The sequence below is a fragment of the Castor canadensis genome, chromosome 10, assembly GCF_047511655.1.
Source record: "Castor canadensis chromosome 10, mCasCan1.hap1v2, whole genome shotgun sequence".
Classification (NCBI taxonomy): Eukaryota; Metazoa; Chordata; class Mammalia; order Rodentia; family Castoridae; genus Castor; species Castor canadensis.
In genome coordinates this window covers 140,282,047-141,285,952 of record NC_133395.1, presented here as the reverse complement: position 1 = coordinate 141,285,952, position 1,003,906 = coordinate 140,282,047, and the positions used below count along the sequence as shown (strand labels likewise).

Genomic DNA, 1,003,906 nt, shown 5'->3' with positions numbered 1-1,003,906 from the left:
CACCTATTATGGCTGTCCTGGGTGCACCTTTCATCCGCCCCTGTCCAGACGGGAAAAAAAAAGTCTCCCCAGATTCAAGGCCAGGAGAGCCAGCTAGTGCAGCTAGTCTTTTTCTGACTTTTGGTTACTGTATTTTGTTTGGTTTTGGGAAGGGGGTTCACCACACCTCTTGTTCTTTAACTCAGAATTTCAGCACTTTTGGAATGCAGACATTCCTTGCTGGATGTTCTCAGCACTCCTAGTCCCTTCATCCCTTGCTCTACCTACAGGAGGCTGCTAGCAAACCTCCTGCCCAAATCTCTCAGTTGCAGCATCTGAAACCCACTCTTAGAGCATCTGGCAGGAGGGGCCACTTCTTGAAGTCTTTGGTGCCTTCCAGAGCCAAGGTCACAATCACACAACAGGAAGTCCCCAGGTCTTTTCCAAGATTGAAATAAAGCCCTCATGATTTTAATATAGAGACCCCACCCACCCAAGGTGTGTGGGGTGGGGTCCCAGGTCCTGGACAGCTCCCCTTTCTCCCTTCTCCAAAAACAAGAGATTCAAGGCTGTTTTGGGTCACCCTCCAGCCCCTAAGTCTGTTTTGTAATGTCTGTGGTGCTCTCCCTCCCGGGCCTTTCCTCTCGGGGGTCGTCACACTTTGCTAACCCCTGTGTGCACATCTTTTATAATAGAGTAGTGAGGGAATGGTACCGCCTCCAGCTTCCACAAGCTGCCCAGGCTCTGGGGGTCTCTGGGACAATCAGAGCTGGGAAGCGACTGTGCTCTTATTGTACACCCTTTATTTCTCTGTATCCTGGCTTGTGCTCTTTGTAACTAATGGGATTTGTCTGCCTTTTCAACACTATACTGAGCAATAACAATAAATGCACACGTGGAAACTCAGGCACAGTACCCATCACAAGGCCTTTTTCCGCAAGAGCTGGGTGGTGGATTTGAACTCGGGGGAAGTTGAGTCCTTGGTTGGGAAAGGCACTTCACTCCCCTTCCACAGGTCACACCTTTTGAGCACCCATCACCTGAGGGAGGCAAGCTTAACTTCCATATGAGTCATTAGCCCATCAGGAATGGCTGGTCATCTCATAGAAGAAGGCTTTGAGGGGAAGGGAAAAGGAGAGTGGCAAGGTGGCTGGGAGATGGAAGGCACAAACTGGGGAAAGCTAAGAATGGCCTGATTTGAAGCCTGGGATAACCAGGAGATGGGAAATTTGAACACAGGGCATCCCATACTGGGGAGAAGGAATGTAGAGTGGAGCCTAGCACCCTAGAAGTTTGATCCTTGCAAGCCTCCACAAAGCGTCCACTGAAAAAGAGAATATGGGGCTGGCAGAGTGGCTCAAGTGGTAAGAGCGCCTGCCTAGCAAACATGAAGCCCTGAGTTCAAACCCTAGTACTGCCAAATAAAAAAAGTGTACAGTGAAAAGGAGAATATGCCAGACCAAGAAAAATTTCTCAATGTTGGTTCAAAAGTTGAGGGTTATGTGCACACAATCCCAGTTCCTCTCATGTTGAACTGATCTCCAGATCAAGCACCAACTTCCAAACACAGTTTCACATCTGAGGCTCATTTAATCCCAACAGCAACTTTCAGAGGATGTATTACAGGGTGAGCATCCCTAATCTGAACACCTAGAACGGAGGGCCAACATGCTGCCTCAAGTGGAAAATTCCACACCACCACTTTGTTTTATACACAAAGGTATTTAAAATGTTTTCTAAATTACGGTCAGGTTATGTGTATTAGATGCAAATAAAACATAAATGATTTTTTTGCTTGGATTTGGATACCATCAGAAGATATCCCATCATTGATATACAAATATTCCAAAATATGAAACACTTCTGGTCCCAAGCATTTCAATGAAGAGACACTCAACCTATATTACACTCCCCACTTAGCAGAGGGGAGAACACCTCAATGAATAATAAGTAGGAAATGCAGTATTGATACCTCACCATTTTGCAGCCACAGTTGGTAATCTAAACCACTATAAAACTATGCCTTTCAGCCCCACCTGCAAGTATCTTAGTGAGATACAGTTCCATTTTTTGTCCCAAAGCCTCATTTTCTTTAACTTCAATGTTTACTTGAGGAAATTCCTTTAATTCCACTTATGCCTCAGGCATCATGTTTAGATTATCTAATATGTTCTTTCTCCCCATTTTCCACTGAAGGAAAGTGAGGCTCAGAGAGAAGTGACTTGACTTTAACACCCAGAAGATCAATGGCACAGCTATGGGTCCAAGGCCAGAACCTGCCCTGTGAAGAACAGGATGCCAGGAGGTCCCCCTCAGCTTTCTTACCTGCTCTACCCTAAGCACCACCCCCTCACACCTCTGAAATTTCTCCATTGGGCGGGGAGGAAGAAATCTCAAAAACTGAGGTGGGTGGAAGGCTGGGTTGCCACCTGAGGCCTGGTCCTTCACTTTGTTAAGACACCACTCCCTTGACCCCTCTTCAAAGTCCCTTCAAGTATGGGCCCATCACACTCTGCGTCTTAATATCTTCAGGGTGGCTATCTCCAGCTAGGTTCTAACCCCTAGTTTCAACAGAGGACCCTGAAGGATTGGAGCTGAGGCTCCACCCCAAGGCAGACTCTCTAACATCTCCAGGATCCCAGGGTGGGACCATATGTAATGGAGGATCCGTCCTGCAGCACAGAATTCTCCCTGTGCTTGTGGGGACACCTCAGCTGCACTCCCTTGGGGAGCCAGGGTACTGGGATTGGGAACACTGGGGTTTGGGTGCTGGGCTCCAGCCAGCCTGACAGAGACCCCATCCTTACCTGATGGGTCAGATTCACAGGATCCCAGGGGATCCGTTTGGAAGGGGCAGTTTGGAGTTTCTAAAGTCAGTGGCCCTGTGGTTTAGGGCAGGATGGTCCAAGGAAAGACCTTAGTAAACACTAAGTCCACTCATCCCCAACAAAATTAATCACCTACAGCGTTCATCATAAGGCTGCACAGAGGTGGGTGAAAATGTAGTTACTAATTCTTTCATCTATGGATCTCAGGAAAAGGGAAGGCGTAGTCAGGATAGGAGAGTCACTAGAAGTTCAGATTCCAAAGCACTGGCCCTCAGCTCCCACCTTGTCTCCGGGTCGCCATGGCAACCAGAACCCCAGCGCATGGGTCTCGCGAGTTTTGCAAATACAGGGGTGGGGCCACGGGAGGGCGTGGCGCGGCCTCTGGAAGACATGGAACCTTCGTGCGAGCAGAGGGTGTTGCTGCCCGGAAACTCCTGAACGATTGTCCGTCGGCTTGCCCTCCCGGTGCCGGAAGTGAGCCGTTCTTAGGCGCCTCCGGCAGCTGCCACGTCCGAGACTAGGAGTCACCGCTAACGCAGCTATGGTGAGTGTTGGGGCTGGAATACCCTGCACGGTTTGGGCCACACTCGCAGCCCTTGTTCCGTGCTGAGGCCGTTCAGCCCGCTTCGAGGTTTGGGTGCCCTGTCCCTGCGGACCTTTTGGAGCGCGAGGCCAGGTGAGGCCGCGAAAGCTCCGGGAACTCTGCGGGCCTGGCCTCCCTCTCCTGTCCTTCTCTTCCCAGTGCAATTGAAAAGAAAACCAACCCCCTCCCCCATAGGAGCTAGTGCATGGCGAGTGCTTCGCATGTTCCAAATTTTGCTTATAATCTCAGCCTGGTGAAGTAGGCTGTGTGGTCATAAACACTTCGCGGATGAGAAACCCTACGTGCAGAGAGGCGAAGCCTCTTTCACTGCCGCTGAGCAGAGCGGGGGTTTGAGCCACTTGCAACCTCTCCCAACAGAAATGGTCAAACAGTTCATTGCTTGGCACAGGGTCCCCAGGTGGAAGGGCTGAATGACTCTCGGTTAGGGGCAGGGCCTAGGGTTTTTCGGTTTTGTTTTGGTTTTTTTTTTTTAATTCTTTTATATCTCTGGTTTATAATCCCCGCGCACTTCCTCAGTGAGTGAGTGAGAAGTCAGGGCTGGAAGTCCCCAGACTGAGCTTGGCACAATCCAGTAAATGCATGCTTTTTGTTGTTGCTGGACAGGGGCTTGGTGTTAAATCGTGCTCTTTTGGCCTCTGATTCTGCTGCTTAATAGAGTTGGGACCTCTTGTGCTCAGTGTTCAGCTCATTATAAATTAATTTGTAATTCATTATGAGACTGAAGAGGTGAGGGGTTTTGAGAGCTGCTTCTCCCTACTTAATGACCAGATAAACTTGAGATGCCCAGGAGGACGAACTTTAAGAGCCTTTAAAATAGGAACACCTGTTCAAAAGCGTGATTCACCAACCCTGGCTGGTGGGTAAGAGTGTTGAGAGAACAATGCTGGGTCTAAGGTCTTTTGCAACCCAGTATGAAGCTACCTCTCACAGAACTTTCTTCTGCATCTACTTAGCCCTCGGCCACTGGGTTTAGGAATTTAGTGTAACAACTACTTTATATCCCAGGTAGGCACTCAGGAGAAACCTGAATCAGGTCTCCAAGTGTCAGGTATTAACACTGTTAGGTATAAACTGGGACATCAGAGGCTCTATCCTCTCGAAAAGGAACATTGGCCCTAGGTCCCATCACTCTGAGGGAAGCCTGGCCTATTTGCCATTCCCGAGCTCATATAAAGCTCTTGGAATCTCTCTCTCTCTCTCTTTGCTCGTGGTTCCCTTCGGCTTGGACTGTACTTTTTCCTTGTGCTACTTGACAAATTTTCATCTAAGGCACAATGCATGTCTACCACTCCCATCCACCTCAGGCTTCTGTAGTACATGAAACCATGTGAAAGGATGGATCTTTCATGGGATAGTTATCTATGTGCAAGCTTCTCAAAGGCAAGAACTGCTTGTTCTTGTCTGTCTGCAGTCTTTGGCCCCGTGCTCAATAAAAAGAAGGCACTTAGAGTGAAGGAGGGAGGGAAAGAGTGAACAAATGCCCTCAAGTTTAGGAACAGTTGTATGATTGTGTTCTAAGTGCCATCATTTAATTTACCAATGCTGTCTTTGGTTCTAGGTGTCAGTAATTAACACCGTGGACACCTCCCATGAAGACATGATTGTAAGTATTCATTTAGCTCTCCCTCCTGGGCTTTGGGCATAGACATTTCTGTGGTTTGGACTATTCATCACTCCTTTTCTATTGATCATTCACTGTGTGACTTTGCAGTAGTTGACAATGAGGCTATAGCCTCAAGGGTATGGACCCTGTGTAGTGTCCTTTGAATTGGCAAGACTTTTGACATTCTGGTCACTCTCTGGGAGAACCTGGGAATGGTTTGTAGCTCAGAGAGCCCTCAGTCTGGCCAACACGGTAAATAACCTGCTTTGGAATTGAGGCTGAGTGGGTGCAGAGAGTTGACAGTCATTTTCCTCCCTATCTTCCTCCTCCTGTCACTTCTTAGCTCCATTGGAAAGGGGTTAATCAGAGAGTGAGAAGACGCTCAGTATAATGTCAGAGGGCAGCCACAGAGATAGAACCACCACAGATAGCAGACCAGGCTCTTTGAACCTGAAGTCATTACATAAGGGTATTTCTTGAGAGGCAAACACGGAGCTCAGTCTACTAGGTCAGGGCTACAGGGACGGTCCAGAGGTTAAAATCTCCAATAGGAAGAACTCAACCTGCTTTCTGTAGAGCCAGACGGTCTAGGCAGATTTTGAGTAGGACCCAGGTCCATCAGTACAGTGTTTCATGCAGAATTCCTGTCCTCCAGCCTTGTTACCAACAGTTGCTTTTAGGTTTCTAAAAAGTTGCTTGGCTGCAGAGTTGTATGTGTTGCTAGGTTTCAGTTATAATTGGTTCAGCTGTGAGACTGTACCTCCTTGGAGATGGCATGGCCCTGTGGGTAAAAGATCCAATCTGGGACTCCCTCCTCAATGTCTTGTCTTTTGTGAGCCAGCCTCGGGTTTCCTCATGGGAAAACTAATGGATGTGCTACCTGCTTGCATGGTTTGTTTTGAGGAACAGATAAGACAAAATAATAGTGAACTTTTGCGTGCTGTCTAAGTGTCAGGCCCTATACATACTTTTCATCTAATAGTTCCACCTTCATAATGCCCCTTGGAGCAGATGTAGTCATTAGCCCCATTTAAAGATAGGGAAACTGAAAGTCAAAGGTTGCAAGGTAGATAAGCTAAGGAGCTAGACCTTAGGTCTCAAGTACTCTGCCCTACTTCCTCCCACAGTGTGTTGGCGCTCTGCTTTGCTGTGCAGGAGGAGAACTCTGGAATACATCTGCACTGTCTGCTTTCCAGGAAAGCAGACCTTATACAGTAGAAGAACTGACTTTTAAGAAGAATCAGTGTGTTTTCCTTGGGTAGGAAGTAAGAAAGGAATGTCGAGGTAGACACAGTGTTTCCTTTGAAAGGACATAATTGCTTCTGGTAACCACAGGAGCGACAACTAATCTTTCCTGAAACCCCGTCAAGGAGGGACAGCTGGGAAAGTAGTGTCTATTCAGGATAGGCAACACCCACCAGCAGGAGGAGTGGAGGCCATTGGGGGACAGCAGGCATGGTACCTCAGAGACACCTTCGACCTGATGGATACAAACTGTGGGCAGGAGCCACTCAGCACCAAGGAATTCAGTTCCTGAATGGTGGGGCCACAGTGACACCGAAGGCATGGCTTCCTTGGCTGGGGAGTCTGGGGTTCTATGAACAATGTTCACAAAGCACACGGGGCCTTTGTAAAAGGAGGAACTCAACTATCTGAATGGAACCCTATGTCCAGGCCCATGGTGCATCAGAGAGGATGTGATTGGGGACCACTTCAGTCTGTGGACTGGTCTCAAGCACTACTCTTGGATTCTGAGGCTGAGCTGAGCCTCAGGATATCTTCCCCCCAATAGCCCACTGAGCCTAGGATCTGGGTGGGGCCTGGGAAAAAGGAGAAAAAGGGAGCTAGGTCAGCTTTTCCCTTCCCAGCCAGGGCTTGAAGGAGCATGTGAAAGGTCTGTAAAACTAGCTGGGTCTGGCTTTTTTTGTCCCTTTCAGAAAGACAGTGCCTGGCAGAGAAGAGAGAACATTGACATACTAGCTTCTTTCAGGTGATGATTCTTCGAGATTAATTTCAGGTAGATTCTGATCCAAACTAGGCTCTGTCTGGTGACTTCCCCCTCCACTCACCCACCAGCCTGCAGGCCCCCTGAGCTGTTCTCCCTTTGCAGCATGATGCCCAAATGGACTACTATGGCACCCGCCTAGCCACCTGCTCCTCGGACAGGTCCGTCAAAATCTTTGATGTACGCAATGGAGGGCAGATCCTCATCGCAGACCTCAGGGGGTAAGTGTGAGCAACCCTCAGTAGGGCTCCAGGAGTGGCTGGGCACCCCAGGCTGCCTGGCAAGAAGGGATGAGAACCTGGACTCAGAGCAACCCCACAGTGCATTCAGCATGAGGATGTCAGTGCAGTGTCCCCTAGGATCAATGTAATTAAGGAGAGCCAATTCTGTCACCCATGTTCCACTAGAAGACCTGCAGGCAAGTACAGCTGTAGACCTGGAGCCTTGCTACACACATCACACACACACCACACACATCAAACACACACCACACACACCACACACACACCACACACACCACACACATCACACACATATCACACACACACCACACACATCACACACACACACCACACATCACACACACACCACACACACACCACACACATCACACACACACCACACACATCACACACACATCACACACACACCACACACATCTCACACACACCACACACATCACACACACACCACACACACACCACACACATCACATACACACACCACACACATCACATACACCACACACATCACACACACACCACACACATCACACACACACCACACACATCACACACACACACATCACACACACACCACACATCACACACACACCGCACACATCACACACACACACCACACATCACACACACACCGCACACATCACACACACACCGCACACATCACACACACACCGCACACATCACACACACACCGCACACATCACACACACACCACACACATCACACACACATCACACACACACCACACATCACACACACACCGCACACATCACACACACACCGCACACATCACACACACACACCGCACACATCACACACACACCACACACATCTCTCACACACATCACACACACACCACACACATCACATACACACACCACAAACACACACACCCCCACACACACACACCATACACACACGCACACACAAACACACACACCCTCCACACCCACACACACACACACCCGCCTCCTTCCCAAGGAGTGCGCGTAGGTCCTGACCCAGCACCCATTCTCAGTAAGCTTCAGTGTGGGCGGCTACCACCACATTTAAAAGAGGTGACGCTACCCTGTCCACATTTAGTCAGTGTGATAGGAAGTGCACCTTGAGAGCAGTTCTGTAAGTGGCGTGTGAGAAGTTTATGAATCCCCCGTTCTGCCTGTTTGCCCAAGGCAGGTGTTCAGCAAGTATGTATGGATGTTTGATTTTTTTCCCTTTTCCCTCCTAAGATCTTGAGGAGGTCCTGGCTCATTATCGTAGTTACATCTCTCTCGCTTCCCCTCAGTCTGCTGCCTTTCTCATAGCTGTGGGCTCTTAACATGGTTGCACAGTATTCCAAGGGTTTTGGGGGAGATTTCAGAATTCAGGATTTGGTGGACTGGAGCATGGGAACAACATTACCTGTTTAGTTTCTGTGACTTTGGTATAGGAATCCTTCAGTTTGGGATATGGGTGAGAAATTACAGTAGTATTTGTAGTGCCTGTTACTTTGTCACCAACAGAGTTCATAGGTATTTTCACTTTACGTTACAGTTGCTTAGCTATCTCAGAATATTATTTATGCTCATCACAACTTTGAAATTACAGAAGTTATTAGTCCTGCCACTGGAGTTAATTACGTCATGTGGTATGCTTTATACATTGTTTTGTTTTTAAACATTTTGGAGCTACATTTAAAGACAATGGGATTTTCTTTGTAAGCTTGTTGTATGTCTTGTGCATTGTTCAAAGAAGGGGTCATGACCTTCATCAGACTGTACGAGAGAGTAAGAACCCAGACCGAAGGTGGTGCATACCTGTAATCCTAGCACTTGGGAGGCTGAGACAGGAGAATCATGAGTTCCAGGTCAGCCAAGGCTATATAGCAAGATGATGCTTCAAAAAAAAAAACAAAACAAAACAAAACACAAAGAACCCAGTAAAGTAGGTGCTTAGTGTGTGTTCAGATGAACTAAAGAAAACAGAAACCAAGTCACCATATACCATATTTGGAGAAGTGGGCCTGGAAGTTTCCCTCTTCCTGAGTGCCTAGGATCAAATGAGGAGCCCAATGCCTGTGTCCCTGTGCAGGCGCCCACGCTGCACAGAGCCTCTGGGTGAGGCTGGTTGCCTGGACTGGCGGGGCTGATCCTTCTGCTGTCTGTCTTCTTAAGCTCAGAGGATGCAAAATACTGGGGGGATTTTAAAAAAAAGGTCACACCTCCATTTTTTTTGGCCATTATTTATTTTTGCAAGTGCTGGGGTTTGAACTCAGGACCTACATCTTGACACCTTGAGCTATTCCACCAGCCCTTTTTTGTGATTTTTTTTTTTTTTTGAGATAGGGTCTTTGGAACTATTTGCCATGGCTGGCTTCAAACCGTGATCCTCCTGATAGGCATGAGCCACTGGTGCCTACCTGTAAAGTTTAAACTTTTCAGTGGTACTGGGGCTTGAACTCAGGGCCTCACGCTTGCTAGGTAGGCACTCTATCACTTGAGCCATTCCACCAGCCCTATAATTTGCTTTTTGTTTTTTTGTGTCACTGGGGTTTGCCGCTTGAGCCATTCTGCCAGCCATTCCTTTTTTTTTTTGTCTTAGTTAAAATTGTTGGTTGTCAAGAGTTTTAGTCTACTTAGTCATCAATCAGCAGTTCCTCTGTAGGCACTTAGAATGCACTCATCCCACCAGAGACCAGTGACTGCAGCCCTGCCCGGGATGGACGAGTGACCAAGGGGCAGCATTGACAGCTAGCAGGGATTAGGTTTTCTTGTTTTTTTTTCTTTCTTTCTTTCTTGTACCAAGCACTTTTCTAAGCTCTGTATGGGAGTTATCACCCTATGAAAGAAGTCTTACTGATATCTCCATTTTCAGATAAAGAGGTAGAGAGGATATGACCCTGGCCTAAACTCATGAGCTACTGAATGGGGGAGTGGGTTTGAAGGAACCATGTGCCTCTTGTGTACTGAGGCATGCAGCCTTCCCTGCCCAGAGAAATGGTCTCCATATAAGGCCTGGCATGGAGGATGTGCTCAGACAGAATCTGTCATCAGGTGAGCAGCTACAATTAGAGACAAGGAAAGGATATGCCATTTGAACAAGTGAGTAGTAAAACAATGAAACAATGCTGCCTTGGAAGGTAAGCCATCAGGAAAGAGGGCTTATGACTCAATTTACAAGCATTTACTGAGCACTGTGGGTGCAGGTGGCCTGATGAACATTTATGCTGATGACATTAGGTGCAGGTTGTTCTGGCTGCAGTTGAGCAAGTGAGCTTTCTGCCTGACTGGCATGGGGAAGTGGACTTAGTTCTGATTCTTTTAAGGACTCCATGACCACAGATTGCTTAACCTCCCTGTGCCTTACCATCCAGTAAGAGTGTCCTTGGGCAGTGACATTCTGTAGCTCTTCCTTTTGAACTTCGTAGGCAGATGTTGTCTTCTTGCCAAGGAAGCCACTTAGTTCTGCTCCATGGTCTCTGGCAGAAGCACTGTGGGTCCCTGGCCCATCTGAGCAATCTCTGACTCCCTTTCTTTGTAGTCATGAGGGTCCAGTGTGGCAAGTGGCCTGGGCCCATCCTATGTATGGCAATATCTTGGCATCCTGCTCCTATGACCGGAAAGTCATTATCTGGAAAGAGGAAAATGGCACATGGGAGAAGACTCACGAGCACTCGGGACACGATTCCTCAGGTATGCAGAGTAGATGGGTCAGCAGGCCCCAAGAGCAAGAAAGAGCCTCTATCCTGGCTAAAGCCTAGCCCCTTCCCCATGCAGCATTTCTTGTGTGTGGGTGGGCTTTGACTGGCTTTTCTGCAAGTCTGTCCACAGCTGAGGTTAGACCCAAGACATAAAAGCCAGTCCATGGAACATGAGAAAAGTAAACACAGCACAGCAAGGTTCTTAGGTTTATTCATTTAAGTTGTCCTTCCTACTTTCTTGGTAAGACAAACTTTATGAAATGATATTAGTAGCAATGGATGTTACTTCAGTGTCTTTAATTGGCAAAATGACACCTGCCCCAGTGATCCCTGCGGTTCTCTTAGGAATTTAGTAAATTTAGATCTGGGAAAGAAAGTCTATTCACTGTGCCTCCACCTTCCCTCCTTCCCACAGTGAACTCTGTGTGCTGGGCCCCCCATGACTATGGCTTGATCCTGGCGTGTGGAAGCTCTGATGGGGCCATCTCCCTACTGACCTACACTGGGGAAGGCCAGTGGGAAGTGAAGAAGATCAACAATGCCCACACCGTAAGTTCAACCCCTGCCTTCTGCTCCTGGGTGCTGTCTCCTGTGGCTCCCTAGAGAGGCAAGGTTGTGTCCCTGCTGGGCAGTGGGCCAGGGAGGGGCTGCAGGTCAGACATGCTGAAACTTCCTCATTCTGAAGGACAGCAGCTAGAGCCTCCCTCAGCCCAGGACAGTGGGAGCACAGCAGCAGCCCACCCACCTGCCACCTTGCTGTTGATGCCCTGGGGTGACGTGCCGCGGTAGTCACTGGGACCTTCCAGAACTGAGTGGAGTTATAAAATCATCCTAGGGATTGAGTTCCTTGTGCTCCTGGTTCCTGGATCTTAATGTTGAAAAAGTCCAAAAGCATTGTGGGCAGCAGGACAAGCTCATACTTCCTGAGTTCCTCCCATATGTCTTGTCATTTCACCAATACTTGTGAGTGAAAGAAGGAACTGGCAGATGTCCAGGTTTTCAACACTCATCCGTGTCATAGCATGTGTCAGCCCTCATTCCTTTTTCTGGTGGGTTACTGTCCACCTTGAATGTGCACATATCATTTATCTGCCCATCAGCTCATGGGCATTTTCAGTTTTTATGAGAAAATGCTATGAACGTTCGTGGGTAAGTTTTTGCATTTAATTTTTGGGTATATACCTATCTATGAAATGCTGAGTCACCTGGCTAGTATGTTTAACTTTTTAAGGAACTACTGAAACTTTTTTTTTGCAAAGTCCCTGCACCATTTAACACTCCCACAAGCAGCGTGTGAGGTTCTGATTTCTCCACATCCTTGCCAACACTTGTCTTTTTGGTTATGGTTGTCCTAGTAGGTGGGCAGGTGTATCTTATTGTTTGATTTGCATTTTCTTAAAAGATGATGTTGGGTATCTTTTTATGTGCTTTTGGCCATTTGAATGTCTTCTTTAGAGAAATGACTGGGGTGGGGGGGTGGCACTTTCTTGTATGGAGTGAAGGCAAAGGGCCACAGTGAGGGAGACTAAAGAAACCTGACCCATGACCCTCCATGGCTTGCGCCTCAGGAGAAACTGCTAGAAGCGAAATCAAAATCGAACTAGATAGGAAAACAGAGGGACAGAAGAGAATGCTAAAACAATATGGGAGGCAACACAGCAAGAAAGTCCTAGAACAAGCTGCCAGGACCCAAATGTCAGTTCTGAACTTAGAAAGGCTTTTCTGACCTTACTTTACCAGGAAAACAATATCAAAAATATTTGAGAAATAGGTTAGGGGTGTACCTCACTGGTAGAGTGCTTGCCTAGCAAGCTTAAGGCTCAGGGTTCCATCCCCAGCAACACACACACACGAAAAAGAGAAAAGTATTTGGAGTGAAATCACATACAAAGTTATTGTAAAAACTGGGCATGGTGGAAAATGCCTATAATCCCCGCACACTTAAGAGACTGAGACAGGAGGATTGCAAGTTCAAGGCCAGCCAGGGCTACACAGTTAGACCCTGTCGTTAAAAAAAAAAGTGATTGTAAGAAAAAAAGAGTGGCTTAGAGTATTGTTCAGTGGGAGAGTGCTTGCTTGTCCTGAGCAACACCCAAAACAAAAAAGAAAATATACAGAATAACATCCCTAGAAAGACATGCCCACATAAAAGAACCAAACTGTAACCTACTATTTCAAGTCAAGCTAAGAGGTATGTTTTGGTGTTTGTTTGTTTTGGGGTTTTTTGGTGGCATTGAGGCTTAAACTGAAGGCCTTCTGCTTGCTAGGCAGGTGCTGTACTGCTTGAGCCACTCTGTCAGTCCCTTTTTTGTGCCGGGGTTTTCGCAAAATAGTCTCTCTGGAACTACTTGCCCAGGCTGGCTTTGAAATGCGATCCTCCTGATCTCTGCCTCCTGAGCAGCTAGGATTACAGATGTCAGCCACCAGCACCCAGATAAGAGGTACATTTAAAGTATAAAACATGAGAGAGCAGTTTAAGTCAAAATTAGAGAAACTCAGAAGAGAGGAGACAATTTTTTTTGAAAAAGACAAGCAAGGACTATCAGATATTTGAATAATAGGAATCCCTGAAGAACAAAATGAGACACCAAAAAGTAATTCCAGAAAACTTTATTAAAATTAAAACAAACTATTCAGGAGGCAGAAGCAGGAAGATCCCAAGTTCAAGGCCAGTCTAGGCTACATAGCAAGTCCCCATCTTGAAAACAAACACAAAAGGGCTTGGGATGCAGCTCAGTGACAGAGCACTTGCCTACCATACACAAGGCCCTGGTTCAATTCCCAACACCACAAAAATTAATTAATGTAAAACAAAAAGATTTGAAACTCAGGATCATACTTCACACTTAAGAATATCAACTCAGAATCTCCAACAAAAAGACATAATTCTTGTAAAATTAGTGGGCTTTAAAGAATTTTAAAAAATCCTCTGGGCAAAAAAAAAAGATTATCAGGCTTTTCAAAAGTAATTCATGAATTAAAAAAGTAGGGCCTAAAGGTGAAGCTCGGTGATAGAGCACATGCTTGACATGGGCAAGGCCCTGGGTTCCAGCTCCATCATCAAAAAATAAAAGGAGTCATGTATTTAAAATAATCAAGGAACCTGTTGAAACTATTCTAAGAATGGGGCAGGGAGAGATAAAAACAGATGGAGGGGGTGAATTTAAGATACATTGTAAGTCCCAGTACAATAATAAAAACAAAAAAATCGAGGAAAGAAAGTGTGAGTGAAGGATTTATATAACCAGGAAAATTGACTTTGCAAGTTCACTCAAAGACATATAAGTTCATAGCAGCTTTGATAGCCTAAAGTGCAAACAATCCAGATATCCATCAACAGGTAACTGGATGAACACATGGTAAAATATCTGTATTTTAGAAATACTACTCAGCAATAAAAAGAAACAACTGTTGGAACATATAAGATGGATGTATTTTAAAATAATTATGTTGAATGAACAAAATCAGTCCAAAAAAGTACATACTATGATTCTAGAAAATGCAGACTATAGTGAGCAGATCCACGATTGCCCACTCTGGGGCTGTAGGGTAGAGATAAATTACAGAGGGACCACAGCAAACTTTTGGGGTGATGGATATGCTCACTATCTTGCCCATGATGATGGTTTTACATGGTACCTATGTCAAAATTCACCAGATCTGCTCTATGTATGCAGTTAGTGTTAATTATATCGTATCAAAACTGTTTGGGGACTTTTTTTTTTTTTTTGGTTTATTTTGGTGGTAATGGGATTTGAACTCAGGGCTTCACACTTGCTAGGCAGGCACTCTTCCACTTGAGCACCTCCAGCTCCTTTTGCTCTGGTTATTTTGGAGATAGGGTCTCACTTTTTGCTCAGGCTGACCTGGACTTCAATCCTCCTATTTTACACTTCACGCCATAGCTGGGGTGACAAACATGCACCACTGTACCCCACTACTGATTGAGATAGAGTCTCATGAACTTGGAACCTCCAGATCTCAGCCTCCCAAGTAGTTAGGATTACAGGTTTGTGCCACCTGCACCCAACTTTCAAAGCTGTTTTAAAATTTTACTTTGGAACATAAAGAATGTAAACAGTTGTGCAAGAGCACAGGGACTGTTGTTTACATGAGCCCTTCCTGAAGTATCTGCAGAGAATAACTTTCAGACACCAAAAATGTCAAGACAAACATTGACACAAATACACCATCCCCTGTGGAAAGGGAAAGAGGCAGAGTGTAATACCATGACCACATGTTCTGCAGAAGTATATCTAACCAGGAACTAGAGAAAAGGTTAGTTCAAGAAGAATTAACCTAGAAAGTAACACACATGCACAGGAAATCAATGTGAGTCAACTCCCTGTATAGCTATCCTTATCTCAACCAGCAAAAACCCTTGTTCCTTCCTGTTATTGCTTATACTCTCTCTTCAACAAAGCTAGAGATAAGGGCAGAATAGTTTCTGCCGGGTAGTGAGGGGATTAGGGGGAGAGGGAGGGGGCGGGGGAAGTGGGGAGAAATGACCCAAACATTGTATGCACATATGAATAAAATAAAAAATTTTTTTAAAGTATATCTAGAACAACTGTTAAAAACAGTAGGCTTGCTGGGCAGGGTGGTGCACACCTATAATCCCTAGCTACAAAGGAAGCTGAGGCAAGAAGATCATGAGTTCGAGGCCAGTGTGGGCTACACAAGTGAGATCCTATCTCAAAAACAAACAAAAGAAAAATGGGGGGTGACGGGGAGGGGCATCAGAAGAGCAGTTTTTGTAAGCATGTTAGTGATAGTATTCTGAGACTTTTGGGTGGAATGAGATAAGTAATTTTTTGGCAGTAAGCATCCCTAGGACCCAGATTATAGTCTTGGGATATAGTTTCTCACCAAAATAAATCAGAGACATGGCTGATCCTAGGTCTGAGGCAGGAAATGTACAAGATGAGCCTGGGACATCTTGTAGCAGAGAGCAAAGAAATGGTCAAACGTGTACTTTGACATTTCAGGATTAAGTCAGAGGAGTCAACGCAAACAGGCTCACACTGTCAAGACAAGCAGCTTAAGTGTTAATAAATAATTGCAATAAACTGAAACCTGAGTAAGTGGTATGTTTAAATCCAGTAGTTTATCATAACATTTAAGAGAGAAGAAGCCCAGTACAGTAGTGCGTATCTGTGGTCCCAGCTATTTGGGAGGCCGAGACTGGAGGGTCACTTGGAACCCAGGAATTTGAAGCTCTGTCTCATTTAAAAATGAGAGATAATTAGTCATCTTTAGAAACCGACAGGACCTACTTCAGAAAGAATCAAGCATTTTTTTTTTTTGGCCTTTGTCTGGTTACCTAAGTAACCAGTTAATGGCAAGGGAATTGTTACCATCTGGACTATTCCATGTAATAAATGACCCAGAAATGATAGTTTCACCATTTGCAACCTCCAGTGACTGAACAGAGGAATAATTTATTGGCAGATACTCACACAGACAATCTGGTGTCCTCCAGATGAGAGGATACACCCCCCACCTATAGTTTTGCCAAAGGGACTGTACCTTAGTTTGATGGTCTTGATTCTAGCTTGACAATTTTCAAGAATTTGAAATTTTCGGCGTGTAAGGCTCCTTTTCTCCACAGCCTTGGCCTCGCTTGTTATTTTTTTCATTTTTGATAATGGCCATCCTCATTGGGGAACATGGCATCTCACTGTAGTTCTGATTCACTTCTCCCTAGTGGGCATTTTTCATATATTTATTGGCTATTTGTATTTCGCTTTTGTCTCCTGAGATCATTTGCTGCCTTTAATTGGGTTACTTGGTTTTTGTTAAGTGTTTTGATTACTGGTGTCTGAAGTCAGGGGCTCACACTTGCTAGGCAGGCACTCTACCACTTGACCCGCTCCACCAGCCCTTGGCTTTTGTAGCTCTTTACATATTCTGGATATTAATAGCTGGAAAATGCTTCTTCCCTCACCCCATAGGTTTTCTTTTCACTCCACTGACCGTTACCCAGAAGTTTTTTGGTTTGATGTAATCCCGTTTGTTGCTTTTGTCTTTTGTTTCCTTTCCTAACCAGGAAAAACACTGTGTGTACCAATAGCTTGAAGTGTTTCCTCTAGTAGTTTTATGGTTTTGAGTCTTTGTTTTGGGTCTTTATCCATTTTGAGTTGATTTTTATACAGGGTAGAGGTAGGGATCAAATTTCAGTCTTCTCCATGTCTACATCCAGTTTTCCCAGCACCATTTGTTGAAGAGGCTGATTTGGAGGATCAGTTGGTGGAGAAGTGAGGATTTGGTTCTGAGTTCTCTGTTCTGTTCCGTTGGTCTTTGTGTCTGTTTTTATGCTAATACTGTGCTGGTTTTGTTACTGTGGCCCTGCAGTGTGTCTTGCAATCAAGTATGGTCATGCCCCAAGCAGTGTTCTTTTTGCTCAGATTGCTTTAGCTATCATTTGTGCTTCCAAATGAAGTTTAGGATTGTTTTTTTCGGTTCTATGAAAAATGCTATTAGTATTTTGATGGGGATTGCACCTGCAGATTGCTTTGGGTAGTATGGACATCTTAGCAGTATTCTTCCAGTCCATGAACATGGAAGGTCTTTCCATCTTTTAGTGTCCTCTTCAATGTCTTTCTGTAGTGTTTTGTAATTTGCATTGTAGAAGTCTCTCATTTCCTTGGTTAAGTTTATTCCTAGATATTTTATATTTTTGCAGCTATTGTGAGTGGGATTGCTTTCCTCACTTTTTTTCCTCAGGAAATTTCCACTACTGATGTATAGAAAAGCTACTGGTTTTTCTATGTTGATTTTGTATCCTGGTACTTTACTTACTTTCAGTTGTAAGAGTCTTTTGGGGAGTCTAGGTTTTTCTGTGCAAAAATGGAAAATTCAGCTTCTTTCCTGTTTGTATGCTTTCTCTTACCTAATTGCTCTAGCTGAAATTTCCTGTACTATATTAAAGTGCTGAAAGTGGACACCCTTGTCTTGTTCCTGATTTAAAGGAAATCTTTGGTGTTGGCTATGGGTTTGGCAAATATAGCATTTATTATGTTATGATACTTCTATAACTAATTTGTTCAGGACTCTTACCACGAAAAGATGTCATATTTTTATCATGCTTTTTCTACATCTGTTGAGATGTTTATCTGATGTACTGAGTCTATTGATTTGTGTATGTTGAACCATCCTTGCATCCCTGGCATGAAACCAACTTGAGGATGTGCATGATCTTACTGATGTGCTGTTGGAATTTGACTTGCATTTTGTGGAAGATCTGTGCATCTCCATTCACCAGGGATATTGGTCTATAGTTTTGTTGTATCCTTGTCAGGTTTTGGTAACTAGTTAATGCTTTATATCCTCTTGGTTTGATTTTGGTAAGTCATATGTGTTCAGAAATTTGTCCATTACTTCTAAATTTTCCAATTTATAAGCCTACAGTTTTTCAAAAACAATCTCTAATGATTCTTTGAATTCCAGTGGTATCAGTTTACAACTGACATGTCCCCTCTTTCATCTCTAATTTTAATTGGGCCTTCTTTCTTTTCTGCCTAGTCTGACTAGATGTCATATTCATTTGATTCTTTCTGGTAGCTTAGCCTCTATTCCACTTACTTATGCTCTTACAATTTTCTTTCCATCTACTGATTTGAGGTTTGGTTTGTTCTTGCTTTTCTAAAGTCTTGAGATATGTCATTAGGTTGAGTTTCATTTTCTTGATGTAGGCACTCATTACTATAAAATTCCCTGTTAATACTGTTTTGGCTGTCTCCCACAGGTTTTAGTATGTTCTATTAACATTTTCTTTAAAGGAATTTTTTTTATTTTGCTGCTGACTTCTTCAGTGACCTACTGTTCAAAAGTGTGTTGTTCAGTCTTTGTATTTATATAATTTCTACAATTTCTCTTGCTGTTAACTTAGTTTCACTCCACTGTAATCAGAAAACATTCAGAATATTAATTTTCACTTTTAAAAATTTGTTAAGATTTTGTGTTCTATTCTGAAAAAGGTTTCATGTGCTCATGAAACGTGTATTCTGCAGTTGTGGAATAAAGCTTATGTAAATGTTACTTCCATTTGATCTATAGTTAATTCGTGTTTCTTTGCTGATCTTTTTGACTGATCTATGTAGGTCATAGTGGTGTACTGAAATTTCAACTATTGTATTGGAGCCTGTCTCTCTCTTGAGGTCTAATAGTATTTGTTTTATAAAATTGGGTGCTCCGACATTTGGTACGTGTAGATTTGTAATAGTTATGGCTCCCTTCATCATTACCTAGTGACCTTTGCCTCTTCTGTTTGTGTCTTAAAGCCTGTTTTGTCAGATTAACTACAGCTGTTCCTCTTGCTTTTGGATTCCATATGCTTGGAACATAATTTTCCATCTTTTCACTTCTACTGTGTCTTTACTGGCGAGATAAGTGTTTTGTAGGGGGCAGGGTTTTTTTGTTTTTAATTCATCTAGTGCATGTCTTCTAATTGGTGAATTAAGACCATTTACAGTGGGAGACTGAGGCAGAAGGATCACAAGTTCCAGGCCTGCCTGAGCTACATAGTGACACAAATACCATTAACCTTCAGTTACTATGGAAAGGGCATGGACTTGTTCCTGTCAATTTTGTTCATCTTCTCAATGTTGTGAATATTCTTTTGATTTACTGTACTGTTGTTTCTTTTCTATTTGGGATTTTTCATATCCTCTCATGGTGGTGGTTACCTTTCTTCCACTTCTGGGTGCAGCTTTGGTAAGACTGGTCAAGTGTCATGAGTTCCCTTAGTCTTGCAAGGTCTGTTTCTCCTTTGATTCTGGGGGATAGCCTTGCTGGACATAGTAATCTTGGTTGGCATTTATTTTCTTTTAGGACCTAAAATCTACCATCCCATGCCCTAGGGTTCTTGCTGATAAATCAGCAGCTGAGTCTAGTGAGTTAGGGGTTTTCATCATTTTAATTCCATAAATGCATACAGTGTGCTTTGAACAAGTCCGTCCCCTCCATTATATTCCCTACCTACCCTCTTTCCATGTTTGGCTATGCTGTGTGTGTTACATACTTCAGTCCTCTCCCCCTCAGAATACTTTCCCCTCTCTCTGATCTACAGCACCCCCCATTCACATCCCATCATTACTATTTTGGGTCTAGATTCAATGAATGAGCAAAAAACATGGTGATACTTGGCTTATCTCACTCAACATGATCTCCAGTTTCATTCATTTTCCTGTAAATGAAAATTTCATTCTTTATTGCTGAGTAGTATTCCATGATTTTGCGTGTGTGTGTGTGCGTGTATACACATCATACTTTCATCATTTGTTGGGCACCTCAGCTGATTCCAGAGTTTGGCTATTGTGAAGACAACTTGAACAAGGGCATGCAGGACTTCTCTCCTGTATATTGAGTTACACTCCTTCAGCTATATGCCCGACAGTATATGAGGGTTTCTTCTACCCTGCATCCTTGCCTGCATTATTTGCTAGATTTTGGTTTGTGTGTGGGTTTGTTTTGTTTTTCATTGTTGTGGGTTCTTTGTGTGTGTGTGTGTGTGTGTGTGTAACTGGGGTTTAAACTTAGGACTTTGTGCTTGCAAAGCAGGTGATCTCCTGCTTGAGCCTTCCATTCTGTTTTACTCTGGTTATTTTGGAAATGAGGTTTCGCAAACTACTTCCCCAGGTGGGCCTTGGACCAAAATCATCCTAGTTTCAGCTTCCCACATAACTAGGAGTACAGGCGTGAGCCACCAGTGCCTACCTCTGTTAGTGTCGTTTTGATTTGCATTTCCTCTTTTGGCCAAGGATGCTGAACATTTCGTAAACTCGGGCCTCGCACTTGCTAGGCAGGCACCCGTCAGGCCTATTTCATATTTGTGATGTATACCACAGACAAGTTTAATTGTACCTCCTTGAAGCATTTTGAGGGCTAATTAATTATTGCTCATTATATCAACTGTCTGTCTGACATAATGCACTCCTGAGAACTAGAAAGAAATCAGTAGCCTTGGGTCTGCAGTGTCACCTTCTTTACAGATTGGCTGCAATGCTGTCAGCTGGGCTCCTGCTGTTGTACCTGGAAGCCTCATAGACCAGCCATCAGGGCAGAAACCCAATTACATCAAGAAATTTGCATCAGGTGGCTGTGATAACCTCATTAAGCTGTGGAGGTGAGTGGGTTGTATAGACTTGTCTTCAAGGGGACACTTCCACCCCACTTAACATGGCTCAGCCATGGTCCACACTTTTGCACTCCTGCCAGGCGCATTTTCTGGAGGGTTTCTGCACAACTGAGTGAATGAAACGGGGAAGGTGGAACCTGTGCAGTGGGGAGTTGCTCCCCAAGGGACTCTCTCCCTCTGTTGTTCTACAGGGAGGAGGAAGATGGCCAGTGGAAGGAGGAGCAGAAACTGGAAGCACACAGCGACTGGGTTCGAGATGTGGCCTGGGCCCCATCCATCGGCCTTCCCACCAGCACCATCGCCAGCTGCTCTCAGGTCAGCCCTGACCCTCGAGTGGGAAAGTCCTAGGTGGCAGGAGAGCAGTGGCACCTTTCACCTATGCAAAGACTGAAAGGAGCAGAGTCAGGTCATTGTGCGGGGACGTGTGGGGTAGAAGTGGTTTGCTGTTCCTAAGAGGAGGGCCGAATTCAAGTCAAGCTTCACTGCCCCTGATGCTGGACTTTTTTCCTAGGATGGTCGCGTGTTCATCTGGACCTGTGATGATGCCTCAGGCAACATGTGGTCACCCAAGTTACTGCACAAGTTCAATGATGTTGTGTGGCATGTGAGCTGGTCCATCACAGCCAACATCCTGGCCGTCTCGGGTGGAGACAATAAGGTACACCCTTTTCCCAGGGGCAGAGTGGACAGGACCCTGTTCTTTCTCACTAGAGGTGCATCGGTTTGAGCATGGCTCCCTTACATTAAATCTCACGCCTCTCGTGCCAGAGCGGACAGTTCTAGAGAACGTTGCACAGCACTAGAACTCAGCTCCTGCTTTTGCCCCCTATGGAAAGAAGAATAGGAGGTTTCTTTGATTTTTTACTCTCCAGAGCTGTGTGTTTTTCTGCAGTTAACATAAAAACTGTACACTGGCTTATCTGGTAAGGTAAATTCCTACCCTGTGGTGTTGGTGTTCGTGAATCACTGGGCTGTGGCCCAGTAACTCATGGTGGTGCACACTGACTTTTGCAGGTGACACTGTGGAAGGAGTCAGTGGACGGGCAGTGGGTGTGCATCAGTGACGTCAACAAAGGCCAGGGTTCCGTGTCAGCTTCCATCACAGAGGGCCAGCAGAATGAGCAATGACGGCACAGGCAAGGCCTGGTTTCTCCACCTGCAGGACTGCCCATTCCTGGGACAAGTGACCAAACAACTGCAGAGAGCTCCTGTGCCCAAGAATAATTACAAATGCCACCAATATGGTTTGTAATTTACAGTCCAGCTGAAAGTACAAATGACTTCACAAATGACTTCATCTATTATTTTAAAATATTTTTTGGCCATTTTTATGTACCTTTGGGTATTCAAAGTAAGTAAATAAAATCATATTGCTTATAAATTCTTCCTATTTTATCCCACAACCAGCTACATTGCAGTTCTATGCTGGATGGGTCCTGCAGTGATGATGCTAGCCCCTGTTCTCCTCTACAGAATGGATGCAAATGAATGACTTTCAACTTTTGAGGCTGGCCAGAAAAGACCAGCTTTTCTAAATTTTTCACACTACCTCATTTAAGAATCACAGCAAGGGGTATGTCTCCACCTCACTGAGAAAACTGGCATGTAATTGGACCCCACTGTAGAACCAGCGATTTGGTCACTCACTTCAGGAAACAATGTGCAAAGGTATGGACCCCTGTTTTTTTGAAATGCCTAGGAAGGCACCTCTCCATCTACTTCCTGTGCACAGACTACTATGAGTTCCAGTTAGCCGTGCTACATGGCTGCCTTCCCTAAGTTCTGTGCTCCACAGGGCCGACTAGGATTCGTGTAGTGCCTGCCATACTCAACAAATGAATGAGAAGGAACTCAGAGGGTCAGTGACTTCCACCACTGAGGATCAGTTCAGATCTTAATGGGCATAAGTGAAAACTCTGCTCAACAGTTTGTGCTTGGAGTGGCAGGTAACGAAGTACACTGAGCGAAGTTCTGACCAAGACTGTTGCTTCAGCAGTCCGTGTTACATTAGCTGTAAAGGCTGCTCTAGACCTTAGGAGTAAACCTCAAGAAGCTCAAACTCTCACTCTAAGGAAGCATCACAAATCCAACACTTGACAACCTAAAATTCACAATGTCTAGCATCCAACCCAAAGTTAAAAGCAGAAAAATGACTCCTAACCAAGAGAAAAAAAAAGTCCATGTGGAATTTCTACAAGTGAGAATGTAAATATCTGAGGTGAACATTAACCCTGGCTGGCAGGGTAGATACTGGTAGTAGGCTGGACACTACTAGGCTGGTAGTAGGTTAGATACTACAGCAGGAAAAATCAGCAAGTTTGAAGACACAGCAGTAGAAACCAGACATACCTGGACTGGAAGAGCACCTGCTTTATAAGCATAAAGCCCCGAGTTCAAACCCCAGCCCCACCAAAAAAAAAGAAACCGGACATACTTAAGTGCAGGAAAAAAAGAGCCAAGCAATTGTGACCTATAGGACAATACTGAGTAGTCTAAATTTTGTGTAAGTTGTCCTGGGCAGGGGAAAAGGACAGAAAAAAAATTTTCCACACTAGATTAAAACTAAAACCTTATAGATCAAGGATAATCAGAAAGTCCCAAACAGAAGAAAACCTAAAATATACATATAAACCTCATAATCAAATTGCTAAAATAAAAAACATAAAAGCTGCCAGCGACACATACTGTATACAGAGAAACGACTATGGCAGCCAACTTTTCATCATAAATCATGAAAACCAAGCAGGGTATTGGGAGCTCACACCTGTCAGATACTTCAGAGGCAGAGATTGGGAGGATTGTTGTTTGAGGCCAGCCTAGGCAAATAGTTCTTGAGACTCCATCTCCAAAATAACCAGAGCACAATAGACTGGAAGTGTGGCTCAAGCAGTAAACACTTGCTTTGCAAGCATCCAGCCCTGAGTTCAAACCCCAATCCCACCAAAAAACATATTCATTTTCCCTTACTATACCACAATACCTAGGATAACTTAAAAACAGACAGGTTTATTTTAGCTCACGGTTTCAGAGCTTCACTCCGTGACTGCTTGAGTCTACAATAAAGCAGGACACCATATGGCAGCAGCACATGGCAGAGGAGGCCTATCCACTTCATGGCAGTCGGGAAGCAAAGAGAAAGAAGGTCCCCAAGTTGGACATGGCAGCTCATGCCACCTAAATATATGGGAGGCTGAAATCAGAAGCATTGAGGTTCAAGACCAGCCCAGGCAAAAAAGTTAGCAATGAAAAAGCTGCATGGTCACACGCACCCATCATCCCAGCTATGTGGGAAACTTAAGTAGGAGGACTGGGCTGGTGGAGTGGCTCAAGTGGTAGAGCACCTATCTAGCAAGAGGCATAGACCCCGAGTCCAAACTCCAATACTGAGAAAGTTTAAAAAAGCCGAGAAGTCAGACACTGTGGCTCATTCCTGTAATCCTAGCTACTCAGGAAACAGATCAGGAGAGTCATGGTTTGAAATCAGCCAGGCCAAATAATTTGAGAGACCCTATCTTGAAAAAACCCATCACAAAAAAACGGGCTAGCAGGGTAGCTCAAGTGGTAAGAGTGCTTGCCTAGCAAGCGTGAGGTCCTCATTTCAAACCCCAGTGCTGGAAGAAGGAAAAAAAGAAAAAAAAAAAAAGCAAGATGGTAGATTTAAACCAAACTAGATGGCTGAGTACAGTGGCATGTGCCTGTCATCGTGGCTCCTCTAAGAAGCTGAGACAGGAGGACTGCTTAGTCTGGGAGTTCAAGACCAGCCTAGGCAGCATAATACCCCTATCTCGAAAAAAAAAAAAAAAATCTCAATGCTTCCCTTAGGGCTGAGGGTTTAGCTCTATGGTAGAGCACTTGCCTAAGATGCATGAGGCCCTAGCTCCGATCCCCAGCACCACAGTAAATATCAGAATGCCAGGTGTTGTAGAACACATCCGTAGTTTCAGATACTCGGAGCCCAGAAGTTTGAGACCATCCTGGGCAAAATAGCCAGATCCTGACTTTTAAAAAGCCATTGCCTGTAATCCCCAGCACTTAGGGAGGTTGAGGCAGGAGGATTGTGAGTTTGAAGTCAGCCTGAGCTTCCAAGAAAGATCCTGTCTAAAAAAAGAAAGAAAAACTTGAACTGTATACTGTTTTCATGAAACCAATCTTAAATATAAACATACATAAGTTAAGCAATGGAAAGTTGAGAAAAAGATACACTAAACATGAATCAAAAGAAAGCTCCAGTTCCTACATCAGTATCAGATAAAAACAATTTACGATCAGAACTACAATCAGATAAAGGAGGATGTAATAATAAAAAGATCAATTCATCAAGAAGCAATTTGCATCTAAATCTGTATGCACCCAATAAGAACTTCAAAACATGCAAAACAAAAACAGAACTGAAGAGAAATACTCTATATTTTAGTTAAAGATCCCAACACTCCTGTTTCAGTGACAGGTTTAGAAGCACATCAACCTTTCCCTCGCCTTGACCTAACTGGCAAGTGCAGAACATTCCACCCAACGATGTGGAGGAAGAGTAGAGGGGATGGTGGCAGGAGCCACACTCTCAATGTCCTTTCGTAACTTTGACTTTGGAGCCATGTAAATGCCTTATAATCAATAAATCAAATGAAATCATAGCATTCCCTAAAACCTGAAGAAAGATTGAAGGTAATTTTAGTCATATCAAGTTCATGACATAACAAAAAAGCCTTAAGTGACTTAAGGCTAAATGCAATGACTCATACCTCTAATCCTGGCTACTCTGGAAGCATAGATTGGGAGAATCACAGTTTGAAACCAGCCCAGGCAAAAAGCTCATGAGACCCCCATCTCAACAAACAAGCAGGTGTATGCCTGTAATCCCAACTACAATGGAGGCATAGGTACGAGGATCACGTTCCCAGCCAGCCAGGACAAAAAGCTAGACCCGCCCTGGCTGAAAAATAACCTAAAACCAAAAGTGCTCAGAGCATTGCTCGAGAGGTGGAGCTGTGCCTGAGCAAGCACAAGGCCCTGAGTTCAAACCCCAGTGTGCAGGGGGAGGTCTGCATGTGTACCTGGCTCATACCTTGCACACATGGGGAAAAACAAAAACGCCTAGAAAATAACAGTGTCAGGGACTAAATGAGTTATTAGTAAAAGTTGAACTGGTGATAGATACTCAGACTCAGCATACTGCCCGGTTTTTTTGTATGTTTGAAACTTTCCAGAACATACACAACATACACCTATGTATACATGTACTACACATGTGCGTGCACACACGTGCATATGTGTGCACGCACAGAGAACCTTTATGCTGTTTTCTGCTGGAAAGCAAGCATCACTTTGCCATCAGGACAGAATGGCCTGGACATGTGTTACACTGCAGATCCTGAACTCAGATGAGACCTCAAAACTGCAGTTTTTCTCAGTTTGCCTCAGCGCCGCTCCCAGCAGTCGGGAGACGCCCTGAAGGCCTCCCCAGCCCTGAGGCCCTGTGTCCTCAGAGGTCCAGGGCCTGAGACAGGATTTTTAGCAACTCTAAGAACGGTTCAAGCTCAGCGGTAGAGAGCAAAGTGACAGAGCAAGGGGCCAGTGCTAGTGAGGAATAGGGGGAAAGGCCTGAGGAGGGCAAGTGAGGGTAAGGTGAGGCTGGAGGGCAGGACTGGGGACCTGGGCTGAGTTTAGGACTGAGAGCACAAGCTGTTGGAAAGAAGACACTGAAGACTGGAAGGAGGCAAACCGGGGCTACAACCCCACGATGGCACAAGGGCAGTGCAGAGACGGCTTGGACAGGAGAGAGGCAGCTGGGCTAAGGAGAAAGAGGACCTAAGAGTGAGTCAGGATCACAGAGAATGGCACTGTCAGCACAGAAGCCAGGGTCACAGCAGACCTGAGAGGCCTGCTCTGAACAGAACGTGCTGGAAGAATAACGTACTCACCAGATCTCAAAGACTCAGTATTTAAAAAGTGAACACTTCAATTTGTTGTACTGATTACACAGTGAGCTGAAAATATTTTGAACATCCTGCTTAAATAAAATACAGCATTAAAACTAATTTCACCTGTTTCTTTTTTGTATTTATTCATTTACTTATTTATTTTGAGGCAGGATCTGCCAGGCTAACCATAAAATTATGATCCTACTGCCTCATCCTCCTGAGTGGCTGGGATTACAAGTGTGCTTCACCATGCTTGGCTTTCTTTTTTTGCATTTTTTAATGTGGCTCTTACAAAATTTAAAATTTCACATGATGCTCTTACTTGAATTTTGTATTATATTTCTATTGGAAACTTTCATCTGGTAGTCACAGGAGCCAGAACCAGAAGTACTGGAAAGCCGCATAAAAAAGCTGTAACTCAAAGAGCAAAATCTCCTTCACGACACCAGACTAAGCCAGAGACTGAAGCACAGCCAAATACAAAACCAATCACAGGGAGGAGCGGGGGAAGACCACATCTCAGATACCTTCACATCTGGCACTCAGCTCCCTAGTGTCCACCATCTGCACAGGACACCAGGGAGCAGTGGCGAAGAAGCCAGCTGAACAACAAGCCCCCGAGAAATCTGGCTTACTAATCCTCCCCCAAGTCCTGGAGGAGAAAGAACAGTTTGCTCCCCACCGTCCAGGAGTCGCCAAAGGCCTTGGCCACTGTCCAGATCTAAAGGAGTCACACAGTCTTCCCCTGAACTCCTCTCTGCTAGGATTTGTGTGGAGTTCCCAACCTGCTTGCCCCCTTCCCCAGCTGTGAGTGGGCAGCAAGGAACTTTCTGGATGTCCACCTGTCCCCACAGACTTTCCTTCCTCTCCCACTGCCTCCTGTGTGGACTCTGTGGTATGCACCCCCGCTGTTCCCCAGATAAGAGAGAACACAGCACCATGTCGCAGTGTTTGCTTATCTAAGATCAACACCACAGCTCCGGCCTCCAGGGACAGCAGTAAGCGGAGCCTCCTGTTTCAGCAGGTGTGTGGTCACCACAGCTAGGGGATTTCTGCTTGAGGGATTTGGGTGATCGAAAAACCCGCAAGTCTCTGAGGACCCTCGGATTTTCTCCACCATCCCCATCTTCAGCCCCTCTGTGCCCCAGGGTCCGGTGTGGTCTAAGCGCAGGACTGTGGCAGGGCTGTTGGGGGTGCCTGGTGACCATTCTCATCCTGCTGGTGGAGGAGGTGCTTTTTCTGGGAGGTCCTTAGTCCCCACATCTACTGAAGGGCTCAGTCCAACCCAGCCTGTGCTTCCACTATCTCTAGAGTTCCCACCAGGGCCTGATAAAACCCCACTCAAGTCTACCTGCAAAGTCTGGGTGATCACTTGGAACTTAATCAAATGGGGGGTTTTTTACAGTACTGGGGTTCGAACTCCAGGTCTAACATTTGCTAGGCATGCTCTCTACTACTTGAGAGTCACATTTTTGCTTAAGTTATTTTTCAGACAGCATCTCAAGTTTTTGTCCAGGTCTGGCTTTGGACCAGAATCCTACCTCTAGCTCCTGATCCTCCTCCCTCTGCCTCCCAAGTAGCTGGGATTACAGATGCTAAACACATCTGGCTTATTTGTTAAGATGGGGTCTAACTTTTTGCCCCGGCTAGCCTCAAACCTCCATCTTCCTGATCTCTGCCTCCTGAGGAGCTAGGATTACAGGCATGAGCCACCACACTTGGCTCTTTCCAACACTTTAACTCTGGTTCTGCTTCTCTCCTGTCCAAAAACCTTCAGTGCCCCAACATATACACACACACACACACACACACACACACACAAAAACACTCTTTGGCCATCCACAACCCTCTTTATGATGCTCACAGCCACCCTTCTCCAAGCCACACAGCCCTCTTCCTGCTGTCCCACACATGCTGCCCCCACACCTGCTCTTGGCCTTCACTCACCCGCTCTCTGCTGCCTCCTGCATGGCCCTACCCCAAACCACACACCGACTTCGTGGAGTCCTTCCTGCTGCCCCAACCTGTGACTTCTTCCTCAAAATGGCTGGCACTTCTGCACATTTGGCCTCAGGAGCCAGTGCTGGATGAACAACTTAGATGAAGCCCAAAACCTGCTAAAGGAAGGTGAGACAAGCTGCCACATTAAACACCAGGCTGGGCCAGGGGCACAGTTCAGTGGTTGGGTGATTGCCTAGAAGTGTTCATTCCCAAAACGGGAAAAATAAAAAAGAAAACAACAAAGCCAAGCACAGAGCAGCTATCTTGTACCACCCAGAGGCATTTCAAAGAAGGGAGCCACTGGTTGAAACCCCCCACACACACCTGCTCCTTGGGAAGGACAGTTTGGAGTGCACACCACAGCCTGTCCCAGCAGCTTCCCCATCTACAAAGTGGGACTGCCCCACTGTGGGGTTGGAGCAGTTTGGTTCATATGTTGTGCAAAGCCAGACCAGACACCAGTGGACTGGAAAGGCCTTGGTACTCTCCTGGTGACACCACCTTCATCTTACCCAGGAGAGACAGAGAAAGTCAAGGTCACAGCATAGCAACGCCAGGCCAGACCTGACAGCCACTGTCCTGCCTCACCTACACCAGGGCCAGGCCCACCTGGGCACCTCCCTTCGCCATTTAAGAGACAGCCGGAACTGATGCCCCACCAAAGTCAACCCAACAGTCTCTCAGGGCACCTGACCTGCACTGTTGATTTTCACATAGAGGACAGGAACATTTTTAGTTCCCAAGGAATGTAACTCAGTCCACGGAAACAAGGCTGCCTCTGAGATGACGTTGCTGGATTAAAACAAACACCAGGCTCCCTATATAAGGACGAGCCAGCCACTGAGCACCACCTCCACCAGGAATCCCAGGTAAGCACTCTCCACTCTGCATGTGTGCATGAGTTGAGTTCACGGGTTTTACTGTATGACTCCTGGCTCACTCCTCTGGGCCTCAGCAGCCCCAGGGGATAGTGGGCAACCTAGGACAGTCTGGCTACTCAGAGACTAAGCTTGCCTTAGGAGCTATCCCAATCTCCCAAGGCTCCTGAGGGTCCTTCTAGGTCAGCTTCATCAGGTCTCACTTAAAAACTTGGCACAAGTTCCTCAGGGCATGAGAGGAACAACACTGGGGTTGACCCCCAATCTTCCAATGTGCCAAGTTCTACTGCCAAACATTCTGTTCACAGTAGTCTGGAAAGTCAGCTTTTCCATCCTCTCCTGCCCAGGGGAGGGGGGAGAGGGATTCCTGCCCTACTCAGGTCCTTATGTCCCCTCCCACTGTCTGCTCAGCTCCTTCCAGAGACTTCTGAGGGACATCAAGGGGTAACATAAGGTGCAGAGACCCTCTCTCCCCAGGGCCATCTGTCCCCACCCAGCTGAGACCATGCTCTCTGCGGGGACCATCTGCAGCTTGCTGCTCCTCAGTGTGTTCTGGGTGGACTTGGCCATGGCAGGCTCCAGCTTCCTGAGCCCCAAACATCAGAAAGTCCAGGTGAGCTCTCTGTCCACCACGCCCCACATTCTGACTGGGGATCGGCTTCCAGTCCTGCCTTTTAGTGCCAGCTGTATGACCTGCAGCAGTGACTCCACCACTCTGGGCTTCAAGCCTTTTCCCAGCACACAAAGTCTGGGTCTGACTGTATCTGCTTCTAAAAGGATAGGTGGGCTTGGACCCTAAAGAGTATACATCTCCTTTCCAGCAGAGAAAGGACTCCAAGAAGCTACCGGCCAAACTCCAGCCTCGGGCTCTGGAAGGCTGGCTCCACCCGGAGGACAGAGGGCAGACAGAAGAGGAAGAGGACGAGCTGGAGATCCGGGTGGGTAGCTCTGCCTTTGTGGCAATGAAGTGGGGGTTAGGGAGGATGTTGGGGAGAGGTGGCATAACAGGGCCTATTTTCAAAGCTACTCAAAAAATTACAAACTAGTCCCCAAAATAGCTGAACTCCGCACTAAGCTCGTAAGGTCTTTTCCAAAGAGAAAAATGTTTGGAATTAGCTTTGCTACAAGAGAATGGGAATGTAAGGAGCCATGGATGGTGGAGAGAAGGGTTAGCAGATTCCAGGTGACCCAAAAAGAGCCAGATAATATGGAGCAGAGATAAAGACTCCCAGGAATGAGCAACTGGCCACAGAATGAAGATGTATGCTGCAGAAAGCTTTATTTTACTCAGGGGCCTCTCAGGCCTGAGGCTGGCCAGTGGAGCATTTTGAGACAGAACCAGGTGAGCAGGCTGCTAGCCCAAGTCGGGGCAGACAACACACGCCAAACCTACCTGTGCACAAGGGTGGTGGGGCCAGGTTATTCTTTCCTACAAATCTTGCATGGAGCAAGGAAAAAGTGGAGACAGCTCAAGGAATGGTGATGGTATTAAAGATATTTTAGGGGTCTCTGTAATCTTCTCGAACAGTTGCTGTGTTCTAGGAATGGTTTTTAGGAGCAACTAGGTGGCCATACCTCCTAGTGGCTAAACCAGGATTCCCTTGGGAGCTAGAGGTACCTCACAAGGCTGCTCTTGTTTGTTTTGCGGTGCTAGTGATGGAGCCCATGGCCTCATGCATGCTAGTTAAGTGTTCCGCCACTGAACCACAACCCTAGTCCTGTTCTACCCTTATTACGTATTTAATCTCTACAGTAAAGTGCAAGGCAAGTAGCACTGACGTTATTATCCCCATTTTGAAGACAGGAAACAGAAGTTCAAAGAGGTGAACTCACATGCCCAAAGCACCACAGCCTGTGTGGCTGAGACGGGACCCAGGTCAAGCTGACTACAGTCCCCAGCTCTCTCCCCTCCACACAGGTCTGGTGACCAGAAGGCATGCACAGTGGCCCAGCAGTGCTCTCTGCCAGTCTGAAAAACAGTGGAAGTGAGCCCTGCCCTCGGCCTCCCTTTACCTATTCCCACCATCCTCTCTGGCCAAAGGACGAACATCACCACTGAGATCCCCAAGACCCTGCTCTCTAACCTCACCAGATCCCAGGCCTCTTATTAGACCTTTGCTCCACATGAAGTGAGTTCCCAACCCACCAGGCTTCCATTCGACTGCCTACAAATCCTTAGGCTTAACCCCAGGAAATGGTCCTGTGAGATGGCCAGCTCCAGCTGGGCAGGCAGCACCCTGGCCACAAGAAGTCTCTTTATCTCACACAAGGAAGAGTTCTTGGTAGCCAGTGACTCAAGACAGAACTAGAGTAAAGGAAGTTTCTGGTTCTGGAAAGTCTGGCATTCCTGGAAGGCATGGCAAGCCCTGGAGGTACCAACTGTCCGCCCTCCCATTCTGGGGCTCTGCCTCTCTCATCTCAGGCTCCTCCACCTCCTCTCCAATGTTTTCCTCCCAAAATCAAGTTTCAGAGCTGGAAGACAAGATCAAGTTCCCCCACACCCTACTGAACAGATGGGCCACTGAAATCAACAGGAAAGGTGCTTTTTCAGGTCACATGAAGATCTCCCAACCACCACCATGCCGCTTCTCAGGGGCCCCTACCTCCCTGGGATGGGAGGGCCATCCCAAGACCTCAGATCTAGTAGTTTCCCTGATAGGCAGATAGTATTCTAAGACATCTTCAGGGGATCTGACCACCCTGTGCTGACCACAGGAGGCAAGAAAAAAAACATTTACTGGAGAGAAGGAACAGAAGAGCAAGTTCCCTAACAATCAGTCTCATTATTTCCACTCATTCCTGGTCATGGTGAGACAGCTATTTCCTGCTGCCCTAACTCCCCCAGCCAGTCTCCCCACCAGTGAGATGGGAACAGTGGGAGTCCCCACCTCACAGGAGCACTGAAGTCTTGGTGCAGCAACGGGTACTGGGTGTACCAGCCCCATTCAACAACTCAAGTATCTGGACTGGATTTCAGGGTCCTGCACCTCCCTCTGGCCGCAAGCAGGTCATCCACCCTCCCTGGGTTTCTGCTGTGAAGACAGGGAAAGGACCGGCCTGGCTAGAGAGCTCCCTTCCAGCACTAAGACTTTTTCCTGGACCTTTTCAGACACCCAGATGATCCAACATAGCTAAGCACTGGGTTTCCACTGGATAATGTTGTAAAGTTTCAGTCCCTGCTGTCCAGGACAGAAAATCTCCGAGGTGCCGGCCACCCCAGGAGCTCTTTCCCATCTCCCCAAAGCTGTGAGCTCCAACTGGCCATCCCAGAGAAGGTCTGGGAAAGGGAGAAGGGAACATACCCCCTAGAGAAGGAAAGAAATGGAGGTGCAGAAAGGAACTAGCCTAGAGCATCTTCCTAGGAAGTCAGCTTCCTGTTTGATGAAACAGAGGAAAGTCTATGTCTGAGAGGAAGAACAGCTGGGGAAGGAAAGGGAAGACAGGAGAGAAGGGCCAAAAATCACCACTCAAGGTGTCTCAGGGAGACACCCTACCCCCAAAAAAACCTCCCTGTTAGGCCAGAAGTTTGACCACTGGCAATTGAATCTTCTGTCTTCCAAAAGTTTAAGGAGGTAAAAATGTGTACTAGAACTCCACAACTTTATCAGCAACCACAAGAGGCTAAGGCCAGGACACAGGAAAGAGACAGGTGAGTAGGCTCCCTAAAGATGACAGGAGGGAAGACACAGGCAAAGGAGGCAGAGAAAACCTCACTCAGAGGCCATTCAGTGGCAAGGCCCAAAGGCCATTCTTCCCATTCCCTGAGAGGAAAAATTCTGAAAACCAAGACTTCCTTTGGGAGAAGGGGTTTGTTTGGGGCAGGGCGAATGTGACACTGACGCCTCCAGATCCTTCCTTGTCTATCTCCTAGTTCAATGCCCCCTTTGACGTTGGCATCAAGCTGTCAGGAGCTCAGTACCAGCAACATGGCCGGGCCCTGGGGAAGTTTCTTCAGGACATACTTTGGGAAGAGGCCAAAGGTGAGTCCATGCCCAGGTCACGTTAATCCTTTTTCCACAAAACTCCAAATAGAAGTTGAGCCTTCTAAGTGATAACAAGACGTTCTCATTCCCAACTCCTGCTTCTTGAAGAGCTTATTTCTTTTTCCCACCTATCTGCAGGATACCTGCAGGACAGGGTGCCAGGCTGGGGCTTGTGAGCTCAAAAGGGGCTGAACACAAAGCCTGTGGCTAAAGAGCACTATGTTCCAAGAACTAGCGTGTTAACCAAACCTCAATTTCCTTAGCTTTGAAATGGTGCTAACACCCCTTGTGAGCATATAAAATCATTACCAAAGCACCTTAACTCTGTAACTCACACAGGGAATAGAAGCTGCATTCAGAACAGGATCCACAACCAGACAGCAGGGGGTTTTTGGTTTGTTTGTTTTTCATGCTGGGGATAGAACCCAGCACTTCATGCATGCTAGGCAAGCAATGTACCATTAATCTACACCTCCAGCTGCTTGATTTTGGCTTGAATTCCCTGATCTCGTTAAAAAAAAGATGCCCAACTTGTCCAATTGAGGAAACAGAAATATGTGACTCTGAAGCATAACATACAATCTTTGCAAAGCACCTCCTTCACAAACATGGCAGCCACGATCACCCACCCCTTGGGAGGTCGGCAGGGGTAGTGCTTGCCTGTGATGCAAATAGGGAAGCCAAACCTCAGAGCTATAAGGGGACTTGTCTGAGGTCACAAAGTCCACACTCAAATGCCACCTTCCAATGCCAAGACCAATGTTTCCCCTCCCCCATCACAATACACCACTTCCGACATCACCAATGTGGAAGAAAACCGTGTCTGATGGTATCGGCAGGGTGCTGAACTGGAAATGACTTGATCTCTTGCCTTTCAGAGGCCCCAGGTGGTAAGTGACCATCTACAGGACTGGCCCCGCTATTTTCCTCCCAAGCTTGGAAGCTCTCATCTGGCTTTAGACTGCTCTGCAACTCCAGTACTACTGTACTAGCTGAAGAATAAATGTTCAAACAAATGTTCAAAATGGGAATTAATTTCACCAAAGTAAATTCTACATTTTACTTAAAAATAAAAAAAATTTTTAAAAATGAAATGAAACAATCCTTAGCCTATGGTCAATGGGAAAATAAGAAAAGACATGTAGCAAGGCAGAAAAGCAAGTAAAACCTGCTCATTCGAGCAGCTCAACTCCCAGAAGAATCTATGACTGAAGGTAGGGGAGAAGACACAGCAGAACTTCCACAAGGCATCAAAAACGAGGAACTCACTAACAACCAGCAAAGAGACTGGAGGTGACCGAGTCAGCATCCACTCAACTTCTGACACTGGGGTGGTAGACCAGGATGGGAATGCCTAAGGGTGAACTTAAGCCAGACAAGTAGGTGTTTTGCAATGCCTCTCACTGTGCCACAGGGCTGGGTAACTGTCTCCTCTGTCCTTACCCACTATGGAGAGATCTAGCAAAGCAGCTGCCCCATGTGGGCAAGGCTGGCCACCACCTAGGTTACTTTATTTCCCAAAGTCCAGCTCACAGCTGAGAGGAGCCTTGGCTCCTAAGTCTTGCACATGAATTCCAGTTAAGGCACCAGTATCCCTAGGGGGTTATCATCTGTCGTGAACACCTTTGTGAGAATCTGCAGGGTGATTTGAGTCTGGGTGATGATAGATGGGACCTGGCAGTAAGGGAAAGGAGATCCCAAAACTAAGCACTGCCCACTTCCCAGTGTGGACAAGTGAGCACTTAGGATCAACATCGAGCACGCCCTCTACAGAGCCAGGTGGATAATGGCCATGCTCAGGAAACCCCACATGCAGCTCCAGGAGCCAAGCCAGGATTTCCTCTGCTTGAGCAAAATCTGGTTGCCCAGCAGCCAAGGCACTAACACTGGTCACATTTGGTGGCACCCTGAAACCCCATCCCTGGTGAAGAGCTGTGTGTGGTCCCCACCACCTAGGAACTTGTTAGAAATGCTGATTTGGCTCTACTCCAAGCCTCAGCATCTACATCTTAACAAAAGCCCCAGGGCCACTAAATGACTTATGTAAAATGGCTTAGAACTGGGCCGCTGGTGGCTCATATCTATAATCCTAGCTATTCAGGAGGCAGAGATCAGGAGGATCATGCATGGTTCAAAGCCAGCCCAAATAGTTTGTGAGATCCTATCTTGAAAAAACCCATCACAAAAAAAGGGCTGGTGGAGTGGCTCAAGGTGCAGGCCCTGAGTTCAAACTCCAATACCACAAAAAAAATAAATCAATATAAAATAAAATGGCTTAGAGGCACCTTGATCCCATCCAGCAGAACTGCATACCACAGGCAGGTGGCTCCCACAGCACAGGAAGGTGTCATCTGTGACTCTTAAGAACATTAAGGACTGACCAGTGGGGTTCTCAACAGCAGGGAACAGACAGAAAGGATGCCCATGTCAACTCCTGTCTATTCTACACCCAGTCTCCAGCCCAGCTCTCACCAACTCTGTTCTTTGAGCAAATTTCTCTTTCTCTCTCTCTGAGCCTTGGCACCAACCACAGGCAGCCAGAATGAGTGAGAAAAATGAATGCAGTACTTTAAGTTAGTGAAGAGCAAGTGACTTGGAGAAAGATGCAACAGGGACAAAAGAAAAGGCCCTTCCTCAGCCACCAGCCAGCCACCTTGCTGCCCAGGCCCTCAACACTTGGTCTAAAACTCATCCACTGACATCTGGCAGTCATGAGGCACCCAAGCCCTCCTCTCACTAGTTAAGGGGATCCAGGACCCCAACCTGGTCCAAGTGGGACCTTGGAAAAGCAGGCACTGACTGGGCATGGAGGGCCCCAAGGACAGGCCCTATCGGCCCTGCTGGTCACCTGCTTCTTCCGCATCAAGAACAAGAAGTCACTTCTCTCTCCCACTGAGCATCCACTCCGATGCAGCTGCTCTGTGCCAGGTCACACGGTGTGGGACAAAGCTGGAGGCTTCCAGTTATGTGATCCAGACCAAGAGGCTGCACTTCCCAGCCTCTGTCCCAGGTCACTGCTCAGTCTTGGCAGTGGCACAGAACAGGATTCAACTACTGTTCTAAGTACCTCTATACATGAGGGTAATTTCAGTTAATTTCACAGCAAACTGACTTACAAGGGAGAAAATGCTAGTTCAGAGAAGGGAAGTAACTTCACAGCACCCTCGCACAGAGCTGCAGCCCTGAGGCACGTGCCCTTCCTGCTCTACCACCTCTCCATCAAGGCTGCTTCCCTCACCATTTACTGAGGACTAGGGATTTTTTTTTTTTTTTTGCATTGCTGGACATGGTATCCAGAGTCTGTGTATGATAGGCAAGTGCCCTGCCACTGAGCTATGCACTCATGTTTCAAATTTTTTTCACTTTACTTCATAATGTACCAGGTAAACCTGCAAGGTGAGGACAATTTCAAATTAACAACTGGCAGAAATAAAATTTATCATACTCCAAATATGTTCCTATGTCAGTTTTTTTTTTTTTTTTCTTTCTTTTCTTTCTTGAGATAGGGTTTCACTATGTTCCAGGCTGGCCTTGAACTCAATATCTTCCTGCCTCAGCATCCCAAGTGGTGTGATTACAGGAGTGCATCATGATACCCAGCTACCTGTGTTAGTTTTTACCGACTCTTTCATGCATTATTTAATGATCCCATTAACTTTTAAGAGTCTTGGAAGTAGGATGCATGTACCCGTGGGATGAACGGACATTTGCTGAAGAAAACAAATTTTCTTATGAAAAAAATTGTTTTTTTAATTAGGAGAGCACGTGTATTTACACACTTAAGTGGTATGTGCTCAGAAATCTTTCTCTTACAACAGTGCTCAGAGGTGAAATGCCTGTACTAGCTGACCTTCCTTAACCTAAACCTACTTGCAACACCGGTGACAAATGAGCAGTAACAGGGAGCAGAGTAGGGACTGACTGGCCACTGGCCATCATCTTTAAAAGTTTGCCTGTTCAATCACAAATGATAGCAAAGCCAAGAGCCAAGAGCAAACAGCCACAACCAGACCATGACTGAGGGGACAGTCAAGCATGTGTGCAACTGGGAAGGAACTGAGACAAGGCCACATGTGCTGATGACACGACCTATGTTTTTGTGTAAAGACAAGGCAGAGCAGAGGCTCCAAGGTGGTCTACACTGGTGGAAGGAAACCTGCCTTCCCACACATAGCTTTACTTTCCAGAACACCTTAGCACACCCTAAGGTGCAGCTCAGGGCAGTGTGTGTACCTAGCATACATAAGGTCCTGAGAATATCCCCAGGTCCACAAAACACAACAACAAAGCCCACACAAAAAAATTCTTAGTACAAAATAAGATGACTGACTGCAAATAGTGAACAATTTCCTCCCAAGTTCACCCGGTAGCAGAGAATTCACAGTCCAAAATCCACAGTCCAAATGACTCATCAACACCTGTGTATACTAGATTTTTCTTCCTCCCACTACATTGCTGTGCAACAGAAAAGACAATGTCTACATACTCTCCCAAGGCTGAGCAGTAGCAGCAGAGCTGAGTTTACAGGTGGTGGCATGAATGGCAGTGCTCCAAGGCATAACTCTTCAGATGGCACTGTGTATTTTTGCAGCCTTACAGCGAGAGCCACAGTACTTGAGGGTATTTCTAGACATTAAGATCCCCAGGTTACAAAAACTGGCCAACAACCAGCCCAGTCCACAGTGTTACTCCAAGAATCCATACAGACATGGCAAGCACAGAGATGGCTAGAGGATCCATTTTTTTATTTTCAGAAAGAGGGAGAGATACAGAGGCATCCTGGCAGCATAGCAAGGACAATCAAATCAACCATCCAAAAAAAAAACACTCAAAAACACTGCCGCCTGGTTCTCATGCCCACACAATGAGATGTGGGCACAGTCTTTGTTCTAAAGAGCAAAGCAAACAGATAGAACCTTGTACTTTTCCTTGGCAGAGGGCTGCATACGCTGGAAGCCACTGTGTAGCCATCACCTGTAATCCCCAAGTGCAAAACCGAGAGTCTCACATGCAGGCAGGACTGACTTACAGGACTTATTGTAGAGGAGGTGTCTACACTGTGAGTCAGCTGAGGGACAATAAAATGTGCTGACATACTTAGCAATCCCCTACATCTTCCAAGCAGATCAAGTCCCCTGGTTTCTCCACACTGGCAAGTTTGAGACACAGACCAAAAACAGCCGACACAGGAAATGGACGGTGATGAAGGCCTATCTCCCAGGCCAGTTACTGTGTCCAGGGGTAAAATGGAAATTCCAGAAAAGAATCAACCTATTTTATCTTAGTTTGTAAGATTTAAATGTGTCTTCCAAAAACACCTAGAAGAATTCATCCTAAGTATTGGGCTTTATAATTTAAGCCTTCAAAAGACACACCAGGGTAGCCTGACTCACTGCAGATCAGGGTGAAGGTTCTATTGGACTAAGTACAGGAGTCTCCTCATACTGAAGCCTTGACCACTGCAACCTTAAGGATCTATAGACACTTGACAAGGAAGCAGAGTGAACTCCCAACTTGAGACAACATAGCTGCACAAAAGCCAAAGGGGAGGCTCTCTCTTCTAAAGCACAGAGACAGGACACAGAAGAGGCCAAGGCCAGGGAGATGCCCGGGAGGGGCAGGAAAGGGTCTGTCACACCAGGCTTGCTTGCTCTGCATAGGAAACAAAACATGGCTGAGCTGCCCTGGCAAGCTGTAGAGAATGTCAACTTGGTGGGACACACAAGAGATGGTTAACACAGGATGAAATGGGAGGATTCGTTCAGGTCCAGTGTTTCAGGAGAAGGGAGAAAAAAATGGAGCCAAGGGATGCTGGAACCCCAATTCCTGACCAGCAAGCAACTTCTGCTGGAGAAGAAACTCATCCGTGTCCCCACTCAACATCAGTGAGCAGGAAGTACCTTCTCCAAGATCCTCATCCCCAAGGCCTCTTTTCTCAGTCCCGGATCTCCACAGACAGGATGTCCCTGGACCACCAGCACCCTTCCGCACACCTCCACCACACTGATGGCAGAACTAATGAGACCAGCAGCTGAAGTTCTCCTGCTTGTGACAACGCTGGGGTGACCCAGGATCAGTGACATAAACACAGGGTTATCCAGGGTAGGAAAAAACAACTGCACTGACTGCAAGAAAACCAACCTCTGCACTGGGTCTGCAGTAGGCTTCCCAGCAGATTGCCCATTGGGAGCTCCTGCTAAGAACTGAGGCAGGAACTGAGTGACACACTCACATGTGCTCAGACAAGGAGGGGACTTTATTCACAGACTGCTCAGAAACAAAGCTAAGAGCAGGGATTTGGACTGGCAAACTTGTCACAGCCTTCTATCCACTCCTTGCTCACTGACTGCCCTGTAGTACTGTGGCCAGCAGGGAAAACCCTGATGCTCTTCCAGGCAATCCCCTATTCCTCACCCCACGTCCACTCCACTGCACCCCCCTCCCAAACCCCCCACTCCCACCCACCCGCCTGAAGCTGAAGTCTGTGACAACGTTCCAAGGACAACATCCTGTCCTGGTTGCTCTGTCCTGACAGGCTCTGCAACACATCCTTGACCTTGGACGTGGGCATTTGGAACTCAGCCTGTGATCTGTCAGGCCGCCGGTCGCCCTGGAGGATTTGGAAGAGAAAAGAAAGTTCTAAGCCAAGTTCACTCAAGACAAAATCAGGCGTAATGCTCACAGTAAGTTTACATTCTCTAGATTAAGAAAACACAAAGCCGTGGAGGTCTGACTTGTAAGAAACACGTAAGTGACTCTTACGACCTTTTCCAGCAGACTCCTGCTCAGAGACTGTAGAGGCGACTGGTGTTCTCTCGAAGGATGGCCAGTGTGTGGGAGAGTGGCTCCTCCTTCACCCTGGCGATCTCTCGAACTGTGTGCAAGGCTAGGCCCGGGTGGGCATACTGGCAAAGGCTTTTGGGAACCTGGAAGACAGCAAGCATTCAGGCCATCGCTGTCTTCTGTGCACACAGCTATATGTAACACAGAAGTCCCCCCATCCCTTCCCCAGCAAGGACCTCTTTGGGGCTGTCCTGTAGAGACCCCTTTACCTGCAGGTGCAGGGAGAGTCCTAGTCATGGGGGGCTCTGGGTGAGCAGGGTCCCACGCTTCCGTGGACTACCCTCTACAGGGTAGGGCTTTGCACTGCCTGGAAGAGAGTGGTTACCCTTCAGCTTCTAGCCCCCTTGACTTTTGGCTCTGCAGAGCAACAACAAGGAGACAACCGCACACCAGGGTGGGTCCTGGAAGATCCTGGGGCTTGGGCCCTGCCAACCTTGCATGGGTGCCCACCCACACCACCCCCTCTACTCAGTGCCTCAACTCAATCTGAAGACACCCCTACCTGGCGAGGGAGGAAGTAGGGAGCATCTGTTTCCACAATGATCCTCTCCAATGGGATCTGTTTCAGTGCATCGCGGGCCTCCCAGGCGGAGGAGTACGTGAGCACTGCCGTGAAGCCCACCGACATGTTGGGAAAGTACTTCAACAGGGGCTCAATGACCGGGTAGCTGCCGGTGAAGCAGTGCCTATGAGAGAGTCCAGGTTAGGACTGTATCAAGTGCCCTCTACAGCAGTCCCCAACAGCCCCCCTTAGTGAGCTCCAGCAATCGGAAGTCTGCATCCAAGGAAAGGACTCCACAGCAAGCACAAATAGTGGTGCCAACACAGCAAGACTTAAACTGGCATGAGGACAGTAGTGCCCCCAGCCTTCCCATAGTATGTAGCATCGTACAGCCACTGGACATGACCACCACGAAGAACACACAGCAACAGCACAAAGATGGAGGGGCACGTAGCAGGAAGCAAGAGCTTAAAACTGGCCCTCCCAAGGTTAACCACAGAACATAAAAATTATGCCTGTGTAATCAAATGCACTGGAGGAAACAAACAAATGAAAATACTGGGAAAAGCCGGTTGTGGTGGTGCATGATTGTACCCCAGCATTCGGGAGGCTGAGGTAGGAGGATCGTGAGTTTTAGTCTGGCCTAGACTACACAGCCAAGACCCTGTCTCAAAATACAAAAAAAAGAATAAAGGAGAGGGAGGGAGGGAAAATGAGAGGAAAAAATATTGGGAAAAGGACTACAGGTGAAATTTTCTTCTTAAATGGCAGCTGTTCATGTTCTTGGGGCAATGTATACTATACTGTCAACCCATCCAGGAACTGAGGGTTCCTCCAGTCACAACACCTTTTTGGGCCATCTTAGCCCTGGTCAAGCTAAAAGTCTGCCCACAGTAAAGCAATGCAAAACTCAGAATTGACAAGTAAATGCACCTCAGATCCAGTGTGTGCGCCTCCACTGTCTGCTTTGTACCCCAAAGACAGCAGCATGGTAACCTGACAGTCACACCCCCTTGCTGCCATCTGATGTCATTTGGGTTCTGGCCTCCCTGCTTTTTTCAGTTAAGCACTCTTGCCCCTCTTTGAGGAGCCAACTCCAGCATCACCTCTGACCCCTCTGGCCCTTTAGTTCTAGCAGGAACTAAAGGGTTCCTGCTGCACATGGAAGCCAACAGCGAACAGTCTGTCCTCCAGGGGAACCCCAGTCAGGCCAAGACCCAGTGCATGCATGTGGTAGGAGTCAAGGAAGCTACCAAACCCCTAGGTGCCACTTAGGTAAAACACATCTAATGCTAACTGGGGTAAAGGAGCTTGCATATTTAAAAAAAAAGAAAATGAAAGCAAGCAAGGACTTTTCAGGTGCTCTCAGGGGTTGTGTGTGTTAATCCACTGGACCCATAGTAGCATCTCCATCAAGACTCATAGTCCTTATTGCTTTCTTTTTTTTTTTTTTGCAGTACTTGGGCTTGAACTCAGCCCACACCTTGAGCCACTCCAACAGCCTTTTTTATGTGATGGGTATTATTGAGATAGGGTCTCATGAACTATTTGCCCAGGCTGATTTCAAATCACGCTCCTCCTGATATGTGCCTCCTGAGTTCCTAGGATTACAGGCGTGAGCTACCAGAGCCTGGCTCATGGTCCTCATTTCTAAGAAGGGAAAGCACCTTCTTGTTCAAACTATGTGCCATATGAAGTCATCACTTTATATACAAATAATGGTCAAGTGCCAGAAGTTTCATATGGTTCTACTTAGTTCTTTACAAAAGACAGTTTATAAAAACATTATAATGAGTGTGAATCCCAGAGAGGCCTCAAGAAAAAAAAAAGACAAGACAAGCTGGCATCCGTGGCTCATGCCTGTAATTCTAGCTACTCAGGGGCAAATAGTTCATGAGCCTCTATCTCAAAAACACCCAACACAAAACAGGGCTGGTGGAGTGGCTCAAGTGGTAGCACACCTGTCTAGCAAGTATGAGTCTAAGTTCAACCCCAGTGCAAAGACAACATCATCGTTCTCCTTACTGCTTTTATGTCTCCAGCTACTATCCTAACATCATTTGCCCACTGAAGAGGCAGCCTCCTAACCTATGGATCTTGTAGTCAGAGGGCACAAATTTTTTCATGATGTCCAGTAGATCTTCATCAGCTTCTCGGCAATGGATGACCAAGGGCTTCTTTAAAGACACAGCCAGCTGCAGCTGTCTCTCAAATACCTGGGAGAAGATAAAAAGGACAACATCAGCTGGCTAGTGGCACTTCAGAATTCTGTTATCTCTGAAATACCCAGTTCAGAAGGCACTCCTGCTATCTCCAATTCTTTCTGTTTAAACTACATAAAGGAGTAATAACCACAGTTTACTGTGTACCCTCTTAAGAAGCAGCCAGTGCAACCACTCAGGCTACCACCCACTGCACCTGCTGGTGTTCAGCGTCCTTCTCCTGTGGCCCCCACAGAGGCAGGAGGTTCTAAGAAATTCTAACACTACCTTTTAATTATTGCCTCTGAAGAAATCATTCCACCCAGTAGTTAATTAAACTAATACAAGGTGGATTATTATACAGCTGTTTAAAATATATACTTATCAAAGTATAGTTAATGGAAAAATTTTTACAAATGGAAAAAAATTCAAACACTATTATTTTTTTAAATTTCCTAGATCCTTTAAAAAAAAAAAAAAAAAACCACATACAGGGTTGAGGAGTAGCTCAGTGATGGCATACTTACCTAGCAGGCCCAAGGCCCTAGGTTCCATCACTAGCTTCAGGGGACTGGGTTGACATACATATAACACACATTTCCTTGATTCTGACAGGTTAATTCTAAAACCCACCAACTGTCTCTTGAAACTTTTGAAGAGACAATATATATAATTGTTTTAAAACACATCCAAATTTTAAAACCATTAAGAAAGGAAGTAAAAGTGCGGCTCAGGCAGCAAAGCACCTGCTTTGCAAGTGTGAAGCCCTGAATTCAAACCCCAGAACCCCCCCAAAAAAAGTTAAGAAAAAATAATTCACTAGCATGTAGGAACTACGGCTATACTAAAGCTATCTACAGAATTTATCCTTTCCAGCTGAAAAGGAACAGCAATGAAGTGCATGTAAGTTATTTACCCAGCATAATTACTCTTGGGCTTGCACAAACTCTGGTTCCCAGATGATCCACTGTATCTAGGGATTCCAGGCTTAATTCATTTCCCCTAGGGGCACACCAGGCATTTCTGCCCTCAATAATTAATTCTAGTCAAACACAAATAGAGACAGATTCAGCCAGAGTTCAATCAGCCAAGGGGGGAAGGACCCACCATTTTTCCTGCCTTTTGAACCAAAGGGATTCTAATTAAACATGTAGTTTGAATAAGTGCAACTTACACAGAGAATATCTAGGACTTAATCCTTGGAAGTTAAATAGTTAAAGTCCACAAACAAGGAAAAAGTTAAGTGGTTTCCTCTGGGTGGCAAGATAAGGAAAACTACTCATTTTCCCCCCGATTTTTTATTCTTTCTCTATTTTCCAATTCTTCTACACAATATTAGGTAACAGAACTGTATTGTTGTTTTTTGTTTTCTCTTTTTACTGTTTTTTCCTGGGGATCAAACTCAGAACCCCAGGGCCTCATGCATGCTAAGCATGTGCTCTACCACTGAGCATGTGCACCACCAATCCTCACGCTCTTTCTCTTATGAGTCAAATATGACCCCTAGAAACATGGCCAGGCATTGTCCTTCCATGGGTTCTTCTTCCCTTCACCAGATAAAACATTCAGCAGAACACATCTAGCTTGCTAATCACTCTACTTTTAAAGGGATGCTGTCCAACAGGGCAGTTGCCAGTCACAACCATTCACTCCACTTGGGTGTCAAACTTTAGATTGTGTCAAGAACACTATTGCCACTGGGCACCAGTGGCTCACGCCTGTAATCCTAGCTATTCAGGAGGCAGAGATCAGGAGGATCTCGGCTAGAAACCAGCCCCAGGCAAATAGTTTGCGAGACCCTGTCTCCAAAATACTCAAAATACAAAACAAGACTGGTAGAATGGCTGAAGTGGTAGATCACCTGCCTACCAAGCCCAAGGCCCCAAATTCAATCCCAGTACCGCCAGGAAGAAGAGAAGAAAGTAGAAGTATTTGTTGGATACTATACAGAGGACCAGGACAAGATCTAAGAAATTTTTATGAATTTTAAATTCTTTAGTTCCAAAAACACAGAAGATTTTAACAACTATAGAAATAAATTTAACCACAAGCAAACTAAGGAAAGTCTCATTCATTACCTTGTGCTGCTCTGGGACAGGTGTGGTGCACTTGTAAGAGTAATCCAGACCCATTTCCCCAAATGCCACAGCCTTGGGATGCCTTAAGGCTTGCAAAAGGTTTCTTTCTTGACTCTCACTATAGTAACGTGCAAAATGAGGGTGACAGCCAAAGGCCCCCCAAACCAGATCTTCTTTCAGGAGCTCCTCCCACAGGCCATCTGTCAGTGTCCGAGGATCACAGAAATCTGAGATGCAGCCCTGAAACTCCTTAGGGAAAGAGCTGCTGTAAATTTTTCTGAACTTTGTAAAGGTCCCTTTGAAAGACAACTTGGAATAGAGCATGTCCAAGTGACAGTGGGTATCAATGAAGCCCTCCTCTAGGCTCAGTTCCCGGTGGCTCCTTGGCAGGGAGCTAGATACATTTACTCCACAGGGGCGAGGTGGTGTCTCCTCTCGGAATGTCCTTTTCTCTTTCACCTCCCCTTCCTCTGAGCTTCTGGAGAAATGAAATGAACGAGAATTCTGTGATCTGCCTTCCTGGGCAGCCTCCAGATCTCTGGAGGTGCTCTGGGAGCTCAATGTGGACTTGGGAGAAAAACCACTCGGGTGGCTCTGGCTGCTCTTCCCAGCCTGTGCTGTATCATGGTTGCTGCTGCCCACAGAGGGATAGCCAGGAGTCTTGGGGCTACTGGTCCAGCAGCTGGCATAGTCACACCAGGGACTACTGTACAGATGAGGAGGATACATAACATAGTCAGTGGGGAAGGAAGAAGGCTCTGGAACTGCCGAGTATTTGAGCGAGACAGGCTCCTCCTGAGAGAATCTCACAGTGGACAGCTCATCGACATCGGACCAATCGCTTCCTGAAGAGGGGTGCTCAATCACCACCTCCCTGTCTTTATGCTGCAGAAAAGAAAAAAATAGCAGTAGTTGAGCCTTCCCATGTGAAAACTACACACCACGCTGTAGTGAGAAAATGGTCTGTCCCCTCCAGAATGTATGCTGGCGCTTAATCCCTAGTATGAGATATTAAGAATGTGCAAACTTGCCAGGCACCCAGGTGACTCACACCTGTAATCCAAGCTACTTGGGAGGCTGAGATATGGAGGATCAATGTTCGCGGCCAGCCCAAGCTAACAGTTCTCAAGACGCCATCCCCAAAATAACAGAGGAAAATGGACTGGAGGTGTGACTCAAGCAGCAGAGCACCTTCTTTCCAAGTGTGAAGACTTTGGAAAGTTCAAACCCCACTCCCGACAACAATAATAAAAAAGGTGCAAACTTAATCTGGGCTTGAAAGTGGGGAGGCAATTAGGATTAGATAAAGGCCTCAGGGTGATCAGGATGGAGCCCTCATGACTAGCATTATGGTTTACTAAGAGGGAAACCAGAATATGGTACACACCCTCAAACTCCCTATCCTCACTGTGTGATGCTGCACCCCACCTCAGGACACTGCCAGCAGTGTCACCAGATTCAGACCCCTGATCTTAGATCAGAAGCATAAGCCAATGTAAACCTCTTTCAACTTGTCCAGAACTGTGTTCTTAGCAACAGGAAACTGGCTAATACACTCAGGCATCAGCAAAACATCAATTCTAGCTTGTTTTTCTGGCCATGCTGAAGGTTTTCCAGTGGCTCATAAGCTCACCTTTCACCTGATTGCCTTACAATTTCCAGAAGCAATCAAGGTTCCAGCTGTAACAGTTCACATTAGGTTCAGTGAATAAACCTGTGGTCACAGTGTCACAATGCCTGAAGGAGACACTATCACTGTGCTCGTCTCTTGAGAGAACAGCTCTCCAGAAGATAGTTCATACTGGGGATTTGAAACAAAAAACCACAACCACTGTTGCAATTGTAAAATGTGTACCCCAATTATTTGACACTACTCTACACTAAGAGGTGGGGTCTGCAACCCCCACCCTCTTTAGTCTGGGTCACTAGTGGCTCACTTGTAACAGACAAAATGCTGAAGTGACAATGTGTCCACTCAAGGCTTGGTCAGAAGAGCCTTGGAGATTCCATCTGGGGCTCTCAGTCTTCTCTCACTGAGAGAAGTCCAGCTCCATGTAGCTAGTCAGAGCACCTAGCCAGGGAGGTCACACACAGGTGTAGGTGGATTGGCCCATAGCCCAGTTGAGCTGACATCAGCATTAGCTGTTGGCCATACTAGTGAGCATTTTAGACATCCAGCCCAGCCCAGCCCAGCCCAGCCCAGCCCAGCCGAGCTGAGCCGAATGACTGCAACCCTCATCAATATCTGAATAAAAGCATGTGACAGTTCTAAGCAAGACTGCCCAGTCCAGACTCTTTCAAATTCCTGACTCACAAAACAGAAAACAAAATAAGAAGTCAGTGTAAGTCACTCTATTACAGTGGTTACCAGAGCCGCCATACCTTACAGGAAAGCCATTTAACCCTGAAAGAACACAAGCTCTGCAGGGACAGGAGTTTTCCTCAGTCTCCCAAACACATGGAACGGGGGCCTGGCAAACGGTAAGTGCTCACAAACACAAATACTTGCTGAACTGTAGAATAAATGGTACAACGGTTTCTGAATGCAACTTCATAGCATCACCAACTGGGGAGCATTTTAAAAGCAGATTTCCAAGACTCACTTCCACCCTAAATTACTGTGACTAACAGGCCCTCAACAGGGCCAAAGAGTCTGTGCTGAAATCTCCATGTAATTTTGATGCAGACAATTTTGAGCACAGTGAACAGACATCAACTGATGCAAAAACTTTACTTCAGTGCCAGCAATTCTTGTTAACAAAGCCATCTACATCCACCAGTGCCACAGATTCAGCAAGAGACCTTACAAAGCTCTTTTAATAATCTATAAGCAAATATAACTCATGTAACAGTCACCAGGAAAGAACATTAAAGATAAATTGGTTACCTTCTTAACATGGAATAGAAAATGTGCTTCTGTTGTCTATACTAATTCTCCACACCTCTATCTAGACTCCAAAAGGAAATAAATACTGACAACAAAAAATTATAGCAATCCCATTTCACACCTGGGATTTGAACCCGAGGCTTCACACTTGCTAGGCAGGCACTTTACCACTTAAGTCAAGCCTCCAGTGCTACTTTCCTGCTACTGTTTTACTGAATAACAGAAAAGGCCAAACAAAACCAGGCATGCTGATGCATGCCTATAACCTCAACACTCACAAGACTGAGGCAGGAGGATGACAAGTTTGAGGCCAGTCTAGGCTACATAGTAAATTTAAAGCCAGCCTAAGCTACACAGTGAGAGCCTGTCTCAATAAAAAAGAAAAAAAAGAAAGAAAGAAAATATCCAAACAAGATCTTTCCTAGGCCTGGGACATAGCTCAGTGGTACAGTACTTGCCTAGCTTGCGTGAGGCCATGGGTTCAATCCAAGACAAAAAATATATATATATATTTTCTAAAATGCAAGACCGGGGCTGGGGGGTATGGCTCAGTAGCAGAGCAAGTACTACGCATGTGAGAGGCCCTGGGTTCCATTCCCAGCACCCAAATAAATAAATAAATAAATAAGCAAAAAAACTTGAATTGCAACATGTTTAAAGTTTGATCTGAATTCCTAAAGCTGGGTTATGGGTACCTGGGAATTCATTACACTATTCTATTTCCTTTGAATATGTTGGAAATTAAAAATATTAACCTATAAGGAAAAACAATGTCAAACAAAAACTAGATTGCACGTAACAGAAAATTTCCATCAACCCAGACAATGAAGAACTATGGTCTTGCCTGAGCTTGACAAGTCTTTCCCGCTGAATTTTTCAGTGAGACATACCATATTCACCAATCTACTTTTATGCAAATACATCTGAAAGCTGAAGTGTCTCTTATATATACTAATACAATTAACATCTTTGCTATACTGCTTTTTATATACATGACATGAAGGTGTTATAAAATGGGCACCAATGGCTCATGCCTATAAACCTAACTACTCGGAGGCTAAAATAGGAGGGTCACAGTGTGAGGCCAGCGTAGACAAAAAAAAAAAAAACAGCTCACAAGATCCCATCTCCACAGAGAAGGCCAGAGGCAGTGGTGCGCCTTTCATCCCAGCTACAGCAGGAAGCCTAAAATAGGAGAATTGAGATCCAGGACAGCCTGGGCAAAAAGCAAGACTCTTATCTCCAAAATAACCAGAGCAAAAAGGGCTGGAGACATGGCTCAAGCAGTATATAGTATTTATCTACGAAGTGACGAGCCCTGAGTTCAAATTCCATACACAGCACCAAAAAAAAAAAAAATATATATATATATATATATAATAGTACATAATATTCTACCATTTGTATTATAAACTTATCATCTTAGAAATGTTCTTAGCTGGGTGACTCATGCCTGTAATCAGGAGGACCACAGTTCGACACAAGCCCACACAAATACTTAATGAGACCCTACCTCAAAAAAAAAAAAAAAAAAAAAATACCATTACAAAAAAGGGCTGGTGGAGTGGCTCAAGGTATAGGCCTGAGTTCAAACCTCAGTACCACAAAAAAAAAAAGAAAAAAACAGATGTTCTTATGTAAAGATATATTTGACTTTTTTTTTTCCCCCCAAAAACAGAAGTTAATCTAATGTAGACTGACTGACAATGCCCAAATACAGGTAGGTCTTTTTTCTTTCACCATATTCTTTCTTATATGCATCAAAATTCATACTGTACAATGAATCCTAGGTTGCAAAAGAGGATTTATTTTTTGCACCTGTCTGTAAGTTAGATAGGAGTTTCTGTCCTGGTTTTTTGAGACTAGGTCTATGTAACATAGCCCAGGCTGTCCTTGAACTCAAAATCCTCCTGCTTCAAGTTCCCAAGTGCTGCGATTACAGGTCTGTACCACCACATCTAGGTGACTAAAGTTTTTGCCCCAAAAATTATTCCTCAGAAAACAAAGCATCACTTTATCTTTAGATCCTTACAAATCAAAAGTAGCCTACAACATGTACGCTTTTGTTTGTGGAAGACAAATGATCCCATTTTGATTCCTAAGTTTATTTTTTTAAAGGGGATAGGGAGATAAAGCAATGTACAAAATTTAATAATCATCCCCAAGGTTATGACCTCACTTCAAAGTGTTGGGTGTCACTTTTAATATACCCTTTTAGGATTGGTTTCTGTTTTCTACAATCACTTTTTAAATTACAATATGGTTAAAGATACACTGGGAAAATACAAGAAACTTCTAACAGTGGTTACCCAGGTGAAAGAACAGGGCAAAACAGAACTGGAAAGCTGCATTTCACTAGATGCCTTTTATTTTTTGAGCTATGGAAATACATTTACTCAAAAAATGGAGGCTCAAGTGGGCACCTGATGTATTTCCATAGCAATAGAGAGGTAGGGAGGAAATGACCTAAAGAATAATTAGAAGTGGTCACATTATGGCCATCCAAAAAGCACTTCCAGGAAAAAAGGAAATTCAGATTGCCTCAAATGTGGTGGGAACAGCTATTTGCAACTTGGGACAAAACCTTCATGAACAACATTCTACAGATTCTAAACATGCTCCCTCTTGTCAGTAAAATCTCAGTTGCAGGAAACTCTACAGGACAAGTGATCCTGATGCTTCCACAAATCACAGCATCTTGGGGGGTGGAGGACTGGGCAAAGGAAGAATCCATACAGACTAAAGTTCTTGCCTTATATAGAAATTACTATACATGGTTTTTATTTGGATCCTGTTTCAAACCAAAATGAAAAAGGAAATTGGTTTCCCTGGATAACTGATGAGATCAAGGACTGTGAGTCTGCGTGTTAAGATTCTGTTTCTGGTTTTGGGGTATTTTGTTGTTGCTGTTATTCCATAGGTTCTATACCTTAATGGATGAAAATGATATGGTCACTAAGATTTGCCTCAAAGTAATTTGTAAAGAGAGAACGGAAACAGACGCCAGTGCATCTACCTAGCAGGGAGTTGATAAGTGAGGGGTCCATGGGTATACTACATACATGTTTTAAATTCACCATTAAAAAAAGTTAAAGAGTAGGAGTTAAACATAAAATTCCAACTCAGATGAAAGGGCAGGTAATGTCACTCTGTATATACCCCAAATATGTCCCATCACCCAGGACATTTCTTTAACAAAAATAACAATAATAATTACCAGGATTCATCCAAAACCTCTCAACTCAGATTCTCTCATTTAGGGACGTTCTAGAAATCACATCAGATGACTCAAAAAGTAACTCTAGCAGGGCAATGGTGGCTCATGCCTGTAATCTTAGGCACTTGGGAGGCTGAGATTGGGAGGATTGCAGCTGGGCAAAAAGTGCACAAGACACCATCTCTGTGGGTGAGGTGGAAGCACCTGTCATCCCAACAATGATTAAAAGCATAAAATAGGAGGATCACAGTCCAGATGGGCCTGGGAGAGAAAAATAAGACTTTGTCTCCAGAATAACCAGCAAGTACAAAAGCCCTGAATCCATACAGCAATACTACCAAAAAAAAAAAAAAAAAAAAAAAAAACTTTAGTGACATATTAAAGATACCTGAAAGAGTCTGGTTAATGAAATATGAAAGTGGGGGGGGGAATGGCAGAGTGAGGTAAAAAAACAATTTCAAAAATGCACATAGCTGGGTGAGGGGGCACACATGTAATCACAGCACTAGGAAGGCTGAGGCAAGAGGATGGTGAATTTGAAGCAAGCCTGGTGGGCTACATAGGGAGACTGTCTCAAAAAACAAACAAACAGAAAAGATTGCCTTTATGTAAAATTTAAAGCCCATATTTAAAATTTAAAGAACCCAATGCACAACCTGTTGGTAAAAATAAAAGTTTTATTAGAGCACACTTTTGTATGTTTCTGTCTACTTTCATGCGGAATTAAACAACTGCAACAGAGCTGGATATAGTCCACAAAACCTAAAATAACCAGATGGCTCTTTACAGAAAATGCCAAGCCCTACATTAATTTTTTTTAACTGTAATAACATCTGAAGAACAATCCCATTTTACATACAGGAAGAAACTGGGCACTCAAGATCTTAATTCTGGTAGTGGGACCAGGATCTGGAAACCAAATGCTTTGACCCCAACACTCACACTAACTCACCATTTACCCAACACAATCTAAATACCCAGTCTGACCAATAGGAGTTGGGCTTAATTTTAGAAAGTTCATCTCTATCTGGAATCCTAGGCAGTCAAACAAGATGATGGTGTACATTAGACAAAGACACACAGCCACTATATATATTTAGTTTAAAAAAAAAAATTACAAAACATTATGTAGGACTTCCAGATATATATAGCACATGTGGTTTTTGTAACCCCCCACAAATAAACCCTTCTAAAATTATAGGAAATGGAATTGAGAAGGCATAAAGCTATAATGAGAAAGCTACAGAGGAAAGAGCAAAGCAAACTAAATAAAAATTGGGTAGTACAAAACAGACAGATGGGGCCAGGCATGGTGGTGCACACCTATAAACCCAGCATTCAGGAAGCTGAGGCAAGAGGACTGTTGAGTTTCAGGTCAGCCTGGGCAACACAGCAAGATCCTGTGTGAGATTAAGAGGGAAGGGGAGAAGGGAAAAAAGAAGGCGGCAGAGGGAGGAGAAAGAAGAGGAGGGAGCAGACAGATGGTCAATTATTGGCTAAACAGATCATAGATGGACAAACTTAAGCTTGCAGTAAGAAAATGCCAGAAACAGACTACAGGACCTGAGAAGACTAGGAGTTAAAAGTGCCACACCCCTCAAAATGAAGGTGAAGTTGAGAGAGATAAATAGGAGAATTAGTTGGCAGACTATGAAGTTAGATCCCTGGGTTCTGACTCTTATCCCATGTAGGTGGGTCTGCCTTTTCTCCACCCAGCAACAGGCAGAAGGTTCAAGTTTGGGAAAGATGGACCACAGGGATCGTGGAATAGTCAGGGACAAGAGATACCTACTGGACCGTGAAATCCAGGTACCTCCTCAGCCTGACTCCCAGAACTGCAGCAGTCAGGTATGGGCCTCCTCAATGAATTCTTTCTCCCAGGAAAAACTGAGCAGCTAAAGATAGAGCTACAGGTTCAGCTGGGGATCCCACAAAATTGCACCATGTCATCACTCCATGGCATAGTCTACCAACTAGTCAGTCCATGCAAGCACACAGCTTTTTAGTGTTTCATCTTGTAAATATGAATGGATATGGATACCCAAGATATCTAAGAAAAGTGCTACCATAAAGACAGAAACAAGCATTTATTATAAAGAAATCAGAAGAAAAGCCGAGCATGGAAGCTGGCCCATAATCCCAGCTAGCAGGGAGGTGGAAAGCAGGAAAATAGAGGTTGGAGAACAGATCTGGGAAAGTTAGCCAAAGATAATAAAAACAAAAGGACTGGGGGTGTGGCTCAAGTGGCAGAGTACTTGCCTACCACATTTAAAGTCCTGGGTTCAATCCCTCATATCACCAAAGGAAAAAAAAAAAAATCAGAAGAAAACTAAGATCAGGAGGACAGAGGTTCAAGGCCAGCCCAGGCAAATAATTCACAAGCCCCCCATCTCTAAAGTAACCAGAGCAAAATGGGCTGGAGGTGTGGCTCAAGCATTAGAAGTACCTGCTTTGCAAACTTGAAGCTGTTAGTTCAAATCCCAGTCTCACCAAAAAAAAAAAAAAAAAAAAAGTAATAATGTAATCACAGTATACTATGCAACTCAGCTATGAATACAATAATAAATCTGAAACAGACTCAACCCCAAATTGTATTAAAATGACATGAGGAGGCTGTAGTGTAGATAACTAGCTACTAAAGGAAGTGTAGAGAACTAAATTCCCATCACCCTGAGCAGGAAATCTATAGATGTCTAAACTGAATAATCAATAAACAGTACAAATTACTTGGAAATATGAAGGTAATTCACAAAAACAAACAAAAGGAACACTGAAGTAAGGTGTATTAATGAACTCTAAAAGGAATAATGGAATAGAACCATGAACCTGTTTCTTTCTTGGTTAAGTAAACTAACTGCTTTTAATTAATAACATTTAGGAGACAGGTATGGCTCAATGGTAGAGCAACTGCCCAGCATGTGTGAGACCCTTATTTGAGTCCAAGCACAGCAAGAAAATAACATCTAAATGATGTTAAATTAGAAAGATCAAATGAAAACACATTTAATCAAGAGAACTAAAACCCCAAATGCTTCATGTGTACTTTACTTACCTTTTGGACATCTAAATGAGAGTCAGAGTCATCGAGAAATTCTAGGAGTGGAGAGGGATTGTCAATAACTGTCCGTCGGTCACCAAGTGGCTCCTCACTGAGTTTCTCCTGAGGTTCTATGACCACTCTTCTGTCGCAGAAGTTGCTCCTGTCTAATTCGGGCTTTTCCTCCTCCACCCTGACCTCTGGAGATGACTCCTTCTCCTCCTGAGGAGCAGTGACAGTGACACTCCTAACTGGTCCTTCAATACTCCTGGCTGGTTCTTCCACACTCTTGACTGGTCCTTCTCTGCTGGGACGCTCTCCTGGGCTTGGCTTCACCCTAGCGTTGGCAGCCTCCCCCTTCCTGTTGGGCATCGACTTCCCCAGAATGCCCTGGATTGCCTTCAGGTAGATCACTGTGGAACCTTGGTCTCGAAGCCTATCCCGCTTCCTTTTCTGAACCTTGTTTGGTTCCTCCATAGCATCATTCTGACCCTCAGCTTCAGCTGCAAATTCAGAGCTTGTGGAGTTACGAGAACTATCTTTGGAATCAACCTGGAAGGAAAAAAAAAATATTTTGAAAAGGTTATTCTACGAACAATTTCACACATGGAGCACCTGGCAAATGACAAATTAGTGACTGTCTCATGAGTACAAGGCAAAGTGTCTGAGACTAAGAAAAGATGTTCTAAGGACAGTGGTTTTATCCTGCACCACTGAAAAGGGCCACCATAAAAGGGACTGAGTTGTTGCCATTTCTTAACATCTTCTCAGGCTCATCACACAGTTCACTTACTTCAGCAGGAAAGGATGATCTGTTACACTAGACCAAAAACTTCCAGAAAGCCAAGACCACCACACACTTCACAACACACAGACAAAATAGCAACTCAAAGTCTTCACAATGGAGGAAACTAGCCCAGTCCCACGAACAAGAGTCAAGCAAACCTAAAGACTCAGTGAAGGGAAGGGTCAGCCCAAGGAATTTCAATCTCCTATAGTCTCCAATCTCCCAAGTCCTAGGTAAATTCTTCCCACTATACTCCCAGCTTCCTTAAAGTTCTCTGCAAAACTTTTCTTTCCCTTTGGATTTGAAAGGATTACTCTCCCAAAAACAGTACCAGGATCCATTAAGACATGCTAGCTACCCTCCTGCCACTCTCCCACATCCTTAGAGACACATCTTCCTTTCTCTTCTGCACCCACTCACTCTAGGCATTCACAGGGGAAAAGCTAGATTACGTGTCTGCAATATTAATTTACTGTGGAACTCAGATCCATTATAGTCCCAGCATGGGGTAAGAACATCCCATAAGAGCTCCCCCTCAAGCCTTTACAAAAGCAGTGGAATTCCAAACCTCCCAGCTGTGATTTGGACTTACTACCCAAGGCATTCTCCACCCCTACAATATGTACTTCTAACTCATTTGTATTAAATTCCTCTCAAAAGTAAATACACTCAGAAAAAGAACTCCACACCAAGCTTAATAACCTTTTTCCTCTACTGAGAAATCTACTCCAAGAATGCCAGTCAATAGGGGACTAGTTAAATAAACAGAGGCTGCAAAACAACAGAGCTTAAAAAAAAGAGAGAGTCCTAGCTACTCAGGAGGATCGAGGTTCGAAGCCAGTCCCAAGCCAGTTCCGGCAAATAGTTCAAGAGATCCTAGGGCAGTAACTGTGTATTTCAAAACCACTAGTAAAGAGGATTTTGAATACACTCAACACAAGGAAATGATTAATGTCTGAGAAATTGGGTATGCTAATTATCCTGATCTGATCATATGTACTGTATATATGCAGTAACTAGGCAGTAACTATGTATTTCAAAACCACTAGTAAAGAGGATTTTGAATACACTCAACACAAGGAAATGATTAATGTCTGAGGCAATGGGTATGCTAATTACCCTGATCTTATCATATGTACTGTATATATGCACTTAAATGTCACATTGTACCCCACAAATATACAAATAAATGTGTCAGTTAAAAAAACTTGGGCTGGGATGTAACTCAGTGGTAGAGCATTTGCCTAGCATGAGCAAGGCCCTGGGTTCAATCCCCAGCACCAAAAAAAGACAAAACAAAAACAAAAAAAACATTTCAGTAAAAAAATAAGGTGGCTGGAGGCATGCCTCAAGTGGTAGAGTGCCTACCTTGCAAAGCATGAGGTCCTGAGTTCAACTCCCGAGACCCTCCCCGCCAACAAAAATAAATAAATAAGTAAACTAAGATAATTAGTTAATACTAGAATTTAAGAAAACCTCTCCAACAACTGTCCTGGAAGTAGCAAGGGAACAAAATGAGGTAGGGCAGCAGGAACTTCTATGATTCTAAAATATCCAGTGGCTGGAGGTGTAGCTCACCAGCTGAGCACTTGCCTCGCATGCCCAGACCCTGGGTTCCATTGCTAACACTGAAAAACTAAATTTGCTCAAGTATCTTCCCTTCTGAATATTCTATGTCCCAGCACTGAGAGCTGTGTTGAAGGTGGAGGCACTCAAAGCCAATGTGCACATGCCGGTCTGCAGTGAAGACACAGAATAGGCAGGTAGGTGACAAGGCAGTGGCTGTCAAGGCCACCTTGGAAGACCCTGGGAGAATATGCTGTTTTTGTCAGGGCCCCTCAGCTTGTTCACAGGACTTGGGACTCACTAGACAAGTTCCTGCACGCTTGCAGAGCAAGCACGCTGAGGGTAAAGAGACATTCTGTAAGTCACCAAAAAGAGACCAGGACAATGCCTTGCTTTCAAACACACTAGGGGAGAAACCTTAGCAGTGCTAAAAGACAAATTGGCAATATCTATATCCTCACACAGCATGCTCATTTCACAGGAGTAACCTTTCTAAACACCAATGTGCCTCTGCTGTGTAGAGAACCCTGTAGAAACTTTCTAATCATTTAGAATATACTCCTAAGTTCCTTACAGTACAAACCAAATTCCCTTAGCTACTAAAATCTTGCTGCAATATGCCCCTAGCTAACTTTCCACCACCTACTTTGGGCTCTGCCCCATCATACCACCACAAAGTCATGTGACTACCTCCCCATCTATTTCACTATATAATACACTTCTTAGAAGCTGTCTAGTGGCTGCAAGATCTCAAAGAATGCTTGGCACACACACACACCCTCAGGTTCTTTTGCAAACTACTAAACTGAGTTGTGCCAAATAAGGTCCCAATGACCTTATTAAGAGAAAGGTGGAATCACATGTGTAATCCTAGCTACCCAGGTGGTAGACATCAGAAGAATCAAGGTTTGAAGCCAGCCTGAGTGAACAGTTCATGAGACCTTATCTCGAAAAAACCCTTCACAAAAAAGAGCAGGTGGAATGGCTCAAGGTGTAGGCCCTGAGTTCAAATCCCACCGCCACAAAAACAAAAAAATTTAAAAGACAAAACAAATCAAAAACAAAAAAAAAAAAAAGAGAGAAAGGTGGGTCCAGGCTAGGATTAGACCCATTCAGATTAGAAGCCACACCCTCAAGTCCTAAATTTCAATTAGCAAAACAGCCTGGACCTGAAATATAGCACTTAAGTAAAACCAAGATAAATGTAATCAACTGATATTTTCTGACACACGGTACCCACGTCCACTTGGACAAGTTAATGACAAGATTAAGTCGTATCAGCAAACACCCATATTTACCTAATTTACACTTGAATCATATTCAGTATTCTTATGCCAGGACAGTTTTCCAATTCACCATTACTTGTGAATTAAAAAAAAAAAATGCACCCACAGGAAATGAGACTGTGAGGTCCACAACAAAAAAACCTGAGGCCCACTTAGTCAAAGGACTCCTCAGGATAAACAGCCAATTGCAGCCTCATGCTTCAGTTCCACATACAAAACCACCAGGAAAGGTTTAAAACAAAAAAGTCTACTTTTCTCTGGGCATGTTTTTTTAATCACTTCAGGAAAATAACTTTCTCTAGAGGGAGCCCATCTCACCCCAGGTAAGACCTTTCCTCCACGCCACACATGCTGGAGCTCCAAAACCCAGAAAGCAAACCCACTAGGAGAATTACTAGAACACTGACTGCCTGGCACCAACTAGGTCCTCAGCAAACAGATGTTCAGGCCTGACTGAACCAGTGGATGAAAAGGACCTACTTTGTGAAGCACTCTTCAGTCTTCCCCACAGATTTAGGAAACACTGTGTTTCCACTGCAGAACTAAACTTAGGTTAACTTCAAAAAAAAAAAAAGTGGGGGGGCAGGCAGGTTAGCCAAGAGCTCAAATGGTAGAAATGCCTGCCTAGTAAGCTAGATACCTTGCATTCAATACCCTGCTACTGCCAAAAACAAACAAAAAACCACTAATGTGCAAGACACTGGTGGCTCATGACTGTAATCTTTGGCTGAGATCAAGAGGATTGGGGGGGTAAACAGTTCATGAGACCTCCATCTCTAAAATAACCAGAGCAAAATGAAATGGAAGTGTGGCTCAGGTGGTAGAGCACCTGCTTTGCAAGCCCAAAACTCTGAGCTCGAACCCCAGCTCCACCAAAAAAAAAAAAAAAAAAAAGCTACAGTTCCTTAAACCGACCAACTAAAATACCTACAATTCCCCCCCGCTGCTGCAGTGGTTCTCCAGCCTCGCTAAAAACTCACAATTACTGGGAAGCAAGTAAAATCTGGAAGTCCCGTCTACAACTCAGCCCACTGAAGTCAGTTTCTCTGGGGTGGGAGGCAGGCACAAGTATTTTAAAGCTTTCCAAGTAACTCCCAAGTGCCACCAAGTGTGAAAATAGCTCTCTACTGAGCTTTAGGCCACCCCCCTTCCAAATGCCTGGACCTACACATTTAGGTGGAGCAGGTAGGGAAGACCCCAGAGACCTACAAAAACACGGTATTTTTCTTAAATCTCCTCCCACCAAAATCCCCACCTCCAACCTCTCAAGCCACGTGCAAAGGGCCTCCCTGATTGCAAGGCTTTGCAGCACCTACCTTAAGGCTGCAGGCTTCCTCCTCTAAAGAAGCCATTTCTTCTAGGGAGGGGTTGGATCCCTTGGACGAAAGAAACCCCCGGGTGCTCCGGATCAGGCAGCCTTGGGAGGCCGCCCCGCCCACACCTGGGCCCGAGGAGTGGGAGGAGGACGACGACGACGAATTTCTGCGGCGGGAGGAGCTCCAGGACAACCTCGGCGTGCAAGCCTCATCGTCCTCCTGCGGGGCATTCAGGCGCTTGGGGCTGCTGGCCCCTGGAGGACGCGACGCAGAGCCACGAGCTGGGCGTTTGGAGGGGGCCACATCACCGGGCTCCCGGGGGCAGCTGCGCTTGCTGGGACACCCTTCCAAAGCGCCGCTCCAGTGGTACTTGACCTTGCGCCGCTCCGACGCCATGGGCACCTGCAAGGTAAAAGGAGCATGGATTTCCACTCCATCCTCCCCCGCCACCCCGGCCTCCGCGAAGCCAGAAGGTCAGAGCCAGGCACTGGCCTCACTGACCTTTCCCTCTTCTTTCCACTGCCCATCACAGTTCTCAGCGTTTCGGAGATGCAAAGCGCTTCGGAGAAATCGCGGCGGTCAGAGATCCACTGACGGCTTCGGGCTGGGCTTCCCCATCCACAGCGTTACTTCCGAGATCACCAAGCGCTTCTCTTTGCACCGCGCTACCTCGGAGACGCCAAAGCGCTTCCGGGACTGCTCAGCGCTTCGATACAGTTTGCAACACAAAGCCCTTCACAGATGTCAACGCGCTTCCAAACACGCCTGAAGGTCCACACATGGCGGCCGGAACCGCAGCCCTTGGCCGGGCGCGCTCCAGAAGCGCGGGCTGCTGAGGGCGGGCCCAAGGGTAGGGCGGGACCCGGACCCCCACCCCCACCCCCACCCCCGCGGTAGCCCGCCCAGCTCCCACGGCGCAGCCGACCCGCCCCGGGTCGAAGGAGGCCCCCGCCGTCCCCCGGGAGCCGGCGGCACCCCGGCCCGCCGCCGCGACACAGCCTCTGCCCCGCCCGCCCCTGCCCTTCCTGCCGCCGCAGCCCAGACGCCGCCCCGTCGTCCCCACGCCAGGCCGTCCCACCCAGCAGCCAGCACGCCGCCCCGTCGTCCCCACGCCGGGCCGTCCCACCCAGCAGCCAGCTCGCCGCCCGCCCTCTTCCACTGGCCAAGCCGGCCTCCGCCTCCGCTGCGCCCGCCCAGCTGAACTAGCCCTGCGGCCCGCGGCCCACGGCCCACAGAGGGCGGAGCCTGCTCCGCACTCAGAGCGCCCATTGCTCGAATCGGCAAGGGGCGGGACTCTGGGTAAGACGGAGCTCGCCTATTGGTTAGGCAACTTGGAGGCCGGTCCCTACGCCATACGAAGCTCGTCCATTGGTTAGAAGCCAGACGGGGCGGAGCCGCTCACGTGGGCCCGAAAAGCGCGAAGCTGCGGTCAGGTGGCAGTTGCTCAAAGCAGACCTCTGTGCTGGTAGGGGGCGTCCGCGGACGGGATTACAAACCCCAAATGGAGACTACCCAAATATGTAGAATATCCATCCGTCTGGCAAAAAATACCAGTGAGGACTGGGGCGTGGCTCAAGTGGTACAGCGCTTGCCTACCCTGTGGTAGGCCATGAGTTCAATCTCCAGTACCGCCAAAATGAACAAAAACAAAAACACCTCACTTCTGCTGGACCAGTAATCACAGGTCCTCAGGAAGCTGAGATCAGGAGGAACAAGGTTCAAGGCCAGCCAGGGAAAAAAGGTTAGCAAGCAAGATCCCATCTCAAGACAGGCATTGGCATCTGTGATCCCAATTGAGGTCTGAGGGCGGCCTGGCAAAAACTTGAGACCCTACCTGAAAAATAACCAAAAAAGGGGCTAGGGATTTGTTCAAGTAGTAGAGCACCTGTCTAGCAAGCACAAAGCTCTGAGTTCAAACCCCAAGACTGAAAGCAAAGAATGAAAACAAGCTCAATATCCATGGAGGAACTGGTTTATCAGTACTCCCCCACTTACAGTGGGGTTACAGCTGATTAAATCCACCCTAAGTTGAGAACATGGTAAATTGAGCACCTTCCCTGAACAAATTCATCTTTATATAGAAGTAATGACAAGATAAATCTGTTGGAATTGGCACTGGTGGCTTACATCTGTAATCTAGCTACTTTGGGAGGCTGAGATCAGGACAATCACAATTGGAGGCCAGGCTCAGCAGACAGTTTTCAAGGCCCCGTTTCCAAAATAACCTAAGCAAAATGGACTGGAGGTGTGGCTCAAGAAGTAGAGCCTCTGCTTTGCAAGCCCCTGCTTTACAAGCACAAAGCCCTGAGTTCAAACCCCAATCCTCAAAAAAAAAAAAAAAAAAAAACTGTTGGCTTTACAGTTTTATTTTTACAGAAAAATCACTAGAGTAGAATTATTTTAAATTTCTCCTAAAGAATTAAAAATAGCATTTGTTTCACAAAAAGATTTGCAACATGATTTTCCAAAAATATAACCATTGCATAAACATTAACTACATGACAAAAATACACATTTAATACCTTTTTTATTTACTTCATAAAGCAGGACAAGTGGATTTTCAAAGTGCTTCTGTAGCCACTGCACCTGTTCCTCCCAACAGTTGTAGCAGGGAGAATGAGCATGGTAATCTTACAAGGAAACTGAAGTCCCAGAAATTAAATTACTGACTTAATTAGCAGAATCAGATTCTTCATCAAGCCATAAATAACACATATTCTCAAAGATTCCATTAAAAACACCAGAACTTGCGGGACGGGAGGAAAAAAGTGCTGAGGAGACAACTAATAAATATCCGTACGTTGCAAGATTAGTGACAGAAGCAGTGGAAAGCCTAAAGAGTCCTGTGCAGGTATATGGCAGTTATAAAGCTTGAGACCTTGAGAGGTAAGCTGAGAACTGCATTGGGACACAAGTTTAAAATCTCAGAGCATGGAATTTTGTAGGTGGCTGTTGGCAGTTATGACACACAGATCTTAACTTTGGAAGATGTCACTGGCGTTGCGGAATTGATCGGTCAGTCGTTCAGGGGTGAGAGCTGCTGGGGCAACAGTACCTCCTTGAGTGTAGTTGTCATCACAGGTTCCCCAGAACCACAAAACCACCCACATCCTGGTCCCAGGTACCAGGCGTTCCATTTCACTCTCTGACTAACAAGTCCCAGACAGGAAGAACACTTCCTGGACTTTTGTGTCTATAACAGCTGAGGTCCCTTCTACCCTAATTCACTCTGGTGTAATGGAACTTTCCTTCCCCTTCATCAAGGAAAGCTCATGTTTGGTTTGTGTGTCTTGCCAGTCCTTGAATTCTGCCTCAGACCTTTTCCTGGATTGTACAGTGTCTTTCCAATTGAGGACAAAGGTCCTCAGCTGTGTTCCAGTCATCAGGGGCCAAAAAGCTCAATGCTGTCCAGTTTCTCCTCTTTGTAGAGCAGGATGTCCTCCATCAATTTCCTTTTGGCTTCATTGATCTCAATTTTCCAAGAAGTTTCTCTAGCTGATGTTCAACAGAAAGTAAAAAGTGCAACTTGAACAAAAGTTACTATCATAATTCTTTGAAAGTCACACTTGGTCAGTCTCACTTAAATGAAGTTTCCAAAGCAGGCCCCAGGTGCAAGAAACAGGTTCTTGGCTTCTGCCTTGGCAGGGAAGCCTACAACTTGTCCTACCTTCCCAGGAGGAGAGGGTGCCCATGCTCCTTCAAAGGCCGGGGAGAACTGGAGTCAGTACTTCCAGCCTTCCTCTCCTCCTTCTCTCCTCTCCATAGGAGTAGGAGTGGTCAGAGCCAAGACCCTCAGTGAGCCAGTTACTAGGGGGCAGGGGCACTCCATTGAAAAGGGCTTCCTTGTGTCAATTTCAGAAGGAAGCCTGGCATATTTGGACCTGAGTGGCAGTGATGAAAAGTCTCTTTAGATAAGTGGCTTGCCAAAAGGAAGAGGCAGACAGGGAAGGACCTCACAGGCCTTATTGGTCTCAGGAAAGAGTTCTCACTCTTCTCTAAGTGCGCAGGGGACTTTAAACAAGGGTGTCATGCATTGTGTTTTTTAAAAAACATTTTCGGCTAGAGTATGGCTCAGTGAGAGATCACTTGGCTAGTATGTGTGAAGCCCTGGGTTCCATCCTCAGCACTGCAAAAAATGCATACACAAATACATAAATAAAAACTACTCTTGCTGGCCCCTGGAGGAAAAACTTATGAGAGAGGGACAAGAGTGACTCAAAGAAGCTAGGGGAGACTGTGCAGTTGTCCCAAAAAAAAAAGGGCAGTAGCCCACACAAGGGGAACAATGCAGAGAAGGAGGTGACAGACTTAGGAGGCAACTGGCTAGGACTGGGTGACCGACTGGACACGAGGGGCAGGGAGGAGAGGCTCGTATCAAGGATGACTCCTTGTTCCTCTTTGTGCAATGGGCTGGTCAGAGAATGGCTGAATAACTACACGAAAAAGTGAATGAGGACGATGAAGGAAGAAATGACAGGTCCACTTTGGGTCACACACATGAGCACCCTTTAAACACCTGGACCTCGAGTGCTTACCATCCTGAGGAGGCTGTGGGCCTGCACAGGCCACAGAGCAAGAATCGGCCTCAACTCCCCACCTGGTCGACAGCCTTCCTGCTTCACTCTCTGTGAGGACAGATGGGGAGGCAGCCTCTATAGAGGGGGCTCCCCTCACAGAGGAGGAAGAAGAGGTGTCCAGACTGGAATTGTCAACATCATCCGTTTCCTCTGGGGTGTTGGAGGATGAGCCTGTGCCCTCAGAAAACCCGCTCCAAGCGAAGAACAGCTGACTTCGGAGTCGCTCATCTACTGCAGCTACAAAGCCACGTGCCTTGGGAAGGAGGGAACAGACAAGACACTGGTCAAGAACTCTTAAGCTGAGCACCAGTGACTCACGCCTGTAATACTAGCTACTTGGGAGGCTGAAATAGAGAGGGTCACAGTTTGAGGCCAGCCCAGACAAATAGTTCTTGAGACTCCCATCTCCAAAATAATCAGAGCCAAAAGGACTGGAGGTGTGGCTTAAGCAGTATAGTACTTGATTCGTAAAAGTGAAGCCCTGAAGTTCAACACCAGTCCCACCAAAAAAAAGAAATTTTCTTAAAGAACCAACATCTGGTCTCCCAGGTCTCTGAAGAGAGACACCAAACCATCAAACACTGTTATTGGGAGAACTGCATTCTCCTTTGAAGAGATCCAAACTTGACCCTAAGTCCAGATAAGCCAATCACTGCACCCCTACTCCTCTGGCCACAGTGATTAGTCCAGCTATGAGCACATGACTCAATTGGAATCCTTCCATGAGTTTTTTTTCCACCCAGGGCTGGAAAGAGTCCCCTTCCTTTGCTTTCTTGTGGCAGAACTTGACTCTTCATCAAACACAGGAAACCATTTTACCATAGGAGAAAATAAAGCCTCAATAGAAAGTAAAGCAGAGGCAAGTGACAGAGAGTAAGGCACAGGCACAGAGACACAGCAGCACTTCTGGTGTTGGAGACCCTGGGTCTGTCTTGAGAGCAGAGTAATACCAGTCCTCTCTGCTACTTGGCTAAATGAGCCAGTAAGTTCATTATTTACTCCTTCATATTCTCCCTTTCTCCTATATCAGTGTGTATCTCTAAGAGCTTGAGAGTCTAACACTCAATAAGAAATGCATTAGAGCTGGGTGCCAGTGGCTCAAGTCTGTAATCCCAGCTACTCAGGAGGCAGAGATCAGGAGGATCGTGGTTCAAAGCCAGCCCGGGCAAATAGTTCACAAGACCCTATCTCAAAAATACCCAACCCAAAAAAGTGCTGGTGGAGTGGCTCAAGGTGTAGGCCTTGAGTTCAAGCTCCAGTACTGCAAAAAAAAAAAGAAAAAGAGAAAGAAAAAGATGCATTAGGTCATACAGATGTTACCTTTGAGGGCTTTTAGGGAGATTAGCAAAATTAGAGGGAATTGGGGAATGAATGCTTGGTTTTTTTTTGCAGTACTGGGGCTTGAACTCCGGGCCTACACCTTGAGCCACTCCACAAGCCCTTTTTTGTGAAGGGTTTTTCGAAATAGGGTCTCTCGAACTATTTTCCTGGGCTGGCTTCAAACCTCATTCTTCCTGATCTCTGCCTCCTGAGTAGCTAGGATTACAGGTGTGAGCCACCGGTGCCCAGCTTTGAAAGCTTGTTCTTAGTACACACACACATACCCTTAATAACAAATCTCATTTCCACAGTGCCTTGTAAAAGAAGTCAATGTGTGAGTTCATATATTTCACACAGGATACACAAGAAACTTCTTTAAATTAAAAAAAAAAGATGAGACAGGTTAAGTTCCCAGTGCAGTGAATGTAGCTAGCAAGTGCAGAGCTGAGCAGTGAATTCACCTCCTCCAGGCTGGCATTACGCCTCCGCAGACAGAGGCAGACTGCTGTGGCCCAGGCCTCGGCACAGTCCTCTGGCAGCGCACCTGCCCTCTTCTCCAGGTGTTTCTGGCAAATCTCCTTTGCCATCACCTTCTCCACACCCATCTTCCTGGAGCAGGGTGAGGTGGTACTGCTTGGAATTTCTTTGAGGAGCAAGTCCTTCTGTGGGAATGAGAGTGGAAAGGCCCTGTGTGAGCTGTAGGATGTGGTGACTGCAGAAGCTTCTCAGAAGACCTACAGGACTTTTTGTTTTAATTCAGACATACCAGAAACAAATAAAACCCCCAGGAATTGTAGAATCACTAGAGGATGCACGGGGCATCCATTCTGCATTCATACCACACTGCAGGGGCTTCACCTTTTCAGGCCTCAGTGGCTTCATCAGGAAAATGGGAATAACAAAATGCCTACCCCTAGGTCTAACACAAACAGTAATAAAATAATGTACCGGAGTCTTTACTCCCATTTCCTGCATGGGGAGCAGGAAATGTTTCTCACTCTTCTCCCATTTCTCCCCACTTTTAACCTGTTATACTAATTTCCTTCCTAAATAAATTTTACTATTTTACTATAAAGAATAAAATAATGTACCTGATCACCTGACACAATAAACATTCCATAGTCTACTAGCGATAAGTGCTACTACTAATAATTATCATTTGTGTAGTCTAATTTTATGCATGTGTGTGTGTGTGATACTAGGGTTTGAACCCAGAGCGTTTGTTTGCGAGGCAGGTGCTCCACCCCGAGCCACGCCCCCAGTCCTCATTTGCATAGTCTATTAGTGATAAATCTACTACCAGTATCATTTATATAGACTTACTGCACGATTAGCACTTTACTCACATTGCTAATTTAATCTTATTAACAATCACATAGATGCTTTCTGCCTTTGATGACCATGGTCCCCAGCAAAAAGCTGCTGATGAACAGGGACAAAAGGTGGCAGCAGGCCCTGAAGGTGACCTCTCACAGCACCCACCCTGCCAAAGATGGCATCAGGGACACTGCCAATTTCTGCAAGAGAGAATTAAACCAAAAGGAAAAGCTGGGAATCTTGGTGGAAGGGGCTGCAACCAACAAAAGGAGCAAGGGCAAGGACTTCCCATTTACCTTTTTCCAAAAGGCAGTTGAAATATCTCAAGATTTTTTTTTTCTTTTGCGGTACTGGGGCTTGAACTCAGGGTCTATACCTTGAGCCACTCCACCAACTCTTTTTTGTGATGGGTTTTTTCGAGATAGGGTCTCACGAACTATTTGCCTGGGCAGGCTTTGAACCATCCTCCTGATCTCTGCTTCCTGAGTAGCTAGGATGAAATATTTGAAGAAGAACAATCTGCATAATTTTTGAACATAGCTAACAGCAAGGAAAGTTACAAACTACATTAATTCCAAATCAATGTGAAGAAGAGAAGGAAATGAAGATTAAAATTCATTTATATGAATATGTTGTACAAGTTCTTGAATAAAAATTGTAAACAAATTGCTGGGCACTGGTGGCTCAAGCCTGTAATCCTAGCTACTCAGGATGCAGAGATCAAGAGGATCGCAGTTTGAAGCCAGCTGGGCAATAGTTCATGACACCCTATCTTCAAAAATTCTTCACAAAAATACAGTTGGTGGAGTGGCTCAAGTGTGAAGGCCCTGAGATCAAACCCCAGGACTGAAAAAAAAAAAAAAAGTAGACAAAAAACTTTCATGGATATGGACAATCTCTTTTATAGTACAAAATAAGTACTTTATTGTTTGTTTTGCAGTCCTGGGGGCTGAACTCAGGGCCTCACGCTTTTGAGGCAGGTGCTCTATCTCTTTAGCCACTCCACCTAAAATAAACACTTTAAAATGCAGAGTCAGGTGTGGTGGTGCATGCCTGTAATCCCAGCACTTGGGAGGCTGAAGCAGGAGGATCCTGAGATTGAGGCCAGTCTGGGCTACATACTGAGTTCATCTCAAAAAAACAAACTAAAACATAGCAAATATAAAATAAGCTCCATTCTGCCTCAATTTCCTTGTCTAGCAAGTGGGTGGTTTGAGGATCCAAGAACACTGCATGCCTGACAGCATCAGGAATTCAGCTCAGCTAAAGCCTCTAGTTGGGCAAGGTTTGCACTCCTGATGCTTTTGCATAACTCTCTTGTGTGAGCTCTGTCTTTAAAAGAAATCCAAGGTCAAGGTGAATAAATCAGTAAGTACAGTCGAAGCCTGTACTTGGTTTACAAAAACAGGTTATCACCACCTGAAACAGAATCAGACATGGTTCACAGTGACTGCCATGAACCACCCCTAGCGGAAAGACAGATCTTATCTTGCAGGCATCGATACGAAGTTACATCCCCATCCCTAATCTTTTGCCAAGAACAGTAGCAAAAAAATGATGGGTCTTCAGGAGTCAGAAGTCAGTCATCCCACCCAAACCTCACACTGGGGTTGTGATGCAATTAGGTAAACCCACCACATCTGAGGAAGCCTTCCTGACAAAGCCATTACCACCAACCTAACTGCCAGGGCACGTGCAGCAAGCAGGAGGATGCAATAGGCAAAACCAGAATGTCAGATGCTCTGTGAGGGACAAATCCACTTTACAAGAGCATGCAATGACAAACTGAAAGAAAAGGGAGGAGGGCCTGTGAGAGCATCAAGGAGTCTTAAGCAGTTGGGGTATGACTCGGTGATGGTACAGGGCTTGCCTAGCATACCTGAGGCCCTGGCTTCTAGCCCCAGCACTGCCTATACTACAAAAACCAAGGAATGAGCCCCTGACACCAGCAACCACCACACGATTGAAGCTCAAAGGCACCATGAGAGGTGATGGATGCCAGCACAAATGGGCATCTAGGCTATGGTTCCAACTACACGACAATCTGAAAAAGAACTATATAGGCAGAAACTAGATCACAATTGCCAGGAGCTGGAAATGGGGTAGAGATCAGCTACAAAGGGGCCTGAGGGAATTTTCTGGAATGAAGGACATATTTCCTATCTCAATTGTGGTGGTATCCATTTGGCAAAACTCACAAAATTTCACCCACCTCAGAAGTGTGAGCTGTACCTCAACAGAGATGAGGGTAATGAATACCCAGAGACTCTCACAGAGATGTTTCTGTTGCCTTTGTTTTTTCTTTTGTTGGTGTTTTGAGATAAGGTCTCACTATGTAGCGCAGAGGGCCTATCCTCCTGCTTCAACCCCCCAAGTACTGGGATTACAGGTATGCATCACTATGCCTGCATGGTGCCTTTTTTTATAATGGTCAAAAACTGGAAACCCCCCAACTACCCATCAACGGATGGATGGAGAGATGCTGGTATCTCCAGTGTGGAGACACTCTGCCACAAAGGGAGTGAGCCATGACACAAAGAGCACGCATGACTCTTGAACGAGCATGCTAAACGAAAAACCAGGTGAAACGAGCACACAATATAGGATTTCATTTATTTGGGACACCAAAAATCTGAGCTCTTATATAGTGACAGGAAGCAGATCAGAGGCTGCTGGCTATGGAGGGGGCAGGAAGGAGTGTACAAAGAGAAGGTAGCAGAGATGTCCATTATCTTGATGTAGTGAGAGTTTCACAAGTGTATATATTAAAATTTGTATTAGAGTTGGGGGTGCGACTCAGCAGTAGAATGCATGTTTAGCGTGCTTGAGGCCCTGGGTTCAATCCTCACCACTGCACACACACAAAAAATTATATCACAGACTTTATTTTCATTATTTATATCTATAAACTTGTTTTTGCATACTTACTCATAAATGACTCCATGGTGTTTTGTGTCATAATTCCGTATTGGTTGGTCTTTCACTTGTCTACTCTGCCTTACTATCATCAGTAATGCTATAACTAACATCCTTGTCACCTATCTTTCCTCACACGTGTGTGTTTCTTTAGTGCCACTGCCACAGCTGAGGGTGCACGCCTTTTTAACTAAGGACATTTAAGGCAATGAACACTCCCCTGAGTGAGCAAGCTGTAAGCCAGTGTGGGGAAGAAGCCAGCTTCCTCCACCCTAACCACAGGAGGTGTCAACAAGCTGTCCTCTCACTGAATCTTGATCACCCATCTATCAGATTACATGTACCACAACAGGACATGATGAAAGCCCATACTTGGGTATAGAGAAAGAAACTAGATTTTTAAAATTATATATATATATATATCCCACATTTATAGAAAGTCTTAACAAAGACTTTCTAGATAAGTTCCTAACAGTGCCTGAAAGCCTCTTCTGTGTGTGACATTCAGCAGGGAGCCCCAGAGGACTGCTGGGAACTATGAACTACGAAAAGTCAGGAGACAGGAAAGGCCTCAAATGGCCCCAAACCACATTTACATCTGTACTGCCCAAACTGACCTCTTCAAATGATCCCTGCAAGACCGGTGGGCTCTTGTGCACAAAAGACAGAACCCATAAAGTTCATCAAAGGGACTTTTATGTAGAGAGGGAGGCCACCAGCCTCCACACCCAGAACCCAGGGGATGTTTCTAGGGCTCCTTCTCAAAAAAAAAACAAAAACAAAAAAAACCTGGTGTTCCACAACACACAAGGTGCTCTGCTCCCACTAATGAAGAGGATTGGCACTTGCAGAACACTTGGAACGGTGCAGGAAATGTAGGTTCAGGCTCCAGCTCCACCCCTGCTCCCCCTGCCACTATGTGGGGGTGATGGTACTGAGTTCATATGCTCAGACTGCATGAGATTGAGTGTTTAGGAGAGTGTCATAGATAAGAACTCAAGATGACCTAGCAGGGTTCTAGCCTTGACACCAGGTCTCAGGTGACTCTCAGACCCTGCTCTCTTCATCTGTTGACCAACCAACGTCATGACCCTCATGGGGAGTTTGAGATGACTTAGAAAGATAACATACGTAAAGTGCCCAACACTGAGCAGAGTCAGGCTGACTTTTGCTTTTGAAATGACACTGTGTGGGGGTAGATGTCAGATCTCCAGCCCACAAAACAGAGGGTTCTGGACTGAAGCCTCAGCAGCAAGTACACAGTGGGCATAGCCTTCTCTTCTCACACAGCAGGATGGCTGTGTGAGACCATTCGACCAGAAGTGACTGGGTCACTTACCAGGTAAACCGGGCTCCGATCCTTATCCACAGCAGGGAAGCCAGTGAGGACCTCAGCTAACACCTGGCCAGAACAGAACACGGAGTTAGCACAGTCCAGACACTCTGCATAAGCTGAACAGGAGATTCTGCCCACAAGAGAGCTTTCTTCTCAGTAGCACTGTCTAAGCTCCAGGCTGGCTCTCCCATCTGCCAGAAGAGATGCTGCCCAAACTCTGGAACATGGAAATATCATGGAATACTTCCAACTAAAGAAGCCAGCTGGCTGCCACTGGAAAGTCTCATTAATTGATAGCAAGACAGGGAGTACAGAATTCAAAAATTTCAAGTGTGTGTGTGTGTGGCCAGACGTGGTGGCTCACACCTATAATCCCAGCTACTCAGGAGGCAGAGATAGGAGGATCTTGGTTTTGGCTGGCCTGGGAAAAAATATTAGCAAAGACCCTATCTCAAAATCAAGCTGGTGGGGGGGTTCTGGAGATGTGGCTCAAGCAGTAGAGCACCTGCCTCATAGGCACAAAGCCCTGAGTTCAAACCCCAGTACCACCAAAAAAAAAAAAATTCAAGTATGGGTGTGCATGTATCTATGTATCAAGTTTTTTTTAATATGTTCATATATATATACATATATATGCATACACACACCACACACACACATACATATATACATACACACACATTTTTTTGTAAAGGTGTTTCATTTTAAAATCCATCAGCAAGAGTTAATAGCATTGCTATGTCAATCTCAGGGAAAGAAAGAATCCATCTGTGGGTGTCTACTCTATACAGAAAAAGTCTCAGCGGCACTGATAGCATGTTTCTACAATAGGGCCTTATTAATATTATTTATTCATTAATTCATCCACTCACAAAGGAGCCCAGTCCCAAACCTGTGTAAACCATTGCAAAATTGACACACCATGATATGTGCCCAAGTGAACAAGAAACCTGCTTTGAACAGGAATTCTCAACAGAGATAAAGGGTTCTAGAGTCACAGAGGTTTGGTCTCCAATTCTGACCCTTCCTTACCAATGCTCAGGTGATATTTTGGCACAAACTAAGAACTGACAGTCTCCTCAGTTGTTAAATGGGCATCGAGCAGTTGTGAATGTTGAAGGATTGAACAGCCCACACTTCATGTCAAATCTCTTTCCCACAACCCCTCCTGAAGCAATTCAAAATAGATGACCCAGGGCCACTGGGATTAACAACAGACTGGAAGTGGCCAGCAGGAGGCAGCAGAGGGCACCACTGCAGCAAGTGGGACTAGAGACAATTGCAAAGGAATTCATGACCAGGTTCTGCCAGGAAGGGAGACTGAATAAGCACTTTCTTCTGCCTCTGCCACACTCTGGAATGGATGAGCGCTTTACCGGGATCATTTAGGGCTCATCAAAAACACTGAAAGGCCGGGGGTGCCGATGGCTCATGCCTGTAATCCTAGCTACTCAGGAGGCAGAGATCAGGAGGACTGTGGTTCAAAGCCAGCCTGGGCAAATAGTGCATGAGACCCTATCTCAAAAAAAAAACCATCACAAAAAGGGCTGGTGGAGTGGCTCTAGGTGAAGGCCCTGAGTTCGAGCCCCACTACTAAAAAAAAAAATGCCCTCGCTCCTGACAAGAGGAACCAACATTCAAGATCATAAAAATCAGTCAGTGGTAGGGCTGAGAAAAGGGGTGGAGAGGGTGGTGAGCATTCAATAAGTGACTGAACAGATGAGTGGATGCACAAAAACTAATAGTTTTGATATATGCAGAATAGAAGGTTCCGTAGTCAAGCGAAGTTGGGAAGCCCTGCATTCCCTACAAAGACCAGACATAGGCTCATTACCATATCAAAAGCTCTAATTAATCTCTTGGTAAAGAAACCTTGTTAAAGTCAGTATTTTCCAAAAAACAAAACCCTTTTAACACTCCTGTCCTATAGAGACATCAAGGAATTGGCGTGTATTCTGCAGATTGCTAAACTCACACCATGAGCTCTTGTGGAGCTTGTGTTTTAGTGACATTTAGCTTTAAGTGCCTGGCACGTGTCAGAAAGGACAGGCTGGAGGTGAGGGTGGAGGGTGCGGGATGGGTAGACGGATACTGAACGGACAGGCGGGTATTGGAGGATGGATGAATGCACGTTGGCTGAATGGCTGGATAGTGGATAAATAAACAAGGACAAACTGACAAGTGGATACATGAATGGGAATCCAGGAAAGTCAAGAGATCTTCAGGGAAGATAGTAAATAATATCTCCAAGGAAAATAATGTCTGTCTAGAATCTGGACAGGCATATATGGCTATACTTCAGAGTTGACAAATATTTTTATAATGAACCACAGAATAAATATTTTAGTCTTTGTGGATTAAATAGAGTCTCTGTCACAGATTCATCCACTCATCCATGCATATACATAAACACACACAAACTGAAAACTAGTCTTGGGCTGGTAGAGTGGCTCAAGTGTAGAGTGAGCAACTCCTAGCAAGTGATGTGAGGCCTTGAGTTCAAACCCCAGTACCTCAAAAAACAAACAAGCAAAAAAATCTACTCAGCTTACAGGCCATCTAAAATAGGCCATGGAAGCTTGTTGGGCATGGCAGCACAAACCTATAGTCCCAGTTACTCGGGAGCCTGTGGTGGAAAGATCACTTGAGCCCATGAGTTCAAACCCTGGACAGTATTGAGACTCCATCTCAAAAAAAAAAAAAGCTGGGTGCCAATGGCTCACACCTGTAATCCTAGCTACTCAGGAGACAGAGATCAGGAGGATTACATCTTGAAGCCAGCCCCAGACAAATAGTTCGTGAGATCCTATCTCGAAAAAACCCATCACAAAAAAGGTCTGGTGAAGTGGCTCAAGGTATAGGCCCTGAGTTCAAACCCCAGTATTGCAAAAACAAACAAACAAACAAGACTTGCTGGATGTAAGGCTCGGTGGTAGAGGTGCTTGCTTAGCATGAGTGAAGCCCTGGGTTACATTCCTAGCACCACAAAAAAAAAAAAAAAAAAAGCCATAGAAGGGATGGGGTATAGTTCAAGCAGTAAAATGCTTGTCTAGCAAGCGTAAAGCCCTGAGTTCAAACCCCAGTACTGGGGGGAAAAAAAAGATAAAATAGAACAGGGAGCAGATCTAGCCTATAGCCCACAGTCTGCCAGCCCCTGCTGCCCTTCCTTGGAACATGCATGCGTGTCTCCACAAGGTCCTGCACTTACTGAGGAGCCACGAGAAGGGTAAATGAGTAAAGACCCAAGTCTGAGCAGAGAAGGAACCCCTTACTATTCCACAGCTGAAAACATCCACTCGCTTTGTCAGCTGCCCCACTCTGATGAAGTCTTCTGGCAGATATGCCGCTGAGGCCTGGAAAAGGCGAGTCTTCATCATGGTGTACTTTGACCTCTTGTCCACAGGACACAAGTGAATCATTGGATGACCCAACTTGGGGATGAAATTTTCATCCAGCAAAATGTTGGAACTGTGGAAAACCAAATACGGAAAATCTCATTCTGAGCAGGAGAGACTGCCATGGAGACCCTTTTGAAAAACAACTTAGCAGTGAGCAACATAAGCCCCTGTAAGTGGGGATCACTGAAGACCCTTGACATGGAGTTTCTGGGCCAGTCCTGACAGGGGAAGGCAGAGAGCACTGGGAACCTACTCCCTCCAGGAAATGGGGATGGAGTTAAGAATGAGTCCAGTTGCCCCAGGAATGTGGCTGAAGAGGTGCAGCCTCCCCACCCCATCTCAGTTTGCCAAGGCCATTGCTTGTGCTTACTAGGTCCTTCCAAGGCCATTCCCACCCCCAGCTCTGGCCTGCTTGGTTCAAGTCTAAACACCAGTATCATTATGACTCAGCTTGCCCAGATTGTAGGGAATAAGAACATTAAAAAAATTACAAAGATCAGTAAAAGGATCCTTTGACTCACTCATGTTACCAGTGGGAGGTAACTCAGAGAAAGTATTCCAGAGGAGGGAAAACAAGAAGCTAAACTACAGGTGTACAACTAATGCCAAACAGAATTTTTAAAAGTGGGCATCAATTCTGATATCCACTATTAAGTAAATTATGAGTAAATTTCTTTAGTGGAAAACTAAGAAATCACTAAAAACATGATAATACACAACGTGGGAAAATTCTATGTCTAAACAAGGCAGAAAAAACAGAAGATGAAAGGATTTGTGTGTGAAGGGGCCAAAATGAGAAACTAAAAATAGGTTGGGATGTGAGTCAGCAGTAGGGCACTTGCCTGCCATGTGCAAAAGCCTTGAGTTTGACCCTCAGCACCACAAAAAACAAAAAACGGTGCCAGGAGAGTAGGTTGGTGATGACCTCTCACCCTTTCATTTCCTTTCTTGAAAGTACAATTGGTATAGTTAAGTAAAAACAAGGAGGGAGAAATGGGGAAAGAACACCCATGTTTACATGTGCCAATGGAGAGAGAACCTTGGGGAGCTGGGAGTTCTATGGCTCTGGGGCTAGTTCTGCCAGATTTTCTGAAATCTCTCCCCATGCTATCCATTCCCAGATGGGAATTTCTTACTCTTGGATGCATGGGCTGAGGTGCTGGGGTACAGGGAGGCTCCCTGACAAGAAACTATCACCAACAGATGCAGAAGCAGGACTTAGGACTCCCAAGAAGAGCCTAAACAGAGAGCTCAAAATCCCAGGGGGCTTGTAGATATGCCCCAGAGCTCAAGGATAGGGTCTAGGATGGCCAGTGAAATGCACAGGGGTGCAGAAAGCTTGTTGGGAAGCAGCAGCTCAGAAAGACAAATGTAGTGACAGGGTAGGCAGTATATAACAAGAGTAGGAAAGGAACACAACAAGAAATAAAAGGAGAGACCAGGGAATGAAAGAAGGTGGGAGGAGAAAAGCAAGGAGAAGAAAGACAGAGAGAGAACCCAAGAATAAGGCCTTGGTGGGGTCCAGCCCAACCCTCTTACCTCTTGACATTGCCATGGATGATGTCCAGGCCATGCAAGTGTTCAACGGCACAAAGCAGCCCTAAGCAGATGCTGGCACGCTGGAGCCAGGGCAATGGGTCTGAAGCACCCTAAAAGAAAGAAGAGAAGGAGGAGGAAGAGTCACCCCAACGCCTTTCTAAAGTGCTAGAATGCTGGCCTAGCAAGCATGAGGCCCTGAGTTCAAACCCCAGTACTGCCAAGAGAAAAAAAAAAAGAAAGAGAAAAAGAAAATATGTAGTGTTGACGGCCAGGTCCTGGGCTCCTGTGCCCATCCCCAGCTATCACATTCATCCTCAGCAACAGGGCTCAGCCAGCATGGCTAACCAGCATGTTTCTATATTTGACATCATATAGATCTATGTGTAAATCCTAGCTCAGACTGTGACCTTGGGAAGGACACCTAAGGTCTCTAAGCCTCAGTTTTTCTGGGTATAAAATGGAAATGTTGGAATATTGCTCATTAGTACAGCACTTGCCTGGCATATGCATAGTCCCAGGTTTGATTCCCAGCTCCGCAAAAAAAAAAAAAAAAAAAAGAAAGAAAGAAAGAAACAAGAAAAAAAAGGAAAAAGTTCATCCCTAGATTCAGGGTTGCTGTAAAGATTCAAGGAAGTGTACATGCTGCCCTAGAATGCATGCTCAAAAAACAGCAGCTGTTTTTATCCTGACTATTACAGAACTCTGGAACTTCTCTAGGAGGGCTGGCTGGGAGAGGAGTTAGAGAGCTCATGTTTGCACACCACACACATGGCCTTATACCAGCTTCATGTGTACTAGGGAAATTCACCTGTGCTAAGGAAACGGTGAGTGCACAGGTACTGCCACTGCTGTGCTAAGACCAAATCTCCCAGGTGAAATCCCCACCTATCACCACCCCTCCGAGTCCATATAGTCTAAGAACTGGCTCAAACAACCCCACCTCATAGATTTCTTTTCAAAAATGCTTACATCTGGATGGAGCCAGATGAAGTCAACTGAAACCCTGGCCTGAAACTTGTTAGCTGTGCTTCCTTGGGAAAGTCAAAAGAGACTCTCTGGGCCAAGGACTGCTCTTGTGGAAAACGAGGGATACCTCTTTCTTTGTAACAGGCCCACAGAAGATGACAGGTATAAAGGTTTATCAAGGTGTCCAGCACACAGAGACCAGGAGAACAGGCAGTCATTAGTGCACCTGAGTGGCAGTTTTCCTGTGGAAGACTACTGCGGGCCTCCTGTAGGTCCTTAACCTTGCTCCCTAACTGGGGACTACCAGCGACTATTTCTGACCGTGGCCCCACCCCTTACCTGATTCAGGAGTTTGTCCTGCAGGGACCCATTTGCCATGTAGGGGTAGATCAGGCTGTAGAACTCTCTTCCAGCACAGAAGCCCAGGAGAGGTAAGACATTGGGGTGGCAGCATCTGAAACCAAGCACCAACACAGGGTGAGGAGGGGAACAGAAAGGAGAGCCAAAGGCTGAGCCTCTCTTCCCTCTCTGCCTGCTGCACTCCTGAGGCCACCAGTAACCTCCCATGTTACTGCCATCTAAGAGTCCCACCCTGCTTTCCTGCTCTGCAGCATGACACAGACTCTACCCCACCTCCAGGAACAGAGGCTTAGAGGATGAAGACTTGCCCAAGGCCACAAGCCAGCAAGCAGTGACACCAGGACCTTCCGCCTTGGTTCTTCCCTGAAATCCTCCTCTGCTGATCTGAGTCGCCATTCCCTCCTGGCTTTCCTTCTACCTCTCGGGTCACTCTAGGCCTTTTTTACAAGAGCCTCCTCTTTTCCCTTCCTCTGAAACAAAGGTGTCCCACAGCCAGCTCTTCATCTTGTTTTAGACACTACTCCTCCAGGTGCCTCCCACTACTATTAGGGACAGTCCCAACCTGTTAGCTCCAGCCCCATTCTTAGGACCACATGGCAGTGTCTAACTGCATCCCACGCTCGGGACATCATGCTAGGCCAACAGTCCCAACTTGCTCATCCACCCTATGTGTGGCAAAGGACATGCCACCCATCCAGCTTCCTGAAAACCTCCTGACTTCCTGCATCCCGTTAGTCACCACTCACTGTCACACACGGCTTTCAAAATGTTTCCTCAATCCCCTCTCCTCTGCCTTGGGTCACACCCCAATCCCATCTCTCCAGGACTATGGCAAATGGCCTGATCCCTCCACCTACCTCCACTCCCTTAAAGCCACCCCACTTCACACTTGTCACACTCCCCACTGGGCTGTAAATGTCTCCAAGGCGGGGTTGTACATACTTCAAGTCTGCGCTTCTTGGAGCCTGGGAAAGGCTGGCCTACTCATGTTACTTGAATCAGGGAATGAGGAGGTGACTGCCAACCACATGAATGCACTATGCCAAAGTGGGAGCAGAATTAGTGGGATGGCAGAGTGGCTCAAGAGCTAGATGCCTGCCTCGCAAGCATGAGGTTCAGAGTTCAAACCCCAGTACTGCAATAAAAAAATTTAAAAAAAAAAACAGAATTAAGAATTATATTTCCAGTTTCCATGAAATGTGTGTATATATGCACATGCATACATGCATGTATGAAAAAAGATTTAAAAATTATAAAGTATTGCTATAGTAGTGCTGTGGAAAATAGGTGATATCTATTTACTTATTTATAATTTTCTCTCTTTTTTTTTTAACAGTACTGGGGTTTGAACTCAGGCCTTCATGCTTGCTAAGCAGGTATGAGCCACACCTCCAGCCTTTTTTTTTTTTTTTTCCAGTGTTGGAAATTAAACCCAGAATGGGATGGAAACAGATTTCTTTTCTCATGGAAGGAAGGAGATGGAGTGAGATAAGTTCCTTCACTCTAACCTATGCATAATTTGCTATCTAGGAAAAGCACAGATTCTGGACACAGACCATGTAGACTCAAATCGGAGCTACACACTAGTTGTGTGATCTTGGACCACAAACTTGACTTCTCTGGGCCTCAACTTACCCATCTGCAAAAAAATGTGGTAACAGTGGTCACATTATAGCACTCTTGTGAGGACTGAGTGAGTTTTTATGTAATATGATTCCAATGTGTCCCTTAAAGTTCATGTGCAGAAAACTTATTCCCTAAATTCATAGCGAATGGTATTTGGAGGTAGAGTGGGTAGAAGGTAATTAGAATTAGGTAAGGTCAGGAGGATGGGGTAGCATTCAAAAGGAGGAAGAGAGGCCAAGCTGGCACGTCCACTGTCTCTCCAAGTGGTGCCCTCCACCAGGTTATGATGCACCACCAGGCCCTTACCAGATGGCAGCAGCATACTGTTAAACTTCCAAGCCTCTGGAACCAGGAGTCAAATAAACCTCTATTCTTTATAAATTACCCACTTGTGGGGTTCACTTATAGCTACAGACCAAGATAATCAATAATAGAGTACAATAGAAGGGCTATTTGTTATCACTGAAGCAAGCGTTCTCCAAAGGGGCGCTTACCTAAGACTAATCTGCACCTCCGCCTGGAAGAATCTTTCCATGGATCCTGGACTTGAGCAGGCCATCTGTGGACAGAGACACTGGAACGTGAAGACCCAGCCTCGGCCACGCAGCCTCCACCTCTCACCAAAAACCCACCAGGTTCACCTCTCTGAGCTTCTTGAATACAAAGGGCACCCCATGCCTTTGCCCTCTGTAGATGTCAGCAAAGGTCCCCTCGCTGATTCTGTGGCTTTGGTCGAAGTCACTGGTTGCCTGGACCACATCTGCCTCACTCCAGAAAAGGCTGTCTCCAGGCCAGCTCAAAGGCTTTTCCTGCTTAGGAATGGAGGTGCTGACATCCTGGAATGAGAAAGAAGAGATGGCAATTATGATGGAGGCTTGCTTTTCTGGCTCCCTCCCGGACCCTAGAATACCATTGCTCAAGGGATGAAGGGGATCTGGGCAGAAAGGAAATGGACAGGCCCAAGCCCAAATCCCAGCTCCACCTCTGACTTGCTCTGTGACCTCAGCTAAGTTGCTCAACCTCTTTGAGCCTTAATTTCCCCATGAGCAAAAATGAAGATAACAGCAGTACCCTGGAGGGTAATTTTGATTTACCAACATCTGCGTATTTCAAGGGATCAAAGAGCTGAGGTAAGGTCACACAGTTGTCAATGGCCCAGCTTGGTGCACTCACGTCCTGTACATAGTGTATATGCCAGGCCTCTGGAGTTCAGGAAAATAAGGTAGGGATTCATATAACCAAGGCAATTCTCTTTCAGAGTTTTGGAGATTTGGTGCATATTAGAAGCCTATTGAAAAAAATTCTGCTTCAGTAACTTCCCTTTTTAAAAACAGGTACACAAAAATTTTAAATTGTTTTAAGTTACAAATGTCCTTATTAATAGTTTTAGAAAATTAGAGGCAGAAAATTCTCTCCAATCCCTTTATCCACTTAACTGCTATTAAAGTTTAGCACATTTCCTGCCAATTAGATACACTAGGCTTGATTTAGCACAAATGAGAATATGCTATATTAATACAGAGTTTGGGTTTCTGTTGTTTTTCACTTGACATTGTGCATACTCATTCTCCCAAGTGATTAAGTCATCCTTGAAAATGATTAACTTTAAAATCAAAAACTCTGCCCCAAAGAGCCTCCTTTATAGAAGATCTTCATTAACCAGACCCTCCAAGAGCTGCCTTCTTCCCCAGGGCCACAAAAACATTTTTAAGTCTTTTAAGATCAGAAGAAAATAGCCAGGTATAGTGGCACATACCTATCGTCCCAGCACTCTGGAGGCTGAGATAGGAGGATAAAGACTTCAAGGCCAGCCTGGGCTACATAGTGAGACTCTCTCTCAAAACAACAATAACACAAAACAAACAAACGAAAAAACACTGAATAAAGGAACTTTTATAGTTGAACAAAGTGTTCTTTCTCTACCTCTCGCTCTCTCCCTACCTCCCTTTCTCCCTTCTTTCTTTTTTTTGTGATTATAAGCTTTTTCCTCCCTTTTTTCCTTCTGTTCTTCCTTCCTTCCTTTTTTTTTTTCTTTTTCCTGTGCTAGGAGCAGAACCCAAAGCTTCGTGCATGTTAGGCAAGCACTCTATCACTGAGTTATATCCTTGGCTCAAAATTCAGGATAAGTGACTAAGTTGTTCAACCCAGTATTGAAAAAATTGTTGGTTGGGGGGTGATAACCAAAACATTTAAAGTGAGGAGGATGTACCAAGAATCAGTGGTCCTAGGTACTTGGGAAGCTGATAGAGGAAGACTGAGGATCAAGACCAGCCTGGGCAAATAGCTCGTAAGACCCTTTCTCCAAAATACCAGAACAAAATAGACTGGAGATGTGGCTCAGTGGTAGAGCGCTTGCTTGCCTAGTGCCTGTGAAGCTTGAGGTAATGTGATGAGTCTCCTGCATTTTTGAGAAGGCCACCAGCCAGGAACCTGGCTGGGGCAGAAGGAGAGGAAGGATTTACCTTCAGATCTGATGAGGCATCCTCCTTGGAAGGAAATGGGTGCGAGGCCTGCTGGGAGGTCCTGGACGCCACAGACCCTGGAAAGGAGGACAGGACTGTGGGTCAGCACACAACCTGAGGGAGGCAGGTAGGGTGTCAGTCTCCTCCACAGACCAGCCTGTCTCTTGTTCAATGCTGACAATTCCTGACACCACACACCAGCCAATACACTCCATGGCTCATTTAAGCCTTGTGACAATTTATGACATAGGTAAGATTTATCACTGACAGGTGGAGAACAGGAAGCACAGGAGGTGCAATGGTACCCGGGACCACAAGGCTGGAGAATATTGAAGTCAGATATCGCCCCCCCCACACTGTCTCTCTACTGGGCGAGCAGCACAGGACCCAAGCCTGTCTTCCAGAAACCACCACAGCTCAGGAGGCAGACACCATACTCCAAGGACAAAGCCCAGGGAAAAGTGAGGTCAGAGGTAGGAGACACAACAGTTTGCTGGAGACAAGGAGGGTTTCACCCAGGAAAGAGCACTTGACCTAAGCCTGAAAGATGGGGAAACATCCAAGAGTGAAGTTTGAGAGACTGAGGGGCAGGGCAAGAAGAGGACCCAGGCTGCAGTCAGGAAATCTCCAGGTGCAGTTAATTAGCAAACCCTTCCATATGGGCCAGGCAGTCTTCTAAATGCTTCCCACATGTAACTCATCTGCACACAACAGTCCCAGAAGATAAAAGACCATTATCACAGAGTGTGCTCTTACTCCTTAGGTGAGAAAAAAGATTCATAAGAGAGAAATCTTCAAGAGAAGTATAAGAGCCAAGCACTGGTGGCTCACACCTGTAATCCTAGCTACTCAGGAGGCAGAGAAGCCAGCCTGGGCAAATAGTTCTCAAGACCTGTCTTGAAAGAAACCATCACAAAAAAAGGGCTGGTAGAATGGCTAAAGGTATAGACCCTGAGTTCAAACTCCAGAAGCACAAAAAACAAAAAAAAAGAGTAGTTTACAGTCAGTTCAAAATCAGACTAAAAGCTGGGCAACCAGTGGCTCACACCACTACTTGGGAGACTGAGATCAGGAAGATCTCGGTTTGAAGCTGTCGTGGGCAAATAGTTTGAGAGAACCTATCTCAAAAAAACCCATCAAAAAAAGGGCTGGTGGAGTGGCTCAAGATGTAGGTCCTTAGTTCAAGCAAAAAAAAAAAAAAAAAAAAAGACAAAAGGCTCTGCATAGGTTACATGCAGCTACACCATTTGATATAAGGGACTAGGGTATCCGCAGATTTGGGTATCCTCAGGGGTGTGGGACCCATCTCCCATGAGTACTGAACAACGACTGTATCAGAACTCTGGTCATCACTGATCATCACTGAAGTCGGATGACAGACACATGAAGGCTGTGTGGAATTTCCCATCTGAAAATGTTTTAAAGCAATCATCTAGAGGAAGAAAAGAGATCAAGACAGTAGATGAAGCAAATGAAGCAAGACACAACGTGCACTTCGCACACACGGCCCCTGTGAGATGGGAGGCAGAGGGCGGGTGTTGTTCCACACTCAGCACGAAACTTTAACTCTGGTGACCATGGAAGGACAGGGAGCAGGGACACTCCTCCATGCCTCACCTATCCAGCAAGGTCAGGGAAGGTTGTTCTACATAAATGTCTCCAAAACACTAAGATTAAGCCTTGGAGCTTCAAAATCTTCACTAAAAACAGAAAAGATTCTTCCGCAACACCTGCTTCCTTAAGCAGAATGCACGGTCTCTCCTGCGCCTGCCCCGCTGCGTAGGAACAGCAGATGCAGGGGGCTGGGTCTAATGCAGTCTCCTGCTGCCGACCTCCAGGCTTTCCCATGCGATCTGATGAAATAAAGGATTCCTCTCCTATTTTCAGTTTGGGCAAATAGAGACAATCAACCTCCTGAATCTGGCTGAGGATTGCAGTGACCATCTCCACCTCCAGGGTACATTTGCTCCCCAGGGACATTCAGAAAGTAAGCTCTGCAAAGGCTGACCACAAAGGTGACACTTGTTTCTACAGTAACCTAGATAAGATAAGGAACGAATGAGAATGAACCACTATGCCTGCTTACCTCTTCCCTCCTGACCTGTGCTCCCTAGAACTCCTGTCTTTTCATTTTTCTGTTTGGCTAATGACCAGTGCAACATTTGCCTAGGGACCATTTCCTTCTATCAGTAATTGCTAATCAAAGGTCTGCACTCTTTTTGAAAATATCTTCAGCTACAGGAAACAAACCAGACTCATTGGCCTATAGTGAACTTTCCAGACTCAACTTTTTGGCGTGTCTGGAGTGTTCCTAATGTCTGCTAATGTTTAATGAGTACTTTCAAGGCAGACAACTAAAGTGTATGACTCTTCACAACAGGATGCAGTAGGTTCTATTCTTTTTTTTTTTTTTGTATGTTTTGTAGTAGGTTCAATTCTTATTCCATTTTACAGATGAAGAAATTGAGGTATAGGGAAGCTGAGAAATTTTCCTAGAAACTGGCAGTGTTGGGATTCTAATACAGGTGGATCTGCCTGAGCTGGAGGTGTGGCTCAAGTGGTAGAGCACCTACCTAGCAAGTGCAAGACCTTGAATTCAAACCCTAGTACCCCTGAAAACAAAACAAAACAGGAGACCTGCTCCTCCTGGCCAGCGCTGACTCTGGCTTCAGGAACTGCCTTAATGAACTCAGATTTCATAGGTTTCGGATCTTTGGTTCCTTGCTCAGAGGCCACAGGACTGGGGAAGTGAGGTTCAGCACCAAGGGAGAGGCAGTAAAAATGAAGACACTGGGTGGAATATCAGTTTCCCTGGGAAAGTCATCCTCAGGCAGAGTCCTCCTGTCATCTGGCAAACTGTCTCACAGCCTGGACTTGGGCACAAAGGTACGACAGCAAATCTGATGTGGTCTGCGAGGCTCTGGGACAGCAAGAGATACAGTGGTTTGGGACATCAGCACTCAAATTCCATGAGTTAGATGCTTCTTCCCCTTCCTGTGGCCTCCAGTCAATGGCCCTCCCTCTCTTCCCTCTCTGCACTTCGGTCCCCTAGGACAGCAGCAGTATAACAGAGGAACGGGGACACACCCGTCAACTGCTTTGGCACAGCTGTGAGGGTCAGACCCTAGACAGAGGTGGCCAGGCACCCAGCCCGGAGCTCCTGAATGGGGCCAATCTGTCTTCAGGCCTGGCAGCATCTTGACCTTAGCTACATGGTTTCTCCCCTCTATGCCTTGGCTTCCTCTGTGTAAAATGGGAGTAAAAACCAATACCTAACTCATACAGACAGCTGAAGATTAAGTCAGTCAACATCTCTGAGCTACTTATAACACAGGGCCTTAACCTTGAGCCACTCCGCCAGCTCTTTATCGTGATGGGTTTTTCAAGATAGGGCCTCTTGAACTATTTGCCTGGGCTGGCTATGAACCTTGATCGTCCTGATGTCTGCCTCCTGAGTAGCTAGGATTACAGTGAGTTATGGGAGCCTGGAAACAATATTCTTTTCTTGCCTAACTTTTTTCACTTTTTGTTTGCTTATATTTTTGTTTTGTTTTAAAACAGGGTCTCACTATATTGTCCCCTAGTCTCAAACTCAAGGGCTCAAATGATCCTCTGACCTCAGCATCCAAGTAGTTGTAACTACAGGCATGTGCCACCTGCCCAATTTTTTTTTTTATCAATTTTCTAACTCACTATCTTGTGAGCATGTGTCCATGTTCAGATACACATCTATGCTACTGTTAACTGCACTTTAACGTCTGTCACTAATTTCACCATCCCTCACTGCTATTTCCAAATTTTGGTCTTGTATATGCTAAGTTGAATATCCTTATAGATATATCTTCATTTCCTTAAATAGATTTGATTTAGGTAAATATAAGTTAAATTAAGAATACCTGGGTCCAGAATGGTGTCCGGCCTTACAGGCTGCTCCTTTTCCTGTTCATCCTGGGTGTTTCTTACAGAAGCTGCCAAAGGCCCTGGCTTCACAGCTCTTGGGAAAGCTGGGAGGGGAGATGTGATCTCAGGAACTGGTTTCCCTGCAAACAAGGTGGAAAGAAGATTACTGTTGTTTTATAACATGGACTAGCTGTGAAGAGACTAAGTCTGAAAGTCAGGGACCTGGGTTCTAATTCTGACTCTGCCACAAATTCACAGTGTACTTTCCCTGTCTGGGCCACAGCCTCCTGTCTATGCAATGTGGTGACTGGACATAACAATCCCCTGTGAGGTCCACCTCTGACATTCCCCATCACACACACCTGACTCCTGACCCTGCTAGCTGTGTGACCTTGGACAAGTCACTCTCCACCTCTAAGCCTCTGCTTTCTCACCTACAAAATGCAGATCATGATAGTATCTACTTGTCTCCCTGCCAGGGATATGAGCATGCAGGTAAGCAAGCTAAAGACAGCCATCCCTGGACTGAGGGTGTAACTTGGTAGTTAAAAAAAAAAACAATCCCTCTAAGTCGACCCGTGAGCCCCTGGCATGAAAGTTTTGGTGTCCCCCAGTTTCCCTGTCACAAGCCACAGACAGGAATTCAAACTACCAGGTCCTACTGAGAAGCAACTATGCCAGGCTCCAGCCCAGCCACACAGCCAGCAAACCCTCAAGCTATCTTTGCATTTCCTCCCTGTTAGCGGTGAGAAAATTGAGGGCTGAGCAGTGAGCTAACTTGCCCAAGATCACACAGCTGAGGCAGGCAGGCTGGCTGCAGAGGTCACCTACCTTTTCAGTCATCAGTGCCCTTGGCACAGATTTAGGGAACCCCAAAGGTGCTGGGAGGGTGGGGTGTGTTGACATGACTCCCATCCAGTTTCTAAAGAGTGGCTCCCTGTGAAACAGTTTCCCCTTCCTCCACCACTGCCTAACTGGTCCTGTCTGGCCTCTGGCTCAGAAAGCCCCACACCCCTCACCATGCTGCACCTTACTGAACTGCAGCTTTGGCCTTGTCACTTCTCTTCTTAAAGGGAAGCACTAGGGCTCTCCATTACCTGTATAATGGTTATGTACCTTAGCCTGAACCCTATCACCCCTCTTCAGATAAAACCCAAATTGTAGGTCTGGGGGTGTAGCTCTGTGGTACAGCGCTTGCTTAACACGTGTGAGGATGTGGGTTCAATTCCCAGAACTGGCGGGAGGGGATTCCACAGTCCTGCATTCAAAGACCTTGGCTCTCTCTCTGGTGGTTTGGGGTAGACCCACGTTTGAGAACCACAGAAACATGGGTACTGAAGGTCCAGGGAAGTTTATCAAGTGGCTGAATCTCATAGCTGCACTTATTCTAAGTAATAAAGTGTATCTCTAAAGGAAGCTAACTGTTACTGTGGAACTAGGTTTTCAAACCTGAGCTTCAGGTCTACAGCAGTATTAATGATACCTAAATTTGTAGAGGGCTGCACTTGTATAGAAACATGCAGATTACCTGAACTGGTGGTTAACAGTTACTTGCTGTTTCAAATTTATTTATTTTTCATTTATTTATTTTTTGGCAGTGGCAGGGATGGGGCCCAGGGCCTCACACATGCCAGGCAAGCGCTTTGTCACTTAACAGCACCTCCAGTCCTCTCCCAAGTACTTTGAACTGCTCTGGATTACATATACTAACACAGTGTAAATGCTATGTATATTGTTTAGGGAGTAATGATATGGAAAAAACGTCTGCATGTGTTCAGTACAGATGCAACTTTTTTGGAACTTTTTTTTTTTTTTTTGCAGTACTGGGGATTGAACTCAGGACCTGCACCTTGAGACACTCCACCAGCCCTTTTCCCTGAAGGTATTTTTCAAGATAGGGTCTCAAGAACTGTTAGCCCGGACTGGCTTCAAACTGACATCCTCCTGATCTCTGCCTCTTGAGTAGCTAGAATTACAGGTGCCCAACTCCAAAAACTTTTATAACAACCTGGGGTTTTTTTTGTTTTGATTTTTTTTACTTTTATGGTAACTAAAAAGATGTATGGTGTGGAAGGTGCTATCAACATTGTTGAATAAAAGAGGAGGAATTTATCATCTGTTACCAGTTTGGGGTAATATGCACATGAAAAGACAGAAGAAATCTCTATTTGGAGAGAAAAGGACCCTGAAGAATACACACCAAAATGTATGACCTCTATTATTTTGGGGTGAAAAGGTTAGCAGGATTCCTACATTGTGGGTTTTTTCTTTTGCTTTATTCCTATCAGAACTTTTCAACAATGTCCATGCATTCCTCACATAATAAAATATATTTGTGAGAAAAAAGAAAAACAAGCCAAAAATAAATTAATTAATTAAATAAAATATATTTGTTACAAAAAAAATCAGTGAGCAAGCTAAGTTAAAATAATGATATCCGCGGAGAAAGGCAGCACTTCAGGGGTACTGAGGCAGGAAGGCAGGAAGGCAGGGGCCCCTCGCAGCGCCTGGGCCTCAGGAACATGCACTTCATCACCCCTAGGTCCTGGACATGTTGGAGGGCAGTTCATGAGCCATGCCACCGAGGTCATCATCCTCAGAGTCTAGAAGCCAGGCCCTCGCCTTGTTGAACCACACCGCCTTCACAGGACCAGGAGGGGAACAGACAGTCCCCTGGACAATTGCCAAGGCAAATGCTGATTCGTGAGTGGGTGTGAATCAGTGTTGCCCTCCCAGGCATATCATGAAAAACGGGCCTGTCCCCAGCAGGCAGGGCAACTCCTGCAGCTATGAGGCTTCATTGTGCCTGGCCTCTGCTCTGTAGCCACCTTCGCTCCACAAAACAACACCGATGGGAATCCCTTTTCCTCAAAGGGCAGCCAGCAGTGTCTGGCTGTGAGTGAGGCAAAAGGGGAGAGGTGGCTCCCCTAGCACTGGCTGGCAAAGGGCCCCAATGGTGACTCCTGTGGAGTCCAGGCCCACACAGCATGAAACAGCACCTTGCACTGCCCATGGCCCCAGCAGGTGAGGCAGTTTCTCAATGTCCGCAACCCCACTGAGCCTCAGTTTCCTTATTGGTAACATGGAGGTGAAGGGGACCGTTCTGGCCTTACTTAACTTCAGTATCCTAATCCCAGTGGGTTTTTTTGTTTTTTGTTTTTTGTTGCTGGGGAGAGAAAAAAAAAGGAGAGCAAGTGCTCAACTACTGAGCGACTCTCCCAGCCCCCGTGACGTTTTTGTTCTACACACATCTGTGCCTGTTTGTCAAGACACTTTTGGCGGGAACATCAAGACCACCAACCATTTGTGGCGGGTCTCTGTGGCTTCACTCATGAGGAATATAAGAGGCTTCCTTCACTGTGTTTTCATGCCAGAAAAAATCCAGCTTTTCCCTTTCTGCTTGCTTTTTCCTCAGTGACATGCAGTGACCTATACCCAGCACTTTGTCACACAGAAGCGCGCGCGCACACGGGCACACTCACACACGCACACGCGCACACTCACACGCACACTCACACACACGTGCACACACACATACGCGCACACTCGCACACGCGCGCACGCACACTCGCACACGCGCACACGCGCACACTCACACACACGTACGCGCGCACACGCGCACACTCACACACGTACGCGCACACACACGTGCACACACACATACGTGCACACTCGCACACGCGCACACACGCACACACGCATGCACACGCGCACACTCACACATACACGCACGCACACGCGCACACTCACACGCGCGCACGCGCACACTCGTGCACACTCACACGCGCGTGCACTCACACACGCCCACTCACACGCGCGCACACCCGCACACTCACACGCGCGCACACTCACACACGCACACTCACGCGCGCACACACACACGCCCACGCGCGCACACTCGCACGCACACGCGCACACACGCACACGGAGAGACTGCGAGGACAGGGTTATGGCCTGCCAGGGAACCTATCAGCACATTTGTGGTGACACTTTTGTGGTGATGCCCACCCTCCCACACAGGAGGCACCTAGCACATTTTCAGGGCCACTCTCAGCCACAGACGTCAGCTGACAGCCCAAGGTCAGGCCCCACAAGAAGTCTCAGCTTCCTGAGAAATCCCCTTCTCGGTGTGCTTTGCGTTTAGATAAAGTCTTTTGAGTACAAACAATAAATAATGTGTATAAACACCAAAGTTTGACTGGGGTGTAGCTTAGTGGTAGAACATTTGCCAAGAATCCACAAGGCCCTGGGTTCCACCCCTAGCAGTGAAAAAAGTAAAATAAGAAATAAATAAGCAAGCTGAGCAAGGTGGCTCACACCTGTAATCCCAAATTTGTGGGAGGCAGAGGTCAGGAGGATCTTGGCTTGAGGCCAGCATAGGCAAAAAGTATATGTAAACAAATAAGCCAGGCACAGTGGTGCACACGTGTAAACCCAGGTACTCTGGGGGCTGTAGCTAGGATCATAGTCCATGACCAGTCCTAAGCAAAAACAAAGACCCTATGTAAACAATAACCAGAAGCAAAAAGGCTGGAAGTGAGGCTCAAGTGGCAGACCCCTTGCCAGGCAAATGTAAGGCTCTGAGTTCAAACCCCAGTACCACCAAAAAAGAAAAAAACACTAACACCATTATTGGTACTCTGCAGGTGCTGACATGCAACCTGAGTTGGGAGGAGTGGGACAGGGCTTTGCCTGTCCACCTCTGAAATAGCTACAGGACAAGGAGAAAATGCGGCTTTCTGTCATTTTTCCTTGGCCAACACACGCCCACTCTTTCAGACTGCCACACCACCGATGCTGGTGAGATAAAAATAGAACACCACAGGCAGGATGAACAAAGGAGGCCTACTAGTATTAAACCTCACCCTGGGCTTCCTGCCTACCAAGGCCACAACCCAGGTGCAGGCTGGTGACAGAATTCCTATCGTTGACACACAGACAGCCTCAAGCTTCCAGGAAATACTCCTTTTTCCCCTCTGGGATAAAGTCCTCAGGAGAACCCAACACTTACAGCTGATTCTGGTCTGTGCCAATGGCTCAGGCCTATAATCCTAGCTACTCAGGAGGCAGAGATCAGGAGGCTTGAGGGTCAAAGCCAGCCCCAGCAAATAGTTCATGAGACCCTATCTCAAAAATACCTAATGTAAAAAAAAAGGAGGGTGGAGTGGCTGAAGGTATAGGCCCTGAGTTCAAGCCCCAGTACTGCCAAGAAAGAACGAGAGAGAGAGAGAGAAGAAAGAAAGAAAAGGAAAGAAAGAAAGACACTGATTCTGCAGTTATGAGATCTAAAAGCATAGGTTGTGATCAGAAAAGAAGAAAGAGAGAGAGAGAGAGAGAGAGAGAGAGAGATGCTGATTCTGCATCTATCCAAAAAGCATAGATTGTGGTCAGAGGGCAGACTGTAGGGTAAGCTCTTCAGTTTCTTCCCTAGTGGGGAGAACCAGACCCAGCTGCCCATTCGACTGTGTGTCCAAGGGCAGCTTTCTCACTCCTCTGAGCCTCCTGCGCCCCGGCAGGAGGGTCGCAATAATGGCATCCCTGGTCCCCCAGCACCATCCCTGGACTCCGTATGAAGAGAAATGGAATGCTACCGGCCACCTACCTGGCCAGGACACTTAACTGTATAAACGACCATCATCTCTTGGTTCACCCCGATGGAAAGGCAGATTAAAAAGAACCTCTGAGCCAGACAGTCCCAGCTACTTGGGAGGGAGGCTGAGGCAGAAGGATTCCTTGAGCCCAGGACTTTGGGGCCAATTTGGGCAACAAAGCAAGACTCCGTCTCAAAAAGAAAAGTTAATGTACTGATCACATAACATGAAAAGAAACTCTGACTTCCAACCAGGATCTCTGGTCTTTAAGTGGAAGGCTATTATCAACTTTAGTATTTTCTTTTTTGAGGTACAGGGGATTGGGCAACACCCCCAACCCTTTTGTTTTTTATTTATTTATTTATTGAATTAATTTTGAGATAAGGTTTCACTAACTTCGCCCAGGTTGGACTCAAACTGTGATCCTCCTGCCTCTGCCTCCTGAGTAGCTGGGATTACGGCAATGGCATCACACTCAGTCAATTTTCAACATTTTTAATGCTCTCATAGAAACTGAATCTAAGTGAGCTGCCACTTGGTGGACACTCTTAAAGGCACAGTGACCACAGGGGAAAGCAGCACAAGAGCCCACTGGCGAGGGCGGGAGAGATAAGGGCCTGCTGTCACCTGCCTGTGTAGTGATCACAGCCAGCCTCATCGCAGGTAACTCAGGACTCTCTGTCCTGCCCAGAACCTCAGGAGGAAAAGAGAAACTGTGACAGGGAGCCCTGTCCATGCCTCTGGGGGCCATGGGCAAGGAGGGTTGATGTGTTGGTTCTCAGAGTCTGGCTGTTTCGACGGTTCCATAGGTGAGGCCAGCCCAGGATGAAGGACGGAGCTCAGGCAGCAGGATGCAGGGCAGGGCAGAAGCGCTGCTCTGGGCCCTTCTCCCTCTCAGGTTGGGTGACAAGCATGGCTTCTCTTTCTTCCTTGTTGTGTATTTTCAGAATGTCTGGTGAATTTTCTAGTGAGCTTGAATAACTTACTGGAAGCCTAACAATGACCTGGCAGCACTCTGGCTTATGTTCCATCAGTAGCAGTCAACTGACTGGCAAGGTGACCAGGCAACCATAAGGCCAGAGAGATAAGGAGCTAGATCCTCTACCGCCCTGAGAGCTGAGGATGAAATAAGTGCTCAAGAAGTGTAAGCCAATGTTACTTACTACTGTTATAACTATCACCATCCCCAGAGCTATTATCAGTGTGATTTACTGCTCTTATTATTATAATTAGGCTTGTTAAATTCAGATAATAGCTCTGGAACAAAGGTCCAATAGCCAGCTCTGTCTTCCACTTGAGAAAAGCAAAACTTCAGTAATTATTTTACTCAGAGTCTGTTTATTTATGCCTCACTTCCTGCAGTGGAGGATTAAGGGAGGTTTATTGTACTGAGGCTTTGGCTGACCCCATGGGGCCTGGGGGGACTTTTAGCACAGTGGCAAACCCAGCCCCTGCTTGTTGGAGCAGAGGGAACTCTGCAGACAAAGTCATTCCTCATGAGCACACTCTGGAAACCCCTTTATCCTTCCTGCTCTCCAAGTTAAACAGTGATGTAATGTTTATATAATTGTTTTAATTTTTAAGCTGACCCGTGGCTGGAATGGATGTCTTCTAGAACAAACGAAAGTAATTCAGCCAAAACTGAAGAACCTTGGTGCCAGCAGCCCACATCAAGGAAAAACACAGCTGTCGAACCCTCTCTCTTTTCCTTTCCCTCCTAATCCCTGGTCCCTGTCCTCTGTATTAGGCGCACACACACACACACACACACACACACACACACACACAGTCTAATTATAAACTGTGGGGGACTCATATGCTTGAGGGAGGCTTAAGGGACAGTTGAGGGAAGGGTACCTGAGAAAGCTTCTGAGAAGAGGTGCCATGTAAGCAGAGACCCAAAAGGTGAAGAGGATCAGACATAAGAAGAATGCAGGGGAGGTGGGGAGGGACCAGTGTTTCAAAGAATGGCATGTGCAAAGGTCCTGAGGTAGAAAACAGTATATCACCTCAGATGAAGACCCTAGTGAAAAAAAAAAAAGACCCTAGTGATTGATCTGAATGAAAGAAGGCAAAAGTGGAAGGTTGGAGACATAGGCAGGAATTACACATGTGGGACCTTGTAGGCCATGGTAAGGCAGAACCTTGTCATAAACCCTGTGAACCACAGTAACCTGTAGCAGAGACAGTCCTTGCTCCCTCTCATATCCCAGACTCCCTTGCAATTACACTACAGCCAATGGACTTTAAGTAAAGATACTATCCATCACTTCCACAAGGAAGCAGTCAAGAGTTAGTAAGCCTCTCCCATGGTGACTTTGGAAGTCCTGTGTTCCAAATGATATACCCCAAAAAAAATGGGCTGGAGGTGTGGTTCAACTGGTAGAGTACCTGATTTGTAAATGTAGAAGCCCTGAGTTCAAACCCAAGTCGTACCAAAAACAAAAACACCTATGGGCCACTCCCAAAAATTGTGGTACTCATACCAAATGATATACCCTGCTTCAAGAATGCAGGAGGTGGCCCGACTCATACCAAGAGTTTACATAAGTGAGAACTCAATCTTTGCTGTGTTGAACAGCTGAGATTTCAGAGTTAAGTAACTGCAGTGTAACCCAGCCTGTCCTCCTGTCCAAAACCTGTAATTCGAGAAGCCTGATGACAGTAGCTCTGCACATGTCAGGAGTCTGTTCCATGACAACTCATTTTGTCCCAGCTCCTACCCTCCCCTGAAAACTTGGAGACCAGTTTAAATGCTCTGCACAGGCCCTTCTGCAATGCCACTCCCAAGAAACCAACAGTGATTAAATTAGGAACTAACATATGGGGCTGAGAACTTTAGATCTAGGACAATACAGCAATGTGGTTGGACCTGGGTCACATGACAAGGGAGAGCACATTCAGGAGGTAGAAAACCCAAAACATGAAAGCCTTTGATGTCCCCACTCCAGAGGAACTAATATAGAAACCTTAAAGCAACAGAGGTCAACACGCGAAGGGGATCAGGAACCAGCCTAAAGATCAGTTAGAGATGAATCAGCCTGGGTTGTAACACATTTGTACATGGAAGCAATGCTAGAAATCGCTCTATATAGCTGTCCTTAACTCAATTAGTAAAAACACTTTGTCTTTCTTATTATGCTTATGTCTTCTCTTCAACAAAATTAGAGATAAGGGCAGAACAGGTTCTGCCTGGAAGAGAGGGGAGTGGGGGGGGGGCAGGGAGCAGGGGGGAGAAATGACCCGAACAATGTATGCACATGTGAATGAATGAATAATAGTAATAAAAAAAATATATGGGGCTGAAAGCATAGCTAAAGCCACAGAGCACCTGCCTAGAAAGCGTGAAATCCTGCGTTCAAAATCCAGTCCTACCAAAAAAAAAAATCATGAGGAAAGATACTTGTTGGCACATGCTAGGTATTAAATACAAGTTAATACTAGGCTCCTCCTGTCCCAACCCAGTGCCAGCTCCAATGGCTAATCTCCTGTAGCCCCAGGGTCTGAAGCTAATCCAGGCTCTGTTGCCTCCTCCAGGTTGGAAAGTACAGGAACCTTCCAAGAGCAACATAGGAGTCTCCCTCCTCATCCCCCTCCTACCTTGCAACAGTCTGGCCTCTTTAAGAGAGGGAGGGTTCATTCTCTGTTGCATTTAGGCAGAAACCCAAATTCCCCTCTTAATGGGAGCCTGCTGCAGGAAGGAAATGACTTTGGCCAAGATGTCAAACCTAATGTTTGAACAGTTGGGCTTGCACAATTAAGAGTGTGTGAAAATTGCAACACTTGACAAGAAAACGGGCTAGGGGTAGAGGTTGGTGACGGAGTGCTGAAGAGGCATGTGTGAGGGTTCCATCCCCAGCACCGGAAAAAAGAGAAGCAGCAGACAAAACGTGAAGCCTTGTCACCTCCCCAATCCCTGTAGCTTCCTGCAGGGTCTTGCTCTCCTGCTCAGTTAACATCTGAGACCTCACAGATACAGTAGTAATACACCTTGTTGTTATTACTTTCAAACATTTTACTACAGAAAATTCCAAATAAGCACAAAAAGAACAAGAATAGTATAATGAACTCACTTGTGTCTGTCACCCAACTCTGCCTTTTCTGAGCAGACAGACAAGGCATTAAGTCTTCATGTAACATATTTTGACAGCAAAACATCACAGACAGCCCCTGTTCACATTACACAGAACAGTGGAGTAGCCCTTCCCAAATGGAAACCCTCCATTATCTTCCTAGGTAAAAGTAAACCCTTTTGTTGTATGTGTGGGTTCTAGGGTTTGAACTCAGAGCTTCACATTTGCTAGACAGGCACTCTACCACTTGAGCTACACCCCTAGCCCAGCAAATCCTTTTTTGTTTTGTTTTTAAAACACTCTTTACAAAATTTTGTATATATATATATACATATTTATTCACTTATTTCTTTATTTTTGTAGGGCTGGAGAATTGAACCCAGGGCCTCATAGGCAAGTGCTCTACCCTTGGTCCATATTCCTAACCCTTAAAACAATCTTAATTGGCTTTATCTTCCATTCTAGAATCAAGTGACACTCCCTTCCACAACAGTAAGTGGATGGTCTGAGCAAAGGAGCTTGGTTTTATAGACAGAGAAAGGCTTAAAGAAAGCAGAAACAAAAACAAAAGGCATATTTGTCTTTTCAAAATCAGAAAACAAACTTTTGTTTTTGGTGGTCCTGGGAATTGAACCCAGGGTCTTGCACATGAAAGCAAGCACTCTACCACATGAGCCAAGTCCACAGCCCAGTAAGCAAACACTTGACCATGGTCTGGTTGGCCCTGGGTGGCCTGAGCCTGCCCTCCTTGGCCTTAGCCTGCCATACTCTCTATTAGGCTGTGGCTAAGGTCTCCACGGCCTCTTAGTCATCAAATATGCCTTTTGCCCTCCACTGGGCCTTTGCACATACTGTGCCCTCTTCCTAGAAATGTGTGCATGGTCACTTCCTTCAACTGGTCCACTCATTCTTCATATGGAGGGTTAAGTTCCATTTGTTGGGAGAAGCCTCCCCTGATAAGATCAAGTTCCCCATCTTCTGCTTTCCTATTTATCTAGGGGCCTTCCCTATTCACACGAGTCTCTGAACACTCACTCTGCTGTTGGTTATGTGTGTCTGTGTTAGCTTGGCACCATCCTCTTCCCACTAGACAAAAGGCCTGAGATCTTATCTGTGCTCTCATTGCTGTGTCCCCAGCACCTGGCACATCATAGGCACTTGGTAAATATCTTCTTTTTTTCTCATTATTAACTTGCTTGTGGAGTTCTGCATCTCTAACTCTCTATGGGAGGGATAATGCAGAATTTCACCACACGGTTTAGGGGCATCTGATTTCCAGCCTCTACCCTCACAGCCAGGGCCACCCGACCCGGGCATGCATGGGCTCAGCTACTAGGCCAGCACTCAGTGGCACAGAACCAACTATGGGGCTCAGCACTGATTACAGACGACTCTCCTTTCACAGGATACTCTAGCCTCTGCCTCAATTTCTGCTCCTGAGCCCAAGAAACTAGTACATCATCAGGTCCCGAGCCTGGCTCAAAACCCCCTCCTCAGCCTGACAATCTGGAAAAGTCCCTCTCAGGAGCAGGACTGTCAACTGTAAGATCCATGGTGATGGATGGCCCTGGCCCCAGAACTACACTTTTTTGATGCTGAATGCTGGCTTGAATGCGTAAGTACTGCCCTGATCCCCTTGGCTCTCTGTTGTGGGGCTCCCTGAGATGCCCAGTAATCCACTGCCACCCTTGCTCCACAGAGCAGGGATCCTCAAAGTGTCTTGGCCTCATGGATATAGTAATAAGTGCAATGAAAAGGGGTCCCATGGTCAGATATAAGTGGGAAGCAATGATCTAAATACAGCTCTTCACTGCAGAACTGATCAGAGCCTTGACATGTGGTATGCACGGTGAAGCCCCAGAGGCAGGGGGCAGAGATAAAGTATGCGGGGCCTTCCTGTTTCCTTCCTATGAACCTTTTGTTTGCAGGTGGCTCCTTGCTAGACCACTCTTCTGAGGCACGTGGTTTGAGAAATGCTACTCCAGACTCTGAGCCTGCACTGAGGATGCCTGGACATCCAGCCTTTTCCCCACCATGGGAAGGCAGCATTCGGCCTTCCCGTCCTGACCAAAGAAATGAGTCTTTTTCATTCGGGAAAGTCAGCTCTTCCCTGCAGGCTCAGTAGATGTGACAACATCCGTACAGAACCACCGTCCCACAGGGCTTTGCCAGGAGTTGAGAGGTGAAAGTGGAGAGGAAAAGGCAACAAAAGACAAGAAAACTGATGTTTTCATCCTACAAAATGGGACCTCAAGAGAGATTATCCTGTAACTGACCAGGAAAGTACTAGAAACGTAAGCATATTTGTTAAAAGTTGCAAAGCAGCGAGGTGCAGTGGTATGCATTTATAATCCCAGCACTTGAGAGGCTGAGGCAGGAGTATTACGACTTTGAGGTTGGCCTACGCTACACGGTGAGACCCTGTCTCACAAAGACAATCAATCAATCAACAAAAGTGGCAAAAGCAACCCACAGAGGGGTTAAGAATAGTTATAATAATGTTTTAGGAAGAAGGGAAAGGGGGAGAAGCATATATAAATTAAATCTTCTTGTACTAATGTGGTAGAAAATATCCATTCTCTTCTGTCTTCCAACATTTTATAAGTTTTAAATTGATATGTGGCTGCCTGGCTTAAAACTACATTTCCCAGCCTCCCTTGCAGCTAATTTATAGTCATGTGACTAAACCATAGAACTCAGTGAAATGTTAAATATATCTTCCATACTATTCCCTTAAAAGGAAAGGAAAGGGCCCTCCTATTCCTGCTGGCTATTACTGGAGATGGCAGAAGGCATTGGAGCAAATACCTCAAATTGCAAAAAAAAAAAAAAAAATTACAGCCCATTGTTTTTGTTTTGGTTTTATTTAGATGGGACTGGGTTTGAACTCAAGACTTTGTGCTTGCAAAGCAGGCCCTCTACCACTTGAGCTACACCTCCAGTGCATTTGGCTCTGGTTATTTTGGAGATGGATTCTCAAGCACTATTTGCTTAGGCTGGCTTCGAACTGTGATCCTCCCAATCTCAGCCTTCCAAGTAGCTAGGATTACAGGTGTAAGCCATAAGCACCTGGCTTAGTCTATTATGTTCCTGCCCGTGGCCCCAGTAGGCCAGGATAAAAAATCAAAATGGAGTCACTCATTCTAAAGGTACTTGTCACCAAGCGGAAATTGAGCTCTTTATCTGGTCTTCTGAGAATTCAGGATTAGAGAGATAACAGCCAAACTTCCCCAACAGACCGGTTTCAATTGGCATGGCCATGAAGTTACCTTTGCTTTAATCCTTACACAAAGGTAATTTGAGTCAGGCATGGTGGCACACACCTCTGATCCCAACACTTGGGAGACTGAGGGAGAAGGATCATGAGTTCAAGGCCAACCTGGGCTACATAGTGAGACACTGTTCCAAAAAAAAAAAAGTGTTAACCGATCAGCTAAAGTGGCTATTTCTTTATTATTCTGTCTCCTAGTTTCCTCTTACAAAGAAAATAACTTTGACTAGCTACTCAGGAGGCAGAGATCAGGAAGATCACATATTGAAGCCAGCCCAGACAAACAGTTAATGAGAGCCTATCTCAAAAAATCCCACCACAAAAAAGGGCTAGTGGAGTGGCTCTAGGTGTAGGCCCTGAGTTCAAGCCCCAGTATCGGAAAAAAAAAAAAAAGAAAGAAAAGAAAAGAACTTCGAAATGACTGATTCATTTCTTGGTTATTTTTCCAGTTATTAAACTCCAAGCCTTGCGTACGCTAGGCAAGTGCCCTACAACTAAACTGTACCTCCAGCCCCTCTTTTCTACTTTCTTTAATCTTTTGTCTTTAAACAACTTCCTCTGCTTTGCTCACTGGAACACTTATTCTATTTATGGAGTGTGGTGTTGCCAATTCTAGAATAAAAAATAAAGCCAGTTAAGATTTTAAACTGAATTATACTTTTATTTTTTGATAGCTACCATTGACTTAGTGTTTCAGGCAGCTTTGAGGGAGGCTCCAGGAGCATCCACAAAGTCAGTAAAGGGAAGGTCAACTGGGCCAGGGAGCAGAACTAAGCCAAGCCTTGGCTGTGATTACCACAGTAGAACTGATTAGAAACCAAGAGACCAGTTTTATGTGAGAACTATATTGACGAAGAAACCACAGGCCTGGTCTGGTAAAAGCATGTGATTATTTGACCTCTATAGCCAGCTCTCAAAGCTCCCAATCCCATACCACCAGGAAGTGGGCTGTGAAACCCATCGAGCCCTCAATAAGGGCAGATTCTCTCCAGCCCTACTTCAGATAAGGAAATGAGAGCAACAAATAGGAAGTTCTCCCCGCCAAAGCCACGCTGGAAATCCAGAGAACCAGGTAGCAGATGTCCTTAGGCCTTAGGCCTCACCCCAGAGTCTCTGAATCAGTACATAAGGTAGGGCCCAATAATGTGTGTGTCCATTTGAGCTGTGTGTAGGGGTGTACTGGGGATAGACCCCATGGCTTGTGCATGCTAGGAAAGTACTCTACCACTGAGCTACATCCTCCACCTGATAATCTGCATTTCTAACAAGTTCCCAGGTGATACTGATGCTTGCTTGGGAATCTTAGAGAATCACAGACCTTCTGAAAGGAACCAAGATTTCCCTAGCAAACAATGGAACTTGAGGTCTTGCAGATTTGTTGACTGCTCTAGACAAGTGACTACACCTGACATTCCATCATGGAATTGTGGGTGTGTTGTGTGTTGGGGGTGCAGATAGCACCTCTTTACTTGAGAGGCGCTGGACAGGGTCAGCAGGGGTGATAGAGGAAGTCATGTACCATCCACTGATCCTGGGCACAAGGACTCTAGGCCTGTCTCCCTTGAGGACAGGATATGTTTCATGTGTGAGGAGACAGATGTGTGTAGATATCCTGGAGGCCAAGTGGGAAGGAGTGTGGCAGGGACTACTGACCATCCTTTGCTATGTATCTTCTCCTCTTCTAGAGCAGTAGGTGTCTTCAATGTGTGCACAACCTCCCAGCTGAAGACTGCCTTTCCCAGCCTCTCCTAAAACCACGAATGACTCTGACTAGGTCTGGCCAGAGGGGAAGGGGAGGTGTTAACTTCCAAGTCATGCCCACCTTTCCCTCTTGTCATCTTTGGTTTTTTTTTTTTTTTTTGGTGGTTCTAGGGTTTGAACTCAGAGCCTCACACTTGATAGCCAGGTATTTTAGCACTTGAGCCACTCTGCCAGCCCTGTTTTGTGTTAGGTATTTTTGAGACAGGGTCTCAAGAACTATTTGCCCAGACTGGCTTTCAACCTCGATCCTTCTGATCTCTGCCTCCTGAGTAGCTAGGCTTACAAGCATGAGCCACCAGCACCCAGCTATTGTCACTTCCTTGCTAGCTGAAGAATACATGTGGTAGCACAGATAGGCACCTTGCATAAAGAATTAGTAGCCACACAACCAATGGGCAGGACAATAAAAAGAAAAGAACCTGGTCTTTGACACCAGGGAGCTACCATATCAGCCCTGGACAGCCTGGACTGACTGGGGGAGAGATGAGTTTGGCTCTTATTTAAGCCACTGCAGTCTGTCCTTCATCAACAGCAGTACCGAGAAGTGATGGAAAGAGTGAAAAAAGGTCAACACTGGCAGCTGGGTGCTGGTGGCTCAAGACTGTAATCCTAGCTACTTGAGAAGCTGAGGTCGGGAGGATCGAAGTTTGAGGCCAGTCCCAATAAATAATTCTTGAGACCCTATTTCCAAAATAACCACAGCAAAATGGACTGGAGGTGTGGCTCAAGCGGTAGAGCACCTAGTTTGCAAGCACAAAATCCTAAGTTCAAGCCCCAGTCCCACCAAATAAAAAGGTAACACTGGCAAGTGGATTTGCTGTACCAGGGAGCAGAAGGCCAAGGAAGGAAGGAGTTACTTCCTATTAAGCCTTCTGTACTAATTAATGTTAATTCTTATAACATCTCATGTTTGACAGATTAAATAACAATGGCCTTGGCAATTAAAGCTGAGAAAATAGGAAAGAACACAAACCCACAAGACCCAGCCCTCCAAGTAAGCAGGGCAGCCACCACAGTCCATGATTTTAAGCGACAAGCCCACGCACTGCCTTTCAGTACAGGCACAACATTTAAAAGGACACTGTTCAATATGACCTGTCACCTGGAGAGTCACACTCCTAGGAAGGCACTGTATATATCTAGGACCTTTCTATTTTTATTTTTTTCTGCAGTACAGAGGTTGGAACCCAGGACCTCACCCGTGCTAGGGAAGTGCTTTACGACTGGGCCACACCCCCTACCCTAGGACTTTTCTTGTGATTTTTTTTTTTTTTTTTTTTTTTGGCAGTACTACTGTTTAACCTGGAGCTTGTTAGGCAGGTGCTTTATCACTTGAGCTGCACTCCCAGCACGTTTTTTGCCTTAGTTATTTTTTAGATAAGGTCTCTCCTATTTTTGCCTGGGCTGGCCTCTGACAGTGATCCTCCTATCTATGCTTCCCACATGGATGGGATTAGGGGAATATACCACCACTTGGGCTTGTTTGTTGAGATAGGGTTTCACTAACTTTTTGCCTGGGCTGACCCCAAATCCCGACCCTACTTTCTCTGCCTCCAGAGTAGCGAGGATGGAGGTATAGCTCCCTGGTAGAACATTTGACTGCAGAGTAGCTGGGTTTACAGGTGTGAGCCACCATACCTGGCTATATCTGTGTGTGATTTTCAAGTACTATTTTATTCAAATCTGTTTTTAAAGTGGTTTCTGAAGTAGTTGAGAGATGGGCTTGGGGATGTAGTTCAGTGTTAGAGCACTTGGAGCAACCAAGAGGCCCATCCCAGCACCAAAAAAAAGAGGCGACGAGGAAGTCTATTTCGAAACTGCTGGGGGCAGCTGAACAAGTAAATAAACAATCTTAAGCAAGTAAATGCAAAATATTTAACTGATGTTACATTTGGAAAGGAGAAAAGCCTTGGACCATTTGGAATACAGAAACAAAATGTTTCACACATGCCCTATGTTTTTACCTCCTAATGAAAAAAAAAAATACAGAAAGGGGAAGTGGTTTGGCTGAAAGATCAAAGAAATAAATAGCAAACACAATCCATTGCAGAACAGCCAGGGACTGGGGACGATGGAGATAGGCCTTAATCTCTCTTCCTCAGGCAGCTTTGATCAGCAGGGCTGAGGGAAAGAGAAATAGGTTTGGGGAGCAGAGAGGATAGGACAGGACAGCGTGGAGCTGAGTAAAGTTCTATGCCAACCGAGGTTAAGAGGGAAGGCACCACTAACTGTTTCTTCACAGACCCGGCTGCTATTCCCTAGCTGCTATCCCCTGCTTAAAATAAGTGGCAAGCTGCTGGAGTGTAGCTCAGTGGCAGAATGGTGACTTAGCATGTGCAAGACCCTGGGTTCCATCCCCAGCACCAAGGAAAAAAAAAAAAAAAGTCTTACAACATCTTTAGTTAGAGGAATTGCTCAAGTGGTAGAGCCCTTTGCCTAGCCAGGGCAAGGCAGGGAGCTTAAACCCCAATACCACCAAAAAAGAAAACAGAAAGGAAGAAAAGAAAAAGTGTGTCAAGCTGCCATGAGCACTAGACTGTTTGTTAACCTCAAATGGTTAAGAATCTTTCCTAGATTAGTCAACAGTCACTTCTGACGTCAATGCCAAGTGGGTGTGCCTCTGCTCTCACACATTATGACAGGCTCCCCTGCCACCTCTCAGGGTTTTGCCTCTCTCTGTCTTCCCCTCCCAATGTGGAACAGATTGGACCCCCATACACACTCCTGACCATATATGAGCCAGCAGCTCTTCCCCTTGCCCTCACCAGCCCTCTCCTTGCCTCCTTGAGGACCCATTAAGAGTTTACCATCAGAGCCTATAGTGGTGATGCATGCCTGTAATCTTAATACTTGAGAGGCTGAGGCAGGAGGATCATGATTTTGAGGCCAACTTGGGCTACATAGTGAGCTCCAAGTCATTCTGGGCTACAACAGTGAGACTCTGTCTCAAAAACCAAAAATCAAAAATCAGCTGGGCACTGATGGCTCTTGCCTGTAATCCTAGCTACTCAGGAGACAGAGATCAGGAGGATCAAGGTTCAAAGTCAACCCAAGTAAACAGTTCAGGAGACTATCTAGAAAACAACCATTAGAAAAAAGGGCTGGTGGAGTGGCTCAAGTGCTTATTTAAGAGCGCCTGCCTAGCAAGCATGAGGTCCTGCTTGCTACAAAAACAAGGGGAGTTTTACCATTAACATTTTAGGGTACATTCACTTGATAATCATACCTCAGCAAGTGCCACGTGCTGGATTCTGGCGATACAGAGAAGCCAAAGCGGGGCTCACAGTCCAGCTGGGCAGGTGTTAGTCACGCTGAGCAAATTAAATGCCCTGTGGTACTAGCAATAATGGGGCCAATGCACCAGGAGATCCAGAGGGCCTCTGCATGTCATCCAGCCCAGGTCCCTCAGTGCCCAAGGTAGCTCCAAGTCTGGAAAAGAGAGACCTACCTGCCAGGGTTGCATAACCAAGGCTGGGCCTGGACTGAAACTCAGGCTGCCACCTCACCATTTCACTGTGGAGCACCCCAGACTATTCTGCCCCACCAGCCTGAGGACCTGGCCTTCAGGGATGATGAGATGAGGAATGGTGGTCTGACAAGGCTCAGGACAAGCCAGAAGAGTTCTGGCGGGTTACAGAGGGCTGGCAGACTGTGAGTTGACACTGGGTGGGAAGGTGGAAACAGAGTGGAGATGGCATGATTGACAGGCCACAGGTGGGGAGTGCATGGTTGAGGGGAGGCGCAGACCTATCCAGAAGCAGCCCAGCTGGAGTCTCTTTCATGGTGGAATGTCACTCCCACTGAGAACAGGATCTTTCCTATTTCTGGACCCACACAGGAAGCCCTAGTGTGCAAAAAAGCCCTTGGTCTTCTGGACACAGTAAGTCCTGAGGAGTTGCCTCGTGACTGAAAGGTAGAGACAGTCCTGCTGCCCCCAGCCTACCTGCCCAGTCTGGTCTGCCCCATGATGCTTTGAAAGCTCCCAAAGGCTGCAACTCAAAATTTTTTTTTTTTTGGTATTGAAGTTCAAACTCAGGGCCGCACGCTTGAAAGGCAAGCCCTCTACCACTTGAGCCACTCCATCAACCCTGTTTTGTGCTGGATATTTTCAAGATAGGATCTCAGGAACTATTTGCCCAGATGGCTTCAAACTGCGATCCTCCTGGATCTCTGTCTCCCAAATAACTATGATTACATGCCAGCTGGCTGCAGCTCCAGGCAGCCTCAGCGCATCTCTGAGGCTGCAGCTCTCTAGGTTCCCACCACTTGGTCCCTTGCTACAGGTCCTTCCTGGAACCCTGTCCTGATTCTAGGAGGCCCAAGGAAGAGTCAAGTGCTGAACCTGGGTCTGCTGGCCCAACCAGGTTATTCCCAGCTCAGGAACCGCAGATAGGACAACTAACTCCAAGGTACAGAGAGGGTCCTGTTTCTCTGAAGCTCTGAATGCCCCGCTGTCTGCCTCCCACCACATCGTCTTGTTTCTAGAGCTTTTTCTATGTCCTAGGCTCCACAGGGCCTCTAACACACTGCCCTCTCCCTGGGCTCTCTTCCCCTGACTCTTTACATGGTTGCCTTCTCTCCACTCCTCTAGTTTCATCTCCTCAGACTGGCCTTCCTTGACTACTCTGTCCTTAGAGGCTCCCCTACCTGGTCATTTTGTCCTGTTTCTTTAACCATATTTATTTTTGCTTCTTTTCCTGTCTTCCATGCACTCTGTGAGGGCAGAAGAACCCCCAGGTCCCCAATTTTTTTTAATTACAAGATTTAAAAGGTTTTATGTTTCTGGCTAGTTCAGGGGTTTTCCTGATAAACCTTGACTGTATGAATGAATTTTAATCTAGAAAGAAAAAATGTATGGCTGGGTGTGTGGCTCAGTGGTAGAGCACTTGCTAGCATGGGTGAGACCTGGGTTCCACCCCTAGCACTGCAAAAAGATGTAAAAAGCTTTCAAGCCAGACAGGGCAGCCCACCGTGAAACTGCACAGGAGCAGATGTGTTACTCACAGCTCAGGACGATCTGGGCAGCGCGGTAGAGCTCCAGGCGGCACAGGAGGTCCACCAGCTGCTGGACGGTAGCCTGTCGCATGCCCCACCACCACAGCAGCTCCCGGGTGATGCTCACTCCCTGCACCCGCTCCATGGATTTGATCTTCCGCAGCTGTGTCAGGTCTGTGATCACGTACGAGGCTGGATGATGAATAAATTCTACTTAGAGATTCAGTCTCTCTATCACAGGGTCCCCACGCTGGCCCAACTTGGTCCAGAACACTGAACCTACCTTCCCCCTCAAGCCTGATCCTACTGAATGCCCATGGGGACTGGCACAAGGACACTCCAACTTAAATCTACCTTGTTGCTGCTGGAGACAGAGAAAAGTGACAGGATGAGGGCTCCAGAGCATTGAGTGTTAGCTGTTTCTTTGCTTGGGACTGTCACTTCACCAGTGGGAGCCTCAGGGGGGCACAGAACTCTCTGCCTGCCCTCTTTCCTGAATGGAAACTTTGTGTTGACATGGTCTTTTATCTGTTTGGTTCCTCAGAACAGAGCACGGAGCTGGGCAGTGCATAGAGCTGGGTACAGTCAGGATGAGGGTGAGGCAAGGGAGGCACCTGAGCACAATGGAAGCTGGCTGCTCCCTGGGCTGCCTCTGTTCTTACAGCCCCTCCTTACATTTTGCCCTGGGTGTCTGGCTAAGTCCCAGGCCTGGTGGGGAAAACTCAGTATATGACTGACGAATGAATAAATGAAGGACTCCAAACCCCACCAGACTCACAGAACTGCTACAAGATTCAAGAGAATCATGGAAGGCTGCCTAGCAAGTGTAATGTCCTGAGTTCAAACCCCAGTACCGCCGAGAGAGAGGGAGAGAGAGGGTAAGGGAGAAGGGGAGAGTCAGTTCATGGATACCAAAGCACTTTGCACTCTCTGAAGTACTGAATAAAATTCCCAGGGAGCTACCATCAGCAATAGTAAAAATCATGCATTCCTTCTTTTCATCTTTTTTACTATACATGGACTTTTTTTACTACGCATTTGTTCACAAAGAAAACATGAAAAATACAAAGGGGAGAAAAAGATGCACTGTATCACACCACCCTCCATTAGGCAAGAGTTTGCATTCTGATCTTATTTATTAACATGACAGCATAAGCTTTCTCTAGGCTATCACAAGCTCTTCATGGATGGCATTTTTAATGGTTATGTACTATTCTGTTGAGTTTATTAACATGAGGGAGGCTTTTTCCCCCTCTTTGGAAATGCTGAGATTTGAATGAAGAGCCTTGCATTAAAAAAAGAAAAAATGTTTAACTGGCTTGGCAGGGAAAGGGAACATGATGTATAGTGTTTGTAGATTTCAATGGTGTGAACACCTTGAAATAAACACTTTTTTGTTGTTGTGGTTTGAGGTACTGGGGATTGAACCTAGGGTCTGGAGCTCTACCATTTGTGCTAAGCCCTGGCCCTCTTATTTTTATTTTGTTTTTGAGATAGGTTGGGTACTGTTTTGCCCAGGCTGGCCTTAAACTCTAAATCCTCCTGCCTCCTGAAATACTTTGGAAGAAAATGATCAAGCTTCAGTGCTAAGATTTCAGAGATCACGGAGCAGGAATCTATGTGAACATGGAGTCATTCCTTCATTCAACAAAATGTCGTTGAGCAGGTACTGTGCCCTAGGCCTGTGACAAGCTCTTGAGATAGTGTGAGGAGTCAGCCCAAGCCCTGCGGAGGTCTTCTGTTTAGAAAATACAAGATCAGGTGGGCTGCGGGGGGAAGGGGGCAGGGAGGCCAGACATGAAGCTGGACTCTCTCTTAAGAGCCATGGGAACCATGGAAGATGTCAGAGCCAGGAATGACATGATTGGATTTCACAGTCATCTCCCCTCTGGATGGATGAGGAAGAGCTGGGACAGCCTCCTGCAGAGAGAAAGACTCCAGGAGAAGTACCCTTTAGGAGCGGAAAGTTCCAGAGTTGCAACTTTAGTCACTGGAAACCCCAGTCCAGGGGGAAGTGATGTCACCAGGGACAGAGGCTGCTTCTAGCCCTAAGAGAAAAAGAGCAGAGAGAAGTGGAAGGAGCCCCTCCCCCGACCACCCTGCCAGAGCACAGAGCTACTGCATGTGCTCACCTCCCCCGCCTCGGGTGTGATGTAATTGGAAAACAAGCCAGCACTGGGCTGGTGGCAATGGGAGCCCAGCTAGCCGCGTGACCCTCCGTGGGTTGCGCTTTCTTCCCAGGAGAAATAGGAAGCAAAGTCTGAGGTGCCCTCCAAGTGTAACATTTTAGTTCTGTGAAAATATCTTAAGGTACTGATCTACACCCTTGAGACAGGGTCCAGACAAGACAGAGATCTTGGCGATGACACACTGAGTTGTCACTGTCTAGGGCTCTTACTACCTCACAGTTCTTTTCTCAACATAGACAAGTAACACCTGATCATTATGGAACACTTAGAAAACAGGAGAAAAAAGTCTCTATGAGTATCCCACCCCAAGGAAACCACTGGTTACACTTGAGTGTTTTGTCCTCTCGATTTTTCCTATAGGTATAAAAGCATTGTGTGAGTACTCTCTAGTTTGGAACATAACTGTGCCACAGGAGGCCCCTGTGTTAAAGGCTTGGTGCTATTGGGAGGTGGTGGAACCACTGAGAGGAAGGAGCCAGTGAGAGGTCTTCCTGTCACTGGGAGGCATGCCCTTGGAGGGGACAGTGGACCTCCACTCCCATGTCTCATTTTTCACTTCCTGGCTGTGGGGTGAGTAGTCTTGCCCCACCATGCACTCTTGCCAATCACCACAAGTCCAAGAGCAACAGGGACAACCAACCATGGACCGAAACCTTTCCTCTCTATGAGTTGATTATCTCAGGTATTTGTCACAGTCATGGAGACTTGACTGACACAGTACCTCAGCAGGACAGCGTAGTGGTGACTGGGAGGTGAAACCCTGGGATTCCGAGGTCTGGTTCAAATCCTATCTCAGCTCCTAACAGCTTCCTCCAACCAGGCCCCACTTCCTACCTCTCAGCACCTCCCAATAATGCTGCATCATACTGTGAATCCATTCATTCGGTCAGAGCCTTCATGACTTAATTGTTTCTGGAAACACAATCCCAGACACACCCAGGGCTACGCTTTACTAATCTCCCAGGCCTTTCTCAATCCCATCACGTTGACAATTAAGATGAGCCTTCACTCAATGTCTGACTCCTGAATCCGGTGGAAAACCTTGCCCACTATCTGAGTCCTCCAGAGCAGAGCTGCCTCCTGAGATGACCTGTCAATGGGTCAAATGCCCTCTCTCCATGCTAGCCAGATTCTTCCCTGGGTGGGGAGACAGGAAAGCTCTAAGGACCTTTGCAGTCATCATATCCCCTCCCCTCTCAGTCACTCTGCAAGAGTGGTTTTACAGATGAGGAAACTAAAGGCTTAGACAGACATAGTCACTTGCCTGAAGTTACTCAGCTGGGCAGAGGCAAAGCTATGCACAAGGCTATGCACAAGGCTGGCACTCACACAAGAGAACGAGACAAAGAGCAGCCAACAAAGGAGCGCCTGTCCATTTCACATGGCATAGATATACTCCAGAATTCTTTTCTCCAAGAGCAAAAATGAACAAACCTGTGTTCACAGGGAAATGATCCAATCAGCCAGATTATCTGCCACAGGGTCAAATCCAAAAGTGTGTGCATATTTGTGGCTGTGGGATTTCCTGAATCACTTTTGAGTTCTTCTCACACCCCCACACCCCCACAAATCCCTACCAGGACCACAATCAGCGCAAGGGAACCACCTTTTTCTAAAATGACTCACAGCAACCAAGACATTTTAGGACTACAGGGACAATCTATCACAATCACTCTCTCATTTGGCTCATGAGGAAACCAGAGAGTCCTAAGATGCAGTGAGAGCAGATGACTGGGCTGCACAGCTGGCTCCCAGGTCAGTGGCCTCTGACCCAAGAAGGAGAGTTGGCTAGCCATGGGCTTGAAGATGGCTCTGCAGGATGAGAAGAGGACATGCCCCATGTCTTTCTCATCCCTGTGCCAATTAGTGCATCGCTCACTCAAGTGGTCATGGAGCACCTGCCCAGGTGCCTGGAGATGTCCTAAGCTGGAGATACAGCAGTGAACTAAGCAGGCAAGGTCACTGCCCTCACACACATCTATGCTACAGAGAGGGACAGACACAAACAAACAAGAGCAAGGTGGTGCTGAGTACACTAAATGGAACAGAGGAAATGAAACCCTGATGGGCTGATGAATTAACAGGAGGGAGAGGCAGAAAAGGTCTCTCAGAGGCTGCATGTGAGCTGACCCGCAGGACTATGGCAGACAATAATACCCACCCCAAAGACATCATGTCCTAACCCTAAGATCCATGAATATGGTACAGTGGCGAGGCAATGAGGACTTTGGAGAAGGGGCTACATAAGGATTTAGAGAGGAAACCATCCTGAATTACCTGGATCAGTCCTTTGAAGAGGGAGGCAAGGGTGTAAACTTCAAAACGTGATGACAGAAGCAAGGTCAGAGAGGGGTGTGAAGATGAGGTGCTGCCAGCTCTGAAGACGGAGGGAGGGGCCATAAGCCAAGGGATGACTTCTAGAACAGGAAGGTAATAAATCTGGGCAATTTTATATCACCACTCAATTTGTGGTAATAAGTCATAGCAGCAAGAGGAAACCAATATAAACTAGAAAGCTAGGCAGGGGGAAGAGCGTCCCACGCAGAGGGAATAGCATGTGTAAAGGCCCAGTCTGGACCAACGAGGCCAGTGAGGCTGAGGCAGGGTTGAGAGAGGGCATGGAAGGAGAACAGGTGAGAGGGCCAGAGCTGGCAGGCCTGGTAAGGAGTCTGTATTACATTCTCAGTCACAGTGGGAAGGACAGAGGGTGATTTTGTGATCTCTCGGACCTGCAAACTCAGGGTATTGTCCAGAAAAGATATACAAATGAACAGTGAGTATGTGAGAAGATGCTCAACAGCATGACCATTAGGGAAATACGAAGCAAAACTACCTCACACCTGCTCAGATAGCTAGAACCGGAAAGGACAAGAATATGCTTTGACAAGGATGGAGACAAATTGTGACCATCTTGCACCTCTGGGGGGTGTGAAACCCCACTTTGGAAAAGAATCTGGCCGTCTGTTCCTCAAACAGGTCAGCAGAGTGACCACCTAGTGAAGATCCCACTCCTAGGTGTACACAAAAGAGAAATGAAATCACACATCCAACACTAACACTTGTACACAAATGTCCACACAGCATTATTCACAACTGCCAAAAAGTGGAAAGAACCCAAATGGCCACCAACTGGTAAATGAATAAATAAAATGTGGCAAATATATACAATGGAATACTATTTAATTATAAAGAGAAATTCAGGGGCTGCAGGCATAGGTCAAGCACTAGAGCATTTGCCTAGCAAGTGCGAGGCCCAGAGTTCAAGGGGCTAGGCGTGGTGGCGTACAACTCTAATCCCAGCTACATAGGAGGCGGAGGTAGGAAAACCGTGGTTTAAGGCCAACCCAGGCAAAAAGTGAGATTCTATCTGAAAAATAAACTAAAGCAAAAGGGCAAAGGACCTTGCCCAAGTGGTAGAGCACCTGCCTAGCAGGTATGAGGCCTTGGTCCATCCCGAGCACTGGAAAAGAAAGGAAGGAAATGAGTACTGATGTATGAAGCAGCACGGACAACCTTTGAGACATGCTAAATCCAAGACATCGAGCACAAAAGAACATACATTGTATGAGTTCATTGATACAGGCAATGCCTACAGCTGGGGAGAAATGGGGGACGGGGCAGGGAGTGACAGTTAAGGGGTACAACTTTGAATATACTAAATGTTATCAACTTGCATATTCTTCAAATAGGTGGATTGTATATTCTGCCTCCTACCTGAGGAACACAAGTTGTTCTGAGTTTGCAATTATGGTCTGGTCTAATATGGAAAAAACAAGAGTCCCACTCACAGTTGGGACTCAAATGTGTGCTGCAAAGGACACATTTAGAGTCAAATCACAGGTCATCCTAGCAATGGATGATTGTTCACAGAACAGCCTGAACAATCAGGTAACAACAGACATTCTCCCAGATGCCCTGGCTTTGGGCAGAGCCTGCAGCAAGGGAGATATGGAGGCTGAGGGTCAGGGAGGACAAAGACACTTACTTCCCTCTCCATGCCAGGTATGTCATCTGCATCATTTGCCCAGTGCATCTATTGCTTTTCACTTAACAATACTTACTAAAAATATGTGCAGAGCTGGACACCAGTGGGTCATACCTGTAATCCTAGCTACTCAGGAGGAAGAAATTAGGAGGATTGTGGTTCAAGGCTAGACTATGCAAATAATTCAACAGACCCTATCTCAAAACACCCATCACAAAACAGGGCTGGTGGAGTGGCTCAAGAGGTAAGTGCACCTGCCTAGCAAGCATGAAGCCCTGAGTTCAAGTCCCATTACTGCCAAAAGAAAAAAAACTAGATGGCATAACACACTGTGGAAACACAGAACAAAGTCAATAAGCTTTAGCTGCTGTTAGTACTGTTATCCCTGGGAGGGAGATCTTGGGCTAATCTTCCTGCTGCTGCTGTTTGTGCTGAGTACCTATTACTTCATACTGAATTTAAAAAAAAGAGTTTCTGAACCTCACTGCTGATACTTTTGGCCAGCTATTCTTTGTGGCAGGGGAATGTCCTGTGCAGGTGGGTCTACCACTGTATCCTCCAAAATGCAACAACCAAAAATGTCTCCAGACATTGTCAAATGTCGCCTCGGGGCAAAATTACCCCTGATTGAGAGCCGCTTTTATTTTCCCCTGCTGGGACTTGAATTCAGGGGCATTTCACATACTGCTAGGTAAGTTTTCTAACACTGAGCTACACCCCTACCCAGTCCTAAAATATATATTTGCTCAAACTGATGGACAACACATACACGTCCATCTTATTGTATTTTATTTGATTTTTATGGGGTTTTTGTGTGTGTGTATGTGACAGGGTCAAGCTATGTAGTCCAGGCTGGCTACAATCCTCCTGCCTCTGCCTCCCTAGTTCTGGGATTACACCACACCTGTATTTTATTTTTTTCAGCTGTAAATATACATTATATACTCTTTTGTATAAATGGTTTATTTTACAATGTAGATTTTTTGTGATATTGGGAATGGAACCTCACGCATACTAGGCAAGCTTTCTACCACTTGAGCCACGCCCCCAGTCCATAATCTAAAAAAGTTTACATAAAAATTTACTAATGCGTTTAAAAAATTAAGTAACATCAATTACACTTACTTAAACCATAAAACTAAGAATGCCAGTTGTTATTACTTCCTTATGGATAACACTAACACTAAGGTGGGATCAGTGGAGAAAAAAATAGAAACAAAGAAAAGAAAGGAAGGAAGAGAGAGAGAGAAAGGGAAGGAGAGAGGGAGGTTGGGTGCTGTTGGCTCAGGCCTGTAATTCTAGGCAGACATCAAGAAGATGGCAGCTGGAAGCCACCCAGGGCAAATAGGTCTAGAGACCCTAGCTGGAGTCTCTAGACAAAAAGAGCTGATAGAGAGCCTCAAGCAGTAAGAGCGCCTGTCTAGCAAGTGTGAGGCTCTGAGTTTAAACTCCTGTACAGCCAAATGAAAGAGAGAGGGAGAGAAGAGAGAGAGAGAAGAGAGAGAAAGAAGAACACCAAGCGGCTCAGGAGACCCCATCTCTAAAACAACCAGAGCACAACGGACTGGAGATGGGGCTCAAGCGGTAGAGCCCCTGCGGTGCCAGCGCAAAGCCCTGAGTTCAAACTCCAGTCTCACAAAAAACAACACAAACACTAACTTACCAGGCTGTGGTAGCAGCCTGGCCTACACGGTAAGACCCCATCTCAAAACACTGAGGCTGGGACGCTGGGTGCTTTCGGTGCTTTTCATTCCTCATAACTTTATAAAGGCGCCACAGTTAATCCTCATCTTCGCTTTACAGATTCAGAAACAAGGAGGTTAAGCCAGTGGCCCAACGGCACACAGACTGTCTTCCTAGAGCCCCTGCCCGCCAGTCATCAGGCAAAACTCGTCAAGGAACAAGGTAGTGAGTCCCGACGGGGCCAGAGTCCCAGGTTCAAATCCCGCCTGCCCTGCCACTCGGCCAGCCGCTCCCCTCTGAGAAGGGGGCGGGTGGGGGGGTCGCTGCTCACGCCGTAACTACTGGTCCTACCGTTACGAGTCTCGCTGGAAACTAACGCAACTTGCCGGCGGGTCGCGCGCCACGACCGGGACCTGGACCGGGACCGCCGGGCACCGGGTCCAGCGCGGGGCCCCGCCGAGCCAGGGTCCCAGAGGGAGCTGGGGTCGGGATGACTCGGGGGGCAGGCGGCCGTCCCGGGCACTCACCGAACTGCATCCAGTCCCACTCGCTAAGCGTGTCCATGTTGCGGCAGAGGTCGTCCAGCACCCAGGAGGGCAGCTGGTAGATGTAGCAGGTCATGACCGGGCTGCGAGCCCCGCGGGCGACTGAGCGGGCGGCGGCGGAACGCGGCTTGTCTAGCGAAGGGCGGGCACCGCAGCGCCGCGGCAAGGAGTGGGCGGGCGGCACAGCGCCCCCCAGCGGCCATGCGCGGCAAAGCGCGCCGCGCCACCCACCCTGGTCCCGGGAATTCCCCGTCCTTCCAACGCCACTTCCAGCGCTTTGGGTGTCCCAGAGCCTCTATGCATTCGCCAGGTACTCTGGCAGTGACCTGGCAACACCTGTTACAGGTGACACGGGTCTTTGCTTTCATGGGACTTTTCAATAGGGACAGGGCGTGCTGCTCAAGTGATAGCTCTAGGTTCAGTCCCAGCACTGAAGAAAAAAAATTAACTAGTGCTCACTTGGGCCGCACATTGGAACAATACAGAGAAGAGGATGACACGCAAATTCGTGAAGTGTTCCATATTAAAATAAAAAAAACTGTTAATTAACTAAATAAAATAAAGTCAGTTAAGGGGAATCAGGAATTCAGAGCCAGCGGTAGTCAAGGCTACGCAAAAGGGCAGCCACCGCAGGCCCAGGGGTAAAAGTCACTAGTAACTTTGTTGTTGTTAAGAACATTTTTGTGCCCCAGCAGCACAGCAACTAAGAGATAGCATAGATAAATGGGACCTCATAAAACTAAAAAGCTTCTGTTCATCAAAAGAAATGGTCTCTAAACTGAAGAGAACACCCACAGAGTGGGAGAAAATATTTGCCAACTATACATCAGACAAAGGACTGATAACCAGAATATACAGGGAACTTAAAAAACTAAATTCTCCCAAAACTAATGAACCAATAAAGAAATGGGCACGTGAACTAAACAGAACTTTCTCAAAAGAAGAAATTCAAATGGCCAGAAAACACATGAAAAAATGCTCACCATCTCTAGCAATAAAGGAAATGCAAATTAAAACCACGCTAAGATTCCACCTCACCCCTGTTAGAATAGCCATCATCAGCAACACCACCAACAACAGGTGTTGGCGAGGATGTGGGGAAAAAGGAACCCTCTTACACTGTTGGTGGGAATGTAGACTAGTACAACCACTCTGGAAAAAAATTTGGAGGCTACTTAAAAAGCTGGACATCGATCTACCATTTGATCCAGCAATACCACTCTTGGGGATATACCCAAAAGACTGTTACTCCAGAGGCACCTGCACACCCATGTTTATTGTGGCACTATTCACAATAGCCAAGTTATGGAAACAGCCAAGATGCCCCACTACTGACGAATGGATTAAGAAAATGTGGTATCTATACACAATGGAATTTTATGCAGCCATGAAGAAGAACGAAATGTTATCATTCGCTGGTAAATGGATGGAATTGGAGAACGTCATTCTGAATGAGGTTAGCCTGGCCCAAAAGACCAAAAATCGTATGTTCTCCCTCATATGTGGACATTAGATCAAGGGCAAACACAACAAGGGGATTGGACTTTGAGCACATGATAAAAGCGAGAGCACACAAGGAAGGGGTGAGGATAGGTAAGACACCTAAAAAATTAACTAGCATTTGTTGCCCTTAACGCAGAGAAACTAAAGCAGATACCTTAAAGCAACTGAGGCCAATAGGAAAAGGGGACCAGGTACTAGAGAAAAGGTGAGATAAAAAAGAATTAACCTAGAAGGTAACACCCACGCACAGGAAATCAATGTGAGTCAATGCCCTATATAGCTATCCTTATCTCAACCAGCAAAAACCCTTGTTCCTTCCTATTATTGCTTATACTCTCTCTACAACAAAATTAGAAATAAGGGCAAAATAGTTTCTGCTGGGTATTGGGGGGGGAGAGGGAGGGGGCGGAGTGGGTGGTAAGGGAGGGGTTGGGGGCGGGGGGAGAAATGAACCAAGCCTTGTATGCACATATGAATAATAAAAGAAAATTTAAAAAAAAAAAGAACATTTTTGTGGTTTATTGTATCATGAGGCATTTGAAACATCTGAACAAGTCAATATCTGGGTGGTGAGGCAGCTGCTTTCACCTTCACTTCTTTGGGTTACTAGAGCAACTTGACAGTAGATTAAAAAAAAAAGGACAACCTTTTGCATTGCTTTAAGTCTTTCCACGGCATGCGCTGGTACAACACAAACTTCTCGTGTCAGATGCAACTAGTCTAGTGTGCAGACGTCACGCATAACACCTTGGAGTAGCAGCGCAGCGCACCCACTCCCGCCTTGGCCCTGCTCATTTGTGGATGACATTTGGAGCATGTGGAGAAGTGGGAGAGCATCAGGAAGAGGAAACAGCATGAGTAAATGGCCACAAGGAGGTCAGCCGAAGTTGTGCAGGGCAAGCCTGAACATGTCATTGGTGCAAACCCAAGCATCATGGACGTTCTTTAATAAGAACATCTGGTGAAATCCCATAATGGGGTCTTCATCAGCCTTGAGCTGGCCCACAACCATGCTGATAATACAGCTGTCTGGTGTGGGCTGATCGTCTTGAGCAGTGATGCTATGCTGGATTTTCTGGAACGGAAGGCTTGACAATTCCACAATGGCAGCTTTTCCCTGGAACTGCTGTCCTTCCCACTTAAGGCATGATGCATCGATATAAATCGCGCCTCGTTGGGTTCTGTCATTATCAAACAACTGGTAGTAATGTTGAATGAAGATAGATCCAATCTGCTCCCAGATTGGCTTGTCTCCCATCCTGGAGTATCACCCAGCCTCGCTGAGACCCGAGGGGCTGGTACGATAGCGGCAGCAACTGCGGCAACCTGGAGCGGTCTGCAACCACCACTAGTAACTTCTGAGCATTCAAAGAACCCAAAAAAGGCCAGAAAGGAACAAGAGATGGCTCAGTTAGTTGGGAGTCTAAAAGATGACGAATATATGGCACAAGATAGACAGGGATCATTGGACCTCCAAGAACAATTTATGAAAACTGAGTATTTACCCTCAAAGTAAAATGTGGACTAAAGCCTGGCGCCTATAATCCTAGCCCTGAGTTCAAACTCCAGTCCCATCACATTAACTAAATAAATATAGTTATAATAAAAATAAATTGTGGAGTTAGCAGTTCTAATGGAGTGGTGGATGCAAGAATCCTATCAGTAGTAGCAAAATGGAGAATTCATACAGCATCAGTTGGAGGGCAAGAGGTTTCAGCTAAATGACGTCTAAAGAAATTACAAAACTCCCTCAGCTGCCTGAAGTGTTATAGGAAACTCACTGGATTTGAGGCAAGGAAGCAAGGCTTTGTTGTGCAGGCACAGACTCAGCAGACTCATGTCCAAAGGTTGAGCCCCGAGAACAAAGGGGTCTCACCTTCTGTACCCCTGCAAGCAGGTTATAGAGGCAATAAAATTTAAAAATAAGGTTTAACCCATATATAGTTATATGCAATTCTATAGGCTACTACTTTTTCACCCTTGTGCTACATAACCTTCTTCATGTTTGGATTCTTTAGGTTTTCTCTCTCTCCTATGCCATCTCCTTCCCCCCTGCTACTTTGTCAGAACACAGGCCTGTTTGTCTTTTGGTCCTCCTCCCTGCTACATCATCCCCTCTTTGATAACCTCTTCACCTAGAGTCAAAGAGCATCATCTTGATTTAGGGATTTGTATCTTTATAGCAACACTACATGGATGTTTTTCTCTCTATAGTGGCCTCTATAATGGTCCTCATGGACCATACCAAGAGGACCAGGCAGGGTAACATCAAACATGCTCCCAAGGTAAGATCCATCGCCCTGCTTTCCATGACAAATGTAGCCTGTATTGCTTTCTTTACTCTGGGACTTTCAGTATCACTTACCAGCAACCTTGCAAACCTGGGAAGTATATGACCCAATGTAACATCTGATCTGTTGGTGGGTGCATGATACAAAGCATGGCTGTGCAGAGGTTCCAACAATGGCTCTCTTAAAACATTTAGTACATGGGGGAAAGCTTGCAAGGGCCAACCTAAAAGGTAAGAGTCCAAGTGTGTAGAGGACAGCAGGGGTGCGTCCCATGTTCAGCTTCCTCCATGCGTAGATTAGTCAGCTTCAGGAGTGACTAGAGCAGGGCTGTCCTCCTGTTGTTCGTGGTCCTGTTATCTCCTGGGAAGCAGGGTCCTGCTGAGGAAGGGCACAGGTGTTCTAGAGGGCAATTTTGCATGGTGAGGCTGGGTCAGGGATGCACTCTCACTCTGGAGAATCTCGCTTTACTGGTTGTGGTGGATCCAGGGAGCAATTTTTGCTACTTCAACTGCAGTGGGGATAGACACTCCAATGGGGTTTTAGTGGTTGGACATTTTATTCTTTTACCCAGACAGTATCTTTTTTTTTTTTTTTTTACTGGGTAGAATTATCATGGTAACAATATACTCTCAGTATATATGTCCAAGAAAATGGGTTGTTTAAAAAAGCTAACACCACCATCTTTTAGTATCAAAGGACATGTTTAGAGGCAGTAAAAATAGTCATTTTGTCTCTAAGTAGAGGACCCTGTCTAAAAATATGAGTTTGTGTCTGGAAGGGCTTTAATGACAGATAAACCATATGAATATAAGAACCATTTCCTCAATCCTCTCCTCATCTCCTCAATCCTTGGTTATTTTTGAAAGGTCTGGCATGGGTGACCCCATTTGAACTTTGATGACATTCCCACCTTGTCTCCAAACTGTTTGTCTCTGAGCAGTCTCCTCTGAAGATATTTTCTCTATCCAAGTACAAACCAGGCTCCATCCTGCTTAGCTTCTGAGACCAGACGAGACTGGGTGCATTCAGGGTGATATGGCTGTAGACTGAAGATTTTTCTTGATTGGTCATTTTTTTCCCTCATCGTGAGGATTTGTTTTTTCCTGGATTTGTTTGTTTCATTGGTTTTGGTTCCACATTGGGGGAGGCGGGTAATAATGACCAGATTAGGTGAGAGTCAGTGCCAACCAGACACTTTTGGTCAAATTTAAGCAACAAAGAGGCTTAGAAGTGGCTCTTAGGCAGTGGACTTTTAGACAAAATCCAATAAAAGCAGACATCTAAAAAGCTAACCTGGCTGACATATAAGCACTTATTAGAGTCATTTTTCATAGACTTGATTCTAAATACCCCAGAAGGATCAGAACTACAAAAACTTAAAAGAGCCATGGTTAAAATTCTGATGGACAACTTAGCAACTAACAGAACAGTATATCTGTACCATTAACTATTTTTTACCGTGCTTATCTAAATTTTGTATTTTAGAAGGCTTGATATACTTGAAAAACATAAATATATTTAGTATACAGGAACCAGCAACAGCACCACGGCTCTATAGAGGATGAGGATATATATATATATATGTATATATATATATATATACATATTAGTTTAGTTGTTGTTCTTGAAGTAAAACCTTAGATTTTCTCATGAGTTGGTGGGGTGGGGGTGGGGGAAGAACAGTGTTAGTGAACCCAAATAGCCTAGTAACAGACACATATAGGGTACCAACTGCATTAGAATACCCAAGACAACAGTTGGTTTAACCATGAGGTCATCCAGAAAATTTCAGATAAAACAACTCTTAAATGAACTTTTATTTAGTTATGACACAGTTACCTTAGTAGTAGAACACAGGTAAATATTTACGGGGACTAAGTGTGGAGTTTGGAAACCTAATGGCCAAGAATCATGGCTCAGATGCTGATAAGGGATCACATCCCAGATTGTTGACATTAACAGATGGCTCATGACCTACAGCAGGATCCCACCAACCTGTAGTCAATGGAGCCCACTAAAATAACAGGCCCAATCTGGACAACCCAGGCCAAAAATTCCCTCTGCCTGCCATGTGGAAGGAGTAGGACTAACATCTCCACTTTGTTGACTCTAATAAAAACTGGAGGTCCTGACCTCCAATGTAGTGCTTCTTTTTGAGGGTTTTTTTTTTTTTTTCTTTATCCTATCTGGAATGTGTACTTTGGCTTTGTTTTCTTTCTTTTTTTTTTTTTTTACTTTGCTTTACATAAGTAAATCTATCTCAATCTTCCTATCAGTGTAGCAGCACTCCCTGTGTTCAGTTGCCTCTTGCCTTTCTGTGTTTTAATAAACTCTTGTTGTCTTGATAAATTTGTAGATTAACTTGCAGCACTAAAAATTTCTGACAGTTATCTTGACAAAACAAAAATTGTTTTTGACAGTTTTTTGTAAATGTTATCAAGAATATAATATTTTTAAGATAGCCTTGTTGTCATGAGCTTAGAGAATTAAGTTAAAACTGAATTTAACATCAGTACATTAAATTTTTTTTTTTTTTTTTTTTTTGGTGGGACTGGGGTTTGAACTCAGGGATTCACACTTGCAAAGCAGGCACTCTTGCACTTGAGCCATACCTCCAATCCAGTACATTAAATTTTGACCTTATAAAATCTTTAATGTAACTGGATTTTAGTCAACTCAATCACTTACATGAGCATTTATAAGCTCCATCTTTTTATGAGAACTTACTCTGTACCTTTATGACAACTTATTTTTTATCTTCTGGGGGAGCTTGTCTTTATCCTATTTTTTTTTTAATTTAAAAGTATTTAACATTTTATTTTTTAAAAACTATCTTTAAACCGTATTTTTTTTTGGTTACTTGTTGAAAAACTCATAAACCTTTTTAACTTAGAGCCTTGTATTTGTATGGAAAAAAAGACAGAAAGAAAGCAACCTCAAAATTATTTTTTGTATAAAAACAATTTATAGAAAGCCCATTTGTTAATAGACCCATGTATCATAACAGAGAATTAAATCCTAGATTTTATTTATGACAGAATGAAACAGGCTAAGGTCAATTTTTAACTACCCAAGTTTTAAGATTCTTACTGTAGGCTATGGCCCCTCCTTTTTTCTCCCTCTGGTATAAGCCAGAGTGTTAACCCCTAAATATGTGCATCCTATTGAAACCTATTGAAATAAGTTTGAAAACTCTTAAAAGTAGTAGTAGAGCAGAATAATTTTTTTGCATTGACTCTATGATAAGAACCATCCTCAAGATGTTTACATATTCATATGTAAAAAGCTTAAGCAGTTTATAACAGAGATCTTTAAAACAAACACCCTGGTTTTTTGTTACCTTGAATATCACACTACCCTTATAACAGCAGTTTAAGCAGCATTTTGAAAATGTTTACACACACTCACACACACACACACACGTTTATAAATTAAGCATGCCAGGAAAAAAATTTTCACCTTAAGCATGCATAAGTTGAGCTGGAATTTCAGGAGTAAATTAAATTTTGCCCAGTGCTTTAAACAAATTGACACATACACACACACAAAATTAGAGTGTGCCCTCAAAAAAACAAAAAAATTATACCCAGAGGGCTACCTGTGGAATGGTAGATGATGCATCTGTTCTCTTGTGAATCTCCCTATTTGGCACTGAATTTTTGTTACCCATTCCTTAACCTCATTGTGGCTATTTCCCGGGAAAAGCTCAACCTCCCTAATTCCCAGAGGTGTCTCATACACTTTTGCCCCACTCCCTTAACCTGAGAGACCTGGTTTCACCTCCAATAGGGTTACTAGGGATCTCTGGGAGATGCTCAGTCTCCCCTTCTGCCTCCCAAAAGCAGGTCTATTATTTGAACCCAGGTTCCTACCAGTCTGACTACTGGTGCTCCCCTCCCCTTGCTGGTTCCTGTGCCTCACAGGTTCTGTTGTGCATCAGAGTCCCTCACCCCCACGCAGGGAGAATGAATCCCTCCTCTGGATCAAGCTGTCCATTGGCACCTGGTGGGATCTTCGCCCAGGGGTCTAAGGCAATGCACCCCAGTGACAAGGGAAGTGAAAAAAAACACTGTCTCCGCAATCCTGGTAGTGAGCCCCCAAGAAATGTTATAGGAAGCTCCAACAGAGACACAGGACTCTGAGGTGAGGAAGCAATGGTTTATTGTGCCAGCACAGACTCAGCCAACTCATGTCCAAAGGCTGGGAACAAAGGGCTCTCACCTTCTGTACCCTTGAAGCAAGCTACAGAGGCAGTAAAATTTTTAAAAACAAGGTTTAACCCATATATGGTTATAAGCAATTCTATAGGCTACTTCACCCTCATGTGACCCCTTCACCTTTGCATTCTTTAGGTTTTATCTCTCTGCTATGCTGTCCCTTTCCCCCTGCTACTTTATCAGAACACAGCCCTGACTGTGTCTGTTCTGGTCCTCCTCCCTGCTACAGAAGGACTGTGTTATAGCCATTATCCAAAAAGAAAAGCCATAGCTGGGCATCAGCGCTCATGCCATTAATGTGAGTAGTGATCCTAGCTATTCAGGAGGCAGTGAAGATCAGGAGCACTGGCTTGGAAGCAGGCCGGGCAAATAGTCCCTTGAGACCCTATCTCAAAAAAAACCTTTCACTAAAAAGGGCTGGTGGAATGGCTCAAGGTGTAGGCCCTGAGTTCAAGCAATACTCAGTATGGCAAAAAACAAAAAAACAAAAAAAAACCCACACTGGACTGGAGGTGTGGCTCAAGTGGTAGAGTGCCTGTCTTGCAAGCCTGAAGGAAGCCCTTAGTTCACATTTCAGTTCCTCAAAACAAATAAAACATTGAAGCCAAAAGGAAAAAAACACAGTCTCCCTCCCCATCACCTCACTGGATTTAAGCAGTCTTCATTCAAATAGTTTGAGAGCCCCTATCTCGAAAAAAACCCATCACAAAAAAGGGCTGGTAGATTCAGTTCAAACCCCAGCATGGGTGGGGAGATCCAACACACAAAAAAAAGGGGGCTAGCAGAGTGGCTCATGTACAGTACTTGCCTAGCAAGCACGAGGCTCTGAGTTCAAACCCCAGGACTGCCAAAAAAAAAAAAAATCTGACCTCCCTCATTTAGTTTTGGAATCACATTCAATCACTCTCCACCAGTCTGGGTTCTGATAATGCAGTCTCAGCTCTGGTTTTGATGAGATAAACAGAGCAACCACCAGGGTGACTATAGCTTGCCAGTGCAGAGTCCTTCCTTAGTAGTTACAACAGAGAAAGGCCACACAGAGACACTTGGAAGCACACATGTTCCTCTGAGTTGTTCCCTTTTCCCGTAATTGCTTTGCTTTTAAAAATTGAAGAAGGGGTTTGGTGGATTGGCTCAAGTGTAGAGGGCCTGCCTACCAAGCTTGAGGCCCTGAGTTCAAGCCCCAGTACCACAAAAAAAGAAAGAAAATAAAAATTAAAGGTCTGAACTCTTGCCAGCCATTGAGGTCTAGTATACAATCTGACAACTGGAACAAGGAGAACGCAACCCAGGCAGACTCTGGTTCTATGCTGCTGGCTCCTCTGATCCTCAGCAGGTCACAGGAGAAGTTTGGTGCGTACGGTAGGTCCCGGAGCAGTGGGCTTGGCCTCCTGGTACACTGCTGTGTTTTCTACATTCTTTATAGGACCACTAATTCTCAAAATATGAATGTATACTGAAATAAAGGCCATTCATTGTGAAAATAAATAAATAAGCAAAGTAAATAAATAAATAAGGTAGTCAGAGCTAGGCATAGTAGAACATGCCTGTAATTCCAGCACTCAGGAGGGCTGCAAGTTCAAAGGCAGCCTGGGTGCAACACTGTCTCAAAACCAACAAAAGGTAGTCAGGATAAACTTTACCATAATAGCTAATATTTATTAAGCAGCTACTAATAGAATCAGTGCCAGTGGCACTGTTACAGGTGTTGTGACAAATTCCTGTCCTAGAGGGAAACAGACCAGGAAGTTATAAAAATACAAAATAAGTAAACAAAGTAGCAATATGTCTATATGGAATAATGATGTTAGATGACAACAGGATGGTTAAAAAAAAAAGGTGGTTTGAAGCCAGCCCCAGGCAAATAGTTTGCAAGACCCTATATTGAAAATACCCAACCCAAGAAAAAGGTCTGGCAGAGTGGTTCATGTGGTAGAGCACCTGCTAACAAGTGTAAGGCCCTGAATTTAAACCCCAGTACTGCAAAAATAAATAAAAAAAAATATTGAGCCAGGCACCGAGGGCTCATACCCGTAATCCTAGCTACTTGGGAGGCTGATCAGGAAGATCATGGCTCAAGGCCAGCCTAGAGACCCCATTTCAAAACTAGAGAAAAATGGATTGCAGGTATGGTTCACATGGTAGATCACCTGCTTTGCAAGTGCGAAGCCCTGAGTTCAAACCCCAATCCCACAAAAAAAAAAAGATGAAAAATAGTACTGGGGAAAAGCAGAGTACAGTATAGAGGATTGCCAGACATAGTGAATTATTACAAGGATAGAAGGAGCGGAATTTATATTAACAATTGCTAGCATTTATTGAGCATTTACTGTATACAGACTTTACCTGGGTTACTTACTCATAATAATGACACTCTGAGGTAGGTGTGATTACCTCCATTGTAAAAATGAGGAAAGTGAGCCACAGAAAGGTTAAATAAACCTATCTACAATCATACAGGTAAGCTAGGGATGGTGGGGACATGCCTGTAATCTCAGCATTCAGGAAGATAGGCAGGAGGACAGTTCCAGTTCTGTCATCAGCAGGCTTTATGGCCCTGGACAACTCATTTCACTGGTCAAGCCTTGTCCACATCTGTAAAGAGGAATTAATCATTCCTACTGCTTAAAGCATGAGTGACGTAAGTGGATTAAACCAAATTACACAACCTGTAGAGAACACCTATGAAAGGCCTTCTTGCACAGAGAATATGCTTGAAAAATGGTAGCTGTCATTGGTATTCTTTTTGTTTACTTTTTTTCTTTTATGCCAGTACTATTCTTGAAGAATGCCCGCCAGCCTTGGAGTCCTAGCAAGACTTGAATACAAGCTCAGTCATGGTCTGGCTTTTTCCTTGACCAAACTCTTGGTTTCCTCTTCCTATAAATTGGACATCCCACCTCACACACTTGGAAGGTTTGTCTTCCACAAGATGCTCACGATCAGTGGCAAAAGTGCTGAGACCTAAGCCCACCTCCTTGGTGCCGGAAGCACCAATGTCCCAGTGTTCTCAGACACTTCGATAGTATAATCCTGTTTCCAGAAGTGGCTGCAGGTGGACTTTGTGGAAGACTCTAGTGACAGTGTGACAGAAGATGAATGGGAAAGCACCTACATTCCAGGCCCAAGGGGACAAAGGAGAATTAAGGTCCTCTTCTTTCTAATTTTCTCTATATGCTGAATATCTCATCTGTTTATCCTTCTTATTTTAAAATGTTTATGTTGCATGTACTTTGTGTGTGTGTGTGTGTGTGTGTGTGTGTGGTGCTGGGGAAGGAACCCAGGGCCTTACTCATGTTAGGCAAGCGCTCTACAACTTGAGCCACTTTACCAGTCCTTTTTTGTGTTGAGTTCTTGCAAACTATTTGCCCAGGATGGGTTCAAACCATGATCCTCCTGCTCTCTGGCTCTTGAGTAGCTAGGATTACAGGCATGAGCCACCAGTGCTTAGCTATATTCTTTTTTTGCTTTAGATTTTTTTAATTAATTTTTTTATTATTATTGTACTGGGGGTGCACTGTGACATTTACAAAAGTTCTTACAATATATCATAGTTGAATTTACCCTCTCCACTATTCTCTATTATCCCCTTTCCCCCCAACCTAGTTTCTTTTTATCTCTTACTTCTGCAAGTGTCATGGAGCCTTTTCCTTCTGATGAGACTTTAAGACTGCAGAAGGCTCAAGTTCAGTCTTGGCCAGGGCAGATAAGCCCTGAGCCTGGCTGCTTCTCTCTCTGCTTCCTACACAGGCCCCTGACACATTTGCTTGTTACCCCAGGGTCAGGACTTAAGTCTGAGTCCTAGGATCCTATCTTCCAGAGGTTTCATTCTCTGGGTCAATCCTGGCCCCCTTCTAGTTAGTTTTTCAAAATAAGGTTTTTGCTATTCCTAATAGATTTGTCACTCACCATTTATCTACCAAGACTCTGGCATAGATCATCTGTAATGCACACAAGAATATGCCAAGTTGGGCACTGGTGGCTCACAACTGTAATCCTAGCTATTTGGGAGGCTAAGATTGGGAGGATCTTGGTTCAAGGCCAGCCCAGGCAAATAGTTCACCAGACCCTCATCTCTCCAAAATAACCAGAGCAAAATGGACTGGAAGTGTGAATCAAGTGGTAGATAGATCACCTGCTTTGCAAGCACAAAGTCCTGAGTTCAAATCTCAGTCCTACCAGAAAAAAAAAAAACAAGGGGGGACCAAAACCAAACTGAGGCCAATCAAGTTGGCCAACATACAGGATTCAACCCAATTTGACTCCAAAGCAAATGTGGCTTCTGCTCTGTATTTTCCCACCACAAAACATTTCCTGTGTTCCTACACAGGTAACTTTCCCTTGAATCATGATTGCCCATGACCAACACTCCCTCTGTGAGGGTCAGGTAGAACAGTCACTGAGGCTGAATGGAATTGCTTACTACTTAGGTCAACTTGAGCTGTTCACATTCAATCTCTTCGGAATTATAATCACTGGTTTGCAGCCCTAGCTGCACAGCAGCGTCTGGGCAGATTTAGAAAGTATAGACCCTCCAGAGATCTAGACTCACATATGCAGGAACCCAGCTCAGGCAAGGTTTTTTCTTTTTTTAAAGCTTCTCAGATAATTCCATTATGTGCAGGCAGAGTTGAGAAATACTGTTATCATAGAAAGATAGGGAATGAAGACTGATGAAAGGGGAACAAGAAATCTCTATGCCCTGTGTACACACATTTTTTCTTTCTTTTTTTTTTTTTTTGAGACAGGATCTTGCTATGTAGCCCAGGCTGACTGGGAACTAAAAATCCTCAGACCTCAGACTCCTGAGTGGTGGGATTACAAGCATGTGCCACCACGTCCCAGCCTTGCACATGTTTTTCAGTGAAAATGTCTACTGGATTTTCTCATAGCATATGATTTATTATCAAGAAAAAGAATGAGCTTCTCAAAGTGTCATGCCTGAGGGAGCAACACTGTTTACAATACAGTTGTTCTTCAGTATCCACAGGGGATTGGTTCCAGGTTCCCCTGTGGATATAAAATTTTTAGATGCTTCTGGGTGCCGGTGGCTCACGCCTGTAATCCTACCTACTCAGGAGGCAGAGATCAGGAGATTGCTGTTTGAAGCCAGCCTGTGCAAATAGTTCTCAGGCAAATAGTTCTCAAGATCCTATCTCCAAAAACCCATCACAAAAAAGAAAAGGGCTAGCAGAGTAACTTAAAATCCTGACTGGCAATCATGAGGCCCTGAGTTCAAAGTCCAGTGCCACCTAAAAAATAAAAAAATACATTAAAAAACTTTCAGATGCTCAAGTTATGTGTATGACAGCACATAGTATTTGCACAGAATCTACAACTTCTACATACTTATATATATATATAACCTCTCCTACATACTTCTAATCACCTGTAGATGACTGGGTTTTTGTTTTTGCCTTTCAAAAAGAGTTTAATAGGACTGGAGGTGTAGTTCAAGTAGCTGCTTTGCAAGTGTGAAGTGGCATCTTCAGCATTGCTTTCTGTTTTTCATCTAGTTTTCAGGCCATTCTTCTTAACTCCATTATTCTCTCTGCCTCTCTGGTGAGGCTATCTGTCTCCTCCTCACCTTCTTTATTTTCCACATCTGTCTCCAGATGTCTGCAGAAGCTACTCATTGGCTCTAGAAAGATGGTAAAAGATGGAAGACTTACTGGGATCCTCTCAAATATGGAGACTGGCTTGAGGTGAACTCTGGACAAGCGTGCTGATGCCCAGACATCACCTTGCACTCCCAATGCTATTATTTTGAGGCATTTACAAAATCCATTGAGCCTAAAAGTTCTCCTCCACTGCTGTGGACTTGGCATCTCTGCAGTTTCCTGAATGTAGAGTTGCTAGAGCTTCTCCAACTTCTCTTCCCTTTGTCTTCACCTGCAACTGACCTCACTGCCAGGTTGGGAAGTTATTCTAGGTATCAGCCTCTTGAAGATACAGCTGCTCACTCTCACAGGGATTACAGAATCTGCACTACCTCTATGCTTGGCCTTGGTGACATGGACTCTTTTCTTCCTCTGTAAAGTCTGGGCTATCATATTTCTATGAAGCTTTCAAAGAATGGTTTGGTTTAGAAGGGTTTTTTGTAGGTTCCCCCATGATTATGGTTTTTCCTGAGATTTAGACAGGCTGAAATTTTTTTTTTTTTTTTTTTTTTTGGTGATACTGGGGCATGAACTCAGGGTCTATACCTTGAGCCACTCCATCAGCTCTTTTTTTTGTGATGAGTTTTTCAAGATAGGGTCTCTTAAACTATTTGCCCAGGCTGGCTTCAAACCGAGATCCTCTTGATCTCTGCCGCCTGAGTAGCTAGGTTTACAGGTGTGAGCCACCAGCACCCAGGAAGTCTGAGATTTTTTTTGCAAATGCCTAGATGACTTATAATACCTAGTACAATGTTAATGCTGTATTAGGTATTCCTGAATGTCAGACGAATATTGGAGCATCAGGTGACCCAGTGACTACTAGAAAGTAGGATTGAGGTGCTAAGAATGGCCTACAGAAATCTAGCACTGAGAATCAAACCCATGGCCTATAAATACTAGGGAAAATGCTCTACCACTGAGCTATATCCTCAACCCAAAATGCAGAAATGTTTTTGTTTTTGAACTCAGAGGCTCACCCTTGCTAGGCAGGCACTCTACCACTTGAGCCACACTCCCCCAGCCCTGCAGTTTTGTTTTGTTTTTTTTTTGGCAATACTGGGGCTTGAACTCAGGGCCTACACTTTGAGTCAATCTGCCAGCCCTTTTTTGTGAAGGGTTTTTTCAAGATAGGGTCTGGAGAACTATTTGCCCAGGCTGGCTTTGAACCATGATCCTCCTCATCTCTGCCTCCTGAGTGGCATGAGTCACCAGCGCTTGGCATTTTTGAAACAGGGTCTCCCTATGTAGCCCAAGCTGGCCTTGAACTTGAGATCCTCTTGCTTCAGCCTTCTGAGTGCTGGGATCACAGGTGTGCAACACCATTCCTGGCTCCTTGCTAACCTAAAAGTATGTGAAAAGTTCCCCACTAATATTCATGTGCCAAGAGGGCAAAGCACTGATATGTATTTCATCTTTTTTTTTTTTTTTTCTGTGAAGCCTGGGGGTTCTCACAGGCCAGGCAAATGCTACCCCTAGTTCATATTTTTTTAGTGTACTGATTCCCAGTCCACTGCCCTCTCCCCTTTGATGCCCCCCCACCCCGCCCCCTGCCAGTATTGGGGTTTGAACTCAGGGCCTCTTGCTTGCTAGGCAGGTGCTCTACCACTTGAGCCACTCTGCCAACCCCCCTTTGATTCTCAGTGTAACTGCTGGTGAAAATATTAACCACATACCTTTTTTGGTTCTATTTTCATAGGGAAAAAACCTTGTTGGCAATGTGAATTGCTTTTCTTCTCAACATTTTTTGCATTGCTTCAATCTTCTAATGGTGATATTTAATTTTTATAAGCAAAACAAAACTAGAACAATGTTGAAAAAAAAAAATCCAGGGTTGGAAAAAGATGACTTACTCACTTATGTTTGCTCCTCCCTCCCCACCCTAAGCCATTGAGCAAACACAGTTTTCAAAACTTTCCAAGAAGAAAGAGCCAGGTTCAAATAATGCAACACACCCTACCTGTTTCCTTTACTCAGCACCATTTAATGTATTAAAGGACAGCTTTTTAAAAAAACTCAGAATAGGAAACATCACAGTCTCTTAAGAATAATACATATTAATACATTCACAAGATTCCAAATGAAAAACAAATATTACTCATGTTACAGATTTCCAATCTTCCTGACCAACAAAAAAACACAGTATGCAAACTGCATATCTTAACAGGTAACTATGAAATCTTATTTTGACAAAGACAGGTTTTTTTGGGTTTTTTTTGTTTTGGGGAGGGAGTTTAGTCAGACTATGTAGCCCACGCTACATAATCTTGCCTCAGCTTCCAGAGTACTAGGAGTGCTACAAAGACAAGTTTTAAAAAAATACAACCAGGCTGGTGGAATGACTCAAAATGGCAGAGCACCTAGCAAGTGTGAGGCCCTGAATTCAATCCCCAGTACTGCCAAAATGACAGTAACAATAATAATAAAAACAATACTGAACTGCAGCACCATGTGACTTCCTTAAATATCCTCAATCCCACTCTAGATGGTTTATGGAACTCATGGCCTCCACATTTCTGTATTCCCACCCAACATTTGAACCAAAAATTAAGTGTTTATACATGTGTCATTGAATGAGAACTACCATGACATGCTTAAAACAAAAAGCCAATGTATTCAACAATGTATTCAATGTTGAATGTTGAAAGAGGAGACTAAGCTTAGGTGACACTTAAGAGGTAGTAGGGAAACTGGACAGCATTTGTTACTTCACTCTGATTTTAGCACATAGGATTATGCCCAAAGGAACTAGGGATAACCTACCATTAACTATAAAAAGAAGACAATACTAATGTTTATGAAAAGCTTATAACATACGAAAATATTTAAGTTATAAAATTAAATGAAAAAGTAGTATTAAAAAACTGTATATACTAGTATAATCTCAACTACGTCAAATCAGCCAATCAAAATATGCCCTTGGAAGGATGAAAGAATAATTCAAAAGGTTAATGGTGGCTGTATTTAAGTGTGAATCTACAGTGATCTCTTTTTTTTTCTTTCTTTCTTTTTGGTGATAGGATCTCACTATGTCACCCAGACTGATCTTGAATTCCAGATCCTCCAAACTCAGCCTCCCAAGTACTGGGATTACAGTTGTGAACCACCATTCCTGACTCAACAATGATCTGTCTTCTTTTCTGTCTTTTCTAAATTTTTCTTTACTAGGGGTAACTGGGGTTTGAACTCAGGGCCTCATGCTTGCTAGAAAACTGCTCTACCACTTGAGTCTCGATCCTAGTCCTTTTTGCTTTTATTTTTCAGAGAGGGCCTTTTGTTCAGAACTGGCCTCAGACACAATCCTCATATCTCTGTCTGCTGGGTAGCGGGGATTATAGAGGTGCACAACCACACCAACTGTTTTTTTTTAAACTAATTAGTTACAAAAAAGAATGATGTAAGTATTAAATTTAATACTTTTAAATCCAGCCTAGAAGAAAGCACATGTACAACTATAAAACTTTAAAACATTCTAGGCTATTCTGTGAACCAGAAATTTAAAGTAACTGGCCTGAGTGTAGAATGCTTCATCATCTTCTCCACCTGGGTAAAAACGTAACCATCCTGCTGATGGAAAATGCTGAAACAGAGAGATTGAGGCAGAAAAATCATTAGTCTGAGGCCACCCTGCGGTTACATTATGAAACCCTGTGTCAAAGAAAAAAAAAGCCAACCAAATGGAAATGCCATGGAGTTATAGAAAGGAACAGAACTACCCACATCTATCTAGCAACAACTTATCTAAAGTACAGGAGCTGTTTCACACTAGAATCAAACATGAGTATGGCTCTTCCCTGCTATTTTCTATGTAGATGTCAAGTTATAAAAATGCTATGATGACAGCAACTAATTTAATATCAGATTTAGAAACAGAAACAAAAGTGTTGCTACAAGAGTGCACCAAGGAAAGTGAAGACTTGGAAAATTAGAAAAAGTGCTTTCTATAAAAATGAAATCTCTTTCAGATGTCTGTTTACTTATATACACTTTAAGGCCTCCCTTCTCTCCTCCAACAAAAGAAGAGGCCAACTCTCCAAACATGTCTGTTTATCCAACAATCATGGAATGAAGGCTTATGTGTTAGGCATTGGCCCTCTAAGAGGAGAAAGGCCTGACCCTGCCTCAAGGACATCTCGCTCTTCCCAAAGCAAGAGGTGGACACCTCACCAACCACAATACCCTCATTAAAAGTGCACACCACTGCTTCTTGTGACTAGAGGACATGCTGCAAATCTCATCATATTACTTACACAAACATCCTTATGCTGAAACTTTCCTGACTTACCAAGAGGCAAAACCACAACTACTTTCTCCTGATGAGTATTTAGAAAGAGCAGGGATTCAGTGACACTTTGCCCTAAACATCACAAAGCCCACTGAAGTCAGTTAACTTTCTTTTAAGCAATACAGCATACATTACTCCATGAATGAGGTCCTTTGAACCCAAGAGTAAGTGACCCAGTCCTATACCTAATTAAGACTCATTAATACCATCAAAAAGTCAGACGCAGAAATGCTAATTTCAATTAAATTCTTTAGTTTCCTCTTCCAGCCTGTTGATTTTCAATGTGCTCCTGCGTCAGCCGCTCCAGGTCTTTCCGTACATTGGGGTGGTCTTCTAAATCTTCATAAAGTGACCTGACGATGTCCAGCCTCCTGTAGTTCTCAGGTTTGACCAGGCTTCGCACAACCTGGAGGCACCGCTCTTTCAGAGTATACACTGCAAGGGTAGGAAACCACATCCTCAGTAGCAGGGTCAGGCCTCAGGACAAGGGATGAGCAAAAGCTCTGCCAACCACAGCAACTACATTACTTTAGCTTAAAAGATAAAAAAGGTGACAGGCGCCAGTGGCCCACGCCTGTAATCCCAGCTACTCAGGAGGGAGCGATCAGGAAGATTGAGGTTTGAAGCCAGCCTGAGCAAATAGTTTTCAAGACCTCATCTTCAAAATACTTAACACAAAAAGGAGTGGTGGAGTGGCTCAAGGTGTAGGCCCTGAGTTTAAGTCAGAGTATTGCAAAAAAAAAAAAAAAAAAAAGATGAGCACATGTACTGTGGCAGTGGTATGTCAACAGGTGCCTCACAGTATTCATGTCCTTGTATAGTAACTTCCCCTTAAAAATGAGCTGGGCCACGGGGTGCTGGCGGCTCACACCTGCAATCCTAGCTATTCAGGAGGCAGAGATCAGGAGGATCTAGGTTCAAAGCCAGTCTGGGCAAATGGTTTTGAAAGACCCTATCTCAAAAAAACCCATCACAAAAAAGGGCTGGTGGAGTGGCTCAAGGTGAAGGCCCTGAGTTCAAACACCAGTACTGCAAAAAAAAAAAGAAAAAGAAAAAGAAGAAGAAAAGAAAGTGAGCTGGGCCTGTGATTTGCTTCAACCACTGAATGTGGATCAAGTGACACTAGCAACTCAGTCTAAGACCTGGCAATTTCTGCTTTTCCACTTTTGGGACCCTTGAACTACGGTACTAGAGAGACCACGCCAAGAGAGACAGTCCCTAAAATGCCTTGAATGACAGACGGCCCAGACCCCAGGCAAACTGCTGCCAGAAGGCAGCCAAACCAGAGACTACAAATCAGCAAAAAAAAAAAAAAAAAAAAAACTTAGCTTAACTCAGCCCAGCCTGCAGAATTGTAACAAGTAAAAATGGGTATTGTTATTTGTTGGGATGGGTATCACATGGCAATAGATAACAAAAACAGTGTGCACTTTGGGTTAATTCCATTCTTATTTCACACTCACTAGGAAACTTTCTCTTTAAACATTCTATAAGGCAAAATTTACCAAATTTAAGCAATGGTCTTCTTTGTATACACACTTCTTTATTTTTGTTTTATACAAAAATAAAAGGGTAGCATTATATTAAAAGGCTAGTCTTAAATTCGTAATCCTCCTGTCTCGGCCTCCTGACTGCTGGGATTACAAATGTGTCCACCATACCCAGCTTATCCACTTTCTTAAAACAGGATCTATGCATACATATTAGTTTGCACTTACAAAGCTACAGGTATTTGAGCTTTTTGTGGAGGGGGAAGAGTGTGAGAAAGGGTTTGGCTATTGTAATCTAGACTGGTCTTTTTTTGTTTTTTTAGACTGGTCTTGAACTCATGATCCTACTGCTTCAGCCTCCTGAGTATCTAAGATTACAAGCAAGCACCACCACACTAGTCTGGGTTTTTTACTCAAAAGAACATCAGTTTCTTAGGGCTCAAGCTAGTAAAATCATTTTAGCTTCAAACAAATAGTGAACTATTTGTTTTTTTTAAACCTCTGACACTGAGCTTAACTGGATTAAATTAAAAATATAACGTCATGGAGATGGAGATGTAGCTCAAGTGGCAGAGCGTCTGCCTTGCAAGCTCAAAGTCCTTTGTTCAAATCCCAGTATTGTCAAAAATACACACACACACCCCTCAACAACAAATAAGCCATGATATCTTATTCTCACACTTTGTCTCTGGGACTCCAGGGCGCAAGACTGTTCTGAGGTCAGGGAACCTCAAGGCATTCACAATTCTATAAGCAGATTCTTCAGACCATCTCTTAGGAGCCCAAAGCAGGTTGGGTGCCAGTAGCTCATGCCTGTAATCCTAATTACTTGGAAGGCTAAGATCAGGACTGTGGTTCAAGGCCAGCCTGGACAAATAGTTCACAAAACCCTGTCTCTGAAATAACCAGAGCAAAATAGACTGGAGAAATGGCTCAAGTGGTAGAGTACCTGCTTTGCAAGTGCGAAGTCCTGAGTTCAAACCCCAGTTCCACCAAAAACAAAACAAGAGCCCAAAGCACTTTTGAAACACCACATTCTTGTTCAACACAGCACATATATAAATAAAATACTCCCACTTTATTTATGGTGGAAAACAGAGCCTTATAAAAAGGCTGGCAAAAATTAGTAAGAACGCTTTCCTTTAAGACTATCCTCTACTCACTACAATAGCCAACCTTAACTTTTTAAGAAGTAAAACTGAAGATCAGTACCTGGCAGTGTGATGTTGGCGAAAATAGGCTGTCCGTCAACATTGAGGGACGGCACAAACAGTTCAGTCTGGTTAACCAGGAGTCCATCATGCGTCCCCGCGTCTCGGAAGAGCCAGAGGTGACCTGTTAACACAGGCAGAGGCTGTTAAGGAGCCGCAGGTCTGAGTCACGCCTCTCTTCTCTATCCCCCATACCACATGAAACACTTGTCTCTCTCTGGTTAAATGTCATACCAAGTCCTTCCAGTTGCATTACAACAGCAATCCTTAGAAAAGATCCATTTACAAATGAGAAAACAGATATGAGGAAAGCAAACTACTTGTTCAAGACAATAGAGACAGAAAGTAAATCTGCAACAATGGTGAAAAAGCAAGGCCTAGGTAAAGTAAGTGATTGCAAATCACAAAGACTGCAATCTGTAAGGGAGAAGACCACTGAGTCCTCAAATCTGTGCTTCTTAAAAACCAGGAGATAGCCAGGCAACAATGTCTCACAAATGAAATCCTAGCTACTTGGTAGGCTGAGCTCAGGAGCATTGTGTTTTGAGGCCAGCCTGGGCAAAGAGCTTGAGAGACCCCCCATCTCCAAAAACTCAAGAGAAAAATGGGCTAGAGGTGTGGCACAGGAGGTAGACTACTGCTTTGCAAGTGCAAAGCCCTGAGTTCAAACCTCCTCCCACCAAAAACCAAAAACAACCAGGAGATGCAAAAGTAGCATGCTGAGAGAGTGGGCAAAGAGAAAAGGGTATATGCTGTATGAATGGGCAAAACTAATGCACGATGAGAAAAGCTTTATTAGAATGGGTAGGTGGTCATGGGAAGGAAGGGGTTGATCAAGAAGGGGCAGGAGGGACCTCAGGGCATCATGGAAATGTTCTAATCTATACTTGATCTAAGTGTTGCTATAACTGCCAAAATTCATCAAGCCCTAAGATCTGTGCCTTTTACTGTGTAAATCATGCATGAATTTTCACATTCCAAAAAAGGAGGGTGGGTAGGGACATGAGGAAGGAGACAAACTGTCAGAACTAAGATTTTATTTAAGGAGAAAAGAAGCTGTCTTAAGATAAATATAGCACTTCTTCCGGAGGTATAAACTTATTTGAAGATTTTGGGGAAAGTTTAGGAAATATAAACTGGTTTAAAAAAAAATGTTTTTCATTTGTTTGTTTTTTGGAACAGGGTCCTGCTATGTAGCTCAGGTTGGCCTCCAACTCTCTATCCTTCTGCCTCAGCCTCCTGAGTGCTGAGATTACAGGAAGATGTGCCACCATGTCCAGCTAGTGAATTTTTTGTTGTGATAAAATATATAACAAAATTTCCATTTAAACTTTTCTTTTCTTTTTTCTTGAGACATAGTCTAGCTATGCTGCCCTCAAATCTCAGACTGACCTCACATTAATGGGCTCAAGTGATATGCCTGCCTCAGCCTTCAAAGTCACTACGACTACAGGTATGTACCACCATGTCTGGCAATTTTAACTATTTTTACACGTACCATTCAGTGGCATTAGCACATCCACATGGTAATTTTTTTTATTTTGGCGGTACTGGGGTTTGAACTCAGGGTGGTATGCTTGGTAGGCAGACACTCTAACACTTGAGCCACACCCCTATCCCTTTCGGCTTTTAGGTATTTTTCCAATAGGGTCTCCATTTTATGCCTGGGCAGGCCTGGACTTCAATCCTCCTATTTATGATTTATGCTTCAGCATAACTGGGATGACAGGTGCACACTACCACACCCAGCTATGGCAGAGATAGGATCTCTTGAGCTTTTTGTCCACAGCCTTGAGCCTCAGTCCTCCAGATCTCCTGCCTCCTAAGTAGTTAGGATTACAGTCCTGACCACTGTGCCCAGACACATGGCAAGTAATTTAAAACATATTTTTATATTAACTCAGGCAAAGATAAATTTTGAATACAAAATTCAAACAATTTCCTACATGCAATAGATTACAAAAATACTGACTTCTGGAAGTATTGTGTTTTTCCTCATCAAATACTACAAGTCTGGTGGAAAAGATTGAGACAGTGTGTCTCATGCAGTACCCTCTGCCTTGTGGTGATGCAGCAAGGCCACCTCACCAGATGCGGAACAGATGTGGTCTCTTGACTTGGATTTTCACACTCCAGAACTCTAAGAAATTTTTCTTATAAATTAAAAAAAAAAAAAAAAGAGATTGAGAAGCATGAGCCTATTAAGTACACCATCCTCAAGGAAGAAAAGACCCCTAAGAAAACCCAGGGCTACTGTGCGTCAAGGCCATGGGAAGATCAGCGCCTCTCCATCTGGTCTCCCCTCACCTGCAGAACTACTCCCAGCCACTCTGCAACCTGGGCATGCTTTTCAGTATGCAACTGGCAATGTCAATCACCTTTTGAGCCCCGGGAACCGTGGCTCACGCCTGTAATCCTAGCTACTTAGGAAACAGAAATCACGAGGATAGCGGTTCAAAGCCAGACCTGCCAAATAGTTCCTAAGGCCCTATCTAGGAAAAACCCATCATAGAAAAGGGCTGCATAGAGCGCCTACCTAGAAAGCGTGAGGCCCTGAGTTCAAAACCCAGTGCCGCACCTTTTGACGTTCCTCTCCCGCCATTCCATATCTACACCCCCGCCCCCTAACCCTCCAGGTCTCAGCACGCGCGGTCCCTCTCTCCCCAACTCAACTCCTTCTGTGGGGTGGCTGAGGCCCACTCACCTGCTCCCCTCCCCAGGGGCAGGCGCATTGCATGGAGCCCCCGTCTGCGGGCGGGGTGCCCGGTTCCCGCTCCCACAGCCCGCGGAGCCCCGTTCCTATCGCTGCAATTGGGGACTGTGGTCTCCAAGAAGGCAGGGACCCCAGGAGGAAGTGGACCACAGGAGGCGTCGGGGCCCGCGTTCGGGACGGACGCGACACTTCTGGGGAGGGGTATGTGCGCCCGGAAGGGAAAGCCCTTCCCAGGCCAGCGGCGTCTGTCCCCACCTCTGCGGCCTCCGCTCCTCGCCCGTAAAACGGGAAGGACTGTCATTCCCGAGTTTTCTAGGACGGGGCGATGGGGAGGCAGGCCGGGATATGGTGGTCGCGGGTACCGAGCCGCGTACCTCGGTAGCTGTGGATGCGGCGGCCCGTGCCCGGCGGCAGCGTCGGGTAGGGCTGCGGCTCGCCGTCAAAGTTGAGCCACACCGGCAGCACGACGCGCGGGCTGCGGTTGCAAAAGATGACCTGGGAGGGCTCGCGTGAGTTCACCGAGCGCAGCACGGGTCGGGGACGCCGGGCCTCCATCTCCTCCTCGACGCCCGACGCCTCCGAGTCCGACTCTTCCGGGCCGGACCCCTCGGCGCTCGAGCTCTCCCGACCGAACTCCTCCGGGCCGTACTCTTCGGCGCCCTCCTCCGCTACTTCGTCTTGGGCCGCCTTCCGGGGCATTTACTTCGGGAGCCAAGACAAGACCGTTCTGCTCGTCTCGGGATTCGCGGGTCGGATGCAGGCGGGGCGGAGCATGCGCGCATGTGTGCGTGCGCGCTCCCGGTAAGGCACGCGTACTCGCCGCGCGCCCTCGACGGGGATAGAAAGCACCAGTAGAAATGGCCCGCAGGAGCCCGCGCGCATGCTCAGTTGGATCCTCGAGTCGGAGGCGGGGCTTGGGCAGAGCCAAGCCCTGACAGAGACCGAGCCGAGGCTCCCCATCATTGCATTTCCACTATAAATTTCTCCCTCCACCCAAAGATATTTTTTCTTATTGGCGTACATTGGATTGTACTTAGTAAGGGGCTTCAGAACATGTCCATAGATGCCTGTAATGTAATTTGATCATATTCACCCCCTGGCCTCTCTCCACCTTTTCCCTTCCCCTTCCACCTGCCTGGTAGTCCCCCTTTTACTTTCATGATCTTAATTGTTAGGTTTCGTTTTATTTTCTCCTAAACGTCACAAAAGAGGGAAACATACAAAACCTGTCTCTGTGGAACTAGTATATTTCACCTCACACGATCTCCAGTTCCATCCATTTTCCAGCAAACGTATTTTTTGACAGTTTACTTTCATTCTCTTAAGACCTTCACGATTTTGCCCTATCTTTCCAACTATCTGTACTGTTGTTTCGGTTTTTTTTTTTTTCGTTTTATGGTTATTTTGGGTGACAGAAGTTGAAATGTTCAGCAGAATACTAAAAAGAAAGTTTCCCTCTCACGTTTGTTCCCAGCTCATCTGAAGGTCCCTGGAGGCAATATGTATTACCAGTTCTTTCTTTTCTTTCTGTCTCCTTCTCCTTCCTCCCTCCCTCCCTTCCAAGATACTTATGCATGTGAAAGCATACATTTAAGGAGGAAATTTTATATTAGTACCATCAGTGGAAGTTCACTATCATTTGCCATAGAACATTACAGTGAAACTAAAAAACAATGAAAAATAATCCAGCTACTCAGGAGGCAGAGATCAGAGGAATTGCGGTTCTAAGCCACTGTGGGGAAAGTAGTTCAAGAGACCCTATCTTAAAAATAACTCATCACAGAAAAAAGGGCTGGTGGAACTCAAGGTGTAGGCCCTGAGTTCAAACCCCATTACTGAAAACAGATAAAAGAAAATAACCAACACAAAAAAGGCTGGCATACTGGCCAGCAGAAACCTTTTTTTTTTTTTTTTTAATTCTAGCCATTCTAACAGTTGTGAGGTGGTATTTCATTGTGGTTTAGATTTTCTTTTTATCTTTTTTTTGAGAGTATAGACAAGAAGTTAATTAAGAGAAAGAACAAAACTCCCATGTGAGGCAGGGAGGGGTCCCCAATAGGTTGCCTTTTTTTTTTTTTTTTCCGAGAGACAGGGTGTTCTGTGTTGCCCAGGCTGGTCTCAAATTTTGTGGCCCAACACATCCTGTCTGGAACTACAGGTATGTATTATACACAGTAATTTATGTTATCTCAGAAATTTCTGTTCAGACCCTTTGCCCATTTTTAAATCAAATTGCTCTATGTTTTTTAAAACTTTCTTTTTGGTGGTACTGGGGTTGAATTTGGGGCCTCACACTTGCTAGGCAGGCATTCTAACCACTTGAGCCACCCTAGGAGTCCTGATTATGTATTTTAAGTATTAGCCTCTTATCAGATGCAAGATTTTCAAATATTTTCTACCAGTCTGTTGATTGTTTCCTCCGTTCTTTTTTTTGGCAGTACTGAGGTTTGAACTCAGGGCTTCACACTTGGTAGGCAGGTACTCTTATCACTTGAGCCACTCTGCTAACCCTTTTTTGTGTTGGGTGTTTTCGAGATAGGGTCTCTCAAACCATTTGCCCAGGGCTGGCTGGGAACTAAGATCCTCCTGATCTCTGTCTCCTGAGTAGCTAGGATTACATAAGTGAGCTGCCAGCACCCTGCACACATCAAGCTTTTTTGTTAAGATGGGCCTCGCTAACTTTTTGCCTGGGCTAGCCTCAAGCCTCAGTCCTCCTGATCTCCACCTCCCAAGTAGCAGGGATTACAGATGTGAGCCGCTGTGCCCAGCTTGAGTAGGTTTTCTTATTGTTGAATTCTGACAGTTCTTTATGTATTTGCACAGGCCACTTTTAACGCTTTTTTTCTTTGTGTGTGTGTGTGTGTGCGTGTGTTTGAGAGACTGGGGTTTGAACTCAGGGCTTCATGCTTGCAAAGCAGGCATTCGTCACACCTCCAGTCTATTTTGCTCTGGTTATTTTTTGGTGGTACTGAGGTTTGAACTCAGGGCCTCACACTTGTTATGCAGGTGCTCTGCCACTGAGTCAGTCCACTAGCTACTCTGATTATTTTGGAGATGGAGCCTTATGAACTGTTTTCTGGGGCTGGCTTGAACCTTGATATTCCTGATCTCAACCTCCCAAGTAGCTAGGATTACAGGCATGAGCCATCGGTGCCCAGCTTCAATGCTTTTCAAATACTTGTGTATTCATAATCTATACTCTTTCACAATGTAAAAATTACAACCAAAAAGTAAAACAACCGGAAACAAATGTTTATTTCCACATCTAATAAAATTTTGGCCTATGATTTCCCATTTTAATAAAGTTGATTCTCCACTCCCCCTGTATGTGGATGTCTTTTGTTTTGTTTTAGATAGGGTCTCACTGTAGCCCAGGCTGGCTTCAAACTCCTGATCTTCCTGCTTTAACATCTGGAGTGCTGGGATTAAGGCATGAACCACCATACCCAGCTCTCCGTTTGTTGTCTGGATTACTTAGAAACATCCATTGAATGACACACCATAAGCTCCATGAAAATAGAAACTGTGTCTTGTCGTCCTATGTCTCCCGCCTATTCCTCGGGGAGTTGGGGTCAAACCTAGTGCCTAGGCAAAGGCTCTACCAATGATCTATACTCCCAGGTGTTTCACATCATTTTATCCATAGTGTCTCACACACAGTGGACATCCAAAGTATTCAATGCTAATAAGTAACTTCTGAGACAAAATGCTTGTCCAAACCAAATGGAATTACTTTACCATTTATTAAACTGGAACATTTTATCTAAAAAATTGTATTACAAAATGTTTCCCCTTATAACTTATTTTCCATGTTTACTCTGGAAAGAAAGTGGATTTGTCACATTGAATAAGTTCAGGTATGGAGAAAATAACCTCAATTTAAAAGTGAACTGTGATGAATACACATTCTTTGTACTATGTCTTGCAACTTTTAAGTCTGAAAATTGCCTCACAAAAAATTACCTTTTAAAAAATGTTATGGCTGGAAGATCAGAGTAAGACACAATACTGATCTCCACTTTACAGCCTTTGTTTTTTTTTTTCCCCTTTTTGGTAGTACTGGCTTGAACTCAGGGCCTCACACTTATTATGCAGGCACTCCAACATTTGAGTCACTCTGCCAGCTCTGTTTTGTGTTGGGTATTTTTGAGATAGGGTCTCCCAAACTAATTTGTCTGGGCTGGCTTCGAACTCCTGATGTTTGCCTTCTGAAAACTGCTTTAATATGAAAACACACGTAATCTATGCCTAAATAGCTCACTGGTTTCAAATTCTTTTTAACTTTTCCGTACATAAGTGAATTAAGCTAAGATACAGGGCAGATGACATTTTCAAGCATAAAGGAATGAGATTTCCTAGAATGTTCTTACAGATGGCTGAAAGATTTAACAAATTTAGTTCATGTCTCACATTAGAAAACAGGAAGATCAGTATTTCTTCAGAAACCATTAAGTTTTCATGAGGAAAGGCAGAAAGGCCTAGTATGGGTTAACTTCTCTCTACCATCTAACCTAGGAAGAAGGAAAAGTACTCATGGTGAGGCAACTGAGAGCAATCTGAATTCACACCACCAATGTCTCTGAAACCCAGTCTCCTTATGATTTAGATAAAAACAACCATCCTGTCAACATCTTAGCTTTGTTTTAAGCCGAGCTTACTAGCTTTTAAACACAGTATTGCTTTAAAACAATAGAAAACAGGAAATAGAACAATTCAGGAAACCTAGATTAAAATGTGAAGAGTAATTTAGTCCTCCTCAGTGAAGGTAACATGTTAGCATTCTAGCAATATAGCTGCATAAGCCAGTGACACCTTGAAGACAAAAGAGCAAGGAGCTGTGAGCCAAGATGTACGTGAGTTGAGAGTAAAATTCCAGTTCTTGGAGCCCAACCAAGGCCTTCTGGAAGGGAGAATGAAGCTGCATCTTTCTCCTCCACAAGCATCTCTATCTCGGAGATAGCTAGAGGAAATGCTAAAGTAGATTAAATTCCTCAGGCAAGACTTTCAGAGAAATTCAACATCCTGGGGCTAAGGCTGTGTGTGGTTCGGTGGTCAAGAGTATGCTTAGCACATTCGGGGCTGTGTTCAATCCCCAGCACACACACGTGCACAGAAAGAATGATGGTGTGAGGAAGTTATAATACATGGTATGTGATTGGCTAAAGTAGCTGAGTACAATGAAAGGGCACTGGACTAGTAACGTAAAAAACCAGTTTCAATATGGTCATGCCACATTCAGAAGTGAAAATGGCTACAGCAGTCTCAGTGAAGTAGGTCTGGGTTCAAATCCCAGCACCTTTCCTTATTTTGTAAGATATGAGCAAATTCCAGCCTCTCTGAACTTGTTCCTTACCTATTACATAGAGTTAAGAATGCCTAACTTAGCCAGGTACCAGTGGCTCACGCCTGTAATCCTAACTACTCAGGAGGCAGAAATTAGGAGGACTATGGTTTGAAGCCAGCCCAAGCAAGTAGTTCGCAAGACCCTATCTTGAAAAACTCTTCACAAAAAAGGGTTGGTGGAGTGGCTCGAGGTGTAGGCACTGAGTTCAAACCCCAGTACTGCCAAAATAAACAAAACAAAAGACACACACACATAAAGAACTGCAACTGTTTGAAATATTTTGAGGCCAGACATGGTGGCAGATGCCTATAATCCAAGTACTCCAGAGGCTGAGGCAGGAGGATCTCAAGTTTGAGGCCAGGCTATGCTACATAGCAAAACCCTGTCTCTAAATAAATAACCCTACTTTATGGGGCTCTTTTGAGTATTAAATGAATTAAAGTGTATAAAGGACTCAGTACATTGTAGCACGCAATAAATTACACATACTAATAAATATATATTTATATATATTTAGAGAGCCTCATGTAAAAAGGGGGTGATAAAACAGGAAAATATTTAAGATACCTTAAAGCACTATGTAAGATGAAGGAATTCCTACTCTAGAGGAGGAGAGGTTCACTAGTTTCCCACAACAAATGTTATTAGTCGCTTCTTCCAGTCAGGTTACCATTAAGCAACATGGTATCATTTGAGGTACTCTCTTAAAAAGTTAATAGCTTTAATAACAGATTAGCATTATACAACATTTGTTTTCACTGTAATCTCAAGCTTTTCTTGCCTATATAGATCACTTTTGCCCCTATAACTATCTCATGTTAGTCCTTACACATAGCCCGAAACCAGTGTCTGTTAAACTGGCCACAGAGCACCAGGTAATACAATATTTGAGCGTTATTTCTTGGTTGGGAGCATGGCTCAAGTGGTAGAGTGCCTGCCTAGTAAGTGAAAACCCCAAATTCAAACTCCAGTACCAACGAAAAAAACTTTTAACTCAAGGCCTCATGCTTGCTAAACAAGTGCATTTACCACTTGAGCCACTCCATCAGCCCTTTTTTATGTTGGGTATTTTCAAGATAGGGTTTCATGAACTATTTGCCCGACTGGCTTCAAACTACGATCCTCCTAATTTCTGCCTCCTGAGTAGCTAGGATTACAGGTGTGAGTCATTAGCACGAGCTCTTTCTTTTCTTTCTATCTTCCTTTTTTGAGATAGGGTTTCAGTATGTAGCCTAGGCTGGCCTCAAACTTGAAATACTCCTGCCTTAGTATTTTGAGTGCTAGGATTACAAGGTGGGCACCATTACCCCCAACTCCTAAGTATTTTTTTTCTTTACCCTGGAAAGGAGAAATCTTAGGAGTAATAAACTGAAAGTGACTTTAAAAGCACTCTACAGACAAGCTCATAATTTTGAAAAGACCACTTATCACAGTATAGATGTCAGGTATTTCCATTCTAAGATGGTATTTTTATTTATTTATTTTTTTTCTTTTCTTTTTTGGTGCTGGGATCGAACCCAGGGCCTCGTGAATGCCAGGCAAGCACTCTACCACTGAGCTACATCCCAGCCCCTAAAATGGTATTTTTAAATGTAAGAACAGGTTAAGTACCCCTTAGGCAATTACCTGGAATCAGAAGTGTTTCAGATTTCTTTTTTTTTGGTACTGGGGCTTGAACTCAGGGTGTCACATTGGCTAGGCTTGCTAGCCAAGTGCTCAATCATTTGAGCCACTCCACCAGTCCCACAATTTTTTTTTTTTTGATTCTGGAATATTTGCACATACATAATGAGATATCTGGGGGATGGGACACAGGTATAAACATGAAATTCATTTGTATTCTATGTATAACTCATGCATAGAGCCTGAAGTTAATTATATGGATGCTGGCAACAGACTGTAAGCATCACGTCTGTACCTTTTATTGGAGTATAAAGCACCTACAAACTAAGTACTTGGTAAGTGTCTGCTGAATGACTAAATGATTCCTAGGATGAATTAAACAGCTGAAGTCCAAACATAGGAGTTCAGGCTGGTAAGCTACCTTGGCTTTGAATCAAACCTACAGATCAAATTTCTGTGGAATCGTAAGCCCATCTTGAGCTCCTCTTCCTGCCATAATCACAGCAGCCAGATAAAGTTGAGAAGTTTTATTAGGGAAATATGAGAAGCATAGACACCCCAAGTGACAGAAAGAAAACTCTGAAAATATCCCTTCAAGCCAAATGGGGGCCTGGCCTTGACCTCCCCAAAACAATAAACTGGTGGGTTTACAAGAACATTCTCTGGCAGCCACACTGCCAGGATGTGAGTGTCTCAGCCAGGATTGCCCTCCACCTCCCACCACAGGTGGAGAGAAGACAAAGACTGTTGACAGAATCAGTGCAGAGGCAATGAGCTGTAAGGAAAGTCTGAGAGAAGAGGACAGTGAGAAGGAGAGAGGACCTTAACAAACAGTCCCAGGCTTTTGGCTCTGAACACCTCAAAAACATTGACAAGTAGTTCCATAAAGTGTTACTCAAAAGGTAAAACACCTAATGTTCTTTCCAAGAGTTCCCCTGTACCTCTCCCCCATGCCAAAATCACACTGGCAGATGTACATGGCAGAGCCCAAAGGCCACACTTTTGAAAAAAAGAAAAACAAGAAAAAGCCCTGTTGCTCTTTAAGGAGAGAAGGAAGAGCAGAAGGCTGCTGGGGCCTTCCCATGTGGCCTGTGTTCTGTACAGCAACTTCCCAGCAGCAGCATGGCACAGTTCTAGGTGAGTGTCTCACCTTTTGTCACCTGTCAAAGGAAAATTGACATTTAGATAAATTCAGAATGACTAAAGGTATCTAAAAACTCTTATTTTAGATTCTACACAGTAAGAAATGGTAGAAAAGATGGCTTTAGAGTCATAGAAAGCCAAATCCACACAAAGTACTTAACTTCTCTAAGCCTGTTTCTGCTTAAGGTTTGTTCAGTAGTAAGTGAAGTATGCATTCTCTCTGGGATAGCTCTTGCCCACCATACTCACCCGGGCTTCAATGTACTCTATTCTCCGCTCAAGAGCTGTCAATTTCTCGTTTAGTGTTGCGAGTCTTGAACGACATGACATATCTAATAAAAGAAGACTGATGTTCAGGATTAATGACATTCTAAACACATGCACACATGCACCGTGAAAAGGAACAACGTCTCATACACTGTACACATAGGAATTGAGGGGAATAAGATGAGAAATATCTTAGCAGCATAGTTGCTTAGACGCTGCTGAACATCCTACAACAAGGGTGGCTTGCAGAGAATAGTGGCCCCCAAAAGATGTTCATGCTTAATCTCTGGAATCTGTGAATATATATTATACACGGCAAAAGGGACTTTGCAGATTATTATAAGGTCAAGAATCTTGAGATCCTGGATTTTTTTCAGGTGGTTCTTACATAACCAGAAACCTATAAACATCCATGAGAAAGGCAGACGAAGGAGATCAGAGATGAGATCAATGAAGATGTTCAAAGCATGAAAGGGATTCAACCTGGTACTGCAGGCTTTGAAGGGGGAAGGAGACCGTAGCCAAGGAATGCAAGGGAACTTTGTTTTGGTGACACTGGGGTTTGAACTCAGGGCCTCATGCTTCCTAGCAGGTGCTCTTATGACTTGAGCCACTCCGCCAACCTGCAAGAGAACTTTAGAAGCTAGGAATAGTCTCAGCAAAGAAACAGATCTCAATTATATAACCATAAGAAAGTGAATTCTGCCAACAACCCACTGAGCAAGAAAATGTGATCTCACAGAATCTTTAAAAAGGAAGGCAGCCCAGCTGACACCTTGATTTTGGCTCGGTGATCAGTGCAGATTTCTGATCTACACATTGGTAAAATAATAAATTTATGTAGTTTAAGCTGTGGAAAATTTTGGGGGGGTTTACTGAGAATTGAACCCAGGGCCTCTCACTTGCTAGGCAAGCAATCTACTGCTTGAGCTATACCTTCAGTCCTAAGCTGTGGAAATTTGTCATGGCAGCAACAGAAAACTAACACACCAAGGATGTACACATGGCCATTTGTCAACCAGCCAACTAAGAGTTTTGAGAGAAAGAAAATACAGATGTTCCTCGACTTAAGATGGGGTTATGTCCAGAAAAACCAATCAGAAGTTAAAACATTTAAGTGGAAAATGCACTGAATACAACTAACAGAATATCATAGCTTACCAACTCAGTACACTGAAGAATATCAGTTGTTTACCATGTTCACATGGCTGCTGAGCTGTGTTTCACTCACATTCCCCCTGGCATTACAAGTGCCATACCACATATTGCTAGAGAAAATATTAAAATTCAAAATCTGAAATAAAGGGCTGGGAGAGTGGCTTAAATGGCTCAAAGCCTAGCAAGCATGAGGCCTTAAGTTCAAACCCCAGCCACCACCAAAAAAAAAAAAAAAGCCAGGCACTGGTGGCTGACATCTGTAACCCTAACTACTTGGGAGGCTGAGATCAGGAGGATTGCAGTTCGAGGTCAGCCTGGCAAATAGCTCATGAGACCTCATCTCCAAAAAATAACCAGAGCAAAATGGACTGGGGGTGTGGCTCAAGTGGTAGAGTGCCTGCTTTGCAAGTGCCAAGCCCTGAGTTCAAACACCAGTACCACAAAAACAAAGAAGCAGTACTTTCTACTGAACATCTATAACTTTATCATCATGAAATTAAAAAATCTTAAGTTGAACCATCACTCACAAGCCACAGACTGTAAGGTTAACAGAAATGTAGAAGCTAAGAAAGCAGTGGAAATTATGGGAAGGAAGATATTAGAGGATTTGAGCTCTTAGAAGCTACGTCCTCAAGGAGGATACTTAACTGATTATTTGCAGAGGCCTTTTAGAACTTGAGAAAATGAAGAACATTAAAAACCCTGCAGAACCTAAATTTCATCTGTGAAAAACGGCCCAAATCCTTTCTCTTCCTCTACTTTTTCCGACCTTCTTTCACCATCTCACCCAATAGGCAACCCAGATTTCCCCTAAAATAACTTTTCCTCTGCAAACTTCTCTAACTGAAACTATTCAACCATTCTTTCTCCAATTATTCTCAACATATGAGAAAAAAAGCACCTGTGCATGGTGATTATTTCCTGTTACTTCCTTCCAACAATTTTGTTCAGTCACCTCTCAATAACCTTCATTTCTTTCTTTCTTTTACTTTTTTTCTGAAGGACTGGGATTTGAATTCAGGGCTTGATACTTGCAAAGCAGGTGCTCTACTGCTTAAACCAAGCCTCCAATTCATTTTCCTATGGTTATTTTGGAGATGGTGGTCTCTTGAACTACTTGCCTGGGCTAGCCTCTAACCTTAATCCTCCCAATCTCAGTTTCCCAAGGAGCTAGGCATGAATCACCTGCACCCAACCAACCTTCACTTCTTTTTTTTGTGGTACTGGGGTTTGAATTCAGGGCCTACACCTTGAGCTACTCCACCAGCCCTTTTTCGTGTTAGGTATTTTCGAGATAGGGTCTCATGGAATTAATTGCCCAGAGCTGGCTTCAAACCATGATCTTCCTAATCTCTGCCTCCTGAGTAGCTAGGATTACAGGCATGAGCCACGGGCGCCTGGCTCAACCTTCACTTCTTAACTCTAAAATATTCACTCTCTGACAGTCTCCCACACAATGATTCAACACTTTCTAACAATTTTCCTTCTCATCTCCTCCCTAGCTATTTTGCAAGTGCTTCAGCATTCATTTTGACAAATCTTCCTACACTCTGATCTTCCCTCAACTTTCACTTCATCCTGTCCAAATCTTACTCATCTTGCCTGCCCAAACACTCTTCATCAAGACTCAGTTCAAATTCTACCTGTGAGATGTCTTGCCATCTATACATTTGTAAGTTATTCATGTACTTGGTCTTTGTCACATCCTCCTTTGGGTAAATATTTAACAAAATGTTCATCACTATTACTTATGATGATGAAAACCCAAAAATGAATGGCCATCATTAGAGGAATGGTTTATAACATGAGGGATTACTAAACAATCAGTCAAAATCACAAAGTATCTGTGTCTAGGGTCATTCCCCACACCTAAAATTTGCTTACAGCCCAACTCTTGCACCTTCTATTCATTTTTTTTCTTTGTTTCCATGTTATTCTTTCTATTTTTTTTTCTTTTTTTTTTGCAGCACTGGAGTTTGAACTCAGGGCCTCACCCTTGCTAGGCAGGTGCTCTACCACCAAAGTCACTCCGCCAGCCACTTTTTTGTGATTTATTTTTTTTTGTGATTTTTTTTTTGAGATATGGTCGCAAGGAACTATTTGCCCAGGCTGGCTTCAAACCACGACCCTCCTGATCTCTGCCTCCTGAGTAGCTAGGATTACAGGTGTGAGCCACTGGCACCACCTCTACTCATCCTTTTTAAAAAACAGCTCTATTGACATGTGATTTATATGCCATAAATTTCACCTGCAAGAAGTATACAATTTAATGGTTTTTAATATATTTGCAGAGTTGTACAAACATTAACATATAATCCAATTTTAGGATACTTAGAATATTCTCATAATCCCGAAAGGAAATCTTATATATATTATTACTGTCACCACCCCGCCTGCCTTCCCTCAGTCTCTAGAAACTATCCTGCTTTGTCCATCTGGACATTTTGTTATTGTTGCTGTCTTTTTTTTTTTTTTTTTTTAATTGAGAAGGTGTTGGGGATCAAACTCAGGCCCCTGCATGCAGGGCAAGTGTTCAACCACTGAGCTATGTCCCTGGCCTCCTTGTTTTTAACCTTGCTTTCTATCTGCTAGTGCCATTCCCTCCAATTCCCAGGTCTAGCTTGCACATGAGTACCTCATCACCCCATGTCTCCTGGAATCACTGCTACTTTCTTTCAGGACTGGCCAAAACAAGACCAAGTTTCTTTTCAGTCTGGATTTTGGAAACTCAAAAGGACACATTATGGATGCTATTCAGTAAGCACATGAATATTTTCTCTGACAACCTCTTATTTTACATGAAAAGAGATACACCAAGATTATGGGGGTAGAGAATGAGAGGGAAGGTTCCTTCCTGGATGGCTGTTCTCGTCTAGCTGTCAATTTGGTGATGATTCAGAATCTAAGAACTATACTATGCTACTAGCCCACACGGAAAAACACTGTTTAGGAATACAAAATGTTCAACTGCAGAAACTTCAGTCGTATTTCAGATTCCATTAAATATACACTGGTTCACGGGCTGGGGGCATAGGTTAGTAGCAGAATGCCTGCCTAGCACACATGAGGTCCTGGGTTCCAACCTAAGCAATGCCAAGGGGGAAAAAAGCGTACACAGATTCAAATAAAAAATGCTGGAAAAACAGTACCTGAAATCAGCGCATCTATATGCACTTTATCACCAGACTTTCAATGAAAATGCCAGCTCCTTCTAGGGTGCTTGATGATGGATACACATCAGCAATGTTGACAAATGTCAGTTGTCAGCTCCTCTTTTATTTATTTATTTATTTTTTTGAGATAAGGTCTTGCTATGTGACCTAGAACTTGTGATCCTCCTGCTTCCACCTCCTGTGTGCTGGGATAACAGGAGTGCTACCATATCCTGACTTCCTTCTCCTAACTCTTTATTTCATATAATCTTAGCACTACAAATTCAACAACGCTTCTCTTGAATTGTTTTACAATTTTCAGTAAGTTGGTTTATTTATCATTTTATTTATTCTTGGCAGCACTGAAGTTCTAAGTATTGAACTTAGAACCTTATGTTTGCTAGGCAGGTGTTCTCCACTTAAGCCACACCTCCAGCCTTTCTTGAATTGTTTTTGCAGGTTAAGTCTTAGTCCTGGGATGAGTTGGGACTGACTGAAAATCAAAGAACTGAGATTTGCAAAGGAGAAATACCCCTCCACCCTTTTCTGGCCAGTACTGGGATTTGAACTCAGGGCCTTGCATTTTCAAGGCAGGTGAATAGCATTTGAGCCATAATACCAAGCCTCCAAATTTTAATTTTAAGAAGCCAAAAGAAATGGCTTCCCTTCTTAGGCTGCTGTGATCCTCTCTTAAAGTGGTAATAATGGTCAAATGTTGGTTTCTGAAAATTGTAAATTGAATTTAAGTGAGGTTACTAGTTACACAGAAAGAAACAGTCGCTCACACCTGTAATCCTAGCTACTTGAGAGGCTGAGATCAGAAGGATCGTGGTTCCAGGTCAGCCCGGGCAAACAGTTCATGAGACTCCCATCTCCAAAAAATAACCAGAGCAAAAGGACTGGAGGTGTGGCTCAAATGGTAGAATACCTGCTTTGCAAACACATAGCTCTGAGTTCAAACCCCAGTTCCACCAAAAAAAAAAAAAAAAAAAGAAATTTAAAAAAATAAATAAAGGAATAAGTAATTAGAAGCAAGGAAGAACAGGACTAGGGTGTGGCTCAAGTGGTAGACTGCCTGCTGAGCAAGTGGGAGGCCAAGTTCAAACCCCTAAAACAAGAAAAAAAAAAAGAACAGGATTATGATGCATTAAAAGATGCAGTCAGGTGTGCCTTCAGGGCAAGTTCCTAAAGACTGGCCATATCACAAACACCAACAGGCTCTCATAAATGAGAAGGATAGACTCGCATACACTGGCTTGGTGTGGATGACTCAGGGTGAATGTGTTAGGATGTATTTTCCCATGCTAAGGCCTCAGCCTGGGCACGAATCCTCAGTTCTGACGTTATCTGTGGGGTCTGTACTGTTTCTGATGATGGATTCAGTGGTACAAAGATCCAGTGGTTTACTTTGAGAAGGCAGTTGCAGTTCTTTGAAAATGGCAGGAATCCTGTAATCCTTACCCTGACACAGGGTAAGTGAGCCATGTGCTTCTGAGAGGTAACTGTTCTGTCAAGATAGCTAATGACTTTCTGAGCAGCTGCTACTCTGTAATTCCAGCTGGTCTGAGTGGAGTCACAATCTGTGGTGTTCTCTTTCAGTGTGGAAGACCACCTGAACCTGAGGACACACAGATGATAGTGTAGCAAAAACATCTAACACTAAACCCACTTCGTACTTTGCAACTGGTCAAGATTCTAAAAAAAGTAGATTATCAGATTTTTTGTGGTACTAGGGATTGAATCCAGGCCCTTATATATGCTAAGCAAGTATTCTACCACTGAGCTACACCCCCAGTTCAAATGTCTTTACCTTTAGACTTTACCCCCAATTCTAAAGCTAGTATGTGCAGAGAAGCAAAGAAAAAAAAAAAAACAGAATATTACTATTTTAAAAATCTGTTTTTTGAAAAGTCTTGTTAATGCCATAAGAAGGGGTTAGTGCATCTTTCATGGGTCACTCTGCCGTGGGGATAAAATAGCTGTTTCACAGTTTAATTTATATATATATTTTTCTTAATATATATATATATTTAAAAAAGGATAAATAATAATAATAAACTTCATTTTAAACTTGAAAAAAAAATCTGTTTTTTTTGCCCCGAGTTTAAACCCCAGTACCACAAAAAAAAGTCTGTTTTGGCTGGAGATGCATCAGAAGCTGTGAAAAAGGAGTAAGAAGGAATAAATAGGACTAGGATGTAGCTCAGTGGTAGAGCACTTGACTACTTGCCAAGCATGCATAAAAGACCAAAACAAAAACAAAGAATAAATGACAGTGGGAGGCTAGCTACTTGGGAGCAGACATCAGAAGAATAGCAGGTCAAGGTTAAGCTAGGCAAAAAGTCCTCGAGACCCCATCTCAACAAATGGCTAGGTGCAGAGGTGCATATCTGCCATCCCAGCTATGAAAGGAATCACAAATAGGAGGGTTGTGGTCCAGGCCAGCAGGGGCATAAAGTGAGACCCTATTTTGAAAATAACCCATGCAAAAAGGGCTAGCAGAGTGGCTCAAGTGGCGTAGCACCTGCCTGGCAAGCACATGTGAATTGTTTATTTTTGGAATAGTATGTCAGAAGGCTGAGTTAGAATTATCATTTGAGCCCACAAATTCAAGACCAACCTAAGCAAGAGACCATTTCTGCCAAAGAGAGAGAGAGAGAGAGAGAGAGAGAGAGAGAGAGAGAGAAGAGAGAAGGAGGGAGAGAGAGAGGGAGGGAGGGTAAAAAGTAGACAAAAAGCCACAGCTAAGAAATTTAGAATTTTGTCAGAAAAATAGGACATACCTTTTTGGGTGTGACACGCCAAGAAGATTTATTATATCTAAATGTACGTGAATTAACTGGGTGCGAGTGGCTCACGCCTGAATCTGAGCTACTTGGGAGGCTGAGATTATAAGAATTGAGGTTTAAGGCCAGTCAAGGCAGACAGACACCATCTCAAAATAACCAGAGCAAAATGGACTGGAGGTGTGGTAAAGCACCAGCTTTACAAGGGCCAAGCCCTGAGTTCAAACCCCAGTTCTATCAAAAAAAAGAAAAAAAAGTACATGAATTAAAAGGTTACTGATTCAGAGGCAGCTCTCATTGAGGCAGCTATCACAAAGCTGAGGAGTGCTGAGTCCAGCCTAGTGAACAATAGTCAGGATGGCTAAAGGTGACCCCAAGAAACCAAAGAGCAACATGACTACTTATTCTCTCTGCAGACATGCAAAGAACAAAAGAAAAACACAAGAGTACCTATCAATTTTGCAGAATTTTCTAAGAAGTGCTTCGAGAGATGGAAGACAATGTCTGAAGAGAAATCTAAATTTGATGAAATGGAAAAGGTGCATAAAGTACATGATAATCAGTACACTATGGACCAGCTGAGGTAAGCAAGAAGAGAAAGGACTCAAATGCCTTCAAAAGACCACGATCTGGATACTTCCTGTTCTGTTCAGAATTCCACCCCAAGAACAAACCCACAAATCTAGCCATCTGTCTTGGAAACCTGGCAAAAAAGCCAAGATGAGGAATAATTTATGTCACACTGAAAAGCAGTCAAACATCACTGAGCTGGTGAAGCTGAAGAAGAATTACGAGAAGTATGTTGCTGACTATAAGTCTGAAGGAAAGTTTGCCCCCAAAAAAGGCGGAAGAGGAAGATGAAAAGGAGGATGACAAGGGATTTATAAAAACAAAAAGCTGTTTATCTGTCTCCTTGAATATCTTAGAACAGAGGACAGCCATGATTGACTCTCTTGAGATGGACCTATTGCCCTCATTTGGTTTAATTACAAAACTTGGTCACAATCATATCAAAAATCTTTCAAAATGCTGTGGAAACTATCAGTGATTTACATGAAGTGGCCATAGGGATCCCGAGCATCGTGAAACTGCATCAAAGGTGCATATATTTCCAAACATTTTTAAAATAAAGAGACACTCTCATGTTCTTATTCTATGCACTTTTGTTTTGGTGTTACAGGAATTTGAAGAATGCTCTGTCACTTTGCTGTAAACTTGTAAGATGGCATTAACTATATGGTTATTGGCTAGAAATCCTGAGTTATCAACAGTACATAGTTACAGTCTGTAAAAAGAACAGGATCGTAGTTCGAAGCCAGCCAGGGCAAATTATTTTTGAGACCCTATCTCAAAAAACCCATCACAAAAAAGGGCTGGTGGAGTGACTCAAGCAGTAAGAGCACCTGCCTATCAAGTGCAAGGCCCTGAGCCTGAGTTCAAACTCCAATACTGCAACAACTGAGACAAACTCTTGAAGCTCTTTACTTGGCATTGAGGCTGGGGGTCATATCCCTTTAGAGGGACCATAGCTCAGGGCATGCACTGTGAGCCTGGACCTATTGACACTACAGTGGATATACATTTTTTTTTTACATAGTGACAAAGTATTCTGCTGCCATTCTCAGCTGTGAGAAAGCTGAAATTAGCTAGCATGAGAAGTGTTTAAAATTATTTTTTTAAGATAGCGCAGAGGATTTTAAACTTTTTATTTTTAAACAAACTATAGAACTCTTCATTGTCACCAAAGCAAATAACCACTGCACCAATTAAAAGTTCAAGAACCTAGCCAGGCACCAGCACCAGTGGCACATACCTGTAATCCTAGCTACTCAGGAGGCAGAGATCAGGAGGATCAGGGTTCAAAGGCAGTCTGGGCACATAGTTCAAGAGATCATATCTTGAAAAAAAAAACTCATCATAAAAAAGGGCTGGTGGAAAGACCTCTACAAGGAAAACTATACACTTCTGAAGAAAGAGATTGAGGAAGACTATAGAAAGTGGAGAGATCTCCCATGCACATGGATTGGTAGAATCAACATAGTAAAAATGTCGATACTCCCAAAAATAATCTACATGTTTAATGCAATTCCCATCAAAATTCCAATGACATTCATTAAAGAGATTGAAAAATCTACTGTGAAATTTATAGGGAAACACAAGAGGCCACAAATAGCCAAGGCAATACTCAGTCAAAAGAACAATGCAGGAGGTATCACAATACCTGATTTCAAACTATATTACAAAGCAATAACAATAAAAACAGCATGGTACTGGCACAAAAACAGACATGAAGACCAGTGGAACAGAATAGAGGATCCAGATATGAAGCCACACAACTATAAGCAACTTATCTTTGACAAAGGAGCTAAAAATATACGATGGAGAAATAGCAGCCTCTTCAACAAAAACTGCTGGGAAAACTGGTTAGCAGTCTGCAAAAAACTGAAACTAGATCCATGTATATCACCCTATACCAAGATTAACTCAAAATGGATCAAGGATCTTAATATCAGACCCCAAACTCTTAAGTTGATACAAGAAAGAGTAGGAAATACTCTGGAGTTAGTAGGTATAGGTAAGAACTTTCTCAATGAAACCCCAGCAGCACAGCAACTAAGAGATAGCATAGATAAATGGGACCTCATAAAACTAAAAAGCTTCTGTTCATCAAAAGAAATGGTCTCTAAACTGAAGAGAACACCCACAGAGTGGGAGAAAATATTTGCCAACTATACATCAGACAAAGGACTGATAACCAGAATATACAGGGAACTTAAAAAACTAAATTCTCCCAAAACTAATGAACCAATAAAGAAATGGGCATGTGAACTAAACAGAACTTTCTCAAAAGAAGAAATCCAAATGGCCAGAAAACACATGAAAAAATGCTCACCATCTCTAGCAATAAAGGAAATGCAAATTAAAACCACACTAAGATTCCACCTCACCCCTGTTAGAATAGCCATCATCAGCAACACCACCAACAACAGGTGTTGGCGAGGATGCGGGGAAAAAGGAACCCTCTTACACTGTTGGTGGGAATGTAGACTAGTACAACCACTCTGGAAAAAAATTTGGAGGCTACTTAAAAAGCTGGACATCGATCTACCATTTGATCCAGCAATACCACTCTTGGGGATATACCCAAAAGACTGTTACTCCAGAGGCACCTGCACATCCATGTTTATTGCGGCACTATTCACAATAGCCAAGTTATGGAAACAGCCAAGATGCCCCAGCACTGACGAATGGATTAAGAAAATGTGGTATCTATACACAATGGAATTTTATGCAGCCATGAAGAAGAACGAAATGTTATCATTCGCTGGTAAATGGATGGAATTGGAGAACATCATTCTGAGTGAGGTCAGCCTGGCTCAAAAAAACCAAAAATCGTATGTTCTCCCTCATATGTGGACATTAGATCAAGGGCAAACACAACAAGGGGATTGGACTATGAGCACATGATAAAAGCGAGAGCACACAAAGGAGGGGTGAGGATAGGTAAGACACCTAAAAAACTAGCTAGCATTTGTTGCCCTTAACGCAGAGAAACTAAAGCAGATACCTTAAAGCAACTGAGGCCAATAGGAAAAGGGGACCAGGTACTAGAGAAAAGGTGAGATCAAAAAGAATTAACCTTAGAAGGTAACACCCACGCACAGGAAATCAATGTGAGTCAATGCCCTGTATAGCTATCCTTATCTCAACCAGCAAAAACCCTTGTTCCTTCCTATTATTGCTTACACTCTCTCTACAACAAAATTAGAAATAAGGGCAAAATAGATTCTGCTGGGTATTGGGGGAGGGGAGAGGGAGGGGGCAGAGTGGGTGGTAAGGGAGGGGGTGGGGGCAGGGGGGAGAAATGAACCAAGCCTTGTATGCACATATGAATAATAAAAGAAAAATGAAAAAAAAAAAGGGCTGGTGGAGTGGCTCAAGGTGTAGGCCTTGAGTACTGAAAAAAGAAAAAATTGCTTAATACAGAGAGGCATGGTGATTCATACCTATAGTCTTAGCTACTTGGGAGTTGAGGCAGGAAAATCATTTGCACCCAGAGGTTTGAGGCCAGTCAGGGCAGCATAGCAAAAATAAAGTTTACTAACACAGTTATTATATTACTGGAATCCAAATGTGGGAGACTTAGATACTAGACCACTTCTAAATCTTGAAATGCAGCCCCAGTTTAACTTATTTTTGATGCTTTCCTTACTGAATTGACACTAATATTTTGGTTTGATGTTATTCTGTATGTGAATGTCAGGTATTAACTCCTACTAGATAAATGAAGTCTTTTAATTTTGCTATTTAAAACTCTCCGTGTGAGTCATTTTTTCCATTTACTTACTTTCTTTTGGGGGGAGGGTAGGGATGGTGAGACTGGGGTTTGAACACTTGCAAAGCAGGCACTCTATCACTTGAGCTATGCCTCCAGCCCATTTTGCTCTGGTTATTTTAGAGATGGGATCTCACAAACTATTTGCCTAGACCGGCCTCAAACTGCTATCCTCCTGCTCTCAACCTCCCATGTAGCTATAATTATAATAGGCATGAGCCAACAGTACCCAGTGTTCCAAATAGCTACTTTCCACTGCCTCTCTATACAAAGCCAAAGTATCAACACATGATCCTATCATTTCATTGTGTTCTCTACTATGGAATTTTTCAGCTTCTTTTATCTTTCTCTGAGGCGATGTTACGAGTAAGGAATGCCATAAAGAACCTCCACCAACCAGGCAGGCGGATCATGGTTGGAAGCCTTATCTTGAAAACACTCAACACAAAAGAGCGGATGGAGTGGCTCAAGTGGTAAGAGCACCTGCCTAGCAAGCATGAGACCGAGTTCAGATTTTTGTACTGCCTAAAAACCCTCTAACATAATTTCAGTTCTCCGGGCATCAGCTCAGGGGGTTCTACCCTCCCACTATATACTTTTCTATCTCAATAAATCCTCCCACTTTACTCACAAAAATAAACTTCAGAGTCAGGCACAGGTGGCTCACATCTGTAATCCTAGCTACTCGGAAGGCAGAGATCAGGAGGATCTCAGTTTGAAGCCAGCCCCAGCAAACAGTTCTGAGAGACCCTATCTCGAAAAAACTCATCACAAAAGTAGGGCTGGTGGAGTGGCTCAAGGTGAAAGCCCTGAGTTCAACCCTAGTACTGCAAAAATAAATAAATAAATAAAACTTCTTGAGAAAAACCAGACTATATGTGTAGCAAGGTAAAGAGATGAGAATTTCTCAAACGTTTTCAGTTCAGTAAAATCAATTACCCAAGCCTCCTGGAGTCTCCTAATTCCAAGCCCACCTATCTTTTCCACTAAACTATATTCCTTCATATAATATTCCTTTACAAAAACATTTTTAAGATACCTGAGCTGTATGATTGCTTGTCTACGATTCCCTACTACTACCCCTCTACAGCAATTTGTATGTGAATATACATCACTGACATATATTAATACTATTCTCTTATTGTCTCTACCTCCATTCCCTGACAAAGAAATCTATTATTATACAATAGTATCAAGATTACTGTCCTATACACATTTGTATATGTTAGTAAAAAAACAATGTTCTGCTTTCTCCTGAAGTTATTATTATTTCATCTTCAAATGCAAGAAATGGTTATTGTGTTACCCCACAGTGCCAAAGAGAGAGAGAGATGTAGAAAGAACTAGTTTCTCCTGCTGATGCTTTTTAGAAAATTCTCTTTTCTTTTGTTTTTCTTCTGACAAAACTCTTCCCCTTTTTGGGGGGTACTGCTGGGGTTGGAACCCATGGCCTTGTTTGTGCATTCTAAGAGGCTCTGTACCTCTGAGCTACACACCCGACCACAGACAAACTTGTTACTTCCTTACCTTTATACTACTTAGAACTCAATTACTAGATACAAAATAATCGACTTCGAATTCTTTTCTTAGTATACTAACAATATAATTTATTAGTATAAATTATATCCTAATAAAATTTTTATAATAATTTAAACTTTCCTTTGACAACAGTTTCTCCTATTTAGTCTTAATTGTTTAATGTTGCTGAATTAATGGAACCAAAATACACAAGCTGAAAAAGATCACTAGATGTCATGTCTGTATTTTGTAATTACACTCAACGAAAGTTTTCTGAAAGAAACACTTGGAGAACACTTGCAGAAGAAGTCCGTTACAAGACTGCTGTGCAGAAGGACACGAACAGTGCAGAAAGAATGGAAGGCTGTCACGATCAGGCCATGGCCAGAAAAGATTTTAGGAAAGCTGTCACTTTGCTGAAAGCACCTGCCCTGGGTTAGCTCCGAGGAAAGGCTAGAAGCTGACAGACGCCTACCATGAACTACCAATGCAGAGAGGACCTCCCCCTCCTACAATGCTCAGCTCGCCCTAACTGGGGACGGCAAGGAATGGCAGGGGAAAGGCTGGGAGGGTGGGGGTAGGCGACTAAACCTCAAGGTGTTAAAGGGTTTCGACTTGATCCTGAAGGACATGAGGAAGGGTCAAAAGTCAAAGGAGGCAGGGAGGCCACGGAAGGTTCAAGCTGCTGCCTGATGAGTCTGAGCCGAAGACGCATTAGTGGGTTGGGGTGGGATGGCAATGAAACCACCAAATTAGGGCAGGACAAAGACTGCCTAGTGGGTTCTGAGGGCAGGTGGAGCCTGCAGGAGGGAACGAAAGCCAGCCCTAGCAGCAGGCTCTCGGGGAGTCCCCCAAAGCTTCTCCTCAGCGCCCCGCGGAGCCGCTCCGAGGTCCCCCTCCTCCCCGAATCCCCTGCTCGCCCGCTGACCGAACGAGTTGAGAAAGTCCGCGATTTTCTTGATGCTGCTGGTGATGACCTCAATGTACTCCCGGTTCGCCCAGTCCTGGTGAATCTCCCGCTGCACTGGATCCTCTTGCCCAGCCATGGCGGCCACCTAAGGGAGAGTTGATTGCGCAGGCGCTCCGACCCCACAGACCCCCAGTGCGCATGCACTTCCGGCCCACGCCCTTCTTCCGGCGCCTGCGAAGGTGCGGCTTGGTGGTGCGCCTGCGCAGTCACGTCCGCAGTCACGTCCTCGCCTGAGTGCTCGCTCCACTCCCCCACCCCACCCCCAGCCAGGGGCTGGCTTCGAACTTTGATCCACCTAATCTCTGCCTCCAGAGAGAGCTAGGATTACAGGCATGAGCCACCACTGCCCAGCTGGGACTTTGATTTTTTTTTTTTTTCCAAACGCTACTGTGCAATAAAAAATATGGTTTCGTTTGCCTTTTTAAATAACAGGTGTCTATTGTTTCTTCTTCAATAGGAGGAAAATAAAAATAAATTGGGGAAAAAAGTTTTGTAATTCCAAGTCATTTGCACCTCTTCCAAGTCCTGTTATTTTGTGCTCCATTCTCCATTTTCTGACTCCCCTCCAAACTTTTCCCCTTACATGGAGCTGGGAGCACAAGCACACACACTGGGCAGAGGCCAATTCATCTTGACTATAGTCTTCCAAACCAGGATACCAGACTGACCCCATCCTCAGGTCCTCAGTTTCTGTTTCACCAAAGAACAGACAACAGGTAACAAACTCTTACTGATGCTCTGTTCTGCAATTGGCAAAATGCAAGAGCAATTCTAGGTGTGCAAGAAAAGGACAGGTGGGCCATTAATTTCCCCCACAAATATTTCCCACTGCCAAGCACTGGGGATAAAGGAGTTGGCTGGGTGCACTCCTGCCACCTAAAGCAGTTGAAGTGATGCTCACAAAGTTGTCAAACCTTTTTTTTTTTCCCGATATAGTAAGAAAGCCATCAGTTTTTCGGTATTGTAAAAGAGAACAGAATCGTCATTTTTGAGGTTGAATTGAAGATAGAGGTTTTCACTCAGGAAGTCAAGGAAAGACCTATCTTTCTCTTGATAGGTGAGAGTATATAATAAATTCTGTCTCCTTCCGCTGTAATCGCTCTAACGCAATCATAAAAGCCTTCAGAACTATGGGTCACTCTGCCTGAAAATGAGCAGAGATTAATTTTTGTTCCAGGACTTATATGTAGGGCTTTTATACCTGAGCACAGATTTTGAAGTGGGGGGTGTCTGTCCTCTGCGCGCTAATCAAAGACGCGCAGGTACGGGGGTGGGGACAGCAGAGGGGTAGGATTCGAACCACCCCTCTGCCATCCTTGAATCCTAGACAAGGCCTTTCGAATAGAGGGGGCCAGGAGGTTCATCCTGGAGTCCCCGCCCCACCCTCGCCCCGGCTCGGGCTCCCCAGCGGTCCTGAATCACAAAGGCGGTTGCCAGGCGCCGGTGGGAAGAAGATGCGGCCGCCACTCTGGAGCGTGCGTCCCGCGCGGTGTTCAGCAGGTGAGCCCCCGGCCCGGATGGTGATGGTGGGCCCGGGGCCGGGCTCCCACCGCCGCCTCCGCCTTGGCCAGGGCCAGGTGGCCCCCGCCCCCGGGGAGGGACCTCCCGGGGGACAAGGCCCTCCTCCAAGCACTCCAGCCCCTCGGGATGTGTTTACAGTTCATGAGGACCTCAGCTGCGCTTTGGCGCTGCCTTCCTCTTTCCCAGGTGGGGAAATGAAGGGACCAGGCTCCTTGGAACGGGCGAAGCCAATGAAGGGGAAGCCTTTTTGTATCCCTGTCTGGAAGCTATTAGAGCAGTTTGGACAGACTTCCTAGGTTCAACCCATCCTGGAATGCATGGTAGTGACACCAGGTGCTGGGGATGCGGGCAGAGTCATTTTTATTTAAGCCTTATGTGAAGAAGTGGAAAGAGCTAGTGAAAAGCCATCTTGTTCCCTGTAGATTTAGGCCAGGCATTTGAGTCTTTTAACCTTTGGCTTCATTTCCTCTTAAATGAGTCAAGTAAAGAATCCTGCGATTAAATACATTTTTTTGGATATGTGTTCAGAGAAGTTAATACCCTCCACCCCACCTTGCCATGGGTGGTGTGTCAAAGCGCCCTGATCTTGGATATAGTCTCTGAAGGTCAAGGTATCAAGCATCAGAAGCCTTTCATAGGCTATTTGGGATAGGTAACTGTCCTTTGTCAGTTTCTCATCCTAAGGCAGTCCAGACATGTGAACACTTACTAATTTCCAAAGGGACTGCATAGATGAGAAACATACCAGGTGGAGGACATCAACAAATCTCCTTAATACTAGCCACTGTCAGGGATATTTCTGGTCTGAAATGTCACCAAAGCTTATTTTTTCATTACTGGGGGTTGAAACCAGGGCCTCACACTTGCTAGGTAGGTACTCTACCACTTGACCCACGACCTCCAGTCCATTTTGGTCTGGTTATTTTGGAGATGGGGTCTCACCTCCTAAGTAGGTAGGATTACAGGTATAAGCCACCAGTGCCTGGCTCAACAGCTTTTTTTTTTTTTTAAATGAAGTCCACAGTCATAAGCTATAGTGGGGATGTCAAGTGCTCAACAGTGGCAATTTCTGGAAGGGATGGGATAAGATCTGCTTTTGTGGGACAAGTGAGAAGGGACAGAGAAATATACTTGGCTGGAAAGAAAAGGGACCTGGCAAGTTCCTCAACATAACAGGTAGGTGCTCAAAAATGTTAAGCATCGCCTGATTTTGGCGATTCTGAAGTAGAATGATGGGAGTCCAATTTCGTCTTGGATAAATTTTGAGTTACCAATATCCTTTCAGTCCTTTATCTTCAAAGATAAAATTTAAGGTATTAAAGAGTGGGTCTCTCACAGATGAAAAAGAAAAATAGCCACCTATACCTTCCCCCTCCTCCCAGGTGTGGAAGCAAATCTTTTTTTCTTTGATTGCTTCATTTATTTTTTAAATTTTAGTTGTCGTTTTTACCTTTACTTACACATGTATACATTATTTGGGCCACCTCCTCCCAAAAATCTTAACAAATTTTAAAGACTTGTCTTGGAAACTTCCCCTTAGTCTGTGTAACTGCTCTGAAGTGGTACATAAGATACATAGGGCTCTTGTAGAGCTACTCTCTTGAATCAGAAAACAGAGAGCCTTTTAGGGCCAACAGGAGACTTTCTCCATACTAGTGAAAGCTGGAGCACCATAAGTTGTTCTCAAACTAAAGTACAACAGAATCCCCTGGAGGGTTTTATAAATGTTGTCTTCTGTACCCCACCCTAGTTTGATTCTATAGGTCTGACATAGGGTCCAAGAATTTGCATTTCTACCAAATTCCCAAATGATGTTAAAGTTGCTAGTCTAGAGGTTGGTCGTACTTTGAGAACCACTGGTGTAAAGTACATGGAGTTAGAGTCACATGGCCCTCCTGAGCTGCTTCTAATCTCAAAGTCAGGTCTCATCATGAAACCCAACAGGCATCGATTCTGTCATTAGCAGTTACCAATTACAGCACAGGTCCCAATAGTGGACTGGGATATTCCATTTCAGACAAATTTATTTCCTCATCTGTAGAATGGGTTAAATCATCTTCAGGGGCTTGTGAAAAGGTTTAACAAAGTTTTAGTATACATAGCAGTTGTCACATCAGTATTTGTTACCATCACTTATTGCCCTGTCACCTACTATAATCTGTTCAGTGGGAACCACAAAGTTTAAATCACTAATGAAAGAGATGAATTTGCACAGCCATACCTCTACAAAAAGCACACCAGGGAAATTCCATGTTTGATTCCTCTCCTTTAGGATTGTCAATGGCAGGATACCAGCTCTGGTCACCATGGACCCCACTGGATGAGAGCTTCCAATGGCTGCGGCATACAACACCTACCCCTTCCTCCAAACACCCATTTAGGGCTTCCCCCTGCTTTGCACACACCCCCTCTGACCTTGAAGTGCAGCTATGCTTTCAAGAGGTCACTCTAGTCTTAGACAGCCCATTCCTGGAACCAGGAGTAAGTCCCAAGTTACCCTGTCACACATCAGACCTCCGAACCATGAACAACAAGAAAGGACTAGTCAGGAAGCCCCAGCCTGTCCGCCTCAGTGGAGTGGATTCTGTCTTTGGCAGGGTCATCACGGCTCAGCCACCCAAGTGGACGGGGACCTTCAGAGTTTCAGACAAGTCAGCATTTTGCAAAATTATCAGCAGGGAGCACCAGTGGCCCACTGGACTTAAGGAGCCTCAGATTCAAATGACAGTGACTATGTGCAAACAGATGCTACGCTCTATCCTCTTGCTGTATGCAACCTACAAGAAGTGCACTTTTGCCTTGCAACACTCCAAGTAAAGGGTCCTGTCTGGCTGACTGATGTGCAGTTGTTCACACCATGCCCTTTGGTATGTACCTGAAGCTCACACAAACCTGTCCTGGTAAATGGAACTGGGCTATCGCTCCAGATATTTTGCTTTTCTGTCAAGCAGTGACAATGCAGGAGCCCCTTTCCTCCTTTTCTGTCCAAAAACAGGACCAGTGATACAGAGCAAGGGAGAACATTTCCATTGTAAAGTTGAACAACAGTTTAAGAGAGTCAAACTAGTATTGACATGTACATGTGATAAAGAACCATTAAATAAACCATATAAACCAACAAGTCTAGTGTGAACTCACTGAAACACCAAAGATTAACAATGAGTTGGGAAAAAAAGGGTATGTCAAGAAAAGCGATGTATGGATTTCTTTGAACCATAGAATAAAGGGGTTGAAAATGCTTTTTCTTGTGTGTGTGTTCCAGGGTTGAAAGATCTTAATGTGGGTCAAGGATTCGTTTAAAAACAGACTTTACCATCAAAACGATGACAAAAAAAAAAAATTCCCTAACCCCACATCATAAAGTACTATTTTAAAGTGGGTAGTAATATTACATTAAACAATCCCTGCAGCCCAGAAGGAATTAATTTCATTGCAACACTGAAGCTACGCTTTCTGGAAGAAGATAGGAGAGTCCCTGTTTTAGCTAAAGTATACTCTTAATGTTCTATTTCTAATAAACTGCAATTAATTTTGTAGCATCTGTTTTAGAAAAAAAGTTGTAGCATTCTTTTAACTAGAATGTAGCTATAACTCTGAATAATGTGGAAATAAACATATGCATATACAAAGTCAGCATAAGTTTGATGATGCATTTTCTTCCTTTGTCTTCTACTAATATAATCACCAAAAAAATTTTAAAAGGTAGCTAAAATATTCCTTTTGACTTTCTTTGGGCATTGACAAGAAGCTTAAATTACTTCTCAGGAAATATCACAGAGCTGGTGCTGTGGCTCAAGTGGTAAGAGTGCCTGCCTAGCAAGCATGAGGCCCTGAGTTCAAACCCCAGTCCCATGAAAAACAAAACAAAACAAACCCCCCTCTCCAAAACCAAACCACAACCAGAAAGATCACAAAGATCTCATCATAAATGAAAATGATCTTTATAATAGGGAACATGACTTTAGGTGATAGATCTATGTTGACACCAGTACATGTGTGTCTCTGTACAAACCTCAGTTCAATTCAACTTAACTTCTGAATAATGAGAGAAATCTAAAAACAGAAATAAGGCCAAACTTAGAATTTATTTGTACAGCATATGTAAACCTAAATTCTAGAACAAACAGTTTCAAAACTAGCTCCCAAAGCTAAGAATCATGACTCCTTTTAATCTGTAGTACACTGCCATGTCTACCCAAACCAGCAAATGCTGCTACACTGGAATCCTGAGCCCAAACTGTGCTGGCATTCAACAACTTAAGTAAATAAAACACCCTCTTAAAGGACAAAACAGGATGCTTCCAATAAGAAAGGCAGACATCAGATTTTAAACCCTGAATAGAGATGAAGGGGGCAAGAGTGAGTATGGGGTCTAATCAGAGTTGTCATCATTCTCCTCACTATCTTGCTCCTTTTTTCCATCACTTTCTTCATTTTCTTCATCATCCTAAGGAGCAAAGGAGAAATGTAAGTATTTTCTGGGTGATCCCATGAATTGCACTATATACCCCAAAGACAAATAACTATATTGTTTTCATTGTTAAAGTCAATAATAGATTTTAAAACACTCATTTGTAAGATGAAGCTCTCCCATTCTCCTTTTTATGAGACAGGGTAAGTAACTCAGGCTGGCATGGAACTTACAATGCTCCTGCCTAGGTCTTGTAATGCCAGCACAAGTGTGCACCACCACAGCCAGAAATCCCATTCTTCTTGAAACCATGAACTATAAGCCAAGACCATGGACGGAGGTCATTTTGGTTTTGTTTTTTTTTTTTTGCAGTACTGGGGTTTGAACTCAGGACTTCATGCTTACTAGGCAGGCGCTCTACCATTTGAGCTACTCCACCAGTCCTTTTTGTGTTGGGTGTTTTTGAGATGGTCTAACGAACTATTTGCCCAGGGCTGGCTTTGAACGGCGATCTTCCTGATCTCTGCCTCCTGAGTAGCTAGAATTACAGGTGTAAGCTACTCATGACCAGGGAGATCATTTTGATACTTATGCCATATTAAATGAATCAGATTTGTGTGATTGTTAGTGTGTGTGTGTGTTTCTAGGGCTCAAACTCAGGGATTTAAACATGGTAAGCAAGTACTCTTCCACTGAACTATATCTCCAGAACTTATTTTTTGTTTTCTGGTTGTGCTGAGGATCAAACCCAAGGCCTTGTCCATGCTAGGCAAGCATACTACCACTGAGCTAAATCCCTAGCCCATGCATGATTTTTTTTTGTGTGTTTTGATAAAGTCTCACTATGTAGCCCATGCCAGCCTCAAACTCATGATCTTCCTGCTTCAGCCTCCCAAGTTTTGGCACATCAGGCATGTGCAACCATGACCAGCCTATGTTTTGTTGAATTTGTTGTTTTCTAAGACAGTGTCTCACAATGTAGCCCAAACTGGCCTGAAATTTGAGGTCCTCCTGCTCCAGCCTCCTGAATGCTAGGATTATAGGCGTGCAATACCATGCCCCACACACGCATGATTTTTAAATAACCTGTTACCCTCTAGCTCTTCTTCATGAATGTGACATAGGAAAAAAGTGACATTATCATTCAATAATATAGAATGAAGTTGGGCAAACCTGTAATCCCAGCATTAAGGAGACTAAGGTAGGAGGATGGAGTTCAAGTCCAGTCTGGGCTACATAGTGAGACTGTGTCCAAAATAAATAATTACAACAAGTACTGGCAATGGGTGGGCAAGTGGCTCAAGTGGTAGAGTGTCTGTCTATCAAGCGTGAGGCCCTGAGTTGAAGCCCCACACTGGAAACAAAACAAAACAAAAAAACCTGGGATATCTCAATAGGAATCATAAAAAATCTGTCTGGTTTGCCACTCTAGTAGGAAAGGTTTGTTTAGGACAAAGTACCAAATTAATAGGATACTGTCTGCCTCAAAATTCATCTTCTCCTGCCTGCCTCCCTCCCTCCCTCCCTTTCTCTCTCTCTCTTTCTTTCTCTCTCTCTCTCTCTCGGTCTCTTTTCCTCCCTCCTTCCCCTTTCTTTTTTGCTTACTTTTTGAAGTACTTGGGAGTTTGAACTCAGGGCCTTGCATTGCTAGTGCTTTACCACTTGAGTCCATCCCTGCCCTCCAGCCCTTTTTGCTTTAGTTATATTTCAAACAGGGTCTCATGTTTATGCCCAGGCCATCTTGGACTGTGATCCTATTTATGCTTCCCACATAGTTGTGAAGATAGGCACGTGCCATTATGTCCAGCTTTTTATTGGTTGAGAGGGGAGGTCTCACAAGTTCCCCCCTCCCCAGCTGGCCTCTAACCACAATTCTCGATCTCTACCTCTCAAGTACCTAGGACTGCCAGTATGGAGTCACCATGCCTGGCAGCTTCAAATTCTTGTTGAGAACCAGGAAGAGGATGTATATTAAATACAAACAAAACAACCATACAAATAAAAGGACTTAGTGAACAATCTTTCTGCCTCAGTTTTAAATTCAATTAGAGACAAACTCCACAGCAGGGGTCTTATATATGAACTTCTTAAACCTACTGTAGCAATTTTTTTTTTTTTGATGGGGTTGGGGTTTGAACTCAAGGCTTTGCTTGCAAAGCAGGTGCTCTAACACTTGAGCCTCACCTCCAGTCTCTTTTGCTCTTGTTATTTTGGAGATGGGGGTCTCTTGAACTATTTGCCCAAGCTGGCCTTGAACTGTGAACCTTCTGATCTCAGCCTCCCAAGTAATTAAGATTACAGGCATGACCCACTGGCACCCAGCTTAATATCTGAAATATTTTTAATTTACTTTTTATTTTTTGATGGTACTGGGGTTTGAACTCAGGACTTTGCACTGGTTAGTGCTTCATCACTTGAGCCATGCCTCCAGTCCAACTGCAACAAAATTTTATAAACACAAACCTATCTTCTTTTCCATCCCTCACTCTCTGCCTCCTTGTTTCCCTCCTCTTTCTCAGGAGAGGTTCTTACATCTGAACTTCTTAGCACCCAGAATCCACCTGAATTATAGCAAAACACACTCTTTTTCTCTCTCTCCCCCTCTCTCTGTACTGAGGATTGAATTCAGAGCCTTGTGCTTATTTAGCTTTCTTTAAATTTACAAAAGCATTTATCCACAGAAGATAATAAGGACCTCTATTATTTTATTCCTCTGTGATAGCAGCCTGACTCCAGGCTTCAGTTTTTACATTTTTATTTTTCTATGTCAAAACATGTTTAAATGGTTTAAAACTCGCTTTCTCAATGCTCCAAGAATATTCTGATGTCTTCTTTTCTCCCTTCTAAAATGGTAAAACCAAGTTCATGGAAAACAGGAGGCAACATAATGGGAGATAAAGTTCTTTTTTTCCTTTCTGTCTTTGTTTTTGGAACTGGGATCAAACCCAAGGACTTCCACATGTTAAGCACATGCTCTACTGTTGAGCGATGTCCTCAGCCCCTTGAAAGGCTGGAAACACATGCCACAGTATAAGGTACTCAAGAGTGATTCTAAGATTGTATAATTGTTTTGTCTGGGCCCCAGATTATTCATATAAGCACAGAGGTTTTCGGGGGAAGGAATGGAGATGGGCATAGAAATATTCAATAACAAATATAAGAAGGGAACGTTCTTCAATCTCTACCGACTCAGAATAGTTAACAAAATGTAACCATCAATGCCAAACTGGTACCCTTTGCACAGATACCTCTGTTGCTTTGCTGTTAGAGACCTGGGATGTCCTGCCATCCTCACTCCCCTCTGCTGTGCTCTCCTGGGAATTCTGTGACATAATCTCTTCACCCTAAATATCGAAGGACCAAGTCAAATGGTGGGCTGTAATGGTCACATCTGTAGTCTTAGGAGAAAGGTTTTGAGTATATAGGCAATAGAGAGAAAGATAATTCTAGCCATTCAAAATACAGATACCAACTTGTGATCCAGAATCTAGAAAAAGGGTATTCAAATACCACAGGTTTCTGAATGACCACAGAGGCATATGGTATTAAAGTAATAATATATATTTCTACAAATGGTCTATCTTGTATATATTATTGCACTAGATTTTACAAGGCCAGGTTGTACTGGTGACTTTCAGATAATAGTGATATGGATCTAAAATTTCCCAATACCTTAAGACATATAAGCACCAGCATACCCTACCACGAACAGCCATGTAGAGGCCAAAGAATAGTGTAGTGAAGTGGTTTAAGAACAACTCCTCTAGAACAGGACTGTTTGAACCTAAACCTTGGCTCCATTCACTTACTGCTAAACGGCCTTATGTAAGTTAATTCTGTGCACTTCTTTTCTCAAGGAAACAACAGAATCTTCCTCATAAGGAAACGAATTCTCTGTGATCTACTCTTTTCACAGATAGCCAATTATAAAATTCAGGTATCATAAACATGAATGAGAAGGCTTGGACCAAAAGTAAAAAATGTTACGACTACAAGGCAGTATTATAAACAACCCAAGATTTCAGCCAATCAGAAATGCTCATTTGTTAAAATTAGCCAGATGCTGGCTTCAGGAATAAGACATACTGGTTTAAGGAAAAAAATTCAAGGTAACAAAACTAAAGTTTGTTCATACAAAAATACTATGAATCTACTCTCAGCAGGGCTTAAAAGTGCTCTTCTAGCAGTAAAGAGAGGTTGTTGTGATCTGGCTCCTCTGTCTCTGAGGACTTGTTTACAACAATAATGGTATATTTTGGTACCTTTGCTGCCTGGGATAAAGGGTATAGCCTGTGAACAGGGCCAATAAGCAATGTACCTTAACTTTATGAACTAAACTATCCAGGCGTTGCTGGGGTTTGAACTCAGGGCCTCATACTTGCTAAGCAGGCACTCTCACTTGAACCATTCCCCCAGCCTTGTTTTGTGTTGGGTATTTTTGAGAAAGGTCTTGAGAACTATTTGCCCAGAATGGCTTTGCACCATGATCTTCCAGATCTCTATTCCTGAGTAGCCAGGATTATAGGTGTGGGCAATAGGCTCCCGGCAAAAAGTAGTCTTAGTAGGAAAACAAAAAGAGAGGTGATTATTACTGATGGTCCCAAGGCTTACCTGCAAGTCCCGGTTTTTGAGATTACCCAGCCAGAAAGCCTCTCTACAGTTGTTAAGGACAAGCATAGCTTTGACTCTGCAAACTAGTAGCTCTAGTGTCTTTTTGAGTAAAGGTACATGTTTGGTGAGCCTTGTATCCTGGTGAATCTGAATGGAAATAAAAATACTCATGAAGGTTTATTGGCAAGCATTCATATTTTCTACACAGAAATGTCTGAATTCCTCATAACCTGAATAGTAAATAAGAACATATAACCTGCCACTATGCCCCAGAGACATGTTTCATCAAACAGCAAAAATTTGGCAAAGTACTCCAAAGAGAATGGCAGCTAAAAAATTTAGTCAAGACAGACAACCAATACCTCCAAATTCCTCTAAGTAACCTCTAAGTGACCACCAGTAAATTTGCTCAAATATTCTTGAGCCAATATTGTAACAATATTAAACAGAAAGTAGCTGTGTTTAGCTTTCAGAGTCCTTAAAGTTCCACTGTTCTACACTTTCTAAACTTAGAACCATAGGAGGAAGTGCGGAGAGGGAAGCAGAGTAATAGGAACTGGCTCAAAGCATTACTTGGTTCTCCAGTTATTGCAGAACTCTAGAGTTCTGTGTTCCTTCAGACAGAGGTGACAATGGCTCATTAACTAAGTGAACTTCAAGTGGAAAAATCAGTGAATGGTTTTCACAAGAGATGGATCTAGTCCTTGACAACTAAGTCGATGCAGTTGAAAAGCTGTAAGATAACTGTGTTAGAAACCCTTGCCTCCAGAGTACTCTCACCCAGAGTACTTTTAGCAGTAGTAACCATCAGCAGCATTCTATATTGCTCAGTCAAAAAGCATTTCTAGAGGAAATGGGGCTATGGACTTTGAGTCAAATCTCAGATGCAGAACTTGCCCACTAGAAAATTGCCCAATCCCAACCAGCAACTAAGGATTTGCCTGCTCTGAATAAACTACCTCTGGACATAGTCTCAGACAGAAAGGCTCAGGAAGAGGTTAAAAGCAGGGCATGGTGGTGCGATACTAGCACTTGGGAGGCTGGAGTAGACGGAGCCCCAATTCTAGGCCAGCCTGGGCTATATAGTGACACCCTGTCTCAAAAAGATGTAATAATAAGGCTGGTGGAGTGGCTCAAGTGGTAGAGTGCCTGCCTAGTAAGCATGAAGCCTTGAGTTCAAAGCCTAGTATTGCCAAAAAAATGAAAGGTAATAATAAATAGAAAAAAAGAAGTGCCACCAAAAGAAAAGAAGTGATAATACCAAAAGAAGAGAATGGATTAAAAAGGAAGAAGTAGCTAGAGCCCATGGACATCCTAACAGCAACTGCAGAGTAAGCCAGCAGTAATGTGACCTGATCCCTTCTTACCTTAGAATGGCCACACAGGTGATGAAGTAGCCTTGTGCTCAATTGGAATGTTTCTAGCAAACTCAGAACATCTTCCTAAAACCAACGAAATTCATAAATGTTATAAGGAAAAGTTCCATTTTCATTTTAGGTGCAGGATGTCCTTGCCAAGGACTCCAAAGAGGATAAACCGCAGGTTCCAACCTGTGTTAACAACCATCTTAATCTGGCCCTCAGATAGGAAAACGCTGGCTAACTGTCACTCTCAAGCCCCCCTTCTGTATTTTGTGTCAACCTGAGAGTCCTAACACCTAGATTGCAGGGTTTTTTTTTTTTTTGAGATAGAATCTTACTATCCCAGGTTGCTTAGAGCTCACTAAGCAGCCGAGACTGACCTCAAACTCATGATTCTTCTGCTTCAGCCTTAGATTTCAGTTTTAAATAGGTTACCATGTCTCAGTTTTCCCATCTGCAAATTAAGATAAAATACCCAGTCTTTTTTAGGGTTATGAGAGATGAGTTAAATATTGTGGGTGTTTTACAAAGCCCAACTTGCTAAATGCATGTGAGAATTCATTTGTTTCTACTTTACTTTGATACTCTAGCACTTGGCTAAAAAAAAAAAACTGTCATTCACTATAACAGTAAAAAGTTTCATGACACACATGAGCTCTATGTTTTTCTTGGTACTAAGGCTTGAACTCAGGGCTTCATGCTTGCTGGGCAGGTACTCTAGCACTTGAGCTACACTGCCAGCCCAAGCTCTCTTTTTATTATTCCTAAGAGTAGACCTAGGTAATCATGTGAGGTTCTGGGAGTGCAGCAGTACAATATAATAAAGCTAAAAGGAACAACTACCCTAAGACAAGGGATAGAAGTAAAAAGATGGGTTTGGCCGGGTGCCAATGGCTCATGTCTATAATCCTAACTACTTGGGAAGGCGATTTCAAGAGGATCGTGGTTTAAAGCCACTCAGGGCAAACAGTTTGTGAGTCCCTCAAATCCAAAATAAACAGAGCAAAATGGACTGGAGGTATGGTTCAAGTGGTAGACCTTGAGTTCAAACACCAGTCCCATCCAAAAAAAAAAAAACGGGTTTGAATCAGAGTGGGTCTGAGTAGTTCAGCCTACTTTGGAGTATTCAGTCCTACTTGAGCAGCTTTGGCTTTAGTTAAAGTGGTGTAAAGTAGAACAGTGGTCCAGAAGATGGGCAAGTAGGACAGCTCCTATTCTCAGTCCCAACCCAGGAATCACCCCAGACATAGCTTTTGTGCAGCTCTTCAGAGCATGGCTTTGCTCTCTGCTCTCAGATCTTACCCGGTGTTTTCTAAAACTGAAGTCTAGGAGCGGCATACACTGCTTCAGAAATGCTTCCACAAAGAGACGTCCATACTGAAGAAAAGAGACACACTGGTGACCTCTAGTTGAGGACTTTCACTTGACAGGCCCCTGGTTGAGGCAGTATACTGCTACCCTGCCCAAGGGTATTATGTTATGAGGCAAACTTACCCACCCCAGACATTATGGACATAGCCAGTGGCCAAAAGCTTTGCTCAGCTTAAGAGTGAGAATACAGAGAAACACGTAGAACTTCAGCTCCCTAAGGATAAGTTACACCCATGAGAGAAACTGCATAGGGCTGAGGAAGCACATAGCTAATTTCCAAACTCCCTAACCAGAGAAATCACTCTTGAATCTCCCCTCTCCCACACAGTGTCAGGGTGGAATTAGGGTCGGGGGGGTGGGGAAGACCAGGAGATAACAAGCATGGGGTGCTCACACTTGGAAGGATACAGACATTGGGAGTGGGAAAAAGCATCCCCCCCATGACAGTCCCTTTGGGTTTACTGTCAAATTCAAGGCCAAATTTGGAAGTTTCCATGAAAGAAAAGTTTGGCAATTATCAGAATATCACATTCATGAGGGCTTTTTGATTTTTTCAGTGCTGAGGATGGAACCCAGGTCTTTGCACAGGCTGGGAAAGCACTCTGAAATTGAGCCACTGACCTAAGTCTGTCCAATAGGTTCATAAAGAGGAATCATGGGTCAGGTTCAGTGCCTCACTTCTGAGATCCCAGCCACTTGGAATGTGTAAGTAAGTAGGGAGATCAAGGTCTGAGGCCAGAAACAGGCAAAAACAGGAGACACTATCAGAAAAATAAAAGGGCTAGGAGCATAGCTAAGTGGTAGAGTGCTTGAGGCCCTGAATTCAATCCTCAGGACCACAAATAAGTAAACAAACAAACAAACAAACAAATGGAGGAATCATCCACTCCCTGTTGCCTATAATGACTATTACTCTTAAATTCAACATTTCCTGAAGCCATTCCTCTTAGTTCTAAGATTCTGACCAAAAATTTACAAACTCGTAAGAAAACTGACTTTTCCAGCCATCCAACTAGGGTGGGAAAACTATTATTGTACTCCCTAAACCACTACCTGTTAGCACAGATTCTGGAGACTCTGGCATGTAGATAAGGTATTAAGCAATTTATCTCACCTGAGGTCCTCTATAGAACCATCCACAGAAAGAAGAAATGGCCCAGAAAATCTCTTACCTTCAAACATACATGCAGAACAGGATGACTATCAAATACCTAGAGAGGCAAAAGATAAGAAACCAAAACTGAGGTCTGCTCCTTCACCCAGTCTCTTTCCTATGTTGCAAATCATAGCTCTGGGTGCTTTGGAGAATTCTAAAATGGAGAAGGCATGGGAACAGTGTAACTAAATGACAGATTTACAGAGTAAAGTAATACCCAGAACTGAAGTCCAAGGAAAGGAACAGAGAAGCAAAGAGGATCAAGAAATTGATTCCAGGCTGGGCTCACTGGCTCATGCATATAATCTTAGCTACTTAGGAGGTAGAGATCAGTAGGATGAAGGTTTAAGGCCAGCCTGGGCAAAAAGTTAGCAAGACCCTCCTCTCATCAAACAAACTGGGTATGGTGGTGCAAACTTGTCATTCCAGTTATGCAGGAGGCATAAGTATGAGGATTGAGGTCTAGGCCATCCCAATCACAAAACATGAGATTCTTATCTGATAAATAATTTCAAGCAAAAAGGACTGGGGGCATATATGGCTCAAGTGGTAGAGCACCTGCCTAGCAAGCACAAGGCCCTGAGCTCAAATCCAAGTACTGCCAAAAACAAAAAGAAAAGAAATTAAAAAAAAAAATGGATTCTATCTTGGGATTTTGAAAAGATGGCATTATTAGAGTGTGAAACCTTGATCTGAAGCCTTAAGACTACAAGAGAGAATGACAGCCTAGGCTGAAAGCCCAGTCTGAGCAAAACCCAGGAGTGGGAGAATGCACATTATGTTTGAAGTATAATGAAGGCACTCAGGGTTGGAAGAGGGAGTGTGTTCAGTTAGATCAGAGGGAGTGTGGCAGAGATGGGAGGCAGGAAGAAAAGGAAAAAGATATCGGCCAGGGGGACAAGGGAAAAAGACAATGAGGGAGGAGAAGACAGATCTCAAAGGAGGGTGAAGAGAGGAGCAAAGAGGGTCAATTTTGGAAACCAGGACCTTTAGCTTCTGTAGTTATCTTGTAAGATGAGTCAGGAATCCCCCATACTCACCTTCATCAAGTTAATGAGGATACTAAAGTCTCGAACAGCCATGTTCCAGTACAGGAGCTTCTCTTCATGAACCTGAGGTCAGTCAAATACAGCGCCTTTAAATCACAGGCAAATAATACTCCCATAATACACGGTTCTTCAACTATTTTCCCAAACAGATGTGGGAACCAGTGAACCTACAAGATGGCTCTGCAGACTGTGATAACATCAGAGTACCTTACAGAGTCTCTTCAGTCATTTCCAAGTAGTTAAAAGTCTCCACAGCATACCCACTGGCCACCAGATCTCTGTGGCTTTTAATTCCCTCTGTTAGCCCTTGCTCTCAACAGTCTACCTTAGATCTGGTCAACAGGCTACCAAGGGCCACAGCATCTCAAACAGGCTGGCTTACCTTCTTCCAGGAGGCAAGTGGCAAACTGGACAAAAGCTAGGGAAAACAGAGCTCAATTCTCACATCTAACTAGAGGGAAAGAAAACCAAACCAGAAGCTCTTTGAAAAAATCCTGTATCTTGGTAACTCAAATGAAATAGCATAGAGAAATGTGGACCCAAGAAATAAAAGAATCAGCAATCCAGAGTCCATTTCTTGGTGGGGGAGCATGTGACCCACCTGCTGCGAGTCTGCTGCTGTGCCAGCCTGAAGACCTTTCACTGTCCTCTCCAGTTCAGCCATCATCACTCGGAAGAAAATGACAAAGGTGTTCCTAGAAGAGGGGAAAGCATGCACACCCACATGATGATATACTACTTAGAAAGAACTTCCTGGGAAGAAAGCTAGGGACCAAAAATACTTTCCTTTCCTACCTCTCTGAATATTCTTTTCACCAGGGTCCATTGAAACAAGGGAGTGGAAAGGATTCAGAAATGAAACAATGACTGAACGTTATGAAAGGAGGTGGTGTGATGAGTGGAAAAAGCAGTTGAAGCATGAGTCCTGGCCTCACATTCATTTTATTGCCTGTGTAAGGTTGCAAAGTTCCCTTTCTAGCCCTAATTTTCCTCAACAGTGAAATACGGGAATGATACCTATCTCACAGAATTACTGGAAGGAGCAAATGAGAAAAGATGTGAAAGTGTTTTATAAATTAGAAAAACTGGAAAGACTAAGCTGGGTTTCAGGCACATGCCTATAATTTCAGCATTCAGGTGCTGAGGCAGGAGGATCACGTGTTCTAGGCCACCCTAAGCTACATAACAAGATCCTGACTTAAAAATGAAACAAGCCAGGCACCAGTGGCTCACGCCTGTAATCCTAGCTACTCAGGAGGCAGAGATCAGGAAGATTGCAGTTTGAAGTCTGCCTGGGCAAATAGTTCATGAGACCCTATCTCAATAATACCCATCACAAAAAGGGCTGGTTGAGTGGCTCAAGGTGAAGGCTCTGAGTTCAAACCCCAGTACTGCAAAAAAAAAAAAGGAAAAAAAGACATGTTATTAAATATAATAATTACTGTGTTCTGTTCCTATTTTTTTCTCATCTTTTTTAGCGGACTGGAGGTTTGAAGTTAGGGCTTCACACTTGCAAAGCAGGCACACTATCACTTACGCCACACCTCTAGTCCATTTTGCTCTGGTTATTTTGGAGATGGGATCTTGCAAACTATTTGCCCAGGCTAGCCGTCAGGATGCTTCAGATCTCAGTCTCCCAATTAGCCAGGATTATAGATATGAGACACTGGCACCCAGCCATCTTGTCCTTCTTCAGGTGGTTAAAAAATTAGAAAAACAATCTCAAGTTTATTTTTATTTTGTGGTGTTGGGGAATGAACTAAGGCCACATACAGGCTAAGCACATGTGTTGCCATTGAGCTATATTCCCCAGTCCTTGTCTCAAGTTTAAAGTTTCATCCTTTCAGTGTAGACAGAAGTTCATTGCTTTCTCTTGGAAGGAATATATAGTAGACTCAGTGCTATGTGAATGAGTGTACCTGCTATCTTCATCATAGCTAAATGAAGAATAATGTGATTATTTGAAAACTACACACATTAGTGTGATTCTATGTTAAGAAGAAAGCGGCAGGCAAGAACTCCCTTACCTGGTCAGTGTTGGGAATGTGGAGGAAGATGCATCTTTTGGAGAGTTGATCAGTTCTGGGACACCAACACCGGCAATCTCCTCTATGGCCGTCAGAACGCTGTCTGTGTGTTCCAGGTAAATGCTACATGGAGAGTAGTACAGAAGAGTATGAACACGTGTCACAGAATTCCTATGTCAAGATTTCTTTCTTGAGATGTTTATCAGGTGTTAAGCTTTAAAACATCTAACTTTGACTTTTAATAACAAAGATTCTAGGTATTTGTGAGGAGGTAAAGTAAATGAAGTTTCAATTAGAAATACAGTTAATAAGTGATGGACATGTCTTAGCTATGGCAGGCAAAATATAATATATTTGACTCACTAACAAGGTAGGGCACAACTGCAGACTTTGCTACTTTCTTTGGGTTTAACAGTAAGAACAATGGCAGAAAGCAGAGGCACAAGATCTTATGATCCAGATTCTAAACTGTGTTCATTTTAAGTGAAGTATGACTACTTTGTTTTGTTTTCTCTCTTTTTTTTCCTTGGTAGTACTGGAGTTTGAACTCCCTAACAGAGGTTAGTTCTTAGAACCTGAAAAGGTGAGGTATCCAAACAGCAGAAAAATGGAAAAGGCTATTGGACTCACTGGAAGAAAATAAACACCTTACCAAAGCAAATCGTGGAGCTGGTCATTAAAGATGGTGCTCTTCTCTTTCTCCCCATGTGGCCACACCCGACAGAGGAATTGTTTGGCCAGGGAAGCTGTTGGAAAATAAGACAAAGGCAATGAATGTATGAGAAAATGATCTCGCTCCTTTTAAAAAATGTATTCTTGATGGAGATGTGGTTCAAGTGACAGAGCACCTACAAGTGTGAAGCCCTAAGTTCAAACCGCAGCTCCACCAAAAAGAAAGAAAAAAGAAAAAAGTATCCTTAAAATTGTTTTTTTCCCCCCTCTCGAAAATTCCCTTTTGCTTTAGCAGTACTAGAGTTTGAACTGAGGGCTTCACACTTGCTAGGCAGGCACTGTACCATTTGAGCGACTCCAACAGCCCCCTTATGTGTTGGTTATTTTTGAGTAGGGTCTCTTGAACTATTTGGGTGGGCTGGCTTTGAACTGAGATCTTCCTGGTCTCTGCCCCACAAGTAGTTAGGACTATAGGCATGAGCCACTGGTGCCCAGCTTGGCTTTCTTTGGTGGTACTGAATTTTGAACTCAGGAGCTTGTGCTTGCTAGGCAGGCCCTCTATTCACTTGAGTCTTGCTCCAGCCCTCCTCTCAAAAATTCTTAATTGTGCATATTAACGGAGTATAGTGTGACATTTCAGTATATGTACATAATGGGTAATGATCAGACAACCTCATTCTTGTCTTTCAGGAATGATTATTGACCAAAAGATAATTGTTTCAAATTTACTAAGAAGCTTCTGGTCAAACAAACAGCTTTTATCTTTATTTATTTATTTATTTTCTGTGGTACTGGGGTTTGAACTCAAGGACTCACACTTGCTAGGCAGGGTGTTCTACCACTGTGAGCCACGACCCCAGCCCTAATAAGAAGTTTTTAGGAGATACCTTTTAAAAATTTTTTTGGTGGGACTAGGGTTTGAACTCAGGGCATCAAGATTGCAAAGCAAATGCTCTACTGCATGAGCCACGGCTTCAGTCCAACAAGATTTTAAAAAGCTGCTATATACCTGTCCCACTGAACCTTCTGCCAGAATTAGACCCACTAATGTAAATACAACATGTCCCACTCCTCATTCCTTCCTGAAACACACAAACATGAGCATACACAGACATATAGAAGGTTGCTGCTGGGCAGTCAATCTTGATCCTCTTGGGTTTGTCAACAGCAGTGAACTTCCCTGTCACACCATACTCCTCCCCACCCACCTTTACTCAATAGGGAATAGTAATGGTTGTTTCACATAAGCCTCTTACTTTCCATTTGTGTTACCAACTAGAACGTACAATCAGCACGTTACATTCCAAGAGTTATGATAAAAGACAGTTAAAGATTATGGAAGGAACCAGAACTTCCTTTACACTGGATCCTAATTTCCATCTCTTCCACTTTATTAACCCCAGGGTTTATGTGTCTTTTTGTCAAATGTCTCAGGTTAAAAAAAGGGGGAGGGGTCTGAAGGTGTGGCTCAAGTGGTACAACATTAAGTACAAGATCCTGATTTCAAACCCCAGTACTGCCAAAAAAATTAAAATAAAAAAAAGGATATGATTAAAACTTAAGCAAAATGGAAAATCATCTAGGGTTTGGGGTGTAACTTGGTGGTAGAACACATGCTTAGCATTCATGAAGTCCTGAGTTCAATCTCCCCATACCAAAAAAAAAAGAAATAATTTGTCCAGTTGACCTAACAAATGTCACCAAAGCATGCCAGAGCTCCTTCTGGGATTATAGCCCTCCTGGTGCAGAAAGAAGGCATTTCCAAGGTTATGTGGGGCTTTACATGTACAAGAAATACAAAATTCTGGGAAGCCCCAAGTTTACAAGCACGAGATATTAATCCTATTCATGACAAAAGAAAAAAAGAGAATCTGGGCCAATTACCAATTTTTTCTTTCTTCTGAGTAGGAGCTATAGATTTCTCTAAAAGGGCCATCAAAATTCTGAGGAGATAAAGACCACACTGGAAACTGGGAATATTGTAATGGAAATTTTGCAAGTAATTGAAGCTCTGGCTGTAAGGAAACAAGAAAAAACCAAAATAGCATCATATGTACTAAAGACAGGTTTAAATCCACATGAGTTACCTAGTGACCTTTAAGTGTTTGATGACATAATCAGAATTCTTCTCACTTTCAGGTACTTTAGTACCAACTGTCTTTTGAGCATCTTGATAGAAAACACTAACTTTGTATGGAGAAAGTCAGAGCAGAAGAGAGACCCACATATGGAATGCTGGCTTTGATGGGTCATGTACTCCAAGAAACCCAAGTGCCATGCAAGTATGTGCAATCCTGGATCAGTTATTTGCTCTTTAAAGCCTTAGGGAACACAATGTGGAAGGAAATTATAAGACAGAAAGCTTACTTGTTTTTAAGGAACATTTTGCAAACAGTCAGTTTTTGATCCAGTGAAATAATGAATAATGGGAGATGGAGAGTTATAATTGGTCCAAAACTACCATTAAAATAAAACTAGAGGGCTGGGGATTATAACTCAGTGGTTGAGTGCTTGCCCAGCATTCACAAGGCCCTGGGTTCCATCCCTAGCACCAAAGGACAAAAAACCCTTCTCTGACACACAGCTGATGCTCTATATAATTTTGCTGGGAGTATAGCTCTGTGGTAGAGCACTAAACTACCATAAGTGAGGCTCTGTGTCAAGTCCCAGTACCACAAAGACAAACAACTAACCACCTCCACCCAAAAAAAAAAAAAAACAAAACCAAAAACCCAGAAGCCAACTCCTGATTGACTAGTAAGAAGGAACTCAAACAAAATAAGTCTTATGTTTATTTTTTTGTTTTGTTTTTGATGGCACTGGAGCTTGAACTCAGGGCATCATGCTTGGTAGGCAGATACTCTACCACATGAGTCACTCCACTAAACCTGTTTTATGTTGAGTATTTTTAAGATATAGCTCAAGAACTATTTGCCCAGGCTGGCTTCAAACCATGATCCTCCTGATCTTTGCCTCCTGAGTAGCTAGGATTACAGGTGGGAGCCACTGGTGCCCAGCTTTCCTCTTTTTGAGTTAAGAGTCTTGCTATGTTGCCCAGGTTGGTCACAAACTGTGATCCTTCTGCTTTAGCTTCCCAAGTAGCTGGGATAATAGGGGTACACCACCACACCTGGCTGAAGTAGTCTATTTAAAATGAAATAAGGTCATATTCTACAGGCAAGGATTGCAAGCAGTGATTGCTACCCAAGATGTCCTAAGCTATAGAGAAGTAAGAGAAAGACCAAGTCATGCTGGTTAAAGCTAGATAAGAGACTGAGACTGGGAGCCTTGCCCCTTACACTGCTTTTTTTTTCTTTTTTTTTTTTTTTTTGGTTATGGCACTGGGGTTTGAACTCAGGGTTTACCCTTGCTAGGCAGGCGCTCTACCACTTGAGCCACTTGGCTAGCCCTTACATATTGTTTCCTTACCTTCTTTTCCCACTGCCTACCCCTCACCATATATGGTCTTCCTCTAAGACTGGTGAAAGGGACTGGTAATCAGTGATAATTAGCTGCTACCTACATATCCAGCTTTGCTGGAAGACAGAGTGGGTCCCTGGATGATCAAGAGTTGACTAAGAGCCAGGATTGATGTTCACAACTGTAATCAACATATTCAAAAGGCTGAGATAGGAGGATTGAGAGTTCGAGTTCAGCTGACACTACATAGTGAGACCCCTCCAAAAAAAAAAAAAAAGGTGTTAACTAAAATGTTAATATTTTTAACATAATTACCTGAAAATATAAAACTTACAGGCTGATGTATGCTTGAATATTTAACATGATTTTTTAATGTTTTAAAATTTATCAGAATATATAGGTGAAAAAACTCAGATAAAACTGCAAATATTAATTTCCTTCATAACTATGGACATACAATATTTTTCAAAGAAATAGCACCAATACAGCCTTAGGAGTTTCTTAGAAACACTCTCAGATACACAGTATGACCTACCTGACCAGTTCCTCCAAGGGCTGTTCGTGTTCTATCTGCTTCATTCGACTGGCAAGGACCTCAAGGGCTGGATATAGGAAATTATGATTTCCAAGGTGAAAAAATCCACTCCTAAAGCAAAGTCAAAGATGGTTTAGCTTAATTTCAGGAAAATTACTTGGGCAGCATTTGAGGATCCTGGCCTCCAGGCTGTACCAGGAACAAGTGAACAGAGTTTGAGGGGAAAAAAAAAAAAAAAAAAGAACTGAAAGTTCTAAGTATCAGATTAGAAGTTGAAGTGTGCCCTATTAGTCTCTCCTTAAAGAGCTAATAGTGCTCACAAGTTTATTTTCAAGGGAAAAAGAACTCATTCCCTACATTTCAGAGATAAGTTTGAGTCTTCTCCAAAAGCAGAAGTAATTTTGCCAAATTGCCAAATCAATGTTCAGGTCACAACAGATGCTGAATAAAGTATCCCTTTATTAATAGGTTAAGTCTTAACAGTTCTGTCCTTCCTTGCCCCATCCTTCTCAAGTCTAGACTACCACTCAAAGCCATGCCCTCATCATCATATGTGTAGTTCATGGCAATTCCTTTTGACCTTTTTTTGTTTGTGTGTATCCCTTTCTGTCTCATACATTCCTGTCCAAAAGATCTTCTTAAAACACAGCCTTCATTCTATCATTGCTGTGATAAATACAAACAAAATCCTTCAAAATTGCTTCTCTTAACATTTAAATTCTTCTGCCTAACCTTCAAGACCCACCAAAATATGACTCCTAGATCTTTTCCTCCAGATATGTTTTCCTTACACCAATAGTAGTTGCCATTCTTTTCAACAGATTTCTTTTTTTTGGTTGGGGGGAGGTGGCAGTAGTAGAGTTTGAACTCAGGGCCTCATACTTGCTAGGCAGGTGCTACCACTTGACCCACTCCGCCAGTTCTTTTTTTGTGTTGAGTATTTTTGAGATAGGGTCTCTCAAACTACTGAACCTTGATCCTCCTGATTTCTGCCTCCTGAGTAGCTAGGATTACAGGTGTGAACCACCGACACCTGTTTTTTTTTTTTTTTTTTTTTGTAGTTCTGGGGTTTGAACTCGGGACTTTTGAGCCATACCTCTGGCACTATATTTTTGGGGGAGGGGGGAGATGGGACAGTACTAAGATTTTGAACTCATGGCCTAGTACTTGCTAGGCAAGTTCTCCTACCACGTGAGTCAAGCCTCCAGCCTACAACAAATGTATTCTTTTTATTTCTCATTTATTTTGTGTTTTGAGTCAGGGTCTTGCTATGTAGCCCAGGCTGGCTTCAAAATCACGATCTTCCTTCCTCAGCCTCGAATTTTCTGGGAATATAGGCAGGTACCACCATGCCTGCCTCAACAAAAATATTTGCAGGGCCTACAATGTGTCAGCTGCACCCTCCAGTCTTGAGGTATACTTGATGTACAATAAATTGTGTATTTAAAATGTTAAATTAGATCAGGTTTCACTTGTAGGCCCAAGAAACCATCACAGAATGAAGATAGTGAACATATTCATTACCCCTACAAAGTTTCCTTATGCTCATTTGTATCCATTCTGCCTCCTAACCCACCACCCATCAGGCGCCACTGATCTGTTTTCCATCACTACATGATTATGTGCTTTTCTTAGAATTTTATAAAACTGGGATCAAATACTATGAACCCTGTAGTCTTGCATAATTCTTTTTTATCCATGTTGCTACATGTAGTATTTCACCATGTAGACATAGCACATTGTTTACATATTTACCCACTGATGGATGTCTGGGTTGTTTCCACTTTGGAGGAGTACAAATTAAGCTGCTATAAACATTCCCATTTCCCTTGGGTAAATACCCCAACCAGTGGAATAGGTCATATGCTAAGTATATGTCTAACTTTTTAAGAAACTTCCAAACTGTTTTCCAAAGTGGTTGTTCCATTTTACAGTCCCACCAGCAGCATGTGAGTGGACCAGTTACTTCACATTCTCTCCAACACTTGGCAGGGTTAGCCTTTTTCACATACCTATGTTAGTGGGTGTGCTTACTAGCTCACTGATTGGGTTTTTTTTGTTGTTGTTGTTATTTTTTCTTTTTTTTATTATTATTGTGCTGGGGGGGGCTTACTAGATCATTGTGCTTTTAATTTCCATTTACTTAATAATACTAATGAACAACCTTTCATATGTTTATCTGCCATCTACAAATCTACTCAATGAAGAGTCTGTTCACATCTTTTGTCAGGCATTGGTATTAGTACTAAAGATGTGTAGGACAGTCCTATATCATACCTCTGTGAATGTAAAATATCTCACATCTGCTTTATGATATGTACTAGCAGCTGCTTTATCAGAGATGTTTTTAATGTTACTCTAGAATGTTTTCTTTCTAGAGGATGATCAAAAAATCTATTAAAAAAATTGGTGCCACCTGCCCACCCATATTTATTGCAGCACTATTCACAATAGCCAAGTTATGGAAACAGCCAAGATGCCCCACTTCTGACAAATGGATCAAGAAAATGTAGTATCTATACACAATGGAATTTTATGAAGCCATGAAGAAGAATGAAATGTTATCATTCGCTGGTAAATGGATGGAATTGGAGAACATCATTCTGAGTGAGGTTAGCCTGGCCCAAAAGACCAAAAATCGTTATGTTCTCCCTCATGTGGACATTAGATCAAGGGCAAACACAACAAGGTGATTGGACTTTGATCACAAGATAAAAGCGAGAGCACACAAGGGAGATATGAGGATAGGTAAGACACCTAAAAAACTAGATAGCATTTGTTGCCCTCAACGCAGAGAAACTAAAGCAGATACCTTAAAAGCAACTGAAGCCAATAGGAGAAGGGGACTAGGAACTAGAGAAAAGGTTAGATCAAGAAGAATTAACCTAGAAGGTAACACACATGCACAGGAAATCAATGTGAGTCAACTCCCTGTATAGCTATCCTTATCTCAACTAGCAAAAACCCTTGTTCCTTCCTATTATTGCTTATACTCTCTCTTCAACAAAATTAGAGATAAAGGCAAAATAGTTTCTGCCGGGTATTGAGGGGGTCGGGGGAGAGGGAGGGAGTGAGGTGGGTAGTAAGGGAGGGGGTGGGGGGAGGAGGGAGAAATGATCCAAACATTGTATGCACATATGAATAATAATAAAAAAAAAACTGGTGCCAGATACCACAATAGAAAAAAAAATTCAAAATAAAAAATAAGTGTAAAGCCTACAAAAATGACTGATATTTGCCTTCATGTACTTTATAGTCCAGCAGGGAAGACAGGTAAAAACAAGTAATAATAAGATATGCTAAGTGTTTTTTCAAGGTACCAGGGCTTTAACTCAGGGCCTCATTCTTGCTAGGTAGGTGCTCAGCTGCTTTAGTACTTGAGCCACTTCACCAGCCCATAAAATGTGATAAGTTCTATTGCAAGAGAATTAATGTGTCAGAAAAGATGACTCTGAAGAAGTGAAGTTTAAGTTCATATCTCAAGGGATTAGATGAAGTGTGGTGACCCTGGTAGAAGGAAGTGTGAAACCTTTCAGATGAAAGGTATGTCGAGTCCCAAAATGAACTCAGTATGTTTGGAGGGAGAGGGGAAGACAATGGCTGAAACATCAGGAGTCAGACAGGAAACCTGAAAAGCTAGCCAAAGAGTTTGCACTCAAGAAAACTCTAACAGCAATAGAGACCAAAACTGGGACAAGATCAGACCCTGGGTTTGTGATGGGAAGATCACTGTGACTCTTGTGTGAAGAATGGACCAAGGCAGAACAACTAGAAGCAGATGGTCCAACTGTGAAACTAATCTAGCGCACATGAGAGATGACAGGAGTCTGAAAGCTGTCGGAGGGTGAGGGGGCAGTGTGCACAGATGGCTACCTAGATGTTATGTAGAAGGAAAAAAAACCACCAGAGTTTGAAGATTCAAGTGGGAGAGAAAGGTGGAGAATAAAGGGAGGGAATAAGAGATAACTCCTGTCTTTTGGCTCAGATAACTGACGATGCCATTTACTAAGCCAGGCAAAGCTGAGGGAAAGTTATGGTACATTCTGTTTTAGATGATGAGTCTGAGGTGCTGATGACACATTCAAGGGGGTGTTGAGTAGGCAGTTGGATATAAATGCCTATAGCTCAGAAGAAAAAATTAAGCATAAATTTAAGCTTGGATAAAGTTGCCCAGAAAATCTGTCCAAGAGGACAGATGGGACAGGGCCTACCTCTGAGGAGCAGAAGTATTTAAGGGACATAATTCCCTTATTTCTACTTTTGCCCATGCTGTGCCTTCCAACTCTTTCCTTGAGTTCCTTAAAGTCCATCTACCCTTGAAATGCCTGATCAAGTCTCACTGCTTCCATGGTGCCCTGAAATACCCAAGCATACACTGTGTTCAGCTCTTACCATTTAATATGAGATGTACTTACAACTTGTTTAAAACAATTTGTCTTCCTTTTGAGTCTCCCTCCTCTCTCTCTCTCTTCTCTTCCCCCCCACCCCTCTTCCGTCTCCCTCTCTATTTCTGGCAGTACTAGCGTTTACCACTTGAGCCATGCCTCCAGCCCTAGAAACAATTCCTCAAGTAACAGCCTCCTTGGTTATTTTTTATTTTATTTTTTGAGAAAGGGTCTCACTATATTACTGAGGCTGGTCTTGACCACATGAGCTTACACAATTCTCCTGCCTCAGCTTCCTAAGTAGCTGGGACTACAGGTGAGTGCTGCTATGCTGTTTCTCCAGTTATTAAAGACTGCTTGCTACAAAAAAACGAGAAAGCATAAGATGGCCAGATTTGTTATTGTTTAGTTCATCAGCAAATCATCAAGTTTGTCAAATAGTGGCTCCATAAGACTCAGGGTGTAAGATCAAATGAAAAAGAATAAAGCACCATGGTTGCATAAGGTTTGGGGCCTTTCCTTCTCTTCTATATCCTAGTGCCCAATAACCAAGTAAAAGCAAGTACACACTCGTTTCTCCCTGCTATCATACTTCTCATATATACTCACCAAGCAAAAAGCCCATGGAAAATCTGCAGCACCCTCTGATAACAGGAAGACATTATGTGGTACTCCTGATCTTTCACTTCTGGCCTGTCAACCACACCATGATTCTCAGCAACTAAAGACTAAAAAGGAAAAGGATTTTAGGATAGATGCTCCAGCATCTATCAGTTGTTCTTAGCCAAAAATGAATGCTTGTATTCACTTAGAGATTTCTAAGTCTCTATAATGACAAAATAGTCTTCTGACCTGAAAATAGTTGTGAATGTTCTCCAGATGGTTACACATTGGAGCCAGCAGTTGAACAACACAATGAACAATTTCTTGAGCGGATTTCTGATGGAGATGTGAAAATCCAATATTCCGGCTTCCTTTATTCTAAAATAAATTGAGAATTATGGGGGAAGAAACTGTTAGACAGATTCTCTGAAATTAAGAGTTTGTTAAAGAATTCAGTCAAACTTGTGGTCCCAGGTAGGAGTAGACAGGAGAAATTAGTTGCTTGCCTAAGAATACATTTTGATAAAGGGACAGATAATCTTGCTCCATTTCTAAATAACCAATAGAATGGCTTTTGTAGAGTAAGAACAGTGTATTGGCCCAGGCTGGGGGCATGGCTCAAGTGGTAGAGCATCTGCCTAGCATGTGTGAGGCCTGAGTTCAAACCCCAGTACCAAAAACAAAACAAAACAAAAACAAACAAGTATTGGCCCATCATAACTACTGTTCACACAAACATTAGGCATCATTTAAGCTAACAGGAATGTCGAGCAAATAATACAAAGAAGAATGAATCAAGTAACTAGATATACTAACATTTGAAAATTGATACCCAAGACTTTCAGTTTACTGTTTCCACCATGCAACTGCTTTCCCATATGCTAGGTACATGTTCATACCTTGTATACACATCTGAGATTCTGGCCTCTCGATGCAGCCAACTGAGGCTTAGGTACAGGCTTAGTTTGGGAGGCTATAAAAACCAAAACCTGAGGGCAGGGTGGTATAACTTAATGGTATAACACTTGTCTAGCATTCATAAGGCCTTGCGGTTCATCTTAAGCACCACAAAAAAAAGAAAAAAAAAAAAAGCCCTGAACAAAGATCAAGATTCAGATTTAGGAATGTTCAGGGCATTCAGAAATAAATTTCTTGTTTTGGGCGTTTTTTTTTTTTCTCTTAGAGGTTTCATTTCAGTTTTTTTAAATTGCTGTTGTTTGGTTTTTGTGGTGCTGGTGATCAAACCTGGGGCCTGGTGCAGGCTAGGCAAAAACTCATATCACCAAGCTACACCCTAGCCCCAGAATTTTTTTTTTTAGTAAGACTGAGATTTGAACTCAGGGCTTTGCACTGGCAAATCAGGCACTCTATCGCTTGAGCCACACCTCTAGTCCATTTTGCTCTTGTTATTTTACTGCTTGAGCCACTCTGCCAGCCTGCTCTTGTTGTTTTAGAGATAGAGTCTTGTGAACTATTTGCCTGGGCTAGCCTTAAACCATAATCTTCTGGATCTCAGCCTTCCAAGTAACTAGGATTACAGGCATAAGCCATTGGCACCCAGCCACAGAGTTATTTTTTAAGGCAAAGTGAGTTTAGTCTAGCAATAGAGCTGCCACTATGTTACCCAGTGATCCAAGCACAATGCCAGAGAAAGTGACAACTTATTCACCACTAAGACCTGCTTGTTTCGAAATCCACTAAGCCTGTGTCTTATGCTTCTATTTCTACTCACCTTGAGGAAGGGGATTCTCTTGGGGAAAGAGGTTGTCAGCATATTCTCTAACTTCTGGGAGAGATCTTCCAGCAAGAAAAGCAGCTCAGGGGGTCCAAGTTGCATAACTTCTGTAGCCTGTCGTATGGAAGAAAAGAGGAAATCATTCCAAGTATGTCATACTCATTGTATTTTTGGTATATTTCACGTTCATTCTTCCCAATGAGTAAAGAATCTGGCTTCTGATTAAAAAAAGGGAAACATTCTCCCCTCATATAAAAAATGGCTATTGTGTTCTATCAACTTATCAGAAAGTGAAAGTAAGCCAGGTGTGGTGGCACATTCCTATAATTCAGCTTCAGGAGGTAGATGACAAGGAGGATGACAAGTTTAAAGCCAGCTCAGGCAAAAAAGTAGTGAGATTCTGTCTCAAAAACAAAATAAGGACAAAAGGGCTTAGGGGCATAGTTCAAGTAATAGAGTGCTTGCCTAGCATGCACAAGGCCCTTAGTTCAATCACCAGAAACAAAAGTCAAAATACAATACATTTGAAAATAAAACAAATTATAAAAATAGGAATCCAAGCCAGTATAGTTTAGAAGACACATTTTTTCTCTAGAAATAAATTCTGTGTATCTTCCCACTTGGGAACCAAGATATACTTCCTAAATATTCAATGATAAAAAGTGACTAATTTGGCTAGGCTCAGTGACTCATGCCTATAACTCTACCTAGTCAGGAGGCAGAAATCAGGAGTAAGGAGGTTCCAGGCCAGCCAAGGCAAAAAGCAAGACAAGACACCATCTCAATAATAATTTAGGCTTGGTGGCATGCACCTGTGACTGAGGCCGTAGGTAGGAGAATTGAAGGCAAAAATGTCAGACCCTACCTGAAAAATGCCTAAAGCAAAAAAGGGCTGCGAGCATGGCTTAAGTGGTAGTCACTGCCTCGCAAGCACAAGCCCCTGAATCCAAACCCCACTACTGCCAATAAATAAAAGTAAATAAATGAATAAATAGAACAAAAGTGACTAATTGAAGGTAATTATACCTTTCAGACTTTCTTTCCCCTAATGTTTTACTACTATTAACTATAGAGAGGATCTTTCAGTAAGTATATTACAGAAGTACAAAGGGTGAAATAGTCTCATTTTAAACTGGTCACTCAACACACATTTATGGAGACTCTCCCATAGGCAAGCTGACAGAAAGATTTAAATATATATGTATCTTGACTCTATTCTCAAGGTGCCTATGCTCCTGTAACTCTTAGGTAAAAACCCATGCTATTTTAATTTTTTTAGTCCGGTGGAATTCTACTGTCCAGTAAAATCCCTTATCAAAATTTATCTTTTAGCAGGCATGATGGCACACATTTGTAGTCCCAGAACTTGGGAGGCTGAGGTAGGAGGATTTTGAGTTCAAGACCAGCCTGGGCTATGTTGTAAGACTCTGCCTCATAAAACCAAAAGTTACTTCCTCTGTGAAAATGTCCTCTACTCTCAACTTCATAAGAAATACTATTTTCTCCCTGGAGTTTTACTGGTATTCAGTTCAGACCATTAATACAGCAAAGACCATGGATACAGCAGGTATTGCTAGGTACCTCTACTTCCTGTGTCCTATTACACTCTAGGCAAACATCATCCTGTATGTACGACTGCAGTGCCAGTGTCTGTATTAGTGGCAAATGCAAAAAAGTCCTCTGAAAGCATCTGTTGGATGCTGAACAAATGTTCTGAAAAAGCAAAAATAGCACTGATGGCTATGAGCCAGAACAGCACTCTGCCATAAAAGTACACTAAGTAGCTTGCTACTAGTAATCTGAAGGTAAGGATTACATCATTAGCACTGCATCTCACAATGTCTAACACACCGTTAAAAATTTACAAATTAAAACATCCGAATGATGAAGATAGCTATGCATCATTACTCTCACAGACTAAGGCCTCTGAAGTCAGAGTCTAACCATCCACCCCCTGCTCTTCCTTTCTTCCTCATCTTTCTCTCACTCAGGCAGGGCCTCATACATGCTAAGCAAGTATTCTAATCACTGAACTGCACCCCAGCCCTCTAACATTTCAGGGTCCTAGAGGTTTTATTTCTTTTGAAATAAGAATGGATCAGAGGAGCTTTCTGGAAGATTAAGTTCTGAGATCCAATCAGTCACTTACTTCAGTGTGCATTTCAGTATCTAAGATGAACTTGGTCACAAGTCCACAATGAAGAATAGAGAAGACATCAATGTCCAGCTCTCGGAAAAAAGCATGGTAATTCCACAGTGACACCGTTGTCTTTCCTTCCTTCCCTGGGAACTCCTGGTGGGAAAGCAGAAGCAACCAAAAGAACAAATAAGTCAAGTCTTCTATATTAATGTAACTTTTAATGAAAACTCTGACGGTTATGCAAAAAATTACTTTCATTGCATCAACACATTCCTTTCCCCAAAGTCCCTAAATTTTCCCAAGCACAGCACTTGGTTGGACATGGGGATGTAAGTAAACACCATCACCTTTGGCTAGCTTCTACTTAGGGCTGAACTATTAGGTAAACCAATGCATTATGGTATGATATAGAAAACTATGAGCTCTGGGAGAGGATGATCTATCTTTAAATCCCACTTTAACACTTATTAACTGTGTGTCCTTGAGCAAGTATGTCACTTTCCTTCTCTGTGTCTTAGTTTCCTAACATAGTAAATGTACATATTAATACCAATCTTGGGTTTTTAGGGAGATTAGAGGAGTTATACATAATAAGTTAAGCAAAAAATGGTAGCTGGAAAACAGAAATATTGGGGATCTGTATAATCCAGGCAGTTTCACAAACCCAGGAAGCAGTCTATTCTGTGAATGGTGGTACAAAGTTACAGGAAGAGGGGACCACTACGAATCAAGGAGCACAGACTTTACAAGCATTTTAGGTTATCTCAGTTCACTAAAGTTGATAATTTGGGTTCAGAAGGGGAAAAAGGCTAAAAGAAGTAAATATAAAAGTAAGTCAAGCATGGTGATACATACCTGTAATCCCAGCTACTTGGGAAGAACAGGCAGGAGGATTACAATTTCCAGGCCAGCCCAGGAAAAGTTAGTAAGACTCTATCTCCAAAAAAAAAAAAAATGCAAAAACAAAAGGACTGGAGGCTTAGCCCAAGTGCTAGAGCTCTTGTCTAACATGGGCAAGGGCCTGGGTTCAATCCCAGGACTGCTTAAAAAACATGGTACTTTACTCATATAATCCTATTACTCAGGAAGCTCCTGATGACAAGAGGATATCTTGGCTATATAAACCTTGTCTCAAAAAAAATTTTTTTAAAGAAAACATTTTTATTTTTGGTAGGTTTGAACTAAGGGCTTCACATGCTTGCGAAGCAGGAATCACACCTCCAGTCCATTTTGGTCTGGTGAGTTTGGAGATGGGGTCTCACGAACTATTTGCCTGGGCTGGCCTCAAACCTCAATCCTTCTGATCTCAGCCTCCTAAGTGGCTAGGATTCCAGGTATGAGCATAGTACTCAGCACAAAAAGTATTTTCTAAGCAGAATTTGATAACTGCTACAAGAAAAGAATTTAAAATACTAATGGGGTATAAAACAAAGGAAGTAAAACACACAAGAAAATGATTTAGTAGCCGGGTGTGGTGGTACACATCTGCAACTCCAATTCCAGCTACTTGTGAGAAGAGGTAGAAGACTGTGAGTTCAAGGCCAGCCCTGGCAAAGTCAGTGAGACCCTATCTCAAAAACAAAATAAAAACAAAAAAGCTGAGGGGGTAGCTCAAGTGGTAGAGCACTTGCCTAGCATATGTAAAGTCCTAGGTCCAATCCTCTGTACTACCAAAAAAAAAAAGGAAATAATAAGAAAAACAGCTAACAGTGTGCAGCAGGGACAAGACCTAAGCATCTAATTTGAACTTTTCTATTAGAGAGATACTCCAAGACCTAGGAGACTTCATTTTCCTCTCTATTCCCTAATTTTTTTCTTCATAAAACACAGGGAATAAGTCCTCTGTAGCTCTCACTGGGATGTCACACACCTTTGCCACACACTCAGTACTCCAATACCTTGTCTAGCTGGCTTCTACCAGATGGCACAGTGTCACATTCTGTGTTATCCTCCTTTGAAAGTGTGTCAGGGGAGGATGCTTTGCTGCCATCTGCTTTTTGTTTTCTTCCTCCTTCTATTGCAAAAAGAGAAAAATGACTCAACTGATTAATAATCATGTTTTGTTAAGTATCATTGCCCTCAGGAAATAACCTTTCGAACAGTACCTAGATGTAGAAGAGATAATTGTAAAGCCTAAATTATAGAACATTTATTAGTCCACTAAAGAAAGGGTTCAATCACACAATCTTTCTGATTACTGATGCCTTGATATATGCAACTTTTTAGGTTAATTCAATGTGGCTCAGATAGTGATAAAGAGAAAAGCGCATACTCACCAATCTTTCCTTTTTTTCTGTTTTTTGACGTGGCAGAACTGCTATGAGGTATCACATCTAAAGTTTCCAAATCAAAGTTTGCAAGAGGAGGAACAAAGTCTGGGGTGACTGAAACAGAGAGCAAAGCTCAATGAAGACCAACCATATACCACTATTACACTTGGAGTGCAATCACCCAAGAGACTAAAAACAGTTTTCTAAAATTATCAATGTCAGCAGTGAATGTTTGTAAGATACATTTAAGTCACCTGACATTGTTTTTGCATAGCAAAATAGAGAACCTAGAGGAACATTGTATTATTTGATCAGTAATATAAAACTATTCCAAATAATCATCAAAAAAAAATCAGAAAAGGAACTAAAAATATACAAACTTACATTTAAAATCTAAAGATAATATATTTGGTAACACAGCAGTTTGTTTTGTACACCACTATTTAATTTTATTTATCTTTTTGGTGATATTGGGGTTTGAATTAGGGCTTTGCTCTAGCTAGGCAGGCGCTGGACCACTTGAGCCATACCACCAGACTTTTTTGCTCTGGTTATTTTGGAGACAGGGTCTCGCTTTTTACCCAGGCTGGCCTAGACTGCAATCCTACTTCATACTCCCATTCATCTCTGGGATGACAGGCATGTACCACTACATTCAGCATTTTTTTCATTGAGATGGGATCTCACAAACTATTTGCCCAGGCTGGCCTTGAACCGTCATCCTTCCAACCTCAGCCTCCCAAATACCAACTAGCACATGGTTGTTTTTTCTTTCTTTCTTTCTTTCTTTCTTTCTTTCTTTATTTTCTTCTTTTTTGGTGGGACTGGGATTTGAACTCAGGAATTCACACTTGCAAAGTAGGCGCTCTACAACTTGAGCCACACCTCCAGCCCATTTTGTTCTGGTTATTTTGGAGACGGATCAGGCCTCCCAAATAACTAGGGTTACAGGTGTGAGCCACAGGCATTCGGCTTCTGTTTTCTTCAGAGTAAAATCTCTTGGCAGTAACAATAGGAGCAAAATGGACGTGCTCATTGTTCAGCACACGTTTCCTTTCCCCCAGAGGTATGTGGGACTGCTATCATTGAGCCAGCTTAAAAGCTAAGTTCTTTATCTCCTCACCAATGACCTAATAGGGTTACCAGTATAGGAATTCCTTACCTGACAAGTACTTTTTCAGGATTTCCTGGAGTTCTACAATGTCCTTTAACCGGGTGAGCACCTTCCCCTTCATCTCAGGTGATGTTTGTCGGCAGAAGGCATTCACAACCTACAAAGTACAAATATATTCTCATAGTTAGACATGTTTAGAGTCTAACCTTATTTGTATTACTCACTCAGAGCTGAGAGATGTCACTTAGTCTGTGCTATAGTTTGGACCTTAAATGTCACCCAATGTCTGATGTGTTAAAGCTTGATCTCCAGTGTAGTACTTTTGGGAGATGGTGGAACCTTTGAGTGGTGGGACCTTGTGGGAGGCCCTCATGTCATTGGGGGCATGCCCTTGAAGGGAATCAGGGGATCCTTATCTCTTCTCTTTTGCTTCCTAGCCATGAGATGAGCAGTTTTGTTCTGCCACATGCTCCCTGTCATTATGTGTAGCCTCACCACAGGCCCAAAGCAATAATGGGGCAAATCCATCATGGACTAGAACCTCCAAAACTGTGACCAAAAATAATCAAGCCCCACCCCTAAAGGTACCTGGATCTTTTTAAGTTATCTTGGGAATTTTGTTATAGTGATGCAAAGTTGAGAATTAAATCTATAATGTAAAAATGTTATCACCAAAGTGATGTAGAGAAAACAAATCCGTGGGCCACAATAAAGAAATCCCAGTTCTACTTATTACTAGGTATGTAACAAGGTGGACCATCTGGACAGCACACATTTGGTGTGTCCTATTCTGCTATGTACTACCTGTGTGACCTTGGCTGTCTTTAACGTTTCTGAGATTTTACTTCCTCAACTATAAAGTGGGGATATACTTGTTACATGAGTTAAATAGTATAAATAAAAAAATTAGGTCAGCACTTGTCATACTGTAAGTGACTCATAAACTTTAATGACTTTGAACCCTCTGTACTTGAAATTCTGTATGTATATAAACAAGGACAACTCCTGTCCACATTATAATAAAACTATGATGAATTCAAGTACACAAACATTCTCTGAGACAAAGTGCAAGAGAAAGGCAGTGAGACAGTAGTAAGATGTTGCTATCACTGTCCTGATTACTGTCTCACACACACATTCTAAAGAAAGGGAAACTTCCACCAACACGTCTCACAGTGAGTGCACACCTGTGGTAGGAGGAACTGTGTTTTTACAGCGGAGGAGGAGAGGAGTCATCCCAGGCAGAAGTAGAACTGTGACAAGGCCTGGAGGAGGTAACCACGAGCCACATGATATAAACTCTGAGGCTTTGATTTGGTGATACTGGGAGGTAACTACAGTCAGGGCGTGGTGGGATTTAACAGAGAAGCATGTATGTGCTTCTATATTAAATATAAATATACTTAATATTTATATTAAATATAAATATTTGGTGGAGACTAAAATATTTTTAGAGCCTTGTGGGAACAAAGAAAATTGTTTTCTTTTGGGAAATACTACAAACAATAAGTGAAACATTTCAGTATTTCTGCTCACCTCTCGAAACCAGTTGAGAGTAAGAAATATGAGTGAACACATGAATGAACGCTCTTTAGCAGACATGGACTCCAGCTGCTCTCCAGGTTCCAGGTCAGTAAGGAATATAGGACAGTCTGAGAGATAAGAACAAGTATTTCCAACTTCCTTTAGTTGAAGTCCAGTAACCCCTGAAGGTACTTATTTTCCCCTTTAATTCATATTTTAGGGTCAAGCTTTGATTACCTCAAAAAATACTTCCATATTATACAGCAATCAACAAATATAATTAGGAAGTTTGTGCAACAAGTATATGGAGAACAACTGGGAAGCAACATGGACCTACAATAACTGATTTACTAACATAATGGGATTCTGTACATACTACTTTGTCTCTTGAATTCCATTATTATTGCTATACTAATCTGTGACATACACCATGTATTAGTCTGGCCCTTGTCTATGTTTATCAATAAGATAACAAGGAAGGAAGGAGCTGAGGACTTCATCCTGTACCTAAGAGACCATCAATCTCTTCCAAATTTCCATTATGTTGTCGTGCCACACAAAGTCTCAGTAACCGGAAATAGGGAGCCAGACACAATGGAGACACCAATCTAGGAAGGAAAAAAATCCATTTCTTGAACTGCACTTCATAGTCATAGTCATATTAGTCCACGTCTACAGGACAATATTATAATGAAATAGTTTTGCCCAAAATAAATGTTTATTTTAAGAACAAGTGGTAAGAAACTCAATTAATGTTAAGCAAACAAACAATGACCTAAATTGCAGAAGGGCAGAGGTACGTGGGGTGAATGTGAAACAGGTAAATGGAGGGAAGGAGTGAGTCAGGAAGAGACAGCCAAGGATGCTCATGGCAGGGAAGGCAAGGGAAAGGACAGGAACAAGAAACAGCCTAGTACAATACCTGCTGGCTGTATTGAGCTATACAAATCTCAACCCCAGGGTCTAGAAAAATCAAGTAGTCTGTTCCTTTCCCTCTAATCCCTTCAAATACCATGTGTCTCAGTAGAAACTCTTTTGATTCAAGTCCATCTAGGTCGATGGAACTATGGAATTCCCTATGAACATTCGAAGCACCAAAGACTTCAGAAAGAAAAACTGCACTGACTTTTGCTGTGATTCCTGTGAAGTCATTTGACCCCCATCGTCTGCAAATTCCTGAGACAACAGTGGCAGGAGGTTGATTGCAATCCCATCATGTGTACTATAATCTTCCAGTCCATACAGAGCTTTCACAGGAAACAGAAAATCACTGTGAAGAGAACACAGAATCTGATGCCTTAGCTCAGGGGTAAGCAAAGATAAGGGGGACACCCTTAAAATAAACCAATTTCAAACACACTATTATGGGGAGAACTCAGAAACAGAAAAAAAGAACAAGAGGGCCACGCACCAGTGGCTCACACCTATAATCCCAGCTACTCAGGAGGCAGAGATCATGAGGACTGTGGTTTGAAGCCAGCCCAGGCAAACGGTTAATGAGACCTTATCTAAAAAATAGCTAACAAGCCAGGCACCAGTGGCTTGCACCTGTAATCAATCCTAGCTCCACAGGAGGTAGAAATCTGGAGGATCGGGATTTGAAGCCAGCCCGGGCAAAATAGTTTGAAAGACCTTATCTCAAAAAACCCTTCACAAAAATAGGGCTGGTGGAGTGGCTCAAGGTTTAGGCCTTGAGTTCAAGCCCCAATACCGAAAAAAACAAAAACAAAAAACAAGAGGGAAACTTTTAGCAATTCTGGAGCTGGGAACACAGGGTTTAAGGGTTGAGAAGAAAGAAGCTATGAGAGTGGGCAAGCTAGACTAAGGTCAAGGGTAGCGTTAAGTTTGTTGAAACCTACTGACAAAACAGACTTAACTTCTTTGGCAGTACAACCAAACAGCACTTACCCTTTGGGAACAACACAAAAGTCCACCACAAAGGCATCTTGGAAATCATTAAAGATGGTCTGACCAGCCCATTCCTTCAAGAAGCAGACAAACAAAAAGTCCATAGTGTACTTGGTCTAGAGTCTTAGATATTTACCATTAGCCTTTCTAAGTATCAGTTTTCTCATTCTGAAAAAGGAAATAACCATACCCAACTATTGTGAAGTAGAAAAGTGCTTAGCTCAGCACCCAGCACAGGATAGGGCTGTCAAACAGATGATGTCTATCAACAATACCCTCTTCCTCTCATTAATATTACTGAATATGTGAAGGAAGCCTCAGAGGAGCACCCTGAGGGGGTGGGGAGGTGTGAAATTTGTGAGAGCTCACGTAATAAGCTATTTTCACAATGCAAAACAGAGAAGGACTGGAAGAGTATGTTGCAAAACAGCTCTCATGCTTCATGGCTTTAAGATGAGCTACTTGGCCTTACCAAGGTCTTGGGAGCCAGTTTTCCTTCTTGAATCAGGTTGGCAAATTCATCATAATAAAGTGCGGAGGCCCGAGGAGACTGCTCACTACAGGAATGAACCAATTGCAGCAAGGCGGTCACCTGGTAGCCAGAGAGAGAGAATGCTGCAGTGGCTGGGCGGGCAGCCCTCCTGGGTGCTGTTTGCCCCGTGCAGTACCAACTTCCCTCTGCAATCTTGCTGGAAAACCTCTGCCTCTCACTTGAGGTTTGCAGAAACCTCGCGTTGTCTGCTTATTTCCAATCACGTTCCATTTCCAAATCCAGAACATGCAGCCAGATTAATTTTTCTAAAACAAAGCTGTAGCTATGCCATTTCCATGCTAAGAAGCCTGAAGGACTACCCCTTCTTAAAGAGTGAAGTAAAAATATCTTACCTGACATTCAAGGCCCTCTAAATAAGCTTTATGTACAATTCACTACTAAATGCTTATTTTTCCCTACACTCTAACCAACCTGTATGTGTTATGCAAGGTCTTTACCACTGAATCACACCCAGTCTAACCTATTTTTAATGACAGTCCATCTGTCTTGCTAAAAATTTAAAATCTAAGTGGAGAGATTACAAACAGATACTAAAATCAATAAAATTCAAGTCAAAGATTCTATGTACCACAGAAATGACTTTAAAAAAAAAAAAACACACAGCTGGGCACAGATGGTTCACACCTGTAATCCTAGCTACTTGGGAAGCTGAGATCAGGATTGTAGTTGGAGGCTAGCCCGGGAAATAGTTTGAGAACCCCCCGACCCATCTCCAAAATAAGCAGAGCATAATGGACTGGAGGCGTCACTCAAGCGGTAAAGGGCACACTTTGCAAGCATGAAGCCTTGAGCTCGAATCCTAGTCCCACCCGCCCCAAAAAACACCCACAAAAGCTGAGTTCAGGGCTGGGATGTGGCTTGGTGGCACAATGCTTGCCTAGCATGATTGAGGTTCTGGGTTCGATCCCAGCACCAAAAAAGAAAAGGACAAAAAAAAAAAGCTGAGTTCAAAACAAAGTATTCTTTCTGGTGAACCAACAATGATAGAAGCAGCTCCTCAGTTATTCATAAACATCTGCCTACATTATATGCAGGTGAGGGAGTGCACTCACCTGTGTGCACTGTTCATCGCTCAGGTCAGCTCTTCCTTGGGTTGAATTAGAAGATCTATTTCTAGAAACAAAAAATTTTAGTTTTGAGAGGGACTAAACTCTGTTATGACAGACAAAACTATAACCCCCTCCCATCTTTGGTATAGATAAGATGAACAAAGCAGCAGGACATGACTCAGACACGATTGCAGGGGAAACGTGCAGGATATGAGCTATGTGCAGGACGTGTTCTGCCTGCCTGCCCAATGCAGATAAACGAAGTATGCTTGTTACTGTTCTGTTGCTCAATAGGCTGAAATGAAGGGGATGTTACAAAATCATTGGTTAAGAAATGTGCGGGTTTTTCATTGTAACGGCTGGAAATGGACTATATAAGCTTTCCCCTAAGAAGACTGGGGGTCGAGCTTTCCTGACTGGACCTGCGTGTCCATACTGGAGCTCGATCCTGGCTAGCCAGTTAAATAAACTCTGCTTTGGCAGTTACCTTCTCAGCTGGCTTTCTGTCTCTCAAGGGAATAGGATTCCCATCCCTTACTTTTGCAGTATTTTACAATGGGTCATAAATTTAAGAATCCTGCCTTCCTTGAGGTAGAAGTAGAGATAAAATTCATGAAGGCATGGAGAAGTACTTATTTTGTCCTACAAAGTACAGATTACAGCAAAGGATTGTGTTCCCCACCCCTCTTTGAACATGGGGTAGCACGATGCCATTCAGGCATATCTCAAAATTCTGGCCTCAAGTGCAGAACTAGAGGGGCATGTCACTGCACCAAGCTTTATATATTGTTAGGAGCACACTGACTCAGTAATAATAAGGGCAAGCACTTCTTTTTTTTTTTTTCCAGGTGGGTCTTAATATGTTACTCAGGCTGTCCTTGAACTCCTAGCTTCAAGTGATCCTCCTGCCCAGTCAAGGAACTGGGACTATGGTGTGTGACACTGTGCTCAGCTTACACTTCTTTAGTATATACTATGTGCTGGGCGTTGTTCTAACCACGAGATGCTCTCAATAACTCTGAAGTAAATTCTACCATTATCCTCATTTCACAGATGTAAGACTACCAACTTGCCTAAGATTAGTAGCCAATGAACAACGGAGCCAGGATTTGACTCCAGGCAAGCAGTAAGACTTCAGAGTGAATACACTCTTAACTGATACACTACAGCCTCTTCAGGTTATTTTTCTTCTTCAGATTATTAATGCTGATTCAAAGGATGTGTACTGAGTTTTCTAATTCCTGACAGATAATTTCAAAGAAGTATGAATAGAACTGTGCTGTCAGTTTGCAATGAAAACATCTTACCAAGTCCCAAACCAGATGCTTCTTTAGATGCTACAACTGGGCATCAAAAATCAAGAGGGGAGAAATCCACAGTGAAGATTTTATTTGTACACAACTCGAAGCTCCAGATAGGATTAACACAGCAATGTAGACACCTGCACTGACTAGTGTTCTAGCTCAGGAGCAGACACAGAAGAATGCATATCAGGAGGATCAAGGTACTCTCCCCTACCCCCTTTTTGATGATACTGGAGTTTGAACTCAGGGTCTCACACTTTCTAGTTACTCTACTACTTGAGCCACTTTGTCAGCCCCGCTTTTTCTGTGTATTGGTTAGTTTTTAAGATACGTTTTTTTTTTTTTTTTTTTTTTGCTCAGGCTGGCCTCAAACCTCAATCCTCCTGATCTCTGCCTCCTGAATAGCTAGGATTACAGGCATGAGCCACCAGCGCCCAACTCAAGGTTCCCGTTTTATGAAAAGATTTCTAGAATTCTTTATCTTGGAAATTCTTGGTTTTATTGTTTTATTTATTTATTATTTGTAATACTGGGGCTTGAACTCAGGGCCTACACCTTGAGCCACTCCACTAGCCCATTTTTGTGTTGGGTTTTTTAGAGATACGGTCTTGCAAACTATTTGCCCAAGGCTGGCTTTGAACCATGATCTTCCTGATCTCTGCCTCCTGAGTAGCTAGGATCACAGGCATGAGCAACCAGCACCTAGCAGAAAATTCCTAGTTTTTAACCATCGAGTTATAATAACTATGATCACAATTCTGTAAAAATTATACATCTTAGAAGTCAAGATTAAAGAGAACACAGAAAAGTAGCAAAACATATGCTCAGTGCTTAAGAGTTTTAATTGTCTACTTTTAAACTATGTCAACACAATGTACTTTTTTTTTTTTTTGGTAAGGCAGAAATTTGATTAATTGATCCTGAGCCACAGAAGTCAGAATCTCCCCATATACCTGTCTCCAGCCATGATGCCAGCCATGGTAACTGCACCAATAATCCCAATGAGTTTGTACTTGAATATGGTGCTAGAGAGCTGCTTTCGTATCACCAGGTGCATGTCATCCTGCAATGAAACAAGGGTGGAGAAAGTGGAAGATTCTGGAATGGCACAGCTAAATAATATATGGATACTGGAACCAACAAAAAAACCCAACTAGATTAAGACTAGGAAGGTTCTATCATTTACTAACTATGTGGCCTTTAGCAAGTCATTCCATTTCTCTGAGTCTCAATATTCTCATCTCTAAGATGGAAAGTGTTGTTTTAAGGTTTAGAGACAAATTATGAAAAATTCGTAGAACATGTACATGTAGACATTCAGTAATAATAACTGTTAGTATTGTCATGTTGGTTGCTTATAGGGATATGAAAACTATCAGAATGCTGGCTGATCAGCTAAAACAATGCAGAATAAATTACTTAGAAATAAATTTAACCAAGGAAGCAAATCTATACATTAAAATCTACAAAACAATGCTGGCCAAGCATGGTGGTGCATGCTTGTAATTCCAGTACTCAGAGGATGAGGCAGACAATCCAGTTTGAGGTTAGTCGGGCTACAGAGCAAATTCAAGACCAGCTGGGTTACATAGTGAGACCCTGTCTCAAAAGAAACAAAACTAAGTTAAGCACCAGTAGCTCACACCTGTAATTCTAGCTACTTGGGAGGCTGAGATTAGGAGGACTGTGGTTTGAGGCCAACCCAGGCAAATAGTTAATGAGACCCCCATCTCCAAAATAAACAGAGTAAAATGGACGGGAGGTTTAGTTCAAGAAGTAGAGCACCTGCTTTCCAAGCATGAAGCTCTGAGTTCAAACCCCAGTCCCACTAAAAAACCTTTACATATAATATATACGCATACTATACTATTCTTAGTTTAAATTTATATATGTATATAAATAACAGTGCTTTGGTCAGGAGTGGAGGTGCATGCCTATAATCTCAGCACTATGGATGCTGAGGCAAAAGGATCACAAGTTGCCAGTCTGGGCTACACAGAGAGACCCTGCCTCAATCAAAACAAAACAAATTTACAAAACATTGCTGGAAGAAATTAAAGATGTAAATAATGAAAAGAAGGCTGGTGGTGGCTCGAGTTCTAGAGCACCTGCCTATCAAGTGTAAGACCCTGAGTTCAAACCCCAACACTGCCAAAATAAACAAATAAATAAATAAAAATGAGAAGATATCTTGTGCTCCTGTATTAGAAGACTTAATATTATTAAGATGACAATACTATTCAAAGACATTCAATGCAATCCTTTTACAAATGTCAGCAATATTTTTTTTTTTGCAAAGACACAAAAATCCATAGTAAGGGGGAGTCAAACTAAGTCATATTGTAAGCACTTTTGTAAATGTCACAATGTACCCACACTACAACTATAATATATTAACAAATAAATAAAAGAAAAAACATAAAGACTTTGCAAGTACGAAGCCCTGACTACAAACCCCAGTCCCACCAAAAGAAAAAGAAAAAAAGAGCCTTCTACTTTAAAATTCATATAGAATTCCAAGGGATCCCAAATAGCCAAAACAATCTTAAAAAAAAAAGAAAGAAAGAAAGAAAGAACAAAGTTGGATACTCCTACTCCTTGATTTCAAAATTACTATATAGCTGTAATACTGGCGTAAGGACAGGTAGATAGGCCAATGGAACAGAAAAGAGTTCAGAAATAAACCTTCACATATGTGGTCAACTGATTTTCAACAAAGGCACTAAGACCATTCAAGGTGGGAAAGGATAGTCTTTTTTGATGAATGGTGCTATAAAAACTGGATATGCAGGACTGGGATGTAGCTCAGTGACGGAGTGCTTATCTACCATGTATGAGGCCTGGGTTTGATTCCCAGCACCAAAAAAGAAAAAAAAAAAAAAAACTTGATATGCGTTAAGTAAAAGAACAAAGTTAAATCCTTACCTTATACAATTAAGGTAATACCAAAAGTTAATTCAAAGTGCATCACAGACTTAAATTTATGAACCCAAATTTTCTTTTAAGAAAATGGAGGAAAATCTTCATGATCTCTCGGATTTGACAATTTTTTTTTGGTTGGGGGAGGGAGCTTGAACTGAGAGCCTTGCACTTGCTAAGATATGTGCTCTAACACTTGAGCCACTCCACCAGCCCTTTTTGCTATTGGTTATTTTGAAATAAGAGTCTCATTTTATACTGGGGTCAGATTGGACAAAATGGAGACCTTCTCCCCTCATTTATACATCCCCAAATAACTGGAATAATAGGTGCATGTCACCACATGGTGGGGTGGTCTCCAGACTTTTTGCCTGGGCTGGCCTTGAACCATGACCATCTCAATCTGTGCCTCCCAAGTAGCTAGGATTACAACATTGGTTTCTTAAGTGTAACACCAAAAGCACAAAGAACAAAAGAAAAAAATAAATTGAACTCCATCAAAACTGAACACTTTTGTGCATCAAAGCACACTATTTCCCCTATACGAAAGATGTTTGCTGTCATTAGTCATAGGGAAGTACATATCAAAACTACAGTGACGCCACTTTATACCCACTAGGATGGTTATTAATTACAAAAAGGAAAACAACAAAACGTAAGGATGAGGAGAAAAGGGAACCGTAACACACTGTTGGCAAAAATTTAAAATAGTGCAGCTGCCCATGGAAATTTTTCTTGGTCCCTTAAAATCACCAAATGACCCAGCAATTCTATTCCTAGGTATATACAAAAAGGAATTAAGAAGTGGGACTCAAACAAATATATGCACACTGAAGTACGTAATAACATTATTCAAATGGACAGAAGTAGAAGCAACCCAAAAACCCATCAATGGATGAATGAACAAAACACAGAATATACATAAAACATAATTCAGCTATATCCTACCACATAGTTTAACACTGAAAACAAGCCAGACAGGACAGGGCAAACAGACGCTTCCACTTGTATGACTTATGTGACATGTTACAGAAAGTAGACTGGAGATTACCAGATTACCAAGTACTAAGGGGAGGAAAATACAGAATTATTGCCAATTACCAAGACAATAAAAATGAAAATGGACAATAGTAATCTTCTTTCTTTTTCCTTCTTCTTTTTTTTTTGGTAGTTCTGGGCACTGAAGCCAGGGTCTTGTGCCTGCTAAGCAAGCACTCTAACCACCTGAGTCACACCCCCAGCCCTTTTATTTTATGCTTTTTTGAGGCTGGCCTCAAGCATGGGATCCTTCTGACTCTACCTAGTAGCTGGATTACAAGTGTTTGTCACCACGCCTGGCTGTGAATATTGTTAATGTCACTGAATTATATACTTAAAACAAGCTAAAACAAAGTTGGAAGTGGTAGTACACACTTGGGAAGCAGAGACAGGAGGATTTTGAGTTTAAGACAAGCCTGGCTTACATGGAGTTTGAAGCCAGTCTGAGCTACAAATCGAAACCCTGTCTCAAAAATTAAAAAAAAAAAAAGTTAAAATGTTAAATTTTATACACAATGCTACAATTCATAAATACAATAGTGAAGTGGGTTTGTATTATTTGTATGACACAATTTACAAAATATTCTGCTAAATGCAAAAAGTGATATATAGAACAAGAGGGGAAGGCACAGAACACTGGTAAATACAAATTTGCAAATGCTCAGAACATCATAGAAAGCTATAAACTAGTGACAATGACTGCCTCTGCAGAGACAAACAGATGTCTAGAGGAATGAAAGGGAGAGAGAATTATTTTTCACTGTATGTGTTTCTATACATTTTGAATTTTGTACCATATATGTATACTACCTAGTAAAAACAAATTTTTTAACTAAAAAAAAAAGTGTTGGATATTCAAAGCCACAGTCTAGTATGGATTTGTGCCACAAGGTGGCACTAAAGATACAAAAGAGTAGGAGTTACAATTCAAACGCAAACTTTGATTTTACACCCTTAGGTTGGCTTTGCTTAGTAATTGGTGCCTACAAGTGAAAGTGAGTCCAGGTGAAGTTCACCTTAACTGTGGATGTTCCGTGAATAACAAAGGAATTCTGTGCTTCCACAGCACTCAATATAGAACCTAACGGCTCTGCTTACTCAGTTTCACGAATAATCAAGGCTGATTACAAATCCATCTCTATCCTAACAGAATAACCCTTTTTTTCTTTTCTTTTCTTTTCTTTTTTTTTGAGACAGTCTCACTATGTAGCCCAGGCTGACATCAAACCACCTATGTTGTCTAGGTTGATCTCAAACTTGTAACCCTCCTTTCTCGGCCTCCCCAGTGCTGTGATTATAGGCATGAGCCACCACACCTGGTTTGTTGAGGGCAGGTCTAATATACCTAGTATGTCAGTGACTGGCACAGAACAGGCACTTAATGTCTATGACAAGAATGAACAAATGCTTGGACTATGGTTATATACTCTATTTCCACTATTATTATACAAACTGGAGCAATTTGTCAAGCAAATTTCAAGAAATAAAGTTTAAAAAAGTCTCAGCCAAGCATCATGGCTCACACCTATAATCCCAGCTACTCCGAAGGCAGAGATCAGAAGGATCAAGGCTTAAGGTCACTCTGGGCAAAAAAGTTAGCAAGACCCTATTTCAAAAAACAAGCCAGTCATGGTGATGCATACCTGTAATCTCAGCTATGCAGGAGGTATAGGTAGGAGTATCAAAGTCCCAAGCCAGCCTAGGTAAAAACTCAAGACCCTATCCAAAATATAACTAAAGGCAAAAATGGATGGAGGTATAGCACAAGCAGAGAGCGCCTGCCTAGTAAGTGCAAGGCCCTGAGTTCAAATCCACAGTACCACCAAAAACAAACAAACAAAAATTCTTTCTTAACACATGTTCTCTTACCTGAATGTGGCTGTTAGTTTCATGCTGTTTACTAAATGCCAGTGTACTGAGAATATAGAAGACTTTTCGTATTTGCTGAGGGGACATGTTCTCCATATAATCTAAAATTCCCTGGAAGGAAAAAAATATCAACAGTGAGGTTAGTAGCTAACATTTTATCTCTTTAAATCCTTCTTACAACTTCAGTATGAAAAAAATGTCCCCTTGGACTCACATACTGGGGGCTTGGATGCCAGCAGATGGCTTTTGGGAAGCAATTAAGTCATGAGGTTCTGACCTAATCAGTGATTAATCCTGATGGATTCCTACTATGATGCACTACTGGAAAGTGGAGAAGAGTAAAAGGTGGTGCCTCATCGGAGAAGTGTGCTCCTGGGGGCATGTTCTGGAAAGATTGCCTCTTGTCCCCTCTGCTTTCTGGCAGCCTCTGCACAAACTCATTACCACGACATTCTGGATCCAGCAGCAGACTATGGACAGAAACCTCTGAAATCAAGGGCTAAAACTGAGCCTCACACCTTTTAAGCTGTCCTCAGGCATTCATCTCAGTGACAAAGTCTATCACAACCCTTAGGATACATACACAGACAGCTTAAGTTATAGAAGCTGTGTTCAGAAGCCAAGTCTGATGTTCTGGAAATACGCTAAGAAGGCTCTTGCAGCTTTCTAAGACTGTCTTATCCGAGACTAGGAACCTCCACTGGGAAAGATGAAGTCATTTGTCCCCTGCATTCCGCACCACAACCCTGGCCTTGACTGGACCCATGTGTGGTCATCCTGTGTACTTCCCCGTCCTCTGTCCTCTTCACCATCACACCTGCAGTATTTCTCAATACAGCCGTGCACCACTGCGCCCAGCCACTGGCTGACATAGGATCTCATAAACTTTTTGCCTGGGTTGGCCTCAGAGTCCTCCTGACCTGCGCCTTCCAAGTAACTACGGATTACAGGCATGAGCCACCAACACCCAGCAAATGCCTCCCTCTTGAACTCTCTTCTTCCTGAGCTTCTGCTACCTGACATCTTTCTAGTTGACATTATTATTTTTTTGTTTTTGTGGTACTAGGGCTTGAACTGAGGGCCTACACCTTGAGCCACTCCACCAGCCCTTTTTTGTGATGGGTGTTCTCAAGATAGGGTCTCACAGAATTATTTGTCTGGGCTGGCTTCGAACTGCAGTCCTCCTGATCTCTGCCTCCTGAGTAGCTAGAATTACAGGCATCAGGCAGTGGCGCCCAGCTTAGTTTACATTATTCACTTCTTGCTTCCTTATTCTTCTTCCAAAAGGCTTTGTTCCAGTCTGCCACTTAGAACTCCAATGCTCTCAAAATTTCTGCACTCCTCTGTGCATCCATGGTCTCTTGCCACACATTGGCTCACACCTGTCTGCTGGATATACAAAACTAAACTTTTCATCGCATGAGCCCCCTGGACTCCACAGTGGAATTTCCTACTACCCACTAACCATGCAAACCGGAGGCTCCCAAACTCAAACCCCTCCAAGCTTCCTCCAGAAGATGCACTATGGAGAACCTGTACCTGGTTTCTGTTTCTCACAGGTATATATTTGTGGTGATCACAATGATCCCAACACCAAATTGTGTCTGAAGCCATCATTTCCTCTTTTTCCTCATGATTCTAATTTTTGTTCTTACTCTCTCACTCCCTGGGGCCATTTCAGTGGCTGTCGCTCAATCCACCACGTGCCCTTAAAGCCCCGACTTGATTAGGTCACTTCCCTGTAAATACCTATGCCAGTTCCCCATGGTTTATAAAATTGATTTAAAATTCTTTAGTATGGGCCTGAAATCCTTCAAAATTTGGCTCTGTCCTATGTCATACCACCCTTACCTTCTACCACTCCCCACCATATATCCTATTCTCCAGCCAGTCCAGTCTATTTGTCATCCCTCAGGCATACGTGGACTCATGCACCAACTCTGCTTTTGTTCAAAATGTTCTCTGGCAAATTGCACTTCTTTCTCTTCTCTCACCAATCATTCCCACTCAAGTGTTGTCTACTGGGATAAGTACAGTGGCTCACATACTTGAGAGGTGGAGAGCAGAACTGTGGTTGAGGCTAGCCCAGGAACAGTTAGTGAGGCTCCATCTCAACAAATAGGCCAGGTGTGGTAGTGCATTTCTGTAATCCCAGCCATAGGGAAACCAAAGGTAGGAGGATCATGGTTTGAAGCCTGCGCAGGCAAATGCAAGCCCCTATCCAAAAAACTACTAAAGCCAAAAAGGGCTGGGGGCATGACTCAAGTGATAGCGCACCTAACCAGTAAGTACAAGTTAGATGAGTTCAAACAGTAGTATCCTCCAAAAACAATAAAAAAAGTCATCTCCTATTTGAAGACTTCTCCAGCTCCTCAGGCCAAATTTAATGATTTCTGCTCTGTTTTGTTTCCTTCATTTTGTTTTGAGACAGGTCAAAGTATGTATCCTACACAGGCCTCAAACTATTGCCTCAGCCTCTCAAAATGTGGGATTACAGACGTGCCCCACCATGCTCAGCTGCCTGCTCTCATGTACCTGTAGCACTTTATTTTTATTACAGAATTCATCAGATTGTATTTTAGTGACTTGTTTGGGTGTCTTCCTCTATTATTAAGAAAAAAGACTGACCTTCAGATACACAGCATTTGGAACAGAGCTTGGCACAGTTAGGTATAAAGATGTATCTTCTGAATGAATTAATACATCAGTAAGTCATTTTTATAACTTGCCTGTAATGGAACCTCCCACTAATCCCTCCCACCACATATAGTGCTCAGTATCTAAAGAGTACAAATATGGGCCGATGGTGTGCCTCAAGTGGTAGAGTGTCTGGCTACCAAGCATGAGAACCTCAGTTCAAGCCCCAGTACGCGCTCCCAAAAAAACAAATAAACGATCACTTACTAACAGATATCAGCTCAAGACACATAAAAGAAAAACAATTCAACTGAGCACCAGTTGCTCACACCTGTAATCCTAGCAACTCAGGAGGCAGCAATCAGGAGGATGTCAGTTTGAAGCCAGCCCAGGCAAACAGTTCTTAAGACCCTATCTTGAAAAAAATCCAATACAAAAAAGGGCAGATGGAGTGGCTCAAGGTGTAGGCCCTGAGTTCAAACCTCAGTATCGCACAAAAAAAAAAAAAAAAAAAAAGATTCAATATATAACAATGCAACCAACAGATAACCTTCACAAAAACGGCGTTCGGCCTCATCGCAGATGGGCTTAGTACTATCAAGTCAAGGAAGACATCCAACGCAGCATCGACTTCAGCTTCATTCCCACTACAGACATGGGTCACCAGGGTGCCAACTACTTCCTATGGGAGCAGGGGGTGACAACAGGACAGTGTGAAGTAAAGTATGGCATGGTTATTCTGAATGCCTTCATTCCTGAGGCCTTTCTAGTCTCTATATTGTTAAAGTCACAACCTTTCTGGTTTTGTGCTCTATTATCTAATTTCATTAATTTTGGCTCAGGATGCCCTAGATCTGTACATTACCTGCTCCCCATAATTCACCAGTGAGCACAATCTAAGCCTTCTTTATTTTGCTCCTTGACATAGTCTTCGTTCTTTTTCCCATATGAACTAAGTTTTAAGGTGTGAATGGACTTAAATCTGTTGACATTTCATGAAAAGACAGTACTCACATAGTCCTTAAATGACACAGGTCAGACTTGCATGGTGTCAAGAGAACCCATCTAATGGTGCACTAAGACATTAAGAGGGCGCAAAAACATCTCTAAAATCCTGCACCCTTTCTTTTATATTACTATTCTATAACAGAGTCACGCAGTTTCTCAATTGCAATACCTAGCTCATGTCAGCTGCATTTCTGTTCTAAACTTTAAAATATTGTTTAGGGGCTGGCAATGTAACTCAGTGGTATAACACTTGGCCTAGTATGTGCCAGACCCTGAGTCTGAGCCTCAGCACTGCAGAGAATGTATTTATTTTACAAATCTGGGTTTGTAAAAGTGCCATTCAAATATGCTTGAACACTGCTGCTCATAGGTACAGTATGAATAACAATATAAAGTAAGACGCTTTATTCTTAGTTGTTTTCCAAGCATATTCTTTCTTCTTGGGTTATTTGTTATTTAAACTTGGTGTCTCACGTTCATGGAAATAGAGTTAGGCCTCAAACATAGCTCTTTTGAATTAGCATACACTAATAATATGAAAAAAGCACTTCTCATTCATCACTTTTTTGCTATATGTTTTTTAAGGAACAACGACAGGACCAGCTGAAAGTTGATTATTTACCACTAAACTTAACTGCCATTTCTGTATTGTAAAAAGTATCTGACAACCCCAACCTATTAGGCCAAGGTTTATTTGAACAACTTGGATTTGGACCTTAATTTTAAAGTTCAGAACAGTTTTAGATCCTCCAGGCCAATCTCTTCACTTTAAGACTGGGACTAGAACTGGGTTTTACATGCCCCAGTTCAAAGTTATTTCGCCTTCAATGTCTTCCAGTCACCAAGAAGAGATGACAGATTACATGCAATTTGCTTAGAACTATCTTTCTTTCCGTTTCCTTGTTCTGAGGTTCAATACACACTACCATCAAAAAAAAAAAAAAATCCCTGTTTTGTCCTTACCCTAATAAATATTTCAACATACCTGCTGGCAATAAGGGTCAAAAAACTTGAAAGCATATTTGTATAGGAGACTGCTAAATGAAAGTATATTCTGGTCTTGAGAGTGAAACAAACTCTGAGCCAACGACAAAATGGATGGACAAATGTCCTTAAGAACCTGGAAAGGGGAAGAGGAAAGAGAAAAGAAGCTGTGAAAAAAACCTTAATTATTACAGAATCTAAGATGTGCTTTGAACCACAAATCTCTCTTAAGAAAATATCCCCTCAGGGATATCAATTCTTCTCCCCAACTTTTTAAATTTTTACATTGCTGGGAATTGAACCTAGCCCGGTGCATGCTAGGCAAGGGCTCTACCAATGCACTACATCCCAAACCTCCAACTCTCACTTTAACATTAAAGGAATGTTAATCTTTTCACTTGACTCCTTCACCATTGTGAATTTTCTTTCTCTATGAGTCAATGACATTCCACAGATGGGTAAAAAATGAACTTAAAGCTCAAAGTTTAATTATAAGCTAAATAATACAGTTCTTATTTTCCCAATTTGGAATTACAAGCTAGACCTTCTAAATCCCAGTTTCAACTGGTAGAGCACCTGCCTGGCAAGTGAAAGCCCCTGAGTTCTACCCTCAGCACAAAAAAAAACTGAACAAACAAAAAACAACTTTTATACTAGGGAATCAGAAGACCTGGATTAAGACATTTGTTAGGATTTGAGTCAAATTAAACTCAACATAAACCGATTTCATGAACCTCTCGGTAAAAAGGTGAAAATCAATCATAGGTTGGTTTACCAACCTCATAATGACTTTACTACGTTTTGAAATATGCTGAGATCCTTATCAAAGATCTAATGCTAGGCAAGGTGTCACTAGGATTGACACAATGGGTAGCAAAGACTGAGGTGACCTTTCTAGACGTTCAGATAATGTTGCTCCACCTCCTTGACACTCACCAAGTGATGAATATAGAAGGTGCTCTCCAGCAGCTGTTCTTCCATGCAGCCTGATCGGACCTTATTTCTTAGAACCTTCTCAATGTACTTTTTGGTCTGAGTGTTGGTGCTATAGATGAGGAGAAGCATCGCCACATCAAAAGTCTATTGTCAAGAAATACACAGCAACAGGAAAACAGTTTAACAAATTAGTGTATCTGCAACAAAACAGGAACTCTCAACTTCCTCCCACTAAAACAGAGTTGATGAAACACATCTGCTCAATATACTCTCAGTACATTTTCACAAAATGCAGAAATATTTTTTAGAGAAATAAAGTGCCACAATTACTAACCAATGGTACCTCTTAAGAAAGTACTGGAATATAAGTGGAAGTGATATTATTGTAGAAATAATTTTGAACATCTTCACATTTTTCAAAAGAAAACATTAATCACTATAGCATATATTTTCATAATTATTATGAAAACTGCTTTGTGAAAAGCTGAAAAGACTATAAATGCTCATCAATATGGGAAGGTTAAATAAAGTACAAAAATCATTTTTGAATATTACGTAGCCACAAAAAAGAATAAGCTAGACTATGTAATGAGGTAAATTGCATTTTGAACAGAGAAAGCCATTTCTGATATATGGTAAAGTGAGAAAAAGGAACCTGCAAAACAATCACAGCAATATTCCACTTTGTAAGAGCAATATACAAAAATAAATATGGGCTGGCAGCTTGGCTCAAGCAGAAGAACACCTGCTTGGCAAGCACATGGCTTCAAGTTCAAACCCCAGTAATACCAAAACAGAAACAAAATAGAGACATGTAGGCATAAAAGTGATTATGCCTATACTTGCACACATATACACCTTACACATGAATACAAAACATTTAATATGAAGAATAGAACAGAACAGAACATATGAAGAATAAAACATAGTGTGGAGGGAATTTTCTTTTTATATGTATAAATTCCTTGTGTTTTTTCCCCAATTACCTTAAATTCTTATGTTTTTAAAAAAATATAATGCCAAGAGAGACAAAAAAGAAAAAAATAAGTGATTTGGGACATCTTTTCACTTAAGGCCCCAATCATTTAGATATCAAAATTGAAAATAGAACAGAACAGAATACAGCCATTTAAAATGACAATGAGCCGGGTGCTGGTGGCAAAGATCAGGAGGATTGCCATTTGAAGCCAATCTGGGCAAATAGTTCATGAGACCCTATATCGAAAAACACCCTTCACAAAAAAGGGCTGGTGGAGTAGCTCGAGGTGTAGATTGTAAATTCAAACCCTAGTCCTGAAAAAAAAAAAAAAAAAAAAAGACACAAGGTGTCTATAATCTAGCTACTTTGGAGGCTGAGATCCGGAAGATTGTGATTCAAGGTCAGCCTGGGCAAATAGTTCGCTAGACCCCCATCTTCCAAATAATCAGAACAAAACAAAATGAACTGGAGGCATGGCTCAAGTAGAGTGTCTGCAAAGGCAAGCAACCTGAGTTCAAACTCAAGTCCCACCAAAAAAAAGAGAGAGAGAGAGAATGAGGGGCTGGGCTCAGTAATACAACATCTGCAAAACATGTGTGAGGCCCTAGTTAGATCTCCAAGGCTAGAAAAACAGAGAACAAAAAACCATGCAAAATGTTTATGACAGAAGAAAAAAATGTAAAGAGAAAAAAATTAGAACAAAAAATTACAGGTGGGCATGATGGTATACACTTATGATCCTAGCAGTAGGGAGGCTGAGGCAGGAGACATGAGTCTTGATATCAGTCTGGCCTACATGAGACCATGTCTCAAAATGAAAAAAAGAGCCATGTGCTAGTGGCTCATGCCTATAATCTCAGCTGCACAGGAGGCAGAGATCAGAAGGATCATGACTCGAAGCCAGCCAATACCACATGAAACCCTATCTCGAAAATATTCAACACTAAAAAGAGCTGATGACTCAAGTGGTATAGCACCTGCCTACCAAGTGTGAGTTCAATCTCCAGTACCACCAAATAAAAAAAAGAATAAAAATTTATATTTATACAGTGCTTGCAAGTCTGTGAACACAGTATATAGACAGCTAAGGAGGGAAATTTATTTTTATTCAAAAATAAGAATTATGCTAGGGTGTGCTGATTATTCCCCTCCAAAATTATTTCCATCATTTTATTCCACATCATAGAAGTTTTTACTTATTCATTTATTCATTCACTCATTTGGTGGTACTGGGACAGGAATGTATGGCTTTGTGTTTGCAAGGCAGGTACTTTTATCCCTTGAGCCATGCCTCTAGCCATATCATAAAAGCTTTTAGGGGATGTTGGCTCACGTGGCAAAGTACTTGCCTAGCAAGCATGAGGTCTTGATTCAAATCCTAGTATCACAAAAAAAAAAAAGAATAAAAATAAAACTTTAAGACAGTCATCCAACAATTGGATACCCAACTAAAATTCCTCAAAACAAAACAGATACTAACTAAAGAAAAGTCTTTAGAAGAAACCAATTATCTGGCTTCTGGATAGAAGGTATTTCTAAAACTAGAAAGATAAATCTAGTACCATTACCTTAACAGTGTAAAGACTGATCTACCTGGTCAGGTCCACATGGGTAAAGTAAAGTAAAACACAAAATACCATCATCTTAACAATTCTGCCAGTTGGAAGGAAGGGTAATTGGACAGACAGACCTGACTCATGCCTCAGTTGGAGATGTTACTTCTTTGATTATGACTTGATGTGTTTGGAATGTTCATGTTTCCCCTTCTGGATACTGCAGGCTTATTTAATTGCCAAAATTATATAGCAGGGGCAGATTATTTGCCAACCACCCACTCACGTCATCTTTCCCAAACAGTCAATATTTATTTTTTTTTCCCCAATAAAACTTTATTTATTTATTTATTTATTTATTTATTTATTTATTTATTTTTTAAACTGCTCCTAAGGTAAGGGAGCCTCTAATCTTTTATTTTTTTTTTTATTTTTTTTCATTCATTTTTTATTTATTTATTTATTTATTTATTTTTCATTTTTCTTTTATTATTCATATGTGCATACAAGGCTTGGTTCATTTCTCCCCCCTGCCCCCACCCCCTCCCTTACCACCCACTCCACCCCCTCCCGCTCCCCCCCCTCAATACCCAGCAGAAACTATTTTGCCCTTATCTCTAATTTTGTTGTAGAGAGAGTATAAGCAATAATAAGAAGGAACAAGGGGTTTTGCTGGTTGAGATAAGGATAGCTATACAGGGCATTGACTCACATTGATTTCCCGTGCGTGGGTGTTACCTTCTAGGTTAATTCTTTTTGATCTAACCTTTTCTCTAGTTCCTGGGCCCCTTTTCCTATTGGCCTCAGTTGCTTTAAGGTATCTGCTTTAGTTTCTCTGCATTAAGGGCAACAAATGCTAGCTAGTTTTTTAGGTGTCTTACCTATCCTCACCCCTCCCTTGTGTGCTCTCGCTTTTATCATGTGCTCATAGTCCAATTCCCTTGTTGTGCCAAACAGTCAATATTTATTAAGAACAGCTATAGAAGGCACAGAAGCAAGACTGAAGAGTAGGGAAGAAAACAGGAACTTAACCTAGCCACAGTACAAGAATATTAATTACCTTGTGTTCAGCATCTTCGGCAATGTTTTCAATTGCCTGGAAAAACAAGGGTTAAAACACTATTACAACACCTCAGTGGAACATGCTATTCATGCCTTATTCCCCATGCCCCATTCTCTTAAATTGACAGCCAATATGCCCATGTGCTAAACATCAATGATTTCTGCTTAAATGATTTAAAGACTTTTATTTCAGCCTATTGTACTTACACAACTGCCACTCACTGATACCTATTTCTTCCTTGATGCTCAAAGTTCCAAAGATATCACTCACCTTAATCCAGGCTTCTGAAATGGTTTTCTCATATTTAACAGCCGAATTTATTACATCAAAGAGGAGAGTAATACAGTCTTTATCGTTGCTTTCTTGATTTCCAGAAGAACTACAAATAGCAGATTGGGAAAATTATTTCTTCTACGTACCAGAGAAAAACTTTTAAGACTCAGGTGCCAGCTTACTAGCCACATATGCAGAGCAAGTCCCAATCTCACATGTAAAATGACTAAAAAACTTATACTGTGGAGCTGGCGTGCGGCTCAAGCAGTTGAATGCCTGCCTAGCAAGCAAAGGTCCTGAGTTCAAATGCCTGAACCACCAAAAATCAAAACCTGGGCCTGATGGCTCATGCCTGTAATCCTAGATATTTGAGAGGCTGAGATTGGGAGGCTCATGGTTCAAGGACACCCAGGGCAAGGAGTTCAAGAAACCCCATCTTCAAAAAATAACCTGAGCAAAACAGACTGGAGGTGTGGCTGAGCCTGCTTGCGAGAAAAAAGTTCAAACCCCACCATCAAACCCCTCTATGACAAAAATGAACAAACAAAAACCCTGGACTTTTGGGGAATAATCTGAATGACAAAGATCTCTCTCACATATAATTACTGCATGTGAATACTACTCCAGTATTTGCAGTTGTAAGTATCAAGCACAAACTATCTTGACTTGAGGATGAACAACAGAAAACTCTGTCTATGGAAGAAAAGAGACGACAACTGTCAAAGAACTCTGTACCTTGCTCGTCCTTTACTTCTCGACTTGATTTGGGAAGCATGAAACCGTGAAGGCAAAATAAAATGCTGTATATCCAAATTCTCCCGAAGCTCAGAAAGTACCTGCAGAAAGTCAGTATCAGCCATGTGCCCTGCACATTCTCAGTGAACTGACATAGCCCACTCACTCAATGAAACTGTAATAACCCCTGAAAGACTGAGGAAGAAAAAATACAAATGCCAGAGAGAGCATTTTTGTAAGATAGTTGTTGAGAATAGTTAATATGCTACACCCCAAATTCCAGAATTTCATGAGGTACTATTACAGAGAAACCTGCAGCAGCTTACATAAAATCATCAATCAGACTAGTAGCTCCAGTCTCCTTCCTGCACATTTTCTGGAATAATCAGCATTACTAGTCTGGGGCCAGAGAAGAGCACTTTAGACTACTGATTTAAATAACTTATCGTGATGAATCTTTATCTAGGTTTGGTGGGAAATAATGGCATACCTCAAGGGCATTGGAGGCTGTTAGAGAATGAAGAATGAACTTGATAATCATGGGTAAATCATGCAATCTGACAGATGACAGCTTACCCATCACCAACTGCCGGATCTAAACATAAAAAGACAAAAGCCTTAGCTACTTCCATGTCAGTACCTTACCCAGACTTGTCTGGTAAAATTAGAAAAATCATTTTTCTCATTTGGTTTTCCTAGCTATAATTTAAGGGAAAAAAACTATGTCATTTTTTTTTTTCCCTGTGAGCTATTGGGAATGAAACACCTCCTTTTATTTTCCCAAATTACAAACTTTCAATTGTTAGTACCAAAGCTTCTTAAAAGAAAGACAATAAATGTGAAAGTGTTATTGTCTTAGATGTTGGAACCTAAATTTCCAAATGGCTCTGTACAGGAGAGCATTAAAAAGCATTACTCCTATGTACAACAATGAGAATCCAGGCAATGCAGACAATTTCCGTTAAAACTTATTACGTGGCTCAGAGGTACAGTGCTTGCCCAGCATTCATGAAGCCCTAAATTCAGTCCTCAGGGCCACAAAAAACAACAACAAAAAAAGACAATGCTTAATTCAGGTGTGACTGTGATCCCAGCAGTGGGTGATTGAGGCAGGAAGACAGAGTTTGAGTACAGCCTGGCCTACAAGGTGAGACCATCTCAACAAACCAAACTCCAAAAGAAAAAGGGCCAGGAATGTTCCTTAGTGGAAGAATGCTTCTCTAGCATGCACAAAGCTGTAAGTACAATTCCCAGCACAGGAGAAAAAAAGAAACAAACTTATTGCTTGAAAATATGTCTGTGAATCTACTATATTATAGCATTTGAAATTCATTGATAAGAAAAAAGTTACCACTGACTACAGATGCAAAATGGAATTTTCATTACACGTATTTCTCCTAAGATGATGACAGACTGACACTGGTAGTAGGAGGTTAGAAAGACAGTTGTGTATATGGACAGCAGTCTTTCCTACCTTAGACAGGAAGTTTGAATCAAGCTGGAGGCTGGAAAGGACATCCAGGATTGGGGAAGTAAGTTCAGTATTTTCTATCAAGAGGTCGCTGTGAATAGCAGAGAAAAGTTGTATAATGGTTTGAACAGAGCTGTGCAGATGATAATCTGAGACAGTCACTTACTAGAGTGTGGGAAGAGAGAACATCCAGTTATTCCTTGGCACGGGCAGCAGACTGATTCCATGGTACCCCATGGATACCAAAATCTTGTATGCTCAAATCCAGTATGTAATATGGTACATCTATTTGCATATAACCTTTATAGCTTGCATATCCCCTTAAACACTTTTAATCATCTCTAGGACACCTATATACCTCATACAATGTAAATTCTATGCAAACAGTTGTACTGGACTGTTGGGTATAACAAGGAAAAAGTCTGTACATGTTGGTATGGATGCAATTTTTTTCTATGTATTTTTGATCTGTATTTGGTTGAAAATGTACTTAGTTCCCAATACCTTATTTGTTTCATTAAAAACTGTCTCCATGGGCTGGAGGCATGACTCAAGTGGTAGAGCTCCTGCCTAGCAAGCAAAAAGCCTTGAGTTCAAACTCCAGTACCACCAAACAAACAACAACAACAAAAAAACCTCTGTTGTCTTCATTATAAAAAATATTAAAATTCAAATGATCTCATAAAGTAGAAAAGAGAAGTTCTTTACCATCCTTACTACTCAGAGTCACTACTATTGAGTTTGATAGGCATCCTTCCTGAAAAAAAATATATGTATGTGCAGTGCACAACAGGAACACAGAAGTGAAAGAACAGTGATGGATTCTAAGAGAAGACTATACAAAAAGTCAAGCTAGATTGGGTGAGCAAAGTGGTTGGTATAGTACTTTAATCAGAGGAAGCAAACTGCCTAAAAGTCTAAAGGCAAGAAATCACTGGATATATTTGGAGGTAGTTTTACAGACAATTATAAAAAAGGAAGTATTATAAACTGATTTTTTTTTTTTGGTACTAGAGTTTGAACTCAGAGCCTCACACTTGCTAGGCAGGTGCTCTAACACTTGAGCCACTCCACCAGCCCTACAAACTGATTTCTTAATGCTACTTTTTAGACAAGCAAAAAGTTATATTAAGATAGAAACTATAAGGTTGAGGATGTAGCTCAGTGCTAGAGCTTGCCTAGCATATCTGAGGCCCTGGGTTCAATCTCCAGTACTTCAAAATTAAAAAAAAACTATGTCCTGATATAATTTTCCTCTTCTTAATTACTATCCACCAATTACAGTACTTGTTTTCACATAAATGGAAATAAGCAATGGGCCTCAACAATAGATGTGATGCAGGGATGTGCATTACAATGAATTATATAGGGATCCAAAGATTGTAGATGCTTAAGAAGCTGCATAAGTTATCTTGATGTACAGTCACGATTGAGGTCCCCTTGGAGGATATGCAAATGAAATAAAGTTCTGCAAAGACCAAATTTATATACCTACTCCTAAACCAAACAGCAACTTCATAATAGGTATATCACTTAAAGTAGATGGTTGTGTCAAATATTTATCAATTAGAAAAACACATTTAAATCCTATGGAAGGTAGGTATATCATGCTGTTTTTATAGAAAGGACCACATTACTACCAAGCTTTTAACACATTACCACCAAGCTTTTCACACTGCCGGGATAAGTTCCCATGATGGATCCTCACTGAGACAGTACCACAGTGCCTGCCCACCTGAGTTCTTTCCCTACATCAGCATGCTGGGCATCCCCTAGGATCTCAGGAAGGCTGGTGATGAAGTCATGTTGTAGGTACACTGGAGCAATACTGATTAGCTGCATGATTTTGGTGGTGAGGTCCTGTGGCGGGGAACATCATTAGAATTGTAGCACATTAGCCAGAATAAACACTACCTACTCATGAAATACAAAGCTGAAGTTTTTGTGAATATGATATGACAACTACAGACTCAAGTTCAAAATGTAACTTAAAGAGGCAAATGGCCACTCCCCAGCAAATTCACACAAGATGTACCTAGAAAAAATGCAGGACAGATAGTCTATTATCTAATAGTTCTAATTAAATAATACATTATTTCATTCAGTCTTCACAACCATGCACTTTGTGTGGTAATTCCCATTTTTAAAATGTGGGAATATGGATTACTTAAGAATACAAAACTAAAGGGCAGACCCCAAAATTCCAGCCCAGATGAGTCTCCAAAACTCACGTTCTTTTAAACCAAATTTAGCATGAAATATCTGCCAAAACTTAAAAGAATGAGTTTAAGAAAAGAAGACATCAAGCACTTAGTTCAAAACAGATTCAACATTACGAAGGTAGTAAACAACAAATCACATAATTAAAAAAACTTCTCGTAATTTTCCTTAATATACAATCAAATCAAAACATTTGCAGTGAAATAAGAAGCTTTGAGATCACTTTTGAGAAATAAACACACTGACCTCTGTATTTTGAAAGCCTAATAAATATCATTCCAGGGCCAGGCGCTGGTGACTCACACCTATAAACCTACCTACTTGGGAGGTTGAGATCAAGAGGATGCAGTACAAGAGCAGCCTGAGCATGAGACCCCCATCTCCAGAAATAACCAGAGCAAAAACAGACTGGAGGTGTGGTTCACATAGTAGAGCACCTGTTTTGCAAATGTGAAGCCCTGAGTTCAAACTCCAGTCTTACCATACACACAAAAGAGATCGTTTCAAATATTTAAATAATAAATGATCTCTAATCTTTGTAATTGGATAAACTTGTTTTTTTGTTGTTGTTTAAATGAGAAAAGGACTCACTATATAGTCTAGGCTGGCCTAGAGCTTCCAGTCGGCATCCCAGGTGCTGGAATTACAGGTGTGCATCACCATGCCTACCCTAAGCTTCTTTGTTGAAGAAATTTAAAGGTGATATATTCATGATTCTCAAATTCTGAAAACTGAAAAACCTAACATAGAAAAAATTTGAATCTTCAGTTTAGAAAGGAAAAGTCTCTACAAATTCTAGAAGTTTGGTCAAGTGTAGAAAACAATCTTTAAATCCAGGTAATAAAGCCCCCAAACCTACCTTGCCATCCACGATTCTCTCAAGCCATTTCAGCTGACTGAAAATGAGACGAGACATGCTGATTCCATCACTGTTCTGCCTGAAATGTTAGAATGAGATAATAAGGGACTTGACTTTACTGGGCTTTTTTCTTTTTGGGGGCAGGGTGGGGTGGGGAGTGCTATGCAGGCACTCTACAACTGAACTCCTTAACTTAGCCATTCTAACTTCTGCACAGTATTAATACTTCTCAAAACATTTCAGCCACTCAATTAACATTTCCTGCACACTTACTACACACTGCACTGTGCTGTATGTACAAGCAACACCAAAAGAAGCAGTATACATACGCTCATATATGTTCAGAAAGAGGTCTGGAAGAAAACACTATTGACAGTGGCTACAGCCAGGGAGGGCTTAGAAAGAAGGGAATACAGGGTGAAATAGCTATTTCTTTAAAGTAATACAGGTAGTTTTTAAAAAGATAATAAAATTAATAAACTTTTTAAACTGAATGAAACAAGTATTTTTAAAAGGTAAAAAACTGCAGGATGCGGGTGGCTCATGCCAGCAATTCTAGCTACTTAAGAGGCAGAGATCAGGAGGACCGCAGTTTGAGACCAGCCAGGGCTCTTCCACTTACGTCACATCTTCAGCTCATAAATACTGATTTATTACACAAGTTTTTAAATTTCCAGTTAATGTGTGGTATTAAATAGTCCTCTTTATGATTTTCATGTCCATATGATATTCTTATTTTTAAACATCTGAGTTTATAACTTCTTCCTATTTCAAATGATAATCATCTTTGTTCTCATTCAGTTAATATTTTATGACAAATTAGAAGATATCACATTAAGAATTAAAAAGTTTGCAAAAACTAGTGTTTTGGAGTGCTGTGGATTAAATCCAGGGCTCTGCATGTGCTTTACCAATGAGTTACATCCTCAACCCCAAATCTGAGGTTTTGATACATATATAACCCATTGCTTTTCAGAATAATTGAGCAGATTTATATGTGCATTAGCAATGTATGAGGATGTCTGTTCATTACACTCAACAAAGAAGACCCTTTGAGAATGGAAAAGTGCATTTATTATTTTACATTTGTGCTTCTGCTAATGAAATCAAACATTTTCATCTCTGATATTCTTGTATTTGTGAATTTTCTGTTCACAATTTTTGTCTATGTTTCTATTAAGCTGTTCAGTTTTTTCCTAACATAGTGATTTTTTAAAATGCATAGTATAGTTGAGTGCCCAGTGGCTCATGCCTAGTCCTAGCTACTCAGGAGGCAGAGATCAGGAGGATCACGGTTCGAAGCCAGTCCAAGCAAACAGTTCAAAAGACCCTATCTCAAAAAAAAAAAAAATCACACACAAAAAAAAGAGGGCTGGTGGAGTGACTCAAGGTGTAGGCCCTGAGTTCAAACCCCAGTACCAAAAAGAAAGTGCATAGTATACATACGTTATAAAAATAAAAGGCAAAGAACAGTGTTAAGAGAATAACTGACTCCAGTCAACTGGCTCCCCTCCCTGGAAACAACCACTATTGCCAGTTTATCATGTATCCTTTGTAGGGATTATCTAAGCATATATATATATAATCATAGGTAATATTACTTTTAACAATCTTGTTAACTTTATGAAGTCATTAATAGATGGAATTTCAAAAACAGGCACCACTGGGCAAGAGTCATGGCTCAAGTGGTAGAGTATCACCCTAGTGAGTACAAGACCCTAAATTCAAAACTGGTACTATCAAAAAACAAATATTCCCCCAAAATGAAATCCTACACAACAACAGCAAAAAAGACCCCCTCCCCCAAATTTTAGTAATCACTTAAGAACCTGGCATCATGATAAAAACATATGATTCTCAAAGAAACCAATGATGCTTCAGAATAAGCTTTTAAGAGAAGTACTTAAGAACACCAATGTACTTTAGGAATTTTAAAGTACCTCCACTTACTTTTCAAAAAGAAATTCTGGTATCTTTTCAAATAAAACTTTAATAATGGCAGGCTAAAAGAGAAGAGACAGGAATTAGGAGACAGTCTCAAATTATACAAGAGTTTTTCTAAGATTATTCTAAGAATGATCACATGAATACTGTCAATATTCTGAATAGACGCTGTTCAAATACAAAGATTTATAAATAATGCTTTCAAAGGTATTAAAAAATGATTGCCAAGAAAAATTACAATAACCAAATAATAAAAACACCACTAAATGTGGTAACTGTTATTCTATCAATGTAGAATTGAAATGATTTTCAATAGAATAGGCCTTCTCTTCAGAGGAACAAGTGAACCTCTAGATTTAAGCTAAGTTATTTTCAAGATTTCCAATGAAAAGGAAGAGATAAAGAGTGTGGGAAGATGGCTGCACATAGTGGCACATGCCTAATGTCCTAGCTACTAAAAGGCAGAGGCAGGAGGATTGCAGTTCAAGGCCAGCCCAGACAAAGTTAGTTTGTGAAACTAAGTGAAAACAAACAAAAAAGCAAAAGGAGTGCCGGAGGTATGGCTGAAGTAGTAGAGTGCTTGCCCAGCAAGAGCAAGGTTCTGAGTTTAAACCCTAGCACCACCAAAATTTTTTAAAATAAGATAAATAAATAAATAAAAAGTACCGTTAAAGCTAATGGGTAGGACTGGCTGAGCAGCTAAGTGGTAGAGTGCCTGCATAGCAAGCGTGAGGACCTGAGTTCAAACCCCAGTACTGCTAAAAAAAAACAAAAAAATCAGTAGCACACTTTAGCTGGGTGCCTGTGGCTCACACCTTGAGTAATCTTAGTTACTCAAGAGGCAGAGATCCAGAGGATCATGGTTCAAAGTCAGCCCAAGCAAATAATTCATGAAACCCTATCTCGAAGAAACCCATCACAATGAAAGGGCTGGTGGAGTGGCTCAAGGTGTATCACCAAAAAAAGAAAAAGAAAAAAAAAAAGAAAAAGTTAAAGGACTAGGGTCATGGCTCAAATGGTAGAGTGTTTGCTGCATGCTTAGCAAGCACAAAGCCCTGAGTACTGGGGTGTAAAAATGGGGGAAGACTGTGGGAAGAGGAAAAGAGAAAAGGAAAAATGGAGGATTGGGTAGGAGAGAGACTTTCACTATACATGCATTTATACAATTTGAGATATTTAAAACATGTCAATGAGCCTGGTGCCAGTGGCTCACGCCTATAAATCCTAGCTACTTGGGAGGCTGAGATTGGGAGGACTGAGGTTCAAGGCCAGCCCAAATAGCTCACAACATTCCATCACCAAAATAACCAGAGCAAAATAGGGTGGAGGTATGGCTCAAGCAGTAGATCGTCTGCTTTGCGAACACAAAGCCGAGAGTTCAAACTTGTCTCACCAAAACTAAAAACATGTCAATGTATCATCCACTCGATAAATCAAAAGAGGAGATGAAGAGCAAAATCAAGTCACATTCAGGTGTGAATGTGACAGAGTACGAGGTTATCACACAGGACGCAGCTTCAACAAAGAGGAGTCAGATGCTGAGGAAATGAATTGGATGGACTGCCAGATGAACTAGGCTAATCACGAGTACAAAGACATAGACATTACTCTAGAAAATGAGCTCAGCAAAAGGGCTTTGATAAAGCTGCTGCAGATCAAACTCTATTTAGCCCTACTCTACCTTGTGCTACAGCTACTTAAATTGGGTATACAACACAAATCAAACTCATCGAATGTCACAGAAAAGTGGCAGTCTCACCTGTAACATGTCAATCCCCAGAAGCAGTTTGATAAGGCTCTTAGAGAAAGATGTATTCATGCTGTAAAAGAGATATTTGGTTCCTATTTTATTTTCCTTGTTTTAATGATTTAAATCATTCTCTATAAAACTGGCTAAATATACAACCTTAAAGATTATATTCACAATCTTTTTTAGACAAGAAACCCAAACCCTTGGGGAAGAGGGAAAGAGCGATACAGGTATACAAGGGAGGGGGTGAAATTATTCAAAGTACATTGTACACCTCTATGGAATTGTCACAATGAAATCTCCTTTACTAGCAATGTATGCTAATTTAAAAGTAAAATAAAATTAAATAAAAACAAGAAACCCTTAACCCTTAGAAAGGGAGAAGCATATTTGAAATTCTATCAATAGAGATAAGACATGTTCTAGAAAACACTCTAGTTCTTAGCCTTATGATAGCAATTTTTTTTTTTTTCCCCAGTGCTGGGTACCGAACTCAGGGCCTTGCACTTGCCAGGAAAGCACTCTTCCAACTGAGCTAAATCCTCAACCCCATGATCACAAATTTTATAATATTAAGGCGAGGTTTAAACTCTGAGGAAAAGAGAGTTATAAGTCAAAAGTGAAATGGCAAAAATGAGTGCATTCTCCCACCCCAATCCAATTACTATAACAGACTGAATTTTAGGGAGCCGTGCGTAGGCTTCCTCTCCATACCTGGCTTCCTCATCCTGTAGACGTTCACAAGACAAAAGGCAGTTCTTGAAACCATCACAGTCCTCAATGTAAGACTCCAGACCATTAACAAATTCTTCTATTACCTTAATAAGATTTTAAATATAAAACCATGAGAACGGTGAGCAGCAAAATGTCATTCTAGCTCATTCAACTGTATGCCAATGTCTTTAAATTCCTAATTCCAGAGTACTCTGGCAAAACCAAAACCACCACAAAGAGAATACATACTTTGGGATAAGAAGGATGTTTCCTCAGAGTCTGAATGAGCTTCTTTTGAAAAACTATTTGATCCACGGCTATGAGGAAAGAAGAATAGCTGGTCACCATGGTCTGTAATATCTGCCACTCTTCTCCCCTGAAGACTTAAGTTACTGATGACACCACTAAAAATATATTCAACTTAATTTCAGAGCCAAAACTTCTAAATCCACAGTAAAAGATTTAGCTTTGATTGAGGATACCCACTAAATGTTCTAAAAAATACCTGTCATAACCTTAGTAAGACAGAATAATCAATCTATGCTCTAGAAATAGGGCCTTATATGGCTTTCTACATTTTCCTCTGAAATTATTCTGAGACATTTATAATTTTTTCCCAGGTATTAATGTATTTTTTTCACAAGGAAGCACAAAAGACTAATAGTAGTAAACATTCTTTTTTCTAAAAAAAGAGAAAAGGATTATTATTAGAAGCATTTTATTTAACATGTAACCTTTAAGTCCTTAATGAGGACTAAAGGCTATAACAATATATATATATATTTTAATTTATATATATTATAAATAAATATATATATATATATATTAAAAAAAAGCATTTTCATTCTTGAACAAGAGAGATAGTAGGTTGGGCATGGTGTAACACAACTGTAATGCCAGCTACTCCAGAGACAGTGTTTTGAAGGATTGCTGTTTGAGGACAGTCTCATCCAGCAAAAATAAAGTTAGCCAGACCACATCTCAACAAGCCAAGCACGGTGGTACATGCCTGTAATTCCAACTACTCAGGAAACAGAGGCAGGAGAATAATATTCCAAGGCTGGCCCCATGCAAAAAGCTCAAGACTCTATCTGAAAACTAAAGCAAAAAGGGCTTGGGGTGTCTCTCAAAGTGGTAGAGCTTGAGTGGTAGGGCCTGCCTACCAAGCATGACACTCTTAAGTTCAAACCCTAATACTGCCAAAAAATAAAATATTACCTAGTTGATTCTGATTTGGTCCAGTTTTAAGAATGAGTCCTGATGTCTTAAGAAGTCTTACAAAGACACTGTCATTTTCTTCAACTTCATTAGGAGCATGAGATTGCCTTGCCTTTTTGGAAAGTGGTTGCTTCCTGGCTTCTGAAACTAAACAGAATTTTCAAGAATATGACAATAAAAAGTAAAGCAAAGATTAAAATGTGAACCCAGGAATAGCATCCTTGAGATGAAAACTGTTATGTTCCTGAAGAATACTACTAGTGAAATAGACTACCCAACCATAGTCAGCAAGTGGCTTCCAAATAAACAAAGCAATCAACAAACAATTATTTTCACCAATTGAGTTTTCATTTGAAGAATACAAAATGTGCCACTTGTAACAAGAATAACCATGGAAATGTTTTCCACCCAAAACCTAAAGCAGCCAGTGTCTCTCTCAAGCAGTGGTTTGCAAACCATTGCATTGCAATTGCTGGAGAAGCTCATTAAAATTCACATTCCAGGCTGCATTCCAGAGCTATGGAGTTGAAATCTTGTGAATGGTACCTACAAGTCTGAGTTTCTGACAAACTCTTCCAGTAATAATGCTGATCCACACCAAATTTTAGAATCAATAATCTATATGCAAAAACAGACAGGATAGGGCAGGTTCTTCTGCATCAGAAGATTAATTTTATCTCAAGGCTTTCATAATAATAAGACAAAAACAATCAAAAACAAACAGGCACAGGCTGGTGGAGTGGCTCCAGAGGTAGAGCATCTGCTTAGCAAGCCCAAAGCTTTGAGTTCAGTACCATCCCCCCTCCAAAAAAAGAAACAGGCACTTGAAGCCAAGAAGGAAATCTACTTTTCTCTTTCAATGACATATTTCTGTTTTTTTTTTTTTCTTTTCTACTTCCTCTCTTTCTCTCTATAAAACCTTAAGCAGAATGAAATAAAGACTACTCAGTCCCTTCCTTAAAGAAATTTAGGCATAACGAGAATAAGACTGTTTGCCCATCACTCAGCAAGGAGCCCCACGTCCCTTTCCACAAACTTAATTCAGAAGTCTCTTCCCTTTGGGAAAATAGTATGACATTTACATTTAGTGACTTTCTAAATCATTCCTCTTTTGGTTTCGAATTTCTTACCAGTTTCTTTATATTATTCAATCATACTAACATTGTTAATAGTGTCAGAACTTCCCTTTCTAAATCAAGCCTTTCCTAGGATTTTGACCTTGAAATTTTATTAATTCTTAATGTTGTTCATCAGAATTCCATCAACATCAGTTATATATAACCATGACTCAGATGTAAATTCTCATAAACTAGTAAGAAATAACTCCTACTGAATGTAGTAGCACATGACTGTAATCACAGCACTACGGAGGCTGAGATAGGAAGATCTTAAGTCCAAGGTAGCCTGAACTACACAGTGAGACCCTAACTTGGAGGGAAAAAATAACTCTTCAATCAACAGTTTAGAATTACTTTAATAGAGTAAATGAGTGCAGCAAACAAAGGACTACCAACTTCTCAGAATGCTTAGGGTCTTTCAATGCCTCACCTATAGGCTAAGCCTGCACTACTTCTTTGTCCTTGGTGTTTGCTTTGCTATCTTTCCTTTATACATCACTATCACAGTATTTATCTATAAAATTTTTTTTAAAGGATAAAAGGGGACCAGAAGCTTTTTTAAAGGGTATGGACTATCTTTTCTTTGTGTCCCAGCACCTACCTAATGTACAGATTAAGTCTCTTAACACTATTTTCTCTTATGAATGTGGGGACTGATGCTCAGAGGCTATCCCAAAACCAAACATGGAATTAGAGGCAGAAACTCAAGCCCAAATCTCCTGATAGAATTTTTGTGCTCTATCCATTAAGATTTGATGACTGCCAGCACATGAAAATTAGGAACTTTTGTGACCACAAATAAAGCAATAAATGGCTAGATACTCACTGTCTTCTTCTGTAAGGGTCTTTTTATCCTCAGATTTTGACAGCCTTCTTTTGGAAACCATTTTGACCAGTCTTCTGTGCTTAAATTACTTCCTAAAGCAAAATCAGAGAGCAGAAGTTACCCTCTAGAAGATAAATTCTGAGAAGTTACAACTATACCTCAGAGAAACTGCTCTATCCAAAACCAGAGGGGCTAGTTTTCACACTAGTATTATCTAAATCCAGGTGCTGGGCACATCTTAACTCCCATATCTAACCAATATTCCCTCTTTTTCAGGACTTGTTTACCTAGTTCTTCTTTCACCAGACCACTTTTCTTTTGCTAAAGAAGAAAATCCACAGTTCTTCATCTGAGATTCAAGATCCTTATCACCTAGCTTCAGTCATCTGTTCTTTACCTTAATGCTCTTACCTGCCTGGAAATTCCTACTTATCCTTAAACATTCATCTTTCTTGAAAAGTGGCATCCGTGTGGGCATCAGTGGCTTAAGTGTATAATTTTAACTATTTGGGAGGCGGAGATTGAGAGAGCCATGGTTCAAGTCCAGCCCAGGCAAATAGTTCTTCGTAGACCCCATCTCCAAAATAACCAAAGTAAAAATGGACTGGTTATTTGGCTCAAGCAGAAGAGTGCCTGCTTTGCAAACACAAAGCACTGAGTTCAACCTCAGTCCCACCAAAAAAAAAAAAAAAAAAAAAAAAAAATTGCTCCAAATTTCCTACTCCAGAGTACAGCTAGGATCTCCTTCCACATCATGCTACACTGGGGGAGCCTTGAGAGCAGGAGCCCAGTCTTATCTCAATGTTCCTGGTGCCACCACAGTATCTGGCATAAGGGAAATTTCCCAACCTGGAGGTGCGGCTCAGTGAGAGCATTTGCCTAGCATGCAGTAGGCCTTGGGTTCCATCCCCACCAAAGCAGAAGAAGAAGAAAAAAAAAACAACTAAGAATATTCACTAAGTAATAGGTGGTAAGCTGGCAGAGAAGCTCAAGGGGTAGGACACCTGCCTAGCAAGCAGGAGGCCCTGAATTCACTCCTTTCACCCCACCCCCATCCCTGTAGCACAAAAGAAAGAAAAAATAAAAGACCAGTAGGTCTAGTAAAATACTGATAGCTAACAAAAACTGTTTTACACTTAATAACTCATTTATTCTTCACAAAACTGTTTGAGATAGGTATTATTATTTGGGGGGAGGAGCATAGTGAATTTAGGGCTTTGCACTGGCAAGGTACTACTGCTTGAGTCTGAAGCCGACCCTCATTATTATTCTCATAATTGGAGGTGGAGTTGGCATTCTAAGTCTGGCTCCAGAATTTGTGCCTTTAATTACCAATTCTTACTTTTGATACTAACAATGGCTTCCAATAAGGTAAGGGCATTTACAATTTGCCCAGCGCTTCGTTAGCTGGGGCGGGGGTGGGGGGGGTGTTTGTTACAGGCAGTTCTGGGGTTTGAACTCAGGACCTCGCGCTTGCTAGACAGGCGCTCTACCACTTAAGCCATGCCTTTTGCTTTTAACTTATTAATTTTATTTATCTATTTTTGGGACAGCACTGGAGCTTGAACTCAAGGCCACACGCTTGTCAGGCGGGCGCTCTTACTACTTGAGCCACCCCACCAGCCCTTTTTCGTGTGTGAAGTTTGTTCCCCCCCGCCCCATCCCCCCTAGATAGGGTCTCGAGAACTCTTTGCCCGGGCTGGCTTGGAATCGCGATCCTCCTGCTCTCTGCCTCCAGAGTAGGGATTTTTGGTTGTGCACCACTACGCCCGGCCCGGCCCTTCGTTACTTCGTCTCATCATTATCAGCCATTTTGCAATTGGAAAAACTAAGGCAAGTCATGGCCGTCTGACTTCAAAGCAAACGCCTTCAACACGTGCAACACCATGTCGTTTCCAGAGAAGCCTAAAAGACTGGGAGGTGAAGCCGGTCACGTGGACCAGACAGGTCCTCCAGTAAAGGGGGGGAAGGGACGAGGAATAAAAGCCCTTCTTATTTTGTCATTTTATCGGCGCGGGGAGGTACCTGGAAGGGGAATTATCCCGATAGGGCAAATGAGGAAGCCGAGGTTTAGAGCGCGGAACCCCAGAGGGAACGGCAAGGCTCGGCCTGCAGCCAGAGTAGCGAAGCCTCGAGAGACAACAGCCGCAATTCCACTCACCAGCCGAGAAGCCGTCCCCACCCCTCACTTTCGACTTTCCCGCCTGACGCTATGCCGCGCTGACGCCACCGACACGCGCCACCGCGTGACGTCAAGTTTCCGCGCCGGAAGTCGGCGGCCCGGCGGCCCAGCTGGAAGTAGTAAGCCGAGGGTCGAGGCTTCCTTAGAGCCCTGGGCCAGCCAGGCTGAGGGCCGTGAGAAGGCCAGGAGGCGAAATCAAAGAGGAACTCGACGACCCCCTGGCTGGCGGCCGGCTTCAGTGAAAATGGCGGGGCCAGAGCTATTGCTTGACTCCAATATCCGCCTCTGGGTGGTCCTGCCCATCGTTATCATCACTTTCTTCGTGGGCATGATCCGCCACTACGTGTCCATCCTGCTGCAGAGTGACAAGAAGCTCACCCAGGAACAAGTGTCTGACAGGTCAGTACCTTCTCCGATCCTGCCGGCCTCACTCCCCCGTGACCTTGGCCAGAAAGTGCAGGGCTTTTGTCAGTTTGACTGAATTTGATCACGCCCGTACTGGTATAGGTTGACCTTGATCCCTCCCTGTGGGTTTCAGTTTTGTCATCTGTAAAATGGAGATGATAACAGTACTAACCTCATCACTGATTAAGTTAGATGATGTCGGTACAGCCCTTAGAGCAGGGCCTGGGACATACAAAGTCCCCCACTAGATGTTGATCTTGTTAGTCTAGTCGCTAACTAGAACGCCTGAGTGCCAGCTGCGCCCCTGCTTTTAGTCTTCCTAACATCCAGTCAAGCGGATTTCATAATCCACGCCCTACCAAACTACTGCCATGGTCAGCTGGGACGCTGAAAAACAGAGTGCTTTGCAAACTGTAAAACTGCCACTAGAGAAGCGAGGAGTTGTAATGATGATTTCCCCTCCTGAAGTGGAGTGCTTCCTTACAGTATTTATCGGCAAGATACAGGAATTTGAGATCATTTTAGGTTGACTGAGACACAGATCCTTCCACATTAAAACAATTTGTGTAACAAATTGTTAACAATTTGCAGTAAATTTTTATTATTTTCAGAGATCATCTCAAGAAAGTGCTACAGTATTTTTAACACCCCAATCTCGCTAGGAAGCCCGGCCTGGTCTGGTACTCACAATCCTCCTGCCTCCATGGAATCTCCCATTTTAACAAGAGAACAGTAGTTAAAATGGGTGACAGTGTCTAGTGTCACCCATTTTAATGTTGGTTTGGTTGTATTGTATTTGTTTTAAAAGTTACTTTCTTTTGTGGCAAGTAACACTGGATTTTCATTTGTTGGTAATTTAACCATTCCTTTAAATTAAAAACAGGTAGAAGAAAAGTTAATATACAAAAATGTGAAGTATGTATTACTACAAGTATAAGTAATGAAAATGACTGAAGCATCACTTTATCACTTTTAGTCGTTTTTCCCAGATATGCTGAGAAGACTGTGCTAACTTTATTAAATACATTTTTATATACCAGGCACTTACATTCATTAGCTTATTTAAAACAGAAAGCAACTCTATGAAACAGATACTGTTGTCCCATTTTATAAAAGGCTTAAAGAAGTTCTGTGGTGGCACATAATGACATTTAGGGATTTGAGTCAAGTCTTCTGGTTCCCAAGCCTTGGGTTCTTTCCACTGCACCACAGTGGTATAGTAATAGCAGTTTCAGAACTTACCAGAGCCAGCCCCCTGGCTCCAACCTTAAAAAGTTAGTTTACCACAAAAAGAAATCCTTATAGAAAGATGCAAAGTGGAGAGAGCTCAGACTGATCTTTTTTTTTTTTTTTTTAACATGCTGGGGCTTGAATTCAGGGCCTACACTTTGAACCACTCCACCAGCCCTTTTTTTGTGATGGGTGTTTTCGAGATAGGGTCTCTTGAACTATTTGACCAGGCTGGCTTCGAACCATGATCCTCCTGATCTCTGCTTCCTGAGTAGCTAGGATTACAGGCATGAGCCAGCTATCAGCTGTTTTTTGTATCCCCAAAATGAAATGAAATTCACAGTTGTTGCTATCTATGTACAAGAACTTAAAATAATAATAATAATGCTGTCCTTGTAATAATCAGGAAGAATAAAAAGGAAAGTAGCTTTTAATAAGATAATTTATATTTCTTAAGTACTACTCTACAAGGTTTAGTGCAGAAGAAATGTGCATGCATCACCATAATTAGGGCAGGTCAGTTGTAGACTAACACAGGTATATATCAAGAAGGTAGTTCTGTCTCTATAAATTCTGAGCTACCCCTCATAAAGTTCTTTTGTTTTTCTTGTAATACTGGGGTTTTGGACTCACCTCTGGCTTGCTAGGCAGGTGCTCTACCACTTGAGCCATGCCCCCAGCCCTATTTGACTTTAGTTATTTTTCAGATAGGGTTTTAGCCCAGGGCTGGCCTCTAACTGTGATCCTCCTATCTATGTCTCCCTTGTAGGTTGGATTTCAGGGACATGCCACCATGCCTGGCTTATTAGATGAGATGAGGTCTCCCTAACATTGTTCCCTAGGCTGGCCTTGGCCATCTCCCAAGTAGCTGTGACTATAACTGTGTACTTACATCATGCCTGGCTTTGTTGTTGTTGTTGTTGAGACAAGGTATCACTATATATCAGGCTGGTCTTGTACTCGTGATCCTCTGCACCACCATGCCCAGCATTTCATAAAGTTACAAACAAAGTCTAATTTTCCCTGTTTTTACTTAGTGCTTGCATACATGGACGTTTAGTAAATATAAAAACAACCACCCTCCCCCGAATAAAAACAAATTAACTTAGGTTTTAGGCTCAGATAATTAAAAACAGTTTATGAGGTATTTAAAAGTAGTGTGGGACGTGGCACAATTTGGTGTTGCATAACTGGCCCCAGCATTGAGGCCATTAGCATCTCCTTAACCCTGGCTTCAAACCGCAATCCTCCTGATCTCTGCCTCCTGAGTCACTAGGATTATAGGCGTGAGCCACCAGCACCCGGCTCAAATTTTTTTCTTTTTAAGAGAAAGCGAAGATGCTATTAGAAGGGGAGACAATGGTAGGTGGCTATGCCAAGGAGCATAGCACCTAAAGTTTTATTCTAAGAAAATGTCTTGCAGTTGTAAATTACCAAAGCCTTACTTTATAACCAGTACAATTATTATTTTTAGACATTCATGATAATGCAAATTAAATTTTTCTCCCTTTTTTTGGTCATACTGGGATTTGAACTCAGGGCCTCACACTTGCTAGGCACTTGAGCCATTCTGCCAGCCCTTTTTCCGTGTTGGGTATTTTCAAGATCAAGTCTCTTGAACTACTTGCCTGGGCTGGATCTAAATCTCAGTACTTCTGACCTCCACCTAGGATTACAGGCTTGAGCTACCGGCACCTGGCTGCATATTAAATTTTTCTTGTACAATTTTTACACTTTGGAGAGTATAGCTATGGATCTCTGCCTAAGAAATTGAGTGTTTACACTGGTCATGGTAGCTCATTCCTGTAATCCTAGCTACTTGAGAGGTGGGAAGGTTGGGGGGATCAAGGTTTGAGGCCATCCTGGGCAAAAAGTGGCAAGACCCCATTTCAACCAATAAAACTGGGTATGGTGTTACAAGCCTGTCACCCCAGCTGTGTGGGAAGTATAAATAGGAGGATCATAGTCCAGGTCAACTGGGATATAAAATCAAGACTCTATTCAGAAAAATAAAGCAAAAAGGGCCTTGACTGCCAAAAAAAAAAAAAAAAGAAAAGAAATTGAGTGTTTGAGTGTTTAGAATATACAGGATATTGTAAACTTGCCTTCATGCATCAGGTCACAATGTATGCATATAGAACATGTAGCTGAATTCTGTATATTATAGTGCCTGGAAAAGTCCTGAATTACCATACAGTGAACAAGTTGTTATGGATGAACCAATCATGTGCCCTGCACCCTGCTGTATGCTGTGGGGTACAAAGTAGAAAATGGTCAAGACTGCTCTCAGAGTTTTGGTCCAAGTGGTAAATCATGCAAAGAGAAAATAATAGGTGCCCTTGATGTATGTGTGCAGGATACAGGAGAAACCACTTTAAGTGAGATAATATATATGACAGTCTCAGCTTAAAACCCTTAAATCATTCACAATTTTACTTATTTATTTATCTGTTTTTTGTGGTACTGGAGGTTGAACTTGGGATCTTGCATTCACTGTTTTACTTTTGTTCCTAAAATTATGATCAAAATACAGTGGGACCCACATGGCCTTGCACAGTCTGGCTCTTGCCTGCCCCAAGGCCTCATTTTCTGCAGTTCTCTTTCTTTTTGCATGTGGCCTTTTCTTACGTCCTTAGAGACACAATTTTTACTCCTGCCACTGTGCTTGTGCCATGACATTCCCTCCAGCACTTTGCCAAAGTAATCCCTCCCATCCTTATGATTCCTACTTAATCCTACATCCCCAGCAAAGTTTTTTCTCAGTCCTTAACTTCCCAGGCTCAGTCAACTCCCCCTCCCCTCACCCCAGTTATATACTCCCATAATATCCATCTCCCTAGGATATGACAGTTGAATGTCACATTACTTCTTTTGTTATTTGATTAATTTCTTTCTCTTCCACTAGACTTTAACCATCATGAAGTATTTGCGTTTTGTTCATTGTTGTTTGTGTCACTCACATAGTACCTAACGCTTAGAAGTTTAAGAAATACTTGTTCAATAAAAGTATAAGTCTGTTATTGTACAGAATGTGTATGGTAGCTTTTAAGTGACTTGCCCACAATCAGATAGCTAGTAAGTGACAGAGACATGAGCAGAACTCATCTGTCCAACTACAGAGCTTAAATTTTTATTAATTGTTCTAAACTATCAGTAGTAAAGGACCTTCCAACCTGTTGCAGATAAATGCTTTTGTAAAGTTTGGATGTGTGACAAATAATTGTAAGTCTCTAAATTCTTACCTTGCATCATCACAGACCAGCATTGGTACATAGCTACTTAGCTCCCAGGGAACAGAACATATTACATGTGCCTTCTGTAGGCCTGGGTCTAGTCAGTTGTATAGTAGTCACAAGGCCAAGAGGAAGAAAAACAGGGGCACCAGGCATTGGGAAGAATTCTGTGCAGAAGGTGGGGCTTGAGGAAAGTGTTAGAGCATGATAGGGTATCCCTGGCATGCAGACACTGCAGCACTCCCAGCATATGGACAGCTGGCATATGTACAGGGTGGCAGGCAAACCCCAAGGGGCCTGACTGCTGAGAGCAGGTGGTTTGTATTGAGCAGTAAAGAATGGGAAAGCTAAACACACGTTTCTTTTTTTTTTTTTTTTTTTTTTTTTGTGCAGTGCTGGGGCTTAAACTCAGGGCCTTTACCTTGAGGCACTCCACCAGCCCTATTTTTGTGAGGGGTTTTTTGAGATAGGGTTTTGTGAACTATTTGCCTGGGCTGGCTTCGAAGTGCAATCCTCCTGTCTCTGCCTCCTGAGTAGCTAGGATTACAGGTGTGAGCCACTGGTAGCAGCCACAGTTTTTTGGGGTTTGTTTCCATCTGCATTTTTTTTTCACTTTTCAAGGATTTCCATTAATTTAAGGGCTTTTTGCCCCCTTTTAACAACTTTTGAAATCCTAGAAAAAAAATAATATTTTAATCTCTATTCTGTTTGTTATTTGTATCTTAGGATACTGACTGTACAGCAATTTATTATCTTTTAATGATTAACTGTGCTCTAATACCACAACATAATTTTATTTATTCAATAAATGTTTATTCAGAGTTTAGTCTGAATCCCAGGTGGAATCTCAAATTGTTGTCTGTCATGTAACAACCTTCTCCAGGCCTGTCCTTGTTTCTCTGTATGAAGACATTCCTTCTTTTATCCACAACCTTCCCCCTCCTCCTGCCCCCAAATCTTCTAAATAATAAAAAGCTGGATATAAAACCTCAAAGGTGCCTTCCTCAGAAATCTTTATTTTTTTCAGAATCACAGTTACTTCTGAAGACTACTTTTTTCAAAACCCAAATGTTAAGTAAAATGTATTGTGTTAGTTTTTAGGATACTTGAATTTTGGAAAATTTCCACACATAGCTGCTGTTGCCAAATAGGTCTTGTGTTTAAATAGGGCATCTCTGCTTTATTCTCTTGTTTTCTTCTAGTGTTTCGCGTTTAAGTATCTCTGTCTTGGTTGTATTTTTCAGTCAAGTCCTAATTCGAAGCAGAGTCCTCAGGGAAAATGGAAAATACATTCCCAAACAGGTACTCGTTTATCTTTTATTAAAAAGCTCTACCATTCACTGTTGAGGCAGTAGATATCCAAATGTTTTATAAGAGGACTTTTTGGGGAAAACTGGAGGTTGGCAACCCGGTAATTAAGCTGTGGTTTGATGGTGTGTGCCGTCATTGTGACCTCACCTTTCTTAGGAAATTGTTTTTAAATGTGACTCAGCTAAAGTGTCAGGTTGGCTGCCAAGGAGGCTGACAGCTCTGAGTGTAACAGCATATTCCAGGACCTTCTGACAAACCTCTGGGGAACCATTTGACAATTTGCTATGTCACAGTTCTTTATACTTTTAAAAAGCTTTTTTTTTTTTTTTCCTCTACAAGTCTTTCTTGACACGAAAATATTACTTCAACAACCCGGAGGATGGATTTTTCAAAAAAACTAAAAGGAAGGTTGTGCCACCTTCTCCTATGACTGGTATGTTTATTCCCTTCTCTCACCGTTAATGATTTATAACTCGGGTAGTTTTTCATATTATGTTATAGGAGATGGTGATGTAAGGGACCTTAGAAATCCCTTTGTGGGGCTCTACAAAAGTGGGATTCTTATTTTCAAGTAAATCTTCTGGGAACCCCAGTGTAGAAGTGGGTTTTACAAAGAGCTCTCAGCTGATGCAGGAGGAGCCCAGAGCCATTGTCCTAGGTCTCTCCTCTTTGCTGTTCCTCAGGACCATTGCTCTGGAGCATAGACAGAATCTTTCCAGCCCCAGCTCCCACCAGAGCCTGCAGCCTCTTGCTGACAGATGGCTGTCCTGCTTCTCCCTGCATGAAACAGATTCCTAAGGCTCACTGTTTCCTAAGACCAGCCGTTTCTTTGCTAGACATGATTGCTCAGTCCACCCTACAATTTCTACCCTAACACATTTCTGACTTCTACCGATCCCTATTTTGTGTAAAATACAACCTATTTAAAGTAAAACAGCCAGGTGCTAGTGGCTCGTGCCTGTAATACTACCTACTCAGGAGACAGAGATCAGGAGGATCATGGTTTGCGGCCAGCTAGGGCAAATATTTCAGGAGACCCTATCTCAAAAATACCCAACACAAAAAAAGGGCTGGTGGAGTGGCTCAAGTGTTAGAGTGCCTGCCTAGCAAGTGTGAAGCCCTGAGTTTAAGCCTCAGTACCAACAAAAATTAAATAAAAAAAAAAACTTAGGAGAAACAAATACTTGACCTCACTGGTAATCCAAGGAATACAAATTAAAACAAGATGTCTTTTTTTTTAGCTCATTAAATTAGCAAAGATTAAAAGATTTACCAAAGTCACTATTGTCAAGATCAAGGGAAGTAAGGTACTCTCACCACTGGTAGGCCTTGTTGAAGGAAAGTCTGAACTCAGGGCCTTTTACTTGCGAGGCAGGTGCTCTACCACCTGAGCCACTGTGGCAGCCCCTTTTTTGAGTTGGGTATTTTTGAGACAGGGTCTTGTGAACTATTTGCCCAGGCTGGCTTCAAACCTCGATCTCCTGATCTCCACTTCCTGAGAAGCTAGCATTATAAGCGTGAGGTACTGGCATCCAGCTTTTTTGAGTGTGTGTGTGTGTGTGTGTGTGTGTGTGATACTGGTTATCAAACTCAGCCTCACGAAAAATATACAAGTATTTTACAACTGAGCTACATCTTCAGCCCCTAATATCTGTCAGTTTTAAATGTTTAAATTGACCTGAAATTTTCCTAAGAATTTCTCTAACAGAAACAAATAAACATGCATGTTTTTATGTAAAATAGCTGTTAGCAGCATTGTTTTTTGGTCCATCCAAAAGTGATCAGTATGACCATATCGTGAAATATGCCCAGTCCTTGAAAATATCAAGAGGTAATTATAATAGCAAGGCAAAGATGCTATTCACAAAATTACTTTCATTTTTTCAAGGTGCTGGGGACTGACCCAGGGCCTCATACATCCTAGGCAAGTGCTCTACGACTGAGCCACATCTGCAGCCCTCACCACATTATTCATTTTGAAAATACTAAGAAGCAGAATAATAAGCACAGCATCCCTTTATATCATGGGTGTAGAAATTAAAAAGAGAAAGGATATGTAAAAAATAGTTCAAAGTATTTAGCTAGTGGACTAAGAAGAACTATCCACATCTTACATTCTTATGTCACTCGAAATTTTTTTACAATGACTATGCCCTAAGTTATCAAATATATTATAAAAATTTATAAAAAAGGGGAGAAAGTCTCTGCCAGCAGATGTAAAGCTTAGTGGTCTCTTGTGCTTTTTTCTTAGATCCCACTATGCTCACAGACATGATGAAAGGGAACGTAACAAATGTCCTCCCTATGATTCTTATTGGTGGATGGATCAACATGACATTTTCAGGCTTTGTCACAAGTAAGTTATACACACAGCAGATTACATGTTTACTTCATCTGTGTTCTTTTCCCATGTACCTATTCAGAGAAATCCAAGTGCCACCGAGACCCTAATATCATGGGGTTTATGTTTTCTTGTGAAAACTGATAACATTCTTTGAACAAAAACATCTAATATGCTGTGGTTTTATGGTTCCTGTTCCAAACTGATCCTGACACAGATGCCCACTGACCAATAGAGACTCAAAAGAGCAACTTGCTCCTTTGCCTCCACAGCTAGTATGGTCTCAGTAAGGAGGATGAGGAGAACCCTACTTCTATTTTGATGTTGTTTGTTGGGTATTGGGGTGAGATTTCAGTCTGTTTGTTTATAGGTTGATTTTATTTGAATCCATTTGGTTTCCTAGTAATGATACTTCTTTTTATGTGTAAATTTCACTTAGGTATTAATGGATCAGTGCAATTTTTTCAAAATTTTAAGTCACAGCTTAGTTTGAGTGCCTGCATCCTCAGCCATCTAGAACCCTGGTATTCAAAGAAACTAGAGCAGAGCGACACTTTGGTTTTTTTTCTTCAGAAACTGCTGTATATTTCCTGTGGAAATCATTTTCCACAGCCATATGGCTCAGAGTTCCCACATCCTCAGGGAAAGAACATGTGCTTTCACACTTCAACTGCTCTAAAAATAAGACAGCTCAAGTGGTTATGAACTTTTTCTTTCTTCTCTACAGCCAAGGTCCCATTTCCACTGACTCTCCGTTTTAAGCCTATGCTACAGCAAGGAATCGAACTTCTCACGTTAGATGCCTCCTGGTAAGAACTTTTTTCAAACAAAAACAGTTCTAAACCTAAAACCATTGTCTCTTAAAGGTCAGGGTTTCCAATGAGCATATGTCACTGGAATAGGATTTTAAAGGGTTTTTATATTTTCATCAAAACTCCACTCAAAATGCCACTGTTGGTTTAAAGCAGTTTTTACATGAGTCTTGGAAAAGGAGAGAATGTGTCAGCCTTTTTTCTTGGGGCTTGGAACTACAGGAGGTACTGACCCAAAAAAAGTTGAAAGGTAAGTCAGAAACTCTGGCCAGGGGCTGGAGGTGTGGCTGACGTGGCAGAGTGCCTACCTAGCAAGCATTAATCTCTGAGTTCAAACCCCAGTACCACCAAAAAAAACCTCTGTCCAGGCAACCCTTTGTATTTTATTATTTTATTTGTAGTGTTAGGAATCATACCCAAGACCTTGCACATGCTAGGCAAGTGCTGTAAGTCTGAGCTACATCTCCAGCCTTTGGTGTTTTGAGACAGGGTCTCACTATGAAGCCCAAGCTGTCCTCTAACCCTTGGTCCTCCAGACTCAGCCTCCTAAGTGCTGAGATTATTATGCACCAGTATACCTGGCGGAGACAAACCTTTTTAGCAATGCCATGTAGCTTATGGGAGTGGATGTTTATGTTAGTCAGCTTTCTATTACTATAACAAATACCTGAGTAACCAGCTTATAAAAAGAAAAGGTTTATTTTGGCTTACAGTTTTGGAGGCCTTGGTCTTAGATCAGTTGGGCCCAGTGCTTTGGGCCTGTAGGGAGTGAGTGCATCATGGCAGCAGCATTCAGTGAAGCCAAGTGCTCACCTCATGGTCAGAATAGGAAAGGGAAAGAGGAAGAATCCAGTCTTCCACAATCGCCTTCAAAGACACACCTCCAGTGACCTTAACCCCCACTTCCTAAAGGCTCCACCTCCTCACAGCACCATAGGCTGGGGACCATGCCTTCAACAAATGGGCCTTTGGGGACATTTTAGATCCAACTATAGTAATGTTTGTATTCTAATTCTCCTTTGTTCCAGTCACTATGCTAGGTATTTTCCATGTATTTGTCCTCACAGCAACCCTTCAAGTCTGTGGAAGAATTAACATTGGAATACATAGTCTGTCCACAGCCAGCACTTAGGACAGACTGTTTACCACTCTATTTTTTTATAACAGAATAATAAACTCCAAATCCAGAAACCTGTTAGGAAATTGATGCAGTACCTGCAACCTAGTAATGCTGGTTCACATTGTCCTTCCACAGTATTTTGTCTATGACTTCTCAAAGATTGGCCTAAAAACAAGGCCAAGTAAGAAGAGGCAGAGGATGGGCAGAGGGGCCATTAGTGGCAATTCTGACCTACCTGGCTTGAGCAGAGTCATCTCTGGTTTATGGGAGGGGCAGGGCAGGGCAGATGGGAGAGTCTCAGCTGTGACAGCTGTTCTAGAGAAGAAATGCTGTACTTCACAGGAGTCACACGATTCTATCAAACCTGCCAGGCTCACTTGGGCTAAGCAAGAGTTTTATGGTTGGAGAAGAATTGTCTTTTTTATCAGCATCTGGGCAGGTGTGTGACTGACATACTCGCCTGATCTCCTGATACAAGCAGGTCATTTACTTACCTGCAGCCTAATGGAGTAACCAGAACAGACTCCTGCTGTTACATGACTCAAGCATCAGAATGAAGTACAGAATCTTTCCATTAATGTTCATTTTTCATACTCCCTCACTTTTATTATATGTGAGTATATTTATTATATGTGAGTATATGTGGGGAAAGGTGGGAAACCTAAGGAGGCCTCGGTGATAAAATTCAAAACTTGGAATGCTTTCCCAGTAGCTGTCACTGAGCATGTACTTCCTGAAAGCCACCTCCAATCCTTTCTGCTAAGTATGAAACACATCAACACCTAACTTCCTCTAGGGAATGGAATTTAGGATAGGAGGCCTAAATTTATTATGCTTTTTATTTAATATGCTTTTTATGTTTCTTTTTTTGGTTGTGCTTTGACTACATAGACCTTATCCTGAGTGATTTTTTTTTTTTTTTTTTTTTTTGATGGGACTAGGGTTTGAACTCAGGCTTCGTACTTGCAAAGCAGGCTACCACTTAAGCCACACCTCCAGTCCATTATGCTCTAGTTATTTTGGAGATTGGGGGATCTCACGAACTTTCCCTGGGCTGGCCTCAAACCACAATCCTTCTGATCCAGCCTCCCAAGTAGCTAGGATTACAGGCATGGGCCACTGGTGCCCGGCTTTGGATAATTTTTTATATATGCTGAGTAACTCTAGATTGTTCAAAAGTGTAAACTACAACAATTTCTGAAATAAATACCTACACTGTTTCCCTTTTGCTTTGCTAGGGTGAGTTCTGCATCCTGGTACTTCCTTAATGTATTTGGGCTTCGGAGCATTTACTCTCTGATTCTGGGCCAAGATAATGGTAAGACGCCTGACAGGTTTAATAAGCAAATACTTCAATATGTTAATTGTCCATGCTAGAACAAGGAAAATCATTGAGTTTGCCATTTATTAGAATAGTTAAACACAGTGATTCATTCCTGAGATTTCTGAGGTACTCTGAAAAGTTCTTAAAAATTCCAAGGCTCAAAATGAAACCGAATTTCTCCCAGTAATTACCAGTACACTATTTGGTTGCCTAGAGCCTACACCTTTTGTGAAGGACCCAGGATAGCATAAACAGAGCCAGAGAAGGCCTGGTTGGATTAGTTTATTAATTAAGAGTCCTTGCTAGTATTAAACTTAACTCTCATTCAGTGGTGAGGACCTCAGACGAGTTATTTACTACTCTGATCCTGTTTATTTTTACGTAGATAGGAAGCTTAGTAATCACCTGCAGGGCTGTTGGGAGAGATGAGGTATGTGCACAAAGCACTGAGTGAAACGCCTGGCATGCAACAGTTGCACAATAACTGGTGGCTCCTGTCCCTGGTGAAATTTAGTTCTGTTTACCATTCTTCAGGAGAAGCAAAGTGACTTTGTCTCAGAGTCACACAGCCAGTGGGCTGCGAGTCCAGTCAGTGTCCAGTTCTTGCACCCCCTAGCAAGCAGCAGTAGGCGCTGTATGGGGGATGCCCATTCTTCCACAAAGGTTTAGGCTGCTTGCTGAGCCTCGGCATTTACTAGGCCTTTCTTATGCTGCAGCTGCTGACCAGTCACGAATGATGCAGGAGCAGATGACTGGAGCAGCCATGGCCATGCCCGCAGACACCAACAAAGCCTTCAAGGTGCGTACCACTCACTCTCCAGACTGCAGGGAGGCTCTGAAGGGTGATATCTGAGAGTTACGGTAGTCCTCTCTTAACCCCCAGTTTCACTCTCTGCAGTTTCAGTTACCCACTGCCAACCGCAGTCCAAAAATACTCAATGGAAACTCCAAAAATAAACAATTCATAGTTTCAAATTGTACACTGTTCGGAGTATTGGGATGAAATCTTGTGCTCCATCCCACCCGGAATATGAACCATCCATTGTCCAGTGCATCCAAACTGTATGTGCCACCCACCTCATGGCAGCTGACAGACCATATTCACATATAGCATATTCTTATATTTTTTCTATTTTATTGCTGGTTATTATTATTAATCTCTTATTGTGCCTAATTTATGAACTAAACTTTAGGGCTGGGATAGAGGGCCTGCCAAGAAAGCATAGAGTTCAAACTCCACTACCACAAAAAATCAAACTAAACTTTATCATCGTATGTATGAATAGGGGAAACAGTATAGAGTTTATAGAGTTTGCTACTATTTTGTAGTTGTAGGTCTTCACCAAGAACTTGGTGTTCTTGGACTATCCCTTCTTGAGGGTAAAGGCACTATTACACTTTAACAATGAATTCTCAAGCCAGACACAGTGTCACATAGCTGTATACATACCAGTAGTCCCAACTGAGGAGGCTGAAGCAGAAGGATCGCTTGAGCCCAAGAATTCAAGACTAGCCTGGGCAACACGGCGAGATCCTTGCCTCAAAAAAAAATGCCAGGCATGGTGGTTCAAGCCTGTGGTCCTAACTATCCGGGAGGATCATGGGCAAAAAATTTAAGAGACTCCACTTCAAGTAATGGCTGGGCATGGTGCCACATGGTTCAAACCCCAGTACCTCCAAACAAGTTGAGGCAGAGGGCTGGTGGAATGGCTTAAGTGGTAGAGCACCTGCCCAGCATGCATGAGTTCAAACTCCAGTACCTCCAAACACACGCACACAAAAAAAAGAGGAAGTTGAAGTAGGATTCTGAGTTCAATGAAGCATGGGCCACAAAGTGAGATCCTGTTTCAAAAAAGAAAATTCATGCTTAGTGGATGGGTATGTAGCTCAGTGGTAGAACATGTGGTTAGCTTATGAGAGGACCTGGGTCCAGTTCCCAGACCATCAATTAATAAATAAACAAAATCAGTATTTAGAGCCTTGTCATGACAGGATTCTGAAATTTATAAAGTCCGGTATTGATTTTTTTTTTTTTTGATACTGAGGGTTGAACTCAGGGCCTCTTTTTGCTAGGCAGGTGCTACCACTTGAGCCATTCCACCAGCATTACACATTGGTCATTTTTGAGATAGAGTCTCACTTTATGTCTGAGTTGGCCTGGACCTCGATCCTATTTGTGCTTCCCCCCCTAACTGGAATGACAGGCACGCCCCACCACACCCATCCATTGCTTGAGATAGGGTCTCATGAACTTTTTGCCCAGGCTGGCCATGAACACACAATCCTCCTGATCTATACCTCTCATACAGGTATGAGCCACTGTTGCCAGGTCCAATATAATTTTTATACAGCAAAATCTCACTAATTTTTCATGATTAAAAACTAAGAACTACTGGGCACAGTGGCTCATGCCTATAATTCTGGCTACTTAGGAGGCAGAGATCAGGAGGATCGAGGTTCAGGGCCAGCCCAGGCAAATAGCTCACCAGACCCTATCTCAAAAAAGCCCTTCATCAGAAAGGGCTGGTGGAGTGGCTCAAGCAGTAAGCACACTTGCCTAGCAAGCGTGAGGCCCTGAGTTAAACTCCTGTGCTGCCAAAAAAAAAGATGAGTCGAAAACTCAAATATGATTCTATTCCATGAAATATGTGCAGTGTGAAAGTCCATAGAGACATAAAGTAGATTGCAGTTGGCAGATGCTGGAAGCAGGGAACACAGAAGGAATTATTGCTCACTGGGTAGTTTCGATTTCAGGGGATAAAAAATTTGGAAGTAATGGAGGTGGCTACACACATTGTGAGTGTGATTAACGCCACTGGAATGTATACCTAAATTGTTTCACTTCCTTTTTTTCTAGATCATTTTAACATACCAAATTTTATGTTATGCTATTTTACCATAATAAAAAATTAAAATTTGGATGGATCAAAGAACTAAATATAAGAGTTTAAGGCTAGAATATTCTTTTTTTTGTGTGTGGTGCTGGGGATTGAACCTATATCGTTGTACATGCTAGGCAAGCGCTCTACCTTGAACACAGCCTTTTTTTTTTTTTTTTTTTAAACAGGGTCTCACTGCTACCTATGCCCAGGCTGGCCTCAAACTCAAGATCCTCCTGTTCTCACCTCCCCAAGTAGCTAAAATTATAGGCATGCATCATCATACCTGGCTATATATATACTTTTTTTTTTTTTTTTTTTTTTTGGTGGTGTTAGTGAGTTTGAACTTAGGTCTTTGCACTTGCTAGGCAGGCACTGTATGGTTTCAGCCACATACCCCAGCCCTAGAATATGCTTTTTTGGGGGCGGGGGCAGTACTGGGTTTTGAACTCAGGGCCTCATGCTTGCTAGGCAAGCACTCTACCACTTGAGCAATTCTGCCAGCCATTTTTTTGTGTGTTAGTTATTTTCAAAATAGAGCCTCTTAAACTATTTGCCAGGCTGGCTTTGAACAGTGATCGTCCTGATCTCTGCCTCCTAAGCTAGGATTACAGCTGTGGCCTACTGGCACCTGGCTAGAATACTCTTCATAGAAAACATTGGCCTAAATCTTTCTGATTTAGACAATTTCTTAAATATGGCATTGGAACCACAAGCCACAAAAAGGGAAAAAATGAAAGTGTGTGAAAAAGAGAACTTTTGCGCCTCAACACTATTGCAAAAGTAAAAGGACAACCATCAGAATCTAAGTGCCTAGCATAGAGAATATATAAAGAACTCTGAGAACCGGCTGCCGGTGGCTCATGCCTGTAATCCTAGCAATTCAGAGATCAAGAGGATTGTCCAGCCCAAGTTCTGCAAGACCCTATCTCAAAAACACCCATCTCAAACAAAGGGCTGCTGGAGTGGCTCAAGGTGTAGGCCCTGAGTTCAAGCCTCCGTACCACAAAAAAAAAAAAAAACCTCTTGGACCTCAACAATAAAGACAGTTTAGCCAGGCCCGTGTTTCACTCCCTGTAATCCCAGCTATTTGGGAGGTGGAGATTTGGGAGGCCAGCCCAGGCAAAAGGTTGCAAAAAGTTAGTAAGACCCCATCTCAACAAAAGAAGCTGCTGGTAGTGACACAGCCTGTAATCCCAGGTGTGAGGAAGGTAGGAGGATCAAGATCTGAGGCTGGTTCCCAGCAAAAAGTATAAGACCTTACCTGAAAAAGAACTAAAAAGAAAGCCCCGTGTGATGGCATGAGCCTGCGATTTTAGCTATGTGGGAAGCTGTTGGTAGGAGGATTGTGGTCTGAGGCTTGCCCTGGGCAAAAGAACTTCAGAGTCTATCTGAAAAATAACAAGTCAAAAAGGGCTGGGAGATCCCTTTTGTAGTAGAGCGCCTGCCTGGCAAGCCCAAGGCTGAGTTAAACGCCAGTACCACTCAAAAAAAGGCAATCCAATTTTTATAAATGGGCAAGGACTTTTGATAGACATTCTCCAAAGAAGGTGTACCCAGTAAGTGTGTGAAAAGAGGCTCGATGTCACTAGCCATCAGAGAATGCACATCAGCATGGGAGTTCCAGTTCACACCCACTCAGACAGCTATAACAGAAAAGATACATGAAAGCATCAGACAGTGCGTGGAGAAACTGGAAGGCCCATACATTGCTAACAAAAGTAGAGTCACTTTGGAAAGCAGTTGTTAGCTGTTCCTCAAAAAATTAAAGAGAGGGGCTGGCGGGGTGGCTCAAATGACAGAGTGCCTGCCTAGCAAGCATGAGGCCCTGAGTTCAATCCCCAGTACAGAGAAAAAAAAAGATGCAAAAGATTAAATCTAACAATCAGAAAGTAGGATTGACCCAAATGTGCATCATCTGATGAGTGGCTAAACAAAATGGGGACATATGCACTGGAGTGCGTCCTGTGGAGGAGCAGCCAGCTGCAAAGAAGAGGCAAGTGCTCAGCATGCTAAACGGTGGTGAGCGTTAAAAACGTGCCACGTGAAAGGTGATGACAAATGGCCCCGCTCAGGAAAGTAAATCAAAAGATTCAGGAAATAAAGGAGTCTTGAGGCCCTGAGTTCAACCCTGAATACCGCCAATATAAAGGAGGAGTTGCTAGTCATTGGGTAATTGAGCCGTCAGTTGTTTGGTATGGAGTTTGTTTTGATGGGTTTTGTGAAAATACTCTGGAATTAGGTAGTGATAATGGTTGCACATGGTTCTGAATATACTAAAAACCACTAAATTGTATCCATTAAAAGGGTAAAATTTAGCTGCATGCCGGTGGCTCACGCCTGTAATCCTAGCTATTCAGGAGGCAGGGATCAGGAGGATTGCAATTCGAAGCCAACCTGTGCAAATAGTTTGTGAGACCCTATCTTGAAAAAAATTCATCACCAAAAAAAGGGCTGGTGGGGTGACTCAAGTGGTAGAGCACCTGCCTAACAAGTGTGATGCCCTGAGTTCAAACACCAGTACTGCCAAAAAAAGGGGATGGGATGAAATTTATGCCAAGTGAATTATAAAAACCACACCCTTAAGCCAACATTTGTATTGCTAACATTGTATTAAGTTTCATAAAACAATTTTTACAAACTCACTAAGGCAAAAGTATTTAGACTAATAGTATATTAGAGAAATGTAATTTCTGAGAACATTCTGCAGATTTGTTTTACTTCACATGCAAATAACTACATTCAATGTAGTTTTATAGTTCACACTTCAAATTCTTCTAATGATGAAATCATCAATACCACATTACTAGATTCCCACGAGTTATAATGAAATACTATTATGTATTTGTACAAAGGGTTGCAGGAAATGTTCTTAGGCCCTTTGAAGATACTTCCTGCCAGATGAGAAGAGTTAAGAATCAAAAGCACTGATTTACCTATTGTACATTCTCAGAGTGGCGTGGGGCACAAAGCAGGTACCCAGTGAGCTGATAGACTGAGTGAGCAGTGAATTTAAATCTCAGCTACATTAGCTACCAGTGCCAGTGACCTTGAACACAGTGAAGCTGCCCTTAGCCTTAGTCTCCTTATCTGTACATTGAGGGGGAGGAGGAAGGACGGCACGCAGCACCTGCCTCACAGGATCCAATGAGCCTATACACGTGAACAACTTAGCTCAGCTTCCAGCCAGGATAGGCTGTTGGTTACAGGTCAGTCCTTGTCAGTAACAAGCCGTTTTCCCCCTGCCCTGCTTCTCTTTTGCAGACAGAGTGGGAAGCTTTGGAGCTGACAGATCACCAGTGGGCACTAGATGATGTCGAAGAAGAGCTCATGGCCAAAGACCTTCACTTCGAAGGCATGTTCAAAAAGGAATTACAGACATCTATTTTTTGAAGATCAAGCAGGGAATAGTTGTGCCAGGAACTCGGAGTAGCGCTTAACCTTGTAACTTTCGTTGGAGCTGGAACCTCTGAGAATAAAAAGGAGGGTGCAAGGGCTGGCGGGCGTGCAGCAAGGCTCGTTCTTGTCTGAGCTGGGTTCCCCTTATGTTGGAAACTAGAGGAAAGAGGAGTATGCTGGGCGACGTGCTATTTAAAACGTGTCTTAAAATTTCCTTCTGGTGACTCTAGTAATGAAAGTCAGAGAAAGGGGAAACCTCAAGCTACTGATAATATATCAAAACTCAACAAAACTTCAGTCTTTGGAAGAAGCATTGTCAATTATTACTAGTAACTGTGTTCAGTCAGCCTGACTTCTAACCACTGTAAACTCCTGTTTTCTTGGGATCCAAACACCCTGCATTTTACCTTTAATTTTTTGTTAGTATTTTTAACTTTCTTTACAAAAATAATACATTTTTGCTACCGAAAATCTAGAAACTGTGGATGAGCAAAATAAATCTCCCTGTACTGTTCATTTTGAGCCTACTGAATGACACAAAACAAATGTGTCAAAACTTTATTGAAATAAACTCTTTTTCCGAGTGAATACCCAGGGCAAGGCCAGACTCAGCAAACCTTTCAGAGCTCTTAACACTGTCCAGTGAATCGGTGACCCTGAGGCACTGCCAGACTCTCAAGTGCCTTTGGGATCATCAAAGACAGGTTACATAATATAAGTTCTTGATCTGGACTTCAGAAAATATCAAATCCATTGTCCAAAATGGTGCTGTACTGTGAATGGCTACTAAGTTGAACAAAAGACCTCATTTCCCAGTTACTCTGGACAGGAACGAATTTACATATCACTGTCAGAGGGAGAGAGGGCAGCTGCTGGCAGATACATCGATCAGGGTGCCCAGGAATACTTCTGCCTAAATTAACGGTCCCAGGGAGGTGGCACGGTGCCATTTCTGTACCAAGAGATGGATGTAATTTGCATGTTGAGCACTGTAATCAAGAACAAACGACTCTTGCCTCTATAAATTAAACCATGCTGTTTTCTGTTCTTTGCCTGTGAAAGTGTTGCCTCTGTGGGTCACTATCAGTCCCTATCAACAATTAGGAGTATTATTTTGGACCAGTACTGGAGAGTCTCAAGATAAAAGAGATCTGACCTTTGCCCTCAAAGAACTCAAGAGAGGCTTGGGAGTGTAGCTCAGTGGTAGAGCATGAGCATAGCGTCACAAGGCCCTAGGTTCCATCTCCAGCAAAAAAAAAAGACATAAGATATGGACACTTGTTTGTGACATGCTCTCACTATGTAGCCCAGGCTGGCCTCAAATTCACTATCCTCCTGCCTCAGCCTCCCGAGTTCTGGGGATTCCAGGTATGCTACACCAGACAATACATTTTTTTGAGGCCACAAAACCTTTAGAGATTCTGAGGGCCAGAAAGCAGATGAGTTTTAAGAGGTCGCAGACTATCCTGCTGGGGAGCCTTTGGGAGGGACTAAGGTGAAGGGACTGCTCTGGGAATTGGCTGGAGGGGCCGATGTGGATATGGAGGGTGGAGGAGAATGAGACAGTCTAGGGGGCGGGGAGTGGCGTTGAGTTCACATAGATGATTAGCACTTGCTCTCATTCATTCATGCATGGCCCTATGTAAGACACTGCACCTCTCTGGGCCTCAGTCTCCCCATCTGTCAAAAGGGGATCAGATGCTGCAACCACTTTGGGAAAGGCTGGCAGTCCTCAAAAACTTAAAAGTTTCCATGTGACCCAGAAATTCCACTAGTAGTCAGGTGAAACCAGCAGGGTGACTGCTATTTAAGTGGCTGGATGGTGAACGAACTCATCTGCTCATTTAGACACATGTACAAGCCCTCAGCCTGAACTATTTTATAGAAGACATTTTTGAGTATGAGTTTTAAATATACAAACTGCAACCGGGACTTACTGTTGCCTCGAACAATGTGCCATTGGAACAACTAGTCACAGATGCTGCCATATAGACATGCTCAGAGGCAGACACTAAGATATTTATTGCCATTTGCTAATGATTATGGAAATAACAAATACAGTAAACGGCAGAAAGTCAGGGAGAAGTAGCTAACAATCTAAATAGCAGTAAGGAACTGGTAATGAAAACATCCAAACTTACACACATATTCATAGCAGCATTACTCAAAGTCACAAAGTATGCAACAACCCAACCATGCAAATAATATGTGGGTAAATAAAATGTGGTGTATCCATGTGGTGGAATATCATTCAGTGGTAAAAGGAATGAGGTAATGATGTTATATCACAATGAACCCACTTTCTGTAGGCCACAATGTCCCTTTTTAAAATTGTTTTGCTGAGGATGCTGGGGATGGAAATCAGAGTCTCACATAGGCAAGGAAATTGCTCTACCCCTGAGCTACACCTCTAGCCCTTTCCATTTTTAATGAGGTGTCCAAAATTAGCAAATCCATGGAGATAAAAGTAGATTGGTGGTTGCTAGAACTTGGAAGGACAATGGGAAGTGATTGCTAATGGGTCTGAATTTCTTCTTCAGGTAATATGTTATCTTTCCATTGTTGTGACAAAATACTTAAGGAAATCAACTTAACCAGGAAAGGTTTATTTTGGTTCACAGTTTCAGAGGTCTCACTCCATGACTGGCTTTGTTGCTTTTGAGCCTGTGGTGAGGCAGCACATCATGGTGGGAGCACGTGGTGGTACAAAGCTGCTCAATTCACAGCTGCTGGGAAGCAGAGAAAGGAGGAGGAAGGGGCTGGGGTCCTGGTATCCACTTTGAGGGCACACTCCCCAAAGACCTGACTTCCTCCACTTAGGCCTCACTCCTCAAAGGTTCTATTACCTGCCACTAAGTGACACAGACTGTGGATCAAACCTTCAACACATGGACCTTTGACTGGCACTCCAGATCCCAAGTATCGTAGGTAATGAAACTGCTCTAAAACTGAATGTGAGCCGGGCACCAGTGGCTCATGCCTGTAACACTAGCTACTTGGAAGACTGAGATTGGGAGGATTGCAGTTCAAGACCAGCCTGGGCAAAGAGTTCACAAGACCCCATCTCCAAAATAACCGGAGTAAAATGGACTAGAGGTGAGGCTCAAACAGTAGAGTGCCTGCTTTGCAAGTTCACAGCCTTAATTTCAAACCCCAGTCCCACCGAAAAAAAACAAAAACAAAACAAAACTGAATGTGATAGGAGCTGGGGATGTGGCTCATTGATCTTGCCTACCATAGGCAAGGTTCTGGATTTGATTCCCAGGACACAAAAAATGAATAGAAAACAAAGCTGAATGTGGTGCTAGGTGCGCACATCTGTGAATGTCCTGCAAACCACTGGATAGTGCACTAAGTAGGTGACACAAGTGGATTAGATCTCAATCTGTCAAAAAGATGGGGACTGGAGGAAGATCTATAACCCCTCAGCAGCTGGCATCAAGGTCTCCTGTGATCACGGCCCTGAGGCTTCAGACTATAGATGGAGAGTAGCAGGGAGACACCTGCAACTGCTGGTGCAGAGAGGTCTCGGGTCAGCCAGCATGTGCCTGGGCCTTTCATGTGCTGACCACCTGTGGACCTGCTCCGACCTGGTCCCCAGCTCACGTCTTCCTCCAGCCTCTCAGCCTCACTGGAGCAGCCTGGGAAGATTAGCAGGTTCAAAAGCCTGTGTCTGCAGGAAATTAATGTGAGTCAACTCCCTGTGTAGCTATCCTTGTCTCAACCAGCAAAAGCCCTGTTCCTTCCTATTATTGCTTATACTCTCTCTACAACAAAATTAGAAATAAGGGCAAAATAGTTTCTGCTGGGTATTGAGGGGGTGGGGGGGAGAGGGAGGGGGTGGAGTGAGTGGTAAGGGAGGGGGTGGGGGCAGGGGGGAGAAATGACCCAAGCCTTGTATGCACATATGAATAATAAAATAATAATAAAAAAAAGAAAATTGAAAAACAAACAAAAAAAACCCTATGTCTATAGCTGTGGATCCCCCCCCACGCGCGCGCGCGCACGCACACGCGCACACACACACACACACACACTTCTTTTTTTTTTTTTTCCAGTATTGGGGCTTGAACTCAGGGCCTTGTGCTTGCAAGACAGGTGCTCTACCGCTTCAGCCATTCTGCCAATCCTTTTAGTCTTGGGTATTTTCAAGATAAGGTCTCATGAACTATTCTTCTAGGGTGGCTTCAAGCCATGACCATCCTAATCTCTACCTCCTGCGTAGCTAGGACCACAAACTCAAACTGGGGTTTTACAAACTTTTTGTTCTGGCTGACCTTGAACCTGCCTCCCAAGTAGCTAGGATTACAGGTGTGAGCCACCACACCTTGCTGCTTATTCCTTCCCCCAGTTGTCTTAAAATGCCTTTTTGCTGTGGGTGGTTTGAATGAGGATGCCAACAAGGCCACGTGGCATTTGGTTGCTATGTTTCTCAAATCTTTTATAACAATTTTCTCTCCTTCCCCCACTTTTTTCTCAAGTCAATCATTTGTTAAAGAAACCATGTTATTTGTATATTCTGTAGATGCTGCATTTTTAAAAGTATTCTTATCTGGATGTGGAAATGAAATATTCAGATTATGTTTCACTTACCTAAAAAGATTAAGCAAATTAGAAATCAAGCAGTACTTACCACAGAAAAACAGGAGGCCTAAGAAATTAATTGTAATCACAGCACACTTCTTGAATCAGCTTCAATAACTGTGTCACAGTTCTAATATGGTACATGCAGATTGCTGATAGAAACAAAAACTACAGGAGAGCCTGGCAAGTAAGATAAAAGCTAAACCTTCATATAGTCTTCACAGAAATCAGTAGACAATATCAAAAAGTGCAAAAACAACTTACATAACAATTTAAGTCTGGGGCTGGTGGTGTGGTTCAAGTGGTAGAGCGCCCACCTAGCAAGTGTGAGGCCCTGAGTTTAAACCACAGCACTGCCTCACACCAGTGGCTCATGCCTTTAATCCTAACTACTCAGGAGGCAGAGATCAGGAGGATTGAGGTTCGAAGCCATCTCCAGGCAAATACTTCACAAGACCTAGCTCAAAAAAACCCATCACAAAAAAAGGGCTGTCAGAGTGGCTCAAGCGGTAAAAGCACCTGCCCAGCAGTGTGAGCCTCTGAGTTCAAACCTCTATACTGCCTATATATGTGTGTGTGTGTGTGTGTGTGTGTACACACACACATATACACACATACATATATATGTCTGATATATATATATATGTATACATAGCAGACATATATGTCTGATGCTTAGGAAATAGATACCAAAAAAATACCAGAGTTAAAAATCATTGCTTCTGAGAAAGGGGGAGTGAGGGGAAGTTTTGGTTTTCAAGTATCAGATTTATTAACTAAAACAGTTTTTTAAAAGATCAGTTTTGTTGGTGTAGGTGAGAACTGAATCCTGAGAACAAATGAGTTAACATTCCAGGTCCCCTTTAGGTTTAATCTGGCCAGGCTCAAGGCAGAGTGCAACTTGCTCAACTCGGAGTTGAGGACAGCTGGCAGAGCCTGGACCAGGTTAACCAGCCTGCCCCATCTCCCACCTGGTCTGCCTTTTGTTTGTCCATTGTGCCTGCCAGTGCAAACTAAGCCAGAGTAGATGCCAGCCATCTGTTCTGGGCATTGTCTGAGCAGAATTCATCCTCACCAGCACCTCGCCCTCACCTTTTCTTCTTTCTCTCCACAGGAGCTTCCAAGGTACTTTCAGTGAGTGTTCCCTACAGCTCCCAGCTGTGCAGGTCTGAAGCCCTTTCAACAGTAATCCCAGGTGGAGGGCTTATTTTCATAGACTAACTCCTAACCGGAAGGCCTGATTTTCATCTTCCCTTTTCTCCTCTCTGAGGTTCTTATGAGGGCCAGAATGTGTCATCACTATGAAGAGAACAGGCTCTAAAGTGACACTCAGGGCCTTTTAGTTGCTGTGTGACCTTTAACAAGTTACTTACACTTTCTGAGCTTCAGCCTGTCAGCTATAAAATGAACATAATACGTAGGTTTGTTGTGAGGACTTAAAAAGAATAATGCACAGCTCTCAGCAGACTAAGTGCTTGATAAATGGAAACTTTGACTGCTACCCACCCCACACTAGGAAACACACACACACACATCACTTCCACCAACCCAGGGTCTCCAGTACGATGCCAAGAGTTCCTCACCTATGTCTGGCACCCAGTGTTCCCCATTTACATTCACCTCTGCCCCTCCCAGCCTCTTCTTTCCCTCCGCTCAGTTTTCACCTTGGCCTCTGGCCAAAGGTATCATAATCTCTCCTGCCTTTGTCTGGAATCTCAGAGCCCCTGTAGTGGGTCACTTGGAAACACGATGAGATTGGGGCCACCAGTGACCAGCCAGTCCTGCAGACAGGATGGACACACACCTGCCCTCCTGGGGGAAACTGAGGAAGGGAACCAGGCCAACCCTGAACCCACTCAGGGGACCCTAACATCTCAAAACAAAGCCTATCTGAGAGTCACGGGCAGTGAGAGAAGGAATCTGGACCCCAGTTTCTGTACTGGCCCCTAGGACTGCCCCCCCCCACCAAGACTGTCCATAGGGAAAAAGGCAGAGGGACTCCCAAAGGACACTAGAATGCTGGCAGGAAGGGGACACCCCCATGCCAATTGTCCTCTACATATACAATTAATATCCAGAAGGGCCAGACATTGTGATGCCCATCCATAACTCCCCCTATGTGGGAGGCAGAGACAGGAGGATTAAGGTCTGAGGCTGGCTCCAGTCAGAAGCATGACACCTTACCTGAAAAATAAACTAAAAGCAAAGGAACTGGGAATGCAGCCCGAGGTAAAGTGCTTAGGCTCTGGGCTCAATCCTAGCATTGCCAAAATAAGAAAACATAACATCCCACAATGCTAGAACAGACTAGCTCTAACAAGATCAAATAAACAATCAAGGTAGACAGCTACCTTGAGGGTCAAGAAGCCAACTGCACACAGAGATGTGGAAATCCAGTATGTCCAAGTGACTGACAAAGTGTTGCAGGGACATCAATTTAGTGTAAGGCAATGTGTGAGTCAGCTTTCTACCACTGTGACAAAGTGCCTGAGATAATCAGTTTATAAGGAGGAAAGGTTTCCTTTGGCCCGTGGGTTTGGATATTTCGGTCTATGGATGCAGAAGCACATGGGGGAGGGGTCTGTTCACCTCATGGCAGCCAGGAAGCAGAGCAAGAGAGGAAGGGGCTAGGGTCCTAATATCCCCCTTCAAGAGCACACCCCCAGTGACTTAACCTCCGTCCACTAGGTCCCATCTCCTGACAGAGCCACAAGCTGGCCACCAAGCCTTTAGCACGTGGGTGGTTGAGGAACAAACCATAACAGACCATATTAATGGAACAGTAGAATCAAGGAAGGGGGAGATGAAAGTTCTGCTTTATTCCCAACTACATTCATTTCCAAAAGTTACACTTTTGTTTTTGTTTTTGTTTTTGGCGGTACTGGGGTTTGAACTCAGAGCCATCGCGCTTGCTAGACAGGTGCTCTACCACTTGAGCCATGCACACAGCCCCCAAGAGTTATGCTTTAATGTTGAGGGGTGCCACAATGGTAAGAGCCCAGAATCCTGTGCTACAAGGGCACGCTGAAAGAAGCCCAGGGAGAAGACTAGAGCACAGGGAAACCGAAGAGCCAGTGAGATGTCACCAAGCATGGAAAGCCCGTAGTGCCAAAACAGGTGTAAGTGGGCATGCCACATCCGTGAGCCTGCTGTCCCAGCCACCGGGAGGCTAAGGCCTTGTGAGTTTGAGACCAGCCTGGACAACACAGGGAGACCTGTGTCAAGAAGAGAGAGAGAGAGACATGCTGGGTGTGTGGCTCAAGTGGGAGAGCCCCCGTCTGGAAATGCCAGCCCTTGAGTTCAAACCCCAGTACCACAAAGGAGAAAAGAAAGAAAACTGCACACAGATTTTCTTAAAGCTACAACATTTTCTTTTTTTGCAATAGGCTGGAGAACACCCAGGCATCCAACCACAAGGAGAAATGAGCAATAGCACAAAGCTAAGAGGGGAGATAGATCTGTGGGCATTTACCCAGAATAAAGTGTACAGTGATGGGGGGACGACAAAGTACAGGAACAACATATCCACTCTGAGATCATTTCGATTTAATATGCGTAAGTAGCCGCACTGAAGACCATCTGAGAGACGCACGTGTAGCTGCAGGTAGGACTTACCCATGGGCGAGTACGGATGCATTATGGGATAGCCACCCCTTAGAGTAGGGCGGGGAGCTCCCTGCCTCAGGGGTATGGAAACGCAGCGGGCGCCCTCCCGCAGGAAAGCTGCCTGCACTTGACTCAGTGCAGCTCTCAGCCTTGGTGTCTGCGAGACGAGCGGTGAGGACCGGGAACAGTCCACCGCCAGGAGAAAGGGTTAAGCCGCCGGCTGTGGTGTGGGCGGGCTCGGCGATCAGATCGGCAGCGCCGGGCTCGGTTGGCCAAGCCTGAGCATCGCATCCCGGAGGATGCGGCGCGCGGGCGGCTGCAGGGACGCGCGCAAGGTGAACGCCGGCCGGGCTGCGGGCGCCGGGCGCGGGGCGCAGCGCGCAGGTGAGGAGCTGGCGCAGGGAGGGGGTGATGGCGGGACCCAGGCAGAGGGCACGGCCTGCAGACCCCTCACGGGCGTGGGCGACAAGCCCACCCCCACCCCCACCCGGGACACTGCGGGAAGGCGCGGAGCCAGGGACAGGAGACCCAGGACGAGGAAGAGAGGTAACCCGAGATGGACCAGCTCCTGCAGGCTGCCCTGCGGCGGCCCTCGCCCTGCCCCCAGGCCATTCTCTCCCAGTCCCTGCGGCGAGGAGATCTCCCCAACCCCCAAATCTGTGCAGCCACCACCACGGGACCCCAAAGCCTGGAGAGCCTCCGCCTTATCTGCAAGTGCCCACATCTCTTGGATCGGGGGTGGTAGGCAGATGGCATGCTATTCTCTGAAGGCCCAGCTTAACCGTCTCCACCTCGGCAAAGCTTTAGGATCTGCAGTGCAAAACGAGTCCTGTGTGCTTCACTACTGCTAGTGTGTGCATTCAGCCGGCTGTGTGACCTTGGGCAAGTCGCTCAACCTCTCTGGACCTGGATTCCCTCCCTGTGCAATGGGTATACTCACACCTCCTTTTGTGGAGAGGATTAGCACAGGAGCCTAACTGGGTAAGACCTCCACACAGGTCAGCATTATTGACCAGTACCTGTCTGTGTCAGGAGCCTCTCCTCCTCAGAGAGCCCTCAGCCCCAACCCTGCCTCTTTATGGTGCCCAGCCCCCAGCCTGGGCCAAGAGCAGAGCACAGCACGGGTTTGAGAAGTGAACTGCCAGGGCTCTAAGGCAGAGTCCAAATTCAGGTTTGAGCGGTGAGCCCAAGAGGTCTTTGAAGCCCCTGAAATTGTCCACAGCCTTTGGTGAGCCTGAGCCCTTTCCTGGAGAGAGGGGACCTGGAGATTTTAGCAGCTTCTCAAGGTGTCTGAGCCACCAAGGGCTAGGAGCCAAGGAGCTCTGGGGACAGCTGAATACCAGAGAAGAAAAGAGCAAGGCCCCTGCCCCAAATACAGCCAGGCCTCAGCTCCTTCAGCCACCATGTCCCTCTGCTGGCCCTGGGCCACTCCTGCCTCCCTGGCCTACTTAGGGAGGGACTCTGGGGAACAGGAACCTTTAGGGAATATCCACCAGGACCGGCTACTTACAGGGGCTGGAGATGTGAGGTGAAAGAAACAGAAGATTACTCAGTGTGACCAGGGGACCAGTGCCCAATGCCCAGGAGGGTCAGGAACAGAAGGCTTCCTGGAGGAGGAACATTTAAGTTGAAATGAGCCACCATTATAGCTTACCTGTGCATTGGCTCTCTCTCCCTTCTTAAAACACTAAAGACAAGTGAGTACTTGTCACTCCCATGCTTCCCAATCCCGACGGCTTCCCGGGGTATGTGGAATAAAATCCAGATGTCCTATGGTGGCCTGGATGGCCCTTTTGACCCAGCCCCTGCCTTCCTGATATCCCCTTCTTTCTGCTACTTCCTCCTTCGCTTGTTGAATTGCATCCATCTGAGTTCTTACACGTATCTCATTCCTGCTCCAGGGCCTTTGCATTTGCTGTTCCTATCAAAAACACTTTTCCCTCAACTCTCAAAATGCCTGGCTCCTTCTTTTCAGCTTACGCATCACCTCGGAGCCCTCCTGGCACCACCTGTGTAAACAGGCTCTTATCCCTCTACCTGCTCACCCTCGTTTTATTTTCTTCATGGCTTACCTTACTTAGAATTATGTGTAGTTAGTCTCTTATCTAGAATGCCAGCTCCATAGGGCAATCTCGTCAATCTTGTTCGCTGCTTTATCCCCAGGGCCAGCCAATATAGCATATGTTCTGTTGATTTGTTGAGTTAGTTAGGGGAATGGGGAGAGAAAGTTCTCTGGCTAAGGAGAAAATTACAAGGGCTATAAAGCCTCCCGGCTCCTTTTGCAGGCCTGTTCCTTACATGCCTTGTTATTTAAGCCTCACAGGACACACACACACCCTGGAGTGAGACACTCTTGTGAGACTCATTTTACAGATGAGAAAGCTGCAGTCCAGAGAACTGAAGTACTTCACCCAGGAAATGGCAAAGCTGGGATTCCAGCTGAGGTCCCTTCTCAGGGCAGGGGCACCTGTGCTCTCCACCTCTCCCATGCTGGAGGTGGCCCTTCAAAAATCAGATTTCAGCAAGGGAAGAAGGACAAGGGAGGTGGCATTCCAAGCTGAGGGAACAGCAGAAGCAAAAACCTGGGGATCAGGACAGTCCCGTGGCTGTTGAAGAACAAGTGAGCAGCCTCGCAAGGCTAGAAAAGGAGCTTATATTCTCTCCTGAGGGCAACAGGGAGCCATGGAAGGTTGAAGCAGGGCAAGTCACATAACCAGAGATGCAAGTTTCAAAACTTTAAAAGCAGGGGAGAAGCTGCCACCTGTGTTTGTCTTCTTTTTGTTGTTGTTGTTGTCTCACATGCTTGAGTTTTATTTTATTTTTTTCCTTTTTCTTTTATTATTCATATGTGCATACAAGGCTTGGTTCATTTCTCCCCCCTGCCCCCACCCCCTCCCTTACCACCCACTCCGCCCCCTCCCTTCCCCCCCCAATACCCAGCAGAAACTATTTTGCCCTTATTTCTAATTTTGTTGTAGAGAGAGTATAAGCAATAATAGGAAGGAACAAGGGTTTTTGCTGGTTGAGATAAGGATAGCTATACAGGGCATTGACTCACATTAATTTCCTGTGCATGTGTGGTACCTTCTAGGTTAATTCTTTTTGATCTCACCTTTTCTCTAGTACCTGGTCCCCTTTTCCTATTGGCCTCAGTTGCTTTTAAGGTATCTGCTTTAGTTTCTCTGCGTTAAGGGCAACAAACGCTAGCTAATTTTTTAGGTGTCTTACCTATTCTCACCCCTCCCTTGTGTGCTCTCGCTTTTATCATAGTCCAATCCCCTTGTTGTGTTTACCCTTGATCTAATGTCCACATATGAGGGAGAACATACGATTTTTGGTCTTTTGGGCCACTGTGTTTGTCTTCTTTCTCTCCTACCAGCCCCCTGGGGAAGTCACAGGAGTTCCCACCCCTCACATGCCATCCCCTCTCCTTTTTTCTAGGTTCGTCCAGTGAGGACTTGAAGTTGAGGACTCTGTGCCAGGGCATCAGAGTAGACCATGGTCCTCAGCCCATGGGGCCACATATGTGGCCTCCTGCTGCTGTTGCTGCTGCCATCTCTAGGGACTGGCCCTGCCCTATGCAGGGGCCTTCCCAGGCCACTTGAGGACTCAGGACCCCACCTGGTACCATCAGAGTCTCAGGCTTTTGACCAGAATCCCAGAGAGGAGAGCCCCTGGCACTCTGATATTCCCCAGGTCCCTGCTGAAGGCCCTGAGAGACCTGCAGATTCTCCTCTAGGCCCAGCCCTGCATGGACCCAAAGCAGCTCACGGGGCCCATCGAGAACAACTCCCCGTAACTGATGACCTTCAGCTGGCTCAAGGGCCCAGCTCCCAGGGCTGGACAGGACCGCCCGACTCACAGGACCTTCTGGAGCAAGAAGCACTGGCCCCACGGCCAGTGGCACCCCCCAACCTTACCTCTATCTCCACAACTCCCAGACTTCAACTAAAGGTGACCACACTTGCCCCCTTCCCACAGGAGCCTGGAGGCCCAGTGGTGCAGCAAATACCTAGAGATGAGGGTCTGAAGGCCAAAGCTAAGACCAGAGTCTCACAGACTTCCCCCTTGGACCACCTTGGCTCTCCCCACACTATCAGGAGGCCGTTGCTGAAAGGACAGGGTGAGCACCAGGAGGACTTCCAGGAGGCAGCCCAAGCTCCCATCTCCACCCAGCAGGATCCAGCGACCCCTCATGTGGGCTCAGCACCCCCACTTGAGATGGTGTCCCCTCAGGAGCCTGGGGCCCAGCCAGACCTGGCATTGGCCAGAAGCCTTCCTCTTCCTGAGGAGCAACCAGTGGAGCCCCTCAAGAAGGCTGGAGCTGGAGAGACCTGGGAACTCAGCTCCCCAGGTCCCCCATCCAAGCAGCCTGACCTTCCTGATGTTAAAGACACCCCAGGACCCCAGCCCACACCTACTCCAGCTTCCCAGACTCCAGACAGGCAGCCACATCCAGGTGGGTATCACAGTGAGGGGGTAAGCAGGGCAGGAAGGGGGAATGGTCCAAGGCAGCTGGGTTCCCTGGCTCTGTGTGACTCTGGATCTCATCTTCCTCATTCTGACGGTAGCCCCGTCCTGAGGGACTGGATCGTGGGGACTGCGTGAGAGTCAGGTGAAGTGGTGACTACTCTTGTCATTTCAGCCATAGCAGCAATGAACGGAGCAGATCCGGTCTCTCCTCAGCGGGTGAGAGGAGCAGTGGAGGCTCCGGGCACCTCCAAGTCCCTCATCCCTCGTCTCTCAGACCCTGGCCCAACTACAAACCGAACAGACAGCCCTGTGGGGGCCCTGCAGCCAGGTGAGGGCATGGCGGGGGGCTTGGGGAAAGAGTACTCTGTCCAATACCAAGAAGGGGGTGGGGGTAGGAAGATGGGTAAATGGAGATAAACGCTGCTTGAGAGACTTGCTAGGTCCTCTGTCAAACAACTGAGGATAATAACCACACTTTCTGGGGGGCTCTGGGAGAAGTCTTTTGCCCTTTAGAGATAGAAATATTTTTTAGATGCTGGGAATTGAACTCAGGGCCTTGCATTTGCTAGGCAAATGCTCTACCACTTAAAACTATGCCCCAGCAGTCCCCAGTCCTTTTGTTTTTGAGGCAGGGTCTTGCACTAACTTTGCCTCAGCTGGCCTCGAATTCACCATCCTCCTGTCTGCTTCCTGAGTAACTGGGATTATAGTTGTTCACCACTATGCCCAATTCAGAATGTTTTTACATTAACGTGGATTATATTTGGTGCCGTGATTGTCCAACTGGCAAATCCCTGGAGGAGTTTTTGTTTTTTGTTTTTAATTCCAATGCCTGGGCCACAAAGCAAGAAATTCTGATTCCTTGGGTGCCAGGCCTGTTGAGAATGGCTGACTTACTTCCCTGATAGTACCAGGAATAACAGTGCTAATTCACTGCCCTCCAGTTCTTGCTGGATGTCGGGCACTATGTTAAATATTCCACCACTCCACAACCCAGTGACTGGCAGGTGATTTAACAGGGGTCCTTGGAAAGTTTGGTAAAACACCAAGGACACTGGAGAGTGACAGAAAATCAAAAGCACTTTTAAGGTCAATTTTAATATTGTTATTATTGCAGATGAAGCTGAGGAGTGGCCAGGACGCCCCCAAAGCCATCCCCCAGCACCCCCAGTGCAGGCCCCCTCAACAACACGCCGAGGCCTCATTCGAGTCACCACTCAACGAGCCCTGGGCCAGCCACCCCCACCGGAACCCTCAGCCAGCTCTGTGGCTTCAGCACCAGCTTCCAGTCCCCCAGCCAATGCCACTGCACCCCCTCTGCTCTGGGGGCCCCTGCGGCAGGTGCTGAGTATTTCCTGGGAGCTGCACGTCTATGGGGTGGGGGTGCTCTTCCTGCTGCCTGCGTTACTGGCACTGGCCACACTGGCAGCTGCCCTGACAGGGCCCCGGCTGGCCCTGGTGGCTGCGGTGCTGGTGCTGGTGGCTTCGGGTCTGCGATCTGCCTACATGCTCACCGACCCTTATGGCTCGCAGGCGCGGCTGGGCACGCACGCCGGCCTGGTGCTCTACAACCTGCCCTTCCCTTTGCTACTCACGGCGCTGGCGGCCCTGACCCTGCTGGGCCTGGGCGTGGGGCTGCCACAGCCGCTGCAGAACCCGCTCCTGCTGGGAGCTGTGGCATTGGTGCACGGCGTGGGATTGCTCGCGACAGACCTGCTCTCCACCAAGCCTGTGGTTAACCTGCTGGCGCAGGGCCTGTCGTGCGCCTGGGGCGCGTCGGTGGCCCTGGGCACGCTGTGCTTATGCCGTCGCCGCCTGCTGGACGGCCCGCGGGGCTGGGATGCCAGCCCGGGCCCGCGGCTGCTGGCCGTGGCGGGCTCTCTGGGGCTGCTGGCCAGCGGCTTGCAGTTGGCGGCTGCGCTCTGGCTGTATCCGGGCCCAGGCCAGGTGGGCCGCTTCTCCTGGGCCTGGTGGGGCGTCCATTTCTGGCTGCGTCTGCTGGAGGTGACATGGGCACTCGCCCTGGCGCTGGCCGCTGTGGCCGCCACGCGTCCCAGGCCGCCCACGGAGCACGCTTGCTGGGCTAAGCTGCTGCGCCTGGCGTGCCCCGCGCCGTCGGGCAAGAGCGAGGTGCCCGAGCGACCCAACAACTGTTATGCGGGACCCAGTGGCATCGGCACAGGCGGTTTGGACATCAGCAAGAGCCTCATCCGCAACCCCGCAGAAGGTGGGCCACCTGCCACGCCCAGTTCAGGCGCCTGGGGCTCAGCTGCGTCGCTGGGTCGCGGCCGGCAGGGTGGCCCGGGACCGTCCCGCAGCAGCGTGGGGCCCGCGCCGTCGCTGAGCGAGCTGGACCTGCGGCCGCCGTCACCGATCAACCTGAGCCGCAGCATCGACGCGGCGCTCTTCCGCGAGCACCTGGTACGAGACAGCGTGTTCCAGCGCTGCGGTCTGCGTGGCCTAGCCTCCCCGCCGCCAGGGGGCGCTCTGCGGCAGCGCCGGGGCAGTCACCCCGACGCCGAGCTCGACGGCGCCGGCTCCTCGCTGCTCCGCGGCCGCTGCCGCTCGCTCAGCGACGTGCGCGTGCGCGTGCCGGCCCCGCAGCCCGCTTCCGACGAGCCCGGCCGAGTGGCCGCTGCGGTGGCCGCCTCCGGCAGCTCCTTGGACAGCTTCTCCAGGGGATCGCTCAAGATCAGTTGGAACCCATGGCGCCACGGGCTGTCGTCGGTCGACAGTCTGCCCCTAGATGAACTGCCCAGCACGGTGCAGCTACTGCCTGCCCCGACCCCAGTGCCCGCGCCCACCCCTGCCCGGCCCGGGGAGCCCCAGGGCGAGGTCCATGCGCGCTGCAAGCCTGGGGACTCCCGCAGCGCCTCCAGTGACACCATTGAGCTCTGAGCACTCTGTCTCGCAGGACCTGGACCCTGCCTTCCATGCGCACACGGCATGGCTGCCTGGGACACTTGAGCAGTTGAACAACTGGCTTTCCTGGACCTGCACCTGACTGTAGCCCTTGGTGACTGACGGGCATGAACGCACCACCTTTTTTTTTTTTTTTTTTTTAAATATCTCTATTTTTTTCAGCAGGTATTTTGCACAGAGGCCGTGACCTATACGGAATACAGGGTGGACGTGCATGGATTTGAGCATGGGGAACAGGGACCAGGTGCCCCAGGCTCCCGGTGTCGACAGATGAATCTCGCTTGCCCAGATTGACTGTCCTTTTTGTGCCAAAGAAATAAACCTATGAGATTTGGCTCATGCCTCCCTCTGGTCAAGCCAGGATCCTGTACCCCACCAGAGAGTCTGGAGGCCCAGCACAGTGACTCCCCAAGTCCGGGGTATAGTGGGGAGTGGAGGCCTCTACTGGAGGGAATGTTGCTCCAGACCTTGGGAATAACTGTTACCAATATCTTATGGAACAGCTAGCTATCTGTTGTGTAATTAAATGATCTCACTTCATTTTCATATTAAGCCTGAGTGGAAAGCGTTCTTAGGAATGAGAGGAGTGAATTTCAGGTGAAAGTCATTTGTCCAGCAGTCTGCCAATGACAGCTGGTCCTGAACCTAGAAAGCTCAACTCCTAAGCTGGTTCCTCTATCTCCCTTCTAACACCACTTCAAGACCAACCCTCCAAAGCTTTGTCCTCTCTCTACGTCATCAGAGTAGGTTTGTTTGTTTTGGAGGGACTGGGGTTTGCACTCAAGGCCTGGCACTTGCAAAGCAGGCACTTTACTGCTTGAGCCACACCTGCAGTCCCAGAGCAGCTCCTAATTTCCCAGGTTTTTAGAAAACGTCCCCAAGATGGTAGTGATGGGGATGGGACAAGGCAGGTAGTGAGAGTGAAGCTTCTCCAGTTTCTAAGACCTTCCTTTATTTCCTGAGATGAATAAATACATCAATGGCTGAGGGGGATGGGGTAAATACAGAAGAGCTGGCAGCATGCAGCTGGCAGAGAGGGCTATGGTGGCCCTGCCCCTGTGGGAATCCCTCTTATCCTGGGAAGGGACCAAAGTTCACTAGCAGCAACCTGAAGGAGAAACTTTCAAAATTCACACACATTGTGAAACCTGACCAGTCTCCTCCAGGCAGAGATCTCATGGCATCCAGCTTCAGGGTTATTTTTTCACCCAAGGGGCCACACCTGCCCAGGCCTGGGTGCCTCTGCTACGTAAGGCAGGTAGGGGGTGCTTGCCCTACTCAAAAAGAAACCAAGCTGCCCTGAGTGTCCAGCAGGAGACAGGCCTGACCTCTAGGGGCAGCCTAGGTGGAAGGAGGTCCCGCAGGTGGCAGCAGGGATTATCTGCCCTTGATGAAGCCCTCCAGCACACGGTCACTGCGCTCTGACAACCAGTACCCAGTCATGGCTGCCACAGCTCCAATGAAGATGGCGGTGAACACCAAGTCACCCTTAGCAGCAAGCGTGGCCAGTGCACAGATGATAACACCAAAAAACATCTGCTGCAGCACCACCAGCTCGTCCTCTGTCATCTCTGAGAAGAAGCCCGCGGACTCTGCAAAGGAGATGTGGCCTGTCACTCCCATCCTCTTCCCCACAACTCCCACACACCTGGTCATTGCTCTGCAAAGCCTCCCCAGTGTGCCAGGCACAGCACTGATCACTGCTTAGAAGGACTCTGCAAGGGCAGTTATCCCTCCTTCCCTAAGTGCAATGAGGCTGAGAGCTGAAAGGCCTACCCAAGGCCACACAGAGGGCTGAGGGCACATCGGAGACAGAGCACATTTTACATGTGCCAGTCCAGCTCCAGGGCCAGACTTGAATCCCAGCTGTGCAACCTGCTTGCCGCATCACCCTGGGCCAGATGCTTCCCACCCCCAATCTCAGCTTCCACATATGTAAAATGGGGATGAGAACACCTACAGCATTGGGTTGTCTCCAGAGGCTAAATGACTGTAAGTGTAACATGCTTGCAACTGTGTGCGGCCCACAGTAAGACTGGAAATGGTTCCTATCATCACCACTGTGATTACCCTTCATCTCACCATACTCGTGACCTACGACAGCTCCTGGGGGCCAGCCCAAGGACTGTCCTTCCTGTTGAACAGTTGAGGAAATAGGCTTAGAGAAGCAGAGTGATTTGATGCCAAGTCTGATTCTCTTTTACTCTGGGAGGTGAGGCTGCCAAAAGCCAACCTGGAGAGAGCAGACATAAGGTCCACAGGGTCTGGGTCTCAGTGCAATCGCTTGGGAGCTGTGTGGCAGTTGGAAAGGGGCAGGGCTGTGAATGCTGGTGCTGCCTGAAGGGGCGTGTCTGCCCTCCCCACTCACCTGGGACCTGCTCCTTCACACAGATGCTCTCCACCTGTTTGTAGCCTTCAGCACAGACACAGCGGTAGGCACCCTCGGTGTTCTCACACTGCTCATTCTCTCCTGGACACACTGTAGTCTCACACTCATCCACATCTGAGGGGATGTGGGAGGGGTCAGAATGCAACACCCCAATTCCATCCTTCTCACATCCTGACATTCCCTCTTCCTTTGCTCAGGCAACATCACACCCTTCCTTCCCCTGCCCCACTCATACTCCACCCCCTCTCAGTTCCTGGTGGGCAAGGCACTCAGGATGCCTGTGCCCATTGGCAGAAGACTCACCAAGACACTTGGAGCCCACCTGCTGGTAGCCAGGGCTGCACTTCTTGCATCGGCCTGGCCCTGCCCCCATGCAGCCCAGGCAGGCCTTGGCACAGTCTGGAGAAGGAAGAGACAAGGGTGAAGACTGCCCCTGGGCCCAGGGAGTCATGCCCAGAAGAAGCCCAGAGAGTTCTGGAGCCTGACAAGGTGGAATTTTGGAGGGAGAGACTGGAGCAACTCCTCCTCCGCCCTCACACCCTCATCCTCTCCCTGTAGAAATGGACACTGACCTCGGCACTCATAGGAGCCTTCTGTGTTCACGCAGAACTCATCAGCTCCACAGTTGGCTCGCTCAGTGCCACATTCATCAATGTCTGCAGAGAGGGATGGGTGGGAATATCAATCCCACTTTAATAAGCAGGGTAGCTGAAGCCAGGATTGTTGGGAGTAAACTTGCCTAGAATCACACACGTGGTAAAGACTATAAGCTGTCCACCAACACCAAGGTGGAGGACCTGGGCTTCCCAGCAGAAACTGCAATCTCCAGCCTGCCTTGAAGCTAAGGGTGGCCCTGGGATGGAGTTCTGCCCAACAGGATGTAGGCAGAAGTGATGTGCTCCACTTTCAGCTTGGCCTTAAAACAGTCTGCCCCTTCTCACTTCCTGAGTGCTGGGATATGGAGCAGGGAGGTGCCCATGACTCAGCATCAGCCATGTAAGTCATGCCCAAAAGGATGACCATGCAATAGACAGAGGGAATCTGAGTGTCTGAGTGACTGTGATAAGCAGAGCTCCCAAGCCACTCTGGACCACTCACTTCAGAAATGTGATACAAAAATAAACAAATCAATCAATCTCTATATTCTTTAAGGCAGAGTCTTTTAGGATCTTTCTGTCACAACAGTAGCCTTTACCCCAACCTATTTGAGTGGTCAGGCAGGGACCAAATCCAGTACTGAACCCAGGTTCCTGACACAAGTTCAGTTAGCCTCTAGCTAACTCTTCCTCAATATTCCAGACTTGGCCAAAGTGACATCTTCTCTAAGAAGCCTTTCCTGATCCCTCATGGTCACCCTCACTGAGCTGAACCCTGGACATTGTTCACTATCTGCAGGTCAGCTTGCTCTAAGTGCCTTCCCAGCCAGGCTGAAATCTCCATGAAGATGGGCCTTCTTGGTGAAGTTCAAGCATGTATGTGCAGAGGGATGAAAGCCAGGCCCCTTTCCATCCCACCTCAAGCCCAGGCAGGGCCACTCACCTACACACTTGAGGTGATGCAGGGCCCAGCCCTTCTTGCATTGCAAACAGTTGGACTCCTCAGGTCCCGAGCAGCGGGCACAGGGGCCAAAACATGCTGGGTGGAAGGGGGCAGTGTTGAGGAGGGGCAGGTGGGCCGGCGTCCCTCCTGCCCCTGCCCTGTACCACACCTCTGGCTACCTACCTGAACATACCAGATGGCTGGCATTGCGCTCTGCCTCAAAGTAGCCGAGGCCACACTGGCTACAGGCCTCACCCCCGTAGCCAGCTTGGCAGTCACAGTGCCCACTGCCCCCTCGTGTTCCTTCTCCTTCACAATGCCCGTAGCCACCACAGGGCTTCTCTGTGCCCCCAGGACAGGCTGTGGACAGACACCAACTGGGTGAGATCTTACACACAACCTTGACATGTAAGAGAATATTTTCCACATATTGATAAATATTTTGGGAGAGGAAAATTAATTTTAATGGTGACATATTTTGTTATAAAAATTATGTGAAATTTACTTAATATCCTATTGTGGAACAATTAGGAGGTTCATAAGTCTTTTTTATCCTTTTTGCTTATTTTGCTGATAGTGGAGTTTGAACTTAGGGCCTTAGGCTCACAGGGTAAGTGCTCTACCACTTGAGCCATGCCTCCACACTTTTTGCTTTTATCTTATTTTAAATAGTCTCCTGCTTTTTGCCTGGGGCTTGCCTCAGACTGAGATCCTCCTCCCTCCTTCCACCTTCTCCAGAGATGGGATTACAGAGGTGAAGCACTGCATCTGGCTTGCTCTTTGAGATAGGGTCTTGCTATCTTTAATTTTTATTTTTTTTCCCAGGCTGGCTTCAAACCAAGACCCTCCTGGGATTATAGAGATGTACCACTAGGCTTGGCCCTTGTGTGTGTGGTGGTGTTGTTGTGGTTTTTTTTAGGGTCTCACTTAGTGATATGTAGTCCAGGCTGGCCTTGAACTTACTACATAGCCCAGGCTGGCCTCAAACTCTCAATCCTCCTACCTCTGCCTCTGAGTGCTGGGAATACAGGTGTGTACCTGTTAAAAAGATTGAAGTGACCATTTCAATAGCTAACCCTTTATCTGTGGCTCTAGAAGAGATTATTCTAAAAAGGGTTAGTGTTAAGCTCAGCTCCTGCCCCTCCCTAGGAAGGTAACAGTCTGGGACAGCATGGTAAATGAAAGGGTGGGGGCAATATTTGACTAATATGACAGTGATCACACCTGCACCTGACTCAGGCCAGCCTCTGTGCCTTTCTCCCCACAAACTTGTTCACCTCAGCCCTGGGATGCAGGAAGAACTGAGGTCTAGACAAGGTATGTGAGTAGCCTATACTTACACAGCCAGGTCGAGCAGAGCCAGAATAGGGCCTCTAGCCTCAGTAGTCCCCACCCATCCCCCAAAAGGAACTTGAAAAACTCACGAAGGCATGAGGGCCCAAAAGTGCCAGAGGGGCAGCAGAGCTTCAGGGAATCAGAGCAGAGCCAGTGGAAGAGGTCCGGGGCTTCTTGCTGCCTGAGGCCAGGGCAGGGTTGGGTAAAGCACTAAGGCAGTGTCAGAGGGGTTTCCCACCCCTGACCTCCCACAGAACCTAGGATTCAGCCCATCTTTGGCATAAATCCCAGACCAAGACCCATTCCCCACTTGGCAAAGAGGTAAAGAGGCTCAGGCTGGGAGCCTGAGTCCAGCAAGTCCTTTAAAGATCTGGGTTTGGACATGTCCCCTGCATCTTGGCCAAGTCAAGGCTCTACCATCAGGCCTTGCCAATGACCCACTCCCAGGGAAGGCCCCATGCCACTCACTTGTGAAACCACCAGCTCTCCACCAGCTCCTCACTCAGCTCCAGCAGGCGGTGGCACTCGAAGTCTGACTTGCTGCACACGCCCTCCAGCACCTCTACCAGGCGGGTCTCACTGACAGAACAGGCAGGAGTAGTAAGGACACATTCCACTCACCCACCCATCCCCACTTCAGGTCTCTCTCCACCTTTCCTCTTGATGTGACAATATCAAAGGAGAGGCCATGAAGCACAAAGGAAGGGGTACTAGTTTTGGGAATCTGACAGATCTGGGTTCAAATCTAACAATGTGACTTAGACAAGTCACTAAACCTCTCTTTTTTTCCTTCTTTTGGTGCGTTGAAACAGGGTTTTGATATAAAGCCTAGGCTGTCCTTGCACTCAAAATCCTCCTGCCTCTGCCAGGCGCTGGTGGCTCATGCCTGTAATCCTAGCAGCTCAGAAGGCAGACATCAGGAAGATCGCAGTCCAAAGCCAGTCCAGGCAAACAGTTCGAGACCCTATTTCAAAAAACCCTATTTCAAAGATACTGGGCTGGTGGAGTGGTTCAAGGTGAAGGGCCCTCAAGGCCCAGTACTGAAAAAAAAAAAAATCCTCCTGCCTCAGACTCCTGCATGCTGGGACTACAGGCATATGCCACAACTCTAGCATACCTGTTTTCTCATCTGTAAAAGAGGGTCAACAATACCTCCCTTGCAGGTTTATAGGGAATCTCAGTTCCTGCATCCAAATATGGAATATATCCTTGCTGGGTAGTTATGACTAAAATAGGTTATAACTAAAAATCATCTCCTAACTAAACAGATCATGACTAAGTATACCATGACTAAAAAATACATCCTAGGGCTGGGGATGCAGCTCAACAGTAGAATGCTTGCCTAACCTGTATAAAGTCCAGCCCCAGACTAGCCAAATATGTACATGTATGTATATGTGTACATGTAACAAGTTTTGACAAAGAAGTGGAGAAACTGGAACCCTCCAACATTCCAAGTGCGAATGTAAAATGGTGCAGTCACCGTGGAAAAGTGGTTTCTCAATAAGTTAAGCAAGGAACCATCATGACTTAGCAAATTCACTCCTGGACATACACCCAAAAGAATGGAAAACAGGTGTTCAAACCAAAACTTGCACACAAATGCTCACAGTAGCAGTACTCATAATAGCCAAAAGGTAGAAAATCCTAATGTCAGCCAATTAATGAATGTTTACATCTTTTTTTTTTTTTTGATAAGACTCAGGGTCTTGTACTTGCTAGGCAGGTACTCTATCACTTGTGCCATACCACCAGCTCTGATGAATATTTAAACAAAATGAGGTATATCATATTCAATGAGATATCATTCAGTCATAAAAAGGAATGAAGTACAGAACTGAAAGTACCATACAACATAGATGAATCTTAAAACATGCTAAATGAAAGAAGCTAGACACAGAAGGCCACATTCTTTATGATTCCAAAGGAAGAATGGATGGGAAGAATGAGAAATGACTGCTTAATGGACAGGGTTTCTTTTTGAGTGATGAAATGTTCTGAAGCTGGACATGGTGGCACATGCCTGTAATTCCCAGCACCTTGGAGACTAAAGCAGGAGGACTACGAGTTCAAAGCCAGGATGGGCTACATACAGAGACCCTGACTCAAAAAACCAAAAAAATGCTGGGTGCCAGTGGCTCATGCCTATAATCCTAGTTACTCAGGAGGCAGAGATCAGGAGGCTAGCTAGCCCAGGCAAACAGTTCATGAGACCTTATCTCAAGAAAATCCATCACAAAAAAAAGGTGCAGTGGCTCAAGGTGTAGGCCTGAGTTCTTGAACTAGATAGTGATGGTTACAACATGTATCAAAATCCTTAATGGAGCCAGGCACCAATGGCTTATGCCTGCAATCCTAGCTACTCAGGAGGCAGAGGAGGATGGTTGGTTAGAAGGCCACCCTGGGCAAATAGTTCATGAGACCCTATCTCAAAAAACCCTATCACAAAAAAGGGCTGGTGGAGAGGCTCAAGGTGTAGCCCCTGAGTTCAAACCCTGGTACTGAAAAGAATATATATATATTATATTATATATTTAAAAGATCTGGAATGGTGCCTGGTGATTTTTAAGAAAAGAAGAAAAGAAAGAATCCAGGAGCTGAGGGTGCCCTTGGAGTTTATCGTGGCCAATCCTCCCATTCGTAAATGAGGAAACTGAGGCCTATCAAAGGGAAAGGAGCATGACCAATGTTACAGAAAAAGAAAAACTTTCATTTCTAGTAGGCATCACAGTCTAATCCTTATCACAGTCCCATGAAATAGGCAAAGCAGGTACTAATATCCCCATCTCACAGGTGGGCACACTGGCTCTGTGAAGCTGAGTGACCTTCCTAAGGTTACAAACAGCAGATCTAACTCCAAGTTTTTGCTGAGCCCCGGAGGGCCTAGGGCTTTGGCTCAGCTTTCTAGGTAATCTCTCTTCCCCACGCTTTCCACACTGACTACATGTTACATATGTACTAGACTGTATGTCCAATTCCTGTTTCCAGTTCCTCCCTCTCCCCTGAGCTCTAGACTTGGAGGTTACCTGGGTATCTAATAGACATCTCAGTCCCACATGTTCCAGCAGTGTCTCTTCAAGGTGTAAATAAGGTTGTATCACTTCTCTGCTCAAAATCTTTACACTCAGGGCAAGATTTCTGTAGCCTTCAAGGAGCAGGTCTCTGCTTTCGCCTTTACCACCCTCCCTCTTGCTCACTCCATTCCATCCACTTCTGAGACACACCAGATCAGTCCCACCCTCTGCCCAAATCTCTTCCCAGCTGTCACACAGCTTGCTTATTCACTTCATGCCTCTGCTCAAATGTCAGACCTTGGACACCTTGCCCTTCCACCCTTGGATAGTCTACCTTGCTTTACTGACATGATGTTAGTTATTTACTTATTCACTGCTTGTCTCCTCTTCTAGAATAGAAGCTCCATGAAGATGGGATTTTGCTTCCTTGTTTACTGCCATATTATACAGTCAGTGATGTTTGTTGAATGAATAAATGCTCCCCAAGAACTCCTAGCTCCCCCCCCACCGCCAGTGAACAGAGATTGAGAGGTGAGATTTACACTGCCCCTGCCATCCTCTCACCTGTCTCTGTATTTGGACAACTTCTCTTCCTCCCAGGCAGTGTTTCCACCTCCGAAATTGTCCCGGATAGTTCTCTCCAGGCCCTGGACAATTGAAAAATTCAGTAATAGCTAAGTACACAGCCTGGCACGTTCCAGCATTTCTCTATTTTACTGACCAGGAAGCGGGCACAGAGAGACGCCTGCTAGTTACAACCTGCAAGTATGCAACCAAGATGGTACCCGAGTCACCCAGACTTGCCCGCGAGAGCTGCGCTCTGCACCGCTATGCTATTAAGTAGCTGCCCCTCCCTCCAGGCTCTCGGCGCACCCACCTTATTGAAGCTGTCCACCAGTGCCCGGCAGGTGTGACATGGATGGGGCTCAGAGGGAGGAGGGTGGGGAGGGGGAGAGGGCTGGAGCCAGGCAGGGTCTAAGAGGCTGAGGAAGAGGCTCAGGCCCCACAGCAGAGCCGGGGCCATCTTTTCCCAGGCCGGGGACCCGCAGCTAGAGGGCGTGGGGAGCGCTCACCGGGGTACTGGAGGGGCAGGGGTGAAGCAGGGTGGGGAAGGAGCTTAATTTGCAGCTCCAGGAGAGAAGTTGTCCCGGTTGCCGAAGGAAACGTGGCACAGATCCCCGTAAAGGGGCAGGAGTCAGCCCATTGTCTTAGGGTCTCACTGAGTTCCTAGGGGCCAGATCAGCAGAACCAGGGAGAAGGGATCAGATTCCAAATGTTAGGGAAGAGAAGGTCAGATGGGCGGCCCTGGGGGAGGAGTCCGGATTCGGACCTGAAGGGGTGAGGTTTCGAACCTCGCAGGCCAAGGCACGGCCCAAAGCCCGCCAGGGAGGATCCAGACCCGCCCAGACCCAGAAGGAGAAAAAACGGCCGCCCCCACCCCCGGCGCCGTCGGCTCCGTCTCCTCGACGCCGCCGTCGCCACCGCCTGCGTAAAACGTACACCCTCCACCCGCGCCGCAGCCCGGGGGCGGGAGGCGCCTTCCAGCCAATGGTGGCGAGCCATGTGCCGTTGCGTCACCCCACAGTAGCCAATCAGAGGCAGCGCCAGGCTGCACCTGTCCAAGCTTTAAAGGGCCCGGGGATTAGAGGGTAAGCTGTTTGCCATTCTAGCGGCTCTGCAGCAAACAGGTGTGGGCAACAGGGATAGTAAAACAGCATCTTCCTTTATTCAAGTCCTGTCCTCCGCCCCATGCCCCGTCCCGCGCCCCTCCCTGGGACTCCCGAGGGACAGGAAGCAGTTGTCCAGGGCGGGCTGAAGGGCTCGGGAAACTTGCTCTGCCCTCTTCCCGAGCAGCCCGGGGCTGGAGGCTCCAGGTCCCTGCAGGGCGCCCAGGAAGTCAGGCAGCTGGGAAGGCAGGGAGAAGACGGGCACGGCGCGGAAAAGGGCGGGCACGGCGTCCGGGTGGAGCAGTCCGTCGAAGCAAGCCCCGATGTAGCGGCCGTGCGCCCGGCCTTGCAAGAAGTCTGGCAGCACGCAGCTGAGCGAGGCAGCGAAGGCGTCGTGCGGGCAGTGAGCCCCGGGCGCCGGCGCTCCGTCCTGCAGCCACTCGTGACACAGCGCCACGGCCCCGGGCGAGAAGAGCAGGACCACTACGCCGCCCTCCTGCAGGGTCTGACGCCGCTGCGCGTGGAACCAGGCCAGGGGCCCCTGCGCGCTCAGCTCACGACGGCTCCACAGATCCACGGCCACGCGCAGTGGCAGCCGGCACAGCGCCGACGCCAGCGCACCCACCAGGCGCTCGAAGCCCGCGCCATCGGCAGAGTGAAGGAGCAGAGCCGAGCGGCCACTGGCTGCCGCTGCGGGAGAGGAGAGAGGGGCGAGCCGGGCATGAGCCGGCCAGGTCCTCCCCTCACCAGCCCCCGGCTCCGCTAGCGCACATCCCGCTTCCCCATGCTCAGCCACCCTGTTGGGGGAAAGGGCCGGAGGCAGCCGCCTCTCTGGGCACTCCCACGCCCGCGCTGGTCTTGCACGGGGAAGTGCTCACCCTTCACGTGGTCCTTTTTGAGGAGGAGGAGGAAGAACAGCATAGCGGCAAAGAGTAGGCAGGCCAGCCACCCAAGGGCCCAGCGCTTGTGGATGTCTGGGAGAGCCAGGGAAGAGGACGTCTAGTTAGAAAACTTACACCTGCACCCCACCTCGCACAGGAGAAAAACAGGCCTAGAGGGATTTGCCCAAAGTCCACACAGTGTCAGAGCTGGAGTATGAACATAGCTCTATCTATTTTGTGCGACCTTGGATACATGACTTCACTTCCTGCCTCCGTTTTCACATCTGTAAAATAGGGATAACTGTTACCAGTGCATAAGGCTGCATATAAAGCACTTACCAAAATGCCACGCGTTATAAGTGCTCAAATGTCAGCTGATATTGTTGTCCCCTAAGCCTTGAGCTCCTGGGCTCTTGTCCTTGCTGTCTTACATGACTGCAACAGCCTCTGTCTGGGATCCCTGCCCTGTCTTTGCCTCTAATACATCTGCTATGTAACAACCCCACAGATGTGTTCAAGTTTTATTATAATTCTTCAGGAAGCTCCTGCTGGCTCTAAATGCAAAACCCCAATTTCTTACCTGACCCCCACATCTTCTTCTCATAACAGGCCTGCCTTCCAAGGTCACGCTGATGACCTTGGAAGTTCTGAAAAAGTACCCCACAATCTTCACAAAAAATGTTCCCTTCACCTAGCTCAGCCTTCTGAAAGCAGCAGGAAACTTTTTCCTAAACTCCATCCTACCTGATTCAGGGTCCCACTATGTGCACTTACAGCACCAAACATTTCACAGTGCTTCAAGAGCTCACACTATTGTAAACTCACACTTTTGTAAGTAGTCAATAGCTCATGCTTAGTAAATGGTTATTTGGCTTATGTCCATTTAGACTTCTGTTAGTGAGAACAGGTTTGTATCTTTTTGGTAATCCTAGGATCCCTACAAACTCTTATCATGAATAAAGGAATGGCCCTCTGATTTATTTGAGGCCAGGGAAGAACAAAGGCCATTGTATGTACTGTCCCAGGAATAATCCCTTCAAGATTCTAGCTCCTGGTACACAGAGGAAGAGCAGTCCTTATAGTACTCACACTTGTCCATGGGGCAGGCCCATAATGCTCCCAGGTCATCATCCCACAACTGTAAGACACAAACAGCAAGTCCACAACACCTACTGGTTTCTAGTCAGCCTAATCTCCAAATTCCCAGCCTTAACTATTTCTATCTATAATATAGCAATAAATATATTGCCATATTTCTGCAGCAGGTTCCTGAAAGCTTCTGTGCCTTTGCTTAAGCTGTGCCTACTGCCTAGGCCTACTTTCTCCACACCAAAATCAGGTCCATGGGAAGAGATCCTTGAGGCTCCCTCTGGAACCCAACACTTAGCACCTGTGGGTATGGTTATCTGTTTCCTGGTCTCTAACCAGCAGTGAGCTTCTTGAGAACAGGAGCTATGGTTCTCTACCCTTAACTTCCTCAAGGCTGGACATGAAATAAGCGCAAATAGTAGGTGAGTGCAGTTTTAGGCCTATTGCCCTTAGGCAATGGGGCAAAGCCCTCTCTGCCACCTACTCACCTGCAGACACTGGCCTGAGTGCAGGTCTTGTAGCAATTGCTGTCCAAGGCGAGCTGCCCTCTGCCAAGCCAAGGAATTGGGGGCGGTCACCTGGGGTAGTACTCTGAGGAGACCACCAGGCTGCAGCTAGGCAGAATTGCTTGGGGAGAGGAGAGCTGGGAGACGGAAGGCCACTGAGCAGGGCTGGGTCTGAATCATGCACACACACACACACACACACACACAACACACACACACACACACACACCACACACACAATCCCCAGAGACCAGCACAGGTCCTGACACAGAGTAGGGGGAAATTGGATGTAGTGAGAATTTAAGGCCAGCTCTGAGATACAGCTGGAGAGAGGTCTGTCTAGGAAGGTTCCCTGGCCCTCACCGTGGAGGCCCTGCTGGGCAATGGAGTACAGCCGCTGGGTTCCAAGGCACAGAGTGATCTGTTATCATGAGGGCCTCGTGTCTCCACCAGCAGCATGTCATCCTTGAAGGACCCAAGGGATTCTGAGAGGAGTGAGAGGCCACTCTGATCAACATTTTGTTGCTGCTCGCCCCCTCCCATGCCCCCAGGAACTAGCATCTCCAGGGTGGTGATGTGTTCCAGATGCTCCAAGCCCCACTCACCAGCCCACAAGCACTCTTGTAGTTGCAGCTTCTCCCCGCTGTTTACCTGCTTGGAAGGGGCCATAGTTAGGAGTACTAGGAAAAGCAGAGCCAGAGCCAGAAAGGGCAGAGAGTGGGCAGGCAAAAGGAAGCTTGTCAGGCTGTCTCTGTATTTAACCTGAGAAGATTCAGGTTACAGGATTAAAAATCACCATAAGTTTCTCAGCCTCAGCCTTGTCAGTTCGCCTGTACTGACAGGCCTTACTGTCTTAAAGCTCTCTTCCAAGCACTTTACTTTGTTAACATTCCCTTCTCAGGTAACCACCTCAAAGAGAAGATTCCCTTCTCTCCTGACAACCCACCTAGAATTGCAACCCCATTCTCCCTTTTCCCTCCACCTTTTACCATTGTGTTTGTATTCATTTTGGACATCAACATTGTAAACAAGTAAATTAACATATTATTTAATTTATCATACTTACTATGGTAGGTTGTTTGTCTTTCTCCATTAGAATATGGGTTCTGTGTGGGGGGGGGCATTTATTGGTTTTGTTCACTGACAGATTTATCACAAGTGCCTGGTGCACATAATAGATGTTCAGGAAATCTTTTTTTTTTTTTTTTTTTTTTTTTTGCAGTACTAGGGTTTGAACTCAGGGCCTTCACCTTAAGTCACTCCACCAGCCCTATTTTTGTGAAGAGTTCTTTTTTAAATAGGGTCTCGCAAACTATTGGCCCAGACTGGCTTTGAACCCTGATTTTCCTGATCTCTGCCTCCTAAGTAGCTGGGATTACAGGCGTGAGCCACTGGGCCTGGCTCCAAAAATCTTGAATGAATGTTTTTGCCCCTAGGACAACCCATTCTACAGGTGGGAGAATAGATAATAGCAATAATAAAAGCAGCTAACACTTATTTAGTGTTTAGTCTGTGCCAGACCCTAAGGCAAATAAAAAACATCTCTCTCCTTCCATCTTCACAGCCATAGTTGCTATTATTATCTGAATCCAACAGAAACTGACATCGACCAGGTGAAGTGGTTTACCTAGGGTCCCATCTACTGCTAAAGTAAATAGAATTCCCAAAGCTAGCAACCACTATGCCTTAGGGGACCCAAGAATAAGGAGGATGCAAAGGACCCTGACTTGTCTATGGGGACTGTGTGGGGTCCCCTCCCTCCAGGCCACTGCTCTGGTGTCCCATTCTGACCTGGACACAGAGGTTGGGGTGGACTTTCAGCAACGGGAACTCCTGGGCCTTCTGTGGAAAGTAAAGAATGGGTCATGAAAGGGGATTCCCAAGGGTTCCCCTCCCTCTTCCCACTCTGGGAAGGCCCTTTGCCTGACTTACGTTCACAGTGACATTCTCCCTGGGCAGCGGAGGGACCAGCGGCTGGCAGGGACCACTGCCCAGTGCCTGCCAACACAGCACCACTTCAGCAGGCAGTGAACATGGTGCATCCAGCTGCCAGCTCTGTGGGGACAGCAGCCGCAGACGGGCTTGGTGCCAGAGATTTTGGTGCGCCCGAGGGTCTGCAGCAGAGGGCCAGGTTCACCATGGGCCAACCTTCTGTCCACCCACCAACCCATTCTTGGATGATCTACTCACCCTCCCTGAAGGGGCAGAAGTTGGTCCTGACAGCGTCAGGCTCCAGGGGCCACACCTGGGAAGAAAAAAGGCTCTCCTAACGTCAGTTCAGTCCAGCCAACCCTCTATGAAAAAGTGTCAGCCCCCAGGGTACATTCATTCAGCCACATTTCACAAGTGTTTGCCTACATCTTCTTGTGCTTTAGGAAGCTCTAGAGATGCAAAATTTATTCTTTCCAGTGCTCACTATGCTGAGCACTAGCAACATCTTCATTCAACCAACTTTTCATGAGTATCTACTGTGTGTCTTAGTATGGTAGATCTGAGGGACATAAGACAATTTTAATTCATTCTACATCACATTCTACACACTTTGCTAGGTGCTAAGGATATATTCATTTATTCTTTTAGTGAGTTTTCTTTTGTTTTTTGTTTTGTTTTGTTTTGCTTTGCAGTACTGGGGTTTGAACTCAGGGCCTACATCTTAAGCCACTCCACCAGCCCTTTTTTGTGATGGATTTTTTCGAGATAGGTTCTAGTGAACTATTTACCCAGGGCTGGCTTTGAACCACTATCCTCCTGATCTCTGCCTCCTGAATAGCTAGGATTACAGGCATAAGCCATCAGTGTCTGACTTTTAGCAAGCTTTTTAAGAGCACCTATTACATGTTTAGCCCTGTGCTAAACACTTGAGATGATAAATTCATTGATTCATCAAATTTTCATTAAGAGCACCTGCTATTTAGTAGGCTCTGTGTGTAGGAATGAGGACAGTTGAACCACAGCAAACATTTCCTGAGTGTCTGCTATGCATCCTCCACTGTGCTTGGCAGCAGAGGATCATTCATCCATTCTTTCATTCAATTCACTATAGGCAAGGCCCTGTGCAAGGCTCTGGCAAAATTATTACACTTGAATTAGATATGATTTTCTTGCCTTCAAGGAAATCACAAACTACAGCTGTAAATAAAATATGTAAATAAAACTGTTTAATTAATCACTCACTTCCAAACATTTATTGAGCAGCTATTGTGATCCCCAAATAGAAAAGGAAGTAATACATGGACAGAGAAGGACAGAAGTATAAGGGGGACTGGAGTTAGGAAAGGCCAGGGAGTTGGGGATAAGCTTTGAGAAAGAGGTGACACAGGAGCTGGGAGGATTTGGTTGTATGGAATAGAGGTGAAGGATTTCAGGTGTTCGGAACTGCCCAAGAAAAGGCAGGTGGCTGTATCTTGGTCTTGTAGCTACATCAGCTACAAAAAAACTCCCGTAAAGGGGAATCTTGAAAAAAAAATACAGTGGGAAAGGTTTAATTAGAAGCAGACTATTCCTTCCTCTGTGGAAGGAATACCTGGAAACCAGAACGGTACCCAGAATACAAAGTGGGAAGGGAAGTAGGGCTGGAGGTTACTGAAACAGCCTAGAGGACAGATGCCAGAACTCAAACTGAACTTAGATGGTAAGGAGGGAGAGAGAATGAGAGACATCAATGTCAGAGGTCATATGAATAGGACCTGATGGCCAATTAAAGGTGCAATCAGAGCGAGAGGAGAGAGTCAATATTTAAGCTCACACTTCCTTACAGTCCTATGAGGCTGGTACTAATGTATTCTTATTTTATAGACAGGAAATGGTCTCTGAGAGGTAGTGACTTGCATAAGATCACACAGATAGCAAAGGGCAAGAAGAAGTATTTAAACCAGTGTGAGTCCATAGTACATGCTCTGTCCTCTACAGGAGCACAAAGTGAGAACGAGAGGAGTAGAGGAAAGCTTCAAGGAGGAGGTGATGTCTAAGTGGGCCATGAGTCACCAGTAGGAGTGTAGATGAAGCATCAAGAAGAACATTCTGGGCACATAGTAGGCAGAAGGCGTGGAACAGCAAGAGTCAAGGGAGAGCCAGCCAGCCAGCCAAAAGAGACCATGATCTCCACCTCAAAGAAGAGAACGCTGAGACCAGGAAAGTAAAAGCCACCCCCTCATCATCTTCCCAGTCCCCTTCCCCTGGCACCCAGCTGGACTCTGCCCCTACCTGAATACAAAGGCAGGGAACCAGGTCTGTATGGTTCAAGGTAATGGTCTGTGGCCCCGTCTATGGATTAAGCAGAAGGAGGAGAGTTGGAGAAGATAAAGTGGAGGAAGAAGGGGAGGCCAAAGTCAAGGAAGCTAGGCAGGTACAAGTTTTCCCATCACACAAGCAAGTTCCCTTGATTTGGATGTGTCCTCTTCAAGGGTCCCCTTTGGTAATGTACACACATCCTTAGCAGGGGCATTAGCCTAGGGTAGAAATGGACTTGGGGAGGGAGAGGTCTCACCAAGTTTCTGTGCCACCGGGGTTTGATGGGACCCTGAACCTGATTCCAGTACAGCAAAAGGCCGAAGTGCTGTTCTTCAGACACATCCAGCACCAGGCACACATCATCCCCATCTGCAGACACATTGAGCCAGGGCAGAGCTGGGGTAGAAGCAGAGAGAGGAAGCAGCTTATATTATATTCACATTTTCTGCACACCCAGGCCTTGGCCACACTCACCAACTGACTCTTTGGTGTCTCCATCAAATCCCTTAGACTAGGAGGTCCTTCGAGGGAGGAGACTGGCACCCCATCTCAGACACCAAGACCAAGGTCATAGAACCTCAATATGTGGTCTTGAGATACCTCTTCTCCCTGCTTCTCCCTCTGCAGCCAGCAGGCTACCATAACCTCCTTACCACAAATCATTCTTTCTCCTTAGAACCCTCATATGGCCCCATAATATTCCCAGTAAAAGCTAGAGTTCTTAATAGCTTGCAAGACCTTTCCCCAGTGAATAGCTGCCGTGACCTTTCTAACCTCATCTCCTTATATTTGTGCCCTTGGTTACTTTGTCATAGACACATTGGCTTCCTTATTCCTTAAACATACCCGACATTCCTGCTGTCAGCCTTGTGCACTGGCTATCCTCTTCCCATGGAACGCTGTTTCTCAAACACATGGCTCCTCTCCCACCTCCTTCATTACAGTGAGGAGCTGCAACTCCCAACCTTCCTATCCCTGTTCCTTGAATTTTTCCTGTTACTCTAATCACCATCTAACTTATTGTATTCTTTATAATTATTATATTCTTTACACCTCCTTACGTTTGTTGTATCCTCCCTCACCTCCATCCCAACCTTGACCCACCCAGTTCCATAAGGGCAGTTTTGTTAATTTATTTATCTCCAGGGTCCACAGCTGTGTCTGGTGCAGAGTAATTTCTCAGTAAATATCTATTGAATGACAGAAGCAGTGTTCACAGAATGAATGAAGAAACAAAGTACACAATGCATATCTGTGTTTTGAACTCAGGGTCCCACACTTGCTTGGCAGGCACTCTTACCACTTGAGCCACTCCACCAGCCCTATCTATGTTTTCAAAATCTGATGTTGAGTGATCTTTATGGATTGCCAAAGAGGCAGGCCAAGTTTAAGGAGCAAAAAAGAAAATGAAGTTGAAAAACTTGAATAGTTCAGAAAACATTATATCTTGACATTGGTGCTAGTTATGCAAGTATATACATACATAAACTAATTGAACTGAGCTGGGTATGGTGGCTCATACCTGTAAATCCCAGCTACTCTGAGACTGAGGCTAGAAGATTCACAGTTAAGGTTCACCCTTAACGCTGAACATACTGAAAAGACCTTGTCTCAAGACAATTAAAAGGCCAAGCATGGTGATTCATATCTATAATCCCAGCTACTCAGGAGGCAGAGGCAGGAAGACTGGGAGTTTGAGGCCAGCCTGGGCAAAGTTAGTGAGACCCTAACAAAATAAAAACAAAAGTACTAAGGGTATAGTTCAAGTAGTAGAGTACATGCCTAGCATGCATCAAGCCCTGGGTTCAATCTCTGGTACTGCAAAAAACAAAAACCAAACAACAAAAAAAAACCCTAAGTGAACTGCATGTTAAAGCCAGTGCACTTTATGCACTTCTCTGTAGGTATGCTAAACAGGCAAAAAAAAAAAAAAAAAAGACGAAAGCAAAAATAAACACAGCCTAGGAAAAAATCAGACCCTCAACTTTCTTAACCCTTATTTCAGGTTTAGTATTGTTTTTGTGTGTGTGCAGTACAGTACTGGGGTTTGAACTCTAGTAGGGCACTCTACTGCTTGAGCCATGCCTCCAGCTGTCATTTTTATTTTGACATGTGAAGGGGGACACCATAATTGTGACAGTGCTTTGGGCCTCTAGGTGTCTCTGGTACTAATGAATACTTGTCGTAAAGAATGAGACATTCATCTCTATATTTCCAATGCTGGCCACAGATTTAGTTAACTATTGTAGTTAAAGTGAATGAATTAACGAATGGGCTCTGTGAGCTTCTGGGATGTGGCAGCCAAGAACTGAAGCCAACTCCAAATGTCCCTCAGGTGATCTCCAGGCCCAACCCCTCCCTCCACCCAACCCGCTGTCCCTAGCCCCTACCCCAGCAGCTCTGGATGGTGTCCCGGACTTCAAGACCCCTGCAGTCTGGGGAGAGATCACAGAAAAGCCTCCAGTGGGGCTGAGGGTCAAGAAAAGATGGGGGTAAACCAACCCAAAGAGGACACTGGGAAGGACTCCCTGTCCTCTAAATACCACCCACATCTACACAGTGCACAAGGCACCTTTTCCAGGGCTGGAAAGCCATGTCACCTGGAGAAAGCAGCAGAGGGATTTGACTGGGGAGAGTCCCAGCTCAGATCTCTGCCAGAGAGTGATAAGACTAAGAAGAGGGTGAATGTAGGAGGGGAATGACCAGAGGGGACAGAGACCTGGGAGGCCAGAAATTGGCACCTCTGAGGCTCTGGAACCACTTACCAGGCAGTTGTTGTGTGAGGTTCAGTTCCTTCTGGTACCTAGGCTGAGTGTAGGACCAGATTCGCACCTCAGCCCCAAGAGCAGCCTCGAAGCAGTCAAATACTACAGAGCCCTGTGGGGAGAAGGTAGTGGAGGGCTGGTGGTAGAGGGCTGAGAATCCAGGCTGAAGAATTTGGGCTCATCTGTATAGACCACTTTGCTCGCCCACTGCCCCCACTCTCCACTAAGGAGCCTTCCCAAGTAGCTAGAATTTCACATATAAACTACCCAAATAGCCAGGCCCCCAATTCTAAAGCACGCATTCTCTGTACCAGTGCTGGCAAGGGCAGGAATAGGCCTACCTATTGAGTCTCTGCCCCACCACTGATGTCCTGGATCACCAGGCCAAAACTAAGCTGATGAAATACCCCAACACAAAGATAGTACACCTCTCCCCACCTTAGTGGTCCTCATGACTGTGAGGACCACTTGTGAGGTGAGCCAAGGAGTTCTCCCAGTTGACAGTTTTCTAGCTGGAGACCAGGGACTGAAGAGGTAGTTAAAGGGTTTGGGTGATTCAGCCCCAATAGAGATAGACCTTCCAACCAAGTAGGCCTTGTGAGACAGGGAGAATCCCCAGCACCCTGATTATTCTCTTAGTGCAAGAGCCCAGAGAAGTGTGCACAGCCCACAAATCACTCCTCTCCAAGCCTCATTTCCTCTATCTGGAAAATGAGGGTGACAAAGCCTGGTTTATGGGGGTAGTTTCCAAGATTACAAAAGAAGGGAAAAATTAAATTTATTGATACCCTTCAGTGCTGGGCATTACACCAAATGTTTTACAGGTATCAGCTTATTTAATTCTCACAACAGCCATAGGAGATAGGACTATTCTCTTTTTTATCCTTTTTTTGAAGGTGGGGGTGGGAATGCGGTTTGAACTTAGGACTTTGTGCTTGCAAAGCAGGTGCTCTACACCTCCTATTTTTTTTAAACCAGTCAAAAACACACCTTTTTTTTTTTTATAGGTGGCACTCAGGGTCTCACACTTGTTAAGCAGGTGCTTGTGCCACCTGAGCCACTCTGTTAGCCTTTTTTTTAATGATGGGTTTTTGAGATAGGATCTCCAGAACTATTTGGCCAGAGCTGGCTTTGAACTAAGATACTCCTGATCTCTACCTCCTGGGTCGCTAGAATTACAGGCGTGAGCCACTGGCGCCCAGCTTAAAGTGGTCTAAAATTTTAACAACCTTTTGCAAAGAAAGTTATACAAATAGCCAATAAACTTGTGAAAAGGTGCTTGACTTCACCAATCATCAGGGATATACAAATTAAAGCCCTAATGAGCATTGTGCCCAGTGGTAAACGTCTACAATCCCAGTACTGAGAAAGCCAAGGAATAAGGATTGTGAGTTTGAGATAGTGTGGGCTAAATAGTAAGACCTTGCCTCAAAAAACGAAGGGCTGGGGATATAGGTCTGTGGTAGAGTACCTTCTCTACCTGGGCAAGGCTTTGTGTTTCACGCCCAACATCTGGAGTTAAAAACAAAACAAAAACGAAACCCGAACACCATCACCACCACCAACAAAAACTCCACAGTGATATGCCTCCACATGCATCATAGAAAGACTAAAATTTTAAATTATAAGACCAAGTACTGGCAAAGATGGGAAGCGTCTGGAACTCCCATTCACTGCTGGTGGAAATGTAAGATAGAACTACCCTGGTAAACTGCTTGGTGTGCCAAATATGAGGTAGGACTAGCCAGACGCAGGTGGTTCACATCTGTAGTTCTAGCTACTTGGGAGGGTGACATTAGGAGGATCATGGTTCAAGGAAAGCTAGGGCAAATAATTTGCAAGACCCCGATCTCTCCAAAATAACCAGAGCAAAATGGAGTGGAGGTGTGGGCCCAAGTAGTAGAGCGGCTACTTTTCAAGTGCCTGCTTTGCAAATGCAAAGCCCCAAGTTCAAACCCCAGTCAACCCTGCTATACCAAAAAAAAAAAAAAAAAGATAAGACTATTATTATACCTATTTTACAGACAGAAAAATGGAGGCACAATGGACTGACAGGTCTTTTTCACTGCTCTGATGAGATCCAGGACTTAAAGAAATAATGCGTATGAAAGTGTGTAAAGGTGGTTAATATTATTAGGAGGAGGATGACTTCACATACCACAGACTGACCAGGCTGCACCAAGACAGCAGGGACTTGCACTTCTAGCAGGACACAGCGGGCAGTGGGGTAGGCCTGGAAGGAGAGCACTACTTGGGCCTGGAGAGAGGCTGTGAGCAACAGGCAGAGGTCAGTTAGGACTAGAGGCCACTGGCAGACCGTGGTGAGGGACATTTGGGCCAGCCGTTTTCCTCACCGTTCCTAAACTCCTCAAGCTCCAGACCAACTGCTCCTGCAGACTCTCCTTCATCTTCATGCTCTTCCCAGTGCCCTGGGAGGACCCGAGAAGAAAGCCTGTCAGGCCCCCTGCTCTGAGCCGGCCTTGGGCTTGCCTTCCTTCCAGAAAGCCCAGTGCTCAGAAACAGGGGCTAGGCCTCGGGAGAACAGGCTGGCCTGGGGGCTCTTTGGCCAGTGTCCTCAACACTGAGGATGTCCTGCACTTAGTGACAAATTCCTGGTCCTCACGCCCGCCCCAGACATGCTTGAGTGCATGCAGGCTGTCACAGGGTGACTCACTCACCATGCACAGCCAAGTGCACAACCACACGCACACAGAGGTCACAGTCAGTCTCCTGGTAGCACCTCAGCACCAGCTCTGTCCGCAGGCGTGTAGGCACCAGCACAGGGCCTGAGGCAGACACGATGCTCCCAGGCAGGCAGAGCACATCACCATCTGTTTGTGAAAGGTGGAGTGGGAACTCAAAACTAAGTTTGGTTGCACATGATATCCTTAGAGGGCCAAAGAACTTGGCTTTTCCTGGACTGAGGGTGAGCAGGGTGGGCATGAATTTAGGACAGCTCTTCTCCTTTTCACCAATCTGGGAAGTTCTCTCTCTAAAAGTAGTGATACTTACCCCAGAGGTGGCAGGAGAGGCCCTGAGGAAAGAAAGGAGAGTCAGAGTTTATACCCCCAAATCTAAGCATCTTCCCCTAGCAGAGACCCCCCTGACTACCTCTTTCTAGGGTTCCTTATTCCAACACTCTCCCAGAAAGAGGATCAGCTCTTTCCCCCACCCCATGAGCACCAGACAGACCAGCCAGGGCGGTTCTGTTGGTAGAGGCAGTGATAGGAGCCAGACTAAGGCATTGATGGGCCACAAGCTGAGCCCTGAGCCTTCTCCAACCTTCCAGGTCCCCAGACTCACCGGAGAGCAGCGGGCAGCGTCCTGGAGCCCCACAAGCCTCTCCAGAGAGACGACCATGGGGCTTCGGCCCAGTGCCAGGGACAGCAAGAACCAGGGCACAGGCATCTTCCAGGTGCTAGGCAGCAACCAGGCCTGAGGCCCTATCCTGCCCCCCCCAAGGGGGGGCAGACACCCCACCCTTGACCCTACCCAGCTCGGTGTCTGTGGGTGACGATGGAGGCTGGAATCCCTCCCCAGCCTCTGGGGTCCGAGCACTGGAGAGCTTCTGGTGTCCTACTCCTGGGAGCCCTGATTTCTGTCCCAGTTCCAGCCTAAGCAACTTTCGTTTTGGCTCCCAGCAGGCAGCCGGCTGTTCCCGCCCCTGCCTGTCCCTCCCACCAACACCAGGCCTGGGAGCCAGAAGCCTCTCCTCCTCTGGGAATGGCTCAAGAAGACAGTATCAGGGTTGAGTCAGTAAGGGAGCTCTTACTCACCGTGGGAGTCCCTAAGGAGGAACTCTCCGACTGAGACTACCCCAGGACCAGGGCAATCCAGGGGCCTTCCACTTCCCATGTGACCTTCCACACAGGTCCTGGGATCCTGGGGCCTGCTGGATCCCCTCTTACTGGACACATTGGGTTCCTTCACACACCTTCAGGGGCCTTGGTGACTCCCTGTGGGACGGATCTCTAAGGGCAGGGCCAAAGGGCACCAGAAAGTGGACTTTTTTACCACTGCCTGGCCTAGGTTCAAGTGTTGTATGGGGGCAGGGGGCAGGACCCAGTTTGGTTGCAGGTAGAGAGGTCTCCTTAAGCTGCTGCCATGGCTGGAGTTGTGAGGACAGCCATGGCACAAAAATTAGCCTGTTTTCCTCTCTACTCTTGGAAAAATCACAGCAAGGATGTAGGAGAAAACAGGCTCCTCTTTTGCCTTTTGCAGGCACTGCTTGTGAGAACAAGAAAGGATGCCGGTGTGCATGGGGAGGATTTGGGTTCATGAGTTGATACAGAACAACCCCCAGGCAGGCTCTGCTGACCCTCTGCCCAACTTGGAATCCCAGCCACACTAGAGAAGCATATTGTGTTCTGTCATTTCTCACATTAGCCTTTATTCATGTTTCTGAATCTTGGCCTCCTGCCCCACCTTTGTCCTGTTCACCCAGGGTCAAAGTTTCTTTTCTTGGGTCAAGAAAATCCTATGTAGAACTGGGTGTGGTGGCATACAGCTGCAATCCCAGTACTCAGAAGGCTGATGCAGGAAGATCAAGAGTTCAAGTCAAGGACTGGAAGTGTGGCCCAAGCAGTAGAGTACCTGCCTTGCAGCTTAAGCTACATAGTGAGCCCCTGCCTCAAAACAAAACAAAACAAAACAAAAATAAAAACAAACAAACAAAAAAACCAAGGCCTAAGGATATAGCTTAGTAGTAGAGTCCAAGGACTTGGACTTGACCTCCAGGATTTGAGGGAGAGGAGGCAGAAAGCCCTCTCTCTCTGGACAAAGCCTAAGTCTGGGAAACAGACTTTTCTAACTCCCCTGAGGGGTTTTTGCTAAACCCCCTTCAGAGCATCCTAGCTCCTTCCTCCTCCACCATTTTCAGCCTGGACTAGAGTGCATGCACTGTTTTTGGAGCTTTAGAGAGGAAGTGGGAAGACAGCCCTCTCTCCATCAGAACACTAACAGAGTAACAGTTAGTAAAGGACAACTTTCTAGAGATTCTGAGAGGCAGCAAGTGTGAGGAGGAAGCTGGGTGCCTGGGGTCTGAGGTAGGCCTCCCAAGGATTCCAGGTTAGAAGGCTCATGCCAGGGTTCCAGCCAGTGCCCCTACAGGCTCTGGCCACAAACGTCCAGGACTATCCTGAACCTCTGCTGAGCCTTGGCGGCCAAGTTTGGTGGCCTCGAGTTCCAGCCTGCGACACAGTTCCAGGCGGCCTCGAAAGCACTGTTGAGCTCTGAGGTGGTTCCAGCTCGTGGCTTGGGTGGAAGGCCGCGTGTCCAGAGCTCGCAGCAGGCGCGGCAGGTCACGCAGAAGGCGGTAGCGCGGCAAAGCGCGCAGCGGCTGGGGAATGTCGCCCTTGGCGCACAGGCGGCTGAAGTAGACGAGCAGCAGCAGCGGGCGTGGGGCAGCGCAGAGCAGGGCACTAAGGGGCACTGCGTGGGTGTAGGGACCGCAGGCCAGGCTGGGACCGGCTCCGCTCCACAGCAGCAGCACGGTACCCTGCTCCCGCACCACGCGCGCTTGTGCAGCCCAGAGCCACGGCAGCGGGCCCACACGTGCCATGCGTGTCCCCTCCCACAGGTCCACTATCACATCACGTCTGCAGCCCAACGCAGTCCGCAGCAATTCAGCCAGTGCTCCCACCAGGCGCCGCTGTGCCTCTGAGTCCGCGGCGTGCAGGAGCAGCACTGGCCGAGCGTGACTGGGACCTAGGGGCGGGAGCAACACCTGAACCGGGTGGGGAAAGTCTGAGGGGCAGCCAGCTCTCTCCCAGACCTCTGGGCTACACTGCAGGGTACCCCCCCCCCACCATTTACCTGATCTGTGCTGGGGAGTCAGTACCCAAAGCAGGCTAGCCTATTGAGGGTTTAGAATAAGGGACCCCGGTGCCAGGCTTGGCAAGAGTGGTCCGGGCTGGATCTCCATCCCACTGGCCTCTTAAACCAGAGTCGTGGTACAGAGACAACCTGAACAGAGGGCCTTTTGGCCTGCCTTAACCATTCCCGCCCATTAGGGGCCTGAGGCTTACCACCTCCAATAGCAGAGATGGAGTGGCAGGACTCTTGGGAAGAGGATGGGGAAACCACCTAGCCTAGGAGTGTAAAGGTCTGAACCCCTGGCTAGGCTAGGTAGGCTTACCTGACAGTAGGCGCCGGCAGGTGAACACCAGAACAATGACCAGTAGGGTGGTGAGGCTCAGCAGTGCCAGGGTCAAGAGCCCCAGACGTCTGTTAGAGACTGAGTAGAGCAGGGTAAGGCCAAACCCAGCTCCTCAGTGCCCAACCTCCCCCTTCCCTCGGGCCCAAAAACTCACCATTGGGACACAACAGGTGCTTCCAAGCAAACTGCACATCCGACCTCCACACCTGAGGACACATAGCCCCCACTCCTGTGAGCCAGAGTACCCCTCCTCCCACAGGGAGGAGGCTTGGGAGTGAAGAAGGGGGGTTCCCTACTAGGTAAAGAATTCTTCCAGCTCAGGCTTTGTATTCCAGGCCCCACCCTGGCACACACCAGCCAAGAATGGCAAAAGCAAGTGTGATAGGGTCAAACTCAAAGGAAGCCCACGGAGTTGGATAGGGCTGTTTGTGAGTACATGGGGAGCACAGGCCAACTATAACAATTCTACTATGCCCCAATGTGGACACAAGAGTGCTAGGTTCTTCTCACTTTTCAGAAGCCAGAAATGTACTTAAAAAAAATAAAAACTATATTCCTATATTATGTAAATGATGACAGCTAATTCCAATTTAAAATACTATGCTGGACAAACCAAACATTTTTGCAGACTATAATTTCTATGTATGTCACCTGTGGAGAAGATACCAGTGGAGTATATGCACAGACAGTAGGATTCCTTACCAGAATACAGCCCCCTGGCCTCAGGAAGGGCATGATGAGGTCTAATGTCACTGGGCCTGAGCCCTGAGTCTGTAGGAACAAATTGGAGAATGACTGTCCTCATAGAGGTACATATGATTGTTTCCAAGCTGTGAGTCTTTGGCACTGTTCCTTCCCACCCACCCCATCCCAGGCTTGAGGCTAAGTGCTACCTTGGACAAGAAGACTTCCCATGATGCTCCAGCCCCCACTGGTCTTTCCCAGATCTCAACAGTTGCGCCAACATATGACACACACTCTTGAGTGTCTACTGTGGGCCACAGACACTATCTCTGTCCTCTAGCAGCTCACAGACCAGGTAGGCTAATCATATGTGCCTCCCTTCACTCTCCTACACAGTTGAGGAGAAATCTTGTCCACAGGAAAGAACGTGATCTGTGGAGTCAGGAGGACTAGGTTCAGGATTAATGACTGCCTTTGTAGCTCCCAGCTATGTGACCTTTGCATGGAGACAGGTATGAATACCTCTCCTCCTTGAGCCTCAGTTTCTTCTTATATGAGGATTGATAATCTTTATTTTAGAATGAAATTAGAATATTCATATGAATGTTCTTTTAATTGAGTGCCTACTCCCAGTACCTGGGCACAGAGTAGGCACTCAATAAATGCATGCTGAATTGGAAAGAATTGATTGCTATCTGTCTACAGATGGGATGTGACTCTACCTTCTGTTCTGGGTGCTAATTAGGGGGTTAGCTGGTCTCCATCCTTCAGGAGCATCCTCTACCAGATATCCCCTTGTCTGCCTCAGACCTTACTCTCTAGCCAGCTTGTGAGTAGATACTCTCAAATCATTGCAGAACTCAAATGAAGGTAGACTTTTCCCAGCTCATAGAACAAAGGAGTCAATAGATTTAGGTCTCAGGTTTAGATTATCCCACATGACTTGGTCTTAAATCTTAAGTGTTTGCTACCACCTGTCAGTGTGGGTGCCCCATAGGATACAAAGCAGATAAAGAAGCTGCGAGAGATCATTTAAGAATGAACTGGAAGGAGCTAGTCCATGCTTAGTCAATTTGGTGCTCCGGTTTTGCGGTTGTATCTGATTGTGTTTTTTATATTAGATAGTGAGAAGAAAGTCTGCTAGCCAACCTGCTTTTAGTCACTGACAAGGTTAAATCTGTAAAGTATTATACAGCTTCTAGGAGGTCCTGCTTCTTGAGAGAGAACTTCTGCCTGGGTAACTTGTGAAGGCAGGAAAGTAGGTCGAGGACAGTGGGTTCAGGGATGGCATTCATATACAGTGTGGCCACAGCCTGGATAGACTAGAGAACAGCTGAATATTTGAGGGTCAGTCCATGGCCTCTGTTATCCCTGTTAACCAAGGAATTAAAAGGCTTAAAAACTGTCCCATCAAGGACCCCACTGACTGACAAACGACCAGCTGAATCAAGGAGCTTGGGGACCATGTTCTGACTGACAGAATCTAGTGGGAGAAAACCCCTGGCTAGACTGTACCTGACTGACACTGTACACAGGGGGCATCAAGGTGTCTGGCCCCAAACCTTGGTGGCTCCAGGCAGCACTGAAGCTGGCATGCATCCTTGAGGAGAAGTGAAGGATCAGCTGCTGGGCCTGGATGTCCATACTTACATTCCAGGATATGAGAGAACCTGTTTGTAGAAATGATTAGAGTAAGTTGTAGTAGACCAGGAAGTAAGAGCTAGACTAAGGTTGGTTTAATCATAGTTAGGTCAAGGTGAAATATGAAGAAGGGGCTCCAGCTGAGGTCATTTACTGGCTTACCATTCTTTTTTTTTTTTTTTTGTGGTGCTGGGGATCAAACTCAGGGCCTTACACATGCCAGATAAACACACCCTACTGCTGAGCTACATCCCCAGCTCTGACTCACTGTTCTTGTGGGGGCATTCAACATGGCTGCTGTTTTCAAAGGAGAACTGAAAACACAAGAACAGCAAGTTAGCAAGCTGCAGGCACTGACCCCTCCCTCTGCTCCTCCCCTCTTGCCCATGGATGTACCTTGAAGCACAGGTAGGGGTGCAAGTCCACCTCCTCCAAAACATACCACTGCGGGGAGATGGGAGTTAGTCAGGGTGAAGGTCTCTGGGCCCCAACCATGCCCACTTCAGTCCTGGAGAGGGCCTATCCTCACTCCTTCTGACTCTCGAGCTGTGGAGTTGGGGAGGTCTTCACAGGGGCTGTGCAGGTCCTGCCTCTGGCAGAGGGAGGCCTCCAGTTTCAGTGGGCAGCGGAGTGTCAGGGCCATGGCCATCTGATTGTGCTGGCTGTAGTCAGTAAAGTGCGCTGACTTCCAGAAGTCTGAGCCATCTGGGCAGGTGGCAGAGTCAAAGGATGAGGCCTAACCCTTGCTCCAGTCCTGTCTTACTGCCCTATCCCCAGGGCACTAGGAGATAATATGAAGGTGCCTGGCACAGTTCCTGGTTTGAATGAGCACTCAGTATATGATCACTTCTCCTCCAGTTCCCTTACCACCTTTCTACCCAACTGTCTCCTTTCCATCCTGGGCCTCCATTCTGCCAGACCCTTGCTGTGCCCTCTATTTGAAATCTGCTTATGCACCTCTCAGAACCTGAAATGCCTTCCCCTCCTGTATCTCCTTTCTAAATCCTGCCCATTTCCTGAGCCCAGCTCTGGTGCTAGCTGGTGTCCTTCTCTGCTTACAACAGCCTTCACAGGTTTCTCCCTTTCCTGAGTTCATGCCCTGCAGTCAACCCTTAATTACAACCCTGTCTGGGTGCTGTATGCTGCTTTGTGCTTCTCACTTGTATCTGAATGCCCTGTCTCTTCTTGAGGACAACAACGTGTGTGCAGACTCCAGAAATCCCCAGCCACTTTTCTATGGGATATTTAATTCAGTCTCATACTTTGAAAATGAAGCAGGAAAAGTGTCATGATTTTACAAATGAGCAAAAGGAGGCTCAGGTCTATGGTCCATCCTGTAGGATACCATTCCCTGGGTCTCATCTTTTTGACCCTCTCCCAGTCCTACAATACTCAGCACTCTGAGGTCTGCCAGCAGGATGACAGGTAGATATGACAGCCCTTTCCCAAATGACTCCAGAAAAAAAATGCCCGCATGCTTTTTGGGAGCTTCCTCCAACCCAGCTGTGAAGTGTGTGTGTGTGTGTGTGTGTGTGTGAAAGAGAGACAGAAACAGAGAGATGGTGTGTATGCACAAGAGAGCATACAAACAACACTCACAGGCCTCAGGCAAGCTGTGGAAGGGACATTTTTTGCGCCTCACAGAGTCTTCTTGCAGGTAGGATGCCTGGAGGAACAAGGAAACTTACAAAAAGGGTATACCATTCAGACTTAAAGTACATTCTGGCTCTAGCTTACTAAGGTGCCCGGGCTGGCAGTTCACTGAGGAGAAGGAACACTGTGGGATGTGGGCAAAGGTAGGGAGGAACTCCAGAGCCTAGGAGAAATCAGCAAGTGAAGTGTTAACTCCTCTTCTCCCCAAAGAAAATTATCCCCAGGAACAGGGAAATCATGAGATACTTTTCCTCAATTTTAGTCTTCCCTGGCCGCCACTCTTGGCCATTCCCATACTGGACTGCCCAGTGCATACCTGGCAGTTTCTTGTTGTACCAGATCTCTGCCTATACCCTCTTTCTGGTCTCCCAAGTGACACAGGTCTTTGCCTTCTGTATAGTCCACAGAAGTCTTTAAGCTAAGTGCCTAGGTTTCTAAGGAAATGTATAGGACTGTAATGGAGGGCCAGAGGGGAGAAGACTTTTGGGGGGACATATTAAAACTTGATATCCCAGAATACACAGTGATGGTGGCTGTCTATTCTGGCTGAGGCCAGGTCTGGATCTGGGAAAGCTACATCTGGGAGGAGCTGAGGTTGGAATCACCCTAAGAAGGTACTGGGTTCAGCTGGACCCTTGCTTCCACCACTAACCATGTTTAGCTCACAGCCAACCTGGCACTAGTATCTCATAGCTCAGTATTTTTTGTTTGTTTGTTTGTTTGGTTGGTTGGTTGGTTGGGAGATTAAACCAGGGCCACAAGTATGGTAGCACAGGCAAGTGCTCTACCACTGAGCTGCATCTCCAGCCCCACCTAGTCCTTTTTAAACTTGACTTATTAAAGGTATGTTTGGGCAAGAAGCCATGGATAATTCACACATTTTCCTCTGCTCACCTCTATGCACAGGCAGGGCAGAAGGAATTCATAAGGCAGGTCTGCAGTGTGGCCCCCAGACACAATTTTCTATTGGTAAAGCAGCAAAGGAAGAAAAGAGACACCTGAGAAAAAACATGGACACTATGGACAGGACAAGAGGAAGCTAGAACCTGGGCTAACACATCCTATTTTTTCCTCTTATATGGGACTTATTTCTCCCACTGAAAAATTTCCTCTGATAGGATCTTTGCTCCAGTCATTTGTTCTAGGTGTTCTATGTGGAGGAACGGGGAATAAGACAGGGAAGGAGCTCCAAATGTATGCCAGGCAGGGTGCTTCTAGCACCAACTCAATTAAATGCTAGCATCACAGTGAAGTTCTGAGTTATCACCACCGTGGTATAAATGAAGACAGCTGAGGGACTCCAGGGTACAGCAACAGTCTTCGCAAATGATACCAACTTTACACAACAGCATCTGTGACAAGTGGAGATCGAGGTGGGCTGTCTGAGCCTGGTCTAAGAAATTAGTGGATATCTCATTCTCTAAAGGGTAAAGCAAAGGGTGGGATAAGGAAGGGTATCAAGACACTTGTGTCCACTTTGTTATGTTCTCATGGGGAACAACATCTTGGTAGAACTGAAAAGGCTTTTTAATGTAACCAGAATCACACTGAGAGTCCTCTCATTGGGAAGACATAAAATATTAATTTCTCTGCTCATCGTTCATGGTTGCTTTAAGACTCTGCCTGCCCCTATCCTCCCAAGTAACAAGGTCCCTTGTCTTTTCTGGTAAGTCTGAAAAAGTCTTAATGCTAGACACCTCACCTTGTAAGGAGGTCTTAGACAATTACCTTCCTCCTTGGGCTTCAGTATCCCCATTTGCTCCAGCACTGTGTAATCTCAGGGTATCTTTTTTTTTTTTTTTCTTTTTCAATATTGGGGTTTGAACTTAGGGCTTACACCCAGGCACTCTATCACTTGAACACTCTGTCAGCCTGTAATCTGACCTTTTATAGGGTCAACACTCCCTACCTGAACAGCAAAGGGAATGCTCAGCTCTTCACACTCCAGGGCCCACTGATGACAAAGACGTATGCTGGCCTCTGGGCCTGGAGGAATAGTCACCCGAATAGCTCTTGCCTTGGGTAGCAAATCAAAGGAGAAGTCCGGTCCTGGGGGAGAAAGGAGACTCAGTGGTCTTGCCTCTTGGCCTGAGCACAGGTGGGACTACTCAACTGAAGCCATCTCCTGTCATATACCATGCCCACCTTCATGACTTTGTAAACTGGGTCTGGGAAGATTTTCCACTCCTAGATCTGAAGGTTGGGTCCTTTTGGAGCGCAGCCCCTTGTGGGAGATGTCTGGGGATGGGATGGAAATGTGCTGGCCCTTCTCAGACAAGGCTACCTAGAAGTCTCTTCTGTAAGAAGAGAACAAGGTTGGCCTTAGGCCAGGAATCAGGATGTCTGGTTTCTATTTCTGCCTCTGGAACTTGAGGAACCACAGGCAAATTGTTCAATCTCCTTTGGCCTCAGTTTCCCTTACTGTATAATCTCCACATTTTCAACTCCTTCATAAAGCTGGAGAATAAAATGAGAGGCCAGAAAGAAAAAGGCTGTGGGGCACAAGGTAAAGCTGGAACTGACAAGAAGAGTACCTGAGAAGATGCTGGCATCCTGTGTCTCTGATAGAACTTGAGCTTGTAAAGCTTTTTGTATTTCTGCATCAGGAAGTGGAACCAGCCCCACTGAAGGCCTGCACAGGGGAGGACACACTTACTATCCAGCCCTTTATGGCACCTACTACCTGGAGAAGTGGCCGAATGCTGGATGGTAAATCATTTTAAATCAAGGACAGTAATGATTTCAAGCTTCTTCCTCTCCTCCTCCTCCCCCTTTTCCTCTTTCCCCTCCTCCTTCTCCTCCTTCTTCTCTTCTTCTTTTTTCCGGCACTAGGGAATGAACTCAGGGCCTTGCATTTGCTAGGTATGTACTCTAGTATTTGAGCCACACCCATGCCCCCAGTCCTCAAACTTCTTTTCGTGCTAAAAATTATGATATAATAAAAAATAATTTTTTTTAGCCAGGCACCAGTGGCTCACACCAGTAATCCTAGGTCATCAGGAGGCAGAGATCAGGAGGAAGCCTGGACAAATAGTTTGCAAGACCCTATCTTGATACACCCTTCATAAAATAGGACTGGTGGAGTGGCTCAAGTTGAATGCCCTGAGTTAAAGTCCCAAAACCAGAAAAAAAAATAATTTTTTAAGTAGAGAAAAAAATAACCCCAGCTCTTCTACACACAAAGGTATTCATTGTAGCATTATTTCTAACAGTAAAAATTTAAAAACTGCTCTTTTTTTCTTTTTTCCCCTGATGGGACTGGAGTTTGAATTCAAGGCTTCACACTTGCAAAGCAGGCACTTTACCACTTGAGCCATACCTCTAGTCCATTTTGCTCTTGTTATTTTGGAGATGGGGGTCTCTCAAACTATAATCCTTCCAATCTCAGCCTCCCAAGTAGCTAAGATTATAGGTGTGAGCCACTGGCACCCAGCTGAACCTGCTAACTCTTAAACGGTATGTTTAGTACATACTAAGTGAGGTAATGTTGAATAAGAAGATCCTACTTTATAAATAGAAAAAAAATTTTTGGTGGAACTAGTGTTTGAATGCAAGGCTTCTCACTTGCAATACAGGGGCTCTACCACTTGAGCCACACCTCCAGTTCATTTTGCTGTGATTATTTTGGAGATGGAGTCTCATGAATTATTTTCTCAGGCTGGCCCCAAACTGTGATCCTCCTGATCTCAGCCTCCAAAGTAGTTAGGATTATAGGAGTGAGTCACTGGCGCCTGGTTAGAATCCAAAAATTTTAGGAATTGGTACCAGTTGAAGAGATTAACACTTTCATAAAGTCATACAGTTGCACCCATGAATATCAGTCATGATATGCTATTTTAGGATACTCTAAGTTCCTCTTGAGGAGATAACAGGACAAAAATTTGTTCTAGTATAACAAGCCCCATTTATCTTACCCCAGAGAACCCCCGCCCACCACCAAATATCCCTAATTCACACTTCCACTGAGAATTCCTGAAAGGCTGTTTCTCATACCTGCAGGATAGGATACCAGATGCAGACACAAACAGCAACGCCAATGCCAGATCTGAGCATACCAAGGCTTTGTGGAGAGAAGGGCCAACTGGGTATGGCATGGAGTTTGGGCAGAACTTCCTGTGTAAAATGGAAAGGAAATTAAAAACAGGGTCTAAGGAGTTCCCTCTTACCTCCAACCAATTGGATTTGAGGCTGAGCTCTGACATCCTGGAAATATAACCTTGGGCAAGTTATTGGATCTAAGTGTCAGATTCTTCATTCATTAAATGGGGTTGTTATACAGATTAAGTAAGACAGTATGGAGGAAAATGCTTGGTAAAGTACAATGTACCATAAAATTTGAAAGATTATTGTATTATGGGTGTGAGTCAAGGACTGCTACAGGGAGGAACCAATTGGAGTACTTGGAGAGTTTCTCATGTTCCTCATTTAATTCTCCCCATAGGTGAGAATCAACACTGTTTTCATCAGACAGTCACTTCTCCTCCACTACTCTACCCCTCAGGGTCAAGTAGAGGCGTAAAACATACTGCCTGAAGCTATTTATGGAGCATGGGGCAGAATGGCATGCAAATACAGACTTGTCCTGTACTTCTTCATTGATTCTATGCTACTTACCAGGTAGGAAACCAAAAATTACAATGGAAGACTGGATGGGGATCTGGATGAGTATGGGTAAAAGAAGGGGCAGGAAATAAGACTCACCAGTGAAACTCTTATCCTGAGGGTACAAGGCCCAGTGGGGAAAAGAAAGGAGAGAGGTGTTGGAATGGATTCCCATAAAGAACATTCTCCTGGGCTCTTTGCCTCAAATTACCCAACTCTGAGGCCCATAGCTTATAAGTAGCCAATCCACTCCAGGTCTTTTCTTCCCAGATTCACCCTGCTCAGGCTCATCAGCACATGAGGACTTCGGCAGTCCCTTAGCAACCATATAGAGGATACACCAAGACTGCCACCAGAGTACAGGGACTGCAAAGGTAGGAAAGAGCAGACAGGGGAAGGGAGAGCTTTACCTTGTGCCAGGAAGGTGTCCCCACCTAGCAGTGGCACCTTACCACATGGGAGAGCAGTAGACAGCGGGTGATCCAGTGCGGCAGGTAAGGGCAGCCAATCCCAGCAGAGATAGAGGGGCAGATGAGCAACAGAAGAAGAGGCAGGAGCAGTGCTGCTGCTTTTGGGCTCCCCATGGGTTTTACAGGATCAGGGCACCTAGAACATAGCTTTGTGACTTGCAAGTGGGCAGCAAGGAGCACACAGTACCAATAAAGGCCTTGCCTTATCCTGCCCTGGTCCCGCCCTGCCCCAAGGCTCCTCCTCTATCCTAACTAGCAGGCCAGGCCACATTCCTTCTGTAAGCATAGGGACAGCTTGTTCCCTAGGAAACCCTCCTAACCCCACCTCAAAGACAGGGGCTCTTGCTATGGCAGAAAAATAACAGGAAAGGGGCCAGCACTAGATTGGGGAGGTGCACCCATTTCTTAACCCCTCCTATTCCTGAAACACCCTACTGATCTGACCCACCCATTAACATGCTCTAGAACTTCAGTCTTGCTAAGAGACAATTCTCACTTAGACCCAATTCTCACTTAACAGAGTTACTAAGCACTGCTCTACTCTGGATGCTGAAGATTCAGCAGTGATTGATGCACCATTTCAAACTGGGCAAAAACAAAAGAAAAATAGTAAAAGGCACTGTAGGACACATAAATAAACCTTACATGACCCCATATGTACCCTGGCTCACCACCTGGCTGACTCTCAGGACCACAGCCCAACTTTCTCTCTCTACCCATTAGCCCATTCTGGCTCTCCTGAGCAAAGGGCTTCAAGCAAAGGAGCCTCCAGTCACTAATCAGTACAGCCTGCTCAGGAAGCCCCAGAGCTCATAGCTGAGCCCTGGAGCAGAGGGAGGGGGCCCCACGAACTGACCTGGTTTCCTGTGGTTTCCGGTGCAGGAGAAAGGCTGACGAAGCTCCAATCTTTGTGGGGACATCCCCCTCATCATCCCACAGCTTCCTCCCCCTCATGGAGCACTTGAGCTTCTTCAGCCTGAACCTTGGTGACACCCACGGTGGGAGGAAAGTATGGGGGCATATCCACCAAGTCATTGCATCTTGAGATTGTTGTTCTCCCTCTGTGACTCAATCCCAACCATCCCATAGCTTTGTTTGGCCATTTCTCCTCTTAAGTCTTCAAGCCCGTGTCCTACCCATTATGCTATAAATATCCTCTAGCTTTTGAATTCATTAAAAGATAGACTTTTTTTATTTTTCCAGTTTCTCCAATGCCTAGCAGCAGATGTCATGAAATGGATATAGTTGAATGAATAAATTATGATACGTTTCATCTAAGTAGCTTATCTGATTCACATTTCACAAAGCACTCACTTCTAACCACCTTGTGAGACAGATAAGTGAGGATTATTGTTTTCATTTCATAAGAGAGAAATAAGGAAGCAGAAGGGAAAGTGATTTGGTTAAGGTCAAAGTCTGTAACCCAGGGAGTTCCACTTCTGCAGTCCCTCGCAACTCAATGCTCTGTCATCCAGTGATTTTTTTCTCTTCCCACTGCCTCACCTTCCTCTGCTCTTAGAACCAACAAGCATCTGCTTAACACATTGCTGTCTCTTAACTTTGGAGCCCACCTCTTCAAACAAATCAGTAAGATCTGAATAGAGGAAAAGGTGGTCTGGCTTTACTAAAATGGTTAGGGAGCCCTTCTCCCCAGTTTTACCTAACTCATCAAGGTTTTGACGTACTTAAGTCATGAGTTTTCTAATGCTGGGGGCATAAAGTGAGGAAGTGGTCTATTCTAGAAGACATGTACTTCTTGACTCCTATACCCTCTAAACTGACCTTCTAATTGAAAATATTTGGTTAATTTCTTCCTGACCCTAGTTAAGTATATGGTAGAAGCAGAAAATAAATGGAGAGAAGAAATAAATGAAGAGAAGAGGGAAAGGAAAGGATAGGAAGGGAAAAAGAGGAAGGAGAGAGGAGAGAAAAGAGAGGGAGAAGGAGGAATGGAGAGGAGGGTAAGAGTAAGAAGGGGGAAAGAAAAGAAAGGGAACACATAGAAAAGCGCATAGAAAAGGAAAAGGAAGGGCTAAGCGCAGTGGCTTGTGCCTGTAATCCCAGCTACTTGCAAAGCAGAGATAGGAGGATTGGGGTTCAAGATGGGCCCAGACAAAAAAGTTAGTGGACCCTATCTGAAAGAACAAGCCAGGGGCTGGCCGGGTGGCTCAAATGTTAGATGGCCTGCCTAGCAAGTGCTAGGCCCTGAGTTCAAGCCCCAGTACCACAAAAAAAAAAAAAAAAAAAAAAAAGAGCAGGTCAGGCATGGAGGGTCACATCTGTAATCCCAGCTAAATGGGAAGTGGAGGTAGGAGGATTTCAGTCTGAGGCAGGCCCAGGCAAAAGCACAAGATTCTATCTGAAAAATAAACTAAAGCAAAAGCATTGGGAGTGGGGCTCAAGTGGTAGCACACTTGCCTAGCAAGCTCAAGGCCCAGAGTTCAAACTGCAGTACTGCTGGGAAAAAGAAAAAGAGGAAAAGGGATAAAGGTGAAGAAAATGTGGGTGGTGGGGAGTTTTGCTAGTTTGCTAAACTCCTGCTATCAGGCTTTGGAGCATGTCCTTTGCTCACTCATCTTATGCTATTAGCACTACAACCCTTGATGTCAGTCTGACTACCCGATTTCACAGAATAGGAAATAACTCAGAAAGACTAGGTGAATTGGAGAGCTGAAACCCACTTCATCCTTGGTTTGTTTGTTTGTTTGTTTTTTATTGTCAGTACACACTGCATGGGGAAATGTATGGGAAGCCAGAGGATTTCTGGACCCTACTAGTTCACAGAAAATACTAGAGTTAGCAGTAGAATATAGTTGGTGGAGTAAACAATGTAGAGAAATTGGAATGGATGGAAGGAACAAAAGAAAGGTTTTATGAAAGTGAGTGATCAGTGGTCATACTTCTTGGAGAGAAGTTTGGCTAATGTCAACAAGGGAGGAGCAAGGAACTAGGTGGCTGGAATAGGATGTGGTCAACTGGAGCAAAAGCAACAGGGGTGTAGTTTAGGAGCACAGAGGCCTTGTGTTCTTAGAAGGTGACTGAGGCTTGTCTCACCTCTGCTTTGTGTCTGAATGAGCTTACCAAGACTTGATTCTCTAATAATCTCTTCTTGGGAACCAAGCTAGGAGCTCAGGAGGTCCCCACAGGCCCTTGAGCATGCTCAAGTAGAGGACACTGTAGGAGCCTCTGGCAACCGTTTTTCTTGTCACCACTATATGGATTAATGGATTCTGGACATACCATGGAACAGCAGCTCCAGGATCTGCCTGTAATACCCAGTTCTAAGACCTGCTGAGGAAACTATTAGGCCATCCTGATACCAATTAGGCCAATATGAACCAAGAGTGAGCAAATGTCCCTTCCTTACTTCTGCTCTTCCAGAAGAGATCAACCTCCAAAATTCCAAGGCAAGAAATTATTCCTAAGATAGAGGCAGACTCTAATTTGAGAGGGGGGGGAGCCAACAGTGCTCATCAGGGCAAGACATTTTGATATTTACTACAGCTCTAGTATGTACTAGACAGTTCATATGCGTTATTTAAGTTTCACTATAACGCTGAGGTAGCTATGGTGCCCATGTGTCAGATCAAAAATAGGTTTAAGTGTCTTGCTCAAGGCAAAAGGTAGTAAAATACCTGGCTAGAATCTCAACCAAGGTCAGCCTAACATTAGAAATTGCTCATTCCACACAGCACACTGCCTCTATTCCACAATAGAGGACAAGATCACCTCTTAAAGGTCCAACTCCTTCACTCTCCAGTCCTACAAAGATCAGGGAATAACCACCATTTTCCACATTTATACAATATTACATAGTCCATAAAGCACTTCCACAATAGTTTACCTTAATTGGCTCTTCAAAACAGTCTGTGAAATAGGAAGAGTTGACTTCGGTCCTATGATTGGTAAGTGCATTGGTACTTACATTCTGATCTTCTAATCCACTGTTCTTCCCACTAAATCAAGACCCCAAAAGGGGACCTTGTTTGCTTCAGGCAATACTGCAACCATAAAGCAGGACAAACTTGATATGAAAAGTCCAGAAAAAAATTCCAACAAGCAGAAAACATAAACCAAATGGTTTTTTTTTCACAATGGATATTCAAGGTACTCTAATGTATATAAAGTACTGTTTATTTATACTCAATGGAATTTTATGCAGCCATAAGAACGAAATGTTATCATTCGCAGGTAAATGGATGGAACTGGAGGACATTATTCTGAGTGAGGTTAGCCTGGCCCAAAAGACCAAAAATCGTATGTTCTCCCTCATATGTGGACATTAGATCAAGGGAAAACACAACAAGGGGATTGGACTTTGATCACATGATAAAGCGAGAGCACATAAGGGAGGTATGAGGATAGGTAAGACACCCAAAAAACTAGATAGCATTTGTTGCCCTCAACACAGAGAAACTAATGCAGATACTTTAAAGCGACAGAGGCCAATAGGAGCAGTGGACCAGGAACTAGAGAAAAGGTTAGTTTGAGAATAATTAATTTAGAAGGTAACACACATGTACAGGAAAGCAATGCGAGTCAACTCCCTGTATAGCTATCCTTATCTCAACTAGCAAAAACCCTTGGTCCTTTCGATTATTGCTTATACTCTCTCTTCAACAAAATTAGAGATTAGGGCAAAATAGTTTCTGCCTGGAAGCAAGGAGGTAGGGGGGAGAGGAAGGGGGTGGGGTAGTTAAGGGAGGGGGCAGGGAGAAGGGGGGAGAAATGACCCAAACATTGTATGTACATATGAATAAAAAAAAACACTAAAAAATATTTTAAAAAAAAGTACTGTTTAGGTGGCCAAGTAAGTTTTTAACTTTTTAGCTAATAATTTGCATCCCATTTTTTTCTTTTTGGCTGTACTGGGGTCTGAACTCAGGGCCTTGTGTGCATCACAATTCTTGCACATAGTAACTCCAATACCAACAGATTTCCATGTTTCTCCCTATTCTCCAAATTCTACCTGCTTCAGTTTAGTTCCATCTTCTGTGATATACACTCTCTTTAGTCTACAAGTTATCTGAATCAATAAATTCAGAGTGAATACTATGCTAGGTACTGATCAAAGGGTATAGAAAAGACATCAAATTAGCAATTCTGTCAATAAAAGCAGTAAAATAAAAAATTCAGAGAAATTGCTTTTGTTCCTTGAACTGATGAACCAGCAGACTCCAAAATTATGATAATTTTAAAAAAGGGCTTGACAATTTCTTTTCCTTCCTTCCTTCCTCCCTTCCTTCCTCAGTTCCTCCCTCCTTCCTTCCTTTCTTTCTTCAGGGCCTTGAGCTTGCTAGGCATTCTTACCACTTGAGCCACTCCATCAACCCTATGATTTGCATTTTAAAGGCTAAGTAAAAAAAGAATGTAAGAATAGAAAAGACATTTTATTTTTCAGGGCTGGGGATCAAACCCAGGGTGTTGCAAATGTTGGACAAATGCTTTACCATTTACTTACAATTCCAGTCTTTTAAAGGGGAGCTTTTAAACAAACTGTGAAACCATGGGACCTATATGGGGATCCATGAGGTGCAGTCCACTAGACAGTGTGCAAGTAGGAATACTGGGAGATAATGAGGCACTCATGGATTGGGATCACTTTGGAAACATTGGAAAGAGATGAAGGCATTTAGGTTGTTTCAAAAATAACAGCAGTTATGGGGACTTAACGTTTACGGAATGGATAATCCACAACTGTGCTTTTGGCATACTCACTGAACACAGAGATGCAGGAACAGTAACACGTAGGAGGCAGAAAACAAGCTACCTTTGAGATGGTAAATAGGACATCTAGAGAAAGAGGTTCTGCAGTTAAACTACTGCTAATACCTAACAGTGACAGTACAAGTATTAAGTTTCTAGAACAAAAGAATGATTACAATTCTGGAGAGGGCAGAGATTTGCAGTTATAGATCTGGCCATTATCCAACAATAATAAAGTCAAGTGCAAAGGGACATATATCCTTTAGGCAATAAATACTGTGTCAGACTTCTAGGTGTGAAAGGAACTTTATTACAACCACAGACCTCTTTCCCACTTCTATTCTTATTTGTTCCACACTGTTAAATACTATGGTTCTTTGGTTGTTTCACATATATGACATATTTACTCTAGATTATAAGCTTCCTGCCACAGTTTAAGTATACCCTAAAGGCCCACGTGTTAAAGACTATGCTATTGGGAGGTGGCAGAACCTTTAGGTCACTGTAAATTAGAGGCCTAGTGTAAATTAGGTCCCTGGCGGTGTGCCCTTGGAGGTGATAATGGGACCCCACTTTCCTTTCTTTTCCACCTCCTGGCTCCCATGAGGTAAGCAGCTTCCTCTCCACATGCTCCCACTATGATTTATTGCCTCACAACAGGCCCAAAAACAGTAGGCCAAGCAACCACAGATTGAAACCTCCAATAGTATATCCCAAAGAAATCTTCTCTCTTATTAAGTTGGTTTCCCCAGCTCTTTGTTAGGGTCATAGAACGCTGAAACACTCCCTGTACTCTGAGATACTTTAAGATTCTTTTGGATACTATCATACAGCTTTAGACACATGAACAACTAATATACACAAATATTTAAATAAAAGAAGAGCTCATAACTCAATGATGAAGATTGACCATTTATGGGTGGAGAGATTAAATGCCTGGCCCACAGTAGTTCTTGCCAATCAACTACCAGGTTGCAACTGTAGGTTGGAACTCAGGTTCATCATGCCCAGTTGATTCTCTATTGCCACTGCCAGTTTCTCAGGGAACTTTTTTTTTTTTTAATATGGAACGCTTCATGAATTTGCGTGTCATCCTTGAGCAGGGACCATGCTAATCTTCTGTATCGTTCCAATTTTTAGTATATGTGCTGCCGAAGCGAGCACTAGGGAACTTCTATTCATCTTCAACTGTTTACAGCCACTCAAGCAACACACCTTTCATACTACCAAATCCCAAACACAAGGCGCAGGGTGTACAGGGCAGTCTTAACTTTATTGAGGTTTTTTAATTAAAACGTTTTGCAGTAGAGAGCACAGCCTGTAGAGGGAGCAGCTTCCCAAATGTTTTCTGCCCTGTGACCTATAGATTGAAGAAGAATTTGATTTATTCCAATCTCCTTCAGTCTTTGTGGTGAAGAATGACGAATGGAAGTGGAGGGAATGACCAAGAGGAGACAAGGCTAAGGCTCAGTCTTAAAGGAAAACACCAAATGGCCTTAACTTCAACTAGCTGAAATTTGTTTCACAGCTGTTGGTCACCCAGTTTTAGCCAACCGGGAATAAATTAAAATGCATTTTTGCCACTTCAGCAGATAGTAACAGGTGAACTCTAGGCCAAAACTGGGCTTAGCCTGGCCCTAGGTATGAACATTACAGCTGCCCAAACCACCAGCTCTTCTACTTCTCACTCTGCTCAATGGGAGGTCCAGGCTTCACCTCACAGAGCAGTCCATCAAACAGGCTTCATTTACGTTTCTTCTCCTGTGTGCTGGTGAACCAAGAGTCTAGGAGTTTCTTGCTGTAGTACAGCTGCCAGGCATGCACTTGGACTACCAGCACCAACACCAGGTACATGACAGAGACGGCAGAAAAACCAAAGATGAAGCGGTAGGCCTTGCCATGGCGGTAGAGTTGTTGTGCAGCAGGAAACATCTCCATGCTGCCGTAAATAAGAGGAGCAATGGAAAAGAGCCCCATGCTGATCATGGAGAGCACCAGGTAGCTTATGTTGTTGCGAGGGAAAGAGAGAAGGCCCAAAAGAGAGGGCACAATGCTCAGCAAATATGGGTATTCCCACTGATATGGCATGGCCACCTGATCATGTGACAAGAGCCTCAGGTGTCCAACACTCATCTTGGCAACCAGCAGCAGCCATACGATCAGATGCACGTAGATCAGCTTCTTGATTTCATACTTGAGGGTCACACTGTGGGGCAAAGCAAAGGGAGAAGCACCTTTCATTCAAATTTTTCTGACCACCAACTATACACCAAGCAACTATACCGGATACAGGGAGACAAATTTGAATGATACAGTCTCTGATAGAGGCCATGCACAAGAAACAAAGGAGGAAAAAGTAACGAGAAAACAAAGTGAAAAAGTTCGAGTAAATATGTTCCAAGATATATGGGAGCATGGGAGGAATCAATTCTGCATGGGAATGAGTATCAGAGAAGGCTACCTAGAGGAGGCAGGTATTTCAGTTAGGTTCTGAGGGATGGGGGGAGATAGGAATTCTATGCAGAGGCAAGAGCATGCAGGCACAAAGACATAAGCACTTGTGTTCCAGGAAATCGAGTGGTTGAATGTGGCAAGAATACATGAGGAGGGGTGGTAGATGGACATAAAGTTGCAAAGATAGGACAATCAGTTTAAAGACATAATAGTGGTGGCACATGGCTATAAAAGCCAAGTGCCTGTAATCCTAGCTACTCAGGAGACAGAGATCAGGAGGATCACGGTTTGAGGCCAGCCAGGCAAATAGTTCCAGAGACCCTATCTCAAAAAAACCCATCACAAAAAAAAGGGTGGTGGAATAGCTCAAGTGGTAGAGTGCCTGCCTAGAAAGTGTGAGGCCCTGAGTTCAAACCCCAGTACCATTAAAAAAAAAAAAAAAGTACAGCCTAGAGGGAGAAGTTATTTAGTTATTTACTGGCAACAAGATAATCAGTTCTGGCTGCCCATACTTCTCCAGCTACGGTTTTCCTAAAGGAAGTACATTATTTTTTAAATTTAAAAAAAATCTTTCAGGTCCCAAATGTATTCTTTCCATACTCCCAAGGACAACACTTGGGAGTATGGAAACACTTGCTTGGGTTGTGAGGCCCCATTATGCAGGGCCTTAAGTTTGAAAAATAAATGAGGACCCAAAGAACTTGTTCATTCTTTAAAACTCTGCAAAGAGAAAGATGCAAAGAACATTCTGGGAGAATTCAGTGAATTTAAGGAAGAAATATCTTTTTTTAAATTTTTAAATAATAGAGAATGTGGAAAAGCAGAAACAACAGTCAATTCTAGACTTAAACTCTATAAAAGCAGGGACTAATTTTGCTTTTCTTTTTAAATACTTTTTTATTGAAAACATAATATTTAAACAAAGACCAGATCTGTTTATGCTATTATATCCCCAGGGCCTAACACAATTGCAGGATAGGTAGAAGTTCATTAAAAATTTATTGAATGAGCTGGGTACCAGTGGCTCACACCTGTAATCCTAGCTACTTGGAAGGTTGACATTGGGAGGACTACAATTGGAAGCCAGGTCAGCACAAGACCTCTTCTCAACCAAAAGCTGGGTAGAGTGGACTCCATCTGTCAGAATCACGGTTGGAAGGGGGGGTGTGGTTGGGATGTTGGTTTGTTTGCAGACTCCATCTCAACAGAAAAAGATGGACCTTGTGGCCCGTGACTGTCATCCCAGCTAGGGCAGGAAGCATAAAATAGGATTGTGGTCCAGGCTGGTTGGGACAAAAAGGGCCACCTCATCTCCAAAATAACCAGAGCAAAAAGAGCTGGAGGCGTGGCTCAAGCGGTAGAGCGCCTGTATAGCAAGCATGAAGCCGGAGTTCAAACCCCTGTACTGTCAGAAAAAAAAGCTGCCATGTACTATTATGTTGTGGGCCCTTATGCTACATCTCTTACATGAAATATGTGCCAACTTTTCATTGAAACCTAAAAGGTGGCTTATTTTCTCCCTCTGAGGATGGGGGAACAGAGGTTTCATTAGAAATGAGATTTCCGGTGATGTAAGCCTGTAATTCCAGCACTCAGGAGGTAGAGGCAGGAGAATCGTGAGTTCAAGGCCGGCCTGGGCTACAAAATAAGATCCTGTGTCAAAAAAAAAATCAAACACACATAACAAAGTAAAAGAAATTAGGTTTCCAAGGTCACCCAGCGTAGCCAACACCGAGGTGACTCAGAGCCCGAGCGGGTCGGTTCCCCTAAAGGCACAGGGCGAGTCAAGGTGTGGACCTCGCGGGGGCGACGGGACTTCCCCCGACCGGGGACAGGCCCGAGGCCGTCACGGGGACTGGCTGGGAAGCAAGAGCCGGAGGCTGGGCCGACGTCGCTTCCCAAGCCCGGGAGGCGTCGGTGCTCACTCATACCTCATCTGGTAGTGCATGGCGACGCGCTCCCGGTGCTGAAAGTCGCTGCCATCGGTGCCGGCCGCTCGCGGGCCTGCCCGAGACGCCATTGTGCCCAACCAGAACCCCCAAAGACCTCACGCCAACCCGCTACCGCAACAAGACAGCCAAACCACCTACGGACTCTATTCCAGCGCCTGGGCTCAGTTACCCAGCAGCCCCGCGGCGCCACGAGGAGAACTTCCGGTCTCTCTGTCCTGGCTGGAGCAACTCTATGGTTACTCCCCGCGCATGCGCCCTCGCTCTCTCGGGCCCACCCCCGGCCCTCAGGGACTGGAGCGTGCAAAAAACTGGTCCTCAGCTTTGGCATCTTTTTGCTGTTTGCCCAAAGATTTGTCCTGAACTGCACTTTTTTTTTTAATTGCAGAGGTCGGAAAGATTTTATTTGTAGATATGAGAAGGGGAATGCGGAGGAAACCGGAAACTGGGGGTCCCCGAACTTGCACTTTTAATTTTTTTATTATTTTTTAAAATTTTTATTTTATTCATATGTGCATGCATACAATGTTTAGGACATTTCTCCCCCCTTCTTCCACCCCCTCCCTTATCCCCCCTCGCCCCCTCCTTCTTCCCCCCGACCCCCTCAATACCCAGCAGAAACTATTTTGCCCTTATCTCTAATTTTGTTGTTGAGAGAGTATAAGCAATAATAGGAACAAATGTTTTTGCTGGTTGAGATAAGGATAGCTATACAGGGCATTGACTCACATTGATTTCCTGTGCGTGGGTGTTACCTTCTAGGTTAATTCTTTTTGATCTCACCTTTTCTCTAGTTCCTGGTCCCCTTCTCCTATTGGCCTCAGTTGCTTTTAAGGTATCTGCTTTAGTTTCTCTGCGTTAAGGGCAACAAATGCTAGCTAATTTTTTAGGTGTCTTACCTATCCTCACCCCTCCCTTGTGTGCTCTCCCTTTTATCACGTGATCAAAGTCCAATCCCCTTGTTGTGTTTGCCCTTGATCTAATGTCCACATATGAGGGAGAACATATGATTTTTGGTCTTTTGGGCCAGGCTGACCTCACTCAGAATGATGCTGAACTTGCACTTTTTAAAGTTGCAGTATTGGTGTTGAACGCGCTGTCCTCATTTCACAGGCGGGGAAACTGATGCCTAGATTTGTCCGGGAATTTTTCCCACTAGCACACATCATTCATACAGTTTCTAAATTTTCTCCCCAGAGATCACTTAAAAACCACAAAGAGAAAATGGTAACTTTACAGTGAGGAAACGTGGCGTGTTGCCTTGACCAATAATGCCACCTTGATACATGGTGACACACTAAGGACCCAGCATACTGAGGGACACTCTACCACAGAGCTGGAGTGTGCTCTTTTGAAATGTCAAGGCCATGAAAGAAACTATTTCCAAATAAAATGTTACATTTTCTGTAGAGGAGAAAAGTAGAATGGTGACTGCCAGGTTCTGGGCTGGGGTGGAGTGGGCAACGGGGAGGAAATGTTTGATGAGTGCTGAGTTTCTGTTTGGGATGATGAAAAATCAGGAAATAAATGGTTATGTTGGTTACACAGCAATATGGGTATGCCTAATACCACTGAACTGTATACTGAGTGATTAAACAGGTAAATTTTTGTTATGTACATTTTATTGCAATAAAAATAAAAGCTGGGTACCAGTGGCTCATGCCTATAATCCTAGCTATTTGAGAGGCTGAGATCAGGAGGATGGAGGCTCAAGGCCAGCCTGGGCAAATAATACCCAAGACCCCATCTCCAACATAACCAGAGCAAAGTAGAATAGAGGAGTGGCTCAAGTGGTAGGGTGCCTGCTTTGCAAGTGTGAAGACCTGGGTTCAAACCTTGTCCCTACAAAAAATAAATAAATAAATAGGGTCTGAGACATAACTCCTAGAGATAGAATACTTGCACTTGAGAAGTCCTGGGTTTGATCTTCAGCATCAATAAGAAAACAAAACAAACAATTTTTTAAATTATGTTGTCTGAAAAAAAAACAGAAAAGAAAAAACAAAACAAACAAACAGCTATGCACTAGGTTGCTATGCTAGATCTGGAGACATAGAAATGAAACAGACCAGGCATGACAGTCTGGTGGGGGGAGAACTTCTACCCCTGAAGCTATGAGTTAGGGTGGTCAGTGCTAGGAAGTGAAAGCACAGGAGGCCAAAGCGGGCAAAGAGGAGGAATCTCAAGGTTAAGAAAGTCTCTCCAGAGTGCCAGCATCTAGGTGGAGACCTGTGTCTGAGCAGGAATTAACTGGAGTAAAGAGATGAGGAGAAAGAACTGAAGGTGTGAAGGCTCAAAACCCAGAGAGGGCCTGACTCTGAGAAACACTGAAAAACTTCAGAGTGACTGGAGCATTTGAAGGCTGCAGCAGACTTAAAACTTTATATCAGGGTTATACCAAGAGTGACATAGTTTTGCCAGTTTTTTTTTTTTCAGTATTTGGATTTGAACTCAGGGCCTTGTGATTGTTAAGCAGGTGCTCTGCCACTTGACCCAAGCCATCAGCCCCAGTTTTGCATTTTCAATAAATAGGTCTAGGGCTGACGGAGTGGGTTATGTGTTAGAGCATCAGCCTAGCAAGCTGAAAAATGGCAGTTAGTGTAGTTTAAAGCTGCATCTACATTTCTGTGAGATCAAACATATTTTCATATGTCAAAGGACCATTTGTATTTCTTTTCTCTGAAGTGTATATATTTTCTCCATATTTTTGTTGTGCTGTTGGTCTTCTTAATTTATATAAATATAGGGGGAGGAGGGAAGGAGGGAGAGAGAAAATGGATTAACTTCTTGTCTATGATGGTACTTGGAATATATATTTTCTTTTTTATTTATTTTTTGCAGTACTGGGGTTTGAACTCAGGGCCTACACCTTGAGCCATTCCACCAGTTCTTTTTTGAGTTGAATATTTTCAAGGTAGGGTCTCATGAATTATTTGCCCAGGCTGGTCTTGAACCATGATCCTCTTGCTCTCTGCTTCCTGTTCCTCTCTCCTGGCTCCAGTTTCCCACAGAACCAGACTTGAGATAATGATCAACCAGACCAGTTGGACCAAGACTGCTTTGCTGTGCGTACTTCTTCCCCCTACTGTTGTTCTTGCTCTATATGATGTTGGAGCTATCATTGGTACCCAAAAGACAGGGTTTAGCACACTGGTCCCCATTCTTCCTGGTATGGCCCACTGGTTAAATTCCTTTCCTGCTTCACCACCATGTGTCACTCTGAACTCTTGAAGTGGCAGATGGCAGAATCTGGTCTGTTGGGACTCCCAGATCAGGCCTCTGGCCTAGGAGTCCACTAACATTACCTGCTATTTATTCAGCTCTGATGACAAAAAGGCTCTGAAATGAGTTATGATCTCTCAATTTTCATGGAAACCTAATGGAACAGGAGTTAATTTTATTCTCATTTGTCAGATCAAACTGAAACTTAGACAGCAGATCACATAGCTAGTGCTAAACCCGTGGTTCTCAAAGCGGGTCCTTGTGCAGCCACAGCTTTACCCTCACCTGGGGATCTGCTAGAAATGTAAATGCCAGGATGTGGGTGCAGCTCAGTGGGAGAGCATGTAATGGAGGCCCTGGGTTTGAGTCTCAGCACCACAAAAGAGAGAGAAAGAGAGAGAGAGGCAGAGAGGAGGAGGAAGAAGGGGAGACAGAAAAACGAAAATTCTTAGATTCCATTCTAGATATTCTGAGTCAGAAACTGCAGGGTATGGCTTGGCAATCCGAATCTCAACAAACCCTCAGCTGTTTCTGATGCACTGGAGTGAAACCCTGTGTTAAAAAAAAAAAGAAAAAGATATTTAAAATCTTTTTTTTGTGTGTGTGTGGTGGTACTGGAATTTGAATTTAAGGGGCTCATGTTTGCTAGGCAGGCACTCTTATCACTTGAGCCACACCTCCAGCTGCTTAAACTCTTTTTAAACATTTTGTTTTGTTTTATTTTGTTTTTGCAGTGTTGAGGATTGAACCCAGGGCCTTGAGCATGCCAAGTGAGTGCTCTACTACTGAGCTACATCCCCAGCCCCTAAACTCTTTTTTAAAACACATTATTAAGGCATAATTCATATACCATACAACTTACCCAAATGTAGAATTTCATGATTTTTTTATACATTTACAGGATTGTGCAACCATTACCAAAATAGATTGTAACATGTAGGGGTGCACGCCTGTAATCCCAGCATTTAGGAGGTGGAGGCAAGAGGATCACAAGTTTGGGACCACCCTGGGCTAAATAGCAAATTCAAGGCCAGCCTAGTGACATAATTAGATCCTAACTAAAAAAAAAAAAAAATGAGGTTTAAGGATACAGCTCAGTGGTAGAGCCCTTGCCTAGCATTCACAAGGCTCCATCTGCATGACAAAGAAAAAAAAAACTGTAGCTAATAGCAGCCTCTCCCATTCTCTCCTCACCTTCCCCTCTCAGCCCTAATCAACCACTAACCTATTTTCTGATTTTACAGACAGTTTGTTCTGGACATTTCATACAAATGGAATCATACAATATGTGGTCTTTTGTGACTGGTTTCTTACACTTTTCGTAATGTTTTCAAGGTTCATTCATATAGTAGTGTCACATAGTCTTTTTATTGACAAATAAATACCCTATTTATAGATATGTTGCATTTTAAAATCCAGTCATCAGTGGATGAGCATTTGTGTTTTTTCTACCTTCTGGCGATCGCGAATAATGCTGTGAACATTTGTGTACCAGTTTTAGTGTGCATACATGGACTTAAACTTAAGTTTTCATTTATCTTAAGGCTGTATATATATGGGTATGTGTGTGTGTGTGTGTGTGTGTGTGTGTGTGTGTGTGTGTCTTAATCTTTGCTGTTATTTTTGTTTGTTTTGTTTTTCATTATTTTTTAATGATTTTGTTAGTATACAATAGTTGTACAGGGGGATACATTGTGATATTTACTTATGTGTTTAAAATATATCTTAGTTGGATTTACCCACTCCATCATATTCCCTTTTGCCCTCTCTCCCCCATTCTTAGAACAATTTCAACAGGTTTTATCCTTTTATTTTCATATATGGATACAAAATACATTCACATATACACTCTTTCCCCCTTTCCTTGTGCCCACCCACCTCCCACTGGTACCTCCCAGAAAAGATTTATGTTTCCCTCTCTTTGCTATTATTTATTAAATGCATTATCAATAATACCAATAATCACTCCTGTCTACTGAGTGCCTAAATTGCACTAATTCATTTTATTTTACTTTTGAATTAGCATACTAGTATCACTAAGTCTTACTACAACTGTATAAAATCATATAGATCCTGATTATACAGATGAGAAAAATAGTAAGGCTCACAGAAGTAAGGCTCAGCTCAAACAGTCAATGTTGGGTAGAGCTGGGACCACAACCCATGCCTGCTGCCCTCTGTGCTCTCTTGCCTCGTAACCGTACCCCTTTCCAAAGCTTTCAAAATATGCCTTCTTCCCTCCTTTCAGGCGTTTCTGGAAGTCAGGCTGGCTTGCAATGCCCACGGGAGAGCTTCAGCCTCATTCCCTATGCTCTTTTCCCCAGCTGGGGCTGAAGGCCAGGGGAGGGGCGTCATTGGAGCTGGAAATAAACTAGAGGGAGGCCTGGGCTGTGCTGGGCCCTGCACTATTGGAAGGAGGCTAAGAGGCTGTGAGGGGAAGGTGAGGAATTTGGGTATTTTTGCTCCTAGACAGCAGACGTGGTGGGGCTTAGGTGGTACTAAGTGGGAAAGAGCGCCTTGTACCTCTGTGGGGGCTGCCCAGAGAGAACCCTGAGCTGAGAGGAGTGATTTTACCTGACTGGAGAGGGGGTTTTTGTTCCATACCAACTTCTTGTGCTCCTTCCTCTGAGCCCAGCCCTCCTTGTACTGAGGGCTGAGAATAGGGCCAAGAGTTCAGGCCAGGCACACCAGGGTTGGGGGGCTAGAGCAGAAGCAGACTGTGAGGCCCTTCTGCAAGGAACAGTAGGACGGAGTGGTCATTCTGTGAATCATCTAAGAAGGCTTTCCAAAGAGTCACAAGCAGTGAAACTGGGCATCACGATGGCAAACCTTGAACTCTGAGTCAGAGAAAGGCACTACGGGTGGAGGGATCCTGTGCAAATGGGCACTGCGGGTGGGGGTGGAGGGATCCTGTGCAAATGCTGGGAGCAGCAAGAATTGGAGCATGGAGATTTAGGAGAAAAAACAGTGGCAGGTGAGTCCAGGGCTACCTGCAATGTCCAGTCTGGCTGCCAGGAGCCCAAAGCCACATTGGCTATTTAAATGTAACAATTTAAAATTTTTAAATTTTAAATTTTAAAATTAATAATCCAGTTCCTTAGTCCTAACAGCCACCGGGCAAGTGCTCAATAGCCACATGTGGCTGTCAGCTTATGGAGTTGGAGAGCACAAACCTAGAATGCCTTCATCCTCACAGAAAGTTCTCCTGGCCAGTGGGAAACCTCAAGGGGACTCAACTGCTCAAAGGTCCATGGGAGAGAAGCAGGCTCAGGCTCAGATGGGATGACTGCCTGTGCAGTGTCTGAACTATAGGTGACCTTCAGGTCTCCAGAAACATGAAGTGGTGTGACTCACCTCCTGCCAGCGTAAAGTGGACTCTACCCCCCAGGGAGAGTAGAAAACCAGGCAGGGCCTCTTCAGCCTGGGTTTGGGATCCCTGCTCAGTGTAACCAGAACCAGGGCCAGAGAAACATGGAGTGAGTGGAGCTAGGGTGAGAGAGCAGCTGCTGAGTGGGGCTGAGCCACGGGATAGGGGTGGGAGGTTCCAGCTTGGCTGTAGTTGGTATAGGGGGGTGGGAGGAGGACAGAAGGGTTGGAGGAGGTGTGTGTGAGTTGGAATGAGATACCAGGGCGGGGGCTTGCTGGATGGAAGTTGGATTGTGCTGTGCTAACCAACTAAAGAGAGGGACACCCTCCCTTCTGACCCTAACCAGTTGCTTTTGCCTCCATTCCAGGTCCAGCACAGTCCAGCTGACAAGGATGGAATATGCCACGAAGTCCCTCAGCCTTCTGTACCCCAAATCCCTGTCCAGGTGAGGAGAGCCAAGGGCAGAAAAGAAGGGGAGCTATCTATGAGCCATGGGTTAGAGTTTCTCAGATTTTATTGGCTAACACGTTATGTGGGGATACTGTTAAATACAGATTCTGATTCAGGAAGTCTAGAGTGGGACTTGAGATTTTTACAATTCCAACAAGTCCCCAGGTGATGTAAATGCATCCCCTCCCCTACTGCCACCATCACCACCCACGGAGCAGAAAGGCATAGGCGGAGTACTTTCATTCCTGATCTCCTTTAAGCTCACAACTTTGGGAAGTGGGTGCTATTATAACAAATTGCTAGATGAGAAAACTGAAGCACAGAGGGGATCCTCACTCACCTAGTAAGTCTGTAACAGACATTTGAACTTGGTCTTGCCTGAATTCAAGATCCAGGTTCTCTCCACTTCTTTGGCTCTATATTGTATACCCCAGAGTCCAAAAATGCCTAACATTGACTCCCACTTCATTCCACTTTATAGGTGAGACAAGAAAGGAAAGTAGTCAGGGAGAATGAGGGGGAGTCACATCACTTTGCTGCTGGTCATGGTCCCAGAACCAGCAATAGTGACATCACTTGGAACTTTTGTTAGACATAGACCCTCAGGCTCCACCCAGATCTACTGAATTGGAATCTGCATTGAAGTCAACCCTTCTCCCCTCCCCTCAAGTGAGTTGCATTCCCGTCCAAATTTGAGACGTGGTACTCTGGGTGGGCTTTGAGTAAGGCGATTTAGAGCAGGTTTGGTGGGTGGGAGGGGAGGAGGCACCAGTCTGGAGAGGTGGGACAAGGGCTGGTGACATCAGTCAGCTCATCCTGATGTTCCAAACTGCCCCCAGGCCTGTGGCAGTGAGCACTACCGCGGTGGTGACCCAGCAGGTTCTGTCTGAGCCCAGTCGGAAGGCCCCCAGGGCCCGGCCCTGCCGTGTAAGCACAGCTGACCGGAAGGTGCGGAAGGGCATCATGGCATACAGTCTTGAGGATCTCCTCCATAAGGTAAACACAGTGTGAGCCCTGGGGCCTCGGCTAAGAGCTGGCCCTTTCAGCTGCCTCTGTCTTCCAGGCCATGAACTGGGATTCTGCAGGGGAGGAGGACAGGTCTTAAAGGGTGACAGGTTTCTTTTCTGTTGTCAACATCAATGGATTGGTAGTACCTACCTGGAGAGCTGTTCCATGGATGAGTAAACTCTGTCTGGGGACGGGACGAGGACAGTACATTGTCAATCTACACACTGACAGTAGGTCACTGGTATTTTGGGGGTATAATTTTCTTGCTAGAAGGACCCTCAGGTTCTTTTTTCTCATAGTTCTTAGACTTGCAGAAGTGCCTAGAAGTTGGAGAAACGAGTAGGATTTTGTGTTATTTTATTTAGTTCGGTGTTGGGGACCGAACTCGGGGCCTTGCCCTTGTCAAGCAAGCGCTCTTCCACTGAGCTAAATCCCCAACCCCATGAGTAAGATTTTAGAGTTTCCTTCCAGTTGTCCAGCCAGTTCTGCTATTCTCCTTAAATCTGTCTCCCATGATGGAATGTCATTGAAAGGCTTTGTTTAATTTATCAATTGGGTAGGCTTCCAAGAGGAAACTGAGGGCACACAGCTTCTGTAGGCTGGTACCTACAGAAGGCAAGAAGAGCTCTGTCATGTCATCCCCTCCCCCTTTCCGTTCTTCACTTTGTTGGGGGTAACTTTTCCTTCTGCTCCTCCTATACCTCTGCTTTATAGACGTCACTTGACCACATGCTTCACTTGCCATTTAGCATATCAGCATCATGGGCTAGGAGCCTCTCACCTGCTGGCCCAGGCACCTGGCACAGGTCAAATGCTTAATTAGGATTCCCACTGCTAAAATCAGCTTAACACATACAAATCATAGCTGACCTAACTCATAGGCTAGGTCTCCTTCTCTGTTCCTCTGAATGAGGTCTCCTCTTCCTGGAGACCATTTGTCTTCTTTTGTGAGGCTCTGGCTGTACCACACTATACTGCTATGCCTTGAATCAGAAAGACTCACCCACACTGTGGTCTGGACTCAGTATTGTTTTTTGCTCTGAACTCTGGGAACACCCTCCTCCATCAGAATGACCTTGTTAACTAGGTGCCAGTGGCTTGCACCCGAAATCCTAGCTACTCAGGAGGTAGAGATCAGGAGGATCATGGATTGAGGTCAACCTGGACAAATAGTTCATTTGCCAGACCCTATTTTGGAAAAACCCATCACACACAAAAAAGGTCTGGTGGAGTGGCACAAGGTATAGGCCCTGAGTTCAAACCCCAGTACTGAAAAAAAAAAGAATGACCTTGTTGTCCTGGCTTCCCAGATGTCCCCCCAGAGACTGACTGGGTCATGGATAAGCCCAGGAATTTTCCTTTTTAGTGGTATTTCAGGAGATTCTTAGAACCACTGAGTTTGGAAATTCCCCAATCAGTGACCTACTGCCAAGGGATGCAGGAGCAACAACAGTGAGAATCCATCTTAAGATGGTAGACAGGTCAGAGAGGATCTGATAGATCAGGGGACATCAGCCTATGCCTGCATTTCCAAGTTTGGCAGCAAAAAGAAGGAAGCAAAGAGTAAAGGAGAGAGCGCAAGGTGATATGGCTGTCAGGGACCAGAGATATGGTGATATGGTTGTCCCTTTCTGGCCACGATAAAGAACAGTTGTGTTTCATTTTAAAAGGTAAAAGGAAATCCAATGAGAATTTTAAAAAACAAAACAAAACAAAACAAAAAACAACTAATGGGCTGGTGGTATGGCTCAAATGATAGAGCACCTGCCTAGCAAATGCAAGGCTCTGAATTCAAATCCCAGTATGCCGAAAAACAAGCAAACAAAAACAAAACAAACCTAACAATTGAAGCAATTGCCAACTAACAAAACTTGCAAGAACATCGGAGAGTAAGTTACCAATCTGCTGCCTATTACTGTTGGATACTTCAGTGAGTATTTTCTAATACAGGAATATTCTCCTATATAGCCATAACTCAACCATAGAAAACAGGAAACATTACAGTATTATAACTTGGTCATAAGACTGCACTGGAGTATTGCCAATTGTCCCAATAATTTCCTTTGTAGCAAAAAGATCCAGGTCAGGATCAAGTGTTTATTTTTGTCTTTTTTATTCTGGAACAGTTCCTCAGTCTTTGCTTGCCTGTCATGGGCTGGATTATTTTAAAGATTATAAGGCATTATTGTGATTCCCTTAGTTTGGTGTTATCCAGTTCCCAATTCAGGTTGTATGTCTGTGGCAGGAATATGATTAAAACTAGATTGTCCTCGCAAAATTACATACAGTTTTCATTTGTACTATTATATTTAACTCTGATTATTTGAATAAGGTGGTTCAGTCAAGCTTCTCAATATAATATTTTTATTTCCCCTTCTAGGGCAGGACTCTTCATTAAGCAAACATCTAATTCTGTATTGAATTTTTAATTTGCTCATTTATTTATATCAAAAGAGACTCAGGCATTCCTATTTTAGTGGGCTATAATGAGAGTAGCAGATTATTTATTGGTGCTAAAATTGTCTCATACTTGACTGATAGGACATTCTTTAACTAGACATCTGTGTGTTTTGCCCAGCAGGGGCAAATCCATAAAAATAGATGGTAGAGTAGAGGCTGCCACTGGATGGAGTACGGGAGGTATGGGAATTGACTGCTAATGGGTACTGAGTTTCTTTCTGGGGAGGCTGAAAATATCCTGAAATTAGATGGTGGTAATGATTGCACAACTTTTTGAATATATTGAAAAACAATGAATTGTACATTTTATTTATTTACTTACTTACTTACTTACTTACTTGGGTGGTACTGGGGTTTGAACGCAGGGCCTTAGGCTTGCTAGGTAGGCACTCTACCACTTGAGCCACTCCCCAGTGAATTGTGCATTTTAAAAGAGCGAAATTTGTAACTCAATAAATAAAAAAACTACACAGATGACTCCTATTATATTTTACTGGACTATTCACAGTTCTAGACTGTTAAGAGATACCAAGGTGTATAGAGTCTTTGGGTAGGAATCTCACAATAGAGAGCCTGGGTGCCAGTGCCATCCCACGTGTCCCAGCCTGATTGTTCTTTCCCTGGCTGCTGAAGTGATGTGAGGTGGGTCTTCCCCGTACCACCACTGTGGCCCCATGGGGACAGCAGAAGCATCACTAATCTTATTCCCCAGGTCCAGGACATCTTGATGCTGAAAGACAAGCCCTTCTCCCTGGTGCTGGAGGAAGATGGCACAATTGTAGAGACAGAAGAGTATTTCCAAGCCCTGGCAGGGGATACAGTGTTCATGGTCCTCCAAAAGGGGCAGAAATGGCAGCCTCCATCAGAACAGGTAAGGTCCTACCTGTGCAGGGTAGAAAATTCAGAGCTCAGGAAAAGTCCTTGAGGGGTACTAACCACATGCTTGTCTTGTGGCAGGGGAATAGGTACCAACTCTTCCTCTCTCACAAGCCTGACAAGAAGATTGATGTGGCCCGTGTAACCTTTCACCTGTACAAGCTGAACCCACAGGACTTCATTGGCTGCCTGAATGTGAAGGCGACTCTCTATGACACATACTCACTTTCCTATGACCTGCACTGCTACCGGGCCAAGCACATTGTGAAGTGAGTAGATTGGGATGAGCTGGAGATGGGGTGCCTATGATGCAAAGACAGGGCGTCTGTCTGTCTACTTGGGGCCCAGCCCTCTCAGGGCCTGGGTCTGGCACTATGCTAACGAAACTCAATAGTCAGCATTTGTACAGAGCTTTGTGGTTTACCTGAGTGCTTTGGGTAACCCTAGGGTGTGCCAAAGGGGCACACTTACTGCTGCTGGGGCCTAGGCACAGCTTCTATGATTATATTCTGTTATGGCAAAGTACACTTTTTCATCTAAAAGAAGTAAAATTTCCAAAATAGTCTCCTAATAACTTTTTTTTTTTTGGCAGTACTAGGGTTCGAAGTCATGCTTGCTAGGTAGGTGCTCTACCACTTGAGCCATTCTGCCAGCCCTGCTAACCAACTTTTTAAAAATAAACATGGGTCAAAGATTTTAATTAACTCAGTAATCACTGACAGAACTAGCAAGAAGTTGCAACTAATTCAAATGACAATTCAAAGTCCCACACATTTATAGGTCCAGTAATAATGATGAATTAAATTTGTAGACACAAATTCGCTTTTTCCATGGTGGTAGAAGGGATAAAACTATTGTCCTGCCATAGGACAGAGTGAACTTGAATGTCTTATGGACAAGAGTCCATTGTCTTATAAGCCTTTGCTTTGAAGGTCTAACCAAGTATCACAGGAAAGTCATAGGACAAGTGCTGTTATGGTTGGTATTCCCCAAATGTAACTGCTCCAGTGTTGTTCTGGAGCACTCCTGCCCATTAGATGGATACAGTCTCTGAGACTGAAGCCATACAGTCAGTCCACAGCCACCAAACTAGGGAGAAGCAGAACACAGACTAGTGAGTTTCTTCTGACAGATTCTGTCCCTCCCTAATGGCTTCATGTGGTGTTTACTGAGTGCCTGCTATGTGCCCTGACCTGTGCTGCAAACTTAAAAGACAGAGATGAACAAGGTTCTAGAACAAGTTCTAAGAGGGCAAGAGTCTCTATTGCCCCTGAAATCTGGTGACTGCTGGCATGTAGTAATTATTTAAATAACTGTAGAGGGCCAGGGTGTGACTCAGAGGTAGACTGCTTACCTAGCATGCAGGAGGCCCTGGGCTCAGTCCCAGCCACACACACACACACACACACACACACACACACACACATACACACAGTAGAATGAATGGAGATTTTATCATCCTGGTTCTCAGGGGACTTCTGAGAAATCCTGTTAAGGGTCCTAAGAGCTCTGCCAGAACATATATAGAGGTATCAGTCTTCTTGTCTCTCTCAGATTATCCTCTGCATACCCAGCTTCAGATGAGAGAACTGAGGCTCCGTGGCTGTTTGCCAGTGACAGCAGCCAAAGGACGGTGGAGCTGGTTCTATGGCACATCCTGCCCTGTTGGTCTGGGCTTGCTGCCAGAATTTGGCAGATTTAAAAATCTAGAACATGAAGTTTCAGTCTTAAAACTCAGTCTGTTTAGGGGAAGTGGGACTCTCAAACCAAAACACAGTAGATACCTCGGTATCAAAAAGCAATGCCAGTTGGGCACAGATGGCTCACGTCTATAATCCTAGCTACTTGGGAGGATGAGATTGAAAGGATCACAGTTTGAGGCCAGCCTGGGCAAATAGTTCACAAGACCCCATCTCCAAAAAGTAAGGAAAGCAAAATGGACTGGAGGTGTGGCTCAAGTGGCAGAGCACTTGCTTTGTAAGCGTGAAGCCCTGAGTTCAAACCCCAGTTCCCCCTCTCCCCCCACAAGAAAAAAGCAATGGCAAACTGGAGCCAGCTTAGTGGCTTACCAGTGTCACTATGATTTTTAAAAAATTGTGGTAAAATAAATGTACCACAAAATGTACCATTTATGTGTCCAATTCAGTGGCATTAAGTGTGCTTTCAGTGTTGCACAACCTCCGTCACTGTTCACTTCCAGAACCTTTTCATCATCCCTAACAGAGACTGTACCTCCCACTAGACCCTGGTAACCTTTATTCTACTTTCTGTCTTTCAGTTTGTCTATCCTAGGTAACTCATACAATACTAGTTCACTCATAGCTAGCTTTTTCCACTTACCGTAATGTTTTTGAGGTTCACCCATGTTGTAGAATATGTCAGAATTTCACTCCTTTTTAAGGCAATTGTCTAGGCTTAAAGTCTTGGTTCTCTAATTTGAGAAACTGCTTCTCAATAAAGCATTTAAACACACACACACACACACACACACACACACTCTCTCTCTTCACACACACTTTATTTTTTGTGGTGCTGGGGATGGAAACCAAGGCCTCATATATGCTAGGAAAATTTAGGTAAAGTTGTCTAGCATTCCAGCTTTTCTTGTCACTGCATTTCCCCTACTTCCTATACATCAGAAACCATACTAATGGCTTTATGTTATTTCAATGTCATAACCCATTTTACATGTGAGGAAGCTGCAGCTCAGAACTAGAACAATTTAGATAAAGAAAAAATACAGTAAGTATAGAATTAAAATATTTTTTAAAAGTGCTAGACTGGATTAGAACTCAGGTCTATCCGGTTCAAGTTGTGTCCTCAGTACATGGTAACAGCAGGCTTGAGGGAGTGTCACGTTTAGCACTCTGAAAATGACCACAAGAGCTGGGTGCTGGTGGCTCATACCTGTAATCCTAGCTCCTCAGGAGGCAGAGATCAGAAGATCAGAAGGATAGTGGTTCAAAGCCAGCCTGGGTGAATAGTTCTCAAGACCCAACCTCAAAAAAAAAAAAATCACAAAAATGGACTTGTGGAGTGGCTCAAGGTATAGGCCCTGAGTTCAAGCCCCAGAATCACAAAAAAAAAAAAAAAAAGAAAAAAAGAAAAGGAAAAGAAAATGACAAGTGACCTGGAAAGACTTCAGAGTCTGGAACAGAGTGCATAAAGGGTAAAACCATGTTATGAATTTAATCTGGTTGGTTCAGAAGTATAGGACCGGTTATGAGCTCAGTGGTAGAACACCTGCTTAGCATAACACAAAGAAAATAAAAGGCCTTATTATTGAGTTTTGCATGAGACACTTAAGGAGGTTCGGGGAATCTCAGTCAAGGTAGGATTGCAAGTGTTGCCTGACCTGGTCCCGTTGGCTGAAGGAAAACAGCCCCATTCCTGTCTGTGCATTGCTGTGGAATATTGTAGTCATCCCACCTCAGTGGTATTCAAATTATATTAATGAAGAAAGCTAATTTGAAAGCAACTCCTCCAAGCCAGCATAGGAATGTAGGGGAGGAGGCTATTGCATGTTTCTGACCTGAGTGCCTTGTCATTCTCCCAGGGAAGTGCTCCGCTGGGCCCTCTTCAGCATGCAGCTCACAGGCCATATGCTGCTTGGCACCTCCAGTTACATGCAGCAGTTTCTGGATGCCACAGAAGAAGGTCAGCCCTCCAAGGCCAAGGCCCCATCCCTCATCCCAGCCTGTCTGAAGATACTGCAATGAAGGCCCAAGTCTTTGGAGGCCTTCTCCAGCCAAGGACTAAATGGGGGACCCCTTGCTTAGTTGGTAGCACCCACACGCCTGGCAATTAGAGAGCTTTTTATCTCCCCATGCCTCCTCACTGCATAGGATCATGAATGAGGAATCAGAAGGAAGGACTTGAAGTAGGGGTGGGCAGTCAGAGGAGAACTTGCATTTCCTAGCCTGACCCAGCAACCTCCTTCCTGCCCTAGGCAGCTTAGCTGGCCCAGACTGGCCACTGGCAAACTATGGCATTAAGTCCACCTCTCCGTAATGTAATCTGTGTTCACTTGCTGTACTTTCATACCTCTCCCTCCTTCTTGCCCTCCATCCCAGAATACTCTTGAGTGAATTTTTTAGCCTACTAATGTATGCTATTAGAAAGTTTGCAATAAATTATTTATGCAGTCACATCTTTGCCTCTGCTCTTCAGGGATGGGACTGGAGGGTTGGGAAGGGATAAGGGAAGAGAAGACTCTGTTGCTAAGTCATTCTCCATGATGCAGTATTACAGGAAACAGCGATTTTTCTATCAAAAAATGTTACAGTTGATTTTGGAAGTCTGCTGAATTCGAGATTTGAGTAGACCATGTAATCAACACAAATGTCAATTTTTAAATGAAATTTGTCCATCTGGGTGGATTAATTCACTCTTCTAACTCCTTGGTGTCACATTTTATAATAACCTTCAAAGTGTTTAGGTGAGAAACACTAGTCAAGCTACAAGGCAATTAATTCTCCACCAATGCCTACCTTAGCTTGCCAGGTACCTTCCCTTCCATGCTCAGAACTTCCAACCTCATGACTGCAAAGTGAGCCACTAGCAGTGGTAGAGTGCTAGCCTAGCATGTAGGAGGCGATGTCAAAACAAGCAAACAAACAAACAAACAGAAAACAAAGTGAGCTCCAAAGAGGACTAGTGTCTCATCAGTGTAAGTTGGCTAGCATTTTTTAATAACAGCCAAGTCACACAGAGGCTAGGCTTGTAGGCGATAGTACTTTGGTCTGTGACTCTCAGTTTCAAAACATCCCATTTCATAACCCTTCTGATAAAGCCTATTTGGATTTAGTAGAGACTAAGACAAAGGGCTGGGTTACCCAAGCTAGTCTGGGAAGCTGTTTCTGGCAGCTGCCCCATGCCTGTAGCCATGTGGCAAGAGTAGCCAAGAGCAGCTGAAGAGCACTTTCTATTCTGGGCTGTTCTGCACTTGCAGTTATGGCTGGAGGCTGGCTCTGTGCAAGTCTGGCTCCATGGGGTTGGCCTTCTAGCCCAGAGGTACAATGTTTGCATTATTCCTCTTCTAGCCTTGCTGAAGCCGTGGCGTCCCTGCTTCTCCTGTAAAGTTATAAGTGAACTGGAGGGAGTAGTGTACGCTAGTATTTATTCCAGTGAGTCTACAGACTCAGTCCAGGGAAAATTTGGTGGACTGAAAGCAGCTGTGGGATGGGAACAGCCTGCCATGATGCGGGGAGGGAAAACTCCAAAGATAAAGGAGCAGGAGCTTCAGGAGGTCCAGAGGTCAGGCCAAGTGGGGGAATGGCCTGTCCTGGGGACAGGAACTACTAGTGGAAAGGTCTGCTGTAGCTAAGGTGGATGGCAAACCAGCCTGCTGGCCAAGTCTTCCCTTAGTCCTTGCTCAAGTTGGTCCTGGGATGCACAGGAGGCCTTGCAGAAGGATTCTAAAATACTGAGGGGCCTGTAACAAAACACAGTCACACACTTAAGGTGGAGCCCTAAATAAGAAAATTACATGCATTTTGCCAAAATTCTCCCCAGCCTGGGCTACATTTGTGACATTATTATTATTATTTGGCAGCAGTGGGATTTGAACTCAGGGCCTCACGCTTGCTAAGCAGGTGCTCTTACTGCCTGAACCACTCCACCAGCCCTTTTCTGTGATGGGTATTTTCGATATAGGATCTCAAGAACTATTTGTCCAGGGCTGGCTTGGAACTGTGATCCTCATGATCTCCGCCTTCTGAGTGGCTAGGATTACAGGTGTGAGCCAGCAGCCCCTGGCTCTTAGTTTGGTTTGGTTTTGCTTTTGTTTTTGTTTTTTGGTTGTACTGGAGTTTGAACTCAGGGCCTCATACCTCATGCTTGTTATGCAAGTGCTCTACCACTTGAGCCGGTGTGCCAGCATGCCCACCCCACCCCCTCCAGTCTGTTTTTTGTTGCTATAATAAAATACCTGGCAATGGGCTGTCATGCCTATTAGAGTACTTGGCCTAGATCCCTGAGGCTCTGGATTCCATTCTCAGCACAGCAACAAGCAAACAAACAAACAACACCTGAAGCTTGCTAATTTATTTTTAAAAATAGCTTGTTTGGGTTGTGGTTCTGGGGGCTGCTCACAATATCCAAGGGCCTGCGTGCTGCAGCACAAGATAGGACGGCATCACAGGACAGAGGAAGAGGATCTCTTTCTTCCCCTTCCTCTAAAGCTGCTACTGCCATCAAGACTGCTGCTAATACCCACTTGCATGACCTCATTTAGTCCTAATTACTTCCAACGGCCTCCAAATACCATTAACATGAATTTGAGGATTAAGTTTTCCACCTGAACTTTGGGGAACCACAGCAGAGGTGATACACAGCTGTTGGCCAAGTGCAGTGGGAGCCTGGAGGAGGCAGCACCTAGCTAACCGTAAGAGAAGGAAGTGAAAGGGAGCATTGCACCCCCTCAATTCCTTCACCAGAAGCAACCGCCATCTCATTTGTGTCCTTTCAGAAATGCAGAAGTATATAATGAACAAATAAATATACATCATACACACATGTACAATCTATTCATACTGTCCTTTGCTTTGCTTTTTTAACATCCTGGAGTTCACTGAAATCTACACATTCTTTAATGACTCCATGTTGTGTGGGACAATTGATTTATCTACTCAGCTGTTGAAAGATACAGGGTTTTTTTTGTTTTGTTTTATTTTGATCTTTGGAGATAGGGGCTCACTATGTAGCCCAGGTTGGCCTTGAATTCAAGGTCCTCCTGCCTTAGTCTCCCAAGTCCTGGGATTGTAGGCATGCACCACCACGGCCAGTGAGGGATATAGTTTTGTTTATAGTCTTTTGCTAATGCGAACAATGAACTGAAAGTTATTGTAATCTACTTGGGAGATGGAGGCAGGAGGATCACCAATTCCAAGCCAGTCCTGACAAAGTTACAGGGGGCATAGGTCAAGTGGTAAAGTGATTGCCTAGAATGGACAAGGCCCTGGTTTCAAGCCTCAGTACACCCTACCACCCTAAAAAAATTATAGTGCTCTTAGTAAATAAATAAAACAAGAGTTTGCCTGTAATCTTTATTTTGCTCTCTGCTGTTCTTTACATAGCATCTCTGTTCTTGTTGCTTTCTCCCTTTGCCTCCCCCAAACACACACCTTCTTCTGGTGAATTTCTGTTAGTTCTTCAGCACCATGGCACACAATGGCCATAGGGAAGCTTTCCCTGATTGCACATTTGTTCCTCCATGGCATTTCACCAGATGGATTATGATGTGTGACACTGTCATTTCCACGAACTTCTGGCGGGTGGTGCCTGAGTCTTGTGGATCTGTATTTCTAGCACAGATGCCAGGGTGTGGCATAGTTAGCATTTTAAAAAATGCTCAACGAGTGATGACAGATGATAGATCTCACAAGATGTGTTTCCCAGTTTTGAGATTTGTTTTCGTATTGGCAAAAAAACCAAAACCAACCAAACAAAAAAACTAATGAACCTCTTTCTGCTTCTGGCTTTTTTCTCTTTTTGGATTAGGCACTAGGTTGTTTTTTCAAAGCAGATTTACTGAACCAAAGGATGTGGAATTTTTACTTTTTCCGTCCTATTTGCCTTACAAAATTGCACACTCTGGTGGCTTTAAGTCAGAAGGCTCTTTTTTTTGGGGGGAGGGGGTATTGGGGTTTAAACTCAAGCCTTCGCGCTTGCTAGGCAGGCTCTCTAACACTTAAGCTCTTTCTGCTGTGATTATCTTGGAGATCTCGCTTTTCGCCCAGGCCGGTTTGCTGGAATGGCAGGAGCACTCCACCATGCCCAGCTTTTTTTCCAATGAGATGGGGTCTCGCTAACTTTTTCGCCCAGCCTGGCCTGGAACTGCCACCCTCAGTTCTCAGCCTCCTCTTTGCTTGGGGATGACAGGCGCATATCACCGCACCTAGCTCTCGGTTGGGGTGAGGTCTCTCGAACTGGCCTGAACCGCGTTCCTCGCGATCGCAGCCTCGGTTTAGTATGGAATGACAGGTGCCCGCCCCTCCACCCAGCTATTGCTGAAATGGGGTCTCAGGAACTATTGGCCCGGGCTGGCCTGAATCGCACTCCTCCCAACCTCAGCCTCCTAAATAGCTAGGATTACAGGCTGAGCCACCACGCCTGGCAGTCAGAAGGCTCTTAAGAATTAGAATGGTATTCCGAAAGCCTGGAGTTTTTGTCCCATTCTTCCTAAGACGGGTCCTGTATCCGGGAGTAAAAACCTCTACGTCGGCGCCTCCATTTCCTCAAACCCACGAGCTCAAATTTGTGCATTTCCTTCCGGGACGGAGGCTAAGCTCCACCTCCCACGGGCCTCTGCCCCGCCTGCTCGATATTCTGATTGACAGTCGACCTGGCCAATCAGCGCGCAGCGGATAGCGCGGCTGTGGACACACGCGCACGGTGCTTGTACTTATGATGGGAGTCTTCCGCGCGTGGGGCCGGGTCTTCGGTGGCTCGCGGCGGGGGTTGGGGACCCACCCACCGCCCGGGGACGCAGGCTTTGGCACCAAGGCCCGGTGATTATGTTCCCTCCCCCCGCCCACCGTACTGTAGGAGGCAGGCTAGGACTCGGGGAGGGCGTGTACGGGATCCCGACTCGGTACTCGTAGGTTCTAATACCGGCGCTGCTGTGTGACCGCCGTAAGCGGTTAACAGGGGACAGTCAAGTTTCAGACGGGACAGCCCGGGCGTTCTGAGTCCTTTTATAGAGGCAGCGGGATTGGGCAGAGCCGGGAGGAGCTGGGGATAGGCGGGACTGCGGGGAACCAATGGCTGCCCTATTGCTTCTCCCACCTGCTCCAGGCGGCAGCTGTCACCTCGAGGCTCCAGCAAACCGTTGGGGCCCCTAGGCGATCGGCCCGTCCCGGGGCTGCTGCGTACAGACAGCCTCAGCCGGGAGGAGCTAGCTGCTGTGCTGAGGGCGGCCGTGGTGGACCAGAAAGGTGAGGGGCGGGAGGGGAGCTTGCTGGGTCCTTGGAGGCAAATCTTCGTCCCGCTCTCAGGGTCACGTGGTGGGGTGAGCCACAGCAGCAAGGGGATGGGGTGAGGAGGAGGGGACAGGGCGCAAATCACTGGACAGCCTTGCCCACCGCAGGCGCAGGCCGGGGAGTTCTTGCAATGCTAAGTTATCGTTTATTGTCAAAACACAAGCTTTGGAGTCAAATCCAGGCTTTGTAAGCAGCTTGCTGTGTGGCTGTAGGACAATAATTTCCCCAAACCTCAGTGTTCACTTAACGATGTGTTCATTTTCTCAACTATTTATTAAACATGCTGTGTTTCAGCCACTGTTTTAGGCAGGCTACGTAGTGCTGAAAGAGGTAAACATGGTTCCTGCCCTCAGGGAGCCAACATTCTAGTGGGAGAAACCAATTAATCGGAAAAATAAGTGAGTTACTAGTGATCATTGCTGTGAATAAACTGAGACAGGGTGTTGTGATGGCAAGGGATTGTAGAAAGTGGGCATACATTGTACTGGGGATTCAGAACTTTCTGTAGTGTGACATTTGAACCAGGATGAGATATTGCCATACCACCCCGAACACGAGAAACAGCAAGTGCAAGGGCCCTGAGGTGGCAGAGAGCTGGGCTTATTTGAGGAACAGAAAATTCAGTTTGGAGAGGGGTTGGTAGTTCCTCAGAGTCATGGGGTTGGTCACAAAGCTAAATGAACAGTAAGTGCTTTCGAAACTCTTACGTGCTGCATAGAGGTTTTGCTGATGTTCACGTGTGTTTCAGGACCCCTAGTGACACTGAACAAGCCACAGGGGCTGCCAGTGACAGGTATGGATGGGGGTCAGGAAAGGTAATGTAGTAAAAAAGGGTTTGACATCTCTGAGGGAGGAAACAGTGGAAGGGGTTGAAGCTTGGCCTCTGGGAGATCTGACCTTTTCCTTATCCAGGAAAACCAGGAGAGCTGACATTGCTGTCAGTGCTGCCAGAACTGAGCCAGTCCCTGGGGCTCAGGGAGCAGGAGCTCCAGCTTGTCCGAGCACCTGGGAAGTAAGTGATGCGGAGGGGGAATTATTTAACAGCTACCATATGTAAAATTCCTAGTTGAGTTCCTGGCATGTGGTACACACTGAGCAGTTGGTGGTCATTGCTATGATATTTGGCTTTGAGCTCCCTGGTAACTAGGGCAAAATGAGAAACACATTAAGCTATGTAGACTTCCAACAAGGGGAAGCCTTGTTTCTCAGGAAGTTTGGGTTATTGTCCTGGTGTTACTGCTTTGCCCTAAATGAGACAGTGTTTCTTCTCTAGGGGTCCCGTGAGCAAGCCCAAGGGACTAACTTGTGATTTGTCCCCTTCCTCCAGGGAGACCTCTGGGCTTGTTCTGCTCTCCAGTTGTCCCCAGACCACAAGCCGCCTCCAGAAGTTCTTTAACCACTCAAGGAGAGCACAGAGACCCACAGCAACCTACTGGTGAGAGATGAGGGGAGGCTGAGGGTGGTGTGGAGGGGGCAGCAGGTCATCCTGTGACCTCCTCCTGCTCTCTCTCAGTGCTGTCACTGATGGCATCCCAGCTCCTCCTGAGGGAAAGATCCATGTGGCTTTGGCACTGGAACACATTGATGGTGTCAGTCTCGTGAGTCGGGGAAGAGGTGTCCCTTTAGATGTATTACTATGTAGTGGACTGTAGGATAGGGAAGAGGGGGTTGGCTGTCTTATCCTGTCATAGATGAGTCACTGCTGCCTGTGCTGTGTCCGTTGGGAGCAGGGAGGTCTAGGTATAGCTCCCAGGTGTGGATCAAAACTTGTTCATGCTTGGCTGGCACCACAGGTAGTTCCCGTGAAGTCCCCATCCCGAAAGAACATCGTGGAAGGTGTCAAGAGGACCCTTAGCCACTTCCGTGTGATGGCCACAGGCTCTGGCTGTGCCCTGGTCCAGCTACAGCCAGTGACAGGTGGGTCAGAGCCCCAGCCAGCTTTTGGAACAGTACTTAGCATAGGGAGCCCAGGGGGTGAGAGGAAGAGGGGACTCACTGGCAGCCTGGGGAGCATCTGATGGACCCTGAGGATGTATGTGACCAGATCCAGCTGGAGGTTGCAACTCCAGGCTTATACTCCACTGTTATTACCAGCAGGAGTGAGTGGTCCTGGTCCCAGTAGCTTCAACCATTTGGGGTTGATTCCCACAGGACAGGTGGATTGCCAGTTCTCATTGTCCTGTTGTGCTCACGTGCCCCTCTCTAGAGGCAGAGACCATCTCACTAATCCACCTAATCCAGGAATGGGGTGGTCTGTCCTCAGGGGAGGAGGCAGGGCAGTACTGGGTAGACAGTAGGAACGGCTGCCCACCATCTCCTATCTCCCTGTCGCCCAGTGTTCCCCAATCAGCTGCAGGTACACATGATGCTCCAGCTCTGCCCTGTGCTTGGGGACAGCACCTATGCTGCTCGCGTGGGCACTGTTCTAGGCCAGCGCTTCCTGTTGCCAGCTGAGAGCCGCAAGCCCCAGAGACAGGTAACCGTGCCCATGTGCCCGTCCAGGGTGGGGTGGGGATGATGAGAGATCAGCATCTCCACATGTAGCTATGTAGGTTGGGACTGGGAGGCATCCTCTTGGCTTCCAGAGAGATCTACCACTAGCTTACTGTGTCGCTTAGGCAAGTGATATCCCCTCTTTTAGGCCTCATTCTGTCCACATGGTCAATAATTTCTAAAAGCCCTTCCAAGTTCACCATCCTTTGAGTCTTTGTGGTACAAGGGGTGCAAGAAGGAGTATGTAAGGATTAGGGTTCCTCTACAACTCTGACAGCCCCAAGTACTGAAGTCTAGCACAGTGATTTCCTCGTGGTAAACCCAATGAATGGGAGTGGAGTAGGAGTGCTTTGTTCCAGGCAGTTACTCGACACCCAAGCTGCTGCTGTCTAGCCAGACGCTTTCATGGGCCAGGTCTGGAAGCAACACACCTACTTCCACTTCCACTCATGCAAAAGGTGCAAACTGCAACGGGCTGGGCATAACAGCTGTATGCAGGAGATGTGAATCCCTGACTAGTCTCAGTGTGTGTGTGTGTGTGTGTGTGTGTGTGTGTGTGTGTGCATATATATATATAGAGAGAGAGAGAGGGAGAGAGAGAGAGAGAGAGAGAGAACAGCAGCTGTGGACCAGGGGAGGAAGAAGAGTGCCTCACTCCCATTCCCCTTCGAGCTGGTGTCCACTGGCTGGAACACAGGTGGTTGAATGCAGCCATGCCTCTCCCACTCCAGGTCCTGGATGAAGTCCTCCTCCGACGCCTGCACTTGACTCCCTCCCAGGCTGCTGAGCTGCCCTTGCACCTTCACCTGCATTGTCTTCTCCTCCCAGGCACTAGGCCCAGGGATGCCCCCACCCAGCTTCTGGCACCTTTGCCCCCTTATTTTTCTAGGACCTTGCAGTGCCTGGGGCTCTGCCCACAGTAGTCCTCCCTCTGTGCCCAAGCTCCCAACTGGAAAGCAGAGGGGAGCACGGGGAAATGGTCTGTGGCTAGTTCTAGGGAGAACGGGCTCCGTAATCAGATCCTGGCTAGGCCACTTTGTGTAGCATTGGGCCAGTGATTTCTCTTGGACTTGAAGTAATAAAACTTACTTCCTCATAGTCTGGTTTTGAGGTTTTGCTGAGAAAGGAGATGTTTACCATGGACTGTATTTTGCTCAATTGAGTATCTTTTATTTGGCAGTTCTCTTGAAATTCTGGACAGGAGGAGATGTTAGGTTTTTTTTTTAAACTGTGGTAAAATAACATAAAATTTACCATCTTACTCATCTTTCTTTCCTTCCTTCCCCTCTCCCTCCTTCCCTCTCTGTTATGGGGTCTCTCTGTGTTGGCCAGCCTGGCTTGTAATTCCTGGGCTCAAGTAACCTTCCTGCCTCACCCTCCTGAGTAGCTGGGACTGCATTTGTACCATCATACCTGGCTGTCCATTTTAACCACTTTATTTTTTTAAATTGTTGTGCTGGGTGGGGGTACATTGTGGCATTTACAAAAGTTCTTACAGTATATCAAATACATCTTAACCACTTTAAACTTACAGTTCTGTGGCATTAAATACATTCAGATTGTTATGTACTTAATAGAATATGCAACCAGCACCACCATCCATCTCTAGAACTATTTTCGTTTTGCAAAATTGACTTGGTGTCCACTAACTTGCTATTTGCCCCACTTAGCCCGGGCAGCAACCATTCTGCTTTCTATCTATGACACTGACTACTCTACGTACATGGTCTAAGTAGAGATGTTAGATCTTTTATGTTAAAACATTGTGAAACAGAGCCAAGTGCTGGTAGCTCATGCCTATAATTCTAGCTACTCAGGAGGCAGAGATCAGGAGGATGGCACTTGAGGGCTACTGGAGTGACTCAAGTAGTAGAGAGCGCCTGCCTAGCAAGTGTGAGGCCCTGAGTAAGCTGTAGTAACACAAACAAACAAACAAATAAATAAAAAGCGTAAAATATCTGGGCACCAGTGGCTAATACCAGGAGGCAAAGGTCAGGAGGATTACAGTTTGAGGCCTGCCTGAGCTAACAGTTCTAGAGATCCCATCTCTAAAATAATCAGAGCAAAATGGACTGGAGGTGTGGTTGAATAGGTAGAGCACCTGCTTTGCAAATGGGAAGCCCTGAATTAAAGCGCGAGGCCGAGGACCACCAAAAAAATCCCAAAAAAACAAAATGGGAGTGCTTCTGGGTATTTAGTGCTTATTTTATTTTAAGGCTGTGTATTTGGTTTTCATAAATTGTTCATGGAGGCTCATGAACATCCTTGTCCAGCTTGTGTCATGTCTTTGTCATCTAGAACCCCAGCTAATTGGACCATCTCCTAATCTTTTCTGGAGTTTATTAGGTTATTCCAACAACTGGAAATTGCCAGGGACTTTTACTCCTGGATGTGTGGTGGTTGTTATTTTGCATTACTTTGACTACCCTATTTATGTTTTTTTTTTTTTGATGTACTGGGTTTGAACTCAGGGCCTCATGCTTGATAGGCAGGTGCTCTACCACTTGAGCCACACTCCCAGTGCTTTTTGTGTTGAGTATTTTCAAGATAGGGTCTTGCAAACTCTTTGCCCAGTCTGGCTTTGAATCAATCCTCCTGAATAGCTAGGATTACAGGTGTGAGCTACTGGCAGCTGGCTTATGTTGGTTATTTTTGAGACAGGGTCTCACTTTATTCCTTTGCTAGCCTAGACCATGATCCTCCTCTCTGTGCTTCCCCACATAGCTGGGATTACAGGTACAATGTACTCAGCCATTGGTTGAGATGAGGTCTCTCTTTGCTGGGGCTGGCCTCGAACCTTGATCAAACTCCTGAGTAGCTAGGATTACAGGCTTGTGCACTGTGCCTGGATTCCTTGCCTTTTTAAGTTGTACAACATTATCATAATTAACATTCCTAAGTAGTATACTTCATTTGGTCTATTTTTGACGTTTCTGTAAGTGGATTCATGCTGTATGTATTCTTTTGTGACCAACTTGACCAATGCATTGGCTTTCTAGAGCTGCCCTAACAAATGGCCATAACCCTAGTGGTGTAAAACTGAAATACATTCTCTCAGTCCTTAGGGGAAAAGTCCAAAACCAAGATGCTGATAGGGTCACCTCCTCCCCTGATCTCATCCCCTGGTTCTGGGTTCCCATTGGTGGCTGCCGCATACCAACCTCTGCCTCTTTTTCTTTTTTTGTTTTTGCCATGCTGGGGATAGAACCCAGGGCCTTGTGCCTGCTGAGTCGTAGCCCCAGCCTCTGCCTTCATGTTCACATGGTCTTTGAAGGAATTAAAACTAGACCACACTGACATATTGACTGTTTAAGATAAAGCTGAAGGCTGGCAGAGTGGCTCAAGTGGTAGAGCACCTAACTAGTAAGCATGAGGCCTTGAGTTCAAACCCCAGTACCTCAAAAAACAAAACAAATGCAGGTACAAGAAAATCACTTTGACCTTTGTGCTGTTTCTTCTCTTTCTCTCTTTGAGGCAGGGTCTTCATATGCACCCCAAGCTGAACTCAAACTCAAGAAGGTCTTGCCTGAGCCTCCTGAATGCTAGAATTATAAGCTGTACTGTTTCTTAAAAGAAAATGAGAGCAAGGCACAGTGGCTCAACACCTCTAATCCCAGCTATTCAGGAGGCAGAGATTGGATGAAGGTTCAAGGACTACTTGGGCAAAGCATTAGCAAGATCCAACCTCAATAAATAAGCTGGGTGTCACACCTATTATCCCAGCTATGCAGGAGGCTGTAGGTAGGAGAATCATGGTCCAAGACTGGCCCTGGACAAAAACTCATGCCTATGCCTGAGAAGTAACTAAAGCAAAAAAGGGCTGGAGGTGTGGCCTAAGTAGTAGGGTACGCCTAGTAAACACAAGGCCCTGAGTTCAACCCCTCAACACCACCAAAACAGAGCAGATGAGATTCCCTGTGAAAGATGCTCTCCCTACACTGACAAAGTACAGCATCCTTCTCAAGGCTGAAAAGTTGCCGGGCTTTGGTGGCTCATGCCTATAATGCTAGCTACTTTGCAAGTGCAAAGCCCTGAGTTCAAACACCAGTCCTACTGCAAAAAAAAGAAAAAAGAAAAAAGAGGGCTGATGGAATGGCTCAAGTGGTAGAGCACCTGACTAGCAAGCATGAGGCCTTGAGTTCAAACCGTAGTACCATCAAAAAAAAAAAAAAAGCCTAAAATGTTAAGCTGTGCACCGGTGGCTCACACCTGTAATCCTAGCTACTCAGAAGGTAGAAATCAGGAGGATCGAAGTTTGAAGGCAGTCCAGGCAGTCCAGGAAAATACTTTGAGAGACCCTATCTTGAGAAAACCCATCAAGAAAAGGGGCTGGTGGAGTGGCTCAAGGTGTAGGCCCTGAGTTCAAATTCTGTCACTGAAAAAAAAGGATGAAAAGGTCAAGGGATAACAGAGTGGGGCTCAAGTGGTAAAGTGCTTGCCTAGCAAGCATGAGACCCTTAATTCAAACCCTAGTACCACCCTTCCCCAAAAGAAAGCCTTTCCACATTATTTTGTTGCAATTGAGTTGCTCCATAACTCTTCTTTGTCCAGTCTAGTATTGCAAGTAACTGACTCTTACTGCCTTTTTTGAGTCTTCATTCATGAGGGCTGCATGTCTTATCAAACTTACATTAAATAAATTTGCATGCTCTTCCATTAATCTATCTAATTTGTCAGATCCAGTTAAAATCCTAGGAGGGTGGAAGTGGAGTTTTTCCCACCTACACCTTCTGTCATCTCTTCTGACACAAGGATATTTGTCAGTGGATTTAGGGTCCACCTAGATAATCTGGGGGGATGATCTCATTTTGAGATGTCAATTTAGTTATATCTGCAAAACTTTTCTTACAAAAGGACACAGTCACAGGGCTTCCATTCAACCCACTACAACTATGAAATGCCATACATCTTCACCTGGGTGAGGCTTATTGGATACCCCATTCTTAGATGGCTTTGGCTCCTGGCTGAGGAGCAGACAGACCCACACCCTGTGGAGAAGGGGTTTAGACAAGGTCATTCTTCCCCGTCTCATCAAATGTTCCTTGGTCATTAGATGGCATTCTGCCGGCCCTGTTTAACTTACAGAGTTAGACTCCTGACGGTCAGCAGTTTTGGTTTTTTTTTTTTCTTTTTGTGGTACTGGGGTTTGAACTTAGGGCCTCATGCTTGCTAGGCAGGTGCTCTGCCACTTGAGAGCCAGCCCTTGGTCAGCAGATGTGACAATGTGTCCCTGCCTTCTACTCAGTGCCACATGATCTTGGGCAACCACATTCCCTTTTTCAGACTCAGTTTCCTCATCTGTATAGTTAAGATTGACACCCCCCCCGCCCCCCACCCTGAGTCCCTGAATAGGAATCCCTGTGTCTGTCACTAGGTAGGAATTCTGGGCCTTGCTGCATGGAAAAGTTGCTAATGGCCTCTAGTTCTTCCCTGGGCCTTGGGGTAGTGGGCCACAGTCTATCTGTTCCAACAGCAGTGGCACCAAGCCCAGAATATGTCATTTACTCCTTTTTATTTGACACTGGAGCCACGACAGAGGCAGTGAGGGTCAAGAGCAGGGGTTTCTCTAGCCTTATATCCTCCATTCCCCCAGCCTATGGAATGCAGAACTAAGGGACTGTAGGGAGCCTCAGCCTCTTCACGGGGCACGCCTCCACCTTAGGTTTGCTGCAGAATCTGCCTTTGGCCTTGACCTTCCTGTGGATGCTAGGCAGAGTTCCAACCTCAAAGGGCGGAGACCACAAGGCACTTCCAAGATGGGGACCCTGAAGGTGCTGGGGAGCAATGGCCTCAGTGTGAAAGGACGGAGAGGGGAAGCGATGATCAGGAACCTGTCTAGGAAGGGGGTTCTGAGGGGACAAGCCCTTCCTTGGAGGCACTGGCTGGCCTGGAAGCTACACTCTGCCTGTGTCCTCCAGCCCTGATCTCAGTGCTAACACTTCCCACAGGGTATGAATCACAGTTTGAGGCCCACCTTTCCCAGCTTCAGGATGCGGGGTGCCAGCGTAAGTTCAGGGTTAGATGGGAGGGCCATCACAACCTTGGCTGTAGGTAGAGTCATCAAGGCCTTGCCTGTGGTCGACAGGGCCGTAGAGCCCACCAGCTTGCTGTACTGCAGTCTGAGGACCTGGCCTTGGGGTCGGAGTTCACAGGAAGAAGGTAGCTGGGTCTTGGTTTGGAGCCTGGGGAAGTGGGAAGGGGCTGTGGGAGCAAGGGAAGCTGTAAGGGCCTGGCGGCAGCAAAGCTGACCAGCTGCCCCACAAGCTATATGAAGAGGGTGGGGAGAAAAGGGGCAGGGCAAAGAAAGATGGAGCCCTCCCATTTCCTCCTCCAGAGGAAGTGGGCAGGACACAAGGTGTAGAGTCCAACAGACCTGGGTCTGCATCTCTGGATGGCCCCTTCTGAGCTGTGCAACATCGGGCAACTTCCTTGAACTTCCTGCTGCCTCGGCTGCAAAGTGGGAACAAATGGCAGCTACCACACTAGGTGCTGTGAGGACTAAGGGAGTTGGTTAGGTAGTGGCACAGTGTAAACAGTTAAGTGCTTTACAGGTATTAGCTCTTTTCCCCCAGAAGCCACTCTGCGTGGAGGCAAAGGCACAATACTTGAGAGAAGCACCCTGGGACTGAGGCCTGGTGTCTTTCAGTATAACTGCCTGGTAGGGTTACTACTTTGGAAGGGACTATGCATTTGGCTGCATATTCAAAAATCCTTTGTGGGCTGGTGGAGTGGCACAAGTGGCAGAGCACCTGCCTAGCAAGTGTGAGGCCCTGAGCTCAAATCCTAGTACCATCAAAAAAAAACCTTTGTGAGCAGTGACTTTTACTTGCTATTGGTGTCCCTTTGGTGGGAGGGCAGATCCAGGTGGTTGGAAAGGGGTTGGAAGAAATTACCTTGGATGCTTGAGGGGAATGGTCTTACCCAGGGCCTGGGGATTTTTCAGACTCAATGCGGGCAGTCTGTTCAGGAGGTGGGATCATCTGTGTCCACTAGCAATGTTCGTGGTGAAAATGTGGCCTGTCCTGGTGCTGGGTTTGGATCTTGCTTCTGGAGGATGGGGCAGACCAGGGATTTGGCACTTTTTGCCTTGCCTTTCTTCCCCTTTCCGGGAACCGAGGTGGTGGCAGTGGAGTTTGGCTTCTCACTGTGCCCCAGGCTTCTGGCCCCAGCAGCTTTCCTAGAAGCTGACCTGTGGGTAGAGGTCCCTGGTTTCTTGCCTTCCCCAGCGCTTCGCTGGGTCAGCAGGTGGGGGAGCGCTGGGCGGACCCCCATCCGCCGATGACTCATTGCCATGGGCTTCTTGATGGTGGAACCCTCCACCAGAAGCTGGATGCCCACATACTGGGGTACCTCCACGGCAGGCTGTGGACAAAAGGAGACAAGGTCCACTCAGACAGTGCAATTAGAGTCACAACCTAGCAGGACTTAGGGCACAAATGGATGGAACCAATTTCTGAAATACCTGATAAAAGAGACATTTCTGGGATCAGAAATGGGAAATCCATCTCTATCCTCTGAGGGGTCCACCCAGCGAGTCAGAGCCCCAGGGATTGCTGACCCAGAGGAGTTGGAATCCAGTCATGCCCACCCTATTGCCCTCCTAGGCTGCTCCCATCGCATGTTGGAATGTGCGTGGCTCTACTCCACAGGCCGCTGAGGAATGACAGCTTCCTGAGCTGAGCCAGTCACATTCTCTGGAGAAAGAATTTAAGTTATGACGCCCACACAGATAAGAGGCTTAGAGCCAGCCTTCAACTTCATGTGAAACCAAGTTCTGGGGGAGCAGAAACGAGCCTTAAAGAAGGCAGGGGAAGTCCGATGAACTGGCATGGGCCATAGTCCCAGCTACTAGGGAAACTGAGGCAAAAAGAAGCACTTGAACCCAGGGGTTCAAAGCCAGGCTGGACAACTCTGTCTTTAAAGAAAAAAAAAAGGAGGGTGGAGGGTGGGAAATGGGAGGGTAGCTCAGTGCTAGAATGATTGCCTACGATATTCGAGGCCCTGGGCACAGTCCTTGGTACCATCAAAAAAGAAAAGGGGGGAAAAATAGCATTCTAGAATCTATCCAAACATCAGAATCACTTGGAGCTTGATAAAATACACCCAGCAGAGCTTCTAGATGGTCACAGTTGACGAGAGAGGGCTCACCTGCAGAAGAACCTCAATTAATATAAAATGAACAGTATAATTAGAAATTGATCATTTTGCAGCTCTAAAACAATAGGGGTATTAAAACAAGCAGAAAGGATGAAAGGAAACTATAATTTGCACACCAAGTGTGACCCTACAAAGTGGCATGGTTCAGCTGTGGTTTGTCCCCAAGGCTTCTTGTATGGAAACATAAGTCCCACTGTGAGGGTAGACACTTAATCCAACCACGGTGTTTAAAGTGGGGCCTTTGAAAAATCGTATGTTCTCCCTCATATGTGGACATTAGATCAAGGGCAAACACAACAAGGGGATTGGACTATGAGCACATGATAAAAGCGAGAGCACACAAGGGAGGGGTGAGGATAGGTAAGACACCTAAAAAACTAGCTAGCATTTGTTGCCCTTAATGCAGAGAAACTAAAGCAGATACCTTAAAGCAACTGAGGCCAATAGGAAAAGGGGACCAGGAACTAGAGAAAAGGTTAGATCAAAAAGAATTAACCTAGAAGGTAATACCCACGCACAGGAAATCAATGTGAGTCAATGCCCTGTATAGCTATCCTTATCTCAACCAGCAAAACCCCTTGTTCCTTCCTATTATTGCTTATACTCTCTCTACAACAAAATTAGAGATAAGGGCAAAATAGTTTCTGCTGGGTATTGAGGGGAGGAGCGGGAGGGGGCGGAGTGGGTGGTAAGGGAGGGGGTGGGGGCAGGGGGGAGAAATGAACCAAGCCTTGTATGCACATATGAATAATAAAAGAAAAATGAAAAAAAAAAAAAATAAAGTGGGGCCTTTGGAACATGATGGTGAGGGTCAGATAAAGGCATCAGGGCGGAGCCCCGTGACTGAAGCCCATAGCTTTGTAAGAGGGACAGAAACCAGACAGCCACCACCATATGCACATGCCTCCTTGTCTGTCTTTATCTGTTTCTGTCTTTTTTTTTTTTCTTGTGGTACTATAGTTTGAATTCAGGGCCTACATCTTGAGCCACTCCACCAACCCTTTTTTTTTTTTTTTTTTTTGATTTTTTTGAGATAGGGTCTTGTACATTATTTGCCTGGGCTGGCTTTGAACCACAACCCTCCTGATCTCTGCCTGCTGAGTAGCTAGGATTACAGGCATGAGCCACTGGTGCTCAGCTCTGTCTCTCTTTTTAATGTAGTGCTAGGGATGGAACCCAGTACCTTGTGCACAAGTTACACAAGCACAAGTTAGCACACCCCCAGTGTCTCCCTGTCTCTTGACAAGTGATGCCTTGTGCCACCTCTGGACTCTGCCACACTTCTGTGGACTATGTCACACTGCAGAACTTTGTCAGCAAGACCAGAAGAAGTAGATGTAGCTCATTGATTTTGTATCTCTACAACTCCCCCCACCGCTTCTTGCCTTCATTTTGGTGGTACTGAGGTTTGAACTCAAGGCCTCATGCTTGCTAGGCAGGCGCTCTACCACTTGAGCCACTCCATCAGCCCTTTTTTGTGTTGAGTATTTTCCAGATGGGGTCTTGTGAACTATTTGCCTGGTCTGGCCTTGAACCGCAATCTTCCTGATCCCTGCGTGCTGAGAAGCTAAGAGACTGGGGTTTGAACTCAAGGTTTCACGCTTGCGAAGCAGGCGCTCTACTACTTGAGCCACACATACAGTCTATTTTGCTCTGGTTATTTTGGAGAGGTGTCTCACAAACTTATTTGGCCAGGCTGGCCTTGAACTGTGATCCTCCTGATCTCAGACCCCCAAGTAGCTGGGATTACTAACTAGGTGTGAATCACTGGTACCTGGTTGAACCTCTTTGCTTTATAACTTACCTAATCTATTGTATTATGTTATTAGCAACAGAAAATGGGCTAATATACAAAGTAATTAATAATTGAAAAGGGAAAGATGAAGCTTCTAATGAAGCTATCTGGCAGCAACCACTTTTATTATTATTATTATTCATTTATTCACATGTTCGTACATTGTTTGGGTCACTTCTCCCCCCTGTCCCCTCCTTCCCCCCTTGCTTCCAGGCAGAACCTGTTCTGCCCTTATGTCTAATTTTGTTGAAGAGAAGATGGCAGCAACCACTTTAGCCCAAAGTCAGATTTAGCATCTCTAACAGTATGTGCCTTGTGCTGTCACATGAGGTATCCAGCATCACCTCTGAAATGTTTTTGCCAAAAATGTTTAACCTGAACCTCATCAAGCTGTTTGACCTAGCTTCTAGTTTATAGGACATTCAGGTAACAGAAGACCAAATTAAACACCACCACAAGGAAACAATCAGATGAATCCAGAATGTGGGACACTTCTACAAAACAAGCAACCTCCTGGTCCCTTCAAACGATCCAAACGATGGGACAAAAGCAGTGGAGCTGTCCTAGATTAAAAGAGATTAAAGAGACAAAACCACCACGGCAGGGCATGAAACTTGATTACATATTGGACTAAAAGGAAACAAAAACAAATCAGCACTAAAAGACAACTGGGGGAAAGAGGAGATTTGACAAATGCAGATGCACAGTCCCCAAGCCAGACATGGTGGCCCAGTCTCCGAAGGCAGGGCCTCCTATGTCCATATGCTTGCAAAACTTTCCAGGGGATTCTGGTCTGAGAACCCCTGCAGTACAACGGCAGCTCTCTCCTTGGCTTTGTCATCATAGATCACTGCAATTATATTTCCTTATTTACATTTTTTGAAGGCTGCCATGTTCAAGGCACTGGGTTCAAGTCCCACCACCAGAAAACAAACCAAAAATCCCCAAAAACATTTTTTTGAAACCAATACACCAACATATTAAAGACATGATCAGTAACTGTAAGAGACACAAGGCCACGTAGGTCATGTGATCAGCACTTTCCTTCCCTGTAGCCAAACCTTGTTAGATGCAGAATCCTCATCAGAAGGCACTAATGGACTGGGGATGTAACTCAGTGGTAAAGTACTTGCCTAGCATTCCAACCACACACATACATACACACACACACAAAGCAATTAAATTGCCATAACAAATTACTTTCACAGCTCAGAAATCCTTAAAATTTACTTTTCAAACTCCTGCAACCAGATTCAAACCTCTGTTTGGAATAAGATGAGTAAAATAATAATAATAATAGCTGCCACTACTTAGTAATTAACTCTTACTGTATGTCAGGCACTTTACAGGCACTGCCAATTTATCATGACACTCCTGACAACTTTACTAGATAATAACAACACAAGCTAAAACTTGTGTATCGTTTTTGGTGTGCCAGGCACTATTCTAAAGTACTTCGCTTACTACATCAACTCCTTTAATTCTCACCACCTGAATTAGGAGCTGTTTTTATTCTTGCTTTACAGATGAGGAAACTGTGACCTCCTAAAGACTGGGAACTTGTCTAAAGTCATGCAGCTCACGGTTCCTGAACAGGAATTTGAACCCAAGGAGGTCCCAGAGACTGAAGATACTTTCCCTACATACAAACTCATTGCAGTGCCTCATCTCAGGAGAAAGACGGTAATATCTTCATTTTACAGATGAGGAAACTGAGGCCCAAGGAGGAGAAATGGCTATACTAAGACACACTGGCAGGGCCAGGCCTTGAACCCACGTCTCAAACTGACTCTGACTGCAGAGTCCTGTGCTTCAGGGTGGGGCTGCCTGCGAGAGGGAGTGGGTCTCCTGGGGTCATGTCTGGGGTCAACCACCTCACCTGCTTATAGATGAGCTCAAAGGCTCCCGTGTCACAGTTGCGATCCAGCCGCCGGTCGATGACCACGCGCAAGGTGTCCGCTTGCACACCAGCACAGAGACGGGCGGTGACTGCTGTGGAGGGTGCCATGGTGGGGCTGGCATTGATCTCGATCAGCCAGGGCTGGAAGTCCTCACCAAACACAAAATCTGCACCATAGAGCTCAAAACTGGCCTTCCGGCACTGCACGGTGTCCTGAGAGGTCTGCAGTGCATGGATCACAGCAGCCTTCATGCCAGGCACAATGACACTGGCCCAGGCGTTCGTAGCACCTGACTCCTGTAGATAGGCCTGAAACTTCTGGCTGGACCACATGTTGTCTGGGGGCAGCATCGGATGTCGATGGCACGAGGTCTCCAGGTGCTTCTGTATGGAATTGTTGCACAGATGCACCGAGCTAGGGCAGAGGGAAAGCTGAGGCTCAACCCTGTATCCCCCACTCAAGCTCAGGGGACAGGCAAGTTCTGGGACCAGCTAGGATGTGAGCTCTTGAGAGCTGGGATCTTGTTTTGTTCCCCACTATATCCCAAGGGCCTAGAACCACCTGGGGCACACTTTTTTTTTTTTTGGGTGGTACTCAGGGCTTGGTGCTTGCTAGCAGGTGCTCTACCACTTGAATCACTCCACCAACCCTGGGGCACAGTCTTGATAAGCTTCTGCAGGATGGAATGATAGGTGGGAGAATGGAGGGCCTGCTCGCCTGCCTGTCAAGTCCATACTTGGAACCATGTTGGTACAGGATTCCACTGCTCTGTAGTTGCCTGTTTGTGTACCAGATCCTCACTAGGCTGGGGGCTCATGAGAGGTGTGTGGGCCGGGGAGGGCGTACTTATCCAGGTTCTTCAGGGAGAAGGGCTGTGTGGAGAAGCGAATGTAGCTGTCACGGTAGAACCACACAGTAAGTGGGTTCCAGTCAGTCACCAGGAACCACTGTCTCAGGTCAAACTTGGTGCCAAAGATGAGCAGGGGCCGCTCGATATACTTCTGCACCACCCACTTGCCATCCTTCATCACCATGGGGTTGCCGTCCACCAGCTTCAGCATCTCCTCCAGGTGATCCATGCATACAATGCCTAGAGGGAGAGGAGCGAGCAGGGACAGGGAGGTCAGGCTTGGGCTGGGAGCAGCACCAGGGGACCAAGGTATAAGACAGGATTGTGTGGGGAAACCTGCCTCCCTCAATCAGAAACTCCCTTGGGAAAGCTGAGAATTTGCTAAGGATTTTGAGTTTTTCCAATTACTAATTTTATTTGATTGAGAAGGAATGTATGAGTGGATAAAAATTAAAATAGTAATGGGCTTTAAAAAAGAAAAAGAAAAAAGATGCAGGTGCATGGTGGCATGCACTTGTCATTCCAGCACTTGGGAGGCTGAGGCAGAAGGACTACAAGTTCAAGGTCAGGCTTGGGCCTGGCTCAAGAAGTAGAGGGCTTGTCTAGCAAATGCAAGGCGCTGAGTTCAAACCCCAGTACTGCCAAAAAAAAAAAAAACCCCAACAAAGTTTGAGGCCAGCCTGGGTTTTATAGGGAGTCCTGCTCTCAAAAAAAAATATGCACATTATTTTGCTCCAATAGCACAATATAAAACAAAAATTAATATAAAAGTATATAAAAATACATCCCAGGCTGGGGGTATAGCTGAAGTGGTAGGGTGCTTGCCTAGCATATTTGAAGTCCTGGTTCAATCCCCAATACCACAAAACAAACAAAAGAAACCTCTCTGCAGAGGCAGCCAATTGCTGCTTCTGAGTCTTTCTGGATATCCTTCCAAATTATATGAAAGTAACGTATGCCTCGGTTCCTCGGTTTCATGCATGAAATTAAAGCATGTCAAGCATTTGGAATAAGCCTTGGCATATAGTAAGCACTCAATAAACGTGAACTGATGTCATTATTATTCAGGATAAATTTCTAGCCAAATATTTGCTGCTCCAAGAGCATGTCATTTTTCATTTGATGCTGGAAATTCTGGCAGACTGAACAAACATATATGTGATTGTGTTGGCCCAAGTCACACCCAACACTCTCAGCTGACTGCTTAGTCGCTCCTAGGTAGAAAATGGCCAGTAAGTATGTGTGTACACATATATTTATTTTTATTTTATGTTTCTTGTATTTTTATATTGCTATTTTATTTTATTTGTTGTTCAAGAAGGTTTAGAACTCCTGAATTCAAGGATTCTCTTGCCTCAGCCCCCTGAGTAGCTGAGAATAGAGGTGTGTGCCAGATGCACACCACTGTGCTTGGACTGTTTTTTTAGGGGGTACTGGGGATTGAATCAGCTTGGACATGCTAAGCATGCACTCTACCACTGAGCCACACCTGCAGTCCTACTTTATCTCTTGTACAATGAGCATACTCATTGTTACTTAACTACTTAACTACTTTTAGTAGTTACTTAAATACTTAACTACTTTTAGTTAAGTATCTTATGCTCATAAGGCATCATTTTAATGCTGGTGAAAATCAGAATTATGAAACACACACTAGGAAATCAATTTCATACCTTTCTTATTTAGGGCTCCAAACAGCCTGATCACCTGCCCATGGCACAGAGACTTGTACCTAGTTCCCAGACCAGATCCATCCTCAAAGGCCAGATTGATCACCAAAACTCCCAAGAATATAATACCTTGTGTAAGAAAAAATTAGGAATGTTCATAGGACCTGACTTGGTGGTACATTCCTATAATCCTGTAATTCCTGCTTCCTGAAGCAGGAAGACCTCGAGTTCCAGGCCAGCCTGGACTACAAAGTGAGACCCTGTCTCAATACCTCTGTCCCCCAAAAATATTTCAGAGAGGCTAGGGACATAATTCAGTGATAGAATGCTTGCTCCTCAGTTTTGCTCCTCACAAACAGAACATACTATTCAGGCCTTTGATACAGACATTTCATTTCTAGGGTTGGGGATGTAGCTCAGTGGTAGAGTACCTTATAAAGCACGTGCAAAGCCCTGGATTCAATCCCCAGCACCAGAACAAAACAAAACAAAACAAAACAAAAAAAGAAATTTCATTTCCAGTAATTTATCCTAAAGAAATAAATGAAAAAGGCCAGAAAGCTATATGCACAGAATGTTCATCACAGTATTGCTTATAGTAGCAAACAATAAAAAAAGGAAAAAAATTAGAGCCTGTCTAAATATCTGTCAGAAAAGGGTTAGATGCATCCAAACTAGACAATGCAGCTAGAAGGCCAAATGAGGTAAAAAAGTACATACTGTACTTTAAAAAAATTCATTCTGGTGCAGGTTGTTCACACCAGTAATCTTAGCTACTTGGGAGGCTGAGATCAGGAGGATGGCAGTAGAAGGCCAGCCTGGGCAAACAGTTTGTGAGACCCTCATTTCCAAAGTAACCATAGCAAAATGAACTGGAGGTGTGGCTCAAATGGTAGAGTGCCTGCTTTAATAAGCATGAACCTCTTGAGTTCAAATCCCCAACCCCCGCAAAATTCAAGAACAGGTAGTAGTAATCTGTGATATTACAATTCAGGATGGGTTACCATTGTGGGGTAGTAGAGATTACCAGGGAGGCATGGCAAGGGGCTGTAAGGTACAGGTAAGTATTGGATTTCTTAATACTGGGTGCTGTTTACACAAGTGTGTTCACTTACCTGTATACATACTCACAATGTATACCCTTTTCAACAAAGTTTATCACTTCAATAAGGGTTTGGTTTTTTTTTTGCGGTACTGGGAGGTTGAACTCAGGGCCTTGTGTTTGCTAGGCAAGCCCTCTGCCACTCTACCAGCCCTTTTTGTGTTGACATCTTTAAGATAGGGTCATCCTTTATGCCTGGACCATGATCTTCCTATTTGTGCTTCCTCACATAGCTGGAGTGACAGGTATGGACCATAGTGCCTAGCCATTGACTAGATAGGGGTCTCACAAATTTTTTGCCAGGGCTGGTCTTAAACTGTGATCCTTCTGATCTCTGCCTCCTGAGTAGCTAGGGAGGCTTCAATAAGGTTTTATAAAAATGGAAATAAAATGTTAAAATTTGGTGCTAGATACATGGAGAGTCACTCTATTAATCTATTTTAGTATATGTTCAAAATTGTCCATAACAGACAGGCATGGTGGAGTGGCACCTATAGTACCAGTTATTTAGGAGACAGAGAAAGAAGTATCACTTGAGCCTAGGAGTTCGAGACCAGGCTGGCCCACACAGTGAGACCCTGACTCAAAGAAAAAGTACCCATAAAATAAGTTAAAAGAAAGAAAAAAGATGGGCTGGCCAAGTGGCTCAAGTGGTAGAGTGCCTGCCAACTAAGTGTAAGGCCCTGAATTTAAACCCAGTACTACCAAAAAGAAAAAAAGATCTGAAGCTGGGAGAGGTGGCACAAGCCTGTGGTTCCAGCACTTAAGAGGCTAAGGCAGGAAGACTGTGAGTTCAAGGTCAGCCTGGGTTACATGATTAGGCCCTGTCTCAAAAACACAAGGAATAAAATAAATAATAATAAAAAAAGGCCTGGTATACTGCAATGCAGTGATCTCCAATATCTAATGTTAAGAAAAAAGTTACAAAACTGAAGAGTTATACTAACAATTGATGATTATAGAAAAATCTAAATGAAAAAATAAGGCCATGGTACAATGTTTTAAATAAAAAACATTCCAAAACAAAAAAATAAATAAATAAATAAATAAAAAACACTCCAAATGCACAGAGAAAAGTGTAGAAAGGCATTAAAAGGCTAATAGCAGGGGGGAGGGGGAATAAAGGAGAATGATGGAGGGGGTAAATTCAACTATGATATATTGTAAGAACTTTTGTAAATGTCACAGTGTACCCCCACTACAACAATAATAATTAAAAAAAGGTTAATAGCAGTATCTCTTAGTGAAATTAAATGTGGCTTTTGTTTAATTTTACTTTTCTGCATTTTTTAAACAATAAACACATTCTCATAATAAAAAAACAACACAAAAAAAATTTTTTTTTTTGGTGGCATTGGGGTTTAAACTCAGGGCCTTATCCTTGCTAGGCAGGCGCTCTTACCACTTGAGCGACTCTGCCATCCCTTTTTGTGTGGTGGGTTTTTTGAGATAAGGTCTCACAAACTATTTGCCTGGGGCTGGCTTCAAACCGCCATCCTCCTGATCTCTGCCTTCTGAGCAGCTAGGATTACAGGTATGGGCCACAGGTGCCCAGCTCCAACACAACCACTTCTAAGGTATAAATAGGAAGGAGGGGCTGAGAGTTTACCTCAATGGCAGGATGTTTGCCTAGCATGCTCAAGGTCCTAAATTCAATCCCCAGCACCACAAAATAAATAAATAAAACCTGGGCTTCATGGTCATGCCTATAATCCAGCGAGTTTAGCAAGTTCCAAATCAGCTTGGGCTACATAGCAAGACCCTGCCTCAAAAAACCAAAATGAATAAATAAAAATAAAGGAATTCAATGCTGGCTTTGAGGTAACATTCCAAGAAAAGCATCACAGTGTTTGGAGCTATAACAGCTTCACCTGGCCATGAATACACTCTGCCCTCAAGGCAGTATTTGGAGAGATCTGGTGCCAAAAGTCTCTTGTCTACTTCTCAGGAGGCTTCAGGAACTCCTGGTGGGACTGAGGTTTGAACTCAGGGCTTCACACTTGCAAAGCAGGTGCTCTACCACTTGAGCCACACCTCCAGTTCATTTTACTCTGGTTATTTTGAAGATGAGGGTCTCACAAGCTATTTGCCTAGACTGGCCTCCTACTGTGATCCTCCCGATTTCAGCCTCCCAAGTAGCTAAGATTACAGGCATGAGTGCCCAGCACCTTCTGCAGTCTTTAAGGTGGACTAAGGCCTCACCCCAGCCTGCTGGCTCTCCTACTCAAATTCCATTCACACTTGGCAGCTAAGTAGCACCTATATGGCAGTCACTCTGCACAGGCCCAGGATCTAAGTGCTGTATATGTCTTATACTCTCAACCCTCTGCGTATGTATTGGATCCAGGAAAGGTTAACTAACCTGCCCCAGTCTTACAGGTAAGTAGGAGGCAGAGCTTGGATTTGAACTCAGGGGGTCTGATTCCCAGCATCCATGTCCTTTACCACTGTGCTACAGCCCATAAGGATGATAAGCAAGTGCTTGTGAGTGTTACCAAACACACCTAAAGCACTAATCCCAACTCGGGGCAGGAAGGAGGGGCTGGCTTCACCATCTCAGCAGTCACATTTGTCCTAGCACCATGCTGAACTTTGAATGCATTCCTGCATTTAATCCCCCTTCATGGGAGGCATTTGCATCATCCCCACTTCAGTTAACTAAGGTTTAGAGAGGTGGTCTGACTTGCTCAAGGCTATATAGATTATTAGTGAAAGCTGGAATCTGAAACCATGCAGTTCAACAGTCTGCACTAAGAATCAGGGCTCCCTGGCTTCTAGTGGGGGATGCAGATCATGGGGTGCTGGTGCAGGAAGCAGGGACTGACCCCCACCTCTTCCACGGGACTTGGCTCCTGGCTTCACGATCCAGATGTTTCGATCCCCCTCCATGTCCATCTGGGGTATCACGGTCCGTAGTTGCTGCAGGATGTCCTCACAGCGCTGGACCTGAGTGTCGAGGTGCTTGAGTTCTGCCCCCTCGCTGTGGGGAGATGGTGGAACTTGGGCAGGGTAGGGCCTGGGGAAAGGTGGGAGGACAGGACAAAGGGAGACATAGGCTCCCCTGGCCATGGTCCAACCAGCCTTGGTCATGCCTTCCCCCCATCCCCATGCTCCTGACCTGCCCAGAGTACAGGAATGGGGAAGGCTGGGAAAATTCCATTTACTTCACACACACCCTATCAATAGTCCACCTGCTGCCACCTTCCTATTAAAACTGCCTTTGGAAAATCATTCCAGCTCCTGGTGGTGGGGCACCACTGTATGCCAGGCATTGTGTCAAGGGACTTCCATATATTATCACTGATCCTTTCTACAGCACTGCTGGGAAGTATTCCTTGTCCCATTTTGGGGAAATGTAAACTGAAGCTTAAAGAGTTAAGGAACTTGCCCAAGACTAGAGTTGAGGGACTGAGCCAGGATCCAAATGCCTGATTGACTCACCTCCTGGTGCTTTTGGGGGTTTCATCCTCTCCTAATCTGGGCCTAACATTCGTTGATGAGTGGGTCCCCTGCCCAGTCTGTATACTTCCCCTAGCTCTGTTGCTCTTCCTATCACACACTCTCCTCTGACATATGCTTATTTGGTTATTGTTGTCTTCCTCCACTAGCACTTGGGTTTGAATCCAGGCCCTCAAGAATGCTAAGTATATGGGCTGGCAGAGTGGCTCGAGTGATAGGGCGCCTGCCTAGCAAGCACGAGGCTTGATGAAGGGCCTCGGCAATGTCTTCAGGAATATTCACACCTACATCCTAACCTTATAAAGTATCTGGTCAGTAAATTTGGGAGGAGGCCCAAGAAAGTATCACCTGGGGGTTGCAGGGGCATGAGTAACTTGAAAGAGAATATTCAATATGATTTTATATTTAGGGAAAACAACGGTATTTTTGTGGAAAGTCAACCTTTCTAAAGGTCTGATAGGTTAAGCATAAATTTGCTTTTAAAAGTGGAGAAGCACAGCAGTAAATAGTTAATGAATTAACGCTAATCACCTGTACTGTACCATCTGCTTTATGATGCAGTAGTTTATGTAATTCTGACTTCTGGAAAGTCCTCACAGTCCACTCTGGAAATAGAAAGGACTCATGTGCTTTGCATCTGATATTCTAACTCAGCTTTGATAATTCTTCATTTAAGAAAGCCGTCTTGCTGGGCACCAGTGGCTCATGCCTGTAATCCTAGCTACACAGGAGGCAAAGATCAGGAGGACTGGGATTTGAAGCCAGCCTAGGCAAACAGTTCTTGAGACCCTACCTCGAAAAAACCTATCACAAAAAAGGAGTGGCTGAAGGAGTAGGTCCCTAGTACCACAAGAAGGGGGGGGGAAGGGAGGAAGAGACAGAGGGGGAGGGAGAGAGAGAGACAGGTGTGGCTTTTCTGATTATGTCGTTCATTCAGTTTGCTCATCAGTTCTTCAGCTTGCCCCACTAGGTACTTAAATCCTTTTATTAACACCACCACTAGCTGAGCCCTTTAGCACTCTCACCTGGCCTGTTGCAAGCCCCCCACCTGGAGCTGTGTTCCCCAACCCCAGAAGAGCAGGGACTGTGCTTTGGTTCTGGAGCCTGCACAATGCTCAGCATACAAGTGATGCTAACAAGTGCTCGCTGTGTGTTCTCCTGCCACCAGGGCCCTGCATGCTCCAGCCTCTCCTGCATGTCTCTGCTCAATGGTTCTCTCTACAGAAGTGCCAGGCTCTTCTTAATCCCTCCACTGCTCAAGAACCTTTTCCCAAAGTGAGTTCTAAAGACACTACCCCTTTGGCAGAGGGGGTGCTGGGGTCACATAAGTACAGATAGATTTGATGCATTCTCTCTCTCCCTCTCCCCCTCCTGCCCCCATGTCTCTGAGGTTCACATCAAGAGGTTCTGGATAGTCCTGCATCAAGAAAGCCTGTTTAATTAACTTTGTTTAACCCGTATCTTTCAAACGCGATTGACCACAAAAGCCCTTTTTCCACCTAGTTTACCTCTTTTACACAGCATCCTGTGCTAATTACCTTTGGGAAATGGACTCCAAGACAAAATCTAAATGGCTTCAATTCCTACTTGAGTGGACACTATGAATCCATGCTGAACTCATAATACAAATTATCCTGTCTCATCTGACCTTCCAGGCAGACATTATTTTTAAATCTGTTTTTGCATTTGAGAAAAGGAAAGTTTTAAAAGATTCATGGTGTCTCCAAGGTCACAGAGCTTGGAAGAGCAAAGCCAGGACTTGAATTCAGGTCAACCTGGCATTCCAGGCCATAATTTTAGTCAGTGCCCATACTAAGTTAAGAGCCAGGAAGTGGGCTGGTGGAGTGGTTCAAGTGGTAGAGTGCCTGCCTAGTGAGACCCTGAGTTCAAATCCCAGTACTTCCCCTCCCCCACAAAAAAAAGAAAAGAAAAAAATCACACACACACACACACACACACACACACACACACAAGCCAAGAAGAGTGGGTTGGACTCCATCATGGAACCAATGGGAGCCCCTGACTGTTGCTGAGCAGGAGAGCAACAGGACAAACAAAAGGAGGAGGAAGAGGCTTAGGGAAGAGATGAGGGCTGTGCTAGATGGATAGAGTCTGATCCTAATCACCTGCTTACACCCCAAAGCCCTGGCTGCAGGGGTACTCACTGGACTACTTGATAGTAGCGCTGGAGGAAGAGGGACCAGCTCGCATGGCTGAGGTAGAGCGGAGCCTCCAGCTCCTTGTCAATATCCGTGTGGGCCAGGTTGCTGAGGTGTTCCTCACATGCACACAGAGCCTCATCCACAAATTCTGAGGACACTGTCACTGGCTTTTTTTCTTGTTTCTTGGGGTGCTTGTCTCCTGTAGATACAGGGCAAGTAATGTGACATACATTCTTTCACCTGAAACATTGCTCTGACTTCACCTTTGGCTTCCACTGTCCCAGGACTCCTTACTCAAGGCTCCACTCTCAATGTCTCTTCAGCACTTACAGCCCCAGCACACATGTGCAATTTCTCTGTCCCTGGGACCTCTCTTGACCACAATGCACCTGAAAACCCTGGCCTAGGTGAACCCAGACATACATAAAACAAAATCTGATAGGGTTTCTAAAAGTCCCAACCCACACAGGAAATCCAGACTCACCCCACAATCCTTAAGCCACAAAGCACTGACCTCCATGTCTAATGCCAGTATGCAGAGGCCCGACACACCCGAAAGTTCTAGACAAGAAACTGACCCCTCAAAGATCCTCAGGCACACCTCCAGCCCTGACTCACCCCTGCACATATGCAATGCTACAAAAACTTTACGTATGGTGGGTGGACATGCCTGTAATCCTAACTGGGAGGTTGAGATCACGAGAGCCACAGCTGAGGCCAGAATGGGCAAAGTTTGTGACACCCCAACTCCAAAATAGCCAGAGCAAAATAGACTGGAGTTGTGGCTCAAGTGATAGAGCACCTGCTTTTTAAGCATGAAGCCCTGAGTTGAAACTCCAGTCCCACCAAAAAAACCCCACCAAAAAAACAAACAAAAAAAACTACATATGAGATCCTAAGCCCCCTGCAGCCTAACCCTCCCCCCAAGCCCACCACCACGGAAGCTTGATTGCAGGGCCCCTGGCCATACAGGGCCCGATGCCCCTGAATCCTAGCACACAAAAGACTTCCTTATACTTGACACACACAGGCCAGGAGACAGCAATGGGGAGCCCTCCTCTGGAAAAGGCAGGGATTTTCCTCCTTCCAATAAAGCTGTCTCTTCCTTTCCACAATTCCCCTGGCTGAGGAGCTCCTGGATTACAGGGCTAGTTTAGGAGCTAAATCTAGAGAGGGGAAGGGCAAGCAATGGATTGCACCCAAATACAGAGGGTTCCTGGGTCCCCTCCACTCTCAATGTTCCTTATGTTTAGATACAAGGGATCCTCAGGCCACCTGTAAGCTGCCAGGTTTCACTGCTTCCTCCTTCATAGAGACCTGAGCTCACTCCCATAAAAGGGATGGACCATGTCTACTTAATTTTCCCTCTCCAGGATGATCATTCACCTGCCAGGCCCATGTGAGGGTTGATCAATTAAAAAATGGAAAGGAAGATAAGTGTGTGGGTGACTGAGACAGAAGAATGGATGAGTGAGTGGACTGGAGGGTAGACAGGATGGAAAAGTAGGTGGAAATATGGATAGATGGATTTGTGGAAGGAAAAATAGAAAGGCGAGAGTGCACAGATGGACACTGTGGACCTGATGGCAGGTAGGTGAATGAGGAGGTCAACAGTAGATGGATGGGTGGATGGATGGATGAATGAGTGTGTGAATGGGTAGATCAGTGAGTAGGCAGGTAGGTAGATTGGAACAGATGGATGAACAGATGAGTAGACAGATATATGGACAGGTTGGTGGGAAGAGGTGCTGGCTGGTCATATGGATGTGGGTTATATATAAGTGTGATAGAATAGCTGGGTGAATGGATGGGAGGAGAATGGGTGGGAAGTTGAAGTAATCACAGCACTCACCTGGGGCCTCTTCTTCCTCTGCCTGGATAGAGTATGACTTCCACTCAGACTTCACCACCAGTTTGAGAACGTTGCGGGCAGCTGTCAGCCAAAAGTCCTCTGCTCCCGAGGCAGGGGATACCCTGCTCAGCCCCTAGGCTAGAGGCCTGTCCTGGTTCCGCAACCTGATCATGACTTGCCCCATTTGGATCCGGAACCTTAATCTACCTTTTCTGATTCTAGAACCTGGCTCCTATCACTACTGTAGAATCAGACCCAGAATGTAGCCAGAGTCAGCGCACACTCGTCCTTAGAGTCTGGCCTTGGACCTGTCTTCTCACCTCTTTCTTCTATTCCTCATCTACTTTTTTTTTTGGCACTACTGGGGTTTGAACTCAGGGCTTCACACTTACTAGGCAGGTGCTCTACTGCTTGAGCCACCCACCAGCCTCATTCACTTTTGATGAAGTTCTAGGCTTTTTGATGGTTCTTAAGCTTTTGATGGTGCTTAGGCTAGAATAGCCTACAAACTAGACCTTGCCCGAGAACTATTTCAGATTTGGAATATAATTTAAAACCTAGCATCTAATCTGGATCCAAATTCTGACCTGAATTTAGAACTCTGACACATTCTGGAGTTGGAACCTATTCTACTTTAGGAACTCACAGCTGCCTTTTTTGGAACCCAGTGCAGCCAATGGAACGCATCTGGATTCCAAACTGAACCAAGTCAACTTTTAGAACCTGCTCTAAGAATATGAGCTAGGCTCCCTAACTTTTTCTGGAAGTCAGGAATGGCAAGCTGGAAGGCTCATTAAGGGAGGGCATTTGAAGGACAGGAAAGGGGATAGGAAAGAAAGCTGCTGGGTAGATGAGGGCAAAAGTAGAGGCCTGTTCTCTCCAGTATAGGCCAGAGCTTTAGCCCTGGTCCTTTTCTCTGGGAGATCCAGGCATGGGGCTGGGGGCTCCTTACCTATGAAGGCTTTTTTCTCATCCTCAGCCCCCAGGCGGTAGCAGCGTGGGAAGAAGGAGTCGGCATCAGCCTCATCAAACCATGGCAAATTCCGGAGGTTGAGACACAGTCCCACCTATGGAGTTAGCTGCTGAAGGGGCAGGGTGGGACTTTCCCAGAGAGCTCTAAGGGGCTCCCCACATGCAGCACATGTCCAGATAGGAAGACCCTGAATCGATGCTTTGACAGCCTGCCTTGATCATATCTATTCCTATGTTTGCCAAGTGGTCCCTCTTTGGCAAACGCCCCATATCCCACTACCCACCCTCTCACATCTGCCTCCTCCAGGAGTCCTTCCAGGCCCACACCAATAATGGCAGACCGCAATTATAAGGCCCTTCATTCTTGTCACAATCTTAGAAAACAGTCATTATTCATATTCTCATTTAAAGATGAGAAAACTGAGGCTCCAAGAAGCCAAAAACTTGCAAAGAAAGTCAAGTAAAACAGAAGGAAACCATTAGGCAGATATGCTCTGCATATAGTCACTTGATTTGGTAGTGTTTTGTTTTGTTTTTTCTGGTTACAGATCCCATTTGAATCCCAGAGCCCATTTAGTCATTATGTCTCCTCACAACAGATATTGTGCAGGGTTAGATTTGAACTCAAGTCTGTCTGATTCCAAGTATCACTGCACTAATCATCTCCTGCTCTCCTGGGAACTCTCTCTTACTGACAAGGAGAGCAAGGAGTAGGACTGCCAGCCCAAGAGTTGGGGTTGGAAGCTGCTCTGCCCACTTCCCTGGGGAGCCCACCTTTGTGGTAAAGGAGCCAGCCCGGGCATAGTGGTTTATCATCTGATCCTTGGAGAGGAAGCGACAGTCCGGCACATCGCGCCGTGTGGTCCAGATGAGGTAGGGAATCTCATTCCGAACCATGCGGGACTAGGGAGGAGAGGAGAGGGAGACAGGATAACATGGGCAGCTTCTTCCTGCCCTGCTGAGCAGGAAGGAGAGGATGCTCCTAAGGTGTCCTCTGGCCCACACACCATCTTTGTGTAGGGCAGGATAAGATATCTCCTCCCCCAGAGCACATGGTTGGTAAACAGAGAACAGGCCAACTTTTCAGCCTCCCTCTGGTTGAGTGTCCCGAAGCAGAGACTAAGCTGTACAACAGAATGCCGCACTCTGGCATGTGGCCATCAGTGACTTGCTCAGTGGCAGGGCAGTGACTCCAAGTTGATGGGCACACAAAGGCTCTCTCATGGGTCCTACCTCACCATCCATCCTATTACTTTAGGAGTAAGGATTATTAATAACAATAATACTATGTGCCAGGCCCTATTTGCTTCTTTCTTTATTTGAGGCAAGTTCTCACTATGTAGCCCAGGCTGACCTTGACTTCATGATTCTCCTGCCTTAGTCTCCTGAGTGCTGAGATCAGAGGTGTGCACCACCAACCCCAGTTCAGGCTCTGTTCTAAGTGCTTTTCATGTCAGTTCATTTAATTCTCACCCAAACCCTATGAGCTAAGGGTTACTGCAATCCCCATTTCACAGATGACAGAACTGAAGCACAAGGAAGGTATATGACCTGCCCATGGGCTCACGGAGTGCAACCACATGAAATTGCTAGTATACAACCTTTTCTGACATAAATAGCAATTTTTGTTTCTTTTCTCCCTCTCTCTCTCTCTCTCTTCAATACTGAGGATTGAACTCAGAGCCTTGAGCTTGCTAGGCAGAGACCAGGAAGATTGTGGTTCAACCCCAAGCCCGGGCTGAGGGGAGGGGAAGAGAATGGGACCCTATCTCAAAAAATACCCAACCCAAAAAGAGGGACTGACAGAGTGGCTCAAGTGGTAGGGCACCCAGTGCTTCCAAAAAAAAAGAAATGTAATAGGGGTTTGAGGTTACATTACATAGCAAGACCTTGTTGGAAGGGAGGGAGGGGGTGGGAGGGAAGGAGGAAGGAAAGAAATTTCACATAGTTCAATTTAGTCCAGTGGTGCAAAGCTCAGAATCCAAGTGTCCTTACCTCAACTCACATTCTCCACACCATCACACCAGCCTCTCTGGAGCTTTTTAAGCCCTTCCTTCAAGCTCTCATTTGCCAAGGTGGAGGAAGGAGATGAATGAAGGAGTTTTTACTTGGAAGGGGAATCACCACACATAGAGAATGCACCAGCCTTGTCTGAGCCCGAGTCCTCTCCACTCTGTGGGTCTATCCAGCTTTTATAGAAGCAATGTTTTTATACAGATGGGAAAACTGAGGACCAGAGGACTTGTCTGAGGTATCCAGCTGGACACCAGTGCTCTCCCTCCCTCTAGGTAGCCTCCAGCCAGCTGCCTCCTTCATCTGGGCCCCCAGTGCCCTCACCATCAAAGCATGAGTTCCATCTAGGTCATCAAATTCCAGAAATCCATCCAAGTCAAGCAGCTGTGGCAGCTGGAACTCCTCATTCTCTTCTTCATCCTCTGTGGATGAGAGTCCAGGCCTGATAAGACCCCAAGACCCTGTCAAAGCACAACAAGCCTATAGGGCTAACCCCTGGGGTCAGTGGGAACCACAGGAAAAGGACTCAGGAGGGGTAGTTTGTGAAAAGTGAGAGACCTGCTCACCATCCTCTGTGGTGTCACTGTCACCCATTGTTGAACTATCCAGGTCCTTCTTAGGTAGAGGAATGATGGTGCCTGTGTGATGGACCATCTTTTTCTCCACCCAGCCCCTCCGGCGCAAGAGACACCGGATTACCGGGTAACGGCCTTGAATCATAAAGATCTTCTTCTGCTATAAAGTGAGAGATGGGACTGGTTCAATAAGTACTGTCTAAATGTCAGGCATAGAGGATAGAACAGTGACCCAGACAGTTACAGTCTGTGCCTTCAGGGAACTTTTATATCCTAGTAGGAGAGACAGTTTATAAACATGGAAAGTAGTAAATATGCATAGCAACAATGTTGATGGTAGTAGCTAATATTTGAATATACACTATGTGGCAAGTACTTACATGCATTTCTAACCACCTGCATTTTATTAGATAGCTATCCCTGTCTTACTAGTTATGAAACAAAGGCACAAAGAAGTTAAGTAGTCAAGAGCAGGGGGATCTCTTCTTTTTTAGTGCTGGAGGGCCTTTCACATGCTAAGCACACACTCTTACCACTGAGCTATACCCCAGCCCCAAGAGCAGGGGTTTAAATCTAGGCAGGCTGATTCTAGGAACTGCATACGGAGACCCAGAAAAACTACATAGAAATACATGGTTAAGGAAGGTTGAAAAGGAGTCATGAACACAGCTGAACAAATGGTAGTTTAAACTGGCAGAGGGAATAGCACATGCAAAGCTTCAGAGACTTAAGACAGAGATCAGAAGGAACTGACAGGAGGCCAGGGTGAGTGGAGTCTGGAGAGTGAGGAGAGCTCCCAAGGAGGTAGGCAGTGTGGCTGGACTGCAGAGGGCACTGAAACTTGGTCTTGGATTTTATACTGTGAGTAGCATAAAGCAATGAACGCTAAGGGAGGGAGTCTGCAGTTGGAGACTTTTTAAGTCTGGGTTGCTGCTGCAGGGAGAATAGATGGCAGGGGACAGGCATGGTGGCAGACCAGTTAGGAGGCTGTTGTGGTTCCTCTAGGATAGTAATCACAATAGCTAGCACGAAGTGGAGATAGGGAGAAAGCACCAGGGTTGGGATTGATTTTGGAGGCAGAGATGATTTTGCTAATGGGATTACATGTGGAGATGAAGGAACAGAAAGATCAGATTCTAGCTTGAGTAACTGAGAGATGAAAAAGACCAAAGGTGAGGAGGACAGGTTTGGACAGGAAAATCAAGAGTACTGGGACATGAGTATGAAATGCTTATGAGCCCTCTGGGAGGAGATGTTGGGTTAAGAGGGCTGGATCTCCTTGGGCATGCAGCAAATGCAGCACACTGACTGGATTCACAAGTCCAAGGAGACAGGCAGGTATGAGGAGGGACCCTGGGATCAACTAGTTTCTGAGGCACCTTCAAAGGCAACTGAAAAGCAGCAGCCACGGAGCTCCCTCCAGGAAAATCAGGAGGGAAGGTGCATGAAGCAGTTGTGCAGAGTGACACACAACGGCGAGGGAAGCAAAGAAAAGGGCTGCTGGACTTGGCTTCTTGGAGGTCACCAGAGACCTGGATGAGAGTGGTGTCTGACAGGAATGGGATAGGAGGGGAGAGGAGTGAATTCAGAACTTTGAAGGGGGAGTGAAAATGCGAAGGTACTCGAAACTTAGTGTGGGGTGGAGGGTTTTTTGTTTTTTAAGGATGTGAGAAAATAGTCCGTTGGGACAGGCAGAACCTTCCCAGGGTCCTTTCTAAGCTCCCACTCCAAATCCCCTCCGACCTTGATAGCTCTCTCCACGTGGATTTTGGCGTTTCTGAGCCGGCCCATGTGAGATGTCTTGGAGAATCCTCGCCAGAGGACAAGGGAACCTGAAGAGAGACGTGATGGAGCAAGGACGGGGTATGCTAGAGGCTGAGCCCAGGGCTTTTCCAGCTCCTTTTTTTTCCTCTTCATCTGAACGCCCACCCTCTGCCGCTCCCAGGTCTTGTCACCGCAGACACCACGGGCCAAGACTGGCAGACCGCCCTGGGCCTCACCGTCCTGCGGTAGCGGGGGATCATCCAGCGCCTGGATGTGCAGGGGGTCGAGGGAGTGGGGATCCGCAGCGCTCTGGGCTTGGGCGAGCATCTCGGGTAGACACGCAGAGGCGGGACTGCGGGTCCAGCGTTTGCAGCCAGTGTGAACCCTCTCGGGCCTGGCGCAGGCGGGCCTCGGCAACTCGGCATTGCGCACCCAAGGCCATGGGGCGGGAGAACTGGTGCGCAGCTGTGGCAGCTGTGGCTTCCGCAGCCAGTGGCAACTTGGACCGCCCTCCCGGTGGTAGCAGGCGGCCGAGCCCTGGCGCGCGAGCCCCACTTCCCTAGTGTTCTGGCATAGCGTGGCGCCCGGGCCCTGCATGCGCCCCACGCCGCGCGCGCCCTCCCAACGTCCAGGAGCCCGCCTCCCCTCTGCGCGCCTGCTCGAAGCTGCGCCCTTCGCTCCCTGGCCCCGCCCTCTGTTTGATGTCACCTGGGCAACCATTCCCCGGGCACAATCGGATGGTGGGTGGGGAGTTCCGGAGCTGTCACAGGTCCTGGGTTAGTGGAGCATGGGCTTCCACAGGGAGCCAGACTCTGGGCCTTTCTACACACCCTTGAAGAGCCGGGCATTAAGGGCGGAGAAGGGGAACACTGGCCCTGCAATCAGTATTAGTCCCAGAGTCTTGGTTCCTTATCCAGCTGTTCCACTGTGCAAAGGCCCCAGGACTTGGCTCATTCCACCATCTAGGGTCTGGGCTAGAAGCTTTTAAGTGGTCCCTGACCTCACGGAGTCACTTGTCTCCCAATGTAGGGAAACAAGCAACAGAAATAAAATAGCTACTGGTATAAAGGAAGTAAACAAGCAGTGACCTGAAACTGGGAAGGGCCACGCAAAAGGAGGCAGTCAAGGATGTCCTCTGAAGGGCTGACATTTATGTGGAAGGTTTAAATGTAAGGAGTCAGGAGGCACTAAGGGAACAGCAAATGGCATTCCAGGCAGAGGGAAGTCTGAGTGACAGCCCTGGGGGGGCGGGGGGAAGCCAGAGCAGATGGAGACAGTAAGGTCTCTAGGGATAAATATGAAAGCCCAGGCTGCTTATGGGCGCAATAGTGAGAATGTGCAAAGTACACTCCCCCTCTCAGTGACTTGGAAAAACAGATCATCATTTTAGCCACTTGCAGAAGAAATGTATCAGAAGTTATGCTCCAGCCCCCAGGCCAAGACCATTAAATTATCATTTTAGAGGCAGTGGCAAAACACCATCCTAAAAAGTCACAGGGGAAATAAGGCTCCAAAACAAGTAATTTGCCTCACATCACAACCAGCACCTAAACACAGATCTCAGAAGACTCACTCTTAAACACTCATCATAGTTGTTATCACTTGGGGGCTTGCCTGTCGGTCATAGAAGCACCAAACAGTAGTAGTTTGAGAAGACTCTAGACATGCCCATTCAAGCAGAATTCAGAGAAGAAAGTATCCTGGTCTAAGAACCCAGCTTAGTCACCAGGCAGATCTGCTCTTACATTGGAGTGGGTCCCCAAGCACTGGTCTAGCTAACTCCAACCTGAGATTACCTTTCCCACCCCATTTGGCTGGGAATTGTACTTCCCAAAAAGCATATTCCCAGGAGAGGACTGGTTAATGGGCAGCCGCCCTCTTGGTTCTGTTTGAAAATCTGGTTTTAGGGACTTTCAGACTCTGGGAAAGAAATCTGTGACAAAGGGTTCTGGCTGGCTCACCCAGGCAAGGCTGTCCTATAAGGGTTGAGTGACCAGCTGCCATACCTTCAAGTCATCCAGCTTTACTGTGAGCACCTCTAAAGGCCACTGCAAAGCTAGAACATAGCCATGTGCCCCAGAGGAGGGCACAGCTAATTCAGCAAGGTAGGTCACAGAGATAGTGTCATAAAGGGGATAATAGCTATTCAACTTGCCCCCACCCCCAGCCCCTTCTTCCTTTAATATTTCCTTATTCTCTTCAAAAAAAGATTCTCATTTTGGCCATATGGAGGAAACCGTACAGCTTGGCTCACAGGCCAATCCTTTCTGAGGCTTTTCATGGTATCTCCTCTTCTGTAAATATGCCCCTCCTGGCTCCCAAACTTCCACAGTGAATGAGATACACCAATGCAACTATTTACACACTTGGCTCTCTTACTGGTTCCAGGTTTTCTCACAGCAGGGATGGATATCATCACTAATGCCTAGCACATTGGAAGATAAACATTCCACATACCGCACTAGTAGAACTACACATTCAGTGCTTGTGTGGCAAGGGACTGTCATATAGTTCACATTACCTCCACTTTACAAATTAAGAAAATGAAGCACAGAATACAACTTGTTTACTCCCAAATATTAGAGAAGGCCTAGCACTATCCTGTTAATTCTCAACATTGCCTGATATGATAGGTCCTAGTTACTTATAGTTAGTGAACACTTGAAATGTCACCAGTAGTACTGAAGAACCAGATTTTAAACTTTACTTACTTGTAATAAGTTAAGTAGCCACATGTAGATAGCGATTACTGTTTCAGCACAAGGAAAAGGCTTACGTTCTTGCTCATAAGCAGGGAGATGTGGAGCTAGCTACTACATCTTGTGGAACCTGTTTCCTCTATCCTCAAAAAGGAATCATTGTTTGTCTTCTGGCCCAAAGGAGAGATGATTATGCTTTGTACAGGCAGGACATTTTCAGAAATGGATAGTACTTAGACTGCAGTGAAGGAGGTTTCTGAGTTGGGGCCCTTGGAAAGGGTAACAATGGGATCAATCACTAGACTGTGTCTATTAGGGAACTGCAGGCCCCAGGAATAGCCCCATGGCCCCCACATCCCTTCTCTTCACATACACACACAGAGCACAGACCTCATGCAGCCCCAAAGGGGCAGGAAGAGACTTTAATTAGGGGAGGGAGGATCCACCGAATCAGAAAAGAGACAGCGAGCACGGGAGCAGAGGAGCCAGAGTAGGCGGGAAAACCGGCCAGGAAGCTCTGGAGGACTCACCTCTCCAACTCTAGCACACAGGCACTGCACTGACAGAAAAGGCGAGATAGTGGTGCCTCTCAGCTGTGGAGGGCACCAAATGGTCCCTGCAGCCAGAAGTTGCCTGGATTTGGGGCCCCAGCTCCTAGGCATGGCTGGTAATCATGGATTCAGCCCTTGTCCCCAACCAGTGCTGGGTGGCCATCTCCAGGCAGAGCTCAGGAACTGGCAGAGGGTCCTTCTACTAGGCCCAAGGAGGCTTGGGAATAAAAGAGCAAGGGAGAGAAACTAGAGTCTGAAGCCTCCCTCTCTCCCCACCTAGGGTGGCGTGGGGGAGAAAAAAATAGTCGCCTTCTGGCTCCAGGCCCGCCCAGACCCACAGCGACCAATAACGTACAATCACTGGGACCAGTCACAGCCACTGGAGGTGGAGGTTATTTGTTTTTAAAAAAAAAAAAAAAAAAAAAAAAAAAGACAAAAGGTTACAGTCTCCTACAAGCACAGAGTTTAAGTTTCAGGACATTAAAAAAAATCTGTCCCGGCCCAGGGGACTGAACATCAGAAGCCAGCCTGACCAGGCACGTGTGGCCTTGGGGAAGGTCCACTGCTGCTTTCTTGCCCAGCTAGCAAGCACACCACCCCCCTCCCGCATCTAGTGCCCACCCAACCCAGTTCCCTGCTGCTGCCGCCGCCGCTCTGGGAAGTGACTCCAGGACGCCTTCGCAGAGACACACACAGGGGAGGCTGAGGGGGAAGGCCACAAGATCCAGCCAGATGGTTTAAAACTGTCAAAGAGAAACAAGAGGCAGGGAATGATGGTTATTACTGTATCCTGGTGGCCTATTCCAGGGAGGTGGATTGACCTGACAGCTGCCATTGTGCTCACATCTAAGGGGTAGGGTTGGGTTCTAGATATGGGCACGCTCTTAAACTCAGCCAGACTTCAGCAGTGACATGTGGGGCACTGGTCCTGATCCTACCACTAGGCAAGGCAGAAAAATTAAGTGTTGAGGGCTTCTTCACAGATCCCCTGACAGTATGTTGTTTGGTGAACTGAAGCTGCCTTCTTCAGACATGGGGACTCACATACAAGCTCACTTGTATGTGAGCTAGCCAAGGGGACAAGGACTTAGAATCTGGTACCATGTGTCACACTCTGGGTGATCTCCAACCAGGACAGGCCTTAGAAATCTTTCTGCCCTCAACTGTCACACATGGTGCCCTTCAAGAACATCAACACTTTATAACCAGAGGCTGTGACCAGTGGCTAACAACTAAGTACCACCCAAAGACTGGTCCACATGGGGTACAAAGATGAAGAATTAGTCGCCAACCTGAAAACACGAGAGGTGCCACTTACAAATCTGGATTTGGGAGTTCTTTTGAAAAGTTGAAAGATGAAACCACAATGGGCTGCAGCTTTAGAGCTCTGTGGTGGCAATCCTCTTCAGATAAGGTGTGAGCTTACCCACTCCACCTCACCTACGTGTGCGACCCGCCTGACCTGTGCATGCACCTGGCTTTGTACCCTGTCAGATGCTCTGCTGCTATATTAGATCCTTCAGTCAGAAAACCTAGCTCCATGGCCTACTTCCTCCACTTACTGGATGAAGGATTCTGGGCAGGTGACTTCACTTCCAGAGCTTCGGTTTACTTTCTATGAAATAGTGGCAGCACCTGACTCATAGACTGTTTTAAGTTTTCTTTTTTGTCTTTAAAAAAAAAAAAAAAAAAAGCGGGCAAAAGAACACATAAAGTTTATTACATGCTCAAGGCATGAGAATATAAAAATTCTGTTTGGAGTAATAAATGAGAATTCTAAACGTGCTTTTTAAATGGTATTAACGCTATTAAAATGTAATTATAAATTAAGTGACTCCTGAATGACAGAACCAATTCATCTTTTTTTGTTTTTGTTTGCTGTACTGGGGCCTACACCTTGTGCCACTCCACCAGCCTTTTTTTGTGATAGGGATTTTTTTTTCGAGATAGGGTCTCCTGAACTATTTGCCTGGGCTGGCTTTTAACCTCGATTCTCCTGATCTCTGCCTCCTGAGTAGCCAGGATTACAGGCGTGAGCCACCGGCACTCACCAAGAAAGCCAAATATCAAACTGAGACAAGAGATATATTTTCTTCACAGCTGAATCTAGAAAATTCCTAGTGCCCTGGCCATAAAATTTTGGTGCCACTGTACTTGGGTAGCTTAGTTTGTACCAGGTACTATGTTTCTGATCTGTGAAATCACTTACTGTTCAACCACTCTGAAAGGTAATTATTAACAGCATCCTTGTTTCACAGCTGAGCAAACTGCCACTTTGTTGAGCTGGCAGGGATATGACTGAGTAGGTCGAGGAGTCAGACAGATAACCAGGTGATATGACAAACAACTTCGTGCACACAGTGCAGCGCCTCTGAGTCCTGGCCACTCTCAGCATAATTAAACCCCAGGGGAAGCGAGTACAATTTCCATTTTTAGGAATCGGAGATCCTCTGGGCTTGGTCTGTATGTACTGGTAGATGTAAACACTAAACCTACCATCTAGGGATCACAGTCAACTCCAAGTGTAACATATCAACAGACCAAAGATTGTTTGAAAGAAGAGAAAAAAACTAAGATAGCATGTCTTGAATATCTAAACAAGAACAACTATGTCATCAGTCCCTCAATGTAAACAATTCCTCCCCTTCAGAGGACTGCAGTCCTTTCAGTTAGCCAGGAATAAACAATTTAAGAGGGATCTGAAAGTCTTAAGCCATGAAAGTGATGGGAAACAGGTTAAAGAAATCATGACTTTAAGTCTGAGAAACAGACGCTGAAGAAAAATATTTAAAGTCTGTTTGAGAAGTGGAATTACAAAATGATTATCTGTTCTATGTTCCCAGAAAATTCATGTTGCACTTGGGGCTTGAACTGTAATAGATAAGGACTTTGTAGACATTTTAAGATGTAAAAATTAATGTCTAATTCCCCTAGAGACTAAGAGGCATCCCAGAAACAGAAGATGCCCTGCAGTGATGAAACCTTGGGCTTTGTAGCTTCAAAGCAGCTGGCTGACCAGAGGTCCTACAAACCTCAGGAAATATGAACATACTGTTGGCACCACTTTCCCACTGGATGTTAGCTTCTACATATAACCTACAGCTTCTTCCACCTCTGGCAGGAAGACAGGAAAGACCCCACTTACATTCTTGAGGAACTCCTCAGCCACTATGCGTGCACGGGCATTGACTGACAGCTTCATCTCACTGATCTCCTTGTCGATCTCCTCCATGAAGTGGATCACAAAGTCCACCAACTTGTGTTTGTACATCTGCTCCGTGTGGAAGTTGGTGATAAGAAAGCTGATGTCATAGCCCTAGGGAAGGAAGACAACGGGGAGGTGGGAGAAGAAACAGGAGAGAATTAACCCTGGGAACACTTGGCTGGCCACATCTTCTACTTCACTTTCAACATGCTTCCAGGTTGCTGCAATTTTCTCCAAAGCTGCATGCCCTTCAGTCAGCAGCCCACTTACTCTGGCAAAGGTGGAGAGAAGGGAAGATCAATGTTGGACCCAAGCAACTGAACCCAGTTGAGAAATCAGTTGTTTCTGGAAGACTAAATGTGGCACAGAGTCAAGGGAGAACGAAGGGATTTGGAATCTTGTTACACGAGAATTCAAACAATAAGGAACAAAGATGATGTGGGGGAGGGAATGGTATCAGGGTCCTTAACTATGGAAAGTTGTGTGATGAAGAGCATGACTTTATTATTTATTCCAGGTGGCCCCAGATGTTAGATCTAGGACCAGAAGAGAGAATTTGGCTCAAGGTGAGCCAAATTTGAATACAGCCACACCTATATTCAAAACTGCCAACATGTCTGGTGTGTCTGATGATGGCTTGAGCTGCTCTGTGTAGGAGTTGCTCAGTTACTGGGAATATTTTAAGTTGACATGGCAGGGAGTTTGCAGAGGATTCAGTTGGTGGCAGAGCTCAAGAAGAATTTCTAACTCATTATGCATTTTCTGTTGCTAGTTCCTAGGCTCTGGGAAGATGATAAATGCATAGACCCAGCTTTTCTTAAATTTCTAATCTTCCTTGCTACCAGTCTAGCTGACAGGAAAGTTGACTCAATGCAGGCAATGGGTGTCCTACAGCTACAGAAGAAGCAATCCTGGTTCAAGAAACAATTCCAGGCCTCTCAGTGATAATCCTAGAAATTATCATAGTGGATCCACAGGGTCTTACCTCCACTGGTTTCCTTCGAAGGATAAAGAAGTTCTCTGCTCGCATCATCATAAAACGCATGAATTTATGGCATAAAATCTTCTCGATCTCATCAGCCTGGTGAGAGCAAAGGGGAAAGATGGCGCAATGAACAGACATCCCTAAGCCAAAAACACCCTGCAGCCTGGTCTTTTGACCTTGTTCCCCCCACTCCCCACCCCAGGCTCAGTAGAGGCAGTCGGGTTGGTACTAGGAGCAATCACTGCCTGGTGAATTGTGGGGACTTGGTTGTCAACTGAAAGCAGATCTACTTTAGAGCCTCTCTAACTTAATGAGGCAGTCTCATTCCCAAGAGGTATTTCTGAGAAATCAGTCTTTTATCAGCTCTTTCAGAGTCTACACCTATATTCAAAACTGCCTTTCCCTTTCTCATTTCACTAGTGCTGCCCTTCTCAAAGTGTGCAGCATATCCCACTTGTGCCACAATCTAGGAAGTCTCTGCCTTAACAACACTGGAAATTAAACAATCCACAAAGTTTCTTTTTTTTTTTTTTTTTAAAAAAAAAAACCTCTTTCAATATTTGTAAAAGAACTCTGCAGCAGAGTACTAGAACGCCCTTAATACCTCCCAACACTGGCACATCTTCCATCTTAACAAGGACAGCAGGCCTCAGGGCTGGAGCTTTCTGAATTAAGTAAGAACGTTTTGTCTTTATTGCATTTATTTTCAGAGTTGCCCTCCATTGTGGCAAGTGATACTGTTTTCCCATTTATGGTATAAAGTATCTTTTCAAATTAAAGTGAAAAGAAATAAGGCAATTTAAAAAAAATTTATTACGTAAATAACATCCAAGTGGTACAAAATGACAAGAATTAAGGGGTGGTAGGAATGACAGACATTTGTGAATCACTGCCTGGGGAAACATGAAAGAAATGGCAATTTGTTGTTTTTAAAGTGGCAGTTTCAAACTATAGGTATCAAATTGGTTCTAGTACTACTTATTTTCCTGAAGTGAATATATTCCTCCTCATTCTGTAGAAATGGTTTTTGACCTGACACCAAACTGGCCCCGTGTTCTTGCCTACTACATTTCCTGTCTTCAACTCTAGAGCAAGGCCTATGAAAAAAGGTTAACATCTTTTCATTCTACTGAACTGCTTTGTTTTTCTTTTTGAAATAGGGTCTCACTATGTACATTAGGCTGGCCTCGAACTTGCAATCTTCCTGCTTCAGCCTCCTGCTAGGATTACAGGCACCTGACTCTACCTGCTTTGTCAAATCGACTCCAGAGAACATTTCAGGAAGCATGTCCTAAGTTTCCTATACCCTGAACCAGGCACTCTGATTTCTCAGCTGTGGACCACTGGCTAAGAAGACAGCTTGTAACTTTGGGCCTTCTTCATGGTGACTCACCTGTTTCACAGCAATGCTGACCCGGACAGAATTGATGGAGCCCTCAATCAGAACCTTTTCCTTCTCATTCCTGCTGATGGTAACGGGTTGTAATAGGAGCTCTTTGCTACTCCTGAAAATAAAGTCACAGAGGTCTCTGTACCATAGAGGAACAAAATTGTCATAGTGACCCAGAGTAGGTTCTGGAATCACTATCTGAGACCAGAGTCTAGGAATAGAAGACTCAGAAGCACAGGTGCTCCAAGATGGAGGCCAGGGAATGTGTTCTCCAGCAGAAAGAGCACAGGCTCTGCAGTCAGGATGAAAAGGTTTTGAAATCCAACCTCCTCTGTTACATTCCTTGGGCAAGTTACCCTGTTGAAATCTCAAATTCCTCATCTGTGAAATGACTCTGAATCCTATTTTACGGGCGAGCACTGAGAGAGATCAAGAAGGGTCAAGTGCCTAATAATATGTCTGGCACATCACAAGAGCTCTACAAAAACAGCTGGTCTTAGTAACTACAGGCATACCAATATACTACCATTTAGGGAAGAAGGACAACACCTGCCTTAGGGATAAGGAGAGGCTAAAATTAGACACAGTTTGGACACTTGTTTTTGGGCAGTATCAGAGTTTGAACTTAGGGCCTCTCACTTCCTAGACAAGCACTCTACCACTTGAGCCACTTCACCAGTCTGTCCTTTAATGTCTTTCTTTCCTTTTTTTTTTTCTGAAGGTTGACCCCCAGGGCTTTTTGGTCTCCATTAATTTCTATCTAGAATGATGCATTTATTTACCACTGACACCCCATCAGGTCAGGTTCTAAGCTAATGCGTCTGAATATCTAGGTTATTTGTCAAGGTTCTTAACTGTGGTGGTCTGAGCTGTTACCATTTTAAAATGGCTAGTAGAAAGCACATATATTAAGTAGCACAACACAGCACATTTCTAACAGCTGGGAGTGTGCTCAGTGATACAGTACTTGTCTAGCATGCTGAGACCCTGAGTTCAATCTACAGCACCAAAAAAACCCAAAGCAACAAAAAAGAAAACCAAAAAAAAACCACATCTGCCTAGCAAGCAGAAGCCCTGAGTTCAAACCCCACTATTGTCAAAAAAAAAATCGTATCACCTAATAGCTTATCCCAAGCTTAAGTTTCTTTTTTCTTTTTGTTTCTCAAAACAGGGTCTCAGCATGTAGCCAGGATGGCCTTGAGTCTGTAATCTTTCTGCCTCAGTCCCCCAGCTACCTCAGGCATGTGCCATTGCAGCTGGCCCTGATTAAATTTCAAAGGGGGGGGGGTGCAACTAGTAGTAGAGAGCTTGCTTAGCAACAACAAGAAGGCCGAGTTCAATCCCCCATACACCAGAAGAATAAATTTCAAAGGGGGAAAATAATTTATCTATGAAATGAAAACTAGATCACTCAAAATATGGAGTATTTGGTGTAAGAGGGTCCAGGAAGATAAGAAAAAAATACTTTGACTCTTAAATTAGTAAAGAATAAAGATAAATTCTTTGACTTGTTTTTAAACTGTCAATGGGTTCAATAATGCTACAGGAGATACTTCATGAATATTTCTGTACTAAGAATTCCTAACTTGTGTCAAGTAATTTTGGTCCAAAGGAGCTTCCCCATGGGTTTTGCCCTGCCAACCCACTGACCCTATTTTCTTAATTCCAAATTGGGAACCATCATTCATCTGGCAGCAAGACAAACTATGTTAATTGAAGCTGCTCTGATGATTCTACAACACAGGTTCACGGCACCCTGTAGACAGCAGTTAATCCCTGTGTGTTACATTCCTCATCCCCCACTCTGACCTTTTCCTTCCATACCTGACTTCCACCTCCGGCTTGTTGTGTCGTTCCACGACCTGGGAGGAAAAGTTCTCCAGGCAGAGGGCAGCCTGCAGCGTGGCCCGCACGGCACTCAGGTAGGGGCGGAGAGTGGCAGTCTAGGAACAAACCCAAGGGGTAGGAAGGATTAGAATCTGTCTCACCAAACCCACAGGTCCCTAGCTCCAAATCCCATGGAGCCAGTCCGTACTGAGGACTCCCAGCTCTCAGACACCACAACGAACAGAACAGCAACACTGAGACATTTGTGATTTTCACGAAATTGGGAGAAGCCTGGCATACTGCTAAACATCCTATGATGCATAACAAAGAATTATCAAGCCCTAAACAACAACAGTGCTAAGAGTGACTAACTGGTTTAAGATACATACAGGTGAACGTCCTCCACTTGTCTTTTATGTCAAAAATGTATAGAGGTCTACTGTTTGCCAGGAACTGAGTGAGGTGGAAATTCATCTTTTTCCTGAAGTAGTTCAACTGGTTGGGGGATATACAGTCTAAGGGAGGAGGATGAAGTATAAAATAATTAGAAGTAATCTATATTGGCAGAAGAAACTGGTTTTGATTAGAAATAGGATCAGGAAGATTTTACAAGAAAAAGTAATAAGGATACTCCCAGAACACAAGACCAGCTTCAGTTACACTAGTCAGATATATTACACTTATATTAGTCAAGTTCTCTCTCACTTCAGGACTCTACACTTAATGAACCATCTATCTGAAGGCTTCCTTTTTCTCTCTGCTTCAGTCAATCCTTCAGAGCTTAGCATATCAGGGAAGGCCTCTTCCTTCTCAAAGAGGCCTTTCTTGACTTCCCCCATTGCATTTATTGTAATTTACAAAGACACATTCCTCATTTGTCTTTTGTAAAGTGATTCTCCTTCACTAGACTGTAAACCTTATGGTCACCAGACCATGTCTATTTTATTCACAGTTGAGTAGCTAGCAACTAGCTTAGTAATAATATATACAGTGTCTTACTAACTTACCATAGAATAAATGAATAAGTGAAGTAATAACCTTAAGTAAGGCTAGAATAACAAAAAGGCATTGAGTTCCAGAAGTAGTAATGAGTACAAGGTTTCTGTATATGTGAAGCATTTTAGATTGCATAAATGAGGCTGCAACGGCAAGTTGGGAGAAGACCTTGGGGAATCTCACAGCCGGTCTACCAGTTAGGTTTTCTTTTAATGTAGAACTAACTGCTGGGGCTTTCTGAGGAGGAAGTGACATGACTGCAGCTGTGTGATGGCTCTCTGGAGAATGGATTGGAGAGGGAAGTGACACATACAATAGAGAGAGTTATTCAAGAAGTGCTGGTGAGCCGAGTACCGGTGGCTCACGTCTGTAATCCTAGCTACTCAAAAGGTAGAGATCAGGAGGATTGCAGTTCAAAGCCAGCCTGGGCAAATAGTTCATGAGACCCTATCTCGAAAAACCCTATCACAAAAAATTGGGCTGGTGGAGTGGCTCAAGGTGTAGGCCCTGAGTTCAAACCTCAGTACTGCAAAAAAAGAAAAAAGAAATGCTGATGATAGCCCGGACTGGACCAGTGAAGAGGACATATGGAGTATCACAAGGGCTTGGGGGGGGGGGAGGCTGATGTTAAATGCACAGGATAATGGAAAAAAACCAAAAAACCAAAAACTCCCCAACAAACTAGTCCAGTCACGTAGCTCAGTGGTAGGAAGCTTGCCTAGCACGTATGAGACCCTACGTTTGATCCTCAGCAATGTAAAAATAAGTCTACAAACCAAAGAATTCCACTTATATGGTGATGAACAAAATTAAAATGGGAAAACATCAGCAGTTTTCTCAAGTGGAGGGGATGAATTACAAAGGAACCTAAGAAAAGTCTGTGGGTGATGGAACATTCTGTATCTTGATTGTGGCAGTGATGACCTGGTTGTTTTCATCAACATTCAGAGACAGTAAACCCAAACGTGAATTCTAGGTGGGCAAGCCTGTGGTGCGGGACCTTTCGGAAATAAGACGAGTCTCAACGAAATAGCTCAATAAACTCAGAAGGTATGTCCTCAATCAGACAAAAAGAAACTCCCAGGTTTCAAGCTGAGATATGAAACCACAAGTCAACTAAGATAAGGAAGACAGAAGAAAATAGAGTTTTGGTTTTTGTTTTTTTTTTCCTTCAAAACAAGAGGTCTAATTTCAAAGTGTCTTCACAACAGCGAAACGAACCATAGAAGAATGCCTGGAGGCTGGAGAGGTATCACCAAGGAAAGCACCAAGGAAAGCAGAAGGTACTGAGCCAAAAACACAACTCCCAGGAACACCCACATACACCAAAGGGGTCCATTCTCCGGAAGAGAAGAACCAGCAGAATCAGAGCGTTCGTACGGTAAGGTCAACACAGGTTAGTTCTGACCAGGAAAGGGCCTGAGAGGGACAACACAAGAGAGCCTTCACGGGGATGGAAGCAAGGCTAGAGGTACCAAGAAGATAAGGAAACGTGGGCACCTGGCTCCGGAATCTGTGGGGTCAAGAAGGCAGAAGAGGGCAAGGGGCGTATTTAGTGAAGTTCTACGCTGGATGGGCAGGCGACCCCACTATATACCTCAGCGGCCCTCCGACGGGCTATGAGGCCTGCTACGTGCCTTCGCGGGCGCTCCCACAAGCCTGGGATGCCCCAATTGCGGCTTCCTCCGCCCTTGAGGACCACGCTAAACCTGCCTGGAAAGCTTGCCTCTTACCGGCCAGTCCCTCTGCTCGCCCCTTCCTTCTCACTTCGGCCCTCGCCCCACCCTCTTCCTCCAACAATCACGGTGCCTCCACATCCCTCGGCACTCCTCGGCCCCCGGCCTCCGGGAAGGCCGCCCGTCCTAGAAACCCACACCCCCAAGGCAAAATAGACAGGGGTCCCCGGCCGGGGGCCCGGCTCTCTCACCATCGCGGGCGCTGGCCGGGCCGGAAAGCGGAAGTACGGAAGTGTCCAGCCCCGCGACTCCTGCCCTTTCGCCAGAAGCGCAGCCGCAGTCTCCGCCCGGACTTCCGGGCGGTTCCATCTATGTTTCGAACAGGGGAGAGCGAGCCTAGGCACCGTTGTCCCTCCAGGAAATTTTCATGCTAGGATTATTTTGGTAATTTTTAAGTCCTAAAGTAGCATGTTTCTACTCGAGATTTTTCAGGTGTCCGTGTATCTCTCGCTCGTGCCTTCTAGTTTTGTAGCCTTTGCCGCATCCTCTCCCCAGCCATGCAATAGTACAGCCTGACCTTAAGTTGAGCACCAAATTAGGACAAGCCGAGGCGGCGGAGCCCTACGTTCCTTCCGGTTGTGCACCACCGTCCTTTCTCCCGGCCCCTCCTACCTGCAGCCCCTGGGGCTCAGCGGGGCTAACCGCCGCGCTGAGATCGCGGCTGCCGAGCCCCGCCCCTAAGCTCCGGCCAGTCCTAGGTTTCTCCTAAGGCCTGTCACCCCAGCCTTCACTGGGCTCGCTCCCGGCCCGCACCCCGGGCCCCCGCTGGCCACAGTGAGCTCGCCGTCTCCCCGCCCCCGCGTCAATTGCGGGGGCCCGCCCATAGCTAGTTCCGGGGCGGTTGCTCTGATCGACCAGAACTCCCCGCCCCGTCCCGCGGCCCCGGGCCGTGGGAGGCCTTGGGGCTAATTTAAGGGCTCCCTAGAGGACGGGGACCCTGGAGGCGGGACATTGAGGCGACCCACGGGTGGGGCCAGCCATTAAGCAGTCCCACTTGTGTGCCAGGCACTGAACTGGGCTCTTGACGAGCATCATCTCTTAATCCTCAGAACGTCCCAGGGAGGTAGGTACTGTTGTTATCCCCATTTTACAGATTCATACTTTTTATGGGGAAACAGACTGAGACATCTTTTGTCCCTAATTTGCATTTGGAAAAACCGAGACTCAGGTTAAATAACATGTTCAGGGCACATAAGAAGCGAATGGACTTGAACCTAGTTCTGTCTAGTGGCCAGCCTGTGTTCCAGACCTCTTACGGACAAAAAGAAGGGTTTTGGAAAGGTGGAGTGGGGTGGGACAAGAGGCTGGGAGGCACAGAGAACTTTGTAAGGATGGGATACTTGAAACTTAAAGGCCCACCAGAACTCGAACGAACAGAAGGGAAAGACATAGAGCCAAGACCAAATACCTTGGTGTTTAGGGCTGTACAGGCAAGACCACCTGAGTTTAAATTGCATCTTGGAAGCCTAGGCGCTTGCCCATCCTTTCAGAGACTCAGTTTCCTTCTTTGTAAAATGGAGATCACGGTGGCCCCCGCTCAAGGGGTTGGGTGAGGAATTCAGTGAGATAAGCTCTGCCCTTAGCTTGGTGCACAGTGGGTGCTCTGTGAGTAGGAGCTTTGGCGTCCACCTTGTCAATATGGTTTCCTTGTTGAGACTGGTCCCCATAGAAGAAGCCCTTGGGCGTTTCTCATGCCACTTTGTCTCCCATCAATGGCCCTCCCCTCTCCAGCTCCACAGGATCTCATCTCCTGGACCATGAGTGAGTTGAAGGACTGCCCGTTGCAGTTCCATGATTTCAAGTCTGTGGACCACCTGAAGGTCTGTCCCCGCTACACGGCAGTGCTGGCCCGCTCCGAAGACGATGGCATCGGCATTGAGGAACTGGACACACTGCAGCTAGAGCTTGAGACCCTGCTGTCCTCTGCCAGCCGACGCCTGCGCGTGCTCGAAGCTGAAACCCAGGTGATATCCCAAAGAGAGGACATCATGAGAGATGGACTGTGTCAAGTTATGGAATGGGTCATCAGTTAGCTCCATCTGCTGAGGCTGAGGGATTGATGGGAAGATAGTCTCAAGTCAGACTCAGGTGACATGCAAAATGCACAGGAATATGCATGGCCTCATAAATTGCAAGAGTTCTCATTCACAAAGCTTTTATTGACCCGACCCCACCATTATATTCTGGGTCCTGTGCTAGTCAGTAGAGAGATGTAAATTAGGATAATTTGGCCATTAGAGAATTTTTTTTTTTTTTGCGGCACTGGGGCTTGAACTCAGGGCCTACACCTTGAGCCACTCCACCAGCCCTATTTTTTTTTGTGAAGGGTTTTGCCAGATAGGATCTCTCAAACTACTTGCCTGGGCTGGCTTTGAACCTCGATCCTCCTGATTTCTGACTCCTGAGTTGCTAGGAGCTGCCGGTGCCTGGCACCATCAGAGAATTTGATAACTAAAGGGAATGGGGAGACCTGGATTTCTATATTGGGCAAGCACTTGTGAGTGCAACTATTTCCTAGTTTTGTGACTTTGAGAAAATTACTTCATAGTTCCTAGCCTCAGTTTCCCTATCTGCAAAATGGGCCTAATAATAGACCTACCTTGTAACTTTTGTGAGGGTTAAAAGAATTTTTTGCAAAGGCTCAGCTCAATATCTGATACTCAGTAAGCAGTTCAAATATATTTATTGCTAATAAATATTTATTATTTACAGTATGCAGAGAATACTCATATTCTCTGCATAAAATTCCCCTGAGCCCTGTGTTCTAGGCTGTATGCTGGATCCTAGGGAACAGAGATAGTTAGGATGAGTTTCTTAGTCTCTAGTAGCTTATAGTTCAGCAGAAGAGACAAGGTGTGCTTTTCATTCCAGTATGACCATACACCATGGGTGGGTCCCAATGTAGGGATCAGACAGGAAGTAGGCACCTGAACCTCAGAGGATGAAACACAGTTAACTTGGGATTCCCTGGGGAATCCATGAAATCTTTCTGAGGAGGACTGTGACATAGTCAGTTTTATTGTAGCACCTAAGAAGCCAGGTAACTGGTGCAAAGAGGACTTCCTAAAATGAAGGTTTGCTGGGACATTTGCTTGCCTTCACCACAAAGTCACCTCCAGCAAAGTTCCTAGTACTGACATGCACTAAGGTCTGATCACTTCTTTGGCCTTTCTGCTGAACAGTGTGTGACTAGTTTGAGTGATACAAAGGCCAACCAGAGTACAAACAAATAAACAGAAAGATGAATTTTTGAGTAAAGTCATGTGAGATAGGGGCTCAGGCAAAGAGCTGGGTTTTGAGAGTGAGTAGGAGTTCTTGAAATAAAAAGAGAATTGGGAAAGACCTGGGAGCCTCCTTAGATTGTAGATCCAAATTTATTTGCTGGGGAAAGAGTTGTCCTGTGTCTTCCCTTCTCCTTCTCAGTGACAGTTTCTGTAAATTTCAGATCCTCACTGACTGGCAGGATAAGAAAGGTGACCGACGATTCCTGAAGCTGGGTCGAGACCATGAGCTTGGAGCTCCTCCCAAACATGGGAAGCCCAAGAAACAGAAACTGGAAGGGAAGGCAGGACATGGGCCAGGCCCTGGCCCTGGGCGACCCAAATCCAAAAATCTTCAGCCCAAGATCCAGGAATATGAATTCACTGATGACCCAATCGATGTGCCACGGATCCCCAAGAACGATGCCCCTAACAGGTCTGGGCCAGAGAACACAAAGGGTTGATAGAGGGAGCCTTGGGATTCTGGCACTGAGGCTTATGGAGGCCCTGAGGGTTCCCACTCAGGATCTGCTTCTTCCCACAGATTCTGGGCCTCTGTGGAGCCTTATTGTGCAGATATCACCAGTGAGGAGGTGCGCACGCTAGAGGAGCTCCTGAAACCCCCTGAAGATGAGGCTGAACATTACAAGGTAGAAACCCTGAGCTTCCACAGACATGGGGGAGAACAAGGGAGTTGAGAGTGGCTCAGAATCAGATAGTAAATCATGCATGATCTGCCTTCCCCCACCCTGACTGCCTCCTGTATGCTCCATTACCCATCCACACACACAGGCTCCAGTGCTCAGTTTTCTGCTTACGCCCCTTCCGTTGACTACAGCCTCAAGCATCTACATCAGTGAAGACTGCCCTTGGCGCCTCATCTCCGTCTCCTCTGCTTTGGTTCAACCCTTCGTCACCTTTTATCCCATAGCCTCTTTAGGGCTGGGAGTGTTTCAAGTGGTAGAGCACCTGCCTAACAAGTGTGAAGCCCTGAGTTCAAACCCCAGTACCACAAAAAGAAAAAAAAAAATACCCTCTTAATACTCTCTTTGCTTTTAGAGCTCCAGAGGCATCTTTCTTTTTCTTTAACATATAAAGTTAATTTTTTTGTTTAAGGGATGGAGTCTTGCAGTGTTACTCAGGCTGGCCTTAAATCCCTGGGCTCAAGTGACCCTCCTGCCTCTACCTCCCAAGTGACTAGAATTACAGGCATGTGCCACTGTGCCTCGCTTAAAAGTTATTACTATTACCACTAGTTTGTAGCACTGGGGATTGAACCCAGTGCCTCAGGAATGCTTGGCAAGTGTTCTACTCTTGAGCCACACTCTCAACCCCCAAAGTTAATTTTTTGTTCTTTACCATGAAAATAAAACATGTTCCGTTAAAGAAAATGTAAAAAACCCAGAGAGTATTGGGAAGGAACTTCTCCGTAGGTCAGCTGCCACAGTCAGATGCACTCACAATGTGGTCTTGCTTCCAGGTCACCCCGGCTCCTCTCACCCACAGGGCTGAGTTCAAGTGTTTTGGTTCTTGGTGGCGCAGCCTCAGTGCCCCTCTCCAGTTTCCTTGCGCACATTCCTCTTCGATGCTACATTTACCTGCCCCACCAAGCACCTCACCCTCACTTCAGGCTCACCCGGGGTCCCTACTGGGCCATTATACAAATCCTTCTGCTCTTGACAGACTACTTCACTCTTCAAGACTCTGATCTCATGTTACTGCCACCAGCATGCCTTTTCAAATTCCCCAGCAGAAAGTGGTCACTTTTGTGCTGCCATAGTACCTTGATCTACCTCTTTACTTTCATTTATCTGAACTTCTAAAAATTTATTTGAGCCGGGTGCTGGTGGCTCTCATTTGTAATCCTAGCTATTTAGGAAGCATAGATCAGGAGGATTGTGGTTCAGAGCCATACCTAGGCAAATAGTCTGCAAACCCCAATCTCAAAAATACCCATCACAAGAAAAAGGGCTGGTGGAGTGGCTCAAGTGATAGGAGTGCCTGCCTAGCAAGTGTGAGGCCCTGAGTTCAAACCTCAGTGCTGAAAAAAAAAACCCAAAAAACATTTACTAGAGGGCTGGCAGAATGGTTCAAGTGGTAGAGCACCGTCTTAGCAAGCATGAGACCTTGATTTCAAATCCCAGTACCGCCAAAAAAAAAAAAAACAAAAAAACTTACTTAAAAAAAATCCACATAGTAAATTCAAGTAACACAAAAAATAAATTCCCTCACATCCCTGACCCAAAGGCCTCTAGTTCTCAGAGACATTAGCTGTGCCTGAGACTACACGTACACACAATATTTTGTACCTCTTGGAAATTGTTCCTTGCTAACTTCTGTGTATGTTTTAGTTTTTTTTTTGCAGTACTGGTGCTTGAACTCAAGGCCTATACCTTGAACCATCACTCCACCAACCCTTTTCTGTGAAGGGGTTTTTTTGAGATAGGGTCTCACAGAACTGTTTGCCCAGGCTGGCTTCAAACTGTGATCCTCCTGATTTCTGCTTCCTGAGTAGCTAGGATTATGGGCATGAACCACTGGTGCCTGGCTTGTTTTGTTTTTGTTTTGAGACAGGATCTCCCTTGTAGCTCAGACTGGCCATGAGTTTGTGATCCTCCTGCCTCAGCTTCTTCAGGGCTGAGATTCCAGGTGTTTCCCCTCGAGCCCAACTTTGTCTTGGTTTTTCTGTACCTCTTACCTGTTTCTCTTACTAGAGTGTGTCTCTTGTCACCCATATGTAGCACCAGCCTTGGCCATCGGCTGGCTACTTAAGCAACAGATAAGTGAATGGAGGAATGAGGGAATGAGTACAAAGAGAGCCCACCACTATCTAGGCATGGCTGACCAGTGTTAACTGCTTAGGGCTGAATGACCTGTTTCCCACAGATCCCACCACTAGGGAGACATTATTCCCAACGCTGGGCCCAGGAGGACCTGCTGGAGGAACAGAAGGATGGTGCTCGGGCAGCAGCTGTGGCTGACAAGAAGAAAGGCCTCATGGGGCCTCTGACCGAGCTGGACACTAAAGGTAGGCCCCTCACCTCCGTGTCCACTCCAGGCCAGGATTTGAGTTCCTTCAGCCCACCTGCCGTCCTCTTCCCTGCCTGCTTCAGATGTGGATGCCTTGCTGAAGAAGTCCGAGGCCCAGCATGAACAGCCCGAAGATGGCTGCCCCTTTGGTGCCCTGACACAGCGCCTCCTGCAGGCCTTGGTGGAGGTGAGTACTCCACCTCCAACTCGAAACAGGAACTGTTTCCTTTCTGGTTTTGTTTTTTTTTTTTTCTGTGGTATTGCTGGGGTTTTAGCTTATGCCTCACACTTGCTAGGCAGGTGCTGTACCATTTGAGCCATGACTTCAGCCCCTCCTTTCCTTTCTGGTTTTTTTCCTTCTTTTTTGGCAGCACTGGGGCTTGAATTCAGGGCCTACATCTTGAGCTACCCCACCAGCCCTTTTTTTGTGGTGGGTTTTTTCAATACAGGGTCTTGCAAACTATTTACCCAAGCTGGCTTCCAATTGCAATCGTCCTGATTTCTGCCTCCTGAGAAGCTAGGGGTGAACCACTGGCGCCTGGTGTCCTTTCTGTTTTAATGCTTTATGTTCATGAGCTTGATAAAGTGTCACAAGTGAGCCTGTACTACCAGGCTGGAGACCACAAAATAAAACATGACCATATCCTAGAAGCTACCCTCACCGCTTTCTCCGTCTCAGCGTCCCCCCCCAAGATAGCTGCTTGCCCAGCTGCTTTAGTTGTTACCATGTATCCTCTCACTAGAGGCAAGAATAGTGGTTAGCTCTGTGTTACATATGAGAAAATAGAGGCTCAGAAAAGAGAACTGTTTGCTTAAGCTCACATAACTAATAAACAAAGATAAGATTCAAACCCTAGCTTCAGGGTCTCTATCTTTATCCTCACTAACTGACCTTAGGCACACCCTCTTACCTCACTGAGCTTCAGTTTCCTCTTTTGGCTCAAACAGAATAGTTTATTTCTCTCTCAGAATAGTCTGGCTCAGACATTTCAGGTTGACTGAATAAGACAAGGGTAGGGGAAGATCTCTGTCTGATGGCATCAGACAGAGACCCCGATGATAAGTGCCTTTTCCATTGGCACCAAGTCATTGCTAGGTATGATCACCACTTCAAGCCCATGAAGTTAAACACGGAGTGCGTGAAGGAAGCTTTTTATCGTGACTAGACATGACTCTTATCTCTAGATCACTTTCCACTGAGAGAATTTGTCCCATGACCTTACCTGCCTGCAGGGGAACCTGGGAAATGTAGTGTAGCCCAGTTGCCATGAAAAAAGGAGAGTCTGATGCCAGGATGGCTAGCAGCCTCTTAAACAACATGCTCACATAGTCCTGGGTGCCTTGCAAATGCTTAACAAACCTTAGCTATTCCCGTCACCATCATTGAATGTTATCATAGCTCTTTTGTATTCCCTCCTTTTGGTATCAGTATAACAAAAAGGGAATTTCTAGAATGATCAGAGCTTTTTGAGAGGGCTTCTTAGAAGAAGGGATGGGAAAGATCAAGGAATATTTCTGGCCTGTGAAAATTGTCCATGTAGGTCAGAGAGGTGCAGAAGAATGGAAACACTGCAGTTTTTTCCCTTCTACCCCATCTCTGTGGTCTTTAGGAAAATATTATTTCCCCTATGGAGGACTCTCCTATTCCTGACATGTCTGGGAAAGAATCAGGGGCCGACGGGGCAAGCACTTCTCCTCGCAATCAGAACAAGCCTTTCAGGTGAGTGACATCCTGTCTATACTTCGCATCCCAGCACCAGCTTGGCTGTTGGCCTCTGAACATCTTAACATGAGGGGGTTTTCATTAATGGAGAGGCTGAGGATAGTCTGATAAAGCTCAGTAGACATCTCACATGTGAATGCCGATCCAGTGTTTGTGCTGACAGGTTTCGTCCAGGCTTGTTCATCACAGCTCTGTTCTTCCTCTAAATAATCTGAATGCCCCACTAAAGGGGATTGGTTGGTTACATTGTCCTAAGTACATATGCTAAAAATAACTGGCAACTATTAATCACATTAGAGAGCTATACTTCATTGACATGAAATAACGAGTTAAGTAATAGGGTGCCAGATAGGGGAAATGTTCATGCTAGCCCAGTAGAGACAGTATGATCCCATTTTTACTTAAAATATACTTCAATATGTACAAAGAGGGGGAAAGTCTGGAATAGATAACAAAAATTGCACTTGTTATGTAACAAAATCTGGAACATATTTACATACGAATATAGAGGGTGCTTCCAAAGGTACTCACTAAGCTTGGGAAGCCCTGGGAACCTCTGGGTGGCTCCTTCACACTGGCCCTTGAACTGAGGGCCATTCTCCGGAGCCTGACAGGCCAGCCTCGCCCTGTAGTGTGCCGCATACCAAGTCCCTGGAGAGCCGCATTAAGGAGGAGCTGATTGCTCAGGGCCTTTTGGAGTCTGAGGACCGACCGGCGGAGGACTCCGAGGATGAGGTCCTTGCTGAGCTGCGCAAACGACAGGCTGAGCTGAAGGCACTCAGCGCCCACAACCGCACCAAGAAGCATGACCTGCTGAGGTGAGTGTGTGCAGGAGGCACTGACTGCTGCGGTCACCTCCCAGGGCTTTAGACAGAATAAAGCTGGCTGTGCCTCTGCATCCTCAGGAGAGCCTTGAACAAACACCAGGCGTCACTCCCCTCGTTAGAGTCTAAGTCTGTAGGCTAGGGTTCCAGCACCTGTGGTTGATTGATTTGAATTCAGTTTTTTAATTGTGGAAAACATAAGATGGATAGTCTTAACCATTTTTAAGTGTACAGCTTGGTAGTGTTAGCCATATTCACATTGTTAGGATTTAATTTTTGTCTTTTCATGCTTATTTTCTTTTTCCTTCAGATTTATTTCATTTTATCAAAAATATACAGAGCCTGGCACAGTGGTTTACGCCTTTAATCACAGTTACTTGGTAGGCAGACAGAAGGATTGCAGTCCAAAGCCAGTCTGAGAAAAAAAACATGAGACCGTATCTGAAAAAGTGCCTACCTAGGAAACACAAGGCCCTGAGTTCAAACCTCAGTACCACCAAAAAAAAAAGGATTTTGTTGGACATCTAAGATTTTTATTGGCCTGTCACCTGAAATTGACCATTGTTTTATGACCAGTTCTTCTTTTTTTTTTCTTTAGTGGGACTGGGGTTTGAACTGAGGGCTTCATGCTTATGAAGCAGGCACTCTACCACTTGAGCCACACCTCAAGTCCATTTTGCTCTGGTTACTTTGGAGATGGGGTCTCACAAACTGTTTGCCACGGCTGGCCTCAGAGCCATGATCCTCCCAATCCCAGCCTCACTAGGACCAGTTCTTTAGAGAATTGTTGATAGTGCCATTCATTCTGTATTAGCTCCCATTTATCTTGGCCTGTTTTGATCACAACAAGGTATAGGATAGGTGACACTTGGAAGAAGACTATGATAGGAGCTACCGTTTTATTGGGGAGATCAAGAAACAACCCCAACAAGACTTCTTGCTTCCCACAGGTCTATGCTGTCTCCCTGACAGGGCAGGACTCGCTCACTTGCCTGACTAGCCCTTCCTTTCTCTGTGAAACTGTACTGGGGGCTAGGAAGAAAAGCAGAGCCAAGGACTCAGTCTACTAGTAGATGGTTGGGAAAGACATGCACCATTCAAAGGAGAGGCAACTGCTGACAAGCTGCTATGGTATTTAAGAATAAGGGAAACTAATGTGTACTGAGTGCCTACTGTGTGCCTACTGTGCCAGGGGCTTTCTGTATACATCCTTTAATCTTGGCAACCCAGGGAGTAGACAGTATTTTTCCTGTTTACCAGATGAGGAAGTAAAGCCTTGGCAAAGTGAAGTGCTTTGTCAAAAGTTACACATCCAATAAACAGTCAAGTTGAGACTGGAGCCAAGGCTAAATCCAACCCTTTTTCTAGATCATGTTCCCTCTCAAGGGCGAAAAGAGGAAAATACAGATGAAAGCAGCACCATGGAAAGGCGAGAGAAATAGAGAAAAGCAGGACTGTGCAATTACAGAAGTAACGGGAAGTGAAGAAATAGCTCAGGGCTATCAAAAAGCCAGAGTGTAGCCTCAGTCCTGCTGTTAACCAGCTTCAGAGCTTTAAGCCAGACACCCCCAACCAAGCAGCAGTTTCCATTTCTAGAAGAGTAACAGGTTGGACTAGAACTGTAAGGGTCTTCAGTTCCATACCAATGGAATTTGTAAGTCAGGTCCAGTTCACAGGGATTGACTTGGCATATACACACCCCCACTATGCATACGTGTCCTATCAGCCTCAGGCTTCCAGACCCTTCGGTTGCTTTGAAATTTGGATGCTGAGATAAGCAGGTCTTTTGTTGACACGAGAACACTTTTCAAGGAATATTGTTTAAAAGCAGTTTGAGGCTGGCTTACTCCAGATCTCCCACTCATTGTAGGATCTTGGAAGCATTCCATGTCCTCCTTGAGACTCAGTTTCCCCACTGATAACATGGGAATAATAGTATTTACTTTATAGAGTCATTATATGGATTAACCAGGTAATTGTGTACATGTGTTTTGTTGTTGTTGTTTTGCAGCACTGGGGTTTGAACTCAGGGACTACACCTTGAGCCATTCCACCAGCACTATTTTTGTGATGGGTTTCTATGAGATAGGGTCTCACGAATTGTTTGTCTGGGCTGGCTTCGAACTGAGATCCTCCTTATCTCTGCCCCTGAGTAGCTGGGATTATAGGTGTGAGCCACCAGTGCCCAGCTACATGTTATTGTTTTGTGTATTTTTTTTTTAAAGATTTTTTATTAGAGCAGTTTTACTTTCACAGCAAAATTGAGAAGGTAGATTTTTTTCCTATATAACTTCTGGCTCCTCCCATGCACAGCTTCTCCCATGATCAACATGAGTTAATTTTCTGTTGTTGGCTGGCCTCAAACTCTCAATCCTCCTGCCTCAGTCTCCTGAGTGCTGGAATTATAGTGCACACCACATCTGGTTTATGTGTTAAATGCTTTTGATGCCCTTAAAATAGCAGCTGGGTACTGGTGGCTCACGCCTGTGATTCTAGCTACTCAGGAGGCAGAGATCAGGAGGATCTCAGTTCAGAGCCACCCTGGGCAAATAGTTCATGAGATCCTATCTCAAAACAACCCATCACAAAAAAGGGCTGGTGGAGTGGCTCAAGGTGTAGGCCCTGAGTTCAAGCCCCCGGTACCACAAAAAAAAAAAAAAAAAAAGTGCATAGCACATAGTACCATATGAACACGAATGGTGGGTAGGCCCAGTATGGAAGAGGGAGGTGTCATACTCTGGTGATGGGATGACCATAGCATTTAGTGGCTGGTCTCCACAGGTTGGCAAAGGAGGAGGTGAGCCGGCAGGAGCTGAGGCAGCGTGTCCGCATGGCAGACAATGAGGTCATGGACGCCTTTCGCAAGATCATGGCTGCCCGGCAGAAGAAGCGGACCCCCACTAAGAAGGAAAAGGACCAGGCCTGGAAGACCCTGAAGGAGCGTGAGAGCATCCTGAAGCTGCTGGATGGGTAGCCCTCACTCCTGCCTCTGGTTGCCTTCTCTGGCGTGGGTGAAGCCCACTTCCTTCTTTGGGTGCCAGAATCCTTGGCCCATGGCTGCCCATCAAATGGTGATGGTCTCTAGAGAGCTGAGGTCCTCCTGTCAGGTCTTTTGGCCCAGATCTGTACAGTCAGGATGTAGGAGGCTCTGGTGGGATGGCTTGGGCTCAGTCTGCCTGGTCCCCAGGATGAGGGAGGCTTCATTTCTGGGTCTTCCTTTTTTCCCTCGCCATCCCCCACTCCTTTACCTCCTACCCTGTTCCCCCTCAGAGACTTCTCCCTTGTGGTTTTGTAAAGTGCAAACTTAAGAATAAAGTGACTGCTGTGGTTTTTAAAAAAAAAAAAACACCCAGAGTTTTTGAGTGTCTGTTACTGTGGGTTAGGAAGATACTTGTGTAGGTGACAAAGGTTTAGGAGACTGTGCTTGGTGGCTCTCAGCCTGTGGCCACTCACCCATGGTATTCTTTTTTGTTTTTTGTTTTGTTTTTATTTTTCATTTTATTTCTTTTACAAACCCTTGTGTCAGGGCTGACTTTTAATAGATCTCAGTGAGGGAGCTGCTCTGCTACCTATGAAACCCTGACCCAGAAGCAGGTCGTCTACAAATGGTTTAGCACCAGTTTCCACACGAATGTGCATTCGGTGATGGGCGTTATATGTTGGCAGTAGCTTGACGGTCCTGGGGCAGGGTTGGCCAACTAGCAAGTCAGGACCATCAAGGACCCAGTTCCTTTGGCTGTGTAGCCCAGGCCAGTCTTGAACTTCTTATCCTTCTCCCTCAGCCTTCCGAGAGCTAGGATTACAGGCATGTGCCACCACACTTGACTTAAGGTCCAGTTCTTTAGGTGTCTCCACAGTGCCCTCTCTAGCATCAGCTTCTATTTAAGGTGCCTCCCCTCTAGCTGCAGGGCGTTAGGCAGGAGCAGTCAAAGCCACATGCCTCCTCATTTATGTCCAGCATTGTATAGAACGGGAGGCATCTGGCTTCCGGGGCACTCCCTAAAGAACATGAAATCCTTTCCCAGATCTCATTATGTCTCACTGGCCTGATGGGGTCTTCCATGCCCCTTCCTGAAACAGTTCCTGTGGCACAGGATGATGAATGGGTTTCAACTAGTTAGAGTGGAGTCTGCTGCCCCACAGGGCCCAAAGTGGCAGGGAGAGAGGGTGGAACACACAAGATCTTAGTAGGGAGGGGGAAATAATTACTGGATAGGCCACCAACAGCCTCCCATAGCCTGGGCAGGAAGCTAGGCCTGAGGGATACAGACAAAATGGATATGCTGTCCTCCCTGCTTCACATTCTCCTCAGACTAGCCTCAGAGCAATTCACAATTTACCTAGGAAGTTGAGGTCCACCCAGCAGAGCGGCGGAGAAGCTGTATATAACTTCTTTATGCCCTGATCCCTAAAGAAGGATGACACCTCTCTTTCTGTTAGATAATTACAATATCCGAATCATGTCATTCTGTGGGACTGCTGCTATCAAACTAGGTGGACAAGTGACCCCAGTTTGGCCAATCATAGCATAGCACCCCGTCCCTCTAACCACAATGATTGGCTCAGGAAATGGCATTTTACAACCTGGGACACTCGGACCTCCTTTAAGACTGCTCTGAGGGAAGCCATGGCTCAGGCCTATAATCCTAGCTACTTGGGAAGCTGAGATCAAATGGATTGAACTTTTGAGGCCAGCCCAGGCAAACAGTTTGTGAGACCCCCCCCATCTCCAAAATAACCAGAGCAAAAGACTGGAGGGGTGGCTCAAGCAGTAGAGCACCTGCTTTGTAAGCGTGAAGTCCTGAGTTCAAACCTCAGCTCCACCAAAAAAACAAACAAACTGACTCATAAAAGAGGATTTTCACAAAAAGAGAAGCAACAGGGTCCTGAGCGAGGGGCAGCACGCTCCCACCAGGTGTGGGACGAGCCACTGCAATTCAACGGCTCATGCCCAGGTTGCTACAGTCTTCTCACAGAGAAAAGACCCCACACATGACAATGAGAAACCAACTGCAGTAAACGTTAGCCAGGTACCAGGTACTGTTCTAAACTTGCTCAAGAACCTAATCTCAATCACCCCAAATGGTAGGTACTTACTGTTAGCATTCTATTCACACAGGAGGAACAGGCTTATGAAGTTACATATCTTGTCTGGTCAAACAGTTGAGTTTTTGAGCCAGGATTCATACTCAGCCCATTTGGCTTGGAGGCAGAGCCTTTTTATTCTAAACTCAGTGGAGTCCCAGTCCTATTACAATTTATGTAATAGGAAATAGTATTTCCTACACTCGGGCAGTGCCCAACTTGTGAAGCCACACATGGCAGCCCTGCCTGCAGACACCTTTCTCTTAACTAATCACTCACTTCCATATTCATTAGGCTGGACCTTAAGTGTAGAAAGGCATTGTCAGTAGAGAGTTGGAGGAAGAGAGTTTTGTGGAGGAAGTGGGATGAGAGCTGAAGCCTCAAAATTGGGTAGAATTGTGAGGGGTGGAAGAGGGATATAAATAGAAGGAAGAATGTTAGAATATTGACTGAGCCTGGTTCATTAGGGAAGAGACTGAACTTTCAAGGATCAGTTGTGAGAACTTTAGTTATTCTCTATTGCATATCCAGGTATGGTGCTGGGCCCTTTACCTAAAGGTCTTATTTGATGCTCACTACCTACCTACAAAGTAGCGTTATTCACAGGTTGCAGAGGACACTGAGGCTCACAGATATACAGTGCCGTTCTGAGCCTACACAGCCTTGATGCAAACATTACTGGTCCCAGGAAGCACCATCTCTGACAGAGTTCTCATGGCCATATCTGTGCATGCCGGAGCCAAAGGAGTCCCCCTTCATGGAGTCTGGAGGAAGCTGGCTTCCCCACGAGAAGGGGAAATTGTTTGGAGGACAGCCTTTTGTGTCTTGGCCCTAGGAGGCATCAGTCAGGTGTAGCATTGTTTCCCCAGAGTTTTAGATGCTTTACAACTGACTTTGAGAAACCAGGGTGAGCAAGAGTAGTGGGTTAAGGCTCAGGAACAGACACTGGGTCCCAGCTGACTGCTACTGAGAAAGATGTGATGGCTGGAACTTTATGAGAATATGGTCAGGGAGTAAAGTCCTTCCCCAGCCTTGGCCCAAGACTCAGTGGAGAGGACCAGGTGCAGATGGCCCATAACGTACTCGCTCATGTACTAACTCACTCACTTGCCTCCGTTTCCAGCTTCACACTTCTACTGACTCATTCAGTGACCCTGTTCCCATGGCTGAGAGCAATGGAGGTGACTAAAATTCCCAAGACAGGTTGATTCTGGATAGGCAAAGAAAGGCAGGTCAGAGTGCACAGAGTCTGCAGGGCCCTGGAGCAGAAAGTTACTTAACAACAACTTAGGGGGTGGTAAAAGGCTCCAGGGAGGTAGTTGCCAGGCAGAAGATGACATTCCAGACAAAACGAACAGCAAGACAGCAAGGCACAAAGGTGTGAACAGCTGGTCTGCTTGGAGAGAGGTGAGAACTTCAGTGTGATTGGAGCCCTGGGTGTGTGGAGGAGGATGGGAAGAATAAGAGACAGGGCTGGAAAGTAGGGTGAGACCAGGCTGGAAGAGACTATGAATGGCAGGCTAAGTAGAACTTTATTCTCTATGCTGATGGTTCTCAAAGTGTGGTCCTTGGACCAGCAGCATCAGTATCACTTAGGAACTTGAAAAAATGCAAATTCTCAGGCCCTAGTTCTACAGAATCAGGAACTCTGTTTTAATGTGCTCTCCAACACAGGTATGATGGCATGTACCTGAAGTTCCAGTTATTCAGGAGGCTGAGACAGAAGCATCACTTGATCCCACTTTGGAGCTGGTCTGGGCAACACAGTGAGACCTCATCTTGAAAACAAAAAATAAAGACAACATGCTTTCCATGTGATTCCTGGTGCACGTTAAAGTTTGAGAATCATTTTTTTAATTTCTTTTTTTTTAATTTTTATTTTATTCATATGTGTATACAATGATTGGGTAATTTCTCTCCCCTTCCCCCCACCCCCTCCTCCCCCCCCACCACCGAGAATCATTTTCCTAGGTAGTAGGGAGCCAGGGGAGGTTCATGAGCAGTGCCATGTTATCACACTGAATTAGAAAGTACTCTGATAGCAGAGAACATAGAGGCTAGACTGCTTGGAGAGGGTGAGAGTGAAGTCAGGCAGATGAAAGCACAACCATGCGCCAAGAAAACCAGTGGAGATGGTGGTTGTGGTAGATGTCCTCCAAACTCTTCTCCTTTTCCTTGATAACAACAGAACTCCTGATTTTAATTGGACATGTGCCTCTGAGTATCCCAGCTGCCCGCACAGTGGTGTGAACATGCAACTAAATTTTGGCCAATGAGCTGTAAGTGGAGCGTGGAGGAGATGCCTGTAGATATCATGGGTCCTGAGGTGTGCCCTCTGTGTTCCCATTTCCCCCTGGATGGAATGAAGCATGGTGGCAAGCACGTTGAAATGAGATAGAAGACAATAGCATAGTAACAGTGTGGACACAGCTAAGATGAAGCTCAGGACTGCTGATGGACAGGTTGTTATACATCCCATTTTATTTAAGTCACAATTATTTTGGATGTCACAATAGGCATGTATCACTCACTCCAACAGGTGTTCAAACTATACCTGCTTCCTTCCTTTTTCCTTTCTTCCTTTCCTTCTCAGCAGGATTTAAGATAGCATATTATCAAAAATATGTACAAGGCTGGGCACTGGTGGTTTATGCCTGTAATACTAGCTACTTCGGAGTCTGGTATCAGGAGGATCTCAGTTCAAGGCCAGTCTGGGAAAATAGTTTGCAAAACCCCATCTTCAAAATAATCAGAGCAAAATGGACTGAAGGTGGGCTCAAGTAGTAGAGTGCCTTCTTTGCAAGTGTGAAGAAGCCCTGAGTTCAAACTCCATTCCCATCAAAATTTTTTTTTAAAGATATACACAATGAGTTTCATAAAATGCCAATACAAAGTTAAGACCATTAGGTTTAATGCAGCTGCTCTCAGTAAGCATTAAATTTTGCTCTAAGCTTCTTGGAAGCCAAGGCAAAAACGGAAATAAAATATGATAAAATGTCAGTCCCAGAACTGGGCAGCTCCCAGTTTTTCTGACAAAAATTTTAATAATTTTTCATGTAGAAACTGGAATCATATATTGAAAATATTCTCCATAAATGTGACAGCAAATGAGGATACAAGTTTCATGGGGTGATTTCTTACTGCAACCTTTGATGAGAGCTCAGGACACATCATTAAAACACAACTCTAGGAGACGATTCTACAAAGGACCCAGCTAGTGCAGTGCCAAGCACTCAATTCATTTGCTCCTGTCAACAACTCTGTCAGCGCAAGCAATACCTTTATCTGACAGGTGAGGAGACCAGGATTCGGAAGGGGGAAGGGCCAGATCAGACAGCTGATAATGAGTCAGTTTTGTAAGCCTGGTCTCAAATGCTAGAGGCCAATTCTACACATCCCTGTCCAGATCTGCTGCCACCAACACATGACAACATTACAGGCAAGAGGATGGAGGGTCAGCAGGAAAGCACAAGAACCTCTGCCCCAGGGTAGGTCTGTGCTGGTCAAGAGAAATGGGTGATAGCTGACAAATAGTGGAGGGACCCATGGGCTTCTCCTGGGATGGGCTGCTCCTGATATATAGAGAAAATAGATAGATACCCCAAAGGCAGCAGGGAGCTTGACAAGAATATGCAGGAATTCAGGAATGGAAATTGGAATAATTTGAAAAGCAGCTCTCCTAGGAAAGAAGAAAATTCTTCCCTCTGACTTATTCTTAACTGAGTACCTACTATGCACTATGTGCTGGGAACCAAAGTGGCTACAAGAGACCTAGCCTAGTGAGTAAAAGAAGCTTCCTAAGTGGTCTCATCCTCAGAATAGTCATGACTATGGCTATAATCATGCCTTGTTATAGATGACAAGACAGGCCCAGAGCCATACAATTGACCTGCTAACCTACAGCTGGTGCCCAGTAGAGGTGGGGTTTGAATCCAGGTCTTCCTGACTTCAAAACTTCTTTCAACATGCCATCACTGTTCAAATAGTAGTAGAAGAAAGATGTGATGGATCTGACATTTAAATGTTTTATTTCTTACAGTGTTTAAATTTTAAAACGAAATTTTAAATAATTGAATACTAGTTTGGTATACAACCACTATTTTTTTGGTATAAATTTTTTGGTGGTGCTGGAGTTTGAACACAGCATCTCATGCACTTGGTGGACAAGCACTCCAGCATGTGAGCAACACCGCCAGCTCTTTTTTTCACTTGGTACTTTTCAGGTAGCGTCAGCTTCAGACCATGATCCTCCTAGAAAATCCTGTGTATCTGGAACTAGCATGCCCTGCTTATCGACTGAGATGGGAGCTCACTAACTTTTTGCCTGGGCTGACCTCAAATTGTGATCTTCATGATTTCTACCTCCTGAGTAGCTGTGATAACAGGCATGAGCCACTCTCTCTCTCTCTCTCTCTCTCTCTCTCTCTCTCTCTCTCTCTATATATATATATATATATATATATATATATATATATATATATACATGTATTTTTTTTTTTTGAGACAAGTGAGTATGTCCCAAGTTGCTCTCAAATTTGTGACCCTCCTGCATTGGCCTGCTAAGTGCTGGGATAATAGGTGTGTACCACCACACTCAACTTGGTGTAATTTTTTTTTGCCGTACTGGGAACTAAAACCAGGACTTTGAGCATGCTAGGCAAGTGCTATACCACTTAAGCCACACACTTTGCCCTTGGCATACTTCTTTTTAAAAGAGACTTTTAGATTATAAACTTAATGTTAACCAACAAAGAAAGTATAGAGAATATAGGCATGTAGAGAGAAGTAAAAGAAACAAAACTAAATAAGATAATTTTTGACAACTATTAACATTTCTGATGCTTCTCTCCACTCTGCTATGAATAATCTTGGGTTTGTATGTTACATTCAAGTTATTGCTTAACCTCAAACAAATCTATTCCTTTTATTGAACAGGTTATGTAACTATTCTACCTGCCAAGTGTACCTTACAATTTTGCTATTATAAAAACATTTCTAAAAAAAACAAAAACAAAAAAACATTTCTCAGGCCAGGGATATAGCTCAGTGGTAGAACACTTACCTAGCATGTGTAAATCCCTGACTTTCCATCCCTAGCACTGAACAAAATAAAGGAATTGATGGAGATGGCAATGTCTGATCTACTTAGTCATATTTTTGAAAACAAAGGAGAGGAAAAAACTATTCCCTCTTTTTGGCATATTTGTTTTTGTTTTTTGGCAGCACTGGGGCTTGAACTCAGGACCTCATGCTTGCTAGACTTTGCTAGGCAGGCACTCTATCACTTGAGCCACTCCACCAGCCCTTTTTTGGCATATTTGAATTTTCCTTGACTCATTGTTTTTATTAGTACCTTGAAATATTCTCACTGAAAGTGGATGCTGCAGGAGGAAGTATGTGTGCCAAAAATATTAACCCTGGTTATCTCTGGCTGGTGGGAGCAGGGGTGAGATGGGTTTGTTGTTTTTGCCTTTCTGGCATCCTATTTCCTTTGGGCAAAGTCCCTCTTCCATCCTTGTGACTTTGGTGTGGATGGCTGTCCATCACAGAACATTTGCCCAATACAGGACCTCATTCCTCTGGCAACATTTTGGGGGACAAGTGGTAGCCATGTCACTCAATCACTCAAGCAGAGTCAATCAGAGTCCTTCTCTGAGAGTGATATGTGAAACTGGGAGCAGCTCCCCTATTGGACTTGGACTCTCAATGTTTCCTGCCAGGTAGAGAATCTTACCTTGCAGAGGAAAAGAAGTCCATATGCAAAGAGAAATCCATACAAGGAGAGGTGAGAGAAAGGACGAAACTCCTATATATCTCTAGTCCCAGTCACTAAGACCTTGGTGCGTGGTGGTTTTCCTTCAATCTTATGCCAGCTTGGTGAACTATAGATTCCTCTTTGATGAAGCCGGTTTAATGCTGTGATTCTGTTACTTGCCACTGGTCAGATTTTTTCACTTGGAAGCAAGTGAAAGAAAGGAGACTTTGTGTTTAATATTTTATGTAATTCTCATGCAGGAACCATGTATTTCTTGTTAAGTCAAAATATTTTATGATAAATTGGGTTTTTTTGTTTGTTTTTTGGTAGTTCAAACTGGAGTTTGAACTCAGGGTCTCACGCTTGCTAGGCAGGTGTTCTACCACTTGAGCACTCTACCAGCCCAAAGTTGAAATATTGAAAAGGTATTTGGGAGTTCAACATCAGCCTAGGCAACATAGTGAGATCTCATCTAAAAAAAAAGAAGAAAGGAACTAAAATGAAAAGAAAGAAAGAAAAAGAAAAGAAGACCACAACTGTGTTTAAAAAAAATTGAGGGAGAAGCATGGTGCCACATGCCTGTAAACCCAGAACTTAGGTGGTACAAAGAGGAGGATCACAAATTCGAGGTCAGCCTGAGCTACACAGCAAGACCCTCTCTCCAAAAACCAAAGGCTGAGGATGTAGCTCAGTGGTAGAGCACTTGCCAAGTCCTGGATCTGATCCCCAGTACCACACAGAGAGAGAGAGAGAGAGAGAGAGAGTGAGTAAGAAGGCCTAAGTGCTCTCAGAGATACTTTAAAGCAGACAAACTGTAAAACAGAACATAAAAGTTGTACAAGTCTTCATCAGGGAGTGTTGTCATAGAGAAAAACAGGATTTTTGTGGTGAAACAACTCCCTGGGTGGGTAGGTGTAAGGGAGAACAGAGGCTGAGCCCTGAGCACGAAGTCTTTTTTTTCATGGGCTACAGTCTGAGATGCTGAGGAGTTTGCAAGAAAATTATCCCTTGGCCCTCTGTCGCTGGCAAAATCAGGTCCACAGTCTCACTCTCATATTTCGAGCTACAGGGTGCTAAGCTCTTCACATCCATTACTTCCTAGAATTCTCAAGAGGATCCTGAGTCAGTTCTTCAACAGTTCCATATTCTAGCCCAGTGGCTCACGCCTGTAATCCTAGCTACTCAGGAGGCAAAGAGCAGGAGGATCAAAGCCAGGCACAGGCAAATAGTTCTGGAGACCCTATCTTGAAAAATAATTATAAAAAAGGGCACAAGTGGTAAGAGTGCCTGCCTAGCAAGCATGAGGCCCCACGTTCAAACCCTAGTGCCGTCAAAAAAAAAAAAAATCCGTATTCTAGAGGAAAAATACTGAGGTTCAGAGAGGCATGTCTCCCATCAGCCTCCTAAGCCCTTCTAGGAACCTTGGTCATCTGCATCTGTCAGTAAAATGAGCATAATAAAGTGGCCACTCCATGATGAGTGAGGACAAAGCAGGTAAAGATGAATTGGGATAAGCACCATCCGCTCCCCATCTCCAGCTGGAAAATGCAGGAATCCTAGAGTGAGAGCAGCACTGGAGGTGAGGGGTGGTGGGAGGGTCCCAAGCAAGTGCCTCTTCAGCTGGCCCAAACGCAGCCCCACCTCCAACTCCTGTGCTTTGCTCCCCGTTCCTAGCCCGCACTGAATTTATTCCCAAGCAGTCTTGCATCAGCTGACCTCGGTCAGATCCCTTGGCCCCTTGCCTGCAGCCCCAGGACTGGACTTCTGCCCCACCCTCCCTAACCTGGCCCTCAGCCATGGGTCCCTTGTGCCTGCCCAGTCACATGGCACCTTGGTCCTCTTTGGCCGGCTCCCTTAGGGATCCGGATTTAACTCCCCCTCCCCCATTTCCTCTCTGCCTCAGTCCTTCTGGTCTCCACCCCGCTCTGAGGGCAAGTGGGATTGCAGTCTCAGCTGTCTCTCTCAGGCATCTCGGCCTCACTTAGCACGCAGGTCAGATGGGGTCTCCACTCTTCATTGCCCACTCTTGCCTTTCCTTTCCCTACTCCCCCACCCCGCTAGGTAGCCTTCTGAGCCCTTCCAAGGGCCTACTTCCCTTTGGGGCTCTAGTGGAGAAAGAAGGGAGGAGAGAAAGCGCCTACCAACCTAAGGGAGGTTCCAGAATTGAACAGAAAGAAAACCCACAGGTTGACAGGGGGAAATTGGCCAGGCTTTGATATAGGCGGACGTGAGTTCGAATTCTGTTTGCCATCTCTCTGGACCTCACTTGTCCCCTTTGACATAAGTCCCTGCAGGAGACCAGTGGCAGGAAACATCTAACAGGGCATCTGACAGACCGGTGGGGTCCCCCTCCTGCTCCCCTTTCTCAGACGAGGAGTAGAGCCTGGCCTTGGCTCCCAATCCCCGGTCCCTCCGCCGCAGGCTCCTCCTCCGTTGACATCAGAGCCGCAGGCGGGCGGAGAGAGCCGGCCGAGCCGAGCCGAGCCGAGCTCCAGCAGCGGAGCGGGCGGGCGGGCAGGGCGCACAGCGGCGGCGGACAGCGGCCGAAGCTCGGCGCCAGCCACCTCGGGCCTCGCAGCCAGCCCCGCGGCGGGGCAGCCGCAGGTACAGCTGGGGGCCGCCCCGCCGGTGCCCCTGGAAGCCTCGGCCGCTGGGGACCCTCGCCCAAGGGTAGAAGGGGTGGCCCGGTCAGGCTGGACCCTAGATGGACAGGTTTGGGCCTTTCCCCACCTCTGCCCCAGGCCGGGCAGGTGCCCCGCAAGCCCAGGCGACACTTGGCGGGTGTTTGGGCAGGGGGCTGGGGGAGGGTCTGAACAGGGAGGGGGTGTCTGCTTGCGCGCGCATTCAGTTGGCCTAATGTGGAAGGGCGTGGGCACTTAGAGATAAACTCGTGTGTGGGGGGTGGGGCACGTTAGGGTGTCCTAATGTCTTAGTGTGGGCATGTGGTTCAGACGCAGGGGTACAGGGTGTTCCGCGTAAGGGTATCCTTATGGGTGGGGATGTCTGGGAATCTGCGTTTTGTTGCAGAGAGATGGATGTCTACTTGTTGTGTGTGTTGGTAACTGGCTCTAAGGGTAGTAAGTCAGAGTTGCAGGGTGTTCAATTGCGTACTGAGGTGTTTTGGAGTGGGGTTTGGGGCTTCTAGAGTGTGTGCAGAGGAGCTGGAGGGTGTAAGGTACAAGTGAATTTAGGATGTCTGGTATATGGGGATGAAAGTGCTTGTGTGTGTTTTGGAGTATAAGTGGGGTCTGAGGGAGGGGTGTTGGGATGGACAGGCAGGTGTTCAGCTGCAAGGATGTCTGGAGGAGGTGTTTGGACATGTGCGTTCATGTCTGGGTATGCATGTATAAGGTGTCATGGGATCTGGATACAGCTGTGCTGGATCCAGGAGGCAGGTGTTTGGGTACAGGGTTTGAATGGGGCTTGGTGTGAGGGTGATATTTGCCAGGTGTCAAGGTGGGCTTCTCACCAAGTCTCCTCTCAGGTTTCTGCCCCTGGGATGGGTGGCCAGGGCCCCCTGGAAACAAAGTCCCATTCACAGAGTGGAATCTCACACCAGGGCTCTGGTCAGGGCACCTTCTCCTCATTCTCTTGCAAAGGAAACAGAGAAGGAAAGCACCCTCGCAGAAGCCACACAGCATGCTAGATTCTGTTTTGGCCTCACCTTATGTGATCCTGGGATGGTTGAGAGCCTATTTTCTGAATGGTATCCAGTCTAGCTTCCTATTGGAAAGACCAACAGAAGATCATCCCTCCATGGCATGCTTAGCAAGGCCCCTGCTAAGTGCCATTTGGCTAACTCTGGACCCAGCCCTACACATCCTCAGTTTCCCCATTTTCCACTGGATAAGATGAGAGCAGAGACAGGGGCCTCAGAGGAGGGAAGGTCTAAGCTGGATCAGAGTGAGATAGGCCATGAGGGGACAGACTGGGTGGGACCATATCTTAGGCTGCTGGGGCCCACATGGGGGAGTCAGGAGGGAGAGGTTTGGGGAGCTCCAGCTGTGGCTGCTGTTGCCTTGGTAACAGTGAGAAGGAGCTATTTAAAAACATGGCTGAGATATTGCTGGAAGCCCAAGCTGCCGGAAACCTGATTTCTGAGAGGCCAGTGGAGGGAGAAGGAGGAGGGAGGGGAGACACCCCAGCCATTCTCAGGGTGAGGCTGGGATATTTATTGCTGTTCCCGGGGACAGAGGATGCTCCAAAGCCCTATGCTTCTACAAGCTGTTTAAGGGTTTTATCTGCTGCCTCCCAACCCCAGGTCAGTGTTTCTCTGGGTGCTTGGATTTGGAGACGGAGAAATTAAGAAGAGAGTAAAGGAATGAAGGAACACATGACTTTGTTGAAGAATTTTGCTGCCACCATGAACGATTTCTCTCCAGGCATAAGAATTTGCTGAATGGATGCTGCTGAATGAACATGAATGAATGAATGAGTGTGGAATGATTGTATCAATGAATGGATCAAGGAATGAATAAATGTAGGCTGAATCACTGAGTGAGGCATGGTAGTAAATTCTCAGAAGGAAGGCTAACCCTACTGAGTCTCCTCCTTTCATTCCCCTTCCAGGAGCCCTGGCTTTGGCCAGGGGGCAGTGGGCCATGCCGGGAGCAGTGGAAGGTCCTAGCTGGAAGCAGGCGGAGGACATTAGGGACATTTATGACTTCCGAGATGTTCTGGGCACGTGAGTCTCAGGGTGGGGGAATGGAGTTCCATCTGGGGGTGGAATTGGGCCTCACTCCTGGGCCTGGACAGTTGGGAGAGGCTGAGTCCAGGGTGGTACTTCCTCTGTTTAGTTGATCAACGCTTCCTGTTTCCTACAGAACAGGCCCTGAGGAAGCCTTGCCATGGCCCAAACTGGCCCCAGCTTTTCATTTCTGCAATGGGTAGGATAGGGGCTGCTCTGGTACAGCCATGGGTTCCCTAATGAAGAGGTAGGGGAGAACAAAAGGGCCATTTAGCCAACTTGCTGCTAAGATCTGGGTGTTTTGGGCTAGGTTTGGAAACTGAGGCTGGGCATGGCTGCTCTTAATGCTGGGAATCCAGACATAACTCAGACCTGGTCTCTCCCCCTCAAGTTGATTCTAGATATGGAGGAAAAGTAGATCCACAAACATGACAAGAGGGTGTGTGTTGTACTCCAGTTAAGGTTGGGAAGCAGGGCTTTGTAGAGTTTTGTAAAGACCAGAGAGAGCTGTGGCTTCTAACTGGGGGAAAACTCTGGGGAAGGGGATTATTAGATCTGGTATCAAAGGACAGGTTGGTGTGCACTTGTGAGGGAGGAAAAAGGCATGCCAAGCAGAAGGAATAGCATAAGCAAAGGCTCAGAGGCATGGCATGTGTAGGAGGTAGAGGCATGGCATGTGTAGGAGGTAGAGGCTACTCTGACTGACTGGGCCTAGGTCACATGACCACCTCTGGAGCCAGGAGAGTGGTTGAGTGTTTAGGGGAGATTCATTCAACCTCCTTCGTCCCAAAGTGGTCCAGAGTGGAAGAGACTGGATGTGGAGTAGAATAGGGTATTCAGGGCCTTGAGAGCCAAGCTGAGGAGGCTGGATGTTATCCTATGGGACACAGTAAGACTTGTTTACAATTCAGGATAGTTATTCTGGCTATAGTGTGGAGGATAAATTGGAGAAGGCCAAGCCTGAAAAGCAGTGATGAGGTGACTCAGTCACTAGTTATCCCTAATGATTGAAATGTCACACTGATGGATGCTTTTCTTTGACTTATGACTTATTCTTCCAGGGAAAGAAAACAGATGTGGAAAGAATGCCCTAGCAAATCCTCATAGCCAGTACACTCAGTGAGAATGAATTTATTTGTTCCTAAGAGCCTAGTCTAAACCTCTGCTCTTTAAACTTTAGTGAGCACACAAATCACCTGAGGACCTTGCTAAAAATACAGATTCTGATTTAGGAAGCTGGGAGTGGAGGCCTAAAATTCTGCATTTCTAAAAAGTTTCCAGGTAATGCCAATGGTTTATCAAGGTTCTAACGGGTATTTACTTAACCGTGGCTTGGATTGGCTTTAGCAGAAAAAAGGGATGAATCAAACCCAATCAAAAAGCAAAGGGGTAGGCTTCAGGCCTGCTTGGATCATTGCTCACAGGATTTTATCAGGAAATTGTCTGTGACCATTTCTCAGGTCTCATTTCCTTCATGTTGGCATTAGTCTCAAGCAGGCTCTCCCCAAGTGATGTCAAAGATGACTGCCATCCATTCTAGGCTCACCTTCTACCAACTGAGCAGGAAAGAGCACCTCATTGTCAGAGCAGCAGTTAGCTGGCTTGCATCACATGATCAAATACTATGACCAGGGAATCAACTACTCTGACTGCCCACATCTGGAGCCAGGGAATGGTTGAGTGTTTTGGGAAAGCGTATTCTACCTTAATTATGTGGTCACATAATTAATTCTCAGGAGACAGGGGAGAGGTTGAAGGGAAGTTGGGATTCTAGTTTCTCACCTGAGAATCCTTTCTTCCTACAGGGGGGCCTTTTCAGAGGTAATCCTGGCAGAAGATAAGAGGACGCAGAAGCTGGTGGCCATCAAATGCATTGCCAAGAAGGCTCTGGAGGGCAAAGAGGGCAGCATGGAGAATGAGATTGCTGTCCTGCACAAGTTCGTGGGCCATAGCCAGACCCTGCCTTGATTCCTCCCACCCTATTCCCCTGCTTTGGAGAAATCGGATGATTAAATCCGAGCCTCAAAGTGCTCACTTGTAAAATGGCAATGAGAACATCCACTTGGCAGAGAGTGGGGAGCACTCGAGGTCCTTTACTTCAAGTGGCTGGTGTACTAGCTAACCTGACAGACCTGACCGAGATGTCAGGATTTATTGACATTAGTTCAACCTGAGGTCTGTTCAATCAGGCCTCATGGTCAATCCTGGAACAGGGCTCGAATCCTCATAGATCAGCTGGTGTTATCTCTGGACCTACTTCAAGTTCTTCCCACACATTAATGCCAAGCAGCAAGTTTAAAACTGCCTGTCTGCTGCGCCCCTGGCTAAATTAACAACCAGTTGGCCTGTGAACTGCTAGTGAACTTCACTCTCACTGGAAAGCTTGTACTGTTCACTTTCAGTCTCTTACCTGAACTTCCCAACCATGCTAGGCGGGGACAAAATGATTTATTTTCCTTATCAGGGGTAACGATGGGTGAATGAAGCCCAGAAAGGGCAAAAGACTTGCCCAAAGTCGCACAGCAAGTTTGTGGGATAGACAAGTCTTCATCATCAAGCCCAATCACCATTAGTTCATTTATTGAGCATTTACTGTATGCCAGGCACCTTGCCTGCATTGTTCATGGAGCTGACCACCTGCTGGAGGAGGCTGACTAACACACGAACAGGGAAACTTTTAGAAGTCACGTGGCCATCCATCAGTGCTCCCAAATAGCATGTGACAGAGGCAGGATTTGGACTCCGGCTTGTCTGATACCAGAGCCCCATGCTAACCCCTCTGCCTTCTTTCTTGCCTTCTAAAGAATTGTAATAAATCATAGTAAATCAGCTTTCTCTGGTGGGGCTCAAGATTCTTGGTGGTTCTGCCTAGATTATAGGTGGTGGGGAGTTGGTTGAGCTGTCCTCAGCAATCAGTCACCTCATTTCTCCTTCTAGGATCAAGCACCCCAACATCGTAGCCCTAGATGACATCTATGAGAGTGGGGGCCACCTCTACCTCATCATGCAGCTGTGAGTGGCCCCTTCCCATCCTTCCTCACACTTCTTGTCACCCCCACTGTCTGGACCAAATCATCCTATCCCCTTGCTGTAGGGTGTCGGGCGGGGAGCTGTTTGACCGTATTGTGGAGAAAGGATTCTACACAGAGCGGGACGCCAGCCGTCTCATCTTCCAGGTGCTGGATGCTGTCAAGTACCTGCATGACCTGGGCATTGTGCACCGGGACCTCAAGGTAGAGTTTGAGGGAGCCTGGTGAGCTAGGACAGCTAGGGGTGAGGCCTCTGCAAATCCTCAGTTTTCCATCTGCAAGAATGACCTGCGACTCCTAATACATCTCTTCCCATTCGAGTTCAAATACTTGAAGGGACATAGAAGTGGAAATGAGGTGGTTTTTTTGTTCGTTTTTTTGTGGTACTGGGGCTTGAACTCAGGGCCTTCATCTTGAGCCACTCTGCCAGCCCTTTTTTTGTGATAGGTATTTTCGAGCTAGGGTCTCGCAAACTGTTTGCCCAGGCTTTGCCTCCTGAGTAGCTAGGATTATAGGCGTGAGCTACCGGTGCCTGGCTGTGCAGTTATTTTATTCCAGTAATGTTTTGTGTCTTTTTCTTATCATAAAAAATTCGCTTGCTCCTTGTAGAGAACTTGGATGGGAGAGCAAAGCTTAAAGGCCAGGAATCCCTGACATCATACTCCTTAAAGATAATGACAAGGCCCACATTGTATAGTACATCTCATTCCATTCTGGGAGAGGAGCTCTGGGGTGAGACATACCTGGGTTTGAATTCTGGCCCTGCGACTAACTGGGCATAGGGCAAGCCACTCTGCCCCTTGATTTCCTTCTCTGTAAAGCAGACTTGTTCAGACTGGCCTGGCAGGGAATATGGTACTCACCAGGACTGGCACCCGGGTGTTGCTCAAAAAGGACTTTTTTGGTGGTAATGGGGTTGGAACTCAGGGCTTCACACTAGCAAATCAGGTGCTCTACTGCTTGAGCCACACCTCTAGTCTATTTTGCTCTGGTTATTTTGGAGATGGAGTCTCATGAACCATTTGCCAAGGCTGGTCTTGAACCAAGACCCTTCAGATCTCAGTCTCTCAAAGTAGCTAGGATTACAGGTGTAGTCCCCAGTGCCTGGGGACTTTTTTTTTTTTTTTTTTTCCAGTACTGCAGATTTCAAAAAGAATTTCTTTAGGGCTTCATAATACACAGTTGAGGTTTACAGAAATTCCTTCCCATACCCCTTGGGTCCCTTTCCTTTCTGGAACTTTTGGCCTTCTTGAGAACTTCCTTGATTATTTTAAGTCTCCAGTTAAGCTGATGGCCATGTGGCAGCCACAATAGCTTTTGGGGGTTACATTATTTCTTAAGTCATGCTTGGGGAGGGAAAAGGTTCTGCCAGCCTCTGGCCATCTCTGACTACCCCTTCCCCTCCTTCCTGCCCACCAAGCCAGAAAATTTGCTGTACTACAGCCTGGATGAAGACTCCAAGATCATGATCTCGGACTTTGGCCTCTCCAAGATGGAGGACCCAGGCAGTGTCCTCTCCACAGCCTGTGGGACCCCGGGATACGTGGGTGCGGAAGGCCCTGGGCTTGGGGCTGTGGGTGGAACCAAGAGCCTCAGGGCAAAAGTTTGTCACCACCATGTCCCCTTTCCTTCACAGCCCCTGAGGTCCTAGCTCAGAAGCCCTACAGCAAGGCTGTGGACTGCTGGTCCATTGGAGTCATTGCCTACATTCTGTAAGTGGGAGAGTGACCATGGTGGGGTGTGACACCAGAGTTGTCCTCTCTTCCTCCCTCTGCTATTTTCTCCTTCATCCCATGGCTGTATCCACCCATTAATTACTAATATCACTTCATTCAATAGGTACTGTTTGAGGCACTGTGCCAAGCAATGAGGATTTAGTAGAGAACAAATCAGACCAAGTGCCTATCCTCAAGGAGTTGACATTGTAGTAGAGGAGACAAAGAATTGACAAGTAAATAAATCTATATATTGGGGGCATGGCTCAAGTGATAGAGTGCCTACCTAGCAAGCACAAGGTCCTGAGTTCAAACCCCATAACCATATATACTTGCAAATGAAAAACAGTAAAAAAAAAAAAAATGCTGTGAAGAAAAGTAAGTCAGGAGTACGGAGGATGCCATTTGGATAAGGTCAGGGACAGGCTCTCTGTGGAAGTGACATTTGAGTAACTTTTTTTTGATGGGACTGAGGTTTGAACTCAGTGCTTCACACTTGCAAAGCAGACACTCTGCTGCTTGAGACACCCCTCCAGTCCATTTTGCTCTGCTTATTTTGGAGATGGGGTCTCGAGAACTATTTGTGCGGGGTGGCCTTGAACCTTTCTGACCTCAGTTTCCCAAATAGCTAGGATTACAGGTGTGAGCAACTGGCACCCGACTTAAATAACATTTTGCAGAATATTTTATTCTCAGTGCTTTCTTTCTTATTTTGGCAGAACTGGGGTTTTTCACTCAGGACCCCATGCTTGCTAGGCAGGCACTCTACCACTTGAGCCACTCCTCCAACCTTGAGTAGCATTTTGAATGAAGACAAGAGAGAGGAAAAAAGGGTTTTGATAGCGAGAATAGCAAGTGCAAAGGCCCTGAGGACAGTAAGGTGATGGCATAGGGAGAAGGCCAGTGTTGCTACTGGAGTGAACAAGGCAGGGAGGGGCAGATTTTACAAAGGGAAAACTCCTTCCTATGGGTCCTACCTGACTCCTAGGACTGCCCCAAAGCTTCACCACAGAGGCAATGAGTGCACTGAAAGTGGAAACAAGGTTGTCTCTCCCTGCCCAGGCTCTGCGGCTACCCCCCCTTCTATGACGAGAATGATGCCAGACTCTTTGAACAGATTCTAAAGGCTGAGTACGAGTTTGACTCTCCTTACTGGGATGACATCTCTGACTCTGGTATTTTGGGGCTTGCTTTCCCCAGGGCACTGCCTCTGGAGATCTCCTCTTCTGCTCTGGGGGGGTGGTCCCCACTGCCTCCCTTCCATCAGAATCCCCAGTCCCAGAATAGGAGCTGAGATGAGACACCCCACCTTGGGCTTCCCTCTGTTTGGCCTAGTCTGAGACTTGTAGGTATTCACTCATTCATTCATTCAGTCTTCAAACACTGTATTTTTGAAAATGCCTTTTCCCTACTGACTTCCTAATGCTTAAGACACTGCCATAAACATTTTAATCTCTTCTTTTGTGCCCCTTGTTAAGCAGCAATCCTGCAAAGGCATTATCAGTTGTGTATATATCGGTGTGTATATGCTGAGAAGATTCTTCTCGAAATATATTTTTAGGAGAGAAAGGAAAAGAGTTGGAAGTCTGGGGTTGAGGATTGGAGGCTTAAAAGAACCTAGGTGGGATGGGGTGGTGCACAGACATGCCTGGCCCCTTTGCCTTGCTTTGCTGCCAGTCCAGACTGAGCGAGTACCGTCTTGGGGTGTCCACAGGCACTACCATGCTGCTTATTCTTTGCTTTTGTCTTGCGGGTTTAGCAAAAGATTTTATCCGGCACTTGATGGAGAAGGATCCAGAGAAGAGGTTTACCTGTGAGCAGGCCTTGCAGCACCCATGGTGAGAGCCCCGCAAAATGAGAACTGGGGTGGGATCTGGGTTCCCAGACTTGCCTCTGCCCTCACAAGCAACCCTCCACACACCCTCATCCTAGGATTGCAGGAGATACGGCTCTTGATAAGAATATCCACCAGTCAGTGAGCGAGCAAATCAAGAAGAATTTTGCCAAGAGCAAGTGGAAGGTGAGCCCACATCTCTAATCTTAGAGTCCAGCCTCCCCAGGACTCTTCCTCACCCCGATCTAGGCTAGGTTTGTACAGCACCAAGTCTGGCCTGCAGTAACTTCTAAAAGCGCAGGGATGCTTTCTGAAGGACCTCAGTTATTCAAATGCTCCCAGACACCTACTGAACTCCAAAGAGTCCCTGACCTCCAAGTCTACAGGGAGTCCACTCTATAATTCTCCAGGAGCCCAACCTGTGGGGCGCAGGAAGGGCCATAAACATTGTGATGGCTGACAAAACCATCACTTGAGTAGGAATTAACCAGATACAAGTGATATGTCTGAGGTAGAGGGAACAGGTGTGCAAAGGTTCTAGGGCACAAGAGAGTGTGGCCACTCTGGAAAGGGCAAGTGAGCAGCCTGGCTGGACTGGAGGGTCTGAGGGAACTAAATGGTAAGAACCCAGGCTGGAGAAGCTAGAAAGGGCTAGGCCACTCTGGGCCTTGTGTGCCACAGTGGACCACCGACCTGACACTGAGGGGGCTAAGAAGACCCAAGAAGATCATAAACAGGAATGTGTCCTGTACAAAGGACTCTCAGGACACCCAGAAGTGAAGACTGGGAAGCCCAGACGTCTATAGTAGAGAAGCTGGCAAGAGATGGTGAGGCAATAGGAATAGAGAAGACTGTTTGAGAACAGGAGTCTGTAGGAGGTAAAATCACAGTAAGTGAAGATGGAAGATGGAACGCATGCTGAGATGATGAGGGAGTAAGGAAATGTTGAAGGCTGGCCCAACCTTCTGGTTGGGGACAGAAAGGAAATGATACCTCCCACTGTGGTGGTATTCCCAGAGGCAAACACATATCTTGCAGGGTGGTTTTAATTTTGGGCACAGTGAATTTGAGGGGTTTGCATGACATCTAGGGAATAAGTTGAATAGAAAATGATGTGCACACACATTACAGGTGCAGGTAAATTATTTAACCATTCTGTGCCTCAATTTCCTCTTTTGAAATTAGAGAGACTAATAAAACTTAGCTCAAGGTTTGTAAGGGTTAAATGAATTACCACACAAAGTGCTTAGAATAGTGCCTGACACAATGCTATATAGTTTGCTATATGAATATAAAATACAGTTATGTGTCTGTATGTGTATATATATATATATATATATGTATATATGTGTGTGTGTATATATATATATATATATATATATATATATATATGGTTTTTGTGTACATATATAAATGTGTAATAGAGACTTGTAGAGATTGGGGGTCTTAGGGGAATCACTAAATAATACCTGCATAGCAATAACAGACCCACCACACGAATCCTACTGCCAACCCTGGCCCTTGAGCTCCCACCTTCTTAGAAGTCCCCTCTCCCTTCTCTCTGCAGCAAGCCTTCAATGCCACGGCTGTAGTACGGCACATGAGGAAGTTGCAGCTGGGCACCAGTCAGGAGGGGCAGGGACAGACGGCAAGCCACGGGGAGATGCTGACACCCACAGCTGGGGGTGAGGACTAGGGTTGTATGAAAGGGCATGGGTGGTCCATGAGGAGGCTCTAGGCTTGAGTGGAGGGTCTGCGTCACACCAGCTCTGTCCTTTACTCCATACAGGACCAGCAACTGGCTGCTGTTGTCGAGACTGCTGCGGGGAGGCAGGTCAAGAACTGGCCCCAACACTGCCACCCCAGCTCTAGGGCCTGGACCTAGCATCAGAGGTTCTTCCATGGGAGGGGTGGGGGGCAGCCTGCTCCCCTTCCCTTCCTGAACTGGGGAGTTATCCTGCCCCATTCCCTGCTCACCCCCTTCCCTCTCATTCCTCACTGCATTTTCCATACAAATGTTTCTATTTTATTGTTCCTTCTTGTAATAAAGGGAAGAAGATAAAACCATAAACAGCTTTGTCTCCTCTAATAGCCCCTGCTCCCCTGAGGTAGTTGCAGGAATCCCTGACAGGAGACTAGGTGGTGATGGGGGAGAGAACAGGGAGACGGAGGAAAAGGTGTTGAGGAATTACTTTGTCCCATGCCCCAGTGTCTAGCCTTTTGGCCCTTTGGACACTTTTCTGCGCTTTGCTGGTGGCTCCTGGACACAGTGGGGCTTGTGCAGATCAGCACTGAACACCACCTGTGGGAGGAGGCAGAAGGAGGGTACACTGGAGTCAAGAGTAAGGAGGTGGAAGAGTCCATGGGGTCAGGACTGCAGTGACTGGAGAGCCCTTCAGGGTCCCCTGGGGCAGTGGTGGTTGTGGGAGGTCAGGGATGAGGAGGAAGGCCTCTGGGGTCTGGGCTAGAGAGGAGGAGAAACCTAGGTACACTCACTGCTTGGGCCCAGCCAGCGTAAGGTCCCCAAAGGCTCCGGAAAAAGTTTCCTAAATCAGAAGCGAGGAGGTCATGTTAATTGGCCCCACCTGCCCCCATTCACGCAGGTGGGAGTTTGAGGGAGAGGTGACTAAGACAACGGTTAAGTTTCCACCATCTCAACACAATGCTCCAGCATCCCACTCTCCTCACCCAGTTCCTTGTTGGCCTGGGGGCTCGGGCCCTTGGCCTGGGACACGGTGGGGTGCCAGCTGTAGTCACGTTGCGCTATCTGCCACACATGAACATCCACGGGCACAGCTTGGGGTTTGTCCAGGGCCATTAGGCAGATGCAGTCAGCCACCTTTGACAGACAAAGAGTGAGTCACTGTGAGGGAATGGCAGGATTCAGCTAGCATCCTGCATCTATCCCCAGAGCCAGCTGCTTCCTCCTCTACTCTGAGGTTACTATTGTTCTGCATTCTCAGTCAATATACATCATCAATTACAGCTCCTAAAAATAGCTCTAAGAAGAGCTGCTACTGAGAAGGTATTACCATACCCATTTTACACACAAGAAAACTAAGGCTCTGAAAGGCAAAGTGCCTTGGCCAAAGTCACACAGCTGGGAATAGCCAGTACCAAGACTTAATATTAGATCAGAATGCATGGTGCATTTAAAAAAATTCTTTAAATGAAAATTATTTTTTAAACTACAGAGAAGTATAAAGAAGAAAAAGACAAGTTCCAAATTCTTAATTATCTTACTGCTGGTTAACCCTATTGACATAAAAAAATTCTGTAAGTATATGCAATTTCAAGAAAAGAAAAAATGAAAAGTAGAAACATTCTTCCCACCTGTCTTTCCAAAGATAACCAGTACTAACTTTCCTACCATTCCATTTGGACATTTCTGCATAAATACAGCAGTGTATCAATGTACCCACACAAATGGCCTTCCTAAAAATTACTCAGAGAAATGTCTTTTATACTCTTTCTGTATTCTGCTTTTTTCTCTAGTAAAACATCTGCTTATATCTTTTTTCCTTCCTATTCCACCTTCAGAAACCAGGCCTCCCTACAGCTCTCAGGCCTGCCTTGTTTCCAACTCTTCTACTTTCACTGTGGGTGGAGGGGGCAGCTCCTGTTTCCCTGGAGCCTCACCTTGGTGCCCACCCCAGGCAGGCCACAGAGGGCCTTGTGGGCCTCCTCGTAGGGAGCCTCTTGAAGTTGCTGCAGCCAGGCCAGTCCACCATGTTCTTCCAGGATGGCTTGGGCACTGGCACACACATAGCGAGCCCGGTACCCCAGGCCCAGCTTCCTGAGGTGGGCCTCTACCCCTGGTCCTGTGGGGGTACAAGAGAAGAGAACAAGGATCAGGAATCTTGAGGCCCTTCCTGTTGTCAGGCAAGTGTGTGAGCCCTCTACCCCATCAGATGTTTTTCCTAAGTATTCCCTCCCTCCTCACACTGTTCTCCAGGAGTCAGTGGACAGTCGTACCGGCAAAGGAAATGGTGCAAGGCCTGTGTTCTGCCTCTCTCCAACTGTTTTCTGAGTACTACTATACAGCGGACTGTAGAACAGGAACTGAGAAGGACTTGCTGCTCTGGAGGGGCTCCCCATTTGCGTTCTTTAACCTTTCCTAAGATTGTTAACACCCATGATTTAAAAAACTGATAATAACAGCAACAACTTCTCTTGTGAAGTGCTGGTGTCATGCACTGGCAAAGTGCTTTAGGGACATTATTATGCTTACTTTTTGAGGATGCTGATGATAGCACTGCTGTTTTTTTTTCTCATTTTATGAATGGAGAAAAGGAAGGCTTAAAAGAGGCTTGTTCAAGAAAGGACATGGTAGGATGGGATCTTACACCTGCTCTTGAGACCCCAGTGCCTGTACTCTTAACCCATCCCATTCCACTGCCACAGTGACTGCTTTATTCACTGCTACCCCCAAACTCTTCTACAAACAAGTTAGGAGAAGCTTGGAGAAATGGAGAAAAGAATGAATTCCTTAAGGTCTTATGACTAATAAGCCAAGAACTGAGACTCAACACCAGGTTTCTAAGCACCAAAAATATTTACTTTTTGAGAATGAGCCTGAAGCAGGCTATTTCCTTTTTTTTTTTTTTTTTTTTTTGCAGTACTGGGGCTTGAACTCAGGAGGGCCTATACCTTGTGCCACTCCACTAGCCCTTTTTTGTGAAGGGTTTTTCAAGATAGGGTCTCTTGAAGTGTTTGCCCAGGCTGGCTTCAAACCATGATCCTCCTGATCACATGAGCCACTGGTGCCTAACTAAGCTGTTTCCTTGCTATGTAGTCCCAAAGGCACCTCACCTAGTGTGGTTCTTCTATCTATATACTTACCTCTAAAAAACACTTGCCTCATAGGGCTGCTGTGAAGAACACCATGTCTTCTTGGGTACAAAACTGTGATAGCAGTTTGAATTTTCCACATACTTCCTGTGTGCGAAACACTGTGCTGGGTACAGAATGTGTGTCCCTTTATTCAACCCACATCACAACTGACAGGTAGGTACTGTTATTGACTCATTTCACAGATGTTGAAACTAAAGCACAGAGATGCTAAATAACACGCTCAAGTGAGAGCTGGGCTTCAAGCTCAGGCAACCTGTCCCCAGAATGCATGCTCTCAACCCCTAAAGTACTGGATATTGTATGTAGATGTTTCTCTGGCAAACATCTCAGAGTAGTAAGGTGCTGACACTTCAGGGACTAATATGGAAGATGAGGTGTAATTGAAGCTGATCAGACCAAGTAGAGTAGTTCTGGATGGGCCAGTTTTTGGTAAGACGGGAAGCTTTGAAACGGGAAATGGTGACAAGGGGAGAGTCAAATAGATTTCCCTGTTCAAAGACTTATGGAAGGCTTGGGAAAGATGCATTACTCACCAGCCAGGGTCTGCAGGCTGGGGAAACCGTGATAGGCTACATCATCAAGCTGGATGAGCCGAGGTCCGAAGGCCTGGCACAGCCGTTCCACCATGCCAGTGATGCGGGCAATGTTGTTATTGGAGGAACAGATGAAGGAGAAAAGGCATTCGGTGGGGTCCTGTCGCAGAAGTCGCACACCTGGAGACCAGAAAGGCAGGGGTTAGAAGCACCTGCTGTTAGGAGGGGCTTTTTCCTACTTATGCATCAGATCTTAGTTTCCAAGACTCCAGAAAAATGAGGAACAGCAATCGTAGGGAAAGCAACACCAGACATCTCATCCCTCATAGCGTCCTGTGAAGTCTGGGTTACCACCCTATTCCACTGATGAAGGCACAATGTATGAACAGCATCATGAGGACAGGGATTTGTATCCATTTTGTTCCTGGCTATATTCCCAGTCACATAGCAGATGCCCTGTATGTATTTACAGGATGAATGAGGTCACCTACTCCAGGTCACCTAGCCAGGATTATGCTTTATATCCTTGTCACTTCACAATGATGATCAGCAGGATAACAATAGCTAATCGCAATGTGTCAAGCACTTTACTGCGCATTTTACATTAGCTCCTTTAATCCTCATTAAAATCCTGTGAAGTAGACATAATCTCCATTTTACAGATGGTAAAACCAAGTCACAGACAGAATCCCAACCTCTGCCCCAGGCCTTGTACTCACCTTGAAATTTCTGAGCCACCTCTTGGAAATGGGAGTCCACGGAACCCCAGTGGCTATACAGTTGAGCCAGGCTGACATCCAACCGGAAGTACTTGTGTACGGTCTCTAGCTCCTCTGGGGTGGGCCTGCCAACGCAGCCCTTGTCACCTCGGTACACGGTGCAGTAGAGCTGCTCTTCAGTCTGAGTCAGTGTCCATACTTGGTCCGCCAGCACGCCACTCCAGTGTGCAGGGCTTTGCTCCCTCCACCTAAGCACCCAGGTGCAGACAGCACAGTTTCCCTTCCTGCACCCTTTGGAGTCCCTTCCAGTCTTACAAGTGCCGCAATCACAAAACAGACTTTCTAAGTAAAGGTGGTATTGTATTTTTCAGCTATTTTATTGCACCTTCCTCACAACACTGCACTTAGTACCCGTATAAAGGAAGTAAGAGGCTCTCCAGCAGTGCTTACTTTCATGCACCACAGGTACATCCTCATCCCTCACTCCCAACATTCCTTTGCACCCCTGGAGAGCAGTACTGAGGAGTCAGAAGCCAGGGCCTCAGGGAAGGGGCCCCCAGGCGCAGTCACTCACCGGAAGGACTGTCCAGAAGCTAAAACCAGGTCCAGGCGCAGCTCAGAGCGTGGACACCGGATGGAGGCAAAGAGGGCCGGGCAGGAGGCTAGAGTACGAAGCCTCATGCTCCCAGGTAGAAAGCAGCGGGCTAACATTTGCACAGCAGTCTCCGCCCCACCATGGTCCCGCCCACTGAGAACCTGCGTGCTCGGGGCCCAAAGCCCCCGCCTACATAATGAGCACGCCCCCGCGGCCCCTCCCCGTTTCATTCGCCAGACTCCAGCAGGCAGCCAAAGCCTTGCTCCTCCCACTCTGTGCCCTCGGTTTCCGGGTAGTGCAAGTCCCTCCTCTTCTTCCTGACGAGTGCTCCCCCCCCAGAAGCCTCCGCGCGCGCAAGCTGCTGCCTAAGCTGCGGGCACTTTGAGAGGCGCGCGAGTCGACTCTTCCGCTTTTCCGCGGCTGACCCCGCTGTCACCGGAAGTAGAGCTCAGGCGCCGCTGCTTTGACCTAGAGGTAGCTAAGAGGCGGAAGTGAGAGGTGCTAAGGACCACCCGGCGGGCTGGCGGTGGGGCGTGCGCTGCGCTCGCTCTCCCTCCCGCTGGATTGTCTGCACTCGGCACGCTACGGTGTCCCGGCCTCTGTGGGCCGGGCGCTCTGGCGGGCAAATCCTCCTGCGCCATCTCCGCAGAAGCACTTCCTTCCCCAGCGCGTCCTCAGCCTTTCTCCACCGTCTCTTCAGATCGTCCTCGGGAGTCTTCGGAATATTCCCTAAGGCGTTGCCCCATAGCCAGTTCCCGCCACCTCCGAGGCCCGTCTTCAGTCCCGGGCCCTGTGGGCTTCCCGGAGCTGGGTCAGGTACGGATGCGTGGCCCTGAGGCACCCGGAACCGGAAAGGATGCAACTTCTAACTTTGTGGAGGAATCGTGGAGCAGGCAGCGGGGAGAAGTCAACTGGACACATCATGGGGAGTTTCGCTTCTAGCAGTCGCTGTGGCTAAGAGATTTAGCTCTGCAGCTGATTTACCTGTGTGTCCTATCCACAGCAGGACACGCCAGCCAGCAGGGCATGCCATGTGGCAATATCAAAGAATGGGATGTTTTGTCTTAATTTCCTTCCTTAGTGAGTGCAAGGCTTTGGGCAACCATGTCTTATTGTGGCCATCTCATCTTGTGGCATGCCACCCACAGCAAGTGGTGTTTGAGCCAGGCACCAGGGGCTCAAGCTTGTAATCCTAGCTAATCAGGAGGCAGAGACCAAGAGGACCACAGTTTGAAGCCAGCCGGGGCAGTTTGAGACCCTATCTTGAAAAAAAAACCCATCACGAAAAAGGTCTGGTTGAGTGGCTCAAGGTGTAGGCCCTGAGTTCAAACCCCAGTACTGCAAAAAAAAAAAAAAAACACGTTTTAATTGGAAAAGTTGCCAAGGTAGGGGAGGGATGAAAGCAACCCTCTACATCCCTGCACAGTTAAGCAGTGGGGTAGGCTTTAGTGACTTAAGTACTTGAGCCATGGTCCTGGCAAAGGACCTCAAAGCCTCTGAAATCCACAAAAAAAAAATAGCAGTGGACTCTTCTGGCAGTACAGCACACCGGTTGAAGACCATCTTTCCAGACAAATAGACCTGAGCTCACGCTCTTGCTCTTGTAACTTCCTAGCTGTGGGACTCTTAGGCAAGTTAATTTTCCTAAACCTCAGTATCTGGGGAGATAACCAGACTACTATTAACCTACCTCATAGGTATGTACAAATTATATGAAACCGTATATAACGGTACTTAATACAGCGCTGGAAGTGTGTCTCAAGTTGTAAAGCATCTGCCTTGCAAGCGCAAAGTCCTGAGCTCAAGCCCCAGTATCACCAAAGTAAATAAAGGTAGTACAGACCTAGTATAGGACCAGCAACTCAGTAAGTACACTGGAAATGGGAGCTTTCATCTTCACTGTTGTGTCTTATAATTAGCAGACACAGCAGTCATCAACCACTTGGGCCCTATTATATACCATCCCTGGGGCACAGAACTCCCTGGGAAACCCTTTGCCCTGGCAGAAGGCAAGAACAAAGAATTCTAAATAGACTTTATTTTCTAAGAATCAATATATTTTCTTCTTTTGAAATAAATACAAACCAGTTTGAAAGGTAGGGGGAGTCTATGGGAAAGAGAAGGGAAGTGAGGACAAGCCCCGGTCTTTTTTTTTTTTCTTTTCTTTTTTTTTTTTTTAGTACCAAATGACTCTGGCGCGACCCGGAAACGCAGTTACAAATGAGAATAATTTAAATTCTCCAATAATTACAGTACTTACAACAGCAGGGGAGGGGTCACCTAGTGCCCCTCTTCTGGGCTGAACAGACATCAATCCCACTGCTAAGCTGGGTAGATGCCTACTCACCTCACCACCTGCAGGGGCCTCAGGCCTCTAGGCAGTTATAGATTCTCCTGGCATGAGCAGGCAGAGGTGGTGGTTAGTGTCCTAACCTTAGCCTGCCACCTTGCCCTGCAATGCTATGAAGTCTCTGGAGCTCTTTCTGACCTGTGGGACCTCCCTTCTCCTTGAACTGAGTCACCATGGGCCCTTGGAGTGTTCTGTACAGTCCAGCTGCACTCAGGGCAGGAGGGACCTCCCCCACCCAGTTTCCCCTGAGACTGGCCCCAAGACCAGGAATGAGTCAGTGCAGAGACTGGTGCCACTCCAGGGCAGTGAGCAAAGGGAAGAAAAAAGGTCACAGGGCACTGTAGGTTGGGTTCTGCTGGGCAGTATCAGTCACTATCGCTGGTCTCACTGCTCTGCTCACCCTGCACCTTGCTGCGATGCTGCAGAGCCCTGTGGTAAGCGATCTGTACTGACTTGCGGATGTTAGACTTGCGGCCCTCCAGCATCTTCTCTTTGTCCAGATCCTGATTCACACCCAGAGGAACAAGCTTAGTCCTGGGTAGCCACTGCCTGTAGTACAAGGTGAAAATTAAATAAACCATCTCAGGGAGGACAACAAGCACCAGCCTTCCTCACTTGATTCACTGAAGAACATCTCCTGAATCCCTATACTGGCTGGACTCTATTGAGCACTAGGGTTACAAAGCCCAAGATACATAGTCCTGGCAAGGTTTGGTGGTACCCATCTGTAGTCTCAGCTAATCTGGTGCTGGGGGCTCATGCCTGTAATCCTAGCTGCTCTGGAGGCAGAGATCAGGAGGATCGTGGTTCAAAGCCAGCCTGGGCAAATACTTTGCAAAAGTCTATCTCAAAAATATCCAAAACAAAAAAAGGGATGTCAGAGTGGGGTTCAAACGGTAGAGTGCCTGCCTAGCAAGCATGAGGCCCTGAATTCAAACCTCAGTACTGATGGAAGAAAAAAAAAATGTAGTCTCAGCTACTTGCGAGATGCAAATAGGGAGGAATGTGGTTTGAAGACAACCTGGACAAAAAGTTAGCACTAACCCATTTCAACAAAACAAGCCAGGAATAATGGTACATGCCTATAATCCTTGCTACAAAGGAGGTATAGGTAAGAGGATTGCAGTTCAAGGCCGACCCTAGGAAAACTGCAAGACCCTATCTTAAAAAAAAAAATAAATAAAATAAAGCATAAAGCCTTGAGTTCAAACCCCAGTGCCACCAAAAAAAAAAAAACCTAAAGCAAAAAAAATGGACTGGGGATGTGGTTAAAGAGGTAGAGGCACTGACTTGGTTAGCAAGCTCTAGCCCTGAGTCCCTACAAACAAAACTAAGCCAAAAAAAAGATTGGGTCCCTGCTGTCAAGGAACTGTTCACGGTGATGAACAGCGCCTGGTCAACAGTTACACTAGGGGGAGGACTGGCAGAATGGCTTAAGGGGTAAAAAGTGCCTGCCTAACAAGAACCCTGAATTCAAACCCCAGTGCCGCCAAAACCCAAACAAACAAAAAACCTCACTAGATACTCAAGAGGGAGGATAGCGGTTTGAAGCCAGTCCAGGCAAATAGTTTTTGAGACTCTATCTAGAAAAAAGTCACAGAAAAGGGCTGATGGAGTGACTCAAGGTATAGGCCCCGAGTTCAAATCCCAGTACTACCAAAAACAAAACAAAACAGTACACTAGGGGGGGATAACCACAGGGTATTTATAGGTGCAAAAGGAGGAGTCCTGACTTAATTAGAAATAGGTATCCTGTCCCAGAGGCTCCAAGCAAAATTCACTGACACTGAGTATCATCTGCAGGCAATTAACGAAGAGTACATGTGAGTTTGACAGAACAGGGATTTAGAGCTTAAATGTTTATGCCTGCTTTATCCTCATCTTGTCACCATGGAGGAAGAGGTGAGAAAAATAAGTCAAGAAGCCATCTGAGTCTGGGTGGGGAGCCACCCCCGTATTTGTTAGAATCACCGATGGTCTTTTGGTTTCTAACAACGGCTGTTTGTCACTTACTGTTCACTCAGGCCTGTTAAGACTCATGGCCAACAAAATCTCTTTGTTAAAAGATGTGTTCTAAAGTTCCTCCTCCAGTGATCTATAATAGCCCAGTCTGTCTGTTGCTTGAGTTTCCTGGCAGTCGGCCCCTACACCACACAGGGTTTGCAACTGTGGTTATGACTCACACCAAATACACCCCTCCTTCCTTACCAGGTTCGTTTGTTATCAAAGAAGAGAACGAGGTAGAGATGCTCTCGGGCTTCCTGGGTCATCTGCTCCCCAAGTTTCAGCACCTCCAGTGGGGGCACAGGGATGGGAACCCCATGGTGGAACATACCTTCTCGGGGCATCTTTGGATCAATGATCTGAGGATGTAATATAAGCCCATTTTATTCACTTCATTTTCTCCCCAAAGCTTGCCCTATCCAAGAATTAGGAGACTATATCTGAAGTGGGGAGAGAAAAAAGTTATGCTATTAGGGTTGCAATGTTGATTTTTGGTTGCTTCCTGTGCTGAATTATTTCAGAGCCCAAAGGGACACGAGAAGGGAAAAGGAGAGATGAGGAACCTGACTAAGGAACCTCTATGGAGTACTCAAGCTGTACCTATCTTACCAATCTGCTAAGGAACCCTGTTCCACAGCTCAGCAGGGAGAAGGGAAAGTCTGGGCATGGAAAGGGAAGCAGAGGCTTACCAGAGCTGGGTATGACGGATACCCTCGGCATTTGGCCCACACGAGGTCCAGGGCGTCCAAGGGGGAGTCCTCATCCTCTGAAATCCAGCCAGTTCCCCGGCCCAGACTCTTCCTCACCACTTTACAGGAATGGGAGAAAGGGAGCGGATCAGCAGCTGGAGGGCTGGCAAGGCCCAGATATTGGGTCCCCAGCATTCCTGGCTTTGAGTGAGAGTACTTACTGCTGTGGCCCACGCCGCGGCCAGTGCCTACGGAGTAGGCCTCATTCTCAGTGCCTGAGGTATCTTCACTGCTGTCCTCTGGGAACGTACCCCGAGAGAAGGAGGGCTTGCCCCGGCCTTGCTTTGAGGGTGTTGTGCTGTGGATAACACAATGGGAATTCAATTCAAAGGAAGGGAAGAATGGGAGATGGCATGGTAGGTGTCCTCTCCTCTTTAAGCCTCCAAAGTTTCCTCTTTTGGAAAACAGGGACTATGAGGAATTCCAAACTCATACTCTCAGGGGCTAGAATGGAGCTCTAACTGATGGGAGCTGGATGAAGTAGCAGGAGGGGTGCATGCCCTGACTCAAGGCAAAACTGACCTATTTGCCAGATCCTTGGATTTTCAAAGAGAATACAGAGTTTAGGAATCTTATGTGGCCTATCTGGATTCACTTTTAAACACAACTTGCTGGCAAGACCAAGTATGTCTGCAGGCCAAATTCAGGCCACAGGCACCAGTTTCTTTTTTGCTCTAAACCAGCAGCTTAACCCAAGATGGTTCCCTCTGTTCCCTCATGCTGACACTCTGATCTGTGTTATTTCTTTTGCAGATACCCTGGGTCTGAACACCTTTAGGCTGAGATGGCTGCCATTCCCACTTCAACAGGGAAACCTGGGAAGGCCTGTGAGCTCTGGAAGGCATCCCCAGAAGCTGGCTTTGATCTGGAGGGCTGGTACCTGGTACGGTCTGAGGCGGCGCTGCTGCTGCTACTGCTGCTGGACTCCGAGTCTGAGCTGCTCCGGGGAAGGTTGCAGTCATTACGGTACACCAGGAAACTCTTCTTCACTGGCTGGTTTCCACTGCTGAAGCCATTGGCTGGTAAGTCTTGGTTGGTGAAGGGGGAGGAAGGAAGAAAACAGTCACGAAGATGTAAATCAGAGCCAACATGGGGGTAAGAGAGCTTGGGTTCTCCTTTTGGGCTGGAAAATTCCTCCAACCTTGGCCAGCAGAGCTAGCTCTGCGCAGTGTTTACCACAGTGCCACAGCTCTGTCCCACCCTTGCTTCCTTAGAAGCTACTGGATCTAGGACACAAATGTTTTAAAAGGGCAGGAGATCCCTGAGGAAGGTGAGAAGAGAAAAGGTGAAGTGATACAATGGAGGGGGCCCTGGATGACAATCTAGTTTGATCACAGATTTCTGGGCCTCACTTTTCCTAACTGAAAAATGAGGGGATGGAATTAAAAGGTTCCTAAGGGCCCTTCTAGCTCTATCTTTTATGGGAAAATGAAGGGATAGCTGAAAGTATGCTAGCAAGAATGGCAGCTTGCTCACTCTCTTGGGGGGCTGGGTGATGGTGAGGCTCACCCATTGGGGGATCTTCTGTGGACTTATCACTGTCGCTGTCTGAACTCGAACTGGGTCGGGGGCTCCTACCCCGCTTGCGCTGACGCAGGGAGCCCATGATGGGGAGCTGGGGGGGCCCCACAGGACTGCCTCCGTGGCTGGGGGTCATCTGGCTCTCCCGGTTTTTGGGGGGCCGGCCCGGCCTCTTGGGCGGTCCAGCTGTCTTCGGGTTCTTTTTGGAGAACAGAACTGAGGTTCTCCTGCCCACCTCATGTGCTGGGGTTGAGGACATGTTGGGACCCAGGCCTGGAGCAGAGAAAGAGAGAAGGAGAGTTGGTGAGGGGCCTGATGTGAGAATGGTAGCTACCCAGGGTCATGCCCTGGGTATACCGAGCTATTACTCCAGCTAGAGTTGGGGAGATATTGGGTGGAATGGAATTTGGAACAGTGACTCATACAAATAGCCAGAGAGGCAGCTAAGTGGCCCCTGATGGGGGAATGAGGGACAGAAGTGCAGCTAAATGTTCAGGAAGGACCTCTGCCCAGGGACAGCAGGGGCTGAGTGTATGCTGCAGAACCAAAGTCTGACTTGCTTTGGGGTCCACCTTGCTATGGGATTCAGACCTTTGCTTGTCTCCTGGCTGCTGCTCTCCTCTGCGGCACTGTCTGTCTGCCCGTCCTTGTCACAGGCTGCTGGATGGGGTGTCAGACTGCCCCGGCTGGAGGGGCCATGCCGCTCAGGCCCATCCCGTCCAGTCTCCCGCTGGTGGGCAAGCTTCCTCCGCAATGCTGTCATTTCTTTCTTGATCATTTTTGCACGCCGGGAGCGGCCCACACTCTGCTTGCTAGCATTGACTTCATCCAATCGCTCGAGTAACAGCTTCAGCTGCTCTTCTACTGGCAGGTGCTTCTGGTTCTCCAGCAGGACCAGCCGCTCTTCCTCAGCTGCTAGGAAGAGTTGAGGGGGAAATGTCAGACTCAGGGCAACCAACTAAGCCCCTTGAACCTGGGCAGGCGGCAAGAAACCCACTATTCCCCCTTGGCTTCTCACCAGGAATAGCTATAAAATAGCAGCACCAAGATGTAGAACAGCAGGCACTGCTGTCCATTCACCCAGTGTGGGGAGCATTCTTCGGGACCGCTTTCTGCCTACACTGCCTGCCTGCTCCCAGGAGGGGACTTCTAGAGAGCTCTCCATCCCTGGCATTGGCCTCTAGGTGTGTATATAATTTATCACCCACCATCTTCAGTGTGGCGTGGGGGCTCATCTCCAGGAAGGCTGTGGGGGATATGCATGCCCGTCTCAAAGTCAATGCCCATTTTTTCTGCCTGGCGCCGAGCCTGACGGAGTACAGCACCACCCTGCTCACGGAGTCGCACTGCTGCCCTGTAGAATATGGTATCCTTGGCGTTATACTTGAGGCAGTTGCTGACGATGAGGTTGAAGTCCTCCTCAAAATCATCAAAGTTCAGGTAGCGGTAAGCCTCCAAGTTCTGCTTCATGGTGAAAAAGTCCATGGGCTTTTTGATGTGGTCTAGGTAGTCAGGTACCTGGGAGAACAGGGTAGGTGCATCTAAATGGGGATATGCTCTCATTCCCTTGAACCCTGCTCCTAACAACCCTCCCCCTGAAATGCATCCAGCAACCTCCTCCCACCAGGCAGAGGTAGGCATGTAGCACAGGGGAAAGGAAAGTTGGATTCTATTCCTAACTTTGCAAGTCACAAAGGCCTTCTTTTCCTCTCCTGAAAAATGATAATGAAAATTCAACAAATTTACCTCCTGGAACCATGGGAAGGTTCAGTAAAAAAATGGCCAGGAGACTCCTTTAGAAATAACACCAACTTGCATTCCTAATGCTTTTTCTTACTTATTATTAAAACTTATAAAGAGGCTGCTGCCTTAGCCCTCTCATTTTATACCTTTCAGAGAGAAGAGCCTGCCGGTCAGGACCTAGAGCTTCAGAGCTGGTTCTTTAGGTACTAAGCCTTCTAAAGTCTCCATTCTAGGATTTAGCACACAAAGTGTATTCCTGCCCTGAGATTATTCATTTGGCAGACTCAGTCCCTGCCTCTGGGGAAGGAGTGCAGATTGCCTCCCATTCTGGGCCTTTGGGGTGGGAGAGGGACAAGACACAGTCCAGACGATACATGTGGCTCCAGTTCATCCTGCCCAGAGCCACCAGACCCTCTTTTCAAGGTCCCCACCTAGTCCCTGGCCCAGACCTGCAGGAGGGGTCCAACTGGGAGAAGAACAGAAAGAAGGTGGAGTGAGGGGAAGGGATTCTTACTTCGTCCAATTCGGTTACCTCAGACAGAGGGACCGGCTCGCTGAAGATGTTGCCTGTGTCCTTCTCTTGGAGCTGCTCCAAGGTTTTGCGAAGCAGGATGAGGAAAGGGGTCAGCTGCATCTCCATGGCGATCTGTTGGACCTTGATCTAACATACAAAAAGGCCTGGTTAGCTAGGCCAGCCCAGTCCCTAGGCAGAAAGGAGATGGTTCCAGCTGTCTTGGGAACTCACTTTTCTTTCCACTCTCACACCTGGGGGTGCTCATCCAGGTCTGTCTACCTTCTGTAAGGCCTCATGTAGCAAAACTCCTCAGCTATTTGGCCTCCCCTTCCTTCAGCTCCAAGCCTGGGCAGCATGGGTCATGTACGTTAAGATTCTATATATACTCTCCAGTGACATTCTGCTTCCCTTAGGCCTGGGAGCGCCAGGACATCTGACCCCAGCATGGACATACACTGTCCTTCCTCCCAGGTCTGTGCTCTGCTCTGAAACCAGGGCTAGCACAGCACTCACCGTCTCCCTCTTTAGTTTCTCCCGCTTGCGGATCAGCTCCACCAGCAGCCGAGCCCGCTCCAGGTCATGCCGGAGCCGCTGCCAGGACTTGAGTTGTTCTTTGAGGGCCCAGTTCTTATCCTCAGAATCTCTCTGTAGAGGCAAAAGTGGGATGAGGAAATGGTAAGATAGACAGAGGAAAGACCAGGGAACAGGAGTACCCAGGGAACTTGGGTCAAGGCAGGTCAAGGAAAAGGAGGGAGCACAGTAATTTATTAGTAGCTCCTCAACCTGTGTGTGTCCAGGGTCTGGCAAAGAGTAAATGTTCAGTATGTGTTTGATGAATGAATGAATAAATGGAACACAAAAGGAATAATGCCTTTCCATCAAGCTGATAAACATGCTAAACCTGGTTTATGGACTAGCTTAAAAGAGGAAACTTCATAAGCCCTCTGACACTGTAAGCTACAGCTGCAAATCTTGGTCCTTGTCCTTTGACACTAGTTCCCACAGCCCACAGGGAATTAGACACGGTACCCCAACTTGGTCACAGTTCCTCTGAGACTGGAGATGTGTCTGCAGTCGGCGTAGCAGTGGAACTCCATTCCGTGACTGTCGCTTCAGTGTCCAGTAGCTGTGTAGCCTCTGCATGAACTGGCTCTTCCTCTGGATGGTCAGGCGGTTGGTGATTTTACTAAGCCTGGGAGCCAGGGAACAAAGAGAATAACCTGTTGGGTCCTGATTCTCTTAAGCAGAACAGGGGTCTTTGGCCAGTGAGAGTTCCTGAATGGGGATGAATGGGAGATACAACTCTTATGAAAAAGGCCTGGGACTTTGGGCTTAAGGCAAAGAATAATGAATGTTGCCATCAAGGCACCACAGCAGACAGAAACCAAGCTGTCAGCATGAAGTCAGACCCTTAACTCTATACACTGGTGGGTTAGGCAGTTCTACCTGTAAGACTGTTCTAGTCATTGTAACCCAGGGCACTATCTGACCTTATTTCAAGTGAAGATAAATTACCACTACAATAGAATCAACTCAATAGCACAAGAGAGTTACAAATTACATGACCAGCAATTTACACTCCACAACTTTTTTTTTTTGGTGGGAATGGAGTTTGAACTCAGGGCTTCATGCTTACAAAATAGCCACTCTCCTGTGTGACTTGCACCTCCGGCCCCCACAACTTTGTTGTTGTTTTTGGTGCAGGGGATTGTATATGCTAAAGATTGGTCTACCACTGGACTATACCCCAACTTAACTTCTTTTTCTTTTGCGGTATTGGGGTTTGAACTCAGAGTTTACACCTTAAGCCAGTCCACCAGTCCTGTTTTGTAATGGGTTTTTTTCAAGATAGAGTCTCAGGAAGTATTTGCCCAGGCTGGCTTCAAACCTTGATCCTCCTGAGTAGCTAGGATTATAGGTGTGACCCACTGGCACCCAGCACTCAACTTCTTGAGCCTTTTCTTCTCCACTTTTCATTGATTCTTTCTTCATGGTCAGACTTTTTTTTTTTCATTGTGGCTGTTTCATTTTCTCTCTTTCTAACTTTATAAACCACATCATTGCCAGGCACCACCGGCTCACTCTTGTAATCTTAGCTACTCAGGAGGCAAGAGATCAAGATTGCAGTTCCAGCCCGGGCAATTAGTTTGGGAGCCCTTATCTCGAAAATACCCAACACAAAACAGGGCTGGCAAAGTGTCATAAGTAGTAGAGTACCTGCCTAGCACATGTGAGGACCTGAGTTCAAACCCCAGTACTGCCAAAACAACCAAAAAATACCATCAAAACGAAGGATAGTTTAAAACACCTGTTAGGTCTGCCAGATAAAGGTTCAAGTTTCTGGCTCCTGATGTAAGGTGACTTACTTAAGATAACCTCTTTTGAGAGGGTTGGGGCAGGGGGGGAGAAATGAACCAAGCCTTGTATGCACATATGAATAATAAAAGAAAAAGGAAAAAAAAAAAAAAAGATAACCTCTTTTGAATGTATTTCATTTTTTACTTTTACATGGTTCCTGGCGGGAAGAAGACTACCCAGCCCTGCCAGTCCATTCAGGGGCCTATCTGTTTCTCTCCAGAGGGATTCTTCCCTCTGTACCTGTCCAACTGCTCTCCACTTACCTGTGTGGTGGGATGCAAGGCACTGACACCACAGGTGCTGCTGCTCGCTTCTCTGCTAAGATCTTTCGTGCCTTCTTCATCTTGATCCGGGACTTGGCTTTGGCCTTCTTGACCTTCTCTGAGCTCCAACCCTTACCCTCATCCTCCTCTTCATCTTCCTCCTCCTCACCCTCGCTGTGGGATAGGGCAGGCAGGCGGCGTGCAGAACCTGGGGGTGTGTGGATGTCGCAGTAGGCCGTCTTGCGGACGCTGAAGGAGGTGCCATTGGCACCTGTCTCCCGCACAGGTTCCATCTTCATGTAAAGGCCAGCCTGTTGGGCGCATGTCACATGAAAGGCTGTGTAGCAGTTGGCCTTGTGGCACTGGATGCAGGCCCCTGAGCCCCGCTGTTTGCAAATGTAGCAGGTAAGCTTCCAGCGGGCTGGTGGGATGTGCTCGATGCTGTCGATAGGCTCTAGGAAGACTGTGTTGGCGAAACAGACCTCTGGTATCCACAGGGCACACACCACGTGGGCCCAGCGTCCATCATCTGTCTGCTTGAAGGCACCACCCTTATTGGGGCATAGAGCACAGTCCACAGCACGGGAAGGTGACTGTAGGCAACGGCGGCACAGCCACTGGCCCTCAGGGATATAGGGGACACCGTAGCACTCCTGGTGCACGGCCAGGTTGCACATGTCACAGAAGAGGATGACATTGCTGTTCTGGCACTCACCATCATTACAGATACAGCAGACAGCATCTTCATCCACTAGTGCATTGGGGTCACCTTTATTGTGACTCTCAAAGTAGGATTCCTTTTCCAGCCGGTCCATAAGGTACTCAAAGATCTCCTGTGGGATGGGACTCACACCCTCTGTCTTCCGCCGCTCGTTCATGATATCCAGCCAGATGTAGTCCTCCTCGTCCATGTCATACTCTACTTCCTCATCCAGTTCCTCAGCAGACTTCTCGATGTACCTGCAGTACACACCAACAGCTCAGCACCACCAGGCTGAGAATTCCCTCCATAGCAGACAATGAGTACTATGTGCCGCCAAGCACTCACGCTCTGCCTGTGACCTTACGTGTATTGTCTCACTCACCCTCACCTTAATCTGAGATTCTACGGATACTATGAGCATTCCTGTCTCGCAGAAAAGAAGATCTAAAGCTGGGGGAAGTTAATGCACCACGTGGCAAAGTAGTAGAGCTAGAGCGTGAACGCAGGCCTCTCTGAACTTGCGTCCTAGCTGCTGCATGACACTGACTCCTTCGGGACGCAGCGGCTCAGTGAGACTTCTAAAGGCCAGAAGGGGGTGGCTGAGGCCCAATGTGGTGGTCTGGACGGTGCAAAGCGTAGGGGAAGGAAGATCCTTGGGGATCATTGGTAATATCAATAATATCATATCATTAATATGATAATTAATTATAGGTAAGTTGTTTAGCACCAGCTGACAGGGCCTTCATTAGAGCTGCCATGAGTTTTTTCTCAGCTAGAGCCAGTATCAGCTCAGGGTTCTCTCATACTCCAGGTACTATGTTCTTTGGATAGCCTTGGGAGATAGCAAACATATGCTAAGATCCACTGAGCATTTACTATGAGCCAGGCATTAAGCTATGGGATCACATTTCTTCTTACCACAGCCACAATGTCAGTATTTTCGGGGGAATGGGCAGTTCTGGGTGTTGAACTGAGGGCCTCATGCTTGCTAAACAGGCACTCTACCACTTGCGCCACTCCACCAGCCCAAATGTTAACTTTATTATTACCTAACCCACCTTGCCTTGTAATATGGTTGTTTACATGTCTAATTACAGAATAGAGGCCAGGAGCTTGTCTGACTCACTACATAGTAAGAGGTGTTCAAAGCTGTGCATTTGAAAGGCAGGGAGGAGAGAGATTAAAATTCTCTGTAGAAAGCACCTTCCTCCTTAGCCCTTCACCTCCTCTCAAGGGTGAATACAACCTGTACATTTTGAACAAGAGTATGACTTGGGGCTGGTGTGAACCATCTGGATTCATCCAGGAATTGAACCAGCTCTCTTGAACACCAGGTTTCACCCTTTCCTTTGCCATGACACACATGACATTGTATGACAATGCCTAACACACTCCCACAAGCTCCCAGATTACAGGATATATGACAGATAAGGTAGACTGCTGTCATGGACAATTCCCGGTACACCAGCTGACATGCCACCCTCTACGTCCCCCTCAAGGAAGCATATCAGAAGGCAACCAATAGAAAGTGATGTTATTGGAGAGATAACCTCAAATCTTCTCAAGTTTACATAAAAAGGTAAATCATTTCCAAAACTTGGGGAAATTTGCTAGCAGTGGTAATTATATACAACATCTCTCCCAACTCACTGTAATGTACAGCTGAGAACTACTCCCCTAGAGTACAGATCTGATCCCCAGGAGGCAAGAGTGAGTCTGAGTAGGACAGTGGGGATGTGGGTGGGGGAGCTGATTATGTTGGCTATATTGTCTGTCAGAGCAGAGAGTGGTCAAGAGCCATTAAAAGGGAATGGAGGCCCAGAGAGGGGTCCATGTTTTGGAGGTGAGCATGAGTATGGCAGTCAAGTGCTAACAGAAGAGAGACAGTGGAACACTAGAAAGGGCTGAACTGGGCTGAACAGATGATGAAAGAACAGAGAGAAAGAGGAAGACTGAAACCTGAACAGGGGAGAGAGCAAAGTGATATACTCTATCACTGTGTTCCCAAAGATTTACTTTTAAAGAACTGAGATTTACTGTAACATCATGTGGATTGCACTTTTGGTAAAAAGTGCTTTTCACATAAGAACTTCTATGACAAATCCTCTTCAGAGGTCAGGTCTTCCGATCAGGTGACAACAAAAAGTGTTCCTTAACTAAATCATCAGAATGCCCTACTGGTCTTGGAGGCCAATGCTCTAAAAAGGCTTAACTTAACACTTGGTTTCTCCATCATCCTTTGGCTAGGATTTCTGCTTGCAGTTTCACTACTACACTGCCCTCCCCACTTTTACTTCACGTTAAAGGAATGTAGCCTTACTATGCCTGAGATTTCAATAGAAGCCACTGTGACTCCCTCTTAGAAGGAATGTGGTACAAAGCCATTGGAGAAGTACAGAATACAGACACTGGAACTGATGCTTAAGCATGCTAAAGGACAACAGTAATAGAATAGCGGGAAAATGACCTCTACAGATTTATGAGCTGCTTTTAGGACGTTATAAAATCAGTGACTACTGATTTCACAGGAATATTGTACCTGCTCTGCAGATGGGGTCTCTAGAACACCAGAAGCTGGCTGTGTTCCCCAAGGTCACATAGTGAGGGAGTGGTCAGGAATCAAAAACAAGATCTTTGGGTACAGTGAAAAAAGTGCAGCTTTGGAGTCAGAGGGGACTGGGTTTGAGTCCAGCTCAGCTATCTACTGGCATGTGACTTTCGACAGGTCTGGCACACTTTCTGGACCATGGCTTCCTCATCTGTGAAATGAGAACAATACTTACCTGAGAGAATTGTGAGAATAAAATAAGGGAGTTACTGAAAAGCACTGAATGCAGGTTCTAACGCGTGGCAGTGCAGGCTGAGTGCCATGATCAGCAGAGGGATAGTTCACTTCACTGTCCCGGCAAATCAGTGTTCTGCTGTCCTTTATCCCTGCCACTTCTCCTATCTACCTGTCACCTCTCTCCAGCTTTAGGGCACTGCTTAACAAGTTCTCCAGAAGTGGGAGGTAGAGGTGGCCTTACCGGTAATAAGAAGTGGGCCGGGGCGGGGCGTCAGGGGTGTCCTGCTCCAGCTCGCGGTATACCACCTCTGGCAGCTTGGGAGCAGCACTGGCAGGAGCACTGTGGTGGTGGTGGTGGTTGGAGTCCTTGCGCTTCTCCTTGCTCTTATGCTTGCCTGACTTGGGTGTAGCTGCAGGTGTCTCTGTGTTCTCCTTGTTGCTGCCATTCTCAGGGACCTCCTCAGGGGCTTCCTCATCCTCTGACACCACATCCAGGTTGTCAAAGATGCTTATGCGGTGGACACGGCCGTGCAGGTCCACCTCTACCATGCGCTGGGCCTGTGCGTAGCTCATCACCTCGCGGCCGGGTGACTGGGATACCTCAGAGGGGCTGGGTGACTGTTTGTTGGCTGGGCGTGACTGGCGTCCCTTCTTCTTGTGCTTGCGGAGTGGAGTCTGCTGTGGGGGCGGCGGGTTGTCGTGGTCATAGTGGTACAGGTGGTACTCAATACCACTGTAACTTTTATAAACCTTGCGGCAGGTTTCCACAGGGCACTCGTATGGTGGCTTAGTTGCCCGTAAGTTGTGGCAGAAAGTCTTCACATCAAAGTCCACCCCCATGCTGTCACATCTGAAATATACAGATCAGTTAGCATAGGCCTGGGAGAATTTCTGGTCACCTGTACCAGAGGTACCACTCTCTCTAGTCTTCCTTCTCCCCAAGGGTCACCAGCTCCTGACCAGCCCACCTTTGAATCACCTCCAAGTGCTATCTCTTCCACCAATACTTTGGTCCGGGCCCTTATAAACTCTTGCCTGGTCATCCTGTCCTGTGTCTCAACTCCTTTAGACCAATCTCACGTAATGGGACTACAGTGATCTTTCTACCAAGTAGCAATGACCACACCAAACTCTTAATAGTCTCTTAATAAACCCCCGTTTCTTCAGAATAATGTCCAAGTTCTCTACAAATGACACCACTATCACTGTCTGATCCTAGTCTTTCCCTAGATTCGTACAGCTTTTTTTTATCTACACAAAGCAGCTATGATTCCTTCAGTGTCACACCCTCTCAAGATAACAAGCTAAACTCTATTATTGCCTCCCTCCTTTGATTGATGGGCTCTTATTCATTTTTCAGAACTCAGCTCAAGTAACACTTCTGTTATAACTTCTTTGACTCTCCCAAGGAGAGCTGTGTTTCCATAGCATTCTAGTCTTGCCACACCAGAAGTTCATCTGTTCCCACTAGACTGAGAGCTGGGCAATAGACACCAGAGCCTATCCACTTCTATATTCCCAGAATCTAGCATGCATTGGACACTCAATTTTTAGGCAAATGAATAAAAAACCTGTTGAATGGAGTTGAGAGGGACAGAAGGATGAAGGCAAATACTAGGCAAGACAGAAGCTTTAACCAGTGGTCAGTGATTTACTCCTGGACTCCAACAACAATCACTGCATCACTGCATTATAGAATTAGTTTATTTCTGAGGTTTTTTTTCTGGGGACCTTCACAGTGGGGCTGGAACTAAGTAGGGGAGTTGTACTGTGGAAGGAAAGGGAAGACTGAGGTCATTTACTTGGGAACAGTGGCATGCATTAGAGTTTCTCATTCACCCATTCCTTCAACATTAACTGAGGGCCTAACCAAGGCCAGGCCCTAAGGGTACAAGCAAGAACATGACAAATCTAGGCAGGACCAGCTCCATGCAGGTTCTCCAGGGCTGGCCCTTCCCCCACTCCAATGTTCCTGGATGAGTAGAGACAGCAGATGGCACCTAACCCCAGGACTCTTAGCTTGGTCAGAGACTGGCCCAATTTCTCTTGGCCTAGTTGAGTTCAACAATTCAGCTAGGAGCTAGGCATCATCCCAGGCAAAGCTATCCTGAGCTCCCTGACAAACACTAAGCCCTCTTAACCTCTCTCCTCTCCTCCTGAAGTGTAACCAGGTAAGTGAGCTGCTCCAATTCTTCTGTCAACGGCCCTTGACTTTCACATAGGTAAAGCTACACGTTCAATTCCAACTCGCTTCTACTTCCTATCAGAAGCTGTGTCTTTAAACACAAACCAACAAGAGGAACAAACAAGCTCTCCTCCTTCCATGTGGGGTCCCAGGTGAACGCTGAAACTCTGGCACAGGGCCCCCGGCAATGTCCCGCTGGGACTCGTCGCAGAGGCACAAGGGTGAGAGCTTAAGATCTGAAAGCCCTCGGGGAGTGCCCAGGGTATGGCGGTTACATTTGCCCGCCCAACCTTAGCTCCAGAGCTCCAGGGGCTGGAGGAAGTAGGGGGCGGGGGCGGAGGGACCAAGCCAAACACTGCGGTGTCCGCAGCCCTGTCTCCCGGATGAGGCACCGCTTCCCCTTTGTCAAAGTGTAACAAGTTAAACAAGGCTCCCCTCCTGCCACTGGCCCAGGCAGCCCCGAAGACTAATACACTGTTGCCGGAACCGGGAATGCCGGTTGCAAGCGAATGCACTGTCAGTTCTCCCAGGTAGAGTGGCCCGAGGGGCACCGGGGCCCGCAGCTCAATAAGCGCACCGCAAAGGCAGCCTACCCCTTTCCCGCTGGTCCTCCCGCCCTGGTCCGAGGCCCGCACTTACCGGCCACCTCCAGTCGGGTCTCATCGCCGGGGGCGCCCGCCGGGGCTCCGCCGGGAGGCCGGCGGGGAAAGACGGGCCGGGAAGGGGGGAGCCCCGCTCCGGAGACCGTAGAGCTCGCCACCCCGGCCCCCTGCCGCCCCCCGCTCTTGTCCCGGCTCCCCGGGATTCCCGCGCTGACCCCTGCCGCTCCCGGTCCCGCCGGCGCCCCAGTGTCTCAACTCCGTCGGCCGCCGCGCGTTTGGCTAGCCTCTAGGCTGCCTGGCCTGGGAACCCGGCGCCGCCGAAACAATGGGGGCTCCCAGAGGCAGCGCAAGGACAGCGGCGGCGGAGACCGTGGCGGCAAAGGCAGTGGCAGCGGCGGCGGCAGCAGCGGCAGCGACGGCGTCGGCGCAAGTAAACGCGACGTCGCGGCGCTGCCGAACCGCACTTTCGCCACGAAACCCCTCCCGCCCGCTGAGTCTCGAGAGGTCATTCTCTGGGACTTGGAGAGATCCATGGACACACCAAAGAGCTCGTCTACCACCTCCATCTTAGAGTTGAGTTTCTGGAGACTGAAGCAGCAATACTTGGGATCTGGGGTCCTCGGGCCGTTTGTGGCGAATCTGCGAACACGGACGGTGAGCGCAGGGCTAAGCGTGAGGAGCCCGCCCTTCTCCCCTCCCCCTCTGACCCCTCCCTCCCGCTCCCTCCCTCCTGCTGGCGGCCGCGGCTGCTGTAGGGACCCGGCCTTGGTCTCGGAGGAAAGCGGCGGGGCGGGGCAGGAGCCATGGGGCGGGGCTAGGGGCAGGGCCTGGAGTCAGAGGAAAGCGGGCTGCAGCCTGAGCGGGCCGGGAGTGATGGTTAGGGCGGGGCGGGGATGGAAGAAGAGATCAGCGCATGGGGCGGGGCTTGCGGGGAAGGGGCGGGGCTGTTTGTAAAGCAGGGCCCTGGCTGGAGAATGTGGGCTGGGGAATAGCGGCGTAAAGAGTAAGCTAAACCGAAGAATGGGCCTCAAGAAAGAAAGGGCGGAGCTTTGGGTTGCCCTGGTAGGTGGAGCTGGACCAAGCATAAAGGATACAGCTGGGAAAAACGACGCGAGGCTGGAGGGAAAGGGCGGGGCTTGGGAAAGGTAAAGGGACCTGGCTGGAGGGAAAAGTCTGGACTGGTTAGGGATAAGGGGCCGTCAGTGAAGAGAAAGAGCCAGGGGGAAGGTATGGATCTGAAGGAGAGGGCCGAGTTTGAGAAGTACTGGCGGGTGTGAAAGACCTTGTACGCATGGCAATGTGGGATTGCCATGGGATTCAGGTGTTGGGATACCTGTGGGCAGAAAGGTTATGGGTTTTTGGTTGAAAGGTGGTGTCAAAAACACACAGAGCCGATGTCATGTGACCATGCTACTTTACAGCTATGTTAACGTGAGCAAGTTAAATTCTTCCTCACGTTCCTTATGGGTAAGACGGAGCTCAAAAAACGATTGTCAGTTCTTAAGGGTTTCCAGATGGATGTCCGGGAGATATCCTTGTTAAATAATCCTTAAACAGTTTTGTCAATAAAGGGGAGTGTGACAGGGTTTTCCAAGGTCCTGGAGCATCTGAAAGTTTTATCTTAATGCACACTTTGCATTTAACACCCTAAAGTGCATATGCTTGCATACACATCCCAGTAAAATTGACGCTCCAGGAAATGTTGTTGGGGTGTGAAGTCGTACTCATAAGTCCTCCTAACAAGGGCTGGGGGAGTGGCTCAAATAATAGAGCACCTGCTTAACAAGCAGGAGGCCCTGAGTTCAAACCTCAGTACTGCCAAAAAGAGAAGTTCTCCTAATGAAATGACTTACTGTCTTTGATCCTTTGTTCATTATAAAATGTGGATAGTATATAGTACCTCTCCTCCCAGAGTTATTGTGAGGATTAAAACAGGTGATGCTTGTGCACTGTGCTACTTTGCATCCCCTTTCAATGGCATCCTAATAAATCTTTATACTTTTTTCCTAAACAAAAAAGACGTGATGCTTGTAAATCACCTAATACACTGATATGTAGTGAATGCTCAAAGAAAATATTAGCTATTATGCTCACTTAAAATTAAGAATTGTTGGAGCAAAAAAAAAAAAAGAATTGCTGGAGCAAAGCAGAATTATAGTCATCTTAAAGTCATCCCTTTCTGAGGTCAGGAACCCCTTTGAGAAATTAATGAAAATTATGGGTTTCTTTCCTGAGGGGAAAAAAAACCATACATACACAAAGTTTTGTTCATTTCTATCTTTTTTTCTCTCTTAAAACCCTGTTTTGTGTTGGGTATTTTTAGGTAGGGTCTCACGAACTATTTAGTCAGGCTAGTTGGCACCTGAGATCCTCCTGATCTCTGCCTCCTGCTCAGCAGTGTGTTGGGGTATTTTCAAGATAGGGTCTTGCGAACTATTTGCCCAAGCTCGCTTCCTGATCTCTGCCTCCTGAGTAGCTGGGATTACAGGTGTGGGCCACTGGCGCCCAGCTCTTGCTCATTTCTTTTTCTGGAGGGGAGGGGAGGTGGGACTAGGGTTTGAACTCAGGGCTTTGAGCTTGTACAGCAGGCACTCTGCTGCTTGAGCCACACCTCCAGTCTGCTCATTTCTTAAAGTCTGAAAATGTTGAAGAAGTGAATGGATGAATGTGTGTTAATGAGAGATTAACCCAGCCGAAGCCAACCTTGCTCTCTCCCTCTTGGTATGGCCCCACATCTTGGGTTCCCTAGCCATCATCTCCAAGACCCATGAGACAGAGGTGGAGTAAGATCAGCTTTATTATTGGCATAAAGGCAGGGATGTGGTAATAGTGCCAGGCGATAGTGCCAGGCCCTTCTGTGGCTGAGGGGAAGCCAGCTTGTCAGCCAGCACCGATCCACCTAGCTGGTCCTCCCGATGAGGTCCAGGGCTCCAGGTGCCTCTGGCTTTCAGCAGTGGGTGAGCAGGCAAGCAGATCGAAAGGCATTGTATATGTGGCCTCCTTATGGCTGTTCTGGACCTGTGGTTGGACTGGGGTTGGCAGGGGGTGGGGGCCGAGGCTGGATGTCCCTGGTACGCATGTAGGATAGCAGCTGCTCTGGGATCTCAGCCAACACATCTTTGGCCAGCCGTGCCATGCTTAGTACCTGATTTCCAGATCTGTCGACATAGTCTCGGAAGGGAACAAACTGGGACAGACATAGACAGGAAGCTGTAGGCCGTGGTCAGAGGAGGGGGCAGGTAGGGAGGCTTCATTTCTGAAGCTCAGTGTCTCTTTAGGAACATCACACTCTTTTTCCTAATCTTGGAATTTTCTACATTTGTTTTCTCTCCACTCACTTTTTTTTTTTTCACTTTATATTCAACCTTGACCCACTCCAATTTGGCTTCATGCAGTCCAGTGAAGCTGCAGTTGCTGATGTCATTGATAGTCACATGCTAATCAATTAGTCTAGTGGGCAATAGTTTTCAGTCTTCATTTTGTTGAACTTCTCTTTAGCTTTCTGTTATGTTTGAACATAATCCTTCTGACTCAGCCCACTCTTGACACTATACTCTTCTGATTTTTTTCCTATCTTTTGGGAAGCTCCTCTCCACCCCGTATTCCTTTGGGTCTAAAATCTAGTCTGTCTGTCTGTCTGTCTTTTTCTCTCTCTCAGCTCTTTCTGTGTGATTTCATGTACTTGCATCACTTTAAGAACTTTCCTGCAGGGAATTACAGTAGGCCAGGCGAAGGGTGGGGAGTTGGACAGGATGAGGGGCCAGAGAAGAGTAGAAGCAGGAGCCAGAAGGAAGGGAGCCTAAAAAGGGGAGGAAGCCCCAGGGATGACATTAGGATAAGCAGTATGAGGAGTCAGAGAGAAGCTGGGAAGGAGAGGAGGCAGTTGGGCCAAGAAGGGGGAGGAACAGGCAGCTAGGGAAGGAAGGGTAATAAAGAGAGGGAGGAGTGGAAAAGAAGAAGAAAACTATTCCCTGGTGAGTCACAAATATTTATCTCGACCCCTAGCCTGTTTATTATTTTTTTGTTTTGTTTTGAGAGAGTCTTCCTGTGTTGCCTAGACTGGTCTCAAACTCCTGGGCTTAAGTTATTCTCCCGAGTAGCTGCGACTACAGCCACTGTGCTGAGCCCTGGCCTCTTTTTTAAGATTCAGAACCACATAGTTAGTTGCCTATATTTTCCATTTAGCTGTCACAGATTCTTCAAACCTAATGAAGTCTAGCTCTTCCCACACACCTCCTCCAGCTCTCCCCTTCCAATCAATGGGACCATCACTCAACTCATGCTTGAGGACTTATCCTTGAAATCCCCCTCACTCCTTATCACCATGTAAACAAATCATTGAGTCTTCTCTTTTTGGTGGTACTGGGGGTTGAACTCAGGACTTTGTGCTTACAAAGTAGATACTTTACCACTTGAGCCACACCTCCAATATATTTTGCTCTGGTTATTTAGTCTCATAAACTATTTGCCCAGGCTAGCCTTGAACCAGAATCTCAATCCTCAGATCTCAACTTTCTCAGCAACTAGAATTACAGGTGTGAGCTGTGAACTGGTTCCTGACTCATAACATCTTAAATATCTTTTTGGTGTTTTTTTTTGCGACAGGGTCTTGCTATATAGCCTAGGCTGGCCTTGAACTTGGGTCCCTCTGGCCTTAGCCTCCTATGTGCTGAGGTACAGGTGTGCACCACCATGCCCAGCTCTCAAATATCCTTTGAACCTACTACTCTCTTCATCCCCACAGCTTCTACCTTCACCCAGATCCTTATCATCTCTGCAGATTACTACTGGATCTACCTGCCTTCTCCTCACCTGCACAGTCCACCCTCTGCGCAGCAGCCAGAGAGATTCTTTTAAAATGCAAGTCTAATCCTTCAAAAGCATTAGAACAAAACCCCAGTTGCTCACCATGCCAGGAAAGGCTCCCTCCTCCTTTTTGTGGATCCTGCCACCCTTGTCTGGGATTCTTGACCTTCTCACTTGCTGCTTCTCTGCTTGTAAGGCTTCTACCTCCTTCAAGCCTCAGCTCAAGTGTCATTTCCTCACAGAAGCCTTCTCTGATTACTAAATCAGCTTCCCTGCTATTGGCTGTTACAGTGGCATTTGCTAGTCCTCTGGAGCACTTATCACAATTGAATCAGGTATTTAGCTGTGTGATTGTTTATAACTGGTTGTCTCCATTAGAGGGCAGGGACCATGGATCCACCAGGGTAGCAGCAACTTTCTGGTTTGTCACATTCAGTGAATGAGAAAGGAAAGAATGAGGGGAGAAAGGCTGGCTACTGAGAAGGCGGTAAGGGAAAGTGGTTACTACTTAGCCTCTCCTTTCCACTGTGCCTCTCGGCATTACCACCACCCCAGGGTCAGGGCTACCTGAACAATGTCCCGCTCTGCATAACGTCCCCTGGAGGACACACGCACATCATCACCGTCCAACTCTTCCATTGCTGTAGAAAAGACACCCTCAGCTGATTGGCCTTTCCAACCCTAACCCAGGCTTCCCCTTCCGTCTTAGCTCCCTTTCAGAGTTATCATGAGAATGCCTAATGGTTGCATTAAAGTCCTTACAAATACTACACACTGTTATAGAATTATTATTACTATGCCTTCCCACACATTCTTTCCACCTAAGAACATCAGAGGGAAAGTATCTCTGTCATGAGTCTCCTTGGTTATGAAGACGAAACAGAGTTGGGAAGGTTTGTGATTTAACCCAAGTCCCACAGGGTTAGCCATCCTATTTTCCTGTGAGGCAGGAGTCCCCTCCTTCTTCTCCCCAGTTCTTCATCCCACTCATGGTTACCCTCCATACTACTTACCCTCAAACATGGCTGGTCCCACACCAACAATAATGATAGACATGGGCAGCGAGGAGGCCTGTGGGGGGGAAAGGGGAATTTTTGGGGGTAATCAGCCATAACAAGGAGGTGACTGTTGGAGAGAATTTTCTCTGCATGTTGTATGCACATCTTGTGAGTACAGTCACCAATTCTCTTTGTTCTAGGCTATTTTTTGAAGGATGTACATACATCAAAAAACCTGGAAATACACAGTGTCATCTTCTAGAGTAGAAGGCAGGTCTGTTTACTATCCAGTATAATAATAATTTTTTTTAGGAGAAAGCAAAGATTTATTGGGACACCATTGAAAAAGATAGAATGGTAGGCAGCTATGCAAAGGAGCACAGCACCCCAGTAAGGTCTCCCACCAGAACAAAGGACATTATGCTTCCTGCCCATTATAAAAGATTTGCCTTCCCTAAACTCAGGGTTCCTATCCTGTAATGCAACCCATAGTGGGTGTCATACAGCACTCCATATACTCCAGGTATTGCTTTTGCTGAGAATAACAAAGTCCTCTGTCTCTGATCCCAGAGTGCTGTGTTTTCTGCCAGCATCCATGAAACTGGCAGAAAAACTTGTTATAAGTAGGATAAAAATCTCAACCCCTTCACAGTTTTGACAATGATCTCCCCCTGCCAAGCCTTCCTTCTCAGACTCACACTGACAATGGCCTCTTTGGTCTGTGTCATGTCAGAGATGACCCCATCAGTGATGATGAGCAGAACATAGTACTGGGAACCATCAGATATCTTGGCTGCAGCCCTGCATAAGAGAACAAGATCAGAATCTAGCTAAAAGTACACAGGCCATGGGAACACTCCCACCCCACAGCTTCCACATCCAGTGTGTGCACAGTGAGCAAGATCTGGGGCTTCTGTAGCCCAGCTTTCTTTACCAGACCTGACTGCCACACCCTGCCTGCCTTCTCTGCAGTAATATTAATTAATGTGTTTATTAATTGGCGGATCTGGGGTTCGAACTCAAGGCTTTGAGTTTGGAAAGTAGATGCTCTTCAACTTGAGCCACACCTCCAGTCCATTTTGCTCTTGTTATTTTGGAGATACGGTCTTGTGAACTATTTGTCCTGGCTGGCCTCAAACCACAATCCTCCTGATCTTGGCCTCCCAAGTAGCTAGGATTTAAAAACAAACAAAAACTCAATAAAGAATAGCTGGGGGTGTACCTCAAGTGGCAGAAAACCTGCCTAGAAAGCATGAGGCTGAGTTCAAACCCCAGTACCATCAAAAAAACCCAACCAACCGACCAACAAACAAACAAGTAGCTAGGATTAGGCATGAATCATTGGTGTTCGGCAAATAATATTTATTGATCACTTTTATGTTAGGCACTAGAGACACGGGGCAGAAAGCAAATCTTTCCACCATCCATCTAAAAGGAGGCAGATATTAACCCAGCGATCACAAAAAGAGGTATAAAACTACATCTGTGATGAGCAATTGATGGATGCTCTGACATGCGCTGTAGGGGATCCAAACCTTGTGCAAGTCAGTGAAGACTTCTCTAAGGAAGTGCTGTTTGAGGATGGAGGAGAGACTAAAGTTGAAGGAGGGATTAATTCCAGGTGGAGGCACAGCATGGACAATGCCCTGAGGTGGGGCTGCAGGAAGCCCACCTTGTCCAGAGGTCAGAAAGTAGACCATGTGGCTGCAGGGACACAGAGACCAGACCACCCCTGGCCTTATCAAACTCTGGGAGGATTCCGACTTACACAAGGGCAGGGGCGAAGTAGCTCTGCAGAATCAAGTAGTTCTGGCTCAGAGTGCACAGGGCCCAGGACAGGAGTGGGATCCTCATCTCCCTTCTTTCACCCACCTCTTCTCTTTCCCATCTCCCCTGATGACCACATCTGTTGTCCACAGTCCCTATCAGCTGCTCTGACAGCTGGTCCATGAGCTGCTTTTCCTTCTTTTACTATCAGTCTTTGGATCCAGGAGTTTTCCATCTGGAAGGACTTCAGAAGTCACTGACTCTGGTCCCCTTATTTTACATATATGAAACAAATAAGACCTAGAGAAGGCACAAGCAGTGGGCACAACACAGGATGGAACTATGCTGCCTAATAAGGTGGCCCTAGATACCTGTGGGTATAGACATTTAAGTTAAATTGAGTTACACCTTCAGTTCCTTGGTGACTCCAGAAATCTCTCATGTACTCAATATCCACATGTGGCTGCTGGATACCATGTTGGACACTACAGATTCAGACCATTTCCATCATTGCAGAAAGTTCCATTTGATGGTGTTGGTATTTAAGCCTGATTTCAGAGGTTGGAGAAGGCATGGAAAAAATGCAGAATTAAGTAGCTCTGGGTCAGAGTGCACAGGGCCCAGGACAGGAGTGGGTCAGGATCCTCATGTTCCTGCTTAACAGCCTCTTCTCCCACTTCCTGAATTATGGCCCCGTCCTCCTAGGCCTAGCCTACAACTATCTCTTGTCATTCACTGATTTCATGTAGAGTCATTGTACATCTGCTATGTGTCAGTGCTGAGCATGCAGCAGGGAATAGGATATTGTTCTAGGGGAGACAGATGCTTGCACACTAGGATGCATTTAAGTTAGGGCTTTGAGGATGTGACAGCTAGTGGAGTCTTGAAAAATGAGTGGGGTTTAGCTAGGTGATGAATGTGTGTGTGTGTGTGTGTGTGTGATTAGAGGGTAAAGTAAAAGGTGTTCCAGAGGGAGAATGGCAAGTGTACAGAGAGAACGTTCTAGGAGTTGCATAAGGAACTACAGAGGAGAGATGAAGCTGGTGCCATGGGATGTGTGAACTTGAGGCAGTGGTGTCATGGAAGGGTCTGGAAATACGGGAGGTTCATCTTAGATTCCCTGTAGCTGCCTTGCATTCCCAAGGCCATTAAGATCTAAGTTGACTGAGAAGATGGTGACTAGCATGGGGAGGTCAATGTGTGCCCTACTTGGCTGTAGGGTGGGGAAACAACAGTCAGTCCTTTGTGATCATTAAAGTCACAACCACACACTTGATGGATGTGGTCTAATTGAGTCCTCACTGCCTTTCTAAGGGGTGGACATGCTCTTTATTCCTATTATAAAATGAGAAAACTGAAGTTCAGAGATAGTAAACAAATGTTAAGGGACAGTGAAACCGGAGTCCAAGCCTGCATTTGACCAGGAGAGCCAAAAGTCCAAGCTCTTGGTCCCGCCAGTCTCCTTCTCTGGCCTGCTCCCTGGACTCTTGTCCATCTGCACCTCCTACTCCAGTCAGATCCAACTGTGTAGTGTCTCCTGAACTTCCCTGTTTGTGCCTTCGTGCTTTTTAAAAGCCTTCTTTCTACTAGGACTCCTTGCTCCCCTTCTTCTGATGAAGTCAACCACTCTAGCCCAGCTGATCAGTCTTCTCTATGGCAGGACTGTGCCCCTCCATCCTCTAGGATACAGCCCTGCCCTCCAACAAGAGCTGTCTGCTTATCCAAGAGGGTTCTCACATTCTTGGGGTACTGAGAGGACCCAAGGATACATCCATCCTGCTTCACAGTCTTGCAGATGATATAAGTGCACTTAAAACACCTTAAAAACTTTTCAGGTAAACATAAATGGAATGTGAGAAGAATATAAAATTTGCATTAATTTGTAGGATGAAATATGGAGACTTCAAAGACATTCTTATCCTGGCTGCTTTTAGTTGGGCCCCAGGTTCCCTCAGGGATGCAGTCTCTTGCCTTTGCCAACAGGCAACTTGCTAGAAAAGTCTGGGAAGCTTTGGACTACAGAAGGTAATGATTTATTTATGTTTCTGTCTTTGTCTCCTGAACCAAGGCAGGAGCTCCCAAGGGTAGGGACTAGATCTGATTCATCTGTGATCTCCAGTGCCCCAGCAGAGAACTGAGCATACAGCAGATGTCCTTTGAATAGTAATAATGATAATATTAGTAACAGTAATAGCTAATGCTTGCATGTGGCAAGTTCTGTTCTAAGTGCTAGATACACGTTAACAAGTCCTCACAACAAACCCATAATGTAGACATCATTATTATCTCCAGTTTACAAATTAAGAAACAGGCACAGAAAGATAAAGAGTCGGACTGGTGGAGTGGCTTAAGTGATAAAAGCACCTGCCTAGCAAGCGAGGCCCTGAGTCCAAACCCCAGTGCTGACAAAAAAAAAAAAAAAAAACTTGAGGAAAGAGTCATAGCTGGGCACCAGTGGCTCATGCCTGTAATCCTAACCACTCAGGAGGCAGAGATCAGGATGGCAGTTCAAAGCCTGACCAGACTTGAAAATAAAGACCCTATCTCGAAAATACCCAACACAAAAAAGGGATGACAGAGTGGCTCAAGTGATAGAGAGCCTGCCTAGCAAGCATGAGGCCCTGAGTTCAAACTCCAAACCAGCAAAAAAAAAAAAAAAAGGAGAAGAAGACACATCCATCATTACACCACCTTGCAGGAATGAAAGAGCCTTGAAGAGGCTGAGTTGCTTAAGGTCACATAGCTAGTGCATAGTAAACCCAGGATCACAGTCACATACGATCCAAAGCTAGTATCTTCACCATTGTACTATGTAGATGCTTGTCTCTCTTTTGTAAACTCAAAGCCACATCTAGGCCTAGGTTTTCATTCCTGGGGAGCAGGTTGGAGTAGTTTATCGACACCTTCTCTAGCCCAGAGTATGCTCTTTGTACCCTAGCCTGGCTAACACTGAACCTTTCCCCTCTCTCCACACCCACGTTCACTTACAGAGGTCTTGACTGTCTTTGGGGAGTCAGTCCCCTGTTTGTGTCTCATAATTTCCCCCAAGTCCCACCCAGTCCCCTTACCTGGCCACCTGATTGATGACGGGAGCAAAGTAGGTAGGCCCGTAGAGCTGCACCGTGCGCAGGCTCTGGAAATAGCTCTCCAGTACACCCTCGATGCCTGCACAGTTGGGGTCTTCATCATTGTTGTTCTGTCAAAGGAGATGTCCTGTCAAGCTAAGCCCATGCAGGGTATGCCCAGGAGTGCTCTGATCCCATCTTTCCCTTTCAAGCTCCCCTCCAAACGCAGCCCTCCCCACCCTGCCACCCTCTCATAGCTTCCTGCTTCCTTCTAGCCTTTGCCCATCAAATAAATGTAAACAGAAGACATTCATCAATTTGGTGGGCCAGAACATACCAGGGGGAACTGGTGGGAGATTCGCCCCTCTGGGGGCAACTTGGCTCCAAAGCCATAGGCTGGAAAGAGCTTGTCACTGTCATAGTCCTGGATGATCTCTCCCACTGCCTTGAGGGCCATGGCATAGGCGCTGAGCTGATAGGGACTCATGTAGTGCAGGGAGGTAGGCTGCAGCGGATTCCCTGTAGGGACATGGGCCCGAGCCTCATGGTCTCCTGGGTCATCCATGAATTCACCTGCTTCTCTTTTTATGCATCCAGCCCCCTATCCATTTATACACCCTCAATCCATGTACTCCTTCTTTTATTCATCTGGACACTCAACTGTCCCTATGTCTATTCATCCATATCTACATTCTGTTATTGAGCTGTTCATCCACCACCCATCCTTTCATACACTTGCATACCAGTCATTTTTCCTTCCTTTCCTTCCAACCATATTATTTTATCCATTCAGCCATCCCTATCCATCCCATTCATTTAGTTGTCTATTCTCATATACCTCCATTCCCGTTTGCTGACTTGTTCCCCTATTTACTTATCTGTTATTTCTTCAGTTTAAAATAGCTGTGTATTTGTCCATCCATATGCCCATCCATGCATCCACTTGTCCAACCTATTGTACTCACTCACCAACCATCTCCCCACTGTCTGTTCATTGATTGACTCACTGGTTAATCAGTAGCCTATTCACTTATCCATCTCTCCTTATACCACTATTCTCTTGCATTCATTTACTTAACTCATGCACTAGTTGAGCTATCTCTCCTTTTGACTTTACTTGCTCTATCTACAAATTTATTTTCCTATGCCTTCTGCCCACTTTGCACCCAATAGTTTCCCTCCACCTCTCCTATCCAAATCATCCTAGTTGGGCTTTACATAAATGTGGGCTTTTGAGTAGGTAAACCCTTCTCCCCTGGCAAGAGTCTAAGCTAATCTCTAAAGACTCTTTTAGGGTCCTTCCAGCCTTTATTCCCGTCCTCACCATTGGAAGCTGTGAAGTCAATAGCTACTGTGAAGTTCAGCTGTGTCCTGTTGGGGAAGTAGATGGGTTGAGTAAGGAGGGACTAATATCTATTACACAAGTTATTTCTAAAACACTAGTGTGCACACAGATGGCTTGGGGACTTATGCTAAACTGCAGATTCTCATCCAGGCAGTCTGGGTGGAGCCAACAAATTCCCAAGTGATGCTGATGTTGCTGGTATATGGACCACACTTTGGGGAGGAGACTTTAATGTCTACTCTGTAACAAGTATATTGTATGTCATTTAATTTAACCATGTTGATAGCCCTGAAGTAATAATTGTGGAGAAAAGTGAGACTCAGAGAAGCAAAGCCCATTTCCCAGGTCTGCCTGCCTCCATTGAACCAAGCAAAATATCACCTGTAGATCTGCTTGGCTTTCTCTCTCTCTTGGTTTCTCCCTCTTGTCTGGCCATAACTTTTTTTTTTGTGTGTGTGTGTGTGTGTGTGTGTGCGCACTAAGGATTGAAATCAGGACCTCATGAGTGCAAAGCACATGCTCTACCACTGAGATGTACCTCCAACCCCTAGCAATAACTTTTAAACCTGGCCCCATTCAGGTTCGTGTGGCCACCATTGGAGACCACTGGTCTGGCAGCCATCTTCCAATGGGAGAGACTGGAAGCTAGGAACGGAAGGCAGCACCGTGAACAGAAGTAGGAGGGGTGATGTTCTGCACTTCAGTACCTTACAGTTTTTGTCCATGATCTCATTGGGCCCTGACCATTCATAAACAAGAAAAGCCATTGCTGGGCTTTCAGACCAGAGCTTGACCTATGACTCACCCTCCCTTGATGTAATCAACAAAAGTGAATTCTGAGTCCACCGAGAAGGAGAGCAGCGTCACCTGTGGGACAGAAGAGGTGGCCCTGCCACTTTGGAAAGGGCAGGTGGGTTAGCAGAAGGGAGAGAAGCATAGCAGAGCTTTGAAGAGGGGCACATGATTCCGCCCCCGTCCCAACTTGTCCCACCCTGTTCATTTTCTGAAAGGAAAAATAGGGAAGCTGTCAAAAACATACTTAGATTTCCAAAAATATATTAAATTTGGAAGTGCAACTTAAGGTTTTTTTTTAATTCTACAAAATGTAAAGATCAAGTTCTTTCCTGGGTGAGATAAAACAAAACCCAAAACAAAAATAATGAAAACTTCAGTGGTGCCGCCTTGTGCCCAGCATTACTATTTCCAGGTAATTTGTGCCCACTGTCTTCCCCAACCCCCAATATTTGTCATGTATGTCAGTGGGGCAGAAACAGAAGGATCTGTGGGGTGGGGTGTCAGAGCTCCAGGGAGCACTCACGGTTCCCGAGTTGACATATTTCTTTTTCTTACATTTCTTCCGAGGATTAAGTACCTAAGTAGAGGAAGATGCCAGTAATGGTGGGAAATGAAGGGAGCTGTAACCAAACATCCAGGGATGAAGGAACTGGGCAACCTGTCAGGGTTAGAGCTCTCACCTCATACACTGTGAACTGGTTCTGGGCTTTGCTCAGCTCCCGGTAGCTGGTGGTGAATTCACCAATGAAATCATGGCTGCAATGAAGCCAGGGGTGGGTAAGCAGCAGCTGCTGCTGGTATGGAGCCACGTTTGAATCCATCATTTATTTCCCCTGTCCTAAGCTCATACCTGGGCTGCAGGGCAGTAAAGCTGGTGCCAGACAGGGAAGAAAAGGAAGGAACTAGTGTTCCAGAGAGATAACTAAGGAGATTAGTTCTACTCAAGACCCTGGCATCTGTCATCATTCTCTGACTCCCGAGACTGTGTTGGGATTCCTATGAATGTCCCACACATTATAGGAAACTGCTTGGGTTAAGTACAGGAGAAAGGGGTGCGGTGCAGTTCTACCTTCCATCTCGGTCCCAGTCATATACGTCAATCTTCACTGTTCTGAAATACACAAGATAAACCATAGGCTGGATGTGGTTGATCAGTCCCAGAGACACTCCCATACACTCAGCCCTACACACGTCCTTTCCACCAATTCTCACAGACCCATCTGTCACTCATCCACAAGTTCATCCATTTGTTAGTCATCCATCATCTGTCTGTCCATTAATCTATCCATCAGTCCAGTTATCCAACTTGTTTCCATTCATCCTCATCCCTCTATGCACTCACCAGTCCTCTTATACGTTCATCCACATACCCATTCAACCATTCACCAGTTTATCTACCTATCTGACTCTTTTTTGTGTATCTGCTCATTCATTGTTCTTCTGTTCTTTCACCACCCCCCAGTCCTTCACTCTGGGGCCCAGGTCCTGGTACCCTCACTCCCCAGCTTATGCTGAAGCAGACCTGTCATAGTCTCCATTGCACAGGGCACGCACAGGGATGCTGAAAGGCTGCCACACAGGATTCAGTGTGTTTTTCACAACCTCTGTCTTGTGGCAGATGGTGAACCTGGAGGGGAGTAGGAGATTGGAATCCACCCTGGCAGTAGAACTGAGTCCAGAGACACAACCCAATACTCTTGGAAGGCCTGAGATTCCCCACTTGTTAAGCACATGCTGCACACTAGCCTAAAAGCCATGATGGCGGTGACTCACGTGCCATCCTCATTGCTCCTGTAGAACACAAGGAAGGGGTCTGATTTCCCAAAGAAGTCCTTCTTGTCAAGCTTGTTTGCACACAGCTGCATGGTGGCGATGTCCTGGGGGTGAATAAGATTAAGCTGCTGAGAGCCAAACTTCCCATAGCCTTCAGACAGTCCACTGAAGGGAGTCGGGGGAGAGAAGGGGGCTCCTGGGTCTAAGCACAGGGCCATTACTGACCCGGCAATTGCTAAGCTCCTCTGCGGTCAGCAGTATGGTCCCACACTTCTTGCCTGGTACACCCCTGGAAGCAGAAAAGGCCTCTTAGTGAGGAGAGAGGGTAGACAACAAGGACTGGGGTGGCCATTCTTGGATTGGGTGGGCCAGGGGATTCAATTTGCCATTTTCTGACAGCCCCCTAAGTATGTCCCCTTCTGTCCTGGGTGGCTCCTGGTGGGGAAAGGCTTGAATTTGACTTGGAAGAGGTCTGCAGTCTGATAGGAAGAAGCTAGACTAGCCTAAGGGGACCTCTTGTAACAGTAGTGTGAGAAAGACATGGGACTTAGAATTGGTGGATGCAGGCTAGATTTTTATGATGTTCAAACTATGAGACCCTCAGCAAGTTATTCCATCTTTTGGGGCCTTACTTTTCCCCTCCTTGAAATGGGATCATGACCACCTGTGAAGGGCTGTGAATAATCTGAATGAGTGCATGGAAGGAGGAGAAATCTCTCATCATTATAGATATGAAATATGTGTTCTTCAAAGCAGACATTGGTACCCACTCTATGCCGAGTGCTATGCTAGATACGAATTGGCCATCTGGCATGCTGCAGCTCTGCTAGCCCTCGGGGAGCTTCTAGAAGGAAGTGCAATGTCAAAGGCAATAGAATAGAATTTCTATCCAGACCCAGGGGAAAAGGGCCGGTTTGCTAAGTCAAGATGCTTTGTTTTTTTTTAAGACAGTGATGAGTGAGATTTTAAAAAAAAAGAAGAAAGAAAAGGGACCTCACGTGGAGGCGCAGACCTAACTCGCAGAACTCTGGAGGCTGAGGCAGAAGGACAGAATGATTAGAAGTTAGGTCAGCCTGGGCTAAATAGTAAGACCCTGTCTCAAAACAAAAATAAGCAAGCAAAAAGGGACACTTCCATGTGCTTAAAGGGTGTGTACAGGAACCCCCACTCCAAATTTGCCTTGGGTCCCCAAGCAGTAAAGGATGTTTTTGATACAGGGCTGTGAACCCGATGCCCCAAGGAATCCAGAGTGTGTTAGAGAGAAAGTGAGTTCAGGAGGGTCCTGGCTTGCAGCCTGCCTCTCACTTGCTATGTGATTTTCCCCATCTTTAAAATGGGTATGTTGAACTATTTCTTTGGCTCCTTCAAATCCTTAACTCCTTGATATTCTCCCTCCCCTCCTCACCCAGTGTGGGGGAAGAGCACTGACTAGTACTCTTGCTGCTGCCTCTTTTCCTGGGCCCTTCTCTCACTGTGATGCACGTATTTTGGAGAACCACAGCCCTAATTAAATTCAACTGTCTGATCTGTATGGGACCCATGCAACTGTATATGGCCAGAGGAAAGCACACAATCATGAGAGCTGGTCTTGCTTTCAAATGTATGGCCCCAAACCTAGAAGGTCGTAAATGCTGTGTGATAATCACACTGTACATCCCATGGCCTTTCACTTTCCAGTTCTGTACATGGCAGTTTTACTCCCCTTCTCTCCTCAAATCCCCAAGGTGCACTTCCCCATCCTCACTCAGTCAGTGACCTTATTTCCTACTCTCTGACAAACTGAAGCAACCAGAAGAGAAAGTCCACCCACCACCACACCTACCTAGTCAGCCAGTGTCTTCATCCACACGTGGTGCCTTCCTACGGCTGCTATAAATGAAATGTCCTCTGCTGTCTACTATATTCCACACCATCTCATCTGCACAAGGCCATAGTGCTAGCAATTCTCTTTTTATTACATCAGAATTCCAGTTTTACTCATTAACATATAAACACAGTATAATTTTTCTCATGTTAAAAAATTACAAACCTAGCTGGGTGTGGTGGTATACATCTGTTATCCCAGCACTTGGGAGCCTGAAGCAGGAGGATCTTGAGTTCAAGGCCATCTTGGGCTATACAGTGAGACCATGTCTCAAAAAGCAGCTGGATGCCAGTAGCTCATGCCTGTAATCTTAACTATTTGGGAGCTGCGATTAGGAATATCGTGGTTCAAGGCCAGTCTGATAACAGTTCTCATAGACCGTGTCTTCAAAATAACCAAAGCAAATTGGACTGGAAGTGTGACTCAAGCAGTAGAGTGCCTGCTTTGCAAGCACAAAGCCTTGCATTCAAACCCCACTCCCACCAAAAAAGAGAAAAAAAAAAACAAAACCAAAGCCAAAACAACAAAACTATTCTGATACCACTTTCTGCTCCTGCCACTTCTTTTTTTCATTTTCAGGAAAACTCTTGAAAGGTTCCTTGACTCCTGTCTCCCTTGTCCAACCTTCAGAGTCACCAGTAATCAACATCTTGCTAAATCCAGTTCACAATACACATTTTATTTGACCTGCGGTTATCTTTCGACAGAGTCTGTTTGGTCAGAGTCTCCTTTTTCTTCTTCTTTTTTTTTTTTTGGCAGTTCTGGGATTGAACCCACAACCTCATACATACTAACCAAGTGCTCTACCTCTGAGCTATACCCCTAGACCCTTCCTTTTTGTTTTTTTGAGACAGGAGCTCATATGTAGCCCAGGCTGGCCTTGAACTTATGATTCTCCTGCTTCTGCCACCTGAGTGCTAAGATTATAGATGTATGCCACCACACCTGGCTACCCACTTCTTATTAAAAAAAAATAAGCCAAATTTTTTTTATTGCAATGTGGCCATTTTTGTGAGAGGGAGAGGGAGCTTAATCTTAAAACAATCTTAAAACAATATTCTACTTAGGGCTCTTTTATATAGCTATTGATGTCATGACCGAGATTTCAAACTACATTTGCTATTATGACTGATATTCAAAATATCCTTAGTGTTGCAAGACTCGTGGTAAACATAACACTCCTAAACTTAGCAGCGTATGTTCAGTGGAAAACAAGAAGGCATTAATAGCAGCTCTTTGTGCTTAGCAAGTGTGAGGCCCTGAGTTCAAACCCCAGTGCCACCAGGAAAAAAAAAAAAACACCCAAAAAACAGCTCTTTCTTTTAAGAAGATATGCAGGTCACAAGAATGAAAAAAATTCTCCTGGCCATAGAAGAACATGTAAGCATCCACGTTTCAAGTACGATATTGTCTGTTTGATGCCTCCACTTGATGTCTAATAGAACATCCAAAACTCAGCAGTCACACTGAACTCCTAATTGGAAAATCCCAACCCCCCCACCTGGCTCTTTTAAGAAACTGTTTTTAAGAAAAACTATTTCAATTGGTAGCACAATTCCATATTTCTTGTTGTTCAAGCCAAAGATATTGACCTCTGATAAACTGCTCTTTTCCTTTCACATCCATATTCAGTCTGTCAGGAATCTATCAGTTTCACCTTCAAAATATATCTAGACTCTGACCACTTCTCCCCTCCTTCACTACTTTTTACCTTGGATAATTTACTTCTTTTTTGCAGTACTGGGGATTCTTTGCAGAACTAAGGGCTTTGTGCTTGCTAGGCAAGTGCTCTACCACTTGAGCCAAGTCCCCAGTCCTTTTGCTTGTAGATTGTCAGATAGGGCCTTGCACTTTTGCCTGGGGCCAGCCTCCAACAGAGATCCATCCTCCTATCTCCGCCTTCTGAATCAGGGGACCACAAGCACTGGCCACCACACCCGGCTGTAAAAGCCTTTCAATTGACTCTGCTTCTGCCTCTGTCCACCCAGGGTTTATTCTCAGCCCAGCAGTCAGCATAGTCAGATCACATCACTCCTCTACTCAGAACCCTCTGGTGACTTCCATCTTAGAGTAAAAGCTCAAGTCCTAAGAGTGGCTACAAGCCCCTAACTGGTAACTCTCCAACCTCACCCCTCCTGCCTTTCCCCACCCCCAACTTGGCTCTAGCCACACTGGCCTCCTGTTGCCCTGGTGGCCTCTGCCTGGGACATTGCTCCTCCACATGTGTGCACAGTTTATTCACTCTCTCACCTCCTTCAGCAGGTTGAATAGTGTACCACCCAGCATTTCCATTCCCCTACTCTGCTCTGCTTTTGTCCCCATTTGTAATGTACTTACTTACTGTGTCTATTTTGTACTGTCTCCCACCCCCACCCCTAACTAGAGTGGAAGCTGCCTGAAAGGAGGGGTCTTTGCTTTTGTCCACCATTGCAACTCTGGCCTCTTGAGAGATGGCTGACATAATAGAGTATGGGCCCAGCATAACTGGTGGAATGGGTGAATCTCTGGTGTCTGCAACAGGGTATGGCATATGAAATGGGTTCATTCGTATTTAGTTATTGAAGGTAAGGGCAATGCCTAAGGATTTTATTTAGTCTGGGAGAACTTCCCGGTGGAGATGGGCTTGGAAGTGACCAAGACTGAAGAAAACGGAAACTAATTTGAGGGAGCCCTAAAGATCCAACTTTCTCACAGGGATTTTAGAAGCTAGTGAAGGCTCCTGACCAGGGGCAGTTCTAACTGGGAGACTTGGAGGAGCCTGTCCCTCCCCTTTGCCCCTTCCCATTCAGCTCACGTGAGAGGTCGCTCCACACGGCTGCCCTGGCCTCCGATCACCTCTCCTAGGGCCAGAAACGCTTGTCCCAGGAAATCCTGCACCAGGACACGGAGTCAGCGGATGGGAAGGGGTATGGAGTCCCATCCCAGCCCTGGTGATGTTGCTCCTTGACCAGGGTAATAAGGAGGTGGCAGACAGTGCCAGAGCCACTGCCCGGCGTGCGCTTTAATTAGCTGGGATGGGGGAGGCGGTGCCTGCACACCAGCTCTGGTTCTTGGTCGGTCATGAGTCCGAGCTTGTTCTCATAATGCCATCCCACCCCTGTCCAGCCCCCGTCAGCCTCACCTTCTGCAGGTCCCAGCGGCAGCCAAGAAGGAAGAGAGCCAGTGAATAGGGGTGCAAGGAAGAGACCTGGGAAGGATCAGGAAGGGCTGAGGAGAGCGGGCTGGGAGCATGAAGAGGATGCGTCGAGGGGTGGGAAGAGCTCTTGGGAGGTGGCTTCATACATCTGAACGCCTTCTGCGTGCTGAGCCAGCCCGCGAGGGGCCCCTCGCTTACCGGTTTGGAGATGTTGGTTTTGGAGTCGACGTTGTACCTAGGAAGAGAGTGGGGCTGGTGGGAGAGAGGCTGGGAAAGGATTGGGCTCTGGGTCTTGGCTAAAATTGTGGGTGGAGGCTGGGGCAGCCTTGGGCCTGTATTCAAGTTGGGACAAAGCCTAGGCAGGAGTCTGCTGGGGGTGAAGTCATATGGGAGGTGGCTACAGCAGAGAGCAGAGTCGTGGGTAGGGCGGGGCTTGGGGAACGAACCGACAGGATGAGGTCTAAAGGCGGGGCCAACCCTGATGTGGGGGCGGGGCTAAGACCAGAGCGGAGCCCTTTGGAGTGGCACCAAGCTGGGCCTGGGGGAGGAGCCAAGCCGCGAGGCGAGGCGGGGGCGGGACCACCTAGAATTGCAGGAGGATTCAGGTCGGGAGGCGGGCCAAGCCAGAATTCTGGGCGGGGCCTCACACATCGAAGCGCAGATTTTGCTTTTCCTCAAAGAAATAGTCGAGGACGAACTTGCGCACGAAGTCTGGGTTCAGCGTGTTGTCAATCACCTCGGTCCGGCCGAACTGGGCGGGGGGGGGGGGGACGGAGGATCAGGGCGGGGTGTGCAGGGGGCAGGAGATTCCCGGGAGCGGCTCTGGGCTGGGAGGAGGCTCTCCACTCACCTCCCGCCACTCCTGGCTGGCCCGGCTCTGAGTGTAAAGCACCACCACTGCGGGTGGGGGCGGGGAAGGGAAGGATGTCAGGTCGGCCGGCACCCCACACTGCCCTCGCCCGCCCCCTTACCGCTATCCCAGTCCCCCCTCCCGCCTCGGAGCCCCGCTTACTGGGGTCAGACTTGGAGAAGGTGTCGAGGTCTAGCAGGTTCCTAGAGAAAAGCAACAGAAAGATAAGAAGGGTGGATCACTATGATGGAGTCCAGCACCTGGACGCTGCCTGCCTTTCCCCAATCACAATCCCCCAGCGTGCGTGCGTGTGTGTGTGTGTGTGTGTGTGTGTGTGTGTAAGGGGGGGGGTCCTAGCTGTCAGCACTCTGGACAGCACCGGAAATTTCTGCCCAGGATCCATACATACCTCTGCGAACTGGATGCATACGTGCCCGCACTGCCTGCAAGGGCCCAGGATGGGGGGGTTCGCTCCAGAACTTTGTCCTCCTGGGGCCCCGCAACCTACCCCTTGAGCCCGTAGACTAAGCCCTCTTTTGTGGGGTGGGGCTGCCCAAGGATACCCTCTCCTCGATCCCTCCAGACATTCCCGTCGCCGGCCGTGAGTCTCAGTCCCCATTCCTCTCCCGGAGTCCAGCCCCTGGACGCACGGCCCTTGGCTGCTTGGGTCTGGGGCAGTGCCAGTGCCTAAGCCCTCCCCAGCGCGGCCCGCTCACCGGCAGGACACGGTAATTTCAATCTTGGTGGCCGGGACGCTGCGCTCGGAGGCTCCGCCGAGAGACATGGCTGGTCGAGTGGCCAAAGCCGCGGGGGGCCAGCGAGAGCCCGGCCGCCTGGGCTAGGGGCAGCGGCAGCGGCGAGGCCGGCCCATGTGCTGCGGCGGCTGCTATCCCCCCTCCAGCCTGCGTGCGCTCCTGCCGCTCGCGCCCTGACTGTGGCCGCCGGCGGCAGCGGCTCCAGATGGCAGCACAGCCCCGCCCGGCCCTGCGGGCGGCCCCCGCCCCATTGGAGCAGCCCGGTGCTGGCCGGCTACCCAGACCCCAACTCCGCCTACACCTTGGGAGACACGACTGCAGTGCTGAAACCCAAGCCCGAAGAACTATCCGTGGTACTGAAGCATCTGGGGTCTTTGTCTCTGAGTCTCTTCCTTAACAATGTTCCCCCCTCTTTCCATTCGTGGCTGCCTATGTCTCTGGATATAAAAAGTTTACATTTGCTCTAAACAACGGTGTGACCTTGGACAAGTTACTCAACATCTCTGGGCTCAGTCTCATTGACAGAAAGGCTATGATAGCAGCTACTTGGGGTACTGTAACATTTTATCTAGGTAACACAAGGGAGGGATTAGTAACAGAGTAAGTGCTTAATAATTGCTCACTGGTATTTGACCTTTGGGCACCTATCCTGATGACTTTTTATTTAGAATCACATTAAGGGGCTGGGAGAGCAGCTCAGTGCAAAGCATGTGGAAAGTTCTGGGTTCCATCCCCAAAACCGCAATAAAAATAAAGGCAATCAGTAAACGGTGGCTGTTTAACAGACAAGCCCCTCTGCTCCTGCCTCAACCCTTTTTTTTTTTTTCCAGCAGTACTGGGGCTTGAACTCAGGGCCTCCTGCTTGCTAGGCAGGCACTCTACCACTTGAGCCACTCCACCAGCCCTCTCTGAACCCTCTTGACACTCATGATGCAGTGTACTCCATGTCACACTGCATGAAAGTGGGTGGTCATCACGTGCACTGACCCCTGCCTCTCAAGCCCAGGTGCCAGGCCCGCCACCACAGGTAGGTTCTGAGGACTCCTGCACCAGGATGGTGCTGCATTGAACCTTGCTAAAGATGAAGTTCCCCAACCTGTGCAAATGAAGATTTCAACAACCCTTAGCAACAACTTCGTGTAGCAGTGGAGCATGCACAAGTAACAGGTGGCTGGGACCTGTTCAGGTTGGGGACCTCACTCCCACCTCAGTGCATGTCTCACCTTCATGGCCCAAGAGTTGAGAGGCATATCCAAGTCTCCAATTCTCTTCATGCTTCACCTCCCCCCTCCACCCCTCCCCTTCATTCAGCACAAAAGACAATGAGAAGTTTCTAAATAGCTGAAGAGAGCAACCAGATGAAGAGAACAGTTGTTCCAAAAGACTTTGATTTTATTTTGTGATTGGTGTCAAGTTGTCTCATTCTCAGTGCAGGTGACCCCTCACTCCAGGGAACAAGAATTGGGGGCTGGGGTCGTTTATGATGTCATGGCTTCCACAAGGCCTCAGGGAAACCCCACATGGTTCTGAAAATTGATGGGAATCCTGTAAAGACCGTGGTGGGTGGGAGGCAGTGACAAGAGTGGGTGGTGGTCACGAGTCAGGAGGTTGGGGATTGGCAAGCCCTGTCCTTGGCCCTGCTCAGCTTTGGGGCTGCTGTGTGCATGTCGGAGAAGAGGGTGTGAGACATCCCCATGGCCTCCAAATACCCCTTTGCCAGGCATGGCTTTGATTCCACTAAGGCTCAGCTGAGAGAGGAGCAGGAACCTGTTGCAGTCTGGTTGCATCACAAGGTGCTGGTGCCCCGGAGACCAACACCACGGACAAACTGTTCCAGCAGGCCCCCAATGGCACCAGAAGGACTGGGGGCTGCTGCCCGGAGCCCCACGGTGCTGCTGTATGCAGCCAAGAAGGCAGAGCGTACCTCCTGCAACCGTGTCTCCCGAGCACTCAGGGCTGCAAGCCTATGAGGAAAGAGGGAGAAAGATGACTGCATTAGCCCAGGACAGGATCTGACATCTTCCTCACTCCACATAGCCCAGCCTTGCACTTCTGACTGCACAAAGCCAGCATCTATCCTGTGGTCATACTATCCTTGCAGTTCAAACTTCAAATATTTGGCCGTTTTCCCTTAAAATAGTTCCTCACAGTTCTCAGGCTCCTCTTTCCACCTTAAAGCAGCAACTTTTGGTGAAGCACTGAACTGGACTTTCTGCTGGGAATATCACTATCCCTGTGATGATGGGGAGGGGAGAAGCTGAGCAGGAGGGAAGCTGCCCCCAACAGCTGTTGGCTTCCATTCCTCAATGAGAACTAAGTGCAGCACAAGTTTTATACCTGCAAAAAGGAAATGCCTAGATCTGGCTGGCAGGCATCAGCTGTTGGAAGGCCTCACCTTTCTTGAGGCCAGGACCTGACACTTCTTTGGAGGAAGCTCTGGCCCTGGAAGACCCATCAACTGCCCTGGGGAGGCCAAGGTCTCCCAGTGGAAACCTCCCAGGTTTTAGCTCCATGTTTACTCCCTATGGTTCCCAGAAACAGCTGAAGGGTGCTGGCTTTTCCAAGTGATTTGTGTTCTGATTATCTTTTTCCTCCCTTAGCCTCTTTGGGCACGGATCACAGGTGAAGATAGGAAGCCCCTTTTCTCTCCTTGCCTGGAATTACAGGTCAAGAAGTGGAACAAGTATACACAAACTCGGACTTATCAAAGTGTGAAGTCCATGTGAGGCTTGCCAAAGGGTCTTTAATAAAAGGCCTAAAATATCAGCTATACCCAACCTGTGTAGTCAGGTGAATTACATGCATGATGTTCCCCCAGGGGGTCTGCTGGAGAGCCCTCTCCATGAGCCACAGGCCTCCATGAGATGAACCTCCACATTCCTACCTACCTTTAACACTAAGACTAGCCAGGGCCACTAACTCATCCCAAATCCCACGCCTTGGGTTATCCCTTCTTGGGAATCTGTCAAGTGGCAGTGGCATTCCTAAACCCAGAGCTTGAGGCAGATGGAAATCTGAGGACAGTGGTTAAGTATGGTGAGGATAGACAGGACCTCAGGGAAGTAGATGGGTGGGGGTAATCTGTGAGAGACAGAGAAGCTGCAGGCTCTGGGAAAGGAAGTCAGACAGCTCCCACAGCAGCATGAACACACACACACACACACACACACACACACACACACACACACACACACACACACACACACACACACACACACACCCCCCCCCCCTGCAGGGAGGTGGGAATGTAGGAGAATGATAGAGTAAATCTAATTAAGATATATTGTAAGCACATATGTAAATATCACAATGTATCCCCCCTGTATAACTATTATATGCTTTTAAAAAAACAAAACAAAACTGATGCAGGACTCCTGCCACATAGGAGCAACTCTGAGGTCTCTGCTGGCATTGGGGAAAACATGTGGCCCCAGACCTTTACTTTCTAATTAGGTTTCACACAGGCTGGAGGCCATGTGTGCTTTCTTCTTCTCACAGCAAAGTAGAAAAATCAACTTGTTTGTATCCACACAAGGGAAATCCACAGGTCCACACACATGCATTCTCACTGCTCTCCACTTCTGGGAAGCAGAAGGTACCCAGACCAAAATAAGCTGAGACAAGAAAACTAAAGCCCAGAAAGGACACACAGACGGTGGAGCTACCAAATGCCATTCTCTCTCAAGAGCTGAGCTAACAGGCTTGGAGAAATGAAGGCTGAGACCTCAAGACACAGCTGGTGAGCAGAGCAGCTAGGATTTGGACTGTTTCCCTGATAACAAAGCCTTGTGACTTCATCAGGAACTGACACCAACCCCAACCCACAATCCTAAAGGTCATGAGATCACACAGGATCTAGCGGTCGTCTGGGAACTTCAAGCTCAGAGTGCAGTCTGAGGCCCAACTAGTAGGTTCTGGACTGGGTGACCTGGAGATGGAGCTGCAGTGGCTAAATAGGTGAGGGATGCTATTGAGCAGGGCAGAGAGGTCTGTGTTGTCTCCAAAGATGGCTCCAAGCCAGTCTGGCTGAAGAGGAAGTCCAGAGAGGTACAAGGACATTTTTTTAATACTTCAAAAATCCAAGAGATCTTGCTTTAGGCCTAGGGGCCTGGCTGCAGAGGCTGGCCCAAGCACAGAGGTCTTGGAAGTGCTATGGTGATTTCCTAGCTGTAGGGCCAGGACCTGCGAGTACCCTCCAGGAATGGTGTGGAGGTGACACAGGCTTGCTGATGGGTCCTTTTGGCAGTCACATCTGAGGAGCAGGCCCTTGGCTCCCAGGACATGGGCAGAAGCCCTGCCTGACATACACGTAAGGAGAGGCAGGAAGGGGGCAGTGGCTTCCCCAGAGGCAGCTGTCATGTCAGGCAGATATACTGTAAGATTTGGAGGCCCAGTTTGGAAACATGGAGGAAGAGGGCTTATAGGCATGTGATCCAATATTGCCATCCAATTCTCTTTCCTGTCAAGAGGCAAAAGTAGAAGACAAGGTGGGGGTGGATGTGAGGCAGGGTGGGGAAATAACCCTTGGTTCTGCTTAGGAGCACAGACCAGGACTAACCAGAACCGATCTGGCTTTCAACATACACCTACCTTCCTACCCTACTGTTCTACTTTCAAAGGATTCTCATGTCAGGCAAAGCCTTGTACAGGAATAGAAACTTTTCAGCTTCCCCTCAGGGTACACCTGACACTTCCATGGATAGGTTTTGGAGGCTGGGAAGAATAGACATGAACCCTAACACACTTCCTGAGTAGCCCAGGGACATCCTTTACACCTCGGAAGAGACCCGGCAGCTGCAAGTAGGGGCCCACGCTGCTCCCTGTGGCTGGCCTTCACCTCATTCCTGACTGCTCACCAGTTTCTGATGGGCAGGGGAGCATCCTGCCTTCTCAAGCAAGACACTTACAGACAACTGTTAGGGAGCTCATCCGGGAAGCTGAAAGGGAGAGAGGAGTCTGTGTGCAGGACAGCCCGTTCCTGAATACTGCCACAGCCCGTTACCATCTGCCAGCTGCCAAAGTCTGTGGAGAGAGAGGATCCGGGCAGGGGATGGTCCACTGATCTGGGGCAGAAAGGAGAGAGAGGGGAAATGATGCACAGTCAGTCACATGCCTGACAGGGGGCTCCTGGGGAACACAGTGGCCCTGGGCTATACTTGTAAGGTTCTGTTGGAGCAGCCGAAAAGTCAACCACTTTCTCCAAAAGTGCAAACAAAGCTGGGGAAGTAGTGACCAAGAAAGAAGAGACCACAAGATGCATCTGGCTGTGCTTTGTGCAGACAACAGAAGCAAAAGAACAAGAGCAAAGCAAGATGACAAGAGACAAGCCAGACTCAAAGCCTGGAGAAAGACATGATGCAGGAAGTACATCTTCAACAGCATGGACAGGGAGGGAGGGAGCCAGGCTGGTGGACCAGGCCCCAGGGCCAGTCACCCACTCTCTCTGACCAGTAGATATGCAGGGTGATCTGATCAGAAGTGAGGGAGGACAGCCCTCTTGGGGACTTGAAGGGTGGTAACTGAAGAGTGGATAAGAGCCCCGAGGTTCCCCTTTCTCTGCAGCACCTTCCAGGACCCCGAATTTGTACTCAGAAGCAGAACTCAGCAAACTCATGGGCCATGCCAGAGGGAAGGGATGAATCAGGCAGGCAACTAGATGGCTTCATCATGCCTTTTTCTGATGGAGGTTTGGGGGCAGCGGAGAAAGCTGTGCTGATTATCTATGGCTGCCGCTTCCTCTCCACTCACAGCCAAACTTTCTTTGCTCTGGGGCAGCAGCCTGGCCAGTGGGGGACAGGGAGGAGACACGGAGACACCAAGCAAGGATCTCCCTATCAACTACCCCAGGTCTCAGAGGTACATCATCTTTGGCTCCAGAAGAGTAGAAGGTGCTCCAGTAGGGACCAAGAAACAGGGCCAAAGCACAAATTGTGGTGGGGGTTGTGGACAGAGAAAACCACTCACTGACCCTGGCCCACCCAGCTGGCTGTCACCAAGGGCTTTCAGAGGTGACAGCCCTCACCAGTCACTGGGCCAGTCTTGTTGTCAAGCAGCTGCCATCTGAGTGCAGCTCTGGCCAGGCACTGCAGCTTTGGTGATCCTTAACTATCCTGTTGCAGATGGGGAAGTGGCAGCCTAAATGAGTGATGACACTTGCCCAAGGTCCCACAGCCAGCAAATATAAGAGATTTTTAAACCCAAGTTTGATTGCAGATTTTTCCTGAAACAGAACCACCTTGAGATGAAGGAAAACAGATGGTTCTGTACATTAAAGCTGCAGTGAACTAGAACCCCGTGACATACAGACTCGCCACATTTCATCATTGTGGCTACACTCTAGAAGGTGTGTGATGGCACCATTAGGGACAAGAACAGGACATGGTCTATTAACCTGATTGGAAGCCCCTAGGACCTGACAAAGCAGGGCTTGTTTCTAGACATAGAAACTTGGCTGGGCTTAGGTGGTCTATAAATCAAAGAGACATCTTCCCAGGACAAGCCTAACCTGGTCGTCTTCCAGGATGCACCAGGCCAGGCTCCTCAGTCTCCCCTGTGGTTCAAACAATAGGGGAGAATCTCTTCTTATGTGAAAAGCAGCTTTTGGGAAAACACTATAGGCCAATATTGAGAGATTCCTGGAGCACGGAATCCCCCACTGTAGATTGAACCCAGGGCCTTGTATTTGGTAGGCTCTACCAAATCAAGTGCTCTATCACTTATCTATGTTCCCTAGTCCTTTGCTTTTGAGACAAAAATGTTGCTAACTTTGCCCAGGTTGGCCTTGAACACACAATCCTCCTGCCTCTACCTTCCAAAAAGCTGGGATTTAGCAGTGTGCCACCACTCTGGCATGGGAAGTTCTTATGCCCCAAACCTACTCCACTAAGGCTATCAATAACCCTGCCCAGAGCAAATCCACACACAATGGTATGCAGTTCCAGCCTGGTTCCCTTTAAGGACTTCTAGTCCCCTAGGCTAGTCACTTCCCTTTGCTTTCCCAGAGTCCCAGCAGTAACACCAGGGAAGAAGTGTATGGTGAGCAGCTCGAGGATAGCTGTTAGATAAATTACGTAGCACTAGTGTCAGGAAAGAATGTGATCCTGTAGGACAGAAAAAAGCTCTCAGAGCAGCTCTTTGATAGACCCTGAAAATAGGTTCCAAATGAATTGTCCTACTTGAGGCTTTTGTCAAAGAACAGGCAGTAAAATGAACAGCTCCTGCACTTGATAGCAAGGGCCATGCTAAGTAAACAGGTGCTCAGAACTAGTGGCCTGGATTAGCTGGCTACAGGGGCCATCTGAAGACACCAAGGAAAGAGTCACCAGAGAAGGGCAGAAACTCGTCAGCCACATACACAGGTTCACCTGAGTGGCTTGAGTGAGATCCCGACTCTTCCACCTGTACTCCTATGTAAGTGCGAACAGATTGCAGAGAGGCCTGAGCCCCACTTCCACTGCTCTTCTGCTACGGGGCAGAAGCAGCCCTCAAACTGCAGAAAACAAAGCTTCAAAAAGGTTTTGTCCACATCTTGCGGCAGTAGGGTTTGAACCTCTGCACAGGAGGGTGAATTCTCAGCAACTCCGCACTCCCTTAGCCTAGCACAGCCCAGGCCCTGCTTCAATGACTCTGAGGCCTGCAACTTCCAGCCTCCCTCTCCAACCAGGCATCCTGCCCAGGATGGACAGAGAGAACACACCTTCTAGCTAGTCCTTTCTGGACAGGGATACCAAAGTACTAACACAAGCAGATCTGGATAAACCCAGGCAAGAATAAGGAGTTCTGGGTTGAGTGCCTGGCCCTATGCCAGTTGCTGGGTGCCTTGAAGCAGCGCACAAGTCCTGAGATAATGACCTGTGGTCTTTAACCACAGCTATAGCTTAGTGAACACTTATGAAAAGGATGAGTATTTACTATGTGCCAGGCATTTCACTCCATTAGCTCATTTAAACCCAAATCCGGTATTTCCCACTTTAAAAATGGGAATGAAAGAAAACTGAGCTCAAAAGGAAAGTGATTTTTTACAAGTCACACAGCTGGGAAGGGAAAAGCTGTGAATGAAACCAGGTCTGGTCAAAGGCTATCCAATAGTGAACAGCTTTTCCTTCTTAATAAGGGGTGGGGACCTCAAGGGCTGGTTCATGAAAGGGCATGTATCCTTAGACCAGAGTAAAGCACAAAGCTTTTAAATTGACTGAAAACATAAGCACTCATATGACCTTTGGATGACAGAAAGGAAGCAGGCTGTTGTCCTAGGAGCTTCTGGCAGCCACTTTGCCATGATGAAGGAAGCTGGTGAGAATCACGTTGGCATGTGGAAGGAACCACAGGCAAATGGAGTTAGAACCTTGATGGGGCTAAAGGTGCACTTTCCACTGGACTCTTCCATATATTTCCCTGATTGTTTAAACTAGTTCAAGAGGTTTCCTGTCCCTTGCATTTGAAATGACAAGTCCTGAAAGACAACTAGGAGGGTCCCGGGAGTTGCCTGTCTTAGGACTCTGATGACACAGATTAGAAAATGAAAACCCAAATCATTGAGTGATACATATAAAGTTATGAAGTGAATTAGTAGATTGTTAGGGGCCTGTTTGACTCATAATCCAAACTAATTTCCCCCAACACCAATCCTCAAACCTCAATGAGATGTTTCCCAATGATGGCTCCCTACATAGCCTCTGCTCAAGTGAACACTACCAGGAATGGAGACTGGCCCTTTAACCATGGCATAGGTGTGCATGTCAACCCACCAAGGACTTCTGCATTCCTATAGCACCCCAAGAAGTATTTGGGGCTCCAAGTTTTCTCCTCCCCATCTCAAGCTGCTTCTGGGCTTCTCAACACTCTAGCCAGATCTGGAGCAGAGGCCCAGGCAACCACAGTCAGATATGGGACAGGAATCATGTGTTACAGAGAGCAGCCTGGCTTCTATGCTTCATAAACACAGCCTGGGATAGAGCTCACTACTTTTAATAAGCACTTAGCAGGTAGCAATGGCTGGGGGAACAGCTAACTGGGCAGCAGAGGATGGTTCCTGGGTTGCTATTTAGCTATTCAACCAGGCTGCTGGATGTCCCTCTTCAGGTGGCCTGGCCTCAAGCTGGGCTCAGTGGGGGCACCATCCCCCTTGGGCACAGATGATGCTGTGCTAGCATCCCCCGCCCCTGACAGACATCCGATTCCAGAGTAGAGACCAAGGCCATGTCAAGTTGGAGTGGGGTGATCTCTAGCCAGGGCTGGGATAGGCATGTGAGCAGAGCACTGGTCCTGTCCTTCCCTACCCCCATCCCTGAGTCTGATGCTGTAGTGGCAGCAAATACTACTAAAAAAGCACCAGTCTTCCCCAGTGAGGAATGTGGAACTGGGACTTGGCAACAATCAGCAATCCACAGAACTTTCCTCCCAACCTGGCAACACCTGGCTTCTGTGAATAAAGCATCATGGATTCCGTTCACAGGGGAGTTCTGCTTGAAGAGATAGGTTTGGAGAATGTGGAGCATAAAAACCCAAAGCACTCATGCTAGGAGGAAAGTTCGGCTGGCACAGCTAGCTTTCCTAAAGGGTTGCTTTCCATACAGCTCCTCCTGCTGCATTAAAAACCTTACTGGCTACTGTTACCTAAGAGGGAGAACAGCTAATGACAAGATCCCTTAGGCACTTTAAGATAAAAGAGATTAAATTAATTTTAACGTTAATGGAAATACATAATTAGACTGTTCCAAATCAGAATACTCTAGTCTTTCAAAACCTCTGGCAAACAGACATCCAGTTGAGAAGAACACTAGCCAGCCTGGACTGGCTCTAGGCAGGGACTCCCAGAAGAGACCAGAAGAGTCATCAAACATCTCAAAGCAGCTGCCCCATCTGTTGTCTGCAAGGTGCTCACTTAGGTCCAGCTATGCAAGTCTACTCCCTGACTATAGGGCTTTGAGGCAGGTGGATCCTCCAACCCTCCTCAGCCTCATGAGGAAGGAATTTGGCCATCCTTGAACAGCCAAAAGTTTGAGTTATCCAAAGCAGGCAAAAAACCACTCATTAGGTTGGAGGATACTATCACAGGATTTGAAAACACAATCTTTTGGCAGGAAGAAGGGACTGATAAAAAGCTGGGGAGTGGTAAAGGCAATAGTGCTGGTCAGCATGGGAGCTTCCTGCACTTGGCAGAGTTAGGAAGGAGTAGGGCTCAGATGGTAAGAGGAATCTTCTCATTTCCTCCCCTACTGTCCCCAGCAACACCTTACAGGCAGAAAAGGAGGTAAGAACCATGAGCAAGAGTTGCAGCCAGAACAGCAAGGGTCCATAGTGCCACTGCAATGCTGGAACAGCCCCAAGGACAGCCAGGTGTGCAGACTAGGGGGTATGGTAGCAGGCTCATGCCAGCCCTCCACACAGGACATGAGCAGGCACTGTCTCTGCCTAGCTGCACCCACCACAACTTCCATGGGGCCAGAAGGCTTGTGGTCTTGGTTTAAAACAACTCAGCTCTGGCACTTGCAGACAGCAGTGGGGTGACAGGCTCACCTGCAGGGATGAGCCACAGGACCCTCTGGCCAGTGCAGTACGGAGCTCCTGCTTACCCTCCCTGTGGAGGATACTCTGTACCCTCTCATCCACTGACTGCTCTTCTCCAGAGAAAGGGGAAGGGGAGATTCCAGAAGTTTTAGAAAGTTTTCCCTTGCAACAGGCCTGTTACCAAGGAGGAAACTGAGTCCTAAAGTTATAGAAACATTACATGGCAGAGCCAGGCTCCAGTCTGGCACCAGTGCTCATGCTCATTCTGCTGAACACCCCATTGCCCTGGAATTCATTAAGAATCTCTTAAGCTTCACACTGCTTTGTTCTATCCAGAAGGACTAGATGTTCTCAAAGCTTTAGAAAGCACAGCAATTCACAGGATCCTGTTCTTAGTGGGTATGAAATGGAAGAAGTGATACTATCAGCTGAATACTTTCTCAAGTGCCAGGCCATCCCTCACTCCCAAGCCAATGCTCAGCTCTTTAACGTCATCCAGCAGGCAGCATCCCTGAATGTGGCCACATCCCAGGCTGAGCTGTAGCTTCTCCAGATGTGCAGGCGTGCTGTGGTGTCTCACAGCCACATATGTCTAGCCCAGCTCCCCAATGCCTGTTCTCCTCACTGCTCCATCAATGAGGACATGGACTACGAAAACCAGAAGGGACCCAGAGCATTTAAATTCATCTCTTCAAATTGTGTGATCCATAGGTGACATATCCAACCACTTTCCGGATTCCCTTGGGCTGGGCAGGTCTCCAGGAAGGTCTAACTTCTCTATAAAATAGCTCCATTTTGTACCCCAACACTAACACATCTCCCAAACAGTGGGCCCATGGGAGATTGTCCATCTCCTCTGGCTTATACGTTTGGTACCCAGCAGGCCATATGCCAAGGAATCTCCCACTGGAGACACCAGCTCAGGTACTGGACCCCCCACTCCCACCACCTTCCCCTTGTCTGGGGGAAGAAGCTAGTCACCTTCCTCAGCAGGGTCCCTGAGGCACCTCACCTGGGTTTCGGGACCTCCAAGGGACTGCTTCCCATCCTGAAAAAGTTGTCAGAATGGTTTGAGGATGAAGAACTGGAGGACCTGGCTTCAGCCAGCCCGGGGTGGGAAGGGAGGCGGTCCTCTGAGGGCTGCGGGCGGTTCCAGAGCACACTCTGTGGGGAGGATGAGCAGCTTTTCCTCCTGCAGAAAAGTAGGGCTGTTGGCTAAGGTCCCCTAGCAGGCCCAATACCTATATGGTGCCCAGAGCCCACTTTCTGTCTACAGAAAGATGTTCCACCTGCAGTGGGCACATACCTGGCATTTCCTTAAACTGAGCTTTACAGAGGGGCTGCAGCATCCAAATCACACAGGCTCACCAGCCTCAGAGGACATGCCAGAAAACAATTTTTTTTTTTTTTTTTGCAGTACTGGGATTTCAACTTAAGGGTCTCATGCATGCTAGGCAGGTGCTGTACCACTAGACAACAACCTTTTTTTTTTGTGGGGCTGGGGTTTAAAGTCAGGGCTTCACACCTGCAAAGCAGGTGTTCTACTGCTGAGACACTCAACCAGTCCATTTTGCTCTGGTAGTTTTTGGAGACGGGGGGGGGGGGGGGGGGGGGGGGGGGGGGGGGGTCTCACAAACTATTTGTCCAGCCAGGGTGGCCAAAAACTGCAATCCTCCTGATCTCAGCCACCCAAGTAGCTAGGACTACAGGCTTGAGGCACTAGCAACCAGCTCAGAAAACAATTCTTAACAGCACAGAAATTGCCTCCCTCCCTACAAATACTATGCAAAATCTGCCATTTATTTAGGAAGACATTATAGCCTTAGATTCCATCATGTACTCAATAGGGGTGGAGTGGTGGTGGGGAGGTGCTCTGACAGGTCCCATTTGCTAATCAAATTTCCTTTCTCTAAATTGACTATCTCCCCAGGCACAGGGTTCAGGAAGCTCCTCCAGAAAGCTCCTCTTTACACCAGACTCCCCCACCCAGGCATTTTTCAGTCCCACAGGGAGTCCCAGCACTTTAAGCTCCTGGACCATCATGCAGTGCTCCTCACCAGCCAGATGGCTGGCCTCCAAGACCTAGTACACACAGCAGGAGGTAAGACCTGGTCCTTCGGTCAGGGTCCCCTTTGTTTCTGTGGTTTGGGCCTGGCTCCCTGTGGCTGGTGGCCCTGGGCCACAGCTCTGAGTGTCTTGTCCCATTCTGGCCTCTCACCAAGCTGCCTGGGTCTGTGCTCCTGCTGGGACCAGCTCCACAGCCTCGTAGGTGAAGCTCCCTGCGGCACCTGGGGAGCTCTCCATGACCAGGGAGAAGTCGCTGCCCAGGCTGGTGGTACTGCCACGGTCTCTTCGTCCTGAAAGAAGTCAATGCCACTGGTAAGCATATTATATTCTCTTCATTACCAGTCACCACCTCTTCCACACCACGCAGATGGTCAAATATTTCTAGAACAGTTCCTGTATGGTCTATACTTGGAAAACTATGCTGAGGAAGGGAAGCAAGCTGGGGTTCAGGACTCACTCAGCATGCAGATATCTTCCACTGTGAAGCCTGCATCCCGGGCTGGCAAACTCTTCCTCCTGGAATGAGAACCCCAAGCAGGGAAATCCCAGCTCTAGCTGGGGTCTCCTGTCTCAAATCTCCCAACTCTGCCCACTTGGAGAATAGCTCCCACTTACTGGGAACTCATCGAGTAGGTGCTACCTACAGAATGCTGCCAATGCCTGGTTCACTTCTGGGTTCAATCCCACCTAATTCTAGCTACCACACCTGTGCAGACTTCTGAAGTCAGCACTCCCTGCCTCCTGGCCCTTGAGGAGAGCTCAAGTCTAGCCCAACCAGCTTAAAGTTTGGAGTAGGAAGGCAAGCAAGCTCCACAAAAAGACCCTGGAGGTCTGGGGTCTTAAAATAACTGCCACTCATGCAAATGGCATGTCCTAGGCTGGAAGTACTTTTGCTCCACTGTGGGAGCTACATGGTGTGCACACAGGTCTTCTGCAGGGCTCCACACCAGTGACCATCAGTTCAGAGGTGTGTGAAGTCCTGTTGGTGGGCTGGCATCTCCCTGCAGCATCATCCTCTGGCACTAGAGACCACTAACCTCTCTCCACTCACGGGCCTTTGGCAAAGATCCCTAGCCTGACCTCAGAGGGAAGGAGGGGAGGACCAGGAGATCAGGAAGGGATGTGACAAGGCTTGCCTGTTGTGCTCAGAGCACCTTGGCCTCTACTTACCTCTGGGTCTTTAGTACAGAGAACTCCTCAGAAGTGATATGCTTCAAAAAATTGAAGCAGAAGAAGAAAATCTGAAGGAGACACAAAAAGCATCACACAATGAGAAGACAGTCTTCCCCAGAGAGGACTGAGGTGGCAGAACTCCCTGGAACGGGCAGCTGGCTGCTCTGGAAAATCCTCTGTTAGAGAGCAACCTGCTTTGGGGACCCCACCAAATATTCTAGTCCATGAATGGTGTGGGTGGTGGAGGAGGTTCAGCAGGGCCTGGAAGATGCCTTTGGGCCTGGCAGGGGCAAAGAAGGAAGGAACACATTTCCTTCCTGGGAAATGTTAGAGCTCAAGTCCAAGTTTTTAAACCCTCTTCAAAATCAACACGTTCTCAACCTGTTAAAAGGATGAAGACAACAGTTTAAGAACCCAGGGGGAAGCCAGGCACCAGTGACTCACGCCTATAATCCTACTCAGGAAGCAGAGGTCAGGAGGATCAAAGTTCGAAGTCAGCACCAGACAAATAGCTCGTGAGACCCTATCTTGAAAAAAAAAAAAAAAAAAACCTATCACAAAGAAGGTCTGGTGAAGTGGCTCAAGCAGTTAAGAGTGCCTGTGTAGCAAGCAGGAAGCCCTGAGTTCAAATTCCAGAACTGTACCCCCCGCCCCCCAAAAAAAAAAAGAACCCAGGAAGAGAAGCTAATAAGGAAGGACAGTTTGGAGGGAAGGGATCTGGGGACAAGGGATTAACAGACATAATAGGTACACAAAGGAAGGAAAGGAAGCCCACATGGGGAGCACCCGGAAACAAGACCAGGAGAACTGGGGTGGCGGCTGCCAACCTTCTGGCTCAGAGTCTACCCTGCTCAAGAGCTGTGAGGTCCAGGTCTTAAGTTTGAGGTAGGTGGCTCTGATCTCTGGCCACATCCCCACCTCCAGGAGCAAATCCTCAGGGTCCCAGACTGGTGACCTCCAGGAAATGTACGTAAGACTTCAGTCTGTGTGGTCTACAAACACTCCAATAATTTCCCAGGGCTGTGGCCTACAAACCCCTCTCTCACAGAAATATTCACCTGGTATCCCACAGGGCCTCAGGAGATTTCCTCAAATAAAGCAGAGGGCTGCTCAGACCAAGCCAGTATGAAAATGTTGTTACATAAAATTAAATAGGTGTTTTTACCACAGACAGTCTTTAATGTGCTAATAGACTCTGAACCTCAAAGGCAGGGGAGCTGGTAAAGATGCATTTAATAGGCCTGGTATTTTGGCTGTTGCTTTACAGGTCAGTGTCTGGGGAAGTCAGAGAAAGGTCTACACCCTGAAGACCAACCCTCCAGCTTCTGAGATTCTTGCATCTGTGAGATGTCAGACGTGGAACTCATTTTATCCCCATCTTTGCTCTGAGTCTCTGAAGGCAGCATCTGGCCTGTTCTGGGGGAGGACGGAGGTGCTATGGAGGACAGAATGTCCTGAAGCACCAGTAAAGTCCCTAAACAAGAGGCTACAAAGAGGCTTTCCGCCCAGACTTCAAGGCCAAAGTCACTGCTTCTGACAGATTCATGGAGGTCTATGAGGCGCAAGCTTCTGAGCTCTGCAGACCTGGCACATTCGATAAGTGCTCAGAAGAAGAGATTTGGAAGAGAGAGGAACAACTGAGCAAGAGGAACAAAAGGAGGTGTGAGATAAGATACCCGGGAAGGAGGCAGGCTCAGGAGGGTGAGAATGGAGAAAGATGCTTCAGGAAGCTGCTGGGTGGTGGGGGGAACAGAGGGGAGCAGAAGAGAAAACAGTTACCACTGTGCATGCTCTCACGCTAAGCACTTAGATCTCTCATGGAGGCATCAGGAGACTCAAGGTTAAAGTGCACTGCCCAAGGTCACCCAGGCAATAGGCAGGATAACTAGAGACACAATCAAGTTTGACTTGCAGATCTGTGTGCTGGGAAAACAAGCACACCAAGCAGGCAAAGATGCAGAAGGAAGGAAGGAGTAGGGAAGCAGAGACAAGAGGATGCTGACCACCCAGAAGCTTCTGGCGTTTGCCTTCAGGAAGGGCCTGGGAGTGTGACATCTTGGACTCAGATGTGTTTCTGTTCTCTGACATCTTGGGCTCAGATGTGTCCAGGTGCTCTGACATCCTGGGCTCAGATGTGTCCGTGTGCTCTGATATCTCAGACTCAGATGTGTCCAGGTGCTCTGACATCCTGGACTCAGATGTGTCCGTGTGCTCTGACATCTTGGGCTCAGATATGTCCTTGTGCTCTGACATCCTGGACTCAGATGTGTTCCTTAGCTCCAGCAGCAGACACATATTCATTGTTAAAAGGGGATTTGTCACGGTATTTCATCTGTGAATATCTTGTATTTTAATGAGATTAACCCCTTTATTACTCTTTTTTACCCCATCCACCCTACCCAGCCTCGGTGAGTTTCATTCTAACTTCACAAACATGGATATAATGTACTTTGAAATATTGCTGTGATTCTAATTTGCAATTCCCTCATTGTTAGAGAATTTGAAGATTGCTCATGTGTGGATTACTAATGTGAATGTGAAATATCCATTTAAATCTGTTAAATAGATTTTCAATCTATTAAAAAAAAAAAAAAAAAAAAGAAAGGATGGGAAGAGGGCCTGGAGGCAGACAAGCAGAGAAGAGCAGGGTAAGACTCTGGGTACATAGGTGGCCCTGGGGCTGAGAAGGGGCTCAGTGGGTCTGATGGGGCAGAGAAAAGAAGTGTTTTTGTGCTTTAGCTTTGAAGATGAGGGACACAGAAAAGAAAAGGACCTGCACATAGATTCCAGAGTGGAGCACAAAACCAGGTCACTGGTAAGAAGCAAAGGGGAAGCCAGGCACTAATGGCTCATGCCTGTAATCCTAGCTCCTCAGGAGGCAGAGAATAGGAGGATCACGGTTTGAAGTCAGCCCGGGGACAATAGTTCCAAGAGACCCCATCTCAAAAAAACCCTTCACAAAAAAGCGCTGGTCGAGTGGCTTGACATGTAGGCTCTGAGTTCAAGCCCCAGTACTGATAAAAAAAAAAAAAAAAAAAACGGACAAGAACTGCCCAAAGGTCCCAGCTGAGGAACTGCTATTTCTAGAGCACTCACCAGGGTGCAGGGAAACCCAGAATGGGGAGCACTGGGCTCCTGCTTTTTCTGTCATGCTGCTGTCAACAACCTGCCCACATAGTGTGGCAACCAGACAGTCCATCATTCTGTTCCTCAAGTCAAGACAGCGCTCACAGCCTGTCAAGGGTACTTACCTCCTCTCCTTTGCTGAGTCGATCTACCAACATGTGCCTGAAAAAGGAAGGTGAGGAGGTCAAAGGGAGCAGCATCAAGATGAGGCTGAGGGAGACCTGGGCACCAGAAAATGACTTGTGTGTCTTTGGCACTAATGCATCAGGTGAGGCCTGTCACCACCTTCTGTCTTTCTCAAGTGATGGGGATTGTTTTTTTACCGCTGACCCCTGGGATGGAGCTATACCACTCACACCTAGCCACCATCCCACACCAAACCTGAAGTTCCTCCAAGGCTTACCCAAAGAGGAACCAGTCATAGGCCACAGTCAGGTAGAGAATCTCAGCAGGCTTCAGGGACATGTGGATGAGCCCATCCTGGAAGAGACCACAGGAGGTGGCAAGATCAGAAAACTGCCTTTCTGATGAACCTTTCTTCTCACCCCAGGAACAAACCACACCCTCAGACCCAGCAATAGCACAGGCTGATGAACAGCCTGAACAATGTTAAGCACACTTGTGAGTGACTCCCTCACCCTGGATTGTCTGTTCCCTGGAGACAGTCCTAAGGCACTGTAACAGTAGAGCTAAGTAGGGTCTTTGAGCACTCCTTGACCCCAGGGCCCAGCCCAGCCCAGCCCATACTCACAGCCCACAAGGAAAGGCGTAGGAGAGAGATGAAGAGGGGGGTCCGATCCCAGCCTGAGATACAGTGTACCAGCAGCCCGCTGTCATCTACTCACACACCACCAGACAGGAGCCCAGGAGAGAACCAGACAGGGGCTGGTAAGAAGGGAGGCACCACTACCCTGGCTCAGGTAAGGGAGCCAGGACACCCTAGCTTCCCTCTCCCCAGAGGCTTCTCCAAGACTCTCTCCCAGTCTAATCCCAAAAATGGGCAGGTGTGAGCATCTGTCTGTAGCGTGTCTTCTCAGTGTGCTTCCAGGGAAGGAATGCAGGAGATTTAGGTGGCAATGACCCCGTGTGCCTGCTCATTGCTCCTCAGACTTGAGGGCCAGGGAGAGACAGACTCACCATCACTGTTTACTATGGAAAGCAGCAATTTCAGGTAGTTTTGTGTTTGTTGCACCAGGTCCCAACTCTGTTGGACAAGACAAAGAAAAGGGTCTAGGAATAAATATTAACTCAAACTTGGAATTAAAAAATACAATGCTAGGTGTGGTCATGCATGCCTGTGATCCCATCACTCAGGAGCCCAAGACAGGAAGATCACCAACTCCAGGCCAGCCTGGGCTACATAATAGACAGCCTGTTAAAAAAACAAAAACAAAAACAAAAACAAAAATAGGACTTGTGGAGTGACGCAAGCCATAGAGCACCTGCCTAGCAAGCATGAGACCCTGAGTTCAAACCCCCAGTACCACAAAACAAAACAAGTAAGCAAGTAAGATGCTAGCTCTAGATGTAGCTCAGAGTATATGCTTAAGCACACATTAGGCCCTGGGTTCCACCCTCAACATCAAACAATAAAAATGCTAAGCATTATTCTGGAGCAACAAGTACACCAAGTTCTTAGTCTCAGGCCATAAGTCTCAAGCCCCAGATAAACTGAGGCACTCACCTTCTCCTTCAGCTCCTCTGCCTCTGCCTGCACCCCTCACCCTACACCCCACCCCCAAGTCAGTGTGCTATATCTAACCTGATGTGAAATGAAGGGCAACTCACAGCCCCAACAGGGGCTTGTAAGCAACCACTGTCTAAGGTGTCATAAAGGTAAACAGAGCCCTAAGCCTGGAGCCACTTTCTCCAAATGGCTAGTCATTCCTTCATCTGCTGTCACATTACAGAAACCAACTAAACTAACCTTCTCAAACATAACATGTTTCACTCACTTTTTACTGCTATTTATTATTCCTTTTTTTTTTGGGGGGGGGGGCAGAGGGAGACATGCTCTTGCCATGTAGCACAGGCTGGCCTTAAACTCAAGATCCTCCTGCCTCAGCCACCTGCATGCTGGGATTACAGATGTGTACCACCATGATCAGCTACATATTTTTTGATGAATAATAAATGCAGTCTGTTTGGCAGACAAAATCCTTATATAAGAGTCATGAGGTGGGAGATAGGAAATAAGCAAAAGCCATCAAAGGAGCACAGCCTGTCTAGACCAGGCACTCTGAAGCAGCCCACTCCGAATCTGGGATTCCACGGAGGGGACTGACCCAATTCTACAGAGCTCTTTTCCCAGGCGGAGACAGCTTCTGCTCTCTAAGGACACAACTGCCTATCAGCATTCTGGGCTGTGCAGAGAGGGCTGAACATGTCAGTAAGAGAGCACTTCCGGGGAGGCGGGTGGAGGGGAAGATGACACCTGTAATTGCAATGGTTTTCCCAGGAATTCAAAGCAGTCTCATTTACCTGACCCTCCCACGCCCCTGGAGAGTTCTGACCCACTTTCAGTAGCTTCAGAGTCCGGCTGCAGCACTGTGCTAATAAAGCCATTATCAGCAGCAGCACAGGGTCTCTCAGTGCATCTGGCTCAATGTGTCAGACACACCACTGCCAAATTTCCTCAGGGCTCAGGGCCGAAGCTGTCCGGAAGACAGGGCCCAAGTCCTGGAGCTCTGCAGAGTGTCAACAACCTGGGCAGCTCTGAAGGAGATGCCTGTATCAGGGAGGGACAGCATATTCCCAAGACTAGGGGCAGGAGCCATAGGCCAAGGACAGCGGTGCTGGGAGGGCCCAAGGTCACAGAGCTGAACTGAGGGAGGAAACAAAGTCCACATTCTCAGTCACATGCTATGCTCTAGGGACTTTTGAGTAAGAAACATAAGTTTGAGATAACTGCTGAATGTGAGGAAGGCCTGGAGATGTGCTAAAACCTAGGCTCACCTCTGCCTCTCATCCTATGTGCTCCACTAAAAAGCCTCTGGGAGCATAGCAGATCAAGTGCTGTTTCTAACCCTGGAGTACTTGTTCTCCTGGCAGACAAACTCCTACCTACCCTTCAAAGGCCCAGCCCAACTACCTTCTCTATGGGTTTTTCTTCTGTGAACACTGGTCAAAAGCCATCATGCAGGCAGGGTTATGTTGCTGCCTCTTTTCCTGGACTAACACCTGACCCCTGGGAGGGTAGAAGCGGTCTTGATATCTGTCTCTAAGGCACCTGTAGAATATTTCTCACTGCCTGTTCATGTTCAGTGATGGCAGCCCCAGAGGGTGGCCAAGAGCATAAAAGTAAGGAGCATACCTGTGGGAACTGAAGCCGCTTACCTTGAGGCAGCAAGATGCATGCATACTTCCACAACCACTCATCCATCTGTCCATCTGCTCGTTCACCCATCCATCCACCCACCCATTCAGGGAGCAGCACACAGTGTGGCTCCTGAGGGCCTGGTGCTAAGGATAAGATGGTGGGGTCACAGAAGAGGAAAGCCAAAGTGACTCATTGCTGGTATGTGACCTCAAGGATATTGAGGCACCGTGTAGCTGGAGAGCCTACTCTGACCCATGGGGACCTTTAGAGAGGGGTTCTTGGAGGTGGCAACATTGGGGAGGATAAGCAGGAGAGAAGGGAGGAGACATGCCAACATAAGGAAAGCATTCCTGCTTTTAGGAGCCAGAAACAGGTTTTTCAGTGTGGTTAAGAAAGGACCAGGCAGTCCCAAAACAGGCCAGAATACACAGAGCTGGGCAGGCCACTGTGTCCCTGAACTGTATGCTGTGGACTGTAAAAAGTCAGTGGTAGGTTTTAAGGCATGGTGACAGGGATGCTGTGTCATCTGAGTATCTGCTATGTGCCAGGCTCTCTTTTGGAGCTTTACATTCCCTATTACCAGTTACTTTCAACGTGGCCCATGCTGACATTCGAGATGCACTGAGGTGGTGGTGGCCTGGACGAGCTAGTACACAAGAGATGGAGGTGAGGACTGGTGAATCTCACCAGGGGCAGAGAACTGATGGGACTTTGTGATGGATAAGGAGTTTCGGGTCTGAGCACCTGGCTAAATGGTGGCCTACACAGACTCCATATTGGACAGCTGGCTCCACAGAGGACACATGTTTGGATCACAAAGAAACCTGGCCCAGAGGCTGGGTGGCCTGGGATGGGCATGTGGAGTGGACAATGGATAAGATCATCCAGGGAGGTTGAGTGTAAGGGAGTCCTGGTACCCCAATGCTGAGGGATAGAAAGAGCAGACTCCACAACTGTTTAAGCACAACAAATTGGCTGGGCAGCACCGAAGAGGCAGCCTCTGGGGAGGAAGCTTGCCTTCGAAATGCCAGCCCTCCTGCCACCATGCCTGGAATTCCAGCAGTACCAATACCTTGGAATCAGCTAGCCATTAGCATGCTCCCTCAGCACCAGGAAACCTTGCCTGGCACTTTCATGCAAAGAACATCTGCAGCCAGGGATCCCATCTGGTTCTAAAATAGATGCTTGCCAACCCCGTTTTCAGGGGAAGTGAGGTCCTCTGCTCATTTACAAAGCCTCTAAAGAAGGGTTGTGCACACTCCAGGGCCTCCCCAAATGCACAGGACTTCTCTCCAGAGAGGCACAGCCTTACAGGACCAATACACGGAGCCCATACAACCACACCTTGTTTGGTAAGTAGCTATCTGATTCAATTTGCACCTGCATAAGGGACAAAAAAAAAATGGTGGAACCAGAAGAAGAGCAGCTTGAAGAGCCTGCCTGAGACCTCTGCACACAACAGACTGAGATTGGAGAGCTTCCTTGGCCACTCATTCTGACTGGGTATAAATGGAACATGAGATGAAGGACAGTTCCCTACAAATCTGTTCTTCTCCAGACTGAAACAAGCCCCCCCATCCTCCCACACAACTTCCCCCGCCCCCCCCAGAAATTCCTGTGTAGGGGAGCTCTGAGCCCTTGTACATTTGCTCAGATAGTTGAGAGGGCTGGATACACAGAGATAAGATAAATACAGCCCCTGTAGTTACAGACCTTCCTGCTATCAGGACAAGAGAACAAGGTGACAAGGAGGCCCCCAGTTGTCTAACATAGGCAAGCTGGACCTCTCTGAGAAAGAGACTTCAAGGCTGGGTGGGAGTTGTCCAGGCTAGGAAAAGAAAACAGTAAGAAGGCAGATGTTTTCCATTGCTCACAGGCTTTGCTTTTAAGCACTGGAGCTTTATGCCTGTTTCTGTGTTGGGGATGCACAAGCTGTGGTTCCCCCATCCTCCTGGAGTTCATAGAAGCAGATCTCTAAATCACTGACTACAGCTCAATGGGAGAAATTCCATAATATATGTGCCCAGGGGGGTTAATGGCAATGTAGATGCATCTAGCTCACCTGGGACGGGTGAGAGGAGGCAAGTTAGGGAAGTCTTCCTGAGGCAGATGCTGAGTCAAATCCTGAAGGGCAGTATATCAGCCAGACAGGAAGAAACTCAGAAGGGGCAGCCAGAGGGAACAGGCCATGGAGAAAGGACAGGGAGAACAAGGCTGCATGTCTTATCTGAAGTGAATGGCAAGCAAAACTATTGGCAGCCTATAGTCTACATGAGCAAAACAGGGTGGAGAGCCAGATCTATCCACTAAGACAGGGCCCTCCCATGGTGGACAGTGACAGAGAACACGATGGAAGTAATTTTCAAGTTTTTATAATCAAATGAGGTCAGACAGCTCTGTATTTCCTCCAGCAGAAAAGACATTTAAAAGGAAAAATGGTAAAAGTCACTGAAGCCCAGTTGTGGAAATGAAGACTCAGGTTGGGCACGGGTGGCTCATGCCTATAATCCTAGCTACTTAGGAGGCAGAGATAAGGAGAATCACAGCTCAAAACCAGCCCCAGCCAAACAGCTCACAAGACCCCATCTCAGCACAAAAATATCCAACACAAAAAAAAGGGCTGGCAATGTGGCTCAAGTGGTAAAATGCCTGCCTAGCAAGTGTGAAGCCCTGAATTCAAATCTCAGTCCCACAAAAAAAAAACAAAACAAAAAATCCCAGACTCTGTGGATGCAAATCTTTGAGTGCATTCAGAAAGCTTTGACTTACTAAAAGCTCTCTCCAAGAGCCAATTAGGAGAAAGAGTTAAACAGATAAGCAGTTCCTCCTTTCCTGAGCCATGAGATATCATAGCACCAGTGTCTGCATGAAGGTCAAGCAGGATAGGCTCCAGGGTCCCCTGGCCACCCACCCCTTTACCCTTATCCTGTCTGCTTGATCAGCCCTCACCTGATACTGGCTCCAGTCAATGTTCAGAGTATGAGTCAGGAAGTCGGGGATACTCAGTGGGGCATCAACATAGTCCTGGGAACAGAAGGACATTTGTGAGATGTGGACTGGCCACCAGAAGAGGCTGTGGTGACAGAAAGTCTTAGCTTTGAAGTTTTGGCTACGACAGCACTTGCCTCTCCTGGACCAGATGCTTTGGTTACTCTGGGACTGACAGCTTAAAAATCAAAGTGACAAGAACAGTGCAGCTAGGTGGAGTTTGTCAGACATTTAAGTGTTTGCAGCTGCAATAAGCAAGACCAATCTATACCCAGCCTCTGACAGCTTTCCTGTACCTGCTGTGTGTAGACTAGAGAACAGAAAGCTGGTCCCAGTCTTTATGCAGAAATCTGAGGAAAAAGAAAGGACCTTTGCTACCTTGAACCTGAAAATTTTCCTTACAGAAAGGCAGATATAGGGCATAGTTCAAGTGGTAAAGCACCTGCCTAGCAAGCATGAGGCCCCAAGTTCAAATCCCATTTTACCACCAAGGGGTAGGGGGGAAGGGAAGAAAGGAAGACAATAAAAGGGGAGAGAAGCAGGGTGTGGTAGTATTACCTATAGCCCCAGCCCTTGGGAGAAAGAGGCAGAAAAATACGAGTTCCATGTCAACCCAGACTAAACAGTGAGACCCTATCTCAAAATAAAACATAACAGCTGGGTGCCAGTGGCTCACGTCTATAGTGCTAGCTACCTGGAAGGCTGAGATCAGGAGAATTGAGGTTCAAGGTCAGCTTGGGCAAATAGTTAGCGGTCCCATCTCCAAAATAACCAGAGCAAAGTGGACTAGAAGTGTGGCTCAACTGGCAGAGCACCTACTTTGCCCTGAGTTCAAACCCTAGTCCTACCAAAGAAAACAAAACAAAAGGCTCAAACAAATGAAACAAAAAGGTGGGAGAAGTACTTATTTTAAGAATGTAACATGTATATACAGGCAGAAGAAGATGAAAAAGAAAAGAGACTAATTCAAGCAAGAAGAGAAAGGAAAATGATAGTTTTTCCCCAAAAGGATTTGACCGTTCTCTTTGGTCTCCCTTTACAAAGAAACACAGCTGAATGTTGTCACTCATACCTGCTTCCAGTTAAAAATGAGCCCTTCGGCCATGTAATCTCGATCCTTATATTCCTTGAAAAATTCACAGCCTGCAAAAGAAGGCAAAGTTATGACACCTCCTGTCCTAGCACAAAGGCTTCTGAGACTTACCCCAGGGCCACAGCCCTGGCTGCTGAATGAGAGGCCACCAGCTCATACACCTTGCCACGTTGGTAGCCCTGATGAGGTCAAGGCTGAAAGGCAGGAATGAGAACAGGAATGGCAGTAAGAGCCAAAGAGCTAGCTCCTGGTGTCCCTCTGGATTTCTAGCTATCCCCTTTCCATGAGGCACTGCCCGATCTCACACTTCTCTCCATCTGTGCTCCCTGGTAACTGGTTGTTTCCCCTCATTGCAGTTCCCTTTGTCCTAAGAGTCTCTGCAGCACCAACCCCAGCAGACAGAAGCATGGCTCACAATGAGAGGCTCTGCAATGCTTTTTGCAGCAGCCTATGAAGTGCAGAGGATCAGTCTTCCTCATCTCTAAAATGAGGGCAGTAATCCCAACCTCACAACTTTCAGTGAGAAATGAGCATTCTAACATGCTGGAGCAGATGTGGACACTGCCTGCAACCCACGTCACAAGACACAGCTATCCCCAGGCAAACGGCAAAGGGTACTTCCTGCACCATTCACTAAAAATCCCTAAGAAACTTCACCAGGGCGACATCTGGGGAACAAGGGGAGGGAAAGCGGAGAGGACTTCACAGCGCCCCCAGCTGCACATCTCAGCTTTTTCACCTTGCCCTGTGCTGAGAACAAGCCATGTAACATTGCTAAGCTTGGCTTTTCTTACTTGTAGGATGTTTGTTTAAGACCACAACAAGACATATAAAATAGCAAGCACGGGCCAGGTACACAAATGGCAGCACACCACTGTCACCATACTGCCACTTTGACAGAAGCCCAGTGCCAGCCCTACAGTTAAGTCAACTGCTGTGGTCAAAGGCCATGGTCAGAGATGAGGCTTACCCTTGCTGGGTGACCACACAACAGCACAAGGAGCAGCCTAAGTCGTTAGCAGGCTCCCTCAGTGTCAAGCCACAGGGTAAGGGAGGCACTTGGGGAGTGGCTTCTCTCAATTACTCTCAGTTCCTCAACTAGGGCCCTTGCAACTTCAGAGGACACGTGGCTTTGGATGCACCAAGCCTGGCAAGGTTCTGGCAGGCAAGAAAAATCACTGTCCCAATTTTGAAAGTGGCCACAGGTCAAAAACATTCACATGGGTAGTGGGTAAATTTGCTTGCCCTCAGGGAAAACAAGGACCGTCCTGTAGAGGGGACCTTCTATCCCATGATTCCAGCACAACTTTCATTCCACAAACCCTTGTACTCTAATCCCTTAGGCCTTGCTTTTAATTGACAAGTCAGAAAATAATCTTGAGTTATAATACTTCAGCCTATTCTAAGGTACCTTACCAGTGGAAAGAAGAATTATAAATATCAGACAGAGGCCTTGAGCTTATGATCCCAGGCTGAGAGGGCACACCAGTGATTTCTCAGGGCTCTGTGAAGTGCTGTTCTCCCAAACCCTGGCTGCACAAATAACTCCACAGGCCCCAGGCTGAGTTCAGACACAGCCAGTGATGCAGAACCTGTCAGAATTAAAATAGACTCGGTACCCAAGGCAGTGCCTGATGCTCACTACCAGAACAGGCATCTGAACCTACCATCAGACAAAAAGGGAGGAATGAAAAGCAGGTGACAGCAGCAAGTCACTCAGAAGGAAACAAATTAAACTGTGGCAGGGTTGGGCCCCATCTATTTTGGCACCCTGAAAGAAGTACTTGGGAGCACTTCCCATTTTGTCTAAGCCCTTAGTAAGAGGAAGAACTGATAGTGTTGCAGTTCCTTTCTGGGCCTCAAACTCCTTACAGGACTCAACTGAGAGTCCCTAAATGGCAAAACAGTCTGTGACTTTGTTTAGGTAATGGCAATTTTATTTCTCTTTTATATAGTAATGCTGGCATAAAAAAAAAAAAAAAAGAAGCCAGAATATGAGTATTATCAAGACTCCTGTCCCCTTATCTGGATACACAATGGGCATCTCTCTGCCCCCAGTTTTTTTTTTTTTTTTTTTTTTTTTTTGCAGTACTGGCGCTTGAACTCAGGGCCTTCACCTTGAGCCACTCCACCAGTCTTATTTTTGTGAAGGGTTTTTCGAGACAGAGTCTCTCAAACTATTTGCCTGGGCTGGCTTTGAACCGTGCTCATCCTGATCTCTCCCTCCCGAGTAGCTAGGATTGGGCCACCAGTGCCTGGCTGCCCCCCAGCTTTTTGATTTTTACATCCCTGTACATTCCTCCTAACATGTACAACCACCAGATAAAATACATAAAAACTAGAGGAAGATCAGGAAAACATGCACAAATCTTAACATTTTAGCATCGTTCCTGCTAACTCTTTTTCATTAAGCACTTTCTCCTTCACGTAATTAGGAATCTACTAAACAATCTTGTATCCTGTTCATCATCTTGAACATTTTTCTATAACTCTGCAATATTTTATTCTGTGGATGGAACTACCGTCATTTCCTTAATCCTTATTCTGATTAATGAAAATATGTCCCTGGTTTTGCTATTATAGACATCACAATGAATGTGTTTAGCCTAAAGTCAGCTGGACTGCAGCCTAATGATGAATATTAGAAAAATAACAGGGTCAAAGGGTGTTAACATTCGAGGAGCCTTATAACAAGTTGCCACACACAGCAGAAGGGACACTACACTACTATTCATATGCAGCAGTGGTACTAAAAGCAAAACTGTTTTCTCTAAGCAAGTCCTACTTGGAACTGAAATATAAACAATGAAAGAGATGCCTGTCTCTTTGGGCAACACACTTCTGGTGCATACATGGCAGCTGAGTCTGTGCCAAATACCCCGTCTCTCCTGGGAGTTGGATGTTAACTCTGAAACCAAGTTTCCCACCCACCCCACAGCTCCAGCACAGCCGCCCTGGGACTGTTACAGTATAGCTCTGACACTGCCATGCCCTCTGCATCATCATTATCAAAACCTGCACCAGCCCAGAATTGCTCTTGGGGAAGAGGAGGTTCCCAAGCCTTTTCCCATCAACTCCTTGTTAGGCCCCTATTTACTGATTCCCTGTTAGGAATGGGTCTTGGCACTTTACTCTGAAATAAACACCATATTCCTTATATCATGAAAGATGCTCAGAAGGATTGAGGAACTTGTTCAAGGACACAGCTCTAAGAGCTGGGAGTCATACCCAGTTCTACAGGGCATCAAACACTAAGATGGTAGAGATGAATGACAAAAAGCTAAGGAGGAGGCCACTGAAAGGGTGTCAGGTTACAGGGGGGTGTGTTGAACACTACCAGCTTATCTTACGAGGACGTATCTCCCACAAGGTGCTAGATAAACTTGGAATTCTAACTTTTTTTTTGAACTTTCATTTCTAAATGATGCTGTCACCAGCCTGCCCTGTATATTGGCTATGTGGCTCTAAGACTGAGGAGACAAAGTTCAGGCCAAGACTGAAGGCAGATGCCAGTGCTGAGAAAAGGGAGTGGTTGTAAAGAAGTACATTCCCTGCTGTGGCTGGCAAAGCCTGGCACTGCTGATCAGCAGGGATGATGGAGTCCTGGAGTACTGTGCACTAAACCAGCACAGCTCCAATACCCAGGGCAGAGAACGCAGCCTGGCCACAGGTTGCATACACTTCTGTGTGCCACAGATAAACAGAACTGTGTGGATACGAAAAGTGATCTGCAACGTGGGGGAGGCACTGTACAGTCACTGAAAACAGAACAGTTAGTTATTCCACCCCCTTGAACAGCCTCTGAGGGTGATGTCCACAAATACCTCCACCACCGCAAGACACACGTGGGAAGGTCCATACAAGGGCCACAGCAGGGTGAACAGCTGTTGACAAGAGAACTAATAATGTCATTTCCATTCACTCAGTACTTTATGTGCATAGAGCACTTGGATACACATGATCTAATCTTCACCACAAAATCCTGAGCTAAACCTTTCCAACTTCCAACTGTCCAGTGAGCAAACATGAGGTTCTGAGAGGTAAAGTAACTTGCTTAAGGTTATAGCTAGTGAATGCCAGTGCCAGGTCTTAATCCCCTGGCCTGAGTGGAAAGCACTTTCCAGGATACCACCTTACCCTCACGGTGAGCACCTAGTGACCTGGGCCCCAAATGTCCATGCTGGTTTACACAAACATCTCCTGGGAAGCTCCCAGGGCACCAGGGCATAGGTGTGCTCCTGGCCTCTAAGGCCCCCAGCCTGGGGAGACTCACTTAACTAGAAAAGAGCTCCCTACCTGGATATGGGATGGAGAGAAGAGTGAAATCAGCATAGCGCTGGGCTTTGTCCACCTTCTCAGAGGAGGTTACACTACAAGACAAAGACACAATGTGTTATGGCATCCCAACAACACACACAAACACATGCCATTCCCCTAATGAGTGTTGTAGTAATTTAAAATGAACCTTCTGCTAAAAAAGTTACCTTTCAGATTTTAGAATGACTTCCCTTAGCAGTGATTACTTTTTTTTTTTTTTGTTTTAAGAGTAGGGGGAGCAGTACTGGGGTTTGAACTCAGGACCTCGCCTTACCAAGGAGGCTCACTACTGCCTGAGTCTTTGAACAACTAGAAAAATCTAAATTTGGGGTGGGGGCAGGGGGAAGAAATGACCCAAGCATTGTATGCACATACGAATAATTAAAAAAAAAAAAAGAAAATCTAAATTCTGACTAGAGAAGTGGCTCAATAGTAGAGTACTTACCTAGCATGTATGAAGGCCTGGGTTTGATTCCCACTACTATATAAAAAAATAAAAAAAAAACCAGGCACGCCACTGTAATCCTAGCTACTCAGGAGGATCGCAGTTCAAAGCCAGCCCCAGGCAAATAGTTCCAGCAAGCCAATCTCGAAGCCGGGGGGGGGGGGGAAAAAAAAAAATCACAGAAGAGGGCTGGTGGAATGGCTCAAGCTATAAAAATTCCTGCCTACCAAGCATGAGGCCCTGAGTTCAAAGTACCACCAAAAACCCCCCCCAAAAAACAAACAAAAAATCTAAATTCCCTGTCCTCTACTCCAACATCTCAAGCAAGAGAGGTCTTTTTCCCTCTAACACCACAGCAAGCCTCAAATGGAATTTGCTCCACAAATGCATGTAATATAGCCACTCCAATCCCAGAGGGTGGAGTGAGACAGAGCCAAATAATGGCATCATCCAAAAAAGGGTCCTGTGGGGGACTTCTCTGTTCTACTGCCTTCTCTAATAATTATGGGGGATACCACTAAACAGAGTAAACAAGCAGCATCTGAAAAGAAGCACTGGGAGCCATTCTGAGAAAGGAAGGAACAGGAATGTTCAAGATATCTGTAGCAGGTAGAGTTGGTCCTTTAGTTCACTATGCCTTATTTTTCTAAGATAACCTTTTAGGAAACTAAAAGATATTTTTAAAAAACAAGGCTAGGTGTAGTGGCTTGTGCCTGTAATCCCAGCCAGTATGCAGACAGAGATAGGAGGATAGAGATTCAAGGCCAACCTAAGGAAAAAGTTCAGGAGACCCCACCTCAATTAATAAAGGCTCGACATGGTGGTGTGCACCTGTCATCCCAGCTATGAGGGAAGCATAAGTAAGAGGATCGTGTTCCAGGTCAGCCTGGGCATACATGAGAGACCTTGTTCAAAAAAACAATTAAAGCTAAAAGGGCTGGGAATGTGGTTCAATTGGTAGAGTGATTGCCTAGCACGTGCAAGGTCCTGAATTCAAGCTCCAGTGTCACCGAAAAAATAATAAAAATCAGTTGGGCATCAGTGGCTCATGCCTGCAATCCTAGCTACTCAGGAAGCAGAGATCAGGAGGACTGTGGTTCGAAACCAGCCCAGGAGAATAGTTTGTGAGACCCATCTCAAAAATACCTAATATAAAACAGGGCTGATGGAGTGGCTCAAGTGGTAGAGCACCTGCAAGCATGTGGTCCCAAGTTCAAATCCCAGTACCGCCAAAAAAAAAAAAAAAAAAAAACTAAAACTAGGATTAAACAAAATTTTGGAAAAAGCTCCTACAATTTCATTACTTTAACCCAGGTTACATTTTAAAGCTTTGCTTTAGTATACATTTGAGCCATGTATGTATTTTTACATAGCAGCAGTCAAAGCAAAAATTGGGTATACACTGAATTTTTGGTTCCATCTTTAAAGAAATTCTAATGTGCTGGGAATGGCATAGAACTTACAGGCAGGGAAAAAACTGAAAGGGTGTCTAACCAAAGGAGGTGGCAAAGCAGTGGATACAGACTGATGACTCCTGCTGTTACTAACATGCAACCTAGAGACAGTTACTTAGCCTATCTGTGCTTTATTTTCTTGTCTTGAAAGAGGACCACCAGGACCATCTGGCAGGCAGCTTGAAGATGCAGGAAAAGATGCACCAACAGCTCTTGCAGCAGCACACAAAACTGGTATGCACTATGGCCATACAAGTTGTGAATACATGGCCTCTATTTCTATTTCAAGGTGGGTGTGTGAGACTTACTTCATGCCAAACTTCACCTTCTTGTTTTCCACCATCAGGTCACAGATGTACTTGACTGACAGGTACCGAAGCAGCCTGATGTCATAGCCTCTGACCTTATCAAAAAGGTGCACATCACCACTTCTGAAACAAAGAGCCACAGGGAGAAGTTACATAGCATGTTCACTCAGAGGAGCCTGGGGTGGGGGACTCTTCAGGAAAGTATGGACATCACTGGCAAGAACTTGTATTCCTCGCTTCAGAAGCTAGGCAGAGTGGGGACCGAAGGTGACTTTCTAAGAGATTATCCTCATCTCTTGGACATGTTTCAAAGAGGAGCAATTTGAAGTAAGAACGGGAAAGGACTTTCTGGTGCTGCTTGACATTAAGCCAGAAGACTCAGATAATCTTGGTTCTAAAAAGCAGCGAGCTGATGGTTGATGGAGTCTTTGAGCTTCCATTAGAATTGATCTCCACCCCCACTTTTCCCCCCTTTATGACAATTTTTAGTCACATCTCTCACTCATAATGTAACAGATTGAAATTCTTGGACAGAAAGACTTTTTAGAGCTATTTTATCAATTGATTGTGAAATACTAGCAAGTAAATTCCTTCTACTTAGCAGGCCTATGAAGCAAGGAAAAAGATAAAACTTTTGTAATCCCCAGGCTACCTTCTAATCAGTCATGCAGATATAGACAGAAGCAGAAAGAGTAAATAGTCTCCATTACATTTTTTTTTTTAAATACCCACTGCTTAGTCATCTCTAGCAGTCCCCTCACCAGTGTATGCTGAAGATGACCTGGCTAAGGCAAAGGTCATTGGATCTTGAAGAAAGAGTATAACTTTCTTGAGCACAAACCAACACCACTGCTTTCAGAGCCAACAGCAGAACCAAGGCACAGCAAGATACCCTTTCCACGCAATGATACATGATTGCGGCGGCTTATCTTACTAGGATGTTTGTGTGCATTGCAGAGATCAGACATGCTCAATGCTGGTTAAGGACACACAAGTTTTTATAATATACCCTATAGTATTTTTTAAAAACCATTTGGAAAAGGGGTAGGAAATGTGGGGATCAGCCCATTTCTCCTTTAAAGGATCTCAAAATTGGGGTGGTGGTGTAGCTCAGTGTTAAAGCTTAGCATGTATGAAGCTCTGGTTTCAACCCCAGCACAAGAAAAAAAAATGAGAGGGGCTCAAAATACTACTTAATATCAAGCTCTTTTTGTGGCACCAATCATGCAGCTGTGGGGATTTCTAGTTGCTACATGTCTTCTAGGCCCTTATGCCTCAGTACCAGGTGCGCTATGTGACACCTTGCAGACTGGCCATTTGTCACTCTCATTACACAATGTGGACACTTTGAAGCCAGTACAGAAAACAGGGGCCCATCTCAGACCTGTAGTATAAGGAACCCCTGGTGTGGGACCTTCTCTCTGAGATACTGATGTTCCTTCATGCTAGCTGCAGAGTGCATGGGTATTCAGTGTTGGGATAAAGCTACTGGATGGACTTCAGCAGCACTAATTCTGGGTCATGAACTTGGGAGATAGGAATAGTCAATCCACTCACCTGCACCAGTAATGAATGCACACTACCAGAATGATGCCAGACACCCATCCCCAGCCCAAGCCCCTACCCACGGAGACCCAGCACTGACCGCAGAGCATAGTCCTCCTCTGTGACGTCCTCCAAATCAGCCCAGGCATCATCTGCACCCCCTGCCAGAGAAACCAGTCTGTCAGCACTGAGGCTGGTGGCATGGGGTTCCACCAGGGTTCCTAATCAGCCACCACCCCAGGGACAACCCTCATGTCTCCTTCAGCACCATATGCCCATGTCTGGCAGTCTTCTTTATCTCCCAAGTGAATTCCTTTTGTCTTCTGGTCCCTACTGAAAGGAATGCCCTGCTCCCACCCAGCCTGCTCGAACACTCTAACTACACCATTGTGGTCATGGGAGGCTTTTCTCTATGACTAGATTTTCCCAGGGAAGGCTGTTCAATATTCACCTGAGAAAAAATAGTTGTAGCCGGAGCGTCCATACAGCTCCCCCCATCCAGCCAGCGTGGCTGACCTGCAAATATGCTGGGAGACAAACAGCATTTTCAGAGTTAGGCAGTGTTTGAAATAGGCAGAGCTGAAGGAACACCTGGAACTCCTGAGGCTTCCAGACCAGCAAAAAGGGTCTGGGTGCACTGAAGTCTTATCAGCACTGAAGCTACTGCACCAGTGTAAAGGGTGCCTAGAGCTTAACCCACAACCTCTATCAAAGGAGTCTCTCCCCAAAATTCAAGACACCACAGTGTTACTAACAGTGACAGACAAGATTTAGTGTTGCGTATGAGAACCATGCACTGGGGACGGTACTTGTCAGTACCATCTTCTCATTAAACTCTCACAAAAAGCCTGTGAGGAAGGTGTGGCAGGCAGCAGGCATTGTTGCCATTTTGCAGAGAGAAAAAGGAAAACTAGACCAGGGACATTAAAGGATATGAACAACCACACAATGAGGGATAAGCTGGCATGTGATCCAAACCCACCTACCTCCTAAGCCAGTGTGCTTACTACTTGGAAATTTTTAGCTTAGAGGGGAGCAATTTTTGCAGTAGGGGAGGCAATTAGAGAAATACTTTGGCACTTTTAAAAAATTATCATGGAAATGTAGTAGCTATTATTGGGGTGGGGAGTTGGCCGTTTGTCTTTGCAGTGCTATGGTTGAACCCAGGGACCTGAACATGCTAAGAAAGTGCTCTATCACTTTCTCCCCCAGCCCCTTGCTTAAATATTCTTTTATTTTCTTCCTCATCATTGAAAGGATCATTGAGTATTAAAATTCTAGAAACCAAGCAATCACCCAAACTTCAATATCTAATTTCAAGGCTACACATTTAAAATAAACTGACTGATGAGATTCAGTAGGATTGGGAAGGGATGGAAGGAGATGCCTGGTGACAAAAAGGCAAACCAGTCTAGACTAGAAGAGCCCCATCAGACAAGACAACAGGGAGCTGTGAGGTGAAGTTCATTTCTGAACAGGTCACACAATCTATTGAAGTAAAATGGGTCTCTGAAAGATTAGAGTTCTCCTCCCCTTTCCTGTAAGGTAAAGGGAAGGAAACAGTTGGCTCCTACAGGAAAAGGGGTATGGCTAAAACAACTAAGTAATCTTCTGGCTGTCCCTGTAGTAACACAAGACAACAGACAAGCCGTTTGGACATCAACTGAGGCAGGCTGGTGCCTTCTTGGTGCTTCAGCCTGTTCATACATCTATCTTTCCCCCCTGCTTGAGCACCAAGGACTACCTGTTCATCTGTCTCCCCTAAACCTAGCATGAAGATCATTACTGCTTTTTCCACAGCAGCACCTACCTACTGAGCATGGGCTTACATGCCAATGCCCCCACGTGGGGGGACACTGTCCCAGAAGCCTACTGGAGAAGAGTTCCCACTGGCCTAAGCAGGATGTACTCTGGTGGGAGCACCTAACCTTTTCTGGGTCTAACAGCATTTTGAAAATCTGACAAAAACTATGTCTCCAGAAAAACACACACAGGCACGCAGCACGCAAACACACACCACAGTTTACCTATATTTCCAGGGATTCCTGGATTCTCCAAAGTTCATCCAGGAGCCCAGTTTCTCTCAAGAACCCTCACCTTAAGGGGATCAGAGAAGTAATTCAGAGCAGTGAAGCTGCACAGAACTTTAGCAAAAAGTCAATCCCAGGCTGAGGATTCTACAAGACTCTCATGATAAAGGGAAGTCTGATTTCTAAGAGCAAGGCAACAGTAGAGTGTGCAGCCATTTCACTGGTATGTGCTCTCCAGTTACCTAATTATTAATGGCCTCCAATTCCACATGTGGAATAGTATTCAGCAGGATCTGCCAATGTAGTAACCAACCTTGGTACACAAGTAAAAATGACTTAGTTGGGATGTAGTTCAGTGGTAGAGCATGTGATTAGTATGTGCAGGGTCCTAAGATCAACCCATAGCAATGCAAAAAAAAAAAAAAAAGGGGGGGGGGCAGGGCAATAAATAAATAAAAGTGACTGGCCTCTATTCTCCACCTCCTGAGGGAGGAAACAAAAAGAAAAATGAACTGTCCCACATTTCAATTGTCTAAAAGTCACACACAAGCACTGGGAGAGAAAATGGTATGGGAGGCTATCTTACCCTTCAGTGATTTAAGTTATTAAATTTTAAAATAATGTATCTTATTTAACCCAACACATCCAAAATATTGTCAACATATAATTGCTTTAAAAATCAGTACTTAGTTGGATGTGGTGGCATACATCTGTGATCCCAGCACTCAGGAGGCTGAGGCAGGAAGACCCTGAATTTGAGGCCATCCTGGGGGACAAAGTGAGACCTTGCCTCAAACAAAACAAATATCATACATATATTTATACAGTTTTCAAAACCTTACATGTATTTTTATTTATTTATGTGTGTCGGGGGTGGGATACTGGGGATTGAACTCAGGGCCTCATGTTTGATAGGTAAGCACTCTACCACTTGAGACACACTCCCAGCCCTTTTTTTTTTTTTTTTTTTTTTTTTGAGAGAGTGTCTCACTATATAGCCGAGGCAGGCCTCAAACTCTATATCGTCCTGCCTCTGCTGCTCAAATACTGGGATTACAGAAATGTACTACATGTCTGACTTTGAAATTTATTTTAGCATATCTCAAGTAAGATTTTAAATTTTCATAATTTAAAGGGAAATGTACCCCTGTATCAAATAAAGTTATTTTTAACAATTAAAAAAATCTTTTTAACTTCTTTGGCTTTAATTTAATTAACTAAAACCAATCCACACTGAACTGAGTTTGGAAGGAAGCAGGAGGCAAGTATTTCTTTTCTTTTCTTTTTCTTCAGTATTTCTGAACATTCCTTTTTCCCTTCCTGGAAGAGGAAGGTGGCACTGAGGAAGTGTTTGTAGTAATACCACTACCCTTGCATGAGGTACAGATGCCTGTTGTGAGCCAAAAATCTGAGAACCAGTCCCCAGATTACAACAGAAGCTATTTTCAGGCCTTCTCCAATCTCCTTCTGAATGCCTTCCCCATTACTCAAGCTTTAAGGACCATCTTGTTCCTGTGTCTCCAGATCCTAGCATGGGGACCCCTTCTGCTTTATCCAGAGCAGCCCTTTCCTGCCAAGCATGCACTCACATGTTGACCAGTCTTCTAGCAGCTGGAAAGACAACAGAACGAAAGACCTCTCCTCCAAAGGGATTATAACAACCAAAATGAAGCATATGCAGCAGGTATTCTCCCCAAGAGCACTGAATGACTCAAGGGAAGCTAAGAGAAATGAGAAGATGCAAAAGGTAAACTCATGGCAAAGCCTCTCAGACTAATCCCTCATAGTAACATAGCCATTTTGCTACAGTTGTTAGCCTTGGGCTCTTTTCTCACAGGCACACTTAAGATGTAGTGCTAACAATTTGTCATACAGTTAGCTCCTCTTCCAGACAAAGCCCCAGAAAGCTGAAGTTGCTTAGTATGACATTTCCCATATGCATTCAGCAAAGTTCCTTACTCATGACCTCCATACAAAGGAGAAACACCAGACTGGACAAAGTTACAAAGGTCCAGACACCTCTGAGAAGGTCTCTGCTAAGCACGACTCAGAATCTGAACTCTGTCAGTGTACACGTATTGAAGTACTTTGTCAATGTGGATGGGTGGTATGCGGTAGTATGTGGTATTTCTCATTCTTATTTGACAGGAATGCTTTCCCCAAGCTTAACTGCTGGTCTGTGAAACACCCTTTGGGAAAACACTGGTTGCAGTATTTCCAGTGCAACTTCTAGTTATGAGGACTGTGCTCCACAGAGCAGCTTTCAGTAAAGTGGAGCTCCATTAACTTCTACAAACACAAAATCTTTTCAAAGTAGTCATGGAAAGTGGTAGGTTTCTAGGACCTGGCTTCCATACATACTTTTGCCAAAAATTTACCAACCTAAGAAAGGCTTCAACAGTCTCCTTTCCTATCTCACCTTTACTGATCACTTTCTAAAAGAAAGGCACACCAGGGACTGAGCCAACACTCAGCTTCTCCATCCTGCCCCTCCACCACCCAGGCTGGGTGACTGCAGCTACAGGCTGCTAAGAAGCACCCCTGCACACCTCCTTTCTCCAGGTTGTCTGCACTTTAGTACACTCCTCCTGGACTAATCTTCCCCCAAATGCTTCTTGCACTCTATTTCCATACTCAAAAAATCTCAACAGCTCTTGTGACCCTAGAGGCATTCAGCCTCCTCAGTTCAATCTCCTCTACCCTCTGTGATGACATGCACCCTCTTTGCTAACTGTAGAGGCTTCCTGGTACCTCTCCTTCATACCACCATCCCTTCTCTACTGCTTCTCAATCACCCCCTGCCAACCCGCTGGCATTCTCAAACCACATCCTGGTTTCTAGAGACCACCAATCAGGCTGTCAGTCCACAAGGCTGCCCTCCATGGTGAGCTACTTTCATGCCATACCATGCCACATTCAACTACAGCATGGTTTGCAGATAGTTTCAAATTCCAGAGTGTGTGTGCATGCATACCACCTCCATTTTTCCCCCTTTTTTTGTAGCCTATGCTGGCCTCAAGTTCACAATCCTCCTGCCTCTGGTTCCCAAGTCCTGGAAAGACAAGCTTCCATGACTGGCTCAAATCCCAGCTCTCTGTCTGTTGCTGTGTAAAATAAACTTGGGCAAGTTATTTAACCACTCAGAAACTTTGCTTCACTTGGTGTTAAGGGAATATTCCTGATGCCAAAAAATAAGATAGATCTATTATTGTGAGTTGTCTGTAGTTAAGCCCAATGAGACATATAGAGAATCCATACATATAGTAAGCAGATCTAGTTGCTTATTTACAGCATGTTTCTTTTGGAGAAACTTGTGGTGGTGGATACAGTTGGATCACATTTATACAGTTACAGATTTTATTTTCTCATTCTCAGAGAAGCCACTAACAGTAGCCTAGAATATAAGCTCTTCATAGGACAGGATTTTTGTCTGTCTTGCATACTGCTATTTCTCAAGGTCTGAAACAGTGGCTGACAGTGCACATTCATTAAATACTTGGTTAATTATACAATTGAAAGAATGAAGAAACAACAATGTATTATCTCATTTGATTTGATCTATTCTATAAACCTTTGATGTAGATGTTATCATTATTCCCATGTTATTCCTCAGTAAACTGTGGCTATGCATAAGCAGGAAGAACTAGAGTCAGGATCTGAAACTGGGCAGTTTACAACTAGAACACAGGGCTAGGCACTATGGTGTGCATATCCCCTTCCCCTCTGAAATCTTCCTTGAATCAGAACTGATCTGTTTCCCATAGCACTAGGTACCCAGTAACCAATCGTGGGCTGGCAGAAAACAAAAAGACCCCATACTTTGCAGGTCAGTCATCCAAAAAAAAAAAAAAAAGAAAAAAAAAAAGGATCTTGTAGCATGAGACTGTGGGGCAGGCCTTACCTTGCCTTTGAACAGGATCACTGGGCAAACGAATCGTCCTCTGCACCTGGCCATCTTGCTGCGGTTGATGAGGTCTTGCAGCTTGCTCACCTGCACAGTGCTCTGAAACCTAACACATAGGCAGGAGAGGTCAGTCTGGCTTCTCAAATGGGCACCTGCATATGTGTGTTTCTTCATACAACCTCACACTAAGTCTGTACACATACAGAAGAATACTCACTGAAGTGGGCAGCAGGGGCTCACACCTGTAATCCTAGCTACTCAGGAGACAGAAATATGGAGGACTGCAGTTCTAGGCCAGCCTAGACAAATAGTTTGCAAGAACCTATCTCAAAAATACTCAACACAAAAAAGGGCTGGCAGAGTGGTTCAAATGGTAGAGTGTCTCCCTAGCAAGCATAAAGCCCCAAGTTCCAACTCGAGCACCACTTAAAAAAAAAAACCCAAAAAACAAAGCAAAAAAAAAAAAAACCAAAAAAATCCCACCTCACTGGAAATTTAATAGATACTATACAGTAGACCCCTGGTATCCAAGGGTATACAGTTCTAAGGAAAATGCCATTAAGGAAAAACTGAATGCTCAGGATGCATCAAGTTCAGTACTGTACTGCAGGTACTACATTCATTTTTCTCGTAACATTGCCCAAATTCTGCTAAAGACCTGCCACATTTCAATAAATTTAAAATTTTCACTTTTATCGCTTCAATTAAGCACATTAACTTTTACTTTGCTTTTGGAGTACCACTTGCCTTTTGGGAGGCATAGTGTATTTTCACAAATTTAAAGGCAGAGAAATACTCAGATCACACAATGAATTAAACACAACTGATGATAATGTGGGATTGACCCAGAGCTTCTCCACATTCACTGAGCTGTGTAATGTGTGTGTGGGAATTTGTATTTTATTTTTGAAATTTATTTTGACTTTTTCAATTTTATTTTTAATCAAAGCCACATGTAATAAATCTAGGAATACAGAGAACTTACTGTAATTCCTAAATTACACTGATACATTAAATTTTTCAGGAAAAGAAAAAGTACTTATCATGGTATTAACATCTATGTCGCCCTGATTTTAGAATCTTTTTGATGGGACTGGGGTTTGAACTCCAGGCCTCCCACTTGCAAAGCAGGCGCTCTATGGTTTGAGCCACACCTCCAGTCCATTTTGCTGTGGTTATTTTGGAGATGGGAGTCTCTTGATCTATTTGCCAGGGCTAATCCCGAACTGCGATTCTCCCAAGTAGCAAGGATTACAGGCGTGATCCAGCAGCGCTCAGATTCAAAATCTTTATGATTTATAAAAAAAAAAAAAAAAAAAGTGAGCTAAACTGAAGACATGGTATGTAAAAGGCAGAAATATACATAAGGAACTGAACATGGGTTATGTGTGGGTGTCCAGCATTTCTCTTCTATGGTAATACCTAGTGCCCCAGGAACCCCCTGTGATCTGTCAGGGAGCAGAATGAGATGAAGGTCATGATCAACATGGGTATAAAATATTCCAACCATCTTTAACAGTCCTAACAACCAACAGGGCAGAGAACACTGGGGACAAGGAGATGAAATAGAAGTTATCCATGGCACTACAAGGTGCAGTAGTGAATAAACGGGGTTTGGAAGAACTCCTGTCAGGTTTAGAAAACTGCTCCAGCAAGCCACACCCACACCAAATCACATTTCCTCACAGACTCACCGACCCTTAGTAAAGGCCTTACCCAGTCAGTCAAAGCTTCTGGCAGCAAGAGAAACAAGAGGCAGAAAAGTTAGAGCGAAAAACCTTCCCAGCTGTGCAGGTAATCACTAAAAGGGAGCAAAACACTCATGCTCACTCCTTAAAAGAGCTGAGCTTTTGGGCCCCGTCCTACAGGGGTTAGTACCTTCCACATCCTAATCCATCTAGTGATTCTGTTACTGCATAGCTCCTCATGGACACGCGCATCCAAATCATGTTTCAGGAAGAGAAAGTTAGCTACTTCCACACATCCATGCTTCCTTTCTAAGTGAATCTAGATATTACTGGGGTTAATAAAAACTCAGTCTTAAAAATTGCTAAGCTGGACATGATGGCATACATCTGTAATGCAGCACTCTGGAGGCTGAGTTCAAGGCCAGCCTGGGCTTCATAGCAAGACCCTGGCCTCAACAAACACACAAAAAAATACATTGCAAATTTGTAGGAAAAATGTAAGTATAAAGGCTCCTAAGTGTGGTGGACACTGTAATTATTACCAAGTGGAGGAGTTTGAAATTCAAGTTAAAAAGGATCTTCGAATAAAAACCAGAGTCAGTCAGGCTGGAGGTGTGGCTCAAGTGGTAGAGTGCCTACTTGTCTGGCGAGAGTAAGGATCTGAGTTAAAAAACAACAACAACAACAACAACAAAGAAGTCAATAGTTTGGTGATCTTGGAAAAAAACAATGGGGTGTAAAAGGGCTTATTCTTCACATGGTGTATTTTTCTGTGAAGTCTGATTTAAAATTTAATTTTGGGGACTGGTGGAGTGGCTCAAGTGGCAGAGTGCCTGCTTTGCATGCGTGAGGCCCTGAGTTCAAGCCTCAGTGCCACAAAAAAAAAAAAAAAAAAGATATAATTTATGTTAAAAATTTTTCTCTGTTGAAGCAAAAAGGAATGATAAACTTGAAGAGGCTGGGGTGCCTTTTCAAAGTGGCTGCAGAGTAGTACTGACCAACCCAACAGCTAGCCCTGAGCAGAGACCCAGGTGCTGCTGCCTTCCCTGCCTCAGTTTCTTTACGAAATGAAAAGGCACCTCAATCTAAGACACTGCCTCATTATTCTTGGATTCCAAGAACAGAGCACACAGAGCACCGTTCTTAGTAGCCTTCTTCCCACCTGCTGGGGCCTCAGACCTTTCTCATGATCTGGTCAGTCCTGTCTGCTGCTGCCGCCTCTTGGCTAGCTCATACCAGCAGTTCCCTCTGGACCCTAAACACCTGAAAACTGCATCTGGAGCCGGGTGTGGTGGTACATGTCTGTAATCCCAGCACTCAAGAGGCTAATACAAGAAGCTGGAACACTCCAGGCCATCCTGGACTATCTCAAAACACAGAAACAAAAAAGACAAAACCACAAAACCCATGCACCTGCATCTTCTACGGAGGATGAATTCTTCCACTTAGTAAACTCTCCTCAAAAACAAGATGAGAACATGCCAGCTTTTCCCTCCAAAGGGCTTTGATCTGTGTGTGTGTGTGTGTGTATGAATGGGGTTTGAACTCAGGGTTTTGTGCTTATTAAGGCAGGAACTCTACCACTTGAGTCACATCTCCAGCCCATTTGAGCTGTCTTAATGTAAAGATAAACTTTTTTTGTTACTGTAGCTGGTGGTTTATTTGTCTGGTTCCCCTAGTCAAAGAACAAATTTTGTTTCTGTTTTCTCACTAGTTCCTATTTTTATTACCATTTGTCCTTAGAATCTTTCCTGCAGCTAAGCAATGAGCTGTATATGGCACATGACACTCATATTTGAATATTGGTTTACAAAGTTATGTCTGCAATACATGCAATGAAATTCCTGGCAAAATGCTACCAGATAGAATGGTTTCTTTTGATATTTATGTAGTTGAATTACTTGACTGGATTTTATTTTTCATGAGCAGCATTTACACACAAATAAAATTACTTTCAAATAGAGAAGAAACGTTGTAACACAACTTCTAAGGGAAGCTTTCCCAAATCAACACCTCCACACTGGGTGTTCTTTCTATGTGCCCCCAAACCTCCTGAGATAAGTGTCATTGCTGCTGTTACTTAATATCTAGAAGGTGAGGCATGATGGCACATGTATGACTATAGTTCCAGCTACTAGGGAGGCTAAAGGCCCTTTAGCGGTCAGCACTTTGGCAACATAGCAAGACTGTCTCAAATCAGATAAGACCCAAAGTATGGTTTACACCCACACTGTCTTAATCCTCATTAGATCCATTTTACAGATGAAGCAAGTTAGTAAGAGGAACTCACTAGCTCAAGGCCACAAAACAAAACTCTGGTGGGTGGCCAGTGAACCCATAGTTTTAACCCCCGCACCTCACCTGTACTTCCCCTAACTCTGGCTCTTTTTTGACTGTTATTGCTTATTTACTGGTCTCTACTACCCACCAGCCCTAGTATAAGGACTTCATCTATCTGGCCTCCCACTGGTTTCCTGTGGATATATCACATAGCAATAGCTCAGTGGTCATTTGCTGACAAACACACCTTAACCATTCAGAAAAACCTGTTGAGGCTTCCATTCCTAGACAGATAATGGGTCTAACCAGGGAGGTTTGTTAACTAGACCAAATCACTTCCCCCATCTAGTTCTACCATGTTTAACTCAGTCACAATACCAAAGCCAAATACATAAAGAAACAAACAAATCTATCCTAGCTACTCAGGAAGCAGAGATCAGGCGGATCGAAGTTTGAAGCCAGCACCGGGCTGACCCTATCTTGAAAACATCCAACACAAAAAAGGGCTGGCAGAGTGGCTCAAGTGGTAGAGTGCCTGCTTAGCAAGTGTGAAGCCTTGAGGTCAAACCCCAGCATCATTTAAAAAAAAAAAAAAAGACAAATACACCCAAACTCTTCTCCCTTCATAGGGAAATAGGAATGCTGATTCAAAATCACTTCGACGCCACTTTGAGGCCTTCCAAGGAATAAAAACTAAAAACAAACTCCAAAGCTGGGTCCAGCAGCACACACCTGTGATCTCAGATATTCAGGAGGCTGAGCTTCTTCCTCAAGACTCCAGTGAGGGCCTGAGGGTGTGTTTCAAATGGTAGAGTATTGCCCAAGGCCTTGGGTTCATTCCCCAGTGGTGCAAAAACTAAACCAAAACTCCAGTAACTCACTAGAGTGAAGGATGTTGCATAGTAGTTCTGGCCTGGCATGTGAAGCCCCACTAGACAAGGTGAGAGTGAAAGAAAGAAAAGGCGGACAGGCAGGCAGAAGGAGTCTGCATGTTGGCCCCACCTCAGAGATACCAAACCAGATTCTGCAATACAAGACTCCCCTGGTAATTTACAAAGTTGAGGTGGAGAGCAGAGTTTAATATTGAAATGTCATTAGGGTATAGAGGTTAAAAAAAAAAAATCAACAGATTGGAAAAGGGAAGAAGAAGAAGAAAAAAAAAAAAGGCCCTTACTCAGAAACCGTATTTTAAAGGATCATAGAAATTAAGATTATCTAGCTCTGGAGGGAGAAGCTAGGAAGAAATAAGAACCATGAATACAGGGCCATAACAAAGCTCGATCCCAATTCTTTAGGCTTGGAGATCCCTAAGGAAGATGTAGTACAATTTCTGAGATCTTCATGAGGGTCCTTAATATATTCATTTCTTAGGGAGCCCCACAACAACCTCATGAGATGGACACTCTTATTTATTTACTTTTGGTGGTACTGGGATTTGAACTCTGGGCCTCACACTTGCTAGACAGGCATTCTACCACTTAAGCCATTCCACTCGTCCTTTTTTGTGTTGAGTATTTTTGAGATTGGGGGGGCGGTCTCAGGAACTATTTGCCTGGGTCTGGCTTCAAACCATGATCCTATCTCTGCCTCCTGGGTAGCTAGGATTACAGGGTCACCAGTGCCTGGTGAGATGGGCAGTGTTACAGACATCCCCACAATACAGATGAGGAAACTCAGGCTTCATCCAACTAGATTGTTCTTCTGCTTATAAATCTTCTCTGCTCCCTATGGCCTATAACAGCAGCAATCAAGGAACAGTATGTAAGACATCAGAGTTGTGACAATGTAGATTCTTGAAACTCTGGTTCAAAAGGCCCAGGAAGTACCCTGGAATCTGAATCTGTAACCTTAACGAGTGCTCAGGGGATACTGATCCAAAATAACTAATACACACAATCCACAAGACCAAACTCCTTGGCCTGATGATTAAGACCTACTCTGAATCGAGCCTGGTCACATGCCTGTAATACCAGTACTTGGGAGGCTGAGGCAAGAGGATCAAGAGTTTGAGGCTAGCCTGGACTACACAGCAAGAACATGTCTAAAAAATAAAAAGATGTCAACCTGGAGCCTCAATGCTCATGTCAAACAACAGCTACTCTTTATTGACTACTTATGGGCCACCTCCTGCACAGGGGCTTTGTGTCTGCTCTGGTATGCACTGTTACACAGTTGATTAAACTCTCAACAAAAGGTAGTTCTTATTTCTAATTCTTACAAAGAACACATTAAGCTTGCATTAGCACCATTTATTGTCAAGGACTGCAAAAGCCACTTTTCTAGAATTCCAGTCAGTCCTTACAAGCACTAATTAAGATGAGGCAGAATTGCCTATGGGAAAACTGAGGACAAAGGAGTTAAATAACTTCCCCAGGGTTAGTTACACAGCCATCAAATGGAACATCCAGGATGTAAACTGAAGCAATCTGACTTTAGATCTTAGGCTCTTAAGGAATATATATGCCAAATGCTCTTAAGCCTGTCCTGACACAGCAAGCTCCCACCTACACACTCTTAAAAGAGTAAATTAAATAATAGGACACTGAGATTGTTTAGAAAGGTGAAGTGTGATGTCATCTGTCTTAGGACAATGAGCTTGAGAGCAAGAATACAAGAGAAATTCAGGGCTGTGACTCCTAACCCCTCATCTTGTGTTGTGCCACCATGACAATCTAACTTGTCAAACCATGAAGAAAGAAAAGATGCCAGTAGCTCTTAACACCTGGGGAAAGTGAGTCCTCCCTGCCCAGCTGCAGACCTCCTGGCCCTCAGAATGAGCTTCCAGGCCCTACCAGGACATGCACCCCATGGTCACATGGTGCTCACGTGTCTTTCTCCTTCTCAGAGCTCTCATACTCCAGGAACACGATGTGCCGGGGGTAATGGCCACAGATATCCCCATTCACATTTGGAATCACGCTGAAACAGTAGTCTCGACCAAACAGTTCCAGACATCTCTTCTCAATGCGCTCAACCTGCATAGAATAGGAGACATGAGTATGCAGAAGATTTCTGGGTTCTGAGCATGAGAATTAAGTAGCCCATTACCTGGAGGTCACTGGGATTGACATGTGCTTCTGTTATTGTATTATTTAACTCTGTTAAGACAATATGGGTCCTTCACATTCATTAACCCATATGTAGTATGCTTTAGGAAGGACCCTGATCCCCCTGGAAACTGAATATGAAGCTGTATGTGTTCACTATTTGAGGGAGATCATAGCTTTCATTAACTTCAAGTTAACACAACCCATAAAATACAAGAACTCTTGCTGGGTGTGGTGGTACACACCTGTAATCCCAGCACTTGGGAGGATAAGGCAGGAGAATCATGAATTTGAGGGCAGCCTGGTCTACACAGTAAGACCCTGTCTCAAAAAAACAACAAAAAGAACCTTGTTCTAAATAACTGTAACTGATACTAATCCATCACCTTCCTTTGACACCAGATTCTTATTCTCAAGTCCCAGTCTAGCACCTTGATGCTCTACTTGGCGTAATTAAAAGCTGCAGACAGAGCTGTCTCTTTACACACCATCTGCTTATAAAATAGAAGGCACAGCTCCCCCTAAAACTGCTCATTTTGTTCATAGTTCAGCGAAAGGCCCACTAGGAAAAAAAAATTTAAGGGACTGGGGTGGGGCTCAAGTGTCAGAGAGCCTGCCAAAGCAAGCATGAGGTCTTGAGTTCAAACGTCATTACACCACAAAAAAAAAAAAAAAAAAAAAAAAAAGGGAAAAAGGCTCATTAAGACCTGTAACATCTCAAGAACGATGCAAGAAAGCCACACATGGTGGTCCACTAGGAAGGCTAAGACAGGAAGATCTCAAGTTCAAGGCCAGTCTGGACTACATAGCAAGGCCCTGCCTCAAAAAAACAACAACAACAAAAAAACAAAAAAAACCTTTGCAGATCAGGAGGGCATTAAAGCTTAAAGCTAGTTGTGAAGCAGGCTAGAGTTAGAGTGAGGGAAAGTTCGGAACTCACAGAAAATATGACTTAATATTTTATGTGCGTGTAGGTTGCCTATGCCCTGGCTCAGAGAAGGTTCCAACCACCCAGACCTTGCCCAGGACCGCCCATGCCCTTCCCCACTCATTGATTATTGGATGGGAATCACCTGGTTCTTCTCTCACCACAGGTTAGTGTAGGTTTTAAAACACCTGGAAAGGGGGAAGCATGTTTTCTGCTTCCAACTTCCACTTGGGTCCACCATGCTCCCTTTTGTACTTCCCTTCCCTTAGTTTTAATAAACCTCAGTTACACCCACGTGTCCTGCCATGGATTCGGAAGTCTTCTGATCACATATTGCACCACTGCCATTAACAGTTGCAGTGAAAGTCAGTTGTAACAACCCTAATCTTCAAGGATGTGTAAAATGGAAAAGGGGTCCACTGTCTTTCTACAGCCACACAAAAGACCCTCTTTGAAGAGTATCCAAAGACCAGTGGGAAGGAAACAAGTCACAAGCAGGGGATCCTCAAATTTCAGGGCAACTATTATTAAAAAGCCCAGCCAGGTGTCAGTGGTTTATGCCTGCAATCCTAGTTACTCAGGAGGAGAGATCAGGAAGATCGAGGTTCGAAGCCAACCCGGACAAATAGTTCATGAACCCTATTTCGAAAAACCCTTCACTGGTGGAGTGGCTCAAGGTAGAGGCCCTGAGTTCAAACTCCAGTGCTTAAGAAAAAAAAAAAAAAGCCTGTCAAAATGCAAATTCCAGGGCTGGGAGTAGTGACACATATCAGCTACTTAGGAGATAGAATCACAGTCCAAGCCTGACCCCAGGCAAAAAACTCTGAGGAAAAATAAACTAAAGCAAAAAGGACTGGGAGTGGGGCTCAAGTGGTAGAGCACCTACCCAGCAAGCTCCAGGCCCTGAGTTCAAGGCCCAGTATCTCACACACACACACACAAAAGCAAATTCTACTTTCCCACACCCAGAAGGTATGACTTAGTCGGACTATGTAGGACCAAGGAGTCTTATTTTTAACAAGTATCCCACATGATGCCAACCACGCTCTGAAAAACACTTGGTGTTTAGCAAATGAGGAAGCCCCAACTTCCCTGGGTCATCTCAGAGACCGGTAATTCCCACCTGCAGCATGTCCCAGCCTAGGTAACCTCTGGAACCAAATCAGTTTTGTGGTTCAGAATGGAAGAGAAGAGAAGAGAATCCTGTTGGAAAACCTGATTAAAATGCCAAACCCACGTGGGGAATGAAAAATGGCAGGGTAAGATTCCCATTCCACCACCAGCCAGTGCTCACGAGGTTTGGCGGTCACTGGAAGCCTTTCAGGTCTGGTGATTAGATAGATGGCCTGAGGGAAATCCCAAGGGGTGGGGGCAAAGAGGAACTGAGAACTTCTGATAAAGTAATGGAGGGGGTGGTTGTCTTCCTGCTCTGTAGGGGAAGGGCTTAATTCACGCAGGGACCTTATAAGGAGGCCTCACGCTCAGTTTCTCTCTTCGCTCCGTTCTGCACCACTACACTTAACCCCTTCATTCTGACCTCTGACCTGGAAAAAGCCTCTCCGTATTTTTACTTAGATTGTGGGTTCGTGTCCTGACACCAACCCCTTCTAGACACCCGAAGCAGGATAACTTTTCTTAGTTTCTCCTCTCTAACCTTTGTGCCTGGCCCCACAGCCCTGACCTCCAACCCCCTTGTCTCAAACCCAAAGGACGTCCTTCCTCTACTACTTCAGACCCTTATTCCTCCTTGTATGGCTTCTAAGCCCGGCCCTTCCCTTCGAGTCCAGCCCCTAGAGAAGCCCCCTCTCTCCAGTTCCTCAGCAGGGAGGTCCCACTCCTATGTTCCTCTGCCCCCTGATCTCAGCATTCCTCTGTAACGCCCCAAACCAGTGCGCTCTGCGCTCACCTTAGAGCCGCTCGACCCGCTGCCGTCCTTGGCCCGGTACTGAGTCCGCGAGAACTCCTCCAGCAACTCCCCGAGCCCCGGCTCCTGCGGCGGTGGGTTGCCTGAAGAGGCAGAGGACCCCGCCGAAGCGGCGGCGGCGGCGGCCCGAGCGCCGGCCATGGCCCCGCCCCACGTCCCTTCAGTGAGCTTCACACCAGCCCATGGCACCCGGAGGCACCGACTCCAACTCCGCAAGCTCCCGAACCTCTTCAGCCGCCGCCTTCTTCTTCCACTTCCGGCCCCGCCCCACCTAACCGGATGTTTACTCCGGATCTAGCCAATCGGAGTCCAGGACTCGCGCCATGCCCCTCACCTCTGACGCGGAGCGATCCAAGTGGTCTCAGGGAGGGGAACGCCGCCGCTCGCAGACTCCGCGTGCTCTTCCCCACGGGGTTTCCCCCGGGGAAGCCGGGCAAAACCATTGGGGCTGCCGGCGGGGGGGGTCAATGCGGGAACTAGTAGGAAGGAACCAGAGGTAAGAACCAGAAGAAGAGTGGAATAAACCATTACAGAGAGAGGAGGAAAGAACGCTGGGAAGCAATCAATTGGCGCTGACAACCAAATTAACAAGAGTAACTAATATTAAAATAGCACTTCATAAGACACTCTTCCACTGCTTCTCACATCGTGCCTGTGAGTATAGTGCATTGTATCATCAACTTTATTTTATTAAGGAAGATGTTTAAAAAGTGCCCTTTTCTCTCTTCCTTTATTCTTTAATAGAGTATTTCAGACGTTCGCAATAGTGGAGATAATAGTGTACTGGTCCTTCGTGTATGTATTAGCTCCTTTCAACAATAACATAAGTAGTCTCTCCTGTTTAATCAGTCCCTCCTCGCCCAGGGAATTATTTTAAAGCAAATTTCAAACACTACATTATTTCATCTGTGAATAGTATTTGTCTATAACAGATTAGTTGGTTTTTTAACAAAAATACATAATCACCAGGCCATTAATATCCTTAACAAAATTCCTTAACATTTCTTAATATGATCTTAATACCAAGTCCTCATTTCACCTCAGACTCACAGTTGTCATTTTTTGGTGGGATTGGGGTTTGAATTTAGGACTGCATGCTTGCAAAGCAAGTGCTCTGCTCTGGTTATGTTGGAGATGGGGGTCTCCCGAACTGTTTGCCCAGGCTGGCCTGGAAACTTGATCCTCCTGATCTCAGCCTTCCAAGCAGCAAAAATTACAAGTGTGAACCACTTGGCCTGGCAGTTGTAATTATTTTTATTGAAGTATGATACACATATTGTTAATGGCAATGGTGCTGTCTGTGATTAGAAGACTTCCAAAAGTCTTTGTGTCCCGAGTGGAAGAAGCCATAGCAGGACATGTGGGTGTAATTGGAGTTTATTAAAACTTAGGGAAGTACAAAAGGGAGCATGGTGGGCCCAGGTGGAAGTTGGAAGCAGAAAACATGCTTCCCCCTTTCCAGGTGTTTTAAAACCTACACTAACCTGTGGAGAGAGAAGAACTAGGTGATTCCCATCCAATAACCAATGAGTGGGGAAGGGCATGGGTGGTCCCTGGGCCAGGTGAGAGTGGTCTGAGTCATCTCTGAGCCTACACACACATGCAATATTAAGTCATATTTTCTATGAGTCCTGAACTTTCCCTGACTCTAGCCTGCCTCAATATCAGCACCCTAGAAGCTCCCTCCTGCTCTGACAATGGACCAGCCAGGTTGGCCCAGTTCCCCAATACCTGGAGAAAATTTCACCTCAAAGATTCTGTTGCCTTGTGTAGGGGATGTTGATTACTTACAATAAAATTCACCCACTTTAATTGTGCATGTTGAGTATTGTCAAATTTAAACTACCACCATAATCAAGATATTGAACATTGGTGTCTCCTGCAGAATGTTCCCCTCCCAGTCCACCCCACCAATCCTGGTCCCCAGGCAACCACTGATTCCCTTTCTGTTACTCGATGCTCCTATAAATGGAATCATACAATGTGCACTCTTCTGCATCTGGCTTCTTAGCAGATTTAATTTTGTTTTTAATTTGCATAACCCTGATTAATGAAGTCAATCACCTTTTCCACATTTATTGCTGGTTTGAATATTTTCTTTTGAGTTGGACTAATGAATGTCTTTTGCCCATCTGTCTACTGACTTGTCTGTGGGTTTTTTGTGGGGGGGAGGGTGTGGCACTGGGGAATGAACTCGGGGCCTCATACTTCCTAGGAGGCAGGTACTGTTTTTTGTTTTGTTTTGTTTTGTTTTTTTGTGGTACTGGGTTTGAGCCACTCCTCCAACCCTTTTTTCTGTGATGTGTTTTTTCGAGATAGGGTCTTGATAACTATTTGCCTGGACTGGCTTTGAACCTCGATCCTCCTCATCTCTGCCTCCAGAATAGCTAGGATTATAGGCACAAGCCACAGGCACCCCACTGCTTTTGTTTTTGGTGAAATATATGTATTGCAAAGACCTTCTGTCATTCTCTGACTTGCCTTTTCACCTTTCTAATGTGCCTTTTGGTAAACAGAAGTAATTAATTACTTTTAATGTAGTACAACTTGCTCACATTTTTCTTTCTTTTTTTTTTTGGTGGCACTGGGATTTGAACTCATGGCTTCAGACTTGCTAGTCAGGTGCTCTTACTGCTTGAGCCACTCAACCAGCTTTCTTTCTTTTTTTTTTTTTATATTGAATAATTTGTGCATCAAGATTAACAAATCTTTGCCAGCTGGTGATGTAGGTTTGTGATAGACACTTAGCATACTTGAGTCCCTGGGTTTGATTTCCAGCACCATATAAAAATAAAATGTTACACATGGACTAATCCTAGCTACTGGGGAGGCTGAGATCTGGAGGACCATGGTTCAAGGCCAGCTCTGGCAAATAGTTCAAGAGATCCCCACCTACAAAATAATCAAATCAAATGGACTAGAGGTGTAGCTCAAGTGGTACAACTCCTGCTTTGCAAACACAAGCCCTGAGTTCAAACCCCAGTTCCACCAAAAAAAAAAAAAATACAAATGGGAAAAAAAAATCTGTTTACTCCTAGGTTCTAAAGATCTTTTCCTAGGGCTGAGGGTACAGATCAGTTGGGAACATGTACCAGGACCTGGGTTCAATCCCCAGCACTCACAATAAAAAAATCCCTATATTTTTCTTGTAGAGGTTTTAGTGTAATTTCACTTATATTAAGGTCTATGATGATGCATCTGTACTTTTTTGTCATCCAAGGAGTTTGTTTTTTGGATGTTTGTTTATTTTTGGAGGGGTTGCTTTTTACTTTTTGAGACAGAGTCTCACAGTATAGCCCAAGCTGGCCTGAAACTCATGATCCTCCTACCTCAGTCTCCCAAGTGGTAGGCATACAATACCACAGTGGTATTGGAGTTTGAACTCAGGGCATTGTGCTTACTTAGACAAGTGCTCTACCACTTGAGCTATATCTCCAGCCCCTTTTGTTCTAGGTTATGTTTTAGATAGGGTCTCTTTTTTTTTTTTTTTTTTTTTTTGGCCAGGGGTAGGCCTCAGACACTTGGCTTGTTTTGTTGAAATGGGGTCTTCCTAAATTTTTGCCTTGGCTGGCCTCGAACCAAAATTCTCCCAATCTTCCGCTCCTGAGTAGCTGATATAGATATGAACCACTGTGCCTGGCAGAGGCCCCCCCAGGTTTTTTTTAAATGGATTTTTGCATTTACTGTTAAGTAGCAGTAAAAAGTAGTTCACTTTGATAAAAGAAAAAATGCTGAGATGTTCTAGAAAAGGAGGGGAGGCGACAAATTAATGGTTCCAGGGCAAAAATGACAAGACTTTTATGTTCATAAATGTATTTGCAGCCTTCACTTGAAACCCTAGGCAGGTGACACCCCAGTCACCGCTGCATCCTGTTCTGAACCCCAACCAGTCCGGCAGCAAATTATTTCTTACAGCTGCCCTCCTATCCCAAAACTCTCCCTGCTTGTGTAATCCTACCTTTGTTTTTGTTTTTTTGACAGTGTGTTGCTTTGTAACCCAGACTGACCTCTAGCTTACATCCTCCTGCTTCAACCTCCTCAGTGCTAAGATTACAGGTGCACACCACACAGTCTGCTGCTCACTCTTCTTATCTATAACCAAAGCAGGTTCAATTTAAACAATTTATGCCTTGCCAGGGTGGTGGCACACAGCTGCAATCTCAGCTACTCCAAGCTACTTGGGAAGCTGAGACAGAAGGATCAAAAGTTCAAAGTCTGCTTGGGCAATTTAGCAAGACCCTGTCTCGACAAAAAACAAAGAATAGCTGGGGATATAGCTCAGTGGTAGAGTGCTTCTGTAACCGGAGTAAAATGGGCTGGAGGTGTGGCTCAAGCAATAGAGTGCCTGCTTTGCAAGCACAAAGCTCTGAGTTTAAACTCCAGTCCTGCCACCCCAAAAATTTGCCCTTTGCTCCAGTCCAGAGGACATTTTCCAACTGCTCATTTTCTCTGATTGCTGGAGGTTGTGAAAACCTGTCCCAAGGCCTGATCTTTTTTTCTGGGTAGTATCTGCAATGGCTCCACAAATCTTTTTATTTCAGAGATCCCTGAGTCTCAAGAGTTTTGGGTTAGCCTTTTTTACAAGGCTATCTAATTTACCCAAGGGCATTTGCTGAAGAGGCCATATTGTCATACTGCAGTGCCACCTTTGACATAAGTGGTCACATGTAAGCGTAAGTGTCATTTCACAGTCATTTCTTCCATTCAAGACCTAAACTGCTGGGTGCTGGTGGCTCACACCTGTAATCCTAACTACTCAGGAGGCAGAGATCTGGAAGATGGAGGTTCAAAGCCAGCCCAGCAGTAGCGTGCCTGCCTCAGAAGCACAAAACCCTGACTTCAAACCCCAGTATTACCTCAAAAAATAAAATAAAAGATGCAAACAAGACTTTCCATTCTAGCCTTGGCCTTGGACCCTGCAGATGCTGTCATGTTAATGTCCAGCAAGAACTAGACTGCAATTCATGAACTCCTTTTTAAGGAGACAGATGGTTGCCAACAAGGCTTCGTACCCCAGAGGTGGCAGGCAAGCATGTTCCAGGAAGGCCCTGATGTCTCTCAAGTCTATGTGTAGACACAGTTTGCCCGGAGACCTTTCTACTGGTACCTTCCTAACAAGGGTAGCCCATTACCTTTACCTGCTCCAGAGATGGTGCCTGGCCCCCTGCACCAAAGGTCTGGAGGGCGGGCCACCTGCAAAGCTCACAAGAAGGGAAGGAACAGAGACACCTAGAGAGGGAGTGCTGTGCCCCCTGGTGTTGACAAGAAGCAAGGCTGGGGCAGGGCAGCAACTGAATTCCAGTTTATAGGTGCATTTGATTATGGACTGACAATCCACAGTGAAAAACCTCTGCCTCTGTCCCCAGGCACAAGCTCAAGAGTAGTTTTTCCTGCCCATGACATGAGTCTGCTTCAAACTGGCACCTGCCACCCGGACCTGTATCTGACAGCTCTGCACTTTGAACAGCTCTGCACCTGTTTGGTAACACTTCTTTCTTATCTGGTCCCCTCCAGAGACTTTTCCTTATGTCTGGATCCTTCACTGTAGCAATTTTTATGGATACAGCCCATGACAAGTGATTGGGGGGGTGACAGGTCAGTACGTCTGCCATGTCTCAGACCTGGGTGTTCCTCCTTTTATAGTCCCAGGTTAGGGGGCTTACATCATATGATGATCTGGTGTGTTTGATAAGCTCATAGCTTGGCTTTCTGATGCATATTTGCAGTGTTGCAGATTGAATTTTGGGCCTCAAACATGCTAGGCAAACACTCCTAACACTTGAGCCTTAGCTGCAGCCCCTTTGTATTTTGTTTTTGAGATAGCGTCTCATTAACTTTGCCCTGACTGGCCTTGAACTATCAGTCCTCCTGCCCTGCCTCCTGAGTAGCTGGGATTACAGATGTATACCACCATGCCCTGCTCTGTTATAGGTTTTTTGTTTGTTTGTTTTTGCAGTACCCGGGTTTGACCTCAGGGTCACTTGAGCCACACTGCCAGCTCTTTTGGCTTTACTTTTTTTTTTTTGCAGTACTGGGGTTTGAACTCGGGGGCCTACACCTTAATCCACTCCACCAGCCATTTTTTTAATGATAGGTTTTTTCAAGATAGGGTCTCTAGAACTATTTGCCTGAGCTGGCTTCGAACCATGATTCTCCTGATCTCTGCCTCCTGAGTAGCTTGGATTGGATTATAGGTGTGAACCCCTCTCTCTTATCTTGACCACTAAAGTCTCATAGCTTTTTTATTTTCTGGAATGACAAGATATCCCAGGTTCATCTTACTCTTTTCCTTTTCTAGATCTGGAATCAGCCAGATTCAAGAAGGCAGAATCTGCATTTCTTTTAGCAGAAAATGTGTAAAGACCACAAGCTGGGTGCTGGGGTGCTCATGATATTGGGTTGGGTTGGTTCTTCTTTCTAGGCCTTCCCAGAGGACAGATCTAAGATATATGTTTTCACTTGATTTTGGTTTTGAAAAAGAAAATTATTTTTGAGTTTATTCTGTTAAATAAAAATTATAGGAGGCCCTTATTTTGGCCTTAGCTCCTGTCCTGGGCCCCAACAGACAAGGCTGACAATCAAAATGGAATCATTCCTGCTATCACCAAACTGAATCTAAGCTGTTTATCTGAACTGAGAAATCAGTAGCTCACACCTGTAATCCTAGCTACTCAGGAGACAGAGATCTGGAGGATCGAGTTCAAAACCAGCCCTGCAAAAATAGTTTGTGAGATCCTATCTCAAAAAAACCCATCAGAAAAAAGTCAGGCAGAGTGGTTCAAGTAGTAGAACACCTGCATAGCAAGTGTAAAGCCCTGAGTTCAAACCTCAGTGCCACCCAAAAAAAAAAAAAGTGAGAAATTAGGATAAGGGAGATAACAGTCAAATATCCCAAATCGACCAGTGTCAACTGAAGTTCCCTTTGCCTTAATTCTTCTTTTTTTTTTTTTTTGTAATGGGTTTACTCAGGCTTTGCCTTAATTCTTAACAAAAGGGTTACTAAAGTAATCTGACATTGACCAATTAATTGGTTATTTTTCTATTGTTCTGACCCTGCTTTGGAAGGAAAGTAGCTTTTTGTCTTTTGTTTCTGCTTTCTGTAGCTCTTCTGTCTATAAACCATACTCCTGTGCTCCACTCAGTGAAACACTAGTTCTTCTTTATGGAAAGAAGATCTTCAATTAAGGACTGTGAATGTGTCTCAAGTGGTAGTACTCAGAGCCCTGAGTTCAAACCCCATACCGCCATGATCAAGAAAAAAGATCTTTAATTTAAATGATTGTAGTTTCTTTCCTTTGACAATATATTAGTATTTTCAATACCAGAATATGTGTTTAGGAACTTCTGATTTTATTTATAGTTATTTCATCCTGCAGATCTCAGAACCTAAGGTACTAAAATAATTACCTACTGGGTTTATCACACTATATATAAATTAGTTCTAAAATATTACCAGAATTATTCCAGGATTAACATATGAATCAGTAATGTAAAGTTTTTTGTTTTGGTGGCACTGGGGTTTGAATTCAGGGCTTCACGCTTGCTAGGCAGGGGCTCTGCACTTGAACCGCACTAGTGGACCTTTTTGCTTTAGTTATTTTTTAGATAGGGTCTTGCTTTTTTGCTTGGCTGGCCTCAGACTGCAATCCTCCTGCCAGTGCCTCCCTAGCATTTAGGATTACAGGCATGAGCCACTGCACCCAGCTTCATTTGCTTAGTATAATTTTCTGTGCTTGAGGTTCTGACAAGCCTTGTAGCGCCCCTACCACCAGATGTTGAGAACTGTAGATGATTTGATTTGTCTGAAATAGCCACAGTCCTCCAAACCAGGAGTAGTAGATACGGTGAAATAGATATTTGACCTTTGTTCTGGAATTTCCAATGCAGGAATGTGTCTCTGTATACTAATGACTGGACTGGTGACTGGCAGCCCTTAAGTAGCTTCAGGATGGGAGCTGGTTACTGGAAAGATGGAGGCAAGACTAGAAGTTTGGGACTTTGAACCCACCTCTCTTCCTCCAGGGAGGGGAGAGGTGCTGAAGGTTAAGTTGCTCTCCAATAGACCAAATGTTTAATCAGTCATGAAGCCTTCCTGAAATTCCAAAAGGGCACAGTTGGGAGAGCTGTATGCGCATGTGAGCTCCATGCCCCTTCCCCCATCCCTGCCCTAGGCACCTCTTCATCTGTATCCTTTGTAATGTTCTTTTTAATAAACTGGTAAATGAAAGTGTCTCCCTGAGCTCTGTGAGCCACCCAGATTTGCAACAGCCCCAGGCTGTCTGGAGCACAGGAGGAACAACCTGTGATTGGAGGTGGAAGTTGGTGCAGGGCACTTTGGGGGACCAAGTCCTCAACTTGGGAGATTTGACACTGTCTCCAGGTAGACAGTGTCAGGAATTGAACCGGAGGACAGCCAGTTGGTGTTTGAGGCTGAACGATTACTTGCCTGGCGTGCATGGAGTAAACCCCACACCCTTGAGGTCATGAAGGTCGTGCTGATTTCAGAAGAAGAGAGTGGGAGAAACTGAGTTTGTTATTTCTAAATTCACTGAGATTTTTAATCTTCAGTTTGAATCAGAACTCAATCAGACACCTGCAGGGCTGGTTAAAACGGGAGATGCCAGGCTACCCTCCCGCTTTCTGGGGTGAGACCCACTTTGCTGCATTTCTAAGATTCCAGGTTGAAAATTGCAGCTATGACATAGCACATGAGGGAGTTATTTGGCTTCATCAATATCCGACTTTGGATAATTTACTTCCCCTGGGTCTGTCTTCTCCCCCACTAGATGGTGTAATAATCTCTGCCTCCCAGAGAGGGGAGGAGGCAGTAATGTGGCCAAAGCTTTTAGCAGGGGCCTACACTGTAATGGGAGGCTGGTGAAACTATCCATAAACGACTCACAACTGCAACAGTGCATGCTTGTGTCTAGAATGCACTAAGATGCTAGGCACTACCTGAAGCGTTTACCATAGGAAAATTAAGTTAAATTAAGTCCTTAATTTAACTGACTCCATTTTGCATTCAAGGTACATCAAGGCAAGGAGCGGATGAAGTCAGGACTCAACAGACTCTGCAACCACGCAGGCTGTTGCCTAAAACCACACTCTTTCCCCACTGCCAAGCTCCCCTGGGGTTCCAGCTAATTTGGAAAGGACCTTGGCTCATTTACTTACTAAACATTCCCGAGTGTCCTGTGATAAGTCTTGTATGGAGCCTGGGATCCAGGAATCAACATGTCTCTCTCTCTCCTCTCAATGAGAAGAAACTAGTACTCAGTAAAGATTTAATGTGTGATGGATGAATGAAAAATGATTTTCTTTCTGAAACATTGTATGAAACTGATAGGAGAGTTTAATTAAATGACAGATTCCTGGTCCTCATTCCAGGCCAATCAATCAGAGCCATCATGGAGGAGACTAATGCACCCTGTTTAACAGGCCCTGTAGGGGATTCTAATGCACCCTGAAGTTTGGAGAACTCACTACTACCACCCACACTGGAGAGTGCCTCATTCCATAAGTATTTAGTGGGCTAAAATATTAATAGGGTAGTCAAAAGGGCAAGGCAAGATTATTGGGTTTTCTAGGCCAAAGACCATGCCAAAATAAAATCCAGATGAACCCCAATTATTTTATTTCAAATATTGAGTTAATCTGCTTTCCATTACTGTAAAAAAAAAGTAATAATAATCAATTTAAAAAGAGGAAAGGTCTGTTTTGGCTCAGTTTGGGAGGTTTCGGTCCCTGATTGGATGGCCCATTGCTTCTGGGCCTGTGGTTAGGCAGCACATCATGGAGAAGTGCATGGCAGAAGTCGTCTTCTGGCAAGGAGCAAAACAAAGAAGAGATAGCATTTGATTTGTTCTTCAAAGAAGAATGCCCCTCAGTGACCTAACTTCCTTCCACCAGGCCCTACCTCTTAGTCTCCACCGCCTTCCAGAACATCAAGCTGAGGACTAAGCCTTTAACACATGGCTTTTGGGGGACACTTCCCCAAAACCATAGCAACTAGGGGTGTGCACCTGCAGGGACTCAGAATCTGGCTCTTTCCCCACTGGCCATGCATGCTCTTTGATGACTCTTCACTCAGCCATTCCTACAACCTCATTCTAAGGTCCTACCTCACTCCCCATTTCCCCCAGATTTTTTTTTTTGACACAGGGTCTCCCTAGGTAGCCCAGGTTGCATGGAACCCTTGATCCTTCTGCCTTAGCCTCCCATGTGCACGGATAACACGTGTGCCACCATAGCTGCCATCGTGGTTAATGTTGTCAATTTGACTGCACTGAAAAACTTGGAGATTAGTAAGGCACATGTCTGATGGTGTCTTTTTTTTGTGGTACTGGGTTTTGAACTCAGGGCCTTTGCCTTGAGCCACTCTGTCAGCCCTTTTTTGTGAAGTGTATTTTTTAAAATTGTTTTATTATTCATATGTGCATTCAATGCTTGGGTCATTTTCCCCTCTGCCCCCACCCCCTCCCTTACAGCCCCACCCCCTCAATACCCAGCAGAAACTATTTTGCCCTTATCTCTAATTTTGTTGTAGAGAGAGTATACGCAATAATAGGAAGGAACAAGGGTTTCTGCTAGTTGAGATAGGGATAGCTATACAGGGAGTTGACTCACATTACTTTCCTGGGCATGTGTGTTACATGAAGGGTATTTTGAGATAGGGTCTTGCGGAACTCTTTGCCCTGGGTGGCTTCAAACCGTGATCCTCCTGATCTCTGCCACCTGAGTCACTAGGATTACACCCGGCTTTTTTTTTTTTTTTTTTTTTTGGTAGTACTTGGGTTTGAACTCAGGGCCTCCCACTTGCTAGGTAAGTGATCTACCACTTGAGCCACGCCACCATCCCTTTAATGTAGTTCTTATTGGACCCAAGTTAGCCTCTGTGAGTGTGGGTTGTTCTAAAAAAGAGCAAGACTGGTCCCTTCCTGATCTGTAGCTTCTTTTTGCTTCCTTCCTTTCTTTCGTTCTTTCTTTCTTTTTATTGTTGTGCTTGGTAGGGGTCTGGCTTCTTTTCTTGCCATGTAGTTCTTTTTCCATATGGCTGGCATATTGTGACCTGGGCAAGTGAGCCCTCCCTAGAGGCTCCAACAGGAGACCAGGTATGATCTTTGAATTTAAACCTCAAAAACTATAAATTAAATAAATCCTTTTTTTGTGGCTGGGCCTTGGGATGCATGTCTGCAATCCCAGCACTTGGGCTAAACCAGGAGGCTCTCAAGCTTGAGGCCAGCCTGGGTTACATAGTGAGTATGAGGCTAGCCTGGACTATGTTATAAAAACAAAACAAAAAAAAAAAAACTTTTTTTTTTTTTTTGCAGTTCTGGGGTTTAAACTCAGGACTTACACCTTGAGACACTCCACCAGTTTTTTCAAGATAAGGTTTTGCAAACTGTTTGCCTAGGCTGACTTTGAACTTCAATTCTCCTGAACTCTGCCTCCTGAGTAGCCAGGACTTTTTTTTTTTATGGTACTGGGGTTTGAACTCAGGGCCTCATGCTAGGTAGGCACTCTATCTCTTGAGCCATTCCACCAGCCCTCAAAAAACTCTTTGTAAAGTTTCCAGCCTTGTGTATTTTGTTATAGCAACATAAAATGGGCTAACACATTCCCTCATTGGGCCTAACTTGACCACTGGCAGCTTTAAACACCCTGAGCATACACACAATTTAATTTGGGGGCAACCAAATGTTGACATTATCAACAGTTATTAATCAATCAACTAATTAGTCAAGGATGTACAGAGTGTTACTGTGTCAGGCAATGCATGGGACCTGGAAGTCAGTGTTGCCCAAGGTTCCCGACCTTTAAGCTTTTCTGCTCACAGTCTTTCAAGGAAGGCAGAGGTGAACAACCAATCCAGGGGCAAAGGGCTGGGGAAGAGAAGTTTGGGTGCCGTGGGGGCTGAGACTCTTCAGGAATCTCATCTGCAGGAAGTCTGAACCAGAAGGCTGAGCTCCCCAGGGGACATCGCTTTCAGAACTGTAGCCTCAAACAAAAAGGGAGCCAGCTCTCTGACCAGACTGATTTATGTCTTCAGTTTAGTACTGCTAAACAGCATCCCCAGAGACTTTTGGAGGGGATGTCACTTGCATCATGAATCAAGTACCTACCTGGTGGAAGACTTAACAACAAGCCACACTCTGTTTACTTCTGACCTCAAGATGACTGTTTTAGGCCCAGGTGACGTCCCAGAAATTGCTTTCCTGATCCTCAGGTCTGATCCTTACAAATGACTGGGATGAGGAGAAAGAGGCAGAATGACACAAAGAAAGCATGGATCGAGGGGTCAGGTAGACCTGGCTGGTTGGGCTTCTCGCCCTTGTGACCTTGAGCAAGGCATCTTGTTCTCTGAGCCTTAGTTTCCTTGTCTGTAAAGTGGGCACATTGGCATCTGTCTCACAGGGTCATCAACAGGATTAAAGGGATTAAAAGCAAGAATGCATGGAAAGGAACCAATACAAGGCAGGTGAAAAGGAATGATAAGTTAGATTTTCCAAGTATGTTGGGTTTCTTGCTAGAAATACTGGCTAGAAAGCTTATTAAAATGGCTGGGATAATTGACATTATTTTTTGAGCAAGGGTTTCCCTGTGTAGCCCAGGCTGGCCTCAAATTTTCAATCCTTTTACCTCTGACTCCTGAATGCTGGGATTGCCACTATCTCTCTGACACTTGTCCTCCATCATGAGATCAGATCACCCAGGAAAGAGCTAGTCTGGGCAACGAGGGGCTTTTTATTAATCAGAATGGTTTAATTGACCAAATCTTCAGAGGACACTGTTCAGAGACAAATAGTTTGGACACAGGGCGGGGAAAGCTGTCAGAATCCAAATGGAGTCACCTGTGCCAAACCTTGTAAAATTTACTAAAGCCAAGAGGTTTTAAAGAAGTGTTCTTTCACAAGGCAACTGTACATTCAAACCCTTGCAGGCACCTCTGGCAAAAGGCAAATTCATGTTTTTGGTCGAGCCCTTCTAGTTAACTAAAAAGAAATGATGACTATTTCTGCTAATGTATCACTGGCCAAGAAACCCTAATTCCCTCAAGATTGAGGAAAGTTCAAACATAAGGAGGAAATTGTAAGAGGCACTCAAACTGGTTTTTGCTGAAAAGCATGTACTCATTACTTGGGCCCACAAATTAACTAAAAGCAGGAGAAAATCATGGCATCAGTCCTCCATTTTGTATCTATCTTTGTTCTGAGCCATTCTCTCTGCGGTCACCTTGTAACCACCTTAACATGTAGGAAGGACAGGAATGATGGATAACATTTTCATGACTAGGGACCCAAATCACCCCCAACAGTGACCCTTCCTTTGGATGGGCCACCTGCCTGGCTCCAGATAACAACTCCAGAACCTTTCCCAGAACAGACTGAGATAGTGACCAACCAGGCTACAACTGTGACAGGGACTCTCTAACTATGCATACCTTTTGTCCCCTGCCCCAGTTCTTTGTCTACTTAAACCTGTAGCTCATGTCTGTACCCTAAAGATGGCTGAAGATGAGCTGAGTCCTTATTCTCCTCTTCCCACAGTGTGTCCTGAACTATGTAATAAACCTCCTTTCTCTGCCTTCGCCATGCCTCTTTATTTGACATCTAGGGGCAGGTGGCCAGACTTGGCCTGTAGAAACCCAGGAGTGTGGACCTTGGGTCCAAAACTTCAGTTTCAGGGTTGCAGGCATATGCCTCCACTTCTGGCAGCCTTATTTTATTGTAATTATAATAGTTGTTGTGAATTCCAGTCAGTATTGTAGACTGAGTTGGTGACAAAAAAATCTTTTGCCTTTGAATCCATACATAGAAATATTTGTAAGTGTTGCCTATAAAAAACTAATTTCCAATTCCTACCTGTTCTTTCCTCACTGTTGAGAGAGCTCAGCTGTCACTCTAGAGACCAGGAAATGCCCCAACTCACTTTTCCAGTGACATTTGTTCTTTCTTTCTTTTTGTTTTTGGTGGCAATGGGGTTTAAACTCTGGGCCTCATGCTTGCTAAGCAGGCACTCTTACTGCTTCAGCAGTCCTTTTTTGTGATGGGGTCTCACAAGATCTTTTTTTCAAGGTAGGGTCTCACAGACTATTTGCCTGGACTGAATCACAAACCTCTTGATCTCTGCCTCCCGAGTAGCTAGGGTTACAGGTGTGAGCCACCAGCACCTGGCTCCCAGTGATTTTTGTGGCTGGTGGAGTGGCTCAAGTAGTAGAGAATCTGCCTAGCAAGCATGAGGTCCTGAGTTCAAGCTCCAGTACTGCCAAAAAAAGAAAAAAAAGTTTAGCCAGTGACTTTTGTGGATAGCATATGGGCAGGTTCCCCAGACCTGGCCAATGAGACACAAGGGAAAGTCACCAAGGAGACCTCTGGGGAAGGTTCCTCCCTGTAATGGAGCTTCATGGGAAGAAATGTCCCCTGTTCTCTTCCCTGGGTGGGCCATGTCTGCAGCAGCCATCTTATGACCATGATATTGAATATTATTGGTAGATTGCAGAGGGGAAGATGGGAAGTTCTGGGGTCCTTGGTGTTATCGTTGAGTCATAAAACTCACTTGAGAATCCTCAGTCTTTACCACACAGGTAAAGATGCAAAGAAGGTCAGAATTCATTACATCCCTACATGATAAGCATTCCAAAGAAGGATAATTTTAAAAGTTGTGGCTAAGTACCTGTGGTCACACTTGTAATCCTAGCTACTTGGGAGACAGATCAGGAGGATTGTGACTGAAGGCCAGCCTGGGCAAATAGTTCACAAGACCCAGCTCCAAAATAATCAGAGCAAAATGGACTGGAGGTGTGGCTTAATGATAAAACACCTGCTTTGCAAGCGCAAAGCCCTGATGAATTCAAACTCCAGTTCTACCAAAAAAAAAAAAAGTTGTACGTGGAGGCTCTGACAAAGAATATGTGGTGCACCTACCTCTGTGCAGAAATGTAGAAGATTTCTGTAATGCAAAGGCACATAAATTCTTGTGGAAAGAAGGCCTACCTGAAGATGATCTCAGGGGTGAAACTGTTAAGTACACATGGAAATGAGGCATACTTGAACACATTCAATAAATACCACACATGAGCTAATTTTTACCCCCAATAACCAGCAATGTAAAAGTCATTAGGACAAACATCCTCACCATGGTCAATGAGTTAAAAAGGAGTAAAAATCATGACACTAAAACAGGGTGACATGAAAGGAAGACAGGTGGGAGACAGAACCAAAGAGAAATTTTAGAAATGAGAAAAGATTATCATTGAAACAAAATTTCACTGGATGTTTTAGACAGATCAAACATAGCTGTCTGATCAGATTCTCCAGAATGCAGCACAAAGAGATGCAGAGAGTGTAAGCAGTTGGAGAACATGCAGACCTGGGTGGAGGCCCACTATGGGTGGAACAGGAGTTCTAGAAAGAGAGGTAAAAAGACTGATGGTGCCACAGAATTTGGATTTTTTTTTTTTGATGGTACTGGGGTATGAACTCAGGGCCTCACACTTGCTGGACAGGCACTCTACCACTGGAACTACTCTGCCAGTCCTTTCTCTCTCTCTCAGAACTCAGGGCCTACACCTTGAGCCACTCCACCAGCCCTTTTCTGTGAAGGGTTTTCTCAAGACCCTTTTTGAGAGACCCTATAAGGGTCTCTCAAACTATTTTCCCAGGCTGGCTTTGAACCATGACCCTCCTGATCTCTGCCTCCTGAGTAGCTAGGATTTCATATGTGAGCCACCTGGTGCCCAGCAATCCTTTCCTGTGTTGAGTATTTTTAGGATAGTATTTGGAAAACTATTTTCCCAGGCTGACCTTGAATTGCAATCCTCCTGATCTCTGCCTCCTTAGTAGCTAGGATTACAGGTGTGAGCCACTAGTTCCTGGCTAGGAAGCTATTTTTCAATGAGCACAGATTTTCTGTTTCTGATGCTTGATGAACAAGTCCTGGAAAAGGAAAGTGGTGGTGGCTGCACATTGTTAATGTACTGAATGCTGCTGAATTGTGTATTTTAAAAGGGTTAAAAGGGTAAATGGTATGTCTTGTATATTTTACCATACACACAGAAGTGAAAGCAAAAAGCATTGTTTCCTAGCCATCAAAAAATGCAGCTGTTAGAAACAGTTTCTTTGCATGCAATATTATCACATTGGAATGTCTTTCCTAGAACCTACTACATCTAAGAGCCACATTTACTTAAATAACTTAAAGGAAACCTTTTTTAAAAAAAAATCTTGAGGTGTGGCTCAAGTGGAAGAACACTTGCCTAACAAGCAGGAAGCCCTGAGCTCAAACCCCAGTACCACAATAAATAATAAATAATAATAAAGAAAGCATGAAGCCTCACAAAGAATCAACACCTCAATGAACTATGTGGCATATAGACACAAGTATTATTCAGCCATAAAGAAGAATGAGCTGGGCACCGGTGGCTCACGTCTGTAATCCTAGCTACTCAGGAAGCAGAGATCAGGAAGATCCCAGTTTGAAGCCCAGCCCCAGGCAAATAATTCGGGAGACCCTATCTTGAAAAAAAAAATTACAAAAAGAGGGCTGGTGGAGTACAAAAAGGGCAAGAGGTAAGGGCTCCTGCCTAGCAGGCATGAGGCCCTGAGTTCAAACCCCAGTACTGCCAAAAAAAAAAAAAAAAAGAGAGATTAGGTTGCATTGGATTAGGGACCGTCCATAGGAACTCATTTCACCTTAATCACCTCTTTAAAGCCTTTATCTCCAAATATAGTCACATTGTGAGGGTCAGAGCTTCTACATAGTGATTTTTGGGGGACACAATTCAGCATATAGCACTATCTTAAAGGGCTGTTGTGAAGATTAAAAGAGAGAACGAATGCACGGCATGATCAGGGGACCTCGAATATAGCAAGAGCTTAATAACTATTAGACCTGTTCATGTACTTGATTTAGACACAGGGTATCAAGCAAGGTGCAAGCCTTTCCTCACTAGGATGGTGGCTGGGTGTACTTCAGGGGCTTCTTACCCACATTCCCTGTCCATTGTCATTCCAGTCTTACATGTGTAGGTCTGTAGTTCCTGTGTGTGTGTGTGTGTGTGTGTGTGTGTGTGTGTGTGTGTGTGTGTGTGTGTGTGTGTGTGTGTATGTGTGTATGAGTGTGTGTGTGTGGTGCTGGGGATAGAACCCAGGGTCTTGTGCATGCAAGGCAAGTGCTCCACCATTGAGCTATACCCCCAGCCACTTTTATTTCACTTTGAGATTTATTTCACTAAGTCTCAAAGACTAAGTCTCACTAAGTCACCCATGCCAGGCTTCAACTCTAGATCCCCCTGCCTTCACCTCCCTGGTTGTGTGCCAACATACCTGGACTGGTAGTTTTCATCTTGATTCTGCGACTTTTTCATCTGCTCTGGCCTCTCTCTGTGGTCATAAGGAATTCTTCCTGTAGAATGTTCTCACATTTTCTTTCTAGAACTGCTCCAAGTTCACTCTTTAAGATGAGGACTCATCCTGTCCCTGCTACTCACAGCTCAGCAAATGCATTTCTGATAATACTGCTATTTCTACTCTCTGGATAAGTCACTTATTAAAATTTAATGATAATCACTTATATTTATAGCCTTTTTCAGTTTACAAAGCTCTTTTCTATCCATTATCTCTTTTAATCCTCACAGCATCTGTGAGAAGGAAATGTGTTGTTTTCCATTTTACAACTGAAGAAAATAAGGCTCTTAAGAGTATCATTGGGCTGGCAGAGTGGCTTAGGTGGTAGACTGCCTAGCAAGTACAGGGCCCTGAGTTCAAACCTCAGTACCTCCACCACCAAAAAAAGAAAAAAAAAGAGCAGCATTAGTGTCCTGGGCCATACATGTTACAGCTAACATGTAACAGAGATGGGCTCAAATGCTGATCTTTTGGTTCCAATATGTCGGGAGTAGTCTGCTATCTTCTTTTTCTTTTTGGAGGAATGTAGGCAAGTTATGTGGGATTATTTCAATTGGCAATAACAAAAGCCTAACTAAAACTTGCTTAAGCAAAAACTAAATTTATGCCTCCTCCTCCTAACAGAACATTCCAGAACTAGGTCTTCATGTGTGCATGGAGCCAAGCGCTCAGACTTTATCATCAGAATTCTCTCTCCATTTCTCAGCTTCCTTCTGTGTTGACCTTACTCTTAGACATGCTGTCTGCTCGGGGTACTGCAGATGACCCCCGTAGGCATGGTTTATGACAAACCCAACATAAAGGGAATACCTTTTCTTCATAGCATGGAAAAACTGGAGCAAATGATATCCAGTTGGATATCATTCTCAACTATTGGGCCTGGGATGAGACCAACCCGTGATCCAATCATTGTGTCCAAAATAATGGAGTATTCTCATTGTCCAGGCCTCCTGACCATTTGCTCCCTCTAGACAGGAAATGAGGGGTGTGTGTGTGTCACCAAAGTCAGGGACTGAATGAGGAGGAAAAGAGGTTCTTTGAAGAAAGAGCGCTGTGTCAGAAGAGGTGTGGGCAGATCTTCCCAGGGTGTCTTTGCTCTGCAGAGAGGAACCGGGGACCTATCTCAGCAAGAACTTTCAGTGGACTTTGTGTACTTTTTTTTCCAGGACTGCCTACTTTGACTCAGCAGATAGAGTAGGGAGCTAAAGAATAAGGAGAAACTTGGTATGTTCAGCTCAAGCCCCAAACCAGGAACTGATGGTAGGAGGTGGGAGATGCTCTTTGAGGATGGTCTTCCCTGCTTCCTCCTCCCTGAGCCATCCATCTCCCCCATGAAGCTGTGAGCTCCATTCACCTGTTTTACTACAGTCTTCTCCTCAGTGCCTAGCATACTGCCTGCACTTGGCATACCACAGGGGCCACACACGTATTTTTTGGAGGGTTGAATAAATTAGTGAGTCAGGTGGATCAGGTTCCTTAGCAGGACATTTCTTCCTCCCTGGATAAATCCATTTCCTTTTCTGGCTTCTGTTCCACATCTGTAATGTGAGAGGGCATGTAGAAGGAGCTCTTCCCAGCCCTTCAGCCAGGATTGCCTGGCCCTCAGGAGAGTCTGGAGGCCCTCTGGGAAGACACTGTGAAACTGGAAACCAAATTTATTGAGCACCCATATACTCAGGCCTAGGTAAAATGAATTCACATGTGTCTGAGGTCCCAAATTGTGGGATTTTATAGACCCGTAATACTGCCTATTTCTTATAAGGACATTAAAAAACAAAACAAAACAAAAAAACTTCTGAGGCTGGGGATGTAGCTCAGTACTTTAGTGTTTGTCTAGCATGCACAAGGCCGTGGGTTTGAGCCACCAAAAAAAAAACCAAACAAACTTGAATTAACTGTCACCTTTTTGTGTGTGTGGTGGTACTGGGGTTTGAACTCAAGTCTTCAAACTTGCCAAAGTTCTACCACTTGAGCCATGACTCCACTCAAATCACCATTTCCTTTTCTTTTTCTTTCTTTCTTTCTTTCTTTTTTTTTTTTTTTTTTTGCAGTACTGGGGCTTGAACTCAGGGCTTACACCTTGAGCCCACAGCACCTGCCCTTTTTTGTAATGGGTTTTTTCAAGATAGGGTCTCCCCAACAATTTCCCTGGGCTGGCCTCAAACTGTGATCCTCACTGGGCACTGGTGTTTCATGCCTGTAATCCTAGCAACTCAGGAGGCAGACATCAGGAGGATGGTAGTTTGAAGCCAGCCTGGAGAAATAGTTCGCAAGACCCTAAAAAAAAAAACACCATCACAAACAAGGGCTGGTGCAGTGGCTCAAGTTATAAGCCCTGGTTCAAGCCCCAGTACCACAAAAAAAGCAAAACAAAAAAACCTGCTGTCTTCCTGATTTCTGCCTCCTGAGTAGCTAAGATTACAGCTGTGAGCCGCTGGTGCCCAGGCCACCATTTCTTAAAGGAAGTAGATTTTTACACTAAGAAAGTAGGAAGTACATAATTTCCCATCCCCTGGAAATAAAAGTCATTTGGCAATCTTACATGATTGTATTTTGCAAGTAAATACAAATTTTGGCAGATTGACCCTTGTGTGGGTCCAGCACACACACACACACACACACACACACACACACACACACACACGAAGTGGTACTAAATTTGACCCCTTTACAGATGGGGAAACAGCTTTAGAGATCTCAAAGGGGTGGTGGAGTAAGTGGCTCAAGTGCTAGAGCACCTGCCTAGCAAGCATGAGGCCCTGCGTTCCACAAAGAAAGCTCAAGTGCAAGGTCACAGAAATAATGTTAGTCACACTTTGTCTTGACAGATCATAAGACGAAGGCTATGTTCTAGCAGGAAAAGAAGTGACCCAAGCTGGCTTCCTTGGAGTGTCCCTAAGGTGTTCTCTGGCTCAACCATGGACCTTGACTTTGATGTCTTGCTCTTTAGCAGGTCTTTATGGTGTGCCCACTTCATGCCAGGCACTGAGGAGGATGTAGAGAAGGAAAACAACTTCCCAGCCCCTTTCTCCCTGTCGCTTGGTACTCACCCTTGGTTCTGTTTCCCCCGGCCCAGCTCCTTGCACTGGCGGCCAAGGAATCCCCCACCGCAGGCGCTGGCTGCTAACAGCTTAGGGGGTTCCCTCTCCCAGGGGTGTTGGCAGTTTCCGAGGAGACTTTGGGAACCTTCAACGCCTCCCAGACCCAAGGGATTGGAAGCATAATGGTGCGACTTCAGGCACTGTAGTAGGTTGTCGATGGTAATTTGGAAACGAGATTCAGTTCAAACCCTATCAAATAACACTCCGGTCCCTCCCCCATTCCCATGGGCTTTTGGGGACCTAAAGCCTCACGACTCAGGTTGGAAGGAGGGAGTCCCAGAAATCAGGGGGTCCTACAGTGAAGGGGACTTGTTACTCTGGCTGGGGGACCCCAGGGACCGTCCCCAGTCCTCCCCCTCTGGCTGGCAGAACCAGGAGCGCCCCTCCCCAGCTCCGCTCTGTTCAGCTTGCTCGCGCGGGAGCGCGCATCTGCTGTGCCGGTGCACGAGAGCGCGCGCCTCAGCGCGGGAGCGCGCCCCGGGGAGAACCCGAGCAAGATGGAGGCCGCGCCGAGGCCGCCGCCTGGGCCGAGGCAGCCGCTGCTTGGAGCGCCGAGCCCCGGCGCCTAGGCCGTGCCACTCCCGGACCTGCTGCCTCGGACCCGGCCAAGGTTGGTCCCCCGCATCCATTCCCTCCGGCCGCAGCCTCTGAGCACATCCGGCCTGGGCGCGGGGCAGCCACCACCCCCACCCCGGCCCTACCCGGGCCCAGCTGCTCCCCAACCTCCGGGGGACAGCCCCTGAGCACCGCTTGCCCCTCAAGGCCCAGGCTGCCTGATGTCCCCAGTCCCTTGTCTCCTTGGCCTGCAAAGCCTCTCTCCCCAGCCCTGGCCCGCCAATCCTAGGCTTCCCAGCCCACATCCAGCCTGGCTTCTGAGGAGCATCCCCAACCCCCGCCCCGTGTCCAGACCCTGCAATCTCAGCCCCCGAGTCGACTCTAGCTTCATCCTAATTCCACCACATTGTCCTATTAGACCCTCATGCCCGCCCCCATTCCCTGCCCCGGCCCCAGTTTAACCTTCCCAGTCCTCCAATACCAGCCCCTTAATCCTACCCCCCATAAAGCACCTACTCAATTCCATAACCCCCTTTTTAAGACACCCAGTACCAGATCTCCTGCCCCTAATACCATCCCCCAAATTCCCTTCGAAGCTCCCTATATTCGGCGTCTCTTCTAATCCTCCTATAATGGTCTCCAGCCTCCATTCCGTCTCCAATCTTACCCCCAGTACCCGTGCCCAAGCTCTCTCTCCAACTCCCCTATGACCACTTCCTAGGTTCCTTCACTTGCAGCTCCCATATCCTCATCCCAGCCACCCCCCAACTTTCACATGGCCCCTTCCTAGGCCCCCCAGTAGGAGATCTTTGCCAGTCCCCCGAGACGCCGCCCCAACACTCTCAAGACCCCCTTCTAGCTCCCCCGTACCAGCCCCCAGATCCTCCAGCTCCGCCCCAGACCCCGCCCTCGCGAGTTCCTTGACTCAGGGCCGCTTCTCGCGTGCGTCCCCAGCTCCCGCCCGGCAGCCCGGCGGTCGGTCCCGGGCCGGCGGCCCCCGCCAGCCGCCGCCGTCGGCCCCGCCCCCGGGCACCATGCTGCCCTCGCAGGAGGCCTCCAAGCTCTACCACGAGCACTACATGCGGAACTCGCGGGCCATCGGCGTGCTGTGGGCCATCTTCACCATCTGCTTCGCCATCATCAACGTGGTGGTCTTCATCCAGCCCTACTGGGTGGGCGACAGCGTGAGCACGCCCAAGCCTGGCTACTTCGGTCTCTTCCACTACTGCGTGGGCAGCGGGCTAGCCGGCCGCGAGCTCACCTGCCGGGGCTCCTTCACCGACTTCAGCACCATCCCGTCCGGCGCCTTTAAGGCGGCCGCCTTCTTCGTGCTGCTCTCCATGGTGCTGATCCTAGGCTGCATCACCTGCTTTGCGCTTTTCTTCTTCTGCAACACCGCCACGGTCTACAAGATCTGCGCCTGGATGCAGCTCTTGGCAGGTAGGGAAGGGGCTGGTGCGGAACCCCCAGAGGATGCGCTAGAGATGGGGGAATCCTTGGGAGAGTCAGAGAAAGATTCTTCTGCTCTGTGTTGGCTCACTTTTTGGCCAACCCTCAGCAGCTTTTGAGGCGGGGATTCAATGACACCTTTGGGAGGGAGCCTTAGAATTTGATATTTGGGTCTCTAGTCTTGGGGGGGACCTGCATTTATTGATGAGTTAGCATTATGTTAGTGCCGCTAAGAGTGTCTGATGGCTGTCTTTGTGGAAATATTTTTCTGAATGAGGGGTTACTTTAAGTGTGAAAGGTTTGTTATGTTGAAAAAAAAAGCATGAGGCAGGGAACCAAGAGATCTGACTTGGATCTTTAACTCACTGACATTATCAGCTTGAGTGTTTTACTTTACTTTTCTCAGGCTTGGTTTCCTCGTCTGTAAAACAGGGGAAAGGATTCCAAGAGGACACATGGAAGTATTTGGTAAACTTTAAAGTCCTGTAATGAGGGTGAAGGAGGCTCTCTATGGCATCCATCTAATATTGGGGATGTGGGTGGATGTCAGCATCTGGCTACAGGGTGTCTGGAGGGAAGGTCTCCATCCTTTCAATGCCCTCTCCCCACATACAGGAAGGGTTCTTTGACCCCCAGAAATGTTTGATTAAGACTTAGTCATCTTTTCCTCAGAATCAGAGAAGTTGCCTTTTGGGAATGAGAAATTCTGAGACAGTTTTCCAGATCCATTAGACTCCTCCCCACCCATTTTTCGATTAAAGAACAATTTTGAAGATGCAGCAACCTGGGCAGTTACCTAATTGCAGGCATGGAGGACAGTTGGGCTGGGGGAGGGTCAAGGGGTGGCAAGATGGGGGAAGAAGACTGGTGGAGGCTATGGAAGAGTTTGGAGCACTTCAGGGATGAGAAAGAGAAGGGAATATGTGATAATCATGCATCAGAGATTTTTTTTTTAATAATAAGTGCCTTGGAACATGCAACAAGTGTCTAGCCCTCCAAAAGATGCCCTGGAGGAGCTGTTATATCACTTGCTGGGAACTCCACCACTCAGAGCTTTGTATAGAACTGGCTTTGTAGCACAGGGTGTATTCTCTTGAATGTCTCCATTGATGGGAAGCATACATCTTTTAAAGGACACATGTGATTTTTGGAAATGACTTGAAGTTACTCAAGGTCATTTGTTGAGAACATGAGGAGTGCTCAAATTTGAGAACTGTCAGTTGGGATGAAAGCCATGGTGTGATCCCAGAGTCATGAGCTGGTTTGCCTCCCCAGGCGGACGTCTACAAATGTAGGGCGAATTCCTGCCTCATTGGAAGAACTGCCCAAAATCCCAAAGGACTACTTTTTACACTTTTGTATTCAGATCTGGACATCCTAATGGCTTATTTTGAATCCATCTCAGCCCACTAACTTAGATGTGGTCTTTTCAAATCTTTGAAGAGTGTGCAGAATGAGAATTGTTGGATGTGGGGCTATGGCTCCATATTTTTCAGTTTTACTACAGAAATGATATCGTGTGTTTCCATTCTATTCCAATTTATTATTCCAATACAATAATAAATATTCAGCTAGAACCCACAGTTCAGTTTTAATTTGGACTGAGTCTGCAGTTGACCTTCAAATTCTCTCCAATCCCTGTGGTGGTTTAATCCTGAGATTTGAGGAACTGTCCAGCCACCTCCATGTAATCACTAAGATTCAAGAATCTTAGACATCAGCTCCTTTAAATTCCACTTCCGCCTCTCCCTGTCTTAGAGAGAGAAAGCTGAGAGCAGAGAAGCAAGGGGCTTGCTCAAAATCACACTGCTTGTGGGGGAAAAATTAGGCTCAACGTCTGGGTTTTCTGACTCCTGGCCCAGAACACTTTCCCTGTGTTACTGCCTCAACACTTAGGGCTGAGGGGGAAGTTGGCAGAGTTGAGAAGTTCATTGCACTTTGCTCAGGGATTTCTGAGTTCTCTGTTTTGCTTTGCTTAATAAGATGACAGACAGAGGCCAGAGCTTTGGACGATGAATCATGGCTGGGGAGTTCTTGACTCTGCCTGTGTCTTACCATACAGTATTAAGTCTTTTTTAATTTAAATCTTAGTTTTCTCATGAGGGGACAGAGGGACAGTCAGAATAGTTGATTTTGAGTCTCTCTGAGCTTTGTGGGACCCCTAGAACAACTCTCTCTTTTTTTTAATTTTTTTATTTTTTAAGGGGACTAGGGTTTGAACTCAGGGCTTTGTGCTTGAATGATACCTCCAGTCCATTTTATTCTGCTTATTTTGGAGATGGGGTCTCGCCAACTATTTGCCCAGGATGGCCTTGAACTGCAATCCTTCCAACCCAAATAGCTGGGATTACAGGCATGAACCACTAGCACCCGGCCCCTAAAACAACTTTTACACTAAGATCATTCTGTTCAGAAAGTGAGCCATCAGTCATCCCTAAAGGGACTACAGAGAAGCTAAGAACCTTGTTTGTGTCATCTAGGAATTAGAGTGCCTGTCATATGATTCTTGTTCCTGTGAATTTTTCTTGCAAAGAGCATTGAGGCACTGGAAAAATACAAAGAGATATTTATATGTGTTTATTTCTCATCTGCTCTGTGACCATCCTTGTGCTAGGTACTATAGTACTGAGGTACACAAGACATCACCCAAACCCAAGGCTCTGAAGTCTATGAAATGCAGTCTCTATACACACAGACCTTACTGTTTAGTTGGGTTGCTATATGCTGGGCTTGAACTCAGGGCTCATGCTTGCTAGGCAGGTACTCTATCTCTTGAGCAACACTGCCAGTTCATAGTATTGCAGTGACAGAAACTTAACTCATACCAGCTTAAATAAGTTAAAATAAAATTAAGAGCATTTGGTTTATTGGCACATATCATTTGAAAGTCAAGAGTATCTGGCTTCAGGCATGCATGGATCCAGATGCTCAAATAATGCCACAAAAAAATCTCTCTCTAGTTCTTGGTTCCTCTGTATTGGCTCATTTTAAGTCCACTTTCCTCTTGAAGATAACAAACAAGCCTACAGACAGCAGTGAATTTATATTGCTTTAGCTTGGCAATGCACATGGAAAAAAGAATGATACCAGTAAAAGTTCCAGGGCTGATTCTTTTATATACCCTTTTTTTTCCAGTGGGGTTTGAATTTGAACTCAGGGATTCTTCCTTGCAAAGCAGGAGCTCTGCTTGAGCCACAGTCCATTTTGTTTTGATTATTTTTTGGAGATGGGGGTCTCACAAACTATTTGCTTAGATTGGCCTTAAACTGTGATGCTCTGAGACACTGGCTCCGGGCTGATTCTTACTGGCCCAGCTACTTGTCAACCTTTTAATTAATCCTGGTGACTTCAAGGCCTGAGCAATGTGCCCATCCTTGGACTAGCACATGGATTGAGAATGGAGAAGGGTCAGTCCCACAGGGGTAAAAGCATGTGTGGTGACTAAGAGGGGAACCATGAGAAGGTGTGAGGCGTGAGAGGGCGTTCTGACCAGAGGGGAGGATTACGGGTGGAGGTGCAGAGGTGAGGAAGCCAGATATAACTTGAGGGTGGCATCCATGTCGAGGAACAGCAAGAGGACAGTCAGGCAGGAATGATGAGGGCCCCAGTGCGTGGGTCAGGGCAGTTGGAAGCTACTGTATTACTACTACTCACAGAAATAGTTAACATATTCTGAGCTTTTTACTATGTTAGACTATGTGCTAAATATTTCACATGCATAACATCATTCAGTCCTCAAAATAACCCTGTGGAGTAGGTAGCATCATTCATATTTTATGGATAAAAAAACTGAGGCTTGAGGAGGAAAAAATCATGGTCAAGGTCAGAAAGGTGGTAATTGCTAGAACCAGGATTGTAACTCAATCTTCTGACTCTGAAAGCCCAAGCTCTTGGCTAATTTAGGAAGATCGATGGTAAGGAGAATGTTAGGACATTTCTGACCGAATGCTGCACAGACAGGCTGGAAGAGCCAGGTGGAATTATGCAGGACTCAGCTTTTGAGGGCTTCTCAAGATATCTCAGCAACTGTTTTACCTGGTCATTTCCATTTACTGAGAGCACACATTGCACTAGCTTCTATGCTAGATGTTTTCACTTTCATTGGGTCATTCAACATTCCTCTGTTAAAATGACTTGCTCAGAGGGTCACACATCTAGTAGAAGGTGAGTCTAAAAGGATCTAGAACTCATTCTTGACACTCAGCTGGAACCTGGGAAATGAATACACAGATTACAAGTTAGAGCTCTAAGCTTCAGGTATGAAATGTTGCCAGTGGGCTGGGTGAAGTTTGCCAAGGGGAGGTTCCTGGCAGGAGTCCTGGCAGGAGAGGGCAATGTGGCCTTGGAAAAGTGGGTTTGCCTCTCTGAATCTCAGCTTCCTTATCTGTAAAATGGAGTTGTTATTGCACCTATTTCAGAGGGCAAGAGAAAAAAAATGAAATAATGTGTATATAATGTTGGGTGTGTTTTTTTTTTCTTTTTTTGGGACAGGGTCTCACTATATAGCTTAGGCTGGCACTGAACTCAAAATCCTCCTGCTTCAGCTTCTCAAGTGCTGGGATTACAGGTGTGAACCACCATGCCGGGCCTGTGTGTGACTCTTGGTGTGGACTAAGAGCTCAGTAGATTGTTGCTGTTATTATGACATCATCTGAGTATAGAGCAATTTGTAAGTGTGCACTTGGTGGGATGACTAAGGGACTTGCGAAGTCACCCACTGTCAGCTGGAAAAGGTCTTACCAATGGACTTGCCCAACTCCTCCACTTGGCAAATGAAGGACCTGTATCCCAGAGAGCAGACAGCTGTGGGGTCACAGAGTGAACTTGAAGATAGGCCCCTCCTTTGGCTATGGAAGGGAGATTTTTCTGACCAGTTTGCTCAATACTGAGTGCTTCCATGTGTCAGTCCTTGCCCTGGTGTGGGGGTCATAGCAGAAGACAGAATGTATGAGATGAGATGGAAGTTGGGGAGACTGAGGCTGGAGGTGGAAGCAGGGTGCTGACTGGCGTGATCCAGAGGTGATCATTTCCAGCCTTCCTGCTGTGTGGCCTTAATCACCAGGGGTCTTGGGATCATCAGCCACAGGAGTTGTCATTACTGTAACTTAGAATATACATCCACGTCGCTCTCCATGTTCTTGGGCTTTGCTTTGGGTTTGGTTTGGGATTTTATTCATCCATTAAAGCTTTGCTGTGTGTGCATTACCCTGCTTAGCACATCTAGGGAATTCCTTTCCTCCCCCCCATCTTCTCTGTTTTCCTTTCTGTCTCCTTCCCTCCTCTGTCTTTCCTCCTCTCCTTCCTTTCCTCCCTCCCTGCCTCCTCTCCCTGCCCCCTTCCTTTCTTTCTCTTGCTAACCCTTTATGAAAGGCCTCCTGGGTGTGTCAAACACCATGTTAAGCTCTGGGAATCCTAAGAGTCTTCACTTCCAGGGAGCTCAAAGTCTAATGGGACAGACAAAAAAGAAAACAGGTCATCACCGGATGGTACAACACATGAAATGACTGAATCACACGCAGGGTGTTCTGGGGGCATGAAGAGGACTTCTAACACTGTTTAAGATAGCCGGGGAAGTCTTCCTAAAAGGGAAACCACGTTTGAGCTGAATTTTAAAGGATGAGTAGGAAAGAGAAATGCAAGCCGGTCAGAGCAGACAGTGTGACTGAGAGCATGGGGAGAGCCTGGTGTTTGGGGAGAGAAGGGAGTGAGTAAGCAGGGACTGGGGAGAGGGCGGCAGACAGTTACCACTGGAGGTTTCATTGCTTTTTTGGGTCAGTAGGTCCGGCTGGCTTGAAACTTGGGACCTTCCTGCTTCAGCCTCCTGAGTGTTGGGATGATTGGCGTACACCGCCACGTCTGGCTTATTGGAAGATTTTAAAAATTGTTTTAAATTTTCCTCCAGACTTTGATTTTCTTTTTGGAAAAGCTAACACATACACATGACAGAAAATACAAAAAGTAAAGGGGTATGCTGTCATCTCCCATTATTTCTCCCAGAGGTGGTCACTTCTTTTCCAGGGAATTCTATAAATAATAGGCATAGGCAAGGAATTTTTAACATAAATGGTTTATTAGTTATCTATTGCTGCCAAACAAATTACCCCAAAACTCAGTGGCCAAAGGCACCAAGCATTTGGTGTCTCCTTGCTGTGAGTCCAAGGATTTGGGTACAGCTTCCACGGGGACGGGTGGTTCTGGTCAGGGTCTCTCACGAATTTGTAACCAAAACCTCAGCTGTGGCTACAGTCATCTGAAGGGTGTCTGGGGCTGAGGAACCACATCTAAGCTGGTTCATGTGAATGTTGGCTGGTGACCTCAGAAAGAGAGAGAGAGAGAGAGAGAGGAGCCACACTGCCAGTTCCTTTTTTTTTTTTTTGCAGTACTGGAGTTTGAACTCAGGGCCTACACCTTGAGCCACTCTGCCAGCCCTTTTACATGGTGGATTTTTTTCAAGATAGGGTCTCTTGAACTATTTGCCCAGGCTGGCTTTGGACTGTGGTCCTTCTAGCCTGCCTCCTGAGTAGTTAGGATTACAGCTGTGTGCTACTTGTGCCCCAGCCAGTCCCCCCATTTTTACTGACAACTTTTTTGAGACATAATTCATATGTCATATAGTTTGCATAAATAAAGTGAACAATTCAGTGTTTGTGTGTGTGTGTCGTGCAGGGCATCAAATCCAGGTCCTCACTAGGCAAGTGCTGTACTACTGAGCACCTGCAGTCCTTCAGTGGTTTTTGGTATATTCACAGAGTTGTTCAATTATTACAAACACAATCAATTTTAGGATACTTGCATCACCTCAAGAAGACACATCATATCTTTTAGCTGTCACCCCCTTATTCTCCCAGCTCTAGACATGGCAAGTTGACTTTTTGTCTTTTTATAGTGCCTATTCTGCACATCCCAGTTAAATGGTTTTGTGTAGTATGTGCTCTTTTGAGACAGGCTTCTCTGACCTAGCAGAATGGTTTCAAGGCTCACTCATGTTATCATCTCATGTATCAGTACTCTCTTCCTCTGTACGTCAAATAATAATCCACAGTCTGGATAGACCTCACTTTGCTTCTCCATCCAGCAGTCTTTGGACATTTGGTTTGTTTCCTCCTTTTGGCTATTATAAATAGTGTTGTGAGAATTTGTGTGCAAGTTTTTGTGTGGATACATGCTTTCATTTCTCATGGGTCTGTGTCTTCGAACGGACTTGCTGGGTCCAATGGCAACTCCATACTTGACGTCTTGAGGATCCGTGAGATTATTTCCAAAGTGGCTGTGACATTTTACATTCCCCTCAGTAGTGTGTGAAGGTTCCAGTCTCTCCAAATCCTCATCAACAGTTATTAATCTGACTTTTTTTTTTTTGGTTGGACTGGGGTTTGAACTCAGGGCTTTGCTCTTGCAAAGCAGGTGCTGTACCACTTGAGCCATACCTCCAGTCCATTTTGCTCTGGTTACTTTGGAGATGGGGGTCTCTCGAACTTTGTGCTCTGGCTGGCTTCAAACCTTGATCCTAGGATTACAGGTGCCTGGCTTGATCTGACTTTGATTGCAGCCATCCTACTGGGTGTGCAGTGTCTCACTGTGGCTGTGATTTGCATTTTCCCTAATGATTAATGATGTTGGAAATCTTCTCCTGCCCTTATTGGCCATCTGTGTATCTTCTTTGCAGAAATATCTATTCAATCCTTTGCCCATTTTTAAATAAAGGTTATTTGTGTTATTATTGAGTTATAAGTGTTTTTATATATTCTGGATGGAGGTCTCTTATCAAATTCATGATTGCAAATACTTTCATTCTTTGCAACAAAGTCTTTTCATTTTCTTGATAGTGTCCTTTGAAACACAATAGTTCTAAGTTTATGCAAAGTCTAATTTATCCATCTTTTCTTTTGTTGCCTGTACCTTTGGTTTGTATCTAGGAATCTATGCCAAACCCAAAGGCACAGAGATTTATTTGTGTTTTCTTCTGAGAGTTTTCTGGTCTCAGCTTTTACATTTAGGTCTTTAGTTCATTTCGAGTTAATTATTTGGGCAGATTGTGTGTGTGTGTGTGTGTGTGTGTGTGTGTGTGTGAGTGCACGTGTGTGTGAAGCCACACTCTCAGCCCCTTGAGTTAATTTCTCTCTCTCTCTTTTTTTTTTTATAGTACTGGGGTTTGAACTCATGGCACTGCACTTGCTAAGCAGACAGATGCTCTACCACTTGAGCCATGCCCCCAGGCTCTCTTGAGTTAATTTTTGAATGTGGAATAAAGTATGGGTACAGTGTGATTTTTTTTTTTTTTTACCATTACTGGGGTTTGAACTCAGAGCCTTGAGCTTGCTAGGCAGGAGCTCTACCACTTGAGTCACAACCCCAGCCCACATCATGGGTTTTTTTTTTTTTTTTGGTGGTGGTACTGGGGTTTGAATTTGGGGCCTCACACTTGCTAGGCAGGAGCTTTGCCACTTCACACTTCACCTCTACCAGCCTTTATGGGGCAGGTGACTGAGGAGGAGCCAGGAAAGGAGACTAGCTCTAGCCCTTTTTTTTTGCTTTATTATTTTTCAGTTATGATCTCTTGCTTTTGCCTAGGGCTGGCCTCAGACTACAAGGCTCCTCTCTTGCTTGTGTAGCTGGGATTATAGGTGTGTATCACCATACCTACTTCTGAACTCTTTATTTTATAAGGAGCCTGGTCTGGGGCTCAGTAGTAGAGTACTTGCCTAGCATGAATAAGTCCCTGGGTTCAATTCCTAGCACTGAAATAAAATAAAATAAAAATGAAATTCTACCCATGCAGTAATGGCACCAATCCATTCCTGAAGGCAGAACCCCTCATGACCTAAACACCTCTTAAAGATCTCACCTCCAGCACTTCCTCATTGGGGATCAAGTTTCCAACCCATGAAATCTGGGGGACACATTCAAGCCATAGCAAATAAGTATGTTATGAAGCTATTAAATAATTGTTCATGAATATGTAGGTACCCTGGCACAAAAGGAACCATCAATAAATGTTCACAATTGTTTTACTTGTCATGTAACCTGAATCAAATCTTTTTGGCTCCAGATTTCCACGGTCAGTCTGTGTTAGAACAAGGAAGGAAAGGTTGAAAAGTGGGAAGAGTTGGGGAATGAGCCTGGAAAAGTAATTAGGTCTGGTTTATGTAGAGTCTTGAGTGTTGGGCATTGGAGCTGGGCATGGTGTTGAACATCTGTAATCCCAGCTACTCATGAGGAGGAGGTAGGAGGATCTTGAGTTTCAGGCCAGCTCAGGCAAAGTCAGTGAGACCTCATCTCAAAAACAAAATAGAAACAAAAGAGCTGAGGGTATGACTTAAGTGAGCGAGCACTTGCCTAGCATGCGTGAGACCTTGAGTTCTATCCCCAGTACTGGAAGAGAGGAGAGGAGAAGAGGGGGAGGAGGATGGGAGGAGAAGAGAAGGGAGGAGAGGAGAGGAAGGAAGTTAGCCCTTGGATCTGGAGTCTTATTCATAGGCAATGGCAATCACTTTCAGCCTGGGAGTAAGCACGACCAGATGTGGGTTTAGGAAGATGGTGGGGGCAGCTGCTGTTATGATGCACTGGACCAAGGCCTGCTGGGAGGCAGGGAACTCTGGAAGATGACTGTGGCAGTGGCTCCTCAGTAGGAGCGCAGTGGGTGTGTTGTGGAGGACTCCAGATTTCCTCCATGGATGAATGGGTCTCTGAAGTGACTTTCACAAAGGATAGAAGAAGACAGTTGCATTTGGGACAGAAAGTGGTAAGGTCTTTTTGGGAAACCTTGAATTTGAGGTACATATAAGATGTACAAGACGAAATGTCCAACTGCAATTGGATCATGGTGTCTGAGCTATCCAGAGAGTTCTGAACTGGAGCTGGAGACCCAAGGCATGAGTGTGGGTGGGACAGCCTGGGGAGAATGTGGAGAAGAACTGGTGACACATCAGGAAACCAGCCTTTATGGGGCAGGTGACTGAGGAGGAGCCAGGAAAGGAGACTAGGAGAGAGAAGCAAGAGTGATCAGAGGCAGAATAGCTACTAACAAATTGAGAAAGATAACATCGAGGGAAGCTACCTGCATGTGGCTGGGAAGGGATGGGGTGGAAGGGAATCACCTGGAATGGAGGAAGAGCAGCAGAGGTTGTGTGTAAAAATCAACTAAGAGCCAAGAACCCTGTCCCTCGGATAAAACTTCCTGGAAGTAATAAGCAATTACAGCAAGATTGCAGGATATAAGGTTAATCACTTCTCTAATGTACCAGTAATGAGTGGAATGTGAAGTGAAAAACATTACCATTTAAATTATTACTCCCAAATGAAAGTTATAAATCTAATAAAATATGTGTAAGATTTATATGAGGAAAACTAAAGCTGAAGAACTAAGAACTGGAGAAATAAACCATGTTCATGGAAAGAAAGTCTCCTTTTCACCAGGATGTCAGTTCTTCCCAACATGATATATAGATTCAGTGCAATAACAATCAAAAATCCTGTAAGTTATTTTGTGGATATTGACAGAATGATTTTAAATTTTACATAGAGAGGCAATATAATAGAAAAGAGTCTTTAACAAATGGTTCTGGAGCAACTGTATACCCACATGCAAGGGGAAAAAAAATCTAGACTTAGACCTTACACTTTCCAAAATGGATAAGACAAAAATGTAAAATGTAAAACTAAATTTCCTAAAAGGTGATATAGAAAAAAATCTAGATGACCTTTGTTTTGGCAATGACATTCTAAATATGACATCATAGGAACAATCCATGAAATAAAAAATAGACTGGGCTTCATTAAAGTTAGTAACTTCCACTCTGTGAGAGACACTTTCAAAAGAATGGAAAGACAAGCCACAGACTGGGAGAAAATATGTGCAAAAGACCTATCTGGAAAAGAATTGTTATCCAAAATATACAAAATAGGACTGGAGGTGTGGCTCAAGTGGTAGAGCTCCTGCCACAAGTGTGAAACCCTGAATTCAAATCCCAGTACCCCCCCAGAAATATCTATCTATATATGTATTGAATACGTACACACACACACACACACACACACACACACACACACACACACACACACAGTACTCTTTGTTTTTCCTCCTGTCTCAGCCTCCCTAGTGCTAGGTTAGAGATGAGCTGCAAAGTACTTTTGTTTCCCCCCAATTGTATCAGTTTTTTTCTTTTCTTTTCTTTTCTTTTTTTACTGTTGTGCTGAGTTGGGGGTACATCGTGGCACTTACAAATGTTCTTAACAATATATAAAATATATCATTTGCATTCACCCTACAAAGTACTCTTAAAAATGAAAAATAAATAAGTAAATGAACCAATAAAAAATTGGGCCCACCTAAAAGAAAGAGAGAGGGGAGAGGAAAGGAGAGGAAAAGAGAGGTAAAAAAAAAAAAAAGAAAAGAAATGAAAAGTCGGGCCAGAGATCTTAACAGACACCTCATCAAAGGAAATATACAGATAGCCAGTAAGCATATGAAAAGATGCCCTACATCCTATGTCATTTGGGAAATGCAAACTCAGACTACAGGGAGGCGACAGTAGGTTCATATAAGAAAGGCCAAAACTCAGCACACTGATAACACCTCATGTGGGTGGGCATGGAACTACAAGAACTCCCGTCCATTGCTGGGATTGGGGGAATGCAACATGGTGCAGCTGCTTTGGAAGGCAGTTTGGCAGTTTCTTTTCTCTCTCTCTCTTTCTCTTTCTCCTTCTCTTCATCCCTTCCTCCCTCTCTCCCTCTCTCTCACTTGATGGGACTGGGTTTTGAACTCAGGGCTTTGTGTTTGCAAAGCTGGTGCTCTACCACTTGACCCACTTTTCCAGTCCAGTTTGATGGCGGCGGGGGGGTGGGAGGGTCTCTTGAACTATTTGCCGGGACTGGCCTCAAACCATGATTTTCTCCATCTCAGCCTCCCAAAAAGTTATGATTACAGGCATGAGCCACCACATCCATCATGGCTTGAGGACAGTCTGGGCAATAAATTAGTAAGACTTCATCTCAAAAAACAAGCCAGGTGTGGTGGCATGCATCTGTAATCCCAGCCATGCTAGAGTTGAAGGTAGGAGATCACGGTCTGGGCTGGCCCTGTACAAAAATGAAAGACTCTGTCTAAAAAATAAAGCAAAAAAAAAAAAAAAGGCAAAGGTGTGCAGAGGGATGTAGCTCAAGTAATAGCACTCCTGCCTGGCAAGTATAGGCCCTAAGTTCAAACCTAAGTACCATCAAAAAAAAAAGAAATTAAATAAATAAGAAATAAAAAAAGCTATGAAGCCGTCATGAATGAAAAGCTGAGGACAAACCTTAAATGTGTATCAGTGCATGGGAAACCCAATTCAATCTGAAAGTGACACATAGAACACAGTTCCAAGTCTGTGACAATCTGAAAAAGGCAGAACTCTGAGGACTTTTAGGGCAGTGAAATTATCAGGAATGACACCATTTCGGTGGCTACCTGCCATTATGCACTTGTCAAAACTCATGGAGTGTACAACAGCAAGAACAAACCCTAGAGTAAACTGTGGGCTTTGGGAGACAGCGGTGTGTCAATGTGGGTTCAACAATTACCACAAATGCCCCACTGTGGCAGGGGATGTTGATCATGGGGGGCTGTGCATAGATGGACATAGGGTGTGAGTGAGAAGTGTCTGAATCATCTGTTCAATTTTCCTATGAACCTAAAACTGCTCTAAGAATAAAGTCTTAAAAAAATAGCTGGTTGCCTAGCCTGCATCGGCTCTGGGTTCCATCACCAGCACCACACACACACACACGCATATGCACACGCACACACACACACACACACGAGATCATTCTATTGTGGTATTCTGTACCTTGATGTCCTTTTTATTTCTTAAAATATCTTAGAAGATTTTCTATGACCACATATGCAGTTGTGCCCTGTCATTTTAATGGTTTGGTAATAAATTCCATGGCATGGACACACCATAACTTGTGTCACCAGTTCCTCCATAAAAGATGTGTTTTCAGTCCTCTGGGTAAAGATGGTGATGCAGCGAGTGCCCCTGTGTGCATGCACAAGTATAACTAGAGGGTAAGTGCATGTACAATAGTGCTGGTGGCTCACACCTGATATCCTAGCTACTCAGGAGGCAGAGATCAGAAGGATTGTGGTTCGAAACCAGCCCAGGCAAACAGTTCATGCGACCGTATCTAGAAAAAACCAATACAAAAATAAGGCTGGTGGAGTGGCTCAAGTGGTAGAGCCCCTGCCTAGGAAGCATGAGGCCCCAAGTTTAAACCCCAGTACCACCAAAGTGAAAAATAAAAAATGAGAGTGTATGTGCCTCCTTCACATCACCTGGTCACCAGCGTGTCCCCCGTTACAGCTGATAATGGTGACCACTCAGCCTATCTTGCATCCTTGAGAAGTAGGTGCCACTCCTTTTGGTTCTATGGCTCTGTGTCAGCCGTGGGCTCTCACTACCACTGGCTTAGCACTTCATTTTTTTCCGGTGCTGGGGATGGAACCCAGGGCCTCACACTTGCCAGGCAAGGGCTCTATCACTGAGCTATGCCCCAGCCCAAACCACCATTCCTGTCATTACAGGACTGAGATGCAGAGAGGTGAAGGGACTGCCCAATGTCACGCAGTTAAATCCCGCCTAGCAACTACACGAGACTTTCTCTCTCTCTCTCTCTCTCTCTCCCTCTCTCTCTCTCTCTCTCTCCCCTAAGTCTCTTATGCAAAACAAATGTCCCAGAGTTGGGCAGCCTTGAACTGATAGCTCCCAAAACCATTGGTGCCACTCCTGGGTGTGGCCCTCATCCTCCTTGCTGAAAATAGCTGTCAGATTCCTAGTCGTGACATCTGCATTCCAGGCAGCAAGATGAAAGAGAGAGAAAAACAAAAAAGGGAAGGAGACAAAAAGTACAGTCTAGCATCCTTATAAACATGTTTATATGAAGTTGTTTCCTTGAAGCCATGGAACACATCTGCATGCATGTGTCCCTTGTTATGTGGCCACACCTAGCTGCAAGGGACACCGGAAGAGCAGTCTTTATTCTCTACAGGCAAGATCTTAGCTAAAAATTGGGGTTTGAATATTAAGGAAGAGGGGACGAATAGGTATTGTGGTAAGCTACTTGTCTCTGTTACGGTTAAATGGATAAAAAACCAATCAGCTTACCTCCTTCTCCAGGCAGCCACTATCTGGACAAGGCATTGTCTGTTTAGTCCATGATTTTTCCCAGTCTGCCAAGAATCACTGTGACCTGCCTCACTTCCCCCTTGAGAATTTGCCCCACTGCTCCTCATCTCATGTAATTCTCATGAAAGCTCTATGAAATGGACAGAGCATTTTACAGGTGAAGAAACTGAGGCCCAGAGAGGTAAACTGACTTTGCCACCTGTGGAGGGGGGACAAGGCAGGATGTGGTTCTCAAAGGTGGTCCCCATGCAGGTTGTTAGTGGTGAGCACACGGGTCCATTTCCTGTTTCTTCCATAACTTCAAGAAGAATGTGTCAGCACCAGCAGCTTAGTGCTAACATGTCTTCTCATGTTAACATGTCTAACATGCAGCCAGGTGCTGGTGGCTCACGCCTGTAATCCCAGCTACTCAGGAGGCAGAGATCAGGAGGATTGTGGTTCGAAGCCAGACTGGGCAAACAGTTCACAAGACCCTATCTCAAAAATACCCATCACAAAAAAGGGCTGGTGGAGTGGCTCGAGGTGTAGGTCCTGAGTTCAAGCCCCAGTACTGCAAATAAATAAATAAATAAGCAACAAAAAACCATGTGTAACATGCTAACATGTCTCTTCCTCACACTTACTAACAGGTCTTTAAAATTTTTTTCTTTTGATGGTACTTGGTTTCAACTCAGGGCCTTTCTTTATTCCTTGACCCACAACTCCCCACTCCAGCCATAATAGGTGTTTAAACAAAGAAAGATCAGCCTCCAGCTCAGCAATGGCAGGTAAAGGTATCTAACTAGAACCTGTAGAATCTGAGAACATTGTTTTGGTTTCTATAGTGTCTTTCTACTTAAGGTGCATGATTCTGGTTTCTTTTTCTTTGAAAGTGATTTTGATTAAAAAAATATTTTTATCTCACTGGTTCACTTAGATATTAATTTGCTTTTTTAAGTAAATGCATCTAAGTTGAAATGGAGTCTATTCAAAGAAAAACATTTAAAAAGTACCTATTTGGCCTTAAGTTAGAACCCACCATTTACTAGCTGAGTGACATTGGATAAGGTACTGAGTAATTCCTCTGAGTCTTAGTTCCTCATCTGTAAATGAAGGTGACATTTTTCTCAGCCTCATAGATTTTTAAAATCTATTTAAAATAGGATTAAATGAGGGCTGGGGCATGGCTCATGTGCTTGCCTAGCAAGTGTGAGACCCTGAGTTCAAATTCTGATACCCCCTTAAAAGAAAAAGGAATAAATGATGATGAACATCAGGAGCTTAGCACTCTGACATGTAGTTAAGCACCCAGTGCTATTTATTTTATTGACACAAGATCTTACTGTGTAACACATGCTGGCCTCAAACTCAGTCCTCCTGCCTCAGCCTCCCAAGTGCTGGGATTACAGGTGTGTAATCCACACCTAACTTCAACGTTATTTTTGAAAACATTATCATAGAAGTTGTAGTTTTAATGGTAGTAGTAGTGCTGTACTGGGGATTGAACACAGGACCTTTTACATATGAGGTAAACACTCTGCCACTGAGCTACGCACCCAGACCAATACTAATAGTACTCATCTGAATTTTGTCATAATGCCTCCTGGCTGCTTGGAGCAGGGAAAGCCAGTGGATTATGGAGAACCTGGATGGGGATGACCCACTCCAGGACCCCAGCTTGACTCCAGTGGTTCTCAATTGGGTGTCACCCCTCAAGGGACATTTGCCAATGTCTGAAAACCTTTTTTTGGATTTTTTTTCTTATGATGATGTGGGGTGCCACTGGAATCTGGTGGGTGGAGGCCCGAGATGCTGCTAAGCATCCCAGATGTACAGGACAGCCCCCCATCAAAATGAATTCTGTCTAAATGTCAAAAACGCTCAGGCTGAGAAACCCTGCTGCATGCTGCACCCTGCATCTGTGTATGTGCCTCAGCAGTAGCTGGCTCTTCAGTCATCTCATGACTTCCAAAAGAGACCTGAGTTTAGAATACAAAGACCTCGGCCTCAGTTTCCTCATTTGGCAAATAGGAACGCTGAAGCCTACCTTGTCTGTGGCATTCCATCCCTGATGGTTGAGCCTCTTGGGCGAGGCTGTCACTTTCTGATTTCCTCCTCTCTTCCCCCAGACCTAAGGAAACCCATTTCTGATTAGCTTTTCTCCATTTGTTTGACTTCTGAGTGTCTTCCAATCCCAGAGTGGTCTTCAGGGCCCCATTGCCACCATCTGAGCCCCTGTAGAGCAGAGGAGGCAGAGGCAATGCCCCAGCCTTCTCTGACTACATGGTTGTTTTGAGTCCCAGCTCCTAGTCTGATTCCTTTGCAGTTGGTGACATGTGTATTGATTCTATTTCTGTGTTTACTTGGTTTTATTCCTCCCTCCCCAAGGACAGACACCACATCTGTGCCCCTAGCACAATGCACAGTTGCAGGACACATAATAGGATCTCAGAAATTTACTTGTGAAATGTACAAATGGAGGAGGGGGAGGGAGAGAGAGGGAGAGGGAGAGAGAGAGAGAGAGAGAGAGAGAGAGAGAGAGAGAGAGAGAGAGAGAGAGAGAGAGAGAAAGAGAATAGGATGAGGAGATACAGAAATGGAAGAAAAGAGAAAAGGAGTGGAGAAGAGGATGAGTGTGAAATGAATGTTCAATGTTGACAGATCTAAGCAGAAAACAAAAGGAGGAAGGTCTAAGCTCAGACTTGAGCACTATGTAGGAGGGAAGGAAGGAGAGAGGAGGGTGGAGAGAGTGAGCTGCAGAACACAGTGAAGAAAGCTTCACTGAGGTCTCAGTGCCCTGGGTTGCAGGGGGTGGGGGAGAATGATGGCCAGGAGTAACCAGGAACCTTGAGGCTGGGAGCACAGGGATACAGGAGTGGTTTCCATGGAGACAGGGATGCTCCAGGCAAGAGCAGAAAACAGATTACAGCAGGGCCAGCCACTCTGGCACACAGGGAGAGGAGGGCCAGAGAGGAGATGGAGGGATGGTGTGCCTTTGTTCCCTGCCCAGCCTTTTCCCCACCCCTGCCTCCACACATACCCCTGGTGCTGTGCCAGACCCTCCAGGATGCGGGGGAAGGAACCCTTCAGAGGGTGGGGGTGGACCCCCGTTCCTCTCTCTTGCCCCCATCCTTGGCGTTTGACCGTCTTGTCCTTCCCAGTTGGGTCCTGGAGCGTGTGGCACGGCATCAGGGGTATGTGGGGAGACGGATGGTCAAGGCTTCTCCGTCCTGGGCGTCTCTTCAGTTTCTACACGGACCTTAGATACCTACAAGTGTCCGAAGTTTCCATCTTTCCATCTTCAGCCCTGGTTGCTTCCCTGGGCTCCGCACTTGCTTCTCCATTCGGGATTCCAACGGGCTTCTTCAGACTCTCAATTCTTTTCATTCAGCCAGCTCGTTTTTGCTGCAGAGTTTTTGTGTTCGCCATTTCCTTCGCCTGGACTTCTTTTTCTGGTCCTTAAGGGGTGGCGAGTTCCACTAGAGCGGAGAACTGTCTTGGAGGAGGCGAGCCCTGGGTGCGAGCGTGACCCCAGTACTGTCGGGGAGCCCTGCATCAGGGCGGGACGCCCCTGGGGCGGCAGCAGCCTGGGGCCTAGGGCTCCCTTGCACTGTGACTGCGGGAAGGAGTGGCAAAGCCGAGCGCCCCTGTCCTACCCGGGGACCTGGTGGGCCACACGGACAGTGGACAGAATTGACCACCACCCACATTTTGTCATCGCTGCCATCTAACACCTAGGCTAAGTACCCTATGGGACTTTGGGATCTTAGATACAGTACCCCAGACGCTGCCGGGACTGACGGACAATAGGAGGACAACATCAAGCCTGTAGACAGTCACAGCTCTGCAGAGAAGACTGGGACTCCACCGCTGCCTACTGAATGCAGTGGCTCTGATTGGCCTGCCGGGGGGAGTGGGCCTGCGCGCCTCTCGGAGCCAATCACTGTTAGCAGAGGGATGCAGTAAGCTGATTGGCTCAGGCTTGTCCCCGCCCATTTGGGGGCGCGGCCTGCCCAAATCATCAAGGCTGGGGCTGAGAGAAGTCGGTGGCTAAGCCGAGCGCAGTGGGTTTCCCCGCAGACAGCCATTCGGCACCCCCTTCTGGTCCGGCCCCTTTATCTCTCCGCCTCCCACGAAACCAACTCCCCGCATTATTTTCTAATTGTGTAATTGTTATGTTTGTCCTTATGACTAGTTTTGATATTAACAGCTGACATTTATCCGGGGATTACCGTGCAAAGCACTTTGCTGCTCCTGTAACCTTTACAGCCACGGGTGACACTCTCACCATCCCCGTTTTACCGATGAGGAAACTGAACGCACAAGGGCGAAGGAACGCATCTAGCAGAGCTAGGATGGAAGCCCCAGCCTTTTGGGCCATTTTGCAGTAATCTAGCTCACCTCCACTACACCTCAAGCTGCAGGAGGTACGAATCCACGTACCCTCCCCCAGCCCCGGTCTAGTGCCTGGCCCTCCAAAAGCATTGCCTGAGCAAGTGCCTGGCACTAGGCTAAGTTCTCACAAGCAGGACTCCATTTAATCCTCATAACCCCCCGTGGGTTCTCACCCTGTGACGGTGAGTACTGTGCATTCCACAGAGCAGACCCCTAAAGTCACACAGCCACAAGAGGAAGGGCAGAGCACGCTGCGGTCTGTTTGCTTAGCCGTGCTCAAGTGCCTCAGTGGGAACGCGAGGTCCAGCATCTTGAATGAAAGGGAAATGGCAACCAAGAGCCGGTGGCTCACGCCTCTAATCTTAGCTGCTCAGGAGGCAGAGATCAGTAGAATGGAGGTTCGAGCCAGCCCAAATAGTTCTTGAGACCTTATCTCGAAAAAAACGCCCCCCAAACAAAAAAACAACCCATCACAAGAAAGGGCTTGGTGGAGTGGCTTAAGTGGTAGAGAGTGCCTGCTTAGCAAGGGTGAGGTTCTGAATTCAAACTCAGTGTCGCCAAAAAAAAACAACAAAAAAAAGGAAATGGTGTTCAACAAACAACTGTTGAACAAACGGCAAAACAACAAATAACACCCCAGAAACAAATAAACAAACAAAAAACAGAACAAGGATGAGGAAGAGAGGTAAGAATTAAGAATGGCCAGGATAGGCTGAGGCCATGGCTCCAGTGGCAGAGCGCCTGCCTAGCAAGCAGGAGGCCATGAGTTCAAACCCCAGTGCTGCCAAAAAAAAAAAAAAAAAGAATGGCCAGGATGAAGGCGGTGGTTTTGGTTTGCTACTTTCTCATTTCCTGGAAGGCTTCCTGGAAGAGGAGGTGACTTGATGGGAGAGGGACAGGGCCTGGAGGGTTGCGGAAGGTCTCTAGCCCCAGGCAGGAGGCGGGGTCCCACACCTTGTGTGAAGGGGGGTCTCTGGCTCTCTGGGGCTGATGGGCGGAGCCGGAGCACAGGACCCAGTCTGAGGATACAGGCCTCTGGTGTCCAGCCCCTAGGGACTAATGATCCCTTCTCTTCCTTCATGACCGTGGTGGTGGTGGTGGGCCTGGCTCGTGCCCTCCAGCTCTGTGCCTAGTCCTGGGCTGCATGATCTTCCCCGACGGCTGGGATGCTGAGACCATCCGGGACATGTGCGGGACCAAGACAGGGAAGTACTCCCTGGGGGACTGTTCGGTGCGCTGGGCGTACATCCTGGCCATCATCGGCATCCTCAACGCCCTCATCCTCTCTTTCCTCGCCTTTGTGCTGGGCAACCGGCAAACAGACCTGCTGCAGGAGGAGCTCAAGCCGGAGAACAAAGGTGAGCGCTCAGGCAGGGCAGGGAGCCTGGCAGGGGTGGGGTGGGAAAGGAAGGCCTGTTGCTTCAGGTTGCGACAGTTTCAGGTAAAAGTAACAAAAGTGATGTAAAAATTAGAAACCTTCAGTGAGGACAACGTCCGTGAAAATGATGTGATGATACTCCCGGAGTATTCGCGTGCCTGTGATCCAGCAAAACGACCTCCGAGTATAAACCATGAGGAACGACCAAGGATGCAGGCACTGGCAGACTCCCCACAACAAAGGGCCGCCATGGACGATGGGCATAGGTCCATGGTGGCCCTCTGGTCAGTTATATGTCATTAAATGGAGGGACTGAAGAAACATAATATTGAGAGGAAAAAAGAATCAAGTATTGTGTAAACATATGCTAACACTTTTTTTTTTGGCGGTACTGGGGTTTAAACTCAGGGTCTCACACTTGCTAGGCAGGTGCTTTATCACTTGAACCACTCCACCAACCCCTTTTTGTGTCCAGTATTTTTCCCCCAGTTGGCCTTGAACCACGATCCTCCTGATCTCTGCCTCCTGACTAGCTAGGATTAGCTACTTAGGCATGAGCCATCGGCGCTTGGCTGGTAACACTATTTTTTATAAAACAAAGAAATGAGGCGGGGTTGGGTGGTAAGGGAGGGGGTGGGGGGAGGGGGGAGAAATGACCCAAGTATTGTATGCACATATGAATAAAAAAAAAAGAAATGATAAATACAAAAGGTAGGATGGTAGTTATTTGTGGCTGGTACAGAAATGGAGGAATTGGGGAGCAGGAGTTGGGAGCACATGCAAATTACTGGTAGAGTTATAGTTTGTTTTTTTTTAAATTTTTTCCTGAGACAGGGTCTTACTGTGTAACCCAGGGTGGCCTCAAACTCAAGATTCTCCTGCCTCAGCCTTCCAAGTGTTGGGATTATAGCTGTGTACCATCAGGTCCAGCTCTGAGTAATAGTTCCTGAATGGTGCCACTCACAAGTGTTTATTATGCTATGTAATTAGTATAGTATATATAAACTTCTGTATATACCAAGTAACAGTAAAATACAATTAAAAAACAATTTAACGTGGTGGTACCCAAGTATAATACCAGCACTCAGGGGGCTGAGGCAGGAGGACCTGGAGTTTGAAGCCAGTCTGGACCACATACTTTGTTTCAAGACAAAAACAAGAAATGCTTTATACCTAAGTCCTAAGACTCTGGAGTAAGTGCTGTTAGTACACTTAGGAGCAAGAGCTGTTGTCAGACTTTTTTCCCTGCATATCTACATACATCGTCATGTAAGCTGAAGAACTATAGTTGATTACTTAACCCTTCTTCCAGGGCCTGTTAGAGAAGTTTCAGGTCTTTACTTCTCATGACGACGCTACAGTGTACATCTTTGTTCATCCTTCTCACACTCACGTGCCAGGGTTTTCCTGAGGTCTCCAGAAGTAGAATTGCGGGCTTCACTTGGAATGACAGTGCCAGATGACTCTCCAAAGGGGGGTTCCAAGCAGGGTCCCCTGACTCAGAGGCCCAGCCTCCCTCCCAGACCCAGGGGAGACTGGCTGGGGATGCAGTCTTTGTTTGGGGATGGGAGTAGTAATTTCATAGTCACACCTCTCAAGTGGGTAGCACGTTTGGCTCTTGGCTCGTTACATTAATCACATTCCATCTCGGGCTCTCCCAGCTTGTGCAATGGGAGTGATGGCCGTGAGGATCAATGAGCTACTGTAGCACTGTGTGGTCTCATTGGCAGGGGGTAACTGTTTTGTGCTTGAGGTCTCAGACTCTGAAGGCAGATGGTATTGGAAGCCAGTCCTTAGAGGTGACTCGACCTCAAGTTTCAGTTCCCTGAACTTTCTAACATTCGGGTGATGTGAAGCGTTCCAGTTCCCAGGGCTGTCATGAGAGGGAAAAAAGACAGACGGTGCCTGCAAAGTGGCCAGCAAGCTCAGTGGGGAAAGGCATGTGGGGAAGACCTAGCCAAAGCTGTGTGTTCCCCAGCAACCCTCAGGCAAGCTCAAGATCACTTGAGAATGCGAATGAAAGCCCAGGGTCACCTCAGTGGTGTAGCAGAATTTGAATGCGGGTCAAAATCCAAAGCCCAAACTCTTTGCCTGGTGTCACACAGCTTGTCTCAGCCCAGGGAGGATGGAGATGTCTTTCCCCCTTTCAGGACCCTTCTGGGACAACAGTCTGCCAGTTTGTCTGGAGAGGCTTCTTGTGATATGAACCCTGAGACCTGGTGGTCTTCTGTGGTCTGGGTGTGAGGTCAGGGCCTTCCCTCTGGTGGCAGCTCCCAGAAGTGCAAGACCATGACTACTATGTGGCCTTTCTGAAGCAACTATGACATGGTGAGCTGGGCCCACTAGCATTCCACTCCTCTCTATAGAGCTCCCTAACAACTCAGTCTCAGTGGGGTTGCCCCCCATACTGGAGTTTGAACTCAGGACCTCTCTCTCTTGCTGGGCAGGAGCACCACCACGCGAGCCACAACTCCAGTCCTTTTTGCTTTAGTTTATTTTTTTTTGCTGTACTGGGGCTTGAACTCAGGGCCAACACCTTGAGCCATTCCACCAGCCCTTTTTTGGTGAAGGGTTTTTTTCGAGATAGTCTTTGGAACTATTTGCCTGGGTGGGATTTAAACTGCAATTCTCCTGATCTCTGTCTCCTGAGTAGCTAGGATTACAGGCATGGGCCACTGGTGCCCAGCTTGCTTTGGTTATTTTTCAGATAGATAGGTTCTCTTGCCTTTTGCTCAGGGCTGGTCTCAGACCATGATCCTCTTACCTATACCTCCCAAGAAACCTGGATTACAGGCATGCGTCACCATTCCCGGCACAACTCAGTGTTCAAAAGTGATGTGCTATCCTTTAGCATCTGGGTATTTCCATCCCTCATTTGGAAGTTCAAGATGAGTGAGCCTTACAGTTTATTTCTGAGTCAAAGCAAAAACCAAAATAAATTATTCCCATTTCCAGCACTTCCTATGTGCTGGGTCCTTAACTGACATCACCTCTTTGACCATTCAGACTCACCCTGTGAGAGGGGGACTAGCCCCATTTTACGGATCAGGAAGTTGGACTCAGAGAGGTTAAAAGACATGCTCAGACCATCCTTCAGCGGCTTGTCTGCAGTCATCCCCAGCCCACTTCTGCCCTGGGAGTAGCCAAGGGGAGCCCTAATCCCTAGCCGTGTCTGATTCTTGATTCTTCAATCCTCTCTCGTTCAGATTTTGTGAGCTCAACAGTAAGCTCTGTGTTGCGGCCTGGAGGTGATGTCTCTGGATGGGGAGTCCTGCCCTGCCCTGGTCCTCACTCACAGGGACCCTGAAGGCCAAGATCACAGCCCGGGAATTGGCCTGACCTCAATGTATCCTGTCTGCTGCCCTCCCACCCCTGCCTTCAGGTTGGAGGGAAGATCCCAATGTCAGATTGACTGCTCACCGACAGCCGGCGTGGACCTCTAGGCTTTGAAGAGAGGATGGGGCCAATCTGCAGTTTTGCAGAGGGGAGAGGCCCTTCAGACCATGGGAAGCTTGATTCTGGCCCTGCCTCAATTTGACCTAAGAGGCGCAGGACCCCTCAGTCCCTTGAGAGCCTCCTCTTCTCTCTAGACTAGCCGGAGGCCTCTGCAGATCCCCAGGGAAAGGAGATGCTGTGGTTCCAGCTACCCAGATCCCTGTCTGGAAGGCTGTGACCTGCTGTGTCATTGCCTCCCCTGTCCCTGTCTCCTACAGAAACTTATTCAAGACACTGCCCTGGATGGGCCAGACTCTTTCCTACTGTTTTTGTTTTTTTGTTTTTGCTCACAGAGAACTCCAGGTGCCACCAGTCCCTCCCGGGGCCTCCTCTGCCCCTGTTCCAGCCTGCTTCCGGCTCTCTCAAAGGAACTTGAGCTGCATCGAGGGGAAAAGCATAGGATCTTCCTGTCAACCGCTGACTGGGGCCATCTGCCCAGCGTCTGAGGAAAGATACAGGCTCTGGAGGCAGCAGAAGGCAGCACTTGACCTCGGCAGCTGGAGCTTACATGGTGCCCAGCTGGGGCTGGTCTAGCCTCCTCTCTGCTGGGATATCTCACCAGTGACTGGACCTTTGACCTGGGCCAGTTTTGTACAGCACAGACTTCTTGGCCCCGTTATCAGGGTTGGGGGCTGGGGAGAGGGGGCACAAAGTGGGGAATTAGGGGATTTGCCATCCCTTCTGCCCTTTCTCATGCCTCCCACACCCGGAGCTTCTGCCAAGGGCAGAGACAGTCTTGCCTCTTTGATACTTTTCTGCATAACTTGAACTTGCAGGTCACCTCTGAACAGGGTACCCCCTGTCCCCATCCCCAGGCCTTGTTACCCTGTCCCTGCCTCTTCCTCCTCCTTGCCCACCTCTCGCCTTGCGATACGCCCAGGGTCTGCAGCCTAATGGGCAGTGCTTGGAGCTGAGGCATGAGTGTGTGTGCGAGGTGTGTGTATGTATGAGCACGCAAGAGAGTGTGTGTGTGTGTGTGTGTGTGTGTGTGTGTGTGTGTGTGTGTGTTGGGGAGGGGCAGATGAGAAGTGTTCTCTCCCCTTCTCCCACTGTGGAGGCTTCTCTCACCCCCTTGGCAGGGAGCCAGTGAGGGAGACTCCTGGTGTTCTTTGAACACCCCTCCTTACCTTGTGGATCTGGTGGCAGAGCCATCTAGCCTTGAGAGTCCCTGACTCTGGGGCCTGGTCAAGCCCTTTCAAGTCAAGGGGTGGCAGACTAGCTTCATCTAGTATGCCATCTTCTCCGGGCCTGGGCCCACTGCCTGGTCCACTGTGAGAAGGAGCTGTTCAGACAGCTCTCTCCCCTGCAGCTCCATGGGGAAGCGTGTTGTTATCATTTTGTTCCATTGGCCTCAGTATGGGGAGAAGAGCAGCTAGTCCATGTATTTGCCATCCTTGTGTTCATTTCCATAGGACTTGGACCTGAGAGTCAGGATTCCCAAGGAAGACCCACCACCTGCCGCCCCCTGTCTGGACCCTAACTGGAATCCTGGTAGGGTTCCTGACATCTGGAACTTACCAAGCCTGGACCCCCATCTCTTAGACTCAATGCTTGAGGGCAAAGATCAGGCCCCTGAACTGTACCCTCCCTCAACCATCCTCCCCTGGGGCCACAGTGCAGAAGCCTTCCCCAGCAGGTGACCCAGAGGTGGGGATGGATGGGAGGGTGAAGGGAGCTTGTGGGAAGGAGTGGGGTTGAGAAGTGAGTTCCTCAGACAAGCCAAAGCCCCTGTTGGAGGGGGTGGGCAGGTGGGGAGGGATTGGGAATCAGAAGAGAGGTGGAAATGGGAGAGGAAGGTGCAGGGACAGTGTAAGAGAGGCAAAGAGGAGACATATGGGTGGAGGTGAGAGGGAGATGGAGAGTGTGGAGGAGGAAGGACCTGGAGGGACAAGTGCAGAGACAGAGAAAGGAGAAGTGAAGAGCCAGAAATGGGACTGTGCTGGAGTGGGGAGAGATGGCTGGAAAGACAAATAGGAGGTGGTGAAGAGGCAAATGGAGATGATTGCAGGGGCAAGACTGCCATGCAGGGGAAGAGCAGAGGAAAGGGAGGATGGTGGGAAGATGCTGGGGAGTAAGGAGAGTGGCCACTGTGTGGGCATCGGGTAAAGGGACACTTGCTACCCTGTGCTCTGGTGGTGAAGTTAGAACTCCCCTTCGTGGAGGAATGGGGTGGGAGGAGCTGTACCAGAAGGGAACTGAGTGCAGGCAACATTAGCGGTGGGTCAGCGCCAGGTGGTAGGGAGGAGGGAATTGAGTTTCCTTTTGGGGTGGTCTGACAACATTCCCATTCACCCTGTACCCGGCTGCTGCTCCTGGGGAGAGCAAGGGGCAGCCTGGGTTTGCACAAAGGAGTTTGGGAGTTAGGAAAACAGAGTTGGGTAGGTGAAGTCTGGGGTAGCCCCAGCATGACATGCCAGAGGTTGGAGTGGGGATCAAACCATAGCCCTGTCCCTGAGGGTTCAGCAGAGGTGGGGACAAAGGGGGGAGGGGGAAAGATGCTTCAGACAAAGTTCCATGAAAGGCCTGGCCAAGTTCAAGCTATGATGGCTCTCCTGGGGCAAGGAAGGTGACATGGGAAGGGCAGGCTTTAGCCTTCAGGAGGTGACAAGCAGTGGAGATCAGTGTCTTTGTTTCTGACCCTGGGAAGGCCTCTTAGGTGTCAACCCAGAGCCTCCTGGCTTTAGGTCTCTGAAAGTTCTTTGCCAACTGTGACTGGATCAGGGGAGATCTGGCACTACCCACTTTTCTCAACCCTTGGCTGGGGACTCTTTCAGGAGGAGAAAGCAGCAATCCTAGAGGTGGCTCGGTCTCTGGCCCATGGCACTCATCTATCAAGTCCTCTGGGCCTCCCCTATGGAGACCAGGGCCTGTGGGGGAAAACTCTCTTGAGGGATAAGGACGTAGGTAGGATAAGGATCCTTTTCAGGCCTGGAACAACCAAGATGAGAGTTGTAGCCAAGGCTCGGGGGAGACTTCCCTGACTTTCTAAGGGTCCTGCTTGGGCATGGGGATTTGCTCTTCCTCAGCTTCTGGTGTCAACTGAGAAAGGGAAATCCTCTCTTTGGAAAAGCTGGGATCTTCCCAGCACAAGAAATTTCTGCAGGCCCCTGCCTGGCTCAGGGTGAGCTTTTGGGTGGGACTGGAGTTTCCTGAGAAGGGAACAAGGAGCCACAGTCCTTCTCCAGGGCTCTGGGGCCTGTGCTGTGCTGTTAAGATAGCTTGGTGTTGTCTATACCCCATTAGTAAGTTCTGTCTGAATATGTCCTTGTTGCTCATCGTCCAATTTGGTAACATTTATTTTGGTCCTGACCCTTTCTGCTGCTGCTGGATTTGAGCTTCAGTGCAGGTGGAATGATGTTCAAATAAAGAAACACTTTATATCACCCATGCTGCCTGTTGCCTCTGTGTCATGCCCCAGAGACTCAAGGGGTGAGATATGACCCAACTCCTTCTATCAGGTTTGGCTGCATATTAACATCGCTCCATACTGTGGCTTAATGAGATAGTTTTTTTTAACCATGGTGCTAAAATAAAGAAAGAAAGAAAGAAGCTGAGAGGCTGAAGCAGGAGGAACTTGAGTTTGAGGACAGCCTGGGCTACATAGTGAGGCTGTGTCTCAAAGGGAAAAAGGAAGTTTGGATGTAGCCAGAGCATGGCCCTCAGTATTACCAGGAACCAAACTCCTATCTCTCTCGACCACATTTTCAGTCCTTGCTTTCTTTCTCAAGAATATCTCACGGCCCAAGATAGTCTGCATTTTATTTGAAGGAGACTTCTGGAAATCCCACTGAACCAAGTCACATTGTACATGTAGCTGTAAGGACGCTGAAAATAATTGGACACATTGCCAACCCAAGTACAATTGGGGCTCTGTCACAAAAGAGAAAGGACAGAATGAATGGAGTAGGCAGTAGTAGTCTCTGCACTCCTGATCGCACAAGCTTGATGGCACTGGGGACTCTGAAAAGAGCAAACGAGGCTCCACTCCTTTCCGCCTTTGTAGAACTGGATAAGTCACATCACCTCTCCAAATCTTCACTGAGAAAATGGGGATAACAACAGCAACTACCTCACAGGGGAGTGGTAATGAGGGGATGTTCATAAACTGCTAAGCATGGTGTACAGCACACTCACGTGCAACTAGAGATCCTGTCTTAATGGCAAGTTTGGTCTTGGAGATGAACATATCAAAATAAGGTTTCCTGTAGGATGAGAAAATGTTAGGCAGGCAGGTGTCAGGAAGGCCATGATGAAAGAGAAGGCAGCTTGAGGAGGGAGAAAAAGAATTGTGCTGCCAGTGGCTCACTCCTGTAATCCTAGCTACTCAGGAAGCAGAGATCAGGAGGATCATGGTTGGAAGCCAGCCTGGGCAAATAGTTCAAGAGACCCTATCTCAACAAAACCCTTCACAAAAAAGGGCTGTTGGAGTAGCTCGAGGTGTAGGCCTGAGTTCAAACCCTAGTATTGCATATAAAACAAAACAAAACAAACAACCCCCGCCCCGCCCCAAAACAGAAGGAGAACTGCATGTCTGGAGAACTAAGAGCAGTGTAGGAGTGTAGAGGGAGTGTACGACAGGTGAGCATGGAGGGTCAGAGAAGGGCCCAGAGAGATCAACAAGGGCCAGACTGTGACACAGCTCAACACCTTGCATGGAAGCTCAGATTTCAGAGCAATGTGGAGCCCCAGGATTTTAAGCAGGAGAGGAGCACAACCAGGTTCACATGTTAGAGAGATCACTCTGGTTATGGTGTTAGGGGGTCAGCTCAGAGGGAGACAATTTCGATGAAAGGGAAATCAGGAGCCTGGAAATGAGAAGGTGGTAGTGGTGGGTCTGAGAGAGGGAAGAAGTCTGATATTTAGGAATAGAATTGAAGGTTCTGATCGTTACCAATAAGGGATAGAGTAGCCTTAAGGAAGATGGAACTTTTTCTTTTGCTTAGAAGCCTTGACAGACTGGCCAAGATGGCAGGAGAGTAAGATGGTCAGTTTGGTTTGAGACATGCCACATTTCTGAAGTGTGTGAGGCACCTGGTGGAGCTGTCCAGAGGCCAGGTGACTTATTTGGAGCTAGCTAGGAGCTGAAGAGAAAGATCTGGGTCAGAAACATCAGCATATATGTCACGGGTGCAGTAAGAAGCGTAAATGAAAACTGCCTGGGAGACTGTAGTGTGAAAAGAGCAGGAGGCTGTAAGATGCTGGAAAATAACTGACATAAAGGACAGCCAGAGGAAGAGATGTCCACAAAAGCCAAGGACAGAAGAGCCAGAGGGTTATGAGGAGAACCTTGAGTGTGGTGCCATGGAAACCAAGGACTAGTTCAAGGAGAAGGTCAACTGGTCACATGGAGCAGAGATCCAGAGTAAGGGACTGAAAACAGTTTCCACTTGGTTTGGGAACAAGGAGGTACTACTGGAACTTGGTCAGAGCATGTTCGGGAATGTGGGAAGAGCCATGTTGAGGTCTATTCTGGCAGACTGGATGGTGACTGAGTGAGAATTCCAAATAGAAGTGCAGATAAGGAGGAGAAATGACTTCAGAAATACCTTCAGAAATGACTGAGTATACACAGTGACCAGCAATAGCATGTTACCCACAGGGGCTGTGGATTCTCTCTTTAAATATGGGAGTGTTCCAAATATTCACAGGCCATGGCCAGTAAGAGGACAAAGACATGACTTAAAGAACAAATCCCACAGGAGGTGGGAGCTAGCCAGCCCAGGGTACAGAGGGTAGACCTGAAGTTAAAAAAAAACATCCTGGCTGGTTATTGTGGCTCACGCCTGTAACCCTAGCTACTTGGGAGGCAGACATGAGTACTTTGGTTTGAGGCCAGCCTAGGCAAAAGTTAGCAAGACCCCATCTCACAAATAAATCAGAGCTGGGCATAGGTGGCTCATGCTTATAATCCTAGCTTTGGATCTCTTGATAGGCAGAGATCAGGAGAATCAAGGTTCAAAGTCAGTCCGGGCTAATAGTTCAAGAGATCCTATCTTGAAAATACCCAATACAAAACAGTGCTGGTAGAGTGGCTCAAGTGGTAGAGCACCTGCTTAGCAAGTATGAGGCCCCGAGTTCAAGCCATCAAAAAAAAAAAAAAAGGTGTGGTGGTTTATGCCTGTAATTCCAGCTACTTAGGAGGCAAAGGTAGAATTAAGTTCTGAGGCCAACCTGGGCAAAAGTGTGAGACCTATCTGGAAAATAAAGCAAAAGACTGGGGGTGTAGATCAAGTAGTACGAGTTCAATCCCCAATACTGCCAAAAGAGAAAAAAGAGGGAGGGAGGGAGACAGAGATATGTGTGTGTGTGTGTGGGATGCTCTACTCCATAACCTGGGGGAAGAGGTGAGGTAACAGATATCATCGTTACCCAAGATCCATAGTGTACATTAGGGTTGTCTTGGTGTATGTTTCATGCATTTTGACAAACATATAGTGACATACATCTACCAGTGTATTTATATAGAAGTTTCACTGCCCTAAAAACCCAGCTTCTCTCTACTCTACTATAACCTCAATTTTTCCTTTCTTTCCTTTTCTTTCTTTTTCAGTATTGGGGTTTGAACTCAAGACCTACACCTTGAGCCACTCCGCTACCCTTTTTTGTGATGGGTTTTTTCGAGATAGGATCTTGTGAACTATTTTGCCCAGGTTGGCCTCAAATCTCAATCCTCTTGATCTCTGCCTCCTAGTAGCTAGAATTACAGGTGTGAGCCAATGGTGGGATTTTGCATTTTTGAGGCAGGTACTCTACAGCTTGTGCCATGCCTCCAGCCCTTTTTGCTCTGGTTATTTTGGAGATAAAGTCTTGCTTTCTGCCCAGGCTGGCCTGGACTCAGATCCTTATACTTCCCACTGTTGTGCACACCACCATACCCACTATTGGGTGAGATGGGCTTGCTAACTTCTGTCTGATCTCGGCCTCCCAAGTATTTAGGATTACAGGTGTGAGTCACTGGTACCAGCGTTTTGGCAACACCTTGATAGGTGGTTGTGTGACAATAGAGTAGTTTTGTTTTTCTTGTCATATCAAAAACAGTACTGCCAAGACCAATGCTGTGCTTTCCCTATATTTATCCCCAGTGCTTGTGTTTTCTTCTAGGAGTTTTATGTTTTTAGTTTTTACATATAAAATTGTTAATTCACGCTGAATTGATTTTTGTGTATGGTAAAAGGATCTTAAGTATTTTTGCAACTGGATAGCCAATTATCCCAGTATTTTATATATTTTGGAGATATGATCTCACTATGTAGCCCAGGCTTTCCTTGAACTCATGATCTTCCTGCCACAGCCCTCCTGAGTGCTGAGATAATAATCTTGTACCATTGGACACGGCTTTGTCATTGCTTTAAGTCTACCCTTTCCCTAACATGCCTTCTTGGTGTCTCTGGCAAAGATTACTTGGCTGTACATGCACAGGTTTATTTCTGGGCTCTCTATTCTGTTCCATTGATCTATGTGTTTGTTTTTATGTCAGTACTCTACTGATTATTATGGCTTAAAATTAATTTGAAGTTAAGAATGCATTTTGCTGGCAGAGTGGCTCAAGTGGTAAAGTGCCTCCCTAGCAAGTGTGAGGCCCTGAATTCAAATCCAGTACCACCAAGGGAAAAAAAAAAGAATGCATTTTGCTAGGTGAGGTTCTATCACTTGAGTCACACTTCAAGCCAGCTTAGAAACAATTTGAAATCAGAAAGTATGATGTCTCCAGTTTCATTCTTCTTGCTGGTAATCCTAGCTACTTGGGAGGCTGTGATTGGGAGGATTGCAGTTCAAGGCCAGTCCAAGCAAATAGTTCGAGAGATCCCATCTCCAAATTAACCAGAGCAAAATGGACTGGATGTGTGGCTTGAGAGGTACAGTGCCTGCTTTGTAAGTGTGAAGACTTGAGTTTGAACCCAGTTCCACTAAGAAAAAACAGGTGCAAACTTAACTTGGAAGTTGGGGTCTTTTGTGGCTCTGTATGAATTTTAGAATTTATCTATTTCTGTGAACAATGCCATTGGAATTTTCACTGGGACTGTATTGAACCTATATGTAATTTTTAGTGGAAAGGACATTTTCTTATTGTTGAGTTTTAAGAATCCTTTATATAGTCACTCCATGACTTGGCAGCGTTGTTTGCAGAGCAAAAGATTTTAATTTTAATAAAGTCCAGCAGCTTACCAGTTACTTTGCATGGATCATGTCTTTGTATTTACAAAGTCATCAGAAACCAAGGTTATTGTCTATTTAGTATATTATATTTAGGCCTATTACCCATGAGTTAATTCTTACGAAGGATGTAAGTCTGTTTGTCTACAATTTTTTTTTTTTTTGGGTGCTGGGGATCAAACCCAGAACCTGTAGATGCTAACACAGTGTACCACTGAAATATACCATTTTTTTTTTTTTTTGGTACAAAGGTGTCATTCATTGTTCTAGCATTATTTGTTGTCAAACAGACTATCTCTATTGCTTTACTTTTGCTCCTTTATTAAAGATCAGACAACCATATTTGGGTGGGTCTATTTCTGCACTCTGTTCTGCTCCAGTTATTTTTTGCTTGTTTTGTTGATACACTCTGTCTTGCTTAGTATAACTTTACAAAAAGTGTTGAGGTCAGGTAGGGTCAGAATTAATTTAAATTTTTTTAATCAGTTTGTTGATACCCACAAATAACTTTCTGGGATTCTGATTGAGAAAAACTGACATCCTCACAACACTGAGTCATTCTATCCCTGAACATAGAACATCTTTTGCAAATATTACAGGTAGTTTTTCTCATATGGATTTTGTATATATTAAGATTCATATATATTCATTTTAAGTGCTAATTTAAATGGTACAATATCCTGCCCCCATATAGGTATTCCAAAACTACCAGTAAATGCTTGAAACTACAGGTAAGTATCAAACACTATACAGATGATCCTTGATTTATGATGCTTTGAGTTAGAATTTTTTGACATTATAATGGGGCAAAATGGCTTAAACAAACATTTGGGTTTTCACTTCCAGTACAGTATTAAATAAATTACATGAACTACTCAGTAATACTTTATTATAAAATAGGCTTTAGGTTAGATGACTCTCTCCAACTATAGTCTAATGTATATATTATGAACATGTTTAAACTAGGTTAGGCTGACTTGTGATAATCAGTAGGTCAAAGTATTAAAAGCATTTCTGACTTACATTGTCTTCAACTTCATCTGTATGTATATTTCTCCCTTATAACTGATAAAGTTTAACTTACAAAATTAACAGTAAAAAGATCAGCAATGATAATAGAATTATATATATAATAGAAATATGTACATATACAGTAATAAAAAGTTGTGAGTATAGTCTCTCAAGAGAGTTAAAATCAATATTACTTCCAGAACAACTCACTGCAGGCAGCTGAAATTTGCAGGTAAAAGCTGCAAGATGGGACTACTATATTACAAATATTATTTTCCTAAGATATTCCATGTGTTTGACATACATTTTATTGTCTGTTGAGATCTTATTCTGGAGTTAAAGGAATTATTCAATATCCTTATATAGTTGCTGTAGTATGAAACATTCTGGATTGTATGTGACAACATTTAATGTGACCCCTCATCTCTACTTCGATTGTCCTGCTCCAATTTGGATTCTATAAGGTGTTTTAATGTGGAGCTCTGTCCTAGAAGGGATCTTTGCAGGACAGAATTAAGTTTATTAGACCTATCCAAGCATCCTCTGGACTTATTGCAAACCCCTTACGGTTTCAACTGCTATTATCAAACTGGAATCCGGGGCTTTCAAGTGAGTACCTGTTAATTTTGGAGTTCTGAGATCCATGAAATAGTCCATTGCCTTCTCTAAAACATGTGGTGATACCATGCAAGTCTTGTGGCTATTGTGGATTTTTTTTGGCGGGGCAGGAGCTGGAAGTATGTAGCTTTGCTGTAAATTTGTCCAAGGTTTTCAGTTTTGCTGCCACAATTGCTCTGTGTGCTTTTATAGGAAGTTTGAGAGTTGAAAACTATGATTTTAGAATCACTGACAAATTTTGAATGTAGGTTAAGGGCAGACAAAAGTTACATCTTCTTCAGTGACTATGTTTTTCTTCAAGCTGTTTATCTGTCTTCAGAATATAGTACCTCCTAAGAAATCTTGACACACTTCTTTATCTTTCTGAGCCTTAGGAGGTTATGAAGGCTGACAGTGCAGGTTAAAAGCAAATGGCCTACTCCACTGGGGCAATTGTGACTTCTGTTAAACAGAGAATCCTGTACTGTCAAACGGATGCCCAGGTCAAAAGGGCCAGACTGCTATTTTTAAGGCAGGAAAGGGTATGACACACCTTTTTACCTACTTAATTAATTTCCAGGAACAGTTTGGTTTCACAGCACCTCTAGTGCTTTCTATTTGCTTCCTGGGTAAATTATAAAGTTTCCAAAATTATTGGTTTGGGTCTGCCTGAACTTGAATTCAAAAAATTATAAAATGGGAATATCTACTTCACACATTATTACATGATGACATAATTGAGAGCCTAAAAAATTGTAACATATAAGGTGCCATTGTTACAAAGACTGACTTTCTTAATATTGTTCAGCTTTTCAGATTTATACCACACCAAGAGCAAAGTGCCTAGCAACACAGTTGGCACTTGTAACAGCAGCAAATATGCTAAGGTAGTTGACTTTTTTACCTTCATATTCCCAGCACCTTGCATATAGCCTAGAATACAGGAGTCCTACAAACAATTATGAAAAAAACCCTTCCAAATATGGCAGAAAGCAGAGAGGTGTATTCAATATCAGAAACCCTGAGGCATGGTTGAACACTGTATAAAGTCTCAAGTCTCATCCTGCAGACTTCTAGCATGAAACATAATATGACAATGAATTTTTTTTTTTTGCGGTACTGGAGTTTGAACTCAAGGCCTACACCTTGAGGTACTCCACCAGCCCTTTTTTATATTGGTTTTTATTGAGACAGGGTCTAGTCAACTATTTGCCCAGGCTGGATTTGAACCACGATCCTGCTGATCTCTGCCTCTTAAATAGCTGGGATTATAGTTGTGAGCCAAATCTCCTAAGCTTCTTAAAGAAAAAAAGTAACATTATCATCTTTGAATACCTTAGGTACTTAGCAAAATGCATTTTCATAAGTAAATATCTGTCAAACAAATGTTAGAGCAAACTACTGCCAGTCCTATTCATTGCCAAGTCCTGCCGTATAACCACAAAACACCCCCCCCCAAAAAAAATCATTTCAACTACTTCTTGTCTGCATTATTACCATTGTAATAGAAGCCACCATTGTATTGTTGCTTGCCGAACAGTTATACCTTCTGAACTGTTTGCCCAGCTTCTCTTACTCTCTTCTAACAGAATCAAAACAATTTAAAACAACAGTAACCAAGTAACCAGCAAACAAACCCATAAGTTAGACTATCACTTCTACTGAAAATCCTGCAAGGATTCCCCGACGTTCTATATTAAGGACCAACCAACTACAACCTGCAGGCCAACTCTAACTTGCCACCTACCTGTTTCTGTAAATGCAGTTCTGCTGGAATACAGCCACATATTGTCTACAGCTGCTTTTGTACTGCAATGGAAGAGTTGAGTGGTTATCAACAGAGCTCATGAGTGCCTAGCCTAATTATTTAATATCTGGCCCTTTACTGTACTGGATCTTTCACCTCCCTTTTCCAACTACATCCCAACCAAACTTCTACTTCAGAGTCTATGTATCCTGAAAATAACCTGCGACATCCATGACTGCCTTATCATTGAGGTTTCAGTTACAATGTTAATACCGTGGAGACTTCCTGATCAATCAATATAGAGCAGCCCTTTCAACCACTCCAAATCGTTGTAAAATAATAATTTTTTAATGATTAAAACGTTAAGTATTTACAATTAATCAGCTTGACTCAGTTTAGATCTCAATTTTGTTGGCAAAATCCAGAGCTTTGGATCAGGCCTGATCACAGTATTGACCTTGGCCACATCAATGTCATAGTGTTTCTTTGAAGCCTGTTTGATCTGATTTGTTGTATTTGACGCTCCCAATGAAGACAAGTATGTTTTAACTATCTTCTTCATCCCATACTCGGTGGTCAAGGAGAACTTGGTAGCACAATGGTCAAGTTTGTTTTTCTGGGGGCATTCTTCAAAAGGTATTTGGGCTGCCTCTGAAGCCACGGTGTTTTGGGCTGCTGGAAAGTATGACACGCAGATCTTCTTTTTCTGGCTCTGGATGCCTTATCTTTCAAAGCCTTTGCTCTGGCTTTGGGAGGGACAGGAACTTCCTTGTTGGGTTTTTGAACCTTCTTGGTGAAAAGGGACCAACAACGTAACTGACTTGAAATTTATGTACTATTTTTGTTTTCTCCTCCAGTAGAATATAAATCTTAGGACAGAGGGATCTTGATTTGCTACCTCAGCCACCATTTCAGTCGGCATAGTAAGCTCAGCTCCATAAACAATACCTGACACTGTTTTTGAATGAAAAAGGCCAACTAATAATTGCTGAATAAATAAGGCCAAAGTCAGTCCCAGTTTAAGTCAGTTGTCACTGGTCAGTTACAATGTTGAAGACTTGCCTTAACACTGGCCTGATCTTAATCATAAAACGTCTGAGGGGAGTCAATGCTCTCATTTCCTGCATGGGGGACAGGAAATGTTCCTCTTTTTCTACCTCCCCCACCTGTCTATACTTTATCCTGTTATACTAAAATAAATCCTTGACCACATTTCAGAAATAAAATGAGTAATTAATATCCTTGGCCCTAGTACCAGCATAACATCTTCACAAAGAGCATATTCTCCTGAATGTGGATCCACTTTACTCTTGGTTAGGTAAAGATAGCATTAGGAAAACCAGGCAAAATAAGGTTATAAAACTGATCAAAGAACTTTTCAACTTTATGATTATTATGGTTAAGAATTTTATTATCAAAATTATTACATCTCTTGTGAAAGTTCAAATGTTACAGCAAGGTGTAAACACTCCACTTGAGAAAGAAGTGATACTTCTTCCCTTCCAAGAGTCCCCCCACCCTCCCGCCCCCACCCCCCCTAGAGGTCTGGTCTTGACAGCACCCTGCCCACACAGAGTAGCTGGGGTCTCTGCACGTGCCAGGCAGGGTGAGGGCCGCCTGCCCGCTGGCTTCTCCCCTTGGCCAATAGCCAAGAGAAGAATGCAAACCCCAGCCCAAATGGAGAGACATTTACATACGTTTTATATAATATACAAAGAAACCGGCATCCCAGGCAACATGATTCTACTCCCAACGCTCTCCCAGACTGATGGATTTGTAGGGGAAGCAACAAAATGAAAAGTTCTCTGCTGAGGTCTCAGCATTAAAATAATAATAATAAAAATCTCCCCTCATTTGAGCAAACACCTGATTTCAATTTTGAAAAGTAAAATTTTGTAACAGTCACACACAAAGAGAGAAGACTGTGCATATGATAGTTGTAGGACAGGATAGAAAAGGGGATGCAAGAGGCTGGGGGGAAAAGGAGAAAAAAAATTAGAGGGAAGGGGGGAGACTCACAGTATTATCTTGTCCAAAAGAAAAGAAGGTCCACTGCAGCACCAGGGATTACACCTGTCATATATTCACTACCCCTACCATGGTTATAACTGAATACAAAATTAGATAAATAAAAACACGCCAGATATTACAGTAAACAAGTGAAAGAAATAAGCTGGCAACCATATGGAATTTAAAAGATTGTGTACCCCACCTGGGCTGGCTCTAGGGCTCCTCCAGGGGTGTACAACAGGCACAATGCACTGATGGGGAGAAGCCAGTCTGCTCTCGTCTCTCATCCAGAACAATGTTAGGGGTATGGTGGCTTGGTAACTCTCTCACTGGCCCACTCTCACATAAGCATTCCCCCAAAGAAACGTGGGGCAGGCCCACACACAATCACAGTCCTGTCGGTGCCACTCCACAAACCTATCTTCCCACTTTTACCCTGCAGTCATGAGTGCGTGCTCCCCAATCACGGAGGCGGTCCTGCTCATGGGATCGTCAACTCCTGATTGACTGGGAGTAGAAAAAATAAAATTCAAAGTATTCCAAGACCACTTGGGATTCTTCCTAATCAAATCTATTCCCCAAAGCTGGTAAGTAGCAATGTAATCGGCCCATCTCACTTCTCATTCCACCCCTCTCTACTTACTTCATGGGTTATTAAGCTGTGAAACAGCCTGGGAAGGAGGAGTGGGATGGTAACAGCTGGGGCTCAATACACAGATAATCTGCTCCCAAACAATCAAGAGCTGATTACCAGGTCTCTTCAGAGAGCCAGGCATCCCTCAGTCAGAGCAAGCTCCAAGCTTTACTATCCTGGCCTATTACCTGGTGATTTTTTTTTTTAAAGACAAAGGTAGGGAGTACTCTTGGTGGACTCAACTTGGACATGTATCTATTTCTGGAATGGAGCCTTAGGGTGAACATTTATATACCTACCTTTTTTCTTAAGTGCATAAAACCGTTAACACTACTCAGATGGCTTGGGGCTTTGAAATTGGCTCTTTTCACTTTTTTTCTTTGAAAAAAAAAAAAAAAATTTTTTTTTATTTAAAAAGATGTCCTCACTGCACAAGTGACTACAGGCTACAGGCAAGGATGGGAGACAGAAGCTTCAACACAACTCATTGCACTTAGAACCGTTACTAACCGGAACACCATTTGTTTGTCAACAATGTACCCTTAACAGCAGGGAGAAACTTCTTTATAGTCTCTGCTTCAGACAAGATTTACATCTTTCTCCAAGGTCAGAGGCCAGTCGAGACCACAAGTCTTGTTTCTTGTTGACCAGACCTAATCCTCTGGCACCTTGTAACCCCCTTCCCCAGCAATAAGCTCGGCCTAGGTTCCAGAGGCAGCTGGAAGGAAGCAGCTATGGGCTTGTTCAGTTCTGTTTGCCCATATCCAGAAGCCCTAGGAAAGTCCTGTCTGAGTCTTGACTCCTGATCCTTGTAGTGGCTGGAGTCGGTACTGGTGCACACCCCCACTCCCACGGTGTGGGAAGTGCTGTGTATTGGAAACTGCAGATACCCTGGAGGCCTGGTAGGCAGCTGACTGCCCAGCACTGGGCAGACTGATAGTCCGTAAGTCTGATGGCAATGACGACCTAGAGTTCTGAAGAAAGGAGGTGGAACTCAGAGTTCCTGTGCTGGACTGAGAAACTGAGTCTGAGGTTGGTGAGTCTGAGGGGCCCTGTGGGGTAGGGCTAGCAGCACTAGAAGGACAGCTCCTCCTTGAAAGATTGCTGCCAGTGCTGTTTCCAGAATGTGGCTGGCTGCTATAATACCCTGGTGTCCCCGTAAAAGGGGCCAAAGAGTCTGTGGACACAGGGTGGGCAGGGCTGGGATAGGACGTAGAGGAGAGGGATGATTCTGAAGAACTGTGAGAGGGGGGGTTTCCAGGTCTCAGTGCAGCAGTTCGATAACTGTATCCTGGAGATTGAGTAGGATGTCCTCTAAAGGGGGAGGAACTCTGTTGAAGGAGGCTTTGTGATTCTGTCCGTGGACTATCACACTGCAGGAGCTAGAAAGAGTTGAGAGGAAAGCATAGGATATGAACAAGTTTTGTCAATAGCTTGTGAATATCTACAATATCCTTCTTTTATTTTTCATGTTTAAAAAACTTTTTTTAAGGCTACTGAAGGCAGTAAAATGGCTATCTGTGATCATTTTATTTGCTGTTCTGATGTGATATACTTGAGAGTGAGCAATGCCAGTATTCTCACCTGCACATGATAACTAGGATCACGAAATATTTACAGCTAGAGGTCAGGAATTTCTCAACTCACCTGGTAGCTGTATCTGGAAGGGCTGTAAACGGTGGCTCCTTTAGAGAGTGCTGAGCTCAATGTCTCTGGGCCTTCTCCATCTGCAGGATCAGGAAGGTATTGTAAAATCAACCTGGCTTCTCAGAACAAGTAAGAAATAGCCACTGTTCATTCAAATCACCAATGCCATCACCAACTCATGCTGCTCTTTGTGACAAATCAACTGAGTGCAGCATGCCAGAAGGGCAAAAGGAGTGGTTAATTATGTGCTAGATTTTTAAATGCCTGATCTCATTCTTGTCTCCTTCTTTCTCTTCATCTTTCATCGAGGTGGAGTTCCAGGACTTTGGAGAGATGAGAATTACAGAAAGGTATCCCTTGGGGAAAAAAAGAGCAGACAAGAGAGCAAGCAATGCTACATCTTATGAATTCTGTAGCCCCAAAGAGCGATTGAATTGGAACCTATCACACAGCAGAGCCCAAGTGTGTCAGAAATTGGCTCACCTCACTGCAGCATTTGATGTGAATTGTGTAGACCTTGGTTTATGTGTCCCTGAACCTGCTTGTCAGTGAAGGCCATAGGCTCACCTGAGTCTTTCTCTGTGATGTTACTGTCCCACGTGGGAGAAGGCTCTCCTTTTTGGGCCACTCTCACACTGCTTCGGAGGGCCTTAGGGATGCTTCCTCCTTCTCGGAGTCGCTCTACTGATGTGGGAACCATCCTAGAGACACCAGGGTACATGTTTAAGCCACAGGGTTTAAGAGCCAAGAGTCTGAAACAAATGAAGCCCTGACAAAGTTTGTGATATATTCTCTTAAGACATCCTTAAACAGTATTTTCATCAGGACCTACTTAAAATATTTCTTCTCTGCCTTAAACTATGTCTCATGTAAAAAAAAAAAAAAAGCCTTTTTTTTTTTTTTTTTTTTGCCTAACTGGGGTTTAAACTCAGGGCCTACACCTTGAGCCACTTCACCTGCCCTTTTTTGTGAAGGGTTTTTGTTGAGACAGGGTCTTGAGAACTATTTGCCCTGGCTGGCTTTGAACTGTGATACTCCTGAGCAGCCAGGCATGAGCCTCGGGCGCCTGGCAAAAATACACTTTTTAAAAAAAATTTTGAGACAGGTTCTTCCTATGTATAACCCAAGCTGGTCTTGAACTTACACTCTACCTTGCTAGTGCTGTTATTAAAAGGTGTGTGCTAACGCATCCATAATCCCATCACTTGAGAAGCTGAGACAGGAGAATCATCGAGTTCCAGGCCAACCTGGGCTGCATTTCAAGACTCTGTTTCAAAACAAATAGACAAAAAGCCAAGTCCCAGTGACCTACCAAGTAGTTAAAATTATCTACTTGGGAGGCTGAAATCAGGAAGATCATGGTTTGAGGCCAGCCTGTGCTAACATGAGATCCCATCTCAACAGAAAAACCTGGGTATTGTGGCATGTACCAGTCATCCCAGTTGTGGGAAGTGGTGGGCTGTGGTGATGTGGCTTTAAGTGGCAGTGTGAGCCTAGCAAGTGTGAAGCTCTTAGTTGAAACCCCAGTACTACCCAACAAAAGAAAAAACAAACAAAAAACTGCGCTAAATTTTCTCTGTGAAGAAGATATGTCTTGACACTTAAGTAGTTAAAGGTTTCTTACACTAATGAATATAATTTGAGTCATGTGTGTTCTTTTCCAGACTTACTCTTTACAGATCAAGATCCCTTCATTCTGTTTTAATCATCTGATACTCAGAACTTGTCACTAGTAATAACTACTTCATTTGTGGTTTCTCTTAAACAAGACCAATCCTTTCACTCTGTATATGTTACTGCATGGAATAGAAACATCTGAAATTAATTCAAGTAGAACTTGGCTGGACTTCTGACTCACCTTTCATGTGAACTGAGAAATTATAAGAGGCAGTTTTAGTACCCATCAAATGTAATAGTTCATGGGAACTCACAAGTCTATATCCAAAGCGCTGCCCTATAGGCTTGCTGGTAATCCTGTCCTTCTGCAAGGCTGGAAGATATGGCTCTATTAAAGCAGGTCAGGCAGCACTAACTACTAGTGCTCTCAAAATTTTCCCATACATTTCAGATAAAATTGGAAATGATCTTAGATGTATACTCCTTCTGAATTTAATTATAAAACATCAAATATAAACTTACCACCTACTGCTGATATTCTCTTGAGGTCTGCAGTGAGATGAAGTGCCTCTGGAATCTGATGGGCTTACCGGCTCCAAATGTGACATAGAGGAATGAGATGGGGAGAATTTTTTGTGAGGGGATGATGGGGTTCGGACTGAGGATCCTTGCACACCATGGGTACCAGTGTCAGAAACAGAATTATTGATGCCTTGCCCAGCTCCTGTAGACTTGCTTTTGCTTTGCGCAGAGTCACCTCCCCCACCAGAATTCTCCTTGGCTTCTTGTTTTCGCTTGCGGTACTCTAGCAGGGATACCTAGAATGGAAAACAGAAAAAGAAATTGGTATCATTAGTAGATCACCAGTAATGGGGAAATAAAAGAAGATGGAACCCCCTAGTATGCATACTAGGGGACTAGTATACTAGTCATGCAACGCAAACAAGGCAGGTATCAACCATGACTTCAGATGTGACAGAAATGTGAGCTACAGATTTAAGATAGTCAGAACTTAGTAAGGGTAAGAGAATATTCTAGGAGGTAACATTTTTGAAAAATGGTGTTCTGTAAACTTTTTCCTTCCTTCAGAAAAACCTGTGAGATTATTACTACTACCTAGTCAGAAAAGCGTGCTGTCGTAATTATTTGCAACAACAGGGACACCAACAAAGAGTGGAGAACTGGAAAGCTTGGGTAGTTGTGATTTTTCCTTTTCCTTTGGTGAGGGTGTTGGTTTTGTTTTTCCTGAGATAGGATCTCACTAAGTAGCCCAGGCTGGCTACTAATTCATAATCTTCCTGCCTAAGCCTCCCAAGGGCTTGGATTATAGAGCCTTGTAGGTCATTTTGATGGCTCTTTTTCACCTCCTAGAAATCCCTAGAGATAAGTATTTTAAAACAGAACACAAAACAAACCACCACCAAAAGCCAAGGTTTCAGGGTTTGTAAGTATGTTCAACTTTTCAAGATATACATAGGGATTTAGTACTGTTTGTCTTACACACAGGTAAACTAGTGAAAAGAAGAAATTATTTCCAGTTTCTACTTTAGCAAATTAGCTTAAGAAAACCTATACATAATTTGCAAACTTTTCTTCAACCCTCATTATCACCTGCATAATCATAATTCATTCTTCTTTCTTCACTGCCACAACTGACCATTTTCCCTGCCTCACTGAGTACTCCTCTCCTCTTTGTTGTTATAGCACATTATGCTTATACTGCCTGTAGAACCTACTACAGACACTGTAATAGGTTTCCTGACTAAACCACCAAGTTGTGTGATGGCAAAGATCAATTCTATTTGGTTTTCTTCTTAACATTCATCACAAAAACTTGGCATACTGAAGGTGCCCAATACATTTTAAAAACGTTTCTGAAATAACAAATCATGATTTCCATCACCTGTGCATATAAAAAATGATACCAGAAATGCAAAGATTATTTTTGTTTTTTGTTTATACTCAAGTATTTAAAACCTTTAATAATAAGGTATTATTCCAAGTTATCTGCCAATGTTTCCTCCTTCTGTCCCCTGAGGGCTCTCATTTCTGTACAAGTATAAAATACACGCCAAAATATGAAAAGATAATTTTGTTCATGCATTTTTACCCATAATCTTGGAAAGAAGTTACTAATAACAAATTCTGACAATATACATCATTGTAAGGGAAACAGAAAAAGCAACTAGGTTACATTTCAGTGAGGATATATCTATTTATTACAGGAGACTGGGACACAGGACATTTAGCATTGTCAACCATGAACAATAAATCTAAGTCACTGTGACATCCCAAAATACTCCTGTGCATTTACAAACGTACCTTGTTGAGAACCACTGATACAAAAAACAAAATGTGGGACTTTCTAATTTCTCGAACAGGCATTACTTACAAGTCTCAACATCATAGCAAGCTCTCTAAGGCCTGGCCCTGTCCATTTCTCTCTGTACTTTCTTCCTGGTCCTCCTGCATTTCACCTGCCACCATAATAATCACATTTAATTATCTGCACCACATTGCATCCTAACTGCCTTCCCAGTGAAGTATCCCAGATTTACCTGTCTGCTCCCTCTCCTGTAATATCCTGACCCTTACTTGTTGTTCTACTTATTAGTCGAAACTCAGTTAAACTAGTAACTTGCCACCTCTCACTCAAAGTCCAGCCCTCAAACAGGCTGAATGCCTTACGTTTGTTCTCACAGTACCTTCTACATATGTGTAAGATTAGGTCATGTTCTCCTGCTAGCAAACTCATACCATGTGTAAACAACTCCTTTGGAGAACCTGTCAGCACTGTAATTAATGACCTATTAATGTAAATTATCTGCTAAAGCTCAGCATCACTTGCTGTAAGCTTCATTAGGGCAGAACTTAGGAGGCAATCTAGCATGGGAGCAACAGGAATCTGGAATCAGACACTATAGTGTCTTGGCTATTCCATATACTAGCTGTGTGGCCTGATCTGCAAATTGGGAAATCACCTACATTACAGAAACACTGTGAGGACTAAACATTTTTTTTTTTTTCTTTTTTTGAGACAGGGTCTCACGCTAGGCGCTGGTGGCTCACTCCTGTAATCCTAGCTATTCAGGAGGCAGAGATCAGGAGGATAGAGGTTTGAAGCCAGCCTGGGGAAACAGTTCACAAAACCCTATCTCGAAAAAAACCCATCACAAAAAAGGGCTGGTGGAGTGGCTCAAGGTGTAGGCCCTGAGTTCAAACCCCAGTACTGAATGCTAGGATTACAGGTGTTTGTCACATGTCTACCTTGATATCTTTTTCATTTTATTTATTTTTTGCAGTGCTGGGAACTGAATCCAAGTCCTCAAGCATGCTCTGCAAGTGCTCTACCAGTGAGCTACACCCCTGCCCTGATGGTATTTACAACACTCACCAAATTATTTTCAAGCAGTTTAAGTCTCACTGGACATGGCAGAAACTAGACCTTACTTATTTGAGAAGAGCGTTGAATATGCAGCTGAAGCTTGAAAAAGTATCTACTGAATTATCTGGTTAATGTTCTTCAAAAGAAAGTCTATGTAAGAAATATGAACACTTACCTTTTTCCTCTGTGGTGGGTTCTGGGGGACAGATTGGACTCCGTCACAGGTCCGTTCACCACCAGGTGACATGGATCCACGAGAGAGGTCTTTCATAAAACCATGTTCGTATCTGCTGGGAAACCCTTCTGCAGGGGAACAATATCCCCCATCCAAATGTAAAGGTTTCCTGTCCCCCACTAGGGGAGACCCTCTATATAATCCATCTGCTCGAGGCATAGCGTTCAAAGGGGAGTAGGCATACATCAAGTTGAACTCTGTCCGAAATGCCTGGTCTGAGTTTCTCAGGAGGGTCTGAGGTCCATCTCCACTCCTGCTTGGGAAGCCAGTCTCTGAGGTGGGCCCGAGAGAGGGATGAGGAGCCAGGTCAGAATGACCTGAGTTGAGCAGGGAAGGTCTGTCAGCACAACTGTTAGTGTTGGAGTCATGGTATCCTACTTTTGTCAAATCCAGGTCTTTTCGGTGACAAAGCTGAAAGAATAAAGATCAACGGAGACATGGGACAGGGGAGAAAGGAAAAAGTCAAAGGGTGGAAAAAGAGGCAAGGGGGGCAAAGGTGAACAAGGAAAGGTAAAAGGGATAGAAGTAGAGGAGAGAAAGCCATTAACATCTGTAAAAGTTCCAGGTAGCAACAGTGTATATAGGGCCAGATTGCTAAAGAATCCTGGCCTTTCCCAAAATGCTTTAAAGTCTTTTCAGATGAGAATACTGGGAGTTAGAATTAGGTAATTGGCCAAATGTGACTATTTTGCCTGCTTAGCCTTTCATCAGGTTGCTGAATCACCTTGTACTACATTAAGGGATTGGCGGTATAATCAGGAATTTATCTGAGCCCCATGCATACTACAGAGGGCTATTAAGATAACTAACTTCTGGTGTTATTTCTAAATTAATATTGATGGAAGGTGGGGGAAGAGAAAATGGAGGAGTAAAGTAGAAGGTAGACGAAAAGATAAGTACTTAAGTTACTGGTTCAGTAAAGAAGAATGGCATTAAAGACATCAACCAACCAGTTCTTCATTCACTTTCACTGTTAAGTAGGTGTTTCTCATACAACTTTCTGGCTATTCAATTCTTCTTTATCTTCTAATGTGTACCAACATAATACAAGACCACTAATGCCCAGCACTGAAGAGCATGTGAAACTGCTAAAAATACCAAAAATAAACCCTGCCTATTATTTGGTTATCATTGCCTCCTCACACCAATATTTTCCACCACTAGATCAACAGTAGCCTGTGTACAAAGAATGGTATCAGAAACCAAAATACCATACCACGTCAGTCTCCAAATTATACTATCTTAGAATCTTTAACAACTGAAAAGGAAGTGAGATATATTTTCCTAATAAGACTGACTCAAGACACCTGGACAATCTATAAAATGGGGACTGACATTTTTTTCAATTTCATAATGACCTATAAAATTCTACTGATTCAGAATTTGATTATCTCCCATGAGTTTAGCCCCACTTTTTGTTCTTTTGGGGGTGAGCCTTGAGTTTGAACTTGAGGCTTCATGCTTGCAAAACTCTACCAATTGAGTCATGCCTTCAGTCCATTTTGCTCTTGTTATTTTGGGGATGGGATCTTGGGAACGATTTGCTGGGGCTGCTGTGGAACTACAATCCTCTCAATCTCAGCCTCATAAGTAGCTCTGATTACAGAAGTAAGCCACTGGCACCTGGCTAGCCTAATTTTTAAATTGGCAGTGGATGGGGTTAAAGCTCAATTAATTTATGAAAGGTTATGAGACTATAACATTTTCTCCAAGAGAAAAAGTTTCCATGCACATTCATAGGGTTAATAATTACTATATATGTCCAAGTGTTAAGATAAAAACTGCAGCACTAAAATCTGAATTTATCATCTCCATAGTAGCAGGGTTTCTGAGAAAAGCACTCAGCTGATAAAACTAAGACGTATCACTTGTACAACAACTATAATATTGCAACCACTGAAGAACAGAGGAAGGCCTGTGACACAGAAGTCATAGACTGATTTAGATTCCTTGTATATTATACTCAGTAAGGAGCTACAGAGAATATATGGGAAAGCTGTGACAAAGAATGACTTTCCATTTCTAAAAAAAGTTGCTAGATCTATCAACCAAAATCCAAACATCAGTTATGCAGAGCTGTCAGATTAACCCTGGGAAAAAGCATGAGTCTCAGCTCAACTCATCCAATGTAAGCTGCCTAACATAATAAATAATAAAAGACAGCTCCTACCAACTTTTGAATCAATCTTCCTTATTTGTCAACAAACAGACTTTGTCCTTAACAAAGCTCCTACCACATACTTGGCATCCTTTAAACTTGACATCTAGATTCTATTCTTTAATAGAACTCTTCAGCCACCCCTCCCCCAAACAACAACAAAAATCAACCCCATACACATAGCTACTTCATTTCCTCCATCTACATCCACAATCCTCTGCAGTCATAGTCACACAGGAAGATTCATTCAACTTGCTGTGACTGATTGGCCGCCCTCCAGCCCATTACCCCATTCACTCAGACCCCCAGCCCTCCCCGCACATTCAGGAACACACTCATGCACACTCACTCTCAGCCTCCAAGTGTGATTGAGATGGTGTGATAACTACCTCGGGTGACAGGGACTCGGGCCTATGCGCAGGGGAACTCTCAGGGGAGGATATGTTCTAGAGGAGGGAAAAGCATCTTGTTATTCATCTACTCCAAGTCAAGAAGCAAAACAAAACAAACAAAAAAAAAATAAATAAAAGCAAGCATAGATGTTAGCCACAATTTTTTTTTTTTTGGTGGGGAGGGATTGGATAAAATGCACAGGGGGAATGTTTAATTGCAAAACTCATCTCAATGGATAGAGACTTGTTAAAATGCTTCCTGTTGTCTTTGAAAGCATTTAAGGATAGATTGGTTATGTTTCATGCTATAAAACATCTCAAGCATAAGTCAGGAAAGAGTTAGGTGAAATTTTAGTGTCATATTTCTTTATATTTTAGATAAAAGTTTAGCAACTTATAGTATTTATTATTGAAGGGTACCCTCATCCCTTATTCTTCCTTAGAAGAACCCTGTTCCTTCACCTCACATCCCCTCTGATCATCACAGATCTTCATTCTTTTACATGCTTCAGGCTTATCTAGAGCATGCTGGGGACTGACAAGGTAAGGGAGATGGCCAGCACATACTGAATCAGTTACAGAAAGTATGACTGATAGAATCACAGGTTGGATGTGATTCTTGGCATAATCTAATTGAATCTGATCACCTCTACCAATTTTCTCTTGGTTAACATCAACTGTACTTTTGGGAAGTCAGAAAAAAAGAAAAAAAGAAAAAAAAAAAAGAAAAGAAAAAAGCATGCATAGTCCTACAAAGGATAGGACTTTTACCTGAGACAACACTTCCCTAACAAATAGGGACTGGGCAGTGAGCTCTAGATGGGTAGATATGAATGACAACAAATGAAGAGAGTGATGGTGGCAGTGCTGTGGATTCAAGGTACAAGGGTTGAAATACGGGGAGGTATGTGTGGAATAGAAAACTATGGCCTGGGTGGCTACCTAAGATTTGGTATGATTAGTGAGGCTGCTTCAGCAGTGTAGGTTATGAATTTTATTCAGTGGGGAAGGTGCCTGATGTACATAAGTACCCTTGTGTATGTGTATAAGACAGAGTGGAGTATGGATCTGAGAGCACGAAGAGAAGAGAAGGGTTATTCTGGTGAAAGCAGAGGCTGAGCCTGCCCTCACAATGGTGCCTTCATTCCTCTTCTAGATGCTTTCTCCTCCTGAAGACCTTTTTCTATTCCACTGTGTACCTCTTTTCCTCAGCATTGGAGGTATGTTAACTTCCCATTGCATTTGTTTTTTTCCCTTTTCAGAAAATATTCTTCCCCAGACTAAGCTGGTTTTTTACTTGTGACACCTTTTGATATTTGTCACAGTTTTTAATGAAAAAAAGGATTTGCTATCTACCTATGTAGAATATTAGAATAAGGGAACGAGTGTGGCTATCAGAATTGTGATAAATTGATCAGGGTAGTGAACTTTTTATTCTTTTAATAAGAAAGGCCAAATTTCCTAAATTAAGTAACAAGTTTACAATAGTAATACCATGTAGTTCTTCCCCTCCTGGTATTCTAACATCATGCTCAGATGATGCTTCACTAAAATACCTTTTTTTTTTCCTTAAATAAAATATCTTGTATTTGCACACTGTTTCATAATCAAAATGCTACAGAGAGATAGGAAATGTGCTGAGTGCTAAACTTGCTTGTTTTAGAGGAAGACTTATCTCCTAACTTCTGAAATTTCACATTAATAATGAAACTTGCTTTGATAAAGTATGCAACTCTATTCCTGTAATTTACTGTCCTCTAGGGAGAATTCCCTCCTATAATCTTATTATAAAACTCTAATTACTTGCTAACTGAAAAGTCAATTGCAAGTAAACAAAGTTAGAACAATGTAAATTAGCTATAATATCTGGCTTAAAAAGAATGTCATAAGGAATTTGACCAAGAGTAAATTTCCTACAAAAATGAAATGTAATCAGGAGCATGTTATTCCACCCAAAAAGAGGTTTGCTCCAAAAGATAGTTTAGTAGTCTAGAGTTAGATATAGAACATATAGCTCTGCTTTCAATGTGTCTAGATACTTCATTCTGAGTCACATAAAAAAATTCCAGTTATTTTTTAATCATCATGCTCTCATAAAGGCTGAACAAGGAGGGTGGACTGGTTAGAACATTCAATGTTATCAAGACCATGTCTAAAAAGTTTAACACTAGGGGCAGAGATGAGTGTTTTTAGTGGGCAGAACAGATTTTCTAAGAGTGTCCATTTAATTACAAATCAAAGCAACATGCAATAGATGGATTTTGTGTTATTTTCTAAACACATACGGGATCTACTCAAACGTGTCACCCACATTTGAATGCTAATGTGATCATTTCTCATCTGATCCAAAGAGTGAGTTTGTCTTTTATAAATGTTGCTAGCCTCTTACCTACTTCCTATTCCTAACATTGTAACAAGGAGGGAAAATAATATAGAGTGGGAAAATAAAAACAAAAACCCCCACACTCACCATAAGTCATACTCCACTGCTTTCTAAATCTCTGCTCCCTGAGGCCGAAATGAAAATACCAAACAATCTGGGAAAGACACTTCACTCATTTAAAGGCCTAGACCCAGAGCACAATCTAACAATATAATCTGAGCTCTACAGCTGGTGTTACTAATGGGTATTACAGATACCTAGAAGCCTCTTTTAACCAAGGTATTCAGTAAAGATAAAGATCTAGCATGCTTACTACCTAAAGTTAAGGAAATGGAGGGACTGCATGCTGAAGACAGATGAATGGGATCTGTGGTAGTACTGTTCCTATTCTGGGGCTGCCAAGATGAGAGGCTACCAGGTAACAGGCCACAGTGACCCTGAAGTTTCCCATTCTCTTGGTGAGATGGGGAAGAAGAAAGTAAAGAAACATTTGAAATGATATTATATTTGAAATGATGATGTACAAATGATGATTTTCTTATCCAGCATTCCCCATAGCCAAACCCAAATCACCTCAAACTGCAGAGGAGTGTTACAGCGACTAGCAGTAGTCAGAGACGTGATTGGTGAGAACATGAGGCTATATCCATTTCGACACTCTTCTTCTCCTGGGTGAGCCTGGCCAGGTGTGGTCAGCTGGGGGCTCTTTGAGCCTGAACTGGGAGGGGGCGGTGTGACTGGAGACAAAGGCTGAAGTAACTTGGTGACATTCTGCTCCATCAGATAGCGTGACTTCCATTTCTTTAATGGGCTCAACAAATCTGTGAAATACAATGCTTGAATGAGAGTTGAAACACACTTACCAGGAGGTTTTGTAGTAAAAACCATTACTCTCTAACCTACAATGGTTCCCAGCTCTGTTTTTGCTGCATCCCATTAAAATATCTCCCCCAATCAAACCAAAAGAAACTCTTAATTCCTACATTGAAAATAATTCTCAAAGCACTCTATATCCCAGAGAAACTACAAGCCTGAGAATTCTAATGACTGATGCAAGGAGATGATACACTCTCTTCCAGAGCAAAATGTAAGTTTCTTTCTAGTACTATGATTTTTTGAAAATCTTAAGCCTGTCTTAGTTTGTTGAAATCACTTTTAACTTCCACGTCACCAACTAAAGCTACTGGGATGCCAAATCCATATTCTCTTATTTATTTGGGCCCTTTTTGAGCAACACTTTCTATAACATCCTGTTTGCATACCAAGGAGTTATATACGATTTCCCATTCCTTATCTAGCCCCTAGAGTTGAGTGATGTAAAGTATGAAATAATCACTTATATAAAAACTACCAAAACAAACAAAAAACCGTAACTCTTTCTCTGATTAGACTAACCTTATTTTTTTTATTTCTTGGTTGACTTAAAAAGATACTAAACTATGTACCTTAGTGACCCTTTGGAACAAAGCACCTATCTCATTTCAGAAGGAAAAATACACTTTTACTCATACACAATTAAAAGGTATTCATTTGCTTAATATTGTGCAAACTATGGAACTAGGTAAGTGTGTGTGGGGAATGGTCATCATACGTTGTATTTTGCAAAGATCCTAACAAATATATGTACAAAATGTTTGATATAAGCTTCATATTAGTATGATCCAAAGAGGTGGTCATATCCTTATTTGTTAAGTAAAATTAGCTAAAGCCAGATTCAGGGATACAAGCCTATAGTACCTGCTACTTTGAGGGTAAGATGAGACTGCTTGAGCTGAGGGGTTCAAGGCTAGCTTGGGTAACATTTCGAGACTATCTCAAGAGAAAAAACTCTACTGTACTATGTGCTTTATGTCTAGTCTTTCAAATTATAGCACTTTATTATTATTATCCTTAAGTTAAAGACTTTACTGTGTAGAAAAGACTAGGTACTTTAGTTTCTGGTCTACATTCTGAATCACTATGCTAAATTATATCCTTAAGGCTTGGTGGAAGGAGTGACCTTTATACCATACTTGCAAGACAGGCACTATTTCCTCTTGAGCCACTCTGCCAGCCCAATTTTCTTCTCCCTGCCCCCCATACTTATTTTTATTTATTTATTTTTAGGACAAATGGCTACACATATAATTTTGAAATACAAAGAACATTTTCACTTTCTTACTAACTTCATATTCTTGTGTGAACTGCACTGCATGCTCACATCCTTCAACCTGAATTCAGTATACTGAACTTTTTCTTGATTTGTAAGGGTCAAATAAGGATGTTAAGCCTTTTTTTTTTTTTTTTTTTACAAATATATTTTCTCATTTTGCTGTGTCTAGCAGACACTTAAATATACTGGGCTTATGTTGGAATGTTAGTTTACTGAATAATATGGAATCAACACTGACATAGTTTCTTTTGGTGTTACTGGATTTGAGCTCAGGGCCTCATACTTGCTAGGCAGGCACTCTACCACTTCAGCAACTCCACCAGCCTTTGTTGTTTTGAGTAGTTTTGAGATAGGGTCTACTATTTTCCTGGGGTTGGCTTCAAACCATGATCCTCCTGAGCAGCTGATTTACAGGTGTGAGCCACCAGTGCCCAGACATAACATACTATTTTAGACCATGTCTCACCATGTAGCCCAGGATGGTCTCCAACTTGCAGTCCTTCCTCAGCCTCTCAAAAGTGCTAGGATAACAGGCATTCAACAGCATGCTTAGCAATACTGAAATAATTTTGCTAAAATTTTTGGGGCAGAGATCAGGAGGATCATGGTTTGAAGCCAGCCCAGAAAAATAGTTCGAGAGACCCTATCTCTAAAAGCCACATAACAAAAAAAGGACTGGTCGAGTGGCTCAAGGTGTAGAACCCTGAGCTCAAACTCCAGTATTACAAAGGAAAAAATAAAAAACCAAAACCAAAAACAAAAAACCAAAAACGAAAAACCAAAACCAAAACAGGAATAATTCAGGAGGGCATTCTCATTAAGGAACATGACATAATCTTTCTATTATTCAAACCTTGACTTATCTATGTCCTTCCTTATTGAGATGCACCACACTTCTAATTAGTTTTACTTTCCAGGATTCTCTAGTTTTTGTTACTACTGAGAACAGGATTTATTTCTCCATTTATGTTATCTTAATGTTATTAACATAAGAAAGTGCTTATATAATTTTGCATCTAGCCAAATTATGGGCATCTACTAGTTTTTCAGCCAAGTATCTTAACTCCTATAGGTAGGGATCATATTATATGTGATAACACATTACTTTGTCATTTTTGGAGATGGGATCTCGCTAGGCAGCCAGTAACTCATGATCCTCCTGCCTCAGTTTTCTTAGTGCTGGTTTTACAAGTGTGCACTACACCAGGCCTAATATAACCCTCTTTTAACCGGACTTATGCTTTTTTTGTAGTCCCACTGGCTGAGAACTCCAGATTATGTTAAGCTACCCCTGAGCTATATCCCCAAAGCAAAAATAAAAATTTTAGTAATACTGTGCACTATTCCATCTAAAGCACATACATGTTGTAGATAAAATTACAAATTTATCACCCATTTATTGGTTGGAATTCAGTTTTTTTAACTGTATATTTTTGTTAATAATTATAATTATTTTTATACATAAAACAGTGGTTTCTCTTTTTGAGCAGGCGCAATACTGCTTGAGCCATTCCACCAGCCCTGTTTTGTGTTGGGTATTTTCAAGATATAGTCTCATGAACTATCTGCATGGGCTGGCTTCGAAACTCGATCGTCCTGATTTCTGCCTACTGAGTAGCTAGGATTACAGGTGTGAGCCCCTGGCCCCCAGCTAGGATTATAGGTATCTTTAATGTACATGATGAATGTTACCAATTGCTAGTAGGAATGTTATTCTGTCATTTTTACTTCAAATACTTTCTTAGTTTGTTAAATTAGAGACAGTATGACCAGAGAAACAAGATTAATATTGTTTGATTACAAAAACTGGGGAGCTGGAGATATGGCTGAAGTTGTTAAAATGCCTGCCTGGCAAGTGTAAGGCCCTGAGTTCAAACCTCAGTACTGGTAGCCGGGCAGCAGTGGCTCAGGCCTGTAACCCTAGTTACTCAGTAGGAGGCACAGATGAGAGGATCAAAGTTTGAAGCTAGCCCCAGCAGATAGTTTGAGACCCTACCTAGAAATTACCCCAAACCAAAACGGGCTAATGGAGTAGCTCAAGTGGTATAGTGCCTGCTTGGCAAGTGTGAGGCCCTGAATTCAAACCCTAGTACTGCCCAAAATAACCCAAAACAAAACTCCAAACAACAGAAAACCCAAAAATCCTCAGTTTGCACTGGCAAAGGATCTAAATTGTGTGGAAACTCTAAAACAATTCACAAAGTTTCTTTTCTTTATTTTTGCGTTACTGGGGCTTGAACTCAGGGCCTTCATCTTGAGTCACTCCACCAGCTCTATTTTTGTGAAGGGTTTTTGAGATAGGGTCTTGCAGAACTATTTGCCCAGGCTGGCTTCGAATGACAATCCTTTGAATTTCTGCCTCCTGAGCAGCGAGGATTATAGGCACGAGCCATGGGTGCCCAGCATCACTAAGTTTTTATGTTAAGGCCTATTTCTAGCTGTTCTGTTCCACATATACATTTGTTCTTTTATCAGTACCATGTTAATTACTGGATTCATATTAGAACCTTGTTATATAATTTCAGGAAAAGTAGTTCATCATTACCTTCCAAGTTTTTCTTAGCTTTTGTTTTTTGGTTGGTAGTACTGGGGTTTGAACTCAAGAGCCTTGCACTTGTTAGCCAGGTGTTTTGTCACTTCAGCCATGCCCCCAGCCCTTTCAGCTTGAGTTATTTTACAAATAAGGGCTCATGTTTATGCCCAGCTGGCCTGAATCAGGATCCTCCTATTAAGCTTCCTATACAGCTGAGATGACAGTTCCCATGCCCAGCTTCTGATTGGTTCAGATGAACTTTTCCCGGGGCTGTCCTTGAATTGAGAACCTAATCTCTCTCACTCCCACTTAACTAGGATTATAGACATAAGCCATTACACCTGTTCCATTTTTTTCTTACTTAAAAATTTTTTTTTCAGTAATGGTTTGCTCCATGTATCCAACTAAGGTCATTCATGCTCAGGTAGTTTCTTTGTTAAGTTTGGAAATAAAAAATTTTTTTCTTCATTCACTTTCTTAGTACATAAATACTTTTCATTTTTGTGTATTTACCTCTTTATCTACAGATTTTACTTAGCTATTATTAATTCTAAGTGTTTCAGTGAATGGTTTAGGTGTTCCTAGGAATATATCCACATTATTTACAAATAATGAACAGTATGCCTCTTACCTATTTCTTTGTACAATTTTAGCTTTTAGGAACTTTTTTCCTTTTCAGACAGGCTCTCATTTGAGGTCAGGGTAACCTCAAATTCGAGATCCTACTGCCTCAGTCTCCCAAGTACTGTGATTATACTTTTTGCCAAGTGATGGGTGAGCTTGCACTATGACGCCTGGCTACAATCTTTAATGTAGTAATTTGGTCTCCAAATTAAGGTTTAATTTTTTTTCTACTGTACCAATGTGTCTCCCATTCTCAATTAACATATCCTTGCTATTCTTAGAAAAAATAATAAAAAAGAAGAAACTCAACAAACAAAAATAATCCTCCAGGATTTAGCAATATAAATCTCTTTTTGCAATGTAAATCATCATGTGACTAGTGCTCAATTTGTTTATAAAATGTTTTCTTTCTGAGGTGGGGTATGGTTGAAGTGATAGAGTTTGCCAAGCGTGTGTGAAGCCTAGAACAAACTCCACTACAAAAAAGTTTTCCTTCTATTTATGTTGATCCTCAAGGGCAAGGTGTGCCCTGTGAATGTCTCATCCTGCTTGCTAGAGACTAGAGCAGAAGCTCAATAAAGATTGGTGACTAACAGTCCTAATTCCATTTCAATCAGGGCATGTAGTAACAAAGGTACTTTCCCTCTAAGTGTTTTCTAGTCGGGACATGAACTGCTACATAATCTCTCTTCTTCAACTTAACTACGTATTACATACACACATACCACATGTGGACACATGATAGTCCAATTCGGCAAAGTTATTTCTGACTACACTTGAGAAGCTGCCAACAAATTAATGGAAATCTGTCATAAGGATTTTTGTTTTTTCTTTTGTGGTGCTGGGGATGAACAGAGGACCTTGTGTAAACCAGGAAAATGTGCTTTACCACTTAGCTATGTCCTCAGTCCAGGATTTCTTTATACTAATCTTGACTGACAAAATCTCCCTAATCTTTGAAGAAGAGAACAAAACATTTTAAATAAATGGTAGCACTGAACTTTATTACTCTGGGGCTGCATATGTATTAATTTATAAGGTATAAGCCAATCTAGAGACAGAAGAATAGTTAAAAATTTTCACAAAAATCCTTAAAAAAAAAAAGGGAAATCAAATATTGAAGCAAAGGCAGAATTTTAATATAAAGGAGATATTACTAAGTAGTGTTTATTTGGTTAAATTCAAGTTCATTATAATTACCTAGAAAGTTGACAAATACAGTGAAGTGGTTTTTAAGAAAATCTAAAAATATTATCATCTAGCTGTAGCCTTATATGAACTTCAGCATTTATTTTGACATTTTAGTAATTTAGAGATACAAACTTAAAGAAATCACAGAGGAGAAATTCCCTGTTAGTGCTACTACATATTATATCATGGGGCATCACAAAAGCTAAAAGTACATGCTCTGTTAATGAGTAACATCCCAGCCTCTGGAACTTTTCAGTTATGCTGATACTAGCAGGAGAAACTTTGGAAAAAAAAGACTTTCCCTAAATAAGACAGGATCACAGTGTGGTAGAGCACACATGTAATTTTAGTATTCAGAAGGCTCAGGCAGGAAGATCAGGACTTCCAGGCCAGTCTGGAATGTATAGAGACCCTGCCTTAAAAAGAGATGGTGTCACAAGAAGTACTTATAATTAGAAACCCTTTAAGAGTCACTGTGAAAGTCATAGCTATTTGGTTCAAAAACTCATGAGGACTTTCAATGATTTCTCATTTATTTCATTCACCTCCTGCCCCCTTAAGCAGGCCCCACCCAACTCAATCACTTAACATTTAAATTCTTTCCTGAACATTTATGTTCCACCACTTTGTCTTACCCCCTTATAAATATGAATATAGATTTCCTAAACTTACTACTTTAAATGTATCTAACCTTTTTTATAACCATTTCTGCTGTTATCTGTACACTGTCTACTTCCTTCTTTGTCGTCCTGGGAAAACTGATCCCTGACTTGAGATCTTTATCTTCCTCTGTAAAGACAGATGTAAAGTAACTATTTAGAAAACAGGCTATTGCTTTTTCATATCAGAGTACCAATACTAAAAAATTTTATGGGACCTCAATGATTGCTCATGTATTCAGAAAGGTTTTAGATACATACCTGCATTGTCTTTACAGATACTAGAAGAATTAGTATTCTCATTACTTTGGTATAGGTGTTGAGTTCTAGTCTCTTGTGGTACAGATGATGTTTGAGTCATCCCTTCTTCCAAGGCTTGCTTTATCCAGCGCTATAATGGGAAAAAAAATCCAGACAATCAATAACCACTTAAAACTATTTAAGATACCTATTTTAAATGTACTAACCAGATCATTATACATCAACTGGTGCAAGGTGCAATTCAGCATATTCATTCAATTCTACAGTCAAATGTATTTCGGCATATGAGAATGTTGCCCCATTAATTCTTTCTTCCAGGGAAAACTAACAAAGTCTGGATTACACATGATGAGATCCCATTAAAAAACCAACACCAATAAAAAATGATTACTATTCAACTTTTCATACTGCACAGGATAGGAAAAATGGGAAGTGACAAGGAAGAAAATTTAACATTTATTTAAGAGAAACTGCTCATATAAAACAAAGCTAATATGTAAATGTACCTACAAGGAAGATAAAAGATCTCTAAGAATTGTGTGCCTTATGTCAGGGAAATCGGAAGTGGTAAAAGATTCACAGGAAGATACTGGATGAGAATAAGTAGCTTTTCACTAAAGGTACCAAAAGACTTTAAAAGGTCTATTCTCAAGGAGAGAAACTGTGAGTTTCTCTTCCCTATCAAGTAGTTTGGTTAAATTATACATGAATAATGCAAATCACCAGAAGAAATGATCTTCTGCAGAAATCAAAACAGGGAAAAAGTAAAAAAGAAGACCCCTCTTAATCCATTATACTTTTGGTAGTGAATACTGGGATCTAAATTGAGAAACCAATTTAGGCCAGTCAGGCTACAAAAATTAGGGTAAGATAATGCATCTTGTGGAAGAGAAAATTTCTTACCTGTAATTTTGTTCTCTTAAGATACAGTTATAGGCTGCTCATCATTCTGTGACTCTCATGGCCTGACATAAGATAGATCAAGTTTTGATAAACATCAATTTCTGAGACAGACCTCTCCACAAAATAGGAAGAGCAAAGCTGAATTATTATAACTTGATTCCTCTACAGAACATGTATTACAGGTAAGTCAATAATTCTCTTCTCCAAAGAAAGCAATTCTAGAAAGATTTTTCCTTAGAATCCTAGGAGGTAACCGAGGGAAACTTTTATGAAGAGAAATCTTATGCAAACATCATTAGCTGCCAAATGAAAAAAAAAGTTGTATACATGAAGAGCTAAGAATGAATGTATACATAAAAAGAGATACCAAGAGTTATCTGAATCACATCAACATTATAGCATACAACCATGTCTCTAAAAAATCAAGATCAAGAATGAACTCTTTTATATACAGAATACAGATACAAAGATGAATTGTTGGAACCATAGATTCTTAAAGCTTAGAAGAGACTTTTGAGATCATCTGGTTGAAAGCACTCATTTCATGGATGGGGAAAACTAGGCTTTCGAGAACAAAATGAATGAAAAACCCTTTTATTAACAGACACCTAGTACAAGATTTTCTTCTCAGAGCAGATGACAGAACTCACTTAGGGTCCCTTTATTTTCTTCCAAAAGAAAATAAATTTTTGTATTTACAGTGTCAAGTAGATGTAACCATAAAAAATTTATATTCTGGATCTAGTGACTACAAAAATGGAACATAAAACCAGAACATGTGCTAATATACTAGGAATAAGATGCTACTATGGTTGGCTATAAGAATAAATACAAGTATGATCAGACTCCTTTCTTCCTTGCTCAACTGCAGCTTTTTATATTTAAGACTCATCAAAAAGTAACACAAATATATCTTTGTATCTAACAAGGTCCAATCATCCCTTTGGATAATAAGTTAATTTTAGATCTCCCTTGCCCTGACCTCCTGCCCAAGTCAGAGTTATTAAAATCATAAGACCATTTCTCCCTTCTCTGAAACTGTATTAGGAGGCACAAAGATGGGTGAAAGAAATGTTTAGAAGGGTATCATTATTAAGGAAGTAATACAGGCTTTGGAGTCCAAAAGACCTGGGTTGAAACCTGGCTCTGTCACTCACTAGTTGCCTTTACTTTGTGTAATTTACGGAACCTTTCTGAGATAAAGCTTTTGAACATGTAAACTGTGGCCAACAATCCCAATTCCATGTGTTCGTCATGAAGGTGAAATGAGATAATGTTTGCAAAGAAAAGTTACAGCATAGAACACCACAACGTTTCACTGAGTGTATTTTCAACCAAGTATAAGTGGTATGTTTAAAGAATCACAGATTAAAAACCCTTTGGTGTACACAATGAAACACCAATAGAAATCACAGTGCTTTACTGTCAGTCCAGCTGGTTTTCTAAGAAATCTGGGAGATCAATGCATTATAAATACTATGTCTACTAGGTAATTTTATACAGAACAATGAGGAGGGGGACATGACTGAAAGGCTTGTTGGCCACTTACAAATGCTTATATTGAAAATTAATTCTTAAAAGTAAGGTACAAAAAAAGACATATAACACTTTATGAGAACTATGACTCAGTTTTATTCAGATACTTTTGGGATATCAACAAATATTTTAACAAATTAATCTGGACAAAACTACAATTTGTCTTATACTGTTTTTAACTTATGAGGCCTACATCCTTTAATGGGACATGAAACAGTGGACCTAAGAATATTTTATTGTTCAATTAATTCCATGGTTGGCTTTCTTCTCTTATTTGCTTAACTTATACTTTGAAAGATTTTTCAGAATTTAATTATAATTCTGTTAACTAATGGAAATGTTCTTACTTTTTTTAAACATTTTATTTTTATTTATTTATTTTTTATTATTCATATGTGCATACAATGCTTGGGTCATTTCTCCCCCCATGTTCTTAGGTTTTGAAGCAGATGAGTCTTTTCTAACAAATCTAAAAACAACACATCTAGATTTCCACCCAGGATATAGTTGACTTCAATTCCTAACTAAAAAATTGATTTTATTTATTTTGCCCATATAAAGCTATGTCTTACAATATAGTCTGGATTTGTTTCCAACAAATATTAGTGCAGTGATTTAAGCTTAAATTAAGAGATTTAAACTTAAAGAATTTTAAGATTCCATTTAAGTAACATATTTTTGCTACGAAAATTCACTGTATATTGCTTTACTTCTTCCTAAAGATCAATCCTGACACATATGAAGAATTTAAGCAGAGCCTGAATAAAATATGGATGAGGACTGGGGACATAGCTCATATTGTGTTTGCCTAGCATGCCAAAGCCCTCGTCTGGATCTGGATCCTCAGCACTGGGGGCAGGGAAGATGACAGCTAAGAACAAGAATGGTCAGATAACATTAGGAGAACATAATATTGATTTGAGTTAAATGGGATTTCCTTCTATCTGTTCCTAATAGAGAATTACAAAGAAGCTACAGATGTAAGACTTAAACTACAACCAGGTAAAAAGAGCTCAAAGAAATGGATTTTCTGCTCAATCTAGTATCACAACTAAAAACATTTTGGTTTTCATAGGTCTCTGCTAATTAGAAAAGCAAGATGGGAGCAAAAAGATTGTAACCCAGCATCAGAATTATCAAGAAAGCATTTTAAGTGGTTAGTTCATATTATTTACAACAAACGTTTTAATGTTAATTCTTATGAACATACTGTCAACCTTTCTTAAAGACCAAAACAGGAGATTCTATTACCTGGCTTGATAGAACACTTCAGCAGTGAATGTCCTTAGAAATCTAGTACTACTATGTTCAGCCAAACACAGAACAAAAGAAAAGTTTCTTTCATATATTAATCCATCTGTCAACCTGCCCTTCCTTCAAAGACAGTATCCATATCCTTTCTAATTTTCAACACTCCTCATACACACTTCAGCTTTTGAGCTACTATTTTTCATGAAAGAGGAAGAACAGTTCTTAGTTTTGCATGCCATACTAGAGATAGGCATACTCCAATTATTATAGAATGTTCTGTTTTGTTTTTTGAGCCAGGGTCTCCTTATGTAGCCCAGACTGAACTTGAATTCTCAATCTTCCTGCCTCAATCCCTGAGTGCTAGGATTATAGGTATGAGCCATCACACTTGTGACAGCATTGTAATTTACTTATACCAAATGTAGTGATTTTTTACATAACAATCCATTTTTCTTTGTTGATATTCTCTAGGACCCAAGATAAACTAGTCAATCTAAGTGACTTGGTATAAGATAGTTCCCCAGGGACCTAACTTTCCTTCATGACTGAAGCAAGTTTCTTATAGAAAACAACTTTTCAGAATTTTTCCCCTAGATTTTTTTTTAATGACAGTTTTCAATGTTATTATTTATGACACCTGAAAAGTTATTCATGCTACTAAATTATCTATAAACCCTTTCGGCAAGGATCTCTTCTACATGGGACTTTCCCCAAACAAACCAACGAATAACTCAAATACTTATGTAAGATGTGCAAATAAGAGAAGACTTTCTGCAGTGTGTGCTGCTGATTCAGCAGCAGTGCCTTTCATTTAAGCAGAGATTCCTGTTGCCCTCCTCCCCTCCATATCCCATACCACTTTGGCTCACCTTTCATGCCTCCCAACCCCCAAGAAATAATTCTGTTCTTTGGGGAAAGAGAAAAGCTTTAAGTTTGGAGGAATCAGGGAAGACCTGCCTGGAGTTGGAGACTTCATCACATCAAATAATCTACATGCAGCATCCTCATGTACGTGATGCCAGTGGAGGAGGGCAATGGCAGACACTGAGGAAGGCAGCCTGAATCCAGATCTGAGGATAAGAGAAAAGGATGTTCCAGGGAACAGAACTCTACCTCAAAAGAAGACCAAACGAAAGGGTGTCCTATACTTCTAAAAATACTGAAAAGATATTACAGGTCTGAGGAAGTGATCTATTCCTGAGGGAAAACTTTGGAAAATATGTAGGACTTCTAAGAATTAAGAAAGTGCATTCCAAATACAAACAACCACCAAACACTACTGCCAGTAGATCCAAAAACCACTAAATAACTACAGAGAAGAAAGAGAAATAGAGAAAAGAGGTAGAGAGTCTTTTACAGTAGGTTCAATATTCTCTAGGGAATAAAAGTCCAACTTGTTGTCATTTGATCGAGGAACAGGAATTATGCCAATTACAATAGGGTTCTTCTTCTAGTATCCTTCAAGTGATAATAATTATGAATTCAAAACACAATTTTATAAAGTTTTACTTATGCAACAGTACTCTAGGGTGCTGGGGCCCAATCTTGTACAATAATCACAAATGGACATATTAATAGCACAAAGAGTACACAAACATATCCCTCCCTACCCTGTCATCAACTACTGTGTGCTCTCACTCAGTAATTTCAAGGGCTTTCAGATAAAACACAGTGAATACTCACAAATTTGAGCACCAAAATGCAGTACACATTCCACCTTGGTCATACTGGCTCCCGATGCAACAATGTGCAAATTGAAAAACTAACTCATCAGAAACTCACAAGGGTATCTAGAGAATGTGTTAAATGTCACAACTACAGGCATCCTAGGTTAAAAAACCCAGAACACCCACACATAACCACAAACATACCTTTTTACAGGAGCTGAATGTACCATCAGGCAGAAGGGGCCTTCGTCGCCTCTCAGGCATAAAGGGTGAGCCAAAGCGAATGTAGTGTTTGGGGGTGGTGCAAATTAATGGGGAATGAATAAGACCCGGTAACATGTTCAGGGTCGTTGCCAACACAGTTGGGTCTGTAGTGATCCGTAAAGGACACTCAACAGGGCACTCTTGCTTCTCTGCTTTGTCATTCAACCATTCTGTAACTAGATACTAAGGTTAAAGAGAGAGAGGGTGGGGGAGGGAGGGGAAGAGAGAGGAAGAGAGAAAGAGTGAGACAGAGTTAGTTAATGCGGCAGATGTAACAGCCAGAGGCAGCAGTGCACTTGACAAAGACAAACCTCATCTAGAAACTAGGACAGAGGCAGCAGCTGCAGTGAGAATGAATTGGGCATTCAGAACGCAAGGATATCTTCCTTTATCTCCTCTATGCCCACTAAGAGAGGAGTAATTTTAGTGATTTAAGCTTTGCCTAAAAATAATGGAGCAAAGGATAGTAGGATGGCTTCAGTCTTCTACATCAAAGCATTTTGTCTACGACTTTCAATCCAGTAATACTGGGCCTCTTATTTTATAGCCCATGGCAGACTGAACTTATTCATGGCTTACCTTTTTAGTTTTGGGGTATTTAGATGTAGTACGGTTGACATGAGATCCAGTAATTGTTACTACGGCTGGGTCAGATCCTGTTAATTGTCTATTTTCTCCTGAACTGTCTATACTTCCAGCTTCAGTAGGAGTTACTGAAGTGTTATTTCCTCCCTCTTCCAAGGCAGCTTGTGACAACTCTGCCTGTTGTGCATTGGCCTGCTTCTGGCGCTTTAGTCTTTGGGCTGAACTGGTCCGGTACCGAGAAATTCGACTCTTCGGTCGGGGCCTAGAAGGCTTTGCTGGAGGTGGTTTGGTGACTGGCTTTTCTACAGCAATATCCTGTAACAATACCAGAGTCAAAATGCTCATGAGAAATTCTTATTTATAAAAATTTCAGAGCTTCCTACCCACTTTAAGTATACTGAATGCCTAATGGTGAAAAGGTAAGGATGTATAAATAGTCATTTAAAATCTAATCTTTAAATACAAAAATTATACTTATATTTAAATCAGCTAGAGACTGTAGACAACTATCTGGGTTATTTCTATTTCTAACAAACATCTACAAAATAGGCCAAAAGTCAGTTAAAGGTAGCCACCTTAATCTTAGGGTTCTTAGCAGGGAAGAGAATTCCTTGTGTTTCTTTCTCAGATACTGAGGCTTTAGTTTAAGACTTCAGATTCATGGCAAGGGCAGGAAAAATAGGTGTATCCTGAGAATTCTATGAAAGGTCAGGTACGTAACTGGGCTATAAGGAGGTCCATGAGAGAAACCATTTTTTTTTTTTTTTAAATGTTGGTGGGGATTGAACCAGGAACTTGTGTATGCTACACATGTACTCTACCACTGAGTACACCATCATCCCAGAGATCAAATCATTTCTATGAGCCCACCACCAACAGTTGGCAAAAACAGTATCAAGTTCCATTCCATCAAGTCTGAAGGGGTCTAGTCATTTAAATTTGGACTGTGTATTTCTCCCTGAATCACACAAATCAGTTGATGAAAACCTTAAATGGCTTTACTTACTGTGATATGGGGCAAAGCCAAAAACAATGATTTTAAATGATTCTAAAAGATAAGTAATTGGCATTATCAAAGACAAGGATATGTGTCTAAGCCCCAGAGTCATTTTATCTCTTACCCCTGCTTGGGAAGACCTCCGGGTATTCACACCAATAGTTTGCGGGGTGCTTGGGATGGAAATGTTTGAAGCCAAGTTGCTATTTTCAGACTCAGTGGCCTCAGTCTTTGTCTCTTCTGTAGGAATCTCTGAAGCGGTGGTAGTAATCTCTATGTCACAATTGCTCTGTTCCAAGGGCTGATCCCGCCGTTTCTTTCTTTTCTCTAAGTTTTCAAAAGCATGCATGATGGCTTCAACTTTCCTATCCTCCCGGGTCTAGAAAGAAATAGAATCAGCATGGGAGGAGGCTTCAGTGGGAGTAGGATACAGCCATTTCAGAAATATTATGAATGGAAATTTGTAGAAACTCATTTAACTGAAATGTCACACAACTCTTTGAGAATGTAAGATAAAAATAGAAGCTAAATATTTCATTTTAAATATTGGTTAACAGTTATATAAAAAAAGCAAGGGCCCTAGACCTTTTTGCTTTAGTTATTTTTCAGATAGATCTCATTTTATGCCTGGGCCTGCCTGGACTGTGATCCTATTTAAGCTTCCAGTTTAGCTGGGATGAAAAGAGTGTAATACCATGCCCAGCCTTTTTTATTCATTAAGATGGAGTCTTGAGAACTCTATGCCTGGCTTAGACCGGAACCATGATCCTCCTGATTGCTGCCTCCCAATTATGGGCTTGTGCCACTGTGGCTTTTTTTTTTTTTTTTTTTTGGTCATAGTGCCACTTAGCCATTCTATCCGCTGTGGCTGCCAAAATTCAGTAAGAAAAATAGTCATCAAAACTGTAGGTTCAAAAACCAAGTAAGTTGTCAGTGAACTTCTCATGAGAACAAGTAAGTATGATTGTTTTCAACATAAAAGTAAACAATTCTAATCTGTATGACTTCAGGGATGCTACGGTTTGGATTTGCAAATTCCTTCAAAGGTTCATGTATGGAACAAAGGCTTGATCCCCGTATGACAGAGGCGGTGGGAAACCATAGGAAGTGGAGCCTATTTAGAAGAAGGAGGTCTCGGGGAGCTTGCCTTTCAAGGTTGTATTTTGCCCCTGGTCCCCAGTCTTTTTCTCTGTTTCCTGATGAGTTTTCCTCCACCATGCCCTCTGCCATATTGTTTCTGCCTTGCCACAGGCCCAAAAGCAATTAAACCAGCCAAAAAAGGACTGAAACCTCTGAAACCGTGAGCCAAAATAAAGCTTTTCTTCATAAATTGTTTTTCTCAATTATTTTGTCACGGTAACAGAAAGCTAACACAAAATATTTATTTATTTGTAAATAAAAACAACCCAAACCAAAGACACTCATAAGTCAGAGCAAAATAGTCCCAACATATTTTGGTTTTGATCAGGCACTTTTGAGAAACTAGATTAGAAAGAAACTAGGTTAGAAAGAAATCACTTAAAGCCTCCAGTCTTCAGACTACTACTACATGTGTATCTATGTGTAGGAAAAGAAAACAAAAATTATAATGAACTCTACTTTATGGAATAACACTGAACTGTAATCTCCACATCAAATCAATGAGATAATACAGAAAGTCAGGAAAAGAGAATGATTCATATACTGTAGGTAGCAGGAATCAAAAGGAACAAAGGAATGTTGGATGGTACATACCCGCCTGCTATGAGCTGGGTTCTCCTGGTCATCTATAACCTCTTCTTTTTCTTCTTCTGTTTTTTCTTCTGGATTGTCTACTTCCTTTAAGACAGACGTAATATTAGGCTGCACTCCTAAAATCTGAGAAAAATCAATCTGCTTTATTCTGGTAGCTTAAACTTCCCTAGTAACAAGTTGTAGTGATTTGAAATGTTACTCATGATAACCCCATTCTCTGGACTGAAATCTGTAAAGTACCTAGAGGGATTTCTTTTTTTTTGGGGGGGGGGGGGCAAGTGCGGGAGTGAGAAACCTGCACTGGAAATTAGAAAACCTAGACCTTTGTGCATGCTAGGCAAGTGTTCTACCACTGAGCTACTGAAAAGATATATTTGACATTAAAAACTAAAAGAAAATGAATGAACACATATGTATGTTGATATAAGGAACATTAACTGTGATTACAGCTTCCCTAAAACATGTGGCAACCTGGAATCTACTTGATTTGGAGGACTGTGACCATACCAGTCTAATTTGACCAGGGGAGATTACCTCATGATCAATGGATACAGTTACTTTTTCTGGAACTTCTTGCCGTTGTTGATCACTATTTTCCTCTGGAGCCTCATGCTGCTGTTCCATCTCTAGCTCTTTTCGCCGTGCTTTTCTACGTCTGGTCTCTGCTCCGATGGTGGGTAGACTTGGAAGGGGTGGGAGTGGCAATTCTGCAGCATTGGGATTCCTTTTCTGTATAGGGCAGTTCCGGTTGCCCTTGTGACAGGCACAGTCCACTTTATAATTACTGCTCCAAAGAAACAATAAAAAGTGCCTGTCTCAGTATCCTTGATAAACATGTGTATCAACCATTCATTCTATTACAACATTGGCACAGGAATTTCCTCTTGTATTATCTTTGAATAAATTAAACCAACACATTAGAGAGTTGCTATGAATATTTTAAATTATCTGTATATCCCCAACTCTAAGCCTACATATGGTCAGAGGAAAGGAAAGCAAGACACTAACTAAATGTAATCATTGATAAAGTCTGAAGTAGCTGTATTTATCTTGTGCCCATCACCACTGACACTGAATCCTCACTTTTACTGGATTCTTTTTTTTTTTTTTTTTCAGTACTGTGGTTTGACCTACCAGTCCTTTTCTGTGATTTTTTTTTTTTTTTGAGATAAAGTCTTGCAAACTATTTGCCCAGGCTGGCTTTGAACAGTGATTCTCTAGATCTTTGCCTCCTGAGTAGCTAGGATTACAGGCATGAGCCACTGGGTCTGGCATTCTTTTTTTTTTTGGTGTGTGTGTGTATGTGCAGCCGAACCAAGGCCACTCACATGCTAGGCAAATGCTCGACATTCAGTTGCATCCCCACCCTAGTAACACACTTTCTTCTTATACCTGGGCTAAACATGACTTTACCACCTAACTTCTAAAAAACCATCAAGAGAGAAAAAGCACGTACTCTATGGAACCCATTATAGATTCATCTATGGCTTGTCATCTCTATTTTTCTATATTGCCATATGCAGCTAGATTATGTGGTATGAGTGAATGAGGTGAATCTTTATAATTTACATTCTTTGTGGCCCCTGGTATAAGTGCTCTGAGCATAACAACACATGGTACTGTGGCTTCCAGTATTTCTCATACCTATCCTTTTTGCTATTCTTGCTAAAGAGCCATAACCATTACCTTTGTTAGGGAACTTGTGAGCAGTACCATAAAAGGTACCTAAATCTCTAAAATAAAAATTTTAAGTTGGTATTTCCCTTCACAATTTCTGGGCAGAAATGCATTACTCATGAAAAGATTAAGGAATGCTTGCAGACTTTAACTAGTTGAAAAGCTTTATATATAAGATGAGACCATTCATGTTAGAAAAGTTTTTATAGTCTTACCAGTTACTATACTCATAATCAAATGCAATGGTGACTTCAGCATCCTTGGTGATGGCAGATACAGCATAGATACACAGGTGAATCATTCCATCTGCAATCATGTGCCTTACCTGTGTGAACAAGGCTTATGGTTAGATTTACCCTAAAAAGTATAAATTTTCCATAAAAGGGAAATAAAACCTTTTACATTTAGAGTTATGGTCTGCAATTTAACTCTATTTTTCATGTGAAATTATTACATAGCAAAGTCCTAAAAACTTATGAGTACTTCTTAAGAAAACTTGAGATTTGGAAAGCAAGGCACAATCATTGACAATTTATTTTATTTATGTTTGCTTATTTTTATTTTGTCCTTTTTTAAAACACACCCTTGCCTGCAATAATTTACATCTTAAAAGTTGTTTCTAACACTACAAGAGAATGAAAATTCCTTATCCTGTAAATAAAACTCTGTGGATTACTTTATTGCATTTGACATCGCTACACTGAGTAATAAAATCTGGAAGTACTGAGAACTTCTCACAGAATACTGTTTCCTAAAACCTGTACAAGTGAAATCAAATAGCTTAGGTTGGGCCCAATGACAATTTCATTAGTATAAGCTCAATCGATTCTTATCCAGTCTAGCTCTTTCTTCTTAGCAAATGTGAGCCTGATCTTTTCTATTTCCTCCTTTCCCAAAGAAAATTAATTCCTTGCTCCCAAGTTAGTGTAAAAGTACCATTATTATTATTTTTCATCTCTTGCTATTGAAAGGCTGTAACTATCAGCCACAGACCTTTATGTGAATGAAATTCTCAGACTGCTTCTTCCATTATCTTGTCCTTTGGAGGTTTCATCGAAATGGAAGTTGCTACAGATTATCTTACCTCTGCATTTGGTGTACATGATCTTCTGATGAACCGAGCATCATTACCGAAAGTACGAGCATCCACACACATCTCTACACCATTGAATTTTGAGTAGAAGAGCACAAAGGGATATGGTCTAGGGATATAATTAAAATTCCTGTAATTCTCGACACAAACAAAAACGCCACCCCATGACTCCAAATATGATGCATATGCTGACAGAAGAAGCAGCAATCCTTTGCAATGCCTAAACTTGGAAAACATCACATGCTTGTCTGTTTTTGATTAAAGATCAAGTACAAAGCAAGGAATGCTGGGCTTGGAAAGGAGTCATTGCCATTTTATATACCAAATAATTTGCAGATTTATTTGCACTTCTCTACAAATAGCTGAGAGGCATAAGCTTATGTGAATTGTTAGCTTTTTCCCAAGAGTAGTCTATCAACCAGGATGACTTTTATAGCAATACTGGTCATTCAGAACTGTGTTAACCCTCAGTGCTCAATGAATGATGCTCTTACTTTTTGAAGAAATGCCCATTGACCTCAAATTGCTGCCGTAACATGACTTTCCCGCGATACTCTATTATAAGAGTATCCAAAGCCAAATCTCTTGCAGCCCTCAGGATTTTACGGTGCTTTTGAACACGAGTGACTCTTCCCAGCTGTAACTGAATAAAACCAGAGTGTTAACATTAAAAGAATAGCAACAGCAGCATAGCAAACATTTAAAATATTTCACAGTTGTTGAAAAGACACCAAAAATTTCAGGCTTTATCTATATATGTTATTTAGCTGATGACCAGAAAAATTTGAAGTTGATAGAAGCTGGGCTTTTTTTTTTTTTCTCCAGGAACTTCATCTACTCAACCTGCCATACCAGAAAAGGTAAGAAAAGATCAAACAGAAGTACAAGATTAGGATTTTTTGTGGTTCTACATCTGATTTAAGAATGAGATTAGCTTTCTATAAAAAGCTCAACATTCTAATTCAGGCTGTATAAAATTTTCCATCCTAAATCAACTACTTTTTTATTTTTATATTTTTTGGGAGTACTAGGGTTTGAACTCAGGGCCTCACATTAGGCAGGTGCTCTACCACTTGAGCCACTCCACCAGCCCTCACCTACTTAGTGATTAATAAAAAGTAGTTAAAATCTATAATCGGACAGTGTTTAGCTAACATAATCTGCTTTTGGCTAAAGATGATCAAGAGTTGGCTAGTCTAGCCTGGCGCCAGTGGCTCATGCCTGTAATCCTAGCTACTCAGGAGGCAGTGATCAGGAGGATCACAGTTTGAAGCCAGCCTAGGCAAACAGTTCTCGAGACCCTATCTCAAAAAGCAAACAAAACCCCCTCCACAAAACAAAACCATCACAAAAATAGGGCTGGTGGAGTGGCTGAAGATATAGACCCTGAGTTCAAGCCCCATTACCAAAAAAAAAAAAAAAAAATCCGCTAGTTTGTTATCCTAAAGCCTCATACATCTAGAAAAAGTTAATTACGTCCTGGATCTAAAAATCACAACTCCTCAGAGCCTTTAACTCTTTAGTCCTTACCTGCATTTGGGAACCAATAACTGTATTATTACAGGCCAATTCAGTCTTATTAATAGTGTCTAAAATAGCAGGTTTGCCCACAAATTCCTTGTTAGAATGTAGATGTTGTTCAAGGGCGTTCTGTACATCTGCACTGTACTGATTAGTGAAAGCTTCTTCATATTGATCAGTCCATAGTCTTATCCGATTTTCCCAGCCCTCAGTTGTATTTTCATCTAAATTCTGTGCTTCAGAGGGAGAATTCTGTAGAGAACAAAGGTCAAGTAGGTTAGCAGAGTCTATGCTTAAAAATGGGGAGGAAGGGATAGGGAAAAACTTTTATTTTCACTTGGCAGTTGGTGTACCATAAAAGAGTAATAGACCAGGAGTCAGGGCATCTGGCTTCTATTAGTTTTATTATCAATGAACTGTGAGGGCTTGGACAACTTTTTAAACTCATCTCATCACTGATTTTCTGACTATTTTTAAGTCATAAAAATCATTTTTGTTTCCATTAAAAGACTTTATCAGCCGGGTACCAGTGGCTCAGGCCTGTAATCCTAGCTACTCAGGAGGCAGAGATCAGGAGGATTGAGGTTTGAAGCCAGCCCAGGCAAACAGTTCCTAGAAAAAAACCCTTCACAAAGAAGGAATGACGGAGTAGCTCAAGGTGTAGGCCCTGAGTTCAAGCCCCAGTACTGCAAAACAAATACATAAATAAGAAAATAAAAGACTCGCACTCATCAAATTTGTAAGAAAATTTTTATAAAAAGTAACAATACCGGTATCTCAAATTCTCATATTATTTTTTCCCTTCCTTTCTTTTTGGTTGTGGTACTGGAGTTTGAACTCAGAACCTCCTCCTTGCTAGGAAGGCACTTTTACAACTTGAACAATGCCCCCAGCTCCATACTTATCAATACTTATTGTTTATCTGTGTTAGTGTGACAGTCCAAACTCGTTTTAGTACTCTTCAGAATGATTTTGTTTTCGTGGCACTTATTATTTTCCTTATGTAACTAATAGTTGTTCATAATCTTATCACCCACAGACAAAGTTATCACTTGGGAGCATGTCCCTCTAGCACTTTTTATTTTAAAGAATTTATACAGTCACATTCTAAATAATCTGAATAGGTGAAGTGAGGAGGTGGGTGGGTAGAGGAAATATAGAAAATATTTGAGAGGTAGATAGGTGCTTTCCTATAGTCCTCTAAGAAAACCACTGCCCTCTATGGTGACAGTACTGAGAAAAAAAATATGTATCTAAGCAACAGCATCCTGAACAGTTTATTATGTGTTTGAGCTTCAGAGACACAGCTTAAATCTGGGACATGTTTTGCAAGGTGTTTTAAAGTACCAGCAAACAAACACACTGATAGTGATGATACACTATTGATCAATTAGAAGGTAAAGACATTATAGTAAACAAAGCTACCTGAAATTAAATGTCCACCACTTAACTTTCAAAAGCATAACAAACTGAAGTACACTTTCCATGAATGGTACAGAAAACACTGATGCCTATTATTACAAATGTTTCTTCACCACCTTTGCATCACTATTGTTGATTTATTGCTATCTACTATCCTCTCTCCAAGGAACAGAAAAATGTGAAAAAATGTTAACACTTTTCACTAGAGTAAAAAAGACTGAATAATAAGCCAAAGGGGTTGAGGAAACATCTACAAAGCCAACACAACAGTGAATAGAACCTGCTTGTGGTTTCCAGTAGAAGCTAAGCAAAAGAGTTTACAAAACCTGAGAGTTAAGGGTGCTAATAAGATTGGGCATTAGAAGTGCCCAAGCAGTATTCTAGCATTAAGCACTGAGTATCAATTACTAAATTTATGACTTGCTAAACTTACTGTATTTTAGAAGCCTCTGTCACTTTATTAGACATTGTTCACTAATATGAACCTGTGTTTGCTACTCTGTTGTCCCATCATCCTTTGGGGCACTGGAGACCCCACATTAGTGGCTTTAGTGCAGTGGCTCTTAATTGGGGGTAATTTTTCCCTCTGGACACATGTGGTAATACTGAAGACATTTTTGATTAACCACAACTTGTATGTGTGTTTGACTGCATCTGGAGGGTAGATGCCAGGGATACTGCTAAATATTCTATAATGCAACGGATAATTCTTTTTATAGTACAGAATTACTTCGGCCAGAATGTCAACAGTGTAGAAACAACACTAGTTTCCAGTTAACAAAGCTCTTGACTTTCAAATTAAAAATTCAAACTACAAAAAATTTTCCCGCTCTTATAGCATCTACCTGGATCTTTGATGGAGATTTTTTTGTGTGTATGCAGCACTAGGGTTTGAATCCAGGGCCTCTCACATGCTAGGCCTGTGCTCTACCACTTCAGCCAGTACTTTTTTTTTTTTTTTTTTTGCTTTCATTATTATTCAGGTAGGGTCTTGGGCTGGATTAAGACCTTGATCCTCCTCCTTACTCTCCTGAGTAGCTGGGATCACATGTGTTCACCACCATGCCCAGCTTGTTAAGACACTATCTCAGGCTGGCCTTGAACCTAGAACCTCCTGATCGCTGCTTGTAAGGAGAAGCTTGGATTATAGGCCTCAGCCACTGTGCCCAACCTGGTTGAGTTTTTATTGGCATAAAATTTATAACTCAATTTAGAACTAGGAAGTAACAATACAAAGCAACTACTACTTATTTTATCTAAATTTTAACACATCTGTGGGGCTGTCAATTTTCTGCAACTGTAAACAAAACTTGAGGTTTATGCGCAGTTTTCTGGGAGAGCAAGTTGATACTTTTTAAAAAGGTCTGAATCTCTGCAAGTAAATTACAACTGGGATCAGGTCTACAGTCACCCCAAAAGTCTATTTAGGGGCCCTTTTTAGCAAATGAGACAAAATAAAAGAACTTAAAGCAAACTTGGCTATTTGCAGGAGCAAATAAAGAAATAATGATTAACTTGTATTTCAAAATACAACCCAGGCACCTGGTGCTCTGTGGCTCCAAGTCTTCTCAAATCTACAGAAGGTGATAACTTCAAACTTCAGATAAAATACCACCTATAATCTTTGATAACATCAATTGTATTGATGCTCCACGTTAATATAAAGTAATCTTAATAAAGATTATTCTCACTTAAGATTTTAATGTTTATACCATATAACCACCAACTGGAAAGATCCTTTACACATTCCAGGATACAAACTTACAGAAATAAACTAGAACTGAATTCTAACTAAAACCTTTGATGCCATAACTCATGATTTTGTAGGTATGCTGTTCTCTTACATATATGTAAGTAAAAGAAGATACTAGATAGTATAATCACATTTCCTTTCAGCAAACTGTTTTTGATCAACAGCACCTAAATGTCCTCTTTAAACAATGCAAATAATTTTACTATTCTCCAGCCTCTTTACAAAATCATGTCTCATAACCTCTTTTACTTGATAACTGAAGGAACATGAGTCTTTTCCACCAAATAGATACACCAGAAAAACAACAGTTCAATTCCAATAAGACTAATTCCTATCAATAATACAACTTTCCTGCTAATAAGCTGTTATTTCTAACTGGTGACTAAAAGCTCACATGGTGCTAAGGTGGGTGTACAAGACATCCTGTATTGTTAAGAGAAACTTCACTCCTGAGGTTGAACTCAATCACAGCAACAAAGCACATTAGCCTCATTTTGTATGCCAAAATGTCACTTATTCCCCAGAAAAGCAGCTAATAAAAAAACCAATAAATTAATGCTGATTACAAAAATGGAAAATATTTCAGAAAATGGCCAAGAAAATCTACTTTGGAGAAAAGTTCTATGAAAACTGAATGGCAACAATTACAAACTAATGAAAAGCAGACTCCAAGATTCCCAGACCATCAATGTCAGGAAAGAAGCTGACCAAAATGCAAGATCACAATGAAGTAAAACACAGCATCAGGGAAGATTACCCCTTACCTTCATCCGCAAGGACTTCCGGGATCCCTCTCGAAATGCCTATCCCAAAGAGGAAAACAAGTAGAACAAAACAAAACTTGGTACCAAGATTGACAGTTAAACCTATGTGAGACTAAAACTAAGGCACGAACTAGTGTTCTATTCTGTCCCCTTTTCAATTCATAACAAGTGTAATGGAATTCCCCAAAACTATTAGCAAGAATAGGGGTAAGCCCAAGGCCAATGAATACTAATTCTAATACGTTATGGTAGAGTTAGGTAACTAACAGGGAAGAGCATGCACGACTTAATCCTGTATACACACTTGACACTAACAGAAAAAGTAATTAAAACACCGTAAGTTACAGATTTATCAGTTTTGAAATTAAGAAGGAAACAAAGACCAATCCCCCTTTACAAGGGGTGGGCAAGTCACCTAGGAGCAACACAGTTGCTGTGATGGGGAAGAAAGAACACTAAACAGAAGAGGTTTCTCCTGGAAACTTTTTAGTTGAGAATACAGGAAAGTGACCACCACACTAAGGAAGCCTAGACCATTCAAGAGATGTTTCCTGATTTGTCTTTTTTAGGAACAAGGATAAACAATCAACCTGATGACATGAGGCGGGCATGTTACCAGGAGAAGAATTTCAAACTGCTTTGGGACTGAAAGGTGGGGAGATACTGTAAGGATACTAGAAGCCTAGACTTGAGGCTGAAACACAGGGGCTTATACCAGGCAGGGCTGGAATTTCATATCTGGGATGGGGATTGGAGTAAAACAAACTTTGAGCCAATGGTGATGGTATGGTGTGGTAGAAGAGAAGTTGGTCTATATGTACGTAACACAGATTAGCTGATTTTTCCAAGTAGAGCAAAAGTGGCTCTTCAAATAACCAGATCACAAGTCTTAAAAGAATTTTGGTGCATTCTTGCTCCAAAATTTGAGCTATTTCACATGTAATTCTATTTAAGGTATTTTTACCCTCCATACCTTGATTTTCTTCGTCTTTGGTGCTGCACGACCCTTTTCTGGACTCTTTTTCCGCTTCTTGGGTTTGGTTCTTCTAACAGTTAAGGTGATACTTGTAGGTGTGTGCTGTGTTGCTGTATACAACACAGTGGAAGGAGAAAGCTCCTCATCCCAGCTTTCTGTTGCACTGCTATCCCCACCTGAAAAAAGGTGGTTTCACAGTTCAGGTACTAACAGTCTGAAAAGTATACTAACAGCAGATTTTGAGCCAAAACCCCCTAGCACAGCTTACTTCTTTGTTTTTATTAGTTTTTCCTTTTTATTTTGATGTTACTGAGGTTTGAATTCAGGGCTTCATGCTTGCTGGCCAGGTACATTAACCACTCAGTTATGACCTGCATTCCGGCATACACCTTTAGATGGGTCCCATTATCTGGTAAGATGTTACTTCTACTGCCTCAAATTGCAACAATCTGAGACTGGATAATTTGAAGAAAAGGGATTCTTTTGTGTGTATGTGTGTGTGTGTGTGTGTTCACAAAGAATACATTGATCGCTATAGGACTAAAATGCTCTTTCCATATACGTTTAATTTACAATGACAGAACTATACAATGTTCTTGAAAGGACCTCTCTCTTCCCATGAAAAAAAGTAGGCACCATGGGAACTTGTAACAAATTCTTGAGAGAATACTTCAAATCACAAAATGTTTACAAGTCAAAATGTGGACTTCAACATTTTCTGCTTACCTGATATGTTGTCCTGCTTCCGCCGATGAAGTCTAATAACCTTCCCCCTGCTCATTCCCCTAAAGAGGGAAAATAAACTTAAAGTAGTCCTTCCAACAGCATGCAGCACATCGTAACACACACGGGAGAAGTGTCTCTGCATATTCTACCCCTCCCTCCCACCTACCAAATGTTTCCAGGACATTAAATTTCATATCAAATTCAATAGCTTTAACATCAATCTCTCATTCCTTGTTGTCAGCAATTCTCACCTAGTGCAGAGAATTCGAGCCAAGGAGCACTAAGGAATCATCTACATTAACAAACACAAGAAAGAATACTTTGAGCTTTTCCCTACTAATAAGAAACCCTAATCCCAGCAACCCAGGCTTGAATTTAGATGGAACAGGATCTTACCTGCACTTGTCACAGTTGAGAAGGAAGCCATCCTGAGAAAGACCACAAGGACACCAGGTAGGAACAGTCTCTCCTTCAGAGTTCGGGCTGTCTCCACAGCGTTCCTCTACGGGCGACGGCAGGCCATTCAGGTCAGAACGAGGGATGATCGTCTGGACAGGGGGAGAAGCAGGAGGTGTCGGAGGAGGAGGGGCTCCGTAATTATGATCCTGAAAATAAGATTTTTTAAATCAACAGTGTCCAAACACTGGCCCCTCTCTCCCCTAAAGTATGGTACATATGGAAAGAAAGAAGAAAGCAGTACCCTTCGTTTTTTTGGCTTCAACCAGGAAAGTGATAAAACAAAATGCCAAGGTCAACTGGGACATAAAAACAAGAACAATGATGCAGGGCTAGACGTCCGCTGGAGGCAGGGAAGTGCAAAAGGGGCAACTTCATCATGCTGCATATAAACATTTCAAGAAAGTCACAATGTATAAGAATGGATTACACTCCAGGAAGATCACTGCTCTGGAGAGAAACAAATGCATACTCACAGCATAAGGCAGTCCTCGACACCCATGCCTCTGAGTGGTCCCATAATTATGAGTGGAATACACGCTCTTCTCATTAACTGCTGGACTAGCCTCCACAGATTCAGGGCTGCACAAAGGCGAAAAGCAATGCATGATAGCGTAACACCTCATCTTCCCTTCAACTAACAGTTCACTTCCCATTCTAACCCCTTTTCTTTCCACAACCACCAGCCACTAGAATAAGAAAGAACTCAGTGAAACAATCTGATTAACATAACTAAGCCTATAAACAACAGTAGGAGTGTTACTGATGTGGATTTGTGTGTAACATGAAGCCAGTACAGGCAGATGTCTCAAGGCAGGCACCTGGGATACAAGGTGTCCCTAATGACAAACACAAACGTACCAGCTGAGCGGGGAGTTTCCCCTAGAGAAGCCACTCTGGGCTGGTTTAGACTCAGAACTATTCTTCTTAATTGGATCTCTTAATACTTCCATGAAACCTCACATGACATTTGCAGTGAGTGAGATGATGAAAGTGCCTTCTGCACTGCCCCAGGGACCAGGCCCTCTTCCATTCACTACCAAGACAGGATACCCTGAAGAAAGTACAGGTAAAAACAATGGCATCTTATATTTATCACACCTCTCATCTTGATGAACACCCAAATACCTTTCACATATTAGAGTAATAATTTCTCATCTAACAATGACATGCAAGCACATCATGGATACAGTTATTTAACAGCTGCATGGTAATATCATAAGACTTTAAAATAATCAAAACTGAACTTCAAAGTTTTATTAGTCTAGTGACAAACTGTAACAATAGTAGCAGCTATCATTGTGAATCACCTATTATTTGCTTTACATATACTCAGTAATTTAATTTCTGCAATCATTAAATATGGCACCCATTTTTATAGAGAGGAAATAAAGTTGAGGTGGTGAGAGTACATTATTTCCCCCAGGGTCATACACTGACAGAGCCATAATTTAAAACAACTCCTCACTCCTAAGCTTGTACCCTTTTCCACTATGCCTTGTTTGAAAACCAGAATAAAATTCTATCTTTAAAGAAAACTACTTGAGACCTTTACTAACCAGAACTAATAAGAAGTTTGGTTTGGGATTTTTCTGTATCCTCAATTAGTGGAAAGTAAATTATTCAGGCACAATTTATTATTATAAAACAACGAGAAATATATTCAAATGAGTAAATTTAATATTAAATGGCATAAGATGGTCAAGGATAAAATTGAAGTTTTTTTTTTAGAAAAAAAGAACTTCAACTTTAACTGTTACCTGGTTAGGTTTTGGGGGAATTTTGAATATTAAGGATTATAATTATAATTCAGCAGAACTGAAAATGTATTTTCTGTAATTTATATTAAGTAAATGGAGATTAACAAATTACAAACTCCAAGGAATAGCATAATTCAACCTTAGAGATCAATGGGTCTTTTAAGAAGACATAATTCATACTGTTTGCTTGAGATAACATTTTTCCTGCTTCAAGATATACAATATATGGCAGTCAGCAGGAATAAAGTGTGCAATTCAATGTAGCACATCAATTGAGAAGTGTGGGATAAAAGAAAATTCTGAGGTATGTATCCAACTCACCCAGTTTTATGCTCCAAAACTGTGAGAAGGGGTCTTATTAATAACAGCAAAGGTAATTTCTAGGTGAAGAAGAACTTTAGACACAGGAAAGTATTTTCTGTTAGTGAAGTGCATGCATTTTATTATTTGACAGTGTCTGTAAGATGGGAACTGGGGGGAAGGGGAGATATATCAAGAATGCAGGTCAGTATTCTTGAGAAAAGATGATCTGAACATGGCTCACAGAGAGGCAATCAGGTCCGATATTAGGAAACAGGTGAGGTTTCCTAAATGAAACCAAAGCCAGACAAGCATTAATAAAATGAATTTAGTTTCTGTGATGGACAGTTAAAAGAAAATAATGGATTTATACATAGTTAATTTACTTGGTGCACTACTAAACAAATATTCCAAAGAGCTGCACATATTTTATATAGATTTTGTACCATTAAACACATGGGGTGAGACATGACAGTTGTTTATTAGAAATGGAGTTTTTTTTTGGGGGGGTGGTAAAAAGGAAAGCTGCATGAAATAAAAGATGGCCATGGAGATGGAGCTATGTTGGTTATATCTTACCCATCTCCAAACTGGGTAAATATGAACATATGCACTTCATGTGCAAGTCTAGGGAATAAAAATAAAATGTATATTGCGGAGGTTAACAGGCCATCCTACTGCTCAGTACTATCTAGTTAAGCACAGCATTTACTATATTGCTATGCATAACCAATCTAAAGTTTAAAATTGTATGTTTTGATATAGAAACTTTATAATTTCCTTATCAGTTACTAAATACACAAGTTAGATGTTGACAGGTAACTAAAATATTTATTAAAACATTTCTTGACATACATATCAATTCTCATCTCTATTTTAAAATGGGTTAAAAATTTAAGAGTATTAGGGGCAAGGGGCACAGCTCAGTGGTAGAATGCTTATCTAACAGGTATGAGAACTGTTTGTTCGATCCCCACCAGTGAAAAAACAAAAACAAAACAAAAAGTATTAAGATTAGATGTCTTTATCAGACAACCACTTTATGCAAATATAATTGTATCCTTTTTTCTTCTATGACTGAATTGCTGTAAAAGTTGAGCACATATAGAGAAACCAGGCTCACAACATATATACTCCATCAATCGTGTTCTAAGTACAATATACAATCTGCTGCTATAATGTCACCTTTTAGAAGATGACTAAAATTCTGCCACGGTAGAGTTGGAAATCCAGAAAAATCTTTCCTCCTTTTATTATGTCTGAAAGTTTTCCTATTAGTATCCCCCCACGCCAAACAAAAAGAAAAAGCAGATTGCGTATCGATGCTGGGAGATTTAAAATCCCATGAGATGAGGTCTAGGTCTTTCCTTGGTTGAGTATGTTGCCCTTTGTACTAGGTTTAATCTTAGGATTGCTAAGAACAATGAAGTAAGCATGATGAAGCACTGACAATTATCATTAATAATTTAACAGCACATAACCTAATGATTGATGTTCTATTCCTTTATAGAAAGAACTACCAGAAGAATGTGAAATTAGTTGTGACTATAGTAACAGAAGTTGTCTGGAGATAGTGGATGAAAATGTTGAGGAAATCCTGGAATATGACAGTGAAGTCAAATATGTACACCCAGAAGGATTTTCCTTTCTGCATTTACTCTGGGTTCCCCACAACATTTATGGGCATTTATTGCTACAATCTAGGGAAAATACCAATTTTAAGAGTAACTGCTTTGGGTATTTTTCTTATCTACTAATTTCAAACTTATTGGTTTAATCTCTTTGTTGAAATTTCTCACAAATGTTAATGTTGTCTACCTGTACAATCTCTCAACAGATGGTAGCAGGTTAATAACTGATTTTATACTACTGGGCTATCTATTAATGTAGGAAACTTTGAAATACTTTATTTGGGGAGACTGTTATAAAACTCAAAGTCCTAGCTAATGGCATAACTAAATCTCTTTGGCATGTAAAAAGACCAAAACCACCCCAACAAAATAGTAAAAGAATATAAGAAAAGCCTTTTAGGAAGGAACAGAATCCACCCCTCCTTCCCTATTTCCCCCTCCCTCCTTTTTTTTTTTTTGTTAATAAATATATGAATAAGCTTGAGAACTGCTTTCAATTCTAGACTATCCCAGAGAATACAATTTCCTAAGGTAGTTTTAAGTTTTCCTTGTTAAGGAACCCAACGAACAGGTAACAGTAGGTGCCCTTACGAAGAAATATATATACTGTTTAATAATATTCTCAGTTTTAAGGAAGAAAACCACTATTAATTAGGGATGCCGTTCAACCCAGAATTCTGGTACAGTTGCTTTTCTTTGCTGAAGGGGAAGAATCCCCAAGGACTGTGAAAATGGCAAGAGAAACGGGAATTAGAGCAACACCCACCTCACTCAAGAAGTGGCTGTGGGATCAAGAGTCTGAACTGGACCTGAACATATTCAAAACACCAGGATTTTTCCAGCCCAGACCCTAATCCCTGGTACTGCCTGGAATAGACTTGGCTTCTGGGGGTGTGCTGCCCCCTAGGCCCCTTGGGTCTCTTTCGCTGGACTTTCACATCCTGGTGTAGTGCCACTTCGTCTTGAAAGGTAGGGGGCTTCCACTTCCTTTCTGTAAGCAAGGAAGATTGGGTACAAGGGAGGTAAAAGGACAAGAGGGGGAATCTGTGAGCAGGGGGAATCTTGGACAACTTAAAAAAGGGAAACAAAAGGCTAAAATTTTAAAAACTGAGTAATATATAATGTTGTATATATAATGAAGGCCTACCTTCATTGTCATTTGGCATTTAAATTCTTCAAGAACTGAGAGAGTCTATTTTAGGGATTGGGCTTTTCGACAAACTCTGAATTCCTAATGCTGCTCTTAGCTGAAAAAAAAGTTTGGTACCACTGATTTTGAAGGTCCTCTTTCTAGGCAGTGAATATTATAAAAAGCAGATATATACTGCTCTCCATGCTTTCTACCCCAAAAGTCAGAAGGTCTATAGAACCTGCCCATATAAAGTTTTAGCCCCTTTACTCTACAATAATGGGAAGTACATAGGAAGAGGCCTTCAAAGAAAATCAGTTGGAAAGAAAACCACCTTATCTCCCTCCATCAGAATAATCATTAACTCTACAGAAGCAGGTAATGACACCTACTTTATTTCAATCTCCCACTCCCATTAAAACAAAGGAAAATGTAATCACTACTTTGCAATTTTGAGTCTCTTACTTACCCAGAAATCCCCCACCCCCAAAAAAGTTTCTTTCCACCCCCTTCTAATCCCCCTTTCCCTCCAGCTTCTATGGGAGGAAAAGGGCAAGGTCAAATGTTGCTTATAGTGGGATAGGTTTTGGTTAAGAAACTACTACACAGATCTCATTAACTACCCATAAGAAAACTGTTTCCATACAAAATGGTAATGTACCTACTACCTAGGAATTAGCACTTACTCTGATCCAGCAGCCATATCTGAGTAGGATGTATCTGGTGTGGTGACTCCCAGAGGGATTGCAATGCTCATGACGTCCAACACAGCAAAGAGTGGAAATCACGGGGTCCAATTAATGGAGACTAACCACTCTGGGAGTGGGGGTGAGCTGCAGAGCCTCAGCCAACATGTTATGGACATGAGGAATCCTGCCACAGAAAAGGAAAACAGCTAGCATTCATATAGTTCTTAAATTTATCCTAAATGTTAAGAGTAATTTTATGGGTTGTTTATTTTTAAACGAGACTTCTAAAACAAAATTATAAATTCTTTGTTCACTATGTACTGTATTTCATTAATGTTCCACAAAGTATGATAGCTAAAATTTATACTTATTTTTATTTTTAGTTTTTTTCTTTTAACCCAGAAGGAAAGTAATAATCTGCCTAGCTAACAATCATATTTCCGCCATTCTCTAACCCCAGTGAACAAAAGTTCAGGCGATGTAGGACCTACCTGACACATTTTAAGATTAAGGAGGGTTATTAGAAATATTCTAGTCTAAACTCAACAATTCAAAGTCTTTTTTCTTTTTGGCAGTACTGGAGTTTGAACTCAGGGTCTTGTACTTACTGGGCAGATGCTCTACCACTTGAGGCATGCCCCTTTTGCTTTAGTTATTTTTGAGTTTATGCCCATGCTGGCCTGGACCGTGATCCTCCAATTCCTATTGTTCAAAATAGGATGGTGCAAACTTTTTGTCTTGGCTGGCCTCAAACCATGATCCTCCTCCTTGGGAGGCTTCATGAACACCTCCCAAGGTGTTTATTCAAAATTTCTAGAACACAAATAAATGACTGTACCAGAAGTCAGTAATGTCATTTCTCCCAAACTGAATCTGACAGAAGAAATTTATTTTATGTTTGTATGACTAGATACATCTGTTTGTTTTCTTGCAGGACTGATGGTTACAAATGCACTGATCTTAAAAACTGCATTTTTCTGATAATATACACTATTAGATATGAATAAAAACAAACCATCTGGGAAGCTATGCATGTGTGGATGCACAGAGATAATGTATGGAAATTTAATTACCCTGTGTTCAAATTTGCTTTAAAAACTAGTGTGTGTGTGTCTATAACACAAAAAACTAAACTACAAAGAGTACAGTTGCATGAAAAAGACTATAGAAATTTGTACGAAGAAGCAGTGAGGGTACCTTGACTTGATGACCTTAAACCAGTAGAATACAGGAAGAGACTCAAAAACTACTCAACAGCAAAAAAAAGCAAAAGTATATAGAGATTTGTAAATACAAAAGGGAAAAAGTGTACTTTGCATGATTTTATATATGTGGTTTTATATTAATGTAATAAAAGCCAACAAAAGGATGAAATTAAGAATCACTTTATGTAGGACAGTAAAAGTCAATGTGAAGGTCAAAGATCCAAGTTAATAAAGATTTTTATTAAAAAGACTACAAAGTGTCATGACTGACATACTGATTCATGGTTCGACAACAAAGGAAAGTCAAAAAATTATCTGTACTAAAAAAACTAGCAGATGGGTGCCACTGGCTCACGCCTGTAATCCTATCTATTTGGGAGGCTGAGATTGGGAAGATCACTGTTTGAGGCCAGAACAGGCAAAACAGTTTGCAAGACCCCATCTGCAAAATAATCAGAGCTAAATGGACTGGAGGTATAGCTGAAGTGGTAAAATGCCTGCTTTGCAAGAGCAAAGTCCTGAGTTCAAACTCTAGTCCCACCAAAAACCAAACAAAACCTAGCCAAAGGAGGTTGCTCAAACCTGTAAAACTAGCTAATTTAATTAGGAGGTGGAGATTGGGAGTATCAAGGTTTGAGGTCACCCAGGGCAAAAAGTCTGTGAGACCCCCATCTCAAACAATAAAAGCTGACAGTGGTGGCATGTGCCTGCATCCTGCCTATGCAGAAAACTTAAGTAGGATGATAGTGGTACAGGCCCGCCTGGTCATACATTTAAGACTGAATCTCAAAAATAATTAAAGCAAAATAAGCTGGGGCATTATGTGCGTGGTAAAGCACCTGGCTAGCAAGCATGACGCCTTGAGTTCAAACCCAAAACAAAATAACACAACTCTCCTACAAACAACCAAAACCAACTAAAGCAAACTAAATGAATCAGGCATGGTGGCTCATGCCTATAATCCCAGCTCTTTGGGAGGGAGAGAAAAGGAAGATCAGGGTTTGAGACCAGTGCTCACAAGAATTTCGTGAGACCCCATTTCAACTAATGGCTGGACCTGGTGGTGTGTGCCTGTTATTTCATCTATGCAAAGAAGCACAAATAGGACGATCTCAATACAAGCCATTTTAGGCATAAAGTGAGACCTTTATCTGGCATAAAATGAGATCCTATCTGAGAAATAACCAGTGGCGGTGGGGCAATATAGTGTAAGTGGCAGAATGCCTATATAGTAAGTGCAAGGTCCAAAGTTCCAACCCACAGTACTACCAAAAAAACAAACCAGAACACCTCATGAGGCCCTACCTGAAAAATAACTAAAGCAAAAAAGGGATGAGGATATGGTTTTAAGTAGCAGAGTACCTGTCTAGAAAGCATAAGGCCAGAGTTCAAACCCCAGTACTACAAAAACAAAACAAAACCTAAGTAAAATGAAAAGTACATATTTTCTGAATCAATCCAGAGGTTAATGCAGATTTTAAATGGTTGTTGATTTGAAATGTTTGAATCTTACTGATATATAAAGCAGATTAATGTGGTAGATAAGAAAAGTCATCGTAATTAGTGTATCAAGCCAATATTTTTAAGGATACATAAAGTTAATACTACTTAGAATAGCTATGAACTAAGCAATTTTCCTCTGCTTTGAGAGAGCTGGATCTCATCAATGGACCTAGGATTCTCCAAATCCAAATGGGGCAATACACGTGTTCCAACCCAACTGGAGGTGACACTGGTAAGACTGAGTACATCCAATTTTGGCAGTAAATCCTCCTAGCTTTTGGAAACTGAAAGAAAATCTGTAAATGTCAAAACAGAGACCATTTGTCAAATAAGTGCAGAAAGTCATAGCTAATATTGGAAGCTGTTGGCTACAACTCTTTCTTTAGTTTTAGTATTAGTAGATAATTCGGATTAAAAAAAAATTCCCACAAGCTGCTTGACCAGATAAACAGAAGAGAATCTAAGCATAATCGTATCTCTCCCTTCATTGACTAATAAAGGGAATCTGAATCATGGGTCATATTTTCAAAAAAGAACATTAAAAAAAAATCACTCAACATTACTATTTCATGCTGAAAGAAAAAGACAATATATATATATATGATAACTGAATTTTTTTTTCCTACAGTAATTTTTAAAAGGCATTCTATAAGGAAAAGGTAGAAGTTATTTCAGTTAATATCTCCTTCAAGGACAAGTAAATGATTTCTACATTCCCTAATGAAATCCTGATTCAAGAGTTGGGAGTCTTGGATTAGGATTTCATTAGATTAGAGCTTGTGCATGGATCTCTAGTTTGAGGATAGCTTGGGCTACTAGTGAGACTTATCTCAAGAGACAGAGATCCTAACTTGGCTGTTTTAGACAGTTGATAAGTAACTTTAGGAAACATTCAGTCCTTGTGAGGACACAGAGAAGAGGAAGACAATTACCAGGTAAGGAGACAGACCCCATGAGTAAGTAAATTTGCCAAAGCCTTGATCCAAAGTCTCCAATATTGAGAGAAAATAAATTTCTATTGTTTAAGACCTCCAAATTAAGTTAGTCATAAATTTCTGTTTCATAAATTCTTCCATTTCCCTTTTATCTAGTTTCATACGACCTTTCTACTCTTCTGATGAAGGCACTCATATACAGGCCATATATTCAGGCACATTGTCCTGAATAATGATTCCATAATAATGACTTTTTAATTCAAATTCTGATAACAATTAAACTTCTCATATATAACTCTGAGAATAGTTTCTTCCCTAAATAACTGTGTAAAATGTAGCTACTCAAACATTAACCGAAGGACCTTTTATTAATAAGGCTTTCTTATTAGAAAACTCTAGTTTTATAAACCAAGACAACAGACACCTACTATACTTTATCAAGGTTAGTATTTATAGCAGTGACTAATTTAATCATAGTTTGAAGATGTGTTCTGAAGAGAGTGGTAAACATAGACTATCTATAGATGAAATAATGGTTACTTTACTTATCTCTTACAGAATAAGGTCTATGGGACAAGGACTTTCTTCTCTTATCCAATCCTATAGTTCCAATGGCCAATACCATGCCTGATCCATGAGGATTCAAGAAATATATGTTGAGAGAACTGTAACCACCATTACAACAACATGATTTCAGTATTCACTTAAATGAAAAAAATAGAGCAAATTAAAAGGATTTGGGCTAGTCACCTTTCTATAGACCTCTGAATGTGAAGTCCCACAAAATTATCTGTCAGAAGCTTGAAGACCTAGAGAAAGTTGAGACACAAATTAGTGCACAAATGACATTGATGGACATACAGATATATTAATGGTAATTTTATTTCATTTCTATATGTTATACTGCTTTACTATCTTATTCTCTATTTAATACTAAAAATTTTATCCTTTAACCTACATGTCTCGTGTTCTACAAACTAAATGAGAGGAAATTATTGAGGAACTGGTAAATACTTACTATGTCACTGCCAATCCCTCCTTCTCTTTCCTTCAAATTAGAATTCTCTCCCATCTCCCAAGGATCTTTTTTGTTTTTTTCTCTCCCTTCTAGAAGTTCTTTTCTTCTTCAATGAACCATTCCCAAATTCAGGGCTTTTTTAAAATTAAACATCAAATTTAGTATCCATCAGGTAAGGGCCTAACCAACATCTACTAATTTTAAGTCCACAGTACTCCTTTCTTCACCCTCATTCCATTCCATCTATCTTACAGGAGTCAGTTCTATTTGTGGACTCCATAATGGGAACATGATGAAAAAGGGCACTTTTCTACTATCCAAGAAGGAAAATAGGTGACCCACGATTTTTGGCAAAAATGACCAATACACCTTAGATTTTCAGTGTTTTCTCCAAAAAGTCAAGTCTAACATAACATTAGCCAGAATGAGCTATCCACACCTGAAACATCAGTGCATCATAAACATGAAAAGAGCTTTTGATTTGACTCCAGTTATCAAACAGGAAAAGACATTTAAACTTTATGCTGAGGGTTTAAAGACTTCTGACTTTTAAAATTTGGAAAATAAGCTAGTCTTAGAAAAAGCATACTCAGAATTAAAAATCAAAAGTTCTGAAGGTAGCTGGATGCCAATGGCTCACATCTATGATCCTAGGTACTCAGGAGGCAGAGATCAGGAGGACCGCAGTTTAAAGCCAGCCATGAGACCCTATCTTGAAAAAACCCAACATAAGAACAGGGCTGGCTAAGTGGCTCAAGTGGTAGAGTGCCCGCCTAGCCAAGTGTGAGGCCCTTAGTTCAAACCTCAGCACCCCACCAAAAACAAAAGGTCTAAAGGTAAGTAAAAAAGCAAGCCAAAGAAGCAGACTCCTTTAATGGCAATTGCAAACGAGAAAAGATAGTAAGAAGAGAATTAAGTATGACAGCATATAGCAGGGGGATTGAATGCACCAGAATTTTATTTCTTTTGATTCTCAACCAGAACCCACAGAAAAACTAGTATATTCTTGGCCTCAAAAACAGAATCAGCCTGTCTTCCAATAGTGAGTACTCTTTTGAGTAGTCACTATTTATATGTAATTTCTAGGGAAAGTATGTTAAACAGAACATACTATAAATAGTTTATAATTACCCTGTCTTAATTGGGTGCAGAAATGGCCAATAATCTCTGTATTATCACACTAACACTCTGTATGAGTCGCTGGAAGTCAAAGACCCAAGCAATCTGCATGGTAACTCTCAGTGAAGGTAAACAAAATGTGTTTTAAGAACAAGTCCAACAGAGATTTCAGAAGAAATTGCATCAGACAGGTGAGCCGGAAGCAGCTGGGAGACAAAAGTCCAGTAAAAAGCCAATCCAATGAAAGAAATTCAGAACAAGTCTGCTTCAGTAATCCTGTGAAGAGGACTGGCAGGAAGAGGAGTGCTGCTTCAGAAAAAGAACAGGCCTCATATGCTTCAGACAGTCTTTGTACTGAGGCTGTGGACCTTGGCCATTCTCCCAGAAATGATGCAATCCTGACGAACAAGATCTGCTGCCAGAAAAACAATTGTTAACAGCCTATGCAGACAGCAACTCAGCCAAGAAGCAATCTCTGATCAACACTCTCCATAAACCACCAGAACGCCAAATCTCTTCTGCAATTTGTCTCTGATGAAACTTAAATGAGTTTACATTCACATATATAAAACAAGCAATTTTCTCAAAATGTTTTTTCTCTTAATTCCTTTGACTTTACAGTTTCTACCACTCACCATTAAATTTTAAATAAAACACTGAAGAGATTGTCTTGACTCAGCTTCCCAAGTGCTGGGATTATAGATATATACCACCACACCCGGTTTAACAGTAAGGTCTTTACAATTGAAACTAACACTTATTTTCCTCCTTAATTAGAAAAACTTCTGGGAGATAGCAGTTTATCTGAAGTATGAAAATTGCCCTGAAATTTAGCAACATAAAGATAAAAATATACACTAATTCAGGACCAGAAAGGTATAGTTTATATTTCTGAAATTATAAGAAACTCAATGTTAATATTTAACATTGAAAAAGAGAAAATCTATTCTTGCTTAGGCCAACATAAAAGATAAACTGAGCAATATCATCGCACGATGTTATTACATTACCACTTCAGATCTTATTAGAGGGTCAATAGCCATATTTATTAACTTAGGATCCAACTTAAAAGAACCCTCATAATTTAAAAATCCTCTCTAGAATCCTCATTTCTGAAGTATGTCTTCTTTCTCAGTTTTGGTATCAGGATTTTCTTACAGTATTGTTATAAATTATAATAAATTATATTTTACTTCTTAAAGATCCTGATGGGTGGAGTGGCTCAAGTGGAAGCCTAGCAAACAGAGGCCCTCAGTTCAACCCCTCAGTATAGCCCAAAAAACCCAATAACCCTGTATATAGCAATTCTCCACTTAACTCCAAATTGTCAGAAGTCACAAACAACCAAATTTCCTTTTCAAAACAACAGGCTTTAAACTGGAATTCACTAAAAACACAAGCATCTACGATAATCCTAAAATCCAAATATTTGGCCCAATGTACTCCTGTATTTATATTAATAACAAAAATTAATAGATCCACATAATAGCTCTAAAGCACTAAAACATCTTTTGTAGGCTAACAGATGAATAAATTGAACTCACTGAGAAACTACAAAGCCCTGAGTTCAAACCCCAGCACTACAAAAAACAGAAAAACCCAAGAACAGAAAAAACAGTTCAGAAAAAATTTTAGTAAGGATTAAAAATCGCTATTAGTTTTAAGATTCAAATTCTGAATCTGATTATTTAAAATTTTGTTATACACGTAATTTTTTTTCTTTTTTTTATTCATTTATTCCTATGTGCATATATTGTTTGGGCCATTTCTCTTTCCTGCCCCCTCCCAATTTTTTTCTTGAACATTTTTATACTTTTTCAGTTTCTCCTTTGGCTGACTTTGCAAAAAATAGTAAAAAGGGAGAATGGGAAAGAATATTAGAACTTTTTCTGTTGTTGTTCTACAGGACTTTGAACTCAGGGCCTTGAGCTTGCTGGGCAAGTGCTTTTACCACTTGAGCCACACCCTCAGACCTTTATTTTTCAGATAGGTTCTCCTCGCTTTTTGCCCAAGGTTGGCCTCAGAAATGTTCTAACCTAGGAGATCCTGTTAGGGAGCTGAGATTGCAGTTTTGTCCTTTGAGATAAGATCTGGGTTTTTTTTTGGCCTGGGCTGTCCTTGAACCAAAAGCCTTCTGTCTCTACCTTTCAAGGATCTGGGATTACAGTGTGAACCACAATGCCTGGCTGGGTTTTTGTTTTTAAACAATGATATTTTTTTCCCTAGTACTTAAATTTAAAAATTCATGTAAGGAGTTCAAAATGCAGTCAATGTATGACTGCATTTTACCTCCACAACCAGCTTGTTGGAGAACTAACATCGCAGTTACCTTATGTGCTAATCTTCCACCCAAACTCAAATATCTCAAGAAAAACACTGCAGTTGTACTGAAACACATAGCTTTTTAACTTGGGAGAAGAAAGGGAGGTTATAAAAAGTACTATATCAGAAGCTAGAGAACTTGAGATTTAGCCTACAACTTAAATTTGGTAATCTCAGAAAAGTCATTCTACATAGATGAACTCTAAACTCCTCAAAGTAAAATTTTCATTGTCTTTGTTACTACTTTACATAATGTCTAAGTCTCAGTAGTCTCACCTGTACAACAGAAAGAATAATACCTGTCTAGTTGACTCACAGGCATCCACAGGCTAGCATTTGCAGTAAGTTTAAGTCACTCTTTGTCTCTTTAGGTAAATACACACACACACACACACACACACACACACACACACACACACACACACACACACGAAGAAAGAGGAGCTGCACTGCTCCTAATAACCTGAGCATAGTTATGAATTGTTTCTACTCTTCTCCAATAGCATGTATTTCAATTTTGCTAGAGCAGATAATGCGGGAAGAGAAAATGTGGGAAATGTGAGAAAAAAAATACAAGAGAAAGAAGAAATATGACACGAAACAATGAGGAACTAATTGGAAAATAGGATGAGAAGAAAAAGTGTTGAGATGTGGTGAAAAGTTCACGTAAGTAGCACTCAATTAGGCTTATAATCTGAAGCGAGTAGATGAAAGCAAAAGAGTTCAGGGTTGAAGAGAGAGAGAGAAAAAAGCACTGATTGGCATAACCACTGAAACTAAAGAAATTAGAGTCAAGATAAATTTCTTCTTTTCTCCTGTAACACCAGTTTATCCTGTGGTTCCTTTGCCTACATTTTTATTCTATCTAGTGGAATCTGGGATTCCCAGATTGGTTGTTACAGACATAACAACCAATGTCTGTAAAAGTGCTAAGCTTACTAGGAGATAATTCAAAGTCAATTAAAAAAATGACTCCAGCAGGATGCAGTGTCTCCCACCTGTAGTCCTACCTACTTAGCAGGCAGAGATCAGGAGGATTGTGGTTGAGACCTTCCTAGGCAAACAGTTCAGAGACCCATCTAGGCCAGTAAGAAGCTGGGTGTGTTGTGTGCACCTGTCATCCCAGTTACTGGCCAGCGTAAGGTGAGACCCTGTCTGAAAAATAACTACAGCAAAAGAGGGGCCCAGCCATGGCTCAAGTGATAGAGTCTAGCAAGTGTGAGGCCATGAGTTCAAACTAACTCCTGGTATTGCCAAAAAAAAAAATACACACAGAAGAAAAAAAGTGTTTTATTTACAACCCAATAAACAATAATTATTTACTGCTAAATAAACCAACAATGCTCAGACTCTTTGTATCCTTAACAAGAATCAAGAAAACGTTAGGCTTCTAATTATCAAACACAGATGATGCCGTCAAAGAACCTAGATTCTTTAAATTCTTAAAGGGTTATACTCAAGACTTTCCTAAGGTCTGTACTACTGTGTTCAGAGGTTCAGAGCACACTTGAGAGATCTCTTACCAGCAATGTACTTTAGTAGGTAGGAAGAGAACTGTCATAATTCCACTGTTGCTTCCTCTCCCTAAAGTAGAGAACACTTACATCTCCTACTTTTTTTATTAGACAAATCCTTCCACTGATAAAAATGTAGAATTTTAGAGTTTAGAATGTAATTGATTATTTTGTAGATGAAGAAACAGAACTACAAAAAGATTAACTTGTGGGGCTGGAGGTGTAGCTTAGTGGTAGAGTGCTTGCCTAACATGGGTCAGGCCCTGGGCTGGCTGGATCCCCAGCACAGAAGGGGGTGGGGGTAAAGGAGATTAGACTATTAAAAAGTTAAAATACATAGCAGTAGCTTTCAGAAGAAAGCAAATTAAGATCTTAATGTATAGCCTTTATTTATTAAAGCAAGTACTATTTTAGATAGCAACGTCTGAATTAAAATTGTTTTTATTAATTGGTACGTTAAACAAACCCAGAATAACATTTTTGTCTTTTGTAATATATATTATGTAGATTTGTCTTTAGTTTTATATTATGTAGATTTGCCATAGTTTCCTTCATTCATCATTCAGTTAACAAACATGAAACTATGTGTATAAAAACTATGTTAAATGCTATTTAAAGATGTTTCTTTTATCCAAAGTAGGAAAGAGTAGGCAATTTGCAAACTTTTTAGTTTTTGCCTATGTGCCAAGTATTGAATTTTCACAACCATGAAGAAAAAAAATAAACCAACCTTGAAATATGTCTCTTATTACAACCGAGTCAAATCCTGAAGGAAAGCAATCCCTGCCCCACAAAACAAAAACTAAAATCCTAACTCCACTCCATAGATTCATTATAGAAACAAAATTCTTTTACAAATTCCTTATGCTGTTATAGACAAAGCTCATCACTGGTCTCATGAAAAAGTCTATGAAGAATGAACATAAATGGATTGGAAAATTCCTCAAAATAAGGAAGAAAAGATCCTGGCCATGTATGTTTTGTGATTCCTGGCTGACCAAGTGGCTAAGAATAAAGCAGTAATGAAATTTAAAGCTTAATAATTCTGATATTTGTAACAGGCTTCCCCACCAATGCCTTTATCAATAATTACAATTAGCTTGTTATACAAAAATGATTATAAAAATACACAAATTATTATAAGAGCATAAAAATTAGAAGTAAAACTTTTGCACACCCCCAAGATAAAACGAATAATCATACTGGATCTAAAATCTGCTTTCTTAAAAAAAAAAAAGAAATTTAAGAGGATATAAGGATATGGTATTGAAAGCTGTTGAAAAATGGGGGTGGGAGGTAAAGGGGTAAGGAGAAACAATGGAAGGGGTCGAATGGACCAAAGTAGAGTATACTCACAGCAGAGATACGCTGAGAAACCCCTTTGAACATTGACTTAAATATTAATAACAAAAGACAGGATTATAAAACAGGTACAGTGTGTGTGGGGGGGTACTTGTGGGAGGGTGGATGAAGGAGATTAAGGTGATGGAATATGGATGATGAACTTCATATATTTATATGGAGGGAGTTGAGGGAGAGAGACAGTGGAGGTGATCTAATATACAATATAAGCCTATTTGGAATCGTCATCATGAATCCCCCCTGTATAACGAATATATCCTAACAAATTAAAAAAATTAGCAGCAAGTTTTGGATATCTTTGTATCTACTTCTCTCTCTTAAATGATGCCATGTATTCTGTTCTATGAATCTACTGTAATTTAAATCAATCTTCTAATGTTTACCCTGCTACTAATTTTCTTAATATACACGGCACTAAACGTTCATGTACTTATATCTTTCCTCATACATAAGCACAGTTTCTTGAGATAGATTCCTGTAAGTGAAAATGCTAGAATGGCATGAGCATATTTATTAGTGTTGATGAACCACCCTCCAGAAAGATAAAAGCATTTTATATTTCCACAAACATTTGAGTTGCTTTGTTTGGGTTTGCTGAAACTGGGTCTCCTATGTAGCCCAGCATGGCTTTGAACTAGAGATCCTCTAGCCTCTCAGCCTCTTAAGTAAGTGCTGGGATTGCAGGTGTTTGACACCATGTCTAGCAATATTTGAATTATTGATTGACACAGTGAGAAAGCTAAATTCTCATAAGGTTTAAAGTAATCTCTTCATTTTCCTCAGTCTTTTCCCTAAAAGATTCTGTATTCTAAAAGAAAATCTCCAAATGAAAATCAACTGCAAATTGTCAACAACTGTGTAATTCACTTTTAAGTGAATGTGTTGGATGTGCTAATGCCCTCCTTAAGTTCTTGTATGATAAAATAGTAGACCTCAGTTGCTTATTTACCAAGTTTATGGTGGGATCTTCAAAATACAGCCTAGATGAAGCAATATTTCAGAATCAAACTATTTTCCTATACTTGTTTCTTGAGATAACTTTTCTTTTAAAGAATGCACCAAGCTCTAAATTTCTCCTTCTAGTAATAAAACTATGCTAGCCATCTGTAATCTAGCTGGCACCTGCAGAATTCTGACTGAAAATGCAAGTAAATGAGAGGAGATGATCAAAACTCTGTCCTAGGGGCTGGTGGAATGGCTCATGTGGTAGAGCGCCTGTTTAGCAGTTGTGAAGCCCTGAATTCAAACCCCAATACCGCAAAACAACAACAACAACACACATACACACAAACTCCTCTCTCTCCTAGCAGTTCTGCTTCAGGGACAAAAAATATGATGCTTCATTTTTAATCTTAATAATCTTTGGAAAAGGGAAACCTAGAAACTACAAGAGGCTTATCTATATACTGACTGAAAGAGCCAAAGTTACCAATTTAACTTATACTTAGGTACAAATCCACTTGGTATATACTCCATTTATGATACCCGACACCCCCATGGTGCAAATCTTTGCCTTGTGTGTGAGTGTGAGTGTGTGTGTGTGTGTGTGTGTGTGTGTGTGTGGTGTGGCTCTTCTTTTTGTTGTGCTGGCAAAGCACCTATTTCCCAAATTGTTTTCTATTTAGTTAGCTTGGTTTTTAGAGACAGGGTCTCACTATGTAATCAGACTGACGTTAAACTTATGATCCTTTCCTCAGCCTTCCAGTGCTGGGATTATAGGCATGTCCCACTATACTTGCTCACAAACTCTTTTAGCAATGTATTAGTAACGTCACCTTGTTACGATTTTTTTGTTTGTTTCTTATGATTTTTAATGTTGCATTATAGCAAATGAACTGGTCTTATTCCCTTTGGGCACCCAATCCTGCAATCTATATTCTTCTATGATGTTAGCCCTCTTAAAACATAACTTTAATCATAATTGTTCCCCTAATAGGAATTCACAATGGCTACCTTAATACTGGGTTAGTTCAAACTCATTTGCCTAAATGGAGCAAAACCTTCTTTGTTAATCAGCTATTAACCTATCTCCTTCAAAACTTTGTCCACACTGAAGGAAAATAGAACAGGAGGATCATCATGTTGAGCAAGACTAGCCATGTTCAAAAGCCTGTTATCTCATGTTCTTGCTCATTTGTGGAACCCAGATCTAAAATGATGATGATGATAATAATGGGACATAAATATAAAAGAGGGACTTGTTTGGGGGAGGAATCAGTGGGAGGGGGAAGGGGCAATGTAAAGGATATTAAACAGTTAAGAGAACTGAAGTACACCATATGAAGATAGCATAATGAAATCCATCAAACACTGTTTGAAGAAGCGGGGAGGAGAAAGAGGAGGAATGAGAATATAATGGAGGGGGTGAACTTCCATGTACGCTATATGCATTTATGGAATTACCACAATGAGCCCCCCTTGAATTATTAATGTATGCTAATTAAAAAATTTAAAACTATTAAAATATTTTGTCCAGTTATGATACACTGTTTTTCATAATACAAAGCCTTTTTTATTATGAAAAATTTCAAATATACAAAACTAGAGAAAACTCTGTAATGAACTCCAAGTTCCCAACCTAGCTTTAAGCAACAATCAACTCCTGGCTAGTGTTATTTAAGCTCCCCTTCCCAGGATTACTTTGTAGCAAATTCATGCCTGAAGAAAGATATCCCTTATTAAATATAACAACTGGTGATAAAGATATATGAGAGGCCTGCTTACCTTACAGATAGATGGTTGGTGATAGTGAATCAAAGGCCACCATTCTCTTACAAAAGTTCAAATGGATAAAAAGCTTATGCAATTCATCAACTGCTAGATTTGCTGAATAATGTTTAAGTTTGATAACTATAACACTTTATTAAAAATGCCTTAACCACTGAAACTTAGTAATAAAAATTGTAAATAATTATAACATAACTGTTAACAAAATTTCTTGCACTCTTGAGAATGCAAATTTCTCCTGTGATAGAGGCAAGTATAAACAAGCCACAGTTGTAACACAGCATTCCTACATATACTACATGTCAACATATAAGAATGGATATAACATAAGAGATGTACTTCAAAAGCAGGTAGAAAAAGTGAGTGTGATAGTCCACAACCTTCCCTGGAAAGATAAACACTGATTACACCATACAAGCCATGGCTAGTCACCAGCCAGCTGTTCTTATTTTTATTGAGTAGTCTCTCAGAGTCTGGTAGAGTCTTAGAGTGGTGACAGACTCAGGGCAAAAAGGGTAAGCTACCCTGAGGCCCACTTCCCAATGGAAAAACAACTCTGTAGTAACAGTAAGTGCCAATATTTTGGATGTTCAGATGATTCCTATTTGAACCACAGGCATATATATCCTAAAGTTCAGTAACTGGAAAACAGGTCCGAATTAATGTCAGTACAAATGTACACCACAATATACAACCTAAGCAAATCAGCCTAAACTATATTGATTGTAAGGAAACTAAACTTGTAATTTAAAAAGTATCAGCAATGGAAGACAATGACCTACTCAAAGAAACAAGATATACCCTGGTAGGTTTTGTCTAAGCAAAAAACTAGCCTTATTTGCTCTTGGTTACTGAATAAAATTCGCTATTTGGAATGGTAAGCACATTTATTTTCTCTGGACACTTATGAGGACAAGTATCTCTGGACCACCTAGCTAGTGGGTTGGTATGAGACTCAGGACCTTCAACAGTTCTCATCCAACATCAAAAATATTTAACTTACAGATTGCAAACATTTTAAGAGATGTTAATACGAAGTTATTCCCAGTTATTTTGTTATCTCCTTGAATAATCACTGTTGGTTTTCTGGTCATAGCAGAATTTGACCCTAGACAATGTCCAGAACGCTCTAGCACTGAATATGGAGTAAAACGCAAACTATCTAGGAGTCCATTCATCAGTTATTTTCCTTTTCATTAAAACATCTTCTATTTATAAACTTATTTTTTCTCAAGCAAAATATTTCCGAGCAATAAATATTATTGTTTTTCAACACTGTTATTTCCTCTTCTTAAACCTGGTAACCAATTTAAAAACTCAGAATTAAAAAAAATTCCATGCTCCCAATTTTAACAAATGTCTTATAAACCAACATTAATAGCTAAAATGTAATGGATCTTAATCTTCTGAAGGAAAAGTTACTTTTAAAAGGGAAAAATATTTGTTGATTAGAAAAACACTAAAAAGGTCCTATGGAAAACTAACATTACTTTTGCAAAGGATCTTTTCATTTTATGTCCTTAAGGACCTTTAGCAATTTATACCCTTGTAAACATTATCAAATGACACTAAAGGTGACAAAAAGGAAAAAGAAGAGGAACCCTGCCTTAGAAAGTGCCTCACCGTTGACATACTGGGCCAAGCACTGAATAACCATGAAGCCCTCGGGTAAAAACAAGGATGCCCTCACATTCCTGAATTCTTAAAAGAAAAAAAAAAGTACAAGACCAATGGGTCTTCAAAGAATTTAGGATTTAAGAATGCGTTCCACATTTTAAATTCCAACTCTTCCCACATCTGTATATGAGAGAAGAAAATCCACTAAGTCTCCATTTGCGCTATACTAATATTCAAAGATTGATTCTAGTATAACTAGTTTATTGTTTTAATAGCAGATTTCAAACAAATACTTATGAATTCCTACCAATATTGCTTGGTAAACTGCTCAAAGGAAACAGAATATGGGCCTGTTACATTACAAAACCACTAACTTACAAACCAAAATATGTTTAAAGACAAATACTTGGGAGCTATTTTTCATCATTCCTTACTCTCCCAAAATTTCTTACTCTCCCAAAAAAGACTTCCTTTAAGAAGTCTTTCTTGACTTCTAGACCTGCTATTAATATTTTCTCTTTTTAAAAAGTATTTTCTTTTGAAAAAGTTAAAACTTATCAAGAACAATGGAATGTACATCTATACCAAGTCAATACAAATAAACCAGTTAGGCAATCTAAATCAATCTTCAGTAGCAAAATTGAATTCACAAATAATTTTTTCAATAAGGAAAGAACTGCTTTCACAGGTGGGCCTCACAGTAGTTTGTTGCCTGTCCCAAAAGGTCAAAGCACACCAAAGAAAATTAAGAACAATTAACTGAGTTAGAAAGTACAACCACTCCACTCTAGTAAGGGACAACATCCAGTAACTACCCATTCATTTCCTTTTATCAATATTCCAGAATCCCCATGCAATTTTGGCAAAGAATCCTAAAGAAAAAAAGATGAAAACTACAGATGTGTAAGAATATATAGTCAAGAGAAGAGGGAAAGACATTTTATTAGTAGAGGTAAAAGACTCATGAAATGAAGTAGATGATGTGGTATAATGAAAAGATCTTAGAATCGACCAGATTTGGCTCACCCTATTACTAATTATGTAGTTGACTTTCACTCTTATTTATCAGCCAACCATCCCAGAATATCCTTCTTAATAAAAGAACCAAGCAAGACACTCAGCATATTTCAGGCAACCAATTTTGGTATATAGTATTACAACAATAAGGAGGAGCAGAACAGAGGCCACCATAAAGGCAAATAGGTTCTGCTTTTCTGCTTCCAAGGCAATTATACCAACTGGAGGAGAGGAACCTACAGTTGGAAAGTATTCTTATCTTGCTAACACTAAAATTTGTTAATGACCGCAGAATAATATGCACCCTGATATTGCTAACTTTTCAAAAATTCAACCATCTGAACATACCATTGATCTACCAATTTCTTCCTCAACCTTCTGATCAGGAGTGTTTAACAAAATCTGTATAGACTTCTTTAAAATACTAAAATTTAAGTCATTAGTTTTCTGTTGCCCTGAAATACGTGATAGTTAGGAAAGGAACTGAGCTCAGATGGCAAGCAGTACCAACAGAGAGGGACTGAAACATCTGGTTATGTTCATTACTGCTCTAGTCTGCTTTGCCATGACCTACCATGGCCATTTGTATTTTAAATTTAAAGATTATTAAAAATTTTGAATATACACAAAACTCAACTTGTATAAAGCCCCATTTATTCACAATCCATAAAACCTACCATTTCTTAAATGAATTAAATATTTCAGCATGTACCTCTACAAGATTATTTTAAAAAATACGTGCATTGCAGATTCTAGGTTTTTTTAGGGGCAGGAGAGACTTTAGTCTACAATTTTGTCCTTTACTGCAACTCCCATTCCCATATCTAAAATACTATCATACAATCTAAATTCATTTTAGAACTCTTCAATCTTACTGCAATCTCAGGATGCAGATGTGATTCAAGTGGTAGAGTGCTTGCCTAGCAAACATGGCCCTGAGTTCAATCCAGGTGGATGCTAAATTTCTAGAGTTAAAAGAATCCTATAACTCTGATCAACCAAAATGGTGCCTTAAAGCTGCTTTAAAGATTATCATTTCTAATGTTTGAAGACTGAAAAGCTTTGCTTCCTTAAAACTCCTTTGTCTATTAAATGTGATTACATTTATACAGTAAGTAGTGGTATATTTATTAAATGAGAGGCTTTACCAGGTATGGTGAAGTATGTCTGTAATCCTAGCATTTGGGAGGCAAAAGGAGGATTATGTGTTCCAAGACAGCCTGAGCTACACAGTGAGACCCTGACTCAAACAACCAAGGGCTGGGGATGTAGCTCAGTAGCACAGCACATACTTACCGATTAAAAAAAAGCTAGGATCTAAAATGCGCAAGGCCCTGGGTTCAATCGCCAGAACCTCAAAAAAGTCAGAGGCCTCAAACAAATTTCAGTTTCTTTATTAACAATTAGTTCTTTTCATATAATCCATGGATTGATCAAATATTCATAGCAGTTATACCAACTTCCAATTTTGGAAGCTAAAATTTAGTGGATGGCTATTTTGTACCAGTCACTGTTTTTTTGATTACTTTATGTGCATCAGCTCACATAATGCCCACAACAACTTTATGAGGAAGATACTATTCCTATTAGACCAAAGAATTCAACTTGCCAAGAAACTCGATGAGAAAATCACAACTAGAACATGAATCAAGATCCATCCAAATCCAGAACTCTCATGTTCTTATTGATCACTATTTCTCACTATTTGCCATATTCTGACTTAATATTTTCAGCCCACATCACATTAGAATTTGACATACTACTGAAGTATGACATTGTAACTTTTAAGATGTTATAGTGAACAAGAATACAACAGACTAACAGGTTTTATTTTTACCTTTAAAGATTTAAGTTTATTTAAAACTTTTAATAACAAAGTTAAAAAACAAATGACATCCTTTATAAATAATACCTAAATTTCAAGTCTAAGTGAAACATTCGGGAAATGTTAATTGATGATCTTTCTCTCTTATAAGTAGCATCAGTGTTAAGTGTACCTGAAATCATCAGAGGGAGACAAATATGATTCAGCATTACAAGAGAGAGAATTTTTACTAGAGAAAAGTTTCTTATCTCATATTGACAACACTAAGTCAAGAAATCAAAGTTTCTAAAAAACAAAACAAGAAAAATCCATGTTCCCCTTCCATGGCATAAAACTATGTACTATGTATTATTTATTTAAAAAGTTTTAAGTAAACTAAATGCTTCTTGTGTTGTAACAGAAGTATAATTAACAAAATATCATCATGAATATTCATAATAAATATGTCAATCTTACATATAGGACAGGGACAGAATTGGGTAGAAAACATTAGGATAGAAGCTAGATAATTTTTGACTATATCCAGTTTTGAAAATTTCACTTAGTAATTAAAAATTAATTGCTAAAAATAAAAATTGCTGAAAAAAATCTGAAAGTGAAATGAAACAAATTAACTGGCATAACCAAATAGAGAAGAACTATATGCAGTAATTTCACAATTTAACCTAAATGGATATGTCCTAAGGACAAAAAAATTAAGAAATAAAACACTTTTCAGCAATCGTATCGTTTTACTATTCTGAAACTGTTCTGAGTGTTACTGTGGCACGAGGTAAGGAAAAATTATGTTGGTGTTAGTAGAAGCTGGGACTCAGGCATGGGGAAAAGGGAAAGATTAGCTTACATAAATGTTATGTGGTACTGAATCTGAAATGGAAGTTCTCAAGTATCTGTAACTGGCTGAAACTTTTTAAAGTTCTGACCACTGAAAAGGTCTAGAGACAAGGACTAATCCAAGAACAATGAACATTCCCAGCACCCAGATTATGGTCTCTACTATTAAGAGAACTAGGGCTAGGTGTGTTGACTGAGGCAGGACAACAAGGGCTATGTAGTAAGGCACTGTCTTAAAAAGCGGGCTGGGGGCATGGCTCAAGTGGTAGAGCATTTGCCTCTCAAGTGCAAAAATCCAGAGTTCAATTACTAGTGCTGGGAAAAAAAGTAAAAACAAACAAACAAACAAAAAAACCCAAAATTCAGGGATTTTTGCAGAAGTGGTTGCTTCTAGGTGTGGAGTAGAACATGTACAAAATGATCCTGGAACATCTTGTTGTATTAGAAAGCAAGGAAACAAGCGAGAAAACTTTTAGGAACTTATCAAAAGGACTTAGCCAACAGCCAAAGGCAGTACAATCTGAATGTAAAAAAGAGCAGCAGCAAAAGACGGTAACAAATTAAACATGGAACCATAAATACACAGTACTATTACTTTACTTTGGAGGTTGCTAAATTACCAATCCATGATTGTTAATAAGAGGATCTTCAATTTTTAAGACCATAAAGTATGAACACAGTTGATCTAGATAATGAGTATCAACAGTTGCTAAACATGACATTATCAACAGATGAATACTATGAAACTCATTATCAAGTATGCTTGCAATGAAATCACTAATTTATATGAAATGTAGACAGGGATGTCATCTAATAGTGGACTATATTAAATGAGAATCTAGTCTTTAAAACCCAGGCCTGGTGGAGTGGCTCAAGTGGTATAGCACCTGCCTAGCAAGTGCGCATTAAAACCCCAGTACCATTTAAAAAAAAAATTTTATTTTTTTTATTTTTTTTTATTTTTGCTGGGCACCAGTGGCTCATGCCTGTAACCCCAGCTACTCAGGAGGCAGAGATCAAGAGGATCTTGTTTCAAAGTCAGCCTGGGCAAACAGTTCATGAGACCCTATCTCAAAAACACCCTTCACAAAAAAGGGCTGGTGGAGTGGCTCAAAACATAGGCCCTGAGTTCAAACCCCAGTATCAGAAAAACAAAAACAAACGAACAAAAAACCCCAAAGAGTAGGAGTTCTACAAAACTAATTTTAGTTACTATACTGTACCACACTATAATTACCCACCTCGCACACAGAGGTAGAACCTATAAAGACTAAAATTTATTAATCAAGTGCAATGTAAGGCCCTTATCTTGATCAAATGGATTTGTGTGTATGCATGCACATGCACTAGAGATTGAATTATGCACGCTAAGCACATGCCAAGCATATACCCTACCACTGAGCAACACCTACCACCCCTCAAATGGAGTATTTTAAACTATCCTAAGGGAGTCCATTTTCTATTGTTTTATTTGGGCCTTTTCATAATAAAAAAATCAAAATCAATCAAATCTGTATTTACCCTTTCTCATACTATTAACCAAAAGGAAAAGGCACTCTAAAACCTGCCCTTTTGGAAATAGGAGATTAAAACAGAGGCCAAGATACACACAGGCGACTCCTAAATCAGAAATCTATGAAGAAAAACCGGGTTTATAGATAGGGAATAAAAGTTCCCTGTATAACTTATGGTTCAATATGAGACACTTTTTGAGAAAGAAAGGGTTGCTATCACTATGCTAGCATAGTAGGCATATACCAGGACTGTCCAATATAAGATTCATTTTTTAAAAACTTCATAAAAGATATTCAGCTCAATCCTTCAGGCAACTATCTTCCATACAAACACTCACTAGTATTACAGAGTTAAGAAAAACTAACGTGTACTACAAAGAAATTACTTTCCATTTCTTGGCTGGCATGCACTTTTTTAAGTGCAATATATCTTCTCTTCTTCTTGCCGTGTATACTATGCAAACCTTCAGCCATTCCTTTCCATACTAACTGTTCATGATAAACTATACGAGGAAGGCTAACCTACCCAGTGCCTTGCTTTTCTAAAATTACATGTCCTTCCCAGGGGACCCCAGCGTGGCCTAGCCAGATTCCTTCTCAGCAGTAATTTTCATTTTTTTTGAAATTTAGTAAATATCAGCTATTATTAATATAACATATATACTGTGCCACCCTATCCATTTAACCTGGGTATATTTTGAGCCACTTTGTTTTTAAAGGGTTTTTGTTTTTGGAGGTATGGGGTTTGAACTCAGGGCTTCCCATTTGCTAGGAAGGGGCTCTACTGCCTGAGTCATGCCTCTAGCCCTTTTTGCTCTGGCAATTTTGAAGAAAGGGTCTCCCTTTTGGCCCAGGTTGGCCAGGACCATGATCCTCCTACTTTAAGCTTCCTACTGTCACTGAGATGTCCCTGAGTGAGCACGCCACCTCACCCAGTTTTGTTTTGTTTTCTATTGAGATGAAGGTCTTTTGCCCAGGCTGGCCTAGAAGGGTGATCTTCCCCACTTCAGGCTCTCAAGTATGGAGGATTATAGGCATAAGCCACTGGTACCCAGCTATTTTTAACGGTTTTCCATGAAAGTAGCAGAAATATAAAAATACCTAATAATTTGGCATGTAGACCCTACAACTTTTAGTCTCATCTTAAAAATGTGCCTTCACATCCTCAACCTGCCCTTATTTTGTTCTATTATTAAGCTATGCATTCGATTTCTATTTACTACAAATAAAATTTGTAGTAAATAAAATAAAACAAATAAAATTGTAGTAAATAAAATTTGTAAAATGGTACAGCTCAGTGGTGGATGGCATGCATAGCATGAGCAAGGCCCTGGGTTCAATTCCCAGAACCACAAAAAAATTTAAATAAAAAGTGACATTTTGATTCTATCACAAATGTTATAATAAACATATATTTTTTAAGTGGCCTTTTTTCCCCCCTGTGGATTTTCCCTTTCTAGCTAGTTTCTCATAGAACAAGTCAACTCTCAACAACCCACAATAAAAGAAAACGTAATACCAATACAGAGGCACTCTAATTGCCAACAGGTCCTTCCAGGTTCTTCTTTGTAAGTAAAACCCTCATTGGATACTACGAAGGCCAAATGGTTGATTATTAACTGCAGATCAACTTCCTTCACAGAAGCTATGAAAAGTACAAATTATATGTGCTGTGACATGCACAAAGCTTGGTGGTAGGAAACAGAATTTTTCGATGCAGGCTGATGATCCTAAGAAGACAGAAATAAGAAAACATGGAGATAGGGGGAAAAAGTTCAACAACAAAACTCCCCTAACACATAATGGCACAATGAGTACCATTATAAAAAAAACAAACCTTCTTGGACTTGTTTTAAAATGAGCATATCAACATCATCAAATATACCAACATGATACTAGAAAATCCTAACCAGTGCATGAGGTGTCTAAGAATCTATGGAATAATCACCTTACTATATTCAGGTGGGCACACACTTTATTAAATTACTGGGTTTTGAATCTTTACAGTTCAGTAGCAGGGAAGGGAAAATCTCGGCATCCGAAGACAATAAAAATTAAATTTCTTGTTTTGGAGAGCTGTGTTGTATAAAGAAAAGCTTAAAGAACATAAATTAAGCAGCTTGATGAACTAACAGGCCTGAAAATTTCTTATTCGAACAATTAATTTCATCCCCACTGAGGTAAAGTGGCCAACATATGCAAAGGTTTAAATTTTTAAATTTTATTTTAATCATAAACCCAAATAAACAGAAGCTAATAATTTCCAATAGAACTGCAAATATTATCTACAGAAGGGATTCCATCTTCAAGCTAATAACCCAGTGAGATCTAGTGATAATGATGGTGAGTCAATGAAAATTAAGTATGCTTAAAAACCTTTCTTTAAGGCTTATACTCTGAAATGGTTTATCAAGAAAGTGAAGGACACCAAAGTTATAAAATCTCTATCACTACAGAATTACAAGAATAGACCAAATTAGCTTCATATTGAAGTGCATATAAACACATCCACCACACAGCCATAATAAAAAAATCACAGTAGCCCATCCAATTTTCTCCCTTTGTCCTAGTTTCTTTTTTTGCTGGGAGAGGCATAGGGGGATAATAATAGCAGGAAATAAGGTGGAGCAGCTGCATAGGCTCCATGAGGTACAGGGTTTATGTATTACCTCCATTCCATTCTACTGCTTGCTAGGTATTCTTGAAAATCAAATTAGCTGTTTGGGGAGCCAAGAGCTATGAAAACCTCTGGGCTCAAGATAATGTGATCCCCTACTCACTTTTGCCAGGAACTTTTTAAGGCCTTTAGCAGAATTCAGCTAATAGAAGCAACATGCTTTAGAGATAGGAGCCATGCTTTATAATAGAGATTTCTAATTATTTGGGAAGGGTAAAAAGGATGTTTACCCTAAAGTAGCAGTAACTATCTGGTAGAGATTGGAACTTGAACTAGATGACTTTTTTTTAGCTCCACAAATCTATGTAAATAATCCATGGGAACTGATTAGAAAAGAGAAGAAATGAATACTCAAAATTTCTATAGCAATATATAACATAGCTCACTAAAATTTCATGTTAATGCTGTTGCTATTTTACTGTTGAGAAACTTCTAAATAATGGCAGTGATAGTTACTGAAATTTCCTTTTTCAGGTCAAAATACTTAAAAACGTTAAGTGGGAACTGGGTGCCAGCGGCTCATGCCTGTAATCCTAGCTGCTCAGGAGGCAGAGATAAGGAGCAGTGATGAAGCCAGCCCGGGTGGCTTCAAGACCCTATCTTGAAGGTACTCAACCTAGAGAAGAGCTGGTAGCGTGGCTCAAGATGTAGGCCCTGAGTTCAAACTTCAGTATTACCAAAAAAAAAAAAAAAAAAGGAAATAAAAATATTATGTGGGTTACACATTTTTATTTTATCAAAGAAGTAAATGACACAAAACTTAGCTTTGCTTACTAGTACAATATGTATTAACAGCAATATTTACAGAAATTACGTTCTAGTTCCCTTTATTATTATTATTATTATTGTTAAGGCTGGTTTAATAACATTGTAATACAGGTGGTAGGTATCTCATTCAAGCAACGGATGTGCTCTTAGAAAACTGAGTTAAAATCAATTATTTCTAAAAATTAAATTCTTTAAAATACATTAAGGATATAAGCCTCTTCAGATACTGCCTCACAAAACAAATGTTATCTGTGAATGCAATTCTTTACTTTTTAAAAAGAACTGGCATACATGTCACGTTTGACATTTATTTTAAAAGTAGCTAAAAATATTGTTCACGATGTTGATCTTTTTAACATTTTAATGAAAACTTCAAAAGGGACCCAGATTTGAAAATATTTCATGATTCTGTTTTAGCGGGTCAGAAAATCTATAGAGCATTTTTAACTCCGTTAATTACCACTAAGTTTAATAAGCTGTATGCAAGCATCCCACCTCAGTTGGAGGCTAAGTAAAAACATACCAAATAGGGCTGAGCCTAAAAGGTGTGGGAGGGAATAATCTGCAGGGAATATCAAGTTCTCCAGGAAATTGGGATGAGGCTGAAACAATAAGTAGTCTTTCTTCTTCGGTAGGCATTTTACATGATGGTGACTCAACACATGAATACTGAATGGTGCTCTCCCTGTTTCTGAAATAAAGCAAGCTAGAATATACAACTATTTCATAAAGGAAAATACATTACTGAACATGTTTTGGTTGAATCTCAACCCAAATAAATAGTTATTTATTGAAATATGAATTTTACTCAGATAGAATATTCCTTTCCATTTCTTAATACAATTTGTCTGCCAGAAGCTATAGACCTGATCTACTCAGGAGGTGACTTGTATTTTGGAGAGCAGGGAGCATGGAACTTATTTCAACCCATACAAAAATTTAGTGATTTTTTTTTTTTTCCCTTGGAAGAGAGGATGAATTTCTACCAGATATTCTGGAATACATGAAATTTGGGGTTAACAGTATACGCTTGGCATAAATTCAGTGCTCAAATGGGAACTAAAAATTATTTAACTGTATGCCAAAGTGAATAACCTCCCAGGAAAAAGAACCTTCTCCTGCTTTTCCTATCTCCTGCCCCTCCCCCACAGTCACTGCCTCCCTGCTGTGCAAAGAGCCCTTTGTCCTGCCCTGCACTTATCTAGCTGTTTGGCCATATTGACAGGCTTACTGGAGGCATAATAAGGGAGTCAGTCTGACATAAGCAGCTGGCAATTTGAAACAAAAATCTTCCTTTTCTACTCAGACCAAATCCTGCTGCAGAGGTCTCAGGCTCCTCCCATGCTTCCATTTCTCAAACAGAGAAGCAAGGAATTCAGCATTTTCATTCAATTCCCCAGACAGAAATTCTGTATAAATTTCTATAGCTAATGCTTTTTTGTGACTCATAATATAGGCCAAAAAGTATCCCTAGCTCTGGGTGTGGATATGTAACTAATATGACTAAGGAAGTCATTATGACTTCAATTTGCTACCAAAACTCTGGGAATCCTCATACTACAGGGAAGACAGGGCACAGAAGAGAAACAAACATGCATCAAGCAAAAGCAGTCACTAATCTTAGTGTTTCAAAAATACTGAGATTCCAAAAAGCAGAAAATTCATTTTTCCTGTCTTTATATCAAAGCTACTTAATAGGCCTTTACATTAAGCAAGGCAGTCCCCTAGGTGCTCAGCAAAAATCACTATGATGGAAAACTGAATGAGGCAGAATGGGATTACAAATTCCCTGCCTAGTAAGGGTACATATAAACTAGAGTGAGACTTAGCTTCATTGTTACTTTTTTATATCTCAGAGATCCCCTAATTAAAGGTTAAGACTTTGAACATATTTTATCAGGTAAAGAGACTTTTCTAAAGTGATGATTCCAAACAGGACCACCCCTCAAAGTTATTGGGTATTCTTTTTCCAATTTGTAACTGAATATACAAGACAATTTTTGTAAGGCTAAGTGATTTAACAATATATGTACAGATAAGTGAAAGCAATGATTTTTCTCTTTACCTTTCATGACCTTCCATGAATTTTAACCACTGAAGAAATCAATCATTACATCAAGCGGTTAAAATGCCATTTCACCACACACTTTGGAATCTGTAGTAGTAAGGAATAGTAGCAATTCCTATTATATGTATGCTACACATTTTCTGAGGAGCACTTCTAAAGTGTTATTTAATCAAATTATAAATGATTACCCATGGTATTACTATATATACATTACCCTATTTTGCAAAGTCAAACTAAGTTTTGTTTATGTCTTAAAGATATCCTATGAAGAAATTTTAGTTTTCAAAACCTGAAACACAATTTTTATAAATTAAGTTCACTGTTAGGCCTTATAATTTCAAATTAAATGATAAATTTACCAGAATTCAACCAAGTTGCAACATTTTATTCTACTTGATCCAGTTTGCTAACTATGGCCTGTGTTTCACAAGTTATTTCAACATAAAGAGGATAAAACAAAAGTGATCATCTGCAGGGGTGGGATTGTAGCTCTGTGGGAGAGTGCAAGGCCCTGAGTTCCATCCCCAGTAATGGGGAAAAGAAAAAAAAAAAAGTGGTTATCTGCACAGCTGCATTCTGTACTATATTATTTTCCCATTCAAAGGCAAAAATGAGATAGCCACTCTTCTTAAAAGGGCCAGGAGAATTTGAGAAAGTATGCAAATCCCTGGACATAAAACAGGATCAAAAGATGTAAAAAAAAATTCAAACATGTGAGTTCAATTAATCCTTCTAGGAAAAGGGCCTCTATGAGCCTTCAAAAAATGATCATGTTGAGATCACAACCAGTTCCAAAAAGTAACTATTTTGTAAAGTATCGCTTATAACATAGTAATTTAAACTAAAAACATTTGCATTGTAAACTTTAAGTATATCAGACAGTATGAGTGAAATCATATTTATCTGACATAGCATCTTATGTATGTGATAGCAATAAGAATTAGAACCCCTAAAATATTATCCATTAAAGGTACTATTTTATAGGTCTGCTTTTATCACTGTGAAAATATGAACATTTGTAAACAATAAAATGCTTTTCATTCTTTTTTTGTCCCCTGACACAAATGTCAGAATCATACTACAAATTATAGGAAAAAAAATCTGAAGGGAAAAAAGGTACAGATTGCAGCAAGAGAATCTTAGGAGGGAAAAATCCCAACCATGGGCATATGTGTTGCATGTACTGCATGTAATTGGTGGTATATGTGGGCGGTAGTTCTCTTTCAAGTACTTCCACATTTGACAGACTGTTCTGCTTAAAGAGAATCATCTTAACATTCAGGAGTTGTGCGATAGGGGAGACTACAAACTCAGTAAAGGACTTGGGCTGTGTTCTTAATATCCTGAACTAGACTTGCTCAATTTCTGAAAATCCCTTCTGGTTTGTCCTGTATTTCAGATGGATTACAGCCAAAGATACAACTTTGTGATGTCAGAAGATTATGTACAACACATGTATAATGATTGAAATTTGAATGTCAAGCACTAAAGAAAATATCTAATCTGGAGATGTCTATACATTAATCAGAAATTAAAAATGTATAGTTACATATCACTCCAAAAATGGTAGCTTTTTTTTTTTTTACAGTGTTTAAGATTCCAAGTTTAGTAAAATGTCTAACAAAACATTTATTCAATAAAGTAAATATTGCCTAACATGGAAGGAAGGAGACACACAACAATAAAATGAAAACTGACTCAATGACTAAAGAGATGGAGGAAAACATAGCAGTTACAGGGGGAAAAACCCTACAAAACCAAAAAGAAACAATTCTCCCCCAATCTGGTTCTCAGGAAGATGTTTTTATTCTTACTACTTCTGTTTTAAATGGGTTCAAAATTCAAAACTCTAATGGAACTTTTAATCCTATCCAAGCACAAAACCCCAGATAAAAAAAATCTGCCCCCCAAAATTAAAAAAAAAAGAAGTCTTTAACTATAATCCAGTTTCCAGATGCTGATACCCAGAAATGGATAGACGATTATGAATTGCTAATTCTGGTATCCCCACCAATAAAAGGCAAACCAGCTCAGCAGTAAAAATTCCCAGGAAAGCAAGGTTTCTTCATAGTCCTGAAGCAGCCATCGCTGCCTAAGTGCAGCTCCCTGCAGCCAACAGCATTAATGGACGCTTCACTGCTGTCCTTCCCTGGAGACAGCAGCCAGCACTACTCAAGCTTCTCACGTAGCAACCAGAGCTCCAGAGCCAGCAGCTGCTGCTGCCTTGTATACTCACCCCTGTGATCCAACACAGGAACAACCTTCTCTTTACCCCACCCCCACTCCTTACACTTTTTTTTTTTTTGTATCAAGGTTTCATGCTAGAAGGGCTGGAATAATGCTTTTAGGAAGAAACAATCTTAAGGTCACCCTTTTAAATTTAGGTCTTTTATTAGAAAAGCCAATACTTACCAAATATTTGTTTTAAACCAGTAATTTGGGAGTAAAGATATTAAGTTGGGGTCTTCAGAATGCCAATTTTTCCAAGATTCAAGAGTCAGATTTAAATTTGCAGCTAGAAGTAAGAGTTCTTGTCTCATGTCCTACCAAAGGACATAATTAATTTTCAACTCAGAACGAGACTGAATAAACCTTAAAGACTAATCTCATAACGGGCCAGAATTTTTGACTACCAAAAGAACTAATGATCCTGTGAAAAACTGGATGGTCCTGTGAAAAAAAAAGTACTGGGCCCTCAAACCTCTGATTATGAGTATTCTCTACTTTAATACTAGCTCAGATTTCACACATCTAAAATTACCGCCTATAACTTTTCTCTCAGTGACCTAAAAGCATTAATGTAAAATTAACCATCAAAAATACTTTTTCCCCAAAATATAACACACATTCTCTTGAAAAACTCTTAACGCTCACCTGGATCCTCCTCCCTCATCAAAAGTATAGCTATGAAACATGCCCAACGAAGAAATGTAAATATGACCTTGGTCACAAATATGCCATCTAAAAACAACTTGTTTAGTCGAGAGATGAAGGAAATTAGAACAGAACATGGGAATTCTTTCAGTACTCTGACCACAAGGAAAATTGGAGAAATGAACTGAGGTATAGACAAAGCCCAGTGGAACTCAGAGCTCTGGGAAAGAAATGAGTTACTGGTGAACACATTGCACAAGTAACATGAGAAAGCAGAAAATGCAGGTCATACACGCACCCCTGACCCAGACCAGCACTGCTGGCTGCAGCATCAGTATCCAGAGAAAAAGACCACTTACTCCTAACAAGTGAGGCAGGCGAAGGGGCTCTATAGAATTAATTAGCACAGAAGGGGCTTTCCCAGCAGTTAAAACTTTCCCTCTCACGCGATTCACCAACTTAAACCAGAGCTTTTTCCCACCACCATGCACTTCACATCTTGGCTTGCACGCAGAGGGAAAAGGGAGAATTCAAAAAGGGTAAAATTTTTGTCTTTTATAGACAATCTCAGAAAGATCGCTCCCCACGCCCAAGGCAGGGAAAACGACAAAATCTGGCTCTTATTCCAGGCTGGAACCCTACAAATTCAACAGGGCTGTATCTCAGGACTTGGGCATACGCCACAGGGAGCTCAAGAATGTGAGGTTGGGGGTGGCGAAGGCGATCGTCGTTGGTGTGGGAAAAGCAGCAGCCATCTGAGATGGGGACCCAAAAACGAGAGAGGGAAGGCGTCCAGGAAGATTATGGGGAGGAGATGGGGGGAGGAAGGGGGGTCCAGAGCGATCAGAGTTGTCACAAGGCCTCGGGAACCGGGGTGGAGGTGGGGGTTCGGGGAAAGGGAAAAAAAGAAGTACACTCGTGCATTTAGAGGAGGGCGGCGAGAGGCCTATGCTCAACTAAAAGGTAAACGTGGAGAGGCTGCTCCGAGGAAAGGGGGAGCGAGGCGTGGGGGAGGGGAAGCGTCCGGACCCAGGAAAGACGTGGAAAGGGTAGTGGGGTCGACTCAGTTCGAGGGAGCCTTTCCCCCTGGGAGGGAGGGGTGCAACGGTGTGTGGGGAGAGCGAGGGCACAAGAAGGGTCAGCATCCTTCCGCTGGGAGCCTAGGGAGGGCCAGGCCCACGTCCCGGGCAGAGCGAGCGCGGGGAGACGGACGGAGGAGGTGACCCTTCCTCCCTCGGGGCCCGGTCGTTGAGGGTCGGTGTCTCTTTCCTATCGGACCCTTACCTTGTCCCAGGCGCTGCCGGGGCCTGGGCCCGGGCTGCGGCGCACGGCACTCCCGGGAGGCAGCAAGACTCGAGTTAGGCCCAACGCGGCGCCACGGCGTTTCCTGGCCGGGAATGGCCCGTACCCGTGAGGTGGGGGTGGGGGACAGAAAGGCGGAGCGAGCCAAAGGCAGGGAGGGGGAAGGGCCAAGGAAGGAGGGGGCCGGCACTACTGTGTTGGCGGACTGGCGGGACTGGGGCTGCGTGAGTCTCTGAGCGCAGGCGGGCGGCGGCCGCCCCTCCCCCGGCGGCGGCGGCGGCAGCAGCGGCGGCAGCTCACTCAGCCCGCTGCCCGAGCGGAAACGCCACTGACCGCACGGGGATTCCCAACGCCGGCGCCAGGGGCACCCGGGACACGCCCCCTCCCGCCGCTCCATTGGCCCCTCCGCCCACCGCCCCGCACCCATTGGCCAACTTGCCGCCAATCAGCGGAAGCAGCCCGGGCCGCCTAGAGAAGAGGCTGTGCTCTGGAGCCCCGGCTCCTCAGAGAGCCTCGGCTAGGTAGGGGAGCGGGACTCTGGTGGGAGGGAGGTCTGGTGGGCTGGCGGGGGGAGGGTGGGGGGGCGGGGGATGGGTGGCTAAGGTGGATTGACTGTGGTTGGGGGAGTCGCTTTCTATCGCGGGATGTCGGAGATGTAACGTTTGTTCTTTTGGAAGGGAAAGGGGGTAGCTGGATAGATGAGGGAGTGCGGCCCTCCCTGCGGCAACCGGAGGGGGAAGGAAAAGGGAGGGAGAACGGAGCGGAAAAGGCTCGGAACCAGACGGAGCCATTGCTCCCGCAGAGGGAGGAGCTCTTCCGGCTTGTTTCTTGTCACTGATTGGCGGCTTTTGCTCCCGCCGTGTGTGAAAACACAAATGGCGTGTTTTGGTTGGAGTAAAGGGCCTGTCAGTTACAGCCTGGGGAGTGCGCAGCCGCCCGGCGTCTCGCAGTGCCCCCTGGGTGGGGCGGGTAGGTAGGTGGGGTGAGGAGAGCTGGACGTGCGGGCGCGGTCCTGCGGGGGAGGGAGGGTCAGTGAAAGTGGTTCCCGCGCGGGCGTCCTCCCACCCTCCCTTACGGGGGAGTCGGTTTACCCGCCGCCAGCCCGACTTCGGTGTCTGATTGGCTCCTGAGTGCCGAAGAACGGACCTTTGCCATTGGCTCGAGTCCCAAACGAACGAAACCACTGCGCGGGCCGGCGGGGGTGGGGAGAGGCGGCCGTTGGTACGGCCCTCCCTGAGGCCCAGAACCGCAGTGTCTGGCCTCGCGCCCCTGCGCAACGTGGCAGGAAGCGCGCGCTGGAGGCGGGGGCGGGCTGCCGGCCTAGTCTGGGTGGTGGTCACCGCGGCTCCGCCTCCGGCCCCCGCGGCTGCAGGGGTAGACGTGCCCGACCTGCTCCTGGCACCCGTGGAGGCGAGGGCAGGAGAGAGGGTCGGTCGGGCTGGTTTGTGGGCGGAGGTGCAATCCACGGGGATCTGCAGTGGAAAAGGCGGAGGGGAGGCCGCACCCTTCTCCGCAGGGGGAGGAGTGCCGCAATACCTTCCTGGGAGTTCTCTGCTGCTTCCTGTCTGCTAAGGACCGCCCCAAGGCTTAGAAGAATCCCTTCCCCTTCCCCCTTGGTGATCTCGTCATCGCCTCCATGTCGAGTTGCTTCTCGATTATGGGCGGGATTCTTTTGGCCAGGCTTAAGGGCCATAACTTGGTGCCTGGGCGTTGTCCTGCACAATTGAACAGGTGTGGTATTTGAGGGGTGAGACTTCCACAGATGTCAGTTTGTGTCAGGAGGTAATCATAATAGGGAAGTGGAGCCTAGGCATTCATCTGGGGTTAATTCTATGCAGTGAGACTGCAGGATCTCTTGGGGTCATTTTTCCTGTAGACTGAAGGCATGAGCACCCGAGTCTTATACTCAGTTTACTTGGGACCCTTGCTACACCATCAAAGCATACCATCTCAGGTTAAAATTTAGTCAGATTTTAGTCTTTGTTTCTGTCCTAACTTCCCTCCATTTTTCTCTTTCTCCTGCTCTTCCATTCCTACCAACAGGAATTTTAGCACTCTCACTAATACTTAGGTCCCATTCTTCATTTGAACTGGCTCATCCAGTCCCTAGATATAGCACTTTCTCCACCTCCTGATCTTCAGTAGCCTTGTGAGTCATGAAACCAGACAGATAGGTTCCACCACAAATTGAGGCCTGAGCTGGGGCCTCGTTGTCCAGCAGTGCTTTTATTCCTCATTAGTGCACTTTGTTAAATGCTTACTTTTTCACTTAATGGGTTCTTTCTCAGCTGGGGTTCTGCTCCTGGGCCACTGTGCACCACAGAGTACTTTTGACTACTGCTTAATTAACAATTGGACATGAGGTTCAGCAACATGTCCATTTCTCCTCTGAATACCTCACGTCATCCATTTCTGTTCTTATCAGTTAGTAACTGAGTTCAGTTTCCTGTATGGTGGGCCTGTGAATTGATGTCTGCATTCAGTGTCGTCTTCTGATGCAACATACATGCAGCCAGGACATCCTAAAGCATGGCTACAGCATGAAATGACAGATAAAGTTCTCTACTGGCTCCTTACTACTAGTAGCATAAATTCCATTTTTATGAAATTGATACACAAGGACCCTCAATGGGCTAACCTCCACATTTTTTTTTTTTTTTTTTTTGAGATAGTACCACTATGTAGTACAGTCTCCCCTGGAAGGTCTTCATGCTTCAGCCTTCCTTCTGGACTGTTACCCCTAATGCTCCTTACTCATCAAGACTGCTTAAGATTCAAATGTCATCTTTGAGCTGTTGTCCTATGAGCCAGATTACAGTGTTAAAAGTTAGCATTGCTTTCAGCTGACCTCTCAGCAGTTTGTACTTGCTTGAACTTTAGCACTTCACATGTCACTGCTGACTTTACATGTGTTTAACAGTGCTGAGGTTCTTGAGGTCATTCTCTTGATGTTTTATTAATCTTTCACTTTGCATGTTTCCTTTTGTCTACAACACAAGTTCTACTGAACAGTAATCATGGAAGTACTCTGTATTTAGGCTATTCTAATATAGTAACAGTAGAAATGTGGCTTGTATGACTAAGTAGTTAAAATTTTACTTAAATTGCCACTGCAGACAGTGTAGCAGTAATTGCAAACTTGTGTTGTGGATTAAAGAATACCTAATATGGACATTGATAATTTTTTCTTATACTGAACATTAAGTAAATAGCAAAGTTGGACCTTTCCCCTCCCATTTTGGGCAGTACTAGGGTTTGAACTCCAAGCCTCACACTTAGATAGGCAAATGCTCTACCGCTTCATGTCCACAGCTACCATTTAATTGAAAAAAAAAAAATTTTTTTTGGTGATACTTGGGTTTATGTTGGGTATTTTTGAGATAGGGTCTCACTTTTTGCCCACGCTGGCCTTGAACCACAATCCTCCTGATTTCTGACTCCTGAGTCTCTAGGATTACTGTTGTGAGCCACCAACAGCCATTTAAAGGCTCATTTTAAGTTATTTCTATACTTCAACTATATTTAGCCAAAAGCTAAATCTGACAGGCTACTACTAAATATGAATTTGCCTTGGACAACAGTGTATTGAGAAAGCAAGTGCTATTCATTTGGACTTCAAAAAAATTTGGAAGGTGAGATTTCATTAAACCATAAAAGGAGGTTCATAATCAAAAGCTACAAGTTTAATGAGTAGGATTATACCTGATATTAATGAACCCCTAGTCCTAAATTTCAGTCCCACGGTTTTCATTTTGGGGAAAAACTTCATCACAGGAGCCCTAAGCATCTAGTTTCATCAGGAGAAAGTATAAATTAATGCCAGTTCGTTAACATCAAAATGCTTTTAGATTTGTTAATAAAGCATCTTGTAGAAGACCTTAGCGGGTGTTTTATTTTTAGTTAAAATTTCTCCTTAGATTATGTGATCCTTAGGACAGTTACCTTCTAACCTTTTGTAGACCGTTGTCTTGTTATTTAATGCAGATTCCCAAGTCTTACATACAGAGGATTTTTGATCCTCAGTGATTCCTAAGTAAGAGAGCAAACTCAATAAATACTGGTTTTATTGATTAGTGAAATTGGTTTACAAATGGTATTTTAAGGTCCCAAACGTAGAAACAAGGCTCCTTTCATACAGAACCTTTAGGATTATATTTAACCACAGAGGAAACTGATGCCTTCTGGTCTCTGAGTACATCTGTCCACCAGTCAAGTTCTTCCTTGTGTTTCCTGTGCTAACCATTGGAGTTATCCTCTTCCTGTGCTTTTCTTCCTTTGGGTTTTTGTTTGTTTAAATAAACCAGCTTCCTATCTCCTTTTGAATTAGTACCCTAGTATTTCCTATATTTCTAGTGTAAGAACTTACTAAACTTGAATGAGAAAATTGGAAAAAGTTTTTTCCAGAGCTTGTGATCTTTTTTAAAAGATTTAGTTTGAAAAATTCGAGCTAGGTAAGCTTTTTAAATGAATGAAGATTTATAGTAAGTATATAATTACAGTTTGCAACTGTTGATCCAGAATATGATAGGAATCAACATTATAAGGGTAAAAGTAGGTTTGACTATTTCAGACCAATGTTAACTATAGAGTGCTTTATTAGGTCATTCATCCAGGAGTCTGGTGCTTTGCAGGTTGACAATTCTTGGTTTTTGTTAGTTTACCCAGTGCTATGCTAGTTTGTATTAGAAGGTGTTCTTTTTCAGAAGGGTTTTTCTTACTCATGACCATCCAACTCTTGACAGTAAGAAATTGTATTCTTAGAGAATGATAGAGTGGAATCAGTATTTAGGTTTACTTTATCTGGAATTGAACTTGGTGAGTTATTTCTGGTTTTTTTTTTTTTTTTTTTGCAAAGTATACCTTCTTGGTGACTAGAGACTTTCTGTCTTGATATTATCTGAGTTATGGTTACATTTCATAATCTTAAGTTTTTTTTTTCTCCTAGTGTTCAGTCATCACAGATCTCTTCATTATCCTGGTACTTTCTCACACTGTTTTCTAGTTACTGGTTTGCTTTAAAAAAAAGTTTTTAGTGGATTCTTTCTGTGGAAAAGCAGTAACAAATTTTGAGATCACTTTTATAGAATTGGTTCTATCACCTAACTTGGTTACTTTATCCACCTTATGTATGGATTCCAGTCAACTCAGTCAACAGTCTTGCTGACTTTTTCTTTTTACTAATCTTTCTTTAAAATTCCACACTTTTGAGGTATTGAAGTACCATAACAAATAATCACAACATATCCTAGTACATGCTATAGGCAAAAGCTAATGGGAAAAGGTAGATTAGAAGAGCTTAACTATTAATACTCGTTGAGTGCCTTTTGTGTACAAAGTAGTGTGCTAAGTTCTTTACCAGTCTGTTTTAATATGGTGTGTGTGTGTGTGTGTGTGTGTAAACCTATTTTACATCATAGAAAATTAAAGCTCAGCAACTTTCCCATAGATATACTGACAAATTCCAGGGATAGAAACTGGTCAACAGTTGGTATTTCTAACCAAAATGTAGTATTACCTTGCTCTGATGGAAACAGGCTTTTACTCTGGCTTTCAAATATAGGATAAGTGGGCTGGTGGAGTGGTTCAAGTGGTAGAGAACCTGCCTATCAAGCATGATGCCCTGAGTTCAAACCCCAATGCCGGCATTAAAAAAAAAAGTGATATAGAAATTTGAAAACAAAACCACCACTTAGATTCTTACAGAAGTATACACATGAAATGATAAGATCTGGCATGAGTGATGGCAATGACAATGAAGAGTCTGACCAAATGTTGGTTACTAAGGAAGAGAATGGTCTCAAAACCTCACTTCTCAAGGAAGCCTTGCTGTATTGTGTTCCCCACACAAATGTTGTCATAGCTCATCTCAAAATTGTAATTAATATAGTATTGTGTAATTGGTCTTTGTTTTTTCCTACTTTAGGTTGCTTCTTGTGAGCAGGACAGTGCTATTTCTGGCTGTATCCTTATTGCCTAAGTACAAGGGAGGACTTCCAGGTCAAAATTATTTTCGTAATACCAAGATGTTTGCCTTTTTCTCTCCTCGAAGTATGCAGAGGCTACATAACACTTAGTCGTGACCTCACTGGTATCGATGAGTGGTGCTGTAGTTTCAGAGTTTTTAGGTAGGTTTAAATATTTGTGTTTTAGAAATTAACTTCCTTTTTAGGTTATGCCTTCTACAATGTGTGCATCCTCCATGTCATGCAACTTTTTAAAAATCCCATAGTTTTCCTTGTGCCTAAGCATAAATATAAGAAGTACATTTTGTTGTCTTTTGCAATGATGTTTTAAATATTTTTCCCAAACTTCTAAATTTTAAAGCTGCCAACTTACTTTAGAATTTAGTAACTTTATTGTTCTTATATTTAAAGTAGATCACTGGCTTAGAAAAGATTACTTGTTCAATCTACCGTCTTTTTTTATACCATCTGTGTTAAAAAATGATATACAAGATTGACTTGTATATTAAGGGGGGAGCAAGCAGAACTGATTAAAGAAAAACTGTAAGAAATGAAAATATGGAAGCTTTTTGGTAGGGGAGGGCACTTTAGAAATAACTTAGCATGACTTAAGCAATAGAATAATTCTGAATAGTGTTGGTGCCAGCTATGTTCTGCAGCTATGTTTTATTGTTTTGAATGATTGAATATTTTAAATGTAGATGTATGATGTTCCTTAAATGAAAACGAAGTATCTAAAAGGGTAAATTATTGCATTATATTGGCTAGAGAAACATACATAATAGCTGAGAAAATTTAAAAAACCAATAATTCACATTCACTGAATATCTGCTGGATGAAAAGCAAAAAGTAATAGTTCCTCTTTGATTTGTGTGTAGACATGAACTCTAGTTCGTATCTCAAATGCAGAAATTTCATGGCTGGACTTGTTATTTCCTTGTGTTTGCTGGGCATTAGCATCATGTAATCAAAGATACTCCGAGAATTTTGCAATAAACATGTATCCTACAACAGAGTGTGGAATGACTATTTTAATCTCGTGGGTTATCTCCAGCATTTGCCTTAATAATGAAAAGGCAACAGTGAGTAAAACTGACACCTTGGCTCAAATTAAGGCAGTAGCATCAAACTGTGTAGTCATTCTTTGCTGTCATACATTTGTAGTGGTGTTAAAGGAAAAAAAGGCCAGTTTTTAGATCCCTAAATATGTAATTTCTTTTGGTGGGACTGGGGTTTGATCTCAGGGCTTCTCCCTTGCAAAGCAGGCATCTACTGTTTGAACCATACCTCCAGTCCATTTTGTTCTTCATTCTTTTGGAAATGGAGTCTCATAAACTATTTGCCCAGACTAGCTCACCTTCTCAAATAGCTAGGACTATAGATGTGGGCCCCTAGGCACCTGGCACCAATTTTTTTTTTTTTTTGGCTTGAACCCAGGGCCTCATGCTTGCTAGGCAGGCCCTCTTGACTCCAGAGGCACTTCACCAATCCATAACTTCTTAATAGGAGTGGTGAAACAAAAGTTTGCCTGAGGCATCAAGTACAATGGTTGTCTCATGTAAGCTGAATTACCTTTTCTTGGAGCACCATTTTTACTTAAAAGAATGACAAGTTCTGGCTATTGGACAGACAGTTTCTCAAATCTGAAGGATGTGAGCCTGTTCAGGAGACAACTTACAACAGGTTGTACCTCAGTGATATACAGTACTTACCAACTAACCAATATGTGAGCTTATGAAAGCCTGAGTAATAAGTAACAGCCAACTGAATGCAGATAATAAAAATCCAGCTATCTTCTTTAAAGCCAGAAATATAAGAAGACTTCATGCTACTTGGCAAGTGCTCTGCCACTGAGCTACATCTCCAGCCCACATAGCTATTCTAATTATTATTAACCATATGGAAGGATCCTGAGGCTACAAATTTTGGGAAATGTCTGTTCTAGCATTATGCTAGAATGTACATTATGCCTGAATGGAGTTAAAAATGACTCCTATACCAAGATGACTTGGGTAATGGGCATGCTCTTCTCTAGTAAAATTTGCTTCTCTACCATAAATCTATCACTGAATTAGCTGTATTAGCAAACCTGTTACCCGGTGGGGGGCAAAAGGGTAAGTGTAAGCCTGGTATGAAAAATGTGCTACCTTTTTTTTTTAACATGCACATTTTAAAATCTGGTATACAAACTTGTTAATCTCTTATGAACTTTTTTTAATGTACCAGGATACAGTAGATTTTACTTAATAGTTTTCATTCTTTTCCCATCTTCCCATTAAACTTAACACATCACACTTCATTTCAACTTCCTTATATTTTGGTCCTTGCTGCGGAGACTTGAACTCACAATGACAGGCCAGTATCTACAGTTTGGGCAGTTTCCTGAAAGTCTTACTGCCATTTTAAAAGAAGTATAACTGATTTATTCCCTTTTTAACCTCTAGTATGCTGTCCTTTTCATTAGATTTGTAAAGTGTTTTTCAATGTTTACATCATTTTTCCCCTCAAATACTCATTCCCTGTAACAGAAAAATGTCTAAGGTGTGACTCAGTCATTTCCCCATCCTCTCACATTCCTTCCCATGGTTCACAAAGACCCACTTTCAAAGGTTAAAAACCAAAGGCATAAAAATAGGTAACAATGCACTTAAAACTCAGTTCCAGGCCTTCTGAATCATGCTTATAGTCCATTTCCTATTCAGACTAACACCATATACTGGAGAGGAAGATGACATTATTGCCTACTACATATTTGTACCATTTTAAATCAGTCTGGTTATGGTTTTTTTTTTTTTTTTTTCATTTTTGCAGTATTTAGCAGCACTAAAGCTACAGTGAAATAAGCACAAAACTGAAAAATAAGCTAATGTTAAAATTCATTTGTTCCATACAGGCAGATCCTATGCCACGCAAGGCACTTGGTAAATGTTGGTGGAAACAGACATGGTCTTTGTATTTTCTGGTTCTGTAAATCAGCCCCTAATTTAGTTTGTGGTTTAAATGGTTTCTTTTGTCACAGGTGAAAATTATGTTCAAGCCATAAGTAATAACATCTATGAATTCTGACTATGGTAAAGATACAAATCTAGAATGTCAGGCTTTTATAAATGTCTTATTTCCAATTTATTCTCATGTGTTGGGTAGCAGTTCTGAAACCAGACTGGGGTTGTTGACTACGTTGCCAATGTAAACTATTTTTTCAAAGGAAGTACTGTGTCTAAACTGAGACATAAAAGGGTAGTACGAGTAGTAGTAGTATATTAGTAACATGACATTGAAAAGCTAAGCTGAGTGCAAGCAGATAGTTCAAAATAAACTAAATACTTTAGAGAATTTCACATAAAACCTTAACTATTTGTTCTCAGGAAGCATCATTTTAAAAAGACTGAATGAATATTGAGGTTATTTTATTTTCCATAAAACTGTCTTAGGAGGGACTAGCTGTAACTGGAAAAGCAATAAAATGTGAACAATGACTCAGGAGGAAGAAACAAAAACAACTTACATGACTCCCAAATTAAGGAGTTTTTTTGGGAAAGGAGGTTGTTTTGGACAGTACTGGTTTTGAACTCTGGGCCTCCAGCTTGCTAGGAATAGTTCTTTCACTTGACCCAAGATCTCAGCACCCTTTCCTCTTATTTTGCTTTAGTTTTACTTTTTTTTCAGTTAGGGTATCACATTTCTTTTTTTTCCCCCATGTGCTACTATATCCAGCCCCCAAACTGTTCTCAAAGATCAGTTTTTAAATTCATCCTTCAACCAGCAAGATAATAACAATACTTTGGGTTTATTTTTGGTTTTGAAAAGCAACACACCTTTTGAGTACTGAAAGAAAAAAAACAGCTTGTTGGTCCTATACCTCATCCACCAATATTTCTGCTGCTATTTACACATAGAAATGTCTTTCATAAATTACGAAAATTATGACACAAAATGTCCTTTCATAAATTCCAGCCCTCTGTTTTAGCTCTGTATGTTAATATGAATAATGGATGCATATTTTAATTTTTAAGGCAGATGGTAAACTTTCCTGTTGGTTTTATAACATTTCATCTTGTCATGGAGTAAACTGCAAAATGTTAACAATGCTTCATTTTTAAGGTTGAGATAAAGAACCTGAGCTACTGAAGAACAAAGCTGCATAGGCAATAAAATATGGCCTAAGATGCTATGACTGTGTTCTCTGTCTTTCTTTAGGTCAAGGTGCCTTTCCATATGCCATAATGGAAGCCCAAAAAAAAAAAAAAATTTTAAAACCTAGACTCCTGAGGTTTTAAAAACAAAAGTTCTTCTTTCTCAATACTTTTTAAATTGTATCATGTTACATTCACACTAACCAAAGTGAGGAACTATGGAATAATTTAAATAGTATGGCTGTACTTCTGTTATTTTTCCCTCAAAGCAAGTTCTTCACACTGACATTTCCAATGTTAGGAAGTACAAACACTATTAATCATCTTCATTATTTGCATTACCAAGGACTTCATCTTCCTCTGAAGAATGTACAAAAACTTGAGGCGTACGTTTCAGAAGATAAACTGCAGCATGAAGACCCCCTATGTTCACCCAGACCGTATGGACCTTTCGCCATACATGTCCCATTCCAGATAAAGCCTGTACATACACAAAAAGCATAAAAGCAATTAGGTTGACAATCTGCTTCCAAACCAGCCTGGGATCTTTTTTTTTTTTTTGGTGAGGTTGTGATTTGAACTCAGGGCTTCTCATTTACAAAGCAGGTACTCTACCAATTGAGCCACCACACCTGCAGTTCACTTTTTCTGGTTATTTTGGAGAGGAGATGGGAGTCTTGAAAACTATTTGCCCAGGCTGGACTTGAACGGTGATCCTCCAGATCTCAGCCTCTCAAGTAGCTAGGATTACAGGCCTGAGACAGCAGTGCCTGGCCCCAACCTGGGATCATAGCTGCCAGTTAAAACACTAGAGGAAAACACCTTTTCAAGCTAAGATCCCCAAGACTACTTTAAAAATCCTAAAGCTTAGATTCTGAGCTAACATACAGTACCTTGGAAAAGCATTTCTTGTCCTGAGTAAGTAGTACAGCCCGTCCTGTCCCTGGTCTGCAGACACGGCCCATCTCCCGTAGGCAAGCTGGATAAAGATTCCAGTTTCTCTTCTTGGAGCCCATCCTACAAGAGAAGGTCAATGAGTCAACTACTTATTGTTCTAAAACATAAGTAACCAGGACTAACTACATTAAATGGAAACAAAATTTGATTCATGAAGCATGAAAAACAGTTGCCTTTTGGAAGCCAGAGGTTTGCCATTACATGTCATGAAATAAGCTATGAGTGTTAAACTCCTTAGAATTTTGGCATCAGAGAAAAATAATTTCTAATTAATTTATTCTCTTAATGACTACAATAAATTATATAAACCAAGACAGTGGGTAGAATTCATTTATCTTGAGAAACAAAATCAAGTCTTGCTCAGTCTTTATGTGATGTATGGTTATGTAATTCAACAATGGGCTAGGAAGTGAATTACAGGTAATTTTAAAGCAAACCTCTGTTATGGTCAGAATCAAAATGGGTGAGTCTATCATACTCAGTAAAACAGCTCTGCTAAGTCTTAAAAGGAACTGAAGACTTATTTTTACTTAAAATAAGTTAGAAAACAAGTAGCAGAGAAACCAGTAAAATAAAACTTACTTATAAAAAGACCAACTACTACCTTTTTCCAAATGGCATATCTGTTGTAATAACATCCACAGAGCCAGTTCTCAATGGGAGATTGCAGATATCCCACTGAACAGCATCAATGGGCAAGCCCCAGGATGGTTTGCTATGGGGATAAAGGACAGGTGTTTCAACACAAGTATAAAATTTTTTTTTAATTGCATTTTTAATTTTATTATTGTTGAATTTTATTTATTTTTTAGGCTGTACTAGGCTTTGAACTCGGGGCTTCACACTTGTTAAGCAGATGCTCTACCACTTGAGCAATTTTTTTTTCTGAAAGGAGACTCTACAGCAAATTATAAAATGCTAAGAATAACTGTGAGAACATCAACATCCTAATCTTAAAAGTAGGATATAGGAAGAAAGCATATGATCCTAAGAGAGCTTACAATGATTGAAATTAAAAATCTACAATTAAGGGAAAATGAACTTATTACAAAGAATTCTAAGATACAACTTTACAGCATTCAAGCACTATATGATGGAATGGGTATAATAAAATCATGAAGGTTTTTTTTTTTTTTTTTTTTTTTTTGTGGTACTGGGGTACCTTGAGCCACTCAGCCAGCTCTGTTCTGTTCTGTGTTGGGCATTTTCAAGATAGGGGCTTGCCAACTATTTGCCTGGGCTGGCTTCGAACTGTGATCCTCCAGTTCTCTGCCTCCTGAGTAGCTAGAAGCCACAGGCACCTGGCTTAAATTAGGAAACGTTTAAGTCCTCCCCATTAAGTCAAAGCAAACTTAAAAAACAACATAATAGTCAATACTGTATAAGCTAAAAGTTAAAGGCAAATCAAATAGCATAAATGGAGGGTTATGGTATTTAATAATTTAAAGGAGGAAAAATGCAGACTGGGCACCATGTTACATTCCTATAATCCCAGCTACTTTATAGGCAGAGATTCACAGTTTGAGACCAGGGGAAAACCAAGACCCTATCTCAAAGAACAAACTAATCTCTATGCAGGAGGCACAGGTAGGAAGATCAGGAAGATTGCAGTCTTAGACTGGCCTGAGCAAAAATCATGAGATGCCATCAGAAAAATAACTCAAAGCAAAAGGGCTGGAGGCCTGTCTCAAGTGCTAGAACACTTGCCTAGCAAGTATAAACCCTAAATTCAGAACTGCAGTTCTGACACACACACACACACACATACACATATGGGGAAAAATTTTTTTTAATGCAGTAAAAGCAATGACTAAATAATGAAAAAAGTATTGTTATGAAAATATAAATATTATAATCACAGGTATGAAAAAAATGCTAAAAACCACCATAAAATTGATAGAAATGGTGTAGAAGATAAAATATTCAGAAGCTAGGAAAGAAATAGTCTTGAAATGTTTATCAAGTTTGAAAAGATAAAATGATCATATACTAAGCCTGAAATAAAAACCTCAATAAATGAGGTTTTTATTCATCCTCATTCACAAAAATATTTTTAAAAAAATAAAAATCTTCCAACTACTTATCTCTGGTTTTTTGTTTGTTTTTTTTCCAACTACATAAAATGGTCCAGAGCCTGCTACTTCATGATGTTGTCTACAGGCTAGCAGCATCAGCATCACCCAGGAACCTGCTAGAAAACACATTCTCAAGTCCCATTCCACACCTACTAAATCAGAATGTGTATTGCAGGGATCTCCAGGCGAGTCATACATACATATATTAATATTTTAAAAGCACTATCTTAAATGACTAATTAGAGAAACAGGTATACAACCAATGACTTAGTAATAAAAATAAAATTATTAAAAAACTATAGGATATGGTCAAGAGAGTACTTAGAATAAAACCCACAGCTTGAGGGCCGGGGTGTAACTCATCTGCCTAGCATACATATGGTCCTACATTCATTCACAGCAAGGCAAAAGTAAAATGCAGTTTGAGTAAAAACTTTTAAAAGGAAACTGTCAATGTTTCCTTTTAATGATAACAACATTTTAGAAAAAAAATTTTAAAAATTGAATAGATCAAAGAAACCAAAATGCTGCCAGGAACCAGTTGCTCATACTTGTAATACTAACTACTTACTTAGACGTCTGAGATCTGGAGGACTGCAGTGAGAGCAGCCTGGGCAAACAGTATGAGACCCCGGCTACAAAATAACCTGAGCAAAACAGTGAGCACCTTTGCAGGTGTGAAGCTCTGAGTTCAAATCTCAGTTCCACACACATTAAAAACAAAAGGGCTGGGGGAATAGCTTAAGTGGTAAGAGCATCTGCCTGGCAAGCGTAAGGCCCTGAGTTCAATCCCCTGTAACACCAAAAAAAAAAAAAAAATCCAAAATGCACTAAGCATAAAACCTAAGCCAGGTGCTGGTGGCTCACACTTGTAATCCTAGCTACTCAGGAGGCAGAGATCAGGAGGATCACAATTTGAAGCCAGTCTAGGCAAGTAGTTCTTAAGACCCTATCTTGAACAAACCCATCACAAAAAAGTGCTGGTGAAGTGGCTCAAGGTGTATGCCCTTAGTTCAAACCCCAGCACTGCAAAAGTAAATAAAACAAAAAACAAAGGATAATGTATGAAAGAACAAAGCCCTAGTGAACCTAATCAAAAAAGGGAAAAACATTTGGGTGCTGGTGGCCCACACCTGTAATCCTAGCTACTCAGAAGGCGGATTGCTGTTCAAAGCCAGCCTAACAAATAGTTCATAAGGCTCTATTTCAAAAATATCCATCACAAAAAGGGCTGGCAGGGTGGCTCAAGGTGAAGGCCCAGAGTTCAGGTCTCAGTACCACAAAATAAAAAAAGAAAAAAACAAGATGAGCAAAAACAAGGGGGCAGCCAATCTATGGACATAAAGTAGCCTCAGGCATAGCATATAAGCAAGAAGTCGGAATACTTGAATAAAATGAATGCTTTTTTAAAAAACAAAACCTGATTTATCTTATAAACATAAACCTCACACTACTAAGGAAGCAGGCCAATGGTGAGACAGAAAGGATTCCTAACCTATGTGTTCAAGATGTGGAACATCTGTAAAACTTAACAAATCAGCCGACCACCATCTACTCCTGCAACTTTATTAGAGAATGAAGGTCACCCAAAGAGGAAACCAGAGAAGCAGGCTATGACGAGGACTCTGGTGAGAAAGTGTAGACCAAGTGACGTTATAACCAATTCTTCCCAGAGATGGCTAAGAACTTCCAAGGATGGTGAACAGCTGACACTGATGGTGTTACCAAATGAAATTTGGAGTCGTGGGCTACATAGATCTCAAACAATAGACAATATGTTTTCCCAGAGGCTAATGGACTTCCAAACCATGGGTATATGGTTCAGTAAGAGGGCCCTCAATAGGAACCAAACTGGCTTTGGCACCATGGTCTTGGATTTCTCAGGTTTAAGAACTGTGAGGAATAAATTTATATTAAGCTAAACACAAAGGCATAGGGTTGAAGGGCCTTGAATGTTTTGCTTAAAAAGGAAGGACAGCTATGATTGCAGCCCTTCAAATACACAGGTAAGATTTTTTTCTTTATGGATTCAAGTGGGAGAATAAAAGCAAATCTGTGGAAGGTACTGGAGAAGATTCAGTTCACTTGAAGAAATGACTAAGCTGGGTGTGGCAGTGTACACCTGTTAATACCAGCACTTGGAAGGCTGAGGCAAGAGGACTGTGGAAGTTCAAGGCCAGCTAGAGCTACCAAGCAAGTTCAACAGCAACTTGGGAGACAGTGCCAAACAAAAGACTAGCCTCAGCTCTACAATGCAAAATTCACAGCTTTCAGGCAGAGTGATTGGATGACTTAAACTAGATAGTAGGCCATTGGTCAGGATCTCCTTTTGGACATTTAGAGATTATGGGGATGGCTTTCAGGTCTCTTTCAACTCAGAACTTTTTAAGTGCCAAATAACAGAGAAAGGCTAAATAAGCTAGTATTTTTACATGATGGAATATTACATAGCCATAAAAACAGACTGCAAAAACAAAAGTATTTTAAAATTTATGAAGTTGAAATGAGCACTGCAAAAAAAAAAAAAAAAAAAAAAGTCAGTAGACTAGTCCACTATTTGGGGTGGGGGGAAGATATAAAAATAAGGAAAGAAAAAGGGAAGATGGAAATAAAAAGTTGCAGTAGACCAGGGAAATCATAGTTAAACAATGTCTTTAAAATATACGTTATTATCAAAAAACTTAAAATTTAAATTGAATCTCACTGTTCATTTTGATTATAATGATATCATGACACAATGGGTTTACTAAAATCAGTATGAAAAGTGATTATCTAAAAGATGCTATAAAATGATTTAAAATTTTACCCTTCTTTAATTTGGTTCTTGGTCAATAAAGATGAGATGTTATTTGCTGTTCTTTTCACAGCCAGTGGATTATTGTCACCAGCAATATGGTAACAGTTAGACCATTCAGTAGCTCCCTAAAAGATAAAGAGTATTTATTAAAATAGGTAATAAAACACAAAAAAAAGATTAAAGGGAAAGTTATTTCAAGCAATTGTCAGAAAATGAGACAATCCAATCCAGGGCTTTTCTAAATGGCAAAACAATGTATGTTATTTACTTTGCCATTCCTCTGCTGGAAATGACCTCCTGTTCTTTCTGTTTGCTCAACTCCTATCCAGTTTTCAAGATCCAGCTCAAGTGACATACACTCTGTGATATCAACCCAGCTCTCCTAGCTGTCTGTCATCTCTTCCTCCAAAAGCACTCTGTGCACACCTCTGCCACTTACTGTATCTCTGCCTGTCTACCTTCAAACTAACTTAGGAACTCCTTCAAGACAGGTCCAGTATTTTATTCAATCCTCACTTAGCAATGTGCCTGGCACAATTATAGTCTCTAAATAAACATGGTTTAAAAAAACAAAACAAAACAAAAACTAACCAAGTGGAATTAACCAAAAGTACACCCTTTTGGATTGTGAGGATTATATAATCTGAAGTATTGGGATATTTGAGTACTTCAAAATAAAATGCAATTTGCTCTGTATGATAAACTCTTGAATTATAACCACCATACTCCTAAAAGGATTTTGTAGTTTTATATCAAAAACATATCAGAAGAACATAAATACAAAGCTATGACATGTCATTTATGGAATGAGGTGACTTGCTATCCTATGCCCGACAATACGTTGTGCTGATTAGTAGGTTTCTGACAAAAAAGCAGAAAAAGCTCCTACCTGACTGGTAATAAGGAATACCACTTCCTTTGTGAATAGGAATGTACCTCCCATAGTGCCTTATAACTTTTTATTTTACCCAGACACTTCAGGGTGATGACATTTTCTAGTCTATACTACTACAATGACTTCAAACAAAAAGGATGTTACGGTATGCCAGAACTTGAGAGGGCAAAGATGTAGAAGGAACCTACAAAATATAATGAAAGTCTCAAGTGACTGTGACTCTTCAACATTATTTTTTAACATACTCAGATTTTCTGCTCAGAAGGAGCTGAATTTTATAGTACTTCTAAGTTTATTTTGTTGATGGTGCTGACATTTGAAGTCGGGACCTCATGCTTGCTAGGTAGTGCTCCACCACTTGAGACACATCCCGCTCCTTTTTTGCTTTACTTATTGTTTAGACAGGGTCTTACATTTTTGGCTGGGGCCAGCCTCAGACCAGAAGTGCCTTGAATAGCTAGGAATATAGGTAAAAACCACCACAACCAGCTTGGTGGTTGAGATGGGAGTCTCCCTAACCTTTTGCTCCTGATATCCACCTCGTGAGCAGCTGGGATAATAGGCATGTGCCACCATACCCGGCACATGTTTTAAAGTATTCTAGGTAAGAATTTCATACTTTGGTGAACAAATCTGTATATATACCTTGTCAACTCCTTATGTTACAAACCATCTGACTGGGATCCTTTTGCTCTATCCAGATAGAAATCATGGGAAGGTGAGGAGAAGCCCCTCTAGTTATTCCAGGACCTTGCATGTTAAAAGCTCACCAAAGGTAGGCAAGACCATTCAAGAGAAAGCCATTACTGAAGCATGATGTTGAGGGAACAGAAGGATGTCTCTGGCTGCTCACAAAGTGAGTTGAACACCCTGCTTATAATAGCCAGAAAGGGGAAGGGAAGGTACCCCTCATGTTTGCACCAATCCTGGTACAATCTGTTATGCAAATAAAAAACTGTTTATACCAATCACAGGTCTTTTGTTGGGCCAAAGTGCCTATTTTATTGTGGCAACAGTCCAGTACAAATTGCTTCCTGGGGCAGCACTTTCTAGAGCTGGAATCCTGCTTTGGGTGTCGGCATGAGGGCATTCCAGCTGCCTGGCTGGCTGTCCTTCACTCAAGACAGTTGGGGTCCTGGAGAAGGGTCATGCAGCTGTCAAGGAGTTAAATCTCCCCAGCAACCAAAATTTCAGCACAGTTAAAGAAAAAAAAATTTTCAGAAAGGTGCTAACAATAAAGGCTTATTAGTAGCAATGCATAACAGTATTTAATGCTGCTCTCACAATGCTTAACTTCTATCCTAGTGCCCCAAGGAGAGATGGGTCCCTACCATCTGTTTTACTTTCACAATTTTATTCATTTTGGTTATATATCAGCTTAGGTTTTTCCTACAATGGCAGTCTCATATCTACTTTTACATGGAAATGGCTCATTTCAATTTTCTTATCTCTCTTTTTGATTCTTTATATCTGTTATGTGTTTCTTGACATTTAGTAGCCTTACTTAGTATTTCATAGACATACCAATGGCTTAATGCTACAGAACACCACTATTTTGTTCCCTAATTATCTTGACCACAACTTGGTTTTCTCTGTGCAGGTCTCCTTGAGCAGAGTAGCATAACATAATCATGTAGACTACTATGATTTTCTTCTTGGATTTTTTTTGTGTGTATGTGTGGAACTAGGGTTTCAACTCAGGGCCTTTTTTTGTTTGTTTGTTTCTTTGCTTTAATTTTTTTTTTGTTTTATTATTCATATGTGCATACAAGGCTTTGGTCATTTCTCCCCCCTGTCCCCACCCCCTCCCTTACCCGCCACTCTGCCTCCACCCTCTCCCCCCCACCCCCTCAATACCCAGCAGAAACTATTTTGCCCTTATTTCTAATTTTGTTGTAGAGAGATCAACTCAGGGCTTTGTGTTTGCAAAGCAGGCATTATACTGCTTAAGCCATACTTTCAGTCTAGTTTTGTTCTGGTTATTTTGGAGATCGGGGTCTAGTAAAGTATTTGCCCAAAAAACCATGATCCTCCTGATCTCAGCCTACCAAGTAGCTACAATCACAGCGTGAGCCAGGAAGTGCCTGGCTTCATTCTTGGATTTTAATTCCCAGATCACAGATGTCATTTCTAATTACTCTGGGTCATTTTCCCCTTTGTGGGATGCTGGGGACTTGCTCATCTGTCCAGTTTCTGCCTACTCATAGAATCTGTGGGATCTCCCTACAGTTTCTTCTGTGAAAGAAATTACTATGTTTCACACAAATTTAAATGATTTTACTGGTAGCTCCCTCTTCAAAATCATTTATAAATGCAAATATACTGATTCAAAATTCTACTGTTAAACGTCACAGTAAATTTGAAAACTATGTAAGAACATTTGGTATACAGCTTTGTTAGATTTAAAAAAAAAAAAAAAAAAAGAGTAAAATAAAAATCATAGGTTCCCTCCCCTCCCCTCCCCTCCCCTCCCATCCCATCCCATGCTAGGCAAAGCACTCTACCATTGTGTTCTGCCCCCAGAGGTTCTCCTTTACAAAACTATACTTGCTCCCTCCAGAAATCTAAATAGATTGAACAGTATGATCTCATCACAAGATGAAAACACCTTCCTGCGGTTTCTGCGCATGCTCTCCATTTCCCTTTGCCTTTCAATCTCCTGCCTGCTGCTATAGGAAGGCGCTTTCTCTGTCCCAGGGCACAGCCATTACTGTCAGTCCTATGGCACTCAGTCATGTGAAATAACAGGTTGGACTCTGCACAGAGTTCTAACTTAACTATTGTTATCTCCTTTAAAACTCTTAGATCCACTGACTCAACCTTGGTGGTTTCATTATGTCTTATTTGCCCAGCATGCCTAGAATATTCTGAATGTATCAGCTAAAAACTAAAGAAATGTTTTTACCTCTATTGGTATGGCCCCTGTTCCACACATTGGATCAATTATTATATCAGTAGGTTGAGGTGCACAGAGCCTGGAGGAAAAAAAAAAAAAAACATACCCTGTATGAAGAGACTCAACCAAAAGCTGTAACAATTCCTGAAGCTATTAGAGCAAAGAACTAATACTAGTATGAAGGATCACCAATCTACAGTTATTTTAAAAATAAATTTGTGGCAGGGCATGGTGATGCACACCTGTAATTCCAGCACTCAGGAGGCTGAGGCAGGAGGATTTCAAGTTCAACTCAGCCTGGACTACATAACAAGTTCCAGGCCAGACTGTATTACACACCAAAACCCTGTCTTAAAAATAATGAATCAGGGCTAGTGGCATGGCTCAAAAGGTAGAGTGTCTGCTTAGGGCAAGGCCTTAAGCTTAAACCCCAGTACTGCCAAAAACCAAAGCAACAACAATGACAAAATAAATAAATAAAAATTTGTAGCTAGAGATGTAATGAAGTGATACAATGCTTGCCTAGCAAGCACAAGGCCTTGGGTTTGATCCCCAGCACTATAAATTTGTGGCTAGGTATGGTGGGTCATACCTATAATCCCAGCATTCTAGAGGCAAAGACAGAATGATTGAGAATTCAAGGGCAGCCTGGGCTACAAAGTGAGACCCCCATTTCAAAAAATTGATAAAAAAAAACGGGGGGGGGGGTGCTGGTAGAGTGGCTCAAATGGTAGAGTACTCAAGTGTAAGGCCCTGAATTCAAACCCCAGTACAGCAAAAATGTAAATAAACTTGTAATTATATAATTATATGCTGTCTTTATATTCTAGCACTTGAAAAAAAATCTAAAGGTCTCCTTGACTATCATCCAAAATTTGATTTCATTCCCACATGAAATTTAGCTTTTAGACCTTTTAAAATCAATGCACACATCTATATTGTTAAATTTTAAAAACCCTCAAACATCTCAAGTAAAACATGTATGAGTTTACTAGTACTTAGACATTTAGTAGTCCTTTCCTTGTGAACTGGTAATAACCTCAACATAAAAATATTGCTCTACTTTGCACACTTAGTATTTGACCATCAAGGATTTAAACTCCCTCCATGCATTATTTCATTGACTCCTATTAACAACCCTGTTAGACAGGTTACTATTATTCTTCTCATTGTACAGATAAACTGATGCAAAAAAAACCCACTGTTTTTCTCCAGGAACACAAAACTAGTAGGTGAAGGAGTCAGGATTAGAGGATCAATGGCTTAAATGTTATCTCCTCTATATAGTATCACATGTTCAGACAAGTCACGAGGTTTCTTCTTCCTTCTCTTGTCCTAATCTTTCCATATTCTGTTATAGTACTTACTACATGCATGCTAATTATGTCCTCACAAGACAATTCTCAGGAATTAACACTATTCTTATTCTAACAGGCATATAGCTCTGCCTCCTTGTGCCTATAACAGATTCCTTGACAACCATCTTGGGGAAGTAAGCCACTGCTGATGGGTTAGGGGTAGGCTTTTTTTTTGTAATGAAAGTGACAGTAAGTTTATTAGGAGAAAAGTGCACTTTTAATAGATTGAAAGCAGGTCATCTCTAGACCAGTGGTAGATACTTTATCAAAACTGTGTCACTCGAATCCTTTCTTCTAGGAATTTGTGTGAGCTGATTGTTTGAAATTGGAAATATATAAATTTAGATGAGGGCAACCAGGTGCACAGATGAGCAGAGATAAGAGCCCACAGGCTCTCAAGACAGAGAAAATAGCTGCCTAGGTTTCTGGTGGTTTCTCAAGATTGGTTCCTATCCTTCTTGAGAAATGGCTTTCAGTTTTTCTGTCAATTTCTGCAAGATTTCTCATCTTTCCAATAACTACCCTGTTCTCCCCACCCCCACAATCATCACTTTTTTTTTAAAGTAACTATTTTACTTTGATTTCTAACATTTGCACCCAAAATAACTCTCTGTATCCCTGCTTCAACAATAATGCCTAGTATTCAATGATAAATGTTTGTTAAAATATTAGGAAATTTTCCTTAACCAAATGGACCTGGTTTTCTATTATTGTCATTGAGTTAGTAGCTTCCAATTGTGCTGAATGATGACTTCATAGGTGAGAAGGATAAAAAGGAAGCAAAGGTAGGAAGGGAAGAAAGTACAAGTACCATCCTACCATGATCTGCCAGGCAGTGTATGGCAAAGTTTATGACAGGTGTTTTGCATATGTTTCAGCATTCAATCCTCACATTCAATCTTTTAAATCTTACATAATACCAACCCACTTTGCATTTTTGAAATCAGTATCTTAAAGAGATAAACTTGTGCAAGTGTAGAAGGAAGCACCCAGTAAAAGGCAGATTGGCAAACGAGAGGGAAAATGAGGTCCTGAACTCTGAAAGGTGAAAATTCCAGTATGATTCCTAGGTAGCTATGAGTATATTTGAAAATATGAGTAAGCACTGGGTGTGGTGGCACACGCCTGCAATCCTAGCATTGGGAGGCTGAGGCAAGATAGTGAATTCCAGGCTAGTATGGGCTACATAGTGAGACCCTGTCTCAAAAATAAAAAATAAATAAACAAAAGCTCTCTTTTCACTTATACATTATACACATTTTAAAAATCTATGTTTTAGATCAAGCATAGTGCCTCACACCTATAATCCAAGCTACTCAGGAAGCACAGATCAGGAGGATCCAGGTTTGAGGCTACCCCGGGCAAAATGCTAGCAAGATTCCATCTCAACAATTAAGCCAGGCGTGGTGGTGGTGTGTCTGTAATCCCAGGTACTTGGCAGGTATAAGTAGGAGAATGTTGTTCTAAGCTGGCCAGGGCAAAAAACTCAAGAGCATATCTGAAAAATAACTACAACAAAAGGTATGCTGCGTGTGGCTCAAGTGGTAGAGCACTGTCTAAGAACTGCAAGGCCCTTGGCTCAAGCTCTAGTATTGCCAAAAAAAAAAAAAAAAAAAAAAAAAAATCTGTACTTTCATCTGCCTCACTGCACAGAAATGAAGCACACCAAAATTTTCTATTTCCCAACACACAGTATCTCCTTTCTAAACAGAACTGTAGCTACCCCATTCGAGAGGCAGAAAAAAACTCTTCTGATTTTTAAATCAAGAAAACTAAGGCATTAAAGGATATCTTCAGGATCACTAGCAGTGTACATTGGATATAGGGAAAGAAATAGATCAGCAGCTTTTTAATCCTATTCTTTATCCACTTGATTCCAACACAGTAACTTACTAAAATAACTAAGTGTTTTGAAGGGAAGAGTCAAAGTGATGTTTTAATCTGGACAGCACAGAAACCATTCTCTTACCTGAGCATCCCATAGGCAAGCGTTGATCTAAGAGTTGTAGGTCCAAAATGTGTGATGTTTCTTCGGTGGAGACTCTCCTCAGTTAGTGCAATGCCCACAATGACTTCACTATCACGGATATTCAAGAGAACCTATGGGGAAGTTAAAGACAATGATGAAAGAAAATAGTTTTAGGATTGTTCAAAATGCACTTATTACTAAGACTTTTATTTATTTGTTTGAGACAGGGTCTTGCTATGTAGCGCAGGTTGGCCTCAAACTTGCAATCCTCCTGTCTTGGCCTCCCAAGTGCTGAGATTATAGGCGTGTACCAGTATCCCCAGTTTACTAAGACTTTTTATTGGAGGCTTAAAAAAACCCTTTTTTATTGAGGTATACTTTGCATGCACTAAGGTGCACAAATCTTAAGTGTATAACCCAGTGTTTTTACCTCTGTGTATACTATGTAAACACCACCCAAAGATATGGAGTATTTCCAGCACTCTAGGAGGTTCCTGGTCAATTCTAACCCAAGGTAATCATTAATCTGATCCTACTACCATGAATTAGTTTTGCCATTTTTTGAACTTCACATAGATAAGCATAGTATATACTGTTTTTCATTTAATTTTAAAATCTATTTTATTCTTCTCATTCATTATATTTAAAAGCCTGCTTTAAACAGATTCTCCACCCCCTAATTTTTATAATACAAACATTTTGAAGGCTTATGTTTTTTTTAAATACATATTTTTAAATTCCTAACTCTTTTGGGAAAAATTCCAAGCACATAGAACTGCGACAAGACTGCTGGCATAATGAACTCCTAAATATACCTTTTATCCACAATCACCAACTGTGCACTTGCCATGTTTGCTTTTCATCTACTGTTTTCTTTGTATTTCCTTTTTTTAGGTTTTTTTTGGGGGTGGGTTTAAACTCAGGGCCTTGCATTTAATAGTTCACAGTGCTCTGCCATGTGAACCATTATCTTTAGCCCTTTTTGCTTTAGGTTATTTTTCAGATATGGTCTTGAGTTTTGCCTAGGGCAGCCTGATCCAGAATATTCCTATCTATGGCCTCCATATAGCTGGGATGACAGACGTATGCCAACATACTCACAGCTTATTGGTTGAGATGGGGTCTTGATACCTTTTTGCCTGGGCTTCTGGTCTTTACCTCCCAAGTAGATGGGATTACAGTTGTGAGCCTCTGTGCTCGGCCTTAGTACTTTTAAAAACTTGACTCAAGTAATAATGTCTATGGCAGGACAATTTATTTTTGGATCTAGTTACAGTTCTCCTAACATACAATTGAACTATTTGACTAAAAATAAAAATAAAAATAAATAAAATGCTCCCTATCTTCCATCTAAAATTTCCTCATGGGCTAGTAGAGTGGTTCAAGTGGTAGAGCCCCTGCCTAGCAAGTGTGCCCTGAGTTCAAACCCCAGAACCACACAAAAAAAAAAAAAAAAAAAAAAAAAAATGGGTGCCAGTGGCTCACATCTGTAATTTTAGCTACCTGAAAGGCAGAGATCAGGATTTCTGTTTGAGGCCAGCCCTGGCAAATAGTTCACAAGATCCTATCTCAAAAAAACTCAATAGGAATAAAAGGACTGGTGGAGTGCCTCAAGTGGTAGAGTCCCTGCCTAGCAAGCATGAGGCTCTGAGTTTAAACCCTAGTACTGCCAAATAAATAAATAAATAAAAAATTAAAATAAAATTTCGTGACTTTACCAACAGTAGCAGCAACATGGACAGTCTTACTACACTCATGACCTCATTTCACATTAACCCCTCTGAGCTAGGTATTATATCTCCTTTGTAGATAAGCAACTTCAGGCATAAAGACATCAGCTCAGCTCACTTGCCCAGTCATATAAGCACCTAAGTTGGGATTTAAACCTAAACAGCATGGCTCTAGTATCTGTCCTCTGAGCCACCTTGCTAACTTTTTGGACATCACTGTTCTAATTAGCCTATTCATTCTCATGGCAGTTATATATAGAAAAAAAGAATGGGGTACTTGTTCTCCTGATCAGACATGCAAAAAAAAAAAAAAAAGTTACAGAGAGACTTGCCCTAGATTCAAGTGTCCCAAAAGCAATAGAAATTGACTTCTTGGTAAAAATGTCAGCTGCTAAGGATCTTTTAAACCATCAGAGGTTTCAAGTCTCTAGTTACTATTACGAAGGAAAGGAGGGACCGAGGGAGAGAGGAAAAGAAATTAGAATACTTGAGGCTTAACAGCTCCTTTCTGTTGAGTACTTAGCATGTACCAAGGTGTTGCATCAAATAGTTTATACCTTATTTACCTTTAGTACAACTTTAAAGGTATATACTTTTATTATCTCCATTAGAAACAGACTCAGACATTCTTGTCCAATGTTACACAGTTGTGGAATCAAAATTTGGATCTGTATCTGTTAACAGGTCTTCATGGCGCGAGCTATTCTAGGTCTATTGCCCCACTTTAATTGTCCCCGGTAGTGGGTAAGTCTGAAAATTCTACGAACTTGTGACAATCTTCTTAAATCATCAGAGCCTGTACCTACCTCCACATCAAAGTTGGTCATGTCAGCCTTCCACTTAAAATACTCTTGAACAGCACCCCCAAAATCTCTTGCAGCCTCATTTGAGGTAAAGCAATGTTTCTCTCCTGCTCTGCTGCATGTGACTCTAAACTTCAGCACTTGAGACTCAGTTTCTTCCTTTGCTCTTTCATCTGTCTCATCTTTGCAAGATGCCAAGTCACCTACTAGTGTTGATATCTCTTCTTTGATGGCTGGATTTTCATAAAAGTCTAAGATATGTGAACCTAAAGTATGGTTGGTGAACTCTTTCTTGACATCTCGCTCATCTAATTTGTCTCCTTGTCCATTATCAATCTTCCTTTTACTTGAATTCTGATTTATCTTTTTGCGCTTTGTTTTTTTCTTCTTGAAACTGGTGTTAATTTTCCATACTTTTAAAGGGACTGACCATGGGAGTTTTCCAGCCAGGTCTTCAAAATCCTTTAGAACTTCTTCCTATAAAGGACAAAGAATGAAACCCATTCATTTCTCTCCACTTTAACTGAACAAATAAATCCCTATTTTGCTCCCAGACTACACTGGTCATTATGCTGGAGGTGAGAGGAATGCAGAACTAGAGTAAAATAATGCCTGCAATTAAGGAAAATTCAAATTTCAATGACAAATCGGGATATATGCACATTAAGCTACTAAAGAATAATATGACAGAATGGTAAATTAGAAGTACGGCTTTAAGATCAAAATTTAAATACTACGAAACTACTAAGATTAAAACTTAAGCTACCTACAAGAAGGGGAAGAGGGCAACTTGTGATCTTCTGAATTTTGGGTTATCTATACATAGTAACTACTTCAAAAGCAAAGATTTCTTTTTTTTAAACTAAGGAATAATTTATTAGCAAAAGTGAAAGTACACCTCAAGGCATGAGACAGGCAATTGGACAACTATGCTGAAGCTGAGCTTGGGGTTTTATTACCCAATAGGGTGGGGTTACTAGGTGATGAGAAACTGAGGCCCCTTCTTTGTGACCCCTACTCAAGTGACTATCCAGTGGCTGCCAAGACGAGAAGTCATACACCTAAAAAAAGCTAAATTCCTTAAAAAGCCAAACAGATACTGGGTACCAGGTGGCTGTTGCTTGAGTGGTAGAGCACCAGCCTAGCAAGCATGAGGCCCTGAGTTCAAACCCTCATACAGCTAAATGAAAAAAACAAACAAACAAAAAAAGGCCAACAAAATCTGACTCCGGTTTCTTTCTCCTACTGTCATTTAAGGACCATTCTCTGTCTCTTCTACCTCTGCTTGGGAGATACTTGCTTCACATGGTCTCTTCACACTACAGGTGCCTTTATCATTATTTAATAGCAATTTAAGAGGCACATCCTCTGAGAGGCCTGTTCTACTTGAAGTCATTCTCTTCCTGTTTTATTTTATTTACAGTGCTTAACGCTCTCTAAGATTACTAGGTTTATATACTTTTTATCATCAAGGCTCCTCCCATGAAGTGCGTGCTTGGTGGAAAGGACCTAAACTGTCTTGACTTCTGCAATAAGCCACACAGCAAGAATAGTACTGGCAAACGAAAACTGGTTAATAAACTGCTGGGTGATATGTAATTAGATGTTAAAATGGGAAGTAAAAAACACTGCTGTCCAATACTACAGGCACTAGCCACATGCAACTATTGAAATTTAAATGAAAATTACAGAAAATTAAACATTCCTCAGTCACTGCCACATTTTACATACTAACATCTAGAGGTTAGTGTATTTTTCATCTTTGGTAGATTGAATCCAACTGGAAATAGAAAGCAACTGTACTCTGCTTTATGAAAAAGCCTGAAATTGCTGATCTCTTGAGGCTTGGGAGAAGTAAAGGTTAAAACAGGACTTTCCATCACAAAGTTGTGCTAAACAGCACTGGTTTTGAGAGTATATGTTACTAAAGATTAAAGCAGAAAGGAAATAGGGCTGACTCATTTCCATCAATGAGACTTGTGGAGATTTTAATACTACTTGAAACCTGCTGAAATAGTATTAAACTTCATGATTCGTATCTATTTACAAGTAATTTTCCTATAAAGATCATCCAGTAGACTGGCAGTTAATTTAACACGGTGAAATAACACTGGCACAGTCATTTTTTCTTTGGAAACTGTTTTAAAAGAAAAACCAACAGATCAACTCTACCTTAATTGAACTGGCATGGTTATTTGGAACTGTGCAGTACAACATAAGGATTCCCAGCTGTAGTAAAGGTCAAACAGAGGTGGAGAAAGACATGGAGAAGGTCTATAGATCTCAGACAAAAAGATAAAGCACAGTCTACAAGACAGGTAGCAGGTAAATTTTGTTTGGCAAAGCAGGGAAGAAGTACATGGACTGATAGAGGGAGCTTCCATAGACCTCCATTGCCATCAGGTGAAATGAAATGTGAACAAGGACACTCACAGACATGCTTTATTTGCTGGAAACAGCCTGTTGATGAGGTAGTTATGGAGATAAATAGTCCCTTGGTATCCTTTGGAAATTGTTTCCAGAAGTCTCCACAGATAACAAAATCTGCAGATGCTCAAGTCTACTGTATAAAATGGTGTATTGTTTCCATATAACCTCTGCACATGATACTAAATAACTTTAAATCATCTCTATCTACATTACTTATAATACCTAATACAATGTAAATGGTATGCAGTACAACAAAAGTCTGTACATATTCAGTATAGACTCAATTATTTTCAAATAATTTTGATCTACAATTGGTTGAATCCAACTGGATACAGAGAGAAACTGTGCTCTGCTTTGTGAATAACCCTGAAGCTCTGATCCGTGTAACTAGGGAGAAGTAAAGGTGAAAAAATTACTCAATGATATGGAAATTGCACCTCAATAAAGCTATTTAAAAAAAGAAGAAAAAGAAGAAGTCATTTGCCCACAATCACGTGTCCAACCACAGAGCTCCACTGGCCTAGAACCTTCATGGTTCCCCACAAGAACTTCTCATACAAGGTACTTCTAAGACTAATTCTCTCATTTAAAGATAAGCAATTATAAAAAGTTACCAGCACAAGACTTAAATAAATACAATGAGGAAATAACTTTGTTAAAGCAGAGCTATAAAAGCAGAAAGAAAATGAGGTAAGCTACCAGGAGATGGAATAAGAGTTTACAGAGTTCAATGAAAATGTGGAATAAAAAAATAAGTAAAACCAGTGCAGATCATACTGAAATGAGCATAAGACTGCTAAAAATGCAATAAAGGATGCGGAGAAAAACAAAGCAAATAAAATGGTAATGAACAAAAAGAATTAAAAAATAAAATGAACTGAACAGAAACTGATATAGAAGATGGTCAAAAGCTATCCCACATATGTATAATTAGTTTTCCTAAGAAAGGGATTTATAATAATGAAACAAAAAAATTTCAGGACTGGCGGAGTGGCTCAAAGGTGAGGCCCTAAGTTCAAAACCAAGTACTAACTGCCCCCCTCCAAAAAAAAAAAAAGATTCATTCTAATAAACTGACTAAACTTCAAAGATTTAAAAAATAAATCATCTAGCCATCAAGCAAAAAATCAAGAAAGCAACAAATAAGGGTAAGAAAATATCAGGATGGTCTCAGAATTTTTCATGGCAACACTTGATGGTAAACAAGAATGAACACAAGATTCTTTTAAAGAAAAAGGTCTAACTATAAATTTTATACTCAAACTACTAACCAAATATAAAGGCAAAAGACAAGTATTTCTGAACTCATGCCATTCAAGAGATTAAAAAGAAAAACTGTAATGTAAGAAATGTATATAGGTACATAGGGGCTGGTGCAGTAGCTCAAGTGGTAGAGCACCTGCTTAGCAAGTGTGAGGCCCTGAGTTCAAACCCCAGTATGGCCAAAAAAACCCCCCAAAAAACAGAAGTACCTATGAGCTGGAAGAGTGGTTTAGGTGGTAGACTGCCTGCCTAGCAAGTGTGAGGCCCTGAGTTCAAACCCCAATACCACCCGCCTCCCCACCAAAAAAAAAAAAACCAAGAAATGTTCTTATAATCTATTTAGCTATGTAAGTAAAATAAACAAATATGGTGAATATGAGCATGAAACAGAAAGTAAATGTTACAAATTGGCATGCAGTTGGAAGGGAAGGGTCAAAGAAGATGGGAAATAATTTAAGCATGCTGCTATCTATTATTATCTCTTACACCCAAAGATATAAGCCTTGCTGCTCTTCCTTTGGAACTTCCACTAGGAACCTTTTCCGCAGTTTACAAGGCAACTCTGAGAAGCTAGCTTATGTAGTATCATTCCATAATAATCAAATTCACCTATAATTAGAGATCAAAATTGCCCAGAATAGTTTTGTTTTGTTTTGGTTTTGGCAGTACTGGAGCTTGAACTCAGGGCTTACACCTTGAATCACTCCACCAGCACCCCCCCTTTTTTTTGTGATGGCTTTTTTCGAGACAGGGGCTCATGGAACTGTTTGCCCAGTCTGGCTCCAAACCTCCCTGATCTCTGGTTCCTGAGTAGCTACAATTACAGGCATGGGCCGCCAATGCCCAGCAAACTTCCCACATTTTTGCCATCCTAGAATTTGTATTGTTCTGTCCAGGCACCCAATGCCCAGCAAATTTCCTGCATTTTTGCCATCCTAAAATTTGTATTATTCTGTTACAGTTGCTGGTGGCTTATGCCTATAATCCTAGCTACTCAGGAAGCAGAGATCAGGAGGATCGAGGTTTGAAGCCAGCCAGGGCAAACAGTTCCATGAGACCTATCTCGAAAAAAGCCATCACATACACACAAAAAAAGGGGGCTGGTGGAGTGGCTCAAGGTGTAGGCCCTGAGTTCAAGCCCCAGTACTACAAAAAAAAAAAAAATTGCAGGAAATATTAACAATGCCCTAGCAAGTTACAGGCAAGAATTTAAGATAGAAGGTTTTTGTTTTTTTTTAAATGACTGATAACATTTTTCAGGTACAGAATTAATGATCAGAATTCTAAAATACTTAGCAGCAAGTCTTTTCAATAGATTGCCTGGTATCTATTAGTTTCATAGATATGACTTAGTTGGCAATGACTATTAGGAGTGTAATGCACTAAGACTGAGGGTGTAGTTCAGTTAAGTGTTTGTCTAGCATGTACAAGAGGCTGTGTTCTATCCCTAGCACAGTAGAAGAACAAAGTATGAAGGGTTATACTACTACACTTGTAGCTAATAAAATTTTTTCCTATTTTTAGTACGAGTTCTTTCAGATCTGGTTTTTTCCCTAAGCTTTGGATTCATATCAGTTGGATTGGTTTTTGAATTATGGTTTGGATACCCTGATGGAAATACAGAATTAGGCAGTAAACCACAGTTGTTTTTAAAAAGATTATTTATTTTTAAAAAATATTTATTTTTTTCATGGTACTGGTGTGTGAACTCAGGGCTTTGTGAGGTAGGTACTCTACTGTTTGAGCCACACCTTCAGATAAAAAGATTCTTTTTAAAAGAGGCACTAACGATAGGAAAAAAAAAAACCAAAAACGCGTTTTTGTTATTGTTGGTGGTGGGGTATGTGTGTGTACTTGTGTGCATGTGTGTTTGAATTCAGGGCCTTGTGCCTGCTAGGAGACATTCTACCACTTGAGCCATGCTTCCAGCCCTTTCTGTTTTGGTTATTTTTGAGATAGGGTTTCATGCGTATGCCTGACTGGCCTAGAATGTAATTCCCCTATGTATACTTCCCATCTAGCAGGGATGACAGGCATGTACCAACAAGAGCAGCTTTTATTGATTGAGATGTGGGTCTTGAGAACTTTTTTGCCTGGGCTGGCCTTGAACCACAATCCTCCCAATCTCTGCTTCCTGACTAGCTAGGATTATTACAGATATGAGTCACCACTCCAGGCAGAACTAAGTTTTTAAGCATTTCATTCTGGAAACCTGACCAAAAAGGAATGTGGAAAAAAAAACTTATCACCATACTGATATCTATTTTCAATCTTCAGTTTAACAAGTAGCTGAATATTTAGGAGTAAGATGACAAATACAAGATAGAGACAAAGCTGCTGTCTTAACAACTGAAGGAGTATTTAAATAATTACTTTGGCTTCATTTCAAAAAATGAAATTAGAAAAGAAAGCAAGACAAAAGTAGAATGGTGAGAAAGTACAGAGGACACAAAACATCACTTGATCTTTAGTTCATAGTGGAAGAATTCTATTTTGGAACCACATATATCTCTCAGCAAAGCTAACCTAAGACTCACATCTTTTGTAAGCAAGTTAAACAATTTATTTTTTCTTCTTATAAACATCAGTATTTTTCAAAACTTATTTTAAAAAACAACTTTTGGGATGGCTGTCAAAAAAAAAGCTCAATTATTTTACTGTAAAAGATTACTAGTATTTATTATAAAAGTAGGAGCTGGGGACATAAGTCAGCTGAAGAATATTACTGCTCCTCCACCTCTGGTGGAGATGGGGCAAAAGGGGAGGGGGCAGGGAGGAGAGAAGCAATAATAATAATGCTAAATGATAGGCAGACTGTGAAAAACAGAAATACTCTCTTTAGGGAGGTTGGCTGGAACTAGCTATCATTCTTGGGATAGCTCACCTTTGTGTTTTTGAATTGGTAATCTTTAAACTCGTGAACAACCACAAATAAGTTATCAACTGACCTCAGACAGTGAACCTAGGAAGAAAAAAATATTTTAGAAACAAATTTCTTTTGAAAAACAACATATCCAAAATTATGTATATTTACATTATGTGGTTAACCCCACCCACAGAAAAAAAGTGCATAATTATTTTTTGTTGTTGTTTTGAGACAGAATCTGACTATGTAGCTCCAGCTAGCCTGGAACTCACTATGCAGCCTAGGTTGGCCTAGGATCCTCCTGCCTTAGTCTCCTAAGTGCTAAGCTTACAGGTATACACCACCAAAGTATAATAGTTTTAAAGCACCTGGTATCTACATTTTGTATTTCAAAAATTCCCCATCTCCCTAGTTTTCCATCCGTTTGGTTACCCATCATGCTTTTGCTTTTCCCTAGAGAAAGGGATAGATCAAAGGACAGAAACTGTGAGTTTGGAGAAGGGAAAAATGTAGAAAGTTAAGTGGGGCTTTATCTTGTCTCCCTCATGGCTCTCTGTGATATATACTGTAGTGGCTAAGAGCATGAGGGTTGAGCTCTAGCTCTGTGATGATTAGCTGAATGATGGCAAGCAAACTACTTATCCCTCTTACACATAATGATTAATGACAGTCGTACACACAAACAGTGCATATCCTCACAAAACTGCTGAGGGCATTAACTAAAACATTCGATGCAAAATACCAATTAATCCCACAAATATTCCTGGGTACCTACTATGTTAGATTCTAATAGTTTGGTATATACTGGCCAAGAAGCCTAGACAACAATCCATGACCTCATGTTGCTTGTGAGGTAATGAGATACATTTTAGCTTTTGTTATAGTAGAATGGCAATTTGCTGACCTCCACTCCTCATTTGCAGTAATTCATAAGTACTTTTGAGCAAGAATGTCTTTTGACATCAGTTAGAAAACCTCTCCTTTTGTGCTTCATCACCAAACTCTAAAGTTCAGCTAGATGTTGAAGTAAATAAAAGGAGGGTAGCAGACACTCAGAATTTCCTCATAAGTCACACAGGATTCATTTTAGTGAATTCAATCATCAGGAAATGCTACTTGCTTCTAAAATGTGGCATAAATATATTTATAAGATATATTTATAAAATGCATTGTGTAAATACATTCACATTACAAATATAAATATAGCAAACTAAAAAGTTGGTCAAACTTACAAATCAGCACCCAACAGAAATTGCAGTAAGATTATGGTTTTTTTTATCTTTGCAGTAATATTTTGAAATGACCTGATTTGGGGCAGAGCAAAGCAGAAAGGATCCCAGAGGGGTCTGTAAACTAGAAAGTAAGCATTAAATGACTAACTTAGAAGACTTTTTAAAACATTGCTTCATTCAAACCTGAGCTAGGCTTTCCACTGCAATGTCAAAATAAATCTTGCCCCGGTCTTTGCTGATTTTGCATGATGACCCCAATTTCTCTCTCACTTCATCCGAAGCTGTTTGCTCAAAGCCAGTAGGTACAGTGGCTCCAATGGTGACATGGAGATGCTCAGACTCACTTCTGATGTCACTTTCTGTCACTGGTACAGATCTCTGTTTTACGTGAAGGTTCACATCCAGGAGTTGTTTAGTAGCTTCTTGAATGTCAGACATGATGGCAATGTTTTCAAGATCCCTAACACAGTCCCTCTAAAAGCAATAAAAGAAAATAAAGGCCAAAAATTATCACCTCATATTTCACTTTTAATGAAAACATCTGCTTGGAGAACAGGAACAATGGAACACAACCAATATAGCCAGACTCAGTCAACATACCTAATTAAATGTTCACCAAAGTCAAAACAGTTGAACAAGGGCACAGAGTATAGGTTATAAACATGATGTTATTAAATTAGCAATACAGGTATCATGGAAGAAAAGGAAACAGAGCATTTCCACAGCATGTAGTGTTTGGTTTGGGATTATCTATGTTGATAAAAAGTTATCACATAACTACACTAGTTAATAATAAAGCTAGAGGCTGCTAGAGAACATTTAAATATTTTTCTGCATCTTGTCCTTTTTATTTAGCACTTCAGAGAATGGGGCTTTGGCGTGTCAGATAGACATGGGTTTGGATTCTTACTTCCACTAATCATAGGTTGAATGACTAAAGCAAGTTAGTTTTCCCAATCCTCAAAATGAAAAATAATCTCTCTCATAAAGTTGTTGGCAGATTTAAGTGAGAGCAGCACAGTGTAGGACCAATGATTAAAACGTGTTATTAAGGATATCTACCTTCCTCCCTCTTGTGAAGTGGGCAGTGATTCATGAATTTAAGAAAGATTAACCTGACGCCTACTATCTATTTGAATACCTACTACATGTCTGACTCTGGGATCCACTGATGGGCATCAGGGGAGTTGTCTTAAGTATCTGAAATTGTAAAACAAATTTCCTATATCTGAGCATTCATGTGTGTTGAAGGGGAAGGGGAGGAATTCAGGAGACGGGGGAACATCAACTAATCAACAGATTTTCAAAGGATTTGTGCCTTGCACAACTTGAGTAGCTACACCGCCCCTACCTATGAGAACCGGTATTTAACACTAGTCAGTCAGTTCCGGTCCTGAAGAAGCTCACGAGTCCGATCTCCACCTTCCAAAGAAACCAGCTGAAGCCAGAGAAAGGACGTTGCTGCCAAAGGTCAGAGAACTACTCAGTGGTACAAACGGAACACAATCCCGCTCCCTATCCGCCCTTCCCCCGCGCGGGGCCCGGGGCCCGAGGCCACGAGAGTCCCGGCAAGCGAAGGCCTGGGACAAACAGCGTGAAGGGCTAGCTCCGTGGTGGACCGGACTGAGGCACACCTCTGCTCCGACGCCCGCCGAGACCCGGATAGCTTTCCCTCCCTCCCACCGAGGCCGAAAGCGCCACGTCCGGCCACACCCACCCGCCGCCCGGTTACCGACCGTCAGCACCCCGCGGGCCCTGCGAGCTCAGGTCACACCGCCGGAAGTCCGCTCGCTCCCCCGGAAACGGAAGTCTGGCCGCGGGGCACGGCAGTTCCGCGTTAGGGGCGGATGTCGGAACAAGGTCGTGAAGTGATGAGTTTCCCCTTAAAGCTCTAGGCGGGAGGGCACAGGATACCGGAAGAGCTGCAGGCCTTGTCGCCTGGCAGAGCTGTACGTAACTTTTATACCCAGTGCTTGGCATGGGTAAGCGTTACATATGCGGTGTCAAGTCAGAGATTAAATCCCTACCCCCCACCAAACGTAGCAGTTTAGAATTGGGACTTGAACGCACATGATGTGACTAGTAGAGGTCTTGCTCCTAATTCCTTACTGTTGCTGAAACTAGTTTTCTACATTGCCTTCACTACTTTTTACACTATTGTTTACTTAATATTCTTCTTTAAACAGATGTTTTAAAGTTAATTTATTTTAAAGGAAAACTTGTAACTAAACCAAAAAAAAAAAAAAAGAGAGAACCCAATTAAGAAATGGGCTATTGAATTAGCTATTTCTCCAAAGATAAGCAAATGGTCAATAAGCATGTGAAAAAAATGCTCAGCGTAGTATCAGCGTTACTACTCATGAGGGGAATGCTAATTGACACAATCAGATACCTACTAAGTGACTAACTTAAAAAACAAAAATTGTACAGTTCCAAGTTCTAGTGGGGATGTTGAAAAATGGAATATACATGCATTGCTGGTGGGAATGCCATAGCCAAGTTGGAAATCAGTTTAGTGTTTCCTCAAAAATTGCCACTTACAATCACCATATTACCCAGCAATTCTACAGATAGGCATATACCCCTTTGTAAACATGTTTGTTGGCAATAATGGCGCCCATGGGTTTCGGTTCTTACTGCACCCTTAAGCTTCTGTTTCCCAGGGTCAAGGTCCTGCCTCAAGTCTAGCTTGAATCCTCCTTCTGCCCCAACCTCCAATCAGCATGAACCATAAGATCCTAATCAATCAGATCATGCTGAGTCTCACTGAGGGGTATTTAAGCCCCTGTCTCTCTCTCTATCTCATTCTTTCTCTCTCTGCTCTCTCTCTCTCCCCTCCTCTTTCTCTCTCTGCTCTCTCCCTCTCCCACCCGACAATAAAGAATCTCTTGGCCAGATCACTCCTATCTGCATGGTCACTTTTGGGGCCTACAATGTTCAAGCATAAATTTAATAACTTTGTGCTCAAATGTGCCTATCAGCATTATTTATATGGCTAAAAAGTGGAAGCAACCCAAATGTCCATAAGCTGATGGACAAACTAATATGGTATATCCATGCAATGGAGTAGTATTCAGTCATAAAAGGGATTAAGGTACAGATCTATGTTATATCATGGCTGAACCTTGGAAACATGTTAAGTGGAAGAAGCCAAATACAAAACACCATATATACATGTTCCATTTACATGAAACATCCAAAATGGGCAAATACATAGAGATAGAAAATTAGTGATTGCTTAGGTTTGGGAGGAATTAGGGAATTATAGCTAAAGGGTATGAGTTTTTTTTAGGGAGGAGACGAGAATATTCTGGAGTTAGGTAGTAGTAATGGTTTCACATCATTGTGATAAGAAACACTGTAAAATATTTAAAATGGCATATTTTATGTTATGTGAATCTTATCTCAATAAAGGAAAGAAAACTTTGGTCTTAAGGGAAAATTCATCTACAGTTTCCTAATCTGCAAAATCATAATTTCCTCTTAGAATTGTTGGGAGATGTAAATGAGTTTAACATAATGCCAGGCACAGAATTAAAATAGAGCCCTTAAAAAGAAATAGAATGAGGGGCTTGGGATGTAGTTTAGTGGGAGAGCACTTGCCTACAACCCAGGGCACAGGGCCCTGGGTTCAATCCCCAATACCTCAAAGTAAATAAGTAAATAGAATGAAAACAAAGCAAAGTTATTAAGTTCTATTCACATACTATTCCCTGTAAAAGGCTGTAAATATAAAAGCCCATTAGAGATAAATTATCAAGTATTAGAGGCAAACTACCACTAAATGAGACCTTCTTGACATAATGAGGATTAAAATATTAAAATGAAAATATCTTGACTGGACTTAATATTACTTACTACATATGTAATGTATGCTTTCTAAAATCACGTCCCATAAATAGGTCTCACACTTGAGGGAAGTATCATTCTAAGATATGTTATCCATCATTAGTACTATGTTAGGTCTATCAATAAGCAGCAGAATTTATTGAACATCTATTATGTGTTGGCATTCTTTTTAGATTCTGGGTATATAGCAATGAAAAAAGTTCTTAAGTGTCTGACCTATTCTATAGCTTATAATCTAATGGAAAAGATAGCTAGTATAGTAAATATATATATATATATATATATATATATATATATATATATATATATATATATATATAAAACATTCCTGTGATGATATTACTATGGAGAAAAACTAAGCAAGGTCACAGTGGAGGCAGGTAGAGAGTGCTAGAGAAATAGAGGAAAATACCAGTTTTATGTCAGAAGGTTGCGAGAGGCCTCTTTGATAAGGTGACAAAGCAGAGCCTGAAGGAAGTGAGAAAACAAGCCATTTAGATATCTAGAAGAAGAATATTTCAGGCCAGAGCATCAATAAGCTAAACAGGGACCAGGAATAACTAAGAGACCAGTGAGGCCAGGGAGGAGTGAGGGAAGGAGACAGAAGAAGATGAAATGGAGTGAGTACTTCAGATAGGCTGATGTTTTACAAGTTATCACTATGCCTTACAATTAAAAAAGGACCTCTTTGCTGCTTGAAGAATGGCATGGGACAGGCATGGAAGCAATTACTAGGCTATTTCAGTGGTCCAAGTGAGAAATGACGAAGCTCAAATTAGAGTATTAGACTTCGGTGTGGTGAGAACTGTGAAGTTATGGTGTATTTTGAAGGATTAGTTGTCATTGCTGATGGATTGAATATGGGTTTGAAAAGATAAAGAATGGTAAGTTTGAGGATCAGACCTCATATGCTTTAGACTAACCATATTCTGGTATTAGATGCATGCTAAAGTACTTAGGCCAAAATGTCACAAAGGAAGTAAAATGGACACATTTGCTCTTTAGGATTCTGGTTTATTGCAAAGAGTAATAGTATTTTAGTTTGTATCAGAAAGATCTTTCTGGTCTGCTGTGAAAATATTGACTGAAATGGATCCTTTCTGGAAAATAACAGTTTTGGACAAGACACATAACATTGAAGACTCTTGATTTCTTTCTAACTCGCATATTAAGCTAAAGTGGCCCTCAAGTAGATAAGCAAATGCCTAAATTTCATAGTTCATGTTAGGTACAGTGACACAAACTTGAAACTCAGTGGCAGCTATTCTCATGAACCTCTTATTTTCTTTTTTTGATGGTGCTGATTATTGAATCCTGGACATCATGCATGCTGCACTCTATCACCAAGATATATCCCCAGTCCAGCCCATTCTTAAGGTAGAGCAAGATCAAGATTATGGTGAGAATCACACAGTATAGCCACTCAACTGCCCAGCTGCTCCCTTCTTTTTCTACAGAGGCAATGACTTATCTCTTTGTACTTTTAGTTCATTTAGTTATTACCCCCATGTTTCTAAATAATATGCTTGTTGTACTATTTCTTGCTTTTTCAATTTTAGGTATTTTCTATGTACTTTGTTTTGGTACTTGAGGTTGAGCCTGTTCACTTTACTACCATCCTGTTTCCCTTTCTTTCTCCTCCGTTATATTTATAACCCAATATAGTTTATTCCTCTGCATTAAATTTACCTTTGTAAGTTTAAATGATATGTTAAACATCTTCTCATTCCATCAATATAAACAGCTTTTCCTGACTCTTCACACTGTAAGATGAGAGTTTTATTAGCACTCCTGGCCTTTCTTCTACATCTCCTTCCTTCTTTGTATCTCCCAGTCCATTTTGTTAAAAGAGGATCCCACTTCTCACGTTGGATTCCTCTGGGGTATGTAATTGAAAAAAGGGATGTGCCTATACCTGCTCCTCTCTCAAAAAACTGCTAAAATTCCATCTCCTCCAAGAAAACCTTTGGGGACATAATTGGAAATGAGAGATGTGTCTACAATCCTAATAATGAAATGAGAGCCTAAGAACCATGAACCCTTAACCCAAAGGACCTTTGTCCTATTGGGTGTTAGCAACTAGAGGGGAAAGCAATCAGCTTGAGCTGTGCACTAAACAAGCACTGGTTTATTTACTTTTCCCATGCCCTTAAAAGCCCAAGGCTGTAAAACTGCTTTAGTAATATAACCCGGGTGAGAACTCTGGATAGAGTTAGTTACATCACAGTGGATTTTCAAGAGGATGTCTATGAAATTTATTGGTTCTCCTTGAATTTCATATTGATAAGTAAGTTGATTTAAAAGCAACTCATGAATTTGGAAAAGGAATTCTTGTCTTTGCTGTCATTGAGGTCACCAGGGGAATAAAGATAGTTATGAGCTGGAAAGCGTTAACACCCCTGCCACCTAGTGGTTACTCATACTGAAACATTCCAGCTCTTTCAAAGCATAGAAAACACAAAAAAGAATTGAGTTACTACAGGAAACAAATCCAGCAAATGTGTGGAACCTGGGAAACTTCTATTCCTTCCCTTCTTTGTGCAATCAGCAGAACTAAAAGAGAATTTGCTGGATAATGCTATAGGTAGACATGGATCACCACCAGGTCTCTAGCATGAATTAGCAGCTACAAAAGGCAGCAGGATGGGTTAGGTGTGGTGGCTTACATCTGTAACTCCAGCTATTGGGAGCCAGAGATTGGGAGGATCATGGTTCAAGACCAGCCTGGGCAAAAATTTAATGGTATCCTATCTCAACAAATAGCCTGGGTGTGGTGGTGTGCACCTGTAACATTAGCTATGCAGGAGGCTCAGTAGGAAGACCACAGTATGAGGTCAGCCTGGGCAAAAGCACAAGAACCTATCTGAAAAAAAATTAAAGCAGTGCTGGGTGCACTGCTCAAATGGTAGAGTGCCTGCCTAGCAAGTACCAGACCCTGAGTTCAAACCCCAGTATCACAAAAATAAAATAAAGCAAAAAAGCCAAGGGCAAAGCTCAAGTGTGAGGCCCTGAGTTCAATCACCAGTACTGCCAAAAAAAAAAAGGAGCTGGAAGTGTAACGAACAAACAAAGACAGGGTCAACAGTGGGGCAAGATTGCTCGGTGGATTCTTCAGTAGTGATCACTGCAGCAGCACCATGGGGACAGAGGCAAAGCTGAATCAGAAACAGAGTCAATAAGGACAATGATATTGAAGTCATATGGGCTCAGGATTGTTGGGCAGTGGTACCCCTGTAGACCATGGTCTTGGGACTGTAGAACTGCTTGATTCAGGATAAACTAATGTGGACACTCAAGAACAATCATTGAACAGTTGTCCTTAGTTGTTGCAGAAGATTTGTTCCAGGACACTCCATGGACACCAAAATTCAAAGATTCTCAGGTGATGATGTTGTATTTACATAAGACCTATGCACATTCTCCTGTACACTTTATTTATTTTTGCAGTACTGGGGTTTGAACTCAGGGCCTACACCTTGAGCCAGCTCTTTTTTTTTTGGTTTTTTTGAGATAGGGTCTTGCAAACTCTTTGCCTAGGCTGGCTTTGAACCGTGATCCTTCTGATCTCCGTGGATTACAGCCACTGGCGCCTGGCCTCCTGTATACTTTAAATCATCTCTAGATTGGGTATAATACATAATACAATGTAAGTGTTATGTAAGTACTTCTTAAACTGTATTAGGAAATAATGACAAGAACAAAAAAAATCTGTACATGTTTAGTACAGACACTATTTTGGAATATTTTCTTTCTGTGATTGGTTGAATTCATGGATACAAGACACACTGTATTAGGTCCAGGCCGTGCTTTATATGCATTATTTCATTATTCTGTTGGTAAATACTGTTATCAGTGATGAAATTGAGACTAAGTGGGCCAAAGTCACACAGCTAATGAGACTTAGAGCCAAGATTCAAACACAAGCCAAGGTGATTTGATCCCAGTTTTGACCTCCTAAATACTAGACTTTCCTGCTTTCCTTAGGAAGGAACATAGGGTTCAACCACTCTAACTCTGAATTGGAGCTATAAGTCATCGGAACTAAGGATTTATTTCTGGATCTGCCTGCAAGCAGGTGCTTACAGGAGGATATTTAACCTTTCAGGAACTAGTTTTCCTTGATTATAAGATGATGACTATCTATCTCATCAATTGCCATGAAGATTCATTGAGATAATGTAAAGTTTCTGCACAGGGCAAATGAGGCAGGTGACCTACATAGATGGCTTCCAATGATTCTGATCACTGTAAGTGCTCCTGCTCCTCTTGACAAGAGGTGGGATCTGAACTGGGTTTATGACTTTGAGCAGAGAATGTGGTCGATGCACCATTGGTTAGTTCCAAGTCTGGGTCATAAAAGACCTGGAAGTCTTCATTTTTGCCCTTTTGTACCAGTCTTGCAACTACATAAGGAAGCCTAGCCTAGACTCTTTAATTATTGTTTGAGGTTTTTTTTTAGACAGGGTCTCTGTATGTAGTTCAGGCTAGCCTTGAACCCACTGTCTTCCTGCCTCTGCCTCCCAAGTGTTGGGACAGATTAGACTCTTGTATAATGAGAGACCACCTGGAGAAAGAGACATGAGGGAGCCATTGGCTCAGCTGAGTCTATTGTCAGACTGCAGCCACCTGAGTGAGCTTAGGCAAGACCAGAAGAAGTCACCTCCCACCCACAGAATCACAAGCAGTGAATATATCACTGCTGCTAAACAGTTTTGGGGGAGTTTGTTATGTAGCAAATAGTTATGTTCTCAATGATTTATATCTATTAGTATTATAATTAGTACTGGCAAAGGATTCCGCCAACTATCTGCTTCATCTTTTCCTAGACTACTGATATTTTTTTCCTTTCACTGGAATAAATTGGGAAAAAACAAGGTTACTTGTGCATATGAACATTATTTACTAGAAATATGTCTTATGTCTTTATGAAAGCAAAATATTATTAGATGTATATTCAGAAAGACTTTGTTAGCACTTTGAATTTCCACCTCCCTTTGAAATAATATGGAAACACATTTCTTCAACCATTTATGATTCAGACTTTTCAGTAAATAGGTTTTGGGAGGGCTTCCAAACATTTATTTTGGGGATTTGGAGCAAGGACAGAGCCTTACCCTTTTTGTTGTTGCTGTTTTGGTTTTTGAGACAGGGCTTACTATGTAGCTCAGGTTAGACTTGAAGTCATGATGCTCCCGCCTCAACTTCTGAGTGCTGGTATTACGGGTGTGTCCCACCACACGCATGTGAGACTTATTCTTTTGATATAGTATATCAAAGGCCTGGGAATGAGGCTTTATTCTAAACTTCATTTCCTTTATATATTCTTCCCTAAATTCTCTTTTTCTGTCCATATATATCTTTTCTATCCTCTTCTTGCCCCTCCCTTTTGTCTCTGTCTCTTCTCCTTTCTCTCTGGTGCTGGTGATCAAACTTGTACTTTGCCAATGAGTTACTCCCTTAGCCACCTTGCCTTTCTTACTATTACTTACAGGGTTAACTAAATAAGATCTTTCCTACTGAAATACAAGCTCTAAGGAGGAGGAGTTTTTCATATATTTTGTTCTCTACAAAGTATTGTTTGCTTAGAACTGTCCAGAACACAGAAGTTTGAATGAATTAAATAATGCAAGTACAGCACGTAAGCACTTAGAACAGTGTCGAGCATAGAGTACATGATTCTTAGAGGTATAACCTAGGACAATTCTGTACTGTAATAAATGGTATCATTTACATTTATCTTTTTGGGCAGTACTGAGTTTTGAACTCAGAGCCTTGAGCTTGCTAGGCAGGCACTCTACCACTTGAAACACATTTCCAGTCCTTTTTGGTTTAGTGATTTTTTAGATAGAGTCTCACACTTTTTCCCAGATGGGCCTGGACTGTGATCCTTGTATTTGTGCCTCACGTAGCTGGGATGACAGGCACATACCACCATGCCCAGCTTATTGGTTGAGATGTGGTCTCACTAACTTTTTGCCCCAGCTGACCTTGAACCATGGTCCTCCAGACCTCTACTGCCCAAGTAGTTGGGATTAAGATGTGAGCCACCACCCTGGCTCCCAGCTTGTTTTTATGAGATAACGTCTCACTTACCTTTTCATGCCTGGGTTGGTCTGGAACCCACATTACAGGCATGTGCCCACATTTATCTTTTCGATTGCTTTTAGCCTTTCTCCCTTTTCTTTTCACTCTTCACCCCTTTCTTTCTCTCTTTGCCCTTTTCTTTCTCCTCCATCACTGTATATTCTCTCCTGCCTTTACTGTGGTCTTCTAGAGACACTCATAAATGTTTACCTCACCTTAGAGGATATGTAGAGAACAGGTACTGGAACTTTGTCCTGAATGGAGTGTAACTACCTGTGAGTCATAGCTGATTTAGGATTACACATAAAGTTCTGCTGTTGAAGTGAATCCATTTATGGTACTGGTGAACACTTTAACCAGAGGCCTAGATTAGTGAAAATAGCAAGTTTATTAAGCCTAATAGTTGCCTGACTGTACATGTCTGTGAGTGTGTAGGTGTTTTTAGTGTCTGTTGGTGAATAACCATACTACACTTGGCAGTAGAAATGTGGGCAGAATCAAGTAAGACTGACTAGCCAATTTTTTCTTCTCCCTTTTCTACATAAGGGAATGGAATGGAAATGTACTAACGTGTGGTAGACTAGTTCTTTCCCAGGCTGGTCACATTACAGAATCTCTGTTGAAATGCAAGGTGGGCTGGCAGAAATCAGACTCCCATAAACTCTCATAAGCTGTTTGTTGAGGTAAATCCCATACATTTTTAAAAGCATGATTTCCTGGGACTAGATGGGAAAATAAGAAGCTTTGAAGAGACCACTAGAACCACTTGTACAGATGTCTCTATTTCCTTAGATAGTCATTCACACAGGAAGATCTCACTCCTCTTTCCTCCTGGTCTTTCATATTCAAATCAGAAGTATTATGAATCTGAGGCTGGTGGCTGGGCAGTTCAGGCCCAGAACAGTGTTCATACAGTTCTTGACACATCCTTGTTTATATTTAGTTAGATTCACAGCTCAGATCTGTTAGCCCTGTAATGTTAAACAGAGTCCTTCATTTGTTCTTCTGTCACAAAAGACCAGTGTTTGAAAAAATGAATTGGAAGGAAAAGAAATGAGCCTTTGATCTTCCCTGTCATCTTTCTTCAAGATTGCTTTCGACTCATTCCTCTTTCTAAGCATCTGATCTCTTATAGGCAATAATTTATCAGCTCTCTTTACTAGTTAACCAATGTTGAAACTTAGTAAACCAACCTAGACTCAAGGAAGAAAGATTTTGAGGTATCCATACCATCGATTCTTACTTAACTGTACCAAAAGACCCCAAAATACACCTGCCTCATTCATTCTACTTCTGGTGGGAAAAGAATTTAGTGATAGCAAAAAAGTGAGAGAAGAAGAAAATAATAACCCCAAACAGCAACATCAGAATTTATACATGAACAAAATGATCAAAAAGAGCAGAACAAAATTATTTGACATGTGAAATAGCATATATAAGACAGCTGCAATTATAGCTCAAAATACTATAAAGCACTAAAAAAAAAATAAAGAATAAAGATTTTTTTTTTTTGGTGGCACTGGAGTTTGAACTCAGGGCCTCATGCTTTGCTAGGCAGGTACTCTTACCGCTTGAGCCACTCTGCCAGCTTGCTTTAGTTATTTTTCATACTTTTGCCCAGGCAGGCCATTTTGCTGTGGTTATTTTTGAGATAGGGTGTAATAAACTATTTGCCTGGCTGGCTTCAAACTGTGATCCTCCTGACTTCAGCTCCTCAAGTAGTTATGATTACAGGTGTGAGCCACCAGCACCTGGTGGAAAGATCCTTCTTTCCTTCTTGAAAACTGTGGAAACTCTAGCAACCTATGCTCTCACATGAGAAGCAGGAAGTTTCCATCATTGCCAAACTTTCTATGGAAGTCCAAGTTTTCAATAATTGGCAGTACTGCACTTGTTTTTGTGAATATAAAATTTTAATTAGCCTTAATAATTAACAGAGTAGCTATTAAATACTTAGTCATATGTAAAAATGAATGTTCTTGACCTTGCATGGCATTTACTTTAAGAATTAAAGAATCTTGCATCATTGGATCCTTTCACAGTTTACTCTAAAAACTCTAACGGACCACATTACACCTGGAGACACTCTGGCCTAAGTGACTATGACTATTTTGTTTCTAAGTCTTCTCTGCTTTTCTGTACTTGAACCTATGCTTTCTTCCAAATATTTCAGTAACAATCTGATTTCTACATTGAAGTGATTACCCTATTGGTGGAATATAATAATAAAAAATCTAGAAGAACATTTGGTTCAGGTTCAAAGTCTTAAAAATATGCAGCCTCATTGGCCTGCCATTCTAATCCTAGAGAAAAAATTATGAATTTGCTCAAAGATATATGCACAAAGATGTTTATTATACTGTACTTTTAATATTAAGAAATATAAAAGAAATCTGAAGGACTAGAGGTATGGGACAAGTGGTAGAGTGCCTGCTTTGCAAGTGTGAAGCCCTGAGGTCAAACCCCAGTCCACAGAAAAAAAAAAGGAAAGAAAAAAGAAATAGAATCAAAAATGAACCTAAGGAAACAAGTGAACACAGAAAAACAAAGAAAAGTAGCCAGGCACCAGTGGTTCATGTCTGGGAGGCTGACATCAGGAGGATTATGGTTCAAGACCAACCCAGGCAATTAGTTCTAGAGTGACTATCTCCAAAATAACCAGGGTAAAATGGAGTAGAAGTGTGGCTCACGCAGTACAGCGCCTGCTTTGTTAAGTGCGAAACCCTGAATTCAAACCCCAGTCCCACCTAAAAACAAACAAACGAACAAACAAAAAACAATGAAAGAAATCTGAAGGTTCCGATCATAGGGCATTAGTTAAACAAATAGTATTTTTATCAAGTAGGATACTGTATTTTCATTATAAACAATGATAACAAGGAAACTTATTGATATAAAAAATTTGTACACAGACTATAAAAAGTAGGGCATTTAGAATACAGGTATTTGTTCCCTCCCTCCCTCCCTTCCTTCTTTCTTTTGAGAGAAGTTTCTCTATGTAGCCCAGGCTGCCCTTGAACTCACAATCCTCCCACATGCTGGGATTACAGGGCTGTACCACCACATATGGCTTTCTCTCTCTGTTTCTTGGCCACCTTGATGTAGGAGGCTGTGTTCCACCATGCCCTCCTCGCCATGAAATCTCTGAAACCATGAGCCAAAATAAATAATTTCTCCTCTTAAGTTGTTTATGTCAAGTATTTTGCCACAAGGATGAAAAGTCTGACTAATATAGAATATTGGTATTGAGAGTGGGGTTGTTGCTGTGATTCTGTAGCCATGTGTTTCAGAAACCTTTGGAACTGGTGTGGGAGGATTGTGGAAAAGTTTGGAAAAGTGAAAAAAGCTTAGAATGTTACAAGTGGAGCATAGTAGTTGATTCTGGTGGGAGCTGAGAATGAACATCAGAATGTTGGTGGACATGTGGCTCTTGAAGTTTCAGATGGGAATGAAGACTCTATTGGAAATTGGACTAGAGGTCATTTGTGTTATATTGTGGCAAAGAACTTGTCTACATTTTGCCTATGCCCTAAAGGCTTGTGGGAGACTGAGTTCTAAGGTGACAGATTAAACTGGGTGCCCATGGCTCACACCTGTAATTCTATTCAGGAGGCAGAGATCAGGAGGATGGTGGTTCAAAGATAGTCTGGGCAAATAGTTCAAGAGACCCTATCTCAAAAAAAAAAAAAAATACAAAAACAGGGCTGATGGAGTGGCTCAAGTGGTAGAGTGCCTGCTAGCAAGTGTGAGGTCCTGAGTTCAAGCTCCAGTACTGCCAAAAAAAAAAGGTGACAGATTAATTAATTTGGCAGAGGAAATTTTAAGGCAGCCTAGGATTCAGTCTGTGGCATGGATTTTGCCAGCTGTTTTTAGCCAAATTTACAAGTGAGAATTTTGAGCAAAAAAGCAGAGCAGAAAAGTTTGAAAAACTTGCATTTTGCCCAGAAAAGAAGTGCATGTAAAGCTGGGATCAAGGATAGTTGGCTACTGAAGAGACTAGGGACATTAAAAAGAAGCCAAGTGTTTTGCACTGGGACAATAGGAAAGATTCCTTGAGGATATCTCAGGAATCAGCAAGAACCCACCCATTGCGGATTGTGGAGTATATAAGTGTGAAGTCACTTAAAAGACTCTCCCTTGAGAAGAGAGTGCCAGCAGGACACTCTGCTCACACAGGGCCTCCGGGGAAGTTGTTTCCCTAGGAATTATTTCACCATATCCAGCTGCACAGGCATTCAAAGCCACTGTATCGTGGTCCAAGTGGATTCTGTTACTGCTCAAGTTGGCAGCAGACCTTGGCATCATCCATGTGATGATGATTTTGTAGGCATGCAGAATTCAAGAGTTACAGGATCATGGACATTTCCACCATGATTTCAAAGGAAGGATTTGGAGGCCAGGCAGTGTGTGGCAGGGACAAGATATCTGCAGATAGCCCCTGAGAGGGTGATACATGGAATTGTGAGAGTGAAGCCAAAGATGCAATGGAGCCCCCAGGAAAATGGAGCAGTCAGGAATATGAAATATCTGCCTAGGAAATCCACAGGCAACAAGTAGAGCCAGCCCAAGAGAGAGCAGTCATATAGGGTGTAAGTGGAAAAGCAACAGGAGCAGGGCTGCTGAAGACCTCTGGGGCTCACATTCGTACTCACTGTGCCCCAGATGCTGGACATGGAGCTACAAGATTTAGGTGTTTTGTTTTTTTTCCTGTGGGATTGGGGTTTGAACTCAGGGCTTCACACCTGCAAAGCAGGCTCTACTGTTTGAGCCACACCTCTAATCCTGGATCTATAAGAGTTAATATTTGCCCTGCTTTGATCTGATTCCTCCTTGCTGTCTTTTTCTGTTCCTTTCTTTTGGAAAGGGAATAGGTACTCTGTCTCACCACTGTCTATGGGAGGTGTAAAAGATTTTATAGGGGCTCACAGCTAAGAATTTGCCTTGAGTCTCAGAGGAAACTTTGAACTTGGACTTTTGAACAGTGTTGGAACTGTGACTAAGGAGGGACTCTTTGAGATGGATTGAACGAATTTTGCGTTATGAGATAGACACAAGCCTGTTGGAGGTCAGGAATGGTTTAAGATGTGTTTGGGTGTCAAGTTGACAAGGAGTGGACTTGTGATAGTTAATCTTTACTGTCAACTTGGTTAGATTGAGAAGCAGATAGGATATTAGTAAAATATACCTCATATCTAAGGGCATTTCCAAAGAGGATTAGGGGTAAATATCCAACCTGAATGTGAGTGGCACCATCTCACAGGCCCAGGGCCCAGATAGAATAAGAGGGGAAAAGGAAAAAGCCATCTTGCTTAGGTATTCTCTCTCTCTCTTTTCTAGCCACCATGATGTAACGTACTGTGCTCTGCCATGTGGTCCGCAGCACGATGCACCAAAGCCTCTGAAACAATGAGCCAAAATAAGTAATTCCTCTCCCTAAGTTGTTAACCAGATATTTTGCCACAGAGGCAACAGTATGACTTACACACTTCCTAACATGGGGACTAACTCAGTGGATTGTAATTTTGGTACTCCATTCATATATAGGTTTATCTATTTTAGAAGAAGAAAGGGAAAGGAAAATTTGCTTTGCAAGAGTATACATAAGTGTAAATTTCTTTTTTTTTTCTTTCGTTTATTCATATGTGCATACAATGAGTAAGGGGTCATTTCTCCCCCTTATCTCCTGCCCCCTCCCTTTAAGTGTAAATTTCAAAGTAGTGCATTTATGTTTTTCTCAGAAGAAAGCATTTCATTTAGTAGGAAAACAAATCTTTGTAGTCAGACAAATTGGGTTCAAATCCTGCTTCCCTCATTTATTAGCCTTGGCAAGTTACTTAACCTTCTTAAGCCTCATGTTCCTGAGCTGTATGTAAGGATGAAACAAGACGACATATATACAATGCCTGGTTACATAGAAGATACTCAATAGATTACGTAAGGCAGTGAGTTTCAAAATGCCTTTTTTTTTTAATAACAAATATTCTTATTTTTTCTTTATTTTGATTTTTGTAACAATTATTCTTTTGTTTCTCCTTTACTAATATGAAATAAAATTCATAATATAACCTATCTACAAAAAAAGTAGGGCATATAAGAGCATGCATAACGCAGAGAAACTAAAGCGAATACCTTAAAAGCAACTGAGGCCAATAGGAGAAGGGGACCAGGAACTAGAGAAAAGGTTAGATCAAAAAGAATTAACCTAGAAGGTAACACCCACGCACAGGAAGTTAATGTGAGTCAACTCCCTGTTTGGCTATCCGTATATCAACCAGCAAAAACACTTGTTCCTTCCTATTATTGCTTATACTCGCTCTTCAACAAAATTAGAGATAAGGGCAAAATAGTTTCTGCTGGGTAGCGAGGGGGTAGGGGGGAGAGGAAGGAGGCAGGGTGGGTGCTAAGGGAGGGGGTGGGGGTGGGGGAAGAAATGACCCAAGCCTTGTATGCACATATGAATAATAAAATAATAAAAAAAAGAAACACACACACACACACACACACACACACACACACAAAAAGAGTATGCATAATACAAGCTTTTTCATCTAAAGACGTACGCCTGCCTATTCCTAGAAAATGGTTAGAAGTATAATAGTAATTAATGGTATTACTAGTAATTATTGGCATTATTAAGGATTTTTCTGAAATGCCTACAATAAATGTGCATTACTTCTGTAAAAAACATATTTACATATACTTGAAATTAAAAAAGTCATTTTGGCAGCAGTTAGAAGACTGTGAACAAGGGAAATTGGATGAGAAATGATTGTGGTGGTTCAGGCAAAAGGCAATGCAAGTAAGAACCAAAGTTATGGTGGTTGGTTGAAGAAGGAAAAGCTGATTTAGACATATTCAGTAGTCCTATGAGAATAATAAACATATACCATAATAATAAAATTGGCCTTTCAAAATAGCCAACATGATTCATTTCTATGCTTATAGAACCTTTTAATGTGCGTTTAAATGTGAATAAGTCTCTTTGTTCTCGTGATTTATAAAGAAATTCAGAGCCAGCTCTGATGACAGCGTTTTTGGCTTTCTGGCTTGCTTAGCTAAGTTCATGGAGGTACAGTTGACCAACAAAAAGAATGTCAGAGGAAGACTGGATTGTGGAAGGAGAAAATGATTTCAATTTTGAACATGTGCCATGGGAGGGCCATGTGGGGCCCATATTAAGCTGTGGTACATGGCTCAGGTGTGTGGTCTGAACATAGAGAATAGAGAATTGCCAGTATAAACCATCCATAGTTATCATTCTTTGAACTGTGGTGGTTGCTAAGGCTGCCTGGAAGCAGACAGTGAGAAAGCAGCTGAGCAGGCAATGCTGTGGGACAGCAGGAGTTTAGGACAGGATGAGGCAGAGGAGACACTGAGAAAACTGAACCAGAGTGACGAGCTAGGCCGGTCCATAATTGGCTAGTCTGTGTTTCAAGCCTGGCAAGAATTACCAGTTGGGCTAGTGCAAGGTTGCTTTAATTTCAGCTTATTAGGAAACCCCCAAATAAGCAGTGAGACAGACACAGGAAATGAGAAAAAATGGTGAATTAGTAGATTCTGGAGTTTCTTCTGCCTCCTCTTGGAATTGTGATCAAAATTCAGGGGTCAGTACGGCCCTTCTCAAGCCTGATCCTTGGTTCACTGCTTTTCAGGCTGGGGATCCCTCAAGTGTTTAAGTTCTGTTACTTAGGGCAATTCCTTGCTATGCCCTATGCCATAGACACCTACTCATGTGTTTTCTTTCTTACTGCCTCTCCATCTGCACTATGCTTGTCCATGCCATGCGAAAAGTGGCCAGAGAATTCAGAGGAAAAAGGAGGTCAACAAGGGAGGAAATGTTAGTGAAGGAATCATCAAGCAATATAACTGTTGCACAGTTCTTGACATTTGGCAATTTTGAGGCTATTGGCAACCATATGCATAGGGTCCCACTAAGCTCAGATTCCCACAAAGTCATTTTCATGCTCATAAAATATAATCAAAATATTTATTATAGCTTCTTCACTTAACTTTAAATTTAGACTGCAGCAAAAGCTGCTCTTGTTAGTGAAGTGTTAACAAAGTCTGCATTTGATTCTCAAGCAGTTTGTAATAATAGGACTCCATGAATGTATGCTCTGTTGGATGGTAGAAAAACTTGGGTAGCATACAAGCCCTCTAGCCTTATCCACTGATGAATACAGCTGTGACATTTATAGCCATACTTCAATCCACAATTAGCAGAAAGCCTGGTCTTTTTTCCTCAGTGACTTCTCTAAAAGGATTCCCTTTAGAAATCAGGAAGGAGAGGTATTGAGAAATGCTAAGAGGGAAGAGAGGGCTTTCAGCCACAATCAGACCTGCAGCCCTTCTGCTTGGCATCCACTGCTTTTGACATCTTTTTGCCTTTGTCACCACAGGCATGGTGCTCTTCTCACTTTCACTGTGTTTTCACCAGCTTTCTTTGTGCCATGGTTTCCAAACTGCCCATCACTCGTTAACTACATTTACTGCTGGCCTCCTCTGGATGCCGATCTGCACACTGGATTGTAAAGACTGCAGCTTGTGTTGTTGTTGAACTCTTTTCTCCCCAGCAGCTGTTTCCACACCCCCAGAAGACCAATCATCAGTGTTCTTCCATGTCCTTAAGCAGCTGGGAAACACTTTCTTTTGCATAGTCGAGCTCTTGAGCCCTAGTGGCACATTTCTCTGCTTTAGACTTTTCCTTCCCAGAGCAAAAATGCACTTGAATGTGGAGGATGGGAAGGGAGTCATACTGGACTTCAAGATCCACATCATGCTGTTCTGTCTTAACCCACTGCTATGTTGAAGCCCTAACCCTCACTGTGACTCTATCTGGAGATGGGATCTTTAGGAAGTAATAAGGTTAAGTGAGGTATTAAGACTGGAACCCTAATCCCATAGGACTGGCTTTATAAGAAAAAGAGGGTATTCTTTCTCCTGTGTGAGAACACTTGCTCTAACCATGCTGCACATGCCTCTGGAGTTATGAGAAAATAGGTTTCTGTTATTTAAGCCATTCAATCTACACTATTTTGTTATGGCAGCCCAGGTTAAGTAAGACACTCACCCTGCTAGACTCCTTCCTTCATGGTGATTTTTTTCTTGTCTCTTCTGACAGTCCACCCTTATTTTATTTTAATTTTTTTTTAGGAACTCCCCAGTCCATCACACAAGGCTAGTTGTGGGATGAGGCTGAGTTCATTATCTCTTTCATAAGCTCTTATGTCCCACACACATCAGAGAAGAGGACTGGGTACCAGTTTGATTGTTTCTGAACCTTCCCTACAGGTGAGAAGACTATTGGATGTGTGTCTTCTTAGGGCATATGATGGACTTTGCAATGACTTAGATCTATAGGGCCATCTCTGTCTATGGAATGCTCAGTTATTCTTATGTGACTGAATAAAAGAATACATCCAAGGAGGGCATGTGGGTCTCTAGCACATAATTATAGTTACTTGGTTTTAAAAGCATAATGACAGAGTTAGCAATGCTTCGACTCTTCTGGAAGGGTTGAGGCAGCTCTATTCTTGTTAAGCCAGCTTCATTTAGGGCTTCACACCAAAGCAATACAAATATCCTTATCTTTTTACATCTGTCATTTATTATTGGTTTTTCCATTTGCTTTACTATAAAGCAGGAGGGAGAAGAAAGGACTGAGGGAAATCATGAGCTCTTTAGAGAAATGGTGCCAGATATTAAATCCATAAACAAAATAGATTGAACTGGATAGGATGAGTCAGAGATGAGGAAACATGAAAGCAGTGAGTATCACACCAGGAAAATACCACCTGGAAGTACTGACTGAATGTTCTGGATATATCTGTGAATGTCCCTTCAGTGAACGTCTTTAAATCTGATAGGCACAGTTAGGTTCCTGAACTGCTTGTGCCTCACTGTTCTCTGTTGAGTACCTTCTCATCATTTCCTTGTGTCTAGCCCTGATAGTAATTTATATAAAGCAAGCTGATGACCCATGGTGAGATTTTTCCTTCCCTCTGGTGAAAATGATCCTGTCATTCCGGGTTTGTGTTTCAATGGAGCATGAAGAGAGTTAGGCTGACTGAGTGAGATGAAACTGGGGCACAATAAGGATTTTATTTGAGATCCATTAGCATTACTGCATAATGTCTCAAAGAGTAGGAAAACTAGCAGCCTTGTCAGGGTTAGCTTGCAGGTTGGCATTCCCTGGGTCAGATTTTTTTTTTGTTTTTTTTTTTTTTTGGTGATATGGGGTTTGAACTCAGGGCCTCACACTTGCTAAGCAGGCACTTTACTGCTGGAGCAATTTCACCAGCCCTGTTTTGTGTTGGGTATTTTGGAGGTAGGGTCTCACAAACTATTTTCCTGGGCTGGCTTCAAACTGCGATCTTCCTGCTCTCTGCTTCCTGAGTAGCTAAGATTACAGGCGTGAGCCACCAGTGCCTGGCTGAGTCAGATGTATTTTATTTGGTTTACCCAGAGTTTGAAATTAGTTGTCACCATTTAAAGGTAGGGATTTTTCCTGCTTTCTTAAAAAATTGGAAGAATCCATAGCTGGGCGCCGGTGGCTCACGCCTGTAATCCTAGCTACTCAGGAGGCAGAGATCAGGAGGATCACAGTTTGAAGACAGCCTGGGAAAGTAGTTTGTAAGACCCTATCTTGAAAAACCCTTTACAAAAACGGGGCTGGTGGAGTGGCTCAAGGTGAAGGCCCTGAGTTCAAGCCCCAGTAACCCCCCCCAAAAAATTGGAAGACTTCTGAACCCTCATCCCTTCCCAGAACAATTGGCTGATGCCAAGTAGACCCTTCAGTGAAATCATATGTTCTACAGATCAGATTGCCACAGTCCCTCCTGCTGTACCTGTTTCTGTTGGCCACCACAGGCACTTGAATTTCTGTCCTCTGGTCTATAGGAAAGAAAGAAACTAGCATTTATTGAGTACCTTTTGTACATGAACCACTGTACCTTATAATTTGCATATATTATCTCTTTGATTTTTTTTACAAAAAACCCACTAAGATTTAAACTCCAGGACCACAGGGATCATGCCTGCATCTTTTGCCACTGTGAGGGGACACAACTCCTGGCATAATCATAGATACACAGTAGGAGCTCAGAAATATTTGTTGAATGAATGCATGTGTGAATACATAAATAAAGAAATAAGGTATTTTTATCCTATTTTTGTAAATAACTAAGAAAACCAAGGCCCAAAGAAGTTAAGCAACTTGTTCAGAATTCATATAGCTGACAAGGGGTTATGGCTAGTATTCAGATAAGACACTGTGTGACTTCTAGATCCAGCATGGAGGAGAAGGAAAACATCACAGGTCACTTCAGGGCCAAGTATATAGAAGATACTTGGTAAGTACTTGCTGAATTGATTGGCAGTAATGCTCAACATATTTTCATGAGTACAAGCATCCACAAGATTGGAAGTATGATTTTTAGCTTACAAAAGTTGCCTAAAAGTTGCTGGTGTTGGATACCTTGAGGTTTGGAGTTATATAATATGAAGACATGGCAGTAGAGATTACCACTAGCATGCTATAAGAAGAGTATGTTTCTGTCCACAGTTGACTTGTCCTCCATAAATGTGGCCCAACTCCAAAGTTAATTCTTCATATCTAAGGAATGCTTAAGGCTTATTTCCTTAAGCTTCCTGCTAATGGTGCTTGTCTGCCACCATAGTACATAGAGTTGTGCTCAGGAATGAATGCAATTCCTTGCTTCTTTGTGAGGCTTACCAAGACACCCTGAGGCTGGCTTTAAGAAGCATGCCCCTAAAAATGAAACCCCTTTCACAGAGAAAGGATTGGCATGACTGAGAGATTTGGAGGTGAGAGTGACTTAGTTTCTAATTCTTTACTGATGCATCCCAAATTAATGTATAATTTTGGTATCTCTCCCACAAATCTCAGAATTCCAAAAACTGCTAGGTAACTTTTATAGGACTATGTCTACCATGATTCTAAATCCAACCATTGAAAGTTGAACATATCGTGTGTGTGTATGTCTTTCTGGGGCTTGAACCCAGAGCCTCATACATGCTACGGATGCGCTCTACTAAACTAAGTGACATCTCCAACCCAGTATATCATCTTTTTGTCCCTGAACCAACCTTTCTTTTTTTTTGTACTGGATCTTGAACTCAGGGCCTACAACTTGAGCCACTCCACCAGCCCCTCCCCACCCATGTGCTTTAAAAAAAAAAATATATGTATTAGGTATTTTCAAGATAGGGTCTCATAAACAATTTGCCTGGGCTGGCTTTGAACTGTGATCCTCCTGATCTCTGCTTCCTGAGTAGCTAGAATTGCAGTCATGAGCCACTGGTGCCTGGCCAACTTTTCATATTTTTTTTATCAGTGGCTATTTATCCTTTCGTTTACTAACTTCCAAACTTTGGAGCTTTCTACTACTCTTTTCTATATAGTCCACATATTCAAGCACCTTTCTGTAAAAATATCTGTTATCTTCCTTTTATTCTGTAGTCCCACTTAACGATAAGCCTCTGTCACTTCAGACTTTGATTCCTAGGTTCCTCAGTGGGTTTTCTCCTTTAGTATCACTGCACACTACTGTCAAATTTCATTCCTAAAATCCTGTTTTCATGTCCCTTCCCACATTCCAAATCTGTATTATCTTCTCATGGCTCAGAGCAGCATTTCCCAATGTGTTATGTGAAACTTTCGCTCATTGGGAAATTAATTGGTGTTAAGTAAAAAGCAGGTTCTGTGATCACATGCCAAGGTTGACAAAGGTATGAGCCATTTCTTTCCTGCAGGGGTGACTCATAGCTTTGATATGTTAATATGCCTTATTACAGTGTTTTTCAACAGTTGTATTTTCACAGAGCCTATTTTGTGGAGTATTTCATTGCCCTGGGTCCTCATGTCCTCATGAACCACTATGTGGAAATACTGGTCCACAGATTCAAGTGCATACTCTCTGTGATGATTAATTTTATGTATCAACTTGGCTGGGCCATGGAGTGCCTAAATGATTGATCAAACATTATTTGGGGTGTTTCTTTTTTTGTTTTGTTTTGGTTTCTTTTCTTTTTTGGTGCTGGGGATCAAATCCAGGGTCTCACGCATGCTAGGAAAGTGCTCTACATCCCAGATGAACTTGGGGTGTTTCTGTGAGTATGTGTTTACACATACTAACATTTAAACTGATATGATTGAGTAAAGCATATTGTTCCACTTAATGGGGGCAAGCCTGGCATAATTAAAGGCCTAAATGGAGCAAAAAGACTAACAGAGAACTTCACTTGCCTGCCTACCTTTGAACTGGAATATCAAATTTTTTTGTGTTGAAAGGATATGCCCTTTGCCCCAGCAGATCCCCATAGCAGAAACCAGTAAAGCCAGCACAGGATGCCCTGTGCAGGATAAGATAAACAGGATGGGGGCAGGTGGAATGTGAGGAATGTGAGGAATGTGAACAGATTGCAAAAGACGACTAGAAGTACGTGCAAGATGTGCCCTGCCTGCTTGCTAAATGTAACCGTGTGCGTGAATACTGACCCTTGAATCTATAGCTAAGAAGTAATGTACTCTTAAATGGATAGGCTGGAAATGTATGTGGTGTTACAAACTCACTGGCTATGTACTGTGCGGGCTTTTGCTGTAACGGCCGGTAGGGGCTTATATAAGATCTTCTGTAAAGAGGCTCGGGGTCTTGTCTGCCCAATCAGACCTGTGAGTCTGTGTGGGAGCTTGATCCTGGCTTGCCAGCTCAATAAACTCTGCTTTGTTGATTGCATTCACGCGTGACTCTCTGTCTCTCGGAGGAATAGGATTCTCGGACCCTAACATTTGGAGGTTCCACCGAGATACCCTTTTTCGAGAAGGTAGACCATCCACGAGAAAGCAGAGGTGATTCCAAGTCCTAGGCATTGGGAGAGTCTGAGATTCTCATTTGGAGGGAACTAATTGGTAGATGATTGTTCCTGTTTGGGCCGCGGTGGGGATTTGGCCAATCCCCGGGGAGAATCATTCTGGGAATCTCGTTAAGGGGACCACAAGGTCCTGCTGGGAGAGGCTTTCCTCTCATTTGGGCTCAAGCATTTCAGGAATCCTGGCGCCTGAAGAACTAATTGAACTAGTCGACCGACCACCCATCAAGTGGACGCCTTTCGGCCTGATATCCAAATTGGACGGTGAGGAGATTGAATGGGGTGCGCACCAGCGTGAGAGAAGGACCGGTCCAAGTGAGTGGTGGAGAGTGTTCTGTGTGTGTGGAGTTATTGTTGCTTTCACCCTTTTTGTTCTATCTCTCCTTGTGGTTGCTTCTCATCCCACAATGGGACAGGGACAAGCAACCCCAAAGTCTTTGATTCTCTCTCACTTTCCAGAAGTCAAAAAAAGGGCATTAAATGCGGGTCTGGTCATTAAGAAAGGTAAGTTCGACACCCTTTGTTCTGCAGAATGGCCCACCTTCGGAGTCGGATGGCCCATTCAAGGATCCCTCTCCCTAGATCTGATCACTAAGGTCAAGGCTGTTGTTTTCTGACCAGGCAATCAAGGCCACCCAGATCAGGCCCCCTACATTTTGGTTTGGGAAGATTTAGCGGGGAACCCCCACCCCTTGGTTAACAGCTTTTCTGACTCACCCCTCCAGTTCGGCTCCCGGGGCTAAAACCCCAGTCACGCCTGCCTTAGTCATAAAAGAGGAAGAGAAACCTCCCCTTCCCTCCCTGACCAGTCCTCAAAATAGGACACCCTCTTTACCACCCCCGGTCTTACCGGAGAGTTCCCCCCTTTACCCATCCCTCGCGGGGGTAGAGGAAGATCGGCCACCCCCATACGTGACTCCCCCTGGTCAGGCCAGTGCTCCAGAGGAGGAAATTTCCTCATCCTCCTCAACAGGACTGACGGCCAGAGGAGGAATGGGTCGAAGACTCTGCCCCTGAGGGGTACAGGAAAGGGAGGGAGAAGATGGGCCCTCCTCATCAACACATGGGGAGGAAACTGTCCCCACATTTCCAGTCCGGACAGTAGGCCAAGGGGGACCGGGAGGGGGGCAACAGTTTCAGTACTGGCCCTTCTCCTCCAGTGATCTATATAACTGGAGGACGCAGAACCCACCCTTTTCAGAAGACCCTAAGTGTCTCATAGATCTCCTGGAGTCCGTCATGCATACACACCTCCCCACATGAGACGACTGTCACCAGCTGCTCAATACTCTTTTTACGACGGAGGAGCGGGAGCGCATCCTCCACGAAGCTAGAAAGAACGTCTTGGGGGACAACGGGAGACCCACAACTCTCCAACCGGCCATAGACGAGGCCTTCCCCCTACGCCACCCTGATTGGGATTTCGGGACCACAGAAGGTAGGGAGCGTCTCCAAATCTACCGCCAGACTCTTATGGCAGGTCTCTGAGCGGCCGCTAGGAGGCCCACCAACTTTGCAAAGGTAAAGGCAGTTGTCCAAGGGGAAAATAAAAGCCCGGCCGGTTTCTTAGAGCGCCTCTATGAGGCATACCGTCAGTACACCCCTATTGACCCCGAGGTGGAGATCCACCGGTCTGCTGTGGTATTCTCATTCATTAATCAGGCAGCTCCAGACATTAGGAGAAAACTCAATAAACAGAAAAACTTAGGGGAGATAACCATTAGGGAAATGTTACAGATAGCAGAGAAGGTCTTTACCGCAAGGGAAACTCCAAAAAAAAGGGAGGAAAGGCGGAGAAAGGAAGACAGGGAGGCCCAGGAGACATTGAGAAAGGAGGACAGGGAGTTCCAGGCTAAGGAGAACCGAAAACAACAAAGAGAAATGGCCCGTATTTTCCTAGCGGGTGTCTGGGACCAACCCAGGGAAGGGGGCCACACCAGGACCCCGGATAAGGAACACTGTTTTTACTGTAAGGAGACTGGGCATTGAAAGAGAGAGTGCCCTAAGTTAAAGGGAAAAAGAGGGTTTGGCAGGAGACCAGGAGGTAACAGGGAAAGGGAACGAGCAGTGGAGCAGGCCAGAGTCCTTCTAGCCAGAGAAGAGGACTGAGGGAGACGGGGCTCGGACCCCCTCCCCGAGTCTTGGGTAACTGTATGTGTGGAGGGGAAGCCGATGGGGTTCATGGTGGATACTGGCGCCCAGTATTCGGTCTTAAACGAGGCACATGGACCTTTGAACAAGGAATGAACAAGTGTCGTTCAGGGGGCCACGGGTACACAGTTATGCTCATGGACTACCAAAAGAAAGGTAGACTTAGGAAAACACCAGGTCACATGCTCACATGCTCCTTCCTGGTCGTCCCTGAGAGCCCCGCTCCCTTGCTTAGACGAGACCTGCTCACCAAAATAGGGGCCCGTATCTATTTTAAACCAGATGAAATAATTGTGACTGATCAGGAGGGGAGCCTGATACACGTCCTGTCCCTATCATTGGCTGACGAATATCGACTGTTTGAGAGCTGACAGGAGCCCGGAGGGGACATAGCCCAATGGCTAAAAAGGTTTCCCACGGCCTGGGCAGAGACTGCAGGAATTGGCCTCGCCAGACACCTCCCTCCCGTAGTTATACAATTGAAGGCTTCCGCTCTTCCCATTCAGGTAAAACAGTATCCTATGCCCAAAGAGGCTCGAAGAGGCATAGCCCCTCATATCCGCAGGCTAATAAAGGAAGGAGTACTGCGGCCTTGTCGGTCCGCCTGGAATACTCCTCTGTTCCCCGTCCAAAAGCCGGGAAGTGGGGACTATAGGCCTGTGCAAGACCTGCGAAAGGTAAATCAGCGGGCGGAGGACATTCATCCCACTGTACCGAATCCCTATACCTTGCTCAGTCACCTACCGCCCTCACAAGTATGGTATACAACCCTTGATTTGAAAGATGCTTTCTTCAGCATTCCATTGTCAGAAATCAGCCAGCCACTATTTGCATTTGAATGGCAAGAGGATGGGGGCCGGACCGGACAGCTCACTTGGACCAGACTGCCACAAGGATTTAAAAATTCTCCCACCCTGTTTAACGAGGCCCTGAGCCAGGACCTGGAGCCCTTTCGCCAGAGTCACCCACGAGTCACTCTACTACAGTACATTGATGACTTACTGTTAGTGACAGAAACCCAAGAGGAGTGCAGCGAGGCTACTGAACACCTGCTAACGGAGTTAGGTGAGCTGGGATATCGGGCGAGTGCCAAGAAGACCCATATCTGTGAAAGGTCAGTGACATATCTGGGTTATCGGATTGCAGATGGGGCAAGATGGCTGACTGATGCCATAAAACAGACTATTTTGACTATTCCACCCCCCACATCCACTAGGGGAGTGAGAGAGTTCCTGGGCTCCGCAGGGTTCTGTAGACTATGGATTCCGAGATTTGCGGAGATAGCCAGACCCCTATATGAGGCCACGAAAGAGGCTCTGGATTGGAGGTGGGGAGAGGAACAACAGCGGGCCTTTGACCAGCTAAAGGCCGCCCTTCTCCAGGCCCCTGCCTTGACCCTACCAGACCCCACAAAATCGTTCACTCTGTTTGTGGATAAAAAAAAGGGGGTAGCCAAAGGAGTCCTGACCCAACAGTTAGGTCCCTGGAAGAGACCCGTGGCATATCTTTCCAAGAAATTAGATGCAGTAGCATCAGGATGGCCCCCCTGCCTCCGCATCATAGCTGCCGTTGCCATGTTAGTGAGAGAAGCAGACAAATTAACCTTTGGACAGGCCCTCCGGGTCACGGCCCCTCACCCGGTGGAGGGAGTCCTTAAACAACCCCCTGGGAAATGGATGACGAATGCCAGGCTCACCCACTACCAGGGGCTCTTGCTGGATTCCCCTCGGATCACCTTCACAGATCCCGTAACTCTAAACCCTGCCACCCTGTTGCCCAACCCCAAACTACAGACACCTGTCCATGACTGCAAGGAGTTCCTCTCCGAAGTTACCCAGGTACGGGGTGCCTGAGGCAATTGGGTCAGATAACGGTCCGGCTTTCGTTAGTAAAGTCCTGCAGGGACTAGCCCAGGCTATGGGGGCCAATTAAAAACTACATTGTGAATATAACCCCCAGAGCTCAGGGCAAGTAGAAAGGATAAATAGGACACTAAAGGAGACTTTAGCCAAATAGGACACTAAAGGAGACTTTGGCCCTGGAGACTGGTGGTGATTGGGTGACACTCCTTCCCTTGGCCATCTTCCAAGTCCAGAACTCCCCTTATGTCCATGGGCTAACCCCCTTTGAGATCCTGTATGGGGCTCCACCCCCCATCATTCAAAGGACCTTAAGCCCGGGACTAGGTGATCTGGCCCCAAATTACCTGACTATGCTACAGGCTCTAGCTAAGGTGCAACAACAAATATGGCCCTTAATTCAAGCATACCATACTACTGAGAGGGTCCCGACTCTGGAACATGGCATAGTCCTGGGTGACATGGTATGGGTTAAAAGGCATCAGTCCAAAACCCTAGAGCCTAGATGGAAAGGACCTTATGTTGTACTGCTTACTACCCCCACCGCCCTCAAGGTCGATGGAATTGCACCATGGGTACACCACTCCCATGTGAGACGGGCACGTCCTCAGGAGGAGCAGGGAAATTGGACTACACGACAGCATCCCACAAATCCACTCAAGCTCTGGCTGATACGGGATGCTCCAAAAAACGAAAACACCCCAGATGCTCCGCAGCCCTCCTAGAATGGGATCATCACCTGGGTCCACTACACCCACATCAGACCAGCAGACCTGGTAGCTGTGAAGGAAGACTTCCTGCCAACAAGAAGGGTGTCCCACCACAAGGACAATTCCTTCAAACTCAAACTTCAGCAAACTGGACCTCGGTAACCTTATTCCTTTTTCTAACCCTGTCCACCACTTGCTTGGGGCATACAAATCCACATCAACCTTTTAACCTGACCTGGATGATTGTAGATGTATCCACAGGAGACATTCTTAACCAGACCTCCAAGGTGACCCCTCCCAGCACCTGGTTCCCAGAATTATACTTTGACTTAAGGGCCTTATTCACTGGCAGGGGACAATGGGATTTGCACCAAAGTTACTTCTATGTCTGCCCCGCTCCCCAACCCAACCACAAAAAAAAATGTGGAGAAATCGCAGACTATTATTGTAAGTCATGGGGTTGTGAGAGCTCAGGGGACATATGGTGGCCACCCCCCAAACAGGGGGACCTTATTCAGTTAAGTAGAGTCTCTCAATCTGGTATTACATACCACCAACCTAGACCTATAAATAAGGGATGCCCAACTCCCCCCACTTGTAATCCCATTATGATAAATTTCACTGATTTAGGAAAAAGCGACAAATTGGGAATTGGGTAAATCCTGGGGAGTCAGACTCTACAAAACAAATCATCCAGGAGCCCTTTTTACCTTGCAGCGTGTGTGACAACCAGTCTCTACTCTAACAATAGGACCTAATCTCGTGTTAAGGCCTAATCCTGTGTTAAAGCCAGAGTTGTCTGAGGCAAAATTGGTTCCACGCACAACTCCCTGGACGCCCCAGAACACCACTCCCAATGACTCTCAGAGTCCCAAAGTGACACCCCCAGAACCCACAACCACCGTTCCCTTCACTGTACCACCTAGCCCCCTGGAGACCTTGCTGTTTGCTACATTTGAGACCTTGAATAGGACAGCCCCTAATCTAACTGAGGCTTGCTGGCTTTGCTACAGCCCTTTGCCCCCTTTCTACGAGGCTATTGGAATCAATTCCTCTTTTGTAGTTAACACCACTACTCCAACGGGTTGGGAGGCCCGACCCGCCGGCCTAACCATGGCTCAGGTCAGTGGCCAAGGGACTTGTGTAGGGTAGGTCCCAAAAGGAAATAAAAAATTGTGCGCTACTATAATTGAGCACCCAAACTGGAATGCCTCCCATTAGATAACCCCGGCCAGAGGTGCCTGGTGGGCATGCTCGCTGAACAGGCTGACCCCCCACTTGGCTGGATCGGTCTTTAATGCCTCCCGGGAATTCTGCCTGATGGTGATAGTGGTGCCTAGAATCCTCTACCATCCAGCTGAATATCCCATTCTTTACTGGTCCGACCGCCCCCGGGCAAAAAGGGAGCCCATTACCACCCTAACCATCGCTACCCTATTTGGAATAGGCCTGGAAGGGGCGGGTACCGGCATAGTATCTCTGGCCACTCAGCACTCCAGCCTCACCTCCCTCAGGGCGGCAATCAATGAGGACCTAGACCATATTAAAAAATCCATTAGCCACCTTAAAAAATCCCTAACTTCCCTATCCGAGGTAGTCCTCCAGAACCGGAGGGGACTGGACCTACTGTTCCTTAAGAATGGTGGCCTCTGTGCGGCTCTAGGGGAGAAATGTTGCTTTTACGCCGACCACACCGGGGTTGTTTGCGACTCTATGTCCAAACTTCGGGAAGGCCTAGAGCAATGAAAAAGAAAAAGAGAGGCCAGGGAAGGCTGGTTCGAATCTTGGTTCAACCAGTCCCCTTGGTTAGCTACCCTCCTGTCTGCACTAACAGGGCCGATAGTAATCCTCCTGTTACTGGTCACCATAGGACCTTGTATTCTAAACCGACTTGTGACTTTCATCAAAAACCAAATTAACACTATCCAACTTCTGGTCCTCCGCCAACAATACCAGGCTCTTCATCCCCTTGAAAATGATTCCTCAATATAGCCCAAAAAAAAGGGGGGAATGAAAGGATGTGCCCTTTGCCCCAGCAGATCCCCATAGCAGAAACCAGTAAAGCCAGCACAGGATGCCCTGTGCAGGATAAGATAAACAGGATGGGGGCAGGTGGAATGTGAGGAATGTGAGGAATGTGAGCAGATTGCAAAAGACGACTAGAAGTACGTGCAAGATGTGCCCTGCCTGCTTGCTAAATGTAACCATGTGCGTGAATACTGACCCTTGAATCTATAGGCTAAGAAGTAATGTACTCTTAAATGGATAGGCTGGAAATGTATGTGGTGTTACAAACTCATTGGCTATGTACTGTGCGGGCTTTTGCTGTAACGGCCGGTAGGGGCCTACATAAGATCTTCCCTAAAGAGGCTCGGGGTCTTGTCTGCCCAATCGGACCTGTGAGTCTGTGTGGGAGCTTGACCCTGGCTTGCCAGCTCAATAAACTCTGCTTTGTTGATTGCATTCACGCGTGACTCTCTGTCTCTCGGAGGAATAGGATTCTCGGACCCTAACAGTGTGTCTTTGCATCAACTCTCCTGGGTTTTCAGCTTGCTGACTCACATTACAGATCTTGAGACTCCATAATCACTGAGTCAATTCATTTCTATGTGAATCTATATATACACAAATAGTCCCCAGCTTAGGCTTATGATTTTTGACTTCATGATGGTTTAACAGGATGTAACCCCCATTGTAAGTGGAGAAAGATTCCTATATGTCGTTTTGGCTGTTTCTCCCTGGAGAAGCTTTTTTTTTTTTTTTTTTTTCCAGTACTGGGGTTTGAAATTAGGGCCTACACCCTACACCAGCCCTATTTGTAATGAGTTTTTTCTGAGATAGGGTCTCAGGAACTATTTGCCTGAGCTGGCTTTGAACCACGACCTTCCTAATCTCTTCCTCCTGAGTAACTAGGATTACAGGTGTGGCCACCAGAGCCCAACACTCTCTGAAGAACCTTAATTAATGCACTACCTATCTTCTTTAGAACTGTTTAAGATTAAACTCCTATTCTACTGTTCAGGTTTATCCCCTTCCATTTCTCAGCACATACTTTCTGCTCCAGGTAAGATGATCTTCTCATTATCTCCAAATATCCCTTGCAGAGTTCATCTCAAGCCTTTGCCCGCATTGTTTCTTTGGCTTGTGTGTTACTCAGCTTTCTATTGCTGTAAATAATGTTGAGATAATCAGCTTACATATAGAGAGGTTTATCTTGGCTCAGTTTTGGAGGTTTCATTCTGTGATCAGTTGGCCTTGTTTCTTGGGACTTACATGATGGTGGGAGCATGTGGTGGAAGAAACTGCCCACCTCATGGCTGTTGGAAAGTAAAAAGAGAAACAGGAGGGTGCTGGGGTCCCAATATCTCTTTTTAAGGATATACTCCCAATAACTAACTTCCTTCTTCTAGGCCAAACCTCCTAAAGGCTCTACCACCTTCCAATGGTGCTAGGGTCTGGGGACCAAGCCTGGGGGGGACATTCATGATCCAAACTATAGCAACTTGGAATATGGTCTTTCTTTTCCTGTATGTTCACACTCTATTCATCTCTTCCTCTCCCTCCCATTCCTGATGCCAACATTTTCTTAAGTTAGAAAATAAACTTCCTAAAATCTAATCCTAAAAATTGATTAGCCTCCATTCCTGCACATTGTGCTCTGTGGGAGGTGACTGGAATGCTAAACTACTGGAAGGTCAAGGAAGGAGGACATGGAGGAAGTTCCTATTACAAATGTGTAGTAAAAAAAATGTGTCTAGGACTCAGTGGGAGAATGCTTGCCTAGCATATACAAAGCACTGGGATTGATTCCCAGCACTGGAAAAAAAAGTGAATCTCTTTCCTAGCTTTCTAATTCCTCAGTGTTTTCCATCAGAGACATCTATAGCTACCAGTTTCTTCCCTGGCCCCCTTATTTCAAAGCCTTAGAGAAGTCTCACAGCTGAAAATTTTAAGTCACTTGCAAAACACTTAAAATTCTGAAGGGTCAGGATGCATCTCAGGCCATATAACTCCAAATTTCTGGGAGTAGAACCCTAGCATTGGTATTGTGTAGAGTTCTCCAGGTGATTCTAGTGCATGGCTATGGTTTAGAACCAGTGTGAAGTGTTCCTTTCCCTGGGCCACATTCCTAGAGCATCCGATTCAGTGGATATGAGGTGATGCTGATGCTGTTGGTTTGGAGAAGCACCATCTAAGGGGACCAGGACTAAGAAAGATAGTCCAGGTAATCCTGATACAGGTCCCTGGGATTGAGGAAAACCTAATAAAATGTATACAGACCTGAAAACATAACTTTACATGGAAGTTACCAGTTAATGGCTCAAGCCCATAATCTAGTTCACAGATGTGTTTTGTAGGGTTACACAATGTTTTCCATTAAAAATTTAGTTAATATTTAAAAATCAAAGATTTAATACACCCACTCACAATGCAAATCTTGATTTTTCAAGAAATACAGGTTGGCAGCAAGAGGCCCAATTTGCTACATAGCAACATTCAACATTAACTGACAAGGTATAGCTGTTTTGCTATTCCAAATGAGCCCTGGCTCCAGTCAACCTTTCAAATGAAGGAAACTGGGCTGGTGGAGTGGCTCAAGTGTTAGAGCATCTGCCTGGCAAGCATGAGGCCCTGATTTCCAACCCCAGTACCACAAAAAAACAAAGAACTAACAAACAAAACAAATGAAGGAAGCCATATGAGTAAGTCCAGGCAAAAAACACTGAAAAACTACTCTGTAAACCCATAAAATAGTGAAAAGTAATATACAATTGTTGATTTAAGCCTTTCATTAGTGAAGTTTGTTATGCAGAAATAGCTAACTGCTAGCAAAATCCTCACAGGCCTACATTGCTCAGTTACCTTATTTCCCTAGTCCCTGTAGCCTAAGCCTTACCTTGAAGAACACTGGACAGACTTCAAAGCCTTTTCCACACTCATTATCCCAACGATCTTGTAAAGTCACCTTGTATTAAATTTCCACTTTGAAGATGAGGCATCTGAGGGCCAGAGAGCTGAGACATCCTACAGCCAACAGTAACAGCAGGATGAGAACCTGTTTCTTCTAACTTATACTTCAGTGTTTTCCCCTTTCCATTTGGATAGTCAACTGTTAAGTCTCCCCCAGCCAAGAGACCTAGCAGCCACCAAAGCCAAACTCTGTAAATTAATAGTGGAATGTTTTTAAAAAGGGAAATCCTCTGTCCAGACTTCGTTTTGAGCACATTGGCTACAAAGTAATATAGTGACTAGTGTACAAAAGGACTTTAATGAACGATAGTTACTCTATTGTTAGCCACCATTTCCATAGCTTCCCTGATGCCTCTACCCCCAACCCCTGCCCCCTGACTGGATTATTTAATCTCCCATCTAAGATCTGATACATCTTCTATAGATATGTCAGAGCACACATCACACTGTATTATATTTCTTATGCATCTCTCTACTGCTACAGACCTTGGGTGCTTTCAGTGCAGGGATCATGGATTTCCTTTTTATTTTCAATATCTCTAACAGGATCTGGATGAATAATTGCTGACTGAATGGAATTGAAATTGAATTGTACAGTTGGAAGATAATATTCAATTACATTAAGATTTTTTCTTTTAACTTTTCATTTTGCAGTATTTATAGACTCTCAAGAAGTTGCAAAATCAAAACAACACACACACATATTCCAGTTTGACCCACACAGCAATAATCCTGAGAAGCAAGTATTATTAAGTCTTATTATACTCATATTAAAAATGAGGAAACAAGCTGGGATTGGTGGCTCATGTTTATAGTCTTAGCTACACAGGAGACAGAGATTGAGATTATTTCAGTTTGATCCTAGCCCAGGCAAAAAGTTTGAGAGACCCCATCTCAATCAATAAAAAAAATGCTGCTTGGGTTGGTGGAGTGGCTCAAGCAGTAAGAGCAACTGCCTAGCCAAAAAAAAAAAAAAAAAATGCTGGGCTAGTGGTACACACCTGTCATTCCATGTACTACAGTGTAAAGAGAAGGATCACAGCACCAGCCCATCCAGGCATATCTCAAAAATAACCAAAAAGGAGCTGGGTGTGGTGGTTCAAGCCTGTAATTCTAGCTACTTGTGAAGTGGAGATCAGGAGGATAGCATTTTGAGGCCAGCCTAGGCAAAAAGTTTGTGAGAACCCATCTCAACCAATGGGTGTGCGCAGTGGTGAACACTTGTCATCCCAGGTACACTGGGGCATAAAGCAAGACTCTGTCTCAAAAATAATCAATTCAAAAAAAGGAATGGGAGGCATGGCTTGAGTGGTAGAGCACTATCTTAGCAAGCATGAGGCCCTGAGTTCAACCCCCAGTATTACCAAAAAGAAAAAAAAAGAAAAAAAAAAAAGAATCTGTTAGGTTTTCCATCAGATGAGTGTTGTTATTGTTTTGTAGTACTGGGGATGAAACCCAGGGCCTTGTACATGCTAGGCATGTGCCCCACCACTGAGCTGTATTCCTCACCCCAAAGAAACAGAAGATGGTCCTTTGTTTTTCTTTTTCTTTTTTGTGGTACCAGGGCTTGAACTCAGGGCCTACACCTTGAGCCACTCCATCAGCCATTTTTTCGGTGGTGGGTTTTTTGAGATAGGGTCTCATGAACTGTTTGCCCAGGCTGGCTTTGAACTGGGATCCTTCTGATCCTCCTGAGTAGCTAGGATTACAGGTGTGATCCACCAGTGTCTGACTTGTTGTTTGCTTTTCTTTATAATTTGTGTGATGTTTTCTCCTTGATGAGAGAACCTAAATCTTGTGTTGAAGCATGGCAGGAGGTAGACACTCAGTTAATTGTTGATTTGAATTGAATTTCCACTTTTGTATATCTAGTATCACTACATCTAGTACCACTCTGGGGAAAGTTTGGAAGCACCATTTAAAAGTTGTCTATAATTGAGACTGGAGGTATAGCTTGTGGTAGAGGGCTTGCCTAGTATAAAAGAAGCCCTGCATTCCATCCTCAGCATGGCCAAAAACCAAACCAAAACAAACAGTTGTCTATGATTAAAATCTATGTTCACTCCATTTTACTAGTAGCCAAATGTACCCTCACTTTTTTTTTTTTTAAATCAGTTCACATCAGATGTTTGCAGAGTGAAAGAAACAAGGAAGGAGGGAGGGAGGGAGGGAGGGAGAGTGAGAGAGAGTAGAGAAGAGATATGCTTGAGAAAAGAAGGACATGGGAAATTGCTGAGTAACCTGACCCTGTCTGAGAGAGAATTCTTTCTTTGTGCTATACCAGAAGAATGGAGGGCTGTGAGGCGAGGAGCCACTAAGCCCTTTGTGTATCAGGTAAGGCAGAGAGAGGACCAAGGTTCAAGGAAAGGAGGAATCAGAAGGGGCCAAGTGATAGAAATCAACAAAGGAAACCAGCCTAGAAACGTGAGAAATGGAGAGGAAGGAAAGGCTGAGAGGCTGTTAGGTTGACAGCATTTAAAGGAGTAGTGACTGCAAAGTGACCTGCTGTGAAGGAGCCCCAAGATACCATCTGGATTTTTTTCCCTGTGAGACACTTTCTCCTGAAAAGGACTGTCATCATCCAACCCCAGTCACCACCTCAGTATTTTATTGGTGGTGGTGTTTTTCGTGAGTCACATAGCTTTATAGCAGTGACTTTATTATTGGTTATATTTTTCTTTTCTAAGGGTAAAGAAAAACTGTTTAAAAAATTGATGATTTTAAGGATATCATGATACGTGCTAATATTCTGGTATTTTATAAAATGATATTATGCTAAATCACCCTGTCAGTAATCAAGGGTTTTTGCCCCTTACTATCATTGTTCTTGATTTTGATAGGGAATTACCCACATGCAAGAAACATCTCCTGGTATTAGCAGTGGGTTCTGTATCATGTTTTAAGCTAATATGATTTCCTGTTCTAGAACCAGTGGTGTCTGCATAAAAATGACAGCTCCAAGTAACGATTTGTCATATTCTCCATGAGGTAAATTCCTTTTGTTCATGAGTCTATTATTATTGAAGCATTTAGTTGTAGGTAAATGACCCTTGTCTTCTGTCTTAGTTGAAACTCAGCCTGCAATAGTTAATGTTTCTTGAGTCAGAAAATCTTGGAAAAAACCCTAATGTTCTGTAAGAGTAAAGGCAAAAAAAATTAATTGGTTTTAGCACACATTTTCCTATGCAAACAATTCCTTGCTTTCATGTAGAAAGAGCTCTCTTGACTTTTTTTTTTTTTTTTTGCATAATTTCTGTATTTTCTCACCAGAATCTGTTCAGTTGCAGATACTTCTGTTTGGAGAAAAAGAAACATTGAGTCTATTTGGAAGGGAATATAAGGTCTATAATCACCCTCTAGGCATAGAATTTGGTTATTAATCTGTGAACTAGGAATGGAGGTATAAGAGAACCTCACTTGCTTGTACCACATTGCATTACTTTAGTTTTGAAAAAAATAATATAAAGTGTTTTGGTCAGTTTTCCATCACTGGGACCAAATGACTGAGATGAATCAACTTAAAAGAAAAATGATTTATTTTGGCTTACGTTTTCAGTCCATGATTGCTTGATTCTCCCTGTTGGTTTTTAGAGGGGGTGCTGTTTTCTCACTCCTTCCCTTGTTAGAGTGAGTTTTTTCCCTCTTGCTCCTGGTTATTACTGAACCTAACTGGGCTTAACTGGGGGAGACTGGAGATTCAGAAAAGACACAGGATAGACAGACAGACAGAAAGTGGGGTCAGGTGTGTTGGGCACTTGGGTGGAGACACCCAACCCTAATTGCTTTTCTTCTCTATCTTTATTCTTTAAGGCCTTACTCCTTGCAGCTCTTTAAAACCTTGCTTAAAACCTCTTTCCTGAGACTGTATGGCCCCTTGTTTTCTCTTAGCTGTTCTTTAGCCTAATTGTTCTTAAAGTCTTTTGCCCTCAAGGCTTGCAGCTTTTCTTTAGCATTCTCTTTAGCTTTCTTAAAGCCTTGGTGCTCAGACTTGCAATGTCTTGGTCCTGTGTTCTCTTTGGCTTTTCTTTAGTTTCTAAAGCCTATGTTAATGTTCTTTCTTTGGCTTTGCTTTCCTAAGGCCTAACCCCTCTTTAGCCATACTTTTCCACTCAGCAATTTCCCTTTAGCAATTCTTTTTCTTTCCAAAAGCTTCCCACACCAAAAAGCCCAAAGCCAAAACCCCAAGCCAAAGCCCAAAGTAAAAGCCAAAGGCAAAAGCAAAAGCCTCGAGCCCTCCTTCAGTGGGCCTTTTATAAACAGTGGCAAACAGGGTGGAACAGAGGCTCTCAGGGAGGGGCGTGACATCGTTACAGGAGAAACCTGTGCTCCTGCTTCTCTGAACGCAAGCTTAGGAGACACAGCTGTTCTGCTTTTTCTGTTTGTGGTGGGGGCTTTGCCTATCTCGGCCTACAGATGAAAGCGATTAAGCTGCATCTTGCCTTGCTTACATCCAGTTCTCAAAAGCTTTTCATAATCCGCTTTCCACAGGTTTTTGGGCCTGTGGCAAGGCAGAACATCATTGCAGAGAGTGAGTGTTGGAGCAAAGCTGCTTACCTAGGGAAGGTGGGGGAGGAGAGTAGGGTTCCAGTATTCCTTTAATTTCCCAATGACTTAACTTCCTTCTCTGAGGCTCCGCCTCCTCTGAAGGTTCTATCATCTTCCACCAGTGCCACAGATGGGTAACCAAGCTTTTAGCATTATCATTTTGGGCTCCCATGTGTTTCAGTGGTTTAACTATATTTTGTACATCTTTCATTTAACTGTAACAGATATCATTTCATCATTTATTTTAAATTTTTGGTTGTCTGGGGTGTAGTTCAGAGGTAGAGTGTTTGCCTGGTATGCATGAGGCCCTAGGTTCCACCCTCAGCATAACTTTTTTTTTAAAGAATGTGAGCCTTTGGGGGAATATTTAAGATCCAAACTATAACATGCAGTAAAATTAACTTGGGGGGGGGTATTTAATTCTATGAAATTTCACACCTAATTAGATTTGTAGATTCACATCACTACCTATACAACCAGGACACAGAAAACAGTTTCCTCTAGTCCTAAAACTCCCTGCTCTATCCCTTTATAGTCACATACCCCGCCCCTTCACTCTTGGCAACCATTGATCTGCTCTCCAACCCAGTCCAAAATGTAATATAGCCAGGTGCCTGTGGCTCATGCCTGTAATTATAGTTACTCAGGAGACAGAGATCAGGAGGATCATGGTTCAAAACCAGCCTGGACAAATAGTTCATGAGGCTCTATCTCTAAAAAAAAAAAAAAAATTATCACAAAAATGGCTGTTGGAGTAGCTCGAGGTGTAGGCCCTAAGTTCAAACTCTAGTACCACACACAAAAAGAGGTCATATAAATGAAATCATATAACGCATATATTGTGACTGTTTCTTTCACTCAGGCAAGACCTTTGAGACACATCCATGTTGTTGTATATATGACTATTTAGGTCTTTTTTTATTGTTGGTTCATATTCTGTTACAGGGATTGGTTTATACTGTTGTTGATATTTTGATTGTTACCAGTCTGTGTTGATTATGAAGAGAGCTGCTATAAACTTTTTTTTTTTTTTTCTGGTGGTATTGGGGTTTGAACTCAGGGCCTCATACTGAAAGATGCTCTATGTCTTGAGCCACCCTCAGCCCTTTTGTGTTTCAGTTATTTTTCAGATAGCACCTTGCTGCCTCAGATTGTGATCCTCCTACTTATACCTTCTGCATAGCTGGGATTGTAGGCATGAACCAATACTCCTGGTTTGCTATAAACATTTGTGTACAGTTTTTGGTGTGAGCCTAAATTTTCACTTCCTTAAGATCAGTGCCCAAGAACAGAATTGCTGGTCATTTGGTAAACGTATGTATACAAAGTCTTTTTATTTGTATAACACCTGCCAAAATCTCACATAACCAGTATTAGAATCTTTCTTTCTTTTCTTTTTTTTTTTTTTTGTGATGATACTGAGGCTTTAATTTAGGGCCTCACAAGCAGTTGCTCCACCACTTGAAGCCATGCCTCCAGTTGGCAATGCTGTGTTTCAATGTTAAAATAATCTCAAATCCATCTCACATACTCAACGTTTGCTAAGCTTCGTCAGGACTCCTACTACACTCCATTGAGAACTTACTGCCAACATTTTTGTCATTTTTCATTTATTTTAACCTTCATAAAATAACAAACTGCAATTGGAAGACCTGAAGACCCTGCTGAAGTCATCAGAGGGCTTATTCAACTCACTTGGTTGAGGGTCTACCTGGGCTGTTGTCTGAATACCCACCGGTGTCTTCTCCATGTGTCTGAGCTTCTTCACAGTATGGTGCTCTACTTCCAAAGACTAGCATTTCAAGAGTGAGAGGCAGGTAGAAGACATAAAGCATAGCTTCTACCACATTCTATGTTTTGGAAGTGAGTTACTAAGTCTAGCTCTTTTTTAAAGGCCAATAAATTAGATTCCCTCTTTTAAAGGGAGAAGTGTCAAATAATCTGTGGACATATTTTAAAATCACCAGATGTTAAACACATTGAACCTAAGATGGTGTCTTTGTGTAGTTTCATACAGAACTATGAATAATTAAGTGTTGGAATTAAATATATTTTTATTGGTAGTGTTGGGAACCATTACTGTCATACCCACAGTGAATATTTGCTAGCCGGAGAGAATTCTCTTGAAATCCTAACCTCTCTGCCCTGTGTTGGTTCTAAAGGTAACTTCCCTTAGCCAGAGAATAATTTGGCTAGACCAGAAGTAAGACTTCTGACAGAAAAAGCTGAGTGGAAGCTCATATAGGGCTTATTCCTTATGTAATTCCATAAAACAGTGTGGTGCCTTCAGTGTCCAAATTTTCATTATTCAGTGCGATTCTGTTAGGAAAAACGCCGCTCTCAAAGAAAGCTCACGAGATAACTCACATCCATAGAGCAAGGTTTAATGGCAGGCCCAAACTGCCAGGCTGGCCAGGGAAAAGATGGCGCAGCCCAGAGCCTGGGAGAGCAGTGGCTTTTATAGAAGGGGGAGGGGAAGGAGGTTAGTGCATGCGCAGTAGTCTCTGGTAGGGGTGGGGCTGTCTTAGATCGGGAATTGGTTTAAGGGTGGGGCTGCCATTTTGGCTGATTCACAAAATGGTGACATTATTGTTCTATCAGATTCTTTATGTACAGTGAAATTAGCAAGGACTCTCAGAAAGTAACAGATATTCAGCCAAAAAAGGGAACTCACTGGTTTCTTTATCTGAGAAGTTCAAGTGGGTGAATTTGCAGAATTGCTTCCAGGGCCTTAAGGAATTTGCTTTTGTTTTGTTTTGTTTTTTGGGTACTGGGGATTGAACCCAGGGCCTCACACATGCTATGCATAAACTGTACCCCTGAGCTACACCCCTCAGCCCTCAAGGAATGTGCTTAGAATATAGTTTTTCTTTCTCTTCTGATCTCTCTCTATTTTAGCCCTATTTCCTTCTTTGTTGGCTTTATTCTCAAGCAAGCTCATTCTAGATGTTCCAGATGGACACCACCTGCTCCATGCTAACATCTGTGAGTCTAGTATGCACAGTGGACCTGTTGCTTCTTTTCCTACAGTTCTAGAAAAGTGCTGAGATTGATGATTATTGGCCTGGCTTAGGTCACATTCTCACCCCTGAGCTAGTCACTGAGTTCACTTAGCTCTTGTCTTCTGTTTTATTTTATTTCTCTGCTTTGTCACCACCCACATCTTGGCTTAATAATATTTACTGGCCCAAGTAATTTCCTAACACAGTCCCCTGACAGTATTCTGGGCCATGCCTTCTACACTGACAGGCCTCTTTCTCTCCCTTTCTCTGTTGGAGGACAAGCTGAGGAACAGTGGGATGAACCTTGGATTCAGAACCAAAAACCCTGGGTTTAAAACCTGGCATTGTGTGACTTTGGGCAAGGCTTTTAAATCTGAGAACTCTGATTTTCTCATCTTTAAAATGGGAAGGATAGTATCTTCTCCAAGGATTGCCTTGATGATTGAACAAGAGAATGCAGACATTGCAAAATAATAATTCTAAGATGCTAATGTGTATGTCAGTGTTTAAAATGAATTTATTTTGTCCTCATCCAGGTATCTCTCTCCATGCAGTTTTCCCCATTCAAACTGACAGACCATTCTGTGCTTATTGACACAGAGAAGGAAATGTCAGAGCAGAAAAAACAAAATAGGAGTCTTTCTGGCTTTGATTTTCAAAAGCTTGAAGCCTTAAGGGGAAACATCAAGACCCGGACATGGGCAAAATGATGAAATCAAAGGGTTTGAAAAGAGGTATATTTTCCCTCAGACCAGCAGATTTCACTGTAATGGGCAGAAAAGGGTAGCGGTAGAGAGGAGGAGAGGCAGAGAAGTGTGATAAAATTGCAGGTATAGCTCATCAGAGAGAGATGGGGGCCCTGTGCTCTGCTTTCTGGGCAGAGTCCTAGGGACCATAAAGGACATGGCTGGGTAGTAAGCCAGCAGATTCTGGGTTCACATTGTGGACCGGAAAGGGTGCTGGAAGGGGTCATGCAGCTTAAGGGTGAGGGACCTGTCAGTGGTGATCAGTGAGAACTGATGCCTATGGGCCAGACAAGGTGATGACAATTTCAACTGGCAGCTGCATAGACAGTTGACAGCAAGGATCAGAGTGCACCCTTACCACCTCCATGATTTTCCATAAATGTCCAGGACCTAGAGGCATTCCCTGAAAGTGGAAGGGAAATTTCAAATTAGCTGAGGTTACGTTTTTGCCACCCTTATCAGATAGGGGCTAAAAATGAAGTTGGATTTACAAATACTATGTTTTTTGTGCATACCAATGATAAATTGAGAACCATAATCAGAACCCATAGAAAGCACTTAGCCATAGAAAGTACTTAGGTCGGTACTCCAATATGTTTACTAAGTTTAAAGCAGATGTTGTTGAGTTTTGAATATATCTCCTGTCTTTCTTGATGTCCAAGCCCTGGGATAGCCATTCCCTGCATCATTGGATCTCAAATGGGTAGTTCCTGGAGCACCAGCCTCAGCCTCCCTGGGAGCTTATTAGAGATATACAATCTCAGACCCTACACCAGAATTTGTGAATCAGAAAGTCTTCTAGATCTTTCCAAAGCATGCTAGAGCTTGAAATTATGTAAATTCTACATAATTTACACCCTGAGTTCCTCAGACTCATTCTCAGACTCAGACATTTGACTGGCTTTAGCTTGGGGCCACCCACACATTGTAAGCTTCTCATATGAAGATGGAGAGCTTCTGACTTCCTCCAGAATTTTCCTCATTACAATGCCAACTTTAGTTTGCTTCATCGAGCTTCCAGTTTCAGGAAGGCAAATAGATGAAGAACTGATCCTTTAGAAAATAATGGGGAGAAGGAATCGCAGGCAGTCATGATCTTAAAATCTATACCAAATCTCCAAGGAGGTGGTGAACTTCAGAGGGAATGATTTTGTGGCCAGGCAAGCTCCTAAGGAAATTTATGGCTGAAGCATTTCCCTGGTTCTGGGTCAGGAAGTGATAGCACACAGATGGAATTTACAATGGGAGCTTGAATGGAGTCCACTAGTCACTGGCCCCACCAAGGCTGCTCTCCAAAGGACCTTTTCACAGGCTCTATTCAAATATAATGAGTGCGCCCTGGGCTTTTGGGCTTTTGGAAGAACTGGGCTCCTGGCTGGCCCCTTTTTCTTTTTCCTCGACTGCTTTCACTTTTTCACAGAGGACTGCCCATTGTGATCCACTTGGGATTGGTGTGAGCCTTGATTTGGCAGGAGAAAGGAAGAAGTACACGGTGGCCTACAAAATTGAATTACTGTGCCTCTCTGGCCCCTTGCCTTAAATAATAGGCCTTTGTGTTTTGAAATGCAGGGAAGTCCCAGTTTCTCAGGCTTAAAAAAAAAACCAAACCAAAACAACCTTCCTGTAGCCTCCTCTCCTGCCTTAAGATGCTCAGCAGGGAGTAGTTAAGGAGCAGAACAATGATTAAATCAAAGGTTTTAGAAATTAATTTTAGAAATTGCTTGGAAAGTTGACTTTTAAACAAATATATTTGATAAATTCCTTCAGAAGAATAAAAATATTGGATCAACTTAAAAATCCAACCTAAAAAAATCATATGAGGCAAAAACCAAAATAAAGGTTTTGGCTGTAGCCAGTGACCCATTTTCATGAAGTATCTGACAGAGCAAAAATGCATTACCAAAGAGGAATTCGGCCATCGGGAGTCTGTTGAGATGGGTTTTTGATAACAGACACATTAACTCATTCATCTTTGTTTATTCTTCCCTAATTTTTTGGTGTATTTTCTTTTCTTTTAAAGATGCATTATAATAACATTATATATATATATTTAAATCTGAAACAAATCATATTGAGAAATTATTATCACTTTAGGCTACCATGTGTTTCAGTGGTTTAAGTATATTTTGGTTATATTTGATTTTCATTTCACCATAATCAATATCATTTTACCATCTGTTTTTAAATTTTGGTGTAGAGGTCCTGGGTTCTGTTCCCAGCACCAGCACATAATTTTTTTTTTTTTTTTTTTTGGGGGAATGTGGCAGAAGATGGAAAACAATCTTCAGTAGAGAACTATGACTTTTCAGCTGATTTAGGGCAGTCCAGGTTATGGAACTATAAACTTTGTGTAATAGTTCATTGTTTGCTTACTCCCAACCATTCCTCTTCCTTCTGGTTCCAGCCAGATTTGTATTTTCTCTTCCTCTCAGCCCACATAATGTCTTCAAGCCTTCCCTCCATGTACCAGATCTGGAACATGTGATTCCTCACCTGGCTAACCAAGAGATGAAATTCACCATGAGGAAGGGAAGGTCACAGTGACTGGTTTAGGACTGGGCACATGACCCTGCTACAGCCAGTGAAAGATGGGAAGGCATGTGCCTCCTTCCCACTGGAGCTTCAATCAGGTAGAAGGTGGAAATGGAGGTGCAGCAGCCTTCTTGACACCCTGAGGTGAAAGCTTGAAGTTGCTAATATATAGGCTGAGGGCCTTGGAATAGTCTGGCTAATGATAGAGATGAGAAACACAGTTCTGATGACATGATTTCAGCCTTGTGTTCAAGGACAGCCTGACCACCAAGGTTTTTTTTTTTCAGTCAATATGTCTTTATACTGCTTTTAGCCAGTTTGGGTTGGGTTTTCTTTTACTTTCACTGGAAGAGACTTGTTGATAGCATTGGTCATCGCAAGGCAGTTCTGGAGTCCAAAAGGGGTAGGAGTTTGCCAAGACACTGGGAAAGCAACTGAGGTCTGACTATCAGAACTGGGGCCCTCGTGGCAGGCTTCTTTTCCAACTCCTGCGGGGCAGGGGGTGGGGAGCTCAGAAGGGTGGGGAGTGATGATGGTTTCTGCAGAGTGGGGCTGGAGCTGCTTATGGCCTTGCCCTTTTGGTTCCCTCGTGGGAATCAGAAGCAGAACCAGACTTGGAAATGGGGATCCCAGCCCTCCAGCTGTGGAGAGAAGATAAGCTGCACTCCAGGCCAGAGGGGTCTAGAATAGGTGAAAATCTGCATACTGTATTACATTCATTCATTACGTGGATGCTGTCTCCTCCTCTCCTCCTCCGAGGGCCGCCCAGAGAAACAGGGAATGTGTCTGTTTGGAGTCTCTGGCTTGAGCATCTTACCTTTTTTGTGGTCTTGTGTAACTTTCACAATGGGGTTAAAATTTCTCCTTAGTATCCCCCATTTTTTTATTGGCCATTATATTTATCACCAGTATTTTCATTAATTCATTGAGTAACGATTTGATTTGTCAAGTGCTTATTAGTGCTAAGTGCCTTTCCAGGCACAATACTGATATACAGCAATGAACAAGACAGACAAAAATCCTTACCCTCAAGGAGTTACATTTGAATGAGGAGAGATATACAATAAAGGAAATAAGTAAATTATAGTCTGTGCTCAAAGTGGATACTGCAATGAGGAAAAATACGGAAAGAGAGTAGGAACCAATAGGAAAAGTGCTTATAATTTTAAAAGAGCTAGTGAGGAAAGACTTCTTAGAGATAGTATTGAGCGGACTTTTTTTTTCTTTGGCAGGACCAGGGTTTGAACTGAGGGCCTCATGCTTGCTAGGCAGGCACTCTTAGTGCTTAAGCCACTCTTCCAACCCTTTTTCAGTAATGGGTTTTTCCACATATGAACTATTTGCCCAGGGCTGGCTTTGAACCTCAACTCTTCTGATCTCTGATACCTAAATAGCTAGGATTACTGGAGTGAGCCACCGTGTCTGGCGTAAGCAGATATTTAAAGGAGCTGAGTGAACAAGTCCTGGGGTGTCTGAGGGGAACCTTTGTAGTAGCAACTGCAAAGGCTCTGGGATGGGGTCCTTGAGGAATAAGGAGGAAGTCAGTGTGGGAGGGAGTGGAGAAAGCACCTGGGGGTGGAGTCATGGCCTGGGGGCAGGGTGGGTTGCAGATCACCTGAGCTTTGTAGACTGTGAGCAATAGAAGGTTTACAGCAGAGGAGGGATATAGTTTAATGTTTTCTGCTGCTGTAATAGAAAAACACAGACTGAGTAACTTATAAATAATAGAAATTTATTTGGTTTATGGTTCTGGATGCTTGGAAGTCCAAGATAAGAAGCTGCATCCTGTGAAAGCCTCTTGCTGTGTCATAACAGAGTGGAAGACACCACATGACAACATAGGGAGAGAAAAAGAGGAAGAGGAAGGATGGGTTGCAGGGGGTACTGAACTTATCCTTTTATCAGGAATCCACTCCTTCAATAATGACATTGATCTCTTTATGAGTACAGACTCTCACTACCTAATCACCTCTTAAAGGTCCACTTTTAATGCTGCAGTGGCAATTAAATTTCAACATGAGTTTTTGAGGAAACAATCAAACCATAGCAGGATGTGACATCTGATTTAAAAGATCCCATGGCTACTGGGTTGAGGATGAACTGTAAAATGATCTTTCTTCTCTGCTAGTAAGTTCATTTCAGGACAGCAGAGACAGAGAATTGTGCTGTTCATAGCTGCTTTTAGTGACCTGCCCAGGGCTTGGCAATAAAAGTTTGTGGAATGAACAAAGGAAGGCCTGAGCACTTGGCTAGACACAGAGATGTTCACTGTCATTGCATGATAGGTATCAAAAATTCAATACAGTTAAGTGTCAATTTTTCAGAGCAATGGAGGGACACTGGCTCCCATGATCCATATGCATAGACAATTGATCATGCAGGTTAGATATAAAACCAGAACATTTGTTGAACTTCCAGTGACTGGTCTAGCTGAACTCTATGCATTGGTAAGTGGTGGCATTAGCACTCATGTCAATTATGCTAGAACAGTAGAGTGTTAGAATATTCTGGGTTCAATCCTGATGGCAGAGAGTTGACACAAAACATTGCTGGCATTACAGCAGTGTAGGTTATGGCCATGCATGGGTGCTTCCCCACCTTTGCCCCCTTCCTCTTCCTACAAGGACACAGCACTATTAACTTTACAGTGGGGGCAGATAAGCTATGGACTATGGATCAAATCCAGTCTGTGGCCTGTTCTTTTGTCTTTTTTGGTGCTGGGATTTGAACCCAGGGCCTCATACAAGCTTTACCACTGAGATATACCCCCAGACCCCAGTGGCCTGTTCTTGTATAAGTTGGAAGATACGGTTTTTACATTTTTTAATAACTGAAAAATAGTCCAAGGGCCAGGTGTAGTGGTATACACCTGCAATTCCAGCTGTGCAGGAGATGAAGGTAGGAAGTTTGCTATTCTAGGCCAGCCCCAGGCAAAAAGCATGTAACCCTCTCTGAGAAATAGGATAGGGATATGTGACTCAAGTGAGTGCCTGACTGCCTAGCAAGCGTGAGGCCCTGAGTTCAGACCTCAGCACCATCAACCTTCCCCCCGCAAATAACCAAAGGAAGAATCATATTTTGTGACATGTAAAAATTATACATAATTCAAATTCAAGTGTCTATAAATAAAGTTTTATGTGGATACAGCCACACTGTTTTGTTTACACAGCCACACCATTTTGTTTACCCTTTTGTACTACAAAAGCAGAGATGAATAGTTTTGACAGGTTGGCCTGTAAAGCTCAAAATAGTTACTGACCTTTTGCAGGAAAAAGTTGGCCGACCTTGTTTTGTGGTAACTTCAGTTTCCTTCCAAAGTTGTTAATAGCTTGCATATTATTAGTGTGGACTTTTTTCCTTAAGTGAATTGCCTTGCATTTTACATATGTTAAAATTCATCAGCTGCTTTTCTGCATATTCCTACCTTTTCACTATTACTTTCCTAGAGTTTATTATAGTTTTTAACCAACTGGATGTTCAGGCATCCTTTATCAACCTGGAAGTGTCATTGTATGTATAATTCTTTTGATTACAAGCAAGAGAAGCCCATTTGAGCAGCCTAAGCAGTCAGGGGAATTTTTGATCTCTTATAATGGAAAAGTCTAGGGTTAGGGCTAGTTTCAGGCAAGGTCTGAGCCAGTTGCTCAAATAATGTCTCTAAGAACCCAGTTCAAGCCATCCCTTTTCTGAGTCATCAATAGGTTTTTACTTTCAGCCTTTACATGGTGACTGCAGGTTTTTGGGGTTTTTTGGTCAGTACTGGGGTTTGACTTTAGGGCTTTGTGCTTGCTAGTACTGCTTGAGCCATACCTCCAGCCCTAGACTCCAGGTTCTTTTCTTGAGGTACCAAGTGGTTGTAGCAATTCCAGACTTTACAAACTTACACCAACCTTAACAAAGAGGGGATTTTTTTTTTTTTAACTAGCTCTGCAGGAGCACCTCTTCCCAGAAACACTAGCAAACATCTTGGGTGATTGGAATTGGCCCTGATGGGGTTGCAAGCTGTGTTAGTCAGTTTTCCACTGCTGTGACACAATACCTGAGAAAATCAACTTCAAAGGAGGAAAGATTTATTTTGGTTCATGGTTTCAGTCCATGAGTTGCTTAGACCCATTTCTTTGGACCTGTGGTGAGGTAGTACATCATAGCAGAGAAAACCTATTCATCTCATGGTTTACCAGGAAGTAAAAGAGAAAGACAGGAAGGGACCAGTGTTCCAGGATCTCCTTTAAGGTCATGCTCAAAGACCTAACTTCTTCCCACATGGCTCCATTTCTTAAAGGTTCCACTGCCTCCCTATGCCACAGGCTGGCAATCAAGTCTTCACACCATAGCCTTTGGGGGACATTTAAGATCCAAACCATAATGTAAACTCTACCCTAAGCCAATTACTGTGGTTAAAGGTGGTATACTCTGACAGTTTATGCTAACCATGCTCCAGAGGACTCACCTCTGGAGTTAGAAATAGGTTAACCTCTCTCCCCACATGGTTTCTTGTTGCTCACTTGTCTTACTTGGCATTCTTACATAGCACCTGGGGCCCCAAGGGACCAAGCCCCAATGTATAAGCACTTACCTAACCTCTTCTTGCACACCTTGCTCATATTCCAGTGGCCACAGAGTCAGTATGGGAGGGGATGTTGTACCAGGAAGCAAAGACCAACATGTGAGATTCATTGAGAGCCACCCATGGAGGCTCCAGGACCCTGGTTCTAAGCCCATGGAAAGAGGAGGGCAAAGGTGTACATGATTGATGTACTGCAGAGTTGGGCTGAAGTGGGAGAGGCCAGGTCAAGAATGTTGGCTGTATTCTAGTTGACCAGCTTTTGGAGAGTCAGGGGTCACTTGCAGAATCTCTAGCTGCCTATTATTTCCATTAGACTCTGCTTCCTATTACTTGAACAGTCCTTATCATCTTGATCATATTTAAGGTGTATGCAAACACAGCTGTAAGACAGGCCCCCAAATTGAGCCCCCCAACTGTATGTTGCCTTTGAACTCCTCCTAAATATAAATCTTGGAGTTACCAGTGGCTCTAAAAATCTAAGGAAATGAGATCCACAATGAATCCACATTGGCTCTCCATGACAGTTGTTACCTTCGTTTAGTGTTCACAGTCTCTGGACTACAGTCTTCCTTTTATCTCTTCACTGTCCTTCACTTTTGAGGCATTTCAAGTGCTCTTCTGATCGTTTTGTTTTTCAAAGTGAAAATAACTTTATAACTTTTTTATAAATAATAAGTGTTTGCTTAAAAATATCCAGACAGTATAAAAATGGGTGTAAAAACCTTTTGCAGTTGCACCTTCCAGAGGTCACTACTGTTACCATGCTAGTGAACATCTTCCAGATATCCCTCAGGGACTATGTGCACATGAATGCAGGAAATAGGATGATGCTGTACTCTAATTTTAAAACTTCACTTTGTGAACATACAAATTTGTTTAGTTCCACATTGGTGGATATTAAGGTTGTTTCCAATTTTTGCAACTATGGCTAATTTTTTGATCCTCTGATTGCACATATGTCTTTGAGGTTTCTTATTTGTTCACTTTGGAACCTATTTTGATTATGGTGGAGATACCATGTGTTGGTTTTGTTTTTTTTTCCATCTAGGCTGTTTGATTGTAGATACACATTTTGTCTAGGAACTCTAATAGAAGTTTCTAAATGGTTTTCAAGTACTGTATGAAAGACTTTTTAAAGACCTCTTTCAACCTTTTCCTTAAAAATAGTCACTTCAATCACCTTGTAAAGTGTTTCTAGGTTGGTTGTCTCCCTGATCATTGTTGAGTTGCACTGTATGTAACCATAAGGTCTGTTTGTTCCCCTCCCCACCGCCCTTATGTGTTTCTCCCAATATATCTCTTGCATATCTAATTCTGTCTTAACATCACCTTTCTGGAAGGCCCAACCTGACAACTCTTTGTTCTTGAGAACCTGACAGAGGGTGGAGGAGCACATACCTCTGAAGGTTGTTGTAAAAATAAAATGAAATAACGTTGAGAAGGCCAGCACAGAGTAACAGAGTAAGGAAGGTGCATTATTAGTATTACTATCCTTACCAATGTTATTCACCAAGGGGAGTAGGTAGAGACTGGTATCTGTCAGGTGTTGGTTTCATTAGCTGGTTCAGCCTAGAGGACTGTACTCAGATCTCTGTGCCCCTAAGTGTTTCTTCTGGAACAAGGGGCTAATCTCTGTGAATTATTGGGAATGAGAGGAAGGTCTAAGGAAAGGAAGGAGAGAGGACAATTGGGCATGGGAGAAGAATTGAGGCTTTCACTGAGCAAATATTTATTAAACAATCATCATGTGCTGTGCTGTTTGTGTGGTATGGGCATAAAGGTGATTAGGACACAAATGCTGTTAATGAGCACAGATGTCAAAGGGATAGGGGGTGTGAACAAACAGGTCTGTAACCAGTACTTGGATCCCATGACAGAGGCAGACTCTTGGAGCAGTGTCACCCTGGGCAATATTGTTTTCGACATTTCTCCCCTTCTAGCCCAAGTTAGCTCCTATGGCACTTAGATTTTTTCCATATCACATACTGATCCTGTAAGTACTTATTCATGTCTCCCTCTCCTGCCATATGGAGAACTCCAAGAGATTGAGGACCCCATGTTTCTTGTTTAGATGTATCTTCAGGATCCAACGCAGTGCTTAGTAGGCAACTTATGTTTGTCACCTTTCCAGTACTATAACAAATACCTTCGATAATCAACTTATAAAGAGGAAAGGTTTATTTCGGCTTACAGTTTTATCCATTTCAGTCCATGGATGGTTGGCCCTATTTCTTTTGAATCTGTGACAAGGTTGGTGGAGTGTGTGGTAGAGGAACCCTATTCACCTCAGGGCCAGGTGCAAAAAGAGAAAGAAAAGGCCAGAGTCCCACAATTCCCTTTGAGGGCAGCCCCTTCCCAATGACCTAAAACTTCTTACTAGGCCCAGCCTCTTAAAGATTCTACCATTTCTTAATGGTGCCACAGGTGGGGACCAGTCCTTTAAACACATGGACCTTTGGGGGATATTTAAGATTCAAACTGTAATGCAATTACATTTTCCAGACTGTAAGAACAACATCTGTCTCATGGGTGGTTGTGTGAATTAAATGAGGTAGTGCTTATTAAGTTGTAACTCACCTTATAAATTTTGCTACTGTGAACTTTTCAAATTGATTCAGCCTCTTTTGGACAAATACAGTACTGTGAGATATTTTTGTACCTTCCGCATTCACATGGCTATTTAGGGTATTAAGTGAGTTAATATGAATAAAGCACTTAAAACAAGGTGTATCATGTAGTAAACACAGCAATGTGCCTACAGTTAGTACTACCATATTGTGTACCTAGCAACTGAATAAGGGCAAGTCTCATGTTAAATGTTTTTAACCATAATTAAAAACAAATAAAGCAAAAGGAAAAATAGAAATAATGTCATTTCTTAGCATGTCCAGAACAAATGCTATATCATTTGTAAAATTTATCATTTAAATTAGTTTATAACTTATTCTTATTTCAAAACAAAGTGGTGAGACAACAAAACACGCTATAAACTGTTAAACAATACAGGGTAGGGAAAGGCAGGAAGAGCAGTAGAGGGGTTAGGTTGACTTAAGAACAATAGATTTACAGGTAAAATACCAAAGCAAAATCCCCACTGAACAATGAACAGATGCTTTAACGATGAAGGACAGGAATGTAAAACAGGTCATGTTAAGGGGAGTGCACTAGTGGGAGGGGGAGGATAAATGATGAGTGTAAAGGCAGATGAGAATTTTCTGTATATGTATGAATATGGTACATTGACACCTGGAGAAGTTATTTAAAGACAGGAAGTGGGGTAGGAGGGAGAGTAATGGAGGTAATGAATCAAACCAGGGTATAAGATGTGTATAGAAGTACACTTATCCCAAGACCAGGCAAAGACACCTCCAAAAAGGAGAACTATAGGCCAATCTCCTTAATGAACATTGATGCAAAAATCCTCAACAAAATAATGGCAAACCGAATTCAGCAACACATCAAAAAGATTATTCACCACGACCAAGTAGGCTTCATCCCAGGGATGCAGGGGTGGTTCAACATATGAAAATCAATAAACGTAATAAACCACATTAACAGAAGCAAAGATAAAAACCACTTGATCATCTCAATAGATGCAGAAAAAGCCTTTGATAAGATCCAACATCATTTCATGATAAAAGCTCTAAGAAAACTAGGAATAGAAGGAAAGTTCCTCAACATTATAAAAGCTATATATGACAAACCTACAGCCAGCATTATACTTAATGGAGAAAAACTGAAACCATTCCCTCTAAAATCAGGAACCAGACAAGGATGCCCACTATCTCCACTCCTATTCAACATAGTACTGGAATTCCTAGCCAGAGCAATTAGGCAAGAAGAAGAATAAAAGGATTACAAATAGGTAAAGAAACTGTCAAAATATCCCTATTTGCAGACGACATGATCCTATACCTTAAAGACCCAAAAAACTCTACTCAGAAGCTTCTAGACATCATCAATAGCTATAGCAAGGTAGCAAAAATCATTAGCATTTCTATACACTAACAATGAGCAAACGGAAAAAGAATGTATGAAAACAATTCCATTTACAATAGCCTCAAAAAAAATCAAATACCTAGGTATAAACCTAACAAAAGATGCGAAAGACCTCTACAAGGAAAACTATACACTTCTGAAGAAAGAGATTGAGGAAGACTATAGAAAGTGGAGAGATCTCCCATGCTCATGGATTGGTAGAATCAACAAAGTAAAAATGTCGATACTCCCAAAAATAATCTACATGTTTAATGCAATTCCCATCAAAATTCCAATGACATTCATTAAAGAGATTGAAAAATCTACTGTGAAATTTATATGGAAACACAAGAGGCCACGAATAGCCAAGGCAATACTCAGTCAAAAGAACAATGCAGGAGGTATCACAATACCTGACTTCAAACTATATTACAAAGCAATAACAATAAAAACAGCATGGTACTGGCACAAAAACAGACATGAAGACCAGTGGAACAGAATAGAGGACACAGATATGAAGCCACACAACTATAACCAACTTATCTTTGACAAAGGAGCTAAAAATATACGATGGAGAAATAGCAGCCTCTTCAACAAAAACTGTTGGGAAAACTGGTTAGCAGTCTGCAAAAAACTGAAACTAGAACCATGTATATCACCCTATACCAAGATTAACTCAAAATGGATCAAGGATCTTAATATCAGACCACAAACTCTAAAGTGGATACAGGAAAGAGTAGGAAATACTCTGGAGTTAGTAGGTATAGGTAAGAACTTTCTCAATGAAACCCCAGCAGCACAGCAACTAAGAGATAGCATAGATAAATGGGACCTCATAAAACTAAAAAGCTTCTGTTCATCAAAAGAAATGGTCTCTAAACTGAAGAGAACACCCACAGAGTGGGAGAAAATATTTGCCAGCTACACATCAGACAAAGGACTGATAACCAGAATATATAGGGAACTTAAAAAACTAAATTCTCCCAAAACTAATGAACCAATAAAGAAATGGGCAAGTGAACTAAACAGAACTTTCTCAAAAGAAGAAATTCAAATGGCCAAAAAACACATGAAAAAATGCTCACCATCTCTAGCAATAAAGGAAATGCAAATTAAAACCATGCTAAGATTCCACCTCACCCCTGTTAGAATAGCCATCATCAGCAACACCACCACCAACAGGTGTTGGCGAGGATGTGGGGAAAAAGGAACCCTCTTACACTGTTGGTGGGAATGTAGACTAGTACAACCACTCTGGAAAAAAATTTGGAGGCTACTTAAAAAGCTAGACATTGATCTACCATTTGATCCAGCAATACCACTCTTGGGGATATACCCAAAAGACTGTGACACAGGTTACTCCAGAGGCACCTGCACACCCATGTTTATTGTGGCACTATTCACAATAGCCAAGTTATGGAAACAGCCAAGATGACCCACCACTGACAAATGGATTAAGAAAATGTGGTATCTATACACAATGGAATTTTATGCAGCCATGAAGAAGAATGAAATGTTATCATTTGCTGGTAAATGGATGGAATTGGAGAACATCATTCTGAGTGAGGTTAGCCTGGCCCAAAAGACCAAAAATCGTATGTTCTCCCTCATATGTGGACATTAGATCAAGGGCAAACACAACAAGGGGACTGGACTTTGAGCACATGATAAAAGCGAGAGCACACAAGGGAGGGGTGAGGATAGGTAAGACACCTAAAAAATTAGCTAGCATTTGTTGCCCTTAACACAGAGAAACTAAAGCAGATACCTTAAAAGCAACTGAGGCCAATAGGAAAAGGGGACCAGGAACTAGAGAAAAGGTTAGATCAAAAAGAATTAACCTAGAAGGTAACACCCACACACAGGAAATCAACGTGAGTCAATGCCCTGTATACCTATCCTTATCTCAACCAGCAAAACCCCTTGTTCCTTCCTATTATTGCTTATACTCTCTCTACAACAAAATTAGAAATAAGGGCAAAATAGTTTCTGCTGGGTATTGAGGGGGTGGGGGGAGAGGGAGGGGGCGGAGTGGGTGGTAAGGGAGAGGGTGGGGCAGGGGGGAGAAATGACCCAAGCCTTGTATGCACATATGAATAAAAAAAAAAGATGTGTGTAGAAGGAAATGTCACAACAAAACCCCCAGTATAACTATCATATACTAATAAAAATGTTTAAAAAATTAAAATGGATTAAAAGTGGAGAAAAAGGATTGGTGGAATGGCTCAAGTGGTAGAGGGCCTGCCTAGCCAAGTGTGAGGCCCAGAGTTCAAACCCCAGTATGGAAGAACAAGTTGTGGGAAAGTCTGGGGGAAAGAGTGCTAACTATTATGCACATTATTATTTTTCCAGTTTTCGGCATCATTCTGAGATTAACTGCACAGCTAAATGTGGGCAAAGCAGTCGCTGGGACCCTCCTGAGTTGGATGCTCGGGACGTTCATGGAAAGGCTCACCAGGTGGCGCTCTTTTCCCAGGATAGGATCTGACCTTGTCTGCCCCTCCCTCCCCCCAGGGCAGGTACTGGCCTTTTTCTGTCCAGGGCAGTCTAGCATTGTAGAGCTAGCAGGATTTTGAACATGTTTAAACCCGTTAGAAGGAGAGAAATAAAGCTCTGAGAAAGTATGTCTCTGGGCCCAGAGGCGTCCCTGGTCGCCAGGTCGTGCTTGGGTGGAGTCCCAGCTCATCTTCTGAATTCCATTTGCTTCCTGCCTCCTAGTGGCATTGCTTATCGATCTCTCCACAGACACTTCAGGATCCTTCCTTGAAGACACCGTCTGACACTGGGCCTCAGTGGGCAGAGCATGGCAACTGCCCAACAGGGAAGCACTAGCTCTACCATCTGGGATGAAGAAAGTGTTTGGGACAGGAAAAGTGTTTAGGCAAGCTGAGGGAGGCTCTCACTCCTTCATTTCTTCCCCTTCTCTAGAGGCACACAGGGACTGCATGTGTACCGCCAGGACCAGGGACCCTGAAGCCAACCTGCTTTTGTCCCAACCCTGGTCCTCTCACAAGCAGTGTGCCTTGGGCAATGAATGAAACTGTGTGTCTCATCCCATCTATAAAATGGGAGTAATAAAATATTTATCCTGTAGGGTCATAGACATACTGAGTTAATAAAGGTAAAGCATTTAAGCAGTTGTGAACAAATGGTAAGAGCCATGAAAATGTTAGCTTTGATGATTCAGCAGCATAGTCCCTGGATCTAGGAGCTTTTGAGAGAATTTCTGAATGATTCACCAAGCTCCTCACCTGTTCACTCATTCTGCCACATCTTTGCATAGTAATAACTGCCATTTATTTCAGTTATGCGATGCGGTACGCCAAACCTCGGACTTCATACTTCAATGAACTTGCAGCACAACCCACTGAAGTAGGTACTGTTACTGTTCCCTTTCTATGGAGGAGGTGTAGACATGATTAAGTCATTTACCCAGGGTTATGTGGTGGTTAGTGACAGAAGTAGGCCTGGGTGAGGCCAAAGATTAAGCTTTTTTCTTCTACACTATTCTACCTCTTCTTGAAGCCAATAAAAGCAATAAACATAGGCTCCTGAGCAGCTACAGGCATCAACTTTGCTCATTGGACACTTGTGGGGGCCCATCTTTCCCAGAAGCCCCACTCCCCATCTGAAGGGTGAGGTTTCTTACCCCTCTTACCTGAGGGTCAAAGGAGCAGATTTCATGGATGTCTCCTTGCTGTGCCTTGACTGACAAACAGTCCTCTACAGGATAAAGTTAGCCACAGAGCCTTCAAGGGCCACTTTCCTTTTATCTTTTGTTTCCCCTGTAGCCTCAAAGATGGCTCTTTCTGGGCAAGGGGGCAGGCTGCATTTTAGGTACCTGAGTTCACTTAAGCTCTGGGCCATCCAGGATATAACACAAGCACTGATGACTCAGGGCAGCCTATCTGGGATTTTTTCCTCTCTTGGCATATGAAAGAGTCTATGCAGCCTGGACACTTTTAGCCAAGAAGGAAACAGGTGCCAATCTACAGTTGCAGAATCACAGAATGCCAGGCAGGGCAACAGGGACCATAAATAGGAAGTAGAAAATTGGACCCTTATTAGGAAGGGTCTTGATCAGTATCACATTGAGGGAAAGGAAAGTGACTAGATTTAAAACCTTACTTGTCTTCAGTACCTTCCCAGCACCCTCAGTTCCCAGAGGAGCTGAACTGGGATGGGAGTGGGAATGGCAGCCAGGCTACAGAGCATATGTACATTTAGTCAGTTGGTGATCTCTCCCTCTCACTCTGACTCTCTTGTCTCTGTCTTTCTGTCTGTCTGTCTCTCTCTTGCTCACTTGTGATGATCCTCTAAACAGGATCCTCTAAACAAGGCCTCTCACCTCAGTATGATCAGCACTTGGGATTAGATAATTCCTTGTCTTGAGGGACAGTACGGTAAGAATTTTTGATGCCGAGCACCATGTTTATCTGCTACCCACTAAATAACAACCCCCAGTTGACAACCAAAAATGTCTGCAGACATTGCAGGGTGTCTCCTTGGGGGGATATAATTGTTGCCCTCTCTCCCTCTTGTTGAGAATCACTGCTCCAAGAGCAGACTCCTTGCTTCTTTCCCTTCTGAAACATATATTAAGAACTTTCTATGTGCCATGCTGTGCTGGCTTGTTAAAGCAAAAACACACACTCTGTCGTTTGTCTAGCTAGGGAGACAAAGACCACACAGGAGGGAAAAGAAAATCCCCCAGAGACAAAAACTAGGGGTTCAAAGGAGTGCAGGGGCACATACCTCCCTGCCTGGGGAGATCCAAGAAGGACAAATGGCAGAAAAGGTTGGTAAAGGACATCTGAGACAGAAGGAATATACAAAGTAGAGTTGTGAAGTGTGACATGGGGGAAATGTGTGTTAGTATGGTGGTGCCTCGAGTGCCCACACGGAATGACTGGGAAGGAGGCTATAGAGGTAGTCAGGGCAGGGTGATGGTGGTGGTAGTGATGGTGGTGGTGGTGATTATGGTTAACATGTACTGAGCACTCACTATGCCAGACACTGTTCATGTGTCTTATAATATATCTCTTAATCTACGTAGAGTCCTTGGGGAAGGTTCTGTGGTTACCTCACTACAGATGGGAAAATTGATGCACAGAGAAATTAGGTAGCTTGCCTAAAGCACACAGCTCATGAAGATTCCTTGTAAGCTTCCTTAAGAAATTTGGTTGTGGAGAGTCAAGTATTTTGGGGCAGAGGGGCTGTGGTACTAGAGTTTGAACTCAGTAAGGGACTTAAGCTTGCTAGGCAAGTGCTCTACACTCTGGAGCCACACCCCAGCCCTGGATCTTTTTCTTGTTAATCCCTCCTGCTCCAATATAGGCTAGTTTTTCTTTAGGCTTTTCACCTAATTGCTATTCTGGGAATTCCCTTTATTTTGCTTTTATATTGGAACCCGTGTTCCCATGTCATGTACCCTTCTAAAATAGGGTACATGGGAGATACATTTTTGAATCTTGCTTATCTGAAAATGTCATTTTCTACCTCCAGTCTGATTTGTGATTTGGTACTGTATGGAATTCTTGGTTGCAAGTTATTTTTTCTTGAAGGCATTGTCTTATTGGCTTTCAGAGTTATTTTCAAAAAACTGAATATTTCTTTAATCTCTTTCCTTTGTATGTAATTTGTCTATCTGCACACTTCCAGACTCTTCTCTGTATCCCTGGTGTAGCATTGACCTAATTTCATTCACTGGGCTTTCATTTGGAGATTCCTGTCCTTCAGTGCCAGGAAGTCTTTCTTAAGTTACTTCTTTGATAATCTTTTCCTCTTGGTGGTGGTGGTGGGGAGGACAAGGGGAGGGGGATGTGGCCCAAACAATGTATACATATGTAAGTAAATGTAAAAATGATAAAATAAAAGAAAGAAAAAAAAAAGCTTAGCTAAGTTCCAGAACAAAACCAAGAACTGTGAAAAATAAAATTCTACTGTTTATAAGCTAAACAAAAAAATCTTCTTCTCTTCTTTTCTCAGTTGAATTTAATTCATTCCTTAAGTCTTTTATTAATATATTATCTCTAATATTTTTCATCATTTTGCCTTTTTATTTCTTCTAACCTATTAGCTTTTTTATATCATTTTTAATATCTGGGAATTCTTTTTATTTTTATTTTCTGTAGCATTCTGTTTTTTTTTAAGTTGATGGATATAATATCTGAACTCTCTGGGGGTAGTAATTATAGTTTTTATTTTTATTATAGGCTTCCTCTGCTTCAAGTATCATCTGGTTCAACTTTGGGGGGAGTTCATTTGGTCTGTTTTATAATGGAGACTTTGTCACATATCTGGTAATCCTAAGTGACCACTTCATATTTTAGAGTGAGACACAAATCCTGATTGGAAGCCGTGTGTGCACAGACACAATTTATCAAGCGGAGGTCTTCACTGTTGGGTTTTTGTTGGGCAGTCTTTCTGGTTTATTAGGGGAATCCTGAATATTATGCATATTCTGTAGTTTTCTTTCATTGGGACAGTTTGATTTTTTCTGAGAAAAATCTTTTGTTGAGGAGTGATCAGTGGTGGTCTGCATTCTGGGAGCAGAGTAAAGGAAAGGGACTAAGGGCCACTGCTCAGTATGCATTGTTCCCACTTTTCCCCATTCCCAGCTCTCACCTCACTCCTGCTTACTGGGCCAGTCATACTGGGATCTAGAGCCTTGCCAGTTCAGATTCTTCAAGGATGAAACTATTCTCCTGCCTCGGTGAGGAGCAATTGCTGGGTTGTTAGTTTCTAGCTATAATTCTTGCCCTATCCATCCCTCCATCAAATTGGAGTCTGAGAGCTTTTGTAGACAAATCAGTTTGTTTCTCATCTGTAATTCCCTTGCTCTGGGAAGATGCTTACTATCCCCTGTTTTTCACCTTTTAAAAAAATGAATGGAGACAGAGAGAGAAAGAGGGAGAGAGAAAGAGAATAAAAATGAAAGTAATAAATGGTCAACAAGCATATGAAAAATCCTCAAAATCAGCAGTCACTAAGGAAATGCAAATTGAAACCACAAAACATCATCTCACATCCATTATGATGGTTATTATTTAAAAAACAAAACAACAACAACATAAACCAAGCCAGGTGCTAGTGTCTACTTGGGAGGCAGAGATTGGAAGGGTCTCCGTTTGAGGCCAGGCTGGGCAAATAGTTGGCAAGACCCTATCTCCAAAATTACCAGAGCAAAATGGACTGGGGGTGTGGCTCAAGTGGTAGAGCACCTGCTTTGCAAGTATGAAGCCCTGAGTTCAAATCCCAGTCTCGCCAAAGAAACAAAATGAAATGCAGCTCTCTGCTTCCAGCTTCCACTTGGGCCTCACTGTGCTTCCCTTTGTATTCCCCTTCCCTAACTTTTAATAAACTTCATTTATTAAAAAAAAAATGAAATGCAAAACAACAGTTGTCATGGATGTGGAGAAACTGCAATCCTTGTGCATTGCTGGTGGGAATGTGAAATAGTACAGCCACTGTGGAAATGGTGTAAAACAATTGAAAGCAGGAACTTGAACAAATATTTATAACAAATGTTCATAGCAGAATTGCTATAATAGCCAAAAAGTAGAAGCAACTCAAATGGCCATTAATAGATGAATAATAGATTAATAGATGAACAAATAGATGAATGAAATGTGGTATATATGTATATACACACACACAATGGAAATTTTCAGCCTGAAAAGGAACAAAATTCTGATGCATACATACTACTACTACTGGGCAAAAGACATGAGATTCTACCTGAAAAATAACTAAGGAAGAAAGGGCTGGGGGTGTTGTTGTAGTGGTAGAGCACCTGCCTGCCAAATGCAAGGCCCTGAGTCTAAACCACCACCACCACACATGCACACAAAAAGAATAATGGTTACCATGGGTTAGGGAAGAGGAAACTGGGGAGTCAATTTATAAGGAGGACAGAGTTTCAGTCTGGAAACATGAAAAAGTTCTGGAGATGAATGGTAGTCATGGTTACATAACCATGTTCATGTACTGAATGTCTAAAAATAGTTGAAGTGGCAAATTTGATGTTCATATTTTATACCTAAAAAAGAGTTTAAAAAGGAATGGAAGACTGGAGGTATGGCTCAAGTGATAGAGCGCCTGCCTAGCCAGCAAACAAGAGACCCTGAGTTCAAACCCTAGTACCACCACCACCAAAAAAAAAAAAAAAAGGAATGGCAATCTCTCGTGCACTGCACTGTGATATTATTCTCCAGTCTCTTTGTCTATCTGAACATACTACTTTTTAATTCCTTGACTGTCAATTTAATGGGGTTTCAGGAAGAAGAAGAAATAAATCTCTGTGGTCAATTTACCAATTGCAACTAATTCCTCTAAAAGATATTTTCTGAATGCCAGCTATATGGATTGCTATGCTAGAAAATATAAATATGATCGGTTTCCAGGTCGAAGGAAGAAAGGAAAATCACAGGCATAATAATTCTTTTACACTTGTATGGTATAAAACACAGTTTTGACTGTGAGGTCATTAAACAAGACAGAAAATAGATTTGCTGCAATATTTAATGTATTTGCTGTCATCTTGCACTGGAGCCCTAAGTTGCCGTAGCAACAGACCAGAGCAGGAACTTCATTAGAGGAAGAGCTCCTTGGATTTTAACCCTGTTATCCAATCAGGCATGAATGATGGGGTAAACCATCACATGGCACCCATAAGATCTTCTACTTTGATAAGCTGCATAATTAGCTAAAGCTAATAAATCTTTGGAACAAGTAAAAACAACAAACCAAATCTTGCTTTTTTGCATCTCTTTAGAGTCATCAGAAGAAATTCCTTGGAATTTCTCTAGTGGAAGTATTCAAAGCAGTGGTAGCAATAATATTCAAGCATTACATTTACTAACAGATTAATGATAAATAATAACTTATGGTTATTGTCATTTGGCATTTGAGAGAAGATGCCTGGCTTACACGAGGTCATCACATAAAGAAATTACAGTAGTCAAGTTTAATGTCTTTGCCCCAGGTGAGTAGCTCCCTGGAGGAGAAAGACATGCACCCATACGTGCACACACTTGAAAAAGCATCATAGTAGTTTCAATGTGACATGCAGTGAGTCCATACTGTAAGGGAATTTAGAATGAAATGTGGTTAGAATCAAGCAGGATCAGGTTGTGATATTGACCACCAGGTATGGCTTCAGGAGTTTTAAGCAGGATTTTGCAAAAAAAGAGTGGCATCCTCTTGAGGAAGGCAGGGCTGATTTATTAAGATCTTACCTTCACTCCAAGCCTCAGTTTGTTGGCTTGTGTTTAAGTCAGATTCATGTCATGCGTGTTCCCCTTACCAGCGATCAGGAATATCAGGCAGAACCATCAAATGGAATTAAATCCTAGCCAAATGGTTATTTTCAAGTCTGTACCAACCCTGGAAAGGCTGTTGTTTTGTTGACACATTTTTCTCCCTTAAAGGGTAACTTTGGGTTTTAGCTCTTCTATTTACAACACAGGTCTGTTTGCTGCTGCTATACTTTTATTGGGTTGCTCTCCCCTAGATACAATTGTAATATTATCAAATATGTAATTTAAATCAGTAGACCTTTTTTCTTTCTTTTTAATTGTTTTAGCAGTTGCTCATTCTAAAGCCCTAAGCAAGGTACTGTACAGTTTACAAAGTGCGGGGGTGGGGGCGGGGTCAGATGCAGCCCCTTTATGCTGTTGAGGGACAACAATAAAATAAATGACAGAGGACAATCAGTGATTAATTACCGAGTGGCATATACCAGGTGGTCCCAACCTGAGCTCCCCAGGCTCCGAAGGGTCTTAGAGAGCAGTAATGGGGAGAAGGGGTAAACCACCTATGAGCTATTTCCAGTACTTCAAAAAGACTAACCCCAAAAGCTCATATTTACCCAAGATTAGATGCCCAGGCTAATTAAACCAAAACATCAGGTTTCTTGGCTTGGGGCTAGAATTATATCAACTCAGTGTAGAAATACCAGTTACCCCATGCTGACTGGAAGCTCTGATTGGCAGTTACCTTTGTCTTTGATTAATAAAACATGAGAAAGTGAATTCATTATTCCTTGATAAATGTGTTTTGCTTGACAGTCAGAAAGTGTTTCAAAGCATGGCATTTGTGAAGGGAGGATAATAAGATGTGCCGTTTTGTGCAAAGATTTGGAAGCAGTGAGATGGAGAATAAGTGACTAGTTTAGAAGCCTGAGGAAGATGGAGAGCAGGGAAGGGGGACTCACCTAGGCAGGGCTTTGGAAGGCATACAGGATTGATTTCTTCAGTGGTTCTCGAAGTGTGGTCCAGGCCAACAACATCAGCCCCACCTGGGAACTCGTTAGAAATTGAAAACTAGTATCACTTGTCAAAAAGTGGGCAGGGTGTGTGTGTGTGTGTGGGGGCATGGCTCAAGTGGTGGAGTGCCTGCCTAGCAAGTGTGAGTCTCTGAGTTCAAATGCCAGTACCACCAAAACAAACAAAACAAAGCCCTAAAACAAAAACAAACTTTTGGGCTTTGCCTACTGAGGCAGCCTCTCTGGGGACAAGGCCCTGCTATCTGGGTTGTAAACGGCTCCAGGGGATTCTGATGCACTCTATAGTTCTAGAACACAGATCTCTACTGTTTCCCCATTTGAGACCCTAACGAAACAGTAGATGACGCTAAGACTATGGAGAAAGTTATTTCCTTTTGCAATTTCTTATGCCTTCTGATAACATTTGAGGAAAAGACTCAGTTTGCTTCTATCAGGTCTTTAATAAGAAACATTTAAGTTTCTCTCTCTTATTCTCTCTCTTTCTCTCTCAGACAAAGAAAACAGGCTTCATTCAGTTTCAGAGTGTTGGAAGGCAACAGAATTTACTTGAGTGTGATAATTTGGTTCTCTTTCCCTCATATTTACTTTTGTAGTTACATTCATTTTTTCTTTTGTGACAAGTGATACTAGTTTTCAATTTACAGGGCTGGTATGTTTGTTATGAAAATTTTATTTATATAAAAATGGATTCAATACAAAGAACAAAGGACAAACAGTAATACCAGAGAAATGTGAAATGTGGAAATGTGAAATATTAAGGCATTATGTGAATGATTGAAAATTGTGTGTGTTATGAATGCATGTGTGTGCATGTATGCATATTTGTGTTTGGAATTGATGCTTAAATGGGTGGATTTGTGTTTGTCCTTGCTTCTTGTGGAAGCCAAACTCAGTACAACAAAATCATGCACAGCAAAGGTACTTTGGAGATAGGGTTGTGCCAGGATTCTATGCTACTTCATTTCCTTAACTACAGGGCTGGTAAGATACAGTGAGAGCTGGAACACAGGCTTTGTAATCTCTTGACAAAATAAGAAAACAGTTCTTGAATAGGTGACAACAGCATGTTTTTACACAGGATCATAGAGGTGCTTTCTTATCACTTTATTTTGAGTGAAGAAGCACCATAATTAATTGTTTGTATGCACACATAGATGTGTCCCAGAGTGCTACAGGCAAGGCTAATTAGGGGGAAACTATTCTGTATTCCTTTCCTCCCCCAATATTTTAATTATATGTACGATACGATTAAAAATAACAGGAGGGACGTGCTATAAAGCAATACCTCTCTAACTTTTTCGAAGTCAACATATAAAGCACAGTTTAGCATAGAGTGCGCGCGCGCACACACACACACACACACACACACACACGCTTTAACACCTTGATGAAGTTTCATGAAATATCAAGAGAAACACTCAGAGTTGTTACTGTATTCTAGTTCATCAAAAATGATTTCCCAATCCACTAATGATCTCATTAGCAGTTTGGAAAGCCCTGCTGTGACTCATAGGTTCTCACAGTTTATTGTGCATAAGGTTTACCTGCAAGCTTGTTAAAATTCAGATTCCTGTGCTCTGGAAATTTCTCCCTTCTCCCATTCCCTCCCTTAGGGTGTGTAAGTTTGGGTGTGTAAGTTTTGATAAGCAACCTAGAAGATTCTATTGCAGGTGGAATTTGTACCACTGAGAAATACTACTTAAAGGGATATCGTAATAGAATCCATAAATGTTAATACTTGAAAAACTTGATGAGTCTTGTGGTCAAATTGGAAGTACCTTTATTACTTACTAGATAAAATCCGAATGTAGAATCACATCCAAAACCCTCCAGTATCTGGTCCCTACTGAGTTTTTCATGTGCATCCCCATCTTGGAGATGTAGCTGCGGTCACACTGCTTTCCCTCACTCCTGTCCAATGTAATCAAACTGTATTGGTCTCCTCATCATTTACACAGTGCTTGCTTTTACGCGGCTGTTCATTCTTGTAGAATAGGTACCTTGACTGATCCTCCTGTCAGCTGAAAATGTTGGCTAACATATAAAAACTATCTTTGAAATGTTCATGGGCCAGTAAGTTATTCAAGAATCCTTCAAAGTCAAAAACTAAGAAAGGTAAGCAGGACCCTAAAGCTGGCTTTTGCTGAACTTGAGCTTTGACTTTTCATGGTCTCAGTCATAGGGAACAGGAGATGAAGCCCAGACTCTGCCCAAGGTAAGGGTCTAACAACCCTTCCTGTAAAGTTATGATCTCATGGCCAGGCTTTAGTGGTGGTTTAGTTCAAGGGTAACTGAGAGAGAAACTCTTCACCTGGAGCATGAAAACAATTACCTATCTTAACCAGTAAGGCTAGTTGGAAGGACCAAAACAATCTTTCCTGAAAATTTGTAACCACGGGTCATAGTTCTGTTCTGAGGGACCATGATAGAACCTCTAAGGAGACCAGAGCCAAATGCACATTGCTTGAGAGGAACTGGCCTTACCCCAGGTCTCAAGGAATTCTTTATGGCAAAGCTTTAAGAAACTTTAGCTTGTGATCAATTGATAAAATACATAATAAAACAAGGCAAAGAGAGTATTGAAGTAGTAGAAACAATAGGCGGCAGAATAAGACTCATGAAAACTGCAGAGAGTAAAATTATCAGTCACAGAATGTAAGAGAAGCATTTCAATATCTATACAAACAAGAAATAAAGAATAAAGAGTTAGGTGGGATGTGGTGGTTCATGATTATAATTCCAGCTACTCAGGAGGCAGAGATAGAAGGATCAAGGTTCAAGGCCAGCCTGGGGAAAAAACCCAAGAACCTATCTCAAAAAACAAGTCAGGCATGGTGGCATCTGTAATCCCAGCTGGTCAAGAGATGGAGGTAGGAAGATCAAGGTCCAAGGCCAGCCTGGGGAAAAAGCATGAGAACCTATTAAAAACAAACAAACAAACAAACAAACACCTAAAGCAAAAAGGGCTGGGGTGTGTGGCATGGCTAAATGGTAGAGTGTTTACCCAGCAAGCTCAAGACCTTGAGTTCAGCCAGGCGCTGGTGTCTCAAACCTGCAGTCCTAGCTACTCAGGAGGCAGAGATCAGAAGGATCTTGGTTTAAAGCCAGGTGGGGTAAATAGTTTGAAAGACCCTATCTTGGAAAAAAAAAACCTTCACAAAAAACTGTTGGTGAAGTGGCTGTGGCTCAGGGTGTAGGCCCTAAGTCCAAACCCAGTACCACATACACACACACACACACACACACACACACACACACACACACACACACACTGAGTTCAAACTCCTGTACTGTCACAAAAAAAAAAAAAAGTATTGGTAAGTGGACAGAGCAAATAAACATTACTGCTAGGAGACAATACCTGTGTCCTAAGGGGTTAAAAAAAAAGCAACAACATAGAAGCCAGGTGCCAGTGGCTCGTGCCTGTAATCCTAACTACTGAGAAGGCAGAGATCAGGAGGATTGCAGTTCAAAGCCATCTCAGACAAATAGTTCAAAAGACCCTATCAAGAAAATACCTAACACAAAAATAGGGCTAGTGGAGTGGCTCAAATGGTAAAGCAACTGCCTAGTGTGAGGCCTTGAGTTCAAATCTCAGTACCACAAAAAACAACAAAAACCTCTATAGAAGTGAAATATATGAAAACAATAGTCCAAACTTTGGCAAAGTCACTAAAATTAAGAATTTATAGTCTTTTTTTTTTGATGGGTGTAAGGATTAAGATATTGATCCATTCTTGATTTTGATACCTATTTATGTCAACATTTTTAAGGTAGTGTGTGTGGAGTGAGGATAGAAATCGTTTCCTTTCCCATCTCTAGGTTCATGCCTGAGGCCTCTATGGCAAAAGGCAGATTAACAAGAATGAAATCATATGTACTTTTTAAATGTAAGTTCTATGTATCACAAAAGTCCACAGAAATAAAGACCCAAGAAAAAGGTAAACCTTGTCTTTTTATGCTTAGGTTGGATGCATGGACAGGCACGCTGAAGTAAGACAGGACATAGAGGCTATGATCTGATGGTAATAAGCACAGAATTCAGCCAGGCCTGTTTGTCCAGATTCTCCTCTGTGTCCCTGTGTCTTCAGAGATAAGATTGTTCCCTTCCTCTGGTAATAGGGAGTGTACCTCTCAAATAAGTGTGTCTTTAGTGGAAGGTCAGAGAATTCTTTTTTTTTTAAGTTATGCATATGGATGGGGTACACTGATATTTTGATACGTGTATATAATGTTTGATGATTAAATCAGGGTAACATTTCTATCACCTCAAATATTTATCATTTCTTTGTATTAGGAACATTCAAAATCCTCTTTACTAGCTATTTTGAAGCATACAGTGAATTGCTGTTAACTATAACCATTCTACTGTGCTCTAGAACACTAGCACTTACTCCTGCTGTCTAACTGTATTTTGGTACCTGTTATCTAACCTTCCTCTGTTCTCCATTCCCTCCACCTAGCCTCTGATGACCTCTGTTTTACTCTCGTCTCTGAAACCAACTGTTTCAGTGTTCACATATGAATGAGAATGTGGTGTCTCTTTGTGTCTGGCTTATTTCACTTAACAGATGTTCTCCAGCCTCATCCATGCTGTTGCTAGTGGTAGCATTCCTTTTTATGACTAAGTAGTATTCCATTTTGCATATGTATCACATTTTCTTTATTCATCTATTGATGAACACCTAGGCTGATTTCATATCCTGGCTTTTGTGAATAGTGCTGCAATAAAGATGAGCGTGCAGTTGTCTCTTTGACATTTTGGATTTCCCTTCATTTGGGTATATTTCCACTAATGAGGTTGTTGAGTCATATGATAGTTCTATTTTTTTTATTGTTTTATTATTCATATGTGCATACAAGGCTTGGGTCATTTCTTCCCCCTGCCCCCAACCCCTCCCTTACCACCCACTCCACCCCCTCCCACTCCCCCCTCAATACCCAGCAGAAACTATTTTGCCCTTATCTCTAATTTTGTTGTAGAGAGAGTATAAGCAATAATAGGAAGGAACAAGGGGTTTTGCTGGTTGAGATAAGGATAACTGTACAGGGAGGTGACTCACATTGATTTCCTGTGCATGTGTGTTACCTTCTAGGTTAATTCTTTTTGTTTTGGGATTTGCTTGTTCTTGTTTTTCTAGGAGTTTGAGATGTATCATTAGGTCATTGATTTGGGATCTTTCAGTCTTTTTAATATATGCACTCATGGCTATAAACTTTCCTCTCAGGACTGCCTTAGCTGTGTCCCATAGGTTCCATTAGGTTGTGTTTTCATTATCATTGACTTCCAGGAGCGTTTTAATTTCCTCTTTTATTTCATCGATGATCCATTCTTCATTAAGTAATGAGTTATTTAATTTCCAGCTGTTTGCATGTTTTTTGTCTCTACTTTTGTTGTTGAGTTCTACTTTTACTGCATTGTGATCAGATAGTATGCATGGTATAATTTCTATTTTCTTATATTTGCTGAGGCTTTCTTTGTGCCCTAGGATATGATCTATTTTGGAGAAGGTTCCATGGGCTGCTGAGAAGAATGTATACTGTGTAGAAGTTGGATGAAATGTTCTGTAGACATCAATTAGGTCCATTTGATCTATTGCATATTTTAGATCTTGGATTTCTTTATTGATTTTTTGTTTGGATGACCTATCTATTGATGATAATGGGGTGTTAAAGTCTCCCACAACCACTGTGTTGGTGTTTATATATGGTTTTAGGTCTTTCAGGGTATGTTTGATGAAATTGGGTGCGTTGACATTGGGTGCATACAGGTTGATAATTATTATTTCCTTTTGGTCTATTTCCCCTTTTATTAGTATGGAATATCCTTCTTTATCTTGTTTGATCAATGTAGGTTTGAAGTCTACTTTGTCAGAGATAAGTATTGCTACTCCTGCCTGTTTTCGGGGGCTATTGGCTTGGTAAATCTTCTTCCAGCCTTTCATCCTTAGCCTATGCTTATTTCTGTCAGTGAGATGGGTCTCCTGTAAGCAACAAATTGTTGGATCTTCCTTTTTAATCCATTTCATCAAGCTGTGCCTTTTGATGGGTGAATTAAGTCCGTTAACATTAAGTGTTAGTACTGATAGGTATGTGGTGATTTCTGTCATTTAGTTGTCTTAGTTGTTTGAAGGTTTGATTGTGTGTACCTAAGTTGAGGTTATTCTCTACTGTCTTGCTTTTTCTTTTCCTGTGGTTTGGTGCTGCCTGTCTTTTCATGGTTAAGTTGGGTTTCACTTTCTGTGTGCAGAATCCTTTGAAGAATCCTTTGTAGTGGTGGCTTTGTGGTCACATATTGTTTTAGTTTCTGCTTATCATGGAAGACTTTTATTGCTCCATCTATTTTGAATGATAGTTTTGCTGGGTAGAGTATCCTGGGGTTGAAGTTATTTTCATTCAGTGCCCGGAAGATCTCACCCTACACTCTTCTTGCTTTTAATGTTTCTATTGAGAAGTCTGCTGTGATTTTGATGGGTTTACCTTTGTATGTTATTTGTTTTTTCTCTCTTACAGCTTTCAATATTCTTTCCTTAGTTTCTGAACTTGTTGTTTTAATGATGATATGTCGTGGGGTAGTTCTATTTTCATCTGGTCTGTTTGGTGTCCTGGAGGCCTCTTGCATCTGTATGGGAATATCTTTCTCTAGATTTGGGAAATTTTCCATTATTATTTTGTTAAATATATTACGCATTCCCTTCACTTGTACCTCTTCTCCTTCTCGATGCCCATGATTCTCAAGTTTGGTCTTTTGATGGAGTCAGTGAGTTCTTGCATTTTCTTTTCACAGGTCTTGAGTTGTTTAATTAATAGTTCTTTGGTTTTTCCTTTAATTACCATTTCATCTTCAAGTTCTGAGATTCTGTCTTCTGTTTGTTCTATTCTGCTGGATTGGCCTTCCGTTTTGTGTTGCAGTTCTGTTTCATTCTTTTTTCTGAGGTTTTCCATATCCTGGGTAGTTTCCTCTTTAATGTTGTCTATTTTTGTCCTGAGTTCATTTATATGTTTATTAGTTGTGTTCTCTGTTTCACTTTGGTGTTTATACAGTGCTTCTATGGTTTCCTTTATTTCTTCTTTTGCTTTTTCAAATTCTCTATTTTTGTTGTCTTGGAATTTCTTGAGTGTCTCCTGTACATTTTGGTTGACTCTATCCAGTATCATCTCTATAAAATTCTCATTGAGTACCTGTAGTATGTTTCTTTTAAATTATTCTTGTGGGCTTCATTGGGTTCTTTGGCATAGTTTATCTTCATTTTGTTGGCGTCTGGATCTGAGTATCTGTTTTCTTCATTTCCCTGTGGTTCCTGTACTAATTTTTTGCTGTGGGGAAACTGGTTTCCCTGTTTTTTCTGTCTTCCCATCATTGTCTTTGGTGTTGTTACTGTCTCTGTACTGTGTGCAATTAAGTATTTTCTAGCCTGTAATAATAACAATGGTAATATTTAGAATGGAAGGGTGAGCTGAGATGGAAAGCAAGAAGTTAAAGAAATGGGAAAAAGAAATACACAGACTGGAAGGAGAAAACAGAACAAAGTATCAGACAAGAAGATTTCAAAAGTATAAACAGGGAGCTTTAGTGTACTAATCGACAGTAAGCTGAACAGACATTAGAGAGACAGAGAGAGGATTGAAAATCAAAAATAAAAAAAAAAGATAAGAATAAAAATAAAAAATAAGTAAATGAAAGAAAAATCTCTATATAAAAATGTATTAAAATAAAATGAAAAAATAGAAAATTTAAAAAAACCAAAAAACCAAAAAACCTCCAAGTTCAAATGCAATGAAATTTCAGTCTTAATAATTTTGGTGTCCGTCTCAGTCTCCCATCCTGGAGATGGTGCCTCAGATGTTGTTCTGTAGTTGTGTCATCAAAGGGGACGCATAAAGTAGAACAAAACTACATACCCATGCACAAAAAAAACCCCACCAAGTGTCCCAAGTTCAAATGCAATACAGTTTCAGTAAGTTTTTCAGCTTGCAGGTGTAATTCGGTTGTTTTCTCATCAAAGGTAGGGAGACAAAGAAAAAAAAGAGTCTGGAGACAGTTCTGAGAATGGTATCTGCAGCTGTGGCTTGCCTGCCCTCTGCTGTCAGCCTGCTGTTGCTGGAGGCATTATTTATGCAGATCTCAGGGGTGAGCTTAGCACTCACCTGGCCCTGCAGGCTTTGATTACTCAGATTTCTCCTGTGCGTGAGCCTCTGCTACAAGCTTTCCCCTTTCCAAGCACACTGGGAAAGGTGACACTGCACCCGCATTGTCAGGCCTGTGTGTTTATTTACAGTTCATGTGGGAGGTGGGTCTTCCCCCCTCTCCTGTGCAGTTTTCCTCCCACCACCACTTTCACAAGTTTTCCTGCTCCTGATTATTGGGCGGTGCTGCTCCTCCTGCCAGCCGCCATGTTTGTTTACAGTTCACGTGGGAAGTGGGTCTTCCCTCCTCTCCTGTGGAGTTTTCCTCCCTCCGTCACTCTCACAAACTTCCCCACTCCTGGTTGCTGGGCTTGCGCCCCGGCTCCTGCCAGAGCCTCTCCGGCCAGGCCGGCTTGTTTATTTACAGTCCTGGGAAGGCTTCCCTTCCCCCAATCTTCAGCGCTCAGGGCGCCACACCCTCTTTCCCGCGTGTCTTTATTGCTCTTATTGCTTATTACTCAGTTTCTCTTTTTTCCCCGGGTGGAGGTTGGTCTGTCCAGGGGGCTATGCTGCTCTGGCCCAGGCTTGTCTGTGGGGGTACCGCGTACTGCGAATCTCACCTGGTCCGCGTCTTCCCAAGCCATCTGGGTGCCGGCGACTGTTGGCCCGGGGGCCCTCCTGGTTTCTCTGTTTAACGTGAAGTGGAGATTCTCTACGCCGGCTGGAGATGTGGAGGGGTCAAAGTTATGCCTCTTCTCAGTGATTATGCCTGCAAAGTGTGTCTCTAGCATCTCTCCAAGATTTCACTATAGGAGGCTCACTTTCTGCTTCCTCCCTCTAGCCGCCATCTTGGAATCTCTCCCAGCATTTATTTTTGTCTTTGATAATAGCATTCTAGCAGGGGCAAGGTGGTATTTCATTTTGATTGTGACTTCCTTTTCCCTGATGACTAGTGATGGTGAGCACTGTTTCATATGGTTCTTGGCTACATATATTTTCTTTTTTTTTTTCATATGCATAAATATATTTAAAAGCAAAACATCATACAACATGACAAAAGCTCGGAAGTTCTCAAATATGATGACTTTCTTTGATATCATTTTATCCTTTTACCTTTCCTTTCTTTTTTTTTATTTATTGTTTTATTATTCATATGTGCATACAAGGCTTGGGTCATTTCTCCCCCCTGCCCCCACCCCCTCCCTTGCCACCCACTCCGCCCCCTCCCTCTCCCTCCCACCCCCTCAATACCCAGCAGAAACTATTTTGCCCTTATTTCTAATTTTGTTGAAGAGAGAGTATAAGCTTTCTCTGCGTTAAGGGCAACAAATGCTACTTAGCTAGCCTTGAATCTTGAGCCTCCTGATCTTTGCCTCCCGAGTAGCTAGGATTACAGGTGTGAGCCACTGGTGCCTGGCTCACTACCATAACTCTTGCCACTGTTCCTAGATTGTCACTGATCATTAAATTTGTAGATGTCTGGCTTCTTTTGCTTAGTCTTCTTCAGGTCATTTGCACAAGCAACTATGTTACTTAAGGGCTGTGGTTCGAACTGTATGGTTTACAGACCCCTCGGCTCTCTAAGATCCTGTCAAGAGGTCCTCTAGGTCAAAAATATTTTTATATTAATACTAAGGCCATCATTTACCATTATACTGTGTTGACTTTTGAATGAATGGCTCATTCATGGTGGCTATAGCTGCTGCCCCTTAGCAGAAATCAAGGCTGTGGCCCCAGACTTTAGTGTAGTCATCTCTTGTTACCCACAAGGGATTGATTCTACTACCCCCCTAAATCTGTGGGTGCTCCAATACCTTATATAAAATGGCATAGTATTTACATATGATCTGCTCCTCCTATATAAGTCTACATGACTTAGAAAACCTAATATGAGGTAAATGCTACAGAAATAGTTGTTCTACTGTATTGTTTGGGGAATAATGACAAAAAAATAATGACAAGTCTGTAAATATTCAGCACAGATGCAGTTTTTTCCCCAAACATTTTCCATCTCCATTTGGTGGAATCCCTGAATATGGAGGACTGGCTGTAGTCTGTATATTTTTTCCACACATGTGATATGATAAAATGAAGCCAAACCGAGTGAAAACCCAGTTTCACACACGTGTCTTTGGTGAAGCACTACAAAGGGTTAATTAGTGTAATGTCAACTTTTATGTGCACACATCTTTTTAATATTTTGTGTAATTAAATGGGAAATGAACATAAACCACTTGTGTCACATACTGAAATAGTATGGTTGTCTGGGGAAAAGCAATCGTGTAATGAGTTGTGAGTTGAACTGGGTGTTTTCGTTCATAAAATGTTATTTTTTTAATTGAAAGAATGACTGACATGAAACTGTAAAGAAAGTTTGTTTTTCAGGGAAGCTGTATATTGTTGCACAGCTTGATTCTGATTCTATAGCAGCTATTGTCCAATTCTGTTAAATTGTAGATAACTGAGAATAATACAAATAATCTTGTTATAGCTATGCAAATGTATTCTGCCTACTTGAGGGATGTCCCTTCCCCATCCATTTCACTTTCCTTTCAATATTCCTTTTTTCCTTGTAAAGTTGTGCCTCTAACTTTTCCTTTGAGTTGAATAAAACAACTGCATGGTACCCCCATTATGAATGAAAAAATCTTTAATGTGTTCATCTTATGCCAGTAGGAGAGTCACGGGCTTACCATTTTTTTTTTTAAAAATCTTTTAACAAAAACTATGGTTACTTTAGCTTGGGTATTTGGAAGAGAATTTCTCAAAAACAATTGAAATAAGCCTGTGAAGGAAAACAGCTGACAGAATTTGTTACCAAAGATCACACTCAAGCTTTCAAGTGAAAATGAGAATCTCCGCCATCACGAGCTTGACAGCTTCCTAATCCTTAAAGACTTGTATCAGGAGATTGTTGGTAATGTGACAATGTTGGGAAGATATGCATAACTTCCTGAGCCATCATTATTTTCCAAATGACCAAGGCACAATGTTACAAAATGACTCACAGTAAAAAAATCCATTCAATGTTTGATAGGCTAGTGGACCTTAATTAACAGAGTATGAAAAGTTTATTGAGGGGCTAGGGGTGTACTTGGGTTCCATCCCTAGCACACCCTCCCCCCCAATATCCCAACAAACTCAAAACAAACAAAAATGTTCATTGATACAGTTTCAGAATCTGTATGAAACTAATCTTTAAGAAACTGCCACTTACTGAGGTTTGTGTGTGTGTGTGTTTTTTTGTTTTCTTTTTGTGTGTGTGTGTGTGACAGTGTCTCACTGTGTAGCCCAAGCTGGCCTGGAACTGGTAATGCCTCGGCCTCCTGAGTGCTGGGATTACAGAGACGCATCACTACACTCACTTACTGAGTTCTGATGTAGTGTTAAGTGCTATTTTGTCTTATTCCACTGTCAGTGGCCTTCACCTGGAGTCCATGATGTGAGTGTCATAACCAAACATCCTAATTTTCTTGGGTTTCAGTTTCCTAATCTATAATACAAATGGGGTTAGAGAGAGCTTCTTTTCCAAGCGTAAGTCAGGGTCCCAGCTCTGTGCAGAACATAAATCGCATACCTTTGCCTTCAGGAGGCTCTCAGTCAAGTGAACCCTGAAGTGTGGTCAAGTTCCTTGGTTCTGTGATTTTTTCACAAGCCATATTCTTAGTGCTAGCCCTATGATTCCTGAGATTTGGACGGGTGAATGGTTGGAGAGTGAAGAAACTCAAGTAGAGGATAAAGAAGTGGCCAATTAGTGTGGAGAGGCAAGGTAGCAACCCAGTGGTTTATTCATCTTGTCACTGAATCCCAGAGCCTGGAACTAGAAATCTAAGCAGAAAGCTTCTATTGCTGGAGGATTTTTTTTTTAACCCTAATTCAGGAATTGCTTTCAGCCAACATTACCTCTGCTTTCTGAGCACAAGCCAGGCTATTGTGCTGGAAATAATCTGTGTTAGTCTTATTGGAGTGGCTTGTGTTGCTATAGTTACTGTTTGGGTTCTGTGCACCTAAAATTTCAAGTATTTATCAGACGAAAAGAATTTGCTGATTTTTTTTTTCTTTCCTTTTTCTTTTTTCTTGCCTTTGGAAAATCAGACAGGAGTAAACACAGATTTTATATCCTATTAAGTGCCTGCTTTGAGTGGGGACAGTCATAGTCAGCTCTGCAAAGTAACAGTTAACTGTTACTGGCCACAGCCTTGAAAAATGGAGTTATCAGCATCCTGTTAAGGACCCACCATCACTGGCAGATGATGGGTGGAAACACAGGTTGTCATTGCCGGTTGTGCAGCTCGGGAAATTGCATGAGGCAGTGGTATTTATGATGGAGCAACACAGAGCTGGTCAGCAAGTTTCTCAGTTGCTGCCACTCTGTATACATGGTAACTTTCCCTGTAGCGCTGAAGGCTGGAGCAGGAGTTCTCAAGGAGGTGGGAAGGGGAGGTGGGCCCACATGGGTGTTGTATGTGGGGTAATAACGCAGTAGCAGCAGCAGTAGTGAAGGGAGCAAACTTGGCCACTTGGCACTTGGGAGCAACTGGATGTGCAACCCAAGATCCTGCTTCATAGCAGTCATGTATCTGTACTGCCTGTTTGCCTGTCTGGCTCACAGACTCTGAATTGGCTCACAGTGGTGCCCAGAAATAGTTCCCTTTGCCTGGTCACCATGAGCCAGACTGGTCTTTATGTGGCTGTCTCCTAGGAGCCCAAAGCTATGCCACATGGCTGGAAGCTGTGTTTACAAGCTTTTCATCTGTCTTCCTTAACTTGTGGTTGCTATGGTTTCCTCAGCCTGCTGGGCCTAGCCCTTGAAGAGGGACAATCTGTCCACTCATCCAAAAGCCAGAGGCACCAGCATCATCAGCCATCAGCATTTTGGCCATGGCCTCAAATATATCATATCACCTACCTATTCTGAGCCCTAATCTTCTTCCCTAATGAAGCTGCTCTTGACTTTGACCCCAGCATGAGTTCGGCATGGGGGTCTATCACTTTCCTGCCTTTCCTGGCACCCTATGCATTTGCCTCAATCAGGGTGCTCATTTTACTTCCCACCAGATTGACTTCTCAGTAGTTCAGATTTTGCTTTGCAGAGTTCTGTTCTCTTCTATCATCATCATTATAACCTATTTACGTACAAGAGTCACTTATACCTAGAGGTGGTCATCATATCCCTTGTAACTCTGTCATGGACATCTGTTGCTACCTGTCCAGCATCCATTCCCCACCTTTTTGGATAATAGCACTTTGTGTCTTCGGGATTCACTGTCACCACTACATTCCCAGCTTATAGGTTCCTAGTGGGTTTCATCCTACCCCTTTTATTCAGGGCCCAGCCAATTGAAATATTACTCTCTTCCAGCATCAGTGATTTGTCCAGAGATGGATAAATAATCCAAGCCAGGTAAAAAAGAATTAATTCTGGAACTTTCATTAGAAAATTTTTTCTATGTAGTTTTTTAGAAATTGGATGTAATCCTGATATGCAGGAAGCAGGGCAACTGTTTAAAGAGAATGAAACAACACAGAAATGGACAGAGCTAAGACATCAGGAGTGAGCTTGTGACTTGATATTGTTTGCATGCTTTAACTATAGTCTAAATATCTGAGTCAGAATAACTTCCCTTTTTAGCAAATGACTGTGTGAGTTAGGTGTTCTGTTACTTGCACCTAAAAGAATTGGAAACATCACAATTATAAGGATACCAGGCTCAGTGAAGTGATCACTTACCTAGGATACCCAGCTGCTGCGATTTGACCCCATTTCTCTTGCTGCAGTGACAATGTCTCTTCCACTATACTGTGATGACTTTAAATGGCAATCTTAGACTTTGACACCTTTCACAATACACAAATCACTTTCATATGGCCCACCCCTCCCTACCAATTCTACTGCTCTCACCATGTGCTGGCCGCACAGGGTTGTTATGATAAACACGATATTATCAAATGGCTGCATATGCATTTAGCTTGTGAGTGGCAGAGTGGAACAGCTTATGTCAAGTCTGCTTTAATATTCATTTCAGTTCCCTGCATTACTTCCTGGGTATGGCATGAGGAGTAAGTAATTGCCCCAGCTGGTGGCCTCTTGTGCCTTGCTTTTCCCAAAGACAGCCTTGTCCACTGCATACCATGGAGGTAATTGCCTTGGGGGCTGGGGCAAGAGCTGACACAGTGGAAAGGGCTTGAGACCCTGGGGGACAAACAGACCCAAGTTTAGATCTTGCTTTCATCACTACTGCCTCTGTAATTATCTTGGTTCATTCAGGCTGGTGAATACTATAGATACCAAATGCTATAACATGGGTGGCTTATAAACAACAGAAATTTATTTCTCACAGCTCTGGATGCTGGAAGTCTTAAGATCAAAGCACCAGCAGATTAGGTGTTCGGTGAGGGAAGGACTACTTCCTGATTTATAGAATGGTACCTTTCGCTGTGTTCTCACATGATAGTCGGGACGAGGTAACTCTGTGGTCTCTTCAATAAAGGCACTAAACCCATTGATGAAGGATTAATCACCTTCCGAAAATCCCCACCTCCTAATACTATCATTTTAGGGTTAGAGATTCAGCATATGGAATTTTTTGGGGATGGGAGGGGACATAAACATTCAGACTATAGTAGTAACCCTGGACAAATTATTTACTTCATCTGAACTGTAGTTTCCTCTTTGTAAAGTCTATGAGTCAGGGAGAATACTTACAGTGCTTACTTTGCAAGGCTTTTGTGAAGATTAAATGAGGACAATGCATGAGCTGTAATAACAACTAATGTGAATTGATCATTTACTGTAGGTATTAATTCACTTATTCCTCAAACCAGTTTTATATGATAAGTACTATTATTTCCACAGGAGAAAACCAAGGCACAGGTTGGTCAAGAGACTCCCCCAAGGCCGCATGTCTTATGGGTGGCAGAGCAGTATTCATCCCAAACGTAGTGTTCAAATGCTCCTAATCACAGCCTGGTACCATGTGTACACAGAGTAAGGCCTCAAATAATGTAAGACTCTTTCTCTATCTGACTCCTATTTCTTTGGAAACTTTAGTATCTGATATTTGGGACAAAGCTGAAGGAATAGAACCAGGGTAGAGGAGGGCCACATTTGGTGAGCACAGATCAGTGGGCATGGAGGCTATGCCAGTGGAGGTCAAAGACTTATGTGGACTAGAGATCAGGAAGACAGACAGGGCCTCATGCTACTGAAGGAGGTCCCAGCAACACAGGTGGGGTAAGGAATTAGACCGCTAGGATCAGGGAAAGCAAACCAAGGAACAGCTTAGTGATGCAGAAGTCTTTTTATCTCAGGCCCAGAGCCTTGCTGTGTTTTATTAAGCCAAGAATCCATTAAACAGTAGCTGGCCTGGCAGGAGAAGGGAGTAGGACTAAGGGGAGCTGCAATATCTGGCAGGCATCAGTCTCTTGACATTGATTAAGGTTTGATGATGACAATAGTATTTTTAAAAGGAAATAAAAACATAGTTTATTTTGAGCCAAATATGAGTGACTATGGTCCAGGAACGAACACAGATTTAAGTTACCCTAAATCACATATTCCTGATGTGACAATCTTGATTGATTGATTGATTCATTCATTCAGTATATCTTTATAACCAGCTGGAGAGAAAATCTTATTTCATCCCTTAGAACTCCCACACATTTCAGGAGACCCATGGTGGATGAAACTTGGATTAGCTGCTTGAGGTGGTGGTAAGGATGGGTTCCTAAGCCATCAGTTTGAAGAACAATAGATGGTTCTGCTCCATTAACTAACTACCAACCCCTTATTTGACTGAGTCGATTGGCACTCTGAGGCAGAGAACTGAATAGCTGAGGGACAATAGAGAATATTTTTTAGAGGCTGAGCTAGAGGGAGAAGAAGACGAGGAGGAAAAATGAAGTAATGGCCAGGTAAAGGACTTTGGGGGAAAAGAAGAAAAATACTTAAAAGAACTTATATGAAGTTTTGCCATATTATGCACAATGTAAACTTTCTTTCCTGCCTCCCTAAGAGTGCTTCAGTAACGTAGATGTTCCTAGGTAGTGTGCTATGAACTTTGATCTCTTTGGGGATGCACGGAAATACTTTGTCCCATTTTAAAGTGGCAATGGGATGAACACTAAGTTTCCAATCAGGATCCTACCATGTTTGGGTCACATGGTTTTGGAGTTCTTACTATGTACAAGGCACTGTGTGACATCAAGATTACAAAGATAATAAGGACATGTCTTCTGCTCTCAAGGACCATAGTCTTTTGGCAGAGTAGGTACAGAAACAGATCAGAGCAGAAGACCTTTAATCTGGGACTCTGAACATCAGAATTATTCTAAAAGGATATTGAAAGTGATAACAAAGATGCAAGACCCCTCAATGACTCTTTTTTTCTTTTTCTGTTTTTTTTGGTGGTGGTACTGGGGTTTGAACTCAGGGCTTTGTGCTTGCTAGGCTGGGGCTCTACTGCTTGAGCTGTACCTCCAGCCTAGGAACAGACATTCTTTTCAACAAATGGCTTGGGAAAAATGGATAGTCCTTGGACATTTATCTGTTTTGGCAGGTCATCATGACTGGTTTGTTCACTGCAGTCTTTTGACATTAAGATATATAAACTCCAGAACACTTACAATCCCCCAAATGGAGCAGGACTCAGACCTTTCATGAAAATGATCTTCAACTATGATTACAATATTAGAATAGTAGACATGCCATAAAAGATAGAGATAGTTGTAGGTTGCCTATTTCTTCATTCACTCTAAGACATCTTCTATGGACTTAGTCTGTTCTAGAGAGACAGGACAGAGAAATAAGAAGTAAGTCTCTGACTTAGTGCTGTATCCTCTGCTGCTCTGTGCTTCCCCCCACTGACCCCCAGCTGTCAGGCTTTGGCTACAGGATTCCTTTGCCATGTTAGCATGGCTGATGATGTAACAGAAATCCAACCCTAAGAAATGACACCTCGTGTTCAATGGGAAAATCAATTGCCTTAATTGGATTCTCAGAGGTACAGACTCCATACTGGAGGTCGGTGTGCAGGTTTATGGGCCTGCTCTCAGCGAGACTACCTCTAAGGGAGTGAGAGCAGCTGGACTGGGGAGTGGCCTCAGCCAGTCCCATGGCAAGTTCTAACACTGAGATGGACCTGCTGAGTTGTCCAAAGTCCAAAGGTAAGGTAGTTGCATCTTCTACCTGGCACTCACTGGATGTTGGTACTGAGGGAGAGTTCATCACTTGCAATGAGGTAGCTCTCCATGGTTCAGGACAATGCTTGAGGTGAATTGTAGCTGTGAGCTCTCAACAACCAACACTTTGGGCATTTAGGGAAGTGAGAGCCATAGTCCAAAAGCAGAGGCAACAAAAGAATAACAAAACAAAGGATCCCCTGCAGGGATCTGGGTGCACAGCAACTCATATTCTCTACTACAATCCTCTGCTTTTGTCCTCTGCAGTTATTGGTATAAGAAGTAGGGCAGCTCCTGGAAGGGTAGACAAAATACCAGAAGCATAACAAAAAGGAGTCGAATTCTTTTTTAATCTTCTGCTCAAATAATGTTATGGCAGCAAAAATAGAAATAAAATTTTATTAGACTCCCACCATCCTTCTGTTTTATTTGTTTTCACTAACTATGTTATTTTCTGGTCAGTATCCTTATATACATACCAATTTTGCATAGTTTTGATTTTAGCTATTATGTAGATGTGTATATATGTATATGTGTAATACAAATATTATATGCACACATATATCTGTATAAATAATACTTTTTTGCTGACTATAGTGGCTTTTTTGGGCAGTACTGGGATTTGAACTCAGGGCTTTGCACTTGCTAGGCAGGCACTTTACCACTTGAGCCACATCTTCATCCATTTTGTATCTGCTTATTTTTTGTAGATAGGGTCTGCAGTTCAATTGTCCACTGCTGGGATGTACGCACCTGAGTAACTACCACCTCAACCAAGGTAAACATTTCTATCACTCCAAATACTTCCTTCTGAGCCCTTCTGGTAGACCTCCATCCCACAGGCAACCCTGTTGTATTTCTATAACCATGGAACAGTTTTGACTGAATTTTAATTTTCCACCAAAGAGGATATTGTTTTGATATACTAGTATTTAAGAATTGACTAACTTTCTTTCTGTAATACTCCTCATGTATTTTTCTAATTATAAAATATATATACTTTTAAGCCAAGCATGGACACACCTGTAATCCCAGCACTCCTGAGACTGAGGCAAGAATATTCTGAGTTCTAGACTAGCCTGGACTACAAAGAGAGATCCTGTCTCAAAAAAAAAATTCAGAGTTGGGCATAGTGGCTCATGCGTATAATCTTGGCTATTTGGGAGGCACATATGAATTTGAAGGGGCACAGGTCCGTCATACAGATCTGCTTCCATGCTAACGTCTGTGGCTGTTCGCAGGATTTAGCTTCTCACAGGTTGTTGGAATGAGGACCTTAGTTTCCTGCTTCCTGTTGGCCACATGGATTTCTCTAGTGTGGCAGATGACCCTCTATGGCCCCATCTCCTTTTTCTAACCTATAAAATGGTGATGCTTACAGCTATCTTAGAGCTGTGGTGGGGATTCACTGGGCTTATGCGCATAGGAGCTGGCACTCTGTTAGGGCTTTCTAAATGGCAACTGTTATTATCACTTCTGCAGCACTTGATACTCAGGAGCTGGGCTATTGTCCACACAGCATATGGGAATATGCCCCGCCCCCTGCTGTAAGACAAAGGTTTCCCCCAGGTAAAGGACATTTTTTTTTTTCCAGATTTCTTTTTTTTTTTTTCATTTTTCTTTTATTATTCATATGTGCATACAAGGCTTGGTTCATTTCTCCCCCCTGCCCCCACCCCCTCCCTTACCACCCACTCCACCCTCTCCCTCTCCCCCACCCCTCAATACCCAGCAGAAACTATTTTGCCTGGTAAAGGACATTTTTAAATTCTAGGGAGAAGACAGCTCTTTTGCTGAGGTACTCCAGACCATGTGACTGGCAACTCTCAGAGATACACTATGGAAAATATAGTAGTCACACTTACTGTTGTCCCCCATTATAAGAGCACAGCTCAGCTTCTCTGAACAAGTCCAACAATTTCCTTCACATCCCTGAGAACTACACTCCTTACAGCATCCATTGCTTGTGGCATGACAAATTCTCTGGGAGGTACAACTTGAGCCACTTTCATATTGTTGATCTCAGTTTGTCCCATCTCTTAAACCACTGTTTCTGTCTCATATTCACAGATATCTCAAAGCATCTTTGTCTTTTCCTTTCTCAGTCTGGGCACAATTAGCAAGGTACTTTCCAGAGGCCGTGGGAGCTGTATCTTTCTTAGTCATTATTTGGGACTGTTACGGGGAAATATTACTTGTCTTAGTGCCATGGGATACGGTAGATGACCTAGTCCTCATTGGGTAGAAATATGACCAGACTGAAGGTTCTGAATTACCTTTCTGCTTAAACAGCGCCCAGGAGGGACCCTAACTTGCAAAAATATATTATTTGGCCTGATGCTGATTTAATTTCCTAAAAGTGATTGGGTCCAAATAATACTTTAATTGAGTTCATCCTCTTGACCTGACACTGACTTGTTCCCTCTCCTTGTGCCTTCCATCATTACACAAAGAAGGAGGAGGAGAAATAGACAAATAAAGCGATTCACATGGATTTAAAGGCCGAGCCACTTCCACATTCCATAAAGCCCAAATGACTGTATAGGAAACAGCTGCAGTATTTACTGGGCCTGGTAAGGCCTCATTACATCCCACCTCCTCACAGGGGGGCACTGGGCTCCAAATGGAGTGCAGTGGAGGGAGTAATTGACTCCACTGCTCTGGCACCTGGTGTTTCTGCCAAATGCCTAAGGTCAGTGAAGCAAATTCTGGGTCTGGTGGAGGGAGGCCTTGGGCCTCTAGTGATAGTGGGGAGCAGAGCCTCACAGTTCTGGAGGCTTGAAGTCTGTGATCAGGGTGTGAGCATGGTCAGGTTCTGGCTTACGTATGGTCACCTTTCCATTGTGTCATCACATGACAGAGAGTGAGTTGAGGCAGGAGGTGCACTTACTCTCTGGCCTCCTCCTCCTCCTCCTCCTCCTCCTCCTCATTGTCCTCGTCCTAATGCTCCTTCTTCTTTGGAAGGGCCGAGAAAGGAGATGTGTCATGCGGCACAGGCACACTGTGGGAACGCTGAGGCCAAGTAAGCATTTCAGCCCGTCATCAGGGTACAGACATGAGCTTCAGGCGCAAATTGAGGAAGAATTGGGGCATGAGCTGAGAGGTATGCGTGATTTTTAAACAGTCCTGGTCAAGGTCGGGTCCAGTTGATCATCATGTCAGGATCGGTCAGGCAGCAGCTCGATTAGAAAAGAAGGAAAGTAAGGGTAAGGCTGCAGAGTACTCACTACCCGACTGAGGAGGCCTCAAGTGCCATGCTAGGAAATACCTTGTTACAGGTTCTAGTACTCTCTGATCAGAAGATTTCCAAATTCTATGTGTCTGGCATGGAAGCATCTAGACAAGACACATGGATGTAGTAAGGGAAGTAGCAGAGTTTATTAAAGGTTAGGGAAAGCAGATAGCAGGCCAGGCGGGTTAGAACTGACCCCACCTATGGTCTCATTAGCCCCAAAATTGCGCTCAACCCGGCTGCGTCCAGGGTCTCTAGTCCCTCCACTAGAGACTGAGAAGGTGCCTTGCAAACGGTCAGGGGCTCTACTTGGTGGGGGTCCTGGGCCAGCAAAGCGGAGCCGTCTGCAGCCCCCAAGTCCCCTAGGGCCTGAGGGTTCAGTAGAGGAGTCTGAGGCTGAAGCCTCAGGTGAAGAGGAGGAAGCAGATGGAACCCCATGCCGCTGGCTTGGGCCCCGCAGGCTTGTTGGGACCACCAACCAAGGGGACCAGTGCATCCTGTGCAGCAGTGCACCTCCCCATCTATCTGGCCCTACCATTAGTCACAGAGGCCGAAAGGCCAAGACGTGAGTGGGCTGCCCTCAACCTTGGCTTTCCACCACAACTGCTCTCCCTCCATGACCAGGCCTGACTCTTTTAACCACTCCTTGAAGTCTTTTGAGGGGGAAAGCCTCCAGGGAGACAAAGGGGCCTTCTCCCTTCTTTCCACCAAAGTAGGGGGTAGGCAACTGATTGTCATGGAAATGGGGTTCGTCACAATCCCCCTTTCCTCCCTCCCCATATGGCTGGGCAGTGTTAAGAGTGGCAAGATAGTCTCTGTCCCCACCCCCTTGTACTTGTTTCCCCAGTTACCTTTCACAGGTCCCTGCCCTTATGGGAAAGGGGAGGGGCTTCTCTACAATGAGTTTTTTTTTCTTTTTTAAGAAGAAAAAAAAATAATAAACTTAGTTTCTGTATGAGACAAAAAAAAAAAAACAAACAAACAAAAGAAAAACAAAGGTTAGGGAAAGGCATTACAAAAGCAATGGTGGGGCCCCACTTGGCTAGGTGGGCCAGATAGGATGGAAGCAGGAAAAAGGGGGTACTAATCCCGTCGTGAGGACTCAGCCCCTCATTACTTCATTGAAGAAACACCAGTTTCTTCCCACATGCTCCACCTCCAAATACCTTCACATTGGTGGTTAGGGATTCAACATATGAATTTGTGGGAGGTACAAACATTCCACCCACTGCATACTCCATAACTTAGAATTAAAAAAAAATTGCTAGGCAGTGGTGCATGACTCTAATCCCAGCGCTTGGGAGGCTGAGACAGGAGGATTGGAATTTCAAGGCCAGACTGGGCTTCATTGGAAGACCCTGTCACAAAAATAAAAAACTGAAAAATTTAAGAAGGTTTAAGTTCTTTTTTGTTTGTTTGTTTGGTGATACTGGGGTTTGACCTCACTCTTGCTAGGCAGCAGTTCTATCTCATAAGCCATTTTCCCAGCACATTTTTGCTTTTTAGTTATATTTTCAGGTGGGTCTCTCATTTTTCCCCAGGGCCAGCCTCAAACTTCAATGGTCTCTGGCGTGAACCACCATACTCAGCTTATTGATTGAGACAGGGTCTTGATAACTTTTTGCCTGGGCCGATCTTGAACCATGATCCTCCCGATTTCTGTTTCCTGAGTAGCTGGGATTACAGGCATGAGCCAGTGAGCCCAGCTAAGGAGGTGTAAGTTCTTTTGTGTTGGACTTTCATGGAATCTATATAAACCCTTTCAAGTTCAGAGCAGGTGAGAAGTAGATAAAAGAGATAGATGGTGACTTTTTTTTTTTTTTGGCAATATTGGGATTTGAACTCAATGCTTGGTAGGCAAATGCTGTATCTCTAGAGCCATGCCCTCAACCCTTTTTGCTTTAGTTATTTTTTTCTGAAAGAGTCTCTCTTTTTGTTTGGGACCGGAACTGTGATCTTCCTATCTACACCTCTCATGTAGTTGGATTACAGATGTACACCACCACACTCAGCCTAAACTTTTGTAAATTATTCAACAGACAATGTGGTGTTTACTAGGTGCCAGTCAACAGCTTGCCAAGGTCACATAGTTAGGTGGTGGCAGAGCCAGGCTTTAAGTCCAGATATGGATGGCATCTATTCTTGTTATTCTGCTTCTTAGAGTGTAAGCTTTATTAATGATAAAAGCTAGATTGCAGTACATGGTTTTGGGGGTGGTTATTGAGAGGTTACCTGTCCATTTCCAGGTAGCTGTAGCCACCACATGTCTCCTGCATAGGAGCAGAATACTGCTTTCTTCTAAGCAGGCAGATCTGGAAAGAGAGGATGAAGGGATAAACCCAATCACCCATCAGTTGACTTAAGTCATTTTTCTTCCCCTGCCAAGGGTCAGTGAGGGATTGGGAGAGTAGGTGAGGGATGGGGAGAGTGGCTTGAAGTGCCTGTCTAGCTAAGATCTTGAACCTGGTGGAGGCCATGGTCCACATGCCCCATCATTGTTAGAAGTGTGCAAACTCTGCTGGCTATGGAGCTAAGAGCTCCGGTGTTTAAAAGTCCTTCCTTCTGTTCTTCAGAATTAGTACCCTGAGGCCCATCTGTGAATTGCTGTCCCTGGGGCTGCCCAGTCATTGGCTGGACAAGGGGCCAGCTGGGCTGTATAACAGAGAGAGCTCTTCCTGGAAAGGCAGCCTCCCCCAGTAACTCTCCCCATACTCCGTGTCAGCTCCTGATGGCTGAGAGACTGGTGTCCTGCCTTCTCAGAAAGCAGGACTAGCAAGCAGAGCACATGCCCAGACCCGTGAATTTCCTGTGTGTATCATGGTGAGTCTGATGCACAGTCTGGTGCCTGTGTGGGTGGAGGAAAGGACACCAACTGTGTGGTCAGGTGTGCTGATTTCTTGCCTGGCTCTTTCTTTTGTTAACCATGGGATGCCTGTGCCTTCATTGCCTCACTTGTTAAATGGGAACAATATAACCTATCTCAATAGAGTGTGTGAGGACCAAGGCAATAGGTAAGAAGGTTCTTTACAAATACCAAAACCAGATAATTTCAAACTGTTAGTGTATCATCTTTTTTATTGGTACCTCCTATAAATTCCTCTTCCTTTCCCACATAGGTTTCATAGCTGACATATGTTGATTTTGCCCATTTTCCTTCTGGAATAGCACCCTATCTTCCCTTGGGAGTTCTCTATACCTCTGTGGGCTATGTTGATTGTATGGGACTTACCCCCCAGGTACACAGAACATTCTACCTTCCTGACCACAGTGGTTTATGTAGCCTAGCCTGGGCCTATTGACCATTCTTGGGAGTTTTGCTGGAATTCCTGGGAAAGACTTTGTCTTCCTTGCTGGGATTGCCAAGCTGAAAATTCAAACCTGGAGGCTACTGGGGGCCACCATTACCAGTTTAGGGGAGAGCCTGTCATGCCACATGTATGTTGATTGTAAATGAGGCTGTTTTACATTTCATATGTATTTCCCTTTCTGTGAATTTTTACTGATTTTTCTACTGGGATGTTGCTATTTTTCTTGTGTACTTGAGCTACTTATTTGTTTACTATTGTGATGAAATTCACATAATATAAAATTAACCATATTGGCTGGGCAAAGAGGCTTACACCTGTAATCCTAAATGATTCGAGGTTTGAGGCCAGCCTGGGAGAGGAGTCAGTGAGACCTCATCTCAACCAATAATGCTGGGCATGATGGCACATGCCAGCTTTGTGGGAAGCATAAATAGGAGGATCTAGGTCCAGACTGCTCAGGCACAAATGTGAGCCCTTATCTCAAAAATAACTAAAGCAAAAGGGGCTGAGGGTGTGATTCAAGTGATAGAGCATCTTTCTAGCAAACTCAAGGCCCTGAATTCAAACCCCAATACTGTCCCGCCCCAAAATAAAGCCAAACCAAACTAAAACAATAACAACAACAAAAAGAAAGAAAAGTGAACCATAATGAAGTGTACAATTCAGTGGCTATTAGTATATTTACAATGTTGTTATAACTGTCACCTCTATCTACTTCCAAATCATTTCTTCATCACCAAAGAGACCACAACCCTCCATTAAATAATAACTAACAATTTCCCACCCTCTCCAGCTCCTGGAAACTACTAATCTGCTTTGTGTCTTTATGGCTTATCTTCTGGATATTTCATATAATAATGTGACTTTTTGTATCTGTCTTCTTTCACTTACCATAATGTTTTTAAGGTTCATCTACAGTGTAGATTTATTAGTACTTCCCTTTTATGGCTGAATTATATTCTGTTTGGTTATACAATATTTTATTAATCCAGTCATCCATTGATGGGCATTTGGATTGTCTTCACCTTTTGGCTACTGTGAATACCCAAACATTTGATACATGTATTTGTTTAAACTATATATGAGGAAAATTAGTATGTCTGTGTATACTAGAGAAATTAGTCCTTGGCTATGATAGGTATAGAATATATTGCTCCTCAGTTTGCTTTGACTTTGCTTAGGGTAGTTTTTGCCAGGCAGAATTTGGAAAAAATTGTTACAGAATTGAATTTGTCAGACTTTTTTGGTTTCTGGGTTTTGTGACACATTTGGAAAGACCAGCCTTATACTTGAAGTTATAAAATAATTCTCCCATCAAAGCTTCTGTGTATCTACCCATTTTCTCTATAAGTAAGACAAGGATTAAAAACAGCCTCCTTGCCCCCCAGGTTACTATGAGGACCAAATAAGACATGGTATGAAAGTGTTTTACTAAATAAAAAGCAACATATACACACAAGGCTTGCTGTCCTCATCACTATGAATTGTATCAGATTCCATTGCTAACTAGCTGAATTCTATTGTTGCTTTCATTCTATAGAGCAAGATTGAAGGCCTGAATTATTCACTGAGCTGGCCAAGGATCCGTTAGTTGACAGCAATGTGGAAAAATGTCACAAAATTAGTCATCTTGGGTGGTGGTGGGGAGGTGCTTCTATTTGACTGGAAAATAGAATTGCCTTAAATCAAAACCGACTCCGGATCTCTCTTCCTTCAAGTGGAGACTTTTTTTTTTCTTCCCTACCAGGAAAAGAGAAACCAGTTTAGTGAGTTTTGTATTATTCAGCTGTAACTGTAATTTAAGCCTCAACAATGGTCACTCGTGACATGTTTTCTTTACATTTTAAACCCCCAGTTTTTTTAAATGGAAAACTTTAGATTGACCACTGTATTAAAACCAAATGTAATTACAGAGAGTGAAAATTAACGTCAATACTTGATAGCAGTTTTTATTATGACAATTCCTGGAATAGAATTATGCACTGGCTAGTTCCCTGGGCCTCAATGTGATGCATTTACTGGCTACTTCTGTGACCGTGGGCAAATTGCTTCACTGCTCTGTGCCTCTCCAACATTAAAACAAGGATGGTTATGGCACCTGGCCTATTGGGTTATGGGAAGAAACCAGTGATAAAATCTATATGGAGTGTGGACTTGATAAAACAAGCAAAGACAAAAAAAAAAAAAAAGCTCTTGGTATAATTTAGGAATATCTAAACGAATTCAGGAAATGAGTCCGAGGGAAATAGAATAAACTGTTCCGGGGGGATTCTGATCCTTGGGGGGGTGACACAGATCAAATCACATGGAACAGCCCCTCCCCTGATGCATACCACATTTATTTGAGGAAGAATCTGTTTTCTGTTACTAACATGTGAGGGTAGACATCATGAATAGCAGTTGGTTCTCATATGGCAAGGACTAAGTGGCCATGCAGAGAGGGGGTGTTGCAGAGGGGCAGCCCGGGAACTCCGGTGAGCCATGGGAAGGGTTGGAAGGGAAAGAATAAGGCCATGGTACCAGGGCCCCTGCCACTCATCTCTTCTTAGGGACAAAAGATTTGAGATGATGCATGGTGATGAATTTGCAGGAAGCACAACCCTTTCATCTCTTTCTTCTCTTCCTGCTGCTACCTTGAGTATCTGTGGAGTCCTAGCTCCCATCCATGGCCCAGATTGCTTGTGCCTCAAAAAAGAAATGATATCTGTGGGACTTCTGCTTATGCCAGGCTGTTTAAATCCATGGGCACATCCTGTGCAACAGATGGGATCACTGTCATTTGACAGATGAGGAAACTGAGACTCAGACAAGGTATAGAAACTACCCAAGGCCCCACACAGTTGGGATACGGTAGAGTCAGATGCAAATCACCATCCCTCTTACTCAGAAGTCCACCTGTCTTTGCCGTTCAGCATATAGCTCTGTACCATGCTCTGCTTCAGCTTCATGTGACCTTTCTATGTGTGTCTCCTAGATGTGTTTGGATTTAAAATTTTCATCATTGTGAAGAGAGCTATTTACTAAGTTCTTGCCACCTGTGGGCATGCAAGCAGGTTAAATCACCTGCTGAAGTCCTTATGGGCTTGAGGCTCATGAAAGAGATAGGAAGGAATGCAGTTTGTTGCATTCCAGGACCCTTGGCAGTAACTGTTTTTTTCTTTGAGGATCTAGGCTTGAGGCTAGATCTCTGAGCATATCTTTTTTTTTTTTGGTGGTACTAGGGGTTTGAACTCAGGGCCTTACACTTGCTAGGCAGGCCCTCTACTACTCTACTACTGGAGCTAATCTGCCAACCCTGTTTTGTGTTGGATGTTTTCAAGATAGGGTCTCTTGAACTATTTGCTCTGGCTGATTTTGAACCTCAGTCCTCCTGATCTCTGCCTCTGGAGTAACTAGGATTACACCCGTGCCTGGCTCTCTGAGTATATCTTTCTTAGGTGACACTTGTGGTTTTTGCATAGTAGAGGGTCCCAGCCTCCCTCAGGAAAGGGCAAGGCAGGAGGATGCGGGCTGTGGTATATATTTATGAACTCTGAGACCTCCTGTCTCTGGGCACAGAGCTATAAATAAGCCTCATGATTCACCATTTGGCCTTCTTTCTGCTCCAAGCAGATCCTGCGCTTTCACACCTGTGGGTCTCGGCTCCGCTGCTTGCTCAGTGGGAATACCCTGTCCCTCTTGCCCCCTGTCACCAGGCCTATCTGGGAACACCTATTGCAGTTGCCACCTCCTCTGGGAAGCCCCTAAGGACTGGCATGGATAATCTAATCATTTCTGAACCTGAACCAAATCATCTGCTGTACACTCAGAAAGAGGCAACTGGAAGACTATATTTTGAGAAATTGGTGACAATTTCTTTCAGGGACACCTGTTTGTGACAGTCTTACTATGTGAAATTCCACTGATCAGCGACTCTATAGTACTTGATTCTCCTTTCCATGTCAAATCTTGCCCTACCTGGAGTGCACGTGAAATGGGCTTCATCTCCCTCATGGAATGCAGAAGATTTAGAATATTTTCACAGACATAATTTGGCATCATACAATCTGGCTTGGAATGCTAGTGACCTTGGTTAAGTCATTTCCCATATCCAAGCCTCCTCCTCTCTTTTATCTGTGAAACCCTAGAATGTTGGGGTGTTCGCAGTTGCCACCATCTATGGAGGACTAACTATGTGCTAAACTTAACTTTGCATCCTTACTCCATCCTCCCAAGAGCTCCCCTCATTCATCATGTCCCCTACTCTGCAAGGTATTTTTCCTTCATAGCACTTATCTTTTTCTGCTAAATTTTATAATTTAGTTATTTAATTCATTTTCTGTCTTCCCCTCCCACAAGACCTCTTGTCTTTCACAACACCAGTGGGTCCCATTCAAATACATTCTGTTCCAGGGTGCTTTCACCAAGGACATTAGCTTGAATGGTGGTGACTCCTCAGGAGCTGTGTGATGTGGGGGCTCTGGAGTCACAGAAGGGTAGGATTTTTTGTTGTTATTCTATTTTGATTATTGTTATATCCCTGTGCCCAGAACAGTACTGGACCTATAGTAAGCTTTTAATAAATATTTACAGAAAGAATGGATCAAAGAGCCCTCAAAGACAGCCCATTTTTTTCTGGTGAAGAAACTGAGGCTTAGTGAGCTGGAAACTTATCCAAAGCCCCACAGGCCACTGATCCAGCTGTGCCTAATTGCAGTGCTGCTCTCACTGGCTTTGCAAAGCTGCATGTCTGAAACTCCTGGCATTGTCCCTGTCAACTAATTGCTCAAAAAATATTAATGATCTCCTCTACATGGGTCAGGCCCACTGTTAAGAGTCTCATGCACAATGACAAACTGTCCTGTAGCAGTTGATTTGAAACAATGAATTAAATTGCACAATGCAAAGAAAAGGAGAATGTTTGGTTTTTGTTTAAAAAATTCCCTAGCCCAAATGCTAGTAGCTGGAGTTTGCAGGAGCCTCTTAGGCCTTCCCAACCGGATTTTTTTCCCCTGCGGCCTTCCCTTTTGTGAGGTTTCTTCCCCTTTTTGCTTGCAGTGAGTTCTGCTCGCCTGTAGGCTACAATGTGTCAGTTGTTATAAAATCCGGGAGGCGGAGTCTAGTGACGAGGACGGTGGGGGAGAGCTCCGCCAGCCCTGCCAGGCGAACAGTCCAGCCCTGGGTTCACCGAAGCTTAAGCCTGCAGCAGGAAAACTTCCATCTCGCTCTCCTGGCTTTGATCCTTACTGGACATCATACCAGAGGCACGGAAGGGAGGGAGGATGCGAGATGACTGGCCCTCTGGCAACTTGACCATCTCCTTAGCAGAGCCTTCCAAAGCGAGCTGGGGGCTGGCTGCATGACCCAGGAGGTGCCGCGCCTCTGGTGGATGTGTGTTTGTGAGTGAGCGAGCGGGTGTGTGTGCGTGTGAGTGAGGGTGTGTGTGCGTGCGCGTGTGCGTGTGTGTGAGTGTGGATGCATGTGTGCACATCACTACTGCGTGTACGCGCGTGTGTGTGTGTGTGTGTGTGTGTGTGTGTGAGAGAGAGCGTGTTCCTGGCTATTATTATTTTTGGGAAGAAAAATCTTGGAAATCTGGGGCAGGTTACCATGCTCCTAGAGTGATTCTTCTTTTGCAAGAAAAAGCTGACCACAGCAAGCTATTAGAGCCATTTCCCTGGGAGTAAAGAGCATTTTCTTCCCTGAAGGAGAAGGGTTTTAACCCCTGCTCTGCAGCCGAGTAAAAAGAGATTAGCTCCTAAAACTGTGAAATCCACCAGCACCGTGAGATTAGCAGGGTTTGAGAGAGGACTCAGGAAGAAAAGGAGAAATAAATCAAACAGCCTGTCAGTTCCTTTGGTCACATCGGAAGATGTCATCTCAAACTAAGTTCAAGAAAGACAAAGAGATCATTGCTGAATATGAAGCCCAAATAAAAGGTGAGATACGGGCTGAGGGACTTTTCCTTCTCCTCCCCTTTCCCTTTTTTCTTGCTCTGGCTTTTTACCCTTTTTTTCTCCTGCCATCATGAAAGGTTATTATGCATCAATAATCTTATTGTGAGAAGGAACAGTGGCCGCTGCTCAAGTCCAGACTGGTTTCCACTGCAGATAGCTCTGGGGCTGGGAGCGTGGATTATAGAAAGGGCAGCAATCTCTGCATTGCAGGTGTGTGAGGAGGATCCTATGCTTGACTTTAGGAGTGTCGCTAGTACTCCATCGTCTTGGCAGTGACATGTCATTCTAAGGCCATTTTGACAGCCACTGCCTCCTCCCTTTCTCTGCCTTGGTAAAAACCCCTCAGTATTGATGTGTATTTTTTATTATCTTCTTTCCCCGCCCCTTTCCTCCACCTTTTTGGCTTTTGTTGGTGGTGTTTTGCCTCTACCTTTTTCTCTGGGTTGGAATCTACGTGCATGTGTTCAGAGAGGCAGCACCCTTGAGCAGCCCTTCTTTGTCGGTGTCTCTCGCCTGGCCTGGGTTGCCATGGATTAACTGTTATGGGGCATATTGATCCATACTAATGCAGGCATTTAAGCATAAAGAGGGAGCTCGGTGCATAAAATGTATTATCTCACAGTGTGCAGCCCAATCCTTCTGTGCACTAACGTTTAGGGTCATCAGCTTTGATTCAGCATGCAATTTGGGCTGCTAGGCACTGCCTGGGTTCTGAGGTTGTGGGAGAAGCCTGCTGAGAGAGTGAGATGACCTCTGGTTGCTGCTTCCAGATTCGGTGCCATAGGCGCACACTTCTTTTAGAAGCCGCTCCCTAAATCAACGCTAGCTAGCTGGAAGGAATGGGGAAAGGGACACAATTGCATAGTGAAATGTGGTCAAACAGAATCCTCACCCAGGTCAGACAGTCCTTGCACATTCTAAGCTCAGCTTTGGCAAGGAAATCCCCAAAGGTTCATGCACTGTGCTCCACCTTCTCAGAGGTTATGTCCTAGGAGAAGTCTGGGTGCATGGTACTTGGCATCTGTGTTCTTTTTCCTTGCTGCAACACAGGGTGTGTTGTGGTCTGTCATAGAAAGAGTAAAGACAAATATATATCTTCAGAAGATGTGGAGGCCTGTCTTTGAGGTTACGTAGGGACTGTTGAGCAGGTTGGTTTTGGAGACCTTTAGTGAACTGAGGTTGCCACACCTGCTTCTAGGGCTCCTGTGACTGAAGATTCCATGCCCCAGAAAGTCAGAGGCTGCCCTGGGAGTGCAGAGGCTGGAGGCCAGCATCCCAACTACTATCTAAGCTTCAGATACTGCAGAAACTTTGGGAGGGGCCAGTCATCAGAGAGAGGACTTTGTGTTTTTCCCTGTTTTACCAGGTCGTTCTCCTTTAACTTATGGTCAAACTCAGATGCTAGCTAACCACCACTGAATAGATCCCAGGGCAAAGGGAGGAAAATCTCTCCTTTTCCATGGTTGCTTCCATCTTAGTTTTTCAGTTCAGTGTTGAAAACCGTGACTTAGGATGTCTCAGTCTTGCTTACAATTCAGCAACAAGCCCTTTAGTGGTCAGAGATGTGAATTTACCCAACTGCTCAGTACAAAAGCCTGTTTTCACCTTTGAATTAAATACATTTTAGGGAGCTTATGTTTTATAAGACTAACTTGGCTGCTGCTGATTTTTTTTTTTAAACAGTAAAGTCTCCATGAAAAATACTGCAACAGAGAAGGGGATGTTGAGTTTTGGACAGTATGGGTTTTTATAAGCACATTGTCTTGATAGGAAATGTGCTTATCTCATTTTTAAAGGATGGCTACTGTCAAATTTACTTGAGCAATTAGGCATTAATTGCTCTGGCTGCTTCTTTTCTTTTTACACTTCACCTTTATTTTAACAACTCTCCAGCAACTATCAGGTAATGAATTTCATTAGGAAATTTGTCTAAATGATCTTGTCTTTCCTCAACTCTGAATTCCTCTGCACTTTGGTTGAAGGAATTTAATTTTATTCCATTAGAGTTGACACTAATAATACTGTTGTACTTGAAACCCTCTGAAATCTTTCCCTTCACAATTCTAGTTGTTGGCCTGAGTGTAGCTCAGCAGTAGAGTGCTTGCCTAGCACGCATAAGGCTCTGGGTTCCAGCCCCAGCACACCCCTGCAAAAAATCTATTTGTTAATCACTGTTGTAATTATTGATGTGGCACAGGGTTCTCCAATTTCAAGGGCTCACTCCCAGATGTTGCTATCCTTGGTTCACAGTGCTCAGAGGGGTTAATATGAGTTCAGTTTCAGAGATGGGAAACCAAGACCCAACAATGTTCAATGACATGCCCAAGGTCGCAAGGCCAGGTCTCTCCCAGGCGTGGTACTCCCTGATACATTGTTTTCCTGAAGCTGCCCCTTGATGGATTGATGTCAGGAGCAGATGGCAATTTTGTGGTGAAGACTGGCGGCCTCTCCATGGTGCCCATTGTTTCCCCTCTTACTTTCATCCCCTTGCCTTTGTTGCTTGCCTCTCAGGAACGTTGGACCAACAACCAAAAATAGTGCCTGATGTAGTTACCTTTCTCCCTGGTATAATTTGGCCAGCTTGGTGCAAATAGTCCACCTCATTAGTCAGATTTTGTACCCTGTGAATTTTGTGAGAGGAACTTTTGAATTTTAAAAATGATGTTGAATTCTTTGTTGACTTGTAATCTTCTCTTTGAAGCATTTGCTGACCTAACAAAGGAGAATGTTTTAAAACAGTATTTTTTCGATTGTAAACATTTTTAGATTCATGTCTTCTCTTGCCTCACCAGATACCTGGATCCCTTTGATTGAATACCTGCAAAGTGACAGTGAACTATGTTCTTCCAGTGATGGAGAACTCAGAATCTCCCAAGCCCATATATTCTATCTTTGGACAGCTGTGGCTCACATAAGTGCTTTTTCTTAGTTGCATTAAATATGTTTGTCATCTGCCTCTTGGTTCTGTAATTCTTCCTTTTAGGACTTCCTAGAACAAGATAGATGCCTCTTCTTCATGACTACCCACTGGGTGTCAGGAGACTCTGATTACAAGCTCCAACTGGGATTAATGTCATTTGCTTATGTAAGATGATTCATTGCCACTCCCCATCTTCGTGTTACTTTGGATCTCCTGCATCCTGGGTTACAAATCCCAATATCTTGGATGCTTGGCAGATAGAATAAATGAGTGAAGTTGGCCATGTTGGCAATTAGCCACTTCACTGAGCACAACAGAAGAGGTAGTGGTGATTATGGTGGGCCTGAGAGCACATGTCCAGTCACACTTGGGTTCAACCAGGCATTGCCCTTTAGGAATATAGCTCAGTCACACTTTCAATTCTTCAACAGATGTCAGTAATTTGGATGAGAGCTTTATGTTTTTAAAGAGGTATTGCCAAAAGGACTTCCAAAGATCACAAAGATCTAACTATCAATATAGATCCTGTTTTTAAGCCGGGTACTAAATTCTAAATATGATTTTCTAGGTGTGGTCAAAGAAAGAAAACAACCATCACCTTCATTATGCTGTCTGTACTGCTACTATTCCATGTCTGTACCACTTTCCAGGGTTTGAATTCGCCCTTTCCACTGTTCACGTCTCATTGTACTACAGATACAATGTTTCCTATATTTCTCTAACCTGCTAAGCTAGGGAGTCTTGTCAGAGAGAAGGAAATGAGGTAAATATAACCTGACTTGTTCCTGGTGACTCTGTACTGTCTCCAAATGGACAGTCTAGGTGTTCATAAATTTTCCTTTCCAAATCTGTTCAAGAACCTTGCTTGAAAGTAACATCACAATCTCTAGCCTGGGACTGGCAAGCTATAACTTCTTTTGCCTTTGAAAAATCAGAACAACATTTGCCCGTCTCCAGCTTTTTGGCATCCATCCCATTCTCCACAATTCCCTTAAAGATCACTGATAGTGTTTGGCGATCTTATTTGCAGGCATTCTCAATATCCTGAGCTCTAATTGATTTTGCTGCCAGACATAATGGTCTGTTTTGCATTTACTCAGAGTTCCTATTTCCATTTCAACCTAATAGAAAATTGAAATAGAAATACAGTCACTGACTGAAGTGTCTTTTTTTAAAATTACTCATTTGCATTCTTTTTGGCCATCTTTTTAAATAGTAAAGTCTAGAATTTGGGGGAAGAAGATCAGGTATGGAAAATTATCACAGAGGTATATGTATTTACTCATTTATTTGTGCATTTATTTATTTATTATTCATGCATGCATCCAACAAACATTGATTATCTACCTTATACCTATTCTTTGCCTTCTGATAGTTTTCTTGGAATATATTGATAAAATAAGAGAAGGAAATTAAAAAAAAAAAACAACCCTCCAAAACACAGAAAATTCATTCTGAGCACAAGAATGAGCTTAGTCTTTTTTTTTTTTTTTTGAGACAGGGTCTGGCTACGTAGCTCAGGCTGGTCTGGAACTCGCTATGTAGCCCTCAATCTCACCACCTCCTGAGTTCTGGGATTACAGGCAAGGGCTACCATGCCTGGCTTCAGCTTAGTCTTTAAGAGTGCAGTACACACAGTGATTGGAGGGCCTCCTTAGGAATGTCCATGGATTTCACCAGGATTAAAGGAGGAAAGCAGGCTAACATGGAGGAAGTAGTGGGGAGTAGCGGAGACTGTGGCAAACCGGGAACTTCATCTACAGGGGAAACCACTGCTTAGCATGTCATTGCCAGGCAGGAATATGAGTCCAGAGTGGTCAGTTGTGTCAGTGTTTCAAGGGACTCTGAATTTTAAACAAGGTCTTGTGATTTTTAAATGGTGGCTCAAATTTCTAAAAACATTATGCTGCCCAAACAAGCAGGTCAGTGGAATAGGACAGATTCAGTGTGTTGGGCTACCAGTTTTCAACTTCTGGTCTATAAGTTGGAGTCCATAAAAAGCCTGGGTATGGAACCTCAGCCAACTTTCCTGTTCCATTTTGGGTTGTTTTCTCTGTGGTAGGCCTGTGATCTTGGCTCCATGCTTTATCAGTCTCTTTCCTCTGAATCCTCTATGCCCTTTAACACGTCCATATCTGTCCCTATTCATGCCTTTGCTTTCCTTAAAATGTGCCTCCCCTCCCCAACTCCTGATCATCCTTCAGTTGCCTGTTTGGATGATATGTCCTCTAGAATGCCTTCTCATTTTTCTCAGGCAGAGTGAATCTGCCCTTCTCTCCTGAATCTTGTCTTCCTTCACTGCAATTTTGTGTTTAGGCCCTCGGCCACAAACTCTGGAGGGCAGAGATGCTTATAGTTATCTTTGTTTCTTCAGTGTGCTTGGCACATAGTTGAGGGAGTGGCTGCTGGTATTAATAAGAAGTTTTACTCCTACAGCTTTTAGCTTAGTTATTTTCTTTGACATCCATTTTAATTAACTGTGGCTGCTATAACAAAATACCATAGACTGTGTGGCTTTTACTTATTTCTCCCAATTCAGGGTGCCAGCAAATTTGGTTCTTGGCAAGGGCCCACTTCCTGGCTGGTAGGCAGCTGCCTTTTTGCTGGGAGCTCACCTAGCCTTTCTTCAGTATGTACTCCTAGAGAGAGAGGTGAGTCTGTCTTCTTCCTTTTATAAGGGTACTGATCCCATTATGAAATTCCACCCTCAGGATCTACCTAAACCTAATCACCTTCCAGAGGCCTCCTCCAAATACCATCACATTGAGGGTTGAGGAGTTCCACATATATATTTTGGGGACACAGGCATTCAGTCTATAACAACATCTATACCTCCTGTTCATTGAAAGGAGGAGCTTTTCTAGCCAAAGAAATATTTTTTATGATTTACTGAATTTCCTTGTTTGTCTTTGGTAGAGGAGATATTTGTTGGTGGAGATTTGGTGAAGGCTTTTGTGTTGGAAACTAGTCTTTGATGAGTGGTGTCTGCCACCACACCCAGTGAGTATGGTTTGAAGAGCACTTTACTCCAGGCTCCTCCCAGTCTATGGAAATCAGTGGATCTGAGAGCCCATATTCTTAATTTCTGGAGTTTTCACCACCAGAGTTTATATATTAAGGATGATCTTTTCTTTCCAGAGCCTCTATTATTCATTCATTCAGTGACTATTAGAAGCCATGCTTTGGGCTATATAGCTTTATTTAGTAGTGGGAGGCAATTCATTTTTCTTTAGCTTCTGTGTCTCAGTCATATACAGAGTATCTCATTTTGTGGTCCCTCTAACTCTGCAAGTGAGTCATTATTCTGATTTTATAGATGAAAAGCTGACATTCAGAGAAATAAAATAAATTGTATTGGATTGCACATCAAATAGTGGCAGAGCCAGTACTAAACTGGAATCTTTCCAACTTTTAGGAATTGGTGCAGGATCACAAGATGCATGGCAAGACAGCATGGCTCAGTTACCCAGGGCTCCTTCATAGGAGGACTAGTCTACGATGGGTCTTCATCGTTGACTTCCTAACCTTCCCAACACTTCCTTGCTCCTGTAATCTACCCTCTCCTGGTTCCCACTTGACACTTAGGTGTGTCAGATCTCTTCAGGCACACTCAGGGAATCATTCTTGGTCATTTTGGCCATCGGAAACACCATCTCCTCTCATAAGCTTCTGTAGGGGCTGCCAGATCTATCTTTCACCAGCCAACCCACTCCTCCACTAACCTGAAGTAAAGCACCAGAACTTTTAGGTGTTTTCTAGTCCACTTCTCCTTTTGTTTTTCTTTTCTGATGTAGAAACTTATGCTCAGAGAGGAGCGCTACCGACTAAACTTCCTTGAAGCAGAAGCTTTATCTGCTCAACTCAGTGCTGTGACCTAGTGCCTGCCATCTCATTGGTGATCAACAGACGTCATTAGGCTGAATTGCTCTGGTGGGTGGTGGGTACCTGGGGAGGCATAGATGTATGATACTTTGGAAAGATGGTGCCAGGGAGTCCAGCGGGATAAGGGCTGGAGAGGTCAGGAAGAGGCAAGGCTAGGCTGTTTTCTGAAACTGAAAAAAAAAAAGCTATGCTTTACTGCATAGCTGCCAGGAAGAGAATGGGGATGATTTCTTAAAGGTATTGAGCTTGAGAACTTCTGGTCTCATACAAATCCCAGGAAGTTGTGACCTGGGCTTAATTTCACGTGGAAGTAATTCATTCCTGATGGCTTGTTGGTGTTTGTAAAAATCTTAGCTGGCCAGAAGTGGGAGTCTTGTTATTCTCTTAATTTGTTGTATCATTACACCAGTTTGTATTTGAGGTAGTATTACCTGAAGTGTATTCCATGAAATTGGATATAAAGAGGCAATGGGTGAAAGAAAATAGTTGTGTGTTCAAATAGGTTTTGGAGGTTCTAGGACAAACAGAATAAAATAGGTCTGTTTCCTTAATACTTCTGAAAACCTGGAATGTGTTAAGTGTGAACTACAGAAAAGGGCCCATTTTCCTTGGACTTGTTCAATCCTGTAGAACTTTTTTTATGGAATATCTTACAAGACTGTTCCTTGGATTGTATTTTGAAACATGTCAGACTGTATAATTTGTGGACTATTCATGTTCTTTCTTTTAGCCTCATGTCCAGTTCCCTGTTTTTTAGAATACTTTTCTCAGCAGGTAGTTTGAAGAGGGAAAGAAGTAAAACAAATGTACATCCATTTCAGCTGGTGATACCAATGTAATACTTTGAGGTCACTTAGAAAATGTGAGTTTTGACATTTCCAATTACAGAGTGATCAACCATTGATTTCAGTGGTAATTTGGAAACAGCTCAGCCTTGATCAATATGCACTGCATGTGTGCTGTGTGGGTGTGCCTGTCTGTGACAGTGTGTGTGTGGGTTCACATGTGATAGAGGAATGTTCATGGTGCCTTGGATGAACTTCGGCTCTGTCCCTGGGATTAAACAATTGATATCAGATGATAATGGCATTACAGATGATTACAGAGAAGCCCAGAAATCCTGGCACCTCAGAGTGAATAAACCTCAGCCACAAATCCAGGTGCACAAGAAATACCTTTTTCTTTTCTTTTTTTTTCTTCCATGACTTGTTTTCCATTTTGGATCTCTGTTTTTCTGAGGGCTACAGAAATAAATATGTGTCAGTTTGGGGCTTATCTCCCTTTTCCTCCATGGTTGTGTCCCAAGGCCCAGAGGGATTTGGGCAGTGCCAGGGCTATTGTGGAGACATCTGTTGTGCCTTATTATCAATCTACTTTGGCAACTATAGGACTGGGACATCCTCCTTTCTATTGTGTCTTCAGTGGACAGGCCGTACCAGCAACCCTATTTTTGTTTCCTTAGGTGTCGTCCTTTCCTTCCCCCTTCCATGTGATTTGTAGGGACCAAGGACCAGCCTGCTGCTCACACACATGCTGGGCCATGAGGGACTCTAGAGGATTTTCTCTGGCCTGCCTTGGCTGCACAAGCACTTCATGAGCCTCCCTAGGACTTTGCCTGGGGAACTGCCCCAGATCCTGTCTCTTCCAAGATTCTGGGAATCTGCTTGGTGGCTCCCTTGGCTTGTTGGGGTAGGTGGGGCAGGGTGCACATGTTTTTCATATAAACCCATGATTTCTATATCTACCTTGCTTTACTGACTGTCCCTTTTACATGGGAAATCTTTATCTACATGTGCATGTATACGTGTGCCTGCATGTGTACACATGTGCAGGCATGCACGTGTGGACTGAGGGATAGGGGATGATGTCTTGGATTTTTGTTATTAAACTTTTTCTTAAAGCTGTTGTCCATAACCAGTGTTCTTTCCCTTATCCCGGAGAACTAGGATCTCTCCTGCCCCCAGTTACTTTGGAGATAGGGTCTTGTTTTTTGTCTAGGCTGCCTGGACCATGATCCTATTCTGTTTCTTACCATCACTGGGATAAAAGGCACACATTATCACACTCAGCTTTTTTTTGTTGAGATGGAGTCTTGTAAACATTTTTGCCTGGGTTGGCTTGGAACCACCATCCTCCCCATCTCAGCCTCCCTCATAACTGGGATGACATGCGTGCCCTACCATGCCTAGCTATTGGTTAAGATGAGGTCTTGTCAACTTTCTGCTCAAGCTGGCCTGGAACTGCAGTCCTCCTGTTCTCAGCCTCCTGAGAGGGTTACAGGTGTGAACCACTGGTACCTGGTCAGACTAGGTTTTTGAAAGCCAAAAGTCAAGAATTGGCTCTTCCCCTGTATGACCTCTGAAACAGTGAACACAGAATACTCTCCCTGACTGAAAAAGAGTTTGAGGGGCCTAAGGAAATATGTAAGAAGACCTTCAGTATTTCAACATGCAGTGAATTTCCTTCCTTCTCCACCTTCACTATCCTGGTGTGACCACCATCAGTCCTTACTAGGACCAGGGCAACAACTTCCAAGCTCAAGGTTTCTCACCCAGCATTGAAGTTATGGGCTGGAGCGTTCTTCTTTGTGGAGGCTTAACTGTGTAATATGACCTCCACCCACTAGATGTCAGTAGTAACCCCAGCTCCAGTTGTGACAACCAAAATTCTCACCAGGCACTGCCAAGTGTCCTCTGGAGAGCAAACTTGCCCTGATTGGGAGCCATACTTCTACTAGGTTTCCTTGCCTCTTCTCTTGTCTCCATGATCTGTTCTTCCCATAGAAACTGGCAGCAAGTCTGATGATTTAAATCTGACCATGTCACTCCCCTGTTTAAAACACTCCTGGGAGTGTCTTGTTGAATAAGAAAAGAATCCAAGCTCCTGGACCGGATTTACAAAGCCATGTTTGCTTACCTTTCTCTGCCTGTCCATTCTCCTCTTCCAGCCATCTCTGCCTCTTTGACTTTTGCAAGCTTGTCCTCACTTTGCATTTAGCTCTCTGCTCTTTCTGGAGCAGTCTTTCCTCGATTGCCACTTGGCTGGCTCCCTCTTGGTATTCAACTCTTAGGCTGAATTCCACCTCCCAGACTATCCAAGTAGCCATGCAGTAGCTCATTATTGGACCAGCTGACTTGAATTCTCTATAGAGCACTTTTTTCTTAGTTTGGTAAAATATACATAACAGAAAATTTATCATCTTAACCGTTTTTAAGTGTACAGTTGAGGGGTCTTAAATACATTCACATTGATGTGCTACTATTACCATCATCCATCTCCAGAAGTCTTTTCATCTTATAAAACCAAAACTCTATACCCATTGAACAATAACTTCCCATTCTTTCCATCTTCCCAGCCCCTGCCAATTCCCATTCTTCTTCCTGTCTATATGATTTTTCACTGCTTCTAAGTACCTCAGATAAGTGGAATCATACAATATTTGCCTTTTGATGACTGGCTTAATTCACTTACCTTAATGTCCTTAAGTTTTATCCATATGTAGCATGTGTCAGAGTTTCCTTTCTTCTTAAGGCTGAATACTATTTGGTGGAATGGATAGACTACATTTTGCTTATTCATTCATCTGTTGATGGCCACAGGTTGTTTCTGTTTTAGCTATTGTGAATAATGCTGTTCTGAACATGGATTTACAAATATGAGAGTCTTATTTTTTATAACTTCCTCTTTTGATACACAGTTTCACTGCATAGCCTAGTTTGGCTTGGAATGCACTATGTAGCCTAGGCTGGCCTTGAACTTACAATCCTTCTGTCTCAGCTTCCCAAGTACTGGAATTACAAGCATACACCACACCTGGCTTTCTTTTCTTTTATTCTTTTTGGCAGTACTTGGTTTTGAACTCAGGGCCTTGTGCTTGCTAGGCATACTCTAACATTTAAGTACCTCTGGCCCTTTTTGCTTATTTTTCAAATAGAGTCTCATGTTTTGCCTGGGCTGGCCTTGATCATGATCCTATTTACTCCTCCCACATAGCCGGGGTGACAGGCAAGTACTTCCAGACCCAGCTTATTTGTTGAGATGGGGTCTTGAAAACTTTCTGCCTGGTCTGGCCTGGAACCACTATACTCCTGTTCTCTACCTCCTGATAGCTAGGATTACAGACTTGAGTCACTGTGCCTGGCCTCCTGACTTTCTTTCTTTTTTTTTTTTTTTGTGGTACTGAGGCTTGAACTCAGGGCCTATACCTTGAGCCATTCCACCAGCCCTTTTTTTGTGAAGGTTTTTTTTGAGATAGGGTCTCATGGAACTATTTGCCTGGGCTGGCTTCAAACCATGATCCTCCTGATGTCTCCTGAGTAGCTAGGATTACAGACGTGAGCCACTGGCGCCAAGCTCTTTCTTTTTTTGATTATGGATTTAATACATGTTCATTATTTTAAAAATTTTGAAAATACAGTAAAATATCTAGAAAAGGTAGAAAAAAAAAATCTAGAATCTACTACCTGAGGTAACCACTATAAGCACTCAGTGTATTTCCTTCCAAAATTCACATCTCTATCAAGTCTGTTTTATATCTGTATATTTAAAAAAAAAGAGATCATGGATTTTTTTATGCAAAGTCATAAAAAGGAAACTGATAGGCAAATAGTGCTAGGCATATAGGCCTAGGGCTTAAAATAGATAGTGTATAGCCTAAAAATAATCTGATGTTCTTACTTGGATGTATCCTCCCACATTCAGTTTTATTGGCCTTTAGAAAGGGGTGTTTGGTTGTTAGAAAACATTCTGTTACAGTGATGGCTTATGTTGGCCACTTCTGACCCAGCTTTTTGCAGATGTTTTGTAAAATTTGTATAAAACTGAACTCACTCATCAAGAACTTCCCCCACCCCCACGTCTGTCCCAGTCACTTTCTGCTCAGATCCCCCTACTCCTCCTTCCCAGCCCTTATAGTCTCACTTCTCTCTGAGTCCCCACAAAGTAATTTTGCCTTTGGCAGAAGGCATTAGAAGGAGAGTTTGTCTAGGGCAAAGAACTTATTCTTAGAAGCTGCTTACCCTCACCACTGGTTCCTGTTCTCCAGTACGTCTTTCCTTCCTTTGTTGCTCTCTTCTGGCTTCCCTGGTCATTCTTGACACTTGAATTTCTGATATTGTCTGCTCCCAAAGATGGTAACCTGGTATCCTCTTGCTTTTGTTTGCTGGTGAGGGTATTTTCAAATTACAGTTTACTATAGATCAGTAAGTTTTCCAACTATTTTCAAACAGAAAGGCCTGGATTTTATAAGTCACATTCTCACTGCTCAGCGGGATGCAGTAGGTCCTTAGGGGAACATTGTATAGGTTATAGTGCCTCAGAGGGAATGAGAGAGAGAGAGAGAGAGAACATGTGAGGACTCTTGCCAATCAAATACCGTAGCCATCTTTTAGGGATAAGAAAGAGTGGGTATCATTTATTTTTATTTTTATTTTATTATTCATATGTGCATACAAGGTTTGGGTATCATTTTTATGACTTAATTTATATCAAAGAATGTTGACTAGCTATTCTCTGACTGTTGTCTTGGTAGCCACTTTCAAGCAGAGTTGGCCAATAGTAGTGTCTTTACTTTGATCAGTGGCCTCTCTGGACAGGATGTTTTGGGTGTCTCGAAGAGATGTCACTGAGAGGAAACCGAGGCAGTACAGCAGTTACTCCTTGGCTGCAGACACAGATAACTATTGCTCCTTGACCTCTTGCCCTAACCATCTGAACTCCTGATCTTTTGCTTGGTAGTGTCTTTTGAATTTATTTGTACCTCGCCCCTAAGCTAATCTGGAACTTTGTCCAGGCCTGGTCCTTGAGCATCTCTGTGTTGCTTTGCTTTATATTTGAAATAATATTACCATCAAAATCCTGCTCCAAAAATGGCAGAGGCTTGACTGCTTTCTTCAAGAAACACAGAATTATGTTACTGGGAATACTGTGAAAGAAATGCTGAGAAGGTGTTGGCTCAGTTTACTTAAATTTAGTTTAGCAAGTATTTATTGAGTTCTATATATGTTTCCTGCCCTCGTAGATTTAGAATTCTGTGGTGAGGACATCTTGTAACCTGTAATTACAAAAGTGCTGAGTTTTATGTGAGGGGTGGTACACAATACAGGGGAGAACCTATAGCAAATGGATCTAAATGGTTAAAAATGCTGTGGTTGATTTTCTGATATTGATCTATAAAGCTGAATCACACTGGATAAGCTTATCTCACTGCCATTCTTACCAGAGCTCTTTAGGTTCTAGACAGAATCATTTTTCCATTTAGAAAAGGGTCAGAAGTCATGAAAATATTTAAGGGGCCAGGAATCTAAGTGCTTCTAAGAGAAAACACAATTCCAGGTGTAAAAGATAAAAATTATCCTAGAAAAGGGAGTTTATAATAGCTCTACTCAGGATAGTAAATATAATCATGGAATAAGTGCTTATAAGGTGAAATTAAAGCCATGGATCAACTGAAGAGGATTGAAAACCACCTTCAGTGGACAGAATTAAGCTAAAGTTACAGAAGTAGATGAGCCTAGGAGCTGGAATGTGGAAGGAGGCAGCAATGATGCAGAGACCATGCTCTGGACAGAATCACACTGACCTGGGTCTGAATTATAGCTCATTGCCAATCAGCTGAATGATCTTGAATGATAAATCACTTAGTTTTTCTGAGCACTACTTTTCTCATTTGAAAAGGGGGGATAATAAGTGAGTGTGTACCTATATGCATATGTGTATGTGAGTTTATTGAAATAATACATATCAGAATTTTCCAGCATAGTCCTTGGTACACAATGGCATTCGTTAAACAATGAAAATGTCAGGTAGACCTGTAAGTGGGGCACCAGCATTCAGCATCCTGGACAGTGAACCTGAACTTAGGGGTGAAGCCATTTGTAAGTGCACCATTTGGAAAGGAGAGTAAGATAGGGCAGTACTAAGCAGCATTAGTAGGGGTGGAATTTCTAGCATGGGTCACTGGGAAAGAAAGTTCTAGTAAGTGGTAAATAGGCATGATGCTTGCCTTACCTGCTGTAGTGTTCCTCCCAGTGTGTATTCTGCACCACCTGTATCAGAATCACCCTGGAGAAACTTATAAGTTCAGATTCTGAGATCTTGTCCCCAGACTATTGAATCATACTCTGGTGGTAGATCATAGGGATCTGTGTTTTGTAATTGCCACAGGTTTCATGAATTTGAAGTATTTGGCACTGAACTGTAGTAAACTCAGCAGCTTGGCTCTATCTTTTGGAGTTTTTGGTGCTGGGGCTGGAACCCAGGGCCTCGCACATGCTAGGCAAGCTCCATGCCCCTAAACTACACTTCTAGCCCTGCATCTTTTTTGGAAGATAGAGGAACATTTAATAATCAAGCAGAATATTGCTGAGTGAGGAGGAAAAAAACACCCTAAGTGTGTGTGTGCGTATTGCTATTAATTATTTTAGAGGTGAAAAAGTGTATCTTTATGTATTTGGGTATGTGTAAAAAGTCTGATGGTTCTTATGGACTGACAGTGATGCGTGCCCTGTGAGCTAGGCGTGGGGACTGGGAAACGGAGGACAACATATTTAGGAAGAGGAAACCATGGAAAGGAGAGCTTTTAATCTTTATAGTCTTTAATTTTTATTGGCTTCTAAAAATTACCTTTTAAATTAAAACTCCACAAGGTTGACAATAAGTAAAGAACTTGTTGTGCTGGAGATCAAATCTAGGGCCTTGCACATGCTAAGCATAGGTTCTAGTACTGAGCTACTTCCCCAGCCCTAAGTAAGGAATTTATTGGCAAAATTCCTACTAGAAAGGCTGCTTAGACCTCAGCTAACTGCAAAGGGAAAGAAAGAAAGAGATACTTGTAAGAGTTATTTGAGTTATGCTTAACTTAATGTGGTATTGTAAGAATGATTGCTGAAATGAACTATAATATTTACCAGGTTATTCCCCCATGTAGCAAGGAAAGTGTTCTCCCATGTTGTTTCAGAAGTTTAAAAGATAGATATGGGAGTGAAAAAGTTAAGTCCAACATTTTAATTTATTGGGTTTAAATCAGGAAGCATTGTGGTACTGCGGCCAGTGTCTGGGATTCAGAACTCTAAGACCTACTTGTCCAACTCTGATCTTTCTTCCCAACAATTCCATTCTCCATCTTTGCATTCTCGCCTGCTAACTGAGGGCATTGTCTGCCTTAAGGCGTAGTTGTGAGGACCAGATGAGGTGGTGTGTGAGAAAGCAAACTCCACAGTGCTGCAAAAATGCTCATTATTTCTATTTTTTTGTTTGGGTCCTCCCCTGGACACTCTGCTCTTACAGTGGCCTTGTTTCATTCCTTCCCAATTCTTGTTGTTAGTGCCTGCCACACAGGAGGTATTCAAAGGAAAAACTGGAATAGCCATCAGGGACAGAAAAATACATGGCATGGTTCAGTGTAGGCCTATGAAAATATTAAGGTAGTCTTCCAGAAGATATTACCTTCCATTTCTATTTAAAGGAATTTGAAAAATCGATCTAAGTCCACAACAGAAATGATATTGCTAGAAGAAAATAAAGAACTTCATTAAGGAAATTTAATTGCCCAGTTTTCTAAAGAGACAGAATGTGCCTCTCCCTTCTCATTACTGTCAAATGCCTGACGGCCGTTTCCAAGGGATGAAAAGAGATTGTGAAAAGGCAAATCCCGATACTCCTGGAGAAAAGTTTCCCAAGAAACAGAAGTGCCCCCTGGATCACCAGTTTCACTTATTGTTTGTCAGGGCCCCGGAATAAGCCTTCCCTGGGCTACTCAGACAAAGGCCCTCTTTGGTCTCTACCCCAGACCTCGGCGGTAACCACAAAGTCCCTTATTTCCCCTGGAAGTGGGAAAAATTCCAGTTGCTTGACAAAATTGGAAGGATTATCTGAGGTCCAATTTGGGGGATGGGGGCTCTGGTACCTTTAAGGCCCTGATAATTATCATCTGAATGGGCAGGGGGGAACTGGAGCCAAATCTAGTAATGGAGCCCTGGGGTAGACCTGCAGTTAGGAAAGGGGACCAGTCTCAGCTTTGATATCCTAGTCCTTTTTCATGCACTGCCTTCAACTTGCATTTTTCCCCATTTACCCTTGCCAGTTCCCTGAGCATAGGCCAGCCGAGTAGGACCATTATATAGCTTCTTAATTGTTCATAACAAGTGCTGATTCTTACACAGATTAGTCATCCTAGGTGAAGACTCTAGCGGCCTGCCAAAATGTTCTGTCCTGTTCAGTGTTTTAATTGAACATTTGGATGAGAATGTGAGCATGCCTGTCTAGTTTGAGAATGGCAAGAAACCGAGGAAGGCAGGCTTGAAACAGATGCTCCTATACATCTTGATAAACTTGTCATAGGTTGAAAATATGTTAGGTTAAAAATGCAGTTAGTACCAGCATCATAACCTAGCACAGCCTACCTCAAACATGCTGAGAATACCTGTAGAAGCCTATGGTTGGGAAAAATCATCTAACATGAAGTAATTTTATAACAGGGTGTTGAGAATCTCATGTAATTTATTAAATGCCAGTATCCAAAAAGCACCTCCAACACAGCACACTGCAGAAGAGTGTTGGTAGTTTCCCCTGGTGATTTGATGACTGACTGGGAGCTGGGGCTTATTGCTGCTACTTGAATTAAAAAAAGATATCATATTACATATCACTAACCCAAAAAAAGATCAAAATTTAAATCAAAAACATGTTTCCTATTGAGTTTATATTGCTTCTGCACTATTGTAAAATCAAAAAACAAAACAAAACAACTCAGTTGAGGACCACGTATAATCAGGAACATGGTTGTTGGTATTGAGCTGACCAGGGTTGCAGCTCAGATCTGCTAGCTCCTAGTTGTGTGACTTTGGACAAGTCTTGTCTTTCTTTTAAGTCTCAGTGTCTTCATCTGTAAAGTGAAGACAATAATCAGACTTACCTAGACAATTAATTGAGATAATGCACATGAAGCTCTTGGCATGGTGCATGGCACATGGTAAGGACTCGGTTGAGAGTAATAGTGCAGCTTCTGGAGGCCATGAGATCTGGGCTCAAATTCCAGCTCTGCCACTTGTGAGTTGTGGGCAAGTTGTTTATTCTCTCTGAAGCTCGGCTTCCTGCTCTGTAAATTAGGCACCAATAATACCTACCTTGGGCATTGTTGTAAAACATCAGGTCAGAACAGATACATAGTAGATGTTCAATAAACAGTGGTCACCATTTAAGAAAAAGCAAATCTTGTGACAGGATGAGAGAGAGAAAGAGAGAGAGAGAGAGAGAGATCACTCAATTGAATGGATAAGGGATTGACTCTAAAAAATGACATTTAATAGTACGTTTAAGAGAAAACCCACCAGCTGTTTGAAAGAAGCTAAATTTTTTTCTGATCTTCAGCCCTGAGAAGAATTTCTCCCCTAAACAGATAGAATGTGAAGGGATAAGAACAAATTGGCATATGGTTATGATGCCAAACCTCAGACTCTCATCTCATCCTGTTCCCTGTCCAGGTAGGTCTTGGCCCTTCCCCAAGAGATTCGAAAGAGAAATACATGGTAGGCCACTGGCTGAGAAATGAACACATGTCCTAAAGCTGTGTTGAAATGCCCTAGTGAAGAATTCTAGTGAATTGCTCTTCATGTGGCCTAGGTAGAGTGGACATACAGACCACCCCTTCGAAGCCCACACTTGAATTTTGGCTCCATTGTTTCAGGGTAACCAAAGCAGGTTTGGAGTACATGTACTCATAGGGAGTCCTGGAGTATCTAACCTTTTTCCTATGGGGATAAGCCTGGACAATTGCCCCTACTTCTCTCTAAGATGCTACCAAGCCTAAATAGCTGCAGGGAGAAGAGGGAGTGTTAGAACTTTGGACCTGGGGCTGGTAGGGGGGTTCAAATGATAGTATACCTGTCTGGCAAGCACAAGGCCTTAAGTTCAAACTCCAGTACTGTAAAAAAAAGTCTGGACCCACTTTTGGCCTCCTTAGAAGTACAACCTCTGGGGATTTTGGTTCCTGAAGCTATCCTAGAACCCAGTCAATCCATAGTATATTCTTTCTTTCCAGTGGGTAGATTTCTGTGCTCTTAGTAATGATTTGGGGAGGAGCAAATAGAGTTGGTCTTTGCTAGAGGTCAATATCCCCCTCCTTCTCTACCCTTGTTGATCTTTCTTCTGTTGCTCCCAAGAAATTAACAAACAAGACTGTGATCTACTTAGCTTATGCTATCTCTCTTAGTGGAGGAAATCAATGGGGTCCAATCCACATTCTCATAGTGTGCCTGCCGTGCACCATGATCTGGGTAGTGAAGCCCCAAGGATTTAAGACTGTCTTCTTCACATTTCTCTCCTCCATATGTTTGAAACAGTTCATGACTCACTAGGAAAAAAATTCTACTTATTTTTTTTCCCAGACCAACACTGAATACCAGACAAAAGATGGTGTGTAGGCCAGTGATATATTTTATTGAGATGCCCAACAAAATCGGGCAACTTCATATACACATCTAGCTCTCTAAAAACAAATTAGGTGATATAATTGTACTGGGTGCTGATCTGCACTTGGTAATTAGTCGACTAGAGTGTCCCAGTAGCCACTGGTTCATGGGACACATGTGCTCTTGAGTCTCTAACATTCCCTGGACTAAGAGCTGTTTGGTTCCCATCCTCCCTTCTCTCATACCTGCTGTTTCACACATTTACCTAATTATTTTTTCCAGGCTCTTGCCACTTTTGGATTAGCCAAGTAGTTATTCTGTATTTTCTGTCTTAAATGATGCTTCTCAGACTTGGTTGTATAATGAGAATTGCACGAATGTGTAACCATGATTCAATGTCTGATATCAAAATGCCTCTACTATCCATCATTCCTTCAAATTTCATGGTAGAAACTCCCTTTCATTCTAGTCATGTGCTGAAGAACAAAGTTTTGGTCAATGACAGACCACATATATAACCCTGGTCCCATAGGGACTAGCTGATAAAGCTTAGTGACATAGCCATCTTAGAGTTTATGAAAGTACACTCTACGACCTTTGTACAATGATAGAATCGCTTATCAAAGATGTATTTCGCAGAATGTATCTCCATCATTAAGTGATAACAACTGTATTTTAAGTAAAACCTTCTTCATTTCTCATGTTTGAAGTTGGAGTCAAGGGTAAGAGACTATCCTTCAAGGATAAGTACTGTTGTGTTTGTCTCTTACCCATCCTTGAAGATGGTGGAAGGAGGGACCTGCAGCTGCTAGAGGCTATTAAGGACCCTGAGAGTCAATGATGTCCTTAGCCACCTCTGTAGTAGTCACCATGATACATTTTTAGTAATTAAAAAAAAATCCCTCAATATAAGTTGATGGTTTTAACACCACAGTACAGTTTACAAAGAGCAATTTTGCTCAGTGTGGTTCAAGGACTCTGCATGGAACTGTGAAGGCAGGTAGACCCAGAACTGAATCTTGGCTTCATCACTCAGTAATTGCTTGACCCTGAGCAATTATAATTCCTATGTATGCCTCAGTTTCTTCTTTCTTCAAATGAGTACCTCATTGGACTTTGTGAGGATTAAATCAGATAATTCATCCTCAGTGCTTACCCAGTGTCTGAAATGTGGGCCACACTCAATATAAGTGCTCTCTGTTATTTTTCTTACCCAGATTTTGAAGATTGTTAGATCCTAGAATGAAATTTAGAACATCCAGAGCAGACCTGGCAGCTTATAGGCAAAGTCAGACCCACTGGTGTGTTTTCTTTGGCCTTTGCAGCACTTACAAAAATGAATTCATTTCCAACACTTGAAAATCAAGAGTTTTTTAAAAGCAGGAGGGTTTACATAAAAACCCAGACTTCTGGTATCTCTTGCAAAGTGGGAAGATAATTCTAAGAGGACAAAATAAATTGGTTGTCCCCTTCCAAGGGACAGAAGCTTGGATTTGTTCCAGTGTCTGTAGAACCAATCCACTCATTCTTGTTGCCTGTCTGACTCTTACAGGCATTTGAGTTTTTTGGTCTGGAGGAATGATTAACATGGAGTCAACCCTCCATAAATACGATCTCCAGCAGGTGCGCTTTGGAGAAGGTAGAGTGAAGTTAGATTTATTGTCAGGGTCTCTTGTGCCATCTGTGTTATTCATGAAATGTAGACCCATTGGCTTCAACAATCCATGGGACTTGGGTAGGGTTATCGTTCTCTTAAAAGAATCTGGGAAGCTACTAAAGATTTGTACCTATGAACACTGGCCACCTCATTGCAACATGTAGGTGGGCTGAAATTTAATAAGGAGAAAGTGTAAAGTCTTGCCTTTAGGACTGAAAACCCAGCTGGCCAAGTATAGACTGGGGGGAGGTGTGCTGAGCCATAGCACTTGTGAAAAACACTTAAGGTTCTCGTTGACGATGATTTTTGGTATGAGTCACCGTGAGGCAGCTGCCAAAAAACCTAATCTGATTTGGGACTGGTTTATAGAAGTCTAGTGTCTGGAAGACCTTTCTAACAATTAGTGCTGTCTTGGAGGGACAGGCAGGAAGCTTCAGGAAGCCTTGGCCTCCCTTGGGTAAGGGGATATTTGAGGCTCTGTGAGATGCCCCTGCCAAAGATGGTCAGAGTGGGCTGTAGGCTTCAGAGAGAGATTTGTTCTAGGTCACATGGACGGTCACTGCTAACCCTGGGATTTTCTGCTTTTTGCATCCCAGTAGAAGAAAATAATTTCTATAATAAAATGAAAAGTTTTGCTTTCTTATAGAGCTTTCAGCATTGAAGAGGCTGATTGGATGCAGCCGTTTTGCCAAAATGGTAATGTGAACTTCCAGTTCTTACCAAGTAATTGGGGCAACAAATGTCACTGCCCTTACTCTAGCCCCTAGCCCACTCCTGACCCCTCTGCCTTACAGAGGGGTGGAGACAAGATCTGTTTTTCACATTACTGATAATTTTTTTTTAAGCTGACCGTTTCTGCAGAGTTTGCAGACTAATGGCACACAGGCCAAATCTATCCCTCAGATGTTTCATCTCGACTGCACTGTCTTCTTAAAATGTGAATTTGATCTCAATGTGTAAAAACAAGGAGATTTTACATTAAATCTGGACCTCTGTGAAGAGTTAGAAGGTCTCAGGGCTGGTCCCATGTCCCTGCCTGGCAGCAGTGGCCACCGGGAGCAATGTGTGAATGCCTTCTTTGACAGGGCTTGAGCCCTCTCTTGACCATTGTTCTCAACACCCTGTGTGGCCTGCTGAACCTGTTGGGTATTGACTGTTGGTGTTATGGTTTGTTTTTAAGGTCCCACACTGTCAGGGACATCCTTAGGGTGCTATCTCTGACTCTGTTTGCTTATCTACCTGGCAGTGGGCAGCTAGAAGCACACTGGGAAGGGATTAGAAGTGACTTTACAGCTGCTCCTAAAATGTTCCTGTAGCTCACACATAGTCAGCCCCTAAATGTTTCTTCTCACCAAACACCCACAGCTGTCCTTTTGAGTGACTCAAAGAGAGAAGACGTGGCCTGTTGGGGTAGATGTGCAGAGGCACTAGATGGATTTCCTGGAGAGGGCTGAAACAGGTATTTTCAGGTGGATATCCTGGGCTGGGCAGCTTCTCTTTGAAAGCCTTGAATTTCACAGGAAGCACTGTGATATTGTGAAATATATACTTGGCCTTTGTCTCTGTTTCCTGGTTTATAACTCTTAAAATCCTTGGAATTTTCAGAGTGATAGTGTCTTTTTTGTATGCTAATGAGATGACTGATATCTGGCAGCTCTAGGTAGTTTCAGGCTGGGGGTCATCACCAAAGATAATTCTGCCTTGACATCTTTTTTTTTTTTAAACTCATTTGGGAATTATTTTATTTTATTTATTTATTTATTTATATTTCTTTTATTCATATGTGCATACAATGTTTGGGTCATTTTCCCCCCTTCCCTCCACCCCCTCCCTTTCTCCCCACTCCCTCCTTGTCCCCCTCCACCCCCTCAATACCCAGCAGAAACTATTTTGCCCTTATCTCTAATTTTATTGAAGAGAGAGTATAAGCAATAATAGGAAGGAACAAGGGTTTTTGCTAGTTGAGATAAGGATAGCTATACAGGGAGTTTACTCGCATTGCTTTCCTGTACATATGTGTTACATTCTAAATTAATTCTCTAACTAACCTTTTCTCTAGTTCCTGGCCCCGTTCTCCTGTTGGCCTCTGTTGCTTTAAAGTTTCTGCATTAGTTCCTTTGCATTGAGGACATCAAATGCTATTTTGTTTTTTTTTGGGTTTCTTGCCTATCCTCATACCTCCCTTGTGTGCTCTCACCTCATCATGTGATCAAAGTCCAATCCCCTTGTTGTGTTTTCCCTTGATCTAAAGTCTGCATATGAGGGAGAACATATGATTTTTGTCTTCTGGGCCTGGCTAACCTTGCTCAGGATGATGTTCTCCAGCTCCATCCATTTACTTGCAGATGATAAGATTTCATTCTTCTTATGGCTGAGTAGTATTCCATTGTGTATAAATACCACGTTTTCTTAATCCATTCATCAATAGTGGGGCATCTTGGCTGTTTCCATAACTTGGCTACTGTGACTAGTGCTGCAATAAACATGAGTGTGCAAGTGCCTTTGGAGTAACCTGTGTCGCATTCCTTTGGGTATATCCCTAAGAGTGGTATTGCTGGATCATATCTGCCTTGACGTCTTAACCAAGGCAGGATTAGAGGGTTGGTCTTTCAATCCCACCCCTCAACTTCCTGGGAGGAAGAAGCCTGAAGGTTAAGTCGTTCACCAAGGGTCAATGACAGAATCAATCATCCTATATAATGAAGCCTCCATGAGACCCAAAGAATAGAGTCTAGAGACCCTGTTCATGTGGAAGTTGGCATACTTGGGCAGGTCATGGATGCTCCATGCCTCTTCTTCATACTTCACCCTGTGCGTCTCTCCATCTGGATCCTTTCCAAATCCTCTGTATAACCCAGTAAATATAACCGTTTCCCTGAATTTGGTGAGCCACCCTCATGAATCAATGGGACCTCTTGGAGGGGTGAAGTGGGCCAGAGTACAGGAGAACCAACCTGGGGCTTGAGATTGGCATCTCATTGGGGAGAGGCAACCTTGGGACCTGAGCCCTTAACCTGTGGGTCCCAAAGCTATCTCCAGGTTGATGCTATTAGTTGAGTTGAGTTGAGGACCTCTAGCAGGTGTCCTCTGCAGAATTGCTTACTTGTTCAGTCTGTTTCCTCCTTCCCACAATCTGGGTCTGAGTGTGATATGAGAGCATAGAGGAAGTAACTGAGTTAGGTTTTTCTACTCAGGCCCACCCTCTTTGAAGGTTACACTTCATCCAGAAGCAGGGGTCAAGGGTACTGAGGCCTATTTGTAGGCCTGTTGGTTTTGGAATTTTCCAACCTGGGACTTTGAAGCCCTCAGAATACATTCTGGTATCACTGCCTTATGTAGCCAGACTCTTCCTGTGTGGTCCTCAGGCCTATCACTTAAGAAGTGTCCCTCTTGTCTGGTTATTTCTAGTGTTAGGGTCTTGTCTGGTTGTCCACAGTACAGCCATCTGGTGGTACTTCAGTGTTTTTTTACTATAGTTGCCCCAAGGTCTTCTTTTATTGAGTCACTCTGGGTTTTATTTCCCATTCACCTTTCCCTAACCTCTGTCTTTAAAGACTTGTCTTTTCTAAGGGCTTTTCTTCGATAGATACGAAGGTAACTGTGAACTGTGGCAAATGCAGGGATGCCCTCCAATTACTTGGCATGTGAAAGATGCAGGAGTGGGGTGGAGAAGGCATCATTTGATCTGCCTGCAGAACGTGCAGTTGGCAGGATTGTGGTTGGGTGGATGAATGGTGATCTGAATGTTTATCTTCCTTCCTACTTTCTTCCCTCAATTCCCTATCCTACAACCCCACACTTTTTGTTCTGGAAAAGGAAATGGCAACATGCCATTTGTAAATGATATGACATCTCAACACTAATTTCATTGCTGCTTCTTAGTTTGGGGTCCTGATCTTCCCTACCTGTCCTTCTTAGCTTCCCTGTCTCTGAGTCAGAAGTAGAGAAGTCTTGTGTTCAAATGAGCTGTTGGATTAACTTGTCTTGGGTAACATTTGGTGACAAAACCCGATCATTGCTGTTGGTGCTGTGTGGAAGGGCTGAGGGCATGGAGTATGCATGTGAGGAGCATGGAGAAGGGTTTGTTGCAGGGTGGATAGTGGAGGAGGTCCTGCACTGTCCCCTCCAGCAGCACCTGTCCCCTCCAGAGCCTCTAGCTTGTGGAATGGTTTGGCATGAGGAAATAGTCCATCTGGAGCCTTTTTCGTCTCCTGGGTAGTGTGGGAGCTAGTAAAAAATTGGAAAGAAGTGCCTGTCTGCCATATAGTGTCAAGATCACTTGTTCTCTAATGAAAACAAATGGAATTGCACAGCAGCCCTTCTTTGCTATTAAGCTTACAGTCCTGCATTTTTCCATGAAGACTGAGGCTTCTTCATAATCAGCAGGTTCTTGGAAACATCTGACTCCTTGAAGTCATTTGTGTCTGTCCTCAGTGGCTGGTGGCAAATGGAGAGAAAATGCCTTTGGAACAGCTGTTAAGGAGCAGGGATGAAGGAGTAGTTCTCCTTTGTCTTGTAGTTTCCACAGCACTCTCCTATTCAATGCATTCAGTCTTTCTCACAGTGCTGGGATGCAGGTAGGGATGGGTGACCATGATGATGACTTTACAGACAAGGAACTACTCTTGATTTGGGATCCCCAGTCCCTCAATATGTCTGCTGAGGTAAGGGCCCTCTGTTCAGATAAACATATGAAATGTTTTAGTGTGTTCCCTCCTTAGAGGCTCATAGCTCTCGTCTATTTATTAAAAGTTTTGGTAAGTCCAATAGAAAAGAAATCTATTTAATTCACCATTTCCTGAGCTTATCAACCCAGGTCTGTTTTCTCTTTATAGTATACCTATCAGCATCTTCTAGACAAAAAACTTCTGTAAAATATTTTAGGTTTTGGGGATAATATAGTCTCTATTGCAATTACTCCACCCTACCGTTACAGAGTAAAAACATCCACAGACAATAAAGAAGTGAGTGGAGGTGCTGTGTTGATGGTAGAGCGGTGTTTTCAGAAGACCTTGGTCCCTGTGTTCCAGCATGGAAGAATCTAAGCAGAATGAGTGGTTGTAAATCAGGTTTATTAAAAGGTAGGAAAGGAACTACAAAGGTAGCATGGTGGGCGCCGCTGGAGTCTGCTGGCAGACATTATGCTTTTCTTTTTCAGGTACTTTTAAAACCTACATTAACCCATAGGGAGGGCTGACCCAGAAGATTCCCATGCAATAAGGAATGAGTAGGGAGGGGCATGGGTGGTTCCCAGCCAGGTTGGGGTGGTCTGAGCCATCCCCAGGCAACCTACATGTGCCCCAAACTTTTCTTACTTCTAGCCTGCCTCAGTTGTACTCCAATAAAACTTTATAAAAGAAGCTATGGGTTCCGGGGATGTAGCTCAGCGATAGTGGTATGCTTGCGTAGCATGCCCATGGCCCTGGATTTGATCCACAGCACCACCGAAAAACAAAATAAAGCAACAAAAACTGAAAGCAAACCCCACAAAACAAACAAAAAATAAAAACAAAAATAAAAGTTGTGGACCAGATTTGACTCATGAGCTGTACTTTGCCATTCTCTTTTCAGGAACGAGTGTCCTACAGTACATTCCTGAGGACACACTGCTGAGATGGAGGGTGCTAGACAGGACTGTACTCTCTGCCCCAGATCAATTGGCATGAGTGGCAATCCTTATTGAATGCGGTAGAGGCTGAATGCTTTGCTCAGGCACTGCTAAGTGCTGTCACAGATATATCATCAGGTTCATGACTCTGGATTGCATTTATTTTTCATTATTTGCTGCTCCTTTGGAATGAAAGACCCAGGAGGAAGGCAAACTGCTCTTAGTGCCTGTTGCATAAAATCACAGTGACAGAAACAAAGTGCATGTGGGTGTTTGTGTGCAGGTTGGCCTCAGTGTGATGGTAGTGTTTGTGTTATTAAGCATGAATGCAGCTAGTAGTAAGTCTTTATTTCAAAAACAAGCATTCTGCATCAGGTCTATGGCGACAAATCAGGAATCAAGAATTTAATAAACACTTAGCGTATGTCCTTGCTTTGATCAGAACTTTGGATTACAGGCAACAGAAAGCAGCTGAAGATGGCGGTAATGAAAATGAAATTTATAAAAGTGTGGGATGTCCTGTGGAAGTTAGGTGGGGAAATGCAATAGGGTCCAGGATGGCCTGACACCAAGATTTGAAGTGCTAGGGAACCCTAGTTTGTTTTAGGTGTCAGTCAGGTATACCTGCTCTCATTTTGTCTTCTCTTTGCACGTCTGCTTCATTTTTCTTTCTCATCAAGCCGTCTATTTTTGATTCTTGGACTATGTAACAGGTAATGTCATGTTGGCAATGGCTGCCCATGGGTCCCAAATTTATGTATGTTTTTTTTCTTTTTCTTTTTCTTTTTTTGGCAGTACTGCCGTTTGTACTCAGCGCCTCATGCTTGCTAGGCAGGCATTCTACCATTTAAGCTGCTCTGCCAGCCTCCCAAATTTATGTTTCAGTTCAAGGTAAATATTGATCTCCAACACTGTTGACTCCCTTGCTTCTATTCCTTCCTTCCTTCCTTCCTTCCTTCCTTCCTTCCTTCCTTCCTTCCTTCCTTCCTTCCTTCCTTCCTTCCTTCCTTTCTTCCTTCTCCTCCTCCTCCTCCTCCTCCTCTTCTTCTTCTTCTTTTCTTCTTCTTCTTCTTCTTCTTCTTCTTCTTCTTCTTCTTCTTCTTCTTCTTCTTCTTCTTCTTCTTCTTCTTCTTCTTCTTCTTTTCTCTCTCTCTCTCTCTCTCTCTCTCTCTCTCTCTCTCTCTCTCTCTCTCTCTCTCTCTTTCTCTCAGGAAGGGATTCTGATTGGTTTGGTTAGGTCATCCTAAACCATCTCTGTGCTACTGATTTGAGATTAACATCAGAACTATGTCAACCAGAGCCCTCCTCTGTTGATAGGGCAGGCAGTTCCCAAAGAAGAGAGTCTATTATAGCCTTGTCCTGTTTAGGCATTGAGCAGGAGCAGAGATAAGTGGAATCCTTTTATCACTTGATATTTATAAACTGAATGCATAGCAATGAGGATACTGTCAGATATGCTAGGCTGTTTGATTAGATGGTGAAGAAGATAATAGTATAAATAAAGGATTAATTTGTCTGTGTAGACATTGAGCTCAAAGAGAGACAGAAGAGTTTGTGTGGACCAACAGCATCAGGAAGGGCTTTTAGAAATGTTATTTATTTAATTTTTTTTGGTAAACACATAGAAATTATGTGTATTTATGGGGTACAATGTGATATTTCAGAACATATGTATATTGTGTATTAATCAACCAGGACAGTTACCATACCTGTCAACCTTAATCATTTATTTTCTTTGCGAACATTCAAAATTTTCCCTACTATTTTTTTTCTTCAATTTCTCCTTTATTTCACTATGGGTCTCTTTTATTTTATTTTTTAATTTTTATTTTATTCATATGTGCATACAATGTTTGGGTCATTTCTCCCCCCTTCCCCCACCCACTCCCTTACCCCCCCACCCCCTCCCTCTCCTCACCTACCCCCTCGCTAACAGGCAGAAACTATTTTGCCATTATCTCTAATTTTGTTGAAAACAGAGTATAAGCAATAATAGGAAGGACCAAGGGTTTTTGCCGGTTGAGATAAGGATAGCTATACAGGGAGTTGACTCGCATTGATTTCCTGTGCGTGTGTGTTACCTTCTAAGTTAATTCTTCTTGAACTAACCTTTTCTCTAGTTCCTGGTCCCCCTCTCCTATTGGCCTCAGTTGCCCCAAAGTATCTGCTTTAGTTTCTCTGCGTTGAGGGCAACAAATGCCATCTAGTTTCTTAGGTGTCTTACCTATCCTCATACCTCCCTGTGTGCTCTCTCTTCATCATGTGATCAAAATTCAATCCCCTTGTTGTGATTCCCCTTGATCTAATGTCCGAATATGAGGGAGAACATACGATTTTTGGTCTTTTGGGCCAGGCTAACCTCACTCAGAATGATGTTCTCCAATTCCATCCATTTACCAGCGAATGATAACATTTTGTTCTTCTTCATGGCTGCATAAAATTCCATTGTGTATAGATACCACATTTTCTTAATCCATTCGTCAGTGCTGGGGCATCTTGGCTGTTTCCATAACTTGGCTATTGTGAATAGTGCCGCAATAAACATGGATGTGCAGGTGCCTCTGGAGTAACAGTCTTTTGGGTATATCCCCAAGAGTGGTATCGCTGGATCATATGGTAGATCAACGTTTAGCTTTTTAAGTAGCCTCCAAATTTTTTTCCAGAGTGGTTGTGCTAGTCTACATTCCCACCAGCAACTTAAACTGGTGGGAATGTTTCACCCGCATCCTCGCCAACCACCTGTTGTTGGTGGTGTTGCTGATGATGGCTATTCTAACAGGGGTGAGGTGGAATCTTAGTGTGGTTTTAATTTGCATTTCCTTTATTGCTAGAGATGGTGAGCATTTTTTCATGTGTTTTTTGGCCATTTGAATTTCTTCTTTTGAGAAAGTTCTGTTTAGTTCACTTGCCCATTTCTTTATTGGTTCATTAGTTTTGGGAGAATTTAGTTTTTTAAATTCACTATATATTCTGGGTATCAGTCCTTTGTCTGATGTGTAGCTGGCAAATATTTTCTCCTACTCTGAGGGTGGTCTCTTCAGTTTAGAGACCATTTCTTTTGTTGAGCAGAAGCTTTTTAGTTTTATGAAGTCCCATTTATCTATGCTATCTCTTAGTTGCTGTGCTGCTGGGTTTCCATTGAGAAAGTTCTTACCTATACCTACTAACTCCAGAGTATTTCCTACTCTTTCCTGTATCAACTTTAGAGTTTGTGGTCTGATATTAAGATCCTTGATCCATTTTGAGTTAATCTTGGTATAGGGTGATATACATGGATCTAGTTTCAGTTTTTTGCAGACTGCTAACCTGTTTTCCCAGCAGTTTTGTTGAAGAGGCTGTCTTTTCTCCATCGTATATTTTTAGTGTCTTTGTCAAAGACAAGTTGGTTATAGTTGTGTGGCTTCATATCTGGGTCCTCTATTCTGTTCCACTGGTCTTCAGGTCTGCTTTTGTGCCAGTACCATGCAGTTTTTATTGTTATTGCTTTGTAATATAGTTTGAAGTCAGGTATTGTGATACCTCCTGCATTGTTCTTTTGACTGAGTATTGCCTTGGCTATTCATGGCCTCTTGTGTTTCCATATAAATTTCACAGTAGATTTTTCAATCTCTTTAATGAATGTCATTGGAATTTTGATGGGAATTGCATTAAACATGTAGATTACTTTTGGGAGTATCGACATTTTTACTATGTTGTTTCTACCAATCCATGAGCATGGGCGATCCCTCCACTTTCTATAGTCTTCCTCAATCTCTTTCTTCAGAAGTTTATAGTTTTCCTTGTAGAGGTCTTTCACATCCTTTGTTAGGTTTACACCTAGGTATTTGATTTTTTTTTGAGGCTATTGTAAATGGAATTGTTTTCATATATTGTTTCTCAGTTTGTTCATTATTAGTGTATAGAAATGCTAATGATTTTTCTATGTTGATTTTATATCCTGCTACCTTGCTATAGCTATTGATGGTGTCTAGGAGCTTTTCAGTAGAGTTTTTTGGGTCTTTAAGGTATAGAATCATATCATCTGCAAATAGGGTATTTTGACAGTTTCTTTACCTATTTGTATTCCTTTTATTCCTTCTTCTTGCCTAATTGCTCTGGCTAGGAATTCTAGTAATATGTTGAATAGGAGGGAGATAGTGGGCATCCTTGTCTAGTTCCTGATTTTAGAGGGAATGGTTTTAGTTTTTTACCATTAAGTATAATGCTGGCTGTAGGTTTGTCATATATAACTTTTATAATGTTTAGGTACTTTCCTTCTATTCCTAGTTTTCTTAGAGCTTTTTTCATGAAATGGTGTTGGATCTTATCAAAGGCTTTTTCTGCATCTATTGAGATGATCAAGTGGTTTTTGTCTTTGCTTCTGTTAATGTGGTTTATTACGTTGATTGATTTTGGTATGTTGAACCACCCCTGCATTCCTGGGATGAAGCCTACTTGGTCGTGGTGAATGATCTTTTTGATGTGTTGTTGAATTCGGTTTGCCATTATTTTATTGAGAATTTTTGCATCAATGTTCATTAAGGAGATTGGCCTATAGTTCTCCTTTTTGGAGGTGTCTTTGCCTGGTTTTGGGATAAGTGTAATATTGGCTTCATAGAATGTGTTTGGCAGTTTTCCTTCCCTTTCTATTTCATGGAACAGTTTAAGGAGGGTTGGTATCAGTTCTTAAAGGTCTGATAGAATTCAGCAGAGAATCCATCAGGTCCTGGACTTTTCTTTTATGGGGAGACTCTTGATTGCTGCTTCAATTTCATTTTGTGCTATAGATCTATTCAGGTGATTAATATCCTCTTGGTTCAGTTTTGGATGATCATATGTATCTAGAAATCTGTCCATTTCTTTAAGATTTTCGAATTTATTTGAATATAGGTTCTCAAAGTAGTCTCTGATGATTTCCTGGACTTCCATGGTGTTTGTTGTTATCTCCCCTTTTGCATTCCTGATTCTACTAATTTGGGTTTTTTCTCTCCTCATTTTAGTCAGGTTTGCCAGGGGTCTGTCGGTCTTGTATATTTTTTCAAAGAACCAACTTTTTGTTTCATTAATTCTTTATATATGGTCTTTTTGGTTCCTATTTCATTGATTTCAGCTCTTATTTTTATTATTTCTCTCCTCTTCTACTTGTTTTGGGATTTGCTTGTTCTTGTTTTTCTAGGAGTTTGAGCTGTATCATTAGGTCATTGATTTGGGATCTTTCAGTCTTTTTAATATATGCACTCATGGCTATTAACTTTCCTCTCAGGACTGCCTTTGCTGCATCCCATAGGTTCTGTTAGGTTGTGTTTTCATTTTCATTGACTTCCAGGAACTTTTTAATTTCCTCTTTTATTTCATCAATGAGCCATTGTTCATTAAGCAATGAGTTACTCAGTTTCCAGCTGTTTGCATGGTTTTTGTCTTTACTTTTGTTGTTGAGTTCTAGTTTCATTGCATTGTGATCAGATAGAATGCATGGTATAATTCCTATTTTCTTATATTTTCTGAGGCTTGCTTTGTGCCCTAGGATGTGATCTATTTTGGAGAAGGTTCCATGGGCTGCTGAGAAGAATGTATATTGTGTAGAGGTTGGATGAAATGTTCTGTAGACATCAAGTAGGTCCATTTGATCTATTGTATATTTTAAATCTAAGATTTCTTTCTTGATTTTTTGTTTGGATGACCTATCTATTGATGATAATGGGGTGTTAAAGTCTCCCACGACCACTGTGTTGGAGTTAATATATGCTTTTAGGTCCTTCAGGGTATGTTTGATGAAATTGGGTGCGTTGACATTGGGTGCATATAGGTTGATAATTGTTATTTCCTTTTGGTCTATTTCCCCTTTTATTAGAATGTCCTTCTTTATCTTGTTTGATCAATGTAGGTTTGAAGTCTACTTTGTCAGAGATTAGTATTGTTACTCCTGCCTGTTTTCGGGGACTATTGGCTTTGTAAATCTTCTTCCAGCCTTTCATCCTAAGCCTATGCTTATTTCTGTCAGTGAGGTGGATCTCCTGTAAGCAACAAATTGTTGGATCTTCCTTTTTAATCCAGTTCGTGAAACGGTGCCTTTTGATGGGGGAATTAAGTCCATTAACATTAAGTGTTAGTACTGATAGGTATGTGGTAATTCCTGTCATTTAGTTGTCTTAGTTATTTGAAGGTTTGATTGTGTGTACCTAAGTTGAGGTTACTCTCTACTTTCTTGCTTTTTCTTTTCCTATAATTTGGTGCTGCCTGTCTTTTCATGGTTAAGTTGAGTTTCACTTTCTCTGTGCAGAATTCCTTGAAGAATCTTTTGTAGCGGTGGCTTTGTGGTCACATATTGTTTTAGTTTCTGCTTATCATGGAAGACTTTTATTGCTCCATCTATTTTGAATGACAGTTTTTCTCAGTAGAGTATCCTAGGGTTGAAGTTATTTTCATTCAGTGCCTGGAAGATCTCATCCCAAGCTCTTCTCGCTTTTAATGTTTCTATTGAGAAGTCTGCTGTGATTTTGATGGGTTTACCTTTGTATGTTATTTTTTTTTCTCTCTTACAGCCTTCAATATGCTTTCTTGGGTGTCTGTATTTATTGTTTTAATGATAATATGGGGTAGATGTGGGGTAGTTCTATTTTGGTCTGGTCTGTTTGGTGTTCTGGAGGCCTGTTGCATCTGTATGGGAATAGATTTCTCTAGATTTGGGAAATTTTCTGCTATTATTTTGTTGAATAGATTATGCATTCCCTTTGCTTGCACCTCTTCTCCTTCATCAATGCCCATGATCCTCAGGTTTGGTCTTTTGTTGGTGTCAGTGAGTTCTTGCATTTTCTTTTCACAGGTCTTGAGTTGTTTAATTAATAGTTCTTCGGTTTTTCCTTTAATTATCATTTCATCTTTGAGTTCTGAGATTCTGTCTTCTGTTTGTTCTATTCTGCTGGATTAGAGTTCCGTTTTGTTTTGCAGTTCTGTTTCGTTCTTTTTTCTGAGGTTTTCCATATCCTGAGTTTTTTCCTCTTTAATGTTGGCTATTTTCACCCTGACTTCATTTATCTCTTTATTAATCATGTTCTTTGTTTCACTTTGGTGTTTGTACAGTGCTTCTATGGTTTCTTTTATTTCTTCTTGTGCTTTTTCAAATTCTCTATTTTTTTTTTGTCTTGGAATTTCTTGAGTGTCTCCTGTACATTTTGGTTGACCACATCCAGTATCATCTGTATAAAATTCTCATTGATTATCTGTAGTATTTCTTCTTTTAAATTATTCTTGTGGGCTTCATTGGGTTCTTTGGCATAGTTTATCTTAATTTTGTTGGAGTCTGGATCTGAGTATCTGTTTTCTTCATTTCCCTGTGGTTCCTGTACTAATTTTTTGCTGTGGGGAAACTGGTTTCCCTGTTTTTTCTGTCTTCCCGTCATTGCCCTTGGTGTTGTTATTGTCCCTGTACTGTGTGCAATTAAGTATTTTCTAGCTTATAATAATAACAGTGATGATATTTAGAATAGAAGGGTGAGAGGAGAGGGAAAGCAAAGAAGTTAAACAAAGAGGCAAAAACAAGTAAACAAACAAAAAATCCAAAACAAACAAAGAAAAAAAGTTTCAAAGATGTAAACAGGGAGAGATAGTGTAGTGATCAACAGTAAGCTGAACCAGCATTAGAGAGACAGAAAGAGGATTGAGGAAGAAAAATAATAAAATAATAAATAAATAAATAAATAAAAAGTAAAAGAATCTCTAAGTTCAAATGCAATAAAGTTTCAGTATTAATAATTTTGGTATTAGTCCCTCAGCCTCCAATCCTGGAGATGGTGTCTCAGAAGTAGTTCTGTCATTGTCTCATCAAAGGGGAAAAAAACCAAACTAAACCAAACAAAACAAAAACGCCACAAAATGTCCCAAGTTCAAATGCAATACAGTTTTAGTAAGTTTTTCAGCATGTAGGTGTAGTTTGGTTGTTGTCTCATCAAAGGTAGGGAGAAAAAAAAAAGAGTCTGGAGACTGTTCTGTGAATGGCTATCTGAGGCTGCGGCTCACCTGCCCGCTGCTATCAGCCTGCTGTTGCTGGAGGCTTTATTTATGCAGATCTCAGCAGTGAGTTTAACACTCACCTAGCCCTGCAGGCTTTGTTTACTTAGAGTTCTCCTGGGTCTGACCACCACTGCTACAAGCTTTCCCCTTTCCAAGCACACTGGGGGAGGTGACACTGCACCCGCTTTCTCAGGCCTCAGTGTTTATTTATAGTTCACATGGGAAGTGGATCTTCCCCCATCTCCTGTGGAGTTTTCCTCCCACTGCCACTTTTACAAGCTTTCCTGCTCCTGATTGCTAGGTGTGTGCTGCCGCTCCTGCCTTCTCCAGCCGGCTTGTTTATTTACAGTTCCGTGAGGGATTTCTCTTTCCCCCCCTTTGGCACTCAGGGCATCATGCCCTCTTTGCTATGTGTCTTTTTTGTTGTTATTGCTTATTATTCAGTTTTTTTCTCTTTTTTCCTTGGGTGGGGGTCGAGGTGTCCAGGGGGCTTTGCTGATCTGGCCCAGGGTTGTCTGTGGGAGTACCGCGTGCCACTTAGCTCACCTTGTGGTCCGCTTCTTCCCAAGCAGCCTGGATGCTGGTGTCTGGCGGTGGTGCGGGAGCCCTCCTGGTTTCTCCATTTAACGTGAAGTGGGAATGCTTTCCACAGGTTGGAGGTGTGGCGGAGTCAAAGTTTTGCCTCCTCTTGGTGGTTTTTCCTGTAAGGTGTATCTTCAGCGTCGCTCCAAGATTTTACTTTAGGAGGCATGCTTTCTGCTTCCTCCCTCTAGGCACCATCTTGGAATGTCTCCTGTCTGTCTCTTTTATTTTTGAATATACATTATTGTTAACTCTAACCATCCTACTGTGTAAATGAACACAGAGTATTATTCCTTCTATCTAACTATAACCTTGTACTCACTAACTAATCTCTCTCCATCCTCCATGTATCCTCCCCTTCCTAGCTTCTGGTAACCACTGTTCTACTCTCTATGAGAACAATTTCTTAAGATTCTACATAGGAGTGAGATCATGTGATATTTGTCTTCTGTGCCTGAGTTATTTCACTTAACAAATGTCTTCCAGTCAATCTACCTCAGTGCAAGACAGGATCTTAGTATTTTTTAAATTGTAGTATATTATCCCATGGTGTATATGTACCACATTTTCTTTATCCCCTCAACTGTTGATGGACATTTAGGTCAATTCCTTATCTTGACTACCATGAATAGTGTGCAGTAAACAGGCATCTCTTTAACATGCTAAGTTAATTTCCTCTGGAAATAAAGCATCCAAGGAAGTGCTTTTTGCAGCAAATATACATTCCCTGAGGGCAAGTGGAAAACAGTTTTGACCAGTGAGATCAGTATGTGGTCTGTTAGCTGTAACAGGAGGGATGGAGGCCAGAACTACTCCCTTGGGGGAGGATGTATGGTGGGGAATGGTCTCCCAGCTCCACATTGCAAGAGAAAGTCCAGCTGTCAGGTGTATGGCCTGGCCATGAGGCTGGAGAATTCAGAGGCAAGACTTGAGCATTGTGGACTAAGCAGAAACCATTGTCAGTGGGGTTGTACACAGTGGTACCTGAGAGTATGGGAGCTGGGGGCAAGACAATCCCCAGGAATCAGCATTGGGCCATAGAGCAGCAGCAGGACTGGCAAGGAGATTGGAGTTGCTGTGCCTTCTTTCCAGCCATCCTCGTCCCCTCATTAAAACCTTCCTGTCATCTGCCCATTACTCAGGATCTTGTAGCCCATTGATTAGCTCTTCATCAAGGGAATTTTTGATCTTCTTTTTCCCAGTTGTGAAGTTGCTCCATTCCCCTCCTCTATAAATGATAACCTGTGTGCCTATCTCTGTCACATGGTTATATGTGTCCTTGTTATGTTTGTGTTGTATCTGAACATCTGTATTTGCCCAGGTGCCTTCCCTGTGCAGAACACCTGGCAGCCATGTTGCTTCTGATTGGAACTTCCAGTAGCATGTGGCTGACCACCTCAGAAAACCAGACTGTTCCATTGTTGGAAAGGTTTGCTCAAAAGGTCTTCCTTGAATAGAGCTGCAAGATGCCTTTGTCCTTTGGAACAACCCAGAGTAAATCTAAGCTAACTGACTCCTGGTAATGTTTCTATTATTTGAAGATAGCTTTCATGTACTCCCAAGTCAGGGATTAGAATAGTTTCTATCTGATATGCCAAGTGCAATAAGTGAGTAGTGTCTTCCAGTACTGTGTTGAGAAGAATTCTGAGGTTGTGTCCAGGATCTGTAGGAAAGAGCATCCTATCTTGCATGTGCTTAGGCAGGTAGGATGCGCTTTCCTACATATTTAAAGTGGCTTAGTCCCTTATCTCTTCTCTCTATTTCTTGTCACGCTTCAGCTTATCACCATTTAAAGAGCCATCTATTCGTGCCACATCTTCTACCTAGTTCATTTCTAGGGTGGGTGTGACCAATCTGGCTGACTGGGTTGGGGCCACCCTAGAGTAATGTTTTCTGGGAAATTTTACCATACAGAAGGGTCCATTTTGAGGGTCTGCAGTCCATTGATAAACCTTCTAAATGATTGATGCCCCTCTTAAAATATGGAGCCAAAGCTAAGCGCTGTCTTTCAGAAGTACCTGCATAATATGGAGGACAGAGAGACTAATACAGCCCTTGGTCCTCTTAATGCATCTTAAATTCCATCTTACTTTTTTCCTGTGTCTGTAAAACTGGAGCTCTAGTGCATCCCCTTATTGGGGTGATGGGGGCAGGAGAGCTAGGCATAGTCAAGGTGGGCCGCCCTCCTGCCCTGCCATTCCAATTCCCAAATACTGTCCCCCACTTTTCAGGGAATAATCACAGTGGTGTGGGAGTCTCACCATTGCAGGAAGAGCTTCAGCTCAGGCTGGGGACCTCCTGCTGTCTCCTCTGTGTCACTATAGTTCTCATTTCCCCTCTCCACTTAGCTTCAGTGACTCTCATAGTGGTCTGGCTTCAAGGAGTCTGGGGCCTCTGTAGGGGAGATAGTACAGTGAGGTCCAAAGGCCACAGGTCTTCTTCTGTCACAGTGAGGTTGTTACTCCTAAAGGTTCCTGGATCACTATCCATTCTTGAAGTGCTTCCCAGTTTGGAGCAACATAAAAAAAATAAGAACAATGTAGAATTTTTCCCCTAAAGATAACTATATATAATTAGAGGTCTGCCTTTTATTCTAAGTTTTGTTCTTTTCTGGTGTGTGTGTGTGTGTGTGTGTGCATGTGTGTGTGCCTGTGTGTATTTGAAATTGTCCTTTCATCAACATTTGAGGTATTCAAATGTACCCCAACACCCATAGTAAAGCTAGTCACCCTTTGTAGACTTCCTGTGTTAGTCATCTTTCTATTACTGTAACAAATACCTGAAATAGCATATAAAAAAAAAGGTTTATTTTGACTCACAGATTTGGAGGTTCCAGTCCATGGTTGGTTTGGCCCCATTGCTTTTGGGATATTGGAACACAGCACATCACAGCAGGAGCACATGGTGGAACAAAGCTACTTATTTTATGGCTTGTACATAAAGGAAATGAAAGAGATCAGGATCCCACAATCCTGTTCACTGACATACCCACAGTGACCAGAAGACCTCCTCCTATACCTCACCTCTTAAAGTTTCCATTACCTCCCAATAGCTCCAAGCTAATAAAATTCTAAGCCTTTAACACATGGGCCTTTGGGGGACATTACAGATCCAAACTATAGCACCCCACCTGCCCCGTGTTGCAGGGAGAGGAAATTTTACTGGACTGTGAAATCTGGTTTGAAAATCACAGCTTTGTCCAAGGTAGGCCCATCAGAAGTCAACATGCCTCCCAGGAGGGTCTCAAAAAAAGCAGTCTGGCGTCTAACAAGACCCCTGAGGCACAGCATTGGGCCATGGGTGACTTTTATAGTAGTTTCAAGGTAGCAGTGTTTTCATTCAGGTCCTAGGTCTGGGGTATAATTTAAGGAGCATATATTTTGCAGACCCAGTTAATGAGCACCAGGCTTGTCAAATTTTTTTTTATGGTGGTAAATTACACATAACATAAAATTTACCATCTTGGCCATTTTAAGTGTTCAGTCCAGCTCAGCATTAAATGCATTCATAACATTGTGCAACCATCACCACCACCTATCTTTAGAAATGTTTTCATTTTGTGCAACTGGAACTCCACCCTCATTAAACTCTCTCACTTCCCCTCCCCTAAATCTTCTGGCAACCCTACTCTACTTTTTATCTCTATGACTCTGACTACTCTATATACATTGGAGAAGTGGAATCATAGAGTATTTGTCTTTTTTTTTTGACAGATCTTTGTGGCTTATCTCATTTGGCATAATGCTTCAAGATTTATCCTTGTGGTAACATGTCAAAGTTTCTTTTTAAGGGTGAATAATATTCCATTGTACGGTTACACTACATTTTCTTCGCATATCCATTTATCTTTCAGTAAATTGCTTAGATTGCTTTCATGTTTTGGGCATTGTGAATAAATCTGTGGCCTTGTCAGTGTTTAGACGTAGCTCAGGCAAATGACTTAGTCTCTCAGAGCGTTGGATTCTTCATCCATTAAATCAAGACGCATCCTTTTTACTATAGTTGTAAGAATTTACTATTTGTGACAGTGTGTGGTGACAAAAATCCACAAATGTTGCTCATTAACATAGTTCTTTCAGATAACATTCAGCTGTGATAACGTGTATCAAGGAATCTACTCTGTAGACACTCAGCTTTGCCAACCTATAGTATGGGACAAAGGTGGGAGAGGATTCTGAGAAGCAATGAAGAGATGGTGAGGATGGGGAGCATTCCATAGAGTCTTTTGGTTGTGGTAATTCTTCACTTTTAGAAGTCTATGTATTGAAGATATTTAGCACTTTGGCCCCCCTCTCCAGTCATTGTGGTAACTTCAAACATACTCCACATGGTTTGAATTCCCTTGGGGGGCTGGCCATGCCTCCAGGTGAGAAGGAGAGGCTTCATGTTTTGGAATGGTCTGAAGCAGTAAGCAGATGTAGCATGGAAAAGAAAAGGCTTAAGAGAATGGCCCAGTGGGCTAATACCTCTAAAATGTACCTGTTAACATTTGGTGTTTGGCCTATTTGAGTGATTATATTATTCCGGGTTCTCCAGAAAGACAGAAATAGTGAATGGATGGATGAGGGAGATTTATTAGGGGAATTGTTTCATGCAGTAATGGAGGCTGAGAAGTCTTATGATAGACTGTTTGCAAGCTGGAGAACTAGGAACACCAGTGGGTGGCATGGCTCAGTCCACAACAGGAAGACCCCAAAGCAGAGAAGCCAATGGGGTAATTCTTAGTGTCAAGCTAAAGACCTGAGAACCCAGGGAACCATTGGTCTTAGAGTCAAATGGCCAGAGAACCTGGGCAGGAAAAGTGCTTATTTTATACTCACATCCAGTTTTCTGCCTCTGAATCCAGAGCTTCCCCTCGGCTGACAGCTAGCTTCCAACAGTGCTTCCCATTCACAGAGTAAAAATCTTCTAACAGTAGATGAGACACAAAAGCAGTTTTGCGGGATTGAGTTAAGCTCCAAGACAAAAGAAAACATGAAGCTATGAAACCATTTTAGAAATCATCAAATAGACAATTATGCAAATAAGCCCCTTTGAAATCTACAGTGGAGATGTTGTAAGGCATCCAGATGTGGTATCTGAGTTTTGATCTGTGCTTATGGAATTCCGTGATTGAAATGAAGACCAGAGAACTTATGGGGGAGGGACTATGAAGAGAGACGAAGAAGGCTGTATCTCCATCCAAGAGTTGCAAAAAGAAACTATGACTAATAAGGAAAATTCATTGTAGAACACTAACCACATGCTACAGGAGGATCAGATTTCTCACCCTTTAGACCAGAATGTTAAAGGCACAAAAACCAAGTCATATTTAAAGCTATCTTTTCAGTCCGGGTTCCAAAAAAGTGAGAGTTTAGTTCCTCTGGGAGGATTTAAGGAAGGAGAATTGAGTGGTTGGGAGGGAAACTTTTCCTTCAGTCTGTAACATTTTATATGTTTTAAATGTTCTACTGTGTCCCCATATTGCATTTGTAAAAAAGAAAGAACTCGATTTAAACAAACAGTCAAAACAAAGAAAACCAGAGGGTTCAGGAAGCAATGCCAGCAGGTTGGTTCTTCCAAATCCGGCCTCCAGATAGAGGCTGTTTTCCAGTATAAACAAAGGTAGGCAGTTATTCTTTGGACTCACTGAAATCTAAGCCATTTTGCCTTCAACTCCTGTAGCCACAGATCTGAAAAGGACCACCTTTTCCAAAGTCCTCATTTGACAGATGAGGCCCAGAGGAGGGAGGAGATTTTTCCCAAGATCCACCAGCAGGTTAGTGGCAAAGCTGGAGCTTGAATACAGACCACATCCGTGTGTGTGCAACTTCTGCCATACCAGCTCCTCTCTGTTCAACACTGGGATGGTTAGTTTTAGGTGTCAGCTTGATTGGATTAGGGATACCCAGTAATTGGAGATTTTAGGCAGAGCGATGCCATGATTAATTTTCTGCTTTAGAGTCATTCCCCCTACTAGAATGTGGACCTAGATTGTTGTAGGCAGGGGAGAGCAGTGAGACCCATAAACGGCTATTATAGTAGTCAGAAAATGCATAGATAAAACCATCCTTGGAGAACTTCAGCTCGTGCAAGTATTTTCATGTGAAGAGGAGAGCATCCTGGAGCAAAGGAGGATGCTCTCCATGTTCCTTTGCCCGCATGGTATTTCTGTCAGGAGTATGGAGGGAGTTGAGGAAGTGGCCAGGGGCAGATTCAGCATTTCCCTTTCAGATGGCGCAGTTTTGAGAGCGTGTGTTCCTATAGTTAACCAGCAAGTATTTGTTGACTGTAAGATTTTCCCATACTTTGGTTGTCCCCTCCAATCCAGTCCAGTCTCTGCTCACCAAGCAGTTTGCCCTGGCGTAGAGCTGCAAGAGCAGGGAGAAATGGGTGTCTGTTGCTGTTGGCTCCAAGGCACCATCTGAGTGAGCAACAGCCCTTCTGAAACCCAGAGGGTTTCTGCTTTGTGGCCTGGTTTTCCAAGATGCTCTGATTTCACCTTCTCTATTCTAGTCAATCAACATTCATTTTAACAAATATTTCCTGAGTGCCTACCAAATCAGGCACTGGATTAACATTGGTGAACAGTCAGACATACCTCCTGCCCTCATTGGTTTATGGCTACATAGAGGTCACTCTCTTTCACCGCAACTTCTGAGCTTTCTCTCTGGGAAAGCTGGGCTGATCTCAGCTCCTGTCCTCTGAAACATGAGATGTTGTCACCTGATTTGGAAGCAGTGATCACTACCCATAGCATACCCCTTTATCCAAACTTTAAGGGCAATAGAACTGGTATGGTTTACATTGGGATTAGCTCCTTCATTCACCCTGATTAAGAGAAGAAAAGAAAAAAGAGAAAGTTTCCTTTGGAAAAGAGTGAGATTTTGAGCCCTAGGAGTCTTCGTAAAAATGATACATAAACTATCCATACTTGTCTTTACTTCAATAAAAAGTTGAGAAAACATGACTTAAAGTTTGTCAAACTGCCAGAGTAAGCTCAGAGAAATCCAGATAGGGAGATGGGGTATATCCACAGGCCTTCCTGGTGTGTCTCTGTGTCTTGCAGGGCCTCAGGCAAGTGGCCTGTTCTTTAGCCTAACTGAATAATCAGGTTACTTGGTCAGCCTGTGGTGCCCAGGATGGTGACAGTGGGGGATTCACCTTTTCAGGACTCTTGTGCTCCCCAGCTTCAAGGTGCCTGGGAACCAAATTAGTCAGTGTTTGCCTGGGGAAGTTCAAGTGAGGGAAGAACAGAGCTGGGTGGTTTTCAGACTTTGTCCAGGCTGCAGTGGAGACTGGAGAAGTAGAGATTTCACCCAGTTTGTGACCACATGCGGTATCTGCAGCTGGGACTAGACAGTGTCAGAACAGTCTCTTTACATACTTATTCATTTTAGTATTTACGTTGTGTTTGTGTGTATGTTTGTTTTGGTTTGTAGTCCTGGATATGGAACCCAGGGCCCTTATGCCTGCTAAGCACACGCTGTACCTCTGAGCTGCTACACCCCTAGCTCCTGGGTATGTGTTTTTAGATTATAAAAATAAGGCTCGCTTTCCCCACAACATTTTATTGAGAAAATGTTCAAGCATAGCCAAATTCTTAATTTCAAGAAGCCAGATATATCAGAAGCCAACTACAGAGAAAGTAAAAAGTTCTTATAATCCTGCCTTCTGGAGGAGCATCACTGTTACCAGTTACAAACTTGTCAGTGAGGGTCAGATTTAAGATTTTAATCTTTCAGCTGGGCATGGTGGCTCCTGCCTATAATCCTAGCTACTTAGGAGGAGGTTTAGGCTGGCCTCAAATCTCTATCTTCCTCATCTCTGCCTCCTGAGCACCTGGGATTATAGGTTTGAGCCATCAAGCTTAGTTTTACATTGTTTTAGTATTAAAAGCAGGTTTACTGAGATATAAATTATGTACTCAAAATTCACTCATCTTAGGTATACAGTTCATTGACTTTTTTTAGTTAATTTTCCAAATTGTACAACTAACATTATAGTTTAATTTTAGAACACTTTCATAACCCTTAAAAGATTCCTGGTTCCCATTTGCAGTCACTTCCTGATCTCATCCCTATCACAAGCAACCACTAATCTATTTTTTGCCTCTGTAGGTTTGCCTTCTGTGGGCATTACGTATAGGTAGAATGATAATTCTCTTGTGTCTAGCTTCTTTTAATGAGCATGATGTTTTTGAGGTTCATCCATGTTGTAGCATGTATCAGTACTTTGTTTCTTTCCATGGCTAGATAATATTCCACTTTAAGATGTACCACTTTTTATTTATCGCTTTACCACTTGGTAGCACATTAAGTTGTCCTCAGTTTTGGGATATTGTGAATGATGCTGCTATGAACACTTATGTAAATCTCTGTGTGGACATACAGTTCAGTTTTCCTGAGAGCTTGCATGAACGTTCTAGCAGGGGAGCACAGCTACTCATATACTTTTGACTGAAGAATGGTCCTCCTCAGTCGGGGATTGTCATCCTCTTTGACTGATTGTGCAGCTTCACGAGGGACGAACATAGAGTGATGAGGGAGGAGGGTGACACCCGCCTAGCCAGCCAGATCAGCTGAATCAACTCTGGTGATCAATGGGGTGACAGATGTCACAGCCAGATTGCCCTCACATCCCAGTTCAGTCTTCTTGAGGGTCTGGGTAGTGTCCCATTTTATGACTGTGCTATCCTGTCTTTAGCCAAACTCACTGGGGGCTACTTACTTTGTTTTTCTTTGTTTTTTTTTTTTAATAATATACATAATACTGTATTGGAAATCCTTGTACATGTATCTTTGCATATATGTGTGAATGTTTTTGAAGGATATATATTTGGAAGACAAAGCTCTGAGTCAACAGATAAAAACCTTTGGAATTTCTAAAGCTAGTGTCAAATTGTCTTCCAAGAGAAGTTGCCCCCAGCATTGGCAATGCACAAGAGTGACTGTGCTCACAACCTTGTCAGTTTGGTCAGATTTAAGATTTAAATTTTTTTTGCAATACTGGGGTTTGAATTCAGGGCCTTATGCTTCAGGCATAGCCTAGGCTGGCCTCGAACTCATAGTCCTCCTGCCTCATCCTCTTCACCTTGTTGATTACCTGAGTGTACCACTATGACTGACCAGATTTAAGATTTTAATTTTTCAGTTGGGCCCATGCCTGTAATCCTACCAACTCAGGAGGTGGAGATTGGGAAGGTCATGGTTCAAGTCCAGCCTGGATTTAGCAGGCAAGACCCCATCTCAACAAATATGTCAGGCATAGTTGTAGGTACCTATGATCTGAGCTATGAGGGAGGTATTGGTAAGAGGATTGTGGTCTAAGGCTGGCCCTGGGCAAAAACTTGAGACTCCACTTGAAAAATAAATAAAGCAAAAAAGAGCTGGGGAGCCAGATGCCAGTGGCTCATGACTGTAATCCTAGCTACTTGGGAGGCTTGAGGTCAGGAGGATCATAGTTCCAGGCCAGCCCTGGCAAACAGTTTGGGAAACCCTATCATGAGAATAACCAGTGCAAAATGAGCTCAAGTGGTAGAGCACCTACTAGCAAGCCTGAAGCCCTGAATTCAAACCCCAGTACCATAAAAAAACAAAACAAAGCAAAAAATCCCCCAAAACCGAATACCTTGGGATGAGGCTGAAGTGGTAGTGTGCATGTATAATGTCGTAAGTGAAAAATCTCTTCTTGTTTGAACTGGCATCATTGTCATTATGCAATAGGTTATTGATCTATTGGGTTGTTTAGCTTTTGCTGTGGCTTTGAAATAATTGTGTTTTAGGAAATTAGCTCTTCTCTTATAAAAAGATCCTATGAGCTTTTTAATTCTTCACTTTATCATTTTATCCCAAAACTCTGTTTATGGTAGTTAGGCTGTGAAGATTGACATCTTAAAGTAATCATTTCTGTTAGGGAAAGAACCTTGTGTGCACCTTACAATATTGCTCAGCTATTTATGATGTCCCTGGAAGGAGGTGAGGATGGTAAAATATTGATGGGGAGAAAGCTGGGGAGTGCCACATGTGCTCTGCCTTTCAGGCATCTACTTGTTTTGTTGTCACATAGGTACAGTCTCCATGTGTGAATGTGAAATCAGAGGCCTGATTTGGGGTATTTATCACCTGGCCCCTTTTGGTCGTACTGCTGACAACTGATATGACTTGAGTGTGTGCTGTGCGCCATTTGTTCAGCTAATCCTGTAATAACTCCATGAGGTGGATAAACTTGTTTCCCCATGGAAAAAGACACAGGGATCCTAAAGTAACCTGCTTAAAACCAAACAGCCAGTGCTGGAGATGGGGTTCAAACTGAGGCTTGCCCAACAGCAGACTTATTCTGTATGGGGACTCCCATCACCTTTTCTGAAAGCTTGGGGTGAATGGCCTCATGTTTGCCCATAAGAGGACCTTCCAGCAGGGCTTTGGAAAAGGGCGAAGAGCCTCAGAAAGGCAGCAGAGTGAAGTGAGCATCGCTGACAAGATCTGTGTGTTCTCATCTCAACCTCCCCCCAAGTCCTCCTCTTAATGAAGAGAGAAGGTGCCCGATGTAGCAGTCTCTGCTGTGGTTGCTGGAAAAGGGGACGAGCCCTTGAGGCCCTTCTGGGTTTTCTGTTTGCCTGTGGCTGACTGTTGGCAATTGAATTTTGGCTCTGTGGAGAGAGATCTGGGAGAGTGGGAGAAGACTGGGGCTTCAAACCCTAGCTTTGAAGTCCAGGTGACTATTTCTCTGTCTGAAAAAGTGTGACCTTGGGGGACAGTGTAGGTGGGGAGGTTAAATGAAATAGGCCTGATGATGTGGAGGGCCTAGAAAGGATATGGTGAAAACCCATAATAACCTTGGGGACCTGGAAGAGGGCAGAGAAGGCAAGCTCTTTCATCTGTTAGCTACTCGGGAAGCCTAGACTGCCATGTGGGGCTGTGGGAGAGGCCACAAAGATGAATCACCTGTGGGGACACTCAAGAACTCACTATCAGGTAGGAAGATTGCTGGAATTAGGGTAGAGGTGATGGGAGGGTCAGATAAAGATCTGGGAGGCAGAGCAGAAGGAGCTCAGACTGTACAGATAGGCTTGGCTTTGAAGTATGTTCTGTTGCAACAGCAATACAATTTGTTCAGTATTTGCTATGTGTGTTACATGTTGTGGCAGATAGATAGGAGATCCTGTTTGGGTGTTGTGTTACATGCCTGTAATCCCACTCCCTGGGAAGCAAAGGTAGGAGGATCATGAGTTTGAGGCCAGCCTGTGCTACATGAAACCCTGCCTCAAAACAAACAAACAAGATAGATATGGGGATTCCTTTTAGGCACAGATTCCTTGAGTGAAGTAGCTATCTGTTGCTGTAACACGATACCTAAGTTAATTAACTTATAAAGTATTTATTTTGGTTCATAGTTTTGGAAGTTCTAGTCCATAGTGGGTTGGCTTCATTGCTTTGGGCCTGTAGTGAGGCAGCACATCATGGCAGGATCACATGATGGAGCAAAACTACTCACCTCAAGACCAGGAAGCAAAAGAGAGGGAGAATGAGCCTGAGATCCCATAATCCCCTTCAAGGACACACCCCCGATGACCTAAAGACCTTGACTCAGCCCAACCTCTGAAAACTTTCACTGCCTCCTAAGAGCACCACTCCAGATTCTAAGCCTTTAACTTGTGGGTCCTTGCGGGGGACATTTCAGATCCAAAGTATAGCATCCTTTCAGGTTTGAAAGACTTATCATGGTTCCTGGGATTTACTGTTAGACGATGGCTCTTAGCTGTCTGTCCTCTGGGAGAAATGTTTCCATGGATGAAGGCAACCTTATTTAAGATTATGTTCCTTTTTGATATCCAGCTCCTAGACCCCAACCAGGAACAACTGGGCAGGGCCATCTCAGCCTCAGCACTTCCCTTGGGTGTCTGCCAAGGCTTCACTGAGACTGCATTGCTGCCTGGCTTCTCACACTGCCCAGTCCTGCGTCCTCCTCCCTTCCACAGGTTTTGAAACTAAGAGCACACTGTACCCAACTTTCTGTGGAAAGGTCTCTATCTTGGAGTTTGCTTCCCTGGGATCCCAGTCTACAGTGCATAGATGATATGACTCTCATTCCTGAAGTTGGGATTATTGCCATATTTTACAAGGAAAGTAATTTAGGGAAATTGTGTGGCTTGCCCAGAGTTTGTACATAGAAGACCTTGGGTTCAAATCAAAGCTAGTTATGCTGAAAGCACAGCTTTTCTATATGCTGCCTTCTAGGTGTGGGCCTTTAAGCATTAGAAATGATGGGGTTATAAAAGCAGCTTGCTTGATCCCTTTTCTAGATATAGACCAAAAGGAGATGAAATCACTGCCTTATAGAGATACTTCATATCTATCTATCTAGGCAGGCACTCTAACACTTGAGCCACTCCACCAGCCCCATCTCTATCTATCTATCTATCTATCTATCTATCTATCTATCTATCTATCTACCTACATACATACAGGCACACACACACACACACACACACACACACATGCATACAATGGATCATTATTCAGCTGTATAGAAAGAACATCCTGTAATTTGGATAGATCTGGTGGACATTATGCTGAAGGAAGTATGCTAATACAGAAAGAAAAATGTTGCATGGTCTCACTTATGTGTGAAATCTTATAAAAGGTAAAAAATGCAGAGAGAATAAAAATCACTTATGTGAAATCTAAAAAGTAAAAAATACAGAGATAGACAAAAAGTCACTTATGTGAATCTAAAAGCATAAATATAGAAAATAAAACAGTGGTCACTGGGGCTGTGGGAGTGGGTGATGGAAATGAGCTGTAGATCAAAGAATACAAAATAGCAGGTGTGTAGGATTGAACAAGTCTAGAAATCTAATGTATACCAGAAGGACTTTAGCAAATAAAATTGTATTGTATATGAGATTTTTGTTAAATAAGTAAATTTTAGCTATTCTTGTCACACAAAATCTAACTATGTGAGATGATGATATGTTAACTTGCCTCACTGTAGTAGCAATTTTACTATCCATATTCATCCCATAACATCATGTTAAAAAATGGAAACATACACAATAAAATTTATTACTTTTTAAAGGGTGAGCCTTACCTGAGTGTGCCTAGTGCACAGTGGAGGCTGATAAAATTTTAGTCGAGTGAGCAAATCATTGTGTGCCAGTTCTGGTTGGGATCACTGCATCTTGGGGAAGTGATTTTGAGTTGGTTATGCTATTAGATATGAATGAATTAAATGATAGAACAGATCAGATTGCTGGAAGGGAAGTCAAAGTACATTTGGTTGGAGCCTATGTTCCTTCATCTTTGGGTCTGAGTCTCTCCCCTGTAAAATGGACTAATAGTACCTAACGTAGAGTGTTAGAATAGCTGACCAGCCCATCCTGTCTGCCCCAGGATTTTCCCAGTTCCAGTGCCAAAGTCTCACATCCTAGAAATCCCTCAGTCCCTAGTGAACCAGGATGGCAGTCACCCTATGTGAGAATTAACTGAAGTACTCAGTGGATCCATATATTCAGTCATTCATTCAACAGATATTTATTGAGTATTGACTATGTACCAAGTACCATTTTATAGAGCAGTGAACAAGTGAAGTCCCTGCCCTCTTGAAGTTACCTTTTAGCACAGGGAGGCAAAGGATTATAAAACAGAGAAGTGAGGACATATTATTATGGCAAGCAATGGCAGACCCTGTGAAGAATATGAAGCGAATGGATGTAGGGAGCACTGGTCTGAGGGCCTGGAAGTGTGTCCTGTTTTGGAGAGAGGGGAAAGAAGCCCTCTGGGATAAGGGAATCTTAGAGGAAAGACCCAAACGAGAAGAGGAGCTGCCCAGGCAGATCTTAGTGGAAGTGCGCTGCAGGTGAGAGGAAGAGCATGGGCCAAGGCCCTGGGATATTCTGCAGGTTTAAGAAAGATGAAGGAGGCTGGTGGGGTAGGAGCACAATGAGCAAAAAGGGAGAACTAGGTAGGAGAGGCATAGGGTCCAAAATCATGCAGGGACTGTGGGATGCATGGGGGTGAGGGTGGTGATAAAGATGTTGGGTTTTATTCTGAGTTGGTTTGGAGAAAGGGGAGTGGTTTGTGTTTTAAAGGGAGTTTTCTGATTGTTGTGCTAAGAATAAATTATAGCAAATGTCACTTTCATTTCCTTCCTGGATTATTTTACTTCTATTTGAAGACCATCAGAAAGGTTTTGTGGAGGAGGTTGTATCTAAGACATGAACCCAGGAATCAGACTCCCTGAGTTCCAATACTGGCTCCATCACTCCTGTGGAACCTTGAGATATTTCCTTAGTGTATTTAAACTGTGGCTTTCTCATCAAGAATACAGAGATAATGACAGCACCTGTTTTATGGTACCAGGATTTTATGTACTGGGTTTGCTGTGAGCGTGAAATGCAATAATACAGGTCAAGTTAGTTTTTTCTTTTTCTTTTTTTTTTCTGGTGGTGCTGGGGAAGGAACCCAGGGCTAGGCAGGCACTCTCTACCACTGAGCTAAACCCTCAGCCTTATTTGGCTGTTGTTATGTGTACACTCAGTGGCAGTAAGTATAGTCACATTGTTGTGCAGTCATCACTACCATCCAGCTCAAGATTTTTTTCATCTTCCCAGACTGAAACTCCGTATTCATTAAACACTAACTCCCCATCCCCCTCACCCTGCTCCAGGAAACCACCATTCTGTTTTCTGTTTCTATAAATCTAACTACTCTAAGTACCTCATAGTGGCTCAGACAGTATTTTTCCTTTGGTAGTATGTGTCAGAGTTTCCTTTCTTTCGAAGTGGAGTAATAGTCTACTGAATGGACAGACCACATTTTCTTTATCCATTGACCTACCAATGGGCATTTAGGTTGCTTTCATCTCTTGGCTCTTCTGAATACTGCACCTGCATTTTGTACACTTTCTTTTCCATAATTTTTTTTATTGTTGTACTGGGTGGGGGTACGTTGTGGCATTTATAAAAATTCTTAAAATATATCAAGCATATCACATGTGAATTTACCTCCTCCACCATTCTGCTTTATTACCCCCCTGCCCCCATTTCTGGAATAGTTTCAACCAACCTCCCCAGGCAGGTCTTGTTCTGCTCTCCTGTTCTCCGATTTTGTATAAGAAAAAAAGAGAAAGAAAAAAAGTGACATTTTTTTCTTGTTTGAGATAGCTACACAGGGAGTTTCCTTGTGGCACTTCATGTATATATGTATTATCCAAATTTACTTGAATGCAGGGAAATGCTAGGCATATGAGATCAGGAGGCAAGATCTATTTGGGTGAGACTCATTTATTCTGTCTGAACCTAAATTCTCTTACCTATGAAATGGTGATGCTATAGCCTGCTGGTTATGAAGATCAAATTAGATGCAATCTGCAAAGCTCAGAGTTGGGCTGTTTAGTTCCAGAACCACCAGCCAGCCACATGTGGCTGATATGTGTATGAAGGGTGGTCAGTTCTAACTGAGATGTGCTGAAAGTATAAAATAAACACCAACTTTAAGATCTTCGTACAGAATAAACAGAATGTAATAATGTTATTTTGATTACATATGTAAGTAACAATATTCTGGGTATTTGGGTTAAAGAAAACATAACATTAAAATGAATTCCACCTCTTTTTCTTTTTAATGTGGCTACTGGAACATTTTAAATTACACATGAGGCTTGCTTTGTATTTTCATTGGATAGCAATGGTCTGAAGTTCCCTACACCTTTTTAAATCCCATTCAGCAGTTTTCTGGGTGATCCTCCCCCAGTTTGGCATAAGAAGGAGATTCTCTGCCCCATTATCATGTTGCTGCAGTCCAACGGTGATCAATGTTTATGACCCATGGAAGCTTAAACAAGCCAAGAGAATAGGCCCCAGCATTGCTGCCAGTAATGTCCAGCTATTAATGCACAGCTCTGGCTGCCTCCACAAAGGGACGTTTTCAGCATCAGCACTCACTGAGGTTCCTGCTCTCCAGTGACAATAGATTTCTTCATTTCAAAGGCTAACTCCCATGGAAGCTGCACTGGGGGTGGGGAGAGCCTACATTTCCCGGCTTAGGCCTCTGTGTATCACTAATTGTATTATCACAGTTTCTTTAGAGAAAAATCATGCATTCGTTTAGGACTAAAGAAAAAAAAAAGACCTTGGGGAGAGTTAAGATCCATTTGGTACCTTGTTTGAGTGTAAAATTTTTCCCTGTATGGGGTAGAGGAGAAAAGAATTTCTATTTTGCAGCTGGAAGAAAGCTTGTGTGCATACACCCGTCCCTCTCCCCCATTTTATCTTCCAACTGATAGGATATTCAGGGAGCAGAGACAGTGAGTGCTCATCACAGAAACAGAGATAAGTTCGGAAGGCAATGAAACCAAGACACATGTAGGTCAGGTCCAGCAGTGAGCTGGGCGGTAGCCAGAATGGGAGGCCTGGAGGTGTGGCAGCTGACCTGTGAACTCCCCTCCCACCCGCAAGGCCACTGTGGTCTCCAGCTAATTCTCTTGTCTAGAGCTGTGTGTTCAGGCCCTGAGACTTCCATACCCTCCTATACCCTTCCTGGCAGCCCCTCTGTCTTCTCTAGCTTTTCTGAATGTCAAATGGGGCTGTTTGCTGGGGCTTTTGTCACATGAGGCATTCTGACTTAGGGTCTACATGGTTTCCAAGGTGGGTTTCCTATGGTTTCTGACTTCTTTCATTTGCTGCTCGGGTAGTAGTCTCCAAATGAGGGAAGTCACAGATCCCATGAGAGGGCTGGGAGGGTGATAGAGAAAAACCTTTCCTAAGGGTCATCACACCGCAACCTGGCAGGTTGCAGCTTCCTACCTCTCAAGCTTTGGTGGGAGGTGGAGGGACAGAAGGAAGAGTCTGGCTTGGCAGACAAGACATCTGGCTTCACTGGGGTGTAAGCCATCTAGGCACACCCTGGTCTTTGCATCTTCATCTGTAGGGAGAGGCAAATGGTTCTCTCCTGCCTACCCTACAAGTTGTCATAAGGACCAAATGAGATCCTGAGTATGAAAGTCATTTGCACACTGTAAAGGGCCTCTAGCTTCTCATCGAGAATTAACTCTCACTGAGTTAATTTCCAAATATTTTTGAACCCTCACCATGTGCTAGGTGCTGAGCTAGGCATGAGGGATACAAAGTTAAATAAACACATTCCGTGTCCTCCATGGCAAAAATCAAATACTTACAAGGTAGTGGGTAAGAGCTATAGTAAGGCACTGTCAGGGACTGCAGAAACACAGAAAGAATGTCATATGTCCTAGCCTTATGGTTGGGGAGGGCTTCCTGGAGGCAGTGATATTTAGGCTGGAGTGTAAGGAATGGAAACATATGGTCAGTTCTCAGTAAATGTTTGATGAATGAATAAGACAAATTAAAATTACTTTGAGCTGCCAGGTTAACTAGCCCAGTATTCAGTGATCAATTTGTAGCTAGGACACTGGTTCAGGGAGGATAAGCAATTCCCCAGGGCACCCTGCATGTATATAGCAGAGTTAGCACTAAAATCCAAATTCCATGCTGTACGTGAGTCTCCTGAGCTGGGGAGAGTGGGTGATTGTTTTGGTTATAGGGGCAAGTGGTAATTGCAGGGACGTAACTGGGAGGGACATGGGCTTGGGTCTTCTCCAGTATAAAGAGGACAAACATTGTATTTGTGATTTCTGGCCAGCAAGTTCATTGAGCTGCCCTGGGGATGAAGGTCTGTGCAGGAAGAAGGAGGAAGGAATAGGTTGAGGGAGAGGCTGAACTCCAATGCAGTCCCATTAAAAGCATTGACTGAGTTCACCAGGGAGGCCAAGGTTAGGATGGCTTTCAGTGTCATCCTGAATTGGGGAGAGGTGGCTCAACTTTGTATCCTCATGTCAACCCATTTCTGGAGTTGGTTTCCCAACAAAAGGGGGTGTGACCTTTGGAGAGGTTGTTGTCTTCTCCCTGGAGTAGCATGCTCTGGACAAAGGCTCATCTGAGAACTGTCCATGCAGAATGTGGCTGGGGGAACTCAGCTCAGCTTGGGGAATGCCTCAGGAGGGGCTGCTGCTAGGAAACATGATAGAGGGCAGGCCCTGAAGTGCAAAGTGGAAGGCCTTCAGGCTCAGTGGAGGTTCAGGCCCAGCTCAGCTTGGAGGTTCCCATGGAGTGGAAACAGGGTCTCCAGTGGGGTGAGCAAAGCTGGGACAGGAACCCAGAAAGGGGCACAAGGGTGAGACAGTCAGCAGTTTCCATGTGGAAGTCAGAGCCTGGATGGAAACCTCTGCTCAGACAAGAGTTCACAGTTGGGGCCCAGGTCTATCTGGAGCAGGGCAAGTTAGAGAAAGCCAGAGTGGCAGCCTGTCCTGGGGCCATTCTGGGAGGGTTTTTGGTTCCCTGGAATAGGGGCTCAGAAAATTATGGAGGCTTGGCTTTACAGAAAGCTTGGTGTCTTGATTGGCTGGTGTCTTGAGAGGAGACTGAGCCTTCAGGTGGCCCAGCTGTGGGGACAGGAGAGGCCAAGGCTGGCAAATGAAGTGGGAGCTGACACCAGTCTCTCTCATCAAGGAAGAGTCTCCAGGGTCTCCTGCTCAACTGCCTCAACGGTGAGCTAATTTGGCTGCTGCTCCCACCATGGCTGTTTCCATGGATACATTTCAAGCCTCCATCTGGTCATCTTCAAAAGCATCAAAGGCAGCAAACCCTATCCATGCATAATCTTTTGTTAGATCCCCACAAGGAGCTTTTGTTATAAATCCTTCTTCCCATCCTTCCCACCCATCCTCCAAACTGAGGAAAGTGGTGTAATTGTGGCACAATACCCAGTAAAAAAAAGCCTTTGATTTTTTTGGAAGTTGGAAGATTTGAATTTGAAGCCTAGCCTTATCATTTGTAAAATACAAATATTAATACCCAGGGCATAAATTTATAATAAGGATTAAATTGACAAAATATATCTGAAATGCCTACTACATTGGGTACCTGTGAAACTTTAGTTTCTTTCCTTTCTTGTTATTTGTCAGTTGAGCCACTCCAGAATCACTTTGCACCAACAGCACCCTCAATCTTTGTACAGTGTCTCCTTGAGTGATACATGTACTTGATGTGAAATAAGTTGTTCTTGATGTCAGCTTATTTTCCCTGACAACAAGCATCAAGTCTCTTGACTGTGGCTTTGTTGGCTCCCAGCGTTGGAAGGAATCAAATGGCCTTGACGTTTGCCACTCTCTTTCTCTCCGTTATTGAGGCCAGGCCTCTGTGGGAGCATGCAGAGACACCCAGGGGTGGGGGAAGTCCTTTCTCTGGAGTCTGTTCCAGCAGATGGCTCTGCTGCAGCTCTGCTTACGAGGTTGGTGGATACCAGATGTCTCATCAGATAGGCTTTCCTTTTCTCCTGGAACCGCTTAATTTGGCCAAACATCTGCCTTGGCTTCCAGACTTTTCTATCACCTGAGCATCAACACCAGTTCAATCACTAATGGATGTTGGAGGAGCTCACACTCTCTTTTCCTCACTCAAGGTCTTTCTTGGGGTCTGCCAGCCTGATTCATGAAAGGTAGAAGCGGTGGTCGAAAGAGGGCAAGAGCAGGGCATGGCTGGCTTCTGTCCCTGTCCTTCATGTTGATCTGTTGTTAATGAGCCTTCCTGTTGGAAAACCAATAATAAGCCAACATAATGGTGCCTGCCTGATTAGGGAGTCTACCCATCTGGACCAGCATTGGCTGGCTGTCAGGAGTAGAGGACAGGGTCTCTGGCATAGGCTCAAAGGAGGTGCCAACATGTTCTCCTTACTCTTGTCCATGGACTTCATTGGTATATTTGGAAACCGCTGATCTTAGGGTTTCTGATAAAGGTTTGGAAAGTGCCGTTCTGTAACTGGTACCACTTGTTTTTAAACTTCAGCATGCGTCCCAGGGACCTAAGGAGCTTAGGAAGGTGTGGATTGATGAACCCTGCCATAGGAATGCATTTAGTCCAGGCTGGACTTCTTGAGGGTAGGCTGCTTCTTCATCTCTCTGTTTATCCTAGAATTGAGCAGAAGAACATGTCATAGGGATCAATAATTACTTAATGCCAACCCTCTAAATAACATAGTCAGTGTATATATAGTGTATACAGGGTCTAGTCTATTCAAATAGGGCAATTTTCATTTTGGTAATACAGCTTACTCATCTTAAAAACAAAATACATTGATGACATTTAAAAAGAAAATACATTTTCTTTTTACAGATCATGGTCCTAATCCCAATGGAATACAGTTTACCTTCTTCCTGGTAATACCTGACCACCACCCCAAAACACACAAATATATCATCTATACAACTTCCATATTGTCAGCTTGCTTTTAAGTTCCACACTTTAATCAGCTTGCTTTTAAATGCCACTTTCTTGGTTACCAGTCAACCTACAACCTGATATTGTGTTTTTTTTAAATTCATAAGGCATTTCCTTCCTTCCTTCCTTCTTTTCTGGTGATCAAACCTAGGGCCAGCCTCATGCATGCTAGACAAACATTTAACCAGTGAGTTATATCCCCAGCTCTCATAAAGCATTTTTGAAGACTGTATTTTTTCCTTAACTGTTCATACTTATATGATATTTAGAGTGGTATTGCTCTCTTATTTTTTCTTTTGTTCTTATTCCTCTATTTAATGGCTCAGTGGTGTGTGTCTCACTGGTAGGTTTTCAGTGCAGAAGAATTTCTTTTGGATAGGGCTTGGCACATCAAGTAATAATAAACTTATAGAGTGCTCATGTAGCGTATAAAGCACTTTTCTAACAGCCCTGCTTTGAGTTGGAGAATACTCCTTTACAGTCTCAAAAGTGATTATTGCAGCAATAGTTATAATAAAAAACAAAAGTAGAACCTTTGCACATAGGTGACTGCAAATAATGATAATGTCTATATATTTCAAAAAAGCTAGAAGAAAAGATTTTGAGTATCTTCATCAAAAGAAATGATAAATGTGAGGAGACAGGTATGGCCACCATGATTTGAACGTTACACATTGTATCCATGTATCAAAACATTAAAACTCCATAAATATGTACAATTTTAATGCGTGACTTAAAAAATTAAAAGAAGCAGTACCCATGTAATAAGATCCAGCAGTAGGAGAATGGTTAAATAATGGATGGTTATAGCTATATGATGGAATATTATGCAGCCATTAGAAATGAGGCCTCTGAAGGTGATGTAGCAACATGGAACAGTATTGTCACAGCAATGATATAAAGTAACCAAAGAAGGAAACATAAGACATTGAAAACCATTTGATTGGGGTGGGGGTGGGGCAAAATGCCTTGACACTTAAAGGAGAATATCAATCAGTGTTGCTGGAAAATTATTGAAAAACAAGAGCAAAACTACACACCCACTACTGCCCTTGCCAGTCTGCATTTGCACTTATGAGTGCTGCTGAGCAGCTGATGAAGTGAGAACAACTTTCAGCCAGCAGTGAGTCATGGGAGTGTGGCCTGATGCAGACGATTAAACCCGTTGCAAATGCAGAATTAAGCAAGTCTGACAACAGAGCCCTTGAGCATCCTTCTTGGAGATTAAACCTTTCAGGCTTTTAGTAGCTGAGTGGTACTGGGGATCGCAGATAGCTGGCTTAGAAAGGAAAGGAGGGGGAAGATACTGGGTGGGGACAGCAAGGAAAATGCACTAGATTCATGGTGAGATTCTTTGCTGAAATTGGCTGTTGCCTTGAGAAGTGCTGGAAAATGGCCCATTATCTGGGGAGAGAGGTCTGTGTGTCTGCCTCCTTCCTATCTTTTGCTTGCTTGCCTTCCTACATGCTGGGATTTTAATGTTATGTGGCAGCCTATTCCTCCAGCCCATGTGTGACTTTTCACTATTGCTTGGTGATCATTCTGTTTAACATGAATGTCCTTCTGAAAAAAGGCCATTCTAAGCATCATTTGTCTGGGAGAGCAAGAACCAGGCCTCTCTGCTCTGTAGCTTCTTGCTTGCACCTATTCATTCCATACATACATGGTTTGTAACTTTCTTGTGCAAGACACAATGCCAGGTGCTGGGCATAGACAGGTATGGCCTTTACCTTCATGGAGCTTACTTTTAAACACTCATTATTCAAGATCAGCTACATATTTTGCAGAGCTCAGTACAAAATAAAAATGTGGGGTTCTCTGTTCAAAAATCAAGTTTTAAGACAGTGCTGGTAGAGCACCAAACGAAGCATCCTTCTGAATGATGTCTACTAGGTAGCTGCACTGGTCCTGTGGTTTCTTGAGGGAAACTTGCATAAGATCCTTATACATTGTTATACATTTTTACACTACCCTAATTCTCCTTATTACCCTGTGCAGGGAATTGTGCAGCCTTAGCAGAAGGTATCTTCCTTGATTTCCCGTGTAGAGAGTGGGCCTGTAGAGAGAGTAGACCACAGATTTGACACATACAGCTAAGGCCACAAAGACATATGCAGAATGTTCAACTTCTCTGAAAACATCAAAACTTTGTCATTCAAAGTTTTGCCTGTGGATTCTGGAGATAGGCTCTGATCAATGTAATTATTATAGGCCTGAAAGATGGGTCATAGAGGAAGGTCTGTGTTCTGCATGGTAACACAGAGTTATCAGTTTCTATAAAGCAATAGACAACTTAATTGAAAGTCATAATAAAACTAAGAGTCACTACCACTAGATAGTTTTACACTTTCTGAAATGTCCTCTGGAATATTATATTCAAGAGAGAGCTTGTACTCAAATTGGGTAACTTGACAAATCAGTTTTTGGAAAGATTTCATACTCATTCTCTCTGGGAGATTTACCATTTATATATTTTTTAAGAAAAATCCATGGTAGCAATAAAGCCCTTTAAACTTTTAACAACAATGTAATTTAATTCTGACACCTCCTTTAGAAAGTAATAACTAACAACTCCCTCTCCTTCTCCATATGTGTATATGACCTAGTATCTCAAGAAATATTTTGTAAACTGTTCCATTGTGTAAAATATTTAGTGGTCATTGAAACCATATTGTAATACTCAGCTCTCTATTTGGGAGTAGGTAAACTGAAGCCTGAAGAGGTTAAGAAGGAAGTCTGAATTCCATAGCTATATCATGGCAAAGTCAATCTCCTGATTCATAATTCTCAGCCAGATGAATTCTAAACCACTGTGCTTGTACTCTTTAGTTTGGAAAATAAGCTACCTCTTTGACAAGGCACATCCCATGGAATAGCTGGAGGCGGATGCTGGCATCAAAATGCCAACTTTCCTTTCTAGCATTGACATCTGATGTTAGCAGAATGATAAATTCAGGGGTGACAGATTTCTAGAGGATTTGTGTCTCTTCAGGCCAGAGTGCCCCGTCATCTGAGTTCTTTTTCTACTCTGAAAACTGCCACTGAGGTTGATTTTAAAGGGAAGACTTTTTCTTGTCATGAATGAAAAAGAACCAGTTATTGTTCTCTGTTACCTTATTTTATAGGACAATGGAGGCTTTGGAAAGGTATGTTCTAGAGGATACATTGTTTCTCTTCCTTCTTTAAAGGGAAGCATGGCAGAGTGGAAAACATGGAACCAGGAATTAGAAGACCTGAGTTCTGATCTTGTTTCTACAACTCACTGGCTGCACGGTCTTTGGCAGTTGCTTTTCTCTCTCTGGGTTCAAGTTTGCCATCTTAAAATGAAAGTGTTGGACTAGTTTGCACGGTCTAGAGTTTTTGTCTTAACTTTGTAAGTTTTCCACATTTTTGTCACTTTTATTATTTTCTCTTTTTTTCTTGAAACTGATCCATTCTGTATAAATTATTTTAAAGGGAAACATGTATCACTGCAAATAAAAAGTCAACATCTTTGCTACATACTGAATATAACTTGAAAACCCAAGGAAAGGATAGTTAAGATGGTATGTTTTTTGTTATGTGTATTTTTCTACAGTTAAAAAATTTGGAGCCCAATGCAAGAGCTCATACCTGTAATCCTACCTACTTGGAAGGTAGAGGTTGGGAGGATCATTGTTTGAGGTCAGTCTGGGCAAAAAGTTTGCAAGACCCCGTCTCAGCCAATGGCTGGGTGTGGTGCTGTGCCTCTACATGGGAAGCACAAATAGGATGGTTGTGGTCCAGGCTGGTCTGGGCATAAAATGAGACCCTATCTCAAAAATAACCAACACCAAAAGGGCTGACAGTGACTCAAGTGGTAGAGCGCCTGCCTAGCAAGTGTGAGGGCCTGAACACCTCCCCCCACCCCCTGCTGCCGCCAAGTACCACCAAAACAACAATAAAAACCCTCGAAAAACAAAACAAAACAGTATCAGGCCATGAGCAATATAACTAGAAAAATAAATAATATTGACTCTTTCCCCACCTCAAAGCTTTTATCCATCAGTGGCACTACAGATGATCTGAAAAGAACCTTCTAACCCCAAAGGTACAGGACACCTTGAATTCCTTGCCAGAAAGACTCATATTTTTGAGTTTTAGTATGTATCCCAGGCTGGGCTTGAACTAGCAGTCCACCTGCCTCAGCCACTTAAGTAGTTGGGTTTATAGGTGGGCACCACCACACAAAATGAGCCATCCATCTTGGTGGACCAGAGTTTAACTTTTCTCATCATTTTCTAGCCATGGAAATGCCCCCTCCACCATCTTTGATGGCTCCTTATGGGTGGTCCCAGGGCCCATGCCTTGTCTCTAGGAGGACCATGCCCTGCCTACTAGACAAATCAGTCAAATGCATAGTTGTTGGTTTGACTGGATTAAACTCCCTCCATCTAGAGGATCTCACCTTTTCTTTTTTCAGTCCTAAAGCCCACATACCTTTTGTATTACACATCCTTCAGAAAAGGATCCAACCAAGGCCATGTTGGTCTTTTCTACTTCCTCCCTAAACTATTATTCTGTCCAAGAATTTTAAGTTGTGTTTCTTAGAGTAAAGCCTGATACAGGGGTTTGGGTCCACGGCATTTATTAAAGGGGTGCCCTTCCAGAAAAACCTGTAAGGGTGAGATGTAGATTAGCTCTTCACATATCACACAGCAAAATAATGGCAAACCCAAGACTTTTACTCCTCCTTGTTTATTCCTGTCCTTGGAAACATATAAAAACAAAAAGACAGGATGCCATAAGTCAGGGCATGGACAGAATATCAAATGACTGGCTATAGAGGACAGTGTTGTTGGCTTGTCCAAATCCTCCTTCCCAGGCTATGGACTAGCTTTGTTTCCTCACCTATGAAGGAGGGGGGATCACATGACCCTCCTCCCAGGAGGCTTCCAGCCCTGCATAGCTCAGTCTTGGGGCTCCTCTTAGCCATTGTGTCCTGAGATAGGAGCATAAGTCAAGGAACCACATCTCACTGTAGGACCTATAGAAACCAACACTCAAAAGTCTCCTCTTTGATCTCCAGGCTTAGAGAACCAACAGTAAAAATAGATAACATTTACTGAGCCCTTACTGTATACAAGGTATTTTAGACTTCAGCTCAATCTAATCCATTTATGTACCTTATGAGGTAGGGGCTCCCCACCCAATCCCCTATTTTATAGATGAGAAAACAGAGGATCAGAAACATGAAGTAACTTTCTTATTCCCAGAGCTAGTAAATGAGTGGTCTATTTTTTATTTCAACTCCAGTCTGCTTGATTCCAGAGCCTGTGCTTTCTTTTTTTCTTTTTCTCTTTTCTTGTTACTGGGGTTTAAACTCAGGGCTTTGTGCTTGCTAGGCAGGCACACTACCACTCGTGCCATGCTCCCAGCCCTTTTTGCTTTAGTTATTTTTCAAGTAGGGTCTCACATTTTTGCCTGGTCCACTTGGGAGCATGATCTTCCTACCTATGGCCTTCCACGCAGCTGAGATCACAGGTATGTACCACCATGCCTGGATTACTTGTTGAGAAGGGGGTCTCACTAACTTTTTGCCTGGGCTGGCTTCAAGCCACGATCCTCCCACCTCCTTAATATTTAGGATTATAGATGCAAGCCACTGTACTAGCTCTCTGTTTCTTGACTAGCTCTTGAATTTGGTTCTTCTCTGTGGCTCCTGCTCACTACAAAGGAGTGATCCAGTTCTTACCTGGATCAATCTCCTCCCTGGTCTTGGTCTCCTCACTTCAGTTCTTTGCCTTTCCCCATCCATTCCCACTTGCAGTAAGAAGCATCTTCCAAAAATGTACATTTGATTTTTGTCATGCCAGCCCTGGGTTAGAACCATTCAGTTTCATAATGGCCACCTCCAGGTTCAAAGTAAACCTTCCGGGCAAAGCTTCTCTTGCTCTGCCTCTGCCTTCTCTGGTCTCCAAGACCACTGTCAGGTTTGATGATTTGCTAGGACTCACAGAACTCAGAAAAAATATTCCATTAATAGTTATGGCTTATTACAGCAAAAGGGCACAGCTTAATATTAATAACCCAAGGAAAAAGATGCATAAGTTGGAGTCTAGGAGTGACCAGGCCTAAACTTGGGAGTTATCTTCTCTCAATGGAATCCCCCACACAGTGCTTCATTATTACAGCAATGATGTGTGACAATATTTACGAAGTACTGCCAACCACAGAAGTTCACCTGAACCTTGGTATCCAGGGTTTTTATTTAGGGTCAGCCACAGAGGTGTGGATACCCATGTGACTGACCTTAACTAGTCACCAGCCTTCCCACTACTCTCAGATACCAAACCAATTCATTGTAGCCCAGGACCCCAGGAAAACAAGAGCAGACCTTCACCATGAATTACAGCATTAGCACAAACTGTCTGATGTGGCCCAAAACCCAGTGATACAAAAATGGATTATCAGGCAGGATGTTGCAAGGGCTCAGAGGTTGTGTCTCAAGAGCTAGTCAAGGTCCAGTTTTTTCTTTGGAATATGCAGAATTTGAGGACTCCAAGCTTGCAAGTTGATCCTTTATTGCATGCCTTCCAACCTCACATCCAACATTCTCTCCCTGGTACCCCATGCTCCTGCCATGTCATTTAGGTTGTACTCTGATGCTTTTTTCTATACTGTTCCTTCTGATGGAATTCCCTTTCACCTTCCTTGCTCCAGTGTACCAAAAGCTGTCATTCATCCTCAAGTCTCCAGGAAATCATTCTTCCTCTGTCAGTGTCTCCTGTCATTGGTGAATCATTTAGTGTTCCTTGAGTTGATTAATTTCCCATGCAATAGAATATACCATGTGCTCCTATAGCATAAGGAACATGTAGTCCATTAAAAAATGTTTGGTTTTCTGATTGTAAAAGCAGTACTTGCTCATGGTAGAGGAATTTTGGTTGCCAATTCAATTTCAGCCTTTGTTCTCTAGTGCTGCTCACATGCTAATCATAACAATCCTGGTGACCATGGGACCTGTCATTATCACTAAAGAATGCTCCTCCACTTTAGAGCATACAACTCTGTGTGGGGAGACACACATGAAGTAGTGAGGGAGGAAGGAGACACCCACCTAACCAGCCAGATCAGTTGACTAAACCCTGGCTATCAATGGTGTGACAGATAATCACAGCCAAATTGCCCTGACATCCAATCCTAGTTACATGGAAGGCTGTGATTGGGAGGATTGCGGTTCAAGGCCAGCCCAGGCAAAAAAGTTAGTGAGACCCCCATCTCAACCAGTAAAAAGCTGGGTGTGGTAGTGCTTGCCTGTCATCCCAGCTACACAGGAATTGTAAATAGGAGGATCATGGTCCAGGCCAGCCCTGGGCATAAACATGAGACCTTATTAAAAATATACCTAAAGTTAGACCAGAAATCTGGCTTAAGAGGTAGAGCACCTGCTTTGCAAGTGCGAAGCCCTTAGTTCAAACCCTGTCCTGCCAAAAAAGAAAAAAAGAATATCTAAAGCAAAAAGGGCTGGGGCATATCTCAAGTGGTTAGGACCTCCAACAAAAGAATAATAATAATGATAATAAAATAAATAAAATAAAAATGTTTTAAAAGATTCCCTAAACCTAAATCTGCAGCATAATGGAATATCACAAACTAGCTCCTGGCCCTGAGCCTGCTATTGCAGAAGAGAAAAAGGTGCCCATTGGCATGTTTGTGGGCTCAAAGCTGTCCTGCACTAAAGCTACCTGGGGCTACTTGACATCTGTTTCAGTGCACCTACCACTATTTTTGGTTTCATTAGACTTTTATCAGCCATTTATTTGAAGCATGAATTAGGATTTCATGCACATCCAGAGTCATGTGACCAAAAACTCCAAAGAAGCCTCATGACCAAAACAGAACTTGTACCCAGGGGTTCAACAAGGGTAGTGCCCTGGGAACAACCTCTGCCTGCAATCAAAGGAGAGTCATTTGTGGTGTGTCATTTCTGGGGGCTGAGACTCTGGGGGCATGGAAGCCCACGACTTCAGACTCGGCCAGCCACCATTTTTTTCCTTGACCTTGGCCTGGAATGCTCTATCCTCCCATCCCTGAGCAAAATTCTAAGTTCCTTCGAGGCCAAGACCAAATGCCAGCTTCTTTGGGAAGTCTTTCCTGAGTCTGTCTCAAACCCATGTCTACTCTCTGCAGAAAAGAAAAGCTCATCCTTTCCTTCACTGTCTGCATCCTCAGCCCCCAGTCCATTCCACATACTTCTGGAGGGTGGGAGAGAACACAGGTATGCAGCCACTCTCATCCAGAGCCTCAGAAAGATTTAGACAACATCATGCATCTCACGGAGGCAGAGCAGGGCCCAGGTCCCATGGTCACCAGGATTGTTTATGATTAGCATGTGAGCAGCACTAGAGAACAAAGGCTGAAATTGAATTGGCAGCCAAAATTCCTCTACCATGAGCAAGTACTGCTTTTACAATCAGAAAACCAAACATTTTTTAATGGACTACATGTTCCTTATGCTATAGGAGCACATGGTATATTCTATTGCATGGGAAATTAATCACCTCATGGAACACTAAATGATCTACCAATGACAGGAGGCATTGGCAGAGGAAGAATGATTTCCTGGAGACTTGAGGATGAATGACAGCTTTTGGTACACTGGGGCAAGGAAGGTGAAAGGGAATTCCATGCAGAAGGAACAGTACAGAACAAGTAGTTGCATTCCCTTGCTAGAACCTCCAAACAAGCTCTCAAGGTCCAAGTGCTAGGATTGAAGGCATCAGGGACCATGCCTAGCTTGGTTTAGAGAGCCTTTTGAGCAAAATGGGACCTTTGGAGGTTGATCTGTCATGTTTGTCATCAGTGTGAAGCCTGCAGGTTCATGGCAAGAACTCAGTGTCCTATGAGTCCTGCTGAGTCACTGGTCTCATTTCCCCTGGTCTAAATCCCTCTCTGCTGCTTCCTGCCACTATAACCAGGACTTTTCACTCCTTATTCTGCAACCTTTAGAGTTCTGGAGATAACCAGGCCTTCATTTTTTTTTTTTTCCCAACGACTTTGTTTGTGCTGGTGAAATTACCAGAATCTCCCATTGATTGTCTGAGGGTGTTTTTATTTGGTGTCCTGGAGGCCTCTTGCATCTGTATGGGAATATCTTTCTCTAGATTTGGGAAATTTTCACTATTATTTTGTTGAATATATTACGTATTCCCTTTGCTTGCACCTCTTCTCCTTCTTCGATGCCCATGATTCTCAAGTTTGGTCTTTTGATGGAGTTGGTGAGTTCTTGCATTTTCTTTTCACAAGTCTTGAGTTGTTTAATTAATAGTTCTTTGGTTTTTCCTTTAATTACCATTTCATCTTTGAGTTCTGAGATTCTGTCTTCTGTTTGTTCTATTCTGTTGGATTGGCCTTCCACTTTGTTTTGCAGTTCTGTTTCATTCTTTTTTCTGAGGTTTTCCATATCCTGGGTGGTTTCCTCTGTAATGTTGTCTATTTTTGTCCTGAGTTCATTTATCCATTTATTAATCATGTTCTCTGTTTCACTTTGGTGTTTATACAGTGCTTCTATGGTTTCCTTTATTTCTTCTTGTGCTTTTTCAAATTCTCTATTTTTGTTGTCTTGGAATTTCTTGAGTGTCTCCTGTACATTTTGGTTGACCATATCCAGTATCATCTCTATAAAATTCTCATTGATTACCTGTAGTATTTCTTCTTTTAAATTATTCTTGTGGGCTTCATTGGGTCCCTTGGCATAGTTTATCTTCATTTTGTTGGAGTCTGGATCTGAGTATCTGCTTTCTTCATTTCCCTGTGGTTCCTGTACTAATTTTTTGCTGTGGGGAAACTGGTTTCCCTGTTTTTTCTGTCTTCCCGTCATTGCCCTTGGTGTTGTTACTGTCCCTGTACTGTGTGCAATTAAGTATTTTCTAGCTTGTAATAATAACAATGATAATATTTAGAATGGAAGGGTGAGAGGAGATGGAAAGCAAGAAGTTAAAGAAAAGGGAAAAACAAATAAACAGACAAGTAGGAGAAAACAAAACAAGGAATCAAACAAAAAAGTTTCAAAGGTATAAACAGGGAGCATTAGTGTACTAATCGACAGTAAGCTGAACAGGCATTAGAGAGTCAGAGAGAGGATTGAAAATAAAAAATAAAAAGAATAAAGATAAGAATAAAAATAAAAAATAAGTAAATGAAAGAAATATATATATATATATAAATAAAATAAAACAAAATGAAAAATAGAAAATAAAAAAAATAAAAAAATCTCCAAGTTCAAATTCAATGAAGTTTCAGTCTTAATAATTTTGGTGTCCGTCTCAGTCTCCAATCCTGGAGATGGTGCCTCAGATGTTGTTCTGTGGTTGTCTCATCAAAGGGGATGCATAAAGTAGAACAAAACTTGTTTGTGTCTTCCCAAGCCGTCTGGGCACGGGCGACTGGCGGCCTGGGGGCCCTCCTGGTTTCTCCGTTTAATGTGAAGTGGAGATGCTCTGTACCGGCTGGAGGTGTGGAGGGGTCAAGTTTTGCCTCTTCTCGGTGGTTTTGCCTGCAAGGTGTGTCTCCAGTGTCTCTCCAAGATTTCACTATAGGAGGCTCGCTTTCTGCTTCCTCCCTCTAGCCGCCATCTTGGAATCCCTCTCTCTGAGAGTGTTTCTAAATTCAGTTCTGTTCTTTTCTGAATTTTTCCTTCTTGCTGTGTGTACATGCCTACTTGGGCAGGTTACTTAACTTCTCTTGTGTGTCAATTTCATCTGTGAAGTAGGAATGGTGATAGCACCTTTCTGGCAGGATTAACTGAGATTATAGCTGAAAAGCATTTAAGACTTACTTGCCCTTAGGCATGCTGAGCCCTTAGAAATGGTTATGAGTATTATAGTGGTACTCTCAGATTGATCTCCTGTTTTAAACTCTATACGACGCTAGGAGATACAGGGAGAGCTGGGTTTGAACCAGGTTCTTTTAGGAATTTACTCTGTGATTCTGGATGTCAGTTCTTTCTCTTGGGTCTTAATTGACTCCAAGTAAAATGATGGGGAAAGAGTAGATCATGAACAAGCAATGAAGGGCATTGAGCTTCTTGACTCTTACTCATTTCCTATTGGTCCCACATATGCTCTCAGGATCTTGTGAATGCAGCCCTCCAGGCAGCTGCTGTGCATTATTATTATAAGATGTCTGATCTGTGATCTGATTTCTGTCCTTAGATTAGATGATATGTACACCCTTCCATCTTGATAATAGGGTCATAAGAAAAAAAGAGGAGCCTAATTTTCAGACTCCACATATAGTTCATCCCATTTCCATCTACCTCTGTCCATTAAGTATTAGGATGGATAAAAATGACTTTCAAAAGGGACTTGTTACACAGCATTTAGCTGAGGATAAGCAAGGCCTTTCTTATTGACTGCAACATTTCTTAAACCTCAGCCTATCCTCTTTCTCTGCATAATTTTCAAGAAAGTCCTACAGAAGATCTGAAAACACCTTATCTCCACCTTTGGATTTGTATCTACGTGTGCAGTACTTTCAGGCAGATATAGACAAGGTTTTACCTCTGTTCTCAAGGAGTTTGTCTTTCTAAGGGAAGTAAGATTGAGGCATGCAAAGAACAGTACAAAGCTATGTATAGTCAGATGCCAAATTAAGTATTAAAACATATATTATAGATAAGAGTACAGCATCGTTGCCTTTTTTTAAAAAACTTTGCCTGTGACAGACATAACTAACTGATCATGACAATCTTTGCTGGTAAACTTAGATGTTGCCTGGTAATCCCTAACACGGACTTCCAGGACAACTCTAAGTCAGTTGACATGTGAAATAAAAGCTATATGCCCTAATGTATTAGTTACAATATGTGAAGCAGTTGTGATGAAATATATAAAAATCTCAGAGGTTTAGCACAATAAAAGATTATTTAAAACTCATTTTAAATTGGTGAGGGAATTTCTACTCCACATAGCCACTCAGGAACTCAGGCTTCTCTCATTATGTGACTTGGCCCTTGGGAAACAGTGAGGATAGTGCCTGAGAATTCTTTATTGACTAGGCCTGAAGAAACACTCGCTACTGTGCTCATCTTTCATTGACCAGAACTCAGGCACATGACCATACCTGACTGCAAGGAAGGCTAGGAACTGTAGTCTAGCTATTTCCCTAGGAAAGAAGGAAGAAATGCACACAATGGTGGTTGCTAGCAATTTCTGCCATATACCATAAAGTAATAGGAGACTTCCCAAAAGGATTGAGTTGTCAGAGAAGGCTTTGAGAAGTCTCTGAAAGATGTTTGGGATTTGGCCATGTTTTATGGAGGGTGGAGAGTAGGAGGGCATTCTAGACTGGGGGGGAAAGCAAGAGTAAGATTAGAGGTGCATATTCTGTTACTGTAACAAAATGCCCTAAACTGGATACTTATAAAGAAAAGGGTGTGTTAAGGTTACAGTTATACATGTTCAAGGACAAAGGCACCAGCCTCATTTTGGCTTTGGTGAGAACCTCATGGTGGTTGGCATCATAAAGGCAGGAGGGTGCAGGAGGAAGAGATCACATTGCCAGAGAGGATGTCAGAGTGAGGGGAGGGGTTCTTTTATAATAATTCACTCTTGAGCGCTCTCTTCTAAGGGTACACCCCCAGTAACCTAAGAACCTCCCATTTGGCCCTGGCTTGTAAAGGTCCCAAACTTTTTAATATTGCCACACCAGGAACCAAGTAACATGTAAACCTTTGGGGAACACACTCAAACTATATTCAAACTATAGCAAGGTGGGAACCATTTGGCCTTAGCCAAAGTAAGAGGACATGAGACCGACTGGGCCTAAGGTTTATAGTAAACCATGGGTGAATGGGACCAAGTCATGGCAGGTCCTTCTTGGCTGTGATGATATGTCCTCTTCTAAATGTCAGAAATCTAGACAAGTGTTTTGTCTCCAACAGAAGCTACAAAAAAGGAAAGTCACTCGTCTGATTCTTTCTGCTTCTGGTTTTCCCTTTCTACCATTCTTCATTGAACCTCAGTGGCCTATTTAGAACACCATCTCTTTTCAAGTTTCTTCGAAGGCTTGTCTTTGATGGCTTAAAGAAAATTCCCAATGAGAAGAGTGGGCCGAGGAGTAGGGAGCATTCGTTCTTAGGCAACTCTGCATCTTTCCTCATTTGCATTTATTATCATATACTAATTATTCACAGAGAGCCTTGCCCTTTGTGAGTTCGCATTAATTTAGATTGCTTTTGAAAAGCAATCAAGGAGGAAATTAAATGATCATAAATCAAAGGGAGAAAAGCCATGGCACCAAAGAGATGGTATGTGATTTGCTGTAGCTGGTCTTGTCAGGCCGCTGTGAGCCAGGGAAATATGAGGAGATCCAGCTGAGCTCTCCCAGCCCTCTGTAGTCCTGGTCTTCTCACCTTTTGTCAGCATCTCAGTGGATAAGAAGGTAGAGGAGACTGAGGTGGCAGAGAATTGGTGGATGGAGACAGGGCTCTTCCCTCTCTATGAAATAAAATAGAGGATTGTATGATCTTTCATATCCCTCTCTCTAGGTCTCCGACTCTGCCACAGTGTTTTTGAAGATTTATAATTGTGTATCATTACAAATGGACACACCAATTATCTGCTTATAGCCATCAGGTTCTTCTTGTTCATTCTTCACAGGGGCATTAGTAGGAATAGGAAGGTGAATTAGTCTATTTCTCTCTCTTGCTTCAGTTATTCAGTGCTACTAATTTAGGCCATGGATTTCCCAACTGTTTACCTTTTGCTTTATTTGGGTTCTTTAAATAAAAATTTGTGATATTAAGGTGTAGTTACACATATGGAAAAGTGCACATTTGGTGAGCATGCAGCTTGATGCTTGCTTTTCACAATCACTTTCTTCCCTCTCCCCACTTCATTCTAATTTGGGATGGGCACAGAAAGGGACTGGGACCAGAGTTCCAAATTTGTTACCTCTACAGGCTTCTGACAGTAGGTTATTTGCTGAGTGGGTTTGGGGATTTGCTGTGGACCTATTTCTCTGTTTCTGAATTTGGTGAATATGAAGACTTGTGAGTATTCCAAGGGTGTGACTGATTGGTATATGTCATATTGTACATGGTCTTATATGGAATCACCCAGGGAGAATATATATCCAGTGAAATGAGATGAGGCAGAGGGTAGGGCCCTGATAGATCAAGGAAGTTGGCAGGGAAAAGGTGTCTGGGCGGGGAGTACATGCTGTCAACAAAGAGTGATAAAGAGGAAAAATCAGCAATTTAGATGCATACAGGCCAAGGGGACTGAGGATGTGGGCACAGGGTGTGGCAAGGAAGAGATGCTGACTGGCTGCTTGGGCTACTGCAGAGTGGGAAGGCTGGCCAGGCACTGGATTTGTGATTAGGAGGCTAGCAAAGACTGCGCTGCTTTGAAGAGGTGAAAGGGAGGTGATATGTGGAGAAATAATGGATGCGAAACACCTAGCACTGGATTTGAGCATGTATCGGTGTGGTTCTTCCATAATTACCTTCCATCTACTCTCAATTACTGGGGGACAATGATTAAATCTCCAGCCCCTTCCTCAGTTAATTCACCCACTGTGCCCCTTCTTTGTGACTTTTTATCTTGTAGGCACATTGCCTTTTAGAAAAATCTCCATGAAAGCTCTTTCTGCTGAAGAAAGTCAGATACAGGGAGAATTTAGTGCCCATAGGCTGTAGAAAGGGCTAATTAACCTTGCTCTGGGACTGTCAAAATGACAAGCTACTCCTCTGTGGAACAGAGATGCCCCTGATGTTTATTCAAGAGCAGCTTACTGATTGGACTGACTCAAACTGAGTAGATTTCGATAACTGGAAATAAACATCTACCCTGAGCCACCTAAGGATACAGCACGATCATTTCCAGGGTCAGAGGTACACGCTTGGGTTTGGGGAGCACTGGAGCTGACCAACTCAAGCTGGCTTCTTTTTTCTTCTCACATGTAGCTGAGATTCTTTATCTATAAATGGGGTAAGTAATAGTTGGTGAGTTACATGAGGACTAACAAGATGTTGTATCTTAAGTACTTAGTGTGGTGCATTCAATAACAGGCAGTGTTAATACATGACCAGCAAGCATTTAATGGAGTGTCCCAGGTACTTTTACAGAATGGATAGTACAGGACCCCTTTTCTTAAGGAATTGACAATGTAGCAATAAAGGCAGCTTTGTAATGGTTCTGCATTTGTGGATTCAACCAACCATGGTTCAAAAATATTTGAAAAAAATTGTATCCATACTGAACACAGACAGACTTTTTTTCTTCTTCTTATTTCCTAAACAATGTATCAGATGAACTATTGATATAGCATTTATATTGTATTCAATATTATAAGTAATCTAGAGGTGATTGAACATGTATGTAAGGATAAATGTGTAGGTTCTTTGCAAATACTACATCATTATCTATAAGGGACTTGAGCACCTGTGGATTTTGGCATCTGAGGGGGTCCTAAAACAAATCTTTCTTACCCTCAAGACACTGAGGGTCCAGGAGAGGACAGGGATGGTTCTATTCAGGAAATAATTACAAGTCAGTGTGGTAAATATTGTAATAAAGGGGCACTCAGCATACTGTGTACAATAGTGGTGGGGGGTGGTAGAGAGAACAGATTCTCTCTGTCCTTCCCCCTCTAGAGAAGGAGTCTTTCAAACTAGATCTTGAAGGCAGAAGGGTTGAGATAAGCATTCCAGGTTCTCGAGACTTCGAGTTCCAAGGCGGGGGATTTGAGATAATTTGGTGCTCTTTGAGGTAGTGTGACTAGGACAGTGTGGCATGAGCCAAAGGGGATTTGATGATTATTTATAACTGCCCAGGAGTTTGAAAGGGGTAGTGTGTTTGGAGAACGCTGAATTGTCTGGTTTGGCTGGAAGGGGAGTACTCCCAGCATTGCGTCTTATTGCTCTTCTGCACCTGCCTGTTGCCTTTCTGTCCTTCCAGTGCTCATGGGAGTCTCTTTGGAGTCTCCTTGGCATCCAAGGCACTTTATGGTCTGGTTCTCATCTTGTTTCCCTCTCATCTCATACATTAAGATTTCTCTTCATTTGTTCAATGACCACCTTGCAAATGGGTTGCCATTGATTTGCATGCCCTCCCTCAGTCAGTTCTATTCATAGATGGTTCTTTCTTCCTTTGAGTCCTCCTCTTGGACTACTCCAGCCTCTCTGCTCTGTGTTGGAGCTCAGGCTGGCAAGAGAGAGGGACTGGAATGTGGCCTAGACCAGGTACGTGGGGGATGGAGAAGCTCAACCTGGTGGAAAAGGCATTGCATGGTGTCTAAGGGCACTCAGCCTGTTAAGTATAGCTGGGAATCCAGGCAGGCAGAGGAGTCTGCAGTGCTTTGGGATCACAGATGCCTCAGTAGATGGATAGAGCACTGCAGAGGGGAGTCTGGGACTTGGGACCTTTGGGAATTATAGGGGAAGATCCAGTGTGGAGAGAGAGGATGTCGAGGGCAAAGTACACTAGGACAGCAACTAATACATACCAGGGTTTAGGAATAAGGCAAGAGTCTTGGCTCGAAGCTGGGATTCACAATGTGGAAGCTACAGGGTAGGCCCCAGACTGATTCATAGGGATCCCTGGTAGGGTTGGTTCTGGAGCTAAGAAAGAGGCTCTTGGTGCAGCATAAGGAGCCAGCCTGGATAACCTTCCTCTTAGAATCTCTTCTATAAACTATCTCAGTAGCTTTTTACCATTTTTTTATCCTTATCTTCCAAATGCTTTATACGTAGTGGCCAAGGCCTCATGGAACTTTCATGTGGTTCTGACTAACACCCACTCTGGACCATAAATGCTTTGGGGGGGGGGTCTGTGTCTGCATTTATAATAATAATAATAATAATAATAATAATAATGATGATGACATTACCAATAGCAGCATGCATTTCCTGAGCAGTTTGTCTGAGTGCTATACATGGATAATTAACTCAAGCCTCATGTTAGACTCCTCAGGTCTGTTTTTTCCCGTTGATGAAAAAACTGAGGGTTAAAGAACTTAAAACCTGTGTTGAAGGTCGCAGAACTAGTAACTGCTGTAATTCAGACTTGAATCTATTATCTATTATGCAGCGTATAATTTTAATCCATATGCAATGCTGTGAAACAAAATCATTTTAGCACATAGAAATAGGTATTCGTTGCATACAGTACATTACCATGCCCCTCCTCTCTCTGGCCTCTGGCATCACCTTGCTCCATAATCTCTGTAGGTGAATTAATTGATGGATTGAATTGGGAGGAGACTGAGGGTGTGAGCAGCTCAAGGACACTGGTGTAGCTCCTTTTTTACTTTAAGCCTGTTTGGAGAGGGGACCTCTGGGAGCATAAGGAAATGTCTGCAGAGAGTGTTTTTCAGATGGCCCTCAAAAGCATTCTGCCTGGCAACAAAGAGCCTTTCAGAACACAGCTCCTAGAGGAGGCAGGAGCTTGCAAACTGAGAACCAAGTGAGGCTGGAATAGCTACTACATCTGGCTCCACAAAAGAGGCAAGCCGCAGAGGATTGAGTTTCTGCTCAGGATACAGCTGCCAGGGCTGCAGGGCCTGTGGGGCCTGTGTTGGGGGTGAGGGTTAAGGCTGAAAGGAGTGAAAAGGTCTTTAGGCAAACATTACAGTGTGAATATGTGATAGAAAATTTGTGTGTTAGCATAATAGCACAAATAGGTGGGTGTGGAATGATGTGCTCAACTAGTTTCCTGGGGAGATACATGTTTTTAATTGAGAAGAGTTTTAAATGAGAAAGTCAATTCATGCGTGCTATAAAAGTTCATATATTCCAAGAGGTATATAAAATAAAAATTGAAAGCCCTTGTCTTATGCCATGAGTAATCACTGTTAATATTTCGATGTGTATTCTCCCAGACTGGTGTGTTCATGTTTGTGTTCAATGTTTTAGATACCATGGACCTTCCTATTGAAGTGCTAGTCACTTTTCTATTATTTGAACAAATACCTATTTTAGCTTACAATTTTGGAGGTTTTAATCCATGATTGGTCAGCCCCCTTGCTTTTGAGTCTGGTGATGAGGCATCTCGTCATGGCAGGATCTGGTGGCAGAGCAAAACCACTCACCTCAAGGCCAGGAAGCAAAAGGAAGAAGGAGAAGAACCTGAGGTCCCACAGTCCCTTTCTTTTCTTTCTTTCTTTTTTTTAAATTGTTTTATTATTCATATGTGCATACAAGGCTTGGGTCATTTCTCCCCCCTGCCCCCACTCCCTCCCTTACCACCCACTCCACCCCTTCCCTCTCCCCCGCCTCAATACCCAGCAGAAACTATTTTGCCCTTATTTCTAATTTTGTTGTAGAGAGAGTATAAGCAATAATAGGAAGGAACAAGGGTGTTTGCTGGTTGAGATAAGGATAGCTATACAGGGCATTGACTCACATTAATTTCCTGGGCATGTGTGTTACCTTGTGGGTTAATTCTTTTTGATCTAACCTTTTCTCTAGTTCCTGGTCCCTTTTTCCTATTGGCCTCAGTTGCTTTTAAGGTATCTGCTTTAGTTTCTCTGTGTTAAGGGCAACAAATGCTAGCTAATTTTTTAGGTGTCTTACCTATCCTCACCCCTCCCTTGTGTGTTCTCGCTTTTATCATGTGCTCAAAGTCCAATCCCCTTGTTGTGTTTGCCCTTGATCTAATGTCCACATATGAGGGAGAACATACGATTTTTGGTCTTTTGGGCCAGGCTAACCTCACTCAGAATGATGTTCTCCAATTCCATCCATTTACCAGCGAATGATAACATTTCGTTCTTCTTCATGGCTGCATAAAATTCCATTGTGTGTAGATACCACATTTTCTTAATCCATTTGTCAGTGGTGGGACATCTTGGCTGTTTCTACAACTTGGCTATTGTGAATAGTGCTGCAATAAACATGGGTGTGCAGGTGCCTCTGGAGTAACCCCACAGTCCCTTTCAAGGATATGTCTCAATGATCCAAGGACTTCCTATGAGACCCCACCTCTGAAACCTTTAACATATGGGCTTTTGGGGGCAGGCATTTAAGATCCAAATTATTGCACCAGGGCTGCTTTAACAAGGCACCAAAAGTTGTGTGGTTTAAAGCCAATAGAAATTTATTGTCTCATGGCAAGGACTTGCTCTTGCTGATGGCTGCAGAGAAGAATCCTTCCTTGCTTCTGGCTGTTGCTGTGTATCAGCAATCCTTGGAGTTCTTGGCTTATAGCTGTCTCCCTCTAGTCACATGACCCTCTTTTTCCCTGTGACTCCTTTTCTTCTATGTATGTCTGTTTCAAAATCCCATCCCTCCCCTTTTTTTTTTTACAAGGACACCAGTCAAATTAGATCAAAGCCTACAAGAAAGAGTAGGAAATACTCTGGAGTTAGTAGGTTTGGTAAGAACTTTCTCAATGAAACCCCAGTAGCACAGCAACTAAGAGATAGCATAGATAAATGGGACCTCATAAAACTAAAAAGCTTCTGTTCATCAAAAGAAATGGTCTCTAAACTGAAGAGAACACCCACAGAGTGGGAGAAAATATTTGCCAACTATACATCAGACAAAGGACTGATAACCAGAATATACAGGGAACTTAAAAAACTAAATTCTCCCAAAACTAATGAACCAATAAAGAAATGGGCACATGAACTAAACAGAACTTTCTCAAAAGAAGAAATTCAAATGGCCAGAAAACACATGAAAAAATGCTCACCATCTCTAGCAATAAAGGAAATGCAAATTAAAACCACGCTAAGATTCCACCTCACCCCTGTTAGAATAGCCATCATCAGCAACACCACCACCAACAGGTGTTGGCGAGGATGTGGGGAAAAAGGAACCCTCTTACACTGTTGGTGGGAATGCAAACTAGTACAACCACTCTGGAAAAAAATTTGGAGGCTACTTAAAAAGCTGGACATCGATCTACCATTTGATCCAGCAATACCACTCTTGGGGATATACCCAAAAGACTGTTACTCCAGAGGCACCTGCACACCCATGTTTATTGCGGCACTATTCACAATAGCCAAGTTATGGAAACTGCCAAGATGCCCCAGCACTGATGAATGGATTAAAAAAATATGATATCTATACACAATGGAATTTTATGCAGCCATGAAGAATAACGAAATGTTATCATTCGCTGGTAAATGGATGGAATTGTAGAACATCATTCTGAGTGAGGCTAGCCTGGCCCAAAAGACCAAAAATCGTATGTTCTCCCTCATATGTGGACATTAGATCAAGGGCAAACACAACAAGGGGATTGGACTTTGAGCACATGATAAAAGCGAGAGCACACAAGGGAGGGGTGAGGATAGGTAAGACACCTAAAAAATTAGCTAGCATTTGTTGCCCTTAACGCAGAGAAACTAAAGCAGATACCTTAAAGCAACTGAGGCCAATAGGAAAAGGGGGCCAGGAACTAGAGAAAAGGTTAGATCAAAAAGAATTAACCTAGAAGGTAACACCCACGCACAGGAAATCAATGTGAGTCAATGCCCTGTATAGCTATCCTTATCTCAACCAGCAAAAACCCTTGTTCCTTCCTATTATTGCTTATACTCTCTCTACAACAAAATTAGAAATAAGGGCAAAATAGTTTCTGCTGGGTATTGAGGGGGGGGAGAGGGAAGGGGCGGAGTGGGTGGTAAGGGAGGGGGTGGGGGCAGGGGGGAGAAATGACCCAAGCCTTGTATGCACATATGAATAATAAAAGAAAAATGAAAAAAAAAATTAGATCAAAGCCCACTCTGATGACCTCATTTTATCTTGACTACCTCTAGAAGACCCTTATAATTAAGGTAATATTCAGAGTTATTGAGGATTAGGACTTAAATCTATCTTTTTGGGGGAGAGGGACACAATCCAACCTGTAACAATATTGAAATACAGAGATTATTCTAGGTTATCTGGTGGGCCAAATCGAATCATATGAACCCTTAAAAGCTGAGAACTTTCTGTGGCTAGTGGCAGAAGAGAGGGACACTAGCTGCATGTGGCAGTACACACTTGTAATCCCAGCACTCGAGAGGCTGAGGCCAGAGGATTTTGAGTTTGAGGCCAGCCTGGGATACCTAACAAGACCCTATCTCAGAGAGGGCAATGGAAGGGGAAGTCAGAAAGTTACAATACATACCTCATCCCTGGCTCTGACATGTGAGACCCCATGAAAAGGATGGAGAGAGGCCTAAGGAGCTGAATGCCGTCTCCCACCCCCTACCCATGCTGCAATGTGTAAGTTAGCCAGGAAATGAGGATCTCAGTTCAACTGCAAGGAATTTGATTCTGCAATAACCACAATCCACCAAGAAGATAATTCTTCTAGAATCTTCCATAAGAGCTCAGCCAGCTGACCCCTTTAATTTCAGACTTGGAAGACTCATTGAAAAAATGAGCTAAGTCAACCTGGACTTCTGATCCACAGAACTGAGGTAATACATTTGCGTTGTATTAAGTTGCCAGGTTTATGGAAATTTGTTCCAGCAGCCATAGAAACAAAGGCAGTTACCCTCCACTTTAGCTGGCCATTTAATGCCTTAAACCAAAGAGATGACCAATGCTTGGAATTTCTTGGGATCGTTTGTTCACTTTCTTGAATCTTTGAATAACACCTCCTACCTGCACAGCACTCGACACTTCCTGGTGCATTTCCCACATAATTTCATTTGATCCTCTCAGTAGTCCTGAGAAATGTAATGTATGTTGTCCTTTTCCTTTTACAAAGTAGAATGGAGAAATTTAAAGAAGTGACTTGCCCAAAGGCTCACAGACCTAGGCTTGCAAGCATAGTTCTCATTTCCGAATCATATTGATCTTTTCCTGGAGCCTATGGCTGCTTCCTTGTCTCAAACATCTGTCTGAACACAATTATAGATCTCCATGCTCTTCCTGTTGCTGAGAAATGATAGGTAGACGCCAACGGACCATCTACTTGGGATGCTGAAGAAGACTCCTTGCCTTTTGTGGGGTGATGTTGGTGGGTGCCTCCTGAAGCCCTTTTGGATTTAGGCTCTGTAGCGGGAAAGGGGAGACACTTGGTGCTGCCTTCAGCAAGAGGACGCTTACTAGGAATTGCGTCAGCCAGGGGTAGAGTCACAGAAGAGGCAGAACTGAGTGAGGATTTGAAGAACAAGCAGGACTTTGAGAAGATGGCTGGGTTTAGGTTTCTGTTGTGATTGCAGGGTACATCTTTTTGCCCACGCCTTCAGACTGCTTTGGTAAAAGTTGTTGGCAGGAAGTGGGTCAGACCGGAAATGCACATACTTCCGGCCTTTGGACCTGCCCTCCCACCCACCTCTGAGTCTATATTGGTGGTTGAAGGTACACGGTGTGGTTGCCTATTTGTGCAGCTAAAAGGAAAGTGGTGAGAGAGGTGAGAGGGAAGGGAAATATGCAGGCCGAGAATAACTTCCCACATGTCCTCACTTCCCATGGTTGCCTGCTCACCACACAATAACTCTCATTAACTTTGTCTTTTTCTGGGGTGGGACCCAAGCAGCCTGTTTTTCGAAGGCAGCTGTTGGCCACTGAAGGTTTTTCTAGTAATTTCCACTTGTGTCTCCTGAGCTGGGACATCCCTTCCCCCCCATCTTATTCCCTGCATGGCTGAGGTGTCTAGACGTTGGCACTGAACAAGACAGGTGGAAAATCATGTGCAAATCTTGATTCTGTCATTTGCTAGCTGTGTGACCCTGGGCTAGTCTTTTCACTGTGTCTTCACAGCTATGTCTTACAAAGACAAAAATGGTGCTTAGAGAGTTATAAACCCTAAAGATTTATGGAAGTGATTTTAATTGTTATTCTCTTATTTGACACCCTTAGTCACTTTACAAGATAGGCATCCATTCTACAGATGGAAAGAGAAACCTCAGAGAACTTGAGAAACGGGAGCTCAGTGTCCAGCTTCCTAGTCATGGACTTTCTCCATTTTATTGCATGGCCATAGCTACCAGGGGTCTATTGGTGATAACACTGGATGACATTTTTAACAACAGCAGCATCAATAACTACATTTATCAGGTACTTACTGTCAAATCCTAGGTTCAACTCTTTAAGGCCTTTGATTATCTCCACTTTCCAGATGAGAAAATTGAGTCTCAGGGTAACTAACTCCCCAAGGTTTTTTCTAGGAAGAGATAGAGCTAGGATTCAAACTCAGGTATGCCTGACTCCAGAGCCTTAACTGGTCACCCGTGTGCTACTGGCTTATCTCGGTGAGCACCTCAACCTCACATGCCTGATACAACCAGAAAGTGTACAGGATGGTAGTGGGGGGTCATCTGGCAGTCACCATGCCTCCATCTCCTGCAGAGATATGACCAGGCAGCTGAGACTGAGGGTATTAAGGAGATGGCTTCCTTGTCACATAAGATACAAGAGTTTAGGTTCCAGACGAGGACCAATGAGAAGCTGTGGAATATTTAATCTGTGGGTGAGAAGATTTCATTTGAGTTTTGCAAAGATCATTTAAAATAATGTGGAAAACAGATTTTAAGAGTACATATTAAACCTGGGGCAACTGACTTTGAAAATGAACGTGTTATTTAGATAAATGAAAGGTTATAAGAATTAAAAAGAAGATTTGAAGCTCAGAAAGGCAGAGCCTGTTGTGAACAGTGGACCTGAGAGAGGAAGGTTCTGACTGGTGAGAGGTATGGGAGGAAAGCTAGGCAGGGCCTCTGGGATCTTTAACTGCCGTAGGAAGCTGACATTGGTTTGGTCAGCTGTTGCAGCTGTGGCCTGAGGGCTAGCCAAGTTGCCCCTGTTCCAGTCACAGAAGGAAATTAGTACCCAGAGACATTTCCAGATCTGGGATGGAACAAAGATCATTATTTCTCTTTCTGGGACCTGGAAGTTAGAAAAGAAGAGGGGCAAAGCTGCTTCTCACCAAAGTCTGGGAGGAGGCAGAAGGAGAAGAATGGTGGGGTTCCAGGCCTTGGGAGGCTTCAGAAGAGTGGGTCATGTTGAAAGGCTGTGACAGGCTTTGTGCCACCCTCCTGCAGCAGTACTGACAGGGAGTCCAGGGACCCAGGTGCCATGGTCCTAGGTAGCCTTGTGAAATTGTATCATCAATTCCTCTCTAGTCCTCAGTTTTGAAAACTGGGATTGGAGGGATATGTCAGTAAGATCTATTGGTTGCAAATGATAGAAACACAAAAATGGGCTAAAATAGGTATTTGTTGGCTCAATGATTGGCAAGTCCAGGGTGGGTTATGATTATAGGGAAGTCTGGATCTTGTAGTTCACATGGTATCATCAGTGGCCTGTCTCTCTCCAGTTTTTAGCTCTGTTTTTCTCTGTGATGACTTCTGAGCTTCATTCTTCAAGGTGTCAGCTACTCCAGGCTTACCATCTAGCAACCCACAAAAGAGCCTTAGCTAAGAGTTCCTGTAGAGGTCCTGGCACTGATGCTCACTGATCCTCATTGTGTATGTGTCTGTATTGGATCAGGGTCACACTTCTCTTATGGTCAGGCTGGGGTCACATGATCTACCCTAAAGTTGGAGGTGCAATTAAATCTCCAGTAAGAATTCTGGAATGGCATGGGGAGGATGATTTCCCCAGAGAAACATAAAAGTGTGAATATGATAGAAAGGGTGAATGAATGTTGGGCAGGAAAAACCTGCAGATTCCCTTCTCAGCACTCAAGGACTGGTTCTACTGTCTTTAAATGAAACCAAGCTCCTGTGTCTCTGATAATGGGCTCCTTGAAACTATATTGGAGTGATGGAGCCTTTTGAGAATAAATGAGAGCCATAGGCTCCTTCCATATAAAGACACACAAATCAGACTCCTAAGCATGGTTTAAGAGATGCTGTTGGTCTCTTCTGTCCTCCCAAGCCCCCCAGCTAGCCACCCTAACCTCCTCACTATTCCTTGAATAAACCATGCTCTTACCTCCTTTAAACTTGTGGGAAAGCCTTGAACTTGCAGTTCCCTCTGACCTAGTTAATGCCTCCTGTATGCGTGTTCTTATTGTACTATGACTCTTTCCTCAATCCCTTGCAGTTTAATATTTAACATGCACAGTAACCTATTATATATTTTATGGTCAACAGAAGAAAGAAGCTTGAAGTCTCCAAACACAAAGTAATAACAAGGAGTGGAGACATAAATTACCCTGACTTGGTCAGTACATATTATATACATACATGCATTGAAATATCACACTATTCCTCATAAGTACACTACATGTTCATCAGAAATTTTAAAAAGTGTTTAAAGAAACGGAAGTGTTCACTGTCCTAATTTGATCATTGTACATCATCTTTGTGTGTGTATCATATCATCACACTGTACCCCATAAATTTGTATAATTAAAATAATAATTAATTCTAAAAATAACACTTCATATGATTATTTGGATAATCTCTCTCTTCCACCAGAATGGAGACTCCAAAGAGAGGGGAATTGGTTTTGCTTCCTTTTGTATCTATAGCACCCAGTACAAAGAATTGGTTGCCCAAAGGTAGATGGGCAAATGTATGCCCTCAAACATACAATTTTCCCTTGACTTTTAATGGCATGCACCTCCCTAAAGTAGATCTCTGAACCTCAGGCTATGAATCTAATAGTGAGTAGCTCAGTGGTAGAATGCTTGCCTAGCATGTGAGAGACTTTGGGTTTGATCCCCAGCATTTAAAAAAAAAATCTCAGAGTATAAAACTAGAAAAATCAAAGCATTAGACAGCTCACTTAGAATAAGGTCAGATAAAAGAGGACCTTCCAGGCCAGCTTTCCCGACAATACAGGTGCCACTGATTTTACGTCATTGTCTTCTAAGTGGAGCCCCAGGGATGGTTAATTGTGGGTAAACATATGTGGTCAAATAAATTTGGGAAATGCTATCTAACCTAATATATCCTCCACTTGGTGAGTCATTACTTACATTAATAATAGTGTTATGTGTGTATTTATTTATTTATTAGCATGTTCTAGTTGTACTGGGGGTACATTGTGATATTTACAAAAGGCTTACAGTATTTCTTAATTAGATTCACCCCTCCATCTTTCTCATTTATCCCCTTCTCCCCTTTCTTAGAACAGTTTCAACAGGTCTCATTGTTTCATTTTCATACATGAATATGTAGTCCTTCTACCATATTTGCACTCCTTTACTCTTTCCTTTTGCCACCTCCTCCCCACCGGTACCAACACCTGGACAGGACTAGTTCTACACTCCTGCCCTTTTTTTTTTTTTAAAGATATGTTTGTTTATGATGGTTATACAGGAAATATCATTGTGACATTTCCTTGTATATGTGTATGATGACCTGAATTGGTTAATCCCCTCCATTATTCTCCTTTCTACCTTAGCCCTCTTCTTATGGTGATTTTATCAGGTTTGAATATTCCATATTCATACTTGTATAGAAAGTACATAAACCAAATTCACCCTCTTTACTTTCTGGAACTACCATTTATTGAGGGATTACTATGTGCTGGGTACCTATGTTAGTTTTCTGTTACTAAAAGAAATACCTGAGATAAAGAACTTATAAGGAGGAAAAGTTTATTTTGGCCCCTTTGCTTTGGGCCTGTAGCAGCACATCAATGCGGGAATGTATGGTAGAGCAAAACCACTTACCTCACCAGCAAGCAAAAGAAACAGAGTTCATAATTCCCTTAAGGATATGCCTCCAATAACCTAAGACCTTTCAGTTGGCCTCTCTCTTAAAGAGGTACTACCTCTTCCCAAGAGTGCCAAGCTAGGGACCAAACTCTTAACACATGGGCCCCTCAGGGGACATTCCAGATCCAAATTATAGCAGTACTTCACTACATCTTTCATATGTCATCTTATAATACCCTTGTGCCACAAATACCATCATCATCTTGGGTGAAGACAAATGAACCCTTGGAGGGATTAAGAAACCAAGCTACCTTCTAGGAAATAGTAGATTTGGGACTTGAACCTAGGAAATCTGATATGAGTCCAAGCTCTTTAATCACTGAAGATATGACAGATCCTACAGTGGGACTAGTTGACCTTCATTTAACTGATCTCTGTTGATAATAAAACCCCTTTTCTCTTACAATGCTTAGAAGCACCTTGAGGATCATACCTACTTTGGGATTTGCTGGTGTAGTGTTGATTTATGTGTACCATAATGTAGGCCTGGCAACAGCCCCAATTCCAAAAGTATTTCCTGAGCATCCTTGTGTTAGGCATGGTGCTAGGAATGCCAGGAATGTGATCACAAAGCCACATCTCATTGTCCAGGGGGACCTGGTGCCACAGCCTGTCCCCAGCAACATCACCAATAGCATTCCCATTTTTGGGTCCCTCTCAGACCATCCAGCTGTGTCTTTCCTTAGAGCAAAATGTACATTCATTCTGTAAGTGTTTATTGAGAGCTTTCTGTGGCCCCTGGCTCTGTGCTATGAATTGGGGATACAAAGGCAAGTATAAACTACTGTCTCTTTTCCTAGGATACCCATCATCTAGTGGGGAAGATGGTTCAGTGTATGAGAAGTCATAATTAACCAAAGTACATACCGTTTTTGGAGATGGTAAACCAATCTGTTGTGGGAGTTCTCAGATATGAGTGATTTCTGTTTTCTTTCTTTTTAAAATTAATAAAATTAATTTTGGTTTGGGATTTAAGCTTGGGCCTAAAGGATGCTTGAACATATGAATGCTGTTTGGCTAACAAGGCAAGGACCAGCTGGGTGTTCCTAAGCATCCTGAGGAGTTTGGGGGGACACCATGGAAATGAGGTGCTGGCTCTGAAGGCTGTGCTGACTGTGCTTAGGTAGTGCCCACATGCACAGAGTGCCATGGTCCGGCACTCTTCATGCTGTCTGCCTAGCCCACAGGATGCCTTTCTGAGGTCCTGGGATGAGGCTTAGTCTATGCTTGCATTTCACTGGCCTCAGTTTCCTCTTCTGTCAAATGGAAGTAATGATCCTCCTACCTTGGGAGGATCAACTGAGGTGAGATATATGAGAAAAACTTTACGAATGTTACGTATTGTTACAGACCCATTAGAGACCTGAAGGAGTACCATTAGAGAAGTAGAGCATCCCAGCCTCCTTAGCCCCCACTTTGCTGTGGTGTGAATGGGCAAGGTCAAAGCTGGTGTTTTTTCATGGTTCCTGGAGCCTTGTGATCTTTTGCCTCCAGGTCTTTGCTGGTGCATTAAATAAGATGCTCTGTGTGAAGACTTTAGGCAGCACCTGCTTGAAGGGAAGTGGCTCCTGCTGGTCTGATTCTGTTCTCTCTGTCTGCAGCCTTCTCTTTCTTTCTTATTTCCTCTACCTAACTCCCTCCCTCCATCCATCCTGGTCTCTTTTCTGCCTCCCTCCTTGAATTGTCACTTCCTCATTTACTGATTTGATAAACACTTTCCACTTTTAAAAATATGATTATTTTAATTGTGGTAAAATGCACATGACATAAAATTTCCCATCTTAAATGTGCAGTTCAGAGGCATTCACTACACTCACATTGTTGTGTTACCATCGTCACCATCCATCTCTAGAACTTTTCTATTTTCCCAAGCTGAAATGAAATGCTATCCCCAATTAAACACTAACTCCCCTTTCCCTCCCTAGCTGCTATTCTAATTTCTGTTTCCATAAATCTGACTCCTCCAGGGACCTCACACGAGTAGATCTCTATAGTGTTTGTCCTTCTGTGACTGGCTCATTTCACTTAGCGTAATGTCCTCAAGATTCATCCATGCGTAATGTGTCAGGATTTCCTTCCATTTTAAGGCTGAATAATGTTCCATTGTATTGGATAGACCACATTTTGTTTATTCATTCATTCATTGGTGGACACTGGGGTTGCTTCTACTCCTTGGTTGTTGTGAATAGTGCTGCTATTCAACATTGTGTACTGATCAATGCCTTTTGAGCCTCACGGTATGCCTGGTATTGTGCTGGGCTGCAGTAGGGGGTGAACTTGGTTCCTATGCGCTATGTGATGTTAGAAAGAAAACAGGCCAATAAATGCTGAATATGAAATTGTAATATATCTTGTGGAGGAGATACCAGTGCTCTGGGACAGAGAATAATGGGGGTGGGGGTGGAAGTGAGTGGCTGGGATAATGAAGAGGTCTCAGGAAGTGACCTGAGAGTGGAAAGGGTAGACAGGGTGAGGGTGGGAAAGTTCAGGCAGAATGAATAGCAAGTGTGAAGCCACGGAAGTGTGGCAGAGGTGGGGATTTGGAGGAGTTGAATGAAGGGCAATCCTTAGACTCTTGTTCCAGTCAGTTCTAACTTATGCTTTACTCTGCTGTTCTTCCACTGGCCAATGAGCTGCTTGAGAGCAGGAACTATTTTACTTTATTTTTGGGCCAACCTTGCATACTTTGGTAGGTGCCAGCAGCTCTCAAGCAGATACTCTTGGAAGGAGGTCTCAGGCATTGCCATGGAAGCAGAGAACTTCCTGTCTTCTGGAGCCTGCTGGAGTTGGGCAGAGAACAAGTGTGAGGACATTTGGCTCAACACGGAAGTCCTTCCTCTGTGCAGTGCTGTAATGCTCTGAGCACTCTTGAACATGAGTGTGCAGTGCTGCCTTTTCAGCTGACTGAGCATTCCTGCTCTGTGGCCTAAGCCCGAAGTGTGGAAAGTATGCCCCACTCAGACCTGTGCCACATGAGGTCAAGCCTCCCCAGCAACATTTGCCTCACCCCCAGATGTGCAGTGTTGCTATGCCAGCCCAGCTGATTGAGTCAGGCCTCCCATGCACAATGCTTAGGGGTTCATGGCTATGTGCACCATGCCTCTCCACCTCTCCTGTTTGCTTTGGTAGCTTTCCAGCTGCCTCTCACATGACTTCAGACTCCTGTTTACTTCTCCCTCTAGCCTCCCTGTCTGCCATGTCCCCATGCCACCCTGACTCTGTTCTGCATTAGACACGGCCTCTGCAAGGGCCCCTTTCCCAGGGGCCTCCTTCCAAGATGTTGCCTGCCTTTTGTGAGCTCTCCTAGACCATACTCCTCACCTCTCTCCCCAGGGAGGGAGGATCAGGACATCTTGTCATTTTAAACTTTTGATTTTCTATCTGTGGCTCCTCCATCAAGTGCAAGGAGAGAACCAGTTCCTAAGGGCCAGAAATGGGTTAGTCTTGAAGTCACAGGACAAATATTCCACAGCAGCCAGCCTAGGGCTTAACTGGAAACAGATGAGTGATCCAGAGATAGGGGAAGGCAGCTGTGAACTGGGGAAACAGACCTACAGATTTGGGGGAAGGTATTTGTTATGGGTGAATTGTATCTCATCAAAAGATTTTCAAGTCCTAACTGCCAGTACCTGTGATATGAGCTTTCTTGGACATAGCATCTTTACAGAAGTAATCAAGTTAAAATGGTATCGTTAAGGGGGCTCTAATCTAATATGACTTAGTGTCCTTATAAGAAGGGAAATTTGAGACACAGAGACAGACAAGCACATGGAAGAACATATGTGAAGTGAAACGCTAACATTGCTGGAAAACCTACCGGGAACCATGAGAGAGGCCTGGAACACTCTCTCTCTCACATCCCCCAGAAGGAACCCACCCCTGCCCACCCTCCATCTTAGACTTCCAGCTTCCAGAAGCCAGGCAGTACATTCCTGTTATTTAAGTCACCAGTTTGATACTTTCCTGAGCCAGCCCCAGGAAATTAGTATAATTTTTGAATGCCATCAGAGCCTCACCTCTAATTATGGGTCAATGCACTTTAGCTATTGGGCTCCTAGCATCATATTTAGTTTGGACACATAGGGGCTATTTTGAGGCATTCAGGCATAGATTTTAATAACAATAATAAAAAAAAAACCCTTTAGTAAGACTCTAGTAAGAATTTCAATAAGATTCTAATAAGATACTTTTTGACATCCTTCCAACTGATGTTGAGTTGGGCAAGGGATAAGAGGGCTAGCCATCCCACATATATTATTATAGGCCTTTTTTTTCTAATTCTTTTTTTTATTGTTTTATTATTCATATGTGCATACAAGGCTTGGGTCATTTCTCCCCCCTGCCCCCACCCACTCCCCGCCACCCACTCCGCCCCCTTCCACTCCCCCCCACCCCCTCAATACCTGGCAGAAACTATTTTGCCCTCATCTCTAATTTTGTTGTAGAGAGAGTATAAGCAATAATAGGAAGGAACAAGGGTTTTTGCTGGTTGAGATAAGGATAGCTATACAGGGAGTTGACTCACATTAATTTCCTGTGCGTGGGTGTTACCTTCTAGGTTAATTCTTTCTGATCTAATCTTTTCTCTAGTTCCTGGTCCCCTTCTCCTATTGGCCTCAGTTGCTTTAAGGTATCTGCTTTAGTTTCTCTGCGTTAAGGGCAACAAATGCTAGTTAATTTTTTAGGTGTCTTACCTATCCTCACCCCTCCCTTGTGTGCTCTCGCTTTTATCATGTGCTCATAGTCCAATCCCCTTGTTGTGTTTGCCCTTGATCTAATGTCCACATATGAGGGAGAACATATGATTTTTGTTCTTTTGGGCCAGGCTAACCTCACTCAGAATGATGTTCTCCAATTCCATCCATTTACTAGTGAATGATAACATTTCGTTCTTCTTCATGGCTGCATAAAATTCCACTGTGTATAGATACCACATTTTCTTAATCCATTCATCAGTGGTGGGGCATCTTGGCTGTTTCCATAACTTGGCTATTGTGAATAGTGCCACTATAAATATGGGTGTGCAGGTGCCTCTGGAATAACCTGTGTCACAGTCTTTTGGGTATATCCCCAAGAGTGGTATTGCTGGATCAAATGGTAGATCAATGTTTAGCTTTTTAAGTAGCCTACAAATTTTTTTCCAGAGTGGTTGTACTAGTTTACATTCCTACGAACAGTGTATGAGGGTTCCTTTTTCCCCCGCATCCTCGCCAACACCTGTTGTTGGTGGTGTTGCTGATGATGGCTATTCTAACAGGGGTGAGGTGGAATCTTAGTGTGGTTTTAATTGGCATTTCCTTTATTGCTAGAGATGGTGAGCATTTTTTCATGTGTTTTTTGGCCATTTGAATTTCTTCTTTTAAAAAAGTTCTGTTTAGTTCACTTGCCCATTTCTTTATTTGTTCATTAGTTTTGGGAGAATTTAGTTTTTTAAGTTCCCTTTATATTCTTGTTATCAGTCCTTTGATGTGTAGCTGGCAAATATTTTCTCCCACTCTGTGGGTGTTATTATAGGCCTTTTTGTTTCACACACAAAAAAGCCTTTCTTCTTTATTATGCCATTTGACCCTTGGGGCAGCCTGTGAGTAGGTACTATGCAAAGTCCCATTTCAGAGAGGAGAGCATTAAGGCTCACAGGGGCTTTAGAGTTGCCTTAAGTGACAGAGCTGGGATTTAAACTCAGGTCTCTAGCTCAGCCACACATTCTTTCCTTGCTTTCATAACTGTTCTTGAACTTGGAACAGGTCTGATGGTTTGAGATCAGCTGAGTCCTTTCCTGGGGGTCTGGGGAGTGACACATTCTGTTGGTACCTTCTTGGGAGTGAGGAAGAGGGGACATCTCCCTGCCAAGACCTGTCCAGGGATTCTTAGCACTCTGTGGAGGCTACTGTGGTCTCAGGAGCTCTTAGGCTCTCACTAGAACCTCACTTACAACATGCTGTTGTGGGATTTTTGGGACCTCAACAACAGGTAGGAACTGGCTGCCCAGGGGTAGGATTGGCATTTACCAGAACCATGAGTCATTCCACTGCTGATGGACAGAACAGAGCCAAGTCTTGTACCACCCCCACTCTCCCAGCAAGTTGGAGTATTATGACAGCATGCCATTCAGGCCACTTTACAGCACCCCTTGGAACCATGAAAGGGCTCCTTCCTCACCAGTGAGTGAATGACTTGCTGAGAGGAACAGTCATAAGGTATAGAATCCAAGGCCTAAGTTCTGGCCTCTCTAGCCAACTCCCTTCACCTCCCTGAGCCTTGGTCCCTATACCAATGTCCCCATGAGAGCATCTGCTTTGCTGGGCAGAGGTGTGGACAAAAGGATAATGCAGGAACGTTTTTATAATGACCAATTCCAGAGTTATTCATGGTAATAATAACCACAGTGAATGTCCTTATGTCTTTAGGGAGAAAATGGCACAAAACTTTCTCCCCATGGGGACACAAGAAGAGCCCTTTGGGGCTTCGGGCTCACCTCTCTTTCTTGTGGCAGTGTGTGACTCATATTCTGTTGTAGTTTTTGGCCTCTTCAGAAAACTCTTCTGGTTTCTATCACCAGGGTTTTTTTTTCCTACTCAGTCCCTCGCTCCACCACCACTCTGAGTTGTGACGTCATGCGAGTGTTCTCCGTGTACAAAAGTCTGGAAAATCCATTCAGCCAAATGAAAGATGGTATTACCAAGTCTGAAGTTTATGGAGTTTGTTGCATTGCCTGGGTACAGGGCTTCTGCAAGCTTGCAAACTTCCCAAGTGTCAAAGACTTTGGTTTTGTAAATTCTAGGGGTCTGCAGACATCCACTGACAACCTTCTACTTACCAGCAGTGTCTAAATGTCAGCAATCAAAACCTCTGTCACTTCTTTCATGTTTCCTATGGGGCTGCCACCACATTACTTGCTTGCTTTATATTCAGTCCTTGTTTGTTCTTATTCACAAAAGTCAAATCCAGGTCTATCTGGTACTAAGCAGTTATGGTGTGTTCCCATTTCAAGAAACTGTTACTCAGATCCTTTTTCTTGCAGGTAAGGAAACTGAGGCTCAGGAAAGGGGGGTAATGATGGCCCTAAAAGGTGGGATGGAATCCAGGTGTCCTGGCTTCCAGAACTTTGTCCCCTCTGTTTCTACCCTTAAGCAAGCACTGCCTTACTGCCAGGAATTGCCCACTGAATACCAGCTCCAATTCAGTGATGCTCCAGTAATTACATTCTAAGTCCCTGTTTAACTTGGCATGGTATCAGTCAATTCAAAGCCATTGTCAACTTCAAAAGACTAGCTGTGGGACTGAAGGCATGGCTCAAGTGGTAGAATGCCTGCCTAGCGAGTTTGAGGCCCTAAGTTCAAACCCCAGTACTGCCGAAAACAAAGCAAAACAAAACAAACAAAAATCCCAAAAGGCAAAATGTCCCTAAGTGTTGGGGCTCGAGTTTTAAAGTCAAGTGTTGGAAATCATAAGTTTGGTATCCAGGGGGAGTTATTTGCTCATTTATTGACCTGAGCTCAGTGCGGGAATTCATAATTAGTAGTTAGTGGTGTGGGAATGTCTCACTATTGCTGGAACATACAATGACATGTGACACTTCTACCTTTGTACTTACTGTTTTCTTGGTCTTGAATGTCTTCCATTCCTATCCCCACCTCCTCTCATTTCTTGCTTGTTGAACTGCTATTCATCCTTGTGAGCATTTTCCTGAGTCATGTCCTGCTACCCCTGCCTCCAACCCAGCATAAATAGAGGGAATATTTATACAATCAGATTTTCAACTCTTTATAATAAAGGAGGCTTTGTGTTAGATGATTTTTTTATTATTTATTTATTTATTATATCTTTTATTCATATGTGCACACAATGGTGTTAGATGATTTTATCCAACTGTAGTTAATGTATTCTGAGCACTTTTTTTTTTTTTCTGGTACTGGGGCTTGAACTCAGGGCCTTCACCTTGAGCCACTCTACCAGTCCTGTTTTTTTGTGAAGGATTTTTTTTCGAGATAGGGTCTTGCGAACTCTTTGCACAGGCTGGCTTCGAACCATGATCCTCCTGATCTTTGTCTCCTGAGTAGCTAGGATGTGTGAGACACCAGCACCCAGCCTGAGCACATTTAAGATAGGCTGGGCTAAGCTCTGATGTTTGGTAGGTTAGGTGCATCAAATGCCTCTGTGACTTACGATATTTTCAATTTATGAAGGGTTTATCTGGACTTGGCCCTATTGTTAGTTAGGGCTTCCTTGTGGTGCGGTTCTGTGCTAAGCACTTTTCTTGCATTATCTCATTTCATCTTCCATGACATTAGATGGACATATAGATTTACAGAAGGCTCGTGTCTGCATTGGTGGTATAGTGGTGACCATAACTGCCTTCCAGACAGGCTCAGAAACATTTCCAGGGTCATACAACAGGAGGCAGAGTCTGTAATGAAATCAGTGTTGCCATGTACAGTTGTGCTGGCTGTGTATTGCACAAGAGGGTATAAGGACAGAAGGGCCAGTTGAGGCTGAGATCTTGCTGCAGAGCTGTGAATGTCGGGGGAAGAGACACGTTTTCCTACATCATCCATAGGCACTATGAGTTCTGGCTCCAGGGTCCATATTGCAACATATCAGAATATGAATATCATGTTCTTATTGCCAGGTTTGGCACAGAGTAGGGACCCAAAAATGAATGAAGAAGTCAATAGGCTTTTCCTTTTTCCTCCTCCTGTCTTTACTCCTATTAGCAGGATCAGGCTGTCACTTCAGAGTTTACCTGGATTAAGAAACACATTTTAGAGTTGGCTCACCTTGTAGCAGGTACAAAGAAACAAAGAGACAGATGAAAACCCAAAAAGACATTCCCATTTAGAGCTCTGTTACACAGTGTCTTTTATTCTAAGCAATTCATTCTTCCACACTGGACTTTTTAAAGTTGTTAGAGGAATTTTCAAAAGCACAGGTGACCTGAAACAAAGGATTCATTTTGAAACCAGCTGTGAGAACTGTGCATTCTGCTCATGTGTCCTGTGCTGGGTACTGGCTCTAGCTGGACATCAAGCACTAGGTTTTCCAGCAGGGCTGAACTGGAGGTATGAGCGGGGTGAGTTTACTGCTGTCTGGCCAGAGGACTTGCCCTTGTCTTACTTGAAGCAGCTGATAATGGTGAGCTAATGTTTGGGTTTTGGGCACAGACAAAGGTGGAGCTTTAGGATGAAATGTATGAACCTGTCCAGATCCAAGCCAGATGCTGGAGAAGGCCTGTAGCCACATCCTCCTGATGGGCTTCTGGAGACCTCACTTCTGGCTTTATATCATCTGTTGGCACTGCCACTTTCTAGCTACTCCCTTGGACAGGTCTCTAAGACTCACATCTCTGGGCTTCCATTTATGCCCCAGCAGAGTAGGGAGAATGACATCTACTGCCCAGACTTGTGATGAGAGGCAAGTTAGCTTCATGTTTATGAAGAAAGCACTTTGTGAATTGGAAAGGGTTGTACACATGTGGTAACTACCATTTGTCATTAGGTGGTTTTCCTTGTCAGTCCCTGGAGGCGTCTTGCTCCCAGCTGCAGCTGCAGTATGTGAAGAGGTGGTGTTGAGTGAGGGATGGGGAGGGAGGACACAGCAAAGCAAGCTGAGGGCTGGAAGATATTTAGGCTAGGCTCTTGTTTAGGGGTGGAGAAAATAACTTCTGCTTTCAGCCTGGAGTGTGGATGGGGCTAGTCTTCTGCAGATGCTGTGGGGTAGAATTTGGGAGCTGGATCTTCCTCCTTCCTTAAGTTTCATTGTGGATGTGTGGGAGTGTTCCTTAAAACCAACACATTCCAAGGACAGAGCCAGCCTAAAGATAGGGACTTGTTGCAGGGATGTAGGTCCCAGCTTCTTGCTCCTTCTAGGCTGGCCTCTGTCATCTTCTGGTTGCATGACACTCATACCTCCACACTCTCCCTCCCATAATCCGTCTATCCAGTGCACACTCCCCATGCCTGTCCGAGTCAATCCATCCTCAGAACTATAGAACGATACATACCTTCACTCATTCCTCAAACCTGTGGAATGATGTTGCTCAAGACCTGGAATACAGAGAAGGCCCACATTTGGGGAGCAGTAGAAGACTTACTTTGCATGGATGTATTGGGGGGAGGGAGTGTTGGGCCACTGTCTGGAATGCAGTAGGGAATTCAGACCCTGGAACTTAGGAGAAGGTCAGAGGAGGCCAGGGATGTGGGTGTTGTGGGCGTGTACTTGAAACAGAGGCATAGGCACAGGCATGGGGAAGAAGTTTAAGGGGAACATGAGGTGCAAGTAGAGAAGAGCAAGAGAAACAGAAATGACATCTCAGGAAAACCAAGTGTCAAAAGTTTACATACAGAAAATGAATTTGTAATGGAGAATAAGAGAGAGAGAAAGAGAGAGAGAGAGAGAGACAGGAAGAAGGAGGAGGAGGAGAAAGAGGTAGAAGGAAGAGGGATGGAGAGAGGGAAAGAAGGAGAGACACTAGTGGGATCACCAGCAAGATGTGTCAGGGCCTCTTCTGTCTTGATCCAAGGTGAAATTGTGGGAGAGAAGGCAGCTAAGGCAAGGCCAAGGTGAGGGCAGCAAAGAGGGACATGAAAAGAACCCATTGGAGGACCATAACTATCCCTTCAGAATGGGCATTCCCTTCTGTTTAGAGAATTACTGCCATAGGCCAGTGTCTGTTGATGGAGGAATGGGTTGAGGCTCTCAAGGCTGTTGATTCAATAAGGAACTAAGGACCCCAGGACCAGAGGTCTCCACGAGGCTGAAGGACAGGGATGGATGGGTGTCAGGTAGAAGAAGTACAGGGATGGGAAGTTGTAGCTGCAATGAGGGGTTTCCCAGGTAAGAATTTTAGACGTAGAGAAATTCCTGGGAGCCGAGAAGGACAGGATTGGGCCATATGACTGGGTTCTGGAAAGGTGTGGATTAGAAGACACTTAGACTAGTTAGGGTAAAGAAATGAAGTCAGGGAGACAACTGCCATAAGCATGGGTATTTTTTTTTGCCATAAGCATTATCCTAGACAATGGCAAGAGCGGAAGTCATGAGGAAGGTTGTGAACCAGCATCCAGGTCCACATCTGCTCCCTAGACTATATGTAGTGTGAAGGTCTGTAAACAACAAGGAGTTGAGTGAGGTGGAGACACCCAAATGTACTGTGCTTAAGTAGAAGTTGATTTCTTTTTCATGCCATAGGCTAATGGGCTCAAACTGTTCAGGAAGCTCTGGTTCATGAGACCACTTGGAGACCAGGGCTCCTTGTATATTGCTTTCCTGCCATGTTCTAGAATGCTACCTTCACTTGTTGATGCTGGGTCACCACCATGTCCACACATGTTTTTCTGGAAAACACTCAGTTACATGGATACCCTTAGCTTTAGGGGAAGGTGGGAATTTCTACCTGGTGGGGGAGAAATGAACCCAGCTCTCTCTCTCTCTCTCTCTCTCTCTCTCTCTCTCTCTGGATGAAGAGGTGAAGAAAACATGTGGGACAATCAGCATTCTGGCCCATATGGCTTTAGGGTGGGGAGTCATCCATTCAGCACACATTTATCAAACACTGTGTGCTAAATATTTAAGTTTCAGGAGGCAGATGGCCTGGTGTGGAAAGTTTGCCTGAGTGCTACAGTCTTCAGAGAAGGCTTAAGTGAGTGCTAGAGTGCCTGCCTATCAAGAATGAAGCCCTGAGCTCAAACTCCAGTACTGCCAAACAAGAAAAAAAAAAGATGAATGAAAATAAACAAGTAAGAAACAGCTTAGCCCAAGGGAACAGCACATGCAAGAGCCCTGGGTTTGGAGAAACAGAAAAACATCTAGTGTAGCTGAAGCAGAGTGGGAGTGGCAGGAAGGATGGGCACTAGGAAGGGAATGGGGCACATGTATATGCAGGGAGTTGAGGATTCAGTTAAGGAATTTGGCCTTCATCCTAAGAACCAAGGAAGCTGCAGATGGGTTTTAAGCAGAAGGAGTGACTTGATCAGACCCTGAAAAAAGTAAGCTTGTGAGGCAGTGACAGAAGACACAGGAGGCCAGAAAGATTCAGGAAGACTAAGGGGAGTAGGAGGATGGAGTGACACCTTGGGTGGGATTGTGGCTCACAGAGGCAATGGAAAAGGGGAGTTGAGGAGCAGAGAGAAGGAACAGGAAAGGGCCTACTCACCTCAGGTTTCCATCCTGGACTGGGTGTAAAGCTGGGTGCAAAGTCTTCCCTGGAGAGGGCTCCACAACTGCCTGACTTTTGGCCATTGTGGTGAGTGCCTCCTGTGGCTTAAATAAGTGTCCCCCAAAGGCTTCGTCCCTAGCCTGGGGTGCTATTGGGAGGTGGTGGAACCCTTAAGAGATGGGGCCTACTGGGAGAGCTTTAGATCACTGGGGTTATGTCTTTGAAAGGTATATTGAGACCCCTCCCTTCCTGTCTTTCTCTGCCTCCTGGCCACTATGAGGTGAACAGACTGCATCCATGATGTGCTCCTGCCACAATGTGCTTCCTTATCACAGGTCCAAAAGTAATGGGGTCAACTCACCATGGATTGAAACCTCTGAAACCATGAACCCAGATTAACCTTTCTTCCTGTAAGTTGATCATCTCAGATATTTTGTTATAGTGATGTCCTCACCCTAGCATGTTTCTTTCTCAGAGCTGGATAGCTTGACCCTATCTTCTTGGCAGGAGAAGACATATCCATTGCTAGGGCCCTTTGTCCCTCTGATTGTGGTACTAGGGACTGCCAGACCTCTCAGGTCCTTGTGCTCCTCCCTCCAAAGGCCTGGACTCTCACCCCAGCAAACCCCAGCTTGTCTCAGTCTCCCAAGGGGAACCACAGGCAGTTCACAAAACAACTGACTGCACCTGGAGGTCAGACCTATTAGCACAGAGAAGGGGCAGGGTTAACAGGCAGGCTGAGTGTTGTTATCTAAAGCCACAGGGAATCTCTGTAAGGATTTTCAAGTGTGGGTTTTACCATTTTCCTTTCTGCAAAAGGAAGATTTTTTTTCTGAGGAATCAAGGGAAGATCCCCTAACACCCAGGAAAGTTAGGACTATCATGGACACTGATAATGTTATAGATAACCTGAAGTACTAAGTGGCTATGAGTTCACCTGAAACGCCTATGTCATGTAGTGTGAAAGAGATACAAGTTCACCCAAGCTTAGCTAAGGAGAGGCTTAGCATTTGCATATCAGTTGCCTCCATAAGAACTATTTTTTCAGAATTAATGTGTGCATGTATGATTTGTGTAACACAGTCTGACTGTCAGGGGATTTGGGGTCCAAGCTCAGTACCAACAGCAATTTCTGGGTGATCTTGAGCCATTCAGTTCCCTAGTGTGTATGGAAGATTACAGTGTGTAAATGCACAAGGTCCTGAGAAAGATCTGCCCGAGTTCAAATCCTGTCGTGCTGTTGACTAGCTTTGTAGCCTGTAATAACAGAAATACTAGTGGCTGCTGGCAGCACTGAAGAAAATGCCACATCGAAGGCACTTCATGCAGTGCCTGGAATAGTGGGTGCATGTTCTATGGAAACAGTAGCAGGAGGCTCCAACTTCCTCATAGGCAAGGAGTTGGGCTGAGTCTATCCCAGGGGTGACAATGACAAGGTTTCCACCAGGAATGTCAGTGTTTCCGATCAGGTTGTTTCCTGCTGGTGGGATCCTGTGACTCACCTAACCCTGCCGTGCACAGGGCCCAAGTCTAGCACCTGTTGCAGGCCAGGGTGCGGAGTGGAGATCCCGCAGTGTGGTTCAGGGCCGGCCAACGGCCAGGATCCTCACATCCAGATGGCTTGTGTGGTCTGTGTCTTTTTCCTAGGTGCCCACCTACCCTCTGCCTCCCTGCCCCCTCTGCTGTGATAATGGCCACCTTCCATCTGGGCCCCAGCAGCTGAGTGTCCTAAATTTAGCCACTGGCTTCCGTGGTGAGCCACAGGAAAAGACCAAGGGGAAAGCAAGCAGGCGGTACATTTTCAAAATTCCTATGGTGGAGACGATTCGCACAGCAAATGTTAGGCCAGCGGAGGGCCCATGCCCGCTGCTTGTTTTTAAGGCAGGCTGGAAAACAACCTTATTTCCTTCTTTTTTACCTTCCTCCCTTTGAAGTGCCCTGGGGGAGGTCCCAGATCCTGCCACCTTGGCCTGGAGCAGCCAGTTGGAAGTGTTCCCTCCCGGGGAGAGGGCACTGAGGTGGGGTCGTGCCCCCATGGCCTGTGTTTGGTTTGGCCAGGTCTAGTGAGGGTTTGGCTCAGGCACCCCAGCTGTTATCATGTGGGCTCCATCCCTTTCCAGCTCACCCAGGCCTTCTGCCTTAGGAAGCCTGGTCAGACTGAGGCCTGGGGCCATGATGCCAATAATAATTGTCCATGTTTTTTAAATACAAAAAAGTGCAATTGATCTTCTTAACAACCTATGAGGGTACAATTATCACCCTCTTTATAAATGAAGAAAATGAAGCATAGACAGGATAATTCACTTTCTCAAAGCCACACAGCTCATAAACTAAATAGCAGAGCTGCCTCGAAAACCCATCTCCCAGCTCCTGCCTCTGTTGTAGCAGTTTTTGGAATCATTTACTGGCTTAGGCATTTTTACACACATTATTTGAATTCATCCTCAACAAACCCTATGAGGTAGGTACTCCTACTGCTGTTTATTTTACAGACATGGAACCGAGGCTCAGCGAGGCAAATTGCCTTGCCCAGCCAGGGTCTGGACAGAAAGCTCTGGATTAAGGAAGCCAGGGGTACCACTGAGTTGTAGATCTCATGCTTCTTAGCCCTGCCCACCCTTATTGCTTTCCCCAAAACCGGTGCCCTGCTGTGTGTGTTTCCTCCTGCCAGATGTCTCTGAGCACTCCTCCCTGAGTTAGAAGAGTTGTCTTCACTGTGGCTTGTCTTGTGTGCTTCATCACAATAGTCAGCAATTGCAACAGAGGGCACAGGGACTGTGCAGGATTGAAAAGTGTAGGCAGTAAGCCCACAGGTGGGCATTGCTTCCAGGACCCCAAATACTAGGTTCAAAATAGTCCATATGCTCCTCAGGGTTGAGGATTCTTTGCTATCATCTTAGGAAGAACATTCATGGGTATGTTAATATCCAGTTTCCTATTTTTTCATCATCTATTACATATACTGAGGTTATTATGTATTTAATTGTGGTAAAATATACATAACATAAAATTCTTCACCATATTAAGTGTACAGTTTAGTGGCATTGAGCATATTCACATTGTTGTACAAACCATCACAGAACTTTTTTTGTGTGTGAAACGGGGGTTTGAGCTCAGGGCCTTGCAGGTGGTATACCACTTGAGATATAACACAGTCCTTTTTTTTTTTTTTTTTTTAAATTTTTCAGATAGAGTCTCATGTTTTTTGCTCCGGCTGGCCTAGACTGTGATCCTCCTGATCTCTGCCTCCTGAGTAGCTATGATTTCAGGTGTGAGACATCACGTCTAACCTCCAGAACTTTTTCATCTTTCTAAACAGCAACTCTGTCCCCATTAAACACTAACTCCCCTTTCTCTCCTTCCCCAGCTTCAGTAACCACCATTCTATTTTCTTTCTCTATGACTCTGACTACTTTAAGGATCTCATATGAGTGTCTCTTTGTGTCTGGCTTATTTTTTATGCCTTAGAATAATGTCCTCAAGGTTTAGCCATATGGCAGATATCAGAATTTCCTTTCCTGTTAAGGCTGATCACAGTTCCATTGTCTGGATAAACCACATTTTGTTTATCCAATCATTGGTGGACACTTGGGTTGTTTCTACCTCTTTTGGATATTGTGAATAATGTTGTTATGATGTATAGAGACTTCATGGAACCGTTTGCTGGAAAAAAAATTTTGCTATTAAAAGATGTTTGAAAGCCACTGCCATTGTCTAAAGTGAGGGGAGATAGAGACCCAGCAAGGATGAATGAGGAATAGAGCTGAAACTAGAACCTTGAGATGACATCCAGCACTTCTCTTCCTTCCCACTGCTGATCTGGTATTTATCTAAGCAAGGAAGGAGAATACAACTCTGTACTGGAAAACTGCCTGTGCTTCTCAGAAACCCCCCGAACTGCAAAAAGAACTCAATCCAGTACTTACTGAGTGCCAAGGGAGTCAGTCCAGACAGCAGCGTAGATACTTGCCTCAGCCTCTTCCTGGTTATGTGGCTCTGGGCGAGTCTCTTCACTTCTCAGAGCCCAGAGTCATTGTAAAGATGTAGATCCTCCTGCTTCTGCCTCTTGAGTAGCTGGGATTACAGCATACACCATCACACCCAGACAGCATATACTAACTCTTATTCACTCTTTAATCTATACCATAACCCCATGAGGTAGGTATGACTCTGAGCAATTAAGTGACACAAGCAGCCAGCCAATGGTAAAGCTGAGATTGGAACTAAGGCAGTCTGGTTCCCAGACCTCTACATGATCTGACAGGGCTTTGAACACTTTGCCAAACTGAGCTAAGGAAATGGAGAATTACTGAAGTGTTTGGGCAGGGGGAGGGGATTACGTCTCAACTTAAGTTTGGAAAGCATCCTGCAACAGGGATGAAGGATGACGGGAGAGATGAGTGTCTACTCTGCTTTCTCAGGTGGGCCTTGTGTGTAGACTGCCTTTCTCCCTCCATTACTTGGAGACCTGTCTTTTCATTTGCTGCTTTTCATATGCCCATCTTACAAGAGTGTAAGTAGAGATAATTAGTGTAAACCATCATTTTAAAAAATAGTTGGAATGGTTTTACTGTGACTAGCAAAGGACCAGGGGAATGTTTATTGTGGAACACTATAATGGGACAGGGAAGCAAAATCGGACAAGTTTGGACTTGGTGAGGCATAGGAGCATATCGCTGAAGAAAACAGTATAAGCATGAAATTCTTTAAGACTTACGTTATGTGCAATTAACTGCTAAATGGTACAGCTGAGGGTCATCTTTGTTGCCTTTATGCATGGCAGGGTGCCCCTGTTGTTTTGTTATGTGTTAAGTGAATGAAAGGCAAGTGGATACAGTGGTAGTGTCCTATTGAGGCACAGGTGACAGAGACAAGAAGGAGGTGAGTGGTGAGGCCAGGAGAGCTGGCCAGAACAGGCAAGTATAAAGCATGTGGCCCTAGAAGGCAGGATTAGGCTGGACAGTTAGCAGATGTTAATGGCAGGGGAGATGACATCAGTGATCTACTCAGTCTGACTTCACCAAGAAATGGGCTGAGGTCAGGAAAATACCAGAAGTTAACAAGAGTCTTGGGACAGACAGGGGTCAGCACCTGGAATCTCAGTGGGAAATCTCAGAATGCAAGGCATGAGCTGGAGTCTGGAACAGATATCCATTGACCTTTGGTATCTTTTGACTTTGTCTGGGCCTAAATTGATGTGAGAGGAGCTCATTTGGGTATGTGAACAGAGAAGGGGCTTGAGTGAGATGCTGCAACTCTTCTGGCTGCTGGTGGGCCATGAGAAAGGCTTGGGAAAGGAGAGAGGTTTCATCTGGTAGCCCACCACTATTTCCTGCAGGCTCTTGAGGCCCTCAGTGCCTAAAGTGTGGCTCAGTTATGGTGCAGATTAGAGTGAGGGTGAACCTGATGTCAAAAGCTTTTAGTGTTGAGCCAGGTTCTGGAGGCTCATGCCTGTAATCCTAGCTACTTGGGAGATCTGGAGGATCACAGTTCTAGGCCAACCTGGGCAAATACCCCATCTCCAAAATAACCAGAGCAAAATGGACTGGAGGTATGGCTCAAGCAGTAGAGCACCTGTTTTGCAAGTGTAAAACCCTGAGTTCAAATCCCAGTCTCACAAAGAAAGAGTTTTCAGTGTTGAATCCCTAGGGAAAAACCTCTGCCACTGAGACTCAAGGAACATAGCAACTGTGGAAGCCTGTCTGCAATTCTGGGCTTTTCCTACCATGCCAAGTGGTAGCATATCTTCTTAAATTTCTCTGTGAAATTTTCTGTGAAGTGGTTGAAATTAGTGATTTGAGTCCCAGCTTTGTCACTTCCTGCTTGTGGGACCTTAGGCAGATGATATGAAATAGCTCCCCATCTGGGACATAGGGATAATTGATGCGTGCCTGCTGGGATTTGGGGAGAATTGACTCAGTCACATATGTGAACACAATTGTTCATCCAGCAAAGTGCTGTATGAACCTTAGGGAATGTGACTGTGAAATGAACCCCACCTGGTGAGAGCTGAAAGCTCTTAAATAGTCAGTGGCTACCTCTTCACATGGGAACTGGATGTGCCACACTCACAGGGCAACTGCACAAACTATAGCTGGACCCATCTCTGACTCTTGAGCAGAACCTCAACCTGCATAAAAGCTCTTGGTGAAGGTTGGTGGTTTTTTTTTTTTAATTTTTATTTTATTCATATGTGCATACAATGTTTGGGTCATTTCTCCCCCCTTACCTCCCGCCCCCCCCTTACTCCCTCCCTTACCCCCCCTTACCCCTCGCTACCCGGCAGAAACTATTTTGCCCTTATCTCTAATTTTGTTGAAGAGAGAGTATAAGCCATAATAGGAAGGAACAAGGGTTTTTGCTGGTTGAGATAAGGATAGCTATACAGGGAGTTGACTTGCATTGATTTCCTGTGCATGTGTGTTAGCTTCACATTAGCACCTTCCCAGGTTCAAGCAGATGAGAGAAGCCCAAGGGAATTCTTTATTTGCACATGGTTCTGCCCCAGCTAGGAATGAGCTGTGTTTTGTTCATTTTGTTAGGGCCCCGAACAGCTCCTCAGAGCCCAGCTCCAGGGTCACCATGATAGCCCTGTGGGTCATGTCTTTCTTGGTAATACCTGACAGACTTATTTTATTTTAATATTATTATTATTACTTGTGGTGATGGGGATGGAACCCAGAATGTGGTGGGTGCTAGGTAAGTGCTCTACCACTGAGCTATATCTCCAACCTTGACATGGTTATTTATTTGGACTTTATAAATAGAGACCACAGTAAGGATTAGGTAAAAATAACCACATCTCTTGTTCATTGAATGGTAAAACAACAACTTTTGAGTCTGAGAACGTTCCCTCAAACAGAAAAATACTCCTCTAGAATTACTTCCTATGCAACTTCTTGTGTTACATCATTTTCTTTCCTTCCTATAGCAGTTTGTGCTTTAACTGTATGGTATCTACATGTGTGTTGGTTATAGATATATAAATTGTCCTCAACCCTTTGTTCTGGGTTTCATTTGCTTCTTGGGGTTCTCTTACTTTAGTTCCTGCTGCCCCCAGCATAATTTAGAGAAGGCCAACCTGCAGTGTCCCTGAATGGAACTCTGGAGATGATGGTAGGCCTTTGACAAGCTTCCATTTCCCTTCTATAAAAGAAGTCTAACAGCAGTATCTGCCTCACAAAGTTGTTTTGAGGCTCGATGTTGCTGTATATGAAGTGCTTAAATACTACCTGCTTGCTGCATAGCAAACACTCCATAAATGCCAGTTATTATTTTTCAAGCAGCACACATGGTATTCATTACCCACAAGAAAAATATACTCTTTACAAACAGAAACATTTTGAAAGGTTCAGATACATCAAGTCTGTTTTCTATAGTTATAACAAAATACCTGAAACTGGGTAATTTCTATGGAAGAAGCTTATTTTGGCTTACAGTGTCAAAAGCTGAGAAGTCCAAGAGCATAGTGCCTCATCTTCTTAGCTTTTGGTGAGGTCTTGTGCTGCTTCTCCCCTTGCCAGAAAGTAGAAAGGCAGCAATCAGGTACATGCAAAATACAAAGGACACAAGGAATGGCCTTGCTTTTTAACAACCTGCTCTCATGGCAACTAATCCAGTCCCCCGAGAGTGAGATCTTGCTAATGTGAGAAAGGGATTAATTTGTTTATAAGGATTTCATCTCCATGACCCAAACACCTCTTGCTAGGTCCCACCTCCCAACACTGTCTATGGAGGAATTAAAAGTTCCAATACATGAATTTTTGCAGGACACATTCAAGCCATAGCACATCCATATTTGAAATATTAAAGAAAATCAGGGGGCTTGAGGTACCAAGTAGGATCTTAATTATTTCTACTTACTTGGAAATGAGGGGTACAAAGGATGCTCCTTTGAGGTGCCAGGCTGTGCTTTACTTGGCTGCATCCTGGTCTGTTGAAATATACACCCAGGATGTTCCTTGCTGCCTTCACTTTTCCAGAACTGGTCCAAGTTCCTTGGAAAATATGTTAATAGATCTCTCCTGGCCAGAGCAGTACTTCCCTGATTCTGGGGTGAAGCCTCAGTGCTTTACTGACAAGACCAAGTGGTCTTGGAATACATTATGGGAAGTGAAAGCAGTGTTCTAGAACCAGGCTATTTGCTTAAAATATGAAGCTGCAGTGAGCTTTCCTGATCTGAGAGAGGTGGTTTGGAAAAAACTTCTTTTGATTGCCAACTAAGGCTGTGGCAAAGTAAGGTACCAACATGTCTTTGTGGACAGTATTTGGCCAAGCCACTCAGCAAAGTTCCTGCTCAAGACAGGCCAACTGTTCCAATTCAAAAAGATTTGTGAGGAAAACTGTTTTAAGAAGAGTGAACGAATGAACAAATGAAGTTAGCCAATGTCATTGATAAAAGGGAGATAAAATCACTTCAGAGTATAAGAAACAGTAAAAGCTAATCATGACTTCAAAATATGTATGTTGAGGACCTTCAAAGGGCTGGAGAAAAGAATAAGAAATAATGAAATAGAGAGCTGGCAGGAATAAAATAAGGAAATGGAATATAAAAAAATCAGTCACAAATCAGGAAATGTAGCATATAGTTTTGGATTTGTGAGTAAAACTTCAATAGATGAAATTGACTCAATGCTGGATATAACTGAAGAAAAAATTAGTAATTTGAAGTCAGTGCTGAGGAGTTAATCAAGAGACCCAATTCAAAGTGATAGATTAAAAGCATGAAGGAGCAGTTAACAGACATGGAGAATAGATTGACAGGCTCCGATATAAATTAGTTAGCATTCTAGAACAAGAGAATAGAGTAATGAATAAGACATTGAATGTCATAATTGAAGAAATTGAAGAAGCATTGAGTAACCAGTACAAATAATTCCACACGTAGACATATTGTATTGCAACTTCAGATCCTCAAAACATGCAAACTTATAAAAGCTCCCTACAAAGGAACAACAGTTAGCCTGAGAACAAACTTCTCATCAGCAGCAACAGCTGCCAGAGGCTGTGAGGAAGTATCTTGAAAATGCTGAGGAAGTACAGCTGTTAAGCTAGATGTCTACACTCATGTAAACCAGTGCTCAAGTGCGAGGATGAGGTGAAGGCATTTTCAAATACACAAAAAGGAGAAAATTCAACATACACTGATGCTTGCTGAGAGAAATACTAAAGAATGAACTTTGCTGTAGTTTGAATCAAGTTTGAGTGTCTCCTCCATGGGTTGGCGACCTTGGTTCTCAGTGTGGCTATTTTGGGAGATGAGGCCTTATGGAAGGTGCCATGCATGGAAAGGACTAATGTAATTCTCACAGGAGCCTGGTTAGTTCCCATGAGAGTTAGTTGTTATAAAAAGACAAGCTTGCTATTCCAATTCAAAAAGATTTGTGAGGAAAACTATTGTTAAGGAGAATGAATGAACAAATGAAGTTAGCCAATGTCATTAACAATAGAGAGATAAAATCACTTCAGAGTATAAGAAACAGCAAAAGCTAATCATAACTTCAAAATATGTGTGTTAAGGACCTTCAAAGGGCTGAAGAAAAGAATAAGAAATAATGAAATAGAGGGCTGGCAGGAATAAAATAAGAAAATGGGGTATAAAAAGAATCAGTCACAAATTAGGAAATGTAGCTTGTAGTTCTGGGTTTGTGAGTAAAACTTCAATAGATGAAATTGACTCAATGCTGGATATAACTGAAGAAAAAATTCGTAATTTAGAAGTCAGTGCTGAGGAGTCAATCAACAGACCCAACTCTGAACATGTCTCACCATGTTTTCTCTTTCTCTCATGTGTGTTCATACCTGATGCTATCCTCCTTACTGTGATTAAGCCATGGGCATCCTCACCAGAGACTGAATAGGTGAAACCACCTGATCTTTTACTTTCAGCCTCCAAAATTTGAGTTAAGCAAGCCTTTTTTCTTTATAAGTATCCAGCCTCAGGTATTTTATCATAGCAATAGAATATGGACCAATATAAACTTCATCTAGAAGAAAAAGAATATTGAGATTAAAAAATGGGATAAAATAAATCTGAGCCTAGGTATTGGTGAAATATGTTAGTTGCAAATTTACATAACTATTAACCCCAAAAAAGCAAATTATTAAAAAAAAAAGCAAAACCCAAATTTTGTGCAAAAAAAAAAATAAGCTCTAGTTGTGTAATTTCTATGCCTCTTTTTTTTTTGGTGAGGCTGGGATTTGAACTCAGGGATTTGCATAGCAGGTGCTCTACTACTTGAGCCATTCCTCCAGTCCTCTACCCTCTTTCATCAATTGTTGCCTTATAGGAAGGCAGCCTGGTGTTTCCAGATCACTGGTTTTTTCAAGACAATCTAGAAAGCCAGAACTTTTATGTGAAATTTCTTGACTTTGAGAGCTTGCAATAAAAACACTTCATGTGCAAAGCTCTTCAACACTTTGCAGGTTAAATAAAACTTCCGTCAGCTATTCAACCTGCAGTTAGTGATACTTAATGTCCCTTCAACTCTCTGGTTTCTATCACATGGACAGGAAAGTCTTCAGACAGGAGATGGTGCTTATACTGGGACTGGAAGGAAGGATGGAATTAAGTATATGGAGAGGAATGGAAAGGGCTCTTGAGACCTGGAGCTAGGAATGATCCTGGAGTGTCTTGAGAAATGAAGAATTGGATGGGGATGGGGTTTAGGAGGAAGAGGTGAGGTTGATTGGGACTGGGGATATTTGAATATTGCCTCATTTCCTTGTGCCTTCTCTCCTTAAGAGCTGTGTTCTGGAACAGCCCAGTCTTACTGTGTAAGGACTAGCTCCAAGGTATAAGAGATCGAAGAGAGAGGCAGACAGATCTAGAATTACACAAAAATGCAATTTATTGAAATATGGTCTTGGGTGGCAGCAAGGCTAGTTGGATAGCTGCAATTTAAGTCAGAAAGAGAGGTGTATGTATGGGTTAGGACAAAAGTGACTTCATCCTAGTTGGAATGTGCCTGGCTTATCTTAAGCTAATATCAAAGAGTCAAGTACATCTCTGGAGTCAGCGTCCAATTATAAAGCTCCATGTACCACTCTAATGGTTTTGTCTGTTTATAGTTTGCTGGAAACTGTGCAGGAAAGCCCAGCTAGAGCTATACTGGGGCAATCATGGCAGTTACAACTCAAGATGGCTGCAGTCAGGTTGGGCTGAATCCATACAAGCAGAAAGCTGGCACGTTTTGAGTCATGTTGTTTTGTGTCTTCCCTCATTCCTCTGAGATGGTGGTGGCAAAGAAAGGAACACTGTTTGGTGATGAGGGCGAGAACACCAATGAGAAAGGCGAGGAGGAGAAACCCAGAGACATCTGGAAGAATATGTGGTATGATGAGATGCTTCCCAAGGAGCTATGTCATGTGTCAGCCAGTTCTTTAATTATGAGCAGCGATCCCCAAAGCGTGGCAGCAGTGTGGTAATTCACGTGAGTTTCTCAGTAGCTCAAGTCTCCGGCTCTGAGGTTTTCTAAATGGTAGTGCTGTGGTGCTCAAACCCAGCTTGGTTTCTTTGCAATCAGTCCAGAGAGACAAGTGGAGGGGCATGAATGGGAGTGCTGGAAGGAAGTTGGATGGTGAGTTAGGAGTCCCAGGTTGTTGCCCTGTTTTTGCCATCAGCTCCCTCAGAGGTGGATCCCACCTTATAAGGTGTAGATTCCATAGTCAGCATGTCAGCCCACAGCCTGACATCACTCTTAAAACACAATGTACACAATTAGTGCATGCAGCATTATTTAGCCACATATGTATGTGTAATGTATATAATAACGTGTCATTTCTACAGCAAGACAATTTACAGCATCATTTGCATTGTCTTTTTTATTTTGTTTCCACCATTTCTGATGTGTATATGATAAATGCTCATATGTTCCTGCTTCATTGTATGACTTCGAGCATTAACGAAATCACTCCTTTGGATCCCAGTAAAATAAAATGACTGATGTAGGTAATTTATAAGCCCCCATACAGCTCAGAATGATTGACTCCTTCTTTGATGTTGTAATTGGGTGTCCTTGTCACAGGAGGCATCATAGGATGTGGTTAAGCATACAGGTTCTATGTTGGGCAGATTAGGACTTCATCTTGACTTTACCCATGTAATTGTTTTTTTTTTTCTTTTTATATCTGTACAATGGGAATAATAGTATTTGCCTCACAGGGATACTGTGAGGATTAAATGATCCTTGTATGATGCTTAGAATAATTACTGGAATGTGGGATTTGCTCAATAAATGCTACCTATTATTATTACTTTGTTGTTATTTGCAAAGCTCCTAGTAAGTACTCTGGGGAGTGCAAAAAAAAAAAAAAGTTTGTACCATAGTTGAAATTGAGTTTGCTAAAAACAGTCTATTCAAGACTCACTCTTTCTGCCTAATGTAAAAGGAGTTCATTATAAGAATGTAGTGCACAGTCTTAGGGCTGTCCCCAGTGGGGTGCCTTGGGAAGCAGGGACTGAGATGGAGACTAGCATATTGGATGGTACAGTTGGAAGAAATGACTGTGGAATCCAAGTAAAGGTGGCAGGTTTGGGCAGAGGGAGAAGTTGAGCTCTGATGCACCCCAATAAAGGCCCAGCCTACTGTATGGGGCACTGTAAAACTTGGAAAAGTCCTTCAGAATGTTCTGAGGTGGAGTAAGGTCCTGAGCCGTTATAACCCATATATCTAATTTATTCATAATTTGACTTACATTAAATCAAAATATACACATGGCAAGGAAGGAGAGTGATAAAAAGGTCATTTAGATACCATAAATTATCTTGTTGTATATACCCTGTGACACATTACTGTATGTACTATACATATGTGCATGTTCCCTTAAGCAATGCACACCAAAAACCATCATCAGTCATGGATGTGGGCTGCTTCTGGAAGGCAATCTGCACAGAAGGCTGACAGCTAAGGATGATATTTCCAGCTCATGAAGTGCCAACCACAACACTCAGGGTCTGAACAAAGTTCACTTGCTCCCTTTGGAATTGGAAGGTTAAGAATAGAGGCTGCTCAGCTTATCTCTCGGGGGTTGTGTGGGTTTTGTCTCTGCTTCTCTCTGTCCATTCTCCAGACTCTGTCTTTGCAGACTGGCTTCTTCTACCTGCTCCTTTTGTACATCATCCCAGGGCCTATATGCTTTAAGGCTCCAATGCCCATCACAACTGACTTTAATTCTTGTGTCTTAGTTCAAGTGGCAGGGGGAGGGAGAGGGAAATGGAGATCAGAGAAAGGGGGGGGGGAGTGGAGAGAGAGAGAGAGAGAGAGAGAGAGAGAGAGAGATTTTGATTGAGACTGAGGGACTGGCTGTGGATCACCATCCATTTTAAGTCCAGTCACTGGAGGTAGGGGCTGGATCATGTTGTACCTCCCCTTTCCATGGGTACAGCAAAACATGTTGATGGCACCTTAAACAAGGATTTATTAAGCATCTATGATGTACCAAGGAGGGTGCACAGGAGACACAGCAGAGAATCAGACAACAAAACTTGCCTTAGTTACATGCATTCTACTTGGTGGAGCCTGAGTGTGAAGAAGTACAAAAGACCCAGTCAAAGCAAGGTTGGGGATCTAGAGCATCGTTTTCATCAGGAACATGGAATAATGTAAGGAGGAGCAGGAATGCTCCTCATGTAACTTGATTCATCATTGCCTCCTCTCCCCATGCAGCTTCAATAGTTTCCTTCCTACTGTCCCCTCATTGCTTCCTTCTCCTGACTCCAGCCCTGTCCTAGCATTCCCTGACTTTTACAAACAGAAATTCCTTTTCTTACCTTGGTAAGAAAGCAACTTTCTGCTTCCCCTCAGTTCAGCCTGCCGTGTTGGACAGTTTCCAGCCAGCATCCCCTCCTCCTCCCAGCTTTCCTGTTGCCATCAGCTTCACAGTCATGCTCACAGACATGAAACCTTGGGATGCTCAGCTCTGCTTTTTCTAGACAGCCAGTTGTTCAGTTGTGTGGAATTTGTTTCTCACATCTGTCTCCTTTTCTCCAACCAGCCCTCACATGGTTCCTCTTGGCTTGGTTTCTCCTTTCCAACCCATCTCATTAGTTGACCAGATTAATATTCCTGAAATGCACCTCCATCATGTTCCTTTCTTCAATATCATCTTTGGGGCAAAGTTCAATCTCCTCTTGGCATCTCAAAACTTCCTTGATCGGTTCCAACTTACCTTTCCAGCAGACCTGCCACATTTTCCATATTTTTGATGGCTGTACTTTTAGCCTCCAAAATGAGTGTGGGGGTAGGTTCCAGGCTTCCCTACCTCCATGTCTTTGGGTGGCTTCCTTCCTACATTCCCCATAAGTCCTTTCCCCATTCTTTTCAGTTGCTTGGCTCATCTTTCTAAAAGCCTTGCCTTACTCAGTTGGCCAGCTATGGCCCATTTTTCCCTCTTCTAAACCCCTCAAACTCTTTCTGAGCTTCTCTGCCACTCCTTACCATTTGTTAGCCGTATCACATGTTGTTCCACATGTATCTTGTCTTTCCTACTCCACAGCAGCACCAAAGGGAACTCTTTCTCTGACCAGCTCTTCTTAAGCCTTTAGACTTATGCTTAGATATCATTGCTTTCAGGAGCCCCTCCTGATCACTGCAGCCTGCTCTTACCTCAGTAGACTCACCTCTCCTGTGCCACACTGCACTCTGGGCTTGCCCTATGCCAACCTTCTCTCATTAGATTGGAATTGCTTGTTACTCTTTTTCCTAGTCTGTCTGTTCCAGAAGGCAGGGCGGGTGAGCAGGTGCCTTGCTCACCCAGTGCTTGCATGGTGCTGGACACATAGTAGACACTCAACAAAACATGCTAAAAGAATGGATCAAGGTGTGGGTAGATGGATGGGTATGGGAATGGGTGAGTGAAGCATGTGCTAGATGTATGCATTGGTCAGCTACTTTCTTAGAACTGTGTGTGTCAATCACAGAACCACAGTGACATTCAGTCATGAGTGTTTATTGTTCATGCCTCTAGAGGTCAGCTAGGCAGCTCTGTTACTTTAGCTGGGCTCCCTCGCATGTTGAGGTCTGCTGGTTTTGGCTAAGGTGAGCAGAGCAATGCAGCTCCATGCTTATGTCTCTCATCCTCTCACAGGCCAGTCCAGACACATGACCCTGGTGATGCCACCAGGGTACAAGAGCAAGTGAGCACACTTCCAGCCTCTTGGGGCCCATGCTGAACTGGCACATCACATTCTATTGGGCAAAGCAAATCACAGGGCAGCTCAGATTCAAGGGAGCTGATTTCACATGGCAAAGATTGTGGGCAAAAGATGGGATGCAAGTAGTGAGGCCATTCACATGGCTAATTTGTCACACTGAGTCTCAAAAGTCCTCAATTGGAATTCACAACTCACGGGGCCTTGGGAAGTTACATGTGTCTAATGGGCTCATAACTTCAGTTTTCTCACTTGAAATATGGGAAATCTACCTGTACTGTCCATTTCACATATTACATGGAATCCATTCACTCTTTCTCCAGTGTACTCTCAACTTTCAGGAAGGATTATAAACTGTAAAGTGCAGTGACGTGGGAAGCCAGATTTCTCTCACATAGGCATTTAGCCAACAGCACTTGGAAGAGTATGGGTTAGTGGATAGAGGGTGGATGGTGAGACCAGGAACCTACCTGCAGGCCCTATAACCTAGGCTCCTGGCCTCTCAGGTTCTCCATTATAAATTGGAGGCCCCGTGGGCTCTCATAAATAGTGAATGTAAATGGGTTTTGAAAAGCATCAAGTATTATGTGGTTATAAGGTGCGATTAGGAACGGGTTTGACCTTTGCCAAAGTAGCTACTTGATGAGTCTGGCTTCATCCTATGGCATTTTCTTTGTCTCCCAGACAAGATGGTTGGAAGTAAACACCTGAAAAGTTGGTTCCATGGTCCAAGAAAATGACAAGGGAGGCTTCCTAGGTGTTCTTTTTCTGCATGAACCCTGGGAGGCCCTGCCTGCAAAATTGGTGGTGATTATACCCCAGGTTCCTCTGTGTAGGGAAATACTGGGTGTGGTGAGTTCCCTGGGGTTATTTCTTTTTCCAGTGGGTTTGGTCATCCTCTAGGATAAAAGCTGGTGATTTTGAAGGAGAAGCAGCCATTTTCTCCTTCTTCCAGAAATTTATGGCCCTTGGTGATTAGCAAAGACTGAAATGTGAGCGGGTGGTTCATCTGGGCGCTGAACCCATGAACATTTCTCCCATTGACTTTAGAGGAAGAAAACCAACACAGCTGCAGCCCCTCTCTGGCTCTGGTGACAGTAACAGGGTAGAAGGTGGGGTTTGAGGCCTTTCTTTCCCAAACTCAGAAATGGAGGTTTTGAAAGAGGGTCCTTGTGGTATTAGGAAGAAACAGAGTGAGGTGATCAGTTCTCAGGGTCTGGGCCCCTATGGGAGCGGCAGCCTCTGGCCTGCACCATGCCATCTGTGGCTGAAGTGCAGGCTGCATTCCTTTCTCCCTAAGCCTTCATGTCTCTCCTGAGGCCAGCACACTGGATGGCTGTGTGGAAACACCTGGCCCAGAATGCAGCCAGTTCCCGCAGCGCAAAAGGAAGCGCTTGAACGTTTCTCAGTGAGAGCACATTGTTATTTTTCTCTTCTCTCTCATGAATCATTCCGCCTGGAATCTTCCTGGGGAAGGTGCTAATACTCCTGTCCGCAGAAGTGGGGCCTCTGCCACACTGAAGGCTAAGTGGGGAGGCTTATGTCTGGGGTCGTGTTGTGGCTGCAGCACATGCAGGCCGAGTGGCCTTGGGGACTCCTTCACTGAGCCCCAGTATCCTTAGCCATAAGCCCCTCTGGGTTTGTAGGCAGCCTTAAAGGTGATGAGGTATGTGAAACCACCTTGCACAGATGAGTTTCGGAGGTGACTAGTGAGGTATCAAGCCTTGAGTCAACTTCTTTAGCGATTGCCGTGACCTCACATTCTTGTCCTCTACAGAGGGGGAAATCAAGGTAGAAAGCACACTCCAACCTCTAGAAAGTGTTTCTCTGGTGACAGAGATGGTGTGTCAGGAGAGCTAAAATGGGGGTGTGTCCTTGGCAATTTATTTAATCTCTCTGAACTTCAGCTTCACCTTGAAAATGGGAATGATTATTGTGCTCTTGGCAGGGAAACTTAGAAGTAACATATGTAGAGTCTGGCAAAGACTCTATACTTAATAAGGAGTAGCTGGGCTAACTTCACAGCTCATATGTCTCTGGTCTTACCAGCTTGTGGGTGTAGGGAGTCACAGGAGAATGGAGGTGCCATTGCCTCTGGTAGAAAGTGGTAGCGAGGAGTAGGGGGGAGGTTGGAAATGGGGAAGGGCATCTCATAGCCACAGAACTTTGTGTAACCCCCTGGGAAGAAATTCTGGCTGTGATGATCATTGGGGTCCCTAGGCTTTTGAAAGTAGAACCTATGCCAGACCACCTCTCTTCCTATCAGAGGCTTGTTGAGCCCTTATGCATCTTTCTTAGTGGGGGGACTCAAGCCTTATAACAATTGTGATTTTCACAGTGTTCTCTGACCTTTCAAAGACAGACAGTGAAAAGGCATGAGCAACACTGGCATTTGTACCTCTGCTATATTCCTTGTTGATATCATCTATCTCCTATTATGGAATACTTTCAGGGCATGAAAGACAGTCCTGGAATGCAAAATTCCCTGGCATTTTATCCATTCATCTCTTCCCCTGAAACACCATAAGCCAACTCGTAGCAACCTCCTTTATACAGAAAGGTGGACATAAGATAGTCAGTCAAAGGCAGGGCAGTGGAAGTTGGAAACTGTTGTCACTGTGTTCTTGCCAGAGCATACAATGCTGTGCAATCCACTTTGGTGCTGGGGAGAAATAGCTAGAGGCCCACCCCACTTCTTTAGCACATCCTTTAGAAGAGGATGTAGAAGGCCTGGGAGGTTGGTGCTTATGTCCATGTGATCAGTGCAGGCAGTGGGGTACTTGGTTGGGAAGGTCATTCCTACAGAGAACATATAACCTGATTTAGACCAAAATGGGGCACAAAGTTGTGTTAGACTAAGAAATCGCCATGTGGTTGATATCCACTAGCTCTTACTGCTGGGATCAACCTCAATCCAACTTTCCCATGTTCTGAGGCATTTGGGGCCCACAGCTAAGTTCATAGTAGGACCACAAAAGCAATCTACTGACCAACTGATGTACACCAGTAAAACCATTTGCCTCAAGTCTTACAAAGAGTCATTGCTGCAGCAGGTTGCAGAAAGAACCCACTGCATTAGGCTGCCAAGGGACAAGCTAATAATCACAGGTGTTTTTCTTTTTTGGTAACAGGACTTAAGACATGAAATAGGAGCATGGCAAAGAGTTTCATATTGCATTCAAAAGGCAAATAGATTTACATTAGCGTAGTAAGTGCTTGCTCTGAGCCCAAGTGTGAATGATTGGATTCTAGCCTGGCTGTTGAAATTTACTACATGGGGAGAGGTGTCTATGAAGGAAGCCATGAGTTCTTCATGTGTAAGTATTATTATCAGTGATGTGCAAGCAATAGGTCCTTAGGTACTAGAGTTTGAACTCAGGGTTTCACGCTTGCTAGGCAGGTGCTCTACTGCTTAAGCCATGCCTCTAGTCCTTTTTACTCTGGTTATTCTGGAGATAGGGTCTCACTTTTTGTCCAGGCTTGCCTGGACTGCAATTTCCTATTTTACACTTCCTGCCATTGCTGGGATGACAGGCATGCATTATAACATCCAGCTTTTTCCACTGAGATGAGGTCTCATGAACTTTTTTGCCTGAGCTGGCCTGGAACTTCAATCCTCCTGATCTCAGTCTCCTAACTAGCTTGGGATGACACGTGTACAGCGTCATGCCCAGGTATTGGTTGAGATGGGGGTCTAAGGAATGTTTTGCCAAGGCTGGCCTCAAACCACCATCCTCCTGATCCCAGCCTCCCCAAGTAGATAAAATTACAGGTGTGAGCCACTGGTGCCCAGAAGTATAAGAAGCATACTAAGAAAAATCACACCCATTTGTATAAGTTTTTTCTGTTTACAGAACTCTTTCATTACCTATTTTGACTTTACCACAATTCCTAGATAGGTAACAGATGACGTTGATACCTTGAGGCAGTGCTGGAACTAACCCAGAATTATTTTTTTCTATGTCTAAGTTTGAGAATGAAACAGTCTGCTAAAATTTGAATCTTGAGTGTTCCCAAAAGGCCCACATGTTAAAGTCTTGGTTCTCAGCGTATGGCACTATTGGGAGGTGGTGGAACCTTTAGGAAGTGGGGCCTTATGAAAGGAAGTTGGATCACTGGCGGGCAGGTCCTTAAAGGGAATATTAGGAGCCTGGCCCCTTCCTGTTTCTCTTTTTGCTTCCTGGAAGCCGTTTGTTCCTGAGGTGAACAACTTCCTCTGCTGTATGCTTCCACCATGATGGACCGCCTTACCACAGACCCAAACACAATGGACCTAGTAAACATGGACCAAAACCTCAAAACCATGAGCCGAGGGTAAACCATTCCTCTTTTTAAGTTGATTTATCTCAGGCATTTGTTACAATAATGGAAAGTTGATTAACACAAAGCCTTAATAGTCTATGGGATGTGTGTATTCTGACATTATCTGCTTGAAGGCTTATCACCCATTATTAAGCCATTAGACAGTTATCATGATTTTGTAATTTTTTCTTGAGGCTTTTCTTCCAAGTTTGTGGGACTCAGCATTTGAGAAGGGACTTATCTGCATCCCTGTTGTTATGTCTTATTTTACTCTGTCCCCAGTGGCAGAAAGGATGTCCTTAAGAGTTTATTTTAAAGGTTCACTGACTGGCAACAAGCTTTGACAATGGTGGCTGTAAGGAGTTAACTGATGATGGCCTCATAAAAATGAGACTCACTCAAATAACCAGGAACCACTCACTGACCTCCTCAAAAATCTAACCTTTATTCCTATTATGGAACAGATTGAGGTGCCCTTTGAAAATCTTTGCAGAGTTTTCCAAAGTTAAAAAGCAAATACATACGTGTGCACATACACAGGAGCCTGAAATCAGATCCTTTTTGTTTCTCTTTCTCTCCTTTCCAAAAATCAATTGGCAAGAATTTGCAAAGTTGCCAGGATGAGGTCATGGATCGTAATTCATGTGGCTTTCAGAAACATAAATCAGTCAGCCTTCCATAGTGACTTTCCATCTTATGGTAGGCCTCTGGGAGCAGTAGCTGCAATGTGCATAAAATATTTGGACTTCACTGTGGCCTTGGACATTCTTCCATGTGGTATTCTCATCAGAAGGTCAAGGAAATTCATCCAGCATCCTATTACTGTCAGGTGAATGCACACATGGCCAGAGGCAACTTCTCAAAGAAGAGTAGCAGCTCTTGTGTGAGTTAATGGGGTCAAGATGGAGACAGCCTTGGAATAGTGGGGGCCACCCTGCTCTGGGTTTGAATCCAGAAGGGTCAGCACTAGCTAAAGTGAGATTTTCTGGGGTTTCCTGGAGTGATAAACGGAAGGCTTACAGACAGTTTTTGTTTGGCAGTTATAACATTAACATTAAGTGAATTTGAATGTATTTTGTCAGGTCTTGTGTTCTTCATATACTGTTTTACACTGTGTCCCTAATCATGTTCTTGTTACCTCCCTAAGCTCAGGGGATGTTTGAAGATGTCACCCCTAGAGGAGAGTCAACCTTACTATGTCTACCTATGGCCCTACTAGGGTCCCTGATGCTGAGTAGTTTTAAAAATTTGCTGTCTAGGCTGGGTGCGGTGGTTCAAGTCTGTAATCCCAGCTGCTCAAGAGAAGGAGACAGAAGGATATTGAGTTTGAGGACAGCCTGGGCAAAGTTAGCAAGACACTATATCAAAAACAAAATAAATCAAATGGATTGGGGTTGTAGCTCAAGTGGTAGAGTGCTTGCCTAGCAAGTGCAAGGCACTGGGTTCAATCGCTAGTACTGAAAAAAAAAGCTGCTTCTCTCCATATTAGAGAAATAATGCCTGTTGTGTAGAAGATTTGAAAAATTTAGAAAAGCACGGGGATTAATGCAGGAGTTAGCAATTTATGGTCCATGGGCCAAATCTGGCTGTTGCCTATTTTTGTAAATAAAGTTTTACTCCCTGGCTCCTTACTGAAAAACTGTGCTAAGTCCTAGCTTAGCACATAGGTGATCAGGAAATGTTAACTGGTTAAATGAATGATTTGTAATCCCACCACCTAAAGGTAACCATGACGAACATTTTGATGTGCATCTTTCTCTGTGTGTAGGAAAGCTATGTTTTGGGGAAACTAAACCATACTCCTATTTTTGCTTTTGTCATTTAATAGGCATTTCCATGGACTACTCTTATGTGACACAAATTTTTTTTTATTTTATTATTCATATGTGCATACAAGGCTTGGGTCATTTCTCCCCCCTGCCCCCACCCCCTCCCTTACCACCCACTCCGCCCCCTCCCTCTCCCCCCCCTCAATACCCAGCAGACACTATTTTGCCCTTATTTCTAATTTTGTTGTAGAGAGAGTATAAGACATAATAGGAAGGAACAAGGGTTTTTGCTGGTTGAGATAAGGATAGCTATACAGGGAGTTGACTCACATTGATTTCCTGTGTGTGTGTGTTACCTTCTAGGTTAATTCTTTTTGATCTCACCTTTTCTCTAGTTTCTGGTCCCCTTCTCCTATTGGCCTCAGTTGCTTTTAAGGTATCTGCTTTAGTTTCTCTGTGTTAAGGGCAACAAATGCTAGCTAATTTTTTTAGGTGTCTTACCTATCCTCACCCCTCCCTTGTGTGCTCTCGCTTTTATCATGTGCTCAGAGTCCAATCCCCTTGTTGTGTTTGCCCTTGATCTAATGTCCACATATGAGGGAGAACATACGATTTTTGGTCTTTTGGGCCAGGCTAACCTCACTCAGAATGATGTTCTCCAATTCCATCCATTTACCAGCGAATGATAACATTTCGTTCTTCTTCATGGCTGCATAAAATTCCATTGTGTATAGATACCACATTTTCTTAATCCATTCGTCAGTGGTGGGGCATCTTGGCTGTTTCCATAACTTGGCTATTGTGAATAGTGCTGCAATAAACATGGGTGTGCAGGTGCCTCTGGAGTAACCTGTGTCACAGTCTTTTGGATATATCCCCAAGAGTGGTATTGCTGGATCAAACGGTAGATCGATGTGTGACACAAATTTTAAACTACGTAGGAGTTTATTGCATAGATGTGCCAGGATTATTTAACTAACCCCAAGTTTTCAGTTTATAAGCAGTGCTGTGATAAATATGCATGTATCTTTTGTGTATGTCTCTGATCCCATTTGGGAAGTTATTCCATCTTATGTTGCTAGTTTTTCATTTAGGTGTGCCTTACCTTCCCACCGCATTTGGAGTTTCTTGAGGGCATGACATATTGTATATATATTTCCATCTCACCTCCTCTGCAGTCTCACACAGATGTGGTAGGTGATCATTAAATGCTTGAGGGAAGGAGGGAAGTTGTCTTAAGACTGTACTTTGTGATTCTTTAGCATTTTCACGTTGATGTAATATACACTGTATTAGTTTCCAATGACTGCTCTCACAAGTTACCACCAAACCCGCTGACTTAAAACAATCCTCATGTCTTTTCTCCAAGTTCTGGAAGCCAGGAGTCTGAGCCAAAAGCAAGGTGCTGGCAGAGCTGTGTTGGCGGCAGAGGCTGTAAGGGGAGAGTCTGTTTCTTATCCCTTCCAGGTTCTAATGGCCGCTGGCATTTCTTGACTTGTAGCTACATCACTCCAGTCTCAGTCTCCATTGGTAACACTGTCTTCTCTTCCGTGCCACATCTATTTCTTCCTCTGTCCTGTAAACACATTTGTCATTGCATTTAGGGTTTACCTCATCATTTCAGCTCTGCAAAGTCGTTTTTTTTTTTTTCTCCCTTCAAGGTAACAGTCAAAGGTACCCAGGATTAGGAGTTAGATACCTTTTGGAGATCATTATTCAGTCTGCCATATACATCATTTCATGTATTCATTTAAAATATTTGTGAGGGTGGGTGTGATGTACTGTACCTATACTCGCAGTTACTTGAATGCTAAGGGAGGAGGATTAATTAAGACCAGGAGTTCAAGGTTAGTCTGGGCAACATAGTGAAATCCTGTCTCTTAAAAAACATTGTCAGACATTAGATCAAGAGTAAACACAACAAGGGGATTGAACTATGAGCACATGATAAAAGCGAGAGCACACAAGGGAGGGGTGAGGATAGGTAAGACACCTAAAAAACTAGCTAGCATTTGTTGCCCTCAATGCAGAGAAACTAAAGCAGATACCTTAAAAGCAACTGAGGCCAATAGGAAAAGGGGACCAGGTACTAGAGAAAAGGTTAGTTCAAGAAGAATTAACCTAGAAGGTAACACCCACGCACAGGAAATCAATGTGAGTCAATGCCCTGTATAGCTATCCTTATCTCAACCAGCAAAAACCCTTGTTCCTTCCTATTATTGCTTATACTTTCTCTACAACAAAATTAGAAATAAGGGCAAAATAGTTTCTGCTGGGTATTAAGGGGGGTGGAGAGGGAGGGGGCGGAGTGGGTGGTAAGGGAGGGGGTGGGGGCAGGGGGGAGAAATGACCAAGCCTTGCATGCACATATGAATAATAAAAGAAAAAGGAAAAAAAAAAAAACATTGTCAGAAACCAATTCGGTGTGGGTGTTGTGCTAACTGCCTTTCATAACAACAGGGAAGAAAGGACTTGTATATGGAGAACTGTGAGCAAAAGAGCTGAGCGCTGGCCAAGCTGCTTGGAGATCCAGGTTCTGGTACCACCTTGGGGAGAGGCTAGCTGTTCGCTTTTTCCTTTTGTGAACTAACAGTTTGGATCAGTCATTTTGTCCTGAATGAGGGACAAGCACTATTGATGGTACATTCTAGGATGATCTTAGGTGGCCCATGGAGGCAGAGCAAAGTAACATCAACTCAAGCAGAGACAGCCCTTTCCTTTCTAGTCCTCTTTCTGCCCCTCTGATTACCTTACAGAGAGAGTTTCTGCTAGGTGACAGCATGTCCTCAACACTTCCTCTAATCCTTGTCAAACTCCTTTTATCAAAAAGACGCAGATCTCAGGCTGCAGTTGTGTGTGTGGTGCTGGGCACTAGCCCAGGGCCTTGTGCATGCTAGGCAAGTGCTTTACCATTGAGCTGCACCCCCAGCTCTGGGTTAAAGAATTGTGGTAGAACTTAATACATTGTTTTGTGCTTACTGTATTTATTTTTATAGTTTCCTCTCATTAGTAGCTAGTGATTTGAGTTTTTCCATTTATGGTAGTACCATAAGGCATCTCCTAAAAATGGAGGCAATTTAAAGAAATGTATTAAATAAATATAGAGTGGTGATTTTAGAAAGGGCGTATTGTGAATATGGCTCTGGATTCTGGGAAAAACTTAGGAGTTTCCAGGCTGGCCCTCAGTTCTCTGACTTCTCTTAGGTCTGGGAGGATGGTAGATTGAAAACATAAAGAAAGCATCCTCAGTGAGAGGACGCAGCTGGAAATTCAGCAGTAATGAATTCTGATCTCTTCCCATTTAAATGCATCTGATCCTTCAGGGACCATTGGGCAGCAAAGCTGTGAATATTCATTTTGTGTTGAAATTGATCACAGCCCAATTTAACTCAGAACCTCAGATAGGAGGAGGCCTGGGCTTATTCTGAACATCTGGAAGGTATGGAGGCAACTTCTGTCTGACTTCTTGATGGAAGGAAATGGCTATTGTTTGGACATGGCACAGACATTACGGACTCTCTCCCACACACCCCACTGCCTGCTCAGGGGAGCTGGGTTATCAGTAGGAGTAGAGGTACTTATGGGATGCAGAACTGGGTCTCTGCTTTGGGATGGGGGTGAAAAGTGGTAATCTCCTGTCTCCCATCTCTTCATATTCAAAGCTAATTCCCTAGTGTGGGGGACCATACCACTTCCTCTTACATAAGAAGACCCTGGTAGACAGCACCATCATCATTAAGTACCCTTATTTTTTCAGAATGTTAGCCTACATACTGCTTTTTTTCTAAGGCATGAGGAGGAAGATGAGAAGTTGAGGCGAAATGCCAACCATTTCACTGGCTGCTTTACTGGCAAATGCATAACCCATCCCCCATAAAGTTGCAAGCAGATGTGATTTGCTTCAGGGAAGCCTCAGGAGTTCCTCTGCTTGATTCCCTGTGCTACCCTGAGTAACTGTGAGATGGTTGAAGATGGAGTGTAAAAAGCTGGCTGACTTGGTATAGTGCATATGGCAAGTACTTGGGAAACATTTCTGGCAAGTGGTACAAGATAGGTAGCCAAAAGACTCCTTAATGTTTAGGTGAAATTAAATAAGCTACTCACGTCTCTGTGCCTCTTCCTCTGTGAAATGGGGAGCTACCTCCTGAGGCTGTAGCATAGATTCAAGGAGACAACTCATGGTGGCAGTATGCTCTGTAAATGCCTGCTCTTATTTCCTGCATTTTGCAAATTGGAAGAGCAAGGCCCAGCGAGAGTAACTGACTTACTCAAGCTCACACAGCTTGCCAGCATTAAGACCAAGCTCTGAACTCACCCAGGTCTGACCCTATATCCAGCTCTTGGCACTGCAGCACCCAGTGGCCCATTTATCAGTGTGAGACAGTGATAGGACTTGAGAAACAGCCTCATTCTGGGGCTGATTCCCTTGAAACCCTGGGGAGCTGGGTTAAACCTGGGCAGTGCCTGGCAGAGCCTCCAGGGGACTCTGGAATCAGGCAGGCCCAGTTTGCATCCTGTGATGCAGGAGTTTCCTTTTTTCCTTTCTTTGGGCCGCAGTTCTCTCATCTGCAAAATGGAATCAGAAGAGACACACACACCCAGGAGCTCTGCTCCTATTCTCCCCTGACTGCTCCTTGAGGTGCACAGGGCTCCAGGCCTACATTGCCAGGACAGTGCTCCAGTTGCTTAGAACAATGCAGCTGAGACCCTCAGTCTCCAACCAACAAGGAGCTGGGGCCCCTGGACTGTCTCCCTACAGCAAGGAAGGCTAGAGAAAGGGCAGAATAGTTACGGGGCAGCACAGCCTTCCTTGCCAGGTTGTGGGCACAGAGTGCAAGGTGGCCCCTGAGAACAGTTCATAGCCCAGAGCACCCAGTGTTCGCATGTTCACTGCAGGGGACTACGGCCACAGTGCTGTGAGACTCCTTTACTGCATCCCGACTATGTGCTAGGGTCCCCAGGTGTCTGGCATGTTACATGCATGGTATCCAGTCTGATCTTAGCAACAACCCTCAGAAGAAAAGCTACTTGCCTTTCACAGATGGGAAAACAACTCTGAGAAAACAGTGACCTGTCTCTCCAAGGTTTCACAAGAGACACCTAGCAGAGGTAAAATTCAGCCTTGGGACTCTGGCTCCAGAATCCAGGCTCTTCTGGGTGTTTCCACAGAGCCACGCCACTTCCTCGAAAGCAGGGGACCCCTTTAGGGTTCTGGGTCTTGGACTGGGCAATGAGAGTCTCCATCACCCTACTGTTTTGAGGGGGCCCCCTATCCCCCATCACCCTGTTCTTATTGGAGGGGATGTGCACAGGTCTAAATAATAAAACATAGTGATACTCCTGCCTTTCAGGACCTTATTTTCCATTCAAGAAATAGCCATAGAAAGTCATAATTATAAATGATAATCTTAGCTAAATTTTATTAAGCCTCCAGTTTAGTGCTGTCCAATAGACATTTCTTCAGTAATGGAAACATTCTGCAATATGATAGCCATAAGCCATGTGTGTCTTTGAGCACTTGACATGTGGCAAGTGTGATAGAGGAATGAATGTTTAATTTTAATTAAATGTAAGTAGCCACATGTGGCTAGTGGCTACTGTGTTAGACAGGACAGCAGTAACATACATGACACACAGTGCTAGACTCGTTCTCTGTAGTATCACTTATCATTCCTACAACAATACAAAGAAGATTATCTGCATTTTACAGAGGAAACTGAGTCCCAGGAAGATGAGGAAACCTGCCTATGGCCTCCCAGCCAGACATGTAACAGGGTCAGGATTGGCATCACCTGGGCAAGTGAACCCCAAGCCCACTATGTTGTGCTGCAAAGACGAGGTTTCTTTTCACCACAGGAGGGCCTGAGGACAAGGTCAGAATGCACCTAGATGTGTACCATGACAGCAAGGACCAGACCCTGTGCTGATGGTACTAAGGTGACAGATGGAATGCGGGGGGGGGGGTGGGGGAATGGAGAGAAGAGGTGTAGTGGGACTTAATCTCTGAAAGGAAAGGTGTTAGGACCACCAGGGAGCACCCTGACCTGGGAATTGGGTGAGGTCAGTTCTATCTGCCCTTTACTCAGGGTGTGTGAGCTTTGGCTCTGCTACTTTCTGGGAGGGACTGCAAATCACTTCCCCTTCTTGAGTCTCATATGCTTCTATAGAACGGTAGTGCTGAGTAAAATGATCAGCCTTCTAGGATATCACAATCATCAGAAGAGTCTGCATAGAGGTGACAAGGCATTGCCCATGTCACTTGCCATGCCGGCCATGCCATGAGCTCTTGGAAATTCATATTCAGAAGGGCACACTCACTTGATCTTGCTTTTCAGGATGAGAACAGACTGTGAAAGAGGGCCTCTCCATCTTAGTGAGTGCCAGAAAAATCACTGATTCTCAGGACAGGGTTCAAGGATTAGAATGGGGTAGGGTCTGGGAAGCCGCCTTTAAAATTGCTCTTGTGGCCTTACTCTGTCTCCTCTTTCTTAATCTAAGAGGGCCATCTGCAGGCTGCAGCAGAGGCTTTGAGGGCTTTGTTGGCATTCCCAACTGGTCAGACCTGTTAACCAGAGCTACAGGTTTGACACTGAGTTTCTGGCTTTGCTTTTCCCCCCTTCTTTTCTACTATGGAAAATTTCAAACATTACAGAAGTAAAGAGACTATAACACATCTCTCCCCCATACCCACCCTACAACTAAACTTCAACAATTAACTAAGCCAGGGTCAGTCTTGTGTCAGATAAAACTATCATTCTCCATGCTCCCAACCCAAGGTTATGAGGAAGCAAATCCCAACATGTCTGCTTTTTATTTATTTTTTATTATGTTTATTTTTGGGCAGTACTGGGATTTGAACTCAGGGCCTTGGGCTTGCTGAGCAGGTGCTCTACCGCTTGAGCCTTGTCTCCAACCCAGTGTATCTACTTTTTAAATAGCTCCTGTACCCCTCTCATAAATTTCTACCGGGAGTAGAAATTGGTGTAACTCCAAGGGCACGCAGTTCAGCAATCTCAAAATCCTAATGCGAATGCCTTTTGGGCCAGCACTTCCACTTCTAAGGGCAGATCTTGCATCAATTACACATTGTGTACATGTATCAGAATGTCACATTTTTAATATGTTTAACTATCATGTGTCAATTAAAAATATATTAATTTTTAAAAGAATGTTTCATCCAGAGGATATTCCTGCCTATGTGCAAAATGAAGCTTGTGTGGTGGTGTTCATTTCATCACTGTGTTAATAATAAAATATTACAAACAACTTACATGTCCAGCAAAGGGAACTGGCTAGAATTTTCTATCAGGGAATTTGTCTATATGATGATCTCATACATAATGAAATGTACTGATCTTTAGGATACAGTCTGAAAAGAAAAAGGTAGGTTAAAGAACACTGATTGGCATGCTACCATAGGTATCTAAACAGGGGAGACAGTTTATATGAAATACACACACGTAAATAGACAAGCGCTCTTATTGCTAGTGGGATGCACATAAACCTGGCACCTTGAATACTTTGATAGAGGGGCTTGGTGGCTGGCAGGCAGGAGTTGGAAAGGGACAATTCTCCACATGTTTTTGCACCTTTTGAATTTTTGTATCTAATAAAAACGTCTTATGTTTTCTATTTAAAAGTAGAATTTCTTCTTTTTCTATAAACGTAACTTTTTTAAAAAATAAAATCAATTAAAAATTTTTAAAAAGTCATTTACCCAAGTGAGTTTAAAACTTATGTTCACACATAAACCTGCACACAAATGTTTTTAGTCACTCATAATTGTCCGCAATTAGAAGCAGCCAACATATCCTTCAAATAGGTAAATGAATAAGCAAACTGTGACCATCATTCCATACGATGGGATACTACTCAGTGATAAAAAGAGTTGAGCTATCGAGTCACAAAAAGTCACAGAAGAGCCTTAAATACATATTGCTAAGTGAAAGAAGGCAGTACATACTGTAGGATTCCAACTATAAGACGTTCTGGAAAAGGGAAAACTGTGGAGACGGGTTGGGATAAGGGGAGGAAGGAGAAAGGGAGGTGAATGGACAAAGCACAGGGGACTCTGAGGTCAGTGAAACTCTTCTATATGAGACTGTAAAGGTGAATACCAGTCATTATGCAGTTGTCAAAGCTCATAGAAAATGCAACACCAGCAAAGAGCCCTCATGTAAATATGGACTGTTAAAATAATGGTGTTTCAGCATTGGTTCTTCAATGGTAACAAATTGACTACACCAATGCAAAATGTTAATAATAAGGGAAACTTTGCAGCGGGAGAGGAGATTTGTGAGAACTCTCTGTACTTTCCCATCAATGTTCTGGTAAACCTGAAACGGCTCCAAAAAATAGTCTATTCTATTCATTTAAAAAGTAGAATTCCTGATGACCTTGGATATGAAGGATCTCTCTGCTCCCTCTGCCTGTGAGGCTATGGTTAGGAGGGGCAGTGGATGGCCCTGATATTGTCCTAGGTGGCAGCATTTGCACCAGCATGGTGGTCTTTAGTCTGGAGTGTGAGCATGAATGTGATGGAGATGGGTAGACAAGCTGTAGATTCTTGGGCTTTGTATGCCCGTGGAATTTGGCCTTGATCCTATAAGCAATGAAGAGCTATAGAGAATTATATCAGGAGTGCCCTGGTAACTCTGTGCTTCAGGAGTCCTGGGCTCTAGCATTAGCGCTGCCCCTTTTCTGGGCCTCGTGCCTCAGTGGGTGAGACCAGGAGCCTGCACGAAGCAATTGGTGAGATCATACTTAGCTCTAAGGTTCTGAGCTCAAAACCTGTCCTGACTTTCCACTTCCTTCCTCTCCCTGACCTACCCCTTTTTATTTTTCTACCACTTTATTCTGTGCTATGGCTGGATCCATCCCTTGGGGGAGAATGTCTACTAAAGGAAGACTGTGCCTTGGGAACAATTCTTTTATATTTTATTTTATTTTTCTCCTTCTTTGAAATCTTCAAGGCAAGGAGCCAAATCTGTACTGGCTCCTAGCAGCCACTTGGAAGGGAGTTAGAAGTCAGGAGACCTGTAATCAAATCCCTCAGGGTTGCAGAGTGGGGCTCCTGCCAGGACTTTGCTTGCTAGAAAGACTTGATTCTGAGCTGTCCAAACTGCTGGAAGTTTCCACACCCGGCCCTGCCTGAAAGGCTCCAGCTGGTTGTGTGCATTGGGGAAGGTTTTTCTACTCCTTCCAAATCATCTCCTGTCATCACAATGTGATATATGAGCTTTTACTCCAAAATATGAGAACATTGGCTCCTGATGATTCCCTGTAATGGAGGAGGCAGAGGCTGCCGCATTTCTAATAAGCAATATCTCTCCGGATCCCATCTCATTAGGCAAGGGATGCAAGAGGTGGAAAATAGGTGGGAAACAAAACAGGCCACAGAGCAGCTCTATAGGGACCTTGGTCTATTGTAGTGTCAAAAGCATTGTTGTCACCTTCTGAGGGATGTGGGTTTGATTCTAGCTCTACTGTACACCAGCTGTTAGGGTCACAGTCTGGTGACTTCCCCCTGAGTCTTCTCTTCCTCACCTATGGGAGAAAGTAGGAAACACTTGCAGTACTCTCTTTATTGGGGCTGTTGGGCAGCTTACGTGGGAGAATTATCTAGAGAACTTGGAGCCAGGCCTGGAACAAATACATGCTCTTGAAATGCTAGCGGTTACTGAGATTATTAGAACAATGGATGGTCTAAATGTAATTTGAACAATATTTGAAAGGCATTTTCATAGCTATGTGTCGATATGGCAGGGCTTGGTCTTGTGGGAATGACAGCACCTCTATCCCATTCAACTAGTGGGCCACCAAGTAAGTGCTATCTGTGCAGCTCGTCATAGTCAGAGAACATAACGTGACCTTGGCAAGCCCCCAAGCTTAGTTTACACAAAGCCTTTGATTCTTCATCAGATAGTGATAACCACATCAAGAGTATGGGGGGGGTGAGATATGAGGTGTGCAGTGTGCGAAGTGTGTGTGTGGTGAATAGTGTGTGTGGTATGCACTCTGTTTTTTGAGTAGTGTATGTGTGTGTGTTGATGCATGTGTGTCTTTGTGTCAAGTGAGGCTCTCATAATCACAAGACTTAATGCCCTGTGGGGAAAGCCACTTGATAAAGGTAAATAGTAATTTACTGTACAGCTTCTGATATCCCGGTGATCTGTTTTGTGCTGGGAGAATCTATCCTTAGAGCTCAGATTTCCTTGGAGGAGATAGATATGACATGCATACATGAAAGAGTGAAAACAACCACCATCATGCTGGCACCAGACAGTCTGAGATGGCCAGTGAGTCCTGCTGGAGTTCAGAGGAGGATCGCCAGCTGGCAGCCCAGGCTTTGCTGGCAGAGTGGCGCCTGCCAGGGCTCTAAGGCAGGGGTTTCAGCCTTTTTGCTGCCTACCCTCCAAATGAACTTGGAGGAAAACATCACGTCTGCTTCACACACATTAACTTGACATCTAAAATGCTTCATTGTTAATGTTTCATTGTAAATTTATGTAGCTACAAAGGATATATTTCTCCCAGATTTTAAATATTGTCATTTTAGAATAACACTACAACACTCACTTAAAATGTGCCAAACGGAAACTAAATAACATAGCATTTTTTTGTTTTGTCTTTTTTGAAGGATCACATGAATACAGAAGAACGCACAGATCTTAAGTGTGCAACTCAATTAATTTTGTCCCTACCACCAAGATCAGGGTGTGAGACATCTCTAGCATGCCAGAAAGAAACTTTACACCTCTTCTCAGTCCATACTTCCCCAAAGGTGACCGTGTCTCTCACTTTGTCACCATTAACTATCTTTCTATGATCTCACTTCTGCTTTTCATAAACATAAGGTCTGTGCATTGCAACTGTGTTGCTTTACATAGCAGTAGCTTATTCCTTTTTTGTTGGTATGTAGTATTCCACTGAATAAGTATCTCACATTAAAAAAATCTCTTCTAATCTTATTGACATTTGGGCTTGTTTCTAATATTTGGTTATGAAGCTACAACCCTTGTGTATATTTTTGAGTAGACATAGCACTGATTTGTTTTGGCGTGTATCTATGAGTGGAATTGCCAGGTTATAGTTTGAATATTATCATATGTGTATATTATCTACCATCTACCAAAAAACAACTCAACAATTTTACATTGCTTCTTTTTCTTCTTGAATTCATAATCCCCTTTGACTTCCTTCACAGAATTTTATTGCAATCTGTTTTTATGTTTGAAACTTTTTACGCAAAAAGTTCTTACCTAAAAAACTTCTTTTTACCTCAAAAACATATATGTAAATTGAAAGGTACATTTTAAATGTGCCCTTTGAGCATGTAATTCTACCAATCTTTCGTTTGGATTGGTTTATCATTGCAGTGATTACTACAATGATGAATACTTTATTCATCAGAAAAACATTAATATTTTATTCTTTTGATAAACTATTAAACATAAAAAGCAGCACCATGTCTCACGTTGAGACAGATAGGTGGTTGATGGCAGCACTTATCAAACTTTGAAGTGCATAAAGCTGGCCCAGACCTTGTTAAAATGAAGATTCTGATACAAAAGGTCAGATTCCATGTTTGTTTTCTGTTCTTTTAGCTCTACTGAAGTATAATTGATATACAGAAAATTGCACAGATTTAATGTTTACATAGCTTGATGGGTTTGGCACTATCGTGTTTTTAAGCCCACTGGTGATGGTAATATTGCTGGTCCATGGACCATACTTTGAGTAGCAAGGGTTTGTGGTCCCATGATTAAAGGAAGATTTGCTGACACTGACATTTGAAATTGTCCTTTTTCTGACACTCAGATGTCACCATAGTCAGATGTGGATGAGCAAACATTAGTCTTCCTCCTGTAAATAAGGCATGGGACCACTGGGAAGAGGGAGGTGGGAAAAGTGGGGAAGGCAAACAATTATGCCATCTACACTGAGGCATTGGTCTCAGGCAGAGTGGGAATGGATGCTGAGGACCTCCCTCGTCTGTAGACCCCTCAGGAGGTCTTTGTGTGTCCCGGTTCACAGACCCACTCTTGAAGGATTCTACAGTGAGTCTATTCACCCTTTTTAGATGAGGTGGACATTTGGGCAGGTGAGATTGAACATTTCACCTGGCTTGAATGGTTTGAAGAACATCTGGAGAGAACTCCTGAGCAGTAAAGTTTGGGGCTAGGTGGTATATGGCCTTGAATTTCATGCTGAGGAGCTGGTCTTTGTCCTCAGGCCATGGGGAACCCTGGGGTATCTTTGAGCAGGTTGCTAGTGTGAGCAGAGTGTTTTGGAAAGATGGGAGCTGTTGAGAGCTTGTGGAGTGGCTGGGAAGGAGTCCCTGCATGGGGACCACACCAGTGACAACATCAGGGCTTGAAGATGAGCTTGGCTGTATTATTAGGGTTTAGTGTGATTTTAAACTTCAGTTCCCAGATTTTTAGCTTTTGTCCTAGTTGCACAGAGCTGGTTTGATCAAGCAATATTTCCCAAAGTGTGGGCTGCATTCTTCTGGTGGTACTTGAGCTGTTTATATATGGAGCTCAAGGTCATTTAAAGCAGAACACAGACATGGCCTTGAATAACATGGAAACCCTTCGTAGCCCTCTAGGTCCTGAAGGCCCTTGAGAAAGTCTTTCTTTAGCACCTCTTGCTGCTGCTCCCCTTTTTTGACAAAGAGCAAGCTGCTCAGGCTGAGAGCCTTTGGCAAGCAATAGCCCAGACAGGATTGTACAAAACTGTTGTTTTCATTGATCTCATTTCCTGTGTCCCAGGCTGCAAAGACTCCTACTTCTCCACTTCACTATAGTGATATTAGCTGGTAGCAGGTGGATAAGGCAAAAATCACTCGAATAACAATCAAAAGAGCCACCTTTTTGCCACTTAGTCTAACCCACTGATTCCCAAACATAAGTCAAAAGGAGTCTTTGCCAGATCTTTGTGACAGTGCTATGCCAAGCAATGTCCAGGTTCTGACCAGGCCTGGAGAGGCTCTGGGTGGTAGGAGGAGGAGGGGGAGGGAGGAAGAAGGGGACAAGAATGCTCAGATGATTGCAGTGCCTGGGCTGCATTGCTGGGTCAGTTGGATGGGTCCACTGCTGTCCCCACCAGTGGCCTAACACTGGGCTTCTTGCCTCTGCAGAGATCCGCACGCAGCTGGTGGAGCAGTTCAAATGCTTGGAACAGCAGTCAGAGTCGCGGCTACAGCTTCTTCAAGACCTCCAGGAGTTCTTCCGCAGGAAAGCTGAGATCGAGCTTGAGTACTCCCGCAGCCTGGAGAAGCTGGCTGAGCGCTTCTCCTCCAAGATCCGCAGCTCCCGAGAGCACCAGTTCAAGTGAGAAGTTGGGTCTGGGAGGTGGGAAGCCATGCAGGTGGGCCGGTAGACAGATGGGCAGTGGGCGGCAAAGCATTAAGGAGGCCGGGACTCTGTCCTCTAAGGCACTGGCTAACATGTCGTCCTCGTGCGTAAAGTGAAGGTAGAAACAGTTCCCACGCAAAAGGTTTTGGTGAAGAATAAACAGTAACACAACAAGGTGCTTTTGACAGACAATAAGGGCCCAGGATTGCTGTGACTATTATCACCCTACCAAGCACCAGGCATGGAGTTGTCTCCACTTGTGCCCAGATGAGACATTTGGACCCTATCTGGTTGCATTTTATCTGGGCAGCAGCTAGCCCACATCCAAATTCCTTCTGCACAATGACCTTGAAATTGTTTCTCCGTAGAACAGGTCCTCAAAGCATACCTCTTTCTCATTGCCCTGGTGTACCTTGGTGCTCAAATGCTTTCCCTCCTTACTTATTCATTTATGATGCATGAGCCCTCCCTGTTGTAATTTTTCATATCCTAGTGACTTGGAGGCTCTGAATCCTCCGGCTGCAAATCCTGACATTGGCCAAGTTTTCTGAGGATCCAGCCCCATGGTGGGTCCTCCTTGGCTGCAGAGATAGGGCTGTGTTGGGGTCTCATCTCCTGACCCATCCTGGCCTCTTGAAACCAGCTCCCTTTCCATCCTAAGTGTGAACACTAGGGAGAGGGGGAGAGGTAGAACTGGGGGACAAGGGTGTTCCCTGGTCTTGTGCCTGGCCTGTAATGAGCTCAGTCAGCCCTGCGTGGGTTCATTAACTGGCCTACCAGATGGAACGGGAGCCCCAGCTGGTAGTTGGGCCAAACAGGCTGCACTTGTCACCCATGAAACTCTAATTAGGGTGTTGCTCAGGCCTGTACAGCTGGGGCCGGCCCTCTGCACGATGGTAATGTGATGGTGGAGCTCCTGATGGCTTTTGAAAGCTAAGAGTCTTTAAGGGCAGGCTGCACTCACCTTTGACCTCACGCTGCTCACTGACCCCTGGCTGCCTCTTCCTTGGAGCTCAGTGCATAGGGTCAGTGCTATGCTCTGAGTCCCTCAGCCTGACTGTCCTGCTGTCTTACAAATTTTTTATTTAAGAGTTCCATTTACCTTCTAAGTTCCTCTCAGGGCTGGAGGGCAAAGCCTTGGCCTTGTTTTATTCTCACTGCAGTAAGGTCCAGTTCTGGGCAGAGATAGAATGCTTGTGAATGAAGGAGAGAGGAAAAAAAAGGGGGAAGGAAGAGAGAGAAGGAAAGGAAAGAAGAGAAGGAGGAAAAGAGGGAGGGGAAGGAAGCAGAGAAAGAAGGGAATTTACTTGGCCTGTGTAGTCCATTCTGGCTGAGTGATTTGGTTCAGAGAGGGAATTGATTTGCCCAAGATGTCACAGAAAATTAGGGGAGAGCTGGATCAAGAACTCAGGTTCTTTCACTCTAGGTCCCGTGCACCTCTTTTTCTGTTGGCTACATCTTCCTCAGGCTCCAGCTGTTCCCTCTCTGCCTGGGCAATGGGAAGGTTTCCAGCTGCCAGGAGGAGCTGTGTTCAGAGTGAGACTTAGCTGGGATGAGTTCTGTGTGGCACATGACTCCAAGACAGCCATTGATGCTGGCCCTGGGTTCTCTCTGGGGCATATTGGACATCTAAAGAACAATGTCCCATGTTTCTTTTCTAATAATACATATTTCTACTGTTAGAGCCCCATTTCAAAGCACCTCTGACATCCTTGTTGTTTCTTAATCCTAATGATAACCAGGGAAGGATTGAGGGAACCAATGGTTTTATCCCAAGCAAACTGGGTGCCAGAAAAGTGTTTTTTTTTTTTTTACCCAGGATACACAGTGAGTTTTTGGGCTCCTGGCTTGCAGTCTGGCATCTCTTTGCACAGAGCCATGTGGTCCTTTATTCATCTGAAATGTGTGTATTGTGGAACCCTTACTTTCTGGAACTGTGCTCAGTGCTGAGTGGGACATGCTCAGTGCTGAAGACACAAAGATAAAAGAGACTTGGTCTCTGCTTTCAGAGATTGAGACAAGAACATGACTAGAGAGCCTGTAGTTAATATGGACTGGCAGGCACCTAATCCCTGTGACGGGGCCCTTGAACCCTCAGTCCTCAGCAATTTAGATTGCTCCCTCTAGAAGTCTCCCTTTGATTCTAACCTGGTGCACTCCCCTGGGTGTCATAATATTCTGATTTACTCACTTATTTTCTTATCTGCCCAATATTTATTGAGCACCTACCACATGCCAGACCATGGCACAGTTGTGAAGAAGATCGACTCAGTTCCTGCCATGATGGAATTTACTCTTTCAGAAGGAGAAAGTTGAAAGATAAAAGAAAGAAAAGAAAAGAAAGACCAAGTGTAATGGAATGATTGCCGTGATGATTATCTATCTGTGTGATAGCAGGACCCCCAAAATTAATGTGTCTCCTGATATAATAGGTCAGGGATGTGGACAGAGCTCAGCGGAGCAGTTCTTTTGCTTATGTAACATTGGGATTGCTTGGTGACATTCATATGGCAGCCAGTCTGTTCATGAGCTTCCAGATGTCTGTACTCCCATGCCTGGTGCTTTGGTGGAACGGCTAGGTGCTGGGCTTTGCTGGGGTGCCTTCTTCGCCATGCACTGTCAGGGCTTCTCTCTCTGCTGGAAGTCAGAATTTGGTCATGGTAGCTGAGGCCTTTGAGAGAACAAGATGCAGCTGTGTTTCTCATAAATGCTAGGCTAGAACTGGATGGCCTCACCCCCTGAACTTAACAGGCTTCCCATTGCTGACTTGAGATGGGAATGACTTAGGTGGGGTTGAGGCAAAGCCCCCTTCATGTTAATATCTCCTGTTTACTTATCTGCCCTATTTGGAAGAGCACTGGACTGTAAGTTCTGAAATAACAGAGAAGGGTGGCTGGTAAGTTCAAGTCCCAAGCACCTAGCACAAGGCTTGGCAGATGGTTTGCACTAAAATTTTGTTGGGTGAATGGATGAATGGACGGCTGGCTGGATGAAAGTCAAATGATAGAGGGGCTGTAGGGGGCTGCTTGTCTTCTGGCTGCCTTAGGAGTTGGGTGAGGCCATTTGGGTAAAGCACCCCCACTCAATGTGCCTGTTGTGAGAGGACAGAGTGGCCTTGATAGTAGCCTCTCTTGAGAAGGGGGACCAGCAAAAGGCTTGAGGGCTGATTTGCAAAGCTTGGTGACATGGGGTCTTGTCTGAAATGCAAAATCTGCCCCCCCTCCCCAACCTGCTGTACCAGAAGCTCTGGGGTGGGCCTGGCAGACTGTGTTTAGCAGCCCTCCTGGGCCTTTTGTGACCATGCAGGTTGAAGAGCCACTTGGGATGACAATTAGATAAGAAATGGTTCACATCCCACTTATATACTGCACTCACCTTCCTTCCTGTCACCAGCGTGAAGTCACAGTCACTGCCCTTTCCAGCCAGACCTGACCCTGCTTGACTTTAGACTATCTAGAGCTGGGAGCCCTTCAAGAGCAGGAAGGAGGGGTGCAGGGGCTGGGGAGGAAAGGGGTGTTGGTAGTGCTATGGAGGACCAACACAGGGGGCCTGAAGCTACCTCTGCAGTAGGTACGTGGGTTGCTCGAAACAGGCTGGCTAGTGCCCTGAAGACAGGATTGCTGGGACTAAGACATTTTTTCTTCCAGAGAAGTATTTTCTAGAATTCCAGTGCTTTGTGACTTGGGGGGAGGGGAGAGAAAAAGGGAGAGGAAGAAGAGGAGATGAACAAGGGGATAGAGGAGTAGGGATAGGAGGGGAAAGAGAAAGAGAAAGAGAAAAAGACTCCTGTGTTTGGGACCTCTTATTACACACCTCCCCCCTTAAGAGATCCCTGACACACATTAGTGTATGGAAAGTTCTGAGAAGTTTTGCAACAAGTAAGTTGGTCGGGTTCTTTCTGGAAGCTATTTGACCACAGAATTCTCCCTTCCCATAATATGCATTTGTATTTCACAAACTAGCACTCCTTGGAACTCAGTTTGAAAAGTTCTGTTCTAGACAAATGCTGTAGTGTTGACATTCCCTGCAAATAGTGTTCCATATTTGGGGGGACAGAACCCCCTCTATTCTGATTCCCTCAATTTTTGACAGTCCTTACCTCCCAGAGATGTGTCTGCTGAAAATGCTCTGTCCAGAGGAGCTGAGTGGTACTGGCTGCTCTTTGGACCATTGTGGGAAAAAAGCAGCAGGGAATTCCATTCAAATATGCCTGGGAAAAGTCAGAATTTGGGAAGAGCTGGTAGGTGCTCAGCTAGTTACTGAGTATTTTCTGTAAATCCTCTGTGACAGGGTGGTTTGGAGTATTTTCCAGAGCAGTTGGGGGTATGGATGGGGAGGAGCCTAGTGAACAACTAACTTAATTTCTCAGAGAGGGCTTTGTATTTAGATTTAGCCTTCCAGGTTATTCTGAAACAAGCATTTTTACAGCTATAAACTGAGCCTATAAAGGTTTGCTCAGAAAAGGTGGAGTTGGAGAAAGCCCTGAGATGGGACTTGTGTCTCCATTGATAGACAGATATTACTATTTCTATGCTACTGTCACACTAGCAAGTGGGTTTAATTTTTCAGGTGTCCCTCACATCTACCCTACTGGGTAAATAACTTGCGTTGTCAACTTCTCTCCCAGGTAGTTAACTTGCATTGTCTTGAACCTTTATGTAAACATTGTGTTGTGGTGGCAGGTACTATTTTACCTTTCTAGTTGAAAATAATGAGGTTTTGAGGAATTAAGTAATTTTCCCAGAGGCACACAGTTAGAGCTGGTAAGTGGCACAGCTAGGAAGTCATGGTTTGTCTGACTCCAAGACTTAAAACTGCTTCTGCTTCTGGCTGTGCCTGCATGGTGTCAAGTTTGTTTCCTCACCTCTTTTGCTGGTTTAGTGTTTCCCAAGTCACCATCTAACCAGACCATGTCCTTCTTGTGTGGGCATCAAGGGTTCCCTTCTTCTTGCCTGGCCAACTCCTACTCATCCCACAGAAGCCAGCTTAGGGTGCCTCTCCTCTACAAACCCCCTGCGATGGATTCCTAGCCTGTGGGCAGAGGCTCCTCTGATCCAGGTAGCTGTGTGTGTGTGTCTCTCATGAGATGCTGGTCAGACTAGCAAGATCCACTTCACAGATGCCTATGTCTCTGTCTCTTACTCTCGTTGTCTCTCTCCCATATCATACATGCTCTGTAAAGTTTTTCAAATGAATAACTGCAAAGACCAAGATACTACCAAGTGCTTTCTTTACCCGTAAGAAGGAAACAGACTTGTTTTGTGTGGGTGCAAGAAGGGAGGTGGAGTGCAAAGAGCGTTTTCAGAGAAGCAAACTTCAAATCAACCTTAATTCTATTAGCAGAGCTGTCCAGCCATGAGAGGGCCACCTGGGGAGGTAATGCACTTCCTATGCATGGGGATTTGTACACAAATGTCAGGTATTTTAGGGAGCCATTTCTTTTTTTTCCCTTTTTCGTGGTACTGGGATTTGAACTCAGGTCCTTGTACTTGCTAGGCAGGCACTCTACCACTTGAGCTATACCTCCAGCTCTTTCTTTTGCTTCAGTTATTTTTCAGATAAAGTCTTGAGCTTTTGGCCCAGGCTGGCCTTGGATTGTGATCCTCCTACTTATGCCTCCTGGTTGGGATTATAGAAATGTATTATCATGCTTCTGTTTTTTTGAGATGGGATCTTACTAACTTTTTTCGCCTGGGATTGCCTTTGACTGCAGTTCTCCCTATTTCCACCTCACTGTACCTGAGATTATAGGAATGAACCAACACACCCAGCATTTAGGGAGCCATTTCTTTAACACGATGGTCACACCCAGTCAGTGTTTCTTAAAATACCATGGGATCACCGGTTACCCATGAAACATAAATACTGAATTCTCTTTTCAGTTCTCCTTCAATCTTTACAGTAGCCTTAAAGAAGAAGTCTCAGTTGGTAAAGTGTTGTTAATGCCTCTTGAATCTCCTTTTAACAAGTATAGATCAGACCACAGGCTTCAGCACCTGCTTCAAATTGAATAATGCTTTTTTGTTTCCCTTTTTCAGTCACCTTCTATTTATGGCAAGTAATTTTGTTTTTGCTTTTGTTTTTTAAGCTAAGACTAGGGGGAAAGTCCTCTGTAAATATCTTTAAGTATAAAAGGATAGTCAACAGAGAGATATTGAGCACAGCACGCAGGAATGGCCAGATCCTAAAGCCAGCAAGAACTCATCCCTGGATCACCCCCTCTTCCAGGTTTTCCTAGAAAGTGAGCAGCTTTCACCTCCACCTTCCTTTTCTCATCACCAGCAGGGATTTTTAAGACAGTCTAGAGTGTGCTGTGTTCTGTGGCTGCAGCCCCTTTCTTCCTCCCCATTTTTCCATCTGACTTTCCCAGCTCCCACACCAGGTTCCCTGGAGTCCTCAGAAACTGTAATCAGTGAATTCCAAAGTTTCAATCAGGATGCAACTTATTTATGTGTGTATGTGCTGATATACATATATACATGAGCATCATTTAAGTTTTATGCTAAAAATGAAAAATAGACATTGCAAAAAGATTTTAACAAGCAGTGATATGTAGGCATTTAGTTTTCACTTGATTCCATTAGGCAAATAGGATAATAATGACCTTCAAAGATTATGTAAGGCTTTACACTTTGCAAATTCCTTTGCCAGCCTTTGGATGCTTAAATCCTCTCAGGAATCCTGGTGAAGTGGGGAGAGTCAGGGAAGGTGTCCTTGTCCCCACCCCACAGGCAAGGGACCTGAAAGCCATGCAGGTGAGCCCTAGCTTAGGGACTCAGCTGACAGATGAAAGAACTGGCCCCAGTAACCTTGGACCAGGGCCTCTTCCCCTGCCTAGTGCTGTGCAGACATACTGCACAGAGTGGAGAGGTGGATGCTCTGAGGCACAGAGGCTTGCAGGGAAGGGGATGATGAGGCTGCCAGCTGCTATCTAATGGGGCAGGGGTTTCATTCCAGTACCACTCAGAGATGGGGACCTAGGAAGGGTGTGAGCTGCAGGAACTTGCCTCTCCCCCAGAGAGACCAGATTCCAGGGCAGTAGATTTGGATTCATCTGCAGTGTGGGACTGTGCAGGCTTGGAACTGGGTTCTGTTTGCTAAGCGGAATTTTCTGGCCCCCAGCTGAGAAGCTGGCGAAGCTGGTTGGCTGCTAATTTCATTTTCCTAACTCACCAGCTTGGCAAGGCTCGGCTTCTCCAGCCTCAGTCTCTTGGAACCTCATACTCACCTCCCTTAGCCAAATAAAGACAGCAAGCTGTGACTCACCAGAAATGTTCATTGCTACTTTTTGGCCATAAGAAAGGAAAATATATACATATGCAAAAGTTCCAACATCACGTCCTCGTTCAGGAGCTTCTGCCTGCTAAGGAGAGAATTGGCAGCAAGATGGAAAAAAAGCAGAAAGGTTGTTTAGAATGTGCCTGCGACAAGAGAGTATAGGTCTTGGTTCATTTTGCCATCTTCTAAAAGGGACTCTGCAGCAGGCAATGGTGGATGCTGGCAGGGAGAGCTGGAGCTCTGGCTAAGGGGTCCACTTTCAAAAGGGACAGGTGACCCCACGGAAGGGGAGGGCCGAGGCTGCAGGTTCCCACTTTGCCCCACTGGCCTGGTAGTGTCACTTCCTGCAGTACAGGACAATCCATCTACTAATTTTTCCTTTGTGCCAAATGTGATTTTTTTTTTTCTTGTGGTACTGGTATTTGAACTCAGGGCCTACACCTTGAGCCACTCCACCAGTCCTTTTTTGTGAAGAGTATTTTCGAGACAGGGTTTTGCAAACTCTTTGCATGGGCTGACTTTGAACCATGATCCTCCTGATCTCTGCCACCTGAGTAGCTGGGATTACAGACTTAAGCTACCTGTGCCTGGCTAAGGGTAATCCAGATGGCACACAGGATGGTACTCCATGCACTCTCACCAGGGCCCATGAGACCCTGCAGACCCACTAACCTCGGCCTGTGCCATCTCCCGCCCCACCTCTCTTGCCTCTGTGCTCCAGCCACTCTGACCTTTATTCAGGCCCTGTGCGCTGCCCGCAGCCAACCCTCCAGCCCCTTTCTCGTGCTGTGCCCAACTCTTCTTAGGGCTCGGTTTAGGGCCCTTCCTCAGGGACGCTTCAGTGGCCCCAAAGTCATTCCCCTTGTTCTGGCCTCTCACAGTGCTCCATCCTCTCTGATGCCTTCTGTCAACATAACCTACTCACATCCTTGGGATGCCATGAGTGGTGATGTCACTCCTACCACACGGTCCACACTCTGGAAGGAGGAACTCCCTGCTGTGTTCAGTTGTGTCCAGGTCCCTGGCCCTTACGACATGATCAACACAAATGGATTGCATAGAGGAGCCTCTGAAGGATGCCTGTGGGGCTCTTTTCTGGTGTTTAACGGTGTGGTTCGAGTATCCAGACCCTGAAAGATAGGTGACATGTATAAAATGACACAGCTCAGATGGCAGACACGGGAGCACTCCCACCTTCAGATCCAGGTGTCTCTCTGTTTTACCATACTATGTCCCATCTGTGACTCAGTGAGGTGGGGAGGGCCTTGCTCCATTGTGGCCAAAGCCACAGATGACAGTTTTTTATGAGGTGGCCATTTTGAGCCCTGATCCTGCATGTGGACAATTTGCCCCAACTTTTCAGTCTATACCTGGTCTGTACCTACCACCACCACCACACAGTAGGGAATCAAGGCTAGAGAAGGTGGGAAGACAGAATTAGCTATCTCCTATGCCTGCTGGTTGGATGGTAGGTTGAAATGGTATCTTTGCAGAAAAGGCCAGGCCAGCTCATCATCCCCTCCCAGCCTTCTTCCTCATCACCAGGAAGGGAGGTGGCCTGGCCCAACCACCTCCCTCTTACTATTGCCTAGTCAAAGTCCCTAGGGGTTTGCCTCTCCTTCCTGGTGGTCCGATGCATTTGTGAAGTGTCCATGTCATTCTGTGGTTTCAAATATCACCCAAGTACTTGCCACCAGCTTCCAGGCTTCTCTCTAGGCCAGCGGCTGCCAGTGCCCTTCAGACTCCTCATGTTCAAAGTGACCTCATTGTCTTCCCTGCCTGACCCATCTCTCCCAACAAAGGCCATCTCTACTCCCCCCAGGTGCCCAAACCAGAAAACTGAGGAGTCATCCTTGACATCTTTTCCTTCACTCCACTTCTATCCAGCCCCACCTGGCAATCTTAAGGTCACTAACTACTATCCAAGTATTGAACCCCTCAACTTCTGTCTTGGCTCTTGGGTGTCACCTGTTGTCCTGTGAGTAGTAACCACAGTGGGGGTTTGAAGATGCAATTTTATCTTTTCACTCTTGTGCTCTTAACCCTTTGGTGGCTCCCTACTGACCTCAAACTTTTTTTTTTTTTTAGGATTTGAACTCAGGGCCTCATGCTTAGTAAATCAGGCACTTGAGACATGCCCCCAATCATTTTTTGCTTTAGTTATTTTTCAGATAGGGTCTCTTGTTTTTGTCTGGGTCAGCCTGGACCACAATCCTCCTTTCTATGTCTTCTACCACACCTGGCTTATTGATTGAGGTGGGGTGTTGCAAACTTTTTGCCAAGGCTGGCCTAGAACCACAATCCTTAATGAGACTTAAAAGTGCTGTGCTGTACGGCCTCTTCAGCCTCATTTGTCACCCTTAACCCCACTCTAGAGCAGCATGTGAAGCCCCCGAAGCTACATCAAGTCCACATGCCACCTCCTCCTGCTTGCTGGGCCTTTGGTCTTCATATTTCTCCACCTAGAAAGCTTGTCCCTGGTAATCTCCAGCCCAACCTTTGGTTCTCAGTCTAGAAACTGCTTCCTCCAGGAAGCCATTCATACCCACCACACCACTGATCTGGGGAGGCAGTCCTCCTTCCCACGAATACATGGTTGAGGCTGTCCTTTGTTTTCTGTTCCCTGCATACTTTGCCTACCCAAGTGGAATGCTCACCTGTGAACCTCCCATACCCAAGAAGGATGCTCAGGGGGCAGGGGCTGGTTGTACCCATCATGCACACACAGACAGACAACAAAGGAGTGCAAACCTGAATGGACCCACACCTTCCATCACTCTTTTCAACATGACAAGTCCTCATTTGCTGCCTGCCATGAGTCCTCCTCCTTCTGCCTCTTCTGCAGTCCAGTCTTGGACTGTGCACTGGCTCCTGGCCCAGTTTCTAATAAGAGAGGCACTCTCCTTTCTGCCCTTCCTCTTACTATGTTTCTCTGGCCAGATGACCTAATTAATGGTCCCCAAGCTACATCTGTACCTCTGAACCTCTTCAAGATCACTTGTCTTTTTTCTTTCCTCTGAAACTCACCTTCTGGCTATGACTTCCATAATTTTTGCACATTTAATTCCCTGAGGCTATTCAGTTTTTGCATTCCAGGTTCAGCTAAGCCCCAAAAGAAATTTCAGTGACAGCACAATTATCTCATCTCTCCTTTAGCTCTTCCATATCTATCACCACCCAGGAAGCAGTAAGGAATGGATAGAATATTTTCTACCCAAACCTGCTTCTCTCTTTGCACTTCATCTCTCATTCCATGCATGTCATCAGCATCCTGCCAGTTGTCTGAGAGCCAACTTCAGCATCACCATCTACTCCTTCCTCCTCCCTCTTCTATTTCCAGAAAGACTCCCAGATGAAGTGCTATCTTGTTGGAGTCTCTCAAGTCTAGCCTTCTATGGCCACAATGCTACCACCCAGATCACATCATCTCTCTTCTCGTGAACTAAGATTCCCTCCTGAGTTGTCTTACTGCCTCGAGCCCCATGTTTATAATCCACACATACCCACCTATCCATCCATCCATCCATCCATCCACCCACGTACCCACTCGCTCGCCCTCTAATCTTCCCCCTGTGATCTTCCTAAAAACCACATTGGTTATGCTTAAATAACTTCTGGGATTTCCCACAGCCTAGAGCAGGCATTCTTAACTCTGACTATACATTAGAATCTTCTAAAAAGTGTTAAAAAGTACAAGAACGAAGCTCTGCCTCCAGAGATTCTGACTCAGTTGGTTTTGGAGTTTCCTTGAAAGCTCCCCAGGTGATTTTAATGTTCAGGGTAGATTCAGAACTATGTGACCCTGAGATAAGGTTTCAGCTCCTTAGCCTGGCATTCCATGCCATCTATAATCAGGCCCTTCCCTGTCTTCCTAGTCTCATTTCCAACAATCCTCCACAGACTCAGAATTCAGGCTCTCACTATATTTGTGCCCACAGTTCCCTCACCTACAATTGCGTTCTCTCTCTGCTCTTTTGAATTTAGAAAATTCCTACCATCCTTCAAGATGTGGTCTTTTCTCTTGGGTCTCTCCTCCGTAGCTTCTACTATGTGGTAGCCACATTGCTGGGTGTTGGCTGTTGTGACTACAACATAAATTGTGCCTGCTCTCAAAGAGAGTAGTAAGGTGAGGGATGGGAGATGGAAACTGAAGGCAGAATGTGTTAGTCAGCTTTCTGTTACTGTAACAAATATCTGCAATAAGCAATTTATAAAGAGAAAAGAGTTACTTTGGTTGACAGTTTTGGAGGCTCCAGTCCACAATCTGGCAGACGGGTTTTTAGGCCAGAAGAGCCTAAAAGCAGTAGACAATGGTGAGAGTGCACAGTGTAGCAAAGCTGCCAGCCTCATAGCTAGGAAGAGGAAAAGGGCTAGAGTCCTACAGTTTCCTCATATATATATACCCCAGTGATCCTCCCTCGTAAAGGTTCCATCACTTCCCAGTAGTGCTACCCTAGGGAGCCCAGCATTTAACATATTGGCCTTTGGGGCACACTTAAGATCATACTATAGCACAGAAATTCTCAAACTTGTGCATGCGTCAGAATCCCTGTGAGGCTTGTTAAACTGCAGGTGCTGGGCCAACCACCCTGGGCTTCTGATTAAGTGGTCTGTGGTGGCTCTAACAACTTGTGTATTTCCAACAAGTTCCCAAGTCTGCCAGGGCTGCTGGTTCAGGAACCACACTTTGAGAACCACTGCCTTAGTGTGTGGTCAAGGAAGTGCTCTTTAGGGAGGTGAATTTAAGCTAAGCCTACAGAAGAGGATGAGGCAGTCAGGAAAGGAGCAGAGGCTAGTGTGTTCCAGGTGTCAGGAAGGGTGTGTGTGAAAGTCCCAGTGGGAAAGAACCTGGCATGGAAACAAAAGGGACTGGCACACCAGGAGCATGGGAGGAATGTGCAGTGTCTACTGCAACTTCCCCAGAAAAATCCATGCTTGCATGCATCTCTGTTGTAGACCTGCAGTACCTCGCCAGCTCCTTCTGCTTCAGTGACTGGAAAGTGAGCCCCACCAAGCCACCTTTGAGAACCCAGAGCCCATCCAGGATCTTCCATGGAGTCAGTGCACAGGAATTCTGGCTTGGGTTGACTTTTAGCGTTGTAGCTTTTTCTCTAGGCTGGAAGAAGGCAAAATCTGTTTTTCTTTCCTCTGGAAGCATTGTCTTAAATAATTTATCATCCTCCATTTTGCTTAGACAGTTCCCAGCATAGCCATCCTCCAGATAGATTGAATTCTCTTCTCCCAAATCCCTGCCACCTAGACAGATTTTTAGACCATTTGGTGATAGAAAGAAAAAGTCCTCAAAGTCAAGTGGGCCCTCCTCACCTATCTTCCTAAGTCCCAGGAGCTGGAGGGGACAGATACAACCAGGCAATACTCTATGGTATTGCCAAGGCAGCTGGCAGGGCAGATACTCCATGTGGCAAGATGAAATCATTAGTCTGATTTTTTTGAGACAGGGTTTTGCTGTGTGGCACCTGCTGGCCTAGAATTCTCTTGTATGGCCCAGGCTGGCCCAGAACTTGTGATTCTCCTGCCTCAGCCTCCTGAGTGCTGGGATTACAAATGTGTGCTACTATACCCCTTTTTGGGTTTTATTTTTTAATTGCCCTACCCCCTTCCTTCCTAGAGAGTATGGTATACTCACCCTTTCCTAAGGCTCACAGAAGGGCCTTGGTAAAGTATAGACAAGAGACAGGTCTGTTTCACTACTTTAGGAGGCGGTCGTGTTTGGGTCAGAAGTTCTCAGAGTGTACGTCAGATTCCCCTGGAGCACTTGTCAAAACCCAGATTGCCAGGTCCAATCCCAGCATTTCTGGTTCAGCAGGTCTGCAGTGTTAGAATATGCATTTCTTTTTTTTTCTTTTATTATTCATATGTGCATACAAGGCTTGGGTCATTAATACAACCACTCTGGAAAAAATTTGGAGGCTACTTAAAAAGCTAGACATTGATCTACCATTTGATCCAGCAATACCACTCTTGGGGATATACCCAAAAGACTGTGACACAGGTTACTCCAGAGGCACCTGCACACCCATGTTTATTGCGGCACTATTCACAATAGCCAAGTTATGGAAACAGCCAAGATGCCCCACCACTGACGAATGGATTAAGAATATGTGGTATCTATACACAATGGAATTTTATGCAGCCATGAAGAAGAACGAAATGTTATCATTCGCCGGTAAATGGATGGAATTGGAGAACATCATTCTGAGTGATGTTAGCCTGGCCCAAAAGACCAAAAATTGTATGTTCTCCCTCATATGTGGACATTAGATCAAGGGCAAACACAATAATAGGATTGGACTTTGAGCACATGATAGAATATGCATTTCTAACAAGTTCCCAGGGGCTGCTGGTGCCACTGATCTGGGGAGCACTGTGAGATGCCATTTTAGTAAATGCTCAGCTGAAGTCAGCTAGGAATCTCAGTTACTGCAGGACAGTGATTTGTCCTGTATGTACTCAACCCCTCCCCCAAACACAGAACCTGAACCTTCCAGGCCTGCATCCCAGAAGCTCCACCAAGGGGTGAAGCCATATGTTTCCAGGAGGTCAAGAGATGCCTGGAGAAGGGCAAAGGGATTGGGGAGACAGGTGAGGTGAGAGAAAGTGTCAATCAAACAGGTAGATTGAATACAGTATTCCCTGGCCTAGGGGAAACAGCTTCTTCTCAGAAGGTGGAGGTATATGTAGTATATGTACCACATTCTGGCGGAGGGTAGATGGTTCAGGACTTAAGAGTTAAAGTCCTGGGTTCTGGCCCTAGCACTGCTTTGTGACAGTAAAGTGTCATTTCAGCGATCCTAGCCTCTGTTTCCCCAGCTGTAAAAAGTATAATAAAACCAGCCTTGAAGTTCCATGAGGTGGTGACAATCTAAAACAGTGTGATGATGGTTCCAGTGAGGCCAACCTGAGCTGTCTTATTTTCACAGGAAGGACCAATACCTCCTTTCACCTGTGAACTGTTGGTATCTGGTCCTGCATCAGACCCGGAGGGAGAGCCGAGATCATGCCACCCTCAATGACATCTTCATGAACAATGTCATCGTCCGCCTCTCCCAGATCAGTGAGGATGTCATCAGACTCTTCAAAAAGGTGAGTAAGCAGGCTGCCCCATCTGCCCCTGATCTCTGCCCAAGACTGGCCATGGCAATACTGAGCCACCAGAGTGAGTTGTAGTTGGAGAGAAAGGACCAGAAGGGCAGGTGTTGAAGGGCACAGGGGGCTGAGGGCTGCATTTGGCACTCTAGCCTTGAATCTGACCCTTGGATGTACCTTCAAAGTCGTGATCTCAGCCACATAGCAGCTGCCACCACAAGACTAAAGACCTTTGTGTAGTTAGTAGGTAGTGTGCATGCATCGTAGGAAACCTGGAAAAATGGAGATGAGCACATTAAACAAAAATTAAAATCACCAGAGATGTTATTACTCAGACAGTCACTTTGATCTTCTCAGAATTTCTGTATGTGTACATATGCAAATATGTTTTCTGTGAGTGTTTATAATTTATACATTTCTAGTGGAGATATACATTTTTCACAAATAAGACCATACTGCATATATGATATTACCATTTACTTATGCCACTAACAAATTTTGTAATGCTCTATTACATAATTTTTCCATGTCAAAAATATACTTCCGGGGCTGGAGACATGGCTCAAGTGGTAGAATGCCTGCCTTGCAAACATGAAGCCCTGAGTTCAAAGCCCAGTACCACCAAATATATATGTGATATATAATATATATTATATATAATCTATATAACGTTTGAATGATTGCAGAGCATTTCATAATATAGCTGTATCCTAGTTTATGTACCTAATCTTTTATTGCTGACCATTTGGGTAATACTTCCAATATTTCACTCTTACAAAAAAAATAATAAAACACTGCCTTTAGTTTCTTTGTCACATCCATTGTTACTTTCTTAGGATCAGTTTATGCGATAGGAATTTTAGGGTCAAAGCTGGTTCACTGTCCAGGCTTTAGGTGGAGTGTCCACTGCGTTTGGGAAGGTGTCACCCACATAAACGTCCAGGAGACAGCAGTATACGGAGCCATCACTTTTTAGACCCTGGGTCTCTGTTACCTCAGCTCCGTGCACTATGCCTGGCACACTGGAAGTGTTGTGCAACTGTGTGTAGATCTGAACTCATTCCTGGGAACATCAGTTTCCTTTTCTGTTAAATAGCATTTAGCCTCATCCTCCTGTCTACAGTGATGTTTAAGTCAGTGTTTCCCAGGGACAGTGTGAAGGTTAAACAAATGACATGCATGGAGGATGCAGGCATTATTGGAAAATGGTATGGGGCGTGACCTCTGGGTCCAGATTTCTGAAATTCTTAGATTCACAATCCCGGTTCCATCTTTTATTAGCTGTGTGTCTTTGGGCTTGTTAACCCCCGTGTGCCTCAGTTTCCTCATTTGTGAAATGGGTAGAAATACCCCCAGAGCAGTTTGGAGGGTGAACAGGGTTGTTATCCACAAGTTCTGCATGGACAGCTGGTGACAGGGGCTGTGAAAGCTGGCCATGACACTTATTTAGTGGTAATCTAGTTCGTCTCTTCTTGTCAGGTGCCAACTTTAGGGATCTGGTGACCTGGGATTGCTAGAAGCTGAAGGAAGGGGACAAGCTGATTTAAAATATAATCGTCTCTCCATGGTCTCTGTTTGGATTGCCCACTTTGAGGATTACTTCTATAGCAAAATTGTACTTGCAGGCTAATTTCTTCCCACCGCACAATGTGCTTCTGGTCTCCTGGGGCTGCATTTATGAAATGTGGTCTAAGTTTAATATTTGCATAAGCAAACATAATTAAGAAGGTAAATACAGGGCACAGAAAAGAATCACTCAGTTCAGCTGAAGTGCTTCAGATGCCTGCCTATTTGGACTCTTGGTCCCATTATGGGGCCCCCGCTGGCTGCTGCTGTCATAGCTTTTTTCCTGGGTGGGAGTGACTCACAGAGAAAGGGTCATCAGGGCCTTTAGGAAATGAAGGGTCTTTTTCCTGAGCTGAGCCCTGGGACAAGTGAGATAAATCTTTTCAGTTCTCATTTAGGCTGACAGCAGCCTAACTTGTGATGGAGGTTAACAGGGTAGAAAATAATGAAAAAATGTCTGCAGCTGAGCTCCTGGCTGTCTTGTTACCAGGCCTGTCCTGTAGAACAAAGGAAATGACCCAGCCCCTGTGGGCCAAGAGAGTGATAGGGACAGAGCCTGGCTGGCTTACTGAGCCTGGCGCGGCCCCTTTGTGTCGCATCAGTTATATATAACCTTGGAGCTGAAGCCTGCACATGCCTCCTTACGTAAGGAGAGCTCACAGCCACTGTGAGGCTGGACTCTGGTAGGCTGGGAGAAGGGTCCCCAGTCACCCCACTTTCGGGAGAAGGAGGAAGAGGAAAGCCTCGGGAAGCTGTGAGGAGAGCCCAGGCTGGTGGCTTTAGCCGCTTACCATCAGCATGGCTGGGCTTTTGGAGCTTGTCTCAGAACTGCTTCACACTGACCACCTGGCAGGCCTCTCCAAGCCTCAGTTTTCTCATTTGGGAATTGGAGATGGTACAATGCCTACTTCATGGGCTGCTTTGACAAGCAGAGGTAGGTTAAGTGTCTAGCACAGGCATGGTATCCAGTAGGTGCTAATTAGAGGGAAACTCACTAGTGATTCCTATGAATGGAGGCCCTCCCCATGCCTGAGCTGGGGTCCTCCTGCTTGAGGTAGGTGCTCCTGACCACCTTACCACATCTAGCTCTGGCAGTGAGGCTATAAGAGGTAGGAGTGACTTCTAGGCCAGATGTGCTTCCCACGAATCTGGCATGGGCCTGGGGCAGCTGCCTTGCCTCCAGCGTTTCCCCAACGCAGAATGCAGTCTGACTTAATAACGTATCTTTTCACAATTCTTTACTACTCCTTTCACAGGGCCTCAGTTCTTATGACTAGAGGCAGCACTTCAAATTCCAGAAGCCCGTACAGGTGGCTTGCTTTGAGTGGGAGATGTGGAACAGTCATAGCAGAGTGGAACTGAACAAGATCTCAGAGGCTGTCTGGAATGATCAGGACAACAGAAATACAGCTTAACCCACTTTGCTGAAAAAAGGGAATTTTCCATCTCTTCTAAGATGAGCCTGCCTTCAGGCATGGGGGCTTCTGGAGCACAAAAGGATATTCCCAGAAGTTCCAGGCTTTATCTTTCCTGCTTTACGTCCCTTTTCCTAGATTTGGGTCCTTTGGGCTCTGATTGGCCCAGAGTAGGTCACAATGGTGCTCCTGAAGCTGCACCTGTGGCCAGGGAGATGCAGCACCATAACAGGCCCAGGAAAGATGTTCACTTCTGGAGTCAGATGTACACTCAACTCCATTGACCCATGGGACCAAGAATGGATGAGGGATGGCTCCCCAAGAAAAATTGGAGTGCCCTTAAAAAAAGAAGAGAGAAATGAAACAATAAATGTCCACTGGGCTCTCTATTTCAGTCCTTTTATCATCCTCTACTAGATGTTACTCAACGAAGAGTGCTGTTGCCTCTCAGGGTAGCTCTTTCCAATCAAGGACAACTGCAATCAGCAGAAAATCTTGCTGATGCTGAAAGGAGATCTTACGGTGTTTTTGCTCATGGGTCTGGTCACCTTCTTGAGGGCCACATAAATCCAAGCCACACAGAAACCTGTGAATTGCTCGAATGGACATCTTGACTGCCCACCCAGGTCTTTCCTGCTGTGGACAAACATTCCAGGTTCATTCCATTTTTCCCTGTGATTTGGCTTTGTGTTCTCGCCCCACCAGCTCACCCAAGGTCATACGGAGTCTTCTCTGACCTGTAGAAGTTGATATTCAGCAGCAGTCAGAAGACTAGTAATGTCTGATCAGCTCAAAGTCCTGACACTTCATCTCTAACATGGTGACCTATGAAGACATTTGCCTTTTGGGTGGTAATTTTGGTTCATGACTGACACTCTGAAGTCTCAGTCAGCTAAAACCTCCAGGCATTTTTTTTTAAAACTATTTTTCCCCTTTGGTGGAACTTAGGGTCTTGTACTTGTTCGGCAGGTACTGTGCTATATCACTTGAGCCACACCCCCAGCCCTCTTGCTTTATTTGTTTTTTGAACAGAGTCTTGAATTTAGGCCCAATCCTTCTATTTACACTTCCTTAATAGCTGGGATGAATAGATGAATAGCTTTTATTGTGAGATGTGAGAACTTTCTGCCTGTGCTGTTCTTGAACCTTGATCCTCCCAATTTCTACCTCCAGAGTAGCTAGGATTACAAATGTAAGCCACCCCGCCTGACTAGTTATTTTAAAATATAGCCATAATCCTACATTTGTTTTTTTATATTTATGCTTTTAAAACTTCATCTTATTAGATTCTTATCAAATGACATCAGTATTCCTTATTTAAGTGATTTTTTAAGCAGCTAGATTGTAGCTTTCCTAAGAGGCCCTAATTCCTCCTCTGTGTAACTTCTCTGTGTCTTCCTCATCTGTTTTTTCTCTTTCCACATGTCAGTGTTTTGGCCTTCTGTTTGGATTTTTTCTACTTTTTTAGTGGACAGGTAAAAAGTGGGGCAGAAAATGAGAATAAGTTCACAGTGGAATTCATCCTGGAATTGGGCATTGAAGGATGAATAAGAGTCTGCCACTTGGGAAAAGAGGATGGGAGTTCAAGTTGTAGAGAAAAACAAGAGCTCAGTGGGTAGAAATAAAAGCAACTCAGGCCAGAGGTTACAAAATGGCAGTCCACACCTGAATTTGGCTCTCAAGCATAATCTACTTGGTCCTCACTATGTTAAGAAAAATTAAATCACTTAAAAATCTGGAGATAAAAATCAGGATTTTGTGTGCATCTTAAAATCAGAATCTCTGACAATACCAGATCCAAATTGACTCATACTTGACAGTAGATTGGAGCCGAGCGGCTTCCAGTTCCATCACTCACGGTGCGTGCTCTCCGCTGCCCTGCCATCCCTGCTGTTGTCCGTGTGTTATAACTTCAGTTCCTTTATTTTATCTCCCCAGCCCTTTATGCATTTGAGTTGGTGGGCTCTCCCTTAAACCTTATGCTCCAGTGGGGCTTCTATTCTAGCATGCATCAGAATCACCTGGAAAGCTTGTGAAGTGCAGGTGGCTGGGCTCTGCTCCCACAGTTTCTGACTCAGTAGGTCTGGGGCAAGGCCTCAGAATCTGCATTTCTAACAAATTCCCAGCTGATCCTGTCTGGGACCACACATGAAGAATGACTTATTTAGTCCAATATCCTTGTTTTGCAGATAAGGAAACTGAGCCCCACATCTGGTAAGTGCAGAGTCTGCCCTAAACCCAGGGCTTTTACTCAGGCCCAGTCCTGAGTCTACTACCTGATACAGCATACCAGCTGGGAGGTTTAGCGTGCATTGCACTCAGGACCCTCCCCCACCCCGGGCCATTTCTGAGACTGGCCATTGAAACCCATTCCACTTTCAGCTTCATTCTGTTTTCTTCAGCATCCTTAACAATAGCCATCCATTATTCTATGCTCTGATGCCTGCAGAATTTAATTACTTGCCAGGGCCGTGATGTAAATTTGATTGTTGGAAGCTGCAGTGTTCTGGAGGAAGCACTAATGAGGAGAAATTCTTAGCAGAGAAGAGAGGGCATCTGTGGGGGCTTGTGTTTGAAAGCAGCCATTCTCTGTGTGGCAACAAGGACTTGGTCCTGAGTGAGTTTTCTCATTCCCGCCTCGAAGATGCCCATCGCATTTCATAAATAAATTGGAGCTTTTGTGTCTGATAATTGCTTTGCTTTGTAACAGAGATCAAAAGCATCCATGGCCTTGGACTCAAAGCCAAGTTTATTTTTCATTTTTTGCTTGTAGGAGAGAGTGAGAGTTTGCATGCTGGAGGGTCCAGCTATGAAGCCTGTAAGGGGAGACAAGGAGTCTCCCGTCCATCTCCACTGCCTGCCAGTGACATGAGTCTTGCAAAGCTGGGCATCAGCAGGCATTCCCCACTCATTCCCCAAACATATATCAGTGTTAGCATGACAGTAGGTAAACAATTATTGAAACAATTAGTGAGTGTTTATTTTGTGCCAGGCCTGGGCTAAGCATTTAGATACATTTAATTGTTCAAGCAGAAGAGGAAGATGGTGTCATCATCCCTTTTAGAGTTGAGAATGCTGATGCTGAGGGGGTGGAAGCTGGGGTTTGACTCTAGATGTGTCTGACTCCTGAGCCCATACTCAGTGGTAGAGGCAGGTGCTAAAGAAGACAGAGAAATGGATCAAACACAACTCCCTCCCTCAGGGAGCTTACAGTGTAGTTGGAAGCAGAGACAGGTGTGAAGTAGCGATCCATTTAGATGCAGCAGGGAGAGATGGTCGTCAGTCACTTGAGGAGAACTTCTGGTCTGGGAAAGTTTGATGTTGAGGAGGCAGCATTTGCAGTGAGTCTTGATGGATTCAGGTATAGTCCAGCTTTTCTTCCCTGGGAAGTTGACTCTCAGACAGCAGGTATGGTGCACGTAATATTAGAGAGGACTCTCAGCATCCCACCTGCAGAAGAAAATGAAAGGGAATAGCATGTAGACAATGGCAAAGTTGGGCTAGGGCCCAATTATAAGGAAGGCCTCAGCCCACTTCTTGGGGTGCAGGGAATCCTGCAGCGTTGCCTTGAGTTGTGGCCAGGAGACCGAGCCATTCCACCTTAATATTGATTGGTCACTGGGTATGAGCTGTCTCTAGAAGCAGGCCTAGGTTTGAGCAGATGCCCCTTCAGCTGTGGCAAGTATCTGTTGACAACACTTTCTGGGAGTAAGTTCTTTAGTCTTGAAGGGGATCTGAGTGGGTACATCACAGCGTCCTCAAGAGATAAGCAGAGATGTAGGAGATATCTTGCTAGAGGCACAGTCCAGACCACAGCAGAGGTGGCAGATAGATAAGGCTGGGTCCTGTGTTGAGCTGGCAGGTAGTTTAACGAAGTAGCTAGGGTTAGGGATGGGCTCCGGCTCAGTCTCTGTTTTGCTGCTTTTAGCCATGTGAGCCCTGCCTAATCTCTTACACTTTGCATTTTGTCATTTTCAAAATGGAGCTAATAATAACCTCCTTCCTATGATCTTAAATGTCTATGTGGTACACAGTAAGCAATCAATAAATATTTTCTGTTACTAGGATGATTATTAGGACTTTGAAAAGAAATGTAGTAAGACTTAAGACTGGAGCTAGGATGGAAGAAAGATTTTATTCCAGGTACACAGGTTAAACAAAGGGTCAGAAATAAGCAAATACCCTCAGGAAAACACTCACCAATCATTTCTAAATGATCTTGCCTCTTCTTTTATTGCCTTACATTAACAAGGATCTACAGCCTGTAGTGTGGAGGGAAGGGGCATCCTTGACTTATAAAAGCATGCTTCTAAATTTTCAATATTTAAGACAAAAACTCTTAGCAAATTAGCAATATCTAGGAATTCTATAGCCTGCTGCGGAGTGTTTATCAAACACCACCAGCACATCATTCTTCCTGCTGAAGAGAGTTCAGCAACATGGTTGCTCATAAGATTCATAAACAAAAATTAATAATGTTCTTGTGTACCAGCCACATCCAATTAGGAAATGTCATTTAAATGCATACATTAGAAGACAAGAAGGATTGAGAATTAATGCCATTGAAGCTACAAATTAGCTGCATCCCAGCAGTTTTGATAAATGATGTTGTCATTGCCATTCAGATATAAATATTTTATAGTTCCCATTATAATTTCTTCTTTGCCAATGAATTATTCAGAATTATGTTTTTTAGTTTCCAAGATTTTAAGCTTTCTATGTATTTTAAATTTCTATCTTTTTTGCACCATAGTAAGAACATTAGGTTTTAAGGATTTTATTTGGGGTGGGGGGTAATTTGTTGGGCATTGGCCTTATCAAATATCAAGACTTCCTTTAAAGTGATAGTAAAACAGACAGTACTAGGGCATGGCTAGACAAACAGATCACAGGACAGAACAGAGAGCCCAGAAACTGAGTCCTCCACCAATGGGAATTTAGGACATGGCAGAAGTGCATTACAAATCAGATGGAAAAGGATGACTGCTTAGTAGGTGGGCAGAGTCAACTGTTGTTTGTGCTTTTCTTATTATTTACAGAAGCTGATTTTATACATACACTACACACCATGCACATGCACACCCTCACATTTTTTCACATGAAAAAAATAAAATCTACATTATTACACAAAAATATATTCTAGATAAATTAAAGTACTAAAGGTAAACAGAAAAACTCTAAAAACTTTTGGTAGAAAATTTTGGATATTATATTGAAAACCTTGGGCTAGGAAAGAAAACATTTTTTAAAAAAGTGGAATCCATCAAGGAAAATATTGGTAAATTCCGTTATAGAAAGAAAATTTAAAATCTACTCAGTTACAAAAATAAATAGATAGGTTGATGGAAAAAAGATATACAAGCCAAGGAAAAGACATGTGGTATGCACAGAATTAATAAAAGGTTGATATCCAGAAAATAATATCAGATTCTACAAGTTAATAAGAAAAGGGCCAGTAGCCATATAGAAAGGTGAGTAAGAGATATTAATGGGTAAGTCATAGAAAATGAAATTTAAATGGTCAAAAATATATGAAAATATGCTCATACTTACCAGTGCTCAGGAGAAAGTAAAATAAAATGAGATACAGCTTGACTTCTAGTAGACTGACAAATTAATCCTAAATGCTGACAAGAATGTGGAGCATCAGGATTCTCATATACTCCTAGTAAACAAGTAAATTGGTTCACACCCTTCAGAGAAAAATTAGTCAGTATCCAATAACAGTGAAGGAAGAATTACAGATTCGGTGATCCAGCAACTTCACTTCTGAGTGTAACCTAAAGATACTCTAGCATATGTGCACACACACAATTTGTATCAGGATGATCCCTACAGGGGTGTTTATAGTAGAGAAACAAAGAGAAATAAACAGAAGTAATGCCCGTCAAGAAGGGAATAGTGAAATAAGATATGGATAGTTACGCAGTGAAGTATTATAAAATTGTTAAGATGAAGGAACTAGATCTGCAAGTATCAATTTGGATAAAAGCATGAAAACATAATTTTAGGTGAGAAAAGAAGGGTAAATAATGGTATTTTTGTGCCAGGTGCAGTGGCTGAAGCCTATAACCTTGGTTATTCAGGAGACTGAGATCAGGAGGATCACCCTAGGCAAAGAGTTTGAGAGACTCCATTTCAACCAATGGCTGGGCATGCCTGTCATCCCAGATACGCAGGACAACACAAATAGAAGGCTCACAATTCAGACTGGCCCAGGGAATAAAGACCCTATCTCAAAAATAACCAACTCAAAAAGGGTTGGTAGTGTGGCTCGAGCAGTAGTGTACCTGCCTAGCAAGCACAAGGCCCTGAGTTCAACCCTCACTTCTGCCATAGAAAAGTATGGTCACACATGCTGATAATCCCAGTATTTTGAAGGTGGAGGTATGAATAATTTACACTGTTCATATTTTTGGTACCTGTCTGGAATAAAGGTATACAAGTTTGAGTATGTAGAAACACATGCCAGTCACAGAATAGTAATTGAAGAATGAGGGAGGAGGAAGGACACCAAGAACACTTGGTGTCACCTTGAAGATAATATACATATATAAAACCCCAAACTGAAAAGCTATAGGTTTTCATAGATTCTGTTTTTTCAGGAACTTGGCCTTGCCACACTCCCTATGGTAGGTAGGCTATCACCACATCCTCAGCCATTACCTTCTTATCTATAAGAGATTTGGGGTGTGATGAAGAGGAAAAAAAAAATTAAAGAAAAAATATCAGCCAATATCAGTATGTAGTCAAGAAAGATTATCTCTGAGTGTGTTCTGGGCCCAAAAAGATCCAGTCCAGCCTTCCACACTATTCCCATCTGCCCCGGGAAGCCAGGGTGAGCTGAGGCTGTCACTGATTAACAGCAGATTCTAAAAAAATGGCACTGAGCATTGGATGTTATGTTTAGGTCATATTTACAATGATCGAAAGCAGAGCTAGTGTGCTTGCTAGACTAAAGCAGAGGAGCATCCATGTGTTAGAATTATTTTTAAATGTTAAAAAGCAAACTGAAAGGCACTTAAAGTTCTAGCTTTTCCCAGTAGACAGAATGGAATGGTTGAGACTGCCACATTTACTAGCCTTATAATCTTGACAAGTTATTCCCCCTTCCTGAGTCTCTGTGTCCTAACCTTTGAAGTCAACAATAATACCTCCCATAAAGGGCTCATCTTAGACTTAAATAGGTATTGTCTAAGAGAGCAGTGAGTACCCACTACCCCCTGCAAGATCAAGGAACAGTACCATATTATTGTTGCTGTCCATAAGTGTCATTATGGATGGTACTTACAGCTATTACTAATGATGGTGACAAGTATTACTATTAATAGTAAAGTTACTATCAGTAGAAATTCAGAAACTCCTACCCTGACCACATCAGGCTACTTGCTTATAGCTATTCCAAGTATCTTTGGATCCCCTTATTTTTGCAACTCTGAAAATGAAGGGGAAAGTGAATCCCAAGGAGATGCTGGGAGCAATTGGAGGGAAGGAAAGTGATGGGCATGAGGCCAGGCTCGCTGCCTCAGCACAGTCCCAGGTTCACTGCCAAATACATCCAATGCCTTCCTGCTTCCTTGCAGTCTGATATCCCAGTTCTGGCAAAAGGAGGAAGAGTTTAGGTTTTGAATCTATATTCCAGTTTCTTGCAAAAATGAGTAGACAACAGAATTTAGAGTTGCAGCAGCAGGAAGCATACATTGGTTATGGGAGGGAAGGGACAGAAAGGGTGTCAAGGAACAGGAAAAGGAAAAAAAATGGGAAAGAGGGCGAATAACCAAGATGAGGATGGAAGGTAGGCAGAAACTAGGCTAAAGAAGGTGGCAAGGGGTAGCAGCAGGACACAGAGCCTCATTATTGGTGATTTAAGACCCATCTAGGAGAAATTGGCTTTTTAGTGGCTGCTATGTTCAGGGGAGCACTGACTTCTAGGACAGACTGGAGATGCCTGATCCCTCTGGGACATGCCTTTAAACCTCTGTTTTGGACATAAAAACACAATGGCTCTGGGATCTGGCCAGTGCATACATACAGCATATATTTAAATGGGCTGCATCTCTGGGTCTTAAGTTTTGTGGTTTGATGAGTAAACAAGCCAGAGTATGGAAAAACAGTGGAAGGATATAAAAGAGTCAAAGGTTTTTGTTGTTGTTGTTGTGCTTGTTTCCTTTTGTTTGTGTGGAACCCTAAAACTAGGAAAACCGTGGAATGTTCCTGAAGGTAACCCAACATGAGAACATTTACTTAGACAAAGCTCAGCATGGAAGGTCCTGATTGACCATGGCACCCAGAGATGCCAATGGCCACCTCTTCCCTGAATGACCACGGGTTTCTGGGTTATAAACTGAAGTGCCTCTGTGGACCAGCTAGAGGCAGTGACTAGGTAAAGGCAGATACTCGGCATGTGCACAGCACCAAGCCCTCTCTGAAGGGGTCTTCATGCTCCAGACAGGGGCTCAGGATGCTGGGTTATCTGCAGTATTCAGAGAAGCTGAAAATCATGACTTAGAAGGGAAATTTCCCGATTTTTAAACGCTGAGAAAGTATTCAGATCTTCTGGAAGCACTATACAGGCAATTAAAACACATCTGCAGCCAGAGAAGCTGCCTGCTTTGGTCTAACATGGTATTTCTCACTGAGAGATGACTTTGTCCCCCAGGGAACATTTGGCAATGTCTAGAGATAATTTTGGTTGTCACAAATTGAGGCTGAGGGTAGGGAATGCTACCAGCATCTTGTGGGTAGAGACTAGGGACAATGCTAAATTATCCTACCATGTGCAGGACAGTCCCTATGACAGAGCTATCTGTCCCTAATGGAGTTTAACTGGTATTAGCTTGGGGTCAGGAGAAAGGGGCAGGAGAACCAGATAGGGCTGGGGATACCAGCTCTCCTGGTACCTGGCCATTGTGCTTTTTTAGCTGCATATTACAGGACTGTTTGGGTCAGAAAGACTGGACTGTGCTCTTTCAACCCCGTGGAACCACACAGCCATGGCTGACCCATTCTTGGCCTGATGTCCTTTTCACATTCCACATACTTCCTGTGCACAAAGGACAGCAGTCTGCCAGCACTGACCTCAACAGGCATGAACATAATGCGAAAAATGAGGACACTGAGTGCTAATATGGTGCCAGTTGGATACCCAAGGGCCAGGTGTGGTGACCTACTAGAGATTGTCAGGGTTTTGACCTCCTGTTCCTGGTGGGATGTTTGGTTTGGGTTCCTCATCCAGTAGCTTTTGGAACTGTAGTTGAGTTCCAAGCAACTCCAAATATATTAAAAAAAAAAAATACTGCCCATGAGTGCTCTGCAGTTCACCAACTGCCTGCTGATCACCTAGTCTGTGACCTGTCCTGGATGGTGCTTAGGGGTTGATTAGTAGAGGTTCAGACAGGTCCCGTCTGGTAGCTGACAGTTCCATTTAAGAAACAGAATATACATCCATTCCTGCCCATCCAGTTCGCGCTTTGTACACATCTTCTTACTTCTGAGGCACAAATCTGGTCATCATGTTCTCTCACTCGAATAATACCTTCAGTGGCTCCCAATTCTGCCCTGAAGGAAGGAGCACCCCCATCAGCCTGTATTTCCAGCTTATCTCCTGTTCTTCCCTTGCTGCATGCCCCTCTTTGCAAACTAGCCTCTCCGTAATCCCAGTCTCCTGCCTTTGCCAGGCTGCTCTCCCTATTCTCCTACCACCTGAAAGGCTGTCTCTGGCTGTTGTGCAAGGTAAGATGACTTTGAGAGCCCTCCCTCCCACCCTGTCACCGCTTCCTCCCATGTCATGTCATACTGCACTTTTATGGTCCTTGCTGATGCCTGCCTTAGAATTCTGTGTTCTTTTCTTTCATAAATAAGAATTTGTCTTATTGTTTTATTTTTTATTAGTATATAATAGTTGTACAGGGGGGTACATTGTGATACATATGTGCTTACAATATATCTTAATAAGATTCACCCCCTCCATCGTTTTCCCTCATCCCCTCTCCTTCCTTCTTAGAACAATTTCAACAGGTTTCATTGTTCTATTTTCATACAGGAATACCAAATATATCCACCATATCCACCTTCTCCTTATGCCTTCCTTCTTCCACTGGTATTTACCCCTGATAGGACCTGTTTTACCTTCCTATCATTAACTTTTTAAAAGGGTGTATTGATAGTTCACAGAGTTTTGTCTTGGTATTTCAGACATGTATATATTGTACTTTAATCAGATTAACCATTACTTCCTCTTTCTCTATAGCTATTGCTTCCTACTATTCAATAGCTCACAGTGCATTACATTATATTATCTTCATACAGAGATGCAATGTTTCAATATTTCTACTCTCTAACATTCTTTCTCTCTATTGCCTCCTCTTAGTCCCCTCAGACAGACTCAGTATGCAGTAATACAATCATGTTCCCTCTCTCATATGTATTTGTGCATATAAGATTATATATGTGTTTATGTGTACATTAATCTTATAGGTCTAGCTTCCACATATGAGGAAAACAAGCAACCTTTGACCTTTTGAGCCTTGCTTACTTTTCTTAGCATGAAGTCCTCCAGTTCCATTCATTTACCTGCAGACATCATGATTTCATTCTTCTTTATGACTCCATTGTGTATATGTGCCACTGTTTCTTAACCCATTCATCAGTGTGGGGCATGTGGGCTGTTTCCAAAACTTGGCTATTGCGAACAGTACTGCAATAAACATGGGTGTGAAGTGGTTCTATTGTATCCTGGCACACATTCCTTCGGGTATATGCCCAGGAGTGGTATGGTTGGATCGTATGGAGTCCTATTTTTAGTTGTTTGAGGAACATCCATATTGCTTTCATAGAGGTTGCACCAACTTAAATTCCCACCAACAGTGTATAAGACTTCCTTTCCCCCTCATCCTCACCAGCATTTGTTGTGTTACTGATGATAGCCATTCTGACTGGAGTGAGGTAAATCTCAGTGTTGTTTTTGATTTGCATTTCCTGTATGGCCAAGGGTGTTGAACATTTCTTTGTGTATTTATTGGCCATTTGTACTTCTTCTTCTGAGAATTGTCTGTTCAGTTCATTTGCCCATTGCTGTTGGTTCTTTGTGGTCCCAATAAATTCTGGTTTTTGATCTCTTGTCAGATGTATAGCTAGCAAGATTTTCTCCCATTCTTTGGGCTGTCTTTTCAGTCTAGTGACTGTTTCCTTTGCTGTGCAGAAGCTCTTTAGTTTCATGCAGTCCCATTTGTCAGTCCTTTGTCTTAATTGCTGAGCTATTGGAGTTCTATTTATGAAGTTATTTCCTGTGCCTATGTGATCCTAGTGGATTACTTATTTTTTCCTGAAGTAATTTCACCATTTCAGATCTTACATAAAATTCAATATTCTTTCATGATAAAAGCTCTGAAGAAACTAGGAATAGAAGGAATATTCCTCAAAACTATAAAGGTTATATATGACGGACCTATAGCCAATAACATACCAAATGGAGAAAACAATGAAACCATTTCCTCTAAAATTAAGAACGAAGCAAGGGTGTCCACTCTCCTCACTCTTATTCATTCCTAGCCAGAGCAATAAGACAGGAGAAAGAAATAAAGGTGTTCAAATAGGGAAGGAAGAAGTCAAATTATCCCTATTTGTAGATTATATGATCTTATACCTGAAAGACTCTAAAAACTCTAGCAAAAAATCTCTTCATTCTCATAAACACATTCAGTATAGTGACAGGATACAAAATCAATACACAAAAATCAGTTGCATCTCTATGTACAATGAACAGTCTGAGAAAGAAATCAGGAAAACAATACACTCACAGTAGCTTCAAAAATTAAAATACCTAGGAATAAGATTAATGAAGGAGGTGAAAGATCTACATAATGAAAATTATAAATCACTAAAGAAATCAATGAAGACATTAGAAGCTGAAAGGACATCCCATGCTCGTGGATTGGCAGGATCAATATTATGAAAACGGCTATACTACTGAAAGCAATCTGTATGTTCAGTGTAATCCCTATCAAAATTCCACTGGCATTCTTCATTGAGATAGAAAAGTCAATCCTAAAGTTTATATGGAAGCACAAAAGACTGGGAATAGCCAAAGTGATCTTGAGCAATAAGAGCAACACTGGACTATACTACAGAGCCATAGCACTGGCACAAAAACAGACATGAAGACCAACGGAATAGAAGACCCAGACACAAACCCACACAACTATAGTCATCTGATTTTTGACAAAGGAGCCCCAAAAATGCATTGGAGAGAAAATGGTCTCTTCCACTAATGGTGCTTAGAAAACTGGATATCCACTTGCAGGAGACTGTAGTACCTTGTACTGTATCAATTCAAAGTGAATTCTGTGTTTGTAACTCTCAACCCAGCCAAACTGAAAGATTCATAAGGAAAGATTCGGCCTCATATTCCCTTATCTATATAACCTCTCTTCTCTGTATACCTTTGTTGCTGGCAACTTGTGGATGTCAGTTCAGCCTATACCACAGTTTAATATACATTTAATTTGTGCACCATGTGTATTGTCTAGTCATCCTCACAGGAACTCCATGATACCTATCACATCATCCCACTTTTACAATAAGGAAACCAAGGTTTGGAAGAACTGCCCCCCACTTGTTCATAGATTCATTCATAAATACTATTTTTGATCAACATTGTGTGACAGACTGTGTAGCAGGGCTATGGTGATGGAGAAGTGAGATGTTGCAAATAGATCTCAGGAAGCAGACTCTGAGACAGCTGAATTTAGCATCTAGGGCATTGACTAGGGCATGTTCTTGGGGTCAAGCCCTTGGAGAGTAGGGAAGGGAGTAGAAGAGTAGCTGTCCAAGTTGGGACAGGAGTGTCAGGTCTCTGTACCACACCAATCAGTCTTTGGATGAGGCCACACCCATAGGGGGTGTTACCTTGTTCTCTGAGGCCATCCCTGAAGTTGCTGTCAGCTCAGGGCTGTATGTTGGCAGCACTCCTAGCAGCTGGGGGGATCTGAGAATCTACCACAGAGAGAAAGTCTCTACTCTCACAGGGCTTGCATTCCAGCAGGGGAAGCACATGATAAATTCAGAAACAAGTGAACAGCAGTATTTCTGCACCTCCCCTTACAGGTGCAGAGAAGACATCAGCAGGTGCTCATTTTACAGATGGGGAAGCTGAGCTGCCAAGTGGCTAAATGACTTACAGCCTTGCTTCCAATTCAGGTATCTGAGGTTCCAAAGTTCACCCACTCCATTGTATAACCTAGCCTATGCTCATCACATAAAGCTTTGGACGTCATTCCAAGGAATTGGGACTTGATCCAGCAGATAACTGGCATATAGGGACATAGTGAAATACATTTCTGGGAAATGCAACTGGATGGACATGTAGAATGGATGATTAGCTCAAGGAGATAAGCACTGGGAACTTTGTTAACAGGTAGTTTCATAGACCTGGGTGTACAATGAGGCTGTGCTTGGCCCAGGAGTGGTGGTGGAGAATAAGACTGGATCCCTTGGGGTTCTTTGGTTGCAAGTCACAGAGAACCCAGTTTAAAGTGGCTTAGCCAGTAAAGCCAGAGAAATGCATGTAGACTGGGAGGCAGGCTCTGGGGCCTCAGTTCAATCAACTGATTGGGAGGTTCCTTTTGCTCTGCCATCCTAAAGCAGGTTCCTCCTTTTGATCCTAAGATGCCTGCTGGCAACAATCAGGGTTACATGCATTTTGTTTGCACTTGGTAGAAAGGCTAAAACCTGTTCCTAAACCATGTAAGTCCTTCTTTTCTGCCTAGTTACTCACCCCCAGACTACAACAACACAAAGAAGAATCCAGCATGTTGAACTGGAATAGAATCAGCTTTCCAGGAATATCCAGGCTGGGGGAATGAATACAGGGCCAAATGTGTAGATCTACTAGGAAAGAGGAAAAGCAAGAAACCCCATCATCTGCTACAAAGAGGAGAAGGAAGTTTGAAGGCAAACTGCCTTCAAACAGTGTCAAACTGAATTGAGGAAAAGGGAAAACAAAAAAGTGTCCAAGATAACTCAAAGGTTTCTGGTTGAGGAGCCCAGCAAGAGTTTAACCCATAGTACAAAATTGAGGGGAGTTTACTTCAGAAGTTCACTTTTGGATAATTTGAGTTTGATGTGATGAGAGGACATCCAGACCATATTGTTACACAGCAGCTAAAGACACAGGTCTTTGAGCTTGAGCTCAAGGTCATATAGGATGGAGCCCAAGAGAGAGGCCTACAGAAATGGTGATATGGTTGCTGGCCGCTCAGAGGTAGGAGCTGACATCACAGTGATGGGTACAAGGATGTTCACTGAATCATTGTTTGAAATAATGTAAATGTCCATCTCTGTGGAGCTGGTTAAATTAATGGTGATGAATGTGGTATATGGAATCCCAAGCTGTGGTGTACAAATGGCTGCAAGAGCTATATGGGCTACAGATACACTGTTAAATGAGAAAGGCAAGATGTGAAGGTGTGTGTAGTATCCTCCTCTTGTGTAGAGAGAACATGTGATATCCAAATGTATGCCTGTATATCTGTAGACCATTTCTGGAATGTAGCAGAAGAAACTTTTTATAGTTTCTCTGGGAGGGTTTTTGGGAGCCTGAGAGCTTTATTCTTTCCTTTATGCCTCACTGTCTGTTAGAGTTTCTTGAACCATGTGCATTTATTACCTATTGCAAAAGTTAGAGCATAAAAATAAATATGTAAGAAGCAGAATCTTGGGTGTCAGAGATATTGGGGAGTCTGAGGATTGAGGGGAGGCCTCAGGGGTTGTCGGAGAGTTTTGAGTCAGCAACAGAAGAGTAAACATCAGGGGGAGGAACTTCAGGGGAAACTGAGGCACTGATTGCTCAGAGAATAGGAGATGGGGATAGCTGATTGAGTTCCTTTGGGACCACTACACACTCAGGGATGCTGCTGAAGGACACAATGAGCTTGGCAGGCCTCACTTGGTTTGGAATTGAGTCCCTCCTCTTTAGCCCCTGGAAGTAGAAGGAGGCCTGAACAGATATCTGAGATTCCTCCCAGAGCTTTATGCTGACTGTTAGGAAATAGCTGCCTTCACAGAGGTGATTCTTGGCAATCTGGACCCAGAAACAGAGAAAGGGCTGCAAGGCAAGGAGAACCAAGATTTAAGGCATCTGTTGTGCCAGGCCCTCAAAGCCAGGAAGATGATGTGTAAATTGGTGTCAAATACTGATTCCTAGTTAAGGAAGACAAGCCTTTAGGAGGCAGGATGGTGCTGACTTGCTGGTGGAGGGTATTTCCTGGATGACCTGAGAATTTCTATTTACTCCCATGAAGAGCTGAGATGCTAGCTTATGGTTGTTTCTCCAACTGTGACTTGTGGAACCCCATTCTTATGAAATGTTCATGACTATTGAACAAGGGGTTCATACTCTGGTCATACTCATTTGGGACACAGAATTAAAGAAAGATTCTGTGGGGTTTCCCAGAATCTTTAATATGCTAATGTCATTGTGAGTCATGAAGACAGGGAAGTCATGTGTAGAGCTCTCCAATTTATGTGACCAGAGAATTCCTTTTGCAAAGAACCTCTCTCTGGGGACTTGTTTCATGGACACAGTTGGGGAACTCAGATCTACACTGAAGAGGTTTATGTTCATTTATGTGTCCTTTCCACCCCATCCCAAACATTCCTGCCCTTCTGTGTTGGAAAGAAATTGGTAAATGCAACCAGAAAAACTTCTCCCCCTCTGACATTAAAAAAAGTATAATTGACATCTAATATTTGTATATGGTTGTGGGGTACAAAATGACAATTCTAACATGTACATGATATGTAATAATCAAATCCGTATCCTCAAACACTTACCACTTCAATGTGTGGACATTTATTCTTCTCTATTCCAGAGCAAGGAGATTGGCCTACAGATGCACGAGGAGCTCCTGAAAGTGACCAATGAGCTCTACACAGTAAGTTCGACCCAGGCCCACTGCTGCTGTGATTAAGCTCTGTCTTTAGCACCCAGAGCTGGACAAAGTGAAGTAGAGGTCTGGGATGATCCTGGGCCTTTTGGTTGTGTCCTGTGCTGGAGTGACAGTGGGTCATCATGTCAGGATGTAATGACTTGCAGCCCCAGCTGCCAATTCTTTACATGTTGGGCGGGGCCTGGGGAATGTTTATTTGGTAAAAGTTCTTGAGAGATTTGAACAATCTGCCAGATATGGCATGAGTTACCTATGAAAAAATCTGTGAAGGACACACAGTCAAGCCTGGGGAGCATAGGTGTGAATACTCTGGAGGGCAGTAATGTGACTTACAAGTCAGGTAGCACAGGCTCCAGTGAAGGCCCACTCCTTACTGACTGGGGGACTTTAGGTAGGCACACAGCTTGTCTGGGTCCAAGTGTCCTCTTCTGGAAAATGAAGTCCTGTTCTGAGGATGATGCAAGGTGAGGGGGCAAGCATGTCTTGCCATTTCCAGGGATAACTTCACAACATCGCATTTTTGGCCCAGAGCTGATCTTGCTACCTGCTAAGAGTCAGATCAGATCTAACCACACTTGAGGTGAGCATTAGATGGAAGAAGGTAAGCGAGCTGAGCGGGGAGCACGAACACTGTGGCTCTGGGGCAGCAGCTCACAGACTGCTTTGAGCAGTTTTTGGCTTACTTGGAGAGGAATTGGAGAAGCTCCATGGATAGCCTAGGGGCGGGGGTGGGGCAGGGTGGTTATACCTACTTGGTGGAGCACCAGATAGAATGTTATGTTTTCAACATCTAGGGGCTCCTTAAAGAGCTTCTCATTTAAAGTGTGTGTAGGGAGGGGATTCTGCTACTAAAATTCCATTTGAAAATCTCTGGTAATGAGGGGTGAGAACTGCAGACTGTGTGAAGCCCCTTTCTCTTTGGTGTCATTATCTTTCTGTGTTTGCATCCTGCAGAGCCAGCAGGTGGTAGGTTCCTCAGGGGCTAAGAGTCTTTGCCCAGGGCCTGGACCTCAGATGGAAGGCCTGGTTGAGACCCTGGCCAGCTGCAGGGGATAGGATAAGGCATTTGCTTTTCTAGGCCTCAGTTTCCCAATCTGTAAGTTAGGGGTGAGAGTTCCTTTGTAAAAGTTGAAATTTGTATTTTTATGCATCCAACTTAAGGAGCAAAACTTGATCTCTGGATAGCTTTTAGTTGGGTTATTCTGCTAGGACTGGTAGAGTAGCTCAAGTGATTGAGCACCTGCCTGGTAAGTGTGAGGCCCTGAGTTCAAACTCCAGTACAGCAAAGAAAAAAAAAATTCTGCTTTTGAATGCCCATTCGTTTTCATCAGATGGTCATTGAGGGGCAGAATAGCTTGCTGGTTTAAAGCACAGATGCTGAAGTCAAAATCTTGGTTCAAATCCAAGTGTTAAATAGAAATAATAGTTAAGTCATCCCTCAGTACCAATAGGGGATTGGTTCTAGGACCCCATGTGAATATCAAAATCTGTGAATGTTCAAGCCCCTTATATAAAATGGTGCAGTGGCACACACTATTTTAAAGATACATGCTGTATACTCTAAAGCATCCCTAGATTACTCATAATACCTAATAGAATATAATGATATGCAAATAATTGTTACACTGTATTGTGTAGGGACAAGAAAAATGTCTGTACATGCTCAGTACAGATACAATTTTCCCCCAAATATTTTCAATCTGCAGTTGGCTGAATCCATGGATGTGAAATCCATAGATATGGAGGGCTCACTGCACCTACTTATTGCACATTCTTTTAAGGATGAAAGGGGATCATATATGTAAAGCTTGCTTACCATGCTTACTATATATATGAAGCATAATGTAGTAAAGGTTCTTAGTGCTACTCTCATCGTCATTATTATTTCAACCTTGATGCATGGCTGTTGTCCATGCTCACAGTGTGGGAAAGATGAGTGATGAATGTGCAAAGCTGGTAACCCAATGGGATTTTCCCAATCAAAATTCTGCAGAGGATTTGGCTACTCCAGACGGTCCTTTTTAGGTTCCTCAGATCCCACCTCAAATGGATCACCTCCATTCATGGATCACCTCCATTCACAGCATTCCAGCATTAGAATTCCACATTCTGGGACCCTCAGCACTCCCACCTGAGTTGCTGACCTTTCCTCTGCCTTCTGGCTGGGCTCCTCATTTTGGATCTCTCTACAAACCCCAAATACTTTCCCCTTTTGTTCTTTCCCCTGCAGTTCATCTGCCTATGATTGCGTACCTTCCTCCTGTGCTTCATCTATATCATATTCAGTTTTCAAACTCAGACCAAACCCACACCTTCAGAAAGGTGCCCTCTCCCCTACCCTGGGCTTTGAGTTTCTATGGTAGTTTTACAAAAATCTTTTGTATCTTTGTTGTCTACGCCTGTTCCCTGGTTGGAGTCTGCACTCCCTGGAGTCAGATTGTGGCTGATAAGTAATGCTGCATTAAAGGCCCAGAGACTCAATTTAGACAGTTATATGGCCTTGGGGGTGTCACTTCAGATTTCAGTTTGCCTGTGAAAAATGGGCTGGTCATCTTTCTTTCTGTGGTTTGTAGACTAGACAGTGCCAGGTGGGTGTCCAGGATCAGGTAGATGGCAGCATCTCTGTGTCACTTATGGTACTGGTGCCAGCATAGGACTCTGAACCTAATAGGGACTGCATACACAGCTGCCTGCTGTCCACAGGGTAGGGCAGCTGAACAGAAATGCCACTGGCATCAGACACAAAGGCAGGCAGCTGGCTCAGCTGAGAGAGGCTGAGTACTGTCATGCTGTGCTCACATCAGCTTGGTGATGGTACTCCAGGAACTGATGGAGAGGGGCCCAGCACCTCCCCAGCTCTATCTTCATTTCCTGCATGTGGAGGAGAGGGGACCCCAGGGTGCCGAAAACAGCCACCCAAGTAATTTGTTGTTGACTGAACACCAAGTCTTCAGTACAGTCGGTCCCTCTGCATCCATGGATTCAACCAAACACGGGTGGAAAAAATTTTAAGTTGCATCTGTTCTGAACATCTACAGACATTTTTCTTGGTGTTATTCACTAAACAATATAGTACAGGAGAACAACCATTACACAGTATTAGGTATAAGTAACCCAGAGACGATTTAAAGCATACAGGAGGACATGTAGGTTTTATAGAAATACTACACCATTTTATATAAAGGACTCAGAATCCACATATTTTGGTATCCTGGATGGGTTCCTGGAGCTATCCTCACAGATACTAGAAATCAGTTCAATTCTAGCATTTGAGGCTGCCCCTGTGGCCCCAGTGCTCCAGTAGGGCACTGTGGGACAGAGTTGGTCTCTGTCAGAGTCTTGCCCACCCTTGGTGCTCCCAGGGAGCTGGTTTAAACAAAGAAGGAGGGGTGGATGAATAAATGAAAGGAATTGATTTTACCTGTAAGAAGTGTAGAACCAGGCAGGGTTCTAACTTTTAAGAGTAAAGTGTGTCAAGTGGGTGATACAACCCAAAGTCAAGCCTAGGACTTACAGGAAATGTGGAGTCTCAGGGAAGGCACTGAGCCATGGTGGCAGACTTTGTTCTTCACAGTGTTCCCAGAGTATCTTCACTGAGGAGGACTTCAGTGTATATCTGTTGAATGGAGATGTGAGAAGGCGTGCACATGTAGGTGAGGTTGATTGATTGAAGGAGGGAGAGGAAGGAGGAAAGATATAACAGAGTTAAGAACAGTGAGGGCTCCAGGAAGGCCACTGGATCAAAGGTGAACTTGAGCTTGGTGCCTTTGGAAAGGTAGGAATTAAAGAAGCAGAGTGAATAGGAATTCTCTGTAGAGCAAACTGATCACAGACAGATATGGGTTTGACTTCCTACTATACAATTTACTGGCTTGGCCAAGTGGGTTTGGCACTTTATATGTGTTATTGAATGGACACTCACATACTTTATAGATAAACCAAGGCACAGAGAAGAAAATTACTCGTTTTGGCCTTTGTGACAGTTATTAATTGCTGTGTAACAAACTGTCTCAACTCAGTGGAACCATCTTGTTTGATCATGATTCTGTGGTGGCATTTGAGCTAGGTTCAACTGCAGTCCTAATGTGGCTGCAATTTTCTGGCCAATTAAAAAAAAATAGCCCAAAGTGAACAAACCCCAATATGAAAGCACTCTTCAAGCTTTTGTTTGTGCTGCATTTGGACAAAGCAAGTCACAGCCAAGCTCAGAGTTACAGGGTCACAGAATGGAAAAGTAAACTCCTCACTTGATGGCAGGCACTGAGGGCCACAGTGCTAAGGGCCTGAGCAATACCTGAAATAATCTGGAGGAGTGCTTCTTGGCAAATAGTTCACCAAGTCACCCAGCTGCTGAGGGTACTGCACCTCTCCCCTCCTGTGCATCACTCCTAAAGGTTTCTACTTACCATCCTGGTTCCCCACGTTCCAGACCCCTTTGTTCCTCAGCCCTGGCACCATCACTATAGTAACTGAGGACTAAATGTTATAGCAAAGGGGTTTTTCAAGAAACCCCGATTCTTTTCCTTTTTAATGTTCTGTAATGGAGGGGCCTCTTCAGGGGTACTGTTGGTCGTAATGATGGTGGAGATAAATGCTAAAGACTGTCCATCGCCTACTTTAGGGAAAGCACTCATCTCGTCTGGAAACAGGAAGGATGCAGAGGAAACTCCAGGGTCAGATATTTTGTTCATTCATTCACTCAACAAGCTTTCCCTCTGCCCAGTCCTCATTACTTTGAGGTGCCCTCCTCTCTAAAGCATGCTAGTGTGGATGAGTGCTTGTGTGCACGCACACACATTTACACGGATAAACACTAGCTCACATGCATGCATGTATGTATTTTGTACATATGCATTATATACATTAGCACATGAATACACTAGTGCACACATGCAAAACATCACCTCTTTTTTCTCTGAACTCCCATCAGATTGACATATTATAGCTTTTAATCATATTTCAGCCTGGGAAGAAAAAAGGGTGGGGAGTGAGACTGTGGACCATTGTGCCAATCCTTCCAGAAGAGACAACACCAAAACAAAACAACAAACAACCCAAAACTTCACTCTTGTTTTCATTGTTCAGCTAAAAATATGTTTAGGTTTTCAATAAGATGCATCTGTTGTGTTGTTAACAGACCAACATGTCTGCTCCTCCTTTGTGCTCAGTAGCTCTGCCCCACACTTGCCCAGGCCAGCCAGGCCTGCAAGACCTGCCTTCCAAGTGGAGGCTGCAGGAGGTGCCCTGGGGCCTTTGTTCAGGGCCATGTGTAGAGAGCCCCAGGAGCAGCTGGTGACAGGTAGAAAGTAATACAAGTAAGGAATGGGCTCTAACTTATATAGATTCAAACTTTGATTTGATTGTGCACTCAGCTTAGGAGTATGAAATCCACTCTGGCCTTTCTCTCCTGATATACACCCTCAGGGAAGGAGGTGGTGGACAGGGTCTCATACTAGGAGCCCACCAACCTGGGTTTGGTCCCAGACCCTCTGTGTATCTTCTAGAATGGCATTCATGTACAACTCCCACAATTTCAACACACAGTAGGAACTTTCACTTAATATTATTCTTTAAATTGCTTACCACCCTCCTTATTTTGTTTAAAAATTTCCCCATCCTAATTAATTAGTGGAAACGCAGCCATGTGCACTGGAGAGAACACAGGTTTTAGAGGCAGATGGGCTGCCTTCAAGGCCCTGGCAGACAAACCTCAGAGTCCAGCCGTTCCCTGGAATATGGGGCTGTTTCCAACTCCTCATCCGCCTTGTATTGAGAGCATGATGGCCACAGAAATTAGCCCAGTGCCTGGCAAGCATTTGTGCTAAACCACTGTGTCTCTTAATGGACGAACGAAGTGTGCTTATTTTTCCTGCTTAGTCTGGCTCTTTCCTCTTTCCTCCAGCCTCCCTTGCCACTGAGCCAGCCTGAGCCCTAAGAACATTCTGCCTGAAAAAGTTCCATCCTCCAACCCCCACTTGGTCTCTTGTACTCCAGGCCTGCACACATGTCAGACTTAGCTAGAGGACCTTCCTTTTTAAAAAATGGTTTCCTTTTTAAATTTGGAAGTAGATAATATATGCACTCAATAAAAACAGCAACAAAAACCAGCAGTACTTAAACAGTACAAAAAGATCCATGACAAGAAGTATGTTTCCTATTGCCTGGCTCTCTACTCTGTTCCATACCGCCTCAGTTACTAGGTTACTGGTGTCTAGTTAGTGGGGTCTCCTTCCAGAGCTATTTTATCTTTCAATGAGCACATGCCTAGTCACAGCCTACCCAGCTTCTGAGCTGGGGCCATTGTACCTGCTGGGCTGTCTTGCTTTTGTACTATGCTTTGTGGATACTTTCATCTCTCACCTACCATGCTTGTCACAAGCTAGGCGCTGGTCTGAGCACTTAAGGCTTATTACGTCCTCACGAGAACCCTTTAAGGAAGATGGCATTATCACCACCATTTTAGCGATGATGGATCTGAGGCATAGAGGAGCCAAGTAGGCAATCCAGGATCACCCAGCTAGGGTGTTGGCTAGCCTGTGCCAGGGCCTGTGTGCATAGGTGCTCCCCATCAGGTACTTATTGGTCAACTAAAGCCCCTCAGTATTCACAGAGGATTGGGCTCCCCCATCAAAGATGCCCAAATCTTCAGATGCTTAGGTCTGTTATTTAAGATGGCATAGCATTTGCATAGAGCCTCCTGCATACTTCAAATCATTTCTAGATTACCTGTTATACTTAGTACAATAATGATATATAGATAATATGCAAATACTTGTTCTGTAACATTTATGGACTAATGACAAGAGAAAAGTGTGTATATACTCAGTACAGATGCAACTGTTTTTTCTGCCCATTGTTTGTTGAATCTGAGGATACAGAACCCGGGGATAGAGGGCTGAGTGTACTTCCATGCATTTATTTTGGAAGGACATGATATTTCACGTGAGCAAATGGAAGACAACCGGATATAAACAGAAGGGTTCTGTAGTGCAGCAAAACTTGAGCAGCCTCAGTCTTGCAGTGCCTTCAATGGCAGAGAAACATTAAAGATGCTTTAGCCCTGGGCTGCATCTTCCTCCTGATGCATAAGAAGGGTCCCAAGGGCATTGAAGGGGTTGACAACTCATTGACGACACAGAAAACCATCTTGCCCACACAAGTAATTCTCTTGTCTTGGTCAGGAAACCCTGGCCCCAGTACAAGTTAGCTGAGCTGCCGGCCTTGATTGCCCCAGACAAGGAATGAAGGAATGAAGCCAGAGGAACTTGCAGACTCCTTTTGAGCTTCTGTCTTCACGCTGCTCTGCCCTGTAGTCAAGGGGTGTTTCTAGCCTTAGGGTTGCTCTTCTGGCTTGTCACATGGGTGTGTGCACAGTTTCACCTTGGGGTGGAACTGGTCCTCAGAGGAACAAGGAGTTGAGGTCTCCATCTAGGTGGCTTCATCACCTCTTCCAGCCTCCTGTGAGACACTCAGTAGCCACAATACACTTAATGATCATCAGCTGTGTCTAGATGGTAAGATGTGGCTACACTCTGTGATGGTGTCATAGTGGGGGATCTGCCAGAGTGAGAGAGCATGCAGGAGAGGTGTGATGAAGGCTTTGGGAATCAGAGAGGCTTCAGAGAAGAGATAGCAGTTGAGAGGCTCAGGGGGAAAGCACATGGAACAGGAGGGAAGCAGCTGCCAGTGTGTGGGATGAGGAGTCTCCTGCTGGGCCAGGCAGTGGTGTTTGTGCATCACTGTATTAAGCTTGGCCAGCTGGGTCCAGGACTGATATGAGCAGTGGGGGCCCTAAAAGGAAAGGAAGCCTGCTGTTTAGGACTCATTCAGTGGCAAAGGACAGAAATCCAGTGCAACCTGTTTTAGTCTGTTTTATGATGCTGTAACAGAATACTTGAGACAGGGTAATTTATGAAGAACAGAGGTTTGTTAGGCTTATTTGGTTTATTTGGTTCTGGAGTCTGGGAAGTCCAAGAGCATGACACCAATATTTGGTGAGGGCCTTCATGCTGTGTGATACTAGGCAGAGGCAGGAGGCAAGAGAGGGCCAAAGCAAGAGGCCAAACTTGCTTTTATAACAGATCCACTCTTGTAATAATGACCCATTCCTGCAATGGCAACATTAATCACCTCCCAACAATATTACATTGGGGATTAATTTTCAGACACCTTGAGTTTTGGGGGACACATTCAAATGTAGTACTGGCTATATAAAAATGACAATCTGTTGAATCACATGAACAGGTAGCTCATGCATTGGTAGATGCAAGGGATCACATACTTTTTAAATTATCTGTCTTGCCAATACAGTATGTGCTCTGTGAGGACAGAGATCTTCTCTGTCTTCCACACCATGGTATTCCAAGCACATCTTATATAGTGCCTGGTACTAGTTAAGTGCTCAATAAATTCTTAATCATTGACAGTGTGGCTCTTCTTTCCTCATTCAATATACTCGTAGGCCCAAGGCAGTGGAACTTATCTCCTCCATTTTATCCTATTCCTTCCCCTCTTTCTGTCCTCATTCCCTCTCTCCCACCTGTCCGGTCACCTTTCCTTCCTTCCTTCTGATGGTTCCGTCCTCTGGCTCCTTCTTTTGTATGGGCTTTATGATCTGTTGGATATCTTCCATATGATGACAAAGATTGTCCCCAGCATTGCAAGATCACTCCCTGTCACCCTCCCTCCCCCAGGGTGAAATGCTCCCTTCTTGGTGTTTCCTTCAAAGCCCTCGGGCCACCTCTAATTGGCCTGAATGATATCAGAGCCCCAGTAATTATGGCCAGATTAGCATAATGTTTACTAATTGGCCAGGCCTGGGTTTCATGTCCACCCCAAGATTGGAAGTGGTGTGAATTTCCCATGAACCCCATGGACCAAAAATTCCCACAGAGGGGAATTTTGGTGATTTCCTCAAAGAAAATCAGGAAACTGTTCCTGGAGATGAAGGAATGGATGATCCTCTACTGAGAAAAACAACAGATGTCCTCTGAGGGGACAGCTGAGTGGGGATAAGGTAGTGGCTCCAACAATCACCTGAGGCTCTTCTACCTATAAACTGTTCCTCAGCCCTGTTAGGCTCCTGCTTCCCTGGGCTTAATGCTCACTGTGCTCACTTTTTCTGGGACACTCCACCCTTGTCCCAAACCCCTTCCATGGAGCTCTTCCTTCATAGTTCAGTTTAGGTGTAACTTCCTCTGGGAGAACTTCCTATGATGCCCTATACGTCTCTCATCACAGCACTTATACAATTACATGACAGCTGCTTGCATAATTTTCTGTGTCCCTACAACAGTGTGTATTCTATGCGGTTAGTGGCTCCATATGTCTTACACACTGTAGTATTTCCTGGTATACTACCTGCCATAGTATCTACACATAATAAACTGCTTAATAAATATTTCATGATCCAGGACAGGGCTGTCCCTCAAATAGACTCACGAGATCAAAGGCAGTAGAATGTATCTCCCTCATTTTATCCTCCCTCCCCCTCCCTCTTTCATCCTCTCATCAATCCATCTGCCCACCACCATGCATCTGGCCATCCATTCACCCATCCACTTAACTACATTCATCAATCCATTGATTTATTGGTCCATCCATCCAAACATTCATTCATTTATACATGCAAATATATATTGACACTTGGCTACTATTCTCTGCTCTATTTGGGTCAAGATAGTTTATAAACATGAAAAATGAGTAAATGAAAATAGAGATTAAGTTCTATAGATAATGTAGGCCACAAAGGTAGTCAGACTGAAATTTTGGGATTTCTTATTCTTCAAGGATATCTGGCATGCCTTGACCCAGGCGTTCACCCACACCTGAATGCTGGAGACAGAGAGCTCACTGTGCCCCAGGATGGCCCTGCCTGTGGGACAGAGGAGGCACATATGGACTGCATTGTTGAGAAGCTGTTTTCTAACAACTGATCCTTATCATGCCCCAGCATATCTCTTTATTGATGCTGTCAACTTCCAGATTCTGTTTGCTTTCTTTTGCATTTAAATGAGAGTCTGAAGGACTGTGCATCTTTTGACACTTGCCTCTTTCAGGATCTGAGAATCTTGGAAAATGCAAAAGGCCTGTGTACAGAGTGAAACGCAGTGCAATTATCAGAAAAGGCTAGGCCAAGGGGTTGAAAGCCCTAGCTTTCAGTCTCAGCTCTACCTGGATTGCTGTGGAACTTTGGACCACACACTTCCTATTTCTAAGCCTCAGCTTCCTTTAAAGCAGGGTTACTGCACCGAGATTTCTGAAGACCTTCTGCCTCTTAAATTCTGAGAGCCCATGAAACTGAAGTAGGTCCAAGAATAGTGATCTCAACTTCCATGTCCCTCTGATGTCCTTCCCAGGCTTGTTCAGTGGGGTCCTTGAGAGGGGTCTGGAAAGGGAGCCCATCAGTGGTGGAATGGGGGCCTCTACAGAGCCCTTCACAGACCTCAAGTTCAGCATCTGGCTTCAACTGACTCCTGCATCTATCTATGCACCTTCCCAATCCCAGTGCACAGCAGATGTCAGCCAGTCACTTTACAACACAATTACAAAGCAATTTTCATCTGCCCCTGCCCGAGCTTTACCAGGAGGGCAAAGAGAGGGCAGGACAAGCCTCTCTCCAGCAAGGCAGCATGGTGTAGGAGAGTTGAAACTCAAAACTGGTCTTCTGAATCCCTGGGGGCTAGAGGACCCTTTCATCCCCTTTCATGGTGGTGGAAAGGGTGTCAAGAAAACAAAACAACCCTGAGCCCTTGCCTCTGCCATTCACTAGCTTTTTAACCTTGAGAAGCTCACTGAACTATTTTGGGCCATGGTTTCCTCATCTGTAAAGCAGGGATCAGAGGATGCATATTCATAGAGTTTTGTGGGGAAAAAATGAAGTAGTATATGTGAAGTACTTAGAACAAGGCCTGACATGTAGCCAAAACTTAATAAATGGGAGCTGCTATCATTGCAGTTGTTATTGCACTGCCCCCAGAATTGGAATAAGGATAATTTGAAATACTCCTTCAAGAGAAGGGGGTATAGGAAAAGGTTTGAAAGTAGTAGATAAGTTTAAATATTACTTAACTCAGCCTGGATTGGCAGTGGCAAGCAGATCTTCTTGGCTATTGAGCTAAGGTCTTTTGATCCTGAAGCCCACGTTACAGGTGCAGTCAACCCTGAGTATCCATAGGTTCTGCATCCATGGATTCAACAAATCACAGATTGAAAATATTCGGGAAGAAATTGTGTCTGTACCAAACATGTACTGACATTTTGCTTGTGAGTCCCTAAACAATACAATATAGCAACTACTTATGTAACATTTACATTGTAGTTGGTATTAAAAGTAACTGAGAAAGACTATACTTTCGGGGATCATCTCTATAGTTTGTTACTAGAGAAGTTTCTCTGATCGTGTAGAGTACTGGAAACCACGAGGAAGTGATGCAGCGTTCTTTCCTGAGCGTGAAGCTCGCTTTTGGTGTTGCTTTATTACAATTGCCATCTGCCATCGATAACTGTTCTTACCCCCTCTTTGAAGAGTAAGAGGGAGAGAAAGTAACCTAGAGATGATTTGAAGTATACAGAAGGACATGGTTAAGTTATATGCAAATACCATGCTGTTTTGTATAAGTGACTTGAACATTTGCAGATTTTGGTAGTGGTGGGGGGTCCTGGAAACAGTCCTCCATGAATACCAAAAGATAAATGTAATCAAATAAAGGAAATATCTGGAGGATTCTGGTATAAATAAACTCATTTTGGAGAGGTCTTTAGGTAAACTCTTTTGTGGCAGCTCTCTGTCATGTTACTGGGGCAACTGAGTTCACTGTTATCCTTGAGATCAGTAATCAATGGGATCCAGAGGGAGTGTGGCCCTAGGGTTCTCAGGGATGTGTTCTCCAACCATGGGATTTTTGGAACACAGATCAGAGACTATCCTGGGAAGTTTGGCTTGTTGGAAAGCAGGATGAGTACTCCATGGTTCAAGAGGAGTAAAAGAAAACAAGAAAAGAGGAAGAAAAGAAAATGGACAAAAGCAAATGTGGGAGGTGAGAACACCCAGCTGGGATGCTGCCCTTGACTGACTGGACCAATGCATGCATGGATAGTTGGGCAGGAAGAGCTAGATGCAAATAGAAATGTTCTGAATTCCTCTGAACTCCTTACATAGATGATAGATTGCTGAAAAGATAAGCAGAATGAAAAGCTGAAGTAGAAAGAGTAGATGAAGCAGGAATCATTGAACCTACGCAAGGTGGGGTCCAGAAATGGACTATGACAATGTGGTGGTGAAGGAAAGAATCGTGGCTGTTGTGAATGTGAAAGAAAAGAGGAGAAAGCAGGAAATGGGGCCTGGGAGACAGACCAGAGCAGTTGTTTCCAACTCTCCACCACATTTTGTTCCTGGAAACCATGGGATGTAGATCATTGAGAACAGTAATTGCTTTGGTTACCTACCAGCCTGCAGTCATTCGTTTTGGCCACTAGATGTCAAGTACGCATTAATTCAGCACACTTTCTGCTCCATTGAGTTGTTTGGGCAGGAGCTTAGTGGACCTGGGATACAGAACATATAAAATCAGCAAGAAGGAGGTTTCTAGGAACTTTAGGGCAACTGCGAGTGAACCAAAATGGGTGGAATACAGAGACGAGCTCTTTCGATCATGATCCATGAAGAAAATTGGACTGCAGTTTTTATTCTTGTATTGTTTTGCAAGTTTCAGAGGCTCAAACTTTTACCTTGTTGAAGCAATGTCCAACTTTTGTTAGGGAAGTAGAGTTACAAAATGCAATTTTCTTTGTAGGAATTCTTTCCATAGCCAAGGATGAGTATATTACAGAGAACATAGACTGTCTATTAGGTTGTGTAATACTACTCCTTTTTGGGACAGAGCCATTGGCAAGCCCTCTTTACTTAAGAAAACAGCTGAAAAAAATTATTTGTATGTAAGTAAGAATGATGTTCCCCAAGGAAGACTCTCATGAGTACGTGGGGAGGAGCATTCCCACTGACAGGAGTGGGGAGGGGGGATGCAAGGGTCACAGCTGGTACAACTGGGGAAAGCCCAGCTTGCCATATCACCTCTGGGGTGTGGCCAACCTTTGTAACTTCTCCTTTACTAGCTCATGCCTGATGCTTAGGAGGGTTAGAAGATGATGATGGTCACAGCGACAGTGCTATCATCATTTCGCATCCTCAGAGTATTGGCAAAGACATGACGGTGTGAGCACCATGTCCTGGGAAGAGAGCTGGGACAGATCTGGCAGAAAACTTGGGGTGGGGTCAGGAACCATAGGGTGGACAATGCTGAGCTGCAACAGGCTGTGATGTACTCATGTACCCCCAGGTCATGAAAACCTACCACATGTACCACGCGGAGAGTATCAGTGCAGAAAGCAAGCTGAAGGAGGCTGAGAAGCAGGAGGAGAAACAGTTCAACAAGTCGGGAGACCTCAGCATGAATCTGCTCCGGCATGAGGACCGGCCCCAGCGCCGCAGCTCCGTAAAGAAGATCGAGAAGATGAAGGAGAAGGTGAGAGGGAGCTCCAGCCTTGGACAATTAGCAGACAGGTCATGAAGGGGGGATTAGGTGCTCAGCTGACAGCCTTGGCCTTCCCCCTTGTGTGAGAGTGGAACAGCACTGCCCTTCTGGAGATCAGTGTCATGGAGGAGGCAGACTGGCAGACCCCTGCTAGTACTAGTTAGGCCTGGCTAACAGTCACTAGGCAGTAGAGGTGCTCAGCTGACAAGAGAGCTGCATCATGACAGGATTTGTACTCAGCAAGTACGTCCTCACATGCAGGAATCGTCAGGCATTAGTGTGCCTTAGCGCTTGTTCCAGAGGTCAATTTGGTGGCTGGAGTTGGGGAGGAAGACTGATTGGGACTCAGTGTATGCCAACAAGAGAAAATAGCACAGGGCTACTGAACCACAGCTGGGAAGATGGTGAAGGACCCCTTGCAAACTGTCATTGGCGAGCCAAAGATCAGAGATTTAGGATCACTGTGTATAGGTATTGGCAATGTGCTTTAGTGGCATGGTAGAAGGAATTCAAGCCTTGGCGTCTTGGGATCATAAATAAGTCTCATCTCTTATGTCAGCTCTGATGGATTGGTAGTGGCTACCCAGTGTTATGTTGAGACTGTGAAGTCCTACCCAGGCTTAGTTACAATGATGATCATTTCATGATGTCTGCTTTGGCCAGGAAATTTTGAAGGTCAGTACACAGAATGCTTTTTTTTTTTTTTTGTCATTTTAAACTAAGTGACTTCTAAGTTTCCTTTCTTCTTGAAAGGCTCTGATATTGTTGAATTCTTCATGTTCACTCATCCCATATAATCACAAAACATTTGCAGAGCTTTATCTATCTGCCACACATTGCACCAGATGTTTATTTGGACTTCTACAAGCCTAATTCTATAATTGTAGGATCCTTTAGCTCTAAAAATTATAGAACAAAAATTGAGTAGTAACAAAACCCAACAGGACCTGGGTAAGCTGAAAAAGTAACTGAAGCCATATAAAATAAAGTTCTAGGGTAATTTTTGAATGTGAATAAAGCTACAAAACCTTGCAGAGACCCCATTTAAAAATAGGCAAAAGATTTGAATTAAAAAAGAAAGACACCTAAGTACTCAAAAACTACATAAAAATGTTCAGCACCATTAATGATTGAGGAAATGCAAATAAAAGCCATCAAGTGAAAGGCTGTTTCTCGGTCTAGAATAAAATAGGCTAATGAAGAGAAATACTGGTGAGGCTGGAGAAACTGGAATCTTTACACTGCTGGAGGAGGTGGAAAACCATCTAGCAGCTCCTCAAAATGTTATACATAGGTCACAATTCCACTCCTAGGTTTTTACCCAAGAGAAGTTAAAATCTCTATACAAAAACCTGTACATGAATGTCCAGAGTAGCATTCTTCACAGTGGCCACAAGATGTAAGCAAGCTGGGCATGGCGCTTCATGCCTCTAAAGCTGCTCAAGAGCTGGAGATCAGGATTGCAGCTCAAGCCCAGCCCAGGCAAAAAAGTTCACAAGAGCTTATCTCAGCTAATAACAAGCTGGGCATGGTGGCACACATCTGTCACCTCAGGTACGCAGGAAGCATAAATAAGAGGACCATAGACTGGGCCTTCAGGCCATAAGTGTGACACCCTATTTAAGAAATAACTGAAACAAAAAGAACTGGGGGTGTGGCTCAAGTGGTAGAGTACTCACCTAGCAAGTTCAAGGCCCCTAAGTTCAAACCCTAGTACTGCCAAAAAAAAAAAAAAAGAGAGAGAGATGGAAATAAGTTAAATGTCCCTTTACTAATGAATGGATTAATAAAATGTGGTCTTATTCATACAATGGAATATAACTCAGCCATGAAAAGTATTTAAGTAGTGATCCATATCACAACATGGATAAATCTTGAAAACATAATGCTAAAAAGAAGCTAGACCCAAAAGACCACATTTGTACAATTAAATTTGTAGAAAATTCCAGAATAGACAAATCCATAGAGATAGAAAGTATGATTAATGGTTTTCAGAGAGACATAGGAAAAGGAAAACAATAAGTGGCTGTTAATAGATGTAGTATGATGAAACACTGTAAATTTAGGTAGTGATGATGGCTATACAGCTCTGTGAATATATTAAAAATAAATTAAATAACCAGGCAGGGAATTTAATGCATGATATAGGGGAAAATGGGGTATAGAGAGAACTGGCTGGATCCCGGAGGCTCATTTCTAGTTCAGAGTTGCATGCTGATTGCCACTTGGCTCTTGGACAAGATACTTTTCTTCAGCTTCCATTTCCTCATTTGTAAAATAGAATAGTTCAGCTAAGACACCCTCATAGTTCAAAAGACACCTTTATGTCCTTTCCAAGTATAAAATGTACTGAGTCCAGAAAAGGGTGAAAATGATCCAGGGTCATAGTAGGCCACTGGAAGGGACCAGGAGTGTCAGAGCTCTCTATGGTGTTGGGTACTCAGCTGGCATGCAATGTCAGTGCCAGAGAGGTCTGCTGAATATTCCCAGAGTAGGAGGACCCTGGGGAAAAGTCAGAGGGTATCTCTGAAGAGAATTAAAAGGTGGATAATGGGGCTTCTCTATTAGAAAACTAGAACTCCATGTGGAATAAGGGAAGTTTAAGCATATCTAGGTGAAGGTGGAAAACCTGTTTATTAAAGGAGACCCATCTTTTTACTCAGAGCTGAGACTCATTCATCTGAAGGACAGTGGCAGCTCTCAGTCCACCTGCTCTCTCTCCTCCCTGGCCAGCTGGCCCAGAACAGAGGCAGCTCCCGGGAGGCAGTCAGGCTCCTAGCCTAGACCTTCGGTGCCCTGCCCTACCTCTCGCCACCACTCCTACCTAGACAGCTGTTCTCCCTACCTAGACAGCTGTTTTCCCTCCCTTCCTAGCCCTTGTCCTCCAGTGCCTACCTTGGAGGGGCCATGCTGGGTACTGCAGATCCAGCAATGTTGAGCCAGGCACTCTGTTCCTTGACTTCATCGTTTGCTTTCTGGTGGAGACACTGACTGACCAACAATCAATAAGTACACAAGGAGGTTGTAGAAAGGGCTTATGAAGAAACACAGAGCAGGGCAAGGGGATAGAGGGCAGGGGAGGGGAGTGGAGATTCTGGGGGTGTATTTTAGACAAGGTTGTCATCAAAGGCCAGTGAGACTGTGACCTTGGGTAAGGACCTGCATTACATGAAGGAGCAGACCAGGCAGAGATCGGGAAAATGATCACAATGAATCGGAAGGCCTTGAGGCAGGAGTGAACTTGATCTCTTAAGGATGGACAAAGGAATGTGCAGGAAGATGGGACTCAAGATATAGCAGGGGCCAGGTCACCAAATACTTCCCAGGCTACCACAAGCAGCTAGGGAAGCTGCTGGAGAGTGCTGAGGAGGGATCTTATCTGTGCTGCATCTGGTGGGGACCACCTGAAGGCAACAGTGTGTCACATGGTGTCATTGCTGGCTGCACATGTGCCATGTAAGGTGAACTTGTTGAGTACAGGATCCTGACCATACTCACCTGACATGGAGGCATACCATTGTGGCAGGGGTGGGACTGAATGGTTGGCTGTTGCCATGAAGATCACAGACCTCCCCCCGCCTGAATGGCTCAACTCTGATGTCTACTCTTTCTCCTTCCAGAGGCAGGCCAAGTATTCCGAGAACAAGCTGAAGTGCACCAAGGCCCGGAACGACTACCTGCTGAATCTGGCAGCCACCAATGCAGCTATCAGCAAATACTACATCCATGATGTCTCTGATCTCATTGATGTGAGCACCCTGGGAGCTGAATGGGGCCACAACTGGGCTGGTACACCTCATCATCTGAGGGGGCTCCCCTTGGTTCTGACAAGTGGGGTGGCCAGGTCTTTGGAGCCCAGCTGGAAGGGATGGGCATGGAATGTTTGAGGCTGGGCCATATTATTTCATGGTTGCTACTTCCATGCATGGGAGGTTAGCTCTGCTGGGCCCTCCACAATAGCCTTGAGCTATCATGTATTTAATGCCAACTTCTTAAGTCCCCTCTGCACCAGAGTCTCTGCTGGGTGTGAGGGCACAGGGGAGAATCATGCAGTTTGTGTCCAGGGGACTGCCAGTATGGTAAAGGAGGTGTCTATACCTTCAGCACCAGACACTCACCATGAGAAAGAAGATGGCAAGTGAGACAGAATGACACAGATCAGCTTCATGTGGGAAAGTTATCATGGGAAGAATCAGACAGTTTACACCGAGAATGAACATTGACTCGGGAGTGCCAGCTGTGTGGGGCTTGCTGGGGACACTTGGGCTTGGAGGAAGGACATTGAGCCAGAGTGATGTGGAGGGCTCTGCATCCTCTCTGTTGGGACTGTTTCTCTTGCTGCTGCTTCCTGCCCAGGATGGGGGATTCGGCCCTGTAGATACTTGGTAAAGGTTCTGTACTGGTAGCTGGAGCCTTTCCCTCTGGCCCTGGTATGTCCTGTTCTAGAAGTAAGAGGGTCACTGCAGAGGGAACCCATTATCATCATCCTGGGGTTGGGGGGAACTGCTTAGCCATCCAAATGGTCTAAGGTCAGACCCCTTTTCTACCTTTCAACTTCCATTTGGCTCTTTCAGCCCTTTCACTCATTCTCTTACCAGATACTTAGTGAGCACATACTGTGGTCTAGGACGTGAGGTACAGCAGTGAGCAAGAGCCAACAGGTCTCACAGAGTTTAATCTACAGAGGACTTGCTAATAGTCAACTGTAGTGCCAAGTGGCAGGGCTCACAGTGAGGGAGAAGGAGGGAAATGTGGACTCATGAAGGGGGACCTGAACCAGATTCAGTATGGAGAGCATAAGGAAGGCTTCCAGGAGGAGGGACCTACAAACAGAATGCTGAAGGAAGAGCATTTGAGACAGAGAGGATGCATGTGTGAAAGCTGGGCAATGAAAAGGAATGTGGTAAATTTGGGGAGCCAATAGAAGCTCTGCTCTTGTCCAAATCTCAACCCCCCCAGCTCCCTCTGAGGGTTTTGGTGTGGTTTGTGTGGTAGGGTTCCAAAGCACCAGGGAACACCATCCCAGCTCTCATCTGCACCCTTCTCTTGTTGCCTCTTCCCAAGTGCTGTGACTTGGGCTTTCATGCCAGCCTGGCCCGCACCTTCCGGACCTACCTCTCTGCCGAATACAACCTGGAAACTTCTCGCCACGAGGGGCTGGACGTCATTGAGAATGCAGTGGACAGCCTGGACTCCCGGAGTGACAAGCACACAGTTATGGACATGTGCAACCAGGTCTTTTGCCCTCCGCTCAAGTTTGAGTTCCAGCCCCACATGGGGGATGAGGTAAGTTTCCTGCAGGAGCCTGTGCTTGAGGCTGTGGTCACACCAAAGTAGCTGAGACCTTATAACTTATAAAGAATAGAGGCTCAAGGTTCTGGGATCTGGGAGGACTAGAGCATGCATGGCATCTGCTAGACATCTGGTGGGGGCCGTTTTGCTGTGGTGTAACATGGTCAGGGCGTCACATGGTGACACAGAGCAAGTGTGCTAGCTTGGGTCTCTGCCTGTTCTTACAAAGCCACGAATGCTGCAACAGGGCCCCACCCTCATGACCTTATCCAATCCCAATTATCTCCCAAAGGCCCCATCTCCAAAGTCATTTACATATGACTTTGGGAGTTAATTTTTCCATATGTGAACTTTCGGGGATGCATTGACACCATAGCAGTTGCTTCCCTGTTCTGTCCCACACTGGTGTGGCATTGGTGGAAGGAGAACGGCCCTGGGTACACGTGCAGGATATTTATCTCAGAAGTCTGGGGACAAGTTCTTGGTTCAGGAGCTTCTCCAGCTGAGGAATTTCCTACTAATACCCTTATCTTGCTGGCTCAGGTCCCCCACCTATAGAATTGCAAGACCTTAGCTTTTGTTAGCATCCTTCCCAAGTATGTCTAGAAGGTACCAAAGGTACCAAAGGAAACAAAGGAACCCTGGGCTGTACCAAAACAGTCTCCTGCTCTTCCTGAGATGCCCTCTGACCACAGAAGGCTGGGCCTCTCCATGGCCTCTCCATAGTCACTCTGGTCTCATCCTTGCCGGGACTCTGCTTCCTCCAGTGCTATGAGTCCTTGACACAGCAGACAACTGAGTTTCCTTCAGTGCTTGTGCTGCTCAGATCTTTGCTATAGTCTGAAAATGAAAGGAAAAAAAAATGGGGAAGATATGTTGTCACTATCCCCAGTGTAGCACCACTAGTTACCTAAGTTTCACAAAATCTCGAATGCAGATAGCTTTTCTGCATCATTCCTCCCTCTGGGAGTTGTGGGGACTCACACCAGCAGGGAGCAGAACCAGCAGTCTCTGAATCCCAGTGGGAGCTCAGCTGGGCCATCTGCACACATGCTTGGTGGGGAGGGACATGAGACATCTGTGAAGATGACATCTGCTCAAACTTGCGGATGGCTCTGCCCACTTCTTGCATTTGCAAAAGAGAGGTCTTCTGTAGGGTGATGTGCCACTCCGGATAAATCCCTCTTCCCTGATGTCTGCCATGTGGCCCATCATTTAGCCCTGAAAATTCTGGCCCCAAAACTACCCCTGGTGACTGTGAAGTTGGGTTGCTAGTTAGTGGTAAGTAGCTAGCTTTATCAACAGAGCCCTACTGTCCCTAATTACTGTGTTACTGGAGGGGTGAGATTCTAAAGCACCCAAGCTAGCCCACTATGTGGTGATAGAGTCCTGGACAGAAAGGTATAGGGAGAGTAGTACAGTCTTTCCTTGATATCCTCGGGGGACTGGTTCCAGGATACTCTGGGGATACCAATATCTGAGGATGCTTAAGTCCCTTACATAAAACAGCATAGCTGTAACTCAAATATATCTCCTCCTACATACCTTAAATCATGTCTTCATTACTTAGAGTACCTAATATTGTGTAAATAACATGTCAATAGTTACTGCACTGTGTTGTTTAAGGGATAATGACAGTAAAAAGTCTGTGCATGTTCAGTACAGACATAATTTTTCTCCTGTATATTTTTTATCCTTGTTTGGTTGGTGGAACCTGCAGACACGGAGGACCAACTGTGGTTTTCTCAATTCTTCCCCTCCTCCACCTCACCATCAGCTGATTGGAGAGGAAGAGCTTTGAGTATGATAGCTATGGTTGCCTTTTTCCACATTTCGATGGACAAAAGGAGCAATCTTTTGACTGCTTTCTGTTTCTTGGAATTTCTAGTAGCTTCTCAGGCAGTTGCTTTATTTCTTTTTCTTTTTTCTTTCTTTTTTTTTTTTTTTGGTTTTTGTTTTGTTTTGTTTGAGACAGGGTCTTGCTTTGTAGCCCAGGCTGGCCTTGAATTGGTGATTCTCCTGCCTCAGCCTCCTGAGTGCTGGGATTACAGGCGTGTACCATCACACCTGGCTCAGGAAGTTGCTTTTTTTCCACAGCTTCCTGCCTTGAAACTAATGAATTCTTTTCACCTAATAAGATTATGTTAAAGTTCTTTGTAAACCCACTAACGTGGTATAAATGCAGATCATGACTGAGAGACCACTGCTGGCTATTCCAAGAGGATGGACTTGAGTAGGAAGAGCCTGCTTCCAGTCTGGCCACATACAAGCTGGTGACCATGGGCAAGTCACTCAGCCTTGCTGAGCCTGTGTGCTTGACTGTAAGAAGACATTAATGATGGTCTGTGTCCTGCTCCGGAGAGGAGAGGAGGCCCTGGGCAGCCATAGTGATGGTGGTTCTTTCTGCAGGTATGCCAGGTCAGTGCGCAGCAGCCCGTGCAGACAGAGTTGCTCATGCGGTACCACCAGTTGCAGTCCAGACTGGCTACTCTCAAGATAGAGAATGAAGAGGTGAGTGAGCTTCCAACCTTGGGATGGTTTCCCCATGAAGGCCTGGCTTGTCCTGAGGGAATCCACTGTACCATGGAACAGGTAGGAAATGATTGATCATCCATAAGATAGGCTATTACACAACCACAAAAGCACCCACACCAAGAATCTTTAATGACCTGGGGATGCTCACAAGGTGTCAAATGAAAGAGAAACAAAGTGGAAGTAGGACTCTATGTTCAGAATAGCATAGAGTAACATGGGGTAAGCAAAAGCCTGTCTGCCAGCATCTGTGTATATGCACAGGCATAGAAAAAAGACTGGAGGGAAATACTTCAAGATGTTAGCAGTGGTTAGGTCTCAGTTTTAGGATTATTGATGGTTTCCATTGATTTCTTTGTGCTTTTTTTCTATTTTCTGCATTGAGTTTCTGTTCTCACATCATAAATCAAAGTGAGTACTTAAAATTATACAATGAAATAAGCAACCGAGGGCACCCTAAATGTGTTGTGAATTCTGAGCTACAAGGAATGGGTCAGTCTCACCAGATCTGGTGCCCTTCTCATACAGCTGAGTGGCAAGGCATCTGCCCTGCAGATGGAAATAGCAATGCTGGCTCCAGTCTGACATAGACTAAAGAGGCCAGGTGGAAGACATCCTTCTTCAACCTAGACATCTCCCTCCAGGAGGATGTCAGCCAACTTGGAGGGCCCCGGAGAGGGACAGCATGACATGGGGAGTGCCACAAAGGCCATGGGCAGGTTTATCTTGAGAACTGCAGTCATGGTGGAGGTGGGAAGGTATAGTTTCTGTCTTCAAGCCTCTAGAGGGCTGTCCTGGACAGAGAGGGTAGGTTTGCCTGGCATCTCCACAAAGGACAGAGGTAGGACAAATGTGAGGCAGACTTCAGCTCAGGATGATACAAATCAAAGTAGGCCTGAAGGAGGCAATATGGAGACAAACTATATTTGTTTTTCAAACCTGGCAAGAGACAAGAGATGAGCAGAGTGTTTTCTTTCTTTCTTTCTACTATATATCTTCCTCAAAAAGACTTCAAATTGTTTACAAGGAACAGAATATATATAATAACGTTAATGGAATTTAAATTGGAAATCAAGGCCACAAGAAGGAGGATGAGGCAAACATTCCTCTGTGGGACTGGTAATGGGCATGGATATGCTTAATTTTGAACCTGAACGTCCTGTCACTCTATGTTAGAATTTATTAATGAGTGTTTATTCAAGAAATATTTATCAAGTTCTCATTCAACACATACTATATATTAAACATTGTTTTAGATAGAGAATCAACCAAGAGAACCCAGCAACATAACCCTCCTCATATGGAGTTTATATCTTATTGAGGAAAAAAACAGATGGAAATTAAATTACAATGAATGAATGAGTATGGAAACATATTAGACAGTGATAGGCACTAGGTTAAGACATAAGAGGGGCCTGGCATCAGTAGGGGATCTGAATGACAAGAAAAAGACTTTGAGTGGCAATGATTTTATAACAAATGTAGATGCAGTTTTTCCATGACCACTTTTGGAATGACCCTTCATCAGAGAATGGGGTCTGCCATCGAGACACTATTTGCCAAATAGTGAAACTGGGATCCTTGCCCTCTGCTTTTGTAGCCCTCAATTCTGGGAGAGAAGCTGGAGTCCTAACTGAATATCCAGTGACTCTATGATTGCCTTCCTTGGGGTCCCTTTTCTCAGATGGCTCTGGCAGGTATCAGGGTACTTGAGAGGTCGTTCAATAGGACCACCGTTATACAGATCTTTCCTCCTTCCTACCCTGAGTGAGAGAACCAAGAGCACCTCTAGTGCTGTCCCTGCTCAAGTGACTGCCTCCCACTGAAGGAACTAGTTTGGGGTTTCATGACCAGGCAAAGAGAAACAAACTTAGAAACCCAAGTCCCTTGTCTGTCACAACATTCCCCAAGGTTCCCTCTAGAAAAATTAATGCAGTAAAATGACTTTAGATTGAGCATCTTAGCTTTTCACTCCAGTCAGCTATGCAGTCTTGGACCAATGGCCAATTTGCCTTACTTTCCACATCACTATAAAGGGAGCGATCATGTTTTTCCTGCCTACCCTCCCAGAGACTTTTTGTGAAAGAATATTGGGAAGGGGACTTTGGAATGTCAAAAACATTGTGAGAATAAAAAATTTTGTGGACACACTGTTTCCTTAGGTTAGAAAAACCCTGGATGCTACCATGCAGACCTTGCAGGACATGCTGACTGTGGAGGACTTTGATGTTACTGATGCCTTCCAACACAGCCGATCTACAGAGTCTGTGAAGTCAGCTGCCTCGGAGACCTACATGAGCAAGATCAACATCGCCAAAAGGAGAGCCAACCAGCAGGAAACAGAAATGTTTTATTTTACTGTAAGTGGAGTCCTGCATCCAGAACCCACTGTCTGCTCACCCCTTGGCTGACAGCAGCCTGAGAGAGTAAGCCAGCAAAACCACATGGGTCAATTAGACCTAAGACTAAGAATCTTCCAACATGCTTTTAACTTTAAGAAGCCAGGCTTGGTTTTCTGAAATGTAGAAGGTGGATTCATTGGCATTGATCTTGGGTGATGGTCTCTGAAACTTTGTTGCTCTAGAAGGAAACCAAAGAAAGTGTTATTCAACTTGGGTAAGAGAAAGTGGCTAATGAGTCAGGTGCAAGTCCCTTGGGTTATATGTACACATTACTGTGTTGATCATCTTAACTTTGGGTATAGGTTTTGGAAATAATGTCCTCAGAAACCCAAGTAAGTTGCTCATGAGTTGTTAGCCCCTCCTTTAAGACCCCAGCTTTGCTGCTTTCCATTTTACCAACAGGAGGGAGGAGTTTTAGTTCAATATGGACTTAGTGACTATGGAGTATTAGGTTGCAAGGGACCTGTCTTCCATCATGCATATTCCCACAGATACAGATCATCCAAACTGCCTGAATGCCCCCAGGATTAAAAGCTTCCTCCTTCCCAAAATAGCCCTTTTGTTTGGGTTGTGGTTGGATTTGGATAATATAACGTTTTCCTTTATCTTTGTTATCTTCCAAAACCTACTGCACTAGAATTTCCGGCATTGATCTTGGTTCTGTTCTCTGGGGTGACTCAGAGTGAGGCTAATTCTATATGACAATTTTTCTGTGGTTTCAGGGAACTGGGTTTTATGCACTGATTCTTCCCATCTGCCCTAAAGCCTTGTTTTGAGTAGCCTCAGTGTCCTGGCTACTCCTGCACATGTTCCCTTTGTCAGTGTCTCTTCTAAAGTGAGATTACCATCTGGGTGTGGTGTACCCCAGCACTAGAGAGGCTGAGGCAGGAGGATCTTGAGTTTGCGGGCAGCCTGGGGTACAGAATGAGATCCAGTCTCAACAAACAAGAAAGTAAAACTTTCCCCAGTGGTCTTCCTGCAGCTTTCCATCCTTTCCGCACAAGGAACCAAGCTCCTGTTCATATGTCCTAAGATGTTATTCTTTGTCTTTGCTGTTTTAAAGCAAGTTAATAACAGCTAACTCCTCTGCATGCACCCAGGTCTGCATCCTCTTAAAGGTCCTATAGGTGACATCTTGGGTAGGTCTTGTGTCTGTCAACACTTAGGTATCCTCTTGGTGGATTCGTTTCATGGCTCCAAATTGTCAACATTCTCATCTAGTTGTTCATTCTACCTGCTGTCTTGCTGCTCTTGTGTCTCTAGCAGATTCAGGAAGCATGGCCTTCAAGCATTAAAATTTTTTCAATAAAAAGATGTCATGGATGTACTGGGACCAATTAGGCTTATGTTGATTGGGTTGTGCTTATCTAACCCATCACAAACCCACTAAATTCTAACATCCTATGCATCTCGTGAAAGGCCATATCGAATCATTTGTTGAAAACCAATAGTTGATACATACCATACTTCTTCTGTCAATGTTCTTTGACTTTGTGAAGAAAGAAAACCAAGCTGATTTTCATGAGTCTTCCCATGCCCCACTCCTGGCATTCACCACTTCTATTCATTACACTCCATTTCTGTGTTCGCAGAGAGAATTTATAGGCTACAAAGATGAATGAGGAGTGTATGAATAGTAACTTGCTTTGGCAATAGAAGCAAGGAATCTGGCTAACAGAAACAAAGAGGGTCCAGGGTCTTTTAGCTCCTGAAGTTAAAAGGATTCTGTAAAGTATCTGATTAAGGGTCACAGGATATTATATATTTTTTCTTAATACTCAGTTTACCAACATGGCTAACTGGTATGATTTCTTACAACTTCATATTGCAACATTATTTTAGGCCTTTTGAAGGACATAATAGTCCTTTTAATGCAAACATCAATACAATTTGATGGCATTCTTTCTTTCCTTGGTCACATGGATGAAGCTTGTGTCCACAAGCCACAGAGCCAAAGGGCATAATTTGCACTAGTCAGTGGATGACATGCCAAAGCATGAGTTACACGTCCAGGATTAGAGCTTTGCCTATGTGGGTCTGGGTGGCATGCATGGACAAACCCTGCTTATGCCTCAGCTCTGCTATCTGTGGATTATTAGACATGTGATAAAACTAGAGGATGTTATTACTGGAAGCATCCATGGAGAGCTTTGAGTCAGTAATTACCAAACTGAAGCATGTGTCTGAACTGTCAGGGTCACTGATATTTAAAATGCAGGAGCCCTGGACTTTTGAATGCTTCTGGACATCTGTTGTTCCCCAGGTGAGAAATGAGGGGTTAGATTTGAGGTGTTTTAGAATAGGACTCTGCATGTTGATGGTCTCCCAGGCCGGTGATGAGGCTGCTGGTTAGTTGTCCCGCCCAGAGAGACAACACGAGTCTATTCTTAGTCTACACTGAGGAGCACATGGAGACCCGAAATGCCCAGGATTCTGCCCAAAGTCACACAATGAAGGGCTGCAGCTCTGGGCTTCTGTATCCTTCTGGCCCACTGTTAACTTTCCATGCCACCTTGAGCAAATCACTTTCCTTTGCCCACCTCCTTGTCTCTTCCATACAAAGAAGAAAATCATATCACCCAGTGCAGTTTGGGCTCCTTTTAACTGGAGAGTCTCTCAGTGGCCCACAGAGCCCTTTCTCCTGAGTGTGACCAGATGAAAGAAAGACTTGTTCTGTGGCTCCTTCCTGACAGCTCTCTGGCCTTAGCCACAGAACCCCTGGGATGATTCCTATCTTTATTGCTCTTGGCTCAGAAGCACAGCAGAGCTTTGATGACCAAAGGAGTCCTTTGCCTTGTGCTGCCTTCCACCCTTGCCTGACAAAAGCTGCTTTCTCTGCTGCCATTCTGCTGGGCTTCCACTGTGTTCCCAAATGCTACCTGAGAGCCCCAAGGACTGGGCAGCCAGCCACTCAGCAGAGTTCAGAGCAAACGCAGAGGCCTCTCTATTTCCCACATCCAAATCCCTGAGGCTAACCTGATCTACTTTGGCCTCCTCTCCCCAGAGATCAGTTCCAGAAGCAGTGACTCTATCACTTGGCCTTGCAACTTACAAACTTTCTTGTGCCTTGTGTCTTACAGAAATTTAAAGAATATGTGAATGGCAGTAACCTCATTACCAAGCTACAGGCCAAGCACGACTTACTCAAGCAGACGCTGGGAGAAGGTGAGTCAGGTGTCAGGGGGACTATGTACCCTACTGGGTCTTCTGGTGGTCCAGGAGCTACTAAGCTGCTTAAACTTGAGACACTGAGCACTTGGCAGGATGAGACCTAGTGCTGGACCCACCTGCCAGCACTGGGTATGCTGTGAAAACCACTTTGGTGCAATGCTGAGAGGGGTCCAGTCTGACTGCAGAAAATAGAGGGCAACAAGTCTTAGTTCAGGCTGGAGGTGTGCAAGGCCAAGTGATAGATGGGTTCCCACTAGACAGGAGGTGGGAATCCAGGAACCCAGGGTAAACACTGATGTTGTTAAACAGTTGCCAGGAGAATTGTTGGAATGCCTAGCCAGGATTCTAGATCCAGAGAAGGGAAATCCATGTATGGAAGGCAGTGCTTGGTCCTTAAAGGACCAAGGTACTAGACTTCAGACCACTCAAGTGGCTTCTACTAGCTGTAGGAATAAAGACCTAACTACTGTCATGGCACACGACATTCCATCACTTGACTTGTGCCTACTTTCCCGACTCCATCTCCCCATTCCCCCATCCCTTACTGTGCTCTAGCCAGATTGGACAAGTCTGTGATTTTCAACTCACCAAGATTATGCCTGCCCTAGAGCCTTTGCATCTATACATGTAACCACCACCCATGTCAGGGTGGTGAAATAAACCATTTCTATTGCACTCAAAAAATTCCCTGTGTCCCTTTGCAGTGAATCATTCCATTACCCAAGCAACCAATGATCTGATTTTCCTTCCCTTCCCTTCCTTTTCTTTCCTTTCCTTCATTCCCTTCCTTCTTTCCTTTCTTTCTTCCTTTTTTATTTTGATAGAGGGCCTCACTATGTAGCCCAGGCTGGCCTGGAAGTCCTGATCCTCTTGCCTCAGCCCCCTGAATGCTGGGATTACAGGTGTGCACCACCATACCCAGAAAGCACTGATCTTTATATCACCATAGATTAGTTATACCTGGTCAGAGCTGGGGAGCTTTTGGGGGTGATGGAAAAGTTCTTTATCCTGATTTCATGGGTGTACATTTGTCAAAACCCATTGATGGGGGGAGGTAATAAAGATGAAGAAGAGTTAGCTGCAGTCAGCTTTCCCTTCATCTTTCTTTCTAAATTTTACCCATCCTGACATTTAGGTATTTGAGCAGAGTGTGAAGGGGCACATAAAGAGGTACAGAAAATGAAGAGGGAAGCAAAAATGGAGGAGACAGGGAAGGCACAGAAAGTTCAAGAGGAACTCTGGGAGAGGGTGTGAGGGGACAGCTCCTAAGAGTAGCAGTAAAGAGAAGAGTTGGTTTTTATGGACTGGGGCTGGGGGCTGTTCCTCATTAGCAGTGTATGAGAGGCAGGCCAGTATGCATTGGTCGCTACTTGTATTTTTGAAACCAGATTCCATGGGTTCAAAAACCTAGTTTAAAAACTAGGTTTTTTTTTTTTTAATGAGACTGGGGTTTGAACTCAGGGCATCATGCTTGCTAGGCAGGCATTCTACCATTTGAGCCACTCCACTAGTCCAAACTAGGTGTTCTTTAAAAAAAAAAAAATTCCAGATGACTGCTTGAATTGGGAGAAGAAAGGGCATCTCGCCAGTTCCTCCCTGGAAACTATCAGATGCAAACTTTCATTACTATCCTTGCCTAAATGACCTCAGTGAAATAATAATAATAATATTTTGGTTGGCATAAATCCTGGCATTTGATCCTCGAAGTTTATAGAGCCTTCAGCCACATCTTGCTCTGAGAAGTGATTTATCCAATCCTTCTGAGTTTTAAGCTTATTATTAGCAACAAAAGCTCCAAGAAAAGTTAGCTTCAGAAGTATAGGATCACTTGAGTCATCTAGAATCTCCATTATGCTATTTTGTAGTGGTCCAGCTGTGGATAACTGGGACAGGTCTTGGTACACTGAAAAATTCTGGAGAAGTTTTTTTTTTTTAATGAACTTTTGGTAGTACTGGGACTTGAACTCAGGGCCTCATGCTTGTCTGGCAGGCACTCTACCACTTGAGCCATGCCCCAAGCTCTTTAATGAAGTTTTTATTTTAGGATAGTTTTAGATTTACAGGAAAGTTGTAAAGACAGTACAGAGTTCCCATATATCCATACCCAGTTTTTCCTGTGTTAACATTTTATATTAGTATGGTATATTTGTCACAATTAATGAATACTGATGCATTATTATCAACTAACATTAATAAATTACTGAATGACTGAAAAAAAGTGAAGCTGAATAAATTAAGACCAACTCAGCATTCATTGTTAAAAATTATATTGTGGAATTCTTAGAGCATTTGATGAAATCCTCCTGCAAGTATGAGAATTCGACTTAGAGTGATAAAATTCTGGTCTACTGGATAAAGGAGGGTATTGAAAACTCGAGTAGGCCAAAGAACTCAGTATTTGTCTAATCCACTCTTCTCAAATTTCAGCCGATGAATCACCCCAACTCTCCTGAGCATTCGGACTCTGTCACGTAGAATGCCCTTATTATCAGAGTAGGGCTAGGATACAGTTAGTACATCAATACCCTTTTATGTATGAAGTAGAAACTTACGAAACAGGTGAGAAATATGGGGCCAAAGGAATATTTGGATAAAAAGGTCTTATTTTTTTTAAAGGGCTTTTTAAAGAAAATGAAATGAAGTATCATATCTAGGGCCTTAATTTCTCTAAAGTGCTCTTTTGATAGTGGGGGTGGGGGTGGGTCAAAGAAATTACAAGATAGAGGAACCACAAGGTCTTTTGGGTCACCTTTACTTACAAACAATTTTCTTAGAGTGATCGAACCCAGATACACAAGTAAAAAGCTGTATGTGCCCAGCACGTTGGCATTCTGTGCTGTAAGTGATGCATGCTACTGGCATATCTTAGGAAGAGCACACACCCTCATCTGCTTTTGGCTGTTGCTATGTCATTTCATTGGCCGAAGAATTCTCAGTTTATCGTCACCTCTGGGTCTTACGACTGTGACCTTTTCATTGCTTTTGGGTCTGGGTATTTATTTGGTAAGCTCCAGGTTTTATACCCAGGACGCAGTTGGTTTTTCAGTTTACTGAAGCCCCTCAAGGATGAATAGTGCAATGTCTATAAAAGGAATTGAGCATAGCCTTTTCAGCCCATTATAGTGCAAAATGGCCACCAGGACCAGATAGTCTCTCTAGGAAATAGCTGAGGCACCAACTATATATATATATATATATATATATATCTCAGCAGGTCTAAAAAGGTTAAGGAAGGATGGGACATTTTTTGATTTCTGATATGTTAGACGTTGAGACAGGATCCTAAAGATGCTGGTAATGGGGTTCTTGGGAGCTACAATGGAGTATAAAGCTGATAGGTAACATGTGAGATCCCTTGCCTTGAGTGTGTTTTTGCATTGTACTCTATGTCATAAATCCTTTGATTCTTTTCTCCTTCCCCTTCCCTCCCTGCCCCCATCCATCTTCCCATGTATCCGAAAGTATAGCACTATGCACTGCCAAGCCTGGGGACACAGTAGTACACAGACAGATGAGATCTCTACCTTCATGGGAAAGAGAGACCTCAGTCAACAAGCTGCAGTTGTGCATTTCTGAATGCTGGGAATACATTCTAGGAATGAGGTAGGGATTTCATCATTGTGAGAACATCACAAGAGGGTGCTTACACAAGCCTAGGTGGTCTAGCCTACTACACACCTAAGCTACACAAATACACACACACACACAAGACTAAATCATACACACAAGACAAAATGATGCAGTCAAAATACACAGTCAACATGAGATGAGGCCATTACCAGCATAACACAACATGCTGTTTCACAGTAACATTTTGTTTTTATAAGTGGGAATACATTCTAAAATAATGACAAAAGCATAGCATAGTAAACACATAAACCAATAAGAGTTGTTTGTTACAATTACCAAATGTTATATACTATAATAGTTGCACACACTAAACTTTCATATGAGTGGCAGTGCCTCGTGTGTTTGCACAACCATCACCACAAATGTGAGAAATGTATCACTACAATAACCCTGGGATGGCTATAATAGGAATAGATGATGCTATAGGTTGATAGAAACATTTTATCTTCACATATGTGGTCTGTCCTTGACCAAAATGTCATTATGCAGCATATGAATGTACTGAGTAAAGAATTAAATTAGAATAAGTGGCATGAATGGCAAATTTGAACTCAGCTACAGACAATCATATGTATGGAGCAGAGGAAGACCTGCTTTCTACTGGGTGGTCAGAGAGGCCTCCTATGGATGTGATGTCTCAGCTGAGCCTGAAGGCCAAGAAGGTGCCAACAATATGAAAAAAAAATGGAAAAAGAGTACTGGGCAGAGGGAGCAACATTTATACTGGTGGGAAAAAATGTCATGAGTAAGAAGAACTAATGAATGGCAGTGTCCATGTAAGACAGTAGTCCATATAAGAGTGAATGGTGTAGGAGCCAAGAAATGATGGAGAAGAAAGTGATTTCCAGAATTCACTCTAAAGGCAGTCACAATGGACTGCAGCTCTGAGGGAAAGGCTGGACTTTCTAGCAGGGGTCCTCATCCAGAACAACCCCAAGGCTATCAGCAGACCCCTTTCACGGAATGCCATTGGCCTAACAGGAGGCCTTGGGTCTGTGTGAAAATTTAACTCAAACTGGTATCTCATAAGAATTTTCCACAGATCTCACACACACAAGCAATTAAGCAGAACAAATTTGCCTGTTCTACCTAAATTCTCCCCTTTCTTGCTTTGATTCCTGGCTCCAATTCAACCCACTGCAGTTACCTTACAACTACTGATGACCGTGGTCAGGAATTCAAGAATGTGTGTCAATCAGTCCAAGTCCTATTCTCAGGTTGTTCTCTTCCTCTCCTCATTTCTCTGTCTTGCTGGACCACATGCTGCTTTGTTTTCTGTAGAAAACAGTAACAATAGAAAAAAGGTGTTTGGTTTTTGTTTTAAAAAGCATCCCCTATTCCTTCATTGGTAGGATTCTAGAGTTTAGAGCTGTGCTGCTCACTGTAGAGGCCACTGGTCACATGTGGCTGCTGAACATTTGAAACATGGATCAAGATGTGAAAATGGTCATTGAAATATGCAAATGAATACCAAGTTTTGAAGACTTAGTACACACTAAGGAGAATATAAAGTATCTTATTGAGTTTTTATATTGAATATTGAAATGACAACATTTTTTATGTATTGGATTAAATAGAATATATTCTTTAAGCTAATCTCTTTTTGTAATGTGGCTACTAGAAATTATGGCTCTCAGTACAGTTCTATTGGACAGCACTGGTCTAGAAGTTCTCAGCTGTGGAAGTTCTGTCTTCCTAAAAGAATTGGAAAATGGCAAGGGGTGTGCATTTTTAGAGATCAATGTGATGGGAAAACAAATATTCATGGTATTTGATGGATGAGAGTCAGCAATGTATGTATCTGCAATATTTTTAGATAGGTAATACAACTAAGGATGTTGAGGCCCAAAGAAAGGCAGTGACTTATCCAAGACCACACTGTGTATTGGTAAGAGTGAATATTAGGACTTGGACCTCTGAATTCTCAGTACAGTTTTGGTAGGAGAAGAAGATTTTGTTTAATCTCTTCATTTGGAGCACCCCATCCCTGTCCAGGGTGCTGTCTTCTAAGGTGTGGTATCTCTGAAGGAAAGGAAGCCAAGTGCCACCTTGAGGGAGTCACTGAGTTTGAGGCAAGTTCCACTGGAGACAGCTGTTCTTTCCTCACCCATGTTTAGGGGAGATGGGGAGCCAGATTCCTCAGGCCAAGCTCAGATTTGAAGTCAGACAACCTGGATTGGAATCCAAAGTGTACTGCAGCAGGGACTTAGGAAAACCACTGCATCTATTCGCATCATTTTGCTCATGTGCTGTTACAGGGATGAGACGCCCTGTATACAACTGTACCGTGACACTTACTATTTTATTGAAGGATGTACTTACGGGCTGTTGTAATCATTGGGCACTGAGCTTCTTGGAGGTTAAAGACTTGTTCATTTACTCATTCAACAAATATTTTTTGAGTACATACTTTGTGTCAAACACTGTCCTTGGTATTATTGCAGTTTTAAGAACAGACATGATTCCATCCCTCATAGAACATAGTGTTCTGTGTTCATGGAGATAGACTGGCAGTAGACAAGTAAAATTATAGGCAAGAGCAATATTAATGATAATCTGACCATAGAGAGAAGTTACATAGGGAGAAATGATATAAGAAGACAAATGCCCACTTCAGATGGAAGAATCTTTTCTCTGGACCCAGCTTTTCAGCTGAGACCCCAAAAGCAAGCAAGAGCTAGATGTGCAAGTGTCAGTGGCAAGAGACTTCCAGGAAGCAGAGATCTATTTGAAGACCATGCATAAGGACTCTGTGTCTGGAGTACCATGCTGAAAGAGAAAGTAGTACAAACAGATGAAGCAGTAGTTCACAGGGTCCCCTGTGATCTCAAAGGGTTTAGGAAAATATTATGACACTTGGATTTTTATTCTGTGTGCAGGGGATTATTCTAAGCAAGGGAACGACATGTTAGGACTCATAGTTTAAAGAGATTTCTTTGGCTGCTAAGTCATGAATAGATTGTAGTAAAATAGGAAATCCAGTTAAAGGAAAGTAGCCCAGGCTAGAGATGATGGTGGCCTGGATCAAGAAGATAGTGTTGAGTTAGAGGGAGTGGACAGACTTAAGTTGAAAGAGAGTTTTCAATTCTTAGACTTCCAGCTTGAACAAATGGGTGGGCGATGGTCCATTTATTGAGAGGCTGAAGACTTGGATAGGAGTAGGTTTGGGGCATGGAAAGAAGAGAAAATGCTTTGGGAAACATTGAAGGCATGAGGTACTAAGAGAGCAATTGGTAATGAATGGATAAGTAAATGTGGTCTATCCATATAATGGAATATTATTAAACAACAAAAAGAAGTAAATTATGAATCATGCTATATGGATGAACTTCTGAAACATCATGCTAAGTGAAGGAAGCCAGAAGCAGATCACATATTGAGTAATTCCCTTGACGTGAAAGGAATAGGCAAAGCTACAGAGAGACTAGTGGTTGCCTGAGGCAGGAAATGGGAATAGAATGACTATAAATGGGCACATGGGTTTTGTTTTAAGGAAAAGACGAATGTTCCAATTAAACACCAACATATAATTTTTCCCCCCAGGAGAGAGAGCAGAATGCGGCACTACCAGGTGAGAGTTGGAGACTCTTGTTTTCTTGTTCCAGCTGCCAAAGGTCTGAGTGGGGAAGAGTTGGGAGAGAGGAGGGAGGAACTCACTAGTTGGGGGTGAGGGGAGTTGCCAAGGGAAAGGCACAGTTGCTACTGAGGCTGTGAGGCTTTTATTAGACCTCCAGGCTGGTGATGGGGAGCAGGTGCTTTTGGTGCTATGGGGCAGTGGGGTATTTTCCCTTAGTGCTGTCCATTGGGTTGGACAGTAATATTGACTCCAGGGTGACTAAGGGCAGCCAGTAGAGGCCAGAGGATGTGGGTGACTGTTTTCCTCTTTCACATCTGTTACATGGCTGCTGAGCAAACTGCCCAGCCTAGGTGGCTGGGCCCAGCCTGGGTCCCTTTGACAAGGCTTTGAAATTGGCTGGTATTGTGCACAGCTAGGCACATGCATGCGCATACACACAAATGTGAGCCCAGACCCCCGCGCTGCCCACACCCTGGCTTGGACTTCCTGGGCACCTCGATGGGCTGATGGACAAAGTAACACACAGGGAGCTTCTGCTTCTTCTCCAGCTGGTCCAGCATTTCCCTTTGCTTTTCCCTGAGCAGACCAGAGCCAGTGAACACTTTCCACTCAGCAGCTATGAGCTGGCGGCTGACTTGCCTCTCCTTTCAGAGAGTTTAGCTCCATGAGCAATTTGTTTTTTGCAACCTGGTTGTTCCCTGTAGCTCCCTTCTTTCTGAGTTCCCAGCAAGAGCTCTTGTGCTTCCCTACACGAATCTAGACAGTGACATGGAGGCCTACACTTTGCCCTGTGTTAATCAGGAGCTACTTTTTGCCTCACTTTCTGGGCCAGTGACCTGATGAGATTCTTTCCTTTCCTACAAATTCTTCCCAGTGGCCCAGAATCCTAGAAAGCTGTCCTACTTGGCAAGAGCAGAGATGAGCTCTAAACTCTCCCTTGCTCATTGGGAAGGGAGTAGGTGCGGCAGAGGCTTGGAAAGCTGGGGATTTAAATGTCCTGGGCTCAGAGACCAAGGGTTCTACAGAAATTCAGCCTGTGCAGCTGTTCCTCTGGGCCCAGGAAATGTGGGAACATGGGGATGATTCATGCCAGGCGAGGGCCTTCCCACATATGGGGCAACAGATTTGCAGGGTCACTTTCAAAGAACCTTGGAGAAACAAACTTGTTATTGTTCCTTTTTTCTGGCAAGAGGATGTTGTTATAGTCCGAAACAACAGAAGCCATATTTTACACCAAAGTCTGCAAATAGCCAAACAGATGGGAGATGAATTGAGCCATCACTTACATCCTTCTAACTCCTAGGACTTTGGCAGGAGGAGATTGCTCCAGCAGAATTCAGGAGAGGAGAGCTGTGATTCATCCCTTGGCCAGGTCTCAGGCTCCTCCTTGGGGGAAAGCTGAGGGTACATGTATCTTAAATAAAATGTGTATGTATATGTAGTTTAAATAAAGCCCTCTGAGATGTTGTCTTCCACACCCTCTTTGACCGAGGGCCTGAGAAATACAGGCTCAGACTACCAGACCTCCCACTTAGATATCCTGCACTAAATTGCAGATCTTGACCAATGTGCTCTGGTTCCTGGCCAAGGTCAAAGGTGACTTTGTTAGAAAACTAAATGCTTCCCTTTACCTCCAATGTCATTATTAAATCGTGAACCTCATTGCCAACTTGGAAGTGGTTTTAAAATTAATCAGAAAGGCCCTGGTTGATGTCTCTGTACTCTGGCCCTTTTATCTTCATAGATTCTCACACATGGTGTGTCATCTGGGACAGTCATTTGGGCAAGTTACCTCAGCCAAGAAGCTCTTCACTTGTATAGATGGACTAGTTTTTAGCATATGGTCTGCAAACATGTTATATTTTCTCATGCTTAAGAACCTTATCTCTGAATGGCCCAAATTCATAGTTACTCTGTAATTTAGGCTGGCCATATGTGATAATGCACTTAAAAAGTATATTATCAGCAGGGTGTGGTGGTACAGGCCTATGATCCCAGCAGTTGGGAGGCAGAGGCAGGAGGATCACCAGTTTGAAGCCAGCCTAGGCTATGTAGTGAGACCCTGTCTTAAAAAACAAAGAGCTGGGGATGTAGCACAGTGGTAAAGTACTTGCCTAACAAGTTTGATCCCCAAAACTATGAAAAAAACATGTATTGTAAATAGAAAAACAAGATGCAAGCATGAGATTTTAATTATTGTGATTCAAAGAAAATCTAGCTTTCCTAACCCAGGTTGACATCACCCCGTGGTCTGGATAAGTGGTGAAATCACTTGACATCATGTCCAAACATATGCAACTTGGTACACACCATGTGCAGCCTTCAAGATCCTGACTGCTATTGAACTTCAATATTGCCACCATTTTGGATATTGATATCCACATTTATTGGGTTGCCTGGGGAAATTTTTAATCACATCCTTTTTGTCACAGAATTATTTCCAGGTCAATGCCTGTGTTGCCAACATATGTTAATTTTCATCTGGTTTGAAAGGCAGAAAGGGGACATTGGTCTCTGGTTTCTCTTTCTTCCTCTCTATGGCTTTCTCTGTTCCTGTTTTCCCTGCCTCTCTCTTTCTTTCTTTCCTTTTTGCTCTGCAACTAAGCAGCAGAAGAGATGGAAGGCTTAGGCTGCCCCACTTTCCTTGGCTGAGCTGTCCCCCTGCTCCCCACTTTGTGCCCCACCCAGCATTTCAGTAAGTTGATACAGATTTGATATCATGCAAAGTTGGGATAGCTACGTTTCCTTGTCAGATTCCAGCCAGTGCACAAAGCACCACAAAAGAAAAAAATTCTGGTGTGGTTCAAACTATCCTTTGCTCTCTGGATTAGGCGGGAAAAATGGGGAAACATATCCTACTTTCCTTTTATTCCACTTTGCAAAACAAATAATTTAAACCCAGAAATTCTTAGGACTCAAACCCTCTAGTAGGCATCCTAGAGCTTTTGATACAGAGTGTCCAGTGCCTTCACCAAGAGTTTCCACTCTTGCCAGCAATGAGAGTTTTAATAGATAGTTGAATGCAACTGCTAGCAGTTATACGGTGAAATCACTTGCTCAATTTCACACTCAATCTGGGGCCTTAAGTAGGAAGAGCTGCCTACTCCCCCACCTTCAGTCACATTCTATTTGTGTGACCTTAGGAACATTTCTTAATCTGATATAGGATATAGGCTCACTTGCCTTATGTGTAAATGGGTTTAATAATTCTTAACAACCTCACAGGGTTGTTGTGAGATAAAGAAATGATCTGGGAACCCCAAACACTAGGAAAACTGGGTGACAATGGTGCTATCCTCACGTTGTTCCTAATTGCCAAACTTAAAACCTATGACCTCGAGTCACACTTTTAGCACTCTTTCGGCTCTTCCATTTGGAAATTCAAAAGCAGATCCATTGTAAGAAACCTCACCCCTCTCTACATATAGACATCCTCAAAAAATAATTTTTGAAAAACAAATGACATGGACATAGCTAACCAAATTGACATAGATCCAACATGGGCTGGATACAATCTTGCCTGTTGTTTCTTTTCAAAATTTTGGTCTGTGCTGTTATTTTGGTTCTATTGTTTGGGTGGCATGCTATTATTTGGACTTAACTGTGTCTTTGCCCATGCATGGCCTTGTAGCTGGCAGCATTTGCTCAACATTTAGACACCTAGGAGGAGTTAGCTGGAGTTCCCTACATGGCTGGGCTGCTGAAGGATACAGGCACAACAAGCCCAGTAAGAAACAGCATGGCCCTCATTTATCTTGACTGACTCCACAGTCCCTAAGATACTTGCCCGTTCACAGAAAATAATTGAGATTTGGGAGGGGGTCTTTATTTGTCATATGTGAATATTATCTGTGCCTGGTTGAGTTCCTCAAATTTTGAACCAGGCTATTTGAAAATGAACAGCCTCTCTTGGTTAGATAACCTTAAAAAGCCCTTTGCCTTGGAAGGCTGGCAGCATTCAGTCAGGCCAATTTGGGTGGTGAAATGAGCAAATAAGCCATCACAGGCATATGCATGGTGAACTCTGGAATATGGGCCTAGTGTTTGTGGCTGTTTCATTTTTCCTTGTGAACTGTGGTATGATTCCCCATCCCTTGGCCAAGACTGGAGCACAGGGAATGGAGATCCTAAAGTAAAGCAAGACACTTTCAATCTGACCCCATAGCAAGGATGAAAGTGGTAGATAAGTCCTCAGATGAAAATGGCAAGGTGCTCCAATGCTCCATGACTGTTAGAAAAAAACCCTGGATTTGGAGCCAAAGAGGCTTGGCTCTGCCAGTTCTTCTCTCTGAGCCTCAGTTTCTGCCTCTGTAAAACAGGGTCATATGTACAGAGTTTATGATGCATTCAGTGTGGTAGTGGATTTGAAAGTGCTTTAATCAGAAGTGTACTTGACTAAAGAGTAGGATATTATTATCCTGGATCACCTGGGGACCCTAAAGAACTGCAGCCTGTCTCCTGGCATCACTTTCTTTATTTCTGTAATGAGAATAATAATTGTCTGACTCTCAGATCAATGAAATAGTGATTAGTCAAGACTATTCGAAATGCCAAGAGGCATTAGGAAGATGAGTGCCCTGCTACATTGGGAGTTGAGACTTAGTAATGGATTTAAGCCAAGGTAATGAAAATTAACCCTCCCAGTCATGTTTGAAAGTCTCTTGCTTTCTTGGGCTACTGATGACATCTCTCTCCCCTGATCCCCTTTCCATCTGGTCAGCTTTGCAGGATGCCAGCCTCTAATTGGAGTTTCAATGCTTTCTTGGACACATACTATTTATTCCCCCTCTGACCCACCCCGGTCCATAATTTAGAGTGCATTTGTGTTATAGGAGAGTTGCTCCTGCTTGGCATTGTGGGTAAAATTAAGATCTCCTAAAACTTTCAGATGGAACATTGGAAACCAATGTATTGGGGGGCTAGGGGCTCCCATTTGCATTTTGTGTTCTCCTCAAGTTATGGGTTTTAAGAGTGTCTTTCCCAGTGTATGCTTATGTTGGTTGCTTTCTTGATTTCTTTTGTTCCATTTTCCCCTAGGCCCCCCTGTCTTCCCCCTAAGCCACAGAAAATGAGGAGACCTAGGCCTCTTTCAGTGTATAGCCATAAACTCTTTAACGGCAGTATGGAAGCGTTCATTAAGGTACTTGCTGGGGAGCCATGGAGTCCGCGAATGCACCCAGTGCAATGGCAGCCTCTCTTCCCCTGCCCTCCAGCCAACAGCCCTGCCCAGACAGGAGTCTACACTCCTCCCCTCAGCCAGGCCCTGTTGAGCTAGTGCCTCACTGCAGCCTGCTCTTCGCTTCAGCAAGGACTTTTCCTCAGAGCTGTTTTGCCTCTGGCCAGTTGCCCCTAAGTGCTGTCCATGACTCTCAGCTTTAGGGGGAGGGATTTGATGAATGAAGTCCAGGTGGAGTTGAACTGTCTGCACAGTGATCTCAGCCAGCTGTGCTTCCTTGCTGCAGGAAGCACAGTCCTAACACCAGAGGGGTAGCTGGGGAAACCATGTTACCCAGTGTTACACCTTTGTCCCCTAAGAGGAGATTGAGAGAACACAAAGGAAATCCCTGTGGATAGCTGTGTTTTTGTACTACTGAGGGTTGGTTTTTTTTTTTTTTTGTAGTTGAGTGTATGGGAACAAAGGAAACTTATAGTTCATATGAGAGAAGTCCCTCACACCTAATTTTGTCTCTTGTTAGTTGGGTTGGGAGATGGTTGATGAGAAGAAAAGTTGAGGTAGTCCCTTTAGAATTCTAGGTTAACCCTTTATACTAAACTTAAACTAAAAAATTATTTTTTTCAGCTAGGTGAGTTTCTCTTTTTTTTTCTTTGATATAAAAGATACAAGATAAAACCATCCCAGATAGAATAATGAAGGGCAAATAAAGATGGTGATGGAATTGTCCAGAGCAGCAGGTAGACCTCCACCTGCTTGAGGAAAGGAAGGCACATTACTAACATTACTTAGGGGAACAGAGGGGAAAGTTCTTGCCAGTTATTTGAGACCCCCTCATCAGCCAATGAAGACACTTTCTTCAGGAAAGAAGACTGGAATCAGGGGAAACAAAGGCTGTTGGGCAGTGCTGATGATTTGGAGTCATAGAAGCTTACCCTGCATCAACTCTCTATCCTCTGGCCTCAGACAGGGTGAAATACAGGACTTCCAGGACAGGGAGTGACTGCATACAGATAGGGTCAGCCTTAAGCATGGGAGGAAGTAGACAGGACAAGTCTGGGTCCCAGGACTAGCTCTACCTGTGGACTGAGTAGTGGGGAAGGAAGAGTGGAGGAAAGTGAAAGTGAAAGAGTAGGACTCAAGTTAGGATTGCCCAGGGGCAGGGACAGCAAGGGGTGCCCAAGAGGACAGAACATAGAGAATGACCTAAAGGACAGGTCCCTCAGGGTACATCAGGAAAGAGGAACCAAATGATCCAGAGAGAGCCATCCAGTGGTTCATGGCAGGATGGTACTATCAAAGGAGTCCTCTCTTTCTTTATCCTCCCTCTTCTCTCCTCCAAGACTTTCTTCTCATTCACCCTTGCCCAAGACAGAGCCACACTCCACAGCCTAGAAAGGACCAGCTTATGGCTTTCTGGATCGACAAGCTCAGAGCAGGGCCTGAGAGGTTTTTAGCACAGAAAGTGGAGTGTTTAGGTTGGCTCAGGGTGAGCACTGGGCAGGTTACCCCCACAGGAACAAATTCTCAGAGAGTACAGAGCAAGAAGAGCTATGAGCTAGGGCACAGGAAACCTGGCGAGAGGCTAGGAAAGAAGGATAGGAATAAAGAGGAGAGGGCCAGGACAGAAGGAATCCCTTGTTGGCGGGAGAGGGGGGGTGAAGGGGGGGCAACAGAAAGAATGAGGGTTCAAAAACAAAAATAACTTCCCTGATGTGCTCTTGTTTTTGGAAATGGGTGATCAGTTGGGATACTTGGAAGGAATTAACTCTTCCCTGGCAGTATTTGAAAATTAGTATATTCTCTAAGTAAAGAGGTCCTATATATAATGTGTGACTATAAAGTAATCTGACTTTATTCTTCCTGACCAACTTGGAGCTTAATTATGTGAACCTTTGCCTGTTGCAGGTAGTCACCCTGGGGAGCCACCTTCATACTCTAAATATATCACCATTGCTGCAAGTGCTTTTTGACCAGGTCTTTAAAGTCCATTGCATGACCTTTATTGTTGGTGCCAAAACTCTGTATTAGAATAGACTCCCTGGTCTTTGGAACAAGAAGTTCCATTCAAAGCTTAGCTTTGTGATGCCACTGGAGGTACAAAATGGCAAGAGGGAACATGCTACAGTGATGCTGGTCAACCAGCTCTGAAAGAGTCTCCAAAAAGGGACAACCAAGAGCATCAGAGCAGTGACAGCATTGTTGGAATGAGTCACAGCCTGGTAAGGAGATGAGGTGGGAGAGTAATAGTCACTTGACTGAGAAAAAGAAGATACATTCATTACATGACAGCGTTTCTTTATAGTCACTTATATCTCCTACAACAGTGAAGTCTAACAAAATTGTACCGTGTACCACCTATGGGCTTGCTCGCCAAGGTTACCTTCAGTGCAGTTTCACTCTGAAGGATTGTTAACTTTCAGAGAATGAATAGGCAGAATAATAAAATTACTCCTTCAGCTATTGAGAGTAGGCTTTAGTTTTCTATACACATTCTCATACTATCTGAAAGGATATTAAAGTAAGAGTCCTCAGCTTTGAAAAACAACACCCGTGAAAAGATTTTCAGTAAAATAATACTACTGGAACTCCATGATTATGATGGTTTGACAGGATGAGGAAGCAGCATTGAGTTAACAATAATAGATAAGTCTTGTTGGGGTTCGATTTATCAATTTTTTTGAACTCTTCCCTAATCAGCCACTTATAAAATTCTTGGTGTTTTTCTTTTAGACAAAAGGAAACCCTATTTTTATTATGAGAGCCCATTTTGAAGCACAGGAGGTCCACCTCTGGGGCCAGTAGAGAGTCCCCACCTTGCTTCTATATAATGAGAATGACAGCCTCCTTCATGAGTTTGGGGTGAGGATGAAATTAGCTAATGTATGTCACATTTCTAGATCACTGGTCAGCACATAGTAAGCACTATATAAGTCTGGCCTGTTATCATAATTAATTTTAGGACACTGCTCTAGAGTCCCATTGGACCAGGCTATTGCTTGGTTCTTGGATTCAGGTGGGTTTAGCCAGTATGATATTGATGATTCCAGTTGTTGATATGCTAGAGACTGAACAGGTAACACCAATTTGAAGGCATACATCCCTTACATTTTCAGCTCAGCCTCCTCACTGAGCCTGAAGGAGACCTAGTTCCCATCGCTGAACCTGACCCATGCCCACATGGCAGGAAAGAATAGACAGGCTTCCCTGGATCTGGATGTCTTCAGTGATTTGTGGTGAAAGCTGAGACTGCAGTCCATCATTTACGGTGCTCCAACTTGCCTTCCTTCCCTTCCCCAGGCTTCCCAGTTCTTGTTTTACCAGTAGGGTCTCAGTGCCAGCATGAGGATCGGGGTAGAAAGGATATCAAAGCCAAGTTTCCATCCAGGAAAAATTACCAAGATGTTGAGAGGAAAACATGGGGGCAGTTTGGAATCTGGAATCAGGTGTAATCCTGCCGGATCCCATCCAAAGGGATCTTGTAACATTGAACTTTTTACCAAGAATGAAGTTTTCTAAAATGAATTTCAGGGACAGTAGCCATAAAGGTGTGTTTTCCTCCTTTCTGTGGGCAACTGGGCTTACCTTATGGGGTCTTCAGTAGGTTCTTGTCCACTGGTGAATCAACAGTCCCTTTTGTTGAAGGATTGTCCAGCTAGATTGGAGCTGGGAATGAGTTCAGGACATACAGTTCCTGCACTTTGACAACTGAAAGAGTCCCCCCATCACTGGTGTCTGGGAGAGAGGCAAAGGCAGCCTATTGGAAGGCTGGCTGGGGGCAGCTCCTGGAAGTCCTGTGAGGCTCTGAGGCTCAGGATGGCTCTCCCCATGGGCAGGCTGTTGGGCAGACTCCCCTGGACCTTTGCTGGCTGCCATTGCATTTCGGCGTTCACGGACTCTGAAGGATCTGCTTACTCTAACTGATCTTATTCCTGCATAATCTTTTCTTTTTCTCCTGCTCTGCTGCCTGTTTATTTTTTGTTATCAGAGGAAGAAGAAATGCTCGAACCAGGAACCAGGTATTTACTAGAAAGGCCCATTAGCCCCATGCAACCAGATGGAAGCTGTCTTTAGATCTGACTTCCAGAACAGAGTCCACTTTGCCCATTGCCAATGGGTCCCTTTCCTTCCCTCTTCCTAACTGCAGTAGAGCAAGGGCAGAATTCACAGGTGGGGTGTGGAGGAGCCAAGAACCCATCCAAATTCTTGTCATCTTTACAAAAGCAAGTTACATACGCCTTTTTGTTTCTTCACCTTCTAAGGAGGCTAGTAATTTAATTTGGCCCCTTTCAAAGAAAGTTTAAACCAATTTTATGCTCTTTAAGTGACCTGAAATATTAGAGAGGTCAATCAGTCCTGGAATCCAAAAGGAAATTGCCCCTTACCCAGCCATATGTGACTACTGGCCAGTCTAAGAAGTAATTGAATATCCTTTCACATTCCAGGTACAGATGTTTAGAATTGTGTCTTACTCAGCCTTTTGACTAAGGTTATCCACTAGATGGCCAATGGCTGACATTAGTGACTTCCAGAACTTCTTGAGACATGCTTAATATTAAAGTATGCATCTGGATGTTTAGGTTGCAACATCACGAGTAGAACCAGCCCTCTCTTCTTAGGGTTCCAGTGGACAGGTGGGGCCAGCTCTGCTTCCCCCCCACAGTGTTCTTCTTGTTTCTGGCATGAGGCACTGCAGCAATGGGATGAGGCTTTGATCCTACCTTTTATTCCTGAGCAGTGGGAGAAGATGTTGAATTGGGCAAAGTGGAGTGAGAGGCAGGGCACTCTTCAAGGTTAGACTCCAGCCCCCTCCATATGACAGGTTCCCTCTTCCTACCCTGATGTGCCTGTCAAGCCTTCTGAGCCCAGAGTCCTTTCCAGATGGGTAAGAAGAGCATTTCTTTAAAATTATCATAGCTATGTCTTTCTCTGCACTTAACTGAAGACTTCATTAGGATTAGTAGTTCCTTGCTTGTTTTCTTACTAATACGGTGGTACTAATATTCTGGCTTGAGTTGATAATCCATGCTTGCAGTGACTTTTGCCTATGGTGGTTGCCAAGCCCAATAAAACTCACGTTCTTTTTTCTCTTAAGGATTCAGGACAAGCTATACCGCTTGTAGTTGAGAGTTGCATCCGATACATCAATTTATATGGTAAGCTCAATTTTGGGTCAAGTGTTTTTGGTTCTCTGCAGAACAGGTGCTGGACTGTTCTGGTAGGAGATGAGATTTTATTCATCTTGGAAGACTTCCTGTCACAGCTCTGTTTCCAGGGGGGAAATGCTCTAGGGGACAAGCTGTTATTCTGAGTGCTGTCTCTGAAGCCTGTGTGGCAGGGATGGGAATATAGAAGATAGTGTGAGGAACAGAACCTAGGATAGCTGGGGAGGGATGATTACATGGACCAAAGGACTATTTCAGTTTCTTCCCTATTCCTACCCAACCCAGAGTCAATATACTAGTTAATACTATTGGATTGTAAGTTCCACAAAGAAAATAGTATCTGGGATTTGTTGACCATGGTGTCACCAGAAGGTAGCTTGTGCTTGTCCACTTATTCATTCCTCCAAAAATATATTTATTTAGTGCATAGTGGGCACTGTTTTGAACAATGGGAATATATGTGTAGACAAGAAAGGAACCTGCTCTGAGTAGCTTACATTCAAAGTTAAACGGATAAGGAAATACTCAAAAAAATAAATACGGTCTCTATGGGGAATTCATTTCAGAACCCCTGCAGATACCAAAATCTGCAGACACTCAAGTCCCTTACATAAAATAGTGTTCACATATATCTGTACACATCCTCGGCCACAGACTTTAAATCATCTCTAGATTACTTGTAATACTTAATACAATTAAATGCTATGTAAATAATTGTTATATTGTATTGTTTAGGAAATGATAAGGCAGAAATCTGTTCATTCTCAGTACAGATGTAATTTCTTCTTGAATGTTTTCAAGCTACTGTTCGTTGACTCCATAGATGAAAATGCCATGGATAAGGAGAGTTGACTGTGATATAACTATAAATAGTGATAATGCCAGGAAACCAATTAGAAGGAGATAGGGAATGGCTGAGGGTGCTGCTTTGGCTAAGGTACTGAGAAGAGATGTCTCTGAGGAGATGGTAATTGAACTATGTCCCAAGTGAGTAGAGGAAGGCAGCCATGCAGCCCAGATGGAGAGAATGGATAAAGACAGATGGGAGGAAGGTCAGTATGGCTGAGTGTGGTATGAGGAGGAGGGTGGGAGTAGACACTTAGGTAGTAGAAATTCAGTATTTCTTAACTAAAGATATGAACAGTATTTATTGGGCATATACTTTGTACAAACCAAACTTTGACTAAATCCTGGCTTTTAAGAGTAAGCATTTCCAGTATTATAACATGGAAAATTATTCTGTACAGAAAAACTGAGTCAGGGAAAAAATCAGTCTCCTCCAGTGATTTCTAGTAGAGATGAAACAGACCCTTGATTCTCTATCATATAGGTTATTCTTCCATCATTGCTGTTGTATCAGGTGTCTGTGAGTCTCCTCTTTGTTATGGTTTTGTAGGAACATGTAAAAAGAAGTGAGATTGTTCTTTAATAATTGAATTGCCTCCAAACTCCTGGACTCCCAGGCCAGAATGCCCCCTGGAGCCTTGCTCTCCTAAAGGAAGAATTTGTTGAGTGAGGAGCAGTGTTGATAGAAATGGCTCATGGCCTTTGCCTTCAAGCCCAGGCAGGATCTTCACAGATGTGGGAAGCAGCATGTATCTGAGTGTTTGGGGCATGTATTGAGTGTCTGGAGTTCATTGCAAAGGCCATTTCTGAGCTTCTGCCAGGAGATCTTCATTGGGAATGGCTCTATGGTAAAGGATGGAAGGAGAAAGAGACAAGTCTGGGGAAGAGTCACCAATATTCCCTGTGGCCTGATGAGTTCTAGTCTCCTGTCGCTCATTGTTTGCCTTTTTTGTTCGTTTCTCTTTTAGGACTCCAGCAGCAGGGGATCTTCAGAGTTCCAGGGTCTCAAGTTGAAGTTAATGACATCAAAAATTCCTTTGAGAGAGGTGAGCAAGACTGGCCAAGGGGAGCCAGGGAGGGTGTTAGCATGGGTTTTAGAACTTGTGGTGCAAAGAGTCTTTGATTCACACTGGTTTGCAAAAGCCAAGTGCACACATCTCTTCCAAACTTCACCTTCGGTGACTTCACCTTGGTAGCTTGAAACAAGCCATGACTGGATTGTTTACACCACAGAAATTGCAAACTTCAAGATCATTTTGTTCCTCTCCAAAGAGCTAACTCTTAAACATTTACCTATTTCTGCAGCTTGAACATACCTAATCCAAAAATCCAAAATGCTCCAAAATCCAAAACTTGTGAGCACCAACATGACATACAAGTGGAAAGTTCCATATCTGACCTCATGTGACTGGTCACAGTTAAAAGGCAGGTATACTAAAGATGTAATACAAGATTACCTTCAGGTTTATAAAGGTTGTGTGAAACACAAATAAATTTTGTGTTGAGACTTGGATATTTTCCCCAGCTACCTCATTATGTATGTGCAAATATTCAAAAAAAAAAATCCCAAATCCAAAACTCTTCTCGTCTTGTGCATTTTGGATGGGGGAAGCTCAAGCAGGACTGCAACTGCTTCTGGGGACTTTCTCCAGTGTGCGTCATAGTAGTTGCTGGGAAGGAGAGCTCTGTAAAGAACTTGGAAATATCCATGTGAGTTTGTAAGGGATGCTGCCTTTTAGAATAAAAGTTGGAAGAACAGAGATAACTCCAGGTAGCTTTTAGAACAGCCTAATTCTTCATTTTTCTCCTGCAGTATTTTTGGTAAACCACACATTGGGAGAAAGAGTGCACACATTCCCCTCCTCCACCTAATTCCCACTTTGATTAGTCAAGGATGTGAAGGCTTATTGGAAATGAGGTTGGACACATATGATTTATTTCGTAGCCTCCTTTGGCCTCAGAATCATTGGTGGGGACAGGCAACCGATGACAGTGACCATGCACAGGAAGGTCTTTCTAGTTCTTACACATTGGCCTTTGTCTGCACAGTGCTTATCCCTCTGCTACAGTGAAACTAGAAGTCTATGCATTTTCATTCAAGAAAAAAATTTGCAGACATCCTGCTTCCTAAATCTGGGACAAAGCCTGATACTAACAAGTCCATATCTGCTTCTTGGGGAAGAGGGAGAAGAAAAGTTAGATCATAGGTATCCCAAACAGTATCTCTGCTTCCAGTTTTCCCACAGTATGTCCCTCTTCAGCTCTGATTGGCTGCCTTGTTCTCCAGTGGCTTTGATGCTGGGCTTGTTCTGAGGACTCCAAGCCCAAGCCCATTTCCTAACAGCACATCACATCCCAGTGGGTAAGAAAGTGCTTTGGTAGCCTTTCTTTTATGGGAGCCCCCTCAGCCTTGGGAGGTGTTTGGTTTAAGGCTGTTGACTGGGCTCTCAGCAAGCCTGTCCCTGGGTTCCACCATAGAATTCTCCCACTGTTCTCTCTTCAGAAGGAAATGCCTCCTGAGCTGACTTTCTGCCTTCTAGTTCCCAGTTCCATCCTAACAGGCATCCAGCTCCAGGGTGGAGGAGGCATTCTGCAGTACCAGGAATAGGCTCTCTGTGCCCCAGATACTCTGGATTGGAACTGGGTGTTGAGCGCAAGATTTGGCTTGATGTGGTGCCCAGCAACCTCCTAAGGTCCAGCTTCAGCTCTGGAGTCCACTCTAGGATCTTGAGTGCTTAGAAGTAGAGGGCCCCATGATCCCAGCTCTCCCCAGGCATTTATTCATTCACTCGCAAGCTTGCATTGAGCCCCCAGCAGTATGAGGTAATGGACCAGGCTCCACCCTTTTCCCCAGTCCAATAGTTGCTGCTTTCTTTCCTTCTTAAATATGATTGGCTAAGGTCAGCATCTGCTGTCACTTGCTTGGGTGTTTTGCAGGGGTGATGTGCAACTGAAAAGAATTCTCTGTTCCTAGCAAGCCTCGGATCCCCTCAGGCAGAGTGCAGCTGAGCAGAGATCATCTGACCCATATCACAGCTGCAAATAAAACAAAAAACTTGTCTTTTCTCCCTCCACATGTACAGAAGGCCCCTCTCCTTCTCTCCTTCCATCATTCCAAGGTGAATCTTATTTTCCTGCCAGTCTACTTCTCTGCCCCACCTAAGCCACAATGCAGCATGTCTTCTAGGGGAATTGCTCCTGGCATGTCTCTTTTAGATAAATCTATTCCTAGCTTTTTTGGGCTGGCCAGTGGCCACATTTCTTACTTCACAGTTTCTGTTTCTTGACATTTACCAGTCAGATACCCTGGGTTTGGTGTCTTCCCCAGCTGACCCCAGGGGACAGTCCTCCCTGGCTCTTCACACTAGTATCTTCCCTTGTTCTGGCTCCCGTGCTGTGTCCCTCCACTTTGCCATGGTGATGAGTCAGGTGGCCAAAGCCCAGCACAGCTCAGTATTTCCCCCGCACTCTTCATATCCCACATGGGCAAACTTGTGACTGAACTTTCTCCCCAAACCAGTACTTTGTGTGCTTTTTCCTTTCTTCCCTTTGCTTTGTAAAATTTAAGTCTTCTATGCTAATCCATGCAGGGTGCCTATCCTTTCCACTTACTAAAAGAGATTTCCTTAGTGCTTTATTTCTCTCTCCAGGACAAATTTGTTTCTCTTGTTCCTTGTTCCTTACATACAGTTGTTGCATGGAGTGTGGTTCTCTTTTCTTTAAGCTTCTGAGAAGTTATAACCTGTTAAAATTCCACTCTTGGCCTATGATTCCTGAACCAGCTTTCTTTTCCTTCTGACATGAGCCAACCAGGGTTTTAATGTGTATGTTTATGTATGTGAAGTCAGTATGTTAACTCTGCTAGGCAATGGGAGCTAATGGGCAATATGGAAGAAAACCTCCATGTGTTTTTGAATAATTGCTACCTATGAAGTGTGGTAGTGATAGGAAACAGCTGAGTGTAGTGCAGTTTTCAAATTCCTGAGGCTGCGACAGGGTGAGAGACTGAGGGCTGAGGGTATGAGGCTGGGACCCACTCCCACCCTCCAGTTCAACTAGGACTATTTTGTTCTCTATGTTGGAATTTCATAGAATTTTTTTTCTTAAAAAGGAAAAAAAGTTGGGGGATTCTACTGTAAGGAAAGGAGAGAAAGAAGGAAATGCTCACACCATGGATGGTGTGTGGATGGATAGATGGACAGATGCAAAGGCAGGAGCATAACTCTCTTTTCCTTAAGCTTCTGAGAAGTTACAACCTAGAAATCTACTCTGGGTATAGGCAGGCATGCACACAGATAGACAGATAGAGAGATCTGAAAATCACAGGTAGTAGAGAGAGTATTTCCCAGGCCTTATGAAAGCTGGGAGTGGCTGTGTTAGCCTGGGCATGTTGCTTCTTAGTGCTTCAGGAGAGAAGGATGGGGTTGAAACCATGCCTCTACAGCCATGCAGCACTGTTGTGAGGATTCAGAAATGTGCTTCTCACTTGAGAACTACTAAGTGAGTGCAGGCAATTATGTTTTAATGTGCTCTCTCTTCCTTCCCCACAAAGAAGACTCATCGCCTCCTGTGGAGACATATGAAAGGTTAACCTAAGGAAACTAGAGTCTGGGCTGCCACACACGGTTGCTTAGGCTGGGCACTGCACAAGTGTGCCCAAAAAGAGGGCTGAACTCTGGTCCATGCTCTGTAACCTGCACTCCCTGATATAGGAAAGAAGTGGATCTTTAATTCTCACATCGGGACTAGCAGAAACTTGGTAGTGTCACACATTCACAAAGAGATCCAAGTGTGAGTTTCCACTTCTCTTCACCATTTGCCAGACTTACAGTTGTGCTGGAATGTTTGTTTGTGTAAACAACACCATGTCAGTGTTAGCTGCTCCCTGCTTCCTTCTACCCCTCCCATGGAAATTCCTAGTGATGAGCCAGCTCAGCAGCCCCCAATTAAATTGCAAAGTGCTCCTCCCCTGAGACAGCATTGCCCCTGTCCAATGGGCAAAAATCCAGAAGATTGACACTGCCAGGAGTAGAGCTGTGGAAATCAGTTCTCAAGATGACATTGTTGCCGGGAGTGTAAAGTGGTGTGGCCCAACTGGAGAGGAATTTGGCTACAACTGGTACAACTGTACATTGCTTGTCCACTGTCCCCAGTTGCCCACTTCTGGGAACTCATCTCAGAGATGTGCCACCCCAAATCCTGAAGCATATGTGCAAGGATATTCACAGTGGCTAAGCTAATCACAGCAAAAGATTGCTGGAAAGAAATCAATGTTGATCCATAAGCAATTAGTTAAATCAATTACGATCTATCAAAAAAACAGAGCACTTGTAACCATTAAATAAAGAAGCCATCTCTATGAAATAATGTGTGTGTGGGGGGGTTTCCAGGATTTATTGTTAAGGAAAGAAACAAGGTTATGTAAAAGTATATTACATTTTATGTAGGAAATAAGGGGAAAGCCAAGTGGGGTGACTTGTGCCGGTAATCCTAGCTACATAGAAGGCTGAGATCCGGAGGATCGGGGTTCCAGGCCAAGGAAGGCAAAAACTTTGCAAGACTCCATCTCAAAGGACAAAGCTAAGCATGATGGTGCAACTTTTCATCTGGCTTTAACTTTTGGACTCTGTAAATGCTCTATATTTTCGAACTATAAATTTAGAAAAAGACCTATAAAAATTCAGTCCTTATCATTGGATACAAATAAAAGAAATAAGTTTACTATGTATCAGATTGATAACAACTGAGTAACTTTGAACAGGGACTTTGAACATATATTTTAGCAGCTTTATTGAGTGATATGCAGAGGTTCTGCCACTTCTGAAGTGTATGTTTCACTGGTTTCCAGTGTATTTGCAGATTGCACAGTCAGCATTGTAATCCAGTCTTACCCACACAGGAGCCTATGCCTATGTGTCCTGTGTCCTTCTTACCCCACCTGGGCCCTAGGAACCCCTAATCTAGCTTCTGTCTTCTGACCATGGGATCATTCAGCAGATCATAAAACAAAACCAGAAACAAAAGCCCTATGCATAAACCCTAAATTTTATATAATAGGTTTATTTCAGTGGTAATATTGCTATTAAACTCTGAAACTATTCTATGCAGGTTGTGGGATGAGGCAGATAGATACATTAATTATCAATGTTATTCCGAGCCATGATTGACTATTAAAAAGAGATATAGAGATGCTCCTTAGTATATGATGTGGTTATGTCACACTGATATACCTATCATAGGTTGAAAATATTATAAATTGAAAATGCATTTTATATACCCAAACTACTAAACATTGTAGCTCAGCCCAGCCCACCTTAACCATGTTCACAACAGTGACATTAACCTACCATTAAGCAAAGTCACCTAACACAGAACCTCTTTTATAATAAGGTGTTAAACATTTCATGTAATTTATTGAATACTGACAATAAAAAACAAAATAGTTCTCTGAGTATGCTTTATTACCATCAGAAGCTCAAAAAGTTGTTAAGTTGAGCTGTTGTAAATTGGGGACTGTCTGTATAAATACAAAATAAATGAAGGTAGAGAAAACCTTGTATCTTCGATATGAATACAAAACATCTGTATGAACTCATGAAAACACACACACACACACACACACACACACACACACACACATTCTAGTTCTGTTCAATGAAAGTGTCTGGAAAAGCTTCCTAACACTCTTGTAGCAGTGAGCACACCTACTACTAGGTCTTGCTTTTCAATATCATCCTGTGCAAAGCAAACAGAATTCCTTGGACATGTGTGGTTCCAGTTATGGGTCAAGGAAAGTAAAAAGCGATTGAGGAAAACTTTTGTTCAGAAAGTAAAGAAGTGTTGAGTGGAGGTCGTATTAAAAGGACACAAGAGCCAGGCATGGTGGTACATGGCTGTAATCCCAGCATTTGGGAGGCAGAGGCAGAAGGATCATGAAGCCATCTGGGCTGCATAACAAGTCTGATGCCAACTTGAGTTACATAGTGAGACCCTGTCTCAAGAAACCAAGAGCTGGATGTAGTTCAGTGGTAGAACTCTTGCCTAGCATGCTGGGTTCCATCCATCACCAAATTAAAAAACAAAACAAAACAAAACAAAAGCAAACACACGTTCCCTAGCCAAGTTTGGGATAATTTAAGCATCCCAAAGAGTTGTGATTTAAAAAAAAATTTGTCTGTAAAGATACTAGCAAGTAGGGGCAGAGGTAACACAAGGAAAGCTTTTCTTTACAAGATAATGTCAGCTAATAAATGTTGAAGAAATGACAGAATTTTAAAATCACCATTTTGTAACCACACAGTGTAAAAGGCAAAAGTCATCATTGGATACTAAACCATTGGGTGAAATGTGTTGATCACATTGACACATGGAACAGCTTAAAATATCAGGACACTTAGGGTTTATCACTGCACAGATCATATATTTATTACAAAGAGGGAAAATACCTTTACACTGTAGAGATCTGGAGGCCACCAGCATCCCCAGGAGTGGACAGCCTGCTACCTCCTGATGGGATGCAATCACTTGTTCCATACATCACTGGCATAGTATTGTTGCCAAAAATACTTAACCTGAATCTAGTCATGACGGAAACAATTAGACAAATCCAGCATATGAGGCAGTTCTACAAGACACCTGGCCTGAACCCCTCAGAAAGAGTCAATATTATAAAACACAAAATTAACAAACAAAAACGTCAGCGCCTATTTTGCCTACAAAGGACTGGAGAAATGTAACCATCTAATGAATTGTATGGACAGCAATTATATCTCAGGTTTTAAAAAAATTCTATAAATGACATTGAGGAACACTTGGGAACGTACGAGTGTGGGGTGTTACTTTGGAAGGATGTTATCATGATTATGAGAATATCCTGGTTCTTAGGAGAAACACGTTGAGGTATTTACTTAGGAGTGATGTATTGTGATGCCTACAAACTCTCAAATCACTGAGCCACAATGAATATAAATAGAGAAAACAAATATGACCAGACCAGTATTAGTAGAAGATGTTCAGTGTTCATTATTTTATTTTTGCAACTTTTTTGAAGATTTGAACATTTTCAAGTAGAAAGTTGCAAGGAGAACTTTAAACCTTTGGGGGCTGGGAGTCATATGTCAGGATGTCTGTCCCATCTGCCTTCCCTCCAGTGTGAGGTAGCCTGGGTTACCTCTTCTGCCATGTGCCCATTCTCTGCCTCATTACCAACTGGAAATATCATCTCCTGTTTCCACTCAGGTGAAGACCCCCTTGTGGACGATCAAAATGAGCGAGATATCAATTCAGTTGCTGGTGTTTTAAAACTGTATTTCCGAGGACTGGAAAACCCACTCTTTCCTAAGGAAAGGTTTCAAGATTTGATATCTACTATTAGTAAGTACTTCCCAGTGGGAGCCATCAATTCCTTGAGAACTCCTTATTGTCGTTGCACCATGGGCCTGGTGCCAAGGAAGGATATCATGAAAGAAGTGTGGTCCTCATCCTCATAGATCTTAGAACTGAGTTGTGGAGAAAGTGAGATTGCTAATGGTGAGAGGGCTGATGGGCACAGCATACCCCCGGTACCTAAGAGGCTCAGAAGAGAAGCAGAGGAAGCCTCAGTTTTTCAGATCAGACCTGAGAGAGTGATGGGAGCAGGTCTTCCACGAAGAGTGGATGCAGAGAATCCTGGGAAGAGTAGGGGACACAGACCATTGGGACCAGCAGGAGGTTGTCCTGGCCAGTACATGGTGCAAGAGGCCTGAAAAGTTAGATGGAGCAAGAGTGGGGGAGACTTTGAATGTCAGGCAAGGATTCCAGAACTTTTCCAGACATGTTCTGTTGGGGAATATGGAAATCGGTTATACTGTTAGCCCTAAGAGTCCTTCACTGCTGTGCACTGTGCAGAAGTCAAGAGGAGCCCAGCCTGGGGAGGCAGGGGCAGACCTTAAGTCATCTTGACTATAAGATACCAAAATCCAAGGCAACCTTTAGGAATATTTTTAAAATAAACTTTTAATTTTAGAATGTTAGAATTTTATTATTTTGAGAACAAACTTTTAAAATTTTATTGGCCTCCCCCACTTTCACTGGGGGTGCTTCTCATTCTGTGAGATATTTTCAGCTAGGAGCGTGTTCTGGGAGATGCAAGATCAGAGGGAGGAGGCCTGGCCCTCCTGTTTCCTTGTGTGAAGACCCTTCCTTTTCCTCACTGTTTCCTGCTCATCTCTCCAGATCTACTTCAGCCTTTAGCCATGACTTAGAAGTCCTGGCCTCGAAGGCCCAGGGCTCTAAACCCTGGGTCTCTTGCTCAGTCCGTGTTTCAAGAACCCCCAGTTCCTTGTATTGCCATGAGTGGACAGGAAGGTCAACCTCCAGTTCAGGTCGTGATGTTGCCTGACTTGAGACAAGCTGTGAGAAAGTCTCTTGTCAGTTTTCTCCTGTACTCTTAAGGAGAAAAACCTCACATGTACACATGGACCTGCCGCCTCATCACAGAAAGCCAGGATTGGAAGATTTTTGTAGACAACAGTGACTGCCTGTAACTAGTAGCACTGTTTGGTTTCTGTTACACAATCACCCTCTTCCCCCAGCCCCCATCTGTGGCTTTGATTTCTAAAGTCCAGTTTACCTGCAGTCAACTGCTGTCTGAGGATATTAAATGGAAAATTCCAGTGATAAACATTTCATGACTTTTAAATAACTTTTATTACAGTATATTGTTGTAAATGTTCCATTATTATTAGTTATCATTAATGTCTTCCTGTGGCTAATATATGAATTAAACTTTGTCAAAGGTATGTATGTATAAGGAAAAACAGTAGATATGGGGCTTGATACTATCTGCATCTCCAGAACATCTTGGAATATATTCCCACCAGTAAAGGAGGATTACTGTATCTATTCTTATGTTACCTCCTAATCATGACAAATGATCCTCATTTCTCATTAACAGAGTGAGGTAAAGTTTTTTTAAAAATAAATTTATTTAAAAACAACATTAGTAAATAACAGGTGTGCTCTAGATGGATGAACCCGGGCACTTTGATACCAAATGTAAGTACTACCCCCCAATAACTGTGACAACCTCATAGGATGCCGGATTGATATGCAAGTGCCCCAGTTTTGCCAACAGCACCTCATTTGAGTGGCACAGCTCTAGATTGTCTCCAGATGCTTTGGGAAGGGATTGTGGCCTGGAGACAAGTCAGGCAAGGATGGCTGTAGTCCACAGTGAATGACCCTAAGGGATACAGAAAAGCAGGAAAAGGTACATTTTAGAAGAAACACTAGACAGAATGTGGGGGCTAGAGGGAGTGGCTGTGAGCAAAGCATTCCCTGAGAAAGAAACTGACATCAGTTCACCTTGCAGGTACCCTTCAGAGCTCTGGCAACTCACTCTGTAACTCCAGCTTTCCAGTTTCGCAAAGCACTGTCTCCTCTTATCAAGCCCAGTTGGCCATCCCCACCCATGGCAGAGTGGTAAAAATGCCAGTGCCTGTCTCTCGAGGGTTGACCTGAAAACAGAGTCAGAGACAAAATCCCAAGCATTTTCCAAGCTGTGTGTCCAACAGGTAGCTCTAGAGGTTCCTATGTAGTCAATTCGTTCCCTGAGCAGCTGCTGTGTTCCAGGTCTATGTTGCAGCTGGTACCTGTTAATAGTTTACCAAAACATGGTTCCTGTCTGTGTTGTCAGGACTAACAGATTTCAGGTGATAGGAACTCGAACTAGCTAGCTTCAGTCATAAAAGGGAATATAGCTGGCAAGTTTAGACCCAGCTGGACTCAGACCCTCACAGGGCATCTGCAAGAATCTGTCCCTTCTGTTTCTCTGTGCCAGCTTCGTTCTTAGGTAATGTCCTACTTCCTTGCAGCACCCAGCAATCCAGACTTCCCTCTACCCAAATTCAGGGTCACTGCCCTGTAGGTTTCTCCCATTCTGATTGGTTCTGGGTAGACTACACCCCAGCACTCCTGGTGGTGGTGGGGTGTATGTGTGCATGTGATGGGATATGATATTCTGCTTGGCTGGGCTTGAACCACTTGTTAATCCCACAACTGAGAGTAGAGTCGACTCCACTGGTCCTTGTGAGCTGACTAGGAGGTGGGACCAGCAACCAACTGTGGCTTTGCTTTCTGAGGATGACAGGCACCTTGAAACACCTTTATGTTATAGAACTGGAGAACCCAGCTGAGAGGGTGCATCAGATCCAACAAATCCTCATCACACTGCCCCGCGTGGTCATCGTGGTCATGAGATACCTCTTTGCTTTCCTCAACCAGTAAGTGCCCTTTAAGGTATCCACCTGGCTCAACCCTGACTCCATTTGGTGGTGGGGGGATGGAGAGCAAAGCTTTTGCAGGTGCTACTATTTATAAAGCAGATCATTGAAACCTCCAAAATAGGAAGCACGGAGAGGATTTGCCTCTCCTAGATGACTTGTGGGTACATGCTCTCTCCTAGCCTCTCCCAGTATAGTGACGAGAACATGATGGATCCTTACAACCTGGCCATCTGCTTCGGGCCCACCCTCATGCACATCCCTGATGGGCAGGACCCTGTGTCCTGCCAGGCACACGTCAATGAAGTCATCAAAACCATCATCATTCATCATGAAGCCATCTTCCCCAGTCCCCGGGAGCTAGAGGGACCTGTGTATGAAAAATGCATGGCTGGAGGGGAAGAATATTGGTAAGATACCATTCCTCTTGATATTATTATTATCATCGTTGTTGTTGTTGAACAAGAACAGTAAAAAGCCTCTACATTTCTTACTGCTTTAGAGTCTCTAGTTCCATATACATGTTCTCACTCAGGCTTCACAGCAGCCCTGTATGAGAGACAGGTGTATCAGTTAAGATTCTGTTGGTTACCAGGGCCAGAAATACAACTCAAACTGGCCTAAACCAAACATGAATTTATTGATTTAACTGAGACGTCTGGGGGCATGTCTTCAGGTGTGACTTGATCCAGGGTTCAACTATTATCATCAGGACTTGGTCCTTCACTCCTTGGTTTTGCTTTCTTCTGATTGGCTTCCCTCTCAGCCACTCTTCCTCATGGTGGTTGCACGAAGGCAGTCAGCAACTCCAGCTTTGTAAAAACCTGTTCTCTGAAAGCCTCAATGGAAAAATGTTCTGATCCAAGCCCACCAACTATTCGGTGCTGACATTTGGGCCTGGTGAATCACCACACTGGTGAGGAGAGGTAGTACTGCAGCTGGCCAGGTGAGTCAAGGCCCATTTCAGGAAGCAAAGAAAAAGCTCCTGAGCTGAGACTGAACCCCCAGCGCTGTCCTCACCCAACTAATGAGGTCCTACTCCAGATCAGCAGTCACTAATTGGCCACCTCTGTGCATCTGCACTATACCCGGTCTTAGGAGAAATCAGGTCTGGTTACCTTCCACAGGTTACAGCCTTAAAAAATGATAAAGGAGTTAGGGATGTACTTGGTGATAGAACATTTGCATAGCATGCCTGAGGCCCTGGGTTTAATCCCTAACATCCCCATTCCCCCAAAAAAGAAGTAAAAGAGATGAATGTTTACCATGATTTAAACATGACATAATGTATACATGTATCAAAATATCACATAGCATCCCATAATATGTACAACTTTTTGTTTTATATGTATCAACTACATTTTTAACCAAAAAATAGTAGTCCATAAAAATGGCAGCAAAGACAAGAAATTCAGCACACCAAGCAAGAGAGACCAGCCAACGTGTTCCTACTGTTGCTTTATTTCCAGCCCAGGACAACATGCAGCTACATGTTTAGTCTAACTCAAACTACTTTTAGCCAGGTACCTGAAACAGAATTTTTTTTTTGTCTTGTTCATTTGTTTTGTTTTGTTTAGTTTTGTTTTTGGCAGTACTAGGTAAACTCAGGGACTCACACTTGCTAGGTAGGTGCTTTGTCACTTGAACCACATCCTCAGACCTTTTATGCTTTAGTTATTTTTTCAGATTGGTTCTTGCATTTTTGTATGGGGCCAAGCTGGACCATGATCCTGCTACCTAATGCCTCCCAGTAGCTGGGATTATAGATTTGTGGCACCACACCCGGTTGAGTCAGGGGTCCTGGGCTACCCTGGAACTGTGATCCTCTGGATCTTGGCCTGATAGTTAGAATTATAGGGATGAGCCGCCACCACACCCAGCCTTTTGATTTTGTTTTCTGTAACAGGTTCTTGCCATGTTGCCCAGGCTGGCCTCAAACTTGAGCTCCTCCTGCTTCAGCTTTCAGAGGGCTGGTATAACAGCACAATGCCCAGCAAGAGTTTGTTTTTTGATTAAAGTATTTCTGGGTGCTTGGATTGCCTTAATTCTGTGGACAGATTTGTGTAACTGCTTCAAAGAAGGGAGCTGTTCCAGCCCTTTTGACCCTGCACATACACCTTCTCACAAAGAAATACTGGCCCATGATGGTGTCTATTCTCATTTGAGACACCAAGGGGCAAGTCCACCCTGGCTCAGTCACAGAAGCATTGAACAGCTAGAAAGCATCATTTTGCATAAAGAGAGCCTTCCACACAGTTTTCACTAGCATTACCAGTTCTCTTTTCTTAGTACAGTAGCTTGATGCAATTACACACACACACACACACACACACACACACAGTGTTCTGAATCTTATCAGAGAACAACATTCAATAGCCATCCTATTTCTTTCCCATGAAACTAGAAAATTCTTAACCATGTGGTAATTTTGGAGGAGTTTTCAAAGCCAAAAGGGGAGATTTGGCCGAAGGTCTCGGCACAGTAGACAGCATACTCACATCTGCTGTGTCTTGGGTCCTGGGCTGGGTGGCAGGGATGGAATCTGAGCAAGATCAGTCTCTGGTGCTGGGCACCATGGTAGCAGGCAATAGGCAGGTCTGGAAGCAGGGCCCCTGAGCCAATCCAGGGCAGGCAGAAGAGGCTTCCTGGAGGAAGCGAAGGCTGAGCCAAGGGAGCAAGGTGAACAGGCCAGTGCAGTGAGGTGGGGGAGAAGAAAGTTCTAGGCTTGGAACATTTGAAAAAATAAAAAGTGACTCTGTTTGACTGGGCTGTGGAGTGTAAAAAAGGAAGGTGAAACACGAGGCTCCCTAGGTCAGAGACAGCCAGGATCCTACCCAGGTGGCAATGGCGAGTTCTTCAGAATGAAGCCCAGATCCTTTAAATGACCTTGTCCACAAAGTCATCCCTGACAATCATGTAGTTCGCTCTCCCCACTTCTCTCCCATGAAACACTGTTTCACCTTGCAAGTGTTTTATTTACTGGCCTGTTTCCTTGGAGTATTCATTTGTCCTTGTCCCTGAAATGTGAGCAGTGAGGCCAGGGACCTTGTCCACCTGACCTATTATTGCATCCCTCCTACCTAGCATAGTGGCATAAATTAGAACTCACTCAATAAAAAACTGACTAAATAACCATGTGAATGAACCCTGGCCTCAGTCTAACAAAGGGGTAGCAGCTGGTGAGATCGACCAGCACACGAATGAATAAATTTGACCAACCTGGATCACTTAGCTACCATGCTCATCATGACTGCCAGCCTGCTCTCACAACCCAGATTGATCTGGGTGCTTGTACACAGGATGATGTGACAGCCCTTGTTAGTGTCTCACGGGATGTGTCACCTCAGCTATGAAATGACTCATAGTACTTCAAAGGTCCTTTCTGTTGTGGCTTATAGTCCTTCTGATGATAAACGCTGGGGTTTTATAAACATGGACATCTGGATCCTACAGAAGACAGCATAGTCTTCATCCACTTTCTGCTGCTGTCACGGTGCTAGACATGAGGCGATTTACAGTGAACAGGAACTTACATAGCTCATGGTCTTGGAGACTGTGAGGTCCAAGAGCATGGCACCATCATTGGGCAAAGGCCTTCATGCTGTATCACCCCGTAGCAGAAGGCAAAAGGGCAAGAAAGCCCAAGAGTGAGCAAGACAATGAGAGGGTGTCTAGCCAAACTCACTTTTAATACAGTCCTCTTTTGTGACAGTTAATTCACTCCTGTGATAATCACAGTCCATTCATGAAGGCAGAGCCCTTGTAACATCACCTCTGATGAGGCCCCACCTCCTAACACTGGCCTTGGAGATGACATTTCCAGCATATGAACTTTGGGGGGCACATTCAAACCATTGACAGCCTTCACCAAGAAGATGGTCTAGCAAATTCCAGGGCTAAGAAGGGCCGAGGTAGGGTGAGAGGGGATAAAGGAAAATAATGGAGGGTATGATTTCAACTATGCTATATTGAAAGATCTTTTATAAATGTCACAGTGTACCCAATAATAAAAAAATAAATAATACAACAACAATGAAAAAATAAATTAAAAAAGAAGGGTCTGAGGGGAGTATTCAGGGAAGCTTTCCAGCAAGGGTTGTAAGAGTAGTTTTGTGGTGAGGAAGATTCACAAGTGGTCACATGGAAAACACAAGATGATGTAGGGCTGGGCCTTCTCTGGGGAAGAACCTACAGGTAGGTTGGGCTAGTGCCCAGTGGAAGTCAAGGGTAGTATAGGGGTGTACATGCCCCCCAACAAACCCCTTTCCTATGTTTGCAGTGACAGCCCACACAGTGAGCCAGGCACCATCGATGAAGTTGACCATGATAATGGCACAGAGCCTCACACTAGTGATGAAGGTGAGTGAGGGAGGGCCGGGGTAAAAACCTAACCTGCGGTCTCATACCACTCCCAGGGATGATCTTCATGGCTCCTCCAGTCTCTGAGGCAGCACAGCCATCCTTTAGAATGGGGTGGAGGAGTCCTAAGTAGGAAGAAACCTGTGTTCCTTTCCCCTGTGCATCTACTCTGTGCCAGGCCCATGCTGGGACATGGGACCTGGTGTTGACTGAGACAGGTTGTCAGTAGACCTTGACAGATAAAAGCAGCTCCTCATGGGGCAAAGTGGCAATGCCATACTACGGGTGTGTCCCCAGTACATGAGCACCCCAGGAATAAAGCCAAAGAGCAAGAAATACGGAGAGAGAGAAAGGGAAGTATGTGGAGAGAAAGGCCAGTGATTCTGAGTGACCCCCTCGTTCCTCTGCCCTGTTGGACAGGGAGAAGAGTGGTCAGTCTCCAGGGAGACGGAACTGTGCGGTTGAGCAATCGGGTGATGTGGTTCCAGGGCCAAAACACCCACAGGCAGAGTGGGCCCAGTGCTGAAGGCCCGCGATATTTAAGGGGCTCATTCTTTTAAACCAGAAGGAAAAAGGAAAATGATATCCAATCTGGATTGTGTTCGCCTTTATACTAGTACAGTGGTAAAATATTATTTTTAACTTTTTTTTTTTAACAGATGAAGGGTTTCACGCAGGTGTATGTGCTGAGGGCTGTGGGAGTCATGATATGGTCCTATATGGACCAAGCACATCCTTCCTTTCTTCCTCTGTCACAGTTTTGCTTTTTTTAAAAAAACCTCTTTATTTAGCAGTTCTCTTACTTGGCCTTTATGTTGCCCCTATGAGACAATCCCAGGCACCGTTGGCCAGCACATTTGTCTAGCGAGCTGGGCATATCCACAGGTGGTTTGTGGGAGCCAGTGAAAAGGTAAGATGACTGATAGATACGTTTTCATATTCTAGTAGAACTATTTCAGTTCCTAACGACAGAACCCCTAACTCAAATAGACTTAGACATACAGTTATATGCCTGAAAAGTCCCAGGGTAGCATCACTTCAGGCATAGCTGGATCCAGGAGCAGATGATCTTTTGGGACCTTGTGATCTTCCTGTTCTTCGTCCCTTTGTGCTGGCCTCAATCTCACAAAGAATCCCCCTGTGTGGTAGTCTCTGGGTCTCTAGGCTTTCACTATTCTCTTATTCAAAGTCCCAGTGGAAAAAAGCTTCCTTCTCCTAATGGTTCCAAGAAAGTTCCTGGGGTAGAGTCTCTTTGGATAGCCTTTGGTTACACACCCAGGCATGATCCAACCACTGTGCACAGAGGGAGAGCCAATGAATCAGGCCTGAATCACTGAAAAATAAATCCAGGTGCAACCTTCAGCTTTGTCAGACTCCTGAAAGGCTGAAGTCATCTGGTACTGAGGACAATGTTCTGCAAAGGTCTCCTTGGAGATGTGAAAAACCAAAGCAGTTGCTTGTCTCGTTCTTTCTCTCTCTCCCAGCCACCTCTCGTTCTCCCCTACCACTGTCCCTTCTAACAGCCTTCCCTTGTTCTTTCCATCTGTTGCTCCTTTTTTATTTCTCTCTCTTTCCCCCCTTCTCTCTTTCCCTTCCTTCCTCTCTTACTTTTTTCTTTCTCCCTTTCCCTCTCCTTTTCTCTCTTCATCTTCTCCTTCTCCCTCTTCCACATCTGCTTCTCCCCCTCTCTTCCCTCCATATGCCAGTGTGTAGCTCCCTCTTGCTTTAGAGCTTTCTGTCCATCTCTCTTTCTTCTACTGAGGAAAAACCCCTCTTGTGTTAAAAGAGATTAACTGATTTTCCAGACCTGAGACCTGTTGGAGGAAACAAACTCACTGATGGGTGGGTCAAGTGTCCTTCACACTTGACCTGTGTGTCCACCTTCTTGGGAGCTGATGTCTCTGTTTTTCCCACAGCTCCACAGCATGCTGGACAGAAGGTTGCTCTGGGCACCTTCTGCGGGTGAGGAGGGACAGAGAGAAGGGAGCTTGCTGGGCCAGCCAAGAATGGCCCAGCCCAATGGCTATTGGGCACCCTGAGGAGGCTTTATCCCTTTCATCAATTCACACTTAGAAGCTGCAAAAGTAGAAGGAGTTTATTTGAGGTTTAAAAAATGGCAAATTAGGAGATCCAGGTTCAGATAGCTTTGCACACATGTTCAGAGGAAGTCAGGGAAAGTGGGAGCTTATACACTGAGAGGGCACAGGCACAAATGACCTGTAGATGATAAAGGAAAGGAAGTACAACAGAATGGAAATGCCCATGAAGCAAGAGTCCCATGACCCCTTCACATGCACTTTGATCTCTGCATGCTGTCATTGTCTGGTTGTTGAGGTCATTCCAGATGCCTGCAGTCAGAGGGTAGAGGTGACCAGAGCTCACATCCCCAGACCTAAACCCTGCTTCCATAGTGGCCTCCAAACTCCACTTTTGAAAAGCTCTTTCAATGTTGCTTTCATTATGATTTTCCTTTTATTTTCATATTTCACACCAAGAACCACCCCAAGAAAATGCTGCCTCCCCTTTCTCAGGGCAAAGCTCACAGCTTGGGTAAGTTCAGCTGTATCCACTTCCCCAGAAGATTCTTGTCTGTGGTGTTCTTTGCAGGGCTTCTGATTTCTAAGAATAACAAAGGTAGGGGAGACCCAGGCTGGAGGGAGAACAGCCAGCTTCACGCTCCCTGAGGCTCTTCAAGTAGCCTGTGTGCATGCATGCATGCATGTGTAAGTGTAGGGGGTGCTAAACCAGAGGCCTACTTTGAAGGCAGATGACTTGCATTTTCTAAATGTTCCATTCATGCCGACGATGGCATTGGCAGAAATAGTGAGCTGCAGGGCCAAAGGGGCATTGGGCTCAGGGAAAAGAGGCCTGGAATTGAAATACAGAGGGAGTCCTTTGTGGTCATGTGATCTGAGGCAAGCCATAAAACCTCTGGCCTGCTTCCATAGCTGTAAAATGGGAATAACAGCAGAAGAGGATCCTGGTATGAATTAAAATAGGCGACACATATGAAGTTGCCGAGCATAGTGCGCGGGACAAGGTGGGTAAGAAATTGACTCTGTGTTAACTAAAAAGCCTCCCTTATCCTGATAGGGAAACTGAGTCTCAGAAAAATTTTTGCCTTAACTTGCCATTGGCAACCTAAAACTCCTGATCTATTTACCTATTTCCCTTAATATATTCCATGTGGGGGATCATCAATATCTTCTTTTCTCTTGAAAATGCCCAATGTGAATGGACCCCAACAGGCTTCAAAGGTCAGATCAGGCACAGAATGATGGCCCCAGGTCCTTGTAATAGTTGCCATCACCCACGAGTGCCAAGTTGGAAGAACAATCTAGTTGTCTTGGAAAATGCTACCTTTCTTATCTCAACAGATTCTGTACCTAACTGCTGTCTGCTGCCTGTCTTGACTCTATTCACACTTCAGGAGATTAAGCAGGAAAATCCATTACGGCTGCTCTGTGGTCTCCAAGCCTTATGTAGACACTATGGTTAGGCTAAGAACCTTTAATGTCATAACTAAATAAACCCAACGAAAATATGAAGGCAGCCTGTCACTTGTAACTTTGTTAATTGAAGCTAAATGAGGAATGAGATTGCCAATGATGAAACCACTGCAATCCATAATGGAGGGAAGGTGTTCATGTGGGTTTGTGGCACTGCCATTCTCTCACTGATATTTCCCCCAAATTCCTAGGGCCACCTTTGACTTCCCCCCTTGTTTGTTTATTCTAGAGTTTTAATAAATGGATAATATGGAGTAGATTTTTGTCTTTTTTTTTTTTTGGCAATACTAGGGATTGAACGCAGGGCCTCATACTGCTAGGCAGGTACTCCACCATTTATCCACTCCGCCAGCCCTGCAGCTGTCTTCTTTGAGATGAATCTTTGAGAGTCATCTGTGTATATGTACTAAAGTGAGGTTTTGATGGTATTAAAATGGTATTTAGTCAATTTATGCATGAACACTTCACTTCTGCTTGAATCATGGCCACCCCCTGCATAAGAAATTAAAATAATTGAAAATAAAATGAGAACAGAGGCCAGTTTATTATCCTGACTTATGTTCCTTACCTCCAGTAGCCGAGGGTGTAAACTAGCCTGCACAAGGTGGCTTAATACTGAGGATGGAGGATTCTGTCTGCCTCTCTTTTTAAAACTACTTTATTGAGTAAATTAACACCATATAATTTATCGAGTCAAAGTGTTCAACTCATGGTTTTTAGTATAGCCACAGATAATGTGCAGCCAAGTTTAGAACATTTTCATCATCCCCCAAAGAAATCCTGTATCCTTTAGCTATCACCCCTTATACACCCCATCCCATCCTCTGCCCCCTACAGTTCTCCCCTTCCTTAAGCTACCACTAATCTACTCTCTCTGTGCATTTGCCTGTTGTGGACATTTCATATAAATGGACTCATGCAATATATGGCCTTTGTGCCTGGTTTCTTTCACTTAACATGTCTTTAAAGTTTATGTATGTTATAGCATATATTTGGAACTCATTCCTTTTCACAAATCGGTAATGCTCCATTGTGTGGATATAACATATTTGTTTATCTATTTGTCAGCTGCTGGGCATTCAGGTTGTATCTACTTTTTAAGCTAGCATGAATAGTGCTGTCATAAACATTTGTATACAAGTTTTTGTAAACATATCTCTTTACATCTTTTCCCTATCTTAAGTTTGTCTTGCTGCAATTGATTTGTAATAGCTCTTTATATATGAGATGTTCCTTATCACATATATGATATGTTTTCTTCTATTATGTGGCTTGCCTTTTGTTTTTTTTTTGATGGTGTCCTTTGAAGCACAAAAGGTTTTAATTTTAATGAAGTCCAATTCATCTATTTTTTTCTTTTGTGGTTTTGATGTTATATATCTAGGAGGCCTTTGTCAAATCCAAGTTGTGAAGGTTTCCCTGTTTTCTTCTAAGAGTTTTACAGCATTAGGTCTTATATTTAGGTCTTTGATCAATTTTGAGTTAACTTTTGTATATGTTGTAATGACACAACTTACTTCTTTTGCATGTAGCTATCCAGTTATCCCAGCACGTTAGTTGAAAAGGTTATTCTTTCCCTCGTCAATTGTCTTGGCACCTTTGTAAAAATCTCAGTTGACCATAGATGTCAACTATGGGTTTATTTTTGAACTTTGAATGGTATTCCACTGATAAGTGTGTCCCTCTGTGCCAGCATTATGCTATCTTCTTTACAGTTGTTTCATAGTATGTTTTAAAATAGGAAGGTGTGATTCCTCCAACTTTTTCCTTCTTTCTCAACATTATTTTGGTTTTTCTGGGTTTTTTTAAATTTCATGTGAGTTTTGGAATCAGATGGTAGAAGGCAGCTGGGATTCTGATAGGGGTTGCATTAAACCTATAGATCAATTTGGGAGTACTGTCATCTTAACAGTGTTAAGAATCATGGACATGCATATGAATTTTGTACTCCTGTGATTAAATTTATTCCTCAGTGTTGTATTCTTTTTGATGCTAATATAAGTGGAATTATTTTCCTAATTTAATTTTTAATTGTTCATGTTGCATATATAGGAATACAATTGATTTTAATATATTTTCGTATCTTGAAATCTTGCTGAACTTGTTCATTCATTCAAATAGTTTAGTAAATTGCTTACAATTTTCTATATATAAGATTATAAACTCTAAAAGTAGACAGTTTTACTTCTTCCTTTCCAGTCTGGATGCCTTTCATTTATTTTTCTTGTCTAATTGGTCTGGCTGAAACCCCAGTACAGTATTGAATAAAAGTGGTAAAATGGGCATCCCTGACTTGTTCCTGACTCTTAGGGAAAATAGCCAGTATTTCATCATAAAATATGGTATTTACCATGGGTTTCTCACAGATTTCATTTATCAGTTTGAAGAAGTTCCTTTCTGTTCCTACTTTGTTGAGTGTTTTATCATGAAAAGGTCTTAGACTTCTGTCAAATGTTTTTTCTTCATCTACTGAGTTGATTGTGTGATTTTTGCTTTTTATTTTACTGATAGAATATATTGCATTACTTTTTTTTTAGATGGCAAACCAATTTTTCTCTCTCATGATAAAGTTCTCTTGAGCAGGGAAGTGTGATTCTTTTTATATATTAGTGCATCCAATTTGCTAGTATTTTTATAGAGAAATTTTTCACCCATATTCCTAAGAGAGACTAATCTATAGTTTTCTTTTCTGGTAATTTCTTTGGCCAAGTTTACTATCAGGATAATACTTGCTAGGGCAGTGGCATTTGAGTACAAACCTGAATGAAATTAGGAAAGGGCACATAGTGGTCAATAAATATCTGTTGAATGTGTGTGAATACAAAGATCTGGGAGAAAAGCATCCCAGGCAGAAGCAATAATGAATGCTTTTTTCCCCTGGCGGGAAAAAGCCTGGTACATTATAAGAGCATCAAGAGCTTGGGGGCGTGGTCAAGTGGTAGAATTCTTGTCTAACAAATGCAAGGCCCTGAGTTCAAACCCCAGTACCACCAAAAGAAAACAAAAAAAAAAGGAAGGCTCTATGAATATTTATGGTGAAGTGTGTAGGGGTGAAGTATACTGATGTCTGTAACCTACTTTAAAATTCATTAAAAAGTAAGATGGCAGGATGAATAGATAAATGATAAAGCCAGTGTAGTAAAATGTTAATAGCAGAATTTAGATGGTAAGTATATAAATTTTTTAGAATTTTACCTTGTGTTTGAAAATATCATAACAGAATATTGGAAGAGAAACATCAAGAAGACTAGTGAAGCAAGAGCAGATGGAAGGAGGGGAGACCCTAGGAGAAGATTGGGGGGGGGTCTCAGAGGTCCCTGTGCCCAAATCATGAAGGTCCCTGTAAGCCCTGGGAAGACATTGGGTTTTGTTCTCAGACAGTGAGAAGCCTTCAGAAGGTATATGGCAAAGGACTTTCACGATCTGATTTATGGTTTTAAATTAGGTAATTTTTTTTTGGTGGTACTGAGAATTGAATTCAGGGGCTTACAGTAGCTAGGCAAGTAGTCTCCCACTTGAGCCATGCCCCCGGCCCTGATTTATGATTTAAAAAGATCCTTCTAACTGCTGCCGGGAGAAATGTCTTGCCCCTGGCAAGAAGCAAAGAGGCTGGGGAAGGGGACATGGTGGTCTAGGCCAGGATAGCACTAGGGGTGGTGAGATGTGGTCAGATTCAGGGGCCTGTGTGAAGGAGCTGTTGGTGGATTAGATGTGCAGGGCTTAAGAGCAACACCAAGATTTTGGCCTAAATCACAGGCAGACAGTGGTTCTGATATTGTGATGGGGGGAGACTGGGGTGACAGTGTGGGCGAGTGATAAGGGGGAAACACATTCTCTGTTTGCAGGCACTAGAAACCCAAATAACAGACTTCCTAATAACAGGTAGCCATTATTACTGTTTCTACCACACACACTTACATAATGACATCTGCACACACCCCTGTTCTTGCTTGGCTTGTGCTCTAGCCTGGCTCCTTTTTTCTTCCCCCTTTACATTTTCTACTCTTCTACCTGCCCCTTCAGCTCTAGATTAAGGTCCAGCAACTGCTAGCGGCTCCAGGAATGGGAAAAACAGAAAGAAGGAACTGGGGCAGCCTGTTGGTGTTCTTTCAACATCTGCAAACCTCTGCTTGGGCCAGCACCTCTTTCCCAAGAGAAGGATCCCTGGGGTCCTACCTGTCTGGGCTCTGCTCCTGGTCTTGCAAATCCTCCAGCCTTCCCAGACAGGTTCCCAGGTAGTTCCCACACGTGGCTGGTGTGAAGTTCAAAGATGCAGCAGGGAATAAGACCAAGAGCTCTATCTTTTACTGAAAAGGCTATTCTGACATAAGACCTGAGTTAATATGACCTGTTTAGCTGTGTTGTCATTTTGTTCTTTCCTCCCATCACCTGAGCCAACTGTAGAATCCAGCTTGACTGTTTGAAGCACACTCCCTTGCACAAGGCTGTCTCAGTCACCAGTGCCGAATGTGTCCCAAAGCTACTGCATGTTACAGGGTCACAGGCACAGTCTTTTCAGGACAGCTGCTTACAAAGGAGGATGCTGGGGAGTTTCCTCCGCCTGCTTTGTTTTTCCATGCCATTTGTGGACCTTAGAAGCCCTAGTCTTGGGTAACAACAAACATTAGTGCCAGGCACTGTTGCAACTACTTCTTGGATGTTAACTTACTTAAATATCTTACCAACCCGTAAGGTAGGTACTATTACTACCAATCCCGTTTAACAGATTAGAGAGCAGAGCTCAGTTAGCTGAAGGTCACATGGCTCAAAAGTGAGGAAGTCACAAGTTCTGACCTTACCTATGTCATGGACGTGGGGATGGGTGGATGGATAGAGGCAAGGTCATTCACAATGAATGGAGAGATAGCGTCCTAAGGAAGCTCAGTTTAGGGAAGGTGTCTGTGGGGTACATGGGGTAGGAATTGCTTTTGTTACTCTTTAGTTCTATTAACATTTAAAAACATTTTGATAATATTAAATATCAGTGGGCTTTAAAAAAATATAAATGTACTAAAACCTATATAAAAATCCTTTTTTGGCAAGTTTGGGCTACCTCTTAGGGTACAAACTGTGACACAAGTTAAATAAATGGTAGGCACAATCCCTCTGCTCCTCCAAAAACTCTCTTCCTCACTTCTCATTACCTGTAATTGTCTTAGGAAATCCACTTAAACTCCTGCACCTTAGATTTCTTCTCTGCTCCTGTCCCATTGGTTGAATCCATTAGTAATTGTGATCATGGTCACAACAGCTCCCATCACCTAGATACTTACTATGTCTGTGTACTGCACTGTGCACTCTCATGCCTAACCGTCCTCCTTGATGAGGCAGCTGAGCTATGAAGAGGTTATGAAAACTTGCCCAGGTCACACTGACAAGAGGTGACAGAGCTGGTCAGTAGGGTGCCTTAAGGGCAAAATCTGTATGGTCATTGCTTAACCCCGTTGGGGCTGCCACTGAGCAGAGAAGAACAAATGTTTAATGGGTAGATATGTTTGAGCTGTAGCCCAAAGAAGAATTCTAGCTCTCCCACAATCAAGTCTGTAGATGAGTGTACTCATTTGCTAGAGCTGCCAAAACAAAATACTACAGGTGGCTTAAATAATAGCAATTTATTTTCTCATAGTTCTAGAGATTAGAAGTCCAAGATCAAGGAGCTGCATGAGGACTGGTTTCTGGTGACCCCTCTCTCCTTGACTTATAGACAGCTGCTTTCTCATCATGGCCTTTCTTCTGTTTGTGCATGGAGAGAGATCGATGGTGTCTCTTCCTCTTGTAAGGACACAAGTCTCATTACATTAGGTTCCACTCTGAGACTTCAGTTAAAGGATCTATCTCTAAATACAAGCACACAGGGGGTAGGGCTTCAACATGGGAATTTTGAGGGGGACCCAATCCATAATAGATTTCAGGATTCTGAGAATCCTTAAAAATTGTGTACTACATTTTGCACATACACCATATGTTCAACCTCTCAAAAGCTTAAGAAACACTAAGGCTGTTGGAGTGGTTCGAGTGATAAAGTGCCTGCCTAGCAATCATGAGGCCCTGAGTTCAAACCCCAGTGCTACAAAAAAAAAAAAAAAAAGAAAAATTAAAAAAAAGAAACACCAAAAGAATTGTAAGTAGACAAAGAAGGAAAGGGCTCATGGAAAAATAGAGAACTTGTGCTATAGTATAAAAGAAAAAAATTTCTTCAAACATTGTTTTAATAATGTTAAAATGTTGAGAACAAGAGAGGCAGTAGAAAACAAGGATCTGGAATGTCAGCTCCCACTGGACATTTTGAGAGTTTTATAGCTTACCTGAGGCCACACTGTGGGGTGGGCATGGATCTGAGCCTAGAGCCTCGGTGTCCTGAGCCCTAGCCCATGTGTTCTCACTAGACATGCTACTTGTCCTTCCCCATGGAAGCCAGGGCCATGTCTCATGAAAGGAAGAGGGGATACTGAGCTGCCCCTATGCTTTCCTCATGGATGCTCTTTCCTGATTTCCTTCCAGAAGTGGAGCAGATTGAGGCCATTGCCAAGTTTGATTATGTGGGGCGTTCCCCTCGTGAGCTGTCCTTCAAGAAGGGAGCCTCACTGCTCCTGTACCACCGTGCCTCAGAGGACTGGTGGGAGGGCCGTCACAATGGCGTGGATGGACTCATCCCTCATCAGTACATAGTTGTGCAAGACATGTGAGTGGGAATTGAGGCCTCTGTGAAGAATATGGTAATAGATTAATGATGTCTGGAATGGGCTGTGAAAGGGTAGTGCTGGGTTGTATGCTAGCAATTTGTTCTCCCAGATACAATATGCTTGGTGTTCTATAAGAATGGGTTATATCTAACTTCCCTTTAAATGGCAATCCACTTAATAAATACACAAATATTTATTATCCTTCAGAGTATACAGAGACAGTGTTTAGTGCCCCTGGCCACCACCTAGATCCATCAGACAGCCTCAGGGCATTCATCACTCACCATGATTCTTAGGGTTCAGTGGATCTTGCCATATCCCACCACCATTCTGGGCCTTCCCTATAGCCAGTGACCAGCTCACAGTTGTTCTTCACTCTAGACATGGCTTTCTTAGGGGACAGGTAGAAAACAAACATGCCTTGTTTCCAGGGCTTAAAAAGAAAACAACTCATATTCCAAATTCCTAGCCCTCTAGGAAAGCTCAGAAAGTCAACACTTCCCATTCCTTTGAAAGCCATTGAAGGCTCCTCCTGCACACGTATTCCCTATAAGCTCTGGTCATCTCAGGGAAGCTGACTTGTTATAGAACCAGAAAGGGGACCAAAAGCTGTGTTTTCATGGGGTATGGAAAGGGATAAGCTAAGGAAAAGGCCAAGGCCAAACGAACTGTAAGAGGAATGCCATAGTGGAGGGCTCTCAGCAACACTGAGATCCCCAGGCCTCTGCTGGCAGGGACACATGGTTCACTGGAAGGGAGAGAACCATGGAATGAGGCCAGCAGGGCACTCCAAGAAGCTGGATCCCCCTCACAATTGTCCTGAACCCTGGATGGGGTGGTGAGGGGTGAAAACACTTTTTCATCCCTTTCTCTCTCCACTTCTTCATCCCTTCGTCTCTCCACTTCTCATAGAGCTACACAGAGACTCAACACTCAGCAGTCTGCTCAGCTTGCACATTCCACCTCATTTCTCCAACCTGCCTCCCGCACATAGCCTGTCTTAGCCTGGGCACAGCCTGGAAGAGAACGAGCTAGAGAAGGGGAAAGAGAAGGTGTTTATGGGGTGGTGGGACAGAAGAGAATCTCTTGCTCAAAAGTCTGGCCCCTGAAGCTTTGCACTGGGCATATGTGGCGGGGAGGTGGCCCATCCTGAGCTGTGGGAACAGACAGTTATAAGGTGTATGTTGACTCAGTCCCTCAGACAGCCATGCAGGGGCCCTGTGCACACTGGCTTCTCTAGCTTCTCTGATTCATGTCTCTCTTCTCCCCAGGGATGATGCCTTCTCTGACAGCCTGAGCCAAAAGGCTGACAGCGAGGCCAGCAGCGGACCACTGCTGGATGACAAGACCTCCTCCAAGAATGACCTCCAGTCCCCCACAGAGCACATCTCAGATTATGGCTTTGGGGGGGTGACGGGCCGGTAGGAAAGATGGGTTAATGTTTCTTCTGCTGCTGCCATGTCTGAGTCTGATTGTGTCTGACTTGGGAAAAGCAACAGGGCAGGAAGGAGAGAAGGAGGTTGTAGCAGCCCCTTTGTTCCTCAGAAGCTATGGAATGGGAACAAGTGGGTGGGCTGGCTGGAACTGGCTCAAGAGTGCCAGGTATGAAATGATCAGCTTTGGGTTGGGGAATGGAAAAGGAGGTGGAAAGACGTATACTAGCAATCAGCGCTTTGTATTTAAAATAATAACAGTTACATAGAAGACCTGTCTCCATAGTAATGATAATGATAATAATAATAGTAGTAGAGAGAGGCAAATTGGCAGGTATTTTTCGTCCCTCTCTCCAACTCCTGCCTCTTCTTCCAGAAACAGAAAGCTCCTCCCAGCTTTCTGTTGAAGACCTGCCTGGTTATACAGCATTTTAAAAATGTAGACTTCGCATATTTCCTGAAATGCACAACATAAACAGAGAACTCACACCTGCTCATGTGGTAGGGGAAATTGACACTCAGTCCACCCACTTATTTGTTGAAAGCATATTTGCCAATTTCTTCCCTCCCCCATGAGTAGGCCGGGCTGTGTCACATGACCTTTCTGCCAGCAAGGAGTTACGCACAACATTCTGAAACTGTCCAAAGTGTGTGGTTGTTAAAAAAAAAAAAAAAAAAGATAAATAAGGAAAAGAGAAGAAAAAACAGAAAAAGCTGGCAGTTTCTCATCACTTTTATCGTTGGATGCTCAAAATGTCATATTTTGTTCCCAGTGGAAGGGTCATGTGACCAACATGTGCAGGTATTCCCAGATCAAAGCCATCAGTGGCACACACAATGGGAGTATACATTTATGACTTGATTTCAGCCAAATTCCTGATGCCCTCACCTCAGCATATTCTGTTCAACTCAGCAAATGATTCAGGACACTCTGCTAGGTCATAGAATTGAGGGCGATAGGAAGTGGAAGGCTGGGGTAGATAGATGAAAATATCATGGTCCCTTGACTCCCAGGAGGACTGTGTCTTCTCTTGCCTCTCTCGTCTCCTTCCTTCTCTTTCTGTCTTTCTCCATGCCTCTTCCTCTCCACCGCCTGTGCTTTGGTCCTGTGGGGCACCCACAGGCCTGCTTAGCTTGGCAGGGGCATAGGGTCTGAAGTGTGGCTAACCACATTGAACTTGGTCCCCAGTCACATTCCATTCCCAACACACCATGCCTCTCTTTCCCCCCTCTACTTCCAACCTTCCTCTCCCCTCATCAAGGCCTCAGTATTTTTGGTGACGTCCATAGTTGCATCAAAATGTTTTATCTTCAAAATACTTTCAAACCACTTGAAGATGGGCAAGGGATATTATACCCATTTAGCAGATTAATAAAATGGATCTGAAAGACAGCATAGAAAGCATGTGGCAGAGGGCAAGGGCTTGCCCCCTCATACACCCCAGCCCTTTTCCCACCACCAGAGCCTCCCTGAGAGGGAAACATATCCAAGTTCACAAAAGGTACATCCCGGGATGCATACAGTGCTTACTCTTAAGTGATTAGTTTTCCAAGATGGGGAAATGCCTCCTAGATCTAGTCCTGTTCATGGGAAGCTGGGAGTGAGTAACAACAGTGAACAGGTGTTTGTTTCCCAGAGAGCCCCTGCTTTATTGGCAGGGTGCTGGTGACTTTTTGGTGCAGTCAGTCCTTATTGCTTCAGACCATTTAAAAGTCCATTAGAACATGGAAATGTCTGGAAGGCTTCATAATGTACCCAATACCATTAACTATCACCAAAGCATTTCCAGGTTGAAATCCTCCTGCCCTGAATTTCCTTGTGCATGAAATTCATTTTGCAGCTCTGTCTGCAAAATTCCTCCACATTCCTCCCTGGTACAGGTTCTACCTCCCACTCATGGCTGCTGCTTTAGGTTCCAGCTGGTCCCTTCATTGCTGAATTGTGCAGGCTGACTGAAGGAGGCTTCCCTAGAGTAGTGTGTAGCATGTGGCATGGGGGTTGACTGGCCCATCCTGAAGCTGGCCAGGCTTGACTTCTACCCCATGCCCCCTCCTCCCTCCCTGCCCCCTGCTCCTTTACAGAGTGCGGTTACGATCCGATGGAGCGGCCATCCCCAGGCGCCGAAGCGGGGGCGACACACACAGTCCACCCAGGGGCCTGGGCCCCAGCATAGACACTCCACCCCGGGCTGCCGCCTGCCCCAGCAGCCCCCACAAAATCCCCCTTACTCGGGGGCGGATCGAGAGCCCTGAGAAGAGGAGGATGGCGACGTTTGGGAGCGCTGGCAGCATCAACTACCCCGACAAGAAGGCACTTTCAGAAGGGCATTCAATGAGGTCGACCTGCGGCTCCACTCGGCACAGCAGCCTGGGGGACCACAAGTCCCTGGAGGCTGAGGCCCTGGCAGAAGTAAGGGCCAGCGGAAGCAGCTAGGCCAGCAAGACACCCGGGGTGGGGGGCAGTGGGTGGGACTGCTGAGTGGGAAAGCTCAGTGGCCTTTGCCCAGATCAAGGCTAAGACAGAACACGAGAGTGAGCTAATATCCTTCCTCGCCTGGGCCTTCCCATGGAGGTAGATGCTGGTTGGAGACAATCTCTGGCTAGGGTTCTAAAGGCTGAAAACCCCCAGTGTCTGGGGTGGAGAGAGGGTTGACTGTACTATGGGGATGGGGCAATGGCAGGTCTTTCTGCAAGATGTCATGATTGAATTCATTCATTCATTCATGCTTCCATCTGCTTTTCATTTACTGATGAATAATGATTTAGCATTTATTGGGATTATGGTGACAGTCACCATGTTACGCACTGAAAGTACAATAAAGACCAAAAATAGAGTTCTGCCCTGCCCACAGGAGCTTACTGTTTAGAGAAGTGAGCACTGTCAACTGGTAAAGGGGGCATCCCTAAAGTGGTAGTTGGGTTGGATATCTTTAAGGAATGGAGAATGGCATTTTGAGAGCCTGAGATTTGGGGATCACATAGGGAGAGATTCCCTAGGAGGGTGTGATCTGAGACCCAAAGAACAGGCAAGGCTACATACCTGAAGCTGGAAGGGAAGAATGTTCCAGGCTACTCCAGAGTGCTTTTTGTTTTAGTTTTTTCTATTTTAATGAGATATCTGTATCAGTGCGATATCTATATGACTTTCACATTTGCCAGATGAATAGAACTGTGACTTGTTTAACAGTTTGCATAACTAGTTTCTTGTGTGTTTTTGACAGTTCTGTCATATTGCCTGGAGTATTCTTTTTTCTCTCTCTCTCCCTGGAATCTGGGGGACCATTATGTATCTCTCCCCCGTGTTATTTTTCACCTACAAGATTATAGCCACCAGAACCTTGTGAGCAGGGAGAATTCCATTGAGGAGCTGTGCTTGTGAGCTGTGTCCTTAGAGGAGTCCAGGAAAGACTCCCAAGGGAAGAATAGCCAGTGCAGAAGCAACTCACCAGCAACTAGAACTAAGCCTGCACTCCTAGGGTCTGGCTTGGCCTCATGGCCTGATGCCCACTCCCAAGAGAGGCATGGGTCAACAGAGGAAGCAGACAACTCGATCATTCATCCTGAAGGCCATCCTTCGGGGAAACACCACCCTAGAACCCACCATCATCTGGGAACTCTCACACTGTAGAAAGCTCTACCAGTCAAGATGGGAGGTGGGCTGCCTGAGGCCAGGCCCAGAGTGAGTGTCAATAAAGAATCAAATGGGGTCGAGAGCATGGTTTCTAACGGCAGGCCTCACAGCAGACTGTTCTGTGGGATGGATGTGAGTGGGGCGAGGAGAAGTGGTTAACAGTGTTTTTGGAGTGCTGGTCTAACAAAAGTAAAAGACTCAGCTGCAAGGATTTTTTAGAACCTTGAAATGTGTTGATGTGCACCGTGGATCTCCAACAATGATAACAGGACACATTTCATCTCCCAGACTTCTCTGACTTTTATTCACAGAGCATTTTGCAAGTCCATCCCAAGAAATACACTTGGGGGATGCTGCTCACGTTGTCAGTGTGCATGTACCTAGGCAATCTCTTCATTGGAGAAATGCCACTCAGGAGCTCCATGCACTGACAGAGGTAAAACAGGAACTCATAGTAAACAATATATAAATGGCCAAGAGGACACTGGACAGCCCTCGCCTGCTCAGCATTGCTGTGATTATCCCTTGACTTTGCAGACTATAAAGGGGAGGTGGTGTAGAGAATCCCAAGTACTTAGAGTTACCCCAGATATCCTGGTCTCAAAATGTTCTTTAGGATTTAGATCTGAAACCCAGTTAAAAGGGCTGTTTTGGGGAACATGCAACATTATCATCAAAAGTGGGAAGATCTCATTTGGGAGGAGGTGAAAAGTGATTGCCTGTCCTGCTCTGTGTCTCCCTCACCTGGCATCTCTCAGCAGCTACACCCTGTAGACTCACGCATTCCCCCCTTAGACTAATGCAAGGCGCCAGCTTAAACAGTTCTGCTCATCTTTCTCTGAGTTTCTGTCTTTCTGGCTCACACTTTGCCCACACAGGGGGTCTGGGAGGAAAGTATTATATTTTAATTATTGAGTTTCAGCTTTCAGTTCATACTGGATCCCAGCAAATAAAGGGAGTAGTGAGGAGGGGCAATGGGGAATTTAATTCCAGCACAGTGTATAATGGTGGAGCGGTTTATGGGAAGCAAGCAACATCCCTGCAGGGCCGGTATATAGCAGACAGGGAGAGGACCATTGCTTCCTTTCTGCAGAGAATGGGACTGATGCTTTTGGCTAAAGGCCAAAGGGCCCTTTCTTAAAGTTGTCAGCATTATGGGGAATCATAAAAGCTGATGTTAGTTATGGAGCCAGACATGGATAGTCCCTTAAGAAAGAAAAGGAGTAGGCTGGGACAGTGAGGTAAGCAAGAGCCTGGGGCCTTAACCTTGGCCATACTGGAGCATATCATGGGGCTCACAGCAGACAAGAGGTTACCTGCAGAGTGGGGAAGGAGAGAATGTAGAGAATTGTGATGGGGAAAGGCTGACCACAGACTCTCCAGGTGCCAACCTCATCATCACTAGACTCGTGCATTTCTTTCAGAATTGGCCTCAAGATTTGCAGAAGAGCAAGCGTGTCTTAATAGTCATCATTTCTCAGTGAGGTACACACAGCACCTGCCAGCAGTGGTTCCAAACAATGTCCCTCATTGTGCCCTCAACGGGCACACTGGGCTCCGGGCCTCCTTTTGCATCAGCTAGATGTGGAGGTAGCCCTGTAACAATCATATGAACCAAGGACGCTTGGGCTCTGAGGAGTTGGAAAACCACTGTCTGGTGTTTCCAAAGCTTCATCATGTCCATTTTCACATCCCATCTTCACAGTGAATACGGGCTTGTAACAGATGAACAAAGTGTAGTGTTGGGGGACCAAGACTGGCCCAGGGTTATACAGCCAGCAAGTGCTGTGGGATATTTTTTCACTCAAGAATCCAGGATCCTTTTCCTGTACAAGGACTCTTGGGTTGGTGCTGCCTTCCAGCTCTATCCCTGCTGGGGGAACAGAAGGCACCCCATGGGATGAGAAGCCCAGATGGCCTGGCATGCCATGACTTTGTCATTGAAAATACTGTCATCATGATGTGCCTGCAAATATTACAACAGCCTAGGAAGTCATGGTAGATGAGGATCTTTGAAACTTTTTGAAATTTCAGTTTGTTTTTTTTAAATGAAGTTTTCTGATCATAGTCCAGAGAAGAAAGTAGCGTTTCCACCATTCTGGGTGGAACATTGTAAATATTCTGATAAATAAGTAATTTTCCCATAGGCAAGGATATTTTTAACCTTTAAAAATTGACACATAATTGTACAGATTTATGGGGTACAATGTGAGGTTTTGATACAGGTATCGCTATGTAATGATGAAGATTTTGTAAAATAAATAACAATGGTTAGGGGCAGAGGGATTCAAGCCAGACTAGCTGGGTTTAGGATTGGGTTGTGCTGCTAATTAGCTGTAGACCTCAGACAACTTACTTAGCCATTCTGAGCTTCAGTTTCCTCGTGTATGAAATGAGCTCTTTATTTATAAGTGTGAGGAGTAAATAAATTATTAATGGAAAGGGTTTGGATTTGTGAGTGCTTGATGTTAGATCTCATTGCTACTGTGATTGCTACTATTATTTTTGAGAACTCCGTGCCAGGTGTCATGCCACATTCTTTGTGAAGATCTTATTATTTAATAAACTGAGGTTGGTGTTACAATTATCTGTGGTTTACCAATGAGGATTCTGAGGTTCCTCTGAATCGTAACTTGCCTGAAGTTAAATAGCAAGGGAGTGGCAGAGCCAGAATTAGAACTTTTATTTGTCTGACTCCAGAACCTGCCCTTTTACCCAGTAGTCTGACCTGCCTTTGTTAAGTCAACTTGTGCTCGGCAGTGTGCAAGGGACATCACTTGATTCTACCATTCACCCTGGGGTTTTGTTCTCTGTCTGGGCCATGAGGCTGCTGGGGAAACCTCCAGAAGACCCACAAGCTGGTTAGCAGCCCAGGAAGGCTTGGACTGTCAACTCTATGCTGACCAGAGCTCTCTCTGTCCCCAGGACATCGAGAAGACCATGAGCACGGCTCTGCATGAGTTGCGGGAACTCGAGAGGCAGAACACAGTCAAGCAGGCGCCAGATGTGGTGCTGGACACCCTGGAGCCCCTGAAGAACCCGCCAGGCCCCATCAGCTCGGAGCCTGCCAGTCCACTGCACACCATCGTCATCCGCGACCCTGATGCTGCCATGCGTCGCAGCAGCAGCTCCTCCACGGAGATGATGACCACCTTCAAGCCGGCCCTGTCTGCCCGCCTGGCTGGGGCCCAGCTGCGCCCACCCCCTATGCGGCCAGTGCGGCCGGTGGTTCAGCACCGGTCCAGCAGCAGCAGCAGCTCGGGCGTGGGCAGCCCGGCTGTGACGCCCACTGAGAAGATGTTCCCCAACAGTTCAACGGACAAGTCAGGCACTATGTGACCTGCAGGATGAGCAGCACCACCGTGGCCCAGAGTGGCCTATCATAGCCTGGGGTGGCCTCGGTGGCTTCCACTTGCTTCCCAGTGATCCTGGCCATGGAGGGCTGAGCCCAGAAGGTCAGCCTGGGAGGTTGCGTGTCTGTGGAGAGCCAAAGCCCAGGCATTAGCTGCAGCTCACACTCAGCCATGTGAATCCCACAGACCTCTTGTGTGCAAACAGACACCCGGAGGAAAGCTGGAGCAACAGCAGCCCAAGCTCCACTTTCCCCAAGATTGAGGCAAAATGCTAAATGGCTTCTCCCACATATCATCACTGGAAAATTATTCTCTCAACATTCTCTCTACATACATATGTATGTATGTGTGTATATATCCACGTGCATATATATGCATATATATGTATGTATGTGTCTGTAGGTGTATGTATATATATATTTATGCATCTCTATACATATACTAGATCTGGACATACACACATGCTAAATGTATATAGTATTTCCTTTTTCTTTTTATGAAACTTAGATTTACCTCAGACCCACGCCACCAAGCATCTCCCACTGAGTTACTTGGTGGGATTTGCAGGGACTTTTCTGGGAGAACTTAAAAGAGGCCCCACAGTAACTGCGAATGAAGCAATATACCACTAACCTGCAGAAAAACAAAACCAGAAACAATCTCCCACTGTCTCCAGAAGTCGTGGCCTTCCAGAACAGTCTGTCCCCTAAAGGAAGGGTAGGGCAGGCGGTATCCCAAGCAGGCTGCTCCCAGAGGTGGGGAACCCTTTACTGAAAACCCTTAGTCCTCCCCAGTGACCCTGCCCTTCCACTCGGAGGCCAAAGGCCAACTGTACCCCCAAAGCACGGGAGGAAGTTGGCAAGAAGACCCCTGACCACAGCATCCGTGTGTTTGTGTGTAGAATCAGGGGATGGTAAGAACTTAAGCCCCATCACAACATAGAATTACACGTGGTTGGAAAAAAGGAAAAAAAAAACAACAGTGGTGTGGAATACTTCAAAACCTAGAAATGCTGTAGGAATAAATCTGTGGTAACTATAGAGGTTTAACTTATATCATCTTCAAAATACTGAATTTTTCTTTTCCTTGCCCTACAAATTATACTGTGTCAGATTTGGAACTAAACAGGCAAGCAGGCATTGAGTCACATTGCTGTCATTTGAAATCAGGCCCTGGCACCCTTCGGCTCATGCCCTCTGGCATGAAGTGCACGAGCTGTGAGTGCCCATTAGACTGGAAGCTGAGGAGGGCAGTTCTTGGGATTTCTATGCTACAGAACACTGGAGGTTGAGCTTATGCAAGTGAAATAGCGTCCTGGTCTCCCTACACTTAAGTAGGTGAAATATGGTGATAGAAAGGCGGCCCATGACTTCTGAGTATAATGACAAGGCTTTTGCCTCTTAGCTGGGAAAAGCTCCTGAGTTGCTCTCTTTTTATTCCATTTTACCTCCTGTTCTGATGTCTCCAGTTTTCCAGAGATGGGCGGGCTGTTTCTGGATAAGAGAACACAAGCACATATGATTGTAAGTGGACCACTTTAACTTTACCCCCTCTGCCAAACAAGGGTCTGTTCCCTGCTGTTCTCCAGCTCACTCTAGCTCTCTCTCTGCCTCTGTGGTCCAGAGTTTTGAGTCCCACCCCCCACCATGTGGGAGCTATGTGACTTTAGGCTTGTCACTCGGCCTCATTGAGCCTCAGTTTCTGCCCCATGAGCAAGCTGGGTAAGCTGGAAAGCATTGCACCAACACTAGTGGTCCTGTGATCATGAGGAAAGGAAATCTTGCAGATCCAAAATCATTCACACCTTCTTTTAGAAACACAATGGTGTTTGAAAAGGGGACAGTGAAAATTTCCTACCAGCTTGCTGAGAGCCTTAATGCATGGCCCTGTGAATGTGTCACCCACGAATGCTAAAAACGCCATCAGTAACGTTTTCTTCCACTGGATTAAGTTTTGCCCCTTCTGGTCCTCCATTAAAAGATAAGAAACCCCAGATGGAGGGACCTAGTGAGACACTGATACCTGGGTGTGTGGGAGTGGCCAGCCATCCTGCCTTGTCTGTAGGACTGGCACTGAGACCACACAAAAGAGAAACCAAGAAAGGGCACAAAATGAGAGTGCCAGACAGAGGCCAATGACAAACTTGACCTGGAACCACCAGCCGTTTTCTTTTAGTCCCTGGCTATGAAAGGCCCTCTGCCTTTGAGCACATAAAGATATCCCTGTTTTACAGTTTACGAGAGTAAGGCTTAGGGGTGTTCCTGGTCCTGGTAAGATCTGACAGACGGCTGGGGAGAGGGAGGTCTTAAAGCCATTCCTTTGGAAGGATGCTATGCTGTCCAGTCAGGATACATGACCTCTCAATTCTATCCCCAGGCTATTCCCAGACCTTAAGTTTAGTTTCCTCCCAGGCCAAATGCAGCATTTTCTACTGTGAATACTAGATGAAAAGCAAAAATCTAAATAGACAAATCTGTTGCCTGACACATACATCACCAGGCAGGCTGTGTGGAGTTTTCTCTGAATTGACGGATTTCATTTTTTCTTACCTAAAAGGGACCTTCCTTTCCCTTCCTGTTAGCTGAAGGCAGAGCCTCAGCTGTTTTCTTTAAGCACCTGTCTTCACACACACCCCCTATTGGCAAATGGCTGACAAATTCACATTTAGGTAAGTGTGCACACAGATGGCAGACGAAATTCCCACTCCTCCAGTCCCAAATCTGAGCCTCGACACAGAACAAATGGATAAATACTTGCCCCACCCTCCTCATTGGCGTTATGCATGTCTCAGCCACGCTACACATCACTCAGTCCCGTCAGCGTTCACCAAGCAGTGGCTTCGTGTTCCCACTTCTGCCTGTTTTAGTCCACTATATATTGCTGTATTTGCTTAAATGCTGGAAAGTAACTGTTAAAATGTGAAACTGTAATTTTAAAAAAGGCTACAATTAAATTACAGCCAAATGCCACTCACCAAATCTTTGCACCTAGTAGATAGATCAATGTAAAAATAAATACCAGAAACCTAACTGTACAGTGAGTGTGGGGGATGTAGTAACCTAGTGAGTAGTTCTCAATATAGCCAATTGTACAAGGAGAAGTGGTGTCTACCTACTTGTTCATCACCATTATTGAAAGCTGTACCGATCAGTTAGTTGATAACGGGCATTTTTTTTTCTTTTTGGCTTCACAGAATGATTTCTTAACCTTTGACCCTGAGCTCAAGCCTTTTGTCTTTATAGCTAATCGATGTTCAGTCTATTTTAGGAATGAACCAGCAAGAAGTCCATTTAAAACTGACCAAAGACGATTAATTCCTGGTCTAGTTGCCTGGGCCTATGGCCCAGACGCTGCTAAAGACCTTTCCTGGATAAAATTGAGAACAAGCCGTGCTTCCGACCCCACTCTCCCTCCCTGCCCTCCCCTCTTCCCTTTTCCTCTTAAAGAGCTGCTCTGAGCTGTGGGATTCTGTGAAAAATTCTTGCCTTTCCTTGTTTTCAGTGCTAACGATTTCTCACCTTGAAGCGCCTTTTGAACCCAGGACAGAGCACACAATTGGAGGGAATTGTGGGCTTCGGAATTAGACTTGGGAGTCTTTTCTCTGAAGTCACTAAGCCAGGGGTCAGGAGAGAAACGGATTCCCAAGGGACGAAAGGTTTCCATTCAACAAAGAAATTGGAGTGGGAAGAGACACAGGGAAAAATGGTAGCCATCCTTTGGCTATCAGCTGGAACCAGCAGTTCAGAGATCTGCCTTATAAACACTTAAAACTGGTTTGTGGTACGCAAAGGGGAGCCGGTGTGGGAGGGGCCTGTGTGTCCTCCTCCTCTGGGCCCCCCTGGAGTGCCTTGTTGGCATATGTCTTTCTCATTCAGAGGCATGGATGCAGCGGACTTCTCGTGACCTGGCCATCATTTGGCACTCAGCGCAAGTACACAGCTGATGGAAAAACCACAAGGACAAACGTAATGGTTCTTCCTCTCAGTCTTTCTATTCCTAACTTTTCAAACATCCACATGGTTCCACACTAGAGCAAATGCCTCATTCTCCTGGGAAGCCCAGACAGAAGAGTGGCTGGCTCACAACCATGGCAGCAGGTGCTGCGGGGCTGGGAGGGGAAAATGTGGCAGGGAGGAAAAGGCAGAAAGAGGTGAGCCTAAGTGTTGCTTAGATGATTTTCTGCTATGCAGAGCTAATGCTGGCGTTTCATGTCAACTTCCCTGGTTCTCTGGGGCCCTCCTCTCTTCCCAGCAGAATTCTGAGCAAAGAATTCCCCACATAAAAGCTGCCCAGGGGAGCTGTGAGGAGGGACTTCACTGTCAGTCTGAGTCCTGGCCTCTCTCTGAGGCTGATCTGCCAGTGTCCTGCTGTCCCATCCTCTGGGACTGGCCAAATGGCCATCGCTGACCCTTGCTGACACCTCCTTTCTGTGTGAACTGTCCCAGGCAAATAGCAAAGCTGTTCCTTGAACCAGAACCACCAGAGTGCACTTTCCTTCCTCAGATGGAAGTCGATCCTGGCTAGCAATTGCTGCTCAGGCCCTAGTTCCCGCAGTGTGACTGTTTACATGGTTTGGCAATAGGTTTGGTTCTGATTGCTTCAGAGTGGCTGGTCTATTTTGTTTCCCTCCTCCCCAAATTGTGACAGGAAAAACAAACTGAAACCACCCTAGGAAATTGCTGGTTGCCTGTCCCCATGTGATGATAAGTGTTGCCCTCTTCTGGGTACCATTTCTCTACCTTGTGACCAAACGCCCGTCCTATAGAGTGTCTGATTGGATCCTCTGTTGCGTATTCTGATGGTGCCTGCTGGTTTGATGTGGAGCTATCCTGTGAAATAAAACAGCTTAACTTTTCTCAAACATGCTCTGGTGATTTTTGCAAGGGTGAGGTGGCACATGGAGGGTGGAGAAGTCCTGAGGTGCTCCTACCCTTCAGTCTACTCTTCTGCATGTTTCCCCCCAGTAACCACTCTGGACATGTCCTTTAGCTCAGCTCCAGCAAGGTGATGATCAAGTGTAGAGCTAATGGAAGAAGGTTACTGAGAATGACTGCTGGGAAAACAAGC

The 1,003,906-nt window shown here is 43.9% G+C and overlaps 28 protein-coding genes, 3 long non-coding RNA genes, 2 other non-coding genes and 3 pseudogenes across 131 annotated transcripts; 15 read left to right on the top strand and 21 right to left on the bottom strand.

Moving 5' to 3' along the window:
* Positions 1-3,209: 3,209 nt before the first annotated feature.
* Positions 3,210-22,459, top strand: Sec13 (SEC13 homolog, nuclear pore and COPII coat complex component). The gene is made up of 9 exons (XM_020167581.2): positions 3,210-3,351; positions 4,970-5,014; positions 7,125-7,240; positions 10,781-10,932; positions 11,356-11,489; positions 20,933-21,066; positions 21,270-21,393; positions 21,590-21,736; positions 22,093-22,459. The coding sequence occupies exons 1-9, from the start codon at positions 3,349-3,351 to the stop codon at positions 22,204-22,206; spliced, it is 969 nt and encodes a 322-aa protein (XP_020023170.1). The 5' UTR covers positions 3,210-3,348; the 3' UTR covers positions 22,207-22,459.
* A 4,786-nt stretch (positions 22,460-27,245) lies between these two features.
* Ghrl (ghrelin and obestatin prepropeptide) lies at positions 27,246-34,883 on the top strand. 4 transcript variants are annotated; one of them, XM_074044407.1, is made up of 4 exons: positions 27,246-29,866; positions 30,353-30,488; positions 30,697-30,813; positions 33,747-34,883. In XM_074044407.1, exons 2-4 carry the CDS (start codon positions 30,381-30,383, stop codon positions 33,879-33,881), a joined length of 360 nt encoding a protein of 119 aa, XP_073900508.1. In that variant the 5' UTR covers positions 27,246-29,866; positions 30,353-30,380; the 3' UTR covers positions 33,882-34,883. The 4 variants fall into 4 exon arrangements, with proteins under 4 accessions (XP_073900508.1, XP_073900509.1, XP_020023169.2 ...); XM_074044409.1 differs by lacking the exon at positions 27,246-29,866 and having other exon boundaries at positions 29,939-30,488; positions 33,747-33,855; positions 34,737-34,883; XM_074044408.1 differs by lacking the exon at positions 27,246-29,866 and having other exon boundaries at positions 29,919-30,488; positions 30,700-30,813.
* Positions 34,884-40,319: 5,436 nt separating this feature from the next.
* Tatdn2 (TatD DNase domain containing 2) lies at positions 40,320-60,471 on the bottom strand. Of its 2 annotated transcripts, none has more exons than XM_020167579.2 (8): positions 60,080-60,469; positions 59,579-59,980; positions 54,639-55,175; positions 45,483-46,367; positions 43,292-43,419; positions 41,204-41,387; positions 40,624-40,784; positions 40,320-40,468 (listed from the first exon to the last, which is right to left on the bottom strand). In XM_020167579.2, exons 2-7 carry the CDS (start codon positions 59,972-59,974, stop codon positions 40,644-40,646), a joined length of 2,271 nt encoding a protein of 756 aa, XP_020023168.1. In that variant the 5' UTR covers positions 59,975-59,980; positions 60,080-60,469; the 3' UTR covers positions 40,320-40,468; positions 40,624-40,643. The 2 variants fall into 2 exon arrangements, 1 of the variants encoding a protein (XP_020023168.1); XR_002212669.2 differs by lacking the exon at positions 40,320-40,468 and adding an exon at positions 40,911-41,008 and having other exon boundaries at positions 40,649-40,784; positions 60,080-60,471.
* LOC141413237 (small nucleolar RNA SNORA40) lies at positions 50,110-50,211 on the bottom strand (annotated as a pseudogene).
* Positions 60,472-62,088: 1,617 nt separating the features above from the next.
* Positions 62,089-113,525, bottom strand: Irak2 (interleukin 1 receptor associated kinase 2). 2 transcript variants are annotated; one of them, XM_020167576.2, is made up of 13 exons: positions 113,371-113,525; positions 104,996-105,178; positions 85,292-85,435; positions 81,396-81,472; positions 79,575-79,769; positions 79,428-79,492; positions 77,287-77,401; positions 75,982-76,091; positions 74,317-74,512; positions 71,048-71,110; positions 65,937-66,137; positions 64,114-64,408; positions 62,089-63,073 (listed from the first exon to the last, which is right to left on the bottom strand). In XM_020167576.2, the coding sequence occupies exons 1-13, from the start codon at positions 113,462-113,464 to the stop codon at positions 62,961-62,963; spliced, it is 1,851 nt and encodes a 616-aa protein (XP_020023165.2). In that variant the 5' UTR covers positions 113,465-113,525; the 3' UTR covers positions 62,089-62,960. The 2 variants fall into 2 exon arrangements, with proteins under 2 accessions (XP_020023165.2, XP_020023164.2); XM_020167575.2 differs by having other exon boundaries at positions 62,089-64,408.
* Positions 113,526-115,413: 1,888 nt separating this feature from the next.
* On the bottom strand, positions 115,414-118,661 carry LOC141411352 (nuclear transport factor 2 pseudogene; annotated as a pseudogene).
* An 8,886-nt stretch (positions 118,662-127,547) lies between these two features.
* Vhl (von Hippel-Lindau tumor suppressor) lies at positions 127,548-137,563 on the bottom strand. The gene is given in 4 exon segments (XM_020167565.2): positions 127,548-131,611; positions 131,613-131,776; positions 134,044-134,166; positions 137,130-137,563. Coding segments are annotated over 4 exon segments (645 nt in total). The 5' UTR covers positions 137,455-137,563; the 3' UTR covers positions 127,548-131,578.
* Positions 137,564-144,234: 6,671 nt separating this feature from the next.
* On the bottom strand, positions 144,235-159,190 carry Brk1 (BRICK1 subunit of SCAR/WAVE actin nucleating complex). The gene is made up of 3 exons (XM_020167574.2): positions 159,011-159,190; positions 145,115-145,197; positions 144,235-144,882 (listed from the first exon to the last, which is right to left on the bottom strand). The coding sequence occupies exons 1-3, from the start codon at positions 159,126-159,128 to the stop codon at positions 144,856-144,858; spliced, it is 228 nt and encodes a 75-aa protein (XP_020023163.1). The 5' UTR covers positions 159,129-159,190; the 3' UTR covers positions 144,235-144,855.
* Positions 159,191-160,300: 1,110 nt separating this feature from the next.
* On the top strand, positions 160,301-163,804 carry Fancd2os (FANCD2 opposite strand). Its single transcript, XM_074044405.1, has 2 exons — positions 160,301-160,552; positions 162,846-163,804. The coding sequence occupies exons 1-2, from the start codon at positions 160,507-160,509 to the stop codon at positions 163,388-163,390; spliced, it is 591 nt and encodes a 196-aa protein (XP_073900506.1). The 5' UTR covers positions 160,301-160,506; the 3' UTR covers positions 163,391-163,804.
* Positions 163,805-164,639: 835 nt separating this feature from the next.
* On the bottom strand, positions 164,640-230,107 carry Fancd2 (FA complementation group D2). 7 transcript variants are annotated; one of them, XM_074044399.1, is made up of 44 exons: positions 230,047-230,107; positions 227,886-227,977; positions 225,942-226,088; positions 224,973-225,040; positions 224,724-224,827; positions 224,019-224,079; positions 222,266-222,318; positions 220,316-220,394; positions 218,972-219,096; positions 217,240-217,327; positions 216,256-216,360; positions 215,766-215,866; positions 215,028-215,136; positions 214,755-214,790; positions 211,163-211,306; positions 210,228-210,362; positions 208,785-208,916; positions 205,598-205,708; positions 200,725-200,834; positions 198,471-198,531; positions 197,338-197,457; positions 196,866-196,939; positions 196,084-196,227; positions 195,465-195,565; positions 194,970-195,085; positions 193,482-193,590; positions 192,326-192,433; positions 191,948-192,063; positions 190,059-190,202; positions 187,907-188,023; positions 186,424-186,552; positions 186,181-186,299; positions 181,187-181,297; positions 179,116-179,246; positions 177,212-177,305; positions 176,560-176,682; positions 175,134-175,227; positions 174,524-174,595; positions 173,500-173,538; positions 172,259-172,333; positions 170,963-171,037; positions 169,596-169,742; positions 168,233-168,328; positions 164,640-165,020 (listed from the first exon to the last, which is right to left on the bottom strand). In XM_074044399.1, the coding sequence occupies exons 2-44, from the start codon at positions 227,944-227,946 to the stop codon at positions 164,946-164,948; spliced, it is 4,359 nt and encodes a 1,452-aa protein (XP_073900500.1). In that variant the 5' UTR covers positions 227,947-227,977; positions 230,047-230,107; the 3' UTR covers positions 164,640-164,945. The 7 variants fall into 7 exon arrangements, with proteins under 7 accessions (XP_073900500.1, XP_073900499.1, XP_073900501.1 ...); XM_074044398.1 differs by having other exon boundaries at positions 229,911-230,093; XM_074044400.1 differs by lacking the exon at positions 168,233-168,328 and having other exon boundaries at positions 229,911-230,093.
* Positions 230,108-230,138: 31 nt separating this feature from the next.
* Emc3 (ER membrane protein complex subunit 3) lies at positions 230,139-249,168 on the top strand. The gene is made up of 8 exons (XM_020167572.2): positions 230,139-230,466; positions 236,180-236,237; positions 236,586-236,679; positions 238,498-238,602; positions 239,315-239,396; positions 241,758-241,837; positions 242,560-242,642; positions 247,987-249,168. Exons 1-8 carry the CDS (start codon positions 230,312-230,314, stop codon positions 248,113-248,115), a joined length of 786 nt encoding a protein of 261 aa, XP_020023161.1. The 5' UTR covers positions 230,139-230,311; the 3' UTR covers positions 248,116-249,168.
* A 6,940-nt stretch (positions 249,169-256,108) lies between these two features.
* On the top strand, positions 256,109-264,258 carry Prrt3 (proline rich transmembrane protein 3). Of its 2 annotated transcripts, XM_074044380.1 has the most exons (5): positions 256,109-256,309; positions 256,424-256,695; positions 259,753-260,770; positions 260,957-261,112; positions 261,902-264,258. In XM_074044380.1, the coding sequence occupies exons 3-5, from the start codon at positions 259,810-259,812 to the stop codon at positions 263,680-263,682; spliced, it is 2,898 nt and encodes a 965-aa protein (XP_073900481.1). In that variant the 5' UTR covers positions 256,109-256,309; positions 256,424-256,695; positions 259,753-259,809; the 3' UTR covers positions 263,683-264,258. The 2 variants fall into 2 exon arrangements, with proteins under 2 accessions (XP_073900481.1, XP_020023152.1); XM_020167563.2 differs by lacking the exons at positions 256,109-256,309; positions 256,424-256,695 and adding an exon at positions 256,720-257,292.
* A 375-nt stretch (positions 264,259-264,633) lies between these two features.
* On the bottom strand, positions 264,634-273,415 carry Creld1 (cysteine rich with EGF like domains 1). Of its 2 annotated transcripts, none has more exons than XM_020167571.2 (10): positions 272,861-273,415; positions 272,548-272,630; positions 269,438-269,548; positions 269,059-269,150; positions 267,818-267,994; positions 267,635-267,730; positions 266,668-266,751; positions 266,399-266,494; positions 266,075-266,209; positions 264,634-265,298 (listed from the first exon to the last, which is right to left on the bottom strand). In XM_020167571.2, the coding sequence occupies exons 1-10, from the start codon at positions 273,005-273,007 to the stop codon at positions 265,084-265,086; spliced, it is 1,236 nt and encodes a 411-aa protein (XP_020023160.2). In that variant the 5' UTR covers positions 273,008-273,415; the 3' UTR covers positions 264,634-265,083. The 2 variants fall into 2 exon arrangements, with proteins under 2 accessions (XP_020023160.2, XP_073900498.1); XM_074044397.1 differs by lacking the exon at positions 264,634-265,298 and adding an exon at positions 265,332-265,939.
* A 272-nt stretch (positions 273,416-273,687) lies between these two features.
* On the bottom strand, positions 273,688-286,835 carry Il17rc (interleukin 17 receptor C). 11 transcript variants are annotated; one of them, XM_074044385.1, is made up of 19 exons: positions 286,425-286,834; positions 286,134-286,155; positions 285,800-285,952; positions 285,476-285,550; positions 285,280-285,389; positions 283,122-283,233; positions 282,747-282,791; positions 280,613-280,752; positions 280,330-280,389; positions 278,317-278,371; positions 278,059-278,240; positions 277,918-277,965; positions 277,193-277,232; positions 276,732-276,806; positions 276,490-276,611; positions 276,109-276,168; positions 275,621-275,669; positions 274,529-274,624; positions 273,688-274,340 (listed from the first exon to the last, which is right to left on the bottom strand). In XM_074044385.1, exons 1-19 carry the CDS (start codon positions 286,527-286,529, stop codon positions 273,712-273,714), a joined length of 2,178 nt encoding a protein of 725 aa, XP_073900486.1. In that variant the 5' UTR covers positions 286,530-286,834; the 3' UTR covers positions 273,688-273,711. The 11 variants fall into 11 exon arrangements, with proteins under 11 accessions (XP_073900486.1, XP_073900484.1, XP_073900483.1 ...); XM_074044383.1 differs by having other exon boundaries at positions 277,918-277,968; positions 286,425-286,832; XM_074044382.1 differs by lacking the exon at positions 277,193-277,232 and having other exon boundaries at positions 276,732-276,888; positions 286,425-286,835.
* A 1,363-nt stretch (positions 286,836-288,198) lies between these two features.
* Il17re (interleukin 17 receptor E) lies at positions 288,199-298,435 on the bottom strand. 4 transcript variants are annotated; one of them, XM_074044392.1, is made up of 14 exons: positions 298,311-298,435; positions 297,250-297,369; positions 295,791-295,888; positions 295,166-295,305; positions 294,151-294,219; positions 293,203-293,269; positions 292,133-292,308; positions 292,000-292,047; positions 291,872-291,917; positions 291,478-291,632; positions 289,981-290,049; positions 289,433-289,484; positions 289,258-289,356; positions 288,199-288,827 (listed from the first exon to the last, which is right to left on the bottom strand). In XM_074044392.1, exons 1-14 carry the CDS (start codon positions 298,313-298,315, stop codon positions 288,199-288,201), a joined length of 1,773 nt encoding a protein of 590 aa, XP_073900493.1. In that variant the 5' UTR covers positions 298,316-298,435. The 4 variants fall into 4 exon arrangements, with proteins under 4 accessions (XP_073900493.1, XP_073900495.1, XP_073900496.1 ...); XM_074044394.1 differs by having other exon boundaries at positions 298,269-298,407; XM_074044395.1 differs by lacking the exon at positions 298,311-298,435 and adding an exon at positions 297,958-298,097.
* Positions 298,436-305,092: 6,657 nt separating this feature from the next.
* LOC141413118 (U6 spliceosomal RNA) lies at positions 305,093-305,198 on the bottom strand. Its single transcript, XR_012437942.1, has one exon. It is a non-coding gene; the product is annotated as a U6 spliceosomal RNA (small nuclear RNA).
* Positions 305,199-305,288: 90 nt separating this feature from the next.
* On the bottom strand, positions 305,289-308,637 carry Jagn1 (jagunal homolog 1). The gene is made up of 2 exons (XM_020164558.2): positions 308,420-308,637; positions 305,289-306,240 (listed from the first exon to the last, which is right to left on the bottom strand). The coding sequence occupies exons 1-2, from the start codon at positions 308,506-308,508 to the stop codon at positions 305,778-305,780; spliced, it is 552 nt and encodes a 183-aa protein (XP_020020147.1). The 5' UTR covers positions 308,509-308,637; the 3' UTR covers positions 305,289-305,777.
* Positions 308,638-314,023: 5,386 nt separating this feature from the next.
* Positions 314,024-323,968, top strand: Cidec (cell death inducing DFFA like effector c). 3 transcript variants are annotated; one of them, XM_074044379.1, is made up of 6 exons: positions 314,024-314,099; positions 315,394-315,471; positions 316,316-316,472; positions 319,657-319,815; positions 319,902-320,089; positions 323,377-323,968. In XM_074044379.1, the coding sequence occupies exons 2-6, from the start codon at positions 315,419-315,421 to the stop codon at positions 323,537-323,539; spliced, it is 720 nt and encodes a 239-aa protein (XP_073900480.1). In that variant the 5' UTR covers positions 314,024-314,099; positions 315,394-315,418; the 3' UTR covers positions 323,540-323,968. The 3 variants fall into 3 exon arrangements, with proteins under 3 accessions (XP_073900480.1, XP_073900479.1, XP_020020146.1); XM_074044378.1 differs by lacking the exon at positions 314,024-314,099 and adding an exon at positions 315,032-315,135; XM_020164557.2 differs by lacking the exon at positions 314,024-314,099 and adding an exon at positions 315,037-315,150.
* LOC141411541 (uncharacterized) lies at positions 316,418-324,473 on the bottom strand. Its single transcript, XR_012436377.1, has 3 exons — positions 324,311-324,473; positions 316,635-316,804; positions 316,418-316,555 (listed from the first exon to the last, which is right to left on the bottom strand). It is a non-coding gene; the product is annotated as an uncharacterized lncRNA (long non-coding RNA).
* Positions 324,474-328,177: 3,704 nt separating this feature from the next.
* On the top strand, positions 328,178-346,218 carry Rpusd3 (RNA pseudouridine synthase D3). 2 transcript variants are annotated; one of them, XM_074044377.1, is made up of 9 exons: positions 328,178-328,330; positions 328,617-328,756; positions 329,550-329,594; positions 329,714-329,813; positions 330,129-330,236; positions 330,315-330,399; positions 330,595-330,718; positions 331,138-331,277; positions 342,773-346,218. In XM_074044377.1, exons 1-9 carry the CDS (start codon positions 328,227-328,229, stop codon positions 342,785-342,787), a joined length of 861 nt encoding a protein of 286 aa, XP_073900478.1. In that variant the 5' UTR covers positions 328,178-328,226; the 3' UTR covers positions 342,788-346,218. The 2 variants fall into 2 exon arrangements, with proteins under 2 accessions (XP_073900478.1, XP_020020244.2); XM_020164655.2 differs by lacking the exon at positions 342,773-346,218 and adding an exon at positions 332,026-332,392.
* Positions 332,715-362,505, bottom strand: Ttll3 (tubulin tyrosine ligase like 3). 15 transcript variants are annotated; one of them, XM_074044358.1, is made up of 16 exons: positions 359,803-362,505; positions 359,546-359,634; positions 357,794-357,962; positions 357,552-357,688; positions 355,989-356,117; positions 355,195-355,309; positions 354,243-354,341; positions 352,394-352,589; positions 349,601-349,785; positions 345,671-345,796; positions 343,994-344,237; positions 343,126-343,561; positions 338,484-338,656; positions 337,668-337,744; positions 337,269-337,495; positions 332,715-337,068 (listed from the first exon to the last, which is right to left on the bottom strand). In XM_074044358.1, the coding sequence occupies exons 1-16, from the start codon at positions 360,284-360,286 to the stop codon at positions 336,904-336,906; spliced, it is 3,051 nt and encodes a 1,016-aa protein (XP_073900459.1). In that variant the 5' UTR covers positions 360,287-362,505; the 3' UTR covers positions 332,715-336,903. The 15 variants fall into 15 exon arrangements, 14 of the variants coding, with proteins under 14 accessions (XP_073900459.1, XP_073900468.1, XP_073900461.1 ...); XM_074044367.1 differs by having other exon boundaries at positions 332,715-335,669; XM_074044360.1 differs by having other exon boundaries at positions 349,601-349,749.
* Positions 362,506-362,656: 151 nt separating this feature from the next.
* On the bottom strand, positions 362,657-373,320 carry Arpc4 (actin related protein 2/3 complex subunit 4). Its single transcript, XM_020164602.2, has 6 exons — positions 373,147-373,320; positions 370,221-370,339; positions 368,400-368,511; positions 367,007-367,102; positions 365,962-366,132; positions 362,657-363,559 (listed from the first exon to the last, which is right to left on the bottom strand). The coding sequence occupies exons 1-6, from the start codon at positions 373,147-373,149 to the stop codon at positions 363,554-363,556; spliced, it is 507 nt and encodes a 168-aa protein (XP_020020191.1). The 5' UTR covers positions 373,150-373,320; the 3' UTR covers positions 362,657-363,553.
* Positions 373,321-373,772: 452 nt separating this feature from the next.
* On the top strand, positions 373,773-385,139 carry Tada3 (transcriptional adaptor 3). The gene is made up of 9 exons (XM_020164593.2): positions 373,773-374,018; positions 374,687-374,919; positions 376,401-376,651; positions 376,760-376,865; positions 379,102-379,243; positions 379,329-379,432; positions 380,856-380,965; positions 381,601-381,786; positions 384,574-385,139. Exons 2-9 carry the CDS (start codon positions 374,713-374,715, stop codon positions 384,764-384,766), a joined length of 1,299 nt encoding a protein of 432 aa, XP_020020182.1. The 5' UTR covers positions 373,773-374,018; positions 374,687-374,712; the 3' UTR covers positions 384,767-385,139.
* A 3,236-nt stretch (positions 385,140-388,375) lies between these two features.
* Ogg1 (8-oxoguanine DNA glycosylase) lies at positions 388,376-411,298 on the bottom strand. 2 transcript variants are annotated; one of them, XM_020164599.2, is made up of 7 exons: positions 410,578-411,298; positions 410,004-410,251; positions 409,285-409,464; positions 407,537-407,718; positions 406,586-406,736; positions 406,394-406,443; positions 401,264-406,199 (listed from the first exon to the last, which is right to left on the bottom strand). In XM_020164599.2, exons 1-7 carry the CDS (start codon positions 410,826-410,828, stop codon positions 406,110-406,112), a joined length of 1,152 nt encoding a protein of 383 aa, XP_020020188.2. In that variant the 5' UTR covers positions 410,829-411,298; the 3' UTR covers positions 401,264-406,109. The 2 variants fall into 2 exon arrangements, with proteins under 2 accessions (XP_020020189.2, XP_020020188.2); XM_020164600.2 differs by lacking the exons at positions 401,264-406,199; positions 406,394-406,443 and adding an exon at positions 388,376-388,655.
* Camk1 (calcium/calmodulin dependent protein kinase I) lies at positions 394,496-405,968 on the top strand. 4 transcript variants are annotated; one of them, XM_020164595.2, is made up of 13 exons: positions 394,496-394,624; positions 395,054-395,236; positions 397,202-397,316; positions 399,125-399,256; positions 400,257-400,331; positions 400,414-400,552; positions 401,769-401,895; positions 401,985-402,060; positions 403,126-403,238; positions 403,823-403,901; positions 403,996-404,083; positions 405,465-405,582; positions 405,687-405,968. In XM_020164595.2, exons 3-13 carry the CDS (start codon positions 397,234-397,236, stop codon positions 405,767-405,769), a joined length of 1,113 nt encoding a protein of 370 aa, XP_020020184.2. In that variant the 5' UTR covers positions 394,496-394,624; positions 395,054-395,236; positions 397,202-397,233; the 3' UTR covers positions 405,770-405,968. The 4 variants fall into 4 exon arrangements, with proteins under 4 accessions (XP_020020184.2, XP_073900476.1, XP_073900475.1 ...); XM_074044375.1 differs by lacking the exon at positions 395,054-395,236 and having other exon boundaries at positions 394,501-394,624; XM_074044374.1 differs by lacking the exon at positions 394,496-394,624 and having other exon boundaries at positions 395,046-395,236.
* An 8-nt stretch (positions 411,299-411,306) lies between the features above and the next one.
* On the top strand, positions 411,307-418,686 carry LOC141411540 (uncharacterized). The gene is made up of 2 exons (XR_012436376.1): positions 411,307-411,414; positions 416,455-418,686. It is a non-coding gene; the product is annotated as an uncharacterized lncRNA (long non-coding RNA).
* Positions 412,619-428,806, bottom strand: Brpf1 (bromodomain and PHD finger containing 1). 11 transcript variants are annotated; one of them, XM_074044352.1, is made up of 14 exons: positions 428,413-428,806; positions 425,830-426,438; positions 422,101-423,060; positions 420,509-420,671; positions 419,993-420,124; positions 419,480-419,626; positions 418,431-418,740; positions 417,814-418,137; positions 417,211-417,495; positions 416,582-416,729; positions 415,863-415,999; positions 415,642-415,760; positions 415,157-415,311; positions 412,619-413,497 (listed from the first exon to the last, which is right to left on the bottom strand). In XM_074044352.1, the coding sequence occupies exons 2-14, from the start codon at positions 426,426-426,428 to the stop codon at positions 413,314-413,316; spliced, it is 3,663 nt and encodes a 1,220-aa protein (XP_073900453.1). In that variant the 5' UTR covers positions 426,429-426,438; positions 428,413-428,806; the 3' UTR covers positions 412,619-413,313. The 11 variants fall into 11 exon arrangements, with proteins under 11 accessions (XP_073900453.1, XP_020020179.1, XP_073900454.1 ...); XM_020164590.2 differs by having other exon boundaries at positions 417,814-418,134; XM_074044353.1 differs by having other exon boundaries at positions 419,498-419,626.
* A 2,348-nt stretch (positions 428,807-431,154) lies between these two features.
* On the bottom strand, positions 431,155-449,702 carry Cpne9 (copine family member 9). Of its 8 annotated transcripts, XM_074044344.1 has the most exons (22): positions 449,491-449,701; positions 448,937-448,977; positions 448,775-448,821; positions 448,572-448,675; positions 448,123-448,159; positions 447,910-447,975; positions 447,583-447,659; positions 443,150-443,213; positions 442,925-443,028; positions 442,674-442,778; positions 442,221-442,262; positions 442,002-442,022; positions 441,832-441,907; positions 441,675-441,728; positions 441,162-441,223; positions 440,336-440,382; positions 439,349-439,530; positions 439,015-439,142; positions 434,878-434,980; positions 434,195-434,252; positions 433,749-433,822; positions 431,155-431,562 (listed from the first exon to the last, which is right to left on the bottom strand). In XM_074044344.1, exons 1-22 carry the CDS (start codon positions 449,556-449,558, stop codon positions 431,377-431,379), a joined length of 1,746 nt encoding a protein of 581 aa, XP_073900445.1. In that variant the 5' UTR covers positions 449,559-449,701; the 3' UTR covers positions 431,155-431,376. The 8 variants fall into 8 exon arrangements, with proteins under 8 accessions (XP_073900445.1, XP_073900443.1, XP_073900446.1 ...); XM_074044342.1 differs by having other exon boundaries at positions 447,910-448,159; positions 449,491-449,702; XM_074044345.1 differs by lacking the exon at positions 447,910-447,975.
* Positions 449,703-450,900: 1,198 nt separating this feature from the next.
* On the bottom strand, positions 450,901-497,930 carry Mtmr14 (myotubularin related protein 14). 4 transcript variants are annotated; one of them, XM_020164585.2, is made up of 19 exons: positions 497,657-497,930; positions 494,602-494,750; positions 487,805-487,913; positions 482,325-482,400; positions 481,974-482,034; positions 480,329-480,451; positions 478,101-478,174; positions 473,784-473,854; positions 472,673-472,747; positions 467,542-467,608; positions 467,156-467,241; positions 466,808-466,884; positions 466,530-466,566; positions 463,276-463,346; positions 462,563-462,621; positions 462,257-462,395; positions 461,051-461,230; positions 454,437-454,592; positions 450,901-451,493 (listed from the first exon to the last, which is right to left on the bottom strand). In XM_020164585.2, the coding sequence occupies exons 1-19, from the start codon at positions 497,813-497,815 to the stop codon at positions 451,316-451,318; spliced, it is 1,947 nt and encodes a 648-aa protein (XP_020020174.2). In that variant the 5' UTR covers positions 497,816-497,930; the 3' UTR covers positions 450,901-451,315. The 4 variants fall into 4 exon arrangements, with proteins under 4 accessions (XP_020020174.2, XP_020020175.2, XP_073900442.1 ...); XM_074044340.1 differs by having other exon boundaries at positions 451,354-451,493; positions 454,437-454,587; XM_020164586.2 differs by lacking the exon at positions 454,437-454,592.
* A 114-nt stretch (positions 497,931-498,044) lies between these two features.
* On the top strand, positions 498,045-546,979 carry Lhfpl4 (LHFPL tetraspan subfamily member 4). Of its 5 annotated transcripts, none has more exons than XM_074044338.1 (6): positions 498,046-498,328; positions 503,041-503,156; positions 517,908-518,790; positions 519,690-520,175; positions 539,845-540,081; positions 543,890-546,979. In XM_074044338.1, the coding sequence occupies exons 3-6, from the start codon at positions 518,337-518,339 to the stop codon at positions 543,970-543,972; spliced, it is 1,260 nt and encodes a 419-aa protein (XP_073900439.1). In that variant the 5' UTR covers positions 498,046-498,328; positions 503,041-503,156; positions 517,908-518,336; the 3' UTR covers positions 543,973-546,979. The 5 variants fall into 5 exon arrangements, 4 of the variants coding, with proteins under 4 accessions (XP_073900440.1, XP_073900439.1, XP_073900438.1 ...); XM_074044337.1 differs by having other exon boundaries at positions 498,054-498,328; positions 543,308-546,979; XM_074044339.1 differs by lacking the exons at positions 539,845-540,081; positions 543,890-546,979 and adding an exon at positions 520,591-528,583 and having other exon boundaries at positions 498,045-498,328.
* Positions 546,980-557,901: 10,922 nt separating this feature from the next.
* Setd5 (SET domain containing 5) lies at positions 557,902-632,275 on the bottom strand. 23 transcript variants are annotated; one of them, XM_074044316.1, is made up of 27 exons: positions 632,004-632,275; positions 623,852-624,062; positions 606,214-606,272; positions 601,818-602,004; positions 597,173-600,993; positions 596,788-596,893; positions 596,252-596,460; positions 595,856-595,914; positions 595,127-595,305; positions 594,154-594,192; positions 590,224-590,466; positions 589,188-589,336; positions 588,685-588,802; positions 587,816-587,925; positions 586,458-586,707; positions 585,924-586,046; positions 584,314-584,568; positions 583,187-583,507; positions 582,548-582,790; positions 576,987-577,116; positions 570,140-570,387; positions 567,181-567,237; positions 564,574-565,044; positions 561,536-561,831; positions 559,964-560,097; positions 559,397-559,476; positions 557,902-559,131 (listed from the first exon to the last, which is right to left on the bottom strand). In XM_074044316.1, exons 5-27 carry the CDS (start codon positions 597,262-597,264, stop codon positions 558,523-558,525), a joined length of 4,521 nt encoding a protein of 1,506 aa, XP_073900417.1. In that variant the 5' UTR covers positions 597,265-600,993; positions 601,818-602,004; positions 606,214-606,272; positions 623,852-624,062; positions 632,004-632,275; the 3' UTR covers positions 557,902-558,522. The 23 variants fall into 23 exon arrangements, with proteins under 23 accessions (XP_073900417.1, XP_073900413.1, XP_073900412.1 ...); XM_074044312.1 differs by lacking the exon at positions 623,852-624,062 and adding an exon at positions 601,150-601,249; XM_074044311.1 differs by lacking the exon at positions 623,852-624,062 and having other exon boundaries at positions 597,173-598,998; positions 600,769-600,993.
* Positions 632,276-632,317: 42 nt separating this feature from the next.
* LOC141411539 (uncharacterized) lies at positions 632,318-638,151 on the top strand. The gene is made up of 2 exons (XR_012436373.1): positions 632,318-632,542; positions 637,945-638,151. It is a non-coding gene; the product is annotated as an uncharacterized lncRNA (long non-coding RNA).
* Thumpd3 (THUMP domain 3 tRNA guanosine methyltransferase) lies at positions 636,842-667,259 on the bottom strand. 2 transcript variants are annotated; one of them, XM_020164582.2, is made up of 11 exons: positions 667,125-667,192; positions 666,740-666,849; positions 665,572-665,862; positions 664,175-664,252; positions 657,601-658,074; positions 655,065-655,195; positions 651,747-651,816; positions 647,956-648,071; positions 643,679-643,789; positions 643,011-643,134; positions 636,842-642,598 (listed from the first exon to the last, which is right to left on the bottom strand). In XM_020164582.2, the coding sequence occupies exons 3-11, from the start codon at positions 665,824-665,826 to the stop codon at positions 642,434-642,436; spliced, it is 1,524 nt and encodes a 507-aa protein (XP_020020171.1). In that variant the 5' UTR covers positions 665,827-665,862; positions 666,740-666,849; positions 667,125-667,192; the 3' UTR covers positions 636,842-642,433. The 2 variants fall into 2 exon arrangements, with proteins under 2 accessions (XP_020020171.1, XP_020020172.1); XM_020164583.2 differs by lacking the exon at positions 666,740-666,849 and having other exon boundaries at positions 667,125-667,259.
* Positions 667,260-757,524: 90,265 nt separating this feature from the next.
* On the top strand, positions 757,525-1,003,694 carry Srgap3 (SLIT-ROBO Rho GTPase activating protein 3). 5 transcript variants are annotated; one of them, XM_074044307.1, is made up of 23 exons: positions 757,525-758,325; positions 885,761-885,953; positions 900,197-900,359; positions 919,213-919,275; positions 932,628-932,813; positions 936,443-936,571; positions 937,887-938,108; positions 940,524-940,625; positions 942,809-943,006; positions 946,129-946,213; positions 953,393-953,420; positions 956,035-956,121; positions 962,588-962,618; positions 963,695-963,755; positions 965,579-965,656; positions 972,849-972,983; positions 975,766-975,871; positions 976,054-976,281; positions 980,151-980,230; positions 990,241-990,421; positions 991,694-991,843; positions 993,938-994,265; positions 998,412-1,003,694. In XM_074044307.1, the coding sequence occupies exons 1-23, from the start codon at positions 758,259-758,261 to the stop codon at positions 998,823-998,825; spliced, it is 3,315 nt and encodes a 1,104-aa protein (XP_073900408.1). In that variant the 5' UTR covers positions 757,525-758,258; the 3' UTR covers positions 998,826-1,003,694. The 5 variants fall into 5 exon arrangements, with proteins under 5 accessions (XP_073900408.1, XP_073900407.1, XP_073900410.1 ...); XM_074044306.1 differs by having other exon boundaries at positions 956,032-956,121; XM_074044309.1 differs by lacking the exon at positions 956,035-956,121.
* Positions 930,633-930,847, top strand: LOC141413080 (small nucleolar RNA U3). Its single transcript, XR_012437906.1, has one exon. It is a non-coding gene; the product is annotated as a small nucleolar RNA U3 (small nucleolar RNA).
* LOC109693558 (uncharacterized) lies at positions 1,000,548-1,003,694 on the top strand (annotated as a pseudogene).
* Positions 1,003,695-1,003,906: the final 212 nt, after the last annotated feature.

Excerpts from the sequence above, each read along its gene's own strand:
- Sec13 (XM_020167581.2), top strand. Across the intron at positions 21,067-21,269 it reads AACCTCATTAAGCTGTGGAG|GGAGGAGGAAGATGGCCAGT; the intron begins GTGAGTGGGTTG and ends GTTGTTCTACAG. Across the intron at positions 21,737-22,092 it reads TCTCGGGTGGAGACAATAAG|GTGACACTGTGGAAGGAGTC; the intron begins GTACACCCTTTT and ends TGACTTTTGCAG.
- Ghrl (XM_074044407.1), top strand. The coding sequence starts at position 30,381 with ATGCTCTCTGCGGGGACCATCTGCAGCTTGCTGCTCCTCAGTGTGTTC. Across the intron at positions 30,489-30,696 it reads CCAAACATCAGAAAGTCCAG|CAGAGAAAGGACTCCAAGAA; the intron begins GTGAGCTCTCTG and ends TCTCCTTTCCAG. Across the intron at positions 30,814-33,746 it reads AGGACGAGCTGGAGATCCGG|TTCAATGCCCCCTTTGACGT; the intron begins GTGGGTAGCTCT and ends TCTATCTCCTAG.
- Tatdn2 (XM_020167579.2), bottom strand. The coding sequence starts at position 59,974 with ATGGCGTCGGAGCGGCGCAAGGTCAAGTACCACTGGAGCGGCGCTTTG. Across the intron at positions 41,388-43,291 it reads TCTGACTACAAGATCCATAG|GCACTGCTTCACCGGCAGCT; the intron begins GTTAGGAGGCTG and ends ACTCTCTCATAG. Across the intron at positions 40,785-41,203 it reads CCTACTTCCTCCCTCGCCAG|GTTCCCAAAAGCCTTTGCCA; the intron begins GTAGGGGTGTCT and ends GCTGTCTTCCAG.
- Irak2 (XM_020167575.2), bottom strand. The coding sequence starts at position 113,464 with ATGACCTGCTACATCTACCAGCTGCCCTCCTGGGTGCTGGACGACCTC. Across the intron at positions 105,179-113,370 it reads GTGGGACTGGATGCAGTTCG|CCTCGTACGTGATCACAGAC; the intron begins GTGAGTGCCCGG and ends TTCATCATCCAG. Across the intron at positions 79,493-79,574 it reads TATTCAAGAAGCTCAGAGAG|ATGGCCTGCTCAAGTCCAGG; the intron begins GTGAACCTGGTG and ends CTCTGTCCACAG.
- Brk1 (XM_020167574.2), bottom strand. The coding sequence starts at position 159,128 with ATGGCTGGGCAAGAGGATCCAGTGCAGCGGGAGATTCACCAGGACTGG. Across the intron at positions 145,198-159,010 it reads GGACTTTCTCAACTCGTTCG|ATATGTCATGTCGTTCAAGA; the intron begins GTCAGCGGGCGA and ends TTCTTTTATTAG. Across the intron at positions 144,883-145,114 it reads TAGAGTACATTGAAGCCCGG|GTGACAAAAGGTGAGACACT; the intron begins GTGAGTATGGTG and ends TTCCTTTGACAG.
- Fancd2os (XM_074044405.1), top strand. The coding sequence starts at position 160,507 with ATGCGGCCGCCACTCTGGAGCGTGCGTCCCGCGCGGTGTTCAGCAG. Across the intron at positions 160,553-162,845 it reads TCCCGCGCGGTGTTCAGCAG|GATTGTCAATGGCAGGATAC; the intron begins GTGAGCCCCCGG and ends CCTCTCCTTTAG.
- Fancd2 (XM_074044399.1), bottom strand. The coding sequence starts at position 227,946 with ATGGTTTCCAAAAGAAGGCTGTCAAAATCTGAGGATAAAAAGACCCTT. Across the intron at positions 217,328-218,971 it reads GATGTAGGGAAAGAACTCAG|CGACCTCTTGATAGAAAATA; the intron begins GTGGGCAGGCAC and ends TGCTATTCACAG. Across the intron at positions 169,743-170,962 it reads ACCTGTGTGGCCATTCTAAG|ATTCACCAGGATACAAGGCT; the intron begins GTAAGAAGGGAT and ends ATTTCCATTCAG.
- Emc3 (XM_020167572.2), top strand. The coding sequence starts at position 230,312 with ATGGCGGGGCCAGAGCTATTGCTTGACTCCAATATCCGCCTCTGGGTG. Across the intron at positions 230,467-236,179 it reads CAGGAACAAGTGTCTGACAG|TCAAGTCCTAATTCGAAGCA; the intron begins GTCAGTACCTTC and ends TGTATTTTTCAG. Across the intron at positions 241,838-242,559 it reads GATTCTGGGCCAAGATAATG|CTGCTGACCAGTCACGAATG; the intron begins GTAAGACGCCTG and ends CTTATGCTGCAG.
- Prrt3 (XM_074044380.1), top strand. The coding sequence starts at position 259,810 with ATGGTCCTCAGCCCATGGGGCCACATATGTGGCCTCCTGCTGCTGTTG. Across the intron at positions 260,771-260,956 it reads AGACAGGCAGCCACATCCAG|CCATAGCAGCAATGAACGGA; the intron begins GTGGGTATCACA and ends TTGTCATTTCAG. Across the intron at positions 261,113-261,901 it reads TGTGGGGGCCCTGCAGCCAG|ATGAAGCTGAGGAGTGGCCA; the intron begins GTGAGGGCATGG and ends TTATTATTGCAG.
- Creld1 (XM_020167571.2), bottom strand. The coding sequence starts at position 273,007 with ATGGCCCCGGCTCTGCTGTGGGGCCTGAGCCTCTTCCTCAGCCTCTTA. Across the intron at positions 272,631-272,860 it reads TGGTGGACAGCTTCAATAAG|GGCCTGGAGAGAACTATCCG; the intron begins GTGGGTGCGCCG and ends TCAATTGTCCAG. Across the intron at positions 269,151-269,437 it reads GAGAGCTGGTGGTTTCACAA|GCAGCAAGAAGCCCCGGACC; the intron begins GTGAGTGGCATG and ends CCCTGGCCTCAG.
- Il17rc (XM_074044381.1), bottom strand. The coding sequence starts at position 286,529 with ATGCCTGTGCCCTGGTTCTTGCTGTCCCTGGCACTGGGCCGAAGCCCC. Across the intron at positions 280,390-280,612 it reads CCCGGTGGCACAGAAACTTG|ACGGGGCCACAGACCATTAC; the intron begins GTGAGACCTCTC and ends CTTAATCCATAG. Across the intron at positions 276,169-276,489 it reads TGCCCAGCAGGGCCTCCACG|AGGGCAGCTCGCCTTGGACA; the intron begins GTGAGGGCCAGG and ends TTGGCTTGGCAG.
- Il17re (XM_074044392.1), bottom strand. Across the intron at positions 295,889-297,249 it reads TCTGGTATCCTATCCTGCAG|GCCTTCAGTGGGGCTGGTTC; the intron begins GTATGAGAAACA and ends TCCCCTGTGCAG. Across the intron at positions 291,633-291,871 it reads TGAATGCCCCCACAAGAACA|GTTCTCTCATATCCTGGAAT; the intron begins GTGAGTCAGAGC and ends TTCTACAAACAG.
- Jagn1 (XM_020164558.2), bottom strand. The coding sequence starts at position 308,508 with ATGGCGTCTCGGGCAGGCCCGCGAGCGGCCGGCACCGATGGCAGCGAC. Across the intron at positions 306,241-308,419 it reads GCCATGCACTACCAGATGAG|TGTGACCCTCAAGTATGAAA; the intron begins GTATGAGTGAGC and ends TTTGCCCCACAG.
- Cidec (XM_074044378.1), top strand. Across the intron at positions 319,816-319,901 it reads GGCAGCCTCCATCAGAACAG|GGGAATAGGTACCAACTCTT; the intron begins GTAAGGTCCTAC and ends GTCTTGTGGCAG. Across the intron at positions 320,090-323,376 it reads CGGGCCAAGCACATTGTGAA|GGAAGTGCTCCGCTGGGCCC; the intron begins GTGAGTAGATTG and ends TCATTCTCCCAG.
- Rpusd3 (XM_020164655.2), top strand. The coding sequence starts at position 328,227 with ATGATGGGAGTCTTCCGCGCGTGGGGCCGGGTCTTCGGTGGCTCGCGG. Across the intron at positions 329,595-329,713 it reads ACAGGGGCTGCCAGTGACAG|GAAAACCAGGAGAGCTGACA; the intron begins GTATGGATGGGG and ends TTCCTTATCCAG. Across the intron at positions 329,814-330,128 it reads CTTGTCCGAGCACCTGGGAA|GGAGACCTCTGGGCTTGTTC; the intron begins GTAAGTGATGCG and ends CCCTTCCTCCAG.
- Ttll3 (XM_074044358.1), bottom strand. The coding sequence starts at position 360,286 with ATGGTTGCCCAGGTGACATCAAACAGAGGGCGGGGCCAGGGAGCGAAG. Across the intron at positions 356,118-357,551 it reads ATGGAACTCATGCTTTGATG|TCCCGCATGGTTCGGAATGA; the intron begins GTGAGGGCACTG and ends TCTCCTCCCTAG. Across the intron at positions 338,657-343,125 it reads TTGAGCTCATCTATAAGCAG|CCTGCCGTGGAGGTACCCCA; the intron begins GTGAGGTGGTTG and ends TTTTGTCCACAG.
- Arpc4 (XM_020164602.2), bottom strand. Across the intron at positions 367,103-368,399 it reads TCAGCATTGCTGTGAAACAG|GCTGATGAGATCGAGAAGAT; the intron begins GTGAGTCACCAT and ends TGCTCTCACCAG. Across the intron at positions 366,133-367,006 it reads TTCGAAGGAAACCAGTGGAG|GGCTATGACATCAGCTTTCT; the intron begins GTAAGACCCTGT and ends TTCCTTCCCTAG.
- Tada3 (XM_020164593.2), top strand. The coding sequence starts at position 374,713 with ATGAGTGAGTTGAAGGACTGCCCGTTGCAGTTCCATGATTTCAAGTCT. Across the intron at positions 380,966-381,600 it reads AATCAGAACAAGCCTTTCAG|TGTGCCGCATACCAAGTCCC; the intron begins GTGAGTGACATC and ends CTCGCCCTGTAG. Across the intron at positions 381,787-384,573 it reads AAGAAGCATGACCTGCTGAG|GTTGGCAAAGGAGGAGGTGA; the intron begins GTGAGTGTGTGC and ends TGGTCTCCACAG.
- Camk1 (XM_020164595.2), top strand. The coding sequence starts at position 397,234 with ATGCCGGGAGCAGTGGAAGGTCCTAGCTGGAAGCAGGCGGAGGACATT. Across the intron at positions 399,257-400,256 it reads GAGATTGCTGTCCTGCACAA|GATCAAGCACCCCAACATCG; the intron begins GTTCGTGGGCCA and ends TTCTCCTTCTAG. Across the intron at positions 400,553-401,768 it reads TTGTGCACCGGGACCTCAAG|CCAGAAAATTTGCTGTACTA; the intron begins GTAGAGTTTGAG and ends CTGCCCACCAAG.
- Ogg1 (XM_020164599.2), bottom strand. The coding sequence starts at position 410,828 with ATGAAACGGGGAGGGGCCGCGGGGGCGTGCTCATTATGTAGGCGGGGG. Across the intron at positions 406,737-407,536 it reads TGCCTGGGGTGGGCACCAAG|GTGGCTGACTGCATCTGCCT; the intron begins GTGAGGCTCCAG and ends TGTCTGTCAAAG. Across the intron at positions 406,200-406,393 it reads ACGCTGGCTGGGCCCAAGCA|GTGGTGTTCAGTGCTGATCT; the intron begins GTGAGTGTACCT and ends CTCCTCCCACAG.
- Brpf1 (XM_020164588.2), bottom strand. The coding sequence starts at position 426,428 with ATGGGGGTGGACTTTGATGTGAAGACTTTCTGCCACAACTTACGGGCA. Across the intron at positions 423,061-425,829 it reads CGGCCCACTTCTTATTACCG|GTACATCGAGAAGTCTGCTG; the intron begins GTAAGGCCACCT and ends TGTGTACTGCAG. Across the intron at positions 415,312-415,641 it reads ATCCGTCATACCCAGCTCTG|ATCATTGATCCAAAGATGCC; the intron begins GTAAGCCTCTGC and ends TTACATCCTCAG.
- Cpne9 (XM_074044342.1), bottom strand. The coding sequence starts at position 449,558 with ATGTCTCTCGGCGGAGCCTCCGAGCGCAGCGTCCCGGCCACCAAGATT. Across the intron at positions 443,214-447,582 it reads CGTGTGGAGCGACCTCTCAC|GGGTGTACCAGGCAAGAAGT; the intron begins GTGAGCTGAATG and ends TTCTGCTTCCAG. Across the intron at positions 434,253-434,877 it reads CCAAAGAGGCCATTGTCAGT|GCCTCCTCGCTGCCCATGTC; the intron begins GTGAGTCTGAGA and ends TCCCCCCCACAG.
- Mtmr14 (XM_020164585.2), bottom strand. The coding sequence starts at position 497,815 with ATGGCCGGCGCTCGGGCCGCCGCCGCCGCCGCTTCGGCGGGGTCCTCT. Across the intron at positions 482,035-482,324 it reads CTACAACTATTTTTTCTCAG|GGGGTGCAGATGATGCCTGG; the intron begins GTGAATATTGAA and ends TTTCTCTGGCAG. Across the intron at positions 462,396-462,562 it reads GGAAGATATCTGCATGCTGA|GACGAAGAGACCGTGGCAGT; the intron begins GTGAGTCCTGAA and ends GACTTCTTTCAG.
- Lhfpl4 (XM_020164554.2), top strand. The coding sequence starts at position 518,337 with ATGGTAATTTGGAAACGAGATTCAGTTCAAACCCTATCAAATAACACT. Across the intron at positions 518,791-519,689 it reads CTGCCTCGGACCCGGCCAAG|CTCCCGCCCGGCAGCCCGGC; the intron begins GTTGGTCCCCCG and ends GTGCGTCCCCAG. Across the intron at positions 540,082-543,307 it reads GCTCAAGCCGGAGAACAAAG|ATTTTGTGAGCTCAACAGTA; the intron begins GTGAGCGCTCAG and ends TCTCTCGTTCAG.
- Setd5 (XM_074044316.1), bottom strand. The coding sequence starts at position 597,264 with ATGGAAGTATTAAGAGATCCAATTAAGAAGAATAGTTCTGAGTCTAAA. Across the intron at positions 589,337-590,223 it reads TTATTGGTTCCCAAATGCAG|TTACAGCTGGGAAGAGTCAC; the intron begins GTAAGGACTAAA and ends GGTTTTATTCAG. Across the intron at positions 588,803-589,187 it reads AATGGGCATTTCTTCAAAAA|ACCATATCCCTTTGTGCTCT; the intron begins GTAAGAGCATCA and ends TTATATCCCTAG.
- Thumpd3 (XM_020164583.2), bottom strand. The coding sequence starts at position 665,826 with ATGTCTGACATTCAAGAAGCTACTAAACAACTCCTGGATGTGAACCTT. Across the intron at positions 664,253-665,571 it reads CAGTGGAAAGCCTAGCTCAG|GTTCACTGTCTGAGGTCAGT; the intron begins GTTTGAATGAAG and ends TTTTCTTCCTAG. Across the intron at positions 648,072-651,746 it reads CAGGGGCCATACCAATAGAG|GGAGCTACTGAATGGTCTAA; the intron begins GTAAAAACATTT and ends TTTATCTTTTAG.
- Srgap3 (XM_074044306.1), top strand. The coding sequence starts at position 758,259 with ATGTCATCTCAAACTAAGTTCAAGAAAGACAAAGAGATCATTGCTGAA. Across the intron at positions 956,122-962,587 it reads GTGCCCCACCCAGCATTTCA|AGGAAGAAGAAATGCTCGAA; the intron begins GTAAGTTGATAC and ends TTTTGTTATCAG. Across the intron at positions 990,422-991,693 it reads TACATAGTTGTGCAAGACAT|GGATGATGCCTTCTCTGACA; the intron begins GTGAGTGGGAAT and ends TCTTCTCCCCAG.